The 871,458-nt window shown below is 45.4% G+C and overlaps 1 protein-coding gene, 1 long non-coding RNA gene and 2 pseudogenes across 2 annotated transcripts; 3 read left to right on the forward strand and 1 right to left on the reverse strand.

Moving 5' to 3' along the window:
- Positions 1-1,970: 1,970 nt before the first annotated feature.
- Positions 1,971-723,384, reverse strand: LOC147750997 (protein NLRC5-like). Its single transcript, XM_086918889.1, has 13 exons — positions 723,261-723,384; positions 511,188-511,314; positions 500,373-500,723; positions 436,319-436,447; positions 332,201-332,230; positions 330,435-330,464; positions 323,547-323,657; positions 280,454-280,513; positions 230,420-230,512; positions 229,776-229,823; positions 172,393-174,082; positions 93,567-93,734; positions 1,971-3,308 (listed from the first exon to the last, which is right to left on the reverse strand). Exons 2-13 carry the CDS (start codon positions 511,249-511,251, stop codon positions 3,002-3,004), a joined length of 3,081 nt encoding a protein of 1,026 aa, XP_086775015.1. The 5' UTR covers positions 511,252-511,314; positions 723,261-723,384; the 3' UTR covers positions 1,971-3,001.
- Positions 139,389-140,481, forward strand: LOC147750998 (18S ribosomal RNA; annotated as a pseudogene).
- LOC147750999 (28S ribosomal RNA) lies at positions 141,305-144,160 on the forward strand (annotated as a pseudogene).
- LOC147751000 (uncharacterized) lies at positions 420,808-421,772 on the forward strand. The gene is made up of 3 exons (XR_015295524.1): positions 420,808-420,860; positions 421,422-421,475; positions 421,556-421,772. It is a non-coding gene; the product is annotated as an uncharacterized LOC147751000 (long non-coding RNA).
- Positions 723,385-871,458: the final 148,074 nt, after the last annotated feature.

The raw sequence follows: 871,458 nt of genomic DNA on the forward strand, positions 1-871,458 counted from the left end.
AAAGCTAGAGATGATTTTGGTGGCCAGGGATGGACAGACAGATAGAAAGATTTGTGAGAGAGTAGATTGCATGCTCATGTAGCGATAAAACTCATGTGGTTCAAGAGTCGCCAATTCATTCTGTAAGATGGCCCATGCACGCGTGGGTAAGAGTAGCAATTGATATTTGTGGACCATTCGATCTGTTGGGTGTGGGAGAAAAGTATGCTTTGGTGATGATGGATTATTTTTCCAAATGGCCTAAGGTGACATTTGTTTGTGAGGTTAAGATGAGCAAGAAATTTTTCGCAGAGAAGGATGTCCTGCGGAAATGTTATCTAATAATGGTCCTCAATTTACTTCAAGGGGGTTCATTGATTTTTTTAAAGGAAGGGGTATTGAAAATTGTATAACACCCCTTTATCATCCTACGGTAAATGGCTTAGTTGAGCACTTTAACCGAGTTTTAGGAGAGTGCATTCAAATAACTGTACGCTGTAATTTGTATTGGAAAACTTGTGTAAAGAAAATGTTGTGGAATTATAGAACTACTTCACATTACGTAACTGGTGAGCACCGTTTTGTTTATTAAAGGAAAGAGTTCCTTGCACCATAGCTCTACCTGCGTGGATGGACAGATGTGGTAAATAATTAGTTGATGAGAGAGTTGTTCGGCGCAAAGTGGAAGATTATCAGATGGGATATGAGCGGAGTCACAATGACAGGTTGTTCAAAGAAGGTATGTATGTGAGAATACATTTAGGAACTTTCACTGAAAAAGGTTGTTCTAAATTATCTGACATCAAAAGGGTATCTTGAAGTTAAAGGTGGCATGATTAAACTGTGTGATGGAAGATGGTGGAATACCAAGCGTGTTACTATTTGTAGTGATGTAGAAGTTCAAGAATGGTTAAAAATCAATCCAAAGATTGATAAACAGGAGTTTTCTGCCAGAAAAAAACTTAGCAATCGTTCAAGAGCACCACGTAAAAAATTTCAGGATTACATATGCAATTAAAATGTATCCTGTGTACTATTCTAGAGACAATTGAAGGTTGTTGTGTCATATTGTTATTTATAGGTAATTGTTAATGTGGTTGTTTTTTTTATTTAAAGAAAGGGGGTATATGTTATGTCCTATTAACATATATTGTGTGATGTGTATTCTATTGCTTTGGTAACCGGATCAAAGCAACTGCTGGCTCTGTCACTGGATTCTAGATTGTGGAGTCCAGGCACAGTGCTGGCTGAGCTTGTTGAGGAGCAGCTGCTGGAGGTTACTCTTCATATGCTTGATAAAGCATTTCTTCTAAAAACACGGCTGTTTAATCTCCTTAAAAGTTTTATTATTTTTTTATTTAATTTTACTTATTCCATCGTATGTCGGCTTACCCACCCACTCCGCCCCACCCCCATCTCACTGCTCTTATCTGTGCCGTCTGCCACTGCTCCTTACTTTAGAAAACACAATGCAAAATTAGGTGAACTTTTTTTTAGAGGTCTGTATATTGTTTCGCTGATGGTCTCAGCAAAAGTGGGTGTCACTGTTACTGTTCTACCTCATCTCTCCAGGAAAAGTAAATCTGTTATTTTATCCATTCCACCGAGCAACATGTTTGTGAATGTAGTATAAGGTTGATTTTCTTGGTGGGATATATGTCCTCGCTTTGTTTGCACACTTCATAACTGTAAAAAGACGTGCGTGTGTTTAATCAGCCGAGTGTTTTACATAGTTTGATCGTGTTTTAAACATTTTCTGTTGCTGATGACCACATGAGTCCTACCTTGTTCTGTGTTCACTCGCCTTTACCCAATATTGAATACACAGTATGGAAAATGTATGTCATGACGGTAAAACACTAAAGGGCCACAGGTGATGTCTATGCACAAATCTTTGAGGCACTCTTAAGAAAGTGAATACCACATTCAAGCGTGAAAGCAGTGTTCTTAGTATTGTTTGCTAAGTTGTAGAAGAAAGACAGACAAGTAGTGGTGGTACATGTTTATTCTCGTGTTTACAATTATTTCTTGTTCTCAAACATAACTATGCTAATTTGTATATGGACATGTACATGCAGTTTTCAGAAGTCACTCAGCCTTTTTACTCTGAGGTGTTGATCGGGAAATCAAGGGGATGTCAACTATTCAAGTTTTTATATACAGTAAGAACTCCCTGCCGCGTTTTTGAGTGGCCCAAACCATGAACTCACATATTGCATCATGGTAACGCGTTATGATGTATACTAAAATATTGCAACTATTTTTTATTTCTTAGTTTCAAAGTAATCAATAAACGTGTTTACCTTTGTATCAGTATATTCTCGACAATATAAACGAGCACCATTTATAAAATCCTTCCTGTAAGGACTGAAGGTTAAATAAAAATGCAAATACAATTATCTTTCTTTGTAGGTTTTGAGAAAGTGCATGCATTGAGGGCAGTAACCTTTTTATATGTCGGTGATGTATGTGCTCAGGTTGTCTCAGCTGTCTCAACCTAAAATGTACCTATGGGATGCCATGCTCCTGCTTTCATGGGTCATGAAGGTAGCAACAGGAACAGAAAGTAAACAGCATTGTTTACTTTGTGTATTTTCCACTCCAAGTCCTGCCCCCTGCCCCTCAGCCTAGGAGGCTACTATATGGGTAAGAGTGGGGCAAGACAACACTTCTGGGACATCATTAGGGGCAAAAGTGATATCAATTCCATTACTGTTGGTGTTTTTGGTGACTGGCATGCGTGGTGATTGAATTGACAATCATGGGTCTCAGATAGCTCTAAGTAAGATTGTGTGAGTGTTGTAATATATATGTAGCTCTTCAACCTTCTCAGATAATCCACGGAAAAAGTTTATTTTCTCTGCAACTGGTTTGAGAGACCAACTAGGTCTCTTCACTCTTAAGTACAGAGGAGCACCGAACAGATCTGGAGGCCCTTCTAACTGCTAACCTCTTCCACCAAATCATTCCAAGAGGGATCCGGAGCTAGAGCGGGTCTTAGTTGATGAAGACAGCTGGGAATTTATTCAGCTTTCTTCTCTTCCAAGATTCTGTTTCGGGCACTTTCCATGGCTTCCTTTAGCTTCTGAACCCTTTTACTGGTTGTCTTTCCCCCCTGATTTATGTCTTTCAGCACAGTGTCCAGCATGTATAGGATCCCTTCCTGGTCATCGATCTCCAGTTCTGGCTTTGGTAAACCTTTAACCTTCTCCATCATGTAGCGCTGCTGGTCCTCGTTATCAGCGACCCGGAATATGACCTTCAGTTGTGACCCACGCAGCTGTTTAATGTTCTGGACTGCACCTTCTCCCAAAGGATTCCCGCAGAGGCTGCAAATGATAAAGAAAACTTGTCTGAATAACAAAGGACTTCAAGGAAGGCACATTATCACCAAATTAACAGCACCCCTCCTTGTCCAATGTTTTAGTTTACTTGATCTTGTATAAACAAAATGATATCTAAGCACAGATCTAAATTCTAACTGTACATAACATGAACTCTATCTGGAATCTAATGTCTAATGTGTGAATGATCTGCTATAACAGGTTAGTAATGGTGCCACTCGCCACCCTATCTTCCAAACACGCTTTCTTTGTCACCATCCATCACAAAAGTTGGTATCAAGTAACCTTTCTGTTTAAGGCACTCAGTGAACAAAGAAAACAAGTATACACGGCTACGACAACCTTTATCAGCAACCGGGTCTGCCTATTGGCTTGTCATCAGTGCATATTGAAAAATAATTAAGTGCCACTGCACACCATTTTTTAGGCAGTCAGTGCTTCATATGCTTCAGATGGTGTGAGGTGTCAGAATTCTAGGACTAGATCCTCATACCTAGTTCATATGTTCAAACAATATATAGCTCAATTAAGGTGACATGCGTGCACAAAGAGATACTTTGAAAAGCATACTTTAAAGCAGTGAATTGAGCAATCAATGTAGGGAGATAACCGCATACTCCTTTACTCATTTAAAAGATAGAAGGACTGCTGGTACGGTAGGCACGCTTAAATGTTACATTTAATATTTCTCAACTAGGACACATCAATGTTAGCACCTTATCTCAGGCACATGGAAAACTGGTTAAAAACACACAATGGAAATACAAGCAAGACTGATGCTGTCTCTGCCACATGAGCCAAAGATGCTAAATATCTCGACCCACCACATTAAATTCTTCCTGGTCTCCTTACGCTGGATGCCTCCTGAATGTGCTGAGGGGTCAGAGGTTAAGCTGCTAACTGCTCGAAGGGTCTACACTTGTGGCCGCTGTTGTAAAGTACTTTATGTTGGTCAAGATGAGACTAGAGAGCAGTCAGGCTGTTTGTTCTCTCATGCGCTTTGCTGTTCTTACATCCCACATATTTACTGCCCATAAGCTACTCCCAAGTGAATCACTAATGATAGCGGATGGTACGTTTTATTTTCTCCATTCACTGCATAGTAACTTCACAGCAAGTTAAGAAATGCACCTATTGCTTCTCACTTCCATGCCTCCTCTCCTTGTCTTTGGGGGTAGTGTAAAAGAATAATTTTGCTAAAAAGGTTTTGCTCAGAAGCCCCCAGTGGGCACTCTTCAATGTCTAAATGCCGTATATGAATGCTGAGTAATCTTGATTCCACCTCATGCCTCTTTCATCCACCACCAGACGCTGCCTCACCCGATATCTCACTCTTGCAGGCTCCTGTTTTCTTACTTTATCACAGTTTTTCTATCTTTCTTTTCTTCCTACTTTACACCTTTTTCACTCTCCTTCTCTGGGTCGAAGTTTGATGAGGACAAATATGCACTGGTCCCCCAAAATGAGTGCTAATGGGCCTTACCTGCACCCTGTCTGTGGGTCACCTGTGAGAGAAGTTTGGTAAAAATATGGCTACTGGACTGACGGAAGAAGTTGGGAGAGGATAGCTTTTAACCCCTTGCGTGCTTCGGACGGCCCCCCGCTGTCATGCGTCACATGGGCGTGTGCGGAGGACGGCCGGGGGCCGTCCAAACCCCGCCCACTATTTAAATTGCCCCCCATAGGGTGAAAATGTGCACAGCGCGCAAGGGGTTAAGGGAGGGACATTCAATCGGAAAAAAGGAAATTTGGAGTGGAAAAGAGAAGACCCCAAAGATTAGGGGTGTAGAGGTATTTCCCAATGAGTGGTGTGCCTTTGGCCTTTTTTAGTGTAGCACAGCGTTTGCAGTATGTGCCCACACCCACATGCCTATTTCCTGGTGCTGAGGGATATCAAAAGTCCTTCTTTTATTGACCAGGACGTTTCCCAGACAAGGGAGCAGGACTACAATTCTGTAGTGCCTACAGGGCACAGAATGACTCAATAGATAGTGCTCATTTACATAGCAAACATAGACAATGGAGAACTAGGGGGTTTAATGTGCGAATTGTACATACTATGCTATCTGTTTTCACAAAAATTCTTTCGGCAATGGGTTGCTATCTAATTCTCTACAAGATCACATGAAAGCTTGCCTCCCTCTTTTTAGTTGACCTTTCCTGAAAACCGACGAATATGCTAAATTTGCTGAACTTATCCAGGGCAGATGGAGAAAAACCTGGACTTTCCTGGCATATCTGGGATTTTCAAAAATTCAATCAAAAAAAGATTGTTTTAGACCAAAAGACGACATTAAAATAATGGTAACAAAGTCTTAAAAATGTAAACAGATTATAACAAACAAATTCATTCAGTGGTATTCAAACTAACTCGATCAAATTGTTGATTCTAAAAACATCATATCTGAAACATAGCGGTTCTATAAAACAATGTTGAACCTCAACCAAAAGTTTACTTGGGAAGATAAATAAAACGTGCAAAATTCACAGGAACCCAATTCATCCCTTGCTTTAGTTGTTTCCCCCCAATGTTTGGTAAAAGCATTTAAAGGGAGAGTCACTGACTGAGCATAAATATTCATTGCCTGACTCTATGGTTGTGGGAAAATCTAAGATATTTTTGGGTGATTTTATACTCGATTTTGGCTGTAATGAGATAATTGAGAGCAGTGTTCCTTATGTAATTCAAAACGTAATCTTGAAGTTGATTTTTTCAAGAAAAACTTCAATAATTCCGGAGACCAAGACTGCAAAAGATTAATGGAGCTTTGAAAGTGACCCAGGGCTATATCAAGATTTTCTTTAAAAGTAAACTGACTAAGATTATCCTTAAAAGTTTCCTGGTATAAAAGAGGTCTTAAGGAGCCACCAGGAGCATGAAGAAGATTGTACGCCCATCTAATTATATTCGCCAGAGCTCTAGTATATGAACTAACTACTGATAGTTCAAGGTGTAGCATTTGAACAGACGTGCCTTGGCTCATGCTAGTAATCTTACGTAAAAACTTCCCTTCATTAAGATTTAGGAAAGAGCACTTCTTTATAGAGATATATTCTAATGCATAGATTGAGACTGAGGGAATCTTAACACAATACATTTCAAGAAGAGGATAAAAGTGTCTATAAATACAATCTCTTTATCACACTTAGGTGAGCTGCAGCCTTAACCGGAGCTGTTATTTTGTCGCATTGCAGCGGTACCGTGGAGTGGGCGGGGCCGCGTCGGCAGTTCGACGTTCGCAGCACCAGCGAGGTAGTGCTCACGACGGCCAATGGCCGACGGCAGCAGGGAAGGGGTTAAATTCCAAGTGCTGGAAATGGGGATTACATTCTAATGTCTGTGAAAAGACTCTATCCAGATAGGTGTACGTCTTTGCCACTTCTAACCACTTCTAACCATCTCCCTCGCAACTTCCAGGTAAAATAAAGGGAATATCTCCTATCCCTAAATGTGACCACTTTTGTTTTGGAGAGGTTTATTTTTAAAAATATAGTTTCTGCATACTTAAAAAGCGCATCCAAATTATGCTGGAGACCAATAGGGGTAAGATCGAACAAAACAACATCATCTGCGTACATTAAAATATGAATATTTTTGGATGCTATTTTTGGAGGGAAGGTTTTTACTTCTAAGAAACTATCTGGTAGATTGCTAAGAAAATAACAGTGAAGCAAGTAGAGATACCTGCTTAAGAACATTAAAAGACAGTATTTTCTGAGTCAGTCCCTTACCCCACCCAACTGTACTTAGCACAATGTAGATGAATAGAGGGCTGCAATTAGTCTTAAGAGGGCCGCCGGAATTCCACTGTCCACTAACTTCTTCCATAAGGTGGGTCTATCCACCCTATAGAAAGCTATCGAAAAATCATGGATACCAACTGAGATTTACTGGTCACATATTTGTCATTCATGGTTTGCAGAATTGCAATATTATCAGTCACTAAATGATCTGGGGGGAAACCAGCTTGAACCATAGTGATTGTCATTCCTGGACAGAAATCAGTCCTTCCGTTGGTCTAAGACGGTGGCTGCAAAGATCTTCCCCGTAGCGTCCAGGAGGGCAATTTGACAATAGTTACTTGGAGATAGGGAGGAGCCTTTTTTATAACGTGAAACAACAATGCTTCCTGTCCAGGAAATTGGAATATGGGCAGTTTTATAGCAATAGGTGAAGAGAGGAATCAGGAATTGACTCCATCTTTCTGGATTGCTCTGTAAGACTGTTATATGGATCAAATCAGAGTCCATTACTGCATTTGCTCTTGCCTTCCTAAGGGCATGTATGTACGCCACATGGCCCCTTGAAAAATGCAATAAAAGTGAATTTTTCATGGAATTTGCATATTACAACCAACTTGAAACTGGTGGTAATTTGCGATTCCTTATGGGCAGGTCGCAAATATTTTCGGCTTCCATCATTTCATTTAAGGAATCCCAAATTGCGATTCCTTAAATGCAATCACAAAATAGGGAATCACTCTTTTTTAAATTCCCTATTTTGCAAATGCCTTTTGGGATGATACATCCCAAAAGGCTTTTTCCCGTTCGCAAATGGGCTGATTCTGCGAATCGGCCCATTTCCGATCTGGAAAAATACTTGCTACATCTGGCCCTTAAAGTAGTAGTTTTTTTATCATGATCCACTAAATATTGAAGAATGGTAGTTTGTATTTCTGGTAAATGGTCGGAATTAATTGTAGTTTTTTCAAATAAGACAAGAACTGATTCTAATATCTTTTGCAAAGAAAATAGACGTTCAGAGATGATTACTTGGTTGTTCCTGGAATGAGCCGACGAGTATAATGGGAAATCCGGTGAATGAGAAAGATTTTCTACAAGGTCAGATGGATTACTTGGAGTTCTATTAAGCAATTTGAGTGACTCATTAGGTTGTTTGACATTATTAATGTGGGGATGCTGGCTTATATTTAAATCAGGATTCAGGAAGTGTGTATTCCAGAACAGGTATTTCACTAGTGATAGCTTGCAGATTTTGTTGCTGTGTCAGTATTAAGGAGTTTAACTTATTGTTTCCAGTGATTGCTTCCATATGAGGATCTTGTCTTGTAGTGACAGGTTCACTTCCATTGTGTGTAGTTACTTCCGTTGATTTAGGGCTTTCTTTTACCAAGATATCTCCTGTTCCTGATCAGAGGCGTAACACAGGCCCCTGCAGCCCCCGTGGTGCGGGGGGGCCCTCCCCCTCCAGGGGGCCCGTCAGCATCGCACTTCTGCTGAGGAGCTCTAGATTTTGTCCTTCACGTACCCTGCAGGGGGGCCCCCTCAAGGTTCGTTACGCCACTGTTCCTGATGATGACGAAACTGGGAAGAATTCTGGATTTGTGTGTGTTCCTGGGATAGCACCTATGTGCTCCAATCTCATTGAACTTTTCCATAATAATTGTGCTATTCCCACTCTCTTCATGAAAAAAGTAAGTTTTTTCAATTTTTGAAATGCCATAATAGAGAAGGATTGCACTGTTCTTGATGGAATAGAACCTAGCCCTCTTTCGATGGTTGCCACAGTTCCAATTTAATTGATTATGAAGATAAATAAGTGTCTGTTCCTCACTTTCACAGAGTATGGTCTCTGATGGCAAGACTCTAAAATGCACACAACCACATCAGCCAGTTGCCGGTCACCACCACGATGTGTATCAATGTCAACTCCTATAGCTTGGATTAAGGGAACATATCCCCCCTGATCCTTTATAATATTTTCCCAATCTATTGCACTCTATTTCTGCCTGGTGCAGCCTCGCCTACCTGTTGTGGGCCCACCTAAGGTATTTGTAATTTGTTTTAGCTGTGTAAAGATCTCAGACTCTGTGATCTAAGAGTAAGCTTAGCTTACTGGCCCACAGAGTCTCTCTACAAGAAGAGGCCACAGCTCCGTGCTGACACCAGTGCAGAAAGAAAAAACAGGACCAAGACAATTGAAGCGGGATAGACTACAGCCCAGCAAAGCAAGTCACAGAGCAAACCCAGGTCATACATGGAGACAACGCCTTCCAAATAAAGACCCTCATTAGGTTAAGGGGCTCAACAATATAGGACCCTCCGCCAAGCCTCAAAACAGCCAAAGCGCCCCCACCCCCCACAGGCTTCAGGATACATTTTCAGCCCCCTGCGGGTGCAAGCCGCACAGGCCTGATGCCGGTCACTTCTGCACCTCCAGAGGAGCTGCGGTCTGACCCACCTTTCACGCCTGTGAGCCGCCTGCACTCCGCACCTGTCTGGCTCAAACCACAGTTCACCAATCACTGGGAGCACGGCCCCACTTCCAGCTCCTTTAAGCTCCTAGATTTCCAGCGCGTTGCTGTCCACCAAAGGGACTGGAGCTGATGCCGTAGGTGTCTCTAGGGTAAAAGAGAGCCGTCGAGCAACCGCCAAGCAATCGCCAAGCCAAGCGCAACACCACTGGTGCACCCGCTAGCGTGGCCCCTAGTGTGTGAGGATGCAGAAAGCTGGGATGTCTTGTCACCCTATTATATGGTGAAGGATCATTGTTTTGGCTGTCCTCCCTCATTTCCTATGGACCATTTTGCACTTATTTACTGTTGTCTCCCTTTGCTCTGCAAATAAAACAAACAGCATGTGTGGATTCTCTTATTGCCCAAGTACTCTGACGCCTAAAAATGGCATCTGTGTTGCCCCCTCTAGAAATGTGTTACATTTCCTAGATCTGTTTGTAAATCCAGGTCGAGTTTAGGCACTAGAGAAAAAAGGGTGACAGAGCACTTTATTGCTGTTCTCTGGCCACTCCCATTCTGGAAGTGCTTGCTGGCTAGAGCACAAGTCAACCTCAGCTAAAATTAAACACTGCATATCGCCCATCTAGCAGAAGAGTTCCCAGTTAAGGACTACCTAGGGATCTGTAATAGCCACTAAGTGCTGAGACCGTCCCAGAGACCAGTGTATTAAAGAGGATTCAACAACAGCCTACACTTCTGTGGGTATTACTGTGGCTAACTGAAAATTCACGGTGTCAGTGAGTGACCTGGGGTTATGTGTTTCTACTGGCTGGGGCTACTCAGTATAGTGGTTTGGCTTGTGACTGATTATCACTTCCTGAGCCCATCCGTGGCCCTCCCCTGTGCTTAGGAGGCACAGGGACTAAGGAGGCAGAAGTGCACTTGTGCTAAAGAAGACACATTTTCATGTCCTCTCCATGCTGATGAGCACTGTGGAGGCCAGGCGACCTCAGCACCTGCAAACATACATTTAAATTGTCAGTGCCTAATAATGTCCATCCGGTGACTGCATAATTAAAGGTTTTTGCTAACTTTTTGTCGTGAGTGCTTTATGGGGTCACAGTCACTACACTGGCAACAAGGTAGTGGTCAACCCGAACATGCTGCCTGCTCCTGCATCGTGCCTTATTGCTGTTTAAACCCTCCTTTCCTGGAGAACATGTCATCACTGGAAGAAGAGAAGACCGAGGTAGGTGAAAATGGAAGGGGGCTTTTTAAATGCAGCTCTCGTGGCCCTTCTGCAGGTGGTTCTGGTGACTTGCCGGCTTGGAGCACACCAACATTCTTCAATCTTGAGGACACAGAAAACTTGGGTCTCCTGTGGTATTGATAGGTGAAGGAATTCGACATATACATGGGTGCTCTGGGTACCAAATGTGACCACCGTCAGCTCCGTCCACCCATCACTGCAGTTGCCGAGCTACAATAGACATCTCCTTCCAATTAGAGGAAGTGAAGAGAGATTCGCACGACAAACTGACGGAGAGCTTGATGGCATACTTTCTTCAAAAACCTCTCAAGTTAAAAAAACACACTGTCCATGGCTTTTGCCTTGTACCGTGGAGCATTAAGCTGAGATCATGAAGCAGTAGAAACTTTGCCACGCAGTTGATGAAACTGTGAATTAAATCAAAGGTTACACCTGAAAGATAGTGGCTGCAGACTCCCTTGCTTCCAATGAGGTTTCCACCTTCCTCAATCAGATCCCTGCTCTGCAGCACAAAACACGTGCCTTAGTTATGGTAAAAGTGACCCTTTCCAGCCATACTGTGTGCAGAGGCCAGACTGACTATAAGACTTTAAGGAATACCCAATCCGCAAAGTGACTGAATGACAACTGTATGAGCACATCAGATCAGGTAGGTTGCAGCTCACGTCAGTTCATCATCAGTCTCATCAACGTCTGACAGGAAATCGTGAAAAATGGCTAAGGTTTTCTCAAAAGGTAATGTCCTCACTGATGACAATAAAGAACTGTCGGAACTCGTCCTGAACATTGACGTGAAAGTGGAACAAATTCATTTTCTTGATGGTATAGGTGATACCATCAAGTCAGAATAGATGCTGCTTTCACCACACCGACAAATACACCTCTGCTGACATCTGTCAATGTTCTAATATTTGCATATGGCTTGAAAATGCCTCTTTTAAATGACTGGGGATGTTGCAATTGAAGCCCACTCCTCAATTTCGTTGCAGTAATAGTGACATTTATGTCATTGGCATGCCTGCTAGCACGGATTGCTTGCTAAGTTTCGACCTGTAGTCAAAATGAGGTTTAGGTGCGAGTATACGTTCCTTTCCTTTAAGTAGACAAATTAATCACATGGTCAGGATAAATCCTTCTTGTCTTTGTTTTGTCTTGGCAAGAGCCGTTACCTTATCAAGTCAACTCTTAAGTAATCCATTTCATTCTCGTTGAAGGTTATCAAGAATTTTTTTATTGATTGAACAAAAAATAAGAACAGCCGACACGTGTTTTACCCTACGTGGCGATTAACGCCAGGGCTTTCTCAAGGCTAAGCAAATTTGGTCACATCATCCTGACCATGTGAATAATTTGTCTACTTAAAGGAAAGGAACGTATACTCACACCTAAACCTTAACTTTTAAATTTGAAGCTCTTAGGGTCCAGAGCTTTTAGTATGGTTCCTTCACTACCTCAATACTTACGAAGAAAGATATAGACCTGGGATCCCTGGACCTTCTACCCTTGTTGGAACTGTAGTAAAAATGAGCCTTCTGCAGGTCCCCTGCCACCTTGTTAGCCAAATAAATGAGGAAGAAGGTGATGTTCAAGACCAGGGCATACACAAGCTCGAAAATCAACTGGTTCAACTCCACATCAGCGAATCGATTTGAACCTCTTGCATAGCATTTCCAAGGCACAAGGCTCAACATTCAAAAACAAGCAGATGAAATATACAATCTGGTAAAGTAGGACACTATTGAACCAGTGTATGGTCTTATGCAGGAAAGTATTGAGCCAGTGGATGGCCTTATGCAATGGGTATCCTCCATTGTTCAAATCCCCAAATGTCATAAGTGGGGCAACATCTGTATAAAAATGTGCTTTTCAATTCAGCGTGACAGGCATATGCCTCCTTGCAGCCAGCACAGAAAAAGATGATGGAAAGAATGCTTGTAAATATTCTAATCCACTGGTGGGTTGCATTCCACCCCTGTCTTTTTCTCCCACTGTGCCACTCTAGACAGAGTTTAGCCTGATGCAAACCAGTACTGCCCTGCTCCTCATGGGAAATAGTACATCAGAAACAGTCAGACGAGGGGCCCTTGGAAGGAAACACAAGCAACCCCAAGTCAGTTTTGGCCTTATCTTGAATCCTGTGGCACAGCGAGAAAGAAACCCACATCTGGGCGTACCTTTACTCACTTTGGGCATTACCTCAAACACACAAGAGGGAATGTGATGAATGGTTGCAAAGAGTCTGAAGTACTGGCAAGTGTTCTATCGAGCCAACCGATCCTTTTTTTCCCACCGTGCCACTCTAGCTACAGGACAGCCTTACGAAAATCAGTACCTACCTTGCCCCTAAGGGAAACAGTCTATCCCCCTCCCGCCAGCTACGATCCTCCAACCAAGCCCTTGCCACTGTACCTCGCATCAACAAAACCACCATGGGAGGTAGATCCTTCTCCTACCTGGCAGCTAAAACCTGGAACTCACTTCCCACTCACCTTCGCCTTACTCAGAACCACCTAGCATTCAGAAAGCAACTTAAAACGTGGATATTTGACAAGTAATTCCCCACCCTTCTTCAAGCGCCTTTAGACCCTCTGGGTATGTAGCGCGCTATATAAATTTATTGACTTGACTTGACTTGACATAAACTACCATGTGAGGCACCCTTCAGAACAGAAGGGAACACAGGCAACCCCATACCTATTTTAGCCTTATCAGGCCTCATCTGCAAAGTATAGCTCGGAGCCTGTGGCACTGCGAACAAGAGACTCACATCTGGGCTTAACCGTGGTCACTTAGGGTGTCACATCCGGCATTCAAGAGATGATATTCGGAATGCAGCAATCACTCTGGGTAGCTTTCCAACCCACTGTATTTTACCCAGTGTGCCACTACAGACAGAGCCCTGTCTTATGCAAATTATTGCTGAACACACACCACATGAAATCCCAAACTATTGTTTCCAGGACATGATACACGCACTCAATGGTGTCAAGTTCTTTTCAAATCTTGACCTTACACACACTATCTCCAACTTGACCTATAAGAAGGCTGTCACTACATCACATGCGTTGTTACTGATTGTGGCCTTTTCAGATACAAATAGCTCAATTTCAGTGTTCCCTACGTAGCTGAGGTGTTTGAAGCGGAGATTCTCCATGCTCTCCAGGTCACTCCACATTACCTCAATTACAATAATGTCAGTCTTGTATTTACACTGACTATAAGGTTTCAGAAAGTGACAGCTACACCTCACAATGACCAGTATTAGACAGTTTATATATTTTCTGGGGATCTCTCGACATGGAGAAATGTGCTTATATGTTTAGGATATGCTTGATTAATGGTTTAATGATATGAAGATCGTACATAATTTTTTTCACCTGATTTAGTGTTATCATTTCATTTTTTGCAGTATTGTTCCCTGATGAAGGGCTGTTTGTAACGCCCGAAATGCATTGGATATTGAATAATGTCGTACTTCAAAAGTGAATAACATGGATTACCAATGAGTTAAAAAAAACAGTGATTTAAAATCAAATGAGAATATGAACTAATAATATGTGAATAAAACATGGTAGAAACAATTTCATAAACATTAACAAAAACTCTCATTTCATACTGAGGGGTGGAAGGTGTGCACACGGGGATGTTTCTAGTGGTTCATTAGAAACACATTTTCATTAGTCTTGTATTTGGAATATTCAGGAAAGAAAACATTGAGAACCCACAAAGGTCTGCCAAGCCTACATGAAGCCACTCGGAAACTCAACAAGAATAAGTTCCATTTTGGAAAGGCATCACTCAAATTCTATTGCCATGCGTGAGGAAATTTGTCTCAAGCCTGACAAAATCTTGGCATTGAAGTCTGCTTTTCAACCCAAAAATGATCTTCCTTACTTTGACCCCTCTCTAAACACAGAGACCTCGTTGGGCTAGGTGGCATACTGGCTCTGAGGAGCACTGATCCACAGGCTCCCTGTCACTTGATAGACTATACTATCCACAGCCTCCCGAGTCTTGAACAAGCATATCTGAAGCAGAGAAAGAAAGTCGAGCTGTCTTTTTGGAATGTGAATGGCAAACCATTCCCTGCCTTGCTGAACATTACACCTTCCTCCCTAGTTTTGGAAACTCCAAAGCAAAAATACTCGCAGCTAAGAGAGAAAACTTGCTGACTTTATGTCACGGTTCCCAATTGCTTCTAGTTCAACACAAAGATCAGCAAAGGAATTCCTTTGCTATATATTTAGTCAATCCCACATATGTGCTTTGAGTAAAAGAACTACTATTCAAGAATTATGGGAGGATGCTGCTGTTTGAACCACATTTGATCTCATCGAAACACAAAGGTGGAAAGATCTAGAAGGTGCACACAAACTGCATAAAGACAGATGGATAAACGATCTTAAGGCCTTCAGAAAGGTGTACATTGAGCTGCTAAAGCACAGCAGAGCATAGGACGCATACCCCAAAGCATTCATTTGGCAACACATCCTTGATTGCAGAATCAAATTGTACACATGACTCATGAAGGTCACCACGCCGCTGTTGCCACTGGGTCAGAAGGTATAGTTTCCCTCTCTTGATGCCTGTGTGGCAAAAGTAGTAGGGGAGTGCCATATCTGTCAGGTGTTAGGAAAAGACAACGCTCTACAGCCTCTCCAAAAATCTCAGCTGCTTTTCAAACCCACTGCCTCATTGCAACATTTATAGTTGTAACTGATGAATACTCGCATTTTTATGAGGAGATGGCTGTTCCCAGCATGTCAACTGTTATTGTTTTACAAGCACTGAACACGGTTTTTGCCACCTTTGGCATAACCCTGGTAGTCAAGTCAGACAACGGGCCCTCATGTAGGTCCTTGTCAGACGTCAGGCGGAACAGTGTTGCTGGGTGGTTTATCGCTCCACCTAATCACTAATGACCAGGTGCTCCCACACCCATTTCTTTCAGGCATGGGAACACTGAACACGTTTTTCCAGCCAGTAAAATCACATAATCCATCAGCAGTCAAGCCTTATCTTCTGGACCCTGCAAAGCTTTTTTGAGGGGGAAAGGCTCTCCCATGCCAAAACTATTCTTCATCTTCCCTCTTCCTTCCTCCTTCCAATTACATCCATCACGGAACCCCTTGCTCACATTTGCCACTTTCTTAGAGGAGGTGGTAAATAGGAGCTTTAAATCCCTCTCAATAGGAAATACCATGTGGAATTCAGCATGATAATTCAATTTCTCTGCAGTTATTCCCCATTTTGAGTGGTCTAACTCACAATAGATGGAATGTCATGCCAAGATGTCGACTGGTATCAGTAATTGCAGCTCCTGGCAATCTTCACATGAAACTCTGGCTAACTTATATTCACTGCCTTAGTGGGAGAGTTTCATGAATCTGCAGCCTTTCTAGTATTTGAAAACAGAAAGATCATGTTGTTATATCCCCAATCCTACAGCACAGGGATCCTCGCCTACAGTTAGAGCTTCAACCTTGTGACACTGAGAGAAAAGACAACAAGAAGTCAAAGGCAAACAATGGAGGTCTCATATCCTTTGCCTACATCAAGAGGACCTGGTATAAGTCAAACATTGAGGCAATCTCAGAGGATCTCAACCATGATCTGCAATGCTATGAGGTCACCGACATGAAGGCCTGATGGTTGCTACCTGTCGAGATGACTGTGTCATCACTATGACCTCTTTCTACTTCAGTTACCGTGTGGGTGAGCCCTGTAAACTATCTCTTGCTGAAGGGCCATCTAATCAGGATACCATTTCCGATAAAGAATACGATTCTGATCCGCTGGGTTTCCAGGATGTTGATATCAGCCTGCGGGAATATAGACTGATGTGGCCTCACATGCCATCACACCTTTTGCTTTTTCACTTGCCTCGCTCTCTTATTCACTGTCTCCCACTCCTCTTTCTCTTCTACTGTATCTTCCTTGGCCTCTGTTCCTTCCACATCCTTATCTCAGCTACGAAATGTCATGAAGCCTCCTGCAAGACACATCAGGACTTAACCTAGTTCATATATATGTTGAGGGGTGTGCAGGGTCTTGGCTTCTGCCTTAACCAAGCGTCACTCCTGACCGCACCCAAGACCCTCTACTGTGTTCATGAAGAGATGGTTGTGTGACAGCAAAACCTGGCTCAGAGCAGTCACTGAAGCAAGAGGTCACAGCAGTTTGTGTATGAACCTTTCCCAGGAAGCAAGGTGTCAGTTTGATAGATTTGCAAAACAACTCAAATGAATTGCACATGGCTCTAAGCTTCAACAAAAATGATCATTCATTTTCACTAAATGCAAATGAAGACTTTGGACACTTATGACAAATGAGAAAAAAACTCTGTAAACACATAAACTAGCAGTGGCAGCTGATGGGGTGTAGTCGCGAGCTGCAGGGTAAATGACAGCCAGTCTACCGTTTTTAGGTTTCGCCTGCACAACACTTGTTAAATCTATTGTATTTCATATATCTTAAAATGGGCTTACAACCCGCCTTCACTTCTTATTGGTCCGTGTGCTTGTCACTTTACTGTTGTCTCGTTTCTATTGGTTGTAGGCGTTCTATTTCTTGTTGTTCCATGTGTCTTTCTCTTATCAGTCTCCCATGGCCCAAGTACTCAGTTCTCATCTGCCCGCTTTGATGGAAACTTCCTTGATTTGCTTACGGCTGCACAGCTTTGTCTGATGACTGCACACATTTAAAGCGTGCTTTCTGACAGTTTATCTCTGCTTTCTCCAATGTCTTTGCTTTTGCTTTACACTTATTGTGTTAGCACGCATGTCAAGCGTGCTTGTGAGTCGAGGCCGAGACTCGAACCGGGCTCCCTAGGTCCAAGGGCGGCTGTTCAGCCCATTAAGCCACATCCTCTGTCCTACCCTTTTTCTACAATTTTTATTTTGTTTCTGCAGTTACGTTTTGAAAAAAACGGTGCCAATGTAGTTAAATCTGCAATGTTTTTGAATGCAGAATAAAACTTAGCAGATGTAGGATTTGCAGGAAAAAACCTCCAGCAATCTTTTTTTAGAACCATCCATTTACGTCTCCGCAACAAGGGCCTGCCCTTCTGTCATTACATTTCACATACCCTCCATGCGTATCCTGTTGGTGGCTCTTCCAGCTGTACGTCAGATGGCACTGTGCAGTATCCACCCCGCCTACCACTCCCGTAGACCTACTTCAAGCGCTCATTGGAATTCAGTATTAGCAGAAACTGAACATACGTAGACACGCCCTTCTTACAAGCCTCTCTTACACAGAACCCATTGATAAAGAAGGACAAACATTTAAAGTTTGCCAATTGCGCTCCCGCCCTCCTGCTTCTCCTCCTCCAGTCTAGTCGCCCTTCCTAAATAAACCAGCACTGTTTGTTTGCCAAGATGACGTCCTTGGCTCATACGCTCCTTTATTTATTTAATCCTAGCCTTGATCTATCACAACATGGTGTCTGGTGGTTTTACCCCTTTATTTTCTCTAGCTCCTGTCACAGTTTCTTCCCCTGTAAACGCCATTCTCACGATGGCCACCCTCGCTTGTTATTTCTGGTGCATGGATTTCCCACAGCAGATTGCAAACCATTTATGAAGTACAGTGAAGCCTACCTTCCGCACGAACTCTGGGCGGACTGCAGCACCAGCAGGCACTCTTGCAAATATTTCTTTCTCCTCTCAGTTGTTAAACTACAATCCCAATCATAAATTGCCACTTTTTTAAAATCCTTTGCACATTCACTCTTATGGAGTGCATGTGTCTGCAATCCCTCTCTTCACTCCAGCATTCCTCTCCGTTAATTTCACCACCCCATCTCTACTACCACTGACTGTTGTTTCCCCAGCCCCCTCCTACCACTATATGTACTTTATTATCCCCCAACCCTGTCTGTTAGTGCCACATGAGGGCACACGAGGCAGCCATCCAGTCGTTGCGATCCCTAGGGTCCACGTCACTTCAGGCCAGAAGGGGACAGGGGACGAGGTACATTTACCTCTGCCGCCCTATGGGCGCCCTCCTTTCCTCTACCCTGACGCTGTTTGAACATGTGCCGAGACCGCCAGGAGCTTTTCACTCGGTGAGTCAAGTCAACCCTCCGAAGCAGCAATTACAGGGGCAGTCCCTCAGGCCGGGGTTCTAGCCCAGCCATAGCCGAGGCTGCTGTCTGCCTAGAGGGCAAGGGGGAGGGTTTGGGCAGCTCCCAGTGGGCGCACACCAGCATTCCTGGTCTAGGCCACTTGGCCACGTCGTGCGGCCCTGGGGCGGACCTGGACCCATGCCGTCCAGTGGTGGGGGTCGAGGCAAGAGGGTCAATGAGTGCAGCCAGGCTCCCGCTTCAGAATGACATGGGGGCAGGAGCACTTATCGCGTGGGGGGGGGGCGCAATGAGCTATCTCACCTCTGGTAACTTTGGCCAGCTAGGGCCCTTGCTGCCTGCTTCCACGGCCCCTGGTATACTGTACAGAGAGCCAGCTTGCCTCTCCGGCCGTTGCGCTTTCATGCCAGCCGCGCTATTCCGGGGCCGACGGCCCTGTTATGAAGTTAGCAGGCTAGTGGTTGTGGGTGGAGCCTAGGGGAGGACAGGAAGAGGAGTGGACGGTCAGAGGAAGAGGCAGTTAGAGTAGGGACAGGAGAGAGGCTGGTTGCAAGAGAATAAAGCTCCAGTACTATAAAGAATTGTGTCTGTGGTTATTTGTAGCAGGATGCTACAACTGGCGACGAGGGTGGGATAAGCAAAACCCACAAACCCACAGCACCTCGTGAAACACCCTGTCCCGACCAGCAGCGAGATCGAGCTGTCGAAGACGACTGAGCTGCCGCCTAAACTGAAGAGGTCAACAGCAGGCGACCTTGCCCCTCTGCAGACCGTGAGGGAGCCGAGAAAAGTGGCTGAGAAGAGCGCTGAAACGCTCGGTGCCAAAGAAGAGTTTCTTCGCGCTTAAAACGCGAATCACGCCGGAAGCGTGCAGGGTGAGTGACCCTCGTAAAGACAGGAGTCGGGAGCCCACTCCGACCCTGCTATGCTCCCAGAGAACTGGAAGAAGTGCCCAGCGGTGGGAGAACCTGTCCCTGAAGGACCGGCTGAGGAGCGCGACTGAGCGCCTGAAAACTGGGGCTCGAATGCCCGTGATCGGGGAAAACCTCACACCCGATGCATGAGATTTGGCATGGTGTCGGTGCCGAAGCGCGCGAAGAGTGCAGCGTAAGGCGGGAGCCCACCCCAACCTCACTTGGTGGCCGTGGCAAGCAGACAAAAGTGAATCCTGGTGAGTGCTGTCCCTGGAAAGTGCCTGGTGAAGAGTTGTGACTGAGGAGAGCAAGCCTCGTGGATGACTAGTGGCGGCCATTTTGAAGTCAGGCATTTGGGAAGGACATCCCTGTGTAGTGTGAAGGCGGCCATTTTGAAGTCAGGCACTGGGCAAAGAAACAAGCATTGGCACCAGAAAATAAACAAGCATTGGCAAAGAAACAAGCATTGGCACCAGAAAATAAATAAGCATTGGCAAATAAACAAGCATTGGCATATAAACAAGCATTGGCAAGCAAACAAGCATTGGCAAATAAACAAGCATTGGCAAAAGAAACAAGCATTGGTGAGACCAAGTGAGAGTGATAAAGACACAGACAAGCACTGGACTCAACGTCTAAGCAAACATTACGCAGAAGCAAATAGGAAGCGAGTGACACATACTGCAAAATGGTGTCCGACAACGACAGTAATCCGCCTCAACTGAATGACGCCAGTCCCAAGGCTACAGGTGGGTCGCACCTGCGAGCACCCGAACCTCTCAAAGTGACCGCTGGGTGAAGCATGGGTCCCAGATGGCAAGAATGGCTGGAAGAGTTTGAAGATTACATCAAAGGATCGGAAGTGATTGTGGAAAAAAAGAAGTTGATTGCCCTGCGCAACCTGGTGGGGCGAGAGATAGTTAAAATAATCAAGGACCTTCCTGCTGCTGAGGCGGATACTTATGACAAAGTGCGTGACGCATTGAATAAGAGATTTCTTCACAAAAAGAATGTAGACTACGAACGCCATACGTTCCACTCGGCTCGTCAAGGGAAGGAAGAACCCATGAGTGCCTTCATGATGCGCCTGCGGAGACTAGCCAAACATTGTGAATTTGATAATTTCTCAACAGATGCTGCAATAAAGTCACAAATAATAGATGGATGTTACTCCGACCAGCTTAGGAGGAGACTATTGAGAAAAGTACATGAACTAGATGACATAGAGGAGATGACACAAGTCTATGATCAAGCGGAGGAGTATGCAGCTGATATTGAAACAGGGCACAAAGGAAGTCATGAGCAAGTGCGACGTGTGCACGCCAAAAGTGACAGTCGAAGGAGTTCGAGAGACAGACAATGGAGGTCACGCCCGTCCTCTCGTCAAGAACAATCAAAATATCAGTGGCGAGAGCCGTGGAAGAAAGAGAGAAAACCTGAGAGAGTGAGGAAATGTTACCGATGTGGGTATGATTACCCCCATGTGGACAGCTGCCTTGCCATGGGTCAGAGATGTCGGAAGTGCGGTCGAACTAATCACTTCGAAGTGATGTGTGGGGACTACAACAAGGAGAAACGAAGTGGTGCCACGAGGACATCCCAGTCCGACACACGAAGCGGTGCCCCAAGAATGTCACGGTCCGACACCCGAAGACACCATGCGCGAGCTGTCCAAGACCAGACTGAGCAGTCCTCTGGGTCGTCACACTCTAGCCGAGAGTCACGTCGGTCCAGGTGGGAACGGAGGTCACCATCCAAGGAATCTAGACCGTCATCCAGAGACTCAGCATACACCATTGAATACTTGAACCTAGCGGCAGATCCGGACCAGCTTAAGAAATATCCTCGGCTGGATATCAAAGTTGGCAATCATGACACAAAGTTCGTATTAGACTCCGGTGCATCCCTGAACTATATTCCGGTCACTGAATATGAAAGAATGAGTCCGCGGCCTTCTCTGACATTCGCACCAGTTAGAGTCTTCACGTGGATGGCCAAGAAGCCACTTCCCTGCCTTGGGAAGTTCTCGACGACCCTCAAACATGACAACACAACCATATCATCAGTCATCCATGTTATCAAGGGCTCAGAAGCAGACTGTCTACTGAGCTTACCGACAGCTGAAAGTCTTCACCTAGTGGAAATCCTTTTCAAGGTCAGCGACAACCAAGATGTGACCCGTCAGTTTCCCAGACTATTTCATGGATTGGGCAAATTGAAAGATTGTCAAGTGCGATTGCATATTAATGAACAAGTCAGACCCGTCGCTCAACACCCTCAACGGGTACCGTTCCATCTCCAGACCACTGTTGAAGAAGAGCTCCAGGATCTGCTAGCTGCAGATATCATCGAGCGCACCGATGGCCCAACACCGTGGGTATCACCAGTAGTTATTGTACCGAAGAAGGGCACGGCCAATAAAGTCAGACTCTGTGTGGACATGCGCCTGCCCAACACTGCAATCGAAAGAGAACGACATCCTGGACCACATCTGAGCGATATGATCTCAGCTCTCAATGGGGCAACAGTGTTTTCCAAGTTGGATTTAAATAAAGGATACCACCTGCTGGAACTGGATGTAGGGTCAAGATATATCACCACCTTCGCAACCCATCTGGGGTTGTTCAGATATAAGAGACTGAGCTTTGGAGTTTCCTCAGCGGCCGAAATATTTCAGGAAGCAATTCGGCAAGTCATTCAAAACATTCCCAACACGCTCAACTATAGCGATGACATACTCGTATATGGTTCCGATTTACGAGAGCACAATATAGCACTCAATCGTGTCTGCCATGCCTTATTGGAGGCAAACCTGACTCTAAACAAAGAGAAGTGCGAATTCCACCAGGCCACACTGAAGTTCTTTGGCCATATTTTCTCAGGCGCTGGCATGAAGCCTGATCCTGACAAGATTGTGACTCTGAACAACACCAAGAGTCCCCAGGATGTCAGTGAGCTCAGATCGTTCCTCGGAATGGCCAGCTACTGCGCTCGCTATATCAGGGACTACGCGACAATCAGTCATCCCCTCTGCATCTTGACCAAACAAGGTCAACCGTTTGAGTGGACTCCCCAATGCGAGCAATCATTCAAGGAGATCAAGAGAGCGATGGAATCTGCGGATCACCTGTCATATTTTAACCCAAAACGAAAGACTGAGATAACTGTGGATGCTAGCCCCGTTGGGCTTGGCGCCATCCTAGCACAGTATGAGAATGACTCAGATCAACGCCGTATCATTGCATATGCGAGTCGTAGCCTGACTGACCCGGAACGGGCCTACTCGCAGCCCGAGAAAGAAAGTCTTGCCGTAGTGTGGGCATGTGAACATTTTCATGTCTTCATATATGGTAAACACTTCACTTTAATCACAGACCATCAAGCTCTCGTCACCATTGATGGAAACCCACGATCCAAGATGCCCCCGAGGATTGAAAGGTGGGGCCTAAGGCTACAGGAATACACATTCACCATTATCCACAAACCTGGGAAGTCGGAAAACCCGGCTGACTACATGTCCCGGCACCCACTTGCATCGTCAGTCTCTAATTCATCCATTGCGGAAGAGTACATACATTTTGTGACCGACCAAGCCCTACCTCCAGCTATCCCCATGGATACCATCCGAGAGAGTACGGCCCAAGACGTCATCCTGCAGAAAGTCCTTCGCAGGGTTCGAAGCAATCGGTGGAGACATGATCCTCAGGATGAAGATATCGATCCCATTGTTAAACGAGAAATGCAAGCCTTCCGGCACGTATGTGGTGAACTGTCAGCCACCACTGATGGCATACTACTGCGAGACCAGAGGATTGTGATCCCCACTCAACTGAGGCAAGGAGTGGTTGCTCTTGCACATGAAGGGCATCGGGGGATTGTGTCAACTAAACGTGCGCTAAGGGAACGAGTATGGTTTCCGTATCTTGATCAACTGGTGGAAGCCACCTTGAAGGACTGTCACCTATGTCAGCTCACCAGCAAAAGTGATCCTCCAGCACCATTGCACATGACCACCCTGCCACTTGGAGTGTGGCAAGAGATCACCATTGACTTCTATGGACCCCTGGCATCGGGCAAATATGTGCTGGCCATCATTGATGAGCATTCTCGATATCCCATTGCATACTTCGTACCGTCTACAAACGCCTCTAGTAATCTCAAAGTACTTGATGAAGTCTTTGCAACATGGGGAGTTCCCACAACGGTGAAAACGGACAATGGGCCCCCTTTCAATGGGCAAGACTTTGCAGCGTTTGCGAAACACCTAGATTTTCATCATCGTAGGATTACACCCCTCTGGCCACAGGCAAATGGGACAATCGAAAGATTCATGGCCACGCTCAAAAAGACTTTTCAACATGCTACTGCGGAAGGAAGAGATCTGCAAGTGGCACTCAATGAGGTCCTCCGAGCTTACCAAACAACTCCTCATGCAACGACTGGACAGTGCCCGGCGACACTCATGCTGGGACGTCCCATGAGGAATCGCATTCCAACATGGGAAGGCGCTTTGCGAGCATCATCATCCGCACGAGACCATCAAGAAATGATGGCAACAGACAAGCGCAATAAAGACAAAATTAAGTCATGTGCAGACCACCGGAGGGCGAGGTCACTGTCATTACATGAAGGGGACCATGTTCTCGTTAAGCAAGAGCAGCAGAGAAAGACCGACTGTCTGTTCAAGGATGAACCATTGCTGATCACAAAAAGGAAAGGAACTATGCTGACGGCGGAATCAGAGCAGCGGCGAGTCACGAGAAATATCTCACACTTTAAGAAATCGTCACGAGACACCACCGGAACCATGACGAGTGAAATGGACACTCCCAGTTCGGAAGAACCACATTCAGTTGGTCGCGAGAACACTGGTCCGGTCAATGAGACACTGAGCAATACGAGTCCGAGAGCCAAGTCGCCACGACCTCATCGCGACACACGTCCACCCAAAAGACTTATTGAAGAAATGGACTGAGAAGTCAGTATGTTTGTTTGTTTTGTTACAAAGGGGGGAGATGTTATGAAGTTAGCAGGCTAGTGGTTGTGGGTGGAGCCTAGGGGAGGACAGGAAGAGGAGGGGACGGACAGAGGAAGAGGCAGTTAGAGTAGGGACAGGAGAGAGGCTGGTTGCAAGAGAATTAAGCTCCAGTACTATAAAGAATTGTGTCTGTGGTTATTTGTAGCAGGATGCTACAGGCCCGTGCAGGCGTGTTTGTTGCGGGGGGCATCCGCGTGGTTTCCCCTTCTGCTGCACCACTTTTGAGTCTGGGTGGGTGCTGGATTAGGGTTCCAGTCTCTCCGGAGCCGAGGGCTCCAACCGCTACCAGTTTACCACAGTCCGGCACGCCGCTGGTGCTCCCTGGTTTTGCGACTCTGTGTTAGGCGGAGGCATGTTCTCTCACCCCACATCCCTCCTTCGGTACTGGCTCCGTTCCCTCTGCCAGGGAGTCTGGTTCAGGTGGATTTGGGCGAGAGGGTGAGGCCGGGTGCCTAGCCCCCAGCGTGGCACTTGTGCCCGCGCTCTTGAGAGGCACCCCCGCGCCTAGGGGAAGGGGGCAGTTAGGGGGAATTCCAAGCCTGAGGGAATGGTTTCGTTTCCTGAAAAGTAGTCAACTCATGGGGAGGGTCCCAAGGTAATGCGGGACAGTAGGGTGAGACGTCTGCAATCCCTCCTCCGGCAATAAAAATGCGGGTCCCGACGGAGCAGCCCTCTTTGTCTTCTCGCCTCTGGGGGTTGCCTGTGAAGTGCAGCTGGAGCGGTTGCAAACACACAAGGGGTCCCGGGCAAGAGACAAAGGCCAGGGACTCTTTTGTTGGGCAGAAACTGAATGACACTGCAGCAGGGAGGCAGTCATTGGGGCTCTGGGCTGGCGGGAGAGGGGGCCGTCCTGCTGGTGGTCCTGGACTCTCCGGCCCTACCCTAGTAGCCGGTGCTTGGAGGAAGCAAGATGGGGAGAGCGCTCTTGGGACAGGAAGGTGCTAAGCAATGCTCTGTTGGCCGCGTCTAAAGGGTAGACGATGGAGTGTTACCTCAAATGGAAACATTGGAAAAGGAGTTGTTTTGTGTCCTGCTGGTACAACACACCTCAAGAGAGCAGAATTGTAAATACATGGTAACCATTGGCACATATGTATAAAGTGCCTCATAATGTTCTCTAATGGACGTTTCATTGAATTGAATAAAATGGTGAAGGTGAAAGGTTTATCCACAAATACAGATGGTGTTATTGGTCAAGTAATAACAGCTATGCAGTGAACACCATTCACTTGTAACGTGTCTTTGTGGGGGAGGGGTGAGCAAGGTATGGAAGACGAATGGCATGCGATATCCCCACTATGCATTGGTGACTTGGATGCGGGGGAAACTATGAGTGCGGTTAAGGATGTGTTGCGGGTTTCTTTGCTCCTCAGGTCCCAAGCCAACTTGCCCCACCCTGTTCAAAGGGCTGGCCTCCCCCGTTTGGCCCTCAGTTTCCGTCCGTCTTCAATTGACCACGGTCTGGCCATGGTCACCGGTCCTTTCAGGGGGCTGGACCTCAGGCCCAGCACAGCCCTCTGCAGTGCAGGGCCTGAGGTCTGCAGCTGAGCATTAAAGTTTTTGCTTGAGGCCATGGGGGCTTTCGACCGGGTGGCAACGGGGATATTGACCATAGGACGGCGATGGGGTGTGGGAGCCCATACGCGGGGAAGGATGCTGTTCAAGCCTAACATCATGTGAACAAAAAAAATAGTACTACGTCTTGTATAAAGTAGCTGGTGCCCAGGGAAAATGCTCCAAATCTCGCTATGTGTAAACCGGAGAAGGAGTCTCTAAGCTATGCAAAAGCTGTGATGTTTTTGTTGTGTTCCTACAGGTTGGGTCCCACTGCACACTCCTGTTCAGTTTTGAGTGCGGGGGCACGCATGCCTCTAATGCGAGGGACTCGGAGCTTGCTGTGTGTAATCTTGAATTAGCAGTGCATCGGGCCGATTCGCAGACATCACTTTTCCCCATACCGGACACATGAAAGCATTTACAAGTTAAATGCAGGTCGTCTCTGGACCCTGACCCGCCATCTTGCCCATTCCCTCGTCCATTAACCCTTTTTCCTCGTTTCACCCTTGACGATCCTCAAATGTTTCTTCCCTTTTCTGATTTGCCTTTTCTCCATACCTGTGTATCCCTCCCACCCTTCCTTGGTGCTGTGACTGCATCCCCCCTCCGACCCCACTTAATGGAACTCTGCTTTTCTGTATATAGAGATAACTCTAATCACTAGTATATGCAGTAGACCTTTGTACTCTCTACCATTCCTATGTGACTCTTAGAGTATACCATTCATATCCCTTCCCTATGTATCTAGAGATAACTCTAATCACTAGTATATGCAGTAGACCTTTGTACTCTCTACCATTCCTATGTGACTCTTAGAGTATATCCATTTGTATCCCTTCCTTATTTATATAGAGATAACTCTAATCACTAGTATATGCAGTAGACCTTTGCACTCTCTACCATTCCTATGTGACTCTTAGAGTATATCCATTCGTATCTCTTCCTTGAGTGACTTTACTATTTGCACATTTGCAATTTTTCTTTCTGTGTGTATCTCTTCCTTGTGTGACTTTACATCTTGTACATTTGCATTTTTTTCTGTTTGTATCTTTTATGTAACACATGTAATCCTTAGTCCTTATGTTTGCAACTGCTTCTTATGTAAAGCGCTCTGACACCTTCGGGTAAAGTTTGCGCGATATAAAATTGCATTAAATAAAATTAATTAAATTAAAAAAACCTTACAGAGGGGACATTCTTTGCTTTGCCTGTTCCCACTGATGTGTGAACTCGAGGCTGGCTAAGCGCAGGCCTAGGATGACACTCGGGCTTTACGTCCGCCACACACAAATCGTAAATAACGTCAATGTACCTGAGCCACCGAATTTACGTGGTAAAGGAGGCAATGATTGCGAGGAAGCTTTTCTTTATGCATGGGAGCAGCACGAGCCACGCATGACGCATTACGTGCGGTGCATAGTAAAAGACTTATAATTGGATGTCACATAATTAACAGGAAGGTATTTAAGATGCGAAATGGTGATCGTTAAAATCAATTCGCCTGTAACTTTATGACCACAAAAGCGGTTGTGTGTTCGCATTGACATTTTTTCTCAGTATGTACTTTGTTCGTTCCTCGCACGCTTTGCTTACATATTCAGCTTGGTGATGGCCCATAGCAACATCCTCCCTAGAGGGACACTAGAGGGGACATCTAAACACATACGTACAGGGCCATTCGAAGTTTCAGCATGTCCGCAATTTGTCAGCAGGTGTCAGTTGGGGTACTTCCTAGTGCTTTACTTTCAATTTAGCACGCCCAGAGAAGGGTAATTAAGCTTAAACCGAAAAACAAGAGCCTTGGTTCTAGGGCAGAGGCTTACTAGGTGGAAATGTGGCCATCGGCGAGCGAGAGCAGACGAATATGGCACTCGGCAGGCCCGGACTGGTGCTTTCGGGCACCGGGCAATCCCCCGGTCGGCTGGAAGGGGTGGGGGCCGGTTTTCAAATAGGGGGCCGGTTTTGTGACTGAGGGGGCCGATTTTCGGTCCGACCGTCACAGCGTTACTCACGTCAGTCACCAGGTGTCGTGTGACTCGTGTCTGAGACTCTCACAGTCTCAGGCTTTCCAAGTGTTCCAAGTTCCAAGCGGCAGTGCACAGGCCTGAGTGAATACAGCAGCAAGCCTGATTGACCCGTGACCGTGTGCACTGCAGTGCAACCTAAACAAATGTTTCAGGAGGAGGAGGTGCGTGCCTGTGCGCAGCGCACAGAATTATGCCCTATCTCCTCCTCCGGCGGGTCTACGCGCCTCTCTAGGGTGCGGCTGATGTAATTCCCGCATGCGCATTGCGCATTGAGCAATTAAAACTGCGCGTGACTGGTGCCCTGCAGGCTGCAGCATCACAAGTGGCGAGAGGAGCAGAACAGAGCGGCCATAATTTAATTGGCTAGCCTGTTTATGCCACTGCCACCAACAGCAGGAGGTAAGTGTTTCCGCCCTGGGCTGGCCCCGGCACCAAATCAATTAATCATGACATGATGAATGTTTGCCTTCACATTTATAAACAGTTGGCGGGCGTCGCACAGTGGTGGTGGTCTCTGGTCTGGAGAGTTCAATCCGACAGTTACCAGCACTGACCGTATATGCACAGCTCTGTATGGTACGCCGCTTGCCAGCTAGAGCCTACCCTTGTTCAGCCTTCCTTGCTTCTTCAATTAGCTAAAGTTACCCACATCCTCTTGATCAGGCAATGCTCCTATTGTCTTCGCCGGGCCGCCCTGGTCTTTACCCAGCCTGAGTGATGAAGCATGGTTCTAATCTCCGCCCCGGAAACAGTAACCGGGCCACGGTGCCCGCAAGTCACTCACATCGCCCCAAATCGGTTCTTAAAGTGCTCTCCTAAATCCTAAGGACTTTACAAGCCCTCACCCAAAGGAAAAAAAATAAAAATGCGCGGTTACTCATTCTTTAGACCTCGGTGGGATGAAAGACTGAATGGGCCCTGTGGGTTTCCAAGCATGTGACTAGGTGGCGAAACACATATCACTGCAAAGGATGCATTGTACACCAAGAACAGATGTATTTGTGAAACTGTGCCATAAAATGGATGGCGTGACATCTCACTATTCTTGGGAGAAAGGCCACAGAGCAGGGTCAACAACAACCACTACTATTTCTATGTGAACTCGCACTGGAACATTTCCCAGTTTTTATTCTTGGGAGAAAGGCCACAGAACAGGGTCAACAACAACCACTACTATTTCTATGTGAACTCGCACTGGAACATTTCCCAGTTTGCAGGCGGTTTGCTTTTAAATGCCACCAGCCTGTCCATCCCTAATAGTTTGTTATAGGTTGAGTTTTGATTTTTGGGAGCGTGACTTTCCCCAAATGGCTATAAATTATTTAACAGAAACCGTCGCTGCCTTGTCAACGGTGCTTTTTCAGTATTGGAAAAAAATAGGGAATGAGGCCAGGGGCAGAGAGACAGAAAAGTGAGAAACAAGAGCGCAAATATGTGCGTGGGTAGGAGAGAGAGAATCAGAGAGAAAGAGAAACAAACAAAAAAACAGCCACTCGTGCAGGACCTGGAATCACGCGTCCTGTGCTGGGGAGGCTGAGACAAAACAACTGCTTTCTTCAACTTCACAAGCAAGGTCATCACTGGTGCTGTGTGTGATGGGAAGAGCATGAAGTAACTCAGTGATTGGCCATGTTCTCGGGTACACCCAGCCTCAGTGCTGACTGCTGAACATCGGTCAGCGGGAACATGCCTACCTACCTCAGCTACGGTGCATACAAAACATGGAGGAGTGAGGGGGCAAATGTAACGGCCGCCATCGGGGAAGTGAAGTCTCTCACCCGCCCTTCATAAACGTGTGAGCGTGTATGCTGGTAAGGTAGATCGGCGGCTCAATGCACCTGCAGCTGGCGACCCGAATGGGCTGGCACAGTATTATTCTGTTGAAGAACTAGTGTTATTGAGCGTGGAGAACTATAGAGTGCTTCTTGTCAGGGCTCATGCTACCAATCTGACTTACAGCAGCTGTCGTCACTACATCAACCAGTCTGTTAATGATATGGAAATGATCATAAATTCGACAAGGCTGCTGCCTTGACCTCCCTTTCCTGACTCGTCACCTGGCAATTTAAGTGATACTATCTACATCTTCACTAAACGTATCTCTAAGATGGAAAAATATAGAGACAATCTCGCCTGTGAGAGGTATTGGCTTTGTCAACGTTGTTTAGCCATGTCACACAGCAGCGCGGCTGCAGGGCAGCATGACTGAAAGTAAAAAGAAAGTAAAGCAATAGGACATTGTACTTTTATTTTTGTGAGAGATAGGGCAGTAAGAGAGACCACGAGGGAGGAAGGATGAGCATGGGGGGCAGCACAGATAATGCAGTCTGTGAGAAAAAAGTGATGATGCGGGCAGCAGCGCCAGCATTATAGTGTATTTTTTTGTTATTGTGGGTGGAGGAGCAAAACAGACAACGGAGGAGCAGGCACAACATTGACAATGGAGGTAGAGCAGGTTATGGCTAACATGTGCAACAGTCAAAGAGAGAGGGCAGGTGAGGGGTTGAGAGTGAGACATGGACAACAGAGTGCAGTGGCAACACAGAAAATGGATAGGCAACACAACCATCAGAGTGGAGGGTGTGTTGGGGGTCAATACGGAGAACAAGGGGGTGGTGGGTGGAGGGCAACACAGACTGAGACAACTGAGGGAGGGTGGATTGGCGCAACTTGTAATGAAAAAAGTGTTGTAAAATTAACCATTTTGGTCAGCTCGCTACGCGCTGGACGGAGGCTGGTCTGGCAAAATTTGCCAGGGCTGCTTTCAGTTCCCAGTCCGGCCCTGGCACTCGGGAACAGAGTTTGAGTCTCTCCATTGGCTCAAAATTTTTGGTTTCTGTGTGTCGGATGGTGACGTCATTCGCAGGAGTGCACTAGAAAGGATGACAGTGTGCTTGTAAAGGTTATCGGAATAAAAGCACCATGAGCCCTGATCTCGCAGAAGTTATAGGTGGCCCATGGGCGGAACTGTTTTGGAACAAGGGAACAGGTTCGAATCCCGGCGCCAGCTCGCAACACTTTTATCCTTGGCACATCCAGGAATATTCTGTCGCCCAAAAATCAAAATAGCCATGTGTATATTGTCCCTGCTGCCTGAGGCTAGAGGCTATACTGAGACTTTAATGTCCCTTTCGCTAGGCTTGGGTCTTGTAGCTGCACACTTTGGATTGTTTCGACGTTCTATGCCACACGTGTTTTTTATGTTGCGGAGGTCAAGCGTGGCAAACGGTGTAATTAACTTCACCGGGAATGAGGGGGAGTTGCCAGCCACAGGATTACAGCAGGGGAGTGCAAAAAGAGTGGTTAGGCCGATTTATGTATGTATCTGGGTAGGGCGAGGATGGGGTGTTGCCAGGGCTTTAAGTGGGGAAAAAAAACTGGTGGTGCTCTAAAAGGTGCGTGGAAAATTTCTTAACAGGGTGTGGCCTATCTGAGTAGGGGCGTGGTCTAAATCAAGATAACTAGCATTGTGTGCTTAAGAAAATCATGAAGTCGCATCCAGCAAAGGATAATAAAATAGGCAAAAAAGTATATTTATTAAGTATAAGCCATAAAATACCAAACACATCTGCTATTTCCAAACTTAGTATTTAAAAACCATCTTAGTGAAGATGGTTTTTAAATACTAAGGGCCTCATTATGATGGAGGATTTTCAGCCTCCTCCGGGCCGGGGGAAGCCACCTCCAGCCCGGAGGAGGCGGAATATCCTCTGCGGACTCACCAAAGACCCACCGCCGCATTACGATGGCTGGTGGATCTTGGTTACTGTCCGCTGCTTTTCCGCCGCGGTCAGATTACAACCGCAGTGGAAAAGCTCTCATTTGGCTCTCATTAGAGGCCCTAAGTTTGGAAATAGCAGATGTGTTTGGTATTTTATGGCTTATACTTAATAAATATACTTTTTTGCCTATTTTATTATGGATGTGTTTTTAAATTCTGAGTTCAGGCAGAGGCGCAACTAGAGCCACATTTTTGGGGGGTGCTAAGAATTTTTTTTGTGGGGGGCTGAATATTTAAGCAATAGTCAGAGTAGAGCTGCAGGGGCTCTTAGAAGGGGTGAGACAACAACAATTCTTCATTAATATGCAAAAGTCCTGTGAAGTGCTCGGGTGTGGCTGTATGTGTGCCTGGAAAGTGTCTCATTCCGGGCTGCCACACACGACGGGGGGTCTGAAGCCCTTTGAGTCCAATGGGTGTTGCGCTCCTGAGTTCAGGGGTACCAGATTCAATATGCCTATCTTGCTGTTATGGGAAGATATGCAGGTAAACATGTCACACAGCATTCCCCATGTTATCCTATGGGCAAGATAGGCTTTCAATAGTGAAAAACGAAATTGGCAGTATTTCATTATTAAGACATGTTACCCACACTAGTAACACCAAACAAAAACCGGGACGTCTGCTCACCCTACCTTTGAGGCCTGAAAATAGAGCCCCCTAGAGCCTCCTTTCGAGGCCCTCCAAAAAAAACTGGGGGGGCTCAGCCCCCCACAGAACCCCCACCACTTAAAGCCCTGGGTGTTGCCCATGTTCCACGTCAGAAGCACCCCATGCTTTAAACCCATCCCCAGATCCTTCAGCAACACTAGCAGGGCCAGGGACCAAGCAGCCGGTCGATCTGTGCCCAGCTATCATTTTACCCTCAGCCCAAGCATTATCTCCCGGACTATTGGAAGCAGAGCCAACGATTACCACAACGATCACAGCTGAACCCTCTTCTCAATCCAATGCAAAGTCCCGTAGAAAGAACAAAAGGATAGGAAGGAATCAGACGTTAATAGACGCAAAACAAAATATAGAAAAACAACTGATCTCCTTTCCTTCATCAGCAACTCATGTCCGGAGTTTGACAACCAATGACCAACTATCTTCCCTGCACAAGGCCCCATGCAGCATTCCATCAGTGTCCCCATCACAGAGTGTAAAATCGACGCACAACTCTACTAAGAAACTGACACCAAAAAAATATAAACAGAAACTTTTACAATTTAAAACAATATAGTTAGGCAAAAACTCTGCTAATATCAAAACCAAATCTGCTGAAGAGGCCTTAACAACAAGAAGTGACGACACCCCCACGGTCATTGCCACAGAGACATCTCAACAGCTAAACTGAAATTAAATAGCACACCCCGGAATACGAGGCTGGACAATGACCAAAGTGGGCACTCACACGTCCCAGATACAGCATCCCCAAGTCACTCGCCTGAACAATTCCAACAGGACAACAAGAGTCCACCAATTGACTCAACAAGAATGCAGCAGTTGAGTACTCCAACATCAATTTTCTTCATTCCCGAATATACGTCCAGAGGCAGGGATGATATACTGAACAGGGGAAACATACTAAGACTTCTGCATTCATTAACGAATCTTGCAAATATCCGCTCTACTGACCTCTTGCAAGTAGGGTTTCAGTCCAACACCGAGCTTCACCGCCCAGACATAACAAAAACAACTTGGAACTCACCAGAGATAGGGCATAAAATAATGAAAGAAGAAGCAATGTTCCGGCAATGGGGGATTGCCTTGAAGCTCGAAAAGCAACCCCGCTATCTGACTCCTCTTTTACTCTCTACCCGACTCCAGCCTCAAAAAAATTCCAACTCAATATTAAAGGGAGCCAGGAGCAGCTCACCTGGGATGTTCCCCCAAAATACAAAAAGCCCTCGATCTGGACAAAATCAAAACCGAAGTACTCATCTCTTGTTAACAATCGACCATAATTGGAAGTCATTTCAACGCACAATCGTTACAACGACTGCTGACAACTGACAAAAAGGGCAAGTTCTCTCCAACCCCTCAGTGAGGTGCAGGGACATAAGAATTTGTTCCTGGAACATCAATGGTCTAGCTAGCAAAAGGAATGACCCTGAATTTCTACAATATCTAACCACGTTTGACCTTCTATTACTACAAGAAACCTGGGAAGACAAAGTATTCGAACTCCAGGGGTTCACGTCTTGCTGCATTCCGGCAAACAAAAACTCAATCTTTGGACATAGATCAGGAGGGCTGATGTTCCTCGCCTCTATATCGACAATAGGCGAAATCGAGGCAATGGATTTTCATATTCCTCCTCCAAGTGCCATCCAGGTGGTAAAGCTCTCACTCCGGTTAAAAAATCAGCTTCAGGAAGCAATTATAATTAATAAATATATTCACACTAAACGGAAACAAAACTTGGTGGAAGAGCTGGCGAAAGTTCTAGAAAAAATAAGGGCAGCTAAGGTGTCTGACTTATTCATCTTGGCTGGTGATTTTAACATGCTCCTCATCAGCAAAGATCAAGACAGCGACCTCATCCAAGAACTGAATGCAGCATGGGGCGTGCCGCCACAAGGCTCAACAAAAAATAATAACTCAACGAAGCATTCGAAAAACTTACTGCGTCATCTGGAACAACTCAATTTAAGGGCCCTAAATGGTCGCTACGCCGAAGACGACTCCCCAGCAGCCACCTTCCACTCTAACACACAAACTTCGCACCTTGATTACATGTTCATGTCTCTGAATATGTTCTGTTGGGTAACATCATTCAAAATAGAGGCGAGCGACTTCACCGATTATCTGCCTCAAGTGGCCGAAATAAGATCCAACTCGAAATTGGAAATCGAACCCCTTATTGGCCCAGACACAGAAGTCAGCTCAAATCTAAGGCATCTATGGTGTAACCCGGACAACATTGATTCTATCAGCTTCACTGCGAAAATCCTTTTCTCCCAAGTCTCCGGCTCCTCAACTAAGCTGTCGGACGTCTGGCAAAATTTCATCAATGCCATTAGGGAGAAAATGAGAAGCACTGCGTCTAACAACTTTCGCCAAGTGAAGGAGACCTCAATTTGGAGACATTCTTGCCCGGACATGAAAACACAAAAACGACTAATAAACCAAACCCTGAGACGTATGCGAAAGGATCAGGCAAACCACAGCCTGCAAGCAGTTCTGCGGTAAGCGAAAAAACAGCTCAAACAAATGAAATGGGAAAGCCAAAAGCAAAGAAACAAAGATCTTTGGGTAAAACTTCTCTATGAAGGGAAGCAGAAAAACAGCTCTAGGTTCTGGCAAATGGTAAAAAGAATCCAGAATGAACAAAAACCTGTTGCACACCAGATAAAGAAATTATAGAAATTAGATGTCTCAATGGACATTTAAAAGTTCAAGTTTCCAACGTCGCAGAATAAGAGGACGATCAGTTTCTTGGCTCCTCTTTTATTGCTTTGAAAGGCCAGCCGACTCATGTTTCACCGCAAAGCAATTACAATACTTTAGCGACTCATCAGGGCTGTAGTTGAAGGGTACTAAACCACAGGTCGCTGTGCCGGTGATAATTCCGACCCGGCCTCGCTCAAGACCAGGTTAAGTAAACAGGCATGAAATGTGGGAGTGTGAGGGCATGAGTCCACCGAAACCTAATATTCCAAAAACTGAAGAAAGACCTACAAAGGTTGTCGAGTCAGGGCCAATGAAAATTGCCCCAGCAGGCATCAGACGGCAAATAACAAAGGGGAGACCCAACGGAGCACCAGAGCCGAATGGCATACCACCTATGCTATATAAATCAAATGTAGATTTCTGGAGTGTATCGATGGCACTAGTATTCAACAACACAAGACTTACTTTGTCTCTTCCTGATTCCTGGCACAGGTCCATCATCAGCCCGATCTACAAACATGGGAGCAAGAGTCATCCAAACAGTAATCTTCTTATTGCCTTGCTAGATGTAGAAGCAAAATACTTTGCAGGACTCATCCTGGAGGAATTATCGTCATGGGCCTCTGAAAAAGCCATCATCCCACTCAACCAAACAGGTTTCTGCAAAGGCCAAGGGACCACAACTAACATCATGGCACTGTCCCTCCTGATGGGTGCAGCAAAAGCAACCAAGTCACCTTCATTCCTCACGTTCATACTGCTGCCTTCGACCATGTGGACCGCAACAAACTTTGGAAGAAACTATACAATTGGGGTATTCCGAAACGCCTTCTAGACATCCTAATACTGCTCCACTCCAATACTTGGATCAAAATTAAACTTGGGGCAGGTACACACCTTTCGAAGCCGATTAGGATGACAAAAGGACTAAAGCAGGGGTGCCTACTAGCGCCCATCTTATTCAATCTTTTTTTAGCGGATTTACCTGTAGAACTTGATAAATGCCGCAACCATGCACCCAAGTTAGGGAAAATCACCCTTTCAAATCTGTTGTACGCGGACGATCTGGTGCTGATAAGCCGCTCGTCAACAGCCCTTCAGCACCTCTTTAACCCAGCCTGCCTTCTCAGCAAAGAATGCCCTCCAAATAAATCTTAACAAATCAAAGGTCATGACGGTGAATTATAGGAAAAAAAGGAATCCATGCTGGCACCTGAATGGAGAAAAACTTGACCGGGTAGCCACATACAAGTATCTGGGTGTTCTCCTGGACTCAAATAATACGTCTAGGGCTCAACTTCATTCCATCCGAGGGAAGGCCACAATGACTTATCTGGCATTAAACTCACTAAAGGCCAAAATCCCCGATCTCACACTCAAACCCTTTCTTGAAGTCCTGCGTGCGAAACTACAACCAACGCTCACATACGGGACTAAATCTCTTCATGGGAAGGATGCCGCACTGCTGGACACAGTCATAGCCAACTCCTATAGGGCAATTTTTAAACTTCCTAAATATGTCTCTCCTGCTCAGATTCGTTTAGAATTCGGCATCCTTAAACAAACATTAGAAAGACTGAGTGTGTATGTAGACAGCTGGCGCAAGATCCGCAAAGCAGAGGCCGACTCCCTAAATGCCAACGTATGGGAAGAGTTACTCCGGCATCGTACTTCGTTGCCCAGAGACTACTTATTTGAATCAATTGAACTTCTAGGTTTGTCTGACATCTGGGAAATGTCTATAGATCTCCAGTCCTTCAAAAAATTAGCTAAAAAATCAGCACGTATTATCTCAGCGATTGAAGACAAGAAGGACTTAGCAAACAGAGCGCATGGATGGACAACCCTGTGTGATTACGGTAAAATACAGCCACAAGCATAACTCAATACCGGGATGAAAATAAAAGTCAAAGAAATGTTTCTAAAATTATGCCTTGGTGTAATCCCGATACTGCCACACCTGTCCCCTGGGAGAGAACACATGCTTCACAACAGTGTCGCCTGTGTAATGGAGGAAGCACAGCACATCCGTTAGGCTGAAGATACAGGGAATAATCACAGTTGGGGCAGAACCTGGAACCAAGGATGTAAGATGCAGGCACGCATCATACATTCCAGGCTCCAGCACAATGGGGTAAAACACAGAGAATAAACAAGCATAGGAAAAGCAAGAATGCAACACATCTTATCCCTATAAAAGAAAAATCAACACAAGTATCTACTAGGTGTTTTTTTGGGTCTAACATCAGATTTAACCCTAGAAGCAACAGACAAATCTTTATGAGGAAAACTCTGGAGAGGTATGTTAACTTGCACATGAGGAGAAGAATTGACCTGTGGATGAGGAGGCGTATTGACCTGCGCTCGTGATGGTGATGGAAGAGAGTTAGGAGAAACAAGGGAATTGGACAAGTTGGAGGAATTTGGACATCTGGCAACCCTACGAACATTCCAAACGCTTCCATCTTGTGTGGCAACACAGTTTTTGAACACTTTGACCACTTTAATAGGAGGAAAGAATTTAGAAAAACCTTTAACCAAAAATCCAGGTTTTTTTACTCTCACCCACTTGCCAACAACAAAATCATGAAGTTTAACATTCATTTTTGAATCAAATGCAACTTTCATACATTGTTGTTTATCTTGAACGCGTTTAGCAACACTCTCAATATCAATTTTAGAATCATTCCTGTTTAGTTTTTTAACCCACCAGGGGCAAATGACGGAAGAAGGTTCCCTACCCTTCAAGAGTTTGAAAGGACTCACACCTGTGAGTGAGGCGTGATGCGATAGACCCAAAGTCTTTTCCTGACCACCTCCAACCAAGAGTCGTCAGAAGAACCAATACCAGAAATGCAATCCTTGAGGACACGATTAAAACGTTCCACCTGACCATTCTCCCTAGGCTCGTATAAAGAAACAGTATGATGTTTAATTCCACAGCCGTCAAGAAACTGTTCTACCTCAGAGGAAATCAGCTGTGTACCGTTATCAGTGACAAAGGTCTCAGGAAAGCCTTCCCTAGCAAAGGTCTCTTTCAAAAAAATAAAACAGCCCGAGAAGAAACATTATTTACAAATTTAACTTCAGGCCATTTCGAATGGTAAAATACCAAAACAAGAGCAAAACGGGCATTTGAAGGCAAATGTTTAAAAGGGCCGGAGATGTCAAAAGCCACTTTTTGCCACGGAAATTTAGGCCAAGCTACAGGTTTAAGAGGAGCAGAAGACAAATGAAGCATTTTGTCGCTGCTAATGCACTGAGAACATTCCCTTACCATTCTATCAACCATTTTGTCGATCCCAGGCCACCAGAAGTTTTCTCTAACCAGACACTTCATAGATGACATACCAATATGACCTTGGTGAGCTAACAACAAGATCTTCTCTTGTAAAGAGGCAGGAGGAATTAACTTGCCGGTCTTGAAAAAGAAACCACCAAACTCTTCAATTTCCGAAGCAACTTGGGAAAAGGAAGCCAAGTCAGAAGGAATGGACTTAATATTAGGCCATCCACCTTTTACAAAGTCCAAAATTTGTTGACATACAGAATCTTTTCCCATTTCTTTAAACCATTCTTCCTCAGTTAATGTTAAGAACTCCTGAGATATACAATCTTCAATAGAAGCAACCACATCCACATCCAGGTCAAAGGTAGAAACCTTATCAACACTACATGGTAATCTGGACAGAAAATCTGCCGTGACATTGCTTTTTCCAGGAACATACATGATCTCAAAGTCATACTCCTGAAGGCGTGAGGACAAACGAGCAATCCTAGCAGTTGAGTTCCAGCCACCACCAGGAGACAGAATTCCTACTAACGGTTTGTGGTCCGTTCTCAAAACAAACCTGTTCCCCCACACATAATTTCTAAAATTTTCCACACCCCAAATACAGGCTAGTAGTTCCTTTTCGATAACAGAGTATCTTCTTTCGGTGGGAGATAAGGTCCTAAAAAAAAGCTACGCACCATTCATCTTTACCAGCACTCTGACTCAACACAGCACCAATGCCATACAAACTAGCATCAACGGTGATGATACATCTCTTACTTATACAGAATGATTTGAGTGTAGGGGCATTAACAATCTCACTCTTAATTTGTTTGAAGGCAATATCTTGCTTGTCCGTCCAAACAAATTTGGCTGAACTCCTAGTCAACTCTCTTAAGGGTTCCATCTTGTTAGCGAAATTTTGAAGGAATTTACTGTAATATTTGCATAATCCAGCAAAAGAGAGCAACTTTTCTTTACTATCAGGAGCTGGTGCATTCGTAATGGCATCTACAAGGTTTTTCTTTGGTACCACACCTTCTCCAGAGAGGGTATGTCCCAAATATTCAACTGATTTACAGAAGAATTTACACTTGCTGGCCTTAATGGTCAAACCAAACTGTTCTAACTTTGAACAGACTTCTTTAAGATGAGCATGATGTTCACAGTTATTTTTGGAAAATACAAGAATATCGTCTTGAAAGCACTTGACGAATGTTAGGTCTTTAAAAATGTGGTACATAGCCCTTTGAAACACTGAAGCAGCCGAAGCCAGACCGAATGGCATTCTCTTGAACTGAAATAACCCATGAGGGGTGATGAATGCAGTAAACTGTTTAGAGTCTTCAGTGAGTTCGATCTGGTGATATGCAGACCTAAGGTCTAAAGTTGAAAATACGCTGGCCCCATCTAACATGCAAAGCATTTCATTAATGTTAGGAAGTGGGTGACAGTCTGTAACCAAGCTCTTATTGAGTGCCCTTAAATCTACACATAGTCTAATACTTTTATCAGGTTTAATGGCCAAAACAATGTGGGAAACCCATTCGGACGATTCCACTTCCTCAATTATATCATCTTTCACCATGGTATCAAGCATATCTCTAAGTTCGTCCCTAATACTAATAGGCACTCCCCTTAATTTCTGTTTAACAGGGACAGATTTGGGTTTGACTTTGATCTTATGACTAAATCCGTTCAATTTGCCTAACTTGTCAGAAAACACTTTAGGAAAGGCACAAGAAATCTCTGTGAACTCAGGTGATTCAGTAGACTCCCCATTAGATATAGCCAGAACTAACACAGGATCTTTAAGTCTAGGGTTCAAACTAACACCAAGTTTCGCTTGGTCCCTCCACCCCAAGACATTCACTCCCTTCCATGCAACATAAAGTTTCACGTTAGCAGAACTACTTTTGATCGTAAGTAGAACTTCCTTAAAACCAATAAAATTGATCTTGGACCCATCAAAGTTGTAAGCACATATATCAGGCTTTGATAAAGAATTAATATCAATTAGATCCCCAAAAGACTTAACACAATATTCATGTGTGATAATGGTCCAAGGAGAACAGGAGTCCACCATAAGCTCTAACACTTTGCCCAAAATGGTAACAGGACTCTTAGGAGAAGAAAGTGTGTCCGCTTGAGATATGTCAAATGACTCCTGTACAGAAACAACAATACCAAACTCCTTAATATCTGGATCATTACAAGCTTCGTCATTAACATATGATACATTACCAGAAGGACGTTTAGGTGTAGTAAAAGAAGATCTTTTTGTGTCTTGGGACGGTCTTGTGGGAGTTTTACACATTTTGGAAAAATGTCCAGAGCGTCCACATTTATTACATTGTCTAGAAATAGCTGGACATTGTGGGAAAGAAGCAATGTGGTCAGGATTACCACATCTAAAACAAAAGAATTGTCTAGCTTTCCCATCATTTCTGTTGGAAAGCATAACATTTCTTTGTTCCTGGGGTTTAACTACACTAACTTCACTGGAAGAGGTAGAAATACTCGAAGAGGTAGAAGTAGTAGATGCTTTATCTAATGTTTTTATCCATTTATCAGACTGTTCAAGAGCTTTAGCAGTACTGATCGCTATTTCCAAACTAGGATCACCTAAGATCCACAATTGCTCTTGAACCTTCTTACTCTTCACATGTACAATGATCTGATCTCTGATCATTTCGTCTGTCATAAGGCCAAAATTACAATGTAAGGATAACGCATGTAAAGCTGTAAGAAAATCATCAAAACATTCTTTTTCATCTTGAATTCTGGTATAAAACTTAAACCATAACATGGATTCTTTAAATTTCTGCTCCTGTGCTTCGAAGAAATGTGGCAGAAAATAGATGAGAGTCCCTCGTCGCCAGTGTAAAAAAGTAAGAGGCTCTTTTATATAAAAAGTTGTAGTTTTATTTGAAGTTGGATGGAGGAAGCACAGCACATCCGTTAGGCTGAAGATACAGGGAATAATCACAGTTGGGGCAGAACCTGGAACCAAGGATGTAAGATGCAGGCACGCATCATACATTCCAGGCTCCAGCACAATGGGGTAAAACACAGAGAATAAACAAGCATAGGAAAAGCAAGAATGCAACAGACCTGCATGCTTTTCCACCAGTAACACCCAACTGAATTGCCAGGTTGTGAAGTTCTTTGACTTAATAAGAAAAATGACTTAATTACGTTTGAAAATCTTTATTAGGAACTGAGGACAACCTTGAACTGATCCCAGTAAATCTCGTACCTTTTAAGCTTAATTATAAATGGTTTTTAATGTTTCTATTGGTGTTTTATATTTTTGTAAAGATTTTAATTAATCATGCACAAAATAAACATTACTTAAATACTTTCTCCATGCTTTAAATAAATGGAATGCAATGAGTTTTAATTTTATCAGAAGTCTTGATCATGCCTGCCAGGCTGATTGGTGGGCCGGAGGAAGGTTAAAACTAGCGAGGAACAGACGCCTATGCAAATATATCCTCCTTTTTCAGACACAGGGGAACGCCTCTCCATTTTTAAGGCTCTCTAAAGACCTGAGCATGCTTTGTAAGCAGCAATTTAAATACATCTGGAATACATCTGGGGGGGAACATATTGAGGATTTCAATGTCCCTCCTGTTGGGCTTGGACTACATAGAAGTAAGCTTTGGGTTACAATTTACAACACAAGAAGTTTTACGCTGTGGCAGCCAAGCGCAGTAATGGTGTTAAGTAACCCCACCATAGAAGAAGGTTACGAGCCACAGCTCCGAAGATGTGGCGTACCCACCCCATTCTTTTAGTAACTCTAAGGTAGCATATTTAATTTAAAGTAATTTCCTTGTTTTGAAACATGCTATTATGGGGCGAATGTAACTTAAATTCTGCTATGCATCGGGTGTTTCGAACTGCCTGCTGCATTAAAAGTGCCTCTTCTTCCGTAACAGCTTCTGGTTTTAAGGCGCAGAGGTAGCATTTCAGGCCCCCTTCATGCTGTTACACAAGGCTATGGTTCTTTTACATCGTTAGGTGCTCATAAGAAGTGAAAAGGGTCTTGACTGGACAATGTTGGGAAGGTACAATTTGACACTTGTTGCTGTGCTTAGAGGCTTTGTGGGTGGCGCAACATTTATTAGAATTAAACGATTTATTTGGGAATGGTTGCAATTCGAGTGAGGTTCCCAAAACCAAAGGGGTTGTTGTATCTTTCCAAAGGGAAGAGATATGTTAGGTACTTATTACCTCACACTGGCACATCGGGATGGGCAGTAAAAGGTTTTTCAAGTTGCAATTCGAGAATCCCTTATTTATATCAGCATCTGCTCATAGTGGGGGTGTAAAAAATGTCAGTTGCGAACATGAGCTTCACCCATCAAAGGAAGCTACTGCTCACCTTGCTATTAGTTAAGCAGCCGGGGGAGTTGGTGGCGCAGACACCCAAGATCAACTGGAACAGGCAAACCTTATGTAAGAAAGGAGGGATACAGGCCACATATTCCTAAGCACTGATGGTCGAGCCTTTACACATTAGAGTAGGATAGCCTCCAATGGTGAGCAGGCTGTAGGGTATGCCTGCCAGGTCATTACCGGTTTATTCACCATGGAAGTGCTCGCCAGGGTCATGCATTCATAGGGCAGTGCAAAGGTATGGCCCAGTTCAGTAAAGCAGTGACACACTGGTCCTGGGGCCATGTTACAGATTGATTCTGTTAAAGCATCATTCCCCGCCCGGATAGTCTTTGTGAGAGCCAGGAGGAAGCTGACATCTAGTAATGGTGCTCCTGTCCTATGTTGGGGAAACAAGGTATTATAGCACTAAAGGCTACAATGTATGAAGAAATTTGGCATGGCCATTATTCAAGCGAAGGCAGGTAGCGGTACTTATGGTGTATGTGATGCATTGTCTCACTGGCAGGCCACCATGCAAGGGGACTATGTACCTAGGTCACGCACATCAGGCAGAGGTGCCCAGCGGAAGCAGGTAAGGGGAACTGCACAGAACAGGACACTGCTCATGTTAGATTCCGGAAAAAGGTGGCTGCACTACTGTACAGTGACAGGCATTCCCTAAAGCCTTTTATTAGAAGCACCAGTAGATGGGAAGGCAAGTACCTTTGGGGGGGATGGTTACAACATTTTTTTCCTGTTGTGGCCCAGCTAGCAGGACATTTTCACCCTCTCCCACTACCGGGAGCCCCTGGGGGAAAACAGTGGGGGGCTTGCTATTCGAGCAGAGGACAGGAGGATTAAAGTGCGTTTCAGGTCTCCATGGCTGCCAAATGTTCAATGTACCGGAAAATATATGATTAATGTGCCGGGTACTAACTGATTTGGTGAGGCACTAAAGACTATTACCCAAGGGTACTGGACTATGACACAACATTGGTTCCATACAGGCTACAATTCCGGGGTTAACGAAGGGAACTAGGGCTATTGGCGGGTTTATAGGGTATCCAGTGCTGGAAACTAGGACTCTTGCCCTGTACTGGTCACCACACAAGTTTTACTGGCAGCTGAGCAGGACCTTTTATTACTGGGTTCTGCTGGCTCGGCCACTAGAGCGTCCACTGTGGGAGCCTGGGTTCGACCTCCCGGTCACGCCCCCCTTGGGCTTCCCTCAGCCTGGCACCTCCCTTTCTGCTCCAACATGCCCACCGGTTCAATGACCTGGTTCTTTGGAATATGCCACTTGCACAGGGAGGTCTGCAGCACAAAGAGCAAAGGCTACAAGTTATTGGACATTGGGCATTCCCTTATATTAAAAGGGCAGGCAAACTGCTTGTATTGTTCTCTCCACTTCAGTAGCTTTGCTACACACAGGCCTGCATTCTGGTATACATCAGCAGGAGTCTGGCCCTGGGCTACTCACGTTAGGGTGGGGACCTGGGCCAGCAAATGGGGACGAATTGCTCGGCATGCTCCATGCAGTCGTTTTCATTGACTATGGTGATGCAGGGGAGAGTGTTGCAAGCATGCGCGGAGGGATGGGTCCTTCAACACAATCCATTATGTTAACCTGGTTAGTATTCAGGCCAAGGAGCGAATGCATGACCCCCGGGTGCCAGAGAGGGTTTTGGGGTGGCAGGCTTTCTCGAAGCTTGCACATGTTGTTGCTTCCACAGAGTTTGGGGGCAGGTTAGCAGGTCTCAGCGTGTCGCTGCAGGTTTGAGGTGTCTGTCAGGTCATTTGACTGAGTACAAATAGGCTCTATGCAGTCAGCTGGGGCACGAGTTTGCCATTCCTAAAAGAGTACTGTTATTCCAATAGTGCTGAAATAGCGAGTTAGGATCACATAGACAGACAACTATCGGAGCACATTTTTAATTCATAGTTAAGAGGGCACAGGTACATTGCTCATAGGTTTACTACATGTCCTCAGATACAAAAAGCTTTGCATGATACAGGTTGCTTCAGTAAGCAACGTATCCTTGGGAGTGGTCAGCTAACAAGGAGACTACTGTCCCAAGTTATGGCCCAGGAATGCGGGCCGGGGTGGTGCTCCCTTACAGAGCTGTAGGGAGAAGGGCAAAATCTGACAAGGCTCGGTTGAAGGGTATTTCTGGTTGCACCAAGCTGGGGGATAGATGTATGGCCCAGTGGATCTGGTCCCCTTCTACCTGTTCCCTCACCCTTCTGGAGAGGGTTACTCTCTGGTTCAGGCTGACAGCAAGCCCCTCACCAATTTGGGGTTGAACAGGTATGGAAAGCATGATTAATATGTCAGGTGATGCGGCTCCTGGCAGGCAACTTTGTAATCACTCTTTGGCAGGGGCAGCAAGCCCAGCATTCTAGTTCAAGTTCGAGAATTTATATAGCGCACTACTCACCCATTGGGTCGCAAGGCGCTTGGGGAAGGGGGTCATTTATTTATCAAATATCCAGGTTTTAAGTTCTTTTCTGAAGGAGATGTGGTTCTGTGTGAGGAGGAGGTGAGTGGGGAGAGAGTTCCAGGTCTTGGCTGCCAGGTAGGAGAAGGATCTACCTCCCATGGTGGATCTTTGGATACGCGGAACTGCTGCGAGGCCTTGACTGGAGGATCTTAGTTGGCGGGTGGGCGAGTAGAAGGTTAGACGAGTGTTGAGGCATTCGGGCCCTAGTTTGTAGAGGGCCTTGTGTGCGAGGGTGAGGAGACGGAATGTAATTCTTTTGTGGCGGGAAGCCAGTGGAGGTCTTTCAGGTGGCCGGTAATGTGATCTTGGCGAGGGATGTTCAAAATGAGTCTCGCTGATTCGTTTTGGATGCGTTGGAGTTTTTTCTGTAATTTGGCTGTTATTCCGGCGTAGAGGGTGTTTTCGTAGTCTAGTCGACTCGTAACCAGTGCGTGGGTGACGGTCTTTCTTGTCTCGGTGGGGATCCAGTGGAAGATCTTTTTGAGCATACGGAGTACGTTGAAAGAGGAGGATGATACGGCGTTGACTTGTTTGGTCATCGAGAGTGAGAAGTCTAGGATAAAGCCAAGGTTGCGTGCGTGGTCTGTGGGTATGGGTGCTGAGCCCAGATCCGAGGGCCACCATGAGTCGTCCCAGGCAGAGGGGGATGATCCTAGGATGAGCACTTCTGTTTTGTCTGAGTTAAGTTTTAGGCGGCTGTGTTTCATCCATACGGCTACTTCTTTCATGACTTCGTGAAGATTGGTTTTGGCGGTCTTGGGGACTTTGGTGAGGGAGAGGATCAGCTGGGTGTCGTCAGCGTAGGAGATGATATTAAGGTTGTGTTGACGCGCGATGGAGGCGAGTGGACTCATGTAAACGTTGAAGAGGGTGGGACTGAGTGATGATCCCTGTGGTACACCGCAGATGACTTCAGTGGCCTCTGATTTGGAAGGGGGAAGTCGGACTCTCTGAGTTCTTCCAGCTAGGAACGAGATGATCCAGTCCAAGGCTTTTCCTTTTATGCCGATGTTGCTGAGTCGTTGTATGAGGGTGTTATGGTAGACAGTGTCGAAGGCAGCAGAGAGGTCGAGTAGAATGAGGGCCACTGTTTCTCCGTTGTCCAGTAGTATACGGATGTCGTCTGTTGCTGCAATGAGGGCGGTCTCGGTGCTATGTTTGGCTCGAAATCCGGACTGTGAGGGATCGAGGGAATTGTTGGATTCGAGGAAGGTGGCGAGTTGGCTATTAACAGCTTTCTCGATGACTTTGGCCGGGAATGGGAGGAGGGATATGGGGCGGTAGTTTTTAAGTTCAGATGGGTCTGCTGTGGGTTTCTTCAGGAGGGCGCTGACCTCTGCGTGTTTCCAGCTTTCTGGGAAGGTAGCAGAGTCGAAGGAGCAGTTGATGACATCACGGAGATGGGGTGCGATGATGGAGTCTGCTTTGTTGAAGATGTGGTGGGGACATGGGTCGGTTGGCGAGCCAGAGTGGATGGAATTCATGAGACGGATGGTGTCTTCAGTGGTGATTGGGTTCCAGGCGCTGAGGTTGTTAGAGGGCGGTTTAGGGTCAGAGGGGGGTGGAGAGGATTGTTCGTTGGAGCTGTTTTCGAAGCTGTTATGTATGTTGGCGATTTTGTTGTAGAAGAAGGAGGATAACGAGTCGCAGAGGTCTTGGGAGGGAGTGATGTCGTTTGAGGCTGTGGTGGGGTTGGTGAATTCTTTGACGATGTTGAATAGTTCCTTGCTGTTATGTGCGTTGTTGTCGAGTCAATTCTTGAATGCTGATTTCTTGGTGGATCGAATCAGCTGGTGGTGTTTGCGGGAGGCTGTCTTGAAGGTGGTCATGTTGTCAGTGGTTGGGTTTTTTCTCCATGTTTTCTCGAGAGTACGGCATAGCTTTTTGGATTTCTTTTTTTTTTTTGGAAAACCTTTATTTAAAGTCAAGGCACACAGCTATTCAGCCTTACATCCCAGAGGCTAGGCAGCATTATGAGAGACGGATATATGGTGTACACAGTACAGGTTGAAAAATCGTGTCAGGTTTAATTTTATAATACGGTAACAATAAACCTATAAGATAACAACCTAAAGAAACACTAAGAAAAGGTAAAGAGGCAAGGAAAAGTACGAAAGCGACAACACCCAGTTCCAGGGGGTGGGCAGGGTCATAAGCCCACAAAGTGCAACTAAACTGTGTAAATTAAACGACAACGGGGGGAAAAGAGTCAGGATGTCAGTGAAACAACAAGTAGGTTGGAAGTGAGGGCTAGGGGGAAAGTCGAGCTTCCAGTGGGTCAGCGTCGGGAGGTAGGCAGATATCACCTCTATATTCATTCCATGCCCCCCAAACCGTTTCCACCTCCTATGCTTACCCCTGGCCACATACACCGTCTTCTCACGGACCATGCACCAATCCATATTGGTCTTCCATAGTTCCACAGAGGGGGGCGAAGGGGCCCCCCACTTCTGGGCTATGTCCCGCTTCGCCACCATATTCCCCAGGGTAACCAATTGGGTTTGAGCATTATTGTAATCCGTGGGGCCCCACACATTCAACAGGCAACGCCGGGCCTCCGACGGCAAAGCCACACCATTCACCGCATGCATCACCGCATGAACTCGCCTCCAGTAAGAGGCTATAGCGTGGCATGAATGTGGCTAGTTCTCCACATCCACGCCTACAAAGACCATCCACTGAGAGTCCCATATGGATCAGTCTGGGGCCAGTCACGTAGACTCTATGGAGAATTTTCAGTTGGACCAGACGTAATCTAGCTGGAATTGCCACTTCCTTAGGAGAAGACGCCGCACACTGCCAGTCCTCATCATCCAGTTCCACACCATCACGCACCCATTGTTCCCTCACCCCCGACAGGAGGTCCGCGCGGACATTGATCAGTTTTTTGTAAATCAATGAAATGGCACCGTCCGGCATATGGCCGTCCAGTACCCTGTCCTCCAGCGGGGACGATTCAGGGACCTTCTCTCCCACCGGCAGCACCGCCATAAGAGCGTGTCGCAATTGGGCATATCTAAAGTATTCTGTCGCCCCCAGTTGAAACTCCGTTTGTAAGGCGGCAAAAGACTTTATCTCGCCCCTGGCCATCATGTCATCCACTTTAGAAATACCATTGAGGTCCCACCGATCAAACCCCTTTGTGTGCCACAGTTTGCCCAGCAAGTCAGAGTCATAAAGCGGAGTAGCCAATGTAAGCCTGCCCTGCCACCCCTGCGCCTTTGTGAAGGCCCTCCAAATATGTACAGCCGTCTTAGTGGGACCTGTCATGCCTCCATCCAGAGATCTCGAATATAGCGCTCTGTAGTACTTCCCATCGTCGAGGAGCCACCGATCCATGGCGTACCCTGGATTATCAGCCGATCCGTAGAAACCGTGGTTAAGAGCGGCCAACTGGGAGGCCCAGTAGTACCGCCGGATATCCGGCAAAGCTATACCGCCGTCGTACCAAGGGAGCGTTAATTTTGTGATAGCAATCCGCGGCCTCCCCTCCCAAAGGAGGGTCCGCTGCAACCCTTCAATCTCCCTAAAGTACCCGGAGGGAACAGGGTCCTGTGTGTTCTGAGCGCGTACAAGAATCTGGGCAGGGACATCATCTTAAACAATGACGCGCGCCCGAGCAGGGACAGCGGCAACTTGCGCCACCCCTCCACATCGCGCCGAAGGCGTGCAAGAGGGGGAAGCAAATTATAGGAGTATCGCGTCGGGGCATCGGTTAAAATATAAATGCCCAGGTATTTGAACCCCTGCCTCACGATCTGTATAGCGCAACCCCGGGATGACGCGGAGTCTCCCCGTTCAGTACATAGAGGTGAGATTTAGACCAGTTTATAACCAGGCCCGAATATCTACCGAAAGTATACAGAACATCACAGGCAACAATCAAGGATTTACAAGGGGAGGTGAGGTAGAGCAGAATGTCGTCCGCGTATAATGACACGCGGTCCTCAAAACCGGGTGACCACTTCATCCCACAAATATCTGGGTGGGTCCGTAACCAAGCGGCAAGAGGTTCAAGCGCCAATGCAAAAAGCAGCGGCGACAAAGGACATCCCTGTCTGGTGCCTCTTCGCAAAGCAAAAGAAGCTGACACTCGCCCGTTGACCGTGACGTTGGCCATTGGGTTAGCATATAGAAGTCTGACCCATCTGATAAATTCACGGCCAAACCCGAACTTCATCAGTACTGCCCACAGGTAATTCCACTCAAGGGAATCAAATGCCATCGTCGCATCCAAAGAAGCCAAGACGGACGGCTCCCGGAGTGTGTTGACCCTTGCCATGACCGCATGGAGTCTCCTGAGGTTGAGGGCAGTGTTGCGATGAGGTATAAAACCCGATTGGTCCGGGTGAACCAGGTCGCAATCACACCCACCAACCGGTTGGCCAATAACTTAGCCAGGATTTTAGGCTCGGCATTCAACAGGGAGATCGGGCGATATGACCAGCAAAGGTCTCTAGGCTTCCCATCTTTATGAATGACCACAATAGTGGCCAGTCGCTGGTCCGGAGGGAGCTCACCCGCCTCGCGCGCCTCCAGGAACATGTTCCGCAAAGGCAAAGCAATGGCATCAGCCTTTATTTTGTAAAGCTCTACCGGAAGTCCGTTGGGGCCGGGAGCTTTGCCAGACCTTAAGGAGCGTATCGCAAGCGCCACCTCGTCCACTGTAATACCTCTGTCTATGTCGTCACGTTCAGTATCAGACAAGCAAGGAAGTTCAATCCCTGCAAGGAGAGAGGCAGAGTCTGCCTCAGTCATATCAGAGGCCGATGTGTATACAGACTCAAAGTAGTCGGCAAAGACCGTAACTATAGCACTGGGGTCAGTGACAACCAGTCCGTCTTCACCCTTCACCTCGCGAACCACTCGGGAAGCCATCTCCTTCTTGTCAAGCCACGCAATAAGCTTGCCTGCCTTATCCCCTACATCATAGATCCTCCCCTGCTGTTCTCTGCCCATCACCTTGGCTGCGTCAGTAACAGTGGCTCGGTACTCCGCCTGCTTGAGCGAGAGAGCATGTAACAGGGCAGGCGTCGGATCAGTCTCCAACTGGGAATCAAGATCCTCAATCTCTGACTCCAGCCGCACCACATCCTCATCCCTGCGTCTGCGCGCCTCGGCTATTAAGGAGAAGGCCTCTCCTCTCAGGACAGTTTCAAAGGCCTCCCATAGAGACGAGGACGACGTCACAGAGCCCGTATTTTCAGAAAAATAAAGGTCAATGGCTTTAGCCAGGAGGTCTCGAGTCTTGGGGTTACGGAAATACCACGGATTGACCGGCGCTACTTTAGAGGCCACTACAATGTCAAAATCAAAGGACACCCAGACCGGGGAATGTTCCGATTTGCCCCTGGCCATCAAGCGGGCCTCAGAGACGGCTGACGCATGGGCAGCCAAAGCCAGTACGTAGTCAATCCTGGAGAGGCTGCCGTGCGCTCCCGAGTGAAAGGAGTATTGCCGCTGAGCGGGATGGAGAAGTCTCCAGCAGTCGACAAGCCCCATGGTGTTAAAAAAATCGGGAAGCCAGGACTGCGAGCTGCGAAGATCTCTGGATGGAAAACGGTCTAAGGTCCCAGACCCAACTGCATTGAAGTCCCCACCAACTATAAGCAAGCCCTCCGGCAAGCCCAAAATGGCGCCCCCAAGATCTTGAAAAGTCGTCGTTTGTAAGCCAGGGGGGACATAAACAGAAACCAAAACCAGGGTACGTCCCTCCCACCTGCCCGTGACGGCAACGTAGCGTCCCCTCTCGTCGACCACACTAGTCTCCACCTCAAACGGGAGAGACATGCGCACCATGATCCCCGCCCCTCGGGACCCCGAGGAGAACCCCGAGTGTGCCACCATTTTAAAGCCTTTTCTGTTGAGTGCGTGGCATGTATTGCCAATGAGATCAGTTTCTTGTAACAAAATGACATCAGGCATGCATCTTTTAAACATTTGCAACACGACCCCTCGCTTAATGCGATCACCCAGCCCATTAACATTCCAACTCAGAACATTTAGCTTCTTACCCCCCATCGTCGATGTACAGGCCCCCGCCACCCCCACAGGGAACAGCCGCTATAGCATATTCAACAGAAGAATAATCACCTTGCCATGGGAAAGAAAAGAAAAAGAAAACACACAAGAAACAGTTTCCCAACCACCTCCCACCCTGCACCCCTGCATTAGACTAAAAAGCCCCCCCAACTAGCAGTGTGCCTGTCGCCCCAAAAAACGAATCTACGAAAAGCCCCTAGAGGAGTAAGGAGTCAGCCTATCCCCCCGTATCCCCCGTTCCCTGAGAAAGAATGTCAACAAAACACAATAGTCCGTGACTAACTGTCTGAGCAGACTCATCGTCCGAAGACGGTCCGAAGGGACCTCTCACTCCTGAAGATCGGGGCCGCCCGACGCCCCTTCCGACTGTGCCTCGGGCGCGCTCCGGCGTTGGGGCAAAGTGTCCAGCCAGTCCCCTGCCGCTTCTGGCATGTCGAAGAACAATGCTCGGCCATCATGTTCGATACGCAGTTTCGCTGGGAATAGCATTGAGTACTTCATCCCCAACTCTCTCAGCCTACGCTTCACACCCATGAAACTTTGCCTACGCTTCTGCACCGCTTGGGTGAAGTCTGGGAAAAAGTTGATGTCAGCGTTCTGAAACTTTAGCGGCTCACCTCTCCTCGAGGCCTGCAGGATAGCATCTCGGTCCCTAAAATTGAAGACCCTGGCAATGATTGGGCGCGGAGAGGCCCCCCGTTTCGGTCGGCCTTCAGTTAGTCTATGCGCTCGCTCAACCGAGAAGAACTTGCTGAGTCCACCGGGTGCTAGATGGTTCTGAACCAAGTTCTCGACAAAGAGATCAGTAGCATCCTCCTCTGCACCCTCCGGAACTCCAATGATACGGACGTTCTGGCGCCTGGCCCGTCCTTCAAAGTCATCAAGCCTGCTGGCAAACAACATGTTCGCAGCTTTTAGGTCGCGGATCTCCGACTGTAGGTCCGTCACGTCAGAGGTTAAGCTCGACGATTTTATGTCGAGCGACTTGACTCTGTCGTTAGTCTTGCCGAGATCGGCCCTGATCAAATTGATCTCGATGGCCAGCGTGTCGACCTTATTCGTTAACACCTCATGTTGCTTATGCATCTCAGCCTTGATGCCCGCAATGGGCTGGATCTGAGTCATCCGGTGACACATCTCGCTGCATGTCTTTAGGCCGTCCTGTGACTCCGGGCGATCCCTTTGGGAGGGCGTAGCGATCGGAGATAGTGGGTTGAGAAAGGGACGTTTTCCTGCTGACTCTAGGTTTTCCTTTGTCTGGGTCTCCTCTGCCCGCCATGTTGGGCAAGAGGGTCTCTCAATCAGGAAGACCCCCCGGTCGTCGTTGAGGCCCCAAGTTGGTAGGCGTTAGCATCCGCCCCCACCGCTCATCCAACACTTCGATCTACAGGATGACCTGGCCAATGCCTCAGAACGGGGCGGCCTTCCTCTCCCCAGACTGCCACCTTGTAGCAGCGCTGCAGTCGCCCACGTAATTCCGGGCTATGATGGCGTCGTCGTCTCCAACCTTCAACACGGTGTAACTTCACCTAGAAGACTCGGATCTTCGATCGTAGAACGAGTCCAGCGTCAGCAGCAGTTCTACAGCATGTTCCCACTACTGTGGGGCAGGATAGGCGACAGGATTAATTCGGAGGATCGGAGGGTCTTCGGAGCTCCGAGCTCACGCGGCCATCTTGGTTGCCCGCGAAGCTCCTCCCCCCATTAATGCTTTTTGGATTTCTTAAGGTCATTGCTGAACCAGGGGGCCTTTTTGCTGTCTTGTTTGGTGTGAAGGTTTTTCAAGGGTTTTTCAAGGGTGCTAATTCGTCAGCGCTGTGAGTGCTCCATTGTTTGAATTTGATGGCAGCTTGGTTTGGGTCCGATGGGGGGGCGGGTGGGTTTTGGTTGAGCGATGTGAGGAGTTGGTCGGTGGTGATTTTGTTCCATTTTCTTCGAGGAATAGGTTGTGGGGGGTTGTGGGTCGAGGTGGTTTTGTAGCTGAAGTGAACGCATCTGTGGTCCGTCCAATGGAGAGCTGTGGTGCGGTCGAAGGAGATGCGCTTGCTCGAGGTGAAGATTGGGTCGAGCGTGTGTCCGGCTACATGGGTGGGGGTGTCAACAAGTTGTTTGAGGCCGAGATTGGCCATGTTGTCCAGAAGAGTGGTGGTGTTGCTGTCGTTGTTCTTTTCCAAGTGGAAGTTGAGGTCTCCCAGTAGAATGAAGTTCTCGGAGGCCATGGCATGTGGGCTGATGAAGTCAGTGACGGGCCAACAAGCTAAACAAAATGGCAGTAACAACAACAAATACTGCGAGGGTGAAGGAATAATGTTGGCAAAGGAGCGCTATGTGGAAAATGAATCACAATGCAGCAGTGGAAAAGCGCTAAGCGCTCGGCAGTGGGCAGGCACAGTTAAACATACAATTTAAATATTCACAATGCAGAGTAATGCCCAGCAATGGCGAGCGCTTCAAAGCGCTACCCAAAGTTAAAAGCAGATAGCTCAGATACACAAATGCGGCAGACAATCTAAATAAGCAGTAATGAGGCAGGCAGGCAGACGCAATGAGCACGATACCGGAGGTGAGGAGCTGAGGGGAGCGACCGCTTCTGTTGAAAACAGGACGGTCACAGCTTCCACGAGGGCGAGGGCAGCTCCTAGTCTCTGTGGGTGGGAGGGGCAGCTGGGAGGCGGGAGCAAGGTGGAGGGAGGGTCTGGGACGGGCCAACAAGGTAAACAAAATGGCAGTAACAACAACAAATACTGCGAGGGTGAAGGAATAATGTTGGGAAAGGAGCGCTATGTGGAAAATGAATCACAATGCAGTAGGGGAAAAGCGCTAAGCGCTCGGCAGCAGGCAGGCACAGTTAAACATACAATTTAAATATTCACAATGCAGAGTAATGCCCAGCAATGGCGAGCGCTTCAAAGCGCTACACAAAGTTAAAAGCAGATAGCTCAGATACACAAATGCGGCAGACAATCTAAATAAGCAGTAATGAGGCAGGCAGGCAGGCGCAATGAGCACGATACCGGAGGTGAGGAGCTGAGGGGAGCGACCGCTTCTGTTGAAAACAGGACGGTCACAGCTTCCACGAGGGCGAGGGCAGCTCCTAGTCTCTGTGGGTGGGAGGGGCAGCTGGGAGGCGGGAGCGAGGTGGAGGGAGGGTCTGGGACGGGCCAACAAGCTAAACAAAATGACAGTAACAACAACAAATACTGCGAGGGTGAAGGAATAATGTTGGGAAAGGAGCGCTATGTGGAAAATGAATCACAATGCAGTAGGGGAAAAGCGCTAAGCGCTCGGCAGCAGGCAGGCACAGTTAAACATACAATTTAAATATTCACAATGCAGAGTAATGCCCAGCAATGGCGAGCGCTTCAAAGCGCTACACAAAGTTAAAAGCAGATAGCTCAGATACACAAATGCGGCAGACAATCTAAATAAGCAGTAATGAGGCAGGCAGGCAGGCGCAATGAGCACGATACCGGAGGTGAGGAGCTGAGGGGAGCGACCGCTTCTGTTGAAAACAGGACGGTCACAGCTTCCACGAGGGCGAGGGCAGCTCCTAGTCTCTGTGGGTGGGAGGGGCAGCTGGGAGGCGGGAGCGAGGTGGAGGGAGGGTCTGGGACGGGCCAACAAGCTAAACAAAATGACAGTAACAACAACAAATACTGCGAGGGTGAAGGAATAATGTTGGCAAAGGAGCGCTATGTGGAAAGTGAATCACAATGCAGTAGGGGAAAAGCGCTAAGCGCTCGGCAGCAGGCAGGCACAGTTAAACATACAATTTAAATATTCACAATGCAGAGTAATGCCCAGCAATGGCGAGCGCTTCAAAGCGCTACACAAAGTTAAAAGCAGATAGCTCAGATACACAAATGCGGCAGACAATCTAAATAAGCAGTAATGAGGCAGGCAGGCAGGTGCAATGAGCACGATACCGGAGGTGAGGAGCTGAGGGGAGCGACCGCTTCTGTTGAAAACAGGATGGTCACAGCTTCCACGAGGGGGAGGGCAGCTCCTAGTCTCTGTGGGTGGGAGGGGCAGCTGGGAGGCGGGAGCGAGGTGGAGGGAGGGTCTGGGACGGGCCAACAAGCTAAACAAAATGGCAGTAACAACAACAAATACTGCGAGGGTGAAGGAATAATGTTGGCAAAGGAGCGCTATGTGGAAAATTAATCACAATGCAGCAGTGGAAAAGCGCTGAGCGCTCGGCAGCAGGCAGGCACAGTTAAACATACAATTTAAATATTCACAATGCAGAGTAATGCCCAGCAATGGCGAGCGCTTCAAAGCGCTACACAAAGTTAAAAGCAGATAGCTCAGATACACAAATGCGGCAGACAATCTAAATAAGCAGTAATGAGGCAGGCAGGCAGGCGCAATGAGCACGATACCGGAGGTGAGGAGCTGAGGGGAGCGACCGCTTCTGTTGAAAACAGGAGGGTCACAGCTTCCACGAGGGCGAGGGCAGCTCCTAGTCTCTGTGGGTGGGAGGGGCAGCTGGGAGGCGGGAGCGAGGTGGAGGGAGGGTCTGGGACGGGCCAACAAGCTAAACAAAATGGCAGTAACAACAACAAATACTGCGAGGGTGAAGGAATAATGTTGGCAAAGGAGCGCAATGTGGAAAATTAATCACAATGCAGCAGTGGAAAAGCGCTAAGCGCTCGGCAGCAGGCAGGCACAGTTAAACATACAATTTAAATATTCACAATGCAGAGTAATGCCCAGCAATGGCGAGCGCTTCAAAGCGATACACAAAGTTAAAAGCAGATAGCTCAGATACACAAATGCGGCAGACAATCTAAATAAGCAGTAATGAGGCAGGCAGGCAGGCGCAATGAGCACGATACCGGAGGTGAGGAGCTGAGGGGAGCGACCGCTTCTGTTGAAAACAGGACGGTCATTCTGGACAGGCTTGTCAGCGAAGCGCATCATGCAGGTGGGACAATGGGAATCCCAATGTGTTAAAAGGTACATCCATCCGCAGCCACCCAGGGGAGTGGCTGGAGAACAGGTTAAGTGTTTTCTGTACTGGCGAATGGTGAGCATGCCATAGGCACCCTTCTGAGGCACCTGAAATTTGTTACTGAGGGAATTGGGTTGGGGGTCCCAGGCATGCGCTGGAACAGCTTGCTGTTGAAGCTGCGGCACAGACTAAGGGGGTTTCCCCTCCCAACATTTTGGCCTTACACCTGGGATGTGATAATTTGTCTGCCTGGGTTGGAGAGCACGGCTGCCAGAAATGAAACCCTTCTGGTGTAAGTTAAGAAACCAATTGTGCGCATGGGTGTTATGATGGCCTCAGATATTCCCACTGTTAGAGTGGTGAGGGACCGGTCAGGGGTTGCCGCAGAAACCTCTCACAGGAGAGTTAACAGTGCCAGGCGCAGAGTCACTGGACAAAAGAGGCTCGGGTGATCAGGCATGGCCTGCTGCAGGCAAAATTCCACAGGGAGTTGTTAGCATTTGGGGTGCACTTGTCCAGAGGGTCGGCAGGGTGTAGGTAAAGATGCCAATCTTGGTGAGGGGCCCTGGAGTTACAGGGGGGTCCAGAGGCTGTAAGGTACATAGGGGTACCCTTTGCACTAGCACCACAAGAGTGCAAAGGCCAAATATCCCCAGGGAGGTCCTCACGTTGGACCCTAGAGGAGCGATGGCGCCCTGTTAGGCCTGGGCGGTTGTGGACCTGAGCAACCAGGGGTCGCTTAGAATGCTTGCCACCCCCCCCCCCCTTCTGGGGGCGTGAGTAATGGGGTGGACTGGCAGTCCACCAGTGGAAGGTGCTATCCCCTTCCCCAAATCTGGCAAACACCGATTGGCTAGAGCCACGGTGTAATTTGGCTCATCAGTTTGCAGGTGGCGAGGAACTGCCTGCCCTGGGATCACCCATGAGATAACCCACCATGTTGGCATATTTGTTATGCAAATAAACCTGCAGCAATTTTTTCCACTAGAAGGTGTCTGGTCTGTTTATTTCTCCAGGTTATCGCTGAGGAGTGTTGCTGATGTTGGTACTATGCGGGCTGCCCAGGGGTCACGAAGTGGACCCTCCTAAGAGGGGGGCCCCTCTTAGTGCATCATGAGGGCACACAAGGCACCCGTCCAGTGGTTGCGACCCCTAGGGTCCGCGTTTGTGTCACTTCCAGGCAGAAGAGGGTGGGGGGCAAGGTACATTTACCTCTGCCGCCCTCTGGGCGCCCTCTTTTCCTCGGCCCTGACGCCGTTTTCCTCCCTACCGCTTACCCAGCGTTCAGGCAGGGAATAGGGGGGTGTGATGTCGAACTTATAATTTTGTGTTGCAGTTACAGGGGGATCCAGAGACTGCAAGGTACATAGGGGTACCCTTTGCACCAGCACCACATGAGTGCAAAGGCCTAATATCTCCAGGGAGGTCTTCACGTTGGACCCTGGAGGAGCGACGGCGCCCCGTTAGTCCTACGAGCGGTTGTGGACCTGAGCAACCGGGGGTTGCCTGGAACGCTCCGCACCCCCCTTCTGGGGGCATGAGTAATGGGATGGACTGGCGGTTCACTGGTGGGAGGGGCCATCCCCTCCCCCAAATCTGATCTTTTATTTCTCCAGGTTATTGCTGAGGGAGGGATGGGGAGTGTTGCCGATTTTGGCACTATGGTGCAAATGAAGCTGCAATTAGTTTTGCCCCAGTGTTGTGGCCCTGGATCAAAAGGCTCCTCTTAGCAGCCTGCCCACATAATAACACAACAATACTTGAATTGGTCACAGGTCAAGAAAAGCAAGGGTGTGCGTTTCACAAGCTACATATGTTGGGATCTATCAGTGCCTTAATAATGGGTCATTGTCAGATTTTTAAATAGCTGGCTTGTCACTGCCCAGCCACAGGCAGGAAAAGAAAATATTTCCATGCAACACCTTCCCAGGAATTTCTACCACAAATGATAGTTCTTGGAGTGAGTCCGTGCTTAGCCCTGACTTAAGTGCTTGGCAATTCTGCTCACATCAACAAGATCCAGATGCACTGTGGGGAGATGAGAACTCGTTTGTTGCTCCTTGGCGTAGCAGCACTGCTGTTGTAGTTCTACTCAAACTCTATGTATTCCTGCAGGGAGATGTTTTTATTACAGCGCCTGATTCATATTTCATTCAAGCTTCAAAACCATAAAATCAGGATAGGTTTACAGTCTGTCTGCTCTGGGTGCCAGACTTGGAGACAGGTGGCAGACGGTGGCAACAACAAACTGGAGCTATTGGGATGCCACCTCCATTGTCTGCCTCTCTTGTCCCCCATAAATATCAAACCCATATTGTGCCCCACAACCCACACCCAGCCAATGGGAGGCCTCCTTCTTCGTTCATCCTGTCTCCACATCTAAGAGAGAACCCACACTAGTGTTAGGAAATGAGATGTTAGTTAAATACCATTTGGAAGAATAAATAAACAACCTTGAAGTGTGTACATTGTTGTTGTTGGGTGGCGTTTGTAGTACATAATGATGACCAGAGCTCAGTCGCACATATGAATACTGCAATGAAACCAGCTTAAGGCAGATGGATGTAGCTCACCAACATGCATAGGCTTCATCTTCTATTAAAGCGCTATTAAGTTAGTTCAGTGAGGTAGGATTATGCAGCCATTTAGGTGTTCTGGCGGGCATCAGTGCAATACTCAGAGCTGTCTTGGCCTTAAATTATCGCCATTTAAATACAATCATTGGCAAAGCCAAAACATTTCATACATGGGGGATCTATTGGCTTTTTCAATGCTTTTTTTATGTGTTGCATAATCCCAGCTGTACTTTTTGGAGATGAAAACTCCATGTCAATTGTGCTTGTTTGCTCTATGCTTATTTTTCTTTGTCCTCCACCCATTACCTAAATTCCCCGCATTATATTACAGTTCACTAACAGAATATTGACATCTAAAATATCCCCATACCACAATATCGAGTTGTAAATATTGATGTGAAAAATATCGACATCCTATATTTATAATGGTAAGTACAAAAAAACACGAAAAAAATCAATGTCATAAATACAGTTGTACAAAATATTGTTTTATATATATATATCTATCTATATATATATATATTATATCTATCTATATATATATATATATATATATCTGTATCTATCTATATATATATATATATATATATATATGGGTGAAACAAAAGAATATACATTAAATAATAAAATGTATTAAAAAATTATTAGATTTAATATGCAATTTAACAAATAAACTTAATTAAAAAAAGTTAAACACAGATATAAAATAATTTATATATATATATATATATATATACTTTGTATATAACAACTTTGTGCATTAACATGGGGATGCTGCGATCTTAGTGCTAGGGTTAACGCATTTATGCTATGATATTATTCATGCTCACTATAGATCTCATCCCGCATCAATGGTGTTGTGTTCATATGTATATTTATTGACAATATACTGTACAGTCATGGTTTTAACATATATATTTATATATTTATAATGCATTATTTATGAATTTATATTTTGTATATATTGGTTCAGAAATTGGGTATTATACATGATTTTGTACAAGATGTATATTGTATATAGTGTATATATTGAGTATGATCCTCATGACACAAATTGCACTTTGCACAACGATTGATTTTCACATTTGGATTTATCCAGTGATCTTTGTTGAATATTGTTTACATATATGCAATTGCATTTGCACTTTAATATTATTGAGTGGACCGCTGCAATATGGCGCTAATTCAGGGATTATCCCAGGATGTCTGTAGTTTATAATCTGTTGTCCATGTCTATGATGGTGTGCAACACGTGGCCATAACCTACCAATCGGAATGTAATCCCACTGAGCACTAGCACTTTAAAAATTGCCTCTTCCCCAGCGTGCGTCATGTGATCAAGGCCTCTGTGTAGGCCGAAACGTCATGCTGTGGTGTGCCGCTTCCTCAAGGGTACAATAAAGGAATATTGCTCACTGCACCTGAGGTCTCCTGGCGAGAGGCAGCAGGGATTGTTTCATATATATATATATATATATATATATATATATATATATATATATATATATATATATATATATATATATATATATGTAATACTTTATTCGATAAAAATATATCATAAAAGTACAGAATTAAAATCGCATTAAACAGGTACAGGTATTACTACAAGTTCACTAGAAGAAAAAAATCATTGTTACAGTTAGTTTTTAAAACAATGTGGAGAAAGTCTACAGAGATTTGTATAAAAAAGATGCACTCTTAAGACGATAAAAGCAGTCTAGATCGTGTAAACCAAGCACTGGTCAAATACTTAGCTATACCGCAAACTATGTACATTGAGGTAGTGTTGGTTAGAATAATACGCAAAGCTGATCTGTGGTCTCTAACGCCCATCTCCCTACACACAGGTTTCAGCCATTTTGCCCTAGCATGTTTGTAGGCATTGCAAGCAAACAGAAAGTTTCCAAGGAATTCTACGAGACACAAGCAGCCTGGACATTTTAGATCATTAACCCTCCTGCCCTTCCACCCTTCCATGAATTTTTTTAAGGGGAGGGTGCCATATCTCAGTTTTAAGAACAGGGTTCTATCACTGGGGGTCTGAATAAAATCCAGAAATGGTTCCAATTTCCTGCCAGGTTTATGAATGAGGAAATTGTTCGTCAGAGGTCCCCAGCTTGAAGTGATGAGATCTTTGCCCTCAGCCCATTCCCAATATAATTTCTTAACAATTTGTTTAGACGGAGGGGCTTGCATGGCCCAAGACTCAGCCAGACCTATAGATTCAACCAGCTTTTTTTAATTGTTGAGCCACCTTATTTTACCGGAAGCATTCAGAGTGATTAATTCGTCCAGTACTAGGGCATAATTTGCCAGTTCTGGGGTCCGTCTAAGTCGCACCCAGAATAGCACTGGTCGTATTTGAACTATTTCTGCAATTGGTCTTTTGCCCATATCAAAAAGTAGTGGTTTCAAGGGGGTCGAGGGAGGAAGGGAAACTAGGTCTCTCAAGAACTTGTTCTCCGCAATAGCCAGCGTCTTACTATTCTCCGCGCCCCATAATTCAGAGCCATAAACTGCAGAGGCTAAAGCTTTCCCCTCGTAAACTGCCAGGGCGGGGGCTACCGGTCTGCTGATTGAAAGTCGCTGGTTCTTTAAGATGGCTTCGGAGACCCTTTTAAGATTTAGGACCATTTTAGATATATGGGAGTCCCATCTCATATTGTTACAAAGCCTGACCCCAAGGTAATCAAATTCATCCACCACTTCTAGGGGGGTACCATTCAGGGAAAGATGGACTTTCTTCGAATTCCTTTTAGCAGATAGTACCATCAGTTTCGTTTTTGTAGTATTGACCGTTAGCCCACGTTTGTTACAAAAGATACTGAAGCGGTCAAGCAATTTCTGTAGACCCTTAGGGGTTTTGGACATCAGAAGGGTATCGTCCGCGAAGAGAAGTGTGCGGGTTTTCTCTCCAGCTTGGACAGGGGCATCCGCGGGTTTGTGGTAAATATTTGATTTACCGTCTTAATTTCTATGCAGGTAAGTACTTAAACAAAAATAACTCAATCGGAAAGAAAGAGACAGAGTCCGTGGTGTTAGAGTTCTTAGGGGTTTTATTCCTTGGAAAGGAATGGTACCAGACCGGATATCGTATTCCTGCCACCACAGGGGTGCAGGAAGGGATAGAGCCAGATTTATTTGACAATACATAGCTTATATACTTAAATCATATTATAGAAATCAATACAGTAGGCGTAACAGCTGAGAGAAACAAGATAAGACACACACGTGGTAGTGATACGTAATTAGAAGGCGTGAACTAGACGTGAACATAGAGGTGTGTGCTAGAAACGTCACATGTAAGTGTCATAAGTGGGTGGCAACAAAAGCAGAATCTTGCAATGTCAGCAGAAATCTGAGGCCTGGATGCGTGCGCAGCTGCATGACGTGTGACTGGAGGGTGCAGGGGACTTGACATTTACACTTAGCGGAAAGAGACAGAAGTCTGGCATGTCAGATCAACTTGTACCACTATCATATCTGATATCTGATGTTTAGGAACCATATTATCTAGAAGAAAAGGTCTCTGGGGCAGAAGCTACTCTATACTGACTGTGAGTGCGGGTATAAGCGTCTAAGTGTCTGCATGAGAAGCGTGGGGACATGGGCCTTCCATGGTAACAGAGGCTATGAATTACTTGCACGGAGACAGTGAGGCCAGGCCCTTTGCTCTGCAGCTGGGGGATGTTTACTTAAACTAGTAGGTAGGAATGTATTTTCGAGGAGCGGAACAGATAATGCGAAGGTTGAATGTGGTCTTGGCAGGCAGCAGGCTGAGCTAAGCGCCGTGGGCCGCGCAGGGAGTAGGGCAGAGGTCACGGATACTGAGGCAGCCCAGGCTGAGGCGTTCGGAGTCAGAAGGCAGAAAAAGGCTCGATGGCAGAATTCGGGGCCTGCTTCGCCAGAGCTGAAAAACGTGTAAAGTACACCACAAAAAGACGTTGGCATAGCATATTTAGAAACTGAATATTCAACCCGTTCATGGCGGGTCTGAAAGAGGACATGTTAACGTTGGACGCAAATGTATTTGCATCTTCATAGCTGGCACAGGAGGGAAATCACATGCACTTTAAACTCGTACATGGAGACGGTGGGGTACACGCTAGGGAACATTTCTTGACCATAAAATTTATATTTCCTCATTCCCTCCTTGTTCCCTACGGACCCTTCATGATATATCGATCCTCATGAATCGATCAGTCTGTTCTTGTAACATCATTTGCTCTTCTTTCCTCTTTTTGCGTTTTGAGTGAAAACTGGAATGTGCAATGCACGATGTGGCACACAGTCCACAAATCGCTGGCCCACATTGTAGGCACAGGCAGCAACTGAATACTATGACAAGGGCGATGCCTAGGAAGGATAGGATCTTCCATCCCCAAGCAGTAAGTGTTGTCCAGAACCAACCGGACCAAGTCCAGGTGCCTGGATTCTGATGTATCAAACTTGCAATTTTATGAAGACGTGTAATAGCTTGGTATACCGTTGGCGCGTTTTCTGGAATGAAAACACAGCAACTTGACCCGATGACCTTACAAGCTCCGCCTCTGTCTGCCAAGATGACGTCAATAACGAGCCGGTTTTGAAGAACAACAACCCGCATGGCGGACTGCTCCTCGGTTAGGTTGCCTAGAGCGGAGGCAGTTTCATTCACTACTGCTTCGAGTGTTCTAGTTAATCTTCGTATTAGTTTACTGTTTTGGACGGGGCCTGTGAAGAAAAAGAATCCTTTATTGAAATCTGTGTATTGCTCCCATGCCGTTTCAGTATAGTCGACAATCGGGAGATCTCTTCTGAGTCTACTCTTTACTAGATTTGTATTTCTGTGATAATCAGGAGGGGCTAGGAAAACAGGTGGCAGAAGGAAGGCAATATAACAGGTACCATCCCAATCTGGAGGTAAGCGTATGTATGCGGTATGACCACAAACAAAATAGGAATGACGAGTAGCTCTAAAGGAAGACTTGCCATGATCACTGAATTCGACCACGGTAGTACATTTACTACGACCCAAGTGTACTGAACCCTTCTTTCTGACACATAAGTCACCTGTGACTGGTAATACTGACATAGCAGGGAGAACGGGTGCAGCTTCGGATTCAACAGTAAGAATCATGAGGTTAAGTGTATAATTACCTAATCCATATACTTCATTTTCTAGATCAGTTCCTGTCCTAATGGGAAGTCCCTTCTTGTCAGGGTAGCAGACGTTGAGCAGAACTAGGTTCAGGTTTCCCCAAATCCAATTCCCTTCGAAAACAGCAATATCAGAATCTAAATAATTAATTAATCTAAACCATGCACCACAGGAGCCATTGTGAGTGAACGGGTACGGGAAGAGAGGCAGAACTCCCTTATATTTCTGATAGGGAGGGAGTCGGCCACATATCCAACAGTTTGTAGCATTGTTAGTCTGATGGGAGTGATGTAACATACTAATGAATGTGTTGTTGCGCAGCGCAAGCCTGTAGGATAGTTCATGAGGCGGTAATTCGCTAAAAGAGTGTTCGGCAGTTACATTGTAAGCAGATTGTTCACGCTTGAAGATAGGGTAGTATATTGGCAATAGTATACTAGCAACAATAATCAAAAGACTTAGAAAAAACATAATCAATAATGTCACTATACAGTGACTGCGGAGTGATTTACAGTATGTATGTTTCTTGAGTTGTCTCTCTCTCTCTCTATCTCGATCTAGGGGATACATGTCAGAAACTATTTAACCGATTCACCTAGGGGAGGACTTAAACAATTAAACTGTCTGACTTGCTAGATCGAAGTTTTGTTCGATACTCCTCTTGGGGAGTTTTCTCTCGTTTGGAAACTTTACAGTCACTAGATTCGAGGCAGTCCTTTGAGGGGGTGGACGAGTCAGTTTCTGGCAGCAGTTCGTTGCATTTTTTAATATGACTCGTGTGGATCCACCCCTTTCGGCCTTCCACCTTGATCGCGGTCCTCGTGGTAAGAAGGACGATCTTCGGCTCTTTCCAGCGGACTTTTCCTGTCGAAGTTGCGAATCAACACAGCATCGCCGGGACGGACATCATGTGGCTTTACATCAGTGTTGTCGGGAAAAGCTGCGGCAACCTGTGAACGACATGATTGGAGTGCAGACATCAAGGAGGCAAGGTAATCTGTCAGCATATTACAATCAACATCGGTAATTTTCTTAGGCATGGGCGTCCCCCACATATTCGGTGGTCTGCCAAAGACCACTTCATACGGGGATAGCCCTGATCTCGAATGGGGGACCATTCTCATGTAAAACAGTGCAACGGGCAGGGCGACTATCCAGTCGACCCCTTTCTCTTTACAGATCTTTGCAAGGCGTGTTTTCAATGTCTGGTTATGCCTTTCCACAAGGCCAGCGGCCTCGGGATGTCGGACACAATGGAATTTCCACTGATATCCCAGCAGAAGGGAAACCTGTTTCATGAGCTCGGATGAGAATGGCTGTCCGTTATCTGAGTACACGATACGAGGCAAGCCGTACCGTGGGAAGAATTCTCGCACCAGCTGCCTGGCAGTGGTCGGGGCAGTGTAATCTGGGACTGGATATGCTTCGGTCCAACGGGAAAGTGCACAAACAACTACGAGGACATACTTAAATCCTCGACAACGGTCCATCTGGATATAATCCATCTGGAGGACTTCAAAAGGGTGATCGGGAGGATGAAATCCACCTTGCTCTACAGGGGCGCTTTTACCTGGATTGAACTGACAACAGATCATGCAAGTACGCACTTTCTGTTTTGCTGCTCCTCGTAAGTGTTTGTTGTACCAGAGATTCTGTAAACTGTCTAACATAGCTTTTTCTCCTAGGTGTGCTGGACTATGTGCTGTATTTATTATGACTTGAACCATAGAGTCAGGGAGAAACCATGTAGATTTTCCCTTCGTCATCCATCCTTGATCTGTCTGAATCCCTCCTAGTTCAGTCCATTTCTTGATTTCATCTGGAGTGGCATGTGTCTGAATATCGATTACATCTAGTGTGGGATCCCTAACTGACATACACTGTGTCGGTACTATGGTCTTTGTCACATCAGTTGCCTGGGTGTGAGTCAATGCTGTATGTTTTGCTGTTTGGTCTGCCAGGTCATTACCCTGGGAAACAGAATCTGTAACTTTAGTATGTGCTTTACACTTCATGATGGATATGCCCGAAGGCAGATGTATTGCTTCTAACAGGGCTTGAATGAGGGAACCGTGTTGGATCTTGGCACCATGAGAGGTCAAAAAACCTCGTTCTTGCCATAACACTCCGAAGTCGTGTACGACTCCGAAAGCATAACGGGAATCTGTGTATATGTTAACATTTCTGTTCTTGGCTAGTATGCAGGCTCGGGTCAGAGCGATGAGCTCCGCCGCTTGAGCAGACAGTGTGTCAATACGATGTGTTTCTTTGACTTCAGTTTCAGTGGTCACTGCATACGCGGCCACTAACTCTCCTGTACTTGTTCTCATGCATGAACCGTCCACGTAAAGTGTCAGGTCTGGATTTGTCAATGGAACATCTGTTAAGTCTCGTCGGGGCTTTGTTACTGCATTAATGATCTCTATACAATCATGCGGGGCTGGATCTGTCATAATAGAGGGTAACAATGTTGCGGGGTTTAGAATGCTACAGCGTCTGATTTCTATGTGTGGCTGGAATAGCGTCAATTCATAACCTGTCAGTCGTGCTATAGTTAAGTGTTGAGTCTGGGTTCGGTTTAGAAGGACCTCTACAGAATGTGGAACTTGTACTGTCAATGGATGTCCTAATACAATTGAATCGCTCTGTCTGATAGCTAGGGCTGTTGCGGCAACTGACTTTAAGCACGCAGGGAGTGCCTGGGCTACTGAATCCAATGTACTTGAAAAATAAGCGCAAGGCTTATGCGAACCTGCTTGATCTTGGGTGAGGACAGACAACGCTGTACCATCACGTTCTGTAACAAAAAGTGTAAAAGGTTTGCTGTAACATGGTGTCGCTAGAACTGGTGCTTGACATAAAGCTTTCTTTAATTCCTCAAAAGCCTGTGTATGTTCCTGAGTCCAAGGGAGGGCAGTCGAAGTCGCTGCCTCCTGTGTTGTCAACTGAATGAGTGGTTTAGCTAGAAATGCATACTTAGGAATCCATTGTCTGCAGTACGAGGTGAGGCCTATGAAGGCCCGCACTTCCTTTTGTGTCTGGGGTTGTGGCATATTTACAATTAACTGGATGCGATCAGGAGTGAGCTGTCTCCCCACTTTGGACAGCAAGTGACCCAAGTACACAACTTGCTGAACACAGAATTGTAGCTTCGAAGGAGACACCTTGTGTCCCTTGTCGGCCAGAAAATGTAAAACCGTCAGTGATGCTTGCTCACATTCGGGCTCACTTCGTGCGGTGATCAGCAGGTCATCGACGTATTGCAGTAAGGCAGTGTTAACTGGCATTTGGATACAATCAAGTTGTCTTTTCAGTGCTTGGCTATAGATGCTGGGGCTTTCTGTGAATCCTTGAGGTGCGCGTGAAAATGTGAAACTTCGTCCATTTAAACTGAATCCGAAGAGATATTGGCTCTCTGGATCAATGGGCACACTGAAGAAGGCGTTCTTGAGGTCAATTACGGTAAAGAACGTTGCTTCTGAATCAATGGCAGTCAATAAGGATGAGATATCGGGAACCACAGGGTACTGTGGAACAATGCATTTATTCAGTTCTCGTAAATCAATCACCAGCCGATATACTGGCGGTGCATTGGGGTCAGTACGTTTAAGAATCGGAATGATAGGGGAATTACAGATATTGGAGTCGGTCTCTACGACCACTCCTTGGGCAATAAGCTCTTCAATGATTTCCAGTAAAGACACTACAGCATCGGGTGGTAACTTGTATTGTCTGATTCGGGGTAAAACAACACCTGGCTTGAGTGTAACACGATATGGTGTAATGTGCATGCAGCCTACATCGGTTGGGCCTTGTGCCCACAGGTGTTCTGGTACATTTTTCAATCTGACATCAAACTCTCGTAATACATAGTGACCCTTGAAGTCTCGCAGAAAAAGTCTAACTCCTTCCGGAGAGCAGCATATCACGGCTCCTAGAGCCTTCAGTGTTTTGATACCTAACAAGTTTTCTGGGCATGATTTCGTGAGTAACAAGTCTGTAACACGTGATAATGGACCTACAGCTAAGGGGACAGGTTTCGATACTTCATTTACAATAGGCTGTCCTGAAAAACCAAGGGAAACATTCTGGGAGCCTGAGAGGGGTGCCCCTGGAACTTCATCATGGCTGATTGTTGTGCGGCTTGCCCCTGTGTCAATTAAAAACTTTCTGTCTTTTCCCAATACTTGACTGTGTACATAAGGACCCTCTTGATCTACAGGAATCTCAATAAGAGGCAAGCCAACCTCCCTCTCTAGGCTGTTTCATGTGTATCGCTGATAATCGGGGTAATCTGATTGGGCATACTGGCACATCTGTCGTGAAACTTGCTGTGTCGCGGCAATGGGCTGTGGCTGTGATGCCGCTGCGGCCTGTCCTGTCTGTCCTGTATGTGATGAAGCATGCATCGGTTGTGAATTCTGCGAAGTTTGTTGTTGGCCCTGGTCTTGTCTAGGCGGATGCGGTCTTTCTTTAGTTTTACCTGTTGCTATATTGTGTTTCAGGACTGGACATTCATGTACGTAGTGACCTGGCTGTTTGCAATAGTTGCATGTCCCTTTAATGGGAGCTGCTGAATTATTTGTCTGTGTCCCACCCTTTTTCTGACCGTCAGCCGGGGCTGTCTGGGCAACTAGTATTTTCATTTTCGTGTCTTTCATACGTCTTTGTTCATGTTCCTGTTCCTCTCTGATTCTGTTCTGATGATACTGTAACATTTGTAACATCTGGGATGGCGTATTTGCTTGCCATGTGCTTTCGACTTTATATACTCGATTCTTAACTTGCGTTAGGGAATTCTCTACTAATTTACTTACAAAAAGGTGTGGGTATGACTCGCTACTTGGTTTCAGGCCACTATTAATAATGAAACATTTCTCGAATCTTGAATAGAAGTCACTAGTATCTTCATCGTGTTTCTGTTTACAGGCTGAGATTGCATCCCAGTCTTCCTTTTTAGTTGTCAATAATCTTGGCAAGACCTGTACTATCAAACCTGGTAGTGCTTTAGCTTTTTCCCCAAGGCCTAGCCCTGGAGTACGAATCCTTTCCTCGTCTTCTATTTCAGTCCATATAATCTTTTTCTCTCCCACCTTCCATTCTCTTTCCTTGAGCTTCTCGTAGATGCCGGTAGGCAACAGAACCTTTAACAATTTCATAATATCAGTATAGGTGTAATCTCCCATGAGTAACATATCCTTAAGTTCTCTGTGAAAACCTGCGGGGTCTTTATCGTGACAGGGTACTAGTTTCTTCATTTCCAATAATTCTAACTTGGTCAGAGGTGTGTATACATACACACGTTTCAGGGTATTATCGGTACCCATGACTGGGTGTACTTCTCGTAATGGGTTCTGACTTTCAATGCCATGAAGACGCTCCATATGATACGTTTTTCTTTCTGGGGGCGGAGCGGGAACATATTGTGGGCCTAAGAAAGTGTTATATCTGTGCCGTTGTTCTAGAATTATTTGAATTAACTTAGTACTTAGGCCTCTCCATCTATCCATAAGTAGTGCTTCTAATGTATCAGGTAAAGGACCTGGATCAGAATGTTGTTTTCTGTATAACGTGAGGAGGTACTGAATCATGTATATACCTGCCAATTTCTGCTCGTCTGGGGAAAGGTTCAGAAATGTATGTGCTACTGTGTCATCACTGTATATATTAGGATTGTCAGCCCATAGTACTGCTGACCGGGCTAGTTCTTGTTCATCCATAGAATTGAGTACATGGTACCCCATTCGTTCTCGAAGCATTTTATCAGTGTCTTGAAACAGATATTCAGGAGAATTCGGTTTTGATATGCCAGAGAGAAAAACTCTCTTGCTTTCTGGGCGAATGCCTTTCCTAAGGTGAGTTCCCTTACCTACATACGCTATCGTGTCTGTAGTCTTTTCTGGTTCTTCAGGTCCTTCCTCCTCCTGGGAGGAGCCATTTTCTTTTTCCTTTTCGTGTATTTCTATTACTGTTTTTCTTATTTTCTTGTACATGCTAGCTATGCAATTCTGTTTATCATGCTTTCCTTCGGCTATATTTTGACCCCACTTGTTTAGGGCTTCCATTTCACCCTGGTCTGTCTCTGGCCTGTCTCGGTCTCTTATTAAGCAATTTATGAAAAAACGTAGTATATATGCTTGAGTGTCAACTTTCTGATGCGCCAGGGCCTCCTTAATACTTTCAGGGTTTTCCCCGGTCTGGACAAAATGATATATTCTATCTAGGTGATCAGGCATATCTGGGAATAACACTAGATAATCTGTAGCTTGCCGCAAACGTAGTGATGCTATCAACATTCTGTCGTCTTTACCGGGTACTGGGTCATATCTGCAAACTGGGAGCTATTCTTTGAGTATGTCGAGACGGGGCGATTGGAGCATAGGGTGCTTCTGCATGTCCCTAAGGTGTAATCTGTGTGTTGCTGGCGGGGTCTGGTAACCCCCTGTTGCACCTCCTGGGGCGGAGGCTTGGGCATTATCCCTCTGTGGAGTCTGTATATGTACTTGAACTTGTCTATTAGTAGGATCAAGCAACGATGGATTTGGTATCTTAACCTGAGGTGGGGGAAGTGGTGGGGGTAGAGGGACAGGCTGTCGAACGGGGGAACTCTGTTGCGGTAATGGTGGAATATGGTCTGGAGGCGGGTTGCCACCTCCATCACCGTCAGTAGGCGGTACACGGGCAGGTGGGTTGGTGTAAGCGGGCGCTACATCATCTAGATATGTAGCCAGGAATATGTCTTTAGTAGTCCTGTGGTTTACTTTAGTTGGAACCAATGGTGGCGGCAGATTTTTCGGTATTTCTGAATTGGCTTCAGGCGAACCCTCGGCCACTAAGTACATGCCATTTACAAGATTGTTTCGTGCACGGTCTATTTGTTCGGCTTTTACTCGGATCCCTTCATTAACTAATTCGTTTTCTCGGACTCTATCCGGCGCTTCTCTAAGTCTATCTTCTCTTCGGAGTTCTTTTTCGGCTCGTTTATGTGATTCTTTACGCCATAACTCTATGGCATCTTTCTGTGATTGTCTGGCTTTCTTTTTCCATAGTGCTTCTTCTATTTTCAGGATGCACTCGGCATCCCATGTTCCTGTAGCGGGCCATCTGTGTTTTTCTTCTAAGTGCTTAGTATAATCGGCCCATAAATCTAGATACAGTATGGCGTCTATGCCATGCTTGTGGTACATGTAATTTCCAGGCGTGTCCCTAGGGGGGATAGGAATTTCTTCCTCTAGCATCCCTTTCCTAGTTCCTATCTGCTTTAACTTATTGAAAAACGGCATCTTGTCTACTTAATACTGGATACTCAATCCTTGCTACTGAACTCTGAACACAACTAGTTACACAAAAACACAATAATGCACATTAAACGATCACTCATACCACGACATTAATCACATGAGAGAACATTTTGAACATATATCTCTACCCTCGGAACCAGATGTACTGCTAAACAGCACAGATACACTGTCGAAGACAGTGCAAGAACTATAAATAACGGATATACTGCTAAACAGTACAGATACACTGTCTAAAACAGTGCAGACCGCGTTTGTGTACCCAAACCCGTCTTTACCGGATACATAATAATGCACCCGTCTAGATACGTCCCAGCAATGGTGCTCACCGGGAAGCACGGAAACAGAAGGCCTCGGAAAACTTGACTGGACTGGACCGGACTCGACTCGACTCGACACGTGGATATTTCGGAAAACTGGTGGGCCTCTTGACACCTCGGACCTTGCTTCTTTCGGCTAGGCTCTGGTCGGGATCCTCCGCACTCCTCACCGCCTCGTCTGGGTGCTGATCGCAGTCTCCGTCACCTCCGTGGGCCAGAGGGAGATACACGAAATCCTGCGGGTACGCGTAGTTCCGTCTTGACTGATGGCAGGGGGCAAAGCTTGCAACGCACCAACCGGCGCGTGAGGTGGGGGAGGGGTCCCTATTCGGGCGCCAGAATAATGTGGTAAATATTTGATTTACCGTCTTAATTTCTATGCAGGTAAGTACTTAAACAAAAATAACTCAATCGGAAAGAAAGAGACAGAGTCCGTGGTGTTAGAGTTCTTAGGGGTTTTATTCCTTGGCAAGGAATGGTACCAGACCGGATATCGTATTCCTGCCACCACAGGGGTGCAGGAAGGGATAGAGCCAGATTTATTTGACAATACATAGCTTATATACTTAAATCATATTATAGAAATCAATACAGTAGGCGTAACAGCTGAGAGAAACAAGATAAGACACACACGTGGTAGTGATACGTAATTAGAAGGCGTGAACTAGACGTGAACATAGAGGTGTGTGCTAGAAACGTCACATGTAAGTGTCATAAGTGGGTGGCAACAAAAGCAGAATCTTGCAATGTCAGCAGAAATCTGAGGCCTGGATGCGTGCGCAGCTGCATGACGTGTGACTGGAGGGTGCAGGGGACTTGACATTTACACTTAGCGGAAAGAGACAGAAGTCTGGCATGTCAGATCAACTTGTACCACTATCATATCTGATATCTGATGTTTAGGAACCATATTACCTAGAAGAAAAGGTCTCTGGGGCAGAAGCTACTCTATACTGACTGTGAGTGCGGGTATAAGCGTCTAAGTGTCTGCATGAGAAGCGTGGGGGCATGGGCCTTCCATGGTAACAGAGGCTATGAATTACTTGCACGGAGACAGTGAGGCCGGGCCCTTTGCTCTGCTGCTGGGGGATGTTTACTTAAACTAGTAGGTAGGAATGTATTTTCGAGGAGCGGAACAGATAATGCGAAGGTTGAATGTGGTCTTGGCAGGCAGCAGGCTGAGCTAAGCGCCGTGGGCCGCGCAGGGAGTAGGGCAGAGGTCACGGATACTGAGGCAGCCCAGGCTGAGGCGTTCGGAGTCAGAATGCAGAAAAAGGCTCGATGGCAGAATTCGGGGCCTGCTTCGCCAGAGCTGAAAAACGTGTAAAGTACACCACAAAAAGACGTTGGCATAGCATATTTAGAAACTGAATATTCAACCCGTTCATGGCGGGTCTGAAAGAGGACATGTTAACGTTGGACGCAAATGTATTTGCATCTTCATAGCTGGCACAGGAGGGAAATCACATGCACTTTAAACTCGTACATGGAGACGGTGGGGTACACGCTAGGGAACATTTCTTGACCATAAAATTTATATTTCCTCAGGTTCCTCCCGTAAGTGGTTCACCACCCCATTTATAAAAAGGGAGAACAAAGTCGCGCCATCACTCAACCCTGCCGCACCCCTCTATTGACTGGTGCCCTCTCTGCCAATTGGCCTTGACTCCCCCACCGAATCCTAGCGTAGTTGTCTTCGTGGAGCTTGATGATATATTGCAACAAATAAACAGGGAAGCCCATACCCAATAAAACCTCCCAGAGTTTGGCGCGGGGAATGACGTCAAATGCTGTTTTCAAGTCTATGAAAGCAAGATACAAGCTTCCCTTGTAGATAGACACTGTTTTCCAATAGAGTGCGCAGAACCGGAATACCTGGTCCATAGCACCAACATTTCGTCTAAACCCCACCTGAAAATGGGACAGAATGCTATTGTCTATTAGCCACGTCTCAATTCGATTTATAATGACCCTGCCAACTACCTTTTGAATGGTGTCAATTAAACTTATTGGTCTATAGTTGGCAGGGTCATCTCTATCACCTTTCTTATATATGGTGATGACCTCCGCACCCTTCCAGGATTCGGGGACAGGATGGCCATACAGGATTAAGTTCATTAGACAGGCTATAAAATCTGCCCATATTTTGGGGTCATGCCGTAGTAAGTCCCCCGGGAGGCCATCTGGGCCGGCTGCCTTCCCTGGTATTATTTTCGAGATGGCGTCATAAACCTCCCGTGAAGAGAAGGACTCTTTCTTGCATCCTATCTCCAAGCCAGGTGTGCTTAGTATTTCCATTACTGAAGGTATTGTATGGTCTTGCTGACTATCCTCACAGTATAGTTTTAAAATATGAGAGTGCCATTGATGTTCATTGATATGATTTGGAATCGGGTCAGCCCCCCTTCTATCAAAGACATTGATCAGTTTCCGGAACTCAATAGCATTTTTCCCCCAAGCTGCATCCTTAAGCTGTTGCCAGTGTTCCTCCTCCCAATCCTTTTTAGCTAAGCTAATACTTTTTTGATACTCTTTTCTTGCTAGTCTCACTGCTACAGGGTTGTTGTTTCTTATGGCTTGCGTTAAGGCCCTTCTCTTGAGCCTACAGCTTTTCGTGTACCAGGGGTTACCTGTGGAGAGTTTTTCTTTCTGTTTGGAATTCCCCTGAGGTTTCTTCATGAAGAACTCTCTTATTTTATCTGTTAGCTTCTTGTACGATGCTTTTACGTCCGTAATAAGAGTATGGGGTGCTGCCGAAGCAACGGCTACAAGGCTATGGGTTTCCGCTAAGACTAACTCTTTTATACTATTGAGTTTCCCCTCTTCACACTTGACCGTATTCCATTTTAGCTTCCGATTGCAGTTTGAGGCCAAGACCTCTTTTGTTATCATCACGGGGCCACCACTTTTACCATTCCTATATGCCCAATACATTTCTATACATAAAGGATTATGATCACTATCAGAGGACTGTATAACCTCCATATCTACTAAATCAATCCAGGATTGAGTGTCCAAGAAGATGTAATCAATTCTAGAGGGGCAACCTAACCTATTATAGGTCATTGCCCCGTCCCAGTCTGAGATGGTTCGCCTGTTTAAGGCCCGTAGATTTTGTTCGAGAGCTAAAGCATTCAACTGGATAGCTCTGGCTGTCCATTTCTTAATGAGGGTTAAGGCAGGTATTATCTGCCTCCAGTCCTCTGGGCTGAAACCTAGTTTCTCTTCGTCATCTAGGGGTTCGAATGTGCAATTAAAATCCCCACCCACCAATATTTTAGAAGTAGTTGGAAGGTCGGACAGTCTTTCATCCAACAGCTCTCTTGTGGGCGAGATTAGGCCGCCCTGTATGCCTCTTGCGTAGACACAAAAGAGTTCGAAAATTTTGCCCCCAGATGGACTTTTTAAGGAAATATGCAAGAGGTCATTTGAAAGGACTTTATGGGGGGTAACTATGCAGTTCAAATTCACCTTAACCCAAATATGCATGCCACCTGAAGGGCGGCCTTTCCCCTCTGTGACTGCTGGCGTAAAATAAGTAGAGTATCCATTTTTGTATAGTGGGGTCATTGACCAGGTTTCCTGGAACATACATATGTGGAAATTATTGATCAAATTGTTCCAGTCTGGGTTAGCAAGATTTTTTTTTAGCCCAGCTATGTTCCAAGATAGAATCTTGATAGAAGAGGGGGCATCAGGTAGTTCCTTAATTATAACTAGATTCTATCACTCCCAAACTAGATCTAGTGGTCCCCAGGCTGGTTATGTTCTCTCTACAGCTTTCACAAGGGACAGCTCTCACCACACTATTTTCCATTTGTCCAGCAGACTGGGTTAGGAGTCAGTCGACTGCTTCCAATCCACTGAAACGATTATAGCAGGGGATTAGAGGGTAGTTAAGCTGTGGGCCATGCCAATCCCCATTAAACTGTCTTTCACCTGGGTCAAATCTCCCCGCTCTTCTCCCTACTGTGTTCCAGCCTCCATCGTCACCCCCTGCCCAATTAGTTGCATTCCAGTTTCTCGATGGCTCACCCCTCACCCCCCTCCTGGTGGGGTTAGGAACTCTCAACCAACTCCACCTATTATCTTGATGTTCCGCACGTGTGTAAAAGTATGACAAGGGTTTAACACCTAATCGTAGAGAAGTTGTTACTTGGGGGTCCAAAACAGATATGGTCCACCAAGCGTGGGTCCTCAAATGTGACAACAACGCAGTGACCGTGTATACTTTTCTTATTCTCGCCCACCCAGGGTGCTCTCTCTACCATTAGAATTTTACTATTAATGTTGGGAGGGGGTGGAGAATTGCTATTTAGCCAATGGCAAACTTTGTTTTTGAGAGCCGAGAACGATTCATGTGTTGCAGGGGCAAGCTCGGGAACACCAGTTAGAACAATCACATAGAGACAGGCGTCAGGTGGTAGGTTAATGTTCCTACGTGACTTTGGTTCCTCAGAATGGGAAGTGATGGAATTGGGAATGGAGGTGGTTGGGCCAGCTACAATCTGTGGTGTATTGATCACATTGGTTGCTGGCTTGGTAGTACTGACTTTGTTCCCCTTGGGGGTAGGGTTTATAGTAGAAGGAGTTTCAGAGAGACAGGTCTTGGGGGTGGAGATTTTCCCTGCAGGCTGTTTCTTAGTAGTGGGAGGGGGATTACGAGCAGGGACCGATACAATGGGTGCACTTTGAATATTATTGCTATTCTGAGATTTTAGTTCGTGGTGAAGGGACTTCAGCTGTTGCTCTATGCCTTGGAGTCTACTCTCCAGTGGCGAGAGGAGAGACTTCATAAGATCAGATAGAGTGCTTATGAGCGGGCCATACTCATCCTCCAGATCTTCTGATGTTTCTTCTAGGCTACTATCACCAGGAACACTACCCAAACTACTATTCAAAGTTATATCATCTGGAGTACCTAGTGATTGAAGGCCATGTGCCTGCTGTACCTCTTCTCTCCTAGTACTGGATCCCAAGTTATCCCTCCCCTCCTCAGTGCTACCACTGCCACTAACCTTATCACTCAATCGTCCTGGCATAACTTGGTAACCTGTATTGATGGTAACACTTTTCGATTTAGGAATTGCTCCCTCAAGTATACCTCTTTGGGTACAGATGTTCTCAGGAGGATCGACAGTAAGAGAGGACAATGAGTTGTTATCCTGAGAGGTCAGTATATCAGAGGACGGGACAGGGGGATCTAAGGTGACAGTGTTGATATAAGGGATAGAATGGGTCACATAATCGGCCTCCCTAGACTGGGTTTCAGGGATAATTGGGGCTTTAACAGGGGTATGTGCAGAGGCTATGTTGCCCAATGACGACCTTTTGGCTTGCGCTAAATCCTGAGAGACTCTTCTTTCCATAGGTACAATGCCTTGATCTATTAGGGAATTAGTACGAAGAATGAAGTTATCCAATGTGCCGGTCAGTTTTTTGGCTCCTGCCGCAGCCTTGCTACGAGTCTCACGGGTAGACATCGGCAGAGCCAAAGTGGTGACAGACTAACAATAAAGTGGGGGCACAAGCTGCTAGCAAGAGGAATACAAAATAAACTGAGTACTTAACGTTTCAATGCCCCTCAATAGGTACAAAAGAGCATGCATACAAACAGGAAGAGAATAAGGGGTCAATAGCGATACAATAATAACCACAGCAAAGGGGGAATACTTGCTATGTCTGTGACTTTGGAGAGGTTAGTCAAAGGGCCTGGCCCAGTCCAGTCTCTGCAGGCTTCGGAGGGCCACAGAGGGCCCGCCCTTTGCCCGGGCTTTGTCTGGGCGCGTCCGAGCGCGTCCCGCGGGCCAGTGAATAAAATCTAACTATGTGGAGGAGGTAGTGGGCGGGAAGAGGGCGTGGGTAGGTCCAGGTGGGTCCGGTTACCTCGCTACCTGGCCTTCTGGTCCTCGCAGTCCCGCCGTGTTTTACATGCCCCTCAGCTCCGAGACACTCTCAAATCAGCGTCTCCAGTAAAGAACAATGTCACAACCAGTAGCGCCCAGTGATGAACGGCTGCGATCTGATTCTGCGAAGCGGGGGCCGCGAGCCGTAAAAAGCCTTCAGGGAGGAGGTGGGCGGAAAGAGGGCGTGGGTAGGTCCAGGTGCGTTTGGTTACCTTGCTACCTGGCCTTCTGGTCCTCGCAGTCCCGCCGGGTTTTTCGTGCCCCTCAGCTCCGAGACACTCCCAAATCAGCGTCTCCAGTAAAGAACAATGTCACAACCAGTAGCGCCCAGTGATGAACGGCTGCTAGCGGCTCCCACAAAGCGGGGGCCGCGAGCCGTAAAAAGCCTTCAGGGAGATTGTGGGCGGGAAGAGGGCGTGGGTAGGTACAGGTGCGTCCGGTTACCTCGCTACCTGGCCTTCTGGTCCTCACAGTCCCGCCGGGTTTTACGTGCCCCTCAGCTCCGAGACACTCCCAAATCAGCGTCTCCAGTAAAGAACAATGTCACAACCAGTAGAGCCCAGTGATGAACGGCTGCGAGCGGCTCCCGCAAAGCGGGGGCTGCGAGCCGTAAAAAGCCTTCAGGGAGGTGGTGGGCGGGAAGAGGGCGTGGGTAAGTCCAGGTGCGTTTGGTTACCTCGCCACCTGGCCTTCTGGTCCTCGCAGTCCCGCCGGGTTTTTCGTGCCCCTCAGCTCCGAGACGCTCCCAAATCAGCGTCTCCAGTAAAGAACAATGTCACAACCAGTAGCGCCCAGTGATGAACGGCTGCGAGCGACTCCCACAAAGCGGGGGCCGCGAGCCGTAAAAGCCTTCAGGGAGGTGGTGGGCGGTAAGAGGGCGTGGGTAGGTCCAGGTGCATCCGGTTATCTCGCTACCTGGCCTTCTGGTCCTCGCAGTCCCGCCGGGTTTTATGTGCCCCTCTGCTCCGAGACACTCCCAAATCAGCATCTCCAGTAAAGAACAATGTCACAACCAGTAGCGCCCAGTGATGTACGGATGCGAGCTGTTCCCGCGAAGCGGGGGCCGCGAGCCGTAAAAAGCCTTCAGGGAGATGGTGGGAGGGAAGAGGGCGTGGGTAGGTCCAGGTGCGTTTGGTTACCTTGCTACCTGGCCTTCTGGTCCTCGCAGTCCCGCTGGGTTTTTCGTGCCCCTCAGCTCCGAGACACTCCCAGATCAGCGTCTCCAGTAAAGAACAATGTCACAACCAGTAGCGCCCAGTGATGAACGACTGCGAGCGGCTCCCACAAAGCGGGGGCCGCGAGCCGTAAAAAGCCTTCAGGGAGGTTGTGGGCGGGAAGAGGGCGTGGGTAGATCCAGGTGCGTCCGGTTACCTCGCTACCTGACCTTCTGGTCCTCGCAGGCCCCCCGGGTTTTACGTGCCCCTCAGCTCCGAGACACTCCCAAAGCAGCGTCTCCAGTAAAGAACAATGTCACAACCAGTAGCGCCCAGTGATGAACGGCTGCGAGCGACTCCCACAAAGCGGGGGCCGTGAGCCGTAAAAGCCTTCAGGGAGGTGGTGGGCGGGAAGAGGGCGTGGGTAGGTCCAGGTGCGTCCGGTTATCTCGCTACCTGGCCTTCTGGTCCTCGCAGTCCCGCCGGGTTTTACGTGCCCCTCAGCTCCGAGACACTCCCAAATCAGCGTCTCCAGTAAAGAACAATGTCACAACCAGTAGCGCCCAGTGATGAACGGCTGCTAGCGGCTCCCACAAAGCGGGGGCCGCGAGCCGTAAAAAGCCTTCAGGGAGATTGTGGGCGGGAAGAGGGCGTGGGTAGGTACAGGTGCGTCCGGTTACCTCGCTACCTGGCCTTCTGGTCCTCACAGTCCCGCCGGGTTTTACGTGCCCCTCAGCTCCGAGACACTCCCAAATCAGCGTCTCCAGTAAAGAACAATGTCACAACCAGTAGCGCCCAGTGATGAACGGCTGCGAGCGGCTCCCGCAAAGCGGGGGCTGCGAGCCGTAAAAAGCCTTCAGGGAGGTGGTGGGCGGGAAGAGGGCGTGGGTAAGTCCAGGTGCGTTTGGTTACCTCGCCACCTGGCCTTCTGGTCCTCGCAGTCCCGCCGGGTTTTTCGTGCCCCTCAGCTCCGAGACGCTCCCAAATCAGCGTCTCCAGTAAAGAACAATGTCACAACCAGTAGCGCCCAGTGATGAACGGCTGCGAGCGACTCCCACAAAGCGGGGGCCGCGAGCCGTAAAAGCCTTCAGGGAGGTGGTGGGCGGGAAGAGGGCGTGGGTAGGTCCAGGTGCATCCGGTTATCTCGCTACCTGGCCTTCTGGTCCTCGCAGTCCCGCCGGGTTTTATGTGCCCCTCTGCTCCGAGACACTCCCAAATCAGCATCTCCAGTAAAGAACAATGTCACAACCAGTAGCGCCCAGTGATGAACGGATGCGAGCTGTTCCCGCGAAGCGGGGGCCGCAAGCCGTAAAAAGCCTTCAGGGAGATGGTGGGAGGGAAGAGGGCGTGGGTAGGTCCAGGTGCGTTTGGTTACCTTGCTACCTGGCCTTCTGGTCCTCGCAGTCCCGCTGGGTTTTTCGTGCCCCTCAGCTCCGAGACACTCCCAGATCAACGTCTCCAGTAAAGAACAATGTCACAACCAGTAGCGCCCAGTGATGAACGGCTGCGAGCGGCTCCCACAAAGCGGGGGCCGCGAGCCGTAAAAAGCCTTCAGGGAGGTTGTGGGAGGGAAGAGGGCGTGGGTAGGTCCAGGTGCGTCCGGTTACCTCGCTACCTGGCCTTCTGGTCCTCGCAGTCCCCCCGGATTTTACGTGCCCCTCAGCTCCGAGACACTCCCAAATCAGCGTCTCCAGTAAAGAACAATGTCACAACCAGTAGCGCCCAGTGATGAATGGCTGCGAGCGGCTCCCGCAAAGCGGGGGCTGCGAGCCGTAAAAAGCCTTCAGGGAGGTGGTGGGCGGGAAGAGGGCGTGGGTAGGTCCAGGTGTGTTTGGTTACCTCGCTATCTGACCTTCTGGTCCTCGCAGTCCTGCCGGGTTTTTCGTGCCCCTCAGCTCCGAGACGCTCCCAAATCAGCGTCTCCAGTAAAGAACAATGTCACAACCAGTAGCGCCCAGTGATGAACAGCTGCGAGTGGCTCCCGCGAAGCGGGGGCCGCAAGCCGTAAAAAGCCTTCAGGGAGGTGGTGGGCGGGAAGAGGGCGTGGGTAGGTCCAGGTGCGTCCGGTTACCTCGCTACCTGGCCTTCTGGTCCTCGCAGTCCCGCCGGGTTTTACGTGCCCCTCAGCTCCGAGACACTCCTAAATCAGCGTCTCCAGTAAAGAACAATGTCACAACCAGTAGTGCCCATATGTACTTTAAAACAATTATTAAACTTATAATTGTAATGTATTTTTTATCATTTTAAAATTGTATACAAATATATCAAATAAATATATCTATGTAGATATACCAATAACATGAAAGCTATAAAAACATTCTAAGTAAATTAAAACATTAAAGTATTAAAAAATCTTTAAACTTAGTAAAAATTATTTTCCAATTATCAAATATTAATAATTGCAAATATTTTATAATTTAAAATAAACAAAACATAATAACATACATTATAACAATACAACATTAATTATAACATTTAATACACATGCTATTCCCACTACAATTTAAACAAAGCTACGCAATCTATTAAATTAAATACATAAAAAATTTACCACTCCCATTTAGCACAACACATAAATATTAAGACTTGATAAAAATTTATAAATCTCCCTTCAATAAATGCAACAGTAGTAAAAGATATAAATTACACATAGAAAATATTTACTGCACCCATTCCAGTCAATACAACACCAAGGAAACTGTTAAAGAGCAGAGGGGTAAAATGTAATTTCCCACTCCAGTCAGTGCAACAGTAGGGAAAGTGTTGGATTGTGGACGGGTAAAAATTACTTTTCCCTTCCCACTCCAATGAGTGCAACAGTAGGGAAAGAGTTGGATAGTGGAGGGGTAAAAATTACTATTCCCACCGCAGTGAGCACAACAGTAGGGACAGTGTTTGATAGCGGAGGGGTAAAAATTACAATTACCACTCCAATGAGCGCAACAGTAGGGAAAGTGTTGGATAGCAGTGGGTAAAAATTACTATTCCCACTCCAGTCAGCACAACAGTACGGACAGTGTTGGATAGCGGAGGGGTAAAAATTACTATCCCCACTCCAACGAGTGTGATAGTAGGGAAACTGTTGGATAACGGAGGGATAAAATGTACTATTCTCACTCCAGTCAGTGCAACAGTAGGTAAATTGTTGGATAGCGGATGGGTAAAATTCACTATTCCCACTTCAGTGAGTGCAACAGTAGGGAAAGTGTTGGATAGTGGAGGGATAAAATTTACTATTCCCACTCCAGTCAGTGCCTCAATAGGCAACGTGTTGGTGCAGAGGGGTAAAATTTACTATTCCCACTCTAGTCAGTTCAAATTTTTAAAAAAAACAAAATATCTTCAACAAAATAAAAATATGTATAATATTAAAAAAAATATTATAATACTAAATACATATCACAAATACCTACAAATATTATATAAAATAAAATAAAATAAAAAATGTCAAACAAATATATATTTGTTTAAAAATTATTTATTAAGGAAAACATAATGATCACATAAATTTAGTTTATTTACTTCCTACCCTATAACACCACATAACTCACAACCCACATCTAAAATAAAAAAAGTGTATAATTAACATAATTATCAATTAAACAAATAGTATTATTTAAAAACAAATGAAAACACATAAAAATGCATTAACTTCCCACCCTTTTCCCCATAATCTGCACAACACACGCCTAAAATTAAACTGTAATAAAATTAATTACACAATTAAAATGTAATTTTCAAATAAATGACTCATAGTATTTAACGCAAAATGAAGTACCTAAAATGAATGTACTCCCCTCCCTTTACCCATTTAAACCCCAAACCCACACACAAAAAACTAAAATAAAATAATTATGCTAATTAGGTATCAGTTCATTAATTAATATTAATTGTCAACTAATTATTAATTAATTAAAAACAAATTACTTTTCACCCTTTACCCCTAAAAGCCCCACAACCCACAACTAAAATTAATTACACAATTTCCATATTTAATTGTCAATTAATTAATTAATTTTAATTAACTGCGAAATATTAATTAAATAAAAATAAACAACTTCCCACCTTTGACCCCTATAAACCCAAAACCTACACTCCCCAAAAATATAATTAAATAATTAACAAAATGAATTCATTATTATCAACTAATTGTTACTTAATGAAAAATAATTACTTCCCACCCTTTACCCCTATAAACCACACAACCCACAACTAGATTTAATTACACAATTACCATAATTAATTATCAATTAATTTATTGATATTTATTCAAAACTAATTATTAATTAATTAAAAATAAATTACTTACCACCTTAAAACCCTATAAACCCCACAACTGACACATAAAATTTACAATTTAAAACACAATTAACATTATAACATCTCAATTAAATAAATGTTAATAAATAAACACAATTCATTAATTTATTAAGATTAAATTACTTCCGACCCTATTCTCCTATAAACCCACAACCCGCTACAGAACAAAAAAAATCAAAATTTGATTACAATTAAACTAATATCTACTAAAAATGTAACACATATATTAAAATAAACAAGATGATGGACGGAATGTTGCACAATGGCAAAACATTCACCCCCAGTCACAGATCTAGCTTTAATCCATCGGTATTTTGATCACCAAGCCACCCCAGTTCAGACATGGCCATATACAAATCAGTCTTGACCCTGTGCCTCATGGGAACAGTCTAGACTGAACTGCCAAGCCATGTCTTCCCTGGACCGGAATCAAGCATCCTAGAACCGGTTTCTGGCTATCAGCCGTCTTCAGCCAGGATAGCTTGACTCCAGTGGCATAGTGAGCACGGGACCCACGTCTGGGCATACCCTTCCCACATAGGGTGAACAGCAAAATAAACAAGATGATGGACGGAATGTTGCACAATGGCAAAACATTCACCTCAAGTCACGGATCTGGGTTCAATCCATTGTTATTTTGCTCACCAAGCCACCCCAGTTCAGACATGGCCAAATGTAAATCAGTCTTGACCTTGTGCCTCATGGGAACAGTCCAGACTGAACTGCCAAACAATGTCTTCCCTGGACCGGAATCAAGCATCCTAGGACCAGTTTCTGGCTATCAGCCGTCTTCAGACAGGATAGCTTGCCTCCAGTGGCGTAGTGAGCACGGGACCCATGTCTGGGCATTCCCTTCCCACATAGGGTGAACAGAAAAATAAACAAGATGATGTACGGAATGTTGCACAATGGCAAAACATTCACCCCAGTCACAGATCTGGGTTTAATCCATCGTTATTTTGCTCACCAAGCCACCCCAGTTCAGACATGGCCATATGCAAATCAATCTTGACCCTGTGCCTCATGGGAACAGTCCAGACTGAACTGCCAAGCCATGTCTTCCCTGGACCGGAATCAAGCATCCTAGGACCGGTTTCTGGCTATCAGCTATCTTTAGCCAGGATAGCTTGCCTCCAGTGCATAGTGAGCACGGGACCCACGTCTGGGCATACCCTTCCCACATAAGGTGAACAGCAAAATAAAAAAGATGATGTACGGAATGTTGCACAATGGCAAAACATTCACCCCCAGTCACAGATCTGAGTTTAATCCATCGTTATTTTGCTCACCAAGCCACCCCAGTTCAGACATGGCCATATGCAAATCAGCCTTGACCCTGTGTCTCAGGAGAACAGTCCAGACTGAACTGCCAAGCCATGTCTTCCCTGGACCGGAATCAAGCATCCTAGGACCGGTTTCTGGCTATCAGCCGTCTTCAGCCAGGATAGCTTGACTCCAGTAGCGTAGTGAGCACGGGACCCACGTCTGGCCATACCCTTCCCACATAGGGTGAACAGCCAAATAAACAAGATGATGGACGGAATGTTGCACTATGGCAAAACATTCACCCCCAGTCACAGATCTGGGTTTAATCCATCGTTATTTTGCTCACCAAGCCACCCCAGTTCAGACATGGCCATATGCAAATCAATCTTGACCCTGTGCCTCATGGGAACAGTCCAGACTGAACTGTCAAGCCATGTCTTCCCTGGACCGGAATCAAGCATGCTAGGACCGGTTTCTGGCTATCAGCCGTCTTTAGCCAGGATAGCTTGACTCCAGTGGCGTAGTGAGCACGGGACCCACGCCTGGGCATACCCTTCCCACATATCCATTGTTATTTTGCTCACCAAGCCACCCCAGTTCAGACATGGCCATATGCAAATCAGTCTTGACCCTGTGCCTCATGGGAATAGTCCAGATTGAACTGCCAAGCCATGTCTTCCCTGGACCGGAATCAAGCATCCTAGGATCGGTTTCTGGCTATCAGCCGTCTTCAGCCAGGATAGCTTGACTCCAGTGGCGTAGTGAGCACGGGACCCACGTCTGGGCATACCCTTCCCACATAGGTTGAACAGCAAAATAAACAAGATGATGGACGGAATGTTGCACAATGGCAAAACATTCACCCCCAGTCACAGATCTGGGTTTAATCCATCGTTATTTTGCTCACCAAGCCACCCCAGTTCAGACATTGCCATATGCAAATCAGTCTTGACCCTGTGCCTCATGGGAACAGTCCAGACTGAACTGCCAAGCCATGTCTTCCCTGGACCGGAATCAAGCATCCTAGGACCGGTTTCTGGCTATCAGCCGTCTTCAGTCAGGATAGCTTGACTCCAGTGGCGTAGTGAGCACGGGACCCATGTCTGTGCGTACCCTTCCAAAGACTGATTTGCATATGGCCATGTCTGAACTGGGGTGGCTTGGTGTCAAGTTAAGTCAAGTCAAGTCAGAAATTTGTATAGCGCGCTACTCACCCAAAGGGTCTCAAGGAGCTTAAGGGAAAGGGGTTTGTTACTGATCGAATAGCCAAGTCTTGAGTTGCTTCCTGAATGAGAGGTGGTTCAGGGTGAGACAGAGGTGAGAGGGGAGGGAATTCAGCACTTACTGTACCGTGACCAGTACAGAGGCATAATGATTCAAGCCTCAGCTAAACATAAGCATGTCCCTGGCCATCACTACAGTTTACCCTGGTCTAAAACATAATTGTGGGATGCTGTTCCTATATCTCAATGCCCTGTGAAAAGAGAAGAACTAACACTTAAGAATGTGCAATGGAAAAGGCTAGCTTGGTCTTGGTCAATAAATTATTATGTCGCTTTGGATACCTCTGTGGCTATAACTTTAAGATCTAGCCCTGGGTACTTATTTATTAGCAAAGTGCATTTGTTTGCTTCGTATAAAGGGACTTTATCTAGTTTTAACATGATTAGTTTTGCTTGTAGGGATGATCCCAATAAACTGCAAAATAAGAACTTTATTTGATAATTCTCTTTCCCTTCTTCCTGTATCCTTTTTTTTAGCACATATCTTTTTCAGATACCTTGAGGCTCCATAATTTGTTTTCTCTTACAAATCACCAAATAAACAAATACATCGTATTTACAGAGATAACAGCTTTATTCAATATTAGCTTCTGTTTTTGCCTCAGCACACAGTTTTTGCTAGATTCTTAAAATTTGTCTGCATTATCTTTGTCAGATGTTTTAACCTTTTTCCCTTTTCATTAGATGTCTCTGGACTGGAAATTCCGACTATTAAATTACGTAGACTTATATTAGGATTAATTGAATCTGTAATAAGATTTGCCAGTTCTTACTACATTTGTATACCTACTCTTTTGCAAAGAAACTCATGGTTATTATTTATGAACATTTTTTATTTCTCTACCTTTAGGTTTACCTAATTCAGAAGGCCTCTATACTTACTAAGGGGGTCATTAGGATGGCGGGCAGGCTTCAGTCCGCTGCCACTCTAGCGGTAACGGGACCACCCGCCTGCCATGGGGCAGTCCCGCGCACCTAATAATGATGCGACTGCCACCTCAGCGGTCGCATCTGGCAATTTAACATTGCGGTGGGTGCTGTTGGCTGCAATGTCTAATGGCCATGTTTTGCATTTCCATGCACAACGTGGCAGGCACCACGCGGGGACTGCCACCTTGTGCATGGAAATGGAGGGGGGTACCATGGGAACCCCCCAGTGCATATGTGCCCCCCCCACCAGGGGGCCCTAAACGGGGCCCCCCGAAACCGGCCTCCACCAGCCCTTCCATGCCGGTTCCACCGCCATGGAAAGGCTGGCTGATGCCAGCATTGTGATCGGGTGATGGCCCCATATTCACGGCCTTATCCTCACCGCCAGGCAATCGTATGTGCGCCTGACACACTTGCGGAATGATTCCCTCCGCCATCCTGAACTGACGGAGGAAAGGGCATGCAGATGGAGAGGGACCACCACCGCCGGGCCCGTGGTGGCAATCCCTGCCGCCATTGTAATCGGGCCCTTTGTTATCTATTTTCAAAGATAAAATGTGCCTTTTTGTGATTAGTTTTAATGCAAAAGAAGTGGGCTGTTTGTATGTCTGAAAGTTTATAGCGTGAGATTCCTGGTTTATTTTCAATGAGGATTGTCCATTTCGTTGCTTTAACATAGCCCAGGATATGTCCACCAATTATAATATGATGTTGGCATTCCTCTTTCTGAACGCAGCCCAAAAACATCTGCTATGGAGACCCATGACTCACCCATGGTAAATATTGTACCAAATGCCAGGTCCAATATGCGCCATGGTATCTTCATTAGAAAAGGAACCCATGGATTAGGCAGGTTCTTTGATATTGTAGTCACGTTTCTTCGAATGTATAGCTTAATGAACCTTAGTCTTACATTTCAGAACAAAGGAATGTCTCCACTGTTTAAGAGTTGAATTGATTAAATAGTGCTTTCTTTATCTGAAAAACTCTGCTACTAGTAAAGCATGTTTCATGGATCTGTCCAGTTCCTGTTGAGTCATTGAAGACTGTGTCACAGGACCCCAGGTGCAGCATACGCAAGAAAAAGGAGAGGTTTGTGCTGTCATTTTAGAAATTGTTTGGCATGCTGACAGCCTCTTGTTAGACGATAAGCACACACCCAATAAATTGTGTACATTTTGAAATAATGTTCTTAATTTTAACACAAATCAAGCAAGATTTGATGTCAACCCTCTATCATCAAAGACATGGTAAGAAACTTTGTGAGGCAGATGTACGTTTACTAGATTCACTAAAAGTGGTCACAAATTACCCACTGACTTTAAGTGGATCTAACTGTATTTAGCAAACCGACCTATGCACTAATAATGCTTCTCAAGTTCTCAAAATGCCGATTCGCAGTGGGTCACAATTTTTAGGCTTTGTCGACAGACAGCTTTATCTGTCTGTTGCCGAAAGATCTACTGTGCACAATATCAATTCTTACAGTTGGTGTTGATTCAGCCCATTGATTTTCATTGGTTTGCTTTCCTGTCAATCTCATCTGTTTGCTTCTAATTCAATTACTTTCTTTTCCTTTCTTGCGGTTCTGTCCTTTGGAACATAAATGCATAGCCATCCTCTTGATTGGATGACTTGTATCCTTTCACAGGTGACATCAGGGAAACACGATGTTTTTGTCTTTCAGCTCTCCAAAAGAGTAAATGTGTTTTCTTGCCTTCTGCGCTATGTGCTGCTTCCCTCCTTAATACCTGCCCCATATTCTTTATATTGCTCATGCCCCCAACTTGTCTATTGCCTACCCCGTCCTCTTACCACCCATCTTTTTTATGCTTTATATTTGTTCTATCTACTCCAGCTCCTCTCTGGCGCTCTTGCTCCTTCCTGCTCACTGTTGCTCCCCACCACTTTGTGGCATTGAGCTTCTCTTCTCTGCTCCTCGCTTGTTACTCCACCCTCTTGTTTTAATTTATTATTGTTATTATTATTAATATTAGTTTATCTTTTCTGACAGCCAGGTTACTGCCATTTCCTTCCAGACTCCTTTTTCTGTGTTTTACTGCCTGGCCAGGCCCAGAGCTGGAATCTGTCTGCCAACGTGTTATGAGCATTGGGTGGAAACGCCCCGGTCTTTATGCCACAATTGACCAGTGCCAAGAATCCTGCACCAGTAAAGACTGTGAAAGACTTCTGTGCTCTGGAGTTGGCGTTGCTGATCGTAACTCCTCCTTCGTGATGTTCAGAAGAGAAACACTGAAGTCCTGCATCCTTCCTGGAAGATGATGTTTGACACCACTTTGAAGGAAATAGTGTGCTGATTGCTAAAGAGGGATTCTGGATTATGTAAGTACCCTTGCACAAAGGAATGGCTGCCTAGAAGAGGAGGGCAGTGAGGAGCTGTGTGGGAAGAACTGACATTGGTCAGGTGAGGACCAGTGAGGGACCAGCCCTGCCAGGCCTTGTGGTGAGTCTTTGTGACCAAGGGCCCTCTGCAGTGTGACCTGGAGTGTGCCAATCAGCTTCCTGTTGCATGTAGGCACCATGCTCCTTCGGTGGTGGTGAACAGTGACCAAGGCGGTCTGACCATAGCGGACACCAGGCGATTCCCCGGTGAGCCGCCAGGGTGGTGCTGTTTTGGGCCCCTGGGGGCCCTTTTTGTTAACAAAATCAGCTGAAACCGGCCTTTTGCAAACAGTCGGTCGCACCCCTAAGCCCCGTTAGGGGGCCAGTCGAGCAGTTTGCCAGGGCCGGTTTCCATTCCCTGTCCGGCCCTGACAGTGACCACCAGAAACAGACTCAAAGTAAGAAGCCCCTGCAACTGTTTGGTGCTCTGAGAAGTCATGATTGTCTTTGGCAGTGTGTACCATTCGAAGTGTATGTGATGGCTTTGTGCTAAAGAAATCACAACTTCAGTCAATGGGGTACATCACAGACCTTTGAGAAGGATCTAAAGTAGGCTTTTCACTTGCTTGAGTGATGGGCTTGTGTTTGGACCTGGAAAACACCCAGCAATGAAGATCCCCTTCCTTTGCAGCACAAACCAGAGCTCTGCAGAGCTGTGCCTGTGCAGCCTCGCCTGTGCAGACCAGACATAATGTGCCTGTGCACAATGCCATCAGAGTCCTTCACGGGAGCCAGCAGGTTTGTCCTCAAGTCAGCATGACTGGTCCTCAGAAACTGGGTACGAATATTCACAGTATTGGGAGCATCTCATCCTCTCAGCAAGCTGTACGCAGCAGAGTAACACTGTGCTGCATTCATTCAAGCTGGGGATAATTACTTTAGGAGGCATGTGAACAGTAACACAGGTGATATATGAACAGCGATACCTTACCAGTTTTAGCATTGACATATCAATACCCTTGTGAGAGTCAATGTAGATTGTGCTTTTCAGCCTTGCGGTGGCCTAGTTTTGAAATGCACTTATTTTGTCTTGTCACTTGTAAGAACTGGAGAATAGCCTACCTTTAAAAGAGATTAGCTTTGCCTCCCACAAATGTCCTGTGAATAATGTATAATTGTTTTGCCCTCTACAAGTTCCTATGTAGCTGTGTGTTGTTATTAACGTACTTTTTCTTTCTCAGGTAAAACCACTGGCAGGACACCATAAGGATGCTAAAAACTACAACTCCTGATACAGCCGCATGGGAAAGGGCAAGGCTGCTCAGGAAACTTTATAAAAAAAGACCTCTGGGAAGAAAAAAGAAAGATCAACGACAAATTCTGGGCTGAACTCCTCTGTACCTCAAAGAAATCCAACTCAAAACAGTTTTGGATAATCATAAATAGCTTGAATCGACCAGCAAGATGCTTATCATCAAACATACAAGAATCCGAGTGGGTGGAATTTCTATCCATGAGGTTTACGGACTCAATCCATCAAGAAACAATCGTGGGAAACACCTATGATACAGTTGTGGGAAACGGCAAGCCCAGTGGGTCTACAGATACTACCAGCCCAGACGACGCTGCATCTCCCCAAAAAAAGGAGCAACCCTCCGCCGAAACAAAGCCAATGGAGGGAATTTCCACCCGGCATTAGGAACAAGTCACTCCTCCCCCTCAAGTGAAAGAGTCAGATACTTAATTAAGAGAGGCAAGAACGACAGTGCGCCAGGCCCCAATGGAATCCCCCAAGCGATCTTCAAACATGACATTCCGTTTTGGGGTAATCACCTCTCCGAATTATATCACGAGATAGAGAATCTAAACATACCAGTGAACTGGCAAGGTTCGATTCTGACCCCCACATTTAAAGGAGGAGACCAAGCAAACCCAGCTCACTACAGGCTGATAGCCCTGCTAGATGTAGAGGCTAAATACTACGCATCCCAGGTGCTGGAAGATCTCAAGGTATGGTCTGACAACCTCAATCTCATCCCGGTCAACCAGACGGGCTTCAGACAAGGCTTAGGGACGACGACGAACATATTAGGTCTATCATTAATCGCAAACAAGCATAAGCAGAAGAAACTTCACCTCTACCTCTGCTTTATAGACCTAAAGGCAGCCTTCGACAGCGTTGACCGCCACCTCCTATGGAGAAAGCTGTGAGCTTGGGACGTCCCTGAAAGGCTATTAAAAGGCATTTTGCTGTTCTATTCAAACACCTGGTTAAGGATTAAGATCGGTGATGGGACCAGACTATCAAGGAAGCTGACAACCACCAAAGGCTTAAAACAAGGGTGTGTCCTGGCCCCTTACCTTTTTAATTTGTTTCTATCTGACCTCTCTCAAAGGCTAGACAGCACTAATTCCCATCCACCAAAGCTTGGCGAACTGAGACTATCGCATCTTTCATACGCGGATGACGTGGTGCTAATGAGCCAAACTAAGATCGGTCTCCAAAGATCCCTGAATGAAATGTCAGCATACATTTCAGAAAACAAACTTGAAATAAACATATCCAAAACCAAAACAATGGTGCTTGGGAGCCAACAGCGAAGAAAACAGATAATCTGGCTCAACGGAAACCAATTAGAGGAGGTTGAAAAATACAAATACTTAGGCATCTATATTGACAACACAAGAAACCTTACGGAGCAAAAAAGCTATATGTCGCTGAGAACAAGTGCCCTAACATTTGCCTTCAGCTCACTGGCCAAAAACCTGAAGGGCCCCTCCTATAAACCCCTTCTCGCTGTAATGAAGGCAAAAATCCTGCCAACTCTGACCTATGCCAGCTCTGCCTTCCACGGCAAGGATGGCGAACTTCTAAATCAACTAATAGCCTCCATCTATAAAAAGGTATTTCACATACAAAGGTCGGCCTCTCCAGCTCAGGTTCGCCTTGAATTCGGCCTAATAAATGAAGACGTAGGCAGAATGTACGCAACAGTGAAAACTTGGTACCGATTGAAGCAAAGGGTAGCCACATCAAGGAACAACGAAGCCCTCTGGTGTGAACTAAATGAAGAACAAACTTCTCCTTTTAAGCAATATCTCTGCAAATCACTATCTATTACATGCACAACGGAACTATGGAATAAAAACTTGCCATATCAATCTTTCAAACAAGCGGTAAACAAAGTTTCTAAAACCCATTCATCCCTTCTGGATAAAAACCTTTTTAGACAAAGATCGCATGCCTGGATGGTAATGAACCACTATAAGTCCCTTGCACCGGCGGTATACTTGAGCGAAACATTTTCAATCAACGTAAAAAAGCAACTTATGACATTACGCTTTGGATCCTTACCATCCTTGGCCGACCAACCCTCTTGGCTGTACACAGGCCCTATATCATGTCGGCTGTGCAATAATCAAAAAGAAGATTTCATCCATGTAATCTGCACTTGTAAAAAACTGCAGGCGGAACGAGTAATCCTTCTAAAAACATGCATAAATGAAAGAGGTATTTAATCCTGCAGAGCTGCAATAATGGCGTGCCTAAACCCCTCAGATCCTTCACTGAATGGCAGGCTGATTAAATTTCTTAAAGCATTCACAAAGTTGTGCTAAAAAGGGTCGGAAGCACAAAAAAACTGTGGACTAATTCAATGCACTGAACCTTTTCTAACACTGATCCTGTTTGTTTTTAGACTCCTCGGAAGATATAAAATGATAGTATGTTTAAGTCTTTCCTTTTAATCTTTTGTTATATTGTTCTTATCTACTTTTTGCTACCTGTTCTAAATTGTTATGGTTTTAATTAACTAAAACAATAAATATTACTTACTTACTTACTTACTTACTTACACTGGCAGGACACCGATTTACGTCCTACTTAATCTTGCTATCCTAAGGGCGAGGTACTAAACAGATGTTTTGGTGCACAATTTTGAGTTAAACAGAAAGGTAAAAACTCCAGGACAACAGAGGTAAAAGGCTCTCTTTGTTACATATGAAGCCAAAAAACAGTTCTCACACACATCATCCCCAGACCAGTTCTTATTGTTTTGACCATAATTACCAACTGGTAGATCGTAGATCCTCCTAAAATGCTGCTGAACTCGCACCCACCTTGCTCATGCATAACCCACCAAATATCTGTACTTAAACTTCCTCCTTGTTCTGGCACATTACTCTCATACCACACCAGTCATAAATGTGTGCTACACAATTACCACTAACAACAAAACAGAACTCTTTCTTCCATTTCTATGATTTGTTAAAAGAAAAATGCATTGACTTGCAGTTACTTACAAGAGTTCTTTCAGTAATGTGTTTCTTTTTAAGCACTCCACCATGCCTTCTGTACCTTCATCTGTGATTTCATTGTCGTTTAGGAAGAGGACTCTCAGGCTTGTGTTCTTCTCCAGAGATTTCCACAGATTTTGAGCCCAGGCAGGCCCAAGCTTATTGCGTCCCAACCTGAAAAATGAGTCTAATGCATAAGTGGTCTCTAGGTTTGCACAGCTCACACGATGCCCAACAATGCATAGATTCTTCAATATCATGTGGATTTCAAACTGTACATTTTGTGAATATGAATTACAAACGATTACAATATTCGAGCACCACCATCTTAAAATGCAGGAGTTTTAGTATCATTAGTCCTACTGCCTACTGTATACTGAAGTCTCAATTTAGAACATCGTGGCTTAAATTCATGGACATAGTAAACAATGTGTAGATATGCTTTGTGACTAGATTTTCCAGTGAAAATTGGTCAGATGGAGAATAAGTACCAGTTTATTTTGTGTGATTCAAGCCCTGTGAACTTATTGGGAAGGGATTTCCCTCTGGATTGAAGACATACTGTCAAGGCTGAGGTATGGGATTTTACTGGATAAGAGATTGGCTTGATTGAAAGAGCAAAGACAGTCAAAATAACAGTCAAACTAAAAGCAATATTTCCTAGAACTAGACATACAGACTTACAAAAGACACAAAGAAGGAATGAAAACAGTGATTGAAAATATGATTGAGCTATGAATTCTTCAGGGGGTACTTGGTAGTCCTTGTAACTGCTGTGAAGAAAATTAAAAAGACAAATGGCGAGTGGAGAATCGTACAGGATTTCCGCAAGATTCACAAGATTGTTGGTCCATGCTGTCCAATGGTCCCAAATCCAGCAGTGGTTTTGTTCCAGATTCTATCAGAAGCAGAATGGTATACAGTCATCGACTTATGCCAAGTGTTTTTCTCCGTTCCTTTGAGTGAGGAATCACAATTCCTTTTTGTGTTTAATTTTAGAATAAAGTTCTTGTGTGGTGTAGAATCCTACAAGGCTATACAGGAAGTCCTTGGAATTTAAGTTGGATCCTGAAGAATGATCTCGAGAGTTTGTAGATGGCATGTAATTCAGGGCTAGATGTATGACCCTAAATTGCATGTGCAAATGGGTTTGCGACCCGTTTGCGCATGCAAAATGGCCCGGGCCATGTACAATTCCTAAATAGCGAGTCGCAATTTATTTGCGATTTGCTATTTAGGAATTGCGATTCACAATTAGGAAGGGGCGTTCTCTTCCTATTTGCATCCGCAAATCAATGTACAAATGCTTTGTGACCGCAATTGTGGTCGCAAAACACTCGCAAATTACCACCCTCTTCAAGAGGGTGGTAATGCAGTCACAATTTGGAAGGGGTCCCCAGGGGACCCCTTCCACTTTGTGACTGTCTCTAAAAATATTTTTTAAGGGCAGGCAGTGGTCCCAGGGACAACTACTTGCCCTTAAAAAAGAAAAGAAAACGTTTCATTTTTTCAAAAAATGTATCCCTTTTTCCTTTAAGGTAAACGGGCAGCATTAAAAAAAACTGCTTTATTTAAAAGCAGTCCCAGACATGGTGGTCTGCTGAGCCCAGCAGGCCATGATATCTGGGAGGGCCTGTCATTCCCTATGGGCTCGCAAATTGTGAGAGCCTCATTAATATTAATGAGCCTCTCCATTTGCGACCCTATTAGGAATCGCAAACAGTGTTAAACACACTGTTGTACATGGCACATTGCATCTCGCATATTGGGTCTCGCAAATTAGTCGCAATTAGCGAGGGGCAATTTTGCTGGTCATACATCTGCCAGGGGAGCCGGCCAGGGGGTCAATGGGGTGCAGCAGTACAGGCAGTGTCTACTACCCTTGGGGTGGCACACACGGTTTGGTGCGCGCGGCTCGCGAGAGGGGACACGATCAGCGTCGTTAATGTAGGCCTGTAGGAGCCACGCGGGATCTCTGTAGGCAACAAGCTTTTTCTCCCGGTCCACAGCTGCGCAAGGTGGGTCGGTGCGCTGTGATTTGGGTCCAAAATTCGGAGGTGGGGGCGACCACGCAATTGTCACACAGGTCAAGGGGACCACAGGTGCACACCAGCAACCACTCTGTGCACCCCGGTAGATGGAGAGAGTCTAATCAAGGTCCGGCGGTCCGACTCACCGGTGCCCGGCAAGGAGGTTGAAGTGGATCCAGCGCGCCCTCCGTCTGTTTTCTCCAGCAAGGGTCCAGCTGCACTCCCTGCTACGTGATAGTCACCAAGGTCCGTATGCCGATATCAGATGCACTGGAGGGGGCCCTTTATTCAGCAAGGGGGGGGGGGGGGCCGCGGGCGCTCCCCGGTGATGGCAGCTGGCCGGGGGCGGGAGAGGAGAGGTCTGCAGCAAGACTTCTGGAGCGAGTCCCGGCAGTAGGCCGAGAAGCCGGGGACTTGCGCATATACTGTGGCCGACGGGAGGGGCTATCCAGGTCTTAAGTCCCAGGCCGGCACCACTCGGCGCAGGGCAGGCGAGAGTTGGCCCGCGGGCGCTCGGGAGCATCCGGGAGCTCCGACCGCACCCAGGACCCGCGACTCACTTCGGCAGGCCAGGCGATGCAGAGTATTCTAGGCCCTTCAGTACAGCACGGGCCGGGCCGCCATTTTTCCTCGCACCAGTGCAGGCTCCGAGACGGGAGCGATGTCGAAGTGCGGCATGGCGAAGGAGCCGTGAAATGCGCTCAGTTCCAGGTCGGTTCTCTCAACGACCCCTTAGGTGGTCGTAGGGGTTGAAATGCAGCTTTCGAGTGGAATGTAGGGCGGATTCACAGACGAGGGCCGAGGAGCCGGTCTAAAACGCGGCCATTCCTCACGGCAGCAAGCCACGCCTCCAAGAGCTTCTATTTTAGGATACTAGAGACAATATTTTACATCAGCCTCTAGCACATATAAAGCAATTTGTATAAATATGTGATGAAATGGTCTCGACCTTCTTTTCTGTATTTAGAGCCATTTCATGTGTAATTTTAGCAAATCGTTCAGCCGATATATATATGCATTTATCTGAATGATAACACTCCTTGAAAAGCGTACAGTACAAATACTCATTTTTCGCGTATTTACCGTATACCATTTCAAATGCAAAATATGTATTTTGGGGTGGGTCAGAAAAAAACACATGCACCATTGAATGTTTACTATTGCTTAGTTTTAGTAATGATGGACATCAATTCGTGGAGTGGGTGTCGTGTTCATATCTAGGACCCTAATTCGATATTCCCGAATTATGCCCTTGTGAGGTTATAATCAATAATATCCTGACAAAGGCATGAGAATCAGATTCATATTCAGTCATAACCCATGCAATCAAAAGCACAGCACGACTACTCCCATTGACTCCTAGAAAGCACAACGCAATCTTTAAACAAACCAAGCCTCCAGCACCCCGGGAAAACCCCCCTGCTTTTGTTTTGATTTGAACAAGAACTCCTGAAGTCCTGCAAGAACTGTTAGTTCTTGGTGATGTCTTATGTCCAACCTTACGTCAAACCCGGCACCTTTCAGGTATAAAATACCAACAGTTGCCTCAAGCAAACACACAGTGGTTTGGAGCAGAGCGGCCATCTACTTGCCCGAGAGCCCAGCTGATGCGAGTGTCCACGGAAGCCGCCCCTCCCGTTTGACGCACTGAAAGAGACGCTGTCTTTTTCTCCAGTCGAGAAAATCCAGCCCCGGCGTTTCCAGCCTACACTTGCGTGTTGCTGGGATATCGAGTCCTGAGGAAAGAGATACCAGACCTCCCACATTCTATTACCAAGGTATGGAGCTGACTAAACCCTTAAGAGAATTCTTGATGCAGATTCTTGGCAAAATAATCTTAGTCAACTTAACTTAAACTGCTACTTACTCATCCATTCCCAAAGTATTAGGCTTAGGTCAGGTAAACCGGGGTAGGCTTAGTTAGAAGCACCAGTTGAGTACGTTAGTCAATGTTTTTATGTATGTATATATTTTATCTTTTTTAAAGTATCATATGGCTAAGAAACCATATCAATGCTTTTACAGTATTATTTCATAATACTCCTTTTACTGTACGCACTTTACTTTACCTTAAGTATTGCAATTGTGGCAATTCATTTCTCTTTCATGAGAAAGAAGACTGTTCAATAAATGCCACCTTTTTATTGAAAACGCCTGTCTCTCTATTTCTCTACACTCTGGTGAAACTAAATATGCACTGCTGACTGAGTGAAATAGCTGTCTATTGTTTTCACACGACTCTAGAGATACACTCTTATTCTGGGAGAGCAAAGTTGTCATGTTTATGCGGTTGTCGGAAACTGAATCCCTTCTTATCTGAGCCAGGGAAGGTTGTCCTTCCCTATTCATTTAAGAAAGTTTCCAGTGACCTCTGAGCTAGCTGGCGCAAACCTAAATTAAGTTTAACATAGTCAGTAGAGACCTAGATGACCTCAGTCCTACGTCTACACTGCTGTTTATGTTATTCCAATGCGCAGAATCTATTGGGAAAATAGGAACTACACTACAATAAGAGGTGCCTCATGTAAGTAACAAACTGAGAGCAGTTGGCAGGTACTCACCAATTTGCTTCATCATTAGCACTTCCCAGACAAAAACGGAAACCAACTCCCAAAAATAAAAGTGAGAGGAAAACTGTGTATAAACTAAAGCAACATTTGTGCACATCTAAATAGTTTGTTCCATAAGGAACCCCATTGAAAAAGGATGCCAGTTCTGGCACGCCAAAGCTTAAGGTTGAGGTATGGAGAAACACAAACATCTATTGTTAATTTGTTGTGCCGTACTCATTTAAAAAAACATTGTCATGTTTAGACCATTTTAACCTGAACGGCCGATGTGTTTCATTGCCATTTATTTTGTGGCAATTTCATCAGGTCACGGGGACCCAGTTCCACCTTTAGGATGCTACGGACCAGCAGGTTTAAAAAGGAGATCAAAAGAGAGAGACAACAAGTAGCATAGAAAATACATATGATGTGTCCATTTTCTGTAGGTTTATTAGGTCCAGTAAATGGCCTATCCTTATGTATAATATAAGGTGTATTTACCAGAAGGTAGCCAGGTGAACTCCTACCAGCACACCACATATAAGATCAAGGAGACAAAATAGTCTTGTTTGCCTGAAAATGGATATGCACACATTATCAACCTAGACATCATGAACAACATCGCACAAACTCCGCTTTTTTATATAACCAATTCAAAAGATTTAAAGAAATTTAGAAATGGCCCCCACGGGCCTCATGTTGCCATAAATAATTGGCTAGGAGTGCTCGACAGATAAAATTAAATGCAACCACCATCCCACTACTCGTTAGAATCGTTCAACATGTTAGAATCATGCCGCAGGTGTTGTTTGTTAATTCTTATACTTGCTACCCATAACATGCCATTCTCATCCGTCTGTGCTTCTAAGCACCCACAACATTCATATTTTATAACCTCACTCACTGACAGGCTCTGCATAAGCGTCTTCTCTGAAGCCGTTGGTCCAAAAAATGTGCTTGCTGATAAAAGCCCCGCTGAATATGCACTGGGAGTGAGTCATGCCAGTGAATTGGGACCCCGGGGAGTGTCCTTTTTCCAGGGGCGCCATCTTGGAATGGTGCCCAGCTGAACAAATATCTTGTTTGTAGTACCATCCCACTGGGAAGGGACAGGGTCTCTTAAAAGTACTCCCCTATTGCAGACACATCTATTTTTATGCCGTTCCTGTCCGGGCCTTTAAACTTCCTCATTTTGTGCGCAATATCAACTCGGTACAAGGATGATTTATTTACAAGACACACACAGATTGCGGAAAAGTAATACATTCTTTATCGTATAGTTAATAAAAACCGTTACAATATTCCAGTTAATAAAATACTTTCCTTAGCGTTATATTATGGATTAAATACAATATTAAAACCACCTTTGTTATAAAAAAAGAACAGATACAGGAATTTTTTATGCAACTTGGTGAGTTATAAGTTAAACCTTATTGTCCTTTGCAAGTGTTCTCGATATTAATAAATAGTTTCAGAAACAAATTCTAAATCAACCAATGTAAATCGCAAGATCAAAGTTCAAAGGTTCTGACTTGTGTTAGCTTTTCAGTAAGTTTTCAAAACTGTTTGCATATTTAGTTATTCGACATATGAATTGTGGGTCCACTGAATCCAATGCGTTTAATATCACCGAGCGGCATGTTCGAATACCTTTATCGTTGAACTTTCTCCTGAGTAAACTCCAGCGATCACACTCCAGTGCTGGACAGATGCAGATCAGGTGTTCAAGGTCTTGCACTGCAGCGCCACAGAGATTACAATCCTTCGGGCCCGGAGTCCTCCAGCCAGGTTGGTCGGCATTTGTTGGGAGTTTTCCCATATGTAGCTTCAAGTACTTTAGTTTTAGGTGGGGAGGAAAAGCGAGGCCTAGATAGGCAGCTGGTACCGGCTTTTTGTAGGATTGTATTATCTTCCATGCGTGTGCACGGCGGCTTAAAGTTGTTTTATCTTCGATCAACGAGTGCATATTAGCTGCTTTTTTTACAATCTGCTCAAATGCTGATATTGGTAGCTTCCTTTGCCAAACAGCTGTCATCTCGGTACTTTTCAGGGAGGAATTTAGGTACTTTGCATAATGAGATTTGGGGTTGCTTTGCAGGGCGGCCCAAATGGCAGAGTTAATTTCTATATCGCTACTGAGCCAAATGTTGTACCAGAATTTAATTGACTCATATCTTTTATGTAATATTTGAGACTGCAATCCAAATTTGAGATGTACCTGTGCTGGTGAAGCATCGCACAGTAAACAAAATACACGTTTGTACACTCTTGTTTGTATTTTATTTAATAGTGTTGCACTTCTTCCATTATGTACCACACTGCCATAAGCTATCGTTGGAAGTAGCTTTGTTTTGATAACTGTGAGAAGGGGGGTGAACAAGGGACCTTTTAGCTGTTTGGATAATCTGCAGAACGCATGCAATTAGGCTGTTCCCTTCTTTTCAATAGTGTCGAAGTGCGCAGAGAATGTAAGCCGTCTATCCAGATGTATCCCCAGATATTTATAACTGTCCACCACTTCCAGGTTCATGTTATCAATTATAAATTTCGGCTGTTTAGAGCGACGATGCGTTATGATCATGACCTTTGTTTTTTTACTATTTATTTTCATCAGATTCTTTTTGGTGTATTCAGCCAGCTCTTGAATTAGACGTTGCAGTCCTATTCTTGTTTGACTAAGAAGGACGACATCGTCTGCGTAAGATAGATGTGTAAGGGACAGAGTACCTAACCGTGGCGGATGTGCATTGACCCCATCTAGCCTTGATGTCAAATCGGCCATAAACAAGTTAAAAAGATGAGGGGCCAAGACACAGCTTTGTTTTAATCCGTCACTCGTTGTAATCTTCCTTGTTAGCCTTCAGCCGTTATCGATCTTAACCTGCATCCAGGTGTTGGTATAAAGGTCCCTAATTGGGTTTAAGATCGTGTCCGGCAGGCCCTGTTGCTTCAATTTGGCCCATAATGTTTGTCGGCTAACACGATCAAAGGCCGCCTTGAAGTCCACAAAACATAGATGTAGTGCTGTTCTGACCGATTTTTTCGGCCCTCCTTTGAGGGAGAATGATTGAAGGTGACTCCAGCCTATTACTCTTCTAGTGCAGGGATTAGAACTATAAACAGGGCCTATTCATAAGGCACAGTAGTGCATTTTCGTACCCTTTTCCTTATATCAGGGCATATAAACTTAAGCTAGGGGATAGATTCATTAGTATTAGTGTTAATCCGTCCTTTTGCAAGAGTGTTAGTATACCTTCTATGGAGTTATGCTTATTTCGGGCCTTGTAGGCCTCAAACGGGAGAGACTCCATCTTGATTTCTGCTCCGGCAGCTTGAGATGCTTCTAGGCCAAGTGTAATGTTTTAGTTTCGAAGTGTTGTTCGCTTGGAGAGAACCGGCTCAGGCTAGCCCTTATCGAAAGACTGTATTTTTCTCCACTCCGAAGACACAACATCAGGCTGGCCAGCTGGGAACGTGTCCTTGGTACTGGGAGGTACAAGAATTTGGTGGGCGGCAGGTTACTGGCCGTAACTTTCCATGAAAGGACAAGCTTCCATATTAGCGAAAGTGTTAGGCAGTGAGTCAGTCAGTCTGTAGGCGGCAGCTAGCCGTTAGCATCAATGCCATTAATTATTTCCAGGCAGACAGTCGCCATCTTGAAGTCCGAGAAAGATCATGAAGCTGATACTCTCTGAGAAAGATTGAAGGAGAAGGAGAAGTAGCGCAGAGCGATCAGAGACAGAGAGAGACAGCAGCTAATAAAGAGGAAGGTTCCAGTGACTTGGAGGGAAGCAGAGGAGACAGAGCATATCGGTGCAGACGTGTACTCGTGACTGCTGAGGTGTGATTCCGAGACGAGCCAAGGCACAGACGAGAAGGAAACCTAGATGACTGTTGAACCCCGACTTCGTGCTCACAAGGTGAAGTCTGACCTGTTCTTATAGTGTGCACATTCTAACCTTTCACTTTCCTTTGCAGAATATATGTTATAGTATAGTGCTGTGTTTATAATCATTGTAATAAAATACCCCAGTTCTTAGTGAACCGACATGTGCCTTGTATTCTTGTTCAATCAGGGTAACCTGGTCTTCTAGTCAGACATCGTTTTCATGAACGGATGTAAATCCCGGTCAGGTAAGAGGTGACTGAATAATGAGGGAGAGAGGGACCATTTGATGCCGAGAGCAGAAGGTACATGATTCAATTTGGAAAGCTGTGCTAATTCATGTTATTGTAGTATCATCCCGAGTAGCCAATGAGAGATTCTTTCCAAAGGTATTCATAGGAGAGTGATCGTCGTTGGTAAGCGGCGTTAATGAGAACACCAGGTGGGAGACTGGTGCTTAGATCCGCCGGATTGCGGATCGGGTTGTAAGTAAGCGAGCACTGGGAGGGAGACCAGTGTGCAGGTCCGCCGGATTGTGGACCGGATAAAAAGAGAGCACTGGGAGGGAAACCAGTGTGTAGGTCCGCCGGATTGTGGACCGGATAAAAAGAGAGCACTGGGGCTGCAGCTCAGTGTGTATGGCACGCCGGATTGCGTGTCGAGTGAGCACTGAGGGTGATCAGTGTGTAATGGTACATAATCAGAACTGCCCCAGGGTAGATTAGTCTGGTCCTAAGTGGCCGTGAGTCTAGTTGGTATGAATGGGATATTGTAGAAAATCTACGCATGTGTATTGGTATTTTCCCCATCCTTAGGTACGAGATGTACATACATATACATATACCCATTGTAAATACGTTCTAAGGTGGGAGGTGATTATGTTCCGACTGGGTTGGAGGGGCTCTCAGGAGCTGATCCCATCTGTTTCGAGAATCCGGTTGTTACAAGTGCTTGACGGTCTTGTAGGCTTTTTTCTGCAATCAGGCTTATTGCTATGACGTTTGCCATTGTGCCTGTGCGGCGCCTAAACCCTGGCTGATTTACAGGGATTTTTTTATTATCATCGGACCATTTTACAAGGTCGGTTAGAACCAGTGAAGCATAATATTTGGCACCCGCATCTATCAGCGCGATTAGGCGATAATTTACTGGATCCGTACGATCCCCGCCCTTCTATATTGGGTTAATGATCGCGCCTCTCCAGCTTTCCGGAATGCGACTGGTGACATTGATCGTCTGAAACAGGTTGTTAAGTTTACTAGCCCAATAATGTGGATCTTGCTTGTAGATTGCCTGGGGCACGCCATTCGGTCCTGGTGCACTATCTTGCCTACTTTTCTTTATGATTCGCAGTATTTCTACTTCAGCGAAAGCTCGAGAGGTTTGGCCTAAATCTTCGTTTTTCTGTTCCAGGTTATCTATCGGGTTGGAAGCGATTAAGAGCTAAGTCTTTTTACTTTTGTTTACTGGGCTTGCAGCTAATGGTAGCTGTTCCATGGTGTTTATTGAAAATGTATCAATTAGATGCTGGGCCCATGCCATCTCCGAGACGCAGGTCGTGCTTATGGTGTTTGTGGTTCTGTTCATTGAGTTTACCTGCGACCAAAATGCTCTGGAGTCAGATTTTTTTGCATTATAGACTATTTTCGTCCTAAGATTTGTCTCCTCGTTTTTTTTTTAAATTCCAGATTAGTTTCTTGTATTGTTTCTTTAATGAACGTACATTCTGCCATACTTTCGATTGAGAATTATGACTTTGAGCTCTCCTTAGAGACTGTCTCAAACGCCTTCTCAGGGTTCAAGATATCCTAGTAAGATGGCTGTTGTTGTTTCCATTATGCGGCATTTTGGTGTTGACTCCTATTTTTGGTAGCTTATTCAGGAAGCTGGTCCATGTTTCAATGGTCAATTGATTTTCGGGGACAAGCGTTAGCAATAGATTTTTTGCATCTTGAGCTATCTGTGGTAGTGTGGCACACGTCCACCTTAAACGTTTCAAATTTATTGTAGATGTTACCCCGGCTATTATTGGGGCCTCTGGGTGTTTTGGAGGGGTTATTGTATGCTCAATATGCTGAGCTGAATGATCACTATCAGGTGAGCATTTGATTTGAAACTTCTTAGTTAATCCCAGGAGGGGAAGAGTGACTATAGTATAGTCCAAGATAGAGCTTGAGCTGGGACCGATATACGTACAATTGGTGGGTCTATCCTGTTTAATTCTCCCGTTTAACATGCGCATGCGTAGCTGTTCAAGGTCCCATATTAGTTGCCGGCCCACTTTGTCCACACAGATTGGTCATACTGTCACATCAGGTGTCCAATCCGCAAAGTCTAGTGCAGGACACATATATTTAAAATTCCCACTTCAAATATTGGAAACAATGAGTATGTTACAGAAGACAGTTTCCCAATATGCAAATTCATTTATAATTTCTCTTCACTGGTCGAACAGCAAAATGTAAGGGATGTAGGCATATAGGGCCAGATGTAGGTAAATTTTATTTATTATTTTATTTTATTTTCCGACCTCTTAAATACCGAGTCATACCGACTCGGTATTTCAGAGGTCGGAAAATAAAAGTACCGAGATGTAGGTAAATGCAGATGTGCAATTACCGAATCGGAAACAGTCGGTATTTCCCGCATCGGAAAATACCGACTGTTTCCGATTCCTGACACCAGTTAATGCCCATTCATTCCTATGGGCTTTGAAGCCCATAGGATTGATTGGGCATTTACCGGTCGGTATTTACCACATCGGAAAATACCGACTGTCACAAGGGTGCAGGGGGTGTCACTTTGACACCCTCTGGCACCCCCAAAAGAGGCTCGGGTGCCATGTGGCAGGCATACCTGCCCTAAGGGCAGGTCTGCCTGTCATATGGCATAGGTGTGCATGCACACATGTGCATGCACACCAGAAACGGTATTTTACCATCAAGTAGTATTTGATGGTAAAATACCGATTTTGTACTGCTTGTGGGACTCAGAAGAGTCCCACCTACATACCAATTTACCGGAATCCGTAATGATACCGACTCGGTATTTTACATACTCAGTAAATTTACTTATCGGTAAATTTACTGAGTCTGTAAAATACAGGGACCTACATGTCAAATTGCTCTTACCGGTCGGTAACGGCCGAAATCGGCCGTTACCACCCGGTAAACGCCTACCTACATCTGGCCCACAGAGCCTTAAACGCTGGCCAAACGGAGGTTCTGCTTCTAGGTAAAGATACAACGGCCTGGGGAAACAACTGGTGGCCTGAAACCATGGACCAGCCGCCTGTCCCCAAGAGTGTGGTAAAAAACCTAGGAGTCTGGGTGGACTCTGCTCTGAACTTTACCCACCACACTAAAAAAGTTGCTGCCACATGTTTCATAATCCTTCGAAACCTTCGGCCCATCTTAAAATTTTTCGACCATCAAACCCGCCAAGTGGTGATACAGTCAGCAATTCTATCACGGCTGGACTACGCTAGCTCCTTACTGTTGGGAACTAACGTAGCCGAGAAAGTTAGACTACAGAGAGTCCAAAATGCTGCTGCAAGAGCTCTTACAGGTCTACCCCGACACAAAGCGGTTTCCTCCACTCTCAGGAACCTACACTGGCTCCCCGTTGAAAAGAGGATCCATTTAAAATCTTTATGCCTTGCTTTTAAAATTCTGAAACTCTCCTCCCCACCGATGTTATGTCCACTGCTTTCACCCTACGTCCCTCGGCGCACCCTCCGGTCAGAGGGTCAGAACTTGGTCACTATCCCCCGCACCAAGTTAAGCCGTATGGGCGGTCGCTCATTTGGATACTTAGCTGCCAAACTTTGGAATGGACTTCCAGCTCAGATCCGAGAAATTAACGACCTTTTATCCTTCCGGAAAGCCATCAAAACCCACCTCTTTAATTAGTTATGTTATGTACACTTCTGGACAACCCCTAAAATTCCATCTTAGCTGTCCCTTGGACATTGGCAGCTAGCGCCGGGACGCCCCTTGGCTGGGGCAGCCGCGCGCTATATAAACACCTTTAACATAACATAACATAACATAACATAACATAACATAACATAACATAACATAACATAACATAACATAGAGCCCTCATGTGCCAAAATTATAACCCATTCAAACTCATGCTTAATGAAGCCAATCAAGGCATTTTTTTTTTATACACATATATACCCCTCTGAAGGTCCTCTGTCTCAGTTTGAGACAGCAGTTTTTACATTAGAGGCACAATCTGGAGTATCTTATCTCCCTATTTTTTGCCATTCGATCAGCCCGTTCAAGCCTTTCAGGTCTGTTTTTTCCGAAAAAATAAATCCAATCAGCTTCCCTCCTTATTAGCACATCCTCAAAACTTTTGCCTCCACCAGTCACCTTTTCTAATACAGTCCACCTGAAATCTCTATAGCTCTGTCCCATTTCCTGGAAATGTCGAACCAGGCGTGTGGTGAGTGTGCCTGTTTTCAATGTACTGAAGTGTTCCTGAATCCTAACTTTGGTTTTTCTTGAAGTTAGGCCAATATAATGGAGGTCACAACTGCAAGGTCAATCAATATATAACATTGTTTGTATTGCAGTTAATGAATTTATTCTGGAACCATGTGCAAACATCAGCAAGGGTAAAACTCTTCAATCTCTGTGTTAGGCTGCACACTATGCAACCCCAACATGGAAAATGGTTTCTCGTATGAGATGATCATTCTGGCGGGAGTGAACAAGATGATCCCTCAGAATGCTGGCCCTTCTGAAGGAAAATCTTGGCTGTGGCATTCTATTCTGACCAACATCAAGCAAGTGGCAATTTTTCCGTATAATTTGTCTGATCTTTGTTGACAACGAATCAAAAGTTGACACAACTGGGGTGCAGGGATTATTAGTTCTGGTGGTTTTCTCAAAGAGGGAGGCATGGGGACTCTGGACTACTTGAAGGGGGTATGCTTTTTCTGTTAGACATTCCACCAATGTAGATGATTGTTGAACAAATGATCCAATCTCTGTACAGCTTTTTCTGTGAAAAATTGGCTGACCTGGAGATTATCCTGCAAGGCCCTCAGATGGAAAGATCGATAATGCAAAAGAGGATTTTTATCTATGGATTTTGGATGCACTGTGGAATGTAATTTCGGATCTTTGGCTGTAATATCCAGATCCAAATATACTGCTGAGCATCTAATAATGCTTCATGTAAAATGTAGACACTGGTCTAACCAATTTATCCACTGAAGGAACCTAACAATTGCCTCCTCTGGCCCAGACCCGATACGTAGAACATCATCTATATATCTTTTCCGTAGATGAATATGTTGCATACAGGGATTTGAAGCGTGGTAAATGAAGTTATCATTGAATTGTGCCAAATAAATGCAGGCCAAGTGGGGGAAAAGTCGCCCCATAGAAGTCCCAGAGACCCGTAAGAACAGCTGATCCCCATAACAGAACAAATTCCAGGTCAAAGCAAGTTTGATGCATTTAAGAACAAAAGATTGTGGAGTATCATAGAACCATTCACGACCCCCAAGTGCCTGTGCTGCTGCCACTAACGTGCCATCTTGGGGAATACTCGTGTATAACGATTCATTGTTAATCGTTGCCAGAAATCTGGTCTTGGGATCATACTCTATATCCTCCAAAATGTTCCGAATATCAGTAGAGTCTTGCAGATAAGAGGGCTGATTGATAACAGTCTCTCTAAGAGAGTTTCTTTGTATCTTTTGAATTGGTTATATAAAAAAGTGGAGGATGTGGAATATTATGGATGATGTCTAGGTTGATAATGTGTATATATGTATTTTCAGGCAAACAAGACTACTCCGTTCCCTTGAGCTTATATGTGGTGTGCTGGTAGGAGTCCACCTGACAACCATCTGGCAAATACACTTTATATCAGACAGTAGGATAGGCCATTTACTGGGCCTACTAAACATACAGAAATGGACACACCATATGATTTACCCATGCTACTTGTTGTTTCTCTTTTGTTATCTTCCTTTCAAACCTGCATGTCCAGTGCATCGTAAAAGTGGAACTGGGCCCTGTGCCCTGATGAAATTGCACAAAATAAATGGCAACGAAACATGTTGGCCGTTCAGGTTAATATGGTCTAAACATGAGAATGTTTTTTTTAAATTAGTATGGGCACCACAAATTAAAGATAGATGTTTTGTGTTTCTCTGTAACTCAATTGGGCCTTTGGAGTGCCAGCGCTGGCCTCCCATTTCAGTGGAGGCCATTAGGGAACGTACTATTTGGATGTGCACAAATATTGCTTTCGTTCACACAGAGTTTTCCTCTCACTTATATTTTTGAGAGTTTGTTTCTGTTTCTATCTGGGAAGTCCTGATTTTTATTCAAATCTGTTTTTATTGATTTTAGATTCCACTTAGTCATGATAGGCAATTTAAATGGAAACGTACAGTCATGCATGAGGCTAATCGCCAACATCTGGATGTGTAGCAACATTGGATTTACATGCAAATGTACCGTAATTGTTAAGAGAAACGTTAGCGCAGGAGCAAGGTTGGCTTGGATCTGAAAGTCGTGTTACAGACACTGAAGTTACAGTTCGGTAGCAGTGCGTTATCATCATGATAGTGTGTAAAGTTCTGTCCGGGACATTCACCTTGGGCATTTAAACAGATCGTCTACGTAAAAACAATGGAACTATAACAGTGGCAGCATAAATCGGTGTATATACTCAGAACTCCCTTCCCCCCTCCCCACCCCATATCCTGCCCCCGGTATCCTTTATGCGTTTCGTGAATGTGACTGTGCATTAGCGGTGGCTACACATGTACAGGAATTCGGCAAAGAGTAAAGCTTTACTGGAATATCACGTTGGTGCACTGGTGTAAGGAGTGTCTCCACGTGCGTGATCATTTTCTGTTTTCTCTGGTTGACTCCCTGGTCCCTCCCTCTCCATCTACTGAAGCTCGCAAAGCATCTGCTCTCAGTGAGCTGCTATAGGAACCTTCCTCAGTCCCAGTCTTTCCTCCTTTCGGATGGCAATTCCCTCTGCTTTAGCCCATGCTTGAAGTGAATAGCTCCACACCTGCATGAGTGGCAGGTCCTGCACTTTCCATCTCTTTGTTAGAAGGCGTGCCTGGTCAGTCCTGATGATGAAAAAGTGAGCTAATTGGTGAGCACCTGCCAAAAAATAGCACTTGTTACATCGCATAGCAATACCACGCACGCCTTTACAAGGCGGGTATTACTACGCCATGTCAATTAAAACGAGTACCATCACAACACAAAATTTGACCACTACTATACATTTACCACGCATGCCATTTCAACGCCAAGGCATGCGTGGCAAAGGTATACTCATGGTAAACGTTTGCATGGTAAGTGACTCCAACCTACCCTACCGTAATCCCTAATGTAGTTCCACTGCCCAAGCCTTACCTGAACCCCAGTCATCTTCATAAATAACACTATACAACCCAGCACAACTCCTGACACTACACTAATTCCCCGGCCCCCAGTCCTCTCCCTACAGTAACACTACACTACCCGACACTATACTAATTCCAAAAACACTACCCTACACACCACAAATACCACAACACTACCCTAACCCCTAAAACTCTACCCCCTGCACAACACTCCCCCTACCCCCAGTCCAGTCCCTACATTCTAAGACTACCCTGCACGACCCCGGACACTACCCTAAACCCAAAAACACTACCCTGCACCACCCCCATACTCTACCCTAAACCCAAAAACACCACCCTGCATCACACAAACACAACACTACCCTAAACCCAAAAATACTACCCCTGCACGACTCTTCCCCTACCCCAGTCCGTTCCTATACTCAAACACTACCCTGCATGACCCCCAACACTACCCTAAATTCTAAACCACTACCCTTCACTACACAAACACCACAGCACTACCCAAACCCTAACATGCTACCCCCAGCATGACCCTCCACTTCCCCCAGTCCTGTCTCTACACTCTAACACTACCCTAAAACCCTGAAACACTACCCTACACTACACGAACACCACAACATTACCCTAAACCTTAAAACACTACCCTACACTACACAAACACCACAACACTAAATCCTAAAACAGAACCCTACCCTACACAAAAATTACTACACTACTTCAACACTACCCTTAAAAAGTAACCCCCAACCAAAGCACAATCCCCCTTACCTCTCTCTCCTTGTGGTTCCTCTCTCCTGGTTCCAGCGTTGACAGAGGGGCGGTGCACATCATTGTGAGAAAACAGAACAGCCCAGTTTTCTCACAACGATGTGGTCAACCATTACATCGCATGCGTTTTAAAAGCGCATGCGATACAATGGTTTGCGTTGTAATGGTAGTCGTTGTTACATCTAATGCGTTGTTACTCATAGGATGTAACAACTTTCGTGGTAACAGCCTCGTTGTAATGGCTGTTTACCCCTGCCAACGGCTCCCATGTTGTTGCTTACATGGGGCACCTCCTAGACACATCACATTTTTTGCTTGAACACTTGTCTAGCACCACAGTGGGAGGCCGACCTGCTTCTATTTGCTTCAAATATACAGTTGGGGGGTGTATGATTAGATTAGACATCAAACCCTGTCCTACGAAAAAGAAAAACACGTGGGGCATCCCTTAGATTTCTGATGTTCATGTCAAATATGTAACTAGGGCTCAGTATTTTTGCTCTAATTTTTCTGACCCTGTTTTCATTTTCTATAGGATTCTGGGCACTTTACCACTGCTGATCAGTGCTAAAGTGCATATGCTCTCTGGGGAAATTGTGATTATGATTGGTTATCCATGATTGGCATATGGAATATGCTACTTACCAGTATGCATCTGTTCTTGGCATAGAGGGCTGCAGAGTGGTACATTATGAATAGATCGCCATCTGGTGTTGGGCTCGGATGATTGCACTTTGTTTTTCTCTTGGAGAGTCTTTTGTATCTTGGTGACTCCTCCCTTGGTTGGTAGTGCGCATGGGCATCGGCTCCATCCTTAGATTGTTTTGCCATAGTAGGGTTAGATGGAGTAGTATAGTAGAATACAGATAAGAATGCCCATGTAAGTGTATCTAAATAAGATAATGTTGGAACAGACACAGGTTTCCGGGGAGGCTGGGAGGGCATGTACCACTCTGCAGCCCTCTATGCCAAGAACAGATGCATACTGGTAAGTAGCATATTCCGTTCGAGGCATATGGGCTGCAGATGGTACATTATGAATAGACTATACAGCAGTTCTCTCCCTAGCGGTGGTCGCCCGTGTCTGTTGCAACTGTCTGAAACAAGGTTTTTAATACTCTTTGTCCCACTCTAGCTTGTTGTGTTGTGTGCACATCTACACAATAGTGTTTTGTGAAGGTGTGCGGTGTAACCCAGGTAGCTGCTTTGCATATGTCATCTAGTGGAATGTTTCCCAAAAATGCCATAGATGCTCCTAGTTTACGTGTAGAGTGAGCTCTAGGAGGAACAGTTAATGTTCTCTTTGCCTTTAAGTAGCATATTTGAATGCATTTTACAATCCATCTGGCAATGCCCGCTTATGTGTAGGAGAAAACGCAACAAATAGCTGTTTTGTCTTTCTGAAAGTTTGTGTTCTTTCTATATAGTACAATATGGCCCTTCTAACATCCAATGTATGTAGGGCTCTTTCTGCTACTGTTTGTGGTTTTGGAAAGAAAACCGGTAATTCCACTGACTGATTGATGTGGAATGCTGAAATTACCTTTGGTAAGAATTTTGGGTTTGTTCTAAGAACCACTTTATTTTGGTGTAACTGCATAAATGGTTCTTGAATCGTAAAAGCCTGCAGTTCACTTACTCTTCTAAGTGACGTGATAGCTATGAGGAAGGCCACCTTCCATGTGAGGAATTGTATTTCACACCTATGCATAGGTTCAAAGGGTGGCCCCATTAGTCTGGTAAGTACTATGTTGAGATTCCAGACTGGGAAAGGTGGTCTTCTTGGTGGAATGACTCTTTTGAGTCGTTCCATGAAAGCTTTAATTGCTGGTACTTTAAACAGTGAAAGATGTTGCCTGTTTTGTAGGTACGCCGCTATGACTGCGAGATGAACTCTGATAGAGATATATGCTAAGTTACATTGCTGCAAGTGTAGTAAATAGCAAATGATTTGTTTAGTGGATGCGTCCAGAGGGTTGATGTGCTTACTGTTACAGTGTATAGCAAACCTCTTCCATTTTGCTGCATAGCATGCTCTGGTGGTAGGACGTCTTGCTTGTTTAATGATTTCCATGCATTCTGGTGGTAAATCTAAATATCCAAACTCTATTACCTCAGGAGCCAGATCGCTAGGTTCAGTTGTTTGGGATCTGGGTGCATTATTTCTCCATGGTTCTGTGTAAGATGCATGGGTAATAATTTTAGCTTTTGATGTGGTACTTGTGAGAGTTGTAGCACCGTGGTGAACCACGGCTGTCTTGCCCACGTGGGTGCCACTAGTATCATTGTCATTGAGTGTTGCTGCAGTTTCCGAACCAGTAACGGAATTAGTGGTAGAGGAGGGAACGCGTAAGCAAATTTGTTGGACCAATTTATCCATAGTGCATTGCCCTGGGACCGTTGGTGTGGTTACCTGGATGCGAAGTTTTTGCATTTTGCGTTCTGATGATTGGCAAACAGATCTATCTCTGGTTGCCCCCATTTTTGGAAGAATGGCTGCAGTATTTGGTCGTGCAGCTCCCATTCGTGTACTTGTTCTGACTGTCTGCTTAGGATGTCTGCTATCTGATTTTGAACTCCTGGTAGGTGTTCCGCTAACAGGTAGATCTTTTGAGGAATGGCCCATCTCCATATGTCCTGTGCTAGTTTGGATAGTTGGAGAGAGTTTGTCCCCCCCTGTTTTTGAATATAATACATTGCAGTCATGTTGTCTGTTCTGATCAGGACTGCTTTGCCTGTTATTTGCATTTGGAAAGCTTTTAGTGCTAGAAATACTGCTAATAGTTCTAGGTAGTTGATGTGCAGTTTCTTTTGCTGCACACTCCACTTCCCCTGCACTGTGTATTTGTCCATATGCGCTCCCCATCCGGAGAGCGATGCGTCCGCTGTTATTATCACTTGTGGAATTGGCTCTAGGAACGACCGTCCCTTGGAAATGTTTTCTGTGTTCCACCACTTCAGAGAGCAATACGTCCGGTCGTTTACCAACACCAGATCTGTAATCTGACCTTGAGCCTGATTCCACTGTGTCGCTAGACACTCCTGTAGTGGGCGCATTTGTAGCCTGGCATATGGTATTAGCAGTATGCAGGAGGACATCATGCCTAATAGTTGCATAAACACTTGTGCTGGTAGTGAGTGTTGTGGTTGAAATCTTTGTATTAACCCGACCATTGTCTGTATCCTGATTGGGTTGGGGTATGCTATTGCCTTTTCTGTGTCTATCGTAGCCCCCAGGTATTGCTGAATCTGGTTTGGTTGCAGGTGTGATTTCTTGTAGTTCACCGTAAACCCTAGGTGGTGCAGCAATTGAATTGTCTTCTGTGTGTTGTGAAGACATTCCTCTTTTGACTTGGCCTTTATTAGCCAGTCGTCCAAGTATGGGAAGACATGTATTTGTTGTCTTCTTAAGTGTGCTGCCACCACAGCTAGGCATTTTGTGAACACTCTTGGTGCTGTTGTGACACCGAACGGAAGGACTTTGAACTGATAGTGTTGTCCTTCTAAAACAAACCTTAGGTATTTTCTGTGGGCTTTGTGAATTGGGATATGAAAGTAAGCGTCTTTTAGATCCAGTGTAGAAAGAAAGTCCCCTTTCTTCAGTAAAGGGAGTACTTGTTGGAGCGTGACCATGTGGAAATGCTCCGAATTTATGTAAGCATTGAGAGGTCTGAGGTCTAATATTGGTCTTAGGGACCCGTCTTTTTTGGGGATTAGGAAGTATAGAGAGTATACTCCTGTTCCCTGTTGATCTTTTGGGACCTTCTCTATTGCATGCTTTTGTAGAAGTGCTAGTACTTCTTCTCTTAATAATGTCAGATGATCTTGACTCATTGGACGCTGTTTGGGGGGGATGTTTGATGGGGTAGCTGTGAGTTCCAGGCAATAACCATGTTGGATAATTTGTCTCACCCACTTGTCTGATGTGATGTTTTCCCAGACAGGTAGGAACTGTGCTAGATGTCCCCCGACCGGTGTTATGTGGTCTGGGGGGAGTTCTATGAAGTCACTGTTTTGGGGTTGAGGCGTTGCGGTTGTTATTATTTCTGCGGCCTCTACCCTTGTTGTTGTTACCTCTGTAACTTCCTCTTGAATTACCTCTGGGTGATGTTGGTGTGAAAGAGGTGGATTGCTGATTTGTTCCTGTATTCTTTGAGCCCCCTCTATAGGTGGATCTACGAAAGGAACCTCTTTGTGTTGGCTGTTGCAATGCTCCCATTGACTTAGCCGTTTCTGTATCTTTTTTTCATTTTCTCTAAGGTCTCATCTGTGCTTGAACCAAACAGTGTTTTTTGATCAAATGGTTTGTTCAGTAGTGCCGTTTGTACTTCCTGTTTGAATCCTGAGATTCTAAGCCATGCATGTCTCCTCAACATTACACTGGTGTTTATGGATCTTGCTGCAGTGTCTGCTGCGTCTAGGGCGCACTTAATGGAAGTATTAGTTATTATTTTTCCTTCCTGTATTAACTGATCTGCCTTTTTCTGATGTTCTTTGGGGAGATGTGCGATGAGTTTTTCTAATTCATCATAATGTGCCCTGTCATAACGTGCGAGTAGTGCTTGTGTATTGGCTATACGCCAGCTATTTGCCGCCTGTGATGCTACTCTCTTGCCTGATGCATCTATTAATTTTGACTCTTTATCAGGTGGAGGAGCCTCTCCTGTAGATAATGAGTTTGCTCTTTTACGAGCGTTTGAGACCACCAGCGAGTCCAGGGGTACATGCCCTTTAATAAAGATTGGATCCTTTGGAGCCGCCTTATATTTTTTATCAATTCTTGGGTTTAACACCCTAGCCCTCACTGGGTCTTAGAATATTTCTTCTGTGTGACTGAGAAGACCCTTCAACATAGGAAGAGTACCTGATGTTCTTTGTGCATTAGGTAGCGTCTCTAACAGGAAATCCTCTATTTGGGGTTCTGTATGTATATCTACCTTATGATATTTTGCTGCCCTATTAATGAGCTGCGCAAACCCTGTGTTATCATCAGGTGGTGAAGGCTTTGAGGGATATAACTCTGGGTCGTTGTCTTCATCTGACCCTACGTCATAATTTTCCCATGGGTCATCCTCATCTGGGATGGTTTCGTCCTCCCCTTGAGGTTCTCCCTCCCCTAGATCACTGTCTACATCAGACTGAGGTGTAGATGGTCTTGGTGTGGAAGGTGTAGGAATATTTGGCATAGTGTGAGGAATAGGAGAAGAGGGTGTGACTTTATGTCTAGGAGAAGTAGGAGGAGTTGTATTTGTTCCCAGTGTTCTCTTTTTTGAAGGGAGAGATTTATCTTCTGTCTGTTCATTCTTTCTCTTCTTCGTCACTACTTTGCCAGTTTGCGGATCGATAAACAAGATCTTTTGTTTGGGATCTGTCTGTTGCTCCTGAATCGGTACCGAAGGCCCTGGTTCCGAAAGGTGCTTATGTTTTCGATCGTCAGTGTTCGGTGCTTTCTGCACCGAGTGTCTACTCGATTCCGACTTCCTGGGTATCGAGTGAATCTTGGACGACGAACCATGTTTATGTTTCGACATGGAATGTTTCGATACCGATCTTTCCCTTGTATGTAGCCTCGGTGTCGAAGTCGATGTCGCCCTTTTCTCGGATCCGACATGGTGGGAGTCCGAGTGTTTTGGTTTCAGTTTCGGTTTCGTTGCCGGGCCCGAGGGCGGGGCGTCGGAAACTTTTTCCTGCGGTTTGACCGGGCTCGAAGGCGGGGTCGTTACCGCACGGGGTCGGTTTTTCGGTAAGGGGACGTCGCCACTCACGGTTTGTTGCTCGTTGAGTTCTTCAACCTCCGACTGGTCCCCTTCCGACCCCGACTGATCCTCTTCTTCTTCCATTTGCTCGTCTCCGAACAGCTCCGGGATCGCCGCCGACTGCATTCTTGAAACCTCGTGTCTTCGAGCTCGACGATTTCTAATCGTTAGCTTGGAGGAGAATGCTGCGCAGGCTTCGCAGTCCCTGGATTCGTGTTCAGGCGATAGACAGAGGTTGCACACCTCGTGTAGGTCCTTGTGTGGGAACTTAGCACCACACGTTGGACATTTCTTGAATGGAGTCCTTTCCATGGACTCCGGGCTTGACTGCGTCGAGAAAGGTCTCCTGTTCGTCGACGTAGGTCTAAGTTTTTTCTTCGATTTTGAATTTGCAACGCGTCGGAATGGAAATGAAACGCGTTCGATAACAAAACCGTCGAATTGGAAAGGGAATACGCGCAGATAAATCACTTTTCTCTGAAGTTGATCTGGAGCGTCTCGATCCTCATCCGAACCCGATGGCGGAAAAAAACAATCTAAGGATGGAGCCGATGCCCATGCGCACTACCAACCAAGGGAGGAGTCACCAAGATACAAAAGACTCTCCAAGAGAAAAACAAAGTGCAATCATCCGAGCCCAACACCAGATGGCGATCTATTCATAATGTACCATCTGCAGCCCATATGCCTCGAACATAGTATTACTGGTAAGTCCCTAGACACTGAGCATGCCAGCGCCTGTAAAACAAATGCCACTAGTGGGCTTGCACCACTGGTTGTGCCACCCACATCAGTAGCCTTGTGAATATGTCTCATAGGAGCCACTGCAGTGTCTGCACGTGCAGTTTTTAACTGCCATGATGTCCTAGCAAGTGCACCCACTTGCCAGGCCCTAACCTTCCCTTTTCTTACATGTAAGGCACCCCCTCAGGTAGGCTCAAGCTACTCCCAGGGCACGGTGATGTGTATGTAATAGGTAGGACATTTACTGGTATGTGTGACATGTCCTGATAGTGAAATACTGTGTATTTCGTTTTTCACTGTTGAAAGGGTGTCTGTTCCATAGGCCAACATTGGTGCTCACTGTAACATTTTACATGTCTAACTTTCAATTGGGACAAGATATAACTTTCAGTTGGGACAAGATTAGGCCTGGGCGGTAAATTCCGTTCGCGGAATTTGCAGAATTTGGGTAATTTCGCGTTCCGCGGAGAAAGCGAAATTGCCCAAAATTCTGCATTCCGTGACTTCGCGAACATTTTTGCTTGTTCGCGTTCACAAAATGCGTGTTCGCGAGATATTTCCCCCCAAGTACACTAACAGCAATTGCGAACAGTAAAAAGGTTTCGCGAACAAGCAATTCCACGTGTTCGTGGAATTTCTGCATGTTCGCAGAGATTTTTTACCGTTTTGCGGAGATTTGCGTAAGGCGATTACGCAAATTCCGCCCACCCCTTAGACAAGATACAGAAATTAAGTTTAGGCTCTCTGACCTCAGATTTTAATATCACATCTTTTAGTAAAGGTGGTTCTTAAATTAAGCATTTGAAAATGCCCCTTTTAGAAAGTTGGTATTTTCTTACTTGACCATTCTGTGTTCCTCTGACTGTTTGTGTATTCAGTGTCTGGTTTTGGAGTAACAGGAGCTGGGGATGTGCATTCACTCTAGACAGTTACAAGGAGAGTTGAGGTGTGCCCTGCCTTACCTGGATGACTCATAACTGGGTTGAATAGACCTGGTCTGCATATAGAGTGGTGGGAGGAGTTTCGAACTTGAATAGGCTGTGCCTCATTTGAACAATGCTGTGGTCATGCTGGAATACAGAAGACAAAACTGGCTTGAAATGAGATCAGAGACTCTGAAACAAAGACTTCAATATGAAAAGGGGGTATAAGTATTGGATCTAAATCCCCAAGACTTTAGATTACTTCAGGAAACAAGAGGACCCTAACAAGAAGAGCTGTAGAGCTGTGTGAGGATTGCTGCCTTTTCTGTGTGAGGGGTGGGTTGGCCTGCAGTTGCTGCTTCTGTCTGGGGTGGAGGAAAAGTACTGACTTCTTGCCCTGTTTTGATATCCTGCTTGTTAAGAATCTCCAAGGGCTGGTGTGTGCTTGACTCCTGTTGGAAGTCTCAGGGAGATAAAATACTTCAGGAAAGATCTTTGCTGGATCTAAGAGTAACCTACTTGGAAGAAGGACTTGGAACTGTGTGAGGAGTGCTGCCCCTCAGGTGTGTGGGGTATTATGGCCTGCAGTTGCTGCTCCTGTCAGGAGCAGGGAGAGAGCTACACTATTCCTTCACCCAGTTTTCAAGAAAGCTTGTGGTGAGCGCTGTATTTCCCACCTTAAAAGTCAAAGTACGTGAGGAGCGCTTTTTGGTTGCCATCCAGCATGTGGCTCACTCGGTTGCCCATCGTGAACATGGAAGTGCATGGTGAGTGCTCTAGTGGTGTCCTGAAGAGAGCCTCTGTGAGGGGCTTGAGGGCGGAGGAGATTCCTGATGGCAGAGCCAGCGTGAAGAAAAGACCCCACTGTTGCCAGGCAACCAACACTGCTGTCCACAGTTGAGCCTGTTACCAACAACCCCCAGGAAAAGCTGAAGTCGCACGGCCGCCCAGCAAAGCCAGCTGGCAACACTGAGAGAAGTCCGCAGTGCAGGGCACTCCCCGTGTGGTGGGGAAGAAGCCCAGCCCTCATGAAACCAGCACACATCAGGCTGACCAGCGCCTTGCGCCTCCTGCCCCTGAGACCCGGTGAGGAGCTCACTGTGTGGCAGGTGGGAGTCCGCTGTAGGCCTTGTCTGTGTGAGGCTCAGGTCAGACCAATCGGCTGCATTGTCTATGATGCAGCTTCACCGCGCTCGTGGGCAGCTGCAGTTGGGATCACTCTGCATGTCGGGGACCTAGCAAGGTTCCCTGCTGATATGGGAAGTGTACATGCCCCCGAGCCTGCCCATACCTTGAGGAATTTTCTTTCCAGAGACCTCAACGGAGGCCCCCCTCCTGGAAAGCATTGCCACATCACCTATAAAACAAGTGCAAGTGCGCTGTGGCTCTCGTTTTGAGGGCAAAAGTGGGTAAGTTCTGGACCTCATTCATTGTGGTGCCATTACTGGCCCCAGTTGGAGGATGGAGGTATTTCTCTAGGAGTTTTAGCCATTTCTACTGCATTTTGATGCCCTGATGTGTTAATGCATGTCGTTCTTGCCCTATATGGTCATAATAACTGTAGGAGAGTAGGGTCTGCAATCCTATGATCACCCAGATTTTTTTGCTTTTGTTTCACTGGTTTACGACTTTCTCTGGCTGTGGGCCTGCCAATCGGACCCACAGCCTGGCTGTTCTCTTTCTAAATTACGATATGTACCCTAGGTGCATTTACCAATTGGTACTGGGCCACCTTATCAGACCCTGTAACTCAGGGCATAGGTGTACCCAGGGCCGCCAGGGGCTGCAGCATGTATTATGCCACCCCCGGCTGGCCTCCTAAATTTGACACAACTGGCTGCATGACAGCTGGGGCGAAGTCGTGTAATCACCCTTTGCTTTAGGTATAGTAGTTCTATATCTAACCATACAATGGACACCCGAGTTCCTATCAGTCACTCCTATGGCAGGCCTTGACAATCCTGAAGGCAGAGTGCGTGGGCTCGTGTGAACTGTGTTCTGGCCCGAGCCGGGCCGGTTGCAGCTTGCGGAGCAAAGACCCAATGGCTGTTCCATGATAACGCGTGCCACATCGGTAACTACGGTGTCGCGTTATCAAGACATGTCGAGTAAGGTGTCATACGAATCGGGGTGCTGCCCTCTCACCAATGCTGGCGATGAGGTTAGCATTCCGCCCTTCTAGAGGGACACGACATGTACGTAACTGTGAACCCCGGTTAAAGTTAACGAAAGCCTCAGCTCCACAAAATGGATGCTGCCACCACAGACACGAGTCTGACCTCCTGCTGCTGGGAGTCCTTCCAGCGAGGAGCGCTTGGACCAAGGGTTTCCTGTCGAGGGCGGTGTTCGCACCGTCCCAGACAGGGTTTGTGTATTCTGGGTAGGTAGGGCTTTTGCGAGAAGGTGACTGCGGAGTGGCACCCCGGTGCTCACTACGCATCTGCCGGTTAGAACCAGTTCCAGGGGCGACAGCCTGGCCTGGGGAAAGTCCGGCAGGGGAGAGGGGTGTAACTACCCCCCTTCCTGGTCCCACCCTTAGGGCAGGACCTAGTCATGTACCCACCCCTTTCTTTAGAATAAAGACCGGAGCGGGGACCCTTCCAAATTAGATCATCTTTGATTCAAGAACTACTTTCTACGAAAGGACATTCAAGACTCTTCTCAAGATTTCTCCCTTGTGACTAAGGAGTAGTCACCCTGCATCAGCGGGCACCACCTAAGAACTCTGCGGTTTGCTGTAAGTCCTTCCTCAAGGAATCCGACGGCCCAGCTCGACGAGAACCGGCTTCCCTGGCACCTCTGACCTCTACCCACGTCATCAGCTCAGCTGTGATCTGTGGGTGCGACGAGACCTCGAGGGACCGGCCATCATCAGAACCTGCACGCTCTTAAAACCAGCACGACCATCGAGGTAACTCTCTGGTGAGTGCTCTGGGGTCCGAGAAGCCCCGACCCTGAGCCGCTCCAGCACCGAAGTGCAGTCTCCCAGTATCTCCACGATCTGCGTGGGGCCCTTCTGCTCGCTGCTCAGCACGTTGTCTGGTCACTAGCCGCTGGCTTGTGCCCTTCTGTGACGACATCCGAGAATCATCACTGCTGGTCTGGTTGCTCCAGATTGGCCCTTGCTTCCATCTTTGCGAGAAGCACCCCGGACCCTCCTGGTCCACTCAAGACGCCATCTTAGGCCCACCACGTGGCCCTGAGATCTGCCAAGGCTTGTTGCCCCATCCTGGGCCCAGCGACGCCGACAGCATCATCCTTCGTGGGACAGCTCGCACCTCCACCGTGGTCGCCGACAACGCCTCCTGGTCCGTGAGACTGCAGAGCCTAGCGTCGCCCACTCACCTAGTCGAGGTGACGGCCAACCGGTGCCTTCCTGGTACCCTCTGACTACTGGCTAGTAGTACGAACTTGGTCCCCTCTGCTTTCAGGTTTCATCAATCTCCGATCCAGGCTTGGATCTCTACGAACTATTCAGCACTGGTCGCCGGCCAGCAACTCCTTTCTTCCGGCTCCTTGCTCGTCAGCGAAGACCCCGACGCCTGTAAGACTTGTGCAGCCGCAGCCCTCGTGGCTAGGTAACTCGGCATTTCGGTGCCTGCATAGCCTCTTTACTCTAGGGTCCCGAGTCCCTCGCTTCCGACTTGCCTTATCGGGTCCGCCCGAGACCTTAACCTTTCCGTGTCCTCGGACACTTGTTTTAATTGTGCACTTGAAGTATTTCCTAAAGAGATTTGGTTTGTGCTTAGTACCCTGTCCTCATAAAGAGTACAGGGCTGTTGTGATTCTTAATAAATATACTGTTTATTTTCATAACACTTGTGTGGTGTCCGTTCACTGGGTGTTCAAGGGGTACATGTGTGGTAAACAGCTGGCTTAACGCGCCCTCTCGAGTCTTTAGCCTTAGACTGCTCGTATCCACGCTACTAGGATAGCTGGTCTATAGGTTGACTTACAACCAAACACCATAAGGGTCGTTGGAACGATACATAGCGGTCGCTAGAATAGCGAACGTTGCATATCGGGCCAACTTCTCACATTGGTGAGCAGCGGTTGGGATTTGAGCTTGCTGTTGTTTTACCACACGTATCCTAAGAATATCTTGTTGAAAGATCGCACAAGTACTGTTAGTACATATAACTAAAAGCTTAGAATACTCTGAGTTCTACTGAACCAGCTGTTGTACCTCCTCAAGGCTTAGCACACCTTGGCTACAACTCTTAGCAAGGGTACAGTAGGTAAACACGTAGTGTAGGTAGGTGCATCACTTACACCACACTAGAAACAGTATGTCGGACAAAGGAGGAAACTCTGGGTCTCCCCTTGTGTCAGTTGACCCTCCACAGGTCATCCCTTCAGGATATACTGTGCTGAGCTTCAAGGAGTTAAGACGACTGTGTCACTCCAGGAAGATTCAGCAGGGGTCTAACCCCACAACGTCCTTTCTGATTGGTCTCTTGGAGACTTATGATGCCAGAAGGGCTGAGAAACTTCACAGCTCTTCTAATCCAGAAGGAGACATGCCTCCCCTCGAGGGAACCCGAGATGATCCTGACCTCATCCACCTCGCAACTGAGAACGAAGATGTGGAGGAGGATGAGGATGAGGATCTCTCTGGGGATGAGGCAGATAAGGGACAGGTAGAGGTCGTTAGACTAACACGGTCCAACTTAAGCAAACATGATGGTGGTACTGGGGGACTCCCGGCGCTACTGTCAGGTCCGCTTAACATTGGGAATGGACGAGCCAGATCTCTGTCAAGAGGCTCTGGCAGATCCCTTCAAACCAATGGCTCTCACAACTCTTCTCAGAGAGGGATGACGTCCCCTCAGAGGAGAGTGTACGAAGCTAAGGAAAGGGCAGCTAATCTGAGGATCGAAAGGGAAGAACTTGCCCTGGCCAAAGAAAGGCTTGCCTTTGCGAGAGAGCAACAGTTAAGTGGGGTAGTCCCCACTGGTGGCAGCAATGTACCTAGTAATAGGGAAAAGAGTTTCGATACGAAACACCTTGGGAAGATAGTGCCCCCCTTTAAACAAGGGGACGACATCCACAAATGGATTACTGCTTTGGAGAGGGCCTGCACTGTGCAAGGTGTACCCCAGAGTCAGTGGGCAGCTATCTTGTGGCTCTCCTTTGAAGGAAAAGGAAGAGACAAGCTCCTCACCACAAGGGTGGAGGATGCTAACGATTACCAAATCTTGAAAAATACACTCGTTGAAGGGTTCGGCCTAACCACTGAGCAGTACAGGGTGCTGTTCAGGGATACCCAGAAAACGCAGGCTCAAGATTGGTCTGATTTTGTCGATTGTGCCACTAAGGCTTTTGAGGGCTGGTTGCTGGGCAGTAAGGTTACTGATTACAAAGGATTGTATAATTTGATGATGAGAGAACAAATTTTAAACAATTGTCAGAACCAGTTGTTGCATCAGCATCTTGTCGACTCGGATCTGACCTCTCCCCAAGAATTGGGAAAGAAGGCAGACAGATGTGTTCGTACAAGAGTTAAACAGAACCAGGGCCAGAATCAAGGTGGTCAGAAGAAAGCAGACCAAAAGGGTAAAGATTCTAAGGGGGAACAAAATGACCAGAAGTCTTCGACAGGTCCCCAACAACCCAAAGAGGGTGGGGGTCAGGCTCCCCAAAAGAAGAAAGAAGGCCAATCCAAAAGATGGTGCCAGTACTGTAAAAGTAAATCTCACTGGTTTAGTGAGTGCACCAAGAAAGGAGGAGGGCAGACTCCTGCCACTGCAGCCCCTAAGGCACCTGTGCCCCCTAGTACAGTCAGCAGTGGTAGTGCGCCTCCCAAGGGTTTAGTAGGGTTAACCCTGGGTTCTGAGGGGCGTGACGACTTAGTTGGCACACTCACTCAGGCTGTCCTTGTCAGTACAGGGGACGCGGACGTGTCCCCTGACATAAGTCCCAATACCTTGGGCAAATACCGACAGACGCCTTTCATCAATGGAAAAATGGCTCAGGCCTATAGGGACACTTGTGCCAGCGTCACCATGGTGACGCCTAACTTTGTGGACCCTGGACAGATCATGCCAGGTACAGAATTCCTGGTGACCAATGCAAGCAATGTCACTACCAATCACAGTATGGCAATTGTAGCTTTCTCCTGGGGAGGGGTAACTGGCCAAAAGAAGGTTGTAGTTAGTCCAGACCTCCCAGTGGATTGTTTGTTGGGCAATGATTTGGAGTCATCACAATGGTCAGAAGTGGAGCACCGGACTCACATGGAAATGTTAGGTTTGCCAGCACATGTGTTCGCTGTGACTAGGCCACAGGTCAGGAAATGCCCCACTGAACAGGTGCTGGATCCTGGAACAACGGACCAGACACCTCCCAAGAAAAAGAGCAGTAGGGTTAAGGCTGCGCCTTCCCCCTTGCCCCAGGTCGAGGATCAAGTCTCAGAGGAGGCTGACCTACAGGAATTGAGGGAAACTGAGCCTAGGGAGTTCGAACTTGATCAAGTTGAATTCTTGGGTTCAGGGGGACTCTCAAGGGAGGACCTGGGGAAGGACCAGTTAGACTGCCCTTCTATTGAACCCCTCAGACAGCAGGCTGCTGCTGAGGCTGCTGGGAACGCCACAGGTACCCACAAGGTATACTGGGAAGATGGACTCCTGTACACTGAGTCAAGAGACCCCAAGCCTGGCATGACCAGGAGGCTGGTCGTCCCCTTGTCTCAGCGTGGTTTCCTACTTACCTTGGCCCACGAGATTCCCTTAGCAGGTCACTTAGGCCAGACGAAAACGTGGGACAGGCTTGTCTCACACTTTCACTGGCCTCACATGAACGAAGATACCAAGGAGTTTTGCCGCTCCTGTGTCACTTGCCAAGCCAGTGGTAAGTCAGGTGGCACAACAAAGGCCCCCCTTATACCAATGCCTGTGGTGGGGGTGCCCTTTGAACGGGTGGGGATCGACATCGTCGGTCCCATGGAACCACCGACAGCATCAGGACACAAGTTTATACTGGTGGTAGTGGATCATGCCACCAGGTATCCTGAAGCTATTCCCCTTAGGACCACTACAGCACCTGTTGTGGCAAGAGCCCTAGTTGGAGTGTTCTCCAGAGTGGGCTTCCCTAAGGAGGTCGTCTCCGACAGAGGTGCGAACTTTATGTCGAGCTACTTAACTGCTATGTGGAAGGAATGTGGTGTTAACTACAAGTTCACTACACCCTATCACCCACAATGCAATGGGCTTGTTGAGAGATTCAACAGGACCCTAAAAGGGATGATTCATGGACTACCGGAAAAGCTTCGGCGTAGATGGGACGTCCTGATCCCCTGCCTCTTGTTCGCCTACAGAGAAGTCCCACAGAAGGGGGTTGGCTACAGCCCTTTTGAACTTCTGTACGGGCATCCTGTAAGGGGACCCCTGTGTTTGGTGAAGGAAGGATGGGAGAGACCTCTCAAAAAGCCTGCAGCCAACATAGTGGACTATGTGCTTGGCCTCCGCTCGCGGATGGCTGAATACATGGAAAAGGCATCTGAAAACCTTAAGGCCAGCCAAGAACTCCAAAAAGCTTGGCATGACCAAAAGGCTGTCTTGACTGTTTACCAGCCCGGACAGAAGGTGTGGGTGTTGGAGCCAGTGGCCCCAGCAGCCCTCAAGGACAAATGGTCCGGGCCCTACACCATCCTGGAGAAAAAGGGAGAGGTCACCTACCTGGTCGACCTGGGAACTCCCCGGAGCCCCCATAGGGTGCTTCATGTCAACAGGCTAAAAGCATATGTCGACAGGAAGGACATGAGTTTGCTCATGGCCCTAGATGAGGGACAGGAAGAAGAGAGTGACCCTCTCCCCGACCTGCTCACTCAGAATCCTGACGATGGCTCGGTAGATGGTGTTGTCTTTTGTGGCAGCCTCTCCGAACATCAACAGAGCGACTGTAAACTGGTTCTTCAGTCGTTCAGACATATGTTTTCTCTAACACCCAGTCAGATCGATTGGTGCACCCATGAGGTTGACACTGGTGACAGCTTGCCCGTCAAGAGTAAAATCTACAGGCAGCCTGATCACGTTAGAGACTGCATCAAGAGTGAAGTGCAGAAGATGTTGGAGTTGGGAGTCATTGAACCCTCGGATAGCCCTTGGGCTAGTCCCGTAGTTCTAGTGCCGAAACCTCACACCCAGGGTGGTATGAGAGAGATGAGGTTTTGCGTAGACTACAGGGGTCTCAATGCAGTCACTAAGACTGACGCCCACCCAATACCAAGGGCAGACGAGCTTATCGATAGATTGGCTTCGGCCAACTACTTAAGTACGTTTGACCTGACAGCTGGGTATTGGCAAATCAGGTTAGCTGAGGACGCCAAGCCTAAAACAGCATTTTCAACCCCTGGTGGGCATTATCAGTTCGTGGTGATGCCCTTCGGTCTGAAAAATGCACCTGCCACCTTCCAACGGTTGGTGAATCAAGTCCTTACTGGGCTGGATGACTTCTGTGCGGCGTATCTTGACGATATTGCTGTCTTTAGCTCCACCTGGGAGGATCACCTGGTCCACCTGCGGAAGACGTTAGAGGCGCTGCAAGCAGCAGGTCTCACTATCAAGGCCACCAAGTGCCAGATAGGGCAGACACAGGTTGTATACCTGGGCCACCTTGTAGGCGGAGGTCAGGTTCAGCCACTGGAGAGCAAGATACAGTCAATCAGGGACTGGGCTCCTCCAACCACCCAGACTCAGGTTCGAGCTTTCTTGGGCCTGACTGGTTACTATAGGAAGTTTGTCAGGAACTATGGTTCAATTGTGACACCATTAAACGAACTGACAAGTAAGAAAATGCCAAAAAAGGTTCAGTGGACAGCGAGCTGTCAAAAAGCATTCGATGACCTAAAGCAGGCCATGTGCACGGCGCCTATCCTTAAGAGTCCAGACTACTCCAAACCATTCATTGTCCAAACAGATGCTTCTGAGTTGGGTGTGGGAGCTGTTCTATCTCAACTGAATTTTGATGGTCAAGACCAGCCCATTGCTTTTATAAGCAGAAGGCTGACCCCTAGAGAGAAGAATTGGTCAGCTATTGAGAGGGAGGCCTTTGCTGTGGTTTGGGCCCTGAAGAAGCTGAGGCCATACTTGTTTGGCACTCACTTCAAGATTCAGACCGACCATAAGCCCCTCTTGTGGCTAAATCAGATGAAGGGTGAAAACCCCAAACTGCTTAGGTGGTCCATTTCCCTACAGGGGATGGACTTTACAGTGGAACATAGACCTGGTACTGATCATGGCAATGCCGATGGGCTCTCCAGATATTTCCACTTAGAACAAGAAGACTCACCTGGTCAAGGTTAGCTTATTGTTCCGACGTTTGGGGGGGGGTCATGTAGGAGAGTAGGGTCTGCAATCCTATGATCACCCAGATTTTTTTGCTTTTGTTTCACTGGTTTACGACTTTCTCTGGCTGTGGGCCTGCCAATCGGACCCACAGCCTGGCTGTTCTCTTTCTAAATTACGATATGTACCCTAGGTGCATTTACCAATTGGTACTGGGCCACCTTATCAGACCCTGTAACTCAGGGCATAGGTGTACCCAGGGCCGCCAGGGGCTGCAGCATGTATTATGCCACCCCCGGCTGGCCTCCTAAATTTGACACAACTGGCTGCATGACAGCTGGGGCGAAGTCGTGTAATCACCCTTTGCTTTAGGTATAGTAGTTCTATATCTAACCATACAATGGACACCCGAGTTCCTATCAGTCACTCCTATGGCAGGCCTTGACAATCCTGAAGGCAGAGTGCGTGGGCTCGTGTGAACTGTGTTCTGGCCCGAGCCGGGCCGGTTGCAGCTTGCGGAGCAAAGACCCAATGGCTGTTCCATGATAACGCGTGCCACATCGGTAACTACGGTGTCGCGTTATCAAGACATGTCGAGTAAGGTGTCATACGAATCGGGGTGCTGCCCTCTCACCAATGCTGGCGATGAGGTTAGCATTCCGCCCTTCTAGAGGGACACGACATGTACGTAACTGTGAACCCCGGTTAAAGTTAACGAAAGCCTCAGCTCCACAAAATGGATGCTGCCACCACAGACACGAGTCTGACCTCCTGCTGCTGGGAGTCCTTCCAGCGAGGAGCGCTTGGACAAAGGGTTTCCTGTCGAGGGCGGTGTTCGCACCGTCCCAGACAGGGTTTGTGTATTCTGGGTAGGTAGGGCTTTTGCGAGAAGGTGACTGCGGAGTGGCACCCCGGTGCTCACTACGCATCTGCCGGTTAGAACCAGTTCCAGGGGCGACAGCCTGGCCTGGGGAAAGTCCGGCAGGGGAGAGGGGTGTAACTACCCCCCTTCCTGGTCCCACCCTTAGGGCAGGACCTAGTCATGTACCCACCCCTTTCTTTAGAATAAAGACCGGAGCGGGGACCCTTCCAAATTAGATCATCTTTGATTCAAGAACTACTTTCTACGAAAGGACATTCAAGACTCTTCTCAAGATTTCTCCCTTGTGACTAAGGAGTAGTCACCCTGCATCAGCGGGCACCACCTAAGAACTCTGCGGTTTGCTGTAAGTCCTTCCTCAAGGAATCCGACGGCCCAGCTCGACGAGAACCGGCTTCCCTGGCACCTCTGACCTCTACCCACGTCATCAGCTCAGCTGTGATCTGTGGGTGCGACGAGACCTCGAGGGACCGGCCATCATCAGAACCTGCACGCTCTTAAAACCAGCACGACCATCGAGGTAACTCTCTGGTGAGTGCTCTGGGGTCCGAGAAGCCCCGACCCTGAGCCGCTCCAGCACCGAAGTGCAGTCTCCCAGTATCTCCACGATCTGCGTGGGGCCCTTCTGCTCGCTGCTCAGCACGTTGTCTGGTCACTAGCCGCTGGCTTGTGCCCTTCTGTGACGACATCCGAGAATCATCACTGCTGGTCTGGTTGCTCCAGATTGGCCCTTGCTTCCATCTTTGCGAGAAGCACCCCGGACCCTCCTGGTCCACTCAAGACGCCATCTTAGGCCCACCACGTGGCCCTGAGATCTGCCAAGGCTTGTTGCCCCATCCTGGGCCCAGCGACGCCGACAGCATCATCCTTCGTGGGACAGCTCGCACCTCCACCGTGGTCGCCGACAACGCCTCCTGGTCCGTGAGACTGCAGAGCCTAGCGTCGCCCACTCACCTAGTCGAGGTGACGGCCAACCGGTGCCTTCCTGGTACCCTCTGACTACTGGCTAGTAGTACGAACTTGGTCCCCTCTGCTTTCAGGTTTCATCAATCTCCGATCCAGGCTTGGATCTCTACGAACTATTCAGCACTGGTCGCCGGCCAGCAACTCCTTTCTTCCGGCTCCTGGCTCGTCAGCGAAGACCCCGACGCCTGTAAGACTTGTGCAGCCGCAGCCCTCGTGGCTAGGTAACTCGGCATTTCGGTGCCTGCATAGCCTCTTTACTCTAGGGTCCCGAGTCCCTCGCTTCCGACTTGCCTTATCGGGTCCGCCCGAGACCTTAACCTTTCCGTGTCCTCGGACACTTGTTTTAATTGTGCACTTGAAGTATTTCCTAAAGAGATTTGGTTTGTGCTTAGTACCCTGTCCTCATAAAGAGTACAGGGCTGTTGTGATTCTTAATAAATATACTGTTTATTTTCATAACACTTGTGTGGTGTCCGTTCACTGGGTGTTCAAGGGGTACATGTGTGGTAAACAGCTGGCTTAACGCGCCCTCTCGAGTCTTTAGCCTTAGACTGCTCGTATCCACGCTACTAGGATAGCTGGTCTATAGGTTGACTTACAACCAAACACCATAAGGGTCGTTGGAACGATACATAGCGGTCGCTAGAATAGCGAACGTTGCATATCGGGCCAACTTCTCACAATAACAAGTACTGTTGTTTTCCAGAAATAGCATACAATGTATAGTGATGGTGTGAGGAGGTGTTATGACTAATTTGTTTGTGATGTTCTCTAACATGTGCAACCTATGAGTGTTTACTCTATGGCACCACCTATGATATTGTGACCATTGCCTAGTTGGCAAAGTGATTTATGATCCATGTATAGTTATGACAATTGCCTAGTGCCGAAGTTATTTATCTGATTGTAGTCTATGTGTTTTATGTACAATATATGAGATCTTTTTATATAACCTGGTGTGGAGTCTCTTTGCTGATGTACTTTGTGTGTTACTGGTGTGCGTTTTGTGCAAACACTTTACACATTGCCTTGTGGATAAGCCTAATTGCTCTGCCACACTACCAAGGGGGTGAGCAGGGGTTTTCTTGGGTGTGTAACTCCCTTCCCTTGAGTAGAGTGGTGGATTATGCCTGGCTTAGGGGCATACCCTGGCCAACCAGAAACCCCATTTCTAACAGCCCTTCCCTGGGAAAGAAGGCTCCTCTCTTCTTCTCTGTTCTGATTATCTGTTTCCCCAAGAGTGTTTGCAGTCATTTTTAAAAGGTTGACAGGCTCTAATTGGTACAAATACACCTGCCAATCAACCTAAAGCTCTAACACTGTCCCTGCTTAGATGTTTCTGTTTTGTACCTAGTTCTGTCATGGGGCTTGAGGGGAGTGCAACTTAATATAAAAATCTATAAATGAATAGAACATAGAGTTTTTTTGTATTAAAAAAGCAGGCAGTGATATACACCAGGAAAGAACAGGCACAAAGAAGGTAAGAACAGGAACAAGATGGAGAAGGCAAGGCATCCCTTATGTGTACAAACACGGAATGCAACCAATAACTGGATAACCACTTGGCTGTGCACAAGCAAGATTCAGAGCTAATCACAATGATGGCGAAACTCAATATCTCCAAGTGGATTATTCTTACAGTCACTCTCTTCAAATAACATAGAAATGGGGAAATTAACTGGTTCTGTATCTGCCACTATGGTACAGATATGGATTGCATTCCATACACAAAAACCTATGGGACCAGACCATCTGAAAACACAATGTAGATTTCAAAGAAAATAGCAAAATCTTACAAGTAATCTTAATTTAAGATTACATGTATTATAAAAACAAAGCAAGGAGCGGACATTGCCTCCTGAAATCCAGATATCAACCACTGTGCAAAAGCAATACAGATAAACACAGATGAGAAGAACAAAACACACTGGAGAAAGACTAAAAGCCGAAGAAGAATACAAGGCAAGCAGAAGAGAACAGAGTGCTCTAAGTGAGAAGCACATACAACGGAAAAGAAACAGGAACACAAACACGAGACAAGAACGACCGATTGACAAAACTCAAATCCTCCGGCCTGCCACACGGCAAAGGGCCCGGGACAGGCTCCATCGGTACTGGGCTAGTCCTCACCCGTCCAACCAGGCCTGACAGCTCTGGCCGGGTGCACCCACCACGGGCCCGTCCCATGCACTGGACCCAGGTGGGTTCATGAGCATAAGCCTGGGGCCCTTGTTGGCCCAACGCAGGCCTGTGGAGGCCTCCTCCACGTGGCTTGGCCCGGGACCACCAGGGGGGCCCAGGGATGGGTTAAGTTCTGCCATGGGCCTGGATCGGAGGTCGGCCGGGGAAACCCATTTTCAGCCCCGGATCTGAGGCCCAGCTGGGGTCTCCGAGCCCCCCCCTCCCAGGACTCAGATACCCCAAGCCCTGCATGGGCAGGCGTAGCCCTCGGTGAAGGCTCGGGAGGGCCGATTGGCGTTCTTCGGGACCGGCCATCTGGTTGCACCTTTCCCCTTGGCCATTCTCGCCTTGGATCCCCTCTGTCACCTTGTGTGCACAGATTACAAGAAAGGGGGTAATTTTCCACTGGATTACTAAGGAGAGGGTCAGTCAGAACTCTGTGAGGACTGGCGATTCTGTAACAGGGGAAGGCAGAACCCGGGCCTGCCTGCCAGGGCACCCAGGGGGCTCGGGTCCACATCTGCTTCTCAGCCCCTTCCCGATAGACCTTTCCTCCGAGCCTGCTCAGTCAGTCCTCCATGAGGTCTGCAATTCCGAGACAGGGGAATGCAGAACCCGGGCCTGCCCGCCGGGGCCCTCAGGGGCTCGGGTCTATGCCTGCCTCACAGCCCCTACCCTATGGACCTTTCCTCTGAGCCTGCTCACCCCGGGATCAGGCAGGGATGCGAAGCCGGCATCCCCCACACAGGGCGCCCTGCCAGGGGAGGCCCTGGTCATACTCCGATCGATTGGGCACTCTTGGTCCATTTAGGAATAGACTGCTTTGCCAGACTTGGCTGTTGTTTCAAGGAAAGAACTTCCACCCCGTATGGACCGTCTGACTCGAAGGCCTGCCACCTGGCCGTAGGCCCTTCACCCTACCCAGCAGAGCGAAGGCCGAGCGGCCCGGCAGCTCATGCCCCCAGTGGTCTGACCTGAGCAGTAGGGGTCGAGTGGTGCCAGACCCTCGGATGCTGCTGCCCGGCAGGTCTGTAGGCCCTGTGCACCATGCTGTCACCACTCTCTGCCCAGTGCATTTCCACAGCAGCTTGGAACAACTATTCCGAGGGGTGCCACCGCCGCCAGGGTCCGGCACCCCTGCATCTCGCTCAGGCTGTGCCTCGACCTTCCTTGACCTTCCGGGGGAGCCGGCTGGGCCTGCCGATACCCATGCAACCGTACCTCTCCACACTTCCAACGAGCCCTCCCGCCCTGGCGTGTGGGCTCCTTCCCGTAGCAGGCTCCCAAGAGGGATGTGTGGGCGAAGGTTGTGGGACAGGAAGATGGGCACGCGGCTCCTGAACCCACCCTGTCAACAGGTGCGGTTACCTAGTTGATCTTGGCAGTAGCATATGCTTATCTCAAAGATTAAGCCAGGCACGTGTAAGTACACAAGGCCGGTACAGTGAAAGTACGAATGTGTCATTAAATCAGTTATGGTTCCTTTGATCGCTCCATCTGTTACTTGGATAAGTGTGGTAATGCTAGAGCTAATACATGCTGACGAGCGTTGACCTCCCAGGATGAGTGCATTTATCAGACCAAGACAAACCCCGGCCTGCCTGGCTGCTTTGGTGACTCCAAATAACCTTGGGCCGATTGCACGTCCTCAAGACGGTGACGATACATTCGGCTGTCTGCCCTATCAACTTTCGATGGTACTTTCTGTGCCTACCATGGTGACCAAGGGTAATGGCGAATCAGGGTTCAATTCCATAGAGGGAGCCTGAGAAACGGGTACCCCATCCAAGGAAGGCAGCAGGCGCGCAAATAACCCACTCCTGATTCTGCGAGGTACTGTGGATAACCATTACATCGCATGCGTTTTAAAAGCGCATGCGATACAATGGTTTGCGTTGTAATGGTAGTCGTTGTTACATCTAATGCGTTGATAATCATAGGATGTAACAACTTTCGTGGTAACAGCCTCGTTGTAATGGCTGTTTACCCCTGCCAACTGCTCCCATGTTGTTGCTTACATGGGGCACCTCCTAGACACATCACATTTTTTGCTTGAACACTTGTCTAGCACCACTGTGAGAGGTCGACCTGCTTCTATTTGCTTCAAATATACAGCTGGGGGGTGTATGATTAGATTAGACATCAAACCCTGTCCTACGAAAAAGAAAAACACGTGGGGCATCCCTTAGAATTCTGATGTTCATGTAAAATATGTAACTAGGGCTCAGTATTTTTCCTCTAATTTTTTTGACCCTGTTTTCATTTTCTATAGGATTCTGGGCACTTTACCACTGCTGATCGGTGCTAAAGAGCATATGCTCTCTGTGGAAATTGTGATTATGATTGGTTATCCATGATCGGCATATATAGTATTACTGGTAAGTCCCTAGACACTGAGCATGCCAGCGCCTGTAAAACAAATGCTACTAGTGGGCTTGCACCACTGGTTGTGCCACCCACATCAGTAGTCTTGCGAATATGTCTCATAGGAGCCACTGCAGTGTCTGCACGTGCAGTTTTTAACTGCCATGATGTCCTAGCAAGTGCACCCACTTGCCAGGCCCTAACCTTCCCTTTTCTTACATGTAAGGCACCCCCTCAAGTAGGCCCAAGCTACTCAATTATTTGTAGCGCGCCACACGGGCTGAAAGAGATGAAAGCATGAGCAGTTACCCCTGACGAAGGGCTGGATTTTAGCCCGAAATGCATTGGGTTTGAGATAAAATAAAAGACTGCTGCTCTGAACCACTCAGTGTATGATGATCTTATTTCCGAAAGAAGTCTGGATGGACACATGGAAATACGAGAAGTTTTTGAAATACAGTACGATAAATATGTGGATTTGATGAATATCATGATAACAGTATGACAAGCACCCACGAAGAATTTTGTATAAACTGAAAAGAGGTCGAATGGTTTAAAAATTTAACTGGATATTGTATCCTCAAACGCAGTGCACCTGGGAGTGGGGCGTGTAACCGCGTGCTCCCCGTATGTTCTTCCAAGCTACTCCCAGGGCACGGTGATGTGTATGTAATAGGTAGGACATGTACTGGTATGTGTGACATGTCCTGATAGTGAAATACTGTGTATTTCGTTTTTCACTGTTGAAAGGGTGTCTGTTCCATAGGCTAACATTGGGGCTGCACTGTAACATTTTACATGTCTAACTTTCAATTGGGACAAGATATAACTTTCAGTTGGGACAAGATTAGGCCTGGACGGTAAATTCCGTTCGCGGAATTTGGGTAATTTCGCGTTCCGCGGAGAACGCGAAATTGCCCAAAATTCTGCATTCCGTGACTTCGCGAACATTTTTGCTTGTTCGCGTTCACAAAATGCGTGTTCGCGAGATATTTCCCCCCAAGTACGCAAACATCAATTGCGAACAGTAAAAAAGTTTTGCGAACAAGCAATTCCGCGTGTTCGTGGAATTTCTGCGTGTTCGCAGAGATTTTTTACCGTTTTGCGGAGATTTGCGTAACGCGATTACGCAAATTCCGCCCACCCCTAGACAAGATACAGAAATGAAGTTTAGGCTCTCTGACCTCAGATTTTAATATCACACCTTTTAGTAAAGGTGGTTCTTACATTAAGCATTTGAAAATGCCACTTTTAGAAAGTTGGTATTTTCTTACTTGACCATTCTGTGTTCCTCTGACTGTTTGTGTATTCAGTGTCTGGTTTTGGAGTGACAGGAGCTGGGGATGTGCATTCACTCTAGACAGTTACAAGGAGAGTTGAGGTGTGCCCTGCCTTGCCTGGATGACTCATAACTGGGTTGAATAGACCTGGTCTGCATATAGAGTGGTGGGAGGAGTTTCGAACTTGAATAGGCTGTGCCTCATTTGAACAATGCTTTGGTCATGCTGGAATACAGAGGACAAAACTGGCTTGAACTGAGATCAGAGACTCTGAAACAAAGACTTCAATATGAAAAGGGGGTATAAGTATTGGACCTAAATCCCCAAGACTTTAGATTACTTCAGGAAACAAGAGGAACCTAACAAGAAGAGCTGTAGAGCTGTGTGAGGATTGCTGCCTTTTCTGTGTGAGGGGTGGGTTGGCCTGCAGTTGCTCCTTCTGTCTGGGGTGGAGGAAAAGGACTGACTTTTTGCCCTGCTGTGATATCCTGCTTGTTAAGAATCTCCAAGGACTGGTGTGTGCTTGACTCCTGTTGGAAGTCTCAGGGAGATAAAATACTTCAGGAAAGATCTTTGCTGGATCTAAGAGTAACCTACTTGGAAGAAGGACTTGAAACTGTGTGAGGAGTGCTGCCCCTCAGGTGTGTGGGGTAGGATGGCCTGCAGTTGCTGCTCCTGTCAGGAGCAGGGAGAGAGCTACACTATTCCTTCACCCAGTTTTCAAGAAAGCTTGTGGTGAGCGCTGTATTTCCCACCTTAAAAGTCAAAGTACGTGTGGAGCGCTTTTTGGTTGCCATCCAGCATGTGGCTCACTCGGTTGCCCATCGTGAACATGAAAGTGCATGGTGAGTGCTCTAGTGGTGTCCTGAAGAGAGTCTCTGCGAGGGGCTTGAGGGCGGAGGAGATTCCTGATGGCAGAGCCAGCGTGAAGAAAAGACCCCACTGTTGCCAGGCAACCAACGCTGCTGTCCACAGTTGAGCCCGTTACCAGCAACCACCAGGAAAAGTTGAAGTCGCCGCGGCCGCCCAGCAAAGCCAGCCAGCAACACTGAGAGAAGTCCGCAGTGCAGGGCACTCCCCGTGTGGTGGGGAAGAAGCCCAGCCCTCATGGAACCAGCACACATCAGGCTGACCAGCGCCTTGCGCCTCCTGCCCCTGAGACCCGGTGAGGAGCTCACTGTGTGGCAGGTGGGAGTCCGCTGTAGGCCTTGTCTGTGTGAGGCTCAGGTCAGACCAATCGGCTGCATTGTCTATGATGCAGCTTCACCGCGCTCGTGGGCAGCTGCAGTTGGGATCACTCTGCATGTCGGGGACCTAGCAAGGTTCCCTGCTGATATGGGAGGTGTACATGCCCCCCGAGCCTGCCCATACCTTGGGGAATTTTCTTTCCAGAGACCTCAACGGAGGCCCCCCTCCTGGAAAGCATTGCCACATCACCTATAAAACAAGTGCAAGTGCGCTGTGGCTCTCGTTTTGAGGGCAAAAGTGGGTAAGTTCTGGACCTCATTCATTGTGGTGCCATTACTGGCCCCAGTTGGAGGATGGAGGTATTTCTCTAGGTGTTTTAGCCATTTCTACTGCATTTTGATGCCCTGATGTGTTAATGCATGTCGTTCTTGCCCTATATGGTCATAATAACAAGTACTGTTGTTTCCAGAAATTGCATACAATGTATAGTGATGGTGTGAGGTGGTGTTATGACTAATTTGTTTGTGATGTTTTCTAACATGTGCAACCTATGAGTGTTTACTCTATGGCACCACCTATGATATTGTGACCATTGCCTAGTTGGCAAAGTGATTTATGATCTATGTATAGTTATGACAATTGCTTAGTGCCAAAGTTATTTATCTGATTGCAGTCTATGTGTTTTATGTACAATATATGAGATCTTTTTATATAACCTGGTGTGGAGTCTCTTTGCTGATGTACTTTGTGTGCTACTGGTGTGTGTGTTGCGCAAACACTTTACACATTGCCTTGTGGATAAGCCTAATTGCTCTGCCACACTACCAAGGGGGTGAGCAGGGGTTTTCTTGGGTGTGTAACTCCCTTCCCTTGAGTAGAGTGGTGGATTATGCCTGGCTTAGGGGCATACCCTGGCCAACCAGAAACCCCATTTCTAACAGCGGATGTACCATGTTACAACGCATACCATTACAACTACCTACTATTACAACGCGACCATTACAATGCATACCATTACAACGCATAGCGCTTTGAGGTGCTGGATAGTGGTAAGTATAATTTACTATTCTAACTCCAGTCCCCGTGGACACTAGGGAAGGTGTTGGATAGTAAATTATACTTATTCCCTATCCTAGAGCGCCCCCCAGCGCAATGCGTTGTAATGGTATGCGTTGTAAAAGTTGCGTTGTAATAGTAGGTAGTTGTAAAAGTTGCGTTGTAACAGGTGTATACCCTAACAGCCCTTCCCTGGGAAAGAAGGCTCCTCTCTTCTTCTCTGTTCTGATTATCTGTTTCGCCAAGAATGTTTGCAGTCATTTTTAAAAGGTTGACAGGCTCTAATTGGTACGAATACACCTGCCAATCAACCTAAAGCTCTAACACTGTCCCTGCTTAGATGTTTCTGTTTTGTACCTAGTTCTGTCATGGGGCTTGAGGGGAGTGCCACTTAATATAAAAATCTATAAATCAATAGAACATACAGTTTTTTGTATTAAAAAAGCAGGCAGTGATATACACCAGGAAAGAACAGGCACAAAGAAGGTAAGAACAGGAACAAGATGGAGAAGGCAAGGCATCCCTTATGTGTACAAACACGGAATGCAACCAATAACTGGACAACCACTTGGCTGTGCACAAGCAAGATTCAGAGCTAATCACAATGATGGCGAAACTCAATATCTCCAAGTGGATTATTCTTACAGTCAGTCTCTTCAAATAACATAGAAATGGGGAAATTAACTGGTTCTGTATCTGCCACTATGGTTCAGATAAGGATTACATTCCATACACAAAAACCTATGGGACCAGACCATCTGAAAACACAATGTAGATTTCAAAGAAAATAGCAAAATCTTACAAGTAATCTTAATTTAAGATTACATGTATTATAAAAACAAAGCAAGGAGCGGAGATTGCCTTCTGAAATCCAGATATCAACCACTGTACAAAAGCAATACAGATAAACACAGATGAGAAAAACAAAGCACACTGGTGAAAAACTAAAAGCCGAAGAAGAATACAAGGCAAGCAGAAGAGAACAGAGTGCTCTAAGTGAGAAGCACATACAACGGAAAAGAAACAGGAACACAAACACGAGACAAGAACAACCGATTGACAAAACTCAAAACCTCCGGCGTGCCACACGGCAAAGTGCCCGGGACAGGCTCCATCGGTACTGGGCTAGTCCTCACCCGTCCAACCAGGCCTGACAGCTCTGGCCAGGTGCACCCACCATGGGCTCCGTCCCATGCACTGGACCCAGGTGGGCCTTCCCCAGCTTGGATGGGTTCATGAGCATAAGCCTGGTGCCCTTGGTGGCCCAACGCAGGCCTTTGGAGGACTCCTCCACGTGGCTTGGCCCGGGACCACCAGGGGGGCCCAGGGATGGGTTAAGTTCTGGAATGGGCCTGGATCGGAGGTCGGCCGGGGAAACCCATTCTCAGCCCCGGATCTGAGGCCCAGCTGGGGTCTCCGAGCCCCCCCCCCCCCTCCCTCCCAGGACTCAGATACCCCAAGCCCTGCATGGGCAGGCGTAGCCCTCGGCGAAGGCTCGGGAGGGCCGATTGGCGTTCTTCGGGACCGGCCATCTGGTTTCACCTTTCCCCTCGGCCATTCTCGCCTTGGATCCCCTCTGTCATCTTGTGTGCACAGATTACAAGAAAGGGGGTAATTTTCCACTGGATTACTAAGGAGAGGGTCAGTCAGAACTCTGTGAGGACTGGCGATTCTGTAACAGGGGAAGGCAGAACCTGGGCCTGCCTGCCAGGGCACCCAGGGGCTCGGGTCCACATCTGCCTCTCAGCCCCTTCCCGATAGACCTTTCCTCCAAGCCTGCTCAGTCAGTCCTCCATGAGGTCTGCAATTCCGAGACAGGGGAATGCAGAACCCGGGGCCCTCAGGGGCTCGGGTCTGTGCCTGCCTCACAGCCCCTTCCCTATGGACCTTTCCTCTGAGCCTGCTCACCCCGGGATCAGGCAGGGATGCTAAGCCGGCATCCCCCACACAGGGCGCCCTGCCAGGGGATGCCCTGGACATACTCCGATTGATTGGGCAATCTTGGTCCGTTTAGGGATAGACTGCTTTGCCAGACTTGGCTGTTGTTTCAAGCAAAGAACTTCCACCCCGTATGGACCGTCTGACTCGAAGGCCTGCCACCTGGCCGGAGACCCTTCACCCTACTCAGCAGAGCGAAGGCAGAGCGGCCCGGCAGCTCATGCCCCCAGTGGTCTGACCTGAGTTGTCGGGGTCGGGTGATGCCAGACCCTCGGATGCTGCTGCCCGGCAGGTCTGTAGGCCCTGTACACCATGCTGTCACCACTCTCTGCCCAGTGCATTTCCACAGCAGCTTGGAACAACTATTCTGAGGGGTGCCACCGCCGCCAGGGTCCGGCACCCCTGCATCTCGCTCAGGCTGCGCCTCGACCTTCCTTGACCTTCCGGGGGAGCCGGCTGGGCCTGCGGGTATGCATGCAACCGTACCTCTCCTCACTTCCAACGAGCACTCCCGCCCAGGCGTGTGGGCTCCTTCCCGTAGCAGGCTCCCAAGAGGGATGTGTGGGCGAAGGTTGCGGGTCAGGAAGATGGGCACGCGGCTCCTGAACCCACCCTGTCAGCAGGTGCGGCTACCTAGTTGATCCTGGCAGTAGCATATGCTTGTCTCAAAGATTAAGCCATGCACGTGTAAGTACACAAGGCCGGTACAGTGAAAGTACGAATGTGTCATTAAATCAGTTATGGTTCCTTTGATTGCTCCATCCGTTACTTGGATAAGTGTGGTAATTCTAGAGCTAATACATGCTGACGGGCGTTGACCTCCCGGGATGAGTGCATTTATCAGACCAAGACAAACCCAGGCCTGCCTGGCTGCTTTGGTGACTCCAAATAACCCCGGGCCGATTGCATGTCCCCAAGACGGTGACGATACATTTGGCTGTCTGCCCTATCAACTTTCGATGGTACTTTCTGTGCCTACCATGGTGACCAAGGGTAATGGCGAATCAGGGTTCAATTCCATAGAGGGAGCCTGAGAAACGGCTACCCCATCCAAGGAAGGCAGCAGGCGCGCAAATTACCCACTCCTGATTCGGCGAGGTACTGACGAAAAATAACAATACAGGACTCTTTTGATGCCCTGTAACTGGAATGACTACACTTTAAATCCTTTAACGAGGAGCCATTGGAGGGCAAGTCTGGTGTCAGTAGCCGCAGTAATTCCAGCTCCAGTAGTGCATATTGAAGTTGCTGCAGTTAAAAAGCTTGAAGTTGGATCTTGGGATCAAGCTGGTGGTCTGCTGAGAGGCGAGCTACCGCCTGTCCCAACCACTGCCTATTGGCACCCCCTGGATGCTCTTGACTGAGTATCCTAGGTGTCCGAAGCGTTTCAAAGTAGGCCGGTCGCCTGAATTCTTCAGCTAGGAATAATGGAATAGGACTCGGGTTCTATTTTGTTGGTTTTCGGAACTGGGGCCATGATTAAGACGTACGGCCGGGGGCATTCGTATTGTGCCGCTAGAGGTGAAATTCTGGACAGGCCCAAGATGAACCAAAGTGAAAGAATTTGCCAAGAAGGTTTTCATTAATCAAGAAGGAAAGTCAGAGGTTCGAAGACGATCAGATACCGTTGTACTTCAGACCATAAACTATGCCAACTAGCGATCCGGTGGCGTTATTCCCATGATGCACCGAGCGGCTTTCGGGAAACCAAAGTCTTTGGGTTCCAGGGGGAGTATGGTTGCAAAGCTGAAACTTAAAGGAATTGACGGATGGTCACCACCAGGAGTGGAGCCTGCGGCTTAATTTGACTCAACACGGGAAACCTCACCCAGACACAGAAAGGATTGACAGATTGATAGCTCTTTCTCGATTCTGTGGTTGGTGGTGCCTGGCCGTTCTTAGTTGGTGGAGCGATTTGTCTGGTTAATTCTGATAACGAACGAGACTCCACCATGCTAACTAGTTACGCAACCACCAGCGGTTTGCGTCCATCTTCTTAGAGGGAAAAGTATAGGAGAGACATAAGGAGGCAGTGAGTCATCCTCCCCTTCCTGTAACGTCTCCCGAGGTATCGTTGTCTGACAGGGACACATTGATCATTGACACTTCAAATGCACCTTGTGGGCCAGGGATCCTCCCGGGGCTAGGCCTGTCTGAGGGTCGCTTGATCGTCAGTCACACCGGGGCATCCTCAGGACGTGGTTGGGGCCATGCTTCCCTTCGTCCCCCCACAAGGTCAGACCCCCCCGATCGCCCGTGGCAGGGCCCCCCACCGGGTCCTGCCATAGAGATAAGTGGCCAGGTGCGCCTAGTCCCACTTCCCCGCCTTGGCTGCATGCCGCACGTGGCTGTCTGCGGTGTCCCACTGGCTGCACGTGCACACATGCCTAGGCCGCCCACCTTTGTATTGGCTTCCTGGTGAGGGCGTTCCCCCTCCAGATCCCATCTGGGGAAAGAGGGCGTGCGCTGCCGGGATACCAGGCCCCTGCTCCGGCAGGGGCCTGGCCTTCCCCAGTGGTTCCCCCGACGCTTAAGCTTTTTTTCGACTACGACCTCAAATCAGACGTGGCGACCAGCTGAATTTAAGCATATTACTAAGCGGAGGAAAAGACATTAACCAGGATTCCCCCGGTAATGACGAGTGAAGAGCCCAGCGCCGAATCCCCACCCGGCGGCGTTCGTGGGAAATGTGGTACGAGATTAGTAGTGGGCAGTGAATATTATAGTATCCAATATCAAATTCATTCTACAAAGAGCTGCAGTTCACCTAGTCGTTACTAGATGTCCCTCACAAGTCATATGCAAAGCATTGAAATTATTCTTACATCAAGCTGCAGTTCCACTAGTCATTACTAGATGTCCCTTACGAGTCAAATAAAAAACCATTGAAACCCTTTCATCAAGCAACTAAGAGGATGGGATCACCACCAAATCGTTCAATAAGATGTGCTTTTTTGTTTTCAAGGCATCTGTTTGGTACTCCCCCTAGGTTAGGAAGGATACCAAAATCATCACCTCTCTCACTGCTTGCTAATTTTTTAGTTTCACTTTTGTGTATGTACTATATGCACTTTAGCATATAAAAATAGAGATACGTTATCATAACTGGCACTGTACAGGGTTCCATTTGCAATTATTTTCCAATTTTTTTTACATTTTAGACAAGTACACAGTGCCATCAGCTATGCCATATGCAGACTACGTGTACTACGTGAAGTTCAAACTACGCCCAGGCCTACCCAGCACACTGGGCACATTTCCTCCGCGGTGGTACTCCGCGACCAGCTCGGGTCAGCTGGGAAGACTTTGGGGTGGCAGGTAGCTCTCTGCTCCGGTGGTTGATGTTACAGCCCCCCTTGCAGCAGCTTTGCAGTGTCCGTAGGGGCGAGGGAGATTCAACCGCCTTCATACCCTCTCACAAGCACCCGCTCCCAGCCGCCCCTCAAGGCATGCAGGGAAGGGAGGACGGGGCGCAATTGTCGACTGGGGCGGAGTGTCTTCAGAGCACCCGACTGCATTGTGCCGCCGGGCTGGGAGGCCCATGCCGTGTGCCAGGGGTCTGCGGCAATATCAGTTACCCACCGACCCGTCTTGAAACATGACCAAGGAGTCTAACATTTGCATGAGTAGGAGGGCTGAGCGAAACCCTGTGGTGCAATGAAAGTAAAGGCTGGCGCACCACCGGCCTGTCTCGCCCGCTCCGTCGGGGAAGCGGAGCATGAGCGTGTGTGATAAGATCCAAAAGATGGTGAACTATGCTTGTGCAGGGCGTAGCCAGAGGAAACTCTGGTGGAGGTCCGTAGCAAATCGGTTGTCTGACCTGGGTATAGGGGCAAAATACTAATCGAACCATCTAGTAGCTAGTTCTCTCTGATGTTTCCCACAGGATAGCTGGCACTCGGAGCCCCCAGTTTTATCTGGTAAAGTGAATGATTAAAGATCTTGGGGCCGAAAAATTCTCAACCTATTCTCGAACTTTAAATGGGTAAGAAGCCCGGCTCGCTGGCGTGGTGCCGGGCATGGAATGCGAGTGCCTAGTGGGCCACTTTTGGTAAGCAGAACTGGCGCTGTGGGATGAACCGAACGCCGGGTTAAGGTGCCCGATGCTCACGCTCATCAGACCCCAGAAAAGGTGTTGGTTGATATAGGCAGCAGGACGGTGGTCATGGAAATCAGAATCCGCTAAGGAGTGTGTAACACAACTCACCTGCCAAATTAACTAGCCCTGAAAATGGATGGCGCTGGGCCTTTACCCGGCCATCGATGGTATTGAGAGCCGTGGGGGCTAAGCTGCGACGAGTAAGAGGGCTGCTCTAGTGCACACATAAGCCGGGGGCTAGGCCCGATGGAGCATCCGCAGTTGCAGATCTTGGTGGTAGTAGCAAATATTCAAACAAGAAATTTGAAGGCCGAAGTGGAGAAGGGTTCCATGAGAACAGCTGTTGAACATGGGTCAGCTGGTCCTAAGAGATGGGCGAGCGCTGTTCGGAAGGGAGTCGGATTCAGATCCCTGAACCCGGAGTGGCGGGGATGGGTGCCATTGCGGCGTCCAGTGCGGTGACACTAACGATCCTGGAGAAGCCAGCGGGAGCCCCAGGGAGAGTTCTCATTTCTTTGTGAAGGGCAGGGCACCCTGGAATGCGTTTGCCCTGAGAGAGGGCCTGAGCCTTGGAAGCATTGTGGTTCAGGACAGAACCCTCCTGTGGAGCAGAAGGCCAAAAGCTCGCTTGATCTTGATTTTCAGTATGAACACAGACCGTGAAAGTGGGGCCTCACAATCCTTCTGACTTTTTGTGTTTCAAAGCATGAGGTGTCTCTCACCACAGGGATAACTGGCTTGTGGTGGCCAAGCGTTCATAGCGAAATCGCTTTTTGATCCTTCGATGCCGGCTCTTCGTATCATTGTGAAGCAGAATTCAACAAGCGTTGGATTGTTCACCCACTAATATGGAACGTGAGCTGGGTTTAGACCGTCGTGAGACAGGTTAGTGTTACCCTACTGATGATGTGTTGTTGCAATAGTAGTCCTGCTCAGTACGAGGAACCACAAGTTTAGACATTTGGTGTATGTGCCTGGCTGAGGAGCTACCATGTGTGGGATTATGACTAAACGCCTCTAAGTCAGAATCCCCCCTAAACCGTAATGATACCCCAGTGCTGTGGAGCCTTGGTTGGCCTGGGATAGCCGGCCTCTCTCGGGGGCCGGTGCGTAGAGCTGCTCGATCAGGGATCGGAGCACAGACTGAAGGGGGCCGCCTCCATCGCCCTTAGTGCACTGCATGTTGGTGGGCATCTGGTGCTAAATTATTTGTAGATGACCTGATTATGGGTCAGAGTTTCATAAGTAGCAGAGTAGCTACCTCGCTGCAATCTATTAAAAGTCATCCTCTGAGCCAAGGTTTTGTCTTTCCATGCATGGGCGCCTGCAGATGCCCTCCTCCACCACACCCAGGGGTGGGTCTTTCTGCCATCGGGACAGCATGAGGGAGGTGAAGGGGGCGACATGGCCTCACGGGAGGCTGCCTCCACCACCTGCCCTCTTTCCCTGCACTACCGGGTTGCGAGGATGAAGGCCAGCTGGACCCCCCTTTCCCCCTGCTCCCAAACAAGTTGAGCAGGGAGGTGAGCAGCCCCGGGGGAGGAGCATCCTGAGCAGCTGCCTCTGAGTGCCTGGCCACCCTCGCCAGACTGCAAGGGTCACAGGGTCCGGCTGGCTCTGGCTATCTGGGCCTTCCCGGGCCATCTGGTCACCTGACTGCGTGACCAGATGGCCCTGCGGGCCGAGCGGCCTGATGGCCCGGTGGGCTGGGTGACCAGATGGCCCTGTGATCTGGGTGACCTGATGGCCGGCCTGCCAGTCGATCAGGCTAACTCAAACTTTTGTCCTTCCCCAGGGTGGGGGCTAAATAGTCGAGGAAAATGGGCTCCCCGGGCAGGCTGGCAGGGAGAGGACGTGGCCTGGGCTTAACACTTGTTGGTTCCAGCCGATGGTCCGGGTGCTGGGGACAGGGGTCCTCTGGGGCCTTAGGAGGCTCTCCCTGGCCTGGCTACAGTTTGGAAGCTGGGACCGGGCCCGGGGCTTGAGCTCCGTCCGGCGGGCCCCAGGGTGCGGGAGTCCCCATCCTGCAAGCCAGCCTCGGGTCTGGGCACTGGGTACGGGGGTCCACCAGGGCCCGGGGAGGCTCTCCCCGGCCTGGCTAGGGTTCAGAAGCTGGGACTGGGGGCAGGGCTTGAGCGCCATCCGGTGGGCCCTGGGGTGCGGGAGCCCCCCGTCCTGCAAGCCTGCCTAGGGTCCGGGTGCTGGGGAAGGGGTTTACCAGGCCCAGGTAAGCTCTCCCCAGCCTGGCTAGGGCCCATGGCTTGAGCTCTGTCCGGTGGGCCCCAGGGTGCGGTAGCCCCGTCCTTTAAGCCAGCCAAGGGTCTGGTCGCTGGGGACGGGGGGCCACTGGGGCCCGGGGAGGCTATCCCCAGCCTGGCTAGGGTTCGGAAGCTGGGACCGGGCCCGGGGCTTGATCTCTGTCTGGCGTGCCCAGGGGTGCGAGAGCCCCTCATCCTACAAGCCAGCCGAGGATCCGGGGGCTGGGGATGGGGGGTCCACCGGGGCCTGGGGAGGTTCTCCCCGGCCTGGGTGTGTTTAGAGGCAGGGACCGGGCCAGGGGGCAGGGGTATCTGTCTATCTCTGCTCCGCTGACGGAGCAGAGTCCTCTGCCCACCCCTAAAGGTATTGCAGCACAATCACACGGCGCCTAAGAACTTCAAGAAGCAAAATGGGGCAAAACTGGAGACTAAATACTACAAAGGGCATAGATGGAACTGTACTAAGCAAGGCAAGGCAAAGCTGGAGACTAAATTGGCCAGGACAACCTAAAGGAAACTAGAAACTGGAACGAACCATGGGAAAACTAGAGACTGCAAGGAGAAACAAAAGCAAAGGTAAAATAAGCAGGGAGCAAAATCACAGAGACTGAAGAGCAGGTACACAAGCTAAGAACAGAAAGAAAATTAATAGGCAAAGGGAAAACCAGAGAGAGCAGAAAACTGGACTGGAATACGACAATTTCTCTGGCAGAAAAAAGGCAGAAATTTTTCAGGAGCAAGGCGCTTCAGGCACAGAAAGCTTATAAACTCTTTCAAGCAGCAGCAATTCAAGGGTTTTGTTAGTTAAGTGGGGGGCACACGTCTAGTTATCGGTGTGTTTAATTCCATTATCTTACAAGTCATACAAGGGAAAATCCAGTGCTGAGACATTTCTGAACTTGAACTGTGAAAAGAAATTCAAAGTGACTGCTGAAATTCTGTGATTACTTGAGGGTGTATCGGGAATCTGTGGACCATGGAAACAAGTGTTGATTTTACTATGTTTTCTAGATAGCAATGACATGCAAATAAAAGTAAACCAGGGCTCCGAATGAGTGTTGGTGAATGATAGATTGCAGTTGGTTTCTGCACAGCACCTCCTAGAGGTAGAAAGATGGAATCCTTCCTGTCTCACAGATTGTCACATCTCATAGCAGGATTCAGAATACCACCCATGGCAGTCGTGTGTTTAGTTGGCCTTGTGCTGTGTGAGCTGAAGCCAGCGCATCTGAAGAACACGTGCTGCATCTTGATGGGAAACATTTTCTTCGCTCTCCGTTGCATCCATTGGTGTCTTCAATGGTATGTCTACTTCAGAGACGGTACAGACCACCGATTGCAGAAGACATCTAAATATGTATTTGATGGTATTTAATGTAGTTATAGAGGTTATTATTCACAGTTTCTATGGGTATCCTGAATCTAATAAGACAGTCATGAATACTGCATGTGGGTGATGGATTGCCAAGGGTCCATACATGTGTCCTGATGCACACTTTCCAAATAACTAATTTACTCATTCTTGTCATTGTGGTTGTACTGTATGTGAGTTAGTGTCTCAGATTATTCATCTCATATTATCACACTTCTATGTCATGGAGATGATAAACATGCCAATATGCAGGCAGTGAGGTACAGCGGTAAACAGCCGCTTTTTGATGACTACTTTGTGATACAAGCATTGGCAATCTTCCTTCAACAGGACACTTAACAGGGGATGATGATCTGTGGATATGCCTGATGGTTGTGAATATAACAGGAGCCATATTCTATGTGGATGCTTCCTCCACCTGAGGTCTAATAAGCAGCTGAGGATCAAGGAATTATGTGAGGCTCTCTAGTATGTGACACAATCATGGGTAAAAGTGTGACCTGCATCACACATCATCTTCTCATTCATGCAATGGGAGGAAAAACAATGAATGGAATTATTTAATTAAACTTCATTCTTTCATTTCTCTAATTATTTTACTAAGAAGATGGCATGCCCAAATGCAAATCAGCATAGATTTGTCTGACAAAAACAGCCAATTTACCTCAAATGTTCAGGCCACGCACTCGTCATACCGGCTCTCAAGCAATGACGGTCTATTGAGCCTCATTTGCGGGATGAATATGGAATCTATGGAGCTCACTTATGGGCATTCTCCTGCGATTGAGGAGGACTAGCTGAGGAGAACTAAAGTACTGATTAAAATGGCTGACACTGATAAGTTTGTAATCGCCATTACAGACAGGAAGCAGCCATATGCAGATCACCATGGGCCCCCCAAATTGGATAGGTAAGCCATGTCCCCTAAAATATGGAAAACTAAAAAGTGCAATGGTCATTATCTGGTGTTCAGCAGGAAGTTTCACGGTTTAGCAGCGATGGAGCAAGGTTGCATACGTAAAGCGACTTGCTTGTATTCAACCCTCTCGAAAATAATATTAATGTACTAACTAACATGAATTCGTTATATTAATATTGCATTTACACGACATTTCTAGTATCTAGGGGAAGCTCGACAATGTGCTTTTACTAACTATAATCCACTTGCATTAAAATGGCTGCTGCTACGCGGGATTTTCTACTGCGCATGCGTCTGTCACACTCATGTGACATGACGTATTACTTCGTTTGTTGGGAAACTTTGCTTCTGCGCACTAGAACTAAGATGGCTGTTTTGTGTCCTAACGTGCAAGAAGCTTGCTTGCTGCTTTTGCTAAGCTGTTCGTTCTGCGTAACCTTTAATGCAATAGTTAAAATAAAATAATGGGAATAGAATAGAGATAAGTGTTATACAGTGCATTCATTTATTCTGTGTCTCTAAAACTGTTTCTCTTCTATTTTTGCAAGTATCGCATTTGGACCTGAAATGTACTTCTGACCTCCATCTTTGGAGGAACTGCGCCTGCGAAAAGAAACTCAAGCCACTGAAGCCATGGCATTGAACCAGTGCCAGAATCAGACCTGAACTGAGAAACTATGAGGAAAATGACCTCCTCACCCTGCCAGAGGAAGCTGAATTGAATAATTTGTTAAAATATTGTATGTTATTGTTACATTCACTGCCGGGTGGAATAAAAGTACATGGGAAGATAAAGTCATGGGAGGGAACATTTAAATACATGATTCACAAGTTACCTCATAATAATATGGTGTGATGACCTCCTCGTCTTTTGGCCAATAAAATTGTGGGATTCACACATTTGCAACATTGGGGGGTGGTACACTGACCTGGAAAATAGTATAACTTGGGTAGGCTTAGATAGTTAGATTGTCCGACTTGTCCAAATAGCTGACTTGTCACTGACCCAACGTACTCAATAGGTGATCGAGAGCAGAGGTGCTGGCGGAGCACTCTGTCAGAAGATTCGATAACCCAATCGGGTTTCTGGAGAGGAGTTTGATAACCCAATCGGGGTTCGGCTGTTAGCAGCAGAGAGGGGTGTGACGCTGGCGTTGCACTTTAGCTGTGGGTGCCGGACTTAGCCTGTGGTGGTTCTGTCCTGATCTAATTTGGTCCGTAACCTGTTCTGATTCTGGTCTGCAACTGTTCTTTCTCACTGGCTCCTGCACTTTGGTATTCTCATCCTTTGACTCAGCCCGTGGCCAGGGTTGGTCTTCACACCATTCTAGGTAACTATAAAGTGTGGGTTGTCATTGTATTGTTTTCCCTTTTCTACCTTACCCTGTGTTTTATGCTTAACAATAATATCTTTCCAAAATTATTGCACATGTTGTTACAAAATCTTTATCATTCTAATAGAACAAGAAATTATTGATTTATCATGGTTTTAAACATTTAAGAAATATAATTTAGATAAAAGAACTTAAACCTTTCCCGTGTTTGTGGTTATTTATGAAATGCTAAATGTTATTTTACTACCTATTTTCTTGCTAACTCCCTTGATCCTTAGGACTTTAGGTATCGGTGACTTCGATTAGTAAGTCAAATTGTTTAGATTCCGAATGGTAAATATTAAAATTGATTGAGTGTAGGTTTACCTGTTTAAATATATAAATAGTTTTATGGGCCCAGGTGAGTATGTTGAGCAAGTGAGCTTGCGCTTTATCAGTTAATTTGGTAGCAGCAGTATGGTTAGGGATTAGTTAAGATAGGTAGCTAGTTATAGTTAGTTGGTTAATTGAATTGCATTTTGTATTTAAAAAATGTATTTGATTTTTATGTATTAACCAAACTTGTTCGTATCTGTTATATGTTTTGTTTTGGAATCCCCGGGGGCAGAATAACAGGTGGTAAATGGAAGCCACTCTGTAGTGAGGCCACTTGCCTGTGGAAATAAGTGCATGGTTAGGTAAAACTGGAAACACTGTTTTAGGGACTTTCTGTATAAATGTGTGAATAATTGACAGCAAAGAGTTTGCTAGTGAAACCTTTGGTGTGATTTGCTATCACCTAGAAAGGGTCACACTAAAGAAGTAACAGGTTCTTCTGAGCTTAATTGACAGCAAAGTGGTTCGTTGGTGAAACTTTGGCCTTATATCACCTAGAAAGGGTAAGCCCAAGGGAGAAACAAGTTCTCTGATGCTTGTGTGAAAAGGTAGACAGAAGGGATCTACTTGTAGTGTATGAAGAGTAAACGGAAGGGAGTTATTTGCAGTGAATGTAAATCATTCTTTTCTTTGAATTAGTTACTCAGACACAGTGGCAAATGCTTTTACGTCGTTAATTAATGAAAATTAACATTTAAAGTGAATGAAAAGTAAGTTCTCATATTACATTGCAAAGGAGGGAGTCAGTCGCGGAGCTGCACTGACGTCACTAAGTGCCGTGCTGGTATTGGTTGAGACAGCGGGTGTGTAGCTGAGGTAATATTGTAAAGGAGGGGTGAGTACAGTAGCGGGAGAATTCGTCTCACGAGAAAAGCCGTACAATTATTAGCTGAATTTATTTTTATTTTAATTGTTGATTGGTTATTGAAAAATAAGAAACGCGTTGGTATTGGAGGTTTACGTAAACAAACTGAGTGTCATTACAGAAGTAAAGCGGCATAAAATATATGTGGCATATAGATCCAGGATTCATAGGAAATTGACCAGATAGAAAATGTCTAGGTTTTGCTAAGGAACAGATGATTAGAGGGAGACCTTATATCATGTACGGAGATTAAAAAAAAAATTCATTTGTCAAAAAAGTTAAACATTTCTTTAAAAAAGATAAACCGATAAAAACCAGAGAAGGGATTATTATTCCACCATTGAATACACCTGCATCATATATGATGGTTGAAAGGGGCTATCACACTTGTATATGGTTAGAAAACTGGAAAGAATATACAAAAGATGATGGAATTTTGGCATTTCCAGAAAATGGTACCTTCAATGGTAGAGTTTTGTATAATTTAAGAGCACGCATGAATGAATTAGATCCTAGACCTAGATTAACTCAATATGAGGCATTAGAAGAATGGGAAACAGAGGCTTTTGAGCGAGATAGATCTAGAAGTGACAAGAATTTGAATACATGTTACCCTAAATTTCCTAAAGAGACGAGAGATAAACAGATGAAACAATGGAGGCAGTCCCCATTAGTAGAAGGATTATATCCTGTCCGAGCTTTAGAAGAACAAACAGGAAGTAAAAGTACTGAGAAAACTAAAAATATAATGACAAATGTTGATCCAGAAGATGATTACTTGGAGGATTTACTAATGAAAAATCCACCACCTTATAATGAGCAAAGTCAAGTTAATCCTAGTGTTCCGTTCTTAAAGCCAGCTTTAGTTCCTCAAGTCATGCATGAGACATCATTAGAAAAAGTGTTACAGGAAAAGGAAAAAGAAGCAATAAATAAACAAAGGAATGAGTTAATTAAGAAAATTACAAAGTTAAATATAAGTCCTGAAGCCTTAACAATTCCAGTGACTATAGGTCCTGTTGTACCTTTATATGGAGATAAGCAAACCAGTCCAACTCCCATTTTAACTACACCTGTAGTGCAGCCAAGAAAAGAAACATTAATAGTGGATGATCAAGCAAGTGAATGTGAGTCAGAAATTTCTTTAATGGATTTACCTATAAGATAACCCATAAGTAGCTTAGTTTATTTATTTATGGGTTTGTACCGCACTGGAATCGACTCCTGAAGGAGTATCTCTGCGCCAAAAGTAGAAGGACAGCTGATAGGATGGAAAACCAGGGAAGCTAGCGAAGGTGCTAAGATGGGAATAAAAATGTTTCCAACTGTTTCCTAAACGACAGATAATTGGTACACTGTCTAAGAGAGTCGGGAAGTTTGTTCCAGAGGCCAGGGCCCAGATAGGAAAGTGCTTTCCGACCCTGTCTAGACCTTCTAATGTTTGGAATTTGAAGAAGGGACTGATTGCTGGAACGGAGGTTGAGAACTGGGTTGTAGGGAATAAACTTGTCTGCCAGATAAGCAGGGCCTGGACCATGTAGGCCCTTGTGGGCAGTACAGCAGATCTTCAACTTAATCTGCTGGCGAATAGGCAGCCAGTGTAGTTTTTCCAGCAATGGACGTGAGGGGGTTCTGGGTGGAGCATTTAGGACCAGCCTGGCAGCAGTGTTTTGTACCACCTGAAGCTTACAAAGAAGACTGTCATTTGCTGAAATCAACAGTCCATTGCAATAGTCCAGGCGGCTAAGTACCAAAGCCTGAACAAGAGTCTTCCCAACTGAGTCGGGTAAAAAAGGAAACACTCTACGAAGAAGTCCCATTACATGGAAACAGCCTCCAACTGTTTGATTTACATGTTCCTTTAAGGAAAGACCTTGGTCTATCCGTACACCCAAGTTCTTCACGACCTGCTTAGGGCTAGGGACGGGGCCGGGCCAAGGTCTACTGGCCACCAGTCCGGGGTCCACAATAATGTGGCTTCCTCGAAGAGCATCACCTCAGTCTTTCCTACATTACACTGTAGGAAATTAGAGGTCATCCATCTCGCCACGGCCTTCATACCTTCAGCGAAGGACTGTTTGACCGTGGCGTTGAGTGTCTTAAAGGGAAAAAGCAGCTGAGTATCATCAGCGTGAGACACCGGGATGAAGCCATGTGTTAGCATAAGGCCTGCAAGGGGGGCCACGTAGATGTTAAAAAGTGTTTGGCTCAGACACGAGCCCTGTGGCACTCCCTTGGTGAGCTCCACAGGTGCAGATTGAAATGCGCCCATACTAACAGACTGTGTACGGTCAGATAAAAAGCTCCGCACCCAGGACAGAGCCTGACCCTCAAGCCCCACCTCCTTCAGATGTCTGAGCAGTGTATCATGGGATATCGTATCGAATGCTGCCGATAGATCCAATAGCACCAGAATCATCGAGTACCCCTTATCCAAGGACATTCGGATGTCATCTGTCACTGAAAAGAGAGCTGATTCGGTGCTATGATTTGGCTTGAAGCCGGACTGGGAAAAATCCAGGCCTCCAGTTCGTTCGATAAAGCTCGACAGATGGAAGTTGACATGCTTTTCCGTTAATTTGCTCAGAAACGGGAGGAGAGAAATGGGCCGGAGGTTGGATAATTCTGTCCAGGGAATAGCAGCGTTTTTACGGATGGATCTAACCTGGGCCGTCTTCCACTCTTGAGGTACTCTACCCTCAGAGAGAGAGAGGTTGACCAAGGCTTGAATCATCGGGCCAAGCAACTTGCCTAATGATGGCATTATTCGGACTGGAATAAGATCTGAGGAGGATCCGCTCTTGATTTGGCCCATTAGAGCTTCTACCTCGCTCTGGGAGACAGCTGGAAACTCGGAAAGCAAAAGAGAGTTAGTAGACCCACTCTTCTGAGATGATGACAAAGGGCAACCCAGAGGGAGGCTAGTGCTAATGATTTTATCATAAATCATCTCTATTTTGTTGGTGAAATATAGAGAGATATCATAGCATAGTTGTTGAGATTAAGAATTTAGACTCTCACAAGCTATGGGTTTAGTGAAGGATTGGGAGCGTTGCCCGCCTCAATAAGAAGCGAGGCAATATGGGTCTTTCCGGCCAGTCTAATATTCTTATGGTATAGGGCCAGCGCGGTGAAATAGTGAGTTTTATCAACCTCAGAACAAGATGATCTCCAGGCCTTTTCAAGCTTTCTACAAGCCTTTTTTTTGTAAACGGTACTGGTCAGAAAACCAGACTTCCTGCCGTTGGGCAGGGTGTAGCCCACAAGGTTTTATTGGGGCTATAGTGTCCACTGCAGTGAGAATGGCATGGTTATATTTAGACAATGCTGCCTCTATGTTGTCCGAGGCTGTAATTAGGGAGTCAATCAGGGACTCTTGAAGAGCTTCATAAGATATTTTGTGCCACTGCCTACGTAGCGAAGGTGGAGGGGCAGGACGATATCTGAGTTTTAACTGCATTGGTCATGGCAAATTCGATAACAAAATGGTCGGTCCAATTAACCTGCATGGGGGGATTGCACACAATCATAGAGGAGTTAGACAGAACCATGTCTAGAGTGTGGCCTGCTCGGTTGGTAGGGCCCTTATTACGCTGTGTCAATCCTAGTGAGGATAAATCAGCTAGGAGAGACTGGGCCTCAGAACTGTCCGCTAAGTCACAGTATACATTAAAGTCCCCCAACAATAGAAAATTACTGCCAGATTTAATATGCGGGGCCAGTGCTTCTACTAAAGACATGATAAACGTTGTACATGGGCCTGGTGGGCGATAAACCAAGGCCCCTTTCCAGGTAGCCATTGATGGGGTGTTAACCTGAAAAATCATCAATTCCATATTGGCAGTACACCTGTGATCCAGTATGGAAATAGTTATCCCGCTTTTATGGACTATAGCAATGCCACCACCAGTTTTTATAGGTCTGTACAGCCTTGCCATTTTGTATCCCTCAGGGATACCCAGGGCGACTGCAGGGACAGAGTGGGGCTTGAGCCAGGTCTCCGTCAAAAAACACAGCTCCCGTTGTGTAGAGGAGATCAGATCCCAAACCTCCATGTGATGTTTAGGCAGGGATCTGGCATTGCAGAGCAGGTTCTTCCACCCCTGAGGAGAGTGTTTAGCTGCTTGGGGGGGGGAGATAAATAATTACTAACATACGATGCCTGAAACTGGCAAAACCGGCATGAGAACGGGCCTTCAGGACATGGCAAGGTCCCCCTTGCACAGCCTTGCAATGGGGTGGCCCGTAGATCTAACAATGACTGGGCCGAGTAATGAGGGAGCCCTGCTACCTTGAAATTCCGGCCTGAAGGATCTAGGTTCATGGCCCCTAGCCCCGTCCAGTCGCGGACGGGCGCAGACGGGCTTCTCTTTGGCGCGTCTTGGGCGCGTCCCCTGTGCGCGAACGCTGCGCGCTTTTGACAATGTGGGGCTAAATAGCCCTTCCCTTGCAGCAACTAGAGCGCTAACCGCTCCAGTGGTAGGGCGGAAGTTCCTGGCTCTCCCTGTCCCGCCCTCCGATCAACGGTACTGGCTACCGAGTCGGACCGGGGCGGGCAGGAGCAACACTGAGCACAGGCTTCCCAACGTTAAAGTAAGTAAGTGCCAGGCCCCCCTTAAATTCCCTGTATGGTACAGAGGTCAATTCCCGCTTTAAAACAATGTGTAGGCACACAAATTGTCACCTTAGCATTCCGTGAATAAAATGTTAAAAAATAAGCACCATCGAGTCAGACTCGTAATCAGCTGTCAATCGCTATAAGCTGGTCGGGAGAGACACTGCCACCGTCCTCCTTACAGTTAGGAAAACTACACCTGTAAATTCTAGAGAGTTACAAACGGAAACCTCCTCAAGTACAAGAAGTGCTACTGTAGTTACCCCAGAAGAAATTGAAAGACAGTCTTGAGAAATAGAAAAACAAAATCACAGCCAAAAACATTAGATATTTTTAAATTAAGAGTTGAATTGGAAGAACTGCTTGCTGGAAACGTGGGGTTAGACTGATTAAATGCATTAAATGAGGATGAATTGTTGTTTATATGTCAAAGTATCACTCGAAATACAGAAACATTTCATGAAAAGTTAACGAATTTGGCAAATGAAATGGGAATTGATATTGGTAAGTCTAAAGTGTTACAAAAACCATATCGAGCTGAATTTTCTGACAAGAATTTAGAAAACATGAATGTGTCAGGTCATAAATTGCAGATCAAAGAGTTGTTATCACTGTTGCAAAAATGGGGTGATATAGACAAATGGAAAGCTAGATGGATAAAGAAAAGGGAAAAGCTCAAGCAAAAAGCACTGTATCTGAATATGTAATGAAAGAATCAGAGAAAGTAGAGAAATTGTGTCTGATGAGGGAAGTGCCAGGAGGAGGTTATGCACATGTTCCATGGACTCGACAGGATATTTTGTCATTTACGAATGATTTCCCAAAACTCAGAGAGAAACCTGTACAATGGTACAGGCAGGCCGAAAGATTTGTAAAGGTGTCAAAAGTGTTGCTAAAGGATTTGGATGGGTTATTTGACATTGTTGTTCCTGTAGATTTGTGGACAGAGTGTAAAATAGCAGTTGATTGGCCTAATGATGAATACACTAGGGATCCAAAAACAGGAACCCCTTTAGATGAAGGATGAAGAAATATAATAAAGTAATACTGTACTTGAAAGGGAAAGTACCTCCGAAAGAAACAGATTGGACAAGAATAGACAGAACTACTCAAAATAAAGATGAATCAGTACATGCATACTACGAACACCTTTTACAGGTATTCAAGCAGTACAGTGGCTTAGAAGGCATTGATAAAAAAGACATGACATTTTATTTATCGGTTTGTGTCAGGATTAAAACCAGAAATTTCACCGATGATTCAAGATCATAAGATTTGTTGGCAGGCCAAACCGATGGATGAAATTTTAAAATATGCAAAATATTGCGGAGATGAGTTAGAAAATAAACAAAAGAATTTAGAAGAAAAAGTAATGTGGGAACAAGTAAAATTAGCAGAGCAACAAGAACTTCAAATGAAAAATATTCAGACCCAAGGAGATGGAAATGGAAATAAACCTAGGGGAAAGTATAACCGAGATGAAGCTAAAAAGAAATTTCCTTGTCATGGGTGCGGCAAGTTGGGGCATTGGACAAACAAGTGTAAAGCTGTATTAAATAATAACATGCAAACTAACAATTTGAATTCACAGATGCAGAATGAGGTCTCGAGAAGGCAGCAACAACAGGTAATACAAAATCAGTTACCACTGGCTCCTATGCCAAATCCTGGGAGTCATCCTTCATACAGTGTGGATACCACAAGTTGGGAAGGAAGTAGTAAAAGGGACACAGTAACACCCCAATTTCTTTTGAGTGACACATATTTTGATTAAGACAGTTTCTGACGGTGCCTGAGAGGGGAGGACGAGGAGTGTGTACTTGGCACATCCTTGCAGGTAGATCAGTCAGGTCCATACATTGAGGGAAAGGTTGAAGGAAATGATGTTACCTTTCTGTTGGATACTGGCGCTACCCATTCTACTGTGAGAACAGCAGACATTCCAAACCTACCCCTCTCGCGAGAAGCGATCCAAGTAGTGGGCGTTTCTAATAAATAAATTAGTACCCCAGTTACAGAACTAATGGAAGTCAAAATAGACAATTTTAAAGAAATGCACAAGTTTGTTGTATGCAACTCCATTCCAGTAAACCTGTTAGGTAGGGATTTGCTGTGCAAAATTAATTGCACTATCTTTTGTACACCAAATGGTGTTGAAATTCAAACCCCAAATGAAGATGGAATTCATCAAATTGTGTTAGCAAAACAAGGAACGGGAAATAAAAAGTTTACCTTAGAAAATTTGCCAAAAGAATTACAACATACAATATATCCTAAAGGATGGGATTTCACGGGAAAAGATGTAGGATTAATGGCAGATGTTGATACGGTAAAAATGACAGTAAAAGATGGTGCAGTTTACCCAAATATTCGACAGTACAAAATAAGCCCAGCAATTAAAGCAGGAGTTGCACTAGAAATAAAACGTCTAGTTGAAGCAGGTATTTTGTTTTTAAAACACATTTTATTTGTCCAAACACACATATAATGCATAGCTCCGACATCCAGAGTCTTCTGCATACATTAATGGAACAACAATAGCCTCTCAGACTTTTTCAGTAAAAAAAACTAAAACACCCACCCCTCCCACCCCCACACCCCGTTTGCGCTGCTGTCACTACTGAGTTACAATAGAATATCTGAGAAAGACATGCCAAGTCCACCGAAACACCCCATGGTTATTGCCGAGGATCCATCGGTCAAGTCGGCTGGAGGGCGGCCCTCTCCGGCGGAGGATCCAAGTCCAGCCCACGGTAGTCAGCCCACCGCTTCCAGATTTGAAAGTTCTTACGGGGGCACCCCCGAGCTAGGAATATAGGCTGCTCAAGACCCATGCAGAAATCCATGCCGTTCCGCCAAGCGGCCAACGGCGGGGCCTGGGCGCCTTCCAAGCTTCGGCAATGTCTTGTTTGGCCAACGTGAGACCTAACAGTAACAAATGACGCTTGTACCTGTTGCCCCCAATCCCCTCCATAACATGCAACAAGGCCAACTTCGGGACACGGGGAAGCTCCCAGGCCAACACCTCAGATAGACACCTGAAAACCCCGTTCCAGAATCTATGCAGCCCGAGCACCCCCAAATAGTGTGCAGCTGTGTACCCTCTTCCATGCCGCAGCGGAGACAGTCGGGGGAGCTAATCATACCTGCCCTTCATAAGCGCTCTCGGGTGAAGTAGGTGCTGTGCAAGTATTTAAATTGTATCAGATGCAGGCGCGTGGAGATTGCTACCCCTCTTGGGCTTGCCAGGGCTTCTACCCAATCCTCTTCCTCCAAGTCCCCCATATCCCCCTCCCACGCGGTCTTAAGTCTGCGCAAGTCGGAGGAGCAGTGGTGTACCAAAGTCTGATAAATACATGAGATTTTCTTGTCTGGCAGTTCCCCCATGAACAGCTTAGCCTCTAACGGACTAAACTCGGGAAGTTGCTCTAGATCTATCAGGTATGGCGTCAGTGCGTGTCTAAATTGGAGGTTTTTAAAAAACTGGGAGCGGGGTATCCCGAATTCGTCTTGTAAGTTCTGAAAGGACTTTAGGGCACAGCCCAACATCACATCGCCTAGGGAGGAGATAACAATCGCATCCCACCCCCTGAAGCCCAATAGCGAGTCCACATGGGGCAAACGACCATTGCGCCAGGGAGGAGTTTCCTGAGTAAGCACGTTCCACCATCCCATTCTGCGCAACGCCTGCCCTCAGATGTGGAATATTACCTGCATTGCAGAGGGAAGGCTCCTCCGGAGCGATGCAGAGTACAGCAGTGTATGCACGGACGCCAAGCCCATAAAGTGCCGCTCGACTGCGGAGGCCGGGTCTCCCCTATTTCCGAACCACCATTCGTTTAAGACCAACAGGTGCACCGCTTGATAATAAGAGCGAACATCTGATGTGGCAAGCCCCCCGTATAGGAAGATAAAAAACACGTTCACAAAGCCACACGCGCAGCCCCCCCTTCCCACAGAAACTCACCCAGCGCCGAGTTGACTTGTTGGAACCAGCGGGGGGAATCCAATGCGGATGATTTTGTAATTGGTACACTAGACGAGGGAGCACTACCATCTTAAAGATGGCTGACCTGCCATAGAAGGTTAATGGCATACAGGACCACACCTTCATGTCCTCGCGCGTGCTGTCCCACACCTGGGTGAGATTACGATTCCGGGAGGCAGCCGCCTCCTCTGACAGAAACACTCCTAGGTATTTCACTCCACCCGACGCCAGCTGGAGACTTGATGCCCATGCTCCCACCCGCCGCTGCCCACCTAGTATCCACAGCATTGACTTGCCCGGATTCATGTAGAGGCCAGAAGATTCACCAAATATCTGCAAAATACGCAACAGCCGCGGCCCCGACTGATCCAGATCAGTGAGAAAAAACAAAATGTCGTCCGCGTAAAAAGTGCTATTTTATCCGCAAGACCCGTGGACCACCGAAAGCCTTTGAGCTGGGCGTCGATGCGTACCCACGCCGCCAGGGGCTCCATGGCTAACACAAATAAATAGGGGGAGAGGGAACAGCCCTGCCACATCCCCCGCTGAACCGGGAAGGATCTAGAGACCGCACCCCCCACTCGTACCGAAGCCGTAAGGTCAGTGTACAGCAGCTGTATGTACGCCAGGAAGCGTGGGCCAAAATTGAGGCGTATCAATAGGGCAAACAAATACATCCAGCTCAGGGAGTCGAAGGCTCGGTCCATGCCCGCTAAAAACAATGCTGCCTGTTCCCCCAAACTCCTCCAGGCCGATATTGCTATGTGGGCACGCCGAATATTGTGTTGAGTCGCCCTCTGAGGCATAAAGCCCGCCTGGTCGGGTGGACTAGATCTAAGATGTGGTGCTTAAGTCTATTAGCCAATGCCTTAGCCAGAACCTTGGCCTCAGTATTAAGCAGGAAAATCTGGCGGAAGGACGCGTGACTCCCAGGGGGCCTACCTGGCTTCAAAAAGACGACCACCTCCGCATGTCGCCATTCCGGGGGGAACACCCCACCCTCCCTCGCCTCCTCCACTACCGGACTGAGGCGCGGACCCAGCTGTACAAAGAACCGCCAAAAGAATTTGCACGGAAAACCGTTGGGGCCGGAGCTTTGCCGGGATTCGGCTCCCCCAGGGTCTCGCCCAATTCGTCATCAGACAGGGGCCTGTCCAGTAGTTCACGCACGTCATCGGAAACCGACCGCGGGGGAAGATCATCTATGAACCGCTGAATGACATCAGCGGACAAGCAATCCTGAGGGGCATACAGCTCTTCGTAATACACGGCAAAACTCTCTGCAATTGCAGAGGGTGCAAGTACGGGCACCCCCTCTGAGTCTAAAATTTGAGGCAGCGGTTGGGTATGCAGTGTGCCCTGACACAGGCGGTGTAGCATCTTGCACGATTTGTCCCCCCACTGATAGACTCGATGACAAGTAGCCAACCAAGCCTTCCGCGCCTCCTCCATCAACACCGTGGTATACTGCTGTTGGGCCAATACTAACTGTCATCTAGCGGGTCCACCTCCTCCCTCCCGACTTCTACGCTCTAGCGCTACCAGATCTGCCTCACGCTGCACCAAGTCTCTTTGCCGCTCCCTGCGAGCTGCCACACACCAGGAAATATCTACCCCCGCAATGTGGGTTTTAAGGCTTCCCAGAGGGTGGTTGGGGAGTCCACAGAGCCTACGTTGGCTTCCAGGTAGTGATTGATTTCTTTGGTTATATGCTGCCTGTATGCGTCCTGCAGTAGGTGCCACCCCGACACGCGCCACCGAAACGGCTGTCTAGCCAGACCAACGCTGAACTTGAGGGCTAACGATGAATGATCCGACAAGGCTCTCCGTAAAATGTCCTCCAACAGTATTCTATATGCCAACCCCCTAGGGACAATTATGTAGTCCAATCTGGAATATGAGCCGTGTACTACTGAGAGATAGGTGTAGTCCCTACGTGAGCCGTGCTTATATCTCCAGACATCCGTCCAGTCCAGTCCCGTGGGCATGCAATTTGGTGGGCGGTCCCCCCACCCCCCTCCTCCCTCATCAGGCGCCCCACTCTGCCACCTATTGCTACCAATGTCCATTACATCGTTCCAATCCCCCCCGACAATAGAGCGGGTATCCGGCATGGTGCTCCAAAGAGACATGAGCTTCTCTACCAAGGGCCACTGTAGCGGTGGTGGGGAATACACACTACCTAGGGTCACCCCGTCCTCCCCCACCCTGCCCTGTACAAAAAATACCTCCCCTGTGTGTCAGTCCAAAGTTTATCATGCCAATACGGGACCCTGCGATGGATAAGGATAGTAACCGCCCCTAGAACCCCTTGTGAAGCCCGAATGATAGACGTGAGTGAACCAAAACCGTTGTAGGCATAGCGCCTTTGTGCCAAGTAGGTGCGCCTCCTGAAGAAATAGGACGTCTGCCCCGGCCCGCTTAGCATCTTGGAGAACAGCCCCCCATTTCACTTTGTCCAACACTCCCCGCACATTCCAGCTAGGTATGCGCAGGGAGCCAGGGGCTACCCGCCCTCCCTCCTCAGCAGTAGACATAAGAGAATATTACAGTGGAAACCGCAGGTATCCCCATGGCTCAGAACGCAAAGAACGTGGCAATCACACAGCAGTAAAACATGCGCAACCAAACCCCCGACCCAAAACCCAAACACCCACCCCACCCTCCACCCTCCACCCCCCACCCCGTACCTCCCTACCATGGAAGCACCTGTCTCGGTCGGATCGTAGCCTAGTCCCCAACGGGGGAACAAGAACCACCCCCTCCAATGGATCCCCAAATGACAACCCATAACAAAGGGGCTTTCACCCCCACCCACCCACACCTGTTGGGCCAGGCTCCCAGCCCCAGGGAACAAGCATCTGCAATTACCATACATTTAGTCCTGTGCGAAGGTCCCACGCATTATTCCACTTCTGATTGCTGCTCCGGATTCTGGGCACTCCGGCGAGGCGCAGAGCCAGAGCGTGAACAATGTCCAGACTTCGATCTCCCGCGGCGTCGCTGTTGACTGCCACGATCCTCCCTGGCCAATCCACTCGAGGAGGAATCCGATTCTCCCCCCTGTGGTGTGCTGACTCGAATTTTCACAGTTTCATCCGTCCATTTGAAGACTTCCTCTGGGGAATCGAAGAACAGTGTGCAGGACTTAAAGATCACTCTCAACCGCGCCGGGTAAAGCAAGGCATACTGAAGCTTGAGGCCTCGGAGGCGGGCCTTGGCTGCAAGAAAGGATTGTCGCTGCTGCTACACCATCCGTGTGTAATCTGGGAAGATAAGGATGGTTGTGTTATGGTGTGTGAGGAAGGCCTTCACCCTCGCCTGTCGCAGAATGGTGTCCCGATCAGAGTAATTCAGGAATTTGGCGATGATCGGCCGCGGGCGTGCCCCAACCGGGGGTTTCTGCATCAGGGCTCGGTGAGCCCGCTCCACCACAAAACAGTGAGAGAGAGTATCTGGGGGAATCCACCCCTCCAGCCACTGGGCAAGAAAGCGCTCCACGTTGTCACCCTCACAGCCCTCCGGAAATCCCATGAAGCGTAGGTTGTTCCGCCGAGCCCGCCCTTCTGCGTCCTCATCCTGCATAGCCAGGTCCTTTTGTATTTTTTCCATGGCTGCGACCTTCCTATTGAGAATGGACACGTCATCCTCCACCTCCGATATGCGGGTCTCAGTGCCGGTTATTCGCTCCACGGCATTCCTCAGGTCCTGGCGGAGCAATGTAACATCCGAGCCCACGGCCCCGATCTTGGCGTCCAGTATGTCCCTGGACTGTGTTATGGCTGCCAACAGCGCAGCATTATCGGGTGTCTGGGTCTGGGATCCCTCTGCGCCAATCGCCTGGCCCACCTCCGTGAATTTGTCGAGATTTCCCTGCTTGGTACGGCCGCTGCTGTCCCGTGTCATCGTGGCAGCGTATTATACCCCAGGCGATAGGGCTCCCCACTCCACCGCTCCTAACCCCAGCAGGTCAGAGGCCAGGGATAGCAACAGGCAAGTCAATTAGCCCACCTCAGGAATCTTTCAGCCACTCGGGCTGGACATGTATAGTCACAGAGCAGACCCCCGGTCTCTGGAACGCGGGCAAGCAAAGAGGGCGATGGACCACTCCATCGAGGCCCCCTGCCAGGAGACCGAAGCCAACCGGCCCCAGCTGCACCCCCAGTGGGCTTCTACACAGGCACTCCGCACCGGTCACCGGATTACCCTAGGCCCCCGCCGGAGCCGATTTGGCCCCCGAGCCGCACCACCACAGGAATGAGCAGCCTCTCAGGACGGTCAACGCGGGGGGGGGAAGGGAGGCCAACATGCTCTATCACTCCTCGCATGCCCACCCTACTCATCACAGTCCAAGAACACCACAGATCTCACCGGGCAGCCTCCACCAGCTCAGCCATGCCGCAGGGGGGTCGTCGGCATCACGCCACAGCCAAGGGCACCGCTCCACAAGCCGGGGCTCCACAGGCTCCCTCCTCACTCCAGGCCCTCACGAGAGTAGACGATGTGCCTCAAAATGGCGTCTGCTCCCGCCGGGCCTCCCCCGAGTAGTGCTCTGCTCGGCGCTCTCGGGCACCATTATGTCCACTCCCCCGCTCCAGTGTCAATGCTGTCATGGGGCCAGCCAGGATCACCAACACGCTCAGCTCCGCGAGAATCGGACCGAGCCACGCCTTGTCTGTGGCAGCCCCACCTCCCCGCACTCGCAGACAGCCAAGCGCGTCTTCACCAGGCCGTGTGAGAATCGACGTCCCGGCTCTATGCTCCGTCGGTCCCCGCAGGCCTCTCTACTCCGCCGAGCCACCGCACCCCTTCCGGGGCCGATGAGATCGCCGCTACCGCCACCGGGTGAGTCCCTCAGGACAAGCGATCCCGCACAAGGAAGCAGCGCCCTTATAGATGCTCAGGGCCAGGATACTGCATCAGGATATAGAATGGCTGGTCAGAGCTCTCGCTCTAAAGGACCGCCTTTGGTGCTGGCTCAGCCACGCCACCTTGAAGCAGGTATTTTGCAGGGGATAATGAGCAGTCCATGTAATTTACCCATAATTGGCATAAAGAAACCGAGCGGAAAGTACAGGGTCGTACAAGACCTTCGCAAAATTAATAAAGTTGTTGTCCCATGTTGTCCAGTTGTGTCAAACCCTGCTGTGATTTTGTACCAAATACCGTGGGCAGCAGGCTGGTTTACTGTAAAAGATATGTGCCATGCCTTTTTTTCTATACCATTGCATCCAGAAAGCAAGTATCTTTTCTCATTCAAGTTCGATGAACATATCTACGCTTGGAATCGTGTCCCTCACGGGTACACGGAAAGTCCATCGATTTTTGATCAGATGATTAAGAAAAAGTGCCTTGAATCCCTAATATTGCCTGGACAATCAGTCCTGGTGCAGTATATAGATGACCTACTGGTGGCATCTAAGAATTGAAATGACTGTGTTGTTGATACCATTGCTCTACTGAATCATTTAGGTAAAGGAGGACACAAAGTATCACCTGAGAAACCGCAATTGTGTACCACATCAGTGAAATATCTGGAGCACCAGATAGAGAGAGGTGTCAGAAGAGTTACATCTGAACGAATCAGAATAATTCAAAACATGAATCTACCTCAAACACAGAAAGAAATCAGAATGTTTCTTGGAGTTGTAGGTTACTGCAGGCAATGGATTGTGGGATTTGCAGTCCTAGCAAAACCATTGATACAAATGACAAAGAAAAGAGCAAAAGACCCAGTAGAATGGGATGATGAAAGCATGTCATCTTTCCTAAAATTACGAGAATGTCTGTGTTCAGCTCCAGCATTAGGAATGCCTGACTATTCAAAAGATTTTGCATTGTTTTGTGATACACGAGACAATTGTGCACTTTCAGTTCTGACTCAGACCCATGGTCTGATGAGACGTCCTGTTGCATATTTTTCTTCTACATCGGAACCAGTGGCAGCTGCATTGCCAGGATGTCTGAAAGCAGTAGCAGCAACTTGCATGAGTCTTGAGAAAAGTGAGTCCATTATTATGGGACATCCAGTAACTGTATATGTCCCACATGCAGTTGTGATTTTGTTGACCAGAACTAAAACTCAGTACCTAACTCCTAGTTGGCTGACTAAGTATGAACGAATTCTTGTAGGTGCAGAAAACATGACTATTGCTAGGTGTAATATTCTGAACCCAGCAACATTATTGCCTGATTCACACTTTGCAGAAGTCAAAAATGAAGTCGAACACAATTGTATTGATCTTACAGAATACTGTACTAAACCTCACCCAGATATACGAGAAGAGCCACTAATAAACTCAGAACATGAGCTATTTGTAGTTGGTTCATGCATGCGACATGAGGAAGGAGGTTTGAGTGCTCCTTATGCTGTATGCACTCTATGGTGTCCAGTTGAAGCATCCTATTTACCTCAAATCTTTAGTCAAATCTGCACAAGTAGCTGAATTAATTGCATTGGCAAAAGCTTGTAAAATTGGGAAAATGTAAAAGTAACCATTTATTCTGATAGCCAATATGGCTATGGAGTTGTGCATGATTTTGGCCAACTCTGGATGCAGAGGGAGTTTCTGACTTCGTCAGGCACTCCTATTAAAAATGGAAATTATGTGAAAGATTTGCTGAAAGCAATCCAATTACCAGAAACAGTGGCTGTGGTCAAGTGTGCTGCTCATCAATCTGGCAATGACAGAGTGACAGCAGGTAACCGATATGCTGACCAATTATCTCAATATTGTGCCACAAGTAAAATTACAATAAACAAGAAAATTTAAACAAATGGAAACAGCTGCCAATTTATGTTGCTTGAAAGAGTGAAAACGTGGGAAGATGTGAGAGACTTGCAAAATGATACAGAGCAAAAAGAAAGGGAGGAATGGGCAAAAATAGGTTGTCAAAGAAAGGCTGGAGATGGTGTCATTGTTTACCTTGATGGAAGGCCTGTGTTACCAGACTGTATGCTTGCTCCTATGGCTAGGATGTACCATGGTGATTCTCACCTAGGGCGGGATGCCATGATCAGATTGTTCAGACAAACTTGGTTTAATGCAAAGTTCAGGAATGTAGTAGTGAGTCTTTGTCATAGGTGCTTAATTTGTCGGCAAATGAATCCTGGGAAGAAAACTGTAGTGTTGCCAGGAAAGATTGGGAAAGCAGAAGGCCCTTTTGTTTGTCTTCAGATTGATTTTATTCAGTAACCCCCTCGCCGAGGAATGAAGTATGTTCTTGTCATTGTCTGCCTATTCTCAAAATGAGTGGAAGCTTACCCTACACGCAGGAATGATAGCATCACAGTACAAACTACTACTCAGAGAACTCATACCTCGTTTCAGTTTTCCAGTAACAATTGAATCAGACTGAGGGAGTCATTTTAATAATGAAATAATTGGTCTAATCTGTGAAGCATTCAAAATTGAGCAAAGACTGCACTGTGCATATCGCCAGAGGCTTCTGGAGTGGTAGAACAACTAAATGGCACAATCAAATCAAGGTTGGGAAAGATATATGAATGTACTCGGTTAGATTGGTCAGATGCTTTACCTCTTGTTTTGATGGGACTCAGAAGCATTCCTGACAGAAATACAGGTGTGAGTCCTCATGAGATACTCATGAGAAGAGCAATGAGGCAAGCATGGGTGCCAGGACACAAGCTGATAAATATATCTGATGACTTAGTACTAGAGTACTGCAAAGAACTGGCTGACCAAGTGTGTTCTATCTCTCACCAGGTTGGAGAAGACGATGGCACCAGACAATCAACTCCAGCACATGATCTGATTCCAGGTGCCTGGGTTGTGATAAAGAAACATACTCGAGAATCTTCCCTAGCTTCCAGGTGGGGAAGGCCAAAACAAGTGATATTGGTCACCACTACAGCTGTAAAGTGCAGGGGAGTTCCGAATTGGATCCATGCAAGTCACACTAAAAGAGTGACTGAACCTGATGAAACTGAAGCTGAAGGTTGTGCAGCTGAGGAGTCCCAAGAAAGTGATTCCGAAGTAGTTGATGATGAACAACCGAGCACCAGTCAGGATGAATGGATTCCTGTAATTGACATTCCTGCAGATGTTGTGAGAACCAGAAGCCAGATTTATTTAGATAGACAGAGTGATAGTGAGAATGAGTCAGGAATAGAAGAACATACTCAGATTACAGAAATCAAAGCCAGTAGTAATTCTGAGGAGGAACAGATAAGGAGAGATCAATATAGTCAGACAGTCCAGATACCTGTCACAGTTTCAGAGTCTGAGGAGTGATAGATAGGTAATAGGGCAAAGGCTCAGGAAGAAGAAAAACAAGAGATCGAGATACCTGAGCAGGATCAGATAGATGTAGAAAAACGTGTTCAGGAAGAAGAAAACAAACAAAATCAAAATTAAATACAGCACACTCCTGAACGAGGCCAGATTAGCATCCAGGCAGAAGAAACAGAAGCAAGACCTGGACCAAGACAGATAGAGAGGGATACAGGCAACGAAGATGTACAAATTGTGCCACAACTGAACGAGAATAAAAGAGCAATTGAAGAAAATCGAAGCACAGTACCAGCTAAAAGACTCAGAAAAGGAGATAAGTGGCCTGGTTTTGTCAAAAGATTGAAATTTCACCTTAAAACAATAAATGTAGAACCGGAGCAAGTAAATGAAATATCAAGTCAAACTGGGCTTTTTCCACAGAACAACCAAGAAGGAGGAGTCCGCGGCTGAAAAGACTGATTAATAAGTTCAGAGGCCCCGAATGGACCTATGTCATCCTTGAAGATTTTGAAAATTTAGAACTAAGTGATGAAAGTGATGACGAACTGATTGATGATCCAACAGACGAAGAAGTGAGACCAGCTTGAAAAATTCACAGGTTAAAATTCTGTGAATAGTCTCAAAGAGGGGCTAAGTCTCCTTAGTTAAAAAATTGCTGATCATACTGTTAATTGTAAACCGAAAAGAAACTGCTTAAAACATGCTGTAGAATATGCACATGTAGTAAAGTAATAATACTCATAGTATTGTTAGGACTGACAGTAGCTATTCCTTACCTAATGAATAAAAGTGAGAAGAATAACACTAATATTCATGAGAAAGTAGATGCACCTGAAAAGTTAAATATACATGGAGGAATGGATAATTTTAGACGCAAAGAATAGAATTAGAAGCATCAGATGAGGAAGAATTACATTACAATAAAGTTAGAAATAGAACACACTTGAACATATTCGCTAATCTATTAGTACATTATGTAGAAGCAATGGAAATAAGCGGTTGCTATCTTTGTATGAAGCTACCATTGTCTGTAGTAGAGGGTGTCACTTACCACCACTTGCCCCTGACCTATGGTATTTCATGTAGTATTTTAGCTAGTTTATTTTATAAAAAAATGACCTTTGCAATATTATTATTCTAATTCAGATGTGATTTTCTCTGAACTTCCTATTCATAGTAACCTGAATCCTGTACATACTAAGGGTGACATAACTCGTTATATGGGTGAATATTTTCTAACAATAGGTACAATAGATATAGCTGAAGCACAAAAAAAATGAGCATGCATTTTACATGAAAAGGAAAAGATATTGTTGAATTTAGTTGAGAAAAGGAGAGAGGATTTCCAGAGAAAAGCTACAGAACAGAAACAAAAAATTCCTAAACGGGCAGAAAATAAAGAATACACCTTGAATGGCAAAACTCATGCTGCTATGTTGCTGGACTTTGAAAAGAAAGGGAAACTCTGTCTGCACAGGGAGAGAACAAGTTATTATAACAATATATTCATTGGTTGCATGCATGCATTTTACATGAAAAGGAAAAGATATTTTTGAATTTAGTTGATAAAAGGAGAGAGGATTTCCAGAGAAAAGCTACTGAACAGAAACAAAAAATTCCTAAATGGGCAGAAAATAAAGAATACACCTTGAATGGCAAAACTCATCCTGCTATGTTGCTTGACTTTGAAAAGAAAGGGAAACTTTGTCTCCACAGGGAGAGAACGAGTTATTATAACAATATATTCATTGGTTCTAGTGAATGTGAACACAATTATAAGGTAATTGGGGGTTGGGGTTTTAAAGATGGAACTGATACAGTATTTCCTGGAATGTATTACATATGTGGGAACAAAGCATATTACAAATTGCCTGATCATTGGTATGGGAGTTGCTATTTTGGAATAGTATTTCCAAAGGTATATCATGTAAACAAAATCACTGGAAGCAATGAAGAAACTAATGGGCTAATGCATAGTATAGGAGCTAGTTTTGCAGAAATTGTAGGTGATATATTTAGTGCATTCATACCTTCAGTGGGAGTGGTTCTGAATACTCAAAGAATTTACAAATTGTCAACAGTGGTGGATCGTTTATCGACTGACACTGCTGGAGGATTCTCAATGATCAATACTGAACTAGTTGCGGTAATCTCAATGGTTTTACAAAATCGACTTGCTCTTGATACCTTGTTGGCAAAAGAGGGTGGAGTCTGCAGAATGCTGAAAGGGCAACATTGTTGCCTTTACATACCTGACAAAAGTGTAGAAATTAAAGGGTATGTAAGGAATATTACATATTTAGAAAAAGAACTCAAACCACTGGAGGTTGATAGTGCATGGAAGAGACTTACAGATGGTCTCTCCTCTATAGGTAGTTGGTTGTCTAACGTAGGAAAAAGTTTTGTAGGTAGAATACTGATGCCAATGGTGGGAATAGCCTACTGATTTTAGGGGTAATAAATTGTTGCAACTGTCGCAAGCATAAAAAGACATATACAGTGAATAAGAAAGAAAAGAAAAGAAATATTAATTAAATTGAATTAGAAGAGTTGAATGGACATTTGTACAAGAAAGTGAAAAACCTTCACATGAATAATAAAAAGAAACTTAACAGAAAGTTTGAGAAAATTGAGTTGGGTGATATGTGAAAGTTGGCATCTGTTTCATTAATTGTTGATGATATAAAATATCATCAAAGAAGGGATTGATGCAGCAAGGTTGCATATGTAAAGCGACTTTCTTGTAATCAGCCCTCTCGAAAATAATATTAATGTACTAACTAGCATGAATTTGTTATATTAATATTGCATTTACACGACATTTCTAGTATCTAGGGGAAGCTCGACAATGTGCTTTTACTAACTATAATCCGCTTGCATTAAAATAGCTGCTGCTACGCAGGATTTTCTACTGCGCATGCGTCTGTCACACTCATGTGACATGACGTATTACTTCGTTTGGTGGGAAACTGCTTCTGCGCACTAGAACTAAGATGGTGGTTTTGTGTCCTAACATGCAAGAAGCTTGCATCGCTGCTTTTGCTAAGCTGTTCGTTCTGCCTAACCTTTAATACAATAGTTAAAATAAAATAATGGGAATAGAATAGATATAAGTGGTATACAGTGCATTCATTTATTCTGTGTCTCTAAAACTGTTTCTCTTCTATTTTTGCATGTATCGCATTTGGGCCCAAAATGTACTTCTGAACTCCATCTTTGGAGGAACTGCGCCTGCGCAAAGAAACTCAAGCCACTGAAGCCATGGCATTTAACCAGTGCCAGAATCAGCCATGAACTGAGAAACTATGAGGAAAATGACCTCACCATGCCAGAGGAAGCTGAATAGAATAATTTGTTAAAATATTGTATGTTATTGTTACATTCACTGCCGGGTGGAATAAAAGTACATGGGAAGATAAAGTCATGGGAGGGAACATTTAAATACATGATTGACAAGTTACCTCATATTAATATGGTGTGATGACTTCTCCTCATCTTTTGACCAATAAAATTGTGGTATTCACACATTTGTAACATTGGGGGATGGTACACTGACTTGGAAAATTGTATAACTAGGGTAGGCTTAGTTAGTTAGATTGTCCGACTTGTCCGAATAGCTGACCTGTCACTGACCCAACGCACTCAATAGGTGATCGAGAGCAGAGGTGCTGGCGGAGCACTCTGACAGAAGATTCGATAACCCAATCGGAGTTCTGGAGAGGAGTTCGATGACCCAATCGTGGTTCAGCTGTTAGCTGCAGAGAGTGGTGTGACGCTAGCGCTGCACTTTAGCTATGGGTGCCGGAGTTAGCTTATGGGTGGCTAACTCCCTTGATCCTGTAGGACTCTAGGTATCGGTGACTTGGATTGGTAAGTCAAATGGTAAAGATACCGAATGGTAAAAATTAAAATGATTGAGTGTAGGTTTACCTGTTTAAATATATACATAGTTTTATGGGCCCAGGTGAGTATGTTGAGCAGGTGAGCGCGCGCTCTATCAGCAGCTCAATCAGGATTTACTTTTTTATGTGAGCTCATTATGTCAGCAATTTTTGCTTTACCATATGCATATTCCTACTGCAAATGTTACCATTCGCGGTATTCCTCCTTGCAGTACTTGCCCTTGTTGCACCACACGTCCACCTTTATTGAAACGCTCTGAATGAGGGCATTTGGGTGCATGTGTGAAAGATCCCTGTACTGTGTGTGTGTGTGTCTGTATGTGTGTGCGTGTGTGTGCCTGTGTGTGAGAGAGACAGAGAGTCCTGAATCGTAATCTTATTTTACCACTGCATTCAGGCCTCTACAGTATCATTGGATTTGTATTTGTGTCACTCCGTTTTACTGAATTAAAGAATGATGCCTTTTTCAGAATTCCACTATTTACAAGGAAGACAGCTACTTTTTTTAAATTTATTTAGCTACATCTTTTTCACTTTAAATCTAATTGACATTGTTATATCCTGTTAGAGTAATTTGTCTAAGACACATTCTGCCCCAGGATTATCTTGCAGGGCTAACAGAATTCAAGCACCTTTCATGCATGAATTGGAGATTCCATTGCTGGCATAGCTCGATCATTGCCATGTCAGAGAGTTATGTTGTATAATGGATGTGGGTAAATAGACTCGCACTGGTATGGCCTTCTTACAATAAGAACATAAAGGATTACTTGATTGGACGGATATCGTTTTAAAATAAAGAATAAGCTCCGTTTCTTACTGCTGGTCAGGCGTTTTCCAAAAAGGTAGTAAAACACAGAAAACGGGGATACTGTTTAACAAGTCAAATTGCAAATGTATCCATCTGTAAGTGATTTTTGTTTGTGGCAAACAAATCAATTACTTGTCTTTTTGAGGATTATATATGGGAGTTGCTGGGGATGTACAGAATATAAGACAGGTGACGTGTTGGCTTCTGATGTCAGTTACTCTTTCTGAGAAGGAGGGTTGCACTAAGGAATTTATCACAAACAGTTTTCTGCTCCTCGAGTATTAGTCCATTTCATTCCTAGAGACCTGGTATAAAGTTCTATAGTTACACGCCTTGGACGCACCCCCTATAGTAGAGGACCCTCCCTCACAGTTGTTTTTCGTCCATCCTCAAGCACCGTCTGTGTTTCATATTGTGTCCATTGTGCCAATAATTATACTTGTTTTATTTAAAGGGATAAATAGTCCGGTGTAATAAGGGCCCGAGGAGTCTGGATAGATTTTGCAGCAGTTGAAGGCCCTGGGGTAGCGCAGAAGCTTTCTCTGTAGATAGAGTTGGTGTACAGGAGAAGGACGATGGTTTGGAGAAAGTAGTTTCATTCCTAACTCGGTGCAAAAGTTGTTATTATTTATTTTATTGCTTAACACATTTGTAAGTATTGTGGGCTTGATGAATTATAACTTATGTGCGGCGTGACAGGGTGAGTTATTATGGTTTAAAAAGGGAGACAAAACAACTTGGAATACATAACTACACAGTTCATAAGCTTGCCACTAAGTTGAAAGATTTTAAATGTGTCTAAAACCATTATCTACCAATCTTTACTCAATTCTGAATTACTTACCAGGCACTTTTACATCTTCCTATCATTGGTAGTAACTCTAGGCTTCCATCACGCAGCCCGCAGGCCCGTAGGTCCAATTTTTCAAGTTTGGCTTCACTCAGACTGTATTGCATGGCTGTGAGGTCTACAGGGTAGAGCTGGGTAACATACAGACTCACAGACTTGAAGCTCTTCGATACAGCTGTTGCCACTTCAGTGTCATGCAGTTCAAACACACAATGAAAGATGTTCAGCAAATCAGTGTCCTTTCTATTAACCCATTCCTGCATCCATTGAATCAGGAATGGCCTTCGATCATCCTCGAGGGGCCGTGGATTGAACAAGATGTCGTCCATCTTTTCATAAGCCATGAAGCCCAAGAAGAACCGGATGAAGTTGTGTAAACATTCCTGCTTTGTTCCAGCAATGCCCTGAAGAAGAACGTTTGTAGGATGTGTTGGGATCTCACCGAAAGCCCAGGCATCCAGGCACTCTATGAGCTCATCATTGTTTTGGATTTTCCCTGCACAATAGAAGGAAGCAAACATGTCTCGTACACTGTGATGCCGATAGTTATAAACACTGCTCCCACTTTGCTCCATCAGGAAGAATTTGCATAAGTGCTTGAGAAGAAGATCCAAGTCTTTGGGTAATTCCTCTCTCTTGAGTTCAAGGCAATTAGTAATAAGTTTTTCGTATGAGAGTTCAGCCAGCTGCTCACAAGCCGTTTTAATGTTTGGGTTCAATTTCCGTTCTGCAGGCTGTATGATGGACTGGCTTTCGTCAACATCCAGGACTACCTCTGGTGAGATGTTTCCCAAAGTGCACTGGAGGAGTGAAGCAAACAGTCGGCTGTGGGTGTCAAGCTTACCTTTATAACGTTCAAGCTCATTCTCCCGGCAAATCTCACAAAAAGCGAGATTCAGGAGAGGAACAGACACAAGGCTGGACAGGTTGTAATCTTCGATAAACGTGTAGCAATTAGGTGGTAATCCATTCAATTTAGACAACAATTCAATGTGTTTTTGAATATCCTTTTCTTCAAACTCCAGCATTACAAAAGTTAAAGTGAAGTGTTCCTTCCAGTCTCTCCAAACATTGAACCCGGCCGTTACCAAAACATGAATGTCTGGGAGGAGCTTCTTTGTTAAAATGCCGGAGAGCAGTGTTGTGATATTCATGGGAGTCTCAGCATTTCCCAGACATTCTTCCAAATCCTCTATCTCATGCATCAACGTATCCAGGCCATCGAAAATGAGGAGTGTATCTGAACCGAGCAGATCACTGGGCACTTCTGTCACGTTTTTACATTTAGATTCTATGAGTTCCCTCACATTCAATGGCGTCGGTAAGGAACTCAGCTCGCTGAATGTGAAATAGAAAACATATTTGTAGACTATGTCCCTTTTCCCATTCTTCCAATCCAGTTCAACTTCCTCACAAAGACATGTTTTCCCCATTCCAGCTTCTCCCAAGATCAACATCCGTTCTGATGTCAGACTTCTCTTCTGGGCTGTGAACAGTTCTCGTGAAGTGATGGTGTCCGCGACAGCGTCCTGAAAATCACCCCTGGTGTCTGTGCACAGGTCAGCCGTGCGAAGAACAATTAGTTTTCTTTCTAAACAGTGATCCTCCTCCATGACTCCTTTCCCCATTTTGCAGCAGGAGCTTTGCCTTTGACAGACTTTTCTCTTGAACCCATGATTCGAATCTGATGTAAAAAACGAAACACAAGAAGGACAGTTACATGATGAAAACAATTAATGTATTATTTAACATTTCTTCCTTTATTTGCATTTTAGAACCATCCACCAAAGTACAGAGTACTTACTATTTTTATGTAGAAAAGCAGAAAATATGTTCTTTGTATCCTTTTTTTTTTAAACAGTCTTTATTGATGTTTTACATTAATCCAACAACCCATCCCCCCACCCCGCCCCACCCTAGCACAGGCATGAGAATTAAATGAATATATAAACATACACATAATTATAAGCAAAGGTCAGAATGAGGACACAATTTATACAAAAATATGGTTTGCACAGATCTAAGAAAAAAATAGTTACATCCTATACATCCTTATTTAACCTGTATGTTCAATCCAAGTCCTAACTTCTTCCTGTTTCGTCCCTTTCGCTTATATATTGCAGTTTCCAAGCTATAAGTCGCCAATAGGCGTGTTTGCCAATGTTGGAATGTAGGCGGATATACATCAAGCCAAGCTGATGCAAGACAAATTCTAAATTCAGCCATAGCCACATATATCAAGCCCCTTATGTGCGGTGGCCGTGTGTCAACACTTGCCCCAATTACGATTTCGGCGGTGGTTATCTCCATCTTATCTTGAAAAATTTTAGAAAGAAAAGTGGATATCTCCTGTTTTATAATAAAAAGTTCCCTGCAAGTTGCAAACGTGTATTAAATCTGCTTCCGGTAATGAGCATCGAGGACATTGAGTCCCCTTGCCTGTACTCCACTTAGCTATTTTTTTAGGGGTATAATAAAGTTGGAAAAAAGTCTTGTAGTATTGTGCCTGTAGTTTGGTTAAGACTAAGATTGATTGACAATGATCGAAACCCATCTGAATAGAGGATTCTGGAATCTCTAATTGATCCTGCCAAATTTGGATATTTTATCTAAATCGTCAGGCAGCATGGTAATCAGATTAGTATAAATTTCCCCGATTTTAATTGTATTATTTTGTGTAATCGTTTCCATTAATTGTATTTTTCGGATTGCGGAGTTACCACCACCCTTTTTTAAAATAAAATCCCTAATTTGTAGATATTTAAAAAAAATCACGATGATCCAGACCAAATCTCTTTTTTAACAGATCGAATGTACAGAACCCGATTGAATTGTAAAATGAACCAAGTGTCGTGATACCAAGCCTGACCCACCATTCCATGCATGCATCGGAAAAAGTCTCAGGGAGGTTGTGATTTCGATATATGGATGTATAATGCGAGAATCTACCAATCCCGAGAATTTTACGTGTATCACCCCATGCAATATAGATACCCTTTAAAGTTTTAAACCAAACCTTTTTAAAGTGGCAATCATATGTCAAACGCCAAAGATGATTTCGCATCTCTACACCTAGACTAAGTTCCTGTGGAGTTGGGACCCCACTCATTTCTTCTGATAGCTAGCTTGGGGTTAAGAGTGCTCTGCTATAATTAAGAATAGTCGCCCACCAATAAAGTTTAAAATTTGGAAGGGCAAGTCTTCCCCTTTCCTTGGGGAGATTGATGAATTTAATGGCTCAACGTGATTTACTATATCCCCAAATAAAACAAGAAAATATTCCATCAATTTCTTTAAAAATGTGTTGATCAAACATATGGCCGAGATACCCGCCACCCCCTCTCAACACAATCCCCAAAAGGAGGGAAACCGGAAACAGTTCTTGAAGTTTTTGGAAGTGGGATGGAGTGACCATCCCGGCCGTATTTATTAAAACAAAATTAAAACATTAAACGTTTCATGTTATGTACAATTTCATTACCACATTGCGATGTTTGGCTAACCTTAACAGATTCTCTAATACAGAGGTTCTCCTAGCCGAACTAGCATCCTACAAACATTTTCTTGACATATTGAAATTGTACATCCTAACGTTTAAGGGCCAACGGCAAGGTCATAACCGGTGTCAAGATCCCTAACCCGACTTACCCCTCCCACTTGGGAGGGGCGACAGCACGGAGGCGTACCTCAAGTGCAACTACTACCAATTTCCCTTGACTTGACGGGGGCACCTAAAGACTCGACGCCAGTTAAAGGTCGTTCGAATACTCGTGTGAGGTATCTAGAAGGTATCGTAGACCTTATCCCAACCCCACACAACTTACCGCATCTGCCGTCGCAGATGTCACTGGCCCCGGGAAATTCCCCAGGAGGGGGCTGTAACCCCTCCTACAAAGGAAGGGGCCTTGACCGCCTTTTCCTTTACTTCCGGCGACCCATCCTTAGAAGGGACCGCCTCCCCATTGAGGGGCCAATGGCCACCTCTCCCGAGCGCTCCCATCCGTGTTGGGTGACGCCCACTCATAGGGATCTACTAATTAGTGCTCACCGATCATGACCTTACCGCCTACCAAAATAAATACGACAATGCTAACTAAACCTAAGAATACATTGGCCACTATGACCGAAAGAGCATGCTTAAAATTCAACACTATATCTGAATCTCTTTAATGGCAAAACGTACTCAAACCGACCATTCTTTATTATACTCAATATCCACATGACTCCACAACCTGTAAACGAAATGGAAGCAAAATTAATCAACTTTATTACAAACAACTGGCTGTCTTCTGGGGCTGGTGGGTGGGTCAAAATTGGCTCTTCGTTCTGTCCCGAGCTCACGTGCAGCGAGGAGGTGCAGCTTCAGGGCACAAGAACAAGAGGATGTCTTCTGGTCTTGCGTCCCTTTTTATCCGTCTTCAGGGCGGGCGTATACCCGCCCCTGCCTGCCCCGAGGGCGTGGCTGGCTGCGTCAGTGTCTAGGCCAGCCCACTCTAGGGCGGGAACGGGCGCGCCCCAGCTACGCCGCTTCGGGCATACCAGCCGAGACGCGCCCCCCGCCCAAAAAATGGCTTCCCGGGGGGATCGAGGCACTCTGCCATAAGTTCGGGGGGACCGAGTTGGTCGCCCCTTTCCATATGGCCGAGATACCCGCCACCCCCTCTCAACACAATCCCCAAAAGGAGGGAAACCGGAAACAGTTCTTGAAGTTTTTGGAAGTGGGATGGAGTGACCATCCCGGCCGTATTTATTAAAACAAAATTAAAACATTAAACGTTTCATGTTATGTACAATTTCATTACCACATTGCGATGTTTGGCTAACCTTAACAGATTCTCTAATACAGAGGTTCTCCTAGCCGAACTAGCATCCTACAAACATTTTCTTGACATATTGAAATTGTACATCCTAACGTTTAAGGGCCAACGGCAAGGTCATAACCGGTGTCAAGATCCCTAACCCGACTTACCCCTCCCACTTGGGAGGGGCGACAGCACGGAGGCGTACCTCAAGTGCAACTACTACCAATTTCCCTTGACTTGACGGGGGCACCTAAAGACTCGACGCCAGTTAAAGGTCGTTCGAATACTCGTGTGAGGTATCTAGAAGGTATCGTAGACCTTATCCCAACCCCACACAACTTACCGCATCTGCCGTCGCAGATGTCACTGGCCCCGGGAAATTCCCCAGGAGGGGGCTGTAACCCCTCCTACAAAGGAAGGGGCCTTGACCGCCTTTTCCTTTACTTCCGGCGACCCATCCTTAGAAGGGACCGCCTCCCCATTGAGGGGCCAATGGCCACCTCTCCCGAGCGCTCCCATCCGTGTTGGGTGACGCCCACTCATAGGGATCTACTAATTAGTGCTCACCGATCATGACCTTACCGCCACAGGCCGGATAGTTGACCGGCTATCCGGACCCCCACAAAAACTCCTACCTAAAGGTCATGTTTCAACGTTTTTTAACCATGCTAAGAAGTCTCCTATGAGTAACTCATTTCCCACCCGAGACAAATGCACACCATCCCCCAGATACATACTGTCATCATTAATACAACCATGCGAGATAGAATGCAATGTCCTGGAACGGAACAACCTACTCACTTTGTTATTAAGTTTTCTAACAGAATGGTTCAAAGCAGGAATCGAAACCGCCCCCCGCCACACTTTTCGTGGGATCATATGAGACCACGCAATTATGCACCCCGGAACTTTCCTCGCCAACCAACTTACAGTGGAAAGCATTGCCTCTAGGAGAAGTCGTCTACCGGTGGTGACCAAATCATTGCCCCCTAAATGCACTATGACTATAGACGGCGGTGACCTCGTCCGCCCTAACAAACCCTCAAAGAATGCCTGAAACTGGTCAATACAGAGACCGCCCCTTCCGTAGAAGGACACCCTGTACCCGTATTCCCCAGCTACGTGAACCATGTCACCTGCTTTGAATACGTCCGCGGCACGCCTCACGTATGAGTGGCCCACGACCCACACCTCTTTCCTCACAGCCGGTGATGTCTGACCGCTGGCCTGGTGTTGGGTCGACTGCATAGTCCGCCCCGCCTCGAAGGCTTGCGTAACTGAAAACCAAACAAAAAACAAGAAGCGTGAGTACATTGTCATAGCTTCACAACATGTGCAACCGCACATACCTCTTATAACAATTGGAGGACCAGCGCCCCACACGTTTCACTTGTTCCACATTGAGACCCCTGGCTGTAGCTTCAGTGGCAGCCCCTATCCGAAAGGAATGGGTCCCAAACGCGCCCGGGTCCAAGCCCGCTGCGGTAATTGACATCGCGAGCACCCGCTGAAACTGAAATTTCGTCAGTGGGGTGGCGTCCGCGTGTCTCAACAATGTCCCTCCCCATGATGCCACCCTTCGTGCTAGGTAGTCTTTTTTTTTTTATTTTTTTTTTTATTAAATTTATACTTTATTACAACCCCAAGTCACATACACAGCCAACATCGCCTACAACCCGGAGGCCGGCGGCATCAGAAATGGAAAAGGGAAGAAAACACACCCTTCAAACCCCTGGGTAAAAGTAAATGACACAGCCGTAACAACCAACAGCCCAAGGGCCTGGCGGCAAGCTTGCAGGTGTGGAACAAGTGTGTAGAGGCAACAGAACATATCAGCTACCGTTGGACAACTATAACTTGTAAGCAGGATGCAAGCACCGCAATGCCATCAGAGTCAGATCCAGGTACAACATGGCGTGTCAAAGTGGAAGGATCTAAATAGCCATCCGGGAAGGACTGCGTAGAAACCCAGACCCAGACCAGAACAAACCCACCCTCCCCCAAAGAAGAACTAGCCAGACTACCTAAACCCGTGCCCACCACCCACCTCCCACCCTACACTACTACCATGAACCCCTCAGCTAAGCTAAGGGGGGATAAACAGACGCCCACGAAGGCGAGATGACGCTCCAAGAGGGGGACAGCGGTCACAACCAGTCAGCGCGGCCGTCACAAGTCACATCCAACACAAACACCTCAAACGTCAGGCGAGAACCACCACTCTGACACAACGTAAAGGCTTTCAACTATCATATTCCTCAAGCACAGCTGCTGCAGCCCCATCTTCCTGTAGCACATCCAGCTCCACACTCTCTGGGTCCGATTCATCACCCTCCCTCGCACTCTGGAACGCCCGAAACATACCCCAAAAGTTTTTGGGTCTACTCTTTGGCGGTAGGAGTTCACTATACACCTCCGATTGCGTGCAACAGTAAAGCAGGTCTGTTTCCCATCTTTTTTTGGTAGGGACCGGCCCCCGCATCCAGCATAATGCTAACAGTCGTTTCGCCATGAGCAATGCCATGTCTGTGAGTCGTCGCAGCGCCACAGGAAGGGGTTTTGAGAAACCAAGTAAGGCGAGCGCCGGGTCGGGCAAGATCACCTCACCGAGGATAGTACTGAGGTCAGCAAAGACTTCTACCCAGTATTTGTGTATTGCAGGACAAGTCCAGGCCATATGGAGAAAGTCTGCTGTGTGAAAGTGGCAGCGCTCACACTCCGCTGAGTCTCGAAGGCCATACCTGTGCAACCTCTCGGGCGTGTAGTAGACACGCTGTAGGAATTTAAAATGCACCAGTCGGTGCCTGCCGTTGAGTGAGATCTTCCTAGTATTAGTGGCACAATAACGCCACATGTCGTCTGAGATGGGAGATTGGAGGTCAGTCTGCCAGGCCAAGCGGGCCTTGGAGGGGGGACACTGCCGTTGACCATCACCCAGTGACCTAAGAGCCGTGATCAATTTGCGAGCTGAGGGGGTTTTGATGACATAGGTGAGTTCCGGCACTACCGGTGGTTCAGCAAGGTCCGGGCCCAAAACGGCAAGAGCCGCTCTACGGACTCTGTGATATTGGAAGCTATGCAGCATCGTCGCCCTGGGACAGGACTGAAGGACGTGTTGCAGCGTTTTCAGAGTGCCCTCTGAAAAGAGGTCCCCCATGGTAACAATGCCAAGGTCACGTAGCGCCTTCAGGACACCCTTCTCCGTAAGTGGAGCTAACCAGGCCGCCCATTCTACACGGAGCAAAGGCGAATACAGCAGGGAGCACTCACGGGGGCCGACCAGAGCATGCCAAGCATGATTCGTGGCAGCTATGGAGTCCAGATTGCCGACCCGTCTATCAGGCGGATAGCATACTGTCGCCGGAAGCGGGACGGGGTCTGCAAAGAGCCGCTCCAATTTCACATGAGGGATGTCCGGGTCCCCATGAATCCACGTATGAAGGTGGGCACCCTGTGCGAGCCTGTAGTATCGCTCCAGATCCGGAGCCCCTAGGCCTCCCTGTTCGTAAGGAAGGGTGAGCGTTTTCCACTGCACCCGCGGTTGTTTGCCTCCCCACGCCAGGCGGACAAGGGTCTGTGTAAGTTGCCGGAAAAAGGCTTTGGAAAGGACTATTGGTATATTCACGAATAGAAAAAGGAACCTGGGGAGCACCACCATCTTCATGAGTGCAATCCTGCCCATGAGTGAAAGCGGGAGCCTAGACCACACCTCGACGTCATCCATCAGCTTGGAGTAGGCTACTCCGTAATTCTCGCGGACCAGAACCTCCGGGTCTGTATGAATGCGTATCCCCAAGTAGCGAATGGAGTCCGTGGTCCATTGCAAGGGGTACTCCGAGTCAAAAGGGAGCGTCACCGGTGTCAGGGGCAGTGCTACTGATTTAGACCAGTTGACGCGGAGGCCCGAAAGAGCCCCAAACCTCACCACCTCCCGCAGCACCGCAGAGAGGTTGGTCTCCGGGTCTCGGATATATAGTAGAGTGTCATCCGCATATGTGGAGATACCAATTTGGTACGTCGGGAAGTTGATCCCCTCAAACCGGTGGTACTCTCGCATAGCGCAGGCGAGAGGCTCCGCTACCATGGCATACAGCAACGGAGAGAGGGGACAACCTTGGCGCGTGCCCCTCCCAATTTCGATGGGAGCAGTGACCAGGTTACCCATCCTCAATCTCGCCGTGGGTTTGTAGTAAAGGGCTCCCAGCATTTGCAAAAACGGCTCCCCGAGGCCGAATTTACGAAGGACCTTCAGCATGAACGGCCACTCGACCGAATCGAAGGCCTTCTCCATATCTAAGAATATGGCCACAGCTTTGCTTTCGTGCTTGACATGCTGGATCGTGCCCAGGACCGTGCGGATATTATACGTGAGATTGCGTGAGGGAACAAACCCAGCCTGCTCTGGGGCGACCAGATCCGGGACCAGCAGCGACAGGCGAGTCGCAAGAACCTTAGCATACAGTTTCGCGTCCACATTGATCAGTGATAGCGGCCGGTAGGAGCCACATTGGTCAAGGGGTTTGCCAGGTTTAGGGATGGTGATAAGCAGCGCCTCTCTCATGGATTTCGACATGCTGCCCTGCTGGCAAATATCATCGAACAAGAGCATCAGGTATGGGACCAGTTGCGCCTTGAAGGTTTTATAGAATGATACCGTGAGACCATCCGCCCCAGGAGCGCTGCCGGACTTCATGCATTCCAGTGCTTCCGTTATCTCCTCCTTCTGGATGGGGGCCATGAGAAATTCCCTTTGCCAGTCAGCCAGGAAGGGCATCTGAAGATGGCCCAAATAGTCGTCGATTTCATCCTCGAGATGTGCGTCCCTCGAGGAGTAAAGGGCAGTGTAGTAGGCGTGGAATTCCGCCAGGATATCTTGCTCCTCAGTAACCACCGCCCCAGCAGCCGTCACTAACTCCTCGATAACCAATGGGGGTCTACTGTTGCGCATAAGTTTAGCTAGGAGGGCGCCAGGCCGCTCCCGTTCCCCATACGCCCGCGCCGTCGCGTATTTGCCCATATGTTGAATTTCCCTGTCCGCCTCCTCTTGAAATTCATCTAGTAAGGTTTTGCGCTCGACTGCATCAGCTGTGTCCCCCGAGTCCACCGCCCGACCCTCCAGATTCGCTAGCTGCGTTTCGAGCAGCTGTAGGCGTCGTCTGATGGCCTTGAGCACCCCTGAGTGCTTCGCCATAGTCATCCCCCTGATGTAAACCTTAAATGCGTCCCAGAGAACCTGAACGCTGTCCACTGAGCCCACATTGGTCGCGAAATAGGTCTCTATGTCTTCGGCGAGTTCCCCTCTGAAGACCTCATCTAAGAGGGAGTATGGGGGGAACCTCCACGTGAAGGGGGGGATCCTCTTGGGAGGAGCCACAAGCAACAGGAGCAAGGGCGAGTGATCAGACAGCGTGCGCGGGAGAACCGTGCAACCCTTAACCATGTCGAGCAAACTGCGGGAAGCAAGCCAGTAATCAATGCGTGTGTGAATGTTGTGGTAGGCCGAGTAGTGAGTGAACCCACCCCGCCCCGGGTGTCTATGCCGCCACACATCAAGTAAATCAAGTTTCACACATTCCGACAAAAGGAGGGACGCGGAGGGCGCAGGGGACCTAGGGGGGCCCGCAGATCTGTCGAGGGCCGGGTTCAGCACTAGATTAAAATCTCCTCCCCACAGCATTCTAGAGCCCACAAACTGCCTGCAGCTGTCCGCAAGCGAAGAGTAAAACTCCGGGGAGTCGTAGTTGGGGCCATACACATTCACCAGCAGGAGATCATGATCTTTTCCAACACAACGTGCAACCACAAACCTCCCCTCCGGGTCCCCTGCCACTCGGGTCAGCGTCAGTCGGGATTTGGGATTGGCCCATGTGAGCACCCCCCTAGCATGCGTAGTGAACCCCGCAGCGACACAAGCAGGGCCAAGGCCCCTCACCTGCAACATAGGGCTGGAAGGCGGTAAATGTGTCTCCTGCAATAAAGCAAGGTCAATGTGATGGCGTTGCAAATAGGCCAGGACCTTTCTGAGTTTTCGGAAATCGTTGAGCCCCCTCACGTTCCAGGACAGCAATCGCAAAGAGCTCGGAGAGCCCTCCGCACTCAGTGAGTCAGCATTAGACATAGCAGATTAGCAAGTAGAATATCGCAGAGCAGGCAGTGTGGCAGACACAGTGCAGTAGTCGGCAAAAACAAACCCCCCACCCGGCAAACCCCGAACCCCAAACAGCATGACAGCAATAATGCACGAACAGACAAAGAAACGCCTCCCCCCCGCCCACAGCCGACCATCCCCAACCCGGTCAGACAGGAATCATCACCACCCAACATCCCCCCGTGCTCAACTATGAACTGTACAGAACCCCAAATAGCTCCTGAGGGAGCCGGAAGCCAAAAGCGCAGGGGCAGAGGGATCTAGCCAGCAAACGGCTCAGCTGGGAAACCAGAACTAGTAACCTCCCGCGTGCTCCCGTCCCGCCCCCCGCCCAAAAGTAATGAGCCCTGCCAGCTCTAGTCTTTTCAGTTCCTCAATACCAGTCTCTCATGTAGAGGGGCTTACCCCCGATCTCCCTCGGCAAGTGGAGCAGTCCCCCACCCAATCTACGGTGTTACCCAACCAGTCCAGAAGTAAACAGGTAGATCTCACCCAAAAAGACATATCTCGGTGGGTCCACACCGGCTGTGTGTAAGTCTTTGCGCCGTCCAGTGCCAACAGGTCAGCAGCGTCCCTCACGCGCTTGGCTACTCCTGGTCACTCAAGTGGGAGGAGGCGTCTGGGTCCTCTCGCCTACTTCCCTGATTGTTGCGGTTGTCCTTCTCCCATTCCTTTAAAGATTTCTTAAGATCCGCAGGGTCGGTAAAGAAATGTGAGTGGCCTTGCCTGTTGATGCGAAGCCTGGCAGGGTACAGCATGGCGTAGTCGAGCCCCAGGTCCTTCAGCTGTTTCTTGTAGGGGGCGAAGCGCTTCCTTTCCTCTTGCACCCTCGCCGTGAAGTCCGGGAATAGGGAGATGCTCATGCCTTCGAACTGTAGCTTCCCCTTTTCCCTGGCTAGCCGCAGTGCCAAGTCTCTGTCCCGATAATTAAGCAGCTTTGCTACGATCGGGCGCGGAGGGAGGCCAGGTTGTGGTTTCGGCCCCAGAGTGCGGTGGGCCCGTTCAACAATAAACATAGGGGAGAAGACATCTTCCCCTAACAGGGCCCGTAGGAGTTTCTCCACAAACAGCTCCATTTTACCGGTGCTAGTGGATTCCGCTACGCCCGTAATGCGTAGGTTGGAGCGCCTCGAGCGTGCCTCCAAATCTTCTGTCTTATCTTGGATAACCTGGAGCAGCCGATTAAACTGTTTGCGGTCCTTATCCCACTCCGTTTGAGCCTCTTCCGCCTCTGTGAGCCGTCTTTCTGCCATGTCCAGCCGCTCCGCATGTTTGTCCACCCTCTCGGACATGCGGTCCATCCGGTATGTCAGCGCGTCGATTTTGGTGCTAATCTCTGTCATGCTGACTTGCAGACCTTTCTCCATCGTCCCCAGCATGTCCCGTATTTCAGAACATAGGGAGGTCTCGGACGTCATAGGGCGCAGAGGGGAGGTTTGTGTTGTCCCCTCGGCCCCTTTCGCCTTCCTCTGGTCGAATGTTAGCTTGGGTTGCGACTTGTCTCCTTTCCCCATGGTGGCTCTAGTGGACATGTATCCGACAGGGACAGACGTGTGGAGACTACCACTCGGGGCTTTTGATCCGGGTCAGCAGTGGGCGCAGGATCGTGGGTCTCCCCCGTTTAGGGTGATTCGTCGCGGGACCGGCGCCCAAGATGGCGGCTCCCTGCACCAGAATGCCGATTCAAACGTTCCGCGGAACGTGGCGTTGGGCAATACCCCGTACTGTCCGGTCGCCCAGATGGTGGGCAAAGTGCCTCAGTGCGTGGGATCAGGGCACTCACCGCTACTCCGAAATCCTTCCTCCCTGTGGCGCTAGATGCTGGGAGTCGGCGGACAGTGCCTCTCGCCGCCAACTTAGTGATTCTCTTTAGGGCCTCCCCACAGGCAATGTGGGCTCCGTGCACCCTCTGGCAGCCTCCTCCGCTCGTCGCCTCCGGACTGGGGGGTGTCCTCTTCGCAGCGTCTCAGCACCGGGCGCGAGCGCTACCGCCGACCAGGAGTCTCTGTGGGTGGTCGGGTCCGCCTCGGGCACACACGCCGCACGTACTGCGACGCAACCCGGGCTGCTCTCTAGGCTAGGCTGGGGATCGCGGCCTGGGTCTTCGGCGCTCCGTGTACTGCGGCACAAAGGCGTACCGCGTCCGTTCTCCGCCGGACAAAGGGGGCCGCCGTCTCACCGAGGGGTCGCCTGAGAGTCCCCCACAGGTTTCAGTGCCGGCAGGGTCGATTTAGGATTGTTTGCAGGAGTTTGGCGGGATATCGGCAGGGAGCTCCGCGCTCGCGCGTCTTACATGGACGCCGGCTAGCTCCGCCCCCCCTCGTGCTAGGTAGTCTTCTAAACACTTTACCGGACACATGGAGGACCCTGGAATCCTGCGAATGACTATGCAGTCCCCTACCCCACCTTGATCGGTTTTGGACTTGACAAAGGATACAGTCATCGTCTCACCCCAGATCTGAACGTGTTCCCGGCACAAACCCCCCACCACATCCCGTTTGTTCCTTGCCACCAGCTCACTTATCCTCATCGCCCCGTGAAATGCAAGCGTAAAAGCAGCTCGGAACAAACAGGCCTCGAACTGAGACGAGCATGTGGCGGGGAGTGTGGCCAGCAACTGGGACAACCTATCCAGACCTATCGGGCGCCTCTCATCTACTCTGCGACCCTCAAGGCGTTGCCACCCACGCAGCGCTTTCTGTACCACAAAGGACGCTGTCGGGTCCTGGATATTATGAGCCCTGGCAACAAAGGAAATGGCAGCACGATGCCTCTGGGCTGTAGCCACCGACTTCCCAGCCCTACGCAAGGACATCAGAAAATGTACTACCCAATCCTCATGCCCCCAAAGCCCCCCTCTCTCAGTCCCCAAAAAGGCTAAATAGGCCCGAAACGCCCCTTCGTATGCCTTCCTCGTCCTTGGTGCTAGACTCTCTCCCACGAGGTAACGGAGTTCGGGGCACCGAGAGACCAGAGAGCTTCGGGAAAGGGTGCCGGCTCTGGGTCCGCTGAGGGAAGGAAACCCGAGAAAGCCTGCATTTGAAAACGAGACAGTGCATCAGCCGCCTGATTCATCACCCCTGGGACATGTTTCGCTCTGAATACCACGTTCAGTTGCATACACAGTAAAACAATTTCTTTAAGCAGCCTTAAAATCATTTTACAACGTGCTGCCTGACTATTGATGCATTCTACAACGGTCATATTGTCAGACCAAAATATGACAGAGTGATTTTTGAATCCATCGGGCCAGGTTCTGAGGGCCACCAAAATGGGAAACAGTTCAAGGAAAGCAATATTACTCGTCAGCCCCTCTTCATGCCACCATGTTGGCCACCTTTGTGCCGACCATTTTGTGCCGAAGATGGCGCCAAAGCCCATGCTTCCCGCTGAATCCGTCCATAGACCGAGCTCTTCAGAGGACAAGGCTGGTTTGTTCCAGACGACTCGACCATTGAAATCCGCCAAAAATGCTAACCAAATACGCATGTCTTGGCGGACCTCAGCCGATAGTCTCGTGCGATGATGACCCTCCTTTAGGCCGACCATCGCCTGGGCAATTGAACGGGAAAAGGGGCGGGCCATTGGGATCACCCTCAGGGCAAAATTCAACTTCCCCACCAATTGCTGCAATTGATGCAGCGTAACTTTAGATGCATTTATACATATTTGCAGGGCTGCCCTGAATTTCGACACTTTGGCAGCTGGTAAACGAAAACAACCCTCACTAGAGTCCAACTCGATCCCCAGAAACTCGAGGCAAGTCGTGGGACCCACAGTTTTACCTGGTGCCAATGGCACACCAAATCGATCCATTAATACACAAAATTCAGTCAAGGCCCGGGCACATTCGTCATCCCCAGCGGCCCCAAGGAACAGAAAGTCATCAAGGTAATGCATCACATTTCGAAAACCCGTTTCCTTCGTGTAAACCCATTGTAGAAAACTACTGAATTTCTCGAAATATGCACAAGATATAGAGCACCCCATCGGCATACACCTATCCATGTAATACGAACCTTGAAACATGAATCCCAGAAGACGTTGGTCGTCCGGGTGTACCGGGAGCAAACGGAACGCTGACTCGATATCTGATTTCGCCATCAGCGTCCCGGGCCCCAAGCGATTCAAAATGGCTACGGCCTCATCGAATGATGCGTACCGCACCGAACATACCTCTGGATTAATTGCATCGTTCACAGAAAGGCCATGAGGAGCTGATAAATTGTGGATCAATCGAAACTCACCTGGGTCCTTCTTGGGGACCACCCCTAAAGGAGAACAGACAAAATTCTGTACCGGGGGAACACTAAACGGGCCGGCAACCCGACCTCGGATAACCTCTTTCCGGATCTTATCCTGCACTACAGTCGTATGCTGCAAGACGGAAAGTTGATTTTTGCACGTCCCGACACCCTGAAAGTCCCCCACCGGGATGCGGAAACCATATGAAAAACCGTTCCGCAGCACCCCAGCAGAAGTACGATCTGGGTATTCGCTGAGCCAGGGAATCATCGCCAAGGTATCAATCGGGGTTGGTAAAGGCGCCCCTCGGACTACATTAGACCTGTTTGGCGCCTCCCCTACCCCCATTCTCACCCGTTCTGGCTCTGCACGAGGACTCAGGATGGGGTGCCCCGCAACCACTACATTCGTGCTTGAACTTACACGATCCCGGGGGCCTAGTACATTTACCTTTGTTGAAATTGAAACAGAAACCCTTCTTCCCTGCATTGCCGGCGGGTCTCGGATAATCGTCGGTACCCGTACCCGACCGAAAGGGCGTCCCCCCATATTGGCGGGAGGATTCACCAACAGTACTCCCCACCAACGGCATTTTCAACATCCCTGACTCTTTCATTTTATCCCATGTCAAAGAATCATAACAGTCCCAGGTTAAACTTTTGTTATGCTCCATCGCTTTCCTGAAAAGGTTGTCATAACAGAACCATTGGTTACCTTGGTGCGATGTCGAGTACCCCATAATTCGTGACTGATATACTGGAAACTCAGGGAGCAATTCAGGCCTACGTTCCCCCAAAATTGACGTAAAAATTCCCCATGCATTGCCCCAGTTGCCAATATTCTCATTCACTTTAAAGGCGGCCATTTTTGCGCGCCAAACACTTGGATGCATCAGATCCTTTTGACTCTTAACAGTTTCAACCTCATAATGATCAACAAGCAGGGAGAAAATGTTTACATATTCCCCCGCCCAAATCTTCTCCTTTATTGTCAAAGGAACATGTTGCCCCAATTTTTCTCTACGAGAGGGTGTTGACTCATCCCTCGCGATCGGCAATGGCCGCTTACCTGCACCGAACGCTGCTTCCGCCACTCTTGGCTTGTCTATCACCGCAGCCGGCGCGGGTACCTTGGCTGTATCACGTTTCTCGCGCAACTGTTTCATCAGTGCTTGCGCTTCGGCAGCCGTGGCGCCCTCGCTACTGTCCCCCAACCACGCTGCTAACTGTGCCGCCAACTCGGGAGGCATATCATCCGTGGATGTCGGGGTGACTACGACGGGAATCGGATTCCCTTCCTTCGGTACCGGGGCCGGTACCGGGGCTGGCGCCTCGAGCGGGGAACAGGGGACCGGGACGTCTCCCCCGGCTGGCCCCCTTCTCGGCCTCTTTGGCTTCCCTCCAGCCGGTGGACGCCCCGATCCTTCCTCCCCGTCTCGCTCCGCCAACCGCTTCTTTATCTCGGACATCTCCTTCATGAGGATCCGAACCATCTGGTCAGTCGTCATTCTCTTCGCGCCTTTCTTGGGCATCTTTCAAAACGAAGTATCTAGAAGACAAAAAGAAAGATTAAAACGCTCAAAATTGGCTCTTCGTTCTGTCCCGAGCTCACGTGCAGCGAGGAGGTGCAGCTTCAGGGCACAAGAACAAGAGGATGTCTTCTGGTCTTGCGTCCCTTTTTATCCGTCTTCAGGGCGGGCGTATACCCGCCCCTGCCTGCCCCGAGGGCGTGGCTGGCTGCGTCAGTGTCTAGGCCAGCCCACTCTAGGGCGGGAACGGGCGCGCCCCAGCTACGCCGCTTCGGGCATACCAGCCGAGACGCGCCCCCCGCCCAAAAAATGGCTTCCCGGGGGGATCGAGGCACTCTGCCATAAGTTCGGGGGGACCGAGTTGGTCGCCCCTTTCCATTAGGCATGTAGGGCCAGATGTAGGTGTCAAAATACCGGTCGGAATCGGCCGAAAATACCGATTTTCGGCCGTTTCCGACCAGTATTTTGACATTGGTATGTAGGGGCACTGAAAACATACAGGTTCGGTAATTTTACCAATTCGGTAAATAGGTAGCACTTCTAACAGTGCTACAGGGCCTTTAGAATTCGTTATTTACCATGTAATACAATTGCATGGTAAATAACGAATTCTTGTGTACATGCACATCTGTGCATGTACACCTGCGCCATGTGGAACACAGACATGCCCTGAGGGCATGTCTGTGTGCTACATGGCGCACAAGCCAGTTACAGGGGTGCAACAGGGTGTCAAAGTGATACCCTGTCCCCCTTTGCAATTCGGCATTTTTACCGATTCGGTAAATACCGAATCGGTATTTGCTATTGAATCGATTCAATAGCAAATACACATTCGGTATTTACCGAATCGGTAAATACCGAATCTTACCGATTCGGTAAAAAATACCAAAATATTACCCACATCAGATTTACCGTTTCTAAAATACCAAATCGGTAAAATTCGGTATTTTAGAATCGGTAAACCTAAATTACCTACATCTAGCCCATAGTTCTAAAAAAATATAGGAATTTTGGAAAAAATACCATTTTAATAAGATTACATCTTGAAATAATGGTTAGCTGGAAATTATGCAGTTTCTTCAAAGCTTCATCCGTTTGTTTCAGTAGTGGATTAAGATTAATTTTACCCAAGTTATCGAGATTTGAGGTAATATTAACTCCTAAATAAACTGCATTAGTTACTACCCTATTATCACAATAATTAAGTTGGTTATTGATCACAATTTGAGTTTTATTTTAGTTCAGTTTATAACCCGAAACTGCACCAAAATTCCCGGCCTCTTGTTCAATTAATTTTATGGCCTCCTCTGGATTAGTTGTTGTTACAGCAATATCATCAGCATAGGCCAATGTTTTAGTTGCTCCATTGGGGGTCACCATTGGTCTTATAGCTTGATTATGTTCCAGTTTCCAAATAAACAGATCTATGAAAAGGGCAAATAATAGGGGGAGCAGGGGCAACCCTGCCTTGTCCCTCTTGTCACTTTAAAATTATCCAATGCCACACCATTTATCATAACTGTTGCTTCCGGTTTAACATATAACATACATATTGCCCTAATAAATGATTCCCCTATCCCACTACTTGACATAGTTGTCCATAAATATTGCCAGGAGACCCTATTGAACGCTTTTTCAGCGTCTAGCAATATAAGAGCCATAGGGTCCCCCGCAACTTCAGCTTTGTCAAAGAGTGCGATAACCCTTTGGATATGCTCGATGGTTGACCGGCCTGGAACCAAACCATGTTGCCTAACTCAAATGATTTTATGAATTAGTGGAGCAAGCCGACTGGCCAATAATTTAGAATACATTTTAGAGTCATTATTAATTAGGGTGATCGGGCGGTAAGCCCCTAGCTCGGTCGGGTCTTTGTTCTTCTTAGGGAATACAATAATCTTTGCCTGTGCCCAAGACCCTGGTGGTTGACCACCCTGAAACAATTGGGTCAGTAGCTTAGTGAAAATCCCTTTCAGTTGTTTACAAAACCTGGCATAAAATTCTGATGGAATACCGTCAAGCCCGGCTGCTTTACCAGGTGACAGACTATGTATTGATAAAAGTATCTCAACCCATTGAGGTTTCTCCGCCAAAATATCTTGATCTGTTGGAGAAAGTGCTGACCATGTGACCGAATCCAGATATTCCTCTACTTGTGATTGGGTTTTACAAGTCTCGGTGTATAACTCCTCATAATATCTTTTAAATGCTTCTCTAATTAAATCAGTATCTTAAATAAGGCCTTTCACAGGGTCTCTGATCTCTTTAATTGTATTATCAGTATGATCCTGCCTTGTACGAACAGCCAATTGGTGCCCCACTTTTTCACCAAGCTAGTACACCTTTTCCTTATTTTGAGTGGCTTTACAAATTGCTTTAGATGTAAATATTTCTACAATTTGGTTTTTGGTGATGGTTACTTCCCTTAACGCTTTGTCCACGTTAATATTTCCCTGAATTGCCACTACCACATCTTCCTCTTTCTTAACTAATTTATTTTGTAGAGTTTTTATTAGAAATTTTTCATTTTGGTTGCTTTTGATAGAAAATCTAATGGTTTCTCCCCTACTTCTTGCTTTAAGAGTATCCCAAACAATTTCCAGCGGGGCACTACCAATATTAAATTCTAAAAATTCCGGGATCCATTTTTCTATTTGCTGACAATATTCTTCGTTAAGCAGTAAAGCCCTTTCAAAAGTTCAGCTCTTATGATTCAATTGTATCTTACCTATATCAATACCTATGATTAAAGGGTTATGATCAGACAAAACTTTAGGCAATTTATCTATAGTGCAATTTGTGGCTATAGAATGTGAAGCAAATATATAATCTAGTCTCGCAAATTGTGATGTGGATTGGAGAAAAAAGTGAAACCTGGATTATTTGAAAAGTGCATTTGCCAGCAGTCAATAATACCATGTGTATTACAGATCTCTTCAAGGGCTTTATACACTCTCGGTTTTCTTCCTTGATAAATAAAATTGGTTGTCCCTTGCCCCCAATCTGCTGGAAGATTCAAGTTAAAGTCACCGCAAATAATTAATGGTAATGGCCAATGTGCTAGCTCATCGTTCAGAAATATAAAAGGAGCAGAATCATCATCTATGCACCCATATACCGAACAGAAGGTTAATTTTTTCCCTATACCATATTGACATTCGGTAATGGCCCATCTTCCAAATTTATCTGCCGTTGATTTACCAAATTGAAGACTACTACCGTGTGTCAAAATGGTTACTCCCCGTGTTTTATTTGCCTGACTTGTTGCCGTGATCACCCTATAGCCTAAAGTTTTTAGAATTGATTTTTGAGATGCTTCAACATGAGTTTCCTGAACGCAAACTATTTCCGCTCCGATTGCATTGAGGTATATTGCAGTTCTTTGCCGGTTTTTGGGGCCGTTTAATCCACAAATATTAATTCTTAATATTTTTATTTGACTCATTGATACACACAAAAAAAGGATCAGACAGTACTGCTTTCCCCAAGCAAATGAGTTCTTATAAATTCCACTTTTTCTGACCTAATTTCATGCCTGTGCCCCCACCCCCACACTATTCCCCCTTTAAAAAACAAACTGTCCCCTCCCTTTAGGCCATCCCACCCCCCACTACCCCTTACTGAGGCTACCTGGTTCAAATTGGACCAGGTTATGGGCACCAGTGTGATTGGTAGCTCTAGGCGTCCACTCGCCTAAACCCCAGTGTCTACCTGAATCTTTATCATAGTGTGTTTGGTTTGCATCTATTATTACTCAAATATACAAATTAATAACAGTTAGAATCAGTGCAACGGTTTTGTGTGTGACTGTTAATAAGTAATCTATTTATTATTCTTGCTTTTGTCTGACTTGGTGATTTCTTTTAAATTCACTTCTGCCTGTACTTCGCTGGAGAAGATTCTCGTAGTGCCATTAATTATGATTTTTAATCGTGCCGGGTTCTGTAGATAAACGGTGGCACCCTTTGATTCAAATGGATAAATTAGTTGTCTCAGCCTCCACCTTCTTTCCACAATTGCATGAGCGAAATCCGGTCTACAAAAAAATGAGAAGCCCTTGTATTCTCTTTTGCTGGCAAAAATTGATTCGCGAAGTAGGAAGTTACCAAAATTAACCAGGAATGCCCGAGGATACTGTACAGTTGTCTGAGATTTTTTAGAAAGGGTCATGGGAAAGCGGTGGGCCCTTTGTATTTCTTTAGTAAAGTCCCACATATGTAACTCTGGAAATGATTCTTTCAAAAGTGCTATCATGAAGCCCCTGGGATCATTCCCCACTGCATTCTCCGGTATCCCCAAAAAACGTAAATTATTCCGTCTCGCTCTGTTCTCCTGGTCTTCCACCTTCTGCATTAAATCTTTAACAATACCATCCTGTTCTTTCCCCAGTATTTGTAGAGCCGATACATCGTGTTTGATATTTTCCATTCGTGTTCCACTGATACCATCCTATCCGAAATTTCAAGACATGTAGCTCCAACTTTTTGTACTGCCCCTTGAAGCTTCTGAATGGCAGTATGAACAACGGTGTAGTTTTTTTTGTTATCCTGCTTCACGTCTTCTTTAAGATTCTTGATTGATTTTAAAATGTCACACAAAGAAGAATCTGATTGTGACCTCCTACCATCCCAAAGTTCGGGTTGTGAGATCATAAATGGTTTGGATTCTCCAGAAGGACATGGTCTAGAGGCCGAGCCGGTAGCGTCTTGTAAAGGAATAGTCCTGGGTCTGTGTCTGATCTGTTCAGTGTTGCTCCCTTGATCCATAGTATCCTCATAGGTTAGTTTGTTTTGTCTTTTTTGTCTTCTTTTTCTTCTTTCCTGGTTCTTTCTAAACAAACTATCCTTTGAAGCAGTATTCAATTTCTTTAATTCAGACTCTTGTGTTTGTACTGGTTCTGGCTCGGATTCTAGTTCTGGCTCTGGTTCTGATAAGTCAAGTTCATTATCTGATGGTTCAGGGGATCCGCCAGTTATCTGCTGTAGCTCTTCTAGCTGCTGCAATTCGCTAGAGGTAGAGGCACCGGTTTCATAAATTTCAGAATCTGAATCAGATTCGGTGGATGCGACAGGACCATCATTATCCGAACCTTGATGGCACTTGCCTATGTTTTGATCTAGGTTTCTATTTTCCCCAACAGCAGTTACTTCTGATAAGTCATGTACCATCTGTGTCAGTTGTAACTGAGGTTCCCCTCCCAGATCCTGAGCTAAGATCTGGGTTGTTTCTACATTGGGTATCACTGGGGCTTGACCAGAATTAGAGTCTGTTTTGTACTCAGCTTAAGCTCCAAAGTGCAGGCAATAACTATATTTTTCCCCACCTTAGCTGGTGTCGTAATATGTCTGGGTGCTTTTATCGAATTAACCATATAGATGGGTTCGTTCGTTTACTCGTCAAATTACTTGCTAGTTTAGTATTCACAATATTGGAGCCTTCGATTCCAACAGATCCCAGTGAAGCTTTGGCAACAGGAATAAATATACTTGAAATCAATGGTTGAGCTTCTACTGCTTGAGCTGCTTGGCCAGTTGTTTTTGCGGCAGTTTTAAAGTTTTTTATTGTCTGCAATCTTCTTGCCTTTTTTTTGCCTGCAGTTCTGTCTTGTCTATGTGACAGTTCGAATTGTCTACTTTATCTTCTCCATCACAATCCGTACTCCTGTCTCTCCCCTTTTCTCCAGTTTTAGCCTTGTTTTTATCTCTGCTTTTATCTTTCATCTTCTCCTTGTCCTTGTCTTTCTCCGCCTTGCTCTTTAAGCCTCTTGTCTCGGGTCGGTTCACAGTATTCCCAGTATTTGTGGTGTTCATGAAACTCTGCCCTGTTTGTGATTCAATCTCCCCGTTTGAACCCATAGGACCTATAGGAACTGTGACATCTGGTCTCCCTGAACCCGTTAGTACTGCAGCGGTATTAGTGCCAGAGATGTGGGTTCCCGCAGACTCCTCCATACTACTCCTTCTCAGTTTTGCCCTGGAAATTTTAAAGAATAAATCCGTTAAATGATCTGACTAGTTGAAGTGATCTGGATCTGAATCCCTTTTCAAAAATCAGCACGGGCAAAACATGCCCGAGTTGGTTACTAAGATTGGAAACGGCAAGCATCAGTAAACAGTAAACATCACCATTCCCAATATACATTCACAATATACACAGTGAGTAAATATCAGTATCAATGCTCAGCTCCCAGCCCTCACAGCCCTCACAGTCCACAATCTCTTCAAAGTTGGAGCCCAGCCTTTTTTGCGCAGACATGACCCACTGAGTTCAAGAGTAAACCATACTCGGGTTGTGTGTCATCCACTCCAATCCTACCAAACCTGACGGTTAAATCAATAACAGTTCTTTGTATCCATGCAGGTCTATTAATCAGTTTTATTAAGGCCAGAGGACCACTATGCTGGCTTTGGGAAATACAAAAAACAAAGAAGGCATAGGGGACAACTTGGCATAGCCTGGAGGTGTACTGCTGCCCAGTAGCATACCCAATGATCAGGATCAAGCTACCATTTAACAGGCATCGGGTTTGTATATTGTTATCATTATCGGGATCTAGAGACAATAAGTAGTTCCATAGTGAATACCCGATAGCTTGGAATAGCATGAGGTATGACACATAATCTTCTATTCAGTGGTGGCTGGTGAGGTGCGAAAGTGGTTAGCTGCACAATGAAAACATGAATTTGCCTGCGTGAGCACACCAAGCAAGAATGAATATCCAGAGAAGGTGCTGGGGCATTCTCCCCACGAGAACATCTTTTGAGCAATAGGATAAAATGATGGATATTGCAGCACAATTCCTTTAATAATATGACCAAAATAGTGTTCACTTACATTTCTAAAAACACAATGCCAAATGCTAATAACATACACCCTCCGCTGCTCCACTGTTCACAATCCCTTTGAAAGCCACAAGTCCCTCAGAAAGAATACCATAAGGCATCATATCTAATTTTTCACCTTCTTAAGAACTTTACTGCACTGCATAGGCTGAGACTTTCGATCCGAATGTCATAACTGAGTTTTGATTCACATTTGTAAAGAGTCACTGTGGCCTAGTGGGGCTACGCCTTCACTGCATTTGTGCTGCCAGATACCGGGGAGGATCGTTCTCATGTCTTGCTTCCCACCACTGGAACAGACTACTCTTACACATACTCCTGCCCTGATCTGGCCTTGTTGGAAAAAATACTTCTCCAAACCTGACTCTTTTGACCCTCTTTAATCCCTTCTTCCTGTTTATGTGCCATAGAGCCAAGAGACCTTAGAGATTAGAGAAATCATTACACCAGTGAGGAAGAGAGGGTTAGCAGTAAGATGGAGGGTAAGTTTAAAAGGTGCAGACAGGAAACAGAGGTGGGGTGGACAAAAAAGGTGAGGCAGAAATCAAAGCATGAGGCTAAAATTAAAATGTGGATTTTGATTGATACCTACCTGTAATCTTATCTTTCTAGGATAAAACATGAATTAAACTTTTAATTTAAAAAAAGAGATATCCTTCTAGTGGATGAACTGCTCATTGTGAAACTGGGATCAATCCCAGCCTTCTTGCTTGACCAAATTGTGTGATCTTGTATTTTGCTTATTGTTTTTTTCTTCATTATTGCATCTGAGACCATCTTCAAATATAAGTCTGTTCAGGATTTTCGTTGTACAAAAACCTCTCGTGTTTGAATTAATAGCCTATAAGGTTGTATGACAAATGGCTCACTTGTTTGTTCACTAATAGTTATGTTATCATAGCAATGGCATGAAGGTTTCTCAGTTCATGTTTAAAAAGCTATCACAGTTAATAAATATCTCTTAAATAATATGATGTAGTAATATGAAATGCCTGCTTTTCTTGCCAACTATTTTCAGGGCTCGGGCTGCGCATGGGCTCTTAGAGTCAATGTCAACTGTCACCCTTGGCTCTCACTGTTACTGTCTTTGCTCACCAGCCCCTAACCTGCACTTTGTGCCAGTTGTTGTACCCTCACCTGGATTGCAGCTTACCTGTCCAGTACCACTGGCCAGCAAAAGCACAATCCTCTAGTTAGTAGGAAGGCAGATTATAGGACTTCAGTCCTCTGATATCATGTTATTATTTTCAAGGGAGGAAAATTCAAACATATGTGAGTCCATTACAAAAACGCATCTAGACTGCAGCCATCCCCCAATGGATACTCTGTCCCACCAGGCACAGCATTTTGGGAGCACTCTTCGCAAATCATATCCCAAAAGCTTTATCAGGTCACTTCTATTTTGGAGCTCCTTGAAGGATCGCTACCCTGAAGTGGTTGAGGGGCCTGTACGTCCAAGTGACCTGGAGAGCTATGCAGGCTAGAGCTTATTCTACTGCCAGACAGGTTAAAGATTAGAGACCTGACAACGGGCTATGCACTAGTGTTCCAGGTTGGGGTTTGGGTACAAACCTAACAACCCTGTCCCCTAAAAAGCATTTGTTCAAGATCACGAAGATAGTCAGTGGTATATCATGTGCAACATACAACACCGCTATCATGCACAAGCAAGGCAGACTACTCACAACTGAGAAAGAGCAGGAAGCATGATAGACTGAGCTTTTCAAAGAAGTCTTTAATAGACCAGTACCATTAAGTGAAGCAGATATCCACAAAGCAGAGACAAACTTGAATGAAAACATCGCCTTCCCCAGAGAAAAAATAATAATTTCTGCCATCTGATCTCTCAAGAACAGAAAAGCTCTGGCCCAGGCCAACTTGAATGCAGACAAATCTACAAAATGCAGGCAAGAGGGGCAGTCAGCTTTGGTGGAGAACTATGGGGTCACACAACTGCCCAGAACTTGCAGATTAGTGAGAACATCTTCATTAGGAAGCTGGCAGCCCTCCCACCTAGTACCCCCCTGCTCCCGGTGAGATTAGACTTGGGTCTCAGACCTATAACAGAAGAGCTGGGTCTAAAACCTATAATTTTTTTGCGTAAAATCTGGAGCACGCCAGAACTATCGAATTACAGGGCTGAGCTCGAAGAGATTCTACGCCTACCTAATGTTGCACAAATCCCATGGTTGAGATACATCAAACAAACTTGTGAGTCACTAGGTAGACCATAATTTTGGCTTGATCCGGGAAATGCATGCTGTAGGATCCCACGTAAACTTCTTTTGAGGGATTTCTACGAGCACAAGTTACTCGTCTCAATCGAGAGCACACGCGAGGGGTCTTTAACAAACCTGTTTACCAAATCTAAAGACTCATACCACCTAGAGCTTGTCCTTGATGGCATCAGCCCCGTTATCACCAGGAAATTATTCATGCAGTGGCGATATGGCACTCTTCCTCTCAGGGCTTTTACGGATCGCTGGGCTAAGTCCCAGCCCTCAACACAGTGCCCAGCATGCCCATATCCCAGAGAAAACGACCTGCATATCATATTTTTCTGTAAAGCATACCAAAGATCTAGGAAGTACTAGCTTGTCCCTCTCCTCAAAAACCTTGGTTTCAGACACTACCTCCCAGCTTACAGAATTTAAAGACAGAATTATCTCCCCCAATTGTGTTTGCAGTGGCAAAATTCCTAACAGCAATGTGGTATACCCGTAACCGCTGTATCAAGTCAGTTACAGATAAATTAATTGCTTTTGATAACTTCTAAAATGCATTGTATTGTAATTGATTTTAAACAGACTATTTGTATTGTTAAATCTTCTTATACTTGACACTGTTTTAAATTGTTTTAAATTGCTGTACTCTTTTATGATCTAATAGATCGAAATAAAGATTGAATGAATGAATGCAGACATTATCAGACCCTGAAACATCAGTCACGATCCTCCACCATAGTTTACATCAATTTGGGAATGAAAGGAAGTACCAGATGACTGGAATCAAAGCATCATCATCATGATTTCAAAGAAAGATGCATTAAGCACTGTAACAATAGGCTTGGAAACAGGCTTGGAAACATCCTTCTCTCCATCCTGAGTAAAAAATCCTGATGAAATCATTATACAGAGCATTCCTGATGATGTGGAGAAGTAGTTAGGAAAGTAAGAGGCTGGGTTCTGCAAGGGAATAGGTTGTGTTGATCAGATGCTTGCGTTACGCAACAACAGTGCATGGAGTAGCAAAGACAACTCTACATCAGTTTCACTGATTTTGAGAAAGCTTTGATGGTATCCATTGTGATGCCACTTGCATATACTGAGAGCTGGTGACATACCACAGCAGACATTTCTCCTTCTTAAGAGCTTGTATGATGATTTTGCCTGTAAGGTGGGAGTTAGTAAGTATAGCTTCCAAGTCAAGACCGGTGTGAGACTGGGATGTGTTATGTCTGTTTTGCTCTTCAACCTAGTCAGGGTGATGAGACACTCAACAGAGACCAAGCCAGAAGCATCAAATATACCTTCTTCTCTACATTTGAGGACCATCACTGTGCAGATGACCAAGCCTTGCTCTCTCACAAATACCAGAATATGCAGGGAAAGCTGCCTCACCTCAACATCTATGCACAGCAAGTTTCCTGAAGATCAACATGAAGAATTCATAAGTCATCCCACTCAGCATTTCAAACCCCTACCCAATCAAGGTGGATGGAGAGGCCCTTGCCATGACTTAAGAGTTTACCTACCTAGGTAGTATTCTCAGACGGGATTGAGGGGTGGGCAATGACACCAAAAGTAGGCTGAACAGGGCCAGGAATGCCTTCAGAGTACTGAACTATGTGTAGAGGTTATCTCAGTATAGCACCAGCCCCATGCTGAGGCTTTACTAGAGCTGTATTCTGTCCACACTCTTGTATGGATTAGAATACTGGTGAATGAAAAAAGCGACATCAGAAACCTGTCAGTCTTTCACACCAGTAACCTAAGAAAGATCTTTTGCATTTTCTGCTCAAAACTTCTCCAACCAGGAACTATTTACCAGATGCAAGCAAGAGAGAACAGACACTATCATTTACCCCTAAATTTACATTCTTTGGGGCACTAATTTGTCATCCCCCTGGGTATCCCAGCGACTGGTGTTCAGCTCTTCCTGATTTATTGGCTCTCCATATTTGCGGCTAACCAATTTTACATTGCTTGCCGATATCAACCTTCATCTTGAGGATGCCAATAATAACCTAGCCTCAGCTTTTATCAGTGACTTGGACACTCTCAATCTCGCCCTCCCTAACTCTGCACCTACTCATATTGCAGGGCACCTTCTGGACCCTATTTTTTCCAACTTAAAAGCCTTGTCCATCGCACCTCCTCTACAATTGTGCTGGTCTTATCACTTTGCAGTGCCTATTAGTATTAGGGGATAGAACAATAATGGGTGTGGCTCTAATAAGTAAGGCTGAGCCCTTTTAACAATAGAAACAAACCACCTGCCAATACTGATAATTGATTGTAAATCCAAAATAAATCGGTGCAAGAAAAATACATCAATGCAAGCCATCACTATTCAATAGTGTTTATTTATGCAACATCATTTTGTTCACTTTTATCTTTTTATCAAAACAATTCTTTATGTGCAAAGAATTCCAAAAAACACCACAACAGTATTACAAAAATAAAGATTGAGATTTAGGGAGAGATTTAGGACGAAATCACACAATAACCCAACTCACATTCAAACTTGATCATTTAACCAACATTACCCATTCAACAGGAAATAACATCCTACACACAATTGCATGCCCACCCCTTGGATCCCTGAGTCTATTGTTTAATTAGTGGACCAAGGAACTTTGACCAAACAAAGAATGTTTTTTTCGAAACAATTGGTTGTGCACAGCATCTAATGTAAAAATTCTATTATCAAAGAGGCTGTTATTTGGAAATGCACAACATAAACAACACTTTTGGAAAAACAATTGTTTGGTACAAAGAAAAGGTCTACGCGTTTCAAACCCTCTTTAATCAAGGGTTCTCTTCAGGACCAAGACACTGACCAAACAAAGGAATTTTTTTTTTAAACAATTGGTTGTGCACACCATCTAATGTCAAAATTCTAGAATTAAAGAGGCTTTTGTTTAGAAATGCACAACATAAACAACACTTTTTGGAAAACAAGTGTTTGGTTCATAGAAAAGGTCAAAATTTAGGACAAAATCCCACAATACCCCAACTCACATTCATACTTGATCATTCATACAACATTACCCATTCAACAGCAAATAACATCCTACACACAATCACATGCCCACTCCTTGGATCCCTGAGTCTATTGTTTAATTAGTGCACCAAGGAACTTTGACCAAACAAAGAATGTTTTTTTAGAAACAATTGGTTGTGCACAGCATCTAATGTCAAAATTCTATTATCAAAGAGGCTGTTATTTGGAAATGCACAACATAATCAACACTTTTGGAAAAACAATTGTTTAGTACATAGAAAAGGTCTACGCGTTTCAAACCCTCTTTAATCAGGGGTTCTCTTCAGGACCAAGACACTGTAGGAAAAAGAAAAGAAGAATGAGTTTTTACTTTAAAAGAATGACTACCTTACTAACAAGCGCTACTACCTTGTTTGACCAGCTCAAAAAAGGATCTTACCAATTCAACTCCCACCAATGAGTGAAGTTCAAAAGAGTTCTCTAGTGCGGAATAACTACAGAAAAAAGAGAAGAAAATAGGAAAGAGAAATCTGTCAGTGACAGATTCAATATGCGTCATCACTTGAAGACTAAAGTCTCTGTGAGAAACACTTACTTTTATCAGTTGCACAAAGTATCGTGGTGTGGAAAGAGGAGCCTCTATTAATGTTGACGTTTATATCGTTATATTGAAGCTGTTTCATCAGGCGTTCCCAAGGCTGAAATTGAAAGTGCAGATGGCTGTAAGATGAATTAAACAAAAAAGGAATAGTGGAGTACGTCTCTACTGGAAATTGGCATACCTGAGCTGCCATGAGCAGATAGATGATTTAAGAGCGGCATCCGCTCTGCAGGTTTTCTCGTTCTGAACCGTGTCTCTGAAAAAGACACAAAAGCCGAATAGAATTAGTCGGCTTAACGGAGGCCTAATGCAAGTCAAAAAATCCCAGCGCCTCACACACTGCCTACCTGATCGAAGGCTGCTCCGGCGTCAATCTTTCAGGGAATTTCTAAACTCAGCGCCTGCAAAGTCGGCTGGGCGTTTGTACGGTTAGCCTCCATTTGGGCGTACGTACAACAAGCTCACTTGGCATTCTGGGATACTAGGCCCAGACTTCTGGCAATTGTAGTCCATTCTGAAGGTTGTGTGTTAAAATAAATTTCATAAGTGGGTAACACTTTCACTATGCCACTGCAGACGATGTTTGGTAAATATGGTCCATTCCTAAGGTGCATTTCACAAATAGAGGGCATCAGTGATATATCATTCCGCTGTGCTGCTGCATTCGTCATCAGATGACAACCTACAGTTTGTATATTTCAGAAAGTTTGTTTAATCCTGACACTGCAGTGTCAAATTTCACAATAAACATTGCTTCTCACTGGGATAGTTTTAGATCCATATATCCTCCTCTGGGGTCTCGATCAATTTTAGAGATAATTGTCCAGTGCAAATCTCTTTCTGTCTGTGATTTTGTGTTCCAATGATTGACCAGTGGGGCAGCCTCCAAATTCTTTCTAATTCAAGATTTGTGTTGTGTTATTCTTTGGTGGACCTCTTGGTTCGTTTTTCCAATATACAACATTGAACATGGGCATAAAATCCCATAGATGACGTATTTGGTCTTGCAGTTTGTACATGCGTCATGCTTCCAATGGATACCATTGTGAGAAAACAGTGCTCCTTAATAGTCCGTTCGCAGCACATGCATGTGCTGCATTTATGGTGTCCCGTCACAGGTGTTAAACCCATCAGATCCCGCAAAGTTGGTTTCGGATTTTTTTTGACTGCTGCCCTGGCTACATGGTTAGATATACTTCTTTCTGTTTTGAAGGTGAATAATGGAACATTTGATAGAGCTGGATCCAGGTTCTTACCAATTGCGAGTTCTGATTGATGACTTTTTTTAGTTGATTAGAATTCGGACAAAAGGTAGTAACAAAGACTTGTTGTTGCATGGAAGGTTTTTCTTTTTTGTTTAGCAATGTTTCCCTCGGGGTCAACCAACCCTCTTCATGGCGGATCGGACCAATTTTTTTGGGTAACCTCAGTCTCGTAATTTTTTAACAAGGTTGTTGCCATGCACAGTGTATTCTTCTTTATAAAAACAATTGCGACAAATTCTTTAAAACTGTCCTTACGGAAAGTTCTCTTTCAAACTTCTTGGATGGTTACCGGAAAACAATAAAGTCTTGTTCCTATCTGTAGGTCTTTTATACAATATTGTAACTAGGCCACCTTCTGCTGGATAGACTTCCACATGAAGAAAAGGCATTTTATGAGATGAATGGTTAATACTGGACTTGATATCTGGTGATCTTTGATTGAGCCAGTCAAAGAACTGCATAAGTTGTTCCACACTTCCTGACCAAACCATGAAGTTGTTATAATATACACTGCTTGAAAGGATTGTTCTTATAGACAAACTTGTCTTCATACATTGACATGAAAAGTACAGGTACAGGTAGTTCCAGAGCGAAGGGACATCCTACTCCTTTTATCTGACAGAAGAACTCATTTCCAAAAGCGAAGTAATTTTTCTTGAGTGCAAAAGCAGCCAATTCAAGGATAAATTCTGTTAGAACCCTGACTGGTTTTATTCTTTTTTCCAGAAAAAATGACAGGACAGCCAATACTTCATCCTATGGGATTTGGGTATGTAATGAAGTGACATCAAGTGTCACCATTATATCTTTATTGATTTCAAAAGTAACTTCCTCGAGTTTGTTGATGAAGTCTGTGGTGTTTTGGAGATATGATGGAACTTCAGTCATAAATGTCTTCAAAAAATGGTCAACTTACTTTGAAATTGGCTAAATCAGAGAATCACAGACAGAGACTTTTGGTCTTCCTGAGGGGCAAGTCTCGTTCTTATGAACTTTAGGTAAAACTTAAGAAACTGAAACTCTGATATGATTGTTTTGCAAAAAGTTGTATTCTTTTGGACCTAAGAATCCTCGTTCAAAACCCGCTTTCAAAATAGAAAAGAGATTTCTTTTTTCAGAGACAAGGATCAGAACGAGAAAACCCGCAAAGCGGATGCCGCTCTTAAATCATCTATCCACTCAAGGCAACTCGGGTATGCCGATTTCCAGTAGAGATGTACTCCGCTGTTCCTTTTTCATTGAATTCATCTTACAACCATCTGCACTTTCAATTTCAGCCTTGGGCGCGCCTGTTGAAACGGCTTCAATATAACGATATAAACGTCAACATTAATAGAGGCTCCTCTTTTCACACCACAATACTTAGTGCAAATGATAAAAGTAAGTGTTTCTCACAGAAGTTTAAGTCTTCAAGTGATGACGCATATTGAATCCGTCACTGACAGATTTGTCTTTCCTATTTTCTTCTCTTTTTTCGGTAGTTATTCCGCACTAGAGAACTCTTTTGGACTTCACTCATTGGTGAGAGTTGAATTGGTAAGATCCTTTTTTGAGGCGGTCAAACAAAGCAGTAGCGCTTGTTAGTAAGGTAGTCATTCTTTTAAAATAAAAACTCTTTCTTCTTTTCTTTTTCCTACAGTGTCTTGGTCCTGAAGAGAACCCCTGATTAAAGCGGGTTTGAAACGCGAAGACCTTTTCTATGTACCAAACAATTGTTTTCCAAAAGTGTCATTTATGTTGTGCACTTACAAACAACAGTCTCTTTGATTGTAGAATTTTAATATTAGATGGTGTGCATAACTAATGGTCAAATTTCCTTGGTCCACTATTTAAACATTAAAAAATAGACTCAGGGATCCAAGGAGTGGCTTGCGATTGTGTGTAGGATGCTATTTGCTGTTGAATGGGTAATGTTGTATGAAAGATCAAGTATGCATGTGAGTTGGGTTATTGTGTATGTTGTGCATTTTCTAACAACAGTCTCTTTGATTCTAAAATTTTGACATTAGATGGTGTGCACAACCAATTGTTCCGGAAAACAAATTCTTTGTTTGGTCAAAGTTCCTTGGTCCACTAATTAAAAAATAGACTCAGGGTTCCAAGGAGTGGGCATGCGATTGTGTGTAGGATGTTATTTGCTGTTGAATGGGTAATGTTGTATGAATGATCAAGTATGAATGTGAGTTGGGTTATTGTGTGATTTCGTCCTAAATCTCTTCCTAAATCTAAATCTTTATTTTTGTAATATTGTTGTGGTGTTTTTTGGAATTCTTCGTACTTAAAGCATTGTTTTGATAAAAAGATAAAAGTGAACAAAATTATGTTGAATAAATAAACACTATTGAATAGTGACGGTTCGCATTGATATATTTTTCTTGCGCCGGTTTAACTTGGATTTCAATCAATTATCAGTATTGGTAGGTGGTTTGTTTCTATTTTTAGTATTAGGGTCACTTTCACCCCTCTTTCTTGGCCTGTTGTGAAACCTAGAGCAAGGAACTGGTCCAAACTCGACATCTTGGAGTTAAATAAGCTGCTTTGCAATACAATGCCCACCCTTACCTCTCAACCTGACTCTGACCAAATCTCTGTGCACCAGTGGCTTATGGAGGCTACTGATTCCATCCTGCCTCTACGTCTAAACTGATGTGCAGAACACATCCTCCTGCACCTGGGTTCACTTAGTCACTCAGACATGAAAAGAAACATTGTAAACTCTTAGAAAGACAGTGGAGGAAACAGTATGTGACTGAGGCTAAATCAGGATAAGTGGCTGCAGTGACAAAATATCATGCACTCTGTGAATTAGCACAAGCTATGTACTTTACTGAGAAGATTAGTATCTCGCAACATTGTCAGAAGACTCTTTTTAAAGTAGGAAATGAGCTCTTGGCGGCTAGTAGCACTCCACTCACTCTTTCTCAACATCAGTGTGATGAGTTAGCTATGTTCTTTCAAAGCAAAGTTGATGTAATTCCCCGACAACTAGCTGCAGAAGCTGCTATGGTGGAGAACCTTACACATTCTGCTGTCCCATTGGAAAGTCACCTGGAAGTGAACCTTTCAGCTAATAAGCCTCGGGAGTTTTCCAAAATTAGGGCATGGTCCTCTTGGGACATGGCGACATAAAATAATTTACTAGAATCTACCAAGTACGGCTCCCCGCTAGTTCCCCTTCCTCCTACAAAACTCCGACTTTTAGACAATTCTGCCCTAAACGTTACTGTTAAACTCCTCAATACTTCCTTGAGGGAAGGTGATGTCCCGCGGGATTGAACGCACACCCTTGTTGTCCCATTACTAAAAAAAAGCTGATCTGGACCTCTCCTGTTGGTCAAATTTCCGTCCGATTTACCATCTTCCTGTCTTTTCCAAGATTTTGGAAAAACACGTTAATATCAAACTCTCCACATTTGTTGAGACTCATCAGCTGCTCCACCCTTCACAGTCTGGTTTTAGGGCTGCGCACAGTATTAAATTCACTCTTCTTGGGGTTTCATAATGTCTTAGCAACAACTCTATTCTGGCAGTAGGGCTGCTCATATTCTGCTTGACTTGAGTGCAGCGTTTGATATGGTGTCTCAGTCCATTCTGGCAGGTAGACTTGAGGCTTTGGGCATAGAAGGCTCGGCCTTGACATGGGTGGCCTCCTTCTTAAAAGATCACACCTTCTAAGTCTCCTCTGCAAATGTAAGATCTAAGACATTAGCTGTGACCCCTGGTGTTCCTCATGGATCTATTTTGAGCCCACTGCTCTTTAACATCTATGTTCTTCCATTAGCAGATGTAATTGAGAAGCATGGGGTCACACTCTTTTCATACGCTGATGACATTCAGATCATCTTCTCGGTACCAGCTGCTCAATATCAAGCTCCCTCATTACTCCATCTGGGTTTGTGGAATGTTTCCCTCTTGATGAATAAAAACGCACTGTGGCCTAACGGTGATAAAACTGAGGTCTTGGTTCTTGGAAACAATCCTGAGCTCTGGGGATCCATTCATTGGCCGGATTCATTCGGGTTGCTACCAACTCCGATGACAAGGGTCAATAATCTTTTCTTTAAAATTGATGACAAGCTCTCCCTGAAACCACATGTGTCAAAGGTCACTTCCACCTGCTTCTCTGTTCTCAAGTGGCTCAAGAAGATTCTTTGGCTAATCCATCCTGCCGCCCTGAGAACAGGCATTCAAGCTCTGATGATATCCAGATTGGATTACGGCAATGTACTGTACTTGGTCATTGACAAATCTTCGATTCATCGTTTGCAGATCATTCAGAATGCGGCAGCTCACCTACTCTTCTGGCTGCCTATACATTCCTTGGCTTCCCCTCTGGTTCATGAACTGCATTGGCTTAAGATCGATAAGCGTATTCAATATAAGGATGTGTGCTATATGTTCAGGGCCCGACATGGTTTAGCCCCCTTATATATTCAAGGTCTGGCGACACCCTATGTGCTTATTCGACAGTTGAGATCATCTAACCTCTTACTGTTCATGACGTCCAGGTTTTGTCTTGCTTGCATGAAGGGGCACTTGTTTGCCTACTTGGGATTGAAACTCTGGAACTCTCTCCCGGCCTCTCTTAGGAACTGTCACTTCTTACTTACTTGTCGTACGACTCTGAAGACAAGGCTTTTCTAGCTGTTCACTGCGGCTCCCATCTGCTCCCTTTTCCCCCGCCGGGAGACTCTCGGGGTAGCTGTGTGCTCTATAAACCCCGCATAATAATAATAATAATATGAGAAAAGGATGGAGATAGATACAACACACTATCATAAGAGAACAAGACATCGTCACAAGAACAGCTCTCCACTGGACCCCAAAACGCAAACAGAAGAGAGGAAGGCCAAAGAACACCCAGTGGCACAGTGTGGAAACAGAAACGTAGACCCCGAGGCACCGTACAGAACCTTGCCACAGACAGATAGAAGTGGGGGTCCTTTGTTGCTGCCCTACGGGCCACTTGACATAATGGGCAGTAAGACAGTAAGCATATTTTGGAGAATGAAAAGAAAAAGTAGGAATATTTTGCAACATGAATTCCTTTCATTACAGATTTGCACTCAAACTATAAATTCATTCTTATCATACTGTGCATTCTGGTTTTCTCTTATTATACTGAGACCTGGAAAGAGACATTCACGTCTGTGCTCCAAGAATCTAGAAATCCAAGGTGGATGTACATTCAACTTCCCCCTCTGTGGATGCGAAGGGTCACATAACGACCTGAAAGATAAACAGCTTTCATAAACTCTGCAGCACGATCACTCCCTCAGAGCCTATTCAGGTGGATTAGCAGGACGGCCATCGGTGAACTGGATTCTGTGTGGTGCATTCACAAGTACACTGCGTACAATCCGGTGCTCATATTCCTTGCTGCAGCTTCCTAACCCATCCTCCCGAATTCGCTTCAGAGTAGGGTGGGACAATGAGTCTCTGTGACGCGTTAGGCTATGCAGTGGCGTAACACAGGCCTCCGCTACCCCCGTGCTGTGGGGTGGGCCCGGGGCCCTCAAGTTCCAGCCCCCCCCCCCCTTCAGCACAGAACTTCACCCCGAGAGCTCCATAATGAGTCCGGAGGGGAGCCCTCCACGTACCTTGCAGGGCAGCCCCCTCAAGTTTCGTTATGCCAGTGAAGCTATGGTAAAGTGGCACGTCTCCATTCTTTGAATTACACGCAGTGTCTGGTGCTGCAGTTGTTAGGAACTTTAGCAAAACGTCATCCAGGGTGGTGCTCAGCCAAGGAGGCTGGTGCTTTGCCAGACTGATGATCTCAGAGGCTTCAGAGTGGTGAAATTATCAGCCTGCAATTTGATCGATGGCAGTGTGCAGACAAACTGTGCAAAGTCCACATGCGTCCCATCCACACATTTCAGAGACTGGGAACGCTGGTGAGTGAGAGAAGTTGATGGTTCAGTGACTGAGGCCATGAGTGAGCGATGGTATATGCTTATATGTGTGTCCCTTTTTTAATCCTCAAATAAAGGGGGGCAGTGCTCCAATGCCCAAAAAGGGGAGCAGTCTCTCATACTTCTACCATGTTATTGCAGCAAAGCATTGTTGGGGTCGAAAAACAATCTGATTCTGAGTTTGCCACTTCAAAAAATGTTTTTTTTTAATGCACTAGTCTCATTTTTGGAAACACTAAATTTTAACCAACTCCTAAAATGGGATTGAGATCCCATTCCGATCTGATATTTGGAACGTGCTTTTTGTAAGCATCCCCTTCATCGTGTTAGGGGTACCTATACTGCCAACATGGGCAGGTGCCCAGATAATACCCATTCATAAGAATGGCTCTTGACGGGATCCACTTCTTGAAATGTTACTTGCCTGGATTGATTATATGGAAGTATTAAGCCCTCACCAGTAAGGTGGATCAAGTCTTTAGACTCCTGCTTATTTTTAGGACAGTGATACTGACAGTGATACTTGGAGAAAGTCGACTCTATGTTGCATGTGTCGACTTGTGTTTGGTATTTAATTTGGTTCCGAAGCCCTCACTTTGGTGTCTTTTGGGAGACATGGGGAACCCTAGTGACCTTTGACTGCTATCGCAAGTTTACATAGTAATAATTGTGTGCACAGTTTATTGTGGTAAGCTGAGAGAGATGACGGAACCATTCCTTGTTCGTAGGGGAGTAAGACAGGGATTTGTTCTTGCTCCGATCCTTTTTATGCTCTATATTAACGATTAAAAGCATTCTGTTTTTATTTTATTTTTACAAAACAATTCAGGTGATATGAGAAAAAGCAGTGCAGGAGTTAAAAAGATATCTGAACATCATCCCAGTGGGAACCACCCACATTTTGCCAGTCAATGACCTCATGAAACAAGACACAGAACAGTGCAACATCAGCGTCAATACGCATCCTCACATAGTGCATGTAAAACATTTGGGGTCTAAATCATATTCTCCAACGGAAAAGGGGGTGAACAATCCCGGGAGAAGGACCGCGAGGGGTAGGGACACACCACACCATCTCTGCAACTTTGACTTAAATTATCATCCCTGCTTCCAACCTGTATATGTTAAGCTTTAAAAAACGACTTCGAAAAAGCAGTGCTGGTTATTCCTGAAATATGTAAATAATTAAGACTTTATGGCCAGAGCTATTTTGAAGGTCTTACTTAAGGAGGGTCAGGATCATGGCCCTACCCAACTGAAAAAAACACAGTTGATGGTCAGAATGCAGAACAATGTCATACATTCACCCCAGTACAGAGATCTGGGCCTAAATCCATCGTTTTTTTGCACTCCACACCACCCCAGTTCAGACATGGCCATATGCAAATCAGTCTGACCATGTGCCTCATGGGAACAGTCCAGCACGAACTGCCAAGCCATGCCTTCCCTGGACCGGAAACAAGCTTTGAAGTACCGGTTTCTGGCATTCCAGCCGTCTTCAGCCCGGCTTGCTTGAATTCAGTGGTGTGGAAAGCATGGGACTCACGTCTGAGCATACCCATCCCACTCGGGGTGACAATTGCAAAAACCACAGTTGATGGACAGAATGCAGAACAATGTCATACCCCAGTACAGAGATCTGGGCCTAAATCCATCGTTTTTTTGCACTCCACACCACCCCAGTTCAGACATGGCCATATGCAAATCAGTCTGACCCTGTGCCTCATTCACAGAGCAATTGGATTTGAGGCTGTATACAGATAAGTCCAGGCTTAAACTAATGCAAATACGGGAGCGCTGATTAGAATGATGAAAAGTTCACACTTTCGCCCTACGTCTCCAGCGTTACAAATCTACAAACAGCAGGCACTAAGCTCAACCCTTCACGAAGCAGAGTTGTGGGGTCACAAGGACATTGGAAAAATGCTAGTGGTGGAGAACTGTTTTTTACAACAGCTGACCAGATTACCAACTAGCAAGCCCCTGCTTCCCCTTAGGCTGGACATGGGTCTAGGCCAGTTATGGATGTGTTTGGAGTTTGGCATATTTTAGATTGGAAACGTATTTGGTCCACATCGGTGCTCATGCCTCATTATGAGAGGTTGAAGGAGGTTTTGGGCATTCCGGGCTCAGGTAGCCTTCTTTGGACTAACTTTGTGAAATACACCCTGGTTAAATGGGGTGTAGTAGTCTTTGGGACAATACCCAGGGAGTCTCTACAATTAGTAAGTCCCTCTTGAAGCTGAAGTATAGGCAACATGTCTCGTGGCAACCAGAGGTGCACGCACCTCGAGTTCCCTTGTAGATTCATTCCTTCTTTTTTAAGGATGATTTTATATTCGAGCATTTCCTTGACGAGATGGAGCCCCCACCAAGCTAGAAAGCTGTATTTGAAAGTAAGGTACAGCAGTGTTTGAGCAAGCTGGATGTGCATGACCCATTTGTGGGGCCAAAGAGAAAACTGAAGGGCTTGCTTCGTTCTTCTGCCATACCTATCCTATGCAAAGACATGGCTTGTCTTTCTATGAAAATGTCTGACAATGCCATTAAAATTCAAGATAGCAAAGCCAAAATTGACAGTTTAATGTCTTTCGCAGCAAAAATAGAGCCAATGTGTAAATTACTCCTTGTTTTTAAAAATTGTAATCGTCAATCAGCAGTACAATTTGTGAATATTTAATTTACCCAAAGATACTGAATGTAATGACTGCAGATTTTACTTTATAAATGTACTACCTGGTCTTTTGCGCATTCCTTCACATTGTAGTCCTCGACAGAATAAACCTCGTCAAATGATATTTAAATTTTGCGTCATCATCATCTAGTGTCAATACGAAAGGCAGACAGAGAAATTCACACTTTAATGGTTAATGGCAATAACATTTTCATACACCAAGACTTGGCCAGGGAGACTGTAAAAATCTGCAAATTGTTCACTGATCTTTGGCCAAGACTGAGAAGCTGTGGTTATAAATATGGCCTGTTTCATCCTTCTACTATGCGTACTTGGCACAATGGTTTTACTCAGTCATTCCAGCATCCTGAAGATCTTCGTCTCTTCCTAGATCAACAATCCCAATCAGATATGTCCAGTTAAAAGCATATGTTTATTTAGACCTTAGTATTTTAAACACAGATTCTTTAAAACAAGATAAAATGTGAATACAAAAATACTTAATATAAAACACAGTATAAAATACATTTAAAACTCAAGTCATCCAACCAATAAAATCTACATTCATTAAGATCATCCTTAAAAATCAAGCAAAAGATTTCACAGAATTCAACAAGGCTGTCTTAATTTAACTGTAAAACTGTATAAACATATAATAAAAATTGAACATGGAACACGCCACATCAAAGAAATCTAATTTCAACCACTAATTTAATCGCTTGCCCCCATCCTTTATGCCATATTTTATAAAAATAGGTTTTAGAAAGCACTTTTGCTGGGCCAAATACCTAGCACAATAACTCCTCTTTCTGACAATAGAACTTGATTTAGCTTCTAAGCATCTTGTTGTTGGTGAGTCTCTCTAGATAGGTAAAGGTCTTACCCCCTGTCAACGGGCTTATACAGTGGGATACTGATTGTTTCTTCACCAGATATAAAAGATCCTCCTCCCTGGAAACCTGCTTTGTTATTCAATTAAACTCCTCCTTACTCCTATCTATTGAATTCGTACCATCTTCTATTTCTATTTTTAGTCTTCTATAACAGGGTTAAATCCTCCCTCCACGGTTTAGCTCACTTTGTAATATCTCCCTTTTCCATAACTTGGAGATTCTGGGGACTCCCACACTTTCTATTTGTATCCAAAATTACATAATCTCTGCCAGTGCTAAATACGTCTACCCCATCAGGCCCGCCTAAATGCCTGCTCCATATAGGAAGGGGGAGAGAATAAGTAGCTTTTTCAAGCATCTTCTTTCTTCGAGATCCCAACTCTTTTTGCCCCTATCACCTCAGCACCTTCTGAAATTGTGGCCGTATCATGGCCTGATAGGCCCCCAGCACTGGTATAATGGAAATCCCCCGTAGCGATAATTACATTCCTTCAGCCCCACGAACCTTAGCTTGTGTTGACGCCTGGTGATTCTTCTGTTCTAACTTATGGGAGAACCTCGCTCCTAAAAATACGTATTTTTTAAATCTTTCTAATTTGACTTTATTTATTACCCAGGCCATATTTTTCAATTGCTTCCCCATTGAGATTACTTTGGTCATTTCCATGTTTATTTTTCATTTTTTCCCCTTACAATAATCCGCAAAAATATCTAATTTTCTCTGAAGCCGTATTCCTGTTCGGTTTAAAATCCCTAAATCATCTGCATTTAACAGATAGCTAATATCCATGCAATTCAATTTCAGGCTAAACGCATTGGGTAAACTGCGGACTCTTGGAAGATCGGTCAGTGAGGTTTTGTAATTCTCGAGTCTGACTCCATTTTGTTCTGTGCCACCATTTTGTGTTGCCCTCACGTGGGCCTGTGAAGGTAGCCTGGCAAACTAAGTGGCCTTGCCTTCCTAGTTCATGTATACATTAACTAGGTTTCTTTTTGACTCTGAAATGAACTGTACGAAACTGACCTCGCAAAGCCAATTTCCCTGATCGATCTTAGTCTGAGATTGCCAATCAATGTTCAGGACATCGTTAACTTTTAGTTTCCTTGCACATGCCTTATCTTGTTCAGCATCTGTTACTGTTTCTTTTTTATGTTTCTTCATTACATGGGTTATGCTTTCAATTATAGGTTTGTCCGGCTTGTGGAGATTGAATTTGGGACATTCCTAATAAATTACTTTTGGGTTGGGATACTGTAAATTGAGTTTTTGTTATGTGATACTTTGTTTGAAAATGTACTTTATTGGCTAGAATTTTGTGCAGTGGGTGTACATTTATAATGTGAATATTAAGTATAAAAGGAGACGTCTCGCCTTAGTAAAATGAGCAGTCTCCTGAGAATTTACACCGTGATGTATTTCTAGGATCACTGTTACTAGTGGAGAAGTGTGGCTCAGGGGTTAGAGGCGGCAGACCTGGAGCTTGAGTTCGGTCCGGGACCAGGGTTCAATTCCCCGCCTCGGCGGGTCTTGGGCTCAAAATTCCGCGGACTCGTTAATTCTCGCTCCGGTGCCTTCTCAGCTCACGGGTTCACACTCTGCGACTCTGGGCAATAGCTTGCTTAATCTCCACAACGGCCCCTCGCGGTGGGATGCCTGGCTTTCACCTTGTGGATACCCTGCCAGGGCTATCTCACAGGGGAATACCAGGACGGGTTCCCTAAGCAAGCGCCGAGATGCCCCAGGGTAAGTCGTGCGCTATATAAGACTTCATACTTTACTTTACTTTACTAGCTGCAGCTAATAAACTTGGTCTCTGATGCCATCCAGAAGTATTCTGTGTCTCTGTATACCAAGACAGGTGAACTCGAAGATCTTAGGCGTGCCCCTGACGCGCTGGGTTAAACCCTGGTTCTTCAACTGGCGCCCATTGTGGGGCGACTTCAGCGGTACTGGTCCAAGCCCGAAGATTGTGAGGAGCCCCGTGAGGAAATTCTGGAGGACGGCCGCCACTTCATCGACCCCTGCATGTCGACGTGGACCGAAGGTTTTTTTCTGCGAGGCTTCCCCTTTCCGACGGCTGCGAAGGACTGCTGCCCTGACTGTCGCCCTGTATTAGACCCTCTTGTGATGATTTGTAAGGTGAGACGTTAGACGGTCTTCTGGTGGCGTGACAGACATTTTGGTTAAGTATAAGTGGGTCGCTCCCACAACTTTGTTTTGTTTCTTGGTTTTGATTCGGCCATTGCAATAGTCAAAGCCGAGGGGTTCGTATATTTGGGAGTGTATCATTTTTGATAACCCCTTGAAGTTTGAAGCAAGACTAGTGAGCTAAAAGATGCCTAGTTTTAGCAAATTTAGGAAATGGTAGTTGTAATAGGGATTCCCGATTCGAGGACTCGTGTCCAATACCTCCAGTTGGAACTCCAACTTATGAGCTCTATTCAAAGCATGGTGAAGGTCCCATTACCTTTAATGAAGTATGGGTCCGTTATACAAGGAAAGATGGTGTTTTACGATGGCCCCAACATGATAGTTTTGAATCAGATGTTTTAGATAACCTAGAAGTTGCGCTATTTAAGAAGAAAGCCCGGCCGGCAATGTTTGACTCTTTCCACCTTTGGCGTAAGGAAGCCAAACAGCGAGAAATTAAGCAAGCTAAGAGAGATAGGAAGGAAAGCAATATATCGGTAATGCAAGCTGCTAGGCAGTTTAAGGAAGATGAAGACGATCGTGCGATTGAAGTGTCAGATAGACAACATTGCATGGCCATTGACAAATGTTACCCGGCTCTGCCACCCCCCCTTGCAAATGTGACTGAAGACCCTGAAAAGGATCCTTTGATGTCACATTTACTGAGACTACCACCCCCTTATGTGCAGGGTGCTACTGCACCTCCGTTACCTCCAATTGTTGCACCCCTTGTTGTCGTTCAAACCCCTGTTGTTGTTCAGCCACCCGTTGCTACACAGGTGGTCTTCCTCCCCCGGCGCAGCCCCCTCCAGGGCCGCCAGCCTTACCACTAGCCTTGCCTCAAACTCCTTTATCTTCGACTTCTCTTATTTCTGTCCCTACGTCTCTGTCGCCTCAAAACACTTTGTCTCCTGTCCTCATGTCAACTTCTTTTCCTTCTGCTCGGCAACAAATGACTGAGACTGTCACTAGTCTTTTGTCTTCTTTCTTTGTGTCACTGAATATGACCCCTGTTTCTGAACGTAAGCAGAGACGTAGTCAGCTCCCTAGTCCCGAAGAGCGGGCAGTGTTAGATCTCCTTGCTCGTAGATGGGTTTCGAATACCTCCAAGTACAGTCCACAAGTGGTTATGGATATCTTCCTACAGTGGGAGGCACCAAAACAAAGGTATGTTTTTGATGTCATGTGTACCTTCCTTCGTCAGGAGTGGGAAGATAATGAGTTGGGCTCAATTCCACTGGAATTGCTTAATTTTCAGTCTGAATTTGCTAAAGGGACTATAGTGGGTTCCAATATTGAGGAAGCGGTAGAGACCCTACTCACTTTTAGGTCTAGACTTCCACCTCAGTCATTGTTCAAACCTGACCCTTCTGTTAGGAGAAAAGTGAAGCAGTATCCTATGAGAGAGGTTCCCCCTGTATGGAGAGAGGCAGTTGTGGCTGATGCCGCTCATGGTATTGCGTCTGCACCGGCTCATTTTCAGAGAGTGTGGGTGCATGTCCCTTGGAAGAGAGCTGAGGTCCTGGCTCTTAAGCAGACCTTGCCTGACCCCTGTAAAAATCCATCTGGTTATTACAAGGAGTTGCCTCAGACAGTTGATGCGTGTGTTATGAATTTAGCTGACATAGATATGTTGATGGGTAATATAGTTCCTCAACCCTTGTGGGCGAAGATCCGTCACGAGGATCACGTGCCAGAGTTAGGAGATACGTGGGTTAATATTACTGCTGCAGATGGTCGGCAGGCAGGAGGTGCCAAACCTGAACCCTTAGTTGCAGAACTACCTGGTAGGATTACTAATTTAATGAAAACTATGATGACTCCTCTGCGGGTGAATTGGGACAAGTGAGCAGCATGCAAACAAAAGAAAGACGAGAGTGTGTCTGATTTCTTCACTAGGTTTAACACCTTGGCTGCTAGGTGTTTTCCCCTCCTATGCTGACTCATCGTCAAGTCCATTGTTCATGACGAGCTCAGCTCGTCATCAGCACAGCTCAACCGTGCATCATGACGAGCTGAGCTCGTCATGAGCATGGAAAGGGTTATGGAAACATTCATTGATCATAGTGGTCAGGACATGAGTACAGAAGGTGGTCAGAGGTTGTTTGTAGATAAGTTGAGAAGACTAGAGAATTAAAAACGAAAGTTCTTCTGCAGCAGGCTTATCCGCCTCGCCCTTATCAGCGTCAGTTTCAGCAACCTTCTCAGTTTCAGCAACCCCCACAGTTTCAGAAACTGTTGCAGAAGTCTTTTGCTTTGCAACTCCTGCTAGGCCCTAGTCAGTGTGCTTATTGTAAAGAAGAAGGTCACTTCAAGAATAGTTGCCCGATCTTGCTACAGCGTGCAAATGGTATGTCTGGTCTGAGAGGTCATGGCGGTTTCCAACTAGTACCTAGAGGTAGGGGACGTGGTACGTTTCCCCAGAATGAACGTTCCTTTTCCCCGCAGAATTCTATGAATTTTTTTGACCAACAGAATGTTCCGACCGTCCAGTCCGCTCAGTACTACACTGATGATTATTATGTTGGAAGTGAGAGTGCTGGTTTTAATGATAGTTAGGACAGCCATGGACAAAGGGAGGGAGTAGTGTCAGTTCCAGTAGACCAGAGTGGACCTTATGTTGAAGTGATTACATCAGGTGTGGCAGAACCTTTTCTTTTGGATACTGGTGCAGCAAGGAGTTCTATCATGCACTCTAAACTCCCTGGCGCACCTTGGTCTGGCTTGACCAATGTTTCCGTAGGATTTTCTGGCGCCCCAGTTCGTAACCCGGTTTCTTGTCCCTTGCCCCTTTCTATTGGTCCCGGTGAATTGGAGGCTCCCCTTATTCTAACGACTGGCTGTGGCGAGAATCTGTTGGGTTTGGACTTGTTGAAAAGATTGCATGCAACATTACATTGTTCTCCTTTGGGAGTACATCTAACGGTGGGTTAGAAAGTGATTTCCACGATGTATCTGTCTAAGGATCGCCTTCCACTGGAACTGCGTTCTCTCCCTGATACACTTTGGGCTACAGGTCCCAATGATGTTGGTCTCTTGCAGATTCCACCCTACGTTGTTACCCTTAAGTCGAATGCTAAATTACCTCGCATTCCTCAGTACAAAATTTCCAGTGATGACGAAAGAGCTCTTTTAGCGATTATCTATGATTTGGTTGAGAAAGGTGTGGTTGAAGAAACGAGAGGTAATGTGTGTAACAGTCCTGTTCTGCCTGTCCTTAAGCGTATTGACTTTTCTCAGCCACCTGTGTATCGGTTTGTGATCAACCTTCGAGAGGTCAATAAGATCATTGTGCCACAGTTTCCTGTTGTCCCGGACATCACTGCTTTATTGACTATGATACCTGCCTCAGCTGCTTGGTTTTCTGTTATTGATCTGAAGAACGCTTTCTTCAGTACTCCGATTGCTGAAGAAAGTAGGGATATTTTTGGCTTCTCTTTAGTAGGCCGCAGTTTCCGGTTTAAGCGCACTCCTCAAGGTTATTGTGAGAGTCCCTCCATTTATAGTCAGGCTTTGAAAACTCAGCTTGATACTGTTGCATTGCCTTCTGGTGCTACTCTTATCCAGTATGTTGATGATTTGTTGGTTGCTGCTGATGATGAAGAGATTTGTAAAGAAGTTACTCTTTCTTTGTTGCGACACCTGTCTGACCTTCATCATAAAGTGTCACCTTCGTAGTTGCAGCATTGCCGCCAAGAAGTGACCTACTTAGGTCATCTCTTGTCGAAGGAAGGAAGACGATTGACCCCAGAGGGTATTCAAGCGATTGCCCAAATGGCTGTGCCATGGACACAGAGAGAGGTGCGTGCCTTCGTAGGTATCACCTCGTATTGTAGACAGGGGATTCCGAATTTGTGCGTTGTCAGTGTTGAAGCAATAATTTGGAGACAAGCAGCGCCCATGTGCGTATTTTTCAGCAACTTTGGATCTGGTAGCTAGGGCGTTGCCTAGTTGTCTAAGAGCTACAGCGGCAGCGGCTGTTTCTATCCGATAGTCTGCTGGTTTGGTATTGGATAATACATTGATTGTGATGGTCCCACAAGCAGTGGATACCCTATTGAATAGAACAAAGACTCAACATCTTACCAGTGCACGTTTGTCAGGTTATGAGTTGACGCTTTTGGCTAGCCATGTGCACATCAAGCGGTGCAACACATTGAATCCAGCTACATTGTTGCCGATTTTTGGAGAGATAGATGCTCAGGAACAGCATGACTGTTGTCTCCGGACAGAGGAGGAAACGAAGGGTAGAGTTGATCTGAAAGATGCTCCTCTTTCGAATCCTGATGGTACCCTATGGGTAGAGGGTTCGTGCTTTAAGCTTCCGGATTGAGAGACGACTGCAGCATATGCTGTCACAACTTTGTAAACGATTGTTGAAACAGCACGTATTGCACAGAATTCAGCGCAAGCAGCGGAGTTGATAGCATTGACTAGAGCGTGTGTGTTGTCAAAAGGAAAGAGAGTGAATGTTTATACTGATAGCCAATACGCATTTGGCGTGGCTCACAGTTTTGGTCGCTTGTGTAAAGAGAGAGGATTTCTTACTTCCCATGGTATGAAAATTCAGCATGGACAATTAGTGAGTGAACTTCTTGAATCACTTACTTTGCCGACCCAAATTGCGATAGTGAAGTGTAGTGCGCATAAGAAGGTTACGGATGATGTGGGTCGAGGGAATGCGTTTGCAGATGAAGTAGCGAGAGAAACAGCGAAAGATGTGACGAGTCGGATGTATGTTGCAGGTCCTGCCAGATGGGTTGTGGAAGGAGGAATGTGTGAAGATACAACAGAAAGTGTGAAGATGATTCAGGCAGAAGCTACTGAGAAAGAATTGAGTATGTGGAGAGAGAGTATGGGAATGTTGGATTCAACAGGCTGTTTGGTTGAGTTGTCAGAGCATCAGCAATGGTTGTTGCCGGATGCATATGTGCTTCCGGTGGTTACTATGGCTCATGGGTTAGCTCACATTAGTTCAAAAGGGATATGTAAGTTGTTGGCTCCGGCATGGCAGAATGGTGGAATTCCTGGGTGTGCTGAGAATTTGGTTAAACACTGCATGATTTGCTTGATGCATAATCCTGGAAAGGGAACCCCAACTCCAGCGGGTCATTTTGCTCCTCCAACGTATCCGTTCGAGGTGTTGCAGATAGACTACATTCATATGGAAAGATGCAATAACTTGAAGTATGTCCTTGTGGTTGTTTGTGCCTTTTCCAGATGAATAGAGGCCTACCCCCTAAAGGATAATACTGCCTTGTCTACAGCCAAGGTTTTGCTCAAAAAATTCTTTCTCAGATATGACATGCCGAGGATGGTATGGAGTGATAATGGAAGTGAATTTGTGGGTCAGATTATGAAGAAAGTATGTGCGGTTCTGGGTATTAAACAGAAATTTCACGCTGCGAATCACCCCCAGTCAGCAGGCCTGGTCGAGTGCTATAATGGTACTCTGAAGCTGAAGTCGGCCAAGGTGCAAGCGAGCTCTGGTCTTACATGGCCCGACGCCTTACCATTGGCACTTTTGTCCACGAGAACGACAGTACATTCTCGCGTGGGACTTAGCCAATACGAGATTGTTTTTGGACGTCCGGCGAATGTCTGGGGTGTGCCGAGGCCCAAGAAATACAGTGATATCGAGTACCCTATGTTGGTTGACTACTTACATGATTTGACTGCTAAATTGCGTGTTCTTCACCAACAGGTACATGACACTTTGCCTTCAGTTTCTGTAGACGCAGGCCACACGATTCAACCTGGCGACTGGATTCTAACCAGGAATTTCCAGAGGTCAAAGAACTTGGAACCAAGATGGACCGTTCCATACCAAGTCCTGTTATCAACTCGGACTGCTATTAAGGTGTCCGGCAAGAAAAACTGGGTACATGGTACCCATTGCAAGAAGATACCTTTGCCCTTACCGTACGATAAGTGGGTCCGGGAAGGTGTTGCCGATTCCGAGAGTGAAAGGGTTCCGAGATTTGTACCTTTTAGCTATGCACATCTGGCATGGACTCAGTCAGAACATGCGGGTGATGAAGTCTTGCAAGAAGCTGTGCCGCCGTGTTTGAGACTTGATACTACGCACCCAGAGACACTATTTCAGGATCAAACTATGCCTGGTAAAGAACGCTACAACTTAAGGTCTAAAAAGGACAAATAAAATCTGATTTTTTTTTGTCAATTACACTCTTTCAGACAAGAGACCATTTTTCTTTTTCTTTTTCGAACCACCATCCGGGTTCAGCTGCAGGGTCGCGGTATAAGACTTAAGGGGTGGCCCGTGTATTGACGAAAGGTCTGCAGTTCTAGGGACGTCTAGGACGCCTGGACGCACACTTGAGTGAAGAAGGAAAATTGCCGCGAGCAGCACGTTAGAGGATGGAGTCTGTTGTAACTGAAAGAGATGTTGAGAGAATAGATCTTAAGACAAGATTTTGTACATTGATACATAGCAAATGTTTTATAATATTGTGCTTTTTGACGTTGTTAAGTATCAAGTTAGCTTGTGTGGGTTGGACTGTCTATGCTACACAACAGACATCTGCACCCACCTCACAACCTATGCTTTCTTTCACTACTTTTTCTTTGCACCAGTTTCATACGTTGCCTGAACATGAACAGACAAGGAGATCAGAATTTGTCAACAACTTGTTCATACAGTTGTTGCATCAGCATCAAATAGTAGTAAATACCACTAATTGTTGGGTTTGTAGTATTATGCCTCATACGACAGATAAAGGCATGCCATATTTGGTTTTGCCTTTTTCTTTTAATGGGTCTGTGTAGGCTTTTCAGACCATGTTTATCTATGCAAATGAGGTACGCCCCTTACGTTCCCTTAAAGATAACTCGAGCAATAGTGCCTTGATAAGGGGAATAGTAGCTATGATCCGAGATATTGATGCATATAATGCTATCCCTAAGGATGAGGTGCAGGCTTACATTGGTTGGAACGTGACTGGATATAGTACCAGCTTGACAGAGAAGGAGAGATGAAAAAGGTCTCCCCCTATTTTTATTGTACCCCACCGAGGCCATTTTTGTTTGCAAGGTAATGGTCGGAATCCGAAAGCTCAGCTAGGTAAGAGTGTGTGTGCTCAAATCTATGTCTATTCATCTCGGACTTCTCCACCGTTTGTGCCAGCTAAAGGCACATATTTTGTTTGTCATGACAGAGCCTACACATGGTTGCCACCTGATTTTTCAGGAACGTGTTATGTGGCGTTCTGCTTCCCCCTACAAACACTACTGCTTCAGACTATCATAGAATGAGATATGGTAGAGGTGTCTTCAATCAGGAAGATACTGCAGCACACGAAGTAGGAGATTTCTTCAAGGGCTTCCTGCCCTATTGGGGTCCTATGATCAATAGTAGACATATTCGACAGCTTGTCCGCGTTGTTGAAGCTACTATTAATGAGACAGCAGGTGCTCTTAGTAATGTTACAGCTGAGCTTCAAGCGGACCGCCTTATGACTTTGCAGAACAGTATGGTATTAGACATCATACTTGCAGATCGAGGAGCAGTATGTAAATTGATTGGATCCAGTTGCTGTGTTTACATACCAGATAATGCCCCTACAGTGTACCAATCCATCTCTAGGTTGTATAAAATCTCTGAGTCGATCCATGTAGACGAAGGAGACTGGTCATTGACGGGATGGTTTTGGGGACTGCTGTCCAAATGGGGATGGAAGACTCTGACATTCCTTGGTATGGTTTTAACCTTCCTTTTCTCTTGTTGTCTTTGCATCCAGTGAGGTCCCACCATTTGTAGTCTTTGTGCTACTATGTGTGTTCGGAGACCTGTCCCGAGAGAAGTAGAGAATAATAAGATGATGCTACAACAACACCTTGATGACCTAATGAATATCGATATAGACCTAGATTCAGATTAACATGAGTTTTAGGTTATTGCCTACGTAATGGCAAAAGGAGGGTCTGAGGATTTGTAATTCTTGAGTCTGACTCCATTTTGTTCTGTGCCACCATTTTGTGTTGACCTCACGTAGGCCTGTGAAAGTAGCCTGGCGAACAAAATGGCCTGGCCTTCCTAGTTCATGTATACATTAACTAGGTTTCTTTTGACTCTGAAATGAACTGTAAGAAACTGACCTCGCATAGCCCATTTCCCTGATCGATCTTTGTCTGAGATTGCCACTCAATGTTCAGGACATCGTTAACTATTAGTTTCCTTGCACATGCCTTATCTTGTTCAGCATCTGTTACTGTTTCTTTTTTATGTTTCTTCATTACATGGGTTATGCTTTCAATTATAGGTTTTTCTGGCTTGTGGAGATTGAATTTGGGACATCACTAATGATTAACTTTTGGGTTGGTATACTGTAAATTGAGTTTATGTTATGTGATACTTTGTTTGAAAATGTACCTTATTGGCTAGAATTTTGTGCAGTGAGTGTACATTTATAATGTGAATATTGGGTATAAAAGGAGACGTCTCGCCTTAGTAAAATGAGCAGTCTCCTGAGAATTTACACCGTGATGTATTTCTTGGATCACTGTTACTAGCTGCAGCTAATAAACTTGGTCTCTGATGCCATCCAGAAGTATTCTGTGTCTCTGTATACCAAGACAGGTGAACTTGAAGATCTTAGGCGTGCCCCTGACGCCGCTGAGTTAAACCCAGGTTGTTCATCAGGAACAGGGAAAATAATGTTGGTGCCAATACATACCCTTGTGTCAGACCATTTTCTATATTAATCCTCTTGGTAAGGGAGAGTCCAGTTTGACCTGGGCCCAATTAGAATTAAAAGTAAATCTTTTGGAATCTTGTAAGCCAATAATGCTTCTTATACAAAGTTTGATCAACAGAATCAAATTCAGAATTAAAGTCTACAAAACAACAATACAGGACCCCAGACTGCTTTATATATTTCTTGACAATGGTCCATACACTAAAACAGTGATCGATCATTGATTGGTTCTCCTTGAAACTGCCCTGTCCCTAAGGGATGATAGAGTTTGCTTCAGTCCACTCCTTTAACATCCTCAAAAGGATTTTTGAGAAAACTTTCCCACTTATGTCCAACAGGTTTATTTGTCTATAATTTGCTGGGAGGGCATAGTCAACATTTTTGTATATCAGCTTGATCACCACTCCCTTCCAACTATCACAAAATATTCCTCCTGAGAGTATTCCCTGGAAGAGGGTATAAAACAAACCTGTCCACCATGCAATGTTTGTTTTTATTGTGACTGCCGGCAAGTTGTACAAACTGCCAGCCTGTGTAAATTTTAGCATTTCAATAGATTTCTTAATTGCTAGCTCTGTGAAGCACTCTAATCCCCTTTTTAATAAAGAATCTCACAGGGCGCTGCACAGCTAGGACATTGTTGTTAAAAGCCTCTTCCAGGAATTCTACCCACATATCCTCACCTATGAGACCAGATGTTTGACTCTGGCAATTTCCCATCCGACTCTGCACCAGCCTCCAGAATTCCCTTCTATTTTTTATTCCATTGTCTCCATCATTGCTCCCCAACAATTTACATTAAATTACAGATTTTTCCTACCAACTGGATTTTTATATTCTTTAAACTATGGGGCTTGAAAATCTGGTGTACCTTTCGAGCTAACAAATGTTGCTGTTTATGGGTCTTTGAGCTTTTGAAGGGTCGCACTGCAATTGCTTTTCCAGTTCTGGAAAAATTGGGACTTTTCTTCCCAATATTGGGCTGTTTAAAATTCGCCACTCTTAATTAAACAAGCAGTTTCTATCTTTTTTCATGGGTTTAAATTTATTTTTTTGTGGTGTTAAAGGTCGACCCTTCTATTTTTAAGCAAGTGACAACCTTTTTAATTATTTCATCATACCAGTATTGCAGCTTAGAACATAGCATCATAGATATTAGTCCTACATATTTAAGATGAAGGGCCTTTAAATTCTCTGAAAACCTAGTTCACAGTCTCCAACCTGTAGAGGGAGGTCACTTGTCTGTCTAGGTGCAGTATCCAGGCTAAAAAATGTACTTAATAGGTAATGATCTCTCCCCTCCAACTGGAGAACTTAAACATTTCAAATTAGTTAGAATGCCCGTATGAACTTATAATCAATTCGGCAATTTTAATTACCATACTGGAATGTTTTGCTTGCAGGGATGTTCCCAGACACCCGATTATTTAGACTCACAAAGCCATTTGATATAAGGAAATCTGGCAAAGCTAAATCTCTCCCTAAGGCCCTGTTTGGGGCAGAGCGGACACATTGTATATTAAATCCAGATAAACAAACCTCATGTTTTTCCTCCGCAGTCAGAATGAACAGATCTTTAGGGTACTATCAGGGCTGGACTGGGAATTAAAAGCAGCCCTGGCAAATTTTGGCAAAGCAGCCCCCATCTGGCGCGTACCGAGCGAGCGAGCCCAACAATTACTGGTGGGATTTGGGGCGGTTCTCCCTCCAAGAAAATTTTGGAAAAAGACAGACCACATGGTTTTTCATATTTCTAGGATTTCATTTCTGAAATGGACTGAAAAGTGCCCAGATGCATTTTAGCCTCTAACACAGTGCTATAAAAAGTTCTTAAATAAATACAGTCCAGAAAAGTGTATCATAATCGTTATGGGAAATATTAATTCTTAGTAAAACATTAATGTGAGGCAGGGCAATACAAGAAGTTCATGTAAAAAGCAAACAGCAACTGGTGGAGCTGTGATTTGTGTTTATGCGGCTTACGCCTGACCACTTTCTCAGTGACAGACCCTTAGAGAGAACAGAATATGCCCACATCACCTTGAAGAAGTGAAGGATTTAAAACTAATAATAAAAGCATAGACAGACAATAACTAACACACACAAATGGAGAACAGTGCTGTCAGGAAACTGCAGGTAATTTATATACATGCCTTGCATGGGCACCCTCAGGACGCTTCAGCTTCACTGCAAACTGGCCTCCCCGCAGCTTTAGAGTGTTCATTAGGTGGTTATGCCGATTTCTTGGTGCATTTCCACTGAGCACTTCAGTATTCCCTCTCAGCCCTCCAGGCCTGTATGCTGTCCCAAGTTCTCCCACCTTGACTCCCCCTCCCTCTGACCCAACGTCAGCAGTGGAGCCTCCCACTTTACGACACCTCCAGCTTCTTTCATAGTTACACCCAGTTCTTATTTGTCACATAGATCTGGCTCTATCAGCCCTCATTACTGGCCCCTCTCTCATTCAAAACAGCCTTTCACATGAGGGTTAGGGCCGTGCTATTAGGTAGATTATGGCGGTGCTCCAAGCGGCTGCATGAGACTCCGCAGACGGGCTTCTGGGGTGTGCATTGAGGGGCCGACGTGGGAAAGGGAAATCACTGCATTTTAGCGCGCTTCAAGGACACAGAAACAGACAGAGACTTTTCACAGTAACCGAATTGAGGGAAGTGAAAGGGTGACAGGGATCCAGAGGTAGTGCTGGGGACAGTAGGTGGGGGACTGAGGGGCGTTGGCAGAGTAGGTGTAAACCTGAGTCTCTTCAAGGCTTGCTGTGAGAAAGGCCAACACAAGCGGCTAGTCTTGACTTACTCTATCAGCTTAGCTGCAAGTACCATTGATGGTACGGGCACTCAGAAGAACTCTAAGGGCAGCAGCATTGGTCTGGTCCAAATCATTACGACGGTGGGGCAACTTTAAACTATGGCGCATTCGCCTGCTCGTGCTGGTCCACCTACCCTGATTGGCCAGTGACACTGAGGTCTCGCGACATGACGTCAGCTATTGCCACGGTATATTGTGAACCATTGTAGCACTGCCAGCAGCGACCTGAACCCAAGCCTAATGCAATCTGCCAGCTATGAGCTTTGGCAGTCAGAAGAGGTGCTAACTTGGAGTGCTCCACAAGGCACTTGGCAGAGCTGACTGTGCAGAGCAGCACAGACGTTGGCAGTCCAGCCAAGTATCACGCATCAGGCGTTAGACTAACGCATTTCAGTGTGGGGCTCCGCATCACCGCACTGAAATGCATTGTCATGCATTAATGCATGTCTCAGTGGTCACTGTCTGAAGTGCTGCAAACATAGCAGCCAAGGTTTCACATTGCTATGTGTGACATCTTCATAATTTCAGTGTAATTATGAGTGACATTTCAGCGACTATGAGTGACACTATCGCCGTCACTACTGACCTGGGCAACTCGTCTGTCACTGGCCCGGCCCAAACCAAGCTGGCAAGTTAACAGTACGCACATTAGTTAAACTTCTATGTTTTGAAGGCATCTATGACTGACATTCCAGTTTCATACGTGCCACCTTCAGCGATACTTTATCACGAGCAGTGGATTAAGAAAATGTATGGAACCAAACGAAAATCTTGCATTTAATAAATGCAGTACAGTACCTGGGTTCAATAAACTACTCGCACCAGACATCGGTCAGACAGTCAATGAAGACCTTTAGGCCTGACTTCTAGTTCTCTGTAGAATGACAGGTAGCTCTGCTGTCTTTGGTCTTGCACTGTCACAGCTATATAACCTGAGTGATAGCTCAGCTGTCAGAGATCTGACCTGTTAAATTTTATGTAGAAAGCTGGATAGATAGCTCTGTTCTCTTTGTGCTATCACATCATGTGTGAATTCTCTCTTGTGGGAAAGCTATTTCACCTGAATCAAGAACTCTTACAATCGAAGTGAACTTGAGAGATAGTGCGGCTACTGAGGCCATTTAAAAGATAACTTTGGTGTGTGCTTGTAAGAAGTGTGTATCCTCCTAATGCTTCTGGAATTTAATTACTGTTAAGACTTGTTTAAACTGAGGTGCATTTCTTTATGATGAATTCCAACACTAAACCATCTGCCAAACGCGGCAAGGGCTGTTTCACAGGGGTAGCTCTGCTGTCTAAAACCATAGCTTGCAGGATTATCTAATCCTTTTTCTGTTTTGCTCAGACATTTCTGAGACTGTAACTTCTGTTTATATCATTTTGGGCGAGGGATACATTTCCACTACCCTTCCACCCGATGACCCCTTTTCCTCTATCCGTCATGTCCTCTTGTCTACCCTCTGACTTCACTGGCACCCGTGCTATATTTCTAGAATATTCTATTTCCAGGACATGTAGGATATTACCAAAACATCATTAATCACAAATGAGGATCCATCTGTCTTTTAAGGGAGCACCCACACAGACTTAGACTGCAGGCAGGCTGCAGAGGCTGCACCTGATCGCGCGCTGTCACATACTCGGGGGTGGGTGGCAAAAAGTGGCTGAGAAGCAACAACTACTTACTTACTGTTCTTAAATTTTGAATTATCTCAGCCAGAAAGCGCTGCGTGCCTGGCAGGTCAGTCAGCAACTCTCTGCAAGGCAGCTGGCTCACCTCAGGCCACGAGCAACCCACCTCTCCGGCAATCCCTGCGGTCCAGGCAGCTGGTGGCTGTCCGCAGTGAGTGCTAGCCTACTGGCATTCGCTGCAACCCAGTGATGGCCAGTCATGACTTTGACACTGATAAATCCATCCATTATCTGTACAGAACTCTATCTCAGCGGGGCTCACCTCAGAAACTATATAATTGAACTTGCCGGTGGGCCATCATTATTGAGACCTCCACTGCCGACTGTGCGGGCGGGCTGGTGTGAGCAGCAGCACTGTGGCCCGAGTTGCCCACGAACACTTCAGCCGCCGACCACACAAACTCCCTGCTCTGGCACAGGACGTGACATCCTCATGCAGTGCCACGGCCACTTTTGTTGTGTCACTGACAACCCTGACTGGGTCCCGGCTGTGATGTCTAGCAGGCTGTGTGACTGACTCACAGCTTCTTAGCGCTGAGGGAAATTGATGAAGCAGTAGGATCAGCGCCAGCAGGCAGGCCAAAGCAGGCAGGGTGCTGCCAGCTGAGCTGGCACACACACTTTTTCAGACACAGGCCTGGAAGCGGGACGGCCTTCTTATTTTGCTGCTGGGGCTGATTTAAAAAAACTGGCGGCCCCAGTAACAAAACCCGGCTTGCTGGAAAGAAACCGGCCCCCACCCTTTCCGGCCTCCTGGGGGATTGCCCAGTGCCCGGTATTACCAGTCTGGCCTTAAGTACTATGCACCTATATTATCCACATCCTCCTTGATCACTTCTATAGTTTCGTTATAATTAGAAAAACTTCTTACATGAATATAAACATTCAGGATAATGATACATTTTCCCCGTACATGCACTCATCAATTTAATCCTACAAGCAAGAAGCAAATTACCCTGTGTCTGAATTTCTCATATACTTGAGACAATTTTGGTGCATACCAACGTTACAGGACCGGCTGATGGTCATCCCAAAGTGCTACCTGCTGACTTTACATAGAACACCAGAAAGAGATATTTCTGTGGGGGTTGTCTGCATAACTCATGAAATCACAAAACTGTATACTGCTCAATTATTTTTCTAAGCTCCTAGTAAGGCAGACCCGTTTCATTACCTAGGAGAAGATGACATATCTTGGCATGTCCTTTTGGATAAGTCCTTACAAGATCCTTCCTATTTGTACCCACAGCTTCTAGATAAACTTCATAGACGAACAGGCAGGTCAGTCCCTGCTTCCAGGCCCATTCACAGAGAGGATCACATGGGCGAAAATAGTGGCAATGAAAGAAGAGCACGGTTCATTTAAGAACTATGGCATGGATCCAAGTGGGAGAGACCCGGAAGAGCAGTGAGTGGGAAAACCAACATAATGCCAAGCACCAGAGAAAAGACCTGAGCCAAGACCCAACTTGTTCCTGCCTCACATACTAGGAAAAGGGGAGGCGGAGGGTCTTAAGGGAATGGCTGAGAATACTGGCTTTTCTTTACTTTTATGTGCTATTCTTTTCTGTTTTGCACAAATTGGGTGAGAGTGAATTTCTGGTCTAACTTTGCTCAGTTTCACATGAATAATATTGATTTCACAACATTGAAGTGCTAATCCAATAAAACGAGTGTCAGAAACGTGATTTATATTTTCTTTCTAATTTTAGTATTAACAGCACGGGTGTTGATAACGGTTACCACAGTCGTTCTCACAAATTACCCACCTCCTTGTTTTCTGACTACTCAAGAAACAGATGATGTGAAAGGACTTACCCATGGCTTTAGGTGAATCACTGCCGGGAGGCTGGGTCTCACCAGTGTCTAGAAGAATGAAACCAAATGAAGAGAAGATTAAAATAATTATTTTACTTTGTGAATAAACAAGTTATTTGAAGCCTTAACTGTTGTCAGAGTCTAAGTCCCACCTAAAACTTACAAGTGGTGGAGAATGCGGGCAAATTAACCATGATAAAAATGGAGAATATTGTTCAATAATTAATACCGGACCAGCTCAAATTGGAATGGGCCCTACAGAGACAAATGTCCTCTGCAAAAGCAGACAGGGACATTTTCAAAGATTCCATGGAAGCCCACGTTGAAAGTCTACAAAAAGCAGAAAAGACATGTTTCAGTTGACGTCCAGCCTTTCAGGTTCTCGTTCCACTTCCTCTGTGGATCCTTATATCACCTTTCACAAAAATCTACCTTGGGAAGATCTGAATGCTTTCTTGTTTAACTTTGAACATGCAGCAAAGACCTTTGCCTGGCTACAAGAAAAATGGCCTTTCTTTTTGACTACCTTGTTAGTAGGAGAAGCTCAGGCTGCTTATCAAATGGCCAATCCTCACAGGAATACACCATATGAACAGATCAAGGTTATCACCCTGGATCACTTAGAGTTGGACGACAAATCATACCGAGTGATATTTTGGAAGGAACGGGGAGCTTCCAGAAACAATCCCAAAACAATTTTTTCAAATTGAAGTTGGCTGCAGACAAATGGCTCAAACCTAAAGAGAAAATGAAAGAAGAGATTATGAATCATATATACTTAGAACAGTACTTAGAAACCCTCCCTACAGCTACCAGGAAATGGCTGCAACATACCGGCTTGTCCGTTGAGCATGCCTTAGAAATGGCCTCAAAATATGCTTACGCCCAACCTAGGCTCTCACTGTGGCAACAGGAGAAAATCCTTAAAGACAGAGTGTCAGGTCTGGCTAAGACAGATAGGAGACCTATTCAAGCTCTTATCAAGAGTGTTAAGTCTAGAACCGTGAAGTTGGATCCACCCACCTATAGGAGACCCCAGTGCTTTGACTGTCGGGAATGGAGACATATAGCCCATCAATGTTCCAATAAGAAACCCACAGAGTAACCTATGGACATTAGCTCTACACCCCGCTCTATAGTTTATACTCAGGAGTTTCGTCATTGCTTCTATGTCAGTCTTTTGGCTAATAATCAATGGGTTGCAGCCTTACTAGATTCAGGATGTCGGCTGTCAGTAATACAAACCAAGTAAGTACAACCCTCTAAAATCCATCCCAACAAGGTAGTAAATATCAGATGTGTCCATGGAAATATAAAAACATAACCTCTAGCCCACATACCAGTGACCACCCAAAAAGGGGAGACTAAAGTGTGGAGGTAGGGGTTTTGCGTAACCTCTCAGAAGATATATTATTAGGTATGGATAACCCTGATTTCTTAGCTATGTTCCTCCGTAAACTCCAAGTTTTGACTAACTACTCGGGAGAATACACAACTCATCCCTATCGAGATACTCTACTTAACTCGGAGTCCTGGCAATTGGACTGGGATTTTCAGCAGGTTCAAAGAAAGGAAGGGAACTTGCAAAATGCTTGAAGGGAAGTTAAAATGAATGAGATAAATCCCACCAATACTTTTCCTAAATTCATTATCAAAAAAGGGTTATTATATAGGGTGGGAAAATTAGATGATAAACCTTAACTGTTTGTCCCAAAAGAATTTAGAGATCAAATAATTTTCTTGTCTCAGTCCCACCTGGTGGCAGGCCACCGAGTGCCCTAAAAAGCCTCTCAAATGGCCCTGAGATATTTTTATTGGCCAGGTAACCATGTAAGCGTAAAAAAAAACACAATTGTCTGGAGTGTGAGATATGCCAACGTAAAAATCCATATAAACCCTAGCCCATATATCTTTAAGCTCTACCCATAGGTGGCAAACCTTTTGAACGCATTGGCATGGAGTTGATTGGTCCTTTACAAATTTCTAGTAGGGGTAATTCATAAGTACTTGTAATAGTTGATTATGCCAGATGGTATTCTGAAGCTATTCACCTGAAAGATGCCCCAACCAAAATTATCGCCCAAGTCCTTATTGAAGTGTTCTCTGGAGTAGGATTTCCTATGGAAATACTTACCAATCAAGGACCCCTTGTGTCTCCAGACAAAAGGAACAATTGGGCAAAGCAAGCTCGACCTAGCGCAGGCTGCCATTAGGGCGGTCACGCCGGTCCCCGGGGCTGGGAGGAGGTGGGGTGGTCACCGCGCCCTCTGACGCGGTGCCCCACCTCCCCCGAGCAACTAATATCGGTGCCTGTCGAGGTGAGAACCGGAACAACTTCTGGTTCAGCGCGAGATAGAGGATTTGGGGCAAGCCGGTTTAGACCAGACTGCCATGTGGATCCCCCTTTAAAAGGGGGCCCGGGAACAGTCCCTTGTTCTCGCTCCCCTGCATACTGGTCCGGGCCGTTGAAGGGCCTGTAACTAATTTTTACCCACCCACCATCCCCTATGGCAGGTAGTTCCTATGAGGGTTGCAGCCATACAGGTCTTGCTGTGTTCTCTTCGATTTCGTTGCAGGTATCTTAAGGGATATGGTGCATAAAAGAAGAATATTGATGATTGTGGTATTTTGTAATAAGAATGTCAGTAAATGTCATTTGCAGTTACGGGTAATGTGTAATGTAAAGTTGTGCGTTGATGCTATGGTAATGTGTAATAAGAGTATCAGTATATTGTATTTTGCTACAGATAACATAGGCAGTCATATGTTTCTTGCTTGGTTTTCTTGAATTGCGTTGCAAGTATCTCAAGAGACAGGGTTAATAAAAGTGGTGACTTCTGATGATGGTAGTGCTTTTGTAATAAAAAATGTCGTTATATGACATTTTCAGGGAAAGGTAATGTTTAATGTAAAATTGTGTTGATGCTATTGGTCATGTGTAATAAAAGTGTCAGTGTATGGTATTTTGTTGCAGGTGATATTGTCGTATTTTATAAGCATGGGTGAATTTTGCGAATCTGGCGTTCGCGAATTTGCGTATTTGCGAGCTCGCAATCAGCAAAATCCGCGAATTCTCGCGATTTCTTTTTTTGTGTGTTCGCAAGGGTTTCTGCCAGTTTGCGAGGGTTTTGTACCAGTTCGCAATTGCGAGCTTACTTGTCGGCTCGCAACGGTCGCGACTTTGTTGTTTCTATGTCTGGTTCATCATCAAAGGTTCACAGCACCCTCTGTTTCATCACTGCCACCCTCTGATTCACCCATTCCACCCTCTGGTACAACACTGCCGCCCTCTGATTCATCACTGTAGATTATGGGGAGGAAAAGCAAGCACACCTGCCCTGCTTCGACTGGCATGAATTAATTTGGGGTTGATTAATGTGTCACTGAATTTAAACTTCCTGTCTGGCACCTGCTTCCTTATCTGTAGTTTGCTTTCTGTTGCAGTGCAATTTTTTTTCCAGGACCTTTGTGGCCTACTTGTAGCTATTCTATGAGCCTGATGTGAGGGTCAGAGCAGGGTCATAGAATAGTTGCAAATAGGCAACTGAGCTCTGGAGGGGCCCCTCAGGAAGCACTACAGGGAATGGTTACTAATGATGACTTTGAACTTTTGCACCTGCTGAGTGCTTTCAGTTTTGCAAAACTCGTTAATCTGCAGAACAGCAACTGTAATGCCCCAAACAAACGTAGGCAACTGAACTCTGGAGGGGCCCCTCAGGAAGCACTACAGGGAATGGCTACTAATGATGAGTGAACTTTTGCACCTGCTGAGTGCTTTCAGTTTTGCAAAACTCGTTTTTCTGCAGAACAGCAACTGTAATGCCCCAAACAAACTTACTTGTGAAAGTTGATTTCTAATCCAAAAGCGATCCAAAGAAAGTCAAAAAAGCCCCAAATCCAAAAAAGTGCAGGCAAATGTCAACCTGAGGAGTTATTCTGATAAAAATCATCATTTATGCTGCTTGCTGGTGGATTTCTTGTGCAGAATTGGAAATTTTGAAATTTCGCGAGTGCGAGATTGTTGCTGCCCGCCGCATCTACATTTTTGCAATTGCGAACTCTCGCGATGCGTCGCCAAACTCCCACGGGATCCCGCAGCAAGATCCAAAATGGCGTAGCACTCGCAAAATATTGAGAAAAACAACTCGGCAAACGCTGAATGACGGTAAGCGAACGCCGCACGCCGCAATATTGTATCACCAAGCAAAAAAAATCCGCTGCATGCGAATTTGCGGATTTTCGGTAAATTCGCGAGAGTTCGCAGATTGCGAATTTACCGAAAATCCGCAAAATCCGCAAGCGGAACGGATTTTCCACACATGCTTAGTATTTTAGTTGGTGTCCCTGGTCAGGCGGTATGGTCATGATTGGTGAGCATAGTATCGTTTCGTAGTGGGCATCACCCTTTATTAAATGGGGACATGCGAGGGGGAGACAGAGGGTTTCACATGGAATTCCAGGGCAGTTACAGCCGGTCAGTAGGCTGAAAGGTTGCGGGGGCCAGGGATTCACTCTTCCAGTCGGCTGCCGCACGTGCATGCACACAAGGGCACAGAATTGCTGCGCCCCTTTATGGCGTAAAGTCTCAGGGCGTAGGGGGGGCCCAGGGGAGACATCCGTCCGGTAAGCTGGACCCCCTACACAATGTTTACAACTCCAAGGGTGGTGACAGCCGGTAGCTAGGCTGTCGGGGTGCGGGCCGGGGGAGTCACTCTTTCCAGTAGGCCTGTGGCCAACCTCGCACGCACATGCGCATGGGAGACAGAGGGTTTCACATGGAATTCCAGGGCAGTTACAGCCGGTCAGTAGGTTGAAAGGTTGCGGGGGCCAGGGATTCACTCTTCCAGTAGGCTGCCGCACGTGCATGCACACAAGGGCGCAGAATTGCTGCGCCCCTTTATGGCGTAAAGTCTCAGGGCGTAGGGGGGGCCCAGGGGAGACATCCGTCTGGTAAGCTGGACCCCCTACACAATGTTTACAACTCCAAGGGTGGTGACAGCCGGTAGCTAGGCTGTCGGGGTGCGGGCCGGGGGAGTCACTCTTTCCAGTAGGCCTGTGGCCACCCTCGCACGCACATGCGCATCAGGGTGCAAGAATGCAGAATTGCAGCCCTCCGTTATGGAGTTAAGGCTCAGGGTGTTGGGGTAGCCCGGGGACAATATACGTCCAATAAGCTGTACCCCCTACGCAGGCCTACTTAAGTTGAGTCTGTCGTTTTAGCGCGCTATGGGGCTGCTAGTCAATGACCTTGCCGTAGGCTCTAGCTGGGACACGCAGAAAGTAATGTATATCCATGTTCAGATTACGATAGGAATATTGATGTATTAGAACATGTTAAGGATAGCCATGTAACCTCGTGTATCCATTAAGGTACTCGGAGTATCTGCGTAATTCTACATAATGTAAATAATATCAAGGTTTTAATTATGTAATAAATACGGCTGGGGGGTTACACCTAAGAATGACCAAAATTTGCGAATTCGCGATCTGCGAATTCATGCGAAAGCAAACTCGCAATTCGCAAAATTCGCGAATTCGTGCGAATTTGCTGTTTTTGCCAGTTCGCGAGGGTTTTTTACAAGTTCAGGAACGCAAACTTACTTGTGTGGTCGCAACGGTCGCGACCATGTTATTTCTACTTGTCCAGCCTGTTTGCGACCCTGTGGTTCATCGCGACCACTCTCCGGTTCATCACTGCCGCCCTCTGGTTCACCAATGCCACCCTCTGGTCTATCACTATCACCCTCTGGTTCACCACTGCCACCCTCTGGTTCATCACTGCCACTCACTGGTTCAACACTGTCACTCTCTGGTTCACCACTGTCACCCTCTGGTTCACCACTACCACCTTCTAGTTCACCGCTGCCACCATCTGGTTCACCGCTGACACCCTCTGGTTCATCACATCACCCTCTGGTTCACCACTGTCACCCTCTGGTTCACCCCTGTCACTCTCTGGTTCATCACAGCACCCTCTGGTTCACCACTGCCAACCTCTGGTTCACCCCTGCCACCCTCTGGATCATCACTGCCACCCTCTGCTTCATTACTGCCACCCTCTGGTTCGCCACTGCCACCCTCTGGTTCGCCACTGCAACCCTCTGGATCATCACTGCCACCCTCTGGTTCATCACTGCCACCCTCTGGTTTGCCACTGCCACCCTCTGGTTCATCACTGCCACCCTCTGGTTTGCCACTGCCACCCTCTGGTTCATTACTGCCACCCTCTGGTTCTCCACTGCCGCCCTCTGGATCATCACTGCCACCCTCTGGTTCATCACTGCCACCCTCTGGTTCATTACTGTCACTCTCTGGATCATCACTGCCACCCTCTGGTTCTTTACTGCCACCCTCTGGTTCGCCACTGCCACCCTCTGGATTATCACTGCCACCCTCTGGTTCGCCACTGCCACCCTCTGGATCATCACTGCCACCCTCTGGTTCATTACTGCCACCCTCTGGTTCGCCACTGCCACCCTCTGGATCATCACTGCCACCCTCTGGTTCATTACTGCCACCCTCTGGTTCGCAACTGTCACCCTCTGGATTATCACTGCCACCCTCTGGTTCATCACTGCCACCCTCTGGATCGCCACTGTCACCCTCTTGTTCATCACTGCCACCCTCTGGTTTGCCACTGCCACCCTCTGGATCATCACTGCCACCCTCTGGTTCACCACTGCCCCCCTCAGGTTCATCACTGCTATCCTCTGGTTCATCACCTTGTGGTTCGCCACTGCCACCCTCTGGATTATCACTGCCACCCTCTGGTTCATTACTGCCACCCTCTGGTTCATCACTGCCACCCTCTGGTTGATCACTGCCACCCTCTGGTTCAAGACTGCCACCCTCTGGTTGATCACTGACACCCTCTGGTTCGCCACTGCCACCCTGTGGATCATCACTGCCACCCTCTGGTTCATCACTGCCACCCTCTGGTTTGCCACTGCCACCCTCTGGATCATCACTGCCACCCTCTGGTTCACCACTGCCACCATCTAGTTCACCACTGCCACCCTCTGGTTCATCCCTGCCACCCTCTGGTTTGCCACTGCCACCCTCTGGTTTGCCACTGCCACCCTCTGGATCATCACTGCCACCCTCTGGTTCTTCACAGCCACCCTCTGGTTTGCCACTGCCACCCTCTGGTTCATCACTGCCACCATCTGGTTTGCCACTGCCACTCTCTGGTTCATTACTGCCACCCTCTGGTTCATCACTGCCACCCTCTGGTTCATTACTGTCACTCTCTGGATCATCACTGCCACCCTCTGGTTCATTACTGCCACCCTCTGGTTCGCCACTGCCACCCTCTGGATTATCACTGCCACCCTCTGGTTCGCCACTGCCACCCTCTGGATCATCACTGCCACCCTCTGGTTCATTACTGTCACCCTCTTGTTCGCCACTGCCACCCTCTGGATCATCACTGCCACCCTCTGGTTCATTACTGCCACCCTCTGGTTCGCAACTGCCACCCTCTGGATCATCACTGCCACCCTCTGGTTCATTGCTGCCACCCTCTGGATCACCACTGCCACCCTCTGGTTCATCACTGCCACCCTCTGGTTCACCACTGCCACTCTCAGGTTCATCACTGCTATCCTCTGGTTCATCACCTTGTGGTTCGCCACTGCCACCCTCTGGATCATCACTGCCACCCTCTGGTTCATTACTGCCACCATCTGGTTCATCACTGCCACCCTCTGGTTGATCACTGCCACCCTCTGGTTCAAGACTGCCACCCTCTGGTTGATCACTGACACCCTCTGGTTCATTACTCCCACCCTCTGGTTCGCCACTGCCACCCTCTGGATCATCACTGCCACCCTCTGGTTCATCACTGCCACCCTCTGGTTTGCCACTGCCACCCTCTGGATCATCACTGCCACCCTCTGTTTCACCACTGCCACCCTCTAGTTCACCACTGCCACCCTCTGGTTCATCCCTGCCACCCTCTGGTTTGCCACTGCCACCCTCTGGTTTGCCACTGCCACCCTCTGGATCATCACTGCCACCCTCTGGTTCATCACTGCCACCCTCTGGTTTGCCACTGCCACCCTCTGGTCCATCACTGCCAGCCTCTGGTTTGCCACTGCCACCCTCTGGTTCATTACTGCCACCATCTGGTTCGCCACTGCCACCCTCTGGATCATCACTGCCACCCTCTGGTTCATCACTGCCACCCTCTGGAACTGTCAGGATGCGACATGTGCCTGCCTGAGAATAGCTGAGAACTACATCTCCCAGAACTCCTGTGGGCGGGAGCGAATGGGAGAGGCCATGAAAGTACGTGAATCACCGGGAGCGGTGCTCATGATTTTGTCCTAATTGGGAATCGTTTGATGGACGTTTGGTTTCTTTGTGCTTCAGTGTGAAGAGAGACTTTTGCTTTCGTGGAGGTAGTTCCGCGGCTGCGGGATTACTGGTGTTTCGACTCTTTGCACCTTTGGAGTGGTTGTGGTCAGAGAGGGAGACGCTGGATTATTTCCTCCAGAGTCTGACTTCTAGTTCTTTGTTTGTTCTGATGCGAGAGACGCCTGGATTTCCCCCTCTCGCGTCGGAGTGTGATTACCGCTGGTGCGAGAGACGCCGGATTTCCACCCTCTCGGCTGGTGGTTGTTCCCGAAGATAAGAAGTGGGTTGGGTCGTTGGGAGAGACGCAGGATTGCCCCCTCTCCTTGACCCGAGTCCCTCTTACTCCCAGGATTGCCATTCTGGTTTATGTTCTGGTACGGAAGACGGATTGCCCCCTTACGCGGCCAGAACAGTGAAGAGGAAACGCCAGCGTCTGCCTCTGGTAAGAGAGCCTCGTTCCTATTGATTCTTCTTTGGGTAGCTCTACCATCCCTTTTCGTGACTTTTAGAATTGTAAATAATAGATAGACATTCATACTGAGGTACTATGAGACGGTCTGTTTCATTATAATCCTTTTGGATCTTACGAACTGGGTGGTTACACTCGCACTGTTTTTTCTTTTCTTTTCTGCACTTCTTTTTTATTTGAAGAACTAGCTTGATTCTTCGTCTTCAGTAATTCACAAGGGAGCGAGACCGCATGGTATGTATGTGTGGAAGTTAGGTGGCTCTTAATGGAAGGGTAAGGAAGGGACAGTATAACAGAAGGCTTTTGTTCTTGCAGAAATCCTGATCCATATATGAGAGAAGTCATCTCATCTTAGCTGGTTGAAAAGACAGAAGGGAGCCTAAGTCTGAGAAGTATCAGGTAGGGGTGGATCTAATTGAGATATAGAAAGGAGAAGAGTGAGGGACTGGTATTAACGTATGGTTTTTGTTTCAACAGGCATCCCTTCTTCAGCGGTTCCCGCCCCGGCGTTATTCCCTCACCTGCTTACTACCGTACTCTGTGAGTTGTACAATCAGAGTGCGGGGAAAGCTGGAGGTGGACCCCTATTAGCATCGCCCTGATCCCAAGGAGCCGTTGGACCGTGACAGAATCACGAGCCCACGAAAAACTCTCCTCCTGATCAGGGTTTGGGTATGGCTACCATGGATGATGTATTGGTGGCCTTAGTGTAAGTACAGCAAGAGCTGGCTACTTCCCGGGCTGAAACTGCAGCCTTAAAGGAACAGGTAGATAGGCAGGCCAGAAACCCTTTCAATGCTTCGGCAGGTGCTCAACAGATTCAGGTTACGGTTCCACCTCCCATTCCGTTAGCTAGCCCTGAGAGATACTCCGGGGACCCTCATTCCATACAGGCGTTCTTGACTCAAGTGTCATTGCATTTTTCCTGCCGTCCAGCATCGTTCCCGACTAATTTGTCTAGGGTGGCGTTCGCCATCTCCTATTTAACGGGCGATGCGGCTAATTGGGCAGGTCTGTTGGTTAGGAACGACGATCCTCTTTTGTCAGATTGACCGCTTTTAGGAGAGAGTTTGAGCGGGTATTTGATAGGAGAGCTACCACTCTTAGTGCAGATCGAGACCTTCTCGAGTTAAAACAGGGCAAGAAAGAACTAGTGTCTTACATGACATCTTTTAATATGCTGGTGGCAGAAACAGCGTGGCCCGAAGAGAAGAGGATGGCGCTGTATTATCAGGGCCTTTCGGACGAATTAAAGGATGTGATAGCTCAAATAGACCCCCAGCCCACCACCTGTACGGATCTGGTTAATTTGACGTTGAGACTTGATCATCGTCTTGCGGACCATTCAGGGGATCGGAGAAGGGGATACCGACATCCAGGGGGGTTGAGTAGGGTCGAGTCTGGTACTCCCATCGATAAGGCTGGTGTGACAGAACCTATGGAAGTAGGTGCCGTACGGGCACCCTTGTCTAGAGCGGAGAGAGAAACCCGCCGCACTCAGGGCCTCTGCATGTACTGCGGGAAGAAAGGGCACTATGTGAAGGATTGCATGGTGAAACCTAAGAAACCGCGTCCTTTAGGTGCCGGAAGAAATTATGCCCTTCCTGCGGTACAGAGTAACCAAGAGGAGGTATTGGTTAAATCCCATACGATTCCAGAGGAAGTAGGCTGGCAGTTGCCATCACTAGCCGGAGCGTATTCGGCTACTACCGAATCGCATATAGTACTTTCTATGATTTTGCAGGCGAAAGGGCAACAACACCCAGTTCATGGTATTCTAGACTCTGGGGCTACGGGAAATTTCATAGATGACGGGTTGGTTCGTCGTCTGGGTTTGGAGATGGTGGCTGTCGAGAAACCAGAAAGGGTGTTGTCGGTGGACGGCACTCCGCTAAAGTCCGGTCCGAATACAGAACATACCGGAATGGTAGAGTTGCTTCTCCCAGGTACGCCTTTGGACCATGTGGAGAATATTGTTTTGAACATCATTGAAGCCCCTCAGTATGAGGTCATCTTGGGGATGCCCTGGCTCGGGCTCCATAATCCCACTATGGATTGGAGAATGAAGACCACGAGTTTGCTCTCGGAGGAGTGTCAGGGGTCTTGCTTAAGGGAGGCGGATCAACATCTGGTAGCCTTGGCATAGGTTTTTCATGTGGCCACGGCCACAGAAAAAGAGGTGGTTTTGCCAGCCGAGTATGCGAAGTATAGTGAGGTGTTCAGTGAGGTTAAGGCGGCATCATTGCCAACCCATCGCGAATACGATTGTCGTATTGATCTCATTGACGGAGCTGTGATACCCTGTTGTAGAGTATACGCCCTATCGGAACCGGAAACCAAGCACCTGCAGGAGTATTTGAAACAATTCTGTGCCATGGGGTTCATCCGTCCATCTAGGTCCCCTGCAGCTTCTCCTCTGTTTTTCACGGCGAAAGCCAATGGTGATCTGCGGACGTGTATTGACTATCGCCTGCTGAATAGACAGATGGTGATAAATTGCTATCCACTTCCGCTCATCCTTGTTTTACTGGATCAAGTACGGGAGGCCAACATCTACACCCGGTTGGACCTCCGAGGAGCATACCATCTAGTGAGGATCCGTAGCGGTGATGAGTGGAAAACAGCCTTCAAAACTAGGTATGGTCTTTTCGAGTACCTGGTCATGCCGTTCGGGCTGTGTAACGCCCCGGCGGCTTTCCAGTACTTCTTAAACGACGTACTAAAGGAATATGTAGACCAGTTTGTCATAGTGTACATCGATGACATTCTGGTCTATTCGGTGTCCATACCACAGCATGCCAGCCACGTCATCCTAGTCCTGAAAAGATTGTTGGACAACTGCCTGTACTGTAAGCTCAGCAAGTGTGAGATTGGGGAGTCAGAGGTGGAGTACCGGGGGTTATTTTGAGTCCCCAGGGGTTTTGGATGGCAGACAGGAAGGTAGAGGCGGTTCAGCGGTGGCCAGTTCCCAAGAGTGTGAAAGAGGTGCAATGCTTCCTAGGCTTTTCAAACTATTATAGAAGGTTTCTAGCACATTTTCCTTGGTAGCATCTCCCATCACTCGGTTGTTGAGGAAAGGTGCACCGTTCAAGTGGACCCCGGAGGCAATGGAGGCTTTTGAACTATTGAAGAACTTGTTCAGTACAGCTCCTATATTGCGGCATCCACAAATGGATGTCCCGTTTGTGGTGGAGACGGATGCCTCGGAAACAGCGGTAGGGGCAATGCTGTCCCAGAGGGACAGAGGGACCGGCCAATTACATCCGGTGGCGTTCTTGTCCAAAAAGCTGTCCCCGGTCGAGTTGAACTATACAGTGGCGGAAAAGGAGCTGTTTGCCATCAAGAAGGCATTCATGGAGTGGAGACACTATTTGTGGGGGGCGCAACATACCATCACGGTGTACTCGGACCATCGGAATTTGGTTTTCATGAAGACTGCCCGTCAACTTTCTCAACGTTAGATGAGATGGATGTTGTTTTTCGCAGGGTATGACTTTGTGATTACATTCCGTCCAGGGTCCGATAATCGGAAGGCTGATTCTCTATCCAGACAGGAGGAAGGTGCTGCGTCTCCTCAAGACACATCGCAGGCTATCATTCCCCCAGAGAAGGTACTCTGTGTGGTCGCAGCAGACCAGTTCATGTCTCAGATAACCGATCAACGGAGTCCGGCCCAGTGGCAAACGTGGGCCAGTCAGGATAAGAATCGGACACTAAAGCACGGGGTGCTGTTGTACAAGGGAAAACTTTATCTTCCTACTCATTCCCTGAGGTTGCAAGCCTTCAATTGGTGTCACAATGCGGTGGTGGCTGGTCATCCTGGCAATAAGAAAACGCTATTCTTGGTACAGCGCCAGTTCTGGTGGGAGGGAATGGATAAGGACGTGAAAGGATGGATACAACAATGTGACACTTGTGCACGGGCAAAAGCGAGCAGAGTAAGATGAGGGGGAAGCTGCTGCCGCTGCCGACTCCTGCTCATCCATGGCATACCATCAGCATGGACTTTGTTGTGGGTTTACTGAATGATCAGGGATGCAATGCTATACTGGTGGTGGTTGATAGCCTCACAAAGATGGGACATTTTATTCCCTGCCGAAACCTTCCCACTGCCAGTCAGACTGCACAGCTGTTGAGTTATCATCTCAGATCGAGGATCTCAGTTTGTGGCTCGCTTTTGGCACATGTGGTGCAAAGCCTTGCACACCGAAGATGCGTTGTCCACCAGTTTTCATCCGCAAACAGATGGACAAACCGAGAGGAGGAACCAGACGCTTAAGAAATACTTGCGGTGTTATTCCAAGGAGGCGGACCAATCATGGGTTTCCATGTTGTGGTTGGCCGAGTTGTCGTATAACACCATGTGGCATAGTTCGATCAAGGAAACACCGTTTAAAGCCAATACCGGGTTCCATGCTAACACTCTGCCTGTGGTAGTTCCAAGCGAGGATAAAACCACCCTACTGTGGCTGCGCACATGAAGGCCCTTCTCAAGATCCATAAGACCATCCGGAAGGCGTTGGAATGTCTCCTATAAGAGGTGGGCTGACAAACATCGTCAGGAGGGACCGGAGTACAAAGTGGGTGATTAAGTCTGGCTTTCCACTCAGAACATCCGTTTCCGCTACCACAGTATTTTTCATCCTCGCTTCATTGGTCCCTACGCCATCATTCGTAAGATCAATCCGATGGCGTATAAACTCAAGTTGCCTGCTTCGTTACGGATTCATTCTGTATTCCATTGCAGCCTGTTGAAGCCGGCGGGGAGGGCCCGAATCAAGGCGGCTCCTCCGGTTATGAGAGATGGCCAGTTGGAATACGAGGTCTGTAGAATTCTGGATTCTAGATACCGCCAGGGGAGGTTGTGGTTCCTGATATCCTGGAAGGGGTACCAATCCGAGGATGATTCATGGGAGCCTAGTACGGAGGTTCATGCTCCTGTGGAGGTCCGGAGGTTCTTCTTGCGGCATCCGGGGAAGCCTGGCGCTAGGAGGCACTTGAGAGGGGGGCATACTGTCAGGATGCGACGTGTGGCAGCCTGAGAATAGCTGAGAACTACATCTCCCGGAACTCCTGTGGGCGGGAGCAAATGGGAGAGTAAAAGAAGTTATCCCTTGGCAGACTATTCTTACATGGGACAAACTTAAATGTTTGTCTCAAACTACCCAATAGGCCCACTAGATACCTGTAGGGACCTTACTTGTCTTAAATACTTAAACAACAAAAATGTAATTCATTTGTTTTATTATAAAAAAGTTCATACAAATACACTCTAATGTTAAAAACAAATCATTGTATACCAATGTTAAAATATCCTAAACACATTCATTGAGTACAGTTTTTCCTACACAAAAACATATAAAACTGAATTATTAAAAAACAATTAATACATATTATATCAAGGTGAAAAATACAAAAAGGGAGAGCCATACATAGAGATAAAATTGTCAATAACTATTGCACGTTTTTTGAGATTTTTAACATAAATACCATCCTGGACATATTACAATTCTTTGTCTACAGGTTAGGTTTTTTAATATCCTAATCGTGCAGGGAGGCGTCGACGCGTTTCGATGGTTTTTATCGATGTATTACCATCTTTTTCAAGACTATATTAATGTGTCTCTCCTACAAATGGCACTGGTTGGTTGCCGTCTGTATAGTTCTCATGTTCACATCTTGCACGGTTTCCTAGTTAATCTTATGTATTTCGTCACACTCTGATCCAGGGCTATTTGTACTTATTAATTGTGTTTTGGTTTTCTTGAGTTGATGGTAAAAATAGGGTTTCCTTTGACTGCCTTTTTGTATTTTTCTTAAACTCTTTATTATTAAGAGAATTGTCCACTGTTTTGTACTTCTATCTTCAATCAGAGTTCCGTTCAAGGGGTCTGTATTTGCCGATTTTCTACACGTACTCACTAATAACGTGCTTCTGTAGTTATCAGATTTACAAGGACTGGTTTCGGATTTGCGAGGACAGGTCTTATTAGTCTTAAAGCTTGTTCCGGTATATAAACAGGCATGGAGAATCCCGTGTCCCACGCAGATGTCAGCTTCTCCTACCGCGTCGGTCGTCTCGTGGAAATTCTTGCGGCATCCGGGGAAGCCTGGCGCTAGAAGGCACTTGGGAGGGGGGCATACTGTCAGGATGCGACGTGTGCCAGCCTGAGAATAGCTGAGAACTACATCTCCCGGAACTCCTTTGGGCGGGAGCGAATGGGAGAGGCCATAAAAGTACGTGAATCACCGGGAGCGGTGCTCGTGATTTTGTCCTAATTGGGAATCGTTTGATGGACGTTTGATTTCTTTGTGCTTCAGTGTGAAGAGAGACTTTTGCTTTCGTGGAGGTAGTTCCGCGGCTGCGGGATTACTGGTGTTTCGACTCTTGGCACCTTTGGAGTGGTTGCGGTCAGAGAGGGAGATGCTGGATGATTTCCTCCCGAGTCTGACTTCTAGTTCTTTGTTTGTTTTGATGCGAGAGACGCCTGGATTTCCCCCTTTTGCGTCGGAGTGTGATTACCGCTGGTGCGAGAGACGCCGGATTTGCACCCTCTCGGCTGGTGGTTGTTCCCGAAGATAAGAGGTGGGTTGGGTCATTGGGAGAGAAGCAGGATTGCCCCCTCTCCTTGACCCGAGTCCCTCTTACTCCCAGGATTGCCATTCTGGTTTATGTTCTGGTACGGAAGACGCAGGATTGCCCTCTTCCGCGGCCAGAACAGTGAAGAGGAAACGCCAGCATCTGCCTCTGGTAAGAGAGCCTCGTTCCTATTGATTCTTCTTTGGGTAGTTCTACCATCCCTTTTCGTGACTCTGTGAGTTGTACAATCAGAGTGCAGGGAAAGCTGGAGGTGGACCCCTATTAGCATCGCCCTGATCCCGAGGAGCCGTTGGACCGTGACAGGATTGCCACTGCCACCCTCTGGTTCATCACTGCTATCCTCTGGTTCATCACCTTGTGGTTCGCCACTGCCACCCTCTGGATCATCACTGCCACCCTCTGGTTCATCACTGCCACCCTCTGGTTGATCACTACCACCCTCTGGTTCATCACTGCCACCCTCTGATTTGCCACTGCCACCCTCTGGATCATCACTGCCACCCTCTGGTTCATCACTGCCACCATCTGATTTGCCACTGCCACCCTCTGGATCATCACTGCCACCCTCCGGCTCACCACTGCCACCCTCTGGTTCACCACTGCCACCCTCTGGTTCATCACTGCCACCCAATGGTTTGCCACTGCCACCCTCTGGTTCACCACTGCCACCCTCTGGTTGATCACTGCCACCCTCTGGTTCAAGGCTGCCACCCTCTGGTTGATCACTGGCATCCTCTGGTTCATCCCTGCCACCCTCTGGTTCACCACTGCCACCCTCTGGTTCACCAGTGCCACCCCCTGGTTCATCACTGCCACCCTCTGGTTGATCGCTGCCACCCTCTGTATCAAGGCTGCCACCCTCTGGTTTATCACTGCCACCCTCTGGTTCCGCACTGCCACCCTCTGGGTTACCAGTGCCACCCTCTGGTTCATCACTGCCACCCTGTGGTTCATCACTGCCACCCTCTGGTTCAAGGCTGCCACCCTCTGGTTGATCACTGGCATCCTCTGGTTCATCCCTGCCACCCTCTGGTTCACCACTGCCACCCTCCGGTTCATCACTGCCACCCTCTGGTTCATCACTGCTACTCTCTGGTTCATCACTGCCTCCCTCTGTTTTGCCACTGCCACCCTCTGGATCATCACTGTCCCCCTCTGGTTTATCACAGCACCCTCTGGCTCACCACTACCACCCTCTTGTCCACCACTGTAGATTATGGGGGGAAAGCAAAGCACACCTTCCCAGCCTCAACTGAGATGAATTCATTTGGGGCTGGTTAACGTGTCACTGAATTTGAGCTTTAAGTCTGGCACCAGCTTCCTTAGCTGTAAGTGCTTCCTGTTGCAGTTTAATTTTTTTTACAGGAGCATTGTGCCACACTTGTAACTATTCTCTGACCCTGCTTTGAGGGTCAGAGCAGGGTCAGAGAATAGTTGCAAGTAGGCAACTGAACTCTGTAGGGGCCCCTCAGGAAGCACTACAGGGAATGGTTACAAATTAGCTTGAACTTTTGCACCTGCTAAGTGTTTTCAGCTTTGCAAAATTTGCTTTTCTGCAATTTCGCGAGATTCGCTGGGCGCGAATTCGCTCGAAATCGAATTTGCAATCTGCGAATTAGTGTGAATTTGCGGATTTCTTTTTTTTGCGCGTTCGCACGTTTTTTTGCTTATTCACGCACCGATCGCGAGGTTGCCCATGCGGTTGTACATGGGCGCGGCCATCTTGTGCACGTTGCATATTCCCGTTTCCGGGTGCTATTGACAATGTTGCGTTGTGTGCGGTGCGCTATTACCAGTTCGCACGTGGTTTTGCGTACTTGCACGGGAAATCGCGCGAACTTACCCACGCGGTCCTCATTGGGCGCGGCCATCTTGTTTTTCATTCATTGCTATGGTTCTGTGCATGCTTTCTAATCCTCCTTTCCTCTGTGCAATCCTTTGTTTCTTTGGACTTTTTTTATCTTTTCTACTCCACATCTATCCCTCTTTTTTTCTAGATCTATATTTTGTGTTTTTTTCAACTTTTCGTTACTTTTAAAGCTACTTTTTAAACTTTTGTTTTACTTTACTTTTTCCCTATTCTTTACTTTTTTTTTCTTTCTGCTGTACAGGACCATGGCAAAGGGAGCCGTGAAGGAGAAGGGGAAGGATCCCGCACCCCGTACCCAGCTCCCATGCGGGTGATTACAGGGGGAGCTAGTCACAGCCCGGGAGATCTTCAGTGCGGAGGAGGTGGCCGCACTGGTTTACTATGTGCAGCGCCGCCTCCCCAAGACCATCGCAGCAGGCGGCAGGATCGCTAGCGGGTACGGGCTACGGGAGCGTCGGAAGCGATGGGAGAAGGTGTGCCGGGCCATGTATCAACACTCTCGGGTCCGGCGCTCCTACAACCAGGCTACGCACCTATGGTCCGACCTCCTGGACCGTGAATGCGACCTGCTAGACCTGCTAGGCATCGAGATCCCCGGGCTTGGTGAGTAGTAGTAGCTATTTAATCACTACTCTGTTTTCTCCTGCTCTATGTGTTATCATATTGCAAATTTTTGTTTTTTTCCGAAGAGCAATAATGCTGCCGATTAGATTGTAGGTAAATTATGTTTCAAAATGTTCTGTGATTGCATTTCAGGTGCACTTCTCTCCTGCTCAGTGGCGGTGCTACTATGCTTATTTGTGTTCGATTTTTTTTGCTCATTTCATTGGCCTGAGTAATTATGTATGAATGTACTTTACAGAACTGCGCAATGCTAGACACTAAGGGGCAGATTTACAATTACTGGTGCATCCCTGCAAATTAGCAGGGATCCGCCAGTAATTGTGCGCCACGCCTCCACCACCCATGGTGCGCCCCATTTACAATGCGCCGCACCATGGGGCAAAAATGACACAGAAGCGTCACGCATCTGTGCCCTAAAGGCAGCGCATTGCTGGAGTTGCGTCGCAACCACGACGCAGCTCCAGCAATGCTCTGAGATGCCCTATTTACCCAATGCTGCGTCAAGCCGTACGTCTGCTTCAAGCAGGCGCAGGGTTTTGACTGAGTGACGCTGCATTGGCCTAAAAGTGACTGAGTGAAATCTTGCAGATTTCACTAAGCCACTTTTAGGATGCGTTCCTGCGCAGGAACGCACTCCCTTGCGCCGGAACGCCCCCTGATGGCGCAGGGCTTTACAACGTGATGCATCTCCCAGATGTGTCACGTTGTTAATATACCCCGCACCATGGCGCTTCTTTAGTGCTGCCGCTGCGTCACAAAAGTCACGCAACGATGGAGCAAAAGAGCCACAAGGGGTAAATCTGCTCCTAGAGACTCAAGTCCAGTCCTTCCTTTGTACACCTGGCACTAAGAAGAGATAGTGGAGGTGGATTGATAGTTTGAGTATTTTAATGACTGGTTATGTAGTAGGAAACTTACTTTTTAGTGTTCTCACTGGTCTGCAATCACGATGGACTTTGTCTGTCACTTTGCGTGCTGCGTAGTGCTGCCTGCCAGTCCTAGTCGAACCGTTTTGTAGTTTGTTTAGTGAGTTACATAACTTTCCAAGTCGACGGTCCGCGAATCCAGCAATACTAATATCCTAGTAGACCACATCAGATAGGTCAATAAATGTAGTGCAATTGTTGTCTATTTGCTATTTCCCCGAAATAATTTCTTATTGTTCTTTTGAAATGTTTGATTTGGTTGACAACAATGATCCATGTTTGGGTCTTTCTTTCATGTTGTACATCAGCTTCCCCCAGGGGCAAGAGGACAGCGGAGGAGGTAGCGGCGCCGGCGGACGAGGACCAGGAAGGCCAGGATTGGTCAGGCGAGGGCTCCTCTGCTGGCCCCAGTAAGTTTTCATGTTAATATTAATAATTATACTTCCCTATCTTTTAGAGTACCTATTTTTTACTAACGTTCCACATTCGATTTTTCCTACATCGTCTTTGATCTTCTTGTAGACTGTTTCTAAATTCTTATCCTGCCTCTACTATGACTCCCTGTGGTACTACTAGATTATTATTATTAGTCTGTCTGTGTAGCTAACTAAGCTTGCACAGTTGGCAAAAGGTGTAAAACGAAACTACCATTCTATTTAGCAATAGCTCTATGCACTGAGTGCAGTCCTCTGGGTTGTCCATAATGTCTTTTGAAGTCTTCTAAATGTTTATGCTTTGACAATCCCCAACAATAAACTGTCAATGGCCACCAATAAAGAATAAGATAATAGTTTACTTTTTGATTGGATAGGAGGACAATCCATACTACTATTGTTGCAGGGACAATTCTGCACAAACAGAACTATGGACACTAAATAGTGCATTGTTTATCAATTATAATAGGCGCAGTTAGACTTTCCACATACCTCAGTCATAACAGAATTAAAACCCCCAATCTCCTTACTGACTAGCTAGTGTGATAGAGTCATTTAGCTCCCTAATTCATCGTTGATTGATCCCCAATGATGATTATCCAACCCAGGACATAAGACTACGGAGTCAGAGTCCAGAACTGTCAGAGCCACGGACTCATGCTTGCAAATTGCAAACCCTTTCGCTCACTCACTCATGACTAAAAACCACAGAGTATATGTAAGTTTTAAAGCTTTATTAAAAGTAAAAACATTTATTAAAATCAAGTTCACCATACAACATAAACGGTGGATTGAAAATGGAAAAGTGCTTAGTGATCTCACACATTAATTGTGGGCGAGCCCTCACCTGGTTGAAACTTCAAATCTTCTTTGTGGTGCTGAATCGTTGCTGACTCCGTCCTACTGATGATGATCTGATGTTGCTCTTGTTCTTAGAAGGGAAGCTTCTGTCTGTTATGAGAAAAACGGTGCATGTTAAAAAGCAAGCATTCATCAGTTGTGCCAAAAAGTGTAGCAAGACAACACCCATCCCTGAAAAAAAGTAACATTTTTAGTTTTGACTAGACAGTCACAAATTATTACATTTGTTTGTGTAGTTGTAGTGACATTTTTTCATTCCTAGACAAAATACTAGGGAGTGGTGTTTATGGCATCTAAGAATCTGAAATGCATTTTCTAGTCGGAACATCGGCACAACCATCCACCGGTGCCGGGGCCAGCGCTTCTGGAGCGGAGGCAGTGCAACAGCCAGCGGAAGCTGCTGTGGGGGATGCCACGGTAGTGGCGGACAGTGGTAAGCTATTCTATTCCTTACTTATTGAGATAGCAGACTGCAGAGTGTGCTCTCTGCACGGGTGTAGTATATGTTGTACAGTACAAGTATACTATACTGTTAAGAAGACTTACAAATTTCGAACTAAGTTTTTATTGACCAGGTAGTAGCCTCCTGTAAATTGTCTTCAACTCAGCTGTGAAAGTTTTTTCGAGAATCCAAGTCAGATCAGAGATGAACTTAATGGATGGTATGAACGAAAAGGGAAAGAAGGGTGTAAGTAAGTGTGGAAGGACGAGCGAGTTAAAAGTAATGATGACTGGCAAAGAATGATACGTGTTTTTGAATGCTGCCCGAGGTGGCTGGGAATATGATGCATGTCCGGTTGAAAAATGAAGCAAGGATGGGAGGAAGGAGAAAAGAAAGAGGACTGCCTGGGTGGGTGAAACAGAAAGTGTATGTGTGCACAATATATCCTTAGGTCGAAATTCAAATGCAAGTCAAGCACGGATGCATGGCTTGCGGTTTCCAAAATAAAATGAAAATGTTCTTTTCCCGTGAGAAAAAGTAAGGTTTGTCCACTTGAGACATTAAGAAGAATGATTGACATTTACTTTGAATGGATGGATGCCTGGATCATGGTACTATCTGACTCATAGATAGCATATGTGTATGTAGAGAGAGTAGACGGTCACTGGATGAACTAAGTGTTACTTTGAAGAGCATGTAACACCGCACCCGCACGTCCGTTCCAGTGTAGGAAAGGCAAGGAAAAGAAGTTGTAATTTTTCCGAATACTACCATGAATAGTAGCAGTACTTTGTATTGCAAGCACAGCATATATCCGGCGATTACGGGGGCCACTTACTACCTCTGTTAATAATTTTAGTGCAACTCTGTCATTCATGTGTGGCCTATCAGTGTTCACTCAATAAAAAACAAAGCACCTAAAGTCATCCCATATGTAATCAAATACATATCCTGTGAAGGGATAGATAATCATATTATTTATCTTCTTCATTTTCCTTTTCTAATAGTCATTGGCACTGTAGGGTGAAAGTTAAATTAATTAAGCAGTAGCCCTTGTAACAGAGTATTCTCAGTGCCACCCGTAATAGAAAAGTAAGAGCTTCACCACCTGCATGTACTGGACTGGTACAGTAACGCAAGCCTGTGTCATCATGGCGTGCAAGTTGACTGCGCTGGCATTATGCTGGCTTCCAGAAGTTTACGTACCAATTTCGCTAAACAAGAGAGAAGAAGAAGAATAAGACTGGTGTACTGTCATAGTCGACTCTAAAGTACTGAGTCCATAGTGCTCATAGAATTGATTCCTGAAACTCCCACTAATGTTAGAGCAAGGCTGAAGAAGTGGGAGGTTAGATAGATACAGGCCGCAAATGTTATGTACTGTGCTTGCAAGTTGCTAGTTCTACTGTGACAAAACTTTCTGCGGAATTATTTTGTGTTAATCTTAACCCCTTCGCTGCTCATGACGAGCTCAGCTCGTCATGCAGTACACTGGTCGTGTGCTCATGACGAGCTGAGCTCGTCATGAACAATGGGAAAAATGTAAAATCAGCACATGAGGAAAATCTCCCTAGCAGCGATGGTGTTAAAGAGCATTGGTTACAGACTATGTTTTTCTTTCTTCATATAGATGCTCCTTCCAAACTGTCATGGAAGGAGCTGGCTAGACGGGCCCGGCAACAGAAACTGGAGTCGGCTGTCGTCGAATATCGGCGGCTGGTGGCCCAGTTGGAGGAGGACACGCAGTCGACCACAACATCCACAGGGACAGCTGCATCCTCCTCCGCGCTCCCTGGGTCAGCCAGTCAGCGCAGGCCTCCAGCGGTACGGAGCTGTGGTACCACAGCCACCCGCCACCGCCAAGCAGCCAAAAAAATCAGCTGCCCCCCACAGCAGGTGCAAGGCACGCGTGCACCGCCTAACCCTCAGGGTGTCCTACCTTGAGCAGGAGCAGAAGAAACTGAGAATCCTGCTCAAGAACCTCCGCAAGGAGCATGACCACCTGGCCCAAAAAATACGCCGCCGGCGGCATTAGAGAAGGAGAGACTGTCGCTTGCCCCTTTTTTAAAGACTTTTGGGGGGTGGGAATTGGGAGTTGGGTTTTTGTGGACTTTGGGGACTTTTTATTTCATGGACATTCGTTGGGGTTAGGTGGGGGGGTGGGTCGGGTCTTGCAGGATAGTTTATTTTTGTTAGGGATATAAATAATTATTACTTTCAACTTAAACATAGCATACATGTTTTTACTGCAGTTGAGGCTGGAGGCGGGGGGTTAACTGTAAGTTTGTTTTCTTGAAACTTAAGTGGCTTCTTGATTCAAATTGTGTAAGTAATTGCCCAAATGTTTACAAAAGTAAGTGCCTCTCACAGAGTCAGTGAATTCAATTGTCCTAGGACTTTACTAGTACTACCGCCAGTCTCTCGTCTCTCATACTACTCCATTATTCTTCCTCCCCCCAAACGCTTATCTTATCTGTAATTCGTGTTTGAAAATAGGGCTAGGCACAGGGCTAGCTGCATGGCAAATGACGATTAAGGATGGCAATCCTGGGCGGTTGAAATGGCATCATTGCGGTGGTACTAGTGGTTATACACAGTGGCAATTGCAGCATATGAAAAAAAAAGAAATTGAAACCTTGATTGGCCCGAGCAGAGCATTAGAACGGTACGATAGATACTATAGCACGTGACAGTACACTAGAACAGTGCCAAAATGTATCCTTACAAATGCTAAAGTATTGAAAGTATAACTACTACTTGCGTGGAATTTGACATTGGCTACCACTACAAGAAATAGTACTGAAGGTTAAGGACACAGCAGCGTAATCATTTGCCATGTGTAGGAGGAGGATGTTCTTCATGATCAATCCAGTTGATGGCGCCCATGAAAATCTGCTTTGATTTGCCAATAGTCATGGGTCTGTGTCAAGCTGAGTAAGAATAAATCCTTCGATTCCTTCACCAGCCTTGAAATGTAATGCATTTTCAGTTGCTATGACCTTATCCTCCCCAGCAAATGTGTGGAATTATTGCTGTCATTTACTCACACATCAATGAAAACTACACAGCCCAGGCGAAGAGGGTTAGGGTTTGGAAATTGGATGGGAATGGGGTTTTTTGAGAAAGTTTTGTTGAGAGAGGAAAAAAAAACCACAGCATGGAGAAACAACAAATGAAGATAAACAAATCTTTGGATACGAAGATATCCATAAATATTTTAAGGGACATAAAGGAAGTGCATGCACTTCTGCAGGCATGAAGTTGATTGCTCAATGGATGGTTACGTTACTTAAACTAAGTAGTACTTTCTAATGAATGAAAGAATGCGACAGTACAGGGCTGCAGTAATTATGCATTTTTGCCTATCTCAGCACTCAGAGAAACACTTTGTTCATTAAATTAGTTTGAAAAATAGCAAAGTTAAACTATACAATGGGTGGAGGGATGAATTTAGAAGCAGAGAGCAAAGAAATGCAGAGTCACACTCATAGAAGTTCACAGCAATAACATTACTTAAAAGATAAGTAGAAATGAATGGATACTGTTACTGTATGTTGTTGTACTTGTCCTGTTGAATTTGGGAAGTTGCATGCATCAAGCCATTCCTCTTATTTGCGGTACTCCTCCATTCCATCTGACGCTCCGGGTATCAATGTTGGTGACCAGAAGACACCCTGTCCACTGCCTGCCTGGCGGATGCTGAATTGCTGGGTCGCTAATGTGAAGCCTGACTTCATCCTTTTTTCCATTGCATAGGGTGAAAGCCGCCCTGTAAATGTTGATGCAAAAACAGGAAGTGATATTAAAACACCACTGAGAAAACAATATAAGGTATGTACGCTGTGTAGTGCAAAAAGTCACACTTTCAGTTTCAGAATCGACAGTACAATAGTTTCGAAAGGGCGTACTCTGAGTCTCCTTTTGAAGGATAAATAAGTATGGGCGAATTTTGCAGATCTTTTCCCTCAAGCTAGGTGTAGTGTAAACTACGATTTTAGAACAAAATTAGACCTTCCCAGCAGTGCTCCCAGACCCTTAAACACATACGCTAAAATGTAGAATACAACCAATCAGACCACAAAAAATGTGCGATACTGCTACTTGTCTGAGGACTAGTGGGAAATGGTGACAAAACGTACTTTGAAAGTAAAGTAGGCCCAAATCCCCCCTTTCCCACCATGGATTGTCTTCAAACCAATTGCAACCAAAATTAGACATTTCTCGACAAGTGCTCCAAGAGTAGACCCCAGAACCCAGCTGCCAAAATCTCGAACACCCCCAAACACATGCAATACTGCTAACACTAACGAGCCCTAGGTTTAAAATAGTGTCAAAAGCTTTCTTCAACTAGGCCCTAACTCCCCTTTGCCACCATGGATTTTTTTCAAACCTCTTGCAATCAAAAGTATCCATACCCAGCGTTGCTCCAAGACCCTAAAACCCACCCACAAACACCAGGAACCCCCAAACACCCCCACAAAAACACTAAAGTGAGCGAAATGCCTGAAAATGGAAAAACTTGTTCACCTCCGATTTTCTCCAAACCACTTTTATCCGGTATTAGACCTTCACAGCAATGCCCCCAGACCCGTCAACCCAGGCGGAAACAAGTTTAACACCCCCAAACAGGCAAAAAGCAAAAATACAAAAACTGGGAATTAGAAATATGTAGCCCAAGTTCCAAAATCACTCCGTACACGCTCTGCAGCTAGGCCCTAACTCCCCTTTGCCACCATGGATTTTCTTCAAACCTCTTGCAATCAAAAGTATCCATACCCAGCGTTGCTCCAAAACACCAAAACCCACCCACAAACACCAGGAACCCCCCCAAACAGCCCCCCCCCCATAAACGCTAAAGTGAGCGAAATGCCTGAAAATGGAAAGACTTTTTCACCTCCGAATTTCTCCAAACCACTTTTATCCGGTATTAGACCTTCACAGCAATACCCCCAGACCCGTCAACCAAGGCGGAAACAAGTTTAACACCCCCAAACAGGCCAAAGCAAAAATACAAAAACGGGGACTTAGAAATATTTAGCGCTAGTTCCAAAATCACTTGCGCTCTGCAGCTAGGCCCTAACTCCCCTTTGCCACCATGGATTTTCTTCAACCCTCTTGCAATCAAAAGTATCCATACCCAGCATTGCTCCCAGACCCCAAAACCCACCCACAAAAACCTGGAAGCCCCCCAAACAGCACCCCAAAGACAGGCAAGTGAGCAAAAACGCAAAAACTTTTTCACCATGGATTTGGTCCAAAACACTTGATTCCGATATTAGACCTTCCGAGCTATGCCCCTAGGCCCCTGCAGCCACCCACAAAAAAGCATAACACCCCCAAACAGGCAAAAAGCAAAAATGGGCCTACCTTCAATTCAGTCCAAATACGCTGTGCAGCTAGGCCCTAACTCCCCTTTTCCACCATGGATTTCCTGAAAAACAAATGCAATCAACATTAGACTGTGCCAGCAGTGCCCCAGGCCCCAAAACCCACCCACAAAAACCTGGAAGCCCCCCAAACAGCACCCCAAAGACAGGCAAGTGAGCAAAAACGCAAAAACTTTTTCACCATGGATTTGGTCCAAAACGCTTGATTCCGATATTAAACCTTCCGAGCTATGCCCCCAGGCCCCTGCAGCCACCCGCAAAAAAGCAGAACACCCCTAAACAGGCAAAAAGCAAAAATGCAATAACTCATACTTAGAACGTTTTCAGCCAACCAGTCAACATCGGTCCAAACGGGCTCTACAGCTAAGCCCTAACTCCTCTTTCCCACCATGGATTTTCTTCAAATCACTTCCAATAAAAATTATGCTATCCCAGCAGTGCTCTTAGACCCCCACACCCTCCCCCACAAATCTAGAACACCCCCAAACAGCCCCCCAAAAACATGCAATACTGGTACATTCAAAACATGGCAAATTGCGCTGTTCACAAAACATTGCTGTTTTCAGCACTTCCACTACTTTGATCCTCTTGAAACTCACTTGGACAGTCACTTGTTCCAGCGATTCACAAGAATCTCAGCAAGGCAGAACAAAATCGAACCACTGCGCTCTTTGAAGAAGAAGAAGAAGAAGAAGAAGAAGAAGAAGGTCTACGACTAGGTTTCACTTAGTTTTCACCCAAACACACGCGCCCGCAAAACACCCGAAAAGGCCAAAATTCTGCCAATTCTGGACCAAAGAACACCAAACCCCCCTAAAACATTGCCAACATCATTATGAATGAGCCTACATCGGGCCCGAGCCCTAGAATCATCATGAACCATACCAACTTAAACCCAAAAACCCTAGTAAAACGCACTGAACCCTAAACCATAGATATGCTTTGTCTGTCTGTGTCAAAGAGCCTAGGTATGCTACATCAGGAGGATGCTTCACTCAGTGGTGCCTGCCTTGACTGTCTGCATGGCCCTGCAGCAAGCATGGGCCAAAAATCTGTTCCGCTCAAGAATTTGCGATTTTTCGGTACTTTCGCGAGATTTGGGAAATACCGAAAAACAGCAAATTTTGCAAACATAACGGATGTTTGGCCCAAGCTTGAGGCAGTGCCATGCAGTGGGTCAAGGCAGGCACCACTGAGTGAAACAACCTGATGTAGCATACCTAGGCTCTTTGTCAGACCGACAAAGTATATCTAATTGTATGCAGCAAGCCACATAGCCACAATTTTACATGATCTGCTGTCTGGAGTGGACTCTGCCTGGCATAACAACAACAGTACACTACCTCGCCCTCGACCAATACATACCACGAATAGACAGACATGTAGTCCTGCTGTAGTAGTTGTAGACTGGTTTACCTGTTTGCCACTCACGAATTGGCCATAGTTCTTCCGTAAATCGTCGCTGATGATCCATCCATCCCAGTGAGTGACTGTAAAGAAAAAATATATATTATTTAATCAATCATCATGGTATATTGGCAAGTGAGTCCACTCCAAGGACATTTTGCATATTTTGTGAAATGCAATATAGTGGCCCCTGAATTTGAAGTACAATTTTAATTAAACAAAGTAAAAAAAAAAGAGTTGTTGACATGAGTTACAATTGCTGTGTGAAAGATTAGATAATAACTAAGACAAGAAGACATATGAATCATCATTTCATGCACAAAAAACAAACAGCAATTGGTTTCATCAGAGCCAGACAGCCATTGCTGTCCAGTGAATGCCATCTTCTCAATTATTCATTACCTGTTCTACTTTTTGTCCGCACCTTCTTCGGAAAGTGAGGGCCCACAGGGCCTCTCCTGTCAATATCAAAAGTAACTCTGTCAGCAATCAGCAAGCATGTAGTCAGTCAGTAATTTCAGTCCCACTTGAGGGGACTCGTCATAATCCATCCATCTGCCTTGAGGGAAATGGATAGGGGGAGTCTGGAGGAGAGAATAAAGGAGCATGATTGAGTTGTGAACTTGTGAACCTCTGGAATGCAGACTGCGGCCCCTTCAAATCAATAAGGAATATAAGATGAAGACAGTGCTGCTGATGGACTTGTTGTGATTAGGTGATTAGAGTTTTGTTGTGGTAAAAGTTGCAAAACCAAAAAAAACACACAGGAATAAAAGTGAATAAGGACGAAAAAAGGAAGTCATTTTCAGGGCTCAGTGTCAGGGAAGTAGCCCAACTCCATGAATTTAGACGGGAGTAGGTCAGGTAACAGGGAAGAATTTCCGTCACCTAAGTCAGTGTCCTCTTCTTCCTGCGTGCATTCACGTACTTTGTAATCTGGTGTTATCAAGTGCTGATTCATCTTGATCAGTGTTAACCTATCCACATTTTTGGCCGAGAGGCGGGACCTTTTTGAAGTTACAATGGCACCAGCAGTACTGAAAACACGTTCAGAAGACACGCTTTCGAGTCAGCAAGACAAATCAGACAAATAATTTAGAGCCAGGTTGGTGATCAGTGGCCATAGAGCCATTTTCCTGTACCAATACAGCAATGGGTTCGTATGAACAAAGACCTGTGTTGGCCCATCCAGATAGGCCTGCACCATCAACTCAAGGTTCTCCACGGTTGCTCCACGGAGCCAGGTTGGTGATCAGTGGCCATAGAGCCATTTCCTGTACCAATACAGCAATGGGTTCATATGAACAAAGACCTGTGTTGGCTCATCCAGATAGGCCTGCACCATCAACTCAAGGTTCTCCACGGTTGCTCCACTTTGCGTACCATCTGTGGCCTTCTCAGCACTGGAACGAACAAACCCTTGATGAGTTAGCCAATCTGCTTCCGACAATATTATGGCTGGGCCTGGTGCAGGTGAGGATGGTGATAAGGTTGCTGCTGGTGTCATTAACGGCTGAGAGGGAAAGTTACTCCCTTCGCCCACAGATTCAGAAGTGGAACTTGACGCTGGATCGCCTGCTGATTCAGTTGGACTTCTGACGGCTCCTTGAATTTTCTGCCGATCTTTTTCGAACCAACTGGCTGACACAGCTATCCAATGTTTGTACTTTGAAACATCTGCCTCATCAAAAGTAATAAATGCTTTGCTGGCCACTGCCTTTTTGTACCGCTGATCCAGAATAGTGGCAAAATGTAATGGTGTTCTGTATGTATCTTTTGAAGCCTTTCATTGGCAACTAGGCGGCTTAATAAGTTCTCGGCCAACAGATATGCAGCATGCTTTCCAACATCATCTCTCAACGTTGAAGGCACCGCCTTCAGTTGGTGCTCTAGCATGCGCAACAATGGGATAGCTTTGCTCAAAGAACAGTCCTCCCTGCTGACTTCAGGCTTTTAACTAGCTGCCATTCTACTCTAGCCTCAGGTCAATAGAACCTACTGTAAAGATTTAGTCACTGATTACCATGCACTGCTCAAATAGACGCTCAAGCATATAAAAGGTTGAGTTCCAACGTGTTGCCACCTCCTGGATGAGTCCTTTGGCTGGCACTTTACGTACATGTTGAATGTTCCTCAGCTGCTTCGGGCCCTAAAATAATGGCTGAAATGTGTGCAGATTCTTCGGCAGGTAGACAGTAACTTCTTGACTTGGTTTTCAGTTTTCAAGAAATCTTGAACAACCAGGTTTATACAGTGCGCCAAACACGGCACTCTGAAATATTCACCGTCCTGCATGGCCTTAACTATATTACTGCCATTATCCGTGGAAACATAACCAACTATGCAATGTTGCATGTTTCAGAGAAGCTTGAAAAACTGTGTCCAGGTCAACAACTGCACTTGACTTGTCTCTAACCCCTGCAAAAGACCCTGCAAAAGAGACCCAGTGTGCAGTGATGCACATGTAACCAAGGGCTTGGCAACTGGTCCACATGTCTGTTGTCAAGTGGATAGTGTGAACAGCACTCTTCCGCAAAGCTGCCCCAATCACCTCCAGCACATCTTGATATAGTGCTGGAACCACAACTCTGGCAAAATAAAACCGGCTAGGTACCTTCCATTTAGGGCACACTGTGTCCACTAATTCTAGAAACCCCACCCCTTCCACGAAAGAAAAAGGGAGAAGGTCCAGCTCTAGCATTTTAGCCAGCTTTGCGTTATACAGACGTACCGTTGGGTGGTTGCGTTCAAATGGCGCCTCAGACCACAACAATCCGCGAATGGTGGGCTGGACCATTTTACGTGATGATGATGATGATGACGCCTTCTAACCAGTTAGGCCCATGATGTAGTTTTTCGCATTGGTGTCTCTACAACACTCTTAGTGTGCCTCATAGATGTTGCAGGGGTAGATGGCGATACCACTTCATTTCTGCTGCCAGCAGAACTGGGTGTACCAGAAAAAATGTCTGTCGCTTCTTCACTTCCCCCCTGCACGATCAGATTCTCGTCATCATCAGATGCAATATCAAGGGATACATTTGGGTTTGTTTTTCTTTTGCCTTCCTTGATCTTCCTCATGTGTGCTTCCCACTCGATAGTGTGGTGTTTTTTTAGATGACCTCTCTGGCCTCCGGTACCATAGTTGGAACCAAGCTTACCATGACTAACGCATGCTTGACAAACCAAACAAACGACCATGTTTTCCGCCTTTGCGCTAACAGTAAAGAAGTCCCAAACTGGGGAATGGTGATGTCTGCTAAAGGTGGAGGTGCTACTTTGACTTTCGATGCCAGATGAAGTGGAGGATGGGCGTGACTGAATTCGTTTCTGCTGTTCACTTACAGCACCACTACTTGAGGTCGAGCTGGATGGAGGTCCATGCTGGCCCTTCTGAAAAAGATGGAAGCTGTAGGTCGTGTTGGTGTTGTAGTTAACGGTGGTGGTACCAGTGCCACGCCGCCCATATCCCGCTCAGCAGCCATTCGGGATAGGGTGAAAATGTCTGTCTGCTGCATGCCTGCTGGGGCTGGAGTGACGACTGTGATGACTGGGTCATCGTCAGACTGTTCATCAGCAGCAGAAGACACCACTTCTTGTTCGTCATCATCAGCCATAAGTTGAAGCTTTGCGGGAGCCTTCCTTTTAGGCTTAGCTACCTTTGTTGACTCATCATGGCGTGCCTCACTCTCAGACTGCATTTGTGGGTTCTAATCAGGATCAAGGTCATCAGAGGAAGGGGGCTTGAAGAAGAACTTGTAGTAGTAGTAGCCCTCCTTGACCTTTTTTTTGCTGGGGATCTGGAAGACAATGAATCATCATCAGGAGCAGTGGCTTCCTCGGGTGATACCTCCTCTTGAATAGCAATTTCCTGATGTGCCCCTACTTCTGGAGGAACAAGCGTTGTAGGCAGTTGTGCCGCTCCATGAACCTCTAGTCTCACCTCTCCATGCACCTGTCCATGTGCCTCTCCTTGCGACTCTCCTTGCGGCTGTACTTGTGCCTCTACTTGCGGCTCTCCTTGCGGCTGTACTTGTGCCTCTCCTTGCGGCTGTACTTGCGCCTCTCCTTGCCCATGTACTTGCTCTTGTTCTACTTGCACCTGTGTTTGTGGCTGTGGTTGTTAAACACTCGTCAGCTGAGTTACACCCGGCGTTGATTGGATGGTACTTTCTTGTGATTAGCCAAGATCACTGGTCGATGGTGATTCAACAACCAAAGTGGCTGCCGCAGCAGCACTCATGGTGGTCTTGGACCTAACTTGGCGTGGTGGCACTGAGCCCAATGAAGCGGAGGTGCTGCTTCCAGCTTGGTCCCCGGCGGACACTGCTGCTGCTGCAGGCGTAGTTTTTTTTTCCCCAAAAATGTTTCGGTGGGCACACCAGTCTCCTTGGTAGGTGGTGCCACTTGCTTCTTCTGCTCCTTCTTACTGGCAGTGACACTATCAACTTTTTTCGCTGAGGAGCTACGGCCAACTTTCTTTGGGGCCATCTTTTTGAGATGTCAGAACAGCAGGCCGCAGTTGCACAAGTTGCAGAGTTGTCTTGTTTGTGGCCACACGTGACGTCACGTGACGTTGTGCTGCACACACCGCTGCAGGACTTCTTCCTGGCACTTGTGGTTCTCTTGTGCACCTAAAAACAATGGAAACCAGAGGAACATCAGTTATACACCCCAAAAAGTCGAAAAACACTCAAAAATCACCACAATCCCATGCCATCCATGCCCTCAATGATGTTTAAATTCAAGACACCCCAGAGAAAGACTAGGTCCATGCACCACTGAGTACCCCTGGGCATAATAGTTGAAAGCAAGGCAAACTGGGTGCAGGCCTGAGCACACTGCCTGTCTTAAAAATTGCCCCTTGACCGCCACCACATGGCCAGGCCCTGCCTGTACCAGGCCTCAAAATGGCCCCCACCCACATGGCCAGGCCCCAACAACACCCCAAAAAGTCGAAATACACTCAAAAATACCCACAATCCCATGCCATCCATGCCCTCAATGATGTTTAAATTCAAGACACCCCAGAGAAAGACTAGGCCCATGCACCACTGAGTACCCCTTTGGCATAATGGTTGAAAGCAAGGCAAAGTGGGTGCAGGCCTGAGCACACTGCCTGGCTTAAAAATGGCCCCTTGACCCCCACCACATGGCCAGGCCCTGTCTGTACCAGGCCTCAAGATGGCCCCCACCCACATGGCCAGGCCCCAACACCACCTCAAAAAGTCGAAAAACACTCAAAAATCACCACAATCCCATGCCATCCATGCCCTCAATGATGTTTAAATTCAAGACACCCCAGAGAAAGACTAGGCCCATGCACCACTGAGTACCCCTTGGGCATAATGGTTGAAAGCAAGGCAAACTGGGTGCAGGCCTGAGCACACTGCCTAGCTTAAAAATGGCCCCTTGACCCCTACCACATGGCCAGGCCCTGCCTGTACCAGGCCTCAAAATGGCCCCCACCCACATGGCCAGGCCCCAACACCACCCCAAAAAGTAAAAAAACACTCAAAAATCACCACAATCCCATGCTATCCATGCCCTCAATGATGTTTAAATTCAAGACACCCCAGAGAAAGACTAGGCCCATGCACCACTGAATACCCCTGGGCATAATGGTTGAAAGCAAGGCAAACTGGGTGCAGGCCTGAGCACACTGCCTGGCTTAAAAATGGCCCCTTGACCGCCACCACATGGCCCGGCCCTGCCTGTACCAGGCCTAAAAATGGCCCCCACCCACATGGCCAGGCCCCAACACCACCCCAAAAAGTCAAAAAACACTCAGAAAATCACCACAATCCCATGCCATCCATGCCCTCAATGATGTTTAAAATCAAGACACCCCAGAGAAAGACTAGGCCCATGCACCACTCACTACACCTGGGCCTACAGGCTAGTGAGGCTTTACAGGCACCCCACATTTTAAAAAAAAATCAACGTATAACAGTGAGCTAAAATTCCATGACATAAATGAGAATTAAGTTAAAAAACAAATCACAGAAACAGTTGTATCATGCACCCATGACTAACCCTGGGCCTACTGGATACTGTGGCTACCCACCACAATATATATTTTGTTAAAGTTGTGAAAAAAGTTTTAGAACTGTAGTTGCCTCAACTGCAATGCCTAAACAAACAACACCAACTTACTTATAAAATCTCAAGTCCAAAAGTGGTCCAAACTCCAAAGTCCAAAAAGTCCTCAAATACAAATCCAGCAGCAGTCACAGAAATTAATCCTTCCAGCTCAACAGCCAAATGAAAAGTGACCAGTACCTGCACAAAGCAGTGGGAGGAGCCTGCTGGACAGGAACAGGAAGTTGGAAACTCTGAGCCACTTCCTTCCTCCCACCCCACCCCAAAAAATGGACTCCTGCACCAAAAAGTGCAGTCAAATGTCAATCTGATGAGTTATTCTTATTAAAATCATCATTTTCACAAGGTTTATGCTTCCTGCGGTGGATTTCTTGTGCAGAATTGCAATTTCCGGAACGCGAGCTGTTCAAATCTCCCGCCGGAAGTCAGCTGCGCACCGTCGCGGGCTTTTATGACGTATTCGCGTTGTCAAACTCTCACCGTGCAAGATGGCAAGCCGCGATAACGTAATTGCGTTCGAAAAACTCTCGCGCGATCACACAGCAAGATCGAGAATGGCCCAGCACACGCAAAACCTGAAGAAAAACAACTCAGCGGACTCAGAATCACGGTAAGACAACGCCGCACGTGCGATATTGTATTTTTAAAGCCTGACCAAGCAAAATAATTCGTAGCTTGTGGATTTGCAGATTATTGGGTAAATTTGTGCGGATCGCGAAATCGTCAAAAATCCATAAATTCGCCTGTGAAACGGATTTTACGCCCACGCTTAGTTACAACCCCTAATCCAAAAAGATTGTGGTCTGAAATGCTTGCCTTGGAGGAGGTAGGGAGTCCTCATCCCAAGGGCGGACTTGGGTATTAAAGGAAAGGGGACTTAGGCGGTACCAGACCATATGTGTACAACTCTTAACCTTTCCCATATCAAAACATCAGATTGGTGAAATGTTTAAATGGTACCCTTAAACTCACACTTCGGAAGATGCTTGATGGAGAATAAATAAATTGGGATTTACTTCTTCCCCTATCCCTTTTTTTCAATCAAGGACAAGCCGAAAGCAGTCTAGGATGTTCTTCTTTTGAATTGCTGACTGGTTGACAACCCAGAGCTTTACTCGAAATGACAAAGGAGGCCTAAGAGAAAGACACAGGAACAAAAGCCCAGGATCTTTTAGAATATGCCCAACAACAGAGTTCCAGGATTGGTAAATTAGGGGATTGGCACAAACCCAACTAGAGAAAAGTCAGAATATACAAAAGCATTTTTATGATAGAGGTAAGACGTGAGGGTAATATCAGATAAATTATTGGGTTCTTGTCCTGCTCCTCCTCCTCTAGGGGAAACAACCTTTACATCACACTAACTTTACATAGCAGTCATTACATTGCAGCATCTTTTACATTACATGTCATTACAATGCAGCCATTATATTGCATGTCACTACAACGCATGCCGTTACAATGCATGTCACTACAACGCAGGCATTACATTGCAAGTCATTGCAATGCATACCATTACAATGCATAGTACCCTTACACTATCCGACACTTACCCTACGGCTGCACTCACTGGAGTTAGAATAGTAATTTTTACCCCTACACTATCCAACACTTACCCTACTGTTGCACTCACTGGAGTTAGAATAGTAATTTTACCCCTCACTATCCAACACTTACCCTACCGTTGCACTCACTGAAGTTAGAATAGTAAATATTACCCCTAGATACATCCAACACTTATCTTAAATGCAATGTAATGGTGTGCATTGTAATAGTATGCGTTGTAAAGGTACAATGTGATGTATTGGAATGCGTTGTAAAGGTAGTTTCTGAAAATGCGATGTAATGGCATGCTATGGAAAAGAATGCGTTGTAAAGGATGTTGCGATGTAAAAAAATGCGTTGTATAGGCATGCATTGTAAATGTATGTGTTGCAACATCATACATTCCTCCTCTAGTCTCGTAAACAAAGAAAAACATAATGGAATTGTCCCTAATCAATTGTGGCACAACTAGGAAAGACAACCTCAAACTAGAAATTACTCCTGCCAACCATCAAATCGACCACATAAATCAGTTAAAAAAATGATTTAGGTAAGCCACCTTGCAAGACATATTTAATTATATGAGGGATCGCTCCAAGTAGCACTACTGAAGAATTAGTTATCAACAATAAATTAAAAAGGAACAAAGGTCCTCTCTTTCTGCTCTCTTACACTCGTTTTTAATGATTTTCTAAGACTGCCCCAGTTTGGCCCATTTGACAGAACATGCAATACCCATGGAGAAAGGGCTAGTTGTTAAGCAGAAATCTTATAGAACACACGCAGCTAGGAGAGATGATAACAGCAAGGAGATATCCTCCATATTTTGAATGGGAGTTATTTGCCCCAGCAAAAGCAACTGGTCCTCTCCCAAAGTACTTGTTCCCAAACCTGATCCATCTATACGATTTTGTTTTGATTTCAGGGCAGTTAAAAAAGAATTCCAAGTGTGATGCCTACTCCCTTCCCAGGGTAGATAAATGTATATAAAAATTAGGGGAGGCTAAATATATCAACACATTAGACTTGACAAAGGGCTATTTGCAAGCACCACTTAAAAGAGAGGACCAGCAAAAAACATCCTTTTCTACTCCTGACAGACTTTTTGAGTTTACCATCGTATCTTTCAGTCTTCCTGGTGCTTCAGCAACCGTCTATAGGTTGATGAATAAAGTGTTAAAAATCATGAAGCCTATTCATCGGCCTCTCTAGATGATATTGTTGTTTTTAGACCCACATGAGATCTAAACTTCCAACATCTCCAGGTTATATTACAAGAGTTACGACAGGCCCAGCCACACATAAATGCAATAAAATCTTGTATAGCCTTCAATAAAGTAAAATACCTAGGATATGTATAAGGTAATGGTTTGCTTGAAACCCAAAAAGAAAAGATCTGAGCCATTATGGACACACCACTACCCAAAACCTGAAAGGAAGTCTGGGCTTTTCTAGGGCTTCTTGGCTATTATAGAAGATTAATTCCCCAATATTCTGAAATGGGAGCTTGAGAAGATTCATTCCCCAGTATTCTGAAATGGGAGCTCCACTTACTGATTTGTTTTAGAAACACGTTTCTAATCAGGACCTCCAGAATCCACTCCAGAAGGCTGGATAGGCTTTTTAGGGATTGAAAAAGCTATCTCATCCGGTATACAACCTTTAGCATGCATTTTTTACCACGCAATACCTTTACCACGCATTTTTTACAACGCAGGATCCTGTCAGAGTCCACTTTCTTACCAATTCTATCCTCTCGAAGACTTGCACAGGACCAGAAGATGCTAGCTTTCCGACTCCCACTTCCAACCAATCAGAATCAGAAGTATATCATGACTCTAACTGATTAGATAGAGGGAAGGGGAAAATTGGATAAAATAACGAAAGAAATAAAACAGAGAAGAGACTGGTCCTGATCCTCTGGAGTTCCGTAGGAATCTTCAATCAGCTTGCAAATCAGCTTCTCAAAGAACCCTAGGAAAACTAAACACATACAAGATAATAAATCACCGTACCTGAGCTACTCTGGCTTCCCTATTACTAGTTCTAAGAACACCTACCCAGGAATCTGTAATGACCTGCTGCTCTTCTATTCTGAAGTGTAGGTTTTTTGAATGATCTGCCTATTCTGTATTTTCAGATGACAGGTCTACCTCTTTACTTCTGCAAAATAATAAAAGTGTTATTGCCTTCTACTCTATGCTCAGTGCTTGTACTAAATTTATACTGCTTGTTTTCTCTACCTACCAGTGTTGTCTCTACGTTATCCTTATATTATGTTCTTCTTAAATACAGGGGCTTTCTCCTGAATAGATGAATTAACCTCATTCAACTCTCCAGGTAAGTTTCCTTTTCTTCTGCTTGTAATTTCTTTTAACTGTATTGAAAACCTCTCTAACACTGTCCCTATCTTTTTCTAGATTAAACTTGAAGTCTTCTGTCTAGCACTGGTTCTGCAGACGAAATTCAACAATTGGTGAGTCAGGATTTACTCCACACAAGTGGACACCCCCGGCGCGGGGGTGTCCACTTGTGGGACACCCCCGCACCGCACGGCCACCAGCTGCTGCGTGTGCCCCATTGCCTTTCCTAAACTGCCTCGCTGCCGCTGACCACGCCCCCTCCTCCGAGCGGTGTGGTCCGTGCTCGCCTGCCGGCTGCCTTTGCTTTTGTTAGTTTTTTAGTCTTGTTTTTGCTTTCCATTTGTGCTTGTTTCATTGTAATTTTGTGCCCGTGTTAACGTTTTCCTTCCTGTTTGCCCGCCTACCTCGCCGCCCTCCGCTCTCCCTCCCCGCTTCCCGCCACCGCCGATTACCCCGCCCCTTTTTCTCTTCTGTACCCTCCCCGCTCCCGCCTCCCAGCTGCTCCGCCCACCCGCGCACTTCGCCTTATATGGAGACCGTGCGAACGCGCAGCGGTCACGCGCAGCGGGTGCGCCGATTGTGCGCCGAAGGCGCGCCAAAGGGAAGCCCGTCTGCGCCCGTCCGCGACCGGATCCACCCAGCGCCAGGACTCCTGGCCCACGAAGACCCCGACCGACCCGCCTGACGTACTCCGCCGCCACCCTCATCGCACTCAACACCGGCCGACTCCCAGAATGCCACCAAGCCACACCACGACGCACCCACTGACCCTTCAGCTGCCACGCCTGCAAATTCACCTGCATCCGGACTGCCTCGCACCAGCACCCGCCAAGTCGAACACCAGCAGCACCCACCTCAAGTGCATCCTGCTCAACACCCGCTCCGTCCACAGACACGCCATCGAACTCTGGAACCTCCTAGACGCCACAGCCCCAGACGTTGCCTTCCTCACGGAGACCTGGATGAACGCCTCTTCAGCTCCCGACATCGCCATCGCTATCCCAGAGGGCTACAAGATCGTCCGGAGGGACCGCAACGCCAACCAGATGGGAGGAGGCATCGCCATCATCCACAGGAACACCATCCGTCTCACGACCAGCACCGACAACACCCTGACCACCGCCGAACACCTGCATTTCCAGATCCACACCGACCCGAACACCACCCTCAGAGGCACCCTGATCTACCGACCCCCGGGACCACGCACACAATTCAGCGAGGACATCGCCGACTTTGTCAGCCCGCATGCCCTCCCCTCCGCTGACTACATCCTCCTGGGGGACCTCAACTTCCACCTGGAGAACAACAACGACCGCAACACCAGCACCCTGCTCGACAACCTCGCCAATCTTGGACTCAAGCAGCTGGTGTCCACCCCCCACCCACCTCGCCGGACACACACTCGACGCAGTCTTCTCCTCCAGCACAGACATCGACTTCAGCCACGCCACAGAGCTTCAATGGACGGACCACAGCTGCGTCCACTTCACTTTCAAGAGAACGACGACCCACCACCACCAGCAACAGGCCGCCCGCAGAAGCTGGAACAAGATCACAGCAGACCAGCTCGCCACCTCCCTGAGCCAGCACCCTCCTGCCAGCTCAGCGAACCCCAGCCAGGCCGCCGACAACCTCACGAAGTGGATCAGCATCTGCGCGGACGAGCTCGCCCCGCTGAGGACCCCGCCCAGCAGACCCGGCAGCAAGAAAGCCCCGTGGTTCACCGACGAACTCAAGAGCTCCAAGAAGAACTGCCGAGCCCTCGAGAAAGTCTGGAGAAGGGAACCTACACCGGACAACAGGACCACCTTCAAGCTGGCCACCCGGAAGCACCACCAGCTGATCCGCGCCGCCAAGAAAACTGCATTCAAGGACCGGCTGGACAACAACGCACACAACTGCAAGGAACTCTTCAACATCGTGAAAGAGCTATCCAACCCCAGCGCAGGAAACAACGACATCACCCCATCGCAAGACCTCTGCAACTCCCTCGCTTCATACTTCCACAACAAGATCGCGGACATACACAACAGCTTCAACAACCAACCAACGCACACCAAGACCGAACAACCACCCCCCACCACCACCCTCCACGCCTGGACCCCGATCAGCACCGAAGACACCATCCGCACGATGAACTCCATCCACTCCGGATCACCGACCGACCCCTGCCCCCACCACGTCTTCAACAAGGCCGACGCTGTCATCGCACCCCACCTGCAAGACATCATCAACACATCCTTCGACACCGCCACCTTCCCTTAGAGCTGGAAGCACGCCGTACTCAGCGCTCTACTCAAGAAACCCACAGCGGACCCCACCGAACTCAAGAATTACCGCCCCATCTCGCTCCTCCCATTTCCAGCCAAAGTCATCGAGAAGACCGTCAACAAGCAGATGGCCGCCTTCCTCGAGACGAATGGATCCCTCGACCCCTCACAGTCCGGCTTCCGAGCCAATCACAGCACCGAGACCGCCCTCATCGCCGCCACCGATGACATCCGAGCCCTGATGGACAACGGAGAAACAGCGGCCCTCATCCTCCTAGACCTCTCCGCGGCATTCGACACTGTCTGCCACCGCACCCTAGTACAGCGCCTCAGCAACGTCGGAATCCAGGACAAGGCGCTGGAATGGATCATCTCCTTCCTCGACGGAAGAACACAGAGAGTCCGCCTACCACTGTACAAGTCAGAGGCCACTGAAGTCATCTGCGGCGTCCCTCAAGGATCCTCACTGAGCCCCACCCTCTTCAACGTCTACATGAGCCCCCTCGCGGCCATCGCACGCCAACACAACCTCAGCATAATCTCCTACGCCGACGACACCCAGCTGATCCTCTCCCTGACCAACGACCCCGCCGCCGCCAGAGCCAACCTGCACGAAGGGATGAAAGAGGTAGCCGAGTGGATGACGACCAGCCGCCTGAAACTGAACTCGGACAAGACGGAGGTCCTCATCCTGGGCTCTTCACCCTCCGCCTGGGACGACTCCTGGTGGCCTCCCGCCCTGGGCACCGCACCCAAACCGACAGACCATGCACGCAACCTGGGCTTCATCCTGGACTCCTCCCTCTCCATGACCAGGCAAGTCAACAACGTCTCCTCGGCGTGCTTCAACATCCTACGCATGCTACGGAAGATCTTCTGGTGGATCCCCACCGAGACCAGGAAGACCGTCACCCAGGCCCTCGTCACTAGCCGACTGGACTACGGCAACGCCCTCTACGCCGGTACCACCGCCAAGCTCCAGAAGAGACTCCAGCGGATCCAGAACGCCTCAGCCAGACTCATCCTCGACATCCCACGAACCAGCCACATCTCCGGACATCTGAGAGACCTTCACTGGCTCCCCGTCAACAAAAGAATCACCTTCCGCCTCCTCACCCACGCAAACAAAGCCCTACACGACCAAGGCCCGAGCTACCTCAACAGCCGAATCAACTTCTACGCTCCCAAACGCCACCTCCGATCAGCCAACCACGCCCTCGTCCCCGCATCCGAAGAGCGACTACAGGAGGAAGGTCCTTCTCCTACCTGGCCGCCAAGACCTGGAACTCCCTCCCGACCGACCTGCGCCTGACCCAAGACCACCTCTCCTTCAGGAAGAAGCTGAAGACCTGGCTGTTCGAGCAGTAGCGGCACCCCCCCACCCCCAGCGCCTTGAGACCCTACGGGTATGTAGTGCGCTCTATAAATGGCATTGATTGATTAAACAGTTCATAGACCTCTCCTTGCATTGACAACGTTGTTATTACAATATTTACACAGTCACTTGAACTTGAACTGATAACAGGAAACCTTCCACTTAGCTCTGTGTTTCTCCGCTACTTCAAATGAGTCTCTTTCTCTCTCTCTCTGCTTCTGTGGATTAATGACTGGAATTCACTGCTCTGGTAAATGTTCTTCGCTGAAACGCAGTTTAAATAGCTCTGGTTTCTTTTTTGAAACGAAACTCTCCCTTGAATGTTCTATAACCTCTTGACTTCATGACACCCCAAGGTCAAGGCAGCGAAAGCTTAAATAACTCTACGCTGACTGGAAACGTTTCTTTCTTTCTCTCTCTCTCTGACGCGACCTCTGTGACCGGATTCCTCGGTGAAGTGCGCAGTTCCAAAGGAAAGCGCGCTGCACCTGGACTCTCAATCACGCGCTGGAAAGGCTAGACTGCTAACCTAGCATTCCACGCATTCCACAACCGGGACCACGTGAAGTCTCGGCTGGCGCTCCATTTTCTTGCTTTTAAATGAATTGAGTCTGCATTAAGTTCACTAAGAGGAGGGATCCTGACAGTACCCCCCACCAAAGAGGGTCCTCCCGGTCTAGGTTTGGTAGGATTTCTTTGGTGAAAGAGACGCACCAACCTAGGAGCATGAACATCCGACTCCAACTCCCAAGACCTTTCCTCTGGCCCATAGCCTTTCCAGTCCACTAGATGGTACAGTCTTCCTCTTACACGTATTGAATCCACAATTTCCTTGACCTCAAATTCTAATCCAGTTTCCAACTGAGTTGGAGGTGGAACACCTTCTTTCCGCAACCCCTCAACTGATTTCTTTAATAAGGAGACATGGAAAACTGGGTGAATTTTTAGTTTCGTGGGCAAAGTCAGTTTAAAGGTTACTGGATTGATCTGTTCTGCAATAGGATATGGTCCTATGAATCTAGGCTGAAACTTTCGGCTGCCCTTTAGTCGAAGATTCTTAGTATTTAACCAAACCTCATCACCTACTTCCAAATCTAGGGTATCTCTTCTCTTTTTATCAGCATACTTCTTATACTTGCTTTTAGCCTGTTCTAAATTCTTGGATGCCTCTTCATGTATCTGCTGTAAGTGAGTGACTAAATCCTGAACTGCCGGGACAGAGATGTGAACATTTTGCACTGTGGAATTCGGGTGTTTGCCATAATTCAAATAGAATGGTGAATAACCCGTGGACACATTCTTTGCGTTATTATAGGCAAATTCTGCAGTCCATAAATAGTCCAACCATTTCCCACCCTGCTTCAACGTGAATAACCTTAAATACTGCTCTACTTCCTGGTTCACTCGTTCTGTTTGTCCATCAGTCTCTGGGTGAAAACTGGTGGAAAAACGTGTCTCAACCCCAAGTCTCTTCATAAAGGCCTTCCAAAAATGAGACACAAATTGAGTTCCTCGGTCCGATATCATGACCTCTGGAATTCCATGTAATCTCACCACCTGAGCACTAAAATGAGCTGCTAACTGTCTAGCAGTTGGAGTTCCTTTCAAGGCTACAAAATGCGCCATTTTGGTGTATGCATCCACTACCACTAAGATGGTATTAAACCCTTGACAAGTGGGAAGGTCAGTTATCAAATCTAGAGTGACTGTGGGCCAGGGAGAAGGAGGATTGGGCAAAGGTTGTAATAATCCCTTAGGTGCTTGCCGTTCTGATTTTCCCTGCGCACAAATCTCACATGTCTTTACATATCGCTCAATGTCCTTGTTCATGTGTGGCCACCAATACTTCCTTTTAACTAAGTCCACAGTCTTCAGTTCTCCCTTGTGGCCTGCCAACAGATGATCATGGCATTCATTCATAGCTTGTCTCTGTAGTGTGGAAGTGGGTAAGTACAAGGCTTCAGTCTGATAAGGTAAACCATCAATGACTTCTCTTCCATCTCCTTGCTGCACCCACTCCAGCATTTTCTCAGGCGACATGACTTGGAGAATTTGTTCTTTTACACTCAAAGAATCTACTGCGCCGATGATTTAAGAATTGGGAATGATTGCTTGTGTCTTAATTTCCTCTTTTCCTTCTCCTGTACCCATTCGGGACAAGGCGTCCGCCTTTCCGTTTTGAGCTCCAGGTCTGTAAGTAATGACGAAGTCGTAGTCGGCGAAATACAATGACCAACGTAGTTGCCGAGGTGTTAAGGTCCTGGCTGATTTTTAAAATTTCAAATTACGATGGTCAGTGTAAACTGTGACTACATGATGGGCTCCCATTAAGTAGTGTCTCCATTCTTTGAAGGCGTCTTTTATTGCTAATAGTTCCTTTTCGGTTATTGTATAGTTGATCTCTGCTGGAGTCAATTTCCGTGAACGATAGGCCACGGGGTGTAGTTGACCAGTTTCCTTATTCCTTTGAGAAAGTACACCTCCCACAGCCAAATCCGAAGCATCCGTTTCTACATAGAAAGGCTCGGATGGGTCTGCATGAAGAAGGATCGGAGCTGAAGTAAATTCATCTTTTAAGGCCTTGAATGCTGATTCTGCTTCTTCTGACCATTCAAATTGTACTCCTTTCCTCAGCATTCCAGTGAGAGGAAGGATTCGGCGGGAGAACTCACTAATGAACCTACGATAGAAGTTTGCAAAACCAATGAATGCTTGCACTTCTTTTACACTGGTTGGGGACTTCCATTCCAACACTGCCTGAATTTTCCGCTTGTCCATGTGAATACCTGACTGCGAGATCACAAAGCCCAGGAACTCAACTTCTGTGACATTAAAAGCACATTTTTCCAGCTTGACAAATAACTTGTTTTCTCTCAGCTTTTGTAGAATCTTTTGTACTTGATTCCGATGTTCTTGTACATCGACAGAGTAAATCAAGATATCGTCAATATAAACTATTGCACATTGGTCTAAGTATTCACTGAGAACATCGTTTATGAAATGCTGAAAGGCAGCAGGGGCATTGCACAACCCATAGGGCATCACCTGATACTCGAACAATCCAAAACGGGTTCTAAACGCCGTTTTCCATTCATCCCCAGCTCTTACTCGGATGAGATGGTATGCCCATCTTAGATCCAACTTCGTGAATATCCGTGCCCCTTTCACTTGATCTAACAAGACGGAAATGAGAGGAAGTGAATATCTATTCTTCTTGGTTATTCGGTTGATTGCGCTATAGTCAATGCAAGTACTCAACTCGCCTTCTTCCTTCTTCGGCACGAAGAATAGAGGCGAGGAGACTGGGGATTGAGAAGGACGAAAGAATCCATTAGCCAAATACTTGTTGAGGTACTCTTTTAAATGATCATGCTCCTTTTCGGTCAGAGCATAAACCCGACTGCACGGCATATTCAACTCTGGTTCGAGGTCTATTTTACAATCATAGACACGATGCAGTGGTAACTGTTCCGCTTCTTGCTCGTCAAACACATCTTTAAAATCTTGATATTCCGGGGGTATCGACTGGGTATTGATCACGCACACCGTTGCATCGGCTGAACATAAGGCTTGAGCCGGATTTTCCTGGTGGTTTTCCGTTTGGTTTCCAAAACAATTGTTCCTACAGTAATCTGAAGTCATTTCTATTGTTCTGGCAGCCCAATCTATAGTTGGATTGTGCTCAGTGAGCCAAGGAAGCCCAAGAATTAACTGAAATTGAGGTGCGTCGATCAAATTAAAATGAATGTCTTCTCGATGGCCATCCTCTCGAATTAACTGCACCAATTCCATGTGACTTACTATAGGCCCAGAAGATAAATTCGTTCCATCGATGGCTCCGACTGATTCACTCTTGTCTTTAGCTATGGCACTCAATCCAATCTTGCTTGCGAATTTCAGATCACAAAAGTTCCCTGTTGCCCCTGAGTCTACCATAACTGTTATGCCTTCTTGCACTTCTTGACGAAACTTGATGGTCACTGATAATATGAGATGTGGGGAGGACGACTGTAGGGTGTTTGCCAATTGGTGCTCCTGTGGAGTTGATTCTTGACTCGCATCCACCTGTACAACTCCTTCTACAGGTGGTGCAGCTAGTTTTCCTTCGGCTTATAAGATCCTTTGGGTTTCTTTGGACAATTTCTCACAAAATGTCCACTTGAACCACAATACATGCATAAATTGCTGGCTCGTCTTTTCTCTTTTTCTTCCTTAGTAAGCGGTCCCCTTATCGTTCCAATTTGCATTGGTTCTGAGCTGTTGCCTCCTTCTGCACCTTTTCCTGGTTCAAACCTTGTTCTATCAAAACGGGGCACAGTGCTTCGAAACTCACGTTTTCTTTCACCCTTTCGTTCCCCTTGACGAAAATCCAATTCTAATACTAGATCTATCAGGGCAGATATCTCAGTCGGACGATTTGGTATTTGTGCCAGTCCATCTTTTAACTCATCTCGTAGGCCACGATAGAATATTGCAGTTCTTTTACTTTCTGGCCAATCAGTCTCCATAATTAACTTGTTAAACTGGGCCAAATGTGCCACTAAGTCTCTATTGCCCTGTTTCAGATCCAACAACTCATTGTCCACTGCCTGTGAGATTCTTCTTCTGTCGAATATTCGCAAAAATTATTTTTTAAACTCATCATAATTCTGTAAAAGAGGATCATCTCTAGATACCAAAGGCTTTGACCATGCGGCCGCATCTCCACTCAAATATGATAAGATGAATGCCACTTTAGATTGTGCGTCAGGGAAGATAGAAGGGCAACACATAAAGTGCAAGGAACATTGGCCTAGATGTATCAAGCAGTTTGCGATTCGTTAAGGCCGAAATTCTGCGAATTTCGGCCTTAACGAATCGTAAACTGAAATTTTGCATCTTTTGAGATGTATGTGTAATTAGCAAAATAAGGAATCGCAAAAAATTGCGATTCCTTATTTTGCATCAGCATTTAAGGAATCGCAAATGTGCGATTCCTTAAATGCCATGTATGAAGCTTTTTTTTTTAGCGAATTGACTTTAAGGACTCGCAAATTAACACGAACTTGAGGTTCGTGTTAATTTGCGAAATCCTTTAAAACAACAAAATGTCACTATTTTGAAGGTGGCATGTGGCACACATACATGCCCATAGGGCATGTATGTGTGCCATATGCACACACATGTAAGTTTCAGGGGTGCAGCAGGGTGTCCATAAGACACCCCTGCACCCTTGAAAAAATTCTCAAATTGCGAATAGCAAATTGCGAATTCGCAATTTGAGAATTACTGCACATTCATTCCTATGGGCCTCCTGGCCCATAGAAATGAATGGGAAAATTATTCCTTAATTGCGATTAGCAATTTGCTAATCGCAATTAAGGAATATTAAGGAATCGCTAAAATATAGCGAATTCCTACATACATACCATTTTGCACTTCTCTAATAGCGATTCCTTACCAATCGCTATTAGAGAAGTGCAAAACGATTTCTTGATACATCTACCCCTATGTGTGATAAACACCTGCGCCTTCTGGGTATCCCCATTAAATCTTTCTGGGGCCGCTAGGGGTATGACGGGAGACAAAGTATGTATTACCTGTGTGGTTAATTTACTAGTTTCCCCCGTAGATGTTATGGGAGTTTCCCAACTTCTTAAAAGTGATGGCCCAACTTGCTGCGCTAACTCTGCGGTTTTTTCCTGGAGTTTATCACCTCTTGTCTCAACCTTTGGTTTTCTTCTTTTACCGCTACCAACTCCTTTTGTATTGTATCTAAGACCACCTCCAATGTCTGCAAATTAATTCCCTCAACCATTCTGTTCGGGTGCAAGTTTTACAACGTGGGCACTTCACTCTGTCAGAGTCCACTTTCTTACCAACTCTATCCTCTCGAAGACTTGCACAGGAACAGAAGATGCTAGCTTTCCGACTCCCACTTCCAACCAATCAGAATCAGAAGTATATCATGACTCTAACTGATTAGATAGAGAGAAGGGGAAAATTGGATAAAATAACGAAAGAAATAAAACAGAGAAGAGACTGGTCCTGATCCTCTGGAGTTCTGTAGGAATCTTCAATCAGCTTGCAAATCAGCTTCTCAAAGAACCCTAGGAAAACTAAACACATACAAGATAATAAATCACTGTACCTGAGCTACTCTGGCTTCCCTATTACTAGTTCTAAGAACACCTACCCAGGAATCTGTAACGACCTGCTGCTCTTCTATACTGAAGTGTAGGTTTTTTGAATGATCTGCCTATTCTGTATTTTCAGATGACATGTCTACCTCTTTAGTTCTGCAAAATAATAAAAGTGTTATTGCCTTCTACTCTATGCTCAGTGCTTGTACTAAATTTATACTGCTTGTTTTCTCCACCTACCAGTGTTGTCTGTACGTTATCCTTATATTATGTTCTTCTTAAATACAGGGGCTTTCGCCTGAATAGATGAATTAACCTCATTCAACTCTCCAGGTAAGTTTCCTTTTCTTCTGCTTGTAATTTCTTTTAACTGTACTGAAAACCTCTCTAACACTGTCCCTATCTTTTTCTAGATTAGACTTGAAGTCTTCTGTCTAGCACTGGTTCTGCAGACGAAATTCAACAATTGGTGAGTCAGGCTTTACTCCATTAAATAGTTCATAGACCTCTCCTTGCATTGACAACGTTGTTATTACAATATTTACACAGTCACTTGAACTTGAACTGATAACAGGAAACCTTCCACTTAGCTCTGTGTTTCTCCGCTACTTCAAATGAGTCTCTTTCTCTCTCTCTCTCTGCTTCTGTGGATTAATGACTGGAATTCACTGCTCTGGTAAATGTTCTTCGCTGACATGCAGTTTAAATAGCTCTGGTTTCTTTTTTGAAACGAAACTCTCCCTTGAATGTTCTATAACCTCTTGACTTCGTGACACCCCAAGGTCAAGGCAGCGAAAGCTTAAATAACTCTACGCTGACTGGAAACGTGTCTTTCTTTCTCTCTCTCTCTGACGCGACCTCTGTGACCGGATTCCTCTGTGAAGTGCGCAGTTCCAAAGGAAAGCACGCTGCACCTGGACTCTCAATCACGTGCTGGAAAGGCTAGACTGCTAACCTAGCATTCCACAACCGGGACCACGTGAAGTCTCGGCTGGCGTTCCATTTTCTTGCTTTTAAATGAATTAAGTCTGCATTAAGTTCACTAAGAGGAGGGATCCTGACAGATCCATTACAACGAAGTACCATTACAACACATTTTTTTACAACGCAGATGCCTTTACAACGCATACCATTACAAAGTATTGGTAAGTATTTAATTACATTTAAAATGTAATAGGTTTGGGTTTTTGGGTAAGGGGGTATTTTTAGGGTTCAGGGCTAGGTTTGGGTTTTTGGGTAAGGGGGTATTTTTAGGGTTCAGGGCTAGGTTTGGGTTTTTGGGTAAAGGGGTATTTTTAGGGTTCAGGGCTAGGTTTGGGTTTTTTGGTAAGGGGATATTTTTAGGGTTCAGGGCTAGGTTTGGGTTTTTGAGTAAAGGGGTATTTTTAGGGTTCAGGGCTAGTTTTGGGTTTTTGGGTAAAGGCGTATTTTTAGGGTTCAGGGCTAGGTTTGGGTTTTTGGGTAAGGGGGTATTTTTAGGGTTCGGGGCTAGGTTTGGGTTTTTGGGTAAAGGGGTATTTTTAGGGTTCAGGGCTAGGTTTGGGTTTTTGGGTAAAGGGGTATTTTTAGGGTTCAGGGCTAGGTTTGGGTTTTTGGGTAAAGGGGTATTTTTAGGGTTCAGGGCTAGGTTTGGGTTTTTGGGTAAAGGGGTATTTTTAGGGTTCAGGGCTAGGTTTGGGTTTTTGGGTAAAGGGGTATTTTTAGGGTTCAGGGCTAGGTTTTTGTTTTTGGGTAAAGGGGTATTTTTAGGGTTCAGGGCTAGTTTTGGGTTTTTGGGTAAGGGGGTATTTTTAAGGTTCAGGGTTAGGTTTGGGTTTTTGGGTAAGGGGGTATTTTTAGGGTTCAGGGTTAGGTTTGGGTTTTTGGGTAAGGGGGTATTTTTAGGGTTCAGGGCTAGGTTTGGGTTTTTGGGAAAAGGGGTATTTTAGGGTTCAGGGATAGGTTTGGGTTTTTATTAAAATTAAATTAAAATTAAAATAAATTAAATTTTTTAAATTTAAATTACTTACATTTTTAAAAATATTATATACTTACCAATACTTATGTTGTAATGGTATGCGTTGTAAAGGCATCTGCGTTGTAAAAAAATGCATTGTAATGGTACTTCGTTGTAATGGACCCTGCGTTGTAAAAATTGCGTGGTAAAGGTATGCGTGCTAAAAGTATGCGTGGTAACGTCATACATCCATCACATCCAGTCCCATTCTCAATTCCCCTTTTTTTTTTAGATTGTTCATTCTTCAAACATATATTTCAGATGTTGGTGTTAGGGCTGTTTTTTCACAGGTCAACAATAAAGGACTGGAGGTACCCATCCTGTTTGTGAGTCGTAAGCTCTTTCCCCGTGAAAGGAAATACCCCATGATTGGAAAGGAGTGCCTTCCTATTGAGGGCTGTCAAAAATCTACAATAATATTTGGAAGGTGCTCCTTTCCTTCTGTATAACAACTATGCTCCCTTGACCTGGAAGAGCAGTAATACGGGTAATAACCATAAGGTGGTTTTTGTCACTACAACCCTTCTGCTTCAAGGTCTGTCATCAAAAAGGGAGTGACAATGGTAATGCTGATTTTTTGTCTCGCTTACCCCCTTTCCTGAGCAGGAAAATCTTAGACGGAGGACGTGTCAGGCAGATCCCTTATGCGACTTATGAGACGACAACATACCTTGGCATGTCTTCTTGGATGAATCCTCACAGGATCCTTCCTCTTTGTCTCCACAGTCTCTAGACAAACTTCAGAGATGAACAGGCAGGTCAGTCTCTCTTTCCAGGCACGCGAATGGAGAGGATCACATGGGAAAAATAGTGCCAATGGAAGAAGAGCGTGGCCCCTTTAAGCACTATGGCATGGATGCAAGAGGAAGAAACCAAGAAGAACAGTGCACAAGAAAACCAACGGAGAAGGAACCCCAAGCACCGGAGAAGAGACCCAAGCTAAGACCCACTTGGTTCATGCATTGCGAAGTCATTAGTAGCTCCACTCTCACAGAGTCAACAAGCCATTGCCATTTTGTGCCAAAGGTGACTTGGATCGACTATGAGGAGCAACCTGAAGATGCCAAGGAAGCTGCCGAATCAGCCTACTTTGGGAGGGAGATGGAACACTGCAGAGAAGTCCCCGGCACACCTTAAAGTCCTGCCATGTTTCTGAGGAAACATGGCTAAACCAGGTACGCAACAGGTATGCAGCAACATACTGGGAAAAAGAGAGGCAGGACCGTCTTAAGGGAAAGGCTAAGAATACTGGCTTTTCTTTACTATTCTTTTCTGTTCTGCACAAATTGGTTGAGAGAGAACTTCTGGTCTAAATTTGCTCAGCATCACAAAAATAGTATCGAAATCCCAATACTGAAGTGCTAATCCTATGAAATATAATATCAGAAACTTGATTTCTATTTTCTTTCTATTTTTGTAGTTAAAAACTCCATGGGTGCTGATAACGGTTACAGGGACGTACTCACAAATTACCTACCCCCCTGTTTTCTGACATCTCAGGAAAAAGAGGATGTGAAAGGACTTACCCCAGGCTTTTCTTTTGGTAGGGGGTGGATCCCTGCCGGGAGGCTGGATCTCACAAGTGTCTAGAACAAGGAAACAAGACGAAGAGAAGATTAAAAGAATTATTTTACTTTGTGAATAAACAAGTTATTTGAACCCTAAACTGTCAGAGTCTATGTCCAACCTAAAACTTAGAAGTGGTGTAGAATGCTGGTGAATTAATCATTGATAAAACTGGAGAATATTGTTTAACCAATAATACCAGTGGTAATAATTGTTGAATAATATGCTCCAGTTTTATACCAGGCCAGCGCAAATTGAAATGGGCTCTACTGAGACAAATGTCCTCTGCAAAAGAAAACCGGACATTTTCAAAGATTCCATGAAGGCCCAGGTGGAAAGTCTGCATGAAGTAGCAGAAGAGCAGTCTCAGATGAGCTCCAGCCTTTCAGGTTCCGGTATGCGTTGTACAAAGGTACAACGTTTTTGTATATAGGTAACACATTATCCAGAGGTGCACAAGCAAATATACAGAGGTGCATATTATAGTAAACAACAGATCATTTCCTTGTGGCATTAAGACTAGTTTCTAGAGTAAATGCCAGTGCTGCAGCCCATGACAATTAACAAGGTAGCCAAGAAAAAAGGCAGTTTTTCTTGTGGCCACTTTGTGTGCACTTTTACTTTGATCAGCAGTGGCAAAGTGACCAAAGCATCTAAGTTGGCAACACCATGGCAGAAAAAGGTCTAGGGGAAGGCAAAACGTTTATGGAACTTTAGCCAAAACGGGCCAAGTCAACAGCCTTGATCTCCTCATTTGGTGTATTCCCGTGAGGATTGGCTATTTGATAAGCAGCCATAGCTTCCCCTACTAATGTTAGCACCAGCCACTCACCTGAACTCCAGGTGATTTCAATGGGGCGAAAGTATGTCTTTGAATCCCAGTGAGAACTGTCAAAGGGACAATGAATAAAAAACGGTCCCTCTGAAAGTTCTCGAGGGAAAGGGGATAAACAAAGAGAGAGAGAGTGCGACCGATATCAGGTCTTCTGGACTTGTCTTCTTGGTACCAGGGTCACAGGGCTTGGAAGATGTAGGTTCCGGTTTCAGAAATGATTGCGAGAACAAATAGCAAAGAACCTCTAGTGTGCGCAGCATACGATTCTTGTCTGTCAATAGATTATAGTCCGTAACCAAATGTGAAATCCCTTATTGATATGACAAGCCTCTAGTATTATTAAACATACCAATAAGCCTGTGTTTTCAAGTGACACCATGGTGATAATGATGATGCTACTAAACACGGATTTTCCCACACAGGATGAATTATCTAGATTAACACTGTAAATAAAAGATGCACAACTGTTAATCATACCCAATATGTTTTGTGATTGTCAAGAAATAGGAATGTGTGCAGAAACGTATGCTACCTACATAGGAGATTCATACAATCTGTGAAGAGTCGTCGCAAGGTAGTACGGCAATAATCGGGTGCAAGAAGTTCCACACAAGTGATTCCACACTGTAAAACTAAACTAGAGGCACACGGGAAGAAGATCTACCCTTTATATTTAACATTTGGTACTAATTGGATAGCAAGGCTCATTGTACATATATGTAAAGAGGGGTCGACACTTGCAGAGTGACTTGCATAAATACCATAAAATGAGAGCCTGAAATAGTATTAGCTTTTGATGTAAATATTAAGCCCTTTCCCGCCTTCCACATTAAAAGCATAGTCATAGAATTAAAAGAAAAGAAAACAATGCATGAATGCAAGTAACAGAAGCTAGTTCTTTGTTACCGTGATCCAAAGTTGCTCGGCGGAGTCTTGCTGCAGGAGCGCGTCTCAATCATGAGAATCGGAGAGGAATGTAATCTTCTGTCCTTCTTTTCCAGGTTATCCGGTAGAGGACATGGCCAGCGTTGAAGACGGAGAAAGAGCTCCGCAGATGCAGAGGCCAGACGCAGAGCCGGTCCTAGGCCTTCTGAGGCCTTCTGAGGCCCCGGGCGAAAGGGAAGATGTGAGGCCCCTCTAAGTGCCTTACTGCCTGCGCGAGTGCGCTTTTCCCTACTCTGCGGGCGGGCAGGGGGCCCCCTGAGCGCGAGGCCCTGGGCAGCTGCCCATACCGCCCATGCCTAGGACCGGCCCTGGCCAGACGTGAAGAGCGGCGGGGAAGAATGCAGCACAGGACCGGAGACAGGTGAGTGCTATAGAATTCCAAACCAGGCTAAGCGCTGATTTCTAGGGCGCTTTTCCTTAAATACTTGCTACCGCAGTCAGACACATGTGCACTTTCCGGCCCTTGGCAGCTGTTTGTGTGCACGCGTAATCAAAGAGTTTATAAGGCACGCACACCTGTTGTTTTTAAGGCATACACGAGATGCGGGGAGAAATATGAAAAGGCGTGTGTAATGGTAAAGCTTATGGTATGTAACCATGAAAAATAAACAGAATAGACACAATAAACAAAGGTACATCGTTTTTGTATATAGGTAACACATTATCCAGAGGTGCACAAGCAAATATACAGTGGTGCACATTATAGTAAACAACACATCATTTCCTTGTGGCATTAAGACTAGTTTCTAGAGTAAATGCCAGTGCTGCAGCCCATGACAATTAACAAGGTAGCCAAGAAAAAAGGCAGTTTTTCTTGTGGCCAGGCACAGGCCTTTGCTCAGTGTTCAAAGTTCAACAGGAAAGCGCCTGGATCTTACTCAGGTTCATATTTTTGCAAAGCGATATGAGGACCCTGTGTAAAGTGTAATGGTAATTGGTTGACCATGATTGGTATTTTTGCTTTACAGGTAAAATCCCTAGTAAAGTGCACCCTGTGTGCCAGGTATGATAATGCAAATGCTTCTAGTGGTCCTGCAGCACTAATTGTGCCACCCACACAAGTAGCCCTAAAGAGAGAACTCAGGCCTGCCACTGCAGTGCCTGCGCGCAGTTTGTTAAACTACCTTGTTGTCCTCACATGTGCACCCACTTGCCAGGCCTTACCCTTCCCTTTTTATGCACACCAGACACATCTTTGGTAGTCCCAAGGTATCCCCCTGGGCAGGGTGCAGTGCATGTGAAATGTAGGACATGTACCAAGGTGTGTACCATGTCCCGACAGGGAAAAAATGCCTAATTCGTTTTTTCACTGTTGCAAGGCCATCTTGCCTTAGGACAGAATGGGGAAGGCTGTGTAATATGTTTCTAGCCTATCTTCCCATAGGCTTAAAATGGAGAGGTGAAGTTTAGGGAGCCTGAACTCACAATTTAATAACACATTTTTTGTGAAGGAGGTTTTTGCATTTTTTGTTTCAAAACCATGTTTTTAGAAGTGGCTAATTTTTGTTCTAAAAATTCTGTCTGTCTCTGCCTGGTTGTGGATTGACTGTCTGGATTTTAATGTGATAGGATCTGGGGAATGTCTTGACTCAGGAGAGGAGGTGAGACAGCAACAGGCTAACCTGCATCTGGAGTGTAGGGTGGAGGAGTAGCCCCTGGAGGTGAAGAGGCTTGGGCTGCTGCCATAAAACTCTGGCTACATCTCCTGCTGAGTGATTTAGGATCCAGACCCCCACGAGACTGAGGAGAAGGACTGACCCCTGCTGTGTGTTCTGGGGCTGGCCTGCCTTTTGCTGATCTAACTAAGGAGAGGCTAATGGACCTTGCTGTGTGCTGTGTTCTGAAGTAACTTGTCCCCAAGGGCCCTAGGAGAGCTGGCTCCCTGTTGTGTAAACTCAGGAACATAAAAGTTTCCAAGTGTGTCTCAGCACCACTGTGTATGTGTGGTTTTTGCAACCTGATACCTTCGTAAGAACAGCCCTGAGATCGTGTGCAACCAGAGACCAAGAGAGTCTCAGTGATGCTGTTTGTTGTTTGCGTGTGCTTCTTGCAGCCTGAGACCTTCGTAGGAATTTCCCTGTGATTGTAGGCACCCGGAGCTCAAGTGAGTCTGAGCGACGCAGTGTGTGTGTTCGGCCTGAGATCTTTGTGAGGATTGTTCTGTGATCGTGTACGCCCGGAGTCCAAGTGAGTCTCAGCGACGCTGTGTGTGTGTGCTTCGTACAGCCTGAGACTTTTGCGAGGATTGCCCTGTGATCGTGTGCACCCAGAGTCCAAGTGAGTCTCAGCGACTCTGTGTGCGTGTGCCCTGTTGCAGCCTGAGACCTTGTAGTATGTTGGTCCATACATACATATAGTGATGTAGCCGAGGCAGATGAAGATGAAATAAGAAGTAGGTTTATTCAGCCATAGATAGATTAACAGGAAGTATAACTCAGGAACAAGCAGCCCCACCAGGAGCAGCCTCCTAGCTGCTCAGCCCATCTTTAACTGCCAACTTTCATACCCAGCACCCAAGTATTCCATACATGTCAAACACACCAACATTCTTACTTGGAATACTCACACTGGCTGAGCAGCTAGATGCAGTGAAATGCAGGAACATAAATATACAACTCAGAATACTACATTATCCTCTCCCTCACGAAAAGAAAAGAAAGAAGAAACCATCAGCGAAGAGGAAAAGTATAGACAAAGAAATTACAATTGATGATAATAATCCGTAAACCCAGGGATGAGGAGGAAACCACACCACGAGAGGGAAAACAGACAAACAAGATAAAGAAGGAAGGAAGAGACAGTAAACACAAACACTGACACTATCCTCCTCCTTAAATATTGAAAATGAAGATAAAAAGAAAAAATGTACTCACAAAGCAAATGAGTAAGACCTAGAATGAAGAAAAGATCTCCACAAAGGTAGACTGTGGCAGACAAAAACCACTCCTCAAATGAGGAACTCAGAAAACAGGGGCTAAACCCAGAACGAAGGTGTACAAAGGACAAGCCTAAGAACACACGCAGCACTGGATGGTGCAGCACAATGTGGCAAATTTCCACTCCTCATGTGAGGAACCCTGAAAATATGGGGCTAACCCATAAACGAAGGTGTTACAAAGGACAGACCTAAGAACACACGCGGCACAAGATGGTGCAGCACAATGTGTCAAACCAACACATAGAAAAAAGTGAAGCACAACCAGCTTACACACAAGACATAGTGAGCCAAATAATGACTACACGCAAATGAAAACGTGAAGCACATGGCGACTTACACACGACACTGAAAATGTGATGCACAGGGCGTCTTACACACTGGGCACGAGACCATGCACGCAAATTATGTACAACAAAGTGTCCTACACAGGCAGAGAAGGTATAAAGTCCTAAGAAAAGACTTTGACCCTATAACCCAGACATGAGGGTTAACTAATGGTAAAAACCATGAGGGGAAACAGGACTACAATCCAAACCCATCCCAAAAACAGGGATACAAAGATGGACAAATGAGGGTGAGAGAACCCTTAAACTTAACTTTTGCGCAGACATGAGTAAGAGAACTCAAGTACCAAACTTAAGCACAGAAATGAGGGTGATAGAACCCTTAACAAAACTGTTGCGTAGATATGAGTAAGAGGACTCATTTTCCCAAACTTAATCACAGACCTAAAAGGGTGTTAGAACCCTAAACCAAGGTAAAGCAGACATGAAGGTGAGAGAACCCACATAAAAAATGTGACACAAGCGTAAAAGCATATCAGATAAAGAACACACACAATTCTTAAATATTTCTTAAATGAATAAACTGTAAGAAAAACATGCTTGTTGGTTAACGTGTAAGTTAAAAAAACATGCTTGGTGATTAACCACAGTCATAGGTGTGCCTGTCACCGGGAAGATAGACAGACCTACGACAGTTCTTGGTGACAATCCAGAACAAGGAGCAACAGATACTATGCCAACAGAAGATGAAAGAGCTTGCAAGTAACAAAGGACTTGGCAGCACAACAAAGTACTTTTCATTGAATGAGAATGCTGGTCAACAGACATCATGCCCACCAAAAAAAAAACGAGCCGGGGCACAAAGTCAACAAAATAACGAAGGCACTCTCCAGTGACAGGAAAAGAAAACATACTTCCCAAGCGTTGAAGGTGAAGAGAGGCTAGGGACTTGAAGCTAGAAGACACTTTTCGAGATGGAGCAGAAGAGCAGAGCAGCAAACCCCATGTTGAAAACGAAGACCTGGCACCAAGACGCTGCTGATTACGAGCCGTCCTCAAAAGAAAACTTTATTAGTGAACAATGGTTGGCAGGTTGATATGGGACATCATCATGATCAGCAGACACTAATATTCAAAGTAAAAAGCCTGGATCCGCCAACTCCAAAAACGCGGGGACGCACAGGAGATGTATGCCGGGTGGCTAACGGCGCGCTCCTGCTACAAAGCGTCCATGTGCAGGTTGAAACACGAGAAAAGCTAAAGACGTCATGGAAGCTTGATGAGTGGCTCCGCGTGGCATTGATCACGGTAAGATGCGCGAGCCAATTTGAATTTTCATACGATGCACAACCGTCTCGGCAACTGACCCCTCAACCAACACCAAACAATTAAGTATGTCTTTAAATCTCTTTACGGTCACAGTGCGAGTGACCACTTCGTCTTGCAGAGACTCTGTGGACTGAGCCGTAACAACAGTTAAAGTGCCAGTAGGAAAACAAAACAGGCAGTGGCAGAAGTAACTCTCATATTGGTTCTGCGCTAACACGAAGGAACATATGAAATTAGTTTGAAATACAACATCCAATGTTGTTCAAAGTCAATAAACATAGCACTTGTTCCCAAAACACAGGCAGACACCAATTACCTTGTTTATAGAGTCACATTGTTCATTAGTAGTTGAAGTCTTGACATTGGTTGTTGCACCGCGTACCTTCTTTGAAAAGTTGGTTCTTCAGACAAACGTAGACAGCTTTGAAATTGATTTTCTGGATGTTGAAGACACTGCGATGACATGACTGCACTACTGGTCTAGGGCCGTCTTGTTTTCTGGACACTGGTGGGGCTACTTCGCGTGATTGTTGAGGTTCCTTCGTCTTGAAATACTTGTTGCTTGTTCCACATTAGTTACTAGTGAGTTGAAATTCCTGTCAGATGGCACGTTGAATGCAGGTAAGTCTCCTCAAGATCGTCGCCAAGAATAATGTAGTATGTTGGTCCATACATACATATAGTGATGTAGCCGAGGCAGATGAAGATGAAATAAGAAGTAGGTTTATTCAGCCATAGATAGATTAACAGGAAGTATAACTCAGGAACAAGCAGCCCCACCAGGATCAGCCTCCTAGCTGCTCAGCCCATCTTTAACTGCCAACTCTCATACCCCGCACCCAAGCATTCCATACATGTCAAACACACCAACATTCTTACTTGGAACACTCACACTGGCTGAGCAGCTAGATGCAGTGAAATGCAGGAACATAAATATACAACTCAGAATAATACAGACCTTCATGAGAAATTGCCCTATGGCTGAGCATCCCGGAGCAGTCTTGTTCTCTGCTTAGATCGATAGCCTGACCAGAAGTGCTTTGATCGTCATTGCCTTTGGCCCAGACCGGCATCCCCAGACGGGCTGTGGAGAATTCACTGCCACTGGCCCGAGCCTGCCTTTGCCAAGGAGCGATCTCGAACCATCACCGTCGGGGGTCCGAGTTCCACTGCCAAAGATCAACGAAGTAGCATCGATGCCCAAGCCGCGAGGAGAGGAGAGTGAGATCGTCCCCCCCCCCCCCACAGGTAACTCTCAGCGAGCGTATGTGTGTCGCTGCCTGGGGCAGGGTGCGGGCAACGAGAGAAACCAGCAAGGTGAAATATTACAAATATGCATATGTTGAATTTTTATTGTGCGGCCTCATTGTATAACTTTTTTATAAACATATCATTGTTTTTCATGAAACTCATGTGGAGTCCATTTGTGGTGTTATCACTAGGTTACTGAGAGCGTGGTTGCAAATACTTTACACATTTGCCTTGGAGATAGGCCTGGCTGCTCACGTCAAGCTACAGAGGGGGTGAGCAGGGGCTATCTGAGAAGGTGTCCTTCCTTTCCCTGACTTAGAAGCAAGGGTCCCTATTTGGACTAAGGTCCCTACCTCAGCCATCTAGAGACCCCCAGTTCTAACAAAGGCAATCATCCTGGATCACTTAGGATAGGACGCCGAATGATACCGAGTGAAATTTTGGAAGGAAAGAGGAGCCCCTGGAGTAAAATCCCAAAACACTTTTTTTTTTAAATTAAAGTTGGCTACAGACAAACCCCTCAAACCTCAAGAGAAAATGAAAGAGGAGATTATGAATCAAATATACAAAGACCAGTACTTAGAAACCCTCTCTTCAGCTACCCAGAAATGGTTGTGGCAAAATACCAGCTTGTTCATTGAGCAGGCCGTAGAAATTGCCAAAACATATCACCCTAGGCTCTCACCTTGGAAAACAGGACAAGAACCTTAAAGGCACTGCATCAGGTCTGGCAAAGCCAGATAGGAGACCTATTAGAGGTCATATCAAGAGAGTTAAGTCGAAAACTATGAAGTTGGATCTACCCACCTATGAGGGACACCAACGCTTTGACTGTGGGGAATGGGGACATCAATGTTCCAATTTGAAACCTTCTGAGGAACCTGGGACATTAGCTGTGTACCCCTCTTCATACTGTATACTCTGGAGTTTCATCATTGCTTCTATGTAAGTCTTTCGAATAATATTCAATGAGTAACAAGTCCAACCTTACTGGGTTCCGGTTGCCTGCAGGCAATAATACAAAGCAAGTTAGTACAATCCTCTCAAATCCTTCCCAATAAGGTAGTAAATATCCGATGTGTCCATGAAGATGTAAAAATATATCCTGATCCTGTAACCCACATCACAGTGGCCACCCAAAAAGGGGAGATGATAAGTGTGGATGTAGGGGTGTTTAGTCCAAAAGAATTTAGAGACCAAATCCTTTTCTTCTCTCAATCCCACACGGTGGCTGGCCATACAGGGCACCAAAAAACCTCTCAAACGGTCCTGAGATATTTTTATTGGCCAGGTATTCATACTGATATAAAACAGTATTATCAGATATGCCAACGTAAAAATTCTTATAAACCCCACAATACCTCTAAAACATCTACCCATAGTTGGCAAACCTTTTGAACGCATTGGAATGGACTTGATTGTTCCCTCAAAAAAATCTAGTAGCGGCAATTCATAAGTACTTGTAATACTTGATTACAACACACAGTATCCTGTGGCTATTCCCCTGAAAGTTGCCACTGCCAACAATATAACCCAAACCCTGATTAAAGTATTCTTTGGAGTAGGATTTCCTAAGGCAATAGCTACTGATCAAGGAACCCTTTTGTCTCCGGACTAATGAAAGAATTGTGTACAACTCTTACCTTTCCAATGCCAAAATATCTGTGTACCACCCACAAACTGATGGATTGATTGAACATTACAATGGTACCCGTAAACTCACACTTTGGAAGATGCTTGTAGGAGAAGGAAAAAATTGGGATTTACTTGTTCCCCTGGCACTTTTCCTCATTTGTAAACAAGTCCAAAGCAGTCTGCGATGCTCTTCTTTTGAATTGATGTACGGATGACAACCCAGACCTTTACCCAAAATGAGAAAGGAGGCCTGAGAGAAAGCCACCAGAACCAAAGCCCAGGATCTTTGACAATATACCCAACAACTAAGATCTAGGATTTGTAAATGAAGAGGATTGGCACATACCCAACTAGAAAAAAGTCAGATCAAACAATAGATGGAGGTAAAAAGTGGAGGGAATATCAGGTAAATAATAGGATTATTGTCCTCCTGCTCTCCCATCGTAAAAAAAAATGAAAACAGAATGGAAGTGTCCCTACCAAATTGTGGCATGACTAGAAAAGTCAACCTACAAACTAGAGTATACTCCTTCCAACCATCAAATCTACCACATAAATCTGTTAAAAAATGGTTAGGTCAGCCACCCCACAGGATACATTTAATTCAAGGAGGGATTGCTCCAAGTAGCACTATCGAAGAGTTTGTCATCTCCGATGAATTAAAAAAAGATCAAAAGGCCCTCTCTTTCTTCCCTCTTACACTTCTTTTCTATAATTTACTCAGGCTCTCCCAGTCATACCATTTGGCAGAGCATGCCAGACCCGTTGAGAAAGGGGTAGTAATTAAGCAAAATCCTTATGGAACACCCGCAGCTAGGAAAGATGCTATCAGCAAGGAGATAATCTCCATGTTATGAATGGGAGTTATTTGCCCACTTCAAAATCAACTGGTCCTCTCCCATAGTACTTGATACCAAACATGATTGACTGATATGATTTTGTATTGATTTCAGGGCAGTTAACAGAGTATCCAAGTGTGACTCCATGAGTACTCCCAGGTAAGGGAATTAATTGAAAAATTAGGCAAAGCTAAATTTATCGCCGTTTTAGACTTGACAAAGGGGTTTTAGTAAGTACCCCTTAAAAGAGAGGACCAGGAAAAAAACAGAATTTCTACTCCTGAAGGACCTTTTAAGTTTATCATACTTTTTAGTCTTTGTGGTGCTAAAGGAACCTGTCAGAGGTTGATGGATAAAGTGCTTTAAAATCATCAAGCCTATTCATCGACCTATCTAGATGATGTTGTTTTTAACCCCGCATAGGATCTACACCTCAAACATATTCAGTCTGTATTACAGGAGTTATGACAGACCCAAATATACATAAATGTAAAAAAATCTCATATAGCCTTCAATAAAGTAAAATAACTAGAATCTGTATTAGGTAACGGTTTGCTTCAACCCCAAAGAGAGATCATCTGAGCCATTATAGACACACCACTACACAAAACCTGTAAGGAAGTCTGTTCTTTTCTAGGGCTTCTTGGCTATTATAGAAGATTTATCCCCAGTGTTCTGAAATTGCAGCTCCCTTTACTGATTTATTAAAAACAATTCTAACCAGGACCTCTGCAATCCACCCCAGAAGTCTTGAGAGGCTTTTCAGGCATCGAAAAAGGCTATAACATCCAGTACCACTCTCAGTTCTCGTGGTTTGTCTACACAATTCATTCTTCAAACTGACTTTTCTTTTCCAGGTTAATGAAAAAGGACTGGAGGTGCCCATCCTGTTTGTGAGTTGTAACCTCTTTCCCCGTGAAAAGAAAAAGAGTGCCTTGCCATTAAATGGGCTGTCTAAAAACTGCAATATCATCTGAAAGGGGCTCCTTTCTTTCTGTATACTGACCATGTTCCCTTGACCTGGATGAGCTGTAATATGGATTAGCCCTAGGGTGCCTCAGTGGTTTTTGTCACTACAACCCTTTTGCTTTGAGGTCCATCATCGAAAAGTGAGAGACAACGGTAATGCTGACTTTTTGTCTTGCTTACCCCTTTTCCCAGAGCGGGAACATTTTAAAGGGGGGATGTGTCAGGCAGACCCCTTGCTGACCTATGAGAAGATGACATACTTTGGCATGTCGTCTTAGATGAGTCCTTACAGGATTCTTCTTCTTTGTCCCCACAGTCTCTAGACAAACTTCAGAGATGAACATGCATATCAGTCTCTCCTTCCGTGTACAGAGAGGATCACAGAAGTGAAATAGAGCTATTGGAAAAAAGTGCAGCCCCTTTAATAACTGTGGCACGGACCCAAAAGGGAGAGACCTGGAAGTGCGTCGAAAAACCAAAGGAGAAGGAATGCCAAGCACCAGAGATGAGAGGTGAGCCGAGACCCACCTGGTTCCTGCCTCGTAAAGTCAAGAGTAGTGCCACTCTCATGAAGTCGGCAAGCCCTAGCCATGTCATGCCAAAGGCAAATTAGATCGACTATGAGGAGCAACCCAAAGATGCAGAGGAAGCTTCCGAATCAGTGCCATTTTTGGGGATAGAGACGTGATGCCACAGAGAAACCCCCTGTAGAGCTTAAAGCCCCACCAGATTTCTAGAGAAACGTTACGAAGCCAGGTATGCTGCTGCATACTGGAAAATAGAGAGGTGGTAGTGTCTTAAGGAAACGACTAAGAATATCGGCTCTTCTTTACTTTTTTTTACTATTCATTTCTGTTCTGCACACATTGGTTGAGAGTGAATTTCTGGTCTATCTTTGCTCAGCTTCTATTTTCTTTTTCATTTTGATATTAAAAGCATGGGTGTTGATAACATTTACCCGGGACGTGTTCATAAATTCCTTACCCCTTGTTTTCTGACTACTCAAGAAATAGAGGATGTGAAAGAACTTACCCCCGCCAGGAGGCTGGATCTCACCAGTGTCTAGAAGAAGGAAACAAGAGAAAGAGATTAAGAGAATTATTTTACTTTGTGAATAAACATGTTATTTGAAGCCTTAACTTTTGTCAGAGTCTATGTCATGTCTAAATCTTGCAAGTGGTGGAGGATGTGGACAGATGAACCATTGATAAAAATGGAGAATATTGTTCAACAAGTAATACAGGGGAAGCGCAAATTGGAATGGGACCTAGAGAGAGAATGTCCTCTACAAAAGCAGTCAGGGACATTTTCAAAGATTCCATGAAAGGCCAGGTGGAACATCGACATAAAGTAGCAGAAGACCAGTTTCAGATGGCCTTCCAGGTTCCCTTACCACCTCCTCTGTGGGTCCTAATATTGCCTTGTAAAACTATAGCACAGATCCAAGAGGGAGATACCCAGAAGAGCAGTGCATTGGACAACCAATCTCATGGACGGTGGTGCATGAATACCAATATCGTTCTTAATGAAGAAAAAACACCAAAAATGTTAACAACAATACATGATTATTTTTTTTTCAATCCTGAAACTTCTACCTCAATGGTTAATCAATGGGATGCATTTAAGGCATATCTCAGAGTGGAGCTGACTTCTATTATGGCTCATAATATTAAATCATTTAACTTGAGAAGGAAAGAATTGGATAAACACATTGCAAAATATGAACATCTTTTTATTAGATCTAATCACAATAAATATAAGATGCAATTTCCAAAAACTTTGTTATGAATTAGATTCTATATTGAGCAAAAGGGCAGGCATGCAAATATCTAACAACATAGATACATTTAGTTGAAATGCTAATAGATCTGGAAGATTTTTGGCAAATTATCTTCGTATCAAGAAAGATAAAAATCAAATTAATACCATTCAGAGTTCATATGGTCAAATGGCTCAAGATCCAATAAAGAAATATTTAATGAATTAATGAACTATTATTCAACCTTGTATAATAAAGCTCCTCCTCAAGATAGGTTACATATTGATCAATTTTTGGAGAGGAGTGGTCTACCTCAAATTTCTCCATTAGCTCTGAATAAGTTACAGTTATTAATAACTTTATAGGAAATACATTTAGCTGAGAAGATGACATACTGTGGCATGTCGTCTTAGATGAGATCTTACAGGATCCTTCTTCTTTGTCCCCACAGTCTCTAGACAAACTTCAGAGATTAACATGCATATCAGTCTCTCCTTCCATGTACAGAGAGGGTGAAATAGAGCTATTGGAAAAAAGTGCCGCCCCTTTAAGAACTATGGCATGGACCCAAGAGGGAGAGACATGGAAGTGCGGTGAAAAACCAAAGGAGAAGGAATGCCAGCCAAGCACCAGAGATGAGAGGTGAGCCGAGACCCACCTGGTTCCTGCTTCGCAAAGTCAAGAGTAGTGCCACTCTCATGAAGTCGGCAAGCCCTAATCATGTCATGCCAAAGGCAAATTAGATCGACTATGAGGAGGGGTGCTAGAGGGCGCACGAGCTAATGGCCGCACTTTAGTGAGGCTCTGGCTGCCTGGTCAGCTTTATCCTAATTTTATCCTGTTTTTCCTGCGGATCTATGCCTGAAACTCTCAACGAGTGTGAGTCTTCCTACCCTGCAGCTCCAGTTCGATTTTGGGGACGAACCGAGCATCGGCGCCGGACTTAGCCGTCCGAAGACTCTGGCCGGGACGCATTGCTGGGGAGAGGCGGCGCAAGAGCCTGCGTGCGGCGCCACGCGAGGTCGGGGCTGGCCACGAGGCAGGTAGGCCTCGGAGTTGGAGTGACCGGCCCGGGAGGTGCGGGACCTGCCGGACCTCGGAGGTCGGCGGCGGTGGTGAGTCTTCCCCCTCCTCTGGCCGCGGCACCGTGCGGTGGTGCTGGTTGGCGGACCTAAGCCCTGCTGGGGGTGCGGAGAGTGCCGTGTGTTACCGCCTGAGCCGGGAGGTGCTTGACCGGGACCCCGGCCTCTGACTGCGGATCGCCGGCGGTGCCCCCTGATCCTACCTTGGGCTTGCTACATCTGGGGACTGGGGGGTCGAGGAGCGACCTGAGACCACTGGGGGCCACGGGCTGAGATCGTACTGCGGACATTGCTGCCCGGTGGTGGCGCGCATGGCCTTCCCCCCCACTGCCCCCAGGGCATTTTGAGTGCGGACCTTGCTTGCTTCTCACCTGCACGTTGCTGCCCGCCACCCACACAACGTGGCCAGCTGGAACCCCAACCCCCCTCGTAAGCAGTGGCGGCTAGTCCTGGTCACTGGAGCTGGGGCACATCGAGGTGGGGGAGACATTCTGGCACTGCTACCCCGCTCCTCACGCAGAAGACACTGCCATCGACGCAACCACTGCACAGGGGGCGCGGATGCACAGAGGATTGGCGAGGGGCAGTGAGCGCCAAACTGATCGCCTTTCGCTGGGCACCTCGGGCTCCTACAGGCGGGGCGCAATGGGGAAGAACGACAATAAGCAGCCTAAACTCTCTTTTGAGCCCGCACCCCCCAAGAAACAACTGCGTGGCACGACTGGCGCTGGCGGTGCCCACGAACCATCGGGCGCTGAGACCCCTTCCACGTCCATGCCCCCTGAGATGCGTGTAATGCTGGAAGAGATGAGGCAGGGCTTCGCTACGATAGTGGACAAGGTGGACCGCCTGTCCTCCAGGATGGATGGGGTCGTACAGAAGCTGGAGGTCCATGAAGAACGCCTGACGGAAGCGGAGAGACGTATTTCTGCCTCGGAGGACTCGTCGGCTTCTCACGACGCGCGCCTCTCCAGAATGGACAACATACTGCGAGTAATAGCGGCTAAGAATGAGGAGTTGGAGGCGAGAAGTAGGCGCAATAACATTCGCGTAGCGGGTGTGCCGGAATCCACCAACACTGGTCGCATGGAGGAATACGTAGAGAAAATCCTGGTCGCAGCAGTGGGCAGAGAGGCCTTCTCTGGTCAATTTATCGTCGAGAGGGCGCACCGCTCCCTGGGCCCAGTGCCCAAGCCAGGGGCGCAGCCGCGGCCTATCATCGCCCGGTTGCTTAACTACCGTGACCGCGACGCGGCACTGCGAGCAGCTCGGACGAATCACAACTTGTCTTGCGATGGAGTGCCCTTTTCAGTGTACCCGGACTTTACGCCGCTGGTGCAGGAACAGCGGAAGAAGTTACTGGCTGTGAAGAAAAAGTTAAGAGACATGCAGGTGGATTACGCCCTCCTATACCCGGCACGACTTAGGGTGACCCATCAGGGCAAACAACATTTTTTCACCAATCCGCAGCAGGTGGAGGACTACATCAAGAAACTCCGAGCTACCAGGAGAGACAGACGAAACGCGGACAATGGAGATGTGGACAGAGACCCAGAGGAGCAAGATGAAGATTGAGGTTGACTATTTGTTGCTAGTTGGCTGACCTCCCGTTGCTGAACTGGCATTCGGTTTGGATCCTTCGATCTGTCTTAGCCTTGGTTGTCCTGACCTGGGTTGAAGAAGTGGATTGCAGTGTCATCACTGTGTGAACTGGATGTGGACTGGCGGACAGGTCGTATGCTGTACTCCAGGGTTGAGTTTGGTATTGGAATGTCCAGGATGGTGGTAATGTTGGGGGAGGTGTGCGCAGCGGCGGATACATAGACGGCTCACTGGGCCTGACTGGCATCTTCTCCACCAGGGGAGGTTGCCGCGAGAGACGTTGATATGTTGGACAGGCTCTGACCTGCAGGGGTAATATATACCAGGCACCACCCCCTCTTCTCTGACTGTTCCCGTATGATCTGTGCGGGGCGGGAGGGGATTGTAGGGGTGTATTGGTGTGTACCTCTGATGCCCCCAGAAGGGGATTCCCCACACAGTTTTTCTATGGTTGTTGAGGGCGGGGATCGGGGTGGAGGCGGGGGGGTATGATACTGGCAAGTTTGGGTTGCTTCAGTGGGAGGGGGAGGTCTTGGAGTGTGGGGGTTGGGGAGTTGCGCATGTGGGGTGGGGGGTGTATGACTGTGGGGGTATGCGTTGTTGGCCCTAGGGGCAGTTTTGCGGGAGGTGTTCATGGCATGTATGCAGAGTTCGATGTCGAAGTGTGCGCGAGCATTAGTGGATGGGCGATGCGAAGGTTCCAATCAGCAAAGAGACTTGTCGTTGGTATGTTCCGAGTGAGGGCTGGTGCACTTCCCATGGGCTTTTTTCAGGGATGTGATGATGAGCATGGGTGATGTCGCCTTGAGTAACGTCTCAATCGTGTCCTGGAATGTTCGGGGCCTTAATGACCCCCGGAAATGCAGAAATGTACTTGCATATTTGGATAGGCATCATGTACAGATCGCAATGCTTCAGGAAACCCACCTAAACCCACGTAATGTTACTAAGTTTGCAAGTAGATGGGCAACTGTGAGGGAGTTTTCCTCGTATTCCACTTACTCGAGGGGTACGGTTATTCTGATTAATAAAGTGCTTCCTTTCCAGAAGTTGGGCACGAGGGTGGACAATGAGGGGAGGTATGTAATCCTTTGGGGCAGATTGGGCACTGATGTGGTCATGCTTGTTAATTGTTATGCACCCAATATTGACACACCCGGGTTCTTCCTCGCATTGTGGGGTCATGTACTGGAGGTGGAAGCTACACACTTAATCTGGGGGGGGACTTCAATCTCTCACTGAATCCTGGGGCGGATAGGTCAGATGGTAGTGGACAGTACAACACGAAAGCTAGGGACGCTCTTCAAGGAATACTGTCGGAGACGGGCCTATTGGATAGCTGGAGGCACACACACCCAGTGTCTAGGGAGGGCACACATTTCACGACGCACGCACGCTCATGGGCGAGGATTGACTACTGCTTTATCTCGCGGGGTCTGGCTGGGGGTGTCGTTCGGGTGCAACATCTGCCTCGTACTTACTCGGACCACTACCCCGTACTGGCTGTGTTGGAGATGCCTGGGTATGCCAGAGTGCGGCCGCCGTGGCGGCTCTTCCCCTCTGCCCTGCTTGATCCTATTTTTAAACATGAACTTGGTGAGGAGATTGAGGCATTCTTCCCTAGAAATAAGGGGTCAGTCGATAAGGTGGAAACGATTTGGGAAGCCTTTAAGGTGACTGTTAGGGGCGTCACGATCTCTAAGAGCTGTGGTATACTCAGGGCCATAGTGCGCACGTTGTCTAAACTTGAATTAGAGCTTAAAGCGCTGGAGGCAGAGATGGTCAGAAATCCTCGCCCTGACTTGGCGGAGGAATTCAGGGCCAAACTCTCGTCCTTTGAGGAGGAGGCAGCCAGGGAGGTGAAGTTCCGAGGCAAGTACTGGACGGCTAGGCGCTATTGTGAGGGGGACCGACCGGGTAAGGTGCTCGCGGCACTTACTAGACACCAGCGCCATGCCACCCACATATTAGAAATCACTGATGGCAAAGGTGGGTCCTATCAGGACACTAAGAGAATCCAGGACACCTTCCTGCAGCACTATCAACGGTTGTACTCCACACAGCAGAAAAGCGAGGTGGACTTCGGGAACTTCCTAGATGACATAGCACTATGCTGGCTGAGTGACGGCGATAGGGCATTCCTAGGATGTTCTTTTGAACTTGATGAGATCAGGGAAGCGATCATGTTCCTCAGCAATGGCAAGGCCCGGGTGGCTGGACGGCCTTCCGGCCGAATTCTATAAGTGCTACATCGACATCATGGCACCGGTGCTGAAGGAAGTCTTTGAAGAATCGCTGGAGGTGGGGATACTGCCGGGCTCAATGAGGGAGGTAGCGATAACCTCGCTTCTGAAACCAGGGAAGAATCCGGTTGATACTGACGCCTATAGACCCCTCTCGCTGCTCAATTGCGACGCAAAAATACTTGCTAAAGTGCTGGCGACTAAGCTGTCCCTGCTCATGACTACACTGGTGCTGCCGGATCAATCTGGGTTTGTTCCAGGGCGAGCCACATCGCATAATCTTCGTACGCTGTTCTACCTTATACCCACCATAGCGCCTGAGCTACCGGTCGCTGCTGTGTTCCTGGACGCCACCAAGGCGTTCGATTCAGTTGAGTGGGGCTACCTCATGGCTATCTTAGGCAGAATGGGGTTCCCTCGGATATTTATTGCCTGGGTGAAACTGCTCTACACCTCTCCAGTCGCTAGGGTCGTCATTAATGGGGTGTTATCTGCCTAAATGCCTATCACGAGAGGTACCAGGCAGGGCTGCCCACTGTCGCCCCTACTCTTCGCCTTGGCAATTGAGCCACTGGCTTGCAGGATCCGGCAATTACATAAGGCCAGCGCCTTTAACTGTAACCAACGGCAGATTGGGATTTCCCTTTATGCAGATGATGTTACATTGTATGTGCGGCACCCACAACAAAACCTTAACCCACTTCTGTGAGAATTTATCGTGTTTGGCGGCATATCCGGAGTGCACATTAATTGGCAGAAGTCGCAGTTCTTCCCCCTCACGGCCGCAGTTACCCCATTTCCATTGGACTACCCCTTAGAATGGTGTGGCTCTGACCTGAGATACCTGGGCATTGAGGTATCGCTCAATAAAGAGGACACGATTCGGTTGAATTACGGAGTGGCTATCTCGCAATTGACTGACAATGTGGCCCACTGGTTGGCCCTCCCGCTGTCGATGGCAGGCAGAGCCTCACTGATAAAAATGGTCATACTTCCGCGTTTCCTGTACCTATTCCAGAACATTCCCTATTACCCGGGAAACTATTTCTTTAAAAGGCTTCGAACTGAGCTGCTTCGCCTCTTCTGGGGCGGCAAACAACGCGCCTTAGCTGGACTGTCCTGGCGCAGCCATATGATAGGGGCGGATTCGATGTCCCTGATCTAGAAGTGTATTATCTCAGCGCTCAGGCGCAGCATGCATATCACTGGGTTAACCCCGCCCCTTTTATGCCGCAGGTTGCTGCCGAGGATTGGATAGTACATCCACTCCCGCTCAGGGGCATGCTTTTGGGTCAGGTTGGCGATGTCGAGACGCCTGCTACCACTGTTACCTGCACTATTGACTCTTGGAGAAGAGTGACTAAACTGCTTGGGGCGCCCATGCTTTACTCACCGGCAATGCCCCTTGCGTACCACCCAAAGCTGTCGCTATTACTGGAAACTGGGTTTCGGTCCATGTGCAAACGAGTACACCTTACCACATGGGGTGACTTGTTCCAGGATGGGTTGTTCCGCACCAAAGATCAGGTGTTTCGTGCCGGCCCCCCAACACCGATGGAGGTGTTCTATTATATTAGACTTCGTCAGGGTATGCGGAACATACTCCCTAGCTTCCCGGAGGAGCCGGGGACAGTTCTGCCTTTGCATGTGTTGCTGGTGTCGGATGGCAGGCACTTGGTGTCCAAACTGTATGCTGCCATCCGTGAGCAGCGGCCGCCGGCTCTGTCAAAGGCACGGGTTGCCTGGGACTCTGAACTGCACGTCGGCCTCACTGACGAGCAGTGGAAGTATTGCTGCTCGGTCACGGCTGACATATCCTCCAGCTGTCGATTGAAAATTATTCATTACAAGTTTGTACAGAGATATTATTACACTCCAGTCCGGAAGCTGCGTTTTCACCTTTCAGAGGACGACAGGTGTGCGCGTTGCCGCGCGGAAGGAGCGGGATTCCTTCATTTGGCCTGGGAGTGTGGAGCGATACAGGCATACTGGGCGCAGGTACATACTGCGCTCCAAGTCATGATTGCTGGCCCTCTCCCTCTGGACCCGGTGGTGATGTTGCTGGGGTATACCAAGGATGTGCCCAAGGCGGACCGGAGGTTTGTTAATATTGCTTTGCTACTGGCTAAGAGGAGGATCGCTTGCAGGTGGGGGAGGGGCAGGGCACCGAAGTTTAAGGAATGGCTGGATGACCTCACGTACTGCCAAGACCAGCATGGCATCTATGCGGAATTGCTTCCCGCCCGCTGTAGGCCCAGGGATTTTTGGTCCCCTTTACAGGTTTACTGGTTGTCCCAGACGACTCACAGCGACTCCTCTGGGGATGAAGATCCGTTACCCGCCCTCTGAGTATGTGGCCGTTGCGTAATACACTCACCATACTACATATCGACCGATGGGTGGGAATTCAGCCCCTCCTGCTTCGACTGGGGTGTTGGGCGTCCTGATGGAGTGCTGCTAGGGACTTTGGGGTACTTACACGCCATGTGCTGCTACTCACAACGCACGCCTTCCAGGCCCTCCCGATATCCTAGAACAATAAGTCAGCAGGGGGTGAACATACACATTGGCTCCTGTGACTGCGCATCGGTAGGGATGGCACTTGCATGGGTGAGCACTGTGCTCCGCTTTTTGACGTGCTGCGCTTCTATTGCCGGTGCACTGCACGATTCCTGGGGTGACGAGGGAGGCCACCTTCCCCTTGACACAAATGAGGCACACTAATACACACGGTGACGTAGCTGGTTGTCTGGTAGGGACTGAGGCAGTCGGAGGTCGGGGGGTTTTGTGGCATCTCCCCTCCTTGAGTGGCAAAACGCCTTTGTGCGAAGGTACTGAGGGGTCCCCACACCTTATGGCCGTGAATGGGTGGGAGGCGTGCTCAACCGTGGTAATTCTCGCAATGCTGATCACTGGGGCATGTATCTTGTTGACCGGCCTGAATGTGATGTACCAGCCCATGTCCAGCCAATGTTTTACTACTGAATGTACCATAACTGTCATGCTATATTGGAATGTTGATGCTATAACTGTCATGTATCTCTGTTGACCGCAATTAATAAAAAAGGTTTAAAAAAAAAAATTAGATCGACTATGAGGAGCGACCCAAAGATGCAGAGGAAGCTTCTGAATCAGTGCCATTTTTTGGGGGATAGAGATGTGATGCCACAGAGAAGCCCCCTGTAGAGCTTAAAGCCTCACCACATTTGTAGAGAAACGTGACGAAGCCAGGTATGCTGCTGCATACTGTAAAAAAGAGAGGTGGTAGTGTCTTAAGGAAACGACTAAGAATATCGGCTTTTCTTTACTTTTTTTTACTATTCATTTCTGTTCTGCACACATTGGTTGAGAGTGAACTTCTGGTCTATCTTTGCTCAGCATCTATTTTCTTTTTAATTTTGGTATTAAAAACATGGGTGTTGATAACGTTTACCCGGGTCGTGTTCACAAATTCCATATAAGGATAAGGATTATCTAATCCTTATGCGGTTTTGCTCAGACATTTCTGAGTCTGTAACTTCTGTTTATACCATTTTGGGAGAGAGATACATTTCCACTACCCTTCCACCCGATGACCCCTTTCCTCTATCCGTCATGTCCTCTTGTCTACCCTCTGACTTCACTGGCACCCGCGCTATATTTCTAGAATATTCTATTTCCAAGACATGTAGGATATTACCAAAACATCATCAATCACAAATGAGGATCCATCTGTCTTTTAAGGGATCACCCACACAGACTTAGACAGCAGGCAGGCTGCAGAGGCTGCACCTGATCGCGCGCTCCCTTAATTTGTGGTATTCCAACACTGCCTTACTGTCACATACTCAGTGGTGGGTGGCAACAAGTGGCTAATAACTTATTGTTCTTCAATTTTGAATTATCTCAGTCAGAAAGCGCTGCGTGCCTGGCACGTCAGTCAGCAACTCGGTGCAAGGCAGCTGGCTCACCTCAGGCCACGAGCAACCCACCTCGCCGGCAATCTCAGAGGTCCAGGCAGCTGGTGGCTGTCCGCAGTGAGTGCTAGCCTACTGACATTCGCTGCAACCCAGTGATGGCCAGTCATGACTTTGACACTGATAAATCCATCCATCATCTGTACAGAACTCTCCCTCTGCGGGGCTCTTCTCAGAAACTATATAATTGAACTTGCCAGTGGGCCGTCATTATTGAGACCTCCACTGCAGACTGTGCAGGCGGGCTGGTGTGAGCAGCAGCACAGTGGCCCGAGTTGCCCACGAACACTTCAGCCGCCGCCCACACAAACTCCCTGCTCTGGCACAGGACGTGACGTCCTCATACAGTGCCATGGCCACTTTTGTTGTGTCACTGACAACCCTGACTGGGTCCCAGCTGTGATGTCTAGCAGGCTGTGTGACTGACTCATAGCTGCTTAGCGCTGCGGGAAATTGATGAAGCAGTAGGATCAGCGCCAGCAGGCAGGCCAATGCAGGCAGGGTGCTGCCAGCTGAGCTGCCATACACACTCTTTGTCGGACACACGCCTTAAAGCAGGACGGCCTTCTTATTTTGCTGCTGGGGCTGATTAAAAAAAAATTGGCGGCCCCAGTAACAAAACCGGCTCCCTGGAGAGAAACCGGCCCCCACCCTTTCCGGCCTCCTGGGGGATTGCGCAGTGCCCGGTATTACCAGTCTGGCCTTAAGTACTATGCACGTATATTATTCACATCCTCCTTGATCACTTCTATAGTTTCGTTATAATTAGAAAAACTTCTTACATGAATATAAAAATTCAGGATAATGATACATTTTCCCTGTACATGCACTCATCAATTTAATCCTACAAGCAAGAGGCCAATTACCCTGTGTCTGAATTTCCCATATACTTGAGGCAATTTTGGTGCATACCAACGTTACAGGATCGGCTGATGGTCATCCCAAAGTGCTACCTGCTGACTTTACATAGAACACCAGAAAGAGATATTTCTGTGGGGGTTGTCTGCATAACTCATGAAATCACAAAACTGTATACTGTTCAATTATTGTTCTGCATTCTGTCCATCAACTGTGTTTTTTGCAATTATTTCTCTAAGCACCTTGTAAGGCAGACCCCTTTCATGACCTAGGAGAAGACAACATATCTTGGCATGTCCTTTTGGATAAGTCGTTACAAGATCCTTCCTATTTGTACCCACAGCTTCTAGATAAACTTCATAGATGAACAGGCAGGTCAGTCCCTGCTTCCAGGCCCATTCACAGAGAGGATCACATGGGCGAAAATAGTGGCAATGAAAGAAGAGCACGTTCCTTTAAGAACTATGGCATGGATCCAAGTGGGAGAGACCCGGAAGAGCAGTGAGTCGGAAAACCAACATAGAAGGAATGCCAAGCACTAGAGAAAAGACCTGAGCCAAGACCCAACTTGTTCCTGCCTCGCATTCTAGGAAAAGGGGAGGCGGACGGTCTTAAGGGAATGGCTGAGAATACTGGTTTTTCTTTACTTTTATGTGCTATTCTTTTCTGTTTTGCACAAATTGGGTGAGAGTCAACTTCTGGTCTAACTTTTCTCAGTTTCACATGAATAATATTGATTTCACAACATTGAAGTGCTAATCCAATGAAACGAGTTTCAGAAACTTGATTTCTATTTTCTTTCTTATTTTAGTATTAACAGCACAGGTGTTGATAACGGGTACCACAGTTGTTCTCACAAATTACCCACCTCCTTGTTTTCTGACTACTCAAGAAAAAGATGATGTGAAAGGACTTACCCATTGCTTTAGGTGAATCACTGCCGGGAGGCTGGGTCTCACAAGTGTCTAGAAGAATGAAACCAAACGAAGAGAAGATTAAAATAATTATTTTACTTTGTGAATAAACAAGTTATTTGAAGCCTTAACTGTTGTCAGAGTCTAAGTCCCACCTAAAACTTACAAGTGGTGGAGAATGCGGGCAAATTAACCATGATAAAAATGGAGAATATTGTTCAATAAGTAATACCGGACCAGCTCAAATTGGAATGGGCCCTACAGAGACAAATGTCCTCTGCAAAAGCGGACAGGGACACTTTCCAAGATTCCATGGAAGCCCACGTGGAAAGTCTACAAAAAGCAGAATAGACATGTTTCAGTTGACGTCCAGCCTTTCAGGTTCCCGTTCCACTTCCTCTGTGGATCCTTATATCACCTTGCACAAAAATCTATCTTGGGAAGATCTGAATGCTTTCTTGTTTAACTTTGAACATGCAGCAAAGACCTGTGCCTGGCTACAAGAAAAATGGCCTTTCTTCTTGGCTACCTTGTTAGTAGGAGAAGCTCAGGCTGCTTATCAAATGGCCAATCCTCACAGGAATACACCATATGAACAGATCAAGGCTATCATCCCGGATCACTTAGAGTTGGACGACGAATCATACCGAGTGATATTTTGGAAGGAACGGGGAGCTTCCAGAAACGATCCCAAAACAATTTTTTCAAATTGAAGTTGGCTGCAGACAAATGGCTCAAACCTAAAGAGAAAATGAAAGAAGAGATTATGAATCAAATATACTTAGAACAGTACTTAGAAACCCTCCCTACAGCTACCAGGAAATGGCTGCAGCAACATAACGGCTTGTCCGTTGAGCAGACCTTAGAAATGGCCACAAAATATGCTGAAGCCCAACCTAGGCTCTCACTGTGGTAACAGGAGACAATCCTTAAAGACAGAGTGTCAGGTCTGTCTAAGACAGATAGGAGACCTATTCAAGCTCTTATCAAGAGTGTTAAGTCTAGAACCGTGTAGTTGAATCCACCCACCTATAAGAGACCCCAGTGCTTTGACTGTCGGGAATGGAGACATATAGCCCATCAATTTTCCAATAAGAAACCCACAGAGGAACCTATGGACATTAGCTGCACACCCCGCTCTATAGTTTATACTCAGGAGTTTCGTCATTGCTTCTATGTCAGTCTTTTGGCTAATAATCAATGGGTTGCAGCCTTACTAGATTCAGGATGTCGGCTGTCAGTAATTCAAACCAAGTAAGTACAACCCTCTAAAATCCTTCCTAACAAGGTAGTAAATATCAGATGTGTCCATGGAAATGTAAAAACATAACCTGTAGCCCACATACCAGTGACCACCCAAAAAGGGGAGACAATAAGTGTGGAGGTAGGGGTTTTGCGTAACCTCCCAGAAGATATATTATTAGGTATGGATAACCCTGATTTCTTAGCTATGTTTCTCCGTAATACACAACTCATCCCTATCGAGATACTCTACTTAACTCGGAGTCCTGGCAATTGGACTGGGATTTTCAGCAGGCTCAAAGAAAGGAAGGGAACTTGCAAAATGCTTGAAGGGAAGTTAAAATGAATGAGATAAATCCCACCAATACTTTTCCTAAATTCATTATCAAAAAAGGGTTATTATATGGGTGGGAAAATAGGATGATAAACCTTAACTGTTCGTTCCAAAAGAATTTAGAGATCAAATCATTTTCTTGTCTCAGTCCCACATGGTGGCAGACCTCCGAGTGCCCCAAAAAGCCTCTCAAATGGTTCTGAGATATTTTTATAGGCCAGGTATCCATGTAGGTTTAAAAAAAAGAATTTGTCTGGAGTGTGAGATATGCCAACGTAAAAATACATATAAACCCTAACCCATACATCTTCAAGCTCTACCCATAGGTGGCAAACCTTTTGAAAGCATTGGCATGGAGTTGATTGGTCCATTACAAAATTCTCGTAGGGGTAATTCATAAGTACTTGTAATAGTTGATTATGCCAGACGGTATCCTGAAGCTATTCACCTGAAAGATGCCCCAACCAAAATTATCGCCCAAGTCCTTATTGAAGTGTTCTCTGGAGTAGGATTTCCTATGGAAATACTTACCAATCAAGGACCCCTTGTGTCTCCAGACTAAAGTAACAATTGGGCAAAGCAAGCGTGACCTAGCGCAGGCTGCCATTAAGGCGGTCACGCCGGTCCCCGGGGCTGGGAGGAGGTGGGGGGGTCACCGCGCCCGCTGCCGCGGTGCCCTACCTTCCCCGAGCAACCAATAGCGGTGCCTGTCGGGGTGCGAACCGGAACAACTTCCACTTCAGCACGAGATAGAGGCTTTAGAGCAAGCGGATTTAGACCAGACTGCCATGTGGCTCTCCCTTTAAAAGGGGACCCGGGAAGAGTCCCTTGTTCTCACTCCCCTGCATACTGGTCCGGGCAGTTGAAGGGCCTGTAACTAGTTTTTACCCACACACCATCCCTTAGGGCAGGCAGTTCCTATGAGGGTTGCAGTCATACGTGTCTTGCTGTGTTCTCTTCGATTTCATTGCAGGTATCTCAAGGGATATGGTGCATAAAAGAAGATTATTGATGATAGTGGTGTTTTGTAATAAGAATGTCAGTAAATGTCATTTGCAGTTACGGGTAATCTGTAATGTAAAGTTGTGCGTTGATGCTATATTAATGTGTAATAAGAGTATCAGTATATTGTATTTTGCTACAGATAACACGGGCAGTCATATGTGTCCTGCTTGGTTTTCTTTAATTGCGTTGCAAGGATCTCAAGAGACAGGGCTAGTAAAAGTGGTGACTTCTGATGATGGTAGAGCTTTTGTAATAAAAATGTTGTTATATGTCCTTTTCCGGGAAAGGTAATGTTTAATGTAAAATTGTGTTTATGCTATCAGTCATGTGTAATAAAAGTGTCAGTATATGGTATTTTGTTGCAGGTAATATTGTCGTATTTTAGTTGGTGTCCCTGGTCAGGCGGTAAGGTCATGATTGGTGAGCATAGTATTGGTTCGTAGTGGGTATGACCCTTTATCAAATGGGGACATGCGAGGGGGAGACAGAGGGTTTCACATGGAATTCCAGGGGCAGTTACAGCCGGTCAGTAGGCTGAAAGGTTGCGGGGGCCAGGGAGTCACTCTTCCAATAGGCTGCTGCACGAGCATGCGCACAAGGGTGCAGAATTGCTGCACCCCTTTATGTCGTAAAGTCTCAGGGCGTAGGGGGGCCCAGGGGAGACATCCGTCCGGTAAGCTGGGCCCCCTACACAATGTTTACATCTCCAATGGTGGTGACAGCCGGTAGCTAGGCTGTCGGGGTGCGGGGGCCGGGGGAGTCACTCTTTCTAGTAGGCCTGTGGCCACCCTCGCACGCACATGCCCATCAGGGTGCAAGTATGCAGAATTGCAGCCCCCGTTATGAAGTTAAGGCTCAGGGTGTTGGGGTAGCCCGGGGAAAATATACGTCCGATAAGCTGTACCCCCTACGCAGGCCTACTTCAGTTCAGTCTGTCGTTTTAGTTGAATATGGGGCTGCTAGTCATTGACCATGCCGTAGGCTCTAGCTGGGACACGCAGAAAGTAATGTATATCCATGTTCAGATTACGATAGGAATATTGATGTATTAGAACATGTTAAGGATAGCCATGTAAGCTCGTGTATCCATCAAGGTACTTGGACTTTCTGCGTAATTGTACATAATGTAAATAATATCAAGGTTTTAATTATGTAATAAATACGGCCGGGGGTTACACCCCCTAATCCAAAAAGATTGTGGTCTGAAATGCTTTTCTTGGAGGAGGAAGGGAGTCCTCATCCCAAGGGCGGTCTTCGGTATAAAGGAAAGGGGACTTAGGCGGTACCAGACCATATGCGTACAACTCAACCTTTCCCATATCAAAACATCAGATTGGTGAAATGTTTAAATGGTACCCTTAAACTCACACTTCGGAAGATGCTTGAAGGAGAATAAATACATTGGGATTTACTTCTTCCCCTATCCCTTTTTTTCAATCAAGGACAAGTCCAAAGCAGTCTAGGATGTTCTTCTTTTGAATTGCTGACTGGATGACAACCCAGATCTTTACTCGAAATGACAAAGGAGGCCTAGGAGAAAGACACAGGAACAAAAACCCAGGATTTTTTAGAATATGCCCAACAACGGAGTTCCAGGATTGGTAAATTAGGGGATTGGCACATACCCAACTAGAGAAAAGTCAGAATATACAAAAGCATTTTTATGATAGAGGTAAGACGTGAGGGTAATATCCGATAAATGATTTGATTCTTGTCCTCCTCCTCCTCCTCTAGGGGACACAACCTTTACATCACACTATCTTTACATAGCAGTCATTAAATTGCAGCATCTTTTACATCACATGTCATTACAATGCAGGCATTATATTGCATGTCACTGCAACGCATGCCGTTACAATGCATGTCACTACAACGCAGGCATTACATTGCAAGTCATTACAATGCATACCATTACAATGCTTAGTACCCTTACACTATCCGACACTTACCCTACTGCTGCACTCACTGGAGTTAGAATAGAAATTTTTACCCCTACAATATACAACACTTACCCTACTGTTGCACTCACTGGATTTAGAATAGTAATTTTTACCCCTGCACTATCCAACACTTACCCTACTGTTGCTCTCACTGAAGTTAGAATAGTAAGTATTACCCCTATATTATCCAACACTTACCTTAAATGCATTGTAATGGTGTGCATTGTAATAATATGCGTTGTAAAGGTATAATGTGATGTAATGGAATGCGTTATAAAGGTAGTTTCTGAAAATGCGTTGTAAAGGATGATGCGATGTAAAAAATGTGTTGTAAAGGCATGCATTGTAAATGTATGCGTTGCAACATCATACATTCCTCCTCTTGTCTCGTAAACAAAGAAAAACATAATGGAAGTGTCCCTAATCAATTGTGGCACAACTAGGGAAGACAACGTACAAACTAGAAATTACTCCTGCCAACCATCAAATCTACCACATAAATTAGTTAAAAAATGATTTAGGTAAGCCACCCTGCAAGATACATTTAATTCTATGAGGGATCGCTCCAAGTAGCACTACTGAAGAATTAGTTATCAACAATGAATTAAAAAAGGAACAAAGGTCCTCTCTTTCTGCTCTCTTACACTCGTTTTTAATGATTTTCTAAGACTGCCCCAGTTTGGCCCATTTGACAGAACATGCCATACCCATGGAGAAAGGGCTAGTCGTTAAGCAGAAATCTTATAGAACACACACACACAGCTAGGAGAGATGATAACAGCAAGGAGATATCCTCCATGTTTTGAATAGGAGTTATTTGCCCCTGCAAAAGCAACTGGTCCTCTCCCATAGTACTTGTTCCCAAACCTGATCCATCTATACGATTTTGTTTTGATTTCAGGGCAGTTAAAAAAGAATTCCAAGTGTAATGCCTGCTCCTTTCCCAGGGTAGATAAATGTATATAAAAATTAGGGGAGGCTAAATATATCACCACATTAGACTTGACAAAGGGCTATTGGCAAGCACCTCTAAAAAGAGAGGACCAGCAAAGAACAGCCTTTTCTACTCCTCACAGACTTTTTGAGTTTACCATCGTATCTTTCAGTCTTCCTGGTGCTTCAGCAACCGTCTAGAGGTTGATGAATAAAGTGTTGTGTTTTTTAGAGCCACATGAGATCTAAACTTTCAACATCTTCAGGTTATATTACAAGAGTTACGACAGGCCCAGCCACACATACATACAATAACATCTTGTATAGCCTTCAATAAAGTAAAATACCTAGGATATGTATTAGGTAACGGTTTACTTGAAACCCAAAAAGAAAAGATCTGAGCCATTATGGACACACCACTACCCAAAACCTGAAAGGAAGTCTGGGCTTTTCTAGGGCTTCTAGGCTATTATAGAAGATTAATTCCCCAGCATCATCATTATCACCATGGTGTCACTTGAAAACACAGGCTTATTGGTATGTTTAATAATACCAGAGGCTTGTCATATCAATAAGGGATTTCACATTTGGTTACGGACTATAATCTATTGACAGACAAGAATCGTATGCTGCGCACACTAGAGGTTCTTTGCTATTTGTTCTCGCAATCATTTCTGAAACCGGAACCCACATCTTCCAAGCCCTGTGACCCTGGTACCAAGAAGACAAGTCCAGAAGACCTGATATCCGTCGCACTCTCTCTCTCTTTGTTTATCCCCTTTCCCTCGAGAACTTTCAGAGGGACCGTTTTTCATTCATTGTCCATTTGACAGTTCTCACTGGGATTCAAAGACATACCTTCGCCCCATTGGAATCACCTGGAGTTCAGGTGAGTGGATGGTGCTAACATTAGTAGGGGAAGCTATGGCTGCTTATCAAATAGCCAATCCTCACGGGAATACACCAAATGAGGAGATCAAGGCTGTTGACTTGGCCCGTTTTGGCTAAAGTTCCATAAACGTTTTGCCTTCCCCTAGACCTTTTTCTGCCATGGTGTTGCCAACTTAGATGCTTTGGTCACTTTGCCACTGCTGATCAAAGTCAAAGTGCAAGTGTTCCCTGTGTAAAGTGTAATGGTAATTGGTTGACCATGATTGGTATTTTTGCTTTACAGGTAAAATCCCTAGTAAAGTGCACCCTGTGTGCCAGGTATGATAATGCAAATGCTTCTAGTGGTCCTGCAGCACTAATTGTGCCACCCACACAAGTAGCCCTAAAGAGAGAACTCAGGCCTGCCACTGCAGTGCCTGCGCGCAGTTTGTTAAACTACCTTGTTGTCCTCACATGTGCACCCACTTGCCAGGCCTTACCCTTCCCTTTTTATGCACACCAGACACCTCTTTGGTAGGCCCAAGGTATCCCCCTGGACAGGGTGCAGTGTATGTGAAATGTAGGACATGTACCAAGGTGTGTACCATGTCCCGACAGGGAAAAACTGCCAAATTCGTTTTTTCACTGCTGCAAGGCCATCTTGCCTTAGGACAGAATGGGGAAGGCTGTGTAATATGTTTCTAGCCTATCTTCCCATAGGCTTAAGATGGAGAGGTGAAGTTTAGGGAGCCTGAACTCACAATTTAATAACACATTTTCTGTGAAGGAGGTTTTTGCATTTTTTGTTTCGAAACCATGTTTTTAGAAGTGGCTAATTTTTGTTCTAACAATTCTGTCTGTCTCTGCCTGGTTGTGGATTGACTGTCTGGATTTTAATGTGATAGGATCTGGGGAATGTCTTGACTCAGGAGAGGAGGTGAGACAGCAACAGGCTAACCTGCATCTGGAGTGCAGGGTGGAGGAGTAGCCCCTGGAGGTGAAGAGGCTTGGGCTGCTGCCATAAAACTCTGGCTCCATCTCCTGCTGAGTGATTTAGGATCCAGACCCCCACTCATCAAAGGAAGAAGGTGTCACTGGCAGGGAGACAACCAGAACTGGTTTTGACAGGGTTCAGTGCCCCCCTGAACACAAAGACTTCAAAGACATTTAGGGGTATAACGATGAGAGCTGAAACCCCTGAACATTGAACTGATCATTGCTGAAAAGGATTGAAAACTACTTCTTGGTCAAGAGGAACCTTTGCCAAAGGAAGAACAGCTGAAGAGACTGAGGAGAAGGACTGACCCCTGCTGTGTGTTCTGGGGCTGGCCTGCCTTTTTGCTGATCTAACTAAGGAGAGGCTAATGGACCTTGCTGTGTGCTGTGTTCTGAAGTAACTTGTCCCCAAGGGCCCTAGGAGAGCTGGCTCCCTGTTGTGTAAACTCAGGAACATAAAGGTTTCCAAGTGTTTCTCAGCAACACTGTGTATGTGTGGTTTTTGCAACCTGATACCTTCGTAAGAACTGCGCTGAGATCGTGTGCAACCGGAGACCAAGAGAGTCTCAGTGATGCTGTTTGTTGTTTGTGTGTGCTTCTTGCAGCCTGAGACCTTCGTAGGAATTTCCCTGTGATTGTAGGCACCCGGAGCTCAAGTGAGTCTGAGCGACGCAGTGTGTGTGTTCCTTGTTGCGGCCTGAGATCTTTGTGAGGATTGTTCTGTGATCGTGTACGCCCGGAGTCCAAGTGAGTCTCAGCGATGCTGTGTGTGTGCTTCGTACAGCCTGAGACTTTTGCGAGGATTGCCCTGTGATCGTGTGCACCCAGAGTCCAAGTGAGTCTCAGCGACTCTGTGTGCGTGTGCCCTGTTGCAGCCTGAGACCTTGTAGTATGTTGGTCCATACATACATATAGTGATGTAGCAGAGGCAGATGAAGATGAAATAAGAAGTAGGTTTATTCAGCCATAGATAGATTAACAGGAAGTATAACTCAGGAACAAGCAGCCCCACCAGGAGCAGCCTCCTAGCTGCTCAGCCCATCTTTAACTGCCAACTCTCATACACAGCACCCAAGCATTCCATACATGTCAAACACACCAACATTCTTACTTGGAACACTCACACTGGCTGAGCAGCTAGATGCAGTGAAATGCAGGAACATAAATATACAACTCAGAATACTACATTATCCTCTCCCTCACGAAAAGAAAAGAAAGAAGAAACCATCAGCGAAGAGGAAAACTATAGACAAAGAAATTACAATTGATGATAATAATCCGTAAACCCAGGGATGAGGAGGAAACCACACAACGAGAGGGAAAACAGACAAACAAGATAAAGAAGGAAGAAAGAGACAGTAAACACAAACACTGACACTATCCTCCTCCTTAAATATTGAAAATGAAGATAAAAAGAAAAAATGTACTCACAAAGCAAATGAGTAAGACCTAGAATGAAGAAAAGATCTCCACAAAGGTAGACTGTGGCAGACAAAAAACACTCCTCAAATGAGGAACTCAGAAAACAAGGGCTAAACCCAGAACGAAGGTGTACAAAGGAAAAGCCTAAGAACACACGCAGCACTGGATGGTGCAGCACAATGTGGCAAATTTCCACTCCTCATGTGAGGAACCCTGAAAATATGGGGCTAACCCATGAACGAAGGTGTTACAAAGGACAGACCTAAGAACACACGCGGCACAAGATGGTGCAGCACAATGTGTCAAACCAACACATAGAAAAAGTGAAGCACAACCAGCTTACACACAAGACATAGTGAGCCAAATAATGACTACACGCAAAGGAAAACGTGAAGCACATGGCGACTTACACACAACACTGAAAATGTGATGCACAGGGCGTCTTACACACTTGGCACGAGACCATGCACGCAAATTATGTAGAACAAAGTGTCCAACACAGGCAGAGAAGGTATAAAGTCCTAAGAAAAGACTTTGACCCTATAACCCAGACATGAGGGTTAACTAATGGTAAAAACCATGAGGGGAAACGGGACTACAACCCAAACCCATCCCAAAAACAGGGATACAAAGATGGACAAATGAGGGTGAGAGAACCCTTAAACTTAACTTTTGCGCAGACATGAGTAAGAGAACTCAAGTACCAAACTTAAGCACAGAAATGAGGGTGAGAGAACCCTTAACAAAACTGTTGCGTAGATATGAGTAAGAGGACTCATTTTCCAAAACTTAATCACAGACCTAAAAGTGTGTTAGAACCCTAAACCAAGGTAGAGCAGACATGAAGGTGAGAGACCCACATAAAAAATGTGACACAAGCGTAAAAGCATATCAGATAAAGAACACACACAATTCTTAAACATTTCTTAAATGAATAAACTGTAAGAAAAACATGCTTGTTGGTTAACGTGTAAGTTAAAAAAACATGCTTGGTGATTAACCACAGTCATAGGTGTGCCTGTCACCGGGAAGATAGACAGACCTACGACAGTTCTTGGTGACAATCTAGAACAAGGAGCAACAGATACTATGCCAACAGAAGATAAAAGAGCTTGCAAGTGAAGAAAGGACTTGGCAGCACAACAAAGTACTTTTCATCTAATGAGAATGCTGGTCAACAGACATCATGCCCACCAAAAAAAAAAACAAGCCGGGCACAAAGTCAACAAAAGAAAGAAGGCACTGTCCAGTGACAGGAAAAGAAAACATACTTCCCAAGCGTTGAAGGTGAAGAGAGGCTAGGGACTTGAAGCTAGAAGACACTTTTTGAGACGGAGCAGAAGAGCAGAGCACCAAACCCCATGTTGAAAACGAAGACCTGGCACCAAGACGCTGCTGATTATGAGCCGTCCTCAAAAGAAAACTTTATTAGTTGAACAATGGTTGGCAGGTTGATATAGGACATCATCATGATCAGCAGACACTAATATTCAAAGTAAAAAGCCTAGATCCGCCAACTCCAAAATGGCGGGGACGCACAGGAGATGTATGCTGGGTGGCTAACGGCGCGCTCCTGCTACAAAGCGTCCATGTGCAGGTCCAAACACGAGAAAAGCTCAAGACGTCATGGAAGCTTGATGAGTGGCTCCGCGCGGCATTGATCACGGTAAGATGCGCGAGCCAATTTGAATTTTCATACGATGCACAACCGTCTCGGCAACTGACCCCTCAACCAACACCAAACAATTAAGTATGTCTTTAAATCTCTTTACGGTCACAGTGCGAGTGACCACTTCGTCTTGCAGAGACTCTGTGGACTGAGCCGTAACAACAGTTAAAGTGCCAGTAGGAAAACAAAACAGGCAGTGGCAGAAGTAACTCTCATATTGGTTCTGCGCTAACACGAAGGAGCATATGAAATTAGTTTGAAATACAACATCGAATGTTGTTCAAAGTCAATAAACATAGCACTTGTTCCCAAAACACAGGCAGGCACCAATTACCTTGTTTATAGAGTCACATTGTTCATTAGTAGTTGAAGTCTTGACATTGGTTGTTGTACCGCGTACCTTCTTTGAAAAGTTGGTTCTTCAGACAAACGTAGACAGCTTTGAAATTGATTTTCTGGATGTTGAAGACACTGCGATGACATGACTGCACTACTGGTCTAGGGCCGTCTGGTTTTCTGGACACTGGTGGGGCTACTTCGCGTGATTGTTGAGGTTCCTTCATCTTGAAATACTTGTTGCTTGTTCCACATTAGTTACTAGTGAGTTGAAATTCCTGTCAGATGGCACGTTGAACGCAGGTAAGTCTCCTCAAGATCGTTGCCAAGAATAATGTAGTATGTTGGTCCATACATACATATAGTGATGTAGCCGAGGCAGATGAAGATGAAATAAGAAGTAGGTTTATTCAGCCATAGATAGATTAACAGGAAGTATAACTCAGGAACAAGCAGCCCCACCAGGAGCAGCCTCCTAGCTGCTCAGCCCATCTTTAACTGAAAAACTCTCATACCCAGCACCCAAGCATTCCATACATGTCAAACACACCAACATTCTTACTTGGAACACTCACACTGGCTGAGCAGCTAGATGCAGTGAAATGCAGGAACATAAATATACAACTCAGAATACTACAGACCTTCATGAGAAATTGCCCTATGGCTGAGATTCCCGGAGCAGTCTTGTTCTCTGCTTAGATCGATAGCCTGACCAGAAGTGCTATGATCGTCATTGCCATTGGCCCAGACCGGCATCCCCAGACGGGCTGTGGAGAATTCACTGCCACTGGCCCGAGCCTGCCTGTGCCAAAGAGCGATCTCGAACCATCACCGTTGGGGGTCCGAATTCCACTGCCAAAGATCAATGAAGTAGCATCGATGCCCAAGCCGCGAGGAGAGGAGAGTGAGATCGTACCCCTCCCCAGGTAACTCTCAGCGAGCGTATGTGTGTCGCTGCCTGGGGCGGGGTGCGGGCAACGAGAGAAACCAGCAAGGTGAAACATTACAAATACGCATATGTTGAATTTTTATTGTGCGGTCTCATTGTATAACTTTTTTTTAACATATCATTGTTTTTCATGAAACTCATGTGGAGTCCATTTGTGGTGTTATCACTAGGTTACTGAGAGCGGGGAGCTTCCAGAAACGATCCCAAAACAATTTTTTCAAATTGAAGTTGGCTGCAGACAAATGGCTCAAACCGAAAGAGAAAATGAAAGAAGAGATTATGAATCAAATATACTTAGAACAGTACTTAGAAACCCTCCCAACAGCTACCAGGAAATGGCTGCAGCAACATACCGGCTTGTCTGTTGAGCAGGCCTTAGAAATGGCCACAAAATATGCTGACACCCAACCTAGGCTCTCACTATGGTAACAGGAGAAAATCCTTAAAGACAGAGTGTCAGGTCTGGCTAAGACAGATAGGAGACCTATTCAAGCTCTTATCAAGAGTGTTAAGTCTAGAACCGTGTAGTTGAATCCACCCACCTATAAGAGACCCCAGTGCTTTGACTGTCGGGAATGGAGACATATAGCCCATCAATGTTCCAATAAGAAACCCACAGAGGAACCTATGGACATTAGCTGCACACCCCGCTCTATAGTTTATACTCAGGAGTTTCGTCATTGCTTCTATGTCAGTCTTTTGGCTAATAATCAATGGGTTGCAGCCTTACTAGATTCAGGATGTCGGCTGTCAGTAATTCAAACCAAGTAAGTACAACCCTCTAAAATCCTTCCTAACAAGGTAGTAAATATCAGATGTGTCCATGGAAATGTAAAAACATAACCTGTAGCCCACATACCAGTGACCACCCAAAAAGGGGAGACAATAAGTGTGGAGGTAGGGGTTTTGCGTAACCTCCCAGAAGATATATTATTAGGTATGGATAACCCTGATTTCTTAGCTATGTTTCTCCGTAATACACAACTCATGCCTATCGAGATACTCTACTTAACTCGGAGTCCTGGCAATTGGACTGGGATTTTCAGGAGGCTCAAAGAAAGGAAGGGAACTTGCAAAATGCTTGAAGGGAAGTTAAAATGAATGAGATAAATCCCAACAATACTTTTCCTAAATTCATTATCAAAAAAGGGTTATTATATGGGTGGGAAAATAGGATGATAAACCTTAACTGTTCGTTCCAAAAGAATTTAGAGATCAAATCATTTTCTTGTCTCAGTCCCACATGGTGGCAGACCACCGAGTGCCCCAAAAAGCCTCTCAAATGGTCCTGAGATATTTTATAGGCCAGGTATCCATGTAGGTTTAAAAAAAAGAATTTGTCTGGAGTGTGAGATATGCCAACGTAAAAATACATATAAACCCTAACCCATACATCTTCAAGCTCTACCCATAGGTGGCAAACCTTTTGAAAGCATTGGCATGGAGTTGATTGGTCCATTACAAAATTCTCGTAGGGGTAATTCATAAGTACTTGTAATAGTTGATTATGCCAGACGGTATCCTGAACCTATTCACCTGAAAGATGCCCCAACCAAAATTATCGCCCAAGTCCTTATTGAAGTGTTCTCTGGAGTAGGATTTCCTATGGAAATACTTACCAATCAAGGACCCCTTGTGTCTCCAGACTAAAGTAACAATTGGGCAAAGCAAGCGCGACCTAGCGCAGGCTGCCATTAAGGCGGTCACACCGGTCCCCGGGGCTGGGAGGAGGTGGGGGGGTCATCGCGCCCGCTGCCGCGGTGCCCTACCTTCCCCGAGCAACCAATAGCGGTGCCTGTCGGGGTGCGATCCGGAACAACTTCCAGTTCAGCACAAGATAGAGGCTTTAGGGCAAGCCGGTTTAGACCAGACTGCCATGTGGCTCTCCCTTTAAAAGGGGACCCGGGAAGAGTCCCTTGTTCTCGCTCCCCTGCATACTGGTCCAGGCAGTTGAAGGGCCTGTAACTAGTTTTTACACACACACCATCCCTTAGGGCAGGCAGTTCCTATGAGGGTTGCAGTCATACGTGTCTTGCTGTGTTCTCTTCGATTTCGTTGCAGGTATCTCAAGGGATATGGTGCATAAAAGAAGATTATTGATGATAGTGGTGTTTTGTAATAAGAATGTCTGTAAATGTCATTTGCAGTTACGGGTAATCTGTAATGTAAAGTTGTGCGTTGATGCTATGGTAATGTGTAATAAGAGTATCAGTATATTGTATTTTGCTACAGATAACACGGGCAGTCATATGTGTCCTGCTTGGTTTTCTTGAATTGCGTTGCAAGGATCTCAAGAGACAGGGTTAATAAAAGTGGTGACTTCTGATAATGGTAGAGCTTTTGTAATAAAAATGTCGTTATATGTCATTTTCAGGGAAAGGTAATGTTTAATGTAAAATTGTGTTTATGCTATCAGTCATGTGTAATAAAAGTGTCAGTATATGGTATTTTGTTGCAGGTAATATTGTCGTATTTTAGTTGGTGTCCCTGGTCAGGCGGTAAGGTCATGATTGGTGAGCATAGTATTGGTTCGTAGTGGGTATGACCCTTATCAAATGGGGACATGCGAGGGGGAGACAGAGGGTTTCACATGGAATTCCAGGGGCAGTTACAGCCGGTCAGTAGGCTGAAAGGTTGCGGGGGCCAGGGAGTCACTCTTCCAGAAGGCTGCTGCACGAGCATGCGCACAAGGGTGCAGAATTGCTGCGCCCCTTTATGTCGTAAAGTCTCAGGGCGTAGGGGGGGCTCAGGGGAGACATCCGTCCGGTAAGCTGGGCCCCCTACACAATGTTTACATCTCCAAGGGCGGTGACAGCCGGTAGCTAGGCTGTCGGGGTGCGGGGCCGGGGGAGTCACTCTTTCTAGTAGGCCTGTGGCCACCCTCGCACGCACATGCGCATCAGGGTGTAAGTGTGCAGAATTGCAGCCCCCGTTATGAAGTTAAGGCTCATGGTGTTGGGGTAGCCCGGGGAAAATATACGTCCGATAAGCTGTACCCCCTACGCAGGCCTACTTCAGTTCAGTCTGTCGTTTTAGTTGAATATGGGGCTGCTAGTCATTGACCTTGCCGTAAGCTCTAGCTGGGACACGCAGAAAGTAATGTATATCCATGTTCAGATTACGATAGGAATATTGATGTATTAGAACATGTTAAGGATAGCCATGTAACCTCGTGTATCCATCAAGGTACTCGGACTTTCTGCGTAATTGTACATAATGTAAATAATATCAAGGTTTTAATTATGTAATAAATACGGCCGGGGGTTACACCCCCTAATCCAAAAACATTGTGGTCTGAAATGCTTGCCTTGGAGGAGGAAGGGAGTCCTCATCCCAAGGGCGGTCTTGGGTATAAAGGAAAGGGGATTTAGGCGGTACCAGACCATATGTGTACAACTCAACCTTTCCCATATCAAAACATCAGATTGGTGAAATGTTTAAATGGTACCCTTAAACTCACACTTCGGAAGATGCTTGAAGGAGAATAAATAAATTGGGATTTACTTCTTCCCCTATCCCTTTTTTTCAATCAAGGACAAGTCCAAAGCAGTCTAGGATGTTCTTCTTTTGAATTGCTGACTGGATGACAACCCAGATCTTTACTCGAAATGACAAAGGAGGCCTAGGAGAAAGACACAGGAACAAAAACCCAGGATTTTTTAGAATATGCCCAACAACGGAGTTCCAGGATTGGTAAATTAGGGGATTGGCACATACCCAACTAGAGAAAAGTCAGAATATACAAAATAATTTTTATGATAGAGGTAAGACGTGAGGGTAATATCCGATAAATGATTGGATTCTTGTCCTCCTCCTCCTCCTCTAGGGGACAAAACCTTTACATCACACTATCTTTACATAGCAGTCATTAAATTGCAGCATCTTTTACATCACATGTCATTACAGTGCAGGCATTATATTGCATGTCACTGCAACGCATGCCGTTACAATGCATAGTACCCTTACACTATCCGACACTTACCCTACTGCTGCACTCACTGTAGTTAGAATAGTAATTTTTACCCCTACACTATACATCACTTACCCTACTGTTGCACTCACTGGATTTAGAATAGTAATTTTTACCCCTGCACTATCCAACACTTACCCTACTGTTGCTCTCACTGAAGTTAGAATCGTAAATATTACCCCTATAATATCCAACACTTACCTTAAATGCAATGTAATGGTGTGCATTGTAATTGTATGCGTTGTAAAGGTATAATGTGATGTAATGGAATGCGTTGTAAAGGTAGTTTCTGAAAATGCGTTGTAAAGGATGATGCGATGTAAAAAATGTGTTGTAAAGGCATGCATTGTAAATGTATGCGTTGCAACATCATACATTCCTCCTCTAGTCTCGTAAACAAAGAAAAACATAATGGAAGTGTCCCTAATCAATTGTGGCACAACTAGGGACGACAACGTACAAACTAGAAATTACTCCTGCCAACCATCAAATCTACCACATAAATCAGTTAAAAAAATTATTTAGGTAAGCCACCCTGCAAGATACATTTAATTCTATGAGGGATCGCTCCAAGAAGCACTACTGAAGAATTAGTTATCAACAATGAATTAAAAAAGGAACAAAGGTCCTCTCTTTCTGCTCTCTTACACTCGTTTTTAATGATTTTCTAAGACTGCCCCAGTTTGGCCCATTTGACAGAACATGCCATACCCATGGAGAAAGGGCTAGTCGTTAAGCAGAAATCTTATAGAACAAACACACACAGCTAGGAGAGATGATAACAGCAAGGAGATATCCTCCATGTTTTGAATAGGAGTTATTTGCCCCTGCAAAAGCAACTGGTCCTCTCCCATAGTACTTGTTCCCAAACCTGATCCATCTATACGATTTTGTTTTGATTTCAGGGCAGTTAAAAAAGAATTCCAAGTTTGATGCCTACTCCCTTCCCAGGGTAGATAAATGTATACAAAAATTAGGGGAGGCTAAATATATCACCACATTAGGCTTGACAAAGGGCTATTGGCAAGCACCTCTAAAAAGAGAGGACCAGCAAAAAACAGCCTTTTCTACTCCTGACAGACTTTTTGAGTTTACCATCCTATTTTTCAGTCTTCCTGGTGCTTCAGCAACCGTCTAGAGGTTGATGAATAAAGTGTGTTTTTTAGAGCCACATGAGATCTAAACTTTCAACATCTTCAGGTTATATTACAAGAGTTAAGACAGGCCTAGCCACACATACATACAATAACATCTTGTATAGCCTTCAATAAAGTAAAATACCTAGGATATGTATTAGGTAACGGTTTGCTTGAAACCCAAAAAGAAAAGATTTGAGCCATTATGGACACACCACTACCCAAAACCTGAAAGGAAGTCTGGGCTTTTCTAGGGCTTCTAGGCTATTATAGAAGATTAATTCCCCAATATTCTGAAATAGGAGCTTGATAAGATTAATGCCCCAATATTCTGAAATGGGAGCTTGAGAAGATTCATTCCCCAGTATTCTGAAATGGAAGCTCCGCTTACTGATTTATTTTAGAAAAACGTTTCTAATCAGGACCTCCAGAATCCACTCCAGAAGGCTAGATAGGCTTTTTAGGGATTGAAAAAACTATCACATCCAGTCCCATTCTCAATTCCCCTGATTTGTCTAGATTGTTCATTCTTCAAACTGATATTTTAGATGTTGGTGTTAGGGCTGTTTTTTCACAGGTCAAAAATGAAGGACTGGAGGTACCCATCCTGTTTGTGAGTCGTAAGCTCTTTCCCCGTGAAAAGAAATACCCCATGATTGGAAAGGAGTGCCTTCCTATTGAGGGCTGTCAAAAATCTGCAACAATATTTGGAAGGTGCTCCTTTCCTTCTGTATAACAACTATGCTCCCTTGACATGGATGGGCAGTAATACAGCTAATAACCATAGGGTGGTTTTTGTCACTACAACCCTTCTGCTTCAAGGTCTGTCATCAAAAAGGGAGAGACAATGGTAATGCTGACTTTTTGTCTCGCTTACCCCCTTTCCTGAGCGGGAAAATCTTAGACGGGGGACGTGTCAGGCAGATCCCTTATGCGACCTATGAGACGACAACATACCTTGGCATGTCGTCTTGGATGAGTCCTCACAGGATCCTTCCTCTTTGTCTCCACAGTCTCTAGACAAACTTCAGAGATGAACAGGCAGGTCAGTCTCTCTTTCCAGGCACGCGAATGGAGAGGATCACATGGGAAAAATAGTGCCAATGGAAGAAGAGCGTGGCCCCTTTAAGCACTATGGCATGGATTCAAGAGGAAGAAACCAAGAAGAACAGTGCACTAGAAAACCAACGGAGAAGGAACCCCAAGCACCGGAGAAGAGACCCAAGCTAAGACCCACTTGGTTCATGCATTGCGAAGTCATTAGTAGCTCCACTCTCACAGAGTCAACAAGCCATTGCCATTTTGTGCCAAAGGTGACTTGGATCGACTATGAGGAGCAACCTGAAGACGCCAAGGAAGCTGCCGAATCAGCCCACTTTGGGAGGGAGATGGAACACTGCAGTGAAGTCCCCGGCACACCTAAAGTCCTGCCATGTTTCTGAGGAAACATGGCTAAACCAGGTACGCAACAGGTATGCAGCAACATACTGGGAAAAAGAGAGGCGGGAGGGTCTTAAGGGAAAGGCTAAGAATACTGGCTTTTCTTTACTATTCTTTTCTGTTCTGCACAAATTGGTTGAGAGAGAACTTCTGGTCTAAATTTGCTCAGCATCACAAAAATAGTATCGAAATCACAATATTGAAGTGCTAATCCTATGAAATATAATATCAGAAACTTGATTTCTATTTTCTTTCTATTTTTGTAGTTAAAAACCCCATGGGTGCTGATAACGGTTACAGGGACGTACTCACAAATTACCCTTCCCTCCTGTTTTCTGACATCTCAGGAAAAAGAGGATGTGAAAGGACTTACCCCAGGCTTTTTTTTTGGTAGGGGGTGGATCCCTGCCGGGAGGCTGGATCTCACAAGTGTCTAGAACAAGGAAACAAGACGAAGAGAAGATTAAAAGAATTATTTAACTTTGTGAATAAACACGTTATTTGAACCCTAAACTGTCAGAGTCTATTTCCAACCTAAAACTTAGAAGTGGTGTAGAATGCTGGTGAATTAATCATTGATAAAACTGGAGAATATTGTTCAACAATTAATACCAGTGGTATTAACTGTTGAATAATATGCTCCAGTTTTATACCAGGCCAGTGCAAATTGAAATGGGCTCTACTGAGACGAATGACCTCTGCAAAAGAAGACGGACATTTTCAAAGATTCCATGAAGGCCCAGGTGGAAAGTCTGCATGAAGTAGCAGAAGAGCAGTCTCAGATGAGCTCCAGCCTTTCAGGTTCCGGTATGCGTTCTGTGGGTCCTCATGTCGCTTTGCAAAAATATGAACCTGAGGAAGATCCAGGGGCTTTCCTGTTGAACTTTGAACACTGAGCAAAGGCCTGTGCCTGGCCACAAGAAAAACTGCCTTTTTTCTTGGCTACCTTGTTAATTGTCATGGGCTGCAGCACTGGCATTTACTCTAGAAACTAGTCTTAACGCCACAAGGAAATGATCTGTTGTTTACTATAACATGCACCTCTGTATATTTGCTTGTGCACCTCTGGATAATGTGTTACCTATATACAAAAACGTTGACCTTTGTTTATTTTGTCTATTTCGTTTATTTTTCATGGTTACATACCATAAGCTTTACCATTACACACGCCTTTTCATATTTCTCCCCGCATCTCGTGTATGCCTTAAAAACAACAGGTGTGCGTGCCTTATAAACTCTTTGATTAAGCGTGCACACAAACAGCTGCCAAGGGCCGGAAAGTGCACATGTGTCTGACTGCGGTAGCAAGTATTTAAGGAAAAGCGCCCTAGAAATCAGCGCTTAGCCTGGTTTGGAATTCTATAGCACTCACCTGTCTCCGGTCCTGTGCTGCATTCTTCCCCGCCGCTCTTCACGTCTGGCCTCTGCATCTGCGGAGCTCTTTCTCCGTCTTCAACGCTGGCCATGTCCTCTACCGGATAACCTGGAAAAGAAGGACAGAGGATTACATTCCTCTCCGATTTTCATGATTGAGACGCGCTCCTGCAGCAAGACTCCGCCGAGCAACCTTGGATCACGGTAACAAAGAACTAGCTTCTGTTACTTGCATTCATGCATTGTTTTCTTTTCTTTTAATTCTATGACTATGATTAGAGGGCCATATGTATCAAGCAAGTTAGCATTCGCAAAGGCCGAAATTCGCAGAATTTCGGCCAATGCGAATGCTAATTTGGGAAATGGAAAGTATGAAACATTTTCGCAGCAAAATAAGGAATCGCAAAATTTGCCATTCCTTTTTTTGCGATTGCACTTAAGGAATCGCAAATTTAGCGATTCTTTAAATGCAATATATCAAATAAAAATTATGCAAATATGCCCATAAGGATTTGCAAATTACCACCAACTTCTAGTTGGTGGTAAGTTGCGAATTCTTTTGAAAAAGCTATTTATTTAAAATTCAAAAGTGGCATATGACGCTCATACATGTCCTTAGGGCATGTATGTGCGCCATATGCCCACACATGTCATTTTCAGGGGTGCAGCAGGGTGCTCTTGTGACACCCCTGCACCTTTGAAAATATTCGCAATTTGCGTTTAGCAAATTGCTAATCGCAAATATCCCCTTCATTCCTATGGGCCTCCTGGCCCATAGAAATGTATGGGAAAATTGTGATTAGCAATTCGCTAATTGCAATTTAGGAATGTGAAGGAATCGCTAAAAATAAGCGATTTCCTACATACATACCGTTTTGCGATTTCTAAATAGCGATTCCTTAAAATTCGCTATTTAGAAATCGCAAATGGTGAGGATGATACATATGGCCCAGAATGAGGAAGGCGGTAAAGGGCTTAGGGCCACGTTTTTAGAAGTGGCTAATTTTTGTTCTAACAATTCTGTATGTCTCTGCCTGGTTGTGGATTGACTGTCTGGAGATAGGATCTGGGAAATGTCTTGACTCAGGGGAGGAAGTCAGACAGCAACAGGCTGACCTGCATCTGGAGTGTAGGGTGGGGGAGTAGCCCCTGGAGGTGAAGAGTCTTGGGCTGCTGCCATAAAACTCTGGCTCCATCTCCTGCTGAGTAATTTAGGATCCAGACCCCCACTCATCAAAGGAAGAAGGTGTCACTGGCAGGTAGACAACCAGAACTGGTTTTGACAGGGTTCAGTGCCCCCCTGAACACAAAGACTACAAAGACATTTAGGGGTATAACGATGAGAGCTGAAACCCCTGAACATTGAACAGATCATTGCTGAAAAGGATTGAAAACTACTTCTTGGTCAAGAGGAACCTTTGCCAAAGGAAGAACAGCTGAAGAGACTGAGGAGAAGGACTGACCCCTGCTGTGTGTTCTGGGGCTGGCCTGCCTTTTGCTGATCTAACTAAGGAGAGGCTAATGGACCTTGCTGTGTGCTGTGTTCTGAAGTAACTTGTCCCAAAGGGCCCTAGAAGAGCTGGCTCCCTATTGTGTAAACTCAGGAACATAAAAGTTTCCAAGTGTGTCTCAGCAACACTGTGTACGTGTGCTTTTTACAACCCGAGACCTTCGTGAGAACTGCCCTGAGATCGTGTGCACCCGGAGACCAAGAGAGTCTCAGTGATGCTGTGTGTGTGTGCTTCTTGCAGCCTGAGACCTTCGTAGGAATTGCCCTGTGATTGTAGGCACCCGGAGCTCAAGTGAGTCTGAGCGACAAAGTGTGTGTGTGCCCTGTTGCGGCCTGAGACCTTTGTGAGGATTGTTCTGTGATCGTGTGCACCCGGAGTCCAAGTGAGTCTCAGCGACGCTGTGTGCGCGTGCTTCGTACAACCCGAGACTTTTGCGAGGATTGCCCTGTGATCGCGTGCACCCGGAGTCCAAGTGAGTCTCAGCGACGCTGTGTGCGTGTGCCCTGTTGCAGCCTGAGACCTTCATGAGAAATTGCTCCATGGCTGAGCGTCCCGGAGCAGTCTTGTTCTCTGCTTAGATCAACAGCCTGACCAGAAGTGCTTTGATCGTCATTGCCATTGGCCCAGACCGGCATCCCCAGAGGGGCTGTGGAGAATTCAATGCCACTGGCCCGAGCCTGCCTTTGCCAAAGAGCGATCTCGAACCATCACCGTCGGGGGTCCGAGTTCCACTGCCAAAGATCAACGAAGTAGCATTGATGCTCGAGCAGTGAGGAGAGGAGAGTAAGATCTTAGCCCCCCAGGTAATTCTCAGCGAGCCTATGTGTGTCGCCGCCTGGGGCGGGGTGCGGGCAATGAGAGAAACGCTCTCAGCTTTTCCCCTGTTTGGCAGTGCGAGCCTCAGCTCAAGTTCGTAGCACGGTCCATACTTGCCAAGGAGTGGCTGTACCGGGGCTGGAGTATGGAGCTGTACTTTGTTTTCCATCATAACAGTGTTGGGGGCATATTCTGGCAGTCAGTAAGAGTGGCAAAGAGTCCGTCCAGAGCCCCACGATCGGTGCCGGAGTACATTATTTTTGCATTATGAACTACTTGATTGTTGCATTACGTATTGCATTTACGAACTGCCTGATTGTTGCATTACAAATTGAAATTTTTCGGCTTTACGAACTGCATAGTGTTGTATTTTGAGTGCATTGGATCATTGAGAATTGCTCAATAATACTGCAAGAACCTACAAGGGCTTGCTAGCCTAATAACCAGCCAGGTGAAATATTACAAATACGCATATGTTGAATTTTTATTGTGCGGTCTCATCGTATAACTTTTTTATAAACATATCGTTGTTTTTCATGAAACTCGTGTGGAGTCCATTTGTGGTGTTATCACTAGGTTACTGAGAGCGTGGTTGCAAATACTTTACACATTTGCCTTGGAGATAGGCTTGGCTGCTCACGTCAAGCTACAGAGGGGGTGAGCAGGGGCTATCTGAGAAGGTGTCCTTCCTCTCCCTGACTTAGAAGCAAGGGTCCCTATTTGGACTAAGGTCCCTACCTCAGCCATCTAGAGACCCCCAGTTCTAGCAAAGGCAATCATCCTGGATCACTTAGGATTGGACGCTGAATGTTACCGAGTGAAATTTTGGAAGGAAAGAGGAGCCCCTTGAGTAAAATCCCCAAACAATTTTTTTTTTAAATTAAAGTTGGCTACAGACAAATCGCTCAAACATCAAGAGAAAATGAAAAAGGAGATTATGAATCCAATATACATAGGCCAGTACTTAGAAACCCTCTCTTCAGCTACCCAGAAATGGTTGTGGCAAAATACCAGCTTGTTCATTGAGCAGGCCTTAGAAATTGCCACAACATATCACCCTAGGTTCTCACCTTGGGAACAGGAGAAGAACCTTAAAGGCACTGCATTAGGTCTGGAAAAGCCAGATAGGAGACCTATTAGAGGTCATATCAAGAGTGTTAAGTCGAAAACTATGAAGTTGGATCTACCCACCTATGAGGGACACCAACGCTTTGACTGTGGGGAATGGGGACATATAGTCCATCAATGTTCAAATTTGAAACCTTCCGAGGAACCTGGGACATTAGCTGTGTACCCCTTTTCATACTTTATACTCTGGAGTTTCATCATTGCTTCCATGTAAGTCTTTTGAATAATATTCAATGAGTAACAAGTCCAACCTTACTAGGTTCAGGTTACCTGCAGGCAATAATACAAAGCAAGTTAGTACAATCCTCTCAAATCCTTCCCAATAAGGTAGTAAATATCCGATGTGTCCATGGAGATGTAAAAACATATCCTGTAGCCCACATCACTGTGGCCACCCAAATAGGGGAGATGATAAGTGTGGATGTAGGGGTTTTTAGTCCAAAAGAATTTAGAGACCAAATCCTTTTTTTCTCTCACTCCCACATGGTGGCTGGCCATACAGGGCACCAAAAAACCTCTCGAATGGTCCTGAGATATTTTTATTGGCCTGGTATTCATACAGATATAAAACAGTATTGTCAGATATGCCAGCGTAAAAATTCATATAAACTCCCACAATACCTCTAAAACATCTACCCATAGTTGGCAAACCTTTTGAACGCATTGGAATGGACTTGATTGTTCCCTCAAAAAAATCTAGTAGTGGCAATTCATTAGTACTTGTAATACTTGATTACAGCACAAAGTATCCTGTGGCTATTCCCCTGAAAGTTGCCACTGCCAACAATATAGCCGAAGTCCTGATTAAAGTATTCTTTGGAGTAGGATTTCCTAAGGCAATACCTACTGATCAAGGAACCCTTTTTTCTCCAGACTAATGAAAGAATTGTGTACAACTCTTACCTTTCCAACATCAAAATATCTGTGTACCACCCACAAACTGATGGATTGATTGAACGTTACAATGGTACCCGTAAACTCACACTTTGGAAGATGCTTGTAGGAGAAGGAAAAAATTGGGATTTACTTGTTCCCCTTGCACTTTTCCTCATTTGTAGACAAGTCCAAAGCAGCCTGCGATGTTCTTCTTTTGAATTGATGTACGGATGACAACCCAGAACTTTACTCAAAACGAGAAAGGAGGCCTGAGAGAAAGCCACCGGTACCAAAGCCCTGGATCTTTGACAATATACCTAACAACTAAAATCTAGGATTTGTAAATGAAGGGGATTGGCACATACCCAACTAGAGAAAAATCAGATCAAACAATAGATGGAGTTAAGAAGTGGAGGGAATATCAGGTAAATAATAGGGTTCTTGTCCTCCTCCTCTCCGCTCGTAAAAAAAAATGAAAACAGAATGGAAGTGTCCCAACCAAATTGTGGCATGACTAGAAAAGTCAACCTACAAACTAGAGTATACTCCTTCCAACCATCAAATCTACCACATGAATCTGTTAAAAAAAGGTTAGTTCAGCCACCCCACAGGATACATTTAATTCAAGGAGGGATTGCTCCAAGTAGCACTATAGAAGAATTTGTCATCTCCGATGAATTAAAAAAAAAACGAAGGTCCTCTCTTTCTTCCCTCTTACACTTCTTTTCTATAATTTTCTCAGGCTCTCCCAGTCATACCATGTGACAGAGCATGCCAGACCCATGGAGAAAGGGGTAGTAATTAAGCAAAATCCTTATGGAATACCCGTAGCTAGGAAAGATGCTATCAGCAAGGAGATAATCCCCATGTTATGAATGGGATTTATTTGCCCACTTCGAAATCAACTGGTCCTCTCCCATAGTACTTGATACCAAATATGATTGACTGATACGATTTTGTATTGATTTCAGGGCAGTTAACACCTCAAACATATTCAGTCTGTATTACAGGATTTATGACAGACCCAAATATACATAAATGTAAAAAAATCTCATATAGCCTTCAATAAAGTAAAATAACTAGAATCTGTATTCGGTAACGGTTTGCTTCAACCCCAAAGAGAGATCATCTGAGCCATTATAGACACACCACTACCCAAAACCTGTAAGGAAGTCTGTTCTTTTCTAGGGCTTCTTGGCTATTATAGAAGATTCATCCCCAGTATTCTGAAATTGCAGCTCCCTTTACTGATTTATTTAAAAACAATTCTAACTAGGACCTCTGCAATCCACCCAAGAAGTCTTGACAGGCTTTTCAGGCATCGAAAAAGGCTATAACATCCAGTACCACTCTCAGTTCTCGTGGTTTGTCTACACAATTCATTCTTCAAACTGACTTTTCTTTCCCAGGTTAATGAAAAAGGACTAGAGGTGCCCATCCTGTTTGTGAGTTGTAACCTATTTCCCAGTGAACAGAAAAGGAGTGCCTTGCCATTAAATGGGCTGTCTAAAAACTGTAATATCATCTGAAAGGGGCTCCTTTCTTTTGGAATAATGACCATATTCACTTGACCTGGATGAGCTGTAATATGGGTTAGCCCTAGGGTGCCTCAGTGGTTTTTGTCACTACAATCTTTTGGCTTTGAAGTCCATCATCGAAAAGGGAGGGACAACGGTAATGCTGACTTTTTGTCTCGCTTACCCCTTTTCCCAGAGCGGGAACATTTTAAAGGGAGGATGTGTCAGGCAGACCCCTTGCATGAGCTATGAGAAGATGACATACTTTGGCATGTCGTCTTAGATGAGTCCTTACAGGATCCCTCTTCTTTGTCCCACAGTCTCTAGACAAACTTTAGAGATGAACATGCATATCCGTCTCTCCTTTCGTGTACAGAGAGGATCACAGGGGTAAAATAGAGCTATTGGAAAAAAGTGCAGCGCCCTTTAAGAACTATGGCATGGACCCAAGAGGGAGAGACCTGGAAGTGCGTTGAAAAACCAAACGAGAAGGAATGCCAAGCACCAGAGATGAGAGGTGAGCCGAGACCAACCTGGTTCCTGCCTCGCAAAGTCAAGAGTAGTGCCACTCTCATGAAAGTCGGCAAGCCCTAGCCATGTAATCCCAAAGGCAATTTAGATCGACTATGAGGAGCGACCCAAAGATGCAGAGGAAGCTTCCGAATCAGTGCCATTTTTGGGGGGATAGAGGCGTGATGCCACAGAGAAGCCCCCTGTAGAGCTTAAAGCCCCACCACATTTGTAGAGAAACGTGGCAAAGCCAGGTATGCTGCTGCATACTGGAAAAAAGAGAGGTGGCAGTGTCTTAAGGAAACGACTAAGAATATCAGCTTTTCTTTACTTTTTTTACTATTCATTTCTGTTTGCACACATTGGTTGAGAGTGAACTTCTGGTCTATCTTTGCTCAGCATCTATTTTCTTTTTCATTTTGGTATTAAAAGCATGGGTGTTGATAACGTTTACCCGGGACGTGTTCACAAATTCCTTACCCCTTGTTTTCTGACTACTCAAGAAATAGAGAATGTGAAAGAACTTACCCCCACCAGGAGGCTGGATCTCACCAGCGTCTAGAAGAAGAAAACAAGACAAAGAGATTAAGAGAATTATTTTACTTTGTGAATAAACATGTTATTTGAATCCTTAACTTTTGTCAGAGTCTATGTCATGTCTAAATCTTGCAAGTGGTGGGGAATGTGGGCAGATGAACCATTGATAAAAATGGAGAATATTGTTCAACAAGTAATACAGGGGAAGCGCAAATTGGAATGGGACCTATAGAGAGAAATGTCCTCTACAAAAGCAGACAGGGACATTTTCAAAGATTCCATAAAAGCCCAGGTGGAACATCGACATAAAGTAGCAGAATACCAGTTTCATATGACCTCCAGCCTTTCAGGTTCCTTTACCACCTCCTCTGTGGGTCCTAATATTGCCTTGTAAAACTATGGCACAGATCCAAGAGGGAGATACCCAGAAGAGCAGTGCATTGGACAACCAATCTCATGGACGGTGGTGCATGAATACCAATGACGTTCTTAATGAAGAAAAAAGACCAAAATGTTAACAGCAATACATGATTATTTTTTTTTCAATCCTGAAAGTTCTACAATGGTTAATTGATGGGATGCATTTAAGGCATATCTCAGAGTGGAGCTGAATTCTATTATGGCTCATAATATTAAATCATTTAACTTGAAAAGGAAAGAATTGGATAAACACATTGCAAAATATGAACATCTTTTTATTAGATCTAATCACAATAAATATAAGATGCAATTTCAAAAAACTTTGTTATGAATTAAATTCTATATTCAGCAACAGGGCAGGCAAACAAATATCTAACAACATAGATACATTTAGTTGAAATGCTAATAAACCTTATATAATAAAGCTCCTCCTCAAGATAGGTTACATATTGATCAATTTTTGGAGAGGAGTGGTCTACCTCAAATTTCTCCATTAGCTCAGAATAAGTTACAGTTATTAATAACTTTAGAGGAAATAAATTTAGCTGAGAGGATGGCATATTTTGGCATGTCGTCTTAAATGAGTCCTTAGAGGATCCTTCTTCTTTGTCCCCACAGTCTCTAGACAAACTTCAGAGATGAACATGCATATCAGTCTCTCCTTCCGTGTACAGAGAGGATCACAGGGGTGAAATAGAGCTATTGGAAAAAAGTGCAGCCCCTTTAAGAACTATGGCATGGACCCAAGAGGGAGAGACCTGGAAGTGCGTTGAAAAACCAAAAGGAGAAGGAATGCCAAGCACCAGAGATGAGAGGTGAGCCGAGACCCACCTAGTTCCTGCCTCGCAAAGTCAAGAGTAGTGCTACTCTCATGAAGTCGGCAAGCCCTAGCCATGTCATGCCAAAGGTAAATTAGATCGACTTTGAGGAGCGACTCAAAGAGGCAGAGGAAGCTTCCGAATCAGTGCTATTTTTGGGGGGATAGTGATGTGATGCCACAGAGAAGCCCCCTGTAGAGCTTAAAGCCCCACCAAATTTGTAGAGAAACATGACGAAGCCAGGTATGCTGCTGCATACTGGAAAAAATAGAGGTGGTAATAAATTAAGGAAACGACTAACAATATCGGCTTTTCATTACTTTGTTGTACTAATCATTTCTGTTCTGCACACATTGGTTGAGCGTGAACTTCTGGTCTATCTTTGCTCAGCATCTATTTTCTTTTTAATTTTGATATTAAATGCATGGGTGTTGATAACGTTTACCCGGGACGTGTTCACAAATTCCTTACCCCTTGTTTTCTGACTACTCAAGAAATAGAGGATGTGAAAGAACTTACCCCCGCCAAGAGGCTGGATCTCACCAGCGTCTAGAAGAAGGAAACAAGACAAAGAGATTAAGAGAATTATTTTACTTTGCGAATAAACATGTTATTTGAAGCCTTAACTTTTGTCAGAGTCTATGTCATGTCTAAATCTTGCAAGTGGTGGAGAATGTGGGCAGATGAACCATTGATAAACATGGAGAATATTGTTCAACAAGTAATACAGGGGAAGTGCAAATTGGAATGGGACCTAGAGAGAGAAATGTCCTCTACAAAAGCAGACAGGGACATTTTCAAAGATTCCATGAAAGCCCAGGTGGAACATCGACATAAAGTAGCAGAAGACCAGTTTCAGATGACCTCCAGCCTTTCAGGTTCCTTTACCACCTCCTCTGTGGGTCCTAATATTGCCTTGTAAATCTATGGCACAGATCCAAGAGGGAGATACCCAGAAGACTAGTGCATTGGACAACCAATCTCATGGACGGTGGTGCATGAATACCAATGTCATTCTTAATGAAGAAAAAACACCAAAAATGCTAACAGCAATACATGATTATTTTTTTTTCAATCCTGAACGTTCTACCTCAATGGTTAATCGATGGGATGCATTTAAGGCATATCTCAGAGTGGAGTTGAATTCTATTAAAGCTCATAATATTAAATAATTTAACTTGAGAAGGAAAGAATGGGATAAACACATTGCAAAATATGAACATATTTTTATTAGATCTAATCACAATAAATATAAGATGCAATTTCAAAAAACTTTGTTATGAATTAAATTCTATATTGAGCAACAGGGCAGGCAAACAAATATCTAACAACATATATACATTTAGTTGAAATGCTAATAAATCTGGAAGATTTTTGGCAAATTATCTTCGTATCAAGAAAGATAAAAATCAAATTAATACCATTCAGAGTTCATATGGTCAAATGGCTCAAGATCCAATAAAGAAATATTTAATGAAATAATGAACTATTATTCAACCTTATATAATAAAGCTCCTCCTCAAGATAGGTTACATATTGATCAATTTTTGAAGAGGACTGGTCTACCTCAAATTTCTCCATTAGCTCAGAATAAGTTACAGTTATTAATAACTTTAGAGGAAATACATTTAGCTATTACATCTCTTAAACTACATAAATCTCCAGGTCCAGATGGCATTCCTGCTGAATTTTATAAATAATTTTCACCTCACCTTTTATCTCATTTACTCAATCTATTTACTTACTTCAGTAATTCAGGATTAACTTCTGAGTCCTTTACTGAATCTTTGATGATTGTCCTTCCAAAACCTAATAAAGATCCCGCTATTATTTCAAATTGCTGCCCCATTTTTTTAATTATTCAAGATTGTAAATATTATGCAACGATCCTTGCAACTAGGTTGCTTACTGTGTTGTCTAACATTGTGCACATTGATCAATCTGGTTTAATGAAAAATAGACATTGGTTGAACCTTTACTTATTGCTATTAGAAATTCTTCAGATATTGAGGATCTCACTACTAAAGTGTCAGCCTACGCTGAGGATGTTCTCCTATATATTGGTGATCCTGAATCTTCTATTCCCTCATTGCTGGACTTACTCATTACTTACTCATATATTTCAGAATATACAGTAAATATTAATATGACAGAATTTGTTCCTTTAAATGTCCATTGTACTCCTGATATGCTTCTGAAAAAAGAAATTGTTTGGCAAAAAGATAAACTTAAATATCTTGGCATACTTTTTTTCTACTCCATAGCATAATCAATGTCTTTAAATTGTGACTCTATACTAAATCATATTAAAGAGAAAATTCAAAAAATCTACTTCCAAAATAGCTGTTAATAAATAATAATAATAGCAAACCTTTAGATTTTTTGATTACCGCAGCTTTAAAATCAATTACTACCAATTGGAAAAATGCCTCATTATTATCAAGTCATGCATGGTGTGATTGGGTTATTTTTTACCTGAAAAGAAACAAACTTGACTTTATCAGGCATCATCCACAATACTTATAATGATTAACTATTCTGGAAACCAGTTCATAACTATATTTTATATATTTACATAGGTTCTACTGTTGTGTGTTTATCTAGGAACCATAGTCAATATTACCACTTTATGCCCTTACATGACTATAATCGATAATATCCATATAACGGCATAAGGATCAGATCCATATTTTAGTAAATCGCCCTTGCAGTCCAAAGCACGGCAAAAGCCACTTCCTTAGATTCCTAGAAAGCACAACGAGTTCTTTCGACATACCAAACCTCTAGCAACCTGGGAAATCCCCGTTAGCTTTGTTTTGATTTCGTCCTAGAACTCCTGCGAGGCACTGTAAGAACGGCCAGTTCTTAGTGACATCTTTATTGACGTCTTATGTCCAACCTTACGTCAAACCAGGCACCTTTCAGGTATAAATATGCCAACGTTGCCTTAAGCAAACACACAGTGGTGAAATCTGGAGCAGAGCAACTGTCGACTTGCAGAAAGCCCAGCAGATGCGAGAAGCCCACGGACGCTGCCCCTCCTCTTTGACACACTGAGAAAGACGCTGTCTTTTCTCCTGCCGAGAAAATCCAGCTCTGGCGGTTCCAGCCTACCCTTGCGGGTGACTGGGATATCGAGTCCTGAGAGAGAGATACCAGACCTTCTACATTCTATTCCCAGGGTACAGTGCTGACTAACCCCTTAGAGAGAATTCTTGGATCAGATTCTTGGCAAAACCAACTTAACTTAAACTGCTACTTACTTACTCCCTCCCATGTATTAGGCTTAGGTCAGGGACACCGGGGTAGGCGTAGTTAGAAGCATCAGTTGAGTACGTTAGCCAATGTATATATAAATGTATATATTGTATATATTTTATTCATTTTAAGTATATTATGGCTAAGAAACCATATCAATGCTTTTACAGTATTATTTCATAATACTCCTTTGACTGTACATATTTTACTTCATATTAAGTATTGCAATTGTGGCAATCCATTTCTCTTGCATAAGAAGGAAGACTGTTCAAATAATAATACCTTTTATTGAAAACGCCCGTCTCTCTCTTCTCTGCACTCTAGTGAAACTAAGAACGCACGTCTGACTGAGTGAAATAATTGTCTATTGTTTTCACACAACTCTAGAGATTTACTCTTATTCTGGGGGAGCAAAGTTGTCATGTTTATGCGGTTGTCGGAAGCTGAATCCCTTCTTGTCTGAGCCAGGGAAGCTGATCCCTTCCTATTCAGTCAAGAAAGTTTCCATTGACCTTTACGCTAGCTGGCGCAAACCTAAATTAAGTCTAACATAGTCAGTAGAGACCTAGAAGACTTCAGTCCTACGTCTACACTGCTGTTTATGTTATTCCAATGCGCAGGGCCTATAGGGAAAATAGGAACTACACTACATGGCGCCCAACGTTTGGTAAGGCGATAAAACTAACGCAAGACGTTAGAGTAACTCAGTCGTGCTTTTTCACACAGACCCTTTTTCCAGTAAATACTCCAATAGACGTCTGGAGTGGGTAAAAGGTTAAAATCCGCTGGAACTTAGTAGGAAGAGATTCCTATGTAGAGTTTCTGGTATAGTCAAAGTTGAAGGATACAGTGTTCCAAAATATTGTGCACCTAATCATTTGTCTCCTTGAAACATGATCTGCAACAAAAAACCTTTCTGACAGTAAAATGCCAGACAGTGAAGATGAAAGGGAAGCAGCTAGATTAGCAGCCCAACTAATGGAGGATGACACGAGTCTCCTACAGAAAGACCGGAATGCTATCCTCATTCCGGTCAACATAAGAAAAACTATAACTTTAAAACTTATAGAAAACGGACTGACAGCACGAGGTGGTACAGTAATTTTCGTGATAGAGGCACACGAATATCGGCAGACAGAGGTATTCTATTCGTGCATAAACTTTCCAGCGGCAAACGCTAAAACACACAAATTCCACTATTACAAAATAGAGGAACCACCGGATCAATACGCTCCTTTCGAGGAGATTGAAATCCCATTAAAATACCAAGAGCACCTGCTCTGGTTTAAAGGCGCCCTAAAACATAATGATCACATCACCAGGCTCGGTCCACTAGGTAGACCAGGAGCAACATGGCCGGTCCTAGCCAGCTACACACCACATCCAGACATCAAAAAAACTGTCAAGCAAAGAACTCTCAGTTAAAATAAAAGAATTAACAAAAGCATATAGAGAGTTAGTTCAATTGGCAATGGAAGACATAACTTACCTCCAAAAATTGAAGGAGACAGATATAACAGATCAACCAATTGAACTTGCCAGAATCATAGAAAAATCCTATGAAGAACTAGGTAGAGATAGTTTGGGAGGTAAACCAGTAAAACCCCAACTACTTGAAAATCCTGAAAAAATATTTATTAAAAATAATCAAAACACTCCAAAATAGAGCTGGGATGGAAATAAACAATCCACTCCCAAAGAAAAAAGATTCCAGTCCAGAGGAAGGTCTCCTCGGCGGAGGGAAAGAACTCCGAACCAAGAACACCAGTCTCCGCAAAGGGAGCCCTCTGAGAAAAGATACAACCTTAGAAATAGGGATAATTTGAAAAAACCTGATAGATATCAAAGTAATGATACATGTCCCTCTCGATCTTTTTCGCAGAAATCAGAAAGAAGAGGACGGTCAGAACAAAGGGAAGAGCACGCCAAGTCCAAAGACAAGGAACCTGCTCAAAGTAAAAAATTACAATTTCCAAGAAAGAAGGTAGCCAGTATTAGAGAAATCGAACATGCTGAGAATACTGAGGACACAGCTGAAAAACGGAGAGTGGGCACCGACAATGCTAGACAGCGGAGCAGAAATCAGCATAGCTCGCAAGATCCTGATGAATCATCTGGAGACAGTGAACACAAATGAATACATTCAAGTGGAAACTGCAGATACCAGAGTTAGCGAACCTCATATAAAATATACGAAATAACACTGCGTATAGAGGGAGATAAGACTAGGAAAAAAAGGGGTCTGTTTTGGGATAACCTCTCAAAAGGCTGTGACATCTTATTAGCTGAAAAAGACTGGCCACCAGAGTTTGTCAGGGAGTGCCCTCATGGCGAAGAAATGATTATGCCTGCCTTCTCAAATCATATTCCAATTCATAGAAAATATATATATGCTAGAAAATGGGCAGTAGCTCAAGCACCTGCATTATATAAGAATCATATAGGATGGGATGAGGACTCTCCTCCTCACAAAATCCAGTTATAATGTCAACCAACTGCACAAAGGCAGTACCCAATTAAGCAAGAAGCTAAAAAACAGGTCAGGGAGATTTTAGATCAACTTGAATACCAAGGGGTGATTGAAACATGCACCTCTCAAATGAACAATCCTTTGTTTCCTGTCTCCAAACCAGACAATTCATATCGTCTAGTCTTGGACTACAGACACCTTAACTCGTGTTGCAAAACATTTGCGGTACAAAACTCGCACAGTGCGGCTCTGATGAATAACATAGTTCGCAAAAAATACAAAACAACATTAGACATTTCTAATGGATTCTTTTGTCAAAATATAGCACTGGAAAGCAGGTATTTAACCGCTTTTTCAATAATGGGGTCACAGAAAAATTTCTGTAGGCTCCCACAAGGATTCAAGAACAGCCCAGGATTATTCTCAGCCAGAGTAACAGAGTTACTACAAATGTATGATGATGAGGCATTATCTTATGTCGATGACATCTATCTTACAGACAACGACTTGGATACTCACTTGAAAAGAGTGAACACCATAATACTTGGTTTCGCAGCAGAGGGTTACAAATTCAACTTTAAAAAGTCACGAATTGCCCATCTGACGGTCTTGTTCTTAGGATACAAATTATCAAGTGAAGGCAAAAGCCTAGCAGACAACTTTTTAGAGAAGTGTGCTGTACTCCAAGCACCAAAAATGCTGAAGAACTTACAATCTGTACTAGGCTTCCTGAATTTCGGAAGAACTTACATTCTAAATTATGCAGAGAGGGTTAAACCTCTCTACAAATTAATAAAACCTGATTTCAAACCAATACATTGGACTCAGACACACACAGAAATTTTAAGATCACTGCAAACAGACATGTTAGCTAAAACAAAATTAGAAACACGTGACAATACACGCAATCTAGTAATCCGAGTCATCCCAGGTAGATGCGGATTCACATACCTGACCTCTAATGAGGGAGAAACGGTACCATTAGCATATAAATCACATTTGTACATAAAAACAGAAAAAACATTCAGTCTTAAAGAAAATACTGTGAAGGGGGTACAAACTGCGATAGCAAAAGAAAGAGCCCTAGCCCAAGGCAAAAGGATAACTGTTTTTACAGAAGAATCAGCCTTTGAGGCGCTATTCAGCCCAGTCAATCTAAAAACTGTGGCATTAGATACTAAATGGATACAGTGGGAAAATTCTCTTGCGGCAGAAGACGTGACATACTATTTTGTCCCGGACATGAAAAAAATGAATGATTTGAAATATGAAGAAGATTATCCTCTGCCAATCGAAATTCTGCCTCTCCAACAGTACTCTTGTATAATCTATACGGACAGATTTGTACAACATTACAATGTAGATGATAAATCCTACAATGCAGCCTGCGCGATAGTTAAGGGTCGCTGGCTCTGCGGTAAATTCAGACCAAAAATAACAAAAACTGAATCACTGAGAAACTGTTCGGCTCAGCGAGCTGAAATCAGATCTTTAAAGATGGCGCTTGAGAATGCAGATCGTGAATTCCCGACACTAATAGTGTGCGATTCGCATTCCTGCGTCAAATCTTACAATAATGATTTGCAGAAATGGGTTCAAAACGATTACAAAGATGACACAGGTGCCACAATCAAGCATAAAATGCTTTGGGAACAGGTAGTTCTTTTACAGAAAGAACTACAAATGACTCATGTGATACACACATTGAGTCATCAACGTGATGGCGTTCACATTGCAGGGAATTCATTGGCTAATTCAGCCACAGCGGAAGCAACTCAACCAGCTTCCATAGCCACAAAAAAGCGCTCAGAAAAATACATAGACGGGGAAACAATGCTGGCGGTAAAAACGTCTTCAAAAGGCAACTGTGCAGCACTACCAGTGAACTATCCACTCAATTATACATACATAATTGACGCAAACTCCGTTCCTTTTGCTCGAATCCCTGGAGTGGGGGATAGGGTCATTCCAAACACGAATCGGAGAATCTTTGTAATAGCAGACGCACACATGGGATTGGGTCCGAGGCACAAACAGATCAAAGAATCTCTGACAGAATTACAATCAGAATACTGGTGGCCGGGGATGAGCCTGCAACATAACAAATTTGTAAGGAGCTGTCCAGACTGCGACAGAGATCGTAGCAGTGAGCCGATCGGAGTGGTGCCATGGCCCTTTCAGTAGTTAGGATAAGGCTATCTACATGTAAAATCCAGCGTCCCATTAAAATCCTTTTAAGACTAAAACTCACTTAAAAATACAGACCCCATCGCTCGGCTGACACCAGAACTGTTATAAAAGATTTGCAAGTCTTTATCGGCACATACGCAATTGCCATGCTACATTCTGACCAGGGTCCTGCTTTCAGCTCTCGAGCTTATAAGGAGGCCATGACCAGCATGGGTATTGAATTGCGATACTCTTGTCCCTTCCATCCTGAGGGAAACAGGATTGTGGAAAGAAAAAACCGAAACATAAAGCAATCTATAATGGCAAAAGTATTAGGTTCGGGTGATGGGTGGGTCCAGCATTTAATAAGTGTCCAACGTAGTCTTAACAATCTGCCAAAAAATTCTCTAAAAGGTTTCAGCCCGTACAAACTATTGTTCGGAACTAGAATGTACATTCAGGATTTAGATAGTCATGCTTCAGTGGTGGAAGATAAGAAAAAATGCTTTGACATCAAAGATCGTTTGGCTGTTTTACAGGACTTAAATGAAACAAGAAAAGCACTGAGCAACGTAAAATTAAAACAAGAGCCAACAACCACTGAAGAACCACCACCTGTCCCAGCAAGACCTGTCTGGATTCCAAAGATTGAGGTTCTCGTCAGAGAAAAGATCGCGGTGAAGAAGGAATTTGGGCCTTCTTACAGAAAAGCAGTACCTGTCTTAGCCATCAACGGAACAAGATCAGTTGTACTACCGCCCCTTGCTGGTAAAAAGGAGAACCGAGTTGTATCCATCGACCTGGTAAAACCACAATCATGTGGCCAATAATAAATAGTAGGCCCAGTGGACTCCCAAGAAATAACAGAATACCCAAATTTGCTACAATCCAAGAGGTTCAAACTGAAAGACTAATCACATTTGATAAACCTACAGTGAATAAAAAACGACTATGCAACAATGCCATGGAACTTGTGCCTCTTGAAACTCATATTGAAACAGTTTGTGAAGAAACACCAGTCTACAACGATGTAGCATCAGAATGTGCTGATGAAAGACAAATTGGAAAAACAATCCCAACAATTGACAGAACTGCATCTGGCTACTTTATCAATTTCGATAACTTTTCTGAAGATCCAAGCGAACCAGAAGAAACGCCAACAACAAAAACTTTTAAAGACAAAGCAACATAACTCTTGCTTCAACTCAAAGAAACCTATCTGATTTCTCCATGGATTGAATTTTGGATTGTGTTAGGTGTACTTTTCCTCCTGCTTTGGCTCATCATGGTACTTTGTTTGGGAAAATTCATTGAAGGAAACTACAGTACAATGGACACAGCAAGCCAGAACATCAACTTGGTCCTAAAGCCACACAAGTCATCTCACATCGAGAAAAGAGAACTATCATCAGTGAATGTCACAGCCATTCCAATACCCGGCGGGGTAGTTTGGGACAAAACAGATTATGAAATATATGGCCCGGTCGAGCTATTGAAATATCCACATCAATTCAAGGTTTCATTAAGTGACTTTGTAAAACCAAGTACATTTTCAGATGATTGGGACTTTGAGAGCATTAATAATATGATGTCAGATCTAGTATTGTCAGCAAAATTTACAGAACATGATTATTTACAGGGGTCATCGAACTATGACCAGATGTATTGCTACAACCACTATGCACACCACTGTTTGCATAAATCTGCACAATCTAGAAATGTTTTTAAATATAATCAATGGGAACATTGTGCAACACCACCCAAAAGCAGTTCAAAAACATTTCATGAGAAATTTCCATACTTCTCAGGGTTTAACACGAGTGATGCTGAAACATTCTATTACAAACTGTTAGATAAAACAGGGACAAAAAACATGCTGACAAATACTAAACTGATTTATTTGGAAATGTTTTATGAAAAAATGATTACTTTTGGTTTTGATTTCTGGAAAAATAACATTGAAACAAAAACCATCTGGGGTACAAAAGATTGGCAGGTACAAGGCCTAGAAGCATTATTTCGAGCCTGCATGATCCCAGAACAAATTATGTTCTTGAATGACACAATTCAACAGACTACCCGTCTTTGCCTAGCCAAGATTAAAGACCTTAATAAACCGTCTATTCCAAAACCAATACCTGATAATACAACCACAGATATTGAGATAGACGTATCCCAAATTTTACATCAAAATAGAACACAACCTGACTGGAAAAAGTGGGTAATCTGGCCAACAGACACTAATAACTGTCAAGATAGATTCCTGAACAAAATACAGGGGTTAAAAATGACCAGACCAGACCCTAGATACTCCCAGAGACAACATCCAGGGATAGTAACAACATACAGTGTAGGGAAACTATGCCTTGAATGGCTACAAACATCCACACTGGCAGAAATTAAGCAACACTTGACTTTACTTGAAGACGGTGCTGACTTGCGTGATTTCATAATGGGACTACGCAAACAGCGTCAAAAACGTTTCATAGCGGCTAGTATATATGCGGCGTACAACGAGGCATAGAAAGTAATGCAAATTGAAACAGCAGAAAAAATACGAGAAATTGATCGTATTAATTTGGAAAAATCACTTTCTGTTGTGGACAATGGGTTAATGACTCTGTCCTCCAGAGTTTATTCACTGGACAGTATTGTATCATCTGCCATTGATATAATAGATCAGGACTTGCTAATGTTGCAACATGGTCAGTGCCAGTTACGTTCTATTGTACAGTTAGGCTGGACGTTGCAAAATCTGCGTTCAGGCTATGTGCCATGGCTTTTAATCAACACAACGTCATTGTTTTCTATCTTTAACCTTACTGATAAACAAATCAGTTTGGCACAAAAAGGAGCAGACTATACAATTCTGAGCATTGGAAAACTTGAGAGATTACCATTGACAATGTCAGAAAGACCTGTCATTGAATGGATAATACACGGAATAATCACAATTCCGATAACAACTTTCCCATTTAAAAATTGCCAGGAATATATACCAGCAGGCCAGTATGAAAGGTTGGGTAAAGGGTACATTAAGTCATCATGGAAATTACCTTACACACACACATGTTATAGTGACAATAACAAAAATGTATTTCTTAGTGGTAATGAGTGTAAACAATGACTAAGCGGTATACTTTTGTGCCAAGGTATTAACTTGCATGGGGCCTGTGAGGGGACTTCAAATAACCTTTCATGCCACCAGCACGGCACACCTGTAACACAGATAGAGCCATTCTTTAGACAACTTTCTAACGGGAGTTACGTTCTAATAACGGACCACAGCTGTTGTGGCATGGTGCCAGGGAAAGCATATCTCGTAAGCGTTACTTCTATGGTCACTTGCTGTATGCAAGCATTGTATCCAAACGGCCCTGGAGACTCAGAGGCTCCGATTTGGCCTCTGTTGAATATCTCTTCTATACGAATTAATACTTTAAGCGGAATGAAGTCTGTGCTTTTACAGACAACAGTGCCCATCACGTCATCAAAAGAGACGTATGATCTCCAAGTTGCAAGGACAACTGCAGAGATACATACACTTTTATCAACAAATTGCCCCGTGCATCTCGTAGAAATGTTAAGCCAAATCCTAAATATGTCGGATGCCGGTGGTGGTAGACAGTCAAAATATCGAGTTGTTAATGTCGAAGTACCATATTATCGAGTCCTAAATGTCGATGGTAAGAAATATCGACAACCAAAATATCGTCGTAGAAAATATCGATTTATGTGTGTGTCAATATTATCGAAGACATGAATTTCAAAATCAGTAATATCGAAGCTTAAAATATCGATTGGCAAAAATATCGATATGTAAAAGTGATGTTTTAAAGTATGTTAAGTAATGATATAGTCAAATGTTGTTTATATATAAGGTAATTTATACATATAATTTAAATAATTTTAGTTATAAGTGTAGGAGCGGGATGTAGAGTTTATAGGGGATAAGGGTGGGTAGTGTTTTAAAAAAGTATAGTGTAATTATGGAATAATAAATTTCGCATTTTAAGTAAAATTTTACATTTTCAAAATTTGATTTAAATTTTTGTAAAATGCGAATTTTTATATAAATTTATGGAGTATTGTTAAATTAATTGTAGTTTGCTTTTGTGTATATATTAAAAAATTGTGTAAATATATATTTATATTTTAATTTTTACTAAATAATTGTATATTAATGTTAGGAGCAGGATGTAGAGTTTATAGGGGATAAGGGTGGGTAGTGTTTTAAAAAAGTATAGTGTAATTTTACAATTTAAAATTTCGAATTTTCATTTAAATTTCAAAATTTCGATAATTCAAATAAATATTTGTAGTAGTCGAAATTTGAACGAAATTTAGGGAGTATATTAAAAAAATTAATTAATTTTTGTGTATGTACTAAAAAGTATTGTAAATATAAAATAATGAAAATATTTTTTATTAATATTTGTAAAATAATTTTAGGAGCGGGATGTAGAGTTTATAGGGGATAAGGGTGGGTAGTGTTTTAAAAAATATAGGGTAATTATATAAATAAATATTTCGCATTTTCGTTAAAATTTCGAAAATTCTAAAATTGCAAATTTTTTTTGACTAATGCGATATGATATCGATTGTTATCGAATATAGTACACATTTTTTAAGTTTGCTTTTGTGTATGTACGAAAAAGAATTGTAAATATAATATTATTATATATTTTTAATAAATATTTGTCTAATTATTTTAGGAGTGGGATGTATAGTTTCAAGGGGATAAGGGTGGGTAGTGTATAAACAAAGTATACTGTAATCATAGAAGAAAAAATTTCGCATTGTATTTAATTATTTTTACTTTTCGAAATTTTAAATACATATTAGTTAAATCCGAAATTTTAAACACAATTATGTTTTTGTTTTAAATTTAGGCATTTTGTGTATGTAGTAAAAAGTATTATAAATATATATTTTCGTAGATATTTACTAAAGAAATATATCATAATTTTAGGAGCGAGATGTCGAGTTTATAGTGGATAAGGGTGGGTAGTGTTTTAAAAGGTAAATTTTTAGCGTTCAGGGTCAGTTTTTTGTTTGTGTGCAAAGGGGTATTTTAAGTGTTCAGGGTCAGTTTTTAGTTTGTGGGTGAAGGGGTTTTGTAAGGTTTCAGGGTCAGTTTTTAGTTTGTGGGTAAAGGGGTATTTTTAGGTTTCAGGGTCAGTTTTTAGTTTGTGGGTGAAGGGGTTTTGTAAGGTTTCAGTGTCAGTTTTTAGTTTGTGGGTAAAGGGGTATTTTTAGGTTTCAGGGGCAGTTTTTAGTTTGTGGGTAAAGGGGTATTTTTAGGTTTCAGGGTCAGTTTTTAGTTTGTGGGTGAAGGGGTTTTGTAAGGTTTCAGGGTCAGTTTTTAGTTTGTGGGTAAAGGGGTATTTTTAGGTTTCAGGGGCAGTTTTTAGTTTGTGGGTAAAGGGGTATTTTTAGGTTTTAGGGTCAGTTTTTAGTTTGTGGGTGAAGGGGTTTTGTAAGGTTTCAGGGTCAGTTTTTAGTTTGTGGGTAAAGGGGTATTTTTAGGTTTCTGGGTCAGTTTTTAGTTTGTGGGTGAAGGGGTTTTGTAAGGTTTCAGGGTCAGTTTTTGGTTTGTGGGTAAAGGGGTTTTGTAAGGTTTCAGGGTCAGTTTTTAGTTTGTGGGTAAAGGGTTATTTTTAGGTTTCAGGGTCAGTTTTTAGTTTGTGGGTAAAGGGGTATTTTTAGGTTTCAGGGTCAGTTTTTAGTTTGTGGGTAAAGGGTTTTTTTCAGGGTTCAGGGTCAGTTTTTAGTTTGTGGGTAAAGGGGTATTTTTAGGTTTCAGGGTCAGTTTTTAGTTTGTGGGTAAAGGGGTATTTTTAGGTTTCAGGGTCAGTTTTTAGTTTGTGGGTAAAGGGTTTTTTTAGGGTTCAGGGTCAGTTTTTAGTTTGTGGATAAAGGGGTATTTTTAGCTTTCAGGGTTAGTTTTTAGTTTGTGGGTAAAGGGGTATTTTGGGTTTCTGGTTCAGTTTTTAGTTATAGGGGTACAGGGGTACAGGGAAAACATAAATGAAGATTCAATTTAAATTAAATTAATTAAATGAAATTACATTTAATTATATTACGTTAATTATTTTTTTACATTTTATTTACTATAGTAATTTATTATGAATTAATCTCCTGCAGTTACTTAAATTAATTGTTAATTGGAGTTGGAATAGTAAATTCAATATGTTCTGTGTCCTGCACTTACCCTAATTAAATGGTGATTGCAGTTGTAATAGTACATTATTAACGATTTTTGAGAAGCAATTACCTAAAGTAAATGGTGATTGGAGTCGGAATATTAAAAATATTAATTATGTGTCTTTCAAATATTGATATTATATGTATATGGGTGTATGAATAATAATTGTTATAAGTTCAGTGTATAGTATGTACTCTAATTACATGTGGTATATAGAAATAGATAGAACATTACAGTTATAATACATTTGCAAAAAGACATAAAAATGATTTTGTCATAGGTAATACAAAATAATGACACAAGTTTTCTTTACAATAATTTTTTTTAATCAACAATTGAAAAATACGATCACATATACATTTTATCAAGCTATGTTTGGTATAAATATAAAATAAAAGGAGGACAATGTTCTTTTAATAATCACATTTTAGAGTAGTTTTCTTGAAAAGTACTTTTAATTTGTAGAGAAAAAATGGTTAGTTCACATAATGCAATGTATGGTATTATACATACATGATAAAATTATTGTTTCTTAATAAAACATTAAACATGTGTAATGAAAAACATAAATCACTAAATTTCAATACATATAGTGATATACAGATGATGATATTAACATATGAACACTTTTAAATGTATAATATAATATAAAGATCTTAATTAGAACATGTACATCATCATCAATGATTCTTTTAACAATACAATATTGTTATGTATAATTATTATTATTAATAAATAAGTTTTAATAATAACAATTTTCACATATTAGTCATATTGTAAACAATTAAATCTGATAAACAAATACAATATTACACATTTAGTTATATAATAATTTTAATAAATATTACATTAAATATTTCTACATTTTCATACTTAATGTAATAAATATTAAAAGTATGTAAAATATAATTAATATACAGGCAAAAAGATTTTCAATTCACAATATACTATACCATTTTTTGTACATTACACATAATTTCGAACCATATATATAACAATAATGGACATTTATAGTAGTACTTTTCACAGTTACATATAATTTGGTTCTTTTATTTTGTAACCACTCTTTGTCTTTTTGCGTTATTTTGGGAAAGGGAAAGTCGCGGTTGGAAGCAGGTTCACTTTTGAGTAGGTACGAGTCTACTTTTATCTTTTTAAAGTATTGTAACTTAAAAATAAAGGTAGTCATTTGTTATTTTGGGGTTGGTAATTAAAGTATGACTATTTACATATAATGGAGTGGACTCAATACGTATTTTCGTTCACGAGTTTTTGAGCCATTTAAAATAGTTCGAGTTAATGAGTATGTGGTATAATTTAATTAAAATAAAAAAAATAGGAATGTTATGTTTATATATTATGGGATACTCGTTAGTGTTATGTCGGTGGGATTGTTTAGCTTTTTTTTGTCTCGTATTTTGAAACAGCTATTTCCGTTTCCGATTATTTATTTTTTTTAGGTAAAGGAAGTGTGTTTCAGTTGTTAGAACGGAGATGATTTACATTCTTCCTTTATATTTTGAGTTCTCTGAAATATTTATCACAGTTTAAGATAACAGTCGTCATTTTAAATGGCATTTAAATAGTCGTTTTATTTGGATGATGGATAGTTTTAGCAGAGTTATTTGAAAAATAATTAATGATTTGTTGGATTAAGTCTTTGACATTTACAAATTGTATTGTCGGTAAAGGATTAATCTTTATGATGTTCTATTTAAAGGTAAGTTATTCATTTATATTATTTTGTTTGGATGGAAACAGTATTTAAAAACAAATATTGTGATATAATAATATATTTATTTAGTCTTTTTATAATAGTGTAAAAAAATAAATTAGACTAAATAAATATTTATTTATTATATTAAAATATGTGTCTTATTATATTAAGGATATTGTTTGATCTTTATCAATTGATTTACTTATTGCAATTAGTTCAATGTTTTGGCTATCATTTTTAGATATTCCAGTCCTCTTGTTGTAGGATATAGTTGGACTTGCTGTTGAAGATATAGATACATTTGAGCAGTTTGTCTAGAGATTTTTGGTTTTAGTTGTATGACAGATTGCTCCATACGTAGTTCCTGAAAGCTTTGTTCTTTTTGTATAGCTGTGACTAGCTTGTGTAATGTGGGTGTTGTACGTCCAGTAGAAGAGAGGAAGGCATTGTGCCAACCTTCAACAGCATTGTTCGTTTTTGCCTCTTGGTTCAGCGTTGGTAGATATACATTCCACCAGGGAATTGAAAATTTTGGCTGGCGTCTGTGGCCTGACCTATGTAGTCTTCCTACCCAGTTGTCCTCAAAGTAATCTAAAAGTGGGGCGAGTCTTTGCTCATTTTGGGTGTAGAAAGGACTTTCAATTAACAGATTGTAATGTTCGGCCACATCAGTTACTGGTACATATGCCAGAGCAATGAGATGTTTGATTTGGTATGCAAAAGTTATATTTGTTGCATACTCAACACTAAGGGCAGATTTTTGTAAATGTCTCCAGAGACATTGATTGAAATGAAAATAACATCCTTGAATGGATGTGTGTGGGTAACTTTTCAAAATAGAATTAATCATAGCTTGTTCGAAGTCTATGATGATTTTCATTGGGAAGTAGTCAGAAGTTTGTTCTTTTATTTTTTGTAAGATTTCTGAGTAAGTTGTGGCTTGTTTGTTCGGTAGTAAACAATATATGAAGGGGATACAGGTATTATGATATTGCCCATGAATTGTGTATAACTGGTAGAAAGGTTTTGGGCAAAAGTTCCATCCATCATCCAAGTAGCACTTTCAGTTAATTTTTTCATATTGTTATTAGTTGCAAACATGATTATTCTTTTGTCCTTGCTATGATTATCATAAAAAATAAATGGCTCGTCATTATGAGTGATTACAAGCTCTGGCAGAATTATGACTTCTTCAAAAGTTCTAGGAGTTGGTATATTGGGTCTACTTGCTTTCTTTGTCCTTGCTATTGTTCTTTTAATGGAAGCAATAGATGGTAGCTGACCTCTTGCTTCTCTGGGAACTTTAGGTAGTAATTCTTTCAGAATTACGTTGGTAGGTAGTTCTGATCTGGTACTTAATTCTTTGATATTCTCAAGAGTGGATCTCACTTCTATTTCCGAGATGTTTGGTGGGTGATTATGTTCAGTGGTATTAATAACACTAGTTTCCCTTGTTGTAGCACGGCCATAGCATTTATTGGAGTAATATTTTGTACACTTCCAATTCACTTTAAGGTCTTTTTGTTTCTCCTGAGTATAAATGTAGCCCATATAGCATAACAAAAATTTGCCTTTCTGAGATGTAATAAATCTTGCATCATCAGTCATTCTTGAGTTCTGGTATCTAGAAAAGTTAATATACAAATATTAACAAAATCAGAAATGTATAAAAGATTTTAAATAAAGCTAGTACTCTTCTAGTAATTTACTTACCTGCAGTAATGTTCTATTTATCGAAAGTAGATGCTTGTTCAGTCCGATGTTGTGGTCCTATTGCCACGGTCTGTTGAAAAATAATTAAGTATGTTATAGGAAAAGTTACAATTTGTATTTTGGTTACATTTTTTGTAGTTTATAACGTCTCTAAAAATACTTTAGTTTATTTGGATTTTAAAAGAGACATTTCCAAGATTATACTAACAGAAGCATAAAAAGAGTCATTTTTTGTTCGAGTACATTCTATAGAGTTTATAAAGACTTGTTCTGTTTTATTTATGAACTTACCAAGAGAATTATAGTAGTAGCAGAATGTTTGTTCTTTGATGTGAATTATCTCTTTTCTGTACCTTTGAGGTCTGTTTAGAGAGAAAGTTTATGAAAATTACCAATGCGTTTATATGTTCTATAAACAATACACATTTGTTATAAAGCATTGTTACTTATTTGCCAGGGATGACACATGTATTATGAGTTAAAGCAAAAGAAACATATTTAAGAACAGGAAGAAACATTTTTTTACACAGCATTGTAACGTTTTTTCCCCAAAACATTCTGGCTTCACAATATGTATTAAGAGTTACAGGCTAAGAAACAAAGTAGAGAGTTTGAAATTAGGACAATAATTGTCAAATAACGTTAAGTAAATACTAAACATATGTAGATACCTTTTTTAAATTTAAAGTGTCCAGTATCTTGAAGTTGAAGTATAACTTGATTTGTTTGTAGAGTCTGTTTAAAGGCAAAGTACATAAAGAAACAACAATTTAGGTTACAAATCTTGGTCTATAAGTAATAGCAAAAAAACATCAGAATTTATTAACAGAGCTATATGATTACTTACTTGTAGTTTGAGGACGAATTTTCTTGCACAGAAGAATATACATGGTGCTCCCAAAATTGGCAGTATGTGGTCGCGAAGAATATTTCCTGCAAGTTGTATGGCTGTTTGTGACTGGTTTATATAGTCTATGTGTAATTAAGTTTGCTATCTGATTGGTCAGATATGTAAAGACGAGTTACTATTGGTTAGTTTGATTTTTTTTTTAACTTAAACATTTAAGATATATCTTCTTATATAGTTTATGTTGGGGAACTGAAATGATATATTTATGTAATAAAAAACTCTTGTAATAAATATAGAATATGTAAAATGAGTACTAAGTATTAAAAAAGTATGTTTTCAAAGAGTTTATATACAAATATCGTCAGTTCGCGAAAACACAATTTTTTGCAGTAAATGTTACTTAATAAATTGAAAATAAATTAGTGAAGTCTTTTGAAATGTGTGTATTACTAAGAGAATAGATTTATTGGTGTTATATATTAAAAATTGAGTATTATTTAGCTATCGATATTTTGATATCGACGAAAATAGTGCTATCGAAATTTTAGTATTCGATATTATTGTAGTGTGCTATATGTAGTATTGAGTGTCGATATTATGGTATTCGAAAATAATGTTAACGATATTTCTGTAGACGATATTTTTGTGCATCGATATAGTTTGCTCGATATTATTGTCGTTTTCATGTTAAGTATAGGGTGTCGATATTAGTGATATCGATATTTGAGACTCGATGTTATAGTAGGTCGATTTTTGTGAAATCAAAATTCTGTCAGTGATTCGCCGGTGGTATCTCACATGTATTTAAGACAATTTTTTCGGGACTGTTAACACCCTTCGAAGCAGTCCTGGGCATCTTTCACAATTTTGTCCATTTGGTCTTTGGCGGCCTACCACTACTTTTGGGACTCGTAGCAGGAATTTTATTTTTGACCCTTCTGCTCCGATATGGCAAGCCAAAACGCAGACATGACTCCAGCAACAATGGAAGAAACGATCCTAGCAATACGCTATCGGGACCGCATAACTAAAGTCCTTGGATTAGCCCGGCTAAGAGATCTGAATATGACCTGGTTTCTTTCATTCAGACCTATATGGCAGAACTGCATCTTACCTGTGCTTCAATGTATGCTATGCGGAGAAGAATGCATGTTAGACACCTGTCTTGCACTACAATCAGCAGTACCAATGGATATCGATACCTTGCTAAGTCCTGTAACGGCTCATGCATTGTGTTGTCCCCAGCGGTTACCAATCCTGTTGACGGCATTCGTTGAGACTTCTGCACTACGATTAGGTGGTGGCAGAGAAGCAAGAAATGAAAGCAACATCACCCAGATAAGACCTTCTTTGAGCATTGCTGATCCTGAAATCGATTATAGCAATCATTCTCACGACTGCCAAGTTACAGCATTATCAAACTTGGTTGAACTGTCACCTGAATATGTAGACCAATTTTTTGCGAGTCTGTCTGAAATGATGTTCTCCCCTGAACAGAAACAATAACTTTTGAAAAACAATCCGATACACAGCGTTCCCATGAACTCTGAATTCGGCCTTCAGCTTTGATAAACAAGAGCTACTGAAAAACGTTTGGAACTATTTTTTCTCTTCCCCTGATGATGAAATTATTTTTTCCAAATTCCAAAATATTTACCTTTTTCTGGCACATGTACTTTGCTTAAAGTAGAACTATTCATAACCGCATCGCTGCTGCGGCGATTTTTGCGCTGTGCAGCTTTTTTAAAATAACCGCGTTACTTGACGAGCTCAGCTCGTCATCAGCACACGCCACCCGTGGGTGATGACGAGCTGAGCTCGTCATCAGCATCGAAAGGGTTAAAGAACAGAGCTTCTATTTGTAGTAGATCTAGAGACAAAATATGACCTCAGCCTCTAGCACATACATAGGCTGTGGGGTTTTAGGTTTAAACCTATAATAACTGATAAAACCCCACTGAAAGAAAAATAGCCCTCACCGGTGAAAACATATAAACACTGAAAAAACACCTGGACAACCACAAACTAAATGCCATTCAAAGAAAGGAAAAAGAGAGTGAAAGTGTCATTTTTTTCTTCCTGAAGGGGTCAATACAATGTAACTTTGTAATACAAGCTAGCAGTAAGAAAGACTGGCTAACATTATTCTGCTTGAGTTTTGTTCTTTAGGGATGCCAATAAAATATTGTTTCTTCTTCCTTTTACTTTTTTTGGTTTTGTGGCCTTTGGTCTAAAGATGCAGATTTCATGTTTTAGGTCTAGTTTAATCATTTTATAAACTATAGAGAATCAGGAAATATCGAACTCATATTTGATATTTTGGCTGCATTTATTCTTTCACTGATAGGTAAAATGTCTGGTTTCATAAAAATCTTTCCTAATATGTGTCACCACATTTACCCACAGAGAATGAGTAAAACCCTTAACACATCAGACCACCATAGTTTGTAGTGGGTCAGTATTGATAGTAGGTGAATTGCCAACACCTCAGGCTTTAAACATTCAATGCAAGGTATTGTGACAAGTATATATATCACCAAGCATCTGGGATAGTGGTGAAAACATGACACTAAACTTTTGGAAAACATGGAACGCATTGTCACTTGTAATGCTCTTCAAAAAAGGTTCTTTCCAAGTTCAACAAATATTGGAGTGATATTGTTTGTATTTGCAGTGATTCAGCTACGTATATAAACAAGTTGTGTGATGACCTGTCAAAATTGATACCTGAGCTGAAGTGATTCCCTGTAGGAGATCCTCGCCACTTGTTAGATGCTATGCTGAAAGCATCTTTACAATCTTCAGAGTTAATGAGGGATGCTATTGACTTTTTAGTCTATTCTGGTGCACTGTTTTCTTATGCACAGGAACTAAAACACAAATATTTATCATTTTGTGCTTTATGTGGCATCAAAGAAAGAGTCATTTCAACTGTGTCCCTTAGCTGATGGTTCTCAGCCCAAGGGGCTATGAATGCTGAGAGAGCCTTTTAATAGAAGTTTACATAGAAAAGAAAGGGCGAGCGCACATGACCCAAAGACTCACTGAAGAAGTATTGTATGGTGTACTACAATAAAGATGAATTTGCAAAAATCTATTTGGACCTCATATACACTATAAGTACACTATCAATATACAATGTTCTTTCAGTGCAATAAGCAAGCAATAATAAAAGCAAAACGTTCCATAAACACCAGAAAAACACTTTTTCTGTTGCTTTTAGTGGCGCGAAAATGTGTAACCACTGATAACAACTGTTTTTTAAGATATTGAAAACACTGAAAAAACCCCACCAGAATTTACCAAAAATAGAAACTGAAAATAGGAAAGCCTACACATACAGCAACTGTATTTATATGTGATGAAATAGTCTCGCCCTTCTTTTCTGTATTAAGAGACATTTCATGTGTAAATTTTCGCAAATGCGTTCATCTAAATATATATGCAGTTTTTAGTGAATGATTACACTGCTTAAAAACGTACAGTAACTATGATTTTTCGTGTATATCGCATACACCATTTCAAATGCAAAATGTATTTTGGGGTGGGTTGAAATACACATGCACCTTTATTGCTTAGTTTTAGTAATTGATGGACATAAAATCGTGGAGTGGGTGTTGTGTGTTTATCTAGGAACCATAATCAATATTACCACATTATGCCCTTACATGGCTATAATCGATAATATCCATATAACGGCATAAGGATCAGATCCATATTTTAGTAAATCGCCCTTGCAGTCCAAAGCACGGCAAAAGCCACTTCCTTAGATTCCTAGAAAGCACAACGAGTTCTTTCGACATACCAAACATCTAGCAACCTGGGAAATCCCTGTTAGCTTTGTTTTGATTTCGTCCTAGAACTCCTGCGAAGCACTGTAAGAACGGCCAGTCAGTGACATCTTTATTGACGTCTTATGTCCAACCTTACGTCAAACCCGGCACCTTTCAGGTATAAATATGCCAACGTTGCCTTAAGCAAACACACGGTGGTGAAATCTGGAGCAGAGCAGCTGTCGACTTGCAGAAAGCCCAGCAGATGCGAGAAGCCCACGGACGCTGCCCCTCCTCTTTGACGCGCTGAGAAAGACGCTGTCTTTTCTCCTGCCGAGAAAATCCAGCTCCGGCGTTTCCAGCCTACCCTTGCGGGTGACTGGGATATCGAGTCCTGAGAGAGAGATACCAGACCTCCTACATTCTATTCCCAAGGTACAGTGCTGACTAAACCCTTAGAGAGAATTCTTGGATCCGATTCTTGGCAAAACCAACTTAACTTAAACTGCTACTTACTTACTCCCTCCCACGTATTAGGCTTAGGTCAGGTACACCGGGGTAGGCGTAGTTAGAATCACCAGTTGAGTATGTTAGCCAATGTATATATGAATGTATATATTGTATATATTTTATTCATTTTACGTATCTTATGGCTAAGAAACCATATCAATGCTTTTACAGTATTATTTCATAATACTCCTTTTACTGTACGTATTTTACTTTATATTAAGAATTGCAATTGTGGCAATCCATTTCTCTTGCATGAGAAGGAAGACTGTTCAATAAATAATACCTTTTATTGAAAACGCCCGTCTCTCTCTTCTCTGCACTCTGGTGAAACTAAGAACGCACGTCTGACTGAGTGAAATAATTGTCTATTGTTTTCACACGACTCTAGAGATTTACTCTTATTCTGGGGGAGCAAAGTTGTCATGTTTATGCGGTTGTCGGAAGCTGAATCCCTTTTTGTCTGAGCCAGTCAAGAAAGTCTACAGTGACCTCTGAGCTAGCTGGCGCAAACCTAAATTAAGTCTAACATAGTCAGTAGAGACCTAGAAGACTTCAGTCCTACGTCTACACTGCTGTTTATGTTATTCCAATGCGCAGGGCCTATAGGGAAAATAGGAACTACACTACACTACTAATAATAGTTGGTGTTTTTCTATGAATAAGTAGACTGGTTTTATTTGTAGCTCCGTTAAGAATTATCTGTATTGATGATTAAATTTACAACTTTTTTTCTCTTCTTTTTAAGGTCTCGCTAGAGCCAGCGCGCACACGCTGCTCTTGCCAGAAATTTTGTAGCTGGTTAGAAAAGTGCTACCCACAGGCTTTTGCCGGCCACCGTTTGCTATTACGCGCACAAGCGCACAGCTGCCATCTGCCATGCTGTGCACATCATGCACACAGCTGGTGGCCGGCAACAGCCTGTGGGTAGCACTAATCCCCTCCCCTACCCCCTCCCTTCTCCCACTCCCTCCTCGTTTCTCCTAATACAAGCTTCCTGTATTGTCGCTTGTTGGATCCATTTCACAGGGAAGCAACTCGCTTTCGTGTGCGGAGAGGTAATCCCCATTAAATAACTCTTGATTTGTATGGCTGCGAGCAGTATTTATAACTGTGTGCATCAATGAAGACACGCCTCATAAAAGGTTCAAAACACAAGCCCAGTTTAAAACCGAGTTTGTCATCTTTTGCCACTTACCTTCCACTGATCTTCCTACATGCCACTGGTAGTCTGATCCTGATCCTGTACCCGGAAACCCCCAGACAAGTTTTATTGGGAGCAAAACAACAGGACTGGACGGATTCCTTTGTAATGCAAATAGAAGGAATCTCTAAAATATCAGCCCCAAAGCAGCGGCATCACAAGTTTCACAGGGCTGTGGGGGAGAAGGCCAGTGTAGTGAGCACGTTACAAATGTCACTCAAGGACAAAAATGACTTCTATTTTTACATAAACATATCGGTCCCGCTGTTTCTGACAGGAATAGTTATCTACACTGCATTTTCACAGACAATATTTACATTGTGGACAAAAGGAACAGCTCGCCAACATACTAAGCAGATAACTGGTCAGAAAGCGGTTAAATGTAAAGCAAACGGGACAGGAAACAGTGCTGCGTGGAGATGTCCCCTGTGCAACTTTCTATAGCAGTTGCTGCAAAAGGCGAATCAACCCCTAGAAACCTCCTGAAGGGGAGCAGGTTATATAAAGCCGGGCACCGACCTCTTCAGGCACTGGAACCAGCTGTCCCCGTACTCCTCCCCCGCCACCTACCTTCTTAAAGCACAAGATTGGAGCTCTGTGGCAGGGTGCTGCCAGACCTCCATTTCCTTCCCCCCCTTACATTTCACCTCCCCTTCCCTCCCCTCACCTACAGTGACAAAGCACACTCTTGTGGAGCTCTAACGTGTTAGGAACTTTTCCCTCCTCTGCTGCTAGTAGATCCCTCTGCTGCTGCCAGGAGACGAAACTGAGTTAATAAATGTTATGCTTTAAGTACATTCAGCTTGCATTAAAGTTATGAACCTACTATCACCCTCACGTACTGGTATAACCAGTGGTCGAAGTGCATTAAACAAAGGAGTTGCCTTTAGAATAGATAGCGTACGTACTGAGCTGAAAACAGTATCTGCTGTTCCGACCTTCAAGACTTAAGTTCGAATCCAACACATCAGAGTAAGCATTATGTTCTTTGGGTGGGTACACTGAGCATTTGTAACTTGGGTAGTAGGATTTCCCTATTTATAACACTTACAAGCAGCAAGACTCGTAAGGGGCCTTAAAGGCAGGTTATGGGGCTACTTTCTCCTTTGGTGTATGGGTTCTAATTGTACGGCCAATAATGCCTATGGGTTTCTTTAGAAACGTCCGTGCACTCGAAACAGTTCTGAGGCACCAAACCATTTAAATCATCCTGGAATAACGAGTTACCTATGTTGGATAGGCAAAGAGGGAGTGTCGCAGATAGCCCCTTCCTCGTTCACTCAGGTTTTATAAATGAGCTGTTATATGTGCACTATTTGATTCAATGCCTATTAGATTCCCCATGTTAGACTCATGCTTTGATTTGTTACCTTTCCCTCAAATTGTAAAGCGCTTTGATATCCTTCGGGATCAAGTTCGTGCTATATAAAACTTCATAAATAAAAATAAATAAATAAATAAGTAAATGGGGTCAGGTGAGTGAGAGTGGCCAAAAAAACAAAATATTCTGTAACTTTTTTCGGCGTTTTACATTCAGGTAACTACATTTAAAATAACGCACAGCTTAAATGACTATTAAAGGAAAGTTAAGTTAATTAGTAGGAAAGGAAATTTAAGTTAATTAGTAGGAAACAAACTATCAGACAGTATTAAAACTCTAGGAGTTATTGTACAGCACTAGAGAGCCACAGTATTGAATCCTGGTTGGTGTAGTGGAGACTAGGGGCTTGAGTATTTTTAGTGTTACAGCGTCCCAGTCTGTGACAGGAAGCACTGTGAACAAGTAAGTCATTAAAAGTGCTTTGGCTGCGGCAAAATGCGCAACAGGTTTAAGATAAAAAAAAGTGTTCCCCAAATAAAGATTTTAGTTATACCCAGACTGTACATAATGATTTTTTTTATAACTGCCCTTTAAAAGCACTCCCTTCAGAACTTAGCTGGTAGCTCCTTCGCAATAACACTCATAGAGAATAAATATGTCATCAGGAAGCTTCAAGTGATTCTGTTAATTAAAGCCAATAAGGGCTTCCTTAGCACCCTATACATTTGCAGTCTGACCAGTTGCGCACATTTAAATTTCATTCAGGGAAGCAGGCACCCTTGCAAGAACAAACAAAACAGGTGATGGACCGAATGTGGATCAATGTCACACATTCATCCCAGTCAAAAGATCTGGGCCCAAATCCATCGTTTTTTTGCACTCCACACCACCCTGGGTTAGACAATGGCGATATGCAAATCAGCTCTGACCCTGTGCCCCATGGGAACAGTCCAGTCCGAACAACAAAAGCCATGTCCTTCCCAGAACGGAATCAAGCATCCGAGGACCGGACCGGTTTCGAGGTAACACCTCTCATCAGCCCGGCTAGCTTGACTCCAGTGGTGTGGAGTGCCTGGGACCCACATCTGAGCATCCCCAGCGCACTTATGGCGGCAATTGCAAACAAAACAGGTGATGGACCGAATGTGGATCAATGTCACACATTCATCCCAGTCAAAAGATCTGGGCCCAAATCCATCGTTTTTTTGCACTCCACACCACCCTGGGTTAGACAATGGCGATATGCAAATCAGCTCTGACCCTGTGCCCCATGGGAACAGTCCAGTCCGAACTACAAAAGCCATGTTCTTTCCAGAAGGGAATCAAGCATCCGAGGACCGGACCGGTTTCGAGGTAACACCTCTCATCAGCCCGGCTAGCTTGACTCCAGTGGTGTGGAGTGCGTGGAACCCACGTCTGAGCATCCCCAGCGCACTTATGGCGGCAATTGCAAACAAAACAGGTGATGGACCGAATGTGGATCAATGTCACACATTCATCCCAGTCAAAAGATCTGGGCCCAAATCCATCGTTTTTTTGCACTACACACCACCCTGGGTTAGACAATGGCGATATGCAAATCAGCTCTGACCCTGTGCCCCATGGAAACAGTCCAGTCCGAACTACAAAAGCCATGTCCTTCCCAGAACGGAATCAAGCATCCGAGGACCGGACCGGTTTCGAGGTAACACCTCTCATCAGCCCGGCCGGGCCGACGACGGCTGAAATGCCAGAAACCGGTCCCCGGAAGCTTGTTTCCGTCCAGTGAAAGAATTGGCTTGGTAGTTTGGTCTGCCCTGTTCCCATGATGCACTGGGCCAGGGACAGACTAATTTGCATATAGCCAGGTTCTGAGCTGGGATGGTGCAGTGAGCTAAAAAACGGTGTTGGATCAAGCCCTGATCTCTTGACAGGGTGAGAGTATTCTGCTTAATTCAGAAACTCTGTCCATCACCACCCCTTGTTGTTAAATATTTTGTCCACCCTAAGCGTGGAAGGGTATACTCAGACGTGAGTCCCTTGCTCATTGCACCATCAGGATTCAAGCAAGCCGGGCCGACGACGGCTGAAATGCCAGAAACCGGTCCCCGGAAGCTTGTTTCCGTCCAGTGAAAGAATTGGCTTGGTAGTTTGGTCTGCCCTGTTCCCATGATGCACTGGGCCAGGGACAGACTAATTTGCATATAGCCAGGTTCTGAGCTGGGATGGTGCAGTGAGCGAAAAAACGGTGTTGGATCAAGCCCTGATCTCTTGACAGGGTGAGAGTATTCTGCTTAATTCAGAAACTCTGTCCATCACCACCCCTTGTTGTTAAATATTTTGTCCACCCTAAGCGTGGAAGGGTATACTCAGACGTGAGTCCCTTGCTCATTGCACCAGCAGGATTCAAGCAAGCCGGGCCGACGACGGCTGAAATGCCAGAAACCGGTCCCCGGAAGCTTGTTTCCGTCCAGTGAAAGAATTGGCTTGGTAGTTTGGTCTGCCCTGTTCCCATGATGCACTGGGCCAGGGACAGACTAATTTGCATATAGCCAGGTTCTGAGCTGGGATGGTGCAGTGAGCTAAAAAACGGTGTTGGATCAAGCCCTGATCTCTTGACAGGGTGAGAGTATTCTGCTTAACTCAGAAACTCTGTCCATCACCACCCCTTGTTGTTAAATATTTTGTCCACCCTAAGCGTGGAAGGGTATACTCAGACGTGAGTCCCTTGCTCATTGCACCATCAGGATTCAAGCAAGCCGGGCCGACGACGGCTGAAATGCCAGAAACCGGTCCCCGGAAGCTTGTTTCCGTCCAGTGAAAGAATTGGCTTGGTAGTTTGGTCTGCCCTGTTCCCATGATGCACTGGGCCAGGGACAGACTAATTTGCATATAGCCAGGTTCTGAGCTGGGATGGTGCAGTGAGCTAAAAAACGGTGTTGGATCAAGCCCTGATCTCTTGACAGGGTGAGAGTATTCTGCTTAATTCAGAAACTCTGTCCATCACCACCCCTTGTTGTTAAATATTTTGTCCACCCTAAGCGTGGAAGGGTATACTCAGACGTGAGTCCCTTGCTCATTGCACCATCAGGATTCAAGCAAGCCGGGCCGACGACGGCTGAAATGCCAGAAACCGGTCCCCGGAAGCTTGTTTCCGTCCAGTGAAAGAATTGGCTTGGTAGTTTGGTCTGCCCTGTTCCCATGATGCACTGGGCCAGGGACAGACTAATTTGCATATAGCCAGGTTCTGAGCTGGGATGGTGCAGTGAGCTAAAAAACGGTGTTGGATCAAGCCCTGATCTCTTGACAGGGTGAGAGTATTCTGCTTAACTCAGAAACTCTGTCCATCACCACCCCTTGTTGTTAAATATTTTGTCCACCCTAAGCGTGGAAGGGTATACTCAGACGTGAGTCCCTTGCTCATTGCACCATCAGGATTCAAGCAAGCCGGGCCGACGACGGCTGAAATGCCAGAAACCGGTCCCCGGAAGCTTGTTTCCGTCCAGTGAAAGAATTGGCTTGGTAGTTTGGTCTGCCCTGTTCCCATGATGCACTGGGCCAGGGACAGACTAATTTGCATATAGCCAGGTTCTGAGCTGGGATGGTGCAGTGAGCTAAAAAACGGTGTTGGATCAAGCCCTGATCTCTTGACAGGGTGAGAGTATTCTGCTTAACTCAGAAACTCTGTCCATCACCACCCCTTGTTGTTAAATATTTTGTCCACCCTAAGCGTGGAAGGGTATACTCAGACGTGAGTCCCTTGCTCATTGCACCATCAGGATTCAAGCAAGCCGGGCCGACGACGGCTGAAATGCCAGAAACCGGTCCCCGGAAGCTTGTTTCCGTCCAGTGAAAGAATTGGCTTGGTAGTTTGGTCTGCCCTGTTCCCATGATGCACTGGGCCAGGGACAGACTAATTTGCATATAGCCAGGTTCTGAGCTGGGATGGTGCAGTGAGCTAAAAAACGGTGTTGGATCAAGCCCTGATCTCTTGACAGGGTGAGAGTATTCTGCTTAATTCAGAAACTCTGTCCATCACCACCCCTTGTTGTTAAATATTTTGTCCACCCTAAGCGTGGAAGGGTATACTCAGACGTGAGTCCCTTGCTCATTGCACCATCAGGATTCAAGCAAGCCGGGCCGACGACGGCTGAAATGCCAGAAACCGGTCCCCGGAAGCTTGTTTCCGTCCAGTGAAAGAATTGGCTTGGTAGTTTGGTCTGCCCTGTTCCCATGATGCACTGGGCCAGGGACAGATTAATTTGCATATAGCCAGGTTCTGAGCTGGGATGGTGCAGTGAGCTAAAAAACGGTGTTGGATCAAGCCCTGATCTCTTGACAGGGTGAGAGTATTCTGCTTAATTCAGAAACTCTGTCCATCACCACCCCTTGTTGTTAAATATTTTGTCCACCCTAAGCGTGGAAGGGTATACTCAGACGTGAGTCCCTTGCTCATTGCACCATCAGGATTCAAGCAAGCCGGGCCGACGACGGCTGAAATAACAGAAACCGGTCCCCGGAAGCTTGTTTCCGTCCAGTGAAAGAATTGGCTTGGTAGTTTGGTCTGCCCTGTTCCCATGATGCATTGGGCCAGGGACAGACTAATTTGCATATAGCCAGGTTCTGAGCTGGGATGGTGCAGTGAGCGAAAAAACGGTGTTGGATCAAGCCCTGATCTCTTGACAGGGTGAGAGTATTCTGCTTAATTCAGAAACTCTGTCCATCACCACCCCTTGTTGTTAAATATTTTGTCCACCCTAAGCGTGGAAGGGTATACTCAGACGTGAGTCCCTTGCTCATTGCACCATCAGGATTCAAGCAAGCCGGGCCGACGACGGCTGAAATGCCAGAAACCGGTCCCCGAAAGCTTGTTTCCGTCCAGTGAAAGAATTGGCTTGGTAGTTTGGTCTGCCCTGTTCCCATGATGCACTGGGCCAGGGACAGACTAATTTGCATATAGCCAGGTTCTGAGCTGGGATGGTGCAGTGAGCGAAAAAACGGTGTTGGATCAAGCCCTGATCTCTTGACAGGGTGAGAGTATTCTGCTTAATTCAGGAACTCTGTCCATCACCACCCCTTGTTGTTAAATATTTTGTCCACCCTAAGCGTGGAAGGGTATACTCAGACGTGAGTCCCTTGCTCATTGCACCATCAGGATTCAAGCAAGCCGGGCCGACGACGGCTGAAATGCCAGAAACCGGTCCCCGGAAGCTTGTTTCCGTCCAGTGAAAGAATTGGCTTGGTAGTTTGGTCTGCCCTGTTCTCATGATGCACTGGGTCAGGGACAGACTAATTTGCATATAGCCAGGTTCTGAGCTGGGATGGTGCAGTGAGCTAAAAAACGGTGTTGGATCAAGCCCTGATCTCTTGACAGGGTGAGAGTATTCTGCTTAATTCAGAAACTCTGTAAATCACCACCCCTTGTTATTAAATATTTTGTCCACCCTAAGCGTGGAAGGGTATACTCAGACGTGAGTCCCTTGCTCATTGCACCATCAGGATTCAAGCAAGCCGGGCCGACGACGGCTGAAATGCCAGAAACCGGTCCCCGGAAGCTTGTTTCCGTCCAGTGAAAGAATTGGCTTGGTAGTTTGGTCTGCCCTGTTCCCATGATGCACTGGGCCAGGGACAGACTAATTTGCATATAGCCAGGTTCTGAGCTGGGATGGTGCAGTGAGCTAAAAAACTGTGTTGGATCAAGCCCTGATCTCTTGACAGGGTGAGAGTATTCTGCTTAATTCAGAAACTCTGTCCATCACCACCCCTTGTTGTTAAATATTTTGTCCACCCTAAGCGTGGAAGGGTATACTCAGACGTGAGTCCCTTGCTCATTGCACCATCAGGATTCAAGCAAGCCGGGCCGACGACGGCTGAAATGCCAGAAACCGGTCCCCGGAAGCTTGTTTCCGTCCAGTGAAAGAATTGGCTTGGTAGTTTGGTCTGCCCTGTTCCCATGATGCACTGGGCCAGGGACAGACTAATTTGCATATAGCCAGGTTCTGAGCTGGGATGGTGCAGTGAGCTAAAAAACTGTGTTGGATCAAGCCCTGATCTCTTGACAGGGTGAGAGTATTCTGCTTAATTCAGAAACTCTGTCCATCACCACCCCTTGTTGTTAAATATTTTGTCCACCCTAAGCGTGGAAGGGTATACTCAGACGTGAGTCCCTTGCTCATTGCACCATCAGGATTCAAGCAAGCCGGGCCGACGACGGCTGAAATGCCAGAAACCGGTCCCCGGAAGCTTGTTTCCGTCCAGTGAAAGAATTGGCTTGGTAGTTTGGTCTGCCCTGTTCCCATGATGCACTGGGCCAGGGACAGATTAATTTGAATATAGCCAGGTTCTGAGCTGGGATGGTGCAGTGAGCTAAAAAACGGTGTTGGATCAAGCCCTGATCTCTTGACAGGGTGAGAGTATTCTGCTTAATTCAGAAACTCTGTCCATCACCACCCCTTGTTGTTAAATATTTTGTCCACCCTAAGCGTGGAAGGGTATACTCAGACGTGAGTCCCTTGCTCATTGCACCATCAGGATTCAAGCAAGCCGGGCCGACGACGGCTGAAATAACAGAAACCGGTCCCCGGAAGCTTGTTTCCGTCCAGTGAAAGAATTGGCTTGGTAGTTTGGTCTGCCCTGTTCCCATGATGCATTGGGCCAGGGACAGACTAATTTGCATATAGCCAGGTTCTGAGCTGGGATGGCGCAGTGAGCGAAAAAACGGTGTTGGATCAAGCCCTGATCTCTTGACAGGGTGAGAGTATTCTGCTTAATTCAGAAACTCTGTCCATCACCACCCCTTGTTGTTAAATATTTTGTCCACCCTAAGCGTGGAAGGGTATACTCAGACGTGAGTCCCTTGCTCATTGCACCATCAGGATTCAAGCAAGCCGGGCCGACGACGGCTGAAATAACAGAAACCGGTCCCCGGAAGCTTGTTTCCGTCCAGTGAAAGAATTGGCTTGGTAGTTTGGTCTGCCCTGTTGCCATGATGCATTGGGCCAGGGACAGACTAATTTGCATATAGCCAGGTTCTGAGCTGGGATGGTGCAGTGAGCGAAAAAACGGTGTTGGATCAAGCCCTGATCTCTTGACAGGGTGAGAGTATTCTGCTTAATTCAGAAACTCTGTCCATCACCACCCCTTGTTGTTAAATATTTTGTCCACCCTAAGCGTGGAAGGGTATACTCAGACGTGAGTCCCTTGCTCATTGCACCATCAGGATTCAAGCAAGCCGGGCCGACGACGGCTGAAATGCCAGAAACCGGTCCCCGAAAGCTTGTTTCCGTCCAGTGAAAGAATTGGCTTGGTAGTTTGGTCTGCCCTGTTCCCATGATGCACTGGGCCAGGGACAGACTAATTTGCATATAGCCAGGTTCTGAGCTGGGATGGTGCAGTGAGTGAAAAAACTGTGTTGGATCAAGCCCTGATCTTTTGACAGGGTGAGAGTATTCTGCTTAATTCAGGAACTCTGTCCATCACCACCCCTTGTTGTTAAATATTTTGTCCACCCTAAGCGTGGAAGGGTATACTCAGACGTGAGTCCCTTGCTCATTGCACCATCAGGATTCAAGCAAGCCGGGCCGACGACGGCTGAAATGCCAGAAACCGGTCCCCGGAAGCTTGTTTCCGTCCAGTGAAAGAATTGGCTTGGTAGTTTGGTCTGCCCTGTTCTCATGATGCACTGGGCCAGGGACAGACTAATTTGCATATAGCCAGGTTCTGAGCTGGGATGGTGCAGTGAGCTAAAAAACGGTGTTGGATCAAGCCCTGATCTCTTGACAGGGTGAGAGTATTCTGCTTAATTCAGAAACTCTGTCCATCACCACCCCTTGTTGTTAAATATTTTGTCCACCCTAAGCGTGGAAGGGTATACTCAGACGTGAGTCCCTTGCTCATTGCACCATCAGGATTCAAGCAAGCCGGGCCGACGACGGCTGAAATGCCAGAAACCGGTCCCCGGAAGCTTGTTTCCGTCCAGTGAAAGAATTGGCTTGGTAGTTTGGTCTGCCCTGTTCCCATGATGCACTGGGCCAGGGACAGACTAATTTGCATATAGCCAGGTTCTGAGCTGGGATGGTGCAGTGAGCGAAAAAACGGTGTTGGATCAAGCCCTGATCTCTTGACAGGGTGAGAGTATTCTGCTTAATTCAGAAACTCTGTCCATCACCACCCCTTGTTGTTAAATATTTTGTCCACCCTAAGCGTGGAAGGGTATACTCAGACGTGAGTCCCTTGCTCATTGCACCATCAGGATTCAAGCAAGCCGGGCCGACGACGGCTGAAATGCCAGAAACCGGTCCCCGGAAGCTTGTTTCCGTCCAGTGAAAGAATTGGCTTGGTAGTTTGGTCTGCCCTGTTCCCATGATGCACTGGGCCAGGGACAGACTAATTTGCATATAGCCAGGTTCTGAGCTGGGATGGTGCAGTGAGCTAAAAAACGGTGTTGGATCAAGCCCTGATCTCTTGACAGGGTGAGAGTATTCTGCTTAATTCAGAAACTCTGTCCATCACCACCCCTTGTTGTTAAATATTTTGTCCACCCTAAGCGTGGAAGGGTATACTCAGACGTGAGTCCCTTGCTCATTGCACCATCAGGATTCAAGCAAGCCGGGCCGACGACGGCTGAAATGCCAGAAACCGGTCCCCGGAAGCTTGTTTCCGTCCAGTGAAAGAAGTGGCTTGGTAGTTTGGTCTGCCCTGTTCCCATGATGCACTGGGCCAGGGACAGACTAATTTGCATATAGCCAGGTTCTGAGCTGGGATGGTGCAGTGAGCTAAAAAACGGTGTTGGATCAAGCCCTGATCTCTTGACAGGGTGAGAGTATTCTGCTTAATTCAGAAACTCTGTCCATCACCACCCCTTGTTGTTAAATATTTTGTCCACCCTAAGCGTGGAAGGGTATACTCAGACGTGAGTCCCTTGCTCATTGCACCATCAGGATTCAAGCAAGCCGGGCCGACGACGGCTGAAATGCCAGAAACCGGTCCCCGGAAGCTTGTTTCCGTCCAGTGAAAGAATTGGCTTGGTAGTTTGGTCTGCCCTGTTCCCATGATGCACTGGGCCAGGGACAGACTAATTTGCATATAGCCAGGTTCTGAGCTGGGATGGTGCAGTGAGCTAAAAAACGGTGTTGGATCAAGCCCTGATCTCTTGACAGGGTGAGAGTTTTCTGCTTAATTCAGAAACTCTGTTCATCACCACCCCTTGTTGTTAAATATTTTGTCCACCCTAAGCGTGGAAGGGTATACTCAGACGTGAGTCCCTTGCTCATTGCACCATCAGGATTCAAGCAAGCCGGGCCGACGACGGCTGAAATGGCAGAAACCGGTCCCCGGAAGCTAGTTTCCGTCCAGTGAAAGAATTGGCTAGGTAGTTTGGTCTGCCCTGTTCCCATGATGCACTGGGCCAGGGACAGACTAATTTGCATATAGCCAGGTTCTGAGCTGGGATGGTGCAGTGAGCTAAAAAACGGTGTTGGATCAAGCCCTGATCTCTTGACAGGGTGAGAGTTTTCTGCTTAATTCAGAAACTCTGTCCATCACCACCCCTTGTTGTTAAATATTTTGTCCACCCTAAGCGTGGAAGGGTATACTCAGACGTGAGTCCCTTGCTCATTGCACCATCAGGATTCAAGCAAGCCGGGCCGACGACGGCTGAAATGCCAGAAACCGGTCCCCGGAAGCTTGTTTCCGTCCAGTGAAAGAATTGGCTTGGTAGTTTGGTCTGCCCTGTTCCCATGATGCACTGGGTCAGGGACAGACTAATTTGCATATAGCCAGGTTCTGAGCTGGGATGGTGCAGTGAGCTAAAAAACGGTGTTGGATCAAGCCCTGATCTCTTGACAGGGTGAGAGTATTCTGCTTAATTCAGAAACTCTGTCCATCACCACCCCTTGTTGTTAAATATTTTGTCCACCCTAAGCGTGGAAGGGTATACTCAGACGTGAGTCCCTTGCTCATTGCACCATCAGGATTCAAGCAAGCCGGGCCGACGACGGCTGAAATGCCAGAAACCGGTCCCCGGAAGCTTGTTTCCGTCCAGTGAAAGAATTGGCTTGGTAGTTTGGTCTGCCCTGTTCCCATGATGCACTGGGCCAGGGACAGACTAATTTGCATATAGCCAGGTTCTGAGCTGGGATGGTGCAGTGAGCTAAAAAACGGTGTTGGATCAAGCCCTGATCTCTTGACAGGGTGAGAGTATTCTGCTTAATTCAGAAACTCTGTCCATCACCACCCCTTGTTGTTAAATATTTTGTCCACCCTAAGCGTGGAAGGGTATACTCAGACGTGAGTCCCTTGCTCATTGCACCATCAGGATTCAAGCAAGCCGGGCCGACGACGGCTGAAATGCCAGAAACCGGTCCCCGGAAGCTTGTTTCCGTCCAGTGAAAGAATTGGCTTGGTAGTTTGGTCTGCCCTGTTCCCATGATGCACTGGGCCAGGGACAGACTAATTTGCATATAGCCAGGTTCTGAGCTGGGATGGTGCAGTGAGCTAAAAAACGGTGTTGGATCAAGCCCTGATCTCTTGACAGGGTGAGAGTATTCTGCTTAATTCAGAAACTCTGTCCATCACCACCCCTTGTTGTTAAATATTTTGTCCACCCTAAGCGTGGAAGGGTATACTCAGACGTGAGTCCCTTGCTCATTGCACCATCAGGATTCAAGCAAGCCGGGCCGACGACGGCTAAAATGCCAGAAACCGGTCCCCGGAAGCTTGTTTCCGTCCAGTGAAAGAATTGGCTTGGTAGTTTGGTCTGCCCTGTTCCCATGATGCACTGGGCCAGGGACAGACTAATTTGCATATAGCCAGGTTCTGAGCTGGGATGGTGCAGTGAGCTAAAAAACGGTGTTGGATCAAGCCCTGATCTCTTGACAGGGTGAGAGTATTCTGCTTAATTCAGAAACTCTGTCCATCACCACCCCTTGTTGTTAAATATTTTGTCCACCCTAAGCGTGGAAGGGTATACTCAGACGTGAGTCCCTTGCTCATTGCACCATCAGGATTCAAGCAAGCCGGGCCGACGACGGCTGAAATGCCAGAAACCGGTCCCCGGAAGCTTGTTTCCGTCCAGTGAAAGAATTGGCTTGGTAGTTTGGTCTGCCCTGTTCCCATGATGCACTGGGCCAGGGACAGACTAATTTGCATATAGCCAGGTTCTGAGCTGGGATGGTGCAGTGAGCTAAAAAACGGTGTTGGATCAAGCCCTGATCTCTTGACAGGGTGAGAGTATTCTGCTTAATTCAGAAACTCTGTCCATCACCACCCCTTGATGTTAAATATTTTGTCCACCCTAAGCGTGGAAGGGTATACTCAGACGTGAGTCCCTTGCTCATTGCACCATCAGGATTCAAGCAAGCCGGGCCGACGACGGCTGAAATGCCAGAAACCGGTCCCCGGAAGCTTGTTTCCGTCCAGTGAAAGAATTGGCTTGGTAGTCTGGTCTGCCCTGTTCCCATGATGCACTGGGCCAGGGACAGACTAATTTGCATATAGCCAGGTTCTGAGCTGGGATGGTGCAGTGAGCTAAAAAACGGTGTTGGATCAAGCCCTGATCCCTTGACAGGGTGAGAGTATTCTGCTTAATTCAGAAACTCTGTCCATCACCACCCCTTGTTGTTAAATATTTTGTCCACCCTAAGCGTGGAAGGGTATACTCAGACGTGAGTCCCTTGCTCATTGCACCATCAGGATTCAAGCAAGCCGGGCCGACGACGGCTGAAATGCCAGAAACCGGTCCCCGGAAGCTTGTTTCCGTCCAGTGAAAGAATTGGCTTGGCAGTTTGGTCTGCCCTGTTCCCATGATGCACTGGGCCAGGGACAGACTAATTTGCATATAGCCAGGTTCTGAGCTGGGATGGTGCAGTGAGCTAAAAAACGGTGTTGGATCAAGCCCTGATCTCTTGACAGGGTGAGAGTATTCTGCTTAATTCAGAAACTCTGTCCATCACCACCCCTTGTTGTTAAATATTTTGTCCACCCTAAGCGTGGAAGGGTATACTCAGACGTGAGTCCCTTGCTCATTGCACCATCAGGATTCAAGCAAGCCGGGCCGACGACGGCTAAAATGCCAGAAACCGGTCCCCGGAAGCTTGTTTCCGTCCAGTGAAAGAATTGGCTTGGTAGTTTGGTCTGCCCTGTTCCCATGATGCACTGGGCCAGGGACAGACTAATTTGCATATAGCCAGGTTCTGAGCTGGGATGGTGCAGTGAGCTAAAAAACGGTGTTGGATCAAGCCCTGATCTCTTGACAGGGTGAGAGTATTCTGCTTAATTCAGAAACTCTGTCCATCACCACCCTTGTTGTTAAATATTTTGACCACCCTAAGCGTGGAAGGGTATACTCAGACGTGAGTCCCTTGCTCATTGCACCATCAGGATTCAAGCAAGCCGGGCCGACGACGGCTGAAATGCCAGAACCCGGTCCCCGGAAGCTTCTTTCCCTCCAGTGAAAGAATTGGCTTGGTAGTTTGGTCTGCCCTGTTCCCATGATGCACTGGGCCAGGGACAGACTAATTTGCATATAGCCAGGTTCTGAGCTGGGATGGTGCAGTGAGCTAAAAAGCGGTGTTGGATCAAGCCCTGATCTCTTGACAGGGTGAGAGTTTTCTGCTTAATTCAGAAACTCTGTCCATCACCACCCCTTGTTGTTAAATATTTTGTCCACCCTAAGCGTGGAAGGGTATACTCAGACGTGAGTCCCTTGCTCATTGCACCATCAGGATTCAAGCAAGCCGGGCCGACGACGGCTGAAATGCCAGAAACCGGTCCCCGGAAGCTTGTTTCCGTCCAGTGAAAGAATTGGCTTGGTAGTTTGGTCTGCCCTGTTCCCATGATGCACTGGGCCAGGGACAGACTAATTTGCATATAGCCAGGTTCTGAGCTGGGATGGTGCAGTGAGCTAAAAAACGGTGTTGCATCAAGCCCTGATCTCTTGACAGGGTGAGAGTATTCTGCTTAATTCAGAAACTCTGTCCATCACCACCCCTTGTTGTTAAATATTTTGTCCACCCTAAGCGTGGAAGGGTATACTCAGACGTGAGTCCCTTGCTCATTGCACCATCAGGATTCAAGCAAGCCGGGCCGACGACGGCTGAAATGCCAGAAACCGGTCCCCGAAAGCTTGTTTCCGTCCAGTGAAAGAATTGGCTTGGTAGTTTGGTCTGCCCTGTTCCCATGATGCACTGGGCCAGGGACAGACTAATTTGCATATAGCCAGGTTCTGAGCTGGGATGGTGCAGTGAGCGAAAAAACGGTGTTGGATCAAGCCCTGATCTCTTGACAGGGTGAGAGTATTCTGCTTAATTCAGGAACTCTGTCCATCACCACCCCTTGTTGTTAAATATTTTGTCCACCCTAAGCGTGGAAGGGTATACTCAGACGTGAGTCCCTTGCTCATTGCACCATCAGGATTCAAGCAAGCCGGGCCGACGACGGCTGAAATGCCAGAAACCGGTCCCCGGAAGCTTGTTTCCGTCCAGTGAAAGAATTGGCTTGGTAGTTTGGTCTGCCCTGTTCTCATGATGCACTGGGTCAGGGACAGACTAATTTGCATATAGCCAGGTTCTGAGCTGGGATGGTGCAGTGAGCTAAAAAACGGTGTTGGATCAAGCCCTGATCTCTTGACAGGGTGAGAGTATTCTGCTTAATTCAGAAACTCTGTAAATCACCACCCCTTGTTATTAAATATTTTGTCCACCCTAAGCGTGGAAGGGTATACTCAGACGTGAGTCCCTTGCTCATTGCACCATCAGGATTCAAGCAAGCCGGGCCGACGACGGCTGAAATGCCAGAAACCGGTCCCCGGAAGCTTGTTTCCGTCCAGTGAAAGAATTGGCTTGGTAGTTTGGTCTGCCCTGTTCCCATGATGCACTGGGCCAGGGACAGACTAATTTGCATATAGCCAGGTTCTGAGCTGGGATGGTGCAGTGAGCTAAAAAACTGTGTTGGATCAAGCCCTGATCTCTTGACAGGGTGAGAGTATTCTGCTTAATTCAGAAACTCTGTCCATCACCACCCCTTGTTGTTAAATATTTTGTCCACCCTAAGCGTGGAAGGGTATACTCAGACGTGAGTCCCTTGCTCATTGCACCATCAGGATTCAAGCAAGCCGGGCCGACGACGGCTGAAATGCCAGAAACCGGTCCCCGGAAGCTTGTTTCCGTCCAGTGAAAGAATTGGCTTGGTAGTTTGGTCTGCCCTGTTCCCATGATGCACTGGGCCAGGGACAGACTAATTTGCATATAGCCAGGTTCTGAGCTGGGATGGTGCAGTGAGCTAAAAAACTGTGTTGGATCAAGCCCTGATCTCTTGACAGGGTGAGAGTATTCTGCTTAATTCAGAAACTCTGTCCATCACCACCCCTTGTTGTTAAATATTTTGTCCACCCTAAGCGTGGAAGGGTATACTCAGACGTGAGTCCCTTGCTCATTGCACCATCAGGATTCAAGCAAGCCGGGCCGACGACGGCTGAAATGCCAGAAACCGGTCCCCGGAAGCTTGTTTCCGTCCAGTGAAAGAATTGGCTTGGTAGTTTGGTCTGCCCTGTTCCCATGATGCACTGGGCCAGGGACAGATTAATTTGCATATAGCCAGGTTCTGAGCTGGGATGGTGCAGTGAGCTAAAAAACGGTGTTGGATCAAGCCCTGATCTCTTGACAGGGTGAGAGTATTCTGCTTAATTCAGAAACTCTGTCCATCACCACCCCTTGTTGTTAAATATTTTGTCCACCCTAAGCGTGGAAGGGTATACTCAGACGTGAGTCCCTTGCTCATTGCACCATCAGGATTCAAGCAAGCCGGGCCGACGACGGCTGAAATAACAGAAACCGGTCCCCGGAAGCTTGTTTCCGTCCAGTGAAAGAATTGGCTTGGTAGTTTGGTCTGCCCTGTTCCCATGATGCATTGGGCCAGGGACAGACTAATTTGCATATAGCCAGGTTCTGAGCTGGGATGGCGCAGTGAGCGAAAAAACGGTGTTGGATCAAGCCCTGATCTCTTGACAGGGTGAGAGTATTCTGCTTAATTCAGAAACTCTGTCCATCACCACCCCTTGTTGTTAAATATTTTGTCCACCCTAAGCGTGGAAGGGTATACTCAGACGTGAGTCCCTTGCTCATTGCACCATCAGGATTCAAGCAAGCCGGGCCGACGACGGCTGAAATAACAGAAACCGGTCCCCGGAAGCTTGTTTCCGTCCAGTGAAAGAATTGGCTTGGTAGTTTGGTCTGCCCTGTTGCCATGATGCATTGGGCCAGGGACAGACTAATTTGCATATAGCCAGGTTCTGAGCTGGGATGGTGCAGTGAGCGAAAAAACGGTGTTGGATCAAGCCCTGATCTCTTGACAGGGTGAGAGTATTCTGCTTAATTCAGAAACTCTGTCCATCACCACCCCTTGTTGTTAAATATTTTGTCCACCCTAAGCGTGGAAGGGTATACTCAGACGTGAGTCCCTTGCTCATTGCACCATCAGGATTCAAGCAAGCCGGGCCGACGACGGCTGAAATGCCAGAAACCGGTCCCCGAAAGCTTGTTTCCGTCCAGTGAAAGAATTGGCTTGGTAGTTTGGTCTGCCCTGTTCCCATGATGCACTGGGCCAGGGACAGACTAATTTGCATATAGCCAGGTTCTGAGCTGGGATGGTGCAGTGAGTGAAAAAACTGTGTTGGATCAAGCCCTGATCTTTTGACAGGGTGAGAGTATTCTGCTTAATTCAGGAACTCTGTCCATCACCACCCCTTGTTGTTAAATATTTTGTCCACCCTAAGCGTGGAAGGGTATACTCAGACGTGAGTCCCTTGCTCATTGCACCATCAGGATTCAAGCAAGCCGGGCCGACGACGGCTGAAATGCCAGAAACCGGTCCCCGGAAGCTTGTTTCCGTCCAGTGAAAGAATTGGCTTGGTAGTTTGGTCTGCCCTGTTCTCATGATGCACTGGGCCAGGGACAGACTAATTTGCATATAGCCAGGTTCTGAGCTGGGATGGTGCAGTGAGCTAAAAAACGGTGTTGGATCAAGCCCTGATCTCTTGACAGGGTGAGAGTATTCTGCTTAATTCAGAAACTCTGTCCATCACCACCCCTTGTTGTTAAATATTTTGTCCACCCTAAGCGTGGAAGGGTATACTCAGACGTGAGTCCCTTGCTCATTGCACCATCAGGATTCAAGCAAGCCGGGCCGACGACGGCTGAAATGCCAGAAACCGGTCCCCGGAAGCTTGTTTCCGTCCAGTGAAAGAATTGGCTTGGTAGTTTGGTCTGCCCTGTTCCCATGATGCACTGGGCCAGGGACAGACTAATTTGCATATAGCCAGGTTCTGAGCTGGGATGGTGCAGTGAGCGAAAAAACGGTGTTGGATCAAGCCCTGATCTCTTGACAGGGTGAGAGTATTCTGCTTAATTCAGAAACTCTGTCCATCACCACCCCTTGTTGTTAAATATTTTGTCCACCCTAAGCGTGGAAGGGTATACTCAGACGTGAGTCCCTTGCTCATTGCACCATCAGGATTCAAGCAAGCCGGGCCGACGACGGCTGAAATGCCAGAAACCGGTCCCCGGAAGCTTGTTTCCGTCCAGTGAAAGAATTGGCTTGGTAGTTTGGTCTGCCCTGTTCCCATGATGCACTGGGCCAGGGACAGACTAATTTGCATATAGCCAGGTTCTGAGCTGGGATGGTGCAGTGAGCTAAAAAACGGTGTTGGATCAAGCCCTGATCTCTTGACAGGGTGAGAGTATTCTGCTTAATTCAGAAACTCTGTCCATCACCACCCCTTGTTGTTAAATATTTTGTCCACCCTAAGCGTGGAAGGGTATACTCAGACGTGAGTCCCTTGCTCATTGCACCATCAGGATTCAAGCAAGCCGGGCCGACGACGGCTGAAATGCCAGAAACCGGTCCCCGGAAGCTTGTTTCCGTCCAGTGAAAGAAGTGGCTTGGTAGTTTGGTCTGCCCTGTTCCCATGATGCACTGGGCCAGGGACAGACTAATTTGCATATAGCCAGGTTCTGAGCTGGGATGGTGCAGTGAGCTAAAAAACGGTGTTGGATCAAGCCCTGATCTCTTGACAGGGTGAGAGTATTCTGCTTAATTCAGAAACTCTGTCCATCACCACCCCTTGTTGTTAAATATTTTGTCCACCCTAAGCGTGGAAGGGTATACTCAGACGTGAGTCCCTTGCTCATTGCACCATCAGGATTCAAGCAAGCCGGGCCGACGACGGCTGAAATGCCAGAAACCGGTCCCCGGAAGCTTGTTTCCGTCCAGTGAAAGAATTGGCTTGGTAGTTTGGTCTGCCCTGTTCCCATGATGCACTGGGCCAGGGACAGACTAATTTGCATATAGCCAGGTTCTGAGCTGGGATGGTGCAGTGAGCTAAAAAACGGTGTTGGATCAAGCCCTGATCTCTTGACAGGGTGAGAGTTTTCTGCTTAATTCAGAAACTCTGTTCATCACCACCCCTTGTTGTTAAATATTTTGTCCACCCTAAGCGTGGAAGGGTATACTCAGACGTGAGTCCCTTGCTCATTGCACCATCAGGATTCAAGCAAGCCGGGCCGACGACGGCTGAAATGGCAGAAACCGGTCCCCGGAAGCTAGTTTCCGTCCAGTGAAAGAATTGGCTAGGTAGTTTGGTCTGCCCTGTTCCCATGATGCACTGGGCCAGGGACAGACTAATTTGCATATAGCCAGGTTCTGAGCTGGGATGGTGCAGTGAGCTAAAAAACGGTGTTGGATCAAGCCCTGATCTCTTGACAGGGTGAGAGTTTTCTGCTTAATTCAGAAACTCTGTCCATCACCACCCCTTGTTGTTAAATATTTTGTCCACCCTAAGCGTGGAAGGGTATACTCAGACGTGAGTCCCTTGCTCATTGCACCATCAGGATTCAAGCAAGCCGGGCCGACGACGGCTGAAATGCCAGAAACCGGTCCCCGGAAGCTTGTTTCCGTCCAGTGAAAGAATTGGCTTGGTAGTTTGGTCTGCCCTGTTCCCATGATGCACTGGGTCAGGGACAGACTAATTTGCATATAGCCAGGTTCTGAGCTGGGATGGTGCAGTGAGCTAAAAAACGGTGTTGGATCAAGCCCTGATCTCTTGACAGGGTGAGAGTATTCTGCTTAATTCAGAAACTCTGTCCATCACCACCCCTTGTTGTTAAATATTTTGTCCACCCTAAGCGTGGAAGGGTATACTCAGACGTGAGTCCCTTGCTCATTGCACCATCAGGATTCAAGCAAGCCGGGCCGACGACGGCTGAAATGCCAGAAACCGGTCCCCGGAAGCTTGTTTCCGTCCAGTGAAAGAATTGGCTTGGTAGTTTGGTCTGCCCTGTTCCCATGATGCACTGGGCCAGGGACAGACTAATTTGCATATAGCCAGGTTCTGAGCTGGGATGGTGCAGTGAGCTAAAAAACGGTGTTGGATCAAGCCCTGATCTCTTGACAGGGTGAGAGTATTCTGCTTAATTCAGAAACTCTGTCCATCACCACCCCTTGTTGTTAAATATTTTGTCCACCCTAAGCGTGGAAGGGTATACTCAGACGTGAGTCCCTTGCTCATTGCACCATCAGGATTCAAGCAAGCCGGGCCGACGACGGCTGAAATGCCAGAAACCGGTCCCCGGAAGCTTGTTTCCGTCCAGTGAAAGAATTGGCTTGGTAGTTTGGTCTGCCCTGTTCCCATGATGCACTGGGCCAGGGACAGACTAATTTGCATATAGCCAGGTTCTGAGCTGGGATGGTGCAGTGAGCTAAAAAACGGTGTTGGATCAAGCCCTGATCTCTTGACAGGGTGAGAGTATTCTGCTTAATTCAGAAACTCTGTCCATCACCACCCCTTGTTGTTAAATATTTTGTCCACCCTAAGCGTGGAAGGGTATACTCAGACGTGAGTCCCTTGCTCATTGCACCATCAGGATTCAAGCAAGCCGGGCCGACGACGGCTAAAATGCCAGAAACCGGTCCCCGGAAGCTTGTTTCCGTCCAGTGAAAGAATTGGCTTGGTAGTTTGGTCTGCCCTGTTCCCATGATGCACTGGGCCAGGGACAGACTAATTTGCATATAGCCAGGTTCTGAGCTGGGATGGTGCAGTGAGCTAAAAAACGGTGTTGGATCAAGCCCTGATCTCTTGACAGGGTGAGAGTATTCTGCTTAATTCAGAAACTCTGTCCATCACCACCCCTTGTTGTTAAATATTTTGTCCACCCTAAGCGTGGAAGGGTATACTCAGACGTGAGTCCCTTGCTCATTGCACCATCAGGATTCAAGCAAGCCGGGCCGACGACGGCTGAAATGCCAGAAACCGGTCCCCGGAAGCTTGTTTCCGTCCAGTGAAAGAATTGGCTTGGTAGTTTGGTCTGCCCTGTTCCCATGATGCACTGGGCCAGGGACAGACTAATTTGCATATAGCCAGGTTCTGAGCTGGGATGGTGCAGTGAGCTAAAAAACGGTGTTGGATCAAGCCCTGATCTCTTGACAGGGTGAGAGTATTCTGCTTAATTCAGAAACTCTGTCCATCACCACCCCTTGATGTTAAATATTTTGTCCACCCTAAGCGTGGAAGGGTATACTCAGACGTGAGTCCCTTGCTCATTGCACCATCAGGATTCAAGCAAGCCGGGCCGACGACGGCTGAAATGCCAGAAACCGGTCCCCGGAAGCTTGTTTCCGTCCAGTGAAAGAATTGGCTTGGTAGTCTGGTCTGCCCTGTTCCCATGATGCACTGGGCCAGGGACAGACTAATTTGCATATAGCCAGGTTCTGAGCTGGGATGGTGCAGTGAGCTAAAAAACGGTGTTGGATCAAGCCCTGATCCCTTGACAGGGTGAGAGTATTCTGCTTAATTCAGAAACTCTGTCCATCACCACCCCTTGTTGTTAAATATTTTGTCCACCCTAAGCGTGGAAGGGTATACTCAGACGTGAGTCCCTTGCTCATTGCACCATCAGGATTCAAGCAAGCCGGGCCGACGACGGCTGAAATGCCAGAAACCGGTCCCCGGAAGCTTGTTTCCGTCCAGTGAAAGAATTGGCTTGGCAGTTTGGTCTGCCCTGTTCCCATGATGCACTGGGCCAGGGACAGACTAATTTGCATATAGCCAGGTTCTGAGCTGGGATGGTGCAGTGAGCTAAAAAACGGTGTTGGATCAAGCCCTGATCTCTTGACAGGGTGAGAGTATTCTGCTTAATTCAGAAACTCTGTCCATCACCACCCCTTGTTGTTAAATATTTTGTCCACCCTAAGCGTGGAAGGGTATACTCAGACGTGAGTCCCTTGCTCATTGCACCATCAGGATTCAAGCAAGCCGGGCCGACGACGGCTAAAATGCCAGAAACCGGTCCCCGGAAGCTTGTTTCCGTCCAGTGAAAGAATTGGCTTGGTAGTTTGGTCTGCCCTGTTCCCATGATGCACTGGGCCAGGGACAGACTAATTTGCATATAGCCAGGTTCTGAGCTGGGATGGTGCAGTGAGCTAAAAAACGGTGTTGGATCAAGCCCTGATCTCTTGACAGGGTGAGAGTATTCTGCTTAATTCAGAAACTCTGTCCATCACCACCCTTGTTGTTAAATATTTTGACCACCCTAAGCGTGGAAGGGTATACTCAGACGTGAGTCCCTTGCTCATTGCACCATCAGGATTCAAGCAAGCCGGGCCGACGACGGCTGAAATGCCAGAACCCGGTCCCCGGAAGCTTCTTTCCCTCCAGTGAAAGAATTGGCTTGGTAGTTTGGTCTGCCCTGTTCCCATGATGCACTGGGCCAGGGACAGACTAATTTGCATATAGCCAGGTTCTGAGCTGGGATGGTGCAGTGAGCTAAAAAGCGGTGTTGGATCAAGCCCTGATCTCTTGACAGGGTGAGAGTTTTCTGCTTAATTCAGAAACTCTGTCCATCACCACCCCTTGTTGTTAAATATTTTGTCCACCCTAAGCGTGGAAGGGTATACTCAGACGTGAGTCCCTTGCTCATTGCACCATCAGGATTCAAGCAAGCCGGGCCGACGACGGCTGAAATGCCAGAAACCGGTCCCCGGAAGCTTGTTTCCGTCCAGTGAAAGAATTGGCTTGGTAGTTTGGTCTGCCCTGTTCCCATGATGCACTGGGCCAGGGACAGACTAATTTGCATATAGCCAGGTTCTGAGCTGGGATGGTGCAGTGAGCTAAAAAACGGTGTTGCATCAAGCCCTGATCTCTTGACAGGGTGAGAGTATTCTGCTTAATTCAGAAACTCTGTCCATCACCACCCCTTGTTGTTAAATATTTTGTCCACCCTAAGCGTGGAAGGGTATACTCAGACGTGAGTCCCTTGCTCATTGCACCATCAGGATTCAAGCAAGCCGGGCCGACGACGGCTGAAATGCCAGAAACCGGTCCCCGGAAACTTGTTTCCGTCCAGTGAAAGAATTGGCTTGGTAGTTTGGTCTGCCCTGTTCCCATGATGCACTGGGCCAGGGACAGACTAATTTGCATATAGCCAGGTTCTGAGCTGGGATGGTGCAGTGAGCTAAAAAACGGTGTTGGATCAAGCCCTGATCTCTTGACAGGGTGAGAGTATTCTGCTTAATTCAGAAACTCTGTCCATCACCACCCCTTGTTGTTAAATACCCTTGCAAGAAGGCTTTTTCAGCTCTCAGCTACTTCGGTTTTACAGCACAGGAGACTCCCTGCCTTATACTTCCGCTGAAGCATTAACCATCCCGGGACGGGCATCTTTTCACAACAAGCATTGTCATAGCCAATAGGTCTCGCCTTTGGGACCTTATACGTGTTTAGCCATGCAACAGTTAATGTTGTTGCAGTAAGGATATTGTGCTGCATAACTAAATAGCTATAAGGTCCTGAATGCGAGACCTATTGGCTATGCCAATGCTTGTTCTTTTTATTACATAAGTATAAATCCTATTGTATGGGTACTATATTTCATTGTCTATAATCTTTCTGTACGTTATACTATATTGCCTTATTGTTCATTTATTATAGTGATATAATTGATTATGTACCTTCTCTGGTGCTCTTTCCTGTATGGTCTTTGTGTAGGTACTTTTGTTTGAAAAATTGAATAAAATATCTTGAACACATAAAACACAACTGAATAGGTAGTGACATAATATGTCCTTGTCCATAAACACCTAGATTGAGATGAAAAACGTATATGGAAATACGTCTCCTTATACTGCCACTGTCACTTCAGCAAGACAAGGATTTCCTATATTCAGCGGTGAGTCTACTAAAGACCCTATATAAAGTGGTCTAGGTTCTCTAAAAGATTTACTCAAGATTATAGGAAATCCATGTGACTCAAACTTATATTATAAGCAGTGAGTCAATTACTTTTCCCAGAATCTTTCTGAATTCTTAGGGAGCTAAGGTATAATTATGGATACAATGAATTGCTTTCTTATTGATGGTCTCTCTCAGGGACTCTGACTTCTGTGTGTGAGAGAAATATCATAAGTCATTTATTATTGAAGATTAATCAATGCAGGGAAAAGAACTCTGTGCCTCAACATTAAGTACATTATTATTGATAGTAAATCTATTTCCAATAAGAATCCGTTGAGATGATTGGATAACTTGGACATGGACATTAATTAATGGATTTGGAGTAGGTGCCTTATTATGCTCACTAAGACTAAGATGTATCTGATTCTATGATATGTTCTGCAAATGTTTCGATGTGTATTTGACCACTATCAAGCTGGTCTTATATGATAGGACTCCATGTGGCAGAAAATAATGCTTTTGAGAAAAAAAAACATTCTTATTAGTTTGTTAGCTTAGAAATAATGTTTCTTGTAGGTATCCCACACCCAGATCTGGCTTAATGAGTGAACCTCACACACAGGGACAGGCGACATTGCCAGCAACAGCCAGCATCTTTGGGGACTCCTAATTCCACCCTGCACCGCACTTCTCTACAGGAGGAGGGGCCAGATCTTCCTACAGACCGCCCAGCATCCTGAAAAGCTGAGCATAGTTTCTGCAGCCTGAGCTGTGCCCATGTAAAGCCTGGGCCAAGGGCAGGACCAACTGCAACCATTCGCGGCCAGATGAGACTGGACTGGGCTGTCTTTCTTGGTTCATTGACGTAGCATTTCTTGTCCACACCTTCTCAACCAGGGCAAGGGTAATTGCAAATTAAACTTGGCCCCAGCGAATTGCAAGCTGTCATGTAATGGCCAAAACATTATGACGCCTTTGACCTCAGCAGTGGGGCTATCATGGAAGAAATCAGTGCTGTTGAGGTGAGACTTGGCCTTGATGCCCAGACAATTAGTCACTTTGAGGAAGTGACAGGTATTAACACTGATGCAGTGGGTCCTGCCACTTTGATTGATTTGGTATGCTCTACTAGGCATTCCCCTACTCCTATTTCCATGCAGGATTTACCTATTGCAGATCCCCTTGATCTGCCTAGTACATCTGGGGAGGCTTTCCTCTTGTGGTACTAGGCCAGCCCCTATGACCGGTGCTAGGGAAAAACACAAAAAAAGATTCTGACCCACCCACTTGCTCCTACGGTGGTCTATTATTTGAGGACTGTTCTAAAGCATTTTTTGAAAGGCTATGGAAGGACTTATGGACATAATGGTGGTAAAACTTGAAAGCCTGTTTGTCTCCACTATTTCTTCTCTTGAACCTAGATTGTCATAGTTTGAGAATGCTGTTTTTAAGCTTGATGAGACTTTTAGATCCCCACTGCTTAATGAATCGCCCGAAGGGTTCCCCTTTTAGAGTTTCTGTAAAAGAAAGCATGAATTTAATTGATAGCAGGGAGAGGGCTTTGCCTTTACTGGGCCCCCTCAGACGGAGCTCTTGTGTCACCATGTCTCTGGCCATACGTCAGTTCAATAGTCTGGGTGTTTATATGATATGAGGACTATCCCTTTTAACCCTGTGCATTCTTGTTAATCGCTGCCAATCCATATTCATCAACATCAAGTGAAGGCCCTGGTTCACTATCATTGCCTGCCCCCTTAACTAACTCTTGTCTTAGTGAGGCCTCCGACAAAGATTGTTTTTGCTGGCTGCTCATTCTGGTGCCCTGTAGTCTAAGCTTACCTCTTGCTGCTGCTCTTTACATTATCATCATGGCCAGTGGTCCCTTATTGGGAGCTATTAACATGTAAGATTATACTTTCCTGAAGAACAACGTGGTTTATTGGATTAACGAACATTTGTGGTATGGTTGTTTTTTTTCTGTCTATTATAATGGCAAGGAGAGTCCTATGGCTACGTTTGCAACCTAAACTTTTTCAAGGGGGTTGTGCAGTATTCAACTTTGACAATCCTCACACTAATGGCTCCTTGTTATCAAAGTTTGCATCTAGATTTAGGCCACTTGCGGGAATCTGCCTTTCCCCCAAGTTATTGGTACAAACCGCTGTCTTCTTGTCTTCCTTATCCTGGGCACTGTGTGGATCAGGTTTCCTCTTTTGTTCGTTCAAATGTGAGTTTGAGACCTGCTCAGGAGAGTACTTTACCTACTTCGAATAGATTTGTTCCCTGACTGAAATTGATTGACTTTCATCTCACTCCCCTGAGACCCTGCTCACTTGCAATACTGATACCGTTGGGTGTTTGAGTCTCCCACTATATTAATTCCCTTTAATGTTGGACTATTGCAGGCCTAACTAAAGTGGTAGGGAGGAGCTTTTCTGTTTGTTATGTAGAGTAAAAATAATGTGTTTACATTCAACTTTAGTTTCTCTCTTATGAGATATCCATTTCAATATGGCTGCTGTTGTTTGCTTTGAGACGCAGGGGTAATGCACTGATCACTTTAATTTGAAGCGGGGTATTCAACAAGGTTGCTCTTGGCCCCATTTCTTTTCACACTCTATGTTACTAATTTAGAGGCGGCATTAATTTTCGGTGGTACCGTCGCAGATTGGCAACTGGTCCATCCTGGTACTGTTCTATGCAGACAATGCTGACCTTATTGATAGAACTGCTCTGGGGCTGGATCGCTTGCTTACTTGTTTACATTTCTTTTATGGACTCACTTGATTTAAGGACACATTTTTCCAAATCCCATGTTATGGTGATAAGCCCTTGGACGACTAAGTCACGATTTTTTAAGATTCAAGAAAATATTATTAGTCGTGTTCTATCTTTTCCTTATCTTGGTGTCCATTTTGATTCTCCTTTGTCGTGGTCCTCCCTAGTGTCTACTAAAAGCATCACTTGTACTAGGAGACTTGCTTCTTGTTTTTATTTTGATAATACACTGGGATGCAAATCTATTAGATTCTGCTTGATATTTATAATGCCAATTGTGCCCAAGTAGCTGCCTACGGGAGTGGAATATGGTGCTATGCTGATACTTCGGCTTTATCAGTAAAAAAATAATTTTTTAAGAAGGCTTGTATGCCTTCCCCAGAGTACGTCTGTTTTTTTTTACTTACGAGGAACTTGCTTTTGGGTATTTAGAGGATTTTACAGTTACGGGCTCTTCTCCTTTGGTTCTCTGTTTGTCTTCATCCTGAGAAAAGTTTTAACTGTCTGGTCCTAAAAGATTGCCTGAGTCTGGATCGAGGTTGAGTTATATTAAAACCAGCTTTACTCAACTTGGGCAGCCTGAAATTTATAGCAATCCAGACTTAATTGCCGAACGTGACATTGTGTGGAGCAAAAAAGCCTTTAAGGATTTAAAAAACACTGTTTTTATGGGGACCTATCTTTCTTGGGATATGTCGAACTATCGCCGGTTCTTATTGATTCGTTTCAGTATAAATTTTAGACACCACTTGTTGATTATTCCTCGTGTGAGTGCTTTTGAGTCTGTTTTTATTCCCTATAAATGTGATGGTGCCTCACCTAAGGACACACTGCACTTTGTAATGTTTTGTTCTTTTTATAAAAACTGCACAAATCTTTTATACTCCCACTGTTTGCTGGAACCCATTTTACTTGAGTTTGCCCTGCTTTGTTTTATCTAATGCTATTTATCTGATGTAAACACTTGTTTTTATATGGCAAACTTTTTATCTGGTGCTGTGCAATTATGGAAAAGTTGATCACCTAAATGATAAGTTATGCTTTTTAATTATATCTTTTTATGGTTTGCTTTTATAAACCGAATAATTATTTTTAAATTTGATTTGGGTTTATACCATGATGGGGGATACCCAAGTACACCCTCCTTTTCCAGGTGAAGCTCTGCACATAATTCCCAAATCTGTGGTGATTAATGCCCCTATTTGCCCCAGCCCTTAGCAGGTGGTAAATGGTAGAAGGGAAACCTGTGTGGGATGGGGTGGGTTGGAGGAGACGGCTGGGGAGAGCATCAACAGGCTGACGAGTCTGTGAGCTGCAAAGGGAAAAAGTCTGTGCTCCCCTTGTGTTGTAGTAGGGTATCAGATGGGGGCAGGGGCTGGGCTGGTCTTGCAGCCTGGTCTCCTGTGATTTTACCAGAAGGATTTTCAGACCAGTAACATTGGACACAATGTTCTTGCACCTGTGAATTCCGTATTTGGGAACACGTGGGGCCTTATTTATGAAGGCCTTGCGCCGCCGGTGCGTCACTTTTAACATGGGAAAAAGTGACGCACCGGTGGCGCAAGGCCATCATAAATGAGGCCCGTGGTGGGTTATAACCAGGTGGATCTGCATCCCAGGTGTGGCTACCATTCTGGCACCTTATTATCAGTCCCTAAGGAAGAAATACTATTGTTACTTAGTTCTGGTTTGTGTTGAGCTATAATAAGATTCAAGGTGAATTCAAATGAATTCTGGAAGAACACATTAGAGAAAATTACCTTGCTGAATGTTTTACTTTAAAGAGGTCTGCTTTTTTGGCACTATTAGATTAACTTTCAAATAAATGCTTGCACATTGACTTTAAAAAGGTTATTGTACCCTGTTATTGCAAAGAAAAGTCTTATAATTTTGAAGTCAAGGTGGAAATATCAGGTTGTGAATTGGGTCTCAAAAATTGTGATGTTTTCTGTGACTGCAAATTTTCAATTTAAATGGAGGTAGGGTTTAGACATTTAAGAAGGTGTGAACCTCCTTTAACAACCTCTTTTGGTAAATGTGTGTAATTTGTTTGTGCGCGTCTTTTTGTTTTCTCTTCTATTGTTCATGTGCTTTTGTTTCCAGCTGCTCTTTCCTTATTGAGATAGATTTTGCGGTCCCCCTTCCTGTGCCTTTTCTTATTTGAGGATGTAACGTCTAGAGTTAAATACCACGTTTCCTCTGCCTCACCCCTTGCCAAATATGTTTTTAATGAAAACTGAATTAAGTTGCACTTTCTATCAGATTTTTTCAGTGTGGGCAGAGAGTGGTGGACTACAGGCAAAGGGGTCACCTATCTTCTCTCAGACTTTGTAGCTGTTTCTTCCTAACACACTCTTTGAGGTAGAAGCAGCAGGGTGTGTGTGTTTTTCTACCTGCTGCCTCATGTACGGATACAGCTTGTACACTAGGCGCTATATAATCAAGGTTTTGCAATGCAATCCGTCTAGCCTTCGGAACCTTATAAGTATTTAGCAATGCAGTGGTAACACTCCATGGGGTTGTGGAGGATAGGGATGCACATTGTTGGATAGGAAAGTTGAGAAAGGGCAACCCCCAGGGCTGTAAGAAGTAGGGCACTATTGTCTGCCAATAGCTTGCACATTGACTGCGCCTGCCCGTAACAATAGAGACGAAAGAGCCCGAACTTTGAGTTTGCCCTGGTCCAGCGCGATGTTAATTAACATTTTAGTGCTACTTACTTCAAAGCGCTTTACTGCATTTCATTCTTAAAAGTTTAATATCTCAAGTTCTAAACATTGGATTATTGTTGTTTTGGTCTTCTTTTATTATAGTCATACTTAATTTTTCTAAACCACTGTGGAGTATTATTGTGGTGTTTTTACTGTGTTAACATATGAGTTATTGTACAAATACTTTACACATTGCTTTCTAAGTTAAGCCTGCCTGCTTGATGCGAGGTTACCAGCGGGTGAGCACAGGATAATTTAGGTTGTGTTGTGCCAACTCTTCATCTGCCAACTAGAAACTCAATTTCTAACAATGAATGTTTTAAATGGATTAATTTATAGCCTAATCATCATTTATGGTTGAATATCTAGATAGTTTTAGTTAAGGTTAGGTCACTGCATGTGTTTGGGACATCAATCATGTTATGAATGGTCAGGAGGAGACCATACTGGCCTCAGGGCCGGCCCAAGGCATGTGCAAACTGTGCACCTGCACAGGGCCGCCAAACTCGAGGGGCCGCCAAGACGACTGACCGAGCCGAGGATCAGATTCGGATCACTGGGGGCCCCCTGGCAGGATTTCCAAACTCCAAAATAACTTCCTGGTGTATTGTGCTGGGCTTTATTCAGGGGCGTAACACAGGCCCCCGCAGCCCACGCTTTGTGGGGGGGGGGGCTGTGCTCCGGGGGCGGGGGTGGGGGGGGGGGAGGGGACCTCAGTCAGCTTGGGCAGGTTGCTGCTTGATTTAATTCAAGAGGAGGCCGTGCACCGTTTGATTTAGAAAGAGGCTTGCTTGTTCCAACCAAGCCTCTTACATAAATTAAAGGATGCACAGCCTCCTCTTGAATTAAATGGTGTGCCCCGCCCCCAGTGCCAGAGTATTTCGTCAGAAAAGGTGATTGATTCCTGGCGCCCACGCCGCTGACGTCACATCCTGCTTCCGTTTGTTTGAGGCTGGCTAGAGCTATTTGCGCAAAAGTATGGCGCTCGCAGCAGAGCTGCCTGCTTGCACCGTCCCGCCGCATCCTGTTCAGCTATCAGAAGAGCTGCAATTAAAATCAAACAGCCACCCTCCCCCTTGCCCCTCTCGTGCCACGGAAAACTAATTTGCAGAGAGACCGTCCTCGCCACAGAGAGGCCAGTAATCTTCATTCCTCAATCGCCTGAACAAGTTGGTTCTACTACCCGATTCATGCCATGTCTGTTCCAGTGTGAAAGACAATGTTCTGTCTCCTAGGCTTAAAGACAATGAGGTAACGTGTGTTAATTTCTTTCAGTGTAATAGGGTTGATTTACACTTATTGGGGCATCTGCAATGTCCTTAAAACGTTAATAGTAGAGAAACACTTTAGAAAAGAGTGATCAGTGGTCCATTGTAGGTCTCAGGTTTGTTCCCCTCGCTCACTGCTGAAAATACAGTGTTAAGAGGCGTGCTTTTCTGAATTGACTTGGAATGAAATGCGATCCAGACCATGGACATTTAAAAATATTTTATTTCAGCAATACTGAAAGCGGGAACGGGATTACCTGTATTTACTGGCAGCCAGGTGCTTTTCGAACAGATTAAAAGTACTAAGGCTGCTGGCGTCAGATATATGTAAATACAGCTGCATATTAATTTCAAATAAATGTGTGCCTAGGGGTAATTATAAAGCGCTCTGATACCCCATAGGGTCTTGTTCGCGCTATACAAAATGGCAAAGTAAAATAAAAGTATACTTGGAGACTGAACCTCACAATGCTAAACTTAAGCACCACGAGGCCTGTTTCGCTAGATAGCCAGAGGCCTGCTGCGCAGCAAAAGCCTTAAACTGGAGCGAACAGTCAGAGACAGGGGTCTTGTGCACACAGAGTCAGAGCCATGGGTCTGGATGATAAATTTGAGGGGTGCTGCACAGAGTTTGGGGCCCGGGCGCACTGTATGCAGTCTGAAGCTTGCTGTACACAGACATCCTGTCGCATGTAGGCAGAGTCTGAGAGATGCGGCCTGAGCCGTGATCTCTAAGGTCTGCGGCACCCAGTTATACAGTACACACAGACGCAAGCCTCCTGCACCCATACATCACAGCACACAGTTCACTGTGCACACAGACGCAAGCCTCCTGCATGCAGAGAGCAACATGCACAGCTACACGGTGCACACAAACGCAAGCCCCTTGCACCCATACAGCATAGCGCACAGTTCACTGTGCACACAGACGCAAGCCTCCTGCATGCACATAGCACCGTGCACAGCTAGAGTATGTACACAGACGCAAGCCTCCTGCACCCATAAACCATAGCGCACAGCTACACTGTGCACACAGACGCTAGCCTACTGCATCTATACAGTATAGTGCAGAGCTACACTGGGCACACAGTTGCAAGCCTCCTGCATGCACATAGCATTGTGCACAGCTACACTGTGCACACAGATGCAAGCCATCTTCACGCAAATAGCCTCACACAGCTGTACACTCTATGGTTCCCACTGCTACACACAGAATTAACCTGCAGTCAAGTTCAAGTTCAAAAGACCTTTATTCGAATTTGATAAAATTCATAAAAGTACCGAACACAGCAAAAACACACATGTACATGTAATACAAAACAATTATATAAATAACATTCCATGATAACAAAGTAATTCATACAGTGATTGAGCAGTGAATTTCATTATCTTATAAAAATTTTACAGTAGTATCATTATGACTGGATTCTGATTTCAGGGACTTTCCATTGTCTTACGTGCACGTATGGCTACTCTTAAAAAAGTGCTAGTGCGAAAGGTCAGTTCATCAGTGTCCAGGGTAAGCAGCAACATATAAGATTCCTGAAGTGTGAGAGGTCTATGTTTTCTAAAATATGGGGTTAAAAGCCCTTTGATATATCTCACATAAAATTTACAGAAAAATAGAAAGTGCAAATCATCTTGAGTGCTTATACCATCGCAAGGGCAAGGGGTAAGGTCTGTACTATGTCGGTACCCCAAAGGAAAAGACAGCAAAAATTTCACAGTTCCAGCCCTTAAACGAAATAATAAAGATCGCTCCCAGTTTGACATGGGGAGTGAAAGGTAGGGCGGCATAATTTGCATACAGAGACCATTTCCTATGTATTTCTTGACCCTTGATTTCTTAGATTCTCTTCCTATGCGCTCATTGCGATAAAGTGCATAAAGTGCTTTTTGAACCTCGAATTTATCCTTTGGTTCGATTGCCGTTGGGTCAGTGAACAAAATGCCTCTACCAATTTCATTAAGTGATTTAAGAACTTCTTTGAACCAGGGAATCTGCATGCCATTTTCACAATTTAGGCAGTCCTTAATAATGTTTTGTGTAAGGACAGCAGCATCATTCCTCCAGATTCTAATCCAGAAGAGAACTGGTCTTACTTTGATAAAATCACTTATAAAGGGGAGGTTAAGTTCATTATGGCAGATAAAATCAGAAGAGGAAACGGTGCACCCAGCACTTTTCTACAGAAACGATTTTCCTCTCTTTGGATACTAATGCTACTATCCGATCCCCAAACTTCAGCTCCATACGTAGCGACAGGAGAACACTGTAATTTAAAAATCTTAACAATAGCCTTTGTGGCGCCGATTTTCTTTGGGCGGGGGAGACTCAGAATAGAATTGTTGGCTTTCGAGAACTTGCTCGTGGCGTGGGCCACATGCCCACTCCACGAACTGTTCACAGCGAAAACCAACCCCAGATAAGGAAACTTATGAACAGATTCTAGTTTATCTGTTCCAATTCGAATCGTGCTGAGTTTCCTTTTGCCCGGCCCGCAGGACATGATAAAAGACTTTTTAAAATTAACTTTCAGGTCCAGTCCCTCCATAAAATTTACAAAACTATGTACAAGCAGACGTAGGGCGTTAGGTGTATGTGCCATAAGGACAGCGTCGTCTGCATATAAAAGCACAGGTAAGGGATTGCCTAGAATTATTGGGACATCAGGGGTGGCTTTCTTTAGACAGTTGGACAGGCCGTTGATGTAAATGATAAACAGCAGGGGTGCTAGAACGCACCCCTGTCTCACCCCCTCCCTATCTCAATGGCTCCCGATACCTCTCCGCCCATCCCGATACGTACCCGTGCTTTCAGGTCAGTATGGAGATAGGCTAAAAATCTAATGAGAGTGGCATCAAGGCCATTGGACAAGAGAATTAACCAAAGCTTAGATCTGTTCACAAGATCAAATGCGGATGAGAGATCCATAAAAGCTAGGTAGGCAGGGGATGAGCGGGCAATGCAATATTTGTCGATTATCAATTTTAGATTTAGACATTGCTCCACTGTTCCTACCCCGCTCCTGAACCCCATCTGACAAGGATCTAAAAAGTCAGTATCAGACGCCCATTCCAATACCCTATTATAAATTATACGTCCTAGTATTTTTAAAGTGTTATCCAGAAGGGAAATGGGATGATAATTTGCTGGGTCTGATCTGTCTCCCTTTTTGTAAATGGGAACGATGATACTAGTAGCCCAGGTGACAGGCATGGCTACTTGTGGGAGACTGTTAAAGATGTTAAGGAGTATTGGTGACCATAGCTCGGCGTTGTGTTTAATAATATCGATAGGGAAGCCGTCTGGTCCGGGCGCCTTGTTACCTAGGCTCTCTTTTATGGCTTTCCTGACTTCTTGGTCCAAAATCTGTAAACCTTCTGTTTGGCCTGTATTAGGGAGAAGATGCTCGTCAGAGGGGGCAGCATACATTTTAGAAAAATGGGTCTCCCAGGCTGCACTTGTTATATTGCAGCTGATTTGTGTAAGCTCTTTGCCCATTTCCCTCGTTCTCCTGACAGCCGACCAAAATGGGCCACTGCCACCCAGGTTGGCACTAATGACCAACTTATCCCAGTGTTCGGAGAGCAAGTTTGCCGTCCTTTCCGATATTTTATCTTTGTAGTTTTTCCTGGCGGCTCGAACTACATCTTTACACCTGGGTTTGGCAGAGAGGGCCTTTCTTAAATCTCTGTTGGCCACGGAGCAAGATGAATCAAACCACCGTGGCTCTTTGCGTTCATTAGGGAGTGGGACTGACAGGAGGGTTTTTATATTTGAGCATAAAGCTTCAAAGTCTACGATCAATTTTTCGTTATTTGTACTTGGGGAAGAGAGAGATTTCAACAAATCGGGATGTGTCTCCTGAACAGTATCTATGATGGCCCCACAATCAATTCCCCTCCATTTTAGGCGAAGGCCATCAATTGAAGGTGTAATATCCCTTGCCCCATTTAGATTCATAAAAATTGGACTGGGTACAAAATTAAAAATAGCTAACAATGGATTGTGATCACTGAAAGACGTTTGCACCACAGAAGTTTTAGTTAAACAATCTGTTAGCAGTGGTGATGTAAATATGTAATCGATAATTGAACCGTTATCCCTGCCCTTAAACGTGGGGGCATAAGGAAAATTCATATCATACCCTACACTCATTACATCAACAAGATCAAAATCAGAAAGTATTCTAATCAGTTCCAAACCCCTGCGGTCATTACAATAATCAAGGTTAGTAGATCCATAGTTCTCTATAAGTTTCACATTAAAATCACCCCCTATCAGAATGCTAGTCTTAGTATCTACTGATAAGGAACAATCAATCATGTTTAGAACCTTAGATAATGCAACAAAGTTTTTGTTCGGTACACCATAAAAATCATTGTTGTAAAAATTAATTAAATAAATCGTGGTCTTTGATTTCAGTTTGTATTCCAGAATTTGAATATTGGGATTGGCAAGGTTATCTAGCTTCAGATCTCTAATTATACCGCCTGCCAGAATTCTAATCCCCATAAAAATACCACCCACTGCTCGACCGAGGCTAGGTTTTGCTGATGTCAAGCTAAAGCAGTGGTAGCCTTCAATGTACAGATTATCAACAGCCCAGGTTTCTTGAAACATAAGTATGTCCGCATCGTTAATTAGTTCAATCCATGCAGGGTCCGAGAGCTTAGATTCTAAACCTGCAACGTTCCAGCTTAGAATTGATAAGCCATGTTTGGTTCCATGTTTAGCAAGTCTGTTCCCAGTATTCCCATTATCATAGTGAGGTAGTTCATTGGAAATGGCCAGAATACTGTCAGACAATATAGTTTCTGTAAAAGCAGTTTGGACCTGGTACAATACAGCTGGAGTTATGAGACCCTCTGAGTTACAAGCATTCCCTCTGCTGGCAGAGGGAATGCTGGGGAGTGTGGTCCGGTCTCTCGGGACGCCTCCCTTCGCCTCCTGGCGTGTGCTGCTCCCGCCGTTCCCCTCACGGCAATGCCCGTTGGCAGTAAGGTCAGGTAAGTAGCGTGGTGTTCCCCCACTGAGCTCCCGGGGGGTCAGGCTTTATCTGGCGCCTCCGGCGCTCTCTGCGCGTCACGGGCGCGCTGCTGGCAGAGGGAATGCTGGGGAGTGTGGTCCGGTCTCTCGGGACGCCTCCCTTCGCCTCCCGGCGTGTGCTGCTCCCGCCGTTCCCCTCACGGCAATGCCCGTTGGCAGTAAGGTCAGGTAAGTAGCGTGGTGTTCCCCCACTGAGCTCCCGGGGGGTCAGGCTTTATCTGGCGCCTCCGGCGCTCTCTGCGCGTCACGGGCGCGCTGCTGGCAGAGGGAATGCAGGGGAGTGTGGTCCGGTCTCTCGGGACGCCTCCCTTCGCCTCCCGGCGTGTGCTGCTCCCGCCGTTCCCCTCACGGCAATGCCCATTGGCAGTAAGGTCAGGTAAGTAGCGTGGTGTTCCCCCACTGAGCTCCCGGGGGGTCAGGCTTTATCTGGCGCCTCCGGCGCGCTCTGCGCGTCACGGGCACGCTGCTGGCAGAGGGAATGCTGGGGAGTGTGGTCCGGTCTCTCGGGACGCCTCCCTTCGCCTCCCGGCGTGTGCTGCTCCCGCCGTTCCCCTCACGGCAATGCCCGTTGGCAGTAAGGTCAGGTAAGTAGCGTGGTGTTCCCCCACTGAGCTCCCGGGGGGTCAGGCTTTATCTGGCGCCTCCGGCGCTCTCTGCGCGTCACGGGCACGCTGCTGGCAGAGGGAATGCTGGGGAGTGTGGTCCGGTCTCTCGGGATGCCTCCCTTCGCCTCCCGGCGTGTGCTGCTCCCGCCGTTCCCCTCACGGCAATGCCCGTTGGCAGTAAGGTCAGGTAAGTAGCGTGGTGTTCCCCCACTGAGCTCCCGGGGGGGTCAGGCTTTATCTGGCGCCTCCGGCGTTCTCTGCGCGTCACAGGCGCGCTGCTGGCAGAGGGAATGCTGGGGAGTGTGGTCCGGTCTCTCGGGACGCCTCCCTTCGCCTCCCGGCGTGTGCTGCTCCCGCCGTTCCCCTCACGGCAATGCCCGTTGGCAGTAAGGTCAGGTAAGTAGCGTGGTGTTCCCTGTACACTGTGCACACAGACGCTAGCCTACTGCATCTATACAGTATAGTGCAGAGCTACACTGGGCACACAGTTGCAAGCCTCCTGCATGCACATAGCATTGTGCACAGCTACACTGTGCACACAGATGCAAGCCATCTTCACGCAAACAGCCTCACACAGCTGTACACTCTATGGTTCCCACTGCTACACACAGAATTAACCTGCAGTCTATTATACATAGAAAGTAAGGCCTGCAGCCAAAAGGGGTAGTGCAATAAATGCTGGACGGTTTGAGGCCTTCTGCTCATGGGGCCAAGACCTGATGCGTGCAGTGCTCCGAGTCATACAGAGATCCGAGGGCACACCAAACTCAGCAGTCATTAGTCTGTCTGCAAAGTTGTGCCACTCATTTAATTTACTTTATTAGGAGCGCGTGGATTCTGATATTTGTTTCCCTTGCCTTCATTGCGTGATTTTGCTTGCGAGAAAGTGTCACTCATAGTTGTTGAATGTCACTCATAATTACACTGAAATTATGAAAATGTCACACACGGCAATCTGAAATCTTGGCAGCTCAACAGATGTTTCCTTGTCTGTGCGTCTTCAGGGTGGGGCATAGGGTGGGACTGGTGACCAATGCCATACAGTCATGCGCATTGCGCAGCAGCACAATTAAAAGTGCGCGTGAGGAGTGAGGTGAGGCATCCCAGAACCCAGCCAGACTACTGAGAGAGGTCGTCACCGTGCCGCGCCCCAGCCATAATTTAATTATTACTAGCCCCTGCCTTTGTCCTCTTCTGCTGCCCGCTTGCGCCTGTCACTGAAGCTGTAGGCCAGGCCTCAGGTGAGTCTGTCCGAGCCCGATCAGGAGTGGTCCGTGGTGCCGAGAAGCCTCAGTGGGTGGGTGGGTAGGGTGGGAATTAAACCATCCGCAGCTTCTTCCTCTTGAGCCCCTGCACGCCTATTCTTTCTACCCCTTTAAATCCCTATCTCCTTAAACCCTTTATCCCTGTAGCCCCTCTCGCTTTAAACATTTTTTCACCCCCTTAATTCCTCCATTCCCTGGGTAGTCTCTACAGCCCCACCTTCACCTCTTACAATGATGGCCTTAGATCAGGGTGTAACACACTGTTGCCACATACCTAGGAAGTAGATACTTTGGTGGTGAATGAGGAGGAGGTGGGGTGTGTGCAGTGCAAGTCCTCACTTGTACAGTACCTCCGAACAACTAAACTAGAACTTGGAGTTTTAGTCCTCCAGGAACTGAAGAACGCTCCCACTGCACCCGTGCCTCTCCCCTTCTCCCCCACCATGGATGCCAAAGCAAAGTGCTAAACACTCATGTATTGAGGGAGGTACAGGGCGCTCCCACAGGGACAAACACATTGGGGCGATCACCCAGAGCTTCGGATATGGTCAGGGGTCACATAGAGAAACAAGCGCTCCCTCAAAACCCTAAAAGGTCTTCCAAACACCCTGCCTTCAGATTAGTTGGATCAGCCCATAACCTGAACTCCCCTGGTGGTTTCTCTCACCAGGTATCTAGGCCACTCCGTATGTGAATCCCTGTGGGGTCCTTACCACTAGGGGGACTACCCGCGAGGAGAACGGGGAATCCTCACATTGGCAGCCAGCGCAGGCATGTGTATCATGATGAAGGAAACTGCCTTCTGTGCCTTCTTAAGATGGCGGATCTAGGGAATGGGCTACCTGTTATGCCTACTTCTAGGATACCAGTGCCGGTGTTGCCGGGAGTTATTGCAACCACCCCAGAGAAGGGCACCGTGTTGACCTAGTGCTTTGCCCACCACCAGATTTGGAGCAGTGCTTAATTTGCATAAAAAATAAATGCTAGGGCTGTCATCAGGTGGACACTGCACATTGCCCCTGCCAACTGCAGCCAGTGATAGTGACAGCACAGGTACTAACATTCACACTCCTACAAGAGTGACAGTTCGGACTGTTTCAGGCCCCAAAACAATAAGAATTTCTTGGGTGGCAGGAAATATTCGATTTTAATGTATATTGAGTTAATAATTAACTGTTGCTAGGGTCATCTCTAAATTAGCCAGACTGTATGGTATTTCTGAGCTACGTGCTACATAAGCTCAACCCAGTGAGCGCTATTACATGTCTGCATGTAGTGAACATTATTGTAAAGTGTTTTTGGGTGCTACAGTGCACCACAACAGTCAGCTGTATGCTCTGTGAGGTGCACATTCAACATACATTTGTAAACTGCTTACAGAGGCTTAGTTTTTTTCTTCTTCCAGTACCCCCTGGGCCCCCACTCTGTCCTATTCCTTGCATTTGAAATTTACATTTAATACTGTAGTGTGAGAATGCTTTTCATGAAAAGGAATATAAAGTAGGCTTGCTAAAAGAAAAATGCCAGCTATGTGTTTAAAGAGCCTGGAATGACCTCGTCTTGGCACTAAATAGGGTTATAAATAAAAAAAGTATGTACTCATTTGTAATGTGACTTTTGTGTCTTTGTTCCCTTTAATTATCAGTCATGGATCTAATCATTCAGACAGCCCTAGAACACAATTAAAGTGCATTCTATTTATATTTGCTGTTCGGAGTACGCATCGATAAGTGCTCAAAATACGGGTTTAGGTGATGGCTTATTTTTGTAGGTGGGGCAAAGTAGTAGGTGGTGCGTCGGGCACTGGGGGGTCCCCTCATTGTGCTTTGCAGGGGGGCCCCCCATGAGCCTAGAGCCGGCCCTGCTGGCCTGACTGTTAGAAGTGGTCGGAAAAGCTGTAGGGGAACCCGCAGTATTCAGACCACTGACGTGGTGAGAATGTCCCAGACGAAAGCAGAGAAATGGGAAACTGGGAAGGAAGAAGCGCTCAGGGATACCACTTTTTGATGAGAGAGAAACCTGTGCCTGGGCTTCAGGGCGGCATCATAGCGGTACGAGACTGAGAAGACACCCCCTCTTCTTCAAAAGACTACAAAGAAGAGGGATACCAAGGACTGGTATCGTGAGTGGCGCTTGTGGAGGCAGTGAGAGTATCGTTAGTAAACTTTAATGAGGCCTCAGCACGATTTTGAGAGAGGATTGTACGTGCGGAGGGTATGATGGTCTGGTGCACTGCCATGGAGCATAATAGCTCAAATTAACTGATGACGAGGGTTGGCTGGCAAGCAATCAGGAAGGAAGTCCAGAATGTGCATGGTAAAAACACATACCCATGTATTTCTGTTGTCTGAAAAACGAATTGTTCCTTGTGTGACACAACATGCACTGATATATTACATAATTGAATTTGGGATCGTTTTAAATTACCAGAATTGGTTATCAGCCTTAAAATGCACGCTTTCATGATTCCCTTAGGACCAGAATCCATTTTCTTTGAGGTAATACATTTCAAAATTTCTGCATCTCGTATTAAAGCATAGCCTCACTTTCAATGCTGGCAAAGGAAAGCGTGAGTTTAGGAAACTAAGTAATTCAGCAGCATGTTTTTGTATCTTTATCATTGACTCGAGGATTTCTCAATTTCTCTCCAGGATAAGATCCTGCCTTCTGCTCATTATACAGGTTCATTACAGAAACATTTTCTGCTATGTGTTTATGCTCCATAACGTGTATTGAGAGAAAAGTGTGTGAGAACTGCATTGTATTTTATATGCATTTTAGCATTGAAAGCTTTAACTGTTTTTTTAACAAGAGCGCTGATCGGTTAAAATGACAATTGTAGCCTTATTATTTTTCTTTACTGCTTGCTATTTTTGCATTAAATGCATGTCTGCATGTCAGACTTTGACGCTTTTTGCTGTGTTGTATTTTATGTTAACAAAGGTTTCAAACCAAAATGATGCAAGAGTACCCCAGACCTCAAACAAGGAAGCAAATTGTAAGGGACTTTTGGCACGTTAGTAAAGGAGTAGATAGTTGGAGCGCCCTTATTATAGATACAAGGGGCCTCATTTATGAAAGCCTTGCGCCACCGGCGCATCACTTTTTCCCATGTTAAAAGTGACGCACCGGCGGCGCAAGGCCTTCATAAATAAGGTCCAAGGTAGTTGCCAGAAATGTAGTTGGGTTTCCAAAATATCAAAATTTAGTACAAAGGCAATGCAGCAGTATTAAGTATTTTTATACAGCCCACACTCAACCTATTAGGGTGAAAGTATACCAGACGTCAGTGGACTCTAACATAACCTCGACACTGTAAAGATTGGTTAGAGGCAGATGGACGACATCCTTGTGGTGTGTTGGTTCAATCCTTAATTTAGGAATAGATCTACCGCTCCTTTGGCAATTAAAAGAAGAAAAAAAACTTAGGGAACGTTTTTGATATTGATTCATACATAGATAAGGAATTTGACACAAAGGGCTCGATTCACAGAACTAACTTAAGACAAAATCCTAAACTTACTACCATTTTGGTATTCACAGAAGGCACTTATTCATTTTGGTATTCACAGAAGGCACTTACTTATTGATGAGTAAGTATTTTCTGTGAATAACAAAATGAGTAACTTACTCATTTTGAGTAACTTACTCATTTTGAGTAATTGCTCATTTTGAGTAACTTACTCATTTTGGTATTCACAGAAGGCCCTTACTCTTTGATGAGTAAGTGCCTTCTGTGAATACCAAAATGAATGAGTAAATGCCATCTGTGAATACCAAAATCAGTAAGTGCCTTCTGTGAATACCAAAATGGTAGTAAGTTTAGGATTTTGTCTTAAGTTAGTTCTGTGAATTGGGCCCAAATTCTGTTATTTGTATTCCTCAGTTAGTTATGCAGACTGTGTTTTTTATCTATAAATTATAGAGGCAATCTGGAAATATTAGAGCGAATTTTAAGATTCTCATATTACGTGAAGCAGGGGAGGTATAACAGTTTGTCAAAAATGCAGTCTTTTTCAAAAAAATTCTCATTCCGCAATTTCTACACAATACTTTATGTCACTTGTTATGGAAGTTGTTAGTTGTCTTCTACACGGACAGTCAATCCATGTCTGTAAGTCCATCCTCTTTAAAAGTATGGTTCAGACGAAATCAAAGGAAATGTTTGTATCAATTCATTTACTATTATTTCACATTTTTGTGAAGTGCACATGAGACGTGGGCTGGTTCTTTTATGAAGGGTAAACTGTAATAGATATATTATTAGCTATTGCTCTGCAGCTAACTGCTTCTGATTGGAACACATTTTGGCAATGCCAATAGGTTTGGCCTTCAACATAGCTTCTTTGCCACAAGTCATTGCTCAATATTCCTCTCAAGAAACTACATCTTGAAGTCTTTAACAAGGTGTCAGACCCTCACAATGTTGCTAGCAGTCCCTTTCAAAGCAGAAGCAACTGCTTGAAAAGTCTTTACAAATTCATATTGCAATGTCTCTGGGTGTTACTAAATGTCTCCCCCTTGAGTAAGATCCAACCGCTTGAATTCACAAAGCTGCAATAGACTATCATCATCATTGTGTTTATTTTGCAGATAAAGCCCTATAAAACATACACTCTGCAGCCCCTAAATTTGGAATAGCATAAAACGAGTTTAATTGAGTATATTCTTTTCCCAAATGAGCACTGTCACCTGGTGTTGGACATGGAATTATTTCAAAGACCTGAGAGTGACCATGAGCACTTATACTTCAAGTAAAAAGTCCTGAACAGTGCCTCCCCTTCCCCCACCAAGGAGAGGAGCGCCCTTATTCGTGCCGCATGGCTGGGCTTCCTCCAGGGGCAAGGACAAGTAGATAAATCAAGAAGGGGCTGAGGAGACATCATCAGGCTGCGCAGGGAAATCCTGGCAGGGTATTTACGGCTGCCAGAGGCCACCCACCCGGTGGCCACTCAGGAGAGCAGCCCTCTAGTAACAGAGGGCTTCCCCCCGCCCCCGCTCACCTACTCCTCCCCCGGGCAGGAGGAGTCCTGAAGGGAGCGTGGGGGCTGTGATGTCTCGTCCGGTGCGGCAGGCATGGCGAGGGGTACTTAAGTCCCCCTCTCCATTTTCCCTGCCTCTTTGCTGCACCCCCCAGCAGTTCCATGCACACCATGGCAGGCACCGCGCGGTGCCTCCCATGCTGTGCATGGCAGTGCACAGCATGCTTTCCTGGCATTTGTACCGGGCGGTGCTGAGTGCACCGCCCGCCACTATGGTAGGAATGCGGGATGCGCCCGCCACTGTGGCGGGCGCATCCTAATGCTGCCAGCGGGACACCCGCCCTTATGGCGGGCGGTCACTTGTACCACGAGGATGTCGGGCGGGAAAAGTCCGCCCGCCATCCTAATGGGGGCCTAAGTGTCTGTATTCACACGGCTACAGTTCTAGATGCCCCCGGGCATTGTTTGCCCGTAGGCGCTGATGGAGAGGTGCCGCCGGCGAGCGCCCTAATGAAGGTCCTGATAGTTCGGAAGCATAGTTTAAATTGGTAAAGGATGGATTTCCTGGGTGATATGCATATGGGTGGTGGTGTGTGGCGCAAAGCTGGCAAGGTATGTAGGGACTAGGTGCTGTACTTATTGTCTGTGGTTAATTGTCTACTTTTGTTTCTTTCATGCTGGTGGTATCCGGAGGTGTGCCGTGCTGGGAAAGTGGCAGCAGGGTGTACAGGTCGTTCGGCGGGCGAAAAACCTCCCGAAGACCATGAAGCTGGAACATCTCGCAAACACCAGCAAGTTGGCCCAGCAGCAGCAGCCCCAGCTGAAGTATTGGGGACTGTTATGGAGATCGTTGAGGGGCCGGCAAGCATGAATGGGGGAACATCCTGGTTCATGTGAAGCCTCTATTAGTTTTGAAGGTTGGTAAATCAAACGCATTTGGGTGTTATAAGGAGTCCTTCCAGTATTTCCTTGAAGGAGCGTGGGTTTGAGGGAGCTCTCCTTAGTGGGCGCTGGGACAGGCACAGACCTGTCCTGAGGGTAATGACCTGTGTGTTATGGACATCTTTGCAATGTCCTATTGAGAGCTCATCTACCTTCTCACCGCTTGCAAAATAGAAATCCTCGGTTTAAGTACCGGAGTATTTTAAAGGATGTCCTGAGAGAGACGGTAATGGGAGTCACTCTGGTTATAGAGCGCAAGTGCAATTCCGCATAAGCCACTCCACTTTACAATGGTGGGTAAATCGAACTCATTTAGGTGCGTGGTGTGGGTTGGAGACAGCTCTACATGGTGGGTGAGTGGGTAGGTCTAGGAGTTTTTAAGGGGTGTCCGAGAAGGATGGTAATGGGAGCCGCTCTGGTTGGAGGGCGCAAGTGTGATTCCACATAAGCCACTCCACTTTGCAAAGGTTGATAAATCGAACGACCCGTGCAGGTGGTTCCCGGGCTGTAACACACAGTTCTGGCAGATCCTTATAATGAGGAACTTGGTTCGGGAGTGGAAATGGGCTCTCGGGGTGTTGGTTTTGGTAAAAAGGAGGAATCCACGATAGGACCAGAGCGAGCCATGTTTGTGTAATCCTGTAGCGCTGTAGCTATGTTGAAGTTGCCACGAGCTGTGTAGCTGGGGGTCCGTATCTGGCAATGCGAGAGCCCGCACAGGCATGTGTCCCGCTTGTGTCCCACTTTGTGTATTTTTGTGTGTAACCATTGCCTAAAATTGTTTTCAAGTAAATATTAGACCGCTGTCTGTCTGGACATATCCAAACAATATAGCACTGACCGGGTCTATATTCATTTATTGGTTTGCTATTCCTAATTTCTCTAGGGACCATTGTTGTTTAAAACAATTGAATCCCAAGGTCCTTGGTTGACTTTACTTGGGTCCCCCTGTTGCCATAAAATATAACTGATTGTGAGTGTGGTGGTCCACTGACCGCTAGTCTCACAATAGCATAGTGGTCCAACCACAGCGGCACATGTGGGTCGACCGACCCATTATAAGTTGGTTGGTCAGACCGACATACCAACGCTGCAGCCACAAGGAAACCTCCATTCCATGGTGGTGGCGTGGCAGTCAGGGCCTGAGTAATATGCTGGTGGAGCTGCCGTGGCACCACCAAGTAATATGAGTTTCAGGACCTCCAGCGATGTCATGGAGATCTTTCCTCCATGAAAAGGCTGGCAGTTCTGAAACAAAGGGGGTCCGACAGGGCCCCCTGTTGCCCATTTGCATGCACAACAGGAACCCCCCTGTGTGCATGCACCCCAGTTCCTGGAGATTATAGCCCATGTTGTGCAGTAACTGTTTTTGGCATTTCCATTGTGGTGCCCATTTATCAGAGGCACTGCTGCCGAAAACAGCCCAAGGAAACATGTAATCTAATGGACGGGGCCACAGGTTTGGCAGTGTGGGAATGTATCACCAGCATGGTGGTTCGATCTCACACCGCCAAACTTATAATTGGGACCTTAATGTAGGGCAGGGCAAGAAGGATCCAGAGATGGAGTGGATGCTTGGGATCCCGGCTTTCTATCGCTTAGTTGGTGTGGATTCAGACAGCTTAGAAGGCTTGCATCACAAGATCCCAGATTGCTGTTAAATTAGATGTGTGAGCCCATTGGTCGAAGAGACCTAGCTTCTATTGCCAATAAACCATCCACTAAATCATTGCGATACAGTACAAGCTTCATCAAGTCATGGTCATTCAGCTGCCCAGAAAGATGATAGGCGATAATATTATTTTTATGAATTAAGGAGCAGCACTGCCAATTGGTTCGAATCCAGTGAATAGTTTTTAGGTCTCGCCTATGCAGCGCGCATGCGCTGCATAGGAAAGAGACCTCTTGAGATCAATTCAGCTTTGCAGGCAAAAACGTGCATGCGTTGCATTGCTTTCAATGCAACGCGTGCAGGTTTTCGATTTCCTTGCGGGAGCCAGCGGCGCCATATGTTGGCAATTATTGACCTCGCTCCTGCAAGGGAAACGTTGCCTGCTCTAAGCCACACTCCATCCCCCCACTTGCGCGAGGTGCGGGCACTTGTTGCCTTGGTCTTCTGGTTCGCATTCAATTTCTATCAGCCTACAAGAGGTGCCTCGACCCCGCCAAACTCTACAGACTCCCTCCTCATGCCCTGTGTAAGTACCAGCAATGCTGAGAACTGTGCGGGTACTTTATCTCTGTTAAAGCAGCAAAGAAAGCATAAATAAAACTCCCGGTGTAAAAGGAAAGAGCAGGCCACCGCCGCTTGCTGGTTCCGGGCAGAGTGGACTCACCGTTCCTCAGGAGGCAGCGTGCTCTCCCAGTACAGCTGAGGTACCTGCGCGCCCCTCGGCTGGGACTCCTGCAGGTCGAGGAGGAGGCCCGGGAAGCGCCGGATCCAGCAGTTGTGGTAGAAGGCGGTGGGGGAGCAGAGGCAGTTCGACTGCCACACCATGCTCAGGGCCCCCTGCAGGGTGGCTGCCGCCATGGGGAGGAGCACGTCCCCGCCATGCTGTGGCTGCACTGCCCTTATGGACTCTGCTCGCAAATCGGGCCGGGTACCCCGAGGTGACACGGAAAATGACAACAGGTTGGAGGGGCAGAACTCACGGTGGTGTGAGGGTCACCCCCACCATAGTGCCAAGGAGGAGAGACGCAGGCTGCACCTGGCCGGGTAGCGTTTGGGACGTGTGCCTAGCTCGGTGGCCAGCATTTTACTTTTAGACCTAGCGAGGCTCCCTGCTCGGGCATCTAGTCAGAGCCCCCCTTCCTTCTCCACTGTATGTCCCACCCCTTACCTGCACGTTCCCAGTCACAGCTCGTATCTCATGATCTTACCCTGCTCGCCCCCCACACCTGACTCCCATTTACATCCCAGCAACAAGAAGGGCCATCCACGCTATATAATTTCGCATAAAAGAAAGCACCAGGTATGCAAATCCCAAGAGAGCAAAACAATCTCCATGGTATTCCGAAGGAAGTCTAACCGGCCGTGAGGCTTTTTAATGTGTAGGACTCAGGGGATGTTAGAATGGGGGGTCTCTGGTTGGCTGTGGTAACTGGAGACTCCCCGACAGGCAGTGGGCACAAAGCCTTCCTGACAAGCATCAGCCTGTGAGGACACCCCTCCTCCCCTTTTCCTTTCAGAAATGCTTTTTGTTACTTCCAAAGAAAGGATGTTTTTTTTCAGTCAAGACCACAGGTATGGGCTAGGCCTTGTTCCGTCTACAGTACAGACCAATCCTCGGCCCATTGCCTCGCCATCCACGTCCTGAAGGAATACATTTGGACTGACCTAACAGGGCAACAGGACCGGACTGGCCACCAAATTCAGCTCTGGTAAATTTTGCCTGAGCAGCCCCCATAGTGAATGAATGCAGCTTTTCTCCGGTAGACTGGCAGGGTGGGGGCGGTGTTGTTGTTTGGAACTGTAGCAGTGAATTAACCAGGACTGATGCAGACTAAGGTTGGGGGGTGAGGCCTAAGGGATATACTATAATAATTACACACTGCACGTTGTGCTCTCCCTGTGCAGTCAGCCAGGAGCGCTGACATCACCTTTATTTTATATTCCCTTGGTCCATGCAGGGCCAAGGAAGTTGCTGGTTGATACAATGTCAGGATCACATCCCACCCAACCAAACATTTGTTAAAGAAATAAACTAAAATAAACTATTAACAAAATAAAATAACAACCATGCAAAAAGCTGTCTCTGAGTGTCTATTCTCTCCAGTCTGTTTCTTAACCCATTCGATGCTGATGATGAGCTCAGCTCGTCATCAGCCACGGGGGGGCGTGTGCGGATGACGAGCTGAGCTCGTCATCTAACGCGGCTTTTACAAAAAAGCCGCGTAGCGCAAAAATAACCGCTGCAGCGATGCGGTTAACACAAAAAGTCTCTCAGCTTTTGGCTTGGCTGTGGATTGCCTCTCAGTCTATAGGGATATCCCCTCTGGGATAGTCTTGTCTCGGCTCTCCTTGGAGTGTCCAGTTCCCGTCGTTCTTTCTCTTCTTCTCTTTCTCCCTTCATTGTTTGTTCTTCCAGCCTTGGTGACCCGTTGTCCACTGCCTTGTTCATTTCGTTCTGTGAGTTCCTTTGTTCCACTTCCTTGCTACTCACTTCAGTGGGAAACACTAGTTTTCTGGCTAATCTCCTCTCCCCTCTCTGCACAGTTACTATGGTTCCCTGCACCTTGATTACTTCCCAGGGTTCCTTTTCAAACAGAGCTCTAATTTTCCATCCCAGATGTCTGTCTTTTACCACCACTCTGTCTCCTCTGCAGAGTTCTACCACTTTGGCTCTTCTCCTCTTAGTGGCTTAATCATTGGCTTTTAGGTCTCACCTGAGCCAGCTCATGCGCTGTTCTGGTGAGACATTTTGTAAGAACTGCTTTTGGAAGTGCTACCAAAGCGGCCAAGCGGCCACCAGCTTACGATTACGCGCACAAGCGCGCGCCTCTGTCTATCTCTGCTTTCACTATTGGCTACGCGCGTGCGACTCTACGTCTGCTTACACCTTTTCTATATTGCCGCCCCCTCCAAACGTGCATAGAAAAAAAAATCTATTTATTTACTTTTGCTATAATTGCGGCTCCAGCGATTTACTTTTAATGTTAAAAGTAAAGCGCGGAAGCCGCGATTAAAGCAAAAATAAAGAAATATATGTTTTTTCTATTTCTTTGCTATAATTGCGGCACCCGGGCTTTACTTTAAACATTAAAAGTGAAGCGCGGGTGCCACGATTATAGTAAAAGTAAAGAAATAGAAAAAAAAACTATTTCTTTACTTTCGCTATAATCGCGGCATCTGCGCTTTACTTGTAATGTTAAAACTAAAGGATGGGTGCCGCGATGATAGCAAAAGTAAAGAAATTGATTTTTTTTCTATTTCTTTACTGATGCTATAATCGCGGCACCCATGCCTCACTTTTAACATTACTAGCAAAGCGCGGGTGCTGTGATTATAGCAAAAGTAAAGAAATAGAAAAAAACTGCAATTTCTTTACTTTTGCTCAGCCAAGGCATTACACTATTCTTGGACACAAGCACTCAGATGTAACATGCTACAGAGGCCTATCAGAAACGTAAAGGGCATTGAGGGTAAGGTGCGTGCGACAGTTCATTCCAACCGCCCACTATTTACTACAGCTCCCGGGAACAAACTTCAAGGATGCTCACTAAACGGCCAATCGCAGTACAAAAAAGCTGACTAACTCGTACACCGGGTGGCTTGCGTATTTCTTCTTATGTGAATAAATTGTCTTCCGCCCGGAGCTGATCATATAGTCATATGAGCTTATTTAATGAAGAAATGGGAGGCTGACATTACTTGTAATTTTTATGAATGTATGTGTCCTCTCATGATTTTAGGTGTGCTGTCCCACACCACTCGTCCATCTCCGCCCTGATGAGATGTAGCCCCAGCTGGGGCCAGACACGGAAACACGCGTTGGTGTTGTTCCTGGGGGGGCAGCTGGATTGTATCTACCCCTACCCCCGGATGATTATTCTTAATCTGCCATTCGATCATTCTGTGGTCGTTGTTTCTATTCTGATGCACTTGTTGATGTGATGTGTATGTGTTATGTTGGATAAATGATGTTGAGTTTTGAAATGGATGATAGTATGACTGTGATGTGTGAATATGATGTGTGTGACAGACTAATGTAGTTTTGTTTTACTGAATATTGGCTTTATATTGTATCTAATTTCTGCGATTATCTATTCTGATAAGCTCAAGTTGATTGATGATCCTTGATAACAGCCTTGGTCTGCTCCGGTGTGTGCTCATTAGTATCAGGACCCTCTTCAAGGGCCTTATTGAAATTACTTGGCAGGTAATCTCTAGCTGTTGGTTGCTCTCATTTCCCCCTGCCTTACCTGCCAGCATCTTGCCAGGGGTCCCCCTTCTTAGCAGTTGTTTCCTTCATGGACTGGAAACAAGCATCCTAGGACCGGTTTTGGGCTTTAAGCCCTCATCAGCCAGGATAGATTGATTCCAGTCGCATGGAGAGCACGGCACTCACGTCTGACCATACCCGTCCTACTCGGGTTGACAAATGCCAAAAACAACAGGTGATGGACAGAATGCAGAACAATGTCATACATTCACCCCAGTTCAGAGATCTGTGACTGGGGTGAATGTTTTCTTAATGTGCAACATTCCGTCCATCATCTTGTGTTTTGCTGTTTGCCCTATGTGGGAAGGGTATTCCCAGACGTGGGTCCCGTGCTCACTAGGCCACTGGAGTCAAGCTGTTCTGGCTGATGACGGCTGATAGCCAGAAACCAGTCCTATGATACTTGATTCCGGTCCAGGGAAGACATGGGTTGGCAGTTCAGGCTGGACTGTTCCCATAAGGCACAGAGTCAAGGCTGATTTGCATATTGCCATGTCGGAAATGGGGTGGCGTGGTGAGCAAAATAACAATAGATTAATCCCAGATCTGTGACTGGGGGTGAATGTTTTGCCAATGTGCAACATTCCCTCCATCATCTTGTGTGTTTTCCTGTTCCCCCTATGTGGGAAGGGTATGCCCAGACGTGGATCTCGTGCTCACTACACCACTGGAGTCAAGCTATTGTGGCGATGATGGCTGGTAGCCAGAAACCGGTCCTAGGATGCTTAATTCCGGTGCAGGGAAGACATGGCTTGGCAGTTTGGGCTGGCCTGATTCCATGAGGCACAGGGTCAAGGCTGATTTGCATATGACCATGTCTGAAATGGGGTGGTGTGGTGAGCAAAATAACGATGGATTAAACCCAGATCTGTGACAGGGGGTGAATGTTTTGCCAATGTGCAACATTCCGTCCATCATCTTGTGTGTTTTGCTGTTTGCCCTATGTCGGAAGGGTATGCCCAGACGTGGGTCCCGTGCTCACTACGCCACTAGAGTCAAGCTTTCCTGGCTGATGACGGCTGATAGCCAGAACCCGGTCCTAGGATGCTTGGTTCAGGTCCAGGGAAGACATGGCTTGGCAGTTCGGGCTGGACTGTTCCCATGAGGCACAGGGTCAAGGCTGATTTGCATATGCCATGTGGCGTGGTGAGCAAAAGAACGATGAATTAAATCCCAGATCTGTGACTAGAGGTGAATGTTTTGCCAATGTGCAACATTCCTTCCATCATCTTGTGTTTTGCTGTTCGCCCTATGTGGGAAGGGTTTTCCCAGATGTGGGTCCCGTGCTCACTATGCCACTGTAGTCAAACTGTCCTGGCTGATGAAACTAGTCCTAGGATGCTTGATTCCTGTCCAGGGAAGACATGGCTTGGCAGTTCAGGCTGGACTGTTCCCATGAGGTACAGGTCCAAGGCTGATTTGCATATGGCCATGTCAGAACTGGGGTGGCGTGGTGAGCAAAATAATAATGGATTAATCCCAGATCTGTGACTGGGGGGGAATGTTTTGCCAATGTGCAACATTCCGTCCATCATCTTGTGTTTTGCTGTTCGCCCTATGTGTGAAGGGTATTGCCAGACGTGGGTCCCGTGCTCACTATGACACTGGAGTCAAGCTGTCCTGGCTGATGATGGCTGATAGCCAGAAACCAATCCTAGGATACTTGATTTCGGTCCAGGGAAGACATGGCTTGGCAGTTCGGGCTGGACTGTTCCCATGAGGCACAGAGTCCAGGCTGATTTGCATATGACCATGTCTGAACTGGGGTGGCGTGGTGAGCAAAATAACGATGGATTAAAACCAGATCTGTGACTGAGGGTGAATGTTTTGCCAATGTGCAACATTCCGTCCATCATCTTGTGTGTTTTGCTGTTCGCCCAATGTGGGAAGGGTATACCCAGACGTGGGTCCTGTGCTCACTACGCCACTGGAGTCAAGCTATCCTGGCTGATTACAGCTGAAAGCCAGAAACCGGTCCTGGGATGCTTGATTCCGGTCCAGGGAAGACATGGCTTGGCAGTTCAGGCTGGACTGTTCCCATGAGGCACAGGGTCAAGGCTGACTTGCATATGGCCATGTCTGAACTGGGGTGGCGTGGTGAGCAAAATAACGATGGATTAAACCCAGATCTGTGACTGAGGGTGAATGTTTTGCCAATGTGCAATATTCTGTCCATCATCTTGTGTTTTGCTGTTCGCCCTATGTTGGCAAGGGTATGCCCAGACGTGGGTCCCATGCTCACTACGCCACTGGAGTCAAGTTATCCTGGCTGATGATGGCTGCAGGAAAGACATGGCTTGGCAGTCCGGTCTGGACTGTTCCCATGAGGCACAGGGTCAAGGCTGATTTGCATATGGCCATGTCTAAACTGGGGTGGCGTGGGGAGCAAAATAACGATGGATTAAACCCAGATCTGTAACAGGGGGTGAATGTTTTGCCAATATGCAACATTCCATTCATCATATTGTGTGTTTTGTTATAGTTAAATTAACTGCCTCCTGTAAGTCCTGTAGTGTACAATTAAATGAAGAGATTGCATCTTTAATTAAATATAACTCTGATTTCAAACTGCCCATTAGCTTTTAATTCCAATTTTATCCAATGCTTGTATTCTCTTCACATGTTTAACCACAGGCACATTAGATCTAGAGGGAGTTACTAGTAAGGTATGAAAATTGGTGGAACTTAGGCCATATAGAAGGGATTGGGGAATGGATTTTTTGTGAGAAGTAGTTACGGTAGTACAGGAGGCTCGTGAGGGGGTAAAGTGGATGACTGGGGCCCATCCTGAGAAGGATTAATAGGTCCTGTAGTCTCAACAGCAGAAGAATTAGCCGCTGGGAGGCCTTTGTTAGTGGAGTAAGTTTTTTTTCCCAGCAGGGGCACGTTTGGCTTTAGAGGCACCCATATGGCATTGTGTGATTTTAATCATGGTTTGTGGCAATTTCTTTATTTGTTTTAGTAAGCTCTCGACCTCCACCAGCAGCTCGTCAATCTCGTCGTGTACAATTTTCAGCTGCATGCCTTGCTAATTTCAGCTCCCTTACATTAGCTGCAGGAGCATCCGCCACCTTTCTCTTCGCCATTATGTAGCAAACAGCCCACACAAGGGTCGAGACAGAAGTAAAAGAAGCATTTACAATGCAATAGGTCACGCATTTACGCAAGTTTGAGCTATTGACATTACAAATAACAATGCCTTTTATTTTTTGTTTTTATTTTTAAAACAAAAAAAAAGGCGTTATCCTTTACAACGCCATTACTTGATTAAGTAATCACGATGGGGGAAAAAAAACAATAATATTTTCAATGCCAATAGCTCAAAACAGTGTTATTGCGAGACCTATTGCGTTGTTAATGCTTGTTTAAAACATGCAGCGGGAAGCGAGTAGGCTGGAAAGCCTTCATATGTTATATGTATATTTATTGCGCGCACAACTACTCAAGAGTATCCTGGCGCGAAGCATAACCACAAAGAAGTCGAGAGCTGAACATCCAAACAGAGCAGCTTTAGTAGGCTATATTAAAAAGATATACACACACAAATCACAGAGCTTTTCCACAGTTTAAGAGGGGGTAAACTGGGGCGAAGCGGTGCAGCTTCGAACTCTATAATAAAGTACATCAATGTGATCTTCCATTTTGGCTGTCACAGATCAGCCTTAAATAATGAGGGTTTTTTTCTGCCAGTTCGAACGTCGATACCAAAAAAGAGAAACAATTGTTGTTTTACAAACATGCACAATGTAAAAAGGTGAATGTCCAAAAAGCTCAATAAAAACAAAAGATAAAAAGTTCAGAGCACCTGGAAACGTGAATCAGACAGGCCGTGCGTAAATCTGAACGCAATAGTTTAAACAGTGTTCTTGCCACCTGCACAGTACTCATAAGGCTCTGAGATAGATCTCTCACAAAAAAAGTACAACGCTCTATGTTTACGTTATACATATACACGAAAATCAAACCATGGGAAACAAAGTAAATCAGAGTCAAGAAACTAAGTAACAGACTTATACAGGGTAGTATTGTATAGAGATATTGGTGGATTTGTATATTACACAAACACACATGTGAGCGTATAACATATAGACACAATTCATGTAGGTGAATATATACGTACACGGAAAGTCTACAGACAAGGATGGCTCAAATAGATGTACAGCCTCACTTCCTCTAAATGCATTACTTGCTCATATAAAAACATATATTGAATCTATTCTGAATATGAGTTTGATCAACTGACATTCTTTAAGAAAACATACATCAGAAATATATGATCTTTTAATAGACCAACAACCAGAAGTATTTTTTCGGAAACTTGGTTAGATGAGGAATCTACCCCTGATATTTTGGAGGCCCTCCCCCATGAATATGGCATATTAAAACTTGATCGGGACAAACAGAGGGATGGGGGAATTGCAATGATCTATAACCTAGAGCTCGCATGTACCTTGGAAGCAGTTACTATCAAGGATAGCGAAGCAGGACTCTTCTCGATAAAATATGGGCCCAATCTAACCATCAATGGCTATTTAATATATCGCCCACCTGGTGGGTCTATGAACTTCGCAGATAGTCTAATAGAGATGACTGCCCAACCTGCCTTACGATATAACAAGTGCCTTATCTTAGGGGACCTGAGCACCACTTACTCAGCGTATGCCAGGGGGGTGTTGATCTGGGTGAGGGCGGGGATACCCTTTCAAGTGCTGAATCAAGTAGTGGATCCGGATGGCCGGTTTGTGGCGGTGGAGGGGAGGTTGTATGGACGGGATGTGGTTTTCTGCTGTGTATATGCACCGAACACTGAACAAGCTCGATACTTTGATAGCCTCTCTGGGTCCTTGGCCTCTTTCCTGGCGGGCCCGATAGTGTTAGGGGGGGATTTCAATTCGATCACGGATGTAGCTCTGGATAGGTCCCATCCCCCCCTGGCGGACTCCCCGGTGCGCAGGCTGGCCGCGCACAGGAAGGACTGGCAGGAACGATGGGGGTTGCTGGATGTCTGGAGGGAGCAGCACAGGGGAGCCAGGGATTACTCCTTTTATTCTGCTCTCCATGATCTGCATGTTAGGATTGATTCGGTGCTCTGCGGTGGATCCCTAGCCCCATTGATTTCCCATGCGGAGTACCTGGCTAGGACTATCTCAGATCATAACCCCCTATTGGTACACATTCAGTGGCAGAGAGAGCGCTCGGTGATACCAACATGGCGGCTTCGGCCGGAGACGCTTGAGGATTCTGTGTTCAGCGACGCGGTTCGGCAAGGCATTGATAGCTATTTCGGAGTGAATGAGGGCACGGCCTCGAGTAGGTCCACTGAATGGGACGCAATGAAAGTGGTGGTGAGAGGGGTGTGTTTGGGTAGGTTCTCGAAGGCTCGCACGACTGTGTTGAACGACCTAATGAAAGCGGAAGAAACTTTGAGGGACTTGGAGCGCCGCAGGCCGGCTAGGCCAGATTTACAGGCCCAGCTATTGGAAGCGAAGGAAGTGGTTGCCACAGAGACGGAACGTTTAAGGTGTTATGACTACAGGCAGTATATCGTCAGGGCACATGCAGAAAGGGACAAGGTGGGTACCCTCTTGGCCAGACTAGCTAACCCGGAACTTAGGGGCTGCCCGATCCTCAGCATTAATAATGTGCAGGGAGAAATGGTGTACTCCCAGGCAGCGGTATTGGAACGTTTTAGGGGGTATTATGAGGAATTATACCAGAGTCAGCTGGGAGTGGGGGTCCAGGACATTGCGGAATACCTGGAGGGGAGGCAGCTTCCGGTCCTGGACGAGGAGGACGCGAAGGAGCTGGGTAGCCCGATCACGCTCACGGAAATACGGGTGGCCATCAAACATATGGCCCGCAACAAGACGCCCGGGGTGGACGGACTGCCGATTGAATTTTATCAACAGTATGTGGACAGCTTGGCTCCCAGGCTGCTGGTGGTGTATACGGAAGCTTTCGAGGCGGGGGCATTGCCTGGGTCCATGCGGGAGGCCTTGATTGTACCGCTCCTAAAGCCTGGCCGGGATGCCGCGGATGTGAGGTCTTATCGCCCGCTATCCATGCTGACGGTAGACTATAAGATCCTGAGCCGAATCCTAGCCACCAGGCTGGCCCCACATATGATGGGCCTGGTACACAAGGACCAGGCCGGGTTTATACCCACGAGGAGCACGGCGCTGAATATCCGCCGCCTGGTGGGAATAATGGACGCCATCTTGGACGGGGAGGGAGCTCCGGCGGTACTGTCCGTGGACATCGAGAAGGCCTTTGATAGTTTGGAATGGTCTTTCCTGGATGGAGTGTTAGAGAGGTTTGGCATGGGCGAGGGGTTCCGCAGGTGGACGAGGGTCTTATATACCTCGGCGACGGCGAGAGTGCGTTTGGGCGGCCTGGTGTCTGCGGCGTACCCGGTGGGCAGTGGCACACGACAGGGTTGTTCTCTCTCCCCCCTATTGTTTGCTCTGGCGATGGAACCCTTGGCGGTCCATGCGAGGTCAGGTGACAGGTACGCGGGGATAGTCAGCGGCGGGCAGTGGCATTATATATCGCTATATGCGGATGACTTGCTCCTGTACCTAGCTGACACCTCGGGGGCATTGGTCGGAGCGATGGATCTGTTGTCTGAGTTCGGCCGGCTGTCGGGCCTTAAGGTCAATTGGGCGAAGACTTGTGTGTTTCCGCTGCGAGCGGGATCGCCAGACCCTGGCAGCGATCTGGGTGTGGTATGGGAGCCCTCTTGCATCACCTATCTGGGTGTTCGCATCTACCACGCGACTGCGGACCTATTGGAGGGCAACATTGGTCGCTGTGTCCGGGCACTGCGGGGCAGCTTGTCTTTCTGGTCGACCCTCCCGCTGACGGTTCTGGGTAGGATTGCACTGTTGAAAATGGTGGCGCTCCCCCGCTTCCTCTATTATTTCCGAACGCTGCCTGTTTGGATTCCCCAGGGGGTCTTTAGAGACCTGCGGTCAATGATTATTGGCTTCCTATGGGGGCATGGCCGCCGTAGAGTGGCCCTGAGCACGCTACTTCGCCCCAAGCTGGAAGGGGGCATGGCTGTGCCCAACTTCGAGCTGTATTATCTTGCGGCGCAGTTACAGGTCCTTACACAGAACGTAGCTAGGGTGTTTCGGGGTCCAGAGGAGGACCGGGATCGGGGGATACAACGCCACGTGCTGTCCTACATCATCATGCAACAGAGGCTCGAGTTACGGGCCCTCACCATGGAAGAGCGGACGCTCCGGCTGTGCTGGCAGAGGAGCCTTCGGAGAGCGAGGGCATCGCGGCCTTATGCACCGGAGATCCCGATCGGAATGCTGACGGCTTTGCCGCACGGGGGAGATTGGTCCCCGTTGCTGGATTGGGAAGAGGCGGGACTGCAGGTAGTGGGCGACTTATACATAGACGGGGCTTTGGCGCCGTTCGAAGCGCTCCGGGACCAGTTCGGGCTGCCCAATGGGGGTTTCCTCCTACACGCGGCAGTGGTGGCTGCCATACAGAAGCACCCGAAAGGGGGGCTCATGGAACCCACAACGACTATGGCGTGCCAATATGTGGTGATGGCGGCAGGTACGTTCAAAGCTGTGACGTGCCTCCATAATAGGATGCTGAATGAGGGACTGGAACCACTCCAAGGGCTCAAGGCTAAATGGGAGGTGAGCGTAGGCCGACCCATACCGGATACGGCATGGGGTCACATCCTGCGGCGCACATGGAAGGGCACGAGAAATGCGCGCTTTCAGCAGGTACATTTCTATGTGCTTCATAGGGCTTATTTAACGCCTGAGAAATTACAGCGGTACTTTCAGGTGCCGGATGCTCGATGCCCACGGTGTTCGTCTCTGGGAGCGGACATGGACCATTTGTTTTGGGGGTGCTCACACCTGGGGACCTATTGGGCGGAGGTAGGGGAACTCCTGAATGAAGTGACTGATAGGGAGGTGGAATTTGATATGGCGGCGTGCCTGCTGCTCTGGTTCCCGCATACTAAACACACCAAGGTGACAAGCAAATTCATAGACCTGGGTCTGATATTGGCACAGAGGGAAATATTGTGGCATTGGAAGTCCAGGGGGGGACCTTCACTGCGTAGATGGAAGAATGAACTGCTGCGGTGGTCTGACTGCGAGAGTGTGCTCCGGATGAAGCAGGCTGTCAAGATGGGGAATGAGAAGGCGTTGGATGCGGCGCGTGCATGGGAGTTAGTGGTACAAGCTTTGCGTGATTCTTTGGTAGAGGATGAGGATGGTGAGAACTAAGCCGCTGGACACCGCGGGGCGAACACAAGAGTATTATACCCCGCACTGTAGTGGATCCATCTAGCTCGACAGGACGAGGCATACACCTTAGCAGTTGCCAGGGGAGGGGGGGCTTTGGGGGGTCTGGTTAACGGGAGTTTGGGGTGGGCCGGAAGCCATTAGATGGTAGCTCGTTAGGGCACCCTGGATCTACTAGGACGGTGGGTACTGTGTGGAGTGTGGAATGGCTGGGGAGAGCGGCTAGGCGTGACAACCCATAGCGCCTAGGGCAGGTCCCGACAAGGGCGGTACCACTGATTATCTCTGGGATGGCTGACGGGGGTGATGTTGTGGGTGGGGGGGTAAAAGCAGATACGCAAAACGACATTTCAACCATGGTCCCTATGGGACGTGCACCGTGATGTTTTCCTATTGAATGAAGTAATATGCCGCCCGGCCTCCGGGTTGCGGGCTGAATGGCTGTGTACGATTGGGATTTCTTATTGGACGGGGGGATATCACGAGTGAACTGGCTGATTAATTGTATCCTGTGGTTTATAATTCTGCAATAAAAATATATTTAAAAAAAAAAAAAAAAATCTTAGGGGACCTGAACCTTCACTTTGAAGATGATAATAATAGGGAAGCCCGGGGGCTGCTCACATCCCTTGAAATGTTCTATCTCAAACCTCAATCCCAGATACCTACCCACAAGGTGGGTCACCTTCTGTATCCGATATTTGCCAACTGGGAGGGAGTAGCGGTCCAGCCCCCCATCCAGCGACATGGTCAGATCATTTCCTGATTTAGTTTACTATTCCAGAACTGTCCAAAAAGCCCCTACGAATTAAGCCAACAACAGTCAAGCGTAGGCAATGGGGGAAACTTAAGCAGCTTGCCTTAAGAACAGGTAGTCCCCCATTGAAGGAAAACCTGGATGAAGCTTGGATGGACTATGAGAACTGGTTAACTGGAGCGCTGGATGTAGCTGCACCGTGGACAACTAAGGCGCCAGCTAGGTGCTCTAAGTCGGCACAATGGTTTGACGCTGACCTAAGAGCGGCAAAAGCGAGATGCAAGAGGCTAGAACGTATCTGGCGAAAAAAATATGAGGAAACAGCCAAATTCGAATATAAAAATAACATAAAAGATTATCATAGGATGATCAGAAAGGTCAAAAGAAACTTTCTAAATAAAAGAATTGAATCTGCTGAGAATTCCTCCAAAGAACACTTTGTTATCTATAAGGAACTCACCTCACTTGAGAGGACCACAGCCCCAGATACTCACTCTATAGCAACCTGTGAAGAAATTGTGTACTCTTTTGTCCAAAAAGTTGAGACCATTTACAAAACCTTTCCCGGGGAAACTGAAGGTCCGCTCATAGATCACACTACTCCTAATGAACTGACAATTACTCACCGCCTTAATCAGTTCACAGTGCCGGATAACACTGAGTTACTGAAAATCATCTGCAGCATTCAATCAGGCTCCCCCAAAGATGTAGCTCGACCTAAGATCTTTAGGAATCAGGCCGAACTCCTTGTTAATCATATAAGTCACATGGCTAAACTATCCTTTCAGAGGAGCCATATCCCGCAAGATTGGAAAACAGCACAGGTCATTCCCCCAAAAAAAAGCCAATCTTAGTGTAGCCCAGTTAGACAACTTTCGTCCCATCTCACTTCTGCCTTTCTGTGCTAAGGTAGTGGAGAAGATAGTTAATGCTCAGCTAATAAAACACATAGAAGAGGGCCATTGTCTTCACCCCTCGCAGTCTGGCTTCAGAGCACATCATTCTACAGAATCAGCACTCCTCTTCTCCACAGAACTACTACGAGGAAGAGTGGATGAGGGGAAGACAGCCGTGCTACTGCTATTAGATCTTAGCGCTGCATTCGACACTGTCTCGCACCCCCTACTGCTCTCTCGCCTCAGTGAAGCAGGGATTGAGGGTCTGGCTCATGAATGGATGCGCTCATTTCTTGCAGACAGACAGTTTCAAGTACACTGTCCCCCCTATAAGTCGGAAGTACGATCACTCAGGCATGGGGTTCTGCAGGGCTCGATTTTGAGCCCTACGTTATTCAATCTATATATGGAGCCCCTTGTCCAGATAGTAGAGACTTATGGGGTGGATATAGTGTCCTACGCGGATGACACTCAATTGGTGGTGACACTGTCCCAGCCCTCTGAAGAAGCCTCAGCAAATTTCTCGGCCTGTCTAGGCAAACTAGCTGGCTGGATGAATAATAACTGCTCACGCCTTAACACGAATAAAACGGAGCTTCTTGTGCTGGGGAAAGCACCATCTATCTGGTCCTCCGCGTGGTGGCCTCCGGAACTGGGTCCCATCCCGATACCCTCGGAACAAGTGAAAAACTTAGGGGTCAAACTGGACACTAATCTGTCCTTTGAACACCATATTAGAGGGGTAGCAGGCAAATGCTACAGCATCCTGAAAATCCTGCATAAAACCCTAGACTCCCTCCCTACAACCAGTAGGAGAACTTTGACTCATACCCTTGTGACTCCCCACCTAGACTACAGCAACTCACTTTATATGGGATTGAGTAAAAAAGGTCTCCATCGTTTACAGTGTGTGCAGAACTCAGCTGCCAGACTGGCACTGAACTTATCTAGAAAGTCCTCAGGGAAACGGCCTTGACAACCCTTCACTGGCTGCCGATTCGTGAGCGCATTGTATTTAAAACAATGTGTATGGCTCATCGTATTGCGCAAGGGAAGGGGCCAATCTATCTCCAAAAACTACTGACCAAGTATCAACCCACGCGCCAGTTGAGATCACTGGGTAATATGCTTTTCCAAGTACCCAGAATCTACCGGGCGCGTATGGGGGGGAAGATCTTTTAAATATCTGGCCAGCAAACAATGGAATGCTTTACCCATTAAACTACGCATGGAACCATCGGAGACAAGGTTCCGTCAAAAACTAAAAACACATCTTTTTCCGAAACTATGAGACTCTCTGACCGACCCCAGGCATTTATAATTTCTCTGATACGGCTCATTCTATTGTCTACACAGCGCGGGGACACAATGTTTCCTAGTGTAACCAGGCGCTATACAAGCTGTTTTTATTATTATTATTATTATTTACACGTAAGACACAGCAAGTGTTAAAAAGCGGACCAGGGCTGAGCTTCAGGCTCTTGGTTTACTAAGCATGCTCTCGAGCAGACCTTGCAGGGAAATGAGTGGTGGCACTTTAAAGCACTGAGCACGAAGCGAATCACATCTAAGTGCAGAGTGCTAGCTGTGATTTCTAAGACGGGTGGGACGGCAATGACTGCAGCAGCGGCGTTGGGCAGCAAGACGGGCGGGCTCTGCATGTGTCTGCGCCGAGGGTCCAGATGAAGACTGCCTCCCTTTCAGTCTGCATTTTATACTTTGTTATCCACATCTCAATTGGTCGTTTTTGTTTTGAAGCTAGAAGTTTCTTTCTGTGCCAACCTTGTTTTTGAGCTGAATGCCATGGCCTGTCCGTAAGTGTTGCAAGCATTACACTCAGTGCCTCATGTACCTTCTCTTTCTATGCTGGCCTGAGGAGGTGCTTGCGCCTTGGTTTACTCTCATGCTGGCACTTTGCGGCTGCTGAGGTTGAAGTTTGGGCATGAGGGTTATAGGGAGATTTACTTTTTGTGAACCCTTGGAATCAACATCAAAGCAATGAAAAAAAAGGTTAATTATGGCTTTTAGTGCAAGTTGGACTAAAGAATCCTACCTAACTAAACAGGGAGCGCTGTTAAAAAGAGGCTCGAGGACTGCATAGTCTGGAACTACTTGAAACTGCCCTGAGGAGAGGGGAGGAGACCGTCAGCGCGCACCTTAGAATCTAGTGCGGTCTCTCGCCTGCGAGAAGACCGGGCCAAGAGTGGGACCGTCTGCACCCGTCCATGGCCGGCTGAGGCAGGGCTGGGCCACCCCCTTGGTTTCTCAATTATTTTATCTGGTCTCCTCATTTGGACAGTTTGACTCTTGACGATCTATGTGCCATGAATAGGTGGAAATCTGCAACATTAACACTCTCCTCAAAGGAGTGACCACTGATCAAAGGAGTGACCACTGACGGCAACAATTATAAGCTTTCTTACAAATGCCATGAGTGTTCTCAACACTGAGATAGAATGTGCGGAGGAAAGACAGGGGGCAGCAAAAAAGCACCCCAATTGGGCTCGAATAGCGGTTCCACTGAGGGCCGTCTTTCCCCAGGCCCTAATTAAGACATAGCATATGTAATAGAAGGCTCTAATCCATGTGTTTTTAAAGGTGAGTTGGCAATTGATAATAGTAATGCCTTGATTAATAGTAATGAAAATACAGATTCTCCCCATCCAAAAAGAAAACAGGCAGTGGCCGTCTGGCCAATACACGTGTCACAAGGCCTCCTAACACCTCTAAAGTGCCATCATCATCAGAGAACAATACTGCTCTCCAGAGTAGGAGCTGTAGCGAGGAGCCTTTGCTAATAAATGTGCTGCATCAGAATCATGGAGATGATCTAATACAGTCTACACTTGTCAAAGCGCTTGAGGCTGCCTTGGTTAAATCATTTGATCCAGTGCTCGGCTTTCTTAAGAGTATAGATTCATCATTACAGCTTTGAATAGATCAAGGGTTTTCTCTGGCTGAACTCAAAGGTACGAGGGCTTTGGGGTTTTATGCAATAACAACCCCTCTGGAGTAGAGTCTAGCACTGTAGGAAATACTGGTAACATGGTGAATGACTCTTCGAAATAAAGACAAGATCTTTATTTAGCCTACAGGTGCAAATCCATTGCTTAATGATTTACCCTCTATGCAGAGTTCTGCTCCTATATTGGGCATAAGAGGACAGCCTGTTGTCAATCAGTTACAGGCCGTTGGGGGACAAGGTCAGATGATCATCTGAGTAAGGACTTGGTTCCTAGACCACATAATATGGTTTTGCAGTTGCCACCAGAAGTTACTCCTCTCATGCTAGGGCTGAAAAATGTCCCCGTACTGACCGACAAAAAGGTTTGAGGATGACACCCAACTAAAAAATAAAGGGGCATGTTACCAAGGGCCTTATCACCGCTTTAGCGGGAATTTTTCCCGCTAAAGCGGCAATAATTTTATCGCCCTTTTACCCTGCTGTCGCTAACACCAGTTAGCGACAGCTAAAGCAGGGTCTATTAAGGCTCCACAGGTGAGAATGAAACGGAAAGGATTTCCCAAGTGGTAGCTCAAACATAGCATAACCGTTTTGTTACTGTACTGGTCCGGTTATGACTGTTAATTAGGAAAAACAAAAATGAAGGCAATCATTAAGAAGTAGTCATTGAGATATAATGTTTAATTTAGTATAATCCTGTGAAACAAGCATTGCTATGTGATTCGCTCAAGCGCATCAATAGATCAATGACGCGCTATGAGGGCACGGGGTGAAACTGGCCAATTGATTTAATATGAACACCCACGCGCTATGAGGGATGACGCATCAATAGATCAATGACGCGCTATGAGGGCACGGGGTGAAACTAGCCAATTGATTTAATAACAACACCCAGAGTGGCCCATAAATTACTCAGCGGGCTAGGTCATGCCCGATTGCTGGCACATGCAAAGGGTTGCAGTAAGAGTGAGCGGAGGGCTTGCTTACCCGTCTGGTGAATCTCTAAGACGGTCCGTGGGGAGCGAATGGAAACGTATCTCCTCTCTTCGCCTAGCCGGAGAAGCCTTTGCCGAAGCGATCTGGGGCAATGTATCCCAGACCAAGTCACACGTCCGTGATTCCATGCATATCATTCAGTTGCTGGAAAATCAACCATATGACAATACCACACAGTTTATGGTGACATTGGATGTCTCTTCCCTTTACACTTCGATACCACAGAACAAAGCCATAGAAGTAATCCGGGTCATGCTTGAAAAACGCCCTGCACCGCACTGGATACCAACAAGCTTCTTAATCGATCTCTTGGAGATTGCAATGAAGAAAAATTATTTCATCTTCAAACATCAATTCTATTTCCAGTGCAAGGGAGTGGCTGTGGTTGCTACCTATGCACTGAGCCTAGCTAACCTGTACATGGATAATTATGAAGAGGAGCACTTATACACAGAGCAGAACCCGTACATCGATTCAATAGCAGTCTGGAAAAGATATATTGACAGTGTCATTATGATCTGGTCAGGAACTGAAACAGATTTAATACAATTCTTGGAATGGCTAAACAAAAGACCTATGACCGGAGTAACATTGCCTTTCTAGATCTTACATTTCAAGTAGAGAATAGCATGATCTACTGTGATCTTTACAGGAAACCAACAGAAAGGAATACGTTGCTCAAATGTGATTAGCATCATCCCGCAATCTTTGTGACTACCTACCCTATAGTCAATACCTTAGAATGAGGAGGAATTGCACGAAAAGGGAGGACTTCTTTAAAGAAAGTGAGACACTGACCAAACGCCTACGTGAACGTGGATATCCCCTGGGCCTTCTAAAAAGGGCTAAGAAGAGGGCTTGGTACTGCCTGAGAGAGCAACTTCTAAACCCCAAGGAAAAGAAGGAGGGTACCAACAACTTGGTTTGTGTTACCACCTTTAACTCAAAGAGCAACGCCACAAAGAAAATCGTGATGAAGTACTGGAACTTAGTCGCTGCTGAACTTAAAACGCAGGAAAGTCCTTTGTTTGCGTTTAAGGAGGAGGATGTAATATAAAAGACAGTGTTGTAAAGGCGTTTCTGGAACCACAGAAACCACTAACCCTTCGAGATCAGTTGGGCCTCCCCCCGGTCCTGGGCCATTTCAAATGCGGTACATGCAAGGCTTGTCCATTGAGCATAGAGGGTCCCTCACTATTGCACAAGAACAAAGCACACAATCTACCCTTGTTGACAAACTGCAATACCGCCAATGTGATCTACATGATCTTATGTCCTTGTGACAAACCATATGTTGGACAGATGACGCAAAAAGTAAAGGTGAGAATCTTGCAACTCATGAGCAAGATCCGTTGCAAAGTGCAAGGGGGCCCTTTAGGGGACCATTTCATCAACTTTGACCATACACCTGAGAGCAAACGTTGGAGGGTACTGGAAAAAATCAATACCAACCCTAGGGGTGGTTCCATGACAGCAGCACTCAACAGGAAAGAGTGTAAGTGGATACATTTTTTGAACTCTGTAACAGCGGGCCTCAATGAGCATGAGGAGATATCAAAGCAAATGGGCCTGTTGTCCTAAATTGCGCTCTAGGATTGCCCTTCTATGCTTGCATTGGGCACTTGAACTCCCCATTACTGTGTAGTCATAGCCTAGAAGTGCCTCCCCATACACTTTAAACATTCATGCATATCACACCTTGTGAACCACTTAGTCCTATTTTACCAAACTGTATTGACAATTTTACCACTTTCATGTATCTAATTACATCAGCATTGAGTTTTGGTGTGTATAAACGATATCGCCAGAATTTCTGTTTGTATACACTATTTCCGATTTGCTTTCTCATTACATGTTACAAGCTTCTTTTAATGTCTGCATTCGGTCCTGAGACAAGATGTTGTTTTGATTATGTGTATATGCATTTAATTACATCAGCATTGAGTTTTGGTGTGTGAAAACGATATCGCAAAAATTTCTGTTGGTATATACTATTTCTGATTCGCTTTCGCATCACATCACATAAGCATCTTTTAATGTCTGCACTTGGTCCTGAGACATGTTGTTGTCTTCATTATGTATACTATTTAAATTACTGTCACAAGTTCGTTTTTTTACATGAGCCACCTAAATGAACTACTCGTTTGAGTCTTTCTTCCTCTCTGCTATCACACGGCCTGCGTGTTACAGTCAAGCCCTCCACGCCGTTGCCTAGCAACGGACGTGCCTGACGTACACGAGATTCCACACATTGCCCCAGATCGCTTCGGCAAAGGCTTCTCCGGCTAGGCGAAGAGAGGAGATACGTTTCCATTCGCTCCCCACGGACCGTCTTAGAGATTCACCAGACGGGTAAGCGAGCCCTCCGCTCACTCTTACTGCAACCCTTTGCATGTGCCAGCAATCGGGCATGACCTAGCCCGCTGAGTAATTTATGGGCCACTCTGGGTGTTGTTATTAAATCAATTGGCTAGTTTCACCCCGTGCCCTCATAGCGCGTCATTGATCTATTGATGCGTCATCCCTCATAGCGCGTGGGTGTTCATATTAAATCAATTGGCCAGTTTCATCCCGTGCCCTCATAGCGCGTCATTGATCTATTGATGCGCTCGAGCGAATCACATAGCCATGCTTGTTTCACGGGATTATACTGAATTAAACATTATATCCGAATGACTACTTCTTAATGATTGCCTTCATTTTTGTTTTTCCTAATTAACAGTCATAACCGGACCAGTACAGTAACAAAACGGTTATGCTATGTTTGAGCTACTACTTGGGAATTCCTTTCCGTTTCATTCTCACCTGTGGAGCCTTAATAGACCCTGCTTTAGTCACACAGTTAGAGCTCTTAGTCAGACATTTCTTATACCATGTCCATCAGACATCTGACGAGTTCTATTTCCGCAACAGATTCGACCAGCCATTGTTTGGCACCTCATCAGGCAGAGACTCCACCTGATCCACGTGAGTAAATTGACTACTACTTATCTTAGTTCTAATGTACCACTCGATATCTCTCTGATACTTAGCCTTATTCCTTGCAGACTGTCAACCCCTACACACCTGTCTTGATAAAGACCCGCGGCGACCACCAACTGGGGCGCATCAGGGTTGAAACGTCGACGCTAACCCTAGGCCCAGAAACTCCAGGATCCCTTAAAAATCACTAGGACTCCTTTGAGGCTAATCTATTCCTGGCCTTTTTACAATTGTGTATATAGCTGTATAAAATGTTTTTCACTGTATATGTCTTCATGCACTGAGCACTTGTTTTCACTTATTGTCACCCAATTTCACTTGTATTTGACAGTCATACTTGATTTCTAATGTTTATCACTGAATTAGTTAATTCAGTAAAAAAAACTGATTGAATTCTATAAAGATACATGAATTCACATTTTTGGCTTAAAGAATATTTTCTTATTGCTTGAGTATTTATTTCTCATTTGCATAAGTGTATCAGAGAGTTCCTTTGCTAACTGCATGTACTAGCATTTTTAAAGTAATGGTTTCTACCCGACAGAACCACTTGTTTGTTTAACCTTTTGTTATTCCGACACACAACCGCTTTAGACTCTGAAGCAGGTAGATTGACTTAAGAGTTCGACACTGCAGACAGGTTTAGTTTCAAGGATGAGCAAAATCATTAGCCAGGATCCGAAGCATGATCTAGCAGGACAGATACCTCTGGTAGCGTGTGTCCTGACCCAGGTCCCAAAGGATACATTGGCTTATGTTGTAAAGGCACCTGTCCCTTTTGTCCCAGAGACTTCAGAATTAGCCCCCTTCGCTACGGAGGAAGTGAGTGTTTCCGATGTAATTTCAATCATGGCTGCAAATATGTTAACAAGAATGGGTAATGTTCCATATGTTACCCCACCCACCCCATTGTTGTAGCTAAACCTAATCTCGAATGTTTGTTCTGGAACGTAGCAGGCTTTTTGAATAGGGTGAACAATGTTGAGTAGATTGATTTGGTGAGGAACTTTCAAAGTGTGTGTTTACAAGAGGCCACTTATTCAAGATCGAGGCACCATAGAGGAGGACTGTTAACTTTCATCTCTATTGTATCGGACAGAGCTCAGACAGAGGAATTTCTAAAACTTACTGTGACTGACCCCATTTCTAAAATATTTGTCTGCTGCATCAGATCAAGGAAATTCTATTCTATTCTTCTTGGGGACCATCACCTCTCCTGGGCTTTCACTTTGTATGACGGGACCACCACCTGGCCAATACAAATTTGAAGAAGGGAGGACTGCGCGGGCCCCCCCCCTCCTAGTGCCCTAGATGGCCCTGGGCTACCACCCTTAGGGCCGGCTCCTGCAATGCCCCTGGGTGCCCACCCCATGACCTTTCTGTTTGCTCTGGCTTGGCCGGATTACCACTCCCACCAAGCCATAGCAAACACTGATCTGCTTCTAGTAAGTGAGATCAGAAAATGCTCTTGCATACTTCCAGCAGAGCAGACTTGCTTTATCACACAGGGAGCGGCATGTTAGCTTTCTATAATCGAGAGGCCGTGCTGACAGCTCCAGCCCCGGAGACTGCCACCTCCCAGGGCTTTATTCAAAATAAAACCAGGAGGCTGCATGGCCCTCCGCAGCCCCGGGGACCACCACCTTCCCCAGGCATTCAGTTTTATTAATGGGGGGGAGGGGGGCGCATGGACCCCCTCTGCACCGGGGCCTACAACCTCTGCGAGCCAATTACCAGAAAAATGTACAGGGGCTGTGTGGTCCACCCCGGACCTCTGGGGACCACCACCTCCCCAGGCAAATTTGAAGATGGGAGCGGGACAGCGCAGCCCCCCTCCTGGAGCCCTAGATGGCCTGGGTCCACCATCCCCCAGTGCTGACTCCTGCAATGTCCCAGGATGACCACCCCCAGGATATTGCTGTCTGCTCTGGCTTGGCAGGTGTACCACTCCCCCAAGCCATACCAAATGCTGCTTTGCTTCAGGTAAGCACGATCAGAAAATGCTATTACTTACTAGAAGCAGAGAAGAATTGCTTTTGCACACAGGAAGCTACATTTTAGCAGCTCCCTATGTTTAAAAGCAATGTCGGCTCTACAGCAGGTGGACAACTGGCAGGGACCGCCGTGACTTTAGACTTCCCTCGCAGTCCCCAACGTTGAAAAAGTGGGTGCCCTGGGTGTGACCAGGGCACCCACACTGCAGACTGGACCATGGAGAATGGGATCCCTGGGCCAAAATCAGCCTGGGAGGGGGGCTGCGTGAAGGCTTTGCGACCAAAGATATCACTATCTTTCTCTGCTTAAATTTATCAACAACTATGGAACAGATTTGCACCAAATAATAACAAGCACAATCAGCATAACCCCTACCTTTCTGCCAAATTTGGTGTAAATCTATTCAGTCATTCGTGCTTTATACATATTGACAGGTTCCTATGGGAATTAACATTGGAAACACACGTTTTTTCAATCCCTTTTTTCTCAGTCCCCCAAACTTTCCATGTGCAATGAGAATCACTGGATTAGTTCTTGTTTTGCCCATAACTTTGGCTCCACTTGACAAATCTTCACAAAATTCTCACAAAAACGCTCCCTGTGTAGTTCAGCTGTTGTGTTAAAAGTTACAGGGTGCTACATCTAGCCGGGGCCCAAAAAAGGGGGTCCCAAAATCTGTTATCCCCATTATGTCAATGGGGATTTCTTTGAACACGACCACAGTTGAACCGCTGAACGGAATGACATCATATTTGACAGAAAGCTAGATGCTGGTCTAGAAAGCTTGCTTTTTGTGATGTGGTGTAAATCCATTCAGTGGTTTCTGAGATATTTCATGTAAAAAAATATAGATATCTGGAGTCCTTGCCGTAGACTCGAGGATCCTACTAAAATTTGAATGGCTGACACACTTCAACTGGGAAGTATGGACACCCATCTTGGTACTCAGCTTGAAGCCAAGTCCCACAAAAAAAAAGAGAAAAGAGGGCAGGGTAGGAATACTCTGACCCCCCAGATATGAAGGAGGGGTCCCACAGGGACCCCACCGGGGTTTATAATAATTTTTTTTAACAATTTTGGCACGGATATGCAAATCTGCTGCAAAATAAAATAAAAGAAGGGATGGCTCCCACCTGTCTTTTTATTAGGCCCCCGGGTGGGCCAAATGCCAGGGGCATGCTTTATCATAATGTGGGGGCGGCGTATGCAGCACCCCATGCCTCAGGGACAACCACCTCCCACTGGCTTTATCTATAATGAAAGCATTGGGTTCAGCGCAACTGTCCCACCAGCCATGAGGGACGCCACCTTCCCAGGTTTGAAACCTAAATTTTGTGCGCGGGCCCGCAGACACCACCGCAGCCCCAGGGACCATCACATCCCGGGGCATTCACTTTAAATATCGCGGGTGCAGCGTGGACCAACTTAGCCCCAGAGACTGCCACCTCTCTGGTGCTTTATTAAAAATAAATATGGGGTTGCCTGCCCCCCCCCACAGCTGCCGGGACCGCCACCTCCCCTGGGCTTTCACTTCCTATGATGGGGCACCGCACGGCCCCCCCAGCCCAGGGGATCGCCACCTCCCCATGGCTTTATTCAAAATGAAAGCTGGGGTCTGCGTGGCCCCCTCTGCAGTCCAGGGGACCACACCTCTCCGGGGCAATTTCCTGAAAATTGCAGGGGGAGCCATGTAGCCCAACACATGGCCCTCGGGACGACCACCTCCCGAAGGCTAATTTAAATATGGGAGGGGGACTGCATAGCCCCCCCCCCCTCCTGGAGCCCTAGATGACCCTCGACCACCACCCCAGTGCCGGCTCCTGCAATGCCCCTGGGTGCCCACCCCAGGGACATTGCCGTTTGCTCTGGCTGGGCAGGAACACCACTTCCACCAAGCCATAGCAAACGCTGCTCTGCTTCCAGTAGGTGAGATTAGAAAATGCTCTTGCTTACTATCAGGAGAGGAGAATTGCTTTAACACACAGGGACCTGCATGTTAGCTTTCTATAATGGAGAGGCCGTGCTGACCCACCCAGCCCTGGAGATCGCCACCTCCCCTGGGCTTTATTCAAAATAAAACCAGGGGGCTGCATGGCCCTCGGCAACCCCAGGGGCCACTACCTTCCCAAGGCTTTCAGTTTTAATAATGGGGTGGGCCGCATGGACCTCCACCTGCACTGGGGCCTACCACCTCTGCGAGGCAATTACCAGAAAAATGCACGGGCCGGTGTGGCCCACCACGGAGCCCTGGGGACCACCACCTCCCCAAGGAAAATTTGAAGATTGGAAGGGGACAGCGCCACCCCCCTCCTGGAGCCCTAGATGAACCGGGGCCACCACACACCAGGGCTGGCTCCTGCAATGTCCCAAGGGGACCACCCCAGGACATTGCTGTTTGCTCTGGCTTTGGAGGAGTACCACTCCCACCAAGCCATACCAAATGCTGCTTTGCTTCTAGTAAGAAAGATCATAAAATGCTCTTGCTTACTAGAAGCAGAGCAGAATTTATTTTACAAACAGGGATCTGCATTTTAGAAGCTCCCTATGTGTAAAAGCATTGTCGACTCCACAGGAGACAGGGAACCCACAGGAACTGCGGTGACTTTAGACTTCCCTCGCAGTCCCCAAAGTTTAAAAAGTGGCTGCCCTGGGTGGGACCAGGGCACCCACACAACAGACTGGGCCCCGGGGAATGGGGTCCCTGGACCGAAATCAGCCCAGAAGGGGAGCTGCATGGCCCTCCTCCCTTTTTTATTTAAAAAAATAATAATAATAAAAAAGGGGCAAGCCCGGAGGTGGGTCCATATGGCTGAAATTTGCCTAGGGGGGGGCCCCCTTGGCCCACTCCCTTGAAATAAAAAAAGGAAAAGAGAAGGCCGGGGGGATGGGGTCCCCTGTTTCTGAAATTGGCCCGGGGATTGGGACTGCGCAGTCCCCCTCACCCACTGCAAAAAGGCCGCCCCTTACTTGAATATTATTTTTAAAAATAGCAAAATGAAATATTCAGCAAGTAGCCAGAGGCAATGCCCCCTTCACTACTACTCTGCAAACGTGCCTCCAGGCACACAGTGGTGGTGGGGGATGAAGTCCCCTGGATGCTGAGGTTGCTTGGAATCCAAGAACCCCTCCTGTTACGTCCAGTAAGTCCCATGCAGCGTTATTTCTGATGCCTCCTTTCTCCACCACTCTGCAAACACACCTCCTGGCACGCTGCTGGTTGAGGAATGAATTCCACTTTACTCCTGAGGGCCTCAGGACTAAAGTGGACTTCATACAACAGTAGTACACGAGGAGGCACGTTTGCAGAGTGGTGGAGAAAGGGGGCATGGCCTCTGACATCTTCTCAGCAATCCATCTGTGTGGGTCTTACTGGAGGTAACAGGAGGGGATAGTTGGCCCGCAGGGACCCTCAAGAGCCAAGTGGACTTCATCCCCAATTAGTAGTATGCCAGGTGGTGCATTTGCAGAGTGGTGGAGAATTGGGGCATGGCCTTCAACGACCTGTGTGGGACTTACTGGACGTAATAGGAGGGGTAGTTGGCCCCAAAGGATGTCCCGCAGAGTGGGATTACTAAGAGGTCTTTAGAGGCCCATCCCCTTTTTCCACCACTCTGCAAACGTGCCTCCTGTCACACCACTGATTGGGGGATGAAGTCTACTTTAGTCCTGAGGGACCTTTGGGGCCAAGATGCTCTCCTGGTACCTCCTATAAGTGATACACAGAGGGATTCCTGAGAGCTAATCCAAGGCCCAGCTCCCTTTCTCCACCACTTGGCAAATTTGATGACTACTTACAAAACCATAGAAATTCACTGAAAAAAACAAAGGTTACAGGGATATTCTAGTTAGGCGCAGATTTCACTTGTACAAAACCAGTGAAATTCATCAGCTGAGCTAACTATAGCGAATATGCTACTTACCAGTATGCATCTGTTCTTGGCATGTAGGGCTGCTGACATTCATATCTGTGCATAGATCGCCGCCTAGTGTTGGGTCCGGATGATTGCACATTGTTGTCCTGGAAGAGTCTTCGAAGTATCACGAGATAGGTGGCTCCTCCTCCTCTGGACTACAGTGCGCATGGGCATCGACTCCATCCTCAGATTCTTTTTAGCCATTGTGGCCAAGATGGAGTGAAACTAAGTGAATGATGACCATGCTAGAAGTATGTGTGAATTCTGCAGCTGCTACGGGCGCCGGGGAGGAGGGCGGGCGATATGAATGTCAGCAGCCCTACATGCCAAGAACAGATGCATACTGGTAAGTAGCATATTCGGTTCGAGGCATGTGGGCTGCTGAATTCATATCTGTGCATAGAATACATAGCAGTCCCTGCAGCAGTTTGGAAAAGTGTTTTGAGAACAGCCTGCCCTACAGCTGCCTGCTGTTTGGAGTGCACATCATCACAATAATGCTTTGTAAATGTGTGTGTGGTAGACCATGTGGCTGCTCTACATATGTCTTCCAAAGGAATATTTCCAAGGAATGCCAAAGAGGCCCCCAACTTTCTGGTGGAGTGGGCCCTTGGTGGAATGGTGAGAGTACGTCTGGCTTTCAGATAGCAGATCTGGATACATTTAACGATCCACCTAGCAATACCAGCCTTGGAAATGGGGTTAACTTTGTGGTGTGGTACAAAGGCAACAAAGAGTTGCTTAGTCTTCCTAAAATCTTTGGTCCTATCGATGTAATACATCAGGCCCTTTTGACCTCAAGGGTGTGGAGCATTCTCTCCGCCAATGACTCAGGATTTTGGAAGAAAACAGGCAATTCAATAGTCTGGTTGATATGGAATTGAGACACGACCTTAGGAAGGAATTTAGGGTTAGTGCGAAGCACTACCCTGTTAGAATGAATTTGAATAAATGGCTCTTGGATAGTTAGGGCTTGCAGTTCACTAACTCGCCGTAGCGACGTAATCGCTATGAGGAAAGCCACTTTCCACGTCAAGAATTGAATCTCGCAGGAATGTAGTGGTTCAAAGGGAGGACCCATCAGCCGGGTGAGGACCACATTGAGGTTCCACTCCGGAGCTGGTGGAGTCCGCGGAGGAATGACTCGTTTGAGTCCTTCTAGAAAGGCCTTAATGGCAGGCACTCTGAAGAGTGAGAGGTGCTGCCTGTTCTGGAGATAAGCGGCCATCGCAGATAGATGTATGCGAATGGAAGCATAGGCCAGATTACATTTGTACAGATGGAAAAGGGAACAGATGATATTCTGAATAGACGCATCTAGAGGGTTAATGTTGTGGTCTGCACAATAAACGACAAACCGCTTCCATTTTGCCGCATAGCATGCTCTGGTGGTGGGCTTCCTTGCCTCCCGAATGATGTCCATACAGTCAGAAATGATTCAGAAAAGGGGGTGGTGATGAACAGAGTGTCTGAATTAAGCAGACCACTCTTACCCAGTCCAAAGATGAGGGCTTGATCCATCACCGTTTTTTAGCTCACTGCACCATCCCAGCTCAGAACTTGGCTATATGCAAATTAGTCTGACCCTGGCCCAGTGCATCATGGGAACAGGGCAGACCAAACTACCAAGCCAATTCTTATACTGGGAAGGAAACAAGCTACCGGGGACCGGTTTCTGGCATTTCAGCCGTCTTCGGCCCGGCTTGCTTGAATCCTGATGGTGCAATGAGCTAGGGACTCACATCTGAGTATACCCTTCCACGCTTATGGTGGACAAAAATGATTCAGAAAAGGGGGTGGTGATGAACAGATTGTCTGAATTAAGCAGACCACTCTTACCCAGTCCAAAGATCAGGGCTTGATCCATCACCGTTTTTTAGCTCACTGCACCATCCCAGCTCAGAACTTGGCTATATGCAAATTAGTCTGACCCTGGCCCAGTGCATCATGGGAACAGGGCAGACCAAACTACCAAGCCAATTCTTATACTGGGAAGGAAACAAGCTACCGGGGACCGGTTTCTGGCATTTCAGCCGTCTTCGGCCCGGCTTGCTTGAATCCTGATGGTGCAATGAGCTAGGGACTCACATCTGAGTATACCCTTCCACGCTTATGGTGAACAAAAATGATTCAGAAAAGGGGGTGGTGATGAACAGAGTGTCTGAATTAAGCAGACCACTCTTACCCAGTCCAAAGATCAGGGCTTGATCCATCACCGTTTTTTAGCTCACTGCACCATCCCAGCTCAGAACTTGGCTATATGCAAATTAGTCTGACCCTGGCCCAGTGCATCATGGGAACAGGGCAGACCAAACTACCAAGCCAATTCTTATACTGGGAAGGAAACAAGCTACCGGGGACCGGTTTCTGGCATTTCAGCCGTCTTCGGCCCGGCTTGCTTGAATTCTGATGGTGCAATGAGCTAGGGACTCACATCTGAGTATACCCTTCCACGCTTATGGTGGACAAAAATGATTCAGAAAAGGGGGTGGTGATGAACAGAGTGTCTGAATTAAGCAGACCACTCTTACCCAGTACAAAGATCAGGGCTTGATCCATCACCGTTTTTTAGCTCACTGCACCATCCCAGCACAGAACTTGGCTATATGCAAATTAGTATGACCCTGGCCCAGTGCATCATGGGAACAGGGCAGACCAAACTACCAAGCCAATTCTTATACTGGGAAGGAAACAAGCTACCGGGGACCGGTTTCTGGCATTTCAGCCGTCTTCGGCCCGGCTTGCTTGAATCCTGATGGTGCAATGAGCTAGGGACTCACATCTGAGTATACCCTTCCACGCTTATGGTGGACAAAAATGATTCAGAAAAGGGGGTGGTGATGAACAGAGTGTCTGAATTAAGCAGACCACTCTTACCCAGTCCAAAGATCAGGGCTTGATCCATCACCGTTTTTTAGCTCACTGCACCATCCCAGCTCAGAACTTGGCTATATGCAAATTAGTCTGACCCTGGCCCAGTGCATCATGGGAACAGGGCAGACCAAACTACCAAGCCAATTCTTATACTGGGAAGGAAGCAAGCTACCGGGGACCGGTTTCTGGCATTTCAGCCGTCTTCAGCCCGGCTTGCTTGAATCCTGATGGTTCAATGAGCTAGGGACTCACATCTGAGTATACCCTTCCACGCTTATGGTGGACAAAAATGATTCAGATGCGGTACCACGGACAGTTCTAGAAAAGTGGTGTACCATGGTTGGCGAGCCCACGTTGGAGCAACCAGGATGAGAGTCATCGGGTGCTGCCTGAGCTTGCGTGCCACCAGCGGTATCAGAGGTGCTGGGGGAAAAGCATACACAAATTTGCCTGACCAGTTCATCCATATCGCATTGCCCTGCGACTGTGGGTGTGGGAACCTGGCAGCAAAGCTTTGGCATTTTGCGTTCTCCCTTGTGGCGAACAGGTCTATCTCTGGATGACCCCACCTTTGGAAGTACGGGTGGAGGACTGATGGATGTATCTCCCATTCGTGCATTTGGTGGCTGTGCCTGCTGAGCAGGTCCGCCATCTGATTGTCCTTGCCCGGGAGTTGTTCTGCCATGAGGAAGATGTTCTTCTGAATGGCCCACTTCCACATGCTCTGAGCCAGATGAGACAGCTGCGGAGAGTGTGTTCCTCCCTGCTTTTGAATGTAGTACATGGCTGTCATGTTGTCCGTCCGGATCAACACGACCTTGTTGCACAGATGTACTTTGAAGGCTTTGAGTGCCATGAAGATTGCCATCAGTTCGAGAACATTGATGTGCATCTTCCGTTGCTGTTGCGTCCATAGTCCCTGCACTGTGTAATGGAGTACATGAGCTCCCCATCCCTGGAGAGAGGCGTCCGTTGTCAGGATGATCTGTGGCACAGGCTCTTGGAACGGTCGGCCCTTGCAAAGGTTTCGTGGATTTCACCAATGCAGAGAGTTGTATGCCCGACCGCTCACCAACACTAGGTCTTTCAACTGCCCGTGAGCCTGAGTCCACTGACGTGCTAAGCACTCCTGAAGCGGGCACATATGTAGTCTTGCGTGCGGGACTATGGAATTGCAGGAGGCCATCATGCCTATCAACTGCATGAACACTCTTGCTGGAAGCGAGTGTTGAGGTCTGAACTTCTGTATCAGCGATTGAATGCTGCTGACCCTCACTGAATTTGGCTGTGCTGTGGCTGCCAGAGTGCTTATGGTCGCACCCAGATACTGCCGTATGTTGGCGGGTTGGAGGTGGGATTTTGGGTAATTCAGTGAGAATTCCAGATCGTGCAGGAGGTGAATGGTGTGGGACATGTGGGCGGCACACTGCTGGGCTGACTTTGCCTGGATGAGCCAGTCGTCCAGATAAGGGTAGACGTGGATGTTCCATTTCCTGAGATGCGCCGCCACTGTCGCCAGGCACTTTGTGAACACCCTGGGTGCCATGGTGACACCGAAAGGCAAAACCTTGAACTGGTAGTGCTGGTTTTGTATGGTGAACCGGAGGTATTTCCTGTGTGAAGGGTGCAGTGGAATGTGAAAGTACGTATCCTTTAGGTCTAAAGTTGCGAGAAAATCCCCCTGACTGAGCAACGGGAGCACTTGCTGCAGGGTCAGCATATGGAAGTGCTCCGACAGGATGTAATGGTTGAGTGGCCTGAGGTCCAGAATGGGCCTGAGGGACCCGTCCTTCTTTGGTATTAAGAAGTACAGGGAGTACACCCCTGTGCCTCTTTCTTGCATAGGAACGAGCTCTATTGCTCCTTTTTGCAGCATAACGGTGACTTCCTGCTGCAATAAGTGCAAATGCTCGGCCGACATAGGACGGTTTCTTGGGGGCATGTTGGGTGGAGTGGATGTTAACTCCAGACAATAACCGTATTGGATAAGTTTCCTGACCCACCTGTCTGTGGTGATGGACTTCCAGACGGGCAGGAACTGCTGGAGTCTCCCCCCAACTGGTGTTGTATGGTCGGGGGCAGTGACAAGGCGTCACTGTTTGCTGGTGGCAGAGGATCTGGAGCTGTTGTTTCCACGACCTCTGCCCTTGGCGCTGTTACCACGGTATCCACCTCGACTCTTGTTGGTGTATTTGGACTGAGTGTTGCCCTTGTAGTACTGCGTGGACTGGGAGAGCTGGCCCCTGGAAACGCCTCTAGTGCTTGAGCGACGAAAAGACCCACCACGAAACTGCTGGGATTGTAAGGCACCCATGGATTTCGCAGTCTCCGTGTCCTTTTTTATCTTTTCTAGGGTGGTGTCAACCTCCGGGCCAAACAGGTGATCTGGGTTGACTGTTTGGTTAAGGATGGTGGTTTGGATTTCTGGCTTAAATCCAGAGATTCTCAGCCAGGCATGTCGCCGTAGCATAACACTAGTGTTTATAGCTCTGGCAGCGGTATCAGCTGCGTCCAGAGCACACTTAATTGAAGCGTTAGAGATTAACTTCCCTTCCTGAATCAGCATCTCAGCCACCTCCTTGTATTCATCAGGCAGGTGCTGCAACAGGGTTTCCAGTGTGTCGTAGTGTGCCCTGTCATAGCGCGCCAGAAGCGCTTGTGTGTTAGAAATGCACCAGATGTTGGCTGCCTGTGCTGCTACCCTCTTCCCTGATGCCTCAAAGACCTTGGATTCTTTGTCTGGGGGAGGAGCATCACCCGTAGTCTGAGAATTAGCCCTCTTCCGGGCATTCGAGACAACAAGGGAGTCCAGAGGCAACTGTCCTTTGATGTAGGTAGGATCAGTAGGCGCTGACTTGTATTTCTTCTCAATCCTAGGGTTTATCACCCTCGCCCTGGTAGGTTCTTTAAAGATCTCAGCAGCATGCTTTAAAACACCTTTCAGCATAGTCAGAGTTTTAACAGTTTTTTCTGATACTGAGAGGGTATCAAAAAGGAAATCGACATCCACAGGGTCAGCATAGAGCTGTACGTTGTGATTGTTAGCTGCCCGCTCAATGAGGGCATTGAAAGCTGCAGAGTCTTCTGTAGGGGACGTTTTTGCAGAAAGAAAGTTGAGGGTCTTGTCCTGATTGAGGATCCCCTGGGTCACCACCAGCTGCCCAGGGTTCATTGGTATCCTCAGGGTCTGTATAGACAGGATAACTGTACTCATCCTCATCATCCCCCTCTCCAGCGTCCACATTCGAGTAAGTGGGCGAAACATTATGAGTCTGTGGGGAAAGTGGTTCCACCAAGGCTGGAGTGAAAGTAGAGTCCTTCTTTTTCTTGAGAGGGATCTTGTAAGACTCCATTGGGCGTTCTGGGGCGATTTTCCGCTTGTGGAGGGAAAGCTTGCCCGTTTCGGCATCGATGAAGTGTTCCTGATGCTCGTCCACTGAAGGTCGTCGAGGTCGCGGGTCGGGGACCACCGCTGTCGACTTCGGCGGCAACGTGAAATGGATGGGCGTGGACGCCTTAAGTGGTTTCTCCACCGGTTTCGTAGGCGGAGGATCCTTCGGACCGACTGATGCGGTCCCGTCCCTGATGCGCTGCAGGGAGTCCGTCACCTTCTTGGTGAACGCGGCGGATGGGCGCGCCAGTTCAATGGAATCCCTCGAGGTCACACCTGGAGTCGACTCTCGGGGCGCGGTGCCCTTGGCCTTGTCCTGCTGACTCGGAGTCACGAGAACCTTCGGGTCATCCATCTGCTTCTTCGGGTCACCGAGAGATTTCTTCGGGTCGCCGACAGCCTTCTTCGGGTCGCTGAGGCTTTTACCGGCGTCGATCGTCTTCGGCGCCGACGCGCTCGGCTCGACCACCTTCACTTTAGTCTTCGGCGCGGCAGACTTCGTCTCGACGCCCTTGACTTGAGCCTTCGGCTCGACAGCCACCTTCGGCTTCTTCGGCGCCGAGGTCTCCGAGGCCTTGGAGCCGACCAAAGCGATGCGCACTTTCGGTTTCGAGGACGGCACCTACGCAGTATCTGGAGTCGAGACCGCAGGTTTCGCTTTCGGTTTCGTTTTGCCAGGGAGTGGCTCGACAGCAATGTTCGTGGCCGAGCCCGAAGGCGGGGCCGTAGAACCCATAGTGAGATCTTGGGTAAGGCCCGAAAGCGATCCCTCGACCTGAGCCTTATAAATTGGCACGGCCCCAGAGTCAGTTTGAGGAAGCTCCTCATCCTAGCTATCCTCCATGGCCCCAAGGGCCCCGTCATCGTCCCCTACCTCGTCGACAACTTCTTCGGCCTCGAACATCTCTGCATCCGCGTCGTAGTCGTAGTCGACATCCGATGCGGGGTTCGATTCAGAAATGTCCTGGATAGATTCGTCCTCGACATCCCCTGCATCGAAGATGTCCACAGGCGCCGGTGCAGCATGCTGGGCCTCCTGGCGCGCAGCTCGTCGAAGCTAAAGCGTCTTCTTGGACCTGAAGCGTGAACAAGCCATACACTTGTCTTCATCGTGGTCCGGCGACAGACACTTGTTGCACACCGGGTGGACGTCGATGTGGGGATACTTCGAGTTGCAGACGGGACATCTCTTGAATGGACTTCGTTCCATGATGGACGGTCGATAGGTCTGGAGCGTCGACTGGGCCGCGCCGAGAGCACGCGGGTGTAGAGAATCCGGCTCGGAACCGAGCTGGAAGAAACTAAGACCGAACGCAAGACTATACCGACGTATTAGAATAAAGAACTTTTGGTCTCAAGAAAGTTTTCTATCGATTCCGACAAGAGGGAATTGGTGATACTTCGAAGACTCTTCCAGGACAACAATGTGCAATCATTCGGACCCAACACTAGGCGGCGATCTATGCACAGATATGAATTTAGCAGCCCACATGCCTCGAACCTCACGCCCCCACATTGCACTGCTTATGACCTCACATATTACATCACTCATGACATAGTCAGTGACATCACTCATGACATCCTCCACAGAATCACTGATGCACCCACTCACACACCATAGAACTTTTCATACACCCAGTCCCACACAACCATTCACAAACCCATTCACAGACCCATACCAGTACTTACACACCAACTCCCTGATTCATAGATCTACACACACAACCACTCACTCATCCATACAGCCATTCGTACACCCATTTACTCATTAATACAGCCACTGGCGTATCCACTCATACACCCATACAGTCATTCACACACTGAGTCAGTCATACAGACACTGACTCATCCTCTCACTCAATCAAACATGCAGTCACACACCCTCTCACTCACCCACACAGACACGCAGACAACCATACAAGAACTCAGACACCAATCACTCACCAATACAGCCAATCACATACCCACTCGCACACCCATGCAGTCACTTAGACACAAACTGGCAGACTGATACAGAAATTCACACAACTAGTTACTCACCCATATATTCACTGAGACATCTAATCACTCACTTATACAGCCATTAACCCACCCACTGAATCATCCATACAGGGACATACACCCACACATTCACCAAAACACCATTGTATATTTATTTAACACTCATACATTTTTTAAAAATACTCAGTGTCACCTTTTTAATTGCAGTTCTGTTTCCTTAAGTTAACTTTTTTTTAAAGCAATCACAGACATGGTGGTCTGCTGACCGCATCAGGTCACCATTACTGTTAGGGCTTCCTATCGTAGTGAGTCAGAATTTGTGACCTACCTCATCAATATGTACGATATATATTGGATGCAGACCCCCTACAATTTGGAATTTTAAAAACTGGTCTATTTCTACGAAGATAAGTTTGTAAAAGTCTTTACTTGTCGTAAAAATACTCGTAGTACACATGTCCCCTAGATGCTTCAGCATATGTGGGGCTCTCGTGAAAGACCAAGGACAGGAGTATTTTTTGGCCACTTTCATCCCTGACTACTCTGGGACTTTAAAATTCCTCAATTTTAATAACATCTAAATTGACTCTAAAGTCTGATTGCAATGTAAGTAAAAGTAGACACCAATTATTTTGCATTCAACTGTACTTTACCTCCATTAGCTCTAGACTTCCATCTTCGAGCACACATAGCTGTTATTAGCAGTAGTAGTAGTAGTAGTAGACAACCGTAAGGCAGAAGACTGTACCTTGTGTTGCTTGCATTGGGATCTGCTGTTACATCTGAAAAGGCACATCATTTCATTTTATTAGATTACATTTTATCTTTCCTGTTGTAAATTACAACATATTTGATGATTGGCTCCACATGAGTTCAGAAATCTGTAGGAAATATTTACACCAAACACTGACCCAAACCCAAAATGAGCAGAGCTTTCATAATCATAGGATATGATGTGGCCTGGTAGCTACAGGTGCTGACTATATAACGTGGGGAACAAGGCTTGAATCCCAGCCTTTGTTTAGCATCCATGATTTCCAGCAAATCTCTCTTTGATGAAAAAAGTGTAACTTGTCTGTGTTTGTTGTGAAGTGCTCTTATGCCCTTGGGCAAGGTTCGCACCATCTAAAACTTCCAAAACCTCTCTTGTTTTTGATGTAATAGACTGTAGCATTGTTCCAGCTACAATAGGAATCTAGTGAGGAGAGGGTTGTGAGCATATGTTCCTCTTTTCCAAACACATATATACACATCCATCAGAAGGTTAATTCCTTTTTTGAATGTAGCACAGTACAAGTAGGTTGGAGTGAAAGTAGTTCTTTTTATTTTTCACTTGATTGAGTCCATTTCACTCATTATCGTTTTTTCATGGTGAATATGGTAAGAGAGAGAGAGAACAGCCGACAAGTGTTTCGCCCAGTATGGCGAGTAAAGCCAGGGCTTTCTCAAGGCTGTTGATGGAAAAAAGAAGAAAAGTGTAAGTATTGGGGCACATGGCTCCCAAAGGGGGAAGGGACACCAGCCAAGTGTTGGAGTGAGGAAAAGTATTGAACAGTATTTTTACGGTGTTGTCATTGTTGTACTAAGTACAGAAAGTGCCATAAATGGAAGATTAAAAGAGTGGAGAGACAGTAACTTTTAACCAACGCTATAAAAAGGGAGGAAAATGCTGAAAAAGGAGCTCATTAAGTCCTATATCCCTTCTAATACTTCTCAACTAGAAACAGCTGTTTAAGAATAAATGATTACAAGCAGCAAGAATAGTAATCCTGGCATACGGCATATTGCAGATTGTTTGTGTGCATATGATACATAAGTATGATTGAAGTAGTGAAAAGGCAGACTAAGCACGTTATAGTCTTAGCCGGAGAACGGTGGCATGCAATATTAAAGGGTTCATGCAGGATCAGAGCATGCTTGGTGGTAATGGAAATAAGGTAAACAAGTATATAATACCTATTTATATTGTCCCAGTAAGACAAGGTATCAACGTCAATTTATACATTTTCAAGAATTGTAGCGTGACATTGTTAAAAACATCCAGATCTGCAGACACAAGCATATTTTATAGACAAATTATAATCATCATTCATAAGGATTGAAAAAAAATACGCAATGATTATTCAGGTTTGTGTGCAGAAGCACCCAAAAGATAGCAAGCACAGTCCCTTCAGTTTAAGAATACAACCCATTTTCTGATTTCAACATGGCACGTCTTCAATAACATATCTGTGGTCAAAATCAGCAATTATCACATGGAATCCTCTGGAGTAGGTTGTCAAAATAAATCATCCTTGGGAAGTATAACGCTACGGCTGTAGCAGGGCATCGGAAGAGCCCTTCTGATCATTCCTAAGAGCCAGCCTTCCTCACTGTGAGGTAAGGCCTATCACTTTATCCACCCTTGTGCACAGTAAGCAGACCGTCCCCTTGCCTGTCCACCATGTAACTCCAACCTTTTTTCTCTCCCCATGTACCTCACCTCTGCAGAACCCGGCTGGGTCCTCACATGAGTTTTCTTGTTCACTTCACACGGGGCACATCACACTCACACGGGCTGCACCCTTTTCTAATCCAGGTAATCATTCGAACTAGTCCTTCAATATAGTTTCTCGCATATTTCCCGGTACATGGGCCTAGCCCTTCCCTCATTATTTTTTTATTTGACCCTCCTGAGGAGACCCCACATTTGCAGGAGGGTCGAAACGCCGTCGACAAACTCACAGAACGGACCATCACACAGCTAGTGTCATTGTATACCGAAGCTATTGCTATTGTATAATTGTATGGTCGCTACTTGCAACTTATGGAAACCCTTTTAAGAATTGTTCTCTGTATATAGTCACAAAAAATGTTTTTGGTTCAATTTTTTCACATGGGGACACTATGCATAAAATGTTGCACTTTTTGAATTTAAGAAAGTGTTTATATATTTACTGTGTGCTTATAAAAACATTGAATGACTAAACCTGTGTAGAAGGTTTATTTTGCCCTCCAATATTATCAGGTCCCTTTCATGTTTATCGCGATTGTGCTCATATATTGCTCAAATCATTGCTTTATTAACCACTGGAACCGCTGTTTTCCTTTATATAACTAGCACCCTGGTTCCTCGTGAGTAGGGTTCCCCTGTTCTTAGTTGTGATAGGTCCATTCAGGGCCTCCAAATTTGTTATTCAGTTTTTTCAGTTGTGGACTCCTCCTTCTCGGTTGCTCTGTGGATGGTCCAGCTTGACTTGATATTTCATTTACTTGCTCTAGTTCTTCATTTATTGTTTCAAGGCGAAATTTCAGTCTCTTAACAAAACCATGCCACTTATCTCCTTTTCTGAGTCTTTTAGCTGGCACTGTGCTTTGATTTTCTTCAAATGCTCTTTTATTTTCATTTAGTTGTGGCACAATTTGTATATTTTCATCTTCTGTATTACTCGCTATCTGACTTTGTCCAGGTCTTGTTTCTGTTTCTTCTGCCTGGATACTAACCTGGCCTTGTTCAGGAGTGTGCTGATTTGACTTTGACTTGGTTTGCCTTTTTCTTCTTGAACACGTTTTTCTATACCTATCTGATCCTGCTCAGGTATCTCGATCTCTTGTTTTTCTTCTTCCTGAGCCTTCGCCCTAGTACCTATCTGTCCCTCCTCAGACTCTGGAGCTGTGGCAGGTCTTTTGATTGTCTGAGTATATTGATCTCTTCTTATCTGTTCCTCCTCAGAATTACTATTGGCTTTGATTTCTGTAATCTGAGTATGTTCTTCTATTTCTGACTCATCCTCACTATCACTCTATCTAAATAGGTTTGACTTCTGGTTCTCACAAAATCTGCAGGAATGTCAATCATTGGAATCCATTCATCCTGACTGGTGCTTGGTTGTTCATCATCAACTACTTCGGGATCAACTTCCTGAGACCCCTCAGCTGCACAACCTTCAGCTTCTGGTTCATCAGGTTCAGTCACACTTTTGGTGTGACTCGCATGGATTCAATTCGGAATTCCTTTGCACTTCCCAGCTGTGGTAGTAACCAATATCACTTGATGTAGCTTTCCCCACCTCGGAGCTAGGCAAGATTCTTGAGTATGTTCCTTTATCACAACCCAGTCACCAGGAATCAGATCATGTGCTGGAGTTGATTATCTGGTGACAGCGTCTTCTCCAACCTGGTGAGAGATAGAACACACTTGGTCAGCCAGTTCTTTGCAGTACTCTTGTACTAAGTCATCAGATATATTTATCAGCTTGTGTCCTGGCACCCATGCCTGCCTCATTGCTCTTCCCATGAGTATCTCATGGGGACTCAAGCCTGTGTTTCTGTCTGGGATGCTTCTGAGTACCATCAGAACAAGAGGTAAAGCATCAGGCCATTCTAATTGAGTAGATTTATTTATCTTTCCCGATCTTGACTTGATTGTGCCATTCAGTTGTTCTACCACTCCAGAAGCCTCTGGGTGGTAGGCACAGTGCAGCTGTTGTTCAATTTTAAATGCTTCACAGATTAGACCAATTATTTAATTATTAAAATGTCTTCCTTGGTCTGATTAAATTGTTACCGGAAAACCGAAACATGGATTGAGCTCTCTAAGTAGGAGTTTTGCTACAGTAATGCTATCGTTTCTGCGAGTAGAGTAAGCTTCCACCCATTTTGAAAACAGGCAGACAATGACAAGGACGTACTTCAGTCCTCGGCAAGGGGGTAACTAAATAAAATCAATCTGTATCGAATGAAGAGACCTTCTGCTTTTCCAATCTTTCCTGATAACACTACAGTTTTCTTTCCAGGATTAATTTGATGGCAAATTAAACACCTATGGCAAAGACTCTCTGCTACATTTTTGAATCTCGCATTGAACCAAGTTTGCCTGAACAACCTAATCATGGCGTCCCGCCGTAGGTGGGAATCTCTGTGGTACATCCTAGCCATGGCAGCAAGCATACAGTCTGGTAACACAGGCCTACCATCAAGGTAAACAATGACACCATCTTCAGCCCTTCTCTGACAACCTATCTTCTCCCACTCTTCCTTTTCCTTTTGCTCTGCATCATTTTGTAAGTCTCTTACTTCCTCCCACGTTTTCACTCTTCCAAGCAACATAAGTAGGCACCACATGCATCAATTTTTTTGTTTATTGCCATTTTATGTTTAGCACAATGTTGGGCAATTGGTCAGCATATAGGTTACCTGCTGTCACTCTGTTGTTGCCAGATTGGTGAGCAGCACACTTGACCACAGCCACTGTTTCTGGTAATTGGATTGCTTTTAGCAAGTCTTACACATAATTTCCATTTTTAATAGGAGTACCTGATTAAGTCAGAAACTCCCTTTGCAGCTAAAGTTGGCCAAAGTCATGCACAACCCCATAGCCGTACTGGCTATCAGTATAAATGGTTACTTTCAAAATTTTCCCAATTTTGCAAGCCCTTGCCAATGCAATTAATTTGGCTACTTGTGCAGACTTGACTCCAGGTAAATAGGATGCTTCGACTGGACCCCATAAAGTACACACAGCATAAGCAACACTCAATCCTCCTTCCTCATGTCGCATGCATGAACCAACTACAAACAGCTCATGTTCTGAGTTTATTAATGGCTCTTCTCTTATGTCTGGGCGAGGTTTAGTACAGGATTCTGTAAGGTCAATACAATTATGTTCGATTTCATTTTTGACTTCTGCAAAATGTGAGTCAGGCAATTGTGTTGTTGGGTTCAGAATGTTACACCTAGCAATGGTCACATTTGCTGCACCTAAAAGAATTTGTTCATACTTAGTCAGCTGACTAGGAGTCAAATGCTACGTTTTAGTTCTTGTTAACAAAATCACAAGTGAATGTGGAACATACACAGTTACTGGATGTCCATATAATAATGGACTCAGTTTGCTCAAGACTCATCCAAGTTGCAGCTACTGCCTACAGACATCCTGGCAATGCAGATGCCACTGGATCCAATCCGGAAGAAAAATATGCCACAGGACGTCTCATTAGATCATGGGTCAGGGTCAGAACTGAAAGTGCACATTTGTCTCGGGTATCACAAAACAATGCAAAATCTTGCGAGTAGTCAGGCTTCCCTAATGCTGGAGCTGAAAACAGACAATCTAGTAGTTTCAAGAAAGATGACATGCTTTCATTATCCCATTCTACTGGGTTCTTTGCTCTTTTCTTTGTCATTTGTATCAATGGTTTCGCTAGGACTGCAAATCTCACAATCCATTGCCTGCAGTAACCTACAACTCCAAAAAACATTCTGATTTCTTTCTGTGTTTGAGGTAGATCCATGTTTCGAATTCTTCTGATTCTTTCTGAGGCAACCCTTCTGACACCTCTCTCTATCTGGTGCCCCAGATATTTCACTGATGTGGTACAAAATTGCAATTTCTCAGGTGATACTTTGTGTCCTCCTTCACCTAAATGATTCAGTAAAGCAATGGTATCAGCAACACAGTCATTTTGAGTTTTTGATGCCACCAGAAGGTCATCTATATACTGCACCCGGACTGAGTGTCCGGGCAATATCAAAGGTTCATGGCATTTTTTCAAAATCTCATTAAAAATCGTTTAGCTTTCTGTGTACCCCTGAGGGACACGGTTCCAAACGTAGACATGGTCATCGAATTTGAACAAGAACATTTATTTGCTATCTGGATGTAATGGAATTGAGAAGAATGCATGACACAAATCAATTACAGTGAACGAACCTGCTGCCCTTGGTATTTGATACAGAATCACAGCAGGGTTTGGCACGACTGGACAACATGGGACAATAATTGTATTAATCTTGCGGAGGTCCTGTACAACCCTGTACTTTCTGCTCTGTTTCTTTATGCCAGTTATGGGTGAATTACATGGACTGCTCATTATTTCTTTAAAAATGCCTGCTTCAACTGGGCGCTTTATTTCTAGTGCAACTCCTGCTTTTATTTCTGGGCTCATTTTATACTGTCGAATATTCGAGTAAACTGCACCTTCTTTTACTGTCACTTTATTGGATCGACATTTGCCATTAATCCTACATCCTTTACTGTGAAATCCCACACATTAGGATTTACCGTATGCAGAAATTCTCTTGGCAAGTCTTCTAGAGTCAACTTTTTATTCTCAGTTTCCTGTTCTGCTAACATTAATTTATAAATTCCATCTTCATCTGGGGTTTGAATGTTAACACCTCTTGGTGTGCAAAAAATAGTACAATTCATTTTACACAGCAAGTCTCTACATAACAGGTTTACTGGACTGGAATCACACACAACAAACTTGTGCATCTCTATAAAATTGCCTATTCTGACTTCCATTGGTTCTGTAACTGGGGTACTAATTTGTTTATTAGAAACACCCACTACTTGGATCGCTTCTCCCGAGAGGGGTAGGTTTGGAACATCTACTGTTCTCACAGTAGAACGGGTGGCGCTAGTGTCCAATAAAAAGGTAACATAATTTCCTTCAACTTTCCCTTCAATATATGGACCTGACTGATCTACCGGCAAGGATGCGCCAAGTACGCACTCCTCGTCCTCCCCTCTCTGGCACCGTCAGAAACTGTCTTCATCAAAGTATGTGTCACTCAAAAGAAATTGTGGTGTCACTGTGTCCCTTTTACCACTTGCCTCCCAATTTGTGGTATCCACACTGTATGTGGTTTTACTCCCAGAATTTGGCATAGGTGTTAGTGGTAACTGGTTCAGTATTACCTGTTGTTGCTGCTTTCTCTACACCTCATTCTGCATCTGTGAATTCAAATTGTTAGTTTGCATATTATTATTCAGTAAAGCGCCTTACACTCGTTCTTCCATTGCCCCAATTTTCCGCACCTGTGACACGGGAACTTTTACTTGGCCTCATCTCTATTGAATTTTCCCTTCGGTTTACCCTCACTTCCATTCCTTTCGGTCTGATTATTTTTCATTTGGCTGAGTTGGAGTTCTTGTTGCTCTGTTAATTTTACTTGTGCTCACATTACCTTTTCTTCTCAATTCTTTTGTTTATTGTCTATCTCATCTCCACAGTATTTTGTGTATATTTTAAAATTTCATCTATCGGCTTGGCCTGCCAACAGATTTTATGATCATTAATCATTTGCAAAATGTTTGGTTTTAATCCTGACACAAACCGATAAATAATATGAGTCATGTCTTTTGTATCAATGTTTTCCAAGCCACTGTACTGCTTGAATACTTGTAACAGATGCTTATAGTATGCATGTACTGATTCATCCTTTTTTTGGGTAGTTCTGTCTATTCTTGTCCAGTCAGTTTCCTTTCGGGGTACCTTTCCTTTTAAGTACAGTATTACTTGATTATATTTTTTCATAACCTCGTCTGATGGGTCTCTAGGGTACTCCTCATTAGGCCAATCGACTGCAATTTTACATTCTGTCCATAAATCAACAGGAACAACGTCAAAAACCCATCCAAATCTTTTAGCAACACTTTTGAAACTTTTACAAATCTTTCAACCTGCCTGTAGCATTCTACAGGTTTTGCTCTGAGTTTTGGGAAATCATTTGTAAATGATAATATATCCTGTCAGGACCATGGGACATGCACATACCCTCCTACTGGCACTACTCTCATCGGGAACAACTTTTCTATTTTTCTGGTTCTTTTAATACATATTCAGATACAGTGCTTTTCGCTTGGGCTTCTTCCTTTTTCTTTATCCATCTAGCTTTCACCCTTTCTAAATCACCCCATTTTTGCAATAGTGATAATAGTTCCTTAGTTTGCAATTTACGACCTTGACACATTCATGTTTTCTTAATCTTTGTCAGAAAATTCAGCTTGATAAGGTTTCTGTAACACTTTAGATTTATCAATATCAATTCCCATTTCATTTGCCAAACTAGTTAATTTTTCATGAAATGTTTTTGTATTTCGAGTGATACTTCGACATATAAACAACAAATCATCTTCATTCAATGTATTTAATCTGTCTAACCCCACATTTCCAGTAAGCAAATCTTCTAATTAAACTCTTAATTTAAAAATATCCAATGTTTTTGGCTGTGATTTTGGCTTTTCTATTTCTCGGGACCATCTCCCAATTTCTTCCGGGGTAACTGCAGTAGTCCTTCTCGTACCTGAGGATGTTTCCATTCGTACCTCTCTAGTACTTGCGGGAGTAGTTTTCCTGACTGAGCTACTTACCGGTTCTCTTATAGGTAAATCCATCAGAAAAATTTCAGACTCACATTCACTTGCCTGATAATCCACTATTAATGTCTCTTTTCTTGGCTGCACTACAGGTGTAGTTAGAACGGGAGGTCTAGGACTAGTCTGCTTATCTCCGTATAAGGGAACAACAGGACCTATAGTCACTGGAATCGTTAAGGCTCCAGGACTTGTATTCAACTGTGAAATTTTCTGAATTAACTAATTTCTCTGTTTATTTATTGCTTCTCGTTCCCTTTCCTGTAACACATTTTCGAATGAAGTCTCACGTATTACTTGCGGAACCAAAGGTGGTTTAAAGAACGGAGCACTAGGATTAACTGTGTTTGGCTCCTCATTATAAGGTGGCAGATTTTTCATTAGCAAATCCTCCAGGTGATCATCTTCTGGATCAATACTAGTCATTAGATTTTTCGTTTTCTCAGTACTTTTATTTCCTGTTTGTTCTTCTAAGGCTCGGACAGGATATAACCCTTCCACTAGCATTGTTTGTCTCCATTGTTTCATTTGCTTATCTCGTGTCTCTTTAGGAAATCTGGGATAAAATGTACTCCAATTTCTGTCACTTCTGGGTCTATCTCGCTCAAAAGCCTCTGTTTCCCATTCTTCTAATGCTTCGTACTGAGTTAATCTAGGTCTTGGATCTAATTCATTCATGCGAGTTCTCAAATTATACAGAATCCTTCCATTGAAGGTACCATTTTCTAGGAATGCCAAAACTCCATCATCTTTGGTATATTCTATCCAGTTTTCTAATCACACAAAAGTGTGATAGCCCCTTTCAACCATCATGTATGATGTGGGCGTATTCGGTGGTGGAATAATAATCCCTTCTCTGGTTTTAATCGGTTTATCTTTTTTAAAGAAATTTTTAACCTTCTTAATGAACGACATTTTTCTTTTGTCTCCATACATGATATGAGGTCTTTCTCTTATGTACTGCTCTTGCGCAAAACCCAAGTAACTCCTATCAGGTCTATTTCCTATTATTGCTGGGTCTAAATGCCACATGTAATTTTATGCAGCTTTTGTTTACAAAGACTCTTGATTGTTTACAAAAAGACTTCCAATACCAGCCCGTTTCTTAATTTTCAATGACCAATCAGCAATTAGAATTCAAATAAATCTAACCAATAGTTGTGCGGCTTTTCCCGTGAGACGAATTCTCACACTCCTGCACTCACACCTCCTTTACAGTATTACCTCAGCTACACACCCGCTGTCTCAACCAATACCAGTGAGGCTCTAAGTGACGTCAGCGCAGACCCGCAACTGGCTCCCTTTTTTTTGCAAGGTAATACAAGAGCTTACTTTTATTAACTTTTAAATGCTCATTTCATTAATTAACGACATAAAAACATTTGCCTCTGTGCCTGAGTGACTAATTCAAAGCAAAGATGATTTGCACTTACTGCGAGTAACTCCCTTCCATTTACTCTTCATACACTACAAGTAGATCCCTTCCATCTACCTTCACGCAAGCATCAGAGAACCTGTTACTCCCTCAGGCTTACCCTTTCTAGTTGATATAAGGCCAAAGTTTCACTAGCGAACCCCTTTGCTGTCAATCAAGCTTAGAAGGACCTGTTACTCCTTCAGTGTGACCCTTTCTAGGGGATATCACACCAAAGTTTTACTAGTGAACTCTTTGCTATCAATTATTCACACATTTATACAGAAAGTCCCTAAAATAGTGCTCCAGTTTTACCTAACCATGCACTTACTTCCACAGGCAAGTGACCTCACAGCAGTGTGGCTTCCATTTACCACCTGCTATTCTGCCCCGGGGATTCCAAAACAAACATATAACAGGTACGAACAAGTTTGGTTAATACATAAATCAATTTCAAATACACATCAATAATCTTAACACGACTAACTACCTATCTTAACTAAACCCTAACCACTACTCTGCTACCAAAGAAACACTGATAGAGCGCGGGCTCACCTGCTCGTTTTACCATACTCACCTGGGCCCATAAAAACATACACACTTTAAACAGGTAAGCCTAAGCTTTAACCAGTAAAAAATAACTTTTAGGAACTATACCTTTGACTTACCAATCCTGTTACCTAAAGTCCTAATGGATCAAGGGAGTTAGCAAGAAAATAGGTAGAAATTAACAATTCCTGTATGAAATAACCACAGACTTGGGAAAGGTTTAAACACTATCTATGAAAATATTAAGTATCAGAGTTCATATAATGGAAAGTGGGGCCGCTAGGCCCCCTCGCACGTATGGCGGGCGACGGCCTCCCCTTCCCCCTGCATCCACGGTGGTGGGGCGTGCCATCTCGCCGCGTCTTGATGACACAGTGGGCACGCCCCACCCCGATTGGTGCCGGCTCCCGCGTTTGACCCGGAAGCGGTTCGATTGCTTCCGGGTCATGGGGGGGAAGCCCGGGGGGGGGGGGTGGCGGACCAGTTGGAACTAGGTTGCCCCCATGCTGCGCTACTAGTTAAAAGGCCGGGAGTTCGCAGAAGGCGCCCTCTTGCTCCCGCGCTCTCCAGGCTCGCTCCGTGCCCCTCCAGCAAGGGGCCAAATAATTTTATCTCATTTTTTGTTCCAGGTGCGGGATTCCACTTCGTGGGGCCTTGTTGATCAGTGTTGTGCCGCGAGGAGGATCACCCGGCGACGGTTGGAGAAGGGGAAGCAAGGCGTTGTCGGAGGGTTCCGTGAGGACACGGGCAGGCCTGCATTTCACTGCTTCTGTTGGGCCGCCGGGCTAGAGTGCGTTAGAGTGCGCTCACCCAAACACCCGGGCTAGCTGGTGTGTTCCGGTCACAGTTGTGTGGTGCTCACAGACAGCCTGTGGGCCTCCAACGTGTACAGGTATTAGGAGCCTGATGTGGTATTGAGTTAGGCCATGGCTAGCGGGCGTGGCGGAAAGCATTCCCGCATGGAACTTATGCTACAGGCATGATGCGCAGGATGTCAGCCATGGATAGGAGGCTGGGGACAGTGGATCAGCTCTGGAAGAATGTGGCGGAGCTTAGGCAGAGGTGGGAGGATCAAGTAGGACCCTCGGGGAGACCCAAGCGAGGTATAGTGCCCACTCAACCCAGGGGGAACTGGAAGCGGTGCCTAGGCGAGGTAGGGCCAAAAGGGGTAATGGCCGTGTCCCGAAGCCATGTTCAGTAGGGGGATCACCTAAGGGGGCCCCAGACGGTGTGCCCACACCACTTGTGGCACCGTTAACTCCCCCACAAGCACCGGGGGCGGCGGCTCCTGCATTACCGCAGCCACCCCCAATAGTAGCACCTGTAGTGGTGCCAATCACACTAGTAGGGAACCCGGCACCTACACCAGTGCCTGGCAGTGGGCAGGTACCCCCTGAATTGGCAGCGCAGATAGCGGCAGTGCTCTCATGGTTGGGCATCGGGGGGTGTTGCCCTCTCCAGAGGACCCCTCCGCGGAGGCACATAAAATGGTAGCTAGGATCCTCTCGGCCAGGTGTGGTGGCGGGGAACCAACCCAGTCCGTTTATCCTCAAGCAACAGGTTCGGGAGGCATCGCCGGAACAGATAAGGGGACTGAGCCAACGCGAGCTGCTGAAAGTGGTAAGGAGGTGGCATTGCCCCTACTCAGGGCGGGTACAATACCCTCCAGAAAAGAATACCTAGCCCAGCATGTTATACAAGGTTTGAAAGGCCGGCAAATATGTTAATATATTTTCATTACTAGTAGACAACAGGGAAATGGAGTACGCTAGGACGCAGAAAGATTGGATGTTCCAGAGTGAGTGGCGGGTCCAATTGGCAAAGTTCAGGGTAGATGAGACACTGATTAATTGGATAAGAGCGTTTTCAGTGCGTATGGCAATCACAGCAGAGCGTTCCCCAGAGATATTGACGGAAATGGCTTGTTACCAGAGTAGAATTACAACTTTCAGCGATCAGCATGGTGGGGACAAGTGGAAAGAATATGACATGGCATTCAGGAAAGCAAAGGAGTTTGAAAATCTTTATCCTGGGATAGGATCGATTCCATTTCATGGTATGGCCAATTTACAGGGGGGCAAACAGTGAGTGTGGCCTCGAGTGGAAACAGGGGCTACCTGTCCAAACCCTATCAGCCCTTTCGGCCACCGCAAGGGGGCGACGCGCCTGCTAGGGTCAGAGGCAGTGGTGGGGATCGAAATGGGGTGTGTTGGGACTTCAACAAACGAGCATGCACCAGGGCAGCAGGTAGCTGTAAGTTCAAACACACATGTGGCATATGTGGCCACCCTTCTCACTCAGAAACAACCTGTCGCTCAAAGGAGAACGCTTCCGGAACAGGGGCAGGAGGAAGCAGGACTAGGGAGGGGAGGCGACAGGTCGCCCACTCACCCGTTGATGTTATGGCTATGATTCCTTGGTTGAACAGGTACCCAGATCATGTCTCGGCAAGATTGCTGCAGGAAGGTTTCTCACAAGGCTTCAGGATTCCAGCTGTAGGATATACAGGGACACCAGAATGTAAGAATCAGTTGTCAGTTACGCACAATCCAGTAGTAGTGGCAACAAAAATTGAGAAACAACTTTGGCTGGGTGGAGTGGATGGCCCCTTTTCTGAGATTCCAGTACCCAATTTTGTCTGCTCACCCCTCGGGGTTGTCCCAAAGAAAGAGAAGGGCGAGTACAGACTCATCCATAACCTTTCAGAGCCTAGGGGTGCATCTTTAAACAACGCCATTGATGAACAAATTTGTAGCGTTAAGTACGCGTCCTTTGACCAAGCAATAGAGATGTTAAGGACTCTGGGGCCAGGGGCCCTCATGGCTAAATCAGATATTGAATCAGCCTTTCAGCTACTGCCAGTGCACCCCTAGATCAGCACCTGTTAGGTTTCTCGTTCCAAGGTAAATTCTACATGGATATGTGTATGCCCATGGGTTGTTCGGTGTCATGTGCCTACTTTGAAACATTCAGTTCCTTTTTGGAATGGGTCTTTAGACAATCAACAAGAAACCGTCATGTCATGCATTACTTGGATGACTTTCTATTCCTGGGCACAGCGAGCTCTCGGGAGTGTGCGTGGGCATTGCAGGAATTTTGCGTGCTCATGCGGGCTTTTGGGGTCCTGTTAGCACCAGGAAAAACGGTGGGGCCGGGAACATCCTTAGAATTTCTGGGCATAGAACTGGACTCAGAGGAAGGTTGTTTCAGGTTACCCAGGGACAAAATCGGGACATTCAGGGCAGCGCTACAACAATGTGTTGAGAAAGAGAAGGTGACACTTGCGCAGCTGCAACAGGTTGTGGGACGGCTGAATTTTGCCCTAAGAGTAATACCGATGGCACGCCCGTTTTCCCGCTCAATTTTACAGGCCGTGGCTGGCTTGCGGGAGAAACATCATCGTACAAGACTGATGGCTGAGGTTCGCCAGGACATGCGTGTATGGATGGCATTCCTGGAGGATTTCAATGGCAGGGTAGTCTGGTGTGGACCTCCCGTCATGTCGGCCGAGTTAGGTTTATGGACCGACGCGGCGGGCAGTGTTGGTTTTGGCGCCATTCTGGTAACAAGTGGGTGGCACAAGAATGGCCGGTCTGGTGGCAAGAAAGCGGTTTGACAGGCAAACATTGTTTTTTTTTAGCTATTTCCGATATGGGTTGCCCTAGAAGTCTGGCCAAAACTTTTGTGCAATCAATCTGTGATCTTCTGGTCGGACAATATGACCGTGGTGGAGTGTATCAATCAGCAGGCGGCACGGTGTAAGTTTATACTCCGCCTATTGAAGGAGATTGTGCTCAAGTGTATGAAATTGAATGTGCAGTTTAGGACACAACATGTCCCAGGGGTGTTGAATAACGCAGCTGACACACTCTCTCGCTTTAAGATGCAGGTATTCAGGGAGCATCTGCCAACAGCGGAGCCAACACCGACACACTTCCCGACCACACTCTGGCAAATTGGTGCACCCATCTACAGGACCTCGTGGCAGCTAGCCTAGCTCCCAGGACCAGGACGGCTTATGAAGGGGCGTTTGTGTCTTATTGCTCCTTTTTGGGTCAAGGTTGGGAGGAAAGATGGGCTCAGGAGGGACACTTTACCCAGTACATTGAAACCTTACATAAGGAAGGGGGATCAGCAGCCACAGCTAGCAGGCACAAGGCGGCTGTGTCCTTCTTTGCACAACTGAAGGGGGTATAGGATCCCACAGACAGTTTCTTGGTAAAGAAGGCTCTGAGGGGGTGGCGGTGCTTGCAAACAACACAAACTGACACAAGACAACCAATAGCTTTAGAGCAGTTGGCAACGCTAATGAACATCTTGCCTCACACGTGTAGCTCTTCAGGGGAGGTTCTATTGTTCAGAGCTGCCTTTTCATTGGCCTTCTACGGGGCATTACGGGTGAGCGAGCTGTTGGCTGCAAGTAAACTGGACTTGCTGGGGGGCCTCCGGCGCGAACACACAAAGATAGTAGAGGACACGCTGTTGATTACCATACGTAAATCAAAAACTGACCAGAAGGGTCGGGGGATAGTGTGGTACTACACCGGGCTAGGGACAATCCATGTTGCCCGGTGTTACATGTGGAGGCCTTTCTCGAGCAGCAGGTGGGCATAACAGAGGGAGCACTGTTAATGCACGCAGACAGTACCCCACTGACAAGGTTTCAGTTCCAGAGGGTGTTGGCAATGGCAATGAGCAAAGCTGGTTTAAATGCGAAAGTCTTTGGGACGCATTCTTTCAGAATAGGGGCGGCCATGGAAGCAACGGCGAGAGGGTAGCACGCCAACAGTGTAAAGAGGATTGGGAGATGGTCTTCCGATTCTTATAAACGTTATGTGCGGCTGCACACGTTGTGAGGCAGTGATAAAACGTACGCTGACCCTGGTTGTGTTTGTTTGTATTTCAGTTTCTCGGGCCTGTCACGCAGGGCGGAAGCTATCAACAGAACAGAATCAGCAAACAGCTTTATCAGAGCGGATTCAAGGACTCAAGAATATGACACAAGTGGTATGGGTGGTCGGTCACTCGTACGTTAAGCGCACTGAACCTGTTTTCTTTTCACGTGACTTTAGCCGTAGGGCGGAACAGGGAGGTTTCAAGGTTTCTTTTCATGGAAGGGTGGGTCTTTGCCTCAGCCAGTTTAGGGGCTTCTTTACGGAGCTGTTGGATAGGAACACCCCACCACCCTCAGTGATTATCGTGCACGTGGGTGGTTACGATTTAGTTAAGTTGGGCAGGAGGTGCTGATGGAGGAGATAAGCTCGGCAGCGGGTTGGCTAGCTAAGGTACGCCCAGGCTGCACCATTGTGTGGTCTCAAATGATCCCTAGGCTCCAGTGGAGGGGGGGGAGAATCTGCCAGGGCATTGAATCACTCGGTAAAGAGCATCAACAACAAGATAGAGACGATGTTTAGATCACCTCACTTACAGAGGATTCCGCATGGGTGCATTTGGGGGGAACAATTCTATGTACAGGATGGGGTTCACCTGACCAGGTTGGGCAACGAATTATGGGCTGAGAATAGTTTGGCATGGCTGGGAGGTTTCTCTAGGTAGGCATGACCTTTCAGAGTAGGAGGTTTTGGGGGGAGACAGATAGTCGGTCAACTATGCTGGCCTGTGGCAGTAAGGTCATGATCGGTGAGCAGTCAATTTAAGGTCCTTAAGGGGCGTCACCAATTCACAACTGGGTTCTCCAGGGGGAGGGGCCATTGGTCTCTCCTAGAACTCCAAGGGCCGGATATTCGCTTGGTTGGATTGGGCGTGCGGGGGAGGGAGTCACGCTTTCTTGGGCTGGGTAGCCACCCCGCGCATACACTATGATGTCACAAAAGGGCGCAGAGTGAAAGGGCACCCCCTGTTAATGGAGTTCACGGAGCGTACGGGGTAACCAGGAGGAGGTGGAAGTACCCTCCTGGTAAACGGGCCCTCTGCGCATGCGCCACTCATAACGTGAGGGCGCAGCAGGGTAATAAGGATCTGACACCGGTTAGCGACCTTGCCGTAGGCCCTTAACGTTAGGATGCAAAATTAATACGTATGATGTTAGATTCGGTTAGGAAACACGCTGTATTAGACATTTGTTAAGGTTAGCAATTTCTGATACCTGTCTACAATGTGTACAATCTAATGTCAGAATTTTGCATAATAATGAACCTGTAAATTTTGTTTTATTTTAACAATTTTAATTTGTTTTCATATTTTAATAAATACGGCCGGGGGGTCGCGAGATCCCCTGCCTTCCAAAGAAATTCTTCTCATGTCTAAATGATTAAAGTTGATGTTTAATGATGTTGGTGTGCAAAACAGGGAGGGGGTGGTCGGTAATCCCAGACCATATGGAAAGGGGGGCCGCAAGGCCCCCTCGCAGGTATGGCGGGGCGACGGCCTCCTCTTCCCCCTGCATCCCCGGTGGTGGGGCGTGCCCTCTCGCCGCGTCTTGATGATGAGGTGGGCACGCCCCACCCCCGATTGGTGCCGGCTCCCGCGTTTGACCCGGAAGCGGTTCGATTGCTACCGGGTCAAGGGGGGAGAGTCCGGGGCGGACCAGTTGGAACTTGGTTGCCCCCATGCTGCGCTACTCGTTAAAAGGCCGGGAGTTCGCAGAAGGCGCCCTCTTGCTCCCGCACTCTCCAGGCTCGCTCCGTGCCCCTCCAGCAAGGGGCCAAATAATTTCCCACCCACCATCCCCTGAAGCAGAAGCTTGGTTTTGTGTATTTGTCGGTATTGCCGCTTGGATTATGATATTGACTGTAAATAAAGTTTGACAGTAATTTTTCCTTAGGCCTCTTTTCCCGTTTACAGGTTGTGTTCTCGGATACAAGCAGAATTGTGGTGAAAAATTAGGTTTATTGTACTCGTTTCTTAGGCCTTTTTCCCGTTCACAGGATCCATAAACTGTCGTATTTATTGATATGTTTATGGTCAGGCGGTAAGGTCCTGATCAGTGAGCAGTCAATTTAAGGTCCTTAAGGGGCGTCACCAATTCACGAATGGGGTCGCCAGGGGGAGGGGCCATTTGTCTCTCCTAGAACTCCAGGGGCCGGATATCCGCTTGGTTGGATTGGGCATGCGGGGGAGGGAGTCACGCTTTCTTGAGCTGGGTAGCCACCCCGCACATACACTATGACGTCACAAAAGGGCGCAGAGTGAAAGGGCACCCCCTGTTAATGGAGTTCATGGAGCGTACGGGGTAAACGGGAGGAGGGGGAAGTACCGTGAGGGCGTAGCTGGGTAATAAGGATCTGACATCGGTTAGCGACCTTGCCGGAGGCCCTTAACGTTAGGATGCAAAATTCATACGTATGATGTTAGATTCGGTTAGGAAACACGCTGTATTAGACATTTGTTAAGGTTAGCCATTTCTGATACCTGTCTACAATGTGTACAATCTAATGTCAGAATTTTGCATAATAATGAACGTATAAATATTGTTTTATTACAATAATTTTAATTTGTTTTCATATTTTAATAAATAGGGCCGGTGGGTCGCGAGACCTCCTGCCTTCCAAAGAAATTCTTCTCATGTCTAAATGATTAAAGTTTTTTTTTTATGCGCTAGTTGGCCTATTCGCTGCCATGCCTGAGAAGTGGTTCGGACCGTATTTATCTCACTTGTGGTAAGATGAGGACGAGTGTGAGTAAGGACACTAGTTAACGGGATGGGGTTAGCAACACCCTCCTTCACTGCTAGGTGTGGTAGATATTTTACCCAGTGGAACCAATAATAAGCAAAGGGCGCCTGAGCGCATAACTATTAAAGATAGGCATCAGGCACTGTGAAGCCTCCTGCGCTGTATGGAAGGGACGATGTGCAGAGACCTATCTGAGCTTGCTTACCCGCCCATATAAGCTTTACAAAATTAGTGTGTATTCTGGCAAAAACCGATGGGGAGGGGCGGGATTGGTATATTTATGAAAAGGTAGAGCAGTTTAGGTAGGAGTACCATTTTTATCAGGGATATGCGATCAGCCAATGAGAGGGGAAGTGTGATCCATCTCTGTATCTGTGTCTACATACGATCAATAGCAACCCCATAATTCTGTCTCATCACCAGTTTTGTGTCCCTGTGCACCCAGATCCCGAGATATTTAATGGGGTCTTCCTGCCAGATAAGAGGGAAATCTAGTAGTGGGGCCTTCGTGTGTTCGGTCAATGGAATCACTGCAGATTTGCTCCAGTTTATGTGCAAACCAGAGTGTTGTCCGAATTTTACATATTCTCGTAATAATGGGGAGAGATTAGTCTCCGGATCCCGAAGGTAGAGGACCATATCATCCGCATATAGAGATATGCTGATAGGTCGGAGACGGAACCGGAGTGCATTGTGGACATAATGTTGTCGTATCTTGCAGGCAAGAGGTTCCAATACTACAGAGAATAGGAGAGGAGACAGCGGGCAACCCTGCCTTGTGCCGCGTTGTATGGGGATACTGTTGGATATATATCCATTAACTTTTATGCGCGCCGATGGTTGAGTGTATAAAAGAGCGATCCACGTTTGCAGTCTCAAAGGGAATTCCATTTGCCCCAGCATCGTCATCATGTAGGGCCATTCTACAGAGTCAAAGGCTTTAGCAGCATCCAGGAGTACTGCCACTGCCTGGATGTCTGGATTAAGGTGGTGTAGGAGGGCGAAGATTGTGCGCAGATTGTGAGCGGTTGACCTGGAGGGAATGAAGCCTGATCGGTCGGGGAGGACTATTGTAGACATAAGAGGTTGGAGCCTGATGGCAATTATCTTTGCAAGTATTTTGACATCTGTATTAATTAACGACAGGGGTCAATATGAGTCGACCTTTATGGGATTTTTGTCCGGTTTCAGCAAAGTCACCACCAGTGCCTCACGCAATGTCTGTGGGAGAATTCCATTGTTATAAGCCTCATCATACATTTCGAGGAGACGGGGGATCAGCAATTCAGAGTAGGCTTTATAAAATTCCCCCATGAACCCATCGGGGCCTGGTGACTTACCATTTGGCAAATCTTTAATGGCTAGGAGTGTCTCCTCCTCCATTATTGGCTTCGCCAAGTACTCCAGATGAGCATCTGATGAGCATCTGAGAGCCACACTAGTGCAAAATCTTTAATATAGTCAAAAATCTCAGACTCAGAGGCTGTATGTTGTGTAGTGTAGAAATCAGTGTTTTCATGAAAGTTTTCAGTATACCTGGCGTGTCATAATGCAGTATTCCCTCATCATCTTCCAACTGCGTGACTGTGTGTTGTCTATGCTCAACACGCATTTTCTGCGCTAATGTACGCCCTGGCCTGCCTCCCTCACCCAGTCTACGCGCCCTGTAGCGACGAGATTTATATCTAATTTCATCCTCCTCCAGGTCATTATACCTATTCATCTCTGCTCGCAGTCCAGCTAACTTGGTAGCACTATGTGTAGTGTCATATTCAGCCTCCAGCAGACAAATGGTGTCCTCATATTTCTGGAGCTGTGTCCTAATGTCTTTTAATATCCCTGCAGACGTGCCTATACAGGCACCCCTTATCGTCGCCTTAAAGGCTTCCCAGAGTGTGCCAGCATTGTCTACCGATCCCGCATTATGCGTAAAAAACGCTTCTATCGCAGTTTGGATTGCCTCCTTGTTTAGGGGGTCCTGTAGAGCCTCTGCATTGAATCGCCAGATAAAGGGGGAGGTGTGTATGTGGGAATAACTAAGGATATGGCTACCAGCTTGTGATCAGATAGGGTTTTGGGAAGATGCTGAATGTTCGTGGCCCATGTGGACGCATGGTCTGTTAATAGCCAATAGTCCAGCCTAGACCAGCTATTATGAACTGTGGAGAAGTGTGTGCTTTCCGTTAGTAGGGGATTACGCTCACGCCACACATCATGAAACCGATGATGAGTATGTGGAAGAAATAGAGTGCGCCGCCCATCTATAGCCAAGTGTACCAGCTTTACCAGGTAGAAGATGCGTCTCCAGTAGAAGCGCAATCTCAATCACATGCCGATCTAGATATGCGAAGACCTGCCTACTTTTTTTGGGACTATTTAAGCCCCGCACATTCCACGTCAGGAGGCGTAGTGGTTTACCCGTTGCCATAGGAACAGTGCAATTGCATATCCATGCATCTCATGTACCACACACTCCAACACCAAAGTATGAATCCATACAGAAAAAACTCTGTGACCAATTCAAACAGAACACATCTCACTTCCCCACCCCCCTCCCACTTCGCCATCCCAATCATGACAAAGCCTCAACCCTTTACACACTAACAGAAAGGAAATAGAAAGCACCCACGGTCATGCAACGCTATCACAACTTGGGCCTAATACTGAACAACAAAAGCCAAACGGTAACCTGCTACCAACCCCAGCTTGGTGAGTGCTATTTCCACTAAGTGTGGGTATATAAACTTAGGGTGCCAACAAATCTTACCAGAGGAGGAGCAGTCATGTAATTAACAGGCAAGAGGGTCTGAACATAAAGGCATTATATATAGCGATTTACCTAGAAACCCATCCCGCAACATCTGTACACAGCAGACCACAATATAAGAATTGGATCATTGAGGGAGGGGGTACTCATAAACAATTGCGACCCGTAAGCTCGAACTCTTCAAATGTCACGGCACCAGTGGGTGCTGCATTTATTCAGCATCTGAGGTAGGTTCCTGTTCTTCGTGCTGTCCTCGTGGTGACTTGTGGATGATTGGCTTGTAAAAACTTGAGTGCCTCTTTTGAGGTGTTGCAGATCGTGCCCTTGCCGTCCACAATTATCTTCAAGCGCGTCGGGTATAGCATAGCATAGGAGATACCAGCATCTTTCAGTTTTTTCTTGACATCCATATATTGCTTCCGCGCTTCTTGGACCTGCGATGTGAAATCAGGATAGATGGATATATTCATCCCTTCATGGCTGAGCGTTCCCAACTCCCGGGCCCTTCTAAGCGGCGCATCCCTGTCCCTATAGTTTAGAAGTTTAGCAATTATAGGGCGCGGTCGCGCCCCAGGTGCAGGAGGTGGTGCCATGGTACCATGCGCTCGCTCCACAATGAAGACCGGAGAAAAAATGTCCTTACATAGGATGGTAGATAGCAGAGTTTCTACGTAGTTCTCCATATTGCTGGTCCTAGTGGTCTCCGCCACCCCACGAATGCACAGATTACATCTTTCAGACCTAGCCTCCAAATCCTCTGTTTTAGCTGCCAAAGTAAGTAACACTTTGTCCACTTTTTTATGTTTCAGCTCAAGCTGGTGAGTGGCATCCTCTGCGTCTGAGATGCGCCGTTCCGCCATGTCGATGCGCTCCGTGTGTTTATCCAGCCGCTCTGACATGCGATCTACACGATATGTAAGGAGTCAATTTTACCATCTATGTTGGTGAGCGTAGATTGTATGGTCGTGAACATAGCCTGTACATACAGTACATCCAGTGCAGCCTGTTCAGGGGGAGAGGTGCTGGACTGGCTTCCATCAGGCTGATCTGCCGGATACATCTGTACTTTACGGTGGGTGCCGAACTGCAATTTGGTTTGTGCCTTCTCCAGCTTTCCCACGTCCTCTTACAGTTGGGAGGGAGGTATCCAGTACAGGGGGGTGCCAGCAAGGGTAGTGATGACGCAGACTGCAACCTATGGCACCAGGCACCGAGTAGGACTTACGCCAGAGCCCGATGTTGGGGCGACTGGTATTATTGGAGAGACAGCAGTTATCTGGGTCCCAGCACAAAGGGGAGCACTGTCGTACTGCTCTAGGCGCGGCCTGCCATGCGGTAGGGATTCCGAGGAAGGGGGGAGGGGCCCGGCCTAATCAGGGAGCAATACCCTCCAGTCCGAGCGAAAACTCCAGCAGCAGACAATATCCACTAATGGCCCAGGTATGCGCAGCAGCCCCAGCACCACCGCTTTGTTGTGCCACTTACAGTCTCACAGCAGATGCTGATGTCAGCCCGCGCTGCTCTCACCACGGCGGGGAAGCGTCGCCCAGCATGCACCTTCCAAGGCCCTCCGTCAGGACGTGAAGGTCCGATGTCGTCCCAGCAAGGCAGACAGCCGTGGTGGTGAGTTATGCACCGTCCGCACCCAGCCGCTCGCAACAATCAGGGCTCGGCCCAGCGGCAGAGAATAGGCCCGCAGTGCAAGCTCAATTCCCCGAGCTCGCATAGACGTAGAACGGGCTCCGGCGCCAGGCAGATCACTCCCCCGAGCCTCGGCGCAGCCCAGGGCCGCCGCACCAGCGCACTGTAATCAGCCAGAGGAAGGCACCGGAGGAAAGCGGACACCGTCCACAGTCAGGGCACAGCAATTTTTGGCATCAACAAGTTATAGAGCACCCAGGATTTTGAAAAGATCGTAGCTTTATCGAGAGAGCTCGCCTAGAGCGCTGCCATTTCCCAGCTCAGCTAGCTCTGCCCCCAGTCTAAATGATTAAAGTTGATGTTTAATGATGTTGGTGTGCAAAACCGGGAGGTGGATGGTTGGTAATCTTAGACCATATTCATTAAAGCTCATTCAGTTAGAAAATATATGATCAAAACAAGATGATATTGAAATACAATGAAACTTTCTTTAAGCATTGAAATTAAAGGAAGGATAGAAAAGGGAAACAGTACAATGACATACCCACATAGATTTATAGTTACCTAGAATGGTGTGAAGACCAACCCTGGCAACGGGCTGTGATAAAGGACAGAAACCTGAATGTGCAGGTGGGTACAGGATAAAACAGGTGCAGACCAGAAATCAGGACAGGTACGGACCAAATTGAATCAGGACAGGACCACCACAGGTCAGGACCGGCACCCACAGCTAAAGTGCAACACCTGAGTCACACCCCTCTCTGCAGCTAACAGTCAGACCCCAATTGGGTTATTGAATCTTCTGACAGAGTGCTCCGCCAGCACCTCTGTTCTCGATCGCCAATTGAGTGCTTTGGGTCAGTGACAGGTCAGCTATTCGGACGATATACCATTTTCCAGGGCAGTGTACCACCCCCCAATGTTGCAAGTTGTGTATTTAATCTCATAAAAAAGGTCTCTATCGGAGGAATTATAACCATCTAAGTTACCACTCCCACTATGTAATACTCACAAAAGGTAACCAGATGGTGTCATAGTTGTGTATTCCCACAATTTGATTGGTCAAAAGATGAGGAGAGGTCATCACACCATACCAGTTATGAGGTTACCTCATCCAATTATTCAAATTGATGTTCACTCCCATAGCTTTAATTTCCCATGCACTTTTATTCCACCCGGCAGTGAATGTATCAATAACAAATACAATGTATGCAAAGATTGGTAAGTTGTCTTCCTCTCTGATGGTAAAAGTTTATTTTCCAATGCGCATCTTCTAGCAAGGCAAGATTTGGCATCAGTTCAATGTCAATGATTCAGTGGTTTGAGCTTCTCTGCACAGGCGCAGTTCCTCCAAAGATGGCGTTAAAAAATAGATGTCAGGTCCAAAGTACGATACATGCAAAGTAGAAGAGAAACAGTTTTATAACAAGAAATAAATTAATGCACTGTATACCACTTATCTCTACTCTATTCCCATTACTTTATTTTAACTATTGCATAGGATTTAGGCAGAACGAACAATGTTTAGTAAAAGCAGTAGCAGGTGCTTTAATAAGTAAGACATGAAGTAGCCATCTTAGTTCTAGTGCGCAGAAGCAAGAGTTTCCCACCAAGCAGAGAAATACGTCATGTCACGTGAGTGTGACATACGCATGCGCAGTACAGATCACGTGTTGCGGCGGCCATATTAGTGCACTTGTGTTACTTGTTAGTAAAAGCACATAGGCAAGCTTCCCCTAGATACTATAAATGTCGTGCGGTGCAATATTAGTAAGACAAAACATATTGATTAGCATATTATTACGTTATTTTGAGAGGACTGAGTCCAAGCAAGTCGGCTTACGTGTGCAACCTTGCTCCATCAGAACAAACAAAAATAGTAGGCCATAAAATCAAAACAACTCAGGCAATAGGAACACAATATCAAATAAAGCACGCACAGAATGTACAAACAAAAATATAAATAAATATGACAAATTTACAATGACTAAAAAACTTCCCGGCGAAAAGTAGCAGGCCATAGAATAAAAACAACGCAGGCAAAAGGAACACAATATCAAACACAAGAAGCACAGAATGTACAAACAAAAATATAAATATATAAGACAAATTTACAATGACTAAAGAAATTCCTGGCAGGGTCTGAGAAGGAGGGATTATTTCTGAATGTGTCTTTGGAATAGAAGAGATTTGAGGTCCGCTTTGAAGATCTGGATGGAGGTGATGGCACGGAGCAAAGGAGGAAGCGAGTTCCAGATTCTCACCGCATTACCTGAGAACGATTACGCCGTCAATTTTTCCTTTTTAAAGAAGTGGGGCTCAAGCAGGAACTTTTCCGCATTCCGAGAAGGTCTTGAGCCTCCAGACAATTTCAGTTTATTTACCAGATAGCGAGGGGAGGTAGAGTGCAAAGCTTTGTGGGTGATGCACGTCGTTTTGTAAATAGCTCTAGCCTCGATGGGAAGCCAACGGAGAGAAAACAGGATAGGAGTGATGTGGTCACTTCGTTTGGACCCTGAAATGAAGTGGGCTGCTGAGTGGAGGACAGATTTGAGGGGGGAGAGATGAGATTTGGGAAGGCCCGTTAGAAGAGAATTACAATAATCCAGTCTGGAGAAAACTAGCGATTGGACCAAGGTTTTTAGGTCATTCTCCGGGAAGAACCGACAAATCCCCCATAGAAGGCGCAACTGATAACGTGCGCTCTTGGCAATGGAGTTGATGTGTGAGATTAGGTTGATTCTTTTGTCAAGAATGACACCTAAGAATTTAGCACAGTCAACAATGTCGGGTTACTGTTGAGTAAATTCAACTGACCCATCCAGGTTTGAACAGGAGGTGGGGAGAGAGAGCTTGATAAGAGGAGGAATTCCGTTTTGGAGGGATTGAGAATGAGTTGGTGAACTAACATCCAGTTGTGAATAGAGTTGAGAGTAGAGTTGAGTAGAGAGAGATCATGAGAGGAAGACACCTTGAGGTAGATTTGGGTGTCAGCTGCATAGAGATGGTACAGGATTCCAGATTTGCTTAGGAGTTCAGAAAAAGGTCAAGTTGAAGGCTTACTCTGTCATTGTGGCTCATGAAGATTCATCCCCTCAGACAGAATACTCAATTAGTTAAGTGTCGGAATTGTTACAATATTAAATGATCCTTTTTTCAGAAAATAGATGTAATATCAGTGGCAGAGAGTTACGAGCAATGCGGACAAGGGTGGTTTAGACAAGCCAAGGTTATTTTACATACGAAAAAGTATATTTTTGTTAAGAAGGGTCTATACTCACGCGAAAAAAGTAAAGGGTCAACATTAAAGAAAATTCCCAACTAAGGGTCATGAACTCGGTTGGTCTAATATGCCCAATTCATATTTTTTAGGACAAGATAGAAATCAGTAGCAAAGGTTTGACACAATGTCGTGGACTGGTTGTATTAAATACACCATTTTCGTTTTTTGTTATACAGGAAGAGCAAGATACATGACATAAATACTTAGCAACCAAAGTGGCTCCCTTCTTTAAAGTGGCATGTTTGTTATATTAGCTGCACATTTTACTTAACATCCTGTGCAATAGTAGGTCTTCATGTCAGATTGATGGTTTGTATGATTTCTTAGAGCTAGTGATGCCACTCATGTTTTATACTGTGACCCCTTTCCACTGTTTCAAGGCCTATAAGTGCGCTCTCTTCTTTACGAAGGTGTAATTCCAAGTTTTCGCCTTGTTTGTGCCGTTTCAGTTTTTTTAGGCCGACAAACGTAAAATTTCATTCGTGGTAGGTGGTGTGTCAGAAAATGTTCCACCAAGGGTTGTCGAGTATCTGATTTATGAATGTTGGGGTAGTGCTTTTGGATGCGGATTTTCAATGGCCTAATGGTACTCCAAATGTAATGTTGATTACAAGGGCAGGAAATAAGGTAAATGATGTTGGTACTTTCCCAATTGATAAAATCATTTATTTTGTACATATTGTCGTTGATAGTGATTTCTTTAGTCATGGGTTTTCCCAGCTTACATACCGAGCAGTTTGAACAGGTGTAGAAGACTTTGAAGGACTGGGTTCTTTAAGACCCAGCGGTGCCAGGGCACAACACCTGAAACCTTCGTGGGTAACCTGCTCCGGCGTACGAATGACAGAGACACGGGACACTTCCTTCGGCGTCAAAGATTCAAGGTTTATTTGCTGCAGGGAACACAGAAATCACAGGAAGTACTTCGAGTGTAGTTCGGGGAGACTGCTTCAAATTGGTTCTGTGGATCGCTCCTTTTATACAGTTTTTACCCATAGGACAACATGGCACACAAAAGTTTACAACCCGGTTCCCACCATTATCCCCCAGAGGGGTCGCTTTGGTCACTTTGATACACGAGGTCCGGAACATAAGTGCGGAAAACATTTGGTGATTCCCAACTGTAAAAACCCATCTTCCCAACATTAGTGCATTCCAATCGGCAGTAAAACAGATCGAAATAGGAACAAGGACAGGTGCAGAGGAAGACGGAGACAGTGGGGAGATCAGAAAGGGTGTAAAAGGAGAGGTATCGGGAAACACGAGATACAGGCATCAAAGGGACGTGCCTAATGAGATGCACGGCTGAGACAATAAGTCCGTGCGGCAAGATGAGCCTCGAGCGGCGCCATCTGCTTTACAGTAGCATCCCCCTCATCATAAAGACACTTACAAAGGACATGTGTCTTCCGCAAATATCTTGGGAGTCCCAGGGTCGCGAAGCGGACAACGTTCGTTCGCTGGCTACTTGAGGGCAAGAGACAAAATGGATGCCGTATCTAAGATGGAACCCGTGGGTACAGATAGAAATACCCACGTAACAGACGAACGGTTTAAGTTAGCACAGCGAAACTGCGCACACTTACTAAGCTCGTCATTTGCGGTTCATAGATACCAGACTCGACCATATTCGTGCGAGTCGAAAACACCACTTACAATTGTCACGGAACCTCAACTTTTGACTGTTGTAAAAGCTTCATGGGTTCTTGTTTTATATCAGAAACGACATAGAATGTCTCTCAGGTTTCTACTTCTGGAAAAACTAAGTTGTGGTGTTTCATAGAGCACTTCCAATATTGTAGAATTTTCCTTCAGGAGATGCACATTTTTGTTTTTTATGGATGTACTGGGGTCCATTATTGTATTGTGTGGAGAAACGAATCACTGATTTGCTTTCTCTAGTGTGATTATTGTGCAGCAATTGATGTCGTTAGGTATCAGCATACCTCTTCTGAGCTGTGTTTAGAACTCGTGTTTTGTATCCTCGACTTTTTTGTCGGTTGGTTATTTCATTTGAGTTGCTTGCGTAGTCTTCAGTAGAGCTACAGTTCATACGAGCTTCATATTCCACTAATAAAAGCATTGTCATTAGGGTGGAGCCAGGAATGTTTCACTTTTAATAAAGCTTTCTCAATGCAGAGATATAATTGGATATACTAAGGTGAAACGCTTCTGTGTGATAAGGAAATACACTTTTTTTCACAGATGCCTTATCATTTTATAATATGATATTTGTTGCATGATTTACATGTCAAGTATTTTCTAGGCTCAGCTTGTGAACTGGCTCTTAGACTCACAGCTGTCCCTTGGTAGGCTTAATTAATAAAACGAATTTCGTAGCTCGCACTGCATTGCATTTTGCGATGCAAGGCGCACTACGAAATTCGTTTTATTAATTAAATTGTTTACTTACCTGCAATTATCCATATGCCGGTTTTTAGCAACCTCCACCCTGCCCCTCCTCCTCCCCGCCCTCCTGCCCCACCGTAACTCCCTCCACGAGCCGTCGCTGGTGCAGAACCACTTGGCAGGCAGCCATTGCGTAACAGGAGCAGAAGTATCAGCACCCCGCACGCAAGTAAAAGGATCAATTGTAACCTTCCGAAGGCGCTGGAAAAAAATGAATGTATAAAAGCCGGTATTACTCCACACATCGTTTAAAATTATGAAACAAGGCCTGACCTCACAAGTTTATAAATTGTGCAAGGGTTTCAGTTTCAGACGAATTACATTTTGATGAATTAGTTCTCTAAAATGTAGTAGGAGATTCGTATTCAGAAGTGACGGAATCTCACTAGATGTTCTAGTCACCTGCAATTCAAAGGTCTCTCAAGCTGAAGTGAGAGCGACTTTTTGTTGAAACAATAGTGCTTTGAGTCTGCCTAGTTTACCTAGTTTACCTGCCTAGTTCACAGAGCCTATTGAAGATTACAGTGAAAGCAAGTTACATACAATACAAAATCATGATTCGTTGAAATTTACGGTAATGGGGGATCATCATCATCGGCATCACGGGGAGGGGTACACATATCTCCCCATTAGGAATTCCAAGGTGCCCAAACCTTGGACCATTTATGGGGGCAACCCCGGGCCACATAGACTGTTATGTTATGTTATTCAAAGTGGGAATGGAAGGCCACAGTGAACTATCTACACTCCCGTATGGGGCGGAAAAAGCACATTGCTGGAACAGTAACACTATGGGAAACCGTTACTATATATGGAATGCCGACCCGTAAGCCGAAGCAGTTGTGGTTATTCAGGATAAGATAACTTCTATTTGAAAGTAAAGTTGACGTGGGAATAATGGAAGGGACTGGTGCTCCTTTTAAATAGCAGGTCAAATTAGGTGCTGATACGTTGCAAGCGCTGTGAAGCTGAACTTGTGTACAAACTAAAGCACGTCCCACTGTAGAATCACAGTCCTCCCCTGTCAGGAAAACCTTCTTATCATCATGTTGACAGGGAAATGTGAATGGTAACGACCTAAATTCGGGCAAGAAAGTACTACCAAGGGGTTCAAATCTACTGATAGGATAATGTTTCATACAGGCCGTAAATTGAAACAGAGAAATGGGCAAAGAAAGAACTCTGTGTATCAGCCATACTGATGAATCAGTCTCTGCTATTGAAAATGATAACTGCTCTAGTTTCCCAATATGTAACAGTGTGTAGGTAGAATATTTCATAGACATTAGTTTTTGTTTATCTGTCAAATTAAAAGGTAAAAACAGGGCAGTAGCGTTTAAATAGTCCCATGGCACTTTCACATTTTTCATGTTTGCAAAGTCCAACCAAATTGCATTACAGAGCGCAATTGATTTTGACCATGATACAATACAGACACATAATTCTGGACAATGTCAATAGCAGATGAAACAATATTGTCCAGAGTGTAAATACAAGAGGACCAAGTATTAATGCTGTTGTCGACCACATCTAAAACTTTACGTAATTTGTCTTGATCAAGTTGTTGTAATCTGAAAGCTGCCGCCATCCGGGGCAGCTTCCAGATTTCATTATAAGCCACATATGCAAAACATTTAGGGCGAGGGGACCGTGGGCCAAAAAGAAAATATGCCATATCAATGTTGCTAGACAAACGTGAGAGATGTTTTTTCACAGATGACAGAGATCACTGTCCCAACCATTGTTTTTTTTAATAATTCTTTTTATTAAACAATCTCAACATGAGGTACAATTCACAGAGCCAATTGAAGATTACAGTGAAAGCAAGTTACATACAATACAAAATCATGATTTTTTGAAATTTACGGTAATGGGGGATCATCATCATCGGCATCACGGGGAGGGGTACACATATCTCCCCATTAAGAATTCCAAGGTGCCCAAACCTTGGACCTTTTACGGGGGCAACCCTGGGCCACATAGACTGTTATGTTATGTTATTGGAGGTTTTATTGAGTGCTCAGCTACTCTGACAGAGTGTCCCGGCGCTATCAGACCATACACAGCATAACTCCAACAGGGAAAGGGTTACTGAGAAAACAGCCACGTTTTGAGCTCTTTCCTAAAGGACAATAAATTCACACTCTTTCTTAACGAGAGTGGCAGGGCATTCCAGGCCCGCGGCGCAAGATATTTAAAAGACCGACCCCCAATCTGGGCATGCCTAATTACTGGGATCCTGGCCAGTAACAATGAAGCCGACCTTAAGGCTCTGGATGGGTGGTGAAAGCCAATTCTCTTCCTCAAATAGAGTGGACCGGTGCCATGGAAAGCCTTAAATGCGATGGTAAGGGCCTTGAACATAATGCGTTTCCGGATTGGCAACCAATGAAGAGACTTCAACAGTCCTGCGGCATGAGATCTACGGCTGATGTCAAAGATTGTCCGGGCAGCCGAATTCTGCACTACCTGTAAGCGTGATAGCAGGTACTCAGGCAGGCCAAGGTAGAGAACATTAGCGTAGTCCAGCTTTGAACCGATCAACGCTTGCACCGTAACTTTCCTGTGGGCAATAGAGAGGAGAGGAAGGAATTTCCTTAGCATTTTTAGTATCCCAAAACACTGTCCAACCAGACCCAGAATCTGTGGTTTGAATGAGAGACAAATGTCCACCTTAACTCCGAGATTCTTAGCCGCCATAGTGTCAGCAGTAGGGGGATACATACCTGCTGGCCACCAGAACTTCTAACCGGGGTCCGGAGGGCAACCAAAGAAAAGGACCTCAGATTTGTCTGAGTTACATTTCAGCTGGTTAAGTTGAAACCAGGCAAAGACCGCACCCAGACAGCACTTATTGCTCTCACCATTAAAGTCTGAGTTCCCTCCACAGGTGAAGAGAAGCTGGGTGTCGTCGGCGTAAGAGACAATCTGGGCGCCAAATGACTCTGCCAGTGCCGCAAGAGGGGACATATAGATGTTAAAAAGAGTGGGGCTCAGAATTGACCCCTGGGGAACTCTCACCTCCAAAGGCAGGCACTACGGCAGAGTACGGAGGAGCCCAGACTGTCTGCTGGAGAGAAAGGACTCAAACCATCTGAACACCGTTCCCCAGAACCCAATCCCCAAGAGTCTTGCCAGGAGGCGGTCATGGGGAACGGTGTCAAACGCTGCCGAAAGATCTAACAATACCAGCAGTTCTTTCCCTCCGTTGTCCTGGACTTCCTTGATGGCCTCTAACACCTCCAACAGTGCCGTTTCAGTACTCAAATTCACCCGGAAACCGGACTGGCTGTAGTGCAGGATCCCATGTGACTCAACAAAGTCCGAAAGAACGGACTGCACATGCTTTTCCGCCACCTTTGCAAGGACCGGGAGCAGCGAAATAGGTCGATAATTAGCATTTCAACTAGGGTCCAGAGACTGCTTTTTTAAAAGAGGGAAGACCAACGCCTGTTTCCATGCTTGCGGCACGACCCCTGATTTCTCTCTTAGCATACACCAGTCAAGATCTCGCTCCCAACCCATGACCGTGGGCGGTTGCGGGGCTGCCCAAAGCTGTGCTATATTTCTCTTGGCGATCATGCAGCCAAGCGTGACCGATTTCGTGGTGCAAGTGTTGAGGTCTGTAGGTTTCCAGATGTTAAGGAGGCATCTAGGCGCTTCCGGTTTGATTTCTATCCCCTACACTTCACTCATGACCGTATGGATATTGCGCCAGTATCACTGAATTTGTTCCCAGTGCCATAGTATATGTATGAATGTGCCCAGTTGTGTGCATCCCCTCCTACAAGAGCCGTCTGTCAGCCCACCCATGTGCACCAGCTGGGGACTCGTTACGTAAATTCTATGGAGAATCTTTAGTTGCACCAGTCTGAGTCGCGATTGGATATCTACCGTTTTAGGAGAGGAGACTGCTTCCTGCCAAGTTTCGTCATCTAACTCTATTCCATCCTCCGTCCATTTGTCACGTAGTTTTAGTAGGGGGGTGTGGATATTGTTAATGAGTTTCCGATATGTTAGGGAAATGACCCTGTGAGGTAGGTGGCCATCCAGCAGTCTGTCCTCTAGTGGGAGGTGTCCGGTGGAGTCGAATCAATGGAAAGTGCAGTTTGCAGTGAGTGTCTGATTTATAGATATCAATATTATTCTGAATCCGCTAGGGCATACTGAGTTTGTAGAGCGTCAAAGGGTTTCACCCCCCCCCCCCCCCCCCCCCCCCCCAGCGGTCCAAAGGTCTTTGACATGGGAAATGCCTAATAAGTCCCATTTATCAAATCCTTTTGTATTTCCCATATATCCAAGTTTTTGTGAATCCCACAGAGGTGTGGCAAGAGTCAGCTTGTCGTGCCAGCCGAGTGATTTAATAGCTAAGTGTCAGCTTTTTCATAGCAATACGTGGTCTCCCCCAATAGGAGGTCCCTCAGTAGCCCTTCGAGGTCTTTGAAATACGAGTTTGGGACGAGATTGGCTGAGTTCTGTAGCGCATACAGAAAACGGTGCAAAGACTTGATCTTAAATAATCTAGAACTGCCCAAAAGTGAGAGCAGGAGTGGCTTTCAGTGTGCTATGTCGCTTTTGAGCCGCTGTACTGGGGGGAGTAGATTGCAGGCATATCGGACTGAAGGGTCTAAGGAAATAAATATGCCTAAGTATTTGAAGATTTTCAGAGACTACCGGAATCGGCCAACGTCGGGGTAGAGGGGGAGAAGTCCCCCATAGGACATACAGAAGTGATTTTTGCCAATTGACGCGAAACCCGGAATACCTCCCAAAGGTATCTAGTATGTCAAAAGCTGCTATTAAGGATCTCTTAGGAGACGTGAGATAAAGGAGAATGTGATCCACATAGAGAGATATCCGGTCCTCCCAGTCCTCCGACCAGGCATTGCCGCGGATCATTACATCTTTACGGATCCACGCCGCAAGTGGCTCAAGGGCCAAAGCAAAGAGTAAGGGAGAAAGGGGGCATCCCTGATGGGTCCCGCGGCTACGAATAAAGGGCTCTGACTTCAGGTTATTCACAACTATCTGAGCCATAGGCATGCTGTACAACAGTCATACCCAGCGGCATAAAATTTGGCCCAAAGCCTAGTTTGACAAGTACTGCAAAAAGATAAGGCCATTCCAGTGTATCGAAAGCCATCGTAGCGTCTAGGGAAACTATTATGGTGTCCTCACGTATCGTCGGTCCTCTGCCCAAGACTCCATGCAGTCTACGTTGGTTAAGAGCAGTGTTTCTTTTAGGCATGAACCCTGATTGATCTGGGTGTACTAAATCGCCTATCACCTTAATCAGTCTAGTGGCAAGTACTTTAGCTAGAATTTTAGGTTCTTCATTCAGCAGCGATATAGGTCGATAGGAGGTACACTCTGTTTTGGGTTTCCCTTCCTTGTGGATTGTGACTATAGTAGCAATCCTCTGGTCGTATGGCAAAGAGCCCTGTTCAAGGCTGTCCTCAAACATGGATTTAAGATATGGGGCCACTTTATTTGGTTGAAGTTTGTAAAGCTCAATTGGAATGTCGTTTGGGCCCAGAGCTTTCCCGGAGTTTAACGTTCTTATCGCTGTTGCTATTTCATCACCAGTTAATGCACTGTCCATGAATGTGTGGTATGAGTCTGATAGCTTCGGGAGAGAGATGTCTTTGATAAGATCTGTAAAGTCTGCCTCAGGGTATGGTGCCACCGAGCTATATACAGTTTGGAAGTGAGATGCAAAGTGGTCAGCTATGTCTTGGGGATCTGTCACAGGGGACCCAGCAGTACTTTTAATTTCTGGCACGAGCCTGCTGGCCTGCTCCCTCTTGTCTAACCATGCAAGTAATTTGCCAGCCTTGTCACCCCAGTCATATACCCGTCCCAGCCTATCCTGTCCCAGTAGTTTGGCACGGTCAGTGACCACCGCCCGGTATTCATCCTGGCGTAGACGGAGGGTGTGAAAGGCTTCAGGTGTGGCGTCTAAGGCCACGTCCTGCTCCAGACAGTAAAGTTCCTGTTCTATGTCTGAGATTTCCTTCATTTTGTCCTTTTTGGAACCCGCCACCAAGGAAAAGGCCTGATCACGGAACACCGTTTTGAATGCTTCCCACAATATTTGGGGGGACTCAACTGTGTGCTTGTTCTCTAAAAAGTATGCTTCATTAGTTTTGATTATTTCTTTCCCTATTTTGGGGTTTCTGAGGTACCAGGGGTTTATTGGGGCAACCCGTCCCACCTGTGTATGGTCTAAAACATTATGAACCCACAGAGGGAAATGATCTGAAATACCTCTTGCCAGGTGGCGGATTTCATGAATATCAGTGATTTGTGGAGCCGGGACAAGTATGTAATCAAGGCGGGATAGGCTGTTATGTGCCCCGGAATTAAAGGTGTGAGTCCCATCGCTTCCAAGAAACTGGAAAACGCAAATGCAGCTTGGGGGGAGGCGCAAGGGGGGTGTCTATCTAGAGCGCCTCACGCTATGGAGTTAAAGTCGCCTCCGAGCACCAGGTGTCCGTCAGGCAATGTCAAGAGTACAGTACTTAAGTCCGTGAATGTTATGCCCTGCAGCCCCGGGGGCACGTATATTGACAGGAAGGTGATACACCCGCCCTCCCAAGAGCCCATAATTCCAACATATCTGCCTTTGTCGTCCACATATGTGGAAGTGAGTGAGAAAGGAAATTACTTTTTTTGCATAATACCCAATCCCCTGGAGCTAGAAGTGAAGCCCGCGCGTGCTTCCATCGAATATCCCAATCTGTGCATTGCTTTGCACTTGTTGCCAATGAGATGCGTTCCCTGGAGCAATACCATGTCCGGCGATAGTCTCTTAATACACTGCAACACAACACTTCTCTTGATCTTGTCCCCAATCCGTTAGCATTCCAACTTAAAATGTTGACTTCTCTGTTACACTGCAATCCCATTGATAGTTAGACAGGTCTCCAATAGTGCGGTTCCGTTTATACATCATGTTAAACACCACAGTGGCAGCCGCCACAGACGGAACTGTACCATCAAAAAATTGTCGAGTATAATAAGCAAAAAACACAAAATAACTAACAAAATTACCCCACCCCATCATCCCCCCACTCCACTGCCCTGCGCACTGAGCTCAGAACTGCTCATCAAAAAGCCTGCAGAGTGCCTGTCGCCCTAGAAATCAAAGGAAGAAAAAAAAACGGGGGGGGGGGAGGGGAAGCCCTATGCTACTTCCCTTTCATACCCTTGGTGATAGTCTCTTAATATACTGCAACACAACACTTCTCTTGATCTTGTCCCCAATCCGTTAGCATTCCAACTTAAAATGTTGACTTCTCTGTTACACTGCAATCCCATTGATAGTTAGACAGGTCTCCAATAGTGGGGTTCCGTTTATACATCATGTTAAACACCACAGTGGCAGCCGCCACAGACGGAACTGTACCATCAAATTTTTTTTCGAGTATAATAAGCAAAAAACACAAAATAACTAACAAAATTACCCCACCCCATCATCCCCCCACTCCACTGCCCTGCGCACTGAGCTCAGAACTGCTCATCAAAAAACTTGCAGAGTGCCTGTCGCCCTAGAAATCAAAGGAAGAAAAAAAAACGGGGGAGGGGAAGCCCTATGCTACTTCCCTTTCACACCCTTGCTGAGCATTAAACATAAGGTCATAGAGAAATCAGCGACCCAGAAAAATATTGTACAGGTATCCCCCCTCCCCTTCATGCCCCGCATCATTGTTCCCTTTACTTATCAAAAAGGCAACTATTGTCTGAAACTCCATCTCAGGCCGGCCCACTGTCCGCCTGACCCCCCGGCCTCTCGCTCTGTTGAGTGTTTAGTCCCATGGTGGTCAATCCAGTCCGCAACTTCCTCAGGATGGTCAAAAAACCGCGCCCTCCCCTCCGCCTCGACTTGGAGGCGAGCTGGGAACAGCATCGAGTATTTCAAGCCCCATTCTTTCAGGTCACGCTTAACTGACAGGAATGATCTCCTCTGCTTTTGCACCCTCTGCGTGAAGTCAGGGAAAAAGGAGATTTCGGCATTGTCATATCGGAGAGGGACGTTGGCCCTGGAGTTTTGGAGGATCGCATCCCTGTCCCAGTAGTTTAAGACACGAGCCAACATAGGCCGCTGGGGTGCGCCCGGCTTGGGACGGCCACCCGGGACCCTGTGAGCCCGCTTGATCACAAAGAATTTGCTGAGGCCTTTGGGTTGCAGGTGCTTGAGGATGAGGTCCTCAACGAACAGGTCAGGAGATTGCCCTTCCGATTTCTCAGGAACTCCGATAATGCTGAGATAATTGCGGCGAAGTCGGCCTTCATAATCATCCAGCATGAGGTCTGCACGGTTTTGGGATTCCTGCAGTTCTGCGTGACATCGCCCACTAAGCTGGTCGTCGTGATTTCAACCTGCTTTACTTTCTTGCTGAGTTTCCCCATGTCGGTTCTGATGAGGTTGACGTCGCTGGCCACCGAGTCTAGGGAGGTTTTGATACCTGTGATGGCCATCATGACGTCTTTGAGGGAAGGCTCTGGTTCTCCCTCTCCAAGCCCCCCGTGCTGCTTCATCTGATAGATGGCCCTGCTGCACTTCTTTGGTCACCGTGTATCGATCCAGGTTGTTGGTCTGGACTGGTTTCGGCCCCCTAGTCCCCGTTCCTTTAGTGCGATCCATAGTAGCAACTGAGGCGGATCACAAGTGGACGCAGGTTGTTGGGTGTGGTGAGTGAGGAAGTGCTCTGCTCTAGGACAGGTTCAATGAGAGTGACATTGAAAGAAGTAGCCGAGGTGTGTCACAAGTGAACGCAGGTTACCGGGGGTGGCTGGGCGAGGCAGTGTTCTGGACCACGATAGGCTTATTGAGATTGACACCATGAGGATTTCACACTTTATCATTCACAGCAAGGTTAAAGCCACAGCTGGTAAGGAAAACAAAGGGGGTCTCCAGCCAAGGGGCGTCTCTCCGCCCCGCAGGGTGAACTTCACTCGACCCTGGCCCCACCCATAGCAATCCGAACTGCTCTTGATCTCACCAGCAAAAGGAAAAGGCGTAGGGGACCACCCGAGCCCCGGTGAGGAGGAAGTCAGTGGGGAAACTACTGTATGGACGGAAAAAAAGAGCTCACCAGTGAGGCAGTGTCGCCACCATCAGCCATTCCGCAGTTAGCGCACTTCGATTGGGCTCAAATTAGTGTGCAAAGTTATGCCACCAGTGCACCTTGGCGATGTCACAATTGGTGCTTTTGATGTTGTTTTTGCTAGTTGCCCATTCAGGCAAATCCGTTATGTGTGGAGCGCCGCAGCATCGTGCAGTCTCGGCACCTCCGCAGTAGAGCAGCGGGACGCTCGGGGCTGCCTGTTGAGAGATCTGTTGCCGTGGGTCTAGGCTCAGGCTTCTGTGCGGGCCTCAATATACAGGAGCAGGGAGGAGTCTGCTGTTGACAAAGGAGGCGGAGGGGGGGTTTGCCACAATCAGGAGGGCGCTGCCGTTACCAGCTGCTCTGCGGCCGGCGCGCCCTGCTGCCCAACGGCTGCGTCCTCTGGTTAAACAATACTATGATTATGGGGACCGTGAGCTCCCCCGCTGGTCCTTGCAGTGAGAGCCCCTCACTGTGCCACTGACGAATCTGGATCGCATCGACACCCCTGTATGCGGCGCCGCTGCGGGGGCACAAATATACAAGCTGCCGTGCTCCTTGGATTGAGGTCCCACTCCGGGCCGCAGCTGGATGCAGGCATGGTGGGACGGCAAAGTTAGGGCAGATGGAGCGAGAGGCTCACTATACGGGTCGCGCCGCCGCACTTTGTGTCCTGCGGCCGGTGCTCCCTTTCTTGCAGCAATCTAAATGCCTTTCACTCCCACCGGTGTGTCACTGTCTGCGCTGCTCTTATCCTTTCACCGGTCTTCAGTGCTTTTTCGGGAGGTGCCGGTGGTGAGAAACAACGGCCGATCCATGCCTCCCCCGCCCGGCGAGAGTGGGTAGGTTGGATCCCTTACTTGGGAGGCTCAGGCATTGTGGGTCCCGGCCTCAGGACCCTGTGCAGGCAGCAGGATTTGCATGGCGATCACTTCTTTATTTCGCACACACCACGCACCGGAGAAAGCGGGATGGGCTCCGCTGTCGATCCGGCATCAGGGGCTGCGATTGGGTGCCACGGATAGTAGATCAGGATGGCCAAGGGCTGAAACGGGCGACGCAGCTCGCGAACTAAGCGGCCATCCTCAGCCCATGCTCGGCCACGCCCCCTCGTCCCAACCATTGTTGACATCATTTACCTACAGAATATGTAGTGACCGAATGTGAGTTTTGGAAACGAGGATCTGGTCTATTGAGAGTAAATCCAGTTGAAGCATTAGTAAAGCGCAACTGGCAATCATTAGTATCAAGGGGCCATAGTAACCAAGGATTAATCGTGGATGCATTAGTGGTCCCATTACAGATCATATTGTTTAATTAATCTAAAGTGCAATTTGTATACTACTGCCAGTTATCATAGGCTGCCAATAACGGGAATGAAGGAAAGTTAACATTCTTTGTAGTAGCCAAACCAAAACATTTAGGCTGTTGTACAGTCGGATTCAGCAATATCAGCTGTGATTTGGGCACTATAGAATCTAATAATAATAATAATAATAATATTAATATTAATAATAATATTGGTATCAAACATGCACAATGCAGCAATTCAGATCCTTGCACCTGCCATTCTTTGGTACCCCAGATGGATTTTAAATAAATTGTGTCTTTCCAATAATCATAACCCCTTAATGACAAATCGGTTATGAAAGTCGAAGAATAAATTAATTTTGTATTGGTCGGCATGAAGTTTGTTGGAATCATTGGATTTAACCTATGATAGTAAGAGACTGGGTCTGTAAGATCATAGCATGAGAAATAATCAAACTTATTTTTCTGTGTCTGTGAACTCCCCTGAAATGGTGTAGGACAATGTTCCCATTGAGTGAAATTAACAGGAGTTCGGATTGTGTTAGATTTATGCAAACATGGATGACCATAATGTTGGAAAAAAAATAAATCAGTATAAATAGCTGAATTCAAATACAAATCTTCAGTTTCAAAAGCGGAGTAATACTTCAAATCTGAAAACTGTGAATTTATGGCATTAATGTCCTAATCATCGGAATGCAATCCAGGCATAATGACGTCACCCAATGATACACAAAAGACATATGGCATTCGAATTGTCTCCGTCGGGCCTAGATTTCGAATGGACCTTTATCCCAAACTATGCTTTCACCGACAGGGAATTCAGAGATATTAACGTTGGATTGGTCTCTTTTCATTTTATTAGACAAAATATGTTGTGCCAATACCCCAGTGACTGAATTTACATTTTGAGTGTCAGCACAACTTTGCGGCCAAACCCAAAGGAATCTCATGCACGAATCCACTGCAATCAAAATATATTTGTAATCAGTGTCTGATGACAAAGGACCGCAGTGATCAAGATATACACAACCAAATGGATGATTTGAAATGTAAAGCTGACATGCAACTGTGGACGGCTTAATCTGCTGACAAATGTCACAAATTAGAACATAACTACGTGTCTGTCTACACAAACCACACCACCAATAATGCTGCTGCAAGAGGGACACTGTTGCAGAAACTCCAGCAAGTGCAGATGCCATGCCCTCATGAGCTGCTACGATCGAGAAAAGCCTGCGGTCTTCGTAGGAAATCAGCCAATCCCCAATGGTCGGTATTGTAGCAAACAGGACTTGCTTCGAGGACAAATGATAAGAATATTTGGAAGAAAAAACCTTGTGGCAACGACGTTCCATTCTTAGTTGCAGCTATAGCAACAAGAATATCATTGTCTATTTTAGTAATGGACCTTGTTACTGCTGCAATTGAACATGTGGCAACTGCAGATTAGGCTGCTTCATCAACATAGAATTACCAACAGCAAGTGCTCCCACAGGCTAATGGCCAAGGGTATGGATAACATGTGTGAGTGGCAGACTCTCCTTAAGAGCTGCCACTCAAATCCAAAGCATGTTATGCTTTATTGCGCTGCCTTTAGAATCTCAATAATCATTTTGTGACCCAAAAAACTAATTATCTTTAAAAGATTGAACACAGAAAAATGAAACGCACACAATAAGGGTGGGCACTGTGGGATCAGAGAATTCCAGAGCCAACAACAAAGCATGCAGCTCAGCCAACTGAGCTGTACAGTCTCCTTGAGTCTGTGTGTGCACCAAGGAAGACTTAAACTCACCATCAACCATAGAGCCTGCCATTATAGCACAGGCAGCGGAATACGCATGTTTAGAGCCCACAGCCTGTTGAGCAGATCCGTTGGTATAAATGATAAATTTGTACCTGTCCAGAGGAAGCAGTGATGACGGAGGAGGATAAACCTGTTAGGATTGTAAGAAACTCCTGGCTCTGCAATGATGGGTCAAAGATGAAATTGATATCAGCCGACGTCAATGAACTTGTCCAGTGATTCCAACAAGGATGTAGAGCTTTAGAATTTGGAACACTCGCCTTTGTGATGGCCTCAAGTGCTGGCACACGCAAGACCATAAGAATGTGTTTACCTTGTGCCAGAGAGAGTTCTTCAAGAATTGCCATCTGGACCGCAGTAAGGATTTTTTCAATGGAAGAGAATCGCATCTCCACTGCAGTGTACAAGTGCGATTTGTATGCAATGGGGACTGTATCCCCCTCATTGAACATCAAGTACGTAAAACCCACTGTACTTGGAACCTGGACCCGTATGACTACATTTTTAGAATTGTGATGTGTTAATAGGAAGTTGGTCGCAAGCATATCAGACTGCAATGACAATAGAATTGTGGTATGTCCCGGAAGCCAGCTGGAAGTCGAAAAAGAGGGTTGTATCGACGCATAAAGTGGTTTGATATGCCGGGCATATTCAGAAATATATGTTCGCCTGAAATTTAAAAATCCCAGCAAAGATTGTAACTTCTTTAAAGTGGAAGGAGTTTGAAATTGTGCACATTTCTCCAAGAAATGAGGGGCCAAGCCCCTCATTGTTTCAGTTTCAGTCTCACTGCCTCATTGTTGAGTTTATAACCCAAAAAGATCACTGCCAAACAGGTGATTTGAGAATTGAATTAGTATCCCAGGTTGGTAAAAGACATAATGATTTATTTCAAAGGTCTTATATAGTGCTGCTGGACCCGAGAGTATCAGAGCGCTTTACAAGGAAGGTAAAAACAAACATTGAACAGTGAGATCAAACAAGTCAAGTGCGTCAAAGGAGTATGGACATATAAATTGAAATGTATACAAATAAAAAAGGGAGGAGGGAGATGGAAGTGAAGCGAGGGTGAGATAGAGAGGGCAGGGGTATAGCGGAGGAGGGAGGGGAGAGCATGATCAATGCGGACCAAAGGCTGTATCAACTTGTCATCTGTCAAATAAATGTTATCAACGTATGAGAAAGCATCCGGGTCTATGTTGTGTAAAAGAGAGACCACTTGTGCTGCAAAAGTTCCTGGGCTCGTCTTATAGCCTATAGGCAAACACGTAAATCTTTTTGGATGGCCACTAGCGGGAAATGCGGTCAAGTCATGGCTGTCTGGAGCCAAATTGTGACTAAAACACATTGAAAATATCCTGTGTTGTCTTATACTTTTTCCGTACTATGTTATTGATCAACGCAGCGCGTGTGTATTTTGTTTGGCAAGCGTGCGAACATGACTATTCAAATTCCTGTAATCCAAAACCATACTATAGGAGTTGCCGGTTTTACTACTGGAAAAAGAGGATTATTCATTGATGAGATACAGGGCTCGATTACACCCTGATATTCTAACTGGGTCAAGATTTCATTCACGGGTGTTTTGGCATCTCGTTTGATGGGGTATTGGGCCTGTGGCTGTGGCATAGAATGTAAAGGTATCTCATGTGCCAGTGAAAATTTGTCCCAGTCCACTTGATTACGATACACAGTGGTGCTAGCGCCAAAGCTCATTCCGACACGTCAGCTTGTTTAGCCTCCTCAGAGACGTTACAGGAAAAACTTGGAAGTATTATGTCTTCCACTCGTGAAGATGCTCAGACAAATGTGGGAGGCCAATCCCCCTCCACCAACAATATGTCATAATAGGAAGTAAGTATTTCCCAAAAGATAGCTTTAATTGCCGTCTGATATCACCCTCAATTTGGAGGATTATTTCATGAAGACCATCAGGTGGTGCAACTCATGTATCTGCTGTGTCCATTGTTACAAAAGTATCAGTTGCTCTCACCTCCAGACAAGGACGGAGTGCCTCCTGCACTATGGTAACTTCCTCTGTGCTGTCGAGGAGTGTCACTTTTTTAAAACAACAAGGGTAACCCAAAATGCAGTACGTCTGGGACGTTAGGTGTGTAAGCTATTTCTAAAGACAGTGGTCTCTAGACAGTTACAAAATTAGAGCAAACAATAAACATATGGTAGATAGGCTATATGCACTTTGTCCAGCCAGACAGAATTTTTATTGTTTTATTGTTTTTTGTAGAGTTTTGTATAGCGCCAGCCAGACCCGAGGGTATCGTAGCGCTTCACAACATGGGTTAAAGCAGCATCAATAGGAGGATATACATACATTGATTCAGGCATAAGAGGAGGTCTTAAGTGGTTAGAAATAAAATACAGGTCAAGGAGCCACCAAGTCACAATAATGAGCATATGCCAGGAGGGAAATAGGTAAGCGTTTTGGTGAGGTGGTGATTCTGACCAGTCGAGTGCAGGAAAGGGTTTTTCAGCCAAGATTAACCATTCTGGAGAGACCGGTTAAGGAAGTAGACTTTGAGTTGTCTTTTGAATTGTAAGAAGGAGGGTGTAGTTCTGATATCGACTGGGATGGAGTTCCAAATTTTGGGGGCATTTCCCGAGAAGGATCGTGATGTGGTTCTTTGTTTGCGGATTCTTGGCGGGATGAGGGGTAGAGTGTTGGAGCTTCTAAGGCAGAGGTCTTCAAACTTTTGGATGCCGATACCCCCCTGTCAACATTTTGAGGTGTAAGGACCCCCTCCTGACAAAAATTTCTAAACCTGTAGGCAGGGCTACTAGAATGATGAGGCAGGTGAGGACCAAATTGCGCGACAGGCTTGACTAAATTGTGATGCTATGTGAGGGCGCGTATTTTGGGATCGCATTAATTCATTATTTTGACATTTTTTACCCACAGTAACACTGAGGAAAGATTTCACCCAATCAGTACCCGGTTGTAACTAAAATACAGCAATTAACATCAGAAAGATTTCTAGTCAACCTTTGAGAAGGGCCTTCCACTCCGCAGGAATAGGTGCTGCAACATTAGAAGCTCACCTGACCCTGGCCAGGAGAAGCAAGGGTCCCTAAAAACCCAGGCGGTTTTGTGCAGAGTTAAGCAGTCTACCCATGCAGCTTTCCTCTCACCCCCTCCCTTTCATCCCTCTCTCCTCTCTTAACCTCGGATCCCTCTCGCACTTTGCAGGCCATTTTCTTTCACCCCTTTTTACAACTTCTGAACTCTCCCCATTCAACCTCTCACTCCACCTTTAATCACCTCTTACCATTCTGTCTTTTCACTGCCCTCATCTCTAACAGTCTCTCGCATTTATCTCATGGCCTCTCTGGTCCCGTCATCGCCTGTGCCCCTCAGCACTTCTCATTCACCTCGTCTCTCCATTGAAATTGTTGTCTATTTGTATCTCACACCTCTCCAGTCCACCCATTCAACTTTCACATCTCCCCTTTGTTCTAACAGAAGCCCTCACCTTTGGCTCACACTCACTTCTTGTGTGTCCACACTTCTCTTCGGCAATTTACATTTCTCTTTATCCCTGATCTCTTCAATCAAATTCTCTCACTCCCTTGTTGTCCTTTCTCATCCTCTCATCTCTCCTAACCAAGCATACAGGTTGGACCCATATGCTCCTCTCAGCCTGTGCCACTCTGCTTATTGTTCCCTAATTCAAGAAGGCGTGAGTTGTCTGTCTCACTGTTTTGATGCAGGCTGCGCAGTTATGGAACTTGCACCCTCCTTTCCTTCGCTCCACCAAGAATCTATTATCCTTTAGGAAGATATAAAAACCTTATTCTATGCTCTGCAGGTTACCCCATTTGGCTGGTTCTCCTTCTCCTTCTGTGTGTTTCTCATTTGACCACAGGCAGCAGATTGCTATTAGCCCCAGGACATCTTTTGGTAACAGTAACGCACTACAAATGTAAATAATAATAATAATAGTCAGAAGCAGGGGAGTCACTAGACCAGAAATTCGGAGGGGACTAACACTCCTAGCCAGGGCTAGTTCTAACACTGGTCGCACAGGGTGCAACAGTCTTTTTTGGTGCCCCACCCCTGTGTCCTCCTTCTCCATGAATTCCTACACTGCCACTCACCAACAATGCACCTCATCTCTCTATAATACCTTTCTGACAAACATTTCAATTTTTTATAGCGCTACTCATAGTTTACTCACACTCAGTTCTGTGATCTGCTTGGTACACGTTCTTTGTAGCAGGCACATTAACTCTCTGCACACTGTGTGGGTGACAAGAGTGCCCATGTGAGTGCATGGTGAGCGATGCAACAATGCGAGAGTAGGGTAAGAGGAGTGAATGCAGAGTGAATGAGGTGGCGTATGAATTTGGGTGCGGATGCAAGTTCAGAATGGGACGAATGAATGTATGAATACTGATGGGCTTGTTTGAGTGAGTTGCATATTGAGCAGTGAGGGGGACAGGTGAGTGAAGTGTCACAAGAGTGCAGGGTGAGTAGTGTACTCTTGTGACTGCAGGGCGAGGTATAAGGTGAAGAGCGCAAGTGCATTGTGAGTGCAGAGTGATCACTGTGAGTGCAGGGTGAACAGGTGAATGGTGTGAGTGCATTGTGATCACTGTGAGTGCAGGGTGAATGGTGTGAGTGCATGGTGATCAGTGTGAGTGCAGGGTGAGCGTGAAAGTGAAGGGCAAGAATGAGGAGCGAGTTGTGTGAATGCAGGGTGCATTCCCAGTCACTTGAGGTAACTCAGCATGTTATTGATGGCAGCGTTGAGTTTAAGATCTAAGTTAAACTATTGCTGCATTAATTATTTTGATAGTCCAGTTGGTACAAAAATAAGCAGTCACCTAAAGCTGTATTTTCAGCACTTATCTGTGCATACTTCCAACAGCAAATATAAATAAAAAGCACATTTAATTGTGTTCTATGGCTGCCTCAATGATCCATGACTGATAAAGAGAAAAAAGACAGAAAAGTCACATAACGAATGCATACATACTTTTGTATTTAAAAGTCTATTTAGTGTCAAGAAGAGGTCTTTGCAGGCTCTTTAAACAAAACAGGCAGGCATTTTTCTTTTGGCAAACCTACTTTATATTCCTTTTCATTAAATGCATTCTCACACTACAGCAGTAATTGTAAAATACAAATGTAAGGAACAGGCACAGTGGGGGCCCAGGGGGTACTGGAATCAGGAAACAAACTAAGCCTCTGTAATCAGTTTACAAAGGCATTTAAATATGGAAATGGTCTTTAAAGACCTGTGAAAAACTCAGGCGTGCTGGAGATAACTCCAGACACTGCCCAGCCGAGCCCACAGCAGCTCGAGTTACACTGTAGGAGCAGCCGGGCTGAGAGACACACGAGGGAGGAGGGGGGCTGAAGCCCTTGGGCCTTAGCTGAAGTATGACTGTGAAGGCGCGACCCCCTTTGCATCCCTCCACGGCCCCCCTCGGGGTCGCGCCCCACAGTTTGAAGACCCCTATTCTAAGGTATCTTGTCTGGCCTGCCCTCTTGAGTTTGACAGCTAAGAATGCTGGTTTTCCTGTGTGGAGGGCTTTGTGAGTGAGGCAGGCCATTCTGAAATTAGCACGCATTTCAATTGGGAGCCATTTTAGTTCTTTGAGTGCTGGCGAGATGTGGTCAAACTTCTTTACTCCGGTGACCATTCTGGCTGCTGCGTTGAACGTGGATCTGAGAGGTGCTAGGTGAGATTTTGCTGCACCTGTGAGGGCTGCATTCCCGTAGTCTAGTCTTGAGATCACCAGGGATTGAGTGGCTAGTTTGAGGTCGTTAGGCGGGATGAAGGGTTTAATTTTGTTGAGAAGCTTCGGGTTGAGGAAGGCGCTCTTGGCGGAGTTCTTAATGTGTTTGGTCATGTCAAGTTTGGGGTCGAGGGTGATTTCCCTGTGCACCATGCAAAATACCGACCCCATTGTTGGTTCCCAAGAGCTGTGTGACAAGATCTCCTTATTCTTTCACTCTAAAATAGCTGACATCCATGCCGCCCTCGAATTGCAAAGGGACCTGTTGGGTTCTCCTCTCCCCTTGGCCTCACTATCCATAGAATCTCGGACAACGGACCCCCCTGCGAGCCTGTCCAATTTCCCTCTCCTTACCCTCCAGCATCTAGACCTGCTTTTAAGTAAGACTAAATCTGGATCCCCATTGGATCCATGTCCCCTCAAAATCCTTAAAGACTGTAGGGAAGTCTTATTGCCCCCCCTCCTCAACGTGATGAATCGTACCATGACGGAGGGCATCTTTCCATCTTCCTGGAAGAGTGCAGTGGTTAAGCCTCTGCTAAAAAAATCGACTTTAGACCCAGAGACATTAAAGAACTTCCGGCATATATCCCTGCTTCCCGCCCCAGCAAAGATGCTTGAGACACACCTCAACATGCATTTGACGGCTTTCATGGACACCTCTGGCCTCCTGGACCAGTCACAACATGGTTTCCGGAGGTTTCACAGCACGGAGTCAGCGCTCACTGTAGTGCTCAATAACATCCGCACTAAGGTCGACCAGGGCCATACCACCCTTCTGGTTCAGCTCGACCTGACAGCAGCCTTTGATACCCAGTCCCCCTCCATTCTAACATCCCGCCTCAGGGGCATAGGGGTAGAAGGCCCGGCACTGAGCCTCCTGGCCTCCTTTCTTGACCAGAGGGAACAGAAGGTCAAATTGGGAGAGTTTCTATCCCCGCCCATTCCTGTGCAATGTGGGGTCCCACAGGGGTCAGCCTTGAGCCCCACGCTATTTAACATCTATGTGGCCCCACTTGCCAGGTTAGTAAGATCTTACGGGATGGAGGTGGTATCGTACGGCGATGACACCCAGATTATGGTGTCCCTCTCCCACTCGGCTAGTACCTCCGCTGTCAGCTTCAGGAACTGCATGGAGGCAGTCTCGCATTGGATGATCTTAAATTCACTGAAGCTGAACGGAGAGAAAACCTAGGTCCTAATTTTCGGTGAAATTCAGGACATTTGGTCAAATGACTGGTGGCCATCATCCCTTGGAACCTGCCCATCACCAACGAACTCAGTACGTAACTTGGGCGTGATGATCGACCCCTCACTTTCTATGACACAGCAGATGAACAGGACTGTCACCACTTGCTGGGGTGTCATTAGGACTCTCAGGAAAATTACCCACTACCTTTCCCTGCAAGCCCGCAAACAGATCGTGGTTGCCTTAGTCGCCTCGCGGCTGGACATTTGTAACGCGCTATACTTCGGCGTAAATAAAGGCCTTATACAACGCCTGTAGTCTGTCCAGAACGTGGCGGCCAGATTTGTGCTCGATGCCCCTAGGCTTTCGTCCGCTACAGCCGCTAGGAAGAGCCTGCATTGGCTCCCGATCCAGTCCAGGATCTCTTTTAAGATCACGTGCCTGGTCTATGGGGCCCTGTCCGGCGAATGCGCTGGGGGCGTGAAGGCTCTGCTGGCTCCCTATGTCCCTTGCAGGAGCCTTCGCTCCTCCAGGAAGAACCTCCTGTTGGTGCCTCAATTTTTAAGAGCCAAATGGGGAGGAAGGGCCTTTTCCTCCTTGGCTCCTAAACTGTGGAACACCCACCCCTCTGAATTAAAAACTCAACCGCCCATCTCGCTGTTCAGGAAGGCATTAAAGACATGGCCATTTGCTGAGGCATATCTGTAACCTGGTTCCCGGCTCCTACTCCTCTCTTTCTGTTAGGCGCCTTGAGGCCCACCGGGCTAAGTTTGCACGGTACAAGATGGTTTTCATTCATTCATTCATTCACTCCGAGCGATTTTACAGAATTCGCCAGGGTGAGATTGATGTTTAGGGCGTTGATTGCTATTAGCCATTCTGTGATTTGGGGGTTCTCTCCTCTTTGTTGGAGATGAGGAGGATTTCCGTTTTGTCTTTATTGAGTTTCCAGTGGTTTTGTGATAGCCAGTGTTGGACTACTCTAAGGGTGTTGTTGAGTCTGTGGATATCATCCATGGATGAAGTTTCAAAGTAGACCTGGGTGTCCTCAGCATAGAGGTGGAAGGGGATGTTCGACTTTTTGAGTATGGTGGTGAGGGGTTCCATGTAGATTTTGAACAGTTGGGGTGAAAGAACTGAAACCTGGGGGACACCTCTGCTGACGGGGTGGAGATCTGATGAGAAGTTTCTGATCTTTATTCTTTGGCTGCGATTCTGGAGAAAGGAGGAGAATCATTTGAGAGCCTTGATGAGTAGGTTATGGTCAACCTTGTCGAAGGCAGCCGATAGGTCCAGGAGAATGAGTAGGGAGCATTGGCCTGCATCAAGTGATTTGTGTAAGTCATCAATGACATTTCGATCGCTGTCTCTGTGCTGCATCCCTTTCGGGAACCTAATTGATGGGTGTCTAGGAGGTTGGTGCTGTCTGTGTGTTGTGTCAATTGGAGGAGGGCACATCTTTCCACGATTTTGGCTAGGAGAGGAAGATTGGAGACAGGTCTGAAGTTATTTACGTCATTAGTGTCTAGACCCGTTTTTTTTTAGTAGAGGCGTGACTTGGCCGACTTTTAGGCAGTCCGGTATGACTCCAGTAGTAAGGGAGCTGTTAATGATCTTGGTCCAGAGTGGGGCTAGAGAGATGTTGAGCTTTTTGGCTAAGTAGGCCAGTATGGGATGGGAGGCATGGGAGGAGGGATTGGCGATGGAGATCATTTTGGCTATCTCTGCTTCGGAGATGTGGTTGAAGTCTTTCCAGTGTATTGGAGGTAGCTTGTGAGTGGAAGGTCCTGTCCCAAGGGATGCACTCTGGTGTGGGGGACATCAAGGGAGAGCTCAATCTTTGAGATTTTGTCGTTGAAGAAGTTAACAAAGTTCTCACACAAGTCTTCGGGAAGAACTGAGGGTGCAGGGGGTTTGGATGTTTGTTGGCGAAAGATCTTGAAGAGCTCCTTAGGCCTGTTTTTAGCATTGTCTAAAGCGCTGCAAAAGAAAGAGGACTTTACATTCTTGATGTGATTGTTGTACATCCCGCGTATTGTTTTGAGTTGTTCTCGGAGGATTGGGGACGGGTTGTTCTGCCAGAGTCTTTCAACGGCTCTTAATGGCCTTCTTTCAGCGTTTATGTCAGTGTTAAACCAGGATCTTGATGGGGTGATTCTGCCTCTTTTTAGTTTCAATGGCGCCATTTCGTTGTAGTGGGTGGTGAGATCTGTTGTGGTAAGATTCTCTGTGGGAATGGAAAAGAGAGAGCTTATTCTGACTTCCAGGTCTGCCAGAGGGTTCTGAGATACATTTCTCCCCCATTGAGGGGGGTCCCGCTTGGGGGGCTGGCCTAGGAGCAGTTGGTTGATATTGAATAAAATGATGTGGTGGTCAGACCAGTCAATGTGCAGGATGTGGCCGATCGTGACTATGTCGGGCTGGGCAATAATGGCATGAAGGATTGATCCTCCTTTGTGTGTTTTCTCTTTGCAGTGTTGGGTGAGGTTGTTGTTATGTAGAAGCTCATTCAAGGTTTGGATCAGCGGGTTGTTCATGTACAATTTCAAGTGGGACACAACCTGCGTCCAACTTACAAACATAGACAGACAACAGGAATAGGGGGGTTCATGCAAGGGAAAAGAGTCTGCATATCTACAATTTAACAGACTTGCATCACAGGAAAGTACCATTGTACAATGTAATCCACAGAGTTTGAATACATATGGTACATGGAGTGTCGACGAGGTTTCGATCCCCAGGGCAAAAATCATGGGTTCATCTTCACGACATTGGTTATTTTCATGCCTGCGTTTATATTACAACTTCTAGAGATCTTCCTGACCAATAATGTTTTCCTTTTTAATGGCCAGTTTTATGACCAAGTCATGGGTACTTCAATGGGAGCAGTTTTTGCTCCCAACTTAGCTATCCTGTACATGGATGACCTCGAAATGAGATGCATCCTCAATCAAGCCAACCCCTTCCACAGTGGCATTGCCTTGTGGAAGCGGTATATAGAATATATATTCATGATCTGGAATGAATCACAAGAATTGCTAATGCAATTGCTTCATTGTCTGAATAATAATTGCAGCGGACTCAAATTCACTCTGTCTGAAAGCAAGCACATCATTCCTTTTCTTGACCTGAAAATTAAACACCAAGATGGGCAACTAATAACCAGCCTGTAACGTAAACCCACTGAGCGCAACACATTGCTTAGTTACAATAGTGATCATCCCGCGCCCTCCGCAGCTCACTTCCTTATTCTCAGTTCCTTCGTATAAGAAGGAACTGCTACCATAAAGAAGACTACTTCAATGAAGCACAAACTTTAAGCGACAAGCTATGTAACCGTGGCTACCCACGCAAACTTGTTCGGCGTTCCTTAAAAAGGGCCTGGTGTCTTCCCAGGGATGTACTTCTGGAACCAAAAATCAGAAAAACACAGGACTCGCTGGTCTGCGTTACCACCTTTTCACCTGCATCCAATGCCATACGAAAAAGTGTAATGAAACACTGGAAGGTCTGAAATGTAGGCGTATTAAACCTTGAGCGCCCCATTTTTGCCTTTAAAAAGGCAAAAAAAATTAAAGATCACTTGGTACGAGTGGCTCTTCCATCTAATGAACCCAAGGGCACTCTGAATGACCAGTGGGGACTCCCACACCTTGCTGGCCATGCCTAATGCGGTGAGTGTATTGCATGTGAAACTACCATTGAAGGCAAAGATTTTGTCTATGATCAAATAAAGTTTGAAAGGAGAAACTTCACAAATTGCAATACTGCCAATGTTGTTTACTTAATTATTTGCCCTTGCATGAAAATATATGTTGGCCAGACCTCACAGAAGGCCAGACTCCAGATCTGCCAAAGCCGCAGCAGGATCCATTGCAAGACCCCAAACGCGCCACTGGGGGACCACTCGTGGCATCTGGACACACTGAAATGGATTTTAAGTGGACTATTAATACTCCCGAGAGGAGCTGATATTCACCAATTACTGAATAAGGAAGAACTAAAATGGATACTAAAAACTAACAGTATCCGCAATGGTTTAAACCGCCTTGAGGACTGGACTTCTCTTCTGTAAAAATGGAAAACTGTACTTGTCACTGCTTTTGTCCTCCATTCATTTATTGAATTTGTAAATAATTGTCCTTGTTTTTTTTAATACTCTATTGTTGCTAAAATCCTATTGTTTTAACTCCAAATGTCTATACCTCTCTTATTTCCATGCTTTTATGTCTATCCCTACACCGGCCTAAGATGACCGCCACGTTTCCCTTGCTATTCCTTTTGCTTTTCTGGCCGATCCCATGACCTTGCTCACGTGACTGCCACCCCCTCTAATGCATCGCCACCTCACTTCACTGTACGTCTAGCCCTGAATCTCTCGAAGGAGCAGCGCCGCATGGACCTTACCTGAGAACTTGGTAAGTGTGTAGTTGTGCCTAACGCTGACGGCATTTTCCGTTACCACCCTTGAGATCCCCTTCGCTAATGGGTATTTTTCCCTACAGGTCCTCCCCCGTGACAGACCTCGTTACCTGCCACGCTTTACAAACTCAACCCAGTGGGAGTAAATACTTGCACGCACTGTCATCCTGCCAGAGGGGCATCTAAGGATTTTACTGACTCCTGTCCCATCCTTTTAGATTCGCCCTTGTGTATACCACGGCTCCCGGCCGATCGGAGGAGGCACTTTTCCCTGGTAAGCATTGCTCCACCTACTCCGCCCATTCTTAGCAATCCTCTTCCCAGTAATTTCACACATATCCTTTGATTACAGGACACCCATTGCTGGCGCCTGACTTGTAATCATTCTATCACGTCACGGACAGCTACCGCAACATGAAAACCCCCCCGCTCTAATTCTGGTAAAAAAATTGCTTTACCCTCTGGCTCGTAACTTCTTGTCTCACAGGCGGTATACCTCACGGCCTTTAACAACTCTTTCTATCTGCTGATTTTACAAATTGATCATCACATCCATTTAACGTGGTTATTTTCCCTTTTCCCTCCTTTCCTTATTTTCCTTTCTATAAGCCAGCAACTTGCACACGGCCTTGAACGCCCGAGTAATTTGCTCATGTAACTATCACAGTATCAATCATGAGTATGGTCTGCCCCTGCCCACCGTAATTAATGCCCTTTCCTTTTTTTTCCCCATTTTCCCTCCGCATCTCTCCTTTACCTATGAAAATGTGTCAACCATTCTGCTTATATGTACCTTGATATGAACATTTTGAATGTCTAGAATTTCTGCTACACAGGCATGAAAATAACCTCTGTCCTGAAGATGATCCCATGATTTTTGCCCTAGGGATCGAAACGTCCTCGACACACCATGTATCATATGGTGAACAACCTTTACAACGCAACTTTTACCACGCAGTGCCTTTACAACGCGGTATTTCCACCGCAAACCATTACAACGCATTGCGCTGGGGGGCGCTCTAGGATAGGGAATAAGTTTAATTTACTATCCAACACCTTCCCTAGTGGCCACGGGGACTGGTGTTGGAATAGTACATTAAACTTTTAACTATCCAGCACCTTAAAGAGCTATGCGTTGTAAAGGTTTGCGATGTAAAAACCACTTTGTAAAGGCATGCGTGGTAAAAGCATGCGTTGTAACGTCATACATCCGTATCATATGTATGTAAACTCTGTGGATTACATTGTACAATGGTACTTTCATGCGATTCAAGTCTGTTAAATTGTATGATATGCAGACTCTTTTCCCTTGCCTGAAAAGTAAAACCCCCTATTCCTGTTGTCTCTCTATGTTTGTAAGTTGGACGCAGGTTGTGTCCCACTTGAACTTGTACATGACTCTCCTTTTATGCACTTATTTAATCATTAAAATTCTGTCCGGCTCGACAAAGAGCATATAGTCTGTCTAGCATATGTTTATTGTTTGCTCCAATTTCGTAACTGTCTAGGGACCACTGTCTTTAGAAATAGTCGATGAGTGTCACAGCCCATCTCCAATAGAGGAGCAGGGTTCACACTGTCTGAGGCATACTCGCAGGTAAAGCAGCAACTTTTTTTTTCTGAAGCGGGGCACGGTACGGAGGTTGCCCCTCCATCTTCGATTTGACTTCAGACAGTTTTGGCAGTTCACGTTTTTGTTGACTGGACTTTCTATGTCTGCGATCCTGTCGCTCCCCTCCACCCACTATGGCATGATGATTCCTGAAAGTAACGAGGAGAGCGCTGATCAGGAACCTGAAATCTTTCTGTGTCTTAAGTTTAGTGCGGTCTTGCAAATCATATCTATGCTCCAAAGTATCAGGTGTCAGGGAACCTGCATGTGAACCCTGCTTCTGCTGTTGCTGCCGCTTATTTTTATTCCAAGTCTTTTTAGGAAAGACAGGGCACCCCTCCTTCTCTTCTGGGGGCTTATTTTGTGGCTGAGTAAAAGGTTTAATACCCAAATTATTGCGCTTCAAGGATTTATATACTTTAGCAATAATCTTTGGCAATTCCCATTGTTTATCTACGTCAGCTACTGTCTGTAGGCACTGACTCACCTGCAAGCTAACTGCTTCCCCTTTTACGTTTGCTAGTATAATGTCAGAGACTATAGGGAAATGCCCCAACTAGCCTCATCCCTAACTCCAGTGAGGCTTCCCCTCCCTGTTTATCGTGAACTTTCTTAAGAAATGTTGGAAGCACAGTCATGGGGGGGTGCCAGAGCACAGGTAATAAACCGCAGCAAACCCATTTCCCAAGTAGTGCAATCTGCTATATTGGGAATAAGGCCCTTTGGTAAACTCATAGTTAGTATCCTGTGTTTGTCCACAGGAGATATGTGTTGCAAAACAGCTTTGAGTTGCTCAAATGTTTTGGCCAACCAAAAAGGGAATTCATCCCTATTCTGCGGTCGCTTTCCCATCACAGCATTAATCATGATAGGTCCTGGTGTTTGAGTGGCACCTGCCGGAGTCACTGGTACATTACAAGAAAGATGTTGTATGAAACTTCTATGTATATCAATGTAACAGCCCCATCATTTGGATGTGGAGTAAAGACCAGCAAAATGGGCTAGGTGGCCCTGTTGACCGACAATAGGCAGAGGCCAGGTGGCCCCGTCGACCGACAATGGACAGAGACAGACCACCGAAACAGGGTCAGGTAGGGCGCCATTAAACCATATGATGTGCTGCCAAGCTGGAGCGAAACTACAATTGACTGATATGATCTGTGGTACCGCACCACGTTCATATTCTTGAAAGAAATGATCATTCCTATCAACTGCAGGAAACCTGACCCAGGAGTAAAAAACCTCGAAGCGGTAAGCAGGATCTGCCTGGGACTCCATTTGTGGTCAAATTCACTGTAACTACAGCACGGTTAGGTGCAGCAATGACTATTGGTCGTGCCAATATAGACACTGGTGTAAACACAGCGCAACACCGGGCTAAGAATAAAACGTACCGTTTAACATTCAAGCTTGAAAACCTATAGAATCCCAAATATAGGAGGCTAACTCCTCACAGACGGATGTCTACGCAACTGGTGAGAGGGTGTTGTTGAAAAGCACAAGTGCTACTCAGGGGTCTCGTGAATAAGTACCAGACCAAACCATGGTGGCTCCATGGTGCAGGGATTCTGCACATACACAGAACTATGCGCAGGATTATGGGACCTCGGTGTATAAGGACTAAGCCTTCCTACTGCCTTAGTACCCAAGAGTCCAGGACCAACTGGCTATAGTGTCTCATTCGCCCTCCTACCCGAACACTGAGAAGCAAATGATTAGACAACCCAGAACACAAAACCCCTGATCTCTCAGGAATCATGGTGACAAGACACACCTTTTTGCTCATACTCTGGCAACTGTCCATAATAAGATCTGACCGAGACACAAATATAGTTTAAAATGTTTAGTTTAACTAACGTGCTCTAACATGCAGTATACATGCCACAACAAGCAGAACAATGCATAACAGTAATACAGTTAGCATCGCAGCCAGTCCATACATTATGAAGGGTGATGCCATTGTATAAAGACAATGGAGAAAAGAACTATAGCACCTAAACTCCCTCCCTTGGATAGAATATGTATTATTATATAATAGAAGATCTATGGGTTTTGTTAGCAGACAACATACCCAAGAGTATGGATGGGATTTCTACATTGAAGCCGAGTGTTGCTCTTCTCCCTGGAAAGGTCCTTCTCTAAGTGTGTGTCACCTAAAACCTGTATAATATCAAAGCACGAGTCTCCAGCTGCAGCTGCAGTGGTATGTTTTGTCTAGGTGCTAGGGCCTGACCAGAACAAAATTACAAGGGGCATTGTTCATTGACCTTGCTCACAATTTTCAGACTAAACTCCTGGAACAGGCAAAGAACAAACACAGCAGACAGTTCTCATGTGAAAGGCATAAACAGAATCTTGCAAAAATAAAGTTATGTAGTAACGTGCGCAAAAGCAGTATCATGGCAGCACTAACTATGCTAACTTAGTGATGCCGACAATGTCCCTATCGGCCACGTGACATTTGTTTCTGTGACATGTTTAAGGATTATATTTGTTTTGTCTTATTTTTCTCTCTTTAACATTTTCTAAATTTGATATTGTTTTTGTCCCTACACAGTTCTAGTCTTATGTGGTCTTCCTGCCCACACCAACTTGGTGTTACCGACTCCTCCCATCTTGATATGTTTTGTTGGTATGTTCTTCAGTCATCATTTGTATGACTTGTTCTGTCTTTTTGTATCATGTTTCTCTGTATTCCAGTCACTATTTCACCTTATTCTCCTGCTCAATTCCCTTGTTCCCTTTTCTCCTTTTTTCTCCTACCTCTGATAGAGAGTCCTCTTCTCTCCCCTTTCCTCATCTTACATCTCTATACTATAGCACTTTATTCCTTTTACTATTTTGCTCTTTTTTATCAATAAAGTATGATACTGCAGATAGTACAATGGTTTGTCCTATTGCTTTAATATTCCATTCTGGGTCACCTCATGGAATATTAAAAGGTTAAATAACCCCACTAAACGGCAGAGAGTCCTATCTTATTCAGCCAGACTTAACACTGATGATGCCTTCTTACAAGAAACCCATCTTTCAGAAATAGAATCAGCTGACTTGCAAAAATGTTAGGTTGCCATAAGAAACTTCATAGTACTACTGTTTCCCAAAAGGCCAACTCTGAGGGTTGCTGGATTATAGTTAAACTTCTGGTTGATATGGTACATTTGACAATCTTCAATGTTTACAGTCCAAGTTCAGTTGATAATACTTTTTGGACTAAAATATCAGATAAAGTGATAATTTGTAACAATGATTATATTATTTTTGGTGGTGATTGTAACCAAATTCAATGTTCTGTATTGGATAGAAATTCAAAAGTCACATTTATTCATACCAGAATGTATTCACAATTCCTTTTTGCCATTCACTGTAGTTCACTGGTTGATAGCTGGAGGTTATGTCATCCGGACCTCCGAGAATACACTTTGTACTCAAATTTGCATCACTCACAATCCCTATAGATTACATTGCTCTCAGTAAATCCCTGTCTCAACATCTCATTCACTCTGAAATAGATTCTATACTAATTTCTGACCATGCACCAGTATGTACAGATTTCAACCTTATTTCTTTCTCGCCCCATGCAGACAGATGGCATTTAAATAACTCACTTCTTTTAGATACTACATTCACTTCTCAATTTGAGGCTTTTATTTCAGAATTTTTTCTTCTTAACAATACTTCAGCTTTGTCCCCTGCAATGGTTTGGGACTCTTTTAAATCAGCAGCCAGAGGATTTATAATTAATTTTGTCTCACAAAAGAAAAAGCGTTTGCAGAACCAATCAGACCAAATACTTGCTAATATTAAATCTTGGGTGCGCAACCTAGAAGCCGAGACACAGACACGCTTGTCGAGACTCGTTAAAACACATGATGGAGCATAATATGGTTCCATCAACATTACTGAACAGCTGAATTTACAATTTACCATTGTGGAGCTATATACGTAAATCAAAATAATACGAGGAAGAAAATCGTTTTGACAATTGGGGAACTTAAAACAGACAAGTGTTTTTAAGGTATATTTATTAGGAAAGTTTGACGATTTGGCGACACGGACAATTAACTCTGTGATATCGAGACTTGAGGAAGCCATGGAGGGCGAAACACGCGTAGACTGCGGTGTATATATACGGAATAATGATTGATTTTGGATTTACCCCACAACTGCAATTACGAACTAGGGACTATTTCCTGTTGTGACACTTGTCACATAACTTTTGAACAGAGTAATGCTAAATGCTTATGTCAACAGTGCCCAATGCACGTAGGATAAAAGTAACATCCGTAAGGTGTGCTCTGGTGTCTTTGGTTTGTATTAAATCTCTGGAGCATTCTTATTAAAATTCTAAGAATGGTGATTCTGTACCACAGTTAATTGATGCTAAAATGCAATTTAATAGGTTGATAATGCCTGCTGCCTCCAATTTTTTATCGAAACGTAGTGAGCATTACTATGGTGCTAAAAATAGGATGGGGAAATCGCTTGCAAATAATTTAAACATTAGAGAAGATAGAGTCAAAATTGAGGCTATATTGAATGTTGCTGGCACTATTCTTTTTAGGGATGAAGATATTTGACATAAATTTGTTAATTTTTATACTACATTATATTCTTCAGAATTTCAACCCACATAGTAGGACTTGACTAATTACTTTCAATCCATCCCTTCTCCTCCCCCTCATAATATTAATTTTGATTCACTAGAAGTTGATAATACAATCCCAGAGATATCTCATGCAGTCTCCATCTTAGGTAGAAGAAAGGCCCCAGTCCCAGATGGTTTTACTATAGAATGTTATAGTCATTTTTCTAAACTTCTTTTTTTATATCTTCTACTTCTCTATACCTCTTTTGCTAACACACAGACTTTCTGTGGTTCCTTCCAAGATTCTATGATCTGTTTAATACCCAGAGAGAATAAAGATCCCTCTTAATGCAAAAATTATAGTCCTATTTTTTAGTGAATACTGACTGATTTTGGCTTCACGTATCGATCCTATTTTACCCGATTTATTAGGATCTGAACAATCTGGTTTTATTAAGGCTTGTTTGACTTCGGCCAACACTCGGGTTCTGTTCAACGTTTTAAGTAAAGCTTCAATGCTAGACCATCCATTTGCTGTTATTGCACTCGATGCAGAGAAGGCTTTTCATCTGCTTGGTTGAGATTTTATGTTCCACTCTTTAAAATGGATTGGTTTTCCCCCCAAGTTGATTGCTCTCATATCTTTGCTTTATACTAGCCCCAAAGCTGCCATTTGTACCAATGGAATTTTCTCTGATTATTTTCCTTTGTATACAGGTGTTGTCAGGATTATCCTATATCCCCCCTTTTGTTTACTATAGCACTTGAACGTTTAAAAAAAAAGATAAGACTGGATAATTGTATTGATGTTTCTCTATGGGATCTCAACAAATCAAAATGTCAGTATATACTGGTGATATATTATACAGTGCTGACCCTGATACTTTCCTTCCACCATTTCTTCAACAGGTATCTATTTTTTCTCAGCTGTCAGGGTATCGGTTATAGCTGATAAATGTGAAGTGCTAACCCTAAATGCTTTGTCTAACAAGCAACATTTCACTCACACAGAGTTTACTGGGCAATCCTCAAAGATCAAATACCTAGGTGTATGGTTTTCACAAAATATTAAAGATACCTTCAAAATAATCTTGATCATATTCTTAAATCATTAGGTGATAGTATGGATCATTGGCATCCACTTTTCTCATTCTGGTGTGGCAGATTAGATTCTATTAAAATGATGCTGGCTCCTATTATTTTATTTCTTCTTGCAATGATTCCTATCTCTATCCCTGGTTTTTATTTTAAAAAATAGACTTCCTCTTATTAAGGTTTTTTATGGAAAGGCAAGCCTGTCATATGACTTTATCATCATTGAAAAAATATATACCTAATGGGGTCTTAAATTCCTAAATTTTAAACAATATAATTATGCTTTTTCTCTAAAACATGCTACTAGATAGATCTCTTTTGATCTCCCAAGCAACCTCCTTTATGGTTACAACTAGAACAATCTCTTATTGTCCCCTTCACTTTCGAGGAGATTCTTGCCTTCACTCCCCCTATAGCTCAATTACCTTTTCCAGTTATCGCCCACTCTTATAAAATCTTGAGACCTCTTCTACTGTTATCATTTCTTCCTTTTACGAATTATAAACAATCCCCCATCTGGCACAATAAAGCCTTATGCATTAATAATCGCCCCTTTAACTTGAAATCTTGGCATTTCAAGGGTTTATGTTGGATCTTTCAGCTTTAGACAAATGATCGACTATTGTCTCTGAACTTCAATCACAATTTTCTTTATCATCTTCTTCCAAAAAACGATATTCTCGTTTATGTAATTCCCTTAATCATTAGATTTGCATTCTACCATCTACTGCCTCTCCTTCGTCAATCTCTTCCAGGCAATTTCCCCTTCTTGCTGTCAATCCTTCTACATCTATCATGTATAAGTTGTTACAGCTTACTCCGGATAGACCCAAAACAAAAGTTGAACTTGCTTGAGAGCGGGATGTGGGGGAATGTTGGCCTACTACTCTCTGGGATAAGATGTGGCTTAAACTTCACAAAACTAAACAAGCTGCTAATACTACTCAGACTCTCTACTTTGTTTATTTTCGTTCACTTCTCACTCCTATGATCCTAAAATCCTTTGTTCCAAACACTACCTCTTCATACTGGTCCTGCTGTTCTCCCATTGGAGATCTTAAACATATGTTGTTTGAATGCCCTGCCATCCTTCATTTCTGGAAATTAGTCTGGTCTCGAATTGAAAAGATTTTTAATGTCACCATTTCCCTTACTGTCTCTAATATTTTCTTAGGGAGCTTAGCTCCTCAATGGCCCCATTCAAGCCCAATTTTACTATTAATAGATTTATCACTGGCTGTTGTATTTCACTTATTACATCAAATTGGAACCAAGCTCATAATGTTATTTTTCGATCTTGATGGAATGCCGTTTGTTTTCATCATAGATTAGACTAAAGAAAGAGACCTTTTATGCCTTTCACTATCTACATATTTATCTTTTAGTGCCTCTTTCAATTGGTTAAATATTTCTGTCCCGTATGAAGTACGTAAACCACCTTGAATTTAATTTCCACTCTGCCTGCATATTATTTTGTGATAGTATTTTCTCAGTTACCATATTTGATAGACATAGTTTTTAAGCTTTTTTGCCTTAGTATCTACAGTGTTCTAAGTTAAGTTTTATTTCCTGTTTTGATGTAAATAGTTACGATATGCTCTCTCTCCCTTCCCCCCTCATTTTAATATACAGTTTCTTATGATGTAGAGTTATTTACCTTCTTAATATTCTCTCTGCATATTATTTCTGCTCCAAATACTGCTTTATACATATAACTTTCACTATGTATTGCTTCTTGTTAGCTTATGCATTTATTAAGTGTTGTATCTCTACTGTTTCTCTAATAAACTTTTTTTTTAAAAAGGTAGTTCGTCTTACACAAATATGCCATTAGCATGAACCATTTAGAACAGTCATGAACTAATGTTAGGTATATTTTGTCATTCACAGACATATCGATTTTGGGGTAATTTAGAGTATGTGGGAAGTTGTAGAAATCCAGTAAAATGTGTGGGGAGTGGTTTTCAGTGCATTTAGTTCTGTATTTGCATTTAGAGTAACGTACTGCAATCCGGGCCTATTAGTAGCAGAGCACAAGCAAAAAGCTGGTGGTGCTACATTTACACCAATTATAGCAAAAAATAGATAAAAACTATGTTCAAACATTTATCTCTAAACTTGCTGTATTGTCAAGATTATTGGTTGTGGTAACACTATTACTGAATTGTTGTCTAACAACACGAAAGCCAGCAATCTGTAAATGACTCCATTGGTGGTGTGATGCACATGTATCCCAAATGACAGTGCAGCACAGCTACACTGCACATATAAACAGTAGAATGGATTCCATCACAGAACTAAAAGTGCTTTGCTGATGCGCTAAAACATTCTTCTCTGCTTTTTAAAAAAGAATTCAACACAAACAACGACCCTGATATCACCCACTGACGTAATCCTCACGTTGTTTCTACTTAGGTACTCCTTATTGCATTTTATTTGTTCATTTAAGTGCACATTTTTCCTTTATAAACTCATTTTGCATTTAGTATTGTTAGCACACATATATTGGTTAATGTTAGCTAATGTTGATAGTTCAGCAATTGCTTATACACATGATTCAGTCAATAATGTTTCAGAAAAACAAAAGTAAGTGAAAGCGCTCTATGGGATCCATTCTTTTCAAAACAAGCTGAAAAGAGAATTTAATATGAAAACAGACAAGTTTCAAAAAGAGGAATCTTCTCACTTCCAGGGAGCCTTAGAGATTGGGTTTGCACAGACAGAAGCTGTAATCACCTTTTCAATGGCCACCGGCAGGCATCTCACGACCATCAGACAAGCCTTATTCGCTTGCTGAGACACCATAGCTGTCACAGCAAGAAAAAGAAAGAACAGCTCTCTTCATACAGAACAGTGCCTCCATTGTTAGCCTACGATAAAGGGGTGAAAGTCAAGACCACCTAAGAAACTCATAAAGACTCATTTTGGTGCAAAGATAACTTTGTTTGAGGCAAGAAGGGAGGAGTTAAAGAACAAATGCAGGGGAACTAATACTGATAAGTTGCAAACCTTTCCAATATTCTGTTTCTTAGGTGGCATTGTTGCCACATTTCTGATTGCTTTTATAATCTTAACCTACTAACTCCAAATAATCCTGTTGGTCCCACAGGATTGATCATTGTCTGACTAATTTAGAGATTACCACAACAACAGTCAATTATTAGTGTAACATATATTATTAATGACTACTACCTGCCACCTAAACCACTCCTATAGCTTTGGGGCCTGGAATAGTTCGAATCGTCACCCTTGTAGTAGTGTGATGGATAGTAGTTGTGTTGTTACTATCACTGGCGACGGTGTGAAGTAACGTGGTGCGGAGTGCTGTGACTACAGGTTGCGGTGCAAGCAGCAGCTCAGTGGCGGCATCAGATGGCATCATCCGTGAGACCAAGGTTGCAGTGCAGCATTGCAGCGATGCCCTCTGTGGTGCCTTCAGGACACGGAGTCGGCACAGGCGTCGCAGACAGCATTGGGTTGCTTTTCTGCTGTTGCAGCACAAAACACACCTTCCCCAGTGCTGGTGGCAGAAGAACTCGAAGTCTTTGCTGTTGCTGATACTTCTAGAACAGGGGGCAAGCTCTAACTCTGCCCTTGGAGAAACTCAATAAAGAAGTTGCAGAAAGTTCAGTCCAGTCCTTTCACTGCCCAAGACAGAAGCAGCCACTGCAGGCCAACACAGCAAAGCACACAGCAAAGTGGTAGTTCCTCCTCACACCTTCTCCAGCTCTTCTCCTTGGCAGTCTTCTTGGTCCAAATGAGTTCTAAATTCTGGGGTCTTGGCCCCAATATGTATACCCGAAATTGCTTTGTCCTTATAGGCGGAGAGTGTCTGTGCCCAGCCAGAACCAGTTCTATCCTCTCTGGTGCACTTTCCAGGCAGGAGGTGGAGACAACATTGTCAGAGGCAGACCAGGCCCATTCAGGTGAAAAGAAATCTTCTCCCCCTACTCTAAATGCAGCCCAGGTTTATTCAGCCCATCCCTGACCCATCTAGACTCTCTGGAGCTACTGCTCCTCCCCAGCCCCTGTCATCCCAAAGCCAGAAAGTCAATCCACAAACCCAGCAGAGGCACGCTGGATGGCTGAGTAAGAAAAAACCTACTTTCTAAAAGTGGTACTTTCAAACACCGAATGTAAATATCACCTTCACTAAAAGATGCATATTTAGGTTCTGAGTTCAGGCATACTAAACTTGATTGCTCTACCTTGTTCCCAGGGCCAGTTATGTTTATAAGATGTTATAAACAAACTCCCCATTGTGTCCTATGGGAACAGGTAGCCTTACAGTAGAGAAAAACAAAATTGGCCTTAATTCACTATCAGGACATGCCACACACACCATGTCCTACCTTTCACATACACTGCACCCTGCCCACAGGAGTACCCTGGGCCTACCTTAGGGGTGACTGACAGGTAAGAAAAGGGAAGGTTAGGGCCTGGAAAGTGGGTGTACATGCCAAGCCGACATGGCAGTACCAGACTGCACACAGGCTCTGCAATGGCATCTCAGAGTTACATTTACAGGCTGCTTGTGTGGGTGGCACAACCCGTGCTCCAAGCCCACTAGCAGCATTTGATTTACAGGCGCTGGGCACACACTGGGCACTGTACTTGGGACGGACTAGTAAATCAAATCAACCAATCATGGAGATACTAATCCATAAAAACAATTTACAACAGGAGCACTTTAACACTGAACAGCAGTGGGAAAGTGCGCAGAGACACTAAACCTGCAAAAACAGAGTCAAAACCGGGATGCCAGAAAGCAAAAAGTCAGGGGAAACATGTCAAAAGAAGCCAAGTCTAACATTCCCCCACTGGCCAACACTTGAACTGCCTCCTTATCTAGAGGAAATCAATTAAAGGTCAGCTGTTACTTATAGTAGTGCATTTGTTGCTCTGAGAGCTTAGCTTACTTCATAGGTAACAAATATAAACTGCAGTGAAATATACACATAAAAGTTAACTTACCTTTTATAAGAAGTTCTACCTGATGAGTTATGTGATCTTTTTTCATATCACTGAAATACACATGGCAGGAATAGCTTCCAGCATCAAAGGTATTTAGGCTTTTCAGTAAAATGGAAAGGTTGCCTTTGGTAAATTCCAGAGGAAAGAGCTGTGTCCTCCCTTTGAATCTATGTTCCTGGTGATCCAGCTGTTCCACTCCATGATAAAAACTATGAAGAACCTCAGGGTTGACCAAAGTCTGCCAGTGAACAACAAAGTTTTCATCGTCCTTAAATTTGTCCTTGTAGGGAACTATGCAAGGCAGTAGGACCTCCTCATTCAGTATCCCTTCAATAATGCAGGAGCCAGAGCCTGGTGTTACAGAAAAGAGAAATGAAAAGTGAGTGCCACATCACACGTACACAGTAACAAACACCTACATTTAACTGGCTGGAGTAGCTTATAAGATTTGCTAAACCAGTCAAGAGAAAGAACAGAGCATGCATAGTTAAATCAGTGCCTTCTAGTTGAGAAAACTATGGGAACATTATTTCACAATTGACAAATGTGATGACAGACCCCTGAACCTTTTGCTGCATCCCCAGACAGCTCTTTATGTATTCTATCTTCGAATTCCTGGCCTATCTTTTTACATGAGGGGTACCTGAGAGAAAAAAAGGAAGATCACCAGGTTCTGCCTTCAGGAAGCACAAAAAGGAAGAGCTCACACACAGTTGCTTGAAAATATGGACAGATTAGGTTTGCACTCTTGTTTATTCTTGCATGAAGTGTTAGAATGTGTTTTTCCAGAACTTCACCAGTTAACAACTCTACTTTTAGGGGCGGACCAAGTAGGCACTGACCCAATGGTGGCTTACCGAGGGAGTGCTGCGGACGGTGAGGCAGGGTGGGGATGGGGCAGAGTGGGGGGGGGGGGGTAGTTGAGTCTAACATACGACCGACAGGAGTAAGGTAAGTAATTAAATAAATAAAACTATTTACCTAGTGCACACGTGGTAAATTATTTTATTTATTTAATTACTTACCTTACTTCTGTCTGTCGTATGTCGGAATCTACTACCCCCCCACCCTGCCCATCCCCTGTCCCGCCTCACTGCCCCGCAGCACTGCTTCAGCGAGTCGCCACTGCACCGACCTGTAATGGTGGGCACATTTGGGATGAGAAGGGAGGAAGACTACGTCAAGACTGTGTCTGAAGCACTGTGTTGTTACACAGAAGGCTTCTTCTTGTTTTGACTGCTTGACTGGTGACTACAGAAAGTCACTTGCCCAGTCTGAGATTCACTCAGGTGGGTCTCTTCCCACTGATGCTCTCTGCTTCATTTTGAATGCCTAATATTCCTGGCCTCTATTCCAGGGTCTGTGACAAACGGTTCTTGAGGGGTTACAATGATACTTCGAGCAGACAGATTGATTTGTAGGGGGCAAGCAAGTTTCCTGGGAGTACCCCTATGTTATTTATCAAGTCCAGTCATATTCTGCGACAAGAAGGAAGTGGCACACGGAGACCACGCCATACTCCTTTCCGTACCCCAAGCCGTTGGTATGAGGGAACCACTCCCTGGGGAGGGGGGGGGGGGGGGGTCAGTCACAAGCAAGTAACATGGAAGTCTTCCTTAAGGTAGCTTTGTTCTTTGGGACTTGCCTTTATCCTGCAGCCCTGCAGCCCTTTCCGGCAATTCCCATCATAAGAGCTCGTGAAAACTGCAGCATTTACTGTGCTGTGTGTAGCTGGGAACGGTAAGCCTTCCCTTCGGTTGGGGGCAAACTCTTTAGCATTATGTTCTGAGCTGGTGCATTAGCCTTGATGGCTTGTGTATGGGCTGCTAATTTGAAGTTCATTTTCAATGTGTTTGCTTGTGTGTATGTGTATTTTTTTTTAAAGCAGTTACAGAGAGCCTATTTTATAGAATGTTTGGTTTGTTCATTTTTTGGTTACCTAATATTTGCTAGGATGGTGCTAGGATCTCTCGTATCAGGGATGTGCTGTAGACGACCATGGGACCCTGCTGCTGATCGGTCCCTAAATATGCTTCCAAAAAGGGTATTTAAAAAAATTGAGAATTCATCTTGGATCACATACACACTCTTTCCAATAACAGTGATTTAGTCATGCATCCAAACAAATGCTTTTACATCCAACAGTGTGAAGTATCTTTCAGATGGGATCACGTTTTACTCTAGTGAACATAACAATGCTAGTACAGAAGTCCTCATCCTAAATTGTTCAATTTTAGTATTCTGGTAAGGCATGGTCCTTGTATTGCACAGTGAGGGAGAAATAACTCAATTTACATACATACCCGAAAGAGAACAGGACAATGCTACAGACTTGGGAGACAATTTAGGATTGTAAAGTAGTGTCACGGTTGTAGGTTTGAGGCATCAGATCATCTAAGTGATTCATTTTTAAATAAATACTAGAACACACTTCAAACACAAAGAGCAGATTTTGAGCAAACCATAGAAAGCATTCGATTTCAGCGACTGGTAGATACTTGGCAGACACTAAGCAAAAAGAAACCCTTTTGAGTAATGACTAGAACAATGGTGGGGAAGATCCTAGTGTTAGTCTAAAAAGGCTTTAAAAAAACTGGTGGTTTGAAAAAATACAGGCTGAAGAATTAGAGAACCACATCTGTAGGAGTGATCAAGCATAGAACATGTACGTTGAGAGCTAAGGACTAGAGCAATGATGTGAATATGCTATGAAAACGGTTAAGGGAGATTACAAGCCTGTGTAAGAATGTTTAAGACTGAGGAGGAGCTTCGCGGGCAACCAAGATGGAGCTCGGAGCTCCGAAGACCCTCCGATCCTCCGAATCAATCCTGCTATCTATCCTGTCCCACATTGGTGGGAATCTGTTGCTGAACTGTTGCTGTTGTGGGACCCGTTCTCTGATCGAAGATCCGAGTTTCCTACGCGGAGTTAAACCGTGTTGAAGTTGGGGACGACGACGCCATAATAGCCTGGCATTACGTGGGCGACGGCGGTGCTTCTACGCGGTGGCTGTCTGATGAGGTGGAAACTGCCCCGTTCCGCGATAGAGGCCGGACCAGATTACTCAGCGGACTGAAGTGCTGGAGAGGCGGTGGAGGCGAGTACTGCTTTCTACCGACTTGGGGCTGCAGGGACGACTGTGTCCTTCTCCGGACTGTGCGACCCCCGTCACCCAACATGGCGGGCAGGGGTGATCCGGACAAAGGGAAACCTAGGGTCAGCAGAAAACCCTCCCTTTCGCAGCCCACTATTTCTGAGCGCTTCACCCTCCCGAAGGGATCGCCTGGGGCTTCAGGTCGCACTAAGGACACGCAGCAAGATGTGTCACCGGATGACTCGGAACCCACCCTCCGGGATGTCATGGGAGCCATTGCGGGCATCAAGGCCGAAATGCATAAACAGCATGAAGTGTTAACGCATAAGGTCGACACGTTGGCGATTGAAGTCAACCTCGTCAGAGTCGATCTCTGCAAAACAAATGACAGAGTTAAGTCACTCGACATAAAGACGTCGAGTTTAACTTCTGACGTGACCGACCTGCAGTCGGAGATTCGGGACCTGAAGGCCACGAACACGTTGTTTGCCCGCAGGCTGGACGATTTCGAAGGACGGGCCAGGCGCCAGAACGTCCGTATCATAGGTGTGCCGGAGGGCGCCGAGGAAGATGCCACCGACCTTTTTGTTGAGAACCTTGTACTGAATCACCTAGCTCGCGGTGGGCTGAGCAAGTTCTTTTCGGTGGAGCGGGCGCACAGACTACCTGGAGGCCAGCCGAAACTGGGTGCCTCTCCGCGCCCCATCATTGCCAGAGTCTTCAACTTTAGGGACCGGGACGCGATCCTGCAGGCCTCGAGGAGAGGTGGACCATTAAAGTTCCAAAATGCCGACATAAACTTTTTCCCAGACTTCACTCAAGCTGTGCAGAAACGTCGGCAAAGTTTCATGGGAGTCAAGCGTAGGTTGAGGGAGCTGGGGATGAAGTACTCTATGTTATTCCCGGCAAAACTTCGGATAGAACACGACAGCCGGGCAGTGTTCTTCGACATGCCGGAGGCAGCTGGGGACTGGCTGGACACTTTGCCTCAACGACGGAGTGCCCCCGAGGATCAATCGGAGGGGGCGTCGGGCGGACCTGATCTTCAGGAGTGAGTGGATTTTCTCGGACTGCCTTCGGTGGATGGGCCTGCACATGCAATCAGTCGCGGACTATTGTCTTCTATTATTGTTCTTTTCAGGATCGGGGGATACGGGGGGGGATAGGCTGTCTCCTTTCTCCTCCGGGGGCTTTTCGTAGAGTAGTCTTTTAGGGCGACAAGCACACTGCTAGTTGGGGGGGCTTTTTAGTCTAAATCAGGGGTGCAGGGTGGGGGGTGGTTGGTTTGATTGTTCTCTTTGTGTTTTTCCTTCTTTCTTTTTCTTACGGCAAGGTAACCATTCTTCTGAATATTATGTAGCAGTGACTGTTCTCTGGGGGGAGGGGGGCCGTGCTTTGATGATGGGGGGTAAGACAATGAATGTACTGAGTTGGAATGTGAATGGGCTGGGGGATCGCATTAAACGTGGGGTGGTTTTGCAAATGTTTAAAAGGTGTGTGCCCGATATCATATTGTTACAGGAAACGCATCTCATTGGTAATACGTGCCACGCACTCAATAGGAAAGGGTTCAAAATGGTGGCACACTCGGGGTTCTCTTCGGGGTCCCGAGGGGTGGGGATTTTGGTGCGCATGTCTCTCCCGCTGGAGGTGGAGACTAGCGTAATTGATGATAGAGGCCGTTACGTTGCCGTCACTGGTAGGTGGGAGGGGCGTACCCTGGTTTTGGTTTCTGTTTATGTCCCCCCTGGCTTACAATCGACGACCTTTCAGGATCTCGGGAGCGCCATTTTGGGCCTGCCTGAGGGACTGCTCATAATTGGTGGAGATTTCAATGCAGTTGTGTCGGGGACCCTTGACCGCTCTCCATCCAGAGATCTTCGTGGTGCGCAATCTTGGCTCCCTGACTTCCTGAGTACCATGGGACTTATTGATTGCTGGAGGCTTCTTCATCCCGCCCAGCGGCAGTATTCCTTTCATTCGGGTGCACACGGTAGCCTCTCCAGGATTGACTACGTTTTAGCTCCAGCTGCCCAGGCTTCGGCCGTCTCGGGGGCCCGCCTGATGGCCAGAGGTATATCGGACCATTCCCCGGTCTGGGTGTCCTTTAATTTTGGTATCGTGGCAGCCTCCAGGGTAGCGCCGGTTAATCCATGGTACTTTCGTAACCCTAAAACTCGTGACCTCCTGGCTAAAGCCATTGAATTATATTTCTCCGAGAATACGGGCTCGGTGGCGTCGGCCCTGTCCCTGTGGGAGGCCTTCAAAACTGTCCTGAGAGGAGAAGCGTTCTCCTTAATAGCCGAGGTGCGCAGACGCAGGCATGAAAATGTGGTGCGGCTGGAATCAGAGATTGAGGATCTAGATTCTCAACTGGAAACTGATCCGACGCCTGCCCTGTTACATGCTCTCTCTCTAAAGCAGGCGGAGTACCGGGCCACTGCTACTGACGTAGCCAAGGTGATGGGCAGAGAACAACAAGGGAGGATTTACAATGCAGGGGATAAGGCAGGCAAGCTTATTGCTTGGCTGGATAGGAAAGAGATGGCTTCCCGTGTGGTGCCCGAGGTGTTAGGTGACAATGGGGGGGTTGTTACTGACCCCGACGCTATAGTCACGGCCTTTGCCGACTACTTCGAGTCCATCTATACGTCGGTTTCTACCATGACTGAATCGGAATCGGCTTCTTTCCTTGATGGGATTGAGCTTCCTTGCCTGTCGGACGCCGAGCGTGACGACATGGACAGAGGCATTACGGCGGACGAAGTGGCGCTTGCGATACGCTCCTTACGTTCTGGCAAAGCTCCCGGCCCCAACGGTCTTCCGGTAGAGCTCTATAAGATTAAGGCTGATACTATTGCTGTACCCTTGCGATGTATGTTCCTGGAGGCGCGCGAGGCCGGTGAGCTCCCGCTGGATCAGCGATTGGCTACTATTGTGGTTATTCACAAGGAGGGGAAGCCCAGGGACCTTTGTAGGTCATACCGCCCGATTTCCCTGCTGAACGCCGAGCCTAAAATTCTGGCTAAGTTATTGGCCAACCGGTTGGTGGGTGTGATCGCTGATCTGGTCCACCCGGACCAATCGGGATTTATACCCCATCGCAACCCCGCCCTCAACCTTAGGAGGCTCCACGCGGTTATGGCGCGGATTGACAAACTTTGTGAGCCGACCGTCCTGGCATCATTGGACGCGACGATGGCGTTCGATTCCCTCAAATGGAATTACCTGTGTTGACTAAGCTTGGGTTCGGCCCCGACTTTATCAGCTGGGTTAAACTTTTGTACGCCTCCCCACTGGCCAATGTGACGGTCAATGGCCGTGTATCAGCTTCCTTTGCCTTGCGCAGAGGCACTAGACAGGGCTGTCCTCTGTCACCGCTTCTTTTTGCTCTAGCGCTTGAGCCGCTCGCTGCTTGGATACGCACCCACCCAGACATCTGTGGGATTAAGTGGTCGCCGGGCTTTGAGGACCGCGTGTCGCTATACGTGGACGATATCCTGCTCTACCTTACCTCCCCTTGTAGGTCCTTGATTGTTGCCTTTGACGTGCTGGGTACTTTCGGAAGATACTCGGGCCTAGTTATTAACTGGTCGAAATCCTACCTTTATGTGCTTAGTGGAGAAACCCCTCGTCTTCCTAAGGGCTGTGCTATACAGATCGCGCTGCAGGGCTTCAAGTACCTGGGTATTTATATATCAACTGATGCCCGGACACGATACTCTAAAAATCTGCTTCCCCCTCTTGCGCGCCTTCGGCGCGACGTGGAGGGTTGGAGAAAGCTGCAGCTGTCCTTGCTCGGACGTGCGGCATTGTTTAAGATGATGTCCCTGCCGATTTTCTTGTATGCGCTCCAGAACACTCAGGACCCCGTCCCTTCCAAATATTTTAAGGAGGTTGAAGGTTTGCAGCGGACCCTCTTATGGGAGGGCAGGCCGCGTATTGCTGTTGCCAAGCTGACGATCCCTTGGTACGATGGCGGAATCGCTTTGCCTGATATCCGGAGGTACTACTGGGCCTCTCAACTGGCCGCTCTTAACCACGGCTTTTATGGACCGGCCGATAGCCCGGGGTATGCCATGGATCGGTGGCTCCTGGATGATGGAAAGTACTACCGAGCACTATATTCAAGATCTCTGGATGGAAGTATGACTGGCCCCACTAAGACTGCTGTGCACATCTGGAGGGCCATTACGAAAGCGCAGGGGTGGCAGGGTAGGCTTACTATGGCCACTCCACTCTACGACTCTGACTTGTTAGGTAGGATGTGGCATACGAAGGGGTTTGACCGGTGGGACCTCATTGGAATCTCCAAAGTCGATGACATGATGGCCAGGGGTGAGATTAAGTCTTTTGACACGCTGCAATCTGAATTTCAATTGGGAGCCACAGAGTATTTTAGATACGCTCAATTGCGACATGCCCTTGCGGCCTCACTGCCGGCTGGAGAGAAGGTCCCCGAATCTTCCCCGCTGGAGGATAGGGTACTGGACGGCCACATGCCAGACAGTGCCATTTCCCTGATTTATAAAAAATTGATCAACGTTCGCACGGATCTTTTGCTGGGTGTGAGAGACCGGTGGGTACGTGATGGAATTGAGCTGGACGATGAGGACTGGCAGTGTGCGGTGTCTTCCCCTAAAGAGGTGGCAATTTCGGCTAGATTGCGTCTGGTTCAGTTGAAGAGTCTCCACAGGGTCTATGTGACTGGCCCCAGGTTGATTCATATGGGACTCTCAGTGGACGGTCTTTGTAGGCGTGGCTGTGGAGAACTGGCCACATTCTTACACACCATCTGGGAGTGCCGTGTTATAGCCTCTTACTGGGGACGTGTGCATGCAGTGATACGTGAGATGACGGGGGTAGACCTGCCAGCGGAGGCCCGGCGCTGCTTGTTAAATGTGTGGGGTCCTACGGATTACAATAATGCCCAAACTCAATGGGTCACGCTGGGAAACATGGTGGCCAAGCGGGACTTCTCCCAGAAGTGGGGGGCCCCTTCTCCCCCCTCCGTGGACCTCTGGAAGACCAATATGGATTGGTGCATGTTCTGTGAGAAGACAGTGTACGTAGCCCGGGGTAAACCCAGGAGGTGAGAGTGGTTTGGGGGGCCTGGAACGAATATAGGGGCGACATTTGTTTACCTCCTGATGCTGATCCGATAGAGGTTCGTCTTTCTCCCTAGCCCTCCCTTCCAACCATCTTCTCAATTAGCTGGCATCCTGGCTTTTTCCCCCCCCCCATGTTTGTTTGCTTTCCACAGTATGGTTACTCTAAGAAGCCGTTTGGCCCTACCTACCTCCCGAGACTTTGTGTTGTCGCTTTTGTGTTTTTTCCTTGCCATTTCCTTTCTCTTGGTGTTTCCTTCTCGTTAGTATTTTTATAGGTTTATTGTTCTCATATTACAAAACTAAACCTGATATGTTTCTTTGATCTGATATGTGCGCACCTTTCATCCGTTCTCTACAATGCTGCCTAGCCTCAGGGATGTAAGGCTGAATAGCTGTGTGCCTTGGACTATAAATAAAGGTTTTCCAAAAAAAAAAAAAAGAATGTTTAAGACTAAAGCATGCTGTACTGTAGAAGATCAAAAATTACCAAGACTTCTTGCAAGAAATGCGCATGCACGCGGGCACGCATGCACAGTATTCGCAAGATGTGCGTCTGACGTAGGAGAGAGACGGCGAGGAGGATCAGGGTTGCCACAGTACAGGTATGTTTATTTCTTTTTAAATTAATTTTTTAATATTTTTGATTAGGGGCTGGAGCCTATTGAGCGGGGGGTGGGGTTGGCTAACTCCGTTCCACTGTGGAGTCGGAGATTTCCCCTATACTCCACTTTCTCAGCGGAGCAGGGAGAAGGCAAATCTCAGCACACTCCGCTGGTGGAGCGAGCTCTCTACCCGCCGTTAGTCTCCACCTCCTGCCAGGAAGCTGCACCAGAAAGGACAGAACTTGTTTTGGCTAGGCAAAGAGCTTCTCTGCCACCAGAGAACATGATTTTGCTGCATAATTATTGGGGCCCAGACCCCAGAACTTTAAATCACTTCTGAGAATCAAGAGGAACCTTTGCCAAGGAGAAGAGCCGGAGAAGCTGAGGAGTAATTCTGCCCCTGTACTGTTAGCTGTCTGGGGTTGGCCTGCAGGGACTACTTGCAGCCAAGGAAAGGAGAAAGGACTTTGCGGATTGCTGTGTCCCCTGCTTGAAGATCACCAAGCTCTTGAAATTGAGTTTGCCTCCTGTTCTGAAGTCTCAGGGACACAAAGACCTCACCACCAGCTCCCCTGAACTTCCTTGCTGGGAGTTCTGACCTGATAAGGGGTGCCTGCTATTGTTTTGGACCTCTGGAGGCTGTTTGCCACCGGGAAAAGTAACGCAACTTGAAGAAACATGACGCATCTGCACCTGTTTCCGATGCATCGCCGAAGAAATCGTCGCTACGCCTGCCCGCAGCTAGAGAAATCGCCTTACGAAGCATCGACTACTTCGATCTCCACAGTCCAAGATCACCGCTCCTATTCTGAAGCAAGCCCTGCTGAGTGGCTGCAGGAACTCACACTGTCCAGGATAGTCGCATCGTGGCGCCAAGTCTGTTGCATCATAGGGGTATGCAGTAAGAAACTGATGTATCACCGCCTCTCCAGTAACGAACCGACGCATCACCTTTCCCTGAGCAAGGAACCAACGCATCACCTTTCCTGAGTATAAGGAATCAAAGCAACATCTTCCTTGCGACCCTTTTTGTTTGATTGCGCGACGCATTCAAGGTACTTTGTGTAAAAAGTGTTGCATCTGCAATTTGCTTTGAACTCAACTATTTCTACCATTTGAAAGTCATATTTTATACCTGTATTGTGGATTTGTGTTGTTTTGGTCTTGTTTCGTTTAGACAAAGATTACTTATTTTTCTAAACTGGGGTGGTGTCCATTTGTTGTGTTTTCACTGCATTACTGTATGTGTTCACACATGCTTTATACACTGCCTCTGAGATAAGCCTGTCTGCTGGTGCCAAGCTACCAATTGGGTGAGCAGGGGTTATTTTAAAAGTGTATCCTCTTTACCCTGACTAAAAGCAAGGGTCCCTATTTGGATAAAGGTGCCTACCTTTGCCAACTAGAGACCCCCATTTCTAACAGGAAACTAGTACTATGATTGGTGACGCCGCAGCAAGACTCCCGCAGCACCACCACGGATCTCTAATCCCTGGCGGTTGCACTAATGCAGTCCAACCGTCCAAGTCGTAATAGGATGGTCAGACCGCAGGCATGCCCGCATCACCACCCTGGCTCATAGGGCCCTTGGTTGATAATGACTGATGCTGCAAAAATATATTTACAGATTGGTATTCCTCCCTCATCATATGAAGACAATGATGGAACGCAATGAATAAAGTAGGCAAAGGTAATGCCCACAAAAAAACACCTAAGAGACTTAACAAAACCAGTCATTGTACATCAGGAATTTCAATGTTGCAGGTAAATTTATAACAACTCTTTTTGTCTTTTACACAGAATTTCCATTTGTCCAGACTGTCATTACAAATTAGATCCCACCAATCAAACCTGGGTAACACTGCCCCTGATACATCAGGGGAACTTAGTTTCATGCCCTACCACCGGCAACAATGAGTAGATTCCCCAGTTCCTGAAAATCAACTCTCACACAGCTGGTTGCTGAAATTCAGACTCTTATAAAGTGAGAATTAACTTTTACTGTACCTGATATTGTAAGAATAAGAATAACGGCAACACTGTCCCACCAGATGTTTCCTCTAATAGCCATTTTGTTCTGTTAAGTAGTGTCACTATGAACATTTCTCTCCTCTTCTTCTCTTCATTTTAAACTCTGAAAAGATAACATTGCTTGTGAGACACTGAAGCAGTTGCAAAAAAACGTGATCAGTTCAAGTTAACCTCAGTGGGAATTAACATATTTTGCAACCTGCATCCAAAAAGGTTATCACAAACCTGCCTAGAACCTCTTGGGTTTGGAAACAGGCAACACTTACTCGTTTTACTAGGGCATGAGATTGAAGTCCTTCAACAAATTCAACACCTGAAACCACATAATGATTTCTTTTTGCTTGACAGTGATATGCATCAGTGGTATATTTATATATTTAACTCAAACAGAATGGGTTGTGGGTTCCTGCCTCAGATCATTCGGAACAGAACTACTACCACATCTAAACATAAATAAAGACTGTTTCCTAGTGATTAATTATATTTTACATTTTTTATAGAGGTCTGCATAGCATCTTGCAAGGCATTATACTAGTACTAAGCCTCACATAGTAATGACATAAACATGTATGTCTTCCAATTGAAACATCATGATGCTAGATGCAGCGTACCCAGTAAAAGTGGTCTCATTTAAAGTTTAGAAGAGTTCTGCCAAACTGTTGGAAAGGTAGAGGCTCGGCTTCTATCAGCCCCGTTGTGGGATGTCTGGAGGGAATTTTTGCCAAAACTGCTCCCACTGACACAGTCGGAGCACTTTTGGCAAAAATGTGTGTGCGGAATGCTTGGCTGGCCTTCCATCACTTCTCCGAATGGCAGGCAAATCTACATTTTTTCAAACACAAACTCTCCACCCGGGTGTTTATATTTTGAAAAAAATAATCAATGTGTCCGACACACCGGGAGTTCGCTGCTAGCATGTAGGAGACGCTGATGTCTTTTTTTTCTTGCTAAAGATCACCACAAATATAAGGTAAGTACAAAAATGTCAAGAAAATACTGTTTACACCAATATGGTAATAAAAATGACAAACATATAGTTTTTCAAAAAATACAAAGTTTAAAACTAATAAATCTTAAAGAATGTAATACATGCTCTTCATATAATCTATATTAGATACATTTAAGTAACAATATTAAAATGTAATATATATAAGCATACACACATACATACATATATGTGTGTATCTTTATATATACTAAATATAATAAACACTATTATTAAATACATATATATTTTACATTGTATTAATTTGTGATGTTTTTTTTAAATTCACTACTATAAAAAGCACACATATATATATGTATGTATCATAACACCAACAACCCAACAAGGCGTACTCCCAGCGTAAAGATTGGTTCAGACTTGAACTGATGCTGATCATTTTATTGCCATGTGTTTTGCGCTGTAGCACGTTTTGGCCACCACTGAGGATGTAACACCAACGTAGAAGTTTTTAAACATGCTATTCTGTCCTCATGGAATGTGACAACAGACCCCTCACACAACCATATTATTGTGCAAATTATTTGTCGCAAATCAATTCTGAAACAATATAAATACATGAACTAGTACATTCAAAGAACCTGCCAAAGTAAAGTATATATCTTTACAAATTTTGCACGTGTATTGCAGGTTTCCAGTTTAAACTGTATTCACCTACATACATAATCAAGCCTAGAACAGCTCCAAATTCATACATATTCATCAACTATTAATGTCATATTGACAAAATACTCACTGACTAGCATTCCTGCAATATCCTATATTTGGACATTTCATTCAAGAATAATATCAAATGTAATTAATTTATGTAACGCAATTGAGCCCTCTTGGACACACACCCTACATTTACTGGCATAAAATCCAATTGAGTCCAAGAGGGCTCATATTAAAGGTTCCCCCTAAAGGACTAACTAAAAGGACTAAATTAAAGGGCTACTTCATTTGCCTAGAAAAGCTCATGCATTAATCAGTTGTTTTAAATTCACCACAATTAAGCACTAGTGAGCACACACTGGTTAACAAAAACTAAAACTGCTGCCCTTTTCTATGATTAAAAACATAACATTAAGTGAACAAAGGTGGGAGGAGGCTAATGAAATACCCACTTATTATGTGGGTTGTCAGGGGACCATACTTACACCTGGCCCAACATAGAATGCTTATGATCACAGTGACCCTATTACAGCCATGTGTGTAGCCCCTCATAAAAGAACTACATATTACAAATACAAAATAAATACAAAAAACATAAAAAATTGCAAACAAATAATAAAAAAAAATCCCCCCCCCCCAAAAAAAAATATATATATATATATATTTATATATATTACCTACTGGCGGTCGCCAGTAGGTAGTTATAGTTAGGATTTTTTTCAATGCAAAATCTCAAAATTCTATTGTGAATAACTTTGGCGTCGGTTGACGAATCTGCCTGAAATTTCCTCAAATTTGCTTCGCAAAGCTCCTGTCCTTCCCTGAAAGTTTGGGGGGGATTCGTCAAGCGGGGGCCAAGATAAAAGGGGGGTCCCAAAACGTGTTTTCCCCATGTTAATTTCCATAGGGCGGCCGAACTCACTTTTAGCCCGAACGGCTGAATGGATTTGCACCAAACTTGGCAAAATTGTAGGGACTGGTAGCCCGATGTGACTTTGCTATGTCTCAAGATATGTGCTCCAGTGGATTTTGAGTAATTTAGGTTCAAAAAAATATATATATCTATGGCCCGCCCCGGTACGCGCACCGGTACGCGCACCGGGGAGCGCACCGGGCGCGCTACGCGACTTGCGCGCGGAAATCTGATTGGCTCTCGGGTGTCTGTAAACATTCTAAACAGTCCAGAGCAGCCTGTGGCAAAAACAAAGGGGAAATTGACCATAAGGGGGCAGAGTAGACCCCCCCTGACCCCCTAGGTTTGATGTGGGGGCTATAAAAGGGGCCCGCGGGGCTAAAAAAAACGAAATATTTTTTTTTCCGATTTGCGCGGGGGGGGGGAGCGCCCGGTACGCGTACCGGGGAGCGCACCAGGGAGCGTACCATGGGGAAAAAAGAATGACGGACTTTTCAAAAATTGTATGTTTATTAATTGTTCTTTTTGTTGTTTTTTTATTTTTTTATTTAAGTACCAACATGTAGGTATCAATGCAGAGTCTAAAATTTAATATACACCGTCTCCTTTGTAGATATCTTGCATGTTGTTACAGAAGTTATTGTGGTATATGGAATTCATACCATAGTCTGTCAGGAAAGCAGAAACAACATGGAGGCAGGAGATGATAAAGAGATGTTAAATACACATTGGAGATAATATAGTGGGAGAAAGGAAGTAACTATGAGCAAAATTACTATGTAACATAAAAAAGTTGCACAGTATATTTTAAGTCTCACTTTATATTATATCTATTTTGGTACTATTTCATAATTTACATATAAAAAAGAATAATGTCCAAAACAATTTTTAATTTTTAAATAAAAATGTATTGCTGTGATTTTTCAAAATCTAAAAGAATTTCCAACATTATTTCACCAGGTATGTCCTCATTTGGATTCCATGATTCAATTTCTTCTACACAATTAAGTAAATCTTGGTCCAGAGACTGATCCAAAAAGTCTAATTCATCAATATCTTCCTTAGGATTGTTCTCCATATCAATTTCAAATGAAATATTAATTTTATTTTGTTCTCTTTCCATTTTCTTGCTGTAACTTGCATACAAAATAAATATATCAGTAGAGATAGGGCACTGTTGGGTTTAAGTTCAGACAGGTACTTGTGAGTTTTTTACAGTGAAGTTATCTTTGGGCAGTGTATGGTATGAGGTAGAAAGTAGAAATATAAAAAAGTGTATGTGAAGAAGCCTGATATAATTCATAATTATACCAGAGAAGCCTAATTCAATCTATAACTATAACAGAGAAGCCTATCTCAATCTGTAATTATTATTTATCTATTTTTTTTTTTTTTTTGTAAGACGTTTATTAGTATTCAATAGAGCAGTACATATAGCAAAGCCTACAACCCTGCGGGCCGGCTGCAACTGTGCGGGGTATCACGAGGGTAAGGGAGCATAGAGAAAGGTATTCCATTCCTTCAATCTTAACCTCAGTGAGCGAGTCTTTATGTAGAGGGCGGTGTCCCTTAGTCAGGGGATGAAACAAGGCGCATACCTGCGTGTGCTTCCATTGGCGGGCAGCGGTGGCCGTGTCGTCGAGGTGCGAGCCGCTGAGCCAGTGTGTCACCCACTGCAGCTGCGCGGCCAGGTAATACAGCTCCATATTAGGGACCGCCAGCCCTCCCTCAGCAGTCGTGGAGTACAGTTTCGCCAGGGCCACACGGGGGTACCCAGTGTTCCAAATCAGGTTACGGAGCATGGATTCCAGGTCACGGAATATCTTTGTGGGGACATACAGCGGAATATTTACAAAATGATATAGTAGCCTGGGCAGAGCTATCATCTTGGATAGTGCAATCCTGCTGGGCACATTCAGTGGCAGAGTTTTCCAGAAGGCCATCTGGGCTCGCAACGAGGAGATAGCGCGCACCAGGTTGCCCTCCAGTATGTTTGGCGTGTCCCTGTATATATACATCCCTAGGTACTTAAAGGTGGTAGGATACCATGTGAGCCGAGCGCCTCCGAGGTGCACGTCACACTCCTGCAGGTCTGGACTGAACGAATACACTCCGGACTTCGTCCAATTGACCTTAAGGCCCGATACCTCACTGAACGTCTGGAAAATGTCCGACAGAGTGCCCAGGACTACGGTGAGGTCCCGTACATACAGCAACAGGTCATCCGCATAAAGCGAAACTATATGTACCCCGTCGGCCAGCGGGATCCCCCATTCTGCTCCACTAGCCAGAAGAAGCGCCGCCAAGGGCTCAATAGCCAGAGAGAAGAGAAGGGGTGACAGGGGGCAGCCCTGACGGGTGCCTCTACGCACCCGCACCGCCTCCGAGAGCAGCCTACCCGTCCGCACTCACACGCTGGGCCACTGGTAAAGTAATCCGACCATGTCAGCGAAGGCATCGCCCACGCCAAATCTGTCCAGCACCGCCCCCAGATAGGGCCTCTCTACGGAGTCAAAGGCCTTCTCAAGGTCTAAGACTAGGCACCCCGATCTCGGCCAATGCAACGTGGCGGCTTCCTGTACTCGGAAGAGGCGGCGTATGTTGCGGGAAGTGCTCCTTGCTGGCATAAAACCATTCTGGTCATCATGTACTAAGTCTGAGACCTCCGAGGCTAAGCATCGGGCCAACAAGGAGGTGAAAATTTTATAGTCAGTGTTCAACATGGCTAATGGTCTGTAGGACCCCATGCACGTTCCCTCCCTGCCGGGCTTCAAAAGCGAGACCAGATTGGCCTCATTAAGCGTGTCTGGGAGCGCCGAGTCCTCAATCGCGGTGTTATAAACCTTGAGCAACTCCGGGACCAGAGCGTCTGAACATGCTTTAAAAAATTCGGCAGGTAGGCCATCCGGGCCAGGGGATTTGCCATTGGATAGGGCAAAAATGGTCTCGCGCATTTCCTCCTGGGTGAATGGTGCCCCTAGGTCCCCCCGCTGCGCGTCCGTAAGGGAGGGCAGTTGTATGTCCGCTAGGTAGTCCGTTATGGACGCCAAGGGGACCCTCAGCTGGGACCTATATAGGGCCTGGTAGTGACGCACAAAGGCTTGGTGTATCTTACTCTGTGTGTACACTATCTCTCCCTCAGCAGTTCGGATGGCGTACACCGGCTCCGTGCGGTTCTCTTGCCGGACTAGCCAGGCCAGCAGCCTCCCGGGCTTGTCGCTGTGTTGGTGTACGCGCGCCGAGTGAGCCGCATAATTAATTTGTCGCAGTCGTTCCAGTAATGTCGCGTGCTCCGCTCGGGCCTCGTTCAATTGGTCTCCCGACCCTGCCACCGCTTCCTGCTCCCGGCGGAGCAGGTCCGCCTCTACCCTTCGCAGGTCATCTTCTAGTGTTTTCTGCATGTTCCCCTGCGTGCCCAGACAGTGTCCCCGTATTACCACCTTGAAGGCGTCCCATTCGACCTGTATGGAGGATGCTGTGCCCGAGTTGTCTGCGAAGTATTGTGCTACGCAAGCCTGCAGGGAGTCTCGAAAGGGGGCATCTAGCAATAGGGCGGGTTGTAGACGCCATGTGGGGATGGGCGGGTGTGGGCGTTCCCAGGCCATTTGCAGCGTGTGTGGGTATTGGGAATCTGTGATGTGTGGCAGCAGGTCCGAGGACACCATGTACCTGTCGAGGCGGACATGTAACGCGTGCGCCCCTGAGTAATAAGACTATATTTTGGTGTTAGGGTTGTGCGCGCGCCAAGCATCCTTCAAATCCCACTGTGCCGCCCACTGTGTGAGTGCTCTTGTGGCTCCTAGTGATGTTGCATCTAGCCTGGGCGGGACCGAGCGGTCCAGCACTGGGTCTAGCACGGTATTGTAATCCCCCCCCAGTATCCAGGGTGCCAGTTTCTCCGAGATTCATGCCAGAAAGCTCCCCTGGTCTGTGTTCAGAGAGTAAACGGATGCCAGAACTACTGGTTGCCCATCCATGCGGCCTCTCACCAACACGTACCTCCCCTCCGGGTCTGTGAGGACATCTGTCATTGTGAAGGGGGTGCCCGGTTTCACCCACAGTAGCGCCCCCACGGGCAAACAAGGAGTACTCCGTGGCATACAGTTGTCCCCTCCATCTACGACGCAGCGCGGCCACCTCCGCCCCATTCAAATGTGTTTCCTGCAGGAGTGCGACCTGCACCCGCTGCCTTTTCAAGTTGGAATATATTTGATAACGGCGCGCTGGTGTGTGCATGCCTCTAATATTCCAGGTGCATATCGTTATCGCAGATATTCTACATTCTAGCAATGTGAACTCCCCCCCACAATGTCTACGAACAGCAGCAACGAAGGTCCATTGCAACCCCTATTCCAACTCTCCCACGACCACCCCCCTCAGTACACTCGGCAATGTTCAGGAAGACATTAGGGAGGGGTAAAACAAAAAACAACAGTAACCAACTGTGGGTGAACCCCACCAAAATACCAAAAGGGCAGTGGCGAAACGGGCCACCGTTCATACTCTCAATCGAGAGGGACAACCGTTCAAGTCTAGGGGGTAACGTGCGCTAAGCACAGTCCTGGCAGTTCAGATGAACAGTCAAAGAGGGAGATCAAGATCCTTCCCTGAGCCATATGGAATGGGCAACTGGCAGCCAATATCAGTGTTCCGGGACTCGGCGCCATTTAGCCCAAGGAGGGCCCCGCTCCAGCCGGCCCCGGCAGTGGAAGAGCATGAGGAGGTGTGGTGTAGTTCCCGGGCCCCTGGCAGGAAGGGCTCCCCGCTGACCGTAGCTCGCGGTCTCAATCTGTAATTATAACAGAGGGACAGTAAATAACTGTCAGAAAACATTTTTACAAATGAACTTAAAGTGCCCCTTCACAAATTTATAACTTACCTTATAGAAAGGTGATGAAGATAAATGAGTAAATCTTTTAAAGATGTATCTCAGGTAGTTGTAGTCAAAATGGCCGTGTTTCCCTCTCATTTTTCATTTATATTCATGTACATAACCAATCAAATGTCAGGAAAAAAAAGTAGGAAATGAAAGTAACATTTTAATTGGTTGTAAATTCCAACACTTTCATATGTGTTTTTGTCATGTAATTTACCTCAGGATATTTAGACAGGGCTACAGCCCAAATGGTGGAATGGAATACTATCAAATGTGGAATAATGGTAGAGAGTGGTATATAGTAGGGTCTATGCTATATTTGGTGAAAGTCTGTCCAGTAGTTTTTATGTAATTTCGTTTCCCACATTTTTTCGGTGAGCGCTCACCGGTGCGCGCCCCGATACGCGTACCGGGAGCGCTACGGGAGTCCGCCATTTTGTGTTTCGGTCGAATTGAGACACAAGATGGAGGACAAACAACGTTGGGAATGGGTAAAAAGAAGCACAGTAGACACCCCTTGACCCTCTAAGTTTGCTGAGGGGAGTTTCGGAGGGGCATATATGCCAAAAAAACAATTTTGTTTTTTAGATTTCGCGGGGGGAGCGCCCGGTACGCGCACCGGGGAGCGTACCGGGGAGCGTACCATGGGGAAAAAAGAATGACAGACTTTTCAAAAATTGTATGTTTATTAATTGTTCTTTTTGTTGTTTTTTTATTTTTTTAAGTACCAACATGTAGGTACCAATGCAGAGTCTAAAATGTAATATACACCATCTCCTTTGTAGATATCTTGCATGTTGTTACAGAAGTTATTATGGTATATGGAATTCATCCCATAGTCTGTCAGGAAAGCAGAAACAACATTGAGGCAGGAGATGATAAAGAGATTTTAAATACACATTGGAGATAATATAGTGGGAGAAAGGAAGTAACTATGAGCAAAATTACTATGTAACATAACAAAGTTGCACAGTATATTTTAAGTCTCACTTTATATTATATCTATTTTGGTACTATTTCATAATTTACATATAAAAAAGAATAATGTCTCAAACAAATTTTATTTTTTAAATAAAATTTTATTGCTGCGATTTTTCAAAATCTATAAGAATTTCCAACATTATTTCATCAGGTATGTCCTCATTTGGATTCCATGATTCAATTTCTTCTACACAATTAAGTAAGTCTTGGTCCAGAGACTGATCCAAAAAGTATAATTCATCAATGTCTTCCTTAGGATTGTTCTCCATATCAATTTCAAATGAAATATTAATTTTATTTTGTTCTCCTTCCATTTTCTTGCTGTAAATTGCATACAAAATAAATATATCAGTAGAGATAGGGCACTGTTGGGTTTAAGTTCAGACAGGTACTTGTGAGTTTTTAACAGTGAAGTTATCTTTGGGTCGTGTATGGTATGAGGTAGGAAGTAGAAATATAAAAAAGTGTATGTGAAGAAGCCTAATAAAATTCATAATTATACCAGAGAAGCCTAATTCAATCTATAACTATAACAGAGAAGCCTATCTCAATCTGTAATTATAACAGAGGGACAGTAAATAACTGTCAGAAAACGTTTTTACAAATGAACTTAAAGTGCCCCTTCACAAATGTATAACTTACCTTATAGAAAGGTGATAAAAGATAAATGAGTAAGTCTTTTAAAGATGTATCTCAGGTAGTTGTAGTCAAAATGGCCGTGTTTCCCTCTCATTTTTCATTTATATTCATGTACATAACCAATTCAATGTCAGGAAAAAAAGTAGGAAATGAAAGTAACATTTTAATTGGTTTTAAATTCCAACACTTTCATATGTGTTTTTGTCATGTAATTTACCTCAGGATATTTAGACAGGGCTACAGCCCAAATGGCTGAATGGAATACTATCGAATGTGGGATAATGGTAGGGAGTGGTATATAGTAGGGTCTATGCTATATTTGGTGAAAGTCTGGCCAGTACTTTTTATGTAATTTCGTTTCCCACATTTTTTTGGGGAGCGCTCACCGGTGCGCGCCCCGGTACGCGTACCGGGAGCGCTACGGGAGTCCGCCATTTTGTGTTTCGGTCGAATTGAGACACAATATGGAGGACAAACAACGTTGGGAATGGGTAAAAAGGAGCACAGTAGACACCCCTTGACCCTCTAGGTTTGCTGAGGGGAGTTTCGAAGGGGCATATATGCCAAAAAAAGAAATATATATATTTCGCGGGGGAGCGCCCGGTACGCGCACCTGGGAGCGTACCGGGGAGCGTACTCTGGTGAAAAATAGTGAAAAAAGTTAGAGAAAGATAATCATTTTGAGTGATCAGAGGTAGGGTAGCTCTGAAAAGAGCTTTTGGGTTCTGTGGCTGATTTAGGTACCTACAAGTAGGTTCCAATGCACAGTCTTAAATTCAGGAGGAATATTCTATTCCCCTCATCTGAGAAGTGCACACCATCTCCTCTGTAGGTATCTTGCATGTTGTAACGCAAGTTATTGTTGTATATTGAACCCATTCCATAGTCTCTCATGTAAGCAGAAACAGATTTATTCACATGTTTCCGTGCTTGCTCAAATTGTGGACAAAATTGGTTGGACCAGTTCCATTTCTGTCTTTGGCATATATTGGAATATACCGAGGCAGTTTGTGGAAAAAGTGTCATCAATTGATCAAAGGTGTCCTTTAAAAGCATTTCCAGACCAACCCCAGTCAAAGTGCCCAAGTCATTTCCACCACAGTGCACTATTAAGAGGTCAGGGTTTGGCAGATGCAAAAAGGTTTTTACCAATGGTATCAATTGGTGACATCTCAATCCTCTTTGGCCAATCCACTTGATTTCCACATTTGATAAATCAAGGTTGTGAAAATTTCTGCTAGCTGCATACCTTTGAGCCCAGTGGATGTAGCTATGTCCTATAATCCACACAGAATACACGATGAGAGAAGGTTCTGGTGCAGTCAGATGAAGTGTGGGAATGAAATGGCTGTTGGAACAGTAGGAGTTTACAAAAAAATAATTGTGGAGTTTCCCTGCTCTTGAATCACAAGCAATGATTGGTGGATTCAGATAGTTGAAAACTGAAAGTTAGGGTGCATGGTTGTGTTGTGTGAAAGAAGCAATTTGAATGGTTAAGAAAAAGTCAATTAAAGCAATAATGCCCTGGATAAGCTGGTGTATTGAGAGGTCAAACATCCTTGCTGACTTAATTTGCAATATTGTAGAATAAACTTTTGAACCTGAGAGTTCAGTAAGGAGGGAGTTGCTATGGTAACAGATAGAAAGGACTGAGGGGGGAAGGGTGTTGGTTTGAAAATAGTGAGGGAAGAGTTTTGATTGGTTGAAATGAGGCACATCTGTGTAGAATTAGAGCTTTTCTGTGCCAGTCATGGTTGCAGTGTGTGGAATGCGTACCTTTTTCTCTGCTAAAGAAAAATTGGTGTGTGTGTTTGACATTGTTCTCTATCTCCCAAAGCATTTGTAAAGGTAAGAAATGATTCATTTAATTCAGATAGAGACTTGTATATTCTATGGAGAAGATTTGGAAGCAGATTAGTTTTTTTTAATGTTGTTTTGTGTCATGTTTTTTGATAATGCTTGGTTAAAACATTTTACTGCATAGAGGAATTGTATTTTGTGAAATTGTGAATTTTCAGTAGTGAAATTGAATGCTTGTATATAGGACCTGTGCTGTGTTTCTAAAATGTTATTCAAAAATCGATTTTGGGGTAAATGAATGATTTTTATATTTTTGAGAATGAATTATTAGTGCTTGCCTCAATAAATAAATATATTTGAACCTTTTACAATGATGTTACCTGCATTACCTCAGATTAGGATGCAGATTGAGCTTCTTTCTGGTTGGATTTGTGTCATGTTTTTGGATAATGCTTGGTAAATAGGTTTTGCAGCATAGGGGAATTGCATTATGTAAAATTGAGAAGTTTCTCTAGTGACATGGAATGCTTGTACATAGGACCTGTGCTGTGTTTCTAAAATGTTATTTTAAAAACGATTTTGGTGTAAATGAATGCCTTTTATATTTTTGAGAAGGAATTATTAGTGCTTGCCTCATTAAATAAATATATTTGAACCTTTTACAATGATGTCACCTGCACTACCTAACCCATGTGAAAGAATGCATTGCTGGAGTTGCAATGCATCACTTTTGCACTTACAGATACGTCAGAAATACTGACGTATCTGTAACTCCTTGCGACATAATGCGTCATATATTTTATAATTTACGCGTGAGTAGAAGACTGAAGGCCTCATTTGAGGCCATCCGTCACTTTTACGCCACCGGTGCGTCACTTTTTGTGATGCACCAGTGGTGTAAAAAATGCACCTTGTTGAGTCATATTTACAAAGTGACGCATCTAGGTAAATGCGTCACTTTGTAAACCCCTGCGCCACATTATACCTGCGCCAGGTGTAATGTATGCAAAGGGGGCGTATTGACGCAAGAAAGGGTCGTAGAAGTGACGCAGTGAAATCTATGAGATTTCACTGCGTCAATTTTCTTGCGCCTGCCTCACAGCAGGCGTAAGACTGATGCAGGCCCTTTCACATGGGACTAGCCCCATTTCAAAGGATACATTGCTGGAGTCACTTTCCTCTAAACACTCTACTTTATTTTCGTACTCTATTTTTTTACACTGTTTTTCCCCGTGGTGCACTCAGGGTGCGCGAACCGGAGAGCGTACCCGGGAACGCACCCATTGCTTACCCCATGAAAATTAAAAAAAAAAAATGTTTTTTTTACCTTTCAGGGTCCTTCTAGGCCTCCCTCAGAAAACCTAGGGGGTCAGGGGGTGTCTACTCTGCCCCCTTTTAATTATTTCCCCCTTTCTTTTTCATCTCTTGTGTCTCGATTCTACCGAGACACAAGATGGCAGACTCTCCGGACTGTTTAGAATGTTGACAGACACCCGACAGCCAATCAGTTTTCGGCTCGCGCTCTCCCGTAGCGCGCCAGGTGCGCTCCCCGGTACGCGCACCGGTGAGCGCTCGGAGCGCGCCTATAGATATATATGTGTTTTTGAAGTTAATTTTCGTAAAAACCACTGAAACAATTTTCACCAAACATAGCAAAGGCACATCTGCGTACCAGTCCTTACAATTTTGCTAAGTTTGGCGTAATTCCGTTCAGCGGTTCGGGCTGTAGACTTGTCAGACCGTCCTATGGAAATTAACATGGAGAAAACACGTTTTGGGACCCCGCTTTTTTCTCAGCCCCAACTTCACGAATCCCCCCGAAACTTTCAGGGAAGGAGCGCAGCGGAGCTGGCCAAAATTTGGGAAAATTACACACAAATTCCTCAACCGGCGCCAGAGTTATTCCCAATAGAATGTTGCGGATTTCCTATGGTAGCCAATCCTAACTATAACTACCTACTGGCGACTGCCAGTAGGTAATATATAACTGCCAGTGTGTTTGCACAATGAACTTTTAAGCACTGAAAGCACTCTTTGCCCAGCTGGGGATTCACGTTTACTAAGACGCCAGGATGGGATTTAAGAGTACAAGGAGTGCTTTTTTTCATTTTTACAGAAATTAACTTTGCACGCAAGAACATTATGCAAATGCACTTTACAGATTGACAAAGGCAAAAAAGTCAATAAAGTTTTTGTTTGCCGCACCCTTGCTTGAGTGCTTGAGTGACAGATCTCCTTTGGAGGATGTAAGAGAGCATTGGTGGATTTAAAGGCACGTAGAGGTAGCGTCATCAAGAGTACCACCTGCGGTAAGGCGCTGGGAGATAGACCGCTCAAGGAGAGAAAGCGAGTTTGCAGCCTTCCAGCCCTGTACCCGTTGACAGTGGCAGGCGGTTGAGTTGGGCGTGGGTCACGTCACAGCATCGATGGATCTACAGTCAAATGAGCATGATCGCAGGCACTTGGAATCATCGCCTGGCTTCTGCCTGCCAGTATTTCCTTGGGACTATGGAGCAGGGCCCTGCTGAAATTCACGTTTACTAAGACGCCAGGATGGGATTCAAAAGTGTTTTTTTCATATTTACAGAAATTAACTTAGAACGCAAGAACATTATGCAAATGCACTTTACAGATTGACAAAGGCAATTACTGCTGAAACGCGTCTCTCAGGCCTGAAAAGTCAAAAACATTTTTGTTTGCCACACCCTCCCCTGAGTGACAGATCACCTTTGGAGGATGAAAGGGAGCATTGGTGGATATTTATATGTCTATATACATATATACATATATGAAGGTTACAGAGACATATAGTTAGGCTCATGTTTCACTCGTAAAAAAACAGTGAAATCCAGCACTTATATAATAAGTATATGATCCAGAATTTTTTTTCTGATTTACTGTGAGGTATATCATGCATTCATGCATATTATTATTTTTTCTCATTTACTGATGTATAATAACATCAGCGCATTCATGCAGTCATTTTGTCACCCGCAAATTTTTGTTTGCATTTATGTTTACAGAAATCAATTCGGATTGCCATCAACAATCATTAAGCATGCAGCATTGTTTCTGTTTTGTTTTTTGATGCAACAAAGGTACATTGACATAGCGATATTGTGTACTGTATCTTTAAATTGTTTGTATCTAGCATTTGGTACAACCATGTGACTCACGTTTGGTAGGTGTGGCCCAATAGGGCGGGTCTGCACTGCAAAGATAAAAGAAGTTTCCGTTTTTGAAATGTGGTGTGTGAACAAGACTACGCTAGTAGTCGAAACATTGCATTTTGGAAGGCACATGGAATAAATAACATCTTGCCTGGAGTACGTGGGGTCTGTCTCTTCTTTCGCCGCTGCCTGTGGAGGTTTGAAGATTTTGCTCATACATATATACATATATGAAGGTTACAGAGACATATAGTTAGGCTCATGTTTCACTCGTAAAAAAACAGTGAAATCCAGCACTTATATAACTCACCCCCCTCATGAGAAACGTAATATTTGAGGTCCTAAGCCGTGTATTGCGGGGTGCGAGTTATAATCCGCTCAGCCAACTATAACTGCCGAATTCTCTGGTTTTGTATGAGTGAAACCCGAGCCTAACTATAACATCTCTGAAACCTTTGTTTTTTTCATTGAATTTTTAAGATTTTTTAAATGCTAATTCCTAACTATAAGGTTCCTTTAACCTTTGTTATTTTCAGTGAATATAAATGTTTTTTTAAGTGGCAATGGTGTTTGCAGGATGGTGGGGAAAGGGGGCGGGCCTCTGACCAGCTCTTAGGAATCCCGCTGTGTAGGAGTAACAGAGAGTACCAGGAGAGCTTCTTGACCCCCAAGGTCCCATAGCATCCAAGAGGACTTCATTCCCCAACCAGTAGTGCACCTGAAGACGCGTTTGCGAAGTGGTGAAGAAAGTGGGTGTAGCCTCCCAAGGCCTAATATCCTGGGGGTGGGCACCCCGGGACAATCAATCAATCAATCAATCAAAAAATCAATCATGTGTTTGTAAAGTGTGGCTACTCATTCGTGATTGTCTCAAGGCACTGGGGGAGCGGCTCCATAGGGTGTTGTGGTCATCTGAAGAGCCAGTCCTTGAGGTCTTTCCTGAACTGGAGCAGTGTAGGACTTTGCCGGAGGTGGAGGAGGAGGTCATTCCAGGTCTTGGCTGGGAGGGAGCAGGAGGACTTTTCATCCGTTCTGGTCTTGTAGAAGCATTGGATGGTGGCCAGAGAGATGTCAGCTGATCGGCGTTTTCTTTGGGTGCAAGGAAGGAAAGGCGGTTGGTTAGTTATGCTAGTCCGATGTTGTAGAGGGCCTTGTATGTGTGCATGAGGAGCTTGAAGGTTATTCTTCTTTCAACAGGGAGTCAGTGGAGATCGCAGAGGTGTTGAGTGATGTGGTTATGATGAGGGATGTCTAGGGTCAGTCTGGCTGCGGCGTTGTGGAAAGTCTGGAGCTTGCAAAGGAGTATTTTGATGATACCGGCATAGAGGGTTGTGCAATAGTCCACTCTGCTAGTGATTAGGGTGTGCATAACCGTTTTTCTGTATTCGTAGGGGATCTATCTGAAAGTTTTTCAAAGTATGCGGAGGGTGTTAAGGCAGGCAGAGGAAATGGTGTTGATCTAGAGAATCATAGTGAGAGATGAGTCCACTACAATGCCAAGATGTCGTGCATGGTCTCTCAGGGTGGGAAGGTTTCCAGAGGTAGGGGCACTCCAGGTATTGTCCCATGCTGAGGGGGTGGAGCCCAGGATGAGGTCTTCTGTTTTCTCTGAGTTGAGATTCAAGCAGCTCTTCTTCATCCAGGTGGCGACAGCTTTCATCCCTTCATTGAAGTTGTGCGTGGTGATGTTGGGTTCCTTGGTGAGGGAGCTGATTAGAACCCCAGGGCCAGTATTGGGTCCAAGAGGGGGTGCGTGCCCCATCCATTGTGTGATTTAGCCCCGGGAAGGTGGTGGACCCCCTGCATTGTTTTTGGTTAAAGCCCCGGAGAGGTGACGGCTTCCGGGGCTGCAGGGAGCTCCACATGGCACCCCGCATTTATAAAACTATAAATCCTGGGGAGGCGGTAGTCCCTGGGGTAGCAGTGGAGGCCTGTATGGTTTTAATATTTTTAAAGAAGCCCCTGGGAGGTGGTCGTCCCTGGGTTAAAATTGAGCCCCAGGAGGGGGGGCATGCACCCCTGCCCTCTATTATTAAATTCCCTGGGACCTGGCCCACCTGAGGTTGATAATGTATGAAGTGCGGAACCTGTGCTTCTTTTATTTTAAAACAAATTTTGCTGGATATGCCAAATTCAAAGAAAATGCTATTTTGGGCTCTGGAATCTCAGTTACCCCCTCCCCCCCAGGGCCTAGTACGTCAGAGAATTTCTACCCTGCCCCCTTTTCTATTTAAAAAAAATGTTGCGGGACTCAGTTAAACTAAGTCCCAAGATAGCTGCCAACACTTCCTGGTTATGGTGTTGGCAGCCAATCAAATTTCAGTAGCATTTCAGTAGGATTTTGTGCTACCAGATATTAATATTTTTTAAACTTAAATATCTCTGAAACGTCTCAATAGATTTACACCAAATCACAAAAAGCACGCTTTCTAACCCAACATCTAGCTTTCTGCCAAATTTGGTGTAATTCCGTTGAGCGGTTCAGACTGTAGTTGTGTTAAAAAAATGAAAAATTCCCTTAGACTTGGGGAAAACGCGTTTTGGGACCCCCTTTTTTCTCGGCTCCCAATTGACGAATCACCCCTTTCAACACAGGAGCGGAACCAAAAAGGGGAAGTTTTTTTATGGTTCAGGAAAATTCATCAAGCTGTGCAAAAGTTATTAGCAAAACTAAAAATGCTTTTCCTATTGAAACTTTAGTCCCAAATATAACTACCTACTGGTGACTGCCAGTAGTATTTTTTTCCATTTCAAAAATCTTTATTCGGTTATTCATACAAAACAACCATAAAAGTACATTTGATAAAAACACGGATAAAATCAGAGATCTAAAACCACATATCCAAAAGTAACAGTCACAGTTAGTCAAGTACAGTATTAGCAGCAGTTCTAAGCACTCAACCCTCCATACTATTTCTAAATTTTTGGGCTGATTTTAAAAAGCCAATTACAAATAAAGTGCATTCGTGAGTTAGCAGCTGCAAGTAACAAAGTGCAGGTCTAACCTGAGTAAAGTTCAGTTTTTTAAGAAGGGGCTTGAGATAAAACCTCCGAGGTCTATCATAAAAAGGACAAATAAATAAGAAGTGCACCAGATCCTGCGGAGACACATTGTCGCAGCCGCAGGGCGGTAGCACTTGACCTCGGTGGCTACCTTTTGGAAAAGCTAACGATAGATGGAAGAGGTCCAAACGGAACCTAGTTAACAAAAAACGGTCAAAGCCCGACATCGGCCAGGACAAATAAGGTTCCATACTTAATGTGGTTTTCAAGACAACATATTTCCGGACACTACATTTGTTTAATTCCACCTCCTCATGTTGCAAGAGTTGTGAGAGGGAGAAAGTTTTCCTCATAAACTCTACATCAGTTGTAGTGATAGTATCTGGGCTTAAAAAGAGCTCTGGGCGCCCCAATCCGGAAAAACAGTCTTTCAGATACTTTAACCATGGGATTTTAAGCATTTTATCCCAGGATAAGGCTTCTTTCAGAAGTTGGTGATTGACTGCCAGTATTATATATATATATGTATATAAGAATTTTATTTCTGCTCGTACCAGAATGACACTGGTCAATTATCTATTATGAACTCAAACTGGTGCTGAGTAGTGAAGTATGTTTACTACTTCAGTTTGATTGGACTCACGTTCATGCTCTAAACATTTATATGTACCAGCACTCTTATCAGTTGAGAAAGGCTGCAGGGCAAGCCGAAACGCATTCTGAATTTAAGCTGCTGAAATTGAAGATTGGTCAACATTGTCTGTACATTGTCGCACCTCTGTAGAAAACCGCAAATATCAACCAGCGGCTCAGGCCCCCTTCGTTCTCCCTGGTGCATAGTGAAGGTACCTGGTGGGCTAGTTGGCCCCCAGGGGACCGCAGCATTGAAAAGGAATTAATTCCCCAACTTAAAACGCGCCACAGGGAGTGTTTGCACACGTCACCGCAGGCCCCGCCCACTAACTTCACCATTGTACAAATATTCCTCTAAAATCAGTCGAACTACGAATTCTGATTTACTCACCTGTTATCAGGAGAGAAGCCAGTGCTACTTTTAGCCCAGCACTGACCCTTAAAAGTAATTCTAAGTGCATTTACCAGTAACTTTTATTTCCTTTCATAGAAATCCATTGTGTGGTTTTCACCAGAAAAGTTTCAAAGTGTCGATTTTTGAAACGTACAAAAATTCCTATAAAATCAGCAGAACTACGAATTCCGATTTACTCACATGTTATCAGGAGTGACCTCAGAGCTACTTTGTTTGAGCCCAGTAGTGATCCTGAAAATTAATTCTAACTGTACTTACCACTAACTTGTATTTCCTTCAATAGGAATCCATTGTGTGGTTTTCAGCAAAAAAGTTTTTAAGTTTCGATTTTTGAAATGTACAAATATTCCTCTGAAATCAGCTGAACTACAAAAACCGATTTACTCACCTGTTATCAGGAGAGAAGCCAGTGCTGCATCTTTTAGCCCAGCACTTACCATAAAAATTAATTCTAAGCGAACTTAACAGTAACTTGTATTTCCTTCCATCGGAATCTATTGTGTGATTTTCAGAAGAAAAGTTTCTAAGTTTTGATTTTTGAAACGTACAAATATTCCTCTAAAATCATCCGAACTACGAATTCCGATTTAGTTACCTGCTATCAGGAGAGAACTCGGTGCTGCATCTTTTAGCCCAGCACTGACCCTGAAAAGTAATTCTAAGCGTACTTACCAGTAACTTGTATTTCCTTCCATAGGAATCCATAGTGTGTCCATTTTCACAAACTAAAAATATTCCTTAAAAATTGCCTGTATGACTTAAACACATTCTTTTGACTGTTTACAGGAGATGCACCCGTGCTGGATCCATGATCTACCACTGAGTAAGAAAAAGTAACGTTAACAATACTTACCTGATAAGTGAATTTCCACCCATAGGATAACATTGCTGGTTCCATGTGAAAAAGTTTCTGTCAACTTTTAAAATACAATAATATTTTTTACAAATCACTACTGTAACCAAAACGTTTTTACTTAACTGTTTACTGGAGATATCCCAGGACTGAATCTAGGATCTAGTATTTCAGTTAGTAAAGTAATTCAAAAATCACCTAATTGCATTTAACTAGAAATTCACATTGAGCGCAATGTTGCATTGCGTCTGAAATTGTGTTGCGCATTACAACAACTGTAACTACTGTACTTAAAAGTCTATTGCCTAGTTGCAAAGTATTTAAACTAAAGTAATTCATTCTGAGAAAGTATACTTTTTTTTTAATTGCATTTTTTTACATTTACCAAGAATTCCAATACATGTTACAGTACACATATTTCAAAATACACATTAGTAGACAGACAAAAAACAAAGATGAATCTAACAAAAAAAGCAGTACAAACAGATAATCATATTTCAGCCGCCCACTCTACTTTTATATCAAAAATGTATAAGTCCTTCCTTTAATTTCAGTGAAGTAGAGCTAACCTGCCCTAGTCTTCCAATTCTCAATGGTCAGCCATATCCTTTCCCCCAGTACTCTTGCCCTTCTACCCTTCCTATCATATATAGCTTTCTCCATATTGTATGTAGATAGTAGCCTTGCTACCCACATCTGAAACGTGGGGGCCATCCTATCAAGCCATGTTTTTGCTATGCCAATCCTATATACTGCCATTGCCATAAATAAAAATTCTGTGGGGAGGCCTTCTGCTCCTACAATCTCCCCAAGCATTATAAGATTGTCTGTCATTTTGATCTTAATCCCCAGTGACCCTTCCAAAAATGCCTCGATTGCCAATTTCAGTGTATCCAATTGTGGACATTGCACGAACATGTGTACAATATCTGCACTACTCGAGTTGCAGCAGGTTATTCAATTGGTGGTCCACCCCCCCACTGTGCAATTCTGGCAGGGGTATGGTATAATGAATAGACTGTTTTGTAATGCTGCGCTTGTAATGTCGCTGAGCACAAAACTGTCCGGCCTAGATCTAAAAAAGCCTGTAGTCCCTCAGGATGCGAAGCCACTTTTTCCATCCATTTCCTAGCATATTTGCCCCTGTCATCACCTTTTAGTGCATAAAGTTCTGCATATAGTTGTCTTATTGTACAATAACTACTGCGTTCTATATAGTCCATTATCCTGCAATGACCGAACCCAAAAGGGCCTCCTTGTTTATTATGAAAGTAGCTCCTTACTTGCAGGTACTTAAAAAAGTTACTTCCCGATATCTCGAATTTACTTTGAATCTCCTGAAATTGTAGAATCCCTCCATCCGGATCCCTTATATCCCCTAATTTCTTGATCCCCTTATTGTCCCATTCTTTCATAACTACATCCCTAAAAATCTCCCCTGGGAGTGAGTGATTTGTATACAGTCTCATATATCTATTATGTCTACCTATTCCCAGTTTTTTTGCAACTGCCTTCCAAATTTTATATATTGCTCTTAAAGTCTTAAACCTAGTATGTTTGAAGTAAGTATAGTCTACCGTATTTAGTATTGAGTTCTCCGCCTCCCTGCCCACCAAAGCTTTATACACATTCACCAAACCGGATCCGCCACCTCTTGGACTGGCACTTCCCCCTCCAATCAGCCCCTGTGAATATTGCAGTGCCGCCGCCCAGTAATAAAACCTAAAATCAGGTTCCCCCCAGCCCCCCTTGTCCCTAGTGAGTGTCATAAATCGGTAGGCTCTCCTTGTTTTTCCCTGCGCCCATATCAGTCTATTTAATATTGCTTCCAATCTGTTAAACCATATGCAATCAAAGAAAAGAGGTATAGCTCTGAAAAGATACAAACATTTTGGGAATGTAACCATTTTGATCACGTTGATACGCCCCATTAGGGTCAAGTGTAGATTATTAATCCTTTCAGTATTATTTTTTACTTTCCCTAACAAGGGTTCCATATTTATCCCTACCAACCTCTCTAGATCGGCAGTGACTCTAATACCTAAATATACGGCTTCCTGAACCACCCTGACATCCTGATATGTTGTGAATCTGTTCTGCACTATCTGAGTCTTCCCCCTTATTTATAAGATATCCTGGTATTAGGCCAAAATTCCTTGCTTCTTGCTCTATTTCACCTATTGCTCTCCCTAGCTCCGGAGTTATAATGGCCACATCATCCGCATAGGCAAACAATTTATATTCCTCATCATGCAGCGTAACAGGGGGAATATTACAGTTACTAGCAAGTTTCTTTAGCAGCGGGTCCAAGTATAAGGCAAACAACAAGGGCGAAGCTGGACAGCCCTGCCTGGTCCCTCGTTTTATCTGGACTGCCTTCGTATAGGTTTTATTAATTCTTATCCTTGCTGTCGGCTGTTTGTATAGGGCCTGTATTGCTTTTATGTACCCCTTGCCTAACCCTGACCATTCCAGGGCCTTCCACAGATAGTCCCAGGAGACCCTGTCAAACGCCTTTTCCGCATCCAAAAAGATAGCTGCGACAGGGTCTTCTGCAACCTCCGCGGCATCTAAGATGGTTATCATTTGCCTTGTATGCTGGGTTGTCCCTTTCCCTGGAATAAATCTGTGCTGTGATGTAATGACTAACCCCTCAATAACCTTACTTAACCTTTGTGCCAGTGATTTTGAGTATATTTTTGCATCTGCGTTGAGTAGTGTTATTGGCCTGTATGATCCTGGCCAGGAGTGTGGAACTGCCCTACCTGCCTGTGCCTGTCTAAAACTGGCCCACATGTCCTCCCCTATTACGTCCAAAAATGTCTTATAAAATTCTGCGGGTATTTGGTCCGGTCCTGTTGCTTTTCCAGATGGAAGATTAAATGCCGCTTCTCTTACTTCTTGGAGTGTTAATGGACATTCCAACTTTCCTTTATCCTCCGGATTTAGCCCTGTGTGTGGTATGTGCGATATGTATTCAGCAATTCCTGCCTCTGTATTAGTTAAATCTTGCTCATACAGGTTTTCATAAAATCTCCTAAAGACTTCCTGCACCTCTTCCACTTTATTTACTATATTCCCTGTGCCGTTTTTAATCTTTTTTATCTCCCCTGCTGCTAGCGTTTGCCTAGTCCGAATTGCCAGCAGATGTCCCACCCTTTCATTATATTCATAGCACTTTTCTTTTTTTGCTAAAAAGTTCCCTGCCGCTTTCCGTGCCAGGCTTTTGCCCGCTTCTGCTTTATTTAGCTCTATTTCCAACAAAATCTGCTCTATAGGTTCTTGCCTACTTATGGCCAGTACTAAACCTTCTTCAAGCAGCTCCAGCTTTCTCACCCTCTCCTCCATCCTGATCTTTTCCTTTTTGTTCCTTAGTAGTGTATAGCTCAGAGTCTCCCCCCTAACTCCAGCCTTGAATGCGTCCCACACAATATCCGCTGGGGCTGTACCCCTGTTGATGTCCCAAAATTGTGTTATCCATTCCTGCATCCGAGTGACATATCTCTCTCGCTCAAATGTCCATGTGCTAGTTTCTTTTTCCCTCTGTTAATCAATGGGATACTTAACACCAGCGGATTATGGTCCGACACTATCCTTGGTAGACGTTCTATTTGGGCCCCGCCTGCCAAAGAGCTAGAAATGAAGAAATAATCCAGCCTGGCAACCATCCTATGGGGTGCTGAATAATACGTGCTCCCTGTCCCTATTGGGTTATTCTCAGCCCATATATCCACCAGAGAGTTATGTCGAATTAAATTCTGTAGTGCTTTGAATGTCTTTCTCTTCCGACCACCATATCCGCCCCCTGTGCCAACCTTTATGCCCAGTCCATCCAGTCCATTAATATTAAAATCCCAACAGCATATTACAGGCTCTGGCCATACTGACAGTTCTAGATCAGGGTGTTCCAGCATCTCAGGTTCATCATCATTAGATCCATACAAAGAAACAAGCGTAAATCTCCCAGCATCTGTTTCCCCTTCCAACAATGCCCACCTCCCATCTTGATCCTCCTTCTTTCTTTTGAGTTTCACAGCACCTTTTTTTGCTAATATTGCTGCCCCTTCAGTTCTGGTTTCTTGTCCTGTATAGGCAAGCACCTCAAACCCCATCTAATCTAGCATGAACTTATCCTTTCGCATAACGTGTGTTTCCAGTAGGCATATTATATCCAGTTTCCACAATCTTAGTATGGCGGCTACCTTCTGCCTCTTTTCCCCATTATTAAGACCGCAAATATTCAGTGAGGCTATCCTTACCGCCATCTATGCTTACTGGAGTTTCCCCTACTAGTCACCCCCTTAGCTCTCTTTTTACCTCCTTCTGTAGGATGTAGCCAACCATCCTCCTCTCTGTGTATTTTGAGTTTCTGTGCTGTATGTTCCGTGCATCGATCACCAACACCCTCGTGTTTTCCCCTCCCCTTACCCCCCTCCCTTATTGCCCCTCCCTCCTTAGGATTCCTCCCCCTTCCACAGGCAAATAGGTCACAGATGACCTATGTGTGACTGTTGTGTGTCTTAGTGTCGCCTCCCTCTCCTTCCCTTTATTGAACCTGGCTTTCTATCTGAATACCTACTTCCCATCAGTGTCTCGGCTCTATCACTTATTGTTGTTCCTCCCCCTGTGCTGCTCAGTAAGTTCTGCTAAGTATTCCCGAGCCTTTATTTCTGAAAAAAACATCCTGGTATGACCTCCCACGATAACTTTTAGTTTTGCTGGGAACATTAGATATGCCTCATCCCCTTGACTTTGAAAGGAGGTAATCAATTGCCTAAGCCGCCATCGTCTTTCCACAGTCATGTGGCAAAAATCAGGCCTTGCGAAAAACGTTACCCCTTCAAATGTTTTCTTAGAATCTGGCCTGGCTTTCTCCATAATTTCCAGTCTTGCCAAAAAATTACCGAAGAACACTAGCATGGCTCTTGGCAAACTTCAAACGTGCGAGCCGTAATCTGCTCGTAGTGGGGCCGCAATGGGTTCCCGTCTGGAGGCTCGATGGCCTAGTGCTCGCACGGAAAAGGCCCACGCTATTGAGCGCCCTGCGGAGATTACAAACCGCAAATTACGGTTAAACTTCCATTGAAGTTCCCCGCCGAGCCCACGCTAGATGCTAGGCTTTAACGGTCTTAATTGAATCGATCAAACAGGGTTGATACCAACATTTTTTCTGACGCCGCCAAATTGCGAAGCGGAAACGGTAAACCCGGCATCAGCTATATCGGAATCTGACTGCCCACTGAAGTGCCTTTAGCCACGTCCGGCCAACCTTGCCTCGCTCGTGGCTCACTCGACCAATCAGGCAAAGCCAATCATAGTCCTGAAGATGATCCCACTATATTGTTGGAGATAGGGATCGAAACGTTCGTCGACTGTTTTGCAGTACTGCTCGTTTCATGACTTGTAATTTTCACGGCAGTTACTGTGGGTTTGTGCTTATTCAAAAATTGTTTGCATTGCATTATAAGCCACCCTGCTCTCCTTGTTTGCCTGTAAACTCTCTTTCTTTTTCCCTTGTATTGTCTTCCTCTGACTAGGTACAGGCTTGTGCCCAGTTACCATTGTGCGACTTGTCTCGCCCTACTCTGCCTATACTAAAAATTGTTTTCCAAATAAACGCTTCTAGGTCCGGCTGGACACTGAAGAAGGAAAAACACAGTCTTTATCTTGAGCCTGTGTAAATTATTTCTCTAAGTATTACTAAAACCTAGGACCTTTGTAAAATAAAAATAATTAAAGTCTTAAACAGCAGGTCCAGTGTAGCATGCTGTAGGGATCCCTTATCATTCTCCCCTACTGCTCCTTCCCCTTGGGTGTCCTCCCTATACACACTTGAAGTGGCAGAATAGTCCCAGAGCAGCTTCTTATGGGTATTAGCAGGGGATCCTCCCCCTCCTCGTCTTGCCGCTGCTTTCCGCCTTTTCTGAGTGCTTTTCCCTTTGGAGTCTCTGCTGTCCTCCAGATCAGAGCTTATATCGCTAGTGTCTTTATCCTCATCCTCACCACTGCTCACAGGAGTAGAATCTGAGCCTTCATTGACCGAGAAGAACCTGTCTCCTTCTATCTCCCTGCGCTCTTTTTGTGACTCCAGGCTTGACAGACTCCCCCATTTTGCACACTGTGAATGGACATTATCCAAGCCCATTTCAGTCTCTAATTGTCTGAGAGCATTCAGCATCTGGGCATTATTTCGGTGCTCTGTCTCCCCAGTTACCCCTTCGCTCACCGTATGTCTCGTCGTCTGTCTAAGGCTGCATTCCATTCCCTCCTGCTCGGTTTCAGCTACTGCTACCATTTCCGCGGGAAGCGTGTGTTCTGCAGCCGCTCCCTCCTGTTGCCCAGCAACCGCAACGCTTACGTCCTCGAGGACGGCGGATTCCAGCATAGCGTCCTGCAAAGTTGAGTGGCTCACCGGGGGTCTGTTTGCCGTGGTTGTTAATCCTTTAAAGCTGAAGGACTCCGTCAGGGTAGGCTGCCTGAGTGCAGAATCTTTACTGTCTTTGCCGTTTTTCTTCCCCAGTGCTTGAGCATTACGAACGATCACAGAGCTATCTTTGCTTCCCCCGTGCGAGTCCTGAGTCGACTCGCTACGGGCTGCTGCGGTCTGGGTCACCTTTTTTTCTTTCTCCATTTTACGTTGCTGTGCTCTGGAAGCTGTGCTTACCGCTGGCGTCAAGCGCTTAGCTGGGGGCAGCATCTTGGGAATGGTTCCAATGCCGAGCACATCCCTCTGAGTCTGTATCTTGCCCGCGCTGGTAGGTGCGGGCTGTGGTTTTTCCTTGCCCTTTCCCAGTCTCCCTCGTTGTGCCATTCTTTCGGGATTCTTACTGCTGTATAGATCCAGCACAAAATTCTTCAATATCCTCAGTGCAGTTAGAACTCCGTGCCGAAATTGCAACTGAAACCCGGTGCTGAAGTTTGTATTTGTATTCGGCCCTTGTCGCTTCTTAACCAGCCGATAAATCAGCCACATGCTGCCTCATACTGCCTTCTGCATGTCCCAGGTCCGGAGAGGGAGTATAGTGCGACTTCCCTCTACAACGTTACAGCGGCCATCTTGCCTTCAACTGCTGACTGATTCGAGAAAGTATATTTTGTAATGTAATGTATAATGAAATTATAATGTAATTTAAAAAATAAAATATTTAAAATTAAATAGTTTAGAATAATGTAGTAAATCAGTATCAAAAAATAAATATAAGAATTAATACACTTAAAAATTGTCATTTACAAAACCTTTGAAATTCACTGAAAAAACCATAGGTTTCAGACATGTTATAGTTAAAAATTAGCATTTATAAAACCTTTGAAATTCACTGAAAAAACCATAGATTTCAGACATGTTATAGTTAGGAATTAGCATTTAAGAAACCTTAGAAATTCACTGAAAAAAACATAGGTTTTAGGGGTGGAGAAGTGTGGCTCAGGGGTTAGAGGCGGCAGACCCGGAAGCTGAGATCGGCCCTGGACCAGGGTTCAATTCCCCGCCTTGGCGGGTCTTGGGCTCAATAATTCCACAGACTCGATAATTCTCGCTCCGGTGCCTACTCGACTCACGGGTTCACACTCTGCGACTCTGGGCAATAGCTTGCTTAATCTCCACAACGGCCCCTCGCGGCGGGATGCCTGGCTTTCACCTTGTGGATACCCTGCCGGGGCTATCTCACAGGGGAATACCAGGACGGGTTCCCTAAGCAAGCGCATAGATATATATATATCCCACACAATCGTTTTACCAATTTCCAAAAACATAGCTTGGGCCACAGATAATCCTTTTCAGATAAACCTTGTTCATGAGTAAGAGTGCAATGCAAATCACAGTGTTTATAACATACCATGTGACACACCTTCACATCATAAACAGTGAAAACTGATTCAAAGGCGTTTGAATGTTTACGGAGTTAGGAAAAGCAGACTTTTTATATCAAATTACATGTTTGGAGATACATCGTAAGTCACTACATTAAAGTCAAAATGCAATGCTTTTTCCCAATGCAGTCTGTGCAACTTTAGGGAAATCTTTGGACGCCATAGGGGTAAAATGTATTATTCCCACTCCAGTCTGTAACAGTAGGGAAAGTAGTTTAATTCAAACAAATAACATATTTTAATAGCTCTACTAATTGACCAAAATATAAAACTCTTAATATAAAAATCTTATATATCGGTTTAAATAACAAATAAACAATGTAAATAATTATATTTTTTTAATAATTACATTCGTTTTTATTAATAGATCATTCACTCAAGTACCACAGTATGATGTCGTTCAGAAAGGCATTAAAAACCTGGCTGTTTACCAGTTAACTTCGCTGTTCCTTTTATTCTGCAGTTATGTTTCCTCTTCTTAAAGGACCTCTTCGCTAAAGCGCCGGGACACTCCTACTGGAGAAGCCGTTGCGCTATAGAAGAACCCTAATAACATAACATAACATAACAGTATACTCCCACAAACATAGCAACACACAATTACCATATAATAAAAAATAAAAAAGGATAACACAATTAACATATTAAGTATTCAATAAAATAATTATTAATAAAGGATTAATTGTTAAATATTTATTACTTGAATAACTTTCCACCCTATTCCCCTACACACACAACAAACTGCACAAAATATATAATATGAAAAATATATTTATTTAACAATTAACATAATTATAAATAAACATTTGTAATAAAAAGTCATAATTAATTGATAATTTATTATTACCTAATTAACTTGCCACCCTATACCCCCACAAAACCAACAACCTGCACCTAAAACATAATGTAAAAAATGTGATAAGTACACAGTTTACATAAGTTATTATCAATAAATATTTAATAATTAATTAACAAGTATTTATTAATAATGTATTACTTAATTAAGTTCCCATCCTATGCCCCTACAAACACAACACACCCTTAAAAAATAACTCAACAAATATAATATTCCCTCAATTTACATAATCAATGATCAATTAAATAATGAATAATAAATAATGAATTATTTGTTAATCAATTAATCCTTAATTGACTTCCCACCCAACACCCCTACAAACACAACTGTACCTATAATATAACTTAACAATTATAATAACTACACAATTTACATAATTAATGATCAAATAAATAATTAATATGAATTGAAAATTAATTATTAATGAATTAGGCTTAATGAACTTTCCACCTTGTAGCCCTGCAAACCTCACAACCCGCTAAAACACTATAAATTACAATTGACAATTAATTAAAGAATGTATATTTAACTTAAAATTAAAAACTATATTTTAAAATATTAACAATTATACAAACAATATTTGAATTTAAATTTTGAATTTAAAAACATTTGTACAGCGCTCGCATACCCAGCGGTTTCATGGAGCAATATGTAACATATGTATTAAAAATATAAACTAAAACACAAAGATAATTATAAAACTATATATTTTACAACAATATTATTGAAATCAATATTAAAAACACAGATATGCTTGCAAAAGATATTAAACAACACATATATTCTTCTAAATGATATTAATGACCTTAAAAGCTATACTTTTGTCACCACTATTTCTGCATCATGATATTGATCTGGCACAATATAAAAAACTTGATAATTGTGTAGTGCGATAATGATGATCCGAAGTTATGTCCAAATACCCATTTTTCCTCATTAGACTTTGACACAAAACAAGCGAGAGAAAAACAGAAAAGGGGGAAAGAAGGAGGAAGAGAAAGACAGAAAACCAGTGACTAAGATATAAAGCTAGGATGATAAAGAACATGAAAGTGAGATATAGATGCAGCAAGTGTTTGTTCATGAACTAAAGAGCCTTGAGGTGGAATTAAGGCTATGGGCCTGATTTGGATCTCGGCGTATTGGTTACCCTCAACATACAATAGGGCGAGTGCAGGCTTTTGTGCAAAACATTGGACACTGACATTTATTATTGTATAAATTAAGCACTGCCCGTTATATAGCACCTCTCTTCCTAGTCGTTTGATTTCCAATAAAATCTTTAATCCAAATGATATATTTGTATAAAACAGCCCTCTCGAATTGTTCTGGGCTGATGTGTTTTACCATTTATGGTAGACAAATAGACTATTGTCTTCAGCCTTGCTGTAGTGTTTCACCAAAATCTCAAATCCCTTCTCCTAGACTAGTGCATTTGTTTGCCCTGATTCAGATTAATAATTCTGAAAGAGGGGAGCCTTGTACTTACTTGTCAGATGCAACAAACTATCTGTGAAGTAGGACTACACTCTGAGTGGGTTAATGTTTACCAAGAATTGGGCGAGTGAAGATTGATGTAAAGTGGTGGGATATGTAGAGTACCACCCGAACTCTGCAATGCACAGTGGCTGTATTACACCCGAGGGGTCGGCGCGGAACGAGGCGATAAATAAAGGATGGAGAGGCCACTCGTTGTCACACTGGCTGTACCAGTATTTTGTCTCCATGTGCAATACCTCAGCATGTCCACTGCCTACAGCCTACCTGCATGCTTGTGTAAAGGTGGTCAACACATTGGCGGCAAGAATGATTGCGACCCTGCAGGTGCTATCACCACAGCCCCGTCTGCAAGTGGTGTGAGGGCTATCTGTGCAGCTTGAAGTGCAGACCCAGAAAGGCTTTTTGAGTCCTGAGGTCAGGCCTCTGACTCTGTTCCGTCTGCTGCTTCTGCTGGGCTCGCTGTGATGGCCCCCAGCTGCCTGCTGCTCCCTCTGCTGCAATACTGGTGATGTTCTGATCCATCCCGCTGCAAGGATCAGAGAAAGCTGAGCCCTAGGGGCCCCTGCAATACAGAGCACTATAAAGCAGGGCCATCTGCTGGCGTGAATGAGCACTGCACTGCCTTATCAATATATTCAGGCCAGCTTGTGTCCTGGGAGATTTACATGGACAGGGTCTTCTTGTGGGTGCACCTGGGCTCAAAGGAGAGGACTACTCCTTAGTGTGCATAGTGGGGGCATCCGCAGTTCCTTTGCCTACCTGGGGGAGTCTAAAGTGTGCCTGCTCATAGATCTAGGGAGTAGCGTTCTGTACATCCCACTTGCTGGAAGGACAAGGACCCGTTAGTGCGCACCACATTCATTGTCTAGGAGACATTCAGTGGGGGAGCCGTCAGATAAGACACCACTGACAACTCCAACGCAGTGACTCTCTATGCATTTGCCCAGGTCCCAAAGGCTTTTAGAGGTCTTCTGTCCACAGGGAAAAGTTTGTATGATGTCCGAACAACAACAGGCTCCAGTGCCTCCACTCCCTCCACTCCCCAATCCCTATCCCCACTCACTGGTCACAACATTGCTGTTGTTCAGCAAGCCAGTGGGCCCGGTGACAGCCAAGCGACATTGGTGCTCATGGGTCAGGAGACTGCATCATCATTTCTGCACCACATACAAAATGGATGCAGTGGTGAAGAGGTCGCTGTTGCTTCACTTTTTGGGTGGTCCCCAGGCTCATACCCTGGGTCTACCCATGGCAATAGTGCTCAAACCCAAGCAACTTTGGGGCATTCAGCTCTGTTTGGACATGCACCTTCCAAATAGGGTCATCCAGCGTGAACAACATATCACCCCTACCGTGCATAACATCGTAGCAGACAAAATGGAGCACAGTGGTTTTCAAAGCTTGACCTCAACGTGTTTCAAAACACCCTCTGTGAAACCCTCTCTGGCCTTGTAGGAGTTTTGAATATCAGTGAGACTATCCTAATCTACTCCTACACCATCAAAGAACATCAAATTAGGCTCTGTGGCCTGACACACCAATAGAAGAAATGCTAATTCTATAAAAATTCTATTGAATTATTTGGGGCATGTGTTCTCGAGAGAAGTACTGTGGGTGGACCCTTGGAAGGGGGAAGGCATCGGTTCCCAGGACTGCCACAGAGGTGAGGAGCTTCCTTGGGATGGCGAACTACTGCGACCAGTTCAGTGCAAACCTAGCCACCCTGTCTGAGCCCCTAACAGCCCTAACAAGGATAGAGACACTACCTGGAAGTGGAATGAATGCACTGACATGCCGTTTTGTTAAGTAAAGGATGCAGTGCTGCCCGATGCCACCATGGCCTAATTCACCCGAGACTCAAGACGGAACTTGATGTCGATGCTAGCCCGGTAGCGCTGAGGTAGTTCATTTGCAGGAGCAAAGTGAGGAGTCATGGGTCCCAATCACATATGCCGGCAGAGTGTTGTCAGATACTAAAGCTCAATATGCTCAGATCGAGGCGCTGGCAATCTGGTTGGATTGCCGTCATTTCCATCTCTACTTGTACACACAATGATTCAGGGTCATCTTTGATCACAAGCTGCTTGTCCTACACTTCGCCGGAAAATATTGACATGCCCCTTCCCGCATCGAGCGCTGTTCAGTCCAACTTAGCCCTTTTCATTTTAAGTGTACCGCCCTGGAGTGAACAACCAGGCCGATTACCTGGCTTGCCACTAGCAAGAGGAGACTAGTAATAGCAGAAGTGTGGAAGACAAATGGGCTGAAGAGTTATTTGGTATTGTCATGCATGTAGTGTTCCCCCGAGCACAGTCAGTCGAGCAAGTCAAGGAGGCGACCCAGGCAGATACTTGCCTTTGAAAGGCCAAGAAGGCGCTACTCAACAAGCAGTGGCAGAACTTTTTGGATGGTGCCTGGGCGCGAACTTCCATCAAACAACCAACAATGGCCCAGCTCTGGAGGATCAAAAATTAACCAAGCACCAGCAGTGAAGGACTGCTGCTTCGAGGGAAGTGTATCTTAATGCCCCAGTGTCTTTGAGTCAAGCTCGTCGACCTGGCTCACCAAGGCCACCCAGGGGTGGTGAAGACCAAGGTGAGACAATAAGCAAGTCTGGTTAATAGGAATGGACACCATGGTGGACAAAAGGGTGCATGTTTGCCGCTCCTGCATGAATAATATCAGGGAACCACAATCTGCCAAGTGAACACAGTAGAGCACTGCATAAGATCTTTGACCCAAGACAACATGGATTTTGGGAGATTCCCAGAAGGCTGGCTTAAAACATTGATTGTAGGCAGACACCCAAGAGTATGCTCTAGTAGAGCTCATTCAGTCCACCACCTTCGACAATGTGAAGCCAGTTCTATAAAAAGTCTACTCGCTGCTAGGTCTCCTAGAACAAGAAAAGACCCACAATGTCCCCTCTTGCCAAGGGCAGGCCTTCCTGAAGTACTTATCACTGATCAGCATGAAGTACCAAACTGTGACTCTAAAGTGGCCTCAAGCCAATGGGGAAGTGTTGCGCTTCATGCACACATTGAACCAAGATCTTTGCATAGGAGTGGAGCAGGGTGAAGATGCGCAGTGCTGCCTCCACTGCTTCCTCTGGGCATATCTGCAAATGCCGCATAGCACCACAACCGTGCCCCCACGGATCTGCTGCTTTGAGGCCTACCAGAGATAGCATCCCAGCAGGGCTTACCTGGCAGCCAGCGGCCCTTGATGTGCAAGTGGCTCAGGAGAAATGGGGGAACATGAACAAATGCACCAGCCAGGTCAGGCGAGCAGCTGCCCTCACTGTCTGTGGGTGATCAGGTCGTCATACTAAAGGAAGTGGCCCTCTAGGCCACCCCGGGTTTTCTTAAAACCACTTGCTATGCCTTCTCAAGAATGAAGAGTCGGTCAGACAGTAGAGTATACAAACTTATATGTTTATTAGAAATACTCTGCAGAGGAATCCATCATGACCTGAACCCTAAGATGTCTGCCCCCCAACTGTCTACAGTGGATAATCATTCCTCCCTAGAAGCCTCCAACCATGATAGAAAACTACCAGCCTGGGCCGAACATGAACAAAGAGGCACAGTAGGATGAGCTAACACCTGCAGATGGGTACATACTATCAGGAATCCAAGGCCACAATGCTGAGTCTCAGCTTATCCTAACATGGGAGCAGAAACTACACATTCAGATAGGTATGCAAGTACAGAATGGCCTATTCCTTAGTAAGTCGATAAACAGCCTTGAATAGAAGAGAAAGTAATAGCGAAATACAGTGTTCACCTGAGGCAAGCAGTGTGAGCTGTGAGGCCTAACTCGAGCACAGTCTAAGCAGCCTAATAGGGATTACGAGATGCAAAATTGAGTCACACTCTCTAACTGAAGCCTGCAAATTACGGGTTGCATAACGATACAAATGGCATCTATTTAGCAATGCACTGCTAACCTAAAGTAGCATGAAACGAGTGCATTGCAGGAATGGAAATTTCAAACCTAACTATGCGGAACGCCACCCTTTGAAAAAAAAATCTGGAACATTGAGGACACTCAAGGAATCATGGTCGGGGTTGCTAGAGAGCCCGGCTGCAAGATGGCCCCCACTCTGTGAGGCTCTGCGGGTAGGGCAGCCTATATGTTATTAAAACGTCCTTGTGGCAGATATCACAAGCGTAAAGTAATCAAGGAAGACCTGTGGGACTCAGGAGGTATGAACTAAGTCAATGCCGAGTCGCTACACAACAATATTGAAAGTGATATCGTGGCGGCTGCGCGGGCCTAAACCCAACAAGGCGGTGCGCAGAGACGGAAGTCTTGGGAGCTGGACGGGAGTGCTCCAGTAGATCAGCACATCAGGAAACTGGTGCGACGAAAGAGTAAATTCCTGCAGAAAAACAGTGGTCAATGGCTCGCTGCGAAGTGACGGCGAAGAGCGCGAAGCCTGGGAAGATAGCACTGCTGAACTGCCCATGGAGTGTCCCACAGCCCACAACCATCTGAATCGGGATGAGAAGGTAGCTGGGCACTGGCAGTGGAGGCAAGTTGGGACAAGGAGGAGCGGAGCTCGGTGAGTGCCACATCCAGGAGGTCTTGCCCGATCAAACATCCCATCTGAGGTAGCAGGATAAGAAGGCAGCGACTGAGGTGATCCGGTGCTGCACTGCGTGGTTGGACCTTGCCTAGTGCGGTCACCTCAGTTCTCCGCGGCAAGCAGCGCTGAGAGGCTTGATAATGGAGAGCCCCCAGTAGCAGCTGGTAGCGAGTCAATGGGTGAGGCCTGAGCTCGCGGCACCACAGGGCTAAAATACCAAAGTAGTAGCAAGCCTGGAACAGAAGCATCCTGGATGGCCCTGGAAATAGGTAAGAAGACAAGTTGCGGGCTTTAGACTAGCTGAGCACTGAGAACTAGCGGTGAGGGGATGCTATGGTTTAACGGCAGACTGCAAAGCCCCCATGCTCTAGACCGTGAGAGGACCCTTTCCTCCGGCTTGTCATCTGAGCAAATCCAAGAACGAAAGTTGGGTGAGAGGCTGCTAGACTGGACCCCTGTTTGTTAAGGAGAAGAGTCACTCCCAGAGGAGCCTGACACATCCAAGGTCTTGGCAGTGAGAGGGCCTAGGGATGCAAAACACTTGGGCCTACACAGGAGCAATCTGAGGGTCTGGAGAATGCAGTGGGAATACCCAGCAGCGGGAGAAGTGCCCATGAATTTCTGGAATGTAATGGAATATGAGAGTGAATGAACATATAGGTTTTCAGTGGGAAGGTCAACGCCACTGCGCTCCTGCTCACTGCTGATCATGAAGGGCGCATCACCAAGGCACCTCAGCCAGAATTTGCTCCATCCACTGGAGAGGGATATGGGACATCCAGCAGGTGATAGCCCATGTGCTAGCCAAAGGGAGAGATGACCACAACCTGAACTGAGAAACAACGACTGGCGACACCTGCCCCAGAGGCACCGAGCTGCAGCCTGACAGTCCCAATGTACAGAAGATGCCCTGAATCGACCAGTGGCCCATGTCGGCCAGAGACGAGACCATCGACAGAGCCATGGTACGAAGAGGGAAACGGGGGAGCGCAGCACAGTCCCATGTTGCGATGGGGAAGACGGACACCCGGCAGTCTTAGCTAGTATTCAACCAGCGCAGACCACCTAGGAGCATGGCGCCTATAGAGGACGATCAGCAGGGAATGGAGGTGAGTGAGGTGCCCTCACAAGAACCAGATATCCATGAGATGTTCAAAGACCTAAAGCAATCCCTCACTGCCATTGATCACAGAATCAACTCTCTTGCAGACAGACTTGACAGGCTGAAGGATAAGGTAACCAATCATGATGAACGCATTGTACAATTGGAGCAACGCACCCCTCAACTAGAAGATGACAGAGTAACCACACGTGAGAGACTGCTCAGCATGGAAAAAGTATTAGAAGTGATCTGGAATAAAAATGAGGACTTGGAAGCCAGGACCAAGCAAAACAACTTACAAATATTGGGAATCCCATAGTCCACTTCTATGACGCGAGTGGAAGATTATGTTGGAGAAATGCTGAGATCCCTCTATGGCAACTCACTGCCCACCGTTTGCATGGTGGAAAGAGCATATAGATCTCTGGGCCCAAGGCAGTGGAGTTCCGTCAAAACAAAGACATCTTAGACATCGAAGACTCCGTGACCACCTAGGCCTCCAAGGAGTTAGCCGCTAAGATCTGCGCAAACAAAGGATCGTTCAAGAGCTAGGGAATAACCCTGAAACAACACATGCGCCCCAGATATCCATACCCCCTCTCGAAAAGTACATCCCTCTTAAAAGGGGACGAACCAACAAGTTGTAAGCAATCATCATGTCTCCATGGAGCCCGAGGGACTTCCCAGGAGAAAACCCTTGGAACAACGAATAACCACTCAAATCAGGCGTACAAAGGAGGGCCACCTAGCACCAACCAGGACTGGTCATGGATTCCTACGATACTAAGCCAAAAGTGTACCTAAAGCAGATGCAATACTACCATCAGATAAGAACACCCAAGACCAATACACGGACACAAATCACCTGGCAAAATTCAGCATGTGCACATGGAACACACACGGATTTAGCAGCATGGACCAGGACCACGAGACTCAATCCTTTTTTCAAAAACACAACATCATTCTTTTACAAGAGACTTGGAACCTGACACACCCCGCAATCCCGGGTTTTTCCGAACACCACACACTAGCAGAGAGATCGTCCAACTATGGACACCCATGTGGAGGAATATCGACGTACGTGTCACAGAAATTTAATTGGCAAACTGAGAACCAGGACGTGGGTTTGAGCTGGGTTCAAGTAACAAAAATCATCAGAAAGCCTCAGCAACAACTTCTATTAATAAACGTTTACATCCACCCAGACCGCTCAACCAAAAAAGAAAAAATGAATATACTTGTTAAACTTAAAGTTTTACAGAAATCAAACACCCAATGCCCGCTGATAATATCATGGGACTTTAACTCTGATTTAGCGAGCAAAGGGACATCTACTCACAATCAGAAGACAAAACCATGAGACGGGCACAACCCACTCTCATCGAACAAATTACAAGCATTGGGTCTAACAATTTTAAAAATGATGAAAAGGGGAATTCCAACGTCAGTGCCAACATATATGAGCGGCAAAGCCATGTCAACTATAGACTTTACAATAATCAGTAACAGCCTATTAGACGTCATTGAAGACTATAACATAGTCCAGCATACTGAAAGCGACCACTTTCCCCAAATCACACAAATAAACATTGCGGTTACCTGGTCCGAAAAGTTAACCTCCTTGTCTCAACAACCTGAGAAATTTTAACTTGAGAAAAATAAAATGGAGAGGCAGAGAAACTAAAGCAATCCAAGAAACAGCAAGTAACTTTATGATAAAACATGGATACCAAGAAGACGGAAATTACGTCAAAAATTGGTAAAATCTGATAGAGGCCTTGATCCATAAGCATTGCGCCCCTCCTGCTCCACAAAAAGGCACAAAAGTGTTGAGAGAACCTTGGTTTACCCATGACATAAAACAAGAAAAGAGAAAAATAGCCCACTAGCAACAGAAGGAAGTAAGGGACATAAAACAGGGAATTAAATCGAACCACAATCTTATCAGGAGCTTGAGAAAAAATTATCGCCAGAAGTTGTGGACCGCAAAGGCCAAACACAAAGAAGCCGTGTGGGAAAAATTGTTATTCGCAAGCAAAAAGAAAAAATTCTCGGGACTTGTGGGGCATCGTCAATAAATTAAATATCGGTGAAGCAATGTCACGGGACCCCGGAATTGGTGTCGGTGGATGGGAAGACCATGTAAGGAACCTTTACTCAAGAAGGGAACCCCATCCAATCAACAAGATCCAAGGTTCAATAAAAGAAACGGAACCAGTCAACCCAGTAGGATCCCTGGATAGGGTAACAACCCTTAACGACCCAGACAGTGAAAAATGGGCGAATGACCAGCCAACAACAATATCCTGTAAAAGTATAAAAAAGTTCCTACAAAAGCTTAAACGCGAGGGTGCACTAAGACCAAACGGTCTTCCTACTGCCGTATTTCAATGTAACAAGGATTTTTGGTCTAAACACCTAACAGCTCTGTTTAATCAAGTCTTCACCCGAAACCATATGCCAACATCATGGAAAGGAAACATCATCCACCCGATCTATAAAAAGGGTGATAGAAGAAACCCGGGGAACTACAGGTTGATCTCCCTGTTAGACATGGATGCAAAACTTTAAGCCTCATGTCTTTTGGAGCAGATCCAAGAATGGGTGGAAAACAACAACTTAATCCCAACCTTTCAAATTGGTTTCAGACAGGGAATGGGAACAACGACAAACCTGACTACCCTTGCATTGTTAATAGAGAGAGCCGAAACAAAGAACCAACGGCTATACGGGTGCTTTGTTAACATAAGAGCAGCCTTCGATCAAGTGAGCAGGTCGAGACTTTGTGGAAAGCTCAAAGAGTGAGGGCTGCCTAATACTCTACTAAACGCAATTATACATCTATACACCGACACATGGGCAACGGTAAAACAAGGTCAAGGATCCAGCTTAACAACCAAAAGTGAAACCCAGGACGGCCTAAAACAGGGCTGTGTCTTGGCCCCATGTCTATTTAACCTGTACCTGGCAGACTTAGGCAGAAACCTAGGGCTAATCGAAAGTCATGCACCTAATCTCGGCAACGTCTTAATTCCAATTCTGTAGTTCGCCGATGATATTGTCCTACTAAGTAAAACGCCAATAGGCCTACAACGTTTAATAAATATGCTACAATCCTATTTAGAACAAGAAAACCTGGAAGTGAACAGGGAAAAAACAAAAGTATTGTGACTATTGGAGCATAAGAACATCAAATTTAAATGGACAATTGACAAGTCAGCGTTAGAAGAACAGAAATTCTACCGGTATTTAGGCGTGCTTCTCGGGCAAGGTAATTCCAAAAAAAGAACACACTTTGGCAATAAAAGCAAAGTCACAAATGTTAATCTACGCATACAGGCAACTTCAACTAACAAGCATTTGCAATGCAATAGGTCTCGCATTATTAAAGTTAGAGCTATTGGCATTGTAAATGGCAATGCCTTTTATTTATGTTTTTGCTTTTAAAACATAAATAAAAGGCATTGTCATTTACAATGCTAATAGCTTAAACTTTTGCAAAAGTGAGACCTATTGCATTGCAAATGCTTGTTTAAAGGACGCCCCAGACACTTCTTCCCCAACCTACCAACCTTCAGCGATAGGACAAAACTGCAAGCTTATCTTAGCAAGTCCATACCTGAATACAGCGTGCTTCGAAGAGCAGCACATGCGCTGCTCAGGATCGACCTAAAAAGTCTCTGTTTTAATAGCATTATACAATATGCTCGGATATACAGGAAAGAGCTGGCAGTGTTGGATAGTTCTCAGGGGCTATTCATTCGTTTTTGTGTTAAGCGCTACACATGGAACATTGTTTAATGTAATTGATACCTAGTGTTAATTTGTCCTTTTTTTCAGTGACTTTGTGTGCATGCGTGTGTGTGCATATATGTATGTGTGTGTGCGTGTATTTATGTGTTTGGGTTTGTTTGTGTGTGTTTGTATGTATGTATGTGTGTGTGTATGTATGTGTGTGTATGTATGTATGTGTGTATGTATATATGTATGTGTGTGTGTGTTTCTGTGCAGATTATAGGTTCACATCTCTGCTGGGCAGCTTCTGCCTTTCATCCTTTGGTGTCATTCTCCCTCTGACACGTCATTGGTTTCACACGAGTCTCACTGTGGTGAGAGTGCTGCAGGAGAGTATCAGGGGTACTGGGTCTCTGAATGACAGTTTGTGTGAAATAACCTTTTTTACTAGAAAAGTGCTTTAGACCGATGACCCCAGAGCCTGCTCCCTTCCAGTGTGTGGTGAGATTTTTAGGATGTGGGGGCTCTGAAGCGACAAGTTTTATAGCGCTTGGGAGCGCTGTAGTCACCTGCCTAGCGCTTGGGAGCGCTTCATTTCCCTGAAGCGCCTGGGAGCGCTTTGTTGCAGGAGGCCAGTGCCCACCTGGCATTGGCCGCGGGCTTTGCCTCCTTAGCGCTTGAGAGAGTTGTGTTTGCCGTTGAAGCGCGTAGTGCTCCAAGCCGGTGCCCACCCGGCATTTGCCCCAAATTGCGGCGTATTTCCACTTGTAGCGAGTGTCACCTCGCTTTATAATTAAATTCTGGAGGGAGCCTACCCGTCGTGTGTCCCCCCGCATCACCGCCACAGCCCGGTACAAACCTAACACCGCCGCCGGCCTGCGACCAGGAAGTCAGGCAGGCCGGGCGGGACAACCGGAAACCGGAAGTAGGAGGGCGGGAGCCTACCCCGCCTCCCACGGAAGAGCCGTGGCTGTTTTGAGCACCGGAGCAGGCAGGAGCCTACCCTGCGCCCCGGTGCACTCGCCCTGAGAAGGAGGGAGGAAGAGTCCTGCTGCCGGCGCCTTCCACGAGGCTCCCAGGAGTGAGGGAGAGCCCGTGGTAACCGGCATAGAGGAGCCCTGCAGCTGCCGATGAGAGGAAAGCCGCCGCACCAAGGAAGCCGGTGAGTGGGGCTTCGCCTTGTTGCTGAGCTGCGAGGGCGGGGGCATGTGTGTGCGCGTGCGGCGGCGGGGGGCTGTGTATGTGTGTGAGCGTGGGTGTGTGTATGTGTCTTGGAGTCTGTGTGTATGCGTGTGTGTATGCGTGTGTGTGTGTGTGTTTAAAAGAGGCCGATGACTGGGGTGGAGGGGGTGTGTGTGAGCGAGTGTCTGTCTGTCTGTGTGTGTATATGCGCGCGCATGTGTGCCAACTTCAAGAAATCGGAGGGATGTTCACGGCGCGGCGCGGGACGGAATGCGCACGTTCGCGCACCCAAATCCGGCAGAAAAGCTCGTAACACCCTCTTGTCCCTAATTCCCCCAGACGGGCGGCTATACGTCTCCAGCTGGACGCATCCTTCGGATGCTATTCCAGCGAGACCCAAAAATGGATAGCCCGAACCACACTCACCTCCTAAAAGTAATGGCCGCACAGATTCCACCAACACTGTCATACGGACTAGTAACATGGCTCGGAGGGGAGGTTAAATTACTAAACAATCTACAAAATAAAATATATAAAGTAGTGATTAAACTACCTAAATCAGCATCCGCGGCTCAAGTCAGTCTCGTATTCGGACTACAAAATCAAAAAGTTTGGTCCATGACAAGGTTTGTAAAACTATGCCACAAACTCCGCTCAGCTCAACCCGAGTCAATGGACCACACCTGTTGGCAAGAAATAAATATTGAGGACAGTGAGCCTTTGACAAACTCGTGGGCAACCTACTTGAGAACCTGCCTGTCCGAACTGGAACTACTAGAAGTATGGAACAAAAAAATAGATCAAGCATACTTCAGTAAAACAGCTAAAATTGTAGCAAAAAGAAAATCGCTACTAGAGGACAAAAAAATACTGACTAACCAGTCACGCCTGGACTGTAATCTCCTCCTACAACCACCAAAAACCGCAGGTTTATTTAGCTACCCACTTCAGTAAACACTTAAAAAAGATCTACATAGACTATCGAATGGGTCTTCACCATTCCAAGGACCTGTTATCGTCCTGGAAATTTCAAGAAGAAAGTCCCCAATGCAGACTGTGCGGATACCACAGCGAAACCCTAACTCACTTGTTTTGCGTGTGTCCTGCACTTATGACACTAAGAAGACAGTACCTACGGGACATCTTGATCCAACTGAACATAAAAACATGCGGGCAAGCGGTAATAAGCTGGCTGGGAGGTTCTTCTTCAATCCTGGCCTGTCGGGGTCTGAAATTCATGATTGAAGTAAGAAAACAGCTCCAGGGCAATCAATGAAGAAAAACTGCAGTATTGTTGAGAATAAAAGTTCGATTGTGGCTGGACATCCATCAACGTGACCTTAACCCCCATATATGCTCGTCCAAGACTCAGAAAACTAAAAATCTGCCTATGGGGGAAACAAAGAAATAGTTTCAAAATTACTTTTTTATGAAGTTTATTAATGAGAATATGCTTTTGTAGTATGTGATCTATTCTTTCTTTAATCGAAGATTGTAATGATTTTTACTAATCTAGCAATAGAAATTGAACTTGAACTTGATATAGGGATAGAGACATTGTGCTCCAGATGGCAAGGGATCATCATGAAGTGTGCTGCCAGGGGAACACTGTGTCGTTTTACCCCGACTTCACCATGGAAGTACAGGCAGCTAGACGTGAGTTTCTGCTAGTAAAGATACTACTCCTAAAGCAAGAGATTAAATATTCATTGCTATATCCTTCAAAACTGTGTATCTTTCATGCTAGCAAGACTTCATACTTCAATGACCCAAAACTTGCCTCCAAATTTGAGCGCCGGCTCGCCTTAACTGGGCAGTCCCCGTGACAGGAGAAGGATAACGCAACTGAGAGCCACATCAGGTACAATGACCGATGAGAATTGATGCACAAGACTCCCAAGCTGCGAATTGCATACTTGGCCCCACGAGATGGCACGTGGGAGCCCGCAAAAACTGAATTAGTCTCCTTTTGAATTATATACTATTGAACCTATTTATGAGATGGCTGCCGCTCTAGCAGCGTGGTGATCTGCCCCACTGCCTCAAATTAGTCCAACCAACTGGCCAGTGGCGTCACTAGGGTTGGTGTCACCCGGTGCGGGTAACTCATGGTGCCACCCCTCACCACTTACTGCATGGACCTCCTTCGCCCGAGTCCCCCAGTGGACACAGATGGCAAATATATATATGCTCATATGGTTTCTCTTTACTGCAGCATGTGATGAAATCAAAGAACCATATTTTCATCTTGTGATTGACTGTCTCTTTCACTTTAAAATCTGGTACCTCTCTTCTCTTTGTGTGCACTTGAAAGGCGCAGCATGAGTGCTCTATTTTCTAACTGGTAACCCCATAACGCTGATTTTACCTCCAACAGACCAGAAAGCCAAAAGAGAAATGGCACAGCCAGTGTACCCAGAGAAGCAGGGCCCCAACCGAGGGAATTACCAAAATAACAAATCACAAGTCAGCAGAAACACAAATCCACAGCCAAAAGCACAGGGACATAAAAGCTGCCACTGCCAGGATGGACAATAAGGCAGCAGGATGAAGACCGACAAGCAAAGCAGGCATATTTCAGCCAAAGCATTTCACTTCATAGGATACGTTTGAAGTGAACTGTGAAGTGAACCACCTGCAAGTGAAGTGACAAGTTCAAGGAAAGGCCTGCTCCCTGCCTTCAGCAATGAATCATGCAGGCCGGCCATGTGCAATTGCAAGCACAATGCAGCGCCCGGGTCAGGACTAGCCTAGGAGGCTGGAAGGGTGGGCGGTGTAGTGTTCTGCAAAGACACAGTCTGGTTGTTGCAGCCCTGTATTACACTAATCACCCACCCACCACAGACGTCACTGGGTCAGGTGACGCTGCCAATAAAAGGGGCCGAGCGCACGTGCTCGGGGCCATAGTTGTACCCTATAACTGGTGCCCTGTGTCGTCCTTTACTCCAGCATGTGGGCCTAGGGTCCCACCACCACATTGGAGACGAGGCGGTAACGCAATGCCACGCGTGCCGTGAAAAGCTGCAACTCCCCGGGAAAAAGAAGGGAAGTGCCCATGTGCAGGGCACCCCTCTGGGGAAGCGGCGCCGGCCGCCGAGAGGCCCGAGGGGCGTGTGCCGTGCCCCGAGCCTAGGCATCCACGAAGCAGAGGTGACCGGGTGTCCACCCCGCACCTCCATGCCCAGCGTGAGCCTCCCGGCGTGAGGAGAGAGTGCAGCGGACCGACCAGAGCCCACCTGTGCCGGCCGCAACTGAGCCCCTGCCTGGGGCCGAAGAAGGACAACGAAGCTGAGTGCCCACCTCGACCCCGCAGCTGGGGAGCCGACCCGTGGCGGGTCCAACGCAGGAGGTGAGCCCGCAGCGAAAGGCGAGGTGCCCACAGCGTGAGAAGAGCTGCCAGGCACTGTCCCTGCAAGCGGAGCCAACCCGCGAGGCGAAGAAGGCCTGGAGGCGAGCCTGGGGGGCCGCGCATGCAAGGAGTGCCCCCCCGTGTGACCGTCATCATGAGCGGTGCCCACCCGCAACGGTTAGAACTACGTAATGGCGGCCGCCAGCCGGCACCGCCGAAAAACACACCACGAAGCGGAGCCTACCCGCTATGAACAGTGACCGTGCCCCAGCAGTGGTAAGCGGCGCCAGAATTGCCCGTAGTTAAGCAGGACTCGCGGAGCCCACCCGCGGCCTGCCTGCAGCGCCCCCTACCCCGCCGCGTGTGTGAAGTGCGGCGGAGGGGTGAAAGACTGTGCCGAAAAGCGCCCGCAGCGTGAGGGGAGCTGCCAGGCCCTTAACAACCGAAGCGGAGCCCACCCGTATGACCAGCACGCCTCGCCGGGCGTGAGTGTGCCCCCAATGAACTCTAAATAAAGCAGTACCAGCGGAGCCCACCCGCGGCCTGCCTCGAGCGCCCCCGCCCAAGGAGGAGTGACGGGAGCGACGCGCTCCACCGCCGAAGGGTAGCATCAACACCCCCCCCCAGCGTGGACTGCCGAGGGCAGGGAGGGGGGAGCAGAAGGAAGCGCCCGTGTGCGCCCAGCGCCGCCGAGGAAATGTGCCTGCCCCTCCCGCAGAGACAGCAAACCCGAACTGGAGCCTGTGCTTTTCTCCCCCACAAGAGGAATCCGGATGGGAGAGGTGCAGCAGCGGCAGCTCCACGACAGGCAACAGGAAGCATGAAGGCCCCGGGTAAACACCTGGCACCGAGAAACGGTCTGGCGAAGACACTGAACCCATGTCCCAACGGCAAGAACATCCTGGTGGATGACATCAACACCCCGAGGACATCATGAAAGACTTGGCGGTGAGTCCGTTGGCAGTTCCTCAGCGACGCCTTTGCGCGGCTCATGCGAAGCCCCGCACGGTCCACCCGGTCCCATCGTGTCCGGCAAGAGGGTCCTCCCAGCGTCTCTAGTGAGAGAAGAGTCCAAGCAGGAGAGGCCAATCTTCAAGGCTCCAGTGAGAGAGGAGTCCGGCTAGACAGGCAAGTCGGAAGTTACTTGGCCGGCAGGAGGCGTGAAAGCATCAAGATCAGCAAATCCAAAGAAAGACCTCTCGTGCCGCAGTCATCTCCATCAACCAACAAGCGTTGTCATCCACTGGACTAGGAACACCTGTGAGACCCCTCAAGGGTCAAACCCTATTCTGCTCCAGACAACCCCAAGTGTTGAACAATGTACATAAGCGCAGCAAGACAAGGATGATCTGAAGTACACCGCTGAGGTGAAGCTCATCTGACTGACTCTGTAATCCAGGAACTGTCTTCAACATTCTCCCAGCCGATAGTCTGAAGAAAACCTGTTGGGGATGTCATTTGGTATTATTCTATTTTCTTGCAGGTTGGACATTTTGTTTTCTTTTCCCGGAACTTTGGGAGGGATGTAGTGTTCTGCAAAGACACAGTCTAGTTGTTGCAGCCCTGTATTACACTAATCACCCATCCACCACAGACGTCACTGGGTCAGGTGACGCTGCCAATAAAAGGGGCCGAGCGCACGTGCTCGGGGCCATAGTTGTACCCTATAACTGGTGTCCTGTGTCGTCCTTTACTCCAGCATGTGGGCCTAGGGCCCCACCACCACAGGCGGGACAGGGTCTTCTATTAATTTATGCGTTTTTATATAGCGCAGACTTTACCCAAAGGCGTCAGAGCGCTTCACATAGGAACAGTAATGAAACACGAGGAGAAAATTACAAGTGAACAAATTACAAAAGCAAACGTTAAGTTACAAGAGGCAAAAGGGAAAATTGTGAGCAAACAGAATACATGAGGTTGCAAACCGTGCATTACAGGAGGAAAAAGTGACATCTGTGTGCAGAGAAAACAAAGTATAATTAGAGATATAATACTGCAATATATGGTAGATACTCAAGCACAAGAACAAATGGTATGTAGGCAATGGTGGCACTTGTGCAAGTATTGAAAGCAAACAAAATGCCATTACCACAGTCCCCAGGCGGTTCCTTCTGTGATGGCAAGGGGGAAAAGGGTTTCTGTGATTCGTATGAATCAACATATCCACCGAGGCTCTGGGAATGACATCAGGAACTTCTAAGCTAGGACTATCCATCAAACGCCAGGGAGGGCGACATAGACGCCAGATTTTAAGAATGGCCACAATGTAAATAAGGTCTCTGGTTCAACTCGCTACCTAAATTGTTTTTTTTGTGGTTTTTGTGCCGCTCGAGATTGCCTGTGTCACTTGGGACTTACGCTCGCTACTGGAGTAGCTGGGAGCCAACGCGCTGCTGGGGTGAATTCTCCTTCCTGGTGAACCGGCTGCAGAGGAGGTGAGAGGCGCGGCGAGCGGGACTGCGAGGTCCAGCATCCCTAGCAACATCGCCAGCTGGTTCCTCTTCCAGCCGCGCCGCGCCCCCTCCCAGTGCCACGCCCCCCCGCCCGGAAAGCTCTTCACCTCTCGCGGCCCCCGCTTCGCGGGAGCCGCTCGAGATTGCCTGTGTCACTTGGGACTTACGCTCGCTACTGGAGTAGCTGGGAGCCAACGCGCTGCTGGGGTGAATTCTCCTTCCTGGTGAACCGGCTGCAGAGGAGGTGAGAGGCGCGGCGAGCGGGACTGCGAGGTCCAGCATCCCTAGCAACATCGCCAGCTGGTTCCTCTTCCTGCTGCGCCGCGCCCCCTCCCAGTGCCACGCCCCCCCGCCCGGAAAGCTCTTCACCTCTCGCGGCCCCCGCTTCGCGGGAGCCGCTCGAGATTGCCTGTGTCACTTGGGACTTACGCTCGCTACTGGAGTAGCTGGGAGCCAACGCGCTGCTGGGGTGAATTCTCCTTCCTGGTGAACCGGCTGCAGAGGAGGTGAGAGGCGCGGCGAGCGGGACTGCGAGGTCCAGCATCCCTAGCAACATCGCCAGCTTGTTCCTCTTCCCGCCGCGCCGCGCCCCCTCCCAGTGCCACGCCCCCTCGGCGTTCTTAGGCGCACCTGGGTACGCGCATCGCGGGACGCGCGCGGGGCGGTCACCGGGGCGAAGACCGGGCAAAGAGCGGGCCGTTCTAGGCCGTTAGAGGCCGGCAGAGACCGGACCGGGCCATCCCTCTGATGCTCTCTGCCCCTCAGCCCCTTTATACTTCCCCACAATGGCGACCAGAACCTCAAGGAGTAAGTCTGCTCAACAAGGATTAAGGACTTTGGAAAAATTCTTCCCAAAGGCAAGTATCCAAGCTGGTAAATCTCAATCAGTCACAGAAACGCACCCTGAGATGGGTCCCGAAAGCGTGTTTCTGGAGCAAGGGGATACCTCTACAACAGATGTTACCACACCCATTCCATTGGATGCCACTCATATGTCACTAATGGACAGCATTGATCAGACTATAGAGTCGGTCCTTCAGCAGTTGAGAACTCCCTTAACGCAGAGGGATAGGAACTCCTCCCGTCCATCTGGGACTTCTGATCTCTCTGCCACTCCGGATATTATGGGAACAGACTTGCAGGAAGCGGGGCAGGTTGCCCTGCGCACAGAGCCTGCAGGCAGTGGAATGGTACAACCCCCAAAAAGGAAAAGGTCCAGGAAACTAAAGAAGTCAAAAAGGGCCAAAGTTGATACAATTGAGCCAAACCATGATGTCAGTACAGACATTTCGGCTTCCCCTGAGCTTATTCTGTCAGGGTCTAGGTCAGATCACTCGGGCTCTCCAGCAGCTGCGGCCCCCTCATTGACCTCGGGCCCATTTATCTTTGGTGGGGTAACTTCTAACAGTACTGAGATATTAATCAATTCACTTACAGTAACCATCAAGGAATTGTTAACCCCCATCTCAGCCAAATTGGACGCCATAGAGAACAGACTTAAGGCCTTGGAAAACCTCCATACAAGGAAGAGCCCTGGGCCAGCTACAGATGCCCCCGTGGCTGCCCAGGTCTGCTCTGGGAATAGACCGCCGTCCTCTGCACTGTCCCAGGTCCCTCATATGGCACTGCATAGCACAATTGGTGCGTCGGCTTCTCAGACGCACCCTGTGCCACCTCCAGCGCCTAGGCCCCCGGTCCCGGCCCCTAGGAGATCTAAGCAACCTCCTGCACCACAATCAGGGGTGGCAGTGATCTCTATCAATGGCACTACTGGTGGTACCACTCCCCCCCTTGATAGGCGCAGGGTGGTCAATCTGCCACCAGAAGCAGTCCCATACACGGCAATCATGGTGGGAGTACCTGAGTTAACTGGCGATACAAGGGAGCCTCAAGACTCACTACGAAACAAGGTTATAAGTTGGCTTAGTATTAACAGGCCGCTGCCACCAAACATGAAAGGTGAGGTTTTGATGGTTAGGAGGATCCCTTGGATTGGCCTTACCCCAAAGAACAGGGCAGGGGATTGTATTATCGTAAGTTTTAAAAGCCCACATGTCGCCAACTACATTTGTAACTGGCTCGTAAGGCCTGACAAGTCCAATATTGAATTAGTACCCCTATCACACTTCTACCCTAATGCTAACAGCACGGAGGGAGGGAGGGAGAAGGAGTGGACTAGAGTAGGCTTTGCTGTAGATGGCTCACGTTACAGACCAAGGCATTACTTACCACCTGGCCAGGCCAATTTTACTCATCACAACAGATTCTCCTGCTTAGAACAGGTCGACTGACCACAAACCGGGGAGACCTCTTTCAGCCCTGGGAAGATGCTGGGTGGGGTGCAAAGTTGCGGGGGAGGGAGCTCAGCCCCCACAACGGAACACGGCCCGCGGGATACCGTTAAAGATCGAACGGCCAACACGAATGATAGTCTGGGTCAACTGAGGCCCCCATCAAACATCGAGTCTGACCATATCCTGCAACCTGGGGTGGCGGAATTGGTTGGGCCATCCGCCACCGCGGTTTGCAGTATTGTTTCCCCAGACACTCACCCACCAATAGCCGCCGTGCAACCTCCTACTGTAGGTCAAGGTACCCTACCATCAGATCCGGGGCTGAGAATTCTTTCCTGGAATGTGGCAGGAATTGCAAACAAGGAAGGCTCTCCGGAGTGGGATCAGCTAGTAGGTAGCAGTGACATCCTCCTTTTGCAGGAAACATGGGCGAGGGGCACTCAATCCAGGAGAGGGTTTGAAATATTTGAAATCCCTGCCAAATGGAGTGGGAAGGGGAGGCCGTCAGGCGGCTTGGCAATCTGGATTGCGAGTCACACTGGGTGCCAGGCAGAACAGGTGCCTACGTTCTCGCAGGACATTCAGTGTGTCAGGCTCACATGGCCTGGCGTACCACCGTGGGCTATTGTGAATGTCTACTCGAGACCAGTTGCCGCGCCAAATGAATCACCGACCCTAAACGAGCTATCCTCCTTTCTGAGTCAACTTCCGGGAGACTTCAAGGTGGTGCTTGGAGGAGACTTCAATTGCCACTTTGAACCCCTGGAAGGCCTACTGGAGGGTGCCCTCACGGCCGAGGATGACTACTGGGGGGTCCCACCATCGTCTTCCCCCCACCCTAAAGCTTGGTCCCCCCTAGCAATACAACTCATGTCCCTCACCCTGAACTACGCACTGAGGGCTTGTAATGGTCGCACCCCTTCCGATACCCCGTCAGTGTGTACTTTTAACAGAAGGGGCCATGAGTCGAGGCTAGACTATATCATGCTAGATATTACGCTCTGGCCAAAAATCCTCGACTTTAGGGTAATAAAGAGGTCTGATAGTGACCATAATGCCCTTTGTTTAAACATCCAGTGGCCACTGCCCCCAGTGGGCATATCCGTAGAAAGTGGTGGAGAAGACATGGGGGAATTGCTCCTTACAACAAACAGGCGCCGGGTTAAGTGGGGGAAGCTTGCGAGCTCTGAGGAGGCCATCAGCAAGCTCTATGAGTTGGCACTCCCTAGGTTCATGGAGGTGGACGCACTTCTAAATGTACCATGTACCCCAGAATACAACGAGAAACTGGGCATCATACATCAGGACTTAGTGAGGGACTTGGCCGAGTTATTTCACCCGGAGATGCCAATCAGAAAGAAAAGGACCCATGTTCCCACCTGGTATACCTCTTCTTGTAGGGCAGCAAAATCTGAGCTTATTGCTGCAATAAAAGAGGGGTCAAATAAGGCCAAGGTACGTGACCTTAGGAAGCGTTACAAATCAGTGATGGCGACTGCTAGGACCGAGTGGGACTGGAACCATTGGCAGGACCTTCATGATGCCCTAAAAGTTAGGGAAATTCTGGGCACTTGTAAACAATGGGACAGGGGAACTTAAAGAAGCAATTGAACCCAACATCGCCCCAGTGGTCTGGGAGGCGCACTTTGGGGCACTTTATCAAGACACTAACTCCTGCCCTGATACATCCCTTTTGGCGCCCTCAGGCTCCCAAGACTCTCGTATGGAACTATCCCTGGGGGAAGTGGAGGCGGCCCTAGAGCACTTATCGTTGGGGAAGGCGCCAGGTCTGGACAGGCTACCCGGGGATCTTTTTAGGCACCACCCGGACATCTGGGGCCCATACCTCCTTATTCTTTTTAATGCCATTTTAGGAGGTATGGCAATCCCCGGGTCTTGGCTGGGGGCAGAGATTGTTCCGATCCACAAGAAAGGATCCACTCTGCTCCCCGCCAACTACAGGCCTATTAGCCTAATAGACGTACCCCAAAAGCTTTTTGCGCGCCTCATCCTTAACCATCTCCTGGACTGGGTGGAGGACAATGACATCATGAGCCCCCTCCAGGCTGGCTTCAGAAAGAACACGTCGACCATGGACCAGATCTTCCGCCTCCTTCTCCTATATTGGAAGACGGTTACGTTAGAGGGAGGAAGGCTGTACATGGTCTTCGTGGATCTGAGGTCAGCCTTTGACCTAGTCCCAAGAGGAAAACTATGGGAGGTTCTGCAAAAGCTAGGAGTACCCCCCCACCTCCTTAGTATTATCACCAGGTTGCATGAGAACAACTACGCACAAGTGAGGTGTGGGAGGGATGGTAAGCTCTCGGGCAAATTCCCGGTCCGCCGAGGAGTCAGACAGGGCTGTGTCTTGGCGCCGACCCTGTTCTGTCTTTTCATTAACAGCGTCATCCAACATCTTGACACTGTTAAGGACAATGATGCTCCACTTTTGGCAGGCAGGAGGGTTCCGGCAATAATGTTTGCTGATGATACCCTCCTGCTTTCCAAATCCCCCCTGGGGATTCAGAGGATTGTGGATGGTTTTGGCCTTTTCTGTCACCAACATGGGCTCGAGATGAACACGGAAAAAACTAAGTTCATGATCTTCAACCCCCCTGCCAAGGCCAGACCAAATCCTAAATTGGGGGATGTTAGTCTTGAGAGGGTTTCCACCTTTATATATTTGGGGGTAACACTCGAAGAAAACCTTTCATGGGACTGCCAGATAGCGAGATCCAGGCTGAGACTTTCCCAGTTATCGGGTGCACTCCTGAAGGTGGCTAACAAGTCCACCTTTAAGCCTGTAAGCCCGGCCCTGGAAACATACAGGTCCCAAGCGAAGGCAGCAGCCATGTATGGTAGTGAGCTGTGGGGACACAAAGCAGGGAAGGCCCTGGCAGGTGTGGAAAACTGTTTTCTGAGACGCTTACTTGCTCTCCCGCAAGGTACGCCACTCCTCCCCTTAAGATTCGACTTGGGCCTTCCCTCTATTGCTGAAGACCTTTTGTCGAAACCCGTGAAGTTCTGGCATCGGGTATGGACCACCGTGGAACTGCATCATTACAGACAAGACCTTATGCATGTAATGAGGCTGAATGCCAACAGCAAAATTCCCTGGCTGGCTTTTATCAAGGCGGAACTGTTTAGCCTGAACTTGCCAGACTTATGGGATGACCCAGCCCAGGGATGTCAAAGGATCACGCGTAAATCTCTTGCACAGCTGTATAAAAATAAAAACCTTGTTGATATGGACAATGCTCATAATAGCGGCACCCTGACGGGACGTTTTATGGAATCCAAAAATTCTTATGCTTTTGAACCCTTTATGGATTTTATTTTTCCTCTTCTGGCAAGGAAATTGTTCCTCCAATGGAGGTTTGGTACACTCCCCACCAAAGTATTTACCAGCAAATGGTCCTCAGGGGGTGACAAACTTTGCCCATGTTGTAAAGCCCAGGATGAAGACGACCTACACATAATGTTTGTTTGCCAGGCTTACCAGAGTCCCAGGAAGCGTTGGATAGCACCGTTGTGTCGGAACCTGGGCTTCAGGAAATACCTGCAGGCCTACAGGGTCATGAAAACTAACACTTTGGGACGTATTGTCTTTGCTGTTTCAAAATTCGTAATGGCAGCATGGATAATAAGGAAGAAAATGTCCCCCTGAACTGGTGTTACCTTGCACTTTTTAGTCCATGTGGGTTCAGCAGAAATTTTTGTATATGTAAATACTGTCTTTTTAATATATGTATGTATTTTATTGCATCTTTTATGGCCCATGTGGCCGAAATAAAGAATTTTTGGAATTGGAATTGGTTATTCTGCTTGGAGCCGGCCCACTTGGCTTTGCATTGGCATCCCCAGCTAAACACTGTTTTCGTTTTTATGCATGTTAGATGAGACCACTGCATGGATCTCTCTCAATAACCAACCCTCTTGTGGAGACCCAATGCTGCAAAAGTTGCTAAGTTTTAAGAAAGTTTTAGCCTGGTGCTCTTGACCCGCCCGAAGAGGGCCGTGGGTTCGTGTGTGCGAATGTGCGCCCAAGAAAAAAGCTAGTAGTAGCTACTGAATCCGATTCATTTGTGTTCCGCTGCACTGCCACGTTTCTAACTTAACTTAGTTCATGATTCATTTATAATAAATATTATTTCTCTCTCACCGACTGCCTCGCGATGATATCAAAGAAGATGTCGGACTCAGTATGAATTCTTTATTCTAGTGAAACGCACCTGCGCAGCGCTGCCGTCGGTCTCGTCTCCTCCCTCCTGGCGCGTGACCGCCGCGACGCGTCAAAGCAGGAGCGCACAGTGCACGGGGGCTGTCCCGGGGCCGTCATTGGTAGCGCTAAAGATTGACGGCCCTGGGACCCACACAAACTGCTGGGTAGTGGTCCTAACGGGAATACTATTGCACAGTTTCATAAATACGGTTGCATAACCGGATCAGATTGTTCACATAAATTGCCACCTCGTTCTCTTTTAATACAAATAAAGGCAGGGTTAACGTTAACGGGATGCCTTAATTAGGAGGTGATACACCTGGGCTTTGAATATTAAACAGAAGAGGAGCCCCCGGGGAGCCTCATTCCTTAAACAACCTGTGTGATCGCCGCCCGGTACAACTGCTGCTCGTGAGTCTTGTGCAGAGAATCCCCCGCGGAGTTCGCCCACAGCGTGAAACAACCCCCTGCTGGATAGAAATCCAACAATAGAAAATGAAATACAGGACTAATGTCAAAGCAGATTAGAAGGTTTCTTGGTGCAAAATGAAAAGGCACCTGCAAGAAAAAAACAACTTCATTGACCATAATGAATCACACATAAGAAAGTTGGATGGTAAACATTAAAGACGTGAAGTAAGTGGAGCGAGCTGTGAAATGCACCACAACAAGGCCCATAGTGCAGTGCGAGAGCAGAAAGAGACGAAGGACTTGAAGTCACGGTGAGCACCTGAGAGACTAAGGGACACCAACGTCGGAAGCACAGGTGACGTCCGGTACGCAGCGCATCCGCATCGCACCAGCAGTGACCAGCATCATCACATGCATCTGGTGCATGCGTGCGTGGCGACGTGCTGCTGCAGTGACAGTACACACACTCCAGCACTGCATTGACTGCAGTAGTAGCAGTATTTTAATTTTTTGTAAGCAAAGCAGGTGCGCAACTGCGCACCGTGGTGGTGTGCGCTTGCGTCTTGTTGCATGCACTGTCTTAACCAGATTGGTGTCACCACACCCGGTGCGGTCCGCACCCTCCTAGTGACGCCGTTGCAACTGGCTGGGAAGAGCCAGGCGCCTAGTGGTTCCCCCTGAGGGATGATACCTATTTGTTGCGACACTGCTGGCCATTACTGGCGATACTGGGATTGGGAGGGCTGTACTCTACCAGATTGGGTGGCGGTAGTGAGAGTGGGGTGGGACCTAGTTGGGTTAGTTTGAGTGTTAAAATGTTGACTAGTAGCATTGTTTCCCCGCTCTTCCCTTCTCCCCCTGCTGGCCTCCTCCTGTTTTACTGAATATGGGGATGGGTTCTCGAAAAGGTGTATGACACGGACGACCAGCATTAAGACGGGTGCAAAGAAAGTATGGCTTGTTTAAAACTAATTACCTGAGATGTCTGCGGCTTTAATGATAAACAAAAGGTACAGTTGATAATTACTTATCTGAATAGTCAAGAGGTGAACATTTGCTTTTTACAGGACCTGCACCTGACGGACCGCACTTGAGAGCGGCTTCACCCAGGGTGGATAGGAGAAAAATATATAGCATGCTATTCGAATTACGCATGAGGGCTGACAATTCTTATCAGGAAGGGACTGCATAGCACATGCGAAAGTTCTACTGTGATGCACAGGGCAGATACATAATGCTGGCAGGCACGCTAGGGGGGCACCCGCTCAGGCTGCTCTCCATATTTTTGCTCCAATGTCGATGATCCTAACATTTATGGAGAGGTGTGAAGGGTGATTGATAGTTTAGGACCGGGGATGATACTCTGGGGAAGGGACTACAATGTAATCTTAGATCCTAGCAGGGACAGGTCCAGAAATGCCAGGCGTCCCCATCTTAGAGCAGCAGCAAAACTGCAAGCCATTATAGCTCACAATGACTTAGTGGACATTTGGCACAGACAACACGTAGGGGTTGAGGAGGGCACCTGAGTCACCTCGGCTGGCCCCTCCTGGTCTAGAATTTATTACTGGCTCACCTCAAGAGTACTCGATTGGGTCACTGAGGTCACTAATATGGCTAGACCACTCTCCGATTACGCTCCAGTGTGGGTTGAATTAGCCTTGTCCAAATACCCCAGCAGATCATTTAGTTGGCAGCTATAGCCATAAGATTGACAAGACAAAGTTTTCAGGGAAGCAATAAGGACAGCAATAATAGAGGATTTTGCTCTCAATACACTCACAGTGGGAGGTGTTCAAGGTGGTAATCCGGGATGAGTGCATAGCAAAGCAGGCAGAGGTCCTCCGATCACTATGGGCAGATCTTGCACGCTTAGAAGAAGAGATCTGTGGTTTCGGAGAGGAGTTTTACGCCAGCAATAATAAGGAGGTCCTGGGAAACATTAGGGGTAAGATTGGGAACTTTGAGGAGGCTGCTTTGTGGGAGTGTCATTTCCTTGGAAGAGAGGCCCGTGCAAGAGGGTATAGTGAGGCCTACCTTGGAAGGCCTGGGCCAGCGACTACTTTAGCGCACTCCGCACTTTCAATAATGAGGAGGTGGTTAAACAGGCAGCTGTCCAGTCTGAAAAGACCACCTTTTACTCCTCCATTTATGCAGCGCGCCAAGGGGACAACCTCCCTGATTTAAACTATTTCTTTGATTCAATACAGCTACTGTGGCTTGAGGATGGCCACTGAAAATATCTGGAGGAGCCCTTCTCGAAAGAGAAGATGATCCAGATTATTCACGCCCTGCTAGGGGATCAGACCACAGGTCTCGACAGCAGCATTTTGTAAAAAATATGCAACCCTGCTTGTACCGCATCTTATTAACATGTATGAGGAAGTGATAAAAGGAGTGCTACCACTATCTCTCCGTGAGGCACTCATCCTAATGATATTATAACTGGACAAAGATCCGATGAAGTGCAACTACTACCGGCCACAACCATGAGCAATCTGGACAACAAAATCCTTGATAAACTCATTGCATCAATATTTTTCCCACTGCTGCCCAGCATAATGTGGTCTGATCAGTGTGGCTTTGTCTTGGAGTACAACTTCCCACAATTTGCGTACCTTCTTTGCCACAATGCAAAAATGGATCCTTCACTCCAGGCGGTTGCGATTTTCTGGATGCTACTAAGGCAGGTGACTCACTCAAATGGCCGTACCTATTTGCACTCCTGACTAGATTAGGCTTTATCCCTGACTCCATCAAGCTGATAGCGCTTTTCTACACTAAACCCACAGAAAGAATCCGAGTAAATGGGGTGATGTCTCCCCCATTCCCTGTTGTCTCCCATTCTATTTGCCATCATCATGGAGCCTCTGGCGGTCCGACTTGGGAAACATCATGCGAGTTGTGGGTTAGCCTTCAGCGCACTGGTGATTCTCGTCTCTTTAATGCAGATGACGTGACCCTGTACGTTAAGCACCCGAAAAAAAATCTTGACATCTTCGGGAGTTTACACGGATTGTGGGTCTCTCTGGCATGTGTATCAACTGGAGCAAATCGGTAATATTTCTGCTCACGCAGGCCACCAGGAGATTCCAATCATAGTATCCCCTCAGCTGGGGTGAAGGCCCAGTGAAGTATTTGGGAATTTGGCTTAGTCGGGATGTGGATGAGCAATGGTGCACTATGGCAGAGTCATGGAGTGGATGGAGGGCCGCTTGGCGAGGTGGGGGAAACTGCTGATGTCTCTAGTGGGGCACCTGGTGATACCAAAAATGGTGCCCTCCTCAAGATCCTGTATTTGTTTATCAACCTGCCGATCCCCCTTAGCAGTGCCTTCAGGCGTAGATTAAGATCGAATTTGATACCCTTAACTTGGGTTGGCAAACAACACAGGATTTCTTTTGAAACATTAACCCTACCTTTTGAGAAGGGAGGATTGGGTGCCCCGATATGGTTCTTTATTATTACTGTGCACAAGCCCAGTTTAGTTACCACTGGATATACCACCACACATTTCATGGTGCATACCGCGCCAGAGCATGATCAAGTGGTGCCAACGCCGTTGACTACAATCCTATATAAACCACAGCCCAGATTACGATCCAGGGTGGACACGATTGGCTGAACGGTCTGGGCCTGGCATGGATTAAGACGTGGGCAGCGACTAGAGACATTACATGCTCCCTCTATAGCGCTATTAAGAAATCCCATGCTGCCATTCAGGGCTGACGCAGGGTCCTGTACTAGGCTGAAAAAACTCTGACTTGTCACTATGGAGGATGCATTAGGACCCCTCGGTGAAGCCGGACACAGTGCTCGAGAGAGCAGGGTCGACGCCCTGGACAGACTGACATATTACCAGTTTTGTGCGGCCCTGTGTGCATGCTTTGCCTCCTTCCCAACGGCGTCCCCCATGTTTCAGGTGTTAGAGGACTTCTTGATTAATCCCTCGCCTCGCCGGCAAATCACACAACTATATGCTGCAATGAAGTGCGTGACTCTGGTCTGCATCCCCGGAGCATGGCAGCAATGGAAGGCACAGTTGGGCCCACCTATAACAGATGAACAGTGGAAGTTTTGCTGCACACAGGCATGTGAGTTAACTCCCAACTATGGGCTGCGCCTGATCCATTTTAAATTTCTACATAACTTATACAGAACACCAAAAGGGCTGCATAAGGTGCGCTTGAGGGAGGAGGCGAGGTGCAAGAGGTGCCGGGCATGCCCTGCGTGATTTTTGCATCTGGCCTGGGGTTGCAATGACATTTGTGGGTATTGCATGCATTGCATGCGGCTGGCACCGCGCGGTGCCTGCCATGCTGTGCATGGAAGTGCACTGCATGCCTTCCTGCGATTGTGGCGGGCGGTGCACTCAACAATGGTAGGAATGCAGGGTGCGACCGCCACTGTGTTGGGCACTTCCTAATGCCAGGTACGGGACCCCCGCCCTTATGGCGGGCGGTTCCTAGTACCGCGAGGATGGCAGGCGGGCAAAGTCTGCCCGCCATCCTAATGGGGGCCCTAGTGTCCATGTTCCTGTTGCTTGCTAAGCTCAGAATAGTGATGTGTTGGGGTCACCGTTGGCTCCTTGTGGGGCAGACTGGCTTAAAGAGCTGCATTGTGCAATGGGCAGCTGTCCACATACTGGGAACTCCTGCCAGCACAGACACGCCCCAGAGAGATCTGGGAGTCGTTGCAGAGATATCACCGAAAGAGTGCACAGGGTGAGAGTGACCCTCCGCCCTTGGATCAGCATATGCAAGCTGGATCTCAAGCAGAAAGCTGCGAATTAAAGGTGAATGTTATGAGGCAATGGCACTAGGCAAATGCGAGGAAACCAGCACCTCCTCCCCTTTTTTCCTCCTTTCTCCTCCCCTTCTTTGTTCAAGCTGTTAGAACGTAAGAAATCAAGGCACTTAATATATGATGTATCGGCGGGGGCAAATGTATACTTCACCTGACAGTTGATGAGTACATGATGTAACAGAACTATGCCTTTGTGCCCATACTATATGTGCGATAAGCATAGCTGCTCACTTGTAAACACAGTTGATTTTCAATAAAAGTTTATACGAAAAAAAAGGAACCATGGTTATCTTCCACGCCACCCCACCATGGTTCCCAGGAAGGTGTCCTGGTTCAAATGAGTGACTACCCCGCCGAAGGGCAGAGTGACCATCAGGAACAGCTGGGCGACAGGTTGTCTGAAGAAATCGTGACATTCAGCCCCCTTGATGGTAGCGTCGGAGACCACCCCTGCAACACTTGGGGAACGCCAGTTGCTGGTGGGCCTGATCTCACACAGGATCCTCATTACCTAGGTGCCAGCATTGGGCCAGCCAGATTGGTCACCCCACCGGCTGTTGCTAGTGATGATGGAGGTTGGAGCTAGAGGTATAGACTCCGCCCTAGTCCAGCATCGAGCCAGATGCTCTGAGACTATATGTGCATGGTGGCACACTGGGATCAACAAAAGACGGAGCAGCCGCTCATGGTCACTCTGGGTGCGCCAGTATATAGTCTCCATGTGCAATACCTCAGCGCGTACCCTGCCTGCGGCCTACCTGCAGGCTTGTGTCTTGGTGGTCACCACAGGGTTCTGAGTTGCTTTCTGGCTGCTCTGAAAAAAACACCTGCTGTCTGCATTCTGTACTACAAGCCGATCCATTCTTGGGGACTTTGTCATCCGAGACACATCTTGTGCCTCAGGCTAAAGCAAGTACTTTTGAATGAACAGAAGGGTATTTGGAAAGGGGCAGATTACTTATATTATTAACCCCTTCGATGCTGATGACGAGCTCAGCTCGTCATCAGCCACGGGGGGCGTGTGCGGATGACGAGCTGAGCTCGTCATCTAATGCGGCTTTTTGAAAAAAGCTGCGTAGCGTAAAAATTACCGCCGCAGCGATGCAGTTAATATTCACATCTTCCTTGTCACGGTCCTTAACCTATAAGGTAGCCCCTCTCCTTTGAGACAGGCAACTTCATTATCTCCTGGTCAGAGAAGCGTTATTTGCATACATTTGTTTTTACACCCCACCCTCCAGAAATAGGGTATGGTAAACTGGAAGGAAGGACGGTGACGAGGATTATTCGGACTCGGAGTAATGACGTTTCCCTGTAAGTAATTTGGCCATTATCTCCTTGTGTGTCTGCTCGTTGCACTGCAATTTAGTATTTTGTCACAAGTAGGATGTCTCTTTAGAGCCCTAAAAGCACAGAGGAATCAATTTTGAGACAAACGATCCATGTAATGTATCGGATAGCAATGATGCTAGGCAACATACAGTGATTAGACCCTCCGCAGTTTACTGCAGCAGTCCCTTATGGCCATACTGAGTACTGGACACATCACCCACATCTGAGCAAAGAGCAATTCCACCTTGATGTACTGGTGGCTGGAGGTAAACTGGATCACTGCCCTAAATGAGACACCATGAAACCCCTGGACATTACCTAGAATTAGCAATAGGAAGAAGAAAGACTACGGTGAAGAAGAGGCCTAGTGGCTGAACGATCTAAAATAACCTAATGGTTTTATCCATCATTTGTGACATGAGCCTCACAACTGCGGAAATGGTGGGATAGAAAGAAATCGGAAACCCTTGGTCAAATGGCTCCAGACCCATCTCACCGAGCATATCTAACAGGTGACACTGAATCCCAACAGCAGTTTCAAGGAACAGTGACATTAACAGAGAGATCGATCTTTGTTTTTTTGCCCCATCTTATGAGCCTTAAGAGTAGACCTTTCCTATCCCCGTGGCATTTCTCCTGCAATAGGTTGTGAAGCTCCTTAAGCTCATGATGTCAGTGAAATCTGGCTAACCTTGTGTTATCCTTGTCTGGTGTCGTCTTTCAATCATTTAGCACGAGGGATTGCACAGCCATTACATTCTTTAGTAAATACATCTCTAGGAGAAAGCAGGGTCCAGTCTAACCTCAATAAGGCCACTATTGATTGTATGACGTTACAACGCATACTTTTACAACTCATGCCTTTACAACGCATTTTTACATTGCAACATCCTTTACAACGCATTCCATTACAAAACATACCATTACAATGCATTTATGGTAAGTATTGAATAGTATAGGGGTAGAAATTACTATTCTAACTCCAGGGGGTTCAACAGTAGGGTAAGTGTTGGATAGTGTAAGGGTACTATGCGTTGTAAGGGTATGCGTTGTAATGGTATGCGTTGTAATGACTGCGTTGTAATGACATGCCTTGTAATGGTGTGCATTGTAGTGTCATGCGATGTAATGGTTGCGTTGTAATGGCATTCGATGAAAGGGATGCTGCGATGTAGTGACTGCGTTGTGATGGTAGTGCGATGTAAAATTTGCGTTGTAAAGGTTATTTACCCCATTATTACACCATTGTTAAAACAAAGTAACATTTGCCCCTACAGTTTTCATACATTTTCAACCAATCTTATTGTTGCTGTAATGGGGCAAAAGTATTAGAAACATTTGTGGTGCAAGTGCTCTGTGAACATCTGCTGTCCAATAATTGGCTAAATGAGATGCAGGCTGGTTTTCATGCAGTTCACAGTAGTCCGTCCCGGTTTTAATCTTGGATGATCCCAAATTGGCATTATGTGCAGGAAACAATAATGATTGCTGGGCCTTTGATACTATTGTTTGTGGCATCATCATGAGCCATTAAACAGGCAGTTGGTATAGGGGGTATGGCATTGCAGGTGTTTTTAAACCACTATTGGCCAACCACTCTCATTTGTTTATGCTTGCCACATTAGTCTCAATGGGAATTGGTGTTTTTATGGGGTACCACAATGTCCCTCAATATGGCCCCATCTGTTTAACCTCTATATGAAGCCCCCTATGTTTGGCCAAGTAGAGTTAAGAGTTAGAGTCTTTTTTGTCCCCAGAAGATACTCATATTTTGCTGCAGCTAGACAACAGTGCGGCCTTTCCTGTTACTACAGAAAATGCGGTTCATATGAATTGAATGTTAAATAATAAGCTCAAGCTTAAAGCGTGAAGACAAAGGTCTTTTTTTTAACAGCCGTTGCGAACAATGGCTGGATGCTTATTGGATAATAATAATATTGTCTCTTTGGTCTGAAGTCGATCATAACCCTCAAGATGACAGTCATTTAGCTAAGCTCTACAGGGGCATATCTATTATTGGGACTAATATGAAATTAAAAAGTTTACACCATTCTTTGCTGGCACCCTTAAGTCCCCTGTTACTTGGCAGGTGCGAACAGGGATCAAGCTTGGCAGTCCCCCATTCATTGAATACCAGGTTCTAGATCAAATATAGGGACCAGACCCATATTTCCACTTAAGAGCTATTTATCACCTAACAACAACCAGAACTAGGTCAATGACTTTCTGTGTGATTGAGAACATCTTATTTGATGGAAACAGCCCAAAAACACAGGCCCAGATTTACCCAAGATCTGCACACTCAGAAAGGTTTGTATGGGATCTCCTACTTCACCTCAGAACCCTTGTACAACTCCATAATCTCATGGCAAACAGAAAAAAGAGTCCCAGTTAAAAAAGCATTAAAGATGGACCACATGGTTGGCCTATATCCGATTAACGGTCACTTGGAGGTATGTATGACACATTGTACACAGTAGTGTGGCTCACTGGTTAGAGGCGGCAGACCCGAGAGCAGAGGACGGCCCGGGACCAGGGTTCGATTCCCGGCGCGGCAGGTTTCTGGACCAGGGTCAGCGGGCTCGATAATTCTCTCGCCTCGGTGCCCACTCTGATCAGCGATCACACTCGGCAACTCTGGGCATTAGCTTGCCTCATCTTCACTAACGGCCCCACCAGACCGCCGGGGATGCCTGGTCTCACCCTGGAGATACCCATTAAGGGGCCATCTCTCAGGGAAGCCAGGAAGGGTTTCGCAGCGGTCGAAGCGCCTTGGGACCCTACGGGTAAGTAGTGCGCTATATAAATGCCAATACATTTACATTTACATTTACATTGAGAATGTTAAATTGTGCCAATTTAAGATGAACAATCTTGTAGCCCTCTTAGGCCAGCTCAGTCTTGACAAGCTACATGACTGTGGTGGATTGAATCCGCATCATCACGGGGCGTTTGTTACTCAAGAGGTACCAAATTCAGATCACATAGTAGTGATTGAGACAGTACACCGGAGACTACAGTAGGCATTTTGGTTTATAGGAAGTTAGGAAAACAGACTCATTATCATTTGGTTTGGTGAGAGCCTGAGAGAACATTGGAGTGAAATAGTTTAAAACAACGCTCTCTCAAGTCAGCATTTACTGAAAGAACCAGCACTGGAATCCAAAACACACATTAGAATTCAGTACAGAAGAGTGTATTATTGCTCTCTCTGGATTAGAATGTACATTGGTGAGAATGCAGTTTACTTTAATCTAGGAGCCTCTATTCTGTCCTTACATCATGAAACATTGTGCCACATGTTCGATGTGTGCCTCTGAAAGGCTAATTTGGCACAGGAAAAGTAAGACATTTGTGAGTGCTTTTCTTTATGCAAACTCGAGAACCATAATATGCTTCTCTTGATGGACCTGGAGCAGTGTTGATTCCCTAATGACTTTGTGCTCCCCATCTGAGCCTGATTAACAAATCAATATACTCAATTGTATGTGAAGTATATTAGGCTCCACGAAAAATGACAGAGAATATTTTATTATCAAACCATTAAAGTTTATTAAAAGTTAATAGTTCACAGAAGGCAAAGATCATCAATTTATAATCAGAATGCATACGCTCCAATTAAAATGCAATCGAGTTGATCAATTCTCATGTAGCAGGGGCCAACCCAGCATAAACTCTCCTCAAAGGGAAGGACAAATGAAAAATCAGTCCCCTCTCTAGGATAGCACTCTAAATCTCCTGCTCTGCTCTAAAGACACACAAACTCTAACATTTTACTCAACTACATGCACTTCTCAAAAAGACTGTCCAATCAGGATAAACCGAAATGGTACAATTACATACTCAATAGATTCTCAATGTTTCTTACAATACAATCTTCATTCTGTATCTGTCAAACTTACACTAGCTATAACAAGATAAAATACATGGACTAGCCTGCACTCAGCAAGTGTATCTTGAATGTGCCATTAATCAAAACAACATTCCAAGATAATTACAGGGAAAGAAACATTTCTCTCTATGTATTATTAGCATTAGCATGACTATCTGTTAAAGCAATTTTAATGCAAAACATTTACCATATAAAACTTTCCTACACCCATCAGTACAGTGTGACTCCTATAGACATCCTCCTTTTGTTTCTGAAGAGTTAATAGGGTTGAGGGAAAAGTGAGTCATATGTAAGGGTAGACAACTGTTACCACACATTTTTTACCACGCAATACCATAACCACGCAAGGCGAAGGGATCTGGAAAATTAACCGCAAAACAGAAGAATAATTTTAGCGAAAGGCAAGGCAGAAACAAAATAAGTCTTCTGAGGTTGCCTGAGATTACTTTCGGTAGATTATGTAAATAACTAGACAAATTAACAAACCATATATAATATCTCCATATACGACATTCCTTTCTATAAGTCCCTCTTACTACAGACCATACCTTTCCTGAAAGCATCTTGGCCCCATTTGGCTCCAGTATGATCTCAATTGAATAAGAGTAAATGCTGTCTTATGCTTTTACCCCCACTGTGTAAACTGCCCACCAGCACTAGAGATTGGGAACATTGGAGGCATTCCCTCATCATCCGTCTTCTTTATCCAAGTCTTAGCATCTGAGGTTTGCCTCATCCAACTGACAGGATGTATCTATATTAGCACTAACTAACATTACGAAAGGAGTGGTTTTCCCTTGTTCCTTGCACGTCGCTCCTCATCTTCCTGGATGTCCCATAAGCAGAGCTTGCCTGTCTGACTTCCTGTATGTTCTTTCTCACAACAGACCTGATACACTATCCTTTAGACTTAAAGTTAAGTTGAAAGCTAATGTGTTTTCTGTGCATTAGACATGACAATTATTCTGTTTTCACTGTAGTGTATATAGTATCAGCAGTACGTATTATTTTGTTCTTTTGTTCAGAGGGCACTTGGGCTTTTCCCAAGCCAGTGGAGGTGTTTGCTCCTTCACAAATGGGTAGACAGCTGGGTCCTACCATAGCAGACCCTTCTGGTTACTCTGTGCACGGGTTATGTGCAGTTCCGGCTCCTCCACTTTTTTTTCCGTTCTTGCTCAGTTCTCAGTGCAGGGTGGGTTTGGGCCCTACAGAGCACAGGGAGGACTGGTGAGCACTTAAGTGTGCATGTCGGTTTAGCTGGCAGTCTTGGGCTGGCCAAAAAGTCATGCACACTTTGCATGTTCTCGGCCTGGCTGTAATGCACAGCCTGGGTGGACAACATGCACAGGCTCATAGTCCCGTCAGTGAACCACAGTGCTCAGACCAATCATGACACTGCTGTTACAGAAGCATCGTTATTGGCTTTGGGAAGGCCTGTGAGCTTCCTGATTCCCTTCTTGGAATCAGAAGAGATAAGGACAGGCAGCGTTGCGGCGATTGTACACAGGTAAGTGTTTTTTTTATTCCTTCCCCAACCTTGCCACCCCCTGCCCCATCCTACTATCCCGTTCAGTTGCAGCCACCACTGGTTATGCGTGCCTCATACTGAGCATGGAGACTGGGGTAGCGGTGACAGCCTTGTTCTAGTTGTGAGCTCTTTGAGGCTGCGGCTGGTGCCTGTGCCTGGTTTCAGGTGGTCTTCCAGGATCTAGAGGGGACACCATTTATCTCTCTGCCATTGAAACTGCTTGAGACAGGACCTGAGAGGATGTATGTGTCATCCTATCAACCCTCCCTCCACCACTTCCAAAAGCAAGACTATGCCAATCAGTCTCCAAAGTCTCCTGAGCCTCTGCGATGCTTTCTCTGGGCCCTCAGCAGCTCTTGGCATGCATTGGACTAGGATGCATGGATTCAGAAGACCATGTAAAAGAGTTACTAAATCGAGTTTCAACCTTGAGGGAAGTATCCTGCTGCACATCAGCTGCCTGCTCCGCTGTCAGGTGCTCCTGTACGGTATTCCTGGCCTGTTACCGTTGGCTGAGATAACATTGGTGCTAAACATATTGTGAACAGAATGTTGTGTAAAAAATATTCTGGTCCAAAATATCAGGAAGGTAAGTGCAAATAGGTCACATCGACATACCTTGAAAAAAAATTATATATATATGTGTGTGTATATGTGTGTATATATATATGTATATATATATATATATATATATATATATATATATATATATATATATATATATATATATATATATATATATATATATATATATATATATATATATATATATATATATATATATCTATCACAAGCAAAAGCTTTATGCCTGTTAAAGAACTATGGGTAAAGTCCATGGAATCACTATGAGAGTAATTTGCAATATTTGACTGAGCTATTCTTTACGTATAGACTTCGCATGAGTATGGCCTGAAGTAAAAACAGTGTACAAAATATGACAAATGAAATATCAGTAGACACGTGAATAAGATAATTGTTTTTAATATTTGTTATCGGAGCAATGGGGAACTGTGAGAACGGCAATTACGACAGAAGGGGCTAAACATATACAGGCACTCAGCCAATAATCATACCAAGACATGTAGTCACTGTGCTACAGCATGAGTCCAATCAAACTTTATTTGTCTGAAAAGATGACTGATGTACTAAACACCAGCGTCTCTCATGCCATGACATTTGCTGAATAATTGCAAGTAGTGAATAACTCCCCAAAACAACGTAAAACGCCGAACACCGGCTCCCCAATGTGAAGACAAGCTTGTAAGAAAGCATTGCCTACTGAGCCCATAATGCATCATAATATGCTAGGTGGAGCTTACAGTATAAATAACTAACACAAAGAAAAGACTAGTGTTTGTTAACCGTGACCAGGGACAGTTGATGTCCGAAAAGCGTAGGTGGCGAAGAACCTACAGGAAATATACAATCTGAAGCTAATATTGAAGCGGTGTGCGGCGTCTTCTTGTTTGAAGTAAATTGCTGAAGTAAATATGTATATATATATATATATATATATATATATATATCCAACATACAAAGCACCCTTGTTGAGAACACCCTCACGCTCCACAAAACCTCTTCAAATGGGGCGACAGCAGCCACAGCACACAGCTTTCATCAAAATGCTTGGCCAAACGCGTTTCGGGTTCCTGCACCCTTGTTCACTGGCCCCTTCACACGAAAACACAGCAGCACAAAGTAAGGGAAACACCTGCTTTTATTTGATAGTTCAGCCCGTTTGGGCGTGTACTCCTGCCCTGATGGGCGTCGGCAGCTTGTCCTTCTGGTATTAGCAGTCCTTACAAAAATAAATGAAAACCCCTGTGGGTTGTGCTGAGTTTTCCAATTAAAGTTCTTTAAAAACCACAGTGGGTTGATGCTAGCACGCTGCTGGGGTATGTTGACAATAGTAAAGTCTCTCATTTTCGAGTGTGGTCCGTCCTGACTTCAGCGCCTCTCCACTGGCTGACGCTGCAAGTCCGCGTTTCAGCGGTGGTTCGTTCTCGCAACTGGGACCAGCTGCTAAAAATCCAACATACAAAGCACCCTTGTTGAGAACGCCCTCACACGCCACAAAACCTCTTCAAATGGGGACGACAGCAGCCACAGCACACAGCTTTCATCAAAATGCCTGGCCAAAACCATTTCGGGTTCCTGCACCCTTGTTCACTGGCCCCTTCACACGAAAACACAGCAGTACAAAGTAAGGGAAACACCTGCTTTTATTTGATAGTTCGGCCCATTTGGGCGTGTACTCCCACCCTGATGGGCGTCGGCCGCTTGGCCGTCTAGTATTAGCAGTCCTTACAAAAATAAATTAAAACCCCTGTGGGTTGTGCTGAGTTTTCCAATTAAAGTTCTTCAAACACTACAGTGGGTTGATGCTAGCACGCTGCTGGGGTATGCTGACAATAGTAAAGTCTCTCATTTTCGAGTGTGGTCTGTCCTGACTTCAGCGCCTCTCCACTGGCTGACGCTGCAGGTCCGCGTTTCAGCGCCGGTTCTTTCTCCCAACTGGCACCAGCCGCTAAAAATCCAACATACAAAGCACCCTTGTTGAGAACGCCCTCACGCTCCACAAAACCTCTTCAAATGGGGACGACAGCAGCCACAGCACACAGCTTTCATCAAAATGCTTGGCCAAACGCGTTTCGGGTTCCTGCACCCTTGTTCACTGGCCCCTTCACACGAAAACACAGGAGCATAAAGTAAGGGAAACACCTGCTTTTATTTGATAGTTCAAATGAATGGGAATGCCATTCCTTATTAGCGATTAGCTATTACCGAATCGCAAATAAGGAATCTGTAGGAATCGCTAATAACATTGCGATTCCTACATGCATCCCGTTTTGCAAGTCTTTAATAGCGATTCCTTAAAATTTGCTATTAAGGACTCGCAAAACATAACTTTGATGCATCTGCCAGATAGTTTTTTGAGTGAATATCAAAGGTTTTTGAAATGCTAATTCCTAACTATATAAGGCTTGAAACCTATGGTTTTTTCAGTGAATTTCAACTTTTTTTTAAATGCTAATTCCTAACTATATAAGGCTTGAAACCTATGTTTTTTTTCAGTGAATTTCAATGGTTTTTTAAATGCTAATTCCTAACTATATCAGGCCTGAAACTATGTTTTTTTCATTGAATTTCGAAGGTTTTTTAAATGACAATTTTTAAATGTATTAATTTTTTTTAATTCTGATTTGCTACATTTTTGCAGGCAGGTGTTCAGAGGTCACGCCCCCTTTTTACAACACTCTGCAGCGCTGCTCCATGGCGCTTACTGGAGATACCTGTTGGACTAGTTCCCTCTAGGGGACCTCTGGATTGAAAAGGAATTAATTCCCCAACTTAAACTGTGCAAACACGCCCTGTAGAGTGTTCTAAATTGGGGGATTAAGTTCCCTTGCATACTGGGGGTCCCTGGGGGCCAACTAGCCCACCATGAGCCTCCATTATGCGCCAGGGGGCTGCGTTGCTTTTCCCCAGGGGCGGTGGTCCCCGGGGCAGTGTAGGGGGGATTGAGGCCCCCCCACACTTCTTTATCACTATGCCCCCGAGATTGTGTGGGTCCTTGTGGGACCACCTGATCAGGCCTAGGGGGTCAGGGTGTTTCTACCCTGTCCCCTTTTTGTGTTCTACACGTTTGTTTTTCTGCTTTCTTGTGCCTCGGTCTACCGAGCACAATATGGCTGCCAGCACTTCCTGGTTTGAAGTGTTGAAAGCCAATGAGCATACAGCTCCTGCTCTGAAAGTTTTAGAACTCAAAAAGGGGGCAGGGTAGAAGCACCCTGACCCCTAGACCTGCTCAGGGGGTCCCACAAGGACCCCCAAGGCCCAAAATATATGTTTTGGGGGGGGGGGGGAATCGCGGGATGCGCGTATGGCGCGCGTACCCCGTGATTTTTGGGTAAAACCATTTATTTATTTTTGCCTTGGGGTCCCTGTGGGACCCCCTGAGCAGGCCTAGGGGGTCCCTCAGAGAGTCAGGGTGCCACAGGGGGTCAGGGTGCTTCTACCCTGCCCCCTTTTTGAGTTCTACACATTTGTTTTTCTGCTTTCTTGTGCCTCAATTTACCGAGGCACAAGATGGCTGCGATCAATTTCTATTTTGGAGTGTTGACAGACAGTGGCAGCCAATCAGCATGCAGCTCATGCACGGGAAGGTGCGCGCACGGTGCGCGCTTATTGATATATATTTTTTCTCTTTTGATTTTCTCTGGACCTACTGGAGGGATTTACACCATTTAAGCAAAAGGGTGATCTGTGAATCAGACTCTACCATTTTGCCAAATTTGGTGTAATTCCGTTCAGCGGTCCGAGCTGTAGCCGTGTCTAAAGGTCCTATGGAAATTAACATGGGGAAAACACGTTTTGGGAACCCCCTTTTTAACGGCCTCCACTTGACGAATCTACCCGAGACTTTCAGGGAAGAAGCGGAGCGGAACGGGCCATATTCTTTGAGAAATTCACGAAGATTCAACAACCCGCGCCTAAGATATTCCCAATAGAATGTTGCGGATTTCCTATGGAAACTAGGTCCTAACTATATATACCTACTGGCGACCACCAGAAGGTAATATATATATATACATCCTTTCCCAATACAAGTGGCTCCTTCGGTGATTAACTCTTATGCCCGTTTGCACTTTATCTCCATCCCTTTGGGACCTGTAACTATTGGACATTTCAAGCGTATGGGGCTCCATACTGATCCACCCATAAATACACCCAGGGATTTAAGGAAAACATGCTGCTATATTCTAAGTCTGTTGATTTAGTACAAACATCAGGATTCAAGCCGCACTGAGATTTAACAATAATGAATTTATTTATTTTATTCACCTTTATTTACTTTTTCTCACCTTCACGAAAATCAGGCATTGCATGTTTTTATACTAGTACACAGGTTTGTATTTATTTTTAGTGGCCAAACTTACATACATAGCATCTTTGGTAATCAAAATGAATTGATAAAAGAAAAAGATTTTGTAGTTCACAAACCAGGATTTCTTCTATGTTTATGTAACCTGTAGGCCAATACCTGTAACGTCAGCAATGTATTTAAACCAATGCCAAAAACTTACCTGTGTCATGTGATCAAGCGCTCTGTGCAGCGCGAAACGCGTCATGATGGCTGGGAGCACTAACACCGAATAAACCACCTTGCACAAAACTTGGGTCCGTGTCCGTGTTTTCAGGACGAGCTGAGCCTGCCTTGCAGCCGGATTATCCTTGGAATATATATATATATATATATATATATATATATATATATATATATATATATAAGTAGAGTTGAGTATAGTCAAACTTTGCTTACCCATAGAAACTTACCTTCAAGATTGTTTGGGCCGGGAGGAGGAGCTTTGCACACATCCAAGATGGCCGCGTGAGCTTAGGGATCCCTAGTCATTTATCCTGTTTACTGTGAAGTGCTTCTTGCAGCGGAACCGAAAGAGTGTCGGATACTGAAAACCGCGTCCCGAACGTCCTCCGGAAACCAGAGTTGGAGAGTCGGAAAGTTTGAGGCCTGTTTCTCTCAGATGTCCGGTGCTTGAGTTGGCATTGTGCCCGAGCTGTAGTGCGAAAACAACGGAACTGGGTACTGGAAGTGGCCGACCTGGCCTCGCAACTTCATTTGGTTTCACTTTTGATTTCACCTGAAACTCTCAGCGACCCCGCTGGGGTCCACTCAAGATTATCGGAGACCCTGGTCGACAACAGTGGGCCATGTTGTGAGGACATTTCAACAGGGTGGAGACCTGTGAATCGAAATCGAGAATTTTGGCTGCGTGCGCGCCAGTGAGGGTGCCACGGCCTGAGCTTCTTGCCGATTAATGGGCATTACGGAACTGCGGATGGCTAACCGACTATTCTAAAGAGTCGAAAGCAAGGGACTCAATATTGGTCCAACTACAAAGACTATCAAGCACAGCCAACTCGAATTGGACGACGAACATTGGATTGTCCCAAAATGGTGACCAAGCCGGAGGGGGATAAACGACAATCGAAGTCCATTGGGGGGGAAGGTATACCCAATCTAACAACATGGACTGATCTGCGCAAACTAAAGGGTCGCCTAGTAGACTGGGAAAGTCACAAGAAGGAGCAAAAGAAGCCTCTGTCCTGGAAGTGGAGCCGACGTTACAAGACGTGATGGCCGCCATTGATGGGATCAAGTCCTCTCTCGGACAGAAGATGGAGAGCCTGGCTCAAAAATTGGACATTGTGTCTATTGAGGTTAACTTGAATCAGACAGACCTCACGAAGACGAGTGAGAAAGTGAAATCACTGGACATTAAGACGGCTAGTCTTACGGATGATGTAACAGAATTACAGTCGGAAGTTCGGACTCTGAAGGCCTCAAATGACCTGGTTATCCGTCGACTGGAGGATTTTGAAGGGCGGGTCCGAAGGATTAACGTACGTATCATTGGAGTGCCGGAAAAGGCGGAGGGGCAGGCTGCAGATTTCTTCGTCGAAGATATAGTACTTAACCATCTTAGGCCCAAAGGCCTGAGCAATGTCTTTACTGTCGAGAGAGCACACAGAATTCCCGGAGGTAGACCGCATGTCGGTGCCCCACCCCGGCCTTTGATAGCGAGAATATTTATTTTAGGGACAGAGATGCGATCCTCCAGGCCTCCAGATCTGGGGGCCTTTTCAAGTACGAAAACTCATCCATCAGTTTTTTCCCGGACTTTACGCAGGCAGTCCAGAGGCAGAGAATGAGCTTTATGGGGGTTAAATGGAAGCTTCGTGATAAGGGACTTAAGTACACCATGATGTACCCGTTCAAGCTGAGAATTGAACATGAAGAGAGAGTTTACTTCTTTAACAAGCCGGAGATCGTAGCGGACTGGTTGGACACTTTAACTGCTCAGCAAAAGCCCCAGAGAGAAGATGAAGGAGGTCCTACTGAACTTTCCTTTATTTTATCGGCCACAGAATTAATTGCTGAGGGAAACGAGCATTTTAGAACGGGTCCCGAGTGACCTCTGCTTTTAATCGGCGCTTGATTTTAAAAAGCGTATTTGCACTTTTGTGACTTCTCCTACCTTCCTCTACCTCCTGGGCCGCTCTCAGGTGAGTGTTGATGCTGAGAGCTGGTCCCGGGGAGGCGAGGGTGTCATAGCGGCCATCTTGGGTGTGGGGTCGCACTCTCGCGCTCTAGCTGCCTTAAAAATAGTACAAGGCTCTCCGCGTAGCGGACGCGGTTGCGGACGCGCCGGATGCCCGCCGGAGTCACGCCAGAGTCCAGCCCGTCTGCGCCCGTCCGCGCTGAGGACGCGCTGGGCGGCTGGACTCTGGACTCAGCCGAAGCCATTTCACCCCCCCATAGGTACTCCCTCCAGGAGTTGCTTAGCCTGAAACCTCGAAGATCAGGGTGTTCGCACTCCTATGAGCCTGACGAACTCCTTTTTCCCTTACGATGTGGCTGTCACCACACGCGTAGGCCTTCTATTTCTGTCCCCCGTCACCTCTCCCCTGGCCATCCCGACGTTATCAGCCCTGGGACAGTGGGAGTAGAAGGCATTTTGATCAATGCCCGCTCCCTTGTCAAAAACAAGATAATGTTCAGGGAGATTGTCCTAGACAGAATGCCTGCCCTAGTGTTCGTCACTGAAACATGGGCTAAAGACTCATCTGGTCCTGACCTAACCGAAGCGGTCCCGGAAGGGTACTGCCTGGCTAGACTGGACAGACAGGGACGAGTGGGAGGGGGTATAGCGATCCTTCATAGAGACCATCTGCAATGCCACACTGTGCCTATACCCGACTTCCCGGATTGCTTCCAAGCTCTTTATTTTACAATAAGGGAAGCGCAATGTCCCTTCTTTAATGGAATCCTTCTATATCGACCTCCTGGCTCGAGGACCGATTTTACGCACAACTTCCTCCAGTCCCTGGAACCCTACTTTGGTCGAGAAAATTTCTCCATCCTAGGTGATTTCAATTACCACTTAGAACGACATGATTTATCTGATACATCATGTCTCATTGAGGCTTTGGCGTCCTGTGGACTCACGCAGCGAGTTAGCGGGGCCACACATCGTGCAGGCCACACACTAGATGGTATTATCTCCAATGACCTTCGTTTAACCATCAAGGATCCGGTGCATCTATCTTGGTCCGATCATCTTGCGGTTCCATTCCTCTTGGAATACCACAGGATGGATGGTAGTAAAAAAGGGATTCACATAATGGAAACTGCCAGAAATTTTAGGAACATCAATAGTGACTCCTTTGCGCCTTGGGCTGCCAGCCTTTCTATTACTGGCTCGGACAGCGTACAGACCGCGGTCAGCCGTTTCGAACAGGTCACTACTAGGGCCCTGAATGAACTGGCCCCAGTACAGACCCGCCGCCGAGCCAGAAAGAGACCATCTGCCCCATGGTTCTCAGATTCCCTCAGACTCCTCAGGCAAGAAGTGAGGAGGAAGGAGAGGCTCTGGCACTCTAGTTGGGACCTTAAGAATAAGGAAGCCCATAAACTCCTGGTCAAGAAATACAAAGCTGAGATTGTACAGGCCAAACAAGATCACTTTGTGGCCTTGACAACTTCGCATTCCTCGCCGAAGGAACTTTTTAAAATCGTTGATTCCTTAGTCAACCTACAAGGGAGACCTTCCTACCTCCTCTGCTAGAAATAATGAATCTAGCAATGAGAGACGGTATCTTCCCCTCGGAGTGGAAGAGCGCAGTAGTGAAACCCCTGCTAAAAAAGGCCTCCCTTGATCCAGAAGTCCTAAAAAACTTCCGTCCAATCTCGCTGCTCCCAGGTCCAGCGAAGATGCTAGAGTCACATCTCAACAGGCATCTCGCTGCCTTTGTGGAAAGCTCAGGTTGCTTGGACTCCTCCCAGCACGGATTCAGGAGGGAACATAGCACCGAGTCGGCCCTCACCATCATGCTGGATAAGATCCGCACGACAGTAGATGGGGGCCAGACCACCCTCCTGGTCCTACTAGATCTAACTGCGGCCTTCGATACCCTCTCCCCCTCAGTACTCACTTCTCGCCTGAGGGATGTGGGGGTGAAGGACGCAGCTCTAGATCTATTGACCTCCTTCCTTGATGGGCGGGAACAAAGAGTCAAGCTGGGGGAGTTCCTACCTCCATCCCGACCAGTGCTGTGTGGGGTCCCACAAGGGTCGGCCCTTAGTCCGACCCTATTCAACATCTACGTGACCCCACTAGCCAGACTAATAAGAACTTTCGGGATGGAGGTAGTATCTTACGCAGATGACACCCAAATACTCGTCTCTCTCCCCCATTCAGATGTACAAACTGCCTCCAAGTTTAGATCTTGTATGGAGGCGGTTGGTCATTGGATGATCCAGAATTCACTCAAACTGAATGGGGAGAAGACTGAGGTGATGGTGTTTGGAGGGAAAGAGAACATCTGGTCAGCCAGCTGGTGGCCTGACTCGCTAGGAGAGTGCCCTTCCCCCACAACATCTGCTAAGAATCTTGGGGTGATGATAGACCCTGCCCTGGATATGGGCAGGCAGGTGAGTAGAACCATCTCCACCTGTTGGGGCTTAATTCACACCCTGCGAAGGATCAGGAAATACCTTTCTTTACAGTCCAGAAAGCAAATAGCTGTCGCACTCATCGGCTCACGTCTGGACTACTGTAATGCGCTGTATGCGGGGCTAAATAGTAGCCTCCTGCAGCGCTTACAGGTAGTTCAGAACGCCACAGCCAGATTTGTTCTGGATGTTCCCAGACGCTCCTCGGCCACGTTGGCCAGGAAAACGCTGCACTGGCTACCGGTAGAACACCGAGTACGGTTCAAAGTCCTATGCATGACCTATAGAGCCATTGCAAAAAACAGCATTATGGGAGTTGGTTCCATCATCTCCCATTACATCCCCGGAAGGAACTTGCGTTCCTCCGGGAAATCGCTCCTGACAGTTCCCCGCATACGAAGAGCCAAATGGGGTGGCAGGGCCTTCTCTACCCTAGTTCCCAAATGGTGGAATGATCTTACTCTGGATCTTAGGTCTCTACCCTCCCTACAGAAATTCCGTAGTGCCCTTAAAACTCGCCTCTTTCTGCAAGCCTATATGTAAGGATGTATGTTTCGATTTTCTGATGATATTGTTAGGCGCCTTGATACCTGCGGGTTATTGTTCTGCGCGTTATAAATTTTTTATCAAATCAAATCAAGGAGGGGGTTCGCAAGAACAAGAATAAGTACTGCTACCATGGGAACTGGGGAAAGGTAGGGAACGGGCAATTGCTGTAATGTTTCTGATAAAATGTTTTAGCACAGTAACTATGGGGGGGTCAACGGGCTATCGGTGGGTCTCTTTCCTCCTCAGATTTACCCTTTTTTGTAGTTTTGTCTAGATGTTGGGGCGACAGGCACACTGCAAGTAGGGGAGGCTTGATAGTCGTAAGCAGGGGTGCAGGGTGGGGGGTAGTGTTGTTGTAAATGTATCTAGGGCTCTAGTGTAATTTTCCTAATTCATGCCCTTATATGGGTATAACTTATCATATCCTTATATAGGCATAAGATCATAACCATATTTAGACACAGTCAATGCAGTCGAAATACGGCATGGCTACTTCTACTAAGCTCCTAGAGTACAACGAGTTCTTGAAGACAACCAGCCTTTAGCAGTACAGGACTTCCCCCTGCTTCAGTTTTGATTTGTCCCAGAACCCCTGGAGCGTGTAAAGAACTTCGAGTTCTTAATGACGTTATTATGTCCAGCCTTACGTCAAACTCGGCACCTTCCAGGTATAAATATACCCACATCTGCCCTAGCAAACACGCGGTGGTTTTGGAGCAGATCGACTAACTACTTGCCCGACGCCCTGCTGTAGCGAGTGCCGAAGGACGCCGACCCTCCGGCTGACGCAGTGAGAGAGACGCTGTCTTTTCTCCTGCCGAGAAATCCAGCTCCAGTGTTTCCCTTCTTCCCTTGCGGGTTACTGGGAGATCGAGTCCTGAGAGAGAGATACAAGACCTCCTTCATTCTATAACCAAGGTACGGAGCTGATTAGACCCTTAGAGAATTCTTGGATAGATTCTTGGCAGAAACTATTTAACTCAAGCTACACCTCACTTACTTCTTCCCTTGTACTAGGCTTAGGTTAGGTACACCCGGGTAGGCGTATTTTAGATGCACCAGTTGAGTACTTTTAGTCATTATTTATCATTGTATGTGTTTTATCTATTTTATGTATCTCATGGCTCAGAAACCATATCATGCTTTTATAGTATTATTTCATAATACTCTTTTTACTGTACGCACTTTACTTCATAACAAGTATTACGATTGTAGCAATTCACTTCTCTTGCATGAGAAAGAACACTGCTCAATAAATAACATTTTTATTGAAAACGCCCGTCTCTCTATTTTCTCTGCAAAAACCCTGTTGAAACGAAGCATGCACGATTGACTGAGTGAAATAGCCATCTATTGTTTCCGCGACTCTGGAGATATATTCCTTATTCTTGGGGAACAAAGTTGTCATTTTATATGGTTGTCAGAAACTAATCCCTTCTTGTGTATTCAAGAAAGTTTCTAGTGACCTCTGAGCTAGCTGGCATTCATAATTAAGTCTAACATGTTCAATAGAGACCTAGTCCACCTAAGTCCTACATCTAAACTATTGTTTATGTTATTCCAATGCGCAGAACCTATTGGGAATATAGGAACTACACTACATGGCGCCCAACGTTTGGTAAGGCGATAATTTAACGCTAGATACTAGAGTAACTCAGTCGTGCTTTTCACACAGACCCCTTTCCCGTAAAAACTCCAATAGACGTCTGGAGTGGGTGAAAGGTTAATATCCGCCAAAACGTAGTAGTAGGAGAATCCTATGTATTAGTTTTCGGTTTAGTCAATGTTGAAGGATACCGTTTTCCAAAATATTGTGCACCTAATCTTTGTTTCCTTGAAACTTGCTCTGCAAACTTTCAGTCAGCAAAATGACGGAGAGTGACGATGAAAGGGATGGAGCTAGAATAGCAACTCAACTAATAGCAGAAGACACAAGTCTTCAGCAAAACAACAGCGGATGCAATAATCATCCCGGTAAATGTAAGAAAGAGTGTAACTTACAAACTAATAAATAATGGAGTATCATCAAGAGGTGGTACAGCCATATTTGTGGTAGAGGCACATGAATATCGACAGACAGAGGTATTCTATTCATGGATAACTTTTCCAGCAGCAAACCCAGTGACACACGAGTTCCACTACTACAGAGCAGAGGAAGCTCCAATGGAATACGTTCCTTTTGAGGACGTTGGAATTCCACTAACCTACCGGGAACATCAGCTCTGGTTTAATGGCACCCTAAAACATAAAAATCACATTACCAGGCTTGGTCCACTAGGTAGACCAGGAGCCACATGGCCAGATCTAGCCAGCTATACACCACATCCTGACATTGAAGAAATGTCAGACAGAGAACTTTTCGTTCAACTAAAACAATTATTAAAATACATAGACAATTAGTCCAATATGTCATGTGGACTATAACAGTCCAACCAGCAATAATAATTCCACAGCACACCCCTCACCAGGGGAACACAAATAAAATTACACCACTGACTATACAATCAGTCATTGGCAAATTACCTGCAAAATGGGAACAAATTCTGTTCTGGTTAGCTCCAAAGATTACTCAAATAGAGGCAGTATTCTCTGATAGTACACCTCATGAAAAACACAGAATTCTGACACTTGGGGAACAGTCTTTGCTTCAATCTACACAAAAACGCATGGTGTTCCGTCTATGGTGGTTATACCGGACGTACTAAGACAGATTCAAAATGAATACGGTCCAGAGCCTGCTTTAAATCTAGGTATGAAATTACTGAAAGACTTTAAGCAAGTCTCAGCTATATTACTAGCCAACATAAAAGGAGAAGCAGCATCTGTGGCGAACCGCCAAAAATTAAAAGAAACAGAAATAACAGACCAGCCTTTTTAACTTGCCAGAATAATTGAAAAGTGCTATGAAGAATTAGGTAGAGATAGTTTGGGTGGGAAACCACTAAAACCACAACTAACTGAAAATCCTGAAAAAACTTTTATTAAGAATAATCTCATTACTCCAAAAAAGAAGTGGGAGGGTAATAAACAGACCACTCCCAGAGAAAAACAGTTTCAGTCCAGAGGAAGGTCTCCCCAACGGAGAGATAAATCTCCAGAACGGGGGGGCAGGTCTCCACAACAGGAGCCCTATGAAAAAAGATACAATCTTAGAAATTGGGATAATTTGAGAAAACCTGACAGATATCAAGATAATGATACACGTCCCTCTCGATCTTTTCAGACTTCCTCACAGAAATCGGAAAGAAGAGGATGGTCAGAACTTAAAGAAGAGCGCATCAAGTCCAAAGACAAGGAACCTGCTCATCAAAGATAAAAATAACAATTTCCCAAAAAGAAGTTAGCTAGTATCAAAATAAAACATGCAGAGGATCCTGAGGACACAACTCAAGAACGGAGAGTGGGCCCAGACAATGCTAGACAGTGCAGCAAAAGTGACCATAGCTCTCAAGATCCTGATGAATCTTCTGGAGACAGTGGACACGAATGAATATATTCAGGTGGAAACTGCAGACACCAGAGTTAGCGTACCCCATAAATTATATGAAATAACATTGCGTATAGAAGGGGACATAACTAGGAAAATAAGAACTCTCTTTTGGGAGAATCTATCTAAAGGCTATGATATCCTTCTAGCTGAGAAAGACTGGCCACCAGAATTTGTCAGGGAGTGCCCACATGGCGAAGAAATGAATATGCCTGCCTTCTCAAATCATATTCCAATTCATAAAAAATACACATATGCAAGAAAATGGGCAGTGGCCCAAGCCCCTGCATTATATAAAAATCATGTAGGATGGCATGAGGAATCCCCTCACCATGAAATCCAGTTACAAAATCAAACTACTGCACTAAGGCAGTATCCTGTTAAGCAAGAAGCTAAAAAACAAGTCAGGGAGATCTTAGATCAACTTGAGTACCAGGGGGTGATTGAAACATGCACCTCACAAATGAACAATCCTTTGTTTCCTGTCTCCAAACCAGACAATTCATATTGTCTAGTATTGCACTACAGATACTTAAACTCTTGTTGCAAAACATTTCCAGTACAAAATTCACACAGTGCAGCACTAATGAATAACATTGTGCGCAAAAAATATAAAACTACATTAGATATTTCAAATGGTTTCTTCTGTCAAAACATTGCACCAGAAAGCAGGTATTTGACCGCTTTCTCCAGTATGGGGGCCCAGAGGCAATTTTGCCGTCTTCCCCCAGGGATTCAAGAATAGCACAGGATTATTTTCAGCCAGAGTAACAGAGTTACTACAAATGTATGATGATGAGGCATTATCTTATGTCGATGACATGTATCTAACAGACAATGATTTGGACAGGCACTTGAAAAGAGTGAACACCATTATACTTGGGTTCGCATCTGAAGGATACAAATTCAACTTTAAAAAATCGCGGATTGCCCATCTCCCTGTCCTATATCTAGGTTATGAATTATCAAGTGAAGGGAAAAGCCTGGAAACCAATTTCTCAAAAAATGCTGAAAAACGTACAATCAATTCTAGGTTTCCTGAATTTCGGAAGAACTTACATTCTAAACTACGCAGAGAGGGTTAAACCTCTCTACAAATTAAAACCTGATTTCAAACCAATTAATTGGACACAGAACCACACAGAAATTTTACGCTCAATACAAACAGACATGTTAAGTAAAACAAAACTACAAACACGCGTAAAGGTACGCAACCTTGTAATCCGAGTAATCCCAGGAAGATGAGGATTCACGTACCTGACCTATAACGAAGTGAAACTGTACCAATAGCTTACAAATCACACTTGTACACATAAGCTGAAATAAAATTCACTTCAACTGAGAAAATTCTGACAGCAGTTCAAAATGCTATAGCAAAAGAAAGAGCCCTGGCACAGGGAAAACGCATCTCAGTCGTTACACCTAAACCTGCCTTGGAGGCAGTAACAAGAGTGAGCATTCCAAATACTGAAGCTTTACATCCAAGATGGATACAATGGGTTAATTCTCTTGCTGCAACAGACGTTGAATACGTTTTTGACCTTAGCTTGAAAACACTAGAATTTCTCCAATACGAGTACGAATGTCCTCTGCCGACCGAAATTCTGCCTCTGGAACATTATGGCTGTATAATATATATAGATGGATCAGCACAGCCCGCAATTGGGGGTAAACAAGCTTATAGTGCTCCGTGCATGATTGTTAAAGGTCGCTGGCGCGAAGGTAAATTCAGACCTATGGTCACAAAAACTCAATCACTCGGAGACTGTACAGCTCAGCGAGCTGAACTACAGGCTTTCAAGATGGCGCTTTGTGAACATGTAGTTCTTTTACAGAAAGAACTACAAAAGACTCACGTGATCCATACACTGAGTAATCAACGTGATGGCGTTCACGTTGCAGGGAATTCATTGGCTGATAAAGCTGAAAATGCAGCTGTCCACACGGCTTCCATAGCAACAGTTAATTAAGCGTTCTAAAAAAAGAATAGACGGTGAAACGCTACTAGCAGTTTAAGCCTCAATGGAAGGCAATTATGCGGCGTTACCTCTAAACTATCCACTCGGAAATACATACATAATTGATGCAAACTCTGTTCCTTTTGCTCAAATCCCTGGCGTGGGGGACAGAGTAATTCCAAACAGGAAACGGAGGGCTTACTTGGTGCAAGAAGAACATATGGGAGAGGGTCTGACACATCAAGGAATCTTGAAATCTCTAATAGAATTACAGATGAAGTACTGGTGGTCGGAATGAGCATGCAAATTTACAACTTTGCAATTAATTGCCAGAACTGCAACAGAGATCGCAGTTATGAACCGGACAGGTAACTGACAATAGCACAGTCAGTCCAGCCCAGACACCTCTGTTAGATAGCATTAGATTGTCTACACGCAGGCGTCCCTACGGACGAATGCGGCCCCACAACTACTAAGACAAAATTCATTTAGATGTGGCCCCAGCGCTCGACTGACGCCAGAACTGTTATAAAAGATTTGCGAGTCTTTATCAGCACATTTGCAATCGGCATGCTACATTCTGACCAGGGTCCTGCATTTAGCTCTCGAGCTTACAAGGAGGCCATGGCCAGTTTGAGCGTTGCATTGCGGTACTCTAGTCCCTTCCATCCTGAGGGTAATGCGGTAGTGGAAAAAACGTTACATAAAGCAATCTAGAAGAGCGAGGGTATTAGGGTCGGGTGATGGGTGGGTCAAACATCTAATAAATGTCCAATGTAGTCTTAATAATCTGCCAAGAAATTCTCTGGGTGGAATCACTCTGTATGAACTTTTGTTTGGTACTAGAATGATCATCGAAGACCTCGATAGTCAGACTTCAGTGGTGGAACAAAAAACCTTTGATTTCAAAGATCATTTGGCTGTTTTACAGGACTTAAATGAAACAAGAAGAAGTCTAAGTAACACAAAACAAAAGCCAACCGCCACTGAAGAAAAACCACCTGTCCCAGCAAGACCTGTCTGGATTCCAAAGATTGGGGATCTGGTCAGAGAAAAGATCGCAGTGAAGAAGGAATTTGGGCCTTCTTACAGAAAAGCAGTACCTGTCTTAGCAATCAGCGGAACAAGATCAGTAGTACTACCGCCCCTTGCTGGTAAAAAGAAGAACAGAGTTGTATCAACTGACCTGGTAAAACCACAACCATGTGGCCAATAATAAGTAGTAGGCCCAGTGGACTCCCAAAATGTAGCAGACGACCAAACCTTGCTACAATTCAAGAGGTTCAAACTGAAAGACTAATCACATTTGATAAACCTGCAGTGAATAAAAAAGGACAACAACGCCATGGAACTAGTGCCTCTTGAAACCCAAATTACAACAGTTCGTCAAGAAACACCTGTCTACAATGATGTAGCCTCAGACTATACTAATATGACAAAGGAAGAAGCAACTACAAAGATTAATAACAATCCTGATGTGATTCAAACAATTGACAGAACTGCCTCTGGCTATTTCATCAATTTCGATGACTTTTCTGAAGATCCTAGTGAACATGAAGAAAAGCCAGCAAACAAAACATTCAAAGAAAAGATTACAGAACTCTTTCATCAACTTGGAGAAATATATCTGATTTCACCATGGATTGAATTGTGGGTTGTGTTAGGTGTACTTTTCCTCATGCTCTGGCTAATTTTGTTTTTAAGCTTGGGAAGAATGATTGATGGAAAATACAGTACAATGGACACAGCAAGTCTGAAAATCAACTTGGTCCTAAAACCTTACAAGTCATCTCATGTTGAAAAAAGGGACCTGTCATCAGTAAACATCACAGCCATTCCTATACCTGGTGGTGTAGCATCGGACACTACGGATTACGACATCTATGGCCCGGTTGAACTCTTGAAGTATCTACACCAGTTCAAGGTTTCTTTAAGTGACTTTGTCTCACCGAGCACTTTCTCTGATGATTGGGACTTTGAGACTATTAATAATATGATGTCTGATTTAGAAAAGTCAGCAAAATTTACAGATCATGATTATTTAGAAGATTCATCTGATTATGAAGAAAAGTATTGCTTTAATCATTATGGGCATCACTATTTGCATAAATCTGCAAAACCTAGAAATGTTTTTACTTATAGTCAATGGGAACATTGTCCAACACCGCCAAAAGGTAGCTCAAAAACATTTTATGAGAAATTTCCATACTTCTCAGGGTTTAATATCACAGATCCAGAAACGTTTTATTTCAAAAATGTGAATAAGACAGGAATGAAAAATATGTTGACCAATACAAAACAGATATATTCTGAAAAATGTTATGAACAATTGTCTACATTTGGTTTTGAATTCTGGAAAGATAACATTGAAACAAAAACAATCTGGGGTTCAAAAGATTGGCAAGTGCAGGGATTAGAATCATTATTCAGAGCCTGCATGATACCAGAACAAATAATGTTCCTGAATGACACCATTCAACAAACAACTTGTCTTGGCCTAGCCAAGATAAAAGATTTAAACAATCCGTCTATACCAAAGCCTATGCCTGATAGAAATAGCACTACAGATGAGGGGTTAGACGTGTCCCATATTTTACACCAAAACAGAACTAATCCTGATTGGGAAAAATGGTTGGTCTGGCCCACAGCCACTAATAACTGTCAAGATAGATTCCTTGACAAAACACAGGGGTTCAAACAGGACAGGCCAGACCCAAGATATTCCCAGAGACAACATCCAGGGATAATAACAACATACAGTGTAGAAAAACTATGCCTTGAATGCCTACAAAAATCCACACTGCCTGAAATTAAGCAACACTTGACCTTACTTAAAGAGGTTGCTGACTTGCGAGATTTCTTATTGAGACCTTGCAAACAGCGTCAAATACGTTTCATAAACGCCGGTATATATGCTGCTTACAACGAAGCTTGGAAAATAACGCAAATTGAAACTGCTGAAAAAATACGAGAAATTGATCGTATTAATTTGGAAAAATTACTGTCTGTAGTAGACAATGGGTTAACAACACTGTCCTCCAGAATGTATTCTTTGGACAGCATTGTATCATCTGCTATTGATATAATAGAACAGGATATGCTAATGTTACAACATGGCCAGTCCCATTACGTTCTTTTGTACAGTTAGGCTGGATGTTACATAATCTGTGTTCAGGCTACGTGCCTTGGCGTCTTATCAACACAACGTCATTATTTTCTATCTTTAACCTTACAGATAAACAAATCTCTTTGGCACAAAAAGGAGCAGACTATACGGTGTTGAGCATTGAAAAACTAGAAAGATTACCAATAACAGTTTCCGAGAACCTGTCATTGAATGGATAATACATGGTACCATAACAATACCAATAACGACATTCCAGTTTCAATACTGCTTACAGCATTTACCAGCGGGCCTGTATGAAAGGTTGGGTAAAGGGTACATCAAGTCAACATGGAATTTACCTGACACACATAGATGTCGGAGTGGGCGTAACAAAAAAGTATTTCTTAGTGGGAAAAATTGTGAAAACTCGCTAAGTGGTACACTTCTGTGTCAAGAAATTAATTTACATGGAGCCTGTGAGGGTTCATCTAATGACCTTTCTTGCCACTTGCACGGCACCCCAGCCACACAAATAGAACCTGTTTTCAGGCAGCTTTCCAACGGCAGATACGTTATGTTAAGTGACCACAGCTGTTGTGGCATGTTACCAGGAACGGCCTATCTCGTCAGTGTTACATCCAGGGTCACTTGTTGTATGCAAGTATTGTATCCAAACAGCAAGCCAGACAAGGAGTCAACGATGTGGCCTTCATTGACTATCTTCTATTCGTATTGATACATTAAGCAGAATGAAAGCCATTCTTTTACAAAAAACTGTGCCTTTGACCTTGTTTAGAGAAACGTATGATCTGCAAGTTGCAAGGACCTCAGCAGAGATACATACATTATTATGAACAAATTGCCTGTGCATTTCGTAGAAATTTTAGGTCAAATGTTAAACATGTCAGATACCAGTGGCATTGCACATGTATTTAAGACAATTTTTTCAGGACTGTTAGCACCCTTTGAAGCAGTCCTGAGCATTTTCCCGAATTTCGTGCACTCTGTGTTCGGCGGCCTGCCTCTCATTTTGGGACTCATAGCAGTATTTCTATTTTTGTTCTTTCTGCTCCGATATGGCAAGTCCAGTCACCAGCGATACCAAGGTTACCGTTGAACAAGCGATCCAGGCACTGTGGTACCGAAATAGGATAACACAGGTCCTCAGCTTGGCTCGTCCAAGAGATCTGAATACCACATGGTTTCTATCATTCAGACCAATCTGGCAAGATTGCATCTTACCTGTTCTACGATGCCTGCTCTGCGGAGAAGAATGCGTGTTAGACATCGGTCTCTCACTCCCATCAGCAGTACCTATGGATGTCGATACTTTGCTTGGTTCGGTAACGGCTCATGCAACGTGTTGTCCCCAGTGGCTACCAATTCTGATGACGGCATTCGTTGAGACCTCACCATTGCGACTAGATGGCGGTGAGGTGCGAGATGAAAGCGGCACACAGGTACAACTTTCTGTGAACATTGCTGATCCAGATAACGCTGACGGTAATTCATCTGACATATGCACTGTTTCAACGTTTTCGGAAATGGCCCAACTTTCACCTACTGTGGTAGACAAATTCTTTGCCAGCCTATCTGAGTTAATGTTTTCTCCTAACGAGAATAACTCCTGGGAAATACGCACACAGCATTCCCTAAACTTTGATTTCGGCCTTGAGTTTTGATAAACAGACCTTCAAAAATGTGGAACTATTTTTTACTACAACAAAATTATTTTTCTCATTACCAAAATATTTACTTTTTTTTTGGGGCACAGAGTAATCTGCTTAATGTAGAACTATTCTTAGAGAACAAGATTTCTATTTTTGAAACCTAGAGAAACTTCTTAAACTTAGCCTCTAGCACATGCACAGTATTATATAAATCTGTGATGAAATGGTCTCGACCTTCTCTTCTGTATTAAAAGCCATTTCATAATGTAATTTCGTGAATTGTTCAGCCAGCATTTCAAATGTAAAACTATATGCATTATTTGAATGATACCACTGCTTAAAAACGTACAGTACAATACTCATTTTCGTGTACAAACCATTTCAAATGCATTTTATGTATTTTTGGGGGTGGGATTGTAAACACATGCTTAGAAATGTTATAACTGCTTAGTATTTAGTAAAGATGGATATTCTACGTGGAGTGGGTGTTGTAAACGTATCTAGGCCTCTAGTGTAATTTTCCCGATTCATATCCTTATATAGGTATAACTTATCATATCCTTATATAGGCATAAGAATCATAACTATATTTAGACACAGCCAATGCAGTCCAAATACGGCATGGCTACTTCCACTAAGCTCCTAGAGTACAACGAGCTCTTGAAGATAACCAGCCTTCAGCAGTACGGGACTTCCCCCTGCTTCAGTATTGCTTTGTCCCAGAACCCCTGGAGCGTGTAAAGAACTTCGAGTTCTTAGTGACGTTATTATGTACACCCTTACGTCAAACTCGGCACCTTCCAGGTATAAATATACCCACATCTGCCCTAGCAAACACGCGGTGGTTTTGGAGCAAATCGACTAACTACTTGCCCGACGCCCTGCTGTAGCGAGTGCCGAAGGAAGCCGACCCTCCAGCTGACGCACTGAGAGAGACGCTGTCTTTTCTCCTGCCGAGAAATCCAGCTCCAGTGTTTCCCTGCTATCCTTGCGGGTTACTGGGAGATCGAGTCCTGAGAGTGAGATACAAGACCTCCTTCATTCTATAACCAAGATACAGGGCTGATTAGACCCCTAGAGAATTCTTGGATAGATTCTTGGCAGAAACTATTTAACTCAAGCTACACCTCACTTACTTCTTCCCTTGTACTAGGCTTAGGTTAGGTACACAGGGGTAGGCGTATTTTAGATGCACCAGTTGAGTACTTTTAGTCATTATTTATCATTGTATGTATTTTATCTATTTTATGTAGCTAATGGCTTAGAAACCATATCATGCTTTTACAGTATTATTTCATAATACTCTTTTTACTGTACGCACTTTACTTCATAACAAGTATTACGATTGTAGCAATTCACTTCTCTTGCATGAGAAAGAAGACTGCTCAATAAATAACCTTTTTATTGAAAACGCCCGTCTCTATATTTTCTCTGCAAAAACCCTGGTGAAACAAAGCATGCACGATTGACTGAGTGAAATAGCCATCTATTGTTTCCACAACTCTGGAGATATATTCCTTATTCTTGGTGAACAAAGTTGTCATTTTATATGGTTGTCAGAAACTAATCCCTTCTTGTGTATTCAAGAAAGTTTCTAGTGACCTCTGAGCTAGCTGGCATTCATAATTAAGTCTAACATGTTCAATAGAGACCTAGTCCACCTAAGTCCTACATCTAAACTATTGTTTATGTTATTCCAATGTGCAGAGCCTATTGGGAATATAGGAACTACACTACAGTGTAACGGGAAGTTTGGGGGGTGGGGAGGGGTGTTCATTTTTCATTTTGATTTTGTGTTTTCTGTGTTTTTGCAAGGCATTGTATTTCGAGATTGCTTATTTCTGGTGCGGGGATCGGAGGAGGGTTGGGCCTTCTTTATGTTTCATGATGGGGGCAAGGGGTTGAGAGTATTGAGTTGGAATTTGAATGGGTTGGGGGATAAAATCAAGCACAGTGTGGTTCTACAATTTCTCAAAAGACATTCCCCGGATGTAGTCCTACTTCAGGAAACGTACTTGGTAGGGAATGCATGTAAGGCGATGCATAGAAAAGGCTATCGGCTGGTAGCGCATGCTGGATTTACTTTGGGCTCCCGGGGAGTTGGGATCCTCCTTAAAAACTCTCTCCCATTTGTAGTTGACTCTGCTGTTGCAGATGAGAGGGGTCGATATATAGCGGTGTCAGGACGTTGGGAGGGATATACTCTCTCCTTGGTCTCGATTTATGTCCCCCCAGGTCTGTAAACCACTACCTACACTGAGTTGGGGAAGATTGTTTTGGACCTTCCTAGAGGATTGTTGATTCTGGGTGGGGATTTCAATGCTATAGTCTCCGGCACCATGGACAGGTATCCGCCTTCTGATGCAGGACGGACACAAAGATGGGTGCCTGACTTCCTGGAGGCTCTAGGTCTGGTGGATAGCTGGAGATTGTTTCACCCTAGTCAGCGACAGTATACCTTCCACTCTGGTGCTCATGGTAGTCTTTCTCAAATTGATTATGGTCTAGTACCGGCGGCCCAGGCGTCGTATATTACTGAAGTAAAGCATCTGGCTAGAGGCATTTCGGATCACTCGCCGCTCTGGCTCAGATTTGAAATGACCATGGGTTCAAGTGGTAGAATTGCCCCCATTAGTCCGTGGTACTTGCGTAATCCTAAGATTCGCAAGGAACTGTTAAAAGCATTGGAGCATTATTTTCAAGAAAATGAGGGTTCGGTTTCCTCGTCGATCTCGTTGTGGGAGGCTTTTAAGACAGCGATTAGAGGTCAAGCCTGGTCCCTGATCGCAGGAGTTAAAAAGCAGAAAGAGAAAGAAGTGGTGAGAGTTGAATCGGAAATAGCAAACATCGAAATGGAAATAGAACAGGAGGTGACCCATGCTAGATTGCATGTTTTACAACTTAAGCAGCTTGAGTACAGGACGCTAGTCACGGACAGTGCTAGAGCCCTGAGTCGAGAACAACACGGGCGTCTATATGATGTGGGGGACAAGGCTGGAAAACTGATTGCTTGGTTGGATAAGAAGGACAGAGTGGACCGGGTGGTTCCCGAGATTGAGACGAAGGAGGGGACTTGTTAAACTGACCCACAAGGGATAGTGGATAGTTTTGCGGATTATTTTTGTAACGTTTACACTTCTATCTCAGATAGGCCGGAGGAAGATTTGTGCCTATTATTGAGGGATATTCAACTTCCACCTCATGGATAGTAAGCTTACCGCAGATGAAATTGCCTTGGCGGTGCGCTCTTTGAATTCGGGGAAAGCAATTGGTCCCAATGGTCTCCCGATCGAGTTGTACAAGCTTTACCGGACAAGATTGCCCCCTATTTGAGAGATATGTTTTTGGAAGCCCGAGAATGTGGGGTGTTGCCCCAAGACCAGAGAGTGGCCTCGATAGTGGTGATACATAAGGAGGGGAAGCCGAGATCCAATTGCGCTTCGTACAGGCCGATCTCATTGTTGAATTCGGAACCCAAGATATTGGCTAAAGTGTTGTCTAATAGGTTGATCAAGGTCATTAGTGAACTGGTACATCCCGACAATCTGGATTTATTCCGCACAGAAATACGGTTTTGAACCTAAGGCGGTTACACAGGGTTCTTGCCAGGGCCCATACCTTGCGATAGCCAGTCATAATAGCGTCACTAGACGCGACGATGGCCTATGACACAGTTGAATGGCCATATCGGTGGGCTGTTTTGGCTTAATTCGGTTTCGGTCCTGAGTTCATTAGCTGGGTGCATCTATTATATACCGAGCCTCTTGCGCAGGTTGTTGTGAACAATCGTCTCTCAGCGCCATTTTGTCTTGGGCAGGGCACTAGGCAGGGGTGCCCGCTCTCTCCCCTTTTGTTCTCATTGGCTCTTGAGCCTCTTGCGGCTTGGATCCATTGGGAGCCCTCGATTAAGGGTATTTGTTGGTCTCCACATTTTGAAGATCGGATCCCATTATATGCTGACAACATATTACTTTATTTGACTTCTCCCAGGAATCCCTTATCGTTGTGTGTGATGTTTTGGCCTCTTATGGTAGAAATTCAGGATTGATAATAAATTGGACAAAATCCTATCCTTACGTGTTATGTGATGACGCCCCCATCCTGCCTCGGAATTATCCTATTAAGATCGCTAAGGAAGGGTTCAAATATCTCGGGATTTGTATTTCAATGGATCCCACAATTTGATATGACAAAAACCTTCTCCCTCCACTGGCTCGGCTGAAAAGCGACGTAGCTGGCTGGAAGAAACTTCTGCTCTCGCTGCTAGGACGAGTGGCCCTTTTTAAAATGATTTCCCTACCCCGCTTTCTTTATGCCCTCCAGAACACTTTAGATGTGGTACCAGCTAGCTATTTTCGAGAAGGGGAAGGAATGCAGCGTAGCCTACTTTGGGAAGCAGACCGCGTATAGCATTAGCTAAGTTGACGCTCCCATGGTATGACGGAGTAATTGCCCTCCCTGATATCAAGAGATACTTTTGGGCATCGCAGCTGGGAGCTATAAATCATGGTACCTACGGGTCCAATACGGAGCCGGGTTATGCAATGGATAGATGGATGCTCCCTGGTGGTAATTATAGCAGAGCGTTGTATACCAGGTCAAAAGAGAATAGTCTGACGGGACCGACCAGAGTGGCGGTACGTATATGGCAAGATGTTACTAGTTCACTGGGATGGAAAAATCGTCTGACTTTGGAAACCCCACTATTTGGATCGGATAGGTTGGGCAGGTTATGGAATACGAAGGGTTTTGACAAATGGGACTTGATAGGGATTACTACTGTGGGCGATATTTGGGCAAAGGGAAGGGTTAAGTCGTTTGCTGAACTACAAACTGAATATGAGCTGAGTGGGACGGAGTACTTTCGCTATGCGCAAATGAGGCATGCATTGAGGTCTGTTTTCCCTGAGGGGGAAGAGATACCGGAGGCGCCCCCATTAGAAGACCAAATACTAGATGGACATCTACCTGATAGCACCATTTCTCTCATTTATAAAAAACTGATAAATCAAAGAGCGGATCTTTTAGCAGATTTAAGGGACAAGTGGACTCACGATGGTATTGAAATTGGCGACGAAGATTGGCAATCTGCAGTTTATTCCCCTAAAGAAGTTGCGATTCCGTTGAGATTGAGGCTCGTCCAGTTGAAAATACTGCACAGGGTTTATGTCACGTGTCCACGTCTGTTTAGAATGGGTTTAACGGAGGAAGAACTGTGTAAGCGTGGATGTGGTCAGTTGGGGACGTTTCTTCGCATCCTTTGGGAATGTCGATTTATGGTAGACTACTGGAACATAGTCCTTGATGTTATGCAGGAAGTAACAGGTGTAGCTCTCTTGCCGGAAGCTAGGAGATGTCTATTGAATATCTGGGAGCCTACAGACCTGAATACTGCAGAAACTCGATGGGTTACTCTAGGGGCCATGATAGCTAAGCGAAATCTAGCACAGCAGTGGGGATCTGCAAGGCCGCCTACGATAGAGGGATAGAAAGAAAGTATGGATTGGTGTATGTTCCGTGAAAAGACTGTTTATCTGGCAAGGGGTGGCCCTCGGAAGTGGAACAGTGTCAGGGGTCCTTGGAATCAGTACAGAGTAAATATTTCTGTACCACCTGCAACTGTTGTCTTTGATGCTCCACTTTCCCCATGACCCTTACATGTGAATCTGCTTGACATTTGTGCTCCATACCCCCCCTCGCCAATATTTATTGTATCACATGTTGAACTTGTGAACGACCCTCTTCTGTACTATGCACCGGTGTATTTATTGATGCCTTGCTTTAATAAAAAGAAATAGTAAAAAAGAAAAGATTGTTTGGGCCTCGATAATCTTGACACAGTATTTTGTTCACATGATATTTTTTCTATGACACCTTGTCCAAACGCTCCTGTTGAAGAAGGCAACAGTGATCTCTTTGCTAGTCTGAGAGGAAGGTAAATAGTGCTACTCCATCCTATCTTTAATACATTGGCCCTCTGGAGTATTTAAGCCTATGCTGGTGTTAAAGATGGTCGTCAATTATTTCCAGCCTCATCTGTCTTTAAAAATGGTCTCTATTTGTCCATTGATATCACCAGAGTATATAGCCTTTCTGGACCTCATAGACACTTATCTGTGTGAACTAATGCACTTTGTAATATCCGGATGATTCAGTCCGAGTGTGTCTTAATAGACAATGAGGTGGCATGAGTATATGTCAAAGAATAAGATACAAAATGTTTAAAAGTTCAAAATTGCAATATACAGTACACCATAAGTAGCAACAAACAGGATGGCGAAAAGTTCAAGTTCGTGAACAAGATAACAGATTCAAGAATTCTTGAAAAGTACTGATTAATATTCAGTTTGTATGCAAAGAGCCTAACAGATACAATTGTTCTGGCTAAATGGTATTCAATTGCACATGGCAGTATTCATAGCAGCATACAAGAAGATGGACATACAAAGCGCAACTACAGAACCAAGTTCATAAACCCTTTTGTATATAACCATAATGTAATCAATGAGAGACATAGCATACCATTGAATACTCTAACAATTTCAACTATCAGATAAACACGACCCGATATTGCTACTTGACGGACTCATTAGATATTGCCCAGAGAGAAACTTAAGAACCCAACTTCATCTAAGCGGAGCAACATAGTCCTTCTCTAGAATATATTTGAAAATTGCTTTAAAATACTGAAGATTTTGAAGTAAGCTAGTTCAGAGGGGGATGCCAGTAGACAATTTTGGGCCTCCTCGGCAGTAGCAATGTTATACTTTAGAAACAAAGGTCTTAAAAATCGACATCGTGTAGGTTGTAGTAGGGGACAGACAAACAAGACATGGTTTAAGTCCTGCACCCAGATACCACATAAATGACAAAGTCTATCCTGTCTAGGAATACCCTCACATGCTTCATTTTCCATTCGCAAAGGTAGCAGATTCAGCCGTAGCAGCAGGATGGTTCTACGCACTCCATGGGGGAGATTCCATCTAACATAAGGTTGGGGATGTTTATAAATACAACTCCCCACTATGATGTCATTATTGGAGTGGGTTGCACACAATGTCGTATCTCTATTGCGAGACACTTCATAAATTGTATCTTTAATTTCAGTTTTCAAAACCTGTTTCGGTAAAGAGCCAATGCCACTATTCTCAAAATCAAACAAATTTACAGCTTTCTCATAATTTCTGAAAAGGACTCTTTTTGCCCTTCAGAGGGGAAAAGATTTCCTCATGCAGTGCTGCCCGTAACTGGTTCTCAACACTGTTCAGTAGTGCATTGCTCCATCTTAGGCACGCAGCCATAGTGAACACATATATAGAAAGTAGCTCAAATTTGAGCTGAATTGCCGCTATATGGGCTGTGCAGCTCGAGTGACACATTTGCCGTTATGTGTCCCTACTTTACTTGACAGGCCTTAGGTACCTCCCATCAGGAAAGTCAAAGAAGGAGAAGGGGGACCAGGAGCTGGTTGCGGTCCAGTGCCCCTGCTCCACTGTCAAGTCGTTAGACCAAATAAAGGGGGTCACTTTTCCATCAGTGTGGGTGCTAAAGAGTCACCCTCACACATAAAGAAGAGAAAAACATGTCAGAGCTGAAAGACAATAGGGCTAGGTCTCGGTCTAGGATCCACTTTGTAATGGGGAGAACACACTTTGTCTCTTGTTGCCCTCACACACCCAGAGGGATGTCATGCTTCATCATTGGGCATTTGCTCCTTGCTGGGCCAGCGCTGCAATGCTCAATGGATCCCCCGAAGGGGCGCTTTGGCGGAGATCATTTAAGAGGACAGCCGTTTGATGAATGCGGATGTGTTGGGGGAGTGGGTCCTATGTGCACAGTGAGTGTGTGTGTCTGATAAAAATGGCTAAAGGATACCAAATAGGAAAAGGTTTATTACTGTGTTGGTATCTTTGCCATGCTAAAAAACCAGAAGGTTGTGCGTTACGTCTCTGGGCTGTGATGTGCCCTATGTACCTAAAATGGTTAGGTCAACATGTTTCATGCCAAGACGGTCAGAACAATCCTTGGCGCTTCCTCAGGACCAGTAATAAATAGTGCAGTGCTTAGTGCACATGCAGAGGGGATTAGCCCCCTGTGTGTAAGGAGCGGGTTAGTGCGCAGTGTAAAACTACAGATAAGCTACAACTCAATCATTGATTCGCCCCTTAGAAACAACCTAGATAGAGAGAGAAAAATAAAGGAATATAAAAAGACACAATGCGCTTATTAGTCATAGATATATGGCACGGTCTGTTTTCAAAAGCGCAAAGCGCTATCGGTTTCCTGTGCAAGGAACATGACACTGGTGCTGCCTTCAGCAAGGGGTGGGTCTCTGGATGAGGGCAGTCCAAGCCTACCAACTGGGCAACCCGCCGGTTGCGGCCAGATTGTGGTGGGCTCACAGGTGTTTCTGGAATGTCCCCACTACCCGGGTTGCAACATTTTTTAAGTACACATGGTAAACAAGTCTACATTGGTTGCTCAAGTCGAAGCGTGTCATATTAGCCACTCCCCAGAGTGGGTGGTGTGATGTGGTGTACGGCTGAGAGGGAGTGAGTCCGTAACACGTACACACATCCTAACCCAACCAGAGTTGGCAGCCATGTACACGTTTCGGTCGTACCACCATATGCCACTCAACAGATTATATCATATACACACGCAACAAGGGTAACTATCCCTAAGTTTCACCACATATCTCATGGAGAATTACTCCATGGGCTGGGGTGCTGGAAACCCGTGTCGCCACAGGCTGGTGGGGGAAGAAACAAAAATGATCAAGAAACGAGTAAGCGCATTGGCCATCACAACACACTGTTAAACCAGCTAAGCGATGGCAGTGTGGACATAGTCCACTACGGTATACTCACGGTTTTGTAGCACAAAAGGTGCGTCTTAGCACCTACCCGACCTGGCCCCCGCCCATGTGTTGGAAGCAAAGGCGAAGCAGGCATTGATATATGGCTCTGTTCGGCTGAGTGGGTGGTGCCCTCTTCCGTGTCTGTCATTGCTGCTGCGAGTGCGCATGTGTGGGGGAGTAGTATGACTGCACATGCGCAGGTATTGTAATGACTGCGCATGCGCACTGGAATGTTGCGCATGCTTTTATTGCGTGTTGCACCTGTCTTGCTTGCTAAACGGTGGCTAAACTAGAAGGGTTGAGATCAGCGACCTCAGTACCCTAGGTGGCAAATATTAAAATGTATAGTGGTGTGTAACTCAGTACCGCATATACCGCTAAAGTAGGCTACGGGTCAGTGTGCTCAAACTAGAAGGGTCGAGATCAGCGACCTCAGTGCCCTTGGTGGCAATTATTTAAATGTGTGGTGGTGTGTAACTCGGTACAGCATTTACCGCTAAAGTAGTCCACGGTTCAGTGTGGATTCTTACAAGGAGGAGCAGAATGAGGTGTATACCGTCTACCCACCAGTGCCCTATTAGTTTGGATGAGTGTACTGTATGAGCCTAGGGATCAGTTTATCTACAGGAAATGCACAAGTGGGACAAGGTGTGTAGCATTACTAAATGTGTATGGGGATATTTAGATGCTGCTCACAATAAGTGCAGGCGTGTCCCGGGTACTCAGCCACCTACGTAGAGTGGAAGGGTGGTGATAGATTTTCACAGCGATACTGGCATGTTAGGTTTAGGTTCAGTGTCATAGTTCAACCCACGGTATCTCATCATTGAGACCGCATATGTGGGTATGTAGGCGATGGACCCATCGCTGTTCACGTCTCAGTAGTGAGGTGTTACTCCATACTTGGTAAGCTTCCAGGATGGTCCATTCCATCTCGTTGCATGAGTGACCTGCTTCAATGAAATGGTTTGTCATCTTGGTCGCTGTGCGGCCACATCAGATCGTACTCCTATGTTCACTGATCCTGATCTTGATTGGTCTCGTGGTCATGCCAACGTACCTCAGTTGGCATGGGCAGGTGAAGATGAACACACAGTTCATTCATGTTACAGTTCGTGTGTGAGCGTTGTTCCCATGAAAAATCGATCTGGAGGGTTTTGGTGTATTTAGTTGTGGAACAAGAAGTACTGGAACTGCATGGGTAGTGTCCCGACACAGAGGAAGGAATGCAGTGTGATGATAATCTGAGCATGTGCATGGGGATCCCCATTGCGGCCAGTTTTCTCGACACTGTCCCCGGGTCAACCCGGTCAAAAGCCATCGAGAAATCTATAAAGGCGTCCTATAAGGCCAAACCCTTACTCATTGGGTATTTTTTTATTAGAGTTTGAAGAGCAGTACTTTTGTTTAGGGTACCACTATGTTTGCGGAACCTGGCTTGCTTTGCAGGGACAATGCCATTTCCGAAAACGCAGTCCTGGAGGTGGAGGAGTATGCTCTTGGCAAACAATTTTCCGGTCGCACCAATAATACAATCCACCTCAAGCTAGCAGGGGACTTTTGGGGACCCTTTTTATATAATGGGAACACAATACTTCCCATCCAGTATGATAGGTTAGTCCCATGTATATAACAGTAAGGAAATACTGGACAAAGCAATTGTGCCCATGCTGAGATATCTTGTTTTACTATAACTATTGGTAAGTCATCTGGGTCCATCGCGCCTGGGTAGCTTGCCCCTTTAATATAACACTCTATTTCCTTGCATGAAAGGGGACCATAATCGCAGAATTCTGGCACTTTCAAGATATATGTTTGTTGTTGGATTCTTTGTGAAGCAGCCAATTGAAAACCAGTAAAAGTCCTACTTTTCCTTCAGGATGGCTCCCTCATAGATCTGGCAGTTTCCACAATTAGAGAATAAATGGATGATTATTCAGGCCCATCAGCTCTGTCTATGGATGATTTGACCTTGACTAACACCTGCTCAATTGTTTTTTAGCTGACGTCCTGTCATTCATTCCCTAGCCCAATCTATTGTTGGTCTTCGATGGCTACAATGAGCCACTTTCAACCACTAGATTCACTGGATATTCATTTCCTTGGTAGCCTTCTGGCTGTTGGATAGAGCTAACTGAAGCCTTAGTCTATAATGCCCTGTTTCTATGTTTTCTCCCAGACAAAGTGGCCCTTCATCCAGACCTTACCTTTGTGCTATAAAATCCTGCAAGTTTCCAATACTCTAAGGATTTAGTTCTGCTGGTGTTCTTTCCTTCTCCCTCCACACTTGAAGAAGAAGGTTTACATACCTTAGATGCCCCACCAGCGCTCTCCATTTTCATGTTGATAATGGCTAGTACAACATCGAAACCCTGGTTTACATTTTGTTTTAGGAGAACAGGGTTGATATCTGACTATGGCAAACCTTAGACATTGGTTGTGGCTGGTCATCCCTGTGGCCTAGCAGGCATCAGGTATAATCCTTCCAGGTCCTGTCTAGGGTCCTTTCACCAAGGGTGTCTACCTCCTTGGCAAACTTACTTAAATGCCATTACCTAGGCATCCCTGCACACCTTCATGACTCGCTACTGTTTGGAAGTTGGTGGGGGATTGTCTGCAAAATGTGTTTCCTTGGTTTCCCTCTTGACATTTTTTTAAGATGGGTGTGCCTTCTCTCAAAATAAGGTTGACCTAGTGCTTCATTATCCAGACTCTGGGGGTGGTTTCTACTTTGGTTGATCCTAAAGTTATGACATGGATGTGGATGATGGGCAAGAGGGCAATGGCCTGGTTACTTTCCGCTAATTCTCATTATTCTTTTTTGGGTCCAAACTTCGGAACACGGCGACCCGGGAAGATGAGACATGACCAACGCCTTGTTACCACCTAATTACGTACCGACTGAGGGTTATCCGCTCCAGTCAGAATACAGGATTCCCGGGCCTACTGCCCTGACAAACAAAATTTAAGAGCGACAATTACTCTGAGCCGCCTTAATACCACTTATCCACGGAACTTCCTTTTGATCTCCAAGCTTCACAAAGGACGCACACTTAACAGGCTACCTTTAACCACAAACTGGTTACGGATGGTCACGGGCCCCGCTGGGTCGGAATTATCACCGGTGGAACGACCCATACTCTGTTTATTCTACATACCGAAGCCCTGAGGAGTCGCAGGCACTCTGTTCCTAACGCGAAGAAACACGTGTTGGCTGGTTGTGGAACTATTAAACCCCTGATAACCACAGAAACATAGTGCCTAAGAATCTTGATTGATGTTGTTGTCCTTGGCCCTATTATACTGTGTTGTTCGAATAGAAACATGAATGTAAATGATTTTGCTAGTGTGTGCATGTGATGGGAGCACGGCCCCGTCAGCACGGATATCACGTCTCCCTTCCCGATCACCACCACAATCCCCTGTTGCCCGGACTACCAAAACAACCCGGACTCCACCCCTTTCTCTTTCCCTGCAGGAACCAGTACCAACGCGGGACACAGCGGAAGTACCTCCCCGCGACCCCGGAAGTCCCTCCCCCTTTCCGGAGGCGGATCACAGAAAAGCCGGAAGAACCAACAACACAGCGTTCAAGCAGGAAGACTCGTGGCAGGAGACGGTGTGCGAAGAACCCCCGGAGAAGAGAGACGATCCGGAACCAGGAGACGAGGTCTGGACGGAGGACTGGTGGAGTCCAGAGGAGGACGCTGGAGAGCGGCCGCAACTCAAGGACGGAGTTGCGGCGGGCCAAGTGAGTACCAGTTCCGTGTGTGTGTAAATATTAGGCGTTACGAGAGTCTGTAAATAAGTAGTCTGTAAATACCTCCGTGTACAAGATAGTCCCCTCCTCACGATTCACCGTGCACTGTGTATAGACTGTATATACGTGTGAGAGTGGCACTATCACGACTGTAGACAAATACCCTTGCACGTCCCGACACCAACGTCACCCTATTCCCTGTCCGCGCTATATATGCACCCCTCTTACCTTCCCCTCCCTTTCCTCACGGTCGTTCTAGCCCCAACACTCCGGTGAAGGAACAGGATCTTATCCTTAGATCCACCGACAGAGCTAACGGCCCTATTTTCTCTCTCCTTTTCCCCCCCTCCGAGGAACCACCGTCCGGGAGCTGAGCCTATTGACACCTCGAGGATCGGCCCGACTACAGTCAAGACCAACAGCTGTCCCTGGAAGACCACACCCGGACGACTCCCTACCTCGGACCCGGAACCCGCAATCCTTTGGAACTCTCTATTTCCTTGTATCATACCTTTGCACCTTTGTACATTAATAAACACCGGCTACGAAATAGCCCACTACATACGGCCTCCACGCTTGTTATTCCGGTCTGCTACCCCCACCAGCCCACAAGTGGTGTCAGAAGTGGGATTAACCGGAAGCATGGAGGCCGCGGTGCAAAAGTTAGCAGATTCCCAAGAACAACTCGGGAAGATGATGGAGCTCTTCTTGAAGACGGCCGAAGAAGACCGTGGACAACTGCACGATGTCTTGAAGGGGCAGGGAACCGCTCAGGACCAGGCTCTGGGGAAGCTCACAGATGTCTTAGGCCAACAGCGACCCACCGCGTCTCTTCCTTCAGTGGTTCTCCAGAAATATGTACCGGGTGAAGACCCGGATTTCTTTTTTACTAATTTCGAACGGCTGGCCCTAGCCGCTGCCTGGCCACCCGACCGCTGGGGTCATTACCTGGGTCCTTTACTGACTGGTGAACTACAGGCAGCCTTCCAACAGGCTAATGTACAGGGACTGACCCCCTATGCCGACATCAAGACCTGTATCCTTGAAAGATTAGGTATCGATGATGAGACCTATCGGGTGCGGCTCCGCCAAGCAAAAGAGGGACCACAGGAGACACCAAGAGCCCTCTCCTTCAGGATTAAAGATCTGGCTGACCGGTGGTTGAAGTCCGCGACCGCTACTAAAGAAGAAATACTTTCAAAAATTTATTTGGAGCAGTTTCTGGCTTCCCTCCATCCTGCCACTCAAAAGTGGGTCCGTCAGCATGCACGTCTGACACTAGACAATGCTATTGAAATTGCCAGCGCGTACAGTCGCGCCCAGGACTTGCAGAAACCTAAGGAAGATCATGGTCACCGAACACAGCCCCATGGACAACCCCGAGGGCCCCGTCCATTCCTCGCCAAGAAACCTGAGCCTCCCCCGTTGTTCCCATATCCAGTAATGTCCAGACCCCCACCGCCTGGTCCCCAGTGCTACCATTGTGGAGGTTACGGGCACATTGCTCGGGTTTGTCCTCAAAAAGAAGAGCCGATGGAGGTGGGAATGGCCCGAAACTATGTGTGTCTCTCCTCAAGGCCTTCTCCTCCCGCTTTTCGTCGCCCAGTACGAATAGACGGACACCCGGTATCGGCCCTTGCAGACACTGGATGCAGACAGAGCGTGCTCAGACCACAAGAGCTACCCCACCCGGTAGGACCAATAACCGGTACAGTGGCCATCCAGTGTGTACACGGAGACACAAAGGTTTACCCGACGGCCAATATTCAAGTACAACACTCCCTGGATCCTGGAAGTACCCTGAATGTCGGGCTTGTTCCTTCCCTGCCTGAACAGGTTATCTTGGGCAGCGATTACACTGGTCTTCCTCGCCTTCTCCAGGACACCACCACCAGCTTAGAGAAGTGGTGGTCTGAGGCTCCTTTTTCCGACAGCTCCCCAGTAGTCGGAACAAACCCCATTCGGATGACCAAGACTAAAACCCAAAAGAAAAAGGAAAAAAGGAACTACTCTACAGCTTTCCCAGTAAGAGTAGAAGAACATCCCTGGGAAGTCGACCAGGAATTTCGGGCTGCTCAGCAGGAAGACCCTATTCTGCAAGAAGCCTGGGGAAGGGCCCTGGACCACGAAGATCCACTGCATGTAGGTCCCCACTTTTATAAAAAGAACGGTCTATTGTATAGAAAAGGGGGACCCCAACAACCGTCCCAGTTAATAGTTCCAGGACCCTTCCGCGACAAAGTATTGTTTCTTGCTCACAGCCATCTACTCGGGGGTCACTTCAGTGACGAAAAGACGAGTCAGGCCATCCTAGAAAAGTTCTATTGGCAAGGCATCCACCAGCAAGTCAAACAGTACTGTAGGGCCTGCCCCATTTGCCAGAAGAACAGCCGGTATCGCCCTCCTAGAGTCCCTCTACAACCCCTTCCTCTGATAGACATCCCCTTCAGTAGGGTAGGGATGGATATTATAGGTCCCATGCTCCCATCCCGAAGCGGTTGTCGGTATGCGTTAGTCCTAGTGGATTACGCCACCCGCTTCCCTGAAGCCATACCTCTCCGCCAGCCTACCAGTCAGAATATTGCTAAAGCTCTAATATCCATCTTTTCTCGGGTAGGTTTTCCCAGAGAAATCCTGACTGACCAGGGAACTCCCTTTGTATCCTCCCTCATGAAGCAGGTATGCTCCCAACTAGGTGTGAAACAAATCAGAACATCCGCATACCATCCCCAAACTGATGGTCTTGTGGAGCGGTATAACGCCACCCTGAAAACTACCCTGAAAAAACTCTTGGCCTTGGAGAGTAAGAGATGGGAGGAAATGCTACCGCTAGCCCTCTTTGCCATCCGCTGCAAGGTCCAAAGCAGCACAGGTTTTTCCCCTTATGAACTTCTGTATGGCAGACCCCCTCGGACCCTACTGGATATGGCCAAAGAGGCCTGGGAGGCAGAACCCGACCGTACCCAACCTCTGCCGGAGTATGTACAAAACCTCAGAACCCACCTGGGGCAAATAAGAGACATTGTACGCCAGAATCTGGTAGCAGCCCAAGCCAAACAAAAGCAACAATATGATAAGGGTACCAAACCTCGTTCCTTTCTTCCTGGCCAATTGGTCCTCCTTCTAATGCCCTCTTCCGACCACAAACTGTTAGGGCAATGGCAAGGTCCCTTTCCGATCCTGAGGCAGGTCACTCCCGTGACCTATGAAATCGAGCTCGACCCTGTCCGTCGAACCACACAAGTCTTCCATGTAAATCTACTAAAGGAGTAGGTGGGACCCCGTCCTGTCCTCCTGAACAACTGTCCAGAACCGGAACTCCCCTATGAGGTCTGTATAGACTCAGAAATCGGGGATCAACGGAAACAGGAACTTCGGTCCACCCTTCACCCCTTACAGCAGGTATTCTCCTCCTCTCCTGGCCTCACCTCAGTAGTCGAACATGCCATCATCACGGAACCCGGGAAAACGGTCCGTCAGCGGCCTTACCGGCTCCCTGAGGCTCGTAGACCCATTATCAGAGACGAGGTAGCCCAGATGCTCCACATGGGGATCATCGAGCCTTCCAGTAGCGATTGGAACTCGCCGATAGTATTAGTCCCCAAACCAGACGGATCGGTCCGTTTTTGTATCGATTTCAGAGAAATCAACAAGATCTCCTCCTTCGATACATACCCTCTACCCCGGGTTGATGAAATGATCGAGCGTATCGGTAGGGCCAAATTCATCAGCACGCTAGACCTTTGTAAAGGTTATTGGCAGATCCCCTTACGTCCTGAAGACAAGAAGAAGACGGCCTTCTCCACCCCCGAAGGCCTATACCAATTCACGGTGATGCCCTTTGGGCTTCACGGGGCCCCAGCCACCTTTCAGCGGGCTATGAATTTGGTATTACGGCCCCATGTTTCTTACGCCGCGGCCTATCTGGATGACATAATCATCTATAGTGATGACTGGGACCAGCAGTTATGTCACCTGAGTAAAGTAATACACTCTCTGGGGTCCTATGGGTTCACGATCAACCCCTTGAAAACCACCTTGGCTGCTCAGACGGTGAAATATTTGGGTTACCTGTTGGGGGAAGGACTGATCCGCCCTCAAAACAACAAAATTGCCGCTATCCACTCCATTCCTTTTCCCCAGACCCAGAAAGAGCTACGAGCCTTCCTAGGCCTTTTAGGGTATTACAGACGCTTTATCCCCCGGTTTTCCCAGATAGCAGCTCCCCTCACAGACCTGTTAAAGAAAACCATAAAAACCGAAGAAGCCCTGAGACAACCACACCCCTCCTTGTTGGATGCCTTCCGCCGATTGAAAGACATCCTACTATCCAGTCCCGTTCTCATCAGCCGAGACTATTCAAAGCCCTTTATACTCCAGACTGACGCTTCCGAGCAGGGGCTGGGAGCAGTTCTCTCTCAGACAGATCTTAATGGAGACGAACGGCCCATCCTTTTCTTAAGTAGAAAACTGTTTCCCAGGGAGAGAAACTACGCCGTAGTGGAGAAGGAGGCCCTCGCCATCAAATGGGCGGTAGACAGCCTCCGCTACTATCTTGAAGGCAGAGAATTCATACTGTACACTGACCATGCCCCACTGGAATGGATGGCCCGTAACAAGGGACACAACGAAAGAGTCCTTCGTTGGTTCCTTTCCCTGCAACCCTTCAGGTTCAAGACTCTCCACAGGAAGGGCGCGGATCAAGCCAACGCTGACTATCTTTCCCGATATCCTTGCCAGATTACCCGATCAAGAAAGACAGCTAGGGGAAGGGGATGTGATGGGAGCACGGCCCCGTCAGCACGGATATCACGTCTTCCCTCCCGATCACCACCACAATCCCCTGTTGCCCGGACTACCAAAACAACCCGGACTCCACCCCTTTCTCTTTCCCTGCAGGAACCAGTACCAACGCGGGACACAGCGGAAGTACCTCCCCGCGACCCCGGAAGTCCCTCCCCCTTTCCGGAGGCGGATCACAGAAAAGCCGGAAGAACCAACAACACAGCGTTCAAGCAGGAAGACTCGTGGCAGGAGACGGCGTGCGAAGAACCCCCGGAGAAGAGAGACGATCCGGAACCAGGAGACGAGGTCTGGACGGAGGACTGGTGGAGTCCAGAGGAGGACGCTGGAGAGCGGCCGCAACTCAAGGACGGAGTTGCGGCGGGCCAAGTGAGTACCAGTTCCGTGTGTGTGTAAATATTAGGCGTTACGAGAGTCTGTAAATAAGTAGTCTGTAAATACCTCCGTGTACAAGATAGTCCCCTCCTCACGATTCACCGTGCACTGTGTATAGACTGTATATACGTGTGAGAGTGGCACTATCACGACTGTAGACAAATACCCTTGCACGTCCCGACACCAACGTCACCCTATTCCCTGTCCGCGCTATATCTGCACCCCTCTTACCTTCCCCTCCCTTTCCTCACGGTCGTTCTAGCCCCAACACTCCGGTGAAGGAACAGGATCTTATCCTTAGATCCACCGACAGAGCTAACGGCCCTATTTTCTCTCTCCTTTTCCCCCCCTCCGAGGAACCACCGTCCGGGAGCTGAGCCTATTGACACCTCGAGGATCGGCCCGACTACAGTCAAGACCAACAGCTGTCCCTGGAAGACCACACCCGGACGACTCCCTACCTCGGACCCGGAACCCGCAATCCTTTGGAACTCTCTATTTCCTTGTATCATACCATTGCACCTTTGTACATTAATAAACACCGGCTACGAAATAGCCCACTACATACGGCCTCCACGCTTGTTATTCCGGTCTGCTATCCCCACCAGCCCACAGTGCATAAGGAATTTTTTTGTATTGTATTCTGTATGTCTGATAACTCAAACATACTCTGGAGCGGTTAGAGGGTTTTCTTGCTCGCCGGTTGCACCACATACACTTCCTATACCTGAACACCTTTTGCGTCTACTTTAGGCAGAGCACCCAGTTACTTCTCTGAAAGCTAAATAACCCTGTTGTAGCTGAGTATTCTTTTTTGATATTCAGCTTTATTGATTTTTGAGAGAACATACAAAAGAAGAAGAAAAGTAACAATACAGCACAGTTGATCATTAGTCATTAGCATCACAGAGTATGCCCGCATGGGAAGTGCGCATACGTGTAAAGTGATCTTGAACCGCATTACTTAAACAATATTTTCAAGGAGAATATACATAGACATCCCGTCAACCCAGTTGGAATCCTCATTATTCTGAATCTTAGTCTTACCAGGTTTCCTATCCACCCTGCCCCGAGGAGCATATCTGGGGCATGCAATAAGCTTGGTACACCAAACTATGGAGGTTTTCTCTTTATGCATCCAGGGTGATGCTGAGCCTAGGACATGTACCAAAGAGAAAACTAATACTTATTACATTTTAATTACGGCAGCGCTCGGTAAATGCTGTCTATACGGAGAGGTAAACCACAGCTGTGATGTTTCAGAACTAGTGAAGATTATGCATAAGTAACTGGGCCATAATTATCTAAACCACTACGTTATGGCTGAACAGGACAATTGTTTTTTACAAGTCACTGTTGTGATACTAGTTTCAGATAAACTGACTATTTAGATTGGGAAATATGTCCTGATTTGTAGAAGAAAGATATGAGGTTTTTGTTGCCAGCAATGACTACTTCCTCCACTTCACCACAGAGGTGCAACACAGGATCCTGCATCCCTACAGCGCAGGGGCTGCCCCAACACTTCAGCATCCCCCAAACTTTTCAGAGGGGCCTCATTCCACACATGACCAATGAATATTTGCTAGATATGGGTGCTTCAGAGGTCCCTCATCACATTCTGCGTGTTGGGGTGGGGGGGCATCATTTTACCCTACGCCACTGCATCGTCAGTTCTCAAGTTTTCAAGGATGTCTTTGACGCACTACAACTAGCCTTCTGTAGCCCCACACCAGAGATACTGTATCTCCTTCACCCTCCCATTAGCTCTACATTTGCCTACTTCTCCTCTACTTTCCCTCCCACTACATTTCCTGTATTCCTTCTTCTTCTGTTCTTTACATCCACATCCCATCCCCAAATTATAATCCCATGAACTGTGAAGCCCTTTCTACATCACATTCTACTGCCCCCTCCTGTATTACTCACTGTACCCCATATTTCTCCCATGTCGCCACGCTTGCACCGCCTCAACGCCCCCGCGCTATGTTGCACCCAGGCTTGTGCTATATAAATCACCCATAAAGTATGATACAAGCACTAATGAGTAATCAGCAAGCTCTTTAGTCTTCTGGCTGCGCCTCCTCTTGATCCAAAATGGCATTGTTTTCAGAGATGAACATACAAAATATAAAAGCATGAAATAAAACAGGATAAAGCTCGCTGCACGCCATGACTAAATGCACGCAAGTCACAATAGAAAATCACTATACTTTTGAAAGAAGAAACTATCCTACAAGCAAAGCGGAAAAGCAGGAAGTGATACAAAAACATTCTAACATTCCAGTGAAGGGCCCGGCCTCAGTGACCTCCTTTCTGGAACAAGACTCTTTTTGATCTACGGAGAATTTGATCAACAACAAGAGACAGGGTGCAGAAGATGAGGAAGAACATTAAAAAATACTTCCAGCATTGGAGAGGCTATTCCTGTGCATTGGCTCCTGTAATGAGGCCCAACGGAGCATTTGTAACACCCAAGGCCAGTCTCTGTCTATGGAGGGTGGGGCAGAGCGCACAACACCTAACTCTTGAAAGTTCCCTCAGTGCACATACTGGTTAAATAAATGAGCTCTGGCCCTTGCCCTCCCTTTCAAACCTCATTGCATCATCAGTACTTCCTGGAAGAAGTCGACAAACCGGTGTGTCTGGTTTGGAAAGTCCAAGGCTGACTGACACAGCTTTAAGAGCATATCACATTTCACAATGCATCTCATGATTTCATCAATTTGTTAATATTTAGCCACCGCAAACCCCACTTCTTTCTTACATTCACATCACACACCCAAATTCACATACCTTCAACCCAAAAAAGGAACATTCACCTTCCACCAATAATTTTCTTGATAACGCAACAATGAGACTACATTTCAGTCTTCCTTCGTTGTGTCCCACTGGGGGTCTCAAAAAACAGTCAAAGTACAGTGTCGGTGAGGCAAAGTAATATAGACCACCTTCTCCAGGACCTGTGCCCTTACTGCTAAATTACATTATGAGTAAATTCTTGGTAAAAATGTCTGAGGGCTTAGAGCCCCTATAACATTTTGACATTCTCTCCCACTATGAAAAGGGTGGCGCTGGCTAAAATGAAACTCTTGTCACAATTTTTGTGTATGTTACAGAATGCCATGTGCCCATGCAGACCTTAACCTGTTGAGAAATAGATATGCTTTTAGTCAATCTCCCTCAAATTTCTTAGCCCCCACCTTCCAAGGGACCACCGAGAAAGTCACTTAACTCTTTATATCGCGTCTATTTGTCTATTTAAAACTCTACATTCTGTCTTTCTTGCTCATCCTTAGGTGCTGTCTCCTCTAGCCAGCGCCATCGTCACAATTTTAGGGCCCCAGCCAAGACACATTTTGACAGCTTTTATGAGACCCTGATTCTGATGAGTTCATATATAATTCAATATTATTTGGTATCTTGCAGGTATCTTGGGTATTCAACATTAAAAGTTTTTTGGGGTGGTTAGGTGAAATGGGATGCATCTGGAGATATTGAAATTGGACAGAGAAAGGGCAGGGCTGTACCTCCATGATCTGGAAAGTTACTAAATCGCTGCACAGTTGCAGCATGAGACTAGGTGATGTGACAGGACACAAATTGGGAAACAAGACTCCTTAGTGGAAAGATCACAGAATGGACTCTGCCTATCTGCATGATGTGGAGGCGAATCACCTGCCGGGTACCACTTGGGTAGTCTGTCAGTTGGCTGCTGCCTGTGACCTAGCAATAGCAAGAGTACTAAACCATCCACCCTCCAGTACAACTCTGCTGATTAAGATTAATAGGATATAGTTGTTTCATTGGATAAGGGATACTAAGCCATGGGAGTTTGGAGAGTGAGTATGCGTCTCGCACTGGGGTATCTGTACACAGGCGAAATGTTCTTGATGTTCAAGGAAGTCTGGGATACATTTGGGTGGGCGTAGGCTAATTCCTACAATTTACTGAGCTGGCCCATACAGCGAGAGAGGTGTGGACAGGATCGCCCCGCTTACTGTGGAGTTGCACCTGGGGGTGGGTCAGGGAAGAGGCTTGTCTCAAACTTTCACAAGACATTGAAAAGTGGCAGGCCACCAGTTGTAATACAAGCTAGACAGCCTGGGACAGGGACAAGGACTTACACACCCCGTCACCGATGAGGACTGGGCGAAGACCTCTATACAGGTGCAGATGGTTGCAATTAATGAAAGCTTCAAAGTGACTCATTTTAACCACCTCCACTGCATGTATCTTGCACCACCTTGTTTGAAGAGAACATGCCAATAGAAATTAAAACTACCCATGATGTGATGAGAGAGAAGCCACATATCTGCATAAAACTGGGACATGTCGGGCACCATCAATGTATTGGGAAGGGGTGATATTTTGACTTAACCTTGTGACAAGCACTGGGCTTCATACATTAATACAACATAGCCTCCTTAGTGTTGTACCTAAGCTTAAACATGGGAAAATGCAACATAAATGTGCACCACTGGGTCTGTTTCTGGCTGGCAAAACGCTGTAGAGCAATTGTCTGGCTGTATAGCAGAGAGCTACCAGAGAGAAACATCAGGACAGATGAGAAGGCTGAGGAGGTCTTGGGAAAGTGGGCAGTCATGATAAGTAACTGGGTTGCTAATCATGTGGAGGAAGAGGAGTAGGGTATACAGCGCTGGACACTGTAACTAGCTGCATTAATGAATTGTGGGTCTGTGCCACCAGGGAATAGTGATGAATGGACGAGAGGGGGCACCTGGACAGTGTATAAAATGATAAAAAGAGGGTTCGAGCTCTGTCCATAGAGGTGGAAGAGGAGAAAAGAGTGGTGGGCATGGCACCTAATCAATGTATTTATAGATGCGTATAGACCAGTGTGCCAATTTTAGGTGGGTCACGAAAGTCCGAGCAATAAGCAAAGATGCCTTTAAATTCTGTATTTATCTTGTCATATTTTCTCCACTTCATAGACATAAGTTAAATGTCAGACTATATCTTCTGGCAAATTGCTGCTTATATTTTTAACCCCTTAGCTGCGGCGACTATTCCACTGCAGTGCTAAGGGGGAGGGGTGGCCGCGCGGTGCTCCTGTGCTCGTGACGGAACCGGTCCATCACGAGCCTCGGGTGGGCTGTGCTTGTGAAGGAACGGTTCCGTCACGGCCCGCCCGCCTAATAGAACGCTCAGCGCAGGCGTGGAATTCGCGCCGCGCAGGTGCGATCAGAAGGCCGTGACGGAACCGTTCCGTCACCAGCACAGCCCACCCGAGGCTCGTGACGGAACGGTTCCGTCACGAGCACGCAAGGGGTTAACATGTGGATTGGTGTTTACATACTCCTCTCAATTTGTAGTAAGAAAAAGAAAAGCAAAGTGAATGATGTGACAGTCTTTATGGGTGGGTAATGGGGAGTGTGAGAGGAAGCCGGCAGGATGTCATTTTTTATAACACACAACAAAATGTACAAACTTGCAAATTAACTGTACACATTCAACAGTTGGGAAAGCAAAAATGAAGCACATTTCTCTTGTAATTCTGAAGTGCAAAGGAAGCAAAGGTAGGATCAAAGCGAATCAGGACACTTTACTTGGTGATGCACACGTGAGAAATATTTACAGAAGCACAATATCATTTGTGTGTAATATTCTGATATCAGTAAAACGGTATGTGGGAATTTAGTGGCCTTTTCAAAGGAAAATGTGATATCTATAAATGGCAGTTTGCTACCATATAATGCTTTAGTTACATTGAAAAATCACCCACCTCGTCCATTACGGCAAGGTGGTTTGCAAAAATGTGATAATCTAAATATTGGGTCACGTTCTAAAACATTTTGGGAACGCAAGTATAGATCACACTGTGGTTTTTGAAATGCAATAATGAAACTGAGAATCCTTTCCTATGTGTGCATGAGCGAAGTATTGTCTATATAAGTTGTTGCCATGTTGAATGTCTGCAAACATAAAAAGAATGTTTAAAAACTTGTAATATAACTGATGTAAATTGAAAAAAATGGGTCGATAATTCACTTTTTTCGAAAGTCAAAGTTCAGTTTGTGAAAAACTACAGAGCGTTCCCAAATTCCAAGGTTGTGCCAAATCAACTTTGCATTTGTACCTAGGATCTGGGTTGTCCATCGTCTATCATACAAGATAATTTCTGCTGCAGTGACTCAAGATAAAGAAATGCATTACAAATAAATGCTTACTGATGTCTTGCATCTGCATAAATTGTTTTACCCGAGGTTTGGAGAGTGTACGGTTTTATAACACACTGACCATAATTTATCATGGGTTGTAAACCACTGTCATAGGGACTTAAACCCTCCTTCTCCTAGTAATAGTAGTAGTAATTTTTATTTGTTGATTAATTAAAATCATTACAAACAAGAAAACCATGAAAAAAAAAACAGATATACACAGAGCTTTTTAACATCCTCGGAAAGATCCACCAATTATGAGTTAATGAATGGCATTTAAAACCTTACATAGAAATAATTAAAGTGCATTGTGCTTACTAAGGTGCCTTATGCTAGCAGCAAATACTATTTTAGCAGCATCTAACTAAAATGACATGTATTAGCAGCAGGTATTATAATTGCAATTATTTTTCTATTAACCATTCACAAGTAGTAATAAAGTGCGATGTGCACATGAACATTATTTGAAAATTCTAACAAAAGAATTGAAATGACACAAGCAATGCTTTAAAATAGTATCCACTGAAATAGGGCAATTCTCTACTATGCAATTATAAAATAACTAAAACAGTCTCCCTTAAAAATTCAATATATAATTTATTTTTATTTTTTTAAAAGCCTTATAGCCAAATCAGTTTTTTTCTAAATTAATTTACCACGGAATTCATTTGCTTTAACCATCTACTTTTTGAAATGTCTTTTCCGCAATATTAATGAACTTAACAAAAAGATGAATAAGTTTAATTTTGCCCCCACTTAAACAGGCAACAATTGCACTCCTGCATGTTCTAATTCCCAGTTCGTTAAAAATTGGTTTAAGGGTAGACTTCCGAGCATCTGCCAGTGCTGGGCATAAAGTTACAATATGCATCAAGGTTTCCTCACTTAGCCCACAAAGCCTACAAATACTCGATGACCATTTGTTCTCCCATTTTGGAGTTCCATCTTTTCTCAGATATCTTCTCAACCTTAAGAGCATAAATGTATTCTTAATCAAAGGTCTTAAATGATATGATAGATAGGGTTGGGGCGACAACCTGCCAAAAGAGTTAGCTATTGACCAGAAATGTTTTTTTTTCTTTAAGTCCTCCTTATCCACTACAGTAGATAATAATGCAGCCGTTTGATTAATTTCTTTCTTAAAAACTATTTTACTCCTTATTTCGTCTTCTAATTTTGAGCACTGAAAATTGCCTAGGCATTTATTTAAATAAAGCTGCCAATTCCTCGAATATTCACCTTCTGAGATTTCGAGCCAGCACAGCTTTGCTAAAGATCCGTCCTCTGATCGAACTAATGATAATAAGGACTTTAGAAATGAAGATTGACGTGCCAGTAATTGGTTCTTCAACCCAAACTCTAATCTTATATTCGCACAACTAATATATTTAGGAATCTTAAAAACTGCTTTATATGTTCTAATTTCTATATCGTCAAGCGGTTTGGAATCTTTGCCCCTAAAGATGATGGAGCAATAGTCCAAAGATGGAATTAACTTTGCTCTTATCACCCTCATTAAATGTTCATAACAAGGGCATGATAGTTTGTCCCTCAATTTTCTAAAGGCAAATGCGAGAGAAGAACCTCTAGCTTCAAGATTATTAAAATGTTGCCTAAATATCAATCCGTTATCAAATGTAATTCCCAGATATTTATATGATTTAACATTTTCAATTACCAGGCCATTGATATTCCATTATTTGATTTTCCGTTTGCCTTTACCCATGGTCATTATTTTTGTCTTTTTTGTATTAATTGTTAACCCATTTTGTGTAACATAAGAGTTAAAAGAATCAACTAATCTTTTTAACCCTATAACTGTTTGGCTCATTAAAATAGTATCGTCTGCATATTGCAGATATTTAATCTCTGTACCAAAAATCAAAGGAGAGTGAGAGTTAACATTTTTAAAATGAACTGGGAGATCTGCCATAAAAAGATTAAAAAGACAAGGAGCCAAAACACAGCCTTGTTTCAATCCAACATTAGTAGCCAAACGACGGGTCGTGTGTTTACCGTCGCCAATTTTGATCTGTACCCAGGTATCGGAGTATAATAGTATAATCATTTTTAAAAGTGTTTCAGATATACCCCAATTCCTTAATTTCCACCAAAGAATATTTCGCGGCACAGAATCAAAAGCGGCTTTTAAATCAATAAAACACACATACAATCTTTGTTTCATCGTTTTGGCTCTTTCGCCTAATATTGTTAATAAAATCAAGTTAGCATGTGTTGATTCACCCTTTTTAAAACCAGTTTGTAAATTAGGAATCAACTCCTCTTTTATTGCCCATACCTCTAACTCCTCTAACAGACAACTAGCAAAAATGTTTGCCTCTACACCTGTAAGTGTAATTAAGCGATAATTTGCCGGGTTATCCTGGGGGCCACATTTGTATATTGGTTGAATGATACTTCCATGCCATGATGATGGAATAAGGCCTGATTTAAGTACATCATTGAACAGGAACGTTAATAGTTCTGGCCAATTTCTTAATTTAGCTTTAAATATGGCATTCGGAATACCATTTGGACCTGGCGCCCCATTGGATCTAATCTTATTGATCGCTTTTTTTACTTTATCGACCGTCCAAGACTCAATATCCAAACTACATTGAAGTTGATGAGTACTAACCTGAGACCCTCCATTTTTTTTTTTATACATGCAGGTAGGACCATTGCATTTACCCTTATCATACAGTGGACTTTGAGTATCAATTTTCAGATTAAAAAAGTTCACCCAACTTGCTTCATCTACATTAGCACTGTTACTTCTAATATTACCAATCTCAATATTATTGATTATGCTCCAAAATAACTGCAGGTCTTTGGATTTACAGGCATAGTGTATCTTAGCCCATATAGATTCATAATGGGCTTGCTTTGTCTTCCAAATTTCTTTCTTATATCCCTGTTTTAATTATCTAATTTTAGAAGATATAGTTAAAAACGATTGCTTGTTTTTATTCCTGTACATCCATCTTATTGCTTTATTAAGCCTTTTTTTTAGATAAAGTAGGTGAAAAGAATACCACCCTGGTATCTTAGGGTTCAATATTATACCCCTAGAGGGCTTGTCCCTTGCAAATCTAGCCAACAATTCGTCACATAGCTGTGGTCATAAATCAACCATGGATTTCCCTTCACCATAGGCAGACTGCACATCCTGTATTAAACGGGAAAGGACTCCCAAAATACTATCCTCCGTTTTTTCATTCCATATTAACCTTTTAAGGTTAAAAGCTGTAGAAGCTGTTTTCAAAATTCTAGTTTCAGGCAGATAGTCAAAAAGGACCACTTGAGGATTGTGGTCACTTTCAACCCTCAGGACTATCTGATAACTTCTTACTAAATTATATCATTATTCAGACATTATTGTATAGTCTATTATGGAGGAACTACCTACTTTGTTAAAAGTCGGGATATTATCCAAATCATGCAAAATCTTTAGATTGTATTTCTTAAACTCACAATCTGACCATTGAGCTAAGCATTTTAAATCAATTGTCTGCTTTTGGAAGTAACAAAATGCATGTTAAAATCGCCTGAGATAGTAAATACTGAGTCTAAATTATCAAAATATAATGTTTTTACCAATCCCCATAACTGAGTAATTTGTGTGGATCTAACCTTTTTTTTACAACTTAAATAAACATTTAAAAGAATAATCGAATTACCAGCTATTAACTTAATGCACTGCAGCCATTTTACCTGGAGGTCAATTTCAAAATGTTCCATCTTAAGGTTCAAAGAAACATATATAAAAAGACCACTACATGGGCGACCCGGATAAGCTTCACATGTTGCCACATTACAGTATTCAAAATAACCAATAAAGGGTTCACTACACGTGTTCCAGGTTTCTTGAAAAATTAATATACTAAAAGTTTTCAGGAAATCTATTACATTTGGGTCCTCAATTGATGATTTTAGACCGTTAGAGTTCCAGGAACAAAGTTTCAAAGAATTTGGATTTTCTTCTTAAAAAGATCAGCATCAATCCTTCTTTCCATAATTTACATTTGTCAATATTCTAGGAAGCCAGCTCCAATCATCTACTGATTCTGGGACTTTCATTAGCTCCTCACACGTTCGTAAACCAAACTCACTGCTTCTAATCTTGATACCATATGACAAATTTACTTCCGTAGATGGGCCTGACGCACTTTTTAACACTCTAACCTGTACCACCGTGGCTATTTTTTTTTATTGTCCTTTTTTGGCTCATTCCATCAGGTGACTTGATTGGAATCAGCAACATTGGATAACGCGGTCCTTCTGGTCGCCGAACTTTAATACCCCATTTCTCAAACAATAGACCATTAGTCATTATTTTATCAACAATTTCAATATTTAGCCAGGTTGTAATTGTTATCTCCCTGTCAGTGTTATCACCTGCTTTCCTAAACTCTACACATTCCAGATCCTTCATTACCACATCTTTAAGATCTAAAATTGCATGTAACAGTTTCAAGATGTTACCACGATTTAAGATATCATGGGGTCCTCTTGTTATATATTGGGGACAGAAGGCGACTTTCCTCTTATATGACAACTGGTTTAAAGGCTCTATATCCACTTTATCAACAATGACAGTAGGGAACATATTCTCACTAGAGGGCACCAAAGCAATGTCTGTCAAGAGATTACATTCTTTAACTATATTTGTTATTCGATCTTGTGTACACGAATGGGCCACCTGATCGGTCCTATTACCACCTTGCAGATGAGTGAGATTTACAGGATTCTGGTTAATAAGGTTTTGATTTCCTCAATCAACGGCTACTTCCTTCCTGGGAATCAAGCATAATTCATACCCATGATCATTTCTACTACTACTCAAAAGATTAGTAAAATCCGCAGATTTCTGATTGAACCTTAATTGCTCATCTTGAATGTCAACCCTTTCATTTATCAGTTGTTACGATACATCTTACCCCAATGATTCTGAACATTCTGCTATGAGCCCTACACTCAATTTAGATTCATCCTGCCTAAACTTATTAATGACATACTCCATTATTTGATTTTCATTTGCCTTGAGTCCCGAATTATTATTAGGACCAAAAATCAGAAAATATTATTTCGTTTCAATTTTGGTTTCTTCAAAAATGTTAGAATTATCACAAACATTCTTACTAGATGATTGTAAACCATGCGTTTTTTTATTATGAGTCTTCCTTAACCTTTTTTTATCCCTTTTGGAAAGAATCGCTGTTTTTGGAGGAATACTTATTTCATGAATTTGATTAGGGTATGATGTTTTTTTTTCTTTCATACTGCTTGGCTTTTGAAGTGACGCTGGATAATCACTAATTGCATCTCCCATTACCATGCAAACTTTATTTATAGTGCGCTCCGGGTTGGATAAAGAGACTTCTGTAGCTTGAATTTTACTTTCGTCACTTACAGGTTGTGCATTACCATCATTAAATGAGCTGCTTATACTTTTTCTATCATATATTTCTTTTTGTAGTAAAGCCAAGTTGTCTTGCTTCGGTAACCCCAATCTAGCCATACTACCTGAGATGTCCCTTTTTTCAATTAGATCAATAATTTCTTGATCACCTTGCGCTTTTCTGCCCAACAACAATTTTACTTCATGCACCATTGAGCTTACTATGGATGGTAGATCTGAAATGTTATCAATCAATTTTGCACAAGTACAGGTTATAAGCTGACTATCGTTATCCGCTTGCACCTTCATAATCAAGTTAGTTAATTGTAAGAGTTTTAAATCAATACCCACTACATGAGATGCTAGTGTGTTTAGGATATCTACCTGAACATCTAATTTGTCAGAGTGAAAATTAAGCGCATTAGTAATTGAATCCATAGAGTGTAAGAGACAATCCCATAAATCCCGCTCAGGGCTAGCATCACTTTTTTTCTAGATCACCTGGGCTAACATGGAAATTCCCCTCTAGTTTAGATAATAAAGATGAATCAGCTGGGTTAGACTGGTCGTTTGGGGCTAAGCTGCATTGGTCAACTATATTACAAATCTTCTCTGTGCTGCCAACACCTGGAACTAACAATGATTTATTGATGGTAAAACTATTCTCCATTATTATACTAGACTGGTCCAGGTTAAATATGCTAGCATTATCACTTTTAACAAAATGGCCATTTAGACTGGGAAGCAAGACCAATATCAGCTCACTAGGCTCGTCCCTATGAACTGCATTTTCAACTCCAACTCCCAGCTCCAACATAGTAACATCTTCATTTACATTCTGTGCCCTACAAGGAGACATATCACACACTACATCCGACCCTTTACTACACCCCACTGGTGTTTTATAACGCACCGCCTGGCTGGTAATCTGAGAATACTCAACCCGCTGTAACTCTGCCTGATCAGCAGTGGGGACAAAAGCGTGGATTTGTGCCTACGACCGTAACTGTCCAACTATAAATGATGGTGGGAAAGAGGATGGAAACACATTCTCCACATTTTCCGCTACAGCACCTTCATTCAATTTTTCTGGCAACTTTGAGTAAATCACATCACCAGAATAACCGCTTTTTTTGCCTTTTTTACATAATGGCGACGGTAATGGAGAGGTCAATGTACGTTCCAGCTATTTTCTTTCTTTTTAGTAATATTTCTTATATGTTTGTCAGACTGTTTTTGATGGTACTTAAAAAAGTAATTATTTATAGACGGCTGCACCACGTATGGAGACTTCAAACAATCCTTGCCAAAAGATGCAAATAAGTCCTTTTCATCCGCTGGCTGATGTAAATTCTCCTCTATGGCTGCACTACCGCTGCTATTTTCCACTTTTACTTCATTTTCATTGCTCGTCTCCAGTTAAGGTGGGGCAACTATAGAGACAGCTATAGTCTCTTCAGTAGACTGTTTTTGTATAGGCTTTGGTATGGCTCCACACTGGCAGCCAGACCTCATCATTGATCACGCTGTACTTGGCCGTATTTGTCCAAGCGGCCCCTTCCTTTAACCCCTTCTCTTTATTCTTACTCTCTGAGCAGCTCAACAATTATACTCTCTGGGCAACTCAACAGTTTTCCACAATCACAGGTACAGACACAGGCACAAACACAAGCTAGTCTGCTCCTGCCTCCGCTCTCTCCTCCTCTCCCTAGACTCCTGAGACTCTTTTCTATTCGAAAGAGCAAGAACTAGCAGAATATCAAAGTTGAGCAGCCAATTCACAGTCCACTACGCCGTATAATCAACAAAAGAAAATCAGGAGCACAACAGCACAGCAGGGTGGCAACCGCTCATTTTCAATTACTAATCGGTGCTCCCATGAGCTCTTGGAGTGCTAGGTTGAAGTGAGGAGAGGAAAGGGAGGGTCGAGGGTGAGAGCTAGGCAAGCGGAATAAAAGGAGAAAAAGGGGAACAGTTATACAACTTGCCCCCCTGCTTACTTGACTGCAAACCGTCTGCTCCATCTACCCCCTTGACCTCTCCAACTACCCAGCACCTTTACTGCAGTAACATGGACGCTGCTCTGATCCTCATCCGATCCTCTGGTTGCTCTGCCTCTGCTCCTCTAATCGGTCCTCCTCCAAGTGCTCTACTCCTAACATCCACACGCCTCTGCTACTACACTAACACAGCTCACCGCTCTCGATCACCTCTCCGCTCTACTCTGCGATCTTAGTGGCGGCGCTGTCGGGCCTGGTGTGTTACAGGGCGCAGCGCTGACCACGCTGCGTGGGATAAACAGGAACCGGGACACTTGTTTGGCTTTCCGCGTGGTCCAGACTAATTCTGTGACCACGCCTCCTTTATTTATACCTTGCGGGGACGTGACGTACCACGTCCGCGCTAGCGCACGTCTGCGTGCGCAAACACTAGACTGCAACACTGCAGTCTTCAAACATTACACTCCTTTCAACCTTTATTAAAACAAAAAAGGGAAACACATCAGATAGTCTATTGGAGATTACTAGGCTTCATCTGGACCGGAAAAAAAACCAAATCAAAGATGGCCGGCAGGCCTGTTACCAGTCCGATGATCAGGTATCACAGTCTCAGCCCACAGCAAAGTCCGCTAGCTGTGAAGAGGGGGCTGGGTTTCTCCTCAGCCCGTAGCTTGCAGCCTCCCCTCGAAACAGTACTCTCCGTGGGATGTCTTGTCTGGCTGGGGTTGGTGACAGCCCCTCCCCGGAGGGGTGGAGACTCTCAGGGCTGGGCCTCTCAGACTCAGGCGGGCTCACCATGGACCGTTCCGCGGTGCTTCCATGCACTCTCGCCGGGGAACTGGTGTTGGGTGTTGTCGGGCTTGGCGTCACTCTGTCCGGTTCCTGACTGGACTGATCTTCGGAGGGGGCGGAGGCCCGCTTGAAAAAGGACACATTGCATGTGACAGTTTCGCCGTTGCGTTGAACTGTTACCATAGTACCTGACCGGCGTGTGACTGTCCAGGGTCTGGGTTCGAATCGGAGTCTGAACTTGCTCCCTGGGTATCGGTCTCTCACATAGACTCGATCTCTTTCCCAGATAGGTGATTTCTTGGCTCGGCGTCTGAAACTAGCATATTCATTCGAGCGTTTTCTGTTAAGCAGGGTCTTCCTGGAGCTTGCTTCCGTTGGGGTCCAGGTGTGGTGGTGGAGAATGGTGTCTCGGACTATACTACCCATTGCGGATGGCCCCGGGGCAGCTGTGGCTGTGCGATGGGGCGTGAGACGATATTCTCTCAGGAACGTGTATATGGCTCTCTCAAGCGGGGCCTCTTCCGCATGGGCAATCCGGATTACCTTGTTGAGTGTCCTCATAAACCTCTCTACCTCTCCGTTGGCTTGAGGCCATCTGGGGGTGATTTTCCTGTGCTGGATCCCCTAATCCTGGAGATAGTCGGCAAACTCTTGACTCTGGAATGGCGGTCCGTTGTCGGTCTTGACCTGTTTGAAAATGCCATGGGTGACAATGATTTTCTCGAATTTCACAGTCACTTCTCTGGCAGCCAGTGATTGTATTATTTCCACTTAAGGATACTTGGTCAGATCGTCGATGACAACGAGCATGTAGCGGCCATCCGGGAGGTGCCCGAAATCGGCACTGACTTGTTCCCAGGGTTTTTCCGGGTTATCTTCGGTGATCACCGGGGGTGATGGTTCGGGTGGACCTGCCGCTTGGCACCAGCGGCACCCTTTGACCAGCTGCTCGACTCTAGTGTCCATTTCCGGAAACCACACTTTTGCTCTGAGTCTGCTTTTTGTTTTCACCATTCCCTGGTGGCCACGGTGAGCTAGTTCGATTGCTTGTTGTGTTAGACTTGTTGGCATGACAATTCTTGGTCCTCTGAGGAGACATCCTTGACTGTCCACGGACAGTTCGTCCTATACCTTGAGGATGGTTTCAAGAGCGCGTTTGGCTTCAGGAGTTCTCTGGTTTAGTGAGGCTTGGAGTGTTCTCCAGTCGTTCTGTTGCAAGGCCGTTATCACTAGCTGGAGAATTACATCACTACGGGTCGCTTCTACGATCATGTCGATGCCCATGGGTAGTGGTCTTGACCGTTTGAGGATGATTTTCACATATTCCTCTGTTTTTTTCAGCATCTTCCCTTTCCTGGGTGGTTGCTGCTCTCGGGTGTCTAGAGAGGTAGTCGGCCGGGTTGGTTGCACCGGGCTTGAACTCCAATTTCTAATCGTACTCTTGAAGTTGCAGGATCCACTTCTCGATTCTGGGAGGAGGTTTGGACACTGATCCTCTGAATAGGGGAAGTAAAGGTTTATGGTCGGTGGAGACAGTGAATGGATGTCCATAGACGTACACATGGAAGTGCCTGCAGGCCCAGTGGATTGCGATGGCCTCCCTCTCAATCTGGGAATAGCGTTGTTCGGTTTCGGTTAACGACCGGCTTGCATATGCTATGGGCGCCCAGTCTTCACCACCTTGGCTCTGTGTTAGCACTGCTCCCAGTCCATATGGGCTAGCGTCTACAGCGATATTGGTTGCTTTGGCAGGGTCAAAGTAGGAGAGGGTCGTGTTGGCGGATAGAGCCGCCTTCGTGTTCTGAAACGCTAGCTCTTGCTCGTCTCCCCACTGCCAGGGGGTGGTGGTCTTGGTGAGCTCCCGTAGTGGTCTGGTGAGATTGGACAGGTCAGGATGAACCGCCCGCAGAAATTCACCATTCCCAGGAAGCTCCGAACCTCCGACGTGTTGGTTGGCGCTGGGGCTGCTTGCACGTCTCTCACTTTTTCAGGGTCAGGGGCCACTCCTTTGTCGGAGAAGGTATACCCGAAGAAACTGATTTTATTCCGTAGGAATTGACATTTTTCCCGATGCAGCGTGAGGCCTGATTCTTTGATCCTTTGTAGTATGCTTCTGAGCCTCTGGTGGTGTTCCTCCACGGTGTTAGCGTATATCAGCAGATCGTCGCTGACGTTTAGAACTCCAGTGAGCCCACTCAGGACCTCTCAAATCGTATTTTGGAAAACTTCAGCGGCACTTGATATTCCGAAATTGAGTCGTCGATATCGCCGTAGCCCTACATGAGTGGAGAAAGTGGTGATGTATCGGGAGTCCGGGTGTAAGGGTAGTTGATGATATCCTGACCGTAGGTCCATTTTGGAGAACCACTTGGCTCCATTGAGTTCTCCGAGGATGTCATCTATGGTAGGTGTTAAGTGTCTTTCCCTTTTCACTGCTGCGTTGGGCAGGCGCATGTCGACGCAGATGCGGACCTGTCCTGGCTGTTTGGGTTTACGCGCTACCACAATCGGCGATACCCATGGGGTGGGTCCACTGACCTTCTCAATTATGCCTTGTTTTTCGAGGTTCTCCAGTTCTTGTTCCACCTTTTTCCTTAGGTGGAATGCTATTCGTCTATGCCGAAGAGCCACGGGCTGAATGGACCGGTCGATGTGTAGAGATACTTCTTTTCCACGGAGACATCCAATGCCCTTGAAGGCGTCTTCGAATGCTTCGAGGATCGTGTCCAGTTCCTCTTCCAATACCGCCATGGCGAAGGATATCAGGTGTAGTTCCTCAGCTGTTTGGCCGCTGAGTATCATCCCGCTGCCTTCTTTGGTGACGTAAATGGTTGATGGTGTCTTCTTTTCTTGGTGTTATATCTCCGTTTGGAAGCACCCAAATAGCGGTATGGGAGTCTTTTGTCCATAGGCAAAGACTCGGATTTTGGCTGCTTTGAGCGTCGGCTTGTTGGTTGTAGACATTTGCCGCCATGAGTTCGATCGAGGCCCCTGTGTCGATCGTTGCTCTCACCTCTTGGTGCTGTATCATTAATCCGCACTTCGGGAGTCACCGTTTTTTCTTCTGCGGCTGGTCTATGGCAAATACATAGTGCACCGGATAGCTGGTGGCGTCGTCGTCCATGTCTTCACTCTCTGTGTCTTCCCTTACAGCATGGGCGGCTTCAGGTTTTTGCTTGGAAGATCTGCATACAGATGCGAATTGGTTCATGCGCCCGCATGACCCACACTTTCTCCCATGCGCTGGGCACTCCTGTGCCCTGTGTGGCATGCCTCCACAGTATCCACATTATTTCCGGAGTTCCTGCGGTCTTCCTCTCCCAGCCGGGCATTGCTTGGGCCACACTACATTGATTTGCTCGGCCACGTGAACTTGCTCCGTCTTTATCGGTCTGTGGAGTGCTGCTTCCATATGCGAGGCTCTCGCCTGGGATAGCTCTTTCGACCGGCCTAGTTTTAAAATGTCGGCCAGTGGTTTCCCATCCTCCTGGAGGATCTTGACCCTGAGGTTGGAGGAGTAACAGCCTTGAATGATCTGGCCGCGGATTTCTTCTTGCTTGTCACGGAATCCGCACGTGCTCGCCAACTCCTTCAAACGACCATGGAATGCGTCAAGGGATTCCTCCGCTTCTTGCCTGAAGATGAAACGCTCGTAGTCCTTACTGGCCATCGGCTCAAAATGTGCGTTGAGTGCGTTGAGAAGCGTGACATATGTATGAGGGGTAGCCTTCACCAGGGTCTTATAGATCTGATGGATGTCCTTTCCTCCAAGATGTAGAAGGAGCACCCTGCGCCTTTCTCGCGCTGTACCTGCCCCCTCAAAGTAAAATTGTAGCCTCTCTGTCCAGTCCTTCCATCGTGGGGCCAATGACGCTGGGGCCCCACCGACCACAAACGGTTCAATAGGCGGGATGGTCGCCATGGTGGAGCGAAATGGCCAGCCGCCGCTCCGTAGGTATGCAGGGGTGGGGGCCGCAAGTCCTGGGCCCTCCTCGGTCTGAATCGTTACTCGGGTCGCCGAGTTGTCGTGGAGCGTGCTCCTGCTAGGAGTGGGTGGGTCTCTGTTTCCCGGGGCGCACCCTTCTGAATTGCACGGGCGTAGGGTCAGCCTCTGCCTCCCGGGACAGCTCTGCGCAGGTACCTTTGATCCTGGTGGTAATGCACCGCCTTCTGCTCCAGGGCCTTGCGCTCGCTGGTTGTGCACATCAGCACCTTCTCCACTGTGATGGCAGCCTACGAGGTGCCAGGTGCGCGCCGACGCGCCAGTGCGGGGCCGACAGCTCCGTCATTGGCAGCCATGTGTAGGGCTTGAGGAGGCCGGGAAGCGTGTGTTCGCGGAAGCGGCGTAGGTGAGACTGCCGCTCCCTGCACAGCATGGGCTCTTTAGGCCCTCGTCGCCATTGTCGGGCCTGGTGTGTTACAGGGCGCAGCGCTGACCACGCTGCGCGGGATAAACAGGACCCGAGACACTTGTCTGGCTTTCCGCGTGGTCCGGACTAATTCCGTGACCACGCCTCCTTTATTTATACCTCGCGCGGAAGTGACGTACCACGTCCGCGCTAGCGCACGTCTGCGTGCGCAAACACTAGACTGCGACACTGCAGTCTTCAAACATTACAGGCGCCAAACTGATTTGAAACGGCGGCGGCTCTGCTCTGCTCGCACACCCGTTCGCCGACCAAGTCCAGCGCTCTGCAGCCCGGCGGCAATCTTTCAGCAGAGGATCTACTCAGGTCCGCTTAAGACCGCTCGAGACTGACCCCCCGCTCATAACGCCACTCCACGCCGCACACCGCTGCTCCTCGCTCCTCTCTCGCTGCTCTCTCTCTCAGCCGAAACAGCTGCTGGGAGTCAGAACATGATTTATTTAAACAAATCTTTAGATGTCTCAATTCATTCTAAGCTTATCTGCACATTTGAAAAGTGACTACCCAACTTGTGAATTTACTCAGTACTATGGTATGTACGGTAGCACGATTGATCAATATATGTGAAAGTTACATTTCACTCTTCTGTTATCACACAAACTTTTTGAAAGGTTTACAAATGCAAATCTTGTCTTTTAAAAAGTAGTCCTAGGTGAATTTTGTTTGGTTCACGAAATGCGACACCAACCTTTCTATTTCATGATATTCTGTTCCTGTGAAAAACTACAATATTTTGCTAGTAAGTTGTGTTTCCTAGCTTATCGAGCTGTTTTGTCTTTTTGTAGAAATATGGAGGGTTACAATCCTGAGAACATCTTGGAATTCTGCAATTCATGACCTCCCGCACAGTGGAATACATTTGTAAATAATTGAGAATTTATTCTTTTGTATTTTGAGGAAATGATTTGCTCTTCTTGTTTCATAAGCACTCCAACAACCTTTATCTTCCCCTTTAATACACCTCACTGATATGTACATGATTGTGCCCCACAGAACACACACACTCATGCACTTGTATTTCTTCTATGATTTCTTGTTTGTGGAATTGTGAAGAAGTCTTACTGTATGTAAGGCAAAACTCGCCTTTTAAGGTCTTCCAAATTACCATCGAAGCCTTCATAACACAAACTAACACCAAACAAAACAAAAAAAAACAAATAACATTAGTAACTCAGACGTTGTTGCTCTGTTTCCAAACACCCAGCTAACCACTACGCCTTACCAAAACAATTCATAGCCACCATTAGCAAAGCTGGTGGGTCTGGATTTAATGTGCTCAAGCATAAAAAGAAACAATGTATGGAGTCTCTAGTGGAGCCTTTCTTGACTTTATTATAGCTCTGTTTTTGTTTTCAACAAGTCAGATGCGAAGATAGCCTTTAATTAGAGTTCTTCATTAGTTTCTAGGGCAGAGAAAGGTCTATAACGAAGGCTCTCTAGCCACACGCCCTTCATTTGACATATGAACAAAAAAGAGGTATATTGAAGGTAGTTGCTCCTTTGCTATATAAAAGATCTTTGTGTCTATGAGACAGAAAAAAGAAACAAGCCTTAGAAATGCAATAGGTCTCGCAATTGTGTCAGTTAGAAGTATCAGCATTGTCATTGGTAATTCATTTATAGAATTAAGTAATAAAAGGTAAAAGTAAGCAGAAGTATTGTGAAAAAAGAACTGCAAAATGAAGAGTATACTTCTTTGAAAACACAAACTGATAGTAAATATTGTAAAGTAATGTATTTATTTTAATGATGATAAAGTCTGGTAAAAAACCCTTTTTTTAATTAACAAGGTCATTTTGTAATGCGTCACCACTCGTGTTTTTTTTCTATTTATTTTGCGGCCGCTCGGCATTTCTTTTACGCCGCACGGCCAATGTTTGTTAACTTTTGCAACACAAGAACCAAGCTTTCTGTCAAAAAGAGACACTCTTGAAAACATGACCTTTGCCAAGATTTGCAAGCAACAAGACCCGAGTGTCTTTGGAAATTTATTTATGTCTCCGGGAGCAGGCCTACTGATTTTAAATGTTGTCAAAACTTCGGAAAGTGTATTTAGCGGTCCAACATTCACATGCTGGTCTCGGCCACTAGACCGTTAACACAAGCCTGAAAAACAGCCTTCAAGGGCCTCTTGGTCACCATATTACAGGTGTAGCGTTGACCACAGACGTTTGTTTTTCTCATGGTATGTTAATCACAATCGGAAAGCTGCCTCAGTCCACTTATGGTGTCACCAAGTCACCCTCACAGGGCTGCCCCTTGCAGGAGGCTGTATTAGAAGTTTGGTTTGAAGCAAACAGGCGGATCTGATGCAATTCAGGCTAAAATCCCTTGCAAATGACTGTTGGTATATGATTTGTTTTCTTGCTTTCGTATATTTACAACTAATTGGCTTGCAGTAAAATTGACATTTGCTTGTTTAGTTTTAGTTGCACACCAGGTTAGTGTCACTCAAGTGACAATAAAAAAAGTTTCTCAAAAAATTATCACTTAGTAAAAACATTAAAAAGCTCTGTACATACAATATATACAGGGGAAATAAGTGTAGAAAAAATAATTTGTCTTTGTGAATAGACACAACTACTTAATACATCACCGGTTAGTTATATATCCATTAAACATGTACAAGACAGCCAGCCAGTGTGTTTTAAATTGTGCTTCGAAGAATTATTTTGTCTACAAATATTTCCAATGTATATATTGTATGTACAGAGTTTTTTAATCTTTTTGATATGTGATGATTTTATGTGAACTATTTGATCCAAAGTGATCAATAGAGTATAATATATTTAAATCAATTTTTTTTTCTCTAAAACGGTCGAGTTCGATATACATACAGTTTTGTTCGAGCATTTATGGTGGTTGATTGAATGAGATTGAGAAGTGAGCTTTTTGTTGTACAGGAACCCAGAGGAACCTTGTTTTTCTGTTCTTCTGCATCCTTCCAGATGACACGTGTGGGAGTGGAAAATAGTTACCACTGGATATTCGCTAGCAGTTTTTTATTAAGGCGTCTGTGGTAGCTTTGAAGGTCCGTGGTGGTTTGCGCGTGCAAACGGCAGAGTTAATTCGGCACGTTCAGTGACCTGCAGATGCGGTACACATGTGCTGTAATTCCGATATTGCATACGTCTGCATTTCTCACCTTGCTCTAAATAAGGGCCCGCAAGAAAAGATATGACACGTCTTAAATAATGTCATTTTCCTGCGTCACCATGTCTGTAAAGTAGTAAATAGTATTCAATTGGCAGTGCGACGAAGTATCACAAACCAGTGCGACTGATAGCTAAATTAATTTATAAATTTACCTCTGTGTAAAGATGTCGCTGCACCAATGATGACAGTATGCTTTGCTGTCTTAATTCCATGTTTATTCAACTTTAGGCACAATACTTGAGAGCGCCGAGCGTGCTGCATACTACGCTGCTCCAGCACCCGACTGATCGTGCTCTACGCGCACGACCCAAAATGGCCGCCGTTCACCTACGTGGTGACGTAGCGTGAACACTAGAGCGGCGACTCTACATATCTCCCCTTTTTTGTCCAAATTAAGTAACACCGTCTTAGGGGTGTCAACGTTCATCCCCTATGTCACAGTCCCGAAACCTGGAGGGTCTCACCACGAATCGCCCCCCTCTTGTGCATCATACCGGGGTGGACATCGCTTCTCTTCCTCCAGCCATCGTGGACTCCCCCACCTTATCTCCTTGGACATACGACCTCTCACTGCCCACTGACTCTCTCCTTTCTCGCCTCATTGTCTCTGCCCGGGGAGTTTCACTGCCTCCTTGCTCCAACCCCGGGTCCACACCTTCCATGCCTCCTTCCTGGATGACTATCTCATCCTGTGATGGGTTCTGATCTGTCGCTCCTTGTTCCCGATCTTCAGGAGCCCATTGTAATATCTTATTGTATTGAGCCATGCGATCCTGGGACCACACATTCCCATCACTCAATCGCGCTACTCGATCGAAAACCTCTTTGACTTGGAGCGGTCGGCTGTATTTACTTTCCCCCTTTCTCTGTAACACGGGCAACTTGACTCTCACCCATTCTCCTTCTTCCAATGACGTGTCCTTTACATTCCTCCTCTTGTTGTGGTGTTCAGAGTATATTGTTTGAGCTTTTTCCAAATTTGATTGTACGATCGCAGGAGACCATTTGCTGGTCACGGTCTTCTCCTTCCATGCCAAATTGTCTTTAGTGAAGGAATCTCTGCCTCTAAGGATCTGGAAGGGGCTGTACCCCGTACCCGTGGGGGTCATGCGATATGCCCAAATCATGTGTAAGATTTCCTTTTCCCAGTCCTTTCCAATCATGATGGCTGCCTGAATGGACCCCATTAGGACTCTATTGAATCGTTCTACTTGTCCATTCCCCGCGGGGTGATATATGGACGTGTGTTTAGAGATGATTCCGTTCCTCTCCATGTTTTTGAGCCATTTTTCTGAAGTAAATTGGGGACCATTATCGCTCAATATGGACTTGGGAATGCCTTCCCTGAGAAAGGTAGCCGTAAGGACCTAAGTATAGTCTCTGTGTCCATCTCCTCTTTGATGTGCACTTCAGGCCATTTCGAGTATCTGTCTACCAGGACACACAGATATTTTGGAGTCCCTTGTTCATCCAGAATTGGTCCCAATATATCAATGGAGAGTTCCTCCCAAGGATTCTTCAGGGTGGCGAATTTTCCTAAGGCCGGCCTCAATGGTGTCATTGTCTTGTCTGTTCGTTGACATTGGTCGCACTCCCTTACATGTCGTTCCATTTGTATGTCCATGCCTGGCCACCAGTATCCCTGTTTTGCCCTCAGTTTTGTTTTTCCAATGCCAAGATGGCCCTCGTGCAATATTGCTAGTAGCCTCTGGATTAGCCATTCCGGGGGTACCACCTTGTCCCCTCTGTACACAAACACTCCTTTGTCGCCCAGAAACAGTTCCTCTCTTACGTCAAAATACTTCCTCATGTCTCCACTTAAGTACCTTTTTTCCGGCCATCCTCCGACAATGTGTTCTATCACCTCTTGGATGTTCCTGTCCGCTTGGTACGCGTACTTCCATTCTTGGTTGCTTATCACCTTCTCCGGGTCTTCCATCAATGCCAACATTTCTTCCTCCACGTCCTTCTCTTCATCTGTGTTTTCCATTGCTGCAGCCCTGCTCAAGTAATCAGCCAACGTGTTCCTGCTGCCCGGGATGTATTCCACATCGTATCGATACTCCAACAGTTTTAGGGTCATTTTTGCTATTCTAGTAGTGGCACTCGCATGCCCACTGGACGTGAGAACTCTCACCAAGGGTTTGTGGTCCATTCTGAGTTGGAACCTCGGCCCCACAAGAACTGACGAAATGTACCCATGGCCCATACTACTGCTAGCATCTCTTTGTCGCTGGCGTCTGTTGTTACCACCGTTTGGCCCTGCGGATCGTACCCTTGGAGGGGTATGGCCTGGACAACATCCCTCTTGTCACCTTCGAACTCCTTCTGTGTCTCTTCCGTCCATGCGAACGCTGTTTTCTCTCTCGTAAGCTGCCTCATGTGGTGGGTCTTGGCGGCAAAGTGTTGTACGAACTTGCTACAATATTCGGCTATCCCTAGAAAGGACCGTACTTCTTCCTTGCTAGCGGGGGGTGGAGCATCAAATATTGCTCTTACGTTCTCCTTCTTTGGAGTGATCCCCTGTTCACTAATTTCATGTCCCAGATTGGTGATGGAAGCCATTCCTATGCTGCACTTCTCCCACTCTGCAGTCAGTCCATTATCCTCCAGCACCTTCAGCACCTTGGACAACTTGGTGTTGTGGTCTCGTTGATCTCTACCCATTACCAGGATGTCGTCTTGGAAGTATTGGATCCCTTCCATGTCTTTAAAGAGGCGGTGCATGAGTTTCTGAAAGACAGCCGCTGCTGACGCGAGACCAAAAGGCATCCTGCAGAATTGGTAACACCCGAAGGGAGCTATGAACGACGTCAGCTTCCTACTCTCTGGGTGTAATGCTATCTGGTGGTACGCCGACGTCAAATCAATGGTGGAGTACCATTTTTTTCCTTTGGTTTTCGCCAGCATTTCCTCGATACGTGGTAAAGGGAACTTCTCCACCACAATACTTTTGTTTAGTTCGCACAGGTCCACACACAACCGGACCTTGCCATTTGGTTTCATGACCACAACCAGGGGCGCAGCCACTCCGCACATGTGATGGGTTCAATTATTCTGTTCCTTTCCAGTTCACACAGTTCCTGTTGCACCGCTTCCCTCACTGCAATCAGCACATTCCTCACTTTGTGTGATACCGGTGTGGCATCCGTCTTGAGGACGATCTTGTGGGAGAATTTTTCCAATTTCTGGACCTTTCCGCCGAACGCCTTAGGGAAGTCTCTTTTCCACTTTTCTATGTCTGGCCATTTTTCCGGCTCCGTCATCAGTACCTGTACTGATCCGCCGGGGTCCAGCTTGATGCCCAGGTCTCCTTGGTCCATCCAGCCTAGTACTGACGGGCCTTTTTCCGCTACATAAAATTTGCAAGCGGCACTGCGTCCTCTGAACTGAAATTTCAACGGTCTAAATCCCACTATGGGGATGCGGTCCCCCAGGTACGTGACCGGTCTGATGTCTGGCGGTTCCAACTGCGGACCCAATTCGGGTGTGAATTTCTCCATCCATACTGCCTTCTGTACTATCGTGTATGGTGATCCTGAGTCCGCCGCGTTGCTTATCATCACGCCACCTATTAGCATGTCCAGCACCGGTTTGTTCGATCTCCTGGTGTCCACACTCAGGACTTGCTACTCTATACATAGCACCTCGTCCTCTTCCTCTTGGCATCTTCCTTCCATGCCTTCTTGGTCTTGGTCTACATACTTCACTGTGATGCGGGCCGCTTTTCTCCGGCATACCTTTTCGTAATGTCCCATCACACCGCAAAACATGCATTTGGCCCGGAATGCCGGGCACCTTTTGTCTTGTGCTTCATGGGCCAAACTGCCGCAACGGTAACATTATTCTTGCTTCCTTTCGTCTGCTTCCCTGGTGGTCCCGGCTTCCCCTGCCACTTGTTGGGTCCTTTGTAGGTCGCACCCGTGTTTTTGTTCCCTCCTTTGGGCTCTTCTTCTTCTATTCTGTTAACCATTGGCCTCGCCGCTGTTTCTCTTTTTGCTGCGTCCGCACATCTCCGCGCCAATTCCGCTTTCTTCACTATCACTATCACCTCTTTCAACGTGGTATCCACGCATGCCCATAGTTTGTCCTGCATGGATTTCATTGTTATGTGCATCACTATCTGGTCCTTCAAGAACTCATCATGGAGGGCGCCATATTTACACGTGGACGCTAACCTTTTTAACCCTGCCACATACTCATCTATCGACTCGCCATTTTCTTGTTTCCGCGGTTGGAAGTTGTAGCAGTCTATCGACACACACACTGCCGGCCAGTAGTGTTCGTTGAGGTCTTCTATTGCATGGGCGTAGACGTCATCATCTCCATCTTGCCACGGTTTAGGTACTAGGTTCTTGAATACCCTGATCCCCTCCGGGCCTAGATTGTGTAGTAAAATCCTTCTTTTTCTTTTACTGGTGAATTCCTCTTCATTTTCATCCTCCTGGACCTCGATGTAATTCGAGATGTACTCTCTCCAGTCCTCCCAATTCATCAGGGGCTCTCCCGGTTTTGGCAAGAATGGTATTGGCGCCATCACTGAGGATGTCTGTGCGCACATGGTTTCACGCTTCCCCAGCGCTGTACTCTGGCTCTTGAGACTGCCTGGTGCACTGCTCTCCTCTCCTTGTTCTGGATGGAACTGGGGACCTGCTGCGTCGCCACTATCTCTGCCCCCTGGTTCCGCCATGCTCCTGCCCAGTCGGGGTCTTCCCACACCGTGTAGCCCCCCGTGCGCCCTTCCTGGCACGTGGTTGGGCCTAGGCTGTCAGTATCCCTACTGCTTCACCCTCCTTGGGAGTGTTCCTTCCTCCCTGCAGCCCTGGGTGGTGTGTGGTGCCCCTGTACCTGGACTCCTTGAGCTGTCCTTGTTGCCTTTGTTGCACAGCCGCTTCTGCCACGCTCTCTGTGCCCTTCTGGCCCCTTCCTGTGGCCCAGCTAGTGGTGCAGTCTCTCTGCCTTCTTCTTGTGCTGTGGGTACCTTTCCAGAGTGTCCGATTTTTTTTCTGATGTTCGTTTTTTCTATTTTTTTTCTGTGTCCCACCTCGTCGCCACTGTAAAGATGTAGCTGTACCAATGATGACAGTATGCTTTGCTGTCTTAATTCGATGTTTATTACACTTTAGGCACAATACTTGAGAGCGCCGAGCGTGCTGCATACAACGCTGCCTCAGCACCCAACTGATCGCGCTCTACGCGCGCGACCCAAAATGCCCGCCGTTCACGCTACGTGGTGACGTAGCGTGAACACTAGAGCGGCGACTCTACACTCTGCTAAGTTACATGAAGAAACCATTATTTAACTGCAGCAATAATGTGTTGTAAAATAGATCGTGTTTTCCTATTTACAGGATCTTTTTAAACAGCAATAAATCGCTTCTTTGTTTTATAGCGTGTGCAGTTTCTTGAAATTTTGTGTGGAGTGCGGAGACAACTGTGCTTTATTATCTGTTTTAGTTCATGCCTATTGAAAGATATTGGAATGCATACTTGAACGAACAGCGGTGTTTGATGTGCCATTTTAACCTCTGAGATTTGATTTATCCTAATTCATGGTGATTTGTTATTCTATGCTGAGTGAAGTGCGCGTGCGCAGGAAGCTGCTGGCTCCTGTTAGCCAAAGCAGTTGAAATTAACCTCCCTGTGAAAGCTTCGGGATGCAGGATCGAGGTCGAGTAATGTGTTTGGCTGCCAAAACGCTGCCGCTCTACTTTTATTTGCACCCTTCTGCTTTTTAATTTAGTGGGGTGTTAGATACTCGAATTGAAGACAATAATCTGGAAATGTCTTGTAGATATCCCTTTATGTCGCATGTATCTTTCATAGAAAATTCAAGTGGGTGATATCAGAGCATGGTTTGAGCTTCTGCATGAGGCCACGTTAAACATAAATATTGGGAAATCCCATGTGTCCCTTTTTGGGGGCTGTAGTCTTTACCAAAGCCTTTTGGTAATAGGCAAGATACTGTGCAGAATGGCCAAAAGTACAATCTAAAAACAAGCATTGGCATAGCCAATAGGTCTCGCCTATTTGGGACCTTATTAATGTTTAGTTATCCAGCACAGTACTCTTGGTGCAACAACATCAACTGTTGCATGCCTAAACACTTATAAGGTCCCAAAGGCGAGACCTATTGGCTATCCCAATGCTTGTTTATATTATAATAATATTTGCAAAAGAATAATGTCTGCCAAAGTTTCGGTTTTGCAATCGTCTTCAAGGAAGGTTTTTTTGGTTTGTTTGTGTGTGGGCCTTGGTAAATAAGGAGAGAGGTATTAAAAGTTATCATTGGCTGAAGTAAGGTAGCGAATACGCAGCAGCTTTTTTTGGAAAGCTGTGTTGAAATTGGCTAAAACCGTCATGCTGCATTTAAGCTATTTTATCAGTTCAGTCTGTTTGAAATGTATTTGCACATTGTGTTGAAAATAAAGGAGAAGGATGCACCAAGAATGCTCGTGTGGTGTGAAATGTAGAAATTGTTTCTAAAGGTGCTTCCATTAGAGACTTCTGCAAAAAGAACAATTGATGCACAGAATGCAGAACAATGTCTTACATTCAACCCAGTACAGAGATCCGGGCCCAAATCCATTGTTTTTTTGCTCCCCACACCTGCCCAGTTTGGACCCAGCCATCTGCAAATCAGTTTTGACCCTGGTCCCCATTGGAACAGCCCAGCCCGTACTGCTAGGCAATGCCTTCCCTGGGCTGGAAACCAGCATCCTAGGACCAGTTACGGGGTACCAGCCCTCATTTGCCAGGCTAGTTTGACTCCAGTGGCAAGGAGAGCACGGGACCCACGTATGGGCATACCCATCCCACTCGGGGTGACAAATGCAAAAAGAACAATTAATGGACAGAATGCAGAACAATGTCATACATTCCCCCCAGTACAGGGATCTAAGCCTAAATCCATACTTTTTTGCTCCCCATGCCATTCCAGTTTAGACACAGCCATATGAAAATCAGACTTGACCCTGTTCTCCGTGCGGACAGTCCAGCCCGAACTGCCAAGCCAGGTCTTCCCTGGACTGGAAACAAGCATCCTAGGACCAGTTACGGGGTATCGCCCCTCATCACCCAGGCTAGCTTGACTCTAGTGGCATGGAGAGCACATGACCACATCTGGGCATACCCGTCCCACTCGGGGTGATAAAAGCAAAAAGAACAATTAAGGGACAGAATACAGAACAATGTCATACACTCACTGCAGTGGATAACGAACATGTACGTACCTGTTTACAGTTAAATATTTAGGGTAAACAGAAGGCAACTAATAATGGATACGGACAATGTGAATGTGATGCTAAGAGATATAGGTCCTCAGAAAGAGGACATTGAATGGTTAAAACATCACTTAATGAATTTCAAATAAAGTTAATTTTTTTTATTACAGAGAGCAATGAAAAGAGTGAGGTGAGGGATAAGGAAAGTTGACGTATAAGGTTAGAAAGTGAAGAAAAGAGGAATATGAGGAATAAGAAATGAAAGTGTGTGGAAAATGAGCATGATGTAGAAGGAAGGAGAGTGAGGAGGAGAAGAGCAGTGTGAACTGTGAAGATAGAGAGTGAGGAGGAGAAGAGTACTATAAGGAATAAGCAAGGAGAGTGAGGAATAGAAGAGCAGCGTGAGGTATAAGGAAGGAGACCGAGGAGTAGAAGAGTAGTATAAGGTAAAAAAAGGAGAGTGAGGAGTAGGAGAGCAGAGTGAGGTATACGGAAGGAGAGTGAGAAAGAGAAGAGCAGTGTGAAGTATAAGGATAGAGAATGAGGAGTAAAGAGTAGCGTGAGATATAAGGGAGGAGAGTGAGGAGTAGAAGAACAGCATGAGGTATAAGGAAGAAAAGTGAGGAGTCGAAGAGTTGTATAAGGTATAAGGAAAGAGAGTGAGTAGTAGAAAATCAATGTGCGTATAAGAAAGGAGAGTGAGAAGGAGAAGAGTAGCATGAGATTTAAGGAATAAGAGTGAGGAGGAGAATAGCAGCGTGAAGTATGAGGCAGGAGAGTGAGGAGTGGAAGAGCAGTATGAGGTGTAAGGAAGGAGAGTGAAGGAAAGCGTAGTATAAGGTATAAGGAAGAAGAGTGAGGAGTAGAAAAGGAGCATGAGGTATAAGGAAGGAGAATGAGGAGGAGAATAGTAGCATGATATATAAGGAAGGAGAGTGAGGAGGAGAATAGCAGGATGAAGTATAAGGAAGGGGAGGGAGGAGAAGAGCAGTGTGAGGAATAAGGAAGAAGAGTGAGAAGAAGAGTAGTGTGACTTATAAGGACGTAGAGTGATGAGAAGATTAGTGTGAGGTACAAGGAAGGCAAGTAAGGAGAAGAGTGGTGTGAGAAATAAGGATGCAGAGAGGAGAAGAGTAGCATGAGTTATAAGGAAGGAGGGCGAGGAGAAAGATAGTGTGAGGTATACGGATGTAAATTGGTGAGAAGAGTATGTGATGAATAAGGAAGGAGAGTGAGGAGAAGAGTAGCTTGAGATATAAGGAAGGAAAGTGAGGAGGAGAAAAACAGCATGGGCAAAAGGAAGGAGAGTGAGGAGTAGAGGAGCCGAATGAGGTATAAGGGAAGAGAGTTAGGAGGAGAAGAACAGTGTGATGTATAAGGAAGGAGAGTGAGGAAAAGAGTAGTGTGAGGTATAGGCCCACATGCATCAAGCATTTTTGGAGTTGCAAACGGTGCGATTCCTTAAAATCGGCCGTTTGCGATTCCAAAAATGCTTTTTTGGATGCATCAAGCAATTTTAGAAATCGCAACATTTTTGCGATTTCTAAAATTGCGATTGCTTTTAATAAATCGCAAATTTGCGATTTCTTAAAAGCAATGCATGATTACTTTTTAAATTGCGAATTCGCAATTAGAGGGATAAATTTACCGAGTAGTTGAACCACTCGGTAAATTTGCAAAAAGTGTAAATAACGCAGAAAATGCATTTTTAAAACATTCATGTTACGGACACACATGTCCTTAGGACATGTGTGTGTGCAACATGATGCGAAAAGTACATTTCAGGGGTGCATGGTGGGGGTCATTTAGACCCCCCTCTCCACCCTTGAAATGGATTGATGAATTGCGATTTTCAAATTGCGAATTCGCAATTCCCATTCATTCCTATGGGCATTTTGGCCCATAGGAATGAATGGGAATTGCGACTTCGCAATGTGAAAATCGAATTTTTTATGCGATTCGGTAAAAATAGCGATTTTTACCGAATTGCATAAAAAAGGAAAAAATAATCATGCATAGGCTTTTGCGATTTCTAAATTGCGAATCGCTATTTTTCGCAATTTAGAAATCGCAAAAGCCGATATTGATGCATGTGGGCCATAAAGTTGTAGAGTAATGAAAAGAGTAGTGTGAGGTATAAGGAAAGAGAGTGACAAGAAGAGTAGTGTGAGGTATAAGGATGTAGAGATGAGAAGAGTAGTATGAGGTACAAGGAAAGAGAGTGATGAGAAGAGTAGTGTGAGGTATAAGGGTAGAGTGTGAGGAGGAGAAGAGCAGTGTGAGGTATAAGGAAGGGTTCACTGATAGAATATCGATGTAACAAACATTGATGTTCTAAATATTAAAAAAAAATATTGACTGCAAAAATATCGACTCCAATACCTTAACAGGTAAGTACGAAAATATTGAATCAAAAATATCGAGGTAAAAAATATAGATGTAAAAAAGATATATATTGAAAAATATTTATAAAATAGAATATTATATAGTAAATATATCAAATATTATTATGATTTGTAACAAACTAAATTATATTTCATATATATTTTAACTAAATATAATAAATAAACCTAATTAAAAAAATATAATCACACAAACATAAACATGTATATATATATATATTTACTTAAAAACAATTTAGTAACTATTATCTTTATTTTATATTTAAACTTTAAAATGATAAAACATGAGAAGAAAAAAAATATATATATATATGTATATATTAATAATTAAAAATTAAAATAATACATTCTATTATGAATAAACAAAAACAATAAAAAAACATTAAACATACATGTTCCAATACAATGAGTGCAACAGTAGGGAAAGAGAAGAATAGCCGAATAATTACATTTACTATTCCAACTCCAGTGTGTGCAGCAGTAGGGAAAGTGTTGGACAGCAGAGAGGTAAAAATTACTATTCCCACTCCAGTGATAGCAACAGTAGTGAAAGTGTTGGATAGCGGAGGGGAAAAAATTACTATTCCCACTCCAATGATAGCAACAGTAGGGAAAGTGTTGGGTAGCGGAGGGGAAAAAATTACTATTCCCACTCCAATGACTGCAACAGTAGGGAAAGTGTTGGATAGCTGAGGGACAACAATTACTATACCCACTACAAAGAGTGCAAAAATAGGGAAAGTGTTGGATAGCGAAGGGGTAAAAATGACTATTCCCACTCCAGTGAGTGCAAAAGTAGGGTAAGTGTTGGTTAGCAGAGGGATTACATTTACTATTACAACTCCTGTGAGTGCAACAGTAGGGAATATCTTGGATAGCGGAGGGGTAAACATTTACAATTCCCTCTCCAGTGATGCAAAACAGTAGGGAAAGTTTTGGATAGCGGACGGGCAAAAATTACTATTCCCACTCCAGTGAGTGCAAAAGTAGGGTAAGAGTTGGATAGCTGTGGAATTAAATTTACTTTTCCAACTCCAGTGAGTGGAACAGTAGGGAAAATGTTGGATAGCGGAGGGGTACAAATTACTATTCCCACTGAAATGAGTGCAACAGTAGGGAAAATGTTGGATATCCGAGGGGTAAAAAATACTATTCCCACTCCAATGAGTGCAACAGTAGGGAAAGTGTTGGATAGCAGAGGGGCAACAATTACTATTCCCACTCCAGTGAGTGTAACAGTAAGTAAAGTGTTGGATAGTAGGGGTAAAAATTACTATTCCCACTCCAGTGAGTGCAAAATCTGGTTAAGCATTGGATAGCGGAAGAATTACATTTATTATTCCAACTCCTGTGAGTGCAACAGTAGGGAAAATGTTGAATAGCAGCGGGGAAAAAATTACTATTCCCACTCCAATTAGTGCAACAGTAGGGAAAGTGTTGGCTAGTGGAGGGGCAAAAATTGCTATTCCCATTCCAGTTAGTTCAACAGTAGGGAAAGTATTGGATAGCGGAGGGGTAAAAATGACTATTTCCACTCCATTGAATGCAACAGTGGGGAAAGTGTTGGACAGCAGAGAAACAAAAATTACTAATACCACTTAAGTAACTGAAATTTGTAAAAAATCATACAAATAAATAAACAGTATTTTAAAAATATTACATTAAATATATAAAACATATAAAAAGAACACATATTATAATAATATTTACATATAACAAAACCTACAAATACTATATAAATAAATTAATAAATACATTTATAAACAATAATTATTTAAAGGTAGCAAATATTAACAAGCAAAAAATTAATTAAAACATAAATGTATTTATTTTATTTCCTGCCATATCACACCACACCAATAACAAAACACTTCAACATTTTTAATGACATGTATTTCCATAATTATCATAAATAAAAATCAATTAAAAAATATTATTAATACAAAATACATATTAAACATTCATTGAGTACACATCCTTTAACACTATAACATTCACAACACACACCTAAATTAAACTGTAAAATAATAAAACACAATTAAATTTTATTTTTCAAAGAAAAACTATTACTAATTAACAACAAAACGTCCGTGGTCGTTCGGGTGCTTGTTCCAGTTCTTGGCCGTGATGTAGGAGAAGGATCTTCACCCCGCTTTGGCTCTGTAGATGCGTGAGGTTTCGGCGAGGACAAGGTTGGCTGGTATTAATTTTAATATAATTAAATTACTTCCCACCCTATCCCCCTATAAACCCACAACCCGCTACAGAGATAAAAAAGCAAAATTCAAATAAAAAAATATTTATAACTGCAAATAATAATCAATTATTTTAATACAATTAAATTACTTCCCACCCTATTCCCATATAAACCCACAACCTGCTAGGGAACTAAAAACGCAAAAATCAAATAAAAAATAATTTAACATATAGATTTAAATTACAAACAAATCTTTTACAAATATCATACTTTACATACATATAAAATATATAGTAAAATTCATAACATTAATAAAAAGTCGATATTTTTAGCAACCATATTTTTGCAAACAATATTTTATTTGACACTTCAAAATTTTTAACATCGATATTACTTACATAAATTCGATATTCTTGACCACAAGAATTTGTCTGTCATTATTTCTGACCCACAATATTTTTAACTGAATATTTGTGTAAATCAAAATGTTAAATTCAATATTCTGTCTCCATAAGGAAGGAGAGTGAGGAGTAGAAGAGCAGCATAGAAGAGCAGTGTGAAATATAAGGATGTAGAGATAAGAAGAGCAGCGTGAGTTATACGGTAGGAGGGTGAGAAGAAGAGTAGTGTGTGTTATAAGGACGTAGAGTGATGAGAAGAATAGCGTGAGGAATAGGGAAGGAGAGGAAGGAGGAGAGTAGTGTGAGGTATAAGGATGTAGAGTGATGAGAAGAGTAGTGTGAGGTATAAGGAAGGTGAGTGAGAAGAGTAGTGTTTAGTATAAAGATGTAGAGATGAAAAGAGCAGTGTGAGGTATAAGAAAGGAGAATGAGAAGAAGAGCAGGGTGAGGTATAAGGATGTAGAGTGATGGGAAGAGTAGCGTGAGGTATAAGAAAAGAGACTGAGGAGGAGAGTAGTGTGAGGTATAAGAAAGGATACTGAGAAGAAGAGTAGTGTGAGGTATATGGAAGAAGAGTGAAGACAAGAGTAGTGTGAGGTATAAGGATGGAAAGTGAGTAGAAGAGTAGGGTGAGGTATAAGGATGCAGAGTGATGAGAAGAGTATTGAGAGGTATAAGAAAGGAGTCTGAGGCGAAGAGTAGTGTGAGGTATAAGGAAGTAGCGTGAGGAGAAGAGTAGTGTGTGGTATAAGAAGGAGAGTGAGAAGGAGAAGAATAGCGGAAGATATAGGAAAGGAGAATGAGGAGGAGAATAGTAGTGTGAGGTATAAGGATTTAGAGTGATGAGAAGAGTAGTGTGAGGTATAAGGAAGGAGATTTAGGAGAAGAGTCGTGTGAAGTATAAGGGTGCAGAATGTTGAGAAGAGTAGTGTGAGGTATAAGGAAAGAGAGTCAGGAGGAGAAGAGTAGTGTGAGTTATACGGATGTAGAGATTTGAAGAGTAGTGTGAGGTATAAGGAAGTAGCGTGAGGAGAAGAGTAGTGTGTGGTATAAGAAGGAGAGTGAGGAGGAGAAGAGTAGCGGAAGATATAGGAAAGGAGAATGAGGAGGAGAATAGTAGTGTGAGGTATAAGGATTTAGAGTGATGAGAAGAGTAGTGTGAGGTATAAGGAAAAAGAGCGAGGAGGAGAAGAGTAGTGTGAGTTATACGGATGTAGAGATTTGAAGAGTAGTGTGAGGTATGAGGGTGAGTAGAAGAGTAGTGTGAGATATGAGGATGTAGAGTGATGAGAAGAGCAGCGTGAGGTATAAGGAAGGAGAACGAGGAGGAGAAGAGCAGTGTGGTGTATAAAGGCGGTGAGTGAGGAGAGATGCATTGTGAGGTTTAAGGACGGAGAGTTAGGAAAAGAGGAGAATGAGGAATAAGGTTGGAGAGTGAGGGAAAGAGAAGTATGAGGCAGAAGGAAGGTGACTGAAGGGGAGAACAGCAGCGTGAAGAATAAGGAAGGTGAGGAGAAGAGCGGTTTGAGGGAACGGAGAATTGGGTAATGAAAGGTTATAGGGTGTTATGAATTAAGCATGTGGAAAGTGGTATTGTGCCAGTTAACTGTGTGAATATTTTGTTTGGTGAAATTTTGATATTATGTGTCGGCTGTATTTTGAGTTCTAGATAGTATATGAACAATGTTAGTGTGTTGAATATTGGGAATAGATTAGCTAATGTTCTTTCATGTGGAGATGTTTGTGAAAGACATTGTTTATGGGGTGATAGTGCCAAGATTGTTTAGAAAGTGCACATTGCAGCAGAGGTGCATAATAGGAATATTGAAAGTTTTAAATAAAGTAATCATTTAAAGCATAGGGTGTGTTAATGTGTGCGTATATTTTAGTTTTTGACTAAATAATGTTGTGCTAGTAATAATAGGATTTGAGAGAAAGTAATAAATGTAGTGTATACATTGTATAGTTTTCCTGTGATTAATTTGTTAGCTCACTTCCAATCCTATTTTTTTACTGAAATACTAGTAATATTTGCTTGTTGTGAAGTGCTTAACTTGAGCCGCATGGTTTTAAGTGCTCCGCACCAGCACGTAATTGCCGGCACTTGGGACATCTGCTCATTTAAATACGAGCAGAAAAATAGTTATTAATACATGTTTAATACAAGTAATATTTGTCACCCAAACCATTCTTAACGCTTGGGAGCTTTGAACAGTGTGAATTCTCACACGTGTAGTAGATGGTTAGTAGTTGTCTACCTTGTGTTTTTGGAAGTGCTGACAGTGGCAATGTGTGGTGCAAACTGTGGTGGTCTTATTATGAGAGCTGACGTAAATAATTAATTTACTCTCTTAATTTCTATGCAGGTAAGTACTTAATCAATAATAACTCAAATCGGAAAGAAAAAAACAGAGTCCGTGGTGTTAGAGTTCTTAGGGGTTTTATTCCTTAAAAAGGAATCGTTCCGGAACTTGATATCAGGTTCCTGGCACCACACAGGGTCCAGGAAGGGATAGAGAGAGCATATGCTAACATTTTATTGATAATACATAGCTTATATACTTAATTTACACCATAGGAAACAATATAGGAGGCGTAACAGCTGAGAGAAGACAAGATAACAGCATACACGTGTTAGTGGTACGTAATCAGAAGGCGTGGACTAGGCGTGAACTAGAGGTGTGTGCTAGAAACGTCACCGATGGGTGTCACAAAAAGGGTGGCACTAACAGAAATGTTGCAATGTCAGCAGAAATCAGAGACTTGGATGCGCACGCAGCTGCATGACGTGTGATTGACGTGAGACTGGAGGGTGCAGGGGACTTGACATTTACACTGACGGAAAGAGACAGAAGTCTGGCATGTCAGATCAACTTGTACTTCTATCATATCTGATATCTGATGTTTGGGAACCATACTATCTAAACGGAAAGGTCTCTGGGGCAGAAGCTATTCTATACTAACTGTGAGTGCGTGTATAAGCGCCTGAGTGTCTGCATGAGAAGCGTGGGGGCACGGGCCTTCCATGGGAGCATGGTAACAGAGGCTATGAATTACTTGCCTGGAGACAGGCCGGCCCTTTGGCTCTGCAGCTGGGGGAAGATGTTTACTGAAGCTAGTGGGCAGGAATGCATTTTCGAGGAGCGGGACAGATAACTCGAAGGTTATAGTCAGTCTTGGCAGAAAGCAGGCTGAGCTGAGCACGGGGCCGCGCTGGAAGTAAGTCAGAGTTCACGGGTACAGAGGCAGCCGGGGCTGAGGCTGTCAGAGTCAGAAGCCAGAAAAATGGCTCGATGGCAGAAATTCAGGGCCTACTTTGCCAGAGCTGGAAAAACGTGTAAGGCATACTACAAAAAGACGTTGGCATAGCATACTTAGGAACGGACTATTTAACCCATTCAGGGTGGGTTCGAAAGAGGACATGTTAACGTTGGACGCAAATGTATTCGCGTCTTCATGGCTGGCACAGGAGGGAAGTTACATGCACTTTAAGCTGGTACATGGAGACGGTGGGGTACACGCTAGGGAACACAACTTGACCATAAAATTTATATTTCCTCATTCCCTCCTTGTTCCCTACGGACCCTTCATGATATATCGATCCTCATGAATCGATCAGTTTGTTCTTGTAACATCATTTGTTCTTCTTTCTTTCTTTTACGTCTTGAAAGGAAACTAGAATGTTCAATACATGAAGTGGCACACAGTCCACAAATCGCTGGCCCACACTGTAGGCACAGGCAGCAACTGAATACTAGGACTAGGCCAATGCCTAGGAAGGATAGGATCTTCCATCCCCAAGCTGTTAACGTTGTCCAGAACCAACCGGACCAAGTCCAGGTGCCTGGATTCTGATGTATCAGATTTGTAATTTTATGAAGACGTGTAATAGCTTGATATACAGATGGTGCGTTTTGTGGAATGAAAACACAGCAACTTGACCCGATGACCTTACAGGCTCCACCTCTATCTGCCAAGATGACGTCAATAACAAGACGATTCTGAAGGACAACAACCCGTATGGCGGACTGCTCTTCTGTTAAGTTACCTAAGGCGGAGGCAGTTTCATTTACTACAGCTTCAAGTGTTCTAGTTAATCTTCGTATTAGTTTACTATTTTGGACAGGACCTAAAAAGAAAAAGAATCCTTTATTGAAATCAGTGTATTGCTCCCATGCCGTTTCTGTATAATCGACAAGTGAGATATCTCTTCTGAGTCTATTCTTTACTATGTTTGTGTTTCTGTGATAATCAGGAGGAGCTAGAAAAACAGGTGGCAGAAGGAATGCTATGTAACAGGTACCATCCCAATCTGGGGGTAAACGTATGTATGCGGTATGACCACAAACAAAATAGGAATGACTGACAGCTTTAAAGGACGATTTACCATAATCACTGAATTCGACCACAGTAGTACATTTACTATGACCTAAGTGTATTGAACCTTTCTTCCTGATACATAGTTCACCTGTGACCGGTAATACTGACATAGCGGGCAGAACTGGTGCAGCTTCGGATTCAATCAGTGAGAATCATAAGGCTAATTGTGTAATTTCCTAATCCATATACTTCATTTTCTAGATCAGTTCCTATTCTAATGGGGAGTCCCTCCTTATCGGGGTAACAGACGTCGAGCAGGACCAAGTTCAAGTTCCCCCAAACCCAGCCCCCATCGAAAACAGCAATATCAGGATCTAAGGAATTAATTATTTTAAACCATGCACCACAGGAGCCATTTTGAGTGAACGGGTACAGAAAAAGGGGCAGAGCTCCCTTGTAATTCTGGTAGGGAGGGAGTCGGCCACATATCCAGCAGTTTGTAGCATTATTAGTCTGATGGGAATGGTGTAACATACTAATGAATGTGTTGTTGCGCAGCGCAAGTCTGTAAGAAAGTTCATGGGGAGGTAATTCACTAAAAGAATGTTCAGCAGAAACATTGTAAGCAGATTGTTCACGCTTGAAAATAGGGTAATAGACAGGGAGAAGTATGCTGGCAACTATGATCAGAAGGCTTAGAAAAAACATTATTAACAATGTCACTATACAGTGACTACGCAGTGATTTACAGTATGTACGTTTTTTGAATTCTCTCTCTCTATCTCTGTCTCGATCTAGGGGATACATGTCAGAAACTATTTAACCGATTCACCTAGGGGAGGACTTAAACAATTAAACTGTCTGACTTGCTAGATCGGAGCTTTGATTTATATTCTTCTTGTGAAGTTTTCTCTCGTTCGGAAATCTTAAAGTCATTTGTTTCGATACAGTCTTTGGTGGGGGTGGACGAGCCTGGATCTAGTTTTAGTTCATTGTATTTTTTGATGTGGCTCGTGTGGACCCACCCCTTTCTGCCTTCCAGTTTCACTGCGGTCCTCGTGGTAAGAAGGACGGTCTTTGGCTCCTTCCAGCGGGGCTCCAGCGGACTCTTCCTGTCGAAGTTCCGTACTAAAACGGTGTCCCCAGGACGGACGTCATGTGGCTTTACCTCAGTGTTGTCGGGGAAAGCTGCGGCAACCTGTGAACGACATGATTGGAGTGCAGACATCAAGGAGGCAAGGTAATCTGTCAATATATTACAATCAACATCGGTAATTTTCTTTGGAATGGGCGTCCCCCACATATTCGGTGGTCTGCCAAAAACCACTTCGTACGGGGATAGCCCTGATCTCGAATGGGCGACCATTCTCATATAGAATAGTGCCACTGGCAGGGCGACTATCCAGTCGACCCCTTTCTCTTGACATATTTTAGCAAGGCGTGTCTTTAATGTCTGGTTATGCCTTTCTACAAGGCCTGCGGCTTCGGGATGTCGGACACAATGGAATCTCCACTGGTATCCTAGTAGCAAGGAAACCTGCTTCATTAGTTCGGATGAGAATGGCTGACCGTTATCTGAGTACACGACACGGGGCAAGCCGTACCGTGGGAAGAATTCACGAACCAACTGCCTGGCAGTGGTCGGAGCAGTGTAATCTGGGACTGGGTATGCTTCGGTCCAGCGGGACAGTGCACAAACAATTACGAGGACATACTTGAATCCTCGACAACGGTCCATCTGGATATAATCCATCTGGAGGACTTCAAAAGGGTGATCGGGAAGATGAAATCCACCTTGCTCTACAGGGACGCTTTTACCTGGATTGAACTGACAACAGATCATGCAAGTACGCACTTTCTGTTTTGCTGCTGCTCGTAAGTGTTTATTGCTCCAAAGATTCTGTAAACTGTCTAGCATCGCTTTCTCTCCTAGATGTGCAGGACTATGTGCTGTATTAATCATGACTTGAACCATAGAGTCAGGGAGAAACCATGTAGATTTTCCCTTCGTCATCCAACCTTGATCTGTCTGGATCCCTCCTAGTTCAATCCATTTCTTTATTTCATCAGCAGTAGCATGTGTCTGAATGTCGATAACATCTAGTGTGGGATCCCTAACTGTCATACAATTTTCTAGTCCTATTGTCTTTATCATATCAGTTGTCTGAGTGTGAGTCAGTGCTGTATGTTTTGCTGTCTGGTCTGCCAGGTCGTTACCCTGGGAAACAGAATCTGTAACTTTGATATGTGCTTTACACTTCATGACGGATATGCCTGAAGGCAGATGTATTGCTTCTAACAGTGCTTGGATGAGGGGACCATGTTGGATCTTGGCACCATGAGAGGTCAGAAAACCTCGTTCTTGCCATAACATGCCGAAGTCGTGTACAACTCCGAACGCATAACGGGAATCAGTATATATGTTGACATTTCTGTTCTTGGCTAGTATACAGGCTCGGGTCAGAGCGATGAGCTCTGCTGCTTGAGCAGACAGTGTGTCAATACGATGTGTTTCTTTAACTTCAGTTTCAGTGGTCACTGCATATGCGGCCACTAATTCTCCTGTACTTGTTCTCATACATGAACCATCCACATAAAGTGTCAGGTCTGGATTTGTCAATGGAACATCTGTTAAGTCTCGCCGGGGCTTTGTTACTGCATTTATGATTTCTATACAATCATGCGGGGCTGGATCTGTCATAATTGTAGGTAACAGTGTTGCGGGGTTCAGGATGCTGCAGCGTTTGATTTCTATGTGTGGCTGGAATAACGTTAATTCGTAACCTGTCAGTCGTGCTATAGTCAAGTGCTGAGTCTGGGTTCTGTTTAAAAGAACCTCTACAGAATGTGGAACTTGTACTGTTAACTGATGGCCTAAAACAATTGAATCACTTTGTCTGATTGCTAATGCTGTCGCTGCTACGGACTTTAAGCACGCAGGGAGTGCCTGGGCTACTGAATCCAATGTACTTGAAAAATAAGCGCAAGGCTTATGTGAACCTGCTTGATCTTGAGTGAGGACAGACAATGCTGTACCATCACGTTCTGTAACAAAAAGTGTAAACGGTTTGCTGTAACATGGTGTTGCTAAAACTGGTGCTTGACATAATGCTTTCTTTAATCCCTCAAAGGCTTGTGTATGTTCCTGAGTCCAAGGGAGGACAGTCAAAATCGCTGCCTCCTGTGTCGTTAACTGGATGAGTGGTTTAGCTAGAAATGCATATTGAGGAATCCATTGTCTGCAGTACGAGGTGAGGCCTATGAAGGCCCGCACTTCCTTTTGTGTCTGGGGTTGCGGCATATTTACAATTAACTGAATGCGATCGGGAGTGAGCTGTCTCCCCACTTTGGACAGCAAGTGACCCAAGTACACAACTTGCTGAACACAGAATTGTAGCTTCGAAGGAGACACCTTGTGTCCCTTGTCGGCCAGAAAATGTAAAACCGTCAGTGATGCTTGTTCACATTCGGGCTCACTTCGTGCGGTGATCAGTAGATCATCGACGTATTGCAGTAAAGCGGTGTTAACTGGCATTTTAATACAATCTAGCTGTCTTTTCAGTGCTTGACTATAGATGCTGGGGCTTTCTGTGAATCCTTGAGGTGCGCGGGAAAATTTGAAACTTCGTCCATTTAAACTGAATCCGAAGAGATATTGGCTCTCTGGATCAATAGGTACACTAAAAAAGGCGTTCTTGAGATCAATTACAGTGAAGAACGTTGCTTCAGAATCAATAGCAGTCAATAGGGAAGAGATATCGGGGACCACAGGGTACTGTGGTACAATGCATTTATTCAGTTCTCGAAGATCAATCACCAGCCGATATACTGGCGGTGCATTGGGATCAGTACGTTTAAGGATCGGAATGATGGGTGAATTACAGATATTGGAGTCGGTCTCTACGACCACTCCTTGGGCAATGAGCTCTTCAATGATTTTCAGTAAAGCCACTACAGCATCGGGTGGTAACTTGTATTGTCTGATTCGTGGTAGTACAATTCCTGTCTTGAGTGTAACACGGTATGGTGTGATATGCATACAACCTACATCAGTTGGGCCTGTTGCCCACAAGTGGTCTGGTACATTTTTCAATCTGACATCGAATTCTCGTAAGACATAATGACCCTTGAAATCCCGCAGAAAGAGTCTAACCCCCTCCGGGGAACAGCAGATTATGGCTCCTAGAGCCTTCAATGTTTTAATTCCTAACAGATTTTCTGGGCATGATTTCGTAAGTAACAAGTCTGTAACACGTGATAACGGACCCACAGCCAGGGGGACTGGTTCAGATACTTCATTTACAATAGGCTGTCCTGAAAAACCAAGGGAAACATTCTGTGAGCCTGAGAGGGGTGCCCCTGGAACTTCATTATGGCTGATTGTCGTGCGGCTTGCCCCTGTGTCAATTAAAAACTTTCTATCTTTTCCCAATACTTGACTGTGTACATAAGGACCTTCTTGATCTACAGGAATTTCAATAAGAGGCAAGCCAAATTCCCTCTCTAGGCTGTTTCATGTGTATCGTGGATACTCGGGATAAGCAGATTGGGCATACTGGTACATCTGTTGGGAAACTTGTTGAGTCGAAGCGGTGGGCTGTGGTACCGCTACTGTCTGTGCTGTATGAGATGAAGCATGCATAGGCTGTGTATTCTGCATGGGCTGTACATTCTGTGAAGTCTGTTGCTGGGCCTGATCTTGTCTTGATGGATGCGGTCTTTCTTTAGTTTTACCTGTTGCTATGTTATGTTTCAGGACCGGACATTCATGTACGTAGTGACCTGGCTGCTTACAATAATTGCACGTCCCTTTAATGGGAGCTGCAGAATGACTTGTCTGATTCGTACCCTTTCTGTTCCCGTCGGTATGTACCGACTGGGCTACTAACATTTTCATTTTCGTGTCTTTCATACGTTTCTGTTCCTGATCTTGTTCTTCTCTAATTCTGTTCTGATGGTATTGTAACATTTGTAACATCTGGGATGGCGTGTTTGCTTGCCATGTACTCTCAACCTTGTATACACGATTTTTGACTGCTAACAGAGAATTCTCGACTAACTTGGATACAAAAAGATGCGGGTACGACTCGCTACTTGGTTTAAGGCCACTATTAATAATAAAACATTTCTCGAATCTTGAATAAAAATCACTAGTATCTTCGTCGGGTTTCTGTTTACATGCTGAGATTGCATCCCAGTCTTCTTTTCTAGTTGTCAACAACCTTGGCAGAACCTGTACTATCAAACCTGGTAATGCTTTAGTTTTCTCCCCAAGGCCTACCCCTGGGACACGTTTGTTCTCTTCGTCTTCTATTTCTGCCCATACAATCTTTTTCTCTCCCACCTCCCATTCTTTTTCCTTGAGTTTCTCGTAGATGCCCGTAGGCAGCAGTACTTTTAACATTTTCATGATATCCTCATATGTGTAATCCCCCATCAGTAACATGTCTTTGAGTTCTCTGTGAAAACCTGCAGGATCTTTATCATGGCAGGGTACTAGTTTCTTCATTTCTAACAGTTCTAACTTAGTCAGTGGCGTGTGTACATACACGCGTTTCAAGAGGTTATCTTCACCCATAACTGGATGTACTTCTCGTAAGGGGTTCTGACTTTCAATGCCACTCAGGCGTTGCATATGATACATTTTCCTTTCGGGGGGTGGAGCGGGAACATATTCAGTGCTTACAAAAGTGTTATATCTGTGTCGTTGTTCTAGAATTATTTGTATTAACTTGGTACTTAAGCCTCTCCATCTATCCATGAGTAGTGCTTCTAGTATTTCGGGTAAGGGGCCTGGATCAGAATGTTGGTTTCTGTATTTCGTGAGGAGGTGCTGAATCATGTATACACCTGCTAATTTCTGCTCGTCTGGGGAAAGGTTCAGGAATGTCTGTGCTACGGTGTCATCATTATATATGTCGGGATTTTCAGACCATAATATGGCTGACCGGGCTAGTTCTTGTTCATCCATAGAATAGAGTACGTGGTACCCCACTCTCTCTCGGAGTCTTTTATCAGTTTCCTGGAACTGATGTTCAGAAGAATTCGGGTTGGTTAAGGCAGAGAGAAAAACTCTCTTGCTTTCTGGACGGATACCTTTCCTTAGATAAGTTCCCTTACCTACATACGCTATAGTATCTGTAGTCTTTTCAGGTTCTTCAGGTTCTTCTTCCTCCTCGGAGGAAGCCTTTTCTTTCTCTTTGTTGTGTATCTCTATCACTTCTTTTCTTATTTTCCTGTACATACTGGCTATACAAGTCCCCTTGTCATGCTTACCTTCAGATATATTTTGACCCCACCTGTTCAGTGCATCTAACTCGCTCTGGTCTGTCCCAGGCCTGTCTCGTTCTCTTATTAGACAGTTTATGAAAAAACGTAGTATCTGTGCTTGGACATCAACTTTCTGACGATCCATGGCATCCTGAATACTGTCAGGGTCTTTACCCGTCTGAACAAACTCATATATTCTATCTAGGCGTTCCTTCATTCCTGCATAGCACAGCAGGGAATCAGTAGCAGATCTTAACCGTAGTGATGCCATCATCATTCTATCGTCTTTACCGGGTACTGGATCATATCTGCAAACTGAAAGATTTTCTTTGAGTATATCGAGGCGGGGTGACCTGAACGTGAGAGGACTCTGCATATCCCTGAGATTGAATCTGTGTGTTAATGGCGGGGTCCGAAGACCCGCGGTCGCACCTCCTGAAGCGGAAGCTTGGGCATTATCTCTCTGTGGAGTCTGTACCTGAACTTGAATTTGTCTTTTAGTAGGATCAGGTAGAAGTGGTTTCGGTAAATCAACTTTAGGTGCGGGAAGTGGTGGAGGTGGCGGAACAGTAGGATTCGGTTGTGGTACTGACGGAATATGATCTTGGGGCGGGTTACCGCCCCCGTCCCTGTCGTTAGGCAGGGCGCGAGCAGGCAGATTGGTGTAAGCGGGTGCTACATCCTCTAGATAGGAATTCAGGAATATGTCTTTAGTGGTCTTATGCATTACTTTAGTTGGAACTAATGGTGGCGGCAGATTTTTCGGTATTTCTGAAATGGCCTCAGGCGAACCTTCGGCCGCGAGATACATACCGTTTACGAGGTTATTTCGTGCGCGGTCTACTTGTTCTGTTTTTACTCGGATCCCCTCGGTAACTAACTCGTTTTCTTGGGCTTTATCTGATTCTTTAAGTCTGTCTTCTCTACGTAGTGCTTTTTCAGCACGCTTATGTGATTCCTTACGCCAAAACTCTATGGCGTCTTTCTGAGATTGTCTGGCTTTCTTTTTCCATAATGCTTCTTCTACCTTCATGATGCACTCGGCATCCCATGTTCCGGTAACAGGCCATCTGTGTCTTTCGTCTAGATGTTTCGTGTAATCGGCCCATAAATCTAGATACAATATGGCATCTAAGCCATGCTTGTGGTACATAAAGTTTCCTGGAGTGTCCCTAGGGGGGATAGGAATTGCTTCCTCCAGTATCCCTTTCCTAGTTCCTATCTGTTTTAACTTGTTGAAAAACGGCATCTTGTTTACTTAGTACTGAATGCTCGATCCTTGCTACTTAATACTGAATACAGCTAATTATACAAGAACACAATAATGCACATTAAAAACAGTCACATTCATACCACGACATTAATCACATGAAAAGAACATTTAAAACATATATCACTACCCTTTATAACGGATGTACTGCTAAACAGTACAGATACACTGCTGTAACAGCGCAGAAACTTGAATAACGGATGTACTGCTAAACAGTACAGATACACTGTCTAAAACAGTGCAGACCGGACTTGTGTACCCAAACCCGTCTTGATACGACCCAGCAATGGTACTCACCGGGAAGCACGGAAAAAAATCGGAAGGCCTCGGAAAACTCGACTGGACTGGACTGGACTCGTGGATACTTCGGAAAACTTCGGAAAATTTCGGAAAACTGGTGGGCCTCTTGACACCTCGGACCTTGCTTCTTTCGGCTAGGCTCTGGTCGGGATCCTCCGCACTCCTCACCGCCTCGTCTGGGTACTGATCGCAGTCTTCATCACCTCCGTGGGCCAGAGGGAGATGCAGGAAATCCTGCCGGTACGCGTAGTTTCCGTCTAGCTGATGGCAGGGTACAGAGTTTGCAATGCACCAACCGACGCGTGAGGTGGGGGAGGGGTCCCTATTCGGGCGCCAAAATGACGTAAATAATTAATTTACTCTCTTAATTTCTATGCAGGTAAGTACTTAATCAATAATAACTCAAATCGGAAAGAAAAAAACAGAGTCCGTGGTGTTAGAGTTCTTAGGGGTTTTATTCCTTAAAAAGGAATCGTTCCGGAACTTGATATCAGGTTCCTGGCACCACACAGGGTCCGGGAAGGGATAGAGAGAGCATATGCTAACATTTTATTGATAATACATAGCTTATATACTTAATTTACACCATAGGAAACAATATAGGAGGCGTAACAGCTGAGAGAAGACAAGATAACAGCATACACGTGTTAGTGGTACGTAATCAGAAGGCGTGGACTAGGCGTGAACTAGAGGTGTGTGCTAGAAACGTCACCGATGGGTGTCACAAAAAGGGTGGCACTAACAGAAATGTTGCAATGTCAGCAGAAATCAGAGACTTGGATGCGCGCGCAGCTGCATGATGTGTGATTGACGTGAGACTGGAGGGTGCAGGGGACTTGACATTTACACTGACGGAAAGAGACAGAAGTCTGGCATGTCAGATCAACTTGTACTTCTATCATATCTGATATCTGATGTTTGGGAACCATACTATCTAAACGGAAAGGTCTCTGGGGCAGAAGCTATTCTATACTAACTGTGAGTGCGTGTATAAGCGCCTGAGTGTCTGCATGAGAAGCGTGGGGGCACGGGCCTTCCATGGGAGCATGGTAACAGAGGCTATGAATTACTTGCCTGGAGACAGGCCGGCCCTTTGGCTCTGCAGCTGGGGGAAGATGTTTACTGAAGCTAGTGGGCAGGAATGCATTTTCGAGGAGCGGGACAGATAACTCGAAGGTTATAGTCAGTCTTGGCAGAAAGCAGGCTGAGCTGAGCACGGGGCCGCGCTGGAAGTAAGTCAGAGTTCACGGGTACAGAGGCAGCCGGGGCTGAGGCTGTCAGAGTCAGAAGCCAGAAAAATGGCTCGATGGCAGAAATTCAGGGCCTACTTTGCCAGAGCTGGAAAAACGTGTAAGGCATACTACAAAAAGACGTTGGCATAGCATACTTAGGAACGGACTATTTAACCCATTCAGGGTGGGTTCGAAAGAGGACATGTTAACGTTGGACGCAAATGTATTCGCGTCTTCATGGCTGGCACAGGAGGGAAGTTACATGCACTTTAAGCTGGTACATGGAGACGGTGGGGTACACGCTAGGGAACACAACTTGACCATAAAATTTATATTTCCTCAGAGCCCCACACTTATTCTTAACAAATTAGGCACTGTTGTTGGGCACCTTGAGTAGGAGTTTGAGACGGAAACTGAATGTGCTTGTGGTTGTAGCTCGTGGATGCTTTATTGAGTAGTGCGACATTAGTTAGGAAGAAATGGAAAACTACTCTGAGGAAGGGAATAACATTTTCCTCTGACGCTGAGGGACTTAGGTAAAGGAGAGTGAATAGCAGTAGTTGTGGGAAACGGTGGCTTATGGGCATAAACTTGTTAAGTATGATAAAAATGCTAACAACTGCACAAAGATATATAATAATTAGAAATATATTTCTAGAACCATGCAGGGCTGTTGTCATGATGGCTAAGATCACAGCTGGAATTCTGACACACTCTAAACATAGAAAGCAAATTCATTTAAATGCCGCATAATACATTTGTGTGTTACTAAAGGGCCCAGAAACTTCAGAGAAATTCAATATAAGGAGATATATTAATTGTTGAAAACTTAAGGGAACTTTTAAGGACATAAAGGTAAAGAAGCAGGTTTGGATCCCACATTAAGAAGCATGAGTTCTGCTGGATGGGGGTGGGGGCACCGTGCAGACACACACCGAGGGAGGACACAGGTGTTTACTATTAGTAAAAGTATATGTTTTAAATTAGGGCAGTGTGGATTGTGGCACACTCCTAACAAAGAAAGCGAATGGATTTAATTGCAACATAATGCATTTGTGTGTCACTAAAGCACACAGAACCAGAAGGAAAACCAATTCAGCACTATAGTAACTTTTTAAAAGTTAAGGGGTCTTCTAAGGACTGAAAGGTAAAGAAGCAGGTTTGGATCCCATATTAAAAAGCAAAAGTTATGCTGGATATCGGGTCGGGGCAGCACCCCCAGTTCAGCCTGTAGCTCCCAGCTGCGTACCGTGCAGACACATACCGAGGGATGAGAACAGGGACGGTGTTTAAAATATTCCGTAAAAGCAGCAAAGGGTTTTGGTGTTAATAAAAGGTTGTATATTATATATGTGCGGAGGAAGGAGCAGCTTAATAGGTCTTGCCTAGCAGCGTGCATGTGCTGCTTAGGAAAAAGACCTTTAGCCATCAATTCCCCTTATCAGGCAAAAACGTGCAAGCATTGCATTGCTTTGAATGGCAACGCGTGTACGTTTGGCGATTCCCTTACGGGAGCGAGCAGCGCCCCCTGGTAACAATTATCGCGCTCGCTCTCGCAAGGGAAACGCTGCGCCTCCCTACTCTTGGCCGCACTCCCCCCCCACTTGTGAGCGCGAGGTGCACACGCTTGTTTCGAGATTGGGATGGTAACGAACAGGGGATGTGATCACAGAAGACATGAATTGCCTTGGGATGTTCATAAACTGGGCTATTATGAGCCAATGATGCAATTAGCTGTGGTGTTATGACCCCGGTGTTATAACCCGGGATGTTAGAAGCCTGGATATTATGAGCCAGTGATGCAATCAATGGGGGTGTCATGACCTGAGATGTTATAAGTGGGGATGTTGTGGGCCTGTGCTGATCTGAGGGGACCCTAGACCCAGGACGCTCTTGCGCCAGGGGTGTCGGTATGCCTCGCCCTCGCCAGGGTTAAAAAGCGTATGTAAATGCAATATTGCCACTCCCTCGTCTGCTGGCCACAAGAAGCCCCCCTCACTGCTCCAGCAGGAAGTGGAGGGGTTCCTTATTTAATACATGCATCTCCTCATAAAATATATGTAGTCTAACACTAACCACTGCTGTGGGAGCGGATGCGTTATATCGCATCAGGAGTCCAGACGGATAACAGTAGGGAGGTGACAATCCCTGAACCACTCATCTTCTGCAGCACTTCCACGCCCTCACTTCCAGGCGCTTTAACACTAACACTCTCCAAAGGCGGCAGCTCCCACCCAGACTGAGTGCAAAGTCGGTTGTACTTTCACGTCTTTAGCGCTTTAATGCATACGTGTACTCGGAGCAAATGATGCACACTCACAACGATAATAATACTCGTTGTTTTTTTTTGGAGATTATTATTTTTACTGTTTTGTGATTGATTTTATTACTGTTTCGTTGTTAATGTTATTGTTATAAGTACATTATTACTAGGATTGCTCCAGATGATCAACAGTGTAATGAGTTTGTAATGAGATTTATTTATTTATTTATTTGAAAGTTTTATATAGCGCGAACAAGATCTTTGCAGATATCAGAGCGCTTTACAAGGTAGGGTATAGAGTAATAGCATGTAATAGTTGAGGTAGTTAGGTACAAGGTGCATGGTTACATAAGTAGGTCAAAAAACCGGAGGTAGATAATAGGTGAGGTAGTACAGGGTGCATAGTCAAACAGTTGCGCCAATAATATAAAAGTACAAAAATAAGCATATACTTGTTTAAGCGTGCTACAAGTGTTTTTGGAGATAACATCAAGGTGGGCATAGTTGAGGTAGATGCGTGCAGGATGTAAAGTCACACAGGTGCATCAGTAGTACAAAAGTAGGGAAGGTTGAGGTGCATCAGTAGTACAAAAAATAGGGATGGTTGAGGAGGTGTAGGTACAGTGTGCAAGGTCATACAGGTGCATTAACAATACATCAAAATACAAAGAGGGAACATATACAATCAAATAAGTCATGATACAAGTAGTACCCGTAGACCAAGGGGTCAGGCAGGTATTACGGAGCGGATTTATGAGCGCTACAGGATAATAGATCATGTGTATTTAGCCATGAGGATCGCTTTTACTTCTTTCTTAAACAGTTTGTTGGAGGAGATGAGCCTCGTTTCCGGAGGGAGTGAGTTCCAGATCCTGGGTGCCATTCCCGAGAAGGACCGTTTATAGGTTTTTTCCTTCCTGAATCTTCGAGGTTTCAGAAAAAGATTGTTTGTGCTTCTAGTAGTTCTAGAGCCACCCGAGATAGTCAGCTTTTGAGTGAGGTAGGCGGGTGAGTTCATGTGTACAGCCTTGTGAGTCATGCAGGCGATTTTCAGATGTATTCTGGCTTCAAAAGGTAGCCAGTTCAGGGATTTAAAGTCAGGGGAAATATGCAAGTGTTTTTTTGAGCCAGTGATGAGTCTTACTGCAGCGTTAAGGGACGCTCTTAGGGGTGCCGTTGTAGTTAGGGGGAGCCCGCAGAGGGCGGTGCTTCCGTATTCTGTGTGCGGTATGACTATAGCTTGTACTGCAGTTTGGAAGTCTTTGGCTGGAAGGAAGGCTTTAAGTTTTCTCAAGGTGTTGATTTGGAAGTTCGCTCCTTTGGTTGCCTTGCTGATGTGCTGCTGCATGTTGAGATTGGCGTCAAGTGTTATGCCTAAGGATTTTGCTGAGTCTACGACGGTAGGTTGTACATTTAAAGCCGTTAAGTGCTTAAACCATGCTTGAGCCGTAGAGATTTTTGTAAGATTAGGGTCTGGCCCGTTGAGCGTTCTGCCTGCCCGTGTCCCTCTGCAGTAGTTCTGTGGGGTGGACTCCTGACGCGATAACGCTTCCGCTCCCACTGCTTTGGTTAGTGTTAGACTATATATTGGGATTACTTCTTCCTCTTCAAATAATCTGGTGATTTTAGAACAGGAGATACATTGAAGAGAATGAGCAGATTAAATGACGCAATGAAATAGAGTGTATCTTTAGCGCCTCGACAGTACTGTGCTTTACGGATGAAATCACCAATAGTAATAATAACAATATATTTTGGTAGTAACACTATGGGAATGTGATACTTACAGGAGCAAAAAAATGTACACCTTCAGTAAATCGTGACCATCCAAACATGGCTAGCTGGCTGAGTATTGTCTGTGCCACAAACAATCATTTTACCCCAAGAAATTACATTTCTTCCGTTCCCGGAATGTCGGAGCCCGGGTGACTTCGCTCTTCGTAGTTAAAAACAGCAGAACGTTGCCATCACTTTACCCTGCTTTTACCTCAATTCTCGGACCTATTTGCTGAGACCGTCAGTTCAAAAATATGTTTAATGAGCTTTACTGCAGCTTCAGAGTCCAGGCGCTCAGTGCTGGCACATCTGTCCAGCTTTGTGAACGATCAGAGCAGGAGAACAGTGCAAAGCGCCCAGCAGAGTTTTTTTAAAGATGTAATGGCACGGGGTTTTCAGTAGTAGATCTTACAACAAAAATACTAACAATTATGAAGAACTGTAGATTGTAAAGATTTTAATAACCATAAAGTAGAGTTTATTATAACCTGGGTGTCTGATGTTGCAAATAAGTCTGGTGCTCTTTAATTGGGTATTCAAAAGCCATATAAGATGTGATTACATTGCCTATGTAATTGTAAAGTTACATGTAAGGGCAAAGAAGGTTGTTTTGTGATTAAGTCCTTTTTTCGTGCAGCAAACAAAACAAGCATTGGCATAGCCAATAGGTCTCGCCTTTGGGACCTGATAAGTGTTTATCCGTGCAACAGTTGATGTTGTTACACCAAGGATATTGTGCTGGATATCTAACACTTATAAAGACCCAAAGGCAAGACCTATTGGCTATGCCAATGCTTGTTTTGTAAATAGTCACCCAGGCACCGTAAATGGAGCCGATGTAAAAACATAAATATAATCCCTATGTTTAAACTCGGCATATACTGAGTACATTTTTCTCTCAGACGAATTTTATTTTTTTCTTCCTCTTCTATAAGAAACAAAAGCAGATTTTGATCCCACATTAAGAAGCTTGAGTTCTGCTGGATATGGAGCGGGGCAGCGTCCCCACTGCAGCCTGTATCTCCCAGCGGCGCACCGTGCAGACACGCACGAGGAGGACACAGGGATGGTGTTTACTATTAGTAAAAGTAGATATTTTAAATTATAACGCACGCCCATGGGCGTCCGCAGAAATGTTTCCAGGGGGGGGGCAAACTTTTAACTTCATCACTCGCCTTCCAGGGGGGGGGCAACATTTTAACTTCCTCACTCGCCTTCAGGGCACTTTTAATGCAGACGGCCCATTGTCATTCTTTAAGTGATGATCAGCAGCAGAGAGAATGACAATGGGCCCGTCCACAGTGTGCTCGAGGTCGGGGAGGGGCTGCTACAGCCTCTAGAGTTCAAAGAGAAGTGCGAGAGGCCCCAAGTGAGAGATCATTTAAACTCCTGGGGCTTCTCGCAGGGGAACAGCCTGCTGTAATCTTGAACATTACGGACCAAAAGGAAAGGGACCGGTGACCCAGGGGCGGGGGGGGGGCAAGCGCACCCCCTTGCCCTCCCCTGCGGACGCCCATGCGCATGCCTGTTATTACAATAGCTAAAATCACAGCAGGGATTCTGGCACACTCCAAACAAAGAAAGCAAATGCATATAAAAAAATAACCAAAGTAAAAAGAAAGAAAAGTTTGGCAATGCAATACTATACCAGTACGTTGAGGAAGAAGACTGTGCTTGGCTCATGCTCTCGGGGAGGGGAATTAGTAAAAGAGGCAAGACAATTGCATGCCTTAAACCAATAAATACAAGAATGACCAAATGACACTGGGGTTTGCAAATAGCAAGAAAGGAGGTAAAAAAATTGTATTTCAACCCACAGACTGATCACAGCAGGTCTCGAAGAGCTCGACATAAAATATACCCAGCCTTTGCAGCACTAACAAGAAGCCACCAGAAGGAAAGAGCAGGTTTGGAAAACGAGAGGGAGTGGGGGTTGTGGAACTAGAAGAGCACTGAGAAAGGAGGGAGGGGTGAAAGGGAAGAAACAAGAAGGTAGTAGGTGGGAAAACAAGGGTAAAACAGATGAATGAGGGAAGCAGGAGCAAATAACGACAGAGATGGCATGTGACTGTAATGAGGAGCGTATGGGGAAATAGCCAGGGCAGGAGGGCCCAATGAGCAGGGGTGGAGACTGGTGAAAGGATAAGCAAGACACATGGGAAACAAGGTGGAAGAGAAGAAGCCATCAGAAGTGAAGAGGAAGGCCTATAGTTGTAAAGCAGTCTACTATACAGCTAAATTCAAGCTCTGCACTGGAGGTTGAAAGATGCAGCCTAACAGGCAATATCATCAGGTGAGACAGAAATCTTTCTATGGACTGAAGAATTTCTGATTACCACATTCACAAGCCAGGCTGGTCAAAAAACATCCAATGGTTGAAGTGGGCAAATCCTACTAAAACTATATTTAAAGGTAAATGTCTGCTTGAGAGCTGCTCTGTCAACCATAGCGAAGAAAAAGAATATATATATATATATATATATATTCACAGAAAAAACCATAGGTTATAGACCATATATAGTTAGGAATTTGCATTTACAAAACCTTGAAAATTCACTGAAAAAACCATAGGTTATAGACCATATATAGTTAGGGATTAGCATTTAAAAAAGCTTATTTTATTTGCACAAAACCATTGAAATTCCATATATAGTTAGTTGCACTAACTATATATCGCGGACCCGCAATCCACTGCTAATGATGTCACATATTACATCATTCATGACATGGTCAGTGACATCACTGATGACATCACTGATGACATCTCAAATGACATCACTGATGACATCACTGATGACAACACCCAGTGACTGTATGTTTCTGTAAAGTTAAAATATGTCTTACATATTGAAGAATGAGTGGATGTATAAGTGTCTGGATGAAGGATTTAGTAGGTGCATGACTGACTGTATGAGAGAATGATTAAATGTGTCTCACTGAGTGCATGGGTTAGTGATTAAAGTGTCTTAATTTGTCAATCATTATTTATGTTCTTCTGTAAACTGCTGCATGTTTAAATCAGTAGCTATATCAGTATCTATATGGGTTATTGAATGGTTGCCCAAGTATTTGTATGGGAGACTGAGTATGTGTGTGGGTGGCTGGGAGGTGTATAACTCTGTGCATAGATGTGTGAGCAGTTGATTCCCTAGGTGTATGGCTTCAAAAGTGCATGTAGAAACAGCTGTATGGACAGTTGACTGTGTGCATGAGTATATTGGTGAGTGAATGGATATCTCAGTTCTACATGTCAAAGTAAGTACATATGTAAAACACACTCCATGTGAGAGTTGACATATATAAATAACTGAACATAAGAGCCAGTGAATGTGAGAGTGGCTGTATGAATCATTGTGAACTTGTATCAAGGATTGTATAAGAGAGTAAATATGTGTTAGTATATGTTTGAATAAGTAAGGTGTGTATAACTGTATAGTTGAGGAAATGGAGGTGTGATTGATTCTTTGCATGACTGACTAGGTGTGTGAGTAACTCCATGGATGTGTGACAGTCTGTGAGTGCCTGTTTACACTGAGTGTATCTAAGGTTATATTAGAGTCTGAAGATGTATTATCACATAAATGATATCATCAGTGATGTAATCAGTAATGTCAAATGAGATGTCAGTGATGTCATCAGTGATGTCATTTGAGATGTCATCAGTGATGTCATCAGTGATGTCATTTGAGATGTCATCAGTGATGTCATCAGTGATGTCACTGACCATGTCATGAATGATGTAATATGTGACATCATTAGCAGTGGATTGCGGGTCCGCGATATATAGTTAGTGCAACTAACTATATATGGAATTTCAATGGTTTTGTGCAAATAAAATAAGGTTTTTTAAATGCTAATCCCTAACTATATATGGTCTATAACCTATGGTTTTTTCAGTGAATTTTCAAGGTTTTGTAAATGCAAATTCCTAACTATATATGGTCTATAACCTATGGTTTTTTCTGTGAATTTCATTGGTTTTTTAAAAGCTAATATCTATAGCTGTAAAATATATTCTTTATTAAGTGACGTATCACGTAGCCCGTGAGACGCCTCATGATGCATCGCATAACCGTGACGTATCGTCTCTGCAGCGCAAACCAAACCCAAAACGTAAGCGCGCCAAAACACGCTTAAAGATATATATATATTTTTTTAACCTTAATTAGACAAAATCCACACGTGCACATATCACAAACGTTCAAAAAACACAATATATCGGACTCCCGTTACGCTGCCGGTAGCTGCCCGGTTAACGTACCAGGAAGCACCTTTACCGCGAAAAATCTCATTTTTTTTTCACCCCCCAGGGAACTTTAATAGCCCCCTCATCAATCCTAGGGGTTCAGGAGGGGTCTGCCTTACCCCTTTCATTCATTTACACCTTTTTTCCACCTCTTGTCTCTCGATCCCACAGAGAGACAAGATGGCGGCCGCTCCAGACTGTTTACAATGATAACAGCCAATCAGCTTCTCCTCAGACTCCCGTTACACTGCCGGTTAGCTGCCCGGTTCGCGTACCAAGACGCGTCTCCACGGCGAAAAAATCAGAATTTTTTTTTTTGGGCCCAGCGTGGCTCTATAATATCCCCTCATCAATCCTAGGGGGTCAGAAGGGGTCTACCTTGCCCCTTTCCTTCGTTTCCCCCTTTGTTTTGGCCTCCTCTTGTCTCTCGATCCTACCGAGAGACAAGATGGCGGCCGCTCCGAACTGTTTACAATGTTGACAGCCAATCAGCTACTCGTCAGACTCCCGTTACACTGCCGGTTAGCTTCCCGGTTAGCTGCCCGGTTCGCGTACCAAGACGCGTCTCTACGGCGAAAAAAACTGAATTTTTTTTTTTTTTTTTGGGCCCAGCGTGGCTCTATAATATCCCCTCATCAATCCTAGGGGGTCAGAAGGGGTCTACCTTGCCCCCTTTCCTTCATTTCCTCCTTTGTTTTGGCCTCCTCTTGTCTCTCGATCCTACCGAGAGACAAGATGGCGGCCGCACCGGACTGTTTAGAATGTTGACAGACACCGGAGAGCCAATCAGCTTCGCTTCGCAAAGTTCCGATAAGCGAAAAGTACGCGAACCGGATCGCTGCCCGGAGCGCTGTTACAGATATATATCTTGATTTAAACGTTAATTTCTCAAAATCCACTGAAGCACATATATTGAGACCTAGCAAAGGCACATCGGGCTAACAGTCCCTACAATTTTGCCAAGTTTCGTGCAAATCCATTCAGCCGTTCGAGCTAAAAGTGAGTCCAACCGCCCTATGGAAAACTCAATGTTAAAAACGCGTTTTGGGACCCCCCTTTTTTCTCAGCCCCCCCTTGACGAAACCCCCCCAAATTTCCAGGAGCTGCTCAGAAACAAAATGTGCCATTTTCCTGAAAATTTCAGCCGATTCCGTCCACAAATGCCAAAGTTATTAGACATAGAATTTTCAGAAATCCCATAGGGAAAAAATCCTAACTATATATACCTACTGGCGACCGCCAGTAGGTAATATATATATATATATATATATATATATATATATATATATATATATATATATATATATATATATATATATATATATATATATCCACAACAACGATCCGTTACTGAAGTCAGGAGCCCATTAGCAGATGGCGAGCGTAAAACCGAGCGGATCCCTCGGTAAACTTGTCACACACAATAATCCTTTCCAGGAAAATCTTGCACTCGGGATAGATGTCACCACAATTTTATTCCAGCAAAAGTTACGCGTTTCGACAGCAAGAGCTGTCTTGTTCACACAAATGCATAATGGAACAGGCGTTCCCTTCATAGGTATACAAAACCAAGGACGGACTAACAGTTTGTTAACTGGTCAACTAGTCCCACTCTGGCGGGCATATTTGAAAGGTGTATACATTAGTATAGAACTCTGGTCTGTGGTTGTAACCACTACAGTTGTGCACATATATACATTATTTACAATACATGTATATAAATTTGGGAATCCGCTCGGTTTTACGCTCGCCACCTGCTAATGGGCTCCTGACTTCAGTAACGGATCGTTGTTGTGGATGTAAAAGGAGAAGTCTACCGGCCGGCCGTGATTCCTGCAGGAAACACTGGAATATCGTTCCGAGACACAGACTCAGGCGTATGAATCAGGAGGCTTCCACTGCGAGGTAAGCGTCTCCTTTAGCCCCGTGCGGGGAAGCGCTCGGGGGGAGAGGGGGGCGCGTTTGGGAACAGACGTACCTGCCCGTCTGCTCCTCGGGTACTGTAGGAGACGTTTTATTCCTTAGTGTGACTATGCATGAGTGTTGTCCGTGCGCATGAATCAATAAACGGGGATAATTGCGATAGACAAGAACAGTCAAAACCCCATGCTTAAAATTGATTTGCACGTGAAACGACACAATAAAATTGGGTGATTAACAAGTGACCTGGTGAACTACTACCAACTGAACCACAATTTTTCCAACGCCTGAATAACTTTTTGGCTACGACCTAGGATGGATTAGAGGTTTTAGACCAACGGAAACGATTCACGGCAGCAGAAACCTTCCACTGTGGGAAGGGGGATAAGCACCACAATTCAATTCCTTGTAAAGAGAAGTGCCCATCTTTATCATCTTCTGTGGCATTACGCAAATGTATTAATCCAACTAATACATAAAGGACTCACCTTTTAAATAACTAAACCATGGATGCAGAGCGCCGTGCGGCGGCAGCAGCCTTATTTGCCAGGGCTCCTGGTATAGGCACGAGTAATGTTCAGAAAAACGACAATCTGGCTAACACATCAACACTGAACAAACTCCGTAAATTGGAAAAACTGAAAAAGTCTGAAACATCAAAATGGTGGGAAGTAATCTCACTACAGGACTACGTGGACAAACAAATGGTCCCGAGAGGGTTGCGAATATATATAATGCCATCATATGAGTCTCTGAATCCTCAAATGCTTCTGGATTGGCAAGAAAATTCAGCAAATGGGTCTAGGACCATGATGAATATTCTGATCAAATATGCATGGGAAGATCGTGAAGTTATCATGGCGGAAATTCAAAAACTAGAGGAAGAATTAACTAAGAGCACTGATCAGGAACTTGTAAAGAAATTCCTCGCAGACCTAAAACCCAAACTAGATCGCCATGAAGAAGATATCAAATTGCGCAAACAGCGCAAACTCCATCGAGACTGTCTAGATTATGAATCTGGTCGTATTTTAACTTACAGTCCTAAATATGATCATTTATATGATCAGCCAACTCCTCAGAAGGATGTACAACCTAGTGGCACCTCATCCAATGGAAATACTACTTTGGATGCAAGTGGATCGGATACGGATATTTCTGTCTCTACTGTGAGCTCTGTCTCGGACAGACCTGTACTTAGAAGAAGACCGAATTTTTTAGACGAGTTCAAGGTCCTGAAGAAGGGCCGACAGTCTGCCAAGCTAACCCCAGAATCACCACCACTGAGAGGGAAAACACAAGGTCGCGGCCGAGGAAGAGGAAGACTGAGGGGAGGAGCAATCAAAGGCGCAAGCGAAGAAAACAGAAACAACACAAAGAATAATATAAAAGAACCCATGGGAACGAGATCACGCGGTTCACAAAACAAGGAATGATGGATCCTATTATGGTAAATCAAACTATTATCAATCTTAGTAGTTAGGATCTAACTTTTGATGAAAAATTTACTTTATGTCTTGGGTTAACATTCTGCCCCTCTGAGATCTTCAACTATGCAGATGCCAGGATAGATCTTTACAAATTTGTGAGAAAAGTGAAATTAAAAAAATGGCATCAGTTATACAAACAGAATGACCCAAATACTCTCTCACAATCAGACATTATTCCTGGCACTTTTCCCAACTTGAATGTAGGGGATGCCTCAGAAATTGAGACCATACAAGAACTTCTGTTGGAGAATGATCATGACAGCAATATGACGAATGAAAGAGACATTGGTATGAACACTAGTCGCATTCCACGTACTGGCTTCAAACCACGTTCCATCTTCTATCCCATCTTACCTCATGATAATATCGATACTTTTCAGGACGTTGTGGCCCAATCACTGTTAAAATTAAAAAGAAAAGCAAATAAAAAAGTCCGTCACAACCTCACATTCAAACAAAGAAATTTCTTAACAGACTTAGCCAACGATCCAAATATAATTATCCGCCCTGCTGCTAAGGGGGGTAATATTGTGTTGTGGCCAAAAGACTTATACATTAATGAGGCACAGAGACAACTGGGCGATTGACATTTTTATCTCCCAGTGAACACCAGTGTGTACAATAACAGCATCACTGATATATGGGCAAAATTAAAAGAATGGGAAGAGACAGGATTGTTAACATGGGAAGAGTATTGTTTTCTAAAGAGAGACTTCCCGAAACTGTCGATACTATATCTTCTCCCTAAAGTTCACAAAAACCCCACTTTACCACCAGGGAGACCCATCGTATCTTCGATTGGTAGTGCTCTCGAAAATGTATCAAAATACGTAGATTTATTTTTAAGGGAATATGTGATTTCATTGCCTTTGTATGTGAGAGACAGTACCGATTTCATGTGTAAATTACAGAATGTACTATGGGAACCCACTGACTTGCTCATTACAATGGACGTCAACTAATTGTATACCATCATTGACCACAATGATGGCATACAAGCGAGTCGCCATTATCTCCAAAACCAAAAAAGACCCATACAATATCGAGATCACACAAACATGATACTTGAAATGATGTTACTCTGTCTCACAGGTAATATTTTCATGTTCGATGGGAATCTTTTCCAACAAATCCGTGGCACCGCTATGGGCACATGTTTTGTGCCAAGCTTTGCCAACCTCTTCCTGGGCAAGTGGGAGGAGGAGATCAGATCTGACCACACCTTGAACCTATATTTTTCAAAAGTGAAGGTGTGGCTCAGGTACATTGATGATTTGTTTGTTATTTGGACAGGAGGAGAAACCATGGCGAAAGAATTCATCAATGTTTTAAATACCAATGACTATAACATCAGTCTTACGAGTAAGATCAGTGACACGACAATAGAGTTCCTAGATCTTCAAATAACACCTGAACAAAATACTCTAACTACTAGTCTGTATAGAAAAAGCACTGCAGGCAACACACTCCTTCATGCCCTCAGCAGCCATCCAGATACCCTTAAATGGAGTATTCCCTATGGGGAGCTGCTGAGGGCAAAAAGAAACTGTAGTACTGCGCCTGCTTTTGAACAAGAGATGGAGAATATGATGTCTAGATTTAAAGAGAGGGGGTACCCTGAATGGGTTCTAAAAAAAGCTAAACTGAGAGTTTTAAATGTAGACCGGGATTCGTTGTTGAATCCAAATACTGATACACAATCACAAACCACAAATCAAGACTCTGAAGGTACACTAAGGACAATATTGACCTTTAACAGTAACTCCAAAGAAATATCTAACATATTGAATGATAAATGGGATGTATTGTTGAGTGACCCCATCATCGGCCCAACTTTACCACGCAGGCCCCAAATCACATACAGGAAGGGCAGAAGCATAAAAGATATGATTGTCCGTAATGACATCACAGCTAAAAAGTCAACACATGACCACCAGCTCAAAGGCTTCTACCCATGTGGGCACTGCAAAGCCTGTCGTACCAGTTGTATGATAAAAAGTGTCTCCATCCCCGGTCTAAATACCCCCAAAAGCATCGAACAATTTCTGACTTGCAGTTCTACCTACTGCGTGTATGTATTGATGTGCCCATGCAAAATGAAATACGTGGGCAGTACCACTCTGATGACCAAAAAAAGAGTCTTAGAGCACATGCGGGCTATCAATAACAAAGACCCCCACTATCCCATAGCAAGACACTTTGAAAAATGCCATGGTTCCAACAGCAATCTTCTTAGTTTCTTTGCCTTGGAACAAGTTCATCTAGGCCAGAGAGGGGGCAATAGAGCGCTTGCCCTCCGCAAACGCGAATCAAGGTGGATTATTAATCTCAAAACCAGACATCCGAAAGGGCATAATCTGGATGAAGAACTAGCCTATCATCTAAAGGAATAGTGTCTAGCCCTTATTTGGTCACTGTTTCATTGTCTGAACTGTATATAATTGAACTGTATATAACTGCACACCGCATTGCTCTAACACCATGTGTTTATGTATGTAACTGATTTCTTATGGTAATTATAAATTCACTTTTTTTAACTTACAGGAAGAAGGGATGTGATACATGAAATCTGGACTGTTGTAATTATTCGTGATTACCTTTCCCTTCCTTCCAAGGGTCCTATCTAACCAGATAAGATTTTGTATTCATATGATTTTTGGGCTAAAGTTTATTTATTTTTTCACTCTATCTTCTCTTTTTGGACACAGGTTTACCCCGTAGTATTGCTTTCAGTATACAATGGCCGTACATATACATATGACTTGTACTTGTTGATTAAGGATATCTCACAGGATTGAGAATATCTACCAATGTACAAATATATATAGCAGTGTGCATAATTTATTTTGTATTTTTATAAATATGTACATAAATAAGGATCATGAAGGCACTATGTCGAGAGAATCCCCAAATGTATATACATGTATTGTAAATAATGTATATATGTGCACAACTGTAGTGGTTACAACCACAAACCAGAGTTCTATACTAATGTATACACCTTTCAAATATGCCCGCCAGAGTGGGACTAGTTGACCAGTTAACAAACTGTTAGTCCGTCCTTGGTTTTGTATACCTATGAAGGGAACGCCTGTTCCACTATGCATTTGTGTGAACAAGACAGCTCTTGCTGTCGAAACGCGTAACTTTTGCTGGAATAAAATTGTGGTAACATCTATCCCGAGTGCGAGCTTTTCCTGGAAAGGATTATTCTGTGTGATATATATATATATATATATCAAGTTTTATTTTTGAATGATAAGCGTGCCCACATGGGACTACATTATCCAGGAGGCGGCGCTGTCGGCCACGCCCCTCAAGGCAGGTGCTAAACATTGAGCGCTATTATTCAACTTTAACTAACGCCACTGAAGAAGAGAGCATGGGGCTTTCGAAACGCGTCTGGCGTTTATTTTACTGAAGTGACTCCCTGTTCAGTTATGCTGCCAGCATGTTTTCCATTAAATCAAGTGAACAATCTACGTCCAGTGGCTGTTCTTCAAATTGGGTTCCTGTAACTGTGTGGATTTGTTTGCGGCTGTTTCCCGGTCGCGAAGACAGCCCTCTGCTGAACAGCAGGTCCAGGGCAGGCGTCTAGCACGAAGGATGGTCGTGGGGCTGGCGTCATTACAGGGTGAAGCTCGCTCTTTTCATGATGGAAACAAAAAGCAGGGCAGCTGCCTGACAGTTTTGTGACTTCTACCCACTTGGGAATTATCAAGTTTTATTTTTGAATGATAAGCGCGCCCACATGGGACTACATTATCCAGGAGGCCGCGCTGTCGGCCACGCCCCTCAAGGCAGGTGATAAACATTGAGCGCTGTTATTCAACTTTAATTAACGCCACTGAAGAAGAGATTATGGGGCTTTCGAAACGCGTCTGCCGTTTATTTTACTGAAGTGACTCCCTGTTCAGTTATGCTGCCAGCATGTTTTCCATTAAACCAAGTGAACAATCTACGTCCAGTGGCTGTTCTTCAAATTGGGTTCCTGTAACTGTGTGGATATATATATATATATATATATATATATATATATATATATATATATATATATATATATATATATATATATATATATATATATATATTCACTGAAAAAAACATAGGTTTCACACCAGTTATAGTTAGGAATAACATTTAAAAAACCTATTAAATTCACTGAAAAAACCATAGGTTTCACAACAGTTATAGTTAGCTGGAAATTTTACTGACATAAAACATTATTGAAATTCCCACGTTATAGTTAGTTGGACTCACTATAACTTGGGCGCCTGCAATGCACTGCTGATGACGTCACATATTACATCACGACATGGCCAGTGACATCACTCATGACATCACTGATGACACCATCCAGTGAATGTGTGTCTTTCTGAAAAATAAGTATGTTTTATATATGTATTTGTAAAGGTTGATGGAAGAATAAATGGTTAAATAAGTGTGTAAATGGATGTTTTTTTAAAATTGATTATTTAACTGGCTTATTAAGTGTATCTTAGTGAATACATACATTAGCGAGTAATTTTTAAATATTTAAATATATGTATCAGTGTTTCACTTTGTGTATAATTGGCTGAATGGGTTGGTGACTGGCTCACTGTTTGTGTGTGTTTTGAAGACACCATATGTGTAGGATTGTAAGGGTGGATGAATGTGTATACGTGTGTGTTAGTGAGTGAATGACTGTCTCACTAGTGTCTTTATTAGTAACCACATATGTTTTAATCTAGTATATGTGAGTATTGATGTATATAAGTAAGTTTATGTGAGAGTGAGAGATTGTAAGAGTTCCTGTTTAAATAAGTATGTGTTTCTATAAGTGATTGTTTATAAGAGTAAGTATGTGTAAGTTTCCTTAGAAGTAATGTGCTAGTGTGTGTATACTTGTATATGCAAATAAATGGATGTTCAATAGTTTATTTGCATGTGTGAGTATGTGTGTGAGTAACTTTTGGATGACTGTCGGTGTGTAACAGGATGTATAGGAGTATCACTACATATGATGAGTGAGTATATGTATGAGTGACTATATAGAACTGTTGGTGAATGAGTGGATGTGTATATAGATGGTGGAATTACTGATTGGTTGTTGTAACTGGTATGGGTATCCCCATTTTTTTTTAAATGTTAGTTTCTATTTATGAATATGTGTTTCAAGGGTTACAGTACACTGAAAGGAGGTCTGTCACTCTGTCACAAGGATGGTGTCATCAGTGATGTTACTGACCATGTCATGAGTGATGTAATATGTGACGTTATCAGCAGTGCATTGCAGGCGCACAAGTTATAGTGAGTCCAACTAACTATAACGTGGGAATTTCAATGGTTTTATGTCAGTAAAATTTCCAGCTAACTATAACTGGTGTGAAACTTATGGTTTTTTCAGTGAATCTAATAGGTTTTTTAAATGTTATCCCTAACTATAACTGGTGTGAAACCTATGGTTTTTCCAGTGAATTTCATAGGTTTTTTAAATGCTAATTCCTAACTATAACTGGTGTGAAACCTATGGTTTTTTCGGTGAATTTCATAGGTTTTTTAAATGATAATTCCTAACTATATATAGGGCCTAAAACCTATGTTTTTTTCAGTGAATTTCAAAGGTTTTTTAATCGCAAATTTCTATTGCTATCAAATATAATATATTTATAATGAATCCTATGTTGTATATTTATGTAATACTATTTTTTATATGTATATTCTTCATTTTTTTTCTTTTTTTTTTTCCTTGGGGCGCTCCCGGTGCGCGTACCGGTGAGCACGCCGGTTAGCACAGTCTTGCGGCGCGCCCCGGTGCATGTACTGGTGAGCGTCCCGTTAGCGCTATTGCCGTGAACGAAAACATCATCATGACGTATCGCGTAGCCGCATCCGCGTGATACGCACCGTGTAAGCGCACCCGGAAGCACTCGAGCGCATACGATCGCGCTACGTAAGCGCCCCCGGGCGCACCCCGGGGCGCGTAGCGCAAGCACGTCGGGTCATGTGACCTGACAATAACACTTTTCATTGGTTCAGGACAGTTTTAGTTTCCAAATGATGAAAGCCCTGGTCATGTGACCTGAAAATAAACACTTTTCATTGGTTCAGGACAATTTTGTTTTCCTAATGATGAAAGCCCCCACCTTTTTTCCTCATTCTCACTTTGTACTTTGAGTGAGGAAGACCTGTTTCCAAACCTATTAGTACCTATTTGTACTGAGAAATGGCTACAGTAGCAGCAGGAGCATCTCAACCACCACCACCACCACCAAGAGGACCACCACAACACCACAGTGGTGGAGATGAAGAAGAGGAGTAGGAGGAGGAGGAGGAGGAGAGGAGGAGGTTCCTGCCTGAAGATACTACCCCATATAAGCCAAAGGAGCAAATTATCTGGGAGTTTTTTTCAATCCCAAAGGACCTCAAGAAAGTAAATGCGCCAAGGGTTACTTGTCTAATCTGTGGCACTGAACTTTCCAGGGGGAATCCTAACAAAAAGTACTCTTTTGGCAATCACACCATGATACGCCACATGCAACGCCGGCACCCAAACAACTATGCTGCAGCAGAGGTCAGAGAACTGACCAGAAACCCTCCCCAATCTTCTCCCAGCACCTCCAAAAGTAAGCAACCCACTCCATCGGGTCTAGAGACAACGGAGATGGTCCCAAACATACAAACCCAGTTTGGACAATACAAAATCGTTTGTATATTTTGTGGAAAAACAATGACCTATGGTGAGCAAAGCATTAAACTCATCAACCGTGCTGGTGACAACCACAATTGCCCAAAAAAACCTTAATCTTTTCCTGATTTTTTTTGCTCCAGTTGAGCCGTTTACAATTCCCTGTTTTTTGTTTGTCCCCATAAAAATAACAAAAAAAATATAAAATTGTTCATAAAAGCCAAAAAAAGTACAAAATGTTAAAAAAAATATAAAAAAATATAAAACAACAAGAAGAAGAAAAAAAACAGTTCTTTTTAGAACTACGTCCAATTAATAAAAAAATGCTACTTTTTTGAAAAAATCTGTCATTCTTTTTTCCCCATGGTACGCTCCCCGGTGCGCGTACTGGGCGCTCCCCCCGCGCAAATCGAAAAAAACCAATTTTTTTTTGCCCCGTGGGGCCCTTTTATGGCCCCCACATCAAACCTAGGGGGTCAGGGGGGGTCTATCCTGCCCCCTTTTGGTCATTTCCCCCTTTGTTTTTGCCACCTCTTGTGTTTCAATCCTACCGGGACACAAGATGGCGGCCGCTCCGGACTGTTTGGAATGTTGACAGACACCCGAGAGCCAATCAGCCTTCCGCTCGCGAACTTACGTAGTGCGCTGGTGCGCGCCCCGGTGCGCGTACCGGGTCGCGCTTATAGATATATATATTTTTTTGAACCTAAATTACTCAAAATCCACTGGAGCACATATCTTGAGACATAGCAAAGGCACATCGGGCTACCAGTCCCTACAATTTTGCCAAGTTTGGTGGAAAACCATTCAGCCGTTCGGGCTAAAAGGGAGTCCAACCGCCCTATTAAAATTAACATGGGGAAAACACGTTTTGGGACCCCCTTTTATCTCGGCCCCCGCTTGAAGAATCCCCCCAAACTTTCAGGGAAGGAGCGGGGCGCAGCGAGGCAAAGTTGAGGAAAATTTCAGGCAGATTCCTCAACCGGCACCAAAGTTATTCCCAATAGAATGTTGCGGATTCCCTATGGAAAACAATCCTAACTATAACTACCTACTGGCGACCTATTGTATGCTCCAAGCTTTCCCAAGCTGTGGGCTGCACTCCAATGTCCGCTGAGACATCAAGTCTTCGTTCGGTACCGACTGCAACAAACCCCTGATACCTAACAGCAATTCCGTCAGCTCCTGACGGGTTTCAAAGAGAAATCTTCTTTTTCAAAGGTTACTACTGGCGAAACAATATGACGTGCTCCCGGTCTTCCTCCTGAAATACTGCCGTTTGCCATGCCCCCAGATGGGCTAATTATATATTATGTGGGGCATTCTGGTTATGGAAGTCCCGGATCTTTAAGCATGTTGCCATTGGTAACAGTTAAAAAACCCTGGATGGGCCTCAAGGGCGTTTGCTGTCCTTATCCATAGCCGGCGATTCCAATGTTTAAAATAGAATGTGCGAGTATTGGTGTATATAAGTGAGTATATGTGAGAGTGAGAGATTGGAAGAGTTCCTGTAGAAATAAGTAGGTGTTTCTATAAGTGGTGTTTAAGAGAGTAAGCATGTGTACGTTTCTATAGAAGTAAGTGTGGTAGTGTGTGTATAACTGTATATGCAAGTAAATGGATGTTTGATGCTTTGCTTCTGTGAGTAACTCTATAGATGAGTGATGTGTGTAACAGGATGTATAGGTGCATGAGTACATATGATGAGTGAATACATGTATGAGTGACTGTATAGGACTGTTGGTGAATGAGTGGATGTGTGTGTAGAACTTGGAATTACTGAATAGGTGTGTTGTAACTGGTATTAGTATGTCCATTGTTTTGAAAATGTTAGTTTGTATTTTTGAGTGTGTGTATCAAAGGTTATATTAGGGTGAGAAGAGGTCTGCCACTCTATCACAAGGATGAAGTCATCAGTGATGTCATTTGAGATGTCATGAGTGATGTCATGAGTGATGTCACTGACCATGTCATGAGCAGGCATGGCCCGTGCATGGCGTTATACTGGGGCGCTGACGTCAGGCAGGGGAGGGTCACGGTGGGGGGTTGAAAAATGCGGGATATGGACCATTAGAGGTAAGTACCGAAATAAATGAAAAAAAAACGAATTTCGTTGCCCTCGCTGCATCGCCAAATGTGATGCAGCGTGGGCAACGAAATTTGTTTTATTCATTTTTTTCGGTACTTACCTCTAATGGTCCATACCCCGCATTTTAAAACCCCACACCCTGACCCTCCCCATGCCTGGTCATGAGTAATGTAATATGTGACGTCATCAGCAGTGCATCGTGGGCGCGCGAGTTATAGTTAGCTGAACTAACTATAATGGGGGCATTTCTAGGGTTTTGTACAAGTGAAATGTCCATCTAACTATAACGCCTCTGAAACCTATGTTTTTTTCAGTGAATTTCTAAGGTTTTTTAACTGCTAATTCCTAACTATAACGTCCCTGAAACCTACATTTTTTTCAGTGAATTTCAAATGTTTTTAACTGCTAATTTCTAAGTATAATGTCTCTGAAAGCTATGCTTTTTTCAGTGAATTTGAAAAGTTTTTTAAATGATAATTTTTAAGTGTAATAATAGTTATATCTATTTTTTGGTACTGATTTTCTACAGTTTTTTAACTGTTTATTTTTAAATATTTTATTCATTAAATAACATTATATATTTTTATGAAAATTGCAACAAATATGTTTTGTAATAAAATTAAAAGTAAAATGTTTATTTTTTTGTTTTCGTTTTCAATTTATTATTTTTTAATTATTTCCTTTATTATAATTTTTTTTCTAAGTATTTTTGGGAGTCGCGCACCCAAAGCGTACCCATAACGACAGGTGCGCGGATTCTTGCCGCCATTTTAGAGAAGTCGTGAAGGATCCGCATACGTTGAGTGACAGCTTTGTGTTTTTTCAGTTACGTCATTTATATTTAACATTATGTGATGTGCGTGATTGGTATGCGACCGATCCGTGACTCCAGGTCCCGCGCATTTGCGGCATATGCGCATTACAGTATGCGACGCTTGCGCAGTGCGGGTCCTGCGTGAAGTCATATACGTGCTGGTGCGTGCTGGATGTGCGACTCCCGCAAACTTTTTTTATGTTCTAAAATGATATGTATGTGTCTTTAATATACATATTAGGACAAGACATTATCTAAGGCAGTGGTTCCCAAACTTTTGACTCCTGAGGACCCCCACTGAATCACTACTGGAAGCCGGGGACCCCCAAGCAATTTGTACAATTTAAATTTCAAAAAATTAAAACTGTTATTCGCAAAAAATACACATGCTAATGCTAATCAGATAAAGTCACATGCACCACCTCGGGAATAAGACTCAATACCCAGCTGCCACTCTTGTTGAAAATTAACAAGAGGGGAAGGAAGGAACAAGAGTTTCACGCTTTCTTGTAGCAAATCCACAGTAAGCACAGCAACGTGTTTGAATTCTTTCAATTGAGCAGAAAGGACAAGCAGGTTTGCACGCAGAAATGAAAAGAAGGAAAGGCCTTTGTTTTTACTGTGCATTTCTTTAAAAGTGTCCTGCTCAATTGAAACGTAAAGAAGGGAAGTGTCACATTTTCTTTGAAATCTTGCTGTGGCTCGGGCAGACTCTAAACACAAAGACAAAACATGCCTCCTTTCTCAGATGCTTTTATGCCTCCTATGCTTTTCTGATTTATACCAACTCTTCCGTCTGATTTTTGGACTGTGTCGGAGTGCTCTGTGTTGTGCTGCTGGGGGAGAGGGGGTTGAGCTGCAGCCTGGTACTCAAAAGGCACACAGGGACACGTTATAAAGGCACAGGCTCTCAGAAGGCATATGAGCTCTCCCAGCAGAGTCCACTTGAGTGTGTGCACTGGAGAAAGTATGGCCCGAGGCTGGAACCCAGCGCCAGGAACTCACACTATTGCAGTGTAAAGTAGGCAAGTGCTTATGATAGTCTATTAACGCTTGATTTTTGCTCACAAATAAATGTCACTCATAGTATTTGAATGTCACTCAAAATTACACTGCAATTCAGCCGCGCTTGTTCGTCATTATCTTCTTCTGTTCACCCCCTATTCCTTTCTGCCCTCGTTTCCCTTCTCCCCAGACACTACTCGTCCACCTTTCTGTCTCTTGACAAAGTCGACCTTCTTTCATTATACCTACTTACCTCTCACTTTTCTCTCCCCCACCTTTTCTTGCAGTCTTTCATTCTTTCTAGGTCTCGAGTTTGCAAAGATTTTGGTTTTAGAAATACTTTGTTGGACGGTTACGCCATTCACAAGTCAGTGTGCCAGCCCACTTTAGCTAATCTCACTCTGTAATTTGCACATAACACTTATATCCAGGGACTGTAATAAATGTGTATTTTCTTGCCACAAAAGCTTCCTACCAAAGATTTTTTTAAATATCGAATTGTCCCCCAGTAGCCTCCTAACAAAATTTTACAGAGAACAAAATAAGTATTGACAAAGTCAAGACTCGCAGACAGTGCCGGGCCTACTGACTATAATGCTTGGTTCTTCTAGCTTCCTCTTCACTACATCTGGGGGCCCACTTTAAATGTTTTACGTCCCCTTTCTTTGAAGTCAGTGTCTAATAAGCAGTCCTGATAAGGGCCTTAAAACAGCTTCAGCCTGTCTCCTTGATCCCCCGCCCCCACCCACCCACCCTCATGTGTGTCAGCCCGGGCAGAGGCAGCTTCCTGGGCTGGCGACTGTCTTATTGCAGTCACACCCGAGTACTTCACAAGGTCTTTAAAGGACCATTTACTTGTTAATGAGGCTTTTGTGTGTTTTCACCCCTTCTTGTAGCCCCTGTATCGCCCCTATGTGTATTGCTTGAAGAATTAGATGGCCAATCTCTATCTCACAGATGTTTTATCCCGAAATGTTGGCAGGAATGGCAGCCATGGAAAATTAATGAAACAGCAATATGGATGACGTGCTAAAATCTCGACGAGGGACAAGCAGCAATGATTACCCAGCTTTCAGGGTTCAGTCAGAGAGCAGAGTGTGGGAAGCTATGGACATTTATATATGTGTGCTGACAGCAGAATGTCAGAGCCAAGAGTTTATCAGAGTCCCGGCGCCATAAACGAGAAATAAAATAAAAATCCTATGAACAGAACTTTCAAGCGGTTGCAGTGAATGCTGTTATCCCAGTAAAGAGGAGAAGGAAGGGTTTTAAGCCCTTGGGAAATATTTACTTTTACTTAAGGCAGTGGTGTCATCACCTGAGGCCTGCCCACCGCGCCCACCCCTCCGGCCCCCTGTGTATTCCCTGGCACGCGCATTCAGATCACTATCAGGTAATTCAAATGAGCTGCTGATTAGGGCAGGGGACACAACAAAGCAATCTCTCTGAATTTACATCAAACACCAGGAACACTCAAGAACTGCGGACCCCCTGGGAATGTGTCACGGACCCCTGGGGGTCCGCGGACCACAGTTTGGGAAACGCTGATCTAAGGTATTCATGAAAATAACATATTTCTACTTCTAATAAACTTATTTTACTTTTCAATATATTTTTGCGAAGTCACGTCGGGTGCGCGCTTCGCGAGCGTACGTTGCGCGGATCCCATGTGACTTCAGAAGAAAGAATTTGATTGGTTTACAAACTTTTCTTTCTAGAATGTGTAAGAACCCCTCCCTTTCTTCTTTTGCTTTTAGGACATCTTTGAAGACACACCTGTATTTTGGCTGTCCTGACATTTTTTTGGTGTTTTGAGCAAATCAAAAAAATGGCTTCATCTAATCCACATCAGAACTTGGAAGAAGATGAAGATGAAGAGATACAGGAGGAGGTCAAGGAGAAGGAGGAGTCTCTGGTTTGGAAATTGTTTACTATTCCAGAGGGGAAAAAAAAGTAAATGCCACAAAGGTGAGCTGAACTTTGTGTCCTAGAGTGCTTTCACGAGGTGATCAAACCAAAAAATATTCTTGTGGAAGCACATGAGAACCATACATCCTCGTCATCTGGCACGTGAAGAGCTACATGAAGCACAGAAAGCAGGAAGACAAAGAGAGCAGGCTGGTGGACCAAGTGCCTCTGGACTAAACAATGCACCAGACATTCGTCCAGAATTTGGAAATTTAGGGCAGCACTGCATCAAGTGCAAGAGAATATTATGCTGTGGCGAACAGTCTATTGAACCTTTTTGTGGAGCTGCAAGACACCACTACTGATAAAAAATAATTGCAAAGTTCTTCATTTTATTTTGTAGTTTTTTGTTTTTGAAAAAAAAACACCAACATTTTTTTGAAAATAGTTCAAAAATATAAAACAAAAAAATAAGTTCTTTTCAGAACTAACTTATCTGGTTAAAAAAAAAAGAAATTGCATGGGAATGTCTGAAAGATTGCATGAGTATATGTATAGAGCATGTTTAATTGAAAGAATGCATTAGTATTGCATGGTGATTATGTAAATGTACATGTATTTATATAGCGCAAATCACCGACCCGGTATCTAAGTGCTTCCTTAGGGAACCCGTCCTGGTATTCCCCTGTGAGATAACCCAGGCAGGGTATCCACAAGGTGAAAGCCAGGCATCCCACCGCGAGGGGCCGTTGTGGAGATTAAGCAAGCTATTGCCCAGAGTCGCAGAGTGTGAACCCGTGAGTCGAGTAGGCACCGGAGCGAGAATTTTGAGCCCAAGACCTGCCGAGGCGGGGAATTGAACCCTGGTCCAGGGCCTATCTCAGCTTCCGGGTCTGCCGCCTCTAACCCCTGAGCCACACTTCTCCACCATGAGAGTATTAGTAGAGTATGCATTGTTGAACAAGTGTATTTGTAACGCATGAGGACGGATGATTGGAAGAGTGGATGAAGAATGACAGTGTGATTGCTGGACTGCATGAGTACTACCTGTGTAATTGAAGGAGTGAATCAATAGAGTACAAGGGGTAGATTGTGCACATTCGATTATAGAACTGCATGTGTTAATGCCTGAGTCATTGTAGAAGTACATGGACAGTGACTGGATAGTTAAGAGTTCTGCAAGTTGACAGCAGGGTGAGTTTATAAGTGCTTGGGTTTTGGCGCAGTGATTAGATAAGGATGTGGTTCTGTCAGGATGATTGGAAGAGTGGATGGAGAGTGACAGTGTGATTGCTGGACTGCATGAGTAGTACTTGTGTATTTGTAGGATTGAATCTGTAGAGTACAAGGGGTTAAGAGACTGCATAGATTGTGCACATTTGATTATAGCACTGCATGTGTTAACGCCTGAGTCATTGTAGAAGTACATGGACAGTGAGTGAATAGTTAGAGTGCTGCAAGTTGACAGCAGGGTGAGTTGATAAGTGCTTGGGTTTTGACGCAGTGATTACATAAGAATGTGGTTCTGTCAGAATGATTAGAGGAGTGGATGAAGAGTGACACTGTGATTGCTGGATTGCATGAGTAGTACCTGTGTAATTGCAGAAGTGAATCAGTAATGTGAAGGGGGTTAGGAGACTGCATAGATTGTGCACATTTGGTTGTAGCACTGCATGTGTTAATGTGAGAGCCGGCATTGCTTTTCCACATGGGGAGCTGCTAACATGCAGCTCCCCGTGTGGAAAATCAATTCTGCTTTGCATTTTGGAAGAGACAGCAGGTTTCCCTGCTCTCTCTCCCAAAATTCAAAGCAGAGTTTGCTATGGTAGGCGGGAGACATGCTTCTGCCCTACCGTAGCAAACAGCAGTGTCCCGGGGCGGGCAACCCTGGGACACTGCAGGAGCCGGCCCTGGGTGGTGGCTGTCCCCAAGGCCATCGAAGGCTCCAGGAGGGGGGCCCGCGGCCCCCCTCACAACAATTCAAAAGCCCCAGGGGGTGGCGGTCCCCGGGGCTGCAGGGGGTCCGTGAGCCCCTAGCAAATATTTTGGAAAAACCCCGGGGGTTGGCGGTCCCCAGAGCTTGGGGGGCCTTGGAGGCCCCCACCCATTTAAAAAAAAAAGCCCCAGGAGGAGGCGGTCCCCGGGGCTGTGGGGGTTGTGTCCGCCCTTTCCCAAAATATTTTTAGAAAGCCCTCGGGGTAGCGGTCCCCAGGGCTGCGGGGGTCCCCCTGGGCAGACGCACATATATTTTTTAAATGCCCCCAGGACTTGGCTCACCCGGGGGCTAATTAATAACGAAGCGCGGGAGGCTGCGCTTCGTTTTTTTTTACTTTCGCGTCTGGATCCGCGCACCCAGCGCGCATTTCGGCGTTTAAACAAAAATATGCTTTTCTCACCCTGAAGGTCCTTGTAGAGACCCCTAAGCAAGCCTAGAGGTCAGGGTATTTCAACCCTGCCCCCTATTCTTGTTTTCTGCCTTCATTTTACTGTTTTCTTGTGCCTTGCTTCTACCGAGGCACAAGATGGCAGCCAACAGTTCCTGGTTTGGAGTGTTCACAGCCAATTAGAATGCAGCTCATGATCGGCAGGGTGCGCGAACCCTAATCTGCAGGGTGCGCGGATCCTGCATGCCCCTAGATATCAATATTTTTTTAATGTAAATTTTCTCAACAACTACTGAACGGATTTACACCATTTAACAAAAAGGTCTCTTTCTGAACCAAGGGTTACCTTTTTGCCAAATTTGGTGTAATTCCATTCAGCAGTTCGGGCTGTAGCCATTTCAAAAGTTTCCTATGGAAAATTGCAAGGGGAAAACACGTTTTGGGACCCCCCTTTTTTCTCAGCCCACGCTTGCCGAATCACCATGAACCTTTTAAGATAGGAGCGGACCGGAGCGCCACACAAGTTTTGAAGTTTGCGAAGATTCGTCAACCGGCGCCAACGTTATTGGGAATAGAATGTTGCGATTTTCCTGTGGTAACTAGGTCCTAACTATAACCACCGGATATATATATATATATATATATATATATATATATATATATATATATATATATATATATATATATATATAATATCTTACTGTAAATCGCCAGTAGGTGGTTATAGTTAGGACCTAGTTACCATAGGAAAAAGTATATATCCAAACTCCAGGTAGCACCCAAAGAGAAAAGCCTCAGGAAGTTCATTTAAATGCGTTTTCTTTATTGTCAACAGCTTGCAGACATTCACTTCCCAGGAATCAGGCATCCAGTGTGTTGAGCCAGATGCGTGTCAGGAATCTTAATCCTTTCTTCAGTGGCAGGATGAAAAGATGAAAAATCGTGCTGCAGACGCGCAGTTTTAAATTCCAAACTCCTGCCCTTGTGGGCATGGTGCTCCCACAGCCTAATGGTGTTTGTAGTCCATCTAGATTATTCCCTAGTGGGTGCGCTTCCATTCTTTACATTTTCACAGTAAAATTAATCCGATGTGGGTTGTTGCACAAGTCCTGGCTCTGTGGCTGTCTTGCTTTGTAATAGTTGGCATGAACTAGTGCAGGCTGCAGCCCTGAACTGGAACCAGCACCTCTTCCTCCAAGTAATTATAGCTCCTGATGGAGCCAAAACGGACCTGCAAAGACAGCAGTGGACTTTCCTCAACAGCTGCGCAAAGCCGTAATTAATTCCCACTCCAGGTAGCACCAAAAGAGAAAAGCCTCAGGAAGCTCACTTAAGTTCATTTTCTTTATTGTCAACAACTTGCAGACATCCACTTCCCAGGAATCAGACATCCAATGTGTTTAAGCCAGACGCGTTTCAGGAATCTTAATCCTTTCTTCAGTGGCAAGATGTGGAACAACACTTTGTTTCTTTGGCAATGACCACCACTGGTGATCCAATTAAATTCTAAAGAGAAGCAAACCTATTACATGTTCGGTAAAGGCTGGTATTGTCTTCTAAAAGTCTATATTTTCTAAAAGAGCTATAGACAATCGCTATTTTATATGAGGCTCCGGAACCTTTCCAGCTGGGCCATGAATGCAACAAAGAACAAGGCCAAAACGGCCTGTAATGGTGCCCCTCACTGTTCCTATATGTGCTGCGAATTAATCAAAATACACGTTCTCTGCCCGACTTTCACCTCTCTACCGGAGAAAAGGATGGACGTGGACACTGTGTGATAAGAGAAGAGGGCACTGAGATGTCCAGCATGCCGCAATCAGAAGGTAGCAACAGCTTATAGGTGCTGCTATGCTGTGTGCACAAAAAGTGTTTTAAGTGGTAAATTGGGTTAGTGCCATCTGATCTCAATCCAGAGACTGACAGTGACCTGGCCCTCGGGCTCTTCCAAGCAACCCCGCCACACTTTGTAAAATTCATTGTGTGGACTTTTTTTGTTTTTTTGGTTGGGGGGCAGAAATGAGGAGCTAATTGGTAGTTTTGTACTGAGGGGGTGGGGTGCGAGGAGGAATCAAAGCAGTAATATGCCACAAGAGGCCTTTCACACCTGTCCGAGATCACTCGTGCTCAGAGAAACAACAGTAGGAGGCACAGGGGAGATGCTAAGTAAGCCTTGTGTCGCCCCCCATACCCCACCACCAGGCAGCAGATAGTGGAAAAGCAATTGCGGCGCCCTGGGGAGCTCTGGTTCTGCTCACTGCATTCTGCAAAACACCCAAGCAAACAAGGGTATGCAGTTCCTACAAGTGGAGAATGAGAGTGCAATCCCAGACATCCCAGATGATAGACAGTCCTCTAAAAAGGAAGGGAAAAGGGGGCTCCTTCCTTTCAGAATTAGGGCTCTCACACACCCAGCCCGCTGGGTGTCATATTTCATCATAGGGCATGCTCCTCGTTAGGTCGGCGCTGCAATACATGATGGGCTCCCTATGAAGGGGCTCTTTGGCGGAGATCTTTTCTTCCTTGCCGTTTGGTGCCGTAGGTGTGAGGTGCCTAGAAGTGTAGATGTGTTTATTGTGAAGGTTCATTGACCATACAGATTAAAACAGGAAATGGAAGATCAGGTAGAACAATTTTAATAACCTCATCTTGATTGGGCACGTGTGCTGGACCTCATAAAAGGCCTCAGTCCCCCTCCTTTGATTGGAATTCTGCAACACACTTCATAAACCGTGAATACTAAGGCAGCAAAATAACTTGCAGCAAAGCATCGGTGCCGTTGACACTTTTTACTGTTAAAGGGACCAATTTGACAGATCGGGTCATGTGTGAGTCCCAAAGGCTGAGGGTCCTAGGCATTAAATAACAAAAGTACTAGAAAACGGACAGAAGAAAATCCATAATTGAACAACCGCACAGGACAAGGTTCAAGTATAAATCATTGCAGGAGGCAAGAGCTAAATAGTCAACCCAATTCAAATACTCAAAATCAAAATAGTTATGAATTAGCATAGGCAATGGAAATCTATTTTGTAGCTAGAACTCAATGCAGTCTAGCACCAGGTAGATCGTGAGTCAAATAACATATTGCCATGGGGACTGCTAGGTATTAAAAAGCAAGAAAAATATTGAAAAATCTCTGAGAATAAAGTTAATATGTAGAACTACAAGACGTTTGCTTCAATGAGAGCAAGGTAAAAGTCTTTAGTACAAAGTACTTAACCAGGCTAACATGGTGTCTGCTCTCTAATGGAAGATAAGAATGTTCTGTTTCAATCCTAAATAAAGTGTATTATGTACTTTTTCAAACAGATAAATCATGCTGTCAATGTGGTGTGAAACAAATTATACATCATAATATCCAACAGAAAAACATATCACATAAAAAATTACTTTTACTCTATGACTAATGAAGAATCCCATATTATGCTCTTAGAATGAAAACAGAGACACATTTGAAACTGTATATATAACCTCCGCTAGCCAAATGAACTTGTAAAGATACAATCAAGCTCTGCTCCTTCCTCCAGGAACATCAGAAACACAAAAAATGAAATACGTTTTGAAGTATAGCTGAACAGGATCGTAAAACTAAGTGAATTAAAGACATTTTATCAAATATTGAAAGACACATTTAAGCACGAGGTGAATAGACAGCAGCAGCGACTCCGCTTTGGTGGAGGAGCATCTCCCCCCTTCCTCAAAGCAGAAAGAAAGGGAAAATAAACACATTTTATTCTTGTTTTATTTTTCCTTTCCTGACGAGTCTTGGGGGTGGGACCTTTCAGGAGACAGGCACTGAGGGGAGTGGTTGTGCAATGCCTTCACTGCACATGACGGTTTGGCCAGGCTCTCTGGCTGTCCAAAACGTCAAACACAGTGAAGCTCTCTCCAACCCCAGCTGTGTTGCTGAATTGGAAAGAGCAGGCACGGGCTCCCAGTCTCCCAGGGAGTGCAAATTCAGAGCGCTCAGTCCAATCCTGGGGCTGCTCTGATGACATGAGAGCAGCTTCAGGATTGGCCACATGGAGTCTGGGAGCCTGTGCCTGCGCTGAGAAGAGCAGAAGAGCGCAACATGGCTGGCTGCAAGTAAGTTATTTTTTAATTACTTATTTTTTTATTTTGTCCTGTGACCACCCCACCCCACACCCCCCACTCCTCCACAACTCGGGCTGCTACTGTGAACAGACTGAGAAATGAGAACCCATGTTTTAAATGTACAGTATACAAAATTGCAAGTATATTTGAGGCTTAGGCTTAGTTATGTCAACTTTAACTCCTTCCATGCTCATGCTGAGCTCGTCATGAGCCACGGCGCTATGGTGCTCATGACGAGCTCAGCTCGTCCTGAGCCATGGAACGCTCGCATGCGGGGATAATTCCCCTGCTGTGCTGAGCATTCCACGGGAACGGGTGTGGTCATGACGAGCTGAGCTCGTCATGAGCATGCGGGCGCCGTGTGCGCCCCCCTCCCCCCAGCACAGCGGGAAAATAACCCCCACAGTGTAGCATAGCTTCCGTTCTCCCACAGAACTGTGCACAGAGATCTAGAACCTGGGTGAATTAGGGTGACCCAAAACTCACCTTAGTATCAGAAATCCCCTTACCGAGCTAGCTACAGTGTCTCATTGGTCATAACAAACTCCCAATGATTTAGACAATTCAGAACATAAACTTAGGGTACCTCAGGTATCGTGGAACACATGAACACTCTTTCGCTCTATAATCATTTCAAACCACAACGGGGAGTAAAAGAACACACGTGCAAGTTTGAAATATTTATTTTTCAATGCAAGGTTCTCAAACGCAGTATCTTATATAATACCAACATACATATTGTAAAAATCAGAGTTATCAGCATAGTCACTAGTCCATAGTAAGCGAACGGTGATAGCATATTATAATGCAAAATCTATAGAAATTTGTATCACCTATATTTCGCGCACCCTATTTAGCATACTATATTATATCTAAGAAGGTCTCATTTGGGTTTTAGCAGGGCGGGCCCATACCTCTAAATGTCAGCAGAAGCAGATCACATCATCAGCTAGCAACTCTCTGCATGCGAAGCTCCATCAAGTGTGTTTTTGCATTCTCAGTAACTCTATCTTAAACCCGCGTAGAGCCCAATGTTGGCAGCAACATTATTTGTGTTATATCTAATGTGGTGCGAGGATCAGGCCTCCCAGCAACCTTGTGTTAGGTTATTCTTAGAGGCTATAGCTCTCAGTGTGCAGACAGTGTACCAAGTGTCCCAGGCACGACTGATATCAGAGCAATAACATATTATTCTCAATAAATCACATCTTTCGTCTAGGTTGAAAGCTACAATAATAATTATGTGCAGTGTGCAAACTGAAGCCGAAGGAAAATATGTCGTTTAAACATTTAATAAACTCATGCTAACTTAACACAATATATAGAAAAGCATTAACTATATGACAGCAGTGAAGGGGTTACCAGCATTGTTATGTTAAAATACAGTGCATTTTTAATGTTTACCACCTATCCATATCTCACTAGGGGACTGTCCCCAACCGGTATAAGCAGCCAGGAACTTGGGCGTCATAATTGACCCGGTCCTCTCCTTTGACCGTCAGGTCAATAAAACAGTGGCCACATGCTGTACTATTATTCGGACATTAAAAAAGATCGCCCCCTATTTGTCCCCTGAGGCACGAAAACAGTCAACGGTCGCACTGGTATCCTCCAGGCTCGACTATTGTAACACGCTATATGGTGGTATTAATAAGAAATCGAATCAGCGATTTCAGGTGGTTCAGAAAGCCGCCGCTAGGCTGGTTCTTAATCTGCCTAGGCGCTCATTGGCCACCAAGGCGAGAAAAGACCTTCACTGGCTGCCAATTCAGGCCAGAATTTCTTTCAAACTCCTCTGTCTGGCCCACAGGGCTGTATTTGGTCCAGGTTCTGAAGGGATTTGGGGCTAGATGTAGGTAATTTTATTTTACCACTTCTTAAATACCGAATTTTACCGATTCGGTATTTAAGAAGTGGTAAAATAGAGGGGGGGGATGTAGGTATTACAGAATCGGTAAATACCGAATCGTTAAGATTCGGTATTTACCGATTCTGTAAATACCGATTCGGTAATGCCCATTGATTCCTATGGGCATTGTAGCCCATAGGAATCAATGTGCATTACCGAATCAGTATTTACCGATTCGGTAAATATCGATTCCAGCAAGGGTGCAGGGGGTGTCACTTTGACACCCTCCAGCACCCCAAATACAGGCATGTGTGCCATGTGGCACACAGACATGCCCTAAGGGCATGTCCGTCTGTCACATGGCATAGGTATGCATGCACACATGTGCACGCACACCTGGATTCGGTATTTTACCACCCAATTGGATTGGGTGGTAAACTACCAAATCTGAAAGGCCTTTGGGACTCAGAAGAGTCCCACCTACATCTGGAAGTTACAGAATCGGTAAAAATACCGATTCAGTATTTTACCGTTTTGGTAAATTTACTGATTCAGTAAATTTACCGAATCTGTAAAATTGGCCCCCTACATCCCAAAAACCCATTTACCGGCCGGTAAATGGCCACCTACATCTGGCCCTAAATCTCTAATCAGCCCCTACATCCCCAGCAGACCCCTTCGCTCATCCACCAAAAACCTGCTCACCGTCCCCAGATTCAATAAGGTGAGATGGGGAGGAAGAGTGTTTTCCTTCTTGGTGCCCAAACTGTGGAACACACTCCCGCCTGAACTTTCCAGCCAACCCTCATTGGTGATTTTTCGTAAACTTTTGAAGACATGGCTTTTTTCCCTGGCTTATTAATTATTAATTATTAATCTTTACTATATTTCCTGTCTGCTTTGCTGTGCCTATATGTCTGTTTCCTGCGCCTTGATGCCCCTTGGGGTTAAGTTATGCGCATTATAAGACACCCATTCATTCATTCATTCAATAAATACAAAATTGGTTAATTGTAAACTCTCTTCGTTTAGTGCTCATATCAAATCTACTGGACAAGAACTTACTGAGCAATATGGCAATGCATTGGTTCACACATCTATACATAAATTCCGCTTTTGTGCAGTACCTTTCAATAATACTTGCCATTTGAGTTTAAATAAATAACAAAATCTCAATAAAGTGAAGTATTTCAGCCATGTTCATTTTGTCAGGGCGTCGAGCCACATATTTAGAATGCTTTCTTCAGAGTTGTGAGTGGTTGTGAGTTCAGGGTGTTGTGACATGTGTTTTTCGAAAGTCATTGTGTGCTGAGATGAAAGCTGCAGGAATGTGCGAATTGGGACAACAACATTGGTGCCCTTTGTAATTAACTTCCTTACCTTGCGGTGCCAAAAACAAATTTGATGATGAAAATGTATGTTAATTCAACCATCAGCTATTAAGAAATTGAGTAACGTTGTTTGCAGTGAATTTGTTCCATTGTGTTGAACTGAGATATGTTTTGCCTAAAGTGTACAAAAGTATTGTTTTTATTCATTCTTTGTTATAATTGTTCACATTATTATCAACCTAACTGTAAGTATGGTAACTTTGAGTTCCATGTAGGTTATCTAAAATAAAAATGAAATACTTCTAATCAAAAAGTGATGCCTAAGAGATTACTAAAAAAAAATCCAGTAGTTTATTATACAGAATACATTATCTATAAGAATGTGAACATGCTTTCGGGAACTGCGCTGTTTTAACATATTCCAGTACCCAGGTACCCCAAACAATACAGATTTGCCAAGTGCCAGTTCTTGCATTGTCACAAAGAAGTCTCATTACTAAAGGGTCTCAGTGTACTATAAGTCAAAGCCGCTATCAGAAACTCTAATAAATGATGTTTCATTTATTAAAATTGGAGCACGGCAAGAAAGTGTGCAATGTCATCTTATGCTATGTTATGTTATAATAATTAGAGATTAGTATTCCACTTAGATATCATGGTACTAAAGAAATTGAAATGACAGCACCAGGTGTTTTACCAGTATATCCAGTTTTTATATCTAACTATAACAATAGCAACTGCAGAACATCGACCACTGCCATATCATCAGTATATTTACCATTTTTAACTTCACATATATTTACCATGATGATATTTATAAAACATTTATTTGTGTAGAATTTTTTGCACATGGGCTTCAACTCAGCTTGCACACATCAAGCCAGTGCAAATATCTCGAGGAGCTGGAAATGTACCATAGGCTTCCAGTCTTCCTGTGTTTCATGTTTTTTAGCTGCTGTTTGGACACTGGGCTAAACTTTGTATTACCTTTACAACAGTTTCTGTGCAGCAGCACAGTACAGAGCAGTTGGTAAAAATATTATTAAAGGTAAATCTGTTGTGTGTTACACAGCCCTTAACAAAGCCTGGAGCCGAAAGGCCAATCTGACTAAAGTGAGAACTTCAGAAATTGGCTTAAAACATATCCTTTATAGAGAACCTATTGCAGTCTGCTTCCTACAGGAGTGTTTACTATGCCTTTTAAGTACTTTTGACGTCTTTAGAGTCTGTCTAGGGCTGTTTTTTCATGCTCTGAATTGTTGTTGGAGACCTCACCTTAGTCACAGGTGTAGTACAGGCACCATCTTACCCTCTAACCACATCACAAACATTGTGTCTACTCACACATCTTCCTCCACTGAGTACCACCCTGAATGACCCATATTATTCATCCATTTGGCTTAAAAATAACCCATACCTTGCTTCTTTCATCTGCTAGTTTATACAGATTATCTTCTTCAGTAGGTTGGCTATGCCTTTTCAAAGGCCAGTAGACCAGTATGCGAGGCTTCCCCTCCAGGAAAGCGAATTAGCATAATTATGTTAGTTCTGCACTGATAGCACAAAACTTCATTACACAATTTACATCTTTCTACCTTACTTGGGTCAACTGTTCAAAGGTGTAGATCTATGGTCAATCATTTGTTTTGAATCAGGCAATTTTGTCCATACAATAATTTTTGAGTTCTGGTCTAGAGACATCTTTAACTGTGATGTCTACTTCGTAGTTTCCGAAAACAATCATAAGACAAATGCATACCTAGATATATGCACAAAGAGGATTTTCAGTATTCCCTCTTTATCCATTGATGTGTTCAAGTGTGAATTAGATTTTGCTTTCTCCCACCACAGCCTAAAGCATGAGTAAATGGATTTGCCCACCTCAGCCATTGGCTCACTTTTCTGTTAGTGACTGTGTTTTCACTCTTGCACATGTGCGCATCCACCTAGAAAGGAGTCCACGTCTGTGCCAATGATGGTAAACTAATTTTTGGTTTAATTTCTGCTTAAATTAATTTATTTATTTTTGCAATGTGTTATTTATTCTTGTTTTTTTTCGCAAACAGAAACAGCCCACCTTTCGATGGCATTGCTTTTACTTTCTATTACTTTTAAACTTTTAAAGTCTATTGCATATGGTTGCAAAGAAATTGCAGGTTTGTCAAGGCTAAACATAGTGACTTAATCAATGATTATTGTCACTTACCCTCCTCCCTCCCACTTTACCCAATTCCTTGCCCCCTCAGCACGCTTTGCTTGTTTAGTTCATTTCTTCATTTTACGGCCAATAGCACTCATTTCTCGATTTTACATTTACTAACTCAGTACGAGGTTTTCCTTCGGTTCTATTTTTGGGTTTCACTCGACAATTGAGCAGTCACTTGACCTCATGTGATCAACAGAAAAGGGTCTTTAGGAAACACTACTCAGAGACACGTTGGCACTGCCCACTTGTTGATTCCTTTGAGTAAAGCATTTGATTTGGCAGATGCTGCGTTCTGCTGAAAATGAGTGTGCAGTACAGCAGGACTGAGTTGGTTACTTTGTAAAGCTAGTAATAAAGGCTGTAGGTCTGAAACGTTATGACAAAGGCAATAGGAGTGAATTGTTTATTGTGAAAAGTATAAGTCAAAGCCAATAGTCATTAATGGATGTTTTTTAATATACTGTGTTAAAGCCTTCAGATAGGTATTTTGTTATATCCATTCTCAAGGATCACTGCAGAAGACAAGGGATTTTCTGTTGGTTACTGTAGGAAAGTAGGATCTGCTTTCATGGTCACCCCCACCTGTTGCTGGTGTCATTCGGTTTTACTGACTAGTCTGACTAAGATCCTGCTAATCAGGACCCCAGTCTCTGTGCTTCTTCCCTAATTTGGACATGATGAGTACTTAGGTACACTCCAGATTGGCTACTGGTGTACCCTGATAAGTCCCTAGAATATGGTACTGAGGTACCCAGGTCATAGGTACATCAGGGGTCTCCCATGGGCTGCAGCCTGTATTATGCCACCCATGAGAGACCACTCAAATTGTGACTCAAGGTCTGCCATTGCAGCCTGTGTAAGCTGGTGCAAGCCCCACTTACGACAGATATACGTTTCCTTATATCTGAGGTCACTGCACTTAAAACCTATAAGTCACCCCTAAGGCAGGCATTTCAATTCTGAAGGCAGGATTCTTGGTTCTAAGTGTGGGGATGCCCCTACATGAGGAGGACACCCCTACAACCTTTGAAGTCCATTCTCCCGGGCTGTATGTACAGCAGCCATTACAATTTATAGAGTGGCCATGCGTCATTACCGGATGACCATCTCTCAACTGGCTGTAACGAACTCTGTCGTTTTGGTATCATACATGTTGGAATCATACCTGTAACGCCCTCATTGTTACCAGTACCAGTCTTCTAGACCCAGCCAGCAAACTGTGGCTGCTGCGGACCAGAGACACGATTCTATTCTCCTGCTGCTGAGCCAAGCTCGAGCGGAGGAAAGCTAGACAATAGGTATCCTGTCACAGGGAGGTGTGACCACCTCCCAGACAGGACTTAGTGTATTGGGACAGGGTTGGGGTGCTTGCCAACACCACTGCTGGAAGGGCACATTTGGTGCCCTCCTTGCATACTCCAGTCCACACTAGTTCAGGGAGCTGTTGGCTCCCGCTCTGGCATGAGTCTGGACAAAGGACATGCGAGCATCCTCCACTCTGCCCAGCCCCTCCTCTGGAAGGGACCCCTGAATCATTCTAACCCTTTCCTTAGGGAAATTTAGGGATTACCTGTGGGTGGGTCCCTAGGTTCATCATGGTACAAGATTCAGATCACATACCACTTCAACTTCGACCATCTGGCACTCGGGACCCCCAGCGGACTTCGCGTTAGGAACCGAGATTGCAACTGGGAAGACTCCTGCTGCTCCTGGTCTTGTTATCCTGCACGTCTGCTGCAACATCTGTGACTGGACTCCATTTAGGTTCTTCACAAGGCCTGTAGACATCCAAGACACCTGAAGGAACTGCAATGTAGCTGACTGGTCTGCTGTTCCTGGGCTCCCACGGACTCCAAAAGGCTCAGCAACACAGCCCATCATTCTGCAACTCCCTCGAGGCCAGCACAGACTTCACACCGGGTTTGAGGCCATTATCCCACACAAGAACTGCTGGAACAGTACCCCTGTGCACCGTGTCGACTTGCATTGCCAAGGCTTGTTGACTCTCTCCTCCAGAGATATTCGATCTCCTAGAAACTCTAACCTCAAGCATCTCCTGCAGCTAAGATCTTTGCCTGCATCGCATCCTTTACAACGTGGGCTTGCTTGCTTTGGTGGGCTGCTTGAGGTCCTCTTGCGACTCCTGTGGCTTTGGTCTGTGGGTCCTCTCGAGGGTCTTCTTTGGCTCCAGTGGGCTCCCACCATGCTTGCTCGGGGCTTGCAAGGGGCTCATGGTGAGTCACTTGGACCTTACTGGTCCCGAAACCGCACCTTTTTCTTCACCTATGTTGGTTGTCGTTGCCAAAGCTTGTTAGTTCCCCTGCCAGACACTGCTTCCTTGGCTCTTGACATCCGACGTGGGACAGCTTGTCCATGGCTCCTCGTCCTTCTCTGAGTCGCCTGGTCTGTACAGCTGAAACTTCAAGGGCATCGTCAACGCTCCTGATCTCCGACATCGTGGGCATGTGTCTTCTGTGCCTCCTGATCACTCCTGAGTGGCATAGACTCTGTCTCCTCTGCTTGCAGGTATCTCTCACCGCTAACCTACATTTAGGGTCCACCGGACACTTTCCGCCTCTTCACCAGTGGGATCTTTTCCGAACTCCTCCATTGTGCTCTACAGCAGATTAAGATGTCACTTCACACCTATTCACCCAGCTTTTATGGTGTAGGTATCCTGATTCCTGGGGTATCCAAGAATGGGATGCCTCTCCAACCTTCCATATTCCACAGTGTTCCTAGGGGGTCCACAGGGAAGGGTCCATATTTCTTTAAAATTACAACCGCGACGTACCTGTTGACTAACATTGAGCATGCAGTAGTGTTCAAACACTGCACACGACCTCCGTGGGGTTTCTAGATACTCACCTTGGGTGGTTTCTTGGGTCACCAGCTCTTCTACATCTTATGGGTCCATTCTCGACCTAGGTCGTGGTTTGTGTTTCACTATTTTAGTATATGGTTTGTCTCCCGTGGGGATCACTGTATATTATGTGCTATTTACAAATTCTATTGACAAAGTGTTGTGTGTACTGTGTTGTATATCCAGGTAGGAGATAATACATTGTGTTAGTGAGTGTTAATAATAAATACATATTTTTACAACTACACTGTGTGGTTCTTTTTCACTTAACCTATACCATAAGATCAAGTACTGGTAAAACAAGCTGGTTTACACTCTTTCTGGACTGGGACTCAAGGTGCTCTCCACAGCTACCACTTAGAAAGCTTTCTACGGTTGTCTAAGACCACTAAAATCACCTTAAAGGTTGTCTGAATTAGTTTAGGGTGCTACACTTGAATAAGTGAGCACTATATACTAAGCCAGCCTCTGACAGTTACTGTTAGAAATGGGGTCTCAAGTTGATAGACGCTTGCACCCTGTCCATGTAGGGACCATCACTCTATGCAGGATAAGTCACATACACGCTCTAAATGTACCTGTGCCCACCCTCTTGAAGCTTGGCACAGAGCACTCAGGCTTAAATTAAGAGGGAATGTGTAAAGTATTTGTGCGAAACTTATATTACGGTAACTCAATGAAAACACCACTAAAAACTCCACAAAGGTTTAGAAAAATAGAGAATATTTATGATTAGAAGAAGAACAAAATGGCTAAAATCCAGTAAGTAGAAGGCGAGATATGAATTTGCAAAGATTAAATGTGAAAACAGTGCTTAGAAGTCACTAGCAGTTAAAAGGTTACTGTTGCGAGGGACTGGGGCAAAATCAAGCTTCAGGCCGACTGGGATTGACGGCAGGCCGGCTACAAGACAAGATAGGTCCTGCAGAAGAAATACAGTGGATGGAGCTTTTGTCAATGTCTAGAGTCCGTCATTTTCGAGCCACACAAAGGAGGTCCCACATCGTCATCGAGCTCCTTTGAAGTGAATGCAGTGCGTTGTCGTCAAACAGCATGAGCGTCATTATTGAGCCGCACAGGCTGTGGATTTTTAGTGGAGGGCAAGAGGCGAGCTCAGGATAAGAGCTAAAAGAAACAATTGATGGACAGTATGGAGAAAAATGTCATGAATTCACCCCAGTACAGAGCTCTGGGCTTAAATCCATATTTTCTTGCTCCCCATGCCATTCCAGTTTGAACACAGCCATATGCAAATAAGTCTTGACCCTGTGCCCAATAGGAACAGTCCAGCCCAAAATTCCAGGCCACATCCTCCCTAGACTAGAAACAAGCATCTTAGGACCCGTTTTGGGGTTTCACCCCTCATCAGCCAGGATAGCTTGACTCCAGTGGCATGGAGAGCACAGGACCCACATCTGGGCATACCTGTCCCACTCGAGGCGACATATGCAAAAAGAAACAATTGATGGACAGAATGCAGAACAATGTCATACATTCACCCCAGTACAGAGATCAAGGCCTACATCTATTATTTGTTTGCTCCCCATACCATTCCAGTTTGAACCCAGTCATATGAAAATCAGTCTTGACCCTGTTTCCAATGGGAACAGTCCAGCCTGAACTGCCAGGCCAGGTCCTTCCTGGACTGGAAACAAGCATCCTAGGACCGGTTTTGAGGTTTCACTCCTCATCAGCCAGGATAGCTTGATCCCAGTGGCATGGAGATCACAGGACCCATGTCTGGGCATACCCATCCCATTCAGTGTGACAAATGCAAAAAGAAACAATTGATGGACAAAATGCAGAACAATGTCATTCATTCATCCCAGTACAGAGATCTGGGTCTAAATCCTCCATTGTATTGCTTCCCATGCCATTCCAGTTTGAAACTAGCCATATGCAAATCAGTCTTGACCCTGTGCCCAATGGGAACACTCCAGCCTCAACTGCCAGGACATGTCCTTCCTGAACTGGAAACAAGCATCCTAGGACCGGTGTCAGGGTTTCACCCCTCATTAGCCAGGATAGCTTGACTCCAGTGGCATGGAGAGCAGGCTGCCTGCGGTTACGAATGTGGCTGTGTTCCTTCCAGCAGTCTTGTCTGTGAAATGACAGGGTGAGCAGGCACAAAGATATACAAAGATATGTCCCTTATTACCAGCGAATTGCAGAGATCGGTTCTTCCATCTACAATGAACAAACGGCAGCCTAGCTCTTATCTCAAGCTCGCCACTTGCCCTCCATTGACAGCCTCTGAGGAGCATGCCTGATTGGTGCATCACCCATTGCTTTCCCTTCTGTACTTTTATCGGGCTTCCTTAGTGTACATTGCCCTGTGCTTTCCTGGTGCACAGCACCCTGTGCTCCCCTGCTGTATATGGCTAGGGTGACCAACCGTCCGTAAATTTCACGGACAGTCCGTAATTTCAGCGGTCTGTCCGTTGTCCGTGAAGGATTCTTTAACGGACGCCATTTGTCCGTAATTTTAACCACCCACCTCCCTTCTTGACTCTGATGCTGTTGGGGTCGGGTTTTTAACAGACTCCGATGCAAGCTGGGATACCCAGCAGCATTGGAGAGGCACAGCGGGATGGCAACCCTCACACCTCCAGCCCTTGATGAGCTGTTAAGAGGTGCTCGAAGGTGACTGAGAGGGAGGGGCTGCCGCTTCAGGAGCAGGGGCATCTCTTCAGATGCAAACAGCCCTGAATGCATCTTGTCTCTGCAATTTAGAGGGGCCTCACACATCCCAGGGCCCCAAACATCCTAGAACCGGCCCCATTACACCGAGAGTGGTTTCAACAAACCTCGGTTCTGCAAACATGCAGTCTATAATGTAATGAAATAAAGAAATGGCACAATCGCACCCACACTGATTAACAAAGTATGGAGGACAATCAGTTAAATCAGTTCTCTCGGAGTATCTCCTTTAAGTACTGCACATCACAGTTGGAGATGGCAAAAGTAACATTTTGGAAAGAGAGCCTGTCTTCTCGTTGTCTTGTCCAGGAGGGGGTGAAAAGCCCTACCCCACCCTGGAAGAGACCAACATGATACTAGAATACTGCACGCCCACTCCGGTGCCCACCCTGGTGGATCCTGTTCCCCCTCCTGGGATAGCTCCTGCCCCCCCCCCCCCAGTGATGGCTCCTGTCCCCCCATGCGGTGGCTCCTGTCCCCCCCCCGCGCCTGTGATGGCTCCTGTCCCCCCATGTGGTGGATCTGTCTCTGCTTTGATGGAGGAGAGAAAAGGTAAATAGCTGGATGTATGGGTGGAAGGGTAGCTGGATGGGTAAAAGGGTGGATGGATGAGTGAAAAGGTGGATGATGAGTGAGTGGGTGGATGGATGAGTGAAATGATGGTTGGGTTGATGAATTGATAAGTGCAAGGGTGAATGGATGAACGGATGAGTGAAAGGGTGGATGTAAGGATGGATGAGTGAGTAAAAGGAAGGGTAGATGGACAAAAGGATGAATAGATGAGTGAAGGAGTGAAAGGATAAATGGACGAGAGGAAGGATGAATGAGTGATAGGGTCAATGGATGGATTCATGAGTGGATGAGTAGACGGATGGATGGGAGGGTGGATGGATAGATGGATGGATGGAAGGACGGATTGCTAAGTGAAAGGGTCGATGGAGAGAGAAAGGGAGGATGGATGACTGAAAGGATGGATGGATAACTGAAAGGGTGGATGGGTGGAAGGATGAGTGACTGGGTGGATGGATGAATAAGTGAAAGGATGGCTGTATGGGTGAAAGGGTAAATGGCTGAATGGATGAGTGAATGGGTGGATGGGTAGACGAGTGGATGGATGAGTGTACAGATGTATAGGGTGAAAGGGTGGATGGATGGATAATGGATTGATGAGTGAAAGGATGAATGAAGGGATGGATGAGTGAAATGATAGATGGAAGGATACATGATAGCTAAGTTTGCAACTGGTTGAATGTTTGGATATGGCTGGGCTTACTTATATACTATTGCGCGACCTCTGATGTGTCTGTAAAACTTATCCAATTGTCCTAAAGTTTTGTCCTGAATTTTGACCTCCTGTCCTGAATTTGTGTCCTGAATTTTGACCCTTTGTCCTGAATTTTTACACTCACCGTCCTGAATTTGCACCAATGCCAGTTGGTCACCCTATATATGGCTGCATTCTTTCTTGTCCACATTGCCCTTTACTGATTCCTCCACATCCTCTGTGCTACCCTCATGCACCCACCCTACGCCATATGCTTCATAAGCCCTGCAACACCTGCTGTTTGTGGTGCCGGTCGGGGAGTGGAGGAGCGGGACAGGACTGCGAGTCCCAGCCCCCCTGCGGTGGTCACAGCTGCCAAACACCGCTGACGTGCCTGGAGGCACTTAAAAATCAACACAGGGCTCCCACAGCGCGGGAAGCCCTGCAACTCCTGCTGTTTGTGGTACCGGTCTGGGAGTGGAGGAGCGGGACAGGACTGCGAGTCCCAGCCCCCCTGCGGTGGGCACAGCTGCCAAACGCCGCTGACGTGCCTGGAGGCACTTAAAAATCAACACAGGGCTCCCACAGCGCCGGAAGCCCTGCAACTCCTGCTGTTTGTGGTACCGGTCTGGGAGTGGAGGAGCGGGACAGGACTGCGAGTCCCAGCCCCCCCTGCGGTGGTCACAGCTACCAAACGCCGCTCACCTGCCCAGAGGCGCTTTAAAATCTCCCACAGCGTTTGATGCGCTCGGGCCAAGGGCGGGCCCATCAGCGCCCATCCGAGAGCGGTTGAGGCTGGGCCATACCTCTTTAAAGCACGATCATACAAGGCGGGTGAGTGCCCCACTAATATTCACAACTGTTCTGGACATATTCTGCTTTGACTCTTAAGCTGACCCAACAACTTTCTTTATAATCATGGTAAAACGCACTACATTACCACCAGCAGGCCCTATCACAACCAGCATTAATAGCATGCTTGAGAGGGTTGTTAACATTGTTTCAGGCGAAATTGCACTCACAGAAAGACTCCTGTCCCTGGATGCCGAAGGGCGGGCGGCTGTTACTTTTCATAGAGGTGCTCCACCAGATAATATATTAGAGTAACCTCTACCACTATCTAACGGTCCTGAGGCTGGAAAATAATCTATTATAAATGAGAGTGCTAGCAGCTTGGACATAACTGAGATAACTGAGGTCCCCCGATTAACAACTCTATCCCATCTGCTGGAATCTCTGTGGTCAAACAGAAGAGAAAGACCGGGAAACCCACCTGTACTAAAAGGAAACAACCCACCCATATCATCCCTGCGCAAAATTGTCTCACCATCTGGATGCAACCACCCACTACTAACTTTACTGATAACACCAGGACTCTCGATGTTCCCCTTGCATTATCTATAGTCTCCATGAATCTGAATTGTTCAATTGTCACACAGGGGACGTCATTGCTGCCTTAGTAAACAATCAAATCACAAATCACTGTCCTTGTCGAAGAAAAGTTTGCACTACGTATGGCAACTATTGACAACCTGGCTGTAATCGTTGGGGGGGGAGGGGGGTTACGTAGAAGGGAATGCACAAATGCAGACCGATTCAAAGAAAGGATGGAGGGGTACCACGGGGGCAACAAAAACTATATCAAACATATAGAGTACAACACCACCCCATCCCTGTGCTATCCCCACTGTAAGTAAGCCTTGTGAGACACCAGACCAAACTTTTTCCCCCACCATCCCAAATTTAAATCCAGCTACGAAGGGGAATAGTGTCAAATCTACTAGTAACCCAGCCACCATTACACGCACTCACCATCGACAAGAGAATGCAGGCGGCCCTTGCAGACCCGAGGGAGATGCCCAAAATCCATCACTTGGCAACCGAAGGCGTAACGTATCATCTCACCCAAGCATGAACGCCCCGGCAGTTAACCAAGATACCTTGAACCTGCTGCCAGATGCTTGCCCCTATGTTCTGGTTTTAGCAGGGGTACCTCCACGAAAACAATACCAGCGGGAGACATGGGAAAAATTGCATAACAAATGCGTTGACTGGCTGTCAAGATTCAGGAGGCTTCAAGCCCCTGACTGGAGGGACATTATCATGGCACGTAGAGTTGGGTGGGTTGGTACTTCCATAAAAAACATCGAAGGTGACTGCATTGTAATTAATTTCCATAGGCCAACCCTGGTGAGATATTTACTGAGAACTTGTGAGCTTGAAACCCCTATGAATACTAACATTTGCCCCTTACCTCTTGGCTATTTTTACAAACTACACAATGGGCCATGCTATAATGTGTCCCTCCTGTCTATTCTGTGAATAGGTTTGAAGCCCTCTCAGGTCTGGACATGCAAGATTGACTACCATCTCCCGTGGCAGTATCTGCCCACACTGAAAACCCTCAGCATTTAACCTAAGTGGAAACACCTGTTGATACTGGTCCCTATATTTCCAACACATTTCACCCTCCATCCCAGCCAATACGGGTCAACAATGCAAAAACTTGTCCCACTGATTCTATAACTGATCAAGCTAGGTTGAAAGTTCTCTCATGGAACATAGCTGGGTTAAGATAAAAAAAAAAGGTGATACTGCTTATCTACGTTTTGTGACTACCCATCATATTATAGCATTACAAGAAACATGGGAGCCAAATGACCACTACTTTTTGGATGGTTATATATCATTCTGGAAACCTGTGATGGAGCAAGGATTCGCACGAGAAGCGACTTGCTTGTTATCATGAACCTCGAATAACCCTAACTACGTAATCAACATGTTTGTTTTACTAATTTGCCCCTTTTTATATCATTATCGGGTGTCCGAGTTAAGCTTGCTTATGTGTTTTACTAATCCTTAAATGCTTGCATTTAAAATGGCTGCTGCTACGCGGGAACTTCGTCTGCGCATGCGTCTGTCATACCCACGTAACATGACGTATTCGCAGCTTTGGAGGGAAACTGTCGCATCTGCGCATTAGTGCTAATATGGCTGCTCTGTGTTCTCACATGAGAGAAGCTTGCACTGCTGCTTTTGCTAAGCTGTTCGTTCAGCCTAACTCTAATGCTATAGTCTATTATAAAGTAACGGGTATAGTGTAGAAATTCATGGTATACAGTGTATTCATTTTATGCTGTGTTCTAAAACTGTTTCCTTTACTTAATCTTTGGGCCTGGGAGGTTCTTTTTACTGCTTCTTGGAAGTCCTTTCCCCGCAAGACAGTCTGCAACGGGAAGATGAACCCTTTGGCATTGAAACCAAGCCAGAAGGCAGTCACAGCCAAGATGCGCCTGGGAAACTCATGTCTGACCCCACTAGAAGAAGCCAAATTGCATACAATGTATTTGTCAATAGAACAACCATTGTAAGGTGAAAATGCAGATGTCATGTGAAAGGAAATTGATGGGGTGGGTACGAAAGAAATTAATATTCAATACTGAAGTCAAAATTTTAGGTGGTGTGATGACCTGTCCTCCTCCTTTGTCCAATCGAAATTGAGGATCCTTACACTTGCAACATTGGGGGGTGGTAAACTGACCTGGAAAACAGTATAATTAGAGTAGGCTTGGCTAGTTAATTTTGTCCGACTTGTCCGAATAGCTGACCTGTCACTGACCCAACGCACTCAATAGGTGACTAAGAGCAGAGGGCTGCGGAGCACTCTGTCTTGAGGTTCGCTGACCCATTCGGGGTTCTGGGAAGCTGAAGTGCTGGCGAAGCACTTTGTTGGTGACTGCTGTAACCCAATCGGGGTTTTGGCTGATTCCTTGCAGAGAGGGAGTAGCGCAGGCGTTGCAACTGAACTGCGAGTGCTAGTCTTAACCTTTGGTGGTCCGGTCCTGATCCAAATCTGGGTTTCTTGTCCTGATTTCTGAGCTCACACCTGCTGGCCTACTGGCACTGAAATCTTTGGGGGTTTTCTGTCCTTTCAACTGACCCGTGGCCAGGGTTGGTCTTCACACCATTCTAGGTAAATAGTGGAGTGGTGTGGCTCACTGGTTAGAGGCGGCAGACCCGGAAGCAGAGGACGGCCCGGGACCAGGGTTCAATTCCCGACGCGGCAGGGTCGTGAACCAGGGTCAGCGGACGCGATAATTCTTGCCTCGGTGCCTACTCTAACCAGGGATTACACTCGGCAACTCTGGGCATTAGCTTCCCTCATCTCCACAACGGCCCCCAACAAACACCTGGTTTCACCTTGGAGATACCCAGGAGGGAACATCTCACAGGGAAAGCCAGGACGGGTTCCCCACTGGTCTATAGCGCCGGGACGCCTCCGGGTAGCAGTGCGCTTTACAAGACACACACATTTACATTTACATATAAATCTGTGTGGGTAATTGTCAGCATAAATTACGTCCTTTTCTCTACCCTTCCTGAATTGCTAAAGCTTTATTTGCATATGTTCCTATTTCTTACCCTTCCCTTTAATAAATGATAAAATTCAATGTCTTTCTGTTTATTAGCGTGTTCCACTTTTTTACCCACCTTTTAGTTGAATGCTATAACATTTTTTCATGATTGTATAATTGTTCCTTCTCTTCACCCTCCCTTTAAGGAGATAAGCTTGATTAGTTATTTGATTTATAGTGTGTTCCATTGTTTACCTTCCCTATAGTTATGTGCAGAAGTTGAGTTTCAATATTGCATATTGTTTTCCTTTTTTCCAACTGTTGATAATTGCGAAAAGCTGTTGGTTTTAGTGTGTTCCTTTTCTTTACCCTCCTTTAGTCAAGTTGTGAAAGTCTGTTTTCGAAAATAGCATGTTCCTTGTTTTACCTTCCCTTTATTTCAATTTTGCTAAATGATTGGCATAATTTATCTTTTGCATAGTTATACACTATTTCTAATCTTGGTTATTGATAGTCTAATTACTTTCAATCTGATGATTAGATGAAGAGTTTAAACCTTCCCCTAGTCTGCGGTTATTACATGGGTGCTAATGTTATTGTATTTTTGACTGCCTTCTTTAAAACTAACTCCCTGATCCATGTGGTCATAGGTACCAGTGACCAGGATTGGTAAATCAATGGTATAGGAATTAGTGGAATAAAATAGACTGGTAGTAGAACGTGGGTTACCTGATTGAGTAAATGTGGAAAATTGAATTATGGGCCCAGGTGAGTATTGGTTAAATTATAGTTGGCTGACCTCTGCACTCTATCACCTGCTATAAAGCCAAGCATTGGCAGAGCAAGGTGGGTTCTCCTTTTGCTGTTTAGTCTTAAACTCTCCTATAATACCAAATTGATTGTCGTGTGCTCGTCCCAAGTGTTAGCTGTAGAATTGACAGGAAAGTATCTATCTACACTCTTTGTGGTCAATTTATATAACTCTTTCACGAGTACTAATGAGACTAAGCACCTAATGGCCTTGGAGGTTTTTTAGTGGCCTATGGGGAAAGCTCTGATGATTACCATAACATACTAATCCTGGGAGATTTTCATACTTGTATCTGTCCTCTTAACTGTTTGGCATTGTTAGAGGAGGAGGTCGGTCCACAGGGGCAAAACGATTTTCAACATTCGCCATCTGGCATTTTATTAGAAGGTATATTATCAGCCCATAACCTGAACTGTCTACAACAATCAGATAATCCTATACCTGTAGCTACCTATATTGGCCATGGCTGTCAAAGTGTATTTGATCACATACTGGTATCCTCTCCGCTAATACCTGCTGTAGGAAACTTAAGTGTTACTCAGAATCCAATCAGTGATCATAATCCTTTGACACTGGATCTCCATCTACATGCTGTTTTTAAGGGTATGATTGTTAGTCAACTCACTTATATAAATATAAAACCTAAAGATCAAGCTTCTAGATTGAGATGGAACAGGATCACTCCAGAAGGTTTTATGAATAATTTGTATTTTACTTGTGCCCCAGAGCTTAAGGTGTGCTTAGACCAGGAGTCTCATGCTAGATCTATCCTGGATGCCTTTGAGTCAATCACTAAACGTGTTTGCCTATAATCTGTCTACCATAACCAGAGTAGCGCGCCCGAAGCTGAAAAGATGGTTTGACGATAACTGCATGACTACCCACAAGGAGCTCATGCAGGCCCTCAAGCAAAAACCGAGGGTGGCCTCTTTAATCAAAAACAGCAGAAAGGCATTCAAAACTGCAGTCCAAACTAGGAAAAAACAACTGAGGGAGATGGCTTGGTAGGAGCTCAGCCAAGTCAGTGTGCTGGCAAACAGTTCCAAATTTTGGTCCGTTATTAACAGTCCTTACTTTGATGACTCACCCAACTTCTGCACAGTGTTTAGTACCCGCAGAGATGTGGGTCCAGCACTTTGGCAAAATCTACAGTGATGATAACCTTGAGAACCCTGTGGGACAAACCGTTCCCGGACCAGTAGGTTGCCCGCTTGTTTTTAATTTAGATGAGGTTCGTTAAGCTATTAATTCGACATCAGGGGGAAAAGCACCTGGCCCCGATGGTGTACAGACTGACTTTTATAAGGCAGATCTCAAAGTTTAGGCTATGATTTTAACACATGTTTTTAATGCAGCCTGCAGGTTTGGTTTTCCTCTGTCATGGGCAAAGGCGGTGATCATCCCCATATTTAAAGAAGCATTTGCAATGCAATACGTCTCGCATTACTGAATGTTTGACCTATTGGTGTTGCACTGTTATTAGCAATGTCAATAGCTCATACTTTAATAATGTGAGACCTATTGCATTGCAAATGCCTGTTTCACAGTTTTTCCAGACATTGCCTATCTTTCTTGAAGTACTTCTTCTATTACCTGGTGGCATTAGGGTTGTTGCCACTTGACAGTCAGTCTTACCTCTGGAACACTGAATACGGGTCCTGCCCGGGTCAAATAACCCCTTAAGCTGTACCCCTGAAGTGTGTGCAGTACAGGGTTAATGTGTAAACATCATAGGGTTCATTGGCAAACGCTGCAGAGTTCTTAAGGCATTTGGGAGTGAAGAACATGGACAGACTGTGAAGAAGGGGGGGTAGTAGATGGGCAGCTAAAGGTGATGGGAGCAAATGGGCACGTGATTTTCGGGACTTGTTTTAAAGCTTGGGGCACTGTGTTTAAAGCTTAGAGCACTGTGTTTAAAGATTGGGGCACAGGGACTAACCGAGTATGGATCTAGGAACAAGCTGATAGACACTAAAAAGAACCTAGGGCATAGACCGAGTTAGTGTAGTGCACATGAATAGACAGCTTGAGATATGCGAGGTCGATGAATCTACAGTGTGAGGAGCTTGGGGCACGTGGACAGACAGCCCATGGACATTATGGTGAGTATGGGGCACATGACTAAGACAGTCTGAGTTGAACAGACTGTAAAGAGTCTGGAGCACATAGACACCTGGAAAGAAGAGCTTGGGGGCACAAACACAGTCTTATGAAGAGCTTGGAGCTGTGCCCTCTCAAGACCCGTATACATCCCTACCCCATAACCTTTCCACTTGTCCAAGAATCTTTATAAACCACATTGCAAATACCATTACTCACTACTGCCCCTCACTACACCACCTCCAACTTAAATTCCCGAGGCATTAACTACGAACTTTCTGAGGCACCCACATTCCCACGGATATCCATGTCACATCTCACTGATAACACCTCGACCGCACATTGCATTTTTATGTTTTACAGTGACAACAAATGCGCTACTCACATTTACTCTCCTTCAATGTATTACGTCCCACACCACCATCTCACATACCATGTTGACTTCCCCTAGCTCCCAAGTGGCTCACAATACTTTTTTGGTCACCTGCGAGGTGCATTAAGAGACTTGCAATAACGCTGAGAACATTCTACCTTTACTCGCACACAACAGCAGGCAAAGCAGTGGTAACTAAAGTTTACAGGCATGACGCTGGTGCCACTTGACAGTCTTACTGTCAATCCCTACTTACTCTTTACCTCTGACTCCTTCGTCACTATCTAGGACGCTCTCACCTTGCGTTTTCAGGGGCCCAGCGGGGCTGGCTGGCAGCTGATTCCACCTCAGGCACCTAGCGGTAGTGGCCGCCATCTTGGATCGGGCTGGTTCGCCCTACCCCACCCACGCCACTCCCCCCACGCTGCTCCTCTATTTAAACGTCCCCCATGTGTCAGCGCAGCGCACGAGCGCAGCGGGCGCGCCGTAGGCTCGCCGGAGTCAAGCCAGAGTCCTGCCCGTCTGCGCCCGTCCGCGGCAGGCCGGGGCAGGGGGCACCCCCTTATGCCCTCCCGCTGTCATATACTTCCTCTGAGCTCCTCTCTCACTGGATCCCTGGCACCATTAGTCCTACTGTGTCTAACTCACTACAACACTTAATCTCCTTACGAGCCCCCCCGCCGCTCCACCCGCCGCTATTCAAAGTTGTTTCCCTCGGCCTTGTGCCGCTGCTCCTATTCACTCCCTTTTGCCTGTTCCCCACACGCCGTCTTATAATACCACTGCCACGCTCCTCAACACCAGGTCCGTCGTCAGCCATCAGCATGAGCTATTCGACTTTCTTGACACCCACAATCCGGATCTCTTGTTCTTAACAGAGACCTGGCTCAAGGCAGACTCCCTTCCCAACGTCTTAGCCGCACTCCCTCCCTCATATTCCATCATTCGAGCGGATCGCCCGGAGGGCAGGAGAGGCGGCGGAGTAGCTTTGATAACACATACTGACTCCCACTTTCAAATACTCCCCTCTCCTCCTATCCCTGAGGTAGACTGCCTAATAATTCGTGCTAGCTCTCATTCGACCGCCCTTACTGCTGTTCTCATTTATCGACCCCCTCACGCAACTTCCAACTTTGTCTCTTGCCTTCAGGACATCCTCGCCACACTGGTTATTAACAACTCTTCAGTGTTGGTGTTGGGTGACTTCAATTTTTGGCCTAACGATCCCGCCGAAAGCCCCCTCTCTAAAGAATTTACCAGCCTTATGACCAGTCTTAACTTTTCTCCCCTTGTCCACAGCCCCACCCATGTTCATGGCCATTCGCTTGACCAGGTTTGGACCCTAAATATCCCTACTACTCCCCCTGTCATCTCCCCCTGCTCCTGGTCGGACCATTTTTTAATCTCCTTCTCTCTCGCGTTAGCCCCAGCGCCTAAACCTCCTCTCCCCAAGAACACCTGGGCTAGAAAATGGGGTAAGGCAGACATGCTATCTTTCTGCTCATCCCTAGCCAACTCCTGCCCTGACCTCTCAGGCCTCGCCGCCCCGGACCAACTGACTACCATCGATGGCTGGTTGACCCGGGCAGGCGACGACTTTGCTCCCCTGAGACGGATCACGGTGAAGCGTGCCCATGCTGCCAATCGCTGGTTTACCCCCGACCTTAAGGAGAAGAAATTAGCCGCACGCAGAGCAGAGCGTGCATGGAGAAGAGAATATTGCCCCGCCAAAAAAACTATCTACCTTTCTGTGCTCAAAGTATATAAACAAAGCATACTTGATGCCAAGACCCTGTTTTATTCAAACAGGATACTAGCAGCTGAATCTCAACCTAAAGAGATTTTTGCCACAGTACATGAGCTTGCCTCATCCAACAGAGCCACGGCCTCGATCCCCCCTTCTCAACCGCTCTGCGACTCACTCAACGATTTCTTCGTTGATAAGGTCGCAAAGATCAAGGCTAATATCTCTCCCCCTTCCCCTACCTTCATCAATCCCTCCCCTCCCGTCATCACTTCCAAATTCACTTCCTTCCCCCCTTTGACCATAGCTACACTTTTTCCCCTGCTCCAAAAGGTAAAGTCAGGTTCCCCCCTAGACTTTGCCCCTGCTCGCATTTTGCGAGAAGTCTTCCTACACTGTCCTACCCCCCCCTCACACTTTTAAACGACTCACTCAAATCCGGAGTGGTCCCCACTGCCCATAAATTTGCGGCAGTCATCCCCATCCTAAAAAAACCCGGTGCCGACCCTTCATCCCCTTCCAACTACCGTCCCATCTCCCTTCTACCCTACTTGACCAAGGTTCTAGAGACCCATGTAACCAGCACCCTGAGTACCTACGTGGAAACCAACCACTGCCTCTCCCCCCGGCAGGCGGGCTTTCGCCCCCTCCACTCTACGGAGAAGGTAGTGATCTCAGTGATGGACAGCCTACGCGAGGGCATTGATACCAACCTCCCCCAGGCCCTCATTCTTTTAGATCTATCCGCCGCTTTTGACACGGTGGACTTCTCCATCCTCCTCACCCGTGTCAAGGCGGCGGGCATAGAGGGCCTGGCCCTTGCCTGGCTTAAGTCCTTCCTGAGTGATAGGGCTCAGGCAGTCCACCTTGCTGGTTTCACTGCTGCCTCTCGTAAGGTTGCATGTGGAGTCCCCCAAGGTTCCTCCCTTTCCCCTCTTTTGTTTAATTTATACATTTACCCCCTTATTTTTATGTTACAGCAGCTCGAGGTCACGGTGTTCAATTACGCCGATGACCTCCAGCTAATTTTTAACCTTTCCCACTCTTCCTCCTCCGCTTCAAATGTCCAATCCGTCATGTTGTTCATCCAGGATTGGATGAACTGCAACCACCTCAAACTCAACCCGGACAAGACGGAGTTAGTCTTGACCAGAGGTGGTTGCAGTCCCTGGTCCCCTTCTCACTGGCCCTCCTCACTTGGTGTCCCCCCGCTCCCAGTTCCCAAGGTCAAGACCCTTGGCATCTTCCTGGATCCCTCACTTTCTGTTCACTCTCAGGTCAATTCGGTTGTTTCCTCCTGTTTCTTTTCCCTCCGAATCATCAGGAAGATCTCTCGTTTTTTTTCTTTACCCGCCCTAAAAATTATAGTGATGGCCATGGTGCTTTCGCGCCTCGATTATGGGAACATCATTTATAATGGCGCTCCAGCTTACGCCATTCGCCGCTTGCAGCTAGTGCAGAACCAGGCTGCTCGCCTGATTCACGGCCTGCCTAAATACCATCGAGCCACCCCCCTACTGCAGGCCTTGCACTGGCTGCCGGTGAAAGAGCGTGCCCTGTTTAAGCTTGGCTGCACCACTTTTCAGGCTAAAATGGGCACCGCCCCGGAATTTATTTGTTCTGCCATCACTCCCTACACACCTGGACGAGAGCTTAGGTCCACTCATCAGGCACTGTTAACCATCCCCCGCTTCAGCAAGAAAAAGACTGGCGGTACGAAATTCGCAGTGCTTGCTCCTGCGTTTTGGAATTCCCTTCCCTCGGAACTCCGTATGTCATCTTCCTATATCGAGTTCCGGAAGGGTCTCAAAACTCTTCTTTTTTCCCGAGCCTACAATGCTTAAATCCCCCTCCGCTCCTGCCTGCTTCCTCACAATCCAACAGCGCCAAGAAACCGCATGGTAAAAGCGCGCTATAGAAATGTTTTTAAATTCAAATTAAATTCAATTCTTTACTGCCCCACTGCACATGCTTAGCTTCTTCTCATTGCACGCGCTTTCCACGCTCACCCTGCCAAACCTCCTGAGGTTGCACACGGCAACTGCATGGCTCTTCAGTGCATTCAGTGCTGCACCGCGATCCAGGAGTAAGGTCAAGCCTTTGTACACACACTACTGTACTGCCAACATGAACCTTTCATAACCTGCCAGTGTAGCAAAAGGCTCTGCGCACACGCGTCGTGTCCTGCCACGCTGCCGTCTGAAGCCGGCATATGTGCGCCTGAGAGCTGCAGTACGGCACACCGGGAGATGTAGTTTTTCGATCGGATTGCAATATTCTATTAGTTCTTTTGTTTAGAGAGTCAGCTGGTTTCATAGATATATGCTTCTCCCTAAACTCTGTTAGGCCTCTCGCCACTCACAATTCACACGTAGGTTTGACAACCATCCTGAATTTCAAGCGGCAGGGAAAGCGTTAGCTTTCACTTCCGCTTGAAATACAAAGAAGCCTGCGAGTGGTGCGCGCGTGCCACTGCGAGCCGCGCTTTCAATTATCGCGCCCGTGTCTGGGCACGATAATTGAAACCACATGACGACCTATTGGTGTCTATTATGCGCACCAAGCTCGTAATAGACACCAATAGGCCATGGGCGGAGCAATGCGCCCGCCTTTAGCCAATTGCGTGCAGTCTTTTAGAAAAAGACGCACACAAAGGCCAATTGGGTAGCACAAAAGAAATCGCACACGCACGAGCGTGTGCGATTCCTAGGTCAGTGCTAAAACCCAGTTTTTCCCTTACAAAATGCCTCGCGCTGCGCAGTGCCCGCTAGGTCGCGAGACCTAAAAAGGTATCAGGGAGGACCCAGCATGCTACAGGCCCATTTCGCTTCTTGATTCGTCTGCCAAAATATTGGGGAAAGTAGTCCTGGAGCGCATAACAGCCTGGCTTGACAGCGCCAACATTGTTTCAGATCTGCTTTATGGGTTTAGGACTAGGAGGGGGACTTTTGACCAGTGCCTTAACCTCCACCTGGTGATACGAAAGTACACTGTTGCCAGGGGGGGGGGGGATTTGCAATTGGCCTTTATGGACCTCTCCTCTGCTTTTGACCTTATTATTAGGTCCAAGCTATGGCTGATCCTCCAGGAAATGGGGCTAGATGCCGATCTGATCACCTTCCTGGCTACTGCCCATGACAATACTATGGCTGCAGTCCGCTTCAGTGAAGACGGGAGTTTGACCGACCATTGGGCGGTAAAAAGAGGGGTGCGTCAGGGATGCATATTGGTCCCTCTGCTGTTCACCCTTTATATCAATAAACTAGGGGACTCCTTGGCAAATTGCTGTAAAGACATACCAAGAGCGTTTACTAAAATGATTCCAGCACTCCTATATGCTGATGACGCGGTTCTAGTATCTAGAACCACACGGGGGCTGCAATTACTTTTAAACTGTTTTATAGATTTTATGGACACTCTGGATTTAATTACAAATTTTAAAAAAATCACACACAATGACAATAGGTTCTAGGAGGGCAGCAAAAGCAAAAGTCTACTGTAAGGGGAGTGAGCTGACTAAGGTGTCTCCCTTCCCATATCTTGGGGTGCTCTTTGATGATCAACGTCCATGGTGTGCACAACGCACACTCAAAAAGAACGTTTTAGTCAGAGCAGCTGGGGCAACACTAGATTCCGCAAAGAAATAGGCTCTAAGCTGCTCCCTGCGATTTTGAAGATTTACAATGCTAAGTGCATCCCCATGACCACTTATGGTAGTGATATTTGAGGCTATAAGGATGTGAAAGAAATACAAGGGGCAGAAAATAACTTAATGCGTAAACTACTTTCTGTCCCAGCATCCACCCCAATCTTTAACCTATATGAGGAGATGTGAGTGGGTTATATTTCAGACATGATCGCAGTTGCTCCACTTCTCCGCTGGATGAGAATTTGAGCTCAACCAACCCCAAATTTAAATCAATTAATAATCCAGGACTGTTTAGCCTTGGATAAGGCATTAAAAATTCCATGGCTTAAATATATTAAAGACCAGACCGAGAAGCTTGGCTGCCCCGACCTGTTCAAGTCTTCTACTCCTTTGACTAAGCCCGCCATTAGAGCAGTTAAACTGAAGTTTTTAGATAGGTGCCAATACTTAAGGGAGGAAAAAGAATTAATTAAGCCCTCGTGAGAAAGTATGTCACACTGAGCCTGGGCCAGAAGATGCAACCATATCTAACATACATAAACAAAGCTTACCATATTTTTGTTTTAACAATATTCCGCTTAAACATGGTACCCTGGTTACTGGCCTATCCGAAAGGCTATTTTAAACTGGATTCCCCAAATAGGTGTACATGTGACAACTTCTCAGAGCAAGACACTCTACATATTATGTTCTTTTACGCCCACTTTTAACCCCCTACGCAGAAGGTACATTCTTCCTTTGCTAAGGGGTAACAATTGTGTGCAATTAAGGCAAGCCCTGGTTCATCCACAAATGCTTAGCTCCCCTATAATTTGTGTGTGGGTAGCCAGCTTTTTAATTGGGGCAATTAGACATAGGAATAGGATGTCACAGAGTTAATCCTTTTAAACAAGTTGGTAGTATGATTACGCTGATTACCACTTAACACAATATAATAGTGACAAACGTGGTTTTTATTTAGCTTTTGCACAATGCTTTTACTGGATTTTAAGCACATTAAGATATACATTTGTGATGGATTTATATACGGTTTTATGTTAATTGATGTTTAATGTTGCACTTTTATGGCTTTAATCAGCCGAATAAAGTTGATATTGACTTTGACTTTGCTTCATTTGCATTGATGTCTTTAAATTTCATGCATATTTTCAAGATTGCCGGTGTGTCTGTCAGATATTTGTGGGATCACTGACATAATATAGAATGTCAAAATATCTACCTACCAAAATATCGAGGTAAAAATATAGAATGCCAAAATATCGACCTACTATCTCCAAACAGGTAAGTACAAAAATATCGAATCAAAAATATCGATGTAAAAATATAGTTAGTCAAAATATCAACTTTTTTTAAATGCTTTAAATTAATTAAAGATTTATGAAATAATAAATATAATGAATTTAAACATACTTAAAATACTTAAATAACCTTAAAATTAATAAATAATTAATGTAAGTAAAAAAACAATACAAATTGATCTGTTAATACATATATATATATATATATATATATATATATATATATATATATATACGTAATATTAATTAAAAAATTACAATATTTTCACCGTAGGATAGCGGAAAGGGTAACATTTACTATTACCACTCCAGTGAGTGCAACAGTAGGGAAAACGTTGGATAGCGTAGGGGTAAAAATAGTATTCCATCTCCAGAGAGTGCAACAGTAGGGAAAGCGCTGGATAGCGTAGGGCTAAAAATGACTATTCCCACTCCAGAGAGTGCAACAGTAGGGAAAGCGTTGGATAGCGTAGGTGTAAAAATTACTTTTACAACTCCAGAGAGTGCAACAGTAGGGAAAGCGCTGGATAGCGTAGGGGTAAAAATTACTATTCCCACTCCACAGAGTGCAACAGTAGGGAAAGTGTTGGATACCGTAAGGGTAAAAATTACTATTCCCACTCCAGAGAGTCAACAATAGGGAAAGCGTTGGATAGCGTAGGGGTAAACATTACTATTCCCACTCCAAGGAGTGCAACAGTAGGGAAAGCGTTGGATAGCGTAGGGGTAAAAATTACTATTCCCACTCCAGAGAGTGCAACAGTAGGGAAATCTTTGGATAGCATATGGATAAAAATTACTATTCCCACTCCAGAGAGTGCAACAGTAGGGAAAGTGTTGGATAGCGTAGGGGTAAAAATTACTATTCTAACTCCAATGAGTGCAACAGGAGGGAAAGTAAATACTTCATATATAAATAAAAATAAAATAAATAATAATACCAATTACAAATTAATTAAAATACTTAACACTTTTATATAATATATTAATTAATCAATTAAAAATGCAAATACAAAATAATTAATAAAAATAATTACCTACTAATACAAATTATTTACCAATTAACAATAAATTAATTAACAATTAGAAAATAATTAAACATTTGATAAAATAAAAAAATTTAAATAGAATTACTTAAAATTAAATTACTCCCCACCCTATTCCCCTATAAACCCACAACCCACTACAGAAACTAAATTAATAAAATTAACATAATTATCAATTAATAAATTAATTAAAATAAATCTCCCATTATATTTTAATTAATTACCAATTAATAATTAATTACCAATTACTTCACAATAAATACAAAAATAAATTAACATATTTAATTATTTATAATTAAATAACTTCCCATCCTATTCCTCTATAAACCCACAACCCGCTACTGAAAATAAATTACTAAAATTAACATATTTATCAATTAATCTATTAATTTTAATTAATTATCCATTATATTTTAAATAATTCCCAATTAATAATTAATTAATAATTAATTCAAAATAAATACCAATAAATAAATTAACATATTTAATTAATTATAATTACCCTATTCCCCTATAAACCCACAACCCGCTACAGAATTATATTACGCAAAAATGAAATACCATTAAAAAATGATAATATAAATAATGACATAAATATACACTTTTCAAACATATACTAACATTAAAAACACTTTAAAAGTTGATATTAACTTACTTACCTCAAATTCGATATTTTTGTAGTCTATATTCTGTCCATTCTATATTTTTGTAGTCTATATTCTGTCCATTCTATAGTTTTTTTAGTCTATATTCTGTCCATTCGATATTATGTCCATTCTATATTTTTAATTCGATATTAATGCTATCCTATTCGATATTTTTGTAGTCTATATTCTGTCCAGTCGATATTGTGTCCATTCTATATTTTTTAATCGATAATAATGCAAATCGATAATAAAAACTCGATATTTTGACTGTATACCATATTGGTTGGTAGGTATGCTGGCTTTTGTGTATGTGTGCTCGAGTAGTGTGTGCGTCTGTACATGCCATTCACAAATATTAACAAAAGAAATCAAAAAAGGTTCGGTGACAGATCTAATTGCCAGAGTCATAAGAAACCATCTGGCAACAGGAATTAGATAGACTTTGGAATCGAAAGAATGTTAGTGTGCTGGCGACATCAACAAAGAATTTTAACACTTGCCACTTCGGCAGAAATATTTTGCTCTAAACAGTTTTTTGTTGAAGACATCTTCAACCTTCATCCGTGGTTGAACTTCATGTGAGCACTGGAAAGGTCAAGAAGGCATGGTGTAATTTATTTCACCAACACAACCCGTTATTGGTAAAATATAAAGGAATACCTTGAGTGTTTAGATCGACTCGATCTCAATGCTTCAAATCATACAGAACTTGGCTGCCCATCTCACTCTGGGCCTTTTTGGCTGGACTTTAATCCAATTGAAAATGTTTCAATCTTCTCCAGCTGGCCAGACTGTAGAAATCCTTTCTCGGTGGTTGACCCTTTTCCTTTCCTGTAGCTAAATATTGAAAACTACTGCATCTTCTGCCCAACAACTTCCCTTTCATACACGACTAAAAATCTGTCTCTTTTCAACATCGATCCAGTTTCCTTTCAGGTAAGTTTTGTCTAGTGCCAGTGCACCCATTTCAGTATTTGGGCACTCTACAAAAATCCTAATGGATCAAAACATGCTGCTGTAATGGAACTCCTTAGCCCTGGAAGGTGTATGCTAAATGCAAAACTATTCTCGAAATTCAAAACAAGAAACATAAAAAAGGTCAAACCACTTTCAACTCCAACAAAACGGCTCTACATAAAGTCCAACCGTGGCACTTAGGCAGAAGTTGCCACACTAAGTTCAGTCACAGTGTTTAGATTAGTTCGGAAACTTTTAATTCATGCAGGGGTGATGTTATATGACTATGGAGATAGTGTATCATCCCTGGTCTGGGCCTTGCTTCAATTACTTACGGGTAATCTTCATCACCCCGACTCATAGTCCTCCTTGTACTTGTCCACAACCCTCCTTCCCTCCCTCGTCCCTCCAATATTATACTTTTAGAAAGTAAGGGAGATGAGGAGGGATTATTTAGCTGAGCAATAAACTTTTGTTTAAAGGGACCTGACAATGTAATGTGGGAATCTTCCTGTCGGAAGCCGGGTCGCTTCAATGTGCTATAAGGTGGACGTAGATGAGGGGCTACTAAAGAATTTAAGCATCTCGCCCCACTCTAATGCTAGGGGGTGTTTCCTTAGCCCCCTGGCTTCTTTCTGTCTAAGCAGCATGGTCTCAGATTCATCCCATGGGATAACTGTAGAATGCCAGGTAGATCATAGCCATTGGAGGGGCACCAAGTTTCCAGCGATGGGTTATGGAATGCTTAGCTAACAGCATAGCTAGGTACAAAAATGATTTCCGAGCATTGTTTTTTTGTTATACTCGAACACCCCGAGCCCGCACACTTTCCACCTATGTACGCCTGCAATGCCGGACTATCAGGACAGGTGTTCCATTACTACTGTCCAGTAGCTGTCTATCTATAACCCCCGGGGCATTTCTGGCACATGTGAACCATGTCAGCATCCACCTGCCGGTACCCGGACAGAACTCTTTCCTGGACACGGTGGTGGGAAGAGCCAATATACTATCCAATGCAGTGTCATTGAGTGTTCTACCTAGTTCAATCTTCCGTTTGTCAAACCGCGAGTCACGTAAAAACAGTGTTTTGTGCGGCCATCCCCTAGCCAACCATTGTATGAGGTATCGACCCCTGACCATTGAATCTTTTCATTACGTCATGCGGCAGCAGGTCATCGGTTGTCATACATGAGTAGAGCTGCGGCATTTAACGTAAGAGCATTATAGGTGAGACACTGGCCCTGTCGTGTGAAGTACTGTTCCTTAGGACCGCAAATAGTGAGTGACATATAACCACCGAGCATGTTTCTGTCACCATGGTGAATGTGTACGCCTACGTAACAACTGACAAGTAAGCTACTGACATTGGAGCCTGTCGCCTCCCAAGTGTGAAGAGGGGGGAGGCAGGATTTGAGCCAATTTACCAATAGGCTCTAAACTTTGTGTAAAGGCTCGAGGTCCTCTGCAATGCCGAAATAATGCTTTGTAACATCATCTCTAAGGAACAGCATCATATCGTCTGCGTGGAGGCACATGCGTTCCCTCTCCGAAGGAAATGCACCCGCATCCCCTCCCTTCTTCATGAATGGAAATGGCTCCTTGCTAGGGCAGGGCAAAAATTAATGGGGGACGCGGAGAGACCTGCCTAGTGCCCCAACCGCCGAGTGTAGAATCTGAAGGGAAGATTTACAAGCCCCTTGCGCCACTTGGGCGTCGTTTTTAACATGGGAAAAGTGACGCAAAAGTGGCGCAAGGGGCTTGTAAATCTGCCCCAGAGATTTTAAACTCAAACGTCTTTTGGCGCACGTACTTAAACACCAGCAGATATATTTCTAGCATTACTATTTGTGTTTAAGGGCAAACATCAAGAAACAATTGCAGCAAAAAATAGGACATATCTATTGCTTGTAATTTTTGTACATTTTATTAGGGCTATTAGTTTAATAGACCGTGTTACCAATTTTTGTCAAAATGAAGCACATTTATTTTGGCCATTTCTTACTACTTACTTACTCATAACATGAAAAACTAATTTTTGTACTCAATGTGCTCTATTTTTCACATTTGAAATTTGGAGTAGATAGGACTTCATTTCCCATTATGCAAAATTTCGTTTATTACATTTAATGACGCATTTAAACAAAGTGGTTAGGTCCCATATTTTACACCGCTACAAAACTTTACATAACCGGTGCCACAAGCATCTCCAACTCTATATAACGCGCTTGCTTCCTTCTCTATCTGTTTTTCCGTGCATCTATCTATACGTTGTTATCCGAATGATATAGTTCGCCTTGCGTGTCAAGTTCAATAACATTTTCCAGGGTCGGTTCCTTTTATGAAAACAACAACATAAAAGCTTCATATTTTAAATTATATCCTAATCACAAACTTTAGTGTCATTAATATTTGAAGCAGTGCTACTTGTAGTAAGAATAAACACACCTACCTGCCAGGAGCACCTTAGACCCTCACGGTTGTGGAAAAGTCCCGGGGCGGCCTGGCCGCCATTCCTCTCTCTGGTCTGTATGTATCTCGGATCCCCAGCGCCTGTCACCCTCGCGGTACACCAGTCTGGTAACATTAAACACTGAAAATAATTGGCCCGCAGCCTCCTACACATTCTTCCGGGTCCTTTTCAGGTGTATGCTGAGCTGGGTGGACAGGTCCCACTGGTTTATATTCAAGTGACAAAATACTTAAGGAGCTCACTTTGCTCAGCAGCAAACCTGGCACAGTGTTATCGTAAGGATGTTAGGGTCCCCTGGAAAGCACTATCTTAGGAGCACTGGGTCAGAAAATATTTGAATTTCTATTACTAATTTCCGTCTAATTCAAGCCCACATGAAGCCAAACAGTTTTAAATTAAATGTTAAACTTTAACAGGGTCACACAAAAAAATGTTAAAATAGGTCTTGCCCTGGCTCTCAATTTTTTTAAAACATTCGCTGCTAGGCCTCCCACCCTCCCCCTTGCTAAGCCTTTTTGGGCTATTTGGGGTAGTTATGTTATGTTATGTTATGTTATGTTATGCGTTTTTATTTGGCGCACAGATGCTCCAGCTAAGGAGCGTCCTGGCGCCCGACAAGGCAGCTGCACAACACAACTAAACAATAGAAACAACATATGTAACAACTAAGGAAATAAAAAAGTTTTCACCGCGCGGCGAAAGGATAGCAAATCGCTCATAGCGCGAATTGCCGGGGGTAAGAAGTTCCACAGAGCAGCTGCACGCACTCGAAATGAGCGTCCGCCGGCCCTACTCCGCTTGAAGCGCGGCACAACCGCCAGTTCAAGGTCTGCAGATCTTAAAGGTCGCGCTGGGATGTAATTGGCCAGGAGGGCCGTAAGGATCGTTGCTGGGGACCCCTTCAGAATTTTATAGGCGACGCAGAGGACCTTAAACTGGATCCGCTGGGCCACCGGAAGCCAATGCAATGACCGCAGGGTACTGGAGGTAGGACAGAATCTTGGGAGGCCTACCACCGCTCTAGCTGCGGCGTTCTGAATCCTCTGTAAGCGCCCGATCTCTGCCACATTCAGACCGGCCAGCAAGGAACTCGCATAATCCAGCCTGGAGATGACAGTAGCTTGGATCATGAGTTGCCTGGTAGGGGCATCGAAGAACTTAAGCACAGGACGGAGCCCGCGCAGGATGCCAAAGCAGCATGCAGCCGTGCGTTTGGTGTGACACACAAACGTGAGGGAAGGGTCCAGCCAGACCCCGAGGTTCTTAAGCTCGGCGACTGGGATGGGAGCAGGACCCAAATCCCCCGGCCACCATCTCTCGCCCCACAGTTCCGGCTGTCTGCCAAAAACCATGACCTCGGTCTTGCTAGCGTTCAGCTGAAGACAGTTGGACGTCATCCAGCTGGCGACCGCCCGCAGTCCTTGTTGAAACCTGGGGGCATCGACTTCGGCATCCCCGCTGATCGTGACCGCCAGCTGGGTGTCATCGGCATATGACACCATGGTCATACCCCATAATTTGACAACCTCAGCTAGCGGCCTTACGTACAGATTAAACAACGTAGGGCTCAGCGAGGAGCCTTGGGGGACCCCCAGGTTTCATGGATGGAATTTGGACTGATAAGGTGGGACGGTCACGCTAAAGGCCCGGTTGGTTAAGAACGACCGGAACCACTTGAGAGCGGTGCCGGTGACACCAGCCTCCTCTAGACGCAGCAGAAGGATAGGGTGTGAGACGGTGTCAAAGGCAGCGCTTAGATCTAATAACACAAGCGCTGCCGTTTGTCCCGCGTCAAGCACGGAGCGAAGATGCTCCACCATGTAAAGCAGAGCCGTCTCCGTGCTATGACCAGCCCTAAACCCATTCTGCGTAGCGTCGAGGATGTCTGCACGGCAGAGATGTTCCGAGAGGACGGCATTTACATGCGCCTCCATAACCTTAGCCGGCCACGGCAGGAGTGAAATCGGCCGATAGCTCTCCGGCTTGCTCTCGTCCAGGCTAGGTTTCTTAAGAATAGGCCGAACCATGGCTCGCTTCCACTTCAGTGGAACTTTGCCAGATGTTAGTGACAAATTGATCAAGGAACAAAGCGGTGAGATGTCGTGTACCGCTAGGTCCTTGAACACATCAGGGCAAAGTGGATCCTCTGGGGACCCAGACTTCACTCTGCGGGCCAATGTGTCTAGGCTATCAGATGTTAGAAGAGGTAAGGAGTGTAGTCCCTCAGATGGTAGCGGCTTACAAGATGGATTAGCCGAGGGAGTGACCAAAGGAAAGGCCCGATAGATGGCATTCACCTTTTCCAAGAAAAACTCTGCCAATTTTTCACAATGCTCAACCGAGCTCTGATGTGACGTTGTGACTTTTTTGGCAGTGAGGTCTTTCAGTACCTTGAAGATAGCCTTAGACGGGTTCGAGCTATTCCTGAATTGTGCAGCATAAAATACGGCACGAGTTCTACATACCGCCCGATGGTACACTTTCACAGTCGACAGATATAGAACTTTCTTCGTGCTGTTATAGGCTTTACGCCACGCCCGCTCTGCGCGCCTGCAAGAGACCTTCAGAGCCCGCAGAGAGTCGTCGTACCAGGGGCTGGCCTTGCCAGCTCCAGTTTTACAGGTTACCAAGGGAATAAGGGTGTCCAAGGCCCTGGAGACCCAGTTGCAAAACCTGTCATAGACCTGATCAGGCGAACCCAAGATGTCAAACGGGTCAGCCGATAAGAGGTGGAAAAACTCATCCAGCTTAAGTTTGTTCCAGCGTCGTCTTGGAACCGAGCACACCACTGGCTTAGATTGAATAGCCACAATGGGGCAGTGGATCTGTATCAAAAGTTTGCACTTAGGCCCCTGTAACTTTTTGACCATATAAGGTATCCCCGCCAAATATGCGTCCTTTTTTTTCAACATCATGGGGATTCTAAAGGTATCCAGGGTTTGTGGATTCCCATGGAGGGGACCCATAAATTAGCCAACATACAGCAAACATGTTTTTTGGGAGTGGAAATAGGAATAAAGGGCTACAGATGAAAGCGTCTGTTTTTTTCACTGCAAATGGTATCAAAAAAGGGGTTGTGGTGCTGAAATCACCATCTTCCCAGATTTCAGGGACAACCAGACTTTTGTAAAAAAACTAAGATATTTTACCCGTTTTGTCATTTTTATGGGACATAGCCTATTTTTGCTATTTTTTGTACTTTCCACCTCCTTCCAGCAAATGGTAGAAATAGGTATGAAAGCAATAATGGATCCTGGAAAGCTATACATTTTAGAAAAGTAGACAAAATTCTAAATTCAGTAAGGGGTCATTTGTGTAGATCCATCAAGGTTTCTTCATAGAAACTAAGCGTTGAATATAGGAAAAGTTGAAAATTAGTTAAAAAAACAGCCATTTGTGTCAACGTTTTCACTTGTAACTTCTCCTAATTATGACAGCTGTTTGAAAGCAATTAACCGTTACATCCGCTGGACCTTTCTGGTTGTGGGGATACAATGGACTTGTAGGGTCACCAAGAACCCGACGATCCCAGAGCCAATAACTGAGCAGCGTCTTGCAATCGTTTTTATTATGTACCAGGTACATGACAATTAATTTGGGAAAATATATACATGGAAAAATCGGTGTGAGAGATACCTATGTATTTCTGAAATTGAACACAATATAGAGTTTAAGAACAGGAGATATTTGCACATTTCCAAAATTGTGAGTACCCATGCTAGCATGAGAATTATAGGTCATTTTAAAAAACATAAATTTGTAAAAAAAAACAAATTTTCCTCACATTTCTGTGATGCTAAGTTCTGGAATATGTGTCGATCCACAAAATTTCACACACCCGCGTTCCCGAAAGTCTTCTGAGAAAAATGGTACCTCACATGTGTGGGTAGGCCTAGTGTCCACGACAGAAAACGGCCCAAAAAGCAACGTGGAAACACCACATTTTCACAGTAAAATCGGACCTTTTTTTGCAAAGTACCTAGCTGTATATTTTGAACCCTAGCTCTGCTGGCACCTAGGGAAACCTATACATTTTTTAAAAGAACACACTCATGGGAATCCAGGATAGGGTGACTTCACAGGCTCTCACCAGGTTCTGTTACACAGAATCCTTCACAAACCCGAAAATTTGTGAAAAAAACACATTTTCTCACATTTCTGTAGTGGAAAGTTCTGGAATCTGTGTGGATCCACAAAATTCCACCATACCGCATTCTCCAAAGTCTTTAGAAAAAATGGCACCTCAATTGTGTGGGTAGGTCTAGTGTCTGAGACAGGAAACAGCCCAAAACACAACGTGGACACACCACATTTTCACAGTGAAAACTGTCTCTTTTTTTGCAAAGTGCCTAGCTGTAGGTTTTGAACCCTAATTCTGCCAGCACCTAGGGAAACCTAGCAAACCTATAAATTTTTTTAAACTAGACACCCAGGGGAATCCAAGATGGGGTGATTTGACTGGCTCTCACTAGGTTCTGTTACCCAGAATCCCTTGAAAATCTAAACATTTGTCCAAAAAAACACATTTTCCTCACATTTCTGTGGTTGAAAGTTCTGAAATCTTCGTGGATCCACAAAATTCTACCCACCACGCATTACCCTAAGTCTTCCAAAAAAAAATGGTACCTCACTTGCGTGGATCGGACTAGCGCCCGCAACAGGAAACGTCCCAAAACACAACGTGGACAAGCCACATTTTCACAGTGAAAACTGGCCATTTTTTTACAAAGTGCCTACTTGTAGATTTTGAACCCTAGCTCTGCCGGCACCTAGGGAAACCAAGCAAACCTATACATTTTTAAAATCAAGACACCCAGGGGAATCCAGGATGGGGTGACTTGGGTCTTACCAGGTCCTGTTACCCAGAATCACTTACAAACCTCAGAATTTGCCCAAAAAAACACATGTACCTCACTTTTCTGTGGTGGAAAGTTCTGGAATCTGCGTGGATCCACCAAATTGTCCACTCACTCAGCATTCCCCAAAGTCTTCCAAGAAAAATGGTACCTCACTTGTGTGGGTAGGCCTAGTGCCCACAACAGGAAACAGCCCAAAACACAATGTGGACACACCACATTTTATAGTGAAAACTGACACTGTTTTGCAAAGTGCCTAGCTGTAGATTTTGAACCCTAGGTCTACCGGCACCTCTGGAAACCTAGCAAATCTATACATTTTTAAAAACTAGACACCCAGGGAAATCCCGGATGGGGTGACTTGTCACGCTCCCACTAGGTTCTGTTATCGAGAATTCCTTGCAAACCTCTAAATCTTGCTTAAAAAAACACATTTTCCTCACATTTCTGTGGTGGAAAATTCTGGAATGTGCGTGGATTCACAAAATTCCACCAACCCTGCATGCCCTAATGTCTTCCAAGAAAAATAGCACCTCACTTGTGTGGGTAGGCCTAGTGCCCGCGACAGAAAACGGCCCAAAACGCAACGTGGACACACCACATTTTCACTGTGAAAACTGACCCTTTTTTTGCAAAGTGCCTAGCTGTAGATTTTGAACCTTAGATCTGCCGACACCTAGGGAAACCTGGCAAACCTATTAATTTTCAATATGTAGACACCCAGGGAAATCCAGGATGGGGTGACTTGTCTGGCTCACACCAGGTTCTGTTACCCAGATTCCCTGCTAAACTTCAAAAACTGTAAAAAAAAAAACAAATCTTTCCCACATTTCTGTGGTGGGAAGTTCTGGAATCTGTGTGGATCCACAAAATCCCACCCACCCTGCATTCCCTAAAGTCTTCAGAGAAAAATGGCACCTCACTTGTGTGGGTGGGTTAAGTACCTGTGGGTAGGAAACTTTAGGGGACCCACGCAAGCCATACCTCGCTGGACTCCCTTGGGTGTGGGTTGGTAGTTTTCCAAGATGGCCGCCCAGGTACCCGCCCTTGCAAAACCGGGTTAATTTTATAATAGATCATTTTGATATCTCCTCAATACGTTTTGGGACCTTGCCTGTCGCGGGTATTTGACCTACCCACGCGAGTGAGGTATCATTTTTCTCAGGAGACCTGGGGGAATGTTGGGTGGTAGGAAATTTGTGGATCCACGTAGATTCCACAACTTTCCCAGACAGAAATTTTAGAAAAAAGTGATTTTTTTTAATCTAAATTTGAGGTTTGCAGGGAATTCTAGGTAGGAAAGCGTTGGGAATTCATGCAAGCCATACCTAACTGGACTCCCCGGAGTGTGTAGTTTTCAGAAATGTGTGGGTTTGGTAGTTTCCCTAGATGGCTGCGGACCCCGGGACCAAAAACGCAGATGCCTCCTATGTATCCGAAAATGACCTGGTTTTGCAAGGGGGGGGTCACATAAGTTCTCGGTGCCAAGCTTGGGGTCAATCTAGGGAAACCTACCTAACCCCCACATTTCTGAAAACTAAACACCCGGGGGAGTCCAGTGAGGTATGGCTTGCTTGGGTCCCTCAACGATTTCTACCCAAAATCCCCTGCAAACCTCAAATGTAGCTGAAAAAAATCACTTTTTTTCTCAAATCTCTGTCTGAGAAAGTTCTGAAATCTATGTGGATTCACTAACTTCCTATCACCCAGCATTTCCCCAGGTCTCCCGATAAAAATGATACCTCACTTGCGTTGGTGGGTCAAGTGCTCGTGACAGGCAAGGGCCCAAAACGTATTGAGGAGACATCAAAATGACCTATCACAGAACAACCTGGTTTTGCAAGGGGGGTCATTTGGATTTTTGGCCCGGGGCTCGGCGGCCATGTTGGGAAACTACAAAACCCACACATTTCTGAAAACTAGACACCCAGGGGAGTTCAGCGAGGTATGGCTTTGGTGGCTCCCCCAATGTTTCCCTACCCCGAATGCCATGCAAACATACAATTAGCTGAAAAAAACAAATTTTTCACATATTTTTGGGTGGAATCACTGTGCCGGCACAAATGTCCTGCCCCACAGCGTTCCTCTCAGTCTCCTGAGTAAAATGATACCTCACTTATATGGGTGGGACAAGGGCCTGTGACTGGGAATACATAGGGATTTAGGGTATAGCACTGACAATTCTTAGCGCTGCATTTTTTTAAAAATGCGCTTTTAGCCAATTCTGCACTGGACACCAACACAAATGAGGTATCATTTTACTCAAGACACTAAGGGGAATGCTGTGGGGTAGGATATTTGTGCCGGTACAATGATTCCACACAAAAATATGTGGAAAATGTGTGTTTTTTCAGCTACATTTGAGGTTTGCAGGGGATTCTGTGTAGGGAAACATTGGGGACCCACGCAAGCCATACCTCATTGGACTCCCCCTGAGTGTTTAGTTTTCAGAAATGTGTGATTTTGGAAGGTTTCCCTAGACGGCGGTAAGCCCGGGGCCAAAAAAACAGGTGACACCCCCAAAACCAGGTCATTTTGTTATAGGTAATTTTGAAGTCTCCACAGTACGATTTGGGCAATTTCCTGTTGCAGCCACTATGCCTACCCACACATGTGAGGTACCATTTTTATTGGGAGACCTGGAGGAACGCTTGATAGTAGGAAATTCGTGTCAGTCCGGTGATCCTACAACTTTCTCACACAGATATGTGAGAAAAAAATTGACTTTTTTCAACAAAGTTTGAGGTTTGCAGGGGATTCTGGGTAGGGAAACGTTGGGAGACCCACGTAAGTCATATCTTGCTAGACCCTTCCAGGTGTCTAGTTTACAGAAATGTGTAGGTTTGGTAGGTTTCCCTCGATGACCACCGAGCCTCGGGCCAAAAACTCATGGGACCCCCCTTACAAAACCAGGTTGTTTTGTGATAGGTAATTTTGATGTTGCCTCAACAGGTTTCGGGCCCTTGCCTGTTGCGGGTACTTTAGAGACCGACACGAGTGAGGTATCATTTTTATCGAGAGACTTGGGGGAACCCTGGGTGGGAGGAAGTTTATGGATCCATGCAGTTTACAACAGGGATTTTTTCAGGTAAATTTGAGGTTTGCAGGGAATTCTGGGTAGGGAAATGTTGGGGACCCATGCAAGCCATACCTTGCTGGACTTCCCCAGGTGTCTAGTTTTCATAAATGTGTGAGTTAGGTTGGTTTCCCTAGATGGCCGCTGACCCCGGGGCCAAAAACTCATGGTACCCCCCTGCAAAACCAGGTTGTTTTGTGATAGGTAATTTTGATGTCACCTCAATAGGATTTGGGTCCTTCCCTGTTGGGGGTACTTGACCCATCCACACAAGTGAGGTATACAGTTTTTCTTGGAAGGCTTTCGGGAATGCAGGGTGTGTGGAATGTTATGGATCCACACAGATTCCAGGACTTTCCACTACAGAAATGTGAGGAAAATGTGTTTTTTTAAAAACAGTTTTGAGGTGTTCAATGGATTCTGGATAACAGAACCCGGTGAGAGCCAGACAAGTCACCCCATCATGGATTCCCCTGGGTATCTAGTTTTCAAAAATATATAGGTTTACTAGGTTTCCCTAGGTGCCGGCAGAGCTAGGGTTCAAAATCTACGGCTAGGCACGTTGTAAAAATAGGGTCAGATTTCACTTTGTAAATGTGGTGTGTCAATGTTGCATTTTGGGCCATTTCCTGTTGCGGGCACTTGTCCTACCCACACAGGTGAGGTACCATTTGTCTTGTAACACTTTGGGGAACAGAGGGTGGGTGGAATTTTGTAGAGAGGAAGGGGAAAGACAGGTCTTTATTCATGATGCCCTCACACACCCCGAGAGGTGTCATGCTTCACCATTGGGCTTTGCTCCTCGTTTGGCTGGCGCTGCAATGCCCGACGGGCTCACCGTGAATGGGGCTCTTTGCCAGAGATCTTTTCGAAGAAGGCGTGGGGTACATGCGGGTAATAGGGCAAAAGAAGTGTAGTGCACATGAGGTGGAGTTTAAAATAAGTCCGGATCAGTCCGATTCAAAAGCAATTTTAATGGTTTTAGGTAGATCCAGCCTAATTAAAAATGAATGGACGCCCTATGAACATATAATGTACCTAACGGGTCACTGTGTGAGGATCGACATGTTTTGTGCCTGGTTGCTTATAAAGAGTAAAGTGGCACTTCTTCAGGACCTACGTGGTGGTGTGGTGCACAACTAATGGCCAGGCTCCTAAATGTTGAGGTGGCCTGACGTGGGGCCCTAGTAGATCTATACTGGGTGTTTGAAGACCCCCAGTACAAGGTCTACTGCCCGACGGGGATGTGATAGAGCACCAGGTTGCTCCAATCGGCTGGGTGGACTGCAACTAGCTGGTCTCCTACCCTCGCTCTTTGGGGAACACGGGGTGGGTGGAGTTTTGTGGATCCACACAGATTCCAGAACTTTCAACCACAGATATGTGAGGAAAATGTGTTTTTTGGATGTCATTTTGAGGTTTGCGAGGGAGTCTGGGTAACAGAACCTGGTTAAAGCAATACAAGTCGACCCATCCTGGATTACCCTGGGTGTCTAATGTTAAAAAATGTATAGGTTTGCTAGGGTGCCCTATGTGCCGGCAGAGCTAGGGTTGAAAATCTACAGCTAGGCACCTTGCAAAAAAGGGTCAGTTTTCACTGTGAAAATGTGGCGTGTCCACGTTGCATTTTTGGCCAATTCCTGTTGCAGGCACTTGGCCTACCCAAAGAGTTAAGGTACCATTTTTCTTGTCAGACTTTCGAAAACACAGGGTGGGTAGAATTTGGTGGATCCACGCAGATTCCAGAACTCTCCAACAGAAATGGGAGGAAAATGTGTTTTTTTTGGCCACATTTTGAGGTTTGCAAGGGATTCTGGGTAACAGAACCTGGTGAGAGCAAGACAAGTCACCCTATCCTGAATTTCCCTGGGTGTTTAGTTTTCAAAAATATATAGGTTTGCTAGACTTTCCTAGGTGCCGGCACAGCTAGGCTTCAAAATCTACAGCCAGGAACTTTCCAAAAAAAGGGGTCAGTTTTCACTGTGAAAATGTGGTGTCCACATTGCGTTTTGGGCGATTTCCTGACACAGGCACTAGGCCTACCCACACAAGTGAGGTACCATTTTTCTCAAAAGACTGTGGGGAACACAGGGTGGGTGTAATTGTGTGGATCCACTCAGATTGCAGAACTTTCCACCACAGAAATATGAGGAAATATGTTTTTTTTGTACTATTTGTGAGGTTTGCAAGGGATTCTGGGTATCCTTGTGAGAGCCAGACAAGTCACCCAATCCTGGATTTCCCTGTGTATCTAGTTTTCAAAAATGTATAAGTTTGGTAGGTTTCCCTATGTGCTGGCAGAGCTAAGGTCCAAAATCTACAGCTAGGCACTTTGTAAAACAAGCACATGCAATGCAATATGTCTCATATTAAGAAAGTTTGAGCTATTGGTACTGTAAAGGACACATTTTGTATTTATGTGTTGGTTTTGAAAATAGCTAAATTAATACCTTTGTCATTTACAATTCCAATAGTTTTAACTTTCTCAAATGTGACACCTATAGCATTTGCAATGCAATATGTGTTGTATTTACGTGGCTTAGATGTATTGCTATTACAAATAACAATGGCTTTTAATTTTTTAAAATAATTAATACTTAAATAAAAGTTATTGTAATTTATAATGGCAATAGCTTAAACTTTTGTAAATAACTTTTGTGAAGATTATGTTCAGTGTATTTTATTGTGACGAAAATCCAAGAACAGAATTGAAATATTAACATCTTTTTGTGACATTTGTAATAAAGCTTGAAACATTGAGAGAACATATTTGAACCAGTTGTTGTTGAACGGTTGCACAGATTGATGCTGTGGTTGCGCTGAGTGATGTGGTGGTGACGAGTGATGCTGTGGCGTTCAGTGATGCTGTGGTAGCGCATAGTGATGTTGTTGTGCCCCTGAGTGATGCTGTGGTGGTGCTGAGTGATGCTCTTGTGATGCAATAGATAGAGTAAGTGCAGTAGTGAGATAAAGGGAGGTCGGTAGATAGATAGAGGGAGGGCGATAGATAGATAGAGGGAGGGCGATATAGAGAGGGCGATAGAAAGAGGGAGGGAGGGAGATAGAGGGAGGGCGATAGAAAGAGGGAGGGAGGGTGATATAGTGAGGGCGATAGATAGATAGAGGGACGGCGATAGATATATAGAGAGAGGGCGATAGATAGATAGATAGATAGATAGATAGATAGATAGATAGATAGATAGATAGATAGATAGATAGATAGATAGATAGATAGATAGATAGATAGATAGATAGAGGGAGGGTGATAGATAAATAGAGGGAGGGCGATAGAGGGAGTAGATAGATAGATAGATAGATAGATAGATAGATAGATAGATAGATAGATAGATAGATAGATAGATAGATAGATAGATAGATAGATAGATAGATAGATAGATAGATAGATAGATAGAATGAGGGCGATAGATAGAGTAAGGGCGATAGAGTCAGTGAGGGCGATAGAGTGAGAGGGCGCTAGAGTGAGTGAGGGGAATAGAGAGAGTGAGGGCGGTAGAGTGAGGGCGGTAGAGTGAGGGCAGTAGATTGAGGGCAATAGAGTGAGGGCGGTAGAGTGAGGGCAGTAGAGTGAGGGCGTTAGAGTGGTAGAGTGAGGGCGGTAGAGTGGTAGAGTGAGGGTGGTAGAGTGGTAGAGTGCGGGCGGTAGAGTGAGGGTGCTAGAGTGGTAGAGAGAGAGCGATAGAGTGAGGGCTTTAGATTGAGGGCGGTAGAGTGGTAGAGTGAGGGCAGTAGAGTGGTAGAGTGAGGGTGGTAGAGTGAGGGTGGTAGAGTGAGGACAGTAGAGTGGTAGAGTGAGGGCGGTGGAGTGGTAGAGTGAGGGCGGTAGGGTGAGGGCGGTAGAGTAGTAGAGTGAGAGCGGTAGAGTGAGGGCTATAGAGTGAGGGCTGTAGAGTGGTAGAGTGAGGGCAGTAGAGTGGTAGAGTGAGGGCGGTAGAGTGGTAGAGTGAGGGCGGTAGAGTAAGGGTGGTAGAGTGGTGTAGTGAGGGCGGTAGAGTGGTAGAGTGAGGGTGGTAGAGTGAGGGCGGTAAAGTGAGGGCGGTAGAGAAGTAGAATGAGGGCGGTAGAGCGAGGGCAGTAAAGCGGTAGAGTGGTAGAGTGAGGGCGGTAGAGTAGTAGAGTGAGGTTAGTAGAGTGGTAGAGTAAGCTAGGTAGAGTGAGGGCAGTAGAGTGGTAGAGTGAGGGTGGTAGATTGAGGGCGGTAGATAGACGGAGGGAGGGCGTTAGATAGATAGAGGGAGGGCGATTGATAGATAGATAGATAGATAGATAGAGGGATGGCAATAGATAGATAGAGGGAGGGAGATAGATGGATAGATAGATAGATAGATAGATAGATAGATAGATAGATAGATAGATAGATAGATAGATAGATAGATAGATAGATAGATAGATAGATAGATAGATAGATAGATAGAGGGAGGGCAATAGAGGGAGGGTGATAGATAGAGTGAAGGAGGGCGATAGATAGAGTGAGGGAGGGCGATAGATAGATAGATAGATAGATAGATAGATAGATAGATAGATAGATAGATAGATAGATAGATAGATAGATAGACGGACGGACGGACGGACGGACGGACGGACGGACGGACAGACAGACAGACAGACAGACAGACAGACAGACAGACAGACAGACAGACAGACAGACAGACAGACAGACAGACAGACAGACAGACAGACAGCGATAGAGTGAGTGAGGGCGATAGAGTGAGTGAGGGCGGTAGAGTGAGTGAGGGCGGTAGAGTGAGTTAGGGCGGTAGAGTGGTAGAGTGAGGGCGGTAGAGTGGTAGAGTGAGGGCGGTAGAGTGAGGGCGGAAGATTGAGGGCGGTAGAGTGCGGGCGGTAGAGTGGTAGAGTGAGGGCAGTAGAGTGGTAGAGTGAGGTCAGTAGAGTGAGGACGGTAGAGTGGTAGAGTGAGGGCAGTAGAGTGAGGGCGATAGAGTGAGGGCGCTAGAGTGGTAGAGTGGTAGAGTGAGGGTGTGAGGGCGGTAGTGTGAGGGAATAGAGTGGAAGAGTGAGGGCAGTAGAGTGAGGGCGGTAGAGTGGTAGAGTGAGAGCGGTAGAGTGAGGGCTTTAGAGTGAGGGCGGTAGAGTGGTAGAGTGAGGGGGGTTGAGTGAGGGCAGTAGAGTGGTAGAGTGAGGGCGGTGGAGTGGTAGAGTGAGGGCGGTGGAGTGGTAGAGTGAGGGCGGTGGAGTGGTAGAGTGAGGGCGGTGGAGTGGTAGAGTGAGGGCAGTAGAGTTGTAGAGTGAGGGCGGTAGAATGAGGGCGGTAGGGTGGTAGAGTGAGGGCTTTAGAGTGAGGGCAGTAGAGTGAGGGCAGTAGAGTGGTAGAGTGAGGGTGGTAGAGTGAGGGCAGTAGAGTCGTAGAGTGAGGGCGGTAGAGTGGTAGAGTGAGGGCGGTAGAGTGAGGGTGGTATAGTGGTGTAGTGAGGGCGGTAGAGTGAGGGCGGTAGAGTGAGGTCGATAGAGTGAAAGAGTGAGGGCGGTAGAGTGAGAGCGGTAGAGTGAGGGCGGTAGAGTGAGGGCAGTAGAGCAGTAGAGTGAGGGCGGTAGAGTGAGAGCAATAGAGTGAGGTCGGTAGAGTGGTAGAGTGAGCTAGTTCGAGTGAGGGCAGTAGAGTGGTAGAGTGAGGGCGGTAGAGTGAGGACGGTAGAGTGGTAGAGTGGTAGAGTGAGGGCGGTAGAGTGAGGGTGTGAGGGCGGTAGAGTGGTAGAGTGAGGGCGGTAGAGTGGTAGAGTGAAAGCGGTAGAGTGGTGGATTGAGGGCGGTGGAGTGGTAGAGTGAGAGCGGTAGAGTGAGGGCAGTAGAGTGAGGGTGGTAGAGTGGTGAAGTGAGGGCGGTAGAGTGAGGACGGTAGAGTGGTAGAGTGAGGGCAGTAAAGTGAGGGCCGTAGAGTGAGGGCCGTAGAGTGGTAGATTGAGGGCAGTAGAGCGAGGACAGTAGAGTGGTAGAGTGCGGGCAGTAGAGTGAGGGCAGCAGAGTGGTAGAGTGAGGGCGGTAGAGTGAGGACGGTAGAGTGGTAGAGTGAGGGCAGTAGAGTGAGGGCGGCAGAGTGGTAGAGTGAGGGCGGTAGAATGAGGGCCCTAGAGTGGTAGAGTGAGGGCGGTAGTGTGAGGGTGGGAGGGTGGTAGAGTGAGGGCAGTAGAGTGAAGAGTGAGTGTGGTAGAGTGGTAGAGTGAGAGCGGTAGAGTGAGGGCTTTAGAGTGAGGGCGGTAGAGTGAGGGCGGTTGAGTGAGGGCAGTAGAGTGGTAGAGTGAGGGTGGTAGAGTGGTAGAGTGAGGGTGGTAGAGTGGTAGAGTGAGGTTGGTAGAGTGGTAGAGTGAAAGCTGTACAGTGGTACAGTGAGGGTGATAGAGTGAGGGCGGTAGAGTAGTAGAGTAAGGTCAATAGAGTGGTAGAGGGAGATAGGTAGAGTGAGGGCAGTAGAGTGGTAGAGTGAGGGTGGTAGATAGAGGGAGGGAGGGCGATAGATAGAGGGAGGGAGGGCGATAGAGTGAGGGCGATAGATAGATAGATAGAGGGAGGGCGATAGATAGATAGAGGGAGGGCGATAGAGTCAGTGAGGGCGATAGAGTGAGTGAGGGCGATAGAGTGAGTGAGGGGAATAGAGAGAGTGAGGGCGGTAGAGTGAGGGCGGTAGAGTGAGGGCAGTAGATTGAGGGCAATAGAGTGAGGGCGGTAGAGTGAGGGCAGTAGAGTGAGGGCGTTAGAGTGGTAGAGTGAGGGCGGTAGAGTGGTAGAGTGAGGGCGGTAGAGTGGTAGAGTGCGGGCGGTAGAGTGAGGGTGCTAGAGTGGTAGAGAGAGAGCGATAGAGTGAGGGCTTTAGATTGAGGGCGGTAGAGTGGTAGAGTGAGGGCAGTAGAGTGGTAGAGTGAGGGTGGTAGAGTGAGGGTGGTAGAGTGAGGACAGTAGAGTGGTAGAGTGAGGGTGGTGGAGTGGTAGAGTGAGGGCGGTAGGGTGAGGGCGGTAGAGTGGTAGAGTGAGAGCGGTAGAGTGAGGGCTATAGAGTGAGGGCTGTAGAGTGGTAGAGTGAGGGCAGTAGAGTGGTAGAGTGAGGGCGGTAGAGTGGTAGAGTGAGGGCGGTAGAGTGAGGGTGGTAGAGTGGTAGAGTGGTGTAGTGAGGGCGGTAGAGTGGTAGAGTGAGGGTGGTAGAGTGAGGGCGGTAAAGTGAGGGCGGTAGAGAAGTAGAATGAGGGCGGTAGAGCGAGGGCAGTAAAGCGGTAGAGTGGTAGAGTGAGGGCGGTAGAGTAGTAGAGTGAGGTCAGTAGAGTGGTAGAGTAAGCTAGGTAGAGTGAGGGCGGTAGAGTGGTAGAGTGAGGGCGGTAGAGTGAGGGTGGTAGAGTGGTAGAGTGGTGTAGTGAGGGCGGTAAAGTGGTAGAGTGAGGGTGGTAGAGTGAGGGCGGTAAAGTGAGGGCGGTAGAGAAGTAGAATGAGGGTGGTAGAGCGAGGGCAGTAAAGCGGTAGAGTGGTAGAGTGAGGGCGGTAGAGTAGTAGAGTGAGGTCAGTAGAGTGGTAGAGTAAGCTAGGTAGAGTGAGGGCAGTAGAGTGGTAGAGTGAGCGTGGTAGATTGAGGGCGGTAGATAGACGGAGGGAGGGCGATAGATAGAGGGAGGGAGGGAGGGAGATAGAGTGAGGGCGATAGATAGATAGAGGGAGGGCGATAGATAGATAGATAGAGGGATGGCAATAGATAGATAGAGGGAGGGAGATAGATAGATAGATAGAGGGAGGGCAATAGAGGGAGGGTGATAGATAGAGTGAAGGAGGGCGATAGATAGAGTGAAGGAGGGCGATAGATAGATAGATAGATAGATAGATAGATAGATAGATAGATAGATAGATAGATAGATAGATAGATAGATAGACGGACGGACGGACGGACGGACGGACGGACGGACGGACGGACGGACGGACGGACAGACAGACAGACAGACAGACAGACAGACAGACAGACAGACAGACAGACAGACAGACAGACAGACAGACAGACAGACAGACAGACATAGAGTGAGTGAGGGCGATAGAGTGAGTGAGGGCGATAGAGTGAGTGAGGGCGATAGAGTGAGTGAGGGCGATAGAGTGAGTGAGAGCGATAGAGCGATAGAGTGAGTGAGGGCGATAGAGCGATAGAGTGAGTGAGGGCGATAGAGCGATAGAGTGAGTGAGGGCGATAGAGCGATAGAGTGAGTGAGGGCGATAGAGCGATAGAGTGAGTGAGGGTGGTAGAGTGAGGGTGGTAGAGTGAGGGCGGTAGAGTGAGGGCGGTAGAGTGAGGGCGGTAGAGTGAGGGCGGTAGAGTGAGGGCGGAAGATTGAGGGCGGTAGAGTGCGGGCGGTAGAGTGGTAGAGTGAGGGCGGTAGAGTGGTAGAGTGAGGTCAGTAGAGTGAGGACGGTAGAGTGGTAGAGTGAGGGCAGTAGAGTGAGGGCGATAGAGTGAGGGCGCTAGAGTGGTAGAGTGGTAGAGTGAGGGTGTGAGGGCAGTAGTGTGAGGGAATAGAGTGGAAGAGTGAGGGCAGTAGAGTGAGGGCGGTAGAGTGGTAGAGTGAGGGCAGTAGAGTGAGGGCGGTAGAGTGGTAGAGTGAGAGCGGTAGAGTGAGGGCTTTAGAGTGAGGGCGGTAGAGTGGTAGAGTGAGGGGGTTGAGTGAGGGCAGTAGAGTGGTAGAGTGAGGGCGGTGGAGTGGTAGAGTGAGGGCGGTAGAGTGGTAGAGTGAGGGCAGTAGAGTTGTAGAGTGAGGGCGGTAGAAAGAGGGCGGTAGGGTGGTAGAGTGAGAGTGGTAGAGTGAGGGCTTTAGAGTGAGGGCAGTAGAGTGGTAGAGTGAGGGTGGTAGAGGGAGGGCAGTAGAGTTGTAGAGTGAGGGCGGTAGAAAGAGGGCGGTAGGGTGGTAGAGTGAGAGTGGTAGAGTGAGGGCTTTAGAGTGAGGGCAGTAGAGTGGTAGAGTGAGGGTGGTAGAGGGAGGGCAGTAGAGTCATAGAGTGAGGGCGGTAGAGTGGTAGAGTGAGGGCGGTAGAGTGAGGGTGGTATAGTGGTGTAGTGAGGGCGGTAGAGTGAGGTCGATAGAGTGAAAGAGTGAGGGTGGTAGAGTGAGAGCGGTAGAGTGAGGGCGGTAGAGTGAGGGCAGTAGAGCGGTAGAGTGAGGGCGGTAGAGTGAGGGTGGCAGAGTGGTAGAGTGAGAGCAATAGAGTGAGGTCGGTAGAGTGGTAGAGTGAGCTAGTTCGAGTGAGGGCAGTAGAGTGGTAGAGTGAGGGCGGTAGAGTGAGGACGGTAGAGTGGTAGAGTGGTAGAGTGAGGACGGTAGAGTGAGGGTGTGAGGGCGGTAGAGTGGTAGAGTGAGGGCGGTAGAGTGGTAGAGTGAAGGCGGTAGAGTGGTGGATTGAGGGCGGTGGAGTGGTAGAGTGAGAGCGGTAGAGTGAGGGCAGTAGAGTGAGGGTGGTAGAGTGGTAGAGTGAGGGCGGTAGAGTGAGGACGGTAGAGTGGTAGAGTGAGGGCAGTAGAGTGAGGGCGGTAGAGTGAGGGCCGTAGAGTGGTAGATTGAGGGCAGTAGAGCGAGGACAGTAGAGTGGTAGAGTGCGGGCGGTATAGTGAGGGCAGCAGAGTGGTAGAGTGAGGGCGGTAGAGTGAGGACGGTAGAGTGGTAGAGTGAGGGCAGTAGAGTGAGGGCGGCAGAGTGGTAGAGTGAGGGCGGTAGAGTGAGGGCCCTAGAGTGGTAGAGTGAGGGTGGGAGGGTGGTAGAGTGAGGGCAGTAGAGTGGAAGAGTGAGTGCGGTAGAGTGAGGGCGGTAGAGTGGTAGAGTGAGGGCGGTTGAGTGAGGGCAGTAGAGTGGTAGAGTGAGGGCGGTAGAGTGGTAGAGTGAGGGCGGTAGAGTGGTAGAGTGAGGTCGGTAGAGTGGTAGAGTGAAAGCTGTAAAGTGGTACAGTGAGGGCGATAGAGTGAGGGCGGTAGAGTAGTAGAGTAAGGTCAATAGAGTGGTAGAGGGAGATAGGTAGAGTGAGGGCAGTAGAGTGGTAGAGTGAGGGTGGTAGATAGAGGGAGGGAGGGCGATAGATAGAGGGAGGGAGGGCGATAGAGTGAGGGCGATAGATAGATAGAGGGAGGGCGATAGATAGATAGAGGGAGGGCGATAGATAGATAGAGGGAGGGCGATAGATTGATAGAGGGAGGGCGATAGATTGATAGAGGGAGGGCGATAGAGGGAGGCGATAGAGTGTGGGAGGGTGATAGATAGATAGATAGATAGATAGATAGATAGATAGATAGATAGATAGATAGATAGATAGATAGATAGATAGATAGATAGATAGATAGATAGATAGATAGATAGATAGATAGATAGATAGAGTGAGGGCGATAGATAGAGAGAGGGCGATAGATAGAGTGAGGGCGATAGATAGAGTGAGGGCGATAGAGTGAATGAGGGCTCTAGAGAGAGTGAGGGTGATAGAGTGAGTGAGGGCGATTGAGAGAATGAGGGCGGTAGAGTGAGGGCGGTAGAGTGAGGGCGGTAGAGTGAGGGCGGAAGATTGAGGGCGGTAGAGTGCGGGCGGTAGAGTGGTAGAGTGAGGGCGGTAGAGTGGTAGAGTGAGGGCAGTAGAGTGAGGACGGTAGAGTGGTAGAGTGAGGGCAGTAGAGTGAGGGCGATAGAGTGAGGGCGCTAGAGTGGTAGAGTGGTAGAGTGAGGGCAGTAGAGTGAGGGTGTGAGGGCGGTAGTGTGAGGGAATAGAGTGGAAGAGTGAGGGCAGTAGAGTGAGGGCGGTAGAGTGGTAGAGTGAGAGCGGTAGAGTGAGGGCTTTAGAGTGAGGGCGGTAGAGTGGTAGAGTGAGGGGTGTTGAGTGAGGGCAGTAGAGTGGTAGAGTGAGGGCGGTAGAGTGGTAGATTGAGGGCGGTAGAGTGGTAGAGTGAGGGCAGTAGAGTGGTAGAGTGAGGGCGGTAGAGTGGTAGAGTGAGGGCGGTAAAGTGAGGGTGGTATAGTGGGGTAGTGAGGGCGGTAGAGTGAGGGCGGTAGAGTGGTAGAGTGAGGTCGATAGAGTGAAAGAGTGAGGGCGGTAGAGTGAGGGCAGTAGAGTGAGGGCAGAAGAGCGGTAGAGTGAGGGCGGTAGAGTGAGGGTGGCAGAGTGGTAGAGTGAGGGCGGTAGAGTGAGGTCGGTAGAGTGGTAGAGTAAGCTAGTTAGAGTGAGGGCAGTAGAGTGGTAGAGTGAGGGCGGTAGAGTGAGGACGGTAGAGTGATAGAGTGGTAGAGTGAGGGCGGTAGAGTGAGGGTGTGAGGGCGGTAGAGTGGTAGAGTGAGGGCGATAGAGTGGTAGAGTGAAGGCGGTAGAGTGGTGGATTGAGGGCGGTAGAGTGGCAGAGTGAGAGCGGTAGAGTGAGGGCAGTAGAGTGAGGGTGGTAGAGTGGTAGAGTGAGGGCGGTAGAGGGAAGACGGTAGAGTGAGGGTGGTAGAGTGGTAGAGTGAGGGCAGTAGAGTAGTAGAGTGAGGGCGGTAGAGCAGAATAGTGAGTGCGGTAGAGCTGTATAGTGAGGGCGGTAGAGTGGTAGAGTAACGGCGGTAGAGTGGTAGAGTGGGGATGGTAAAGTGAGGGCATTAGAGTGGTAGAGTGAAGGCGGTAGAGTGAGGGTGGTAGAGTGGTAGAGTGAGGGCAGTAGAGTGGTAGAGTGAGGGCAGTAGAGCAGAATAGTGAGTGCGGTAGAGCTGTATAGTGAGGGTGGTAGAGTGGTAGAGTAACGGCGGTAGAGTGGTAGAGTGGGGACGGTAAAGTGAGGGCATTAGAGTGGTAGAGTGAGGGCGGTAGATTGGTAGAGTGAGCGCGGTAGAGTTGTAGAGTGAGGGCGGTAGAGTGATGGTGGTAGAGTGCTACTGTTAAACTGTTAAATGTTGGAAGAAACCATGGAGAAGAAATCTAGAGTCGAAGCCTAACCACGCTCTTCTCACAGAAATAGCATGTTTTACGTAATTTCCAACTCACATGGATAGCAGGAACACATATTTGAAAGGTTGCTTCTGCAACAAAAGAGAAACGATTTGATTCCCACTCAGCCACATCAAAACATGCAAACAAGTCCCCTAAAAAAAACATTCTGCATAGATAAGTAGGTTTTGGTAAGATGTATTGGAAACCATAGAATGGCAGAGGAAAGGCAGTGCTGGAAGGGGGGCTGGGCAACCATGCCAGCATTCCAATTCACGAGCAGATGGTCCTGTTTATGACCTGCGGAGCTCGCGAAGTGGCTGGTGGCAAATGGAATCATAGCGACTGCGGTCGCTTTGATGTTCTTGTCTTGTCTTGCTTTGTGGAGGGGTAGGGGTAACAAATTCCTGTGCACGCGCCTGGCTCACATGAACTGTACACGATCCGTAATTGGGTAGACTTTTTGAGGTTTGCAAGGGGTTCTGGGTAACAGAACCTGGTGAGAGCAAGACAAGTCACCCCTTCCTGGATTCCCCTGGGTTTTCTAGATTTCAAAAATGTATAGGTTTGCTAGGTTTCCCTATATGCTAGCAGAGCTAGGGTTCAAAGTCTACATCTAGGCACTTTGTAAAAAAAAGGGTCAGTTTTCACTTTGAAAATGTGGTGTGTCCACGTTACATTTTTGGCCATTTGCTGCTGCGGGCACTTGGCCTTCCCACACAGTTAAGGTACCATTTTTCTCGTAAAACTTTTGGGAACAATGTGGTGTGTCCACATTGCGCTTTGGGCCATTTCCTGTCACAAGCACTAGGCCTACCCACACAAGTGAGGTACCAATTTTCTTGGAACACTGTGGGGAGCACGGGGTGACTGTAATTTTGTGGCTCCACGCAGAATCCAGAACTTTCAAAAACAGAAATGTGCGGAAAATGTGTTTTTTGGACACATTTTGAGGTTTGCAAGGGATTATGGGTAACATATCCTGGTGAGAGCCAGACAAGTCACCCCATCCTAGATTTCCATGAGTTTCTAGTTTTCAGAAATGTATAGGCTTGGTAGGTTTCCCTATGTGCCGGCAGAGCTAGGGTTCAAAATTTGCAACTAGGCACTTTGTAAAAAAATGGTCAGTTTTCACTGTGAAAATGTAGTGTGTCCACGTTACATTTCTGACCATTTCCTGTTCCGGGAACTTGGCCTACCCACACAGTTAAAGTACCATTTTTCTCATAAGACTTTTGGGAACACAGGGTGGGTGGAATTTTGAGGATCCATGCAGATTCTAGAACGCTCCACCACAGAAATGTGGTTTCTAGTTTAAAAAAAATGTATAGGTTTGCTAGGTTTCCCTAAATGCCGGCAGAGCTAGGGTTCAAAGTCTACATTTCTAGGCACTTGAAAAAAAAGGTTCAGTTTTCACTGTGAAAATGTGGAGTGTCCATGTTACATTTTTGGCCATTTCCTGCTGTGGGCACTTGGCCTACCCACACAGTTAAGGTACCATTTCTCTCGTAAGATTTTTGGGAACACGGGGTGGGTGGAATTTTGTGGATCGAACGCAGATTCCAGAACTTTCAACCACAGAAATGTGAGGAAAATGTGTTTTTTTGACACATTTTGAGGTTTGCAAGGGGTTCTGGGTAACAGAACCTACCTGGTGAGAGCAAGACAAGCCACCTCATCCTGGATTCCCCTGGGTTTCTAGTTTTCAAAAATGTATAGATTTGTTGGGTTTCCCTATATGCCGGCAGAGCTAGGGTTCAAAGTCTACATCTAGGCACTTGAAAAAAAAGGGCCAGTTTTCACTATGAAAATGTGGGGTGTCCACGTTACATTTTTGGCCATTTCCTGCTGTGGGCACTACCCACACAGTTAAGGTACCATTTTTCTCATAAGACTTGTGGGAACACGGGATGGGTGGATTTTTGTGGATCCACGCAGATACCAGAACTCTCCACCACAGAAATGTGAGGAAAATTTGATTTTTGGACACATTTTGAGGTTTGCAAGGGATTCTGGGTAAAATAACATGGGGAGAACAAGACAAGTCACCCCATCCTGGATTCCCCTTGGTGTCTAGTTTTCAAAAAATTATAGGTATGCTAGATTGCCCATGGCGTCGGCAGAGCTATGGTTCAAAATCTACAGCTAGGCACTTTGCAAAAAAGGGCCAGTTTTCACTGTGAACATGTGGGGTGTCCACGTTGCATTTTGGGCCATTTCCTGTCACAAGCACTAGGCCTACCCACACAAGTGAGGTACCAATTTTCTCGGAACACTGTGGGGAATACGGGGCAGCTGTAATTTTGTGAATCCCGTAGAATGCAGAACTTTCCACCACAGAAATGTGAGGAAATGTGCTGTTTTGGACACATTTTGAGGTTTGCAAGGGATTCTGGGTAACATATCCTGGATCCCCCTGGGTTTCTAGTTTTCAAAAATGTATAGGTTTGGTAGGTTTCCCTACGTGCCAGGTTCAAAATCTGCAGCTAGGCACTTTGTAAAAAAATGGTCAGTTTTCACTGTGAAAATGTGGTGAGTCCACGGTACATTTTTGGCCATTTCCTGTTGCTGGCACTTGGCCTACCCACACAGTTAAGTGGCCATTTTTCTCATAAGACTTTCCGGAACACAGGGTGGGTGGAATTATGTGGATCCACGCAGATTCCAGAACTCTCCACCACAGAAATTTGAGGAAAATGTGTTAGTTTGATGTCATTTTGTGGTTTGCAAGGGATTCTGGGTAACAGAACCTGGTGAGAGCCAGACAAGTCACCCCATCCTGGATTTCCCTGAGTGTCTAGTTTAAAGAAATGTATAGGGCTTTTAGGTTTCCCTAGGTGCCGGCAGAGCTAGGGATGAAAATCTACAGCGTTTTAAAAAAGGGTCAGTTTTCACTGTGAATATGTGGTGTGTCCACGTTGCATTTTGGGCCGCTTCATGTCGCTGACACTAGGCCTACCCACACAAGTGAGGTACAATTTTTCTCAGAAGACTTTTGGGAATGCGGGGTGCGTGGAATTTTGTGGATCTATGCAGATTTCAGAACTTTTCACCACATGAATGTGAGGAAAATATGTTTTTATTTACAACGTGTATGATTTACAAGGGATTCTGGGTAACAGAACCTGGTGAGAGCCAGTCAAGTCACCCCATCCTGGATTCTCCTTGTACAGGTTTGCTCGATTTCCCTATGTGCTAGCTGTGCTAGGGCCCAAAAACCACAAGTAGGCACATTGCTTAAAAAAGTCTGTGCCAAGTGGGCTTTCTGCTGCCCTGGGTGGGAATCGGGGGTGGGTTTGACCCGATATGCCCCTAAGGGAAGCAGAAAGACTATGGCTATTTTGTTGGGGTAGGGGCATTAGTATGCCCATTCCGGAAAGCCCCCACCCCATGCATAAAAAAAGCCAGCGTAATCGCTGGCGCCTAGTGGGCTTTCTGACCCCCGGCGGGCAGAAAGACTGGAATTTCTCTAGGGGGATGGGCATATTGTCATGCCCATTGTGGGTAGTCCCCATCCCTACATGAATAAAAAAAGAAATCCTTTGCTTCTAGTTAGCGTTCTCTCCCCCGGGGGCAGATTGGGGCCTACTGTCCCCATATGGCCCCCAGGGGGGCAGAAAGACTGACATTTTTGCGGGCAGGGAGGTACGGGCATGCCCATTTTGGGCAGCCTCCACCCCTGATTCAAATTTGCAGAAAGAACTCCCTGGAATCTAGTGGGCTTTTTGCGCCCCCAGGGGCAGATTGGGGGGCTTCTGCCCCCATCTGCCCGCCAGGGGAGACAGAAAGGCTGTAATGTTTGCGGGGTGGGGGCATTGGCATGCCAATTTTGGGCATCCCCCACCCTAATTTAAATGGCTCCCAAAATAATCCCTGGCACCTAGTGAGCTTTTTGCCCCCCCCCCCCCCCGGGAGGCCATTTGGAGGCCACTGTCCCCATCTGCCCGCCAGGGGGGGGGCAGAAAGGATGTAGTTTTGGTCGGGAGGGTTGGAGCATTGGCATGCCCATTTTGGACAGCCCCCCCCAATTAAAATTGCCCCCAAAAAAATCTCTGGCGTCTAGTGGGCTTTCTGCCCCCCCACCCCCCCGGGGAGCAGATTGGGGGCTACTGCCCCATCTCCCCACTAGGGGGGCAGAAAGCATGTAATTGTGGTGGGGTGGGGGCATTGGAATGCCCATTTTGGGCAGCCCCCATCCTAATAACAACAGCGTAAAATAAATCCCTGGTGTTTAGTGGGCTTTCTGCCCCCATAGTGGGCAGAAAGACTGAGTTTTGCCAATTTGTTTTGGGGGAGCGAAGGCCCTTGCCCAAAGGGCCGCTCCCCATTCCTGGTGTCTAGTGGGTGGATCCCTTCTGGGGCGATCCCAAAGCATGGATCCACTAGGAAGGTATACCATTGAAAGGGGAGATTCTCCCCTTTCCAATGATACCTCTCCTGTCTTTCTACGTGCTCAGGGGCTGAGATAGCCCCCTGAGCACATAGAAAGTGAAACTGAAATGAGCGTAAAGGCTCATTTCAGTTTCTGTGAAATGACGTCAGTGCGACGTGCGCGCTGATCGTCATCTAACAGAAAAGGGGAGGGCCCTGGGAGCTGGGAAAGCTCTTCCCCAGCTGCCAAGGCATTGGGGGAGAAATATAAATCCCTCTGGTGCCTGAGAGATTTCTGGTGTCATGTGCCAGGACGGCCGGGAGATGTCTTGCGCACACTAGCACCATAGCGCAGGACGGCTCGTGGCCGTCCTGAGCACACAAGGGGTTAAGGCGACAGTGAATAGAAGAAACAGAGACAGAGGTAAATGCTGGTAAAGATGTTAAGATAGAAAACTAGATAGAGGTCAATTAAGGAGAAAGTTCACTTTCCTAGGGAGCTTTTTGGAAGGTGGGGGCTTGGCAATTGCCCACTTTTCCCATCCCTAAAAACATCTCTGGTTACACCCTTTCTAAATCTTCCGCCTGCCGTACAAATTCTGGAGAGTTCACCATAAAAAGTGTAATGGCTCTCTATTTTTTACCTACCTGTTTAAAGAGTATCATACATGCCAACCTGCTCAGTTGTCGAGCTGTTCCCAATATGCATTGTTGCATCCTTCACCTCACCCTTACAAATACATAAACTCCCGTTCATCATTAAAATACCTAATGTTGACCTGGCCATTTTGAGACAGAAGGAATAGGAAGTCAGCAAGAAGAGAGAAAAAAACAAGAGCATTGAGTGAGAGTAGTGAAACGAAGAAGTGTGTAAGGGAGAAAAAAATGTTTGTGAGGAAGAATGAGATGTGGAAGTGAGTGATAGCGGGTAGAACCAAGTCATGAGTGGAGCACTGGGACGGCAGACAGTCACTGTGGAGCTAGAGAGATAGCGGGCAGAGGTGGGTTCTGAGCAGAGCATTGAGATGGCAGATGATTGCTGGGGAGCAGGGAGATAGTGGGCAGAGCCAAGTGTTGAGCTGTGTGTGGTTTGGGTGGGGGTGTCAGTAGGCGGTTCTGAGAGAAGCCTATGCTTGGGCTTTTCTTGGGGCTGTTCTGGGTGCTGCAGCTCACAGCTCAACGGACCTTCCCGGTGTGAGACTGTTGCAAAATCATCCTTGTGCTCTGGTCACCCCCCATTTTTTCATGATTAATACTGGTGCTAACTGCCTAACCAGGCCCAGGGCAAGTGCTATGCTGAAAAGACACTTATAATACAGTGGAAATATCCACATACACTAGGGCACACTAGATTGGCATGACCTCCCCAATAAGGCCCTAATACATAACAGGGCAGGGGGATCAAAATTACGTTTAAGCCCCTAGTATATAATAGGACATGGCAGTTTAGAGGCCAGCAACCTTTTCTACACTTGCATGTGTGCACTGCTGAGGCCAGTTTAAAAGCAGCCCTGAGTTGCAGGATTGCTTTTAAAATGCAAATTGTGCACAAACTCGACTTTGGTGTTTGGGGCACTTACAAATAAATAAACTACAATATGTTGGCATATTAGGTACTCCCAAGGCCTCCCCTAGAAGTCCCAGTGGTGGAGAGTCAGGTATTTAAAAAGTGTTATATGCCTGGGGTTTAGTGAAATTGCACATTTCGCTCCCCACATTGTAGGAAAGTGTTTCGCAAAATTGACTTTTAAGCCAGGAGCACTGTGGAGTGAGGATGTACAATAGTTTTGTTTATTCAGACACCCCTAAGGTCTCCCCTAGGTGTTCCAGGGGTGAGGAGGTCTTGTAGATATAGGATGGGTCCTTATAAGATGTTTTATATGCCCCGCTTTGGAGAAATTACCCGGTTCATTTCCCCTTTGCAAATCCCTAGTCACATAGGTTAACATGGCAAGAAGTTATTAACTAATAATTCCAGGCAGGATACTCATAAAAAATAATTGAAGGACTTACTAGAATGGTATTGATAAATCCAACAATATGCTATTGGTTTATTTTTCCTAAAATGTACATACAAGAAGTTATAAGACTTGTCTGTAAGCCAAAATTCAGCCTTCCAGTCTCCTAACCTGATTGTTCAGAGTTAAGTGGGTTAGCCTGGCTGCTTTGATGAGGTGATATGTAGCCCCTGGTGTTAAAGAGCCATTCTGGGAGGAGCGAGTTCTGCTCCATTGGAATGCCAGGGGGAGGATTCTAAACATTATCTTCATTAGCAGGAGGTGACAGGCAAGAGCAACCAGTTTCATTTACAATCCTACTCTTTGAACCCAGCCTGATGGCAGGGTTAAGGAAGGAATTTGCCAAGTCCAGGGGAAAAGAAAATATGGAGATTGCAATCCTGGAGGTTGTTTTAGACAGCTCTTGTCTCTCTGCTGGGACTTCAGCCGGATTGAATTTTGGGAGAAATAGTGCTTCCTTGAAGACCTTTGTGCCTCACATTTGGAGGAAATTATCATGCTCTGGGGTGTTGTTCTAGACCACATTAGACAGGAGTGCCCTCCTGTGTGACCCTCAAAAACACTGAATAGGTATCTGAGAGGGGCAGTGCCTCTGAGATCTGTTGCTTGAAACTAAAGGAAGACGATAGGTCCATGCTAGAAGTTTGATTTGCACCAACCTGGCCCTGCACACTGACTGACTGCATCTGCTGACCAATCTAGAACTACAACCCTGTGGATCAAACCAGCTTCAAAAGGACTAAAGATGGGAACCACTGCAGGATACAGGTTAACAAAGCTCCCCAGGACTGTCACCACCAAGAATCCCCAGCCTGGAGAACTACCAGTGGATTTGTAAGGGTTTTCTCCAAGTGGATTTTGGGAATTGAAGTCCCAAACTTTCAAGGACCATCTTGGAGCTTCCAGGCTCCTGGAGTAAGATTTGGACACGTTGGGACCATCAAAGGAACTTCAGGAAAAAGTTCCAGAAGTTTGAAAAAGTTTGGAGAACTTCGGAAAAAAGCTCCATAAGTGAAGCAACTCAACCTGGCCAGCCAAGTCGGCGACCCTCAACCATGAACCAGCCTGCCGTTCAGGTTCGTCCTGCTGAAAAGCTCTGGAGGTCCGACTAACAGAGTTTGACTGGTAGTTGGTGGAAACCCAAGCCTGCAAACCCTCACTGAATCTGTCATGGTGAAGAGAAGCGAGAGACACAGTGAGAAAAAACTCCATAAAATGTTCTACGTCCAAATGTGAAGGAGGTGACTGGGACCAGCCACGAGAGTCAAGCCGCCCACCTTCAACCACGAGCCGGCATGGCTCTGGCTAATCCCGCTGCGGTGACATCGAGTTGCGCAAATATACAGTAAAAAATATTGTGGTTCAGAAATATCAACAGCAAGAATATACTGGTCAAGAATATCGACTTAAGGTAAGTAATATCGATTTTAAAAATATCGAAGTATGTTTGCAAAAATATAGTTTTAAAAAATGCCTTTTTGTAAATTAATGTTATGTATTTTAGTATACATTTATGTATGTGATATATGTTTTTTGTGTATAAGAATTGTTTGTATTTTTAATATACGTGTAAAATGTTTAGTAGTTATTCATTTTTTTTAATTTTGATTTTTGCATTTTTTGTTCCGTAGCGGGTTGTGGGTTTGTAGGGCAGTAGAGTCGGAAGTAATTTAATTATATTATATGAATTGACTATTTTCTATTTATTAATATTGGTTAAACTGAGATTTTTTTGTTTTATATGTGCAAAGTAATTTATTAATAACTAGCAACCCGTCCTGACGTTGTCCGGGAGTAATTAGGCTTCAGGGCCCCCACCCACCCGACGTTGTCCGTGGATCCCCCGGAGCCTTCCTCCATATATTGCAGTATTATACCTCTATGTTTACTTTGTACGCTTTTGCAACCTGCACACGTAACTTTTTCTTCTGTAATGCACCGTTTGGCTCACTTTTTTAATGCTCCGTTTGCTTCCTCTTGCTACCTGCACACGTCACTTTTTCCTCCTATATCTCTATGTTTACATTCTATGCTTTTGTAACCTGCACACGTAACTTTTTCCTCCTGTAATGCACCGTTTGGCTCACTTTTTTAATGCTCCGTTTGCTTCCTCTTGCTACCTGCACACGTCACTTTTTCCTCCTATACCTTTTTGTTTACTTTCTACGCTTTTGTAACCTGCACACGTAAATTTTTCCTCCCGTAATGCACCGTTTGGCTCACTTTTGTTTTGCTCCGTTTGCTTCCTCTTGCTCACGATGTACGTTTTTGTAACTTGCACGTGTAACTTTTTCCTCCTGTAATGCCCCGTTTGGCTCACTTTTGTAAATCTCCGTTTGCTTCCTCTTGCTCACGATTTTCATTTTTGCTTCATTTTTCCGCCGCTCACTGCTCCTAAATAAATAAATAAGTAACCTACCTCATCCTCCGCTCACCGCTCCTCCCCGCCTGTCCGCCGCTCCTCCCTGCCTGTCCGCCGCTCCTCACCGCCTGTCCGCCGCTCCTCACCGCCTGCCCGCCGCTCCTCACTGCTCCTCCCCGCGCCATGTCCGCCAGTCCTCCTCGCGCTCCTGGACGCCGTTCCTCCCCGTGCTCCTCACGTCGGGCACGCACGTCGCGGCCGGCGCCTCTTCAAAGGGTAAATTTTTTTAATAACGTATATTTATGAAGTTTATATAGCCTATGTCCATCTGTACACCCTGACGATTACAACGATGTATCAGGTGTGTGGATTGGCGCTGTGGTTCCCGAGTTTACCCGCCTCAAAGGTTCAAAGTTCTTCCTTTATAACAGTAGTATAGATTATTTAATAAATGGTTGTTAATTAATTTTAATTAATTCATCTGTGCATTATTATGGTAATTGTGTAATTAATTTTAGGTGTCTGTTTTGGTGTTTATAGGTGTAAAGGGTGGGAAGCAATTCTTTTTTTAATTTATGAATAATAATTGGTTGTTAATTATTTGTAATTAAATAATTGGTAATTAATGATGGTAATTGTGTAATTATTTTAGGTGTGTGTTGTGGTGTTTATAGGAGTAAATGGTGGGAAGTCATTTGTGTTTAATTAGTATATATTTTTTAATTAATGTTATTTGATATTTATTTTAGGTAATTGTTCATGTTTTGTGTGTTGTTTTTACTTTTAAAGGGCTAAAGGGTGGGTATGAAATACATTTTAATTTATTATTAGTTGTTAATAGTAATAGTTTTTCATTTGAATCTAAGTTTTAATTGTGTTTTATTATTTTATAGTTTAATTTAGGTGTGTGTTGTGGATATATATTATAGTGTTAAAGTCTGTGTAGCCAATTAATGTTTATTCGTTTTTTTATTAATAATAATCTTGTAATGGATTATTAATTATGTTAACTATGGAAATAGATTTAATTTAAAATGTTGAAGAGTTTTGTTTTTGGTGTGATGTTATAGGGTAGGAAATACATTAAATACATGTATGTATTGATTACTTTTTTTGTTTCTAAATATTGTCTAGTTTAAAACAATTTATTTTTTAATTTTATATTATGTTTTTTAATATAATAATTTTAGGTTTTTGTTACATGTAATTAATATTATAATATGTTTTCATTTTATATATATAATGTATTTTATTTTTAATCATTTAAATATAGTTTATTTATTTTTAAGATTATTAAATGTTTTCACTATTTTGAATTGTGTGAATAGTAATTTTTGTCTCTCTGCTATCCAACTCTTTTCCTATTGTTGTACTCACTGGAGTGGGAATAGTTATTTTTACCTCTCCGTAATCCAGCACTCTCCCTACTGCTGCACTCACTGGAGTGGAAATAGTATTTTTTATCACTCCGCTATTCAACAATTTCCCTACTGTTGCACTCACTGCTGTTGGAATAGTAATTTTTACCCTTCGCCATACAATACTTTCCCTACGATTGAACTCACTGGAGTGGGAATAGTAATTTTTACTTCTCCGCTATCAAGCACTTTCCCTACTGTTACACTCACTGGAGTGGGAATAGTTAATTTGAGCTGTCCGCTATCCAACACTTCCCCCACTCTTAAACTCACTGAAGTTAGATTAGTAAGTTTTACCCTTCTACTATCCAATGCTTTCTCTACTGTTGCACTCACTGGGGTCGGAACAGTAATGTTTACTCCTTCGCTATCCAAAACGTTCCCTACTGTTGCACTCACTGGTGTGGGAACAGTAATGTTTACTCCTTCACTATCCAACACTTTCCCTACTGTTGCCCTCACCGGAGTGGGAACAGTAATTTGTATTCCTCCGCTATCCAACACTTTCCCTACTGTTGCACTCACTGGCGTGGGAACAATACTTTGTATCCCTCCCCTATCCAGCACTTATCCCACTGTTGTATTCACTGGAGTTGGAATAGTAATTTTTATCCATCCACTATCCAGCTCTTTTTCTACTGTTGCACCCACTGGTGTGGGAACAGTAGTTTTTACTCCTCCACTATACAACACTTTCCCTACTGTTGCACTCACCAGAGTGGGAATAATTATTTTTACCCCTACGCTATACAGCATTTATCCTACTGTTTTATTCAGTGGAGTGGAAATAGTAATTTCTACCCCTCCACTATCCAGTACTTATCCTACTGTTGTATTCAGTGGAGTGGGAATAAAAAATGTTATCCCTCCGCTAGCCAGCATTTATCCTACTATTGCATCAGTGGAGTGGGAAGAGTAAATCTTACCCCTCCGCTATCCAACACTTTCCCTACGATTGCACTCACTGGAGTGGGAACAGTAATTTTTACTTCTCCGCTATCAAGCACTTTCTTTACTGTTGCACTCACTGGAGTGGGAACAGAAATGTTTACTCCTTCGCTATCCAACACTTTTCCTACTGTTGCACTCACCGGAGTGGGAACAGTAATTTGCATTCCTCTGCTATCAAACACTTTCCCTACTGTTGCACTCACTGGTGTGGGAACAGTACTTTTTTTTTTATCCCTCTCCTATCCAGCACCTATCCTACTGTTGTATTCAGTGAGGTTGGAATAGTAATTTTTAACCATGTGCTATCCAACTCTTTCCCTACTCTTGCACCCACTGGTGTGGGAACAGTAGTTTTTACTCCTCTGCTATACAACACTTTCCCTACTGTTGCACTCACCAGAGTGGGAATAATTATTTTTACCCCTACGCTATACAGCATTTATCCTACTGTTTTATTTAGTGGAGTGGGAATAGTAATTTTTACCCCTCCGCTATCCAGCACTTATCCTTCTGTTGTATTCAGTGGAGTGGGAATAAAAATATTTATCCCTCCGCTAGCATCAGTGGAGTGGGAAGAGTAAATTTTACCCCTCCGCTATCCAACACTTTCTCTACTGTTGCACTCTTTGATGTGGGAATAGTAATGTATACCTCTCTGCTATCCAACACTTTCCCTACTGTTGCACTCTTTAGAGCAGAAATACAAATTTTTACCCCTCCGCTATCCAACACTTACGCTATTATTGCACTCACTGAGAGGGAATAGTTATTTTAACCCCTTTGCTATCCAACATTATCCCTACTGTTGCGTTGATTGTATTTTGAAATTTAAGTTGAAATATTTTGTAATAGTTTAATGTTTTAATTTATTATAGATTTTAGTTTTTTTATATTTTAAATCATTAATATATATTTTTTATATTATTTTGACATTTTTATATGAATTAAAAATAAAAGTTTATTAATTTTTTTAAAGTAAATATATATGTATAATTGATTATGTTTTCTGTTTATCTTTTTATTATTAAGTTTATTTGCTATATTTTATTAAAATATACATTACATGTATTTAACTTTGTTAAAATTATATTTAATATTCAAAATATCTAATATATATTATTTTATTTTATATTTATATAAAAGTGGATATTTTTTACATCAATATTTTTTTGTCAATATTTTTGAACTTACCTGTTTAAGTATAGGAGTCGATATTTTTGTTGTCTATATTTTTTACTCAATATTTTTAACATTGATATTTTTTACATCGATGTTGATTTCAGTGGAGTTGGAATAGTAATTTTTACCCCTCCGCTATCCAATACTTTCTCTACTGTTGCACTCACTGGCTTGGTAACAGTAATGTTTACTTCTTCGCTATCCAACACTTTCCCTACTGTTGCACTCACCGGAGTGGGAACAGTAATTTTAATTCCTCTGCTATCCAACACTTTCCCTACTGTTGCACTCACTGGCGTGGGAACACTACTTTTTACTCCTCCGCTATACAACACTTTCCCTACTGTTGCAGTCACCGGAGTGGGAATACATTTTTTTACCCCTCCTCTATCCACCACTTATTCTACTGTTGTATTCAGTGGAGTTGGAATAGTAATTTGTGTCTCTTTGCTATCCAACTCTTTCCCTAATGTTGCACTCACTGGAGTGGGAATAGTAATTTTAACCTCTCTGCTATCCAGCACTTTCCCTACTGTTGCACTCACTGGAGTGGAAATAGTCATTTTTACCCCTCCGCTACTCAACACTTTTCTTACTGTTGCACTCACTGCAGTTTGAATAGTAATTTTTACCCCTCGCTATACAACACGTTCCCTACTGTTGCACTCCTTGGAGTGGGAATAGTAATTTTTACTCCTCCGCTATCAAGCACTTTCCCTACTGTTGCACTCACTGGAGTGGGAATATTTAATTTTACCCATCTGCTATCCAACAATTTCCCCACTCTTGCACTCCCTGGAGTTAGAAAAGTAATTTTTACCCCTCCACTATCCAATACTTTCCCTACACTGGAGTTAGAATAGTGATTTTTACCCCTCCGCTATCCAATACTTTGGCGTCAATTTCAACGTAAAAGGGTTGACAAGGATCTGCATGTAGTACAATGGATGTATGACGTTACAAAGCATGCTTTTAGCACGCATGCCTTTACAACGCGGTTTCTCCAACGCATGCCTTTACAACGCATAGTGCTTTGGGGTGCTGGATAGTGAATAGTTTTATTTACTATTCCAACTCCAGTCCCAGTGGATAGTAGGGAAGGTGTTGGATAGTAAATTAAACCTATTCCCTATCCTAGAGCGCCGACCAGCGCAATGCATTGTAATGGTTTGCATTGTAAAAGTTGCGTCGTAAAGGCACTGCGTAGTAAAAGTTGCGTTGTAAAGGATGTTTCCCAGTACAACTGGTGCAGAGGTGACACTTTTCTTGAGAGACTGAAAGGCTTCTTCTGCCCCTGCTGTCCTTTTTTAAAAGTCTGGTGATTGGTATGACATCCTGAGAAAAAACGATTTCCAGGATTAAGTCAATCAAAGCTGACCCCTCAGTGGGACAATTGGGCAGTTGCGCCAAGGCGTCCTTCAACTCATCCTTCAAACCTCTATAGAATAAAGCTGCTCTCTTGCATTCAGGCCATTCAGTCTCAACCACTAATTTATTGAACTGCGCTAAATAAGTTAGTAGCTCAAGATTTCCCTGTTTTAATTCTAGCAACTCATTATTAGTTCCCTGAGCCACCTTTCTTTAATCAAAGATTTTCAGAAATTCATTTTTGAACTCTTCAAAATCATATAATATTGGATCATCTTGCACGACCAACATCATCAACCATGAAGCAAAATCTCCAATGAGATAGGAGGGGATAAAAGCTATTCAAGACTGTGCACGTGGAAAGACGGTTGGACGGCAAATGAGATGTAATGAACTCTGAGTAAAGAAGATCTGAGCTTTTTGGGGATCCCCACTAAAGCGTTCGGGTGGAGCTAGGGGAATGACGGTGGCCAAAGAATGCACTACTTGTGTGGTACTGACTGGATTATGGACTGCACTGATACCTGACGTAGCTGAACTAGAAGGGGAAGGGTGAAATTTAGCCCCTGAACTCCCACTCCTCAACCTAATCGCCAACTCTAAAGTTTCCTAGAGGCTTCCATTTCTGTCTTCAGGGCCTTGTTCTCCTCTCTAACAGCCATTAACTCCTGCTGTATTACTTCTAGAATTTTCCGTAGACTCTTCAAATCATAACCTTCACCCATTCTGCTTAGGTGAGTTTTTCTACATGGGCACTTCACTCTGTCATGGCCCAACTCGTATACTCACAATCTTCTGAACACTGACGGGAGCAGAATGCTTCAGATTCCAAATTCCCCCCACCAGACCTCCACATAAGCTCTCAATTAACAAACACTTGCATGAACCCCGTCGGGGAAAAGGCGTAGGGGACAGAGAAGAGACCGCCTTGCTTCTGGGGTTCACTTCAGCACCACTTGGCTCCTTCAGTTACTTCTTCTGATGTAACACTTCTATATGAACTGTAATTAAAATAACATCATTTTAATAAATCTTCTAAAAAACCTGCTTCTCTTGTGTTCTATAATACACTCATTAATGCGCTCTCTTACCCCAATTTAGCTAAGGCTTAGCCTCTCTTCTTATAGGTCTTTTGGTACTTTTTAACTCATAACAACTGTGGTTTTCTACACAATACTCAATTATGCTAAAACTATTTTTATTCAATTTTTCTTTGACTAAAACTTTTCTTTTTCCTTCAGGTATTTGCGGTTTTGAAGACTGAAATTTCTTCAAATGCGGCAAATTTCCAGAAAATGAACAGGTGAGTAAATACTTGTCCTTAAGTAGAAAATGTTTAAGACTTCTCTCAAAATATCCTCAAAAAATACTATTTAACTTCACGTCGCTCACGTAACTCAATCTAACCTAGACTAATTCTACGGAAGAAATTCACTACACTATCCCCTGACTGACTAATGATATGCCTAAACTATGTCTCCCTCTGTAATCGTTGGTGAAGGGCGCTGCTTTGAACGCTGCAACGCACTTCACTACTGAGTCTGTCCTCGCGCCTTCAAAGGCTTGCAAAAGACTAATCCGGCAAACTACAAAGTCTTTCTCGCACGAGCGCCCACAGTGTTCTCTCTGATTATTGCAGCGGGCACCCTAAACTCCAGACTTCAAATAACCTCATCTGCGTCCCCCGGTCCGACTGCGATAAATTACAGCAGCAATTCGTGCAGAATGGGCCGTCGGACGGGGAACCTTGACACATATTAAAGATAAAAATATTTCCTATTTTTAATAATTGGTGTTGAATTTGTATTACCTGCTGTGTCTTAATTTTTTTACTGAATTGGTGTTTTAAATGCTTTACATGGCCGTCTTTAATGTTAAGCCTGCTTACTCGCAGCCAAGCTACCAGCAGATGAACATGGAAATCATTTTCTAAGATCCATTCTGAGCCCTATATTGTGTTAATGGTCTTATTGCCAGTGGTAGATGCATATTTACAACTACTAATAGCCCACTTTCCAACATGGTGTCTATTTGTTGCTTGTCTTTGGTTCAAGTCTCTGTCCTCCAGGAAGCTGGTGGGGCCGAGGCCCAGCATGGGCTGCACAGTGAGCACTGAGGATAAAGCTGTGGCCGAGCAGTCCAAGATTATAAGATTCAGCAGGAGGACATAGAGAAGTGCATGTGGAAATTTTAAAAAGAGTACTTGTGTCCAGTAAAAGGATACTGGCCACAGGAAGCAGTACTTGCCCAAGCTCCACAGCTTGGACTAAGACTCTGAAGCCTAGAAGGGAGTCTGACAGCAGGAGGATCGGCTAACCAATAAGAAGACAGGAACCTAGAGTCACGTGGGAGCCAGCCAATCTTAAGTTAAGGTAAGTAATGAGCAGGCTCTAAGCCCCTTTTAAGATTTTGTTTTCATTAAGAGAGATTTTGCAAGGACAGCACAAGTGCTATGCAGGCGAAACCCCAATACTGACCCAACAGACCTTAAAAATGAGTCCCACAAACATCCCAAAAATTAACCCACTCTTATATGTCAGACACATCATCGGGAACAGCCAGAATGCCCTATAGGCCTCTCTGATCCTACTAATAAATAGAAGATATCCATTTAGTAACATCCTCCCTAATTGCGTTGGTCTACTAATTAGGTACCTCATTGTTAGGTTGCTTGTAGTGCTTGGTTCATATTTGATACTAACATTGAACCAACCACTGTGTAGATAGTGTACATACATTTGGTCCTGATGAATTGCCACATGATCCTCCAGACACACCAGGCAAGAAACATGTTGACCACCACTCCTTAGCCACCAGTGTTCATTACCGCTCAGTGGCACACCTCTGCTGTTTTTAATTGGGACCAGTAGTCTCACTGATTAAATTGGATTTGGAGCACAACTGAGCCTCATTATAGCCCTACCTGAACAATTTCTCCACACCTTTCACCCATATCCACACCACAAGGCCCTATACCCACACTGGACCTGAGGGCATGGGGTAAAAAGATCTCTGATAAAGAGCCCCAAATAGGGTACCGTCAGGCATTGCAGCTCCGTTCTGACGAGAAGCATGCCCTATGATGAACCATGACACCCAACAGGGTGTGTGAGGGCCCCATTTCCCAAATTGGGAGACACCCTGTCTCCACCATTGGGTTACAGTGTTAGACGGACACAGCCTCATCCTCTTCTTTTCTCTCCAAGGAACTGCATACAGCTTCTGCTTGCGTTATTTGACATTTATAATACACTACTTACAGTTCCAGGAACTGCTTCACATGGCAGAAAGGTGTAACATACTCAACTGTAAAATTAAGAAGAGCCTGTTGCCTGAAGGATGAATAACTGAATGACACACAATCAAGTAATCTGGAACATGTGATAAGTGTGGATCAGCATAATGACAACTTCTGAGTAGATAGATAGAAAATGCTTTATTCGATTTAAATTTTATAAAACCATAAAAGCAACAATTTATTCAGAAATTAACAAACATATTCAGATTAAAAACAGCTAATACATTTTCTTTTCCTCAAAATACTTTTTAAAAAACCCAACATGATTCCAACACAATACTCATCTTTCAATGACTAAAATTAAAAGGGCCGGGCGGCATTGCCGCCTTGAACCCTGCCTCAAAAAAGATTTAATCCATCTGGCCCGTTCAGTTGAATAAAATTTACAAAAAAAGATCACGTGCAATAATGATTGATCTGATAAATTATTGCAGGGACATTTAGTGAGCATTCTAGACCAATCATTGGTGTTTGGGAATGTAACCAGGCAGAAAAAAGAATCAAATCTGAACCTAGTCAGAATATACCTGTCGTACCCCCTCAAACACAAAGCAAGATAGGGCTGAATAGTGACTGAGGTCAAAATAAGTTGGTGCTTCGTCACTCAGTTTTTACTTATCTCTAGCCCAAGTCGTAATAGGTCAAAATGATTAAACACAATGCCTTGAGATCTTTTCTCGAGATGTTAATTAAGGAATCGGGGTTACTAAAAAATTCTGGTCTACCCAGATCATTGGAAAGATTACAGATGTACTTTAACCATAAGATCTTACTCGCCTGGTCCGAACCCATCGAATCTTTAATTATGTCGAAGTTCAAACCTAGATCAGGTGACGTCCAGCATCGGTTGTGTTTTTATGACATCCGTAATGTAACGAATCCCCAGTTTGCTATGACAATTAAAAACAGATGCACTTTGGGGAATAGCTAAAATAAATCTTAAAAAAGCATTCTCAATAAATTTAATTGATAGAACGTCACAGTGACCCCACGCCCCTGCTCGATATGTAGCCACACTAATGCATTTTGCATAATACATTTTCAATAAAATTCCCGGTGGCCTCTTTCCCATCTTATTAGCAAACATCATCAATGCCGCTGTCGACCTCTTAAATAATAACCCGCTATTCTTAATTGGGGTTCCCCAAGAGCCTGTTTCCTCTAGTAAGATCCCCAAATAGGAGAATGTTTTTGTGGATTCAATTTTGTCTTTTCCCGCTACTAGATAGCACAACCTAGTTTTCCCTTTACCACAAGACATAATATATGTCTTTTTAACGTTAACTCTCAAGCCCCTATTCTCCATAAAATCAATATAGGTGTTGAGGGCCTTTTGTAGGCCGAGCTGGGTTCTAGCCATTAAGACTGCATCGTCTGCATATAAAAGTGAGATGATCTTGCTGTGATTAATTAGCGGAGAGTCTTTCACGCTGGCCACCAGTGACTCCTCCAGTTCATTAGTGTATAGACTGAAGAGGAACGGGGCTAGTACGTAGCCTTGTCTAACGCCTTTTTTTACATGGAATGGCTTAGTACATTCTCCTTTTAGTCCAAACTTCACCTTTGCAGAGGCCCTGCGTATAGTTGTCTCAAGAGTGATGGTTCTACATTTAATCCTACTAAGGTCTGCCATAGTCTATTGTGATCCACACAATCGAAAGCCGCGGTGAGGTCAAGAAATACCGCAAATAAATTCCCTTGCTTCGCCTGGGTATATTTTCCATGTAGCATGTTAAAATTAAGAACCTGGTTTACAGTGCCCCTCCCTGCCCTAAATCCATATTGAACCGGTCTTAGGATCTTATTTTCTTCTGCCCCTAGTTGTAACCTGTTCAATATGACTCTACCTGCTACTTTCATAAGGGAGTCAAGCAGGGAGATGGGTCTGTAGCATGCCGGGTTTTCCCTATCACCCTTTTTGAAAATTGGAATTATGATAGACTCTGACCAAGATTCTATAAAACCCCTCTCACAGCTAGCATTTAAAACTCTAGTCAATAATGGGGACCATAGCTCATTCTTGAACTTATACAGATCAATCGGAGTTCCATCCGGCCCTGGGGCCTTGCCTCCTTTACTCTCTCCTATGGCCATTTGGACTTATTCATGTAAAAAATGGATGTCAATAGGGACAAAGCCAGCCTGGTCATTTTGAACTGTTTGCTCATTTACTTCCACAATGTCTTTGCCCTGAGAACCATATACAGAGGAGAAAAAATTAACACAGGTGTCCTCACTTATTGCCACCTCGATCCTAGCTCCCCCACCATTTGAGAAAAAAGGGGCCTTCACTGCCTCCCAGAACAAGGAGCAATCCTTCCGTAAGGAAGCCTCATATAAATTTGTCCAGGCCTGCTATAGGCCTTCCTAAGCCCCCTAATTTCTTCACAATCTTTTACTGGTTTGTGTAGAGCAGCTTTTAATAATGAATAGGCTTTAGTTCAATGTGAATCAAACTACCCATTATTTAAAGACTTTTGGTTCCTCAATGGACGTTTTAGGGTATTTTGAATTATCCTAGTTATTTCGGAAACGACACTCAATAGCTCACAGGAGGAAATATCCTTCTGTAGACACTTAAATATTGGGATTTTTGCTTGATTCAATATCCTAGTGCTCAAGATCTCAGGGTCGCTCTTGGCCCAACATATTGAGTAACCATTCTGCCGGGCCAACACACAGCCCTTGGTCCAGGCTAAGCTCTGAGCAACTGTTCCAATGCCTTTATCAGGCAGTACAATATTAACACTTTGGGGCAAATGATCACTAATCCCTATAGGTTGGGTAATGACCTCCTCCACCCATGTTGCATATCGATTGGGAAAAATTATATAGTCAGTCAGTGTGCTGTGGCCATGACGTACGAATGTGGGACTAAAATCAATAGGCGGGTTGCATAATAAATTTGCAAATCCAAGGTCATGTGTTGCCATAACTTCATTAAGACTTTCACCCACAATTGAATGTGCAAAATGTGGCATTTGACCAGTGACCTCTTCGTACAGGTCCCCGTTGCCGCACAAGGGTTTAGTACATACATTAATAATAAAATCCCTGCCCCAAATTAGGATCGAATCCTTCCCTGGTTGAACACGCAGTTTCTTGATATCCTCGTTGAGTCCGGATAAAACATCACATGCACTACCCCACTCCATGTTATTATAAAAATTAATAACTACCAACTACACCAAGGGTGAATTGTCTACAACAACAATTTGATAATAGCAGGTTGTTTTTAACATTTTTATCCGCAGCACCCTGAACGTATTCGAGATATACATACAAATCCCCCTCTATGTCTCCCGTGGGTGGAACGGCTTGCCGGGATGTGGTAGGTCTTGAAGCCATCAAGGTGTATTTCATCCAACAACCAGGTCTCCTGTAGACATAGAATATCAAACTCCCTAGAAAAATCAGTCCAGACAGGGTTGTCGACTTTGGATTGTAGCCCGTAAATGTTCCAAAAAGCTATTTTCACCCGCCCACCGGTTGGCATATGATGAGGCCCTATGGCCCTTACACTACCTTCCCCATTTTTACCCTTTGTATACTCAATACTGGCGCTTCTGTCTCTATCCTTGCCACCTGTTTCAACCAAGTCAAATCCAACTTTCTGACTTACTGGGGCATTATATCCCACTATAACTGGGCCTGTTATGAAACCTCTGATTATAATAACCTGTGAATGATAAACAATGATCTGTGGTTGTGATAATGTAGAATGCATTAATGTATTGAATAAAAAAAAATGAATGTTAAAAGAAAGGTGTATAAATGTGTTGTGTTAATTACTTTAAGCCCTCCAGGAGGAACAAGAAGATGTGGCATTCTCCTTACTAGTGGTATTTAGGATATGGATTAAACTTGGAATTTATTGATGAAGAACGTGCCCCTCTTCATTACAGAATGGTTGCAGCCGGGAGATGAAACTGACCTGAAAGTGTGTGGAGAATGTGGAACAGACTGTGGTCCTGAATTCAGAATGAGGGAATGTCATGAAGATGAATGTAGTTGCCTAATATCTCCCAGGTGTCTGCGAGCTGGGTCTGGACTTTCTTAAGGGTCTAAATTCTGTACTTCAAGGGTACCTATGAATGTGATTCTTCTCTTCTGTTCTCTGCCTCACCCTTCATTCTCTTCTCCTCACACTCCTTTCTGTCTGCCACACCATCCTTTCTCCCCACCTCACACTTCTCTCTCCAACTCAACCTTCTTTATTTACACCTCACTCTGCTCTCCTGCCCACCTAACCTTCTGCTTCCTCCCACATTACCCTCTTTTCTCTTCAACTCATCATTCTCTTTCTCTGTCTTGCCCTCCTGTTTCTCCACCTCATCATTCGCTTTCCTTGCCCTTGCTTCCTCTCACTGCCCCAGCTTCATCTTTCTCTCCGCTCACCCTCCTTTCTTTCCTCCTCACTTCCCTCCACCTCACCATGCTTTCATTGCACATCCTCCTCAACTTCATTCTCTCTCACCCTACTCTCTCTGCTTCATCCTCCTCTCAATCTCTGCCTTACCAGCCTCCCTCCCTGCACCGCACTGCACTCTTTCTCTGTTCCTCCTTCTCCATTCCCCCTCTTTCTACCTATACACCTCCACTCTATCTGCTTCACCATCCTCTCTTTCATCCTCAGTCTTAACTCTGCCCACCTCACTCTCTTCTGTCAGCCTTACCTTCAATACTACTGCCTGTGGGGTTCATACAAATGAAGCTTGAGCTGCTTCCGTACAAGCGGTTCTGCTTGGGTGGGTGTGTGTATGTGCATAGCCGGACCTTGCAATCCGGCTGTCTTATAGCTGTCCTTTACTGGTGGCTTTCGGGATTTTGTACAGTGGGAGCCCAAAAGGCTTCAATTACACATGGATTATGCTCATGAGCATGCAGAAGATCCACAAAATCTTTGAGCCATACGTGATGAAGAGATAATAGTGACATGTGTAACATTTTAAATGCGTGGATAGTGCATATATCTGTACATTTACTCCAAATAAAAACATTAACAATTAGAAGAGCAGCCAGAGCTGGCAACCTAAGTAGAAGCAGGTAAACATTAAATGTAGGACTGTTTCATTTGTCTCCCAACTTCTCCTTCACCTCCTTCATTCACCTCTAACACTATCTAAATCGCTTTGTTTAGTTTATGAAATGCATCACCCTCCAGTTCCTAACTAATCAGCCGACATGATAGATCCTCTGTTGCATTCTACTCACTCCGTTACTCTTATGTCATCCACCTCTTTTTACCACTCTTTAATGTTATCATTCTTTTTATTTTTACTTACCTTCATCTTTTCTCCTCTCACCTTCTCCTCTAATAACCCTCCTCCATTTCTTATAGCTGCAGCTCCTCACCATTTCCTCTTGTCAAGATTCTATCCTGTGCAGCTATGCGGTGGTAAACACTGTAGTATTGGGGAAAGATGTCTCAGACACTGTTTGCGATTCCTAACGGGGTCACAAATTGCATGCTTCATTAATATTCATGAGGCAATTTGCGACCCCATTATAAATGGCCAGCACTCTTAGGGATGGTGGCTGCTGGGGTCAGTAGACCACCATTTCTGTGACTGCTTTTTTAATAACGAAAACAACAGGTGATGAACAGAATGCAGAACAATGTCATACATTCACCCCAGTAAAGAGATCTGGGGCTAAAACCATCGTTTTTTTGCTCACCATGCCATTCCAGTTTTAACCCAGCCATATGCAAATCAGTCTTGACCCTGTGCCCCATGGGAACAGTCCAGCCCGAACTGCCAAGACAGGTCCTCCCCCTCATCAGCCTGGATAGCTTGATTCCAGTGGCATGGAGAGCACAGGACTCACGTCTGAGCATACCCGTCTCACTTGGGGTGACAAATGCAAAAACAACAGGTGATGGACAGAATGCAGAACAATGTCATACATTCACCCCAACACAGAGATCTGGGCCTAAATCCATCGTATTTTTGCTCACCATGCCATTCCAGTTTGAACCCAGCCATATGCAAATCAGTCTTGACCCTGTGCCCCTTAGGAACAGCCTCATCAGCCTGGATATCTTGATTCCAGTGGCATGGAGAGCACGGGACTCACGTCTGAGCATACCCGTCTCACTCGTCCCATGCTCTCCACACCACTGGATTCAAGCAAGCCGGGCTGAAGACGGCTGAAATGCCAGAAACCGGTCCTCTGAAGCTTGTTTCCGGTCCAGGGAAGGCATGGCTTGGCAGTTCGGGCTGTTCCCATGAGGTACAGGGTCAGACTGATTTGCATATGGTCATGTCTGAACTGGGGTGGTGTGGAGTGCAAAAAAACGATGGATTTAGGCCCAGATCTCTGCACTGGGGTGAATGTATGACATTGTTCTGCATTCTGTCCATCAACTGTGGTTTTTGCATTTGTCACCCCAGGTGGGATGGGTATGCTCAGACGTGAGTCCCATGCTCTCCACACCACTGGATTCAAGCAAGCCGGGCTAAAGACGGCTGAAATGCCAGAAACCAGTCCTCGGAAGCTTGTTTCCGGTCCAGGGAAGGCATGGATTGGCAGTTCGGGCTGGACTGTTCCCATGAGGCACAGGGTCACACTGATTTGCAAATGGTCGTGTCTGAACTGGGGTGGTGTGGAGTGCAAAAAAACGATGGATTTAGGCCCAGATGTCTGCACTGGGGTGAATGTATGACATTGTTCTGCATTCTGTCCATCAACTGTGGTTTTTGCTTTTTTAATAAATTGAAGCCCGTTTTCCTTAAAGGAAAGCAGGATCCATTTAAAGAGGAAAAATGAAACTTTTCCGTTTCATTTTTTAAGGGCAGGCAATGGTCCCTGGAATCACTGCCTGCTCTTAAAACATATTTTCACACACACTCACAAAGGGTAAGGGGTCTCCAGGGGCCCCTTTCCTGTTTGCGAGCGGTTTATTACCTACTTGCAGTAGGTGGTAAACTGCAGTGTTTTGCTGCCACAAATGCGGTCTCAAAACAATAGCATATTGTATTGAGATTTGCTATTAGGAAGGGACGCCCTTTACTAATAGTGAGAGTCGCAAACTTTATTTTTCAAGTCAGTGGCTCGCTAAATTGCATTTGTACATGACAGGACCCTTTTTTGCAGTCGCAAAAGGGCCCATCTTCCGTTTGCGACCACAAAAAGCGGTTGTACATATGGCCTCTAGTTTTTTCACAACTTCCACATCCACAGTAGTGAGTTAATTCATACACAATAATATTAGTGGGATTTGTGCTCTACCTTTCAAAATGCCACAAAAGAGCACATTTAATTGAAGCTCAAATATGTGTGGTGTTTATCCAGATCCGGGGCACCAAGCAGCACATAATTTTTATATTGATTGCAGGACTTAAAAGCTTTTTTACAGCATTTGCTGATCCACTCTTGTGCCAAAAATGAAAGGCAGACTATCGTGATTTGAATTTATTTACCAAGCCACAGATTTTATGAACACACAGCAGCAAGTGCATTTGCCCACTGGATTATCTTATCTGCTTTGGACCTGAGGCGCAACAGCAGTACTATAATCCATTTCTATCAACTCAGGTGTTATAAAAAGAGAATTTGTTGGGACAAAATAAATGGTCAGCCACTGCTGCCCCAAAAGTGTGTTGTCTATGCCTTAAATTTCTACTAATTATATTAGCAGGTTTAGCCTTCAGCGAGTACATTTTAAGATTAAAGGTAAGCAGGAAAATGGCAGAACATGTTGAAACTTGCACTGAACTTGCCTATGTTATGTCTGTGTTGTTTTACTGCAACTTGGCAAAGGTCTTCACAAAAGTCAAAACGTGGAATTGCTGGTGGTTTTATAGTGCTGCAAGTTAAGAATAGTGTCATAGCAGGAAGAAAATGAAACTAACTACCACTAAGACATACATTGTAATTGCACATTTTCAATTACTTTCCTTGAGATGGTAAGATCCTAATATGTTATTTCTGCCATATGTATGTTATCTCATACGTACTGTCTGCTAGGAGCTTGCAAGTAGCCTTTGACATGGTAGGAGAGACACATGTACATCTGCTTTCCACATGTGCATGGTAACAGTCACCTCCACTGACTGTCCCCAGGCCCATCAAGTAGCCCAAGGCATTGGTGTTTTTCTTAAAAGTTAAACAATTAGACTGAGAAATTGGAGCTGCTGGCCACATGAATCATTAAGAAGCACAGCACAGTGCTATCTTGGAAGGGGCTGGTAGACCTGCTCGCCCCCACCACCCTCTAAAGAACTAGCATTGACAAGAAGACAAGGACCAAGGAGGAAAGAAGTAAAAGACATACAGTACAGTGGGGTGGGTGAAAAAGAATCACCACTTAAACAATAATTAGAACATTGGAAAGTTGAGAGTACAATTAAAAGCAATGGACTGGCAGTAGACTATATAAACTTGTATAGGCCATCTGCTCTCAACATTCCATTTCAATGCTCTAAAAAACAGCCTATGCCTTTCTCTTTCCCCTCCATCGCCAAATTGCATGGAGTGGGCAAGGGAAATTGAAAGGCAGAGCCTGTGCTGCAGGGCGCACTGGCTTTTTTCCTGCTCCTCCTCCTGTAGCTCACAGAGTCTCTGGAGTCTCAGAAGGAGGGAGGGGTAATGCTATACAGCTCCTGATTCTCCCTGGCACACGCACATCCTTTTCTCAATCTCTTTCTTTCTCCAGAGCTAATGAGGTTATCAGAAAGAGTGCATTCCAAAGCATTTCTGAGAGAGGGGCCTTGGCTCCACCACCATGACCTTGAATACAGCATTTGATCAAGCAAAAGTACTGTGCTTCTTCTGGGTTCCATTGGTGTCTTCAATAGTCCTTCAGATTTTACTTAACCCTAACACAGAGAATGGTTGATAAGGAACTGAATTCAGTACATTGTTGTGTTCAATGCTCAGTAATTCCTTTAATTCTCAGGCTCTTTGGCCAGAAAACAACTTTCCAATTTTAGGCAGCTGGATTTTATTGGTTCCTTCTTTCAAAATTACATCTTTAACCCACTAGGCAGCACTCATGTAGGCCCTGTGAGGTCCTGCCTTGTTGGTTTGCAGATTCTGAGACTTGGGTTCTTTTTCCTCGCACTGTGTTCGTTGTGCAAGAACTATCCTTGTTCTCTTTCTTGGCTTGTATTTCTATTTCCACAGATCTTGACTTCAGTCCTGTCCATGTTCTTGAATCCAGTCCTGCTTTACCCTGTTTTCATTGTTTCTTGCTCTATTCTGTTTTATTGTCTCTTGTGGTTGTGTTGGTCTCGATTATTATTAGTGAAGGTGGCAGTGGGATTCTGAGGCTTGGTACCATTTGCAGAGGGACTTGCCCAGTACACTTTTCCCACAGTGTTCCTAAATTGGAAGAATAACTGCTCCCGTCCTTTTCTACAATCTTTTCATCTTAGAAAGAGATCATTTCCCAAGGAACATAAACACTATCATTTGAAATAGTTTGTTTGTCATTCTGTTATTTGTACTGCAATCTTGCTTTTTCATTGTTTTTTTGTTCAATATAAATCTTGTGTGTATAGTTTTGCCTCTGCAGGCATTATGCTCTTATGTTCCTTGATTGCGATCCTATCCAGTTCAAGTCCACAGATTTTGTCTTGATCTTTCCCTCCACAATGTTCAGGTGTCTGTCTTGTGTATCCTAAACCACTCCTTGAGAATTACACTATCCTTCCTAAGGTCAGACTCTCTTATGTCTATCTGAAGATAGACATGCATTGCCCACATGGAGAGTTGAAATTATTTTGAGGTTTGTAGTAAATATGGTGATAGGGAATTATGATTCATTAAGAATAGAGCTAGTAAATGTGGGCTCCACCTTCTATATATAATTTCTGTGCATTTACATGTAACCTATATATTCAATGTGTGTTTAACTTCATAAACCTGTGTTTCACTCGAATAGGAATTGCGTTAGGCCATCACTCACTTCTGAGCATGATCCGAAGTTGTATGTAACTGTACTGATTTGAATGATAATCAACGTAATCACATTTGCTAATTATATTTGCACTTAAGTAATAATCGTTCAATTGCTAAGGGTTAATAATACTGTAATATGCTTCTATTTTGATTCTCGAGTTAACTTATGCTGAATACTGCTGGATCATGGCTTGCAACTGATAACTAAATGATAGCTATTAGATCTTTGGTTTTGCAAAATTGCCTTCCTCAAGATATTTTACTGGCAAAGGAAGGCGGAGTCTGTAAGATGATGAAGGTTCAGCAGTGCTGCACCTATATACTAGATAAGAATGAGGAGATAAGAGGGTTTGTGAAAAACATTGATTTGAAACAGGACTTGAAGGAACTGGGGGCTAGATGTATCAAGAATTGCTTTTGAGATTCTTAGTAGCTAATTTTACCGATTCAGTATTTAAGAATCGCAAAATGCAATGTATGTAGGATTTGCAAAACAATTGTGAACCCTACATATTCCTTAATAGTGAATCGCAAATTGCGATTCGCTATTAAGAAATACCTTCCCATTCATTCCTATGGACCTAGAGGCCCATAGGAAGAAAGGGGTTTGCATTTGCAATTTGCGAGTACAAAATAGGTGCTCACAAATTACGCATCCAATTTCAAGGGTGCCAAAAGGACACCCTGTTGCACCCCTGAAATATGCATGTGTACGCTTGTAGCGCACATGCCCTAAGTGCGCCACATGGCAGTTAGAAAAATGCTAAAAGTGCATTTTTTAGGGAATTTGCAAATTACCACCAACTAGAAGTTGGTGGTAATTTGCGATTCCTTAAAGCCAGGTTGCAATTTGTTCTTGCTTCCTGCATTGCATTTAAGGAATCGCAAATTGCGATTCCCTCAATGCAGTCCCAAAATAGGTAATCGCAAAAATTGTGATTCCCAATTTTGCGAATGCCTTTTGGGATGATACATCCCAAAAGGCTTTTTCCCGTTCGCAAATGGGCTGTTTCTGAGAATCGGCCCATTTGCAAATGGTAAAACACTTGATACATCTGGCCCTAGAAGCTACACGAGTGTGGAAAGCGATTGGAAAGGGATTTGCCCCTATGGGTATTTGGTTAAGCAATATAGGTAATGGACTTTTAGCCGCTATATTGAGGCCTACTAGAGTCATTGCTATTTGCATCATGTGTTTGTTTGTCATGCTCAAACGATTCAAGGACATGAGGTCAAAGTAAGTAGTGGTTGAAGGAAAGGGAATTAGGAGAAAGAGAGTTGAAATAGAACTGAAGGAATGTCAGTGTAAGTACTTCGATGGAGTGAGGGAACTGGAAAACTCCAGGTGCAAGATGTTGATGACAACAGATTTTTGAGATGGTCTCAAAAAAGATTCATTTGATTTGTGATGCCTTTTCTAGTCAACATAGGGGAGATTGGAGCAGCGTAAATGTAGGCTCCACCTCCTATGTGTCAATTCTGTTCATTTACTTGTAACCTATGTGTATTTAACTTCATTAACCTGTGTTTCACTCTAATAAGAATTGTAGGAGGCCATCACTTCAGAGCATGTTCAGAATTTGTAAGCAGCTGTACTGGGTTGAATGATAACCAATGAAACCCCATTTACTGACTATATTTACACTTTTAATCATATTCGTTTGAATGCTATGCGTTAATAATACTGTAATGTGCTTCCATTTTGATTCTTGAGTTAACTTAGCTTGACGCTAGGCCTTAGCTGAGCATTACACGCTTTAAAGTTGGCCATCATGCTGCTTTCCTTACCACTGCAGGTGTGTGATTGGGTTCCTTGTTAGTTAAAGGAAGGTTCATTATTAGATATTAGAGTATTTACGAGGCTGAGAAGAGAAAGCTGCAGCAGACATGAAGTGATGACACTGAAAGGATCCTCCTGTAGCCGGTGTACTAGGAAGATACAACAATCAAGGAAAAGCAGATGTGTACTAATTATATGAGGGTGGGATTAGAAGGAGGTTTACTGACTCTCTGCAAATGCTGCCAAGGGATTGATCTTTGGACTATGGGAGTGAGCTATGGATGTTCCAGAACCTTCAATTGTGCTTTAGTTAGTGTTTCATAGTTAATTAGAGCAGATCCTACTCGACTTAGAGGAGAGCAGACCTCTTTGTTGGGTTTCCCCCGATAGGAAAGCTTCACACTAGACATTCATTTGTTTCTTATGAACTTCTACTGAGATTCACAAAATGATAACACCTTCTTTTTTCCTCTTTAAAAATACTCAACTCTCTTTCATTTCTTAAAGTAGACTGTGTGAGTTTCTTTATGGAACACATAATCTTGATATGTTTGATTCTTTATATATTGATTGTTACTATTGCATATTTCATAATACTTACATTTTGAATACAGGAGCACATAAATATTGTGGCTGGATTATTATACTTCCCTAACCATTGCCAATTTTGCTGATTGCTGATTTGTCTAAAATTTGGAAAATAAACTTTGACAGTTAATTACCGTCCTCTCTGTTGTCTTTGTAAAGCCACCTTGGCTTCACTGTATTTGTAATGTTTTTTCGATATGAGCTCCATTTAAATGCTTCAAGTCGACAACCAAAGGTCCATATGAACAGTGGGTATTCTGTTTGATGATTTTACCAAGAAATTACATTTAGTTTCAAATGCCCCATATCCATCAAGAAAGATGGCTATAAATGGTGTTCCTCATGTTTTAGCCTTTAATGTTAGTCACGTATCTGCACTGATGGCTGGTGACAATTATGATAACAATTTACCTATGTTTGGAATACCTCTCTCCAGTGATAATATTGCAAGAGAAAGACACTTAGGCTCATATTTATAAGCGCCACCGGTGCATCACTTTTTTGATGCCCCAGTGGCGTTGCTTGCTGGCCCATTATTACAAGACTATGCAAAACCACTTTGTGTGGCTTTACACACCCTTGTAGACGTGCCCCTGCTTTCACGCAATATTCTGGGTTAAAGGGGCACATCATAAGTGTTGCTATGGGTTTTCCCAAGCAACACCCATGGCTTTTTGACACTGCCCCAGATTTACAAAGATTGGTAAATCTGAGGCAGTGCCTTTCAAGGGGAGGTGTTAAACTGGCAAAACGAGGACAAATATTTTTATTTCTCCTTGTTATTTGCTCTTTCAGAGCAAAACACCATTAATGATTTTTTTTGTGTGCAGGAAGGTGTCCTTTTCTGCGCAAACAGAATCATCCCTGCAACACAGGCACCCTTGCACTAAGGTGCAAGGGTGCAAGCGTGGCGCACGGCTGCTGTTTTAGCTCTGGTGAAGAGGAGAACACAACAGTGCACAGTATCCCTGTAAATATGGTGCATGCCTGTGTTTTTGAAATGATGCAGCTGGGTGCAGAATAAAGGCTTGCAGCGCCACACCATTTCATTGTGAAAATCCCCCTTAGACGTGCAAAGGGGCTGCAGTTTTGGGAAATACAACACAGAGCAAATTTGACCAGGGTGAAATTTAATGATGTTCTAAGTCTTGGAATTTTCAGCACAGTTGGTCTTTCTAGAATTGTTGAAAGGGGAAACTATAAAGTTGAAGAGGACTATTCCTTGTTTATAAATGGTTTCTGAATGTTTTACAATAAATTCTTGTTATGCTATTATTAGGCCCACCATGAAGTCGACTTGGGTTTTTCTGGAGGGATGCTGCAATTCTGTTGAATAAGGAGCACACTGGGATAATGGCCTATGAGAAACAGTGAGCCAGGAGCTATGAGAAATATAGTCACATTTGCATTCCTCGTCTGCTGCTCCGTGATATGCAGTGTTGTTTTACAACCTTTGCATGCCAATTCAGCCACTAAGTGGACATCTGTTAATGAAAGCAATACAATAAATAAAAAATCTCATGTTGTATGACGTGAAAGGAAAAGATTTGATTGTTGGAGGCTTGAATTCAAAATATCTAATTATGCTGTTTCCATAATAGAATGCAAACAGCGAAGGGACATCTGGAGCAGCCCAAAACATGTAGTTGCATCTAGGAAAGCTGATTCTAGGGACAATCCTCCATTTATAAATTTGTTGATGGGGATTTTCTCTATAATTGTACTAGACTGGGAACTTTATTTAGTTCTCAACTCCAGTTCCACTATTGATGAAATGGTCTCCAATTAGATTTGTTTCATGATGTGCTCTGGGTGACCATCACTCCTACCAATGTAAGTGATGCTATTGAGTCTGTATGAGGATGCTATGGACAGGTAGAATCTGAGGGCAGAAGAGCCTGTAGTGGTTCCGACAAAGGTTACAACATATTAATCTGTACTAAGTGAAAAAGTATTTAAATCAATTTAAATTGAGTTATATCCAGGACTCAGGAAACTTTAGAATGGCCTCTTAAAGGTTTCATTGTATAGCAGTAGATATTGAAAGTATTGTTGCTTTTTCCTACAGCTTTGCAGAATACAAAAATGAATGCAATTGGAGAACAGAAGTAGATAAACAAGCTCACTCACCTACAATATTTAATACCTTCTTGTGTCTTTCAATATGATAGATTGCTATCAAAAAGAGCCTTATGGAACTAGGAAGGTTCCCAGCGTAGTATGTGTGTTAATATCATGACTAAAATATTGTCTGACAGAAACTTTGTCTCCTAAATACCATTGCAAGAAAATCCACACCCATATAGACAATTCTTCTGGAAACTATATTGTGGACGCAATATTTTGGTGCTACAATATTTTTGCTAATAGAATTCTGGCATACAACCCTTCAATGTCAGTTCAAGATTCTAAATATTGGTACATAGGGCCCCATTAGGATGGCGGGCGGGCTTTGCCCGCCTGCCATCCTATCGGAAATCTGGAACGCCCGCCCTAAGGGCGGGGGTCCCGCACGCACCATTAGGATGTGCCCGCCACTGCGGCGGGCACATCCTGTATTTTTAGTATTGTGGCGGGCGGCGCTCTGTGCTCTGCCCGCCACAATACTAAAAATGCTTTGCAGCATTTACATAATCAAAGCGGCAGGCACCGCGCGGTGCAGGGGGGTACCACAGGTACTCCCCCGTGTGCCACCCCCCTTTGGCCTTCACTCTGGGGGCCCACAGGAGGCCCCCAGAGTGAACACACGTGAAACATGCATTGCCGCCACGGAAAGGCATTGAAAAATGCCCATTGTAATATTGCGGGCGGTGTCTGACAGACACCGCCTGCATGTTACTCGTTTTCCGCCCCGGCCGCAAGGCGACCGGGGCGGAAAAGTGGCGGGCGGTGTTTTGGTCCGCCGTGGTCCCCCCCGCCATTCTAATATGGCGGGGGGAATACAGGGAAGGATGGCGGGCGGATTTCCCCCGCCAGGCTGGCTGGTGGCTACCGCCAGCCTGGCGGGGGCAATCCGTCCGCCATCCTAATGGAGCCCATAGTGTTTAAAGCATATCAAGATTGGTGCCTCTCGTAAATATTATCTTGTAGCCAGTAAAACGGGAACAAGGATAACCATATGAAATGAGCCTATCTGGCTTCTTCTGGAAAGACAATGTCAAACATATTATTCTTCATATATCTGTTCTTTGCCCGTTAGTCCACATTCTTAAGTGGAGTGATATCAAATGTTATTGACATCCCTGATTAATCCAACAATTAATCAAATGAATTTGAAAGTTAAATACGCAAAGACCTGATGAAATTCTCATCTCAATGATGAAAACTATCCTGACACTTGGGGTATCATTTTGACTCTGCTTTATAGACAGTGTGCTTTGACAGGCCAGAATGTAATGCCTGTGCATAAAATTGTGTCAAAGACGGCCCAAACAACTATTTACAGCTCACACCTTTTGATGACTTAAAAAAGATATGTGCTAAGGTTTCTCTTCAAACGTGTGTTATGGATATAATATCCTGCTTACACAGCAACCTGGTTTTCGTGCTTAGTCCTCAATTATAGAACATTTCACAGCCCTCCAATTGACCTTGGAAAAGTGTATATGATGTATACGATAGCCAATTTAAGCCACATACATCGTTTTTTTCTACAGCTTTCAATTAAGTTGATAGATATGCATTTGCACAAACTAGTTTCCCTGAACATCACAAGTGACTTCTTAAGAAGTGATTGCCTCGCATCCTAAAACACACTATTAGAACTTGCAGGACTTGGGTGTAAATGTTTTAAAGCAGGAGAACATTTTGGCATCCCTGCTTTTTTCCTTATATTTGTAGGATTTACTCGCTATCTTTTGAAGACCTAGTAATTTCTCTTGTTGCTAGGTGAATGATCAGTACATGCTGTACTTTCTGCTAAAAATGACATCATGTTCTGCAGGCTTTATCCTCTTACTCAGACATCCACATCTCTCAAATAAATATTGAGAAGAGTAAGATATGGGTCTTCAAATAATAATAACATGGGAAATATGAATCAATTTGAGTGGTGGCCATCTGAGTCTATTAGCTGTATTGAAAAGGATAATGGAGGGATAGAAGAGGGAAGAGTTTAGAAAGTGTTCATTTGTAGATCATACTACTAGGAGGAGGTTTGACCTGAGTGAAGGAGAGATTGGGGAGGGAAGAGTCTCCAGAAATGGATGAGGGAGATTCTAGTAGTAATATGAGTCTCAGATGAGTCTAAGGAGGGATACATGAGGGAACAAATTATAAAGGGTTGTTTGGGAGATGGAGATCTTAATAGTAAAATGAGTTTTGAGGTGATGCAAGGAGGGATAGGGGAGGGAAGAGTCTAAAAAGGGTCTAAAAAGGGTTATTTTGGAGATCATAGTAGTAGAAGGGGGTATTTTGAAGTTCATATTAGTAGAAAGAGTTTTAGGATGAGTCAGAGAGTGGAGGCAGGGCATATACAGCTAGAGGTATAGGGTGAAACATAGGGTAGTGCATTGGAGAGACGTGTATGTGTTTATTTTTTATTTATAACAGTATGAGTAAAGCAATAAAAATATAGATACATGCGTAAATAGAAAGTATTCTTGTAGAAGGAAGGTAAAATATCAAGATAATTTATTTGTTTGTGTTTTTGTTTATTTATTTATTTATTCTCATTTTCTTTTCTTCTTAATAATTCAATAGTGAAGCTATTGTAATTAAATAGTTATGATAGAATTTACAGATTGTGATAGATAGATAAACGCAGAACCATAAGCATCTAATCAAATAACTTTTATGAAAACTATGCAGTGACCTATATACATGTTAAGAATAAAATTATATACCCATTAGTAATATGTACATTTGTTAAGCAGACCTAAAGAATGTCTGTATATATCTATAAACATAATTATTGTACACATTTTTACAAATAAATACACAATCTATGTACATACCATATATATATATTGAAATTAAACTAAGTGCTTATATACACAGGGATATTTGAGTATGATGGTTATGTAGGGAAGATCCAACTATTGAGTAGTCTTCTGAAGGTAAGATAGTTATCTGTGTATCTTTGGGGGTTCTGAATTCCATAGTTTGACTGCCTGAACAGAGAATAATGTGCCACCAATTTCTTTTTCTTGTATGGTGGGGTTTTGAGGCGAGGTGCAAATCAGGAGTCAAGGTTTTTGAATGTATGATGGGGACGTACTCACCAGTCTGCTCTGCTCTGACAGCCATGAGAGGAACAGCTTTTCCCTCAAACACTCTTGCTGCCATCCCAGCCGTGAGGGGAAAGGCTCAGCGGCCCACCCACCATCGGGCCTCGCCGTGAGGGAAATGGCCCGCAAAGACCACAAATGCCAGAAGGCGCTGGGTGACGATTGCTGATCGCGTCACCGCAGCGCAGGAGGGCATTTAAATACCGAGAAGCCCTCCCGCACTGCGGGACACACGTGGGCGTGCCCGGGCAAAGCCTGGGCCACGGTCGTGCCCGTCTGAGCCAGGAGGCGGCAGGGCTGGGCCACCCCCCTTTGCTGTGAAAGGACACTCTGAAATATGGACAAACTTTAAGGTCATTTTATTGTTATATCTTCCCTGATACATTTGCTCATCTAGAAGATGGAGCTATATATTTAGGCACTGGTCATGACTACTAAATGTAAGGCTACAGGTCTGAGAGCAGGGGGGAGTAGTGGGAACATTAGACGCATTTTTATCAAGGGCGGAGTCAGTATTAACGCATGAAATACAGCTCACTTAAAAAAAGGTTCTCTTTGGGCACTTCTGCAGGGCAAAAATATCATCATTGGGGGCTATAATTTGGCCAAATCACTCCAGTATGGATGCACTAGTTGCTAGCCCGGCTGGGGAGCCAGTTGATGGCTTAGCTTTCAACTCGGGGGCACTGGAGGTGGGGCACCTAGGCACTTTGGAACTCATCCAAAGAGCTTACCCAGGGTATTGCTGGCTCTTTTACCTGAGGAGAAAATAGATCTGCCTGTACCCCCTGTTTCAACCCTAGAATATACCTCAATTACGACCTGTGTAGCCCAGGCAATCATGCTACTAGACCCAAAAATTTGCTAGGAAAAGTGTTGCGTCCAGGTTAGGAGGGAATGGTGAGGGAGGGAATGGTGAACCGCCTGCAAAACGGAAGTGTGGCACTGAGGAACAAGGCCAAAGTTAAGCTCAAATATCAAGCTTTAGGGAACGTGAGAATGACTCTCCGAGACCTAATGGTAGCCTGCCTCTTTTTTCAAACACTGACCCCCACACCATGGTGGATCATGGAAGTGATCCTGACCACTGGAAACACTTGGAGACTCTAATATCTGCTCTCTTAGCCCTTTCTTAAGTAAAGTAGGGGCGATTGAAGAAATAATTGTCACATCTCCTAAAATCGAGTAATGATCCAGTTATTCAGGAGGCATGTCGGAATCAATGTGTGGCATGAGGGGCAGCTAAAGCACTCGTGGACTAGCTAATGCCAGAAGCCATCACCCCTTTGGGGGGTAACAATAGGGAATTGGCCCGCAGAACAGGAAATGAGCTTACTGGTAATGCGAGTCCTGCTACGCCTCGACCATTATGCATGACATCTGGCCCTGGGGGAAATACCACACATCTGGGCCCGGGAGACCTGGGGATAGGTGGTATGGTTAATTCCTCTTGTCCAGCTGATCAGATCCCGCCCCAGCCTGTGGGTACTATGAGACCACTAACTATTGATCAGGCCAAGTCTACCATGAGAGCTAGTGATCACCACAGAGACGGTACCATTGCGCTGAATGCTGTGAATACTAAGTGCTCTGGAGATGTCCTAGATCTGCCCTCGACTGTATGTCCTTATGTTTTGGTTCTGGTCGGTGTTCCACCGCTTAGACCAGAGCAACTGAATCTTGGACCCAACTGCGCAATAAAATCGTAGATAGGTTATCCAAACATAAAGGTTTTATGGTACCCATGAGTAACAACATCATCATGGTGCGCAGAGTTGGGTGGGTGGGATGATCACTAAAGAACTTTGTGGGGGACTGTGTGGTCATTAATTTTTGAAATCCTGCAGTTGTTCAGACGATCTTAAGGGCACAGGATCCATGCCCTAGGTTTGCCACCTCCATCTGGGCCTTGCCATTGGGATACATTCACAAGCCTTCTATGAGAACTTTGACGTTGACTGTTCCCTCCATTTCTTTGTCCAACAGATTTCAGGCACTTTCTGGTTTAGATGCTCAAGACTGACTATCTGTTAGCAATGCAGTACCTGCTGTCTTAGACAATTTGGTGGAAATACTGGACGATGTAACACATGTTCCCATGGTTAGTTTATCGAATCCTATTATGTCCTGTCCCTTGAATCACCAGACTTCATCAGCTGGTATAGTAAAACCCAGTTCTACCTTAACAATAATTGATGAAGGCATAATGAAAGTTTTAACATGGAATATTGCTAGTTTAAGGGCACAAAATGGTGACGTCAATTGGGAGCTTTTCCTTGCTACACATCATATCATAGCCCTTCAGGAAACATGGGAGGGTAACGAAACCTACTATCTGGATGGGTTTACATCCTTTTGTAAATTCGCTATATTATACCGTATGGGCAGAGCAAGCGGGGGTTACTATTGTTAATTAACCTCAAGTTGTCTTATAAAACAAAGTTGATTGAATCATCTTCTCCCCATATTTTAGTGGTAGAACTGACAGGGAAGAACATGCCAACTCTTCTAGTGGTGAATTTCTATAACTCTTTCACTAGAATTGATGTGTTAGAGCACCTTAGAGCTCTCACTTCTTTTTTGGGTAATTATGGTGACAGCCCTGAAATACACTATGACACATTAGTCCTGGGAGATTTTAATAATCACGCTTGCACTACCAATTGATTAGCAAGGCTAGAGGAGGGGTATGGCCCATTTCGAACACACCTCTACCTGCACCTTTTTAGAAAGTTTTTTTATCAACCCATAACTTGATTTTCCCTGCGCAGTCGGACAGGATAGTCGCTGTACCAACATATGTTGATCATGGCCGTCACAGTATAAAAGATTATATTTTGGTCTCTTCATCATTGATGTCGACACTAGGCACATTAGGCACAACAAATAATTGTTTTAGTGATCACAATCCACTGACATTGGACCTTAATATAAATGCTGTAAATAAAGGAAGGACCATGATGCAACTTACTAACGCTAATATTGCGCCTATAGATCAAGCACGTAGAATGAGGTGGGAAAGGATCACCCCTGACAGCTTTTTTGACAGTATAATCACCAACTGGGCGCAGGAGTTTGGGATTTGCTCAGACCAGAACTCTTAACCACTATCTGTCTTTGATGCCTTTGACTGAATCACAAAGCAGGTCACTTTGAATTTAACTGTATCCTGTAGACCAAGGCCCACACAATTTAAAAATGGTTTAATGAAACCTGTATGAATACCCACAAGGAACTCATGCAAGAACTCAAGCAAAAAACCAAGGATAGCCCTACGGGTTAAGAATGCAGGGAGGGCATACAAACTTGTATTTAGGGGTACTCTTTGATGACCGGTGCTCATAATGTCCGCAGCTTGCACACAAAAAGATTGTGTTAGCTAGAGCGTCGGGGGCTACTCTAGACTTCGCAAAAAGAAAAGGATCAAAACCACTCCCCACAAGAAGATCTACAATTCTAAGTGTCTCCGTATGGTGATTTATGGGAGCGACATCTGGGGATACACAGATGTCAGAGAAATCCAGGGGGCCGAAAAAATGTTTTTGCGTAGATTGCTCTTGGTCCCTGCTTCCACAGCAATTTGTAACATACATGAGGAATTAGGAGCAGGTTTTATCTCTGACCCGATTGCGGTTGCCCCTTTATTGCATTGGCTGAGAATTTGGGCACAACCTACTTCAAATCTTAACCAATTGATTATCCAAGATTGTCTCACCCTAGAAAAGGTGTTAGACATTCCGTGGATTACATATATTAAGGACCAGATGGAAAATCTTGGCTGCCCCTATTTATTTTCGAGCCCTATAGCATTGGGTAAACCAGGCATTAGAGACCTCAAGCAGCAGTTCTTAGACAGACGAAGACTACTAAGGGAGGAGAAGGAATTGAAAAAACCCATGGTGAGAAGATTTGCTACATTGAGCCTGGGTCGACTGATGCAACCATATTTATCCTACATAAACAAACCATACCATCTTTTTGTTTTGACAAGATTTGGGTAGAATATGGTTCCCTGGCTCCTTGCTTTTCCCAAAGGGTATTTCAAAGAAGGAACATTAAATCCTTGTCCCTGCGATAATTTCTCGGACCAGAACACTCTTCACTTAATATTCGTCTGTGCATAGTACAATTCACTGCGCATAAAATGTATCATCCCTTTGCTTAGAGATTGTAACTTTGAACAAGTAAGGCTGGCACTGGTATATTTGCAAATGCTAGCATCACCTATGGTCTGTTTTGGGGTAGCAAGTTTTCTAACAGGAGCAATCAGGCATAGGAATAGGTCACCTATGAACTCCCCTGTGGACACAGCTTTGAATCACATTATCTAAATACTTATTCTTATGTTTTTACATGAAAAGTTGGACAAGTGTAAGCTGGGCTAATTTTATCTTATTTATTTAGTTACTCCACGGCCTAATTATGTGTTGGTGGGCTGTATTTTCATTTTCGTTGTTATTTTCCCTGCCATGGATCCGCGAGGTGTGCTTATTCTTGTATGAAGTGTTGTATTACTCGATGGAGTGTATTTCATTGTATTGTAGATAATGAACTTTGAGTGGAGCAGGACTCAACGAAGATTAATAATTGTCTTATGGTTTTGTGTCACAAAATGGGGGATCTTAACTGATTTTACATTTATGTATTTTATGATTGCAGATTTGATATGTCCTGTTTTGGTATTTGCAGTTTGATGGCTATAATCAGCTGAATAAAGTTAATTTTTGACTTTGACTTTGAATGTATTTGGTGGTTTTATTCCTGATGAAAAGCATCCCTGTTCAATAAAGCAGCTTGAATGTAGATCTTCTGGCAAATAGTAACCAATGTAGGGCTCTCAAGGCAGGGGAGATGTGGGCTTGTGGCTTTACATGTAGGAGTAGTTTGTCAGCAGAGTTCTGAATCCATTGTAGGTTTTTCATAGTTGTTAAATATGATCCTGTGGTAGAGGCTATTGGCATAATAAGGTTTAGACAGTACAAGAGAGAGAGTGGCCTGGACCTAGTGTGGAAATCCTTGGTGGGAGAAGATGCCTCGCAGAGTTTTCAGAGTACTGAAGCTTGATCTTTCTAACTTTTCCAGTGGGCATTATTGATAGCTTGGAGTCCATGGTGATCCCACGTTTCTTACTTCTACTTTAAAAGATGTTCCCAGACCGTCAGGCCAGGAGGCGAGTGGGTCATAATTTTTTCTATTGCCACATGGGAATATTTCCGTTTTGGAAGCATTCAACTTGAGATGTGTCCATGCCATCCAATGATAAACGGCTCTGAGGCAACAAATAATTTGAGAGTCATCTGCATAGGTATTGCAAGTGAGGTGAAATTCATTGATCATTACCAGTAATGACTCCATGTAGATGTTGAAAAGCATGCGTGAGATGATAGAGCCTTGCGGGACCACTGCTTTGGGAAGTATGATTTGGATGAGAAAGGATGAAAATGGAGGAAAGTTTTGATAGTAGAATGTGATCAAGTTGAGCACAGTCCCTTCTATGCTGGCCTCATACATAGAGTATTTGTATTAGATTGTCATGTCACCTGTGTCAAAGGCAGCTGAGAGGTCCAAGAGAAGTAGTGAAGCAACCCTGTTCCATTCTACAGTGTTCTCGAGGTCATCCCAGATGGAAATGAGGGCAGATTCTCTTCTGCTTCCTGGACAGAATCTTGTTTGAAGTCAGAAAGTATTTAGTTATCTTTAATGAATTGTGACATCCGGGCGAATGCTGATCTTTACAGTAGTTTGCCCAGGATAGGTCCATTTGTAATCCGTCTGTAGTTGTCGGATCAAGCGGGTCCAGGTTAGTTTTTCTTTTGTAATCGGAGTATGTATGCTTTTTTTAGGTCTTCTGCAAAGATTCCTGTAGTTCAGAAAGGATTGATTTTTCTTCTTGCTGGTTTGGCAGCAGAGGTAGTTGGAGAATGTTTTCGAAGGTTTGTAATGGACAGGGACCAGGAGGGCTGCCGGCAGGCCTGCTTGCTTTGCTCAGATCCATAAATTCACTGTGAAAAATCTGTATGAAGGAATTTAGAGGCTGGGTTAGCCTACTCTTAGAGGGTTGTTTAGGAGAGGGGTTAGTGCTGGTGGTTTTCCTTTGGTTTAAATTTGAGTCCAATGTGTCTGCTTTGGTTGTTAATGCTTTGCCACTTTGTTTGTGAATTTCCAAATAACGGGATGATTCGCTTCTATGCAATTTGGTTTACGACATTCGGTGATCATTTTATGAAATTCTTTAATTGCACATTTAGCATTTGGAATTTTTGCCTCAATAATACCTTCTTTTACCTTTTTTGATTGGTGACCTGTATAATCTGTTAAGTTTCTGTAGGTGAAGTTTGGCTTGATTGCTGTTTGCTTTAAGCTAGGTTCATTGCAACTGTCTAATCTGCTGTTTAACTGTTTAAATTCTGTGTTTATCCAAGGTGCCTGTTTTTGTTCCTGATATTGAAATATCAAAAGCTTCCAGTAGCCACTTATATAGTTTTTAAATCAAATGTATTGTGTCTAGATCTGTGTCGGATGTTAGTTTTGTTTCTCAATGTTCAAAACTGAGTTTGTTCCACGGTCGATAGGTAAATGCATGTAAAATGTTATTAGGAGTATTGCTTTGTGTTGTTTGATTTTGGAAAGCTAGCAAATGGTGATTTGAACATGTTACTGGAGTCATCGTTTAAAAAGTAATTCTGGATTTGCAAAAATGACATCTAGGATGTGCCCAGCGATGTGTGAGTTTGTGGATGATCTGATTTAGGTTTAGTGTGTCTAGGCCAGTGATGATGGGTTTCTGATTGGTGTACATTGGGTTTAACAAACCAGATATTTAGGTCACCAAGAATGCATAGGTTGGAGTGTAGTTTTATCAGGTTTGAAACTGGATTAAGAAATGTGTCTAGTTTAAGTTTAAGTTTATTTATTTTTGCATAGTTAACTAAAACCATTGCAATATTAACACTTAAAAGAATAACATTTTAAATAGACATTTAATATGATTTCATCCGCCTTAGCTGCCTTTTTAGTTGTCACAGTTACTAAAGAAAAATCTTTGTTAAAACCAGTTAAATCCCAAAGGTAGAACATTCATTGCAGTTTAAAATCACAGTTATTATACTTGTTAAAGAATGTCATTAGCTCGCTGGATGCTGTGATGTACAGTCTCAGATTTTCTTTACTCCAGCCACGCTTGCCCATTTGTCAAATTGTTTAAATTATCTCTACTTGTTGCAAGGGTTATCCCTCGGCTACTGGCGGGCATCCTTAATATGGTCCGGCTAAGGCCTCTTACCGTCTGCTGGAAAGCTTGCTGCGACAAAGCTTTGTGGAGCATTTTTTGGTATATTTGGCATTTTTTGTTCAGCCATCATTAGGAATTTTACCAATCTGCAGTTTAGGTGGATATTTACAGGGTTTAAGCAGGCCAGCTCTGCTTGCCTCCTGGTGCTCTTTATGTTTAAGAGGTTCTTTTAGGAGCTGTTGTAGCGCTTGCTGCAGTTCTATGCATAGGCAAATTAAATGTAGAATGTCGCCATTCTTGATGTTACACAGTGTGCAAGTATCTTGTGCTTTTGTCCTCAGCCATGGTGGTAGATGCTGAGCACATGGAAGAATCCCCAGTCTGTGCCTTAAGAAGTTAATTTTTATGGTCCTAGGATAGCCCTGATTGAAGTATGGTTGTGGGGCGATTGATTTGTAGGAGTTAAGGTTCACCCAGGCATGAGATCTGTTTGAGAAGCTTGCCTTGTCCTCCACTAAGGAGATTTGTTTTATGTTTTTCCAGACTAGTTTTTTAAAGCTAACCTAGCTGAGTTGCGCATCCCAAAGTCCCGTAAGTTTGGTAGATTCCAAGGCTAACTGAAGGTAGCTTCTTGCTTGGGAGAGCTCCCTGTGCTGTATGTCGTTCCACAGCATATAGTTTAGCGTGTTTATTGTGGCACTCCTAATCTTATGCCAGCAGATGACGTAAGCAACGTACCTAGCTAAGACTTGTTGTAGAAGGCCAAATTCCAACCTTATTTGAGCAGGTGATGTGTAGGCGGGAGGCAGAACATAGTTCTGTAGCTTTGACCTACGTGTTATCCAGCTCCTTAGCGTCTCTTCCCCACATTGCCTCGCTGCCATAAATAATCGAGGGGAGAAGTTGAGCCTGGACTACCTTCAAGAGCGGGGTCAGAGTCGGTCTCATCAATTGATTTGCAAGGTCTTTCATCATCAGAGCGGTCAGCAGACCTTTCCTTTTTATTTCCTCTTTCTGGTGTCTAAACAAACCTTCCTTGTCGAATGTGACTCCTAGATACTTGTACTTGCAAGCTGGATCGATTTTAATGCCACCAAGAAACCAGTTCCTCTGTGGGTTCTTTTTATTGTTTATTGATATTGTCCGGGTCTTGCTCAGATTTATTTTTAAGTTATTTTTCGTTGTGTAGTTCTGTATTTCCATCAGTAGGTGTTGGAAACCGACGTGAGTATGACTAAGCAGAACTACATAGTCTGCATACATGAGATTGGTTAATGTTTTCCCTCCTATCCTGGGTGCATGGGAGTTACAGGCGTCAAGCACCTTTGGAAGGTCAGCCATGAATAAATTGAACAGGGTTGGTGCAAGCACACAACCCTGTTTCAGCCCTTTTGTTGTGGGGACTTTTGAGGAGAGGTGGGTGCTGCCGCCTAGTTTCACCTGCACCCAGGTTTCAGTGTGTAGAAGCAGCAGCATGTTTAGAATAGGCTGTGGTATGCCTCATCGCGCCAGTTCCCCCCACAGTCTGCCCCTCTGTATATTGTCAAAGGTAGCACTAAAATCAATATAACATAGGTGTAGAGGTAATTTGGAAGCTTTTGCTGCGTCGATTATTAGAGAGATTGCGAGGATATTTGTAGATGTGCTGGCCATTTTGCGGAAACCGGTCTGATTCAGCGGTATTATCTGATTTCTCTCAGTCCAGAATGTGACCTCCTCTAATATGGTGCCCGAAAAATATTTCACTTCATTATCGATCAGAGCTACTAAACGGTAATTGTTGGGCTCGGCCTTGTTTCCTTTTTTATAGATTGGGACTATTGTCAAGCCCCTCCAAGATTCTGGTATTCTGTTTAGCTGCCTGATTTCCAAAAAGAGAGGTTGCAGGATATCCACCCAATCTTCACTCTTCACTTTGAACAGGGCAGGAGGAATGTCATTCGGTCCTGGACCTGGGGCTCCTGAATTTTTCTCTTTGGCGATCTGCTTTTTAATTAAGAGTGAAAGAGGGCGACTCGCTGCTCCTGACGGTTTGTTGTCTGTGGCTGGGAGCTCCTGCTCCCTTATCTTAGTTATACTTGCTCCAGCTTGACCCTCTGGGATCCAGTTGTTGGCCATTTGTGCTCCTGCGTTTTCTGTTTGGTTATTGAAGTGGGTAGTAAGACATTTTATCCAGTTTGCTTCCGGAATATGAGACCCTATATCCTTATATTCTATATACTTCCTACTCAGATACCCACATTTCACCCTTCTAGGGGATTTTAACCTACATCTAGGGTCCAAATCCGACCCACAAACCAACAACTTTCTACAGACCCTAGAAATATTCAACCTTCAGCAAAGCGTAATATTGCCTACCCACTCACTAGGACATACCCTCGACGGTGTTTGCACCAACTTTCCCCTCCTAACTACCCTACCCCCGGTTCCCCAAATTTGGACAGATCATAGCCTGATCCCTTTCCACATCAATCACATACGCCCACAAATCTCCAGTAAAACTAATCCTCATCGTGACAACCCCGTCAACTGGAAAAAGGTTCAAGAAAATCTCACCCTTAATCCTATCCCCCAATGTCAGACCCCCTCCTTATCCGGTGACGTCGAACTCGACGCAAATCTTTTCCATAATTGGATTTCACAAGAAATTAGAACTCGGAATCCCACCAAGCGCCCCCGCAAAACTCATAAATATACCAAAACCAATGCCCCTTGGTTCACCTCTGACCTAGCTACTTCTCATCTACTGTGTAGAAAAGCAGAGCGTAAATGGCGCAGAACATATGACATTGATGACCGTCTCTCCTACATCCAACTAAGGAAAAACTATCTCTCTAACATCAAATCCGCCAAAAAAACCTTCTATGTCAACGCTATTAAGGAGTCTAGTCAGAAACAAAAAACGTTGTTCTCAATAGTGAAATCGTTCACCCAGCCCAAAGCACTACAACCTGAAATTCCCCCATCCCAAGATTTTTGCAACAAAATAGCAGACTATTTTGAGGAAAAAATCGACTCCATTCAACAAAAACTTCCCCCCTGCTCAAACAACTCAAGGTATACTCTCCCCCTCCCAACTAGAATCCCTTACTGGTAGCCTTAAGAATTTCTCCCCTGTCACCTTGACTCAAACCAGAGAAGTCATCTTGGCGTGCAAATCCGGTTCTCCTTCTGACCCTTGTCCCCGCAAAATCCTCCACCAACTCATTGACGTGGTGAACTCAATCATTAACGATATAGTTAATTCATCGCTTCGCACTGGATATGTCCCCCGCCTGTGGAAAAAGGGTATAGTCAAACCTCTCATGAAAAAGGCCAACAAATCCCCGTCTGACCTTACCAATCTTCGCCCGATCTCACTCCTCCCGGCTTTGGGAAAAATAACCGAACAGATGGTTTATAGAGAACTCAAACAATATCTGGAAACTCATAATATACTCCATCCGCAACAATCTGGTTTTCGCCCCAAGCACTCGACCGAAACAGCTCTGATTGAACTGTCAGACTCAATAAAGATGCTGCAAGACCAGAAGAAGAAGGCCATTCTCATTCTTCTCGACCTTACCGCGGCGTTTGACACCATTTCCCACTCCATCCTGATCAGCAGATTGACGGACATAGGGATTTCGGAAATCGCCCTATCCTGGATAGAATCATTTCTTACTGACAGGTTCCAAACTGTCGCTCTTGGCCCTTTCCACTCCAAAGAAAAGAGGGTTTCCTCCGGGGTCCCAGGACAACCTCATCCTCCCCGCTAGGTACAACCTGAAGACAAAGGGCGGAAAAACCTTAAGCTTCCTGGCCACTAAAGCCTGGAACCTCATGCCCAAGAATCTGAGACAACAAACTCACAAAAAGCCTTTCAGAAAACTGCTGAAAACTTGGATTTTTAACCTTACGGATGACTACACCAAGGCAGCCATCTAAACTCAAACTGTTTCCATGATTGGTTTTCGATCCTCCACCAGGAATTTCAGCGCCAAGATGCTCTCTTCGGAGCGAATGTTGCGCTTTAGAAATACCCCCTCAAATATCAAATATCAAAAATCAAATATATTGTGGGCACATGATCCCGTTCACAGTTTTCCAAAAGCGGGCACTGTTGTTACAATTTGTGTCATGTAGGAGTTTTGCCCAGATTTCATTCTTGCCGTGTCTCTTGATGCTCCATTTCAATCTTTTTAGTATGCCCTTTGGTCATTCAGGGATGCTTGTGTGCTAGTGTTTCCTGGGGATCTTCTCAGTGTTGTGATGCTTCTTACGCTATGGAAAGCAGGAGACTGGAGACAGAGGCCTTGTTCAGGTAAGTTTATTGGAAGTAAGCAACCTGGCATCCGACCACCTCGACAGCGCAGGACAACTGTCAACTCTCGAGTGTCGTGTACCAGATGTTCCACACGGAACATAGAGAAAGAGCAGAGCGAGGAGAGAATCTTAAGCACAGGTAAGATTCCAACACAACACATCCTCTACCCTAGAAGAGAGTGAAACAAAGCAAAGCAAAAGCAAAAGATCTATCAAAACATGCAATGAATAAAAAGAAAACCTAACATGAAAAACATGAGAACCATACAGAATCCATCCCATTTCGGTGGAGAAAAAAAACAAACCAAAACATAAAAACATTAAGAAAGGACATAATCATTGAGATAAGCAGGAGTCTTATGCACTCTGGGCCCAACAGGCAAACTCACACTTGGAGGAGGACGAACAAGGGAATCACACGAAGACTCGCGGGCACCAGAAACAGAAGGACCATAGTAACAGACCGAATCTTGAGACCGAGGGTCTCTGAAATCAGAGTCAGGCATGAACATGGCACCCGAACACCCCTCACCACTTGAAGCAGGGATGTGAAACGAACCACCCTTCTGGTAAAGAGCGACATTCCTAAGGTTCCACCTGTCACCACCTTCCAGAACAAGAGAAAATTTGCTGACAGAGACAGCACGAAAAGGGCCCTTAAACTTATGCAGACCAGCTTTAGTTCTGCCGGACTTAACTTTGACCCAATCGCCAACAGCGATCCTCCCGGACACAACAACGGGAGAACTCACGCCATCGGACAGTACCCAATCCTTTAACCAAGCAGGGACAGTTCTAGAACCAGGGGAACGCCCACGCATGACTTGGAAAGGAGACATCTTGGTGACACTGTGGGGGGTAGTCCGGTAAGACCAAACCATGTCTTGAACCAAACGTTTGGGGTCTAAATTGTTGGCTAAAGCAAGTTGGATGGTACCTTTAACAAGGCGATTGGACCTTTCAACCATTCCATTGCCCATGGGGTTGTACAAGGAAGTGCGAGAATGTTTGACACCACACTTCTCAAAGAAACACCTCATCTCGTTGGAGGTTAACTGGGTGCCATTGTCAGTCAAGACCATGTTGGGGAAACCCTCTGAAGAAAACAAATTCTCAAACACTTCAATGGTGGACTTAGTGGTGACATCTCTAAGAAACTCCACACAAAGCCACTTGGAGTGAACATCAATGACCACAGCAGCAAAACGCAAATCAAGAGGAAGACCGGACAGAGGGCCAATGAAATCTAGACACAGATTATACCAGGGTTTGCCAGGATCAGAAATGTGCCCTTGATTGGCTTGAAGACCAACTTTCAACCTTTTTTCGCTCTCCTTGCAAAAAGAGCAATTCTCCACCCAAACACGAACAATATCATCCATACCCGGCCACCAAAACTCTTGCTTTATTCTCCTAACAGTCATGCCCTGGCCCAAATGTCCCAAGTGTGCCAGCTTGAAAATATGAGATCTCAGGCCAGCAGGTGGCACAAAACGATCGCCCCTCATAATGATCTCTGAACCTGCCAGAGACAACTCGTCTAAGAGTTTCCAAAAGGGCCTGACAGCCACAGGCACCATGCTTTCTCTGGGAGCACCTCTCCTAATCAAAAGAATAACTTCTTGGAGGACAGAATCCTTCTTCATCTCAGTCAACCACTGGTCTTGAGAAAAGGCACCCACCGGAGATTCGCAAACGTCCCCAACCACAGCAACGGCCTCATCCACAGTACACTTTTCAAGATCTTGATCAACCAACTTCCAGTCAACAGACAAGCGAGAAAGACAATCCGCTTGAACGTTTTTCCATCCTTGAATGAAAACAATTTCGTAAGAGTATTCCTGGAGCCTTGCAGCAAACCTTGCAAGACGAGCAGAACCTTTTCCAGCACCACCACCCGATACAATTTTCAGCAATGGCTTGTGGTCGGTCCGCAACACAAACCTCACACCCCACAGATATACACGAAAGTACTCAACACTCCAAGCAGCAGCCAAAGCTTCTCGTTCAATGACCGAGTAGTTCCTCTCAGCTTGGGTAAGTGTTCTTGAAGCAAAAGCAACGGTTCTTTCAAGACCACGCTGAAGTTGTGAGAACACTACACCGATGCCCGTAAGACTGGCATCTACGGTCAAGAAGGATTTGCACCCAGGGTTAAAGGGGGCTAAAATACCAGCATTGCAGATATTCTCCTTGATCTGTTGAAAAGAGTCCTCTTGGGCTTTATCCCAAACAAACTTGTTACCCTTTCTCAGTAACACTCTCAAAGGTTCGGACAGACAAGCAAAGCCTTGAACAAATTTCGAATAATATTCGACTAAGCCCAAGAAAGAGCGAAGCTGATCCCTGTCATTGGGTGCTGGGGCCTGGCTGATGGCAAGTAACAGATTTTTTTTTGGAGCAATGCCATCAGCTGAGATAGTATAACCTAAGTACTCGATCTTTTCAGTTAGGAAAACACACTTATCCTTGTTCACAGTTAAACCGGTGTCTTCTAATTTGAAGAGGACCTGACGCAAAGCTAAATTGTGATCATTCACACTTTTTCCTGACACTAGAATGTCGTCTTGAAAGTAGACAACCCCAGACAGACCTTTAAGCATGTTAGACATCATCCTCTGAAAGACACTAGCAGCCGAGGCGAGGCCAAACGGCATGCGAGTGAACTGGAAGGTACCCTCGGTGGTAATGAAGGCAGTCAAAGGTTTGGAGTCGGGGTGTAATCTGATTTGGTGGTACGCACTCCTCAAATCGATCTTTGAGAAGAATCTACCCCCCCCCCCACAGATTGTAACAACTCATTGATATTGGGAAGGGGAAAGGTGTCAGTAATAATCTCCTGGTTGAGGGACCTGAGGTCAATGCAAAATCTCAACCTCCCATCGGATTTCAACGTAATTACGGCGGGAGAAATCCAGGGCGAGGCTTCCACAGGTTCAATCACTTTGGTAGACAACATGTCATGTAACAAATCCTTCAAACCCTGTCTGACAGAAAGGGGAACTCTCCTTAGTTTATGCTGCACGGGAGAAGCATTGGGCTTCAAAACAATTTTATGGAAATAGTCCTTAACACATCCTAACCTGTCAGCAAATACTCTATGAGCAGCATCTAAGATGTCGTTAACTTGAACATCACGCTCAATTGTCATAACCACATCCGGCGAACAGGGATTGATCACAATATTCAAATCAAACTGGTGCATCCACCCCAAGATTGGAGGTTCTTCTTTAGCTATGTACACTTTCCCATTGACACTTCTGGATTTAAAAGCGATGACCCCAAACATGTACCCCAGAACATCAATTGGTTTTCCCTGGTATCCCACCGGATCAATGTCTTTTTCAGTGAGGGAAATATTGTGCCACAAGGAAGAAAAGGTAGATTCCGGAATGATGGTGAACAAAGAGCCAGAATCAACCATAAGCAAGACATTTTGACCACAAATAGAAAATATTGCGGATGGTCTAGATAACCTAGGGGAGTCACTTGTGGTACTAACTAAGTCACAACTTAATTGTTGAACAACTAAAATCCTGTTGTCAATTACATTCACTTTAGATTTGGGTTTGTCAAAAGTGTCAGAAGACTTAGCTTTATCAGGACCCTCGTTCAGTTTACACATTCTAAGGTAATGACCTTTGCGACCACATTTTCAGCAAATCTGGTCAAGAGCATAGCACTTCTTAAAATCACCTGAATGGAATTGGCTTCCACAACGCCAACATTCTTTGCTCCTGACCCTAGAAGGAAAATTGTTAGGGTTACTCTTGTTAAAACGTTTAGAGACAGGATTAACTTCATAGCCTTCCACACACTCTTCATAATCAACACTGCCAATTTGAGAGGAAGGCTTATCTTTACGCTCTAATTCTTTGATACACTTTTGAGATTCTTCGATAACCTTCGCCATATCAATTGCCTCTTTTAAGGAGGGGTCTTTGGCAGCCCATAGCCTTTCCTGAATTTTCCTATGGCGGCATTGTACTATAAGCTGATCACGAACTAACTCATCAGTCATGTTACCAAAACGACATTTGATGGAAAGTTCACGTAACCTGGACACAAATTCATCAATACTCTCGTTTTCAGCTTGAGGGTGAGTATAAAAGCGATATCTTGCCATAACCAGGTTGACCTCCTTGGCAAATCTAGTCTCTAGTCTTTTCAGAGCCTCTTTGTATGCGTCATCCATGGGTTGGCCATTGGGACCTAGAGCCACTGGTAAATGCTTAAATACTCTTTGGCCTTCATTGCCAAGAGTGCTTAACAAGAGCGCTTTTTTCCTTTCAGGGTGGAAGTTTTTCCCATCAAGCGCAGTGATATAATTGTCTAACATTTCAACCCAGTCCTCCCAATCTATTGATGGTGTACCTGGAGAGGATAGAAACATAGGAGGCATAACAATATTTGAGGCCATAGTGAAGAAAAAATGCAAACAATATTAATAGACACTTTAAAAGTAATGATAACATCAAACTTGCAAGTAAGGGTGTGCAAATCACCGTGAAAGTGTCTGCAGAACGTTGGGTGAATCAGCGTAGTCACCGAAAGGCAGTCAAGGTGATGTCATAAAGCCCATTAGAACGTGAGGAAGAGCTGCGGCAAAGGGCTGAAGAAAACAAAGGGAACTGCGAACGTTCACTCCTTGCAGACGTAATAATGGAGGCTGACGATGCGTTCCAATGACGAAGAACGGGTGTCTGGAGACGTGGGAACGTCAACACGTCGACACGCCAGAACGTCAAAACGCAAAGCGTCAGAAACGTTGCAACGACGTCAGATGCGGTGCAGTGACGTGGGGCAAACCGAAGAGCTTGGAACGTTGAAGTTCGACAAGCGAAAGCAATAAATCTTAAAGACAGTACCTTGAAGGTGACCAAAACAGACGAAATCACCGAGAAGAAATCCGGAAGGCAGGCGAAGGCAGCCGAAGGCAAACTCAGGGCAGGAGGAGACGTCGCGGAATTACCAGGTTGCTTTCCATACGATGAAATCGAGTGAGGCGGATCCAAGCATCAGGAAAGCGTCGCCAAAAATGTTGTGATGCTTCTTACGCTGAGGAAAGCAGGAGACTGGAGACAGAGGCCTTGTTCAGGTAAGTTTATTGGAAGTAAGCAACCTGGCATCCGACCACCTCGACAGCGCAGGACAACTGTCAACTCTCGAGTGTCGTGTACCAGATGTTCCACACGGAACATAGAGAAAGAGCAGAGCGAGGAGAGAATCTTAAGCACAGGTAAAATTCCAACACAACACATCCTCTACCCTAGAAGAGAGTGAAACAAAGCAAAGCAAAAGCAAAAGATCTATCAAAACATGCAATGAATAAAAAGAAAACCTAACATGAAAAACATGAGAACCATACAGAATCCATCCCATTTTGTGTGGTAAGATTCCAACACAACACTCAGCTTACGCAGAGTCGAGTTTATTCATTTTTTGAGGGACTTGAGCTCTACTCTCTGGTCTTTCGGAATTTAGTTTTTTCCACATGCTTTCCGAGCGTTGTCTTTTGTAGAGAAAGTATCTTCAAGTTTTTCTAGTAGTATGGCAGTAAAATGTCCCCAGTAGGCAATTTGATCATCTGTGTTGGAAGCTTGCGCATTAAAGAGTTGAATTGCAACTTTGGCCTGTGAGTTTATGTTATTTGTCATACATGTTATCCATTTTAGATTTGAGGTGTAAATAGGCCCCAACGTTATGTCTGACCTAATTGATCTAGGTGGGGTGGCTGTTATTTGAAATTCCTGGGGGCGATGGTCAATATAGTCCTTGTCTCCCATTCTTAACCCAAGGATGTATGGGAACAGAGTAGAAATGTGTCTAGAAATGTTGCAGTGCTACGTGGTGGAGGTCTGTAAAGGAGAAGGAAGATACAGGAGGAAGATGGTGTAAGGATGCATCTGGTTAATAGGGTCTCACAACCTTGTGTTCCGACGTTGTCAGCTTTAGTGAGATTTATTGTTTCTTTGAATATAACAGCTAGTCCATCTCCTCTTTTGCTTATACGATTTTGTGTGACAGTTTGATAGCCTAGAGGAACGGCTTCATGCAACACTGGAGCAATGCGACCACCCAACATTTTGCTGTATCTGCTCGTCTGCCATGAATGAAATGGTCTCTGGCTATAAGTAGATGACGTGCAGCAACATCCAGTAACTTAGCAAACTAAGCAATTACCTGTTACTGGACCTACGCAAGACAGAAAATAATGGATTGGTGGCAGCTGCTGATGTTGAATGGGCTTGAGCAACATTTTAATTCATCTGGTCTAAATTGCATAATTTCTGAATCTTGTGTTAGTGGAATTTCAAAATATGCAATTTTGCATACATTTTCCACATACAGGAGACTTGGCTATGCAAAACAAATTCTTGTCAAGAGACATTTTCTACTCAAATTAATGTTCTGCCGACATATCGCAATTAATTTTACCAAACTGTTCACTCGTGGAGAGTAATGCTAGATACTGAAAACCTGTAAACCTAAATGGTAATGTTGATAAGTTTTCCAGAATTTTGTGAAATTTGGAGAACAAACACACAATTTTGCACACCCCTGGGTTTGTTGAATTGAATAATCAATAGGTGTAACCTTTTTCTGTGCTGTGCAAGTAAATCTGGGTGTCAGAGGCCCATTCAGAGGGCCACAGATCATGCAAGGATTACTGGGCACAACTGTGGAGATTGAAGCCTGTTCCTCTTTATGTCTTGTGTCCAGTTTTTAATTTGTAAAAAAAAAAAAAAGTAAGTGCCAGGGCCCTTGTCAGGATACCACTGCAGCCTGCACCACCCATTACCCCTGCCATTGCTGCCAATGACAGTCCCAACTCAACTATTAACACTCACACTCGTACAAGTGTGAAAATTCAGACTATTCCATTCCACCCAGAGCTATAATAATGTTGTGAGGGGTAGGTATTACTCATTTAAATGTATATTGACTTCCTGAACTCTGTTGTTGCATTCATTTTAAAGTTTGGCAGACAGTGCCACCATCTGGTGGGCTGTCTATAGAGACAGTGCTGGCAATTAAGTACTGGTGCTGAGCACTGGACACCGCTGTCTCAAATTAAGCACTTCACATGTCCTGTCTACTATGGATCCTGAGCAACTGAGCCGAGTATCCCTTCTGTACTTAACTCTCAGAGGTATCTGTGGATGAGCAGTCAAATACTTCCTTGGGAAAGGGGAGTGTAGATACAGATTAGTGACACTACTGGACCTCAATCCTTCCAACGCTCTTCTCTTCTTCACAGGGCACACTGGTCTTGGCAAGCAAGCACTGGTGCTCCAGGCTCCAGAGTAGGTGGATTTGATTTTCCTTGGTGATGTCCTCTCAGCCAGCAGGAGGGACTATAAGGCCTGGCTCCCAGTCGTGGTCACAGGCAAAACTCTCATAGAGCTTCCTCCCTCACATTACTTGTCTGGCTTCTTGGCAGGTGACAATTTTTGAGATCTCAACCTTTCCTTCTGATAGTCCATTTCCAGATACCAATTGTGATTTAGGGTCTGGGTCTCTGAAGTTTTCTGTGGAGGTTCTGCTTCTTTTGAAGTGCACATTTCTCCTCTCACTCATCCTCTGTCACAGCTGAAGTTGGTGAGCCCACAATACAGAGCATGGGAGTGACTAGATTTTAGCCAAAGTGATATGTGCATCTAAATGTTATTCTGGGCTCCTGGCCCTGATTTTTATGATTCACTTATCAGTCTCATCTCCTTCCTGAGATGTGTCCTGGCCCCTTTCTTGTGATTTTACACAGGTAAACATACACCCAGTAAATGCACTCACCATGCACGCACTGCACAGTACTGCTCTAACCATGTACTGTACCCTTCCCAGGCACACATACAATCAGTCCAGAGTCACCACTCCTGCAGAGCACTTCACATCTAACTGATGTAGGCCAAGGGGGGAATTAAGCACACAGCAGTATAACTTTAAAAAGGAGAGTGAACTGCACTCCAGTGATACAGGTTAAAAATAACCTTTCCACTCCTACTTATCACTATGCAGTACGCTACCATCACAACACTTGTGCTGTCTAGCTCAAGGTGAAGGCAGTAGCCTTCCACCCCTATGAGAGTAATGCTTTGGGAGGCCCGCCTGTTCCAACAAGACTGCATGTCTGCGAGATACGACTATGTTATGGCAAGCACGCAGGATCCGTGTTTGCCTATCGCAGCAAAAGTCAGCATTATGGAGCAAGACTATAGTACAGTTGGGCACTCGGGCAGGAGAACACGTCTAATATTATACAGAGGATGTTTCCATCCCAACACTGAGCATATCCAGTTAGCATGGGTGTTGAGCTTGCACCTCTCTGCAGTGTCACCTCACAGATTTTGCCTACACTCCCTTCTTTCGCTGAACCTGTTTTGCTAGATTTTAGGACTCTGTGTACTTTACAACTGCTAACCAGATCTAAAGGGCTTTTGCTCTCTTCCCAAAACAGTGTAGAATTGACCTGCATCTGATTTGCACATTTAATTTACTTGTTAGTCCCTAGGTTATTGCACTACATGTATCCAGGGCTGGCAAAATAAATGCTGCTAGTGGACCTGCAGCACTAGTTGTTCCACCTACTAACGTAGCCCTTTAAAACATGCCTCAGGTATGCCATTACAGCCTGTAGTGCAGTTTTAATACTACCATTTTGACTTGGCAAATTCATCCTTGCCACTCATAAACCTCCCTCTTTAATACATATAAGGGGCCCATAAGGTAGGCCCTAAACAGCCCATAGTTTAGGGTGCATTGTATTTCAAAATAGGACATGTGTTTTTAAGTTTTACCTTGGTAGTGAAAACACCTAAATTCCTTTTTTTAACTACTGTGACGTCTATCTATCCCATAAGATAACATTGGGTTAATTTATTACATTAATAGGTGCTAATGTTTGAATGGGAGCAGATAGGAATATCAAGTTTGGACTCAAATTATTTATAATGTAAAATCCTTTTTAATGACAAAGTTGTATTTTAAGTCACAATTCTGAAAATGTCAATTTTAAAAAGTTGGCATTTTCCTTTACTAACCATTTGTGCCTGCTGCCAACGCCTTGGGTCTCACAACCCTACTGTTGGGCTTTGTGCATTCCTCCCAAAAAGTGAGTCAAAAGGGAGCTAGGTGTTGCCGTGATAATGCATCCTGTCAGAATGGCTTGGTGTTAGACCTGGTATCATTAGCGTTAGTCTCCCTTCCATTTTTTACTGATTGCCTCCTCTGTTTTGACCTGTTTTGCTGGTTAGATGTTTTGGGCACTGTGCCACTGCTATTCAGTGCCACAGGGCAAGTGCTCCCTATGTTAAATTGAGGTATTGATTAGTGACTCCATGATTGGCTTATTTGATTTAGTTGCCAGACCCTAGTAGAGTGCACCATGTGTGCCCAGGGCTTGTAAATCAAATGCTGCTGGTGGGCTTGCAGCACTGGTTGTGCCACCCACAAAAGAAGCTTGTAAAGTTTGTCTCATGCCTGCCATTGCAGAGCCTGTATGTAGCCTAGTACTGTCATGTCAACTTGATGAGTTCACACACCTACCAGCCCCTAAACCCTCCCTTTTCTTCATATTAGACACCCCTAGGGTATACCCAAGGGCATGGTGCATTGTAAGTATAAGGTAGGACATGCCCTAGTGTGTGTGGCATGTCCTAATAGTGAATAACAGCCATTTTTGGTTTTTACTATTGCAAGGCTACCAGTCCCGATAGGCCAGAACTATATACTATACTATACTTCACGTGTGATCAAGACACAGAGAGTATCGAAACGCGTAGCGTGATAACTGAAAAATAAATTTCTATGCTGACATCGGATTCCTGAGTGCGCATTTATTGCAGTGAAGCAATCCTTTGGATTTTCATACTATACTATATATATATACTTATACTAAGTGTGATATTCTGAGTGGCGCCATAAGACCTAACACAATACCACTAGCCAAGCATTTCTGTCAAGTACATTTAGGTGGCAGCCTTTAGAAACACTATGAACTCCTTTGCAAAAGACAGGGGCAACAGAGACAGAAAAGCGGATGACTTGTTCAATAATATAGATAATCAAAGACCAGGCACATCCTCAGGACTAGGAGGACAATCCTCCAAACAAGAGGGTTTAAAAGAAAAATTCAAAAGATTAGAAAAATTTAAGGATTAATAATTCATCCAGGTGGTGGGATGCAGCAACCCTAAAACAATACCTAAAAGTCAAATGAGTCCCCAGAGGCCTCAGGTCCCAAATCATACCGACATATGAGAGAACCAGACCTATTATCTGAGTGGGAAAAGGAGCTTACCAACAACTCCAACAAACTAATGGGGATATTAATTGAGAACTGTGAAAGGAAAGGAAAGTGGCCCAACTCCAAGTAGAAATAGACAAGCTGGAAATAGAAATCAAAGAACCCAATCTACCAGAAATAACTGACAAAAACTTTCTAATTTTGAATGATGTAATTCAGCGTCATGTTACTGACATCAAATTACGCAAGAGTAGAAAACTAAAAAGAGATGAGCGAGACTACACCAACGGGAGGGTGTTCACCTTCGCCAAAAAGTACGATCATCTGATACCTAAAACAGCTCCCCAGAACTCAGGCGAAGGAAAGTCAGCCAGTTCCAGCACAACATCACTAGATTCTACTAACACAACCAAGAGTGAAAATGAGGGACTGGGTGGGGCCTCAAACACATCAGGCACTAACAATAGTTTTTTATTAGAAATTCGCAGGATAAAAACTGAGAACAAAGAGTACAGAAAAACAGTACAACCAGAAAAACAAGGAGAGGCAAAGGGGGGGGGGGGGCAGGATGCAATCCGTCCAGGAAGGAGAATCAGATCTTGGAATCAGAATCAAAAAACATACACAACGTATCTGTTATGAATTTGAGTGATGTTGACCGTACCGATGATATGGTATCTGTACTAAAGAAAGGCATGAGTTTTTGCCCTAACAGTATTGGTGATTTATGTACAACAAAAGTAGACCTTTTCAAGTTTACCCGACGTTTAAAACTGAAAAAGTATTTTGAAATGAACAAATCAATGAATAAAGAATTACAGCAAAATTTGGGTTTGTTAACATGTGGTGATCATTCTATACAAGATGTCTTAGATACCAGGCTACTACTCTCCATAACGGACTGTGAGGATGAGATAATTTTAACAGACAGAATTATGAGGGATTTGGAGATAAACATGGACTACAGTATCCCTATCAAACTTAAAGATAAATCCAGGTGGACTCCAACATTAACAGCGGGTAACAACATAGATCAGTTTTTCAAATCTGTTTCTGCAGACTTGGACTGACATGACAATAGAAACACTGCCTCACATACCCATCGTGACAACCTCACTCGAAGCGAAAGAGCAGCACTCAAAGCATTAAGTAACAACAAGGAACTCACTATAAGAGAAGCAGACAAGGGAGGTAACATGGTGGTCATGCGTAGTACAGACTATGACCATGAGATCCTCACACAACTGCAAGACAGAGTCTGCTATGAAATATTACCAGGAAACCCAATATGGAGTCTTACAGACTATATCAATACTAACCTAAAAAAGTGGCATGGATCGGGTCTATTAGATGAAAATGTACTAACATACTTAAAATTAGACCGTCCAAGATACCCATGCATATACACAGTACCAAAAGTACACAAACCACACCAATTTCCCCCAGGTAGACCAATTATATCTGGTATAGGCGGCCCGACAGAAAGACTATCAGAATATGTGGACTTATTCCTTAAACCACTGGTAGCGAACCTCCCTTCATACATAAGGGACACTAAACACATACTGGGTACCATGGCAGACCTGAGTTGGGAAAACAACATGATCATGGTCTCCCTAGATGGAGTCTCGCTATACACCAGTATCAGGAGAGACATAGGAGACATAGGACTAACAGCATTAAAAAAAGATGTTAAATCAAAGGACAGCTATCTCATGGCTACATACAGAAATTATTTTGGAGATGGTGGAAACCATACTTGACAATAATGTATTTCTCTACAAAGACCAATGGTATAGACAGAAACAGGGAGTGGCAATGGGCTCCAGATTCTCTCCCTCGTGTGCCAACCTAGTGATGGGGTGGTTTGAGGAGACGAGAGTCTGGGGTCAACTGGGCTCCAAATGGAATGATGCTATACTATTCTGGGGCAGGTATATAGATGATTGCATCATGATTTGGACAGGAACATCAGACAAATTACAGGATTTTCTTAAGTATCTTAATGATAACGACCTCAATATAAGATTCACAATGGAATATAGCAATACCAAACTACCATTTCTAGATGTGGAGTTCTACATACATAACAATACGATACAGAGTAGACTATACCGCAAATCCACAGCCTGTAACTCATTGCTAGACGCCTCGAGCACACACCCTGAACATCAAAAAAGAGCTATCCCCTATGGAGAACTCATCAGAACACTCCGCAACTGCAGCAGGGATGATGAATTTGAGGTCCACAAAAAAGGAGTCCTCAAAAGATTCGAAAACAGGGGATACAACAGAAAATTACTCATGAAGGCAGAACAAAGAATCGATAGAGTCAATTGCGTAGACACACTGTGAGAACTACCTAAAGATAGAGATGAGAAAATCAGAATTGTAACAGGCTTTAACAACTGGGCAACAATATTGCAAAAAAGCCTTAACAAACATTGGCACCTATTAAAGACGGACTCAACGCTTAAAAAATACATAACAGAAAGACCGACCATAACATATAGGAAAGGGTCTACATTAAGAAATATACTAAGTCCCAGCTATCTTACGTCCAAAACAAAAGACACATGGTTTAACAAACATACAGTAGTATTCTACAGCTGTGGACATTGCATTGCTTGCAAATGGGCATGCAAAAAGAGGACAGAATATGAAGGACCAGACAAACGTAAATATCGTATCCACACGAACATCAACAGCTTAACTAAATTTGTAGTTTATGCCTTGGACTGCAAATGCGGTAAAAGATATGTGGGCAGTACGATCAGACAAATGAGGGACAGGATAAACGAACACATAAGGGCAGTGAAACAGGGAGACATGAGATACCCAGTCGCTGCACACATGTCAATCTGCCCGGCCCAAACACATATCCGCTCCTTTGAGTTTTTCGGTGTAGAACACATACCTAAGAACCCAAGAGGAGGAAACAGAGAACTATCGCTAAGGAGGAGAGAGGCATACTGGATACTTAAATTACGAAGTGTTGACCAGGGCCTAAACATAGACCATGAGCTACACTACTTCTTGAGTACCTAGACAATATATTGAAACTCATGAGTGACATGACCCCAGCCTTAAAAACCACAGAGGGATTAATGATTAAATTCTAATAAACAGAACATGTATAGCCATAAGTGATGATGAAACACTTTCAATATAAGTTCATGTGTATACTATGTTCTATGTCGCTTGTTATACCGTATGTCAAATATAAAGATGTTAGTTTAATTTCATGTAATGAACTTCATAGGATGGAGAGACTAATTAAGAGCACTCTCATATTAGCAATGCTAACTATAAGCGCGACCTGTAGTGACCACCAAGTACTCAATCACTTCTGATATGCCATAGTTTAACTCTGATAAAGCTTAAAACAGATTTAAGGGGCCATATAGAGACAGAAAGGAATTATGATAAGATTTGATTAAATTACTACACAAGCAACGAAAATATAGTGACCCACAAGGTCAATACACTAATGCAAGATGTAAAAGGGTTTTCTACCCTTTCTCGTTCACACACGAAATATTAGATCCAGAATTTATCTGTGTTTTATATTGCACCACAGACTGCTATTACCGTAAAATAAAATAAACTCGTCATATTCTTGTAAACGATATGATGTTGACCTTAGAAACTTTGACAACAGTAGATGCAAGTTCTACTATGATCACAACTAATATATACTCTCAATTACAAGCAAGACATAATATGAGATTCGTTTTAAAGTCTTGAAATTTCCTCAAACACATAAGAACCAGGCATCATAATGCTCAAATAGGAACTCTAAAATGGCCGCCACATTGACACAATACGCTAATAGGTTTCTTATTGCAAAACCGCATTATGCGTTGTGCTCGCGGGATTACACTTCCACGCTCCTCTCGTAAACGAGAACTAAGAATACATGCCGGTTGTTTGAAATACCGCTCAAACACCGGGCTTTACGAACAGAGTCTTACTGAAGACAGGGTATTAAGGAGAATAACTACAAAAGCTGGCGAAAGGTAGGATAGGAGAAAGCGCATGTGAATAATAACATTATTGGATAAGTTTCACGAGTCCGATAAGTAACATTATAGCAACCAATTAATTCTGGCAACCTATTAATAAGTAAGCAGCAGCTTTAGCCAATTTGTAAAAATATACGCAGTCTATTTCGATTTCAGCTCTCCTATTTTAGGAGGCTGATAGAAACTTTGTTATGTCAAAACAGAACAGCTAATTGTAAAACTGAAGCGCTTCGTTATAATTGAACCACATAATGGTTAACAGACACATCAAATATTTAATTCAGAACATACTTCGTATAGACAAGGGTTGTCAAATAAGTTGCAAACAATTTGTAAGATCCTGCTTTATTAAGCAACAGGCTTAAGTATAGTATAATGCTAATGTTCACTTCAAACGCTAGATATTTTGTTACTAATTTCAGTCCCTACCTTACCCCCACAGCCATTTTCTAAAGAATCGGATGCCACATCTTGGCTTTATCTACTGATAGAATCAGTACTTAACGGACGCCCCCAACAGAAACCCATTGCCGGTTGGAATTATCACCGCATAATATGTAAGTAATATGATAAGGTAACTTATCATGGCACTAAATACACTTATAGCACCTCTAAATTAACGCTGACAGGTTCTTTCCAATCTCATCATACTTACAGATACGACCGATTTACTCAGGAATGAGGTATTTCAGGGAATGCAAATTCCTTTTCTGATATTTTGCATGCGGCGCTCCACTTTAATTATATCATTTCTCACACCCATGGAACTTATAGTTTTCCACTGAGACTATATCACTTCCCAAACATGTAAAGTTTACAGTATGAAGCACTAACCACGGTCAATGATAATACAGCACTTGGTCTCTCCGTCTTATATCGGGTTCATAGACCTACTGAAAACAGAGGTACATTATGTGTTAAACTTCAAATGTAAATTGATTTTCAATATAAGAATATTTGCACGTTTTTACAAATGTATATAATTTTCTAACCACCACTGAGACCTTCCATTCACAGTACTAATGCTAAACGATGGCTTACTGCGGATAACAATTGACTTACACCAGTGTGAATATTTAACACTAAAACATTAGGACTTTGTCATAAGTCCTAAACCAATATTGTATGTTCTTTTCTTTTACATGTGCAGCCTTGATAAAGTCGTGGGTTACATTCCCAATATGACGAAACACGTGTTGGCTGTGAAATTCCAGAAATAAAACTTCAAAAGACTCTACCGGACCTTATGGACAAGAATCATTTATGAATGCAAGAGTGAGGAATGGTGGAAAGACTTGCATACTGAAAAGAAACAATAATCTATAACGTGTGCTAGGGAGCTTTTTCATTTGTGTAGGCCTTTGCCAGACTTAAAGAGGGTTTGTTGTTCTCTTTACCCTATAGCACCGTTTAACAAACTGAACCTTATATACTAAGTGTGATATTCTGACTGGCGCTATAAGAACTAAAACAATACCACTAGCCGAGCATTTCAGGCCAGAATGGGCAGTTTGATTATAAAATCTTATAATCCTAACTGACCCTGGGAACATGGTACAAAATCGAATTTAGTATGCCTGAACTTCGAATGATAAAATGCATCTTTTAGTGAAGTTGACTTTCACATTCTGTGTTTGAAAATGCCACTTTTAGAAAGCAGGTATTTTCTTGCCTAACCATGCAGCCTGCATCTGCTAGCTTGTGTATTGTGTGTCTGGTTTTGTGAGTGACAGGGGCTGGGGGATTCCAGGAGACAAGGTGAGTCAGCACAAGGCTGAATAGACCTATCTGCTAGCAGATGGGTGGGAGGAGTAGCACCTGGGTCTGAATAGGGCTGTGCCTGCCTTCCACAATGCTGGCTCCACCTCCTGTGGTGCGTCTGATGTCCCTGGCCCACACTGTCAAAGGAAAAAAGGAGTCCTGTAAACAAAGTGCGCCAGGACTGCACAGAACTTGTTGGGACTAGGTACAGGCTCCTCTGCCTTCAGAGGACAAAGGCATTTGCAGTATAAATATGGGGACCCAGACCCCAAGACTTTAGATCACTTCTGGAACAACAAGACAAATCTCTGCCAAGGAGAAGAACCAAGGAAGCTGTAGGAGTTGTACTGCCCCCCTGCCAGTGTGCTGTGTTGCTGGGTTGGCCTACAGTGCTGTCTTCAGTGCCAAGGAGAGGAGAAGGAACTTTTAAGGAACTTTCATCATCTTGCAGAATATTACTCCAAGAGCTTGAACTTGTGCTTGCCTCCTGATGAAGTCTCAGGGGCAAAATACTTCACCACCAGCTCCCCTCTGAGTTTCCTTGCTGGGAATTCTGTCTGCAGAAGCCTTAGTGTCGCTGGGAGCTGGAAGCGTGACCCATCGAGAAGAAGCGTGTCGCAGTCGCCGCTGTTGCCGTTGCATCGCCGGAGAAGCATGTCGTCGCCACAGAGGTCGCCGTCGCATCACCAGAGAAGCGTGCCTTCATCAAAGCTGTTACCCAGCGCATCTCCTGAGAAGCGTGTCGCCTCTGCAAGGGTCGCCGTCACATCACCGGGGAAGCGTGTCAAGCGTGTGCTCGTGCCAAGCTACCAAGAGAGTGAGCAGGGGTTATCCAGTAGTGTAATCCCCTTTCCCTGACTTAGAAGCAAGGGTCCCTATTTGGTCAAAGGTGTATACCATTGCCAACTAGAGACCCCCAGTTCTAACACTTGGGTTAAAGTGTTCCTGCCCCACTTACACCTCAAAGGACTGTCCCCAACACACACACACACACAAACCTCACTGAAATCCTTTGGCACCACGGACTCTTGGAGATTGGCAGGGAAAGTGAAGAACTTTCCGAAATCAGATGTGGGGGTAGCCTAGAAAATTCCCCCTCTTTAAAGGATGGCACCAGATATAAATAGTGGAATCTGAGAACACATCTTCAGTACACTCCTGACCCTGTGGAAGATCTCAGAAGGACTGCTTTGGGCCCACAAAGGACTGCTCTGCTGCTTAAAACTTAAAAAATTCCTAACTCCAGTTCTACCGATTGGATTTAATTTGTTTTGGTGTTGTTTTATTTATTATACCTTCTACTATTTTTCTAAATTGGTTTGGGATTGTTCTTGTGTTGTGTTTTCCATTTATTACTGTTCATGTGCTGCATAAATAATTTACACTTTCTCTGTAAATTAAGCCTGACTGCTTTGGATCAAGCTACTAAAGGGCTTAGCAAAGGTTAATTGAGTGTGTTTTGTGGTTCAACCTAATAAGCATTGTGATATTTTGAGTGAGTGGGGCAGCCACCTCCTCAACCAGTGACCCTAGTACTTGCATTTGTGCAGTACCACTTGGAAATGTCTTTTGCACTAAAATCCCTAAAAATAATCTGACATCAAATTCGATTGTTTTGTGTAGTTCTCCCTAGCCTTTGATTTAGTTATTTTTTCTTTTATTGCAGATTTAAATCTTGCATCACATCCTTTTGCTGCAATGAAGTTGGAGCTTATCAATGTTGATAACCTCAGCAAGTTAGAGCCGAATTCATCAAAGGAGAGAAGGCCACAAATGTGGATCTCCATGTAGACCTCTGAGCCTTTGAGGAAGTGAGAAGGATGCAGACCCCCCCCTGAGGAGTAGAAAGAGGATGGTCCTGAGGAGGTGGACTTAGAGGAGGAGGAGGAAGGAGAGGGCCTGGCCACACCTCTGCAGCACGCAGAGCAGGAAGAGGATTCCTTAGCCATGGGAGTGAAGCCCCCTGCCAGGGCAGGGAGCAGTGTGTCCTTCCACAACCTGTCCCCCGAGGAGCTGGCGGACAGGAAGTTTAACTGGGAGTTCAGGCTGCAGCTAGACAAACGTAGGATGGAGGAGGCAGCCACAAACACGGAGGCTGCCTTGGAGGAGGCAGTTGAAAAAAAAGACCTGGAGGAATAGAAATTGGCCCTGGAGGAGAAGAATATTCTGCTAGCTCATGAGATGAGTAAACAGAAGCTGGACCTAAAGGCCAAGCAGGTCCCGGAGTCCAGCAGCAATGGTGGCAGGGTTGCCCCTGCTTCCAGTGAAGACAGCAGGGTCCACATTCCTAACAATCTGGTGCCTAACATTTTTGTAGGGGATGACATTGACAAGTGTTTTGAGGCCTATGAGGTTGCCTTGAAAATATACAGGGTCTCTGTGGAGGATTGTGGAGCCAGCCTCAGGAGTCACATTCCCAGTGAAGGAACAGATGCATTACTGGCCCATGAGAAGGGCACAGGATGAGGTATCCCCTCAATAAGCACGTCCTTGTCAGGATTTATAGTCTCACCCCTGAGAAGTATACTCAAACATTTCAGGGTTGCTTGAAACTGCCCTATCAGTCCTGGATGGAATTTGTGGATCACTTCTACAAGGCTGTGGATCGCTGGGTAAAGGGCAGTAACTTGAATGGTTACAAGGGGCAGCACAATTTGATTGCCAGAGAGCACATGTTCAGTAATTGCTTTGCAGAACAGCCCGGGCCGCATACCAGTACATTGTTTATGGCCCGAGGAATTTTCTTAAAAGAAGCCTTTTGTCAAAGAGCTAGACAAATTTGTTTCTATGTTTAATTCTAGGACAATGCACAAGCATCTATAAAGAGAATATTTGTCTCTAGGGTTGATCCATGGGTGCTAGTGGCAGGGGGCACCCGGCTGGCCATTTCGAGTATCTAGCCTCCTCCAGAGGCCATGGCTTCAAGCGGGGCCAATAAAAAGACCAAAGCAGATTTTGAGGTTTCTTCGCCTCAAGAGGTTACACATGACAATGTTGTTCCAGAGGAGCATTCTGAGTGGCAACAATCAAGGCAACTCTCATGGTGAGTGTTCACCCTTTTCCCCAAGCAAGACTAGGGGGCAGGTTGGCAAGTTTTGTCCACAAGTGGCAGATATGGACATTGAATGCATGAGTCCTTCAGACAATATGGGGCTTCCGGATTGAGTTTTATGGCTCCCCAGTCCAGACCTTTTTATTAATTGCCTCAAATAAAGTATTACTTACTGACTTACTTTCAGACCAGACCTCTCGCCCCCTTGTCTTCACCCTGTAGGACACATCTCTGGTGGATGCACAGATCATTGAACCAAGGAGGCCATAACTCCCATGACCATCCATCCCTACGTTTTCCTCAGCAATGTGTTCTTGATGGAGAAAATAGACATGAGTCAGGGCCCCGTCATAAACCTCAGGGAGTTATGTGAGTGGCTGGTGTTCTGCCACTTCAAGATGGAGGGAATCTGCCACCTAAGAGACCAAACAACTGGATGGTGTTTTTGGTTCTGAAGGACGCCTACTCTACGATACCGGTGTACTCTCCTTCTTGTCATTTCTTTCAATTCCTATGGCATCACCAGGCACTCAAATTCACAACCCTTCTGTTCGGACTTTGCTTAGTGCCATTGTGCTTCACCTGGGTTCTGATACCAGTGATAGAGACCCTCATTGCTAGTGGTATATGCATGATTGTTTACTTGGACAATGTGTTCCTTATGGGCAAATGCCTGACAGACCACAGTAGATCTGTTAGAGTCTCTGCCATTAATGTGTCAAATGATGCTCCTGGTACCGATGTAGGATCTCACATTTCTGAGATTTGTGGTGGACTCCATACAGCCATCTGAGCCTTCCTTCTTGGAAAATGGCTGAAATTAGGCAAGAGTTGCATAAGACCCTGGCCAGACTGACCACTTCCCTCTGGCAGATTGTGAGGATAATGGGTCATCTCTTGTCCTCTATTCAAGTCAGTGCGTTCCTAAGCCATCCAGAGGCTGAAGGCCTTACACATGTGAAACGGCCTCATGTATTTGCAGAGGGCGTGTCTCTTGGAGCAGACAAAGGCAAAAATGTACTGGTGGCTATCCCACATTGAGGCCTGGAATGGGAGAGCGATCTTTGGATCCCAGCAGGAATTCATGAATGGAATCGGATGCCAGCGGCTCTGGCTGGGGGACCAGATGTGGGGAATTCCCCACAGGCAGAAAATGATTCACTCAAAAACAAACACTACAGATCTACTGCTTACAACTACTGGCGGGATCCTTTGCAGTAAAGGGTTACCCAAGGGAGAAAGTCCACTCTTGTGTCCTATTGAAAATGAACAACTTTGTGGTGCTTAAGTATATCAAGTAGGTCTGGGCGTGAAATTCCGCTCTGCTCGTGGAGTTTGCTGAGTCTTTCCCATTCTGTGCTCCCAGTAGCACACAGAGTTGCGAAAAGCTCAGCAGAGCTGAGTTTTGACCTTGCTCGCCAATGTTAAGCTGGCGAGCAAGAGAAGGAAAATCTTAGTCCAGATCACCTCCCAGGAGATTTCTCAATGTGGGCAGTCGTGAATGGTTGCTACTGCTCCCGTTCAGAAAGATTCTGTTTGCGCTGAGGAAGCTGTCACTCGAGTAGAACATCTACTCGAGCAGCAGAAGGAGCAGCGCCCTCTTGCGCTTTGTGTGGTGCCATTCGCTCTGATTTTACAGTGCAGGACAAACACCTGGTGCTAAAAATCAGGGGGAATGTCGCGAATGGTGCAACCTAACGTACTTGAGCGCTTGCGGAACTCTTTGTAGGGTGACAGAGTTTTTTTATCACTTTGAAAAGTTCCACGTAGCCGAACTCTATATATGCCGCTCAGGCCTAATTTCAACCACGCAGGGACCCTATCGAATTTGCCAAGCGCTTCTGGGATTCTGGCCTACAGTACCAGATTTCGGTGACACCAGAACACCTTCCAGGGATCTCCATCTAGGTGGCTGACTGGCATTCAAAGAAAAACCTAAGGTGATGATGGACGGAGCGTTGACAATACAAACACTCACACCAGTCAACTGATCTGGGTTTAATCCATCACCGTTCTTCAGCTCACTCCGCCACCCCAGTTCAGACATGGCCATATGCAAATCAGTATGACCCTGTGCCTCATGAGAACAGTCCAGCCCTAACTACCAAGCCATGTCTTCCCTGGACCGGAATCAAGCTTCCCAGGACCGGTTTCTGGCATTATAGCCGTTTTCAGCCGGGCTTGCTTGACTCCAGTGGCAAAGTGAGCAAGGGACTTACGTCTGAGCATACCCTGCCAACTTAGGGCGAACAAAGAAAAACCAAAGGTGATGATGGACGGAGCGTTGACAATACAAACACTCAGCCCCAGTCAACTGATCTGGGTTTAATCCATCACCGTTCTTTAGCTCACTCCGCCATCCCAGTTCAGACATGGCCATATGCAAATCAGTCTGACCCTGGGCCTCATGGGAACAGTCCAGCCCGAACTACCAAGCCATGTCTTCCCTGGACCGGAATCAAGCTTCCCAGGACCGGTTTCTGGCATTACAGCCGTCTTCAGCCAGGCTTGCTTGACTCCAGTGGCAAAGTGAGCAAGGGACTCACGTCTGAGCATACCCTGCCAACTTAGGGCGAACAAAGAAAAACCAAAGGTGATGATGGACGGAGCGTTGACAATACAAACATTCACCCCCAGTCAACTGATCTGGGTTTAATCCATCACCGTTCTTTAGCTCACTCCGCCACCCCAGTTCAGACATGGCCCTATGCAAATCAGTCTGACCCTGTGCCTCATGGGAACAGTCCAGCCCGAGCTACCAAGCCATGTCTTCCCTGGACCAGAATCAAGCTTCCCGGGACCGGTTTCTGGCATTACAGCCGTCTTCAGCCAGGCTTGCTTGACTCCAGTGGCAAAGTTAGCAAGGGACTCACGTCTGAGTATACCCTGCCAACTTAGGGCGTACAAAGAAAAACCAAAAGGTGATGATGGACGGAGCGTTGACAATAAAAACACTCACCCCCCGTCAACTGATCTGGGTTTAATCCATCACCGTTCTTTAGCTCACTCCGCCACCCCAGTTCAGACATGGCCATATGCAAATCAGTCTGACCCTGTGCCTCATGGGAACAGTCCAGCCCGAACTACCAAGCCATGTCTTCCCTGGACCGGAATCAAGCTTCCCAGGACCGGTTTCTGGCATTACAGCCGTCTTCAGCCAGGCTTGCTTGACTCCAGTGGCAAAGTGAGCAAGGGACTCACGTCTGAGCATACCCTGCCAACTTAGGGCGAACAAAGAAAAACCAAAGGTGATGATGGACGGAGCGTTGACAATACAAACACTCACCCCCAGTCAACTGATCTGGGTTTAATCCATCACCGTTCTTTAGCTCACTCCGCCACCCCAGTTCAGACATAGTCATATGCAAATCAGTCTGACCCTGTGCCTCATGGGAACAGTCCAGCCGGAACTACCAAGCCATGCCTTCCCTGGACCGGAATCAAGCTTCCCAGGACCGGTTTCTGGCATTACAGCCGTCTTCAGCCAGGCTTGCTTGACTCCAGAGGCAAAGTGAGCAAGGGACTCACGTCTGAGCATACCCTGCCAACTTAGGGAAGACATGGCTTGGCAGTTCGGGCTGGACTGTTCCCATGAGGCACAGGGTCAGACTGATTTGCATATAGCCATGTCTGAACTGTGGTGGCAGAGTGGGCTAAAGAACGGTGATGGATTAAACCCAGATCATTTGACTGAGTGTGAGTGTTTGATTGATTCAGATGCTCCGTCCATCACCACCCCCTTTTGTACTGCTGACTGGCATTCAAGGCACTATCAGGATGTGAGCATGTGGCAGTTGGAACATTTGGTATTCCAGATGTTTCGAGTAGATGTAGCCTGTTCACTGTGGACCTCTTTGTATAGCCTGGACCAACAGTTGGAAAATGCCTTCAGCTGGAGGCCAGATCCCAGGGGTGGCAGTAATGGATGGTTACTTTCAGAATCGGACATCAGAGGTGGGCTACACTTTCCCTCCTGTCTCCATGATAGTACGGTTTTAGGCCAGGTGTCGAGGTAACAGGCTGATCTGATGGTGGTAACCTCGATCTGGAGAACTCAAGCCTGTTATCTGATGCTGATGGAAGTTACCTGGGATTGTCCAATCCATTTATTGCAATTCTTTTCTTTTCCAGGCTCCATTGGGGAAACTACATCACCTGGTCCTAGAGGGCACTCTGAAGCTTATGGCATAGAAGATTACAATAAACTATGGTAAGTCCCATATTTTTGGAGACATGCTGCAGACCTGCTTTCTACGGCATGGGTTAATCAAGAGATACTAGTAATAATAATAGTAATAATTTTATTTCGCATAGTTAATTAAAACCATTGCAATACAAGAATAGGTTAAGAACAGAGAATAATAAAAGTACAATTCTAATAAAAGAGAAGAAACATTCACATTTCCTTAGTTCGAATGTGCACGCAGCAACTTCGTAAGCAGTAAGTTTTTTTTTTTTTAAAGGTCAGCTTTATAATTATAATCTTTTTCCACTTTCCTGATATCCCCATAAGCTCTTTGGGTCAGTAATGTCATTCAACAAAGCGGTATTAGATCAATAGTACAGGGACCGTTATAGATTTATTTCAGGCATCTTTTTTTCCACCGCCTTCATAAATTTTACGAAGCTACAGCTCAAGCGAGAGTCATGGGGAGAAAAGCAAGCCAGAACTGCCTTCCTTCTTGTGCGGATTCCTTGCCGATTGAAGTGTTGTTTCAACAAGTATTTCGGTTCATCGTGTAATTTCTCGCAAGAGCATATCAAGTGCAGCATGTCCTCTTGCCCCAAGCCACATGACAAAGGGGATCAGCTTTTATTTTGATCCAGCGCAGGAGATTTTGAATACAGGGTAGCAAGCCCAGCCTATCCTTTAAGAAACGCATTTTGACAGATTTGGAGTATCCCTCGCCAAGGTAACTCTGTGGTGCCTTAGTAGTGTACGAGTTTAGGGTCATCCAACCATGCATTCTTATGGAGAGGGCTGCCTTATCTTGGACCCATGATAGCTGTTTGATCGATTTCTTGATCAATTTTTTTAAAGTTGTATGACTTACTAGGGTATCCCAGAGGGGAAACACCCGTTACAACGCAACTTTTACAACGCACTACCATTACATCGCAACTTTTACAACGCAGGATCCATTACAATGCATGCCTTTACAACGCATGTCATTACATAGCAGATGCTATTACAACGCATGCCATTACAACGTAAGTATAGGTAAGTATATAATTTTATTTTATATTTTATTTAACATTATTTAATTAATATTAAAATAAATAAATATATTAATTTATGTATTTTTATAAAATAAATTAAATATATTATTTAAGTAATTTAAAAAAAATAAGTATGAGTATAGGAGTATATGTTTTGGGGTACTGAGGTATATGTTTTGGGGTGTTTGGGTATTTTTAGGGTTCAGGGCTAGGTTTGGGTTATGGGGTACAGTGGTATTTTTAGGGTTCAGTGCTAGGTTTGAGTTTTGGGGTACAGGGGTATTTTTAGGTTTTAGGGCTGGGTTTGGTTTTTGGGGTACAGGGGTATTTTTATGTTTTAGGGCTGGGTTTGGTTTTTGGGGTACAGGGGTATTTTTAGGTTTTAGGGCTGGGTTTGGTTTTTGGGGTACAGGGGTATTTTTAGGTTTTAGGGCTGGGTTTGGTTTTTTGGGGTACAGGGGTATTTTTAGGGATCAGGGGTAGGTTTGGTTTTTGGGGCACAGGGGTATTTTTAGGTTTTAGGGCTGGGTTTTGGTTTTGGGGTACAGGGGTATTTTTAGGTTTTTGGGCTGGGTTTGGTTTTTGGGGTACAGGGGTATTTTTAGGTTTTAGGGCTGGGTTTGGTTTTTGGGGTACAGGGGTATTTTTAGGTTTTAGGGCTGGGTTTGGGTTTTGGGGTACAGGGGTATTTTTAGGTTTTTGGGCTGGGTTTGGTTTTTGGGGTACAGGGGTATTTTTAGGTTTTAGGGCTGGGTTTGTGTTTTGGGGTACAGGGGTATTTTTAGGGTTCACTTTTTTAAAAAATACGACTTTAAATAAATTAAATTAATTAAATTAATTAAATTAAATTAAATTAAATTAATTATATTATATACAATTAATAAATTAATTAAATTACATTACTTAAATTAAATTAAATTAATTACATTTTTTAAATTAATTAAATCAATAAAATGAAATTATAATATTTACAATTTATAAATTAATTAAATTACATTAATTAAAATAAATTAAATGATATGTATTATTATTTAAAAATTATTTAAATTACATTTATTATAATAAATTAAATTATATTATTTACAATTTATAAATTAATTAAATTATATTAATTAAATTAAATTAAATAAATTAAATTAATTACAATTTTAATATTAATAAATTACAATAATTAAATTAAATTAACTTAATTACTTTTTAAAAATTAATAAAATAAAATTAATTAAATTAAATTAATTAAATTAACTTAATTACATTTTTTTTTAAAAGATATACTTACCTATACTTACATTGTAATGGCATGCATTGTAATAGTATCTGCTATGTAATGACATGCGTTGTAAAGGCATGCATTGTAATGGATCCTGCGTTGTAAAAATTGCGATGTAACGGTCTGCGTTGTAAAATAACGCGTTGTAACGTCATACATCCATCCCAGAGCTGCTCTAGTCCTGTGTTCGTCCGGCTGTCCAGTAGGAACTTGGCTGCTGCTGAGGATGGATGTTGTGCTAACTCACTCCACAAATATTCATTTAATATTCCCTGTTTTGACATCCTCACTTTGTCCCAGGCTATCATGTAGGCTCCCTGCCTTGCTTGGAGCTGTTGCTTGATGCCAAATTCTAGCCTGATTTGAGCTGGTGAGGTTTGTTTGGGTAGGCTGAAGATGATTCTGTAGGCGGCTGTTATTGTATTATCAAGGATCTTGGCATCCCTTCCTCTAAGTGCCTCACTCCCATAGGTAATTGTTGGGAGAAGTTTAGCGCGGATTACTTGTGTCAGGGGTAGAAGAGAGGGGCCAGAAAGTTTGAGGTTTAGAGACTTCAGCGAAATTGCCAGAGATAGCCCTTTCCCTCGTATACTCGTTCTCTGGGCGGAGAACTGCCCACCGTTATCGATCTTCACTCCTAAGTATTTATATGTTGGGGTATCTCCAATTCTTATCTTGTTCCAGTACCATGATGTTGGTTTCCTTTTTTTCCTGCTGATGGTCATTGTCTGTGTTTTTTCAAGGTTTATTGTAAGCTCATTTTTATCTGAGTAGCATTGTGTTGCAGTCAGGAGGTGTTGAAGTTCTACCTTGGTATAACTTATAAGGACGATGTCATCAGCATATAGTAGACAAGGTAGATGCAGTCCCCCTAGCTTCTGAGCGTGGGAGTTACAACCTTTTAAAATGGGGACCAGGTCGCTTAGGAACAAGTTAAATAGGGTGGGGGCCAGGACGCAGCCCTGTTTCAGGCCCTTGTTGGTCTATATGCGCCTGGACAGAACGGAGCCATCCCCCACCTTTATCTGTACCCAGGTCTCTGTGTGGAGGTTAATTAGCAGGTCCAAAAGTAGTCTCGATATCCCCCAGTTGTTCAGTTTAGACCATAAGAGGTTCCGGTTTATATGGTCGAAAGCGGCCTTATAGTCAATGAAGCAGAAATGAATGGGCATTTTGTTTAATTCTGCCTTGTCTATGAGCATGCCCATGCTCAAAATATTAGTCATTGTGCCTACTGATTTGGCAAAGCCTGTCTGGTTGGCCGGGATTAAGGATCTCTCTGTTGCCCAGGCCATCAACTCTTCTAGAAGGATGCCTGCAAAATATTTTGCCTCATTGTCGATTAAAGCCACCAATCGATAGTTTTGAGGGGAAGCCTTGTCTCCTGCCTTGTAAATTGGGGAGATAATTGAGCCCTTCCAGGAGCTTGGCAGGATGTTGAAATGTCTTATCTCTAAAAAAAAGGGGTTCCAGGGCTGCTGCCCAGCCTGCCGCATCTTGTTTATAAAGAATTGGCGGGATTCCATTTGGCCCTGGAGCTCCCTCTCTTCTTCCCTTCTTGATTTGGCGCTGAATTATGTTTTTTAAGTTCGGCAAATTCCCTGTTTCGCTCGGAGAGTGCCATTCTGTGGAGCTTAAGCCATTGCTCGCTGGAAGTTTTTTGTAAGTAGCAAGCTCCTGGTCCTGGTTATATCCCTCAGCCTGGTTGAAATGGGTACCAAGATAATTTGCCCATGTGTCCTCTGAGATGTAAGATGAGATCCCATGGTGCGTTGGTCTTATGAATGAGTTTATTGATTTCTAGAACCTTGCCCCATCGTTCCGTTTAATGTCAGCGTGAAGTCTCACCCATAAGTTATCCTCAGCAGATCTGTTTGCTTCCCATTTAGTTTTTTTCAAAGTTGATTTTAATTTCCGTAATTGGTCATGCTTTGCTGTGTCTTTGGGTTCCTGTTGGAGCTCTCTCATTGTGCGATCGATTCTGGTTTTTATGCCTCTAATTTTACTTTTATGTTCTTGAGAGAATTTGCCTGATCTTTCATTGCCTGTTTGTGACTGTGGCTTAGGTCTTGTTGCATATGTGGACATGATGTTTGTAAATTGTTCCCATTTCGTGGTTTCGCTGGATCCAGAGCAGCTCCCAAGATGCTGTTTTGCTCTTTCCACTAGAGTTTCGTCTATCGCTGCTGAATATTACATTTTTTGGAAATCAAGAGATACAAGGGTTCACTGATAGAATATTGCTCCCAAAATATCCCCATACAAAAATATTGAGTTGTAAATATCGCTATCAAAAATATCGACATCCTAATTTTATAATGATAAGTACAAAAATATCGAGAAAAAATATTGATGCTAAAAATCTAGTTGTACAAAATATCAATTTTAATATATCTAAAAAATAACAATAAGTATATCAAATAATAAAATTTACTTTACAAAATAGAAATTATGTGTAATATAAGTTAACAAAAATAACAAATACATTTAATAAAAAAACTGTAAGCATATGTATATAAAATATCAAATATAATATATATATTTACTTTAATAAACTAATAATTTTCATTTATTTTATCATTGTATAAATATATACAAATGTACTAATAAATATATAAAGACATACACCAATGACATAAAATCTAATAAAAAATCATGATATTATACATTAAAACATTAAACTATTTAAAAGTCTTTAAACTTAAATTTTCCACTGCAGTGTTGGATAGCGGAGGGGTAAAAATTACTATACCCCCTCCAGGTAGAGGCCAGATCCCAGGGGTGGCAGTAACAGATGGTTACTTTCAGAATAAGACATCAGAGGTGGGCTACACTTTCCCTCCTGTCTCCATGATAGTACGGTTCTAGGCCAGGTATAGAGGTAACAGGCTGATCTGGTGGTGGTAACCTCAATCTGGAGAACTCAAGCCTGTTATCTGATACTGATGGAACTTTCCTGGGATTCTCCAATCCATTTATTGCAATTTTTTTCTTTTCCAGACTCCATTGAGGAAACTACATCACCTGGTTCTAGAGGGCACTCTGAAGCTTATGGCATGGAAGATTACAATAAACTATGGTAAGTCCCATACCTTTGGAGACATGCTGCAGACCTGCTTTCTACGGCATGGGTTAATCAAGAGGTACAAGGGTGCACTGATAGAATATTGGCCCCCTAAATATCCCCATACAAAAATATTGAGGTATAAAATATCTAAAATATCGATATCCAATATATATAATGATAAGTACAAAAATATCGAGAAATATATTGATGTTAAAAATCTAGTTGTACAAATTATCAATTTTAATATATATATATAAAAATAACAAGAGGTATATCAAATAATAAAATGTACTTTAAAAAAGAAATTATGTTTAATATACATGTTAACAAAAATCTATATAAATAAAAATGTAACTGTTTGTTTGTTCAAAATCTCAAATCTCCGAAAGTTCTTCACCGATTGCTTTGAAATTTGGACACAACGTTGCATTTGAATACCCGAGTGTTTTTATATAAACAACGTTGGATTCGAATACGCGCGTGTTGAATCCGCGCATGTTTTTAATCGCAAGCACAAACAGACACTTAAAAATGTCAACATGCGTTTGATAAAAATCTTACATCGATTGGGTTGCTGAGCAACAACTACATAAGATGCATAGAGACAATAGTCTACATATACTAGGATGGACCGTTAGTGTCAGGATGGCAGACCGGGAAGTGGGTGGAGGGAGGGGGGAGGAGTTGGTTCACTTTGCAACATTAGCGCATGTTTATTGATACACAACCTTGGTTTTGAATACGTGCGTGTCCAATACGCGCTTGTTTTTAATCGAAAGGCCGAACAGACCCTATTGATTTGGTTGCTGCGCAACAAATACAAGGGACGCATATAAACAATAGTCTACATATATTAGGATGGATAGTTGGTGTCAGGATGGCAGACCGGGAAGTGGGTGGAGGGAGGGGGAGGATTTGGTTCACTTTGCAACATTAGCGCATGTTTATTGATACACAACCTTGGTTTCCAATACGTGCGTGTCCAAAATGCGCGTGTTTTTAATCGAAAGGCTGAAAAGACGCTATTGATTTGGTTGCTGCGCAACAAATACAAGGGACGCATATAGACAATAGTCTACATATATTAGGATGGACAGTTGGTGACAGGATGGCAGACTGGGAAGTGGGTGGAGGGAGGGGGGAGGAGTTGGTACACTTTGCAACCCGAACAGACCCTATCGATTTGGTTGCTGCGAAAAAATACAAGGGACGCATATAAACAATAGTCTACATATATTAGGATGGATAGTTGGTGTCAGGATGGCAGACCGGGAAGTGGGTAAAGGGAGGGGGAGGAGTTGGTTCACTTTGCAACATTAGCGCTTTGTTTTTATATACACAACGTTGGATTTGAATACGCGCGTGTCCAATACGAACGTGTTTTTAATCAAAAGGCCGAACAGATCCCATTGATTTGGTTGCTGCGCAATAAATACAAGGGACGCATATAGACAATACTCTACATATATTAGGATGGGCAAAAACATATTGTATACCCACAAGCATTGTGAAATTAAACATATTAGAAACGTGCGCTTACTCTTTTCTTTCTCTTCCATTTAACCAGACTGAGCCACAACAACGTGTGGCCGGGTACAGCTAGTAACAAATACATTTAATTAAAAAAATGTAAGCATATGTACATAAAATATAAAATATAATATATATATTTACTTTAATAAACTATTAATTTTTATTTATTTTATAATTGTATAAATATATAAAAATGTACTAATAAATATATGTAGACATACACCAATAACATAAAATCTAATAAAAAAACATATTACACAATTTCCATAATTAATTTTAAATTAATACATAAATATCAATTAACTACTTATTATTTAATTACAAATAAATTACTTCCCACCCTTTACCACTATAAACCCACAACTCATATCTAAAACGTTAATTAAACAATTGCCATATTTAAATTATAATTAATTAATTAGCATTAATTAACAATTAATTATTAATTAATTCATAATAAATTACTTCCCACCTTTTACCCCTATAAACCCCACAAATGGCACAATTAACAGAATTAATTTCTAATTAGTTAACCAATATTAATTAACAACAAATTAATAATTAATTAATAATAAATTACTTCCCACAATTAACACTATAAAATCTAAATTAAATAAATATTAATAAATACAAAATAATAATCAATTTATTATAAATAAATTACTTCCCACCCTATTCACCCATAAACCCCCAACTCGCTACAGAACTAAAAAGCACAAAATGTAATTAAAAATAAAATTAATAACTACTAAAAATTTACCACATATATTAAAAAACAAAAAATACACCTATGCAAAGAAATAGATAGCATACATTTAAAATACATACTAAAATACCTAAGACTAATTAAAAATCGATATTTTAAACAACTATATTTTTGCAAACGATATTAATGACCTCGATATTTTTAAAAACTGTGGGCCTCATTAGGGTAGCGGGCGGAAAATCACCCCGACCGCCATGGAGGCAGAAAACAACCGCCCGCTAGGACCGCGGATAAACCGGCCGCCACATTAGGATCAACCGCCACAAAGACCGACCGCGGCGGTAGCGGCCCTACCAAAACGGCCCGACGCGGGCGGTGGGGTAAAAAATACCGACCGCGGCGGTTGGAAAAGCAGCAGAGAAGCAACAACCCGCCGCAAGGAAAGCAGAGACACCGCACGGGAAATTAGGATATATCCCCGAGGGTCCCGTGGTCGGAACCGCTGTTCCCGACTGCCGCGGTCGCACACAGGAGTGAATTGGAGAGATAGCAGAAGAGCGGCAGCATAGCCAGCGCAGCGGACTGAACATGAAAAACATGGCAGAGGGTTCCTAAACACCGCAGTGATGCCAAACATTGCACAAATCAAAGTAGCCATACGCCCCAAAATAATAAAACACATACAAATAAACATAAATAATGCCAATAAAAATATTAAAGCACAGGACAACTCCCACAACACACCTGACAGCCAAATTCCACTTGGTCACACCCACACAGCTGAGTATAAAACCACCACCTTCACTGACCACAATCCTTTGCACCACTCCAGAAGAGAAGGCCATACACCACATCTGACAGGAGAGGCAAAAGAGCACAGCACACACACATATCCACCACCACCATCACTACCACCATCACACCAGCACCAACAATCCTCCAGCACACAACACACCTCACACACCAACACCACAACCGCCACCCACACACCTGCACCCACAAACACTTCAACCACCACACACCATGACATCACAGAAAATGCCCAAATTCAAAGAGAATGAGTTCACAGTCATGGTCAATGAGATAGTGAGAGTAGAGCCACAACAGTTTGGTAACCTGGCCCAACAGACACCATTAGCCACGAGGACACAAATGTGGGAAAGGATAGTCCAAAGGGTCAACGCTGTAGGGACCACCCCAAGATCCAAGAAGGAGGTGGCATGATCATGAAGCGGTGGCATGATCTCAAGAGGGTGGTCAAAGAGAAAAGGAGCAAGAACTGGCATCCGGTGAACGTGATTGGCAGTGGCCCTCCCATCCCACCGAAAACATTCACACCATGGGAGGAGAAGGTGCTTGCCATATTGCATCCTGAGAGTCTCACAGGAGTAGCCGGAGGAACAGAGGCTGGTAAGTACAAACAAATGGCAACCAACACACTGAGAAGTACTTCCTTGCACAACCCAAACCCCATTACACTGTCCACCCTCACCCAACAGGTAGCTAGCCATCTTGCATAGGAGGCCTGTATGGGGTAGGGAGGTCAAAACAACAATTCACACCATACCCCCTCTTCCACAGCCTACCAAGACGTATAACCCCCCACAACACCACCCAGAAACATGTGTCAGCCATAGCACTGTTCAATAAACAGACTTACAGGTAGGTAGCCATCTTGTATTGGAGCCCTGTTTGGGGGTGGGAGGCCTGTATCACTACTCCCCCCAGCATGCCCCCTGTCTCATACTCCAGCAGCATGGATGCCTCCCTCACCCAGGAGCATGTGTCAGCCATCGCACTTTTCAACAAACAGACTTACAGGTAGGTAGCCATCTTGTATTGGAGGACTGTTTGGGGGTGGGAGGCCTGTATCACAACAAACAGACTTACAGGTAGGTAGCCATCTTGTATTGGAGGACTGTTTGGGGTGGGAGGCCTGTATCACTACTCCCAGCATGCCCCCTGTCCCACACTCCAGCAGCATGTAGGCCTCCCCCACCCAGGAGCATGTGTCAGCCATTGCACTGTTCAACAAACAGACTTACAGGTAGGTAGCCATCTTGTATTGGAGCACTACTTGGGGGTGCGAGGCCTATATCACTACTCCCAGCATGCCCCCTGTCCCACACTCCAGCAGCATGGAGGCCTCCCCCACCCAGGAGCGTGTGTCAGCCATCGCACTGTTCAACAAACAGACTTACAGGTAGGTAGCCATCTTGTACTGGAGGACTGTTTGGGGGTGGGAGGCCTGTATCACGATTCCCAGCATGCCCCCTCTCCCACACTCCAGCAGCATGGAGGCCTCCCCCACCCAGGAGCATGTGTCAGCCATCTCCTGTTCAACAAACAGACTTACAGGTAGGTAGCCATCTTGTATTGGAGGACTGTTTGGGGGTGGGAGGCCTGTATCACTACTCCCAGCATGCCCCCTGTCCCACACTCTAGCAGCATGGAGGCCTCCCCCACCCAGGAGCATGTGTCAGCCATCGCACTGTTCTCCCTCAGCTAACTGGTAGGTATCCATCTTAACGTGTCCTGATGTGTGTGTGTGAGACCTGCATCCCTAAACAAAGCAACAATTTCATGCAATGCATCGACACCTGACATGTATGAGTAAATGATGTTCCTCTGCACTATGAAATTACACACAGTGTTGCCATCAATAAAACCAGTGGAGACTTCATAATTGTGTAGTGTACAGTCAATAAAACGCAGATGATACAATACTTGCACGGTGCACAACACTGACCATTCCCCATCTAATCCACAGGTGATGAAGAACTCACTGCTGAGGACCAGAACATCGACCAGCAGAGCCAGTCTCCACCCCCGGTACATGGACTCTCAGATGTTGACTCCCAGGACAGTTTGGACGATGAGCTCCAGCCCGGCCCAATGGTGTGCCACAGACCCAGAGGTCCCAGGTCCCCATCCTCCCCACCACCACGTCTGCTGCACCAACAACAGCACAGCAGACCCCTGCAGTCACGGCCTCTGCCTCCACCACCGCCACGACTACTACCACCACCACCACCACCATCACCACCAGTACCACCTGCAGCACCCCCCCTGTCCCAGGGGATGACCAGGCCACACCAGCAACTGTGGAGGGCAGGGAGAGTGTGCGTGGACCCAGAGTGGCGAGGCAATAGGTCCGTGGCAGCAGAGCAGGTGGGAGGGCCAGGGTCACCACCAGACCTCGGGAGGATTGGACACCATCCCTGGATCACTTCACCAGAGTTGTGGAGGCATACCAAGAGGTCCAGGGACAAAGTGGCCGGTCTGATGAACTATTAAGGGAACTCATCCTGCTGATGAGGTCCTTCGACAACCCCCTTGGACAGGTGGTGGACCTCATGGGCCAGCAAGTGGCGTTGCAGAGGGACAGGCCTGTGTCCCAAACAACACCACAGCCCCCTCCTGTTGTGCCACAGGATGACGGTGCACCATCCTCCCCTGCGCCAACAGAGAGGGACGAGTCCCCTGATGCCGATGGCCATTCAGCAGACCCCCCACTTCCAAAAAGACCAAGGGGGCGTCCAAAGAAGAGCCTGGAAGTCTCCGGAGGCAAAGCACCTGCCACACGCCAGTCACGGAGCCAGACCTGATGGCAACCCTCTTCCCCACTGCATTGACTGTTTGGACTGTCTTTCCCCGAATTTTCTTGGCAATGGCACTTGTCTGTTGGACTGGGTCACCACATCCATGTGTGTCTACTCTTGCATCTCATCGACCATGCCTGTCAACTCACTGCTCATTCCCCACCTTCATGTAAATATCCACTTTACTAATAAAATACCGGACGCACCAGATTTTGTGCAGTATCTTTTTTAGTAAAACGTTTTCAGTGCTGACAAAGTCCATGATGTGCCCAAATGATGTACTGTATGTAGGGCAATATTATTGTGAAGCACCTAGGGAGACACAACAGAACCACAGTCACTGGTGTCATTGTGGCATCACACACAGAACACTACACAAAACATATACAAGACACTACTGGCATACAAGACAATGGGCTGCAGGTGTGAACAAATAGAGGCCAGCATATGTCCCCACATGGAACGTCAATGTCACATTAACCACACACAGGTGACTGTACATGTGCCTGTCTGTTACATCTGCGCATAGCCATTCACAACAACAGCAAAAATACCAGACATTGTACACGTCGTACGTCGTCGCCCACCTTCAAGTGAAGTAGCGGTCGATGAGCTGTTGGCGCAGGTCAACTCCTTCCTCCTCTCCACTGTCCTCATCACTGGACTCAGGTCCTTGAGCAGGTGGTGGCCTTGGTTCCTCATCATCATCCAGGAGCAGGGGATCCCCTTGTGGATGGCCAGGTTGTGCAGCATACAGCATGCCACAACGATCTGCATACCTTCCCAGGCGAGTATGCCAGTGCACCTCCTGTCCTGTCAAGGGAGCGGAATTTTGACTTCAGCATGCCAAAAGTCTGCTCAATTACACGTCGGGTCCTGCCATGGGCCTCATTGTACCAGATGTCAGCCGGGGTCCTGGGATTCCTTAGCGGGCTCAACAGCCATGGCCTACTGGGAAATGCTGAGCCACCTGTAAATGAGAAAAACACCCATTGCAATGTTGCACAGCCAGAGTGCAGCAGGTAACACACAGCACACAATATCAGTAGACATACTCACCCACAATCCAAGCATGCTCGGGATGTAGATTTTCCATCATCCGGGGCACCATGCTGTTCCTCATGACGTACGAATCATGTGCAGAGCCAGGAAATCTTGCACACACATGGGAAATGGTCATGTCTGCAAGGCACACCACCTGCACATTGATAGAATGATAATGTTTACGGTTTCTATAAATGTGCTCTGTTGCCTGTGGTGGCACCAGACCTACATGGGTGCAATCGATGACACCAACAACATGTGGGATGCGCCCAAGGGGATAGAAGTCACCCTTCACACCGGCCAATTCTGCTCCCCTAGGAAAATGAATGTAGCGATTCCTATAGAGCATCATGGCTGCAAGAACATCCCTCAGCACCTGGCTGAACATGGGCTGCGACATCCCTCCAGCGCTAGCCACGGTCTCCTGGAAGGAACCAGTTGCAAAAAAGTGGAGGGCTGCCATCACCTTGTATGTGGGTGTGAATGCAGTTGGATAGTGACGGCGAGGCTGCAGGTGGGGCTCCAAAAGATCACACAGGATCTTCAGTGTTGGTCTGTCCAGGCGGAATTTCCGAATTATTGCAACATCCTCCATGTCCTCCAGCACTGTCAGGTGACATAGGAGATTTGGCCTCCTCCTATTTCAGATGTAAATTAGAAAATGTCAGTGACAACCATCACGAGATGGCCACAGCAATTTCATGGAAATTCAAAGACTGCCTGAGAGATGCATAGCACACCAGGTTACATGGGTGGCCTTTTGATACACACAGAGGGCACACATCTCCACTAACAATACACGAGTGCAACAAACACATTGGTGAATGTGAATGCACACATACTGAACCACACATGTCACATGTGCACACCAGGTGCTGTGACATCCACTAATGTGTCTGAAACTACCATGACTGTATCAAACCCATCTGCTGTACCTGTCACACCTCAATGCATCATGTAAAGTCTGCACACATCCATCCACACATTCATCACAGTAGCAGGAAAACTTTCAGTTGTGTGCATGAGCTGATGTGAAAGCACCAGTCTGGTACGAAACCAAACAGTGACACAAGGCCTGTCAAGGTCAGCACTGACCCACAACACATTGATTTCTTCAACATCATTGACACCAGCTCAAGAGTGTCAAGCATCATCAACCATCCAATGCATAACTAACATGGCAGGGACCACAGACCAAAGTGTGACACCAGCACCACCCCCTTCACAAGTGCGGTAGCCATTGGCATGGAGACATGTGTAGATGGAGGTGGGCATGCTCCGCCACTGCAGAGGCGGTCATTGGATACATTTTGAATGATGCACCATCGAGGTAGCGCACCCCGGGTACCCGCGGTGCGTCACCGCCATGGAGCATTGCCTACAGCCAATGGCAGCGATGATCGCGGTGGCATGATGCAGATTTGAAAATTGTGGAAGGTGTGCAATGCCACCGCGGAGGCGGTAATTGGATGCTTTTGAAAGAGGCAGACCTGGACAACCAATTGTAGCAGCTTTTCAGCTTCCAAACGATCCCAGGGGGCTATACATTTGTGGGAGTGAGACTCACATTTCCACTGCTCACAGAGTCTGCTTCCTGGGACCCTCTCCTGCTGCTGCCTGAAGAGCCTGCTGCCTGGGACCCTCTCCTGCTGCTGTCTGAAGAGCCTGCTGCCTGGGACCCTCTCCTGCTGCTGCCTCAAGAGCCTGCTGCCTGGGACCCCTCACCACTCACTTCCACCACAGGTGTTCCATGCCCACAGGGATGGCAAGGACAGAGAAGATCTGTGCCAGTCCATTCACAAGTGAGGAGCTGGAGGTCCTTGTGGACGAGGTGCTGGCACTGTTTGGTGGTCCCAATGCAGTGGAGTGTGTGTGTCTCCCAATATCACTATTTTCGATGCCTGTACTTGTATGTGTGAGTGGGGTGTGTTACATTGTCAGCCAAACAGAGTCAACGGATGTAGGTGCCAGGACAGTAATTGCATGTGTGAATGTTTCAGTGTGCCCCTGTAGTCTGAGTCAGTGTCACCCACAGAGTAGGTTCAGTAGCTGCCCACCCAAACGATAAAACATCACCAGACTCACATGCAACTCTTCCTTCACACTGAATAGTAGATATCCCACATCTGTGCCCTGTATAATTTCAGACTTAAACACTTCTGTCAATGCATATTGTGTTGAGGCATCCTGCATTTGTGACATTATCATGGAGCCTATACGCCCCAATGTGGGCCTGCAATCGCAAATGTTTGGGCTATGCAGAGTGCCCTTGTGAGGGGTCACCCAGTTTTGGAGGGAGGGAAGTTACAATGAGCCCTGAGTCTGTATCTTGCCACTGTACTGATAGATGTTGTTATCTGACATTGTGTAACTGTTTGTTTACCCTTCTTTTCTCTCATACCTGCAGCTCAAAGTACACCAGCATAAGGCCCTGTGGAGGGGCATTGCAGTAAAGGTGCGAGCCCTAGGGGGTTTCCAACAGACGATGCACCCACTGTCACAAGAGGTGGGACGACATCAGCCGGCTGGCAAATCAAGTGGCAGAGATGACCTTGGGGATGCTACCATGCACAGGGCGATTGGCACGGCGCAGCATGACTCCACTGATGGGCCGCATACTGGCAGTGACTCATCCAGACCTGGATGCACGTCTGAAGGAGCATCGGCAGCAAGGCAGGGGTGGTGAGTATCTGGGGAGGGTGACTTTAGCTGGGAGTGGATGCATGTGTACAGGGCCTGTGGCAGCGGTGACCCATGTGATGTGCGTGTGTTGCTATGCTGTGCTGTGTGATGTGAGTGGCTACTGTGATGTGTGCTTGTATGAGGCATTGGCCCACCCTGGCCTTACTGAGCTGATCCTCCCTGCTGTTCTTTCGCATTGACAGATGTGTTAGGCTCCACATGGTCATTCATCATTGGGATAGTGTGGGGAATCTATATTGTGGTGGACTGCAGTGTCAACTTTATGAGTGTGACTTCATGTATGCCTACTTTGCATGCACTATGATGGTTGAGGCCCACACATCTGACAACAATGTGACCGAGATTACCACATGGTGCTTGCTATGGCCTACTTGGCATTGTGGCATGTAATGTCATAATAGGTGTGTGTGTTGTCCCCTCCTGTTCCCTAAAGGTATGTCAGTGGTAATAAGTGTTGTACCCATATCATGTCCCTAGGGCAGGTCAAGTTGGGAGGGGGGGCACTCCATCTACGGGTAGGGTGTAGTGCTGTGTGGCATCAACATGCCTCACTCCTGGCAGTTATTCTGCGTTACAGGCACTGTTGTGGTCTATGTAGTGTGCTGCTGCACAGTGATTGCAGGCTATGGTGGTTAACATGTAGATTTGTGCCTCTCCTGTACTGCATTGATTTGGATTCGTATGACCAGATGATGACAATTACACAACCCTGTATCTCTCTCTAATGCAGATTCACAAGAGACCATGGAGGAACATGAGCCAGAAACCAGTGGTGGCTAGAGTAGCACTACAGCTGCAGTGGAGGCAAGTGACACTGAGCCCACAGCGCATCTGAGGGGGACAGAAGTATGCAGGAGGAATCCGTGGCTGAGACACAGAGTACCACATCATCTGATGCCAGGGGGTGATGCATCTATGTTGGCAGGCACAGGGGATGGGGAGTCTGCATCATCATCTACCACCCAGAGGCCAGTGCCCAGCCTCCCATCCACTTCCTCTGGGGCTGCCCGTATCCTGGTCACTAAGAGGGGACGAGTCACATTCACACCTGGCACCGCTGCCCCTGCACCTGTCCCCACTGCTGCACTCAGTGCAGAGTGTGTTGAGCTCCTGCACCAGCTTTGTGTGGGCCAGACTACCCTGCTCAATGCCTTCAGTGACCATGACAAGAAATTAGGCCAGGTGATTGCATACATGGAGGGCATACACTCTGGCGTGGGTGGGCTACACCGTACAGGCCAGGTGTTGTCATCCACAGTGACGTCTGCCCTTCAACAGGCACATGCTCCCATTCCAGCTCAGGTGCCTTTGTCCACCCCCTAGTCAGTGGCCACATCAGATGACAGTGACCACGGTTCGCCTGCGTCAACAAAATGATACAGCACAAGGAGCACACAACAGACACAAGCCAAACACTCCCGCCCACAGACACCATCCCCACTGAAGAGCATGTCCACCCCAGAATGCACAGACAAGAGCCAGTCACCGAAGAGCAAGGCCAGAAGAGCAATCAGGCAGACATCAGGCTCACATGCGGCAGAGCCATCACCAGCAATAGACTCTCATGTCACTAAAACTTCACACAAACCTACCCATGCAGTGGCTGTGCCCACTGAGGAGGTGTTGCATATCAGGGGTACATCTAGGAAGAGCACAGGGACACATCCACCCACCACATCTACCTCAATTCACGACCATTGCTGCAGGTGGAGGAGGGCAGTGTGGAGACCAGCCCTGGCAAGAAGGCATAGGAGGGCACAGTAGGGAGTACCCCTGGCAAGAAGGCAAAGGAGGGCACTGTAGGGGATACACCTAGCAAGAAGGCAAAGGAGGGCACTGTAGGGGATACACCTAGCAAGAAGGCAAAGGAGGGCACTGTAGTGACCAGCCCTGGCAAGAAGGCAAAGGAGGGTACTGTAGTGATCAGCCCTGGCAAGAAGTCGAAGGAGGGCACTGTAGGGGGTACACCTGGCAGAGGTGAAGGTGGTCCAGAGGCGTAGCCAGACCAAGTGTTCCGCGGGATCCAGCACATCTCCAGAGGTGGTGCCAGTATCTGCGCCTGATGTGGGACAGTTGGGGTGTGTGCCAGTTGTCTCATCACCACTTCCCATCAACCCCAAGACATCGAAGCCATTTCATTTTCCCAAAAAGTGGAAGGGCACCCCTCCAACCTCTCCCACCCACACTGTGTCAGAGGTCTGCATGACTCCACCTCCACGTGCCACTATGCCACCTGGTCCACACAGCCCTCCAGCTTGCAAAGACACTGTTAGCACCACATCACCTGGGGCTCTGTCAACACAGTCAAGTGGGCCTGCTGTCCCCAACACACAGCCAGGTACAAGTCCACATGACAGCCAGGAGTGAGTAGACATCCCCCCCATACGCCTGTGCCTCATACAGGTGTGCTAGTCCTGAACATTGTTTTGTATATGGGTGTGTTGCTGGCCCTGTTGCTCTGCTGTGCTGGCCTCTCACCTGCCCTGGACACTGGCCCTGTTGCTCTGCTGTGCTGTACTCTCCCTTGTGCAGCCTCTCGTGTACTTGCTGGCTCACCTGCCATGGACACTGGCCCTGTTGCTCTGCTGTGTTGGCCTCTCACCTGCCATGGACAATGGCCCTGTTGCTCTGCTGTGCTGTACTCTCCTCTGCCATGGACACTGGCCCTGTTGCTCTGATGTGTTGGCCTCTCACCTGCCATGGACACTGCCCCTGTTGCTCTGATGTGTTGGCCTCTCACCTGCCATGGACACTGGCCCTGTTGCTCTGCTGTGCTGTACTCTCCCCTGTGCTATGGACACTGGCCTTCCGGTTTGTGTTTCAGCTGTGCATAGTATCTTGACTGTGTACATCATTTTGTGCCTTGTTGTTGTCTACTATTGTTCTACTGCTACATCTGTGCAATATGTGAATAAATACAGTAACTTCTGTTGTTTGTTTTGTCAGTGTCCTTGCTGATTAAAGTTATTTTTGTGTTTGCATTTGATTGGCTGTGCCCCACGGTCTATGTATCACTTCAACATTGCAAGGCTCTTAGCAGGCACCAGATTTTTATACAGGGGTGACAGTGTCTTCAGTCCATTCTGACCCTGATAATCGTGTAATCTGTGATGGCTATTTTACCTGCCATGCAGTTATATTCTTACTGATTTGCTATTGTTGGATACACTGTTCAAATTTCAGGTTGTGGGACACTGCCAGCACAGGGTGTGATGCTGTGCTAAGGTTTTGGAGCAGGTTGGGATATGTCATGATGTATGTGTGTGGATTCCTTTATGTGTGCCCAGCTGTGTATGTGTATGGGCATCTTGTGTTGGCCCTTAGTCCTGGTACCATGGCCAACATGAGATGCGTGGTCTTGGTTGTAGCAGAGGTGTGCAGTGTGAAGGGTGTAAGTTTGTAGTGGATGTATGTGTGCCCCTGTATTGTGAGAGGCACACATGTGTCACCCAGGAGTTGTATGCCTGTTGTTTGCTTTGTCTTGTCCTGTGTAGAATATTGTATGCAATTGTGTGAGCTGTTTGTAGTGCACTGTGATGTGTGTTGGTGTGTCCATGCAGTTGTGTGTGACTCCTCCTAGTTGTTTTTGTAAGTTTGAAGTGTGCAAAGTGTGTGATGTTAGGAATCAGCTCTCAGTCCTCTATCTATGACCATGTTTTGCTATCACATGACCTGCCTGTTTTAGATTTAAGCCAGTCCTACCTTGCTTTCAGTGCTTGATATTGCTAACCTGTGGGTTCTGGATTGCCTGGTTCCTGTGCTGTTTGGATCGTTTTTGCCGTTTCTCACGGGCCCGTGAGAAACGCTGGAATTATTCCCTTTCCCTTGGAGCTCCCCTCGGGGGGTTTTCCGCACCCTTTTCCCTTCCTTTCCTTCGTTTTCCCTTTCTTAGGAAGTCAGTCAGGGAGTCCTTGTCTTCGTTTTTGTCCCGTTTTTGGTGCTTTACAAATGCTTATATTTTGTCGGGTTTTGGGTATTGGTAGGGGCTCCTGGTTCCCCCCCCCCGACTTGTAACCGTTTCCTTTTATTAACGTAAGGAGCCTCGGTGTTGTGTCAGCGCTTCTCTTCTGTTATGCGCGTTTCACCTCGGCACCGCTCCACATCGTTAGGCTCCTGAGATGACGTTTGAGGTCACTCCGCGAGCGTGAATTCATTTACGGTTGCAAAGCCATTGGCACTTTAAGATTATTATTCTTTGTCCTTTCCCAAGTCACAGGGAATTATGTTATTACAGCATTATTACAGTTAAGATATAAGGTTTTTTTTTGTGCATGTCGAAAGTAAGACGTGTATTTTTTCCCCTGGAAACGAAAAGAACAGAGTGTTACTCCCTATGGGTTCAGTCATTTCCCTAGTATTCAAGAGACATTATCTTGGAGGGGTCTTGCTGATTGACTGAAGCCTCCATGACACAGAGCCTGCACTTTCCACTGGTAAGGTTATGTTTAATGTTATAGCAGGATATGGTCAGTTTATGGTGAGACGCTGGGGACAGATGTTATTGTGAAGTGTTTCTTTCCTGTCTATGCAGGTGCGGAAGCACGGAGGAGGGAACAGTTTATTCTTCACTCAACAGGGGTGGAAGACTTGGTGTCTCTGCATACTCCACCTCCTTTTCTGGGTCATTAGTGCACTCACTGTTTATATCTTGTGAGTGGCCGGTGAGTCGGGGAAGTGGATTGGAACATACCTCGTTCCTGCAGTGTGTGGGTAGAGGGAGAACCCAACAGAATATCAAGCCCACAAATTAATACACTGCCCGGACGGGTATGGACGTGGACGCAGGACACATGTCAGGAGGAGGCACTGATGCCCCTACCATGCAAGACGTGATGGGGGCGCTGGCAGGCCTACAGGCACAGGTGCATGACTTACGCCAGGAAAATGTGGGCCTGAGGCAGGAACTTGGGGCTGTGAGGGCCAGAGAACAGACACAAACAAGAGGGCAGGGTCCCGTTATACAGCCTGCAACGTTCCAGTATGGAGGGGCGGGACAGAGCACTAGCGGAGGTGGGGCTCCTATAGCAGTTACCGTGACGTCCCCTGTTCCTGTTCCTTTGGCTCCTCCTGAGAGGTTTTACGGGGACAGTGCGAAGTTTGGGATGTTCATGAATCAGTGCCTATTGCATTTTTATGTGTAAACCAGGCGCCTTTCCCGATGACTCTGCCAAGGTTGCTTTCACTATTTCATATTTGGCTGGCACGGCTGCTCAGTGGGCTATTCCCTTGGTGGAAAGTGGTGATCATGTTTTGCGCGATTATGCGGCATTTAAGGAGTTGATGCGGGGATTGTTCGCTAAGCATGCTTTTATGCAGGAGAGTGATTCGGAACTATTGAAGCTACGGCAGGGCAGACAGGATCTGCTAACATACATAGCCTCTTTTAACCGGTTGGTTTCTGAGACTCATTGGCCGGCGGAGAAGCGGACCTCTTTTTTTTACCAGGGTCTTAGTGAGGAACTTAAAGATGTGGTATCACAAGTGGTAGACCCACCAGAGGAATGTGCTGCATTCATAGACCTGGTGGTGAAATTGACCCATCGACTATCCGAAAGGCGTGGTGATCGTACTCGCTTCCAGGCTTCCCGGGGAAACTATATCAAATCAGACGCTAAGCCACTTGGTGAGCAGACGACAGTGCCTGAACCCATGGAGATAGTAAGAGGGCCCTTGACCTCTGTGGAAAAGAAAAGGAGAAGAGAGTTGAATCTATGCCTATATTGTGGACAGGGAGATCATTTTGCAAGGGAATGCCCTGTTAAACCATCAGGTGCTGGGTATGGTAAGAAGGTAGCATATGTTCAGGTGGATGGTTGCCCCCAACAGGAAGAAGAGTTGAGGGGACAGTATGAGGTACTGGGGGCAGTAGATGCGGCACCGAGACATTTCGTCATTACAGCCCATCTGTTGCTTTCGGTGCACAGACGAGTACCGGTGTCTGTATTGTTAGATTCTGGCGCCACCGGTAATTTCATTGACAAATCTTTGGCAGATAAATTGAGAGTTTCCTGTCGTTATAAAAACCAACCAGAGCCAGTAAGAGCTATAGATGGGACGGAATTGACATCAGGGTGTATCACCCATCAAACCATTCCTTTACGTTTGTTATGCGAGAATGGGCACTCCGAGTTGGTGGTGTTTGATTTGATCGATGCTCCTTCCTTTGGTCTAGTGTTGGGGGTTCCTTGGCTGCAGGAACACAATCCTAGGATTGATTGGGTGCAGCGATTGGTGACCTTGGATTCCGCTTACTGTTTGGAACATTGCTATAGTGAGGCTAGTGAAAGGGTCCCTCCGCTGTCTTGTGCAGCGACGGGGGTAGGCGGTGTTTCACCGCAGTATCCCGCCTACAAAGATGTCTTCGATAAGGGATATGCTCAGAGTCTTCCCCCGCACCGATCATTCGATTGTAAGATCGATTTGGTGCCCGGCATTCCTTTGCCATGTAGTCGCATTCATGCGTTATCCGAACCTGAAGAACAGCATCTCAAGGAATATCTGGATGAGATGCTGAAGTTGGGGTTTATCCGTCCCTCCTGTTCGCCTATGTCATCAGCGATCTTCTTTATACCTAAGAAGGAGGGGACGTTAAGGGCTTGTGTGGACTATAGGACTTTAAACAAGGCCACGGTGAAGAATAAGTACCCTCTTCTGCTCATCCCCATGTTGTTGGACTAGCTCCGCAAGGCCAAGGTGTTTACCAAACTGGATTTGCGGGGCGCTTATCCTCTTATTCGTGTTTGGCCCGGGGATGAGTGGAAGACGGCTTTTAAGACCAAACGTGGCTTGTTTGAATACTGTGTGATGCGTTTGGCTTATGTAATGCGCAGGCGGCGTTCCAGTATTTCATAAATGAGGTTCTTAGTGATTATCTGGACAGGACGGTCATCGTCTATCTGGATGACATCCTCATTTATTCGGAGGCCGGTGCTGAGCATGACGAACATGTGATACAAGTGTTGCAGAAATTGCAGGAATATCATCTATATGCTAAACTGGAAAAGTGTCACTTCAGCACCTCAGAGGTGGAGTTCCTGGGTTTCCTTATTTCAGCTGACGGTATCCGAATGGACCAAAAGAAGATACAGGCAATTGTGACCTGGCCAGTACCAACAACTGTGAAGCACATACAGGTGCTCTTATGGTTCGCCAACTTTTATCGGCAATTTATTTCTCATTTCTCCGATATCGTGGTTCCCATGACCCGCCTGTTGAAGCAGGGGGTTCCCTTCGTTTGGTCCGATGAGGCTCAGGAGGCCTTCCGGTCGTTGCTTAGGAACTTTACGTCTGCACCTGTGTTGGCACATCCTAATCCTGCCCTGCCATTTTTTGTTGAAACGGATGCTTCATCTTGTGCAGTGGGTGGGGTTTTATCCCAGCGGGAGGAGGGTACGGGCCACATGCACCCCATCGCTTTTTTCTCTAAAACATTGTTGCCAGCCGAACGCAACTATACAGTAGCGGAAAGGGAGTTACTGGCTGTGAAACTGTCCTTTGAGGAATGGCATCATTATCTCTGGGGCGCCCGGCATATTATTACGATCTTTACAGACCATAAAAACCTGGAGTTTTTCCGGTCTGCCCGGGCCTTGACTCCACGACAGATGAGATGGGTTCTGTTTTTTAACGAATATGACTTTGTCATAACCTACAGACCCGCAGCTCAGCAGATTAAATCGGACGCTCTTTCCCGGATCCATGTTGATTCGGGTGAGGTGAGTCTAGTGAAAGAAGAAAGACCGATGATCGATGAGGACAGGATCATTGGGGTAGTAACAGCTGATGACTTCCCCTCTATGGTGAAAGAGCGGTTACGTCACACGGATTTAGCTCCTTGGTTGGCATTGCCTCAGGTGGTGATCAGGGATGGGTTATTATACCATGAGAGCCGGTTGTTTGTACCCCCAGACTTGAGAGGGAAGGTCTTGGAGTGGTGTCATTCTTCAGCATTGGTGGCACATCCGGGGATGGGTAAGATGAAGGAGTTATGCATGAGATGGGTCTGGTGGGAGTCACTGGCGAGTGATATCCAGAGCTATGTGTCCGCTTGCCCTGTTTGTGCCGTTTGTAAGTCATCACATAGTAAGCCCTCTGGTCTTTTGCAGCCGTTGGAAGTCCCTCCTGCTCCTTGGCATACTGTTAGTATGGACTTCGTAACCGACCTTCCATCTGTGTCTGGGTTTACCGCCATTTTTGTGGTGGTAGATCTGTTTACGAAGGTGGCACATTTCATTCCGCTACCTGGGATCCCTACAGCAAGGGAGATGGCTTTGGAGTTTATGACCTCGGTTGTGAGGATACATGGCTTGCCGTCGGTAGTAATATCAGACAGGGGGGCCCAATTCGTGTCCCACTTCTGGGCGGAGCTTTGTTTGGTGCTTAAAATGGAAATACGGTTGTCGTCTGCGTATCATCCGCAGTCCGATGGTCAGACGGAGTGTACCAACCAGACCATGGAACAGTACTTGAGGTGTTTGATTACGTCCCTGTCATGTGACTGGGTAACCAATATTCCCATAGCAGAATTCGCCTATAACAACAGTATGCATGCTGCCTTGGGGATGACTCCGTTCTATTGTTCATCGGGCTATCATCCTAGACCATTAGCTATCCAACCCACGGGGCACGTGCCTGCCATTGATGACGTGTGTAAGCGGTTGAGTGATATCTGGGAAGAGGCAAGAGTAAGGCTGCAGGAAGCTAAGGCTGCTATGAAACACCAGGCAGACCGGCATAGGGCCCCTGCCCCAAAGTATCGGATGGGTGATCAAGTTTGGTTGGCTTCTCGTAATTTGCGATTGCTGGGGTCGCGTAAGTTACAGCCACGGTTTGTAGGCCCTTTTCCGGTGATCAAGGTAGGTAATCCGGTGGCGATGAAACTCCGGTTGCCACAGGACTATAAAATCCATCCTGTGTTCCATACTTCGTTGTTGAAGCCCTTTGTCCCTTCGGATCAGGTGTTGCCCCCTCCTGCTCCTGTGGTGGTTGATGGACAGGAAGAGTTTGAGGTCCAGGCTATTCTAGACTCTAGGCGTAGGAGGGGACGTCTGTTTTATCTGGTCGACTGGAAGGGGTATGCTCCGGAGGATAGGACGTGGGAGCCAGCTGGGGGGGTGCATGCGCCTCGATTAGTCAGATTGTTTCACAGACAGCATCCCCTGAAACTCCGGCCGGTGGGGAGGATTGTTGGGGGGGGGGGTACTGTTAGGAATCAGCTCTCAGTCCTCTATCTATGACCATGTTTTGCTATCACATGACCTGCCTGTTTTAGATGTAAGCCAGTCCTACCTTGCTTTCAGTGCTTGATATTGCTAACCTGTGGGTTCTGGATTGCCTGGATCCTGTGCTGTTTGGATCATTTTCGCCGTTTCTCACAGGCCCGTGAGAAACGCTGGAATTATTCCCTTTCCCTTGGAGTTCCCCTCGGGGGGTTTTCCGCACCCTTTTCCCTTCCTTTTCTTCGTTTTCCCTTTCTTAGGAAGTCAGTCAGGGAGTCCTTGTCTTCGTTTTTGTCCCGTTTTTGGTGCTTTACAAACGCTTATATTTTGACGGGTTTTGGGTATTGGTAGGGGCTCCTGGTTCCCCCGACTTGTAACCATTTCCTTTTATTAACGTAAGGAGCCTCGGTGTTGTGTCAGCGCTTCTCTTCTGTTATGCGCGTTTCACCTTGGCACCGCTCCACATCGTTAGGCTCCCGAGATGACGTTTGAGGTCACTCCGCGAGCGTGAATTCATTTACGGTTGCAAAGCCATTGGCACTTTAAGATTATTATTCTTTGTCCTTTCCCAAGTCACAGGGAATTACGTTATTACAGCGTTATTACAGTTAAGATATAAGGTTTTTTTTTGTGCATGTTGAAAGTAAGACGTGTATTTTTTCCCCTGGAAACGAAAAGAACATGTTACTCCCTATGGGTTCAGTCATTTCCCTAGTATTCAAGAGACGTTATCTTGGAGGGGTCTTGCTGATTGACTGAATCCTCCGTGACACAGAGCCTGCACTTTCCACTGGTAAGGTTATGTTTAATGTTATAGCAGGATATGGTCATTTTATGGTGAGACGCTGGGGACAGATGTTATTGTGAAGTGTTTCTTTCGTGTCTATGCAGGTGCGGAAGCACGGAGGAGGGAACAGTTTATTCTTCACTCAACAGGGGTGGAAGACTTGGTGTCTCTGCATACTCCACCCCCTTTTCTGGGTCATTAGTGCACTCACTGTTTATATCTTGTGAGTGGCTGGTGAGCTGGGGAAGTGGATTGGAACATACCTCGTTCCTGCAGTGTGTGGGTAGAGGGAGAACCCAACATGTGAGTTGCACATCAGTTTTGTTTGATTGATCCTCAATGTGTCTTGGGTGTGTTTGTGTAGACTGTGTGGCCTTGCTGCTCCACACCGGCATTGTGTTTGTGATGCATTGCAGGCACATGGTGACAGTGGCGTCACTAGGGTTGGTGTCACCCGGTGCGGGTAACTCATGGTGTCACCCCCTCACAACTTACCGGATGGACCAACTCACCCTCGGCCTGCACCATGTCCCCTCTGCCTGCACCACCTCTCCCTCTGTCCGCACCATCTCCCCTCTGCCTGCACCATCTCACCCCCTACTCGCACCATCTCTCCCTCAGCCTGCACCATCTCACTGTCTGCCTGCAACATCTCCCCTCTGCCTGCACTATCTCCCCTCTGCCTGCACATCCCTCCCTCTGCCTGCGCCATCTCCCCTCCGCCTGCACCATCTCTCCCACTGCCTGCGCCATCTCCCCTCCACCTGCACCATCTCTCCCTCTGCCTGTACCATCTCCCCTCCGCTTGCACCATCTCTCCCTCTGCCTGCACCATCTCTCCCTCTGCCTGCACCATCTCCCTCTCTGCCTGCACCATTCCTCCCCCTCCGCCTGCACCCCTCCTCGCCTGCTGCTTTTTTAATCCTTTTCTCGTCGCCTTCTCCATCCCTCCATCTCCCCCCGCCTGCACCATCTCTCCCTTTGTCTGCACCATCTCCCATCTGCCTGCACCATCTCTCCTCCGCCTGCATCATCTCACCCCCTGCCTGCACCATCTCACCCCCTGCCTGCACCATCTCACCCCCTGCCTGCATCATTTCTCCCTCAGCCTGCACCATCTCACCCTCTGCCTGCACCATCTCCCCTCTGCCTGCACCATCTCCCCTCTGCCTGCACCATCTCTCCCTTTATCCACACCATCTCTCCTACACCTGCACCATCTCTCCCTCTGCCTGCACTATCTCTCCCTCTGCCTGTACCATCTCCTCCTGCACCATCTCTCCCTCTGCCTGCACCATCTCTCCCTCTGCCTGCACCATCTCCCCTCCGCCTGCACCATCTCCCCTCTGCCTGCACCATCTCACCCTCTGCCTGCACCATCTCACCCTCCGCCTGCACCATCTCACCCTCTGCCTGCACCATCTCCCCTCTGCCTGCACCATCTCCCCCTCTGCCTGCAGCATCTCACCCTCTGCCTGAACAATCTCACCCTCTGCCTGCACCATCTCCCCTCCGCCTGCACCATCTCACCCACTGCCTGCACCATCTCCCCTCCGCCTGCACCCTCTGCCTGCACCATCTCCCTCTCTGCCTGCAGTGTCAACAAACATCACCACACGCCGAGTACAACATGCGGCTTAATCATGGAACAGTGCAAACCCCAACAAGTCTCGACTTCCCCAGAAGAACAACGATTATTATATTTTTGAGGAGCATCTGGCCAGAAAAGTGACCAGAAGCGCAACTTTACTGATGCTCCTGAGGGTACCTAACAGTGACCTTTGCACATCTTCAACAGGGGGGGGGGGGAGAAGGGGGGGATCTCTATCACCCGTGTCTCCAGGGGGTGCTCTAAACGCCACCACCCCAACCCGGTTCGGTCTGCGACTGACAATAGGCCCGCCCGGACATCGACAATAAAAGTGGCCCGCATTACCGACCCAGATAGGTAAATCAAGTGGCCCTCGTCTGCACATCTCATAGCAAATCCGGGCAGTGTGGGAATTGCAAACACAAGTTGTACAGGTGTTTTGTACGGCATGGGGGGCTGTATGCGTTAGCACTTCCTGCAGACCGTTTGTAGCACTATCTGGGATATCATTAGCATACACCAGCCCGCCAGACCACAAGACAGCATAACAAACAGCCCATACATCGTCCCACACACTGACCTGTCACACCAGCCCTTCTGGCCTTGTCAGACTGGCCTCTGAACCAGCCCGACCCAACCTATACACTACAGACCGAGCTCAGATCTGCTGTTTCCAGAATTCAGAATCCACCGATTTGGGCTGATCTCAGCAGATCCAAACTACGAACAGATGTTTCCAATTTCTTAATAAACAAATACATTTTCCAGTCGCTTTGATCATAAGAAATATGGTTGGTTATTGTAAATTTCGAATAACATCCGAAAACTTGCATTCCAATGGACAAGGCAGAAAATGAAAGTGAAACTTCAAAAAGTCCAACCAAGAGCTGGGTCCGAGCATTCAGAATCAGACCCCGCCCAGCTGCCCTTACCTGCCTCGTGAGAAGCTCCATGCCGAGTACAGACCTCTCTCTCCTCCGGCTCAGAGTGCCGTGGGTACCAGACACCGAATGTGAAGACCTGGGATGGTAAACATATTCAGGGGGTGATGTTTTGCCCAGCAGTGTGCCACGTAACGGCCAGGTCTTTGTACACTGGCATGTGACAGCTGCTGCTCATACAGGCCATTTTCGATGACGACAGCTGGCATGACTGCACAATCTGAGGCATGGAGCGGGCAGGAACGGAGACAGGGGGGCAACTGGCTCTTACCCGCGCCGAAAGCCACCGGCACACGAGTCTTTGGCAAGTGCCGGGGTAAAGTTAAGACAACAGAGGGCGCCCAGAGGCCCGAGGGGCCCACTGAACCTCGATTGTTCCATTTCACAGTTCAACCAGAGGCCGCAGCATGGGGCTCACATGAAGAAATCCACTCACTTGTGAAATGTAGCATAAGCAAAGCGGCCTTCTAAGGCCTAGTCGGGCAACTTCCTTTGACCCTGACCTGTGGCAGTGCGTACTGCGTGCTGGTGGCTGCAGGAACTGACTGCGGCTGCGCTAATCTAACCAGCAGAGGGGCGTGGGTGATACTCCCTGATGACGTCAAGGAGCCTGGGAGAGCAGCCTCTGCGCTTGTCAGAGAGGCACAACATTTAATTAGGCCCAGGGTTCCTCCTGATGATAAAGTAAATCAGAGGCGAGGCTGCAGAGCTCAGCTGTGTTACAGCGTAGCCAGATGGTGTCACCCCATGGAGGGTGTCACCCGGTGCGGTCCGCACCCCCCGCACCCCCCTAGTGACGCCACTGCATGGTGATTTTTCTCCTCCTGTATGGCATGGTGTGTGTGGTATTATCTTCTGGATATCGGGTTGTGCACCGCCAAAGTTTAAAATCAATTTCAACTGTGCTCTTGGGTATCACTCCCCTCCTGGAGTGTATGTCAGACAACTTCAAGTAGCACACTTATTACCTCATAAGTGTGTCACCCTAGGCACCAGTACTTATTTGCCGGAATCTCCAGCTGTGATTTCACTTCAACAATTCAACTGCAATCTTTCTTAGCAATATATACTCCATACTATTTTTGCGTTCAAAATCCAAAGGTGTTTTATTCCCTTTTCATTCTTTTCAAAATTCAAGACAATCCATGTTCCAATGCATTTCGGTGTATAACCACACCTTCATCAGGGAACGTCTAAAATTTAAACAAACAAAACATTTTCTAAGTACATGTATCATTATTCTGAACATTTCTTACGCGCTGTGAGTATAAGCTAAATCTCTACTGTGGTGTAAGATTTGGCTGATGTCGCTGTGTTTAGTCTGACGGTTATAGGCAACTGTATCGAGTTTCTATTTTGTTTGTTAACTCTCGATGTTTACTAGTTAATTACGCGCTCGTTACATTGTGCTATGCTATGTAACTGTTGGTGCTACCCCTACTTAACCGTGGATAACGGCTAGCTTTGCCTATCTGGTGGTTACGCCCGCCATTCCTCACCTTGTTAGTAAAGTGAATTCAACTCGTTCTGCTCCTGCGGAGTCGTCCCTCTCCGCTTGGTGTTCAAAAAGTCAATGCTCACTACGCGCTGGTTCGCGCATGCGCTATGTGTAGGTTTAACTTTTTTTATATATTGTACTAACTTTATTGTTCGCTACTCGATCAATCGTTCACTCTAGATGTTACTAATAGATCAATCTAGGGCCCGTGCGGACACGTAAATGCATACTTCTCGTACATATAGTACTATACTTGTTCCTTAAAATACATGATGACATTAGTAGTGTTTGAATTTATCACAAGTAACAAGTAAATTCAGTCCTGTCATTCATTCCATTGGGCTTCAGGCTACAGAGATAGTAAATCCAGTAGTTTTCTCTTTTTACGAGATTTTTTTTGTTCATTGTTCCTTCTTTTTTAGGGACTATTTCCAGTACACAAGCCCTTAGTTGGTTGATATTATGGTGCTTTTCGACAAAGTGTGTGGCCACTGTTGATTTTGATGACTGTGTTCTTATATTGCTTTTGTGCTCGTTGAGCCGGATTTTTAATTTTCTTTCCGTGTGACCTACGTAGACACTGCCACATGGGCATTTCAGTAAGTAAACTATGTTAGTTGTATCGCATGTGGCGTTCACCCTTAGGGGTATTTTATGTCCTTTCATCGGGTGATTGATGCTGGCACCCTTCATAATGTTGTGGCAATTGCCGCAATTCAAACAAGGTTCTGTTCCTTTGAAGATCTGATGACTTGTCTTATGTGTCGGTGTTTTTAACAGTTCTCCAATGTTTTTACCCCTTGTATGTGCAAAGAGTGGTTCTTTGTCGAATATGCCTTTAAAGTCTGTTTCCAGCTTTACTATTTGCCATTTTTTGTGAATTATCCTTTTGAATTGAGCACTTACATTCGAAAATTTGCTCACGCATGTTATTCGTTGTTCTTTTACTGTATGTTTGTAGGTCAGTAATTCAGTTCTGGTTTTCTTTTGGGCTCTCTCCATTGATTTTTTAATGATTTCCTCCGGGTATCCCCGTGATATAAATCTGTTGCCCAATATATTCAGTTGTTGCTGACGATCGTCATCTTCAGAGACCAATCTCATGACCCTGAGGAATTGCGAGTAGGGGAGGTGTGTTTTAAGTGACTGAGGATGGTGGCTTTTATACTGTAACAAATTGTTTCTATCTGTTGGTTTTCGATAGAGATTTGTTATGAAAGTTTTATTGCTCTTGGTGATTTCTACATCCAAAAATTGTATGATGGTCTCATTTATGTTCCAAGAGAATTTTATTCTGTCGTTCCTGTTGTCCAAAATTCTTAGTTGCTGTTCTAGAGATGCTTGTGTCCCCTTCCAGATTAGGAAGATGTCGTCTATGAATCTCACGTATGTATGAAGATGAGTGGCCCATTCCTGGTTGTTATAAATATGCTCCTCTTCAAATGATCCCATGAACAAATTGGCATACGCCGGCGCGGCGCAATTTCCCATCGAAGTACCGTTTAGTTGGATGAACCAACGATTGTTATAGGTGAAGTAGCTATTCATCAATGTAAATTGCATCAGTTCCATCAGGAAGATTTGCAAGTCTTCTGGGTAGGTGCTATGTAGTAAGGCTTTCTCTATGGCTTCCAAGCCTTCTTTATGTGGAATGGCAGTGTACAGAGTTCATGAACCAGTCGGAAAATACATCGATAAACATTTACAACCTTTGGTCAACAAAAACTTATCTCACATCAAAGACACCACCGATTTTTTGTTAAAATTACAACAGGTGAAAATGGAAGATAACATCATCATGGCGACCGTTGATGTAAAAACTCTGTACACTGCCATTCCACATAAAGAAGCTGTTTTTCCGCCCGCCACCACCGCGGTGGTGCCATCGCCTGACATCCTAATGGGCCCCTATATTTCTTACCTTAAAGTTGATATTCTTGACCACGATATTCTTGCTGTCGATATTTCAGTGTCACGATATTTCCAACTTGATTTTTGTGTAAGTTGACATTTCCAACTCAATATTCTGTCTGCATACCGATACAAGTTGGCTTGGTTGGGATGGATGGGTTTGTGTAAGAAGAGGAATCTCAAACCTGTGCGGACAGAAGTTCACCACATCTTCAACTTCTTATCTTCTTAGACTTTAGAGGGCATAGTGTATAGGTCAGTCAATACCTTCAGATTGGGGATCTCAGTGGGCCACACTATTGTTGGGGTTCACCTTGTTGGGGAGTGTCAACTAAACTACTCACAGGCATACAGCAGTCTCTCCCCCGGAACCAGTTTTGTTGGATGTAAACAAGGTACTCTCCTTTTTTCTCTAGTGGCCAAGTAATAAATTCCTTTCCAGGAAAGAACTATCAGCAAAGCTAACCACACTGTTGTGTCTTATGTCTTGCAGACACGTCTCAGATGTCTGGGCTCTAGATATAAAGGGTAGAGTATTTATCACGGATTGAGTTACATTCCACATATCTCAACAAACAAAATGTAATTATTGCCCTGTCTCCTATCCTTTTTTTCAGGAGGTGCCTAAGTAATGTGTGGTGAGGAGTATCAAAGCATACGAAAGTATGACAGATAAGATCTTCTCCTCAGGGAAATGACAACTACTTATTGCTATTGGTAAACCTCACAAGGCAGTTGCATCCCCCATGATTGCTAGGTGGGCTCTGCAGGAGACTTGCATAGACACAAAGAGCTTGATTACGATGCAGTTGGGAAATCTTCCCGATCGAATCAGTTAGGAAATGGTTTCCGACCCTATCGGATCAGGAGAGTCCGATTGACCGAATACGATGCATACGGATGCTTCCAGATACAATTCGGTTGGACTCCCTTTGACTTCAGTGGGAGCCTATATTCCTAACCATCGTAATTGCGCCCTAGGTCGGTAAGAGACGTTCCTGATCCGATTCTGAAGGAGAAAAGGCCTTCCTAACTGCATCATAATCGGGCCCTAGGTGGGAATGCTTTCCTAACCGCATCGTAATCGGGCCCTAAGGTTTTAGGTGTACACTCGGCCAGAGGGGCTATGGCCTCTAAAGCGTTCTCCCTTTGTCTTAAGATTCAAGAGACTTTACTTTAAACCAATCTCAAACATAGCTACATTGGTAGTTAACAAGCGTTAAACAAGCCTCATCCTTATCTCCTGTCCTGACATAGAATGAAAAATGTCCTAGCTAACATAATGGAAATATTCAATTCTATTAAGGACATGAGGCAAAGATTAGCCCTCCCAGTGGTTGCCGACCATTGGCCCACTTGCAAGAGGGAATAGTGGGCAGCATGAAGGGTGATTAGGTCAAGTTATGTTGAATTTTGTACTGTCTTGAATATTTGAGGTATATTTTTCTGTACAATGGTGATATTTCATGCCCATATCATGATGCAGAGTATTTATTATGTTCCTTCCAATGGCGTGTCTAGAAAGTAATTGGCCTCCTCTTTTTTGGGAAATGAATCCTCCACACAGTAGTAGGGAAGTGACTCGCAACGGCTACTGCCTCAGAAATAACCAGGAGGCAGAAGAGTGGACAGGGGACTTAAAATGGGTTCCTGCATGATGATTGGATGAACTGAAGATTCTTCCCAAGTGATCATGGGAAATTAAGGGCACGGTAAATGGGACTGCCCGCCATAAGAGTGGGGGTACCTTAGGGGCAATCAGGAAGTGCGCGCCACAGTGGCGGGCGCAGTGGCGGGCGCATCCTGCATTCCTGGCATTGTGGCTGGCGGTGGACTCAGGAACGCCCACCACAATGCCAGGAAGGCATGTTGTGCACTTCCATGCACAACATTGCAGGCACTGCGCGGTGCCTGCCATGTTGTGCATGGAACTGCTGGGGGGTACCATAGGTACCCCTCATGTTCAGACCCCACCTCCAGAGTACCTGGGGGCCCGCAACGGGCCCCCTCAGTCAATCCCTGCATGCCTTTCAGTGGCGGCATGCTGCCACGGAAAAGCTTCTTTCCGCTCCCATGTTAATATGGCTGGCGGTGTCTAACAGACACTGCCACCATAATAAACCCTTTTCAGTCCGGTCAACTCGCTGACCATGCGGAAAAGCGGCGAGCGGCCTTTCCGTACACCGTGGTCCCTCCCGCCATAGTAATATGGTGGGGGTAAATGGGTGGCGGGCGGGGTCAGATCACGGGTGGATCGCCACCGCCTTATGGGCGTTGCCGATCCGCCTGTGATCCTAATGGGCCCCCTAAGTTTTTTAAAATATCTGCTGGAAAAAAAATGTGAAGAAAGTTAAGCATATAAATCTCGCCTCATGTCCTTAACAAAACTGTAACTGTCCCTTACGATAGCTTGGAAATGTTTTCATTTTGCCATATATTTGGATTATGAATAGGGGATAGAATAATGCTTGCCAAAGCTCTAGATCACATGCAAACAGTTTGGTGGCCTAGTCATGTCTGGCACCGTACAACCTTTCACATGCCACAGGTTTATGGCATGTACTGCTGTGGCATGCCTTAGCGGGCAGCATGGCTTGTTGGGCAGGGCAGGAGTGGGGGAGGTCTTGCGGGCGGTTAAGTGGGGTCATGCATGGGGTGGAGGGGTCATGCGGCAGGGGGGTCACGCATGGTGCGAACATAATTTAAAAAAAAAATAAACTTACCTTGACTTCGGGTCCCACATCTCTGCTCCTGCTATCCTCCTTGAACTCGAGGAAAAGGAAGCAGGCCCACTGACCAATCACACCGCTGCAAATCAAGATTTTTATTGGCAAGCATCCAGGCTCCCTGACCAATCACAGCCAGGGAATGGGGGCCTGGGCATGTTCTCCATGCAGGCTGTAATGCAGCCTGCATGGAGAACAGCAAAAGTGTGAATTACTGGTTTGGGTGGCCCAAGAGGGCCGACCAAACAGTCATTGCACCCTTCGGAGTGAGCAAACCACTCCTCCCCTGCTCCGAGAGCAGAGCAGCCACACCCGCAGGCCTTCAAATTAAACAAAAATGATAACTCAAATTTATTATAATTTTATATTTCCAATCCTTTTCACTTGCTTAAAAACAGTGGGGTGACGCTTCTCCGCCATAGTGGAGGAACCACCACTGGCAAAAACATATCAGTATATTTTTTACTATTCGGTATATGCACTAACAGAGTAAAAATGTATCATCTATCAGTTGACTGTGCTCTGTAATAGACAACAGGTTTTGAGTAAGCTGATCAGTAAGAAGCAGATGGCAACATTAGCTGACAACTTTCAAAGGTTCCTTACCAGTGGTGGGCTTGGCTGGGGCAGGGTAGGGTGGGGATGAATTAGACAGACAATGGGATAGGTAAAATTAAATTAAAAAATAAATAAACCACTTACCTTGCGCTCACCGCTAAGTTGACTCGGTGATACGGCGAAGGCAAAGTACTTTTTTTATGTAATCTTACCTATCCATTGTTTTATTATTACATATGTCTTCAAAAACAATGTATAAATCTACGAAAACACGTCATCTTGACATAAATAAATATCTAAGAAATCACCAATATTAACAAACGTTTGACCTAAGTTTAAATTAAAGAGACGCCAGAAAAGGGAACAGACTTAATCAGTCCTCTTTCTATCTTTAACATCATGCAGATAGATAAGCAGGATGATGACGACGATTCCGCGTCCAGGGGCAGAGCCAGCACTAGACGCGGAATTGGCCTTCCATGCGGGTGAGAATGGCGAAAATAGAACACGCGACAAACACAGTGTCTTTACGGTAACATTAACGCCTTTCCCTCCCTCCCCACAGCCTGGGACCTTGAGTCCAGCTCCCCTGAGGACGCCAATTATTCACGAAATTCAGGTAAAAAATGGAGGTGGAAATGTGGGATAAAATATCATTTGCATAGAAAACATTGTACGATTGGATACTTATCTCTTTTTGCTACCTGATAGGAGTAACTAACAAGCTTATAACAATAAAAGGGGATTATAAATCACAAATAACTTAGTAGTACAGACTCGTGTACTTCAGGATCTTGACCAATACCATTGACGCGCTACAAGAGGTTGATACCATACATACCTAAGAGAGTAGCGTATATATGAGACAATGTGTTTATAATAAATAATGTAGAAATTTAGATATATAAAAAATCCTTATGATGAGAAAATAAACCCTAATGATGAAAAAAACAAAAGAGAATACTAAACCACCAGTTTCTCCACTTGTTAATTATTAAGAGTAATAGATCTTGCCTGTCTATAATCTCCCTCTGTGACTTGCCATTACGGTCCCCATAGTGATTCAGTATGCGAACAATATATGCATAAATGAATGCGTTGTCTTCATAATTGGAAGTTAGCTAAAACATGCCAAAATATACCCCCGACAAAAATGTTTTATATTCAATTTATATTGCAGGTGAATTGAACCTTTCGAAAGAAAGTGGGTAACAAATATAGCCCTCTGAATACTGCACAAAAAGTGTGAGTAATTTTATTGTGTTTTGTTTTGTCCTGACGAATGCTCCATAGACCCGGCGGGGCAAAAAAGGAGTAGAAACATGTTGACTATGTGAGTAAAGTGATATGCAAGGATCCAGTAACTTGATCCAAGTACATACCCATTTATTTTACCAACAAACAGCACCCTGTGATAATTAAAGGTGTTTTAGGATGTAGTTTTGTTTTTATCTAAACCTTCATATTGGAGGTATTTCTGCACATCTCTGGACACTACTACACAACACCAGAGGTTACCTCAGGCTTGAGGCTGGCATATAGCACATTAGATAACCCAATGATAAATGCCACAACGCATATGTGGGGCGGAAAAACTAAACCGCGACAGAACTGACATAGCGTTTATGAGGGTTGTCTAAAAAACCGAGTGTAACGTAGTTACAAGTGTCCTGTCCTACATTTGATTTGTATATGTAGACTTTTTTTGTGGAAAACCTTTATTTACAACACAGTAGTACACAGCTATTCAGCCATACATCCCGAAGGCTAGGCAGCAAGACCTTACGTAGTATATATGGTGCACACAGAATACAATACAGAATCACATGAGGTTTATTTTATAGTGTGAAAAGAAAAGTAACAGTGTGAAAACGGAAAAGCACCTACAACGGTGCAAAAGGGCAAGGCAAAGGAAGTGAATACGGCATTGGCCCACTTCGGGGCAGGATGGGCCTATATGTGGAATATGATACATGAACAGGTCACATGCACGGATATCGGGGGGGGGGAGATAGGACATTGTGTATCAATAAGTCAGCTGGACTCAAGGGCTAAGGGGACATTCGCTCCTACAAGGGCGCTGTATCCGCCCTACCCCTGGCAACATACACAGTTTTCTCCCGGAACATGCACCAGTCCATGTTAGCCTTCCACATCTCTACTGTGGGGGGCAGAGCCGCTCCCCATTTCTGTGCAATGTCCCTTTTAGCCACCATGTTGCCTAGGGTGACCCATTGAGTTTGTGAACTGGTGTAGTCCGTGGGGCCCCATACATTTAACAGACAGCGCCTGGCTTCAGCGGGCAAGTCAACTCCAGTCACTTCACCCATCACTATGTGTACACGCCTCCAATGTGCAGCTACCGCCCTACATTCCCATATAATATGCATGAAGGTCGCTAGGGAACCACACCCCCGTCTACAGAGACCATCCTCCGAGTGACCCATGTGGACCAGTCGGGGGCCAGTGACATAGACCCTATGCAGGATTTTCAGTTGTACAAGTCTCAGTCTGGCCGGAATCGCCACCTCCTTCGGAGACGAGACCGCACACTGCCAATCCTCGTCGTCCAACTCAATCCCATCACGGGTCCACTGATCTCGCACCCCTAGAAGAAGGTCCGTACGGACGTTAATCAGTTTCTTATAGGTCAGTGAGATAGCGTTGTCGGGCATGTGGCCGTCCAGCAACCTGTCCTCCAGCGGGGAAGATTCAGGCATAACTGCCAGGAGGGCGTGTTTTAACTGAGCATACCTGAAGAACTCCCTTTCCCCCAACTGAAATTCTCTCTGCCATACCTCGAAGGGCTTGATCTGTCCCTTAGCAATCATGTCTTCCACCCTGGAGATGCCTATCAAGTCCCAGCGGTCAAACCCCTTGGTATGCCACAAGTTACCCAGCAGATCGGAGTCATAGAGTGGAGTCACCATTGTGAGTTTGCCTTTCCATCCCTGCACCTTCGTCACCGCTCTCCAGATGTGGACCGATGTCTTAGTGGGGCCTGTCATCCTTCCATCCAGAGACCTAGAGTACAGAGCCCTGTAATATTTCCCATCACCCAGGAGCCACCGGTCCATGGCAAAGCCCGGATTTACGGCTGGTCCATAGAAGCCATGATTAATGGCTACCAGTTGAGACGCCCAATAATACCTGCGTATGTCAGGCAGCGCAATCCCTCCGTCATACCACGGGAGAGTCAGTTTAGTAATAGCAATGCGCGGCCTACCATCCCAAAGCAGGGCCCGCTGGAGGCCCTCAACCTCTCTGAAATATCCCGACGGGACCAGATCCTGGGTGTTCTGAAGCACGCAGAGAAACCGGGGCAGGGACATCATTTTGAACAAAGCCGCCCGTCCGAGCAGGGAAAGCGGCAACTTCCGCCACCCCTCCACGTCACGCCGAAGGCGCGCAAGAGGGGGGAGCAAGTTGCTCGCGTAGCGTACCGTGGGATCGGCAGAAAAGTAGATGCCCAGGTATTTGAACCCCTGCCGTAAGATCTTCCGGTGGATCCCCACCGAGACCAGGAAGACGGTCACCCAGGCCCTCTTTACCAGCCGTCTGGACTACGGCAACCAGTGCTTAATTTGTAAAATATGAAGTGCAGGTGCTCAAATGTTTGTCGGAGGCCACACCTACTTTTCGCTGGCTCCACCCACTTCCTCCACAGGCTCCACCCACTTACACTATTAGCTCCGAGTCCTCTCCCATCTCTTGCTCCGTCATCTATCTCTCTCTGTATCTGACCTCGTCCTCGCCCCTCTTTACCTCTGTCTCTCTCTGCTTCCTCCCTACCCTCTTCTAAGTTATTCTTCACATCACCTCCTTCTTGCTGCCATACTTCTGTACATCCAACATATCAGCTGACTCACCCAGCCGCACTGCAAGTTTCTGCACATTAATAATGAACCCAACATGTGAATCGGATCTACTGAGTCTAAATATTTGATAGAATCGAGCATAGCTTGTATTTGACTAATCTGATTTGTGAAAAAAATATTATAAAACAGTGATTTGGTAGTGCCTGTTTACATTCCATATGTTTTTCTAAATCTTGCATTCCTTAAGCGTGTTAGCTATTTCCAGCATGTTCTGTTTCTTTTCGTGTAGCGTATTACTCTTTTATAGTGCATACTTTAAACTGAGTAGCCCCCAGTATTTATGAAAGGCCATGACTGAGAGTACTGGAGTTGAGGCTGAAGACAGTGCGAGTTTCTACAGTTAATGCCAGTAGGTCAAAAAGGGGTGCAGAATACATGCTCATTCAATCCTTGGCCTCTCTGCTGAGAGCACAGAGCAGTGGCCATGTATTCCAGTTGCAGTCGTGATATGCAAGTATGTATCATGGATGTACTCAGCAGTTGAAGTATTGGCTGGGCGGAGTAGCAGAGTTCTATGATACAGGGCAGGGAATGTACTGGGATTATCATTATGTTTATAAACAGTTTTTTTGAAACAGGGCTTAGGATATATCACGGCCTTCACTCCCTCACCTGCGCAGCTTTATTTATTTTTTAGATCATGATCATTTGGCCACTGGGCCTGCCTACCCCAGGCCATCATGACCAGACCAATAAACGGAATGATAAAAAAAAACGTCACGGCGCCTGCGTCCTGCCAGGCCCTTCCCTGGCTGCCTCACCTGCGCACTGCACCCAAGTGGCTCCCTCTAACCCCACAATCAGGGTAGTATGTGCGGGGAATGAGATTTTAATATCTTTTATGATCAATTTGATAATTTATCTCATTCGATAATTTTGGATCGATCGGTATCTGTCATTGAGTAAAAGACAAACCCCATATAGGTTAGATAAACCCCATAAACTGACGCCACTCTGAAGAACCACTTACAACTGATAAAGTTTAAAAGGTTTAATATAAAATTAAGAAAAGTTGCAAATACAATCCTCTCAGGATCAAATTCATCAAATATACAGGAACCAAAAGGAACATGTATTCCCTAAAGAACCTCAGTCTACAAACGAATACAATTAAAGTCAGTTCCAAAATCAACAAATTAAAAAGAATCGATATGAAGTGGTTCTTCTGCGTCATCTGCAGAAAGAGAAAAATAATCAAGTTAAATCTGTCCCTACTCTATACTAAGTGACATCCCTACTTCGCAAGTTCCTTTCCTAAAAAGGTGTCAGCAGTTTGAATTCCAAAGAAGTTCAAACTCTCTTAGCCTCTAAAGGTAACTTAAGTTTAAGAAGCAGTACCCTCTCTGCCTACCCATCCGCTCTCTCTAAGGGTCCTCGGCCTACTGCTCCCTTGCGCTCTGATCTCTCTCAGCGCATCTGCTCAAGTCATCTACTCTGAGCTCTCTATGATGGCCTCTGCTCGGAGCTGTTCGCTATCTTATCCCCGGGGTGCTGTCCCTAAAATACACAATCACAGTGTAGGTGGAACGCCCCTTGACGCCCACCACGGACTTTCCCCGTGAGGTCATCTTCTGGCTTTTTCCTTGCTTCGTCTCTTTCGCGTCGTCCGTTAAGTTGACCCTTCTCCTTAGATGTCATCTTCATCTTCTTGTTGGTGACTTCAACTGACACTTTCAGATCAAAAGTCAATAACCTTAAACAGAACTTTAAACTTTACGACTATGATTTTGACCCTTCTAGGTCCTGTGAATGGTCATTCCAAAACAAGACTCGAATTCCAAGCGTCTCTTCTCACGTTTAAGCAATAAACTCCGTCCGGCATTGTCACCTTAAATCTAACAAGTGCTAGACTCCTTGGCTCTCACGTTCACATCAAGCTATTCATGACTCCTGTGAGCCCACTAAATTACATACATCGGACTACGCTCCTGCGAACCCTTGGTCAGTCAGGTTATAATCACAAATGACCTAAACTCTTCTAACATTCCTACAAACTTCTTCTACACAGTCTAACCTTTAACACACATTTATATATAATCGCATTTAGCAAATCCTTTACTTATAAGTGAATACATTTTACATAGAATATATATAGTACATAGAATACGAGGTTATATTCTTGTTCGTTACATCGTCATATGTGTTCTCTGCACATTTCTCCACGTTATTTCTCCACGTTATATTTCTTCACGTTTCTCCCTTTAAAATTACACACGTACATGAATTCTACTTTGCACGTTCTACATTTCATGAGCATTTCTACACATTTCTACATTAGCCCATCATGTATACGGGCCTTCTAAATCTAATACATGTTTAAGAGTAAATACATTTACATTTCCTATACCACGTTGTCACTTCTGTTAACTTTATGCTATAGGCGTCAACTTCACGTTACGATATACATTTCATTCCTACGTTTATACTATATGCGTCTAAATATGGCTAGGATATACGTTTTATTCAAATTGCGCTCTCTCAGTTCCCCCCTTTGATGACTTTTAGGAGTCATCACTAAATGCAATTTGAATAGCACCTTTTACACAGAACTAGTTACAACATTCACTCTTTTTATCGTTTCGAGTGCTCTCAAACTTTTATACTGTTGATCTTGTAAAACAGGTAATCTCCTTTCTTGATCTCTCATCGATCTTTGTAACCGGTTCGACCTATACCATTTATATAGTTTCACTAATCCTAATAATGTAAATATGCAAATTAATACTATTAATACAGGTTTCAATATATACCATACTATACTTTTACCAAGGTTAGCAAACCAACTTCCAACCTTTCCTACTCCATGTCCTACTTTTTCCCAAACATTTATTTTCGACAAATCTTCGATTTCTTGATGAATCCGTGTAATGTTGCTTATGACCTTCTCAAGTGGTTTTGAATTATCAGGAATATAAGTACAACATTCCTGAACCTTCAAAGCCTTGCAAACTCCGCCTTCTTTTGCTAATAGTACATCTAGAGCAAGGCGATTCTGAAGAACCATTGCTCTAATCGACTGCATCTCGCCTTCTACTAACATTAATGACCTTGCAGTACTTGCAGACAATCTATCTACAACTGTAGCTAGTCTCCTGATCTTAACATCGTTAAGGATTAAACCTAACAATGGAAACATCGCTCCAAATACATCTCCTACTACCTCTGCATCTCCTACTTCCCTTTTCGCTCTCGTCGAAGCTTTTCCTTCTATGATCGCTAAATCCTTCGATATATTTTGGGGAAGACAATTGCCAAGTAACACGAACCATACCAATTGTCAGGTAGTTTTACATAGGCATTTCTTCCACATACAAAATACACATTCGGAATAGCTTGCATCCCTTTCATAAAATCTTTCGTATAATACTCTAACTTAAAAGCATGCTCGCAATTAACTTCACCTACAAATTCACTCTCATAATATGTCTTGCTTCGAGCTAAACATAACTTTCCCTTCTGCGTTCTATCCAATGCTATTGGACCATTGCTACCTTTCTTTTTATGTGCCTTCTCTTCTTCGGTCCAATCTGTTTTCCATTGTCCTGACATTTTTAGAATCTTCTGCCTTCTGTATCGGTCATCTACTTGTCCTATGAACTTTTTCTCTACCTCTGACACTTTGCAAGTCAGATTATTTCTGCGTGCGTATGATGTATCTAATGTATCCCAAGGAAGAAAGAATTTGGCTAGTCTATCCTCCTTTTTATAATAGTCCCACTTATTCATTTCTTTATAATTCGGAACTTCAGGCAGTACCGAATCATAATTTGAAAAGTAGTACTCAAATCCTTCTCTACCATAAAATATACTAAGCAGTAAACTACATGTTATCCCATAAGTCAGTGGGAGATGATGATATCTAATGCCTTCGTCTACAGAAGCCGGCAATTGCATACAAACATAGCAATCTTTGGCCTCCATGGCATCGATATACTCGTACAACAGTTTAGCATATGCGTTTGACCTAAAGTTTCCCTGTGATTCGTCTACGTGTAGTCTACGAGTTTCATCTGCTAGTAACGCCTTTTCACGTATAACATTGCTCTCCTCCTTCTTTCCCACAAGAGCAGGTTTCAAAGTCGTTACAGGCTTTACATCTGCTATTTCTTTATCGCTTTCATGTCCTACTATGTATGATATTGTCACTACTGTAATTATGAGAAATATTACTACTGCTATAAGTGTACCTACTATGCATCTGGCTTTTCTGTTTGGGTTGCCGTTCTCCATGTTATCGAAAACAGCGTAGCTCGTTCTTTAGCGAAAAGTTTTCTTTTCAGTCTTTGCTTGCTTTATTTGCCTTCTCAGTTTTTAAAGTGCTCTTTATCAACAAAAGTCTCTTTTTCACAACAATGTCTTTTTCTCTTTAGCAATAGACAACCCTAACCCTTCTCCGTCCGCTAAATGTAATCCCTAATTTTTATTCTTCTTTCCACTCGGCGCTAGGTTATCTTCTTCTTTATGGCTTATATACAAAAGTCTTTATGCATCAACAATTATTCTCGTACCTGCAGCTCGCGCAACAAGTTCCAATAACTCAAAACTAATGACTTTTTCTTCTTCTTCTGGAATTTGATGACCAAATGTTGGAAATTGTAATCTGTTTAGTACTAAATCTTTGATCTGACTCAAGTATGGGGGTATGGGAAGTGTGAAAGTCAGTAACCCCTCAGTCTTGAGTCCAGGCGTCAACATCCATATCTCCACTGCCACAAATGGATCGAGATCGATTACTTTCACGTTCTTCACTCTCCCAGATTTCTGTCCCCAAGACATCTGCTAGATAAGTCCACTCTGGGGTGGCGTACCTTCTGCAGGGCACACGTACCCTTCTCGATCTTCTTGGACTCTCAGTTCCTGAGTCTGTCGTTTCTTCCTCCTGATCCGATTCTTCAGCGATCGGGACAAGGGTTCGTTCTTGTTGTGCCTTTAAGCTTGGCCTTCTCTTTCTCTCCGGCCAACTGGCTTCGTCACTCCTTGTCCTCCTGCTCCTTGTTCTTGGACTCGTCTCTTGGTCACTCTCAGCTTGTTCAGTATCTGATTCGATCTCCCAGTTACTTTCTTCTCCTGAGGCGACTTCGGTCCCACTAGTGTCCTGACCTTCGTCGACCTGTTCCGATACAGTCTCAGCCTCTTCGATCACCTCCACAGCTTGGCTCTCCCCCTCTGTGGCTTCTCCGCTTTCCGCGGATTCTCATCCGAGAGAGGAGCTGTTTCTTCTAGAGGTGTTGGCACTCTTCGGGTGTGCGAGGCATGTATCCAGTTTGGCAGGCCTCCACACTTTACCGCAGTGTTCGTCACAAGTATGACTTGAAATGGTCCTCGCCAATGCACGTCTAAGCAGTTCTTCCTGACGTGTTTTTTCACCAAAACCCAGTCCCCCGGACTCAGGTCATGGCACAAATCTTGTGCTTATGGAACCTCTGCAGCCTGGACCTGGAGGGACACAGAATTAATGGCATCAGATAGTCCCTTGCAGTAGTCCAAGATCAAATCGTCTGTGATGTTCACTAGCGCTGCAGTTGGAACCGATGGCAATCTCATAGCTCTCCCCATTAGCACTTCATGTGGAGAGAGACCTGTTTTCCTATCAGGTGTGCTACGTATGCTCATAAGAACCACTGGAAGTGCGTCTGGCCAACTCAGGGACGTTGATGAACAAACTTTGGCAAGTCTGGACTTGATTGTGCTGTTGATTTGCTCTACAATCCCTGAAGCTTCTGGTCGATAGCTGCAGTGTAACTTCTGATCGATACCCAAAGCGGAACATAGCATCTTCACTATTTCGCTGTTAAAATGAGTTCCTCTGTCCGATTCCAAAGAGGATGGCACCCCAAACCTCGGTATTAACTCTCTAAGTAACAATTTCGCTACTGTAAGTGTATCGCACCTACGTGTAGGGTAAGCTTCAACCCATCTAGAAAATATGCAGACAATCACCAAAACGTATCTGAGTCTGTTGCATTTAGGCATTTCTATAAAATCAAGCTGCATTCTATTGAAAGGCCCCCCAGACCTCCCAATGTGACTCAATGTAACTGGTGTTCTCTTTCCCACGTTCAGTTGCTGACAGATCGCACATCTCTGACACACTGCTTCTGCCGCTACCCTAAACTTAGGATTAAACCATGTCTGTCTGAATACTCTCACCATGGCATCTCTACCTATGTGTGCTGATCCATGCAATTTCCTTGCCATTGGACTAACAAGCTCATTTGGTAAAACTGCTCTCCCATCGGCAGAGATCCAAAAGTTCATCTCACTTCTAGTACAGCCTGCTGTTTCCCAGCTCTTTTTCTCATAATCTGGTGCATTTTCCTGAACACTCCTTAGCTCATCCCACGTATCTACAGTATCTAACAACATCGTCAATTCAGTTCTTTCTTGGATTCCCCCCACTTTTACATCAGTGTGAGAATATCCTTGTTCTGCGCAGTAATGCGCTACTTCATCCGCATAGCGATTGCCTTGTGATACAAAGTCTACATTTTTTGTATGCGCAGCACATTTAACCACTGCAATAGCTGTTGGGCCTTGCAATGCCTCTAACAAAAGTCTCACGAATTCTCCATTCCTAATGGGAGAACCCGAGGAGGTCATGTAACCTCTTTGAGACCATAACTGCCCGTAATCGTGAACTACCCCGAAACCATACTGGCTATCGGTGTATATGGTGACTCGAAGTTTGTCGCCTGCTAAGCAAGCACGCGTCAAAGCAACAATTTCAGCTACCTGTGCGGAGTGTACTCCTTCCAGGCAAGCGGCTTCTATAACTCTGGTAATCGTGCAAACTGCATAAGCTGCTCTCAGCTGACCGATATCGTCTCTTACGCATGAACCATCAACAAAGAAAATTTCATCGGGGTCTGTCAATGGCTCATCTACGATATCGGGTCTTGGTTTGGTGCATAGTTCAGTCACATCAAGGCAGTCATGATCTGTACAAATTTCATCCTCCACCTCATTTGGAAGTGGCATCAAAGTTGCAGGATTCAAGACGGAGCATCTTTTTAGGGTCACATTCTCGGCAGCCAATATGACTTGCTCGTAGCGTGTGAGCCTGCTATTCGTCAGATGCTGAGTCTTCGTCCTGGTCATTAACAATTCCACAGAATGTGGCACGTACACCACTAACTGATGTCCCATTACCACACTTTCAGAACGCTCAATGCTGACACCCGTTGCAGCTACGGATTTGAGACATCCGGGCAACGCTGCGGCTACTGGATCTAAAGTAGCCGAGAAATACGCCACTGGCCTGCGCGCATCTCTGTGTATCTGGGCCAAAACTGCTAAAGCGCATCCCTCTCTTTCACAGCAGTAAAGCAAAAATGGTTTTGTGTAATTAGGCATTCCCAAAGCCGGGGCGCGACATAAGTCCTCCCTCAGCTGCAAAAACGCCATCAAACAATCTTTGTCCCATGGTACCGGATCACTTACTCCTTTGTGCGTCAGTTGTAATAAAGGTTTTGCCTTCAGTGAAAAGTTGGCTATCCACTGTCGACAATAACCGACCATGCCTAGAAACATCCTGACTTCTCTCTGTGTTGTAGGCGCGTTCATCTTCATAATCGCCTCTATCCTGTCTGGAGACACCTTTCGTTTTCCTTTTTCAATCCTATGGCCCAAGTATTGCACTTCAGTCTTACAATATTGCAATTTACTTGGAGACACCTTGTGCCCGTTCTCGGCCAAGTGATTTAACAAGGTGATGGTGTCTTCTCTACAAGCTTCCTCAGTTTCTGACGCAACTAGGAGGTCGTCTATGTACTGGACCAGAACTGAATTCTTGGGCAGTACTAGACTTTCAAGATTTCTTTTTAATAGCTGGTTAAAAATCGATGGGCTTTCTGTATACCCCTGAGGGATACGACACCATGTTAAAACGCGATCTTCCAGCTTAAAAGCGAAAAGATACTGACTCTCTTCATCTAACGGTATCGAAAAGAAAGCCTGGCACAAGTCTATCACGGTAAACCATCCAGCTTGGAACGGTATCTGAAATAATATCACTGATGGATTCGGTACCACTGGACAACATGAGACAACAATATTATTAATCTTTCGAAGATCCTGCACTATTCTGTATTTTCCACTAGGCTTCTGCAAACCCATAATCGGGGAGTTACATGGACTACCCACGATCTCCTTTAGTATTCCCTGTTTAATCATGGATTCGATCACAGGCTTTATTCCTACAATCGTCTCCGGTGTCAACTTATACTGTGGTGTTCTGGGATACTCAGCATTGGGTCTTACCAGGATCTTTACTGGTTCTACCCCATTAATCAATCCTATTTCTTCACCGGTAAAATCCCACACCTCAGCTGACACTTTCTCCCTCAAGTCCTGTGGAAGCTCCTCCACTGTTAAGGTAGGATATAGTTCCACACATTCCTGTGAGTTCACAACTTTAAAATCGGCATCCTCATCATTGGTCTGCACTTCTACTCCTTCAGGTGTGCAATGTATTGTGAAATTTAGTTTACACAACAGATCTCTTCCTAGCAAACACACAGGGCTAGAATCACAGATCACAAACTGATGTTCGTCACTGTAATTCCCTATTTTTACTGACACTGGTTCGGTCAGAGGATTCGTCATCCTCTTGTTTGCGACTCCTACCACCTGAATCATTTCTCCCGATATTGGCAGACCTGGGACTACCACTGATCTCAACGTGGATCGAGTGGCCCCCGTATCCACCAAAAAGGTTGTAGGACATCCAGCTACTTCAGCCTCTACGTATGGTCCTCTCTGATCTACCTCCAGGGCTTCTCCTAGAGTACAGTCTTCCTCTCTATTCACTCGTTGCCCTGTAAGAGGATCAACGTAATAGCATTCTTCTCCTCCTACGAACAATGGCATTTGTCTATAGGTTTTCCCTCCATTTGTAATGCGAGGTGGTTGAGGAAACGGGGCTCGAGGAGTCTGAGTCCCCCCTTTGACAAACTTTCCCTTCGGGACTGCTGCTCCCTTAACCACGTTGTTCTGTACCTCTTCCTCTTCCTGTTCTAATTCCCCTGTCTCAACATTGTAAGGACACTCGCGTCTCCAATGTCCCACCTCGTTACACTGATGGCACCTCGTTGTCTTTTTCAATGTCGCGATATCTATTCTCGGTCTCGGTCTTTCTTCCTCTTCACTGCTCTGATTATTCTGTTTCTTTGCTTGCGTTCCTGTTCCCTGTTGCCGCTGTCCACCCTTTCCAGCTGCTTGCATTTGTACCAGCATTAACTTTTCCTTGAGTTTCTTTGCCTTCGAATCTATCTCATCGCTACAGTACCTGGCATACCTCAGAATTTCGTCTAAAGGTTTGTTCTGCCAACAGATCAGATGCTGTTGAATCATTAGGCTTATGTCTGGCCTTAATCCGAGAACAAACTTTGACACAAACTGTCCTATGTCTTTAGGATCCATTACGTCTAATCCACTGTACTGCTTGAATGCTTTCAGTAACCTCTCATAGAACTCATGAACTGTCTCTTTAGGCTCCTGAGTCGTTCGATCTATCTTAACCCAGTCTATGTCTTGCACCGGCACTTTCTCTTTTAGCCATGTTATTACTCTCTCGTACTTTTCCATGACTCTCTCTGATGGACCATTCGTCCGGATATCTCTCGGAGGCTCACAAGTAGGCCATTCAATACTAAGTTTGCATGCCGTCCACAAATCTCCGGGTACTACGATATCGAACAATGTGTTCAAATCGAACCACAGTACCTTAGAGATCTTCACGAATCTCTCTACCTGCTTGTACCACTCCACAGGATTTTCTCTAAGCTTTGGGAAGGAATTAGTGAATGCCGCTAAATCCCCCCTACTCCAGGGTACGTGAACGTAGTTTCCGTTCGCGATTTCTCGCAAAGGGAAAGCTTCCATTCGCCTTAGGTCTGTATCCTGGGACTTCACTAGTGTACTTCTTCTGACTGATCCCTTCTTGGACCATCTTTCCTCCCATCTATCCAGATCTTTCCATATCCTAATGCACATTACTAATTCCCTTATGTGTACTCTTAGCCCGATCGTTCTGCGCTCATCTAGATCTTGATCCGTGCAATTCAGCCTATGGTTGGCCTGCAAAGCTTTAGTTCGTGATATGTCTATCATATACCTTTCTGCCAATTCAGATAACTTCTCATGAGCTGCTCTCGCTTTTCGAGTAATATCTTTAGATAAAAACAGTATCTCATCTGGTGCGTACAGCTCTAACCTCTCGATTGCCACTGTGCCGTCAATTATTTCATCTAAGTCTGACTTTAGACTCATTACGTCAATCCGTCTTGCTTTTATTTCAGCTCTCAGTACGTCAGTCCTAGGTGGTTCTCTCATATCCCTCTCACCTCCACTATGCGCCCTACGCCTAAGCACAGGTGAGTTGTGAGGAGTTTTCCTTCCATCTCTTTGTTCCCACCTCTCTAGATCCCAAGCCTTGCCATCTTCCCGTGGGGTATGGTGGAATAATGCTCCATCCCCCAACCCTACATTCCGTCTTTTCGGCTCGGTTTCTCCAGATACGAGATAGGATCCACCGTTCTGTTCTAGACCACTGTAACTCGCTTGCTGTCTGGTGTCGCTCAACAAAATGAAAGGCCCTCGCCGGTCTTCCATGTTCCCGTGATCTCGTTCCTGATCACCAGAAGTATGGCGAGACGTTTCGCGACTCCCTATATTCCCATGACTTCGCCCATGATCACCGGATGCATGGCGAGACCCTTCACGACTCTCCATGTTTCCGTGATCCCAGTGTCGCACATTCCCATCTGGGGCATGGTGAGTGCACCTAAAAGTATTCCGGTACTCCTGCGTCCTTCGTTCTCCCTCACTAAAGGTGACGCGAGGCACTTCGCCACACCCTGCACTCCTGTCGTCGCACATCTGCCTATTGCCGCTAATAGTAGGGCAAATATCTCCTCTGCTTTCTTGACTCCCTCTCTCCCACTCCGGGCTGCTCTCGCCAGCTCCACAATGAGAGAGAATCCTGTTACCCTGGTCTCTCCACTCTGCTCCTGTTTCTAAACTTTTATTCCGAGCCTCTTCGGCAGTATCCCATTCTTTCAGGTATTCCCTTAATTCCTTATGGGTTTTCGGTTTAGGTCCCCTTAAATCCATTGGCCCTCTTTGACCTTCCTGTTCTATCCTTGGACCCGTTGCGGAATCTAATGGGGTACTCCGACTCATCGGTGCTAGTGTCTGCCTTTGAGGGTTTATCATGGCATTCCTATTCTCTACTTCTGCCCTTTCCCTGTCCCATCGTGCCTGTTCCTCCTGCTGGACCCCTTCTGGGTTGTAGATTGACACAATAGGCCCTATGGTAACAGGTACTTGTAAAGCGTCTGGCATTTGGTACGACCTTGCACATTGCGTCTCTGGCGCCTTCTGGACCACGAATCTTCCCACTACTCTCTGTTCGGAACTAGTTTGGGGTATTTCCTCACTCTTGTTGGAATCCCACTCTGTTACCGGGATCGATTTATATTCCCCCCACCTAGCTCCGTCCCCTTGCTGTAATATGGGACTTGCGGTTTCGCTGTTGTACGGAGGTGGTCTATCTGTTAATAGCCTCTCTATCAGATCCTCCTCCGTCTCGCTTTCCTCATCTTCCTCCTCTAGAGGTTTCTTTTCTCCCGTGGCTTCTATCATTGTGAACAGTTTGTCCGCTTCTATCTTTTGCACTCTCCACTTCTTAGCTTCCTCATCCCATTTGGCATCCTGTACTGCTTTTACTGGTCGTCTCACTCTTTCTTGGCGCCTCTTTACGCTCTTTTCGTGTGCTGCTCTAAACCATGCACTAAGAGCTTCGAACTGTGTTGGCCTCGGTAGAGGTCTCGTTGCAAGCATTATCGCTTTCAGTTGGTTCAACACGTCTAGCTTAAACGTTCCGAATCTCGGAAATGTCAGTTCCTTTTCCCCTTCCGTTAGCCTATTCCACTCGGAGATCCATAGTATCGAGTGTAAGCCTACATTTACTGCCATATGATAAGCTGGTGTGCCTTCTGGTGGAGCTTCTTCTCCGGCATATAAGTTTCTTCTATTCCTCCTAAAGATTTTTCTTAAACCCTTAAAACACTTCATTTTAATAATCTACGATTTTCTTCTTATTAATTCTCTTCCTTGTTCACGTCCCGATGACAACCACCAATCCCTGTGCGACTCTCGCTAATCAGCCTATCCCAATGCGGTTCTACGTCAACCGACCAATCTCAGCGCGGCTCTACGCTGACGTCACTCGTCCCCTCTGCAGCAGTTCCCCTTCTTTCTCAGCTCGTCTCGCGGTCTTGCATGCGTCTCATTCATACACTGAAAAATGACTACTTCCGTCCAAGCGATCACTTTTCTCTGACTGTACGGCCACAGTCTAACTGTAATTGCTACCTCAACTGGCGAAACGTCTTCCCTCTGACGGTCGGATGCTTGCCTCAACTGATAGGTTACTTCCACACAGTAAACGTACGACCAGCGTCCGTTACTCATACACTCACTCTTACGCTCCCCCTATCATCGGTCTGTCGGGCGATCAATGGTACCTCATGACTCCCTTTCAATGGTAGACAAATTACTCTGGGTGTTCGATACACCCGAACCACTTAAGTCCTTCTCTGGATCTCAAGATTTCATCCGGTTGCGCGCGCTCACAACCTTCCCTCAGTCACACTACAGGCATTCAACTCCGCTTGACATTACAACACAGGAACAACATAAAACACCGCAATCTTACAACGCATGACCCTTATACTCACTCTCGACCGACTCTGCTGCTTTTCTCTCGACGCACCGTCAGCACCGTCTTCGGCTGCGATTCTTCTTCTGGTCGTCGATGACTAGGGACCTTGGGGTAAACTAAACCTGGCCTAGGTTGTCTTCCTCAAGAAGATAACCATCTTTCTCTGCTACCAACTGCGGGGAATGAGATTTTAATATCTTTTATGATCAATTTGATAATTTATCTCATTCGATAATTTTGGATCGATCGGTATCTGTCATTGAGTAAAAGACAAACCCCATATAGGTTAGATAAACCCCATAAACTGACGCCACTCTGAAGAACCACTTACAACTGATAAAGTTTAAAAGGTTTAATATAAAATTAAGAAAAGTTGCAAATACAATCCTCTCAGGATCAAATTCATCAAATATACAGGAACCAAAAGGAACATGTATTCCCTAAAGAACCTCAGTCTACAAACGAATACAATTAAAGTCAGTTCCAAAATCAACAAATTAAAAAGAATCGATATGAAGTGGTTCTTCTGCGTCATCTGCAGAAAGAGAAAAATAATCAAGTTAAATCTGTCCCTACTCTATACTAAGTGACATCCCTACTTCGCAAGTTCCTTTCCTAAAAAGGTGTCAGCAGTTTGAATTCCAAAGAAGTTCAAACTCTCTTAGCCTCTAAAGGTAACTTAAGTTTAAGAAGCAGTACCCTCTCTGCCTACCCATCCGCTCTCTCTAAGGGTCCTCGGCCTACTGCTCCCTTGCGCTCTGATCTCTCTCAGCGCATCTGCTCAAGTCATCTACTCTGAGCTCTCTATGATGGCCTCTGCTCGGAGCTGTTCGCTATCTTATCCCCGGGGTGCTGTCCCTAAAATACACAATCACAGTGTAGGTGGAACGCCCCTTGACGCCCACCACGGACTTTCCCCGTGAGGTCATCTTCTGGCTTTTTCCTTGCTTCGTCTCTTTCGCGTCGTCCGTTAAGTTGACCCTTCTCCTTAGATGTCATCTTCATCTTCTTGTTGGTGACTTCAACTGACACTTTCAGATCAAAAGTCAATAACCTTAAACAGAACTTTAAACTTTACGACTATGATTTTGACCCTTCTAGGTCCTGTGAATGGTCATTCCAAAACAAGACTCGTATTCCAAGCGTCTCTTCTCACGTTTAAGCAATAAACTCCGTCCGGCATTGTCACCTTAAATCTAACAAGTGCTAGACTCCTTGGCTCTCACGTTCACATCAAGCTATTCATGACTCCTGTGAGCCCACTAAATTACATACATCGGACTACGCTCCTGCGAACCCTTGGTCAGTCAGGTTATAATCACAAATGACCTAAACTCTTCTAACATTCCTACAAACTTCTTCTACACAGTCTAACCTTTAACACACATTTATATATAATCGCATTTAGCAAATCCTTTACTTATAAGTGAATACATTTTACATAGAATATATATAGTACATAGAATACGAGGTTATATTCTTGTTCGTTACATCGTCATATGTGTTCTCTGCACATTTCTCCACGTTATTTCTCCACGTTATATTTCTTCACGTTTCTCCCTTTAAAATTACACACGTACATGAATTCTACTTTGCACGTTCTACATTTCATGAGCATTTCTACACATTTCTACATTAGCCCATCATGTATACGGGCCTTCTAAATCTAATGCATGTTTAAGAGTAAATACATTTACATTTCCTATACCACGTTGTCACTTCTGTTAACTTTATGCTATAGGCGTCAACTTCACGTTACGATATACATTTCATTCCTACGTTTATACTATATGCGTCTAAATATGGCTAGGATATACGTTTTATTCAAATTGCGCTCTCTCATATGTGTCCCCTGCTTGTGAGGGCTGTAGACTGCACCCCTCAGAGGCTGTCCCTAAATCCATACTCTGGATACGTGCCCTCTGCTGCTGAGGGCCTATAGACTGTACCCCTCAGAGGCTGTCCCCACCGCCACATTCAGGGTAATACGTGCCCCCTGCTGCTGAGGGCTGCAGACTGCACCCTAGCAGACTCCCCTGCACTCACAGCAACACAGTAGTTAGTGAGGCCAAGATCTCGGGGTCATGTGTGCATGCTTCGGTGGGGGGGGTCGGTTGTAAGAGGGGTGGGGCTGCTGTTGAAACCGCCCTCACCCAGCAGGCAGCTTGTTAATTAAGCGCCGCTGCTTGTTTACCGCTCTCCTTCCGGGGAGGTCTTGACATCCACATTTTCGCTAGTGAAGACGGGTCCCTCGGCTGCAGAGTGGTCATAACAAGAGATAAGGCCCAGGAATGGCCGCTAGCGCGCGCTCTGCTTACTGTAACCCCAGCCCCCCCACCCAGGCCGGATCTCCCGGGGTGCTTTCATGATGCACATGGGCTGTTTCACTTCATGGCGGGTGGCTCTGCAGTCACTGACTCTGCCCCAGCCCCACCCCTGACTGGCTTCTCTCTCGCAGACTGGGCCAAAATACAGGCACGATCACCAAAGAAATCGCCCATTTATTATATGCGATCTGTTTTGAAGAACAATAAACCAGTAACATAGTGTGTAAATGGCATAGGATTTTACATTTCTCCTCAGAAATTATAAACATTATCCGATAAAAAAAATCTACGGAAATAATGGTCACAAATAAAGCAGTTTAAGGCACGTTATTGAGCTCGTCCTGTCAAAGGGCCTCGGTAGTGTGAGGTGTATGGGTGGTGAGGGGGGAGGGTTGTTTTGAGCCGGCCCTCCTGATATGGTAGTAATGTCTGATTAACCTATCCGAGCCTGTATCTTGATTTGTGACTGATGATTCATCCAGACAGTCAGTGCACTGTTCCCAGCCCCACCAGCCTCCCAAAGTCACCAACCTGATAGGCGACTGACTCTGTTCGAGCCCAAAAGCCCTCTTGTGTCACTTAGGCCTGTCCGTCCTCACCTTTCAGATACAGTCCCGAAATGTGTTTTATTCAGATGGGGCCTGCTGTCATTTCAGGGGACTCAGCTTCATATTAAACTCATTCTGCCCCAGCCCTACTGACCTATCATGTTACTTAGACTGGCCTGTCTCTGCTCTACTTTCACAGGCTCCATTCTAACGTGTGACGGACTCTGTTATAGCTCTCCCAGCTCTCGTGTCACCTAGACTAGCCTGTCCGTCCTCTCCTTTCGTATCACCGTCCCAAATGTGTTTTATTCAGAGGGGTTCCGCTGTCATTTCATTGGAATCAGCTTTATATTTGACTGGCTCTGAACCGGCCCTTCTGTTCTGCCACGGTACTGCGTTGACCTGACTGGTGCTGACCTAGCACAACAAGGCGTCCAGGGGACAGGCTGAAATTGTATAGTCTTTGTGGGTATCCACAGGCACCAGCCAGACACGTGACTGACCGCACGCCGCCGCCACCACCATCCTTTAAACGGAGCTGTCCTGGGATCTGACTGACTCCACCCCAGCCTTGCCCGGCTTTTTATGTACCGTCCTGTCCATAATCTGCCCCGTTCCCTCGCCTCACTAATACTTTCCCCTTCATGCTGTCTGGCATTAGTGCTGAACCCTGCTCACGCTGCACTGTGTGGCATCCTCAGACACGTCACTTGAGAGCTTCAGCCTTTAAATAAGAAAGTCGGAACTTACAGAGCCCTTGAGCTTTTCAGAGAGGCCTCACTGGGGATGGGCAGGAAACAGCAAGGACTCAGGAATGAAGTAGGCACTTGCTTGTGGGCTGTGTCCGTCCTGCTGCTTGCAATGCTGAACAGTCGTATGAGGGGGGGGGGGAACTAAGTGGAGGTAGGAGCGGCAGACAGAACCGCGGACCGCCATCACCAGGCGGGAGTCGGGACCCTGTTATTAGTATGTCCTTCATGGCTGCCCTTTCCTTGGCTCTGCAAGGACTGACTGTGGTTCATTCAAGTGCGCAGATTTCTTTATAGGTCGCTGCCGGCCTCACCTGGTGAGTCTGTCTAGTCATCCAACGTCCCAGTGACTCCCGCAACTTTAAACGGTGGCGTTGAAGTAGTTGTTGTTCATCTACTACCACCAGTGGATACTGTGCTGGTGGTCCGTGCGTGTATGCTGGGGCGGGCGTGCCATGGCAAAATTAAAGCAGCGAATGCACGTGCATCTAACTGCAAAATATACGCACGCGTCGCCGCCTCTGCAGCGCACAGCCCCCCCCCCCCGCAGAAGACCAGCCTAGGCAAAGCGTGATCCACGCCGGAAGTCTTGAAATGAAAGTGAGGAGAAATTGAGTCAGTCACGTGACATCGTCACCATTTAAAACACACAGTAAGTGTTTTACATGATCAATCAACAACGTGGTAACTGGGTAACTTAAACTAAGTGACACTGAGTCAGCAGCACAGCACACGCTCTCTGTGCCAGTGCCACGACTCATTTTAAATAAATTCATTACTGGCGGTGACGGTGCACTTAATCTTAATGCTTGACTCACTGTAGACCCGGCCCTGATAATTAGGTGCCGGTGGTAAGCACCAGCAAGCTCCGGCTCAAATTAAGCCCTGACGGCAACTCCCTCTACGCCGGAACCACCGCCAAACTCCAGAAGAGACTCCAGCGGATCCAGAACGCCTCAGCAAGACTAATCCTGGACATCCCCTGTCGCAGCCACATCTCCGGACACCTGAGAGACCTGCACTAGCTCCCGGTAAACAAGAGAATCACCTTCCGTCTCCTCACCCACGCACAAAAAGCCCTACACAACCAAGGCCCAGGATGCCTCAACAGCCGCCTCAACTTCTACGCTCCCAAACGCCAGCTTCAATCGACCGGCCACGCCCTCGCCGCAGTCCCCCGCATCCGAAGAGCCACCACAGGGGGACGGTCCTTCTCCTACCTCGCCGTCAAGACATGGAACTCCCTCCCGACCCACCTCCGCCTGACCCAGGACCACCTCGCCTTCAGGAAGCAACTCAAGACCTGGCTGTTCGAGCAGTAGCGGACCCCCCTCCCCTAGCGCCTTGAGACCCTCTGGGTGAGTAGTGCGCTATATAAATGCTTTGATTGATTGATTGACTGCCTCGCGACCTGTATGTTACAGACCTGCAGGAGTCTCGGGACCTCACCCCTCAGGACATATAAAAGAGACTTCAACCAATTAATAACGAGTCCAGAATATCTACCGAAGGTACACAGGACATCACACACAACAATTAGGGACATACACGGCGAGGCGAGGTGAGGTACAGGAGAATGTCATCTGCGTACAGAGACACCCTATCCTCAAAGCCCGGGACCACTTGATTCCCCTGATGTCCGGATGCCCTCTCAACCACGCCGCCAGTGGTTCCAGTGCCAATGCAAACAAAAGGGGGACAGGGGGCATCCCTGCCTGGTGCCCCTACCAAGGGCAAATGGAGCCGATGCGCGGCCGTTAACCGCCACCTTGGCAAGCGGGTTGGCGTATAGGAGCTTGACCCATCCTATGAACCCCGGACCAAACCCAAATCTCTCCAGCACCGCCCACAAATATGGCCACTCAAGGGAGTCGAAGGCCATCGTGGCATCCAGGGACGCCAAGATGGCCGGCTCCTGAAGGGTGCGGACCCTCGCGAGGGCTCCGTGAAGTCTTCTCAAATTGAGGGCGGTGTTACGGTGTGGAATAAAACCAGACTGGTCCGGGTGCACCAAATCGCCAATCGCTCCAACCAGCCGGTTGGCTAGCACTTTAGCCAAGATCTTGGGCTCGGCATTCAGTAATGAAATAGGACGGTACGACCGACACAAATCTCTGGGCTTCCCTTCCTTATGAATGACCACAATGGTAGCCAGCCTCTGATCGGGGGGAAGTGCACCCGACTCCCGCGCCTCAAGAAACATAGCCCGCAATGGGGCTTAATCTTGTACAGCTCCACTGGGATACCATTGGGGCCGTGACGGCGACGTAGCGTCCTCGCTCATCGACCACTTTCGAGTCAATCTCCAAGGGGAGGGTCGAGCGCACCATAATCCCCACCCCCCGAGACCCCGAGGAGAACCCAGAGTGTGCCACCATTTTGAAGCCTTTTCAAGTGCATGGCATGTGTTCCCCACCAAATGCGTTTCCTGCAACAGTATTACATCCGGCACACATCTCTTAAACATTTTTAGTACAATACCCCTCTTGATACGGTCCCCCAGCCCGTTGACATTCCAGCTTAAAACATTCAATTTCCCACCCCCCATCATCGAAATCCACCCCCATCTCACCCTCGATGGGCACCGCCATTACATGAACAGAATCATACAACCAATTGCCTTGCCAAAAAGGGAACAAAGAATAAAGGAATTCAACCCAAGAACGAAAACATGGAGCCCGTACACCCCCCACCCTGCACCCCTGCATCAGACTAAAAAGCCCACCCAACTCGCAGTGTGCCTGTCGCCCCTAAAAAACTAATCTACGAGAAGCCCCTGAGGAGAAAGGAGGTAACCCTATCCCCCCCCATCCTCCAAATAGAAAAGTACAGGGGAAGCTCCCTTATGAGTACAGGATTACCAAACCAAACAGCTGATGGTAGACCCATTGTCCCAAAAAAAAAAGGCCTGTAGCCAGTCATCACTCCTGCCGATTGTGGCCTCCAGTAGCTTCTTCTGACCGTTCCTCAGTGTCTTCACGCCGCTGGGGCAAGGTGTCAAGCCAGTCTGACACCACCTCCGGCAAGTCAAAAAAACAAAGCCCGGCCGCCATGTTCGATCCTCAGTTTTGCAGGAAACAGCATAGCATACTTCATGCCCATGTCCCGCAATCGCCGTTTCACTCCCATGAAGCTTTGTCTCCGTTTCTGCATGGACTGGGTGAAGTCCGGGAAGAAGTTAATGGCAGCGTTCTGGAACTGCAGAGGCCCATCGCTCCTCGAGGCCTGTAGAATGGAGTCACGGTCCCTAAAGTTAAACACGCGAGCGATGATAGGTCTTGGAGGGGCACCTTCCTTCGGCCGGCCCCCAGGCATCCTGTGCGCCTGTTCCACGGAGAAGAACTTACTAAGTCCTTTAGGGGCTAGATGGTTCTGGACCAGGTCTTCAACGAAGAGGTCCACAGCCGAGTCTTCGCCCCCCTCCGGCACACCAATCATGCGGACGTTCTGCCGCCTGGCCCGACCCTCATAATCCTCAAGCCTCCTCGCAAAAATGTCGTTGGCCGACTTCAAGTTCCGGACCTCGGTTTGCAGGTCCGAGACGTCCGTAGTTAGGCTAGAAGTCTTGATGTCTAGCGACTTGACTCGCTCATTCGTTTTGCCCAAGTCCGCTCTGATCAGGTTGACGTCAATCGCCAGAGTGTCCACCTTGTGCGCCTTCACTTCGTGCTGCTGGTGCATCTCGGCCTTAATGCCTTCAATGGCGCCCATTATGTCACGGAGCGTGGGCTCTTGAACCTCAGGCGACACTTCCCGATGCAGGACCTTGGGTCTCGTGGAGGCACCAGGCGAGCCCCTCGGCTGAGCATAGCACTCCATGTTGTTTGACTGCGAGTACGTAGTCTTCCTGCTGACCCGAGGCTGTGGTTTGTCAGCGCCGCCTTTGCCAGCCATAGTTGGGCCCCGGGCCACCTCGTCCGTCCACACAACGGGCCTCACCGGTTCATCTGCGTCAGGGATGAGTTATCCCGCACTCCGTCTGGTATGCACTCACTCCGCCACTACGCTAGCTCCGTTGTGAGCCGGAGCGGCCAGATGCGTGCCTAGTCACCTCCGTCTGGCAGTGTCGCATCCACCAGCCCCGGCCTGAATATTGACCCCACTGCAGTCCGCGAACTTCCACACGGTGTAACTGCGCCCAGGAACGTCGGATTTGAAATCGGACAACGGGACCCGTGTCAGCGTCGGTTCACCTTCAATATTCCACTAACATCGATGAGGATATGTGACAGGATTAATACGGAGGATCGGAGGGTCTTCGGAGCTCCGAGCTCACGCGGCCATCTTGGTTGCCCGCGAAGCTCCTCCCCTGTATATGTAGGCTTAACCCCCCCCACTCCACCCTACCGCCCCACCACCTCACCGCTCTTACCTTTCCTGGTTGCCACTGCTCCTTACTTTAGAAAACAAGGTGCAAGATTAGGTGAGCATTTTTTAGTGCTTTGATGGGCCCAGCAAATCTGAGTGTAAATCTGTTATCTTAGCCATTTTACCATGCAACATGAATTTAGTATAAGCCTCATGTTCTTGGTGGGGGGTAAATGCCCTTGCTTTGATGACACACTTCTTACCTGTGAAAAAAAAACATTGCCTGCACAGCGACAATTTCTCATAGTGAAGTATTGCAGTTACAGAAAC

The sequence above is a fragment of the Lissotriton vulgaris genome, chromosome 1_1 (assembly GCF_964263255.1).
Source record: "Lissotriton vulgaris chromosome 1_1, aLisVul1.2, whole genome shotgun sequence".
Classification (NCBI taxonomy): domain Eukaryota; kingdom Metazoa; phylum Chordata; class Amphibia; order Caudata; family Salamandridae; genus Lissotriton; species Lissotriton vulgaris.

Excerpts from the sequence above, each read along its gene's own strand:
- LOC147750997 (XM_086918889.1), bottom strand. The coding sequence starts at position 511,251 with ATGGCTATTAGAGGAAACATCTGGTGGGACAGTGTTGCCGTTATTCTT. Across the intron at positions 500,724-511,187 it reads TCTTATTCTTACAATATCAG|GCTCTGGCTCCTGCATTATT; the intron begins GTACAGTAAAAG and ends CTGTAACACCAG. Across the intron at positions 332,231-436,318 it reads GAAGTCTAGAGCTAATGGAG|ACGCTGGTGAGATCCAGCCT; the intron begins GTAAAGTACAGT and ends TCCTTCTTCTAG.